The following is a 1122990-nucleotide window of genomic DNA, read 5'->3' as shown; positions in this document are numbered from 1 at the left end:
TAAACATATATATAGAAATACCTGTCAAAACTATAAAAACATAAAAATTGAATTCTGCCAAGCCTACTTATCTCATAGAAACCATAGCGACTTTTTATAGAAGCAGAATTACTCAAATATATTACATTTGTTAGGATTAACAACCCTGTCCTTACAAGCAACTTGTCACAGAATCTTTATTGACCAGGAGTGGTCAGCACCTTGGTTTTCTTTGTTCTGAATAAGTCACTATTTCTAATATTTTGAGTGGTAATTGTGCATGTGGTCATCATTTTAGGGGTTCATTGTCAAGTCTTCATGCACCTAGGTTTTCAATCATGAGAATAATTGACTGAATTGTCATATGTAATCTAGGCGATATTTCATTTTAAAAACAAATATCTGGAAAGATGTACAAAAAAGTCAAATTAAATATAAAACATAAGCCTTATGCTGTCTTGAGCTCAGGTATGATGAGACAAAGCTGTGACTATTATAGTGGTGGTATTATTCTAAATACAATTGGTAATGAATGATAAGGAATTTTGAAAGGAGATTTCACACTGCACAACATGAATCACTATCTAGCATCTTCATACATTGCTGTTTACTTCCATTCAGTACTGAATGGGAAGTTATACTGTTAAGTAGTATAACAGGGGCCGGCAACCTTTCAGAAGTGGTATGCCGAGTCTTCATTTATTCACTCTAAATTAAGGTTTCACATGCCGGTAATACATTTTAATGTTTTTAGAAGGTCTCTCTCTATAACTTTATAATATATAACTAAACTATTGTTGTCTGTAAAGTAAATACGTTTTTTTAAATGTTTAAGAAGCTTCACTTAAAATTGAATTAAAATGCAGAGCCCCCCAGATTGGCGGCCAGGACCCAGGCAGTGTGAGTACCACTGAAAATCAGCTTTGTGTGCTGCCTTTGGCACACGTGCCATAGGTTGCCTACCCCTGTAGTATACCTATTGAAAAATAGTTTGAACTGGTTTGTTATAACTCTCAGCTATTCAGCCTTAGAAATATTTGAGATTAGGAGGATGATAGACAAAACTGAGTAAAAAGCAGAAATTAGTGCTATGTTTAATAAAGGCATGTAGCAAGGTAGTGGGATATCCCACAGCCCTGCTGCGGGATGAACCTTTCCCAACTCCGCTGTGGGCGGGGCCACCGGGGCCTGTGCCCTCCCCTCAGAGGTCACGGTGCAGACCCGGAAGTATAAATGCTCGCCGGTGGAGCTCAGTGCGGCCCCAGCCACCAGAGAGACCAGACGTCTGTGCCCGAGCTCCCGCTGGGGAGACTGTAGAAGGTCGCGGCTGGCCTGACGTCACACCAGGTCGGCCAAGCCTACCCCTCGCTCACCACCCCAGGAAGGCCTGGCCAAGCCTACCCGTAGCTCGTTACCCCGAGGAGGACTGGTCAAGCTTACCCCGCTCCCGCTACCCCGAGGAGGAGCCGAGCCTGCCACTTGCCCGCTACCCCAAGGACCCGCTGAGCCCACCAGTGAACACTTACCTCGAGGAGCCGATGGTGGTTGATCTCTCTGCTGACACCATGATGACTCAAGTACTCAATGAGGGGGAGAGTGGAAGAGGCCTGGGGGTAGCCGACCCCAGTCTGGCTGCAACACTGCCAGAACCAATGTCAGTGTGTTGCGGCTTGGATCCCCACTGACAGCAGTGACTCCTCGCCGCTGCTAAGGCCCTGGGCTGGGATGCAGTGGAGTGGGAGGGCCTGCATCCCCCTGGGGTGGCAGTCTCCCCCTTTCCCTGGCCTGAGGCCGAAACCTAGAACTGTTACTGCTCAGCCCTGCCTAAGGGCCTGAGCCTATTGACTTACTGTGTTTGCTGCCCTGCCCTGACCTAAGGGCCGTGCCTAGAACTGTTACTGCTCAGCCCTGCCTAAGGACCTGAGCCTATTGATTTACTGTGCTTGCTGCCCCGCCCTGACCTAAGGGCCCGGGCGTAGTGACTCGCGTTAGTTGTTGCCCCGCCTCAACCAGGGCCTAGGCTTAAGGCTACTAACAGCGATGCAGTGGGATATCTCACAGCTCTGCTGCGGGACAAACCGCGGCCGCGCTGCATCACAGATGGTACCAGAAGTGGGGAGCTTCTGCCCAGAATGTGGGCACGAGCCCTCAACCCCTGTGAGAAAGGGGCTGAGGGGGAGCGAACCACCCCCCCCGTGACATGGATCTGTCCCAGCTCTTTGCCTTCTTGACAGAGAGCCAGGAGCGACAGCAGGCGGCCCAGCTGCAGCAGCAGCAGGAGCAGCAGGCCGCCCAGCTCCAGCAACAACAACAGCTGGTCGAACAGCTAGGAGCCCAGCAGCAGCAGCTGGTTCATGATTTGACCACCCAGCACCAGGACTTCCAGCGACAATGCTTACAGCAGTTCGCGACGGTGCTGTCCCAACCTGTAGACCCCCAGCCAGGAGGCCCGGAGGGGACCCCTCGGCTAAACCCGCCTGTAAGGCTAACCAAGATGGGCCCACTAGACGACCCCAAGGCCTTCCTGGTGACGTTTGAAAGGGTGGCCCAGGTCACCGGGTGGGCCCCTGACCAGTGGGCCACTCTCCTGGCCCCTTACTTGACCGGAACGGCACAATCCACATATCGGGGTTTATCAACAGAGGAGGCCAGGGACTGTACCCAAGTGAAGGTGGCAATTTTGGACACTTTGGACGTCAGCCCCGAAACCCTTCGCCAGTGGTTCCGGAGTCTTGCCTACAACGCCGGCACCCGGCTCCGGCTGGTGTTGCAGCAGCTGAGAGACCTATGCAAGAGATGGCTACAGCCGGACCGGCGGAGTCCTGAAGAGCTCCTGGAACAGGTAATTTTGGAGCAGTTCCTCCACATCCTCCCGCTGCGAGGAAGGGCCTGGGTCCTCTGGCACCAGCCCCCGACGGTGGCCGCTGCTGTCGCCCTCATGGAAAACTTCCTTGCGGCAGAAAACCCACTCAGACCGGAGATGCGGGACTGTTCTCCAGGGCTCGAGTGCCCCAAGCCCAAGTGACGGGCGAACACCCGCGCCAACCCGCGGACACCCCCGTGAAGTCAGGAACCTCGGGCTCGGCGGCCCAAGGGGCCCCCTCGGCAAACTCCTACAGGCACGGGACCCGGGACTGGCCATGCCCCGTGGAGCCCTGCTGCGAGTCCGAAAGGTGGTGTGAACCGACCGGGACTACCCGAAATTGGGCCCTGCTTCTCCTGCGGGAAGCAGGGGCACGTTCAGCGGGACTGCCCGGAGATGGATTGCAACTTTGGGCACGTCTGCACTGGCGAGAACCGTGCCCGAGGGCCGCAGGCCCCTAAAATCACCGTGCCCATGACCGTCGGGGACTGCCAGACGCGCGCCCTGATTGATTTGGGCTGCGGACAGACACTTATCCGCCAAAACCTCGGCGTCCCCGAAGACCCCTGCCTGGGAACTATATGCTTGCAGTGTATTCATGGCGATGTCCGACCATACACGAGCACCCGAGTTCCCCTTACGGTGGAGGGGGTCACACAAACCCTCGTGATTGGTCTGGCCACACAGCTCGCTTACCCCGTAATCCTGGGGCAGGACTGGCCGGAATTTGTGGGCGTCCTGCGGGCCCACACCCAGGAAAACCCTGAGGTCATCCCCATCTTCGAAGGGGACCGCCCTGAGGACTCGGCCAAGGAAACTGAGGAAGCAGGGCCAAAAAGCCAGGATGTCTAGTCAGGGGACCCCCTTTCGATGCCCATTGATAACCCCGTGATCAACACAGATTTCTGCCAGGACCAGCGGGAGGACCCCACCCTGGGCCGGGCATATGAGCAGCTCGTGGCAGTCGACGGCACTCTGCTTAATCCCACCCGAGCCAAAAGCTGACCCCTCTTCGAACTGCAGCACGACTGTCTCTATCGGGTGGATCGGGACTCCCGCACTGGGGAACTACAGACTCAACTGTTGGTGCCTCGGTGCCACTGACAGGCGGTGATGAGGCTTGCCCATGACGTCCCAGCGGCCGGGCACTTAGGCCAGGAAAAGACCCTCGCCCGGATCCTGTCCTGGTTTTTCTGGCCCAGGGGTGTATCAGGAGGTGCAGAACTATTGCAACTCCTGTCCAGCGTGCCAGCTGACTGCCCCCTCACAGATGGCCCCATCCCCCCTCATACCCGTGCCCATCGTGGAGACGCCGTTTGAGCGGGTGGCGATGGACTTGGTGGGACCCCTTCCAAGAAGCCAGGCCGGGTTTCTCTACATCTTAGTCATCGTGGACTATGCCACCTGCTTCCCCGAGCTGTCCCGCTCCAGAGCATCACAGCGAGGACCATTGCCGATGAACTGGTCAAGGTCTTTGCCTGCGTAGGCCTGCCCCGGGAAATCCTTACCGACCAGGGTACCAACTTTACTTCCCGGCTGCTGCGGCAGGTCTGTGAACTACTCGGGATCAAGCAGCTACGCACCTCAGCGTACCACCTGCAAACCGACGGCCTGGTGGAGCGGTTCAACCGCACCCTGAAACACATGCTGCACAAGTTCTCGCCTGAGGACCTGCGACGGTGGGACCAGTTGATCCCACCATTGCTCCTGGCCGTCGGGGAGGTACCTCAAGCCTCCACCAAATTCTCCTCCTTCGAGTTGTTGTATGGTCGGCAACCGAGGGGGCTCCTGGACCTCATGAGGGAGACCTGGGAGCAGACCCCCTCACCCACACAAGGCCTTTTCCAATATGTCCTTAAGCTTCAGGGCCGCCTGACCCGAGCCGGGACCCTCGCCCAGGAAAACTTGAAGGTAGTGCAGGAGGCCCAGGCCCAGACCTATAACCGAAGGGCCCAGACTCGCGAGTTTCAACCAGGGGACCGGGTGCTGCTCCTCCTGCCCTCCAACGAGTCCAAGCTACTGGCCCGATGGCAGGGGCCCTACGAGGTAGTTCGGAGGGTCGGGCCAGTCACCTACGAGATTAACCAGCCCGACCGTCGGAGGAAGACCCAGAGGTATCATATTAACCTCTTGAAACCCTGGCGGGAGCGAGAAAGCCTCCTGAACAACCCCTGCCCACCAGAGCCAGAATTAGGACCCCGGGCTGCCCCGCCCGAGGACCCCACAATACCACAGCTCAGGGAGTCACTCACGGACGAGCAACGGAAACAGACTGGATGCCTCCTGCACACCTTCCATAAGACATTTACCGCCCAGCTGGGCTACACGATCCTGGAATATCATACCATCCAGACTGAACCAGGAGTCGTAATCCGAGAGGCGACTAGGCCCTTACCTTATTGGATGCTCCAGCTCATCGAGGAGGAAGTTCGGGCGATGCTAGAGCTGGGCGTTATTGAGCCATCACAGAGTGAGTGGCGCAGCCCCGTAGTCCTGGTTCCTAAACCAGACGGCACCCAGCACTTCTGCATTGACTTCCACCGTGTCAACTCTATCTCGAAGATCGACGCGTACCCGATGCCTCGCGTAGACGAGCTGCTGGATCGCTTAGGCAAGACCCGCTTCCTTACGACCCTCGACCTAAGCAAGGGATACTGGCAAATCCCCCTTGAGCCTGCGTCATGGGAGAAGACCGCCTTTGCCACAGCCTCAGGCCTCTATCAATTCACTTGGATGCCTTTCGGCCTCTCTGGGGCCCCTGCCACATTTCAGCGACTCATGGATCGCCTCCTTCACCCCCATCAGGAGTACGCAGCCGTGTACGTGGACGATGTTGTCATCTACAGCGACCGCTGGAAGAACCACCTGGAGCGAGTGGCAGCGATCCTGCAGTCCCTGCGAACCACGGGATTGACTGCCAACCCGAAGAAGTGCCATATCAGGCGGCAGGAGACGACCTACCTAGGGTATACTGTTGGGAACGGACAGGTGAGGCCGCTCGTGGGGAAGGTCCAAGCCTTAGCCACCTGTCCACCCCCCACTACAAAGCGTCAGCTACTACCGGAGGTTTATCCCCGCCTTTGCCTCTGTCACGGCCCTGTTAACAGGACTCCTGACTAAGGACAGCCTCCGATGGGTGGAGTGGACCTCGGAGTGCAACCGGGCCTTCCAGACCCTCAAGGACTGCCTTTGCCGCGAGCCCAGCCCAGACTTTTCCCAAGGGTTCGTCCTCCAAACGGATGCCTCAGACATGGGCCTGAGAGCAGTCCTGTCCCAGGAGGTGGACAGGGAGGAGCACCCTGTTATATACCTTAGCTGGAAATCGTTTCCATGAGAATGACACTACGCCGTGATCGAGAAGGAAGCCTTGGCGGTAAAGTGGGCCTGCGACGCCCTGCGTTAATACCTAATGGGGGCCCCCTTCGTACTTCTCATGGAGCACGCCGCGCTTCGATGGTTGGCTCAAATGAAAAACAATAATATGCGGCTCTCACAATGGTATCTGACCCTACAGCCGTATGTGTTTACGGTCCACCACAAGGCCGGAAAGGACCATGCTAACGCGGACTTCCTGTCTCACCTGGGGGACGTGGATGGGGCTGGCCCCGACGACCAGGAGCCAGTCTTGAGGGGGAGGGTGTGTAGCGAGGCGGTGGCATAAACCTTTCCCAACCCTGCTGTGGGCGGAGCCACTGGGGCCTGCGCCCGCCCCTCAGAGGTCATGGCGCAGACCCAGAAGTATAAAAGCTCACAGGCAGAGCTCAGTGCGGCCCCAGCCACCAGAGAGACCAGAGATCTGTGCCTGAGCTCCTGCTGGGGAGACCACAGTAAGGTCGCGGCTGGCCTGACGTCGCACCAGGCTGGCCAAGCCTACCCCTCGCTCACTACCCCGAGGAGGCCTGGCCAAGCCTACCCCTAGCTCGTTACCCCGAGGAGGACTGGTCAAGCTTACCCCGCTCCCGCTACCCTGAGGAGGAGCTAAGCCTGCCACTTGCCCGCTACCCCGAGGAGGAGCCGAGCCTGCCACTTGCCCGCTACCCCAAGGACCTGCTGAGCCCACCAGTGAACACTTACCCCGAGGAGCTGATGGTGGTTGACCCCTCTGCTGACACCACGATAACTCAGGTACTCAATGAGGGGGAGAGTGGAAGTGGCCTGGGGGTAGTCGACCCCAGTCTGGCTGCAACACTGCCAGAACCAATGTCAGTGCGTTGCGGCTTGGATCCCCACTGATAGCAGTGACTCCCCGCCGCTGCTAGGGCCCTGGGCTGGGACGCAGTGGAGTGGGAGGGCCTGCATCCCCCCTGCCACCCCTCCAGGGGTGGCAGACTCCCCCTTTCCCTGGCCTGAGGAGGCCAAAACCTAGAACTGTTACTGCTCAGCCCTGCCTAAGGGCCTGAGCCTATTAACTTACTGTGCTTGCTGCTCAGCCCTGCCTAAGGGCCCGGACGTAGTGACTCATGTTAGTTGTTGCCCCGTCCCGACCAGGGCCCAGGCTTAAGGCTACTAACAGTGAGGCGGTGAGATATCCCACAGCCCCGCTGTGGGACAAACCGCGGCCGCAGCGCGTCACAGGACACCAATGAAACCTTTCCTGTGGGACATTCTCCACCAATAAAAGTCTACATAGCAGTGCATTTTGTTCTAAGGAGAGCTGCCTTCTCTCCTTTAAGAGCAGGAGGCCTTGCTGTAATTGGTAATGGGACAGGGCAAGAAAGCATCAAATAAAAAAGGAAAAATTGACATAATTATGCTTGTGATATGTGGGTATGGGGTGTTTTGAGGGGTTTGGTTTTAAATCACAGCTTTCTTAATCCTATATTTAGTTGGTTTACAAAGTTAATTAGGGAATTTAGTGTACTAATAAGAAGTGTGTAATAAGTTCTTCAGATATGTGTCAATATGGATTCTACTGTAGGTGTTCATGCACCTCCTCATACACACAAGCTCAGAATGATTTGAATACTAGTGTCTGGCAGAGCTGTGCATAAAGGGTGGAGTGGTCTTGACCCTCCCCCAGTTTCTGCTTACCACCTGTGACAGGGAGATGGAATCTGGGCTGTGCCTGACCTGCTCCTGAATTTCAGATCTCTGTTTCGGTGAAGAAGCCATCTTTAATTCTTCACATTAAAACTTTGATTAGACTTTTGGGCATCCCTCAACAAAAAAAAAAAACAAGCAGGATGAGACTGTTTGGACCAACTGCTAACTATGGTGAACTTGAACCCCACTGGGTGTAAATCCTATCCTTCTTTTGATGCCTGAATGCCCTGAATAGATGGACACTGCAGATGCCTGGTCTGGATCAGGAAGGGTCACATCCCCAACTAGTGTTCCTTCTGCCACTCATTCTGTTCCTGCACCAAAAATCCCAAGATTTGAGGGTCAAGATGTACCTCTTGAAGCAATCCATGAAGGGAGCATCTGATCTAAGAGCAGAGACACTCTCCTGCCCAGAACCAAGAAAACTGTCTTCGGCAAGTGCCCCAACTACTAGGCACTGCACCTCAGGTTTGAGCAGGGAGAAGAAGCCAAAAAGGCACCTAGACTATTGGGACCAGAATCTATATCCCTGATGCTAATCATGCCAACCTCAGTACACAGAGAGAAGGGCACTCCCACACCGAGCACAAACACAGCATGGAGCAGTCAGTGCAACCATCCTACAGAGAGGACTCAAAGCTCAGAGAGAAGCCCCTGAAGTCCTCAGCATTGACAAGGAATAGCGCCAAGGCACCAGTAACAAAAAAGACCCAAGAGTTGGTTGCACCAGTATAGACACCAACAGCAAGATTTATGCCAGTATCAACCCTAGAACTGGAACACTTTCCAAATAGATGCCCACTTTCTAATGTGCCCAGTGGGCTCTCCCACTCAACTCTGCCCCAGACCCCACCCCCATTCCACCCCTTACCCCAAGACCCCACCCCCACTCTGCATCTTCCCACCCCGCCCCCATCCCACCATTTTCTGCCCCATCCCACCCCCTCCCAGGAGCATGCCCCACCCTTCTTCCTCCCCCTACTCCCCAGTGCCTCCTGCATGGGATGGAACAGCAGGCAGGAGGCACTGGAGGGGAAGAGAAGGTGCTGATGGGGGGGCTGCCAGTGGATACTAAGCACCCACCATTTTTTTACATGGGTGACCCAGCCCTGAAGCACCCATGGGAGTCAGCGCCTATGCTTCCCAGTACAGAGATATGTCTTCAGGGAGCCCCCCTTACCTCTTCTCTTGGCACTGTGATGCTCACAATGGTGGTGCTAGCTAGCACATAAGTACTAACCTCAGGGCAGACTATTAAAAAACCAGGGCACAAACCCCAAATTAGTTGTGAGTTCTTAGATTTCACTAACCAATTGCATCAAGTGAAAACTCCTCAGGTATATTAAAAGCCTTAAACAGAGTCACAGACAGTCTCCTTGGATATTCCAGTCTGTTTTGCCTCCCAGGTGAGTTCATCTCTATTATAGGTGGCCTTCACGACCAATAATCACAGCAATGTTCAGGTTACTCGTAGTCCTGAAGGATCAGTCAACAGCACCTTAGATCTCACACCAAGGGACATTGCTTGTTGCAAAATCCTTTAGTAAACTTTATGAAGATTTACTAAAAGGGAAAGGAAACTAGATAGTTATTTACAAGGTTAAAGCAAGCAAAAGATAGACACATGAATGAGTTACAATTTTAGGTTTTAATAGGTAATAGAAGAATCTATAATCAGCAAGCTCTATTTGTCCTTTAGGGTTAAACCAGACTAAGCAGCAGATGATCTCTTGCTTATAATACCTAGAAAGTCCTTGCCTCTCCAGAATCCCAGCAACACAGAGAGCCTTAGTTCCTTTTGTTTGCGGTTTCCATTCCCCTCCTGCTATGTGCTCTTAGCTGATGGGAGGAGTCCATTTGCATGACTCCTCTTTCCTGGGGAGTAGAACAGAACAGAGTTTTTAGTCATTTGTTGATGATTCCTCAATCCAGATATAGGGAGTTTTCAGCGGTAAGATCCAACCCTAGCTTGTCTGATATCGATGGGACTCCTTTTTCAGGCGCAGCATAACAATTTTTGTAGAAGAGCAGTTCTTCACACAAATTAATGTCCCTCTCCTGTATGGCAATTCAGACAGTCACAGAAGATAACACTACACCCACTCAAATACTACATTATAACTAATGTAAATACAGATGGAATACAAATATTACAAGAATGATTAATACCTGCAGCAACTCACAAGCACTCAAAGGACTCAAAACAAACATTTTCTTATAATTATAATAACTATCTTATTAATATTAATCCACAAGTGAGCCAGACAGATTTCAGCAATGAATCTGTCAATGTTCATTTGAGACATGGAGACCTTGGCATGAGCTGGCACCTGCTCTGCCAGCATCGCAAGCTCCACCAACATCAGCACCAGAACCACATCCATTACTACCACCTTTTCCAGACAGCTATTTGTTCTCCCCTGCCTTAAGCAGGGAACCATTGCCCGGGAGAAAAAAACAGTACCACAAGGATATTTCAGGGGCTTCTGGTCAAGCTCCACTGCAGGACTGGTAATGGATTAGCCTCCCATAGTCTGGCCACTACCAAAACAACCTGTTGCCATGGCTGTACTGGCCTTAAGGAGCTCACCTTCCCACAGATTCTGGGCCACTTCCCATGTCTTGGAAGAAAAGAGGAAATCTCTTTCACTGCCAACATCACTGGCTAGAGTGCCATCATCAGAACCAAAGGAACCAACTAGAGAGGTGGCAGAGGTAGCGACCAACTACCCTCCCTGCCTAAAAAATCCTCCTCCTCCCCAGATGAAGCAGTCATACTGGCCCTGACAATGGTTGTAGGTGACTTCCGAGCTTCCCAGGAGTTACTCTCAATGTAGCAGACAAACTGGACATCGAAACAATGCTGATACAAGAGGATGCCCATAAATTGTTCAACCTCCTTAGCTCCTCTCTGTGATGGGTTCGGTCACAGAGACCCTGTTGTGACTGTCACTGATGTGCTGGAATTACCTCTGAGCCCATTTTCCCTGCCACCTTGGGACTCCAGAACTCGGCTTTGTTAGCCTGCTGCAACACAGACCCAGGTCTGGTCCATGCTCCCAAAGCTGCAGACTTTAAACAAAACTGCTCAGCAGGTCACCTATCTCCAACACCCAGTTCCCAATGGGATCCAAACCCCAAATAAATCCATTTTAATCTGTATAAAGCTTATACAAGGTAAACTCATAAATTGTTCACCCTCTATATCATTGATAGCTGTGTTTGTTCCCCCAGGTATTAATCACTCACTTTGGGTTCAATAATAAACAAAAGAAATTTTATTAAGAATAAAGAGTAGGGTTTAAGTGGTTTCAAGTAATAACAGACAGAACAAAGTAAGTCACCAAGCAAAATAAAGCAGAAACACACAAGTCTAAGCCTAATACATTAAGAAACCGTTTACAGGTAAAATCTCACCCTCAGAGGTGTTCCAATAAGCTTCTTTCACAGACTAGACTCCTTCCTAGTCTGGGCCCAATCCTTTCCCCTGGTACAGTCCTTGGTAGTTCAAGCAGACATCATAAGTGGTAAGCTTTGCACCCACAATAATTCTCCTTTCAATCAATAATGGCATTCTTGACCCAGGGAAGGGTCTGTAGACTAAGCCCGCCTCACTCCCTACAATTTTGAAACTAGTAGAAAAGTACTATCAGGTCCCACCAAAGGGCATACCCAACTCTGCGGTCACTCATTTCTGCAGTCCAAAGAACATCAGATTCACTAAGGGGATTCTGAAAGATAAGGACTCCAAGAAGTTGAATACAATAGGCTTTTTTCCCCAAAGATAAACCATTAAGTCCTGTTAACAAAGTACAAATTCCTGATCTGGGTGCGGGTGACCCCCTTCCTCAGCTTCTGGTCTTTGCAGCAGCTCAGAACCTGTGCTCTAGCCTGAGTCTGAATGTCTGCACTGCAATTTTATAGCTCCACCGCTCAAAGCCAAGTCAGCTGGCATGGGGTAGCCACAGGCATTTTATTCCAATGTTGACATACCCTGTGTAGGATAAATATGAAATTTAGCAATTAGGGTTATCTTAAGTTTGGTTAAGGAAATATATGAGTTGTAAAGCAAAGTCCTGACCAGTAAGTAGAAGGAAGGCCAGAATGCATGAAGTAGGTAGATGTCTGGTTCAAAGAATAATTAATGAAATAAGAGGTTTCTAAAAAGAAGGCTTCTGACCGATATGAGTGACTGCAAATGGTTTTAAATAAGACAGAGGATCAGTGTTAAAATGAGCCAGTATGTCTCTTCCCACTACACATATCAGTGTTATCTCAAAATTAGGGCCTGTGTGAACCCAGATACAGAAGAAATAGTGTTGGTCAGCAAGAAGGACGGGAAGAGATAGTGAGGAAAGGGCCTTCGGAAGAAAGGAGGCTATAAGCACCCCTGGATTTAGTCCATTTGTAAGGACTTGATCAAATGCTTACAAATGTTTTGTTACTGTTTGGACATAGTAAATTGCTTATTTTGTAGACTTTTTAGGCATGTTTGGAGTAATTGTATAAAGACCTTCTGGCCTTTGAATTTAATAAAGAAATTTATAGTTAGTGTTGTGGTAATACACTGAATAAAATAATTCCAACTCCCTGACAAGCCTCAATTGTGCCCTCTCCCTGTTCGCCTGGCTGGGCCTCCTGGTGAAGTATGAAAAATCATCTCTCTCACCCCATTCCAGATGATAAGAGTTCATAAGGGCCAGGATAGATCCCACCACGGGAAAGGCTTGCTTACCTCAAGACAGATTCCTTACTCCCCAGTTATGACTGAATACAGTGATCCTATACCTGGGTATACTAGGATGGAATTGCCTTATGTTATTAGGCCATATGTCCATGTATATATGTGACCCTGCTTGCCAGACCTTGCCTGATGCTCCTACAACTCTGGCTCAGGTTGGTCTACTTTCCTGCAAAGCATCAGATAAGCAAGACAGTTTTAATTCCATTCCATGTACTTGAAACACTGACCTGGTGGCTGCATCACTACAGAAAGGGATACCTTTTGTGGCCTCTTCACCATCCAGAAGGAGGTGTCTGGAGGTGTCTGGGATGAGATAAGCAGCCCATCTGGATCATCTTCAAATATAAGGGACATGGTCTCTGGATGAAATGAAATGATACATAAAGCTCTTAGAGTTCAGAGCTATCAGAGTGGCGTACATAGGGTTCCTTCAGGTCCTACGACACTCTGTAGTACAGATACTGACAGGCAATATGTCTGCAATGCACTACATAAACAAGGGGGTGCCTGTTCTTTGCCCCACTCCCAACCTCTCTGGAAGGAAGCGATCATCCTATGGAACTTGTGTTCCCTGCAAGGCATAACCCTGTTACCCTTACACCTCCGGGAGCTAATAATGACTTGGCAGACAATCTGCCACAAACCAGGAGTGGTCTTTGCTGAAAGATATCACCAAGTTGTAGGCAGTATGGATCCCATGACCCACGTTTCATTCCCTGCTTTGAGAGTCCTCACTTACCATGGGCTTCAAACTGCAAGGGAGGATTGGGGCCACTCCACCCTTTATGACCTTGTACGGGAACACAAGGAGGCTCAGAGTGATGCATGGCCCGGACAGACATTGCTGATTCCACTTGAGGTGCATGCATACCTACAGTGGGATCCACACTGACTACAAAATCTTGGAAAAACAGTTACTGTAGAGTAAATAACCATTCTTTTCAAATCTATGCGGATTTTCATCTGTCTACTAACACTGAGGATAGAGACCTACAGCACTTTGCTTAAGATGCCTTTCATAACGTCTCATGCATTCTCCCTTGTGATTACAGGATAATCTTTATTATTCTATTTAATACATTTGGATTAAATAACCTGATGTTTAGCACCTAATTATTGACTGCAGTTACAGTAATCTGTTCTGTTTATAACTTGTTTTGCTGTATGGCCTGGGGAAAATTCAGGTAAGGTTTGCTATTGAATTTATGACAGTAGTCATGCACCATTTTTTTCTGTTTTTATTGGTCAATGTAACAGTGCCGGTAACAGTACTCACCACAGCAGCACCTGCTGCTGGTTGGTTAGGGAATAAGCTCTTTCAGCAGCACACTTTCGTTAGTGGTGTCTCATCCTCTTACTTTCTCGGTCTCCACCATCCTCACCGTCGGATCCCCATCACTCCCGGATTGCAATGTCCGCTTCTGGACGCTGCCCTCCAGCTGTGCCCACTCTGCTGGCTCTCCCCACCTTCCAGGGGACTGGCAGCTTCTGGTTCTATCACTTGTCTCAGGGTTCTCACTGCAGTCCTCAGTCTAGCTCCTTCCTCTAACACCAAATTTCAGTCTGGCTTAGCCACATTCATTACTGGCAAGTAGGGGGAACGGGGAGCCCAGGCCCACCTTCTACTCTGGGTCCCAACCCAGGGACCCTTTAGCGACAGCCACTTACTGCCCTCCTCCAACTCTCCTCTACTGCCTGCTTCCCTAGGCCACTTCCCCACAGCCCCAGTACCTTCTCTGTCCTTTTGTGTCAGGGCCCCAGTCTGGCAGTCATCAGTCTACAGCTCTCTCAGCCTCTGCTGACCATACCCCGCCCTGCTCTGCTCTGCTCTGCTCTGTCTTAGGTGCTTCTCTCAAAGAGCCAGTTCTTCTCCCTTTGCCCTCCAGAGAGAAATTCAGCTCTTCTGTGCCCTGCAGCCTTCTTATAGGGCCCAGCCTGGTCCTGATAGGCTGCTTTCAACCTCCACTTAATTGGCTCCTAATAAGCCCTTCCAGGATTGGCTGGGACTCTGCACAGCCTCTCTGGTTTGCTTAAACTCCTTCCATGCCAGAGTGGGGCAGCTGCCCCACTACAGTCAGGTTACATGGAATTGCACTTTGTTAGATTATAAGTCTAGTTATTAACTCCTGAAAACAGGGATTTAGACTGGAATTACTAACACATTCTGAATGCTTGTATAAATGGCACAACGAAAAAGTATATAATTGAATACATTGAGAAATGAAGTTGATTGTATCCTCTCAAAATAAGACATGATTACCTGGTGTGTTTGTTTTGGTGCTTCAAGGGAAATGCAATAAAACTCTTTTATTCTGGGAATCATTACACTGAGAACCATTTGGTGTCTGACTTGAGGTTATGTTACAAGTAAGAGCTGTAGTTGTGATTCAAGCCAAGTCAGAAAAAGAGCATTATTCTTCCTATATATACAGAATAGACATCCTGATCATGAAGCCTTTGCACACTTCAATACTCCATAGAAATTTCAGTGTGTTTTGGGTGTACGTTTTGGCACCTGAGGCGGGAAGCTCAAATGACGCCCCCATGCCCTCTCGCTTGGGCCAAAACTTTAAAACGTTTCAATTCTGCCTTCTTCCTGTTCTACTCCTCTCATGGTACTGCTCTGCTACCTACCCCAATAAAAGAGAACTAACAACTTAAAATGCCTTGTTCAAAAATTTTAAGTAACACTTAACTTTCAAACGCCTGAACAGCAAATGTAACTCTTCTTGTCTGCATAGTAAACACGGGCATTTTTATCAGCTTGAATAATCAAAGTGGTGCTTTCCATGCCTTCTTGGTTGCAAAGATATGAATTGCTTCCTGCTGAAGGTGCACAGTCTGGGCCAGTTCATGCTCTATTGAGATGGTTGCAAGGCCGACCAGCCTCTCCTGTGTCACTGTGGAGCATAGATGTGTTTTTATTAACTTCAGCTTGGAGAAGCTGAGTTCTCCACTGGCAACTGTTACCAGAAGTGTTAGAAGTATGCGCAGAGCAACAAAAGCATTTAGAAAGAGGGTGGTCATCTTATTTGTGCACATATATTCCAGAACAGCCTTTGGAGTTGATCCTGCTGAAATGTATCTTGAAAGGACTTTCAGTTCATCACCTAAATCACTTGTATCAACATCACGCATGTCATCATGTGTCAACACTGTCTCCAGTGCCCCACATTGCTGGTGTGGGTCTTCTTCAGGTATAGTGAGGAGTTTTGGAATATCATACAACCTCCCAAATATACTGCTGTGTTCTTTGAGCTGCATGAAATGTTCTTCAACTGACTATATTGCACAATCTAGCACCTGGTTAAAGAATTCAACTTTGAATTGTTGTTCGGGGTCTTTTATGGAATTATCCCATGCCTCATAATCAAAATGTCTTCTTTTTTGGTGACTCTTGTATTCTTGAATGGGTGGGAAAATAGCTTCAGTGTGATGTTCCTCTGCCAACTTCTGTGCACTCTTCAGAACGTTTTGAAATCCCACATCTGACCAGACTGTAGGTATGACTTTGCTTTGTCTAGTTGTTCCATTGCTCCAGATATATCAGGGTCAACACCTTGGAGTCTTTTGCTTACAATATTTATGTCAAACAGTATGTCATGCCACAACACTAAGCCACACAGAAATTTGAAGTTATATATGTTTCTGGTGATTCCATTTCCCTCGGCCACTGTTCTCCCACGAACAGTTCCTGTCATAGCATTATCCTTAATAATGGCAACTATGCCATCATCTATCTTCCCAATTTGGTGTTTGATAGGCTTTATCACCTCCACTCGACTTTCCCATCGTGTGGCACTCAGTGGTTTCAGTGTCAGAGAGGATATTCCCAGATGTTGCTTCAAAATCTGCCATTGATGAATTGATGCAGAGAAAAATACATAGATGCTTTGAATTACATAAAAAAATACAGCAGCCTTACTAGAAGCTGATGCTGCATCACTGACCACCAAGTCAGTGAATGAGAACTGCATGGGACAAAAAAAGCTTAAGGGTTTAACTCTTGGATCTGTGTCTGCACTTCTCTGTTCTTTCCTCTCATGTTGGCACCATTATCGTAGCCCTGACCTCTCATGTCAGCTATAGCAATTCCCATATCTTCCAGCTTTTTAAGAAGCACATTTGTCATACCAGCTCCTATAGTATCATCAATGTCAATAAATTCTAGAAAATTCTCTCTGACAGTGACCATTGGTAGGACATTTTCACTAGGTTCTGTTGTTGTTACAAATGGCACCATTAAAGTCATTTGTTCCATATAGCTGATGCTGGGTGTGCAGTCCGGAATAACAATAATATCTTGCTGACTTCAGATCAGCCCAATCTTCTGTTTGACTTTTGCTGCCAGTAACTGTATGATCTCATTTTGAATTGTATGGTCCTGTATGGGATCTAGTTATTTTGGAAAAATGCTTTTTTTTCCCAATGCCAAATCAAACTATATTTTCTATAGATTCATCATTCAGAGTTACTCTAGAATAATAACTGCTTAAACTCATCAATGAAGTAAAAAATACACAGTTTATGTTTCATAAAACTTTACCTGGATAAGAATTAGTGTGTGAACTAGGGAATATACTTGAATTTTATAATCCTTATTCAAGCATTTTGTGTTTATCTAGTTATTTCTTAATCACGTTTAATGTTTCAGTTGTATTATTGAATAAATATGGAGGCTCTCTAGTTGCTAGAATATTACTTCTAAATTCCCAAGGATATTGTTAATCAACAAATCGTAGGCAACACTGCTTCACATTGATTGGGTATGAAAGTTTTACATTAGTGTAAATCCAGTGACATCAGTGTAGTTCCTCCCAACTTGCGCCACTGTGAGATCAGAACTGGGCCCATGGAGTTTAAAGCCTCTTAGTTATATTTCTAAAAAATGTCTGGAAGCATTATCTTTTTTTTAAATCAATGCTCTTTTAAATTAAGTTATTTTGTTTAAAAAACTAGCATAAATGGACAGAATAAAACACTGCTAGAGTTAAATTGTCATCATTCCTTCCACTCCTCCAATGACTCTCCCTACACAATCTTATCTTTAAATAGTGAAGTTAACTACAGCTATGCTCTGACTCTGTAATAACATAGGTCTTTCCTGTGAAGATGAGAACAGATCAAGTTATAATGCAAAGGGACTTTGTGCCTTCCCTGACTTTTAACGCTTCCAGAGCGTAATTTGCTAACTTGGTAACACTCTTTGGCCCTATCCACCCAGGCAAGCCTAAACTGTGGAATAGCATAGTAGTTGTGATTACTATTCTACTCTGTGCTTATGAATCTGAAACCATGAACCTTAAGGATGTGGATCTCTGCTGCAACCATCTCTCTGCGGGGTGATAATGCCTTGGTTGTTAGTTAGTGGAGAAAAATATGTGGGATTGTGTTACTAAAGATCTAGGACAGAAGTTCTCAAACTGTGGTCCGTGGCTAGCTCCCTCTAAGGTGCACGCCTGGGGGGCCACACATGAGAGAATGAAGGGCCACCCACCTAATTAGTGGAGCCACTCAGGTGTGGCTCCACTAGTTAGGTGCCTGGACACTGCAGAAGGTGCACATGTAAGGTGAGATGGTGGCCTTGGGGGGACTAGGCAGTAGGTGGGAGGGGGCAGTGGGGTGAGAAGAGGGGGTGGGGGAATTTGGGACATGCAGGGCTGCAGTGGCCAGAGAAAGAGGCAACTTTCCCCAGCTCCAGGGCTGTGGCTGCTGGGGAGAGACGGCCTTCCTACCCAGCCTCAGCTCTATGGCTGCTGTGGAGAGGGAGAGATCCCACTCCTTCATAGCCCGAGCTCAGGGGCTGCTGCGGTGAGGGAAGAGAGGGAGAGACCCCCCTCCTTCCCAGCCTCAGCTTGGGGGATGCCGTGGTGCGAACAAGATGGCACATCCATCGCATTAGAAAGGTAAGACTACTGATATTAAAATATGAGTTGTGTGCTTTTATCTGTAGAACAAACGTGTTAATTATTATTAAGGTTTTTTTATATAGCGCTTTTATTCAAAGTGCTTTACAATAGTTAGCTAACAGTACAAACAACATTTGGAAAGATCATTAAGTGGTCCGCCAAGATCCTCAGCAATTCTCAAGTGGTCCGCGGAAAAAAAAAGTTTGAGAACCACTGATCTAGGATTTCCCAGGATAATAATGGACAAGACCTTCCATTGAAATTATTCTCATTCAGCTTTCAAGGTATTTATTCTTAAATATATTTCCTGAAAATATTGCAAGACAGTTCGAAGTGCTGCATTCCCAGTTGTGTATATCATTGCAGAAGCATGCTGACTTGTGCCCTTTTTTCTCATGCAGTAACTTTATGCTAGCAAATTCTATCTGTAACTGTGTGTACTGATTTATTGCCACAGGAACTTCCCTCTTTCCTCACAATCTCTGTATCTGTCAAAAATCTGATCATCTGGAGGTATTGACCCACAATAATTCTAGCTTGAACATACCACTTTCAGCCAACAAACATACAGTAAAAGGGAGAGAGACTGGCTACCTTAAATCAGATAATATATTAAATGTACCTATTTCATATAGTCTGTAAGGAACTTTAAACTATTTCCTGAAACAGAATATTTTCCTCAATTTATAGGTCTTGTAAAGCTTATTTACAGCCACATTCATAATTTTACTTTCTCTAAAAGCAAAATATCATTATTAATCACTTATGTTATGGTAGTACCTAAAGGGCCCCATTCTTGATAGAGGCCTAATTATGTTTGAAACTGCACAAACACAGGAGTCCACTCATCTTTTTGTGTACAGCTAAAAAAAAGAAAAGCTTAGCCTGTTTGATTTATGTTTACTAGCTCACTTATCAAGAATGGGCATCTCTGAGTGATGAGCTAACAACTATATTTATCACCATTCATCCTCCTTTCCACACCGCCTGGCCAAATGCTGTCATAGTGTGGATTACATCTATGATGACTAATGCATGCATACAACAAACAGTATTTTTACATGACACTGTAGCAGAATTGAAGCAGTAACTCATATGATAAAAAGTTCCCCTAAACATTATTCTGACATGCAACTTTTCTCTTAAACATTAACATTTTTCCTTACAGTAATAAATGTTTGTGTAAATATTATCTTCTGTGCAGACCTTTGTGCAATAGAAGCAGTAAGTGAATTGGAAAATCTTCTTTAGTTCACTAGGGCCACAACCAGGTTTGTTCTGTTATCACCAGCAGTGTACAACTTCATTCCACCCATTGCCTCAGTGTAGAATACTTAACATCATACTTATACCTCATTGACAACAATCTTTACAAATTTTGTGCTAGAGGCATATACTTCCTTACTCTTCTGACAGATGTGACATCGATAAAGCCAGAGAGAAGACTAACAGTGTTTTTTTTTAAAAAGGTTGGAAAATTGAAGGGTGGTGTTGCAGGTTCCTAGATTTATCCTTTTCCCACCTAGACGCAATCAGAAGAACACCATCATTTAGGAGGCGCTGGATATGTACTATGGGTTCATTAGCATTCTGGCAGCAACACTCTTATCCTGACTTTCTTATCCTGCCTTTTCAAAGACACCATAATAGAGGCCCAACTTAAACGTATACCCCAAATTAAAAAACACACTAAAAGAACTAAAAAAGAGCCACCATGGCTTAACAACCATGTAAAAGAAGCAGTAGGAGATAAAAAGGCATCTTTTAAAAAGTGGAAGTCAAATCCTAGTGAGGTAAATAGAAAGGAGCATAAACACTGCCAAATTAAGTGTAAAAATGTAATAAGAAAAGCCAAAAGGGGTTTGAAGAACAGCTAGCCAAAAACTCAAAAGGTAATAACAAGAAGTTTTTTAAGTACATCCTAAGCAGGAAGCCTGCTAAATAACCAGTGGGGCCCCTGGACGATCGAGATACAAAAGGAGCACTTAAAGAGGATAAAGTAATTGCGGAGAAAATAAATGAATTATTGGCTTCAGGATGTTAGGGAGGATGTTAGGGAGATTCGCAAACCTGAGCCAGCTTTTGTAGGTGACAAATCTGAGAAATTGTCACAGATTGAGGTGTCACTAGAAAAGGTTTTGAGATTAATTGATAAACTTAACAGTAATAAGTCACCAGGACCAGCTGGCATTCACCTAAGAGCTCTGAAAGAACTCAAATGTGAAATTGCAGAACTACTAACTATGGTTTGTAACCTGTCTTTTAAATCGGCTTCTGCACCCAGTGACTGGAAGATAGCTAATGTAACACCAATATTTAAAAAGGGCTCTAGAGGTGATCCTGGCAATTACAGACAATAAGTCTAACGTTGGTACCGGGCAAATTAGTTGAAACAATAGTAAAGAATAAAATTGTCAGACACATAGAAGAACATAAATTGTTGGGCAAAAGTCAATATGGTGTCTGTGAAGGGAAATCATGTCTTACTAATCTATTAGAGTTCTTTGAAGGGGTCAACAAACATGTGGACAAGGGGGATCCAGTGGACACAGTGTACTTAGATTTCCAGAAAGCCTTTGACGAGGTCCTTCACCAAAAGTGCTTACGTAAATTAAGTTGTCATGGGATAAAAAGGTAGATACTTTCATGGACTGAGAACTGGTTAAAAGACAGGGAACAAAGGGTAGGAATAATTGGTACATTTTCAGAATGGAGAGGGGTAACTAGTGGTGTTCCCCAAGGATTAGTTCTAGGACCAATCCTATTCAACTTATTCATAAATGATCTGGAGAAAGGGGTAAAAAGTGAGGTGGCAAAGTTTGCAGATGATACTAAATGACTCAGGATAGTTAAGACCAAAGCAGACTGTGATGAACTTCAAAAAGATCTCACAAAACTAAGTGATTGGGCAACAAAATGGCAAATGGAATTTAATGTGGATAAATGTAAAGTAATGCACATTGGGAAAAACAACCCCAGCTATACACACAATATGATGGGGGCTAATTTAGCTACAACTAATTAGGAAAAAGTAATGGTGTATAGTTCTCTGAAGACATCCACGAAGTGTGCAGCGGCGGTCAAAAAAGCAAACAGGATGTTAGGAATCATTAAAAAGGGGATAGAGAATAAGACGGAGAATATCTTATTGCCCTTATATAAATCCATGGTATGCCCACATCTTGAATACTGCATACAGATGTGGTCTCCTCATCTCAAAAAAGATATACTGGCATTAAAAAGGTTCAGAGAAGGGCAACTAAAATGATTAGGGTTTTGGAATGGGTCCCACATGAGGAGAGATTAAAGAGGCTACAACTTTTCAGTTTGGAAAAGAAGAAACCATGGAAGTGGAAAAAGGGATAAAGGGAATTTGGATGCAGACATCTTAGTTTTCAACAGAACAGAGCAAGAGTCAAGCTAACTCTAACACTAATAATGTGAGACTCTAGGGCAGGGCCTGGGTGAATGGGAAGTGAGTGGAAAAACTGTAAGAGATGTTTTTTGACCTTGTGTTAGATAAGAATAGAACGCAGTCTGTAGCAGGAACTATTGAGAAAAGTAAGATATCAGGAAGGAATATGTATAAACGAGATGTGGCTGTTGATCATTATTGTAAGCAACAAAAGGTAAAAATGCTTGCCTTAATTGTTTATGTGGCGGAGATTTGCCTAGGAAGGGGGAATCCCTGCCTGTGTGCACTCTCCTCCTTGCAATTGCTTGAGAATAAACTGTCTCTGACATGTTGCAAACAACCTAAGAGTGAAGACTGCATTTTCTTCCACAAGACTAAGGGTGGATATGATAGAGGTATACAAAATCATTAGTGATGTGGAGAAAGTGAATAAGGAAAAGTTATTTACTTGTTCCCATAATATAAGAACTAGGGGCCACCAAATGAAATTAATGGGCATGAGGTTTAAAACAAATAAAAGGAAGTTCTTCACACAGCACACAGTCAACTTTTGGAACTCCTTGCCTGAGGAGGTTGTGAAGGCTAGGACTATAACAGGGTTTAAAAGAGAACTGGATAAATTCATGAAGGTTAAGTCCATTAATGGCTATTAGCCTGGATGGGTAAGCAATGGTGTCCTTAGTCTCTGTTTGTCAGAGGGTGGGGATGAACGGCAGGAGAGAGATCACTTGATCATTACCTGTTAGGTTCACTCCCTCTGGGGCACCTGGCATTGGCCACTGTTGGTAGACAGGATATTGGGCTGGATGGACCTTTGGTCTGACCCAGTATGGCCATTCTTATGTTCTTATGATTTAGAGTGTTGACTTTTTTTCCTTTTAACTGTACAGTATAAATATGAAGGATACTGTTGAGCAAGAAATACATTGATTAGAAAATTATTTGATAGGAGATGTTGTCATAGGATAAACATTAAGCTAAATTGTGTGACTGAAGTATAATGTTGAACAAAGATCCAAGAGAACATATATCATTGCATGCACAGAAACACAGAAGCTTGGTCTTCCAGACAGAATCTCCACCTGGACTGCTCATTCAGAACTTTCGGTGTTTGAATGTGACAGCTGGCTCCTGGGGAGGAGGGGGGGAGAAAATTGCTGGTGGGCTCCTGAAAAGAATTGTTGGCTGGCTCCTGGGAGGAGAAAGAGCAGGATCACAGAAGGAGCTGGAGAGCTAGACTGTGGTCATGAAGACCCCTCCTGGGTCCTTATAAGATTAGGCTTTCCCTGTAGGAGTAAGAAGTAGGAAGGTTATTGAATGTTATTATTTTGTTTGTTATGTTTACTTGGGTTAAAAAGTTTTTTAGTGGCTTGTTAAACCCAGAAGTTGGAGATGTAGTCAATCAGTGGGTTTTGCAGATACCTGCAGCTGCAGGGCCCACAAAACAATTAGGAAAAGCAGCCAGGATCATCTACTATTTACAGGCAAAGAATCCTGATAAGAAGATTAGAAGGGTAAAAAGGCTGAGCCAATGATGCAGTGACACCGGTGTTCAAGGTGTGTGCCCAGAAAGGGGAAGAACATGACAAAAATTTCTGATGGAATCTGTCTTATGCCCCTTTAAATTGTATTCAGAAAAGGTTCCATTGAAGCAAATTTCAATCCATATGGCACCCAGTTCTCATTGCATACGTCCAGTTTTTGTACTGTGCAAGCAGACTCTTTGAGGCTTCTGTGGCTAATTACAATACCAAAACTGTTGCTGAATCCTTACTCACACTGAAATGAGGAAAGGGAGTGAAGAAGAGATGCCAACAGAAACAGCTGAATTTCCTGGATGTTTTGAACCCCAAATATGGCAAGTACAATATGGAGGATTTAGAAGTCCTCCCCACAAAGTCTTTAAAATAGATAAAACCTAGAAGTATTTTAATGACTCCCCCCCTTTTTCTCCAATTTTCAATTATTTTCCAGTTTTCCTACTTGCCAAGTCACATGATAATCTCTTTAGGCAGAAACTTCTGTCAGAGTCACAGCAGAAGCTGTGTCCACATAGTACTACTATCAATACTCTCTTTTTGCTCTCCCTATTCTTTTCTCTCTCTTTTTCTCCTACCTTTCCCTTTACATTTGTTTCTTCCCCAGCTCCACAGATGTATTCTTCCCCACAGTGGAATCACTATAGTGGTCCTAGTCAATTTAACTCTGTTCCTGCTATTACCATTATGAGCAGGTAAAATTTTTCCACAGATATGGAAAAAATGGGATTACCAAGTCCTTATGTCCAATTTAAACCTCTGCTGGACCCTACAAGAAATTGCTACGTGGTAAATGGAAATTTGCAGGAATCTATAATGTGCCACATCTCTTAGCTTCAAGCATATTTACCACTCTGAAGCAGTTAGCCCCTTACCCAGTGACTGCTGCAGTTTTCACAGTCCTACCTTATATTAACTAGGTATTTTTTCCCCATCTGCCTTCTTCTACATATCCCAAACTACCCATAAAGAGTGCCACTTATAAAAATGTAAGGAGGAAAAGACACCACTGTTATGACATGAATCTTTTTTCCCACTCTGATATTGCTACTTCCTGTTGCCAGATGCCTACCAGTGTGGTGCTCTACTCTGTTCAATGTTGATATCACTCAGCTGCATGCGTGTGTTCCCTCTGTGCGCTGTCCCAGCTCTTCAAAGATAGCTGACCACAGACTCTAGTAAGGTATGAAGGCACATTGGCCAGGTTTATTGCCGTATTGGACACAATGATAGTTCCCCCTAGATTGTTACTCTACAGGGAATACTACTAATATGTGCCCCCGGTCAATGGACTCGGCTCAGTCAGTGGCAGGACTTTCCACTGCCCCCTCGGCCGGACAAAGACACTGCCCCAGGGATGCATTCTTATACACAGGTACAAACAAGTTACGCATCACTCCTGACATATCGAGGTGCAACCCCTCTACGTAGCAAGGTGCAACCCCTCTACGCAGTAAGGTGACCTCTCACCTTGTACATGTTGTTGGAACAAAACAACTCTATCCATATTACCCTTTTGGCCCTGTCATTGGGATGGGTCAGCCTGTTCCTTGTTATCCGTGTGGAATGTGCAAGTATGTGAATGTTCTGATATCGAGTGTTCAGTACCTTTTAGGTACATATCTTCTTGCAGCATCAGCCCTTTCCTTGCCAGCTTCTGTGAGCAGGGCCTGCCTCTGGCTCACAGCTTAACTTTGCTTTATGTTAGCAAAGTCTTGACCATTACTTTAGTTCAGGCCTCAGGCCTCATACCGGGCCTCTGATACCAAGGTTTATATCTTAGGGCCTCTACTTACTACACTTCCCTCCTTTCTTTCCCTTATTGCCACAAAAAAAGCAAGAGGCAAATATATTGTGTCCTCATTGTTAAGAACCTTGACAACTTAGCTACTACCACCAGTTTTCTACACTTGTATGTTAGCACACTCTCTCAGTTCCATCAACATATTTTCATACTCTGCTCCACATTATTCCTTATCTGTGAAGTGACTATCCCAAGCTTTTTTGTGAAGCCAATATCTTCTCCTCCTACAAGTCCCTCTTGACCCACTGTGATGCTGCCGCGAATGGCTCATGACTGTGAGTGCCATCTTTAGGGCAGACAGCCAAAAACCTGGCCAGATTGGTTGTATGTTCTATAATTATATTTTACCAACCCAGAAACAAGTGTGAACTCCTAAAGCACTATAACAGTCTTACCATAGAGTCACAGACTGTCCTCTTCGGCATTCCAGTCTATCTTGCCACCCAGGCAAGCTGGTCTCTGTGATGATGATCAGTTTATACCAAAATCACAGCAATATTCAGGTTACTCCCAGTCCCAAAGGACCAGTCACTTATCCCAGATCAATTGTACTCAGATCTCAAACCAAAAATAATGCCTGTAGCCAATCCTGTAATCAACTAACTAAAGATTTATTAACTAAGTAAAAAAATAAGAGTGATTTACAAGGTTAAAACAGGAAACATACACACATGAGTTACAGTCTTAGATTTAAAAAGATAACATAAGCTTCTATAATAAGCAGCTCTATATATTGTTTAGGGCTGACTGATGTCAAGCAGCATGGGGATTCCTTGCTTATGTTTTAGGAATCTTTGCCCCTCAGAGTCCAGACAGCACAAAGATCCTACTTTCTCCTTGTCAGGGATATTTATCCCTTTCACCCCAGAATCCAAGCTGATGGGATGAGTTATGCACAGGCCTCCAGTTGCTGGCAGAAGAAAGGAATGCAATCAACAAGGCCTCTGTCCTTTGATGCTACACAATGCTCATTTGCTTTCAATGGTCATCTTGCGTGCAGAATAAGCACTTTATCTTAATTAAAGGAAATTCTTTCCTGTTTGGAGAATAAGCACTTTATCTTAATTAAAGGAAATTCTTTCCTGTTTGGAGAATTACACAGTTACAGACGTTTACAGTGCAAACACTCAATCCTATAAGTACACCATGGAAGACAGCTGTTATAAGTAGGATTATATATGCAGCATCCTATAGGCATTACATAAAATCTAAACACATTCTGAGAACACTAATATCTATTTAATCTATACTAACCCACAGGGTGAGCCAGACTGGTTTCCAGCTATGCACTTGTCAGTGTTCAGTGAGGCCCTGGGCCTTTGGCATGAGTTGTCACGTAGTTTGCCAGCATCACAAGCACGTGATGCATGCCTACAATAAATTGCCAGCTGATAATGGCTAACCATGTGGCCCGCTGGGATAACTGATATCATTATCTTATTTATTGATATCTTAAAAATACTCCACAAATTATGTCCATAGTTAACCTATGCAATCATGTGTTCCTAATGCTGTTACTTGTGTTCTCCATTCCCTTCATATGTTTCTTCTATCCTCTTGTTATGGTTTGTCTTAATCTAAACTGTAAACTCTTTGAGGCAGGACCTGTTTCTTACTGTGTATCTGTACAGTGCTTGGAACCACAGGGCCTTGATCTCATTTGGACCTTGGGATGCAGATATAATACAAATAATAAATGGAAAAAATTGATATCAAACCCATTGTTTTGGTTTTTGTAGACACCATACTTTCCTAAATGTTCTTAAACTTCACAAACAACTCAGCAAAATGTCTTAGCAGTGGTAAATATAAAGCACACAACTGTCAGAAAAACATTGGCAGATATAACCAGTTAGATTGTTAAGAATTAAACACTGCCAAGCAGCAGTGTGTATTTCTTCTCTATAGGAAGGTCTTGGATTTCTTTATTTACTCTTCTATGGAATTTTAACTTGTGGTCCTAGGTATGCTGGTTTAACATATTAAGCAGTAGTAAATTAAATACTGTGTTTCACAACTGTTGGTATTATCCAGCTAAATCTAAATAGCCCTTGGTCTTTCAAATATTTCAGGCATAAATAGCCTTTATTTTAAGGTAAATAGATGAACTACAAGTTGTGGCAATACTTGTTCAGATGATCATTTAACATATTATCTAAGCTCTTTCCCCTCCTTCCTTTCCTCACTTGTCAGTGTTCCAATTGGAATATTTCATGTGCTGTTTATGTGTCAGTCATATATCCAGAACTTGTTAAAGTTAAAAGTGGCTCATACTCCAGCATCCAGTTTAGCATCAGTGAATGCCAGTTGTTCCACAATTGTTTGTATGACTCTGGTTAGGCTTTTTTACGATCTGAAAACTTCCTGGAATGTGCAGGTAATCACTAATAACAATTATGGCAGTGGAAACTTTATCTGTGGGAGATGTTTTCTTTTTATTACTACTAACATATCTTTAAGGTATGTTCTACAATAACAAATGGCCATGTGCTACTGTCATAAACAGATAGCTAAGGGTTAATGTCTCTTACACCTGGAAAGAAGAAACCTGAAACACCTGACCAGAGGACCAATCAGGAAACAAGACTTTTTCAAATCTGGGTGGAGGGAGTTTTGTGTCTGAGTTCTTTGTCTTGTATCTGTCCCTCTCGGCTATGGGGAGGATTTCTGTTTCCTGCTTTCTAATCTTCTGTTTCCAAGTTGTGAGTACAGAGATCATAAAAAAATAAGGGTTATTGTTTTTTTTCTTTTGTATTTACATGGTGTAGTTGCTGAAGTGTTTTGAATTGTATTCTTTTTAAATAAGGCTGTTTATTCATATTCCTTTTAAGCAATTGACCCTGTATTTGTCACCTTAATACAGAGAGACCATTTTTATGTATTTTTCTTTCTTTTTATATAAAGCTTTCTTTTTAAGACCTGTTGGAGTTTTTCTTTAGTGGGGAACTCCAGGGAATCGAGTCTGTGCTCACCAGGGAATTGGTGGGAGGAAGAAGTCAGGGGGAAATCTGTGTGTGTTAGATTTACTAGCCTGACTTTGCATTCCCTCTGGGTGAGGAGGGAAGAGAGATTAGCTCTCGGTACTTCTGTTTTCCAAGGCTGGAAACGGGGAGGGTGAAATCCCTCTGTTTAGATTCACGGAGCTTGTTTCTGTGCATCTCTCCAGGAACACCTGGAGGGGGGAAGGGAAAAGGTTTATTTCCCTTTGTTGTGAGACTCAAGGGATTTGGGTCTTGGGGTCCCCAGGGAAGGTTTGGGGGGACCAGAGTGCCCCAAAACACTCTAATTTTTGGGTGGTGGCAGCTTTACCAGGTCCAAGCTGGTAACTAAGCTTGGAGGTTTTCATGCTAACCCCCATATTTTGGACGCTAAGGTCCAAATCTGGAACTAGGTTATGATAGCTACACTGTGGTGAATGGTGCAGAGGAGAGTGCACTCATGTAAAATCCATGGAAAAAGGGTGAAGAGAGTTGCTAGGAAGGGAAAAATAGCTGGTTTAACAGTATATCCTCCTCACTCTGTACAACTCTCTAGCCCTTCTATGGCCACAACATGCAAGGTGAGCTCTGCATGAATGGGAGATGAGAGAGAGTGCATGGAAAGCCTGATATAGGAAGATTCAGGGAACAGTCAATCCACATGTCATGATCTCTCCAGAGGCAATAAGTTACACTGAAAAATAAAACATAGCCTACTTTGTTCCAGGAATCAATAATTCCTCCCCCAACAGCTTGTAAACACCATAGAGAATGCATGTCTGCTGTTAGCACAGGGACCCAGTCAAAGGCATAATTATTTGGCCATTGGTTTGTCGGTGGTATGAATGGGGGGAACACGCTCTTCTAAAGAATATCTGTTTTTCTCAAGAATTGGCACTCACACCACCTGGCAATCCCACTCTACCATTAGCTCTTCCTTTAGCAGGGGAAGATATAGTAAAACACAGACTTAGGCCAACATTTTCAAACTTGAGTGCCAAAAGATAGGCACCTAAATAAGTGGTCTGATTTTTCAAAGGTGCTGAGTTCCCATAACTCCAATTGTAGGTGCTGAAAACCAAGGGTAGAAGCCAAGATTTCACCCCAGGTCACTTATTGTGGGTGACTAACTTTAGGCACCCATGTTTGGAAAATGTTGACGTTACTAAATTGTCAGCATTTAAATAATAATAACAAAGGTGACATCTTTCAAGGTAAAACCACTCGTTCCATTTATTTTATGTAGGAAGAAGAAAATATTGGTACAATATACTAATGCAAAGAGATTGGTAAAAATTATTTCGTCAGATCATAGTTGCATAGGAAATAGATCTAATGTATATTGTGTGTTCTAATTTTGTTAGTGTGTTTACTATGCATATTTTAAAAATAAAAACTACTGTACTGGTAAATTTATAGCATGTTATAGAGTTCTTAGATGAGAAAAAAGCAAGGGAAGAGTAATTTTGCTAACATTACCAACAATTGTTTTAATATTTGTCAAGTACACCTCTATCCCACTATAACGCGACCCAATATAACACGAATATATAACATGATAAAGTAGTGCTCTGGGGGCGAGGCTGCGCACTCTGGCGTATCTGCAACATGTAAGGTTCTAGTAGTGTTTTAATGGGGGAGGACCAACAAAACACAATAAAATAGGATTTAAAGCCAAATGGCTGTGTTTATTTAGCGGGGATAGTTACACTTTGGGCTAGGGAAAATAACTTATTAGTAATAGCTCTTATTTACTTAAATTATACACTTTTTTATACAAAAAGGGAAAGCAAAACAAAAGAGCAGGCTATAAGAGCAAAGCTAACCATCTCCCTTATACACAGAATGAAACAGCAGGCAGAAAGCAGGAGAAGGGAGATAAGGACGAGGCAATAAAACAAGTTATAAAAAACTTGACCATAATAAAGCAGCAGGCAAGACACAAAGAAGGGGGGTAGAGGTGGGGGTGGGTTAGCAAACGCAGGCTGCTTGCAGGAGTTACAGAATACCTACCACACTACAGATGTAACAGACCAGCAGCACAGACACCAAGTACATGACGAATTGGGGGACATGGTTTTGTTTATACGACACGATACGACACGAGCCGGCAAAAACGGTGGAGCTCCCTGGCTAAGAGGGTGATCAAGCCTCTCGGCTGACATGCGGGGACTCCTACTGATTCTGTGCAGGCTACAGTTTTGTTTGGGGGCTTTTACTCATGTCGATTTCGGATTGGTTTTGCATTACATATGTCAGCACTGGACTGGTCCCTAGCTCCATTGCCTTCCAGGTTCCAGGTTGGAGCCCCCTACGTCAGCAGAGGCTGCACACGGCACGCTACTTCTTTGTCCGAGACAGGCTTGCATGTCTATATATGGCTTACAGGGGCAGCACCCGGAATGCTTTTCCTTTGTTCATAATACACTTGCATACAGCTCTGGCTTATCTGGGCACGGCTTTGCTCTGACCGACAATTGGCCAGGCTGACGACTCGAGCAAAGGTTTAGGGTTGCGACATGGCAGATCAAAGCAAGTTCAATACAACGTGGTTTCACCTATAACGCGGTAAGATTTTTTGGCTCCCTAGGACAGTGTTATATCAGGGTAGAGGTGTATATTAAAATACTCCCTGGCATTTTTATGTTTTGATGATGAATGACATCTTTTTTCTAGAATGTGGTGTTGTCTTATTTATTTAGATATAATACTTAATACATAATACTAAAATTCACAACACTCTATACATACATAACACAAATCTGCCCCTTCACCTCAAAAGGCATACCCCAAAACTTACACCTCATATAGTAACAATCATAAATAAATAAGTCTACCATATGTCAGCATACCACCTTTCCAAACAATTGGTTGGTTGGGGGACAGAATGGTCTGCTGGACCCTCTGCCAGCAGGCTGGAAGTTCTCTACAAACTCACGCCATCATTCCTGACTGGTCATTACAATACAACAAATAGATTAACTGTGTCTTTGTTCTATCCTCAGGACTGAGCTGCCTTTCTCTGTCTAACTCAACCAAACATTTTTTCTCCAGCTGTTCATACTTCATTTTCTCCTATCTCTGTCTTCATGATTCCTTTTCCCAAAAAGAGTATTGAGACTTTTTTTCTCTGTCCTTTTCTTTCTACAGTACTTGCTTTTACTACTTTTGGCACTTATGCAATCCGCACTGTTACAGATCACATATATGCTACCATCATATATATCACAGCTCAGGGCACCTGCATGTGTGTAACTGCACCTGACCTCAGTGGTTCAACAAGGGCACCCTTTGTCAGCTTCCAGGTCCCCAACTGTTGCCTTTCTGGGTTGTGATCCATGTCTCCCTCCCTTTTGACCAGGGTATTTCCAGACTGTCCAGTTTCCTGCCTTGACTGTGTCATTCCCTCCATAGATTGTTGCCCAAGGATGCCCGCTTGCTTTCTCTTCAGAGATGGCTAACAGGTGTAATTGCTATAGTTATGTCAGGGATCTCTCTTATCCCAGACGGCTCAGGTTTCGTTGTCTGACCGCAAAGAGACAGGCAACGACCAGCAAGAATCCCACTATCAAGTTCTTTATTATAGCATGCCATACAACAGAGAATTGCCCATCTCACTCCATACAGAACTAGCCCCCCTTCACAAATTCAAATGCTTTTTATTAGCTATTTCGTCACGTCATCACTTATGTCACATCATCACTGTACCTTCCCAGCATTTGTTCCCAGCATACAAAACAAAGAACAACTGTTACTTCTTGGTAACTTCATGTTTAGTACAAAAAAGAATACATGTTACTTTAAAAAGTGTCTGTAAGCATTTTTCTTTCCCAGCCTCTACAAGCATTCTCTTATCTAGCAAGGTCACACAGATGTCTGTGCTGGCCTGTCTACCCCAGCCAGTAAATTAACCAGTAGGCCTTGCTGTGTTATTGCTAAACTGAACTGGGGTGCTAAGCAGAAGTAGGCCAGAACCACACTCATCAATTCCCCTCTTTGTTCCTAGAAGACCCACTAAGGGGACTCGAGAAGCACAACTAAGATTACATAATAAGGTTGCCTGACCTTAGGGGCTGTTCTACATAGTCGAGCAGTTACACAGCATCCACATTTTATAATTACATAAAGCAGTAGTAACCCACACATAAAAATAACAGTGCTTTTAAGCAAGTTATGCAGCCACCCACCTACATCAGGCAACCAGGTAAATAAATCACTCCACCAGGAGTTTCCGCTTGGTCACTTTCCTCCATGATCCCTTGCAATTTTTTCAAGATGTTTTGCCCTCTCCCATATGGAGTTATAAACATCAGGAATATACACGCAACATTCTTATCTTATTAAGGCACATGTCCCTTCTTGTGAGGCTAACAGAATGTCCAGGGCCATTCTATTTGAAGAACCATTTGCCTAAGCTGTTTTTGCTCGGTAGCCAGATCAATGATATTAGCCATTATTTCTAACACTCCTTGTAATCTCATTATACCTTGCCCTATATGGTAAGTGGCACCTCCATGTGCAAAGAAAAAGGCTGCACAGGTTCCTGTCCAATCATTAAGTGCTTTCCAGGTAAGGGGTTGAGACCAATCAACATCCTCTTTGGCACCTCGCACATTTCTTAAATGTCCAGAAGGAAGGTGATCTCGATATAGAACGGGATTCTAGCCAGGCCAAATAGCATGACCCCTTCCAGGAGTCAGGCAAGCTTAAATAAGCCTTTTCTCCACACACTCAATAGACTCCAAACAAGGGATTAGATATACAGATGCAGTATATTGGGGTTTGTAATACCATCCAATTCAGGCAGAGAGACCACGAAAACTATTAGTAGCATTATCAGTACACTGACACACAGAGTACTCAGTACCTGAATCATTAAAAGAATGCTTTTTTATGCAGCCTATGTAAATGATCTTTGAATACTCCAGCATTGCGGTGCAATTAGTGTGTGATAGATCTAGTGCTATAATGCAACGTATTTTGGTAAACACATGAGGTTTATCCAATACCAACCAATTAAACAAGCTACAAAAGTTAGCAGGGAAAACATACCAGAACTTTCCAGGTCAGGGTAAACCTTGTACAAGAGTACAATCAGATCCCAGTCTTTCACCAAAATGGGTTCCATTAAAATAGGCTTTACAATTGCTAACTCCTACAGGCACATTTCCTGAACCCAGGAAACACCATTCACCAGGCTGCTTCCACACCATAAGGTATCTATTAATCTGGATTCCTGAATCTGCCCAGGTTAGGTTTTGCAAGCCCGAGGAGTCCTTCCATGAAGGAGTCCATGTCATATTCATAGGGCTAAGAGGTATGGGGGATCATGGGAAGACCTCGGTGACTATCTACTGGCATTAAGGAGCATACCCAACACAAAATGTTATTCAGTGCTGGCATATGGGCTTTCATTTCATGAGCAAAGCGAGTAAAGACATTATGTTCATATCCCCTAGTTAATTCAACCACCACAAAAGAAAAACAACAAACAATACACAAATGAGTCCACCATCTCCCCAGGCAACTATTCATTGCCATTCCTTGGAGAATGGGCACCAGTATACTTCTTCTTGAATTTTAGCCTCAGGTCGCCCAAAGGGATAGCAGTCCATTTGTCCTCAGCAGGGAGGTCATCTGCTTCTGGCTCACCCGGTTCATGGTGGGGTGAACATGCATGCCTCCCTCGAAGTCCAATGCCGTCTGCTTCTGGGGAACCCTTTACCAGGTCTGGCTCCCTAGCGAAGCTCCGTTTGACTCTGGTATGATAAATCCAAGTGGGAAGTTCCTTGACCCGATCAGCAGTAGGGCTCACCAGGATTGTCTCGAACGGTCCTAGCCACTGGGGTTGAAGTGGAGTCTTTTGATAAGTTTTGATCCACACTGGGTCACCTGGCGAAATAGAATGAACAGCTTCCCACAATGGTAAAGATTGAGACTGTGCTGAGTACTGTTGTAATGTTGTTAAATGCTGCTGCAAAGCTTTTACATAAGCTTCTGTTTCACAAGTCAGATCAGTGTTACTAGGCACTGAAACCAAAGAAGTAAAGGAAGGTGGTACATGTCCAAAAAGTATCTCGAAGGGTGCTAGCTTAGTCCTAGAATTTGGGGTAGTCCGGACAACATACAAAGCCAAAGGAAGAACTTTAGTCCATTTCATCTTAAGTTCCTTACACAGCTTAGTTAGGGTGGTCTTTAGAGTTCCATTCATACGCTCCACCTGGCCTGAACTCTGAGGATGCCGGGGGCATGAAAAACCCATTTTGTCTCAACTGCTTCAGTGAGTTCCTTGCAAATTATTGCTGTAAAATGCGTTCCCTGGTCAGAATCAATCTTTTCAGGAGGGCCAGATCTTGGCATGATCTCATTAAGAAGCACCTTTCAAACTACTTTGGCTGTGGCTTGGGCAGTGGGAAAGGCCTCTATCCATCCTGAAAGATGATCCACGATCACTAACAGATGTTTCTTTCCTTCTGAAGAAGGTAAATCAGTAAAATCAATTTGAATGTGCTGCATGGGCCTATGAGCCCATCTGCACCCACCAGATGGCACTTATTGGTGTGTTCCTTTAGGATTACATTGCTGACAAAGAATACAATTTTCCACTACTCTTCTAGCCATTTAATTTAATCCAGGGGATACAAACTGCCTAAGAACGATTTGAACCATTTTATTTGCTCCTAGATGGGTGTTACTGTGAACCTTTTGTAGTACCTCACGCCGACAGCTTCTAGGTAGGATAGGACAATCATCACATTCCCAGATTCCCACTGAATTAAGTTTTGCACCCCACTTTTCCCATGTTGCCTTTTCAGTATCTGAAGCTTGTAATTGCCATTGAACTAAGGGAGAGATCAGGTCCAACTGGGCCCCTTGGAAGGCTGCTGCCTTGGCCGCCCTGTCAGCCAAGCGATTTCCCATTGCGACTGGATCAGTCTGCCTGGTATGAGCTTTGCAGTGTATCGCCGCAATCTCCCTAGGAGCCTGAATGGCTTGAAGCGGTTCAGCAATTTCCTTTCCATGGGCAATCCGAGCTCCAGACGAGGTAATGAAACCCCGTTCCTTCCAAATTGCACCTGAGGCGTGGCACACCCCAAAAGCATATTTTGAATCCGTATAAATATTGACTCTTTTCCCTTTAGCACAGAGGCAGGCTGCAGTCAGGGCTTTCAACTCTGCTGCTTGGGCACCCACCCCGGGTGAAAGAGCTTTCCCTATTAATACAGTCTTGGTATCAGTAACTGCATATCCAGAATATCTAATTCCCTCATGGACAAAGGCAGATCCATCCACAAACAACTCCATTTCAGGGTCTTGGAGGGGAACATCAGTAAGGTCAGGGCGAGGGGTGGAAATTAAGTCCAAAACCTGCAAACAATCATGCACATATCCACTACTTCCCTCCTGGGGCAACAAAGAAGCTGGGTTTAACGTGGCACATCGTTTGAGGGTTACCCCATGAGTCATTAGGAGAGCAATTTCATATTATGACAATCGTTGGTTAGTCCGATGCTTATGCTGTTGTGAATTTAACAGGCTGGCCACAGCATGAGGCATATGCACTGTAAGGCTGTGTCCTAGTACTATTTCTTGAGCTTTTTCCACAATGAGAGCAGCTGCTGCAACATTTCTTAGACAGCCTGGATGGCCTTGACCTTGAGCTAATTGTCCTGACAAATAAGCAATAGGTAGAGGAGAGCCTCCAAATAATTGTGTTAACACTCCAGATGCCACTCCTTTAGATTCATGTACATACAAGTTGAAGGGTTTGTTATAATTAGGGAGCCCTAGTGCAGGGGCCTGAACAAGGGACTCCTTGAGTGCTCTAAAGGCTTTTAACTGCTCAGCACTTGGATGTAAAGGTTCCTCTGCCCCTTCTTTAGTTAACTCGTAACGGCTTTAATAATTCACCTGCAGCCACTATCCATGAATGACAATCCAATCATTCCAATAAAGCCTCTCATTCCTCGTTTTGTTGTGGGAAAAGGAATATCTAAAATTGCTTTTACCCTCTGGGGGTCTATGCAATGAATTCCAGGCCCTAAAGTACAACCCAAATATTTCACCTCTTGTTTTGTCCATTGCAGTTTTGTGGGGCTGACTTTGTGTCCCTTCATTGCCAACTGATTAAGTAGATAGAGGGAATCAATTTCATTATCTTTCTGTGTTTTTGATGCCACTTGTCTGTTACAGCTATCCCCTATTCCATATTGTTTCTTACAGCTGTCCCCAGACTCCATTTTGTTTTCTGTTCTCCTGTGGCCGCCCTTCCCTGGCTGTTAAGTTGTTTACCAGGGCCACTGCCCTTATCAAAGGGAGGGCCCCTTAAGTTGTTTAACAAGAGCCATTGCCCTTCTCAAAGGGATGGCCACTTGTGCTGCGTGCTAAGTGGGACCACTGCCCTGTTCAAAGGGTTAGTCCTGTTATCACCTTGTTGAGCCTGGGCTTAGTGTAGGGTAGGCAATGTCCAGAGCTGCAAGACCTAATGTGTTTTTAAGATCCTGGGCATGAGTCACAGGCCTCATGTGCTCTTGAGTCACCTATTGCACAGGACTATGTCCAGGCATGTCTCTGGGCTTACCTTCAGTTTTTTCCCTGTGCCCCATCTCCTGTGACAGAGGGAGCCTATCAGGATTACTGGCGGGAAACTGCCCAAGTTTGCCTTTAAAACCAGACATTTTTGAAACACACCTCAGAAAGGTTCCTGCATTGCTGCCTGGTCTGATCAGCCAGGGGTTCTGGGGGGTCCTTTCTCCGCTCTCATTTTGTTTTTGAGCATACCCCCGTTTTTTGAACGCCCCCCCCCACGAAGAACGAATTGCTACCTGAGAGATCTCATAGACTCATAGACTCATAGATTCTAGGATCAGAAGGGACCAATGTGATCGTCTAGTCCGACCCCCTGCACAAAGCAGGCCACAGAACCCTACCCATCCACTTCTATAACAAACCCCTAACCTATGTCCGAGTTATTGAAGTCTTCAAATTGTGGTTTGAAGACCTCAAGCTGCAGAGAATCCACCAGCAAGTGACCCGTGCCCCACGCTGCAGAGGAAGGCGAAAAACCTCCAGGGCCTCTGCCAATCAGTCCCGGAGGAAAATTCCTTCCTAACCCCAAGACTGTACCGAGCCCTCCTTGCCTCTTCTGATGTTGCTGCTGCTTCTGCCTTTGCTGCTGCCTTGGGGACTGGTAAGAATCCCTCTGTAAAACTTTCTATACTTTTATTTTATTATTTTAGCTGCTGGCTCTGTTTTCCCAGCACACAGACTCAAGCTAAACCTTGGTCTGTGTCTTAAAACCTCTCTTAAACTCCAGGGCTCTTTGCCGCTAAAAATAAGTTTGTGCTGCTGCTAAGCTCTGCTCCTGTGGGCTTTGCCTTGGGGCTCTCTGCGTTCAGCTGTATCCACCGCTGTAGCCACCATCCCTTGGCTTCCTTGGGAGCTGGGTCCTGGACACATACCACTCTGCCCTCTGTAATCTCCCCATAGCATAAGGTGCACCATAGGTCTTTTTTTTTTTAGTTTAATAAGTTATAGTTTGTTAAGGTTGTAGAGCTTGTAAGTTTCAACTGCCTTGTTATAGTTTACTGTTTTGTTGCTCCGTATAGTTGCTTGTTATAGCTTTGCTTAGAATTGTGATATTTGTTGTTTTGCCTAGTCGTTGGTTAAGATAGATAAGGATTTTTGCTGCTTAAATTCGCCTTCCTGCTGTCCCGATCTCTCCCTGAACTTTCCTGTGTCTGTTTTTCCCCCGCTCCAATCTCCCCCTCTGTGTGCTTCTCCGTGTCCCCGTTATAACCCTTTGCTGCTTTTCCCCCCGCATCTGCACTCCCTCCGAACTTCCCGACTCCTTGCTGCCCCTCCCCGCGTCTGCATCACCCTCCGAAGTCCCCAAACCCCTTGCTGCTTCTCCTCCTGTGAAACTTCCCAAACCCTTTGCTGTTTTTTTTTACCTTTGTTTTTGGTGTCCGCTTGTTGCTTAAACCTCTCTCTAGCCCTTCTTTACACTTCTCCGCTGCCCCTCCCCTACCGAAGATCACCATCACACTGCTCCGTTGTCCTTACCCTGCAGGGCTTCAGAGTCTCTCGCTGCTTCCAGCCGCTCGTCTGCATACCACTAATCACTCACTCCCCCCCCTCCTGTTTCTTGACCCAGCCTTTATATTGATATTGTATTGTTGTACTGTAACTCACATTTTACTTGTAATTATAACACCCCATTGGTTGCCTCCACTTTTCTGATATACTTAGTATTTACGTTGATGCCACTGTGTTACATTGTGTATCTAGCTATTAACTCACATAGAAGCTACCATTTTATCTTGCATTTCTTTTGGGTACGCTTTGCATTTCCACACTGTATCTAGAGTTGCTTATTGACTGTACTGTATCCCATTGTGCTGAATGAACCCCACTTGCTGTAGCCCACTATTAGAACTCCCTACACTGTTCAATAAGAAGAACCCCCCCCATCGTTGTCTATTGTAAACACCCTATACATCCCATCCCATCGTATTTCATTATTAAATTCCCACCACTTCCTTTTTTTCCTTTAATAAAGAAATTAATTGGAACCCCAGCTGTGTGGTAATTGCTCCCCAAGATCCCATATACCTGCAGGCAGGGACACCACTAAGATATCATCAACATAAGTTACCAAAGTAGAGCCATGGGGTAACTGGATATCTTTTAAATCTTCTGCTAAAATTCTAGCAAACACTCCTGGTGCCTCCACATACCCTTGGGGCATTCTAGTCCACATGAGTTGCCCTGGGGGTGGAATTTCCTGTTTTCCCCCCTTTTGCCCAGCTACATCTGGTATTCCCCAGGTGAATGCAAAAAGGTATTGTTTATCTGGGACAACTGGTACAGAGAAAAAAGCATTTGCCAGATCCAGACAAGTAAACAATTTTGCGTCTGGTGACACCATTGCCAGTATGGTGCTAGGGTTTGGCACTACAGGGTGTTCTGGAATCACATACTGATTAATCAGTATTAAGTCCTGAACCATTTGATACTCTGGTTTTCCATCTGTCCCAGACTGAGGCTTCTTAATAGCCAGAATAGGGGTATTGCAAGGAGAGACGCATGGCACCAGAATTCCCTTCTCCTTTAAATCCTGTATGAGAGACTCTAGTCCCTGAACAGCTTCAGGTTTCAAAGGGTATTGTCTCTGGGCAGGAGGAGGCTTGTCACTTTTCACTGTTGGATTTAAAAAGGGAGCTGACTTTACTAGTTCCACTGCATGTTTTCCTCCCCACACTATAGGGTTAACTTCATTTTGCACTCGCACAGGGAGGCTTTTACCAGATCCTTGAACTTCCAGCCCTGCTAACACATATGCCTTTTCCAATGGGAACCTTAGAATGATGCCATCCGGATTACAAAAAATGTGAGCATGCAATTTACACAGCACATCTCGCCCAAGCAAGTTTACTGGTCCATTCATAAGCAAAAAGGAATGCTGAATATTTAAAGAGCCTAAAGTGGCCATGCATTCGCTGATCATAAAACATCATTCTGTCTCTCCAGTAACTCCTATCACACATTTTTCAATGTTTCCTTTTGGGGCCGCTCCCTCGGGAATACCTGAATGAGTAGCACCGGTATCCACTAACAGTTCAAAAGTCTCGTTCCCTATTTTAAGAGGAATCACAAGGAACCAGGCATCACATTTAAATTGCACAAGTCCAGCCTCATAAATCTCAGGACTCCAGGGAAGCGGCGCCTCCCTTCATTCGCTGTTCTCTGCAAACTGCCCTGCTGCCTCTGGCTTATACTCCTTCTTAGGGCGCACTGGGCACTCTCTCTTCCAATGTCCTTCTGCACCACAATAATGACAACCACTTCTTCTAACTCCTTCTCCACATGCCTCTCACTGCTCCTCTTCTTCCCCTTCCATTCCATCCACCTCTGTTCCATCCATGACCTCTTCCCCTTCCCCCGGTCATTGCTACTGCCAGCAGTGACACTTGCTCCTTTATATCCTTCTGCTTTTCCTTCCTTTTCTCTTTTTCTTTCTTCTCCTCTCCTCTCTCCCATTAAACACTCTAGTAGCAATGCTAACTACCTCGGGCAAACTTTTCCCTTGCATACCATCTGGGTGCTCTCTAAATCTCTTAGCAATATCATCTGCACATTGTGACATGAAAACCAGTTTAAGTATATCCTTTCCATGATCAGTTTCAGGATCCAAATTCCCATGCTTTCTAACTTCACAAATCAGTTGAGCACAAAAGTCAGAGGGATGCTCGTCTGGACGCTGAACACAAGCAGTCACCTTACTCCAATTTGGAGTAGCTTCCCCTGCTTCTCTAATGCCTTTCAAAACAGCTTTCAAAAAATTATCCAAATTTGTCTTGTGAGCTGAATTGTTGGGATCCCACTTAGGGTCATCAATTGGCCAAGGTGCATTCAAATGGGTTGCAGATTTTTCTTTTACTTTTTGTCTTTCATCCTCTGTTAGGAGAGTGTCTAATAATTGATTTACATCTGCCCAAGTGGGCACATGAGTGGAAAAGATAGTGTGGAACATTCTTTCCACTGCCTCAGGATTGTCTCGTAAGCGAGGCATAGTGCGCTGCCAATTAAGCAAATCTGAAGTTGCAAATGGGGTACGGGTAAAAACCATCTCATGTCCCCCAGCAACCAGTGGAATCGCATAAGTTCTCAACGGGGCTTGTAATATCCAGGGTGTCTCAGAAACATCCTCCCTCACGGAGTTAAGTGACCTGGAGGGGGTCCACAAGGGCGAGGATAAGGGCTGCTGTAATATTGGGAGTGTTTGAGAAGTAGCCCCTGGCCAAGTTTGCAAAAGGCTGGCTGAAGGCTGCACAGAGGGGATGAGGCTGCCTGAGAACGAGGCAACATCACCCTGAGCCCTCCCTTTATTCTTCTCTGTCCCTGAACTGTCCCTAGCCTGCTGTTCTTGAATCCTTGCACTCCACTGGACAGGGGGACGAACAGGAACAAAGTCATTCTTCTCCCAGTGTGACTCTGAGGCATATGGTGGGGGATTTTTACAAGAGCTCTCCATACAAACAACTTCAAAAGCTACCCGTCCCTCCGTGGGTTTATAATTATACCACACAAACAAATAATCCATTTGTCCCGGCCTAAAATCAACCAAAATATCCCTTAAGGAGTTCATCCTATCTGTGAAAAAGGTTCCACACTCCGGCCAGTCTCTAGTTGTAGACAAATGAAAGGTAAATGACGGCCACTGGATCCGACACAAATTTCTCATCTTAGCCTTGGACAATCCGGCCGTCCCGGATATATCCTTCCAATCTCTCAGAATGAGAGATAACGGGGCGTCCTCCGGACATTTAGCGCCACCTTGTCCCATTTCCTGTACCGAGCGCTCACTTACCTAGTTCCCGGGACTCCTGCTCAAAGGGCAGGTGGATGTTGCCGGATTTAAATGGGCTCAGGCTGGTTCATGAGACAAAGCCTTATCGCCAGCATGAGATCCGACTCCTAGGCAATCGAAGGATGCGCGCTGCGTTGCATTTGGAAACGGACTCCCTCGCCGGAGAGTCGGATGAGTCCCACACGGAGTCGCCAAATTTGTCGGGGATCTCTATTATCCCAGACGGCTCAGGTTTCGTTGTCCGACTGCAAAGAGACAGGCAATGACCAGCAAGAATCCCACTATCAAGTTCTTTATTGTAGCATGCCATACAACAGAGAACTGCCCATCTCACTCCATACAGAACCAGCCCCCTTCACAAATTCAAACTGCTTTTTATTAGCTATTCCGTCACATCATCACTTATGTCGCGACATCACTGTACCTTCCCAGCATTTGTTCCCAGCATACAAAACAAAGAACTACTGTTACTTCTTGATAACTTCATGCTTAGTACAAAAAAAGAATACATGTTACTTTAAAAAGTGTCTGTAAGCATTTTTCTTTCCCAGCCTCTACAAGCATTCTCTTATCTAGCAAGGTCACACAGATGTCTGTGCTGGCCTGTCTACCCCAGCCAGTAAATTAACCAGTAGGCCTTGCTGTGTTATTGCTAAACTGAACTGGGGTGCTAAGCAGAACTAGGCCAGAACTACACTCATCAGTTATAAGGTACCATATGACACTTACTGTGCAAGTCTACTTTATTCTTAAGATTAAAAGCATTACAGAGAAATATATTAAAAACAATAACAGAATCTACACACGTGCTAATAAGCTTACCAGAGTTCACCCTAACATGGATTCTGGCAGGAGAAGTCCTTCAACTCCCCATCCAAGACGATTCTTATGGTTACAAGTTCATCAGAGTTTGAGCTCAAAACAAGCACTCAGCCTTATGAGGCCTCAGTAGGCCCAGTCATTCCAACTCTATCCTAAGGTCTGGGGTCCACTGTGGATCATGGGTTCTGTACATTTGCTGCATCAGGAAGAAGGCCATGAGCCAGTTTAAAATTAGGCTATTTATACAAAAGCCCTTTGTCCATTGGTCTGTGGATAATTCAGTTTGAGCTAGTATATGCACACTTTTCCAAAGAGGTGGCTTCTCTGGAGATGTTACAGTCTGAGTGAAATTGCCTAATCATCCCCTGCTGTTCTCCCATTTTACCTTTCCCATGGATCTATATACAATCAGAGGCGGATTAAGATTTTTTGAGGCCCTGGGCACAAAGAATATTTAGGCTCCCACACCTCCCTGCCACGGGGCCCCACCCCTGCTCCTCTCCTTCCACGCAAGGCCCTGCTTCTTGGCCTGGCTGGAAGCTGGTAAAAGTTACCCAAGGAGCCCGGGTCACCGTGGGGAGCCCTGGACCCTCTGCCTTCTCAGGGCAGTGTGCCCCGGGGGGGCAGGGACACAGGCCGGGGCCTGCTTTTGTGCACCCCAACCCCCTGCCCAGAGTAGGTGGAGGATCTGGGGTTCCACGCAGCTGCCTGGGCTCCCTGAGGAGCTCTTACTACAGCCTAGGGAAAGCATACGTCCCATTTTAGCCAGGACAGTCCCTTTTTTAAGCCCTAATCCAGACATCCTGACTATTTCGGCAAAAATGACCATTTGTCCTATTTGCTACAGCCCAGTTTTGCCAAAAAGGAGCTGGGGGGGGGGGGAGGGATGAGTGGAAGGGCAAGCAAGGGGGCCAGAGGGGCTCTGACCAGTTCTGTGCAGGAGGTGGGGGAGAGGCTTGGGCAAGCTCTGTGCAGGGGGAGGGAGGCAGAGGGGCTCAGGCCAGCTCAGTGTGGGGCAAAAGGGAGGCCAGAGGGGTTTAGACCAGATCTGTGTGGAAAGATGTGGGGGGGTTCAAAGGGCCATGGGCCAGTTCTGTGCAGGGGGAGTGAGGAAACGGGTAAGAAGTGATGAAGAAACTCTGAGATGCTTAATAAATTTATTGCCCTCTGACTGGGAAAATTCTTAATGTGTAATCATTGATTTGTCCAGGTCTGAAGAGTCTTAGCTGCTGGTCTCACTAACTATATTTGAAGGGAAGTTCAGAACATTCCGAAATACAAAAGTCATTCTCTAACTTTCAGAGAAGCTGTAATACTCTATGTCCTTGAAGTACATTGCCTGCAATGCCCCTGGCTTACTGTGACATCACTATTCATTCTAAAAGTATCAACTTTCCAGACATGCCAGGTCAATCAAATAATTTCGACATGAACTAGTGCCTAGTATTCCTTTCGTATTTCAACTTCTGATGTGGTAACTGTGGGAACATATTGGCCTTGTAACTCTTCACAGTAAAAGGTCCCCAGTACTACAGTAAACTTCCCAAATGTGTAGACACGTTAATGTTCTCCAAAATTAAAGATTCTATTATAGATGGGAAAACTGTCTCTCTTAAATACCTAATATTTTTAAAGTATCACAACTTTTAACAATTTTCTTCCGCCTCTCCTTTTATCTTTGTATAAAGCCAACTAGGAAATGCTGAGTCAAGTGTCAAAGTTTATCCTTTATAGAAATACCTAATGAAATGCTATGTTGTACTATTCCAGTAGCTATGACCTCAGCTGCAGAGTATGGAAATAAAGGAAATGGTTCACTGAAACTAAGGCAATTGATAACTAAAGAACAAGGTTGCTATTTTTGATAAAGTAGTGATAAATTAACTCCTCTTAATTTTTAAATAGAGTATAATAAAGCTAAAACAGGAAAGAGGAAAAAGAGATCACTAGTACAATTTAAATCTTACTGTATTAAAGTTTTTTGGGGTCTGCCCCAATCAGATTATTGAAACTCTTCAGGAGGCATTGGATTTGTGTGATGAATTCTGGAGAAAATTTTAGAATGTAAAAACAAGGTTATGAAGTATCTGTCCAAGGTAAGTGGTGAATACCAGTCAGGGCCAGCTCTAGGCACCAGCATTCCAAGCATGTACTTGGGGCAGCACTTCTCCAGGGATGGCATTCCCGTCCTTTGGGGGCAGCTCTTTTCAAGGGGTGGCACCTTGCTGTTTTTTGTTTTGTTTTTTTTTGCTTCAGCGGCAGCACTCCGTTTTTTGTCTGTTTGTTTGGTTTTGGTTTTTTTTGCTTGGAGCGGCAAAAAACCTGGAGCCGGCCCTGATACCAGTTCCCAATTTTTATTCAGCAACTGATAAGACTAAATGTTGGTGTAAAAATTTGATCTTAGAGTAAGTGAGTGATACTTAGTCAATGTGTCTGTCAGACCACAATCAGTGGAGTGTACCTACACTGTGTCACTCTCTGTGATGAAGAGGTAGATATGTGACTGATAATAATTAGGGTGAGGTAAATTGGGGCAATTTGATGCCAAGACATTACAGGCATAGATAAACCAACCACGAATCATTCTGGGGACCTAAGTTTTCAAATTACATTGTTTCCACACTTCTATTAGTTGATGACTTCTAGTTTCTTCTTGTAAGGGTCCCCATTGGAGACAAAGCAGTATATGTATGGGGATACAGATAGATCTAATAGTTGGATTTATAACAGCATATACAATTTCATGCGCGTATTTTCTACTTAGATTTACAAGAGGGAACTAAAAATGGGTTATACACAGAAGTCTGTGGAAGTTGATGTGTTTGAACTACAGGACTGGGCCTATGGAGGGGTAAAGAGGGAGAAAAAAAGGAGGCCAGAAAAAGAGAAAACAGAAAATTGTATTTAAAATAAAGGAATAATTAAAACAGTTTTTAAAATGGTAATAACATGTTGATCAAAGATGGAGTTTGGAATCTGAGAAATAGAGCAGTACATAGTGAAGATGTTTTTTACATACAGAAGTTATGCAGGTACAGGTAAATCAATACGATTATTGAGTATGTTCACGCTGTTGTGCTTGCACTCCTGCAACCTTGGGCAGTGAAGTGCAGAAAGCTTACTAGACAGGTCAATCAGGGCCGGCGCTTCCATTCAGGCGGCCTAGGCAATAGCCTAGGGCGCCAGGATAATGGGGGGGCAGCATTTTGCCAGATGGGACGGAAGGGGCTCTGGTGGAGCTGCCACAGTCATGCCTGTGGAGGGTCTGCTGGTCCGCAGCTCCAGTGGAGCTGCCGCAGTCATGCCTGCGGACGGTCGGCTGCTCCTGCGGCTCCGGTGGACCTCCCGCAGGCACCACTGCAGCAGCTCCACCGGAGCCGCAGACCAGCGGACCCTCCGCAGGCATGACTGCGGCAGCTCCATTGGAGCAGCGGGACCAGGGCATGGGGCGGCAAAATTGCCGTGCACCTAGGGCGCTAAAACCCCTAGCGCCAGTTCTGAGGTCAATTCATGGTGCAATGTGGGATACCCGCAGAAAACTACTTGCATTGTCACAGAGCTGCCCTATTTATTTATTTCATTTTAAAGCATAGCAAATATATTGATTTAACTATGGAAATCTATTGATGGGAGACAGATATGTATGTGGATGCATGCCTGCTCCCACTGAAATAAGCAGCTATATCACAGTATAATTTTTGTGTGTAGATCAGGTCTAGGTAGAGGCACTGACTAAGGCAATGAATGGAGGAATTGAGCTAGAGCCTGAGGTAACTAGGAAGTTATAGAAAGGACACAAAAGTCAGAGGAATCATGGAACTTGAAATCACCCATGGCAACATTAAGGGAATGGAATAAATGGAAGAGTGAGAGCCAGGCAACTTCCAGGAGGCGCCAAAAGCGCAAGAGATGACAGCCACACACTGGGAACAGGAAGAGAAGAGAGAGATTAAAGCCTTATCTAAACAAATTTGTTAAACCAGGACCAACAGCTGTGTGGGCTAAGGTTACCACCTATCTGGGTTTTACTTGGACAGTCCTTTTTTTGGCTTCTGTGTCTGGGTGCCATGTGCTTGGTTTTTGACCAGAAAGTCCAGTTGAAAAGGGGACCTGGCAACCTTAAACAATGGCCAGAATAGGGCCAGGTCAATAAGCTGCACCAGCCCCTGCTCAGCTGGGACTACCTCCTACCTGCAGGCAGACTCCTTGAGAAGATCCAGCAAGCAACAGAAGTAGTGAGGGAAAGGAGTGGGCAGACAGGCATGGGGCCCTGGGGGAAGGAGGATGAGGGTGGGGCCTTAGGGGCCTAAAAGGGTAGCAGTCTTAGTGTGGGCACTCTTATTTCAGGTGAAGAGTGTGGCTTATTTTGGTTTAGCTTAAATAAATCCTTAACATATTTAAAATAAATTGAAATATGCCTGGTTTAAACTGAAATTGTCCACACAGTCTCTTGCACCAGTTTAACTGTATGAGTTTAAAATAACAGTGGGGAGGGGCTAGAAAGAGGAGACAGGTGCACAAAGAAGAAAGCAGAAACAGAAAGTCTTAAGGGGTAGAGACAGGTTTTTCTGAAAACGGAGAGGTAAAGGGATAACATGATAAAGGTTTTGGATCAAGGTAAGCGTCTAAGATCTGAAACAGGAGCTGCAGAAGAGATGGGAGAACAGAAAATGGGAAAAGAGGTGCCTATTTTGGCCACACCCACTTTCCACCTCCATCTTCCCTTTTTCAAATGTCACTTTGCTTACCTTTCTCACCTGATAGTTTTAACAAACCTGAGCTCCACTTATATTTGTGTTGGGTCTTAACCACCCAACAAGGACCAAATTATATGATGGGATTTGAAGAGCCCAGCAGCACATGCACTCAACCCAAGGCATAGGTGAAAACTTAGGAAAAAATATTCCTTGTCTTTCCCCTTTCTCCTTGTGACAATGTGGTTCTGGCGGGACCCAACTGAGAGTGTCAATTCAGGACCAATTGCTCAAACAGGGCAGTCACAGCCTAAGGCGGGGGTCTTTCCACCTCTAAGGCAAACCAAACCAGCCAGACAAAAATGACTTCGGTTTCACCCCACTGGCCAATGACAAGTCACACAAGCAATTTCCTTAGACACTCCAGTCTCCCAGTATCACCACCAGTCCCACTCGTCCTGAGGAAGAATGGTTATGAAAACCAACACCCCAATAAAAGAAAATGGTTCTCTCGATCCCAAAGAATCAAGCCCCAGACCCAGTCAATATACACATCAGATCTTACCCACGAATCACGCTGTTGCCAATCCTTTAGCATCTAAAATCTAAAGGCTTATTCGTAAAGGGAAAAAGGTAGAGATGAGAGCTAGAATTGGTTAAATGGAATCAATTTCATACAGTAATGGCAAAGTTCTTAGTTCAGGCTTGCAACAGTGATGGAGTAAACTGCAGGTTTAAATCAAGTCTCTGGAGTACATCCCCAGCTGGGATGGGTCATCAGTCCCTTGTGTAGAGCTTCAGCTTGTAGCAAAGTCCCTCCAGAGGTAAGAAGCAGGACTGAAGACAAGATGGAGATGAGGCATCAGCGGTATATAGGCTCTTCCAGGTGTAAGAACATTTCTTTGTTCTTACTGTGGAAAATTACAGCAAAATGGAGAGTCTACAGTCACATGGGCAAGTTCTTGCACACCCTGCTGAGTTACAAGCTGTATCTGCTGCCTCTCAATGGGTCAATTATGTAGCTGATGGTCTTTAATGGGCCATCAAGCAGGCTAGGCAGAGCTAAGACCAACTCATCTGGGATTTTTCCCAGAACTACAGCACAAATTTGAAATACGGACAGCGTACAGACAATACTCATAACTTCAACTACAAAATAATACAAACATACAGACAGCATAATCATAACCAGAAACCCATAACCTGGTCTTAGACACCTTATATGACCCCCTTTACATGAGATGTGGTGCCACTACAGGACCTTGGTTCTATATGCAAACCGTGTTCTATATGGTCCCAGTTTATATCAATAACATCACACACCTTGTTCTGTATGTTTCAATGGAGCTAGAGAGACACTGTCACCTCCAATGTCATTTTCCAGGATCAGGGGCCTGTTTTACCATTAACGGGGGAGAAGGGGAATGACCAGGACATGTGACTGTAGCAGTAACTGCTAGCAAGGCCGGTGGGCAGGGGCCGGGCCTGGGAGTGCTGTGGTAACACTGACACACACACACATCTCTGCCTCGCAGACCTGCATGGCCTCACGGCCAATACACTGCACAGCCCTAGAACTGCTGCCGGGCTCTGGGGGGACGGGGTAGCCTCCCTTTCCGCGGCGGCGCTCGGTGACGTCACAGAGGGGACGCCACCAGGCCCCGCCCTCCGCATTCCAACGTGCCCAGTGAGGTAAACAAGGCCCAGCAGCCCCGCCCGCTGCGGCCCAGCAGCTTCCAGAAGGGCCGCGCGCGGGCTAGCGAGCGGGTTCCGCCCACAGTTGTGGCGCAGCAGGAATTGCCGCCCTGCCGCCGCACCGCGGGCGGGGTGATGCCCCTGTTTATTTTTACCCGGGCGGCTCATCCTCTCCGGCTGCCCGAGCGCGGGCGCTCCCCGCCCTGGCCCCGCCTATAAAAGGCCGCCCGCGGGGGGCTGAGGATGCAGCTTTACAGCTCTGTGATCACCCACTACCCGGCATCGGGGGCGGCGGCGGCGGCAGCAGCAGCAGGCGGGGCGGGCGTGTTCAAGGTCTCCCTGCCGGCGGTGCCCCCCGCTCCGGACGCAGCGAGCGCCGCGGGTCAGAGCCCGGCCGCCGAGAGCCCCGCTAAGGAGAGCCTGGTGCCCGGAGGCAGCGGTGCCGCCATGACTGCCTTCTCCTCCTGCCTGGAGCTGATGCCGGGCGGGCCGGCGGCGGCCCCGCAGTACAGCTCCAGCGCGCAGATCACCGTGAGCCGCAGGAGGCCGCTGGAGAGGATCGTGCCCATCCGCATCGTGCAGCGCCCCGAGCCCTCCGTGGAGCTGGCCCCGGCCTCTCCGCAGAGCCGAGCCTGGCTCGAGGGCATCCTGGAGAGCATGAGACAAGCCGGCGGGGACGCCGAGGCCGCCGCAGCCCCGCACCGCCCGGAGGAGCCCAGCAACCACAGCCTCCGCCTCAGCGAGCACTGCCAGGCTCTGCAGGCGGCGGCCAGCGCCCAGCCCGGCCCGGCCGCCACCTGCGGCGGCGGCGAGCAGAGCAGCGGCCAGGCCCTGCCCTGCTCCCCGCTAGCGGAGGAGGAGGGCCCCGGGCCGAGGAGGGGGCCGGAGCGGAGTGAGAAGCTGGCTCTCTACCTGGCCGAGGTGGAGAAGCAGGACAAATACCTGCGGCACAAGGGCCGGTTCCGCTTCCACATCATCCCTGATGGAAACTGCCTGTACCGCGCCATCTGCAAGGCCGTGTACGGGGACCAGCGGCTGCACAGCGAGCTCCGCGAGCAGACTGTGCACTACATCGCCGACCACCTGCACCATTTCAGCCCCATCATCGAGGGCGATGTGGGCGAGTTTCTCATCGGCGCCGCCCAGGACGGCGCTTGGGCTGGCTACCCTGAGCTCCTGGCCATGGGGCAGATGCTGAACGTAAACATTCACCTCACCACGGGCGGCAGGCCAGAGAGCCCCACCGTCTCCACCATGGCCCACTACCTGGGCCCTGAGGACCCGGGCCGGCCCAGCATCTGGCTGAGCTGGCTCAGCAATGGGCACTACGACGCTGTGCTGGACTGTGCGTGTCCCAACCCGGAGTACGAGGCCTGGTGCAGACAGACTCAGGTGCAGCGGAGGCGGGACGAGGAGCTTGCCAAATCCATGGCCATGTCACTGTCTAAGATGTACATCGAGCAGAACACTTGCTCCTGAGACTGCCTAGTCTAGAGGCTCAAAGCCCTACTCCAGGTCAAGAGAGAGAGTTTGCACCGGTCATGGTGGTGATGCCTTAATCCTTCATAAGCAACGGTGCCCTAGACTGAGGAGCATCCCTACAATATTAAACTGGGGGGGGTGACAAATCCAAACTTGTATTTGTAATATTCTCTTGTATAAAGTTAGCCCTGGATTATTTGGAAGCGGATTCTCCATGTATGTGGTTTTCCCCCAGTTCTCTATTTTCTAGAAGAATGTATTTTTTGCACATTATTTTTTTTAAACTGTTACCTCCATCTCCTACATCTCATGTTGGCCTCTGGCTTTCAGCTGTGCAGCCAGAAAAGTTTGTAAGAGGTTTATTTTGTAAATAAGGTTTATGATATAACAATTGTTTTTCTGTGATTTGACCCATACAACTTAAACTACCAAATGAAATTGATGTCAGCCAGTTTGAATGCTAGCTGGACCAGCTTCCCCTGATTGATGGAAAGTTAATAAACTTTAGCTAAACAATGGTTTGCATAAAAGTGCAGAAAACTTTTAAATAGCTACTTCAAAAAGTTTTTTGATTGCTTCAAGCACAGAACAAGTCTTATAAGCCCGTTGGAATGTAGCTATTCATGAATGGTACAGGGAGCAATTGTGACTCTTCTGTGTTTAATTACTGTTTAGAGTAAATTGGGCTCGGTTGCCTGGGTGACTCACCCATTGTTCCATTTATATTTTATTCGACTGTAATAATAGAAATTTAATGTAGAATGTTGTGATAAGATAATAGTTTGTAGTTTTGGCAAGAATTGGCTGTACCTCAGTATTTGGGTTTCTGAGTTGTTTTTTTTTTAATGCCTTTTCTGTGCCCCATGGCACTTGCATTGCATCAGCAGGCTGTTATCACAACATTTTACTCCTTTTGATGATGATGTTTTCTAATCAAGAATATAATGCACTGTCCTATATTATGTAAAAAGTATTTAAACCGAGACTTGTATGGTTTGCTGGGTCAAACATTAAATGTTTTCAACCTGAGAGCTATCTTCTTTAATCTCCTGTTAACTTTAATTTGTTAGACATATTTATTAAGTAATGCAGTTTGTACTTTTTTATTTTGTAATATTTTGTGATTTTTTTGAATTACTACTGTACTTGTATAATAGGAATATTAGCTAAAATGGAATGAATAAAGTGTATAATTTTATTTGGTTTTTCTTTTAAATTCTTAAGAGTTGCACAGTGCTCTTTGTTTGTTTGTCTGTAGAGGATTGATTTGTCTCCCACAGTCACATGGCAGGAAGGGAGACAAAATGACTACAAAGATTCTGGTCTTTGGAGGGGTATGCAAAAATACTGGATCTGCAGGTTAATAAAACTTTTTGTATAAATAGCTTAAGCTTTTCAAACTCCAGTAATTATGATGTATGCTACAAATCTTATTAGCCAATTTTTTTTGTATGCTGTTGCTGATAGCTTAGTGTATATAGCCAATAATACTAGAAGTCAATTCTTAGTAACTGTAGCACATCAAATAAGTGTCTGAATAAGACTAGAATTGAGATATGAAATGGTTCAAGTCGGAAAAACTGCGGCAGGATCAGTAGCAAGTAACATTGGGTATGTCTACACTGCAATAAAACACCACCTGCAGTTGGTCTGAGTCAGCTGACTTGGGCTCATGGGGCTGTAAAATTGCAGTGTAGATCTTTGGGCTCTGAGACTCTCCTCTTAACAGCAACTCAGAAGCTGGGCTCTGGCCCAAGCCTGAACAGCTACACTACAATTTTATAGCCTGAGCCCTGTGGAGCCCGAGTCAGCTGAGCCAGGCTAGCCACAGGTGTCTTATTGCAGTATAGACATACCCAGTGGGTACTATTCTATACTCTGCAATTCTGTGGCTTTTGTGCTTTTTACAACTGTGACACTGTAATGTAGACTGACTAACTTCTGTGAGTTGATGAACAAGATTGGAATTCTACCAGTAGATGCCAGTCCACTTGTGTTAATCATAGACTTTATTTGAATCTCCTGTAAGGAGATAGAATTCTGAGATAAGTAAGCTTAAGGCAAAAATATACACACACATTTAAAAGAAACAAAACATTAAGATGTAAGAATGATTGCCATCTTATCTACTTTTCCCTAGTAAACTTTAAGGACCCAAATATTGAGTAGTTCATTACCAGGTATCTAAATGATTTTCTAAATTATGGTAAACAGCTGCTAATGCTCACACAGAGAATGATCAACTATTGGGGTGTTTGGGTTGTTTTGGTTTTGTCTCTGCTGCTGCTTGATTGGTTACTTCTGATTTCACTTGCTGTCTGGTTGATCGGTCAGCCCATAACTCGAGTTCATATCTTTGAGGTACTGCTGTATAGCTATATCTACACTAGGGGCTTTTACCGCCACGTTATGTCAGTCAGGGATCACACCTCTTCACACCCCTAATAGACACAAGTTTGTACTGTTAAAGCTGAGTCCTGAGTCAACTGACTGTTGTTCTCATTTCGCACTCACATCTTTATGTAACATCACCAATAATTTAGGGAGGGCAAATGCCTATTGGGTGCAACCCAGCTAATATGCAGTTAATCCATGCAGCAATCTGCATCTCCTGGCTGGGAGCACACAAGCTGCTTGCACCCACAAGCGTGACCAGGGAGAGCTGCTGGTGAGCCTGGTGCCTGTCCCAGTGGACAGGGCTGGGTGTGTACAGCCATGTTGAAGAAGTTGCCCAGACTGGGTGCTGGCTCATGTGACCAGTGGTCCAACATACTGCTGCTGTTCCTGGTAGAGCCCTGTAGCTCCACATAATCCGCTTTAATTCCCTTGATATCCGCATCCATGGATATGAACTTTGTATCCATGATGGGCTCTAGTAGTCTTTGTTTGTACTTTTCTGTGCCCTAATTACAAGGGTTTGTGATTAGTTTGTCGGTAATGAGGGCACAAAAGAAGGCATTGGATCAACTTTGGCATTGGGGGATCACCCCAGGGACTTTGTGAGTGGCATTTTTAATAGCTACCAAAGTGATTAGCAGCAAAATATGTGTTAGTATATTTAAAAGGACCACACTTGTCAGATGTAATATAGTCAGAATATTGTAACTCCAAAATATCTTTGAGGTGGGACTTAAATTGTGAACAGTTAAAAGAAGAGAAACTTCTCAGTTCAGACTCTTTAATAATACTTAATTTTTCATAAAATGTGTATTATATGTAGTAATGAATGAAAAAACAAAAGTGGCTTTTCTGTTTCAGGACCTGGTTCACTTCTAATTTGTAGTCTGTTTTTAAACTGAGTATAGCATATCTACTGAAAGAAGACCATACTCACATCACATAATATACACTGGAAATTCTGTAATTCATAGGGACAGTCCCAATATTTGGGGCTTTTTCTTTTCTTATATAGGTGCCAATTATGTGCCCCCCCTGATTTTTCACACTTGCTATCTGGTCGCCCTAATGATTCACTACTCCACCTGGGGATATTTTGTGCTACTGCAATACAGCAGAAAAATGACCCCACAGCTTTTCTTTGCTGCCTTGCAGACAATGGTTTCTCAGGGGAAGCAAAGAGAAGCTGCACCAGTACTCAGTCATCCCTCCCTGGCAGCTCAGATCCATCTGTTTAGGCGGGAGGGAAGAGGAAGAGGAAGAGGTAAATAACTTGCGGATGCCCTAGCCACTCAGGCACCTGAGTCCCAGCTGGGGTGGGATGAGCATGGAGATGGAGTTCCCCTCCCCCTTCCCGGTACGGAACTGCTGGAGTTGGGTCAGATCAAGCCCCAGAAACTTCCCCTGGCTGCAGGAAGCTGTGTATTGCTCTTGGGGGTGAGGGTCAGTGGGGGTTGGGCAGACAGGGGGAGCTGCTTTCTGTACAGTGATCCCTTCCCCCACCCATGCACCCAGAATCCCCTCTACCAAGCCTCCTCTGCATCAGGAGTCTCCTGCACCCAGACCCCCCCTCACCAAGCTCCCCAAACCCTCAATCCCTGCATCAGGATCCCCCTTACCTGGAGCCCCACCCTACCCCAGTGAGCCCCAACCAGCTGCATCTTGACCCCCCCAAGCTCCTCTCACCGAGCTCTCACCACCTAAACCTGGACTCCCTTGGAGAGTCCCATTCCCCCTGAACCCAAACTCCACATTGAGACCTGTGCATCCAGATTCCCTACTGCACCCAGAACCTCCTAGGAGTTGCCCGCACCCAGATTGTGTCACACAGAACCCTGGTACTCTTGAGGGAATTCTGCACCAAAAAATTTAACATTCTGCAAAGTTCTGCATATTTTAATTGTCAAAATAACACAGAAACACTAACAATATAATCACACCATTTTCAATTATTTTGCTAATTTATTTCAAAGTACTTGTACAGCTATGCCAGCTCCCTTATCTTGCAACATCAGTAAGGCTTTTGGCCTAAACCTTCAGTATTGCTGTACAGCAGAGGTTTTCAAACTGGGGGTTGAGACCCCTCAGGGGGTCACAAGGTTATTACCTGGAGGGTCACGAGCTGTCAGGCTTCACCCCAAGCCCTGCTTGGCGTCCAGCATTTATAATGATGTTTAATATATTATGTTAAATATATTACGTGTTTTTAATTTATAATTTATAAGGGGATTGCACTCAGAGGTTTGCTATGTGAAAGGGGTCACCAGTACCAAAGTTTGAGAACCACTGCCATACAGCATGAGCTACATTAGTTGGGAACAAGAGAAAGTGTTGTTATGCCAGAGTTGGAGATGGACAACAGGGGCTATATGCTGGATCTGGGGGGTGGAAAGTGTTATGCTATACAAAGCACACCGGATCTTTTCAAGAGGAGAAAGGCAAATATGCCGCATTTATTGAAAATACAACAGTTAGCATATGCTTTTTACACACACTCTCTCTCTCTCTCTCTCTCCTGCCAGTTGATGTTTATAGTCTGTTGCAGCTCAAGTCAATCTAATGGCCAGTTAGTTTGAGCACAAGTAAGGAGCTGGGTTCTGTTGGTTGCGATCCGATGCTGCAAGACTTTCCAGGACTGAACCCACAGTTCCATGGCAAAACACCCCAGCTTTATAGTTGTAAATTCCCATTTGAGTCCATGCATTTTGCAATGTCATTCTGTAATCATTAGTCCTTAAGTGGTGTTAATCTTGGGGTTTTCTGCTGTTATCATTTGACGGTTATTGTTGGGCTTCCATCCTTATCTCCTATCTGTTGTCTCGCCTTCGGGGATGCCTGACTCACCTCTGAGGTCGTCAATGCTGCTAACATGTTTCCCGGATACAATGGATGTTTTCTAATTGTCTCATGGTCTTTCCAAGTCTCTCACTTTTTCTTAACTAAATGGACATTTGTGATGGCTTTCACACCTTCTTTTCCTGATGCATGGCATGCATTTCTCATTCACACAAACAATCTCTTTAACCTTCAAAAGTATACAGACAGCAGTATTTTATATTCAGCAGGATATAAATCAAGCCTGTAAATCAAGCCTTTCTAAATCTTATAACTAAAACAATTCACATTGGAGCTTCAGGCCCGCAACATTCCTCTAATCTCCTTAACATAGACACAATACAAGATCCTGTCTCTTTCTTTCTAAACCTTTTTCCAAAGAAATGTATATTTAACTAGAGTGTCTAATTTGTAATACATATAGGAACTCATAGTAGACATAACTTATCCTAAAACAAAAGGGTGACCATAATCAGTCATAAGGATTATTCTGGTCTGCAATTCCTTTTTGCTATTCAAAAAGGGTGGCTGGCAGGATTAACTCAAATCATACATTAATTCTCATAGTACAATTATGAAATCTTGCTCCTACAGAGGCACAGCTCTTTCTCTCCCCCTCCCACTCCTGGAAGTGCGGGCATTTCTGCCCTGTGTGATGATCAGGACAGCACGTGCTGCTGCTGCAGGCTGCTTTAGTGTGGTGTAGGCCCAGCTCATTACTGTTTGTGTTCAGTTGTTATTTTGGCATGCTGTCAACTTTCCTGATTAAATCATTTGATAGAAGGGAAATGGGTGCTTCACTTAAATCAGTTTTGGCTTCTTTGTTTTTCGCTTAATTTTTTTTTTCTGTTGCACGAATAAGCCAACAATCCATTGTAATAAGAGCAAAAGCAAAACTGCAATTGTGGTGCATGCTTACAATTAAAGTGCACAGTGCATTGCAGCAAACAGATTAATGTACAGATGTCAATGACTTTTTATAATGCTGTGCAATCTTCGAAATCTGTCATAATGCACAGTGCCATCGGAGGACCTGATATGTCTGGAGGAATCCGCTTTACTAGTTATTCATTGCTGTGTGTAAAATGTATACAGTAAGTTTTTTTTCCTCTCAAGCTTCTCACACCCCCCACCCTGAAAACATTCTGTTCCTCCCAGTTTGAGAACCTCTGCTCTAGACCATGGAGCCCATCCTACTGACTATCAAAGTCCTCTTGCAAGGACTGATAGTGTGAGAGCTTCTTGAAAAAAGTGTTAGGTAACCTAGATATAGGGTTGCTATAAGCAACTTGTGTAACTTTGAAAAGGTAATTAATTATGAGTATTTGTGCTATGTTGCTAAAGAAACACTCAGGCAGAGGCGACTTGCTTTAGGAACTAAAGCTAATGCAAGTCCAGTGCCCCATAGTGTGCAAGCTTACTCAGAACCGGCGCCAGTGTTTTTGGCGCCCTAGGCGCACGGCCATTTCTCTGCCCCGCGTGCTGCTCCCGCGGCTCCCGTGGACCTGCCGTAGGCATTCCTGCGGAGGGTCCGCTGGTCCTGCAGCTCTGGTGGAGCTGCCACAGGCGTGCCTGCAGAAGGTCCACTGGAGCCGCAGGATCAGCGGACCGTCCGCAAGAACACCTGCGGCAGGTCCACCAGAGCCGTGGGACCAGCGGACCCTCCGCAGGCACGCCTGCGGCAGGTCAACCGGAGCCGCCTGCCGCCCCCCCGGGAAAATGCCGCCCCCAATAATCCTGGCGCCCTAGGTGATTGCCTAAGGTCACCTAAATGGAAGTGCCCGGCCCTGAGCTTACTCTCTGTGGAAAATATTTTGATACCTTTACACCCTCTTATTTTTCTTGTACCTTGAATTTAACACTTCCGACCCATAATTGCAGAATAGCCTCTCTTTCATGACTTACAATAGAGGCAGAGTGTATATGATATCTTGTGGGGGGAGGAGTGTGTGCATATATGCATGTTTTCCTGAAGATGGATGTTTGTACAAAATGTCCTGTATTTTATTATTGGCTAGAAATAATTTAGGGTGGGATTTTCAAAACTCTATGACTTAGAAGCATAAGTCCCATTGAAAATCCCCTCCCCTAGAGCATAGCTTACTCTACAGATTGTGACAACACAGGGCACAGTAAAGACAAATGTTGAAACAGTTAATTTTTTCCACTTTACTTTTAGGAGTAGGAGAAATGTTGTTTACGTCAAATTATGTGATGTGCCTGCTTCACTCAATAAAAATAATGTACATGGATTAGATTAAAAAAAATACTGTTGTAATTTACGGATGCTCCAATAAATTAGGAGATATTAAATGTTTTTAACTTTTGTTCTTTTAATGTTTTTAATTTAGGACTACCAGCCAACTTCATCCAAATACATCATTATCTGGATCATCTTCTTTCTACATACACAAAGGATCAGATACCATTCTTGGGCATGTTTGTGTTTTTGCTGCATGTAGTTCTCTTCATTTTTCACCTTTACACTTAACCAGTAATGTAGGACAGCCAAATGTCTGGGTCCAGATGCCTGCTCTGGGTGGGGTTTAGAATTTACTATGGTTTGCCTACTTAATATGTCCAAGAGTAGCCCTTACTTTTCCTGTGACTGATAACATTCACTCTTTTACATAGGAACTTTTGGAACTAATACACAATTATCTCTGGAATGACAATAGATATTCCTTTGTATATAAATGTATAAAAAAGGATCAAAACTTATTTTTATAAAGGTTGTCTTTATATAATGATTAAAAGATAACCAACTCATGTGTTTACATGAATTGTTCACCTTTCCTTTAAATTTCTACTGCACTGAATTAGTGTACATCCAGGAGGAACTGCCTGTTCTTACATTTTACACCTCAAGCTAGGATTGAAAGAAAAATTCTGTCAAACTGGTCATCCTACCAAATTCCATATAGGACTCTTAGTCATTTAAATGTTTGCTAAGTTAAATTCACCATCTCATATAATTTAGAAGTTGACAGAGCTGTTGTGCTGCTTACCATGGGGAGGCGGGGTAGAGGCGGTGCCCAAAATAGGGCAATTGCGAAAGTTGTTTTGTTTTGGAAGAGAGTTACATCAGTAAATGTAATACAGAGCCTGCCAATCTGAAGGAATTAGCAAAGTTCTCGGTTTATTGTTAAAATTTAAGTGATTCTTGTACACTGAATTATGAGCCATATTGCTACTTGTAGAGATTGGGTCAGGGTCAAGAGGACTAAGCCTGATAATTTGATAGAGAATGAAGAAGTCTGCTGTTGTCAGCCAGGGCTGAGTTGATTGTCATCTCACTTCTTTCTCCACCCTGGCTAAAGATCACTTAGAGCAAAAATCACTTGCAGAAATGTTAATAGCTTTGTACTGGTGTAATGGAAAGTAGAGTTTGACTCAATTCCTGTTGAGTAAGACTCTTTTTTTTTAAACTGTAGTTTCATAACCAACAAAGCACTACAACTGCATCCTTTCAGAAAGGATGAGAAACTCCTAGGAGCAAAGGATTCTTTATGCATGGCATCTAGCACAACTGAACATCAACCCTGATCGGGGTTTCAACACACAACAGTAATACAAATAAGATTAATAAAATATACTTAATTGGTTTGAGACTTCCAGATATCTCTAGCTTATCATTTCTCAGCATATTAGATGAAAAGCAAAAATTTATTCAAACTGTTTCTTTCTGATAGTGATTCTTATAAAGAGTGATTTCTTTGGTACAAACTCGTCCCAAGAGTAATCATAATTCCTAATAGTCTTCTGTGACTGCACAATCCCAATTGGCAGAAGAAGTTGTGGCAAGTGTAGTACCTGAAAATACTTCCAATGTATTTTTTTGAAGTTGACTAAACTTAAAGTTAGCTTTGTAACTTAAGCTAACCCCTTTCAGTTGAATCCTATGAGAGCTTCAGAGTGACTACACTAAAGTATGATTAATTACCACAAATATCGTAACTCTTTCTGTTATGCCATTCTTTCTCAGCAGATTGTACCTAGTACTAAAAGATGTAGTTGACTGTGTGGGGTCTTTACTATTTACAAAAAAATTGAATTAATAATGAAGAATAGGGACGGTACAGTAAAATAAAGGGTATTAAAAGTTAGGTAACATGAAGATTATAGGAACGTTTATAGCTCATGTGTAGTGTTTTAGCTGACAAATTTCCCTTTGTCTCTTGTATTTCTCTTATCATATTTTGTAATTTGCCTGAAAACAGGATATTTGAGTTTATCTGTTCTGTTAATTGTACCTCAGCTAAAGCCATTTTATTTAAACTTTTTAAGTTCCTAGATTAATGATTGGGATATATACAAAAAAGGAAAATGACAAACAACAATCTCTTTGAACACATCCCTATGACTAAAAGAACAGGAGTATTTGTGGCACCTTAGAGACTAACAAATTTATCTGAGCATAAACTTTTGTGTGCTACATCCCACTTCATCGGACCACATAGAATGGAACTATAATGAGGAGATATATATACATACAGAACATGAAAAGGTGAGAGTTGCCCAATTTCTCTGGCAGAGCAGAGCAGGTAGAAATCTGGGATGTGGGAGACCTGAGCTCTATTCCAGGCTCTGCTGGATGACCTTGGGCAGGATATTTCACCTCTTTATGCCTTTGTTGAGCCATAGCAGGCAGTCCACTTAGGACAGCGGTGGGCAAACTACGGCCTGTGGGCCAGATCTGGCCCACGAGCCGTTTTAAGCTGGCCTGTGAGGCACACCACACAGCTTGGCCCTGCTCCAGCCAGGGCACTGGGTCAAGGGCCATACCACATGGATCGGCCCTGCTCTGGCCGGGGTGCTGGGTCTGGGCCCGCACCACGCGACTCCCGGAAGCCACAGCATGGCCCCACTCTGGCTCCTATGTGCTCCAATGGCCCCCTCCAGTGCTCCAATAGGAGCTGAAGGGGCGGAGCCTGTGGATGGAGCAGCGTGCAGAGCCACTTGGCCGCACCTCCGCCTCCGTGTAGGAGCCAGAGAAGGGACATGTCACTGCTTCCGGGAACCACTAGAGGTAAGTGCCGCTCAAAGCCTGCACCCCTGAGCCTCTCCCCATGCTCCAGTCCCCTGCCCCAGCCCTGATCCCCTTCCTGCTCTCCAAACCCCTCAATCCCAGCCTGGTGCACCCTCCTGCACCCCAAACCTTTCATCCCTAGCCCCACCTCAGAGCCTGCACCCCCAGCCATAACCTTCACTCCTTTCCACACCTCTGCCCCAACCCTGATCCCCACCCGCCCTCTGAACCCCTTGGTCCCAGCCCATAGCACCCTCCTGCACCCCAAACTCCTCATTCCCAGACCCAACCCAGAGCCCAGATTCCTCCCCCACCCTCAACTCCAATTTTGTGAGCATTCATGGCCTGCCATACAATTTCTTTTGCCCGAGGTGGCCCTCGGGCCAAAAAGTTTGCCCACCCCAACCTAGGAGAAGAAAAACTCTAATTTCAAACCAGAAGCATCAGATCTGGCCAGCTGGTTTGTAAAAGTAGTGCCAATCGCACATCCTCTGTGAGTCTACACTGCTAACCCTGGCTAACAGGGCAAGGCAAAAGAAGGACTATTTCCAGTGCTCTTTCATCACAACTTCACTTTTCAAAAAGAGGTGTTTTGAAGGGAGATTGATTGGGTCAAGAACTGCACTTTTCTTTTAGCAGAGGTCTAATATGTTTTTCATTAAAATAAGGTGAACTCTGTGCTCCAAAAGGAGGAACCACCACAACTGGTCCTATCTCCAACCTCCATACTCCTAGCTTCTGCTGATGATCCATTCCCCTTAACAACCCCAAGGTGTTCATTAAAGGGAAGTAGCTGCTGCAGCTACCAGAGTGGTGACTTCGAGAATGGCTGCAAAGGTGACTTAATAATATACTCATTCTTCAATTAGAACTGTGCAACCCCATCTTCAGAAATATAATATATATTAGGTGTCATTGTTTCCAGACCAATCAAGAGAGGATATAGGAGAGGAAATGGCCAGGTGAGGCATAAATAGCAAGAACAGATCAACTTGTACAAAAAGATCCATTTTCCATGCAAACATCCTTAGTGATAGCAGAGGACAGAGAAATGGAAAAACATATGATATATTATTTTCTTGTGTTAATACAATAGTTAAGCTTGAGAAAGCATTTGCATCCAAAATCCCATTCCACTACCACCAACTGTAATCTTTTCAGGCTGAATTTTTCCACACTTGGTCTTAGTTCTGTTAAGTTTGGTGAAAACATAGGTGTATATGTAACATTTTCTAAACATTATGTCAACATTTTGTAACCAAATAATGAAAACAGTGCATACATGCAAAATGTGAAAGTGTAGTTGCTGAAGGAACCTTAACTTTGAAGTCCCTGCGTTTAGTGGGTTTGACATTGCAATCATAACTGTATTTTCATTTTCTTTGTATTAAGTAACTTTAGTCACAGTTCTCCTTAAGGCATCAACCACTTTTTTCACAAGTAAGAATGTTACTGGCCATCTTAGTTTGAGTCAGTCCCATAACAAGTTTTAGAAACTTTACCTATGTGAAAAGTTAAATTTCTGAGTTTTTAATGCATGTGCTTATTATTTTCAACTATACAGAAATGATGCAAATCAAGCACCCTGTCATAATTCTAGTCCTAGATTTGGACCTTAGCGTCCAAAATATGGGGGTTAGCATGAAAACCTCCAAGCTTAGCTACCAGCTTGGACCTGGTACTTGCTGCCACCACCCAAAAAATTAGAGTGTTTTGGGGCACTCTGGTCCCCCGGAAAAACCTTCCCTGGGGACCCCAAGACCCAAATCCCTTGAGTCTCACAACAAAGGGAAATAATCCTTTTTTTCCCTTCCCCCCTCCAGGTGCTCCTGGAGAGATACACAGACACAAGCTCTGTGAATCCAAACAGAGTGATTCCCCCTCTCCGTTTCCAGTCCTGGAAACAAAAGCACTTTCCTCTTCACCCAGAGGGAATGCAAAATCAGGCAGGCAATTCCAACACACACAGATCTCCCCTGATTTCTTCCTCCCACCAATTCCCTGGTGAGTACAGACTCAATTTCCCTGAAATTTCCCAGTAAAGAAAAACTCCAACAGGTCTTAAAAGAAAGCTTTATATAAAAAGAAAGAAAAATACATACAAATGGTCTCTCTGTATTAAGGTGACAAAATACAGGGTCAATTGCTTAAAAGAATATTGAATAAACAGCCTTATTCAAAAAGAATACAAATCAAAGCACTCCAGCACTTATATTCATGCAAATACCAAAGAAAAGAAACCATATAACTTACTATCTGATCTCTTTGTCCTTACACTTAGAAACAGAAGATTAGAAAGCAGAAACTACTTCTCCAAAGCTCAGAGAAAGCAGGCAGGCAGACAAAGACTCAGACACAAACTTCCCTCCACCCAGAGTTGAAAAAATCCGGTTTCCTGATTGGTCCTCTGGTCAGGTGCTTCAGGTGAAAGAGACATTAACCCTTAGCTATCTGTTTATGACATACCCAAATCAGACAATTCAAAGGTTAGTTTCTAATGAAGCATTAATTTAGCCTCTGTATATTTTCTGGTAAACATTAACAGCAGTATTAGGATTTATATTTAGCAAAGCAATCCTGAATGGAAAGTACTATGTGAGTACCTTGTAGCCAAACCCCTTTAACTTTTAAAAATGTCTTCATTCTTGCATACCTGATTTCATGTTTCCACAATTAATTAAAATATGAAAGAAAAAAAAATGTGTGTTGGACCTCTGAAAGCAAGGATTCACAGACAAAGTTTGCAGATCCTGTGGCTTCTGCACAAGAAGCCAGTTTCTTTCAAGGATGCTGAGTGAGCTCTCCCATCAGAGTTATTCTCTTGTTGACCTTCCTGGCTGCATCTGTACGGAACAGACTCTCACCCTAAGAGGTGCAGATGCAGAGCTGAAGTCAATGCATTGATTTCTACACCTATTTTTCAATGGTAAATCCACGAGATCTTGGAAGGGAGCATATTGCAGATAGCAAATCAAATATTCCAAATCTTGTGAAGCCCTGACCACATGGAAAAGTGTCTACTTCTGCAGTATTTGGGGCTTTATGCCCACCTTTTCCCCCTTCAACCCTACACACGAAAAGGGAGCATCTGGGCCTTGCAATGAGGTAGGGAAATGACTCCATTTTTTCTGGGTTGTTGTTTTTCTGGACTGTTGCTGTTTTGTGATGGTGAAATATAAATATTTTTAAATACTTTTTTTTTAGTTTGAGTTGTTTCTTTGTCTAAATCTTTAGCATAATCTGCAGTTGCAGAAGTGCAAAATACTAGCGCTATGAGCATGAATACTGCTGAACCAGCTATTCCTTTAAAAAAACAAACAAAACTTGTCTGCCAAGTCAACTATCCTCTATTGTTGAGTGCTCTGTTCTTTGTAAGGAGCTTACAAATTCACTACTAGGCTCTTCCTACACTTCTTTAGCTATGCTGCATCAGTAAGAAAGAGGAATAAGGCCATGTCTACACTTACAGTTTTGCAGCGCTGGTAGTTACAGCTGTGTTCATACAGCTGTGTAGGGCCAGCGCTGCAGTGTGGCCACACTGACAGCTACCAGCGCTGCAGTGTGGCCACATTTGCAGCACTTGCAGCGCTGTTGGGAGTGGTGCATTGTGGGCAGCTATCCCAGCATTCAAGTGGCTGCAACGTGCTTTTCAAAAGAGGGGGGTGGGGTGGAATGTGACAGGGAACGTGGAGGAGACACAGAGACTGGATTTTTGGAGTTGACACTGTTCTCAGCTCCCTGCCTTGCAAGTTCTAAGGACTGGAAGACACACAGTGCCTACCTTCAATCATTTTAAAAGTTCTAACTCCCTTCCCCCACTGCTCTCTCATTCACTAAATGCAAATTATGTACTTTTAAATACCCGTCAGACCAGATAAGCAACTGCTCAAGACGGACTTCGCCCTCCCCCTCTGCTGTGTGAGAGTGCTGTTTCTCTCTTCAAGCAAACAGCTGTGAACATTCCAAAGTAATTCCCCTGCCTGCCTCCACTCGCTCAGCAAACAGGAGCTGTGTTTATTTTTTAAATAAGCAGTTTGGCTGAACTCCGAGCTCTCCCTTTCTTCCGGTTTGTTGTGGACAGGAATTCTGGGATACTTCCTTATACCCCGGAGGTCAATAAAAGCGCTGGTGGGAATCCACACTTGCTAACCAGCGCTGGATCACCAGCGCTGGAATCCCTACACCCGAGGCTTGACCAGGTGTACAGCCAGCGCTGCAACCAGGGAGTTGCAGCGCTGGCCGTGCTTTGCAAGTGTGGCCACATCCTAAGTTGCAGCACTGTAATCCCCTCACCAGCGCTGCAACTCTCTAGTGTAGCCATGGCCTAAGACTCTCTGTGGAAAGAAACAACTAAGATCCCTAGCTGCAGTCTTCTCAGTGCAGGGTAGCACTGGTCTGCACACACGGTCTCACTATTTTGGGCTCTGTATGGACACAGGAATCATCTGCACAGAGCAACTTGCCAGATAGGAGCCTAACACATACTAAGGAACCAGCATTGCCCAGTCCTTGCGTCGTGGGCATGTAGCCTAAAATCTAAGAATACTGAATGTGTATTTTATTAAACAATGTGTGACTTGGTCCGTGAGGTGAAGTTATTGTATGTGTATATGTATATTTCCTGTATGATTGTATAGTTCTAGCTTCATGGGGTCTGTGGGAACAGTAAGCAGGAAGACAAACACAATAGGTATTAGATAAGCAACCTTCAGCAAACCATTGGGACAATTAGGCAATGGCATATTTCCAGTGCCCCAGGCTGAAGTCACACAGCTGTTCTGCCAGTGCTGGGAATTAACAGATCAAAGCACTGTAAACAGTTAAAAAGCCCTTCTCAGGAGAGAAGGGGGAGTTCAATGGCCAGGAGCTGTCCAGGGAGAGAGCGTATATACTATCTTTGTACCTCCTACAGTATGCTGATGATCTGGCCCTTTTGGCCGACATCAAAGAGGAATTGATAAATATGTGTATCCGAGTGTTTGAAGGTAAACACAAAGAAAACTGAAGTTATGCAAGTAGAGACGGTGGAAAAACTGTTTGAAAGTTCAGGAGAGAGCAAATTCAGAACAAATCTGGTATTTGGTAATACACTTAATGCTTCCGGGAGAGAGATCTGGAGAACTGAAAAGAAGAGCCCAGTGTGCATGGATGGCAATGAACAAGATGAGCAGGCAATGCTGTGGGACTGGCATTTAAGAAACAAACAGAAAGGAAGGTGTAGGCTGTGGCGAAGTCAGTCCTGACAGATATCAGAGCGTGGTGGAGGGCAATAATATCAGCCCTAGAACGGTGAAGGCCCTGTTCCCTATGAGCTGAAAAAAGGTTACTACTTCAGATTAACTGGAGACATCTGAGGCCAGGTAAGGGCTGCCAGTGACCTTTAAAAACCCTTCTTCTGTTGAGAGAGAGGAAGAAGGGGAGAAAGGCTGCAGTAGGGGTAGTGATAGCAGGCAGGAAAGGCTGCCATTGGGTGGAAGGCTCTCCCTTCTCTAAAGGGAAAACAAACTAAGTTCTGCTTGGGGAAGGACTGGCAACTATGAGGTAGTGTAGTAAGGTAATGCCTTGGAGAGGGGGCAGGAAAAAGTGTTTCTGTTGTGAGTTTGGGTTTTTGTTTTGTTTTGCTTAAGGGAATTTCTTGGGCCTACCCTGAGGCCCACCATGTAAATAGGAAAAAAATAAACCAGAATGAAGAGAAAAATCCTCTGGAGTCATTCTGATTTACTCCAGACCCTCTTCACCGTAGGGAGAAACACTGAGACTGATGAGGCGAAGGAGGTACCCTTCCACAATGCTGAGCATGTTTGTCCCTGCTTGCTCTATGTCTTAGAAATGGTGGGTCTTACAGAGATGGAAGAAAACAAGATGCAGAAAGTAGAAAATAATATGGTGAGCAGAATGGCTGGCAAGTAGTGGGTAGACAGCGTGTACATGGAAGAAATTAGAGGGAAGATAAACTTGGTAGTCTCGGTGATGGGCTGGAGAGCACATGTTTGAAGTGGGTTGGACATGTGATAAGAATGGGAGAAGAACAACCAGCAAAGAAAGCATGGCAGGAAGAGGACAGCAAAAAAGAATGTGGAAGATAGAGGACATTATGGACTGACTCTGTCTTTTTGTAGAGAAAGGACCTGCAACTCCAAGATCTATGAAGCCATGCCATGGACTAGAAGGAGTGGTACAGGAATTGTAGGCACCTTCAACCCCGGTAAATGGGAAAAAGAGTTGAATGTGAAGTGAAGTGATCTTTGTCTTCCTAAGCAATGTGTAAATGAATGACCGTTAACAAAATGTCTTTGGAACGGAGAGGGGAAAGTGAATTACACTGAAGTGCCACCTGAGTTTCAGTTCTATCACGCAAATACATACTTATGTATCTGTACTGAAATACCTCAGGCTGTATTGTTCTATTGATTTTTAATTGGAACTCTCCACTAGGGACGGTCCCCAATTAATAGATGGCACAAGATATTAATAATTAATATATAATGAATAAATATATTGTAACTTTCTTGACTATTATCCAATTATTCAGCCTCTTGATTCTCTTACAGTATTCAGTCTTAAATAAATGTGTTAGAAATATGCATAAATTGATTGAGACTTGTTACGTTTATTGTGTTTTGTAAATGTCTTTGATGTTTTCATTACTCTTCTTGCCCTGCAGACTTATGTCAGGCAGAAGTATAGCTTAATTTTCAAAGCGCGTGTGTGCAGAATGTACAACTGGTATGTACCATATTGCTCTTTCCTTTTCATAACTGTCTTTTGGTTAGGGTGGTTGAGCAGCTCATCAGTTTTAAGAAGGAATCATTTCTGAAGTTAGTATCAATGCCACTGCTAACAGATTCTTATGATGAAAGAATTCAGTAGCTTCTTAAGGAAATTAATAGTACTGTCTGCATATTTCATGTAAAGGGTTAGAAACCTCTTTTAACCACTCAGTTCCCTAAGACATATTTGTGTGTGTGCTAACCTGTGTAAAAGATATCTTTTATCAGAGGGGTAGCCGTGTTAGTCTGGATCTGTGAAAGCAGCAAAGAATCCTGTGGCATCTTATAGACTAACAGATGTTTTGGAGCATGAGCTTTCATGGGTGAATACCCACTTTGTCGGATGCATGTAGTGGAAATTTCCAGGGGCAGTTTTTTTTTGCTGCAGGATGGCCACCTTAAGGTCTGCTATAGTGTGGCCAGGGAGGTTGAAGTGTTCTCCTACAGGTTTTTGTATTTTGCCATTCCTAATATCTGATTTGTGTCCATTTATCCTTTTCCGTAGAGACTGTCCAGTCTGGCCGATGTACATAGCAGAGGGGAATTACTGGCATATGATGGCGTATATTACATTGGTGGATGTGCAGATGAATGAACCGGTGATGGTGTGGCTGATCTGGTTAGGTCCTGTGATGGTGTCGCTGGTGTAGATATGTGGGCAGAGTTGGCATCAAGGTTTGTTGCATGGATTGGTTCCTGAGCTAGAGTTACTGTGGTGCGGTGTGCAGTTACTGGTGAGAAATAGTTTCAGGTTGGCAGGCTGTCTGTGGCGAGGACTGGCCTGCCACCCAAGGCCTGTGAAAGTGTAGGATCATTGTCCAGGATGGGTTGTAGATCCTGATGATGCGTTGGAGGGGTTAGCTGTGGACTGTATGTGATGGCCAGTGGAGTCCTGTTGGTTTCTTTTCTTGGGTTTGTCTTGCAGTAGGAGGCTTCTGGGTACATGTCTGGCTCTGTGATCTGTTCCTTATTTCCTCATGCGGGTATTGTAGTTTTGAGAAGCTTGGTGGAGATTTGTAGGTGTTGGTCTCTGTCTGAGGGTTTAGAGCAAATGCGGTTGTACCTCAGTGCTTGGCTATAGACAATGGATCGTGTGATGTGCCCAGGATGGAAGCTGGAGGTATGAAGGTAGGCATAGCGGTCGGTAGGTTTTCGGTATATGGTGGTGTTAATGTGACCATCACTTATTTGCACCATGGTGTCTAGGAAGTGGACCTCCTGTGTAGATTGGTCCAGGCTGAGGTTGATGATAGGGTAGAAGCTGTTGAAATCATGGTGGAATTTTTCCAGAGTCTCCTTTCCATGGGTCCAGATGATGAAGATGTCATCAATGTAGCGTAGGTAGAGAAGGGGCATGAGTGGATGAGAGCTGAGGAAGTGTTCCAGGTCGGCCATAAAAATATTGGCATATTATGGGGCCATGCGGGCGCCCATAGCAGTGCCACTGATCTGGAGATATATATTGTCATCAAATTTGAAATAGTTGTGTGTGAGGATAAAGGCACAGAGCTCAGCAACCAGTTGTGCTGTGGCATCATCAGGGATACTGTTCCTGACAGCTTGTATTCCATCTGTGTGTGGGATGTTTGAGTAAAGAACCTCTACATCCATGGTGGCTAGGATGGCGTTTTCTGGAAGGTCACCAATGCATTGTAGTTTCCTCAGGAAATCAGTGGTGTCACGGAGATAGCTGGGAGTGCTGGTGGCATAGGGTCTGAGTAGAGAGTCCACATATCCAGACAGTCCTTCAGTGAGAGTGCCAATATCCGACATGATGGGGCATCCACGATTTCCGGGTTTGTGGATCTTGGGTAGTAGATAGAATAACCCTGGTCAGGGCTCTAAGGGTAGGTTGATTTGTTCCGGTGTTAGTGTGGGGAGTATCCTGAGTAGATGGTGCAGTTTCTTAGTGTATTCCTCAGTGGGAACTGAGGGAAGTGGCCTGTAGAATTTGGTATTGGAGAGTTGTCTGGCGGCCTTCTTTTGGTAGTCAGACCTGTTCATGATGACAACAGCACCTCCTTTATCAGCGTCTTTGATGATAATGTCAGGGTGGTTTCTGAGGCTGTGAATGGCATTGCGTTCTGCACGACTTAGGTTATGAGGCAAGCAATGTTGTTTTTCCACAATTTCTGCCTGTGCACGTCGGCGGAAGCATTCAATGTATAGGTCCAGACTGTCATTTCGACCCTCAGGAAGAGTCCATGTGGCGTTCTTCTTCTTGTGCTGTTGGTGGGAGGGTATCAGGGCTGTCCTTAGGATTTATGGTGCCCTAGGCAGGATTATTAACTGGTGCCTCCTGTGCCTGTCTTTGCTCTTAGCAACACAAACATAAGCTTACAGTATTGGAAACTTGCCACAGCATGTTACTAAAACCAGTTTAACTTAATTAAGCACACTGTAATACTGATGAACTAACACTAAAAAGTCGCACTATAGAAAAAATTCTGATTGACAGAATGATGCAATAATATATTTTTAAATTTGTCAACCTTTTATTGAAATTTATATGAAGAGGTATTGAAACATGGATTAGTTTTTAATTAAAAAGCAGTCTTTCTGGCTTTTTTGGCTGCAAAATCAGTAATAATGTCATCGTATGACAAAGACAAAGTGATGTCTTGTTCGATTGTAAGAATAGCAAGACCAGTCAAGGTTCCTGACTCATAGTAGAGTGCAGATAGTTTTTAATGAGCTTTAGTTTTGAGAAACTCTATTCTCCTGATGCTACTGTTACAGGAATTGTCAGTAGAATATGAGTGGCAAGTTTGCTGGTATAAATAAACTGTACAATGTCCATCACTGATTTTGCATGTGGCAACAACTCAGTTCTTCGTACAGTTCAAGTCCATTTAAATCAAAATGATCACCATGCTTCAGGAGGCTCTCTAGGTCAGGGATCCACAATGTGGTGCCCGCGGGTGCCATGGCGCCCACAGGGGCTTCTCAGTGCACCCACATACTGGCCAGAGGACGAGCATCTGCAGAAATGTTGCCGAAATTCGGTGGCATTTTGGCATGGATGACACTGCTTGCCGTTGAATTTAGGCAGCATTTCGGCGGATGCTCGTCCACCACCATGGTCATTCGTCTGGCAAAACGTTGGTGACCACTGTTCTAGGTTCTTGCACTTTGTCATTAGTTGCTCTTGTTTTCCTATTTCGTTGAATTTAGTCCCACTCAGCCCGTTGCCAGCTGAGTGAATTTAACCCCAGGCCGACAGTGGGTTGAGTGGCTCAGCTGGGGTCTCAGCCGCCGGCCTGCTCAGCCTGCTGCCAGCCTGAGGTTCCTTGGGGGTCTCCAGGCCAGCAGCAGGTGCTGAGTGGGGCTGGCAGCTGGGACCCTGAGTGGCAATGGGGCAGCAGTCGGAATCCCAGAGCAGCGGTATGCTGAGCCATTCAGCCCACCACTGCGTGTCATCAAAAATCAGCTCACATGCCACCTTTGGCACATGTGCCGTAGGTTGCTGACCCCTGCTCTATACACTAGTAAGGAGATGAGCATATTACAGTTGTTGGAGGACTCTATTTAGCAGTAACAGGGCTATAGAAAAGTCAGTCAACATTTTTTGTTTCTCTGATGAAAACTGGCCCACTCTCTTCCCCATTCCAAAATTGTCACAAATAATTGTCAATAACTTAATTTTCTGTTTTTGGCTAAGATATTGATTTTTTAAAAATATATATATATATTGATATTGAATTCAGGATTCTTAGCAAGCATGTTTAGCAAACAAATTTGCTCAATGACAATCAAAATGGCAACACAGTACTGCTTTCATGCTTGGCTCACCCCCCCAGCCTGCTGGTTCAACAGCTGCAGTAGAAGAGGAGAGGTGGAAAACTGCAGGACCCCAAAATCCACGTCCTGGGGTGCAGAGCAGCAACAGCAGCAGCAAATCCTCAGGTCTGATCACACACCAATGGGCAACACTGCCAGCTCAACGGACCATGGTGAAGTTAGCACAGCATCTGATCTCAGGGACGGGGCACCCATGGAGCCACAGCAGCTCATCCTGCCCTGTGCAGCTCCCCCCGGATGAGATGGATCACTGCCAGTCCGGGGGAGAGATGCACTCCCCAGCTAGGGTGATCAGATCCAGATGTCCTGATTTTATAGGCCAGTCTCGATATTTGGGGCTTTGTCTTATATAGGCACCAATTACCCCCACCTAGGGTGACCAGACCACAAGTATGAAAAAATCAGGATGGGAGGTGGGGTACAATAGGAGCCTATATAAGAAAAAGACCCAACATATGGGACTGTTTCTATAAAAGTGGGACATCTGCTCACCCTGCCGCAACCCCCTGTCCTGATTTTTCGCACATGCTATCTGGCTAGCCCCAGCCCAGCCGTGTGTGACCATTCCAATCCTGGCTGCCTGCGAGGAAGTGAGTTACTTTCACTGTCATTCCTCAGCAGGTAGGCAGCCAGCCTCACCTCCCCCCTGGACCTCACCCAACACAGCCCTGACAGCCCTCACGCCAGGGGAAAGAGTCACACTCACAGGTGAGCATAGGCAGCAAGTTTGTATAATTTTTGGTGGTGCCCAAAATGGTGGTGCCCGCCCCTCCTCCCCCCTGCTGTCACCCTGTAAGCCGGTATAAAATGAAGCTACAATGCGTTGGCACCACAAGATTACAAGGGTCAATTAAAAGTGTAAACTCAGAAGCAGCACTTGCCTGCTTCAATATACAGTATTATATTTTGTTGCACTTGTGAAAAAGTGGGAATGTTCTAAATGTTTTCTCTGAATACTGTGTGGGTGCCTCAGTTTCCCCTGCAAGGTGCCAATTGAAGGTGCTGGGGACAAAGAGATCAGAAGAGATCCAGAAGAGACACAAAGGCTAGAGGAGGGAGTGTCAGTTTTGAGCTGGCTGGGGAAATGGGGAGAGGCCCAGAACTTGGGTCTAGGCTCCCCACCCTCCAAGATGGACCTGACTGAGGGGTCCTGTTTTCTGTACCTACAAGCTTTGTTTTAGACTGTGATCCTGTCATCTAATAAACCTTCTGTTTCTGTCACGTCTGACTGCAGAGTTGGGATGCAGGGACCTCTGGTTGCCCCAGGACCTGCCTGGACAGACTTGCTGCAGAAAGCGCACAGTGTGGAAGGGCATGCTGAATGCTCTGAGGTCAGACCCAGGAAGGTGTAAGCATCTTGCTCTGGAGACAGTATGCTCAGAGAGAGGCGGCTCCCCCAGAGTCCTGACTGGCTTTGTATGGAGTAGTTCCAAAGCATCCCAGCATCCTCTTCCACACCATGCACTTCCCGGAAGTCCAAACAGGCACTGACACTCTCTCCTCTGGCCTTTGTCTCTTTTCCAGGCATTAGGAGGCCACCTGATCTCTTTGTTCTCCAACACCTTCAGTTGGCACATTGCAGGAGAGCGACCAAGGCCATCAGTTGCCCAGAGACAGGGTTTCAGCCACTCTCTGTGCAAAAGGCATCACGCTGGCACTCTAGGGCTCTACAACAATCACACATCCTTATCCCACCATCTAGATCCTTGAGAAATGCATAGGGGAAACTGAGGCACCCACATGGTATTCAGAGAAAACATTGAGAACATTCCCACTTTGTAACACCTGTATACTTTAAAGGGTGTAAAATAATCAAGTATTGTGCTAAACACAATGATACTCCAAACTGACCACCAAATTAAGTTGCATGTTTTTCCCCTCAAGTGAGGGCTCTGGGATGGGGCTAGGGATGAGGGGTTCACACTGCAGCAGAGTGCTCAGGGTTGGGCTGCTGGGAGCGCAGGCTCTGGGGTGGGGCAGGGCTCGAGATAAGGAAATTGGGATGCAGACAGGCTGCCCAGCGCTGGGGCCAGAGAGGACTCTCCCCCCTCCTTACTGGCAGAAGCAAGCTCCAGGGAAGTGACCCCTCCTCTCTCTCCTGCCCCCCACCCACAGCACACTCACTCTGCACCACAGTCACTGCACATGCTCCTAGTGACTCTCTCAGGTCCAGAGAGCCCACTCGCCTCCCCTATGATGGGTACCAGGGCGGGGGGGTAGCCATCATGTGTGGCCTCCCCATCCCTGCTGCTGCCACTGAGTGCCGGGGGGGCCGGGGGAGAGAGCTCCCAAGCATGTGTGAGCCTCCTTCCCCCTCCTCTCTTCCTCTTCCCCTCCCTCAGTGCTCCAAGAGGCTGCCTCCCAATGATCTCTATAGCCTTAGGCAAAAGCAGCCCAAACAAAGGAGAGAGGCACTGGCTGTTTTCTTTCAGCCAGGGAAGTTCCGAGGTGGGGGCAGAGGAGAAACCCAGTTCCAAATATTGGTGGAGCACAGCCCTCAGCCTTGAATATTCCTGGTGCTTGAGCACCTTGAGCCCGTATAAGCTGCCACCCCTTCATGTGAGTTCCTTCCCCTACCCCTTCCCAGTGACTTCCCAGCAGCCAATCTCCTCCCTCAGACTGTGCTGCATTCGGCTCTCTCTAGGACCCAGCAGGCCTGCTCTTACATTCTCCACTGCTTCCCCTCTGTCTGGGCTCCCTGCAGAGAGGTGCTCCCAGACCTTTTGGTGCCCTAGGCGGCTGCCTATTCTGCCTATGGCTAAGGACGGCCCTGGAAGGTACCTGTGTATCAGTGCGCTGTTCAGTGTTGTCCTGAAAGCAGGGCCGGCTCTAGCCATTTCGCTGCCCTAAGCACGGCGGCATGCCGCAGGGGGGCGCTCTGCCGCTCGCCAGTCCCGCGGCTCCGGTGGACCTCCCGCAGGCTTGCCTGCAGAAACTCCATAGGAGCCGCGGGACCAGTGGACCCTCTGCAGGCACGCCTGTGGGAGGTCCACCGGAGATGCCTGCCGCCCTCCCGGCAACCGGCAGAGCTCCCCCTGTGGGATGCCGCCCCAAGCATGCGCTTGGCGTGCTGGGGCCTGGAGCCGGCCCTGCCTGAAAGCATCGTTTGAGTCGGAGACGGCGAAAGTAGGCTTCCAGATCGCCGCAGAACTGTATCATGTTGGTAGGGGTGGCAGGGCAGAAAGAGAGTCCCCGAGATAGGACAGACTTTTCTTCTGGGCTGAGTTTGTAGTTGGATAGATTGATGATATTGCTGGGTGGGTTGGGGTACCACAGTTGTGGCCCCATGTGGCAGGTAGGAGTTTAGACAGCTTACAGTCCTTTTTCCTTTGTAGAAAGGTGAAGTGAGTAATGTAGATCTCCTGTCTTATTTTAGTGAAATCCGTTTGTATGGAAGTTTGGTTATTAATGAGAGTCTCCAGGTTGGAGAGCTCTTTTTTGATGTTTTCCTGTTTGCTGTATAGGATGTGGATCAGGTGATTCCTCAGTTTCTTTGATAGAGTATGGCATAATCTCTCACTGTGGTCTGTGTAGTATGTAGATAGCAGTGGATTTTTTACCTTTAGTCCATTTGGATATCTTTTGTCACTCAGGAAGGCATGTTTGAAGTCAGAACTCTTCAACACATACCACACATGCTAATGATAGTGTGTGTGTGTGTTTGTTTTTAAGGTTAGCCCCAGAGCATATGAGCATATGAGCAAATGATGCTATCATGGAGCTATTTTGAATGTACAATGTTTATTCTAACAAAAGTTAAACTCTAAATGGGTTGCAGCAATACATATCTAAAAGCAATAAGCTCTATTACATATTTTTTTAATTATGGGATATAATAGTGTTTTAGTTAACACAGATGTTCCTAATGCCATCATACGTCTGTCATATTTTTTGTAATAGTCACATAACTGTTTAAGACCATATAATTAAAGGGATTATCTGTTAGTAAAATGGAGGGTTTTAATCTTGTCATGTATATAACTAGGGCTGTACAGATCAGGATCATCCCCAGAGTCAATGCACAAACACACATGAGTAATGTTGACTTCAGTGAGACAACACACAGACAAGTAAATACATGCATTTGCAGGATTCCCCTCAAAGTAATTATTGTGTTTTATATGTTTCCATTTTAATTTGTATTTAGAGTCAGTAACAAAGATTTAAATGACATTAACGATTCACAGCGAAGTGTAGCGGAAGTCAGAGGCTACAAGAATAAGATAATTGGGTAAGTAGGCCAGTCAGTAATTATGCTAAGAAGGTTAGGATAATTGATAGCTGCAATAAATGACTGCAATAACTTTTTATTTCTTTTTTCTCCATTTTTGTTGTTGTTTTAGTGGATTTTTTTTTTTTTACATCTAGAATTAGTTATTGGGGGAAACAAGAAAATATTTGTTAATGCTGTTACACTGCTGACAATTAGTGTTAAAGGACAATGAGAGAAAAGAGAACTATATTTTGTTGTTCACTGGTTAAAGAGGAGGAGGATTATATTACAAGTTTTAGGACAGTGGAAGATTTTAAGTTAGGATACCTATTAAATGGACCCCATTAAGTAGTTCAGGCTCAACTTAGGTTTATATAATTGGCTAAACAATGCAGAAGCAGCGATACATGAAAAATAAAAATGAAACTTGACTCAAATGGATTTCTGGCAAGTGAAGCTACATTTTATTCTTCTTTAGAGCTGCGTGGTTGTTAGTAGCTATCTAAATGATAGTAACGAAATGCATGTTGTTGCCTGATCTATCCCTTATGTATTCATTCCCAGTTAGCTTTCTGTAGTTTGGCAGGTTTCTGCCTTGTAACCAGATCCAGAAATATTAATGTTATTATGAAGACCTCAGTATGCGCAAAGGAGGCAATTACATCTAGGAAAGGCATTCTGCCCTTGTAATATTTTTATTAGCATAGTTAGCAAAATCACAGACATTCCAACCCAGCAAAGTAGACATATAATTTATAATGGTCAAAACATCCCATGTCTGAGCATCCATATACTCTCACCCTCCTTTGCAGAATAACTCAAAGTATTAGTCATCATCCTCACCATCATCATCACCACCAGTGGTCGACATCCTGGCATCTCCCAAAGCACACAGGCAGGGATACATTTATAATATGTTATGCTGATTCACTATGCTTGATGCATATTCAGGAGGGGTTTCAGCCCCTTTTCCTTATCTGAATTTCCTCACCCTAATAAGGTTGGGATGCCCTTCTCCCATAGGTTTCTAGGCCTTTTACCTCAAGTTCATTAGCACATACATCAATTAGTTACCATGGTATGCTTGTGATTGGACGTCTGCTGAAGTTCCTAACTTAACATATCTAAAGCTGATATCATTTGGCATCTTGTGGTTCACATGTCACCATTTTAGTCATACTTATTTATTACAGCATTCTGTTTTATATCTTTTTATATCTAGAGTTACTTCTGGTTAGCTGCCTATGCTAAGGCTTTTGGGGCCTTAGGCATTGATTAGTTTTGCTAAGCTATTGTCTTAAAGGCCTTGAGGCTTGTAGGGTCATTGTGTTACTGACTTAACTTATACTCCATATACCTTTACCTAGCAAATATCTATACCTGTAGGCTACAGTGGGATTATTTGTACAGTTAATACTGTAACACAGTGAGCTCAGCACAGCCGACACAGAAGAAGGCATAGTCTGCCTATGAAGGCTATTACAACATAAATCAGAAAAATAAAAAATATTTAGTGAAAAACTCGAACTTATTTTCACATCTGTCCCCTCTTACCATCTGCCCCTTTAATCTTTACCTATTTATAAAATCTCAGTCAACTCTTGGGATATATTCTGCTCCATGCTCTGCTTTCCTATTGTTGTTTTTGTTTTCTATAGCATCAACAGAGTGCTAGACACTTCAGACATAAATTAGGACTGCTCCAAGATCTTACAGTTTAAATAATCAGTGTCATAGTCTGATGAAAGTTTGTCAGTCTTTGCTTTCAGTTGTTCCAATAAAAGGTGTCACTCATGCATTTCTGCTGTGTTTTCTTAAAAGATAAGGAATGCACTGTTCAATACCTATCCTCATTTTGTAACTATTTCCATGTTGCATTTCTAAGTAGCTCATTGTTGCTTATGTCCTAAAATTACCTCTGAATCACACCATGTGTGTACGTTATTTCTAAAATATGACCTAAAATGAAGTGTTGTGCAAGAGATCTCTTAAAATTGCTGAAGTGCACAACAATTTCCCTTTCTAAACAATTGTCAGTGTCAACTTTAGAGACATAGAAGCCAAAATGAGGCTCTGCAGCAGTAAGCCCGGAAAGAGCTATTAAAACATCTAGTGACTATTTTACAGTTTATAGGGGGAAGTAAAAAAACTGAGAAATTCTGTGACTATGGAGCCCGTCAGTGCCTACTGGCAAAGGGTTCAATGTAATGCAACAGCACTTCCTATCAAGCCTGACAAATTCACTGTACCTAATGCTTTGGTATCATGATACCTATCTATAAAGAATGTCCCATAAGATATCAGATGAAAGCAGGTGACACACTGCTCATTAATGTCACTGTGAAATGTATATATTAATACTATGTAAGGAATTACGGATACTTTATACTTTAATGTCTGTAATCAAACAAAGGGGGAAACCAGTTTTCTTCCAGGCAAGAGGGAGGATAGTTATCTCCCTGTCTCTAATGTAAATTGAGCATGGTGATGCCAGAGAAAATGGACAGTTCATTTGCATAGGAGGTAAACACGAGGACCAAATGAACATGAGGCTGTGAATCAGCATGGGAAGACACCAGGGGCTGGACTTCAAGGGTTCATACTGATATTGGTGTCAAAAACAATAAACTTTTGAGAATATAAGGAGAAGCAAAAAGACATTTTGGTTATCCGTCACTGAGGGAACAAAGAATGCTCTTTGCATTCCATGAACCACGAATCCCTAACAGTGTGGAATGGGTGACGCTGAAAGGTTGCTTTAGGTAAGAAACTTATTTTAGTCAAGGTTTGTGGCCTGAGTTAAGGTTTAGTCACTAGGAAGCATGATTATACTTTTCTTTTATTTGTAACCATTTTTTTGTTTCCATTATCTCTGCTTAGTATCACTTAAATCTCTGTTCTTTTTTAATACGTTTATTCTTGTTTCATTATAAATTAATCTCAGTGCTGTTATATTAAAGTAAAGTGTGCATCCCCAACTGAGCCACCAGGCTGGGGTGTTTAAAGATAGTGTTTCTTCAGAGACAGTGGGCTTGGTAATTTCTGTGAGTGTCCAGTGACTGACTGGATGCCATGATACCTGCAGGGAGATGCTTCTGGAGAGTTAGGGAACTGAAGTACGCCAAGGGTTAACCTGCAAGGCAAAATTAGGACTGGTGGAATCTGAAAGAGTTTGTTTGGCTGGCTGACAGACTGGGGAGGCAGGGAGTTGTCACATAGTTTAGCACCAACAAATCCCTCTTTTGCTAAGGCTGAGGGGTAACAGGGTGACTTACAGTTCTGGATGCCCCAAGCCAGTATTGCATAGGTGGAGGTAAAAAAAAAATGTTGAGAAATTCCCCAAGCTAAAGAGGAATGTGACCGTTTCACTGAGGAGATGTGAAATGGTCACACATAGCCTCAACCCACCTCAGACTCACCCCTGGGTTTGAGGATCCTTCACTCATGAATCTCAGCCAAGGCTTGAAGAAGTTCATCCTCTTCTTAGCTTCATTGTCTTCAGGGAAGCCTAGACACTTTCCCACCTCCTGCTCTTTACTGTGTGGGGATAGGTGGTACCTTATTCACCTCTTGGGTGTTTGAGGAGGCATTAACTCACATCACAGAGGCTGTGAGCGTGGGAAGGCACCATGTATCTGGTCCACTGTTCCTCCCCCGCCCCCCAGTTCTTAATGGATCTTCTGGGGGAGGGGAAAAATGCACTGTCTCCCAGTAATGCAGGGGGAATGCTACCAGCTGGTTCAGCTAACCTGAGGCTGAGGGAAACCCCCATAATCCTAGTGCAAGGGCTAGGTAATTACCTTGCAACTCCATGCTAGAGATTGAGGGATTTTGCCTAGTGTGACCTTTGTAAGCTACTTCTAATATTTCCCTAGCTACTGCACTAAGGCTAATGGTGCCATCTCTAAGTGATAGTAAGAAGAACCAGCAGTGGGAGCAGGAGCATGTTCCTGCACTCCGGCTGTGTTACTTTGTTTGAGGGGGAACATCTTTCTTTCCCCTCTCCTTTGATTGAGGAATGTAGCAACCCCTTATCAGACAATCCTTTGAAATCAGTGCTGGGAAGAGCAGTCCATGGGAGCATCCAGAAGGAAGGAACAAGAAAGACAGGCTCCTAGCTTCCTTTTCCCTGTAAGACAACTAAAGTAAGAAGGGGATCCCAGAGCTTGCTGGGAGTTGGATGGGGTTGGCCGTGAGTGATTTCCCTTGAGAGACAGAGGTTGTTGAACTTGAACCTCAAAGATAAACCTGGATGTGTTGATTTGCTTCCATCCCAAGAACCCTCCAAAAACCAGCCTCTATAACTTTCACACAAGTTCTCAAAGGAATAACATTTCCAATTGTATAATTTTAACCATTACGTTTAGCTGAAAACCTTTTCATCTACAACTGAACCTTGTTCTCTCTGGGGGAACAAATGCAATATTAGGTCTACGACATCTACTAGAGGAGATTGATCCCCAACAGTGTCTAAGACCACACACTTCCACACTTCTGACTTAGCTACACAATCCCCCCCAATGTACACCTTGAAATTGATTCTGCATATACACAACTTCAGATTACAGATCCACATTCATGTTTCTACACGTCTATGCTATTTACTAATTATTCTGGCTGTCAAGTGATTAAAAAATAATTGCATAATTATTCACACTGTTAAACAATAGAATACCATTTATTTAAATATTTGTGGATGTTTTCTACATTTTCAAATATATTGATTTCAATTACAACACAGAATACAAAGTGTACAGTACTCACTTTATATTTATTTTTAATTACAGGTATTTGTACTGTAAATAAGCAAAAGATATATAATTTTTCAACTCATCTAATGCAAGTACGGTAGTGTAATCTCTTTATAATGAAAGTTGAACTTACAAATGTAGTTTTATGTACAAAAAAAACTGCATTAAAAAATAAAACAATGTAAAATTTTAGAGCCTGCAAGTTCGCTCAGTCCTACTTCTGAGTCAGCCAGTTGCTCAGACAAACAAGTTTGTTTACATTTGCAGGAGATAATGCTGCTGGCTTCTTGTTTACAATGTCACCTGAAAGTGAGAATAGACATTCACCTGGCAGTGTTGTAGCCAGCATCACAAGATATTTACGTGCCAGGTGAGCTAAAGATTCATAACCACCATTCCAGAGGTCATGCATCCATGCTGATGATAGGTTCTGCTCAATAACAATCCAAAGCAGTGCAGACCGACACATGTTCATTTTCATTATCTGAGTCAGAGGCCACCAGCAGAAGGCTGATTTTCCTTTTTGGTGGTTCGTGTTCTGTAGTTTCTGCATCGGAGTGTTGCTTTTTTAAGACTTCTGAAAGCATGCTCCACACCTCATCTCTCTCAGATTTTGAAAGGCACTTCAGATTCTTAAACTTTGGATCTAGTGCTGTAGCTATCTTTAGAAATCTCACATTGGTACTTTCTTCGCATTTTGTCAAATCTACAGTGAAAGTGTTCTTAAAATGAACGACATGTGCTGGGTCATCATCCGAGACTGCTATAATATGAACTATATGGCAGAATGTGGGTAAAACAGAGCAGGGGACATACAATTCTCCACCAAGGAGTTCAGTCACATATTTAATTAATGCATTATTTTTTAAGGGGCATCCTCAGCATGGAAGCATGTCCTCTGGAATGGTGGCCGAAGCATGAAGGGGCATATGAAAGTTTAGCATATCTGGCACATAAATACTTTGCAACGCTGGCTACAAAAGTGTCATGCAAATGCCTGTTCTCACTTTCTGGTGACACTGTAAACAAGGAGAGGGCAGCATTATCTCCTGCTTGTTTGGCATAGCGATTGGCTGAACAAGAATTAGGACTGAGTGGACTTTGTTTTGTTTTTGAGTGCAGTTATGTAACAAAAATAATTTTCTTTTGTAAGTTGCACTTTTTACAACAAAGAGATTGCACTACATTACTTATATGAGGTGATTTGAAAAATATTTTCATTTGTTTATAAATATTTGCACTGTAAAAATGATCAAAAATATACACTTTGATTTAAATTACAACACAGAATACAATATACATGAAAATGTAGAAAACCATCCAAAATATTTAACAAATTTGAATTTGTATTCTATTTAACAGTGCAATTAAAACCGTGATTAATCACAATTTGTTTTTTAATCACATTTAATTTTTTGAGTTAATCACATGAGTTAACTGCGATTAATCGACAGCCCTTCTAATTATATGATGGTAGTGCTGTGATGCTGGCAGGCCAGGTGCCAGCTTGTATCAGAGCCCCAGGCCAGTTCACATGTGTATTAGTATAGATCAAGTGATTTTTAAACATATAACAGTGTATTTGGTGTTTTAACTTCATGAAAACTAGTGGAATGTTACTTGCATTGTTTTCACTTATCTGTATACCATTATAATGTAGTAAGAAACAATTACATTGTGTATACTCCTGTAACTAAATAACCCATCAAATGAGAGAGAAGCCCTGTGGTATGCAAATGAAGAACTTTCACTGAAAAGTGCTAATTTCAAAGCAAGTGGTCATTGTGTGTGATGATCGGAGGTCAAAGACTCAGAGTGCATTCCTCACTCTCTGGCATCAAAGGAAAAGCCCACATGGGTAGTGACACTGTCAGCTTGTTTTCTATGAGAAGAAGCTATAAGTATGTATTCAAGGAAAGATCCTGCATCTCTAGACTGTCTGGGCTCTTACAGGGAAATGTACCAGATTCAAAAAGGAGATCCCCAGAGACAATCTGGGTACCCTGAAATAACTTTTGGGAAACTGGTAGTTTATTACATCAGTGGCTCTCAACCTTTCCAGACTACTGTACCCTTTTTAGGAGTCTGCTTAGTCTTGCGCTCTCTCAAGTTTCACCTCACTTAAAAACTACTTGCTTACAAAATCAGACATAAAAATACAGAAGTGTCACAGCACACTATTACTGAAATTATTTACTTTCTCATTTTTACCATATAATTATAAAATAATCAATTGGAATATAAATATTCTACTTACATTTCAGTGTGTAGTATATAGAGCAGTATAAACAAGTCATTGTATGAAATTTTAGTGTGTACTGACTTTGCTAGTAGATTTCATGTAGCCTGTTGTAAAATTATATGAATATCTAGATTAATTGATGTACCCCCGGAAGACCTCTGCATACCCCCAGGGGTACACATACTCCTGGTTGAGAACCACATCACTGCTACCATTTGGAATTACAAACTGTGACTCACCATGCATATATTTTACCTGTTTATCTGGGTGGCAAGATTGACAGGAGAGTCTAAGGGGACTGTCTGTGGCAAGACCTGGTATAGTGATCCAGGAGTTCACCTTTTTTTACTGACTTGGTAAAATCTAATTATAGAAGATACCACCAGCATGGGGTGTCTGCCCTGTTTCTGACAGTCTGCCCGGAGGTAGGCACCCGCAGTTGTGAGCCACTCCAGGTAGTGTGCGAAGTGCCTAAGAGCCCCAGTCAATGATTGTGCTAGGCACTGTACAGACAAGTAACAACAAAGTTAGTACTGTCTCAGAGGTTACATAGATGCCAGGTAAGTTGTAACAGGGGAACAAAACAGACAAATGGTATTTGGGTAGATTTAGAGGATGTTCTAACAATAAAATTAATAGAAATCTCAGTTTGTGCTGGAGTATGTTGGGCACACACTTAAACATCCCCTTTCAAAATTGGATTCTTTATAGACATCAGATCATCTGGGACCAACATCTCACCATAGCTCAATATACCTTTGAGATGATTACATGTTCCAAAATCAAAATTCAGTGATTTTTATCTTAATAGATCCACAAACATCCTGAAATAAAGGCTTCAGATGAGCTCCCCTCTGACCCAGGTTGGACAGTCTACTATTAGAAATCCGTCAGTGCCTGCTGCCTTCTACATCCCACACAATTACTAAATAATGATCTTCCTCACCTCCCCACTAGGAAGACAAACAATTGAGTAGTAAAGCATATTTGTATTCAGTTTATTACTTTTGGAAGCGCTCACCTAGAGACTGATGGCAGCGTACAAGCATACTTTTTAATAAGGATTACAAACTGGTCACCCTCACTGCAGTTGGGGCAGCCCACAAAGGTTCTTGTGGTATCAGCCTCCAGTGCCCTAGTCAAAATTGGATCCTTGCTACCTCTGCATTGGGCCCCTGTGTGGTGCTTTCCTTTTGAACTGTGGCACAGACAAATAACCTTTTTACAAGAAAAAGTTAGGGAATTATCTGTTGAGAATAGAATATTGCCAGTCATCTGTGTTGAAAAGACAAAATTAAACGTTGCTTCTTTGACTGCAATACTAAACAGCCTAGAAGGAGAATCCCAAATGGCATGAGAACGCTGACACTTACTGTCATACCAGGTTGTTTAAAAGGCATTTTTAAAGCTTCAGTGAAGATAGAGAAACATAACTTAAGATCTCATAATATCCTGAACTATGGCAAAAACTGACAGGATTTTGATTATAAGAGTACTGTAGAGGAAAACTGAGTTTGATAGTTTGAGTTTTAAAATCTTTGTAAAGGGGATTTTTAGTGCAAATAAAAACAGAAAAAAGAATCAGAGAAACATGATAACTAAAGGTTAGATGACAAAACTATAAATTACAACCCATACTGCTTGCTATGCAATCTCATGTTGACATGGGACAGCCAAATGGCACCAAAAGGCACCCAAACAACCATACCTCTGCTCTGATTCAAGCCTCCCTTGCCACCTTCTTTTCTTACCTTAGGTTCAATCCTGAAAACTCTTACTCATTTTGTTAAGGCTTTAAGAAGTTCAAACAGTGCCTGTGTATGTTTTAAGTAGATCCTACTTGAATCTTCCCACACATGTAGATGAGGTGGTCTGTGTTTAGCTCTGAAGAAGTGAAAACAAAAGTTATTTAAGGGTTAGTTGAGTAGATAGAGGGGTGCTGGAACAATTTGTATACTGGGGATGCTGAGAGCCATTGAACCAGACTGTAAATCGCGTATATGATGGAAACCACTTCAAGCCAGGGGTGTGGCAGCATCCCCAGCACTCTTAGTTCCCAGAACTTATAAGTAAATGTTAGAAAATAAGGCAGCAGAAAGCAAGTGCTAATTAAAAGATGCAAGAGGGGAGACTGTTGTTGGAGAATGTGTCATATGCCACTGAAAGGAATCAAGACCAAGGGATAGACGGGTTAAATGGTGATGGGGAGAATGATGTATGTGTTGTGGGGTGGTGGTGTCAGTGACTACAGGAAAAAGAACTGAAACCAACAGCATATTGCTAGTAGAGTGTATGCGAGACCTTACTGAATGGAAAAGAAATTGGCAGAAAGGAAATGCAGGAATCCAAGTGGATAATAAGTTTAGTTTCACGTATTTTTCTTTTTGCTTTGCATTTTGGAAATCCTACTTCAGGACCCAGACCATGGAAATCCATGCTCATTGGAAGTGAAATTGGGCACTGTTTATACTGCAAATTTTAGTCAAGTCCGTAAGCAGTTAGTGACATGGTTTGCTTTAAAAATGTGTCTACACCCAATATGGTGCTCCTCAATAACAGTGGTAGCCCATGTGTATTGCCCTGGGCACCAGCCTTAGCTGACATATTATTGTCTTCTGATAACCTGTTCACAGTACTGCTTTTTGTTTGTTTGTTTGTTTGTGCTTTGCAGACAGAACCCCCCTACTGTACCAAATGCAATCAGTTTGACTGGTCTGCCTTCCTCACTCTGTGCATGTCCTCCTTGCCCTCTATATCCCTTGAGAAATCTGTCCAGAATGCACCAATACAAACAATTATCCAGTGTGCTAGATATGGTTCCACAAATGTAACTGACATATGGTTGTATTTTTAAAAAGCTGCTACAGGGGCACAGCTCAAACACAATTGTTGTAACTGGGTCAGATAAGTGACACAGACTGGTTACACAAACATGGCTGCATGTGTAGTGTGGGTGAACCTTGTTGTCCTATGAAGGTCTCCACTTGTTTTCTGAAGAAGTTGGCCAGTTGCCTCCCCATCACACTTAGGGTATGGCTACACTTGAAAGCACTGCCGCGGCAGCGCTTTGAAGTGCGAGTGTAGTCGGAGCGCCAGTGCTGGGAGAGAGCTCTCCCAGCGCTGCACGTACTCCACATCCTCTACGGGTGTAACTTGCAGCGCTGGGAGCCGCGCTCCCAGCACTGCAGCACTGTTTACAATGAGGCTTTACAACGCTGTATCTTGCAGCGCTCAGGGGTGTGTTTTTTTCACACCCCTGAGCACGAAAGTTGCAGCGCTGTAAAGCACCAGTGTAGCCATGGCCTTAAATAAATGGCTGGGTATTGCCAGTATTGACTACGACAATGGTTCCCAACCAGAGGGATGAGACTTGAGTCTTTGTGGAGAGCAGGCTGGGCATGTTTCCCATTTTGTATTACTTTGAGCTGCATGAAAAGATAATAATGGACAAAATCGTCAGAGTGAGGGAGATGTCATATGGGAGTCTGCAGAGGAGAGCAAAAAGTCATGGAAAACAAAATACACTCCTACAGAGAGACCAGTACTGCCATGGTTAAAGTAGATTGAAACAGGAGAGGGAGCTCTTGCTTCACCAGCCAAAAGCCTAAGAGGAGGAAGAGCTGTGGGCCTGAGCTACACAGAGGCAGGGAAACAGCAATCCCTCTGCCCTCATCTTATTTAGCCCCCTGAGCACAACTTAATTCAAATGTTTTTGTAAGTGGTGCTTGTTTTCTTTCAAAGTTGGTTCTCCTCCTCTTACTTTTTTGTTGCCTTTCTTTTTGTACACACATTTGTTTCCCTCTCCCTCCACTCATCCATCACTATGTAAACTCTCCCTGCTTTTCCCTGTTGTCCAGAGTACACATACCTGAATAGGGAAACTCCATGTCCAGGGGGTGCTTTTCAAGTTCCACTGGCTTGAAAGATTCTATTGATTATGATGGAATACCCCTTTGTGATCATATTCCCTATCAGACTAAGTGGACCTTTAAGTGTATGTATGCACTGTAATACAGGCAAGCAAAGGAGGAACAGAGAAGAAAGAAAGGAAAGTAAGATGTACAAATGAAAGACCTAGCGACCTAGTCCAGAGAAAACATCCTGCTTAAAATTGTATTACTTCTCTTTCTCCTCTGTGCCCCTCTTTCTCCATGATTCAAGTGGGCACTGAGGAACCAGTTACAAAGTGTATGATTCAGTAAATAAATGAAGCCTGGCATCAATATTGAAAAGATCAATAGATTCCAAAAGTAGTGCATGTGGGGTAAAGGTATAATAATGTAGATGTATTTGTAAATGAATTTTGCTTTTCTTACCAGTCTTGGGAAAGGCTTATCACAGCAGACCAAAGGATTAGGATTTCTTTCACTATCACATAGAATTAGTTTACAGTCCAAGCAGAATAATTGCCATTTTTTTATTTTCTTACTCTGAGTGATGAAGGGGAGACTGACTCTGAGGGAATAAATAAGTTCTCAGAATGTCCATTTAATTTAGAGGATAATACGCTAATGTCAAGAACACAAAACCTGAACATATTTAACTTCTGCAGGTTGAGAATGTATCTGCTCAAAAGGTTATTTAACTCATTATCATCACCATATTTTGAGTAATAACAGTACATTTGTCTTGCATGTATAACATGCTGCAGTTTTTATGTGGTTACATGTTCATATAAACAAAAATGTAGAACCATAAATGCCAGTATTAACCTTTGACTTGAAGGCCTCTAGTGGCCCAGAGGGAATGCCAGATAACACAGAAGTAGAACTGAAGCAGAATGGCAATTCTTCATAAAATGGCTTTTATGTTTGATTGATATAAAAGTCCTATAGTTTAAGTCCATACGAGCATGCTATGGCTAAATCCATATTATCATTAAGGTCTTCCTAATTGTATTTGAACAAAAGGCCACATGTAGACAAAGTGTTGCATAATGAATTAGCATTAGACAATCATTGTCTGTCTTGAGGAGTCCATTAATTGCTATCCCTTTAAAACAAAAACGTTCAACAACAGAAATAAATCGGAAAATCAGGGCTCAAATTTAGGAGGATAGGGGAGGAAACACAACTGCTCTTGTTAAAATAAGCAGTTCAGTATAGCAGAGGATAATAGAGAAGAAAAGTTATTGTATTTGTGTTCGTTTTGTAAGCACTTAAATGATGTGTAGGCTTTAGTCTTACAAATTTTCACTGTGGTACATCCTTAGTTGCTTAACGTAAAAATTCATAGAATCACAACACTGTTATTTGACCACATTCCTTTAATGGAAATCAGATGGCCTACTAAAGTTATAGCCTCTTAAGGCAACCCAGGGTGAACAGATGTTCTGATTTTATAGGGACAATCCCGATTTTGGGGTCTTTTTCTTATATAAGCTCCTATTACCACCCCCCCACCTCCTGTCCTGATTTTTCACACTTGCTGTCTGGTCACCCTAAGGCAACCTGAAGTTTTCTTTAACAGGCTATCACACTGTGTGACTGTATATTGTGGCTAATAAATTTATTTTTTAAGGGGTTTGGATAGTGTAATTGGAAACTTGTTTTGTTAATGGGGAGGGAGTAGAAAATGTCAGTCATAGTAAGTAATACTTTCAGTTTTCATATGTCACTTTACAAAATCACTTATAGGGATATGCTGGCCACTAACTAATATTTTAATTGGAACTGACAGAAAAAGCCATGGCATCATCAAACATTCTGACCATTTAGATTGAGAGAATGGCATTTGTCTTGAGTTTTCACAAACATGCATAACAGGAGAGCATTAGAACAATATTTGTTCATAAAGCCATTTTAAAGTTAACATTCTTGATGGTTGCAGTTGGCTAGGAGTTGACGTGCATTAAACCCATGTATGTGTTTCATGCCTGCTTGTAACAAACAAATTACATTCAAATTTCAAAAATTCTGGAATCCTTATTAAACTGTAGAAGTTGCCCTTTTTGGAGAATAAAAAAAATCCTTATTTTTCCTTCAGCTTTAAATTGTTCAGATTAGCAGAACTGAGACTGAAATGCAGAAATATAGATGATCACCTATTACCCTCACTTCTCATGGGCTGCGCCTACACTAGCAAATGTAATATTTGTAGTTCATCATTGGTGGGAGAAATAGTGGCAGCAATAGCGTAGACATGGCTCAGATGTTTAAGCTTTTAGGGCACCTAGGCCTTGATCCTGCACATACTCACATGTGAAGTTACTCATGTGCATAAATATTAGCAGGATTGAGGCCATGCTGGTAAAATGCCTGAGCACTATCCACACTACAGCTTCTACTGTTGCTACCACCAGTTTTCTTGCACTGATGGTGAATTACAGCTATAGGGATGGCTAGTGTAGAAAACAATTATATATTCTGTGGGAAAAAAGATGAAAGAGTAAAGCGCTTCTTGGTTTACTTGTTTAAACTAAGATAAGTGAGCAAGAAGTAAAGTAGCTTATTTTTCTAGACTTATTAGGAGAAGAAGTAGTGATTACTAGGGTCTGTCCATGTGGATCCCACTCTTGGTGAGCATGCATGAGATCAGAATCTTAACCAGGAGTGTTTGTTAGGGTTATTGAATGCCCTTGTGTTTCCCCTTCCTTGCCTCCCCACAGAGGGCATAATGGTTAGAGTGACCCCAACCAACACTCATTTCTTTCTTACAGCCTGTAGCAGTGGGAAGGAGCAACCTCAGTATCCATCAACATTCCCCGTAGCAGATTGTTGCATAGTTGATAGTGTAATTAGTTGTAGTTGGTTGTTACCTTATTTATTTTATAGCCCATTGACAAAGAAAGAAAGGAAACAAATAATAGTTTTAGTCAGTGCTTTGCTACTGAGGCACCAGCCTGCTGGCTGACTCAAAGTCCCCAGGATTTAAGCCTGACCTCTCCTAAGAGGCCACTATGCCCCTATATGATGGGCTTGTTGAATGTCTTTTTTTGCTTAGGGAAGGACCATTTCCCTGAGAAGTGTAGCATAAATCCTCTTCCAAATGCACTAAAAAGCCTGAGCAGCAAATCGTTCATTTTTGATAACTCAATGAATGAGGTGTCTGGTTCAGATATTCTTCCAAGGAAGGACTCTGCTATTCCCTTCTCAAAACTGCAGTCATCTAGAGTTCCAACCATTGGAAAGGTAGGCATTTGGGGGACAAAGAGACCATGTACCAAGAACAGGGCCTATAAAAGGGGTGCAGCTCTCCTGGGATCAGTCAGCTGCCCCTGCTGTCCATTCAAGAAGAGAGCACTGTTCAAAGTCTGAAATTTGACACTGGTCTCCCTTTTCACTACCCTCAAAGAAGCTTACATGCCATCATTTTCCAGACTCTGATAAAACTTCAGCTGCTAAGTTGGCACCACATACTGCCTCATCTGTACCGGCTCAGCACTAGTCAAAACTGGTCACCAGGTTTCAGCCTTTGGTTCCATCAACTTCAGTACCATCAGGGCCGTCCCTAGCTATTCTGGGGCCCTATGCAGCCCCCACATGGGGTGGGGGCCCAGGCCTCTGTGGTAGGGTGTGGGGGAGGGCCCTAGCATTCACCAGTGGCACAGCTGGGGCCGGGTCACTGCACTTCCCACCACTGGTGAGTGCATACCCAGCCCTGCCTGCACACCTCAGGGAAGTGGGGGTGGGGGTGGGGCAGAAAGGAGGGGGGCACGGGTGGGAAGAGGCAGGGCTGAGGCAGAGCAGGGGCAGGGGCAATGGGAATGAGCCGGAGCAGGGGTGGAGCAGCATGCAGCTGCGCAGGGCACCAGGAAATATGGTGCCCCACATTTCGTGGTGCCCTGTGCAGCTGCATACTTTGCGTATGGGTAAGGATGGCCCTGAGTACCATTTACAGCTAGCTCACTAATGACTAAAGATGAGAAATTCTTTGACACTGGCTTAGACATGAGTACTCATTGATTCAGTATTATTTCCTTCTATATTTTTTTCCTCAGTGAAGACACCCTCTGTTCCAGTCTTGTTTACAACACATGCAGATTGGACAATCACTTGCAAACTGAATCTCTTCTGCTGGATGTACATCATCTTTGTCTGCGAGCCTGATATAATACTGGAGCCCAGGGTACTAGTGATGAAGATCTCATTGCATCCCACTTTGTCAGCACAGAGCTCTTCTTATCATTTGATATCACGGCTTTCAACTTCCTACTACTCCACAAGGAACAACAACACTTTTGAGGGGTATTATTCTTCTGCTTCCTTATTATCTGCATTTAGTAGAAGTCCTTCTCCCCAGATTTGCTTCTTTTTCCCCTGGACCTTTCCAGGGAGAGGATTTAGACAAGAGAATGGCATCTCATTCCTAATCTCATCATAGGAGGCATGCTTCAGACAGATCACAAACACCATGGATGCCTCCTCTTTGGCATCATATGCCCTATCCTTATGGGATGCAATCATGTCCATACTGACCATCATGGACTCCTCGTTCTCAGGAGTCTGCCTCATATGATGTCTGTCACCCCACATCTAGGGGTAAATCTCTTCCACTAGTGGAACTTCAAAGAGTGGTTTAGTTACCTGAGGATAATCTTTTTGCAGAGGACCAAGGAATACAAAGCGAGGGGGATGATAATTTTAACCAGCAAGGAGATCCTTCAGCTCTTATGGCATTTTTTTCATCTTCATTGGATGAAGCTATTATTCCATCTACAATGGAGGACTACAAAGGTTTTGAGGATCCCCTTAAGAGAATGGCAAACATCTTGGAAATACCTTTAGAAGTGGTCCAAGAAAAAAAAAGGAGGATTTTAGAATTTTTATGCTTGCCCTGTTTCAGGACTATTTGTAGAGGCAGCTGCAAATAAAAATCAAGGCAACTTAATCCATCCCAAAAGCTAATGAACAGAAAAGTTTAGATATTTTTGGAAGGAAGATATACACCCTAGGTAGTTTACAAGTTAGAACTGCTAACTATCAGGATTTAATAACTAAGTATGATTACCCCCAAGGAGATAGTTTCCCAGTTTTTGGATAAAGTTCCTGTGGAGTCTAAAGAGAAGCTTAAGTTACTGTTTGCTGAATAACAGTTAATCATCAAGGCAAGTCTACAGGCTGCACTTGATGCTGCCGATAAAGCCTCAAGATCAGTGTTACTGGTGTTATGATGTAACACTGATGTTATGATGGCCTCTTGATTGCATCTCCTATCCCAAAAGAAGTCCAGATGACAATAGAGAGTTTAATTTGTGAAGGACATGATTTATTAGCTCAAAGACTGATGAGGTGCTACACTCAGTGAAAGATCTGAGAGGAATTCTTCTATCTTTGTCTCTGTGTCCTGGTACACAGAAGGAAGCAATTTCAAACTTCAAGTGACTTCAAGACAAAGGCCATCCTTTTCTTATTTCTACCATCAGAAACCTCTCAAACCTTTTAAGAAGAGATCACATTATAAAAAAGAAAGGTTCTGCTTCTTCAACTGTAACATCCCATGCTGGACCTAGCCAAAGGCAGTAACTTTGACACGGTGATTGACAGTTCTGGATTAATGTACAAGGATTTTTATTAGGGCTGTTGATTAAACGCAGTTAACTCATGTGATTAACTAAAAAAATTAATTGTGATTAATTGCAGTTTTAATTGCACTGTTAAACAATAGAAGACCAATTGAAATTTATTAAATATTTTTGGATGTTTTTCTACATTTTCAAATTTATTGATTTCAATCACAACACAGTGTACAAAGTAGATCATGCTCACTTTATATTATCTTTTTATTACAAATATTTGCACTGTAAAAATGACAAACAAAAGAAATAGTATTTTTCAATTTACTTCATACAAGTGTAATACCGACAGAACCCCCAGTCATTGGTGGGCAGGATTGAACCTGGGGCCTCTGGTGCTTAGTGCATGAGCCTCTGCTGCTTGAACTAAAAGCTATATGGCTCTTAGCTAAAGCTGTAAAACAGACTCATTAGTCTCATTCTCCAACGAGTGGTCTTGGTGCCACTAGGTGGGACAGAGCACCACACCCAGGAGGTGAATGGGTTACACAAGTACTGCAGTGCAATCTTTTATGTTGAAAGTGCAACATACAAATGTAGAGTTTTTTTGGTTAAAATAATTCACTCAAAAACAAAGCAATGTAAACTTTAGAGCTTACAAGTCCACTCAGTCCTGCTTCTTGCTCAGCTAATCACTAAGACAAACAAGTTTGTTTACATTTATGGGAGATAATGCTACCCAGTTTTTATTTACAATGTGACCTCAAAATGAGAGCAGGCATTCACGTGCCACTTTTGTAGCCAGCATTGCAAGGTATTTACATGCCAGATATGCTAAACATTAATATGCCCCTTCATGCTTCGGCCACCATTCCAGAGGACATGCTTCCATGCTAATGATGCTCATTAAAAAAAATGCATTAATTATATTTATGGCTGAACTCCTTGCGGGAGAATTGCATGTCTCCTGTTCTGTTTTACCTGCATTTTGCCATATAGTTCATGTTATAGCAGTCTCAGATGATGACCATGCCATGCCAACATATGTTCTCACTTTCAGGTGATATTGTAAACAAGAAGCAGGCAGCATTATGTCCTGCAAATGTAAACAAACTTGTTTTTCTTAGCGATTGGCTGAACAAGAAGTAGGACTGAGTGGACTTGTAGGTGCTAAAGTTTTACATTGTCTTATTTTTGAATGAAGTTATTTTTTGTACATAATTCTACATTTGTAAGTGCAATTTTCATGACAAAGAGATTGCACTACAGTACTTGTATTAAGTACATTGAAAAATAATATTTCTTTTGTTTTTTACAATGCAAATATTTGTAATAAAAATAAATATAAAGTGAGCACTGTACTCTTTGTATTCTGTGTTGTAATTGAAATCAGTATATTTGAAAATGTAGAAAATATCCAAAACTAATTAAATAAATGGTATTCTATTATTGTTTAACAGTACAATTAATCGTGTGATTGTGATTACATTTTAATCACTTGACAGACCTAATTTTTGTCCTGTTATCCAGTTTCAGTTTCTGCCTCCGTACCACTCTTCATGGTACTGTCACAATTCTACATCTAAATTTCTAAAAGGATTATGTGATGGGGTATATAGACCGCACACTAAACAAGAGCAAGGCACAGAGCAGTACTGGGCCAGGGAAGCCCCACCCCTCAACAGCTGTAGGACATGCTCCAGATGGAGGGATTTTAAAGGGCACTGGTAGCCCAGTAACATGAGGAAGGAGTTACAAGCTGCACCAGGAATTGAGGTTACTGCCTGGACCAGTGGAGGGAGTGATTGCAACCTGGGTAAGGGCCACTCTAGGAGCAATAATCCATACTTCTTTTCTCCTTCCCCCCTGAGAACCATGAGAAGGTCTGAAGAGTGGGATGTTGTCCCCATGGTGGATTAAGCTGATATTTCTAAGACTGTGACCATGCCCCAAATGGTCAGGGTGACCATATGTCCCATTTTGGACGGGACAGTCCCTTTTTAAAGCCCTATCATGACCATCCTGATTTTTTTGGCAAAAGTGGACATTTGTCTTATTTGCTCTTGCCAACTTGATCAGTTTTCAAAAAAGTAGGGTGTGGGGGGGGAGGAGCGGTTATGCCAGCCCTGTTGGCAGAGGGCAGGCAGGCTCTGAGAGAGCAGTTATGCCATCCCCAGCCTTGTGCAGGGGACAGGCACGGCTTGGGTGAGCAGTGATGCCAGCCCCACCCTGGGAATGTGGAGCATGGATTGGGCTAGTTCCATATAGTGTCCTGTGGGAAATATGGTCTCCCTACAGATGGAGGAGCCAAGCCTGGTAGATATCAACGCTGGAGAAGTATAACTTGAGGTGGACCAATGAGTGATCTGGACACTGCAACACCTATTTAGAGCCCTGGGTCAAGACCTGGTGGTATGGGAAGCCTGTGTTCCGCTCCCTGGCCATTGTGACAGAATCCTAAAAGGTAGAAGGGGAGCACACAGGAGAGACTGAAGTCCACCACCTGGCAGGGCCAACTCTAGAACATGCAGACTGAAAAGAGCTGTGTAGCCATTGCTTGACCACTAGGCCAGCTGGCTATTAGACTGACCTGCCACAGGTTAATATTATATGGGGTTCCTCCAATTATTTCCCTCTTCATAGGATTTAAATATGGTTCTTATCTTTCTGATGGAACCTCCCTTCAAACCATTGCCATGCTCTTTGTACTACCTGTCAACTAAGACTGCTTTCTTAAGGTATGTCTACATTGCCAAAAAAAAAGTGTTCTTAACAATGGTTTGCTAACTTGGGCTAAAATAGCTAAGAAGACACAGCAGTTCTACTTTCAACTCAGATTAGCAGCTTGTGTTCAGGGGCGGCTCTAGGCCTTTGCTGCCCCAAGCACGGTAGGCAGGCTGCCTTCGGCGGCTGGCCTGCAGAGGGTCCGCTGGTCCCGTGGCTTTGGAGGACCGCTTGCAGGCATCCCAGATTGGGCAGACAGACCTGTGCTAGCAGGGCTTGAGCTAGTGCACTAAAAATAGCAGTGAGGATGTTGCAGTTCCGTCAGATACTTGGGCTAGACACCTGAGCTCAGACCAGGGCTTTGGGTGGGCTTGAGAGCCCAAGATGCTGCCTGAGCCGCAATGTCCACACTAAAAAACAGGAGTACTTGTGGCACCTTAGAGACTAGCAAATTTATTTGAGCATAAACTTTTGTGGGCTGTAGCCACAGAATTTGTTAGTGTCTAAAGTGCCACAAGTACTCCTGTTCTTTTTGCGGATACAGACTAACACGGCTGCTACTCTGAAACAAGTACTCCTGTTCTTTTTGTGGATACAGACTAACACGGCTGTTACTCTGAAAAATGTCCACTCTGCTATTTTTAGAAAGCTACTGTGAGTCTGTCTATTCAGTCTGGGAGGCATGCTCCCAGCTTTGGTTCAGACATACTATAGATTTTAACCCATACTGCTAACATGAGTTAAAAGCAGAGCTCCCATGTCTGAACTGCTATTCTAACCCAAGTTAGCTCACCTGGATTAGCTCACCTGAGTTAAGAACACACCTGTTTTTTGCAGTATAGACATACCTTTAGTGGCAATTACTTTAGCATGGAGTGTGAGCAAGATTCAGGGTTTAATGGCTGGCCCTCTATATACTAAATAATTTATACCAAAAGTAATTTCAGACTTTCACCTGAATCCATATATACATTTACCAGTGTTTTGTTGCTTTCTTTTTTTTTTCCCCAAGCCTCATTCATTTCCTATGGAAGCTAGTGAGCCTGGAGCTTATCTTCTTGCCTTTGTAGAATGAAACCATTTCATAAATCACTCAAGCTACTTGTAGTTTTTGGAGATAAGTCTAGAGAGCTTTCAAAATGGATCTCTGATTGTATTAGAGTCTTATGAATTAAATGAAGTGGCTCCCCTTTCTCTGATTAAATCTCATTCTAGTAGAGCTCAAGCAAGTTCCAGAGCATCCATCAATAGGGTTCCTATACATGAAATTCGTAGGACAGTTATTTGGAGCTCCGTTCATACTTGTACTAATCAGTAGTCTCTAGTGTCAGCCTCTACATCTGATGCCATTTTGACTGAACTGTCCTATACTTATTTTGGTTAGATTCCTAGCTCCCAACTTCTTTAGGAGGTTAACTTCTAGCCAATCACCAAGAATGGGATCCACATGGACAGACACCCAAAGAAAGAATAGTTACAGTAATTAGTTCTTTTGAACTATTCTGTCCACATGAATCCCATGTCCTGCCCTCCGTCCCTGCTGCTACAGCAGGGGTCGGCAATCTATGGCACACATGCCAAACACGGCACGCGTGCTGATTTTGGGTGGCACACTGCCGCGGTCCCAGCCCCCAGCCGCTCTCAACCCCCCCCACCCACCGCTCTCCCCTGCGCGGGCAGGAGGTAGAAGCTTGGTCCTGTGGCAGCCAAGCTTCCCCCGTCCCCAACTTCTTCCCCCAGCATGGTGCTTTCCTGCCCCTCCCCCTCTCCTCCCCTGCGCCAATCAGCTGATTGCCCTTGTGAAGGGAGGGGGAAGAGCGGCAGCATGCTCGCTGTTCTGTAAAGGAGGCAGAGAGAGGTAGGGACGGGGCCTTGAGGAAGGGGGTGGAACAGGGTATGTCCCTTCCAGCTCCCTGCCATGAGCCGCTCAGGGCAGGGGGCTGGGAGCACTCCTACGAGCCGAGCACCCCAGCCCTCTGCCCTGAACCCCCCCCCACTCAGACTTCTGCCCTGCACCCCCCAGACACTCCCAGCCCTCTGCCCTGACCTCCAGTGTATTTTGGGTATATTTTAAAACACAATGTGGCTCAATTTCTAAACAATGGGGTAAGTTTGTTTTTTCATTTTAAATTATTACTTATAATATGTGTATGAATTTTGAGAACTGAGGAATTTTTTTCTTTGAAACTTGGAATTCTGTAAATTGCCTAATACTAAGAGTTGATGCTTACAGATCCATGAACCTATTGGCTGTAGCACAATTTATTCAGTCTTTGAAATAGGGGGACTGACACAGGCAGTGTGGTATTTTATCAGCCAAAGATCTGAAGTTTGGAAACACCTTAATCTTGAGGCCACCTGTCAGTTTGACTCAGCATGACATTGGCAATTGACTTGAGAGTTAAAATGTGGTGTTTGGAGAGCTCTGACTGAGCCTGTGCCAGAAGAAGGAAGACATCTTGGTGGAGAAAGCTGAGTGTACCCAGGTACTCAGAACACTTTTGTGGTTAGCGTGTAAAAAGATCATACGGACATGAGTCCAAATAGCATTTCTGTCTGTGCTCCTTTACTGCTACCTGGCCTTATGTCTGATGCAGTATTGAACAATTAGCTTTCGGGGGGGGGGGTATTTTATTTTTAAAACCTCCCAAATATATCTCCTTAGCTGCACATTAGAAGAGTTTATGCCTCTGCACCAAATTTGGTGTGGTACTTTTTTTCTCCCTATTATCCGTTCTCAAAAAAAAAAACAAAAAAACTTTTTAGTACCACTCCAGGGACTGCATAGTTAAGGCTAAGATAGAGTTTTATGACAGAACTGCTATTTTCCCAAGTATTTACAACTTCTGAACAAAACTCCCACCACTTTGAGTATGAAATTACTTATGCTTATCAGCTCAGAGATGATTTTTTTAAATTAGAGAATTCTACTTGCGAAAGGCCCAAGTGTGGAGCAGGAAGTTGGGAGGGCTATTTTTTAAATTTAAATAAGACCCTTTTCCAATGTTGCCTTTGTACTTGGATAACTGAAATGGCTTCTTTTTAAAACTTCTGGCTTAGTTATGGACTTAGTGCTCACTGCTTGTTTGGAGGAAGTTTGCTTTAAAATAGTGATAGGCCCAAGCTTATGGGGGGAGGTGGAGTCTGAGGGCACCTGCACATAATATGAAAAAGTGGTGTAGGGCTTTCAACATATGTCTGATCACATGGAAGTTTTCAACATAGGTCTGATCACATGGAAATCATTGGCACTCCAGGATTGGGACCCCAATTCCAAATTGTTGCTATTCAGCCACATTGGCAGGGGTGGCTCTAGGCATTTTGCCACCCCAAACACGGGCAAGCCGCGGGGGGCGCTCTGCCAGTCGCCACGAGGGCGGCGGGCAGGTTGCCTTCGGCTGCTTGCCTGCGGGAGGTCCCCGGTCCCGTGGATTCGGCAGCAGCCTGCGGGAGGTCCGCTGAAGCCATGGGACCAGTGGACCCTCCACAGGCATGCCACCGAAGGCAACCTGCCTGCTGCCCTCATGGCAACCAGCAGAGTGCCCCCCGTGGCTTGCTGCCCAAAGCACGTGCTTGGCGTGCTGGTGCCTGGAGCCGCCCCTGTACATGGATCATGTAGAGGTAATGAATGTTTGATTTAATCCTTAAAATCCTTTTTGTGATAGAGCTTTCTGATACAATCTTATACTTCTTTTGATTGTGGATGGTAGGGTGTGGGGGGATAGGGAGGACAAAACCAACCTTCTATGGTATACTTTTCTCTTCCATTGTCAGTGTTGAAATTCTGTGCTATTTGACCTCTGTCAACGGGTGAGCTGGGCAACTCGATCATAGTCAGCAGTAACATGAAGTGCATCCAAGCTTCTTTTCTCTGATGTTCTGCAGCAAATTTCCTTGTTCATTTTATCCTATTACTGCTGTTTACACTTCAGACCATTTTCAATGTTATGTATATAATCTTTGTTGTTCAGTGAGCATTCTCTGATTAATATCACATAGAATACAGACTATTTATCTTAAGTATTGATGTTATTTTAATCTATGATGTATGATTGTAGCGGGGCAGTTGCCCCACACCAGGAAGAGGAAGGGTTAAAGCAGGCCAGAGGGGGCCTGTGCAGAACTCTCCAATTAGAGGAGGGCTTACTAAGCTAGCCAATTGTGAGGGGCGTGTGTTGCAGCAGCCAATCAGGACCAGCAGGGGCCATGTATAAAGAGCTGCTCAACAGAGCAGAGGGCACTCCCTCCCTGGCCTGCTAGGGAGAAGGATTGGCTGCCTAGGAACACCATGGCTAGAGCAGTGCTGTGCAGGGTAGCAAAGCAGAAGGAGTTTCTGGCTGACCGCTGCCAGACTGAGGCCCTGATGGAGGGACAGATAAGATGCTAGAGCTGACCCCACTTGCACTGAAGAAAGTGGCCAACACAGGCTGCAGTTTGCCCCTAGAGCAAAGGACTAGACTGTAGCAAGGTGACTGTAGCAGGACATTTAGGCAGGTGGCTGGACTATAGACTGCCAGTCCTCTGGCTGTGCCCAGAAGAGGACACCGCAGCCCGGGGAGCAACATGGTTCACAGAGTGGTGGAGACAGCAAAGCGGGAGTAGCAGTGAAGGAGGCACCACCAGAGGAGGGTGCCCTGCAGAAGGATATGAGCTAATTCCAGAATGGCTAGCAGGAGGTGCCACGGTTGTGAGTTTCACACCGCTACAATGCTCCATATGATTCCAGTGATTTTTTTTTGCCTCTGGTAAAGGGTGGAATAGTTGTATTTCATTTTTGTATTTATGCCAGCTGATATCTTGTTGCAAATGATGACATATAGTCAAGCACGAGGCTTCTAATAAGTCAACTCTATTATTTAAGGTGGATGTGTATATAAACACAAAATAAGTCAGACCACTGTGGTAATTTAGACTATGCAGCTTTACTGTTACTGGTCTATACTCTGATCCTCTAACTTTATATAAAAATATTATGCTTATTTAAGTTCCATTGTATATGGCAAGGCATTAAAAATTAAACATAAATAATGCTGTAAATAGAGATGCATCCTGGATTTTGTATCTTGTATGAATTCCACATTCATTATTTATATTAAAATTGAAATAGTCACTTTTATAAGTTAGTTTGCCCTTGTCCAGCACTGAAGAATGCTGTTCATATTATATTGCAGTGGTTCAGATTTTGCAAAACAATGACTTTTGCCAAGTTCTTAAACTTTTAGATGTGTCCTTGAGCTGAAGTTATGTTTGATCTCAGTAGATGCCAAGTATCAGTTACTTTTTTGTAAGATCAAGGAGAGTCTGTGATGTCTTTTACCAGTATTGAACACCAAGCTCTCAGTGTGACACTGTGGCCAAAAGGGCGTAAGAGTTCTTTGGATGCATAAATGTGGGAATTTTGAGTAGTAGAGAAGTTATTTCACCTCTGTATTTGGCACTGGTGTGACTGCTGCTGGAATCTGTGTCCAGTTCTGGTGTCCACAGTTCAAGAAGGAAGTTGATAAATTGGAAAAGGTTCAGAGAAGAGCCACGAGAATGATAAAAGGGTTAGAAAACATGCTTTATAATGATAGCCTGAAGGAGTTCAATCTATTTAGCTTGACAAAGAGAAGCTGGTGACTTGACTAAAGTCTAAAAGTACTTACATGGGAAACATATGTAATAATGGGCTCTTCAGTCTAGCAGAGAATGGTATAGCACAATCCAGTGGCTGGATATTGAAGCTAGACAAATTCAAACTGGAAATAAGATGTGTACTTTTTTACAGTGAGTAATTAACCATTGGAACAATTTATCAAAGATTGTGATGGATTCCCCATCACTCAACTTTTTAAATTAAGATGATGGGGAATCTCTGACAGTGTTACCGACTAGGTGTCACAGTGATCCTTTCTGCCCTTGCAATGAGTATGAATCTGTGAACAATGGTGCTAGCACAGGAACTGGCTGCATTTCATTATGGCTGTATTTATAAAGCCCTGAAAGCTGCAATCTACTCTTGCACATAGTCCCCCTGAAATTAGTGAAATTGCCCATGTGTGTGATGGTTGGAGGATCAGGCCCATAGTCATGTCACATAATGCCCTTCTGGAAGAGGCTCAGATACTATACTGGTTTATATAAGAACCTGGCTAGAAGGACTACCACATGAATTAATATACATGTACAGATAAGTCATGTGCAAGAATGTATTTCTCTTCCATAATAATTCCAGTAAATACCACTCACCATGACACTTAAATGCCAGAGAGAATCTTGAATTCCACGACAAAGCTTAATATTCTGAGGTAGTATACATTCTATAGGTTATTTTAATTTGACATGTACAATTATATATTGTATGGAAGCACTCTTATCAAAAACCTGTCACTTGCTTTGAAGACCATTTTACCATTCTGAATGCAAGGAATGTCAATGAGAGGCAGAGACATGTTTAGGGCCTCTTTTATTATTATTAACAAAAGTTTACTTAGATAGGAAAGCTTAATATCTTTGTAACACTAAAAGTGTTGGAGGTATCTGCTTGTTCTAGCCTTTTGCCTTAAAGCTTTGGCATTTATACCTTATTTACAGATCTCAACAGGTTTTGTCTTGCCAAATATTTTAAAATCTCTAACTAGCTGAGCAGTATCTCTTACATAATCACTGGTTCTCATTGTCTACTATGATGCATTGCTGTTTTGTGCTTTAGTGTGTGTAATATGCTCACCTCACTCATTTTTCACCGAGGATCTAGCAAAATAAAATTATTTAAATTGGTCTTTGATCTTGTTTGAAAACTGCCAACAAGGGTTCTGTCTGTGATAGTGGATTTTGTGATGGAGACAAGTGTCCTTTAGAAACTGAACTGTGACCAACTCATTTCACATAAATCACCAAGCAGTCATTAGCTGGTGATAACTTTTTAGATTGTAAGGCCAGAAGGGACCATTATGATCATTTTGTCTGACCTCCTGCAAAACCCAGACCATAGATTTCTCTCCCTCACCCTGCCCCCGTAATAACTGCAACAAGCCCATAACATCTTGTTGAGCTAGAGCATACAGTTTTAGAAAGACTTCCAATCTTGATGTAATGACTTGGAGTGATGGAGAATTCACCACTTGATCACTGGTGAACTAGCCTACATTCAAACTGCAAGTGAAGTAATCTGGTCCTTATTTGAAAATAAATGTATTGATAGTAAATATGTGCAAAACACTTCATCAAATGACAAATCTACTCATGGGAGGGAGGCTGTATATGTCATAACTGAAACACAAACCCCATTTAAAAAAAAAAAGAAACCTCACACTTAATTGTTTGCTCCAAAATAGCCCTTTCACCCCTGGGTAATGAACCAAGTTCTGACCAAAATGGACCTATTCCAAGTAAACTGGTTTTTGAAGCTAGCTTTTGAAATTATACCTCTTTTGGAGGTGTGTGTTGTGGAAATAGTAATTATGCTGAATTTAATAGAGAAGTGAAACCTGATGAGCTTAAAATTGTTTGCAAACAGTAGGAAAATTTGCATGTATTTTTTTTCCAAAGTATTTTAACCATAGTCTCAACTATAGTTATTAGTTATTATTGTGGTTGCTCTGCTAAAAGGTATTGGAAAATGCCTAGTTCACGCATCTGGGCAGAGTTTCTCTGGGCGGCGTCCACTGCCTCCCTTGATGCCTTCGAGGAGCAGTGGGCACTGTCCGGGGTTCTCTGCTCGGTGTCCCATCAGGCTCCCTTCTTATGACCCTCTGACCGCACACCTGTCCCTTTTATTTTATTAGTTGTCCCCAAAATTCAGTTGGGTTCTGAGGTCCTGTAGATTCTCCCCTTAGGATGGGGGGCGGAATCTGTTAGCAGTGGGTAGGCTTCTGCCCGCCCAGTTCCCAGAAACCCAATAGGTACAGGTGTTCATGGGTCTTTGAAATGTCATTAAGGGACTGAATCACAGTTCCAGCAGCCAAGTCAGATGAGTTTAAGGTGGGTTAATGTTCTGAATGACTCTTCCATTGATACAGCAATTTTATTAAATGGCATATCCAAGCCATTGCTATTTATGGACAGGCTTTCCAGTCCAACTTTGATGGGTTCCTCCCAGGCATCTGATGATGTGCTTCAGTTGGTTCATTGGTAGTTGGTCAGAAAACCAGCTGGGAGGAAAAGATTGTGAAACCTAGATACTGTGTTGATTATGATGTGTTTTTGTACTGGATAGTTAAGAAATCCCCATGTAGAGTGACACTCAAAGAATTCTATTAAGAAGAAAATGCTAAAATTGCCACTACAGACACTTCAACACTTGCTGTAAATATCTATTTATTTTTTACATTGGAAATTGCTAATTGTAACAGCATTGGCACCTGCCTCTTGTGAGTTCTCCCTTTCTGGTTGGGTGTGAGCTTGCTTTTCTTTCAGTTCTTACAATGGGGTGGCACTCATCTCTCACAAGCACCTCCCCCACAGTCCAATGGTTGTTCAGCAGGTCTTCAGTGACCCAGCCTTCTGGCACAGTCTCTCACATGGTCCCCGCTTCCAGGGTAAACAGTCTCTAGTTCTTTCTCATGGCCCTTGTAGGAGGCCATACCACCAAGGCTTCCTTCCTGGAGGCATGACCTTCTTTAACAGCTCAATAGGGGCCCTTCTCGGTACCCTCAGTTGGCATGGCCTTTTTGGCAGCCCACCCTAGGCTCAGTCTTCAACCAGACCAGTAGCTTCACAGTACCCTTGCCCAGTCTGGCTAGGTTCTGGGCTCAGCCCCTTGGGCTCAGCCTGCCTGCAGTGAGCTGCCTGCTGTCCTGCTGTTCTTCCAGCCAGCCAGGAACCCAGTGCTCCCTATTCAAGCTCCAGGCAGCAACCTGGCTGCTCTGCCTCTGTTGCTTCCTTTTATATTGCCCTTCGGGCCCCTGATCAGTTGCTGCAATAGCCCCTCTGATTGGTTGCTTCTCTGTAACCATCCTAGGCCTCCTAGAAAACTTTTCTGCTCTTTCCTGGGGCGGAGTGAACCTGAGCATCCAAACCTAATCCACCCTATCACACCAATGAATCAAAGTTTTATCTTCATCTTCTTGATGATTAACTGTAAAATAAACCTTAGGTTTCATTTCAAACACATGCAGATTTTTTAATGTAAGTTAAACAAACAAACAAAAAATCCATTCTACCTTTTGCCATGGAGAGCCTGATGAAGAGAGCTGTTACTTCCATTCAAGTTAAAGAGAGTTATGCACATGGAACATAGTTTAGAAGCCAGGCCCTAAATGTAGAACAAATAGTGTAGTAACAGTGGCAACCATTACAGTAAATACAGTCTATCTATTTTCATGCTGCTATTGGCGAAGAGTTTTGTATATATTGGCATGTGCCTCAAAAAAAAAAATCTGACTGTGATCAGCAATGGAATCTCTGAAGTCACTTTCTTCCAGCTCAGTTGGATAAAACTTTGCAGACAGGAAACTGTAGTAGGGATTTTCAATCCTGGGATTAGGGAATTCTGCAAACACTTACTATTAGATATAGTACTTATTGCTGTGAGTAGTACCCCTGAGTTCCTGGGATTATTCCTGATAATCAGTGAATGTGGTATTGCTCTTTTGTAGGATTAATCCCTAAAAATGTTCTGAAGTTAAAATAGTTCCCTTTAGTTCCCATGAACAACCATTAAGTTTAGATACAGTTTATTATATTATAATTCCTTCCTGCCTGAATCTCCACCAATATACATCTTGTTTAGCCACTTATGCCTGTGTAAGGTGCATGTAAGATGCTAGCAATGAAAATAGTGTTTTACACTCACTTGCAGATGTAAATTTCTACACTAACTGCAAGGCAGCAGAGAATCAGATCTTTAGTGCTTAGTACTTGGATTTATTTTTTTTTTAAACTCTGTGGGTAAAATTATGGCCCCATTGAAGACAGTTGCGAAAACTCCCATTGACCACAGTGGGAGCAGGATTTAACCCAGTGATTTACCAGCAAACTATTTTTGCTATATGGCTTGTAAAGGCCTGATCCAGCTCTCAGTGACATTATTCCTATTGACTTCAGTCATGTAGGAATAAAACCATATGAGAACAATGTATTTATTTAGAGAATGTAAACAAGTCCAAGGTAGTTAATATCCTTTTATTAAAATTCTGTCTTCTGAAAAGTAACTGCCAGTGTTCCTGGCTGCATGCAGTGTTGGGGGAGAGAGAAGAAAAGTAGTGTTGCTTGCTCAGACATTTAACATTTCCAGGATGTGTTTAATATGTAAAGTGGAACTTTGTTTGGCTTAGGAAATATCAGTTGAATTGTAAATAGTCTCATGAAAAAGAGTCCCTTTAAAGAAATGGATTAGAATGGAGAAATATATTTCAGACTCTTTTTGTAGATAACTTGCCGCAACTTGTAACCTATCAAAACAACTAGTATTATTGTACTCAAACTGCTCATAGAACTTACTGGTACAGAGCATAAATACATTAAATGAACCATCTTGTTACATGTATTGTTCTTTATACTAGTTCATTACAATTATAACAATATAATTACATGTTTCAGTTACAATTGTTTAACATCGATTTCTTTAACACAGGCTACATTGTTTGTTTCTCTAAAGGTATCTTTATTGTCTAATTCTTTTGACATAAGGACCTCTTCAGTAATGACTGCATACGTTGGCATCTGGGTGTATTTCAATATCCTTTCAAATCCATGGCTGCCTCTCAGTATGTTGGCTGCCTTGAAGCACAGTTCCTGAGATTTCTCCTGGGGTTTTTTTTTGGGGGGAAGTGCTTCTTCCTTGCAGAAATGTACCATTTCAAATCCCCTACTCAAGCTTTCAAAACAAACAATAACATCCAAAAAACTACTTCTTGTGAGTCAGGGATGTGATGATTGACATAGCAACATATGTAGCATTTACAAGACTTAAAAATAAATACACACTTCAGAGCTGAAGAGCTTAAAGTCATAAATAAAGAGAAATTTAGCAAACAAACATATAGCTTTTGTTTGGTCACTTACTGGCAAAGACCATGTCAGCCTTTCTGAAAATAAAAACAAATGAGGAGGAAATAGGACAGTAGGCAAGAACTGAAGGTAGCACTAGCTGCTACTATGGGGATGAGTATCAGAGCACCTCCCCTAAGTAAGAACTACAACAAAAATCTTCCTCCCTCTCCCCTCCTAGACAGCAAGCTATACAATTTCTTATAACTAAATACAGGAGTGTGAATGTTCATGTGAATGGGGTACTAATGCAGGAAGTTGGGGTGAAAAGGTGGATTTTGCGTTTGGTTCTGAATGCAGAGTGGTTTGTGGACATTCTTATTTCCTCTGGCAGCTAGTTTCCATAGTTTTGGTCTGGCTCCTGTGACAGTTCTGTCTCCTGTGGTCACAAGCCTTCCACTATTGATCAATAGTTTAATTTTTCCAGTGTAATGTTGCAATCTTGGGAAGCCAGTCTCAGAGGGAGTTTGTCATGTAGACAGGATCATACTTCTGGTTTTGAATATAGGAAGAAAGACTTTAAACCAGACTCTCTTCAGTGGGGAGCTAGTGAAGAGGGCAGGGTGATCCTGGTGACCTGTCTTGTGGGCAGGTGGATTTTGTGCTAGGTGGAGCGTTTCAGAGCCTGAAACTTCATTCCTAGATCTAGAGAACTGCATTACTGCTGGAAATGAATTTTGTGTCACCATGGCTATTTGGGTGTCTGTAGCAAACAGGCGTGGCCACCCTCAGAGATTGACCTGAGGGATGGCCAGATGCTCCCTAGTGGTCAGAACCAGGAAGGCCATGCTCACCACACTGGAAGCAGAGGGGCAGGACAGGAACAGGAAGTATAAAAAGTGTGCCCTGTAGCTCAATTGGGCAGGAGCTGCCAAAGGGGATGGACTTGTTCTCCCCACTGTTGATGCAGGAGCCTGCAGAAGACTTCAGTTACCCTGAGGACTTGCCCAAGCTAGTCCAGAGCTGCTAGACCTAACCAACGCTGAGGAGCTGCTGGGGTTGCCACTGACAATGTACCCTGAGGACACACCAGACACTCACTGCACCGAGGTACCAAACCTGGGGAGAGTAGGAAGTAGCCCAGGGAAACTAAACTACCATCTGGTAGAGTGCTAGTCTGATACAAGGTCATTGTGCTGTGGGCTGATCCCTGCTGACCCAGTGGCAGACCACTCCACCATTGTTAGGGCCCTGAGTTGGGATATGGTGGAGTTGGGGGGCTGGTGTCCCCCTACCCTCTGCCACCCCACCCCTGAAGTGGCAGCCTTGCCACCATAGGCCACAGCCCCAGACTGAGTTTGGTGCTCACCCTTGCCTGAGTCCTAGACTCTTACCTGCTCTACCCTACTTGAGGGCTGGAGCTCTAGACTGCTTGGTGCCCTGCCTTGCCTAAGGGCCTGGGTCCCTGAACTGCTCGCTGCTCTACCCTGCTTACAGGTTTGAGCCCTAGAGACAGCTAATTTCCCCTTTGTACAGACTGCTGTTTCAGTTGTGTGACAGCAAAGAGGTGTGGCTGCCCTCAGAGATTGACAGTGAGGGATGGCCATGCATGCCTACAGTGTCCAACAGCAGTGCAGAATGTAGGAGGCTTTCAAGACGATGGACTGATGATGGATGGGACTCTTATGGAGGAAGAGAGTTCTTTAAAGGGATTTCTTCTGCTTGCCTGCATCACTTCTGCAGTTCTTTTAGCATGGGAAGGGAAGGCAGGGGTCTTCCTGCCTCCGTACACAAGAAACATGAGATTTGTCCTCCTATAGCTACCGATCTTCTGAGATCATATAGTTCTGAGGGGCTCCTTCTGGAAATCAAAACATCCATATGGAGGCCCTGGAGCCTTCTTAGTCCCCTCACATCTCCTTAACAGCATGGCTCCCCACTCCTGAAAGTGGCTGCAGAATGTGAAGGGGACTACAGATTAGTAATGCAACCTCACACTGCATTTAAGCCAGTGGTTCTCAAACTTTTTTTTTGTACTAGTGACCCCTTTCACATAGCACACCTATGAGTGCAATCTCCCCATATATATTAAGAACACTTTTAAAATATATTTAACACCATTACAAATGCTGGTGGCAAAGCAGGGCTTGGGGTGGAGGCTGACAGCTTGCAACCCCCCCCCTTGTAATAACCTCATGATCCCCTGAGGGGTCCCGACCCCCAGTTTGAGAACCCCTGATTTAAGCTTTCTGTGGATCCTCTGTGGGGCTGGCAGAGAGAATGTGCATACATGTACACATGACCTCCCCACACATATCCCCACCTCTGACATGTGCCTATGTGGTACAGAGACAGCACTGAGGGGAATACACTGAAGGTGGCAGATATCCCCTTCTTGTGGAAATGGGGAGAACTGCACAGAGGGCATGATTAGTGCAAAATATAGATCCTTTCCTGACTTCTTTCGCTTCTTGCCTCCTACCACCCAAATCCCATTGACTTCACTAGGAATTCCACACGGATCAATGGTAGGATGTAGCTTGACTAAGTCAGCAAATAACAAACCCACCTTTTCTTAAAGTTCTAAAAGAAAATGTCCCTTCTATTTATTTTATTTGATCTGGAAAGAGCAAAGCCATCTAGTTTGACTGATTGCAGACCCAGGCTAGCCTCTGGGGACAGAGGTATCTATAAGGCACTTCAAGCAAAGATGGTTTTGATTTGCAAGATCTGTCCCCCATCTAAAGCAGTGTGTAATGGAAAGTTAGTAGCTTATGGCTTGAAATCTAAGTCATAAATAAGTGCAACTACTGGGAAATAAAATAGGTTAGCTGTATAAATGATTTGCTAAAGTAAACTAAAATATAATTCAGTACTGAGACAGCTATTTGGGTGCAACAAAACATCCTGTGTGTTAGGTAGTGACTTCACATGGATAGCAATTGATTTTGTATGACATTCATTTATGTCTAACCAAGGGTGGCTCTAGCTTTTTTGCCACTCCAAGCACGGCAAGCAGGCTGCCTTCCACAGCTTGCCTGCGGGAGGTCCCCGGTCCTGCGGATTTGGTGGCTTGCCTGTGTCATGGTATAAATCCCCACTCTGAACCTTAGCATCCAAAAGATGGGGTACCAGCTTGAATCCCCCTAAGCTTAATTACCAGCTTAGATCTTGTAGTGCTGCCACCAGCCAGGACTTGCAGTGCCTGGTACACTCTGGTCCCCCCAAAACCTTCTCAGAGGACTCCAAGACCCAGACCCCCTGGATCTTACACAAGGAAAGTAAACCCTTTCCCCCACCGTTGCCTCTCCCAAGCTTTATCTCTCTGGGTTACCCTGGAAGATCACTGTGATTCAAACTCCTTGAATCTAAAAACAGAGAGGAGTACACCTTGCCCCCTCCTCTTTCCCCCTCCCCAAGAGGTAATACAGATTCAAGCTCCGTGAATCTAAAACTGAGGGATTCTACCTTCCCCCCTCCCTTCTCTCTCCGTCTCCCACCAATTCCCTGGTGAGTACTGTGAAAGTAGAATGAATTATATAGTAAGAATAGAAAGGATTAAAGAAATGCTGTCTGTACCTTTAAGTAAAACTGTTGGAATGCTGCAATCCAGGTGTCAGGAATACAGACATTAACATAGAACAATTGCACCGTTTGAGGGCAATTGGTGAAGTATTAGCCTTAAATCGATAACAGTTAGTAAGGAAATAGGGTATGCATGCTGTGCCCCAGGTGAATTTTCCTGTTTTGCTTTCTTTGTCCCTTTGTCTAATTCCCGCTCTTTTATCTGTATAAATAAGACTGTTTGGGCCTTGCATGGCCACTCACATATTCTGAATGTTATTGGCGGAGCGCTGCGCTAATAAACAGAGTGGTCTGACAAATTGTGAGTCCTGATTCTAACTTTGACAGTACAGACTCAGTTCCCTTAAGCCTCAACAAGGGGAAAAAATCAATTAGGTCTTGAAAAGAAAATCTTTTAATAAAAGAAAGAAAAAAAGTAAAAGTTGTCTCTGTAATTTAGATGGTAAATGTTACAGGGTCTTTTAGCTTATAGACACTAGAGAGGAGCCTTCCCCCCAGCACAAATACACATTAAAATCATTCCAGCAAAATACACATTTGCAAATAAAGAAAACAATCAAAAAGACTAAACTGCCTTTGTACTTGTATTCACTATTTGAACAGAAAATTAGAGAGCCTGTAGGTATGTCTGGTTACTCTCAGAACCCAGAGAGAATAACAGACAAACAAACAACACAAAACAAAGACTTCCCTCCACCGAGATTTGAAAGTATCTTGTCTTCTGATTGGTCCTCTGGTCAGGTGGTCCAGGTTCACTGCTTGTAACCTTTTACAGGTAAAAGAGACATTAACCCTTAACTATCTGTTTATGACATCTAACCAGGGGCGGCTCTAGCTTTTTTGCCACCCCAAGCACAGCAGGCAGGCTGCCTTCCACAGCTTGCCTGCGGGAGGTCCCCGGTCCTGCGGATTTGGTGGCTTCCCTGCGGGAGGTCTGCCAGTCCTGCGGCTTTGGCGTACCCGCCGTCAAATTGCCACCGAATCCGCGGGACCAGCAGACCTCCCACAGGCAAGCAGCCGAAGGGAGCCTGCCTGCGGCTCTCACAGGGACCGGAAGGGCACCCTCCGCGGCTTGCCACCCCAGGCACGCGCGTGGTGCACTGGTGCCTAGAGCCACCGCTGTGTCTAACTGTCTGCCCCATACACTTCTTTGAGATAGACTGTGCTTGTGTAAGATTGTTTGACATTTCTGCCCTCTCACAAGAGATTATAGTTGTTAATAGTAAATACAAAGATATAGAAAAAATATAAATATGAGCAGTAGTATCAATCTTTAAACTGTTTAGTTTGATCAGATACTGAGAAATGTATTTCAGCTATTTGATTTTGAGCCACCTAGTGGTAATATATATGAAATATTATTCCTTAAACTCAGGAGTAGTTGAACATTTCTCAACAACTATGTACAGTTAAATGGGACTAAGCTCACTAAAATGAATCAAAATTGGTGTATGCTACAAGGTTCCCATTCTAATATTGAACTCTTTGTTGTGGGAACTGGGGTATTATACATAGAACTATATATTTCAACCCTTCATTTTTTCCCCTCAAAGACAGCTTTGTCAGAAACATAGTAAAGTTTTCATGCTACTTAACAACCAGGCAGAATGGTTCCCTCAGATCAGTTCATGTTAAGGATCCTCCAGGACTGAGCTCCCTGGCCTGCATGAAAGGTATTAGCCATCTCTGTGGTACTCTCTTCCCTACTTGTGAACCTTGTGGAGGGAGGGAGGGGGATGCAGAGAGGGATGCAAATAAATTCATTTCTGTATCCAGCCCTAAAAAGAAAACCCTGCAGTGAATACAGGCAAAGTAATATAGTCCCATGCTTTATACCGTTTGTGTGGCGCTCCCTCCTTAAAGGGTAGGGGTCTCAGAAGTAGCTACTCATGAGATTCCTTTGCTGCTCCCTACACTAGAGCTCTGCTGCCTGGAGCTGGAATGGGCTGAAGGCCCTGACATTGATGTGGTGGCACAGGGCTTTGTCACATGACACCAGAGCTCAGTGGTGTGTTTTCTCCCCCAAAAGCATTGTGATACACTGTAAATGTGGATCAGCTTCTAACACAAGTATCTTTAAAAAAGAGTATTTTGCAAAGTGTGACTATGACGAGCTAGAAATAGCAGCAAGTATTACATATCCACGACAGCGCTGCATTTTTCCAATCCTGTTGTCTAGATGATAATCAATCACATGTCCTTGTGCACTCAAAACAGCAAAGTTAATTACAGACCTGCTCAGTGGTGTATGAGATACATTCAGTACCAAAAATATACTGTAGCTAATTTTAGATTTCTTTAAATGGGAACCATAGATCAAAGTATCCTCCATTGTGTCCATGTTACCAGATAATATTCTCAAGAGCAGCCAGATCACTAAATTCTTGTTGCTAATCTTGCACATTAGAAGCCACAGTCACCTTCATACTCTGTGCTGACTTCTTACACTCTCTCTTTTTGGTCATTAGCCATTCTCCAGCTGCCAATTTACATGAATTTCCTTCTTGTTACAGATCCCACTTAGCTCCCTGAACAAGCACGTTCAAGTATTAGTCCTACTTAGCTTTCTTTTTTCAAGAATATGAAATGTTTACTCAGTTCTCTGTTTTGTCAAAAACACACACCAAAAAGACAACTTGCAGAAGAATCTTAAATTCTCATATTGATTTTGCATCCCAAGTGCTTACTGTTTTTATGGAAGAACACAAAATGAAAGTCCTCTGCTCCCAGTTCATTGTGTGTAGGGGGGTGTATATTGTTCATTAATTCAAGAGGTTGTCTTTACAACCAAAAAGCAGTTTTAATTTGGAATGTCATTTCTTCTCTAGTGACTACTAAAGGTTAAGATAGGTCAAAATAGCACCGGAGGAGTTAGCAAAGAAACTCTTCTGTTTTAATTAAAGATTTCCTCTACTTCCTTAGCCATTTTAGTTGTTACATGATTTCTCAAACTTCTGACACGGCCAACTTCTGTTTCAATTTTTTCCCCCTTAAGAATACAATACTGTCTACATAGTATTAAATAGAAAGGTAACTTCTGCCAAGTCATAATGGCAGGTGCATCAAGTTCATTACAACCAAGCTAACAGAGATGCGCATATTCTGCTCAGAGTAGGTAGAAGCACCATCTGCTTATGCATAGTCTTAGCAGTTGGAAAGTCGGTGTAGAAGCTGCAGGCCTAGGTATGCCAACACAAGCCAGCATTCTGGTAGAGGCACTGCAGTAAATAGAGGTCTACCTGAGGCTAAGCCACCAGAGAGAGCATCATGATTAGAGTTCCAACCTAGAGCTGAGGGACAGTCAGTGGAACAGAAAAGGAACCATCAGAGTAAAATGAAGGGAACTGGAAACTGCAAACAAGGAACTAAAAAGTACAAATACATTCAAGCAGACTCTACAGGGCAGCTACCAGGCCTTCTGACTCGTTCACCATAAAATGAAAAGAAGCACATAGAAAAATTCTGTCCCTTTGTGGAAATGCTAGAAAGGGTGATAGCATCTGGCCTAGTGAACTTGGAGTGCAGGAGTTTAAAAATTTAATGCAGGAGAGCGTAGTCAGAACTGAGCTATTTCAGGCAGCAGAACCCACTCAGATCACCTGTGTTCAGGATGATTCCTGGACAGATACCTCTTCTGTAATTCCCTAGAAGTAAGGGATCAGATATGCTGACACCAGATGAGAGCGTGACCACTCATAACCCAGGCAGGTCAATCAGGGAAGAGACTTTCATGCTCTCTCAGCTTCAAAGTATTGAGGGGGTCATGAAATGTCCTTCTTATCATAGAAGAGGAAACGTATCTGAGGAAAGAAGAACCAGTGGGAACAGGAAACTTTTGAAATTGAGTGTAAAAAGGGTTGAGCCGAGGAGGACAAAAAAGGAGTCAGGGCACGTCCAGGGCATTGTTATAGGGGAAGATGTAGGTAACAGAGAAGACTCTGTAAAGGAAAGCAAAATTCTTCTGAAATAATCATGACAGAAGGTTCTTGAACCTTTTAGTAAGATGCAGGATAACTGCTGAATCGTGGTAACAAGGCAATATCTGTTAACTCCAAAAGAGGCCATAGTATCTCTCTCAAAGCATGTCTGGAGTCAGAAAAGAGACTGTATCATTCCATAAACAGAATAAACATCACCTCTTGACTTCTGTTCAATAACCCCAGTTTGTCTATCCAAGGATCATGGTAACTCTTTATACTACTACATCTCACAGGGAGGTCAGCTGATTATCAATGTCCCCTATGTCCTTTTCAGTCATTGCTTTCCAGGATGCCAGATGGCAGACTGCAAGTATAGCTTATCTTTTTTTGTTCCTAGATGTATGACCTTGCATTTGGCTGTATTAAAGAGCATATTTGATTGTACCTACCTTACCAAGTGACCCACATCGCTCTGTATTAGTGGCTTGTCCTCACTTACCACTCCATCAGTCTTTGTCCTTTGCAAATGTTATCAGCACTGATTTTATATTTTTTTCCAGATCATTGATCAAAAAGGAGTCCAGCAGCCTTCTTGACCAGAGGAAACTTGTAATGATGGAGAGCTTACTTAGGGATAAGATAAGATAAGGAATTATACAAAGATAAAATAGGCTATTATAAAATGTCAAGTGAGCAGGGAAGATTTGGATTCTCCATTCTTGAACTATTTCATTCAGAATTTAATGGCCAATACAGTTTCCATTATCGGCAAGGAACCTATCGGACCACTCTAAACTGTGGGCCACTGGCAGCCCATTGGAGTACAGCTCTTTAACCAAACTCATGCTGCGTTGCATTCTCAATAATTGTTTAATAACACTGCTCACTTATTTCTTTCCTTTTCACTTAAGTTATTTTTTCATAGGTATGTTTCAGCTCAGCTTTTGTTCAGGGAAAGGTGAGTGAGTTGTGTTATCCAGCGGAGTCCTGCAGGCTAGAATTATTTGAAATACAGTTGCTACTGGAAGAAATATTGGTTTGGTAAAAGGAGCCAATGGCTTTCCAAGCTGCATCTTGAAAACACTGAGTAAATCAAATCAAGGATTTCAGCTGTAATTCTTGTACAGGGCAGCACAAAGTTTGAATGGAACAAGCCATTGTTTCATAAGTTATTCTGTTCTCTTACAAGTTAAAAGGCTGCTGAGAATGGAGTGCACAGCACTACAGTGAAATACTGGCTTGAACAGCGTCTATATGTAGGTGACTCCTCTTGAGTCAGATCCCTCTACCTCGTCTTTCTCCACCAGTCTTGATGCTGTCAGCTCCCTGCCTACACCAGAGCTTCCTGCTACTGAAAGTGATAGACAAATTCCTTTTTGTTTCCTAAGTCCACTCATTTTTCTTAAACTAGATTTTTACGTTCACTTTAGTCCCAAGGCAGAAATGTTGGAGTCCACTTTGTGGTCCTCCCTCCCCCGACCTGTCTGAAATTCTGCTAGTCATGTTTAGAACTTCGCCAGTCTTCATTCCTGCTTTGATTCTACCTAGGCTGACATCTTTAATCGTGTCTTAATCACTTCATCTTGACTATTGCAGCTCTCTTTTATTGTTCTCCTAAATCCTTACTGTCTACAGTTTGCATAATGTAGCATCCAAGCTACTTTTGAAATAGGTCACGTAATCTCCAGCATTGTCAATGACTTCTGACGTATTTCTGAATCTGATTATAAAAGTTCTCCCTCCTGGTTTTCAGACCTTCCCCTTCCTCCACACCCCCAGTGCTCCCCTTCCTACAACTTTCCTTAGCTGGGAAATTGCTCTTACATGTGCTGCCCCAGTGACATGTTCAACTCTCTTCCTCTTGTGAGCTACTAGTAACTTAGTCTCTCCTTAAATCTCCCCTCACAAGGTCTCTTTCTTCTCCTTGACTGTAAACTAACTGTTGGTGGTCCTCTATATGTGAGAGACTGTATTCTTTTAGATGTTTTATACACTTCATACTTTCAGTAAGGGAATGGATCTTTCTCCTGTACTGTGTATATTTTCTAAAAATAACAGACCACATTATTATTACTCGATAACCCCAGTTTGTCCATCCAAGGATCATGGTAACTCTTTATACTACTGCATCTCACAGGGAGGTCAGCTGATTATTTGACTGTCTATAGCTTAGAGATTGAGTGGGTTCTCTATTTTAGGAATTTTACATGCTACATAAGAAAACATGCTACATAGTTAAATAGCAAAGAGAGGCAGAATTGGAGAGACATAGACAAGGAAGTAGTTATAGAGATAGAGATAGAGATAGAGATATACATATTTAAAAGAAATGGCAACATTGGTGCTAAAACCTCCTCCACTGCAGCTCTTGCATGTGGAGCAGTCCATAGCTGAAGCTAGGAGAGACTGGAGAAATAAGAAAAGCCCAGTATCAGATGAGTGAGGAGAAGAGGGGAGTTAGAAGCAAGGTCCAAGTAGTGGTATTCTGTATGCAGAATGACATGCCATTTTCTTTTTGTAAATATCTAATGAAGTAGGGAAATTATATGCAGCAAACTGAAGTTTGCACATGGAATGTAGGAATGGGCCCTCTGAGGGTTTATGAATAAGAACAAAAAGTTTGGTGTTTAGCATGTGTAAGCAGAGTCAGGATAAGCTCTACCCTGACATCTGGTGGAAAGAATGTCAGAGAGTGTATTTGCATAGGCACGCCCACCCTATCCCAGACTCCCAAGCTGTGGGATTGCTTGGTGACAAATTGCTCACCCTCAGTTGGGTGGTACTGGCTAGACATGGGACATGGGTTCCAAAACCCAGAGAATTGAGAGAGGCTGGGGACAGGTATTTGTGCCTGGTGGTGCAGGTGCCTTGTGGAGCTAGAAGCACCAGTTGCACCCCCTTCTCTCTCCACTGTGGAATGTCAGAGTTGATTTTTTTATTTCCTTAAGAATCCAGATACAGGTTACTGAGCTGAAATCACTTTGGGCTAATGGTGCACTAGCACTGGGGCTCCCCTACTATGAGCTGGAATCGCTAAGAGTTGAAATCACAAAAAAAGCTGAAATGACTGAGCTGAGAGCACTGAGCATTGTGCTAACTAGTGGGGGAGCCTGAAGATATGCTGTGGAACAGAGCAGCTGGTGGAGCGGAGCAGTTGCAGGGACGGCTGGAGCGGATCATGGGACAGCTGGTGGCAGCAGAGCGGAGTAGCTGTGGGACGGGTGGAGCGGCCCACAGAGTGAGCAGAGCCGAGCAGTTTTGCAGAGCAGCTCATGGAGCAGAGCAGCTGGTGGAGCGGAGCAGTTCCTGAGGATGGCTGGAGGAGCAGAGTGGAGCAGCTGGTAAAGCGGAGCAGTTCGTGGAGAAGGCGGAAGCAGAACCCACGGAGAGGCAGGGCAGTTGGCCCCGGACCACGTAAGGTGCCCCTTTCTACCCAGGCTGGGGGGGGGGACCTCTACAGATAGACTCTTGAACTCTGGGGTGGCATTAACCAGAGACTTTTGGGTTGTTGGACTTTGGGGTGATTGGACTTAAAACCCTAAGCGGAAAAAGGACAGTGGCAAACGTACTTGGAGGTGGGTTTTTGTTTATGGTTTGTGTTATAACCCTGTTTGTGGTGTTTCTCCAATGGGATGCCGCATTGATTCCTTCCTTTATTAAAAAAGATTTTGCTACACTCAGACTCCGTGCTTGCGAGAGGGCAAGTATTGCCTCCTAGAGGCGCCCAGGGGGGTGTGGTATGTGAGTGTCCCAGGTCACTGGGTGGGGGCTCGAGCCGGTTATGCATTGTGTTACTGAAACGGAACCCCTGGATACTGAACCCAGCCCTTGTTGCTGCCAACTAGAGGGGCAGAAGGGTTACATTTTTGGGGGCTCGTCCGGGATCCCTGGGTCAGTACCCCTCGCAAGCACTTGTTGAGTGTTCCACTGTATTGGGAAATAATTATGTTTATATTTTGAGGAAACTACTGTTTGTATAATGGCTAATATGTCGGGTTTGTTGGGCCCCAGTCCTGCAGCCTCTAGCTCAGGGGCGGCAGACTCAGCCTATGATTGGGCAAAAGCACTGGGGCATATATTGGAAAAGATTGTGTTGGCCTATGCTACGTCAAACTCTTGTCGTAAGTTAAGGTTATTTGATGGGGAAGAGGAGTTTGAACTCTGGTCGGAGCATACTACTGAAATGCTGCGGGAGTGGGCCGTACCCGATGTAGAAAAGCGACGATGTCTAATAGAGAGCCTTAGTGGCCCAGCATTAGATGTAATTCGCACCCTGAAGCTCACTGACCCTGAGGTCAGTGTGAAGGACTGCATAGAGGCCCTTGATAATACCTTTGGGAGCGTAGAGGGCCCTGAGGACAGTTACTGTAAATTCATTAATTCCCGACAGCAAAGGGGTGAGAAAATTTCAGCCTATATACAGAGGCTGGAGAGACTACTTCAGAGAGCTGTTATGAGGGGAGCAGTGACTGCTGAGCAGATGGATTAGACCAGACTGGCTCAAGTTGTAAGAGGGACTCAGTATCAGAACCCGATCCTACTTCATCTCCGACTAAGAGAACGGCAGGAACATCCCCCAAGTTACTCCCAGCTGATAAAGGAGGTCAGGGAAGAAGAAGAAAGGCAGGCAGCCAGCGAGTGTTGGGAAGCCCAAACATTGGAACAAGCCAGTACGACGCCACCGCCAATGGCCAGTGTACTGATGGTGAGCACCACAGAGGAACTTGCCCAACAAATGCAGGTCCTGACAGAACGGATAGCTGAGCTGCAAAGCATCATTGACCAAGCTAAGACTTCCAGGAATAAGGAGCCTCAGACTGTGATGATAGAGAAGTCAGTATCTAGAGTCACCGTCCCACCTCGCCGAATGGAGAAAGGACACTTCTTTTGCTACCGGTGTGGTCAGGATGGGCACAGTGCTGCTAACTGCCATAAGGAAGAGAACCCCTCCTTAGTGTATGAAAAGCTGAGGATCAGTTGGGAGAGATCCAGTAGCTGCCAGAAGGTTCGGGGACGGAGACCACTTAGGCCTAGAGGATTTGAAGATTCCCCCAGAAGAGACCAACCAGCTGGGATCCCTGCAGGACTGATAGGGCCTCGAGCAGAGGTCATGGTGAGGATTGAAGGGGCGGAGTGTAAAGCCGTGCTTGACACTGGATCTCAAGTGACTATTATATTTCAGTCATTCTACCAACAGATGCTTAGGCACCTGCCCATACAGCCACTGACTGGCATTGGTCTGTGTGGCCTCAGCATGGATGAATACCCTTATCAGGGCTATGTCATAGTACACCTGGAATTCCCAGAAGAGATTGCTGGGGTAAGACAGGAGGTGGACACTGCAGCTTTAATATGCCCTGACCCCAAAGGAGCCTCTGATGTGTCTGTGCTAATAGGGACCAACTCCAGCCTCTTTAGGATACTGGCCGATTACTGCAGACAGCGAGCAGGAGACCAATATCTGAATACCTTGGTGATACACACACACTGTGCCGAGGCTTACAGAAAAATTGAGGACACGAGAAAAGTGATGCCTGATTTGCCAGTCGGAGCACTGAGGTATGCGGGCCCGGTCCCTTTAGTGGTGCCTGCCATGTCAGAAAAGGAGGTGATTGTCAGGAGTACCTGCCTAAAAGGCAGTAAGGGAACATTAGCTGTGGTAGAGCAGCCAACCAAGGGAGGGCTCCCAGAAGGAGTGCTGGTTCTCAGCGGAGTCATAACCCTACCTGCTGAAGCCCAGGAGGAGGTGACGATACTGGTTGCTAATGAAACACGCCGTGATGTGTTTGTAAAACCAGGGCAGAAGATTGCAGACATTTTTGAGCCTGAAAGCGTTGTGAGACCCCCGTGTGAAGCTGAAGTTCCAATGATAGATCCTGCGAAGTTTGACTTCGGGGACTCACCGCTGTCTGAGGAGTGGAAGGATCGCCTGAGGAAGAAGCTTTGCGAGAGATCCAAAGTGTTCTCACTACATGAGTGGGACGTGGGATGTGCAAAGGGAGTGGAACACCATATCAGGCTACAAGATCCCCGACCCTTCAGGGAGAGGTCTAGAAGGATTGCCCTCTCTGAGATGGAAGATGTGCGCCATCATCTTCAAGAGCTGATCGCGAATGGTATCATCACAGAGTCACGAAGCCCCTATGCCTCACCCATTGTGGTCGTTCGTAAGAAGAGTGGAAAAATCCGGATGTGTATTGACTACCGCACCCTAAACAGGCGCACTACAGTTGATCAGTACACCATGCCTCGAGTACAAGATGCCTTGGACTGTTTGCTGGGTAGTCAGTGGTTCTCTGTGTTGGATCTTCGGAGTGGATACTACCAGATCCCTCTAGGTGAAGAAGATAAGGAGAAGACAGCCTTCATCTGCCCATTAGGGTTTTATCAGTTCGAACGCATGCCCCAAGGGATTTCAGGAGCACCTGCCACATTTCAACGTCTTATGGAAAAAGTCGTGGGAGACATGAATTTACTGCAGGTTTTAGTTTACTTGGATGACCTGATTGTGTTTGGAAGAACCCTGGAGGAACATGAAGAAAGACTTCTTAAAGTGCTTGACAGGTTGGAGGCATACGGTTTGAAGCTTTCAATTGATAAATGCCAGTTCTGCCAAACCTCAGTGAAGTATGTAGGTCACATCGTGTCCCAAGAGGGTGTGAGTACTGACCCCGATAAAATAGAAGCACTCACTACCTGGCCACGTCCCATTAACTACAGAGAACTCAAGACGTTTCTTGGATTTAGTGGTTACTACCGCAGATTTGTGAAGAACTATGCTACGATTGTAAAACCTCTGAATGATCTTACCAGGGGATACCAGTCCAACAAGAACAAATCTAAGACCCAGAATAAGCGGAGGCCTCCAAAGCCGCCTTTGCAGAGACACTATGGCCCCTTCGAACCATTTGGGCCGCGGTGGGATGAAAGATGTGAGAGAGCTTTTCGGGAAATCATTACTCGCTTAACTCATGCTCCCGTCCTAGTCTTTGCTGACCCAAGCAAACCGTTCATCCTGCATACTGATGCCAGTTTGGAGGGTCTGGGAGCAGTACTGTATCAGGAAGTGGAAGGCAAACGCAAACCGGTAGCCTTTGCCAGCCGAGGACTGTCTGACAGTGAAACTCGCTACCCCATCCACAAGCTGGAGTTCTTGGCCTTGAAATGGGCCATCACTGAGAAATTCCGAGACTACTTGTACGGTGCTCAGTTCCAGGTGTGGACAGACAACAACCCACTGACCTATGTGTTAACAAGTGCTAAATTGGATGCTACAGGCCAGAGATGGGTGGCCGCCTTGGCTAGCTATGAGTTCAGCATTCAATACCGATCAGGGAGGAGCAATGTAGATGCAGATGCCTTGTCCAGACGTCCGCAGGCACCTGATGTCGCTGTGATACCCACGGATGGCGTGAGAGCTATTTGCAGTGTGAGTCGCCGAGAGCCGAAGTCCCCTGAGAGCCTTCATGGATGTGTTGCTGAAGCTTTGGGCCTACCCCCTGAAGGCGTGCCTTCTGCTTCAGTGAACTATATTGCTTTGGACCAATCTCCTTTGCCCATGCTCAATACGGCTGACTGGCAAGAGGCCCAACTACAAGATGCTGACATTCGTGATACACTACTTGCCAAAAGAGAGGGGCGAGGCCCAGCTGAGGTTGTCCCACCTACCCCAGAGGGCAAACTACTATTGAGAGAATGGACCAAACTAAAACTGATTCAGGGAGTGCTACACCGCACGACCACAGACCCTCTACAAAAGCGACGGAATCAACTAGTGCTGCCAAAAGATTACAGAGCCCTGGCCATGAGGGCCCTGCATGATAACTTTGGACATTTAGGGATGGAGAGGACCCTGGAACTTATCCGCAGTAGATTCTATTGGCCACGGATGGCTGAAGATGTTCGCCGGAAATGTGAGACCTGCGCGCGATGTGTGCAAAGGAAAACTCTGCCCACGAGGGCTGCATATCTGAAGAACATCACCAGCAACAAACCTCTGGAGCTGGTTTGCATTGATTTCTTGTCTTTAGAAGTGGACAAGAGGAATATTGGGAACATCCTAGTAGTGACCGACCATTACACGCGATATGCGCAGGCATATCCCACACGTGATCAGAAGGCCACTACCGTCGCTCGAGTACTATGGGAAAAATATTTCTCAGTTTATGGATTCCCAGCCCGGATACACTCGGATCAGGGACGAGACTTTGAGAGTCACCTTCTGAAGGAGGTGCTGAGGATAGCAGGAATTAAAAAGTCAAGGACAACGCCTTATCACCCACAGGGTGACCCTCAGCCAGAGAGGTTCAACCGAACCCTTTTAGATATGTTAGGGACTTTGCAGCCAGAGCAGAAGGCAACCTGGAGCCAACATGTCGCATTTCTAGTGCACGCCTACAACGCCACAAAGAACGACGCTACGGGAGTCACCCCATATCTCTTAATGTTTGGGCGAGAACCAAGATTACCCATAGACCTGTGCTTTGGTGTATCCGAGGATGGAGATAGCTATGAAACTCACCAGCAATATCTATCCCGTCTACGAGAAAAGCTGCGGGATGCTTATCACTTAGCTACATCTGCAGCTCAGAAGAATGCAGGCCGCAACAAACATCGATATGATGCTTGGGTACGTCTGCAAGAGCTCCAGCCAGGGGACAGAGTCCTGCTGCGAAATTTGGGTATTGCTGGCAAACACAAGATAGCTGACAGATGGAAGGCAATACCTTACTTAGTGATGGAAAAGCTAGGAGACCTGCCGGTCTACAAGATAAAACCTGAAGAGGGTCCAGGGCAGACCAAAACCGTGCATAGAAACCTTTTGCTCCCTGTGGGAGAATTGGTAGGCAGCCCTTATGAGATGGGCCACAACAGGGCAACTGGGCAGAACGAAGGTGCTGTACCAAAGCCGCCTTCCAATGTGGACAGCCGGCCTCCTGCAGCTAACCTACCCCTACTCGGCACATCTGACAGTGAGTCTGAGGAGGAAGACACAACCATGGTGTATCCTGGGATGAAGACAAGTTTTCAGTCTCGATCCGCTAAATCAGAAGAGAGCACATCCTCTTCCACCCTAAACCCTATGGCAGAAGTATTTAGGCCCATTCCTGACACCCCTGAGCCACTGGTGGGACCCCCGTGTAATGACTTACACAGGCTATTGGACAGTGGTGACATACAGATGGAGGATGTCCAGAGCACCTGCGACCCTCCACTGTTAGAACTACAAATGCAGGAACCTATGCCAGTATCTGAGGGGAACTCACAGGAAACCTTCCCATCTGGCACTCAAGAGGATGTCCCCTCTACCATAGCAACAGAGATTCTCAATAGGCGAGACAGAGTAATAAGACCAGTGAAATGGTTAACTTACGATGCACCTGGGGTGATTAGTGAGGAGCCTATACATTTAGCACACAGGTTTGTGAAAGCTAAAGTGGGCTGTCTAATACCTTTTGGAGGGGACCAATAAGTTGGTACAGTAGGGAATGTGATTTGTCGGGACGACAAATTCTTGGCTGGGGGGAGGATGTAAGCAGAGTCAGGATAAGCTCTACCCTGACATCTGGTGGAAAGAATGTCAGAGAGTGTATTTGCATAGGCACGCCCACCCTATCCCAGACTCCCAAGCTGTGGGATTGCTTGGTGACAAATTGCTCACCCTCAGTTGGGTGGTACTGGCTAGATATGGGACATGGGTTCCAAAACCCAGAGAATTGAGAGAGGCTGGGGACAGGTATTTGTGCCTGGTGGTGCAGGTGCCTTGTGGAGCTAGAAGCACCAGTTGCACCCCCTCCTCTCTCCACTGTGGAATGTCAGAGTTGATTTTTTTATTTCCTTAAGAATCCAGATACAGGTTACTGAGCTGAAATCACTTTGGGCTAATGGTGCACTAGCACTGGGGCTCCCCTACTATGAGCTGGAATCGCTAAGAGTTGAAATCACAAAAAAGCTGAAATGACTGAGCTGAGAGCACTGAGCATTGTGCTAACTAGTGGGGGAGCCTGAAGATATGCTGTGGAACAGAGCAGCTGGTGGAGCGGAGCAGTTGCAGGGACGGCTGGAGCGGATCATGGGACAGCTGGTGGCAGCAGAGCGGAGTAGCTGTGGGACGGGTGGAGCGGCCCACAGAGTGAGCAGAGCCGAGCAGTTTTGCAGAGCAGCTCATGGAGCAGAGCAGCTGGTGGAGCGGAGCAGTTCCTGAGGATGGCTGGAGGAGCAGAGTGGAGCAGCTGGTAAAGCGGAGCAGTTCGTGGAGAAGGCGGAAGCAGAACCCACGGAGAGGCAGGGCAGTTGGCCCCGGACCACGTAAGGTGCCCCTTTCTACCCAGGCTGGGGGGGGGGACCTCTACAGATAGACTCTTGAACTCTGGGGTGGCATTAACCAGAGACTTTTGGGTTGTTGGACTTTGGGGTGATTGGACTTAAAACCCTAAGCGGAAAAAGGACAGTGGCAAACGTACTTGGAGGTGGGTTTTTGTTTATGGTTTGTGTTATAACCCTGTTTGTGGTGTTTCTCCAATGGGATGCCGCATTGATTCCTTCCTTTATTAAAAAAGATTTTGCTACACTCAGACTCCGTGCTTGCGAGAGGGCAAGTATTGCCTCCTAGAGGCGCCCAGGGGGGTGTGGTATGTGAGTGTCCCAGGTCACTGGGTGGGGGCTCGAGCCGGTTATGCATTGTGTTACTGAAACGGAACCCCTGGATACTGAACCCGGCCCTTGTTGCTGCCAACTAGAGGGGCAGAAGGGTTACACATGAAACTCACTTTTAATCTCAAACTAATTTTTTTAGCATATGGAGTTCATTAAAAGAGTATAAAACTTTTGTCAGTGGAGGCTTACTGCTCTTTATTTTTAAAAAATAAAAAAGCAATTGGATTGCTGTAATAGCATCTGCAGCTGACTTTCACCTCTAAACAACAAACGTAAATCTAGTTTAGTGCTTCATTTAATAAACCCTCAGCTGCTAGCATTTCAGAGTCTGCACAAACACTATATGGCAGAATCGGTCTTCTAAAGTTAATGTATTATCATTGTTTTGTGCTAGAAAATGTGAAGGTCAGTAGAAGTTATCTTATTTATATATTTAACTAAATGGACCATTACTGGATATCTAAATCTGCATAATGTGGGATACTTTTTAAATCACTAGTAGCAGCATAGCACAGTTCTAATAACCTATGGGGCCATCATCCTTCAGATAGAATCACCCCACTTCCCTTGAAGTAAATGGGAATTGTGTGCTGAAAGTGGTCACCCTTAATCTTTGCAATTGCTATAGAGTACTTCAAACACTAAGAATTTTAGTTTGCCTAGATATGCCTTAGGCTATGGGGAATACAGCAAACATGGTAGCATTTGTCTAGCTGTCCTAGGCAATTACTGGAAGGTTTAAGTGTGATGATAGTATCTGTGGGCTAGGGTGACCAGACAGCAAGTATGAAAAATCGAGACAGGGCATGGGGTATAATAGGAGCCTATATAAGAAAAATACCCCAAAATCGGGACTGTCTCTATAAAATCGGGACATCTGGTCACCCTACTGTGGGCCGAATTTGGTGCTATGAATTTAATTATATATAAGCAGAGTCAGGATAAGCTCTACCCTGACATCTGGTGGAAAGAATTTCAGAGAGTGTATTTGCATAGGCATGCCTACCCTATCCCAGACTGCCGAGCTGTGGGACTGCTTGGTGACAAATGACTCACTCTCAGTTGGGTGGTACTAGCTAGACAAGGGACATGGGTTCCAAAACCCAGTGAATTGAGAGAGGCTGGGGACAGGTATCTGTGTCTGGTGGTGCAGTCTCCTTGTGGAGCCAGAAGCACCAGTTCCACCCCCTCCTCTCTCCACTGTGGAATGTCAGAGTTGATTTTTTTATTCCCTCAAGAATCTTAATACAGGTTACTGAGCTGAACTCACTTTGGGCTAATGGTGCACTAGCACTGGGGCTTCCCCACTAAGAGCTGAGATCCTTAAGAGTTGAAATCACTAAAGAGCTGAAATTACTGAGCTGAGAGCACTGAGTACTGTGCTAACTAGTGGAGGAGCCTGAAGCTATACTGTGGAACAGAGCAGCTGGCGGAGTGGAGCAGTTGTGGGGACGGCTGGAGCGGATCACGGGACAGCTGGTGGCAGCGGAGCGGCTGGCAGAGCGGAGTTGCTGTGGGACGGGTGGAGCAGCCCACAGAGCGAGCGGAGCCGAGCAGTTTGCAGAGAGAACTGGAGCAGCTCATGGAGCAGAGCAGCTAGTGGAGCGGAGCAGTTTCTGAGGACGGCTGGAGGAGCAGCGTGGAGCGGCTGGTAAAGCGGAGCAGTTCGTGGAGAAGGCGGAAGCAGAACCCACGGAGAGGGAGGGCAGTTGGCCCCGAACCACGTAAGGTGCCCCTTTCTATCCAGGCTTGGGGGAGGGACCTCTACAGATAAACTCTCGAACTCTGGGGTGGCATTGACCAGAGACTTTTGGGTTGTTGGACTTTGGGGTGATTGGACTTAAAACCCTAAGGGGAAAAAGGACAGGGCCAAACGTACTTGGAGGTGGGTTTTTGTTTATGGTTTGTGTTACAACCCTGTTTGTGGTGTTTCTCCAATGGGATGCCGCATTGATTCCTTCCTTTACGTGCTTGCGTGAGGGGAAGTATTGCCTCCTAGAGGCGCCCAGGGGGGTGTGGTATGTGAGTGTCTCAGGTCACTGGGTGGGGGCTCGAGCCGGTTATGCATTGTGTTACTGAAACGGAAGCCCTGGATACTGAACCCAGCCCTTGTTGCTGCCAACTCAGAGGGGCAGAAGGGTTACATATATATCAGCTGAGGCTATGTCTACATTTAAAACACCACTAGAGGACTTTAGTGTAGACTCTTACTACAGTGACAGGAGGGTTCTACCATCGTTGTGTGGCATCCATCTTCCCTGAGAGGCAGTAGCTAGGGTGACAAAAGAATTCTTCCATTGACCTAGCACTGTCTACGTTGGGGTTAGGTCAGCTGACCTATGTCTCAGGGGTGTGGATTTTTCACTCCCTTCAGAGACATAGCTATGCTGATGAACTTTTCAGTGTAGATCAGCCCTGAAGCCTGGTCTCCACTACGTGTTTAAATCAATTTTAGCAGCGTTAAACCGATTTAACGCTGCACCCGTCCACACAACGAGGCTCTTTATATCAATATAAAGGGCTCTTTAAACCGGTTTCTGTACTCCTCCTCGACGAGAGGAGTAGCGCTGAAATCGGTATTACCATATCAGATTAGGGTTAGTGTGGCTGCAAATCGACAATATTGGCCTCCGGGCGGTATCCCACAGTGCACCATTGTGACCACTCTGGACAGCAATCTGAACTCGGATGCAGTGGCCAAGTAGACAGGAAAAGCCCTGCGAACTTTTGAATTTCATCTCCTGTTTGCCCAGCTTGGAGCTCTGATCAGCACGGGTGGTGATGCAGTCCCAAATCCAAAAACAGCTCCAGCATGGACCAGGCGGGAGATACTGGATCTGACCGCTGTATGGGGAGACAAATCTGTTCTATCAGAGCTCTGTTACAGAAGATGAGATGCCAAAGCATTTTAAAAAAATCTCCAGGCTATGATACAGAGTCCACAGCACAGTGCTGCATGACAAGCGTAACGGAAAGCCAAAGAATCAAATGGATGCTCATGGAGGGAGGGAGGGGGTACTGAGGACTCCAGCTATCCCACAGTCTCCAGCAGTCTCCGAAAAGTATTTGCATTCTTGGCTGAGCTCCCAATGCCTGTAGGGTCAAACACATTGTCCGGGGTACTTCAGGGTATAGCTTGTTAATTTACCGCCCCCCTCCCCCCGAAGGAAAAGGGAAAAAAAAAGTCTCTTGACTTTTTTCAATGTCAGCGTATGTTTACTGCATGCTGCTGGTAGACACAGTGCAGTGACAGTGAACAGCAGCATCCTCTCCCTTCCCTTCCCCAGTGGCAGACAGTACCATACAAAAGGACTGATAGCGTCCTTGTCATCATCCCGTGAGTGCTCCTGGCTGGCCTCAGGTGAGGTCGGCCGGCGGCGCCTGGGTAAAAATAGGAATGACTCCCGGTCATTCCCAGTAGATGGTACAGAATGGCTGGTAACCGTCTTCATCACAGCAACTGGGGGCTGAGCTCCATCATCCCCCTCCCTTTCAGGTGTAAAGAAAAGATTCTGGACTGCCTGGACTATCATAGCAGCGGGATGCTAGGCTCCTCTCCCCCGCACCGTTTAATGTCCTGCCTAGACTATCATAGCAGCTGGAGGCTTCCTCCCCCTCATTTTATCTCACTAAAAAGTCAGTGTTACTTATTCCTGCATTCTTTATTACTTCATCATACAAATGGGGGGACATTGCAACGGTAACCCAGGAGGGTTGGGGGAGCAGGGAAGCAATGGGTGGGGTTGTTGCAGGGGCACCCCCTAGAATGGCATGTAGCTCATCATTTCTGCGAGATCTGACACGGAGCGGCTGTGCTCTCTGGTACACTGGTTCTGTAGTACACTTGCCCCATATTCTAGGTAGGACTGACTCTATTTTTAGATACCATAAAGGAGGGATTGACTTGGGGGAGTCATTCACATTTTTGTCTTTGCGCCCCCGGCCGACCTCAGGCAGGGGCACCCATGACAGCAGCAGACGGTACAGAATGACTGATAACCGTCATCTCATTGCCAATTTACAATGGCATGGTAGACGGTACAGAACAACTGATAACCGTCTCTGCTGTCTTGCAAAAGCAAATGAATGCTGCTGTGTAATACTGCAGTACCGCGTCTGTTAGCAACATCCAGTAGACATACGGTGACAGTTTAAAAAAAAAAAGCTGAATGGGCTCCATGGTTGCCATGCTATGGCATCTCCCAGGGCAATCCAGGGAAAAAGGGCGTGAAATGATTGTCTGCCTTTGCTTTCATGGAGGAAGGAATGAGTGACGACATTTACCCAGAATCACCTGCGACACTGTTTTTGCACAATCATGCATTGGAGTCTCAACCCAGAATTCCAATGGGTGGGGGAGACTGCGGGAACTATGGGATAGCTATGGGATAGCTACCCACAGTGCAATGCTCCAGAAATCAATGCTAGCCTCGGACCATGGATGCACACTACCGAATTAATGTGCTTAGTGTGGCCGCGTGCACTCGACTTTATACAATCTGTTTTACAAAACCGGTTTATGTAAAATCGGAAAAATCCCATAGTGTAGACATATCCTGAGACTAGGAAGAGTAGGAGACCAGAATAGAGGCCTACATAGACAGTGTTGTTGTCCTTGGGTAATGACTAAGCATATCTGACTTATCCTTCTAAGCTTTGTGCCGTTCCCCTGCCAATTGAGGAAGCACAGTGTATCCTGATTCTTATTCTGTTTAGCAAAAACTGCACATGCTTAGCTTATGACTTCTGCTATAAATAGACATGAAATCAGGAACAATATGAGAGATTCCTTTAAATTAATACACATAAAATATTACTAAGTGGAAAATATTTTAACAGTAACAAGCTGTATAGGCAATCTCCCCTTTTAATCCCCTTTTAATCCAGCAACAAGATGAACAGAATAAAATCATAGAACAATGAGGTAAAATAAAGAAATTGTGATGGTGGGGAAAAATGCCTCTAATATGCAGAATGGTCTTAGAGTTCCATATCGGGAGTGTTGAGGAAACTCTGATGTTAAATGAATAATAACTTTAGAATATAAAAATGCATCCTTTTCTGGCTTTCCTGAATTTGGATTATAGAGCAGATGTACATTCCGGTGAAACAAAGTCTCCTTCATTTCTGGGGTAAGAATGGTTGGTTGCATGCAGGGCAGGTGCAAGGATATTTTGTGCCCTAGGCGAAACTTCCATCTTGCGCCCCCCACCCCCAAAAATCACATACATTATACACAATACACGGTCACAGAGTAACATGTTATAATTTAGAATTTATGTTTCCGCGCTTTAAGTTTAGCAAATTTAGAAACAAGTTCCTCCAAGTCAATGCTGTGACCAATGTCATGTTCTATTGACAAGGTAGATAGCCCAACAAGTCTTTGTTGCAACATTGATGTTCGCATATATGTTTTTATCAACTTGAGCTTCGAGAAGCTTCGCTCACCACTGGCCACAGAAACTGGGAGAGTCAAGAGGATGCAAAGAGCAATAACTGTGTTAGGGACACTATCTGTCAGCTTATTTTCCCATATGAAGTTCAATACATCTTGCGGTGATGAACTCCTTTGGACTTGTCTTGCAATAGCTTGCAATTCACTGCACAAGTCAAAGGCATCAATATCTTTGGATTCACCATGTTGCAAAGCTTTCTCCAGATTCAAGCAATGTTCCATAATTTGCTTTGGTGTTTTATTTTGCAAACTGTAAACATCATATATGAAGCCAAATACTAAACTAATTTGCTGCATCAATGTTAATCTTTCTTCAACCGAATGTATTGCTGTGTCAATGACTGCAAAGTAAAAGTTCACTTGGAATTTTTGTTTTGGACCATAAATAGGTTCGTCATCTGCTTCATAAGTGAACTGCTTCCTCTTCTTTCTAATACGGATTGGATCTGGTTCAAAAAGTGCCAGTACATCCAATTCCTCCGCAAGTTCACCTGTATCTACCAATGTTTTCTCAAAGGCTGCGTCACTTCTGTGGCCCACAAGAAACTTCTTGGTTTCTCCAAGTTGATTAATGGCATCACATATATCAAATTCTTTTGCCTGAAATTGTTTGCTAGTTATGTTGATCTCAAACAATATGTCATACCACAAAACAAGAGAAACAAGAAACTTGAAACTAGAAATGGCTTTTGTAAGAGCCTTTGCATCAACTCGTGATGTATTGCCAGATGATCCTGTCAGAGTATTGTCTTCATAGATGTCTACCAGAGCATCACAGATGTCACCAATGAAAGCAGGATGGAAAAGCTCCCCCCCAAGAAGACCTAAGACATGATGGCTGGATACATAAACAGACACCTGTCCCTCACAGGCATTACCTCATAACATGCCAATTTTGCTCAGGACAGTACATCATAGAGGAATACTATGCATTCAGTGGTCTCTACACTGGCCAAGCAACAGCATGACAACTAACCTGACCAGTCCATCCAACTTTTTTGACTGCTTCTTGGGCACTGGTGAGGGGTAGCGGTGCCAGACTGAGCCCGGTGATGGGTGCACTACAAATCTACAAACTGAGGCAAGATGCTGGGCCTAGAGTCCTGCTGAGACTGCTGTCCTGCACCAAGTGGAGCACAGCCTCCATGAGGAGAGAACTCAAACAAATATCACGCTCCTTCTGCATGGTTCCCCCAAGCACTTCTTCAGGCAGCTGCTATGGGGATCACTCACAGGCTGAGGCCTGCCTGTTGCAGGCAAAACACAGCAGCAGGGCTTAAAACTCAGACAGGGCTGCCCAGAGGACTCAGGGGGCCTTGGGCAAAGCAAAATCGGGGGCCCCTTCCATAAAACATTTGCAATACTATAGTAACATGTATTAGGAAATGTAAAAAATAACTAATGAAATACATTCAAAAATTAATTTGTAATAATTTGAAAATAAACTAAATACATTATTTAAAAACATTAAAAGCTGTAATGGTATGTATACATTTGCAATTACATAATGAGCAGTTGCTGGGTGATTGTGATAGTTGGTACCAATGGGCTGTCGTTCCTGGGGGTGGTGCTGTTGTTGCCCACGGCTGGGTGGGGAGCTGGGCTCTGGGTTCAGGGGTGCCCAGCTCACAGGGGCTGGGCTCAGGGATGTGGGGAGATAGGGTCAGGGGGCTGTCCAGCTCAGAGGGGCTGGGCTCAGAGCTGGGGGTCAGGGCTGTTGGGGGGATGGAGTCAGGGGGTTTCCAGCTCAGAGGGACTTGGCTTGGAGCTGGGGGTTAGGGCTGTGGGGGGGATGGGGTCGAGGGGGTTTCCAGCTCAGAGGGACTGGGCTCGGAGCTGGGGATAAGGGCTGTGGGGGGATGAGGTCGAGGGGGTTTCCAGCTCAGAAGGACTAGGCTCGGAGCTGGGGGTCAGGGCTGTGGGGGGGATGGGGTCAGGGGGGTGCCTGGGGGCATTGGGGCAGCTCAGCTCTGCAGGCTGCTGTTCTCTCCAGCCACAAGGGGAGCAGGAGCAGGAGCAGGGACCAGCCAAGGACCAAGGGGGCAGGAGCACAGGCACCTGAGGCCGACCTGTGGGGAGACACTTGACTACCTTGCCCAATGCATGAGCATTGGGGTCCTCTTTCTTCCTCTGCTCCACCAGACCACTGCTGAAGCTCTTTTCTTCTCCGTGCCCCTCGCTGGGGCTGACGTGGAGGCTGAGCCAGGGGGCAGCCGCCGCTTTCCTCCAGAAGCGAAGCCCTGGTGTTGCACCGCTATCACAGGGCCCCTGCCACGTGCCCTAAGCAGAGCTGCGCAGCTCTGCCCGGCCACCAGCGCCCCCGCCGGCAACGAGAAAAATGGCAGAGGCTGGAGCCCCTGCTCTGGGAGGGAGAGGGATTCTGAGCTTCTGCCTGCAGCTCAGGGATTCCCCTGGGTCAGCGCAGCCGCCGTTAGCCCGAACCTCTGGGCTGCTGCAGTGGCACCCTGACCCTGGGGGTGCCCTGGGCTGCTGACTGCCATGGCGGCGCCCTGACCCCGGGGGCGCCCCGGGCTGCCAGGCTGCCGCGGCAGCGCCCTGACCCCGGGGGCGCCCCGGGCTGCCGGGCTGCCGCGGTGGCTCCCTGACCCCGGGGGCGCCCGGGCTGCCAGGCTGCCGCGGCAGCTCCCTGAGCCCGGGGGCACCCTGGGCTGCCGGGCTGCCATGGCGGTGCGCTGACCCCGGGGGCTGCCGGGCTGCCGCGGCGGCGCGCTGACCCCAGGGGCGCCCTGGGCTGCCGGCGGCAGGTAGCTGCTGCCGTGGGCAGCTCAGACTACCTCTCCAGCAGCAGCGGCTGCAACTATTTAAAAAAAATTGGGGGGGGCGCCGCTTTTTGGCACCCTCAAATCTTGGTGCCCTAGGCAACTGCCTAGTTCGCCTAAATGGTTGCACCGGCCCTGGTTGCATGTTAGCAAAATATGCTAAAGTGACTCCGTAACTCACCAGAAAAGGCAGAGGAATACCATGGGAGGGGGCACTGAAGGGGGAAGAGGAAGCAATGATAGTTTTCAAGAATGGAGGGAAGACACTCCTTTAACTCTGAATAGATTGGATTTTTCTAGATGGGAGAGACAATCCATACTTCAGAGATAAAGGTGAACATAACTATTATCACAGCTATCACTAATAACAAAAGGTTTAAGGGTAGACCTCCATTTGCTACTATGGGCGTCACTATCCATATTCTGTAACATAATGCCAGTATAAGATGGCTATGATAATGAATGTATTAAGTCTCTAAAAATGCTAAGTTTGAAGTAGATGTTTCTAGTAGCCTCAGAAGTTTAAATTTAGCTGAGTGTTTTTGTACTTAGTAAATGTAGTGCATTCTGTCCTACATACTTACTAACTAAGCATTAAAAATGCAGCCACTAAGCGAAAAGAATGGGCAACAAGAAGCCAATTGCATTAGTGCACAGACTGTTTTAAAACAATGGTTGGAAAAAGAGAGCCTGACTTTAAAACAAACGTTTTTATTTTAGAGAAAACAAATGCAATAGTTTCTAGCATCTATCTAAACAGAGAGGGCCAAATCCCAGAATCACTTCTTTTGACCACATTTACTAAGGACATAGGCCTAGATCCACAAAGCTATTTAGGCTCCTAACTTCCACTGACTTCCTAAATAGCTTTGTGGATCTGCGCCATAGTACTCCCAATTCTTACTCGTGGGAATGGGCCTTACCCTCAAGCTTAGTCCCATTGTTTTAAGTAGGAATATTGCTATGAGTGTTTGCAGGTATAGTAGATATTATAATTCCTTAAAGTACACTTTATTCAATTCTACTGTTCCGGTACCGCTGAACCTATCCTTTTAAGTGCTAACAATATGGTTGACTCCATAATTTTTATTTTATTTCACTTGTGGGCAGCCTGGAGAAAGTGAGTCTTAAGGAGGAACTGGAAGGTGAAGATTGCTGTCTTGGTGACCTGGAATAAGAAGGAAATTCTAAATATGCATTGAATTTAAGTTACTCAGAGCAACTAGTACTAATATTTCCTTTTAATCTCACAATATAAATTCTTTTTCTTAAGAAGAATTAGATTCCAGATGCCTTCTCTACTGGTTGGATATGCTCACTTAGAGAACGTAAGTAAACTGTGAAAAGAGGTGAGTGCCCCCAGAAACTAGATGTGATACAGCAGTCCTTTTCTCAACCCTGGTGCCCACTGCAGGCTACCTTGGTGGGTCTTCAGTGGCTAGGCCCTCTGACCAAGTCACAAAGTCTGAGTGAACCCCTTCCAGGATATTAGTCTCTACTAAGAATTTGCAAACTGTCAGAATTTGTAAACTGTCATGGAATAAGAGGGAAGGTCCTCTCATGGATTGGTAACTGGTTAAAAGACAGGAAGCAAGAGGTAGAATAAATGGTCAGTTTTCAGAATGGAGAGAACTAACTAGTGGTATCCCCCAGGGATCTGTACTGGGACCAATACTGTTAAAAATATCCATAAATGAATCAGGAAAATGGGGTAAACAGTGAGGTGGAAAAATTTGCAGATGATACAAAACTACTCAGATAGTTAAGTCCAGTGCAGACTGTGAAAGGCTACAAAGGTATCTCACAAAACTGGATGACTGGGCAACAAAATGGCAGATGAAATTCAATGTTGCTAAATGCAAAGTAATGCACATTGGAAAACATAATCCCAACTATACATATAGAATGATGGGGTCTAAATTAGCTGTTACCACTCAAGAAAGAGATCTTGGAGTATTTGTGGATAGTTCTCTAGAAACATCCATTCGAGGTGCAGCTGCAGCCAAAAAAGCGAACAATATTGGGAATCATTAAAAAGGGCTAGATATAGGATAGAAAATATCATATTGCCTCTATATAAATCCATGGTACACCCACATCTTGAATATTGCATGCAGATGTGGTCTCCAAATCTCAAAAAAATATATATTGGAATTGGAAAAGATTCAGAAAAGGGGCAACAAAAATTATTAGGGGTATGGAACAGCTTCTGAATGAGAAGATTCGTACTTTTCAGCTTGGAAAAGAGATGACTAAGGAGGAATATGATAGAGGTCTATAAAATCATGACTGGTGTGGAGAAAGTAAATAAGGAAGTGTTATTTACTCCTTCACATAATACAAGAACTAGGTGTCACCAAATGAAATTAATAGGCAGCAGGTTTAAAACAAACAAAAGGAAGTACTTCTTCATAGAAAACACAGTCAACCTGTGGAACTCTTTGCCAGAGAATGTTATCATAGAATATTTGGGTTGGAAGGGACCTCAGGAGGTCATCTAGTCCAACCCACTGCTTGAAGCAGGACCAATCCTCAGATTTTTACCCCAGTTCTCTAAATGGCCCCCTCAAGGATTGAATTGTCAACCCTGGGTTTAGCAGGCCAATGCTCTAAACACTGAACTATCCCTAGACCAAGACTATAGCAGGGTTAAAAAAAGAACTATATAAATTTAATGGAGGACCGTTCCATCAATGCCTATTAGCCAGGATGGGCAGGGACGGTGTTGGGAGCTTCTGTTTACCAGAAGCTGGGAATGGGTGACAGGGATGGATCACTTGATGATTACCTGTTCTGTTCATTCCCTCTGGGGCACCTGGCACTGGCCACTATGGGAAGACTGGATACTAGGGTAGGTGGACCTTTGGTAGAACGGCCATACTGGGTCTGAAGGTAAACTGATTTTTCCAAGGTTTATAAATTGGTCAAATTTGGGATTTTCATGGGGACAAAAAAAAGACATGATATTTCTGCCAAATGTTGAGTCCCAGCTCGCAAGTATGGTGTCCGTAGGCCTTTTAAAAGAAAAGGTTGCTGGAATTTTTTAATATGGGCAAAACAATTTATTTTTCCCTAGCCACATTCTTTTCTGCTAATGGCTACACAATTTTGGCTGATATTTTCAAAAAAAAAAAAATTAAGCTTGAGGCAGACATCTAGCATGGAAAATTTCAGCCCAAAAGGCTAGTGTTTGGCAAAATTATAAGCAACTGAAAACAGAGTCTTATAATGGGAAGTGTCAGACTACCAGACCCATCTATAATATAGAGGTCTCATAATATAGATAATATTGGCTAGCATAGTCACTCCAATTTTAAACTGAGTATTCTACACTATGTCAATACTGCATGTGAAATTATAGTACTGGCTGTGGACTCCCATGTCATCCTGTACTTGGTTAGTTGCAATTAATTTCACTATCTCCATTAGGCGTTATGGCAGCCCAGTGCAATTTAAATGATTAATTAGCATATTTTGACAATCATTTTGATTCGGTCCATTTGTTTCACCTATAATTATTTGCTAATATCTCTGCAGCAATAAAAGTTATGGCACATTACTGAAATGATTTTTTTTCAAAATAAAGATTGTTAGTAAAATTTGGATATATTCTGTAATTGTCAACCAACAATTTCCACAAGACACGAGCTACAGTATAGGTACTTCTAAATCATATATAACTCTAGATAATTGATTGCAATAAAACAGGTGGATTTTCTTTAAAACTACATATTCAAAATCCAGAAGACATGAGATTTATGATCTATTTATTTAAGGTAAATAGATCATAATTGTTGGTCAGGTTGGGATGGGTGCAGTGGAAGTTTTGGACTGGCTCACAGTTCCCTACTCCTATCCAAAATGAACCGCTAAGGTCACTGAGAAACAAATAATGTGAACCTACATACCCTACTGACACCAGTGTACTGCAACTAATAATTTGACTTGTGGCCTACTGGTAAGTTTAGCTCTTCAGTCACTTGCTAAGTTTTGGTATTGCATATTTTGGTCAGCAGCACTGCTTAATGAATCTCTGTTTTGGTGAGTTAATGATGATCACATTCTGCTTTTAAAATTATTTGAAAGAGTTTAAATGTGATTTCACACACACACACACACACACACACACACACACACACACACACACACACACACACACACACACACACACACACACACCAGCCTGATGGAGAAAGGATATCCTTTTGGCAGGATCAGCTATTAGCTATGCACAATAACTTTAAAATGTTTGCAGTGTAAAATGGTTAATTAAATGTTGAGGGTCTTATTTAGGATAGCAGAAACTGCTAATTCTATACCTCCTAAATATGGTCCACATACATAGCACTGAAAAGGCTTTTTATATTTTTTATTTTATTTATTTATTTTAGTTCTAGTTTTAGATTACATGAAGTGCAAGGTTGTCTCACACTTCAATTGATTAAGTGAAGTTCACCTCTGCTGCTAGATTTGATTATACAGCAAGTATGAGCTTGGGAGAGTAATTAAGAGTTTAATTCTCATTCTGCATCTCCAGTTCCATATTTAAATTATTAGCAGAACCTGTCAGGGTTTTTTATTTATTTTTTACAAAGTGTCACAGGTTCACATTTGTTTGGCAGCAGACACAGAAGAATATGCATCTATAAAACATTTTGAGCCCTTAATAATTAAGAGACTTCTCAGGATCAGTGACCTCCATGTTTTTTTAGTTTACCTGTAGATACAGGCAGTAGTAGTTTTGGGAAAAGTGAATCAAAGACAGTTAAGCTGTTTAGACAGCAGCATTAATGCTGACTTTGATTATTTCTTAAATGTGTTCATAGTCTGCCATTCAAAACAGGCAGATGGACAATAAAGCATTCAGTAAAGTTTATATCTATCCATCCATTATTTACATGCAGAATGCACAGTTTTTGTCTTGGACTATTATACATCTGGCTCACATGAATATATGAGATACCAAGTTCTACATTGTACACTATCATCATGCTAATCAGACTAATTAAGAGAGTGATACTCTTTTTGTGATCTGAATAATGCAGTTCATTAATATAGACCTTTGCTCTATAAAGACCAGTTCACTAATTAGCATCTAGTTATCCACTATAGATATGTGATTTAAGAGAATATTTGTTCCTGCTAATATATCTGTTGATCAAACTTCAATCTCTGTCACTTGTTTAAATGCAAATTATTAGTTTTATCAAGTACAGAGCTGAACTATCCTACTGGACTTTTCATTTTCCTCACTGCCACACTCTGAAATCAAGTCTGAGCCTGACACAAAGATTAAGTAACTTTTCTCCTCTTTTTCTTTTGCAAGTAATACCATTCATCATCTTCTAACTGAACCAGCGCAAAATAGCAGCAGCCAGGCAAACTGTTTATATTGCTTAGTGCTGAACAAATTTCAAACTTTAGTTGAATTGATATCTGAATCTCAGTGGAATTTATGCAAATATCTCTGCTCTAAATGTCAGCTTGAGACACCAGCTTTCTTTCTAGAATTCTGCTGTTCAGTTCAGGCAGGATCAGAAATAACAAATAGCTTTTCTCGAGGTGTTTTGGTACTTCTCCTTCCAGCTGAAATGGAAGTGCAAAAGGCACTTAAAATATAAATCTCTTCGAATTTTTTTAAACCCTGAACAATTTGGTTTAAGCTTGGAGTAAAGATTCTGGCAGTTCTTGCTTCATTTCAACCTGTTCACCCATCCCTAAGAATGGATTTCATCCCTATTCCTTGCCCATCCCGGGTCAGAAGTGTGTTTTAGTTTACTGCTTGTTTGTATTCTGGCAATATTGAGGTTGCCTTAATGCATGCTTGTACATAGTATGTTGATCTGTAATGTAATTTCAGTTTATTCTCTTTGAGTTCCATACCAAGTCAAGAATCTTATAAATAAGGGATTATTTTAGCTTGGTAACGTGATACATGAGAAGCAAAAAATTGGTGTGTGTAAAACACACCATATTCCTGTAGGCTGTGAATCCAAAATTCAAGCCATAAGTAGTTTTGGTTTTGACACTTGAAAGGGAAAACACGATGGCCTGATTCTCACCTGCTTTTCATCTTGCATAGTAATTGGCACCTGTGCCAGTAAAGCGAGTGTCAAGCACCACTGTTTTGATTTAGTAACATTTTTCACTCTGCACAATGTAAATGATTATACACAGGCCCACCAATGGAAGGCGGCAAAGGGAGCAATCGCCGGGGCGGGCCACAGGGCTCCTAGGCACACACGGGGTGGTACCAGCCATGGCGAAGGCAGCCGGGTGGGCATGTGCAAGCCCAAGCTGTGCCCGAAGAGCATGCTCAGAAGCACAGCTGGCAGCAGCTCGCTGGGGCACCAGCCAGCGCAGGTGCAGCACTGCGCATGCGTGCACACACAATTCAATGAATGCCATTGTCACTTCACATATTTGTATCTTAAAAAATATCTAGCAATATTCAGGAAGGAATCTTTAGAAATGAGGTTTTCAGGCAGTTCAGTGTATCACTATCAGTAAGATTGGTCTCTGTCCAGAGATACAAAGCCCCACATTCAACACATGCAAACAAATAACTTTTCCTCTAAAGATCAGATAAAGTCCAATATTTTTCCTAGCAATGAAAATTTGTGTTGTATGTTTTTATCTCAACTTCCTCTGCCATAGCATATTACTGTATGTGATCGTTCATATCCTATAAAGAATTAATTTCATACCAGGTAGTTGAAGGCTGCTATCAAATCCTGTCTCCGCTCCTTACCCCCATTCTTCCCTTCTGCAGACTAAGTCAATGGTTTTCAAACTCTTTTTCTGGTTACCCAGCTGAAGAAAATTGTTGATTCCCACAACCCAACGGAGCTGGGAATGAGAGGTTTGGGGTGTGGGAGGGGCTCAGGGCAGGGGCAGAGGGTTGAGGTGAGGACTGCAGGGTGAGGTCAGGAATGTGGGGTTCAGTGTGTGGGAGGGGGATCTGGGCTGGGGCAGGGGGTTGGGGTGCAGGAGGCGGGTCAGGGTTCTGGGCTGGGGGTGCTGGCATTGGGGTGGGGCTGAGGAGGAGGGGTTTGGGTGCAGGAAGGGGCTCTGGGTTTTGGGGGGGCTCAGGGCTAGGGCAAGGGGCTGGGGTGCAGGAGGGGCTGGGCTGGGGTGCTGGCTCTGGGGTGGGGCTGAGGAGGAGTAGTTTGGGGTGAGACTCAGGGCTGGGGCAGGGGATTGGGGCACGGGTTGGGGTGTGGGCTTACCTCGGGTGGCTCCTGGTCAGTGGCAGTGCTAAGGCAGGTGTCCTGGCACCGCGAATTGCGCTGTGCTCTATAAGCAGCCAGCAGCAGGTCCTACTCCTAGGTGGAAGTGCACAAGCAGCTCCACATGGCTCCTGCCCACAGGCACTGCCCCCACAGCTCCCATTGGCCAGGAACCAGTCAATAAGAGTGAAGACCCAGTGGTTGGAGGGGTTAGCAGGTGGAGCCCTGTGGCCTCTCCTCCTAGGAGACAGAGCTGCTGCTGGCAGATTCTGGGGCACAGCGTGGTGTCAGAACAGGTAGGGACTAGCCTGTCTTAGCTGGGCAGCACTACCAACAGGACTTTTAATGGCCCAGTCAGCGGTGCCGCAACCCAGTACCTTATATTCAGTACTGGGTCAAAACCCACAGTTTGAAAACTACTGGACTAAATAAGCCCAGTTCCCTCAGCCTCTCCTCATAAGTCATGTATCAGAGCCCCCTATCACTTTTGTTGCCCTCCATTGGACTCTCTCCAGTTTCATTCCATAATGTATTCATTTAATTTAAATATATAATTTAAAATAACTATTTCTACTTCTTATATTTAGGCTCACAATTGTTTAATGCTAGTGCTTTAACTGGAGAAAAAAGTTAACTACACCAAGCAACGCCACAACTTATGCATAGTGGGTTCTAATGTGTAATCAATAAGATAAACAGTAGTGTCGTAAACCTCAGCCATCCCTTTCTAGGGGGCCCATTGACTATTCTGCCCTGGGGCCCGGAATTGCTGCCAGCAGACCTGATTATACAAAGTACAAGATGGGAGAATCAGGCTGAGTGATTCTGGTTTTGCCCAATACAAAATTGTTTAACTGATAATGATGTACTATTGCACTGAAAGAGCCCTCATGTGTTGTGCATCAGTTTATCATGTGTTCTATTCCATAAAGAAAAGATTGTGTTTTCACTCAGTTCTTATACTACGCTGCTGCATGAATGAGTAACCCACACATTTTTGTCTTCCAAATCCAGTGTAGGCAGCACAACCTTAATTCTCATAAAATATGCTATCATCAAACAAAATTTGAATGTGTGCATACCTGCTGTGACCCTTACCCTGCCCTTCTTTCCTCTTTCTGGCTCTGAACAACTGAAACAATAATTGTAATTTTTAACAATACGGTTCTTTATGTTTGCTTATTTTGAATGGAAGGATAAGAGGGGAGATCAGCTGTCTGCTTAACTTTTTGTCAGTGCAATACAAATGTCAGACATAAAAATGTCTAAGCAAAAGCAAATGTTCATTAGCATTCTGAGTGCTCACTTTAATTACAGAAAACTCCTATTTTGTATGCCTCAGTGGAGGAATGCAAACTAAAATCAGAATATAAATGAGGCTATATTTCATAATAACTTAATATGACAATCTTTTTCTACTAGCAAATGACCCAGTAAGGGTCACAGTTTAACATTGGGTTAGCAAAGTAACGTGCAGGGTCGCAAAATGCATCATAACTGAAAACAATTTGCAGACTATGTGGCAGAGGTGTGTGGTCTGGGTTTTTTGGTTGTTTGTTGTTTTTTTAAGAACTGACAGATACAGATTTTTATATATACGAACAGCTCTGCATACTGGTATTTCTGAACTACTGGCTTAATTGCCAAAATTCGTAAATCCTTCTTGAGAGGTTCACAATGACCATAACAAGAAGCTCTAATACAGTATATAAATGAATACTGTATTCTTAATTGGGCTGATGATTGGGTACTATAGGGTGCTCAAGATATTTCTAAGTATTATCAATATATTCTATAAATAGGCACCTATTTAATTCTGATCTGGATGATCTGATTTTATTTAATTAGTACTGACAACATGTTCCATGTTGTCCAGTAAACGTACAGACTTGTCATGCACTGAAGAGTCTACCATTTAAGGAATAGATTGTGGCTTTAGCTAATGGCTTTGCAAGGGGTAGCATGTAGTTACACTGGCGAAGGAACAGAGATCCAGAATGAGGAACAGTCTGGTTCCTGGTTCTCTCTTTGCCCTGGGTGGGGAGTGAGGGGTAAATACCGATTATTCATTTTTAGATTTTTATGTTAGAAAATGGTGAATGATGCATTTCTTATTTACTAGATGATTTTTTTCTCATGAAGTGCATCAAACTGAATTTGGATGGAAATTGGAATTAAATTAAAATGCTATTCTGGGGCATTTTAATTCTTTATTAAATGAAACTGCTTTAAATGTGCTGGATACTTAAACATTTTTCTTATCACAACGTGTTTTGCATATAGAACTGACAGATTTATTAAACAAAGGAAGTATTAATGGTAGTTAGAAAATTAATAGATTCCTTCTGGTCATCATGGGCTGGGTTTTTTAAGGTATTTAGGTGTCTAAAGTTGCAGATAGGTGGCCAGTGAGATTTTCAAAAATACCCGAAGTTAGGTGCCTAACTCCCATTGACTTCAATGGAGGTTAGGCATGTAGCCTGCTTAGGTGCTTTTGAAAATCCTACTAAGCACTTAAGCAGGTTAGATGCCTAACCCCCACTGAAGTCAATGGGAGTTAGGCACCTAACTTCAGGTATTTTTGAAAATCTCACTGGGCACCTTTCTTTAGGTGCCTAAATAGCTTTGAAAATATAGCCCACATCATTTAAGATTTTAGGGCTAGTAGATCTCATCCTCTCCCACCTGATCTTTATTCATTGATTGAGAATGGAAAAACAAGCTTTCCTGCTTTTTAAATTCCCAGTTGATTTCTCAGCTTTGAATAAACTTGTCCCAATGAAGAAAATATTCTCTTTGCAACTGCTAGCTAAACTGAAACCCAAAGTAATTAAGATAAAACTTTTATGCACAACAGAAACTGAAAGTACTTTATATTTTTCAAAATGCAATACAGGAAAAGCCTTTTTATCCGGCATGTTGGTGGAATGGGGAATGCCAGTTAATCAAAAATTCTTAGAGTTATACTTACTGAGGGAGGAAGTTTGGGTGCGGGAGGGGGTTCAGGATGGGGGCAGGGGCACAGGAATGGGTGTGGGGTGCAGGCTCTGGGAGGGAGTTTGGATGTGGGAGGGAGCTCAGGGCAGGAGGTTGGGGCACTGGAGGGGTTTCATGGTGCCGGATCCAGGCGGCACTCACCTCGGGCGGCTCCCAACAAGTGGCAACGTGTCCCTGCTGCTCCTAGGAAGAGGTGTGGCCAAGCCGCTCTGTGCACTGTCTCCGCCCACAGGCACTGCCCCTGCAGCTTCCATTGGCCACAGTTCCTGGCCAATGAGCACTGCAGAGCCAGTGCTCGGAGCAGGGCAGGGGCAGCACACAGAGCCCCTGTGGCTGTCCCTCCTTCTAGGAGCAGCAAGGACATGTCGTCGCTTCCGGGGAGCCATGCAGAGCGAGGTAGGGAGCCTGCCGACCCCATACCAACCAGACTTTTAATGGAGATATCAGAAATGCTGGTTTCTAGAGCTTTATGGTTGGTAAAGTGCTGGATAACAGCTTTTACTGTGCCAGCATTCACTCCACTGAAAATAATATATACTTAATGTAGTATGTGACATTGACATATTTATAAAGCTTGAGCTGACCTCAAAAATTAAAGATGGTTTTCCCCCTGATTCTGTAGTTAATAAAAATGCAGCACCCTTTCCTTAAAATGTGTCGAGGGTTCATTGATGCAGCATATTTTTTTAAATTATTTATTTTTATTTACATGATTTTAATAGACTCTAGTAAGGTTAGGCCTTAACATAGGTTGTCAGTTTCAAACAGGTTTATTCTGAAAAGAAATATTTAAATTAAAAATGTGATTCAAATAAAATCCAGGTTTTTAAATCAATGTTTATCCACCCTACTGTAAATTAAATCTGCGATTTGGGTGCCAGGCTGGGATCTTTCTTCCTTGTTCATAATCACTAGCAATAAAAGCTCTGTTAGAGTCCAAGCTTTCTGTTGGACTCCAGTGCTCTCAGTGAGCTAAGCTCCACTTTAGAAGTAAATTTGGGAAAATTGCTCTAGGATTTTATTTTAATCATATTTTTTAGAATTGATTTCTAGACAACTAAGCCCCACAAAGGCATTATATATGTCACCTTTGCTCCCCTCCACCACCCCTCCTCTCCTCAACTATTCCAAGCAGAGCTCAGAAGCAGCCTAGTATCTAGCCCCATGTCTATTCAGAAGCAATGGAGTTGATCTTGGCAAAAAGAGGAATATGATTCAATATTCTCTCACCATAGTTGCAAAGTGTGACGTATACTTGCTCTGTGGGTAATAAGGGAGTGTTCTTTTTCCAATCCTGCTTACATGGAAAACAATCCTGCAATGACTGAGGGCCAATAGAATGAACTCTCTTTAATATTTATTCATCAAGAGTTGACCCTAAAGAAGAACAATTTGATAGAAAGTGCAGATGGCACATTTGCAAGGCAACTGGAATCTCAGAGATGATTACTTGTCTGAAGCATCAGATATAGTGAAGGTCTCTGCCAGGGCCGTCCTTAGGATTTATGGGGCCCTACGCAGTATTATTAAACTGGTGCCTCTATGCCGGATGGCAGCCCAAGCTCATAGCCTGGTGGGGGAGTGGGAGGAGGGACTTGACAGCAAAGGATAATGAGATGCCCAGCCTGCCTCATGGTGGTGGAGAGTCACAGTTCCCTGCAGAGACTTCCATGCACTCTCCCTCATGCAGAATGGACATGAAGAAAGTACCTAATTAAAAGCACTAAAATTTGGGAATAAAAAATGTCAGTCACAGGTTTTTTGATATGCCCTGAAGTTTGTCAGAGATTTATTTGCAAAAACTTCATAGTAAGGGTGAGTCAGCTTTCCTGCTGAATACAACATTACATATAATGGAATACATGATGCAGCTCTTCTCTGTTTTACATTTTCTTCATCAGTATTTCTAAGTTGAATTTATATTTTAAATGTACTCAAATCTTAAGCCAGCATTCCAGGTTACTACATATTTAACTCACTGAAACAAAGACATTCTTTAAAATTAATCAGAGAGATTTAGTGTGTTCATAATAATGTTCATTGCTTTTAGAAAAAGGGAACAGTAATTTACTTTGTGTGATCTCCATAACAAGAGACATGGTTATGAAATTTCCCCAACTTTAAAAAAATATGTTTCCAAAGATTTTAGGTATAACAAGGATTTTGTCTTACTAAGGTACCAATTTTGTTGGAGGGTTCTTTTAAAACTAGTTTGTCGGATAGTCAGAAGTAAAGAGAGGGAACTCTTTGTCCAGCTATCTGGAAGGGAAGGACTGTTGTCCCTTTAAGGGCTCCCTTCAGTGGGGAGTGGGGGGAGAGGTGGTGAAGGGATGGACAGAAAGGACAGGAAGACTTGGAAGCACTTTTTTTTTTAACTATAGTAATTAAAATGTGTATTTTAGTAAGGGAGGTCTTTTGAAGGATTTATTAAAAAGCTGTGTGTGAAGACCCACACATTTAAGGCTAAAGATGATTGTGCATCTAAAACTCTATGCAAGCATTTTTTAGAGATGTGATTTTATAATCTTCACCAGCTCACTAATGAAATATTTTTAAAGCAAATTTTAAACTAAGGTCCTGTAGACTGACATGTTCTGTGTAAATATTAAATTAATGCACAACTGTTTTTGTCAGTAAAATCAGAAACTGACAGTATAAAAATTTATTTGGGCATAAGCTTTCATGGACAACTGATGAAATGGGTTCTAGTCCACAAAAGCTTATGCCCAAATAATTTGTTAGTCTTTGAGGTGACACAAGGACTCGTCCTTGTTTTTGCTGATACAGACTAACAGGACTACCACTCTGAAACCTGTCAGTATATACCTTGGGGTGGGCAAATGCCTGTTAAATGGCTTTATTACCCCTTGAATGTCTCTTTAACAGTTTCAAAGTTGTGCTAATAGGTCTGGCAGGCTGGAGGTTTTTTCACTTTTAACTACTAGATTCCCTTCCAAGGAAGACTCACCAGGCTAGAGCAGCCATCTGTGGGAGCCTGCAGGAAGGGTCAGAACAGGGATAGGAAAACAAGAGGGTGGACACTAAGACCCAGTGGTGCCCCAAATTTTCAGGTGCCCTACGCAGCTGCCTATGTTGCCTATGCCTAAGGATGGCCCTGGTCTCTGCTGTTCACAAAGATGCAGTTTGGTAGCATGCTGATTTGTATGTGTAAGCAGAGTCTGAATGAACTCTTCTCTGACCTCTAGTGGTGAGCTGTGGAAAGACTTCAGGATCTTATCTCGTTTGTTTGGACACACTCACCCTGCCTAGGTGCTCAACATGATGGGATTGCTTGCCCAAATGATCGCTTGTGGCTGGTGTTGGATCCCCCGTCTCCTTGTTATTGGGGCAGGAGTAATAAAGGGTTGTTGTCCTTGTGTGAACCGAAGGAAGCAGAACTGTATCTGGCATACCCAGATGGAGGGACTCACCCTCAACTGAATAACACTCGCTAGGCAGGGGACATATGTTCCAAAGCCCAATGAGTTAAGAAAGGGTGGGGACAGGTACTTTTGCCCTAATTAAGGGTCCTAGACACCACTTGACAATTCTTCTCTCCATAGTGTAATAAAATAGCTAATTTAGACTCAATGGAGAGCAGAGCAGAAATTACTGATAGTGTTAGAAACAAAGTATTACACCTACTTTGGGACACTGTGTCTACTGCAAGAGACTCCCCTGTGAGCACCAGCAGTGAGGCTCCCCCACTAAACGCTGAAATCACTGAGAACTGTGCTAAGTGGGGGGCCCTGAAAACATCTTGGTGAGTGGCCAGCAGGGCGGCTGTTGAAGAGGTGCAGTGAGTGAGTGCCCAAGCAGTGGAGCATGTAAGGTTGCTCCTTTCCCCCCGCCCTTCCACACAGATGGGAGGTGACCTCTGCAGATGAACCTCTGAACTCTGGGGCTGCACTGGCCAAGGACAGCAACTGTGAGTGGGGTGCAGAGAAGGGATGGGCACATTAAAGGGACTTTTGGGTTGCTGGACTTAAGAACCTGAGGGAAAACAACACTGCCCAACTTACTTTGGAGTGCGTCTTTTGCTCATGGTTTGTGTTTGTGAACCCTAGTTGTGGTGTTTTCCCAAATTAATGCTGAGTTAATTCCCTCCTTTTTATTCAAAGTTTTTGCTGCACTCAGGCTCTGTGCTTGCGAGAGGGGAGGCATTGCCTCTTAGAGGCACCTAGGGGGTGGGGTGTAATTGTCCCAGGTCACTGTGTGGAAGCTTGAGCTAGTTTTGTGTTGTATTGTTGAAAAGGAACCTCTAGATACTGAACCCGGCCCTTGTTGCTGCTGGCTCCACTTGGCAGCAGGGTTACATATGTTAACCCCAGTCCTCCTCCTTTCCACCTCAGAATCCTAGGTCTGTTACCACTGCCTTGATTGCTGCCCTGTCAAAGTGCCTGAAGAGGCCTCCTTCCTCAAAGATTCTACTTGCCTGTAATATTCTCTCTGACAGCAGAAAGCTGGTTGTGGCTCTTTCCAGACCTGTCCATGCTGTTCTACACATCTACCAGAGAGAATCACATACAGTAATTTTCAAATGATTAATGGAATGTAATTCCTATAGCAATTATTCCTGCATTACACATGCAACTTGCTTTCCAGTAGTGCTTAGAGGCTCCAGGCAGGATCAGAGTCCCATGAAACAGACTGTGGTACAAACATATAAGAGAGTCACTACCTAAAGAGCTTACAGCCTACCCCATGAATGCCTTAAGACACAATAAACATCAGTTTACAGAATATATGTCAACAGATTTTAATTCAGTGAAATAGCTGCAAAATCATGGCCCCACTGAAGCCAATTGCAAAACTCCCATCAACTTCAGTAGGACCAAGATTTCACCCAAAGTCTTTTATATATATGCACATGTATTCTATACATATCAGTCTATTTCAAGTTGAAATTCCCTTCATCATTTCACACTAGTGCCTTGGGTTTGGCTAGATTCTCAATATGTTTCACCAGTGCAAGCTGACAAGGGCATAACATCATTAGCCAAGTTTCAGCCCTACTGACCTTATCACCATGGCTTAATCTGCTGGATCTGTCATCCCTAACAGTGTTGTTGAGAATTCCTTTATCAAATTTGTTGTTGGCCCACCAACTATGTGGTGGTGATGTGAGAAATGAGTTTGTGGAACCAAGTTAATGAAAAATATGCACTCAGGAGTTACTGTATGTCTGTAAACTTCTAAAGCCAAATGCAATAAGAAGAGTTTTTTGGTAATTGGTATTAGAAGTGTAACTTTAACTCTGCATTTCCTTAGTTGCTAATATTTATGGTGTTTTTTTTAATTCTGACATTCTTGAAAAGTGTTAGGTACTCAAACCCCTGGGATATTGTGACAACCTTAAGTTTATTATGGGAATCTGACATTTTGATTCAGAAGCTAATAATAATAATTTGCGTATCCATGCCTTTAATCCAAAGATTTCACACCATTTTACAAACATGACCACTTTGATTTAATACAAAGATGCATAAGGATCACTTCAGCTTCCTTTAGAAATGAAGCTACTTCTGGAATGGAATGCAGCAACATTACACATAGGTTTAGAAGGCAACAATAAGGATCCCCTAGCTAACAGGGGCAATTAAATAGACAGAACCTCCAGAGCTGGAATATAGGAATTGCCATATGAAATTCAGTGCTCTGGACCTTGGTTTTATATTTTATCTCAAAGATGGCACCTCTAGCAGCACAATGCCCTAGCACCCGCCTGGTGAGTTTAGTGCTGCTGAAATATATCCAGCCACCTACACTGGAAACTCTAGTGCTGAATTGGAGGGAAAAGCACAAACTGGTAGATCACCAGTATTTTACACATGTTCCATACATACAATTCCCTTGGCCATCAGGGGGAGTCCTACATGTTGAACCACCACAGGCTATGCCAATTAACTTGTACCTTTCCTCAAACACCAATATTGGCCAACTTTGGAAAGATAGAACCATATTCTAGTCAACTTACACATGAAGGTAACCCCAAAATGAGCAGAATTTGGCCTATACAGTGTATTGTAAATGACTATTTTTGTTGCATTGATTTCTGTCTACTGTATGATAATGTAATGTGTCTAGCACTGTAGTATCAAAGCATCAGTTAAAAATACCCCAGACCTAAATTAAGCACCTCATTTTGATTGATCTTTATACATGTTTTAATTTTCAAGCTTTGCAACATGTTAAATGCCTAATCCATAAGGTCTATGGTTCGCATAATTATTCTTACAATGTACAACACCATATTTATTTATGTGGACATGAAAACAGTGAGAGACAGACACAATGGTGTGATGCTCTCTGCATTTAACAAGTTTATTTAAAACTATTAACTAACTGGAGTAACCAGTCCAACTACCCAGCAGTGCAGCTCCAACTGGCATCAATGGCATCTCGTGTACAATAAGTCTATATGAGGCCATGCACCCTCTACACCCTTAGGCCTTCTTAGAGAGCTTAACTGAAAGCCATAGTCCTGACCTGTTCACTTCTTCCTAGCCAGACAGAGAAGAGCTAAGATGATGGCAGCTACAAGCTAAGCAAGACGTAGAAGCCATCTCTCTCACCATGCTAGGCTGTGGCCAGGACCAATACCCAAGAACAATATCAGGCAGTCCATTGGACCCTGTCAAAGTTGTGACAGTTGTAATTTAATCCCCTAATGCCTTATGGGCGGAAGGTGAAATAGCCCACACAGCAGTTTGCCAGTTTTGTCATATGAGAGAAATCCTTTCAGATCCCCAAAGTGGAGATCAGATAAGCCCCTGGCATTATCAGAGATCCAATACCAGAATTATGGTGGGAAGGGTAGGGCTGAAACAAGTCCACAATGGTCATCCTAACTAGGCAGGGAACTGTAACAATCTCCCTCACACTACACTCCCACAAATGGGAGTCAATCACTCTACCACACAATGGTGGCAGAAGTGGGTGGGATGGGCCCAAAGCCTGGGACCAAATGCAGCATGTGACACCCTCCCCTTCCTCCACCATCTTGCAGGATGAAGCAGTGGGAAAAGGGGGGAAAACAGTCTCCACAAACTGAAGGGGTTGTGGGGAGAGGGAGAATGCAGAACACTGTCTCAGCTGCTCTCAGTTGAGATCTCTTCCCATGCTGGCCCAGAAGATGTCTCCTCTGCTTCCTGCCCTCTCTAAGGCTATGTCTTCACTATTCGCCGTATTGGCGGGTAGCAATCGATTTCTCGAGGATCGATATATCGCATCTGATCTAGACGCGATATATCGATCCCCAAACGAGCTCCTGTCATCTCCGGAACTCCACCAACGCAAACGGCGGTAGCTGAGTCGACAGGGGGAGCCATGGACATCGATCCCGCGCCATGAGGACGGTAGGTAACTCGATCTAAGATACTTCGACTTCAGCTACGTTATTCACGTAGCTGAAGTTGCGCATCTTAGATCAATTTCCTTCCCCCAATGTAGAGCAGCCCTAAGCTAGCAGCATGAGCATTTCTGCTATATAAAAGGTATGTTTTTTATATGCTTTAAAGCTGTTTTATACTATGCTGCACTATACAGAGCTTAAGCATCTAATAACTAGGCCTGTTTTCCTCTTAAAGTGCTTATTTTGAATGTTCATACAATTATTTCATTGCAATTGGACTTCCAATGCCATAAAATATTAAGTCAAAATACTGTCAATAAACTGGAGATGAAGGTGTCAGAGTTTTGCTTGTACAATCTTCAGAGGATATCTTTTGGCCTTATTACTTTTTGAGTGAAGATGATGAGGTACTGTTGTTTATGCAACATTTCAAATTTATTTCACAAAATAAATCACATAAAGGACTGTCGTAATGGTCCCAATAGCATGACAGGAAAAAGGAATTGTTACAGCCACACTTCAGTGACCAGTGAAATAGCTAACAATTTGTTAAATAACCCATGAGTGGATTAAACAGGCATATGATCAGTTATGTGACTGCCAAACTACAGCAGAAACCAATTAGAATCCACCAAAAAGAATTCCAATGAAAACAGATGCATCTATCAAAACCTAATTAGATTTATATAAAGAAGCAAACATCCACTGAGACATTATATAACCAGTGAGTTTCTTTGTAAACATTCTGTAGTATAAGGGATGGTTGGTAAATATACAGCTGTATTATTTTGTCATGTTTGCAGAGTGTTGAATGTTTTTTAGAATTTTAATATTCCTCCTGTAATAGTTTCAGGTCAATTACTTCAGAGGAATTGAATTAGTCAGTTTTAGATTAAATGACATGGATTTATCCAGAAAACCGTAACTATTAATTTTTTTCATGGGCAGTCTTGCAAAAAAACCCAACACATTCTTAAGTACTTCATGCATTTAAACCCAACAGAGAGATGCTATAGATAGAAAAACTTTTTAAGGTCTGATTTTTACAATGAGCTAAAAATGTAGAATAATGATGGGTTTTGGTTTGTTCCGTGCTGTCAAGAGAAGTTACTGTTACACAATTCTGATGCATAATATGTTTTGTTTTGTTTTTTTCAGTAATGTTTGAGATGCTGGGGAAGAAAAGACGCAAATAGTGATAAATGCCTCTAGCCGAACACAAGCACCAATCTGAAATACTATTGGCTTACTCAAGAACAAAACCCACAAGGCAAAATAAGCAAGATCTAAGTCAGATTCTTCAGCGACATTAAATAGACTTTCCCCCTTTAGAGCACAGAGCATAGTTCCTACAGTTATTCTTACTGAGCTAGACCAAGGAATTTGCCTCAAACATTTTTGTTTATAGTCCTACTGTAGCAATGTCAGGATACATTTTTTAAAACATACCCCTTATGCTTCAGTTGTTTTTCACTTTCCTGGGTAGTTCACTCACCCATGAAACTGTTGTGTACCATGAACTATAACCTGACTTTTTTTCAGCTATAGTTCACAATCTTTCAAAGTGTACAGTGCTTTCATACAGTATGTGTGGTGTCTGACTGATCACTATACCAAAGGTACATCTGTATGCTACTTTGACTTTCCCCCCTAAACAAAGAAATGAATAGCAGAGGTAAAAGGTTAAACATTCTTGCCCTCTTTGCCTGTGCCTCTCTTGGTGCTAGGCCAATTTTGGACCCAGTATTTTCTCGCTATCAAACCAGCAACTGAACAATTAGTTCCCTTGTCCCCTATTTCCTTCTTCCAAAATTGAAGACAAGTAGAAAATGAACCCTTCAAAAATACTAACCATATTTTCTCCAGACAGAAGAATCTGATTAATTTCAGACTGGATAGTAGAAAAGATGTTTATTTTAAGGTACAGAAGGGTGAGGGGAAATGAATAAAAAAAAGTGTTTTAAACACAGTTCCTAATTGTCGGACAAAGTTTAATATTAGCTGAACTCTTCAATTGCATTAATGACTTCTAAACTGCCAAGGCGGAGTATAAAAGATTACCATGTTCCACTCTGTTTGGCTCATGTTAGTGTATCTCATTTCAGAGATGCGCAGTGGAAGGACACACTCACTTAGCCCACGTCCAGACTACCCCACCGTATCGGCGGGTTAAAATCGATTGCTCGGGGATCAATATATTGCGTCTAGTCTAGACGCGATATATCGATCCCCGAGCGCGCTTACATCGATTCTGGAACTCCATCAACCTGAACGGAGTTCCGGAATCGACACGGAGAGCCGCGGACATCGATCCCGCGCCATCTGGATGGGTGAGTAATTCGATCTTAGATATTCGACTCCAGCTACGTTATTCACGTAGCTGAAGTTGCGTATCTAAGATCGATTTTCCTCCCCTAGTCTGGACAAGGCCTTACTTGTAGAAAATGGAATATTCATGAGAGTAAGAAAAAGGAGGAAAAAACTCCAGGGGGCAGCACTGGAGCTCCAGGGAGAGAGAGAGGCAGCCGGCAGGCCCTGGAAAAGTGAAGCAGGGAGAACCTGCCTGAGGAGGACAGGCCCGATCAGGGACAGCCCAGGACAGGAGCCCAGAGCAGCAGACTCCATCTTGGCATTGAGAATACACAAAGAGCAATGTCTCAGTTCCTGATGGAATATTCTACTGTCCTTTTAAAATGTTTCTTCCTATTTCAAAACTCCCATTAAGTTTTTTCTTCCAGTCTCAAACTGTATCCTCCTAACATGTGTATCACATGGATTTTTATAATGTCTTATCTCTGCTTATAAGGTCCACAAAGCAGTTATCAGAGACTTCATGTAAAATAATCCCCCAGTAGATACAACAGCAAAGTGGACTGATCTGGACAATATCGAACTATGCTGGTCTGGGTTTCTTGAGAAATGTTCCTTTAATTAATGATTATGTATAATTCCTCCGGTCCCTAGCAATAGTCACTGCTAAACTAACATCCAGATAGGCCATTTAGACCAGAGGTTCTCAAAGTGTGGTCCGTGAGCTCCATTCAGGTGGTCCTTGGATAGTTCCCTCTAAGATGCGCGCCTGGGCGGCCACACATGAGAATGAAGGGCCACCCCCCTAATTAGTGGAGCTGCTTAGGCGTGGTTCCACTAATTAGGTACCTGGACACTGCAGAAGATGCACATGAAAGGTGAGGTGGTAGCCTTAGGGAGAATAGGGGGTAAGTGGGAGGGGGCAGTAGGTGAGAAGAGGGAGTGCGGGGAATTTGGGACATGCAGGGCTGCAGTGGCCAGAGAAAGAGGCAACTTTCCCCAGCTCGAGGGCTGTGGCTGTTGGGGAGAGATGGCCCTCTTTCCCAGCCTCAGCTCTGTGGTTGCTGTGGAGGGGGCGAAACACTCCTTCACAGCCCCAGCTCAGGGGCTGCTGCGGTGAGGGAAGAAAGGGAGAGACCCCCGTCCTTCCCAGCCCCAGTTCAGGGGCTGCTGTGGTGGGGGAGAGATCCATCACATTAGAAAGGTAAGACTACTGATATTAAAATATGAGTTGTTTGCTTTTATTTGTAGAACAAAAAACATTTATAAGTTTTTTTTTGTTTTTTGGTTTATATGTATAGTGCTTTTATCCAAAGTTAACTAACATAGTTAACTAACGGTACAAACAACATTTGGAAAGGTCATTAAGTGATCTACCGAGACCCTCAGCAATTTTCAAGGAGTCTGTGGAAAAAAAAAGTTTGAGAACCACTGATTTAGACTCCCTGCATTATATACGCTAACTTTGTGATATAGGGCTGGGTGAATGCACAACTTCAGCAGTAAAAATATGAAATGAAAATGTCAACAGATGAATTAGGAAGGCTTTACCACATCACAGAAGACATTGGTTTTTATATAGTTATTGGCCCATGTTGACTTTAGTTTGATTTGTTTGTTTTTAGTTAGACACTTTTGGACATTTTTTTTTGTCTTAAAAGAAAACAAACAAAAAATAGTGCCCCAGACTGTTGCTGTAAGCAACTGTTTATGATAGGTGTGTGCAGAAGGCTTGCTTGCTAGCGGCAGCTGTCACAGGCAAACAAACAATTTATATATTCATACACACACACACACACTGCAGGAGGTTCTGATGTGTTTCCTGTACATGAAATATTACTGGTTTTTAATCTATGCTACATGTCTAGCGCAGAAATCTGAATTAAGAGCTACATCATCAAGTGATTCCTCTTTTCAGAATGGGTGCAAGATGAGCTTACAAAATTAAATGATCTAATTAAAATAAATTAATGTTAGCCTGAAATCACACTGTGTTTCTGAACAATCACACCACCTATTCCAGAGGCATTATTGTTGTCCCTAATAGCCTCAACTTAACAACTCCACGGGTGAGCAAGTTAAAGAGTATCTATAATTCAAAGCAAAGTGGCAGTTCTAAGGCTTTCCATGGTTAGAGTGCTCAGTTAGATGCTCTCTCTGGTATTTACATCACACCAGTTACCATAGTATCTGAGCCCCTCACACTCTTCAATGTATTTATCTTCACAACATCCTGTGAAGTAGGGAAGTGCTATTATCCCCATCTTTGCAGAGGAGAAATGGAAGCACAGCCTGATTAAGTGACTTGCCCAGAGTTACACAGGAAGGCTGTGGCAGAGCAAGGGAGCTCCTCGTCCTAAGGTAGCACCCATCCTTCCCCTCTCTATCAAATGCCCAGTTCCCCTGTCATTAACTATTGGAGAAGCTTAAAAAACTTGTTCCACTTCTACTAGCTGTCTTTTAAAATTATGATTTCAATAGCTACCTGCAGTGTTAAAGATATATAAATGCCTATGTAGCTGTTTTGCTTCTTACTACATATAATGTTAGCATCCATGCAGGCAGCTATTGCAACACCCAAACTGAAATACATAGCCAGAACAGAAGATACAAAATGTGAATCTTTCATTCTACACATGATGACATGCTGTAACTTTAAAGACCAATATATAAAGTGTATTTACACCAGTTTATGTTTAATACTTGTATCATTTTTAAGACTTCACATTCAAAACCATTCACTAATGAATTACCACTTTTGACTTATCTCCAGTTAAGTTTTGCTTGTTAAAGTTCTGTAGATATGTTGCTTTGTATAATAAAGATCCTTTCAGTATTAATGTTGTTTGATTAATTGTTAGTATATGTGGCCTTAATGACATTGTAGTGGAGAATCTGGCTTTGGCAGGATTAGTAAGTCATTGAGCATCTTTTCTTTTCCAGTCCCTGTCTTCTGCTTTGACTCTTTACTTTTGCTGTCTTTTCATTTGTATTTTGAACAAGTTTCAGTTGCTTGCATATTCTGTTTGGAATATGCGATCTCTTTCTGAGATCTCAACTGGATTTAATGTGTGGTTCCACCCTGTCTCATCTTCATTCACTCATTCCTGTTCTTTACTGATGTTGTCTTCAGTTATTCTTTTCCTGCCAATGCATAGCATGTTGATTTATTTTGTAAATATTGCTGAGCCTCTCCAAGTTAAGCACAACCATTATTTCCTTCAGGAGAAGATACATTTTTGCTCCTAACTGTGAATTGGCATTTTTATTTCCACCCACAAAAGAAAATCAGCATTGATTTCTTATGAAGAACATTATTTTATGTAATTGACTCTGAACTGCAAATGTTAGAAACTCAGGAAATGTAGAGTTAAGGTTGCCTTTTGCAGACAAAGAACCCAAACTTAAACTCTGCCTCCACAGATATGCTAGCCTACCATTTTAATTTGTTTGCAAGCTGAGTATTGAAAATGTCTATCACAGAACATAGATTTTATATTTTTGTTTTATATGCTAGTCTGATATTAAATGTGGTGATTTTTCATCTAATTAACATTTAAATCTGTGATCTTGGCATATGAAGTGTATATGTGGAGACATGCTACCTCTTTGGATAATTGGCTATCACATGGAATCAAAGGGACTGATTCTGTGAGGTGCTGTAAACCTCTGATGAGGTGCTGATGGCCAGATTTGTAAAGGTATTTAGGTGCCTAAATCTGAAATCAACGGAAGTTAGTGCCTAAAATACTTTTAGAAATCTGTCCCTGAGTGCCTTTGGCGCCTTGCAGGATCCGGATCTTAATGAAGAGAGTGTGTACGTGTGAACGATTTCCTTTAGTCTGTTGTTTTTCTCATCAGGAATCTCAAATTCTTGTATGCATACTGTATACGACTCTAAAGCAGCCCATCCACTCTGTGGTTATGAATGAGACATTCTAGTTTTTGTGATAAAATTAAACTATTATTATGGATGTGCAAAGTGTTACTTTATGATGTTGTTAGTGCAGTACTAGGGGAGCAGAATGAAGGTCTATAGAGTGCCTTTTTGAAATGCAGCCTTGACTCTCACTTTACTGGGGTTCTAAGATTTACTTTTTTTGGCTCGAATGTTCTTGAAGAAAATATGCTCTCAAGCCAAGGATATTCCTTCACAACTTTCAACTTCCCTTTGAAGTGTTTTATGTGGAAATTTCCTTTGCTTTACAAAATTGTCATAATATGGTACTGAGGAGTGAAGCTGGCTCGGGTGGTGGGCAAGGTGCTTCCCACACCCCAACTTTTTGACTTCCTTAGGTCTGGAAGAAGGGAGTTCATTTCCTTAAGACTTAAGCAGATGAAAAAGAGTAGAGCTGTATCTGGGTAAGTGCATCAACCCCATGAGAAGTCTTATGAAGGATGTCAGAGGTAGCACAATTCCCGACAAACTGTAGTGACTTGTCATCCTCTGTAGGCCTTATGCGGATAGGGCACTCTGAGCAATATCACTTCTCCATCCAGTTTATCAGAGAGAAGTCCCACTGGTACAAGCCACAGAAGACCTCAAGAGGTCCACAAGCAGGATGACTTGGTTAAAACTGGGATGGGGGCATGGAGCCCTCCCCACCTTCCTCTAGATTGTATGAAATCTGCAAGAGATGCAAACGCCCATCAAGCCTTGAAGGGCTTGTTGACTCATCATACAAGCCATAAGACATTTGTTAAGTCCACCCACCAACCTTCATGAATCTTAGGAGCCTTGGTACCTCCTCCAAAGGGCCTTTTAAAGGAAAAATAATCTCTTCCATTAACTAATCCTCTCAAATGATTGGCCTATACTAAGATCACTCGCTCTCTCTGCAAGAAGAGGAGCTAGAGACTCTCTCTTTTGGAATAAAAATATAGCTATGCAGCAGACATTTTGATATCTTATGCTAAGCTCACCAGAGCAGAGGCTCCCTGGTGTCAAGCCACCAGGTCAAAGGCAGTCATGCCTAGTGGTTGGAGTCCAAATGCTAAGAATGCAAGTTCAAAGTGGAATCAGAGCCAGGGGTCAGAGCCAGAGGTCAGGGTCTGAATGCCAGAGCCAAGGGTCAGAGTCAGAACCTATAAATAGTTAATAAATATCAGCAAAATCTCAGACCCTCAAGTTATGATAGACTGAAAAATGTGAAACAACTTTTACACAAGAACTTAGAACTGTTTATTTAAGACTTCTTTCTTTTCTTTATTCTCCTGCATCCTCAGGTGCATAAGGCATCCACCAGTTTCTGCCATTTATTTTAGTCTTGTGTTGGTCTCTTCAGGCTTCCAAGTGTCATGTTGATGGATTTGGCTTCTTTCTGTATTGTTCTTGTTGATGTTTCTCTAGGTTGCTTTCTTTTTCTCTCTCTGGGTGGTGTCCATATTATCACTTGATGTAGAAATCATGTTGGCAGTATGTTAAAAGCATGTATAAATATGTCCATTGTTGTTGTCTTACAAGCTACATCTAATCTGACTGCCCTACCTTTCAGAGGCAGATCTTGCTACCATAATCCATGCCTTCAAGACTTTACTATTGTAATATACTCTGCATGGGGCTACAGTTTAAATTTATTTTAAACAAATATGTTATTTTAGGTCATTTCATGTATGTCTTTAAAGATTGTTATAATATTCTTTGCAAAGTTTAAATGAATGATTTTATGTAGGATTCTAGAAGTTATGTCAAATGACAATTGTCAAAGTCTTATTATACAGGAGTAAATTTATGGTCTACTATTCTATTTTGGTACTGATATGAAACTATTGGTGCTTAATACAGGTCTTGATTAATTTGCCAGTCAAGCTATATAGCCATCTAAAAGGTTATGGGACTGTCAATGATAGTTAAACCAAAAGTAATTCTAAAGTTAGAAATGTAGACATTTAAACAGTAACTTAATTAAATCTTGAAATATCAGTTGAATTAAAAATTTCCTTCTGAGACAATGATAATTCATAGCCAACTCTTTTTCTGAAGTATGTCCTTAATGAGTCATTGTTACTTTAATCAAATGTTAAAGCAATGTAAACTCATGAATTAATGAGCTGAGTTAATTAATACTCCTGCCTCTTGTCTGAGATGCTGTCAGCTTTGTATGACATCACAAATCTTATTTCTATGCTGGAAGGTGTTAATAGTTGCCATCAGTCACAGACCTGATTAAAGTTGATAGGTATACTAACCACCCTTCACTCAGTCAGGCTAAATAGAAGGGGCATTTAATTGTCCTTTATGTAGTGATAGCTGAAACAGAAGCCACTGTTCAAGTCAGTGGGCCTCAGAGATTCTAAGGCCAGAAGAGACCTTTGTAATCATCTAGTCTGCCCCCCTGTATAGCACAGGCCATAGAACTTCCCCTTAATAATTCCTGGAGAAGATCTTTTAGAAGAACATCCAATCTCGACTTCAAAATTGTCATGGAATACTCGTCCCAACCCTTGGTAAATTGATCCAATGGTTAACTGCTCTCACCATAGAAAAAATTATGCCTTATTTCCAGTTTAAAAGGGTAAGGTCTGAGCAAGAACTAATCTAGGGAGAATAAGAGGGCTTCCCTATGATGAATTGCAAAATGCAGTGTTTAGGGGATTGATTGATTGTAGTTGTGTGAGGCAGAAAGCAAGAGAAGCAGTGATATGTAGCCCTGGGAGAAAGCTGAGAGAAAGCATCTTTTGGGGACATTACTCTCTGGAAAGGCAGACTTGGGTGTTGGTTTGTTTTCTTTTATGTTCAGGGAAGCAGGGCTTTGTGCACAGGCTTTGTAAAGGAACAAGGTTGCACCAAAGAAATACCTGACTCCTATAATCAATTTATCTTCCTACACAAAACAACCTGGCAAATATTGGCTGATTGCTTGGGCCAAAGGGACAATGATGTTAGCTGAAAGTTCTCTAGTTGCTCCATGAATTCTTTCTTTTGTGCTGCATCTAAACAGTTTCCTATTAAAGTAGTGCTATGATGAACTAGCATAATGAATTTTCCCCTCTCAGAATGTAACCACTAACTGACTCAATTATTTCTAGACAGTGGAGGTGAAACTTACTAATGAAACAAGCACACATCAAGCATATATATATATATATATATATCAATGACATCCAGCCTGTGGCCCAGGGCCCATTTGTGACTCTCAACAGGGACTATGTTAAGAAGAAAATTTCTATTTGATTACAAATTGAAAAGAAGTTTTCTGAGCCATACCCTGCAATTTGTAAATGGAATGTTTGAACAAGCCCAATCATTATGGCCATGTCTACACTACAAACTTTGGCTGACACAAAATATGTCACATAAATATGCAGCAGTTAGTATATCGCTCATGTGCATGCATACTTGGCTCCTTGCGTTGGCACTGCACATGCTCACCAGGAGCGCTTGTGTCGCTGAACAATGCAGTGCATCATGGATTGCTATCACAGTGTGGAATTCACCACCATCCAGTGAACTGTCTTTTGAGAAATATTGGTAGTACATGGTGGGGCATAAATGAGTCACTCAGGGCTGGGAGCAAGTGATCAACTTCATGCAACTTTCTTCATCCTATAATGTCATCCATATCCTATAATTTTTGTGCTCATTTTAAAAATCCCATGTACCAGCTCGGCCCTCCTCTCTGTCTGCCATCTCTCACCAAAGCATGGAACCTGCACAGCTCTGCACTATTGTCATCAGCATTCCAAGCATAGGCTGCACGATCCTCCAGTACTGGCAGAATAGCAAGAAGAACTGCATTAGTGGGGAAAATGACGATTTTGTGGAGTAGAGATTTCTATGACATAGTGAAAACCGATTCAAGATCATCGGTGGTATTCACGAAGCAACTGCAGGTGGTGGAGCACCACTTCTGGGCCTTGGAAACAAGCACTGCCTGCTTGGATCGCATTGTAATGCAGGCTTGGTATGATGAGCGGTCGCTGCAGAACTTTCAGATGTGAAAGGCCATGTTCCTGGATCTGCATGCTGAGCTCGCACCAGCCCTCCAGTGCAGGGATATACCAGAATGAGAGCTGCACTGACAGTGGAGAAGTGAGTGGTGATCGCATTTAAACGTGCAACACTGGATTGCTACTGGTCAGTGGGCAATCATCTTGGAGTTGGAAAATCCACTGTGAGGGCCATTGTCATGCAAGTATGCAGGGCCAGTAATTGTCTTCTGCTACACAGGATTGTGACTTGTGGCAATGTGCAGGACATAGTGGATGGATTTGCAGTAATGGGGTTCCCAAACTGCCATGGAGCAATAGATGGCATGTACATCCCTATTGAATTCAATTTAAACTAAATGGCAGGATAAACCAAAAGATGTCTGCAAGTAGGATCCTTTACTTCAAAAGTGCAAACTTTAAAAAAATTAAGGAAATTAGTCAGAGAAGAGGATTGGACTGAAGAACTCAAGGATTTAAATCTGGAGGAGGCTTGGAATTGCCTCAGTTTTTAATAAAGGTAATGAGGAGTTGGGGGAAGTGGCAGGATGGCTAATGGGAACAAGAATACAGAAGCTGAAATTACCACATCCAAGCTGGAAGCCGAACTCAGACAGCTTAATGTGACCCAATCAAGGGGCCTGGATAATCTCCCATCCAATACCATTAAAGGAACTGACACATGAAATTGTAAGCCCAATAGCAAGGTGTAACCAGGGTCCCAGGGGGGTCCAGCTGAGGTCACTCAATTAGGGTGAACCGCAAAGAATGGGGCAGATAATCCCCAAAGCTGGTAGATATTTTCAACATTTAGATTTACCAAGCCAGCATAAAACAGCTTCTTTATTACCTCACTGGTTGCCCAGAAGCCAACAACAAAGTTATCTTGAAGTAACCCAGCCTAAGGCTTCCATCCAGGTACCCCAGTCAAATATGATGATTTCTGAAAATCTTATTTCATCATATAAAATAAAAGGTTCTACCAATCCCAAAGGATCGGGCACATTACCTCCCAGGTTGATGAATAGTCCAGATCTTACCCAAATACACGCTACAGCCAATTCTTATTAACTAAACTAAAATTTATTAAAAAAGAAAAGAGAGTATGGTTAAAAGATCAATATGCTTACAGACATGAATTCAATTCTTAAGGTTCAGATACATAGCAGAGATGGTGAGCTTTGTAGTTGCAAAGAGTTCTTTCAGAAATAGTCCATAGGTTATAGTCCAATGTTTATATTTCAAGGTGGTCCAGTCAGAACTGGGGATCTCAGTCCTTGTGGCTTAGGCTTCCCTTGCATGAAACCTTAAGCAGATCTGAGATAAAAAGGATCAGATAAAAATCTTTTATACAATTTCACAAAAAGAACAGGAGTACTTGTGGCACTTAGAGACTAACAAATTTAGTTGAGCATAAGCTTTCATGGGCTACAGGCCACTTCATTGGATGCAACAATTTCAGGTCTTCTTTGAAAAGTTGGAGTCCTTCAGGGACCAATCATTGTTAATTATTCACACAGATTAACATAAGGAAGTCTATCACCGGTATTTAGCTATATGAATTATTATAGACAATTGCCTTTTCCTCCACCATTCACCGATGATTTGCTGTAAATTTCAAAGGGAGATGAATACAGTGATTTCCCACGTTTACAATTCATTTAAATGCTAAGATGTTCTTTTGATCTCTGAATTACCAGAATACAGACAGGGACAGTTGATTACATTGTTGACCACCACAACAATGTGTAAATACACAAAAACACAAACATTATCTCCCCATATGTCTTTAAGGGTTGAATTTGAGTCAGTTATTTTGCAGGATGTTTAATCCTCTCTGGCTATGCATCACACAAGGATTTTTAATGAATCTATGAACTTGGCAGGTCATGCCCTATGACCAGATAACTGAAAATATAGTAGTAGTTATATTTAAGAAAGGCGGTGGAGAGGGGAATTATCCAGGAAACTACAGGCCTGTTGGTTTGACCTCCATTCTATGCAAGGTCTTAGAACGAATTTTAAAAGAGAAAGTGGTTAAGGACGTAGAGATTAAATGGTAATTGGGATAAAACACAACATGATTTTACAAAAGATAGATCATGCCAGACTAACCTGATCTTTTTCTTTGAGAAGATAACTGATTTTCTAGATGAAGGAAATGCAGTACATGTAATCTACCTGGATTTCAGTAAAGCATTTGATACAGTTCTATGTGGGAAATTATTAGTTAAATTGGAGAAGTTGGGGATTAATACAAGAATCAAAAGATGAGTAAGAAACTGGTTAAAGGGGCAGCTATAGCAGGTCATACTGTAAGGTGATCTATCAGGGTGGAGGGAGGTAGGGTTGCCAACTGTCTAACCACACAAACCCAAACACCTTTGCCCTGCCCTCTTCCCCGCTTCTTCCCTGAGGCTCCACTCCTGCCCTACCCCTTCTCCAAGGCCCCACCATGCTCACTCCATCCCCTTGAATTACATAGAGTGCAATCCTTCGTTCTGGATTTGTCATTCCACAACTTGAACTGCTCCTTACTACTGTCCAGGCTTCATGAGCCATGGGAGCAAGAGGCAGGCTGAGATAGGTGCGACCAGGTGGTAATGCCGGTTGGGAGAGCAGCCTGAGGCATAAGCCTCCAGCTCGCATGATATTCCAGGCAGGACTGAATCTCCATGAGACAAAACTGAAAGAAGAGAATGACCTGGAGTCACTCACATTCGGTGCTTTAAGAGGAGGATAGTCATGCCTGTCCTGGCACTCCTGATTGACTTCATCAAGGTCTGCCAGCTGAGCGGGGCTGAGCGGGACCCCGGCTGGCAGGAGCCGGCGGACGGAGCCCCAGACCGGCAGCAGGCTGAGCCGCTCACCCCACTGCCGGTCTGGGGCTCCATCCGCTGACCCGCTCAGCCCACTGCCTGCCTGGGGTTCCGATCATCCAGGCAGGCAGCAGGCTGAGCTGGTCCAGTGGACAGGACCCCAGAAAAAAGGTGCAAAAGGATTGTCTGCTGTTGCTTTCACGGAGGGGGTGTGGGCTGACGACATGTACCCAGAACCACCTGCAACAAAGTTTTTGCCCCATCAGGCATTGGGAGCTCAACCCAGAATTCCAGTGGGCAGTGGAGACTGCAGGAACTGTGGGATAGCTACCCACAGTGCAACACTCTGAAAGTTGATGCTAGCCTCAGTACTGTGGATGCACTCCACTGAGTTAATGGTCTTAATGGTCTTAAGTGGGGACATACACAATCCACTGTATAAAATAGATTTCTAAAATATCAACTTCTATAAATGTGACCTAATTTCATAGTGTAGACATACCACCAATCTGACCTCTTGTTCATCAAAGACCATTAAATTTCACCCAGTTACCCCCGTGCTAAGCCCAGTAACCTGGATTAGACTAAAGCATTTCAGTCCTCAGGAGACTAAACTGTGTTGTGCCACAGGTAGAGAGCAGGTAAGACTGAGGTGTCACCAAGGACCCTGCAATGGCAGATAGTTGATTAGATGAGACATTCTGAGATAATCCTAGAAGATGATCCATGCTCCATGCTGCAGAGGGAGGCAGAAAATCCCCAAGGATGCTGTAGGCTCTGGCAGCTCCCGTGGGAGGTAGACTTTCTGCTACACAGGAATGCATCTTCTGGTTGAAGCTAGACCATTATTAATAAACTGTGGCATATTCTCAGTAGTGATATGCATCTTAGCAACATTTTCATTTATTCATTTTTACTTGTCACATAATATGTCCCCAGCACCTTCATCTCTTGATTCATTTGCATCCTGGATTGGAGACTTAAAATCACATTTTTGTTTCAAGCCAAAATCCAAAAACTTCCTGTGTGGAAATTGCCTACATTTTGATAATATAATTATAAAGGGGACTGGATGGCTAAAGGAATTGGTAATAACGTACAGTGCCTGTCACCTCTAGGGCACTGGCTCAAATTCAGTCCAAGTTTGTTGGGTCAAAAAGTTTTTACCTCCTGACAGCTGTCTGGTAATCCACATGAAATAAATTGCTACTCTCAATCAAGTTAAGGAACACTGTCCACTTCACAAAAAACACTGTCACATTTACTGTTAATTGGTACCGAAAGGGAAATTTGCAAGGATTTATGGTGAAGAAATTTGACCAATAAGTGAAGTTTCAGATATGTAGCCTCAGAAGTAGTACTGAATTGGAACACTTCCTTTCAGCTATAGACTGGCTTCGCTTCTATAACCATGCAACAGACACAGACAGCTATTCCAAACAAAAATAGTCAGCTGTGCTTTTTTTATTTTGTATTGAAGGTAAAACTATTTGCTAGTGAATAACTTTCTTTACATTAGCTTGTAAACTGTAGATTAAAATAGCTATTCCTGATTTTTAATTTCAAAGATGCAGGCTTCACTTTTGACCAAACGTTCCCACTGACTGCTGCATACTTTGCTCTGATCATGAGGAGTCAATAAATTTGTAGGAAAGCTTGGGGAGGGTAAGTGTTGTAGTTTAAAATTATGCATGATTGTGTCTAGTGTAATAAAATGGAGATGTCAAATGGAGTCTGAGTAAGGGAAGCTGAAGCTCTATTAAGAATGATGTGAAGTTTAGAAGAAAATGTATTCTGTTTCCTTATTATCCTGCTCTGAAGGATGGATTTATTTATTTGTCATCAAGGAATATCAATCAGGCTTATATTTAGAAAAATTAAATAGACAAGTTCATAAGAAAGGACAGAAGATAAGTAAACTGAAAGGAACGAATTGTAATAAAAAATTAAGTATCAGAGAAAAATAGCGAAGAAGTTAGAAATGACAAAAATAGAAAATTCTGGCAAAATCTGAAATGTAGGGAGGTTGTATTATAGTTAAGGCTATGGCAAAATTTCCAGTCTAACCACTTGTTGATTGTACACATAACTCCTTAAAATATTCTCCTCTGGGGCTGAGACTTTTCAAGGTTGGCCTTAGCCCAAAGGTAACTTAAGAAAACCTTTAGTGTTCAGGGTTTATTGAGAGTAGGGGAGGAGAGGGAGTGTGTGCGTGTTGGGGACATTCTCTCTTACTTTCAGGATTTTGTAAGAGCCTTGCTCAGTATCCTAAATACAGATGAAACAAAATCTTCCTAATATTGCATATAAATAGTTCTTATTGGGGCCCAGACCCTTTTCTGGACTGGAGCTGGACCTGCTGTTTGGGAAGCAGGGCCACTGGGGTGATTCTGGCAATAACCAACTCTCAAGCCTTACTTCAGAACCAGGTAAACTGGCCGAAACAAAAACTTAAAAATACTTAGATGAACATGATATGAAAGGGATAACTGAGCACTGCTTCTGTAAAGGAAAACCGTGCCTGTCTAGCTTACTAGAATTCTTTGAGCATGTCATCAAAATAGTGGGCAAAGCGGAACTGGTTGGCATCATTTACTTGCATTTTCAAAAACCCTTTCATAAAACCCCTCACAAGGAAGCTCATAAGGAAACTAAGTGGTCATGAGGCATGAGGTAAACTGCTGTGACAAATTAGACACTAAGAGTATGTCTACAGCATCTGTGCTTCTGTAATGCTATAGTATAGACACTTAGGACAGCGACAGAAGAGGTTTTTCTGTTGCTTTAGTAAATTCAGCCTCTCAAGAGGCAATAGCTAGGTCGACAGAAGAATTCTTCTCCTCTAGTGGTGTCTACATTGGGGGTTAGGTTGACCTAAATATGGTGCTCAGGGTGTGAATTTTTTCATAGCCCTGAGCAGTGTAAGTAGGTTGACCTAAATTTTAGATGTAGACCTCAACTAAGGGCAAGTCATTACTACAAAATTAGGTTGACCTATGTTATGTCAATGTATAGCCACCACAGTAATTAAATTGCATTCTCATGTCCACTCTACACTCCTTGTGTCAGCAGTGCGCATCCTCACTAGGAGTGCTTGTACTGAGTTAACTGCCAGTCTGGGGCATTGTGGAACAGTTTCTGAAAGGCAGCAACAGTCAATGTAAGCAACGCGGTGTCTACACTGACACTGCATCGACCTAACTACATTGACCCAAGCACTATGCCTCTTATGGAAGTGGAGTTAAGTGGATGTAGTGGGCGAGTTACATCAGTGGGAATTACATTTCAGTGTAGATGCTTACAGAGTTAAGTAGACGTAAGCTGCCTTATGTCAACCTAACTCTACAGTGTAGACTAGGCCTAAGAGACTAAATGAATAGTAGGAATAAATTATCAATTTTTAACAGGCAAAGTTTAATAAGATCCATACTAAGACTAGTGCTGTTCAATATATTTATTAGTGATCTAGGGGTGAACAGTGAGGTGGCAAAGTGGAATTTTGGTTTCTGCCAAATACTGCAATGTTGGTAAAGGAAGGTTAAGAGCAGCCTATCTCTCCATTGATATTAATGCCTTGATGGCAAGACTTTCACACAGCACTGGTCCAGTTTGTTGCTGGGATGATTATTCTAATTTTAATCAAAGTTTCAGCCAATCTTCAACCAGGGTGGATAAAAATCAAAGATTTAAAAAAAAATCTGATTTTTTAATTTAAATTGGCTGCCCGTGGGTGCACAGCACCAGCAAATTTTTTCCTGTGGGTGCTGCCGCCCCACAGCACCCATGGAGTTGGCGCCTATGAGGATACATCAGAAAATGCACACACAGTAGAATACTTACAAGAAGTAGCAGTAAAAGCTATAACAAACTGAAAAAAAAATTCAAATGTCTAGTACGCAGCTTGGTCACAGGCAATGCTGCAAATGTATCCAAGATGAGAAGAAATTATTTAGAAGAGAGTGAAGAGAGTCCCAAGCTAATAACATACAGTTGCAATGCTCATCTGATGCACCTCCTAGCCAAAGATGTCAGTGTTCCAGAAATAAAGGCTACTGTTGAAATTGCAAAGTCCTTCTGTAACAACCACTTTGCAGCAGCTGCTCTGAAAAAAATGGGAGGAACCAAGCTAACTCTCCCACAAGACGTGTGATGGAACTCAGTAGTAGATTGTTTTGAGCACTCTCTCAAGAACTGGCCTAATCTGATGACAGTTTGTGAATAAAATCATGAAAAAATAGATGGCACTGTCACAGCCAAAGTTCTCAACATTGGGCTTAAGAGAAATGTTGAACACATCATGAGTACCCTGAAGCCTATTTCTGTAGCCCTGAACAAAATGCAGGGAAATAGCTGTTTTATTGCTGACGCTGTTGAAATTTGGAAGGAACTGAGTGAGATCTTAAAAAAAGAAATATGCAATGACAGAGTTAAATTACAAGTATTAAAAAAATGAATGGGACAAGCACTATTTGCAGCTCATTTTCTTGCAAACATTCTCAATGCTCGATACCAGGGTCAAACCTTAACTGTTGATGAAGAGGAGTTGGCTATGACATGGACATCCAGCAATCATCCCTCCATAATGACACCTATAATAAACTTCAGAGTTAAGTGTGAACTATTCAAGAAATATATGTTTGCTGATAGGCACACCAGTGAACTAGTGGAAGTCACTTAAGCACTTAGATTCAGAAACTGTTGAAGTGATAATCTCACTTTTAACAGCAGTAGCTTCTTCTGACGGTGTAGCAAGAATATTTTCTTCCTTTGGACTAATTCATTCCAAATTGAGAAATCATTCAGGACCCGAAAAAGCAAGAAATCTTGTTTTTCTTTTCCAGATTATGAACAATCAGGAAAATGAAGCTAAAGATTACTGAGTTAGCTGCAGAAGGCAATATTTTAAGTTTCTCATGTTGACCTGGCTGACATAGTCAATTTAATTTTTTTTAAATATTTCACTTAACTGTTTAAGTTAAAAACAATTTTAAGAAAAACAAACTTGTTTTTAAAAAACTTAAATGTTGAACTAAATTCAAAAATTCATATTCTTGTTTTGTTAAAATATCATGTGTTTGCTGTTGAAGAAGAACATCCAGAATACATAATGTTGTTGTTTTAGTTAAAACAATTTAAATGTCTGTCTGGTGATGTTCTTTTCCTCATACGGCATGGCAAGTATAATCCTCCAAATATTAAAGATTAACCTATTGAATTGGAAGTAGTTCACCTCCAATGACTTCATAAATATCTGCTTCATTTACCTTCAGTAAATGAAATAACTAAACAATCATTCATAAAGTTTTCAGAATAAATCACTTAAAAATGTATAGTGTGTGCCTTCTAAAAATGAAACCTACATCTATATCTGAGTTGTAAAGAATGTGTGTTAAGGTTATAACAACCAACAAGAATGCACTTTTATTAGAAATCCATGGTTAAATCGAGTCTTCCTGACTAGTGATTTAATCACGATTTAAATAAATTTGATTGAAATCAAATCCACCCTGTCTTCAACTACACTGTGTCCACATCTGAAGTATTATCTGATACAATGCCCCAAGAAAAGTGCATGTTTAGTTATGCTATGATTAGTGGCTCTACACCCAGGACTGGAAGGACTCTGCATTTTGAACTCCTGTTGACTTCAGTGAGAGCTCTACACACAAAATACGCATAGGACGAGACAAGAGCGTGTGAACAGCTTGGTTTATTTTTTTAAGAAACTCATTTCATGCAGTATTATGTTGGTTGATTTTTTCCCCCCAGTTCTAGGATGGATAATGCTGAGAAATCACCACTATGGTGGATTTTGGACATTTAATAGATTGCAGAATTTTAAAGGAATGGGGAGTTTAAAAGATGTTCAGTATTCCCTTAAGGATATCTGGCTATATCACTGCAATCTGTGGTGTGCTAATGAGATTTGAGAATGTCCAGAGAAAATCTTAAAAGCACCCTACTTTGGATAATGGAGAGGTGAGTTTGTAATCTATTCAACTTGCAAAGCTTTAGTAACATGAACTCTATTCTTAGTTTTCAAAAAGTAATAAACCAACAAAACAGAAGTAAGCAGACAGAAATAGCTGTTTTCTTTTTCCCTCTTTTCCTCTGTATTAAAGATATGTAGTAACTCAAGGAATCCCCTGTAGCAAATCATGATTGATGTATGCAAACAATGAATTTCTATCCAGTGCACAAGAGAACACAGACAATGTTATGTACCTGCCGCTATATTCTGTTCTGTATTGTGCTCTTTACTTTGTTCTTTGCAGGTCCTTGGGTACAACCAAAATATTTTATCCTGACTATAAACTTCAAGCAAAACAGACAATTTTAATATTTTTCCATTTTTTTTCTTTTTTTCCTCCTCAAGCTCAGTTTTTTCTCTGTAGGCAGCCAGACAGCTGGAATCCTTTGGGGGGTACACTACAGACATAACCAGTTCATAGAACCTAAAACCAATGTATAATGGAGAATATTTCACACTCTGACTCAAATGTATATTATAGTGAAAAATGTGTTTTTTTTTAAATAATTCTTTCCTCTGCCCATAATGAAATACTCTTAGCATATTTTCTAATAGTTATTCTTATTCCCATGTATGCAATGTCCTTTCATAGAGTTCTGGCATATTCCAGTAATTGTACAGACTTAGAAGATAAAAGTGTTTTTTTAAAACCTTTATGCTAACAAGATACAGGAATGACAATGCTATTGTCTTAAAACCAAGATATAATATTTACCTAGTTATCAAAATAATATTTACTTTTTCAGATGCTTTAATTTTCCTGTCTAGATTTTCCAGCTCAACTTGCTCCTCTGAAAAAGAATGACCTGACTATTAGTGCAGACCCAGCCTTTGCAATCTTTCCTTGGGAAGTCTACTACCATTTCACTAGCACTGGCGCAGCTGCATTGATTGTAGCAACAGTTGGAGAGTTAGAGCTCTCAGGGTACCAGTGTTTTTACCACATTGTCTAGGTGGCAGGTTTATGTAACAGTGGTTAAAAACATCAGTGCTGTGTCTACATTAGTGCTACTGCCATTGGTACCATCGGGGAGGTGAAGTAATGGGAGGTTTTCTAAAAGTGGCTAGACTAAACAAGGCCAGAATTTGCTTCTGCTTGATCATCTACCGAATCTCTTGATGTTCATATGAATCCTTAGAATGGAAATGGTAGTGGTTCACGTATATAATCTAAAACTTGCCTCTGAAGGTTCTGAAATGGACCTGGGGATTGGTAATGAATATGGATTATTATATACCTAGGTCACCATTGTTATTATTGACCTAGAGTAGATTCACAAAGACATTACTCTCTGATGGTCATTCAGTAGCCTTTATGATATGAATTGATCTCAGTTACGTTCTGCTCTAGCGCTCTAGCTCAATCAGAAGTTATGGGCTTTATGCAGGAATTATTGGGTGAGGTGCTCTAGGTTATGCAGGAGATCAGAGCAGGTGATCATTAATGATACCTTTTAGCCTTAAAATCTCTGGAAAGTTGTCGCCGCTACAAAAAAAAAATCACTATTTTTACAGGAACTAACTGGTGTACTTGGCACTATTAGAAGACAGATAAAGCATTCAGTAGTCATGGTAACTGGACTATTTTATCAATCGTAAATGTAATCTCTCCAGGTCAGGGTTGAGGCACTCAGTGGGCCATATTTGGGAAGCCCTTATTGCTCCAAATGTGCAGTATCTATTCTGTGGATGGAAAGTTTCACTGTCTGGAGCTGTCAATCTGGCACCTTTCACAGGTACTAATTTATATAAAATTAAACTTTCCTCCAGATAAATTCTTAGCTGCTTCAGCTGTTTGGGGTGATATTTTATCATGCCCATGTCATGATACCACATAAGAAACCTTTTCTATAAAGGGAAAGCAGGCAGTCATCTATGGCAACAAAATATTAGGGGCAGCAAAATATTTAGGAACTACTTATATTGACAGTGGAATAGTTTAATTCTGGGGCAGCTCCATTAAATTATGAAGGAGCTATTCTAGATTAAAAATAAAAAATTATCTGGGGAGAATATCCAGTTCCACAAGCCATAGTTTGCTTAACTCAGAGGCTACAAGGAACAGACATCTTCCAATTTGCTAGGGTAGCAAAATATGTAGAACTCACTAGTTTCAAAATAGGACACTGGTTTGTGAGCAATGAGTGATTTGAAGATAGAGGGACTAGTAGTTGAACACTTTAATCCGGCCTTAAGGTTCAGATTTAGATTTTAGTAAAGTCATAGTTTAACATATTTAGTTTGAGTTGACTTTCATAACCACTGTTTGGGGTGGGGAGGAGGGGAGGGAATGGAGAAGAAGGAAGGCCTTTGTGTTTCAGTCCAGGAAAATAAAACAAAAATATAGACTAATCTCTGTTCACCTAAAGGCAACTATTGGACTGAATTGTTTGTGGCCTTTTTGGAGAGATTCTCCCTTGTAGTTTAATTTTGGATTACAGGAAATTAGTGCTTGGCACTAAGGGCAAATTCATTCTGTGGGTGAGGCAGACAGCTTACCTGAGGTAAAAGGAAGATGTACATTGCATTTTATTTCTCACTGTAGGGATGGGACAATAAGATTTTAATCTATTATTTTAATCGTAAACTTTGACTGAGACTTGGGATCTGAAATACTAAGTCAGAGGTTCACAAACAGGTCCACAGCACACAGAAGGGCTCTTGAACACTTTGAGAGGTCCCAGCAAAGCTTAGCTTATCCTTGTATAGCTTGTCCATTCGCATTAATGGATTTGAATGAATGGAGCAGGCATGTAACATATTTTCAAGACTTATAAAATGGGCCCTTGGTTTCACAATATTAACTCTGAACTACAATTTTAAAAACTGGATTGCTGAAGTTAAATACCTAAATCCATATTTAGGCACCTAAAATAAACTTGTGGTCTGACTTAAAAAAAAAAAATTCCAGAGCACCTGCAGCTCTCATTGCCTGACGAGTGTGCAGCTGTGCGCCACACCTCTGAAAATCAGGTCTGTTTAAAAACAGGCACTTAAATGTGGATTTAGGTTCCTAGCTGGCACCATCCAAGCTTGGCCATTTTTCCGTCAAGAAATCAGGTAGCATGATGACTGAGATAGATTACTGAGCAGTATTTGTGTGTGGTTAGTGGGAAGATGCTCTGTCTATTTTGCATTATTCTCCCTGAGCCTTTCTTACATGGCTGTTCAGCCATTCTACTTTCTTGGCAAGTTATATTATAAAACAAACACTTTTCTCTTTTTCTGTCACCTTGTCCACATTACAGAATAGTATTTGGCCTACAGCTGCTGTTAAATGATGTTCAGCATTGGCTCACTTATGCACATTGACATCTATTGGTATTTTTAGTAGTGTAGACAAGGATATGGCATCAAGTTGCCCCTAAAGAGTCGGTGATAACTGTAATCTTTAAATGGCTTGCTAAATAAATCTATTGACTAAACAAGTCCTTTTGCTAAAATAAATCTATTGACTAAACAAGTCCTTTTGCTACTCTTCCCATTTCAGTTATACATTATGGATTTAATTCCACTTTTATTGTAGATAATGGTAGTCTTGTTCAAACTGAGCTTGGAACAGAATTTTAGGATATTGGGTTAGTGATTCCATTTCAGAGTTAACTGGCAAGCTAAATCATTTCCATTTTCCACCCTAAAGAGTAACAAAAAACTTTAGCTTTCTATGCTTTCAGCAATAATTAAATGGACATTGTGAAGTATATTTGCAGTGTTGTAGCTGTGTTGATGCCAGCACATTAGAGAGACAAGGTGGGCAAAAGGCAATGTCTTTTTCACTAACAGAAGTTGATACAATGAGAGACAAACTTTAGAGCTACATTGACCTGAAGAAGAGCTCTGTGTAGCCCCAAAGCTGGTCTCATTCACCCATAGAAGTTGGCCCAATAAAAGATATTACCCCTCATCCATCTTGTCTCTTATTGTGAAGTATGGTAGTTCAGACCAAAAATATTAGTCTTGTGTAAAAAAAATTATAATTCTTAATAATTTTCATAATTCAAACCCAAAACATTTTTAAAGTGTCAAAGCTATCTTGCAGACGTGAAAAAAACAGCCACTCCAACAGTGAGTTGACAGTGTGTGCGAACCAGAAAGTCAAACTGTGAATAAGGTGAAATGACCTTGGAAGCAAAGGTAAGCTCTTTGGGGAAGGGATTGGCTTTTCATATATGTAGTAATTGGCAGAATTAACATTACTGTAATGCAATAACAATCTGCTTGGGGTTTTTATATTAGAAATTCAGGACTCATTAATCCAGTTGCATTACAGGTATACAGGTATAAATGAATTACATTACAGGTATAAAGTGAAATTGGTTTTGCCAAACAGTTAGAAAAAGTATTTTTGTTCCCATCTTATCAATTGGAGCAAGGAGAGTTCCCAATCCACGTCTCTGCATCCTTCAAGGAGACCTCCATAAAGCCAGGAAAGAAAAGAGACAACATTCGTGGTATTCCTAAAGTTTATAAAAGGCAGAAAAATCTCCCAAGTGTTCTTTAAATCCTAATGAAGCAAAACAGAAATCTATTATTGTTCCCTTTATAAGTCACCATTAACAGATCACTAATTTCCTTGTCTAACCACGGTAAAACAGAAAAAGATAAATACCATAAACACTGAAGTTAGATTTTTTTAAATTATTTCAGTTTTAATATGCATAGTGTTATACACGTAAATAAATGTGTTATTCTTAATTTGTGATAGTTTTCCTTTACATTTATTATAAAGAGAGAATTTTCCATTCTGATGGCATTATTTCCATCAGAGATTAGATATTGTGATGATGGATGATATTATAAACCCCTTAGATAAATATTTATATATATATGCCCTTCTTAATTACAGTATTTTCTGCTGATAGTAGTTTTAGTGAAGGGTTGTGTTCTGAAAGGACAGAGACTGTTGCTAGGATGAACTGTAGTTTGTTGCAGTACTCCTTTCTTCCTCCTCCATTAGAGACGTTAATTGGGAAATTTCTGAAGGACAGTTTTTCTGCAATTTTTTTTCACTGTGAGATCTAAAGTTAAGTCTAACAAAATACAAAAGGATATATCTATGGGAGAATTTCAAAGGAAGAAACAAACATCCCTCTTCCCACTTCCCAAGATGTCTATGACCAGAGAAAACTTTGAGCGCTAAACTAATTTTTCCATTGACTGCAAAACTAGGATGACTTACACTCAGGGATAAATTTGGCTCAGAGTCTGAATTCCAAGGTCCCTGACCTCCACAGGGTTTTTGTTCTGTTGCAGTGGCTCTGCATTGCTGTAAATGGTGCTTTCTGGGAACAGTGCCTTTGCTAAATAATTCTACAGCAGTGCAATACTATACTTAATCAATTCAGGTGACTTACAAATTCTTCATTGCACAGAATGATCAGTACTGCACAATTGCAGAAACAGCAAATGTGTGTTCTGGTCCTTATAGAAAAAATAAAGTGTTACTGTAAGAGCAAATCCTTTGAGACAGCAGGAGGAAAGTGAGCTTTTCGCCAGAAGCTGAGAATGGGTGACAGAGGATGGATCACTTGATGATTACCTGCTCTGTTCATTCCCTCTGGGGCACCTGGCATTGGCCACTGTCGGAAGACAGGATACTGGGCTAGATGGACCATTGGTCTTACCCAGTATGTCCGTTCTTATGTGAGGGAAGTCTTCCATCACATTATTTCTGACTGTTCTAAAATGGTCAAAGTGTGTAAAGTACCAGAGGGGTAGCCGTGTTAGTCTGGATCTGTAAAAGCAGCAAAGAGTCCTGTGGCACCTTATAGACTAACAGACATTTTGGAGCATGAGCTTTCATGAAAGCTTTCATGAAAGCTCAGGCTCCAAAACGTCTGTTAGTCTATAAGGTGCCACAGGACTCTTTGCTACTTTTACAAAGTGTGTAAAGTTTATCTTTTGGTAGTACTCATCTACCCTCCCCATCACTTCCTCTTCTTCCACGGTGCAAAAGGGTTCCTTTGGGCATGTTTTCCAAATGCTGAATGATTTAAGTTGCTTCCAACACAGTACAAACTTAATTAAAGCAAAAGCAGAGCAATTAAACCAGCAGTCCATATACAGAAGTTTTATGGACAGTGCATCTAAACAGTTTCCTCCATTTCTACATTTGATAATTGAGAATCATAAATGGAAAATGTTACTGTAGCACAAGCATCCTCAAAAAGTAGGGGCGTATCACATCTCAAAAAACATTTTTAGAAACATTGATCTTTAACTGAGTACCAGTTTCCAATCCTCTTAATTTATTGCTTACCGTGGTTTCCTGAGAATAGCTCTATATCAATATAGAATCTTGCTGTCCATAACAGACATACACGTTTATATAGAGCTTCTTTCTCTATCATAGGATGTATCGAATACAGATATGCTTTTCAAGAAGATTCCTTTTGAAGAATTCCATTTCAACAGAGCAAAAGTATTGCTTAACTCCATTGTAAGGACCCCAATCCTGCTTTCAGTAAATTCACTGGAAGTTTTGACATTTACTTCAATAGGTGGAGGAGCAGGTCCCAATTTAGGGCTTGTCTACACATAGAATTGCACCATTTTAACTTAAGGAGTTATTTTAACCAGATTTAATTAAGGTAAAAGGCTGGGTGGACACTTACTTCAATTCAGTTTAAAATGATTAGGAACAGATTTAAGCTAAACTGAAATGAGTGCCTGCACATGACTTTGGAGTGGTTTAACTAAGATGGTGGAAGTACGTGTGTTTACAAGGCCCCAGTCCTGCATGCTGATTCACACAGGCAGAGTGCTTCCTGTAAGGTGCTAGGAGACTTTGGCTACGTCTTCACTACCGGCCGTATCGGTGGGTAGCAATCCATTTCTCGGGGATCGATATATCGCGTCTCATCTAGACACGATATATCGATCCCCGAATGAGCTCCTGTCGACTCCGGAACTCCACCAACGCAAACAGCGGTAGTGGAGTCGACAGGGGGAGCCGCAGACGTCGATCTCGCACCGTGAGGATGGTAGGTAACTCGATCTAAGATACTTCGACTTCAGCTACGCTATTCACATAGCTGAAGTTGCATATCTTAGATCGATTTCCCCCCCTAGTGTAGACCAGCCTCAAACTCTGAAATCAATGGGAGTAGAAGTCACTTAGCAGCTGAGGAAGTAGCTACAGAAGAAGTTCTTCACTAGAGTATCAAGTCCTTATGGTAGCTAACGCTGTATTTAGAGCTGAGAAGATATTTCCATTATAGTGGCTTGGTTTCACTTACTCAGTTATAACTTATTTCCCTTCTAGGAAGAATCTTCCAGGCTTGGTCTCAGCCCCACTGTGTATCTTTTTAAAAAAAAAGATTGATCCAATTCTCATCAGTTGTTTCCACATGTAAAGTTTTGATATATACATAACTCCCTGTATCTTATTAAATATGAAGACAGAAGACATTTTTTTCTGATTATTTTAATTTACTGTTTATATTTCATGCTTTCATTCATTGTAAAAGTACCTCACAGGGATACATCTGTTCAGATTTACCTCAATATTGATATTCGGATAAAACTACTCTGCACTGTGGGCCAATTTCATCAGTGTAATGATTGCTCATGACGCATCTGCTCATGGAGCTATGTCCCTGGAAGCATTAAAAACTTAACAAAAACAACACTCTTGAGAATTATATTTAAAGTGAATTCAAAGTTGGAAAAATGTAATTAAAAACTATATCACAAATTAAACATTTATGATTAGTGCAGCTGTTGTCATTTCCAGAGTATAATTATATATATATATATATATATATATATATATATATATATATATATATATATATATATATATATATATATATATATATATATATAATATAAAGATTTTTATTTTAAATTAACTGGTCTGTCTGGTTGCAGGTTATCCAAATATTATTCCTCTTATAAGTATCTACAGTAGAATTTTACTAACTTGTATCAATGTCTGGGACACCCATTGTAAATTAATGAATTTTGCAAGTTAGCAACTATGGGACAAATCTAAGTACCACACAAGTCAATTGCAAAACTCCATTGGGATCAGAATTTGGCCTAAGGGCTCCATCATGTAAGATGCCAAACACCTGCAAATTCCATTAACATCAGCGGGAGTTCATCACAAATTTAGGCACTAAGAAAATGAAATATGGTATCATAAACTGTACTTTGTACATGTGATTTTCGCAATTGTGATTTAGTTTGTTGGTTTGTGTTTAGAGACATTGCAGACTATTGAATAAGGTTCTACACTGGGAGTTGGGATGGGTTCTGCCACTGACCCGTGTGATCTTGGACAAGCTACTTCACTCTCTATGCTTCTGTTTCCCCTCTAACTCTTTGTCTGTCTAGCTCTTCAGGGAAGGAATTCTTTTTACTGTGTGTATGTACAGTGCCAGGACAATGGAGTCTCAACCTTAGTTTCAGTCTCTAGGCATTACTATAACAGAAATAATATAATATTGGCATAGTACTAAATGCAGCGTATCATACTTTGCAAAAATGAACTGCTGGGGATTGGTCCTTGAAATATCTGATGTTATATCTAAGTGGAGGGCAAACACCACATTTTTTTGGATTATTAAATGTGCAGTTTAGCAAAATATAAATTAACAATGTTTTAGTGTAGTTCTAAATTCATGTTTAAATATCATTATTCAATTTCATAGATTTTACTTTAGCATAGTCATAAACTATATGAACAAATTAGCTGCATATTATAAAAGACTAGAGTGTCCAGTTTGTTGAGAGATATTTGTTGATATGGGGCAGAGGGTGCCAATTAGGAAGGAAGGCAGAGTTTCTAGTTGTCCTTATTTTAGAACATGAGCTTTGTCTGTACATTTTTTAAAAGAACCTGTCACTCTAATATTAGGGATTTAAAATATTTCCTATCTTTCCTCTACCCACCAATGCCCCTTTATCCCTCAAAGCTCAGTTAGTACTTACAACATTTTTAGCTCCTGCAGGAGATATTGCTGGTTTTGAAAAAATCTATCTTCAGTATGGTACTATGTGGGCCATGGGCAATGTCAAGGGGCTTTTAAAAAAACAAAAGGGGAAAAAGTAATGGGGAGAATTTACTTTACCCCTTAACATTCAGTTTTTCCAGGTAAGGGTAAATATTGATTTAAAAAAAAAACAGAGTAAACAAACTTGTGTTTGCAGTATTTTCTATGGGTTAATGCAGGTAAAATTAATCCAGGATCCTATACTATTCCAGCACTCTTTGTTTAGTGTGATTCCTGCTTAAGGTGCTTTTCAGAACTTTGATTTACTCATAGAGGTTCTTATCCTGCAAACATTTATGTATATGCTTCATTTTACTTCTGTGAGTAGGTCTCTTGAAGAAGATGGCCATGTCTACACGGGAAAAATACAGCAGGTTAGAAACTATATTAACTAACTGGTTCAAATTAACTTAATACTATTCTGCCCTTACTGTAGACAAGGAGAGTAATATTTTAAAATGTTATCAAAAGTGCAGTCAGGGACAGACTTACTTAAATATGTTAGCTTGTCATGGTGATCATGAATTTGGCTATCAGCAGAAGGTGATACATTATTTAATATTAGGCTGATAAAAATGAGTTCTAACATGATATATTTACCAGCGCAGATGCTGCCAATGGAATTAAGATCAAACATGTGCATAACTGCTTGAGGGATCCAGGCCATAGAACTGACATGGTTGAAGTACTCAGTGTAGCTTTATTTAGTTCACATGATATTTTAGAGATTATTTTTTTAATATTTTAAAGATTAGTTGAGTGACTTACAAACCAGTGAGGGTAATCGAAGTATTGGTAGGCAGCAGCAGCATACAATGAAACCAGCATGAATATTTTACAGGAAAATTCAAGGGGGCTTCTAGGTGACTGCAGAGCTTGTAATTGAGGAAAGAAATTGACAGGCTGCTTCTGCTCTGATACTGCAGATTTTTAGGACTCAAATGATGCCTCCTTTACCTTTCTATCATTAACTTGCCTACAGAATAACGCATGTTCCCAGGCTATAAGGAAGGGCAAGGTTCAGCAACTACTGAAAGATGAGAGGCACAGAAGACAAGAATGTTAGGAAAATGGGAACTACGATATTACCTGATCCTGCATTCCCTACTTAGCCAGATCGCCCTTTGCAGCCAGGGGGACGTAGCTTCCGAGGATTCTGCATGTAGCATCACAAGACTGTTCCGAAACAACAAGGGGAAAAAAAGGGGAGTGGCAAGTGCCAACTTTAATGACTCAAGTGCCTTCAGCATCATCACAGTCCGGCCTTTCGAATACTGTCCAGTGGGGGCATCCCGAAGGGCTTGGTTTTGTTTCGGAAGGAGTCTCCGTGAGGCACTCTTAGCTGTGTAAACGCACATGCACTAAACCCCCCAAACGAACCCAGTGTACTGGGTCGCACGAAGAGAATGGAAAATGCAAACAGTGGTCACTCGGCGAGGAGGCAGGAAAGGTCTCTCCCCCTCTTCCCCCCAAAACAGACAAACCTCAGGCCAAACAGCAGCCCCCGCCCCGGTATCTGTTCACAACGGGAAGCGAAGGGCGAGTCTCTTTACGGCCCTTTAAACCTCTACCCCTGAAAGTACGTATCTGCTCAGAAACTGTCTTTTCAGGGTGAAAACTGGTACTGTCAGAGGCTCCACCTCTGTGTGATTTTCCATATGAGCTGGTCAGCCCCGGCGGGGGCCCCGAACCTGCGAGGGCTGAGAGCGCGGCGGGCAGGGCCCCTGGTGACTTGCAGCGGCTGCGAACGATCTCGCACCTGAATTCGGGGGCAGCCGCTGATACAGAGGCAGCCCGTTGTGCGCCGGCGGAGCGACCCAAGACGCACCTTGAGGGAATGAGCCCCAGCGCCCCACCCGCCCGCGAAGCTGGTCCTGCACAAGGCGTCAGCTCCCCTGACGGGGGCTCGGAATCCCCACACCCAGGCCAGTGCCCGGCCCCCCGAGCCAGCACCCTGGCTCCTGCAGCGGCAGCTCCCCCCGCGGTGAGGGTGGGGATGGCGGTGACGCAATGACTGCAGTCCCGGGGAGAGCTGCGGAGCGGCCCGGGCGAGCGGAGTGCGCGCCCCGGCGAACGGGAGAGGGAGGGGCGGCCGGGGCTTCCTCCAGCCGGGGCGCTCGCCACTCGGCCCCTCCCGCCGCGCCGCCTGCTGGGAGGGATCCGCGCCGCTCCCGCCTGCAGGTGAATTGAAAATCGTCGGTGGCTGGGAGAGAAGGACCCGGGCTGCCAGGCTTGCTGCAGATCTGGCACCGGCTGGGGCAGGCGGAGCGCACAGCCCGCTCCCAGCAGGGCGCTCCCCCTCTCCAGTCCGCGCAGCGCTGGTGCCGCCGCCCCCTACAGTGGCGCACCCTGAGCCCGAGCCGCTCCGCTGCCCGGGGCATGTCTGCAGCGCAGGGAGTCCCGCTAGCCAGAGTGCAGCCGCCGCCCGCCCAGAGGCTCCCCAGCGCGGCAGGGGGAGGCAGCTGCCAGCCGCCAAGTAAGTAGCCCCGAAAGTTTGTGCTTGGTCCCCCTCCCCGTTCCTCACATCTCCGGGGCTGGCGGGTCGGCAGAAGGGGCGCAGCGGGCGGGAGAAGAGCATCCCCGCCCCGGCAGAGCGCGGTGTGAGGGGCTAGCGAGGAGAGTGCCCCCTGCCTCGGCAGAGCGCGGTGTGAGGGGAGTGTCCCCCCCCGGACCCAGCAGTGGGGGGAGTCCCTGGGGCAGGTGACCTTGGGGTGGTCCAAGTCTGGGGCCAGGCGAGCCCCGCAGCCAGGAGCGTCTCTCTGCCGAGCTCGCTGGGTTGGCGCGGCGCCTGGGCGGGAGTCCGCTCAGTGTGGGGCAGCTGTCTTGGCCAAGCCCTTCAGCAGGGCTCCAGCCCCGGAAAGTCCCCGCTGGGCGGCTCTGTGGCCCGGGCGCCGGGATTTGAGCCTCTGCCTGCGGCTTAGCGGTGCTGTTAAACTGACCAAACTTCGGAGGGGAAAAACTTCAAAGCTGCTACTTGCCCCACGGCTAAGTGCTGAGATCCGCAGGGGATCCCGCTGCAGCCGCAGGGGGCTAGGGCAGTCTGCTTTCCCCAACTTTGCTCCCTGACTGAGGAAGGAGACGAGTGAGTGGTAGGAAATGTAGCGTGTAGTTATAACCAGGCTTTTTGAGAAAGAGTTAATTAGTTACCCATGAGAATGGAAAACGATTTAGTCATTGTGGTCAGGCTTAGATCAGGCTGTTCCTGAGAACTGAAGAGTCAGGCTACTTTTTATATGCACGCAAGCTTAAATAGCTTTCCTCCTTTGTAAAAGTAGATTGACTGCGGTTACATCTTAAATGTTGCAAAAAATGACAATTTTCCAACTACATGTAAAGGAGAAGGTTGTATTGCATGCATTGACCATCGTTGGAAGGCTTTGTAATCATAACTTCTGCGTTTTGTAAAATATTTTTTCATATATACGTAAGGAACAAACTTCATTTTGAAATTCAAAGGAGCTCTCAGAATAGTGAGCAAGGCTTTTTTTCAATAACCCCAGGATTTGGTGGCTTCAAGCCTTGACTAGATGGTTGTTTGGTATTTAGTTTCTCTGAGGGAGGAAAAGTCTTTTTAGGGTAGTGTGCAGATTTGAGTGGCTGTCTCACTGTATAAGCAGAAGTAGGTTCTTCTACTACTGACTGCTAACATTTAACTGAATCTTCAGCTGCTCCTATTGAAGTTAATGAGAGTTTTGCCATTAACCTGAATGGAAGCAGAACTGGACCCTTCTTTGTGTGGTACAGGTTATCTGTGATTCATAGTCATGGATATGGGTGATGTTACATAATTTTAAAATGTACTTTCCATAGTTAAATTTCATGTTCTCAACTTTGCCTTTGTATGGGTGGGTGTGTGGATATTTAAAGAATCAACTCTTGTTTTCTTGCACTTTTTCCTTCATAGTTAAACATATATGCTCAAAAAATAATACTAGTTTAGAATGCTGTACAGAAGCACTACAGATTAATTACTGGATGATTACTCTCATATCTGAGGACATTCAAGAGGTTCACTGTTTCCTCGCTCCAGGTACACTTACTTAGTATTCATATTTGCATTAGCAAAAGTGTAATGAGAATAGTAGTCAAAATAAAAACATTGAACAATATGAGACATCTGGGGACAAGAATTAAAACCACATTATTTGTCATTCTTCTGACCTCATGAACCCATGTAAAATAAAATACAGTGACTGTTAGTCTACCACACAGAATTGGGTATTATCTTTGTTCTCTGATCAAACCATGTCTTTAAGAGCCATATTTTTATATCCAGTGACCAAGCCAGGGAACATTGGCTAAATACTGTAACTTTTTGTACTCTGAGTTTATCAAGAAAGTAGAACTTAATAAAAAATAATTACAGATTTAGTTTACCTTCATTTTCTGGTCACTGAGTAAGTATGGTCCTCAAGAGGAGTTCTAATATAGGCCCTGATCCTGCAAAGATTTATGTACCTGCACAACTGTACTCCTGAAACTAGTCTCATTGTACATGTGCTTACATGTTAAGGTTAAGCACCTGTATAAGTCTCTTCAGGATTGCGACATGTTGGTTCTGATCTTGGGTTCTCTGCATAACAGAACTCTTCAAATGAATGGGCCCAAAGTTTGTATACTTTGTTAGATCCCTATTGAAGCTCCTGGTTTTCCACCAAGCTTTACCAGCAGATCATTACCACTGAGTATTTTTAATGTCACTATGCCTGAAAATATGTCCTGACTTTGCATTGCTGATGAATTATTTAAAAACTGTTTTGCTAATTTGTTGTACATTAAACTGGCTACATGTTCTAGATGATTTCAAATTACAATCCAGACAGCCTTCAAGCAAAAGTAGTAGATGTTAGAATTTCTTCAGTTTTCCAGCACATCAGTGGATCTTTGCCATTATATGTATTACGTATTTCTCTTAATCCTTTTTCTCTTTGTAAAATAGGTCTTTTTCTGAAAAGCAAGCTTGCTTTTACTGTGTCCCTCACCTGAAATCATAACATTCTGTTTATTACTTTACAGTAAATTGCTGTGTTATGTCACAAACATAACTAATTATGTCTTGAGGATTAAGCAGTCAGAACAGATGACTTCCGGAAAAATAAATCTATTTTAATGCATATATTCCTGAGCAATGAAAGAAAACTTCATATGACATAAATAGAATTATTTCTATATAGAACAACTTAATTTATTTCAGTGTGAATTTAGTGCTCCTGGCGGGTGGGAGGCATAGCTCAGTGATTTGAACACTGGCCTGCTAAATGCAGGATTGTGAGTTCAATCCTTGAGGGGGCCAAAATCTGTCAGGGATGGTACTTGGTCCTGCTAGTGAAGGCAGGGGGCTGGAACTGATGAACTTTTAAGGTCCCTTCCAGTTCTATAAGATAGATATATCTCTATATGTTTTATATATGGCCAGCCCTGGAGACTGCAGTCTTCTGTCCACATAACGGGCATAGCATAGACAATGGCATTGCTAGGGGGGAGATACAGGTTGCTGTTGATGGTGCTTGGGCCGTTGCAAACATATTCTGCTGGAAGCTAGCTCTTTCCTCTGCTGAGCACCTAGTGAGGCTTCTGGTTGAAGAAAATGGGACAGTTCTCTGTTGTGAAGAAGCAGTGTGGTTCAGTGGATTAACCATAAAATTGAGAGCAAGAGGCTCTACCTGCTCTACTTCTAGTTCTGACCCTGAATCTGGTTGTTCTTGGTTAAGTGACCACCTTTTCTCTTCTTTAGTTCTGTGTTCTTGGTGGACAGGATTTCAGCTTGGGAAGGAAAATTGTATTACAGGCCCATCTCAAATTTCTAACTCCAGCTCTGGTGAAAAGAGAGTTCCTTCTCTGCTAAGACTATTCAAAAGAGTGATAGCCATACCTGTTTCCTGGAAACTGAACTGAAATCATCCAAATCATTTCACCCAGGCTTTCAGACAGCCATGCGACAGTAACTGTTTTCACTTATTAACAGCCTGGGATGAATTTGAATCCCTAACTAGAGATGAAAGCCTTTTTAACCCACTACATTCCTTTGAGCCATCCACTCTCCTTAAACTGAACATTTTCAGTTTTCCAAGAGGCATCAGGGTTTCTTTAAGAACTGGTAATTTATTTTCTGCATAATTAAGTGTGTTTTACTTTGATAACAGGAAATGGTGCTCTGATGATTTCAGCCACTATGAACATCCTTCTAACTAAACAAAAGTTAAGTTAATATTCTAGGCCTTGATCCTATATAGACTTACAAACATGCTTAAGTTTGAGCATATGTGTAAGTCTTTGCAGGATCTGGGTCTTAGGGCTCTGCAGGTGTCTAGTGAAAACCTGTAATGTTTTCTATTCAGCATGGGGTGAATTGAGCAGCTAGGATTTGTTTGAATTATTTTGTGTAGGTCACAGAATGCAGAAGTTAACTGTTAAAAATCTATGTATTTAAAAAAATATGAAATATTAGCTTAAGTGTTAAAGCTTTTTCATATAATGTGACCTGTGTATTCATCACCTGCCATATGAAAAGCTCTTATTTGGATCTCTCTCTAATGAAGCTTTTTTATGTTTTTCTAAAATCATATTCTCTGTTGTGTTTATTTACCTAGAGCCAGAAACTACTGTCAGTCTAGTGCTGGAACTCCCACTGATGTAAATACAAGTGGTACAGCATACAAATACAGGGCAACATGTAGTTCTTAGGTTTCAGAGTAGCAACCGTGTTAGTCTGTATCTGCAAAAAGAACAGGAGTACTTGTGGCACCTTAGAGACTAACACATTTATTTCAGCATGAGCTGTCGTGAGCTACAGCTCACTTCTTCGGATTCATAGAATGCAACGTGTGTTCCATTCTATGCATCCGAAGAAGTGAGCTGTAGCTCACAAAAGCTCATGCTGAAATAAATGTGTTAGTCTCTAAGGTGCCACAAGTACTCCTGTTCTTTTTATGTAGTTCTTACTGATTTTAGGGCCAGCTGTTACTTTTCCCAGGCTCCTACTCTGAGATCCATATGTCAGTCTTCCCTTTTTGCACACAAGGGGTGAAATCCTGGCCCAGTGAAGTCAATGAGTGTGTTGCCATTGACTTCAAGGGGGAGAGGCATAATTTCACCCAAGGAGTAGCTGCCTCCATGGCACTGTCCCCTATCTCCTTGGACCCTGTGGGGGTCATGTGAGGGTTGGGGATCTGTGTGTGGGACAGGCCTGGAGGGGGCAACCTGGCACATGTATTATCTCCCTACTAACCTTGTGGAGAATATGCTTAAAATTTAATGCAGCTTGAATTGTGTGTGTATCAATTTTGAGCAAAACCCACTCACTCTAGGGGAGAATTATGGGTTACAAGAATGTCAGCACCGCTCCACGGGAACCTTGTCACAGCATGCAGACAGGAGCCATTGGGAACACACAGGGCCACCCCATAGATGGCGAGCATGAGAAGGATGAGCACTTTTATATATTTTCGCAAAGTGACATATGGAAGGTAAGGATGTGTGTTGCAGTGTGATCTTTTTTTTTTAATATGAGTATTGGGGGGGATAGTACTGTTGAATTAAGTGAACATGGTAAAGAAAGTATCATGATGGCAGTGGGATAAGGCATGGAGTTTGGTATTGTGTTGCATGAATGTTGCTTAAATTTGTGCTATTTTTGTTTTTTAGCGCATGTGAGAGTGGTGGGGGAGAGAAAAATATGAAATACATTTTAGCAATTTTAACACTAAGCTAACAAAGGTTTGTGGGTTTTATAATGTTGGAGTTCATGCAAATTTTATCAATAGGGACCTGTGTATAATCAGGTGATGCAATGCCATAAATGGCCACATAATTTACATTTTGCTAAGATGCCATATAAATCTGTGCTGCATAAATTTACAGAAATTGACATTTTCCTGCCACTTTTCCTCTGCTCACCTTGTCTGCCCACTACTTTGCCTTTTGCATTTCTGGTTTTTCTGTGTTTCCCCACATAGGGAAGCTCAGTAAGTTTCCTGTGTCTATTTTGATGCTACTGCCCTTTAAAGGACAGTACAAGAGGACTGCCAGAGGGAGGTTCTTTCTGACACAGGGAAGCAAAGATGAACTCAACTGGCCCAATGGCTCTTTTCTCATTGGAAGGCAGGCACAAAGAAGTGAAGCACTCTTGTGGGGCTTCACTGTTCCTCACTGTGTACCTGACAAGGAGTAAAGCCCTGTTCTTATTGTATATAGCTTTGGATAGTGCAGCATAGGAGCCCCTCGCTCTGCAAAAATCATGCTCTGATCTTATGTAGCTCAGGAGCTCTGGACAGTAGTGCCTCTTTCAAGCCTTCCTTTCCAGACACAGTATTGCAGCCCTTCTGACCCTCATGCTGATGCGTGCCCCACCTTCCTGTTCCCATGGCTGAACATGCAATTCAGATGGGCTCCTCTCCTATGGAACTCCTGATCCAGGGAGCAGAGGTATTCCTCTGCTATAATGCAAATAAATAACATGCATTAATTTATTTTTCAATTTATGATGCATTTTTAGAATTTCAGTAACATTGAAGGTTATTTAATAAGTTAATGCTTGATTAACATGGCCTCATAATTCCCTATTTGCCCTAGAATTCATTGGAGTTGTACTGCATAAATCAAGAGCCTTGTTGCATAATTAAGGTCTAATGTGGAGAATAGTACAGCACTTATTAATTGCTCTAGAAACTAATGAATTGTGCACAGCATCTGGGTCGAACAGTGCTCTTAATAGTGAAATGCAGTAGAGCAGGTTTTTATCATTGATACAGTAATTACCTGATTTTAAAAGCTTTTGCCTACATGTTACACAAAATAGCAAAAGTTTGTTGAAGTTTGGCATTATGCTGGCATTGGGTACTTTTGTGTGGGGGGAAAAAATCTAAATTTCTACATGGTTTCCTTGAGACCACATACAGTGCAAAACATACAGGCTGTCAAGCTAAGATTAAATGTAAATTACTTCAGTAAGTGATGCACCTTCTTTTGGAAGGCCTGTGTTCTGTCTGGCAAGAGGATGGACTCTGATTTAATAGGTCTTTTCGGTCTCTAACTAGTATAAACGCTGTCTGGATATTACTTTGTAACTTACAATATGTTATGAAAGGTCATGCAGAATTAGCTGTCACATTATATCAGAATCAGCAGAGATGGATTATATATATACTTTAGTTAGTCCAGTGGTATATAATTACTATTTTGGTTGTATCTATTTATTGTAGCTATAGTTGGGGAAAAATTTGGTTTGTTTAGAAAAACTACAGCTTTTTTGTTTTTAAATATGTAATGGTTATATTGATTACAATTATAATATATTTTAATCCATAGAAATGTGGGGTTGGAAGAGACTTGGATAAGTCATCAAGACCAAATCCCTGCACTGGACAGGATCAAATAAATCCATCCTAGACCATCCCTGAGAGGTGTTTGTCCAACCTGTTCATAAAACCTCCAGTGCTGTGGATTCCCATTCCAGAGTGTAACTACCCTTGTAGTTAGAAAGTTCTTCCTAGTATCTAACCGAAATCTCCCATGCTGCAGATTAAGCCCATTGCTGCTTGTCCTACATTCAGTGGACATTGAGAACAATTGATAGACTATATTAAACATACAGTATCTTGTTACTTTGAAAGAGTTCACTTTTTTTAGGATAATTATAATATGTTATTACAATATCACTATATCAAAAGTTGGAGAACGCCCCCCTAGAATCATGAATTATTTGCATTAATTTTAGTGAAAGCTCTGTTCATGCTGAAGTCATCAGGAACAACTGTATCTTGAAGATTCTTATATGGGGGCAAGGTTAACAAGGAGACATAATTGGTTAAGAGCTATGTTTTCTTTCCAGTCTGCACTTGCCAGTAGGGCAAGGTCCTGGCCACATCTTTCAAGCGAATACAAAAATCAGCAGGGGCCAAGAACAGCAGATATAAATAGCTGATATGGAACTAAAGTTCAGTTGTTATGTAGTAGATAGTTAGGTAAAGGCAACTTTGTTTCCATACTTCTGAGACTTGCAAAGAGTCAGAATCTTTTCATTTTGCAAAATTAAGGTTTATCACAAAACAACAAAATTGAGCCTACGGTTTTATGGTTTTGCACAGAGCTGTAATTTTGAAAACACATATGCTTGTTATGTCCATTAAACATTTTTGTGGCCTGTGATCTGGTGGCTGTCCAGGAGAATTTGCTCAGTATTTTGTTTGGGGTTAGGCAAAAGTTTAGTGATGACAAAGATATGTTACAGTGTGCCAGATTAGTTTCCAAGCTTTACTATCCTCCCCCTTCAGTTTTTGTTTCATAGAAAGCAGTAGGGTGTTAACAGAATATAGCTACATGCCCATATGATATTCACTTTTAAAGTTATATAGGTTACCCCCACCTCCAACAACGATATACATTATGGTCCAACTTGAAACGTTAATTTTTTTCCTTTAAAATTTCCGTAAGTGTTCATGGAGTCAACCTTTATTATTATTTAAGTATAACCTAGTAGCTCCCATATGCCTTAATTAAGCTCAGGACCTGATTGCTCTTGGTGCTATACAAATTGGAGATGTAATTTCTGGCTCTTAGGCTGTGTCTTAGGGTTGTCAGGAGTCCGGTTTTCAACTGGAATGCCTGGTTGAAAAGGAACCCTGGTGGCTCTGGTCAGCACAACTCATTGGACCATTAAAAGTCCGTCTGGCAATGCAGCAGAGCTAAGGCAGGCTCCCTGCCAGCTGTGGCTCCACAAGCAATGGCATGTCCCACCTCCAACTAAGTGTTGAGGCAGCCAGGGGGCTCTGTGCATGGCCCCCACCCTAAGTGCTGGCTCCACAGCTCCTATTGGCTGGGAACTGCTGCCAATGGGAGCTGATGGGGTGGCACCTGCAGATGGGGCAGCATGCAGAACTGCCTGGCCACACCTCCACCTAGGAGCCCGAGGGGGAAACATCCTGCTGCTTCCGGTAGCTGCCTGAGGTAAATGCTGCCCAGAGTCCTCACCCCCTCCTCTACCCCTACCCCAGCCTGGAGCACTCTCCTGCACCCTAAACCCCTCATTCTTGTTCCTACATGATAGCCCACACCTTCAGCTGGAACCTTCACCCACCCCTGCCCCAGTCCAGAGCCCCCTTCCACACTCCAAACCCCTTGGCCCGAGCCTGGAGCCCCTTCCTGCACCCCAAAGCCCTCATTCCTGGCTCCATACCAGAGTCCACACTGCCAGCCAGAGCCCTCACCCTCCATGCCCCAACCCCCTGCCCCACCCCATAGCCCCCTCCTGCACCTCAAACCCCTCATCCCTGGCATCATTCCAGAGCCTGCACCCCCAGCTGGAGCCCTCATCCCAACCCCCTACTCCAGCCCAGTGAAAATGAGTGAGTGAGCAGTGGTGGTGGAGAGCGAGTGACTGGGTGTGGGGGTTGAAGTGAGCAGGGATGGGGCCTCAGAGAAGGGATGGGGCTAGAGTGTTCAGTTTTCTGTAGTCAGAAAGTTGGCAACCCTACTGTGTCTGCATTAGAATTTCTCTGAATTTCCCGCTTTTGCCAGCACTGGTGAAGCTTCACTACTAGTAGTAACAGCGTGAACAGTAGTATACCTGCACAAAGCAGGTAGATGACATGGCTTTTAAAATGCCCGTGATCACCAGCTGTCTTTCTATGCTAGCGCTCCAGCTATTGCTACTATTGGTGGAATAGAGGCAATGGTGGGAGATTTTAAGACTAAGTCTAATGGAAACAAAGTCTGAGAGAGTCTCTTTGTACGTGTTTTACTCCTGGGGAACACTGCACTAAAAAATTAAAAATTCTATGAACAATATTTTAAAATTCTGCATATTTTATTTATTAAAATAACACAATATAATCACGCTGGTTTCAATTATTTTAGTAATTTATTTAAACTGTAATACAATGGATGAAGAATGGGAGTGGGGAGCATTGGAGGAGATCCCCAACTTTTCCTCTAATAGTAATGTAGCTAGTATTGACCCTTTACTTGTAGTTATTAGTCAGCAAATATGTGCAGCCATATGCTCAGTGTTGCATCATAGGCAACTGAAGAGCAAGCAAGGGCTGGGGACTCAAACTCACAATTTATATTGGTTGCTGACCATCCCCAGAAAGGTCATTAGCAAACAGCTCGTGGAGCACATTTTGATAGGAATTTTTTTCAGTCCAAAAATTTAGACCAGTTCTAATCACAAAACCACTATAAGCATTTATAAGGCCACACTGTCCTTTACAATAAGGCTCCTTTACACCAATCTGGCAATGTAAAGGAGCCTTAAAATTTTTACACCTGTTCTATACTTCTGGGGGAATTCACTAAGAACAGTGGGAACAATTCACTAAGGCAGGCTGCTACATTCTGCTCTGTCTGAGGGGACAGAGCCTGCCCCACACCTGCCTCCCCAGAAACACCCTAAAGCGTTGCCGCTCCATGCCAAGTGTGCCACAATAGCAAGGGAGAGGGACAGTGTGTGTCTCTCGCTCACACACACACTCGCTCACGCACGACTGCCCAGCCATTCAATCTCAGTGATGATTTATGTCTCTAGCAGCTACTCTGGTTTCCCAAACTGACCTGTCTGCACTGCCTGGGAGGGGTGTGTGGCCACTCTTGCAGCTTCCCTTTGCTTCCCCATCAGAAGTCATTTTTCTGCAGGAAAGCCAAGAAATCTGTGGGGGCCATGAATTCTGCTCACATGCAGTGATGCAGGATTCCCCCAGCATCTACCAATGGAGTCTTGGTCTGAACTGGACCCTCTGGATGCTGCTGTAATATTATTATTTTTATAATGTAAATTATACTCTGTGGAATAATATACTATGTTTATAAGTATATTGTCTGAAACATATTTAGTTAAGATGTTTCATATGATACAATGAATGTGTCAAGCGCAAATTCTCTTCTGTTTTTTTTATATGTATGATGACAGAATGTAATTTAAAATGGCAATGCAGACTTGTTTCTTTTTGGTTTGCTTTGGTCCGAGGTTATTGCACTTTTCTTGTGTTTACTGGTAGTTTCATTTCTCCTGTTTTCAAGATTCCTAGCCATTGTGCCTCAAGGTACTGGTTAGTATATACCAAATATTATGGTAATTTTTTACCACGTGTAGAATATCTTAAGGCTTCCACTCATATTTTCCCATCAATGTTCTGGGACTTACTAACCTATGATTTCATGAATGCCTGGTTAGGTGGTTGCAATTGATTGTAACTGATTGTTTTATAGGGTGTCCCACTAATTCTCCTGATGATATTTACTTAGCATAAAACTAGGCCTTGACTGCTCAGCGGAGATGAGCTCTGAAGACTACATATTCTTAATAGTGCAGGCCATTCACTGGCTTCTAGTGAGGCAGTGGATTGATTCAAATTCTTTTGCTCATGCATGGGGCAAATCCTGATCCCATCCATCATCTGTGTGGATAGAAGGCCAGATAGAGAGTGGAACTAGCATGTTTTGGAGGAGGAGGCAAGTTGCAGGAGCCTGTGGATGAGATCCACAGCCACTTTCCAAAGATGAGTTGTGCTCCCTTAGTGTACAGGTGTGTTGAATGCAGAGGCGATGGAGGGGGGAATTCATGACGTAGTTCCATTGGCCTGACATCTTCTCCAACCCTCTGAAGGGGCACAACAAAGTCAGAGGCTACTGCAACCCTGAGGCTTCAGCAGTGGGAGCAGAATGAGTACTTAACCTTAGTAGCATAGGGTAAGCATTCCACCCCATCCTATTTATGAAACTGTTTCCTCAGTGATCTGAGATCAACACTGTTTTCTGCAGTCAAGGGAATTTTAAAGGTTACTTGGAGCAGGATCACTATGTTCAGGGCAAGAACAGCAGTCTCTTTCTTGCACTGCCTGACAGCATGTATTAGGACTGAATAGTTGCTAGCAGCTTTTAATGAATGACAGTCCAATTTTTCAAGTTTTACTGTTACATGCATTTTTACGGCTCTCATTTTAAAATTTCTGAACAAGCATTGAATGAGTTTAAGATGGTTTAGAATCAGATATGTAAATGTGATTATGTAAATATTAAGACAGTAATACCATTTATCCTTTATTTCTCCTCCATTGGTTGTTATATTTTCCATGTTAGCAGGAGATAATCCTGAAGGATGACATTATATTGTATTTTTGATGAATTTTTCTTTTGAATGGAAAAACTAGATTGCCCAGTTTTTTACCTTTCTATATGATTCCATATAAAAGATAAAAGTAGTTAATTCATGAACAATTTGAAGAAAGTCTATTATAGATAATAAAGTACTTCAGTAAAAATTCCAAGTTAATGTTTTTATATGTTTATATAAAAGAAGGGATGGTTACGGTATTGTCAAATGGTATTTTACCGTTGAAAGTAATTCTTCTTCACATGATCAAAATAGATTATCTCCTAATCTGTGTGCACAATCAATATACAGATGGAGTTGCTCACAATAAGTGATATAACACACACACACACATACACACACACACTTCTACTTGAAATATAAGTGGGAAGAATGATGCATAAACAGTGCTTTCATTTTTGGGTATGGGGGGAAGGGAACTACTCCCTCCTCTGCTCTTTCATTTTCAGGAATTGAACATTTTAAGAGGCAAGTATTATTTCTGAGATACTTTTGACTACCAATCTTGTTATCACTATTAATGAGGTTACTTGAAAGAATCTCAGATACAATTTCCACTCTAAAATCAAGCAATTGACTTCTGTGATTTCATTTCTCTCCATCTTTTTCCTCACCCCACATCTGGTATTTTTGTATATCAACTTCTCCCTGTTCCTGCTTTCCCTCCCCATATTCTAAGAACAAGCCTTTAGAATTGAACTGACACCTCATTATATTCATGCCTTTTTTTTTTTTAGTAGTTGTGCATAGTGTGTACTGCTGACACAGAGCACTTCCTCATGGCCCAGCAGGAGGAGTGCAGAAAAGCATAACTATACTTAATATGGTTCTGTATGTAGCATAGACAGGCCTTTTTCTCTACTGGGTCAGAGGGAAATGTCTCATGTTAGCTATACACACTCAATCAACAGCTTCCTCTTCTGACTAATGTTGGTAACTTTCACTCTTGTGGTGTGTCCCTTGCTGCTCCTGCATACAGCATGCAGCAACATCTGTGCATTGCCCCATACATGCAGGAAGAGACAAGATGCAAGGAATGTGGTTTAATTAGGCCACAACTTTATTGATTTAACTCATCTGGGAACTATCCAGCAATAACATACAAGGCAGATCATCATTTCTTCCCAATCATTTCCACCTGTTTGAATGCTGCCATCAACCCCTTCCCCTGCCCCTTTGCTCTTGGTCCCAAGCCTGTTGCTGGGATCCCACCGTCCTCCCATTGTATGAGGGTTAAAGGTCTGGGGAAAATGGGTTATCTCCTCATTGTACCAGACATTAGAAACCCCAACACCTTTCCCCAGCTTCTTGAAGGGATGCCTTCACTTGAGTACACTTCCAATTCTAGTTTATCAGGGAATCAGACCCTCTGGGGGACACTTGACTCCTAAATTTCAACAGTTTGAACTGTACCTACTGACCTACCCCATCAGATCCCTGAGCTGCTGTGGGGGAAACCCGTTCCACCATGGCAAATTTGGTAGTGGGGAGAAAAATTCCTTCACAGACCCCAGAAAAGTGACTAATGCAATGCCCACAGTGGACCAAACAACCTGGTTCCATTCTAATCCCAGGGTTGGGAGCTATACATTCACATGAGGGGTGGCCAGAGGGACAGAGCTTATATACCCTCCCCTAGCTGTTGTGCGGCCAGTAGCTTACCCATGCCCCACCAGCCAGACCACAATATCCGGTGATGGGTCCTCCTCCCACCATAGCCACCTGGGGTTGCGGGGGGAGACTCTTAAACTACACCATTCTCACTCTGGTCCAGACAAGACAAAGACCTCATACCTTTGAGGTTGGCAATGGTGGTTCAATCTTCCTCTTTAGGAGCCTTGCTGATAATTTTTTAAATGTGTGTGCACTTGATGGCATATGAGAAGGGAAACGTGCTGTATTGTCCAACACTATAAACATACAGGGAAATTCACAGCACTTAAGAAGCTGGCGTTCTGAGGTGCAAAAGGAAGCTTAAAAATTTAGAACTGAATTTCATTTGATAATCCCTCTCATTTCTTTATTAAAGGACTTTAATTTCTGACTTGGGCTTTCCACCTCATTTTTTGTTTCACATAAAGCGTACACTGGGGAAGGTTCCTTTACGAGGATGAACACATGCTAAAAATTCTTGATAGTCACAAAGGGAGGTGCTCCTAGAGAAGAAGTCCTGCCTTTCTGAGAGACAAAGAATTTGATTACAAGATAAGCTTTTAAAACATTATCATGAGCCTTAATGATTTTAAGATGGTTATATTTTTGTTTTCCTTATACAAACAGACCATAAAAGGGAAACTGGAACACTCTTTGGCCATCATCCTCTTATTGTGTTTAAAATTAACTGCACCTGCATCATACACATGTATAACTAATTTCAGTCAATTATATGAGGTAGATATCTACATAGTTACTAGGACCTCTGTTACATGGCAAAATGCTGATATGGGATTTAGTTAAGGAAAAAACAGGACTAATCTGTTGATTGGCATTTGAGAAGGAAAAGGATAAGTAACTATTGAATAACTTGGAAGTTGAATACATTAGAGAGGAGTCAGATGTAAAATAATGGAAAATTTACAGTATAAAGTGAGGGAGGCTTAGGTTGGGCAATTTCTTTTAGACGTCACTATCTGCAAGTAGAACTAAATCTAGGGAGAGGGCAATAGATGGTAGTTTGTTTTTGTAGTAGCATAATTGATTTAAAGTCTAAAGATTACAATCTAGAGATCTGATGAAGTGGGTATTTACCCACAAAAGCTCATGCTCCTATATGTCTGTTAGTCTATAAGGTGCCACAGGACTCTTTGCTGCTTTTAATCTAGAGACCCAGATTTATATTGTGATAGCTTAGTATTGTCATCTCTCATGGTTTTATCAAGTCTCATATAATATATTGGGTTGTAACTAAAGCACCTGGTGTCAGGTGATTACATGAGAATCTCAACTTTCATTTTTTAAGTTAAGTTTTTTAGACCTCATGGTAACAAAGGAAAGCTTGAAAATAGGATTTGAGTGTATACCCTAAGGGCTCAGAGATCAGGAGGCAAGTTAAAAAATCAAAACAGATTTTAAAAAGTCACTTTCTTTTTTAAACCAAGCTCATGATTTTGAATGCATGGGATTGGTGATACTGAATGCTGCTCCCATAAAAATGTGAAAGAGCAATTAGTAGCAGCAGAAAACAGTGAAGTTCTGTGAATGTCACAGTTTTACCTTAAACATTATTAGGGTTGTCAGCTTCCTGGTTTGGTATTATATTTAATTTATGAACTAATTTGAAAAAAAAAACAGAAAAAATACAGGAGAAAAATAGGGTCTGGAATTGGGATATGTCAAGTGATTAAAAAATATTGGGAAATCAGCCAGACTGCGTCAGTAAGTGCCCTTGGAGAATCTTGACATAAAAGTTATTGGGGTTATATGTGAAGTGTATTTCTGCATAAAGTGTTTTTGTATGAGCAGCTCACCTGAAGGGCAGTTTTCAAAACAGCTCAGAATTTCTCTGCTAATCATATTTTTTTTTTTTATCCAAGATTCTTATTCATAATGAGACTCTGTAGGAAAGTCTTCAAATCAGGTCATCCTTAATGCCTGAGGTTTAACTCATAAGCACTGGTGGTTATATTTGTGTGTGTTTTTCAAACCTTTAGAAACTTTATCTGACTATCACAGACTCTATTCACTATACAGTTTATGAACAGAGAAACAGACAAGGCATTTTTTTTTTTTTTTACAAAACCTAAATTGGAATTTCTGTTATAAATTGCACTTTATCTCCAGATCCTTCTTTGTGATTAAAAGCTTGCTTGATATTTTAACTAGCCCTGTGAGGTATGTATGCATGAAAATGTTTACTTTTTTTTTTTAAAAAGAATCAAGTGATTATAAAATATTCCTAAGGCATTTAAACTCTTTAGAAACTAGATTCTTTTGTTTCTGACAACATGCTTTGACTTCAAGTTTTCTTCTCAGCTTTATTATTACTACTTATATTTCACTGGTGCCTAGAGGCCCTGGTAAAGAGATTAAGGCCCCATTGTGCTAAGCCAGAGGTGGGCAAACTATAGTCCACAGGCCACATTTGGCCCACGGGACCCTCCTGCCTGGCCCCTGAGCTCCTGGCCCTGGAGGCTACCCCCTGGCCCCTCCCTGGCTGTTCCCTCTCCTTCTCCTCAGTAGCCTCAGCTTGCTCCGCCGCCAGCGCAATGCTCTGGGCGGCAGGGCTGTGAGCTCCTGGGGCAGCGCAGCTGCAGAGCCCGGCCTGAGCCAGTGCTCTGTGCTGCATAGTGGTGTGGTTGGCTCCAGCCGGGTGGTGTGGCTGCCTGTCCTGGTGCTCTGGATGGCGTGAGTGTAGCGCCGCCAGCCACTGGTCCTCCAGACAGTGCGGTAAGGGGGCAGGGAGCAGGGGGGATTGGATAAAGGGCAGAGGAGTTTGGGGTGGTGGTCGGGGGTGTGTGTGGACAGGGGTCAGGGCAGTGAGAGGGCAGTTGAATAGGGGCAGAGGTCCCAGGGGGGGCAGTCAGGAAGGAGAGGGGGGGTTGGATGGGAGTGACAGGGGGCAGTTAGAGGCAGGGGTTCTGAGGGTAGTCAGGGAGAAGGAGTGCTTGGATGGGGCAGAGGTTACAGGGGGGCAGCCAGGAATGAGAGGAGGGGTTGGATGGGGTGGTGGGGGGCAGTCAGTGGCAGTGGAGTCCAGGGGCTGTCAGGGGACAGGGGGGGTTGGATGGGGCAGGAGTCCCGGGAAGGGGCTGTCGGGGTGAGAAGCAGGAGGGGTTAGATAGGGGGCTGGCCGGGCCATGCCTGGCTGTTTGGGGAGGCACGGTCTCTGCTAACTGGCCCTCCGTACAATTTTGGAAACCCGATGCGGCCCTCGGGCCAAAAAGTTCACTCGCCCCTATGCTTGGCACTGTTACGCACACTCTGATATATACTGAGTCATACACATAGCTACATTTATATAATTATTGATACTTTTACATTGAATTATATATTTAAGAGTTTCAGTAATTATGTAAGACAAGTATATTATGGACAGATTGGCCCAAGTTCTGTATTCACGTATATTTTATACCCTATTCAATCCCATGGATTTCACTGAGGTTGTAGAGGGTTTAAAACAGTACAATATTGGTCTAAACTACATTAACTTTTCATACAGCTTCCCCTGGGCTCCTTCATTCTGAAACACCTTTCTGTTCCAGACCTGGCCTTTTCTTTACTTTGAAAAGTAGTGTATTTTTGTGAGGTTAGTTAGAGAGTAAATGGAGACTAGTAAACTCGCTCTGCCATTGCTTGTATATTTGACCTCCTGTCTTTTGAGATTAAAGGCTACCGCATAAACCCCACTGCACCAAAGCAAAAGATTGATTTACTTCATTAACCACATAACATTTCTACTTTAAAGTTCAAACTAAGTTCATGGTTGTGGTGTCCTCTTGCAATCGTGTCATTTCTAAAACGAGAAATAATTAGCTTAGTAGTACACCAAATAAGTGCATAATTTTTTTCAGAGAAGTTAAAAAAAATTAGAATAATCAGTGGCAGTAATAGTAAGCCAGTTGCTTTGGTTATATATTTTAAAAAAAGTTTTTAATGTACAGTTTGTTTATTCACTAAACTTTTGTCGTACTAGAACTACTAGCATTTTACTGTGAACACTTGGTTACATCTGGTATTTATTGAAACCTGTTGCTTTTTCAGGACCAGCATGCAGACACAAAATCAAAATCATAAGCAGCTGTTTGTTACTATGACATGACCATAGATAACCTTATACCTCTGTGCTTAAATTTACATAAATAACCATCTGTAAAAAATTCAAGTTAATAGGGAACAAAGATAATCTTGGTTAGTGTTAATGTGCTAACATTACTGGAACTCATACTGCTTATATTGCACTTGTTACTTAAAAATAAAGTACGTCCTTTTGTGTAAAAATCATACCAATTGCCTTTATTTAAAAAAAAAACCTCCCTCCCTTTCCATGACATGTTTCTATAGTTAATTCAATTTTCAGGTTCCCCTGATAGGTCACTTTCAAAGTTTAATAGGTATCCTTATGAGTTCTCAACAAGAAGAGTAAGTTTTGTGTGTATACATGTAATATATTATGCAGGTGGTAGTCACTGCTCCATAGTTAAATCTAAATTCCAGTTTGCACTGCAAGGGGGATTCATCTTCTTTGTTTTGTATGAAAAAATATAGCATGTCTCCCTCAAATGTACAGCATTCTTTGAGTACAGAATGATCTTTTTTGGAGAATTTACCGGAACAGTAGATTCTGCTTATTAGTAACCCCTCAGTTGCCAGCAAAAAGTTGCTGTTATCCAGCTCTTGCTAATAAGCGGAAGGCAGGTTTATGAGGCAGCAGCCAGGGAAGAAAACACTGGGATGTTTCTTCCCTGGCTGCAGCCCTACAAATCTGCCTACAAGGAGAGGGAACTGCAGCCCAGGAGCCTGAGCTTTCTATGCAGAGCAGAAGCTGGGGCCTCTGCACCGTACGCTCTCACTGTGCTCATTGAGTGTCCTGGCTCAGCTCGCCTCAATACTTTCTTCCCTACGTGCAGCTCCTCTGGCAGAAGTGTAGCCCAGGGAGCACTACTGTGTACTGTGCAGCTCTGGCTTCTGGGCTGCAGCCCCAGTTCCCACTACTACCCTGGCCACAGCATCCCCTTCTCTCCCCTCCCAGCCCGCAGGTCCGATCTCGTGTGCGGTCCTTGTACATAGTGACAGGTAGATTTCTGGGACTTCAGGCAGGGAAGGCACATCCCAGCACTTCTTTCCCTGGCTGCAGCCTTGCAAACCTGCCTGCAGGTGGGCGTCTCTGTCTCTCTCTCTCTTTCAAAAAAAAAAAACCAAAAAAAAAAAAAACAACCAAAAAGTAAGTGAATAAGTGGCATGCCCTTGCCAATATCTTAAATCTTATTAACATGAAAGACAATGGGAAGAGATTGGTTTCTGGCAAAATGTTGCTATTAAATAGAATCTTCTGTAGCTGCATTAATTAATTTCAGTTAGAGAATTTTAGAATGGACTATTTAGAAATTTAGCCTTTGTGTCACTTTTCTGACTCAGATGATCTTAACAGTGGAGTATCTCAGACACATCGAACTTTCTAGATTAAAATTAATTGAAATACTGTGTATAGGCTATACCTGAAGAAATTGTACTGTAATATAATTATTTATAAATTAGTTTAATCTGATATTTATGATTATATAGGCTACAGTCAGTCTCAGGTGAACAGTTTAGGTAACACTTAAGGGGAGCAATTATGACCTCAGAAATTACTCCGCCAATTGCTACTTCCTCTACAGCTAATTTATATGCAAAAATTGTATTGATTTGTAATGACTCAGTAGTATGGACATGCATCAGTGATTCTAGCTGGTAGATTACTTGGCTCAGTTGTCACTGCTCTCTGAAGATTCCGTGGCTGGATCAGTGCTTTTGAAAGGCTCTCCATGGCACTGCTGCCGTGGCTTCACTGTTCACTGAGGCAGTACTGGTGGGGAATTGAGGCAGAGAATGCCATTAAAGCACAGAGAGATTGGGACTCAAGCCCAGATTTTTAAAGCTATTTAGGCATTGCTGTGCTTAGCTTCCCAACACTTACCAGTTTTAGGAGCCTAAATCTTATTTTCAAAAGGAAAATCTCACTCTTAAATGCCTAAATCCCTTAGGCTTTGTGACACTGAGGCTATGTCTACACTACAGCTGGGATCTGAGATCGATCCACTGGTGGTCAATTTAGCAGGTCTGGTGAAGACCCACCAAATCGACGACAGATTGCTCTCCAGTCGACCCCTGTACTTTACCACCAATGATAAGAGCAAGGCAAGTTGGCGGGAGAGTTTCTCCCGGAGACCTTGTGGTAACTTGATCTAAGGTACGTCCATAGGCGGCAGGTTATATATGTTTGTGGTGCTCGAGCACCAGGAATATTCTGGGCTGGGGGCCCTGCTCCAGCAATATTTGGAGCTGGGTCTCTCCCTTGGCCCTGCCTGGATCGGGCCCTGGCCCCCGCAGGTCTCCCCCCTCCTGCCCCGCCGCGTCCCTGCCTGGAGCAGGTCCCAGCCCCCGCTTGCCACCCCTCCCCCTGTGTGTCCCCCCCCCGCCACGTCCCTGCCTGACAGAAAGCAGCGCAGTGCCTCTCCCCTGCCTGCTTGCGCTGCTGGGGTAGAACAGCTCCTGCAAGAACTGCAGTCTGCTGCCCCAGGGTCCTAGCGCCCGCCATCACTAATGGCAAGGCAGGCTGCCCTTACCCTGCCCTTCAGCCCTAGCTCTGAACCTCTCCAACACCCCAAACCCTCAGCCCCAGCCAGAGCTCTCACCCCCCCCGCACCCTAATCCTCTGCCCCAGCCCTGGCTCCCCCCTGCAGCATGAACCCCTCACCCTCAGCCCCAGCCCTCATCCCTCCACACCCTAATCCTCTGCCCCAGCCCTGAGCCCTCTCCGCAGCATGAAGTACTCATCCTCAGCCCCAGCCAGAGCCCTCATCCTCCCATATCCTAATCCTCTGCCCCAGCCCTGAGCCCCCTCCTGCATCAGAACCCCTGAGCACCAGCCCCAACCCTCATCCCCTCGCAACCTGATCCTCTACCCCAGCCCTGAGCTCCCCCTGCATCATGAACTCCTCATCCCCAGCCAGAGCCCTCATCTCCCCGCACTCTAATCCTCTGCTCCAGCCCTGAGCTCCACTGCAGCATGAACCCCTCATCCTCAGCCCCAACCCTCATCCCCCCGCACCCTGATCCTCTGCCCCAGCTCTGAGCCCCCTCCTGCATCATGAACCCCTCATCCTCAGCCCCAGCCAGAGCCCTCATCCTCCCACACCCTAATCCTCTGCCCGAGCCCTGAGCCCCCCCGCATCATGAACCCCTCAGCACCAGCCCCAACCCTCATCCCCCCGCACCCTAATCCTCTGCTCCAGCCCTGAGCCCCCCTGCAGCATGAACCCTTCATCCTCAGCCCCAACCCTCATCCCCCTGCACCCTGATCCTCTACTCCAGCTCTGAGCCCCCTCCTGCATCATGAACCCCTCATCCTCAGACCCACAGCCCTCACCCCACACCTCAACCCTCTGCCCTAGCCCAGAGTCCCATCCTGCATCAGGAATCCCTCATCCTCAGCCCCACAGCCCTCACCCCTGCACTCCCTCCTATCCCCAAACCCCCTCCCAGAGCATGCACCCCCTCCCAGAGCATGCACCCTCTCCTTTCCTACACACCCCTTCCCACCCCCAAACTCCCCCCCAGAGCCTGCACCCCTCATCCCCTCCTGCACACCTACCCCCTGCCCCAGCCTGGAGTTTGCACCCAATACCCAAACTCCATCCCAAAGCCTGCACCCTGCAACTCTCCTGCACCCTAATCCCCAGCCCAGGACCTGCACCCCAGACCTCCCCCCCAACCCCTTCTAGAGCCTTGGCAGGTGGGGGTGGAGTTGGGGGAGCGGGTTCTGGTCTCCACCAAAATTTCTACAAACTTGCCATCCATGGGTCTGGAGTTGTGTAGCGTAGATCGACTTAGCCTGAGTGTCGCGGTGGCCAAATAGCTTTCAAAATCTGGGCTTCAGGCACTGGGATCTTCCTGTCTCCTCCTCTCCCCAGCCACATAGTGGCAATCTCACTAACTGCTCTCTAAACCAATCAGTCAATTGTAAATTAAAGGTCAGATTCACCACTGCGCTTCAGCTTCTTTCCGCTGCTCTAACAGTTCAAAGCAGCTGTAAACCCAGATTAACTGGTACACTCTGGCTACTTTTCATTGATTTTTGATGTGCTGATGAATCTGCTCTTAAATCACTTTTTGTTAAATTTCAACTTTTAAGGTTGATACTGCATATTTTGCAAATTTCAGATATCACACAGTAGCATTCTTGGGTTTCTTGTTTAGTGTTCATGAATTAAATTAATAATAACTTTTAAAAAAGGATGAAAATTGGTGAATTCTCTGTAGCTTGAAGTCTTTAAACCAAGTTTTAAGGACTTCAGTAACTCAGCCAGAGGTTAGGGGTCTATTACAAGAGTGGGTGGTGAGGTTCTGTGGCCTGCAATGTGCAGGAGGTCAGACTAGATGATCACCATGGTCCCTTCTGACCTTACAGTCTGAGTCTAAATTCCCTGACAAAAATCTGTACAATTGGAGCTAAGGTTGGAAGCACATACCAGCAATTTAGAGGTGAAAAATATAGGGATGTTGAAATTATCCCAGAACCAAGCATTGCAAATGCTGGAAATTCAGTTAAAATTAGAGGCGTTGATTAATCACAGTTAATGCACACGATTAACTCAAAAATTAATCATGATTAAAAAAAGTTAATCACGATTAATCATAGTTTTAATTGCACTGTTAAATAATGGAATACCAATTGAAATTTATTAAATATTTTGGATGTTTTTCTACAGTTTTCAAATATATTGCTTTCAATTACAACACAGAATCCAAAGTGTACAGTGCTCACTTTATATTATTTTTAATTGCAAGTATTTGCACTGTAAAAATGATAAACAAAAGAAATAGTATTTTTCAATTCACCTCATACAAGTACTATAGTGCAATCTCTTTATCATGGAAGTGCAACTTACAAATGTAGATTGTTTTATTTTTGAGTGCAGTTATTTTAACAAAAAAAAATGTAAATCTTTAGTGCCTACAAATCCATGCAGTCCTACTTCATGTTTAGCCAATTCCTAAAACAAGCAGGTTTGTTTACATTTACGGGAGATAATGCTGCCTGCTTCTTCTTCTAACTTTCAGATGACATTGTAAACAGGCATTCACATGACACTTTTATAGCTGGCATTGCAAGGTATTTAAATGCCAAATATGCTAAACATTTGTATTCCCCTTCTTGCTTTGGCCTCCATTTTAGAGGACATGCTTCCATGTTGATTATGCTCTTTAAAAAATAATGTGTTAATGAAATTTGAGACTGAACTCCTTGGGGGAGAATTGTATGCCATGTATTTCATGTTATAGTAGTCTCAGATGATGACCCAGCATATGTTGTTCATTTTAAGAAGGTACCAATGTGTGATTTCTAAAGATAACTACAGCACTTGACCCAAAGTTTAAGAATCTGAAGTACATTTCAAAATCTGAGAGGGGTGAGGTGTGGCGCATGCTTTCAGAAGTGTTAAAAGAGCAACACTCGGATGCGGAAACTATAGAACCTGAATTACCAAAAAAAGAAAATCAACCTTCTAGTGGCTTCTGACTCATGATGATGAAAATGAACATGCATCGGTTTTGCACTGCTTTTGATCGTTATGGAACAGAACCTGTCATCAGCATGGACTCATGTCCTCTGGAATGGTGGCTGAAGCATGAAGGTGAGACAGATTTTTGTTACCAATCTGTGTCAGGTGATCAGGCAGAGGCCACAGGATCATTAGGGGAGGAGATGAAGGAGCACACCAAGTGACTAAATTTTAAAGCTTTAGTAATAAAATAATAGCGGTAAGTGCGGGGGCTCCCCACGTAACTCAAAGAAAGGAAGGAAGTGTTAGTACCCTTACCCTAACCCACTTTCATACTCACATGCACAACCCAAGGCTGGCCAAGCCTGGGTGTAATGTGAGAAGAAGAGGGGGAAGGACGGACAAGAGTTCTGTCCTGTGCACAGGCCATCCAGGATCTGCTGTTGATCTTCAATTTGTTTCAACTCTCAGGGGTTTTTAAGTCCTGGGTTCTTTTGGGGGTGTTTAATTCAGGGACCTCTGTCCCCCATGCTCTTTGTCCACATCCAAACCGGCTTTCTGCAGCTTCCTCAGCTTTCCCAAAACACACTGGCTTCAGGGATGCGAGACTGTTTTCTCCCTCTCTGCCCTTCGCCGTCTCACTCATTTTTGCAGACCCTACCGTTCTGTTCAGCTGAATCCTCCTTTCTCACGGCTGGTCAGGGTTGGAATCCAGGCCCCTGTCTTTCTTGGCAGGCAGCCAGGAGTCGGTTGTGTGCCATGGCCCTTGGCTGGAGTCAGCATCTTATCTTTGGACCTAGCTGGAGTATCAAGTTAACCCACTCTCTTCTTTCTTCCTCCCATTTTGGCCTCTCGCAACCTGCAAAGAAGTCTTTTACTCCATACTCACACCTTCAATCCTTCCCGAAATTCTTTCCAGTGCATCTCAAACCATTAGCAATATACAGTTCTGGTGCTTACTCAGCGGACTCCATGGCTGGGAGAGTGTGCAATTTTATCGTGACAGTCTCCTCCTTCACCTTGAATCAACGTTTTGGCTTTTACCCTTTTTTTGATACGGTGGCTAGGGTCACTGTTGGCCTCCTACACAAACAGCATGACAGCACAAACCGAACTGTTCAGGTGGCAATAATTGCATACACTAGCCAGTAGTGGCATTTGGCTTTATTAGTAACATAGCATAGCACAATCCCTTGCTGGCATAGATGTCCCCTCCCGAGGGCCGTGGCAAAGGCAGCTTTTCCCAGATTAAACGTGTGCTGCAGCACTAAAGGAGGAGGCATCTGGTCTGGAACACGGTCAGTTGTTTCCAGGTGTGCGTCAATGGAAGAAAAACATTGGGTGTAACGCATGAAAAATTAAACACAACATAATTAGAAATATTAACACTGCTTTGAATAACCGCGGGCCAATGCACTGAAAAATTTTGTATTCAAGATTGCAATTGCAGATTGAGGGACACCCTCGGGTAGGTGGCTCTATAAACACACATAGAGGTATTGGTGAACAGATGTGCCTGAGTGTGGGCATAATCCGATGCCTCCCCCTCCCAGCAGATGTGTTGACCCACCTCACAGAAGCAGCCCGGCGTTACTTGTTCTTTTACGCATTATTTGAGAGAGCTTTGTAGGCCATAGTTGCCAGGTGTTGTCCTTTGCAATTCATATATGCTGATAATTAGGGGCTGCAGTCAGCACATACCGCTTAGCCGTGTCAGTGGGGGAGCCACCATTTACATATTGCGATGGACCACCCAGTTTTAAAGGCAGCCTTTCCAAAGGCCTGGTCGGATTTTTATAGCAGGGGTCCATACTATTTTTTGTGGGACCAAAGACCATGGAGGAGCAGGCTATGCCTGTGCACGTCCAGTTAGTGAGCCTCCAGAAATAGCGAAAAGGCTATTGCTCTCGGGGAATCCCTGAGTGGGAATGGATTTTCCCGGGCCAGGCTCCATGGAGCACATCCTCTTGAATGCTATGAATTTACTGGGTTAAATATTGTTGGATTTGGGAGCACACAGATTCCCAAACTAGTTGGTTTTTGTCCTTAATTAGGGTTTTAATTAATTTTTGCAAGGTGTTCCGCATGTGGAGGGCCAATTCGGCAGTATGTTTGAGGGCGAAGGTGGCCACTGTACAGTGGGTGAGATTTGCACTTGTGGCCAGTTTTATGACATTTTAAAATTGTTTTAATTGTTTTTTTGTTTTTTTTATGGCTCCGTGCTGAATATTCCAAATATTGACTGCCAAATTAGCCCCATCCCCCAAGGAGCTCACTAGGGTCTGCCTTTTTGCGGGGGGGCAGACAACATTTGGATAAGGAGGGCAAGTTGGAGGGTGGCCCCCATGGTACAGTTGGGAAGGAAGGCTGGGACTTGGAAGTGTTCCAGAGGCAAATAAATGTCTGAAGCCCCTAAAGTTGTATTAAGGCAGAACCAGCGTTGAGTGGCAGCCTCCCATTTGGTGCCTGGTAAAATTTGTCACCACCGCTGGTGGGGGGGTGGAGATGTGGAGGTGCTTTCCTAGGACCATTCTCTGAAGACTGGGGGCTAAACGGAGGAGGATTGTATTGCAATGAAGGATTTTGCAGGCCTGAAGCAACAAGAGCGGGCCCACCACTCCTGTTCGGAGTGTCTTTGGGCTTTTGCTGTTATTGCCTGTCCTGTTAACAAAGGCAAAAGGAAAGAAAAAGAACAACATAAATGCACCTACTGGGGAAACTGAGGCACATAAAACAACTTTTTAAGTTTTTATTTGTTTTTTTACAGCCCATTTTGGCTTTTGTTATGGACGCTTTTTGCGTGGTTTAGGAGGTTACAACAGTGATATTGCATTCAGGGATTAATAATTGCTATTGCTCGCCAAAGGGCCTCCCATTCTGCTCCACTGATTTGAAAAGGAAAACATAATTTATTGTGGCTCCTTTTGGAGCCCTTATAGGATTTTAATTAAGTAGAATAGTATGTTTGCATTTTTTTATTTTTTTTATAATATACAGTAACTCCTTGCTTAACGTTGTAGTTCTGTTCCTGAAGAATGTGACTTTAAGCGAAATGATGTTAAGCGAATCCAGTTTCCCCATAACAATTAATGTAAATGGGGGAGGGGTTACGTTCCAGGGAAATTTTTTTCACCAGACAAAAAATTATATATTATATAGATATACACACAGTATATGTTTTAAACAAACAATTTACTACTGTTCACAGCTATGATGATTGTAAAGCTTGGTTGAAACGGTGAAGTTAGAGGGTGGAAGAGGGAGGGATATTTCCCAGGGAATGCCTTGCTGGTAAATGATGAACTAGCACTCAGCTGAGCCCTCAAGGGTTAACACGTTGTTAATGTAGCCTCTCACACAAGGCAGCACGAACACAAGGAAGGGGAGACAGCATAGCAGACAGAGACAGACACATACCTTGTGTGTTGGGGAGAGAGAGAGAGATGCACACTGCCCCTTTAAGTAAGCTGACCCACTCTTAAGTGCATTGTCTTTTTAAGTGGATCAGGAAGTTGAGACAGCAGCTGCTGCCCCAAGCTCTCTGTCTTTCTCCCTGGGTGTCCCCCCACCCAGCTCTATATAGAGAAGGGGTAAGCGGGGTGCAGGAGCAGAGGGAGAGGGACACCCTGACATTAGCTCCCCTCTGGCCCTACTGCACAGCAAGCAGGAGTCTCTGGGTGCAGCTACAAGGCAGAGGGCTGGAGCAGCACATGGCAGTGAGGGGAGGGACAGCTGAACTGCTGACAATTGATAGCCTGCTGGGTGGCTGCAGCACAGGGAATGTAGGGGAGCGGGAAGCTGATGGGGGAGCTGCTGGTCCCTGGTTACAAGCCCCCACCAGCTAGTTGCAACAGGCTGCTCTTCCTGCAAGCAGTGGAGAAAGCAGGCAGCTGCCAAACGACTTTAGAAGGGAGCATTGCACAACTTTAAACAAGCATGTTGCTTAATTGATCAGCAACGTAACAATGAAACAACTTTAACAGGAGCGACTTTAAGTGAGGAGTTACTGTATATTGCACATGTTTTGGGGAAAATGCATATTTTTTTACACTGCTTTGTTTTTATATAGCTGTATATAGATTACATATTTTAAATATATTTTGGGGCAGTTAAGTTTTAATAGAACCCCCTTATGTTTTTTTTAGCATATTTGACTACTGAATTGTTTATAGTTAGGTTTTTTTGCCTGGATTATTTACAGACTTTTTTTGGAAAAAGGCCCTTTTTTGTTTGTTTGTTTGTTTTTTTAAGAATGGCTGCAAAGAAATGAAGAATTTTTAAACAATTAAACTTTGTACAAATATAAAAAATATTTAGTTTTTTTTGAGCCTTTGCAGAGTTAACTTTTTTAATTATTTGCTTATTTTTTAAAATAGCACTTTAATTTAGATTTTACCATTTGAAATACTGGTTCAGGGATTTAAATTCCCCATGTTTGCACTTTTTTTTTTTTTTTTAAGTTTTGCTATTAAGTCCTTAAGGCTTTTAACCTGTTTTTTAATGTTTTTTTATTTGCTGCCTGCCTGCCTGCTTGTTTGGGCCCAATCCTGGTTTTTGCATTGAACCGTCCCTTTCCATGGCCACAGGCTTTGTTCCACTCTCAGTTTACCAAGGAGGGTGGGCTCCTTAACTAGCCCCCACCCCTCCTGGTCCCTTTTCTTTCTGTAATCACGCCACGGGGTGCTCTCTTCATAATTGGGGGTGCCGTACATATGACCTTCTTCCACTTCACCCGCTGTAATGTCTGCCACCTGGACAGAATGCACGGCCAATTAGCATTTCAACTGTTTGATTTCCTTTTTATGGTGAGCACACTGCTGCTGCGATGTATGCTGGACACGAATGGTCAAATCTTTGAGTCCCTGAAGGACCAGTACTTGCTTAGCCAGTGCTTCCTGGTGGATGCATTCTGATTTTTTTTGCCTAGAAGTTCTGTCTCAGGGTCAGGAACTTGTCCTGGGCATAGGCTTGGGTTGCTGCCTGGTTTGCAATTTGCACTTTCAGTTGCTTAATTTCCGCTAGCTGTAGGGTACACACCTCTTCCCTTCTCCCCAACTCCTCTTTCTGTCCTGACAACATTTGATACACATGGCCGCCGCAGTCCATATCAATCCCACAGCTGTCTCTAGATTTTTACTCTTCTGCTTTTTATACTCAGCATATAGGTCTAACAAATCCTGCCAAGAATGCACCCTTTTCTGAATCTCAGCGATGGAACCCAGGATTGTATCCTACCTTGGTGAGAGCCCTCTCCAGTCGTGAGAGGTTCTCACCACCCTGTGAAAGAGGCAACAGGGTTTTTGTTGACCCTTCTGTAGCTCGGGCCTCAGGGCCATTCGCCTCTCGTGACACCAACAGGCCGAGCAGCTGGACTCCCATGTCCGTGCTTCCTAATGCTCGTGTATCCGGCCTTGACCCCATTGTTGATGTCATCGCCTGTGACTGCAGGGCTCCCGAGTCCACAGTTGTACCCTTCTGTTTCCTGAACATGTTGTCACAATCCGTTAGTACCACGCTTAAAGACTTTTTAATTACTTGAGATTTTATGTTGCCCACGCCGGCACCTGGACTTACAATGTTAACCCCCCTGGGCTGGAGGGAGAGATGCTAAGCCTCCCTCCATATTACTCAGTCCTCTACCACCGAGGGTCCATACACCAAATCCAAAATTCATTCTCGGGCAGAGCGAGAAACCCTAAATTCTCCTCTTATGCTCAGTCATGCTATGACAGAGAATGTATGCACCGAGGATTATTCCTTTCGCTTGGAGCAAGGGTCTTTAAGCCCTCTTCCTACTGCCGAGCACTTCTATGGCTAGGGGTAGACCCACCTGCACTGTTCCTCCCACCGACTGGGGTGGAGAAAGAAATGCTAAACCTCCCTCCATTTCTCAGTCATACTACAACTGAGGGTGGTGTGCACCTTTAATCATAAAATCCTCAACATGAAATACCAACTGTGCCGGGCAGAGCAAACATGAAATACCAAGGGCAGACCAGTTGGTGTGCTCCGCAGCCCTCCCACCCCGCATATGAATCTTCAGCGCATCTGGCACGTAAATATCTTGCGACGCCAGCTACAACAGTGCCATGTGAACACCTGTTGTCACTTTCAAGTGACACTGTAAACAAGAAGTGGGCAGCATTATCGCCTACAAATGTAAATAAACTGGTTTGTCTGAGCGGTCAGCTCATTGTTTTATTTTTGAATGCAGTGATTTTTTGTACATAATTCTACATTTGTAAGTTTAACTTTCGTGGTAGAGATTGCACTACAGTACCTGTATGAGGTGAATTAAAAATACTATTTCTTCTGGGTTTTTTTCAGTGCAAATATTTGTAATAAAAATATAGTGAGCAAAGTATGCTTTGTATTCTGTTGTAATTGAAATCAATATATTTAAAAATGTAGAAAACATCCAAAATATTTACATAAATGGTATTCTTTGTTTAACATGTCGATTAATTGCAATTCATTTTTAAATTGTGAGATTAATCACAATTTTTTAAAATCATTTGACAGCCCTGCTTAAAATTACTCTTAAAGAAATCTAAACATGTTAAGGTGCCTAAACAGCCTTAATTCTTCCCTATAGTGAAACAATGAAGAGAAAAAAAATCTGTCTTCTATTAGTTTAATGTAAATACTAAACAAATACCTAAGTGCCTTAATCATAATGCATAGTTATTTCAGGGCATTACTAATGGGTTTATAATGTTTGGTTTGGGGAATATTGCAACATTCCAGTAATGTTTTTCACCCTTAAATTGCTAACATGTACTTCCAGTCTTAACATAGATTTTTTTTGTTGGACAGAAATATATATGAAATCGATAATGGAACTTGATTATCGTTAAAATATGATGTTTTAATACTATAGTGATAAAACTGTGTTTTAAGCTCTGAATACCATTCTGAACTGTGACTCTAAACTCAGGTTTCCCTGTTGTAGCTCTCATGAAGTCACACATAGCCAGCAACCAGTCTGTTCTGATACCAAAGCATGCCCCATGTTGTGATGTCAGAACTATCAGGCAATCCTACTGGAGGATGGAATTCTCCTATAGGGAATTGGGTAAGTATAAAACCTTGCCATAAATGTGAAAAACACAACTTATCTAACCATTCGGTAGGCTAGTTTTATCTGTCTGGTAGCTGAGGCAAAAGAGCATGCATGGTACATGTTGGGTTGTCACAGAGAGCAGGAGCCAGCTGGAACTTCAGAGAACCTGCAGTTGGGGGTTGAAAGGTAAATTTACAATACTTTGGGCTTTGTTTTTCTCTTCCTTTTGCTGTTTGGGTATTCAGCACATAATTTAGATGATTGGATTACAAATTATTATCATTTATCAAATTTATGTGGTCTGAGGGCTTTTTCATTACTTCCAGAAATTTTCAAATATATTGTTTTTCCTATGATAGCAGAGAGTGCAAATACACCTGTTTGCTTACATTGGAGCACTCATTAGGTCTAGTGCCTTTGGTTTTGTTTTTAAAATTTTGGGCTACTCTGAAGATTAGGTTAAAAAAAACTTCAGTGCAGGAATTTTGAAGCAGGAAAATACAGGAAAATCACCAAAGCCGGTCCAGGTGTAATCATGTTCCTTTAATGTTGTCCTTTCATAGCATTTTTATTTTGAGTGTGATTACATTTTCAGCTCCTTTTGAAATACAATCATATCCTGTGTTCACTGGATCCAGTTTGACTTCAGTAGAAGTTTCTTACATAGTGCTCTCTTTTGTCCTCTTTTTTTTTTTTTTTAATGTTACCATTCTATTCTTGAAGATCTCTAGAGAGCATTTAGACCAGGCCTGCATCTCCAAAGTACAAAAGAACAATTGGATATGAATGCCCAACAACCATATTTGTTGTGATAGGAAATACTCTGCTTTGGAAAAATGCTCATGCAGTTTAAAAGACTTCAGTAGTGTGCAAACTGAAGTACTTTTGAAAATCAGATGATATAGTTTTCCTAACAAGTCAGACTTGGTTATTTGGGACTGCATCTGGCTTGAATATAATTTTTAGCCTAGGGAAAAATGACAGACAGCTAAGGCATTTTTCACTGTGTACATTGTAAAATGAATGATAGATCACAGAATTGTAAATAGATGGTTAACTAAAAAGAAAATGAGAGTGAGAGCAGGAAGTTTAGTCGTGGACATGGACTGGACTAAAAAGATTGAATTAAAAACATCTGCATCAATTATTCTGAGAAAACAAGAAGCAAAGAGCATTTTGTACAGCAAAACTGAAGAATCTTTCTCTGTCCCTCCCTTTTCCTTTCCTTGAGACAGTCACTTCATTGAAAATAAAACTGGAGCCTACAAAGAGTTCATAGTAAATGACGAATAAAGGTCAGTGATTAAATGCTCCATATTTAGATTCCAAATGTAGCTGATGTAGCGTATACATTTTTGTAGTATTTGTCTCTTGCTTTTTGGAATCCTTATCTCTGGGAGCGTTTGACATATTTTCACTGACATATAGCACGTGTGTAGTATTTCAGGCACAATAACATGTTGGTGAAACTAATGTTAGTGGATATGTATGCAACATTTATTTACTGTTAAGAATTTAATGGAACTGTTACATTAGTGACTGACTATGAAATATATTCTCTTATACATAGTGAATCTGCAAGAGAGAACTTGGAGGCTGGTGCTGTGCTAATTGGAGGGCTGTTTGGGAGGGCTCCTTTTTACTCTGAAAATGTCTCCTATTACTGTTAGGAGTGAAAGTCCTTAAAATAACATTCCTAATATTTTTTGCGATTTTTGTTTGCTACTACAAATCTGCCACTTCAAAAAGGGTATTAAAAATAAAGTATATGGACATAGGCATTGCCACGCTGAATTATACTAATGGTTAATTTCTCCTGAAATCTTATGTCTACAAGTCTCTGACAAATGTTGGGTAAAAAACTCAGGCTTACACAGATGCAGTATTGCCAACCTGATGTATTAAAAACTCATGAATCAGGCCCCTCAGAGTCATGAGGCTTAAAAATCATGAGATATTTTTAAAATGCTGAGTTCTCTTTATTTCTGTCTTTTGAGTCTTTGAGGTTCCAAAAGCTTGGCTTGTTTAACCTAGCGAAAAAGACAGCTGGGAGGGGTTATAATTGCTCTCTGTAAATACATTGCGGAGGTTAACATCATGGAAGGAGAAGAGTGACTTAAGCTGAAGGACATGTTAGCACAAGAACAAATGGGTATGAACTGGCCATGAATAAATGTAGCCTGGAAATTAGAAGAAGATTTTCAACCATCAGAGGTTTTGGAACTGCCCCATAATGCCTTTGGAATGCTAACAATTAATTTTAAGATAGCACTTGATACATTTATGATGGGGTTACCTATAGTGATAGAGGGCTGGGCTTGGCTCAGGAGGGTCATTCTGGTCTTCTGTTCCTAAATGTCATGCTTCAGGGCATAAGTCAGTTGTCTGCAGGGGGTCAGGAAGGAAATTCCCATACACCCTCCTTCCCCCAAAATATATCCTGGATTTTTTCTCCTCCTGTCTCCGAAGTATCAGGGACTGGTCACAGCTGGAGATGGGACACTAGACAGAGTAGACCACTGTTTGGAGGTGGTACAGAGAATTCACTCTCAGATTCTTAGCTGGTGGATCTTGTCCATGTTCTCAAGGTCAAACTGATTACCATTTGGACAGTTGGGGAAGAATTTCCCCCTCCGCCTCCCTGGTCAGATTGGAAAAGTCCTTAGGGATTTTTAACCTCTTCTATAGCATGGTGTGTAGATTGCTTGTTAGGATCATCTAAGTGTATCTTTCCTAGCCAAGTCCTTGCCATTGCAGGAGTCTTAGACATTAGTACACTCCCTCCTATTCTCTGCCTGTGGCACATAATAGTTTAGACTAAAGTATTACAGCCCTCAGGAGACTAATCTGTCCAGGTTATTGTGCTTCAGTATAGGTGAACTGGGTAGGGTTTAGTGGCCTGTGTTGTACAGATCAGATTAGATGATTTTGTGGTTCCTTCTGTCCTTAAACTCTATGACTATGATGTTCTGAAGCTTTTCTTTGTACCCATGTGGGGTAGAAATTTATTTATTTTTAAATGAAATCATAGGTTCTCATGTACCCACCTGATTCCAGGAGCCCGGGTCTCTCAGGAGAACACAAAATATTGTGACACTTGCAGTAAAATCTGATAGTTGTCAACACTGAAGGTACTCTGGGCTGCTCCGGGATCTGGGTTTTGAATGTATGGATAAGGACCTCGGTTGTAAAGCCTGTGTTGGGAAATTTGTCTAGTTACATTTCTGATATTGTTTGTTGTTTATATGTATTGGGAAAACTCATACCCATGTCTGAGCGCCTCTTTCAGTAATTAAAACAACACAATAATTAACAACATGGAACCACTAAAATCCACTGCTGACCACAATAATTTGTACCAATCCCATAACTAGATTGCTGCCAAATAATTAAACACTCTTCCCACCCTCATCCCATTTCCTCCTGAAGGATGTGTGCAAAAAAGGGTGAGTCTTGGAACATGTTTGGCAGCTTAACAAATTCAGGCACTGGCAGACTAAGGGGGAAATGCATTCCAAGACTAACAGCCCTCATAGAAAACTTCCTATTGGCAGCTCCCTGTATTGTTGATGGTGCTCCAGCCCAAATTCTGCTGTTGATAGCAATTATGACAGACTTGAATGTGGAGTGAAGAAGTCCCTTGGGAAACCCAGACCCAAACATTTAGAGTTTTAAGGGTCAAAAATCAACAACTTGAATTCCATCTGGAGGCCCATAGACAGCTATTGCAGTTCTCAGAGAAACCATGTTAATATGCTCCCAATGAAAGTGCACTTACCAGATGGGTAGCCACTCAGTTTTATTATCAGTTTATGAATGGTCCCAAAGTGTGGCTCTATGTAGAGCATAGCTGGTAAATCTTCAGGTGACAAATCATGGATAAGCATAGCAAGGACCACATTCAAAACAAAAGGTCACACTTGGTGCCCCAATGTACAAGTTTAAAAATGCACTCCTCACAACATCCAACAGCAGCCCAGGTCTAGAAAGACATCTCAGTTACAAACCTGATTAATAAATAATGGGAGCTCACAATCAGTTAATGATGCTGGTATAATTCTGGCCAAATCTTCTCGCTGCTTCTCCCTACTTATTAATATTATCTCTGTGTTAGATTGAGCGGGTTGGGCTTCATTCAAATCTCAATCTCTGTAGCAGACCACAAGCCATTCATCCCATTGCATCAGATGGATTGGCCGTAATGAAAACTTAGTGTTGTCTGCTTACTACAGACAGGATAATCACATCTCCTTATTAAACTTTCTATAGGCTAAAAGTACACGTTAAGTGTGAGCAGGAGTAAAGTAGAATGCTGCAGCACTCCACAAAAGTGTTTTAGAGGTGCACAGATGTTCACTCAAAATCACCCTCTGCATCCTCCCATATGTAGAGGAGCAAAGTCACTTCAAAGCAGTTCCATCCTCTTTATCTAAATCCTACAGCCATTTCAACAGCATCACATGGTCAACTCTGTTAGATCTGCCAGCTGCCTCTAATAATCAGAATAGACACATCCTCATCATTAGCCAGGAGATCATCAGCTAACACCTCTAGTCTAGTTTCTTCCCATAACTGGGTTTAAAGCCAGATCGACTAGGAAATCTGAAGACTGCAAATATTGCAAGCTATAGCTGCTTGGCCACTACCTTCCTGATAATCTTTCCCAAAAGTGGGGCAGTCAGTAATAGTATATAACCAGCAAGGTCATTTAACTTCAGAGGACGATGCTTGAGTAGGGGCTTTCCTAGTTCGTTCTTTCAATATTCATAAGCATCACTGGCTGAAATTCAGAGAAAACAGTGCATTTGTCACCTAGAGACACTGCATTGCAGCTCAGGATGCAGGAAGCAATATTCAAACATGAACAATTTTATCCCCAAGATAAACAAATTAATTCCTCTCAGTACAGATGCAAGCAGCTTGGATTAACCAAACTATTCTCTACCTGGGACAGTGTGCTGTTTGTGATTTTGCAAACTCTGTGGTAAAGGCAACAAAACCTTTATCTCCTGCACAAACACAACATAAGCTTTTAAAGAATTCTTGGTATCTCAATTAACTGTTATTGTGCCATTGATTATATAAAGCTGTCCCTGAGAAAAGGGATGTGACTGACTGAGCCTGTAATTATCACTTGTCCTGAGTTGCTTCACTAATTTACAGACCTATAATAAATATTTCAGAGGATGGCACAAAATCTGCTGCATGATTCTGTGTCTATAGGAAAGTTTCTTCCTGACTCAAGCAATCAATCGTGTTATGACCCAAAGCATGAGTGTGGGGTATTCCTTGCAGTTTGTATCCTAGCTACATAATAATTGCAGATACTGTGATGTCTAAGTCTTCTGTGGGCCCTTCTAAAATATGTTCTTGAGTATAGGTGGTAAATTCCACAGCATAATACACTGTGCATTTAAAAAAAAATTTGTCTTTAATTTTGTAATGTGCATTGCTGTAAATTGGGAGTGCCTAATGGTCCTTCACTATACAATGTGTGTTTTATATGCTGCTTTTGTATCTTCACTTTACTCTTCTCTTCTGTGAACTGAATACTCCTAGTAATTTTTTTCTCTTTGTGTGGAAACCCTTCCAGAGCTGTCACAATTCCTCTATTTTTTTTGTTGTCCTTCTCTGGACCAGTTTTTTTCCCCCTGTTAAAATAGAAATTACTTCAAAATATTAATTGTGAATTTCTTAATTACTCAGGTTAAATTGGTCACTTTATACTTTGAAAGTGGTGAAGTGAGCTCTGAGCAGGAGTGGTCTTGGAACAACATGGGGTCATATGTGTTGCAACAGTTAGGCACAATAGTGTGAGTTCGTTTCAGAATGGCAACCTTAATGCTGATTTTGCTTTTATTGGGCTTCTATCCCAGTAGTTCTCACAAGGACTGAACGCTAAAGAGGAGACACAAACTAGTTGCCTTTATGAGAGTCTGTACTTGGTGACACTCTGAGACATGCTCTTTGTAGAAGACAAGCAGAAATGTGTCTAAATCTTAACATTTCAATAAATTTAAAGTTGCCTTTCTCACTTAGAGCCCTACTTTATCATTTCAACATTATATTTTTATTTAAATATTTAGTGTTGACTAAGATAGACCTTGAGCATCTTTGTGTCTCTTACATATTCCGAGCTGACCTAGCCATCTCTTTCTCATGGGAGTTCTTTAATCATTTATGAGGGGCACAATAGTTCATTCTGTGCAGATTAGTGATTATTGCTACTGTGATGCCTAACTTCCTATTGATAAGGTGGTGATTTTTTTGGGAGGGAAGAGACGATAACATTAGTGTTGGTCTGGTTGCTCACAAGAACAGCTTCCTGTCAGGCACTGCCTCCGATAATCAGGCCTGGTGGTTAGAGCATGGGTCACAGCTAGGCGTAGGATTGGGCCTGAGCCAAGGTTGGTCCTGGAATCGAGATCTGGGGACAGGTCAGGGTCAACACTAAGATCCATGTCCGTAGTCAAACCAAGATCAAAACCACAGCCAGAGTCCAGGTGCAGGCCAGAGGTCAAAGCCAGGTGGTCAGAGTCCAAAGACAAGCCAAATCGGGACTGAAGCCAGGGTCCAGATATCCGCCAAGGGTAGAAAACTGGATAGTCAATCTGAGGGTTTAGGGGGCATCAAGAGACGAGGCTGGAGCAGGTCAGTTACAAGGCTGGAGTGAGGCTAGTGCAGGGCAAGGACAGGGCTCGGGCAAGGAGCAGGCTGAGAGTCACTAGAGTTTGGTGCACTGAGGGGCAACAGCAAGGAGTCTTGGCTGTGTAGCGCTGTTGCACATATTGATCTGCAGCTCTGTTGGGGTTGTGGAAATACCTGAGTCTGAGGTGATCTGATCCAGGCTCTGTTCAGTGATAGGCTGCTGCTGCATGCCTAAGGGCTGACTCTCTGCAGCCTCTGCTGAGTGCTAACTCACCGCAGCAGCTGAGTGAGAAGCCCTGGTTTTGCTGTGAGTTTGCCTCACAGTTCCAGCCTCCCCAGTGGAGACTTTGTCTTCACAGGTGAAAAAATGTTAGCTATCCTTCTGTAAAATCCTGATGGAGACAAGATACTGTAGTAAAACTAAGGGCAAGTCTACACTACAAAATTAAGTTGACCTAAGTTACATTGATGTGTACAGCCACCATGGTAATTGAATTGGTTTTACATGTCCACGCTACACTCCTTGTGTCAGCAGAGCACATCCTCACCAGTAGTGCTTGCACCGATTTAACTGCCAGTGTGGGGCATTGTGGGGCAGTTTCTGAAAGGCAGCAACAGTCAATATACGCAATGCAGTGTCTGCCTAACTACATCGACTTAAGCATTACACCTTTCATTGGGGTGGAGTTAACTCAGTATAGTGGACGAGTTACATTGGTGGAAGCTACATTTTAGTGTAGATGCTTACAGTCAGGTCGACATAAGCTAACTCTGTAGTGTAGACCAGGCCTAAGTAAGGTCAACCACTGGTGAGAATATAGTGTTGAACTGACCTATCTACTTCGTGGTAGAATGTCACATCTCTGGGGCAAGTGTGGGGTAGATTTCCAATGTGGTGCATGGACAGTACATATGCTAAAAATAGCTGTTTAGTTTTGAGTGTGTATGCTATATTTGAGAAGTTATTTCCAGGTTTTTATTAGCTCAGTGTGTAAGTCAAAAAGTTCCTTTAGGAGGTTGGATTTCCTATGTTATCTCTGTTACTAAGCTAGTTTTTAGAACATATTTTCCTTATAAAGAAAAAGAGTATGCTATGAGTGTCAAAAATAATTTATTAAGGGCTTGCGGTTTCAAGAAACTAAATGATTTTTTTATTTGTGTGTGTCTAGTAGAGTATTCATGTTGAGACTAATTTATCAAAAAGTTTTAACCGGGCTCCCTTTATATATCGTTTAGACGTCTCTAGAGTGTTTCTGCCAGAGATCCATGCTGTATTGTCTTTAAAATATTAATGAAAAATCTGGGCTCCTGTAGAAACGGAAACTGAGGTTTATGATCTTGGGACAGAAGGAGTGGAGGAGGCAATAATGAGGAGAAACTTGCAGGCAGCTTTCATAAATGTAATTGTTATAACAAATCGCTGTACATTTCTTGAAAGAATTGGTTGCATGCAAAATGAATACTGAGCAAGAGTCTGTAAGTTTGATTTTGGGGAGATGGACATGCTTTTGGAAAGGTGCTGTTAAAGTAGAGGTACTTCCGGGGTCTGGCTCTATAGAGCATCATATTGCTTGTTTAATATAATAAACATTTTGAGAGATGGAATTAGTAAACTCTTTTTTTGTGTCAGTGGTCTTTGGCATAGTCCAGAGTAAATGGAACCGTAATTTAAAAAAAAAAAATCAAGGTTTTAAAAAATAGGTGACTGAAGTTCCCCTGTCTGTAAAATGTTTGCTACATGAATATTTTGACTACCTTAGAAGATTCTTTGAAGGTTGTTAGGAACCTGCTTCTTTAACGTTTGCCCATTTTGAGTAATCTTTTATTGTTCATTGCAAGTAAGGGTTGCAGAGTCAAGCCTTAGATTTGAAATGCTGCAGGCTAGATTGCAACTAGTCCTTATGCAGCCACATAGCAGGCAATGGAAGGAAAGGGAAGAAGCAGCTATCCCCCCCTGCCCCCCCCACAAACTCTTGAGAAGCCGGCATAAAGGCTGCTTCTGAGCTGCTCCTCCATTGGGAACAATTTAGTGAAAAGGTAATGGAGAGTGGCGTGATCAGTGATCACTAGTGCTTGAGGTGCTTGTGTCACCAACCTCCTGAAAGGTCAAGATTTTACTAACCGCATGGGGGAAAAAAAATGCTTCAAAAAACCTGAATTTTTGCCGTTTCAAAAGAAGTCACTGAAGTTGGCAATGCTGTGCTGCAGCTAGTCGCTCACTTGTGGGCTGCTTCTCAGCTTATACTCTGCCACTCCACGGGCTGCCTCTCTGCCAGATTGGATGCATCCCATGATCAACAGGAAGCCCCACTATGCTTCAGCCAATGGGGCTTTCCTTCCAACAGCACATGTGCCATGTAGCAATTTTGGTTGGACATATTCCTGGAGATTTCATCCCATGACATAATCTTTAATTAAAGATTTAAATTTTAATTCCTGGAGAGTCCAGGTCAATCCTGGAGGGTTGGCAACCCTGCACCAGGGTAGGTGGTTGTGGTCCTGTTGCTCATGTGCATTGGTGGCTGCTCATTTGAAAGGCCACCTTAGGGTGAACAGGTGTCCTTTTTTTGACTGGAACACCTGTTTGAAAAGGGATCCTGGTGGCTCTGGTCAGCACCGCAGACCAGGTTGTTGACTGTCCAGTTGGCGGTGCTGCGCAATGGGGCTGGCAGGCTCCCTGCTAGCCTCTGCACTGTGCGGCTTCTGGGAAGCAGCTGGCCTGTTCCCCCTCTGGCTCCTACACATAGGGGCAGCTGGGGACTCCACATGCTGCCCATACCCTAAGCGCCACCCCTGCAGCTCCCATTGGCTGGGAACTGTGGCCAATGGGAGCTGCAGGGGCAGTGCCTGTGGGTGGGGCAATCTGGAGAGCCACCTGGCTGTGCCTCAACATAGGAGCCGGAGGGGGACATGGCGCTGCTTCTGGGAGCTGCTTGAGGTAAGTGCTGTCCGGAGCCCGCACCCCTGCCTCAGCCCTGATCCCCCTCCTGCCCCTCAAACCCCTCCTCTCCAGCCCCAGCCCTGAATCTGCACCCTCAGCCACAGCCCTCACACCCCGCAGCATCCCTGCCTCAGCCTAGAGCCCCCTCTCGCACTCCAGACTCCTCAGCCCCAGCCTGGAGCCCCCTCCCACATCCTGAGCCCCTTATTTCTGACCCCACCGTGGAGACCACGCCTCCAGCCCTGAGCTCATGCCTCCTCCCACACCCCAACCCTCTGTCTCAGCCCAGAGCCCCCTCCAATATTCCAAACCCCTCAGCTCCACTCTCCAGTATGGAGCCCCCTCCCAGACTCTGAATTCCTTATTTCTGGTGCCACCCTGGAGCCTGCACCCCCGCCCCGTGACCCAGCCTGGTGAAAATAAGTGAGTGAGGGTAGAGAGAGTGAGCGACAGAGGGAGGGGGGATGGAATGAGTGGGGGTGGGGCTTTGGAGAAGGGGTGGGGCATGAATGGGGCATCATAGGAGGGGTGGGGCAAGGGTTTTCAGTTTTGTGAGAGTAGAAAGTTGGCAACCCTAGGCCACCTGCTGGCAGCAAATAAACAGGTTCTGGGAAGCAGTGGGGTTCCAAGAAAAATCACCCCAGTTTTGCCACAGGAAAGTAATTTGTAGCCCCCAAAGTTACCTGTTGCTGGTTAAAGATTTTTGTTGTTGTTGCCATCAAGGCCTTTCAAAAGTAACCAAAATCACCAAAGTTGGTAACAGCTCTGGTGTGTGCTGTATAGTCCCAACTGTCTGTCTGGGAATCTCAGCTCCTAATGGCACAGAGGCTAATCCCACAGAGAGTAGGTAGAGCTGCAGCTTTCCCTCCCCTGTATGCTATCCAAACTCCTGTACCTTCTGACACCATAGACAATTACTCCTTCCTCCCTCCCCAACACAGTTGGGGAACTCCAAGGGGTGTTATGAGGCCAAATGCCATCCCAAACTCCCCTGGTAGTGCACCTCATGGCTGTGCTGAATGGGTTCTGCCCAGCGTATTAGATGCCACAGTTCGGTATGGCGGGGAGTGACAGGAATGTAAGCCATGCCCACTCAGTGTAGCATTCTGTCTCCCTCTAGTGGTGGTGAGGCCAACTAGAGATTGATGAGCCTGCTACAGCCCAGACTAAAGGTATGTCTAAGCTGCACACTCCTCATGGCTGCATGTAGAGTACATATGTTGCACTCCCCTTCCCCCCAGCATGAGTATAATTAGTAGCATAAATGGTGAGGCACTGATTAGGCAAGAAAAGACACTGCTGAACCTTTCCCTACATGGCTTTCCACATGCCCAAGCAGTCTCTCCCCCATCTACACAGCTGTTTTTAGTAGCGTGGTGTCCCACTGCCAGAGCCTTTTCCCCACTGCAGGGAGAAGCTCTGGTAGTGGGAACAGGTTCTGGCATGGGGGAGATAGCAGGGAAAGGCTCTGACCGTGGGGAGCTGCTGGAATCTTTCTCTGCTGCCTCTCCCTGCCAGAGCCTTTCACTGCTGTGTATAGCTGTATGTCATCGCAGCTTGGACGCAGCCTGCTTTTCACTGTGACATGTAGCTACACTACACATACCTTACCTGCCACTGCAAGTATAGACAAGGCCTCAGAAACATGGGCCTTCAAGCTTATGTAGAGGCTTATGTATTAAGAGATTCCAGGTTCAGTCCCTGCTGCTGACAGTGCACCCAGGCATGTTGGTGTTACAGAAGTAACTTTTAAAGAAAAAACCAAAAAAACTAAAGGCTATCTATTTAGCCTACTTAATGCTGACTATCTTTTTTGCCCTGAGAAATAGTTTACTGTAGTCTCTGTAACTCAAGTCAGCAAAAGAAATTATTTTTTAGCTTCACAAGTATTTATAAATTGCTTTGAATTTTATACTATATTTTCACTAACTATTATATGAAAACTGCAAAAGAGGTTCTGAATTAGAAATCTCAGATCAAAGTATTGATAAAGCTGAAATGTTTTAATAACAACGTAGTACAGCATTTAATTTCTTTGACAGATTCTGTAAAGTCAGAGGCATCCTTTACCTAGAAAGGAGCCCCCCACAAAACCCTCACAATTGGTTCTCTCACATGTCTCCTCAAGGGTTGCTCAGACACATCTGTGGGTCTGCTGAAAAGCCATTCTGCTGGGACTCCCTCTCAGATGTGCAGACTGATATTCAGGGAGCAATTTTTACCACCTCTGCCCATCTAATAACTGTTTTGTTTGCATGTTGGAGAGGTTCAAACCCACAGAAGTATGAATGTGGAATAATAAGGTATGTGTACAGAATGAGAGTATGTGTGGAGGGATTTGAAGTCTTCCTGTTAAACCAAAAGGCTGGAGAAGAGGTGAGTACCCTAGCTAGGGCTGCAATGACAGGCAGATAGACAGATCCTGGTTTCCCAAAGGCTCAAGTTATCCCCATGGAGCTCAGTATGCATGAATCAGCTCATGGGCCACACCAGTCATACCACAGCATGACCAGAAAATATCATACTTGCCGTTTGTCACTGGTCGTGGTAGGGCCTTGATCAATTACAAGTTTGACAGCACTTTATCCTCATCCTACGGTGGAAAAGGATCCTTACCTCAAGCATTATTGTGGCACTTGCCAGGAAGCACAGAGACAAAAGAACTGAATTTGGGACAATTATATATGAACTAGCCTGCCCTTTCCCACCCTATTCTGTTTGCTGCCTTCATTGCGGATGCATGTGTTGCATGCCCATTTCTTAGCATCTTATAATTTTCTTGATTAAATTAACTTTTCCTTTTACCTTCTTCTAGCTGTACCCAGAAGAAGAAAGGAAGAAGATAGCAGGGAATAACAAGAGTTGTAGACACAACCATGAGGGCCAGAAAACTACTTTTTTAAAAAAAAAAATATATATATATATATATATATATATATATATATATATATATATATATATATATGAATGTAAACTACTCCACTCACTGCTAGGCACCCCCTCCTGGCTAGGTATGGTATTGCAGAACTAGCGCCCCCTAGTGATGACCACTCTGGTGCAGTGGGATACTGCCAGTATCTCATCCAGTGTCCCAGGCAGTGACTCAGCCCTCCAGCTAGTCACAGTTTTAGACCACCCCTTTTGGGATCACAACTGTCCAAATGAGAAGTCGCCAAAGTGTCTTATTGCAAAACAGATCTTTGTGCTCTCTCAGGGGCTGTTCCTCAGCCTGTCGTCTAAGTTCAGCCTACAGCTCCCTTTACTGGCTCTGGTAGAGAAACCTAATCCCACCCTGAATTCTGGGTTCCAGCCCAGAGTCCTTTACTGAAACAGCTAGGACTTTATCCATCCTCTTTACCTGTGTTGCAGTTTATTCTGAGACCTTCCTATCTCAGTGCTTCTTGAATCCCTTCTGGATCTCCCAGTCTCTTCCCTGTTTAGTCAGGGTCCCTCCCAGGTATCCCTGTCTGGACAGCTTTCCTCCCTACTGTGAGCTTATTTTTCTGCTTTGACAACTCCTCACTCAGGAGCCTTCTTGCTCCCTCCAGCTCAGCCCCGTTAACATAGAATCCTGGCTCCTTTTGTACAGGAATCACTTGATTACCGCAGGAACTCCGACTGTGAGTATTCAGGATTGGTGTAGCCCCAGGTTGTCCAGCCCAAGGGCAAGCCACCCTGACCTTACAGTGAAGCTTTATGTAATTCTCTCATATTCACAGTGCTCCAGAAGTTTGGGGCTTTAAGAAACACACCACATATCCCAAGGCTCATGATAAAATTGCAAGAATTGCCATCACTGAGTGAATGAAAGGGAGGAGAGACAGAGAGGAGAGAGGGAAAGAGTGAGGATAATTGGATTGGATTTAAAGTGAAAGAGTGAACAAGCAAAGTGAATAAAAACAATATGTGAATGGGGAAGGGAGATGAAGGAACAGTGTTTATAAGTATTAGACTTTTGCGAAGCCTGACTGTCAATCTACAAAAAGGGGGGTGGAGAAATTGAAGGATCGTTGCTGTATATCTCCCCCCTCAGCCCCAAACACTCAATGGCCTAAGATGTGAGGTAAATAAGATATTTAGGAACTGATTGTTTTCTTGTTTTTAATCTTTCACACTAATAGTTGCAACATCCTATATTGCTCACAAATATTTTCCAAAAACAAAATTTGTCATCTGTGATACTGTGATGAGTTCATTGCTAAGTGAAAGACTAGTCTAAAGAAAAGAGGATGTATGTATGAGTTTTTTATCAGGAAGCCTGCCGTTTTGACTCCCTGAAGCAGAGCAACATGCGTTGTTTATAAAATAAAAAAGTGTATTAAATGTCAAGAAACTAATTATTTTGTAATCCCTGAAGAAATATGCACTTTAGTTTAGAAGTTTTTGATTTTTTGAGATTGCATTTATTTTAAAATATAAGGAATCCTTTGAACAAAAGGCTAGCAGGCTTCTTTTGTGCTCTTTGATTTTCATGAGTGTCCCTGATATGATTTTTTTTTTAAATCAGGTTCTTTCTTTGTTGTGTTTCATTAAGGGTTAATATTAAAAATACCCCCAACCCCCCAAAAAGAGAGACACATTTAAAATTTATTTTAAACATTATTAAAGAGTTTGTTTATTTAAAACTAATCTATGGCCTTACCTAGCAAACACTACTAAGTGTAGTTGTGTTAAATTCAATAGAACTAAGGATACATCTGCACTGCAGCCGGAGTGTGATTGCAGCTTGCGTAGACTTATTTGTGCTAGCTTTACTCTAGCTAGCTTGCTAAAAAGAGCAGTGAAGACATAGTGGTGCTTGTTTCAGCACAGGCTGCACAAGCCCGCCTGCCCCCACCAGGTACATAGTCACTTGTGTGGCCTGTACCACAGCCTGTGCAGTTGTGTTCTCCTTGCTATTTTTAGCAGTCTAGCTAGAGTACAGCTAACATGGATACCTTAACACAAGCTGCAAATCACGCCGTTGGTTGCAGTGTAGATGTAGCCAAAGTGTACAAAAAAACTGTTTCCAGTAGTGTTTGTGATATTGGGGCCAATATCGTGAACAGTTGTGCAATAATCTTGACTTTAAGGAGAACATATTTTTTATTTAAGGTCACAATTACATTTAAAAATACTTTTAATTACCATCTCACTACTATGCCATACACTGTCAAGCTGCTCAATAATTTACATTTCTTACTTAAGGTTTGCAGACTCTTATAAATGAAATGGCATGGAAAATGTGACTTTAAAAGTAAGTTATTAGATTATAGTCTTTTTCAGTAGCAATTGATGTAATCAGTCAACTGCTTTGCATGAGGCGTGAATTTGAGGAGAGTCTTAAAACCTTCTACCTTAGCAGGATGTTGGACACTTCATAGGAGAGTTTTCCAGGCTAGTGTCCATCTCCCCATCCCCCCAAAAAAGAAAAAGGAATTATTTACTGGTTGCACAAATCATTAGGGGTCCCATGTGGTAGCCAAAGACTGTTGAAATAGCTGGCATAAAATAGCTTTTGTCCATTTCTGGCTGCTAAAAAAATTCTAAAAGATATTCCTAAATAAAATCTGTAGGAAGAAAAGGTTTTGAAATTCACATGATAATTTTTAAGATTATATTGTTGAAATATACTACATTTCATTTTTGACTACATTACACATTGTTCTTTTACAGCTTTGATATAAACATATTTTAAAAGAATTTATAGGACTAAACAGTTTTGTACTTCAATAAAATGGCTAACAGTAATTTCCATTATTTTACTGTAAAATTAGAAAATGAAAGAAGCAGTATATTTTGTGTATTTTAAATTTCACACTAGCTGGTACTCAGAATATTACCTGTAACTTTTTAAATTTTACTTAAAGTGCATTACTAGGCAGTACGTCACATTCCAAAGCTTCTCCAAGAGCAATATGCATGTAGGGAAATGCATTTCTAGGCAAATTATTCAGGTATTACCTTAGTGCTGGCCAGCATGTGCGTGAGGAAGCAACATATTGTACCCTCCTGGAAGGTAAGTATATTGGTTTTTCAAATACACAAAACATAGCAATATTTTTTCAGATTTTGATGTGTGAGAGTGTGGCATTACTTGTCAGAGTAAGACTTTGAAGAAACAGGGCTTTGGCAATGAATCTGAGGTTCTAGATTGACTATGCCAAATACTGAAACTTCATTGTGTGTGTGTGTTTTTATAACAGGGTTCCTTCCTGTGATAAAAGCTGCATTTATGCATTTTAAAAATGTAAAATTGATGTATTGGATATTAGCCCTCTTTCATTTTCAGTGAATTAAGACACTTATTTTCATGACAAAACTGTGAATGGGAATTAATTGTCTCTTTTTGAAGTGCTTTTTTTCTCCCTGTTCGTAGCAGTAAGCATGCTGGCAGAATCTGTTAAAAAGCATTTTCAGATGTACACAAAAACATCCAGTGCTATTTATTTTAGATTTACAACTCCGATTACATCTGTACTCCTGGGGGAATTCTGTGCCAAAATTTTTTTTTTAAATTCTGTACACAGTATTTTAAAATTCTGCATATTTTATTTGTCAAAATAACACTGTATAATCATGCCTGTTTCAATTATTTTGGTAATTTATTTCAAAATACCTGTCAGCAACTATGTCTGTAACAATACATACAACAAAAAAGATTTCCCCAGGAGTAGAGACTTAAACCCCTATGAAAACCCAGTTCTTGTTTGTCTGCCTCCTCTCCCTCAGAGGCCAGGGAGGCGGGGGTCAGATACCTACACCTCTCATCCCAGAACCTAGCTGCAGAGCACTTCCCCAGCCTAGACATTCACAATTCCTTCCCCCAGAATCCAGATATGGGACTGCCCCCAGCCTAGACACTTAACCTTTCCCCCTCAGAGCCCAGCCACAGCCCCCCTCCTCCCCAGCCCAGACACCCACGCTCTTTAGCCCCTAGAACCCAGAGTTCCAGAGGGAGAAACAGCCTGATGCTGGGTCCTGGGCTTGTATGAAGTTTCCTGCTTCCTTCAGGGCATGCTGGGTCTGCATCTGCCTGGAACCCTCCAGCTCCGTACCCCTCCCCCAGCAGTGCCTTCTATTTGAGAGATGGAGAGCTGGGCTCTGCTGGGTCCAGCGGCCCCGAGTGACAACCAACAGCTTTACAGCGCATTTCTGCAAGAGAAAAAGGAAATTCTGCATAGAACGTTAATTCTGTGCAAATTCTGCACTGTGCCGTGGCATAGAATTACCCCAGGAGTAACATATAGTAAGGATCTCAGATACTGAGATGATATTCCTTATATGGGAATCTGATTAGGATAGGATGTTCATCTGCTGTAATTTATTGTAAAGCATTATGAAAAATCTTCCTTTATATGCACTATGTCAGTTTTGTAATCCTGCTTTCTGAAAAATATCAAATGTATTACCTAACTCTGAATTCTGGTCACATACTAAACTAACTGTTTTCTCATATTGTTCTGATGTTTGTTTTCAATTTAAAATTTTAATCATATATGTTCTAATATTTGTGGCATGGCCAAAAGTTTATTCCAGTAAGGTTAGTGTACAAGGCACTTTTCAGTTCATGCTGAAGAAAAGCCTGCTGATCTGGGGTTTGAGGTGGATGAGAAATGAAAACAAAACTGCTTTTACTGGAAGTTGTTTTGGGAAATTACCATAAGTGAAGCACAAGGAAAATATTGTGCAACTCTGGGAACATTGGGTGATCCTGATTAACTCATGTAAAGGTTTATTTTCCTCCTAGAGAAAATATCTGTTATAGCAGAGTTGTTTTCTCCTTTAAAAAAATTAGGCTGCATGGTAGTTGTGCCTGCTTGATTGAAGTTTAAAGGTGGTCCATTTGGGGAGCTGTGTGCTGAGCCTAGCGGACTGCTAGGCAAGGCTGAGAGCTTCCTAATGAAGCTCAAGGATGCCATCCTTTGATCCCTAATCCCTTTAGGTTCCCTTGATAAGGGGTGGGGCTAACTCAGGATGAACAGAGGTTTAAAAAGCCAGCTCATGAGCAACCAGAGGAGCTGGTGAACAGGAGCAACAAAGAGGGGAGTTTTGCAAGGCAGTTCTCCAAGTGAAGGAGGGGTGTGGATGTGGTAAAGGTGTTCGTTAAAGGGATTTAGGTTTATTAGGAGTGAACCTTTGGGAAAGCAGGAGCATATACAGGAAGAGTGGTCGAGTGGTCTTCACCTAAGCCAAAACAGAACCAGATTGGCATGTAAAATTAGAAAGGTTGTAGAAGAGTTTTTAAACTAAGTGCTGGGGAGTAGGGAGCCAACAGGTGTGGAGGAGTGCACAGTTCACACAGACACATCTCTTAGGAGAGGATTCATTAAGGGGATACTCTCTATTTTAGTAAAGAGGAGAGGATAGAAGTAGATAAAGTACAGGTAGGAACTGGAGAGAAACAGTCAAACAAAAAAAAAGTTCCATTCAATTACATCACATGAAGGCAGACAACTAGATACTGACAAATTTTAAAAGTGCTTGTATACAGATGCTAGAAGTTTTAAATACTAAGATGGGTGAACTTGAATGCCTGGATTAAATGAGAATATTGATATACTAGATATCTCAGAAACTTGGTGGAATGATGATAATCGGTGGAATACAGTAATACCAGGCTACAAAATTACATAGAATGATAGTGGGTTGTGCTGGTAGGGGAGTGGCACTATATGTGAAAGAAAGCATAGAGTCAAATACAGTAAAAATGTTAAATGAATCAAACAGTACCATTGAGATTCTATGGATAGAAATCCCAGGTTTGAATAATAAGAATATAGCAGTAGGACTATACTACCAACCACCTGACCAGGATGCTGACAGTGATTGTGAAATGTTCAGGATGATTAGAGGGGCTACAAAAACAGAAAAACAAATAATGATGGGGGATATCAATGATCCCCCATATTGACTGAGTTTTTGTCCCCTCAGGACGGGATGCAGGCATAAAATTCTAGGCACGATTAATTTCTGCTTCTTGGAATAGCTAGTCTTGGAACCCATAAGGGGGGAGGCAATTCTTGATTTAGTCCTAATTGGAGCACAGGATCTAGTCCAAGAGGTGAATATAGCTGAATTGCTTGGTAATAGTGATTAACGTAATTAAATTTAACATCCTTGCAGTAGGCAAAATTGCAAAGAAACCCACTACAGTAGCATTTGACTTGAAAAGGGGGAACTACACAAAAATGAGGAGGCTAGTTAAATGGAAATTAAAAGGAACAGTAAAAAGAATGAAGTGCCTGCGCTCACGGAAACTTTTTAAAATCACCATAATAGAGGCTCAAATTAAAAGTATACCCAAAATGAAATAAGAAAAAACAGTAAGAGGAGCAAAAAACCACCACCATGGTTAAACAGAGTAAGAGGCCATTAAAGGCAAAAAGACTTCAAATTTTTAAGGGGCATCTAATCCTACTGAGGAATATAGAAAGGAGCATAAACTCTAGGAAGTCAAGTGTAAAGGTATAATTAGATCAAAAAAGAATTTGAAGAGCAACTAGAAAAAGACAAAAACTAACATCAAACATTTTTTTTAAGTTTGTTTGGCAGGCTTCTTGCTCTCGATAATCAGTGGGGGCCTCTGAACAATTGAGGTGCTAAAGAAGATATGGCCATTGTGAAGTAGCTACATGAATTCTTTGCGTTGGTCTACACTGCAGAGGTTGGGAAGGAGATTCCCACATTTAACCCATTCTTTCTAGCTGAAAAATCTGAGGAACTATGCAGATTGATATGTCAATAAAGGAAGTTTTGGAACAGTAATAAGTAAGGCTAAGAGATTTTGTCATGCATATTTTTAGTTAAAGTCACAGACAGGTCACTGGCAGTAAAGAAAAATTAACGGAAGCCTGTGACCTATCTGACTTTTACTAAAAATATGCATTACAAACTGGGGAGCTGTGGGGTCCCCACACTGCCCAAAAGTGGCCCTGACTTGGAGCTGTGGGACACCCATCCTTGTCCGAGGTGGCTGGGAGCTGTGGGGCACGTCCCACCCTGTGGCCAGGAGTTGCAGGGTGCACCCCACCCTGCCAGGTGTGTGGGTACCTTGCAGTTCCCAGCCATCATGAGTGAGGGATCCCTGAAGCTCACAGGTGTGGTGGGCTGAACTCTGAGGTCTTTGGAAGGTTCTGTGACTTGCATGACCTCTGTGACAAAATCGTAGCCTTAGGGACCAGATGGTGTTCACACAAGAGTTCTTGGAAATTCTAGAACTACTAACTCTGGTATGAAACCTATTGCTTAAATCAGCCTCTGTACCAGATAACTGGAGGATAGCTAATGTGGTGCTGATTTTTAAAAAAGGCTCCAGAGGCAATCCTTGCAATTACAGGCTGGTAGGCCTAACTTCAGTACCAGGCAAATTGGTTGAAACTATAGTAAAGAACAGATTTATCAGACACCTAGATGAACACAGTTTGTTGGGGAAGAGTCATCATGGCTTTTTGTAAAAAGAAATCAAGCCTCACCAATATATTTGATTTTTTGAGGGGATCAAGAAACATATGTGCAAGGGTGATCCAGTGGTTGTAGTGTACGTGGAATTTTAGAAAACTTTGACAAAGTCCCTCACCAAAGGCTCTTAGGCAAAATAAGGAGTCATGTGATAAGAGGGATGTTCCTCGCATGAATCAGTAACTGGTTAAAAGATAGGAAATAAAGGATAATTATAAACAGTCAGCTTTCACAATGGAGAGAGGTAAATAGTAGGGTTCCCCAAGGATCTGTACTGGGAAGTGTTTTGTTCAACATATTCATAAATGATTTGGAGGAAGGGGTAAACAGTGAGGTAGTAAGGTTTGCAAACATTACAAAATCACTCAAGGCAGGTCCAAAGCTGACAGCAGAGTTAAAAAGGGATCTCACAAAACTGGGGGACTGGGCAACAAATTGGGAGATGAAATTCAATGTTGATAAATGCAAAGTAATGCACATTGGAAAACATACTCCCATCTATATATACAAAATGATGGAGTCTAAATTAGGTATTACCACTCAAGAAAGAGATCTTGGGGTCATTATGAACAATTATCTGAAAACATCTGTCCAGTGAGCAGTGACAGTCAAAAACATTAACAGACTCTTATGAACCATTAGGAAAGGGATAGATAATAAAACAGAAAATATCATGATGCCACTATATAAATCCATGGTACACTCATACCTTGAATACTGCATGCAGTTCTGATCACGCTGTCTCAGAAGGTACATTATTGTTGAAAAGGGTGCAGAGATGGGCAACAAAAATGAATAGGGGTATGGAATAACTTCTGTATAAGGAGAGATTAAAAAGACTGGGACTGTTCTTTTTTGAAAAGAGATGACGAGGGGATGATATGATAGACCTATCTATAAAATTGAGTGAAATGGAGAAAGTGAATAAAAAGTATTATTTACTGCGTCACATAACACACAAAGCAGGGGTCACCCAATGAAGTTAAAAGATAATAGGTTTAAAACAAAGATAAGGACGTAATTCTTCACACAACACATTGTCAACCTGTGGAACTTATTGCCAAGGGATGTTGTGAAGGCCAAAAATATAACTGGGTTCCTAATATAGTTAGCTAAGTTCATTGAAGATGGCATGAGGCATTAGCCACGATGGTCATGCATGCAACCCAGGCTCTGGGTGTCTAAAACTCTGATTGCTAGAAATTGGGACTGGATGACAGGATGGATCACTAGATAAATTATTCTGTTCTGTTCACTTGCTCTGAAGCATCTGGCAGTGGACAGATTGGAAGACAGGCTACTGGGATAGAGGGACCACTGGTCTGACCCAATATGGCTATTCTTATGTTCTTACTGCGTTTTCTAAGCAGCATTATCAATTTAATTAATTCTTACAGACAGGGGTAGCTCTGAGATTCCTCTGGTTTCCAGCACATATACCAAAAACACAGCTACACTTTCTTCTCTCACACATTCTAGTCATGTGGTGAAACACATTGTAAGAGACTCTCTCTGATGGCATGTTTATATGTACGTATAAAATGTTCGCATATTCTTCAGTATTTTCCCTTCTTTTCTCTTGCAATCAGTTGGTGGATGATCTAAGGAATGTTCTGTTTTCTTAGATCAGTGATTTTAGCAACCTATTAAGTACACACTGCTCTTTGTGGGCCACATTCAGCTGTGATATTGATGAACATGTTTTCAGTAAAGCCAGTTGTGCCCTCTTCAATCAGGGCTCAGTTCAGCACAGTGTCCCACTAAATCACCAAAACATATAATATGGATAACCAAACTCTAAAGTTTTTGTGCAGTCACAAACAAAAATTCAGCTGTGCAATCCATTTCAATAGAATCCAGGTCTTTTATTCCAGAGTTTACCATCTGGCTGATGAAAGTGAGTATCTAGGGATGCTGTTAAAATGAATCTGTATAACAAGAAGTTGTCTATTGGCATGAAGAAACACTACACTTTCTTCCCTGGATGTACACTTACTAATACATTAATTTGTTATAAGATTAATAATTATATCTGACAGGTTATTTCTTTGATTTATAGAATGGAATTCTTTTACTTCATTGGTTTTAGAGAGGTATATTATGTGCTCTCTACTTTATCCTTAAAATACTTTTGCATTCTCGTGATGCTAACTTCTATAACCATAAAACATAATTATCCCTAAGACACATCTGATAACATTGAGAGGTAATTGTGAAGCAAAATGACTTTTATATACCTGAATGACAAAGTCAAATGGTTTCTCCTAAAATTAAAGGGCAGGTCATGTTCAAAAAAGAATTAAATATTAAATGGAGCAATTACTCTGGAACTGTGCCCAGATTCTAAAAGTAAATTGTTGAAAATTATAACCTGGCTTCCTCTGTGAGTATTTAGCCTAAATCATATATAGCAGATATGGCAGTAATAGTAGTTAAGATGAGGATCAAGAGTCTAATTTCCTTAGCATCTTTCCTAAGAAATACAAGACCTAGTGTTGTTAGCAGCAGACTAAGGTGTAGAAATATTTATACTTTAAAATATGCAGTGCTCTGGGGAGAGTTAGATGACTTGATGAGATTGATAGTGAGGAAATGATATTTTCTTTTAGGGCACTAGTTCAAATTCACTCCATGACTGTGGTGACTGAAGACCATTATCAGAAAAAACTAGTTAAAGGTCTGAAAAATGAACTATTGGTCTCAGTCCAGGTTCTAGTGCACATGTCCACATTATAAAAAAAATCCCATATTTGTCATCCCTGCTGGAATTCTCAGTAGACAGCACAGATTTAAATGAGCATGGAGATTGCACTGCCATTTCAGCCCTAATGTGGTGGTCTAGGTTAGAGTTGGGGCACATTTATCTTACTATGGCTTATGTTGTTTGTTTGTTGCTAAATAGAGGACTCCAGTGTTATCAGTCCATTCTCTTTTACCATAATGCATTAAGAACTTCCAGTTTCTAAGCTCTGGAAGGACCAGTCTTACATGGGTAGCTTTGTAATGCATTTTCTTGTCTTTTAGTATGCTAGTACTAATGAGCCCACTCACAAACACCTTTTCTCACATTGTCTAGCATCTCATTGGTTAAGCTTAAGGCCTACAAAGTTGTGAGACTACTTTATATTAATACCAGCTTGATGAGATGGGGCTCCAGGCTGGCACGGAGGGATTCGGAGGGCAGGAGGGGGTTACAGGGGAGGGGTGTGAGGGCTCTGACTGGGGGTGTGGGCTCTGGGGTGGAGCTGAGGATGAAGGGTACAACTTAGAGGGGGCTCTGGGCTGGGATTGAGGGGTTCGGCGGGTGGGAGGGGGATTAGGGCTGTTGCAGGGGATGTGGGAGGGCTCGGAGCGGGGGACTCAGGGGTGCAGGCTCCAGGCAGCGCTTACCACAAGCAGCTCTCGGAAGCATGTTCTCCCTCTGGCTCTGAGGCATGGCCAGGTGGCTCTGCACGCTGCCTCGTCCACAGGTGCCACCCCTGCAACTCCCATTGTCCAGGAACCGTTGCCAATGTGAGCCTCGGGGGTGGCACCTGTGGAGAGGGTGGTGCAGAGAGCTGCCTGTCCATGCCTCAGTGTACTACGTAGGAGCCGGATGGGGGTTGAGCTGTATGGGGGGTCATGCTGGCTGCTTCCTGGGACTCACGCAGAGCGGGGCAAGCCCCCGACCCCACTCTCTAACAGGAGCTGAGGCCCATATTAAATGGTCTGATGGGCTGGATGTGGCCCGTGGACTGTAGTTTGCTTGCCCCTGAGTTAGGGCATCAACCTCTCAAAAATTTGAATAGTAGTCTACTGTAATAAAGTACTGCTTTTCATGAAAGGAATAAGTGTGCTCCCACCTTTCCCCATGGATGGATGGGCAGCTCATGTGGTAAAAGAGTCTCTTTCTGCTGGCAGTTACCACATGACCTCCCCCCCCCCATGCCTTCTGCACCTTCTATCAAGCAGTGGAGTTGTGTTTATTCCTGGACAGTAAACACAACGTGAGTGCATCTAAGACAGTTGTCAGTGCCCAGGTGTGAAGCATGTATTTTTTACATGAGATCCCTATGTAACAAGGTGGGGACAGCAGGTCTCTGTCTTTGAAATATGATTCCATCCTGCACATTCAGCTCATCTTTAAGTTGAAAATATGGTTCTATTCCTACTGGTATGTAGCATTGTCTTCTGGGCGCTCTCCAGTATTGCTTTCTTGACTGCCTGTAGTTGGATGTCCTCTTCTCTAGCCTCTTTGGTTTCCATTGGCTTTGCTGTTGAAACTGAGAGGTTGACTCCATTAACATGCTGTCAGTGTCCTGCTCCCCTTCCCTGAAGTCACTGATGCTGCATATGCCCTGCTCAGTGTGTCAGCTAACATTAGTAATCAGCTGGACAATATCTGATTTCTACCTGGTCGTGCAAAATCAAAACAGAAGCACTCCCACACATGTGCAGCTATTAGGCAGCAAAAAGATACTTAAAATCAAAATCTCTCTACCCTCCCATTTCCCAATGCTGGCCACCTGAGCCCTCCCCGGATGCCTGCTGAAAAAGCTGAATTTTGCAGTGTGCCCTGAAGACAAACAGATTTGGGCTCTTTTGGACCACTGGTGCATGAATTTCAAAGTCAAAGGGCCTATGGAAAATGCCTTGTCAACGGTCGCCTCCTTCTCTCTCCTGTACATAGGGAGCTCCAGCTTGCATGTCTCCAGAGCTTTTTCCAATGGACAGATTCTGCTACCCTTTCATTGAATAATACCTTATTTTACAAAACTGAAATCAAAGGGACTGTTTGCACAGGTAAGGTAATACTCATCATGAGTAACGGTGTCCGAATCTGGCCTTTAAGTTATGAACTTAACAGATGGGCAAGGCTCGACTGTACCACATGATGGGGGCTGGGGAAGAAGGACATAGGCTACACAAATAAAATTGTATTGTTTCTCAGTTTATGAAGGCATATGCCGTGGAGGTTCAAATGCTGCTGCTCTTGAATTAAAGTGTGAATATTTATTTTTAATATGTAATTCTATTGTGAGCTTTTTTAGGAGTGATTGTAATAAAATGTAACGGGAGGATTGGTTAATAGATTTTTGGAAGGGCATTCCAAGCATAAGAGGCACCATGGATATGTTTGAAGGGAAGGAGAGGAAAGAGATAACAAGGCTGGCGTCATTGCCAGCATAGGGAGGATGAGGGTACATGAAAGACGACCTTGTCAGAACAGTAAGTGGGAGCTGCTTGATGTAAAGTCTTTAAAGCAAGGACAAGTTTGAACTTGATACTTGGCACAGCGGGCAGCTGGTGAGTAGGGTCACATGGTCAGAGGGACAAGAGAGATGATTTTGTTTGGCGTTTTCAGTGGCCTGTAGTGGAGCCAGGTGAATATAAAACTATTTTAACACTAGTCGGGTGTTACTACATAAATGTCTTAACTTTCACCCTCTGAAAGATATTTATTGCAAATAAGCCTATCAAGCCACCAAAGTTCAGTCACCTTCAGGGTAGAATATGGATGGCATTTTGCATCTGTACAAAGCACAACAGCCGCAATTTATAGCGACTGGACTTAGTTTAGGATTATTTTTTCTTTCACAGGAAGTGAGACTGGTGCTACCCAAACTCTCTTCATATAGGGTCCCTTTCAGAGTCGTATTGCAGAGGGGAAAGGTGAGTAACTCACTAAACTGCCAACACTTAATGCAGTTAATTCATTAAAAAATGAAATTTAAATACTTGATCTCTAGATAACACATAAAATGGCTTCTGGAAAAGTAATTATGTTGAAGAGACTGTCAAATACTTTGGTTCCATTCTGTATGTTATCCGTCTTTAAAACTGATTATTTTTAATAAAGCAAATGACCTTTTAGTTCAATACTACAACAGACCTCTTTGACTGTGAGCAATACAGTAATAATAAAACACCCTCCGATGTGTCTCCCAGAGTAATTCTAAAACACAAACAAAGTAGTTATCAACTCTGCTCCAGTGGAGTTGGTAGTCAGCTTTGTTTCTGTGCAGCCTCAACTATGAGAGAATTTTTATTAATTTACTGGAGTAATATTTACTAAATGATGATGCAAATGTGAAGTGATGTGCTATGTGGGGTTAAAAGTACAAGACTACGTGGTATTTTGTTGTGTTTTTTTAAATCCTAGGAAAAGGTCAAATATTAAGTAAGTTATCTTTACGTAATACTGTACATGTTTTTTCAAGTTAAGAAGTAGTCCTAATGTAAATGATTAATGAAAGCTGTAATTAAATGTTAGGAAAATGCTATGTCAAATTATATGGGAGTGCCATAGAATCTCATTGAGCTTTGATTCAAATTCTCAGAATCTTTTTCTGTTTGTATCAGAATATGAATCTGTGATGTCCTTTTTCATTTACTTATATCTCATTTTTAATTACAAAAGCTCCATCTACTTGAGTTTTGCCTTTCTGTGTCTGAGCCTTTTCTCTATGCTATTCTACATCTTTGTGGTTCATGGTGTGGGGAAAACAATACCTACCATTTGCATTTGTTTGGACTAACATTTAGTATACAGCATCTTGTTCTGTCATCAATGTTATACTAGTGGCTCAGGTTTATACACTTGAGTCTATGTAAGCTTTGATATACTCCTTCCTTACTCATATTTAGCCATTGCTATTTAGAATGACTATTTTATCTTAATTTGAGCAGTAGCTTCTATCCAGGATTGGGGAGGGATGGTAAAATGCTACTTGTGTTAACACTCACAACATCCCGTCTCCTGCTGATGCTTCCACTTCCTTCCTGACTTGTTGGCTGCTGTCCGTCCTTTTTCCCTTTCTCTTCTCCCTGGATAGCTCCCTTCAGTTCTACTTTCCTCTTTGCTGGTGACTGCTAGCTCTGTCTCTTATGCTTCCTTGCCCTAGGTTTTGCCTCTGCTCTTTTCCCTGCTTTGGTGGCAGCTTTTCCCTTCCCCCCCCCCTTCCCTGTTTGATCTCTGCATTACAATGAAGAGTAAATTAAATGAAAGAAAATAAAATGTATGTTGGGAATGGGTGGGATTGAGGAAGAACTCTTAAATGGTGAGATGTCTGCTAGGTTGTGGAATTGTCTCATAAGGCATGTAGAAGCCTAGTTGCTTGGGACATTATACTACATTGGCCAAAACACTGAGACCTGGTCTACAGGAAAAAGTGAAGTTGACCCAGCTACATCGCTCAGGGAAGTGAAAATCCCATACTCCGTGAGTGACACGGTTAATCCAATCTAACCTCCGGTGTAAAAAGAGTTAGGTTGACAGAAGTGGTTCTTCCATTGGCATCGGTAGTGTTTTACACTGAAGCTCTACAGCTGTGCAGCTACAGCAGTGAATCAAGTATGGACAAGCCCTGAGAGTAGAAGTCAATCCTTCAGTTATTCCAAGAGTTGTAGAGATGTCTCCATGGCAGGGCAGCCTATTTGGCTGAAAGGTTAGACTTCCATGAATGATGTCTCCTCCTGCTGGTACCCTTCAGAAATAACCACTCTCAAATAATTGCTCACAGTTGCAGAGCTAGCTGAAAGATGGGAAGTTAATTTAAAGAAGATTCTCTCCTGCACCTTCTGCTAAGGCTGTTATAACTTTCTCTGCATAGTTGTGGGGGACTTTAAGATTGTTGTTAAGAAGAAAATGCATTTTCTGAATGTGTATGGGACTTCTGTTCCTGCGCCTCACTGTTAAACTGTTGCAGAGGTTGTTTCCACCTGGTTGCATAAGTAATATTTCACCTTGATATTTTGTGTGTATGTGTGACAGACAGACAGACACATTACGAAACAATAGCTTGAGATTCATTGAGGACATTTCTCCCTTCACCATCCTTTTCCTCCTGAAAACAGATTTTGTTTTATTGTTCAGATGTAAGCTTTAGGACCCTTGCACTTTTTCTGTACCCCTTATTCTTTTAGAACAGAATAGTCATCAAAGGATAGTTTGATAACTGTGTATCACTTTGAACATAATTTACTATGGAATAATTTTGATTACCCCCCCCCCCCGTGCTTTGGGATGTTGAGTGACTTGCTTCAAATGCTGTCTAAATATATATCCTTAAAGTGCTTTCTGCTCTGAAAATTGATTAAAAAAATTACATTGTAGCGTTTCATGCTTACTGTGTCTGAATGCTTTCCATTTGAAATTTTGCTCAGGTTACAAATAAAAATGTGAGTTCATGACTTCCAGCCCTGCAAACTCAGTCTATGATCTGAGAGTCAAGCTTGGTTTTTGCTTTGTCACTTATAATAATTTCACCTGCAGAATCTTTATTACTGATTATGTTCCCATTGACATCTATGTAATAATCCCAGTCACTTAATATTATGCCCTTTGCAGTACCTGTGCAAACCAACTGAAGCAAGTGGAGTTACATAATAATAAGTGATCAGAACTTGATCGGCTCTGATGAAGAGGCGCAAGAAAGTATTAAATACAGCTCTTGCTCTCATGGCTGTTAGCAGTGCAGTGTTAATAGTTGTGAGAATCAGTAAAAATTTATTTTGTCACTGAAGTTTACTGATATAACTGGTTGCATAAGAATAAGAAGATACTGTGTTTTCATAGTCACTGTTTCAAAGGAGAATACGCTTCAAATACAAAGTAATACTGAATGGATCAATTCCCAGTCTCTGTTTTATTGGACTATCTAGTTTTGTATTCTGAAAAATGCCTTGCTATGTTATCATATTTCCTGGTGGTCATTTCTTTTCATCTTTTGAAAAATCAAAATGTATATGCTCAGTCCTTTAATGCATGGAATAATCATTCCTACATTTGAACTCTAGGAGGAGCTGTTTGTACACTTATTCAGGTTTAGATTAACATTTCTTAAGTTGTAGAGACATAACTTTCTTTTAAGCTAACTATATATTTTGGGTTTTGCAACCCAAATTCTGGTGAGGTAAGTTAAACAGTCTGAGGGCTTGTCTACATCAGAAAGTTGCAGCGCTGGTGAGGGAGTTACAGTGCTGCAACTTAGGAGGTGTACACATCTGCAGGGCACCACCAGCGCTGCAACTCCCTGTTTGCAGCGCTGGCCGTACTCCCGTTTTGTCTCGGGTGTAGAGGATCCAGCGCTGGTGATCCAGCGCTGGTAATCAAGTATAGACACTTACCAGCGCTTTTCTTGACCTCCGTGGAATAAGCAGGTATCCCAGCATACCTGAGGAAGCCTCTGGTAATCAAGCTGGTCTCCTTCCCCGGCTTGCTCTCGCGTTCCCCAAACCCCGAGCAAGCAGGTCTCCTTCCCTGAGGTTTGCTGGGTGGTTCCGGGAATGCGAGAGCAAACCGCGGCGAAGCTGGTCTCCTTCCCTGGTTTGCTCTCGCGTTCCCCGAACAAGCAGGTCTCCTTCCCTGCGGTTTGCAGAGTGGTTCGGGGAACGCGAGAGCAAACCGCGGTGAAGCTGGTCTCCTTTCCCGGTTTGCTCTCTCGTTCCCCGAACCCTCATTGAAGCCGCCCAACAGCGCTGCAGTGTGTGCTGTAAGTGTGGCCACTCTGCAGTGCTGGCCCTATACAGCTGTACTAATACAGCTGTAACAACCAGCGCTGCAAAATTTTAGATGTAGACATGGCCTGAGATAATAGTTTAGTGAAGATACAAAATAACATAGCCTGTTGTACTATATTGACATCTAGTGGAGATTTGTTGTATTAGCAATTTAAGGTCAAGAAATTGAATGAGTCCAAGAAAAATATCTTTAGCATTCGTTGAGGTGAGGTGTTGAATCTGCCTTAATCTGTAATGTTTGTTGTATTATACCTTAATAAAGGCAGTGTAGAGACTTCAGGTTAAATGATACCTTAAGAACACAACAGTCTGTGTGTATAATGTCAATAGGAGGTTCATAATTTTAAAGGTAGGGTGAGTCCATCAGTGAACTTCTACAGTTATATTAATTCCAAGTAGCCAAATGCAAACAAAAACTACAAAAACTGGGAAGAAAAAAATGACCACTCCATGCTAAAATAAATACTCTAGTCATTTGTTTCAGTAATAATAATCAATGCTATGGAATCCTCTGTAGATAGATAGTATTTAAATTCCATATGTTACAGATATATATTTCCTATAAATCATGTAGCCATTATTTTATAACACACAGGGATGAATTTTCAAGAGGAGTTTTGATATTTGTGTGTTCCATTGTGCAAATTAGGGGCTTGTTTGGGGCAACTTTGGAATTTAAGCCTAGTACATTTAAGTGTTGTAACTTTTTTAAAACTGGTAGTTGCCAACAAGCTACATTACATTTCCTCACAGAAATGTTTTAGCAAGTTATTTCTGATCAGCAACTGTAAAACTGATAGGACAAATTACATATTTAGATGACTATCTCATTTCCATAAACTAATCTTTGGATTTTTGGAATTCTGCTTGAAGAAAAAGTTAAGTATCTTAAACCATACAGATAGTGTATGTTCTTCTTAATTAAATGTGGCTGCTACTTTAGCAGTCGTTGTAATTTATACAATTTAATTCTGAGGGAGTTCTGCACCAAAAAGTTAAGTTCTGTGCACAGTATTTTAAAATTCTGCAAATTTTATTTGTCAAATAAATGTGGAGGCTCCAGCATGGCACTGGGGAGCACAGGCCACTGGCTGCACAGAGGTAAGAGATCAATGTGCAGCTCCCCTCTGGGGCACACTCAGCGGTGAGGCTACACCCAGCCCTGACACAGCACAAGGACGCGCCTGCCCCAGAAACACCTCAGGGCCCTGCCCCTCCATGCCAGGTACACCAGGTGTGGGCAGGCAGGCTCATCAAGGCAGAATCCAAGTGTGGAGGGGCTTAGTGCGGGGAGATCCAGGTGTGGGATGAGAGGGCTCAAGGGGGGATCCAGGTGCGGGAGGGATCTGGATGCACAGAGGCTTGTTGGCGGGTTCTGGGTGCAACAGTAATGGAACTGTGCAGAGGGGGTCCCGGGGAAGGTGGCTGGGACTCCGTGGGGAGGTGGCTAGTAGCGGGGTCCAGATGCTGGAGGAGTGGAGCTCAGAGGGGTGGGATCCAGGTGCATGTGGTTGGGGCTCGGTAAGATGGGGATCCGGGTGCAGGTGGCTCATTGGGATGGTCCAGGTGCAGGGGGAGTGGAGTTGAGGCTTGATGGGAGGATCTGGGTACAAGGGGGTCTGGATGCATAGGCGTTGGATGGATGGGGGATCAGCTCCGTGTACAGTGATCCTGCACCAATCACTCCTCAGCTGCAGGGGGAAGGAAGTGTTGGGAGGGGAGTTTACAGAGCTTCCTAGCACAAGGGCAGAAATCTGAGGGTGGGTCTGACATGGCCCCAGATGCTGTGCAGGGGAAGAGGAAGCCCTGTCCTCTGCAGCCCAGCTGAGACTGGCAGCCAAGCCTGGCACAGGGTAGAAGCCACCACCCAGGTCTTCCCCGGTCTTGCTGCTTGCTGCAGAATGACTTACCTCTCTGCTTGTTGCCCTGGGCACCTAAAACACATTGCTGGGGAGGGACACATGACTGTTCTTGTGGCTTCCCTTTGCTTCCCCATCAAAAAGTCATTTTTCTACAGAGAAGCAAAGAAATCTGTGGGGGACATAAATTCTGGGGAATTTCATGCCCAGTGGCACAGAATTCCCCCAGGAATAACAGTTGACATTTGAGATAGCTGAAGTATGCTGAAGGTTGCTTCATTATGCCACATTAGGTAGAGTGCCTTGGGATGATGATTTTTATTTAGAAGGAGTGAATATTTTCTTATAGAATAATTAATTCACTTGAACTTTAGACCACTCCCTTTCTGTGAGTTGAAAAAATTAAAAACATTGAATGAGTGCTAGGACACACTTTTATGATGCATAACTAAGACTGGGGGAAAAAAATATACCATTTTCCCACTATCTTCTTTGCTGTTCTGTCTTAGGTGATTTAAAAGCCCAGTTGTCAAAGTGAAGTCATGTTAATTCAAAACCTTCTGAAATTTCTAGTAGAAGGGAATCATTTGTTTACTTAATGTTTTTCAAGAATTCTATTTTTATGTGCAAGCAGTGTACGCTGACAAATCCATAACCGCACACCAACCTACCCTGTTGACAAAGAATTCAGGGAATTGAGAAGAGCTGGTCAGCTTCAATTTTTTTCAGCAGATTATACATGGTATATGCACAGGCACTTTCCAAATCAGTTTGGTGCCTTGATGGATACAGATGCTCATGCAGTATTGACTTTCTTCACACTACCTCCAAACACCTCCTTTTACTTTTTTTAATTTTCTCCCCCAAAGCTAATATAGGGGCCACCCGCACATCTACAGAGTCAGTGGTCTGAAAATTCGTTCACATATCAACATTCCACTTTTTTCTTGTGCCGCATCTGAAGGTTAACAAAGACAATAGATGAGTGCCAGCAAGTTTGTTAGCTTAGTGTTTATGCAAGAATGCAAGAGCACTCTGGGTGGATATGAATGAATTTAGGCCAGACAGGCGGGATGCAGATCAGTAGCATTGTTCCCTTGCAAATGCCACAAGCACAAAAAGAGTTGGCAGAGTTCAAATGAGAGAGTGTTCCTGTGTGAGCCCACAGTACAACTGTGCAGCAGTTAGTTCTTTGGCTTTTTCTCCAGGCAGGATCCCACTCTTAATGTAATGACTGAATCTGGCCTGTTAATTGTACCCAGTCAAAGGGTGGAGTAAGAGCATATATCCCTTCCCAGGCAGCTACTGACTGTTGTCATGGCATCGGTAATGAAGATGGCCAGACCTGAGAAAGCTAGCAGGGACCTTTAGTTCTGACTCCAGCTTCATGTATATAATGGTGCCCTGTTATTAGGGCCAGCTCCAGGCACCAGGCCAGCAAGCAGGTGCTTGGGGTGGCCAAGGGGAAGGGGCGGCACGTCGGGATCTTCAGTGGCAATTCGGCGGCGGGTCCCTTGGACCCACTTCGAGGGAAGGACCTGCAGCTGAATTGCTACCAAAGAAGAAAGTGGCGCAGTGGAGCTGCCGCCAATTACGATCATGGCTTTTCTCTTTTTCCCGCCACTTGGGGCTGCAAAAACTCTGGAGCAGGCCCTGCCTGTTATAGATTGGCAGACTCAAAAACCCTATACATGGATGCAAAGGTTCTCTGTTGAGTCATCAAGCTAACAGGTTTTTGAACCCAGCCAGTCTGATGCAGTGTAATTAATTCTGGCTCACGCTACAGTGGGTTCCAGTTAGCTAAAGGTGCAGAGGAAAAAAGTGTGTGTCACAGAGAGATCATGCAGGAAAACACTTAGGAACAGACAAGCTTGGTGAGAAAGTTTAGAGTGAAATTTATGTTATGGGCTGATTAAGTTACCAATAAAACTAAACCGTAGGAAAAGGATAAGTTTGAACTTTGTACAGTCTGTGTACAGGGCCGGTGCTACCATTAAGATGAACTAGGCGGTTGCCTAGGGCACCAAGATTTGGGGGTGCCAAAAAGTGGTGCCTCCAATTATTTTTTTTACAGCGGGTTCTCCCCAAGTGCGCAGTCACTGCTACAGTTCTCCCGCCTCCCAGGCTTGCAGCGCCAATCAGCTGTTTGGTGCCACAAGCCTGGGAGGAGAATTAGAGTGTGGGTGGCGTGCTTGGGGAGGATGTGGAGCAGAGGTGAGTTGGGGTGGGGAGGTGCTGCACGGCTCCCTGGGGGGGAGGAAACTGCCGTGGGGGGGTGCCTCGGGGGAGAGGGGGAACTGCGGGGGGGACACCTCAGGGTGGAGGGGGGGCAGGAAGCTGCTGCAGGGCTGGGGGGGGCGCAAGGTGGAAGTTTCGCTTAGGTCGCAAAACTTCCTTGCGCGGCCCTGTCTGCATACAATGTTCTAAGCAGGGTTGAAATTCTACCTGCTTATGGGCCTGTCCTGAAGAAATGCCTTTTTATTTTGAGACTGGGGTAGGGCCAAGTCCTGTGGGAAACACAGAGAAGGATACCATTAGTTAGCAATAAAACATACTTGTACCACTCTCCCCAAAAATAAAATATATAATTATTGTAAAAAAGAGTGAGTTCCTGACCAGTTGAGATACAGACATCCAAGGGTGGCAGAACTCCCTGGTAATGAATTCTGCCCAGAAACCTGTTTAATAGCAGCCTGGGGGAAATTTGTGACCACCTATCATAGTGACTGCAGGCATTTATGCGAAGGCTTAGCCCACGCTTTTCAGGAAGTGTGCACAGATATGAGAGCAGAACAAAGCCATTGGAAACAACCATTGGAACAAACCATTGACAAAATGAAACCTAACAATGTTATCAGGTTGCAAATAGGTGGTATTTTATCTATGTATCCACTTGGGCAGGCACATATCCCATAACTGCAAACAGCAACAGTTGTGGGGAGCATGGTGTGTGTATGTAACCCACAGACCTTCTGGGTGTGGGGTTCTGTCCCATCTAGTGGCACCGAGACCACTCCAGTCTTGGCTAATAGGCAGTTGGCTTTTAGCTCATGCGGTAGCAGCTCATGCACTGAGGTCCCAGGTTCGATTTTGCCTGCCAACAGCAATGGTCTGGTGTTACATGTACACATCACACAAACCAGGCCGTTGAACACACTGAAACACACATAGCTTGAAATGGTTCGGTTTCAAGTATAGCTGAAACTTTGGACACTGGTCATATCAAAGAGTGGATATCAATGCTGTGAGATGGCAAAAAACAAAGACATCTATTCAAAATAAAGCTGATTGTTCTTAGTGGAGTGGCAGAGTGGGAACAGTTATTGCAGAAGCAACTGCCTCTTCTCCATTAACAGCAGCAGAAGGGCTCATAGAAAATAACTGGAGCTCTAAATCAGAAAGGAGGCTGTAAAGTATATAAAACAACTTGAAACAAAATTATACCTAAGAACTTCAGAATTTTAGTGGAAAAAATCTTGTATAAGTGGTGGATAATGTAGAAAACTCCTCCTCTGGACCTGGATAGCAAGGTTGATCCTGTGTCAAAATGTTTTGTTTCAGAAGGTAGAAAAAACCCTAAGGGTGTATGTGTATCTGTTGCAGTTTTAATGTCATGGTCACTCTTTTGATTCCAGAGACAGGGAAATAATTTTAGTGTTGTATCCTGTTTTTATTTTTCTAAATGAAATAATTTACAGCATGCCATTAATTTTTCCTTATTTGAGTACTGAAACTAAAGCAGGAAAATATTTTAATACATTTTTTAAGCATCTATGAAAAACATTTCTCTTTCTTCCAGCCAATGTGAGGGAAATGTACAACAAGATTTTTCTATTTTGATGTGTGTTCTCTGCACAGGAACTTTAGAAGAAAATTAATGTTGGAAAAATGGGTGCTAAGCACAGATTCTGAAATGGAGCATCTGGTGAAGATGAAACTGACTCCCTTTATCTCTGTCTGCACTGTCTTGGAACTGGCATAGTTATAAGCTTTTTGTTTTTCCTTCCTCTGTTTATAATTGCAACTTGTTTCCCTTGACTTCTTCACCTATTTCCTCACAAAGAATGGACAGAGATTTATCACCCTTTGAATTTCGTAGGTGTTGCTTTTCTTAGTGCTGTCTGTGGATACTTTTATTTTATTTACTTTCTTCTGTGATGTAGAGAATAGAACAGAGAGTTTTTCCCAAATACGACTAACTTGTGTTTTGATACATAATGGTTTGCTTTTTTTTTTTTTTTTTTTTTTTTTGAGGAAGTGGAAGGTGCAGCTGTTTTTACGTGGCGTATTTTGACTCTGATCATAATCTTACCAGACTCTTTCTTCACAGAGCATCATTCTGCACCTTTCTAGTTCCTTCAAACTTATTTAAAACTTTACATTTTGGGCTGCTTTAAATAGTTATGCTTGATTTGTATATATTGTAACACTCAAACTTATAGCTGTATTTTCAGCATCACACAACCACATGCTACTCCATATTTGGGGCTAGATTGTAATCTCTGGTATGTGGTATATACCGAGATGTGTCAAAAAGTCCAATAGTACATTTACACATATGCATGCCATAACAGACTTGTCATGATACAGAGCAATTTAGGCTCAGTGAGCTTATACATTTCAAAATTTAATACATTCAGGTATTGCAAGGTAATTTCTTCCTCAGGGATGGTGGTGGTTGTTCATTTTACAGGCTGACAGAGAACTATATTTTTTAACCTCTATATTTTAAAAGTTGCACTTACCTTGTAAGGCTCGATTCATCAGTTTCATTTGAGCATTTATTAATGAGCTAAAGTTCTCTCACTAGTATTTTCCAAGTTGCCTATCTGAGGTATTCATATGGATTTATGGGGTATTTTATTGTGAATTTCAAACAGTTGTTTCTGAAATTGATTTTTGGGGTTTTACTAATACAGTGACTCCATTCTGTCATGCTGTTTTCTAGTAGAAGCATACTCCTGTCACACACACCACTCATGACAACACTGTTTGTTTGTACCTATAACCTTTTTTTTTTTTTAAATAGGAGATATACCAGTCTCCTAGAACTAGAAGGGACCTTGAAAGCTCATCGAGTCCAGCCCCCTGCCTTCACCAGCAGGACCAAGTACTGATTTTTGCCCCAGATCCCTAAGTGGCCCCCTCAAAGATTGAACTCAGAACCCTGTACATTCTGGGATGTCAAAGTAGCTGTCTCATAGTGCCTCCTTAGCTAGTGCTTAACCAATGGATTTTAGAAAATGTCAGTATGGCTGCCTCCACATTGGTAGAGGATTCTGGGAAGTGTGTTAAATGCTAGGAGAGTGTGATGAGTAGGAATTCAGGGACCACTAAACCACCAATGTATTACCTCCATGGCAAGACTGTTTCACTAACTAGCTTTTTTTGTCCACATTGAAGTGATGAGGTAAAGTGTCTGGCTCTTTGTAAATGGAGAGAGGAGAGACGGAGATTTATGAGAGGATTCTAAAATATGTAATCCCTCTGAACTGAAATAGCCAAATGGCTATATTAATGGTTAGTGCTGGTGACAAGTTTTGATGATTGAAAATATGATGTGTGCATGCCTAGAAATATATAGCATTTCCTTCACACGTTTTTGGGGTTGCACAAGCTGTGAATGCCTAAATATAAAGTAAAAACTAATGCTGAAGATTTTATATATTTCTGGTACCTCTAATTTTCAACCACTTAAAAAAACACAAACTGTCATCTTGTTCCCTGTGTTTCCATTCCTTTGTGAAGCAGAAAGTGCTTCATACTTTTTATTAAACAAAAATGTTATACTAAAATGCTTAACATATTCTATCATTGTACTGTAAACTTACCTACTACGTGTTTCAAGGATGATTAGTTACAAAGCTGTCAGCATCAGTCAGTGGTTCTGTGATACACAGAGGTAGTTGACCCCAGCGATGGGTAAGATTCCAGTGCTTCATCATTATCTCAACTGCCTTTGTTTCTTTTATTATGTCTTATACTTGTTCTGAAGCCATTCAGTCTGGGCAGAAACACAAAGTAAGGTTGAAGATTAGATTGCTTTACCAGATAGGCCTATTTATAGAAACAGGTACTGCTGTTCTTAGGCTTGTTCAGAATAGATTATTTGCTGGATAACCCTGACTTGGCAAAACAAATTTGTGGAAGGTCATGATGAATGTGAGTGATTCTCTGTAAATAGAGAATGAAGGTGATTTATGTTGTCCAATTCTTTTGGGTTTTTTTGTGTATATGTAACAGCTTTGTTCATACCTAGTGATTTGATTGCCTACAATAGCTGGGGGCTGTCCATGTGTTCAGTACAATAACGGTTCTGTGCGTTCTATTTGCAGGTATATTCTCTAAAGGAGAAAGAGGCACAGGGACTTCTAAATAGGATTGTGTAGGTAGTTGAAATGAAGTTCATTGTTTAAAGCATGATTCTTCTGTACATTTGACACCAATGCCTGGTTTAGGACTGAGCAGAGATTGATTTCACTTGTATTGCTAACTTATTGCATTCATATTTATGGTTTTCATGTGACATGTTTCCCCTCAGAATTTCTCTTTATTAGTAGTAAATATTTATATTATGGTATCATGCAGAGCCCTAGTAAGGAGGACACATGGTTCTTGGCTCTTGACATGAAAGATGCATATTTTTCATATAGACATCCTCTCAGTCCACAGGAGGTTCCTCTTCAATAAAGAGCATTGCCAATTCAGAGTCTTTCCTTTCAGTCTGGCTACAGCACCTAGGGACTTTACAAAAGTTTTTCAGTAGTGGCAGCTGGGATGAAAAGTAAGGGAAGACTATAAATTCCTCTCCTTGATGATTGGTTTGGGATGGGCAGTTGCTATAAGGAAGTCCAGTAGGCAATCAGTGTTCTGCTCAGGCTTCTGCCTTCCCTCAGCGTGTCTGTTAATCACAAAAAAATCCATGTTGAACCCCATGAGATTCATAAATTTGATAAGGGTAATGTTGGACGTGACTACAGCAAGAGTTTGTCTACCTCTTGAGAGTTTCGGGCAATGTGCGCTGTCATACATCAGGTCACTATCAGACCTAGGACATCAGTTAGGACTTGTCTTCCCCTCTGTGACCACATGGCCTCATACACATGTGGTGCCATTCACCTTTGCTGCCTACCAGCCTGACTTCTCTCAGTGTACTTGCCAGAAAAGAACAACGTTAACGGCAGGGTGACAGTTTTGCTCAAAGATTTAGACTCTCTCAGCTGGTGGACATAACTGGAGGAGGTTCGGGTGAGGACCCTTCTCCTCACACCAACTCCCAAAGCAGCCGTCATTACTGACACCTCCCTCTTGGGGTGCTCACGTGAACAATCATATGGCACAAGGCGTCTGGACCCTATGGGAGTCCAGAATGCATATCAATTTACTAGAACTCCAGGCAGTCCGTTGAACCTGCTACAGCTTCCTCTCACTCATCTCGTCCAGACATAGCCAAACAGAGTCAGACAACATAATAATATTTTATATAAACAAGCAAGAGGGAGAGAAATCTCTCCCTCTGTGCATAGAGGCAGTCACTCACAGGACTTGGTGCATCAGTGAGCACATAACCCCATCTGCAGCCTATTTCACCTCAGGGGAGAACAGGAAACTTCCGTTGTAGTGCTCCAGAGTAGATGGGAGATGCCCTACTGGTGTCATGAAGGGGTTGCCCGGGGTATGTCTTCCCTCTTATCCCATTAATACCACAAGTTCTACGGAAAAATCTGCAAAGACAGAGCTTGAGTCACCCTGATTGTGCCCAGCTGGCTGAAACAGGTCTGATTAATGGATCTGCTGGAGCTCTCTGTTCACCCACCCATGAACATCCCCACATTGGCACACTTTCTAATGCAGCACCGGGCAGGTTCAAACACCCCAATCTAGGACCACTGCAATTTAGGGCCTGGCATTTGGCTGAGATGTACCCCTCTTAGAGCTATATAGGGCAGTGACTTGCATATCTTCATGGGACGTTATGCTTTGGTCTGTTGTCAACTGTGGGGACAGCAGTACTACAGTCATCTATCACTTCTGTGTCCTTGCGCCCACCCCCGTCTGACTTCTGCTTGTTAATCTATCACGTGTGTAATATACATAGGGACCATCACACAAAAAAAAAGTGGAGGTTACTTAATGTGTAACTGGAAGTTCTTTTGTGGTCCCTATCTGTATTCCACTATCTTCCCTTCATCCCCTTGGAACTGTGCTAAGAATGAGAAACTGGAGAGGCATTGGCCCACACCACCTTTTATGCTCCTGGTTCAGAACTCAAGGAGAGCTACAGCACATGTATGGGCCAATGGACACTGTTTGTAAAAAATTCCAGACTCAGACACATAGTGCACATGCTTATCCCATGTTGGAGTATATATAGGAACCACAAGAACCTCCAGTTACAGGTAAGTAACCTCCATATATTCATAGTGAAAATATGAATATTTATTCTCCATTGCTGAGGGGAAAATAAATTAATTGTTATATTACTGGTTCTCTATTCCATAATAATGCTTTGTGTAACTATTACTGCAAATTTATCCTCCTTATTCTAAAACATGTAGTAAAATTATTAAATGAAAAATTTTGCTGATTAGGGCTGAATCCATATTTAATTTTCCGGACTGGTCCCTAAAGTCTAAAAATACGTAAAAGTGATATAATGAAGTTTCATGTTAATTGTCTGCCAATAACTTTCAGATCAAATTTGGCCAGTTTACAAGTTAAAACAGTGTCTCCACCCCTTAAATGCCAGCCCTGCCAGTTCAGTCCTAAGATTTCACAGTCAAGCTTTGCTAGATTAATTTCTTCAAGAGCAATATCAGCAAGAGCAGCAATAACTTTTATCAACATTAAACATTTCTTTGGACAAATTTTTCTCTGTTATACCTGTGGAAACTCACTATTTTTAGTCTGTAACTCAGGACAGGATTTGGCCCAGTACTGAGCCAAATTCCACTCTGGGACATCAGTTTAAATGTGTAATAATGTATCAAATTCACTGAGTTAATTCCAAAGTTACAGTGATGCTCTTGAAACCAAAATTGTGACCTTGCTTCAATTTGTGATGTAGGAGCTAGATTAGCTCACTCTCTTTTTGTTGTGTTGGTTATGCAGTGCTGACAGGATTACAAAGCAATAAAAACATTTTGTCACATAGGAAGCAGACAGGTTGAATGAGAAGATTCCATAGAACCAGAGTTGCTGGAAATGGTAAGTCATTTTGAGTAACATTCATATTAGGGCCAGTTTAAACCCCATGGTGTGAGTGTACTGGGAGAATCATGGAAAGTAGTAGTCTTGCAGCAGGGACTTCAACAGCCCCTGCATGCTACAGGGTGTGCTAAATAGACCAGGATGGAGGTTAGTGCTGAGCAAGGTTTGGGTCGCAAGATTCACAGTGCTGACTCAATAATTCTGACAGCCTAAACGAGTGGTACCGAGAAACTATGTCAGCTTTTCTAATACATAGGCTGGGGCAGCTGTTGTTCGGGGCAGGTGGATTTCTCTCCAGAATGACCATGCACTTTGTCTTTGTAGCCTCATTACACAACCATGATGTGGGTGTGGAGAATTAACTCTTTATGATCTTGTGGTCCTACTAAAATAAAAAGTGAAGAAATGATTTTAAAATGATTATTTACATAAATGAATAGACTGGAAGGAACACTTATAACTCAGTGTCCTCCAGAACAGTTTGTCTATTAATTAGAGCCAGAGTTTGAGCCGGAAACTATAGTTTGACTGACTGAAAATCCTAGAAATTGACACATTATGGATGTTGTTTCATGTATCAAGTAGTTCTGAAAATAGATCTTTACCACTTAAACTAAGTTCTTGCTCACAGGATGAATTCCACGTTGTTGTTTTGAAATAAATACACAAATTAAGGCAAATAAAAGATAGTCCTTTTAAAAAGTAATAATTTTATGCTGTACATATTTGGAAGAATAATCAACATTTTGATCAGCCTGCAAAAAAGATTTGTCCTTCAGGATTTTAACTTACTTAGTAACTTTTAATACTGCATATAGGCGCCAGTTCTCTTTTTTTAACACCAAGGAGCTCAGAACAATTCTGCATTTCATATTTGAAGGGAAGAAAAGCAGTATTGCTGTTCTAAGTTGTGTACTGTTAGCAAGATAGTGGTGTATATATAGTGCTTGTCATTTTTTAATATGTTAGTGCTGTATAGAGGAAAATACAAACAAAACAAACAAAAAACCCACACAAACAAACAAACTGGAGCCCTCTCTTGTAACCCTTTTGATAGACTATTCTATAATCAATTGACAAAATGTCATGTTTTTGGTTTCTCAACTGTTGTGGGAGTTAGTTGCTTTTCTTTACCAACATATTTTGAAGCTAAGTTCAAGTAAAAAGATGAAGAGAAAATAATTATGTAAGGCAGGAACCGAAACTCATAATAGCAGTGTTTAAGAAATGCATCATCACATGTTTGGGAAAAATATTTATCATCTTAAGATGAATAGTGGATGATTTGAATGTAACAAAAGATATTAGACTTTATTTTATTTTAAAATTAAAGGGACGGAGGTTTGAGGAGGTACATCACAAATGAGATTAATTGGAAAAGATAAAAATATAAAAGTGACAATCACTTCTCTCACCTTCCCAAATTAATACTAAAGAACCCAAATGTACAACCTAAATCCAGGAATGTTAAAGGGAGTGCCTTGGCTACCATTTTTTAAATGCTTACTTAGCTTCAGGGAGATCTCTGAAGACTTGTAAAGAGTCAATAGAATACCAGTATTTAAGAAACAGCCTCAGGACACATCAGGAAATTACAGAAATTTGATTGTATGGAAAGTATTAAAAACTATTTTAATATATCACATGGGAGAACACTTAGGAAATCACAGCTTCATTAAGAGTGGTCAACATAGTTTTAGGAAAAGTAGTATTGATTTAGGTTGGGATTGAAGAGGAAGAATTAAAAGGGTGGGAGTTGAATTTCAGAAGTATTTTTGTAGCAGATACGCACTGCGTCTTTAGAAATGTTCTGTGACTGTGGTACATAGTCTCATGATTCCTTTTTAACACACTGCAATGGTCCTGTCATTATCTTAGTAAATTATACATTTGGAAATTGTCAGACAGCTGCACTGTAGGGTATGGTGTGCACTTATTTGGGCATAGGATAACCATTCACATTTATCTTCCTCAAGCAGATGTCCTGGCTATATAAGACAAGTCCAGTTTTATTGACTTGTTAAACTTTTGAGGCTGTTATTCCTTGGGAAGCTGGAATGCTGTGTCTGCTTCATATACTGTGAATATTTTATAAATGCCCACATAAGAGGTTAATAATATTTATTGTAGGGATGTTTGCCAAAATGAGCATGTGTCTAAACTAGAACTCTGTGATGATGGTGTTGGATGTTTGTGTGGATTCACAGTTCAGGAAGAATTGTTTAGAGAAGAAGGTGACAGTACCTGGAATTGCTCTTGGGGAATGGTGGATAATATTTAAAGGGATACAATGAACTGCAAATGTAACTATTCTCAAAAAATGAGTTTAAAAGTACTTTTTGGGTCCCAAATCTGCCTCTGAGACTTATTTTTGTTGGTTTACAATAATTTTTCCTGTTTTTTAAAATGTTTTTCTCATCCTGTTGCTGTGTAGAAGAACGATGCCAACAATAGGGGGAAATTGACTTATTGAGGAGTGTGAACCGTGAAACTGACTATATACAAATGCCAAGTCAAATGCACTGAGTACACAAACAGGAAAAAAGGTTTAAAATCTATTCAGTAAACCCTAACAGCCAAAATTTGATTTTAAAAGATGATTTCATATTGTGGAGAGACTGTCAGCTCTTCGCAATTATAGTTGCCCATGCAATTGTGGATGCAAATGTAGAATCCGTTATCAGCCCAACTTTTTTATCTTCTGATTTTAAAAGCGACAAGACACATTTGACTGAAAATTTGTAATTAATTAGAGAGTGGACTATATTTTTTCTATTAATTTTTTTAGATTATAACTTGTTACATATTACCCTCTTTGCACACTAGAAGTAAACATGGTTTTGAATCACTGTGACTTCAAAATGTGCATAGAAGTAGCCACAGTGAAACACTCAGAAAATATTAATTTTTCATTGTTATGGAAGTCTCTGTCATAGTCAACAGTCTTGTGCACTTAAAGCTTTTTCATTGGCAGTATGTCTTTTTTTGTGAGAAAAGTTCCAATACTGTAGACTGGACGGGTACAAAATATCTTTCGGTTCGCTGATTTCAGTTTTTATTTTATTAGACCCCCCCCACACCTCCACCCCAATTTCCAACAGATGAAACATACAGATACACTCTTTTTCATTTGTTTGTTTGTTTTTGTTCGTTTATTTTTGTTTGGATACACTGGAACCTGAAGATAGAGCACTCAGCCTGGAAGAGAATTCTAATGATATCACTGTACTGAGGTAGTTTGTACTTTTGATATCCTTGTGATCCTCTTAAGACAGCTCTTGTGTAAAATGAGGAAAAGAGATGCTTGGAAAGCATGTTAAAAAATAATACATGTGCAATCTGGTTTGCTCTAACAGTTCATTATTTCATTGTTTCTATATCAATTACATACCAAAAAATAAACAAAATTGTTTAGGTTGTAGAAGTTAGGGAATGCCATATTTATAGTTGTCCATGGCCCTTTATTACTACTTCTTTGTCTGTACATCATGAGCACTGAGTGAGGCAGTTGTCTTGTGGAGAAAATGTCATCAAGTAATTAGATTATATTGTAAAGCATATGCAGAAGAGGACAGAATTAAGGTTGCACAGGCAACCATAAATATGACATTTCTTAACTTTCAAGTGCTTGACTTTGCAACTTAACTTTTTTGTTTTAACATATTTTTGGTTAAGGTTGTTCGTAAAGAAAATTAAAAAAAACCCAACACATTCCCCTATAGCAATTGTAATCAACTCCTTTTCTTCATGCATCAGTCATTTAGCTTTGAACCTTCAGCATTGCAGCACGGAATACTGCAACCTCAGCTATTGGACTAGCTGCATTTGCTAATAGCAGGAGAAGGCAGTTATCCTGGGTGGGGTGGAGAGAATGGCCTGCTGGGTCTAGGGGGATGATTGGAGTGGGATTGGATCTGACTCTGGCCATCTGTTTCTTTACTCCTCTGAGGAGATGGGTGATTATCTTGCCCTCAGTTGCGAATGAGCTGCTGGGGTCATGTGCTTTGTCTAGCGGGTTTATGAGAGAAGCCTAGCACATCTCTCTGTTTTCTCCTGCCTCAGAATGTATAGGCAGGAGCTCCCACATGTAGTGCCTCTGGGGGGTGGGATGGGCCTCTGGGTCTATATGATGGTTCAGGGCATGATGCTAGTCAAGGAAGGGATTTATGATCAATTAAAATTTTGACACGCTGCCAACATTTTTCATAGCAGAACCAAAATGCTCATCTGTAGCCTTGAGGTTTTGTCCCTGTTGAATTTTCAGGGCTGCTGAAAACAGTGGAGGTGTGGAAGCTTATTAAAAATAGGTTGCAAGTACTTTCATGAATCCTTTCCAAGCAGTAAATCCATTCAGATAATTTTTGGAGGGAGAGGATGTTTAAAACTGTGTAAACCTTAACTGTCATGAAATATATTAACTATACAACATTGGTGGAAGACAGAGACAAGCCAACAATTATATTTTATTCTTCCTTTTCCACTGTTAGATGGTTGAAATAAACCATAGTCTCTTGTGGCCTGTTATTTACTCAATATAAGAATGGTTAGCTCTTGGGAATTCTGTTGCACAGATATAAAATGTATACGGTTTTCCTAATGTACCCAAGCGCTGCTTTTTTTTTTTTTTTTAAAGGGGCAAACAAAACTTTTTAAGTCTCATGTTACAGACACCGTTTGAAAGTGTAGCATGTGAGGCCAAAATAAGTCAGAGTTTAGGGGTATGAACTATAAAGACAAGATTACTGGTCTTGGCCTTTACAAGTTAGAAAGAGACTCAGTTGTATGGATTTTTGGGAGGGGAAATCTTCTGAAGGAACACATTGTCGTAAGTAGAATGTTTGAGGGAACTATTTGGAAAAGCAGAAGTTGTGGACCAGTGCTGAGGAAGGGAGCTAGTGTACAAGCAATTCAGGCAAAATTATTTTACATGGTGGTTAATATATGGAATAAGCTACCAGTACTAGCTGTAGAAGGAGAAACTTTTTAAAGGAGAAACTATAAGATTACAGACTCCTTGGGATTTAAGATAATTGTTGCCTACAAATTGATTTGTGTTTCCTGAATTTAAAGAAAAAGGAGGGTTGGTCTTGTGATTATGGCAATGGATTAAGACTGACTCTATTGGACTCAGATGGGGCACAAGAATACTGTTTATAATCAGTCTTTATATCAAATACTGTCCTTTGAAGTCTTCTGCAAACCTTTGTGACTGTTTAGAATTTATTAAGCTTTTACTTAAAACAAATTAATTACACAAAGTCAATGAATGAAACTCCGTCTCATCAAACAGTATTTAATTAAAACGAACAGCTCATTGGTACTTCATGGTTTTATAAAACAGGCTTATCCAACTGCATATATAAGAAGTTCTGTGGGTTACATTTCCAGTGTGTTACACAGGATTTTCACCACTAATCATCCTTATTGCTAATAGAAGTTGTGTGGTAAAATCTTCCATAGCTGCATGGAAAATATAACCCTTAATGCATTTTGATTTTGTAGTTAATTCTGAAACACCTGTGATCCATCAATGTGTAAACAGATAATTCCTTTAAATAATCAAAGAGTCAGCAGAATTTTTAGTAATTTAAAGTTTTACAGTTACAACACAGACCTCTGAAAACCAAGGCTGTAATTTAAATGAAACAGCAAATAGTTATTGCCATGGTCTAAACTCCTTATATCCTTTCTTGGGAGGATGTGATCATTCTTCTAGAACTCTCTCACAGGTCTCTCTGCATAGAAAGTAGGGGAAGGGTTTGACTGTCTCGCAGACCTGTGTATGGGGAGGAAAGCTGGGATCAGGAACAGTAAGATACATAATAGATCCCTCCCAAGTCCCATGGAAACTGCACCAAAGGTAATCCAGCACCATACTTTATTTTGTGCCGAGTCCCCTGTGCGCTGGGATACCACCTTAAAAGGAGCCCAGGGCTGCTCCCCATTTACAGTTCCCAGGCTGCTGCCAGGAGCTGTAGGGGGCCCTGGAGTTTGTATGGAGGGATGAGGGTGACCAGACAAGAAGTGTGAAAAATCGGGAGATGGGGTGGGAGGTAATAGGAGCCTATATAAGGAAAAGACCCAAAAATCGGGACTGTCCCTATAAAATAGGGACATCTGGTCACCCTAGGAGGGACAGATGGCTCTGTCCTCAGTAGATCCTCCTGCCTTTTTGCCTGGTCCTCATTGTTCTGTGCTGCACTTCTAAGAGGTGCAGCACAGAACTCTCAGCCCTGGGAGAAGGGGAAGTTGAGTTAGCTTTTAGCCAGCTTGGTGCCTGCCTAATTCTGGGCTGCTCCACAGCCCTGGTTATAACTTAGACATGTTACCAGTGCGGCCTAAATTACAACAGCCTCTCAGGATTGCCCTGTGGGCTGCAGCACTTCTGAGAATCTCTGCAGTGCTGTGTGCTGGCTGACAAACCCTTCCCACCTCTATCACTGCCTCTAAGCCAGTGGTTGTGAGGGGATCCTTGGAAAGCAGCATTATGGGCATCTCTGCAGAGCCTGCACCAGGGGAATTCTCTCCTGGGAGGATATAGAGGCTTTAGACTCCCTTGATGCAACTGCAGCCATTTTACCTGGCGTAAAGGAGCCAGAAGCAGGGGTAAGATCTCACTCCAGGTGTCCACAGGGCTTGGAGATCAAGGATGAAATCCTGACCTTACTGAAGTCAGTGGGAGTTTTTTCCATTGACTTCAGTAGAGCCAACATTTCATCCCAGATCTGTTGCTTTTTTTTACTCACCTATACAAGCTGAAGGAAGAATTGGGAAAAATCTCAGGGGCGGGGGAGAATTCTTGCGAAATGTTCTTTCCTTCTAATTGTTTCCATAACTAAGTGATTGGTTCCAAATGGATTGTAGCTCTAAGAAACAAACATTTAAATTGAGTCAAAAACAGAGACACAGATTTGTCCCAGTAAATGAAACAATATATTGTCTTTTTGGTCACCCTCATCCAGAGCTGTAACTAGCTATTTTTGCACCTGAGGCAAGAATATAAAATTGTGCCCCCCCAGCACCATCCAGGCCCCCCGAAACACACACACACTCCCCAGCGCCGCCTGGCCCCACGGATGCAATCCCCCCCAACCCCAGCACTGCCTGCCTTGTGGAAACAAACCCTCCTTCCCCAGTGCCACTCCCCCCAAAACAGCTGTGACCCGAAAAGGAAGGGGAGGAGAAGAAACGGCATTCATAGGGTGACCAGATCACAGCAGTAAAATAGGACCCGCCCCCTTTCCGCTCGGTCCCACCATCACACCCCTCTTCACCCCCTATTCTCACGCTGACTTGCTGTGTCCCTCCTAGTCAGTCCACCACTCGCCTCCTTTCACCTTCTTCCTCCGCTGCCAGAAACCCCCATGCCAGCCCCACACCCCCTGCCTCCAGCCAGCCCCTGCTGCACCCCCGTGCCCTGCCTCCAGCCAAGCCCACACCCCCTGTCTCCAGCCAGCCCCTGCTGCACTCCCCTGCCCGAAGCCAGCCAGCCCCGCACTCCCTTGTTTCCAGCCAGCCCCTGCTCCGGGGGGAGGGGTGGGATTGGGAGTGGGAAGCACAAGGTGGAAGTTTCGCCTAGGGTGCAATATCCTTGCACTGACCCTGCGGGCCAAGGTGGGGTGCAGGATGGGTGGAGGGATGCAGGCTCTGGGAGGGAGTGCAGAGGGCTGGGTGCATGCTCTGGGACAGAGTTTGGGGGCCTGGGAGGGGTGCTGGGGGGGAGGGGACTGCCATCACATGTGGCTTTCTTCCTCCCCTGCTGCCCCTTGCCATAGCCTCACTGGGGGTAGGGGATGGGGCTGTGCCTTGCCCAGTTTGCAGGAGTGGTGGCTGGGGGAGGGGGTGGATCACAGGGTCAAACAGTCACCAGAAGCCCCGGCAGCTGCTCAGGTGAGTGAGGCACACTGCCAATGATCCTGTCTGTCTCCCACCGGAAGCCCCCACAGCATCTCCAGGTGGGTGCCGGGGGAGGGGGGGGCTGCGAAGCACATGTGTGCCTCCCTTCTCCCCCTCTCCCTCCTGATGTGCTGCAGCTGGCTGCTCACCCTCAGCCCTCTGCCAGCCAGTGTCTCTTGTTGCCATAGAGGCTGCAGCAGCTGGGAGAGCCACAGCTTTCCTTCTGACAGGGAAGACTTTTTCTGTGCCCCTCAGCTTTCCACGCCTGAGGCAAGTGCCTCACTTGCCTTGCCCTCCTTACGGCACTGCCCTCACCCCTAGTTTGTTCATTATGGCTCTTCTTTTGCCTTCCTTCCTTCTTTTCCAAAGCAGTTTTTATTGTCTTACTGGCTAGGCCACAAAGAGGCTGAAGTTTTTTCCTTGCCGCTGTTCACCCTGAGCATATCTCTACCTTTGCCGTGTGCAATGCCTTACTTGTTGCTCAAAAGGTGAGCAAGTGGCTCCTTTATTTAACTCTTGCTACAAATTTGTTGCACAAATCACATTATAAGGGAATGATGTGGAGATCCATATGATAGCGCTTCAGTGCGCAGATACTTCCAGGCCTGAGAAACTTGTCTCCCAATTTCTTGCTAAAATGTTTAGTTTATATATAGTTGCTAATAAAGTTAATCACTTTTACCATATGTTCAAACAAATATTGCAAGTACTTGTATAAAGAGCAGAAGGAGTTTCTTTTAATGGGGATACTGCATTCCCTTTAAAAATAAACCATTCAAATGTCAATTTTCTGCCTGAATAAAAATGAACATAGATAAGCATTACTATAGGCAATATTGTCATTAGAACTGAAGATTTTTCTGTTGTAATGATTCTCTAAAACCATGCTATATTTATTTAAAAGTAAACTGTCATAACTTTTAACTAATCTAAAACATATTTATGATTTAATATACTATCAAAATGAATGTATTCTGCATCTGAAATAATATCATACAGAAATTTTTTTGATAACTGAATGACGACCTAATTAAGAGTAGGAAACTTGTTAGTAGATTCCTTAAGACAAGGGTTTGAGTTGTGTAGCATGTGTTTTTATTTATGTCCATTTAATAAAAAGCATGTCAAACACCTGCTTTCAGTTTGGGTGTAATACTTAAACTGTAGTATGGTGCTGCTCTTTGGTGGCATATTGCAACCAAAACACATGTATATGACATACTTCACACTTTATGGCATACTAATCAAGGCTTGTACCAGTTTAGTGGTCCAAGTCAAAGGTGGTTGTGGCACAGCACATCTCAGCTGGCATGCCTTGAATGTAAGTATGCAACATTCCTTTTTGTTTCATTACAGATACAGCACATGCAATCTGCTGCACAGTGCAGGAATTTGCTGATACAGTAATATGAATATATGTTTTATTGTGTATTTCTGCTCCTTGTAGTAATCTAAATTGTGAAAACTGTACCCGTGCTGTTCATCCCAGAAATATGACATTTCAAAAGTTATGCTAAGTACAGTACATTTAAGTAAACTTGAGTATATTCATGCTGAGTTGGTTTTTTTCCTCTTGAAATGTCAGAATGCTATGCCGAAGAAATTAAGTCCTGTTCATTTTTAAATATCTTGAAAAATGTTGGGAGTTTGTTTATTTACTGCATGTCCTAAAAAGCTATAACTTGTTAAACAAAAATAGAGGTCTCTGATTGCACTAACTCCATATAGTGCTTCTGAGCAATAGTAATATGTGGAGTAGAAGATTTATGTTACAGAGAGCCGTGCCTCTACATACCTACCATGAATTGAAATCTGTAAAACAGAACACACCACCTACCCTCATCGAAATACATGGGAGTAAGAGTTTTATGGAGGGATAGTAAATGAAAAATAGGAATTGTCCCTCCTAAATATTGACAGTTGACATGTATGCAGTAGCACATGTATCTGGATATATTGGTTTAATGTGAAGAAGCATCCACAGAACCCATAATTATTACTTCCATGGTAACAAAATTTTTGAAGCCTTAGGATGGTAAAGATCTACATTTTTGTTTGATGGATACAATGTGTTGAATTAAATAAATTGTGGTTACCGTTGAGTCTGTCGCATAAATTTTGGATGACATTACCCTCCACACATCCCCAAACTTGTGTAGGCTGTTCATAGAGCATATGGTGTTCATTCTAGAGGCTGTAAATTTGAGGGTGGTGTTTTTGGCAGTTCATTTGGAAGTAGTGGTTCATCCTTTTCGCTTGTGTTCTAGAGAAACATTTCAAAAACTTCAACAGAGGAAAAAAACATGGATCATGCTCTATTTTGAAGGGGTTGGGAAGATTTGCAAGACTTCCCTCTGCAAGGGGTGATCATAATGATCCCAGATGGCTTAGGCAGTTTAGCCCAAATCAAATGCAGGAGGTTTATGAATGAACTAAGAGAGAATTAGGAAATATACTGTTGTGCTTATGTTTTACCTGGTGTATTGAAGTAGAAAATACAGTGCTAAAAGAGGCTACACAATAAACAGTATGCAACCTCTTTATTCCTAGAAATTGCCATGGATATGGCTTTGGAGAGCATGATCATAACTCAGCCAGAGGTTAAGGGTCTATTACAGGAGTGGGTGGGTGAGGTTCTGTGGCCTGCAATGTACAGGTCAGACTAGATGATCATGATGATCCCTTCTGGCCTAAAACTCTATGAATTTGTGATTGTCCAGAAACTTTTCACCCTGGCTAGTGGGCTGAGTCTTCATGCTGATAGGTAGCGGACAGAGCTGGTCAAAAGTGTTCTGATGGAACATTGTTCCAAAATTTTTCAGTGATTTTGTTAAAACCAAAACCTTTCTGTAAGAACAGGTTGATTTTTGGCAACATTCCATTTTAGAGGGCAGGAAATTTAAAGCATTTTGATAAGGTCAGAATGATCCATTTCAACTTTTAAAGATGGAATATTTAATTTTTTTGTATCAAAATTACTGTTTCAAAAGTTTTTATATTGTATAAAAAAAGTACATTTACAAATATCAAAATTGAAATGAAATGTTTTTATTGAGCTGAAATGAATTTTTTTTTCAAAATGGGTGTGTGGGAAATTTCTAAGTTATTTGTTTTTGTTCTGCTGAGCAACAAAAATTTAAAAACTGCAGAATTTCCCATGAATGGAAATTTTGGTTCCTGGTCTAGTGTTGAGTACATTTTTCAATCTTGATCTACATAAGTGATCTGTTGTCATAGGTACTTGTATTTCTTGATTTTCCAGGTTTCTGGAAGCAAGGTACCAAAATATAAAATATCATACTACAACACTACATTCCAAAAAAACCACACATTTGAATCCATGTGATGGAGTGCAGTTTTTCCATGGTGTGATGTTCTGATGCACTGTGGGGATGTCAAAATATTCTGTATAGTAATTGCATGAAGCCATAGTGTTCCTGAGTTTATTTCATTAGACACACTATCACAAGTGACAATCCTAAGTGAACATGAGCAGAACTCATTGTTAGACTGAATGCACAACCATTAGTGAGTATTTTATAGTTCATATAATGCTGTATAAAATGGCTGGATATTACTAGGATTAGCAATATTGTTAGTCCTGTCCTATAAACACTATCTAAGTCTTCAAAGTTTAGCTAGTGAATCCTTCTATATATCCTTCCAGATTCACAGACTCTGAAGCAGGGAGGTGCACAATGTCTCCCTTTGTGTCAACAAGCCTCAATGATGCTGATTGAGGAGAATGTAAATCTCTGCTTGGACTTCCATTGAAGCTGGCCAAAGGAAAATGCAGCAAGTGATGTGCTGAATCAGCACATTCCTTGACTGCTCTATGCATGCCAGTTTCCTGGTCAGTGCTACCCTATTCTGTGTCTCTGGTCTTCTGTGGATCCCCTGGCACTCAAGAATGAGTGTCTGAAGCTTCTAATCCCTCCCCTTCCCCCATGCAAACTTTTTATCTTGTGGGTTTTCTGCTGCGGTCTGTGTTGGCTTCTGCCTGTATAGACCCTGGAGTGAACTGGGGGTGGAGAGCATGGTGTGTAACTAAAACTTTCAGTTTAGGTATAAGTAGACAGATATTGATAGAAGCTTACTGAGTCTTGAGTTGAGAAAAACAGGTCTTAATCATTGCACCCTTGGCCATCAATTTCATGGTGCTTTTTGGCAGTTTTATGCTCAAGAGCAGCATGATGCTGATGGCCAACGACGAGTTCTGCTCATGCTCACAGATCAGCACACAATGCAGTGCTGGAAAAATCTCTGAAGACTTTAAGGATCAGCTTTTGTAAATAAGAGGCCAACAATAGTCTCAGATTTTTCTGGCAAGGGAGTTCTGACAACTGGAAACCTGTCTTGCAGTTTACTTGTCACTGAATTTTGAAAATTAAGCAATACGTTGTCATGTTTAAGAACATGTTTTCAGATGGACCAGTGGATTGGTCATGAATTATGAGTTTTAGTAAATTTTAGAGAACAATAAAAAGGGCCCAAGCCTGTAAGGCGCTCAGCACCCATGACAAGCACTGCAGAATATCAGTAGAAGATGAGAGCACTCGGTCTTGCACAATCAGGCCCCAAATTTGGGCCCCAAAACACTTCAAATGTTTGCATAGTTCCTGTGGCTCTTGACATAGTTTATTTTCAAAGTGAATACTTTCAGTGCTCTTAAAACATTATTCCTACCAGTAGCTCAGTATCGTGAGCAAAACCACTGTGCTTTCAAACCCGTGTGCAAGCACAAATGGAGGAATAAGAAACTCTTGTTAAACAGATTTAGGGCTAAAGCCTGTAAAACTTTGCTCATGTAAGAAATCCCATGTAAATCAGTCGGGTTAATCACATGAGCAAGAACTATTCATACACATAGCTGTCTAGATGAGAAGAGTATTGCAGGATCAATTTTCTAAATAAACTGGAGATCTGAAAGCTGGCAGGGGTTATGTTCAATTCTGAGTGGATTTTATGTAGAGAAAAAATTAAAATTTCTTCATATCCGTGGCTGATTTTCAAATCAATACTTGAGAAGTGTTGGTCCTCTCTATCCCCATGGTTTCTACCTTTTGCCTCCTGTACCTATGACTTCCCATGAACCCTGAGATTTCCCCTGACTCTGTCCCATTCTAGTGTTTTGGCTACTTCCCCCTTTCTGCTTCCTTCTATTAACCCTGTCCTTTGTGGCTGCTTTTCTCTCCCTCATGTGTTTTGGCTGTCTTTCCTGCTCTTCCTTCCCTCCCTACTACCTGTCTTCACATGACACACTTAACCATCCAAAGGCTGATCTTTGTATCCCATGCACACTCCTCTGCCAGAAGTAGTTCAGTGGTCTCCTTCCCATCTCCCAGCTAGCTGTCTTTCTCCTTCTATCCCCTAGGAGAAACTTAGAACAACTTCAGGACTGCTTTAACATGCATTGGCTGATACGGCCCGCAAAGGGCCACTTCAGTGTTTGGAGATCACTGAAGCACAGTAGTGCTCCAGCTATCCCACTGAAACGTCTCCTACACCGTGGCCAGGAAGGTGATGGCACAGAGTTAACTATAGCCGTACACTACCTACAGATTCTCCTATGCAGGGAGAATCCCCAGTCAGTTGGTTATGTTGGCTTTCCACCAGGATTTAGCCTTAATTTCGTGCTCTTGTATTGCCATTCTAATTATCTTATGTTCATTTATGTGATAGAGAGTTAGTGTTCTAACAAATTTATCCTTCACTGCAGCCTTTGTGTACATTTATCAGTTTGGTTATTCACAAATACCTAGAAAATTTGAGGTCTGAGGACACTGACTGGATGAACTAATGACCGTTCATGACACTAGCATTCTTGGCCCTCACTTGGATGCCAATATGTCCGCTCTTCAACACATTGCCTTAGATTTCTTCACATAATCTGATGTATTTTTGTCCCTATTAGCCTCCTGAGATTCCACTGATTCCAGTGCTTAAACCGTTTGGTTAAATCCTCCAAGGTGTGAATTTTCTGACTACTACACTTTGACATTAACAGGAGAACAAAATGATGTTTGACTGACACAGCCAGAATGTTGTTGATTAGGAAGAGAAAAAATTGGCCCTGTCACTCTGTCTTGCTTTTGTGAATCTTGCAGTGATAACTCATGTAGCAAGTTAAGCTGTACTTCAGATAAGCCTTTGTCTTTATACACTTTTTTTAATGATTTGCCTTTTTATGATCAGCCATTTGCTGTTTACTTATTTTTTGTTTGTGTTACTTGTTTGAAAATGCCAAATCACTGGATTTTTTTTTAAAAAGGGCAAATATCTAAACAAGAAAAATAATGAGGGAGCTGTTCCTGAGGAGGCTTGGGTCTATTCCCACTTCTGATATTTTAGTTAGTTAAAAATCATTATTATGTTCCAAATGAGCTGCTACTTAGTATTTGGAGTTATCATCTTCATTACATAGTTAATAAATGCAATGTATGGAGATGAACCTGTGTCTGGAGGATTTGGGATGAAACAGGGATTCTGATGAGCCTATGCAAAAACACATCTATGAGCCAGATGGGGAGTTATACTGGCATTAGTTGTTGTTTACCATCTGTTTAATCCTGAGAAAGATACAGGGAAAGAGTAAGAGTGGGGCAGAGGATGAGAAAACAGTGATAATATAGTAACCTTCACAGGATGCCTTGGATGTTTATTTCCCCCCTGTAGTTAGTGTAAAACGTCTTTTGCTGTCTCTGACTGTTGATACCAAAATATTCAAAGCTTCTATAGTTATTCCTGAAAATGTTCTGTCTGTTCCCCTAGCATGTTGTTGTGAGGAAGGAGGACGAGTAGTCCCTTGTGATGGGAAATATTCTTTTGATGTGTGCATTTAGTGTGGTATATAGCAGGTTATATTTAAAAACAAACAAAAACCATCACTTCAAACCAAATAAAACAATCCAAAAATCCCCTCCCCACACCACATACCTTAGAGATGAGTAGCCCTGGAAAAAAATGATGTAAATTAGTCCATCTCTTCAGTAGGGGCAGGATTGTTTCAGTGTGTTTTGTAATGCATTTTCCAGTTTTCCATTCTAAATGTTCCAGGTTATGGAAAGGTAAATTCAGAAACAGCAATTGCAAAAAATAGTGCTGACACATTTTTTCATGTTTTATTGTGAAGTTGAGGATTTAAAAAAAAAATAGACAAGAGACTGAAAATGTAAAACCTGAAATTAAAAAGACCCAATATATGGACATTTTGAACTTTATATTTAATTTTCAACTTGCTCACTAGAGAGCAGCAGCAGAGAGATAAAGCTAGCATACCTTGCTTCCAGTGGTATGACTAATTTCACTAGCTAACTAAATATAAATAAACCGGATGTCCTTTAAGCAACTTGTTAGAACTTGGCGACAGAGCAATAAGCTCACATTCAGAGGTATACCCACACCATAAAACTCAAGGACATTCTTAACATGCTGCATTGGTATAAATTAAATCATTGTAGTGTTTTAGTATTTTGTTTAAAAATACTATGTGTTTGTGTATGCACACACACAGTTGATAAATGAATGGTGGTGTAAAGTTCTGATCCGCAGGAGTTTAGAATGGTTGTATTATGCATAGGTGGCAGTCTTAATGTTTATGTATTCATATAATCCCATAAGAGTGCCATGATTCTGGAAAGATATTGCTATTCAGGACAGCAGTTAAGTACAAAAAACACCACAAACAACACAAGCAAAACAAAATGCTACATTGCATACGCATTTCTTCCCCTGTGGAGAAGATGAGAGAGCACAAACCACACACGACATATTGCTTAATGCGCTGTTGGAAGGCCATTGTATACTATTGTGATGAAGGCAGTAGAAGAACCTATATAGGATTGCTCCTGAGAGAATTCTGTGCAAAAAAAATAAAAATTCTGTGCACAATATTTTAAAAATCTGCTAATTTTATTTGTCAGTCAATAAATGTGGATGCTCTGGCATGGCAGTGGGGAGAACAGGTCACTGGCTGCACAGAGTTGGGAGATCACCCTGTAGCTCTTAACCCTTCCAGGACTGAGACTCGGTGGTGAGGCTGCACCCAACCTAGTGCAAGGGCCAGGTCTGCCCCAGAAACACCTGGGGCCCTGCCCCTCTGTGCTAGGTGCACCAGATGTGGGTGGGCAGGCTCAGCCCAGCAGGGTCCAAGTGTGGAGGGGCTTAGTGCAGGGGGATCCAGATGTGGGGTGAGAGGGTTTTCTGTGGGGCAGTCTGGGTGTGGGCAGCTCAGTGGGGGATCTGGATGCACAGGGGCTCATTTGGGGTTTCCAGGTGCAGTGGAAATGGGACTCTGCAGAGCGTTCCAGGTGAAGATGGTAAGGGGTCAAGGTAGTGGGGGTGGGGATCCAGGTGCAGCTGGTTGAGGATCAGGGGGTGGGGGTTTGGTGCAGGGGGTGGGGCTCGTTTTGATGGGGGTTTGATGGACCTGCTTAACGGGAGCCCCAGCTGCTGCTGAAGGGATGCTGCATGCTAGACTCCCACTTCCCCTCCTATTCCCCGTCTCCTTCTCTTTTCCTTCCCCATGGCCTCTTTCCAATGGCCCCTTCCTTCCCCACTGCCTTTTTCCCCTCAACCCTAACCCTTTCCCCATTTCCTCTGCCCCACCACAGGCCTTCACCATTGTATAGAAAACAGGGTGCCCAGCGCACACAGATGGGGAAGAGGAGTGGCGCTAGGACCCAGGAGGCCACATCCATCTGCAGAGTCAGTGAGCCAGGGCTGGCAGGTAGCTCTGTGCTTGCAGAAATTGGGAGGGCAGTGGCATGTGTCCCCACATGCCCCTCTGTGCCTCACCTCTATTGGGGGAGGGGGGCAATGCTCGCTCCAGCTATGCCCATAGGCATCCCCAGTCCCTGTTGTGTCCCCCGCTCCCCCGTGTGATTTACCTCTCCGCTGGCTGCTCCAGGCACCGGAAATGAGGCACTCACACTGCCAGAGAGGGGTGTCGGACCACTCTTATGACTTCCCCATCATTTTCTGTGGGGAAGCAAAGAAATATGCGGAGGGACTTGAATTCTTTGTATATGCAGTGGCACAGAATTCCCCCAGGAATAAGAGGATAGACTATTTAGTTAAGCATATACTAAAGCGCTTACCTGAACTGGGATAGAATTATCAAGGTGTATAAGTTGAATAGAGGCTGTCATGGGGGATGTGGGGTACTCACCGCAAGGTTTGCCACCTCTTGCCACTCTAGGGATTAACTCCTTTCAGAATTGATGCCTCTCCTGGTGATCTCTTCCTCCTGTTGTTTCTCTCTGTGCGGCCTCTCTCTCGCTGCAGGCGCTGCAGCCTCATTTTGGCTGGGCCTTCTGGCCAGGTCACTATACACATTTTCCTCTTCCAGGGTTAGGGTGACCAGATGTCCTGATTTTATAAGGGCAGTCCCGATTTTTTGGGTCTTTTTCTTATATAGGCTCCTGTTACCCTTCACCCCCTGTCCCGATTTCACATTTGCTGTCTGGTCACCCTATCTGGGGTGTCAAAGTCTTTCCTTGCCAGCAGTCCCAAGCAGTCTTCCAGTTCATTGCCCCATGGTGACACTATCCTCAGTGGCTGGCAGGGGAACCCAGGCTGACTCTTTATTCTGGGTTCCAGCTCAGGAACCCTCTAGTCAGCAGCCAAGGTCTGTTCTTTCCTGGACCTTATTGCCTTTCCCTGAGCCCTTTCCTTACTTTCTGGCTCTCCCCCCCCGCCTCTGGGTTTGTCAGCCTCTCAACTCCCTCATCCTAGGGTGTAACTTGCCTCAGTAGCCCCAAACACACCTCCCTCATCCTGGGAAGTGACTGTAGCTTATTTCCTTGCAGCCCCATTGCTGCCAATTTCTTGTCTTCATAAACCCAGTCCAGCTGGATTCCTCCTCAACTGGGCTCCCTCATTGAGTCACTGGATTGCTCAGCTGCCTGATTCCTCTCAGCTGTGGCCTGGCAGGTTAATTGTCCCCCTCTTTGGCCTACATTAACCCTTTGAGGGCAAGTGTGAGGTGAACACCCCATTACATGGTCCTATACCACAGTATACCAGCTGGTGGTATTTGTAAATAACATTTTACAGGAAAAACTATTTCTGAAATGTTTTAGGATTTTTAAATCTTTTATTGAGATTTGTTTTGTGTCCTTCTGCCTGCAAGGAAACTCTGTAACTTCCACTCATAAAATATCAGGAGGTCATCTAGCCCAACCCCCTGCTCAAAGCAGAACCAATCCCCAACTAAATCATCCCAGCCAGGGCTTTGTCAAGCTTGACCTTAAAAACCTCTAAGGAAGATTCCACCACATCCCTAGGTAACCCATTCCAGTGCTTCACCACACTCGTAGTGAAAAAGTTTTTCCTAATATCAACCTAATCCTCCCCCACTGCAACTTGAGACCATTACTCCTTGTTCTGTCATCTGCTACCACTGAGAACAGTCTAGATCAGGGATCTGCAACCTTTGGCACATGGCCTGCCAGGGTAAGGACCCTGGAGGGCTGGGCCGGTTTGTTTACCTGCCGCATCCACAAGTTCGGCCAATTGCGGCTGCCACTGGCCACGGTCCCCCATTCCAGGCCAATGGGGGTGGTGGGAAGCAATGCGGGGTTAAGGGATATGCTGGCTGCTGCCCCTGTTGGCCTGGAGCAGTGAACCAGGGCCATTGGGAGCCATGATCAGCCGAACCTGTGGATGCGGCAGGTAAACAAACCGGCCTGGCCCAGCAGAGTGCTTATCTTGACAGGCTGCTTGCCAAAGGTGCCGATCCCTGGTCTAGATCCATCCTCTTTGGAATCCCCTTTCAGGTAGTTGAAAGCAGCTATCAAATCCCCCTTCATTCTTCTCTTCTGCAGATTAAATAATTAATCCTAGTTCCCTGAGCCTCTTCTCATAAGTCATGTGCTCCAGCCCCCTAATCATTTTTGTTGCTGTCCGCTGGACTCTTTTTCCAATTTTCCACATCCTTTTTGTAGTGTGGGGCCCAAAACTGGACACAGCACTCCAGATAAGATCTCACCAATGCCGAATAGAGGGAATGATCATGTCCCTTGATCTGCTGGCAGTGCTCCTACTTATACAGTCCCAAATGCCATTAGCCTTCTTGGCAACAAGGGCACACTGTTGACTCATATCCAGCTTCTCATCCACTGTAACCCCTAGGTCCTTTACTGCAGAACTGCTGCCTAGCAACTCGGTCCATGGTCTGTAGCAGTGTATGGGATTCTTAAGTGCAGGACTCATTTGTGCATACTCCTGAATTAGTGAGCCCCTTCTGCTACTGATGTCCATTTAAAAATGACAACAGAAACATAAGCCATAAAATTCATATGTAGATACTGGTTGACTCTGGAATCAAAGACAAAAATGTCATGACCACACAGGTGATTTTATCTTTGTATTTAATGGCAGATGGCATGTTCTCATGAGAAGTGGAGAGTGTGTTTTTGAGTTATACGAGCAATATGTAACCGATTGAAAACTTCATCATGTAATAACTTTTTTCAAAATATTAATCCCCATTTTTCTGCTTTTTCCTGTACTTTATCTCTCTCAATCTTTTGCTCTTTCTATTTCCCTTTCTCCCATCGTTTTTCTCTTACTCCCTGTATCTGTTTATCTTCTGTCTTTTCTTGTTAATTGTTCAGTAGTGAGAGGTTTTTGTAAGAGCATATATTATGTCTGATCTTTACTCATGGTTTTTAAAAAAACCATCAATAATAGTCAGCTACTCATATCCTTTTGGGTGTATACATCTCCAGAGAAATATCATGAGCAGTATCTCAGAAAGTTGCGCTGAAGTATATAATATCTCTTCTAATGGTAGTAATCACCATGCAAAAAAGTCATCCTAAGACAAAAAATGTTTTTCATTGCAACATACAGTCCCCATCTTCTTGGCGAGAAGATTTTAAATGGATAGTCTGCAAATAAATATATTTTTATGTTTAAAAGAAGAGAAACTTTAATATTAGCTGGATAAGAATGACATTGTTATTTAGTGCTTTAGTGCACATTCTTTATTAAAAATAATTCTCCTTGTGGTTTGATGTGAAAACTTCAGTATAGAGTGGTTCTTTGTTTTTATGTGACTTTATATTAGCTTGGATAATGAAACGCTTGTTTGAGATTCTTTCCCCGAACATTGGTTATCTGTAATGTCTCTTACTTCTCACACAGTGGAAAAAAATGATAATTTCAATAAGCAGTAGGGCGTATTGTTGAGTTTTAAAGTACATCTTGAAAAATCTAAGTGAATCATCTTTTGTTATATGATTTTTCTGCTTGCCTGGGGAGCAAGAGTCCAGTTTGCAAATGAGTGTTTGGCCCCCTTCTAACACCTGTGCATTAGAACAGCCTTTAAATTAAAAATTCATAAACATGTGCATCACTTGTCTGCCTGCATTCTCCTGGGAAACAATAATACTCACATTGACAAAGCATAATGGGATAAATGGACTGTATAGTGACAAAAATACTGAAAATAATTAAAAAAATTTAAATAATAAGACTTCTCAGCTAAAATTGATAGTTCCTCAAGGACTTTGTGATTAAAAGAGAGGATCAATGAATACTTTGCCAATTTAATATAACTAAGAATGTGCAATGCAAAAGAAAAAGTAACTTTGTTTACTGTAGTGGATTTTCTGGTGAGACCATAACCAGAAAGGCTGCTGTTACCCTTTCAAGGATTTCACTATGCAAGGGTGTTCTCAGGAATTCCCCAAGGACATGGCACCTCCATCAAATAAGTGGTTGAGACAAACAGTTCAAACACAAATATCCTATGCCATAATTAGAAGCACACTGAATTACAATTACATACAATCAGAGGTGATGCTGAATGGGCAGCATCCCACTAGCAATGGCTAGATGTCCACAGGTTGTCTGGGGGGGGGAATGATTTGTAACAGCAGCTCTTCTTAGCAGTTCTTAACTAGCATCTTCTCTCTCTCTCTCTCCCTCTGTCCATCTCTCTCCATTGTTTCCTTGCTCTTGTTTATCTTTATAGTTAAGACTTTGGGCATGCACCAATATTGTGGTTAAGCATTTGCTGCTGCATCTAATGTCCTACTCTGTCTGTCATTTTTTTTTTTTTGGCAGAAATTGTTGTTTTTCTGCCCCCAACTTGATATCTATGTTATCTGCCCACTTTCAGTTAATGGTGGTACAGGTTTCATTACTGAGTAACTCTTGTTTTCTGCTGTCACTGGGGTGTGTGCATGTTAGTGTTCATGTGCATGTGTGCACATGCATGTTTTTAAAGGCTTCAAACATCCTAGCTATAGTTGGACTCACTTGTGTTTTTCACCATAACTATTCATCACTCAGAATAAACAGAAAATGCCCTGAAACCATGCTACTTCAGTATTTTAGATAGTGATTTTATTTCATTTAACGTTTGAAAACTTAATTTAAACAGAAATTCACTTTGCCGACTGCATACATGATTAAATATGTGTTTTTCCATCAAACTGTATTGACACTTTCAATCTTCATGTTGTCTGGAGGCTTCCATAGCTGCTTTTTGCAGTACAGCAGACAGATGTCCTGCTGATGGCTGCTCCTGTGTTATTTCACTTTTGTGATGGATCATGTTTGCCTTATTTTTTTATCTTGGTTTTAACATACATTTTGGACATTAATTCATAATGGAGAGTGTAAGTAATGTAAAAGGAACCTTTTTCTGACTTGCTCCAGTGAAATGGTGCCATCGGTGGTCTTGGGAGACAAATGGATAAAGTCTAGATGGATATCTTTTACTCTTAAGTTTTAGAATGGAAAAAGCTGCAAGCCCAGCTAAATTTTCATTTTTCAGAAAGTCTGTCATTTTGTTTTATTAAAGAATCCTTGCAAAGATGCAAAACAGCTTTATTTTTAAAAGCTGAGTTCTTACAAAATTGTAGTTTTCAATAATCCAGATAGTTGTTGTCCTTGCTGTCCATCAAACAAAAACCATGAATAGGATTTCAGGGAATTTCATTCCACTCTATCACTAATGATGGATCATGAAAGCTTTAGAAAATTCTGCTGTGATGTCAGTGATATTCAGACATGCATAAATTGATTTATTTTCTACCATTAATTAGTTCATTTTCCATCAGCTACTTACTGCTCTGTTTTGACTCTATTATGAGAGGTTCACATCAGCTTTTTCCTGTGTAATTCTAAACACCAGGAGGATTATTCCTCATTTTCCTGTACATAAATGGAAATGTATTGAAGAATGTTCGTGTATCTGGCTCCAGATTGGCTTCACAAGGAAAGCACCAGAGGGTCTCGGCTTTCTCTTTATGTGTAGAGAATGTTCATGCAAACAGTTATGTTACTTTCAAGAAAGCACGTTCCCCAGCCTTTCTGACATAGTAAGTAACCTGTTGGAGATTCCTCATGTTGAAAGAGATGCAGCAGAGGTATAAATCTTTGATTCACCATTGGCTGGGGAAGTGGTGCTGATCTCTAAGTAGGCACATACAGTATGAAATTAGAATAAATATTTTACCGTTGGCATTTGTCCACCCTCTTTTGTATTGGACCAATGCAGTCTCTCCTTGAAATCCACTTCTGCCTTGATGCCTACAAGAAATTAGCCAGCTAATACTCACTAGATAGAAAAGCAGTTTGATAGTTTATGCATATAAAAATCAACCCCCCAGCCGCCCGCAAACACCAAAACACTGGAAATAATAATGTGTGTCAGGTATCACTCTGATCGCTCTGCTTCTGTGGTATATCCTTGTCCTGCCCGCCCCCCCAGTCACCATCCACTTCTTTATTGCTGAAAATGTTTTTAATTGGGTATTGTCTCCTTCTTATATATTTAGAGAGTGCCTACCACAATGTGGGTGATAGCAAAATATAAATAATAGTAATATTATAATAAATGAATTGAGCATATGAACTGTGATGGGTTCCCTCTGGGGTGCTGCTGGAACGGCAGTATCACTGAGCCCCCTGACCCACCAGCCTGGGTTCCCTCTCACACTGTACTACTGTGAAAAGCTGCAAAACCCTCCAGCCTGCACTTTCACCAGCATACATACAGGTAGGGATACACCCAGCTGAAGTTAGATGCAGGTTCTCTGACCAGCCCCTGCATAGGAAGGCTACAGCTAAGGCAACTCCCAGCTCCTCAGGCACGTACCCCCTATGGAATATAAACCCAACATTATGCCATCTTGCACTGCACAGGGAATTGCACAGCATAAGCTCATAAAATTTGCCCCCTCACTCAATGTGAGGAGGAATATGCAACAGCCCTCTGCCCCTCAGCTAAGATTCCCATACACTTCTTTCCAACTCATTGTTTTAGATAAAGCAAAAACAAGTTTATTAACTACAAAAGAGATTTTAAGTGATTATAAGTGGTAGCAAACAGATCAAAGCAGATTGCTTAGCAAATAAACAAAAAAACGCAAGCTAAGCTTAATATACTAAATAGGGTGAGAATCCGCTAATTCATATCCAAAGAGATGATACAAGCAGGCTTCAGATTCTTAAGGGGCAAACTGCACTTGTTTTACAGCTTGGAATACCCAGGTGTTCCATTCACAGACTAGAAATCCTTTTAGCCTGGGTCCAGCACTTTCCCCAGTTCAGTCTTTGTTCCTTAGGTATTTTCAGGAGTCCTCTTGGGTGAGGAATGAAGAACAGCAGGTGATGTCACTCCTTGCCTTATCTAGCTTTTGCACTTTGGTAAGGCACTTTCCCAAAGCTTGGTTCCCGGACCAGTCAGTGGAAAAATACTGACACTCCAAGATGGAGTCTAGAGACACATCCTTGTAGAGTCATAGTAGCCATTACTTGGAAGCTGTCTGTAGTGATCTCTGGAAGGCTCCCCAGGTGGGAGATAAGTTTCTCCTAAGGCCTATTGTTTTTTCCTAAGGGTCCATTGCCCTGAATAGGCCCTTCCCTACCCATTATCTAGACTGAAAGCATCTTGTCTAGTGGATACTAACCAGATGTAACTACATTTGTCAATATTTATAACTATACATATTCAATATTAATTAAAAACAAAAACAAACCACCACCAACAAAAAAAACCCCAAACCTCCTATTTCTAGCTTACAGAACTTTTTCCATAAATGCAGATTTACATAAATCAGGTTTGCATAACCCAGTGTGTGTCTATATAATCAGGTTATTAACTAAGGGAAACTATTTAATCATTTCCTCACTCTTTTCTTTTTATAAATCTTTTTCGTTTTAATGGGAAAGTCTCTCCCCACCCCGCTTTCCTGTAGGTTTCTTAAAGCAATTAGGGGCTTGTTTTGTTTCTCTTGCTCTGAGCTTCTCACTAGAGAACTATTATAGTTTCAATCTCTTAACATATTGGTTGGTACACCTCTTTTTGAAGTGAATTTCTCTGCTAGAGCCCAACTTTTATAAAGTTAGCAGCAGGCCAGGGAACAATGAGGACTGGAAATAGGAATAAACTTTGCAAGGCAGACTGCATTAAAATGCACTGTTTTGATGCATGCTTTGGATGTTCCTGCACTTCTGATTGCTAGAAGCTGGGACTGGATGTCAAGGGTGGATCACTTGATAAATTGCCCTGGCCTGGTCTCTCCCTCTGAAGCAGCCCACAATTGCTTAATACAGGTACTACTTACGAGTAGGTAGTCACAGAAGAGGCTAGGAAAAGTTCCTGTCCATGGAAGATGTGAAGCAAGAAGGAAATAGGTCCCTCCTCAAAGATAAGAAAGACAACTGGCAGAGATAAGCAGATTCAAGCCAGCCCTGAGCCCTCCTGCTCCCACCTGCTTGAGCTGGATGCACTGAGCCTGCTCTTCTGGTGTTTTCCCTTTAATCTGCCAGAAGAGTGAGAGTGTGTGTGTACGTACAAGAGAGGAAGAGACCTCACCTCCCAAACCCTGCCTCACATTATGTAGGCTTCATCTCTCCTCAAGCCTCCAGGATACATAAAATAGGATACATTCCATCCAGTTATTACTGTAGTCAGTACTACATACCATTAATAGATGTTAGACAATCTTATGCAGTGTGGGAGCCGTATTGTTACCAGGATTTTAGAGACAATGTGGGTGAGGTAATATCTCTTATTGGACCAACTGTTCCTCAGGTCTGAGAAAGATACCTAGTGTCACAGCTAAATACAAGGTCAAACAGATAGTTTAACATAAGTAATTAGCACGTGCAAGGGACCATTGAAAATGAAGTGGCCCATTAAGTCATAGGAGAAAAAATTAGGTTAGTGGGTTACAGACTGTTGTAATAAGCCATAATCTCAGTGTCTTTATTAGACCATGATTGTTAGTGTCTAGCAAAGTTATTAATTTAAGCTCCCAGGCTTGTCTTCTGAAAGTATTGGGTGAATTTCCTTTGAGAATGAAGACTGATAGGTCAGATATAGAGTGATTGCTTTGTGAAAAGTGTTCATCCTCAGGTGATATGGTGTTTTTCTTTTATTATTTTCCCATGTGAATTCATTCAAGATCACTGTGACTGTCTGGTTATTAGGGCATTTAGTGCATTGGCTAAGGGACACCACATGTTTTAATAGGCATGTGTAGGACCCATGGATCTTGAAAGGTTATTGTGGGAGTTATTGATTATTGTAGCAGTGGAGATATATCGGCAGGCTTTGCATCTATTGTTCTGGCAGCGTCTGATGCTCCTTTGAGTAGGTGTGTCCTGGTCTGTGTAGACCTTGCTTCTGATGATGAGGTTGGGGGATTGTTTGAAGGCAAGAAGAGAAGGTTCAAGAAAGTTTTATTCTTCGAGGAGTGTCCCTGTGGGTGCTCCACTTTAGGTGAATCTACTTTCGTGCACCTGCAATCGGAGAATTTCGGTAGTAGTGCCTGGTTGGGTCAAACATGCACTGTCACCATGTCATGCTGCCTCTGGCAGTTACGTAGTGCTGTGCGACAACCTCCCCACCCCCTGGTTGCATCTCTATGTCAAGGTATTTGGCGTGAACTCCAAAGTAGAGGAGCATCACAGGAACAACCATCTCAAAGAACCTCAATTACTGCACAGGGTGAGTAACCTTCTTTTCTTCTTCAAGGAGTGTCCCCTGTGGGCGCTTCATTTTAGGTGACTTGTAGAGGAGTGCCCCTCAGTGGAGGGAAGGGGCTTTAGAGTTGCAGTTGTGGCGGATGATAAAATTGTAAGTCGAAGTAGAGCATCTGATGATGAGTATTGCTCTGTGCTGCAATGCTCTGTGAATATGTGGGCTGACACACAGGTTGATGCTTTCCAGATGTCCATAATGGGCACACTGTTGAGGAAGGCTATTGACGTAGAGAGTGCTCGGGTGGAGTGTGTGCAGGTTCCCGGTGACGGTTGTAGTTGGTGATGGCACCCATAGGAATAACCATCTAAAAGAACTTCAGTTACTGCACAGAGTGAGTAATTTTCTCTTTCAGGATGGGTCCCCATCAAGTATGGGTAGTAATTGTTTGATTTGCCATATGGATTCCAGCATGGGGTGGTAGGTAACAACAAGGGGTGTTTTATTTCTGTATTGAAGCAGGTTCTCTCAGGGTATTTGGGTGGCCTGTACCATGAGGAGATCTACTTCTCTGTTTGGTGAAGGTGGTTTTGAATGTGTTTAGGTGTGTACTGCAGATTTTCTCCTGAAAGCATATCTGTGGTATCTGAGTGCCTGACTGTAAAAAAACAGATTTCTTGATGTGTTTGAAGTGGTTACTGAATCTATGAAGGTAAGTGTGGTGATCTGTGGTTTCTTATATGTAGCTGTCTGTAGGATATCATTGTTGAAGCTGATAATGATGTCCAGGAAGTTGATGCTAGTGTGGGAGAATTCCTGAGAGAGTTTAATGGATAGATGACGGTTATTGAAGTTGTGCCTATCACATGTGAAGTACCTCATCCAGTATGCTAAATATGAGTGAAACCAGACAATCACTACACTTTCGAATGAATTTATAACTTTGTTAGACACTAAATCTCATGATCTTAATAAAGGCACTCAATTTATGACTTATTTCAACAATCTGTAACCTACTAACCCCACTTTTTGCACTATGACTACAGGATTGTTAACTGGCTTCTCCTTGAATGGTCCCTTAGAATATGTGCTAACTACTTAAGTTAAATTATCTGTTGGACTTTGTATTTAGCTGTGACATATTGAGTGCCTTTGCCAGACCTGAGGATGAGTTCTGTGTAGCTCAAAAGCTTGTCTGTTTCACCAACAGAAGTTGGTCCACTGATAGATATTGCGTTGCCCACCTTGTTTCTCCACTTAGACTATCCTATTCAGTTTAGTGAAATAGATTCTGTTTCATTATTTTGGAGATAGGTCTGTCCAGTTTTCAGGCTTCCTGTGTGGATCTTCATCTTTTTTATTTATTTCCATGGAAATCCTTATGTTTAAACTTGTAAGCATTTAATACCATCATTGAGCATAGGTTGACTTTGACTCTCAATTTATTTTTTCTTTCCCAGATGAAGGATACAAAACTTTGCACATAAATGTATCAATACAGTATAAGATTTTTACTGTCTTCTAAAATTACTAGGGCTGTTGATTAATCACAGTTAACTCACGCGGTTAACTCAAAAAAATTAATTGCGGTTACAAAAATTAATTGCAATTAATCGCAGTGTTAAACAATAGAATACTAATCAAAATTTATTAAATATTTTTGGACGTTTTTCTACATTTTTTCAAATACATTGATTTATATTACAAAACAGAATACAAAGTAGACAATGATCACTTTATATTATTTTTTATTATAAATATTTGCACTATAAAATGATTAATAAAAGAAATAGTATTTTTCAATTCACCTTATACAAGTACTGTAGAGCAATCTATTGTAAAAGTGTAACTTACAAATGTAGATTATTTTTGTCCAATAACTGCACTCAAAAACAAAACAATGTAAAACTTTAGAGCCTACAAGTCCACTCAGTCCTACTTCTTGTTCAGCCAATTGCTAAGACAAAGAAGTTTGTTTACATTTACGGGAGATACTGCTGACTGTTTCTTATTTATAATGTCACCTGAAAGTGAGTACAGGCGTTTGTATGGCACTTTTGTAGCTGGCTTGGCAAAGTATTTACATGCCAGGTATGCTAAATGTTCATATGCCCCTTCATGCTTTGTTCACCATTCCAGAGGACATGCTTCCATGCAGATGCTGCTCCTTAAAAAATGTGTTAATTAAATTTGTGACTGAACATCTTGGGGGAGAATTCTCCTGTTCTGTTTTACCTGCATTCTGCCATATATTTCATGTTATAACAGTCTCAGATGATGACTCAGCATGTTTGTTTTAAGAACACATTCACAGCAGATTTGACAAAACACAAAGAAGGTACCAATGTGAGATTTATAAGGATGGATACAGCACTTGACCCAAGGTTTAAGAATCTGAAGTGCCTTCCAAAATCTGAGAGGGATGAGGTGTGGAGAATGCTTTCAGAAGTCTTAAAAGAGCAACACTCTGATGCAGAAACTACAGAACCCAAATCACCAAAAAAGAAAATCAACCTTCTGCTGGTGGCATCTGACTCAGATGATGAAAATGAACATGCGTTGGTCTGCTCTGCTTTAGATCATTATCGAGCAGAACCCGTCATCTGCATGGATGCATGTCTTCTGGAATGGTGGTTGAAGCATGAAGGGACATATGAATCATTAGTGCATCTCGCACGTAAATACCTTGTGATGCTGGCTGCAACAGTGCCATGAGAATGCCTGTTCTCACTTTCAAGTGACACTGTAAGCAAGACGTGGGCAGCATTATCTCCTGCAAATGGTAACCAAACTTGTTTGTCTGAGTGATTGGCTGAAGTAGGACTGAGTAGATTTGTAGGTTTTAAAGTTTTACATTTTATTTTTGAATGTGGTTATTTTTTGTACATAATTCTACATTTGTAAGTTCAACTTTCACTGTAAAGAGATTGCACTACAGTACTTGTATTAGGTGAATTGAAATGTATTATTTCTTTTGTTTTTTACAGTGCGAATATTTGTAATAAAAATAAATATAAAATGAGCGCTGTACACTTTGTATTCTGTGTTGTAATTGAAATCAATATATTTAAAAATGTAGAAAACATTGAAAAATATTTAAATAAATGCAGCAAAGACTCCTGTGGCACCTTATAGACTAACAGACGTTTTGGAGCATGAGCTTTCATGGGTGAAGACATGCATCTGAGGAAGTGGGTATTCACCCACGAAAGCTCATGCTCCAAAACGTCTGTTAGTCTATAAGGTGCCACAGGATTCTTTGCTGCTTTTACAGATCCAGACTAACACGGCTACCCCTCTGATATTTAAATAAATGATATTCTATTATTGTTTAACAGTGCAATTATTCACGATAAATTTTTTTAATTGCTTCAGAGCCCTAAAAATTACATCAGTATTTTCTGTACTTTGGATTAGGCTGGTGCAAAACAAATACTGCGTCTGTAGCTATTGAAAGCAATTCAAAACTGATGGGATTCTGGCTGACATCAGTTGTTTTACATTTTGAGCAGAAAAAAGCTCTGATGGTCAGTACTTCAGATAAGCTTTCTAATAAGCTTTTACAATGCAAAGTGAGAACCAAGCTACTTAGCACAATTTTGAAAGCATTTGATCAGATACTTTGATTACCTTTTCATGTACAAACTGGCTTATAGGTTTTGGCTGCTTAAAAATAATAAGTACTGAATTAATACAAGCAATATTGCTATGACACCAGAGTCTAGTGAACATTCTCAGTATTCTTGTTAAAACTGATATGCTGAGTCATATTCATAGAGAGTTGTAAGTTGCCTTTTTTATTGCCTGTTCATGAAGTGCTCTTTGATTTTTTTTATCAAAGAACACTTCATGAATGGGTTCATGTTGTTATTAATGAGCTAATTTCAATACAGCTACCGGCTATTCATATTTACTTATTACACGCTTGATGTTGCACAAAAATAATGCAGGAAATAGTCATTTTGTAAAGAGAAAAATAAAGCTCCTTATGTGCTTCAATACCGTACATACGTATGTAAGATGATGGCAACAATCCAGTCCAGACAGTATGCAAGCTGTCATTCTCATCTCCATGGTAGTGAAAAATATCCTGTGATATTAGGTGAAAAAGATGGACAATGAGGCTTCATGAATCCCAATGTCATGCAAAGAGTATAATTAAAGAACCAGAAAAATGTCACAGCATTTTCAAATGGATTTCAGTTACCCAGTTTTTAACACAGTAAAGAACAGGAGAAAATGAAACTAAAAAAATGCTTAGGACAAATTCTGCTCCTCTCGAAGTCAATGGGAGTTTTGCTATTGATTTTAATGTGACCAATTTTTGGCATTTATACCTTGATTCAAGAAGTAATTAAGTACATGCATAATGTAAGCATGTGAAGAGCTGAAGTGAAGTCAGTGGGACTACCCACACTTAAAGTTAGGCATATGCTTAGATACCTTGCTGAGTCAGGGTCTTTGGCACTTTCATTAAGTTGACAGAGCTTAGAATTTCCTTTCTGCTTCTTATTTACAAAGTTTTGTGATATGTATCTGTGTGTATCATACAGAGTATAAAGTGATTAACTCTCTATTAGATAGCACAGTGAAGAATGCATTAGAAATGCATGTAAATAGGTATTGAAATAAACTCCAGATAAATAAAAATCTTCCTCAACATGGATTGATATGCTAACATTGGATAAACACATCCAGTGCATATTGATTAATCCTATAAGGTGCACATAATTATCTGGTCCTGATCCAGCAAAATTCTTCCAAGTATGTGAGTAGTCCCATTGAAGTCAATGCTGCTTGATACAAGACTAAGTTACTAAGAGCACTCACATACTTAAAGCATGCTTAAGTGTTTTGCTGGATCGGGAACAGATTGCTCAGGACCTTGCAGGATTGAGCCCTTATGCCTAATCCTGTACCACTGAAGTTGATGGAAGTTTTGCTGTTGATTCCAAAATCGCACAGGGCATGATGGACAGAGGCTACAGCAGGGACACATAGCAATGCCACATGAAAGTCAAGGAGCTCAGGCAAGCCTACCAAAAGACACAGGAGGCAAACAGTTGCTCTGGATCAGAGCCCCTACGTGCTGCTTCTGTGAACAGCTGTATGGCATTCTAGGGGGGACCCTATCACTATCCCATCACTGTCTGTGGACACCTGCAAGGGGGGGAGTCTCACACTACACGGGGGAGGATTTTGTGGATGAGGAAGAGGAGGAGAATGCGCAGCAGGCAAGCAGTGAATCCATTTTCCCTGGCAGCCAAGGACCTTTTCATTACCCTGGAGCCAATACCCTCCCAAGACGGGATCCCCGACCCTGAAGGCAAAGAAGGCACCTCTGGTGAGTGCACATTTGTAACTACAGTACAGGGTTTAAAAGCAATTGTGTTTAATGTTTGATTTACCCTGAAGACTTGGGATGCATTCGCAGCCAGTACAGCCACTGGAAAAGTCTGTTAACGTGTCTGGGGATGGAACGGGAATCCTCCAGGGACATTTCCATGAAGCTCTCCTGGAGGTACTCCGAAAGCCTTTGCAGAAGGTTTCTGGGGAGGACTGCCTTATTTCGTCCTCCACGGTAGGACACTTTACCATGCTAAGCCAGTAGCAAGTAGTCTGGAATCATTGCAGCACAAAGCATGACAGTGAATGGTCCTGGGTTCTGGTCGCATTCAAGCAACATTTGGTTTATATCTTTCTGTGTTAGCCTCAGGAGAGTGATATGATTCATGGTCCATCTGGTTGAAATAGGGGAATTTTTGTAAGAGAACAGTAAAAGGACCCTGTTCATGCTGATCTGTTTGCACTAGGCTAAAAGAGATCATCTCTGAGAATAGCCACGCAGTGGGGGGAGGGGTGAAGGGATTATCCCAGATAGCCACATGGAGGGGTGGGGGGAGGTGTGTGCTGCACATTCACCCGAAAACCGCAGTCCCTCCTTTTAAATGGCAAATCCAACTGGCATTGCTTGCTATGGGAAAGGAGGGTGCTGCAATTTGAAAATGTTGCCACATGTTATGAAGACGTTAGAAGCCAAACCCGCGTACCCTTTGGCTTACCATGGCTGCCTGGAAACTGAATTCTGTTGCCCAGACGCGTATGATGTCACCATACCAGCAGGCGCTCAATATAAAAGGCAAAATGCGACCTTGTACCTAAAGCACGTGTGCTGTCTGCTGTGAATTGCTTGATTCACTATGAAAAAGTCTCCCTTTTGTTCTCAGAAATGTATCATCTTAAATTTTACTCTCCCTTTTTATCTCACTTCAGGTGCAAATGTTTCTATGCTCCCCCTATCATCTCCATCCCTGAGGTTATTGCAGATTAGAAGGCAAAAAAACTGCACTCGCGATGACATGTTTTCCGAGCTCATGCAGTCCTCCCACACTGATAGGGCACAGCTGAATGCATGGAGACATTCAGTGGCAGAGTCCAGGAAAGCATGAAGTGAGCACGATGAGAGAGGCAGGATGCAATGCTGAGGCTAATGGGAGCAAACAGACATGCTCAGGTGTCTGGTGGAGCTGCAGGAAAGCCAACAAGAGCACTGACCGCCACTGCATCTACTGTACAACTGCCTGCCCTCCTCCCCAAGTTCCATATCCTCCTCACCCAGATGCCCAAGAACATGGGGGACGTGAGGCTCCGGGCACCCAGCCACTCCACTCCAGAGGATGGCCCAAGCAACAGAAGGCTGTCATTCAAACAGTTTTGATTTGTAGTGTGGCTACAATAAGCAATGTGGCCTTGTCCTCCCCTCCTCCCCCACACCGCCCTACCCCACCTGGACTACCTTATCAGTTATCTCCCTTTTTTTAATTAATAAAGAAAGAATGCATGGTTTCAAAACAATAGTCACTTTATTTCCTTAGCCAGCTGTGGTCGAAGTGGGGAGGGTGGCTGACTTACAGGGAATTAAAATCAACAAAGGGGGCGGGTTTCCATCAAGGAGAAATACACACAACTGTCACACCGTAGCCTGACCAGTCATGAAACTGGTTTTCAAAGCCTCTCTGATGTGCAGCGCATCTACTTGTGCTCTTCTAATCGAACTGGTGTCTGGCTGTTCAAAACTGGCAGCCAGGCGATTTGCTTCAACCTCCCACCCCACCATAAACGTTTCCCCCTTACTCTCACAGATATTATGGAGCACACAGCAAGCGGTAATAACAATGGGAATATTGGTTGCGCTGAAGTCTAACCTAGTCAGCAAACAGTGCCAGCGAGCTTTTAAACATCCAAAGGTGCATTCTACCCCCATTCTGCACTTGCTCAGCCTATAGTTGAACCGCTCCTTACTACTGTCCAGGCTGCCTGTGTATGACTTCATGAGCCATGGGAAAGGCTAGGTCTCCAAGGATAACTATTAGCATTTCAACATCTCCAACAGTAGTCTGGGAAGTAAGTCCCTTCTTGCAGCTGGTCAAACAGCCCGGAGTTCCTAAAGATGCGAGTATCATGCACCTTTCTCAGCCACCCCACGTTGATGTTAGTGAAACATTCCTTGTGATCCATCAGTGGAGATATACCTATCCCAGAGAACTGGAAGGGACCCTGAAAGGTCATCAAGTCCAACCCCCTGCCTTCACTAGCAGGACCAAGTATTGATTTTGCTGCAGATCCCTAAGTGGTCCTCTCAAGGATTGAACTCACAACCCTAGGTTTAGCAGACCAGGGCTCAAACCACTGAGCTATCCCTCCCCCTTGCAGCACTATTGAGAAGTACCCCTTGAGGTTTATGTACTGGTTGGCAAAGTGGTCCGGTGCCACGATAGGGATATGCGTTCCATCTATTGCCCCATCACAGTTAGGGAAACCCATTGCAGCAAAGCCGTCCACTATGACCTGCACATTTCCCAGAGTCACTACCCGTGATAGCAGAACGTCAGTGATTGCATTGGCTACTTGAATCACAGCAGTCCCCACAGTAGATTTGCCCACTCCAAATTGATTCCCAATTGACTGGTAGCAGTCAGGCATTGCAAGCTTCCACAGGGCTATTGCTACTTGCTTCTCCACTGTCAGGGTAACTGTCATCTTTGTATTTCTGTGCTTGAGGGTGGGGGAAAGCAACTCAGAGTTCCAGGAAAGTGGCCTTACACATGCGAAAGTTTTGCCAGCCACTGGGAATCAACCCATACTGGCAACACTGTGCGGTCCCACCAGTCTGTGCTTGTTTGCTGGGCCCAGAATCAGTGTTCCACTGTATCAACCAGCCCCACTGCCACTATGATGGCGCAATTGCCACATCCTGTGCTTTCAGTAATGTCCTCCTCACAATCGTCCTCATGCTGCCGTCTCTTAGCCAGGTTCTGCACATACTGCAGTATAATGCGCAAGGTATTTACAATGCTTGCAACAGCAGCGATGAGCTTAGTGGGCTCCATACTTGCTGTGCTACGGCATCTGCATAGGTAATCCAGGAAAAAAGGTGTGAAATGATTGTCTGCAGTTGCTTTCACAGAGGGAGGGAGGGAGGGGAGACTGACAACATGTACACAAAAGTACCCGTGACAATGTTTTTGCCTATCAGGCATTGGGAGCTTAACCCAGAATTCCGATGGGTAGCGGAGACTGCAGGAACTGTGGGATAGTGCACCGCTTCGTGAGTCGATACTAGCCATGGTAGTGAGGATGCACTCCGCTGACTTAATGTGCTTAGTGGGAACACACACAATTGACTGTATAAAACGGATTTCTAAAAATCGACTTCTATAAAATCGACCTAATTTTGTAGTGTAGCCATACCCTTAAAGTGACCAGATGTCCCAATTTTATAGGGACAGTCCCAATATTTGGGGCTTTTTCTTATATAGGCTCCTATTACCCCCTACTCTGATTTTTCACACTTGCTGTCTGGTCACCCTACTATGTCTCTATTTGCTGTATACCATACCAAATAGGATGTGGCACTTGGTAAACAAGGGAGACAAAGCTAGAATTCAAGATGACAGTTTGTGAAAGGCTAGGTGTGTCAGCAGTTGTAGCAGCTTTGTTTAATAAACACCTCGTTTTTAAGAAGGTCTGTGACCTTATTTATCAAGACAGACCAGGAACCTTTCTTCTGAAAAGCTTGGATTTCCATAGGGCAGGCACCATGTTCTGCAAGTCCCTCCTGCTCCTCTTCTTGCATGATCTTTTGGGAAATAGCTGATGACAGAGTTTTGACTTTAAAAATTTTAAGCATAGCATTTCATGTTATAATTCTGTTTTCCCTTTTGCATCTTATAATTTTCTGAGGGAACCTCTGGTGAACAGAGACTTCATTTACTTTCCTTATCCATAAACTCAATAGGATTATTCATGCATATGTTTGTAGGTTGGGGGTCTAATTTTGTTTTATATCACGGGATAAATAGAATTTGAATGATGAATAATCTCTAATAACTTTTGTTTTAAAACTCTTTAAAAATAAGAGTACTCTTTGAATGAAACTTTAAAAAATATCTACATATATCAAGGCCTAAAAAAGGGCATTTGTAAACAGATCTGGAAAGATGTGACTTCAGTTCCAAATTTTCATAAAGGAGTGTTTTTCAACTCCTTCAAATTACTCAGTGTGTTTCCTTTAACCTTCCAGCAATTTTAGAGCAAAATCATGACAATGCTAATGCGAGCACTCTGGAGTGCATAAGTGAGAAAGCTGCTTGCCTATAGGTGTGCATGCATGTGTGCCGTCTGTCTTGAAGCAATCATGCAGAGGACTCTCAATTTATAGTATGGATAGTGTTCAATCAGTGTAGTGTACAGGGTGTCTGTAACATGAGGGTTTTTAAGATTGTTTTCTTTAAAAAATGTAAACCCATTTACCTTAATCACTTTTTTTTCTAGTTGATCACTTCGCAAGATGCTTTGAGATTTCAGACTTTAATGTGGGTTGCTTATTTTAAAAGACTCAATTGTTCAGGGATTGAGTCATATATGATAAACTGTGGTTGGCTGACATGCAAAAAGATTCATAATTATCTAATTTATACTGGGTGGAGAAATTGACTTGTTGGGGGGGAGGAAACTAGTTCAGGCTGTGTTTGAAGCAACATTGCTTACAATAGATGACCCATGTCATTGAGCAGGGAGAATATGGAGAACTTTGGAGGTTGTTTTTTTTCATCTTTTCCCAACAAAGTGACATAAAATCTCATTCGACCTGAATATTTAAATTCAAGAGTGGAAAAGAACTGTTATTTTAAGTGATTTCAATTTTTCTATTTCTTCAACTCTCATATAGCTGATTTCCATAAGTAAAAGGTAGTGGCTTTTCTTTCTTTCTTTAAGAATGAAAAGTTGGAAGAAGAAAATTTGATTTTTCTTCTGATCACAGCAGAGTGTAGTAAAAGGTGGTACTTTTTAACAACAGTCTAGGAACTCTAGGTTCAAAGTACTAGAATACTAAAATAACTAAGCATACTTTTAAAATAATACATTGGAAAAGCACACATTTTAAAATCTGTAATGAAAATTTACTCTGTGGGATTCAAAATTAATATGTTCAATGACCTACAAAAGAATTGAAGTAATAACTTATTTTTACGTCAGTATGTCTCTTTTGTGGCTACTGTAGTTCAGAGACTTGCACTTTTGCACTACATTTTATAATAAAAAGTTAAATGGATATTCTTTGATTTCCCCACAGGACTGTTATGATATAGCATGCATTTAATTTATGCGTGAGCAGGGATAAATAAGAATAACATCTGTTCCAAAGTTTAAAATATCATGGCATAATTGTAGTGACTAAGGTCTCATGCAGATGCACAGTAAGAAACTGGATATTATGATTCCAATCACATTGAGGTTGCTTTGCCCTTCTAAAACTTCACAGTTCCCAGTGGAACCTTTTGTGAGCAGACATGTCACTCCCTTTCCTCACTCACGAGCAGTAATCTGGTAAATCATTCACCCCATCTTTTCTTGCCTCCAGCAAGACTGATGATGACCTCAGACAGCAACTTGTTTTAAAATACATTAACTGTAGCAATTACTGATGGTTTTCTTAAATAACATAGGAGTCTTCCCTTCTGAGTTGACCTCCATGTTCTGTGCCAGGAAGGATCAAACCATCCTGAAGGCCTTTCTGAAGCCGAAGATGTCCTTGGACATATTGATGACACCTTCAGGGGAATGGATCCTCTTTTGTTCTCTTCCAGGTATCAAGAAAAGGTCTCAGTGTAGCCACATACATCATGCCAAAAGGGGTCAGATCTGTTATCCCAGAGGCTTACAGTGCTGCAGAAGTTCCCAGTCCAATAAGACTTATCGTCTGTTCCACTCGACCTACAGCCACCTCTTGAGTCAGAGAGGGAAGTGTCAGCGGACAGGACTTGCAAAACTGTTGTTTGGTATTCCCTACGTCAGGCACTATTGGCAGATACCTGAGTGTGCAGATACCTGAGGATACAGCCCTTAATTGCAAGGTAGTTAAAAATGGGCTTCTGTGAGAAGCTCTCCCTTCAGAGAAGTGGGTGAAGGGACCAAAGGTTCCAATTTGCCTCCTTTCCCTTCACTTGCTCTCAGGCTCCAGTCACTTGTTCTCCTGCCTGTGGTGGGAGGGCACCGTTATGCATAGTCCAGTGTCTGCTCTGCTTCAGGCCGAGTCACAGCCAAATTTTATTCCTCACTCATTAGAGAAAAGGTGGATGAAGGTAATCTCTTTTATTGGACCAACTTTTGAAGAAGAGCTCCGTGTAAGCACAAAAGCTTGACTCTTTCACCGACAGAAGCTGGTCCAATAGAATATTACCTCATCCACCCTGTCTCTCTGATACCCTGGGACCAGCACAAACACTGCAAACAACTTTCCTCATTTATTGACTAATTTGCTGTCTGTGGTGAGTACAGACTCTTACCCTAGCGGGCTTTCCAAGCACAGGTTATGAAATAACTCTTTTCTCCTTAGTTAGAGAAGTAGAGGAGGCTGACAGAGTTCTTTCAGATTGCAAGGAGTCAAACCAGAGGCAGGAGCCCTAGATAGAGGGAATTACTGGGAAGTGGTCGAATATTACCTGCGCTGTGCTGACTGAGCAAATATTGCTGGTTAGTGAGAATATAATTTTACTTTCTGTGAGAGAGGAGGTAAGAAAAAAAATATAGCCTTCCAGCAGAAAAGGGGGCTCATGAAGAATTCTCATAGATTGATGCCTGCAGACATCAAAACAAACATCAAAGAGAAAAATTAATACAATGTATCTGCCTTTCTGTTTGTTCAAGGGTCAATGCTAAATTTAGTATAAGTATTTCAAACTATTTACTTTCTGGTTCACTGAAACAAAAAAAAGTAGCTTGTTTGTTGTGGGTAACATCACTTGTTATGAAATAACCATTTCTTTAGTTTAGCATAAGTGACTATAAAGCACTGAATATAAATAATAGAGAAAGAAATCCTGACTGCCAGATTTTCAGATGGTGTCTAGAGCATGTACAGAATTCTGCTTGCCTTTATTGATAACTTCTCCAATTGTCACACTGAATGCTAAGTAGATCACTCTGGCACTGTGTATTTCTGTACTAGTATCTGCTAACAATGTTCTGAATTGGTGCATTTGCTGCAATGGGAACAGTAAACTACATCATTACCCCAATATAGAAATTGCTTTCACTCATAGGATTATCCTAGCAAGTTGCATGCTTTTCTTGTGTGAGGCCTGTAAATAAAGACTTTGTCCTTTAAATACGTGAGTCCCTTCATTTAAGTATATTTTATTAGGAGACTTATAGTCTCTAAGCCAAGCTAGGCTCTCACTTACCAAAAACTTTTCAGTCAGGGCCCATACTCTTGGCCAAGGATACTCTGGTAAGCCACTGCTCTCACCAGACATGTCACAGAATCACTAATTTTCATGGAGAGAAAATGGAACTTTGGAACTAAGACCTGGTCTGAAGGATCATTAGGCAGTTCAAACAATCATGTTGTACAGTAGATTAGGATCCAATCTTGTCCACTTTTGTTTGTTTGGTTTGCCTTCCTTTTTAGTGGGTTGTCATTAAAATGTTTCAGTGAGTTTTAAGGAGAAGTGTGAATTAAGAAGAGGTAGTAGATTGGCCAAAAAGGAATGAGAGGGAGTTCCCAGGGAGTGGCATGGATATACAAGGGAGGCCCGGGAAGGACTTATTTAGGTGGAGGCATGACACATATCAAATGTTTGGGGGAGTGAAAATGGGTGGAGAGAGAGAGCATGGTAGCCACCAGTTGTCTATTCTAGGTTTAAAACCTTGCATAAAGAGAAAAAATGTATATAACTACCCGGTAGACTAAATGACCCTTTCCTGGTATTTAAAAAACTAACTGAAAAATATCTGCAGTAACTTAAAAATGCCAAATATTTGCACTCAGGAACTATATAAGGCCCACAAGAAGGATTAATGGAGTTGTGCTTATGAAGGGTGTATGAGATCTACTTTTATCATAAAGTCCTACAAGAAGTGTATGTAGGATTGTCTGTTTGATGTAGTGATAACCCACATGTGCTATACTGAACCCCTTCATAGAGGTGTGATTGTGTGGAGTAGTGAAGACCTACCTTGTGCCATAAAAAGCCTCCAAGCATGATGCATGTAGGACTGATTGCTGGTAAAACAAACACAAATTACAGTATCCAATTCAGTGCAGCTAGTCATTCAGGCTGGTATTTCAATATATTATACCAAATATACTAAAGCAAAACAAAAACAGCAACAAATGTTCAGTAAAGGGTAAGCACTATTACATTAATATTCTAAAATTTTAGCTGAAGACTTTCAACAACAGCATGCTAGGAGTCACTTTTTTGGACAAACTCCTTTGATATTTAAAAATTGTCATTAATCTCCAGGTTCTCCTTTATATACATTACAAACAGCCGGATGATTCAGGCATTCTTTCCACAAGAGAGATGTTTGTGACTTGCGCAGACAGATGACCCTAGCCTCTGTTTGCCAGAAGCAGGGAATGGGCCATGGGATGGATTACTTGATGATCACCTGTTCTGTTCATTCCCTCTGAAGCATCTGGTACTAGTAGCTGTTGGAGACCAGAATACTGGGCTAGATGGATCATTGGTCCTCTGACCCAGTATGGCTGTTCTTATGTTCTTAAATAGATAAATTTTTGACCAATCTCAAAATGCATCCTAATCCTTATCCATTCTATTAGTATTGCAGATTGTATCTGAAGCTTCCATTACCTCCGTTATCACCCAGTACACGTGCTGCATTATATAGTGCACAGATAATATAAGGTGCTGCTTCCTGGTGCTTTTAGGTTGTGCACTACTGTCCACCTAGCATGTTGCTGGTTCTGTAGTGGATTTTTCTTCTAAGATTTTCTTATGAAAAAGCAGATCCCACACTATATCTGCTACTGCTTGTTCTGTAATACTGCCAGATTATTAAAACTAAAATGTTAAGATCCTTCAAAAGCCAATGCTGCTATTTGCCACAGAATGAACAAAACAAACAAATATGAAATATAAGAAAATCACAGAAAAAAATAAACATAAGTAGCAGAAAGCAGAATCATTTAAAGTTTTTTTTTTTCTCCCCCAAGCACAGCCCTCTTCAAAGCTTTTATTTCTCTGCAAGCACAGGCTACTTTTGAAGCAAAAGAAACTTAATTCATTACAATGAAGGGTAGCCAGGACAGAATCCTTTATGCCATGCAGGCCAGGATTTAGCAGTTTATGTGAGCAATGGACCTTCTCAAAAGCAGGTAGTGGGACAAGAAACCTTGTCTAAAATGTTGGCAAGGCAGGTGGGGGAAATGACCTGTTCACCTCCCTCTATAGGTGTGCCTGTTGTTGGAAGAGGAAGTAGGGGAAATGAGAGTAGGCAGATGGAATTGTGCAGGGCCTTGAAGGTAAAAGGGAAGAAGCACAAAGTTAATATAGAAGATGAGAGATGTCAGTGGTGGTATTTAAAGAGAGGCACAGCATGATCATACTGATGTGATAGGAAGATTATAACAGCAACTAAGTTTTGTGTAGATTGGAGGTGTGTGTGTGTTGAAATGAAAGGTGTAATTTATGGTAATTTGAGGCTGAGAATGAATGAGGTGCAGAAAAGAGTTTTTAGCTGTCATTTTGGAGAAGAATTGTAGAGCAAGAAGTGGAAGGATTTGTCTGGACCCTACAGTGCTAAGTTGATTTTGTTTTTAAATGTATACTTTGCTTTTAAAAAAAAAATTCAACCTCATAACCTTATTTCGTGTAAAAGTTCCTCTCTTTCCCTTGACTGATGTTCTCTTTCTGCAACTTGTTACTGCTAGTTAGATGGAATGTTTTTTGCAGCATGGACAGTCTCTCTCTCTCTCTCTCTCTCTCTCTCTGAAAAGTGTAATTCACACCCAATAATCAGAGAGATTATTTGTTCCTTGTAGGAATATTTTCCTCTTATTCAGCCAGTGTATGTGACTGTGTTTCAATCCAGCTATATGTGCATTTATCTGATAGTCAATAAACTGTTACAGTTGTGTATAGTATATTATTTAAAATGCATCTTCTAAACTTTATATCTGGATTAATTGTATAACTGTAAAGTGTGTACCTCAGTTTGAGGTCAACCCTAGAGTAACATCTGGGCTGAGCCTCAGTAGACAAGGACTACTGTTAATATAATGTATAGCATATGCTTTATGTTTTACATGACAGGAAAAATTATGCAGGAGGGACTTGAGGTATTCCTCCAGGAGAGCTGGTGGTTTGCTTTGTTAGGCAGGAATAGTTTTCTGTGAAATGATGGATGAGGATATTGAAGAGAAAATTGGCCTGTCATGAAACTGCAAGAGGTTAAAGCTGCATAGTTTCATATGCAGTTCCTGACTTGGCCTGGTGAGCTTTGTGTATCAACCCTGAAGGCAGTTGTGTGGGATTGGGGAGACGATGAGAAGATCTTTATGCAAAATTTTTCCACTTCTAGGTATGTCATGGATGGGTAATTTCTTACTATTCCATTCTTTTTTCTCAGCTATTTATATGCTATAAAGGGTTATCTGATGAAAAGGGGTATCTAATGAAATGATCAAAAACATCTGATGTGTACAAAAGACTGCCAGGGCTTGATTCTGCACCACTGAAGTCAATGCAAGCATTGACATTCACTTCAATGGGCAGGATCAGACCCTAATAGTGAGGGTATCTTTTGTGGAAAGCCTAACATGCAAGTTTCCAAAAGGCCAGCAAATGAAATGGCCAAATGAAGGGAAAACAAACAACCATAAAACAAATTTACTCTTCCTTTAGGCTTTAAATAAATAAAACAAAACAAAAGCTACCACAGGTTTTTTGATCCAGGAGGAAGAGACTTGTTCATAAAGGCACCATTGTGGTAATTACAAAGAATTTTAAAGTATCAAGGGGCAGCCATGTTAGTCTGTATCCACAAAGACAGCAAGGAGTCCAGTGGCACCTTAAAGACTAACAGATTTATTTGGGCATAAGCTTTCGTGGGTAAAAAACCTTGAAGTTTTTATGAAGTGTGTAATCTTTTAAATATAAGAATTAACTTATGTGCACTTATTGGATGTGCTGCTGTAGTATTTATAGATCAGCTAGGGAGCATGAGATCCAGTGGGAAGGAGGAGCCAGGGATTAATTTTGGGAGCCTGTCTTAAACCAGGTTGAAGAGGGCTCGAGATGTGTGGGAGCTTACAGCTCAGCCGGAGTCCCTATGAACCTACTGTCTTTCAAATCTCCTAAGCTCCTGTAGTCTCGGTGCATTCTGGGGTGCAAAGTGCCAGAGCCTAGGAAATTTGAGATATGGGGACACCAGATTAATGCTACATTAGCCAGGTTTTGGATTGAGCCAGTCTTGAATGGCCTTTATTAACAGTCAGAAGGAACTGGTCACAAGTACATCCTATAACTCTGCTTATGTATATAGAAACATCATTAGGGTGAGGTCTATCAATTCCAATATAGTAAAAATTTAACTCAATTTCGGTTTCTTCAGTCTTTCCCATGTTTATATTGTTTAATCCCCATACAATTTTGTTTGATGAGAGTCTTTTGTAAAGGAATTAGTAAAATTCATGACCTACAAGGTAATAGAAGCAAGTTAACACTCTTAATTGTGAGTGTACTCATGTGACTTTCTTTTCCAGTTTTGTGAAGGAAACAGAGAAAATGGAGAACAGATTCTCATGAATGTCTCACAATTTAAAATGGTTCTTCCACTATTTGCACATCCACTTCTGTGCACTCTCACTTTGTGCATGCCAATTTACTTCCACCTGTACGTTCAAATTCCTCCTTAAAACTTGGTTCTTTCATCATATGTTTCTATGATATTGAAAGCACTTCATCATTTGGAGGTTGATATTCCAGCCTGCTAACAGACTTCTGAAGGACTGTATTTGCTATCTCATATTTTGATGGATGGAACAGAAAGTCTCCATGAAGGCTAAAATACATGCCTTCAGTACAGGACCAAGCCAGGAGGTACACAAGATAAGTATCAATGATAGTCTTCCCCTTTCACTCAAATTTTTAGAAGGCCAAGTGCATTTGTCTTGCAGTATGTTTAATCTTCATTGACCCTGGAAATTCCCCAGTGCGGTGCAGACAGAGGAGCATTTTTTAAACCTAAATGCTCTTTGAACTGTATAAAAAAATGGTTCCTATTCTTGGAGAAAGTTTAGATAGGATCTTATATTTAGGCAAAGTAACCTTATTTTGGTTTTGCCGAGGTTTATCAGAAACTTGCATCCGAAGAAGTGAGCTGTAGCTCACAAAAGCTCATGCTGAAATAAATTTGTTAGTTTCTAAGGTGCCACAAGTACTCCTGGTTCTTTTTGCAGATACAGACTAACATGGCCGCTCCCCTGAAAACTTTCCAAAGATGGTGGTTCTTTGTTTTAAGTCTAATGAAAAATAAAATTGTTGTGTGCTATATGGAGGTGATTGTTTTGCAGGGGGAGGTGGATTCATTTTAATGGAATTGAAAACAAGAAACATAGGGATTATGTAGCAGGAAGCCTTATAGTAAGGGAGCTCTGTAGTAGGTGAGGATAGCAATTACCTGCTGTGTTTATCTTTGGTAAACAAACAATTACACTCTTCAGTTCTTCTTCGAGTGATTGCTCACATCCATTCCAGTTAGGTGTGCGCGCCGTGCGTGCACGTTCGTCGGAAACTTTTTACCCTAGCAACTCCAGTGGGCCGGCAGGTCGCCCCCTGGAGTGGCGCCGCCATGGCGCCCAATATATATCCCTGCCGGCCCGCCCGCTCCTCAGTTCCTTCTTACCGCCGTGTCGGTCGTTGGAACTGTGGAGCGCGGCATAGCTGTCCTCCACGTCCCTAGCTCTCCTAGTTTCTATCGCTTGTTTATCGCTTATCTCTAGTTCTATAGATAGTTGTTAATTAGTATTGTTAAGTAGATAGTTTAGTAAATAGCTGTTAAGTAGTTCCTGGCCGGGGGGCTTAGCCCTTCCCGGCACCGGGCGCCAGGCTCATGCCTGTTTCGCCAGGCTTCAAGCAGTGTGCGGCCTGCAAGAAGCCCATGCCTACCAGCGATCCCCACGAAGCGTGCCTGAAGTGCCTCGGGGAATCGCACAGATCTGACAAGTGCCGCATCTGTAAGGCTTTTAAGCCGAGGACAAAAAAGGAGAGGGATCAGAGGCTCCGAACTCTCCTAATGGAGGCGGCACTTGACCCGTCGACTTCGCAGACCGTGGTTTCGGCACCGGCACCGGATCGCTCCGGCACCGAGAAGACTCCTCGGCACCGACCTTCTCCGGCACCGGAATCAGTGCCTAGGCCGTCGAAGTCTAATACTCCGGCCAGGCAGACCCGGCTTGAACGCCCGGCCTCGACATCGGCCGCGGCGCCGCCGGCACCGTCAGCACCGTTGACTCCGGGCCCGGCGGGTCTGTTGAGTCCGGTGCCGCCGAGCTCCCCCATGAGATCTGGGGTTGAGATAATGGTCCCATCCACACCGGAGACCTTCGCCTCGGCTCGGGACCTTATTGCCCTGACGGAGCCTACTCGGCTGCCACCCCCGGTTCCTCCGGTGCGGGTCACGTCCAGAGGCAAGCCCATGATGTCGGCACCGCCCTCGGACAGTCGTTCGCCATCCAGGCCCCGACGTCTTGGGTGCTCCAGATCCCGACGCCGCTCGCAGTCCCGGCACCGCTCCCCTCAGCGGTACCGGTCGCACTCGCGGCACCGGTCGCACTCGCGGCACCGGTCGGCATCGAGACGGTCGCGGTCAGGCTCCAGTCGACACCGGCACCGCGACTCCAGGAGCAGGTCCCGACGCTACTCGCCGCACCGGTCGACCTCCCGGCACCGAGCTGGTGGCAGGTCCCGGTCCCGATCTCGCTCGACCTCCCGGCACCGAGCTGGTGGCAGGTCCCGGTCCCGGTCGATCTCCCGGCACCGAGCTGGTAGTAGGTCCCGGCACCGAAGCGGCGCCCGGCACCGTGACAGATCCCGGTCCCGAAGCAGCGCCCGGCACCGTGACAGATCCCGGTCCCGAAGCAGCGCCCGGCACCGTGACAGATCCCGGTCCCGAAGCAGCGCCCGGCACCGTGACAGGTCCCGGTCCCGGCACCGTTATGACTCCCGGCACCGGTCCCCGGCACCGAGACGATCCTCCGTGCCGGCCCGCGCAGACCCGTACCATCCAGGGTCGGCCCCGCCGTGGCCCTCCAGGCAGCCGTCCGTGTCCTCCCAGACGGACAGCGGCTATGCGCTGGGCACCGACCGGCAGGCGGCGCTGTTTGCTGATCCGCCGCTGCAGGACCAAGGCCCCCCACAGTGGGGATTCTGGACACCCTGGGCGTACCATCAGGCCCAGGGCCCCCAGCAGCTCCCTGCTAGGCCGGCGACTGCGGAGCGTAGGGCCCCTGAAGCCTCTTTGTCTCGCCCCCCTCCCTCCCCGGAAGGGGACGAAGGGTCCAAACAGCAGGACTCCGCTGCGGCTCCGGAGACAGAGGCGAGGGCTGAGGAAGACCCTCAGTTGGACACTATTGTGCCTGGGGTCTCATCATCCTCCTCCCCGGATGAGGCGGTGGCGGGTACCTCCTCCAACAGTCCCCCCCCGCTGGATCTCAGGGCGCACCAGGACCTCCTCAGGCGATTGGCTCAAAACCTGAGTCTGCAGGCAGAGGAGGTCTCGGAGATAGAGGACCCAATTGTTACCATCCTCTCTTCCGATGCTCCCACCAGGGTCGCCCTGCCGTTTATACGGACCATTCAGGCCAATGCCAATACTATCTGGCAGTCCCCGGCCTCCATCCCTCCGACAGCGAAAGGAGTCGAGAGGAAGTACATGGCCCCTTCTAAGGGGTACGAATATTTACATGTTCACCCGACTCCCGGTTCACTGGTAGTGCAATCGGTGAACGATAGGGAGCGTCACGGCCAGGAGGCTCCGGCCCCCAAATCCAGAGAAGCCAGGCGGATGGACCTCCTTGGCCGTAAGGTGTATTCGGCTGGGGCGCTGCAGCTCAGGGTCTCTAACCAACAGGCCCTGCTGAGCAGATACGCCTTTAACTCCTGGGTGGCAGTGGACAAATTTAAGGAGCTGCTGCCACAGGATGCTCGCCAAGAGTTCACGGCCATCTTGGACGAAGGCAAGAAGGTCGCGCGCGCACGGCCTTGCAAGCCTCCTTGGACGCTGCGGACTCGGCTGCCCGTACCCTCGCGTCAGGAGTTACGATGCGTCGCATCTCCTGGCTGCAGGTTTCCGGCCTTCCGCCAGAGCTCCAGCACACGATACAGGACCTTCCTTTCGAAGGCCAGGGCCTGTTTTCCGATAAGACGGACCCCAGACTTAAGAGTTTAAAGGACAACCGGGTCATTGCGCGGTCCCTCGGGATGCACACCCCCGTGACACAGCGTAGACCCTTTAGGCCGCAGCAACAGCAGCACCGTCGGCCGTTTTCCCAGTTCCGCCAGCGGCAGGACCCTTACAGGCGCCGCGGCAGGAACGGGAGGCGCAGGCAGTCGGGGAACCAAGGGGGGCAGAACCAAGGCTCCTCAAAACCCCCGCCTGGTCCTAAGCCTTCATTTTGAAGGTGCGCTCGAGGGCGCAGTAACAGTTTCCCCTACGGATCCTTCCCCTCCGTTTTCCAACCGCCTTTCGTTTTTCCTCCCGGCGTGGTCCCAAATAACATCGGACCGCTGGGTCTTGAGCGTGGTGCAGACGGGGTACCGCCTGCAGTTTGTTTCGTTCCCTCCTTCCCGCCCTCCTTCCTCGTCCCTCTTCAGGGACCCCTCTCACGAGCAATTCCTTCGGCAGGAGGTGCGGACGCTCCTCAGCAAAGGAGCTATAGAGGCGGTTCCCGAAAACGAGAAAGGCAAGGGGTTTTATTCCCGCTATTTTCTGATCCCCAAGGCCAAGGGGGGCCTCAGGCCTATCCTCGACCTGCGAGAACTCAACAAATACCTCGTGAAGTTGAAGTTCCGCATGGTATCCCTGGGGACCATCATTCCATCCCTGGATCCGGGAGACTGGTACGCCGCCCTCGACATGCAGGACGCGTATTTCCACGTTGCCATTTGGCCACGCCACAGACGCTTCCTCCGCTTCGTTGTGGGGGCTCGTCATTATCAATTTGCGGTCCTCCCGTTTGGCCTGTCCACGGCCCCGAGGGTGTTTACAAAATGCATGGCAGTTGTCGTGGCGCATCTTCGGCGCAACCGTGTCCACGTGTTCCCTTATCTGGACGATTGGTTGATTCGGGGCACGTCGGAACAGCAGGTGTACAGCCATGTCCGCGTGATCACCGGCATGTTTGCGAGTCTGGGCCTCTTGATAAACACAGACAAGTCCACCCTGAGGCCCACTCAGAAGGTGGAATTTATCGGGGCCGTCCTGGACGCCACTGTGGGCAGGGCCTCGCTGCCTCGGCAGCGGTTCCAGACCATGGCGGCGATCGTTCAACGCTTGCGGTCAGCCCCGTTGACGTCAGTGAGGACATGTCTAACCCTGTTAGGCCACATGGCGGCGTGCACTTTTGTGACCGACTACGCTCGGCTCCGCATGAGGCCTCTCCAGCTGTGGCTTATCAGTCATTACAGACCAAGGCAACCGCTAGACATGTTAATCACAGTCCCCCAGAAGGTCTTAGATTCCCTCGGCTGGTGGGTGGACCAGTCCGTATTGTGTGCGGGTCTTCCCTTTCACCCGTCTCAGCCCTCGGTATCCCTGACAACGGATGCCTCAGATCTAGGCTGGGGGACCCATCTAGGGACCCTGCGGACGCAGGGCCTATGGTCCCAGGAGGAGGTGGGGCTACATATCAACATGAGGGAGTTGAGAGCGGTCCGCCTTGCTTGCCAAACGTTTTGTCATCAGCTTCAGGGTCGTTGTGTAGTTGTGTTCACGGACAACACGACGACCATGTATTATATCAACAAGCAGGGCGGCACCAGGTCCTCCTCCCTGTGCCTCGAGGCGATACGACTCTGGGACTTTTGCGTAGCCCACTCCATTCACCTCAGGGCTTCCTTCCTTCCCGGAGTACGGAACACGCTGGCGGATCGATTGAGCAGATCCTTCCTGTCACACGAGTGGTCCCTTCGACCGGACGTCGCTCTCTCCATTTTCCGGAGGTGGGGTTATCCCCGGGTGGACCTCTTTGCGTCCAAGGGGAACAGGAAGTGCCAAGCGTTCTGCTCCTTTCAGGGCAGGGAGCCGGGGTCGATAGCGGATGCCTTCCTCATCCAGTGGTCGACCCACCTGTACTATGCGTTTCCTCCGTTCCCTCTGGTTCACAAGGTCCTCCTGAAGGTGCGCAGAGACAGGGCTCGTGTGATCATGGTGGCCCCGGCATGGCCCAGACAGCACTGGTACACCATGCTGCTAGACTTGGCCGTAGCCGACCCAGTTCCCCTGCCCCTTCATCCGGACCTGATTACCCAGGACCACGGGTCCCTCTGTCACCCAGACCTGCAGTCGCTGCACCTAGCGGCGTGGCTCCTGCGTGGCTAACTGGTTCCGAGCTGCGCTGCTCCACGCCTGTGAGAGAGGTGCTCTTGAGCAGCAGGAAACCATCCACAAGAGCCACATATTCGGCAAAATGGAAACGCTTCTCCTGTTGGTGCGTAGAGAGAAATCTCCGCCCTATGGAAGTTTCGGTATCCGAAATCTTAGATTATGTTTGGTCCCTCAAAGAACATGGTCTGGCCTTATCGTCGTTGCGAGTCCATCTGGCAGCTATCTCCACCTTTCACCCGGGTGCGGACGGTCGCTCCGTTTTTTCTCACCCGACGGTGTCGAGATTCCTTAAGGGGCTGGAACGGTTATTCCCTAACGTCCGTCCCCCTGCTCCAACCTGGGATCTTAACCTGGTGTTGTCCCGGCTCATGGGGCCCCCCTTTGAGCCGTTAGCTACTTGCTCCCTGCTTTACCTCTCTTGGAAGGCTGCCTTTCTAGTAGCTATCACCTCAGCTAGACGGGTGTCGGAACTCCGAGCCCTTGTGGTGGACCCCCCATACACGGTCTTCCACAAAGACAAGGTGCAGCTTAGACCACACCCTGCCTTTCTACCCAAGGTGGTCTCAGCCTTCCACGTCAACCAAGAGATTTTCCTCCCGGTTTTTTTCCCAAAACCTCACTCCTCAGGCAGGGAGCAGCAGCTCCACTCGCTGGATGTCCGTAGAGCTCTCGCGTTCTACATAGAGAGGACCAAACCCTTCCGCAAATCCCCCCAGCTTTTCGTGGCGGTAGCGGACCGTATGAAAGGGCTTCCTATCTCCTCCCAGAGGTTATCCTCGTGGGTTACGTCCTGTATCAGGACCTGTTATGACTTGGCCCATGTCCCTACGGGCCGTGTGACTGCGCATTCTACCAGGGCGCAGGCGTCGTCGCTGGCTTTCCTGGCCCGTGTGCCCATCCAGGAAATCTGTCGGGCAGCGACCTGGTCATCGGTCCACACCTTTGCTTCCCACTACGCCCTGGTCCAGCAGTCGAGAGAGGATGCGGCCTTCGGAACTGCAGTGCTCCATGCCGCGACTTCTCACTCCGACCCCACCGCCTAGGTATGGCTTGGGAGTCACCTAACTGGAATGGATGTGAGCAATCACTCGAAGAAGAAAAGACGGTTACTCACCTTTGTAACTGTTGTTCTTCGAGATGTGTTGCTCACATCCATTCCACACCCGCCCTCCTTCCCCACTGTCGGAGTCGCCGGCAAGAAGGAACTGAGGAGCGGGCGGGCCGGCAGGGATATATATTGGGCGCCATGGCGGCGCCACTCCAGGGGGCGACCTGCCGGCCCACTGGAGTTGCTAGGGTAAAAAGTTTCCGACGAACGTGCACGCGCGGCGCGCACACCTAACTGGAATGGATGTGAGCAACACATCTCGAAGAACAACAGTTACAAAGGTGAGTAACCGTCTTTTTTTATTCACTAGTCTGTTAATTAACTGATGGCTCAAGCTGTGTGTTACCTATTGGAAATATTTACGCATTTAATGTATGCAAAGACTTAGGGACTTTGACACATACTTGTTGTGGATTTATTTCTCTGACAGTGATTATTTTACTTGTACAGTGCAAAATTGCAGATGCACATTCACTATCAAGGTAAAATTGTAGCTATAAATTGGAGAACTAAGCCGAAACAATTTTTGGTTCTCTGGAGACTTCATTTTTATAAAATTGAATAAAAGATTACTTAGTGAAAAACAACCTGAAATTCATTTATTTTTTGATAATGCAAATAGGCTTTTAAAATGTTGACATGGCTTAAAATATTATATTTCAACTCTAGCATCACAGAAGAATGGTTGCTTGAATTATAACTTAAATTTTGATTGAAACCTTAAACTCTTAATTTTCAAGATGTCATCACTTAGTGTTCAGGGAATACAATGAAAACGCACACAGAGAGAGAGAAAGAGAGAGACTGCTTATCATCACCTCATTGGTTGAGAAATTAGTCTAGAAATCTTGAGATAAAGTTCTTGATTTCAGAATTCAGATTGAAATCACATTTTCTTTGTGTGTCTTTTTGGACAGAGACAATAGGCTATGGGTAGCCATATTGCATTCAGTATATTTGCATGGTTGTGGACCTCCACGTGTGTGTGTTTTTAGTTCAGATTTTTATAGATTATTTTGGGGATGAATCATTTGTCCTCCATACTTCATCATCAACATTTTTAAACTTAATTTAAATTACTTGTGTCAGTTATAGCCTCTTAACTTTGATTTCCCCCATTCCCCACCTCCACAGCCAAGTTCTTCACACTGAGCTTTGCTTTATGTCTTTTTTTTTCCCTTCTCCTGGCCATCCCATTGTGAATCTGGGCTCTGCTGATCATCACGTGTTTAACAGTGAGTCTGATCAAATGTATTAAAAGCAGCAGTTGGAATTTACCAGTTGACTCTCAGCTCCTTTTCCTCTGGGATGACACACAAATTTTGTTTTCACTCAGCAAAATGCATTAGCTGCAAATATAATATGCCCCAGATGGTAAGAGGTTGCTAGTGGCATATTGTTCATTTTAGGAATTTCTATTGAGAAAATTTTTCTTTAGAGCTGTGTGAACCATGCAGTGTTACATTTGCAGAGGTGTTTGCAAGCTAAAACCTGTAGTTTTGGTTCATGAGGGTGTGGCAGCAGCCCAGACCCTACATGTTTGCTTGGAGGTTTGAGGTCAAAGACATCCAGGAGATTATCCTGCCCACTCTTTCCTCTTCTTTATCATCCATGTGAAGCCACAAGGTCTATCTACTTACTATTTCTGTCTTTGGGAGTGGGTGGGATGGGCTTGCAGACAGCTGGACATGTTTGCTCTCAGGGGGCTAATAAACAACATTAGACATAATAACAGGAGAGGGAAACCCTCCCTCTTTTGCTGCATCTGACTGCATGAAGTCACAAGGCAAGCTATCATACCACAAGGCCTAGTACAGTAGCTCGAGACCTTTCAAGCTTTTCCTAGCAATCATACGCTAGTAATTAAGGAGCTTCGTGTCTTAATGCATGGTGGCTCTGTAGCCCTGAAGGATATCCTATGCTTAGCACTAGGGCTTGTAGGTTGCTGCCTGCCCCTACAGGTTAGTGAGGAGCCAATGAAGTGGGACAGGAAGGGTTTCCAAAGTCATATGGTTGGGGAGAAGGGGCTAGGCTTCCTGCCCTCCCATCTTATTTTTGGAATTGACATAAAATGAGAGACCAGTGTTCTGATACCTTCTATCCACCATGCTCCCAAAAGACTCATTGGCTGAGCCACCAAGCCCAGGAGACAAAATGGCAAATACGAGTTGTGGTGTTTGGGAAGAGGGAGACATGGAGCTTCTGACAATGGGGGGGGGGGCCAATTTGGGTGATGGGGTGGAGGGAAGTGAGGAGGAAGACTAGCTTGCTGGCTGGGGGTCGGATATTCTAGTGGGGTTCATAAATTTTCCAGTTATGTGAACTCTTAAGGTTTGAAAACTTGGAACCCAGACAACCCACATTGTAATAGTTTTTCAATTAGAATAGAAGCTTTAATTTGTTATTTGTCAATCCAGACATTAATGCCATGCACATCATTGCTGCATTTGAGTCCCTGACAAAATGAGTATTTCATGATGTTCTGCTTTAGATTTTTTTCTCTTTTAGTTGAGGAAGCTTGAAGCAGACATGAAAACAACATTTCTGTTAAGGGTCCAGTTCTGCAACCCCTATTAACATTGAATAGTCTTTTGAGCTAGTGTAAACTCATCAGGAATACTTGCCTAAATAAGTACTATTTAATCTGAGTAAAGGTTCCCAAATCTCTGCCCAAGGGAAAGATCCAGTCCATTCAGCTACAAGAAACAGTGTGTTCTGAGGAACAGTACAGACAAATTTGTAAGATTGTAGCTGTTTTATGTGCCTAGGTTAACAGATGGCAGATGTAGTGCAATACAAATTAATGTAGAATAAATAATGAATCTTAAAGAAAATAATAAAAGAGGAAACATCTGCTAAATTGAAATGTGATGTATCATATTGACCAGGGGTGAGATGGATAAGTTGTTGTGGAAAAAATTATCAAAACCTTCAGGCAAACATGGAGATGCAAAGAAGACAAATGCCATGCTGAGTTCTTTTTGTTAGAAGAATGCTCTGCATGTGTGTGTGAATACCCACATTATCTATCTCAAGAGAGGTATCTTTGCTACATTAGAACTAATATTTTACTTTACTATTTCAAAAAGTTTCCACCACTCTTCTGACATGGAATTGAAAAGCAGGGTTATTATTCCTTTTTTATTCATTTGTATTGCATTATCACCTGGATCCCAGCCAGGGACTGGGGCCCCACTTTCCTGGTCAATGTTCATGTGCAGAATAAAAAGATGGTGCCAGCCCCAAAGGCTAACTATTCTTTCCTTTCCTTTCCTCACTTTACTGCTGAATCCTACCTGATATATGTAATGCTTTTCATTTGCATAGCTTTTCACCTGAGGATGTCAGTGATTTATAAATCCCTCTATCCCAGGTATTGAAACATCAGTGGCTTAGTTGTGTAAGATAGGTAATTATCATTACTATTAAGATTTCACTGCTTGGGAGGCTGAGTCAGGGAGCAGTTAAGTGACTTGTCCAAGGACACAGAATGAGCCCACAGCAGAATCAGGGACGGAATCCCATCTCCTGACGGGCTGCTCCTTGCTCCAACTACTAGACAGGCTGCATCCCATTTAAACTCTGACTATAAAAACTGTTCTTAGCCCATTCTTTTCAGTTTCATAATTCCATCCAGCATTCTTACGTTCTTAGCACAGTGATTATGATTTCTGTAATGCTTCCTTTCCCCTTCCAGGTAATTGGACTAGATTGGTTAAGCTGGAAAGATACAAAGCTGAATATTCACTAATCTGTTACTACTCCTGATCTGTGTACTATCCCACCACGTCTGTATATGGTGTTTCCCTCAAGTGTATACTATTTATGCAGTTATGTGGGACTCCAAACCTCTGGGAGACTTGTAACTGCGTAACTGACCAGGAGGTGACTGAGTGTCATAGCCCTATATAAGTGAGGACATGGTCAGCCTTAAAATTCTTGAGAGGGATGGATGTGATTCTTTGAGTATGGTGACCAGACAGCAAGTGTGAAAAATCAGAACATGGGGGTGTGGGGGGTAATATGAGCCTATATAAGAAAAAGGCCCAAATATCAGGATTGTCCCTATAAAATCAGGACATCTGGTCACCCTATCTTTGAGGTCCCTAATTAAACTGCAACTTAGCTATTTTAAATAAAAAAAGTGGGATCTGTGCATAATTGCAGTTTTTAAAAATTTTTTTCCAGTGAGCCCTCCCCAGTTAAGCTGTGGATATAAGGTCCATCAGGCGTCTATGTGCTACAGGGTTTTGGGCAGTATTATGCTAACTTAATAATGGAGTCCCACAAAAGTGTTCCCCTTTACCCTCTGCTAAATTCTATGTCGCAGCGGTACGTGTCCCACAGGAAGATGATGTGCGGGGAAGGGGACACTTTGTCTTCCCATTCAAACAAAAATACTTCCTAATAACAATAACCAAGGCAAGATGCAATTCCAATTGACAAAACATACTTATATTAAGTGCAGTTGCTGGAAAAGTTTATACTTAGTTCCTGAATAGTGCACTGAGCATGTTGTTAGCAGGCATAATACTGAATTTGAAGAAGGTTGTTGTGGAGGGTTAAGGCCCAGTGGGCAAGTCAAGGGAAAACTTTTTTTTTTGAAAATATTTGCTACCTGACTCAGTCTAATATATTCCAAAGGCAAGAAATTTGCTCTAGTGAAGTATTTTTTATAAGCCCTAGGGTTAAGTCATTTCTGTCAAGGATGACCGCAATAACCAGAGAGGGGTTGATTCCATCTGAGGCAAGGAAGTCACTCCAACTTTTAATTTGGTGGCAGATTTCTCAACAAAGAACTCTGCCAAACCTCTGCAAGCTCCCTCCATCAAATCATTGGTTTTGTACGTATTCTGGTGTATCTTTCTGCTTTTCCCCTCCAATTTTAAACTATAGAATGCAGAGCAGCCACAATATTAATTAACACAAGTGCTATTCTATCCCTTCCTCCTTGTTTTGACCTCTATTCTTATTTTCATCCTTATTATTTCTTTAAGTACCAGCACTGCGTTTGGCTCTATATCAGATTTAAAAGAAGACTCGGTTCCTGCCCCAAGGTACTACAACCTCATAATCAAGATACCTGGTAGAATTCACAGGTTAGACTAAAATCTGTTTCTTTTGTTTTAACTAAGTAACGTTGGAGAAATATTCAAGTTTTAATACAATTCCTTGTAGTCAACCCCTGTAGGATACAACTGAATTTGTAAATGGCTTTACAGAACGTATACAACATCAGTGGTGAAATTAATATGTAATGAGTTTTTATAGGTTTCAGAAATATTTTGTATCTCCTGTTTAATATTTATCTGACAAAACAGACATAATTTATTTCTGTACCTACAATCAATATTTACATGATAAATTACCCCAAAATCAGTGAGAGACAGTGGTATTGCATATATTTTCTAACACTACACTAAATGGGGATTTCCGGGCTGCATGACTGAATCACCTAGTTCACAGCATAACCCATAATTCTCCTTTAATATTAACATACACTAACTACTGAGTCTTCACCATGTTGGGTGTACGTGGAGTATAATTTTCTGATTAAGGATTCGTGGATATTTGATCATATAATCCATTAAGAATTATATGGTATGCAGAACAAAACAATATTTAAGTTGCCTAGGGTACTACAAGGAAAATATAATGAGAGAGGTATGAATGAAATAAATGCCAAAATTCCTTCAGCACAGGAAGTTGCAGCTGTCCTCCACAGCACTGAAAAATTGTTTTTAATTTTTTTATTTCTTACCCCGTGGGATATAAAACAGTCAGACTCTTAAAATGGACACCACTATCTCCAAAAACACAGTATTGGAAAACCAGGATTTACTCTCATTGTTTATCATCCGCTGTCCTTCTCACATAATTTTAGCTCATAGAACAAGGCAAACAGGTGAGACACATTAATCTGTATTGCACTGCATCCGTTTATATACCAGTTTACATACTGTTATATAAATCACAGCAGTGGCGTCTTTAGGCTTACATAGATGTATAGTTGGTTCACTCTTCGTGGTGTCCTGTCTATGCTGGCACACACTGTGAATGCTGCAAAACTGATCTGTTCTTCTCCCCATTTGGTAAATCTATCTACATCTCTACCGTCTGCCTTCCCAGCATATGTCAGGGTATTACAAAAAAGCCACTGAGTAGCCAGGTCTACATTAAAAATTTAGGTTGACCCAGCTACATCGCTGAAGGGTGTGAATAATCCACACCCCTGAGTGATGTAGTTAAGACAACTTAACCCCCCACCCCCCAGTGTAGACAGTGCTAGATTGATGGAAGAATTCTTCTGAAGACCTAGCTACCACCTCTTGGGGAGCTGGGTGAACTTCAGGAATGGGAGCATCCTTCTTGTTGCTACCGGGAGCATCTGCACTGAAATGCTAAGTGGCACAGCTGCAGCACTGTAGCTGTGCCTGGTAGAAGCGGTTTAAGTGTAGACATAGCCTTTGTCTCTAGGTTTTAATAAAGTCACCCAGCACTGTAGTATCCAAGTGCCGTCTATGAAAAGTAAACGCACTCCAAAAAAACAGAACAAAATAAAAATCTCTTACAAACTTACAGCTGCTTGTTCCTTCTATGGTGGTGACATCAGTAACAGATAACTGAGAAATGGGTGCTGGGTCTAAAAACGGCAAATATAATATAAAAATAGGTAGTGAAGGTAACTTTCAAACAACTCCTTAGTTGATGTGTCTTATTTATTATTCATCTATAAAATATTCTTCTAAAAACTAAGCCTGGAATGCTGTACATAGTGAATGCAAATTAAATCAAACCTGATTTAATGTCCAGTCACTTCACAACATTGGGTACAAAGAGAAAAAAGTAAAACTGGTGAAAAAGGGTTATCACAGTAATTCAGACTTTGCTTGGTGAAAGCACCTAGGACTAACAGGTATAAAATAGAGTATTATAAGTTTATTTTTGTAGAACTGGAATGGACTCTGACAGGTAGAGTCCAGCCTCCTGCCTTCACTAGCAAGACCAAGTACTGATTTTGCCCCAGATCCCTAAGTGGCCCCTCAAGGATTGAACTCACAACCCTGGGTTTAGCAAGCCAATGCTCAAAACCACTGAGCTATCCCAAGTGCATTATGAACTCTACCACACTGAAATTATACTCTGACAAGTACTAGAATACAGAAGATTTTTATGGATACTCTTGAGAATTGTGGCATTTTCATTGGAAATCATCTGAAATTCCTTAGAATATATTAAAAATAGGAATTTTCATGCGTCACTACAGACTTCAGCAGAACCCTATAAATACAAATTTCATAAAATTCCATGTTCTATTTTAGACTATTTATCTGTGTGTGTTGGCAGCTATAACATAACAATTATGCCACCTTTAGTTTATATTACCTTTTAATAGTTCTCACCAGATGTAAATCTTAATATTCGTTATACCTCATGTGGTCTTTCTCACTGCTTTTTTTTTTCAGCCCAGTTAACAAGAAAAATATTTAAATTGGCATTAAGAAATAGTGCCATAAAGCATTAAAACAATTGCAGAGAGGAGTATGTACTGAAGGGCCGACCAAGAAAGAGAAGTTAGAGAAACTCTAAACGTGAATGTCATGCAGCTCAAAATAAGATTTTTAATTTTTAAAACATAATAGTAGGTAACTAGTAATTCTGGTGATCACATGGATATAACCATGCATATTTTGTTAAAATCTGACCTGCTTTTGAAGTGCATGCACATATGATAACATGCAGAACATGAGCTGTATATTTATCCTGCAGCTTTGGCAACCTCACTTGCACTCTGTGTACTATTCCATCTCACTTGCACTCTGTGTACTATTCCATCTACATTCCAGACCTCTGAGCAGCTTAAATCACCATTTTTTCACTAAAAAAAAAACAAACAAAAAACTCACTGGAACAAGTCTACCCCTTCCCCCCCACCAATATAGAACTTTTTTATCAGTGTATCAGTCCTTAGTTGAAATGAAATACAGAAAGGCCCCAAAAGTATTTTTAAGTGTTTCTTTACATTCTGGCCTTATTTTCTCTGGGATAATGCAGCATTTTGGGGGGAATCAAAATGACACACTCAAGGTGTTCCACAAACAAGACTCACAATGCCCCAGTGAAGTGGATAAGTATCATCTCCATTTGCCAAATGGGAAAACGGAGGCGCCATGAAACAGAGGCATGTGTGAGGGGAGCATGCAGGGTCACATGCTCCTCCAGATTTCTGACAGGGTTTATATTTATATATATTTTTGTGGAGAGTAGGTTCAAAATATGTGCCCCCCCACTACCAAATGTTACGCTGATGTTCAGACACTTGCCCAAGAACATACACTGAATCACTAGTAGATATAGAAATAAAATCCAGGAGTCCTGATTCTCAGTCTTGTGCTCTAAGCACTAAATAGTTTGGCCTAAATACAGTAAAAAAGTCCACAGAGTTCTGAGTTAACATTTTTCTCTTTCATTCTCTTTCAATGCTCTTTGTGAAAATGGAAAAGAGTTAATTGTATCTGGTTAAGGAGCTGGGGAGTTGTTAGCAAATGAAATAGCTGAAGCGTGAGTATGATGTCTTTCAAGCCGCTGTTTTATTGCTGTTCTGCTGAAATACAGCCAGTTAGGGTGCACTTAAATTTGAAAAATCCTAAGCATGTGACTAGCATTTGTACAAGTGAAAAGGGTTTTTGTTTTTTGTTTGTTTTTTGTTTTCCCCTATTGCGTGCATTTCTCTAGTCACCTATGACTCTGGCTGTAGTTCCTCTTCATATTTTACACTGTCAGTGGCTCCTCAGTACCTCACAAGATCACACCTTTGGAAGATAAATTTACACTTATCTTCCTGTTGGACATTCAAGGAAAAAATGTACATGACATTTCTACAATGGTACAAGACAGAGAAGAATACGTTTAGAAAGGATCAAAAGTACTACATATAAATATAGTTTACTAATGTTATGCCTACTGTGACTTTCATCCACATAGTGATAAACCAGTGAGAGGCGTATGTTAAACTGAGGCAGTTTTGGAAGTGTATGTATATATGTATAAATAACATGTTCCATATATTTATAGAGCCAAAGTGATCTAGTGGACATGGCCCCTAAACTGGGACTCAAGATACTTGGTTTCAAGTATCAGAGGGGTAGCCGTGTTAGTCTGGATCTGTAAAAGCAGCAAAGAATCCTGTGGCACCTTATAGACTAACAGACGTTTTGGAGCATGAGCTTTCGTGGTTTCATCTGACGAAGTGGGTATTCACCCATGAAAGCTCATGCTCCAAAACGTCTGTTAGTCTATAAGGTGCCACAGGATTCTTTGCTGCTTTTTTGGGTTCAGTTGTTGGCTTTGGCACTGACCTGCTGTGGGACTGTCAAACCTCTCTGTGTTTTTTCCCTTCTCACACATCATCTGTTCTGTCTTTTTAGATTGTAAATTTTTCATGGCAAGGATTCTTTCTTATCATGTGTTTGTACAGCACCTCAGACAATCTGGTTCCAATCTTGGCTGAGGCCTCTGTGCAATACCTCTCCGGCTTCCTCTCAGGAAGGCTCTCCTGTCACAGAACTCGGGGACCCTGATCCATCCCAATGCCTCCACCTTGAACATGAGCGCATGGTTCTGAGATGGTTTTCAAGTATGGAGCTAATTTGGGATGCAGCCCATTCTGTCTGAGGTCAATCCACATCTATAGCTCTAGTGAAGGACACTCCCATAACAGAAATGTATAGGTCTGCAATTGGTCTTCCATTCATACCTTTGTCAAGAATTATGCTATCTTGCTTGCTTCCAGGGATGATACTGCTTTGGTGATGCAGTCCTCTGAACAGTCTTGGACTTATCTCCTTAGCGCCACCTTCTCATTGAGTTACTGCTTAGGAGTCTCCTACAGCAGAGCACTCATAGGGACTTACATTTCAGAGAGGGGAGAGATTACTTACCTTACAGTAAGGCCATGGCTACACTTACAGCTGTACAGCGCTGGGAGTTACAGCTGTGTTCATACAGCTGTGTAGGGCCAGCGCTGCAGTGTGGTCACACTGACAGCTACCAGCACTGCAGTGTGGCCACATTTGCAGCATTTGCAGCACTGTTGGGAGTGGTGCATTATGGGCAGCTATCCCAGTGTTCAAGTGGCTGCAACGTGCTTTTCAAAAGAGGGGGGTGGGGTGGAATGTGACAGGGAGTGTGGGGGAGACAGAGAGAGTGGATTTTTGGAGGTGACGCTGTGTCAGCTCCCTGCCTTGCGAGTTCTAAGGACTGGAAGATACACAGCACCAACCTTCAATCATTTTAAAAGTTTCGATCCCTTCCCCCACCCCTCTTATCAACTAAATGCAAATAGCCTTCAGACTAGATAAGCAGCTGCTCCAAAATAGACTCCCCTCTCCCCCGCCGCCATGTTGCTTCTCTCCTCAAGCAAACACTATCAAGCTGTGAACATTCCAAAGAAATTCCCCTGCCTGCCTCTGCTCGAGCAAACGAGCTGTGTTTGTTTTTTAGATAAGCAGCTCCAGGAGCCCGGAGTTCACAACAAAACAGCACAGTGGCTGAACAGGCATTCTGGGATACCTCTGAATTCCTCGGAGGTCAACTACAGCGCTTTTGGTGGCCACACTTGCGGAGCAATGCTGCATCACCAGCGCTGCAATCGTTATACCCGAGGCAGAGCAGGATTACAGCCAGCGCTGCAGCCAGGGAGATGCAGCGCTGTATGTGCCTTGCAAGTGTGGACGGTGAGTAAGTTGCAACGCTGTAAACCCACCACCAGCACTGCAACTCTCCAGTGTAGCCAAGGCCTAACTTGAGTTCTTGAAGATGTTTTTTCCCTATGGGCTCTCCACCTCCTGCCAACCTTCCCCTGAGCTGTGGAGGCTCTATTTTGCAGCCTAGAAGGAACTGAGTGGCGGTGGGTCCACCCCTTCTCAGATGCCCTTGTTTGAAGGGGGGAGGCATTGCTCTGCCCAGGTATGGGCCTACAAACATTGCATTGCATTTTCTGGTTAAGGATGCATGGGTGTGTGCACATGCTATGGTGGAGCACCCACAGACACAAGATATCTCTAAGAACTCAAGTTAATGTAAGGTAGCTACCTTCTCCTTTTATCAGAGTTGCAGCTCTTGGGTTTAAGAAGTTGATCAAGTTTTTGGAATAAAGAAGCCATTTAAAAATATTTAGATTAGATTCAATTTTGAGCTCAAGTCAGCCTTAATAGTGTCCTATTCAGACAGTGTGTACAGGAAAGCAGTGCCTCAGAAGTTGTCACTGTACTAAACAGAGAGAGAAGAGCTGGTTTTACTACAGAACTGCTTGACTTCAAGCATTGTTTAAAGTTCATTGTGCACATCCCAAGTCAAGCATATTTTAAAAAATTCACAACATACCATTGCTGTTGCTGTATGTGTCTTAAAGGCCAATGGTAAAGATTGCCAAATATTGTATTACAGGAGGATACATTTTTTTTTAAATTAATCCATATGACACAATTCATTTTCTTGTAACTTGATATTCCTTTGTAGCCCATTAAATAGTTAGGGTAGAAGAGTCTGCAAATTATTTTTTGTAAGTTAAAAAAAAAAAAGATAAGTTCACATATATTTGGGTTTTTTGACACACCTCCCAAGTTTTAATATTCTACATTTTTTCTCTTAGAGTTATACAAGTATGTTTAAATTTGTTCCATTGGGGTGGGTGTGTGTGTGTGTGTGGTGTGTGTGTGTGAAATTTCTCTGCAGCATGCTATTTGGAAACAAATATGGTGATTCAGCTCTGTTAACTCAGCTACATTGTGGGAATGAGATCATATCTTTCCCTTACTGTGTCTCACATGTAAATCTTTATACTGCCTGTGTGTGTCTGTGTGTGTGTGTGCGGCAGGGGGAGGGAAGAGGGAGAGATCTAGGGTATGGACCCTCCGTTAGACAGACTCGAGAGTAGCAAGCCTACTCATAGAGAGGGTTGTTCACTTTCCAAACCTAGAGAGAAAAGAAAACAAGACACGCTAACACCAGTAGCAAGAATGTGTATGTGCAGGAGAAATCTTGTCTTGTGCCTCCCACAGTAGGCTGCAGTAACTACTGAGTGATTATCTCTTTGTAGCACTGCCAGCCCCTGATGTAACAAATGAGAAACTTGTTTGGAGCTGCAAAGTGCGAGACAGCCTTAAGAGAAGAGGGAGTGTACACAGGGATAGGCTCCTCCTCCCCCGACTCCGCTGCCCCTTGATGAACCAGAGAAATGTGAGCTGATTTATTTATTCCCACAATAATTTATTTAAATATTGCCTGGGGCTTTTCAGGCCTCTTGCCCATTTTTAGCTGAACCTGCCCTCCCTGCCTATAATTATATAGTATAGGAATTGTGTGTTTTGTTTGCTGTGTGTCTGGCTGGTCATGGTTTAAGAAGCTAGGAAGGAATTTTTCCCACTAATACCAAATTGGCAATGGGCTTGTGGGTTTTTTGCCTTCCTGGAAGCATCATGGAGACACATTTAGGCTAAATAGGTATAGGATTTAGGAATTTTATGTTAGGAATTGAATGAAAGTTAGTTTTCTGCAACTTGTAGTTGGTGTCCAGTGCAGATAAAAGGCCAAAAGACCAGAGACCAGAGAATCAAATGGGATTTCTCTGGTGGACCTCAGATCTGTGGGAAAAGGGGAGACCTGAAGTACTTGCAGACAGGAGTTGCTCTTTGGTACATTTTGTCCCCTTTGCAAGGGGAAAAGTGAGAGGATTCAGCAGAGCACTCTAAATCTTAGGGGTAGGCAGTGGAGTGTCTGCCCTGAGTAATGAGCTTTGTGATAGATCTCTATAAATCTCACACTGGTTCCATCTAAATGCCTTGTATGGGGAGATGGGAATATAGTGCCCTTCTCTGCAGTTAAATTTTAATAAAGTTGTGGCCTGCCTGCCACTTAAAATCCATATTGATGTTTGTTCTCATTCACTTGTGTGTCTTTAGAGTGATGCTGCTGTGTGACTGGGAGTTGGCAGATAGTAAAGCATGGTTCATGCAAGTCATTTCCTATAGTGAAGCACTTTAGTTGCTGCCGGTGGACAGGAAGAACTGGGTTTGCTGAAGGAAGTGAGAATAAGCAGAAGGGAGAACAGAGAGAAAAGAAATACAGAGTTAAGAAAGAGGTTAGGAGAGTGCAGAAAACATGAGAGATCTGTAGAAGGAAAAAGACTAATTCTCCTCCCTCTTCTTCTCTACACACTCTTCATGCTTCCCCATTGATACAAAGATAGATTTGGGGTGATGGGCAAAGGAGGAAAGAGAGGCTCAGTCCACTCTGGAGTGGATGGAAGTTTCATGTGAGGGTTAAGTACATGGCCTGTGGATCCTTCACAATGCAGACCAATTGGTCAAGCCTCTCTGCATATGGCAGCATATAGCTAGGATTTCTGCCCTTTCAGCTTTGCAGAATTTTACTATATAGAGCCTATTTATCTGTGCTGTTTGTAGGGAGCAAAATGGAAACACAGGTCCTAATTCTGCAAACGGATCCCCAAGCATGGATTCTTACTTCTGCCCAGAGTCCTGTTAGTGTGAGCGGGGCTGTTTTTAAGATAAGGGTCTAAGTTTGCAGTTCCCTTTGCAGAACTGATGCCTTGAAATCTAAATGAGAGAAAAATAAATGTGTATCAGTATGAGTAACACATACTTCCTGCTAATATTTATACAGATGTTAGGATTTGCTCTGCTGAAAATTTTCAGTAATCCTAATCTGCATAGATCTTCAACAGATTAGAGAAAAATATCCTAAAGGTGTAGTGATTTTTACACCCAAAACTATATAGCAGGGGTAGTATTTTTGAAATATCTGAGCTTCAACTCCTTATCATATTTCTTATATCTTATTTCCATTTTTTGCAATAGTTCATTTTTCTATTGCTGCTTGGAATTTTAGCTTGTACATAATATATTAAGCAACTAAATAGCATTCATCTGGTCACTGAAAAATAGAGGTATGTCAGTGCTGCAGGTGTTAGCAACGTTTGTGACTATAAATGTCCAGTGATCAAGGTCAGATAGTGAATGTTTGTCATCTGCCATAGATATGTACTTTTCACTTAAGACTAATCAAATAGAAGTATTAAAATAAGTCTTAGAAACATACTAGAAGAGAACTAGTTGTTTTCAGGTGTCACTTCATTTTGTGGGCATTGAAGTAGACTCATTTGTGTAGGAGTTCAATCTTGGGAAAAGGGACAGTGTGTGGTCAGCATAGACTAATGTGTTTTTACGAGGGAAGGTTTTTATTCCATTAGTACAATAGGTTGCTTGATGTAATAAAATATGTTCTCTTCACCTCTTATTTTCATTTCCTGATGTATTATAGTTTGAACTGCTGTTGAGTAAAAATATTCAGTGAATGTTCTTCATTGTGCTCATTTGGCATAGTTCACACTCCATTAACATTCTGATAGAGAGAAGGACATTACTCAATAACTTATTTTCCTGTTCCTCTGGGATGATTCTGGTACATTATACTGTGACAATAGATGTATGCAGAATATAGCACGGGTTTTAGATGAGGTCTGTTGCTGGGACATATTCTGCTCTGCTACACACGTTACTTCATTAAACTTGATCATGTTATAAAGTCCAGTAGGGTTTTATATGTGACAGTAGAATTTGTCCTGCTGTGTTTATGCTTTTCCTCAGAATTTATGCTGTGTATGTGATTGACGTATTGGTAGTTATTTGGAATTACGCTTATCCATTTGTCCCTTATTTCAGACTAAGTATTTTGCAGAATAGGAACACCTCCTGCCTCATAATGCTAAAATATAAATATATTTTCTGTTTAAATAGTGATTCTTCTTCCTATTTCAGGTTATTTTTTTGTTGTGAATGTGCCATTTCTGTTGATTATTCATATGAAGAACTCATTATCTCATGCAGCAATCTTTGTAATCATTTCTTCGGTAGCAGATTATTTAAGGGTCAGTGTTTATGGTGGAGGAGTTGTAAACATTAGATAGTCAACAAGATAAAAATAGACTTACTAAAATCACAGCATAAACAAAGAAATAGTTATTACCCGAAAAAGTACGAGTACAAAAAATGACTGAAGGGTCTGAAAACAAGGGATTGAGTGTGTGAGTAAAGAAGTAAAGGGACTGGACACAAGATAGTTTTAATAAACCAAAATTTTCAAACTTTGTTGCGTAAATTTTAGCATCTAAATCCATATATAGGTCCTGCACCAGGAAGTGCTGAGCACTCTTAATGGAGATAAAAGCTTTTCCTGAACCTTTCAGGACTGGATACTGAAGTACTTCTAAATATGTGACCTGACTGGCTGATGTGTTAAGAATGTGCAGTTTCCATTGAATAGGAGTTTTGATGGCTCAGCATCTTTGAAAATCTTATTTAAGTGCCTGTGATAGGGTGATAAATATCACTCCTAATGAAGTAAGGAATGAGTTAATTAACCCTGTTCTCTACGACCCACAGCTGCCTACACTTATTGCAGGGGAGTAAGATGAGTAAGGGAGTAAGATGAGGTCAGTCTTGGTGCATCCATGAGTATTTCCGGTCACTGTCAAAGTGGAACAGAGAGATAGGGAGGATGCTTCTCAACTAGAACAATTCCTAGTGGTATCAGGCAGGTTAAGATAAACCTAGCTCATTTTTTCCCCTACATGTGTGGAAGACTTGGAAGGGGCAGGACACTATTTTTGGGGGGAAGGGTCTTGGTACCAATTGTAACCAAGGCCTGAAGTATGGTTTTAGCCTTCTACCTTTTTCTCCTCAGGTATATGAGTCACCTAGAAGGGCACTTGTGCCTCCATCTAAGGAAATCTCTTAGCTATCACAATTCCCAGATTATAAAACAGTAATGGGGCTTTTTTTAGGTATAGGGGACAATGGAAAAAAGGAATCAGGATAATAAAACACAAGACGACAATACATAAACTTTGTCCCTCCCAACATTAACAGCCAGTACAAACCATCATGTGCTCTCTACCTGTATCTTTTAAGGCAAATATTGAGTTTAGGTTCAGGCTTTGATGGGTGGTGCAGCGCTGCAATCAGTAACTGGTTTAAAACACAATATCAAAATAAACAAACAGGGATGTTCTTACAAGGTATTCATACCATGAATGGTAAGATTGTCCTTGTGGCTCTCCACATCTTAACTTTCTCCTCAGCCTCCTGGGTTTCTGGTTTCTATGGGGATGACACTGTTCGATGTTTCAGAAATCCCAAAGGGCTTAGAGTCTTCCCTGGGGCAGGAATGTGAAGGATAGAAAGGTCCTCCTTGGCTATGATGCTTCTCTCTCTGCTACACATCAAACACAGCCAAAATGGAAAGTAAAACCAAACCCTTTGTCTCTGAGTTCTAGCCGATGAATGGTTTTGATAGTGTTGGTTGCCAGTGCTCTCTCTGTGTTGGACCCTGGGTAATCTAGGAAATGGACTCTTGAACTTCTGTAGCCATTGCTACTGTAGTCGAGGGGTGAGTCCCCTAGAGCCTCAATGTGATATTTCAGGAGCACCCGATCAAAAGGGGTTACACCAGGGGTAGGAAATCTATGGCACACGAGCTGATTTTCAGTGGCACTCTCACTGCCCAGGTCCTGGCCACCGGTCCAGGGGGCTCTGCATTTTAATTTAATTTTAAATGAAGCTTCTTAAACATTTAAAAAATCTTATTTACTTTACATACAGCGATAGTTTAGTTATATATTATAGACTTATAGAAAGAGACCTTCTAAAAACATTAAAATGTATTACTGGCACGCAAAACCTTAAATTAGAGTGAATAAATGAAGACTCGGCACATAACTTCTGAAAGGTTGTGACCCCTGGATTACACAGTAAAAAATAAATTTCACTATACAGCACTGACACCAGGCTCTATTTGGTCCCTTTCACTCAGATTCTCTATTACTTTGCACATTGTGTAATCATTTACACCTATGCAAGGTGTGTGTAAAACACTTCCATTCTGATTTGGTAGCATTTTGTACCTAGTTTGCAGTTATTGTGCATAAGTGTAAATTATCGCACAAGATGCCAAGGCAATGGAGGACCAGGGCTCCTGTATCTATTTTTCCAACTGCAAAATAGAGATAGTAAGACTTATTGACATAATGTCATCTAAAGATCCTTTAGCCCGATTAGACCATACCAATTTCCTCAAAAGTGGTCTCATGTATCTGGATTATTTTGGTAGTCACAGACATCAGTGTGTGATATGCATAACCCCAAATATTTTTACATTGCTAATTTAAATGGGACTTTTCCAAGTTGATGCTTGTTAAGAATGACCTAATTCAGAGCTCATTGGATCAAGATGCATGACACTAAGATAAAGTTCACATTTGATTTGTCTGAAGACTTGGGAGGGAAGTGCTATAAGGCTAAAGTATTTAAGTTCACAGACTGTAAGAATCAAAAAGCCTTCCCTTTCAGGTTAACAAGCCAACAGAGGGAAGGCCAAATTTTCAGACTCTCCAAGACAGATCTCTTGAGTAGTACCCAATGGTTCTGTGTGGGAATTGAATGCTGGGACTCCTTCCAATGGTTCTGATGAGCTGCATGCAGGATTCCCCAAACGCTAGACCTTCAGATCATCTGGCCCCACCAGTTTCTTCTTCAGTGCCTCCTCAAATATCAGGGAGGACCAAAGCATTTACTTTGCTGGAGGATATCGTCAGTCTGCCCTTCCCACAATCTCCCCTTTTATTGAGCTCAGCTCTTCTTAGAGACATCTCATGGCCTGAGGAAACCACCTTGAGAGGAAGAGTATCCTCCCCTACTGCATCTACAACCTGGAACATCCTACTGATGGCACTACTGGTAGAACAGGAACCTGTCATTTCATCATGCAGCTCTGAGGCTCTCCACCCCCGCAAGGGAAGCAGACCTGATTGGAGACCATGGAAGATATTGGAACCATCCTTCTCCTTCCAATACAGATATTCAGGGGATCACTGGGACCTGATGCCTGGGGTCCTCCACCACCGCTAGTCAATCCTTATTGGGACCTGATGGATCCATACAGCAGATGACCTGGATCTGTGTGGGAATCAAACTGGCCCTCCTCTCCCAGCTGATACCAACAGGTTAACCTCAGACCCAGGGGCTCCAGTCAGGACCTGTCTTTTGCTCCTAGGCCACATAGCCTCATGCACTCATGTAATACCATTTACCAAGTGTCGCCTCTGATGCCTACAAACCTACTCATGATAAAAAAAAAAATCCGTTCCAAAGTAATGCTTCCGACCAAAGTTTAGGCCCCTCTCGTCTGGTGGACAGAGCCAGAGAAAGTCTGGGTGAGACTACACCTGAGGTTGCTATAACAACAGATGCCTTCTTTTTAGGTTGGAGACCTCATATGGATAATCACACTGCAGAAGGCATCTGGATCCCTTAGGAGACCAGGATGCATATCAACTTACTGGAATAAAGTGTGGTCCATTGGGCTTGCAACACATTCCTCCCACTCAACCTGGATATGCCTGAATCGGAGATGTCAGACAATTTCTACATAAACCAATGGAGGTACAAGATACCTCCCGCTTTGTGTAGACACAGTCAACCTCTGGAACTGGTGTATCAGAAATCACATAAATCACAGAAAACAGTGTCTACAGACCACAAATGTGTGATTCACGATTCTGTTCTCAATGAGAACTTTAATTAGAAGGGAATAGCGTCCTGGGATCTCTTGTAAGAACCTGTCGGACTAGAACCTGGGAGGTGCAGGCCACCAACACTTCCATATTGCCACTGGAAGATCAGACCAGATTTTCACTGGAGGAGCCTGTGAAGCTAGACACTGCAGGAAGTACTTCCCAGAGTCTACTGATTGGCTCATGCTGGTATATAAACTGGGAAGTTATCCCAGGGAGCTCTCTGAGCAACGACGCACACTGTATGCTTGCTTCCATTCCAGACCTTGCCTTGTTATGACTCCAGACTCTGGCTCCTCACCCAACTCAACCCTGACTCTGTGACTTGCCTCCTGTGTACGAGTCAGCACCTGACCTTGACCTCCTGGCATCTTGACCCAGCTCATCTCTGATGCTGCTCCTTCTCTTTTGAACGCAACTTGGTAACTGACCCGTATGTGCAGAATGACCATGGACCGGCACTGATATCTCTTTGCCTTTCTAGAGAACAAAAAATCCCCCTTTGCTGCTCCAGAGTGGATCTGGGCCAAGGCACAAAAGGCAACACCCTTATGTTAGGGGTCATAGTGGACCACAAGCTTAATATGAGTGAACAGTGTGATACTGTTGCAAAAAAAGCAAACATGATTCTGGGATGCATTAACAGGTGTGTTGTAAACAAGACACGAGAAGTCATTCTTCCGGTTTACTCTGCGCTGGTTAGGCCTCAACTGGAGTATTGTGTCCAGTTCTGGGCACCGCATTTCAAGAAAGATGTGGAGAAATTGGAGAGGGTCCAGAGAAGAGCAACAAGAATGATTAAAGGTCTTGAGAACATGACCTATGAAGGAAGGCTGAAGGAATTGGGTTTGTTTAGTTTGGAAAAGAGAAGACTGAGAGGGGACATGATAGCAGTTTTCAGGTATCTAAAAGGGTGTCATCAGGAGGAGGGAGAAAACTTGTTCACCTTGGCCTCCAATGGTAGAACAAGAAGCAATGGGCTTAAACTGCAGCAAGGGAGATTTAGGTTGGACATTAGGAAAAAGTTCCTAACTGTCAGGGTAGTTAAACACTGGAATAGATTGCCTAGGGAAGTTGTGGAATCTCCATCTCTGGAGATATTTAAGAGTAGGTTAGATAAATGTCTATCAGGGATGGTCTAGACAGTATTTGGTCCTGCCATGAGGGCAGGGGACTGGACTCGATGACCTCTCGAGGTCCCTTCCAGTCCTAGAGTCTATGAGTCTATGAGTTACCCTGGATAGACCACCTCAAGTATGCCTTCCCTGCCATCCCACTGACACCACAAATCCTGAGAAAGATCCATCATGACAGGGCTCAGATCATCCTCATTGTGCCTAATTGGCCCAGACATTTGTCTCTTGGACTTTCTGAGGAGGAAGTCTGCCAGTTGACATCCAGCCATTTCTGGATCTGTGATACAATGGCATGATCAGACATTCCAACCCAGGGCTGCTACAGCTCAAGCCCTGGCATTTGGATGGGCATAAAATGTAGAGCGCTCAGCTTGAATCGCTATTGACCATATCTTCAGCCAGAGCAGAAAGGATTCCATCAAGAGATGCCATTCAGCCAAATGGAAGCAACAAAGCCAGTTATCTCCAGAGTCCACTGGGATCTCAGCTTCTTGGATTATCTACTTACCCTTAATGCATCAGGTCACTCTATCGGTTCCCTATGGGTCCATTTAGCAGCAATCAGTGCTTTTCATCCTTCTGTTGAGGACCATGCTATCTTCATTCACCCAATAATGAGTATATTTCTGAAAAAAACATAATTAGACCTTTTCCACCAGAGGTGACACCAGCACCTCAATGGGACCTCAACCTCATTCTTTTGGCTCTCACCAAACCTCCTTTTGAACTATTAGCCACCAGCTCTATATCCCATGTCTCAATGAAAGTTATCTTCCTAGTTGCTATCACATCTTCCACGAGGGTGAGTGAGCTAGGAGTGCTCATGGAAGATTTGCCATATATCACCTTTCATAAAGAGAAGGTCTCTCTTCGCCCCCACCCAAAATTCATCTCTAAAGTAATTTCAAAGTTTAAAATGAGTCAAACTATCCACTTACATTTTTTGCAAAATTGTATGTGTTTGATGAGGAGAGAAGGCTTTACTCCCTAGACATCTGATGGGCACAGGCCGTTTATCTACAAAGAGCACCTAGAAAAACACAGACTTTTTATTGTCATAGCAGAGAGATTGCTAGGTCAAATGCTGTCTGCCCAGAGATTCTTTAAATGGATCTCAGGGTGCATCATCCTTTGCTACCATCTAATTCATATTCTCCTCCCCTCCCTCCCCCACCTGGAGGGCTGACAACCCATTCCACTAGAGCACAAGCAACTTCTGCAGCATCTTTGTGAGATGTACCTTTACTAGAAGTGTGTAGGGCAGCTACTTGTAGTTTCTTACACGCCTTCACAAGATGTTATGCTTTGGTCCAATCTTATGCTATAGACGCAACTGTGGGGACATCAGTATTCAAATGGCCATAACATCTGCATCCTTGCACCCACCTCCTGACTACTGCTTATTAATCTCCCACGTGTGGAATACACATAGGGACCATCACTCAAAGAAGAAATGGAGGTTGCTTACCTGTAATTGTTGTTTGAGATGTGTGGTCCCTATCTGTATTCTGCTACCTGCTTTCCATCCCCTCTGCTATGGATCATAGCCAGATTTCCAGTAAGAAAAGGAATCGGAGAGAGATCTGTCTGCACTGTCCTTTATATTCTTGTTTTGGAGCACAAGGAGAAAAACTGAACACGTGTGGACCAATGGACACAGTTTACTAAAAATTTCTGGACTCAGGTACATGGTAAGGATGCATAACCACATGTAGAATAGAGTAGCAGACGCATATCCTGAAGAACCTCCAGTGACAGTTAATACCTCCATGTTAAATATAACTTAATATTATTAATGACAGGGAGCACTGATTTACATCAAAGCAATTTTAAAATAATTGATTTTAATCATGTTATGGACTTGTACTTTGTAGTTATTTTCCTAATGAAAAGTTGATTCTTATAGGTTGCTAACCATTAAAACATATTGATTTGCAACTAAATACAGCTTCTGTAGTAAATATGGTACTTCATTTTGCTAATCAGAAGGTTATGCTATATCTGTACACATTTATTTAAGGGGTCATATAACTTAATTTATACTCATTCAGATTCTTGATTATGTTTTTATTATGCTAGAAAATGGCGAAAGCTGCATTTCTTATTTACTAGATAATTAATTTTTTACTTGTCATTTGTGTCAAACTCTTTGGTTGGCAATTCAAATAAATGAATAATGCACAAAAACAGCATTTTAATTTTTTAGATAAAACTGTCTTAAAAGTGCCAGATACAGAAGAAAAAGTTTATCAAAACATGTTTTGCATTTAAAACTGATTTATTAAGTGAAGTATTATCTGTAGGGCTCTATCAAATTCACAATCCATTTTGGTAAATTTCACTGTCATAGGATTTAAAAAATCTTAAATGTCACAGTTTCAGATATTTAAATATGAAATTTTATGGTATTGCAATGGTGGGGGTACCAACCCAAAAAAGAGTTTGGGGTGGTGGTGGCAGTATTGCCATCCTTACTTCTGTGCTGCTACCAGGAGGTGGGTCTGACCCAGCTTCAGGACCAGCCTGTGCAAAGGAAGAAGTCTTGTCCCTCTGCAGCCTGGATGGGGCTAGCAGCTGGAGCCTGGCACAAAAGAAGGAGCCTTTGGCCAGGATGCCCCCAGCCCTGCTCTTCCCCAGAGCTTGGGAGTTAAAGGGGTCTCAGGCTGGCTGGCTGCGTGTGTGTGTGTGTGTGTGTGTATGTGGGGGGTGAACATAGTAACCCCCTGACCAAGTTGCCCTGGGTGGTTGCCCACATCACCCACCTGTAAGGCCAGTCCTGGCCCCCCCCCCCAATTTTTTCATGACCCCCCATACCATGCTACCTGTACTTCTGCGCTGCTGCTGGTGGCAGTGCTGCCTTCAGAGCTGGATGCCTGGCCAGCAGCCACTGCTCTGAGGCCACCCACCTCTGAAGGTAGCACAGAAGTAAGGGTAGCAATGCCATGGCCCCCTTACAATAGCCAGATTTCATGGGGAGACCGGATTTCACTGTTCATTATGCATTTTTCACAGTCATGAATTTGGTAGGGTCCTAATTATCTGTAACTAATTAATTGAGCTGATTGATTGTTTCTGGTCACCATCCCTTTCAAGATTTTAGAACTGTATATCTCCTCCTCTTGCAATTAGTTTTTATTCATAAATTGGAAGAGGAAAACAAACTTTCCTGCTTTTTAAACTCCCAGTTGGTTTCTTAATTTTGAATGAACTTTTCATTGAACTATACTAGTTGAATAAATTGAAATGAAGACAGTATTCTCTCTCTCCCTGCAGAGGAACCTACTTCAGTCAAAAACAAGTTTAGCATTTCAACAAATTCTGTTTCCAGGTACTCAGCCAATGACTTCCACCAGTTCAGTGGTTCCACTTTCTTAAAAACTTGCTAGCAAATGTTCTGTTTAGTATAATTTTTTTTGTATTTAATTTAAATGATTTTAGTAGATAAGTTTAAACCTTAACAAAGGCTATAAATTTCAAATGTAACCTTAAATGTATATTATTTTAAAATAAGTCTATTTTTAATTTAAATAAAAAATTGTTTTGTTTTTATCTTCTTTTTAACTTTGATTAATACTAGCTTACTTTCCGTGATATGTTTCCTTGATTTTATTTTTAAGTGTTTTAATAAAATGTATAAAAATATGCTAAGTCATGCTTCTTTTCATAGGAAACATAGGTCCAGAACCTTTGAGGTTAGCAACTGGTCAAACTAAAAGCCTGACTAATACCCTCTAATTATCCTTTGGTTGTCACACTATTGATAGGCTTGAAAGGATTAGATTTTTATTGGTAAATGTTGGTAAATATCAATTTCACTATGCACACAATCTGACAAAATACTTCTATCGATAATCGAAAGTTATGAATAGGCAAAGTAAGAAAAATGCTGCTTGAGAATTCATTAAAATTTGATTTAAGGATATTAACTTTGTATATTTTGACATGTGATGCTGACAATTTGTGTTTTACCAGTTATAAAGCTTTAACTTTTTGAATCTCAGCATCTTCTGTTATTGATAAAAATCTTAAAAAGCTTAAAAATAAACACTATCTGTCAAAATTTTAAAACAAATAGAAATCAAATTCTGCCAAGCCTAAACAAGTGATCAATAGATAAAGCTTTGTAGATTCCTCTTTCAGTGGCATAAATGTTATAAGTGAATGGAAAATATGCAACACAGCAAATCATCCTAAGCAGAATAGCACCTTGTACCAAGTGTGATGACAAACTTTAGTAATGAATATAGTGTCTATGAAACCTTCCCAAGAAGACAACATACCACACTGATGTAAACTCTTTCACTGCTTAGTACTTTGTATCACTTGATGGCTCTTAAACAGCGTGTCATCCCAAGTTACAGTAGTAGATGAGGAATAGCAAGCATTATTCAGGGATTTTGGTTTCTTCGTGTTCAGAAAAGGTTTTGAGCCCTAAAGGTATAGGCTACCACCAGTTTGAGCAAATAAGATAAAATATAAAGTGATTGTTCATGTTCCAGATAGTTTGCATAATGATGCATCCACTTACCTCTGTATCAGGAAATCAGTTTTGTTTTTTTTGTTGTTTTTTTTAAATAGTGTTGGAAAGTAAATGATAAGTTTATCCTTTCCAGACCTCATTCTGTGGTAGCACCTGCATGCAGTTTATGGGGCTTTTTAGTTTCAGATGATTTTGCACATTTTGTTCTCTTTCTCTCTCTCTCCATTGATGGTTATCAATATGTTGCCCTTCCTCTGACTAAAGTTATTCCATCTTTATCTGGTTCTGTGTTTTCCCAGAACTTTGAGTTAAGCAAGCCATATGCGTATTGAGTTACATACCATACCTTATGCTTTGAGCACTAGACTGGGACTGAGGGTACTTGGGTTCTGTCAATTTGGCCACTGATCTGCTGGGTGACCTTAGAGCAGTCACTTCACCTCTCCATGCTTTGGTGTCCCCATCTGTAAAATGGGGATAATGATACCGACCTCCGTTGTAAAACACTTTGAGATCTACTGTACATAACTGCTATATAATAAAGTATTATTAATAATAATAATAAACATTACTGCTCCAGATCCCTAGTCATAGGTGGTTGCCAGAGACAAGCATATTGAAAAGCTGATGAAAGCGCTGTCTTCTCACGTTACAGTTTCCTAGAGCAAATTCCTCCTCTGGGGCCCAATCCTGTATGGTGGCAGTCACCTTCAATTCCTGTTCTCTGGTGACAGAAACTGCTCAGGATAGTGAGAATATATGGTTTAAAGTTTTTTTTATATATAGAAATCATTTAATAAATTTTGTTTAACAGTCATATCAATTTCCTTTTTTCTGTTTGTAAAATATGTTTTAAATTTTATTGTGACTCGATCAGAATTTCTGAAATATACAAAGCATCTGGTATGGTCCAGATGTGACCAGCAGCAGGCAAGCAGCCATGCCACTTACACTCATCTGTTGAGGCTTTCAAATTATGGGCCTGATCCTGTGAGGTGCTGCTTGTCTCATGGAAGGAGCTTATCCCCTGCAGCTTCAGGCTCTGTGGTCTTCCCTTTCACAATCCCCAAAATGATTTAGCTCACTTTTTCCTTTCAATATAGATAAACTTCTCCAAAAGGCATTTACTTGATTGAAAGCTACCACCTATAATGGAGATCAGCAGTCTATTACCTGGACTCTAGCCACAAGTCTTTTTCATTCTAGAGTTTGTTATGATTCATACATTAAAAACAGTACCAAAGAAACATAGCCCAACCTCATACAAGCCACTTCAGTCAACACAGAATATATTAAAATGGCACAGTTTCCTTTGTACCATTCAAGTTTGAACACACTGAGTAGAGTTAGTGTTTATTAGTTTTGACCAAACTGTACATCACTTGTCTGTCCAAACTTCCCATATGATATCAATTGTGTAACAGGGCCCAACTGACCACCTGAGATGATGTTGAGCAGCTACATGGAGTGTGCATGAGTCTAGGAGAATGACTATCTTTCATGAGATTAATAATGCTGAAAAAGAAAGTGCAGCCTGTGAGATTGAAGACAGATGTTTAGCAGGGAAACATAATCTGTATGGCAGTCTTCAGCCATCCGATCTTGCTCTGATTTGATACTATAGGTCATTATGGCACTGAGGCTGCATTCTTATCTATAGTCTTTTTACTTAGTTTACAGTCATCTGTTTTTTTTTAGTAGCAACATTAATCCTAGTAGTGTGGATAAAAGTGTTAGAATATAAGTGAAGTAACAAGAGATGATTGTACAGTACGCCATTATAATTACAGCATTGTAAAGTCCTTAAACGTTACGGGACATATTGTGCAGATCTCTGCCTCTGGTCATGGAAAGGAGAATCAGGCTCTATGGCAGCATCTTTGGCCTGTCCCCCACCCCGCTCCAAGATTCTGTGGAAGGCTCTCAAAGGTTTTGGACTCATGACGGGGAAGGGTTGGGGAATGGGTAGGGTGGGGCATGGGAGGAAATGTAAATATTTCTCCCTCAAATCCTGTGAAGAATCCTCAGTAAACTGAATTAATCTGCAGTCTGTACTGTATTTCTTCGGTCTCCGTCTCCCTCTCCCAAGCGAGGAGTCCATCTGTGAGGGAAGTCTCTGCCACTGTAGCTCCAGTGAAGCTGTGTTGTCAGAGAGCAAGGTCAGAGCTGCTGAAAAGGCCCAGGGATTCTCTGTTCAAAGCCCTTGGAGATCTTTAAAGATCTCAGAGTAGCAAAAAAGTTTGTGGATCAGACCCTTGTTTTTTCTTTTTGGGGGGGACAAATACCTCCCCCTTTCTCAGTCAGCGGAAGAATGCTGAGGAAGTCCCACGAGGGGATCCAAGCAAGTATTGCTATGGTAGGGTGTAGTCTGGACCAATGTATTTTTAATATTATTTTATAAGACTGCCCTACTTCATCTAACTAAAGTTATGTGGCCAGCATTTGAATTTTACTGTAGTCTGATCAATGGAGTTAGACAATAGCTGCCACTTGTATATATGTGATGGAAAGCTGACTAAAGTAAATACTAATTCACAGCTAATTAGTACTTATTTGAGACTAGGTCAGTGAAGGCTCCTCAGGGTGGATAGGGTGGGCTTTCTCTAGCCCGTTTTGAGATACAAACTGTGATTTTTACCAACAGCAGTAAATTGGATCAGAGCCTGGCATCTCTGCATGGTGGTATTGCCTACACACTTTCAGTTGTTACTAGTTTCCATTTTAGTGGAGTTTGCTGATGCAGAGTTAGTTTTGTTTTGCCTTTGTTGAAAATGTGAATGTACTATGGCTCTATGCTGAGGGTAAACGCAACAGTTTTGATTTGCTGACTTTATCACCAGAGTATGTGGAGTTAGATGATGGGCAAGAGTTTAAAAAAAAAAAGAGGAGGGTTGGAGGGGGAGAAAACTGCAGGTTCCTGTACTAAATCAATGGATTCCTACTTTGTGGTTCTCGAGTCACTTTGTTTTCTGTTCGCAGCCCTGTGTAATATTTTTCTTTCCATATCAGTGTACATTCTGTGTTTCTCTTGGGTAATTTTAATTTGTTAAATATTAATCACGTTTTAAACTTTTCAATATTGCATTACCGTTGTAAGGGAAATCTTGTAAAACCTCTAAATTTTCTTCAGCGGTAACCCAGTCATTAATTGATCACCCTGGGTCCATTATTATCAATAGTGTGAGTTATGCTCATATACTGGGAGGAAAACATAATCCTCTATTGCTGTATCTTAGGATCTTGATCCTAATATTAGATTTACCAGCAAGTACCACTGGGTATTTTGTGAAGCTGGCTAATCCACGTGCAACATGGGCAAACCCAGTGGGACACTGGTATTTGTAATATACAGGATGATACTAGATTTAAAAAAAAAAGTCTTGAGCCAAAGATCAAATACTAGAATCCAAATTCTGCAGGCACATTTGTCTCATGCAAGACCAATGTCCTCAGCAGCAACTTGGACCCAAATTCTGTGGCACTCCATTTAAGTTAAAACATGGACATTTTAATAGAACCATGTATGAAAATGAGTAAGTACAGTAGCCCTAATGTTTATTTTGATATTAAATTAATTTTGTTTTATGCAGTCCTCAAATAGTTGGTCACTTCAATTTGCTGCAGATTAAAATTGTTAGGAGGCAAAGGTCTTCTCACCTGTATAGTATGAACTAATGTGATTTCAGTACCTGGGAAGGCAGTTTAAGATTGATATAAAATTAGCATCAATTAAATAATTATAAGGATATAATTTGTCAACATTTTTATCTATCATTAGATTTCAGAATGAACAACCTACTAAGATGAATCTGAGCTTCTCCGAGCTATTGTTTCATGTTGTCTATAGACTCAGGAAGGCAACATTGGATTGGCTTACATACTAGTTCACATTTTTAGATATCTTTACAACCAGGGAGACTAGAAACATTATTTTTTAAGTGCAGAAAAATTCTGGAGCACAATTTTACAACAAGAGATGGATCCTGCAGCAAATTCCATGGCAGTAGAATTACAAAATATATGTGATGTTCACAGTGGGTTTTAATATACGAAACAGATTCTCAGTTTTGATTGATTTTTGTCAAAGACAGAAGATAATCAATTTTGACCATATTTTTAATATTGCCTCTCACATACACATTATGAAAACTTCCATTTGTTAGTTCAACAAAATATTTAGTGTGCAGAATTCAATCACTGAATACAACAGGTTACAAAGATTTTTCCCTTTGTTTAATTTACCTTCTATGCTGCAAGCAAAAACTATGACTTCTGTTTCAGTATTTTAATGAAAATAAATCTATTACAATATATTATTTTACACAGTTGAATCTCTTTATGTGGATTTAATTTAAACTAGTATTCCTTATAGGACAAAACCTACACAGTCTCCTCAGTTTTGAGTTCAGTTTGTCAGCGTATGCACGTGTGTGTGCAGGTATGTTTAAGAACAGTCCACAAATTTCATGAAGATGTCTCACTGAGACAAATTCCCAAACCAATAAATATTTCTCAGACTTGAAGCACTAGAACTTGAAGGACTAGTAACTAGGAGCTCAGAGCAGCCCAGACATATCAACACTCTAAAAATGCGACACATCCAGGGATAGCTTCAAAGCCACAAGCACAGATTCAAAATGCATGAAGAAATTATCTTCTGTTGTTTGATATCTGATCCTGTTCCAGGAGAAGGGGTGTAATAGATAGATTCTCAACTAAAGAAAAGCATTATTTTTTAAACCTATTTGAAGATGTTTTTCTGGAAAATGTATGTAAACAGGCTCGCAACTACAACTGAAGAAGAATAAAAATACTGTTTAAAAGAAAAGGATAAGGAGGTTTAAAACTATTATAAAATGTAGGGGTTTGTTTTATTCCAGACATAAAACACTGTGTTTTAAAACGGGAACCTTAATAGACTTTTTGTAGTTAAGTGAGAATCATGTAACTGCAGTGTTGTAGCCACGTCATTCCCAGGGTATTAGAGAGACAAGGTGAGTGAGGTGATATATTTTATTGGACCAACTTTTTTGGTGAGAGAGACAGGCTTTCAAGCTTACGCAGCACTCTTCAGGCTTGTCTACACTATCTGCCAGATCGGTGGGCAGCAATCGATCCAGCAAGGGTCGATTTATTGCATCTAGTATAGATCTGATAAATCAACCACGAATGCTCTCCCGTCAACTCTGGTACTCCACCAGAATGAGAAGCGCAAGTGGAGTCGATGGGTGAGTGCCAGCAGTCAACTCACCACAGTGAAGACACCGCAATAAGTAAATCTGAGTGTGTTGACTTCAGCTACGCTATTCACATAGCGTATCTTAGATTAACCCCGCATGGTTGGGTAGACAAGCCCTCCTTCTTCAGGTCTGACAAACTTACTCAGTGTCAAGCTGTTTCCCAGCCCTGAAGAAGAGCGCTGTGTAAGCTCAAAAGCTTGTCTCTTTCACCAACAGAAGTTGGTCCAATAAAAGATATTACCTCACCCACCTTGGCACTCTAATATCCTGGGACCGACACAGCTACAACAACAATACATACAACCATGCAATTAACTATCACTGTATTTACAATACACATGCACTTAAAAGCAAGGAAATAGCTAGTACAAAGGTGGACAAACTATGGCCCAGGGGCTGGATCCGGCCCACCAGCCATTTTAATCCAGCCGTCAAGCTCCCACTGGGGAGCAGGGTCTGGGGCTTGCTGTGATCCAGTGCTCCAGCCGGGGAGTAGGATCGGGGGCACTCCATGCAGCTCCTGGAAGCAGCAGCATGGCCCTGCTCCAGCTCCTAGACGTAGGGGCAGCCAGGAGGCTGCACTCTGCACACTGCCTTCTCTCCAAGTGCCGCCCCTGCAGCTCCCATTGGCCAGAAACTGCAGCCAGTGGGAGCTGCAGGGGCAGTGCTTGGGGAGGGGACAGCATGCAGAGCAGAGCTCTCTGGCTGCCCCTATGCATAGGAGCTGGAGCGGGGCCATGCCGCTGCTTTTGGGAACCACTTGAGGTGAGCACTGCCTGGACCCTGTACCCCTGAGCCTCTCCCCGTGCCCCAGCCCTGATCCCCTTCCTGCCCTCCAAACCCCTTGATCCCTGCCCGGCGCACCCTCCTGCACCCCAAACTCCCCAGCCCCACTTCAGAGCCTGCACCCCCAGCTGGAGCCCTAACCACTCCCCCACTCCAGACCGGAGGGGCCCCCCCACCCCAACCCCAATTTTGTGAGCATTCATGGCCTGCCATTCAATTTCTATTCCCAGATTTGGCCTTCGGCCAAAAAGTTTGTCCACCCCTGAGTTAATAAGAGGAATCATAAATCTTACACTGCGACCATAAGAAACAAACATGTTGTTATCGAGTATAATGAAATACAGATTTCAACAATGTTACTGAGTCTCTCTGCCCATTACATAAAATCACAGTGTGTAGTGTTCTCTGAGATATTGGACACCAGCCACCACCAGTAACTCCTTCACCTCACCTGCAGTCAAAGAAGAGCTACCTTCAATAGCTGAAGAAACTCAGTTTTGTGTAAAACCCTAGGATTGTAGGGGGGTTGATGCTACAAGATGCTGAGCACCCTGGAGGACTGATTCTCCCATCCTTCTGTCTGTTGGAATTACATTTTCTGACAGCCAAGGGCTTTGAGATGGCCAGAGCTGGATAATCCCTTCTTTGCCCCTGCCAAGACTGAGGGCTTGTCTTCACTACAAGGAGATTGATGCTGCTGCAATCGATGCAGCGGGTGTTGATTTAGCGGGTCTAGTGAAGACCCTAAGTTGATGGCAGAGCACTTTCCGGTCGACCCCAATACTCCACGTCTCTGAGATAAGTAAAGTAAGTTGGCCAGAGAACATCTCCTTTCGATGCAGCTCAGTGAAGACACCGGGTAAGTCAACCTAAGCTAGGTCAACTCCAGCTACTTGAATAACGTAGTTTAGTAGCATAACTCAGGTCGACTTACCCCAGTAATGAAGACAAGCCCTAAAAAAGCATCTGTACATAAATGCAAAAATCCTATCAATGGCTGAAGTCTCTTTATCACAGATAATTAAGGCTAAAGTCACTCCTTCACTAGGAGGGCGGAGAAGCACTGGAATGGGTTATCTGGGCAGGTGATGGAATCTCCATCCTTAGCAGTTTTTAAGACCCGGATTGGCAAAGCCCTGGCTGGGATGATTTAGTTGGGGTTGGTCCTGTTTGAACAGGGGGTTGGTCTAGATGATCTCCAGAGGTCTCTTCCAGCCCTAGTCTTTGATTCATCCCCACTTCTGCCCATCTCATAAAGTGTCTGTAAATATCATGGGTCTTCAAATTAACCAGTTCAGAGAGTTTTGCCTTTTACTACACTAGACTTCTCTAACACTAACACAAACCTTAAGGGAGCAGAATCAGTGTTAAGAGGCTTTTTATTGATTGTAATTCTCTGTCAAAAGTGGGCTTTGTATAGTTTGCTTTGAGGATATAAGAATTTATGCCTAATTTTTCTAACGCATATACTACAGTTCAAAAGATGCAAAGGCAGGATAGATTACTTTTACTGCAAGGCCTGGAACTGCTTCTGAAAATCACGACACACAACATAGAATAAAGAGTTGGTCCTGATCAATAGCTTTTCTCTTTTCTTTGATAAATATATGTTGTTTGTTTCTTATCTTTGTACATATTTCTAAACAGTGAGTGCATATTTTTCATACTTCATTGCTCTTTTTTTTTAAGAGTCTGGTGTGTACTGTGAGGTAGCTTGAGAGCTGCTACAAGGTTTTAAAAACTGTAGTTTATATAGATTCAATTCAAAATTAAACAGATTATTTTCCACCTTTTATTTGCTTGATCTTTGGTCTGTGTGTTGCTATGATGTAGGAATGATATATAAAGATGGATGTCTTTAATGAAACAAAGAATGTACTTAGCTTCTGTCACTGTTGGCTGTCAACAATAGTGTCACCAAAGATTCACCACTGTTTATTACTAAACTTGAAGTTGATTAAAAGTAAGCCGATAGTAATTAAGGAAAGAAAAAACTGAATACTCTTTATCCAAGTTCCTGAATTCCACTTGGTGAATAACAGCAGTCAATAAATATAAACCTATTGACCTGTCCTTTACCCTAATTGCTATATTGTGCATATAATGGGAATTGGATTCCCCCCCTCCAATTAATAACACATTGTTGTTTAGGATCTAATCAACAGTTCTTTGAATTCTACATCCATCTACAATAAAGTTCTCACATAATACATTAACTTTTTAAATTCCTGGTATGCAGCCTAAACTATGCAGGCATACGTTTAACTAACTGACAGTCTACTATTAACTAGCAGAAGAAAAGTAAATCTGCTGAGAAAAGTATGTTGCACCTATTGATGTTGAACAAAAAGAAAAGGCCATAACATACAGTCACTGCAGGATGCACTTTTACTCGTGCTTATCAGGAATATTACTAGGAATGTTTTTCTCCTCAACACTGAGCATTAATTAGACTTCACATCACAGTGTACTTTGATATATATTCATCATAATAACCTAGTCATGGGTACAAATATCTGTCAGTCATACTCAGTTTCATTAATGAATAGTATTAATTAACTACAAAGAAATGTGCCTTTTAAAATTGGTTTCAAAATGTATAAAATATTGCAAGGCCAAATTTGTCTGGTGTGTGCAGACTGGGCATACATACACTTGTAATATGAGGTCTCAACTCGGTTATTTCATAATAACCAAAATAAAAGCTCACTCAGTTGGCAATGTTCTAAGACCAACGACCTGATTCTTGGCTGCAGCCAACGAGTCTTCACTGCGGGGAGGGGTGGAGAGAAAGAGAGTGTGTGTGTGTGTGTGTGCATGTACATGTGTAAAGGTACTTTTACACCACTACTGTGCTCCCTTGATTCTGGCCTGTCCTCAGGAATTAGAGCTTCTTGGGGGCTACTCTAAATCATACATGCTGTCAAATCCATTGGTGCAGCCAAGGATCACAGAGGTAGAGGGAAGCCTGGGTTGCACCCTTTTGTCCTTCATCTTGATGCTAGGCATGTGGAGGGGGAAAAAGTGTAGGAGCTGCTAAACCAGCACAACATTCCTGGAGAAATCCTCTACCCTGCAGCAAGTCTCCTGTGTTTGACCACCTTGGCTTTCGGGGATATGTTGTGATGGTGATGAGATACACAACTGCTTGGATGCAGCCGAGAATTGGAGCCAAAACCAAGCTAAATAAAAATCCCTCAAATATCCACAAAATACATTTCTATAATAATTTCTGGAGCTCCCAGACTGAATAATGCAGAGCCTCCTACCTAACCCCCCCCGCAACTGGTTATTTTATATAAAGTGTGTGTGTGTTAAATCTTGCCCCACATCCTTTTATCTTCATCCCTAACCTCTTCTGTTTTCTGGCTTTCTTCTTTTTCTTCTTTCCTTCCTAAACCGTTCCTGTCCCCATTACAGCATCTGTTGAAGTGCTACCCCAGGGAACCTCTCTGAAGTCAGCAATCCTGTCTGAAGTGTTACTGTTGGGTGATGTCATCAATGAACTACAAGATTTTCTTTTCACATGGGTTTGCAGTGTATTTAACACAGTACAATTAGATGCATCATAAAATAGATGAGGAGGAACAAATGAAAGAATGTCCCTAACTGTAGAGAGTCCAGTGACTCAGATAGAGAAGGGACCAAGATTAGAGAAGCATAATGAGCAGACAACTGGGAGATTAAGCATACAGCAGCATTTCTTGCAAGGGTAGAGTTGTTAAGTCTTGACTCCCGTCTACACTGATTTGCATAATTAAAATCTGACCACCCAAAATTGCATGTGTAATTTCATTTGGAATAAGGTATTGTGAATGAGTGAATTTATCAGTAGAGTGGAGGTTCATAGTTTCCTAAGGATGAGTGATCATGATCTGATAACATTCAGTATAAACAGAGGACAGTCCCAACCAAGTATATATACTTGCTGCTTCAAAAGGGCAGATTTCCCAAAGGTAAGGGAAATTATGAGCAAAATTGAGTAGGAGGAAAAATTTAGACAGAAAAATCTGAATGAAAATTGAGAGTTCTTTAAGAACAGTTAATTAGATGACACCCCACCCACCCCCATGATTTCCAATCTTTTTTGTTTAAGCCTCCCTTATAATTGATTTGTGGTCAGGTGTCCACTACCCGCATGCTATGGTTTGGCATGGTTATTGACCTCATTCCCATTTTCTGCCTTCTCCCCAATCCTTTTCTGTTCTCTTTTGTTCTTCTAGCCATGCATACTTTTCTGATTTACTTTGTATAGCAATCATACAAAGCTTTATAGCCTATTTTACTTGTATTTCCCAATTTTGTTTTAATCATATACTGAAAGGTCAAATAACTGGGGTTGTCTAGGAAATTAAATAGTGCAGATTTTGATCTCTCTGGATATCTTCATTAGCAGTTTGAGCTACTGTATGCCCAAATACTACAGGCATATAGCCTCTCCTTTCTTCTAGTGTCATTCCCAGTTTTATACTCTTCTCACGAATGGGTGTTTAATTCCCTTTTTAAAGACATTTAGTGTGTATATCAGGGGTCAGCAACCTTTCAGAAGTGCTATGCCGAGTCTTCATTTATTCACTCTGATTTAAGGTTTTGCGTGCCAATAATACATATTAATGTTTTTAGAAGGTCTTTCTATAAGTCTATAATATATAACTAAACTATAGTTATATGTAAAGTAAATAAGATTTTTAAAATGTTTAAGAAGCTTCATTTAAAATTAATTTAAAATGCAGAGCCCCCCGGACTGGTGGCCAGGACCCGGGAAGTGTGAGTGCCACTGAAAATCAGCTCGTGTGCCGCCTTCGGCACACATGCCATAGGTTGCCTACCCCTGGTGTATATATTTCAGTCAGTATGGTGACCAATTAGGTTTTCCTTGCAAAAAATAGTTATCAATACACTATTTTATATATCCTTGTATTTTAGTATTAGCTGCTATCAGTTGTTTTATGTAATTTTAGCTATTATGAATATCTTGCTTTCTTTGCTGCATTGCTAGTTAGTTTGTGTTCCCTCCCCATCAAGGACTAGATGTAACCAGTGGCAAAGTCTCTAGGAGCCACCAAAGTTATCTAAATGCCAACCCAAGTTGATACCATAGCCAGCCCAGAAGGTTAGCAATTCCTGTATTATTCTATGCCGCAGTCTTATCAGGCTTAAACTCTAGTAATCAGAACGTTTGCTGTCATTTTATGTAAATAAAAGTGTATTAATCAATTATGCAAATTATGACATTAAGTAATCTGCATAGTATCTATAGGTTTCTGAACCTTCAGTCTTTACAAGTATGAGTAGTATGAAAATAAGAAATATGTTTCCAGATGGCTGACACTCGTGAGGACTTAGACTGATTGGTCTTCAAAAATTTGTGCTAATCTTAACAGGACTGTCATGAAATTTTTTTTGTTTCTTTCTGATTAATAATCTTTATTGCAGTTTGCACTAAGAAGCTCAGACAGCAAGGGCTCAAACAGCCAACTATTTATAGATGCTTAATTCATTACAAATCAACCACACTCAGTAATATAGGACACTAAGATGCTAATAGTATCCTACCCAAGAGAGGGTATCTAATCTAGCATCAACTAGAGAGTCTGGAGCAACCAAGAGAGTCTGGAGCATAATATGTCTTGCATTAATTAAGCAACACAGGGTGAAGAATATCAATTTCTAAAATGACTACACACATTTTAAATAGGAATATGTGAAAGAAAACATAAGTTCTATTGCTCTGAAAGATGAAAGTCCGAAGAAACCAAAACATAAAACTTGGACAAACATATCACACTGTTTTACCAAGATATTGGTACTTTTAAATTTCAGTCACATTCAAACTTTTTGTGGGTGGGTAGCTAAGCCTTAGCTGTGGAATTTAAGCTGTATTTCTTTGTTTTGTTTCCCTTGCGGCTGCAAAGAAAACCACCTGAATGTGAATTAATGAGATGCTCTCTTCCTGAATCTGCTGGCAGTTTAAGTACCTCTGCTGCTGTTAATCACTTTTTTTGAAAGAGCAGAATGAAATAGACAAGACTCTGGCCTGGATTTTTGCCCCAACACCTGTCTGTGATGAGTCCTGCGTGTGGGGTGTGGGTGTGTTTATGCGTGTGTGCATGCTGTGTGTGAAGTGTTTACCTAAAGCCAAAGACTGTGCACAGAAGAGGTGGACACTGGGATGAGCTGGAGGATGAGCTGGGAGTAGGGGTCAGGAAGTCTTTATTCTTCCTCAGGGAGAATCCCGAAAGGAGATGGTACATCCTCAGGCTGTGATATCTTTTCTGTGTAGCTTGTCCCCTACACTTCTCTTGATGGCAACTACTGCTGAGGATGTCCTTTTTAGTGCATCTCCACTGGAATTACACTATCGTAGACCTGGTGTTGGGGAAACCTGGCATCTTTCACTTATCCTCTCGGATCTGCATGGAGTTTGCATTCCTTGGTATCTGCCAGATATGGAGCCACACCCTAGAGCCATATCTGTGGAAAGGAAAAACTACATTTTCCCCACCACCAAGATGGTGAATCTTCATTGCTATTTTCTTTCACCACAGAAGTGAAATATTTGTCCCAATCTGAGGCATCATTACACAGAGCTGACATGAATGTGAACGGGCACAAAATGAGATCAAACTAGCTAGGGACATAAAGGGTAACAAGAAAACATTCTATAAATGCATTAGAAGCAAGAGGAAAACCAAGGACAGAGTAGACCCATATATGGAGATATACCTCTCTCATAGAGCTGGAGGGAACCTTGAAAGGTCATGAAGTCCAGCCTCCTGCTAATGCTCAAACCACTGAGCTATCCCTACCTGTTACTCAATGAGGGAGGGAAAGAGACTAACAGAAATTGTGGAAATGACAGAGATGCTTAATGACTTCTTTGTTTTGATTTTCACCAAGAAGATTGATGGTGATTAAACATCTAACATAGTGAATGCCCAGTGAAAATGCGGTAGCATCGGAGTCTAAAATAGGGAAAGAACAAGTAAAAAATTACTTACACAAGTTAGATGTCTTCAAATCACCAGAGCCTGATGAAATGCATCCTAGAATATTCAAGGAGCTGACGGAGGAGATATCTGAGCCATTAGCTATTATCTTTGAAATGTCATGGAAGATAGGAGACACTCCAGAAGACTAGAAAAGGGCAAATGTAGTGTCCATCTATAAAAAGTGAAATAATGACAACTCGAGGAATTACAGACCAGTCAGCTTAACTTCTGAACCCGGAAAGATAATGGAGCAAGTAATTAATAAATCAATTTGCAAACACCTGGAAGATAATGAGATGATAAATAACAGTCAGCATGGATTTGTCAAGAACAAATCATGTCAAACCAACCTGATAGCTTTCTTTGACAGGGTAACAAGTCTTGTGGATGGGGGGAAGTGGTAGATGTGATATATCTTGACTTTAGTAAGGCTTTTGATACTGTCTCATGTGACCTTCTCATAAATAAACTAGGGAAATACAACCTAGATGGAGCTACTATAAGATGGGTGCATAACTGGTTGGAAAATCATTCCTAGAAAGTAGTCATCAGTGGTTCACAGTCATGCTGGAAGGACATAACAAGTGGGGTCCCGCAGGGGTTAGTTCTGGGTCTGGTTCTGTTCAATATCTTCATCAATGATTTAGATTATAAGTGTACTCTCCATGCTATTAAGTTTGTGGACATTACCAAGCTGGGAGGGGTTGCAAGTGCTTTGGAGGATAGGATTAAAATTCAAAATTATCTGGACAAACTGGAGAAATGGTCTGAAGTAAATGGGATGAAATTCAATAAGGACAAATGCAAAGTACTCCACTTAGAAAGGAACAACAAGTTGCACATGTACAAAATGGGAAATGACTGCCTAGGAAGGAGCACTATGGAAAGGGATCTGGGGGTCATAGTGGATCAGAAGCTAAATATGAGTCAACAGTGTAGCATTGTTGCAAAAAAAGCAAACATTATTTTGGGATGTATTAGGAGGAATATTGTAAGCAAGACAGGAGGAGTAATTCTGCTCTACTCCGAGCTGATTAGGCCTCAACTGGAGTATTGTGTCCAGTTCTGGATGCCACATTTCAAGAAAGATGTGGACAAATTAGAGACAGTCCAAAGAAGAGCAACAAAAATGATTAAAGGTCTAAAAAACATGACCTGTGAGGGAAGATTGAAAAAATTGGGTTTGTTTAGTCTGGAGAAGAGAAGACTTAGAGGGGACATAACAGTTTTCAAGTGCATAAAAGGTTGTTACAAGGAGGAGAGAGAGAATTTGTTCTTAACCTCTGAGGATAGGACAAGAAGCAAGGGCGGTTTAGGTTGGACATTAGGAAAAACTTCCTAACTGTCAGAGTGGTTAAGCACTGGAATAAATTGCCTACGGAGGTGGTGGAATCTCCATAATTGGGGATTTTTAAGAGCAGGTTGGACAAACACCTGTCAGGTATGGTCTACATCAGGGGTTCCCAAACTTGGTTCGCGGCTTGTTCAGGGTAAGCCCCTGGCGGGCCGCGAGACACTTTGTTTATCTGAACGTCTACATGTGCAGCTGCTCACAGGTCACAGTGGCCATGGTTTGCCAGTCCTGGCTGATGGGAGCTACGGGAAGAGATGGCCTCCACGCAGCTTGACAATGTTTCTTACAGCTTATTTTTCACTTCAGTCTCTCCTGAGGTGATGTAGATGAGAGATGTGTGTCATGCTGAGGGCTAGCCTACACTGGCAACCCTAAAGCAGTTGAACGTGGTTTGTGTGGTCATGGCAGAGCACTGGGAGCGAACTCTCCCAGCACTCTAAAAAAAAAACAAAAAAAAAAAACAAAAAACCCACCTTCACAAGGGGCATAGCTCCCAGCGCTGGTGCGCTGTCTACACTGGTGTTTTACAGCGCTGAAACTTGCTGTGCTCAGGGGGGTGTTTTTTCACAAGTTGCAGTGCTGTAAATTGCCAGAGTAGGTTTGCTGATCTTGGTACATTGTAACTCATAATCCCATTAGATGAAATAATCTGAGCTGTGTTGTGCTTCAGGCTGATGGGCTAGCAAGAACACTGGGCCTAATGTAAGTCATGAGGCAAGGAGCAGCTTGCTGTAAGTGACACTATTTCATGGGAGCCATCAGAAGCATATCTGTGGCTGGTCCTGTATTTCACTTACTCCCCTAACTTGGCTCTTCTTCACATATGGGTGAAGCAGAGCACCAGGGTAAAACAGGAGCATAGTGAAGCAGTGATGAAAATGGCCTCTGAGTGTATTATTTGCATGGACAGAATTGCACTTGAGCCACTTTAATAGCCATGTTTTGTCTCTCTTTCTTGGCAAACCCAGTCCTTCCCCTTGCACTCTCCCAACAGTCTTTCCAGTGCAGGTATAGAGATTTCTTTGTGTTGCTGAGTACTGCAAATGTTTCTCCAAGGGATGTTTATTTTCCATTAAGTTGTCCAGTCTTTCACACTGTAGCAGTGGTATGTTAGAAATCTTTCCAGGGTTGGGTTTTATTTTTTTATTAAAGAGTGACTGTTTAAAAATTACGTGGGTGAAGAACTATGGGAAGCCACAGCCACACCAAAATACTGACTTTTGAAAGCAATGTTTTTCTTTGCTAACATCTGTGCAGCTTTTCTTCTGGTTCCTCTCCCTCCCTCTTTCAAGTTCCTAATGGCATTAAGGACTAATAACCCATGAAATAGCACTGAAAAAGTTTAGACATATTCTATTTTATATAATTTCAGAAAAATATATGAAACTATCAGTTTTTTTTTATAAAAAATAAATTCAATTTTTATTTTTCAAATTCCTTGGGTAAAGCGCACTATAGGCATAGAAAGTAATGTTTATGCTATTTACTATCATTTAATCACTAGTGACTTAGTGACTAATAGTTATCACTAGTTACTTTTAATACCCTTATAGGGATATGTGATAAAACAAACATTCTTAATTTAATTTGTTCAAAACCTCAATTAACAAATAATTTATACTAAAATTTTTGCAATTTCAACACTTACACTCATTTCAGTGCCATGTAACTGGCTAACACAGTAAAAAGTGCAAATATTCTAATGAGCACAATTTTTAAGAGCTTGGTAAATAAAATTGAGAAACTGGTGAATTTCACAATGTGATTGTGGGCAGTTTACAAAGAGAGCAAAGTCAGAGTGCTCATCTGTTGTAGTGGCTTTTACCATTTGATGGCCCTGGTGAATTTATTTAGTGATTTCAGTCTAGTTATCTTTAAATGGGTTGTACCATCACAAAAACTCCTATCTCAGTTGGCATTAACTGAAAATCTTACTAGCAATCTTGCCAAAGAGGTCACACATAGTAGATTTTGTGCATAAAAGCTGTACTGCCTTAACTATGCTGGTATGGTTAAAGTGGTACAGTCCCTCTAATGTGTACTCAGTTATACTGGTATAAATGTGCTTATAATGGTATAGCTGTGGGAAGGGGAATAAGCTATACCAATATAAATGTATGGGGGTGGGGGCAGAATCGCAATCCTAAAGGAAATAGCTATACTGGTACAAAAACTGTAGACCAGGCCAAAGAGGCTGAGTATTGAGACAAATGTACAGCGTTACTGTGACAGTTTAGATCACAGAAACCCCCTGGGAGCTGCCATCTGATGTGCCATGACTACTACTGCCTCTGCTTTCCCTGCCAGCTCGGGACCCCAGCACTCTGTCTTGCTGAGCCAGACACTCCCATCTGCTCCAACAAAGACCCAGGGTCTGAATTACTTGCCCCAAAGCTGCAGGTTTACCTGAAAGCAGCTAACAGAAGTGTTTCTGTCTTTAACACTCTGATGGCCAACTCCCAATGCGGTCTAAACCCAAATAAATCCATTTTACCCTGTATAAAGCTTATGCAGGGTAAACTCATAAATTGTTCACCTTCTATAACACTAAGAGAGAGATGCACAGTTGTTTGCTCTCCCAGGTATTAATACACACTCTGAGTTAATTAATAGATACAAAAAAGTGATTTTATTAAATACAGAAAGTAGGATTTAAGTGGTTCCAAGTAGTAAAGACAGAACAAAGTAAGTCACCAAGCAAAATAAAATAAAATGCACAAATCTATGTCAAACTGAATACTGATAATCTCACCCTTAGAGATGCTTCAGTAAGTTTTTTCTTCAGACTGGACACCTTCCAGGCCTGGGCACAATTCTTTCCCCTGGTACAGTGCTTGTTCCAGCTCAGGTGGTAGCTAGGGAATTCTTCATGATGGTTTCTCTCCTCCCTTTATTCTGTTCCACCCCTTTATATATCTTTTGCATAAGGCAGGAATCCTGTGTCCCTCTCTGGGTTTTCACCCCCTCCTTCTCAATGGAAGGACGCCAGGTTAAAGATGGATACCAGTACAGGTGACATGATCACATCTCACTGCAAGACTTCATTGCCCACTTGCCAGCACACAGGCATACAGGAAGACTTACAGGTAAAACACACCCATCTGTAGATAATTGTCCTGGTTAATGGGAGTCATCAAGATTCCAAACCACCCTTAATGGCCCACACTTTGCATAATTACAATAGGCCCTCAGAGTTATATTTCATATTTCTAGTTTCAGATACAAGAGTGGTACATTTATACAAATAGAATGATCAGACTAGTAGATAATAAACTTTGTAATGATACCTTACAAGAGACCTTTTGCATGAAGCATATTCCAGTTACATTATGTTCATTCATTATCAATTTTTTATAAAATCAGATAGACTTCAATGTCACAGTTACCTTCTAGATATGATATTTCAGATCAAAGTTAAGACTGAAAGTTGTTGTTGGGTTAATAAAGAGAAATTGGTACTGCCAATTCCATTACTGTACCTATTTTTGCACAGAATTCAGGGTTATAAGTTTTGTACTTATGGCAAGCATTAAGTTACCTTTAATTTATTTTTGAATGTTCAGAAAATTATGTAAAAGTTTTTTTTTTCTTAATTTGATTTTTTTTAGTCTTGAAGCTGAAATTGAATTTTTAGAGCTAAGTAATAAATCTCTGAAAATAGAGTTTTCTGATAGAAATGGCAACTGAGATTTAATTATTATTTCCTCTTCAAGGCAGATAGTATATTACAGCAGAACCCCAAACACAGTTTTGATAGACAAAATGAAAGAGAACTTGTCTGACCTTATTAGGGCTTTTGTTTTGTTGTGGAGTGGGGTGGAGGAGTTGTGATGTTACAGAATGACTGGTTTTTTTGTGGGTTATTTTCCCCAGAAAAACATCTGAATTTGTGTGTGAAATGTTTTAAAATGAGCCATAATATATGGAACATTATAGACCTTATATATTATGTATAATATACCACCATTTCTGTAATCATATAGGGAAAAATAAAGCACTTCCATATAATTTTAAGAGAGCTTCAACATCTGCAAAAGTAGCTTGTCACTAATTTTACATTCCTTTAGTTACCAGAAAATGTACCTTTTTGAAATACTAAAGCTTTTTGTTACATTACAAGCATATTTGTGATTTGCATCTGAAATTGTTTTCATCGTAGATCTTGTTCTTTTGGAACATATACATTGAATTCTCATTTCTGATTGAAAATGCTGTACCATCTGGTTGGTTACTTAATTCTGTGTGGAAAAGACTTCATTTACATAGGGCTTATTCTTTTGAGCACCTGCAATATTTAGTTCAATAGCAATTGCTGGCTGTCCCTGCTTCCTAGGATCAGGTCATTAAAAAAAAAAAATATTTAGAGACAGTAATGGTGTATGTATTCTTATGTCACTTCTTTAGATAGATGCATCTCAAAGCATTGGATGGGGTTCAATGAGAGAGGAGAAGGAGGGTCATTTTTGCATAGTCTATATCCTGGAGAACCAGAAAATGCCAGATAACAGACTATGCAGCTGGGTTCAGCTACATTTTTCTGATTCAAACTGAACTGTTCCCCTTACGCACACCCCTTATGTTCTAATATAAATTGAATCTTTGAGTATCCAAAAAAGGAAACCTTGAGCTTTGCAAATTCTTTGTTTTGATTAATAGCATCTGCAGTAGTGTTTCTTCTAAGCCAGGGGGCACAATTGTGTACTTAAATTATTAGGGCTATAATAATCTATTTAATATGCTAATGTAAAAATGCCTTCTGTTATCTAACTTGTAGCAAATTCTTGTTGTCATATTTCAGAAGTAATTTATTTTCTAGGCAGGAAAGAAGAGTTGCATTTTGAAACTAATAGAACATTGTTTTAAGCAGTATGTGGAAAGTACATTGTATTCTAAAAATAGTACTGTACTTGTTTACATGCATTTGGTTATTGGAAGGAAAAGGCTGCATTGTTGACCTTCTGTCATTAGTTCTGCTGTGTATGTAAAGCAATGGCAGAGCTTATTCACTGACCTAAAGCAATAGAAAACTTCCCACGATACTTCATGTAAACCTGACAAATTGGACTACTTTGTTGCTTAATGGCATGTTACATCAATATGACGTATAGCTCATAAATAGCTTGTGTTAGAAGTCTAAGGTCTAAGGGAAATGTTTTGGGGGGCTGGGGTTGTTTTTAGTAGTTCACGAAAAAAACTGTGGTCTTTAAAAAAAGTCAGGAGAGCTGATAAAAGATGATTAAGGCCTGGGGAGATCCATTAGACCCTGTAATGAGAAAGAGAGGGGTCTGAGAAAAGGTGAGTTTGACAGGGCTGGAAAAGAACACTCACCTCCTTAGGGAAATTGGTCATCGAATGAAAGAAATGGGGAGAAGGAAATGACTTTGGGCCACACACTCTCAAATGCTTTCTTGGCCCATTAATGAGATGATAAAGCTTTATTTAAGGTTTTCATCTTGTCCAACATATAAAAATGTCAGTTGAGCAGCCTACATTTTTTTTTTAAAGACTGAAATGAGAAAGACATTAATAGGTAGCTGGAACCACCAGCTACCTATTTGAGAAAAATGAGGGTCGGAGTTAATGTAAGTGACATATCTTGATCTCAGAAAAAATAACATTAGATCTTTTACAGAATGTTGTCCCACTCCCCTCCCGGAGGGGAGAGAAGAAAAGGGTTATCCATTGTGGAGGATGAACGGAAATCTCCCCAGCTCCTTCCCAGTCATGGGCTAGCTGGAATAAGGAACAGAAGTGAAGCCACTCCCAGCATAGGTAGAAAGCTAGCATGGGCTAATAAAGTGCTGGAGACCAAGGCAGGAGGATGGGGAATCTCTGTATCAGACTGTCTGGGCCAGATTTTTTATTCCCAGTGGGCGTTAGATACCTAGGCATGTTAGAAAATCCCCAAAGCCTCCTATCTGCACCTTTAAGTGCCTACATAGCGTAAAAGATCTGTCCCTCAGTGACTGAAATATTCAGCATATCCTAAAGTGCCCTGCATAGTATGAACATACAGACACTTGGTGCAGTGGCCATAAGCAAATTATGTGTCCAGTTTGTACTTGGCAATACTGCTTGCTCAGCTTTGGATAAAAGAACCTGTTTTATTTTGAGATGGCATGTTGGTCAGGACATTGTGCTATCTTACTTTTTGAAAAATGCCATATCCTCTTTGAGATCTCCATGGACAGCAACTACAGATCTCACTTTTAATATCCTGAGCTCACCCCCAACTCTCATCATTACAGTACTGCTGTATCCGCACTGGGTATAAGCCCAGCTCCTGGTGGAAGATTAGAATACAGGACTTTCTCACTTTGTTTTGAAATTACCTGTTACCTAAAAAGAATTTAATGTGACAGGCTGCTTAGATCTAAGCTTTGTAAATGTGTGTTGCTGAACCACTGTATTTTTGTGGAAAACATGTCTATATAATCTAATGAATCTTAAGTGTGTGCAGTAGCCAATATTAATCTAAATAGATGTTCACATTTTCAGCATTAATTATTTCAAAAATAAAAGCACCATCATTCATGTTGTCAGTCAGAACTGAATTTCAGACTGCATGTGCCCTATGGTTGGGAAAATAAACATAGCATAGTCTACAGAAGACAGGAATATTTAACTTCCATTCTAAAACATTGAATATTTGATTTTTGTAAAGCTTGTTGAAAGCTTTAGTGGAAGACTTTTCAAGGAATTGCACTTGCAGAACAGGCTAGAATATTGAGTGATCGTGAAAAAGTAATATTTAGTCATAGTCCTTATGAGTCTTCCACAGAAAACAAACAGACATAAGATTGTGTTTGGTGTTTAATGCTAACCAACTCTAATCAGGTATAAATAAAATTGGGCATTTAATCTTTTATATGCAGAGATCCATCCATTGTTAAAACAAAACCATGTACGCTGCTAAAGAGTCATTAAAAGCATTTTCCAAGCCCTGTACAATTTAGCTCCCATGCATCTCTCAGTTCTTTGCTTTTTGCTAGCGGTCATCCTCTTCACTTACTCTAATCATGTGACTGACTGACCCCTTCATTCTCTGGCTTTATTTCTGTGGGTTTTTGTTTTTTTGGTTCTTACATACGAACCCCCATGCATGGAAGCCCGACTCTGATCCAACCGCCATACTTCATCCCTCTTTTCCTTCAAATCCATGCTTGGAAATGCCATCTTTCACCAGGTCTTTACATCTTAGTCTTCCCACTCCCTTATTGTTCCACCTGTGTTAACAAAAGTGCATGTGTATTTATATACATAAGTATGTATTTATATATATAAATACATATTGTATGGCAAAGTACCTGCTTCTCCTCTGCTGGCTCAGTCCCTTATTGCCATGGAGCCACAGGCTTGGGCAAAGCAAAAGTCCTTCCCGGTCACGCAGGGTGTGGCTGATCCTTTCTCAGTCAGTCCCTTGCTCTGTTTTTCTCTCCTTCTGGGGAGAGTGCAATCTTCCTTGCAAGAAGAGTTTCAGAGTCCTGCTGCACCTCCTCGCTGGCAGCTACTCAACTTTTCTCACTCCTCTCCCTGCTTCCCTGCCAGGGAGGGTTTAAAAAGGTCCCCAGTAATTGGGGCCAGCTGAAGCTAATTAGTTCCTTGGTAACTCCTGCTCCAGCTGAACCTTATGTCTCCATGGCTATCTTAATGGATAGGGAGAGGCCTTTTAACCCCCCTGGGACTCATTACTACCCCTCTCCTGGTAGCTAATTGTCCTGAGTTTGCCACAATACATACATGTGTAAACCAACAAATTACCAAATCCCTACAACTATCAATATGTGTGCTACACATTGTAACTTAATCAGTCACTCTTGATGTGGCCCAGCTATCTTCGCACATCTATGCATTGCCTGGATAGGTTGTGAGCTCTTCAGGGCTGGAGGACCTTCCTTGCCTGCGTGTATATATATAGTGCTTCATACAAGTTTGGTCAAGCCTGTGGACAGCAATTCCAGGCCACAGGGCACAACAGTCATAGAATAGAATATCAGGACTGGAAGGAACCTTAGGAGGTCATCTAGTCTCTAACCCCCTGCTCAAAGCAGGACCAATCCCCAACTAAATTCCCAAATCGCCCCCTCAAGGATTGAACTCACAACTCTAGGTTTAGCAGGCCAATGCTAGAAAGGGATGGCTGAGGTTTAGGACACTACTTTTTATCCTATTGATAACACATTGGAACCCACTGTGTGTAAGTCATGGCATTGCTTCATTTAGTTAACTTTTTTTCTCATTTACAGAACCAGTATTAAATAAATTGTGAGCCTAAATATATGTGTTATAAATATATAAGATGTAGAAATTATTTTAAATTATATATTTAAATTAAATACATTATGGAAGAAATTATTTAATATATAAAAGTATATATATAGTATATATAAAATATATATACTTGTGTATATATATAGCATATATAAAGTATCAAGTAGGCTAATTAAACACCTAATCATGAATCATGTGTGTTCTAAAGACAAGTTAAAAACTGATATATAAGATGTAACTGAATATGACCAGCAAAGTTAAAATTGACAATACAATGCTGGTGCTGTGGGACATCAACACCCAGAGCTCTGAGGAGACAGCAGGCCTGGTGCGCCACATCTATCGGAAGATCTCAGAAGAGGTGGCCAGGGGCGAAGGCAGAGGGAAAACCCGCGCCTCATTCCCTGTCTAAGCAGTGGAGGTGTCCCGTCATCCTGCGCTCCTGATAGCGGCTCGTCAGCCAGTGCTCGCAGCAGCGAAGGGGGTGGAGGCTAGACCCAGCTGCCTCTTGGCAAACTTAGAGAGGCTCAATTGGGTGGGTGAAATTGCTGGCTTGTGTTTGGCGAGGGGCTGCAGCTCCGAGGGAGGAAATCTTGGTAGTGCAGAGGGAGCTTGTTCCTCTTTCAAGTCTCCCTGTCCTCAGCACCATAGCCAGAGAGCCAGCCTGGCAGGCACAGCCGCTCTGGAGCAGCCAGAGGAGGCAGTAAGCTCTGTGGTTCCCAGGCTGCTGTTGCTGAGGCTCTGCCAGACCAGCAGGGTGTAGCAGCGCTCTGGCAAACTGTTACTGTCACAGTGAGGGACGGCGCTCTGTACAGAGCAGCAGAAAACCAGATTTCTTTCTTTTTTAAAATCTTAATTTTTATTAATAAAAATGTATCTATCCCATCCCTTTTAAATCACCGGTCCCCTGGGCAATTGACCCTTTTGCCCCTCCCATCAGCGGGCCTGAGTTTGGTGCTGAGAAATAATAATGTTTCATTGAGGAGGCATACATGCCCCTTTACTGTGGGAATTGACACTTTTCTTTCCTTTTTAAAAAGTAATTCGGGAAAATTCAGTGCAAAAAAAATTACCACCACATTAAAGCTGCACTGCTAAATTACCAGAAAGTCAAAATATACTGAAGTTAAGTTTCCTCCAGCAACAATAATTTAGTCATATTTCATACCCATACTTGTTAAATGTTTACCCTACACTACTACTTATGCAGTACAGCACAAGGGGAGATAATGTTGGTATTTGTTGTGTAATAATATGATCCACAGTTCTCTTGTTCCTTATGGGATAGAATATTATTGGCTTTCTTTGTGGCACTGAAGAAAAGGTTTTCAGATGTAGCTTGTAGATTTTATTGTAGCTCTAGTAATACAGCTGTGGTGACCTCTCTGGTTTATACGGTTTTACAGTTATTGAAGAGTGTTGGGAAAATTACATTATGCTTACGTTTTGAGTGCAATTTTCTGCTCATCTGACCAAACGCATTCTGAGCCTTGCCACCAATCACGTATATAGAATGTGCTGAGGACATTCATATAGATTTTCCCTAGGCAGCCTCAGAGGGGAACATCCAGCAGTTGAGGTTTGAAATAACTTAGCCTGAGGTCATAAATGATTTCTGTGGGGAGGAAAGGAGGAAAATGGTTATCCTGAGTGTTGAAGAGGTCACATTTTGGAGGGGGTGTGTGGGGGGGGTATGCGTGTATATATATTAAATCAATGAAAGAAACTGTAATGAATGGAATTCTGTGTGATGGTATTGACATTACTGTATCAAATAATCACTGTGAACCTTAGTTTATTAATAAGATGGGACCCGAGGCATGCTTAAATGTTAGATGATATTCAGTATCAGTTCCTCTTTTACTTTGTTGAATTAGTAGATATGATGGTAGGAAGATATACATCTTTTAATCCAGTGTAAGCTTCTATAGTGCTTAAACAGTCTGCTATTGATATATGATGGAGAAGTGTGCTAAACCCAGGAAGTATTTGTTTGAAGTTGACATCTGGAAATGGAATGCAGTAACACACTTCATTCAAATATACACCACACATCTGGATTATTTTCTATTCTTTTACCTGGGTAGTTGGGGCATTCTTGTTCCACTTTAGTGCTGCTCAGTGTCTAGTCTGTACATGCCAGGAGCTTTTTACAATCCATGACAGAGCATCTATTCTTCACTAGTGCTTTGAGAATTCACCACTGGAGAACAGTCATCAGTTCTATCCTAACACGCATTTACCATTCCACAGGTTTGGTAAATTGTCTGTGTGACCACACAAATGCCTTTTGTTTAAAACTGGTCAAACTGGCAGCACATCACTTTAAAGCCGGGAGCACTCCAGAGTCTGCCTGCTGAAAAGTAAAGCTGAAAAGGATTTTTAGAATTTGCTCTTGGAGCAGGTAGTATTTCTGCATATTCAAAATGTCCAAACCCTCTCGCACAGCTAGACCTTTGTCAGTTAATACAGCATCTAAATTGCTTTCATCTAGAAAAGAAGACTTTAACACTAGATTGAGAAAAATTAGTTTAGGTGAAAAGATTTTGAGGGCCAGCAGTGAAGGAAACGTGGTTAAACAGCAACAGCAGGTGCAAACCACAGAAGTGCTTGTTCATCGGATGTCTTCTATTCTGAAAGGTAATAATTTATTCCTTCTTCTAAATAAGTGACCCTGCAGTTACAGGCATTAAAAAACATCCAAATACTAGTTATTTCACAAAACCACTGTACGTGTGCATGTGCAAAATAATATCATTCTGAATTACAGATTCTTCAGTCATATTTAACAGTTCATGAACTAAAAAAAATTCACAGCAAGTTTCTTTTTTATTCATCTGTAACTGTTACTAAATGCAGTCTAAAAATAAATAACAAACATATTCTTAAACCCTTCTCAAAGGCCAGTAAATCATTGAATGTTTTCTACAGCCTAGATGTACTTTTAAATTTTTGTGACTCTTTGATCTGAAGCTTAATCTTGAAGTGATAAATTAATGATGTCAACAAGGACCAGAATTATAAAATAATACAGGAAAATTTGAAGGAATGCCTCATTTGACATAGTAGGTTACACTCCAGTTTATAGGTCCCAGCAAATCAGTTTAAGATGGCTTCTTGTGAAACACCACAGAAGGATTCATTTTCAAAAATGATTGCTTTCAGAGATAAAGAAATAATAATTCAGAGGACAATAGCAATATTACTGATAAGGTTATGATATTTCTCATTGGCCTATTAAGCAATATGCTTAAGAAACATTACTATGATGTCTTTATAACTAAGCTTTTACTACATTTAATCTTTATAACTGTGTTGAAAAGGAGACATTTAATCTTTAATATGATAACCAGTGATGAATTTATAAATATACTAGGAAGTAAACACATTATCATAATTTAATGTGTGTAGACTATAGAATCCCCTTCATTTCATAATCAGAATTGCCGCTCTTTCCATTATAAAACCTGTAGAAAGAAAGTAAATCACAGACTACTGTAACTTGAAACTGTAGAGTTTCACTTCACATGGCATCAAATGTTACAACTGTTGTTCTTTCCTGAGTAAGGTTTAAAAGATTTTTTTCTGCAGCATGACTTTTATTATCACTAGGGCTGTCAAGTGATTGATTAATCACACAATTAATTGCACTGTTAAACAATAATAAAATACAATGTGTTTAAATATTTTGGATGTTTTCTATATTTTCAAATATATTGATTTCAATTACAACACAGAATACAAAGTGTACAGTGTTTGCTTTATATTTATTTATTTATTACAAAAATTTGCACTGTAAAAAACAAAATAAATTGTATGTTTCAATTCACCTAATACAAGTACTGTAGTACAATCTCTTTATAATGAAAGTTGAACTTACAGATGTAGAATTATGTACAAAAAATAACTGCATTTAAACATAAAACAATGTAAAACTTCAGAACCTACAAGTCCACTCAGTCCTACTTCAGCCAATGGCTCAGACAGACAAATTTGGTTACAATTTGCAGGAGATAATGCTGCCCACGTCTTGTTTACATTGTCACCTGAAAGTGAGAACTGGCATTCTCATGGCACTGTTGAAGCCTGCATTGCAATATATTTATGTGCCAGATGTGGTAAAGATTCATATGTCCCTTCATGCCTTGAACACCATTCCAGAAGACATGCGTTCATGCTGATGGCGGGTTCTGCTCAATAACAATCCAAAGCAGTGAGGACCAATGCATGTTCATTTTTATCATCTGAGTCAGATGCCACCACAGAAGGCTGATTTTCTTTTTTGGTGGTTTGGGTTCTGTAGTTTCCGCATCAGAGTGTTGCTCTTTTAAGGCATCTGAAAGCATTCTCCACATCTCAACCCTCTCAGATTTTGGAAGGCATTTCAGATTCTTAAACCTTGGGTCGAGTGCTGTATCTATCCTTAGAAATCTCACATTGGTACCTTCTTTGCATTTTGTCAAATCTGCAGTGAAAGTGTTCTTAAAATGAACATTTGCTGGGTCATCATTCAAGACTGCTATAACATGAAATATATGGCAGAATGCAGGTAAAACCGAACTGGAGACATATAGTTCTTCCCCAAGGAGTTCAGTCACAAATTTAATTAACACACAATTTTTTTAAGGAACATCATCAGCATGGAAGCATGTCCTCTGGAATGGTGACCGAAGCATGAAGGGGCATATGAATGTTTAGCATATCTGGCACGTATACTTTGCCAAGCTGGCTACAAAAGTGCCATGCAAATGCCTGTTCTCACTTTCAAGTGACATTGTAAATAAGAAAAAGTCAGCAGTATCTACCATAAATGTAAACAAACTTGTTTGTCTTACCAATTGGCTGAACAAGAGGTAGGACTGAGTGGACTTGTAGACTCTAAAGCAGGGGTGGGCAAACTTTTTGACCCGAGGGCCACATCTGAGTATGGAAATTGTATGAATGAATGCTTATGAAATTGGGGGTTGGGTGTGGGAGGGGGTAAGGGCTCTGGTTGGGGGCGTGGGCTCTGGAGTGGGACCAGAAATGAGGAATTCAGGGTTTGTGAGGGGGCTCCAGGCTGGGGCAGGGGGTAGGCATGTGTGTAGCGGGGAGGGCTCTGGCTAGGGCTGTGGGCTCTGAGGTGGATAGAAATGAGGGGTTCGGGGTGCCGGAGGGTGCTCTGGGCTGGGACTGAGAGGTTTGGAGGGCAGGAGGGGGATCAGGGCTGGGGCAGAGGGTTGGGGTGCAAGGCATCAGGGATGCAGCCTCTGGGTGGCGCTTACCTCAAGCAGCTCCCAGAAGCAGCAACGTGTCCCCACTCCGGCTCCTCTGTGCGCTGCCCTGTCCACAGGTGCCACCCCTGCAGCTCCCATTGGCTGCGGTTCCTGATCAGCGGGTGCTGCGGGAGTATTGCTTGGGGTGGGGGCAGTATGCAGAGCCCCCTGGCTGCCCCTATGCGTAGGAGCCAGAGGGGGGACATGCCACTGCTTCTGGGAGCTGCACGGAGTGGGGCAAGTCCCCTACCCTGCTCCCCAGCTGGAGCACCAGAGCGAGGCATGCCCCAGACCCCGCTCCCCGGCCGGAGCAGAAGGACCAGATTAAAACGTTGAGAGGGCCAGATGCAGCCCCCAGGCCATAGTTTGCCCACCGTGCTCTAAAGTTTTATGTTGTTTTGTTTTTGTGTGCAGTTATGTAACAAAAAAAAATCTACATTAGTAAGTTACACTTTCACATAAAGAGATTGCACTACAGTGTTTGTATGACGTGAATTGAAAAATACTATTTTTGTTTATCATTTTTACAGTGCAAATATTTGTAATAAAAATAATATAAAGTAAGCACAGTATACTTTGTATTCTGTGTTGTAATAGGAATCAATATATTTGAAAATGTAGAAAAACACCCAAAATATTTAATAAATTTGAATAGTTGTTCTATTGTTTAACAGTGCGATTAATCACGATTAATTTTTTTCATTGCAGTTAATTTTTTTGACTTAATCGCATGAGTTAACTGTGATTAATTGACATCCCTAATTATTACACAATTAAAAGGGAGGTGAGGACACCTAATCTTACCAGTGAGATGGGCAATATGTTGGTCTGTACAAAGGACATTGGGTTTGAAGCACTTGATAAAAGACAGAAATAGCAAGTGTAACAGCTGTGTCTGGGGGTGCTTAAACTCCTGGTTTCACTTGTAGACCATCTTGTGTATTTGGCTGCATAATGTGGAAACTCTTCTCTGATCTTCTGATGTAAGGCGCTAAAACTTTTATTTAAGGAGGGGGCAATATTTTCTGCTTAAACTGGCTGTACATTGGCTCTACAGTAGACAATACAATATGTTCCCTGTATTTCCCAACAAAGTTTTATAAAGTTTAAAAACTCCACCAGATGCCCTATGTGACTGTGAGGTTACAGTTTTTGCCTGTTTTTAAAATCAGCTATGCAAACAGAAACACAATTAAGTTTTTTTTAAACAGTAGTCTATCCCCTTTTGTTCCTCATTTATTTGGTGCCTTGAGAAAGGAAGTTATACAGACTTAACAGCATATTAACTAGATCCTTTTAAGGGTTGTGACTTTTATGAAGCTCTTGGTGCATGTTTTTACCTTTTTATTGAAATGTTTGTGCTGCTACATAATGCTCTGCAATAATATTGCCTGCACACACTGGTTGGTTTTTTAGATGTGACTTCTATAAAAGACAAACCTACTAGAAATCTTGTATGTGCTCTCAGTATTTATAGCACTCTGCTTGCCGTTTTCTGGAGCATGAATTAATCCCCGTTAAGTAATGGATTTATGAATTTTGATTATGTGGTTAAATTAAGCCAAATGTTTCTGTGAACTGTTTTTTATAAAATATGTTGAATAACAATGCCTTTTACTAATATTTATGAAAGAGTCCGGTGTTTGGTACATGGAAGTGTGTGGTGTGCCCCTTTTCTCTGACTATATGGTTGGTGGTGTTCAAGGCTGTATTAGCCAATATGCTATGGAATTTGGATCACGATGATTTGGAAGATGATGTTCTTCTCCAAGTATTCTATGTGGGGTTGTGCGGTCCGCACACCAGAGCCAGAAAACTTTGCATAGCACTACCCATAGGGGTGGCACTTCTGCCCTGCAGCCATAACCCATCCCCATGCCATATAAATGCAGCACCTCCCTGACCACCTCAGTTCCTTCTCACCGTCCATGGCCTAGAGTCAGAGTTCTGTGTTGTGTCTTCACCTCGCACATTTTTCTCGATTTCTGAGAACTCCTTTTTGTATATAGTGGTAATAGAACCTTGGGTCAAGTAAAGTGTTAGGTTAGTGTTAGCTAGAGTAGTTGGCTGCCCTGTGTGATGGTCTTATGAGGGTTCAAGCATTCTGTCATGTAGAGAGCCTTCCCCAACAGCTATCCTCACATGAGATGCTTGTTATGTCTCAGCAAGGGACACATTAAAGACAGGTGCTCCATCTGAAAGTTGTTCACAAGGAGGACCCTGTTGGTGAGAAACTTATAGTTTAAGCTGCATCTTCCAGAGCAGGCCATGAAGCCCACTTTGGCAATGCCAATGCCATCGTCTGATCCATGATCACCTTGAGACCCAACAAATGAGGCTGCTCATGTTTGGGCTCTGGTACGGTGAGGAAAAGGTCTCATAAAATGAACCAGGATCATTCCAGGGCTTGGGAGACTCCTCCGCCTCTTCTAAGAGGAGTGTTGACTGGCACCATACTTCTTCTGGCACATGGTATGCAGCACATCCATCCACATCGCTTCCAGGGTTGCAAAGTCAAACATTCAAACTGCTGTCATGCAGAATTAAGGTTGCCTATGCAACCTTAATGTGCCCCCCGTTGTGTGTATACATTTTGATACTGTCTTTAGTTACATGATCACATACTGCTTTTTCCACAGCCCCCTAGCCCCCTTCAGTGTATGGGATGAGCCTGCTCTGGGGATTAATCTGGTTTGTATAGTGAAGTAGACTGTTGTCTGTAGGACTCTTGCCTCATTTGTTGCAGAATCTGAAAGGTGTGTAGTGAATTAGGCAGGGGACTGCAGAAAGAGAAAAGTCTCATTGTTAATTCACTTGAATTCTGTTCTCGAGAACTGTGTTCTATCCCTGCCTTTCCCATTGAATTCCTATGTGATGCTGGACAAGACACTTAAACCAAACTTTTCTCACCTAGTCATTATTGTGTGTGCCTCATTTGTGGCTGCCCAACTTGAGACCTGGGGCCTGATTTGCAGAAGTGCTGAGCACTCACAGCTGCAGCTGAAGTCAAAAGAAGCTGTGCTTTGAACATATGAACTGCCGTGTGATGCCAAGTACTTGAAAAATCAGGTCCTAGTCATCTAAATTGTTCAGTCAAAATTAGGGTACACTTTTGACCTAAATTTCTCCATGCCTTAGTTTGCCATCTGTAAAATGAGGATAATACTGTCCCCGCACTTCACAGGTGTGTTGAGAAGATAATTTAAATTTCTCTCCCTCTGAGTCTTGTACAGTTGGAATCCTAAGGACCATAGCTTTGCTGATGGAGAGATGCAACAAAATATTCCCAATAAGTGTACATTCTCAAAATAGTTTGACTCTGACAGATGGCATCTTACACAGACAAGAACTGTGCTGAAAGAATATTAAAGATGTAAAGACAAGCACTCAAAATTCACCTTAATTCTTGCACTTCCAGATTTTTCAGTGTTTGATTCAGAGGGAGGGAAATTTAAATTAGTAAATATAAAACCTCTCCAAAAATGATCTGAAATAATTATTTGATACATGAAGATTATATGCCCATAAGATCCAATATCTCTAGCTCTTCAAGACAAGGAGTGATTTTTGGATGCCACTGGAGAGCTGGGAATCTCTCCTTCCCAGTGGTAGAAAACTGCCATTTCGAACTCTGGAACGTCCCACAATATCAGACTTTGGGTACAAAACCATTCCTGGCTCATGGCTGAATCTTACCCATCCTGGGCCTTAAGGAAGATGGAGTAGAATTGTCCTCCCAAAACATATGGGTAAAGGAGGAAATATGGCATGGGTAGGGAGTCAAGTGAGTCTCAGGGACGTGGGTTACTATGAAGAGGGCAGGTGATACAGTCCAACATAAGTTATAATTTTGTGAGACAAGATGGATGAGGCAATACCTTTTATTGGACAAACTTATGTTGATGAGAGACACAGCTTTTGAGCTTATACAGAACTCTTTTTCAGGTCTGAGAAATGTACTTAGTGTGTCATAGCTGAATACAAAGTGGAACAGATTATTTAGTATAAGTAGTTAACACACATTTCAAGGGACCATTCCAGTTGAAATGACCAGTTAACCTCTCTCCAGTCATAAGGGGGAAAGGAGGGGCTGCCCCTCCCCCCAAAAAATTGGTCTGTGTGGTTTCTAGCATGTTGTAATAAGCCATAAATCCAATTTCTTTATTCAGTTTATGATATTTAGTGTCTAGTAAAGTTTTATACATTTAAGCTCCAAGGCTTGTCTTTTGAAGGTGTTGTGAAGTTTTCCTTTTAGGATGAGAACTAATAGGTCAGATACAAAATCATAGAATTATAGGACTGGAAGGGACCTCGAGACGTCTTCTAGTTCAGTCCCCTGCACTCAAGGCTGGACTATTATCTAGACCACCCCTAACAGGTGTTTGGAGATTTTTAAGAGCATTTTAGACAATAAGAGATTCCACAACCTCTCTAGACAATTTATTCTAGTGCTCAACTACACTGATAGGAAGTTTTCCTTAATGTCCGAGCTAAACAGCCCTTGCTGCAATTTAAGGCCATTGCTTCTTGTCCTGTCCCTCAGAGGTTAAAAAGAACAATTTTTCTCCCTCTTCCATGTAGGGTGACTAGATGAGAGACATGAAATATTGGGACAAGGAGGGGGGGGAAGGAGGATTGCTGGCAGAGCAACAACAACAACAACAACAAAAAAAGCCAGCGGTGGAGGAAAAACAATAGCCAAAAAAAAAACAACAACAAAAAACAAGAGCCACCGGAGCATAGGAAAAATTGGTAGGGGCTGAGCACTCATCGGCAGCTCCATGCCCCACCCACCTGCACCAGCTCACCTCCACTCTGCCTCCACCTCCTCTTAGCTGGCTGCCGTATCCTGCTTCTCTCCTCTCCCTCCAGCGCTTGCACCACCATACAGCTGATTAGTGCAAGCCTGGGTGGGAGGGGTGAGGAGGAGGAATGAGGCATGCTTGGGGAAGAGTCGGGGACAGGGTGGGGATTTGGGGAGGGATCCAATAGGGCAGTGAGGGGGCAGGGCTGAGGGCAAGGCCAGGTGGGGATTTGGGGAGGTATCCAATAGGGCAGTGAGGGGGTGGGGCTGGGGGCAGGGCCAGGCAGAGATTTGCGGAGGGATCCAATGGAGGAGGGAGGGGTGGAGTCAAGGTGGGACCAGGGTGGAGTTGGAGCAGGGGGGCATGAGTCCCCTCCACTTGTGCGCCGGAGGGCAAAATATCGGGACAATTCATGTCCTGACCGATGTTCGGTAAGGATACAGGACAAACAAGTAAATATCGGGACAGTCCTGATAAAATCAGGATGTCTGGTCACCCTACTTCCGTGTAATAACCTTTTGAGCAATTGCTTTGTGAAAGGTTCACCTTATCATTTTTCTGTGTGAGTTCATTCAAGAGTGTTGTGATTGTCTCGTTTCACCCACAGAGTTATTACTGGGACATTTAGTGCACTGGATTAGGTATACCACATGTTGTGATAGGCATGTGTAGGACCCATGGATCTTGAAGTTGTATTGTGTATGTGTGGGGTGGTTGATCATTGTACCTGTGGGGATATGTCTGCAGGTTTTGCACCTGTTGTTCTGGCAGGGTCTGCTACTTTGAATTGGTGTATCCTGGTCTGTGGGGAGTTTGCTTCTGATAATGAGTTTGGAGAGGGGAGTGTTTGAAGACCAGAAGAGTGTGTTCAGGAAAGATTTCTTTCAAGATGTGGTCCCCATCAAGTATGGGTTGAAATTGTTTAATTATATCCTGTATGGTTCCATTGTAGGGTGTGCAGTCGGAGGGTTTTTCTTTCCATATGAAATCAGGTTCTCTCATGGTATTTGGATGCAGGGCCGGCTCCAGGCACCAGCATTCCAAGCTGGTGCTTGGGGTGGCAATCTGTAAGGGGTGGCAGTCCCTGTTGTTTTGCCCCCAAGCAGCGTGCTGAATTGCCGCCACGGGTGGTGGGGGGGCAGTCCATGTGCCCTTAGGGTGGCAGGTGCATTTCCGCGGTGGTGGCAATTCGGCGGCAGCTTTTACGTTTAGCTGTCCGCAGCTTCAGCTAAACATAGAAGCTGCTGCCTAATTTCCACTGCTGCGGAAACGCAACTGCCGCCCTAAGGGAATACAGACTGCCCCCCCCTCCTGCCCATGGCAGCAATTCGGTGCACTGCTTGGGGCGGTGAAAACTGTAGAGCCGGCCCTGTTTGGGTGGTCTGTTCCATAATGCAATCTACTTCTCTGAGGGAGTGTCATTATTTGGTGAAGGCAGTTTTGAGTAAGTTAAGGTACGTATACTGGATTTTGTACTCAGAGCGTATTCTGTGATATCTGAGCACCTGGCTGTAGAGAACAGATTTCTTGACATGTCTGGGATGGGTACTAGATCTGTGAATGTAGGTGTGGTGGTTGATGGGTTTCTTGTATATAGTTGAATGTAGGGTTCCATTGCTGAAGCTGATCATGGTGTCCAATGCGGGACTATCTAGAGAGTTTTAATGTACAGGTGGTGGTTATTTTAAGTTGTGGTGGAAATCTGTGAGGGTGTTTAGGTCATCTGTCCAGAGGATGAAAATATCATCAGTGTATCTCAGGTTTATCCTTGGTTTCATGGTCGATTTGTCCAGAAATTCTTCCTCAAGCTGGCCCATGAAGATTTTGGCATAGTGGGAGCCATCCTAGTACTCATGGCTGTTCCCATGGTTTGGACAAAATGTTTGTTGTGTTTAGCTGTGACACTCTGAGTACAGTTCCCAGACCTGAAGAAGAGCTCTGTGTAAGCTCAAAAGCTTGTCTGTCTCACCAACAGAGAAAAAAGAGTGAGTATTTGTGGCACCTTAGAGACTAACAACTGTATTTGTTAGTCTCTGAGGTGCCACAAGTACTCCTCGTTCTTTTTGCTGATACAGACTAACACAGCTACCACTCTGAAACCTGTCGCCAACAGAGGTTGGTCTGATAAAAGATATTATCTCACCCATGTCATCTCTCTCTAATATCATGGGACCAACTCAGCTACAACAACACTGCATACAACAGTTACAATTTTGTGACATTCCTGTACAGTTTGTCACCTGCTTCTCCAATGTGAGTGATAGAGAGAGAGAAACAACAAATATTAAATATTGCATTAAAACCAAATAACATCTAGCTTATGTTCTGGACCTTCCATCTAGTCATGATTAGTAGCATTAAGGGGTTGTGTTGAAAAAAAAAATAGGTTTTGCAGAATTGTTGTGGCTTGTGGTGTGTAACTTTAATGTCAGTGAAGTGAAAGGCATGCCACAGCTGAAAAGGCACTTAAACTACATCTTATGTTTTATATTCCCAAGGTCAGTTCACATAAAACACTAGAAAACATTTTTTTTCTCTTACTGTTTTCACTAAAAGTCTTACTGGGGAAAAAAGTAATCCTATTTGGATATCCAGTTACTCTTTTTTCCACAGTCTCTATATTTGTTTTTCTATTTGCTCTCTGCTCCATTTTTTACCCTAGGTTTTTTATCATATTTTCATTTTCTTCTCTGCATCTTGTTTTGTAATCGATGCTAACTGGAATGCAAATCCAGTAACATCAGAGTAAAACTCCTGGATTCACATGTTCAAATGGGTCCACATTTACACAAAACCAGTTTGCCCATCTCTGATTCTTAGGTGTCTAAACCAAAGAAGCCTAGGGAGCGTCACATTGTTGGTACAAAACTATCATTTACATCCTCTGCAAGAAATTGAACAAGTTACTAACTTTACACTTTTTTTCTTCTCTGTTACATTTTTATAGGATGCAAAATAAGAATGTCCATTAGTACATGTTGTGACAAAGTTCCTTCTCTACCTTAGTGGGTCCTGCGCTTATTGGTGGATTTGCTCACCTCAGTGATCTTCCCCTCTGGTGGAACCCACAATCTGGGTCAACTCCTCCTGTGTCTCATCAGGAGTTGGGAGGTTTGGGGGGAACCTGGGCCCACCCTCTACTCCAGGTTCCAGCCCAGGACCCTGTGGATTGCAGCTGTCTATAGTGCCTCCTGTAACAGCTGCATGACAGCTACAACTCCCTGGGCTACTTCCCCAGGACCTCCTCCAAACACCTTCTTTATCCTCACCACAGGACCTTCCTCCTGGTGTCTGATAATGCTTGTACTCCTCAATCCTCCAGCAGCACACACCCTCACTCTCAGTTCCTTGCACCTCTTGCTGCTCACAGCCCAAACTCATTGACTAACTGGGAGGTTTTTTACTAGTTCCAGCCAGCCCTTGATTTGCTTCAGGTGGCCCAATCAATGTAGCTATCTCCACTGCCTTCTAGAAAGATCTTAATTGGCCCCAGGTGTCTTGATTAACCTGGAGCAACGGCCATTTGGTTACCATGTTTAGCCTGGGGCTAACATACCTGTTCCTTACTACTTTACTGTAGCCATCTGACCTTGCCCCATCACAATATGCATTAGCAATTAACCATCCTCTTTCTACCATTTTTATAAAGAAACATTAAATCCTGGCCTAGATTAGAAAATTATCTTTCTGATGTACAAGTAACATCTGTGGATATTTTTAAGGCCAAGTTCTACATCTGTCAAGAATTTCTATTTCATGACAGAGATATACCTACAAATACAGAACACATGTAGGGTTATAGGATAGCCTTCAGAGGAAGTTCATTACAAAAGGAATAAGGGAGCAACAATTTTTATGTTTAGCCTAAAGTATTTTTGTTTCTCTGACACTGTTTAATACAGTCAAATCTCGCAATAATGTGCCCCGCCATAATGCAAAATCGCATATAACTCAATCATAAGTTGGCTCCCCTTTAAGGCCTAATACCAGTGGTCTCCAACACCATGGTGCCCACCGGGACATTGATGTTCCCCCACCTAGTGCCCAGCAGGGGAGAGAAGCTGCAGCCCCGTGCCTGCTGGGGACAGAGAACTCTGAGGCTGTGGGTGCCAGTGCTCTCTGTTCCTGGCAGGTGTGGGGCCACAGCGTCTCTCTGGCTTCTCCGGGGCTGCGGGCACTGGTGCTCACTGTCCCCGGCAGGTGCGGGGCCACGGCTTCTCTCCGGCTTTAAGAGGAGCCACAGCCCCACGCCTGCCAGGGACAGAGAGCACCAGCACCCATGGCCTTGGAGTTCTCTGTCCCCGGTGGGCGGGGGGCCATGGCTCCTCTCCCCTGCTGGGCACTAGGCGGCGCACATCAATGCACCCCCTTGGGGACTACTGACTTAAACTGTCCGGCTTGAAACCCTACTATACCGCTACCCCGCATTTATCGCGATGGAATATTTTGGACCCCAAACATCGCGTTATAGTGGGGTTTTGCTGTATTAATCAAGCTCCTGTATGCAGATAATCCTCTAATAAGCATTTGTCTACACACACATTCAGGAGTTCCCAAACTTAATGTTAGCTTTCCTCTCATTTTATTGCCATTATGTATTATTTTATTTGTAAACTTCTATCCTGAGAAGTTTGTACAGAGATCTTTAAAAAGTCAGCTATTATGAGACATTATGATATAGGATGTGGTAGTATTTTAAGAACCAATGAGGAGACTAGGAGTTGTACCCTATAAACAAACAGGATTATTATTTATATTATTGTAGCACCTGCCAGCCTCAGGCTTGGACCAGGACCCCATTGTGCTAGGTGCAGCATAAACACAGAACACAATGACTGTTGCAGTTTAAGTGTTCAAGGTTTCTTGCTCAAGACATATTTGCATATTTTGCACACCCACACCAGTAATTTTATTTGAGAAGGATTAAAATTGGAAGAGGATCAAATGGTCTATATGATATTTGATTATCTAAATATAAAGACCATTAGATAAAAGTGTTTCTGACTGTTGAACTGGAGAAGAGTCTTATTAAAATTACTTAGGAAACTTACAATCGCATAGTTGAGACATTTATTGTTAAGCAGCTGTTGAAGCAGAATGCTTTCTTTTATCTACAGTATAAATTTATTTGTATATCTATTGATGCATGAGTTTAAATGTGGAGTAAGCGGAGCAGTAGGGAAAGGAGAGTATATTTCTCCTCATTTGAGATTATACATACATTTCTTAAATTGGAACTCAGCACTTCTGAGAAGAAATTAGGTTACAGGTTTAGGTGCCTAACTTTAGGCACTGAAGTTAAAAATTGTCCTTAGTTGTTGTCCTTACCAGAGGTCCGGCTGTGTAGGACTCAGGGGGGAGACAAAAGCATCCACTCTTACTTTAACCATAAAAATATATCCACTTCATAATCTTTTCTCTTGGGATCTCCTAGAACTACAAGGAGAGTGCCATGCAAACCACTGAGAAACTAGCAGTCTCCCTTCCTAATGATATAAAGCACTCATTTCTGGTTCTATAAGGTCCCATGGGGCTGGATTTACAAGCCATAATCCTTTTAAATATAGAAAAGCAGTTGCTACCTCAGGACTTGATCAGGCTGGGGTAATTTTGGAGGGGTACAATGTGGAAATGCCACATTTGAAGGGAGAAGAAAGTAACATTCTTCTGGTAGGTTGGTTATTTTCAAAATGTGGCTGTTTGAAACTGGTCCTAGGTTTGAAATGTTAGAATAATTATGGGCAGATGGATAGGTGGGCAGAATGCAGGTGAGGTATTAAATGGTGCATGATAAATTTACCACATGGTCCTGCAGTTTAGCATAAGAATATCACTTCCACACATGCAACGTGTGTATAATTTCTGTATAGAGTTTTCAATGTTTTTATGTATAATTTTATAGTAATTTTGTATATTTTGTAGGTGCATCCCCTTTAGCCAGGGCTGAATTCAGTCCACTGTATTTTAGTATTAGGGTATGTAGTAAAAATCAGTCAAATACCACCTTAATGCGGATTAATTTTAAAATAAAGTTTGGGTTTGAGACACTGAATCTGAGTTCAAACTGGCAGAAATCTCATCAGCTCGGATTTTTTTTTGTGAGAGTTCAGCCTCCTCCAGACTTGAACCTGAATCTAAGCCCTTCCTAATTTTGGTTCTATCCTGGTACAAAAACCAGTTTGGATCTGGAGGTTTGAATCCTCTCCCTCCCCTATACTAGTTTCAGGTTTGCTCAATGTTAAGTGCTCTGTAAAATTTAACTGGATGTTGAAGTGGACCCTGCTTTGGGAATGGATTTTTAAGTATCACTTGTTAAATTCATTTTGGATAACTTTACTTGTGTAGTGTTGAAAAGCTGTGAACCTCTCAAACAAGCTGTGGACAGGTTTTCTTTAACCCCCCACTACTTAGGCAACCTTGCCTGTTCATTAGGAAATATGCTCCTTATTTGATGAAGAAAGAAAGGACAGCATGCCAGTATAATAAAAACAAACAAATAAACAAATGACAACTCACAACACCTTTTCCACTTTTATTTAACATGTTTCTTTGTATGTTCACTTATCTGGTAGAATTGCTAATGGCCCCTTTCTATATATAAAAGTCTGCTCTTTTGGGATTTTTTTCATTCTCTCTCTTTATAATTCTTTGATTCTAATCCCGTCAATTAATTTTTTAAATCCTAATTCTCAAGAGCATTTGCAGCACTACTGCATGGACTTGAAAATATAAATCTCAAATCATCATACAAAAGGAAGCCTTTTCTCAAACTACTGTGTGTGGAAAGAACTGAATATCTGAGCAGTGTGGTGCATCTAAATCTGTGCTATTATGGTAAATATTAACAGTGCATATAACAGTAACAAACGTGAGTAGACATTGTTGCCTGTTATTCTAAGGCTTCTTGATAGCAAATGATACTAATAAGTGGGATTGGATGGGGAGGGAAAAGAGATGGTAAGAAACCAGGCCAGCTAAGGAGGAATTTGGGAAATAGAAAAAATTAGTAATAATCACTTTTTGGGGGAGGGGGGGAAGGAGGGTGAGCATCTCCAGGTCCAGCAGGTTTTTTTGTGGATTGTGGTGCTCTTTTCCAATAGGGGAGCAATTGCACCAGCTGATGTTTTCATGGGAAGGGTAAAGGAGAAGCAAACTGGCCTCTGAGATCAGCTACTTTTAAGAGACAGGAAGGGGACGTGACACAGTTGCCACTTGTCCAGGGTTTCCCAGGATAATCCACCTTTTGAGGTAGCTGTTCTGGGAAATCTTTACAAGTGCTCAGCCTACACTGCTAGCTGTCCAGTTTTGTGTGTTCAGGATTCCAGATGTCCCAGGTTTTTGTACCTTAGACGCAGGAACCTTAGAAATAAGGAGAAGCAGAGATGCAGGGAGAAATATTAAGTGGGTATTGAACATGGCTGTCCTTTAACAGTGCATAGCAATACAACACAACTGTTTAGGAAATGAAGAAAAAATCCCTTTCCAGGTGAAATTGTAGGGAGTACTGTACCTGGAATTTAGTTACTGAAATTAAAATTTGTCCAGATCTCCATGGCTAGCACCATATTCTTCTAAATAGCATGGTGGGCATATTTTAAGGAGCCCAGTTTTGCACTGCATCTGAAAGATGTACCCCCATCAGCACAGTGATCCTCTCTCACATACACACACACAACCCACAAACTTAATACCATGCTGGAGCATTGATTCAGTCCTGACTTACAAGAAAGAGTGCCAGCTGGGATTTTTTTTCTTGGTAGTTTCACAGCTAAGTACTGACCATACTTGTTAAATCTCACAAGCTGGGTCAGCACAGCAGCTGCTGTGGTATAGCTGTAGGCAAAGTTTGCCATAGGAGTTTCTGAAGTATTGCTAACCTCAAGTATTCAAAAATATGTGTATCAGCACCCCAAAAAATCATGAGATTGACTTAAAAATCATGAGATTTGAAAAATAAAATATTTTATGTTCTTAATATTTGCCTTCTGTTTTTTTTAATCTTTGGGATACACTTGGGTCTTTTTTTTCAAGTGTTTCTCCATAGCCATGTAGGTTAGAAATTTTTTTAAATGGAAGTGGAGATTCTTGTGTGTTCACATGACTCCTGGAGCTGGAGCTTTATGAGAACCACCAAATATCATGAGACTTGTGATAAAATCACAAGAGTTGGTAGCACTTCTGCTGCCACCACTCATATCATGTGTTGCTAGGTCTTTACTTTTTATTACTTACACAACAACTCCCTTTTGATCTTTTATAACCTCGGTCACTGGGATAAATGACATCCGGTTGTTTGTTGTTAGCACTCAGTTTACAGCTAGTTATCTGTGCTGTTAAATTGTTGTTTCGATAGACAGTAACTCAGTAACACTGAGCTGAAAGGTAGCAGTAGCAGCAGTGGAGGTAGTGGAGTCTGCAACAATTTAACCTAAATTACAGAACATATACTAAATGTAGTCACATGCAGCCTGCAGTAAGCAGATGCAACTCCCCTGGAAGTCTCTGGGATAAATTCAGCAATGATGTAAACTGTGGTGTAAGTTTCCTGTTGGTGTAAGTAAGTCAGGAGAAGGATGTAAGTAGAAAAATAGTACAATTACTGATTTTTACCATTAAGTGAGCGTGGAAAATGAGCATAATTTACAAGCAAAGTGGGTTTAGAAGGCCCAACCACTAACAGAAGTGTGTATGATAAAGCAAGCCCTCTGCTTTAGCTTAAATTACTCTATTTCCAGCACTCTTAGGCCAAATCCAGCCCCATTGCCTGTATTTAGAGATGCACCTGCTTCACCAGGGCTGAATTTAGGCTTTTCCTCTGGAAAACTATAAAGGTGTAAATTTAACCTGGTTTTGCACAACCACTGAATGCAAAATTACTTTAAGTACCTTAGTCTCTTACACTCATTCTGACCAATATACCCCAGTTTTAAGTCCCTACTCTGACTGACTCTGGGAATGTGAAAACCAGAGGACTAAGAAGTCTGTGATCAGACTTTCCATTAACTTTCTGTGTATTGATTTCTTTCTCTCTTTCAAGAATATGTCTGAAATTTGTTTCATGCTAATTCCCTATGGCAATGAAATGAAGAAGTCAGCCATAGGACGCTAGTAAGGGCTGTTCTAAAACTAAGCTGCTTGATATTAAAGCTCTGTCATTACATATTATATTTTTTATAATTAATCTCAAATTTGCTGACTGAAAGAGAAATCCAGAAAGCTTAATATTTCCTCCTTGGATGCTTGTCAAATTGTTAAGAAAAAAATCACGAGTAGATGTTCACCAGGCATAGTTCAGACTTAGGTTAAAAAGCACCTTGTTTTTTATACTGCTTGAACAGAAATTTTTTTCTAATGAATTTTTTCCTTATCTTCTGTTTTTTAAAAACAAATCCACTATTTGACACATTCCATTGCATGTGAAGTCAGTGCAACTGCAAACAATACTCTAAAGGCAGACTGACATAGGCCATGTCTACACTAGCACTTACGTTGGCAAAACATTTGTCGCTAAGGGATGTGAAAAAAACATGCCCCATAGCGAAATAAATTTTGCTAGCATAAGCACTCGTGTGCACAGCACTATGTCAGCAGGAGATGCTTTCTCTACCTAACGCTGCTCATTGAGCAGGTTTTTTATTATGTTGATGAGAGAGCTCTGTCCCATTGGCATAAGGTGGCTACACCAGCGCTCTTACAGCTGCACAGCTGTAAGCTTGTAAGTGTAGACATGTACTAAATCTGTATTTTGAGAATGAGGGGGAGGGATAGCTCAGTGATTTGAGCATTGGCCTGCTAAACTCAGGGTTGTGAGCTCCATCCTTGAGGGGGAAAATTAGGGATCTGGGGCAAAAATCTGTCTGGGAATTGGTCCTGCTTTGAGCAGGGGATTGGACTAGATGCCCTCCTGAGGTCCCTTCTAGCCCTGATATTCTATGATTATCAAAAATTATGGCATTTCCAAATGCACTTTTATGAGTGCAACATTGTCTCAATACAGTCATGTTGTTATGATACCTGATCTGAAGTGATTAGAAGCAGTCAACTCAGACAGAAGAGTTTAACTAAATATACCACTGCTTTTCCACAGAAACCACACTCTGTTATGTCTTGTGTTCACTAGAAAATTTGGTGGTTCTTCGAGTGATGGTCTCTATATTGATTCCAAACATGAGTGTGCTTGCACATCGTGTGCCAGAGCTGAAGGTTTCATAGCTGTGTCTGTTGACCTGCATGCATTGTGTGTCACCTCATGCTCCTGTCTGAGGTTATAATAGGCCATGCAGGTCAATGCCTCTTCAGTTTCCTCTTAAAGCTACATGGCCAGAGTCGGAACTCCCTGTTCCTTCTCACTCTTAGCCTGGCTTTGTCCATTCTTCCGTGTATACAGCTGAAGTTAGTTGGTTTTTGTTTTCTGATTGGTTGTGTTAGTAGTTTCTTCGGTTAGCTTGGTTACTGGCGTTCTTCCCCCCGTTTGGGGAGGTTTCCTCCACCTGGGGATTGCGCACCAGCAAGCCAGTTTTAAGAACTGTGCCTCATGCCCGCACTCCTTCTCTGTGAGTGATGAGCACCAATGTTGCTTGGACTGCCTTGGTGAGGCCCACATTGTTGTCCACTGTACTACCTGCTGATCACTCCTGCCTCAAATGCATAAAGCTAGAGAGCTTCACTTCTGGAAGTTCTTAATGGAGCAAGTCATGCGCATGCACGCAGTCAGATCCACGACTGGCAGAATGGCATTGCAGCGTCTGGCACCACGAATGTAGCGGCCATCACTGGCAGTGAGTGCCCTTGTCCACTTCCTGGATGCCAGATCTAACGGTACCAAAGAAGTTGGACAACCTCGCCATGAGACTAAGAAGCATGGCTGGGGCATAACCGCAGCTCCCCATCCAGGACTGCCTATAAATACAGCATTGCCTTCCCAAGCTGTGCCAGATTGGGGAAGAAATCATACATAGACCTGGCTGCCTCAGCTCCCAAGCTTCTGTGGATTGAGCTTAAGGAGAAGCACAGATGGGACCTGCCAGGGCAATTGCCTGCACCGGTGCACCTGCCACCTGCATTGCTGGTACCGTCTGCACTGCCTGGACCTTGAGATTGTCCTGCGAGGTCCCTCACACTGACGGCTGCATAGACCCGCTGTTGTCCAGGAGTTACTTCTCCCTAACCTGGTCTCCCCCTGCTTTTGGGACCATCAGCCACCTCTGTCTTCTCTTCTCCAGTGGATGAACCCTTAGTGCTTCTACTGGAGCCCCTGATGGTACCGATGGCTTCCTCATTCCCATTCCGAGTCTGAGCATTTCTTGAAATCGGAGCCCTTTTTCTTCCCAGCCCCCCACCACAGTCAGGACTCATGACACTGACCTCCTCCCCACCGGTTTATGACCCTGACATGGCCCTTTGGGGCTGGCAACCCTTACCATTGGCCACCTTAGGACCCCTACTGGACCTGCCCCACTCAATCCGTGCTTTTCTATCACCTGTCCCCCGTGTGCTCTCCAGTGCCATCAATGTATGAGGAGGAGGAAGGAGAAGTGGAACCAGAACCACTAGTACTGCTGGTTCCCATGGCGGCCTCTTCCTCCCCAGATGAAGCGATAATCCCAACTTTCCTCTCCCTGTCTGATGATCACCGCGAGTACCAAGAGCTTCTACAGCGCATGATGATGGACCTTGCACTCCTGTTGGAGGAAGTCCAGGACTCCCAACACCAATTGCTGGACATCTTCCAGTGCCATGGACCCTCAAGAACTACTCTTTCCATCAAGTATCAGAGGGGTAGCCGTGTTAGTCTGGATCTGTAAAAGCAGCAAAGAATCTTGTGGCACCTTGGAGACTAACGAACGTTTTGGAGCATGAGCTTTCATGGGTGAATACCCACTTCATCAGATGCATCTCCATTGACAAGACTATCTTGCAGCTGGCTCAGATGGTATGGCACACCTCAGCCTCCCATGTCCCCACTCCTAAACAGGCTGAGAGACAATACTTTTCCCCTGCCAAGGATGCAGAATTTCTCTTTAGCCTCCCTCCCCCAAACTCCCTCGTGATCCATGCCGCAGCAAGCCTGACGACACCCTCAAAAATCCACTCATGTGGATGAAATAGCTAAAAAGATGGACCTGCGTGGCCACAAGACCTGCTCCTCTGTAGGCCTCCAGTTCAGGATAGCCAATTAGCAGACTCTCCTGGCAAAATATTATTTCAAGAATTATACTAAACTTATGGAGTTTAAAGATTTCTTCCCACCAGACTGACAGTAGCAGTTCCAGGGACTGCACAATGAGGGCCACCAAGGTGGGACTTCAGGCTGCTGTGGACACAGCTGATGTGGTCTCCTGCTTACTTGCTGCTGGAGTGGAGTTGCAGAGAGACTCTTAACTTTAATCCTGTGCACTCCCAAAAGAGGTCCAGACTAGCATAAAGGACCTGCCCTTTGATGCCCAAAAGCTGTTCAGTTCACAGACTGAGGAGTCCTTGCATTCTCTTAAGCACTCTCGCACCAAGTTCTGGTCTTTGGGCATCTGTACTGCAGCTCCAAGATGCAGACAGCAACAGCAGCTGTACCATCCTTGCATGCAGGCCCTCTATCCGCTATATTATCAGTCAGCTGGAGGCACCATCTTGCTAGCAATCCCAGAGACCACACTACCCAGCCTCTGCTATGACCATCTCTTCCCTGCCCCCCACCTCCCCGAAGCTGGCCAAGCACCAGTTTTGATGATCATGTCAAGAACCATCGCACCTCAGGTCATCTTTGGGGACCGCCTTCCCCTATTCACCCGCAACTGGGGCAAGATGACCACAGATGGTTGGGAATTGGAGGTCATTGGCCATGGTTACTCCATAGAATTCCTGCCATTTCCACACCACCAGCCCCCACCCCACATGTTGCCCGGAGGCCCCTCCCATTGGAGCATCCTCCGAAAGGAAGTCAATTTTCTCCTCCTCCAGGGTGCCATACAACCAGTCCCACCTCCCTACAGGCAATGAGGGTTCTACTTCCCCTACTCCCTCATCCTGAAGAAGGGCAGAGGGCACCATCCCATTCTGGACCTCAGAGTGCTCAACATCTTTATTTGGAAGTCCAAATTCCATATGGTGATGCTCTCATCGATTATCCCATCCCTTCCCTGCACAGCCTGGTTCGCAGCTCTCAACATGAAAGGTGCCTATTTCCACATAGATATTCACCTGAACCACTGAAAGTTTCTCCAGTTCTGAGTTGGAACCAGCCTCTACCAGTTCAGGGTCCTGCCTTTTGGCATAGCAATGGCTCCATGAGTCTTTACCAAAGTCTTTGTCATTGTTGCCAAACACATGCGCCATCTTGGCTACACTGTCTTCCCTTATCGTGAGGTCTGGCTCCTTGTTGCATGTTCCCGTCAAAATTGCCTCACCACCAACCTCATGCTCCGCCCTCTCCTCACCTCTCTTGGCATTTGTATCAACAAGGAGAAATTGGTCCTTGTACCTACCCAGACCATTCCCTTCATTTGGGGCATGGCTGGATTCTGTTGCTGCATGAGCCTTCCTTCCAACAGACTGCTTTGCCACGCTCACGACCCTAATCGTGGACCTGCATCGCAAACCCTGAACCACTGTCTGCCACTGTCTCTCCCTTGTTAGCAACATGGTTATGTGTACCTCAGTGACACCACACATTTGCCTCTACACACATTACCTGTAACTTTGGCTCCTCTCCTTCTACTGATCAAACACAGACCAGCCAGACAACAAAGTCCCGATCCACAGCAGGTGTTGAAATTCTTTATCTGGTGGACTGATCCTTTAAAGGTCACGATCAGTGTCCTCTTCCCTTCTCCCACACCAGGAAACACAATGACAACAGAGGCGTTCCTCGTAGGTTGGGGAGCTCACCTGGATTGTCACACTGCAGATGGTGTATGGATGCCTCGATTGCCCAGGTTGTGCATATACGTCCTGGAGGTGAGGGCGATCTGTCTTGCCTGCCAGGCACTCCTCTCCCTCATCCGAGTCAAGCACATCCAATTACTCTTCGACAACATTGCAGCAGTGGTTTATATCAACAAAAAGGGAGATGCCAGGTCTCCCTCCCTTTATTCAGAGTGCATCCACACATGGAACTGGTGCATCAAACACTAGGTCATGCTGCAAGCCACATACCTCCTGGGCACCCAAAGCTCCCTTGCAGATACACTCAGCAGGATGCTTTATATGAACCACAAATGGGAATTGCAAGACACCATACTCCAGTGCCTCTTCCATGAGTGGGACACCCCATATTGGGACCTTGTTGCCGCCTGTGAGAATCACAAACTTTATTGCTCCAGAGAGGCAGTGGGATAAGACCCCCAGCATGACACCCTTCTCATCCCCTGGATGGACTCCCTCCACCATGCTTTTCCCATTTCCCCTTCTCTCGCAAGTCCTCCACAAGATTCATCAAGATCAAGTGAGGGTGGTGCTCATAGCCCCATTATGGCCACATTCATGGACTTCCTGAACCAGTACTCCCGCATACCTCTCTATCTCCACACACAGTCAGATCTCCTCATACAAGACCGGGGCTATCTCTGGCATCTCAATCCTGTCTCTATTCACCTCATAGCTTGGTTTTTGGATGGAGCTTAAGCATAGACAGGACCTGCTCCACTCCAGTGCAACACATCCTTACCCAAAGCAGAAGGTCATGCACCATAGCCTGCTACCAAGCAACATGAAAGTGCTTTATTTCCTGGGCTGTCCACCACCAATACCCACTCATGACAATATCCATACCTATCGTCCTGGACTACCTTGTTGAACTCAAGACTTCGGGCCTGGACTTCAGCTCCATACAGGTCCACCTGGCAGCACTCAGTGCCTTCCTCCTCCTCTCCCCCTGACAATGGATGGCACTTCCATGTTCACGCATCCTACCAGAGTATCTAGTAAAGGCCTGCTCCACATCTTCCTGCCAGTCCAAAAATCTCATGAGACCTTAATTTCGTTCTCACCGCTCTATTGAAACCACCCTTTGAACCCATGGTGATGTCCTCTCTTTCACATCTCTCCACGTAGGTAATCTTCTTGGTGGCCATTACCTCAGCTAGACGGGTCAGTGAACTGGTAGCTATGATGACTGAGCCCCCGTATACCATATTTCACAAAGAGAAAAATCCTTGCATCTACACCCTAAATGTCTTCCTGAGGTGGTGTCCAAGTTCCACCTTCCAGTTTTCTGCCCCAAACTCCACATCTCCACTGCAAACAGACTCCTTGACTCCCCAGATTTCTGACTTGTGCTGGCATTCTGTCTGCAACAAATCCGCAACTTCCACACCTCAACCTGACTCTTCCTAGTGATTGCTGAACGATGCAAGGACTATGCCCTCTCCTCGCATTTCATTTCTAAATGGTCTTTGGGTGCATCCAAGAATGCGTCACACTCAGCAGCGTGAAGCCACCTGATGTCATCATGCAGCACTCTATCCAGGCTCAAGCAGTTATGTCAGTCTGCCTCACTGATGTCCACTGGCAGGACATCTGTCGTATTTCACTGTGGCGTTCCATACACACCCTCACCTCCCATTACACCATCACCTATGTAATGGCAGTGGACACAACAGTAGGTTGAGCTGTACTGCAAACAGCACCTTTAACCATATCCTCGCACCCACATCCATGTCTATCACTGCTCACTACTCACCCACATTTGGAATTCGTATGGAGACCATCACTAGAAGAAGAAGAAGAGGTTACTTACCTTTAACTGGAGGTTCTTTGATGTATGTGGTCCCTATTTGGATTCCAATACCCACCCTCCATCCCCTCTGCTCTAGACTGGACTATTCACTTTTATTTTAAATGCATTGATGTAGATTTAGGAGCCTAACTTTAGGCACCAAGGTTTGAAATTGTTGTTCATTAGTCGTCTTCTTAGTTTAATAGTTCCTGTTCAGTATTCATAACTACTGTAAGTTTTACATAATTTAATACAGATTATATTTTTCAGTCAAATAACCTCTGAAAAAACAGTAGTCATCTTTCACCCCTAGAGAAAGAAAGAAAAGTTGTCTCCAGCTCATAGCTGAAGACTTTAAGAAGAAAAGTGTGGGAAATTTCACACCACTTCTCTAGCATGTGTTATGAATCATTATTCCATCAGAGCTAACTAACAAAGATTCACAGAGGTGAGCTAGTTTAATAGTTGGTTAAAGATTTTTGCATTTGCGTCTTCACAGAGGTGAGCTAGTTTAATAGTTGGTTAAAGATTTTTGCATTTGCATCTTCAAACAAGCAGTAGATATTTAAAGAGAGCTGGAGGAAAGGTACATCACTCAAATATCAGATAATGAATTCTAACTGAAAGCATGAGTGGAAATTTATACATGTGAGAGTCTTTATTCTTTCCCCCTCTGTCTGTAAGTACAGATATCCCAGATGCAGTACACAGGTTTGACCTCATACTAACATTTTTGGGAGAACATTTTTGTAGGAGTCCTTTATTAAAATATTGGCAGCCTGTGATGCCGGCAACCTTAACTTTGGCACTGATTATTGAGTGCTTAACCATGCAATCTTAATGTTACTTAACTTAATTATTTTTGTATAGAAAATCACTTTAACCTGCAGAGGTTTAGGGTGTTGGAGTTTTAGAAGTTATATAGCTCTAATCTAATCTAGCTCTAATGTGGCCCCCAGTCTTGTCAATAGTTGTTTAGTTGCTGTAAAGTATAATTATATGTCATGCCTCTGACAAACTGAGTTGTTCTGCGCTGCTCCAGAGAGTATTAATTAACTCTGATACAGTGATGTAAAACTTATTAAACTTATTAAACTCAAGCCTGCATATGGAAAGTCAATAGTGAAAAGCTACAATCATTTTAAATCAGCACAGAAAGTCTGTGCACCCCACTGTTCAATAACTTCTCTGGTGTTGGTCTAGCGTGATACCAGAGAAAGTTTGCCAGGCTACCTTGTCTTTTGCCAGGAGGTGTATTATGTCTAACTACAATAAGGGAACAGTACAATCTGAAAGTGCACAAATGGAATTAGATGCACTTGCACCTTGAAGAAGCTGATTTATGGGGTGAAAGGTCCCTTAGGTCAGGACAGAGATTTCTTACTGTGGTCTGTGAGGTGCAGAGAGCTGGTGCTTGCTCTCCTTATTTCTGACAGCTAAATTACATTAAAAGTAGCTAGATTCATTTTAAGGTTTTTTTTTTGTTAATTTCATATAAACAACTGCTGTAGTTGCTACTGAGATGTTATGTGATTGTGAATGGGAGGGGAGTTTATCCACAAGATAATCTCTTGGGTACAGCCTAGACAGAGAGAGGAGTTCCTTAGGAAAACGCAGGGTTCTTGAATCATCTTTGAGGGATGATATGTGTGGAAAGGAAAAGGGACTAGGCATTAGGAGACCTGTTTTGATGCCTGACTCATTGATTTGTGTGAGTTGAGGCAAGTTGCTTATCTTCTGTGCCTGAGTTTTCCCCAACACTGGAATGAGGACAATGATCTTTAACACACACACACCCATGTAAAGTGCTTTGGGATCCTGGTATGAAAGGTGATATATGTGGAAAATATTACTATTTTTTAATGGAGGAAATATAAACAGATAGGTTTGATAATGCTAGGATGGAAGTATCCCAAATGTGCAAAGAAAGTTGATTGTGTAAGAAGTGTTGAAAATACTGTAATCTCTCTCTTAATGGATATTGCAACATTATTCATGCAAAAGATCAATACAAATATATTTTTAAAATATCAATAGTGACTTTTGAATCTTTTTGATGATGGGTTGAGTATTAATATGAATGGGATTATTATCTTGCCAAATTATAGATGCATTCTGATGCTCATAGGGAACAACAGCCAAAAATGGTCCTATATGCAATAATCTGCTTTTGTGCAGGACTATTTCATTTTTATTATTAATTAAACTGGGTACAATATATTGGGGAAAAATGTACTGCCTGAGTCGTTTGCTAGTGAATCAGGGTAATTGGGGAATAAAATACTTTAGCGGTGAGTCAATGCAATGTTGCTGCACCCAGCAAATCATGCATGAAATATGTGTTAGAACATTAACATTTAGGGCTGGATCAGTAGTATTGTGCAATTAGGGTACCCAGCACCCAAAGCGCACACAGAATCTGTCTAGAATAATTTTCAAATGTCTGATTTGATTCCACCCCCACCCCTCCCATAAAAGGTGTTTGTTTTCATGTGTGTGCTGTGTATTTGAAGCCAAACTCATTCCATAATAGATCCATAGTATGTTTCTAAACATGTTAGCTTTGTTGTTCTAAATAATGAGAAAAGACAAATGTTTATTTTCTACCAAGATTGCAAGAAATATGTGTAAACCCTGGGCTTTCCTCTTTCACAGACTTCTCAATTCATTGGGTCCAGTGTTTTTTAAATAGACAAAAAACTCAATCCCCCCTCACAACCACCTTCTACAGAACAAAACCATTTTTTATTATGTGGTCTCGAGTTAGGAATCTAGAGAACATGGTGATGGGGAATGTGTTTGAAAGATGACGGATGTTGTTAAGAATGGGATACTGTTAAGTTGTTACACCCATTCCTAGTCTTTAAAAAACTAATCTTACTTGTCAGATACACTGATATCCACTTTAAGGGCTTATTTCCTTTTGGTGCTAAAGCTTAATCCCTCACAGGAAGTTGTTTATTATGGATGATGATTATTGATTTTACAGCACCCAAAAGTGTGCCAGGCACTTTATAGTACAATTAAATAGTAACAGCCCCTACTCTAAAGCTCTCAAAATTTTATTTTTGGTGTGATGGAGAGTTGGGACAGGAAACTGAAAGATAGGGAAGAATATTTTACACTGGTGTGGTCCCATGTTACTCAGATGAGGTTTAGTCAAACACAAGTTATTGGACTCAATATAGAGGTAAGTGGGTGAAATTCGGCCTGTGATATACAGAAGGCCTGACTATATCAATCTACCTAATTGTCCCTTCTGGCTGTAAATCTATGAGGTATGTGCACTTCTTAGTGGTTCAATTAAAATTTAAAAAATAATAATTGCTAAAATGCTTCTCTCAATATACATAACTTTCCAAACATCCTCCCTTTACATTTCTCCCTTTCCCCTCAACCTCATCTGCCTCATGGAGCCCGGGAACCTCTTTATTTGTCTTTACTAGGAAGCCTGAGTGCCTGATTGTCTTGTGTAATTAATACTATCATAATGCTGCTGTTAGGTTAGCAGTCAGGGAGTGCTTCTGGATGAAGCAGCTAACTCCTGAGGACTGCACACATCAATTCCTCTGGCTGAGGAGTGAAAGAATGAAAGGCTTGTCTTAGATAGCATCCCTCAGGCAGTGATGAATTATGTTTGCATCCTCAACCCTGCCTGCGGGAACCCAAGCAACTGATGAGCTGTAAGGGGACCTATGGTGAGAACACTAACACTTAAGTGGATGTGTCTGTCTAGGAGATATCTACTTAATGATAGTAAATAACATTGACCATCAAAGAATCAACATGCTCAAGGTGTCAAAATTATTTAACACTCTCTGGTTTAAGGTATATTTACTGTCTCTAACATTAGTTTAAAAACTTGAGGCTTGGTGAATCTAACCATGGAACTGTATATTATGTAAGATTCCCTTTTAATAAGGTATTGTGAATATTACCTTTAAAAGGCTATGTGTTATTTCTCTCCTTTTTTTCCCAGTGCAGTAGGCTCCAAGGAAAATCTTTTGAACTCTTCCTGTGTTACATTATTTTAAAGGAACACTGCCAATCTATTTTAGCCAGATGTGCCATTTCTTAAAGGAAGGCAATTCCAATGGAGTATCCCTGGAGAAATAATCTCTGTTTTTTAAACACAGTTCTAGTGAAATAACAATACCGTTTTTCTGCAACCTAAACAGTGTTAAAAGAATGTGATTACACTGGTGTTAAAATAACCATGCACTTCATGGGAACGTGTTCTTGTCTGGTTATATGCCTGAGCATTAATGCAGAAGTACATAGTGCTGGGACCACTGGTCCATGCTGCATGAGAAAGAGAGAGAGAGACCAAATTAATCTTTTGTGAACCACTCTGTAGTACAAGCCCTGAACACTGCCATTCCCCTAGAAATCTCTCCAGATAGGAGAGTTGTGCCAGCTCTCCTAGTCTCCAGACAGCTTTCTCCCTGTAAATCGCTCCTGCTTGGGAAAGTGCTGTGGGTTCCCCAAGTCTGCTCCTAGGTCTGGGGTGCATTAACTCATTCAGTGGAGAGGGTCAAATTCCATTTTTAGTTATGGTCTGTGGGCATAAATGTAGGACTCTGTGCCCTGCTTCACCCCAGCAGAGTTTCCATTGATGATAAGAGGTTTGCACAAAGATCAAGGGTACAGTCTGGCTCTAATATAGTGACTGTTTAGTTAGTATTCATTATTAAGAACTTTATTGTCACATTCAGAATCATTCAATGGAAAAATATGCTCCACCCTCACTCCCACATAGGGCCACCACTATTCTTGTACTTCATTTCTCTTTCTTCCCTGCACTCTTTTATACATTTCTCTCCATCTTTCTTGTGTACCTCTGGGTGTCCATCCATCTGTCCATCCCCTCTGTTCTTCCATTTCCTTCCCTGCACCAGTTCTTCCTGTACCACCCTCCTGGACATCTCTCCCATTTTTCATTCCATCCGCTAAAATCATCATCAGTGCAATAGTTAATGTTGACATTAATTTGTCATCAATGAGATTAACTGAAGATGAAGGAGTTCATGCCTCTCTGAGCTACTTCAGGCTGCCTTCAGACTCAAGAATGCAGACAGAATCTTTGGAGGATTTGGCTGCCAAATTCTAACATCTCAAGTAAGCCTGTGCCAACCGCCATTTTCAGAGGTTCATAACATGGCCAGATTTTGGTGGATTTTCATAGGAACAGCGAAACACACGCATCCCTGACACAGGGCAACGTCTCTACAAAATTTTAAATCCTATCTCTAAAGCAAGGAGGCATGAGAGCTTCTCAAACAAAAGTTAAAGATAAAATAGCATATTTTTCCACAGCTTTGTTCTGAGAAACACCTGAAGTACTTTTTCTAGGGGAGGAAAAAAAAACCCAACATGTAAAAAAACCCCAAAACCAAAAAAACACAGCCTTAGGCAGATACCCACTTCAGAAAATTTCAGCCTAAGTTGTTAGTGTGACAACATTATAAGCAACCTGAAAGCAGAATCTTATACTGGTAAGACTCAGGAAACCTTAACTATATGCATCACTACCCACACCACCTATAATGAAAGCTGATTATCTGCACCACAGGAATGTTATGTGGGCCACAAAAAATATATCAGGAAGGCCGAGTCCAGCCTGTGGGCTGTATATTTGTCACCACTGTCCTGGGATAAAAGAGTGGGATCCAGCACTTCTTCTGAATAGTATTCCTGGGATGTAGTGAAGAGGAAACAAACTTCCTTGCAGCATTGCTTTTTGGGTAGGAGAAGGGCATCAGATCAATTCACTTGCCTCTCTGAGACAACTTCTGCTGTGGTGGATTGACTTGTGTTGGGATGGGAGGAGAGCAGTGGCCACATCCCTTATGAAAGATGCTAATGTGGAATTAATGGAGTATAGGGCTGATTGGGACTTGCTCTAAGGTATTTTGTAGCCACTGGGGAGCTGAGCAGTGTGGGGAAAGAACCAGGACCTACCGGGTGGCTGGGAGATGAGATGATGTATCCAGAAGTGGTGCTGACTCGCCATGTCACTTCTGCGTTATCTTTAGTTTGGAACCTCACACGTCTCTCTCTGTGTCTGCCTGCCAGCACTCACAGCATGACATGGTAGGAGCAGTGTTGGGATCCCATCTTCAAAGAAAGCAGAGGACAAAGGGAATGGCTTTTGGAAGGAAGATGGACTAAGTGAGACTTCTCTGCAATGTGAAAGAAGGGTATATGACCCTCATCCTAAGCCCCTGAACATTGCAATGCCCGAGATGCATTGAGAGGACAGCACAAGCAGATAAAGATATGACTTGGGCTCAGAGGCCCCAGTTCAGGGAAGGATGGAAAAAATAGGCCGACAGGGTGGAGAGAAATAAGCAGCAGCAGAAAACAAAATTAAGAAACAAAGAAGCAAAACTCCTCTTGACTTCACTGGGGCCAGGATTGCACCCAACGAATTTGTAAAGGAACAGAAGCTATTTTCAAAGGGCAATGGAATTAATGGTTCCCATAATCCACCCCCAAAATATATCACTTTACTGATAATCTCTTCTCCATTTTGGGCATACTGATTTATGAGCAGTTCTGTATTGCATCAGGGCTTGTTAATAAGAACTATTCATGCCAATTTAATTTTCTCACCTGTACCATGGGGGCTGAGAGAGATGACAGTCTCATGATGTCAGACTAAAATTCAAACCAGAAGGATGATTATGAAACAATGAAGAAACTGTGTGACACACACGTTCCATGGGAAAATTTAGCAGCACCAAATGAATACCAAGAAGTATTGCCAGTGAAGAGCACTCCAAAATCATCAGTCAGACCCCATAAAATTATGAAATGATCTTAAAAATCAAGAGATTTCAAAATTAATATGTGTTTGTTTCTTTTCATTTGCCTTCTGGTTTTGGGTTAATATTTTCAAGTTTTTCAATGTAGCCATGGGATAAAGAAACTTACTCAAAGAAAGATGAGATTTTGCAATTCATGGCTGCAGGAGCTAAGGCTTTAAGAAAGCACTAGATACCATGAGACTCATGATAAAATCTTGAGAGCTGGCAGCACTGCACCAAGGGGGCAAGTGAGGAGGGAAATTTTAATGCAGTGAGTTTCAACAAAAAGCCTCCAAGAAATACAATATTGAAAACCTGAGCAACTCCAGTTGGCCACAGGAAGCAAAGAATGGAACATGCATGGCCATTTGGTTACATTCTTTTTGTTTTCATCTCTAGATTTACATTTATTAGGGGAAAAAAAATCTGCCCTTGTAATCTTCACACCTCCATGACTCTGATATGTTCAGGTCACTGCAGTTTTCTTCTGTCTTCCTGTATTTATTCCCTGTCTATTGTGGGTTTCAGCCTCAAGATTTATGATAGTTGAATTTACACCAAAGAAACCTCTGTTAAAGCGTAGCAACTATGTTGGATGCAGAAGGCAGTTGGATTTTGTTTAGTTGATAAACACAAACCACCACCACCTTAGAAATGCTAAAAGAGTCTCGCTTTGGGCTAAAAAAAGCAGGAAGCATCACTGCTTCAAGACTGACAGATTCTTCATTATTGTGACAGAAGCAACTCCACAGACTGCCTATAATTGCTCCACAGGCCATAGTTTGAGAACCACTGGTTTGGACATTGAGCCAGGGACAGTGCTTTCTGTCAAGGCCCGTGGTGGGTGCAGCATGGGTTGAGTAATGGCAGGCGCTGATTGTTGGCAGAATTGTGCAGATTCAGTTGCAGGATTCAGCAACGGAAGGCGAGAGGGACGGTCTGCGGCTGTTCAAGGGGAATAGTTGTAGGAAACAGGCAAGGAGATGCTAATGCCTTTAGGGAGGGAGATATTGGAGAGAGCATTGGGAACATACAGCTACTATCTGTGGTGTAATCCAGAGAGTGTCTGAAGATAGGCTTGAGCCCTGAATGGGTTTTATTAGATGGCAAAAATCAGCCTGAAGTCATGGTGATTATAAAAGAGGAGCAGAGGGAAGACCAAAGTTATTGGCTGGGTCTATGTGTTATTTTTTTAAAAGATGAAAATAATTTGTAAACACTAATGTAATGTTGAAAAAGAAATGCTTGTGTCATATTCCCATCTCTGGATATCAACAATTTAGGTGCATCAAATATTGTTTTAGGGAATAAAAGGCCATGCACAGGCTTCCAGATCAGTGCATGTGTGTGATGCAGATGTCATCTTGCTGGTGCATGCAAACAGATTCCAGGAGCTATGTATTAAATATTTTAATTTTCAGAAAATTTAGTACAAAAGAAAATGCCTTAAAATTAGAGGACAATTTTAATTTGAAAAATGTTAAAGTTAAGTTACTGTTGTGTAATTAGCTATAAATCAAGTAAGAAAATAGGAAACAAAATTGCCTCAAATAATATTTATATAACTAGAATCACAGTATCCATTTAAATTGAGAAATGAATGTGTTCAGAGAGAGGAGGAAGGGGAGGAGCAAAAAGGACGGGGAGATAAATGCTGTGTATGTTTCTCACCCCTCAAAGAAAAATAAATATAAATAATTGCATTTTGAGTACTGCTCTGTATTTTAGTTGGAAAGTCTCCTCACAATGTGAAGTATGTTAATATGCAGATATTTTTTGCTGAACCAAAATTAAAATCTTTAAAAATTTGTGAACAGTTTCTGCTGCATATGGCTTCATTCATCACATGGCTATTATTCGTCACAAGTGATTTTGACAGTATATATCTGGAAAAAAAACCCCACATTTCAGCTGGTATTATGCTAAATTTTTCATATAAAATCTTGATGTGTGCCAAATGTGACCATATCTTGCAATATGTTTGTAACAGCAATTACTTTTGATGTTGGGTATCTGAAGCAAAATACATTTTCTTCTACATTACGGGGAGCATAAACTTTACTGCTTTATTATTAGCATAAAGGGAAAAAACAGAGAAAAGGAATATCATCTTTTATTAATCTTTCTGTGAACGATATGAGGAGCTGAGTTGATTATACTATGATTTAAAAAAAATAAGGGAATAAATGGGTTTAGTGCAGTGCTATATAATGTAATCCCTTTCATGGCAACAATGTATGGAGCAAATGAGGATGAAGGGACTCTGTTGGAAATGACTTTTGGTCTAGCTCAGTAATACAGTCTTTTCTTCAATGCCCATACAAAATATCTGCAACCCCAGGCTATATTTTGTAATGTCATTTTTGCTATGCAGTTCTTTGGATTTTCTTTTTCAGCTTTAAGGAGTTAAGTCCCATTGATCTGGAGAAGACCAATATCTAAAATAGCTCAAATTATTTTTTGATTTGTGAAATGTAGAAGTCAGAACTGTGGGTGAAAGAACAGCTTTAACTTTGATGGCATTGTGGTGTGCTTTTCCTCTTAGAATGCTGTCCTTTGCTGCTGATAGGGTAGAAAGCCTCTGTGGCAGAAGATAAAGACATACTTTTTTCCCCAGGAGTACAACGTTATTTGGTTAAAAAAAAATTAATCCAGTTCATTTTAGGTAAATGATGGCAATTTACACAGCCTTGAGTGATTTCAGTGAATAAATGTGTTACAAGGAAACCTTAGAGTGTCACTGTTATGCATAGTTTTGTTTTAGGGCTAGGGCATTTTAGCAAAGCTATTTTAATCTTTTTTCACTGCAGAATGATTGCCACTAGAGTATAATATTTATGACTGATTGCATGGGTTATCAGCCAACTGTGCACCTCCTCTTCTTGGATTATTCTGTTTTTATGCTAATAGAGTTTTTTTGCAAGTGAATTGTCCTGTTCTACATACGTAGGCATCTCTCTGAACTTGGTTACATCAGTGCAACTGTGGTTCAGAGAAGTTATTCCAGGCTTACAGCAGTGTAACTGAGATCAGAATCTGGTCTATAATATGCTACTGGAAGTCCTGGGAAGGAGTGTACAGAACTCCTATGGACAGAAATCCACAGCAAATTGCCTTGGTCACTAACTCTGGTCAGATTAGCATTAACACACTGCAGAAGGGGTAGCAATAGCCAATGTCAGAAAATGGCCATGCCAGAAGTATGTATGTATATAGGTTTGAGATTGTTTCATTTGTCTTTAGATGGGTCAGAAACTGTGGAGGGATTCAAAGGTTCAAATTTTGTAAAATAGTCTCCTTATTATCTTTTCCTTTTGTTTTTCTTACATTTGCCTTTACTTCTGCTATGTTCATTCTTTTCTGTGCCTAACTCTTCTTTCCCTCTTTACTCTTTTCCATTCAGCTTTCTGCATTTTTTTTTGTTTCTTTGCCATTTTATCCTTTTTCCTCATTTTCCCAGATTGTATCTGATTCTCCTTCTCTCTTCCTTTTTCACACATTTTCTATCCTGTATGTTTTCTGTAGGCCACCCTCCTTTAGTTGTATGTATTAGCAAGGAATATATGGTTGGTGGGGTGCATAACAGTTCTTGAACAGCTAATTCAGCAACTATAAGTAAGGCTGCGAGTTTGTCACAGAGATCACGGAAGTCACAGATTCCATGACTTCTGTGACTTTTTCAGCGGCCGGTACACCTGGCTCAGGGGTGGCTCGGGCAGCTACAGGGACATGCGTCTCAGAGCTGGGAAGGAAGCCTGCCAACTCCACTAACCCTTCCCCCCCTTCCAGCACCAGCGGGGGTCCCAGGCCACCCCCCCCACCAACCTGCCCCCTCCCGAGCACCTCCGGTCCCCCAGTCCATGTTTTAGTTAGGGGTGTATAGCAGAAGTCATAGGTCATGGGTCATGAATTTTTGTTTATCACCCGTGACCTGTCTGAGTTTTACTAAAAATACCCGTGAATAAAACATAGCCTTACTGATAGTCAGCTGAACATGAGTTCCAAGTGCACTGCTGTATCCAAAAGGGCTAATGTGATCCTTGGGGTGCATAAACAGGGGAATCTCAAGTAGGAATAGAGAAGTTATAGTACTTCTGTATTTGGCACTGGTGTAACCACTGCTGGAATCTTGTGTCCAGTTCTGGTGTCCACAGTTCATAAAGAATATTGATAAAGGGGGGAGGATTCAGAGAAGAGCCATGAGAATGATTAAAGGATTAGAAAACAGAGACTCAAAGAGCTCAATCTGTTTAGCTTAACAAAGAGAAGGATATGGGTGACTTGATTAGAATTTAAACATATCTACATGGGGAACAAATATTTGATAATGGGCTCTTCACTCTAGCAGAGAAAGCCAGAACCTGATCCAGTGGCTATAAGTTGAAACTAGACAATTTCAGACTGGAAATAAGACATAAATTTTTAACAGTGAGGGTAATTGACCATTGGAACAATTTACTGAGGTTCATGGTAGATTCTCCATCACTGACAATTTTTTAAATCAAGATTGGATGTTTTTCTAAAAAAAATCTGCTCTAGGAATTATTTTAGGGAAATTGTATGGCCTGTGCTACACAGGCTGATTAGATGATAGCAATGAAACCTAGGAATCTACAAGAGAGACAAAATAGCCCCTTTTGGAATTGGAGTGCTGAGCCCTCTGTGGAAGTTAGTTCCATTTTCCCACATCATGAACTTATGAGATGCACCAGGTTTGAGTTTAACATAGTTTAAGACCTCATGTAAATATAAGGTTTTTTTCTTCCTGACTCATAGTAATATTTGATTTCCATATGATTTTTTTTTGGTGGTGGTTGGTTTTTGGAGATGGGACAGGGCAGAGGGAAAAAACCAAACACTTCTAGTCTCTGATATGTTGAGCAGGCCTATATTTCAGCTCTATTCAAAACACAAAAGGACAACAATGTTTACCATTTGAAAATGAGACAAGGAAAGTGGTAGGGATTTTTTTTTCAAATGCCTAACTAGTATTACAAAGAATAGATAGTGAAAGAACCCAGTTTAAAAATCACTAATAATGTGACAGTACTTTTTAGAAGCTTATTTTATTTGAAGAATTGTTTTATTTACTTTTCTGCATGTTTATATATATCAATGAGCTAGACCATACTACCGTTACTTTGGCAGATAAAGTATCCCTGGAGTATGATTGTGTAGCTTTTGTTTTGTATGGAAGTTAGGTGCTCCTCTGTGCCAAAGTGGCCAGTCGCTTTGGTTCATAAATTGAAATGTAGTCTCTGGAAGCAAAAAGTATTTGTGAAGGAGAAAAAAGACATTAATCCTTTCACGATTTAATTTTCCAGGCCATGCTTTTACAAGGTACTTTGTGTGTAACCTGAGGCTGCTTATCTTAGATAAGGAGGCAGAGGCAGGGAGGTAGGGGGAACCTTAGGGAGGTCTCGGGAGAGGAAGAAAGAAACACATGGCTGTGCTCAGCATCTGCATGCAACACATATATACATTTCTTTTGCTCTTATGAGTTTAAATGGGATCTTAAAAAATAAAAAATCCACTTGCCTTTAGAGACATTAGAAGACAGAGGAAGCTATTCTCTATTTCTCCCCAGTTATCCATATTTGTTAAGAGCATTTTTTAGGGATGGGGGTGGTATTAAGTTATCTGAAGAGCAATAGTAATTAACTCATCCATTCATTGCTAGACACGGTACTGTGGATACAAGCAGACAGAGCCTTAACAAATGAATTCCACACCCCCTTGAATTTGTGCCTCAGGGGGGTTTCCACAGCAGGAAATCCTCCACATGTTTTTCTTTAACACACACAACTTCAGAGGCCTGTTTCATTTTGCTCCAAATGTCCACACGGTGCCGTAACATAACACGAGTTGGGTGACAATAAATGTCACCAGGAATACAAGGTACCCGTTCAAAAGGGCACTGTGATTCTGCTGGATTAAATATTCATCCTTACGATAAATTTGTTTTAAAAAAAATCCAATGTTAGTGATAAAACTGTTTCATGGTGAGAAACATAATGTGAAGAAGTCCGAAAAGATTCCACACACCCGAAGAGCAAAACACAAAAATTCTCAAACTCTTTACATTTATTTACTAACTGGAAATTCTGGATTATTTTAACAACAAAATTGCAAGTAAGTAGATTTTCTTTAAGTTTTCATTACTATAAATGCAATGGGGAATTAATCTTAGAGTGCAGCAAAAGTCTGTTTTGTAAATTAGTGAGTTTCAATGTAGTTTGTATGTTGTGAATCTAAATCGAGTTTATAATTCACCATCACAACCTATTTATAAATACATATACATACAAGTATTTTTTATTAAAAAACGTGTTTGGGTAAGTGCTGATTTTCAGTATGTAATTAGTATGAATCAACTTTTTAGCCTGCCTTTTTTTAAACTAGTATTTATTACACTTTTTAAATGTCTGGTTTTGCCCTATCTTTTAAAAATATAGGTAGATGCCTTCTGTTTCACTAGGAAACAAAATAATGAAAAAACTAAGTTCCACCAAAAATGAAAAAATTGTTAATGTGTTATTTAGTGAAAACTCAGTCCCCTCAAGATTCTGCATCAAATTCTGCTTTCAGTTCCTTGTGTGCAACCCAAATTGTCCTTAGTGTTCTTAAAGTTTTGATGCATTTACTTTTCAGTATCTGTTTGTGGCTTGCTCTGCTGATTACTGACCAGCAACTGGCTTACTGGAACCTCTTAAAAACCAGTTAAGATGCTGCTAGCTGCCATCAGGCTGGCCCAAAAACTGTTTTTGGTCTATCTTGGTGATTGGAAAGTAAACTAAAATACTAATCAAGGTGTTATGGCTTTTACAGTCAATCAAAGAAAATTCACATTTTTATTGCTTTCTCTTTCACAAACATCAGTATAAACAGAACCTTCTGCTACTGAGTCCCTTGTGATTTTTAGCACGAGTCTTGCAAAATGTGTTGGTTTTCTTAAAGCCCCCATTCCTAGAGTCATGTGAATACATGAGAATCACAGCTTTCATTTAAAAATAAAAGTAAGTTGCTGGCCTCTCATGGTTGCACAGAAGAGCTTGAAAATGTGACCTGACCGTACCCTGGTTCAGAAACCAAAAAGCAAATACAATTTTTAATTTTTATTCTCATATTTTGGGGGGCCCTGACTTGTAATTTATGAGCACTTGCATTAGCCACTACTGTAGCACTTTGCAGTAAATTCCAGTTTCACACCAGGACATAGTTTTATAGTTAGAGAGCTGCAAAACTGACAACAAACAAACCCCAAACCCCAGAAAACCCAGATCCTGTTGGGGAGGGAAGGAGTCTCCCTAGACCCACCCCCCAGGTCCTACTGTTCATCATTTATGCTCTCTTCTAACCATGTGGTAACACTTGCGGAGCTCTCTGAGGCAACTGCACCCAGGCAGAGGGCTGATTCTTCTTTCTCCTTTCTCCTTGCAAGAGATGTGGCTCTAGCTAGAACAAGGACCAGTCTCTCAGACAGTCCTGTTTATTTGGCTTTACAGGCTTAGGGCTTTATAGGCTTACTCTACAAAATTAAGTGGAGTTAAGTTAGGTCGACCTACAGCCATCACAATAATTAAATTGGCTCTTCGTGTCCACACTACACTCCTTCTGTCGGTGGTGTGTGTCCTCACCAGGAGCGCTTGCACTAACTTAAGCAGCGTATTGTGGGGCACTGTTAGTCCAAGTCCTGCGCCCCGGGACTGACAGCCCAAGCAACATTGACCAGCTCTGGAACTTGGGTTGTCAAAGGAAGCAACAGGCAATATAAGCCATGCAGTACCTACATGGGCACTATAATTAACCAAGTGCTACACCTTTCATGGAGGTGAAGTTATTAGATCAGTGTAGTGGACGACTTACATCGGCAGGAGCAACATTATAGTATAGACACTTACCAAGATAGGTTGACCTATGGCAGCTAATTCTGTAGTGTAGACCAGGCCTTAGTCTCTCAAAGTTTATTCCCTTTGTGGGCTTTACCTCCTACTCCTCTTCCCAGGGCCACCCAGAGGATTCCGGGGGCCTGGGGCCATCGGCGGCAGGCAGCTCCGGTGGACCTCCCGCAGGCGTGCCTGTGGAGGGTCCGCTGGTCCCGCGGCTCTGGTGGAGCATCCGCAGGCATGCCTGCGAGAGGTCCACCGGAGCCGCGGGACCAGTGGACCCTCTGCAGCCATGCCTGCGGGAGGTCCACTGGACCCGTGGGACCGGCAAGCGGCAGGGGGCCCCCCACGCGGCGAAATGTCTAGAGCCGGCCCTGTTCAGTGGTGGGGGGCCCTTGCGTTCTGGGACCCGCCGCCGAAGTGCCCCGAAGACCCGCGGCGGGGCCCCCCCGCTGGCGAATTACCGCTGAAGTGGGACCCGCCGCTGAAGTGCAGCCCGCTCTTCGGCGGTAATTCGGTGGCGGAGAGCACCCGCCGCGGGTCTTCGGGGCACTTCGGCAGCGGGTCCCTGAACGAAAGGGCCCCCCGCCACCGAATTACCGCCGAAGACCGGGTTGCGCTTCGGCGGCAGGTCCTGCTTCGGCGGTAATGCGATGGCGGGGGGTCCTTCTGCTCCAGAGCAGAAGGACTCCCCCGCCAGTGAAGACCGGGAGCGGAAGAAGCCCTGGGGCCTGGCCCCGCAAGAGTTTTCTGGGGCCCCCGAGCGACTGAAGGACCCCGCTCCAGGGGCCCCAAAAAACTCTCGTGGGGACCCCTGCGGAACCCGGGGCCTGGGGCAAATTGCCCCTCTTGCCCCCCCCCCCCCCGGGCGGCCCTGCCTCTTCCTGGGGCATATTGTTTTGCTGTCAGCCAGGATGGCTCCAGCAGTGGTGTATATCACAGCTGTCTCCTTCTGGCAGAACTGCCTTTATTACCCTCAGTCTCTGGGTGGAGCAGCCTTCTCCTTCACCATCCTTTCTTGTGGTAAGTTTCCCTTTTTAAGCTCCTCCTACTCCAGGCTGAACAGGCCTTGCAGATGCATCTCATTAAGGTAGCGCAGGTCCAGAAGAGCTTGTTAGCCTCCTCCTGATCAGTGTGATGGTGTGCCCCTTCACACTGTTCTTTGGATTCACAGAAAGTGAAAAATGAGGTATTTTGTCGTCATTTTTTTGGCTCTTGCAAAGGCAGTTTTGTTCTTTTACTGTCACAAAACCAGACCTCTCCTGGCATAAAGTCTTCATTAGGTCTGGGTCTGAAGAAAATATGAGAAAACAAGACTTTTTTTAGAGGTTGGGGGTGGTATTGGTAGCAGGGGTTAAGTTTACCCTTTCAGCCACTCACTTTGCCTGTTTAGCAGCTTGCCTTTGTATTTTCATTTGTTTAGTGGTGGGCCTTGCATAGTTCTTCTGAAACTTGGGGATTGAAGTAGTGGAGTGTCAAATTCAAAATTGTCATTAAATCCCTGTTCTTGTCCAAGCAGTGTTTTGCAAAGCAACATCATTGTGATACTGTGGTGATGTGTGGTATTATGTAGGCTCCAGAGTAAAGACTGAACTGAGTAATTTAAATACCTCCTTAGATATTGGCGTTGCACATTGAAGGGTGTGGTGTGGTGTGGAAGACACTGCCCTTCACATTAAATTGTGATAACTTTTTGCCTACTTTCAGGGGAACATTTCAGGCCCAATATTTTAAACAGGACCTCTCTGCTTCACACCTATCAATGATTATTGTATGCACCACAAATTGTATAGTCCAAGGACCCTCATTTACAGCCACAGTTATTAGAGGGTACACACAAAAAAAATGCTAAGTTAAGGTACATTTATAAACGAGGCTTTTAAGAAAAGAGTTAGGCATATCCTCCGACTCAATCAAACTAACAGCCAAGGCTCTTTGTGGCCTGCTGTTGAAAACACAATGGTTATTACCTGAACCTACAGAGTCCCTGTTCTGATTGAATTTGCTGCTAGTTTAAGCTTTGATCATTGGTTAAATGGTTAACCATTGGTTAAATGGTTGCACCAGCTCTGCACTCCAGAGCTTGTGTGTGGAAGTTTTGTGGCTCCAGAAGCCCTGCCCCAGCTAGCCCTCACATCCTCCTTAGACATTAGCCAGCTCTAAGAGTCCCCTGCACAGCCTTTGTGCCTGCACCCTCTCCAGAGGTTCAAAGGCCCTCTCATGCTACAAAATCAGCTTCTATTCTGTGCATATTTTTGTGATGCATCTCTCAAGATGCAATAACATAATTTGTGGTGATATCTGTCACACATGGAATATTTTGCAAAATATTCTGTCTGTAGTATAAAAATATGCAAAACAGCACCATTATCCTGCCTCTGAATTGTAGAAATGAAAATATAAGTTGAAAGTTGGAGTTTGTTGCCTCTACTAAGGTTTAAAGCACACTGCCAATATGAGATGTTAACCCTGAGACCTCTCTGGAAGCAACAGATTTGCTATAGGGAAATGCTGAAATAAAATCCAGGGGTTCATAAAAATGTAATGTACATTTTTTGGCAGATGTTGCCAATGGTTATTTTTAAAGTCTTACATTAAATATTTTAGTTTAGATCTCAAACACAAATCATTACAAAAATAAATCTGCCTGTGTGTTGTATTCCATTCTGTTTTGATTGAAGCAGAGTCCGTTGTTAGCTGCATGATCTGAGCACAGACGCTTAGTTCCGTTATTTTCTTAATTAAGAATTGCTGTTACAAACACTTGACAGTGGTTTATAATGGCAATAATCCCTTTGAAAATAGTTGTTGTTCTAATTCATACGTAGTTTGCCAGGGCATTAACCCCAACTTCACCTCTGATGGCTAAGAAAAGAAACTGGTCATAGCCAGAGGTCATATTTAATATCTTTTTTTAAGATTATCACGAGTGACAATGTGCCTAAGAATGCATTTTAAAATAATGTTTTCTTTAACATTGCTTTGTCGAGAAGGAAGATGTTGGCTGTGGAAAATATTTGAATTCTTATCAGTCAGAATTAAAAACAGTTGCTTACTAAGAGTGCTGACTTAAAAATTCTTGTGCTTCTTTTGTTGATCTTGCATGCTGATGCACACGACCTACTAATGTGATGCTTGGCATTCCATACAAAGCCATTCATCCATGTTATATGTGAAAGAAGCTTCCTGGTCTGTACATGTGCTATGTCACATTGCTCTGGTTTTCTAACAAAGCTTTTAATTGGTATGCTGTGACTAATGAGCATGAAGTCCCAGAGGAAATGGAGCAGAATTTTCTATTATCCACTAGGATGAGCTTCAAGCACATTAATTATCAGGGCTTGAACTCCAGGATGAGCCAGGGTCACAGGCTCCAACTAGGGCCGCCTAATAGAATTTTTTGCTTCCATATATTGGACTGGTAATTTTTAGCTAAACTCTGTTGTACATTCAGTAGTATTGCTTTAAATACAGTTGCCTTTTGGGTCAGACCTAAAGCAGAGTCCCTCACCACTCCTCATTAAAGTTCCCATGGTACTTTAATGCTCCAGTCTTGGTAATTACATGGTTGCATATGTTTTGGGTGTGTGTGTCTGTGTGTATGAGAGAGAATAAATCCCCTTGTGGTTTCACATGGCTTCTCTGCCACTGGTCTGCTGGGTGACCTTTGGCAAGTCACTTGACTTCTCTTTGCCTCTGTAACATGGGGATAATGATACTGACCTGCTTTGTAAAGTGCATTGAGCTCTACTAATGAAAAGTGCTAGATGACAACTTGTGTTGTTATTATTAATTTCCCTTCCTAAAAACCTATGTACAGTGAATCTAGCACAGAATAGCGGCCACATTGCAACCCAGAGGTCACTTCACTTCTGTAGGGGGTGAGTGATCATCAATAATAATAATAATAATAAAAAAAAGCATAGGATATTATACATGTTTTTGATTGCTTCTAGTTGAAAAAGATATACAAATGTAGTGTTCTGTACTCATCATTATTATTACAATGTATGACAATTTCTAGTTTTAAGTCTTCTGTGGGTTGCTAGTGCTAGTGCTAATGCTAGTGAATAGTAAACATTTAGTTTGAACTGAGATGAAACTTTTTCTGTATTCTGTATTTACAGTTAAAAAGTAATGGGAAACAATAGGAAGACATTATCACTGACATATACAGTAAGCCTGAGCTCACTGTCTAGGATTTTCTCTTGGACCAGTTTGTTAGAAAAGTGTGGCCATAAAAGGTGACTTCATGTTGATATATTTCATACTGATGTATTTTGGCATGTGAACAGAGCTTTTCAAACACATCTCTTCCAAGGACCAGGGGTGGACCAAGTATGATGGCAGTGTACTGGACAGGATGGGGGTGATATGGGCAATGTGAATTCGGATTGGATGATTTCTAACATTAATGAAAAAGAGTCCACCTAGCCCTTCAATACTGACTGCCAATTTGGGAGGGTTGTGCTCCTGCTTTTGGGCCTGAATACCACTAAATCAACACAGACAGGAGACAAGATGGGACAGATTAAATGTAAACAGTAAAAAATGCACTGTCTGCAGTCCTGAGTCAAGACTGTTGTGTCAGATCCTTTGCATTTTATTTATTAATAAAACATCTAGTAAAGAACTAAGCCATTTCAGAATATAAACTGACAGTAAAATATAAAATCCATATAATGACATGAGCTGAGTAATAATAAATAAAAATGTGTTGGAAATTGTTAATATAGATGTCCTAATCATCAGTCTCTGTCTTACCATCCTCCCTGTTCAACAGACCAAACTCACTGAGAAATAAATACAGATAGGTTTACTTTACGTTCACATTTTCAAATTCATTCCTGACATAAGCCAGGGAGAACTGTACATACTGGCCAAGAGTCCCAGCCCTCCAGCTCTACCTAAAGGAAAGCAGAGGTAAATCCATAGTTGTATAGGGTTTTTGCTGCCTGCCATCACTGCTGCACACTTCATTATTGCAGAAGATTTTGCAGAAAAGCTCAAACATTAACTCTAGAGCTTTTTGTAGCGTCTTCTCCGGGGGCAACATCAAAAAACACTTAAATTGAACTGCTCTAACTCAAAACAGATTAATATTGCCACAAACCCAGAAGAGCAGAAAAATGATTGCTTAATTTTCGGATACAATATATAGAAATATATTTTCTCATATTTGTCATTTCAGAGTTCTCCAATGCAATTTGTGGTTAAACCTTTCTCTCCCTCCCTCCCACTAGAACATCAAGCTAAGCTACAGAATCCTTGCAGGATTATGGTCCAGAAGTTGACAATTTTCAGTGAAGGAAGCCTCACGCTTGGGGGGAAAGTAGTTAAGTACTTAAAAAAAAACCCAACCACAGCATTTTACAACCCATACCCCAAGAAAGGAGAAAGAATTGCTAGCCATCTCTCCATACACAAAAATATATTGTGATATAGCAAGGTGGTAGCCTCCTCATCACGTTTGAGGTTGCAACTATTTTCAAATGTAATTCCCTATGATTTTAACTTGGGAAAATCCTTTGGGCTGAAAAATACTGTATGCACTCTGCAGGCAAAGGAGAGGATATTTCTGTAAATCTTTTGAAGAAAATTCTTACAAACATTTTTGAGGTACAATTCATTAAAAAAAATTACCCTGAGTACTGGATCAGGTGTAGGTCTGGTTGGGCCACTAACTTCCTGTCCTGCTAGTCAGCAGTTCTGGCTACTGCTGCTGCAGATTTTGGTTTCCTGGGGCCCTGCTGCTTACAGAAGTTTGTTGTGTCAGATTTCTCGTGGCTGATATGTGAGGTTGCCTTGCGTCCCATTGTAGGTATTCTCCTCTCCCATCCTTCTCGTGTTCAGGTCTTGGGAAACGGTGGTAGAAATAGATCCCAGCTGGTGCAGTGGTTCCACTTAGTTGTGTAGTGAATGCGTTCATCTTGTAAGGGAGAACTGAATGAGGCACAATTCAAAAGGAACCCTGGTCTCATTCATGTACATTTCAGAAGATATTATAAGAGTGCATGATGTTCTAGTGGTGGTGGAATTGGAATTGTATGGAACTGTTTCCTTTTCCAATATTTTTTTAAATTAGGAAATTCCATATTAAGAACTATGTTAAGAGAATGTTAATGTAGCATGATGAGATTCAAGAGTCAGGGAATGCAAATTGAAAAAGTTGTGATATGTTTTGTTCATATGCATTCATGATACATTGCTTTATTATGTGAAGATGGCTTTACGCTGCCTCTGTGACTGAAGGGAGCAGCGTTTTGTGAAACTGAGATCCAGAGCCTAGATATCTGTGGACCGTTATTAACACCACAAGCTATATTTGGCAACACTAAATGCTCTACAGAGGCATAATAGCTTCTATGTATGTAACACCTTTCAACTTATAGGAACACAGAATACCTCAGTGCTCAGCTGCAGCCAAGCACTGTTCAGTGCTGCTGACATGGGATGAATGCCCACTGGAATGCCAGCTGCTATAGCCCTCAGAGCAACTTAGAGCAGCCTTGGAATTGCTTTAAGTTTTGCCTGGTTGTTTTGATCCTTAAGTGGCCATTCCACCATCAGGAATTACGTTCTGGTCATGCTGCCCTTTGCTTGGCCTAAACCTCAACATACCCCTTATGCCCAGGGTCTGCAAGAAGGATTACCTACCCTGCGCAAACTGAGGAGTCTTCTACACTAAAGAAATCCTTAGGAAAGGTGGGAGAGTCTATGGCCAGACTGCTTCCCCACCAGTCAGTCTACAGAGGAGCCTGCTGACTTCTTCCTGCTCCTTTAACTCCACCCCTTCCTGCCTGTGGAATGTGGGAGGGACAGACATGAGGCCTGAAGCAGTAGGTCTGTTTCTTGAACGTCTTCCCATTGAAAATTATGACAAAACTCTAATTTCATTGGGAGCAGTTTCATGTCAAAGTGCTCTGCATTGTTGCCAGACAGATAGTGGGCTCTCTATCAGCTAAGGCAGGAGGGAACATGGAGCTGGATTTTTCTATTTATTATTTATCTTCCTCCTTGAAATGTACTCTGACTACATCCCAGCATGATCGTCTGAAAATACAGATGTTCCCACTGGGGCTCTCAAGCGATTACAAAAATTAATTGTGATTAATCTCATGAATAAAAAAATTTACCATGATTAATTGCACTGTTAAAGAATAATAGAACACCATTTATTTAAATATTTTGGATGAAAAGAAGTATTTTTCAGTTCACCTAATACAAATAATGTAGTGCAATCTCTTTATCAAGAAAGTTGAACTTACAAATGTAGAATTATGTACAAAAAAAAACTGCATTCAAAAATAAAACAATGTAAAACTGTAGAGCCTACAAGTCTGCTCAGTCTTATTTATTGTTCAGCCAATCGCTCAAACAAACAAGTTTGTTTACATTTCCAGGAGAAAGTGCCGTCCACTTCTTGTTTACAATGTCACCTAGAAGTGATCACAGGTGTTTGCATGGCACTGTTGTAGCTGGCATCATAGAATCATAGAATATCAGGGTTGGAAGGGACTTCAAGAGGTCATCTTGTCCAACCCCTGCTCAAAGCAGGACCAATCCCCAACTAAATCATCCCAGCCAGGGCTTTGTCAAGCCTGACCCTAAAATCCTCTAAGGAAGGAGATTCCACCACCTCCCTAGGTAACCCATTCCAGAGCTTCACCACCCTCCTGGTGAAAAAGTTTTTTTCCTAATATCCAACCTAAACCTCCCCCACTGCAACTTGAGACCATTACTCTTTGTTCTGTCATCTGCTACCACTGAGAACAGTCTAGATCCATCCTCTTTGGAACCCCCTTTCAGATAGTTGAAAGCAGCTATCAAATCCACCCCCATTCTTCTCTTCTGCAGACTAAATAATCCCAGTTCCTTCAGCCTCTCCTCATAAATCATGTGCTCCAGCCCCCTAATCCTTTTTATTGCCCTCTGCTGGACTCTTTCCAATTTTTCCACATCCTTTTTGTAGTGTGGGGCCCAAAACTGGACACAATACTGCAGATGAGGGCTCACCAATGCTGAATAGAGGGGAATGATCACATCCCTCGATCTGCTGGCAATGCCCCTACTTATATGGCCCAAAATACCGTTAGCCTTCTTGGAAACAAGGGCACACTGTTGACTCATCTCCAGCTTCTCGTCCACTGTAACCCCTAGGTTCTTTTCTGCAGAACTGCTGCCTAGCCACTCGGTCCCTAGTTGCAAGATATTTATGTGCCAGATGCGTTAAAGATTCCTATGTCCCTTCATGCTTCAACCATCCTTCCAGGGAATATTCATCCGTGCCAATGATGGATTCTGCTCGATAACTATCCAAAGCTGTGCGGACTGATGCGTGTTCACTTTCATCATCTGAGTCAGATGCCGCCATCTGGTTGTTTTTCTTTTTTGGTGGCTCGGGTTCTGTAGTTTCCACAGCAGTGTGTTACTCTTTTAAGACTTCTGAAAACATGCTTCACACCTCCTCTCTCTCAGATTTTGGAAGGCACTTCAGTTTCTTATACCTTGGGTCGAGTGCTGTAGCTATCTTTAGAAATCTCACATTGGTATCTTCTTTGCGTTTTGTCAAATCTGCAGTGAAAGTGTTCTTAAAATGAACAACGTGTGCTGGGTCATCATCTGAGATTGCTGTAACATGAAATCTATGACAGAATGCAGGTAAAACAGAGCAGGAGACAGAATTCTCCCCCAAGGAGTTTAGTCACAAATGTAATTAACTTTTTTTTTTAACGAGCATGATCAGTATGGCTACATGTCCTCTGGAATTGTGGCCAAAGCATGAAGGGGCATACAAATGTTTAGCATATCTTGCACGTTAATACCTTGTAATGCTGGCTACAAAAGTGTCATGCAAATGCCTGTTCTCAGTTTCATGTGACATTGTAAATAAGAAGAGGGCAGCATTATTTCCCATAAACATAAACAAACTTGTTTGCCTGAGCAATTGCCTGAACAAGTAGTAGGACTGAGTGGACTGGTAGACTGTGAAGTTTTACGTTTTTGTTTTTTGAGTGCAGTTAGGTAACAAAAAAAAATCTACATTTCACAACAAAGAGATTGCACTACAGTACTAGTATGAGGGGAATTGAAAAATACTATTTATTTATCATTTTGCAGTGCAAATATTTGTAATAAAAATAATACAAATTGAGCACTGTACACATTGTATTCTGTAATTGAAATCAATATATTTGAAAATGTAGAAAAAAATCCAAAAAAATTTGATAAATTTCAATTGGTATTCTATTTTTTAACAGTGCAGTTAAAAGTGTGATTAATCATGATTAATTTTTTTGAGATTGCGATTAATCTACAGCCCAAGTTTCCACAATTGGTTAAAAACATTTTAGAAAAAGCAAGGTTTCAGGTTGTGTCCAACACACACACACACACACACACACACACACACACACACACACACACACACACAAAATGAATGTGAAGTGTATGAGTTGTGATGGACAATGAAAAGTAATAAGGATATTCCGTGCGGATCATCTGTACGTCTCAAAATGGAGTGTAAGGATCATTACCTCCTTTTTACAAACAGGGAAACTGAGAGACAGTGAGTTGATGAGGGTCATGTAACTAGGAATAAAACCTAGGTCTATTGACTCTCCGGTCCAGTGCTCTATCCACTTGACCACACTGCCTGCACTGGGAGTTTGCAGAGTTGCCTGGTTCCCATTTATTTCCAGCTGGTGAGTCATGTGAACCCACAAATGACCTAGCCCCAACATCCCCATGAACTCTAACTACTACTTAATAGAAAATTGCAGAAAAGTTGGTAAAGAGCCCACCAAGCAGTGCCAGGGATCTCACAAACTCCACTGCAGCAGAGATCCTGCAGTATTTAGTTGTTGGCACTTTTATCTCTCATAAAATATAAAAAAAAATTATACATTTTTGCTGGTTTAACTTGGCAGCAGTTTATAAATGGCTTCTTTCCAGTTGGTAACTTAGGTGCTCATAAATGAGTGTGTTTGGAACAACATTGGTTCTAGGAGGAAAATAAATGCTAATAGAAGTTAAATTCTTAATGCTTTCAAATTTATATTGTTTTCAGTCTTTCCATTTAAAAGCCCTATACTTTTTTCAAAAAACAAATTTAAAATTACATTTTGAAGGAAATGTAGCACTGTATCACTAAGATCCCTGTCTAAATAAACTGTTCTTTATATTGTTTAACAAGTTATGAGATCAAGACAGGTTAAATATTTATAATAGGATCTCACCTCCATTCATCTCATGTGGGTGTAAAGAAAGAAAAGGTGTAGAGATGTGAAGAACTGCAGCTTAACTAAATTAATGTAAAAGTCAAGCTCTTTAAAGAGAGGCAAATATTTGTTTCTAACGTGTGTTTGTAACTGGTTGTCTGATGCTACATTTTAATGCTTTCGTGGTTTGTTGAAAAGACCAAAAGTGCAACTGTTACTGCGTTTTATAACAGTTAGTGTCAATTTGCAAAGAGAAGAGCAATTTAACATGTAACCGACCTTTTACAGTGTGAAATGGAAAAAATGTACTGTTAGGGTTACCAGAGTGTGGCAGGATGTTTAATCAGCTTCTTTGGTTTAAGGAACAGTAGGAAGGAGATGATGTATTAAAGATGATGACTTCTTCTAGACTTTAACTTGTAATGCCAGGATCTGAATACAATAGCAGATCAAATCTCTCTACAGGAACTTCCTACTGGACCCTCTATTTTTAGATTTTTGTGGTTCCTTTTTCCTTATCTCCTTACTACTTGTCTTTTGCTCCTCGGTCTCTGAAGTTGTTTCTTCCCTTTCAGTTATTCTTCTAAAACCCTGATGATAAATTATTGCCCAGTTTGGAAGTACATTGTCAATATTGTAGCGCACACAAAAAAGGGGAAAAGACCACTTGATCAAACCCATATGTTTTCAGAGTTAATGTTAGTGGTCCCACAAGGTATTAGATTAATAGTACAGGAGATTAACTATCACAGAGCCATTATCACACTGGCAGCAACAGTGCAAACTTTCCACACTTTTGTGCCGCTGTGCTTCACAAGGGGATTACTTTTCCAGCAGAGTAGATAAGATAGTTTAGGCGTGTTGCCCATTCAGTCTGTAGACCTTCAGCTGAAACTGCAAACAAGAGTGCCTGGCACTGCAGAGTATGAAGGCATGGGGGTTTAGAGGGAATTCTACTATAGGTAAGTAAATTCTGATCTCCAACATGCCTAGTATATCTGAGAATATAACATGGTATTTTAATTACTTCTAGACTCTCATCCTTCTCTTTCTTTAGAACATAAGAATGGCCATTCTGGGTCAGACCAATGGTCCATCTAGCACAGTATCCTCTCTTCCAGCAGTGGCCAATGCCAGATGCTTGAGCATGGATGATCAGGGCAACTTATCAAGTGATCCATCCCCCGTCATCCAGTCCCAGCTTCTAGCAGTCAAAGGTTTAGGGACACCCAAAGCATACGTTTGCATCCATGACCATCTTGGCCAATAGCCATCGACGGACCTATCCTCCATTAGAATTATCTAATTCTTCTTTGAACCCAGTTATATTTTTGGCTACCACAGTGGCCCCTGGCAATGAGTTCAACATGTTGACTGTGTTTTGTGTGAAGAAGTACTTCCTTATGTTTGTTTTAAACCTACTGTCTATTAATTTAATTGGCTGACCCCCTAGTTCTTGTGTTATGTGAAGTGGTAAATAACGCTTCCTTATTTACTTTCTCCACACCATTCAAGATTTTGTAGACCTCTATCATATCCACCTTCAATCATCTCTTTTTCCAAGCTAAACAATCTGTCTTTTTAATCTCTCCTTGTATGGAAGCTATTCCATATCCTTAATCATTTTTGTTGCCCTTCTCTGTTACCTTTTTCAATTCTGATGTATCTTTTTTGAGATGCGGTGACAAGAACGACACACAGTATTCAAGGTATGGGTGTACCATAAATTTATATAGTGGTGGTATGATATGTTCTGTCTTATCAATCCCTTTCCTAATGGTTCCTGGGATTGTGCAGTTCTGGACTTAAACTCATTGCCTCCTGCTGCTCCAGACACAGCTTCTGCTCCCTCAGGGGCGGTTCCTGCTCCTTTTCCACTTTGCTAGTGTGCCTCAGGAATCCAGGGTCCCCTCTTTTTTTCATCCTATCCCTGTGTGACTTATCAGTATATCTACTCTTAAAGTGTCAGTAATAATTTCTACTCCTACAACTCACAGGTGATCAGCCTTTTACCCCTAACTCCCACTCTGATTCCTGCCTGTCTTTGCTCCTTTCAAACCTTTAATATAATATATATTATGTTAAAAATACTCATATTATTTAAAATATCCTCCCAACAATTTGTGTACATCACAAAGGCATACTTCTTTGTTACACTTTCACTATAACTCTCTTCTACTGTGACTTCTTTCCTTTTTCCATCCTCTTCCTGCTCCCTCACCTCTCTCCCCCACACACATTTTTTTTGCCCATCCTCAGTATCCTTAGTTTAAATTAGTCCTTGATCTTGCTCTTTTTGAAGTCAATGGAAAAACTTCCATTTACTGCAATAGGAGAAGGCCCTAATATTGATTGTAAGCTTCTCTAAGCTGGGGCCTGTCATTTTACTTTGTCCATGAAACGCTACGCAGATCTGCTGTGCTATAGAATAAATAGTAGCACTAGCACTGGGATGAGGAAGTGAGGTTCAGATTCATGATAGGTTAAGGATAGGTTTTGGGTCTAAGCCCAAATCAGGTTGTACAGCTCTTGTGAAATTTTGGCACTAAATAATGGGAACCTTGGGAGATTTTGCCTATCTTCTATGCCACTCTCATCACATAGAACATCCTTGTGAACATCTGTATTGAACTGCTTTTCTCCTGCATTCAAGTCCTGCCTGAAGACCCACTTCTACTGTGACTCCTACAGGTAGCTAACTGGTTGATTTTAGTGAGGTTGTTGGATACTTGGGGATATCTTTCTATTAAAATATACATTTTTTATTATTAGAACATGGCCAGTCCCTAACTGACCATGTTACTTTTATGTTGGTCTCATTTCTCTATCGTTTGTTCTGTTTTGACTTTTTGGACTGTCAGCTTTTCAGCGCAGCAATTGTACCTCCTTCTGTGTTTGTAAGATTCTAGAGCATTGTGGGCACTGCTAGAAACAAATGGCAGTTATTATATGAAGCATTATCAAAAATGAAATCTCTCAGATTTTGAATCCCGCATAAAACGCAAACAGTATGGTCAGGGTCAGATTAGGGAATTCATGAAGCTTCCCCCAGAATTCCAGGAAGTCTGGATTGGAGACTCCATTTGTGGTGCAATTCTAATAGTGACCTAAGCTTTATGTTTATCTTCAGGACATCTTCCTTGCCCATCAATTAGATCATGTCACTGCCCGCCCAGAATCCCTCCATGGACTCCTCCATCCACTGTTCTCCACGTTTTTTGTTACAACCTTCAAAGCTCTATACGTCTCAGCTCTTTTCTCTTTAACCTCCCTTGTCAAGCTTTGCATCATTCTCCCCTTCACTGGTCTGCCCATGTTCTCAGGCTTGTCCTCCCCATTGTCAGCTTCGCCCATGCACTCTCTTGTGCAAGGTAGCGCCTTGAACTCATCTGCCTGCAAGGGCTGTATTTTGTCTACATTTAAACAGTTCCTTTTAAAGACCCGCTGCTGCCATACAATGTGTAATGAATTGCATTGATGTGTATAAAACTTTCCTGTTTTTTCCTTCCACCTACCTCTGTCTGGTCTGAGACTTGAGCTCTTTGGAGCAGACACCATCTCTTTTTGAATGTATAGAAAGCATGAAGCACATCGTGAGTGTTACCATAAACAAATAATAATAATAATGAGTGTGTATACTTAGGCAGGATAATGACCCTTGCGATTGTAGAAAACTGAATCCTTATCTGTGTACTCAGTATGTATGTCCTCTGGTTCACAGTCAAAATCTAAGTACTGCTTGTGTTATACTATAAAATATATAAGCACACGTTGTCTAAGATATAGATTTTGGTGCTGTATAAATATACTGCTGTGCATGTTGTAAGGAGGATGGAAACCAGAAGTGTAAAAAATTAACTGATATTATAAGATTAACGTTTAGGTAAGAAAAGAATTAATTGAAATATACTGAAATAGATGTAGGTCTTTACAATGATACTTAACACCTTTCCTGTGCAGTACATTAATCTGCACAGGGTACTTGTGAGTATTTGAGATTCCTTGTAGACTGCAGAATTACTTCTTCAAAAAATAATTCCATATCAGGGTATAGTAACTCCTGCTCTTTCCCGCCCCCCTCTCCTTCTGCTTCCTAGCTAAACAATTGGTAAACTTTCTGACAGAGAAAGTAGCAGTCTGTCTTCCATTAGGTAAGAATTCTATTCTGTTTGCCTCACTGGCTAAATGCATTGTAAATACTATAAAATAAGCTATTTATGGGCTTTGGACCTTAATCTGTTTTTCTATTTTTCTTGTTCTTTATTTAAGTATGTCTTTAATACTATGAGACTGCAGTGAATATTTCTTATTGACAGCAGAAAACCTCATATTATACTAAATGAGTCTGTTTAAGTTTTCTGGTAACTTGCTAAGAACACATCTCCTTTATTTATTTATGGCTTTTATTAATAAATAATTACATAAATCCTTTGATGTACCTTAATGGCACAGTTTACAAGATGGGTAGAGCCAGGATCTAGTAAAGGAAATAACTGAAATATATTTTCACTGCTTTATGTTACAGTTTTTATATAGCATTTTAGGTTCAGCCTATATCTTAGATTTAGATGTTTTGGCATTTAGCACAATATTTAGAAAATCCTGGATTTTAGTATGGAAATCAAATTAGCCTGAGGTGTTACCTCCTTGTCTCAGATAAAATAACAATCATAATCTGAATTGATGTGTACCATGTTTTATTGAGATTACAAGAGATACAAGTGTTGCCAATGTTAAATAAAGTACAACCAAGTATCAGCCCAGGGTAAGGCTTCAGCGAATCAGTGAATGTTTGTACTTTGAGTCCATTTGGTAGTAGCATTCATGCAAAACAGATAGCTGGTAGGCACACATTGTCAAGTCATTTCTGCTGTCTTTTTGACTTGTCCTAGAAGTATGCTCAATTTTATTTCTTTGCTCTTTAGTGGAAGATTTCTTACTTTGCCAGATAATTTGAGGAAGTATCTTTCCTGTATGTATTCATACTTTCTACACTACTGGGGAAAATATCTTTCAATTGCAACTCTCCCCCCTTCGTCCCATTGATAATAGTGCGGTTCTTTCTGGGTTGCCTGTATATTTTGTGTCACTGCATTAATGTTTCTAGTTTATCACTGCCTCTGTGCTTGGTGAGCACCTGCCTATACTCTGCATTTTTCCATTTTAAAAAGTAATTGTTAGAATGAAGCTCTGATTCAGGGATCAACTTCAGTTTAGCTTGTTCTTAAAGTATCTTAGATTTCAGTTGGTCAGATTGTCATAGATCTATATATGGAGGGTTGTCGCCATAGGTGGTGCCCGCCTCCTCCCCATGGATTCGTTACCTCTGTGGCACTTCATCCCCTTAGTGCCCCTCTGTGTTTCTCAGGTCTATGCTCATAATAAAGAGATGAAAAGAATAGAGGTAGCAGGGGCAGTGCTCAGGCCAGAGGGAGATAAACACTGCAGAAAATCCCTGGAAAAAAGGTACGTATTGTTCCATATAGTCTCCCCAGGCTGGCCCTGATTCCCTCATAGCATAGCTCTAGTGGAGCTGGAAAAAGTGAATACCAGGGCAGAGATTCAGAGCTGCTCCACAAATGACTGTGGCCTCCCACATCTCCTGGGTTACACCAGATTTGCAAATGTGCCATGTGGCTCTCTGTGCTAGGGAACAAGAGAAGTTACCATATAATGTGGTGGCATCTCCATTAGAAGATCCTCATGGACATTTGTTCTTGCAGAGGCCCCTTCTTCATCTTTTAACACAGGAGAGGATTTAGAAGAATGGGAGAGAGAGAATAAAATGCTGATCATTATGTGCATTGCTTGTAGGGGGACACCCCTATTTTTGAGTTACTAGGCACAACGAATTGCCAGTTGATGTGAAATGTTACATTTTCCTGTAGAACTGGACAGTTGTGTACGCTCAGACATAAAGATGAAAACTGCCCACAGTAAAGAGTCCAGTAGATATTTCAGGGGTTGACTGGGTTTCCACAGCACTGCATTCTTAAAATAAAGGCTACTCTGGACTGTGTAGTTCAGATTTTAAAGCCAGCTGTTGAAAATATGTTCCACAACCCTTTTTTGCTTTGCCCTGCAGTGAGACCTTCTTTGAGCAGGGTTAGTACACAGTGGTAAAAACACTGGAGTCCTTTGTTTACTAACCACTGTTGCTCATGCAATAGTGGGAGGCTTTAGTTGACCATGTCGATGCAGCTGTTTTGGCTTAATTTAATGTTTGTTTAACATTCTGGAGATGAGGCAATCTCTCCCTTATTACCCTTCATAGACTGTTGCTGTTTATCAGGACTGCTTCTATAAGAGTGCAGTTGTATGCATCCACAGGTCAGGGAAGACTGACTTCCTTATTAAAACTGATCTCAGCAAAGACTTTTTCTGGACCTGAGAGGAAAGAAGAGTAAGCACTGTGCCGTAACTTCATGCTTCTGCAGTTGTGAAGTGTTTGGGAAACTGTTCAAAGCTCAGAGATCTTCTTTCTTAAGTTCTGTTGCTATGCTGACTTGTAGAGAAGCTGCAGCCAAAAACGTGTGTGTGTGTGTGTGTTGTTCCTGCCTGTGGATGAGTGTAGGGTTGAAATTAGCTTCCTGTTGCTGTTGAAGGCTAACTTGAAAAGGAAGACTTATTGAAGTCCGTGTCAAGAATAGTCTAAAAAAGAGGAAATTCACTTTTTCTTGCTGATAGCTGGGGCAGAAGGCTTTGTTGGAGAGGGATGATAGTTAAGTAAGTTAAAAGCTCAGTATATAGCTTTTGATTCAGTGCAGCTTGATTTTATCTGCAAATTAAGCTTCCTGAGCTGTAAATCTAAAACGATTTACCTGCTTTCTTGGGGGAAAGGGACGTGGCAAATACTATGTATAATTACAGTGAACTCAGTAGAAAAACAGTCTGGGGATCTGGGAATGATGTAACATTTTATGAAAAACATACACCTATTGCACATGAACTGCATTTTTTAATGTAAAACATCAAGACAGGCTGCCTAGGTGCTTGGCTGACACATTTGGAATACACTTCAGTATCCAGGAGCCAGGATGAAAGGAGACCAGTTCTATCAGTATTCTACACCTATAACATCCACATTCTTCTTAGATTGTTCAGATTCTTTTTGGGTGCCTTGGTGAGTCAGATGGTTCTGTTCAAATATCTATTAGAGAGCCCGTGCAATATACCCATCCCTCTAAGCAAGCCCATGATAACTGATTGGATGTGACCTTATTAAAGTTAGTGTTCACATCGCTATACTTTTCTCTTAGCTTAACTGAAAACTAGCAAGATGGTACATGAATAAATATTTGTTGACCTTATTCAGAAACATCTCTCCTAATGGCATAAGCATTTTCTACTGTTTTCAGTGTGAGCAGGTAAACAGCTTTGGTAAAAATCAGAACAGGTCCAAAATCCCATGCAGTCAGCTCTGCCTCCCAGTATGACATTTGCTTTCATCCCTGTGACTTTATCATTAATTGTTCTCTGTGTCTGTCTCACTCACTCTCTCTCTTTCTCACCCACCCACCCACCCACACAATGAAGTCCGCCCCACAGAGTTTAAACTCTGGGAAGTAAAAGTTTGCTACACCTTTGAAGGTCCCAGGGTGTTTCGAGTGTGCGGATCTTTTTGTCTTTTCTGGTTGCAGCAGAATAAATAAATAAAACAAGTAAGAAAAAGTGAGATTGAAAAAACAAACTAGGCCAGGTAATTTATCAAAACATCCTCTGACATTGTCTTCAAGCTGCCAGTGTTTATTTTACACATTAAAGCTGCTCTTATGCGCCAGTGTGCCGCCCTCTAACATTTATCACCGTTCGAATGTGTTAGCCAGCAAAATGAGTTGTTTCTTCTCCGCTCCCCCCCTCCCCAATAAACTAAAACCAAACATGGCTGACAAGAATTTTTTTTTAATTTTGCACATCAAACTGCTGCTTTGAAAGGCTGCTGTAGCATGTGTGTCAATGTCAGACTATTTGTGCTATATTTACTACACAGATACAGGTTCATTCATATGGACATTGAACAAGATTTATGACTGAATTTCTTTTGATGGAAACTAAACATTTTACTAAGAAGGAATTATTATACTTCATTGCTATATCAATGTTTCTCAGATGGTGCCACCAGGGGCTTTTCTTGCGGCCACAGCCTCCTGGGCTGTGATTGGGGAAGGGGGTAAAGTAGCAGTCCCTCCCCTCCCTGTCGCTCCTGGATGCACCACCTTGGTGTTAGTTGCTGGGGCCACCAGCAGGGGTTGGGCCCCACCCACCTCTGGAGTCACCTGGGGCACAACACTGGAGGAGCAGGCAGCCAATGATTTCCCCATCTTCCCAGTGGCAGTGGGGTTCAGGCTTTGGGGTGCAGCCTTGGAGTGGCGGGGTGGCAGGCTCTGGCCATGGGGCTTCAGGCTCCATCCTCAGGCTCCAGCTGTGTGATAGTAGGTTCCAGGCTCCAGCCACATGGCTTCGGGCTCCATTCCCAGCCCCCGTCCGCTGGCCATGGGGCTTCAGGCTCTGGCTATGGGGCTTCAGGCTGCAGCCCTCTGATGCTTCCCTGGGTCCTCACCCACCCACCCTCGTCCATGGCCCCTCTTGCCTCCCCCAACCCCCCATCCAGAGCTTAATTTGTCCCTAGGTTTGCTAGGGCTGAGTAAATCTCTTGTGAAAAATGATACTTGTAAGTTTGTTAATATCATTTTTCACAATGGACTTACTAGCTAGCAATAAATAAATTACAATGATCTGGACACGTGTATGTGCATATTTATTTGTTTTTTTCTAAAGCTAATTAAATGTTTTAGGAAAAAGTGTGAGAGCGGCCACCAGCAAGAATTGGTGGCCGCACACTGATGCCACCAAAAGATTTGTCCTGAGAACCCCTGCATAGATTCACAGATTCCAAGGCCAGAAAGATCCATTCTGATCATCTAGTCTGACCTCCTGTATAACAAAAGCTAGAGAACTTCCCCAAAATAATTCCTAGAGCATGTCTTTTAGAAAAAACATCCAAACTTGATTTGAAATTTGCCAGTGATGGAGAATCCACCAGGACTCTTGGTTCCAATGGTTACTTACTCTCACTGTTAAAAATTTACACCTTATTTCCAGTCTGAATTTGTCTAGCTTCAACTTCCAGTCATAAGCTCTTCTTATACTTTTGTCTGCTAGACAAGAGCCCATTACCAAATATTTGTTCCCCATGTAGGTACTTAGAGACTGATCAGGTCACCCCTTAACCTTCTCTTTGTTAAGCTAAATAGATTGAGCTTCTTGAGTTTATCACTGTAAGGCAGGTTTCTAATCCTTTAATCATTCTTGTGGCTGTTTTATGTGCATTCATGGATAGCATCCAGAAGCCCCTGTCAGGATATAGGACCTCATCATGCTAGGTGCTGTACAAATGCAAAGGCGCTCCAAGTCCCTGCTTGAAGGCGTTTGTAATCTCTCTGCAGATAAGCAACATACAGAGTTGTATGGTGTAATTTTATATAACTTAAAATAGATTTGATCAATGTTTAATAATGAATAAACAACTTAGACTAGACCAGACTATTTTCCAACTATATGAGTTTAGAAAACTTTTCAAGTGTCTAGTAAAGCAGATGTTGCAATTTTTAGTTTGAAGATTATTTACTTTGCCCTACTTTTCAGTTCGCTGATTTTTCTTTATTTTGAAATACTAAAAGGATAAAATCCAAAACAGTCTTGCAAGCCAAAATCCCAGATTTCAACTCTTGAATCAAGTAAGAGCCAAATTCCATACTTTCAGAGAGCAGCAGTGCTCTCTTAATCCTTGGAGTCATCAAAGAAAATTGGCGATGATCAATTCTTATTAATTTAATGGGATCATAAAGCCTTTAAAAATATTTTAGACATTGCCAAATATAAAAGCAATTAACTTGTTTTTATAGAAATGGTATGGTTACCATGCTGCCTATGTCAGAAACAGATAGCTAAGAGTTAATGTCTCTTTCACCTGTAAAGGGTTAACAAACAGTGACCTGCAACACCTGACCAGAGGACCAATCAGGAGACAAGATACTTTCAAATCTCAGTGGAGGGAAGCCTTTGTGTGTGTTTTTGGGTTTTGCTTTGTTCTCTCTGGACTCTGAGAGTGACCACACATACTTACAGGCTATCTAATCTTCTATTCCCATTTTGTGAGTAAAAAGGTAGAAAGGCGGTATAGTCTTTTTATTTCTTTTCCTTTATTTGCAATTGTGTAGTTTGCTGGAAGTATTTTAAGTTGTATTTGCTGGGGGGAGGCTTCTTTATAGTTTCTGTAAGCTGACAGACCCTGTAACTTTTTACCATCTAAATTGCAGAGATAGACCTTTTACTTTTTTTTTTTTTTTTTTTAAAAGCAAAACTTTAGCACAGCATGGTCGGTTTATAGCTGGAACCGTCGTCCCCAAACGCTTTTCCAGGGCGTATACAATGGCGTAGCATTCCTTTTCACTGACTGACCAGTGACTTTCCCTCTCAGACAGGAGACATGACAGGATGGAAGTTGTGATCCGATCCTTCCTGCATGAGAACTGCTCCTATACCACGCTCAGATGCATCTGTGGTTACTAGGAATGGTTTGTCAAAGTCTGGGGCCCTTAGCACAGAGTCCGACATGAGCGTCGCCTTAAGCTGGGTAAAGGCCTTCTGACACTCATTAGTCCACTTGACTGCATGTGGCTGGGTCTTTTTGGTCAGGTCGGTCAGTGGGGCAGCAATTTGGCTGTAGTGTGGTACAAATCGCCTGTAATACCCGGCCAAGCCTAAGAAGGATTGGACCTGTTTCTTGGACTTTGGGACAGGCCACTTTTGGATAGCATCCACCTTGGCCTGTAGGGGGTTTATGGTTCCTCGACCCACCTGGTGTCCAAGGTAAGTCACTCTGTTTTGGCCTATTTGACACTTTTTGGCCTTAACAGTTAGTCCTGCCTGCCTGATGCGTTCAAAGAGTTTTTCCAGGTGTTCTAGGTGTTCGGGCCATGAATCTGAAAAAATGGCCACATCATCGAGGTAGGCAACTGCATATTCTCCCAATCCTGCTAGTAGACCGTCTACCAGCCTCTGGAAGGTTGCGGGTGCATTTCGCAGCCCGAGAGGAAGTACATTAAATTCATACCCCCCCACATGGGTGATGAATGCTGACCTTTCCTTGGCAGGTTCATCTAGCGGTACTTGGCAGTACCCCTTGGTTAAGTCTATTGTAGATATGAATTGGCACATCCCAACTTTTCCAATAGCTCATCGGTGCATGGCATTGGATAGTTGTCTGGACGAGTTACCACATTTAGCTTACGGTAATTCACGCAAACGCGTATTTCCCCATCTGGTTTGGGTACCAGAACCACTGGAGATGCCCATGCACTGGTAGATGAGCAGATTATACCCATCTGTAGCATGTTCTGGATCTCCCGTTCTATAGCAGCTTGGGCATGAGGAGACACTCGGTAGGGTGGGGTTCTAATTGGGTGAGCATTACCTGTGTCAATGGAGTGGTATGCCCGTTCAGTCCGTCCTGGGGTGACTGAGAACAATGGGGCAAAGCTAGTGCACAGCTCCTTGATTTGTTGCCGCTGCAGATGTTCCAGGGTTGTGGAGAGGTTCACCTCTTCCACGCCACCGTCAGATTTTCCTTCGTAGTAGACACCTTCAGGCCATTCAGTGTCATCTCCTCCCTGGACTATAAACTGGCAAACCTGTAAGTCTCTGGAATAAAAGGGCTTGAGAGAATTAACATGGTAAACTTTGGGCTTTAGGGAGGAATTGGGAAATGCTATGAGGTAGTTAACAGCTCCCAGGCGCTCTTGGACCGTGAATGACCCTTCCCATGTTGCTTCCATCTTATGGGCATGTTGCGCCTTCAGGACCATAACCTGGTCTTCTACCTTGAAGGAACGCTCTCTGGTATGTCTGTCATACCAGGCCTTTTGCTCTTCCTGAGCATCCTTTAGGTTTTCTTTAGCAAGGGCTAAAGAGTGTCAGAGGGTGCTTTGTAGGTTGCTTACAAAGTCCAGAATATTAGTCCCTGGAGGAGGCGTAAACCCCTCCCATTGCTGCTTCACCAACTGTAATGGCCCCTTAATCTCGTGGCCATACACAAGTTCAAACGGTGAAAACCCTAAACTGGGATGTGGTACAGCCTTGTAGGCAAAAAGTAACTGCTGCAACACTAGTCCCAGTCATTGGAGTGTTCATTGACGAATTTACCTATCATGGCCCCCAAAGTTCCATTAAACCTTTCCATCAGGCCATTGGTTTGATGGTGGTATGGGGTGGCAACCAAGTGGTTCATCCCATGAGTTTCCCACAGTTCTTTCATGGTCCCTGCCAGGAAATTAGATCCTGAATCTGTAAGGATGTCGGAGGGCCAACCTACCCTGGCAAAAATGTCTGTTAGGGCCAGGCACACAGCTTTAGCCCCGGTGTTGCCTAGAGCTACTGCTTCCGGCCATTGGGTAGCAAAGTCCATGAAAGTCAGTACGTACTGCTTTCCTCTGGGTGTCTTTTTTGGGAAAGGACCCAGAATATCCACAGCTACTCGCTGAAATGGGACCTCAATTATGGGGAGTGGCTGGAGAGGGGCCTTGACCTGGTCTTGGGGTTTTCCCATTCTTTGGCATACCTCACAAGACCGGACATACTTGACAACCTCCTTGCCCATCCCCTCCCAGTGGAAGGACTTCCCCAACCGGTCTTTGGTTCTGTTCACCCCAGCATGGCCACTGGGATGATCATGGGCTAAGCTTAAGAGCTTCCCCTGGTACTTAGTTGGAACCACTAACTGTTTTTGCGGGTGCCAGTTTTCCTGGTATCCACCAGAAAGAGTCTCCTTGTATAAAAGTCCTTGTTCTACAACAAACCGGGATCGATTAGAAGAGCTGAGAGGCGGTGGGGTGCTCCGTGCCGCCACCCAAGCTTTCTGAAAGCTGTCATCTGCTTCATGCTCAGTCTGGAACTGTTCCCTTGAAACTGGAGACAGCAGTTCTTTCTTAGACTGTGGACTTGGGCTTGGTCCCTCTGAAAGCGATGTAGGCGATGGGGTCGTTTCCATTGCTGGTGAGCCGCTCTCTGCTGGTGCACCAGGGAGTATTTCAGGCTCTGGCTGAGCCTCTTGGGTGTGGTTGTTTGCTGCTTCTGCCAGTTCAGGTTCGCTGGCACCCTCTGGCATTGGGGTTAAAGATGGATTTGCAAGCGCTGGCATCAGTGCTGGCAACGGTTCTGGTGCTGGCTGCTTTTCCAGTTCCTGGTCTGTGACTGGAGGCACTGTGGCTGTTTCTGTTGTTGGCATGGGATCCGTGTCCACTACCTCTGGGTCTCTTGTAACACAGATGGGGCTCCTGTGGACGGCTCAGGAACAGGAATGGGTCTGGAAGCTTGCCTGGTTTGGCTGCATGTAACCATTCCCACTCTCTTGGCCCGCTTCACCTGGTTGGCCAAGTCTTCTCCCAGTAGCATGGGGATGGAATAATTGTCATAGACTGCAAAAGTCCACATTCCTGACCAGCCTTTGTACTGGACAGGCAGTTCAGCTGTAGGCAAGTCTACAGCTTGTGACATGAAGGGGTAAATTGTCACTTGGGCTTTTGGGTTGATGAATTTGGGGTCCACCAAGGATTGGTGGATAGCTGACACTTGTGCCCCTGTGTCTCTCCACGCAGTAATCTTTTTTTCCGCCCACTCTCAAAGTTTCTCTTCGCTCCAAGGGTATTTGAGAGGCATCTGGGCCTGGGGATCTTTGGTGTGATGGTGGTGTAATGAACTGCACTCGGTTGGGGTTCTTTGGGCAGTTGGCCTTTATATGTCCCAGTTCATTACACTTAAAGCATCTTCCAGCTGACTGGTCACTGGGTTGAGGTGGGTTACTAGAGACTGGTGAGGTGGAAGAATAGGCAGTCTGTGGCTTTCCTTGGGTTGTCGGTGGGGTCTTCTGCTGCCCTCGGTTATAGGGTTTATTGTCGGTGTGCCCCCTGGGGTATTCGCTCCCCTTGACAGTAGGTTTTTTCTTTTCTGTCACTTCCATCCATTTGGCTCCAATCTCCCCTGCCTCGGTTATCATTTTGGGTTTCCCGTCTTGGATGTACCTCTCTATTTCCTCAGGAACACCATCTAAGAACTGCTCCATTTGTATCAGGAGGTGCAGCTTGTCCATATTGTTAACCTTTGTTCCTGATATCCAGGCCTCATAATTCTTTGCAATGTGGTAGGCGTGTCGGGGGAATGACACATCTGGGTTCCATTTTAGGGTTCTGAACCGCCTACGGGCATGTTCAAGTGTTATCCCCATTCTGTATCTGGCCTTGGTTTGAAAAAGTTTATAATCGTTCATGTTCTCCTTAGGCATTTCAGCTGCCACCTCTGCTAAAGGTCCACTGAGCAGTGGCCTCAGCTCTATCATGTACTGGTTTTCAGAGATGCTGTATCCATGGCAGGTTCTTTCAAAATTTTCTAAGAAGGCTTCAGTGTCATCACCTGCCTTGTAGGTGAGAAATTTTTTGGGATGTGGAACAACAACTGGTGAAGTGTTGTTAGGATTGGCTATGTTCTGTTATTTAGCCTGTTCTAATGCCAGGGTCTGCTGGTGGGCTTCTCTCTGGAGTTCCATCTGTCTTCGGTGGTCTGCCTCTTTTGCTTCTTGTTCTCTTTTGTGGACCGCCTCTTCCTTGGCTATTTCTGCATTAAATAGTTTTATCCGTCTCCTATGTTCGTTTTCTTTTTCTATGGCTTGTAGCCTTGCCGGTTCCTGTTTCAGAGTGTCCTTGGTACTCATGGTTTCTGATGTCTTGTGTTGGGGTGCCCTCTAGTGTTTTACTGCCTGAACTGCTGCTTCTTTGTTGCCTAGCAACAGCGCCTTTCACGTAAACTAAAAAGAAATAAAAGACCCTTTCATTTGCTGGAGTTTGTTGCTGGCCACTTAAGCCTGCTTTGTTTAACAAAAGACCCTTGTTAAACCTTAATCTCTCTGCCTTTAGTGTACTCAGAAGGAAGAGAGAAAGAAAAAAACAACTGCAAACTTGCTTTTAAAAACTCCTTTTTCTCCGCTTATAAGCAGCTAGCAGAGAAAAAAGAAAAATAATAATCTTAGTGGCTTTTGGATTCTTATCTTTATCCCGCCACTGCCTACCATGTCATAGTATAATTCCCAAATCTGAACCTTAGCGTCCAAAATATGGGTACTAGCATGAATTCTCCTAAGCTTAATTACCAGCTTAGATCCTGTAGTGCTGCCATCAATCAGGACTTGGAGTAGAGCGCCTGATAGACTCTGGTCTCCCCCAAAACCTTCCCTGGGAACCGCAAGACCCAAATTCCTTGAGTCTCACAACAAAGGGGAATAAACCATTTCTCTTCCCCCTCCTTTCTTCCTCCCAGCTCTTTCCCGCCCTGGGTGCACTAGGAGATCACCGTGATTCAACTCCTTGAATCACCACACAGAGAGGAATGATACCTTCCCCCAGAGGCAATCCAGATTCAAGTGCCGTGAATCTAAAACAAAGGGTTTCCCCCTTCTCCCCTCCCTCCCTGTTAAGTACAGACTCAATTCCCTTGAGCCTCAACAAGGAGAAAAAATCAGACAGGTCTTAAAAGCAAAACTTTTAATAAAAAGAAAGAAAAAGTAAAAGGTCTATCTCTGCAATTTAGAGGTAAAAAGTTACAGGGTCTGTCAGCTTATAGAAACTAAAAAGAAGCCCCCCCCCCAGCAAATACAATATAAAATACTTCCAGCAAACTCACAATTGCAAATAAAGGAAAAGAAATAAAAAGACTATACCGCCTTTCTACCTTTTTACTCACAAAATGGGAATAGAAGATTAGAGAGCCTGTAGGTATGTGTGATCACTCTCAGAGTCCAGAGAGAACAAAGCAAAACCCAAAAACACACACACAGGCTTCCCTCCACCGATATTTGAAAGTATCTTGTCTCCTGATTGGTCCTCTGGTCAGGTGTTGCAGGTCACTGTTTATTAACCCTTTACAGGTGAAAGAGACATTAACCCTTAGCTATCTGTTTATGACAGCCTATGAAGCAATAAAATTGTGAGGCAGTCTTTGTGCTGGTAAACAACTTTCATAGATGGTTTATTTAAGGAGTTATTTTTTATCATGCCATAACTGTGCATTCTGATAAAAACATAAAAAGTTCCTATCCCTCTCCAAACAGGATATATATCTTGTATACACAATCCAAATTTATCTCCTTTGTTTTTATTTTTGATTTAAGAAAACAACCACAAAACAGAAATGTCAACCTAAGCTTTCTCCCCAAGATTGGCTGTTCATAGGCTTTCCCTGCCAAACCTCTTGTTCTTGACTGTAATTTCCACTGCCCCAAAGAGACACTCCCTCCCTTTTATTCTCCAAGATTGGTGCTGTTTGGACCCTCACACCTGATCTAACACCGGAGTTTGTCTGCAAAATACTTCAACCTCTCTATAGAGGGTTGCAAGTGTAACACTGACAGACCCTGGCTGTCGGCAGGGGGGATCTAACCTGGGACCTCTGGAGCCTAGTGCGTGAGCCTCTACCATGTGAGCTAAAAGCCAACTGCCCCTTAACTAAGGCTATAGAGAAGACTCATTTAACTCTCTAAGTGGTCTCAGTACCACTAGATGGGACAGAACACCACACCCAGAATGTGTGTGGGTTACATGCTTCCCTTAGCTGAGGAAGTGCGTCCCAAGCTTCAGACGTTCCCACTTGAAATCCTGGATGAGCCCCCACTTGTAACACTGACGACCCCGGTCGTCGGGTGGGGTCAAACCGGGGACCTCTGGAGTTTAGTGCATGAACCTCTATTGCATGAGCTAAAAGTCAACTGTCTATTAGCTAAGGCTGTAGAGCAGACTCATTTAAATCTCTCTAAGCACATCCTTGGTGCCACTAGATGGGACAGAACACCACACCCACAAGGTGTGTGGGTTACACAAGCACCTAGCGTCAGGATGACTGAAGTGTACTTTCCAAAACCTGCCATCCTATTATAAGCTGGTGTAAAACAAGGTTACTGCACCCACAGTCTAACAATCTAAAGTAAGTTTGCTGTGATTTTAAAAATACTTAGTAATGTTTTAATTTAATTTGTACTGCTGTTTCAAAACTGGATTCTTTAGAGCAGAAGCTTGCAAACTGAAGTCTGTGGAGCATTTGCTGGATGTCCATGGAGAACAGGCTGGTCACATGTGCTGGCTCATTCCCTTTTTTTCCAACTGAGTGCACCAGAAAAGATGGGAAAATGGAGATGAAACAAATACTTACTGAATTAAAGAGCACTAAAAATATATCCAGTATTTTCCTAATGTTACTTTTCCATATAAGTAACTGCTGTAGTTGCTACACGGGTGTTATCAGATTGCAAATAGGTAGCCATACATACCCTTTCTTACTCTATTAAAATAATGTTGTTTATGTTATGGAAGGTTTGAGAACTTCTACACTAGAGCTCTTGTTTAGATTTCATAATCTTGCAGAAAATGTTTATTATAACAACATTAAGGAGACACAATCCAACAGTGATGCTGTGATTATAGTTATTAGCCAGCTTTTTTATTTTGACCTTCTAAACTGAAAGAACATCTTTTCTTTTGGGTAGGCTAAAAAAAAAAAACAATTAAAAATTTGAGTTAAATTGGACATGCTATTTCTCAGTTATGAGACTTTGAAAAGTTGGTGTTTTTCACCTACTGAAAATTGTTCTAACATTAAGTTTTCCAATTATAACTCAAAAATGGCTTTTATCTAAAAGTTTCAAATCTGTTCTGTATTTTAATCCTCAATGAGAACTAACACATAGGATTGATTCTACCATGGCAAAAGGTTTCCAATAATTTCCAGCATTAGAGGTGTCGATGTGGACAGTGGCAAATGAGAACAAACACAGAGATGGATTTTAAGGGGCAGGCCACAAATTTATTAAACTTAACACAAGGGAGGACTCTCCCCATCACCCAGACTCTGAAGTACCGGGCCTTTTAAATGGTTCCAGTGAATAGGTTACAGGGCTCCTACCATAAACATAACTGGAGGTTGACTCTATTTAACTTACCCGTAGGACTCGGCTCATTCTTCTGAGTCCTACCACTCACAAATCCCACACGGGTGACAGAGGGTACTAAAGTGAGGGACCTCAACCTGTAAAGGCCACAAGGTCTTCTATCCTGTGAGCACAAGGCCCATCATTAAAATCTCAAGTCTTTTACTTTTGGAGCCATTGCTTTTAACTGCACTGGAAACCAGCTGCAAGTTGTGACAAACTAACATCCTTATCAAGTACTATCTCAAATTATGAAATGCTGTGAGGATGGCAAAAACCCGTGCAGATCTCTGCCAATTTGGCCCTAATGGGAAGCAAAAATTCCTTCCTGACCCCAAAATAGGCGACCGGTCAGGCAACATGCAGCATCTCCAGAACACTGTCCGAGGCTATTCATACAGGGTGGAGTTGCTGGAATGGAGCAAAAAGAGACTCCACACGGCCTGGGCTAGGGCTTAAATTAATGAAAGAAGGGGGCTTCCTTCCTCCCCAAGCCAGCCAATGAGTTGCTAGAACCTGAGCCTGTCCCAGATGCTGCTGGGCCCAACCAGTTTCCCACCCATTGAGGCAGGTGAATGGCGATTTCTACGTGTGAGCTCACTTCAGTGAAAGGTCTGGTGAATCTCTCTGCTTTTACACCATCTAACCTAAGATTTCATAAAAATATGAAAGACTCTGGCTCTTACAGTTTAAAAAAATAGCTTAAAACCCCCCTGCTTGCCAGGCTTGGGTGTCCATCGTGGTGATTTTCTCCACCCCTAAAATTATTCATAGTGATTTTTAAATGAAAAAATCTCAGCATTTTCCCTCCTACTTTATTAGTCATGGGCAGAACAAACAATATAAATGTAGCTGAAAGAGCTACCTTAGACCCTAGAGAGAGATTATGCCATCTACTAAGTGCGGGGTATATGGACACAACAAAATGGATGTGGAACAGAGCTATACTGAAGTCGGACAACAATATCAGAAGCCATTAAGGTCCAACAGATGGATGGTAAGTAAATTATACAGATAGAGGATTGATGGAAGCAAGACCAGCATGAGCAATGCTATTTTAGCATTTAAATACATTTCTAGGATTAATTTAAAAATATATATATTTTCTTCACTAAGTGAATGTTACAAGAATCATACTGCAGATGAATTATAATGGCTTCTCAGGAGACAGTATGGTCTACCATATGGCTAATAGGTGATTCAGTGGTTCAAAATTCACATTTATAAAAAATTATTTGAAATAACAAGCTATATATTTTACATTATCTTAGAGTACAAGCCAAAAAATTCATAGTTTAGTATCTGGCCTCTATTGTGTATTCGAAGATGGGGCACCAGCTAATGACGCTACTCAGCTACATAAAATTTTCCTTGATTGTGAAGATTTGACCTGAACTATTAATTTATCTGGTTACAAACTCTTAGCAACATTTTAATGTTGTAGTTTTGAAGTGAATTCTAATGTACTTTCAGCAACTTTTGAGTGGTGAAAAAAATCACCTAATTCCTATAAAAATATATTTAATTAAATTCACGCATTGTAGGAAGCCCTATGAAAATGTGGTTTTGATAAGTGTCTAAATGTGTGACAGACTTTTCAACCTTTTGAAAAATGAAAATGACTTTTCTAGTCACTTCTTCATTTCCTAATAAATTTTAAAATGTGGAGATGAAAAATGACTATCACACGATTCCACATCAATGGCTGGATTTTAACAATAGTTCCTTAGGAAAAAACCACGTAAATAGCAAATCACACCAGTATGACTTTGCAAATTAGTACCATATGTTGGTTGATTAACAAGTTGTTGGGATATTAGAAGCTCTTGACTGCTAGGAAGAAGGAGCATCTGTTTTCTAAGTCCTTTATCTAGTGTGTATGAAGACTTTGCCAGGTTTAAGCTTTTTCTGCATATCAGACATAAATTCCTTGAGTATTTTTCCTTCCGTAGGCAACTCTACTGTGCTCTTGGGATTTAAACTTATCCACATCTCTTAAAAGCAAATGAAGTAAGGTTAAAACATGATATGAAATATATAAGGAATAACTCGTACAATTCAAAACTGTTTTTTGCATTATGTTGTATCTGCCATTATATCTGATGCTTGATTAAAAACTTTTACCCTCAACCAGTGAGAAATGACTATATCCAAAGAAAGCAATAAAAATAGCCGAATATCTCTTCAATGGTTAGATTTTCATGGTTCATACTGAGGGCATTATGGGTGGTTTGAAAATGAAATATGCATCAAGAACTACTCCTGGGGAAATTCTGCACCAAAAAATTAAAAATTCTGCACACAGTATTTTAAAATTCTGCAGATTTTATTTGTCATATTAACACTATATAATTATGCCAGTCTCAATTATTTCAAAATACTCATCAGCAAGTATGGCTGTAACAATACAAACACACACAAAAAGTCCCTCAAGTGTAGAGCGTTAATGAAATCCCTATGACAATCCAGTTCCTGCTTCTCTGCCCCCTCCCCTCCGGAAACCAGCTGGAGGGCCAGGCACTCACACCCCCTACTCTCAAGAGACCAGCTGTGCCCCTCCGTGGCCCAGACACTTAGAGACCCTATTGTCCTAGAGCCCAGGGGTTCAGAGGGAGGGTCCTGGGCTTGCATGGAGTTTCCTGCTCACTGCTGCCTCCTTCCTTCAGGGCATGCTGGGAACTACAGCTTATGGAAACCTTCCAGTTCCCTCCACCTCCCCCTCTCCCTGGCCTTGTCGTCTATTTGTGAGCTGGGCTCTGCTGGGTCCAGCAGCCCCTAGTGGTGACCAACATCTCTGCAGCCGATTTCTGGGGTGCGGGGGAAGGAAATTCTGCGTGCCCAACATTAATTTCTGCAAAAGTATGCATTGTTCAATGGTGCAGAATTCCCCCAGGAGTAAAGAAGAAATTATATGAGGAAGTGTCTGCTATAATAGAGTGAAATTAACCCCTGTAGAGAAACCAGACACTAGGCCTTAATCACATAACTAAGTAACCAAGATCACTGGACATAAGTGGTTTATAGGTCTTGTGCTGGCCTTCTGCACAGGGGTGAATTCTACCCTTAGCACCTAGCCATGGTTGGAAGTTGGATGAGGGTGAGCTAGCTGAGGCTGAAACCTGAGAAGATACAGAGGATGCTAGGGAACAGGGGAGGGGAGGTATTCTAAAGTTGTGTCATGCCCCCCCTTATAGAGAAGTTTTGACCTTCCTTTGCTCAAGAAGATGACAATTTGAGGGTAAGCTATTGGATTCCACATCAATATCAGTTATCCCAGAGTGACTGTGCCTAGGAGTCATCCAGGTCTGATAAAGAGTTTGAGAACTTTTTATTTTTTTCTATTCAGGATCTTGCCTTACCATTCAGTCCCTCTGTGACTTCAAGACTAGATCATTGCAATGAATTTTATTTGGGGCTGTCTCCGAAGGCTATTGGGAAGCTAGGGCTTGAACAGAATTTGGTTGGCTGTTGGATGGTGTGGGAAACAAGGAATATATCACAGTAGCTATCTAGGAATTGCACTAACTCCCTGTTTGCTAAATCAAAATGTTGACTTTAATCTATAAAGCACCATATATGGTTGGCTACCTGAGTGACTGCTTCTGTCCCCATGCACCACAGTAGCAGCTGAGGGTGTAGAGTTAACACTTCCTAGGTTTAAACATCAGGAAACTGGCGTTCTCTGGAATTCATCTCCCCTACGGGTTGACAGAAATTGAGCTTGTTGGCCTTTAGACTGAATGAAATGCAAGGCTCTCCCCTCCTCTCCCCCCCCCATACAGCATATAAACTGAAAAACAGAAAAGTTTTCTGAGCATGTGTTAGAGTGGGAGGGTCAGGTTTGTGGAGATGGTTTATTTTGGGTGAATATTTTTCTTGTTTGTTCCTGATGTAATTTTTTTTTATTGGATTGTGGATGTTCTCAGACACATGTTAGAAAAGCTCAGTTTATAAATACAGGCAGTGAAACAGCTCTAGGACACCGGCTGTCCACGCTCTACATGTCTCTCTCTCTTGGAACCAATTCTTTTTCTGTCTGCTTTGATGTATCTTGAGACACCCCTTGCCTTGTGTAACTCTGCAATAATGTCATCTGTGATCATCATTTCAGGAGATCTGTTTTTATTGCTTAGTAACTCAGAGAAACTATTGACTTGTCATTCAGTCTAGGCAATCTAAGCTCTTTGAAGTGAGGACTCCATCTTCACTTGATTTTGTAAAATGCCATGAACCTCTATGACACTATCTCAGTAATAAATAATAACCTTTCTGCAAAGCCCATTTATGTGGAGGGGGGCAGATGTTTCCAGCCCCACCAGGAAACTGCTGAACATTAATATGAAGCTGAGATGTATTCCATCCAGTAGAGGGCAATATTATACAAGTTGACAAGCCATGGTGCCGAGTTTCTAGAAGGTATTCAGCGATATAGTTCACAGCACATCTTTCTGCATAGTTAATAGCCAGAGGGGAAAGTGGTAGAATATACTTTAGTTTTATGTAAGCTTTCTTTTGTGTTTTTGGAGATGGGGAGAAATATTCATCAAAAAGATTCTTGGTCTTGAAACAACTCTGGGGTTTTGGAGTATTATTATTATGGCTGAAATCTGACATCTTTGTTCAGCTGATTTCCCCTATTTCCATTAGAGTGCTGTAAATTGAAGCTGCAAAGGAAGCTTTAAAGCAGACAATGGATGGAGGCCAGCATATTATCTCTGAATGCGTTAGGACTTTCCAGGATAGGAGATTTTTGTTTGTTTTTTGTAAAAGAAGTAGATTTTATGGGCAGGAACTAAAAAGTGATACCATCAGGATTAGTACACAACAACAGAGAGGGGATCAACATTAAACCAAATAAAATGTGAATTAATTCCCTTAGCTCCTTGTGTGACACTTGCACCATTTTCTGCTTAAACTGCTGTGATTGGTGGTGGGTTTTGTTATGTGTCACGGAAAGTCATTTTGACAGTCTGCTGCTTTCATGTTTTTCAGTATTTTATATTTTCAAGATCCAAGGTAGAGACTAGATATATCCTTTTGTCCTCAAAGCAGGAAAGAACTGTGTCGATCTGGTGTCAGCCTTGGGGAAATGGCATGGAGTTAGTGTGAAAGTAGACATAGTTGTGAAAAAAACGACAGGGAAAAATGGTGAAATGGCTAGCTTGAAGGCTTGGCAGGAGCATGCGGACAGCAGATGTGGATCCCGAGGTATGTCTTCACTGCAAAGAGTGGAGGGTTTTTATTAAATCAGCTTAGCTAAACTAAATTAGCTAACGTTGGTTAAAATAGCCGTGGAAGACATGACAATTCAGCTTTTAACTTGGGTGAACAGCTTGCGTTAAAGCCTATGGGGCTGTCTTCAGTTAATTTCAAGCTGCTAACCGGAGTTAAGAGCTGAGTTGCTGTGTCTTTTATGGCTATTTTAACCAGTGTTAGCTAATTCAGTTGAGCTAAGCTGAGTTAAAACACAAAACAAAACAAAACATCTTTTTTGCAGAGAGAAACTGGCATTCCCAAATTTATGACCTAACTGGCTTGTCTTCACAGCAACATTTAGTTTGAGTGACTACACTTGAACTAGCCTACTTGGAGTAATTGGATTAGCAGCTGAAGAGTTGTACTAACTCAAGTCTGCAGCCTGCAGCTGCGTTCCCTGTGCACTATTAGCTCCAGTCAGCAGCACTGGAGCTTCAAATCCACATCCCCTGACAGGCCAGCTAGCTCATGTTTAAAGCACCAGTGTTTAATTCAAGCTAGAGATTTTTGTGTGTGGAGGGAGTCAGTTTGGGGCAGCACTTGAGTTATACCTTGAACTGATCCTGCAGTGAAGACAAACCCAAGGCCCAACCCAATTTCCACCCCACCTGTGACCACCTCCTCCTCTTCATTTATCTGCAGATGCCCATGAAACCCCTGGCCACTTCTTATCTTTCATCACCTCTTCAGCTGTGTGTGAAGCACTGTATTTTCTGGCGACCCACTTTCACACAGGAGCTGGAAGGTATCTCAGGAAGAAGGCAGTGTCAGCAGCAAAATACATTTTAGAAAATGACCTGAGGGATGAGAAGAGAAGCAGATAAGAAAACAAACTCATAAAATGGCGGGAGGAGGTGGGGGTCGGGTGTGGTTATCTGGATGAGCAATGCTCTTTCTGATTCCATATGCTGTATAGGCCAAAGGGCTCTGCTGTGCTCAGTGGGAGAAAGTACAGGGATCTGCCTGAATGAAGGAGCTTGTGGAATTTGGGCCTAAGGGCATATCTACAATGCCCTGTAGTTTGGACTAAGTCGGTATGAATAGCAGTGTGCACTTGGGACCTCTAAATGCATGCCTGAAACGTCCACATGGAGAGTTGCTGAACTACGGGGCAGTGTAGACATGCCTTTAGTGTGGAAGGGAGTACTGTCTGCACCTCCTTTAGCACAGCCCTGACAGTGAGTTTCTGGAGTGCTACAAACAGAAGTCTGAATGGGTTTCATGCTCCATTTTTTAAAGTCATGAAAGTAAATCTTGAAATGCTTCAGCTCCATCTGCTATTGGATTGGAAACAGAAATCCATTCTAATGAGGTGAAGGTCTTACAGTCCTTGTAAATTCTCTGCTTTATGGTGATGATGGCATGCCTGGCATATGCTCTGGGTTGGATAGCTACGCAAAGGATGGCTGGGAGCACCTCCTCCTAGAAAGAAACATATTTAAAAAAAAGAATTTTTTAAAACTTTTTAAAAAAACAAATTTGTTCGTTGCAAAGTAAATTGGTATTAAAACAGTGAAATGCAATGGAAGTTGCAAAGCATTATATAGTAAATAGTGTGACCCTAAAAATGAAGGTCTTTTCAGGATCAAATGTATACATGATTCTTTAGCAAAATGATCTATGCTGCAGTCAGCAGAAGTATCATATTGCAGTCTAAAAATACAGGGAAATGTTTCTGGTGTGTGGTGGAGGGCAAAATAACATTTTAAATATTTGTTTTAATATACTACCCTAAAACATGAAGAAGGCTTTACACCGCCCAGAGACTCTCCACCTCTGCATCCTCGTGCAAAGGTTTGAGGTGGACAAGGGGCAGTATATTGCCCAATTGAGTCAGTGATCTGATCTACCTTATTGCTCCTTCAGAATTAAATAGTGCCTCAACTCTTAGAGGCAAGAGGGAAAGACATTTCTGAGCATAAGTTTCTCCAGCCAGCCCTTATGGGGATGTAAGCTCTCTAATTTTCCTCATATCTGCACTGTCAGTACTGCAGGCAGTGGCTATACTGCTTTAGCAGGACTTCCTCTTTTTCCTGCAACCACATCCCCTGGTTCAGATCTGTGTTCAGGTGTAGTGATCTCCAGCAGACTGCAGGTTTGGCTGCTCTGAACACACAGCAGCATGCAGTCAATGCCGTTGGAAGAAATTACATGGTTTGTAGATTGTACCCGTTTGGGGATTTTAGGTAATATCTGCAAACAATCCCACAAACACTTCTTCAGTTTCAGGTAGTAAAGAAATGGTGCTGTTGGGATTCTTGATCACATAAAATGATGTGATACGCACCACATTTTGGAAAGCAATCTTTAGTCACACTGATAAATGCACCGCAAATGTTCTTATCCCAGTAAATCCCATATTGCCCTGGCTTGAAGAAACCATTATTATTAAGATAAAGATGTCTATGGTGACAATAGGTCCCCACACACAATGTTCCATATTGGTCTGATTGCCTTCCCTATTAAGGTGGAAGTATATTACATAATCTCAGATATTAAACTCCCATCAGCTTGCTGCATGTCTGATAATTCAGTGTAAAGGGTTTTCTAAAAACTTGAAATTCTGATGCTGATATTCTGGATAGGCCTCTTTCAAGTCAGTCAGTCATAATGTTGTTAGTAAAAGTTTCTTACTGTGCATAGTTGATAAATAAAAGATTATTATTCTTTGCCCTTCCACAACCTCCAGACTAACAAAAACTTTCTTGGAAAGGGAATGGGGGAGTAAGTTAAAACCTGTGATAATGTAGTCTAGTTAATAAATGGATGTATTGATTAATGATTAATCTCTTAGACTGCAATGGTTAATAAAAGTTCAGTCTCCTGAGGGCTACAGCACCAGGAATATTATTATTGCCCTCATAGACTCAGAAGGGACCTCAGGAGATCATCTAGTCCAACCCCCTGCTCAAAGCAAGACTAATTCCCAGACAGATTTTTACCCCAGTTCCCTAAATGTCCCTTTCAAGGATTGAACTCATAACCCTGGGTTTAACAGGCCAATGTTCAAACCACTGAGCTATTGCTCCCCACGCCCATCACAGTGAGAGGCCCTGGATGCACCCAAGAAACAACTGCAATTGATCACAAACCCACTAAGCAGATAGACAATCCCATAAACACTGAAATACAATAACATACAGAGAGCTAGTGAAAAGTATTTAGCCCTATGACTGTCATCACTCATATCTCCTACTGGGGAACCCCAGAGCACCAGTCATTATCTTCCTCTTCATTTTCATCGTCGTTGTCATCACCCGGGGTTGTCATTCTGATGTCTCTCTGTGCATAGCCCCCCAGCACACAGCCTAGGCAACACCTTTTATCCAAAGTTATGCTTACCTCCACTGAGACTCAGACTCATGTGTAAGAGCTCCAGTCCCTTTTTCCTTATCCGTACTTTCACAGCCCGCTAATTTTGGGGTGCCCTGTTTTTCCTAGGCTACCTAATTAGTTATGTTTTTACTAACTGACATGTATATCAAATAGTTACCATAACACATTATCAAGTTAAAATTCCCCATATGTTACTACTAGTCATCTTGCGATATTAACTGAGACACTGCAACATATAGGCCAAAACTTCAGCAGTTAACACACCTTTTACTAGAATTTTGCAATTTTTGGATACAGGGTTATTGCTCAGTGAAGTACACACATCAGCCTTTTTCAGACCTAAGGCCTTATGTGGCTAAACTGAATATTTTATAAGCCTGAGGCCTGTAGGCCCTGTGTTACAACTTTAATTAATGCTTATATTTCACCTCTATATCCTAAATATGTTTGATATCTTTTATCCTTGGCTACAATAAGCTGAGGAACTAGGAAGCAAATTAATTTGAGGGAGAATTTTAGGGACAAAACGTATGGTGTTTCAAGATTAAGAGCATGCATCTTAGGTGTGTGTTCACAGTGGAACAAGAAATAAGGAGAGGATGGTAGAACAGAGCTTTCAACAAGCATGTGTGTGCACACTGTACTCCTGATTATCTGAATAGCATGAGGGACGTGGATTTTATTCAGGTAAGGGAGTTCAGATAATCGAGAGGGCAGGAGCTATTCAGCAGCGGGTTGGCCTCCCCTATGACTTGGGGTTTATTTTGTCTTCTCTCAGTCCTGGCCGGCTCTCTGCTCTGTCTGGGTCATTCACTCCTGTGACCGCAGGACTGCAGAATGCTCCCTGCACTGCCTCGGGGCCTGTGATACCCAGCTGTGCAAGGGCAAGGTGCAAGGCAGAGAACAGATCCCTGGTCAGGACTTGGCTCTGCCCCGCCAGGACCGCAGACTTCCCCCCATCTTTTGCCTACAGGGATCAGAAGTCCTCTGCAGCAGAGGCCTCCCTTTGCTGCCAGGAGCCTTTCAGCAGCTGGGTGGCCTCCTCCATGGCTGGGGGCTACTCATTCTCCTCATAGTCCTGGCCTGGGGTCTCTGCTGTATTATCTGAACTGCACATTATCCAAATCCCTTTCTTATCCCCCAGCATGAGATACATGGGAGACAAGGAAGGTATTCAGCTAATGCAGAGGTTTGGATAATAGCATTTTGGATAAACAAGAGTAGTGTGTGTGTGTGTGTGTGTGTGTGTTTACTATATCTCTGCTAAATAGTACCTATGGGAAACTGCTTTAGATTTGCAGTGTTTGCTTGAAGTGCTTTTTAAGCTACTTGGGTTTGCTTATCACCTTAACTTACAAACAAAGTATGTCACATGCAAGTGAATGGTTAGGAGTGTGCTGTCACACACATGCTAGTGTTTACAGGTACAATCTTGTTTGCAGTGGCAGCATTTCCACAAAGCCATTTGAGTTTGTATTTCTGCAGGAGACTGAGAACATGTTTGTTTAAAAGAGCTGCCATTTTATTTTTAAAGTTGGGATTTTTTTTTATCAATTTAATTTCCCTTCTGCCTGACTTGCTTTGGCAAGGTTGGTGGGAAAGCAGAAATGCAGATTAGGTAACCTTTAAAGGAGATTATCTAAACTGCCAACTTTTTGGAACATGGAGTATTGCTATGCGATTAAAGGGTTATGAATGTACTACCACAACCACTACTTACCACACTGAAGTCTTTTAATGATTTTATGATTTGAATGACTCTGAAATGAAAGACCTGGAAGCCCTGTTGCCAATCAATCCCCTGAATAGTCCAATCTCTGTGATTAAAAGTTTGAGTTGGGGAGGAGAAGTTACTTTTAGACACCTTTTCTGAGTGAATGAGATTTCTCAAATAAGAGTTGATGATTTGAATCATCAGTGGGTGAACAAGTTACCTTCCCAAGAGCATTCCTCAAGACTGGGTTCTATTCTATTCTGTATAGATTCTTATATTGACCACCATCCGTGCAGTATCTTTCAGTAGTTCATTAAGTGACATGGCTAACATCTGTCATGTTTGGTTCATTCTCTCTCTCATATCCTCTCCCCCGGGGAGATTTGTGTGTAATGGTAGTGTTTTGTTTTGGTAGAGTTTGGGTTTTGAGTTGTTGGGTTTTTTTCAAATGTACATACTACTGTGTGCTGATATTAGAAAATGCAGGGCCAAAGAACAGTGAGCTTTTTAGAGCTTCTGCTCTGTCCCATATGGAATAAGAAATGGGGGAGTCTGCACTTTAAATTCTCCAGCTATTTGATGACTCCATGGAATTGCATGTTCCAGGTACTCCCAAGGCAGCACTGCATTAAAGTTTTGTCACTTTTTATCTGACACAACCTGCTAGGTAGAAATAACACAAATAGGATTCATTGTATTTATTATCTTACACTGACCTCTTCCACTTGTATCAGGCTTCACTTGCCCATCTGCAATGTGCTCATGGGCCCTTTGTGGATTATCACATACTGCTTTCTAGAGTCAGGAAGAAGTGTTTACAGTTCCTATTTTAGCTCCTTCAAGAAAAAACATGAATTGTAAGTGGTGGCGCCTGTGTGGGTAAATTTGTGGTTTATTGAAAGCTGGTCTGAGCCCACATGATTAGAAAAGAAGATAATGGCTGATTTTAAAAAATCAGCTGTTAGCTGCAGCTGCAGCTTTCAAAAGCTTTCCACCCCGTGTTGCTGCCTCACTTCTTTTTATATATAACTTTCTTTTATTAAAAAAGAAGCTGAATTTCAAGAACATTGAACATCCCATGATTTAGCTTTTTTAATACATGAGCAGTTTAAACTTTAAAATGACATGGCTATGAGCACAGGCTTTAACAAAGATACATTATCGCAGGAGGAGGAAGCAGGACGGGATAAAAAATAAATGAAAATATAAAAATACACTCTAAGTTTAAATGCATATCCATATATTACACACTTTAAAAATAGATGGTGAATGGAAGGCTCTTAAATTGTCTGTAAGTAGATGAACTTTATGTTTATGGTTTATTGAGATGTCAGCTCCTCAATGAATTAATAGCCTTAAAATTCAGAGTTACTCATATTGGGCTTGACAGGATTAGATTATCAGTAAAAGACAGTTAAATGTTGATTTGACCATACTCTCACCAATCAATGAAAAAATATTTGTCAATAATAATTAAAATTTACAGATAGGCAAAGTAAGAAAAATTCTATTTTAAGGCTTAGTTTGATTAAAGGATATTTACTTGGTATATTTTGGCATGATGTTGAAATTTGTGAAGGTATTCACCATGTACCTATTCTGTCACCCACTGCTGTCCCACCTCCTGGAAGATCCTCTGTGCAGGGCCGGCTCTAGGTTTTTTGCCGCCCTACGCAAAAAAAAATTTGGCTGCCCCCCACCCCAGCCCTGGGCTATCACCCTCCCACACCAGTGCCCTCCCCCACCTGCACCCCCTGTTGTCCCAGCCCTGGGCTCTCTCTTATCTGCCCCCACACCCTCTGCAGCCCCAGCACTGGGCTCCCCCTCCCATACCCCACTCCACCTGCACCCCCTGCTGCCCTAGCGCTGGGATCCCCCCCACCCCACCTCACCTGCACCCCCTACTACCCCAGCCCTTGGCTCCCCCCCACCAGTGCTGACTCTGCCCGCTCCCCCCTCGCCTCCAGCTGGTCTGGCGCTGGCGGGGTCGGGGTAAGCAGCAGGGCTCCTGGGCTGTGCCTCAGCTCAGGGTCCCTCCAGCCAGGGCTCCTGCCTCCAGGACCGGCTGGGACCTGGGAGGGCAGAGCCAGGGGACCGCCTGGCAGGGGGCTGAGGAACCAGGGCAGGGTAGCCCCAGAGGGAGCAGAACCCCGGAGAGCAGGACGCGGGCCCCACATGGCAGCACCCCACCCTTTATGGCCCTGCTGCTGCTGCTTTTGGCGGCCCTGCCGCAGCACCTGGGCAGCTCAGGCCGCTTTGCCCAGCCCCGGCTGCGGCGCTGGGGGGGCAGCCGCCCTGCGGTGCCCCACGGGGCGGCCCCCAGCCCGAATGTCCCCCACTCGGAGCCTGCCTGGCCCAGCCACAATGTGCAGGCGCTGCTCCCCCACGGCACGAACAGCAGCGGCCCCAGGGCACCCCCCGTGCATGACGCACTGCTGCTGCCAGGGCCAGCTCTAGGCTTTTGCCGTCTGAAGCAAAAAAAAAAAAAAAGTAAGATGGCCGGAATGCCTCCCCAAGCACATGCTTGGTTTGCTGGTGCCTAGAGCCAGTCCTGCCTCTGTGCTCCTTGTGGAGCTCTGTGGATCATTGTAAATTTCCCCCTCTTCCCCTTTTATCCCCCTTCCACAAAAGCCCTACACGATAGGGAACCTTCCTTCCAATGGAGGAAAACTGGAAAGTGGCACTTTCTAAGTCCCGTCAATGCAGCTTAGTGCCTGAGGGAAGGGCCCATGACCACCTGGTATGAAGTATGCTTCCCGTTCCCCAGGGGGCCCAGGGTGCTTCCTCCACAGTACTTCCCATCCCAGCTGGTGAGGGAGTAGGATTCTGAGCTTGAGACCTGATTTTATTTTCCCCTCATAGCAGTATATTGCACTCTTGGAAGACCACTCAGCTAGCCCTGCTGTATGCCCATGTTTTCAGAGGTAATTCCTGGTAATTTATTCATTCATGTTGATATATTGAATCTGAAAGTAAGGATTGTGACAATTCTAAACACTGAACTGTTTTGGTATGTCTAGGCTGACTAGTTAAAATAGGTGGGTATCCCTAAAGATGACAGATAGTAGCATTTAAACAGAATATGAGTACCTCTATTGTCAGCTGTGATTGCTTTTCCCCTAATCAGCTAGTTTAATGATGGCATCAGTATACAGTGGGAAGGTTCAAAGGGCAATTTTTTTCTTTTGGAAGTTTACCAAAGGTGCAGAATGTGGGAGAAGCCATCAATATGTGTTTTTACAAGTAGGAAGAAGGTGCAGTAGCTTTCTGTCCTTAGATGGAGTTCATGCACTCTAAGGAATACAAAGGGAACTTTTATAAATGAAAGCTGTTGGGGCTGTATCTGTTTATATAAGGCCAGAATCTGCCCATGACATTCCAGACTGGGTTAGAATCGGATCCTTATGGAATCAGACCTGTAAGGATGTCTTCTCCTAGTTTTTAATCTCCTTTCAAAAGTTTTATCTTCTTTTTCTGTCATTTGCAATGTATCATGCCGAGTAGGATTGAGACAGAAATTGCAATAAAGACCAATTAAAATAATGTCTAACTTACTGACATTAAATCTAGCACAGTGTTGCTGAGTCTCATGATATTATCATGAGTCTCGCAATATTTAATATTTTTACTTAAAGTCCCAGCTCTTGGAGTCAAATGATTGCATAGACTCATGGACTCATAGACTCTAGGACTGGAAGGGACTTTGAGAGGTCATCAAGTCCAGTCCCCTGCTCTCTTGGCAGGACCAAATACTGTCTAGACCATCCCTAATAGACTTTTAGACTGAGATGCATGGGGATCTCAGCTTTCATTTAAAAACAAAGTACATTTCTAGCCCTCCTGGTTGTGGTGAAAAGCTTGAAGATGTGGACCGAGTGCTCAGAAAGCAGATAAAACATGGACGCATATTAGCACAGTAGTGAGAACACAACTGATCTGTTTTTTTTGTTTTTTTAAAGACCCAAGGGCCATCAAAGTATACTTTGTTTTATTAATTCAAGAGAGATTCTTCAGGCTGAGCCTGAAGAAAAATGCAATCTTCTGACAATCTCATAACCTCCATGTGGTGTTCCCAAAAGCTGCATTAAACAGTCTGTCATGATTTTTTACAAATGTAATTGTAATTTATAGAGATGAACTCACTACCTTTGATCACCAGAGCATGTCTGCAAGTACTTTTGTAAACAGATCTTGCTGACATCAGTAAAGCCAGCATTAGCCTGTGTTTCAGAAATTGCCTGTTGTTCTATTATAATCCAAAAGCTGGACCTTTAGAGTTCACCACAGCCTTGCAGTTCTTCCAAAAGGGAATGTTTCAAAACCAAAATGCTTTACTTTGGGGAAAAATAGAATTTGAAGATGCAGCAGATGGATTTTAAAGTGACCTTCCCCTCCCTTGCCTTAAATGTGTGAGCTGAAAAATACATCAAACAGTTTGCAAATGTTAGAGGTTACTTTTCCTGCTTCCCCTAAGAACAACCTCATGCTGTGTTCCCTCCCACTCAGAGACAGCTTTTTATTTGATTAAACTGTACTTATTGCAACTGCCAGGAACAAAAGGTCATTTTATTTCTACAGCCATTTGTTTGGTGTCTACAAAAGCAGAAGTTAACACTTCTGAATTGTGTACAGTAGAACCTCAGGGTTACAAACACCAGAGTTACAAACTGACCAGTCAACCACACACCTCAGTTGGAACCAGAAGTACACAATCAGGCAGTAGTACAGACGGGAGGCGGGGAAAGCAAATACAGTACAGTACTGTGTTAAACATAAACTACTAAAAAAGAAAAGGAAAGCATTTTTCTTCTGCATAGTAAAGTTTCAAAGCTGTATTAAATCAATGTTCAGTTGTAAACTTTTGAAAGAACAACCAAAATGTTTTGTTCAGAGTTGCGAACATTTCAGAGTTATGAACAACCTCCATTCCCGAAGTGTTTTTACCTCTGAGGTTCTACTGTATTTCTAAAGTGAACTAGAGAAAACTCAGTTAAACTGATGGGTGGAGAGATTGCAGCTGTCTCGCATTTTGAGTACAGTGTTGTCCTACTGGTGGCAGCAATGTAGCAATATAATCCTAGTTCAGTCATAAAAATACATGAAGACAAGACCGAATTAAGGGTAGCCTTATGCTACAAAGATATTCATGTAATTAAATTATCTTAATTTAGCTTTGTTCCATTTTACCATAAAAACAAAACCCTTATTACAGTACTTCAAAGTTTAGCTTTGTTGATGTTGTGCAGGCTTATTGAGGGAGATAAGGCTAAGTAGGAAATAGAACATTTGTTATACTATGAGTTGTGTTAACTTTTGTTCAAGTCAAGTAGTAATGCTGATTCCTGATGACTGAAACCTTTTCTGTGACTAAACAAAGAGCATGCACAAGTGTTTACAGTTTTTAAGGCTGCATCATTTGTTTCAAACACATGAGGGTTGAAGAGTGGGTTGAAAAACATGTGTCTCACGGTCTCATACAAAAGTATTTGGTGGTCTCAATTTACTTCCTAGCAGTTTCAGGTATCCATCCATAAAAACCCCTCACACAATTTAGCACACATCCTGAAATTCAGACAAGAAAAAATGTAGGCTGAATATCAAGAAAATCTTCCTCATTGTGAGAAGTATCAACTTGTGCAGTAGTCTTCCAAGGGAGTTGAAGGAAGTCCCATTGGCAAGGAACTGAAGGGAGCTCCAGGTTTGCCTGGGGAGGGCACTATGACTTGAAGTCCTGTTTTGGCAGGGAGATGGATTAGAACCATTCAATTCTTGGTATTGGAGGAAGACCACCAAATTATTCCACTTTGGCCACCAAACAGCCATCACATGGTTGTAAATACAGATAACTACCCACATAGGCTTTACTTGAACAGACAATATAAAATCAAATCTTGAACCACCTAGACATCCTTTTTAATAGTAGCTGTAATACTGGACACTGGTTATGTCTATTTTGGGCTTAATCCTAAACAGAGCAAATGTAGTATTGTACATAAAAGCAACAGGTGTACATCAGTGAGTGGGACAGAATGCACAGGGGAACCTAATCCTGCATTAATGAGTGCATAGGATGCAGATTTTCTTCTGCCACGTACCTTGATTGTGACCTAAGGGGAAGCACATATCTATGTGCCTCATTAGGTTGATACGGGTCATTCTTAAACCTCTGTCTCCTTAGAAATGCCTGTTCTTCACCCATGTCTAGTTTCTTCTTTACTGTGTGCCAGGGGCAGCAGAAGCTTCCTAACAGAGGGGGGCCACGGGTGCCTGAACCATGCCCCCCCAGCACTGTCCCTTCATGCCTCCCCTTCCCCCAAGGTACCACTCCCATGCTGGCCCTTCCCCTGAAGCCCAGTCCCACACCACCTCTTCCCCCAAGACACTCTCCCCCCTGCCGCTTGCCAGTGTGCAAGGGGATTGAGTCTTCTGTTCAGTGAAGTGGATTTCACCTAGAGCTTAACCATATTTATACCCACATATAGCCTCTCCATGAACTTGTACTGACATAACAATCTTGTGAACCTGCTGAGCTCCACAAAATGATTTGTAGGCTCAAGGCTTTAGTGTATTAACTGTGGTTGCCTATAGATCCAGTGTCACACATGATCATGGGAAAAAACTTGATTGATTTTCCTTTCATTTTCTCCTGCCTTCGCAGGAGGATAAGTTGAATGATCTCATTGCCAATAACAGTGCATGTTACAATTGTGTAAAAATTGAGAATGTTCTATTCAGAAATGTTGCAGTGCAGTATCTCTTTATGCACTCTGTTTATGGATTAGAGCCTGAATTAACAGGGAGTTGGATTCAGTGCTCCGGTATATCTTTCTATAACTAACTTCTGTTATTTTAAGAACTATTTTATAATTTGGCACAATTGGCAGCCTCTTATCTGCTCTAAAGAAACTAAATTCTGGAAGTGTAGTGGGTCATGATTTAGATCCATTGCAGAACTGTGCAGAGAAGCTCATACCGAATGCTTATTTTTTATTTTTTTTTTATTTTAGGTTTCAGCTACAATATTATCACCAGTCCCTCAATAAATACTAATATTTCTCAAAAAAATGTTGGTTCTTCATATGGTTCCATAGATATGGTACACAAATGTATTCAGATAGCCCCATGACAGTGGCAAAAATGGAGGAAGGTTGGGGACTATCGAATATTGGGCTTCAGAAGTATTATTGAACTGTTACACGATCTTTGTGTTAAACTGAACTCTCAGAGTAGGGTTATCATGTTATAATTTGAAATACATCCAAGGGTCTGCCTGTCCCCAAACCACTGATCAAGATTTAGTAATGGTTTATCACAGTAGTGGTATAATTTACTTGGCAGGTGAGAGCTGGGGTGTGTTGCACTGTGATAAAATGTTAGATAAAATAATACATCTGGTTGTCAAAAATAACATAACAGAGATTTTATTTAAACTGGAACAAATGAAACTGGATTCCACCTACCTATGATAACATTCAATGTACAAAGAATATATATATTCAAGTATTTTAAATTATACTTGAATATATATAATTTAAAAAAAAGATTCGAATGCACACACATCACACACATTCTAAAACTACATATAATCCTCTAAAAAAATCCTATTTATCTCTTTATGTACAGGCAATTATCTTAGAGATTATTATTATTAGTTCAAGGTTCTCCTTTCCCCAAACATCACACTGCGTTCTGTCTGATGCCCAACTCAGTCTTTGAGCATCAAGCTCTAGTCATGACTTCCTGAAGAGGTGGCCTCGACTCTGGTGATACCTGCTTGTGTGGGTACACATTAAACCAGACCCACTGGATCTGAAGACCTTTGGTTCTCCTGTTCCGGATTTCCGGGACTACATGGATCAATGACAGGAGATGTCTGGAACCAATGGTCAGGAACAAACAGGAATAGATGCTCAGGAACATGTCATGAAACACAGACTGACCTGACCGTTGAGCTTTAAACTAAAAGTACTCTCTTGTGATCGTTTGTCCTGCTCAGTTTCAGTCTCTCCACTTAACTTTCAGTTTCTCTCAGTCCCGGTTTCCCTCCAGCTGTCCTGTCACATGCTCCTTCTTTTTCACCATTTACTCACAGACTCTGGTACTCTATGTGTGTCTCTCTCTCAGGCTCCCCACTGCCTGCCTCTGTCCCTCAACTATTCTCCTCTACTCCAATTGTCATTTCCCCTCCCTCTGAGGAGAAGGGTCACCTCCTCCCACTTTCTCAGAGGGAAGGGTGACTTCCTCTCCATAGAACAATGACAGTACATTCATCCTGAACACACCCTAAATTATATATCCCCATACAGGGTCAGATTCCTTTACCATATTTACATTAGAGCACTCAGCACTGTATGTAATTTAGAGAAACAGAGTCTTTGACCTCAGGAAGGGATGCTGAGATAAAGTTTCTTGACACCTTAAACGACTGCTTCTTGGGGCAGCTAGTCCTGGAACCCACAAGAGGAGAGGCAATTCTTGATTTAGTCCTAAGTGGAGCACAGGATCAGGTCCAAGAGGTGAATATAGCTGGACCGCTTGGTAATAGTGACCATAATATAATTAAATTTAACATCCCTGTGGCGGGGAAAACTCCACAGCGGCCCAACACTGTAGCATTTAATTTCAGAAAGGGGAACTACACAAAAATGAGGAGGTTAGTAGAATAGAAATTAAAAGGTACAGTGCCAAAAGTGAAATCCCTGCAAGCTGTGTGGAAACTTTTTAAAGACACCATAATAAAGGCTCAACTTAAATGTATACTCCAATTTAAAAAACAGAGAGAACCAAAAAAGAGCCACCATGGTTAAACAACAAAGTAAAAGAAGCAGTGAGAGGCAAAAAGGCATCCTTTGAAAAGTGGAAGAAAATAGAAAAGAGCATAAACTCTGGCAAATGAAGTGTAAAAATATAATTAGAAAGACTAAAAAATGAATTTGAAGAACAGCTAGCCAAAGACTCCAAAAGTAATAGCAATTTTTTTTAAATACATCAGAAGCAGAAAGTCTGCTAAACAATCAGTGGGGCTACTGGACAATCAAGATGTTAAAGGAGCACTCAAAGATGATAAGGCCATTGTCGAGAAACTAAATGAATTCTTTGTATGGTCTTCACTGTTGAGGATGTGAGGGAGATTCCCAAACCTGAGCCATTCTTTCTGGGTGACAGATCTTAGGAACTGCCCCAAACTGAGCTGTCATTAGAGGAGGTTTTGGAACAAATTGATAAATTAACCGTAATAAGTCTCCAGGACCTGGTGGTATTCACCCAAGAGTTCTGAAGGAACTCAAATGTGAAATTGCAGGACTACTATCATCTGTAACCTATCATTTAAATCAGCTTCTGTACCAAATGACTGGAGGATAGTTAATGTGACGCCAATTTTTAAAAAGGGTTCCAGAGGTGACCCAGGCAACTACAGGCCAGTAAGCCTCACTTCAGTACCAGGCAAATTGGTTGAAACTATCATAAAGAACAAAATTGTCAGACACATAGATGAACATAATTTGTTGGGAAATAGTCAGCATGGCTTTTGTAAAGGGAAATCATGCCTCACCAATCTATTAGAATTCTTTGAGGGAGTCAACAAGCATGCGGACAAGGGAAATCCAGTGGATATAGTGTATTTAGATTTTCAGAAAACCTTTCACAAGGTCCTTCACCAAAGGCTCTTAAACAAAATAAGCAGTCATGGTATAAGAGAGAAGGCTCTCTCATGGATTGGTAACTGGTTAAAAGATAGGAAACGAAGAGTAGGAATAAATGGTTGGTTTTCAGAATGGAGAGACATAAATACTGGTGTCCCCCAGGGATCTGTACTGGGCCCAGTCCTATTTAACATATTCATAAATGATCTGGAAAAAGGGGTAAAGGGTGAGGTGGCAAAATTTGCAGATGATACAAAACTACTCAAGATAGTTAAGTCCCAGTCAGACTGCGAAGAGCTACAAAAGGATCTCACAAAACTGAGTGACTGGGCAAAAAAATGGCAGATGAAATGTAATATTGATAAATGCGAGAGATCTTTGAGTCATTGTGGATAGTTCTCTGAAATCATCCACACAGCAGCAGTCAAAAAAGCAAACAGAATGTTGGGAATTGTCAAGAAAGGGATAGATAGTAAGACAGAAAATATCATATTGCCTCTATATAAATCCATGGTACGCCCACATCTTGAATAGTGCATGCAGATGTGGTCACCCAATCTCAAAAAAGACACATTGGAATTGTACAAGGTTCAGAAAAGGGCAACAAAAATTATTAGGGGTGTAGAACGGCTTCCGCATGAGGAGAGATTAATAAGACTGGGACTTTTCAGCTTGGAAAAGAGGCAACTAAGGTCTATAAAATCATGAGTGGTATAGAGAAATTAAATAAGTGTTATTTACTCCTTCTCATAATACAAGAACAAGGGGCCACCAAATGAAATTAGTAAGTAGCAGGTTTAAAACGAACACAAGAAAATATTTTTTCACGCAACGCACTGTCAACCTCTGGAACTCCTTGACAGAGGGTATTGTGGAGACCAATACTATGACAGGGTTCAAAAAGGAGCTAGATAGATTCATGGAAGGTAGGTCCATCAATGGCTATTAGCCAGGATGGGCAGACATGATGTTCCTAGCCTCTGTTTGCCAGAAGCTGGGGTTGGGTGTCAGGGCATGGATCACTTGATGATAACCTGTCTGTTCATTCCCTTTGGGGCACCTGCCATTGGCCACTGTCAGAGGACAGAATACTGGGCTTGATGGACCTTTGGTCTGAATCTGGGATTTTAGATTCAACATTAAATAGGCATTATCGATAGAAACACATAACCAATCTGGCCACAACCAGCTACAAATCATCTGGGCTTAAAGGGGAAGTGAAAGCAGCAATAAAATATAAAACAGTATATAATGTGGAAAAAAATGGTCAAAAGGAAAAATTGATTATGATGAATACAAATTAGCCAAAACCTGTAGAAAATTGATAAAGGATACAAGGAGAAATTTATGGCCGGCTGAGCTAAGTACATTAAGGAGTATATTAGGAGCAAAAGGAACCCTAATAATGGGATTGCATTACTAGATCAATATTCTAGAATAGTCAATAATATAATGCAGAAAAGACAAGTGTTTAATATTTCTGTTTTGTATCTGGGAAAAAGCGAGGTGATCTATTCATATGGTGATTGATGATGATGAAATACTCTCTATTCCAGAATTAAATCAGGAAGATGTTAAAAATCTACTACTAAAGTCTGATGTTCTAAAATCTGTGGGTCTGGATGACTTGCATCCAAGAGTTTTTAAACAGCAGTGCAAGGACCTCTCTGGACTTTTAATGTTGATTTTTAAAAAAAATAAATCTTTGGATGCTGGTGAAGTCCTAGAGGACTGAAAACACTAATGCTGTGCTATTTTAAAAGAGTAAATGGGATGGCACAAGTAATTATAAATCTATCAGTTTGACTTCAGTCCCAGACAAAATAATGAAACGCCTGATACAGTGCTTGATTAGAAAGAATTATAAAATGGAAATGTAATTAATGTTAATCAACATGGGTTTATGGAAAATAGATCTTGTCAAACTAATTTTTTATGATGTTAAAGTTTGGTTGATAAAGGTAATACTGTTGATGTAATAAACTTATGTAAGGCATTTGAGTTGGCACTACATGACATTTTGATTAAGAAACTAGCATGATAAAAAAATTAACATGGCACATATTATGGATTAAAAGCTGGCTCAAAACGTAATTGTAAATAAGAAATAATCATTGACTGGGTGTGTTTCTAGTCGGGTCCTGGAGGCATCGGTTCTTGTCCCTACTATAGTTAATATATTCAGGGGCAGTTCTAGACATTTCGCTGCCCCAAGCATGGTGGCATGCCACAGGGGGCGCTCTGCTAGTCACCAGTCCTGCGGCTCCGGTGGACCTCCTGCAGGCATGCCTGCGGAGGGTCCACTAGTCCTACGGTCCGCTGGTCCCGTAGCTTCGGTGGACCTCCCGCAGGCGTGCCTGTGGGGGGTCCACTAGTCCCGTGGTCCATTGGTCCCGCGGCTTCAGTGGACCTCCAGCAGGCATGCCTGCGGAGGGTCCACTGGTCCCACAGCTCCACCAAAGCCATAGGACCAGTGGACCCTCCGCAGGCATGCCTGTGGGAGGTTCACCAGAGCTGCCTGCCACCCTCCCGATGACCAGCAGAGTGCCCCCCGCAGCATGCCGCCCCAAGCACGCACTTAAAATGCTGGGGGCTGGCGCCGCCCCTGAATATATTTATGAATGCCGTGGAAGAAAACATTGTCATTACTGATTAAATTAGCAGATTACACAAAGATTAGGGGATTGATAAATAATTAAGAGGACAGGTCACTGATACAGATCTGGATTGCTTGGTAAATTGGTTGCAAGCAAACAATACAAGTTTCGATATGGCCAGAAATAAAGTCTAACATCTAGGAACAAAGAATGTAGGCCACACACAGAGAATGGAGAACTCTGTGACTCTGAAAAAGAGGGTCATAGTGGATAATCAACTGAAAATGAGTTTCCAGTGTAACACTGTTGCCAAAAAGAGCTAGTGTGGTCCTTGGATGTTGTAATGGTGAATATCCAAGGGGAGTTTTATTATCTCAGTATCTGGCACTGGAATACTGTTGTCCAGTTCTGCTGTCCATGCATCAAGAAGGCTGTTGAAAAATTGGAGAGGGTCCAGAAAAGAGCCACAAGAATGATTAAAAGATTGGAAAACTTGCCTTCTAGTAAAATATTCAAGGAGCTCAGTCTATTTAGTTTATCAAAGACAAGGTTAGGGTGTGATTTCATCACAGTCTGTAAGTACCCACTTTGGGAACAAAATTTGATAACAGAGGACTCTTCAATCTAGCAGACAAAAGTATAACATGATTCAATAGCTGGAAGTTGAACCTAGATAAATTCAGACTAGAAATAATGTGTAGATTTTTAACAGACATGGCAATTAACTATTGGAACAACATACCAAGAGTTGTGGTGAATTCTCCATCACTGTGAATTTTAAAATCAAGATTGGATGTTTTTCTAAAATATATGCACTAGCTCAAGCATATCTACTGGAATTAGAAGCAGGAATTAATTCACGAAAGTCTTATGGCCAGTTTTATGCAGGAAGTCAGACTAAATGATCACAATGGTCCCTTCTGGCCTTAAAATCTGTTAATCTGTAATATACCTCATAACCAGAAATGGTTTAATCTAAAGCAGTAGCAAAAAGCGATTCTCCCTTGCAATACGGTTAGTGAACTAACATCAATAGACTTTACTGATTTTGTTTTTGCTTTGTTTTACTTCTATGATCTAATTTCCATAACTTTAACATTGGACACTACTTGAACACAGTCATTTTCTTTTAGGAATGAATTTAGGTCCAGACAGTGTTGGCCACTGAAGTTCATCCCTGAGCCATAGAATATGTATCACAGCATATAAACATCCCCATGTTGCTTGTCAATGTGCTTCAGCACTGAGCAGGCAAGATGACCTCTAGGAATATGAGAGCACTTTAGTCTCCAAACCCATTCAGCCCCAGGCACCTCTGCAGAGATTATTAATGAAGGTAGAAATTAGTGCTAATGTGTGCATTGTTTTTGCAAAGTGATTCTATAATTAGTCCAGTTTATTATAGTTACTGAAAGTTGTTTTCTCTTATATTTAATCTAATCTACCAAATCTGTCTGGTAAGAATGACTTTTGTTTACTACCAAGAATGATCAGATTTCTATCAGTCCCCTAGAGTTGAAGGATTCAGTAGCCAATTGTATCTCTCTTCAGCTATTCAGATCCTTAAGGTTATGTGGGAACAATTGCTGACTGTTTAATGGCCTAGACAAACACTGCAGCAAGGGCCTGATCCTGCAAAGTGACTGGCCTCATCTCCCATAGGCTTCTCACAGATTCAGGCCATACTAGTATTTAATTTGTGTCTTTGAAACAAATAACACGTGAAAGCCACTTTTCAAACCCAAATACTGTGTATGTTTTAGTTTGCCTGAATGTTAAGTTTAAATGTATGTTACTTGTATGTTGTAGAAAAGGGATAAAAGAACAGGATTTCTCAGATTCAGTGGTAAATAACCCAGGAAGGTAGACTGTTGATGGGGTTTCTCTAGTGCAGATTATGCTATGTTGTGCTAGTTAATTTTGAGTAATTATACGATAGATTTGTCAAGAGTTACATAATTTCACGCAATTTGAGATGTCTGTGTGATGTCAACATATCTTGCGATATAGCTGTTGGTAGTTAACTCTCCAGTTTTTTCAGATGTGAGTAACCGCTTCAACCAGTGTTGCATAATATGCATTTTACTAATTGAGCTCATCAGCATTTGTTGTTGTTACTTTTATGTTCATACTAAAATAGACGTTTTTTACGTAAAGAAGTTCTGGACTGCTAAATTTAAATATAATTAAAGATGAATATTCTGTTCTCCTAATTAGGCCCAAGCTTTATTTTTTTATATTGATAGCTCCAGATCAGAATACAGTAATTTAAAATAATTGCTTTTTAGTGTAGGTCAGAGGTTCTCAAACAGGAGGTCAGGACCCCTCAGGAGGTCACAAGGTTATTACATGGGGGGTTGTGAGTTGTAAGCCTCCACCCCAAACCCTGCTTTGCATGCAGCATTTATAATGATGTTAAATATATTTTTAAAAGTGTTTTTAATTTATAAGGGAGGGTCGCACTCAGAGGTTTGCTATGTGAAAGGGGTCACCAGTACAAAAGTTTGAGAACTACAGTTGTAGGTCCTATAGATAAACAAAATTTGTTTGCATGATGTGAACTGGTGAATCAGGATTATTTTGTCTATGATTAGTGGTCATCCTAGTGGGGAGTTTATTTGAGTTACACTATCAAAAATAGTAATTGGATATGTCAAAAATAGTTTAAACATGACCACAAAATCATCATCTGCCATTATGGTTTTATCTCATAGCTCTCTTTACTGATAGATGACACGTGCTTTGTGCTTAACAGTTTGAAGGGTACATTTTCAGCATGGTATTGTATTTGGAGACTTAACAATAATAGCAAATACATGTTTAACAGGAATGGTGTATTTAATGCCACACATGCTATCCTGAATGTTTACCACACCTGCTAAGCTGAAAATTTATCATTGCATATCCAGATTTTATGTGTTATCCACATTTTATTCTTTGAAATCTAGGAAAAAGCAAATGTATCCTTTTCTTTGATTTTTGGCAAAATTGGGTGGAATTTTAAGCATAACTAAGGCCCTATCTATATGGATAGTGCTGCAGTGGTTGCTGCAATGTTCCACTGCAATGCGTCTGGTAAAGAAACTCTATGCCAATGGGAGAGAGCTCTCCCGTCAGCATTAAAAAAAATACCTCTGCGAGCAACAGAAGCTATGTCACTCGAAGAAGTTCTCCCACTGACATAGCGCTGTGCACACAAGTGCTTATGTTGGTGTAACTTATGTCACTCTGGGGGTGAAATAGTCACACCCCTGAGGAACATAAGCTTTGCTGACATAGGCTGGGTTCTGAGGAGGAAGACTTTGTGGGGATGCATTCAAAAATTGTGGAGTTGAACTTTATGGTATTGATTACAATGGATATATTTGTTTAAAAGAAAATTAGAATAAGACTACCTGCATCCCCAAAGCTGAAGGGAAGTCTGTTGTTTGTACGTAGAACATGGCAGAATTGTTTAAAAACAAAACAGAACAGCTCATCGTTATAAGGAGATTGCCAGGTAATGCTGCTGCAGAGTCAGTGACACCTTGGCTTATTTGCTGTGTAGGTCCAACTCTGCATATTAATGTTGTCAAGGAACCAATTTAACTTGCTGGAAGATTCATCTTCCTAACTTGAAGTTTAGTAGAACAATACTCTTAAAGTTTTCCATTCTCTGTGTGTGGAACTTGCCTGCTTTGATTAATTCTTCCCTCTTGTTCATGTTATCTGCCCCTTTTGGACTTCTGTTATCTCTCCTTATGTACAGGAGGTGTGTCCTCAAGATGTAATTTAAAAACACAGTCAATTTGAGTTACTTGGGACAGCCATAACTTTTGGGCTTAATTATGCAAAAATCAGAGTAGGCAGAGTATAACTTGGAGTCAATAAAAATACTACAGTAGATATACTATACATCCCACTAAATGTTTTCTTTAAATTGCTGGGATGCTATAGAATAATTTTATTCAGAGCAATTAGTATGCTATGTTGGAAATCTTAAATAGCAGCACTAATATTTAAATTGCTTTCCCCATCTTTTCTGCATGGGCATTTTGTGTGCTACTTTGAGTTTCTGGGAACTTTGCCAGTTTCCATGACTGAGTAAAAGTTATTGGTAAGGAACAAAATAAATATTTGTAGGTAGTTTTAATAAGAGAATATGTGTGTCTGATCTAATCCACAGTATATAAAGAAAAGTGGTTTTGATTATTTTTCGATTGTTAATAGTAATGAACTCAAAGAATTTGGAGTTTCTCTTAGTATGATTGGGACCATTGGATACAGGGAGTGGAGAAGTTGTGTTCTTTTAATTTCTGTATTGAATTTTCAAAAAATTGCAAATTTTCAATGTACAAAAGTCCAAACTGACAGCTCAACCATTTCACCCAGATACATACAGAAGAGAACTTCCAGAAGCAAATCTCTTCTGGTTTGAGGGGTGTAGAGATGTCAGTTTCCTTCACATCACCTTCCTCAGACTTTGCAGAAGGTTCTCTAGTTGGATCTATGTGTCCCCCCTGGGAAATCTACACACAATGAGGAATCACCTTTAAGACGGCATTCCAGGGGAAGCGGTGTCCTGTGAGAGAGACTTTAAAAATTCATCTCCCAGGGGATGATAAGAGGGGATGCAGAGGGGCACAGGGCCAGTGTAGGGGCACAGGGCCATCCTGTACAGGGGCACAGGGCCATCCTGTAATTTGGCCAGGTGCTCTAGGTCTGTTCGGTTTGGGAACAGTATTCTTGGTTTTTCAGTAGGAATGGGGCAATTTGTTTTCCATACATGACTGACATTTACACTATTCACTCAGTAGAAACATAAACATTTTTAATCTGAATCAGAGCAGTGATCCATCTATTCTACTGTTCTGTCTTCTCTGACAGGGACTAGTAGTAGCTGCCTAGCGGAAGGTGCAACAGATCCTGAAGTGGTCAATTAAGGAAGAACTTACCCATCCATGTAACTGTGGATTGGTTTTCTAGTTATCCATATCTAGGGTGACTATATTTCCCTATGCTGAATATGGGGCACCTGGTAAAATTACTCATATTCAAGTGAGTTCAATAGCAATCAATCAGAACTTTGCAGTACAAACATTCAAATTAACGTCAAGTTGACTGAGCCCCTGTTAAAAAGAAATACTGCATAGCTGGATTCTTTTTATTTACCTTCTTATCTTTAAGACTTTAGGGTTCACACAGGGAGAAGTGACACACTCACGTACACCTTTCTCACACGGGGGGTGACCAACCAACCCAACCCTCCCTGCCTGCTGCCCTCCACCCTCTATGCCTGGCTGGGCCCCTGGGATGGGCCCGCTTCTCCTGGTACCTGGCACCGTGTCTTCCCAAGGCAATACTTGGCGGGGGAGGGCATGCAGGGTCACATGCTCTCCTCCCCCCCAGATTTATGCCACCATTTACACCAGAATGTGGCCAACAGCGGCCTTTCAGCACTGTGCAGGAGGGAAGGGCCGAGAGCTGCTTCCTGCCGTAGGGAAAGAGGAGGGAGAGAAGGGATGACATGGCCCATGTCTTTGCAGAACTCATCTCTTCCCTCCACAACTGCAGTGTGGCTGGGAAGCAGCTTGTCCCTGCCCACACAGTGTTGAAAGACAGCTAACACCTCCAGGCTGCTGCTGGCCACCGACACAACCAGCCACCTCTTGCTACAATGGAGGCAGGAAGGGGTTAAGCCCTAAGGGATGCATTGTGCATCAGGGCCCAGGGGGCCTGAATGCAGGGGCTTCAGCAAAACCAGCCAGAGAGGTGGTTCAGCAGGGGAGGGTGCCTGGGGGACAGAGCAGCTCTGTGCTCCTTGGGGGCAGGACCCGTGGGGTGGGGCGATGCAGAGGGTTGCTATGCCTCTGCCCTGGGGGCTGCTGTGGAGCCTGCAGCTTTGGGGTGTGAACAGGCTGGAAATCTCTTCCTCCATCCCAATCCAGAGCTTAGTTGAGGAGCGGAGAAGCTTCCCTGTGCCAGTGCTGTGCAGGGCTCTGGCACATGTAGTGCTTGGCTTCTCCTGGCCAGCACCATAGGTCAGAGGGTATTGGGCTTTCCTGGGGTGTTGGCTCAGCCAGAGGCAGTGCGAGAAGGAAGTGCTCTGCTACCCAGGCTATTGGTGAGCTGAGTGCTCTGACCAGGGGCTGGTTCTCTGCGCAGCGCTGGGAGTGAGACGCGTCCCACCAGGGGAGTTATGGAGGAGCAGTGGGGCACTGGGGGCTGGAGGGGCAAAGTAGGGAGAGGACAGTGAGAGGGGGAGCATGTAAAGGGCTGATTGGTGGGCAGCAGAGGCAACACATAACCGACCGCCGCCTGGTGCCTGCCCACACTCACCAGCCACTGCAGCTCACAGCGCGCAGTCAGTGCCAGCCGGAAATGGGACGGGGGGGCGGAGCCCTGCTGGCTGAGAGCTGGCATGCAGTGGGGCTGTGCTGACAGATCACCGGGGGGAGTAGCTAGCCCCGCGTGCTGCATCGTCACCCCGCCACCAGATTTGCACATCTACCCCCATCATCAGCCACTGGACCTCTCCACTCACCACTAGTGGGCATGTGACTGGCAAGCAGGAATCCAGCCAGCAGCAGGACCCGCCAGTACTGATGGTGGGGGAGACGGGAAACACGGGACAATTTGCCCATTTTTAAGAAAAAGTCAGGACACTTGCAGGAGGGCTTAAATACGGGACTGTCCTTTTAAAAACGGGACATCTGGTCACCCTATCCATATCTGTGTTCAATCCTTTTCTGAATCCTGCAAAACTCTTGGTTTCAGTGATGTATTGTGGCAATGCATTCCCCAGGGTTTTTATTTATTTTATATATATATATATTTAAGCATTCCTTTTTTTTTTTAGTATTAATTTTTTTGTCTTTCAGTTTCATTGACTTAAAGCCCTTTGAAGTCAATGGGAGTTTTTCCATTTATTTTATGGGCTTTGCCTTTATACCTCCTCAAGAGATAGTAGACTGGATCACCTGATTTACCTTCTGTGTTTTATTAATTCTTTTGCATATCTTTATCCCATCCTTTTATTTGTTTCCTCTCTAAACTGAATAGGCCCAGTCTTTTCAATCTATTTTCAGAGAAGTTTTTCCATATCTCTAATAATTTTCATCACTCATCTCGGAAGCCCCTCAATTTCTTCTGTATCCTTTCTGAGACAGGGTGTCTAGAAATCAGTACTAGATACCTACAACATTGACTTGCCTCTGGTGTTCCAGGACAGTGTCTGAGTCTATTGAGAGATTGCATGATTTCATTAGCACCTCAGCTGACCCCATTCATTCTTAAATTCCTTTAGAACTCTTGGACAGATTTCCCATCTGATCCTGTTGGCTGCTTGTTCCTTAATTTATCAGTTTGTTCCAGCACCTTGTTTTTTCACATCTCAATCTCTGACAACACTACCATTTTATTACCTTAAAAGTGTAGGTTCAGGTTTGGTATGCTCCCAAAAATTAACTGTGGTGGAGACTGATGCAACATCTTTATTTTCCTCAATAACTTCCTTTACGGCCTCATGATCCGGTGGATCAACTGTATCTCATGTAGGCTTCTAATTTCTGAACTAAACAAAAATAATCTCTTGATATTTATTTGTATATCTTTAACTTTCCTCATCAAATTCCATCTAAGTCAAATTTCCATCTTATATATTGCTCACTGTGGTTTGCACTTAGTTCTATTGGTTTATATATCTTCATTATATTCTGCTTGGTTTCTGAGCAGCTTGAAAGTATTCAACAGAAAAAAATCCCTCAGTTTTTACATAATGAATTACTTTTAAACTGCACATTAAAAAAAGACACAGGAGCATTTATCAGGATATTTGTGGGCTCAGTGGTTATGTGTTTAAAAAATATTCCGTGGAATGGCTTTGTCCCATGACAGAGATTTAGAAAGCTAAGGATTCAGATTCCAGCTGAGATGCAGGCCTATAATCTTGTTTGAAATGTTCCCTTTCATAATGCTACTTGGCTGCAGTATATCTGTAGTTGGGAGCAGTGGAAAAGAAGCCGGCTAGAGTCTTTCCCGCAGAAAAGACCATCACCTGTTGGGGCCCTCACTGAGAAGTGCTCAGGGACTATTCCAGCAGCAAAAGCAGCAGCCTCTGAAAGTACTGCCCACCATTCCATAACGGATACTTGTACTTTTGGAATGCACTGCATTTTTGAAAGGAACTTTGTACTGTAGAGAAGGCTAGTTTTCTTTCTTTTCTCCTGGAGGCTGCTTCTGGTAGTTTTTAAACCTGCAGTTTAAAAGTTTTCAAGGAAAGCTTGTGAAGTAGGCAGGGACAATGGAGGAAAATGAAAGCCAGAAATCTGAGCTGTGCCTGGCTTGTTCAACAGACAGCAAACAGATGAAGGGTAAGTAACAGAATCAGTCGAAGATGGAGTTACATTTAAACATGTCCCTCATTGCTGCTTTTTATAACTAGAGGTAGAGAGAATAAAAAGTCTGCTTCTTGTGCATGTGACTTTTGAAGGCTTGCCTGATACTTTGGGGATTTTTATGTTTAACTTTCTCTTTAGAAAGATTTTTATTTAATAGCTAAAGCAGAGTGTACATTGATGTCACATCTTGTGACACATTAAGCAGTGTGATATGCTACTTCCTTAGGGAAGGATAAATACTATCGGCTGCCTTTTAAATTCTCTATACTCCAACAGCAGAAGCAGAAACACTTCATTTTATAGAAGTAGTATTGAGATTTGTTTTTTTTCAATTCCTATTTTAGAACACACAGATCTACAGTAGATTGTCATGAGATTAATTTACTTTGTGTGAAATGAGTTTGGTTGATTTTGGAATGAAGCCAAGAAATTATGAGCATGTTTTTCATGTAAGGTCAGCTGTGGTGCATTTGTACAATTACCATTGCACTGTTATTTTGTCTGAAACCTAATGCAAACAGTTTCCTGATGAATTTTTATGTAGGGTATTCCACTCCCTACAAACATTCAGGTTGCATAACAGATACCTAATCTAAATTTATCTCTTATAAGTATTTATAGAACACCAATGATGATAGCTTTTGTGAACACTTCCAGTACATATGCATGTATTGTATTTCTCATGCAGATTTCAGTGAAACATATATGCTCCTATGTTTGTATAAAATAAACATAATATGTTTGGGTATAAATGGTAATTGAAAATATATTTTGGTATTTCACAGTATTAAAAGTCAGTAATATCTGTGACTATCACATAACTGGCATATTTAGAAAAAGTATATAATAAACAAAACTCCAATGTGGTCGTTAGTACTGCTTGACATTCTGCCAGATCATAGTAAATATGTGAGCAATGGGTAACTCATAGTCCGTCCATATCATTTGGCTGTGTGTATGCATGCACCTTTGTGTGTACAGAGAACAAAATATTCACTAAAATGTGTTCCTGAATTGCAAAAAGAAATAACATGCTATTACCATACTACTCACGCAAAATATACTGAAATTCATGTAATGGTAGAAAGCAGAGGTCAGTCTGGACCAGCTCCTGAAACTGGAAGATCCAGGTCAGAATAATTAATCCAAAAGATTCTCATGATGGATTATCATGGACATACCACTTGTAGGCCAAAAATTAAGTTAATTTTTACTGTCAGTTTTCTCCATTAAATTATATTTCTTATAGTGATGGATGAATCTAAAAAAAAAAAAGTTGAATTTGGGTTTAATTCAGATAAGCACCCAGTTCAGATTTTCAAGCCTTTTGAGCACTATCCCAGTCCCCACAAGCCTTTATCTAGTCATACAACACACCCCATTTGCCTACCCTCCACCCACCATGATAGCAGACCTCCTTAGAGGAAGGTCCAGCAACCCACCTGTGTCTCAGGTAAAAGGTCTCCTCTTCAAGAGCATGACAGGCTTATCATATGCCGATCTCTCACATCCTCAACACATTCTCTCTCACTTACCCCTTTTTAAGGGGTGATACATATATCCTCTGCCTGCCTACAACTCATGCAGTCTTCTAGGGACAATTAGGTGATCCTTTATCTATTACAAAGTTTTTTGGGGGGGCTGGTTGTTAGGCTGACTCTTTCCTCAATGCCCTCTCATCCCATGTGTATTTTCTAAGGTATGGAAAGCCTGCCCATTCTGCTGTTCAGTAGTAGCAGGCTCCAGAAACTTGCTGTTGGATTACGCTGCTTCTGACCCTTTGATCTTCACATGCACCCGGAGCTAAAATGCCCCAGCGTGCATTGTAGTATTTCACAATCACTGCTCTTGCCTTCCCCCAAAGTGACCTGCCACCAGGTAAGAAGTGCAAGGGGAGTACATTTAGAGGGGGATTTGGTAAGGGGTTCTCTAATGCAGACATTCCAGAGCTTCAGAAAGGGTTAGAGTTCAGTGTGTTTCAAATTTCAGGTGAGGGGAGGGAGTTATTTTATTAAAATTAGTTTGCCGGATTCCTAATCAACATAAGTTGTGCATCAAAAGAAAGCAATAGGGACTGCAGTGTTTTATAGTATGTTACATGTCTGTCAATGCCATGAAAAGAATGTGTCACGTAACGTATGTATTAATAACCTAGCCTACACATGGCAAAGGTAACAATTAGTTTGCATTTGTTTCCTTTCAGTAATGTGTGGGGAAAAACTGTTACATTTTGGATAATTTTAGGAATAGAGTGTTTTTCTCTCACATGTAGTGCTAGAAAAGGCTAACATAGCACCATGCATTTTGATTCCTTCTTGAAGTCTCCATATATAACAAATAATGGTAAAACACTTTGGTGTTTCTGAGTCTCATCATACTGACAGATGAATCTTTAGATATCTCTAAGAACTCAAGTGAAGAGCATGGATAGGTTTTGCATGAGATGTAGAAGTAGGATTACAAATTTAATGAACTTTCTGTTGTGTTTTGTGTTATACAGGTTAAGGTATATCTACACTTATGGCAGTTGTGTAGAGTACAGACACTGCACACCCAGGTAGCATGGGTATAAATAACAGCGTAGACAGTGAGGTACAGCTTAGGTGAGTAGAATGCCCTACATGCCCTAACCCTAGGGTGAGCCCCATACACAGCTCTCAACATGCCCAAGCAGTGCCTCCCATGCCTGTACTTCTGTTTAGTCTCTCACTGTCTCCCTGCAGCCAGAGCCTTTCCTCACTGCAACAAAAGGCTCTGTAAGCAAGGAAAGGCTCTGGCATGAGAGAGACAACAGGTAAAGGCTCCAGCAGCTCCCCACTACTGAAGCCTTTTCGTGCTGCCAGAGCTTTCATAGAATCATAGAATATCAGGGTTGGAAGGGACCTCAGGAGGTCATCTAGTCCAGCGCCCTGCTCAAAGCAGGACCAATCCTCAACTAAATCATCCCAGCCAGGGCTTCATCAAGCCTGACTGTAAAAAGCTCTAAGGAAGGAGATTCCACCACCTCCCTAGGTAATCCATTCCAGTGCTTCACCACCCTCCTAGTGAAAAAGCTTTTTCCTAATATCAACCTGTCATAAACAGATAGTTAAGGGTTAATGTCTCTTCTACCTGTAAAGGGTTAACAAACAGTGAACCTGGAACACCTGACAAGAGAACCAATCAGGAGACAAGATACTTTCAAATCTCGGTGGAGGGAAGCCTTTGTTTTGGGCTGTTTCGCAGGGGTTTTTGTTCTCTCTTGGGATTAAGAGAAGCCAGACGTGTAACCAATTCCTCCCATCTTCTGAAACAGCCCATTCTGTTCAATTTAGTAAGTACCAGTTAGAAAGGCGGTTTAGTCTTTTGGATTGTTTTCTTTATTTGCAAATGTGTATTTTGCTGGAAGGATTTTAACTCTGTTTCTTGTATTTATTATATACTTAGGCTGGGAGGGAAGATCCCTCTGGTCTAAGTGAAGCTAACAGACCCTGTAACATGTTCCATCTTGATTTTACAGAGATAGTTTTTACTTTTTTCTTTCTTTAACTAAAAGCCTTTTCTTTTAAGAACCTGATTGATTTTTTGGTTATCTTGTGTAAGACCCAAGGGGAAGGGGCCTGTACTCACCAGGGAATTGGTGGGAGAAAGGAGAGGAAGAGGGGGGAAAGGTGAATTTCCTCTTTGTTTTAGATTCACAGAGCTTGAATCTGTATTGCCTCTGGGTGAGGGGAAAAGAGGAGGGGGGAAGGTGAAATTCCTCTCTGTTTTAGATTCAAGGAGTTGAATCACAACGATCTCCCAATGTAACCCAGGGAGGGGAGTATCTGGGAGGAAGAAAGGAGGGGGGGAATGGTTTATTTCCCTTTGTTGTGAGACCCAAGGGGTTTTGGGTCTTGGAGTCCCCAGGATAGGACAGACTTTTCTTCTGGGCTGAGTGTGTAGTTGGATAGATTGACGATATTGCTACCCTCTGATACTTGACACCATGCAAGGCACTGCATTTAGCCGTATGGAATGGAAATCCATCAACCTCATGAAGAAACTTGCACAAATACAGACAGATATCATCTTCCTTTCCAAATGCAAACGGATGGACATCATACCAAATGGACTAAAGGTAAAAAATCCACTGCTATCTACATACTACACAGACCACAGTGAGAGATTATGTCATACTCTATCAAAAAAACTGAGGAACCACCTGATCAGCATCCTATACAGCAAACAGGAAAACATCAAAAAAGAGCTCTCCAACCTGGAGACTCTCATTAATAACCAAACTTCTATACAAACGGACTTCACTAGAATAAGACAGGAGATCTACATTACTCACTTCACCTCTCTTCAAAGGAAAAAGGACTGTAAGCTGTCTAAACTCCTACCTGCCACATGGGGCCCACAACAGTGGTACCCCTAACCCACCCAGCAATATCGTCAATCTATCCAACTACACACTCAGCCCAGAAGAAAAGTCTGTCCTATCTCGGGGACTCTCTTTCTGCCCTGCCACCCCCACCAACATGATACAGTTCTGTGGCGATCTGGAAGCCTACTTTCACCGTCTCCGACTCAAAGAATACTTCCAGGACAACACTGAACAGTGCACTGATACATGGGTGCCCTCCCACCAACAGCACAAGAAAAAGAACTTCACATGGACTCCTCCTGAGGGTCGAAATGACAGCCTGGACCTATACATTGAATGCTTCCGCCGGCGTGCACAGGCAGAAATCGTGGAACAACAACATCCCTTGCCTCACAACCTAAGTCGTGCAGAACGCAATGCCATCCACAGCCTCAGAAACCACCCTGACATTATCATCAAAGAGGCTGATAAAGGAGGTGCCGTTGTCATCATGAACAGGTCTGACTATCAAAAGGAGGCAGCCAGACAACTCTCCAATACCCAATTCTACAGGCCACTTCCCTCAGATCCCACTGAGGAATACACTAAGAAACTACAGCATCTACTCAGGACACTCCCTACACTAACACCAGAAGAAATCAACATACCCCTAGAGCCCCGACCAGGGTTATTCTATCTATTACCCAAGATCCACAAACCCGGAAATCCTGGACGCCCCATCATCTCGGGCATTGGCACTCTCACTGAAGGACTGTCTGGATATATGGACTCTCTACTCAGACCCTATGCCACCAGCACTCCCAGCTATCTCCGCGACACCACTGATTTCCTGAGGAAACTACAATGCATTGGTGACCTCCCAGAAAACACCATCCTAGCCACCATGGATGTAGAGGCTCTCTACACAAACATCCCACACACAGATGGAATACAAGCTGTCAGGAACACTATCCCTGATGATGCCACAGCACAACTGGCTGCTGAGCTCTGTGCCTTTATACTTACACACCACTATTTCAAATTTGATGACAATATATATCTCCAGATCAGTGGCACTGCTATGGGCACCCGCATGGCCCCACAATATGCCAATATCTTCATGGCCGACCTGGAACAACGCTTCCTCAGCTCTCGTCCACTCACACCCCTTCTCTATCTACGCTACATTGATGACATCTTCATAATCTGGACCCATGGGAAGGAGACTCTGGAAAAATTCCACCATGATTTCAACAGCTTCCACCCCACCATCAACCTCAGCCTGGACCAATCTACACGGGAGGTCCACTTTCTTGACACCACGGTGCAAATAAGTGATGGTCACATTAACACCACCCTATATCGAAAACCCACCGACCGCTATGCCTACCTTCATGCCTCCAGCTTCCATCCCGGGCACATCACACGATCCATTGTCTACAGCCAAGCACTGAGGTACAACCCTCAGACAGAGACCAACACCTACAAAATCTCCACCAAGCATTCTCAAAACTACAATACCCGCATGAGGAAATAAGGAAACAGATCAACAGAGCCAGACGTGTACCCAGAAGCCTCCTACTGCAAGACAAACCCAAGAGAGAAACCAACAGGACTCCACTGGCCATCACATACAGCCCCCAGCTAAAACCCCTCCAACGCATCATCAAGGATCTACAACCCATCCTGGACAATGATCCCACACTTTCACAGGCCTTGGGTGGCAGGCCAATCCTTGCCCACAGACAACCTGCCAACCTGAAACATATTCTCACCAGTAACTGCACACCACACCATAATAACTCTAGCTCAGGAACCAATCCATGCAACAAACCTCGATGCCAACTCTGCCCACATATCTACACCAGCGACACCATCACAGGACCTAACCAGATCAGCCACACCATCACTGGTTCATTCACCTGCACATCCACCAATGTAATATACGCCATCATATGCCAGCAATGCCCCTCTGCTATGTACATCGGCCAAACTGGACAGTCTCTACGGAAAAGGATAAATGGACACAAATCAGACATTAGGAATGGCAATATACAAAAACCTGTAGGAGAGCACTTCAACCTCCCTGGCCACACTATAGCAGACCTTAAGGTGGCCATCCTGCAGCAAAAAAACTTCAGGACCAGACTTCAAAGAGAAACTGCTGAGCTTCAGTTCATCTGCAAATTTGACACCATCAGCTCAGGATTGAACAAAGACTGTGAATGGCTTGCCAATTACAGAACCAGTTTCTCCTCTCTTGGTTTTCACACCTCAACTGCTAGAACAGGGCCTCATCCTCCCTGATTGAACTGACCTCGTTATCTCTAGCTTGCTTGCTAGCACACATATATATACCTGCCCCTGGATATTTCCATTACATGCATCTGAGGAAGTGGGTATTCACCCACAAAAGCTCATGCTCCAAAACGTCTGTTAGTCTATAAGGTGCCACAGGATTCTTTGCTGCTTTTAGAGATCCAGACTAACACGGCTACCCTCTGATACTTTACATTAGGGGGTTTGTGTGTGAGGGGTATATATATACGTAGCCGTGCTTATGCTTAATACTCAGACATCTGAGATGACCCCTGTTCAACTAGAAATACGGAACGTCTTTTTGCCTGGCACTTCCATTTCAACAAGTTCAGAAATATGATATCTATATTTGGTGTGTGATGGATTAAAAATGCCAGATTATCCCTCTTACTGGAGATTCATTGATGTGGGTGCACAGCCTACAGAAACCTTTTGAACATTGATGCATTTGGAAGAGCCACATTTCTTTATTGCAAACAAAATACTCATTTTTACCACTTCTTTCAAACAAATCTCAGTGTATCTGGTGGTAGGATTTCTCCCTGAGTTTTGAGAAAGCATCATCACAAAGTTGTTGAGGTTGGGAGTTTTTGTAATTAAGTTACACATGGAAAATTTGCGTTGTCCAATAGACCTCAACATGTGTGGCTGCAGCTCTGATGTTCTGATGTTGGAGACACTTTTAGGAATGCTGACTTGCTCAAAGTCAGCTAAAGATTTAAAAATTGCATTGATTGTGGGTTTTTTGGGGGTTTTGCATATTTAAAGGAACATGTTAAGGAGGCAAATTTAGTATGAAAGTCTAGCTTTGAACTCTAGAGCCTCCTATGTGAGAAGTGAATTGCCAGTCACCAAGAGGTATGCAAGATAGGTAAAAAAAAAAAGTATCACTATGAAGGAGTATGATGTTCTGAGTCTGCAGCAAGTCATCCTTCTGTAACTTTTATGTAGTGTTTCTCTTTACTAGAAAGTTTGAATTTGGATGTAGATCTAAACTTCTCCAGGGTTAGGAATATAAGAACACAAGAACAGCTGTGCTGGTTCATTCCAGTGGTCATTTTAGCCCAGTATCCTGTCATCTGACAGTGGCTAATTTCAAATGTGTCAGAGGGAATGAATGGAACAGGCTATCATCGTGATCCATCTCCTGTCATTTACTCCTAGCTTCTGGCAAACAGAAGCTAGGGACACTCAAGAGTATGGGGATGGATGTGAAGCTGTTTGGGTTCAAGATTTAGGTTCAGTGTGTCAAAGAGATAGCAGCCAAATTCACACTTCTCAAAGTTTGGTGACATTTGGATTTGGGCTTTTATTTCAGGCCTATCTCTACTATAATAAGGACTCTTCTAGGTGCAATCACTGCTACTGCTCGGGGCAGTAGAGGAGGTCCCTCTCGAGTTCAGGGGCAGCGGGTTCTGTTCCAAGTATTTCCTTATTCTGAAGGCCAAAGGTGGGCTCAGATCTATTTTAGTCCTGCGAAAACTCAACAGATTCATGAAGAAGATAAGGTTCAGCATGGTCTGCCTGGCTTCCATTGTCCCCTTCCTGGATCCGGGGGACTGGTACGACACCATCGACTTGAAGGGCACGTAATTTCACATGTGCATAGTCCCGTCCCACAGCTGGTTCCTCCTCTTTGTGGTCAGCACTCACAATCAGTTTACAGTTCTCCCCTTCAGCCTCCCAGCATCCCCTCTGGTGTTCAGCAAGTTCATGTCAGTCATGGCATCCTTGCTGTGGAAATGGTGGATGCAAGTATTAATGTACCTCGACGACTGGCTAATCAATGGCCACTCCAGGGCCCAAGTGGAGGCCCGTGTGAGTCTAGTTCAGACAACATTCCACAGGCTCAGCCTGATATTGAATGGTCAACCCTAACCTCCTACTCAGAGGATAGAGTTCAGCGGAGCTCTCCTATACTCTGGTCAAGCCCAGGGCATTCGTTCCGGAAACTCGCTTTCTCTCCTTGGGCACCATCATAGAGGAACTCAGGCGATACCCCACCACAACAGTGCAAAATTGCCTGAAGTTGCTCGGCCATATGGCCACCTTTACATATGTAGTACAGCACACCAGGCTGTGGTTCCGTCCCCTTCAGGCTTGGTTAGCCTTGGTGTACAAGCCAAACTGACACTACCTAGACAAGTTGGTCCCACTCATTCCTCCAGTTATCGAGTCCCTCAGGTGATGACTAGACCTGCAAGCAGTATGTGCAGGAGTGCCCTGTCTCTAGTAACAGACACATCGGCAATGGGTTGGGGGTGCACTTGGGAAGAATCAGGACTCAAGGTCTGTGGTCCCAGGCAGAACTATCACTGCACATCAACGTCAGGGAGCTATGTGCGGTTCGCTTTGCTTGCCAGACATTTCAAACCCATCTGCAGGGCATATGTGTATCAGTATTGACAGATAATACAAAAGCGATGTTCTATATAAACAGACAGGGAGGTGCTCGCTCCTCTCCTCTGTGCCAGGAAGCCCTCAAGCTGTGGGACTTCTGCATTGTCCACTCCATACATCTGCAGGCACTGGCACCTTCCAGGCTCTCCGAATGAACTGGCCAGTCATCTCAGCAGGTCCTTTCACAATGATGAGTGGTCCCTCTGCCTAGATGTCGTAATGAGCATCTTCCAGGGGTGGGGATTTCCCCAGATAGACTTGTTTGCAACAGGAAGTGTCAGCAGTTCTGTTCTTCGTGAATCACAGCCTGGGCTTACTTGCAGACGCCTTTCTTCTCCTTTGGAAGGGGCAGCTGCTGTATCCATTCTCACCCTTCTTGCTTGTACACAATGATCTGCTGAAGGTCTGAAGAGAGGGAGCATCAATGGTCTTGGTAGCGCCAGCATGGCCATGTTAACACTAGTTCACCATGCGTCTAGACCTGTTGGTGGAACACCTATAACACTGCCCTTGGTCCTGGACTTGATCATGCAGACTAACGGCTGCCTCCAGCATCCCAATCTAGAGACTTTGCACCTCACAGCATGGAAACTACGTGGCAAATCCCTTTGGAACTTGCATGTTCAGACTCTGTTAGGGAGGTTCTCCTTGGCAGCAGGAAATCGTCTACTTGAGCTGCTTATCTGGCTAAGTGGAAGAGATTCTCAATCTGGTCTCTGCAAAGAGACACTCTGCCATTACAGTCATTGATTCCTTTCATTCTGGACTATTACTGCACCTGAAACAGCAAGGCCTGGCATTGTCGTCAATAAAGTTGCACCTGGCCACCATCTTGGCTTTTCATCCCAGTCCTGCTGGCTGGTCAGTATTCGCTAATCCCATGATTGGCTGCTTCCTCAAAGGACTAGATTAGGGGTTCTCAAACTTCATTGCATTGCAACCTCCTTCTGACAACAGAAATTACTACCAAAGCTGAACCCCAAGGGCTTCAGCCCCAGACAGGGGAACTGTAACCTGAGCCCATCTGCCCAGGGCTGAAGATGAAGCCTGACCCCGCTGCCCAGGCATGCAGCCCTTGGGCTTTAGCCCCAGGCGGTGGAACTTGTGCTTTGCCCGGGCCCCAGCAAGTCTAACGCCTGCACTGGTGACCTCATTAAAACAGATTAATGACCCACTTTGGGGTCCCGACATACAGTTTGAGAACCACTGGACTAGATAGCCTGTACCCTCTGATAAAACAGCCAGTCACCCCATGGGATCTCAACCCGGTGCTCTCAAGGCAGATGGGACCCTCCTTTTGAGCCCCTACCAACATACTTGCTTCTCTCTCTTTCCTGGAAAGTGGCATTCCTAGTGGCCATAACTTCTACCAGGAGGATGTCTGAGCTCAAGGCCTTGACGTCCAAGCCCCCGTGTACTGCTTTTTATAAGGACAAGGTACAGTTGCTGCCGCATCTGGCCTTCCTCCCAAAGGTAGTTTCGCAATTCCACATGAATCAGAACATTTTCTTCCAGTGATCTTCCCTAAGGCCACATGCTAGTTAAACCAGGAACAGCTGCTCCGCTCCCTGGATGTCAGATGAATGTTAGCTTTTTACAGTGAAAGGATGAAGCCATTTTGAAAGTCAACACAGCTCTTCATTGCAATTGCTAAGCGGATGAGGGGGCTCCTAGTGTCCTCCCAAAGGATCATGGAACACGGCATGTATCAGGGCATGCTTCAACCTAGCAAAGATACCTGCCCAGCCTTGACAGCGCACTCCACAAGGATGCAGGCATCCTCAGTGGCATTCCTGGCACAGCTCCCCATTCAGGACATCTGCAGGGCAGCAACATGATCATCAATCCACACCTTTACGTCAACTACGCCATTACTCAGCAGGCTAGAGACAATGCAGCATTTGGCGGTGCTGCAGTCTGCGAGTGGGTGAACTCTGACCCCTCCTCCTGGGAATTGCTTGGTAGTCACCGATTTGGAATCGCTATGAGCAAGGACTTGAAGGAAAAACGGTTACCTGCCTTTCATAACTGTTGTTCTTCGAGGATGTGTTGCTCATGTCCATTCCAAGACCCACCCACCTCCTCTCTGTCAGAGTATTCTGGCAAGAAGGAACTGAGGAGGCAGCGGGTCAGCAGCGACCTATATACATTGCCATGAAAGCGGGACTCCAGGGGGTTCCACAGCTGACCCGACGGGTACTGCTAGGGGAAAAACCTACCAACACGTGCACGCAGTGCACACACACCTACTTGGAATAGACCTGGGGTAGGGGAAGGATAGCTCAGTGGTTTGAGCATTGGCTTGCTAAACCCAGGGCTGTGAGCTCAATCCCTGAAGGGGCCATTTAGGGATTTGGGGCAAAAATCTGCCTGGGGATTGTCCTGCTTTGAGCAGAGGGTTGGACTAGATGAGGTCCCTTCCAACCCTGATATTCTATGAGCAACACCTTTTGTAACTGTTGTTCTTTGAGATGAGTAACCATTTTTCTCAACTTTTCCAGAATACTGTACCCCTTTCAGGAGACTGATTTTTCTTGCATACCCCCAAGTTTCACCTCACTTAACTACTTGCTTACAAAATCAGACATAAAAATACAAGTGTCACAGCCACACTATTACAGAAAAATTGCTTACTTTCTCATTTTGCCTGTATGAAGTTTTAGCTTGTACTGACTTTGTTAGTTCTTTTTATGTAGCATGTTGTAAAATTAGGCAAATATCTAGTTGAGTGAACTGATGTACCCCTGGAAGACCTCTGAGTACCCCCAGGAGTACACATGCCCCTGGTTGAGAACCACTGTGCTAGATAGCTCACAGAAAAGTCCTTTCCTCTGAAGAACATGCAATCTAAGGTGAAATCAATGGGGGTCCACCAATGTGTATCTTACTGCCTAGTGAGGACCTAAATGGTGGACTTGACAGACAAGTGGGAATGGTATCAGGAGCAACTGAGTCACCTGTGTACAGGAGGTCATAAAACATAAGGTCCAATTAGTTGATCTAATAGTTGCTTCTGTCCTTAATATTGATGAATCTATGAAAGTTGGGAGAACGTATCGATTCCCAAAATATAGTAACATGCAAAGGGATGTGTTTCAAGATTAAAAAAAACCCAATAATAATTGGAGATATACCAATCTCCTAGAACGGGAAGGAACCTTGAAAGGTCATCAAGTCCAGCTCCCTGCCTTCACTAGCAGGACCAAGTACTGATTTTTGCCCCAGATCCCTAAGTGGCCCTCTCAAGGATTAAACTCACAACCCTAGGTTTAGCAGGCTAATGCTCAAACCACTAGCCATCCCTCCCCCCAAAGAGAGCTACTGGGGGTGCTATGAGGATAAAGAACTTTTAGTGAAATAGCAGTAAATGAAGCAAGAAATTTAAAGGGATGAACATTTAAAGTCTATAAAGAGTTAATGTTAATAAGGACATTCTACGGTGCATAACAAGGGTGAGTAAGGCTACAAAATGGACTTAGGAGGCCTTTTCAATGCTGCTGTTTGTTGTTCCCCTTTGCTGACAAAAGAGAGGGGGATTTTTCATAGGTATTAGATAACAAACCTCCAACCTACACTTCTTCAGGCACCAGAGGGTTCATGTTACACAGTTACCTTCAGATAAGCTAGCACTAACATACCCTCTATGTCTAGCTATCTTTTTACAAAAGTATCCATGGCCATTGGTCTTAAAGAAGACTTTAAAGTTGTAAAGTTTATCTGACTTTTTTCCTCTTTTCTGTCACATAAAACTTGCTTTTATTTTATTTCTCGAGGAGTGGTTTATTGAAAAAGTGATGCTGTATTTTCCAATCTGCTGTCTCAGAGAGGTATAAAATCCAAGTGAGATCCATGAAATTTAAAACCTGGCTACAGTCAGAAAACAGAAACAAAACCCAAGTGCTTCTCTTACTATTTTATAGGCATTTCAGAGCATGTGGAAAACATACTTTGAAAAGATTAAGGATTTGAAATCTGCTTTGTCAAAGGAATTTTATCAGTAGCTATCCCTAAGGAGGCTAGTTACAGGCTCATTAAATGTACTGGAACATGTTGCAGAAAACTGTTTCTGCTTGTGGAAAGCATCCTATAGATTTTAAAAGTTAGGGAGTAAAGGCTTTGCCGTATCTTCTTTTTACTTAAGATAATAGTGAAGATGGTATGAAGGGACATCTTTCTTAAATGACGTTCAGTTCTCTGTGAGGCATTAAGTACTGTATAATACAGCTGGTATAAACAACTCTGTCTGGGTATTTTATTAAAGCTTAATAACACGTCATTCCCCGGTCAGTGGTGTAGAACAGGATATTGTATACTACTATATTTTTTTAATTGACCTCGCTATATTTATTCCTTATAAATGTGACTGTTGCGGTTATGTTCTTATAATACTCTTTTTTTTTCCAGACCAGGGGAAAAAAAAATTGCATGTGACATCATTAGACGATGCAGAATGTCTTCGATCTAAAGAACTCCTTGCAACTGGAAACAGTAATACTTCCAATCCAAAGCCTACCCGCAACATCCCTCGCAGACATACTGTAGGTGGACCTCGCAGTTCCAAAGAAATACTGGGAATGCAGACATCAGAAATGGACAGAAAGAGAGAGGCTTTTCTGGAGCATCTGAAACAGAAATATCCCCATCATGCTACAGCAATAATGGGACACCAAGAAAGGCTGAGAGATCAGGTATGAAAACAAAGTAATTTATTGTTTTTTGTTTAAAAAAAAGTATATCTAACTTTCATAAAATTCAATGTTAAATGGTTAGAAAAAATGGGAATGTAGCAAACCTTAAACAAATGTAATTGGATGGGCTTTGTTTTGTTTTTAGATTTTTTTTAAATGGGAAGAGTATGACTGTTTGATGCCATTTTTGTGCCATTCAGTGAACCGTATGTACTCCGCCATAAGCCGGTTCATTTATAAGCCGACTCCCCCAAGATGGATAGTAAAAATGGAAAAATGTTATGACCTGTTCATAAGCCAACCCTATAATTCAGTGGTCAGCAAACTTTGGCTACCGGGCCATGAGAATAAGCTGCTGGTGGGCCAAGATGATTTGTTTACCTTGAGCATCCACAGGCACGGAGGTAAAGCTAAGTAAACAAAGTGTCCCAGCGTGCCACCTGCCTACCCTGACAGGCCGGGACAGCAACTGGTGGGGAAATTTTTGGCGGGGGGGGGGAGAAGAAGCTGGAGGTCAGGGGAGTAACCCCTGTGACCACCCTCCACATGACCCCACCCCTAGCCCAGGACCCCCACACTCTCCCCATCCCTTCCCACCTCATTTGGGGAGGGCCAGGGGAGGATGTCTCTGGCCTGGCTGGAGCTGCTCCGGCAGGCTAGGCAGCGCAGCTGCAACCTGCTCCGATGGGCCAGACTGGGCAGCGTGGCAGCAGCATGTTCCAGCAGGATGGGCCAGGCAGCACAGCCGCAGCGTGCTCCGGTGGGCCAGGTGGCACGGCCACAGCCTGCTCTTGGGGGCAGGGCCGAGCAGCATGGCTGCAGCTGCTTTGGAGGCTGAGGAGAGAACAGTGTGGCCGGAAGTGGAGAGACTCTGGCCGCGCCTCTTCCCTTCTGGCTCTGCTGGCAGTGCTACCTCTCCTTGCTCCGTCTGTTGTGGGGAGGGGTTTTGTCCCATCTCTCCCTCTCTATAACCGTTCATAAGCTGACCTCCTTCTCTGGTGCTTCCCTTTTTTACTAAAAAAATTCAGCTAATGAATGAGTATATATGGTAAAAGTTTTCTGAAGAGTTTATATATTAGAGTCTGGTAGGACAAAAATGAAACCAGAATAGTCTCACCGCTTCAGGTGGCAGCTAACCGTCTTACCTAAAAATATGGGACCAGCTGTTAGCTTTAGCTACATTTTCAGCCTGGGAAGCCAAGCTTAGCAGAAAAGAAAACATTTGTACACAGTGTAGGTTTACCTCAGTTGGAGCTGTTACCATGGGTGCTGGAACAATTTTTATAGTGGGGTGTTGAGAGCCTTTGAACCAAACTGTAAACCCTGTAAATGATGGAAAACACTTTAAGCGAGGGGGTGTGGCAGCACCCCTGTTCCAGCACCTATGGCTGTTACCCATTTATTTGCTGTCCTTTCTCCTTTTGAATCCACTAACACAAATGGAGTGGACTCGTCCTTTAAGTATCTGCATTCTCCAAACTATCTTGATGGCAGGTACTCATCTCTAAGAAATGTGCCTCATGCTGCTTTGTTTCTTGGCTGCGTGCAGTGGCTTTTCATCAGAGAGAAGCAGATTTTGGGCCCACAGAAGATGTGATGTCTTGATGTATTATGAAAATATTGCCATGCTGACATTTGAACACAGAGAATGTAGTTAATGAAAGTGTTCAGGACATAGCTAAGGGTTAATGTCTCTTTCACCTGAAAAAAAAAAGTAACCTGAAGCACCTGACCAGAGGACCAATCAGGAAACCGAATTTTTTCAACTCTGGGTGGAGGAAGGTTTGTGTCTGAGGTCTTTGTCGGTCTGCCTGCCTCTCTCTCAGCTTTGAGAAGTGATTTCTGTTTCCTGCTTTCTAATCTTCTGTTTCCAAGTTGTGAGTACAGAGATCATAAAAACAATAAGGGTTATTGTTTTTCTTTTGTATTTACATGTCTATGGTTGCTGAAGTGCTTTAATTTGTATTCTTTTTAAATAAGGCTGTTTATTCATATTTCTTTTAAGCAATTGACCCTGTATTTGTCACCTTAATACAGAGAAACCATTTGTATGTATTTTTCTTTCTTTTTATTTTCTTTTTGTTGTTTTTCCATGTCTCGGCGGTGGGCCACCTCTTCTTCTTCTAGTTTTCTGTGGTGGGCTGCATTTTTGGCTTCTTGTTCTCTTTTATGGGCTGCCTGTTTGATCTGTTCTTCTCTTTCTTTCATCTCCATCTCTTTTTGTTTTATTTCTAGTTCCTGTTTGTTTTTTTCCATCTCTCGCCTGTGCTCGGCGTCTTTGATTTGTTCTTCGGCCTCAATTTTTGCCTTAGAAATCATGGTTCCTGTTTTCTTGTGTTGGGGTGCCCTCCGGTGTTTATCTTCTGAACTGCAGGCTCTGTTGCCTCCTTGGGTCTGCCTAGCAACAGTGCCTTTTTCCCTTTCTTTGTCTAGCTAATTTTTTTCAAGGTAGAGTAAACCAGAAAAACCACTTTATTTGCATGAGTATAGTGCTGGTAATGACTCTCAATGGGAGTGCTATTGTCACAAAAGACCTGTTTGTCACAGCTTAATGGTTCCTTGCTTAATATGCAAGCCAAAAACTGCCAGAGAGAGCAGAAAAAAAAATTCTCTCTGGTTCCTTTGAAAACCAAACCCTCTCTGCTAAAAAGCCCCTAGCAGAGAAAAGAAAAATATAATATTCCTACTGGCTTCTGGATTCTATCTATCCCACCCCTGCCACCATGTCATATAACCTAGTCCCAGATTTGGACCTTAGCGTCCAAAATATGGGGGTTAGCATGAAAACCTCCAAGCTTAGTTACCAGCTTGGACCTGGTACTGCTGCCACCACCCAAAAAATTAGAGTGTTTTGGGGCACTCTGGTCCCCCCAAAAAACCTTCCCTGGGGACCCCAAGACCCAAATCCCTTGAGTCTCACAACAAAGGGAAATAATCCTTTTTCCCTTCCCCCCTCCAGATGTTCCTGGAGAGATACACAGAAGCAAACTCCGTGAGTCTAAACAGAGGGACTCCACCCTCCCCGTTCCCAGTCCTGGAAAACAGATTTACTTCCCTCTTCACCCCGAGGGTATGCAAAGTCAGGCTAGTACATCTAACACACACAGATCTCCCTCTGACTTCTTCCTCCCACCAATTCCCTGGTGAGCTGCAGACCCAATTCCCTGGAATCCCCCACTAAAGAAAAACTCCAACAGGTCTTAAAAGAAAGCTTTATATAAAAAAAATGAAAGAAAAATACATACAAATGGTCTCTCTGTATTAAGGTGACAAATACAGGGTCAATTGCTTAAAAGAAATATGAATAAACAGCCTTATTCAAAAAGAATACAAATTAAAGCACTCCAGCAACTATAGACATGTAAATACAAAAGAAAAACAATAACCCTTATTGTTTTTATGATCTCTGTACTCACAACTTGGAAACAGAAGATTAGAAAGCAGGAAACAGAAATCACTTCTCAAAGCTGAGAGAGAGGCAGGCAGACAGACAAAGACCTCAGACAGAAACTTTCCTCCACCCAGAGTTGAAAAAATTCGGTTTCCTGATTGGTCCTCTGGTCAGGTGCTTCAGGTTACTTTTTTTTTTTCAGGTGAAAGAGACATTAACCCTTAGCTATCTGTTTATGACAGCTCTGTTGCCAAGTACAGTATTCAACTTCATTTTTCTATCAGATTTATTTACAAACATTTTGTTCTATAAGTAATTTTTCACCACCTGGATTTAAAAAAAACAAACAACAACTCTGTTTTATGCACAAGTTGTTAAATGCCAAGTAAGCTGAAAAATTCAGAGGCTAGCAAACCCGGAGAAAAGATACTACTGTTCAAAAAAACCATTTTGTCCAATGTGCTTAGTCTAACAAATGATGGGAGGCCACCTTTTTTTAAAGGTTTTTTTCTTAGGGCTTGTAGGTTTTCCAGCACTAACTACCAGCAAGTTGAGAGTAAAAATCGAAGTAATTTAGCAACATATTTGTAGTCCTTGTGATTGGACTTTCGATGGATTCATATGTTTGTCCATGTTTTATATAGAGACATTTCTTATTTCACACTTGTGAATACTTCTTCCTCAAAGGGTCCCTCATGTTGTGTGCCTGTGATGACGAAGGTACTTATTGTATGAGCCACCTCTTCTTTATTAGCTTAGGATGTTAATGTTTCTGAGATTCTTGCTCAGCATTTTTGAAGTCCTACCATTTTGGAGGCCTTCCCTTAGGTCAGAACATTGTGTTGAAAATCTCTCTCTCTCTCTTTCCCCCTCCCCCATCTATTCCAAGGAGCCTAGGATCATAGACTTCCAGTGCTTCAAAATAAAATTGTTGGTAAAAGAAAAGAAATTGAGCTCAGATTGCTCTATGTCCTGAGCACTAACTGGTATGATTTATATCCTATTTTTATACAGGCCTCTTCCTTCCTTTGAAAGTCTTGGATTTTTGTCAGTGATTATACTTTTTATCTCTTTCATGAACTTTCATGGTTGTGTGGAATGTGCTGGGTGGTAGATAAAGATAGTGTACAAATTAAATAGAGGGGGAGGGGGGACCTACGATAAGATCTTTTTGAGTCATGTAAATATTTAGTTCCAGTGGTGCAGACACTGCAAACCTAGGTTTGAACAGCCTACACAGCCTGACATCCTACACAATTTGTAACTTGATCTCTCTCTGAAGCCAATAAATTACAGAAGGAATGCAGTAACCATTCTCGCTGTTTGTTTAAAATGTGTCGTACTTGATAATTTATTGGGGATGAAATCAATGTGAATATAGTCTGTTTCTATTTTTTTGATGATTAGACATATGTACTCTCTGTAATGAGTGTAAACTTTAAAACAAAATTATCTTGAAATTACTATCAAAGGATCAGGCCATGTTTCTTTAGGGCTTTCAGGAATGGAGATCTCATCCATTCATCATTTGTTTTTTTAAACATCCATAAACCAAACAAAGAACCATATTAAAACATGCAAAAATAAGTATCTATTTGGTAGTAAGGGACTTTTTAATATAAATATGTCAGAATAGTCTGTTATAATCTCAGACACACAATCCAGAGATAATTGTTATGCCTTACCATTTGGGTGTGTGCACACGTGCATGTAATGGAAATACGTTAGCAGCTCAATAGTTAAGCTTGTAATGCAATTTTGCCTTTATGTATGTGTGTATATATTATAATTATAAAATATGTGTGTGTACTGTGTGTGTATACAAGGTACATACACAGTACACACACATATTTTATAATTATAATATATAGCACACACATGCTATATAAGAGCTAAGTACTATATACACACATATAGATTATATATACAAAATATCATAATGGGTTATTACACCTATGAAGACTTTGAATGTTTACATGATCCCACTTCACTCCTGTTGCACTCCAATGTGTGTGGGAGTCCCTTGCAGTCTTAGCCAGATACTATACCACCACATCCCTGGCAATCCCAATGTCAAAGTGGCATGGTTAGGCTATATTACACCCCAGATGTTCTCAGTCGGTAGATGGTCTGTTGGGGACCATTATCAGATGGCAGAATTTGGAGCAGCTCCTGGTTTGGTCTAATTTCTACCAGGGCCATGACCAACATGAAACTGGCCAGATAATCAAGAGGCTTTAATTGGCTCTCTTCTGGGCCTTCTCTCTCACTCTTTGCTGCAGCCAGCAGATGTGTACAATAGAGAATTTGGCCTCTAGTTTATGGTGAAACTATGGAGGTGAAAATGAGTTTTGATTATCATGTCATGTTGTTCCCTCAACTATGTGAATGGTACCAGCCTTGGCTGACCATCTACCTTTTCCACAGTGTCTTAATGCTTTCCTCCATGCTGGCTTTATGCATAGAAAGCCCTCTCTGAAGCAGTTGTTAAAGCCACTGCCCTGCTTTTGTAAATTGCTCCTCAATTCTTCCATAATGTCTACAGGAAAATACCACCTGAAAATCGCTAAGTAAAAAGCTAGAGGAGTTGCTGATATATTGTTCATTTGTATCTTATAATTTTTAATTACTTAAAACTCCCAGCTGTGCACATAGTTAGTTTTTGTAGCTGTGTATTCCTTTCTCTCTTGTTGTCCCATTTCCAGTCCCATTTGTTGTGACGTGTCTTGAAACAGAAAGCTCACCAAGACGGGTTGCCTGTCTTTGTTCATACAGTGCCTAGCACAAGGGCCGCTGGGCTGTGCTGTAATCGAAATAACAAATAACGGTGAGTGGTCTCATTCTAATTGGTTGCATGGTTAGCCATGTAAGAGCTATATACTACTTTTGTTAAGAATAGTACAATAGCCAGAGTTTGTTGCAGCTCAGGATTTATGTATACTAACAGAGCAGACAGGTATAGTGGAAACTCTGTAATAGCTGCATGTATCATGCCTTTGTCAGGACCATATTCCATGCTCATGAGAGTGAGAGACTAAAAAGGTCCACAACAAGATTAAAAAGGAAAGGAAAGGAAAGAAAGTATCTTCTCTAGCTCTGGAGTTACATGCTGCCTGCTTTGGGGGGAGTGACTGTGGTTAATAGGGGCCAGGAAAAAGTATATAAACAAGGACAATGGCTCTGAGACTCAAAAAGTATTTGCAGTTAAAAGGTTAAAAATGCTAAACTTCTCTCAAAGGAGAGGAGGGGAAAAAATCCCTGAGGTGAACCTGTTTTACAAGTTATATCAGTAAAGAGTTTTTTTTAAAGAGAGAGAGAGAAAATGAACCTGTAGAAGCCATATCAACCGAATCTTTTCAAAAGCTGAGTTTCTCGTGTAACTTTAGAGTACAATCTGAGACACATGTGGCACTGTAGGATTTTTCTTTAATCACGTACATTGTTAGACAGGGAGGGGCAGATAGCAATGCCTAGCATTTCAGATAGTGTTTTCTGAAGAACAATTTAATCCATTTGCAAATGAAGTTAGATTTCTATTAATCTAAAAAAAACCCCTATTGGTGTGAAATCCAGAATAACTACAGAATGGGGTTGCTTCTTTTAAAAAAAAAAATGTACAGTTGAAGCAAAGTGGTAGGTTTCAACCTGACAGGTAACTTTTGCATGCAGGCAGGTGGGGTTAAGGTAACTATGGAGATTTATGATGTCATGCTTGCAAGAGCATGTCAGGACAGCTAATTTAACATGTGGTTGTTCAAAAACTCTTATAGGCTAGAAGTAGGTTTTATGCAAATGACAGAGTTTTGCTGCAAAAGGGCAAAAGAAAACACGGCAGAGACATGGAGGGCATTTTACCTGACAATCGTAAAGGATTACAACAGAATTCATTCTAAACTAAAACTTTTGGGACTAAAGGATTCCATAATTTTTCTCCTGCCTCACCTGTGGAATTCTAGGTTTAGGTAAATATAACTCTTTTTGCCCTTTGCACTTTTTGTAAAAACATTTTTGAAATGCCGAAGTCTGCTTTACTGCATTGTTCCTCTTGGCAGCAGATCTGAATCAATAAACTGAGCTTTCTGGCATGGCATATTTTCTTTTCTTTTCTTTTCTTTTCTTTTCTTTTCTTTTCTTTTCTTTTCTTTTCTTTTCTTTTCTTAAAACAAGCTCTTTTTTGAATGAACTGAGAATTCTGAATAATTTGAAAGGCAATGTAATGCATTATGCTGATTATATGAATAATGCTGCAAAAATGTTGTAGGTAGTGTTTTGGAGGAGAAACCAAGAACTGAGACACTGTAGTTGTTTGTAGATTATTGCCAGATGTGTCTCCTTTAACTGCTAAAACAAAATATTTAAAATTATAACTACATTTATTCCAGCATTTCAGATCTGCAAAATGCATAAGCATTTATTTTAGTAGATTATAGAATCAGTCAGTGAAGTACTTTTTATAAACGTATGCACTGATATTGCAACATAATTTATGAGAGTGATTTAAAAAAAAGGCTTGTCTTGGATAAATGCAGATCTGGTAGGAAGTCGACAACAGTGTTTGAGGGGGAAATCCAACAGCACAAGTAAATTCTACTTTATCTCTATGGTTTTGAGGATAAAACCAGTGTTGGATTTTCTACATTTAAGAGAATAAAATCTCTTTGTGCTTAGCCTTAACCCCTTTTGTGTTTACATCAATCAACAAGTTACACCAAGTAAACAGTTATAATCAGGGGACGGTTCCCTCATTAACGCTGCTGTGATAAAATTACTTGAAGCAGCCTTACATCTACAAGGTTAGCTTAAAGATAGGGAAGGGTGGGGTTTGGGTAATTAGTGTCCAAGCATAAATATTTGAAACCAGAAAGATCATAGGTTCAGTCTAAAAACACCTGTGAAATGTAAACTCAGGATAGAAACTTGATCAGTTCAATGTAAACCCTCAGTAGGATTTAGCAAATGAGCAGGCTGCACAATGTTTTAAACACTTTATCTAATTCCAGTTGAAAAACCAATGTGTAAGAACGGTTGACATTCTGCATTACTTGATCACGCAAGTTAAAATAAACTTGCTGTTAACAAGTACCGATTACCAAAGTAAGTAGGAATGAGTCTGAGAGGAGTAAAAAGTGAAGAAATATCTTGAACTGCATTTATATTTATATGCATTAGTTCATTACACGGCTGTTTTGTTTTCATTCAGTAAAATCTTTAGAAATAGTTATTAATGGGAAATTATTGAATTAATTTGCAGCCTACACATTTTTTAACGTCTGGTGTTAGGTTTTTAATATTAAAATATGTACTCTTGAACAATGTGTCAAATGAACTAGCATATTTCCATTAATTACACTGATGCTGGTTAATGATGTGGAAGGGGTATGGAAAAAAATTATTCAGTGCTGCTCATGCTATGTAAATAGATTTTTGGTCTGAACCGATAAGTAGAAAAGCAGCATTTGATTATAACGTAAATATTGTGGGCATGGAGAATAAACGTTTTTAATTGGGATGTATATAACTGCTGCATTTTCTAGCCAGCCCCCCATCCTTTTGTCTTATCTATGACTGATTTTGGTTTAGCTGATTATTATTTTTTGTTTAACCAAAAAAAGCCTACTAATTTATATCTTAGTTATAGTTGCACACTTTTGGTCTTTTCAGGCTTGCCCAGCATGGAGTACATACTGTAGTAAGGAAGTCTGAGAGTCTGATCTCTTTTAGGGTATGTCTACACTGCACACTAAGCCTGGGTTCTGTATCAGATTTGAGCCTAAGTCCCCCTTCTGTCCACACAGACATCAGTCTGAGTTGGGTCAGCAAGCACTCAGGACTGGAGTCCTAGAACTGTGCAAGGCCAGGGGAGAGGGGAGGATGGGCTAGAGCCTGAGTCCCGCTGTGACTTGAGACCAATGACTGTCATTTTGCAGTGTGGATGCAGCTCAGGTTACAGACTCAAGTCAGAAGGTCTGTGTAGTGCAGTAGGGATGTGTTAGCACATCTGTGAGATCTGAGTCCAACAATTGTAAGCTCAGGTTTATAGTGTGATGTGGATGCTGAAGTGCAGGTTAGTAAGTACCAAGTCCATAAGCCTGGGTTCCACAGACCTGGGTCTATAATGCAGTGTAGACATTGGAGGCTTGGCTGTCATGAGATCTCCACCAATGCCTGCCTCCTTACACCAGCTTGAGATGTGGAGCACTTTCCAAGGTGTGGAGCACTTTTCAAAGCATCAAGGTTGTTTCCACTTACATATTTCTGACAGGAGCAGCATTATGTTAAATAGTACATTTCCACACACTAAAAGGGATAATACAGAGATCAGTCAGTCCTACCCCTTCTGGCCTCTGCATGACCCTATGAACTCGCAGAGCCACAAACTTATGGAAGGAGCTTCCACTCATTTCAGGAGAAAAGAGGGAATCCATGCTGCTTCTGCACATCTCCCTTTGTCCCATGTGTACAAATCATTAATATGAACAAAGCATTATTTCATTTGTGTCGTGAAGTGGATTCGATGGGTTAAAATGTTGAGTATGATGCAGAAGTGGAAAGTGTTTTAATTTCACTCATACTGGAAAAATAAGAGACTAAGGTAGTGAGCAAATGTACACTGCTCTATAACATGTTAAACTATTAGCAATAAAAGCATGAGTGGTATATGTTGAGTTTAACTGATGTAGAAATAGCTTCTGCCATATAACATTTACACCATGTGGTTTCTGCATTTGTATTTATCAGTTGAAAGTGCTAAAGTAACTGTTCTTTTTTTAAAGCAGCAAAAAGTATTAATAAAGCTATTTCCCATCAAAGTAAATCATGCTGAAAAACAGTTTAATTTCTCTTTAGGTTTGTATCGCAAACAAGAAGTAGCCCTGAAAAGAATAAAAACAGCTATAACAGGAAGGACTTTTATGCTAGAAGCATTCAACTTCACTAGGAGCTACCTGTTCAACAAGCAGTCTCAACTATTTAAAAGGAAGTTGTTTGATGTTTTGCTTTTGCAATGAACCTTTTAAAAAAAACTCTTGTTCTTTACCTGGAAAAGAGAGAGAGAGAGAGATTTAATTTCATTGCCTGAATTGGCCCTGGAATGCGTGTTAGATTACTTAGAAGCAGGCAGTCACCTTGGGCTCAGTAAAACTGATTGAGGACATATCTAACTTTGGAGGAATTCCCCTGTTGGCAGAAAATGCCATAGTTGTTCATTATGGGCTTCTTTGTACCTTCCTGTGAGACAGGATACTGGAGTAGGTGGGCCATTGGTCTTTTCCAATATAACAATTCCTTGGGGTCCTTGTGTAAACTAGGGCACTGTAAGTTTGGGGGCATGATGAGGAAGAGCTCCATCTCTAAATGCTCCATTTGGATAAATTCAGTTGCCACTTGGTTTTTTTAGATGTTTTCTTGTTCATACCACTACTTAAAACAGAATTCTCTGAGCAAGTGTAACGCTGACAGACCCAGGTCACCGGGATCAAACCGGGGACCTGTGGAGCGTAAAGCATGAACTTCTACCACATGAGCTAAAAGCCAACTGGCTGGTGGATAAGGCTGTAGAGCAAACTCATTAATCTCAACCTCTCTCAAAGTGGTCTCAGTGCCACTATATGGGACAGAACACCACGTCCAGGAGGTATGTGGGTTCCGCAAGGCCAGCAAAACATACTCAGGAACAAACTAATTTGGAAGAGTGGGGAAGACTGAGCATAGGTGGGCTGTCTAGAATAGCAGTTCTCAACCTGTGGTCTGTGGACCCCCGGGAGTCTGTGGATTATGTCTAAGGCGTCTGAGAAACTCTTAGACTGAAAACTATCTGAAGAGAATTCAACTGTATATTCAGACAAGCGATTTTTAGGGGTCTGCAAATGAAAAAGGTTGAGAACCACTGATCTAGAACATGGCAGCCAACACTGGACAGCTTTTAATATGGGGAAAAGTAGAGAACCCCTTTAAATTGAATTGAAACGCATGAGATACAAAACCTTTTTGAGCTAGTAGGTGGAAAGTTGACTCTATAGGAAAATGTAATGTCTTTACTGATTAGGACCAGTGACTGTATCTTTGATTCTGATCCTGCAAACACTTATGCATGTGCTTAACTTGAACATGAGTAGTCCCATTAGCCTTACACTGGGGACTTCTTTTTAATGCTCTTCTCATATGATCACATGGGAGTGGGACATGTATTCGTGTCAGTCATTAGCAAAGTAAACATACCTCACACATCTTCTGACCATTATTGTATAACAACATTTTTCATTTGTTTTTCTAAACAAAGGCAGGTTGAGTTGGACTCACCAGAGCAGCTAGCTCAATTTTACCCTAATCCCTGTGATGTAGAGCTGTGTTTAGGACCGCGAAAGTAAACAACTCAAGCAAATCTCTTATGAAAGAGCATTTTCAGTTTCCTTTCTCTTCTCATGAATACGCTAGTTGAAACAACACTATTGTTAAACATTGCATTCATCACCCACTGGGGCAATCCTAGCCTCTCCAGTACTGTGTGTTCTAGCATTTGCTCTCTCAGATTTAAGAGCACGGCTTGATTGATTGCACCAATACAATTGGAAATGAAGCGAGTTTTTGCATCTTAGCACACCAAACAAACAAGGGCATTGTGCTTTGATGTGGGTGCTCTTTGAGGGGAGGTAGTGATACCGTTTGTTTGCACCGTTGGGCAAGTACCTTCCATACCTCTGCATTTTGTGTGGTCTCCCTCATGAAAGATCTCAGGGACCCCATTCAGTCACCAACAACCTATTCTCCTAGTAATCACTGAGCAAACACACATTAGTTAACTGTAGTTTTGAAAGGTTTTCACTGGCTGGCTAATATACTGCTACTGAGTCTTCAAGGTTTGGGGGTTTCTTTTAAACAACTTTTTAAAGAATTTTTGAACACGAGAATTGCCATATTGGATCTAATCCAAGATCCATTTAGCCCAGAGTTCTGTTTGTGACAGTGGCTAGTACCTGGTGCTTCAGAGGAAGCCATGAGAACACCAGAGTAGGCAGATAGAATAATCTCCCCCACATTAGTTCTTCTTATCTCTCATAGTTAGAAACTGGCTTAAACCCGGAAGCCATAAAATTTAATATCTCTTCCAAAAATGTATCATTATTCATTGACAACTCTGGATTTTCTTGGTTCATATATAAATGTCCAGTTCCTTTTTTTAATCTTGTTCAGTTCTTGACTCCAACAACTTCCAATGGCAGCAAGTTCTGTAGTATTATTACATGTTGAGTATAACAGTATTCCCTTTAATAGTTTTGTATTTCTCACATTTTAATTTGAGTGTCCCCTTGGTCTTGTGCTATGAGACAGAGAGAACAGAAGTTCTTGATCTACCTTCTCTATGTCACTCATTATTTTATATACTTCTATTTTGTCCCTTCTTATGCATCTCCTTTCTAAAGTAAACTATCCCAATCATCTCTCTTCATAGGAGCATTTTTCCCACTGTTGATCATTCTTCTTGCTCTTCTCAGAAACCCCTCTAGCTCTGCAATATCCTTTTAGAGATTGGGTGACCAGTACTGCACACAGTGTTCCTGATGAGGCCGCACCACTAATTTATATAAGGACATAATAATAGTTTTTGTAGTATTCTCTGTCCTGTCTTTCATGCATCCTAACATCTTGTTAGTCTTTAGGACTGCAACTGTACATTGAGCAGAAGTCTGTTGAGCTGTTTACAGTAAGCCCAGGTTCCTTTCTTGACTTGAAACAGTTAATTTAGAACCCTGCAAGGTGTATAAGTAATTTAAATATTTCCATCAAATGTTCATAACTTTGCATTTATCTATGCTGAATTTCTTTTGCAATTTTGTTGCCCATTCACTTAGGTTGTTTAGGTGTCTCTGAAGTTCCTCAGAGTCCTCTCTGATCATAACTAACCACATTAACTTTGTCACCTACAAATTTTGCTTTCCTATTCACCCTGTTTCCAGATAATTAATACAGATATTAAACCACATGGGACCTAGTACAGAACCTTGAAGCACCCCACTGTGAACCTTTTGTCTCTTTGCTTTCCGTCTCCTAGCTAGTTTCTTATCCTTGAACATTCAGGATTCCTTCTATTATGTTAGATATAATTTGTATGTGTTTATCAGTACCATGAGACCTGATTCTTTAAAATTTGAAATTACTAGCCTATTCTCCCCTCTCTCTGTCATTCTTTGTGTTCATATTTCGATTAAATAATCAAAACCTCTAGGGTATGGCACTTGTGCTGCAAGTGGTATGTAGTGATTTAATAAAAGGGAAAATATTTCCTCTATTCACCCCAACTTCTTACTTAAACCATTACTTCATTCCACTTGGTAGCATTTAAACATGGGGCTTGTCCACATGAACACTTACTGCACAGCCAGCTAGGTTGTGAATATACAGCACACTACCCTGCTGCTGTTTGCAACAGCAATAGGTCAAAGTGCACTACAGAATTTCTAGTGGATAGTAGCATCCTTCTCATGGTAACTTAGTGCACATCTGGCTAGAGTGTTGTAACCTTACACCCCAGTTTACCTCACACTAACTGACCATGTAGACAAGCCCATGGAGTGAGCCACAAAAGAGAGTGTGAAAGGAAAGTAACTGAGAGTAGCACAGGACGGTTGAGGGAAAACAAGTCAGAAGAGGCAAGTCTGGAAGCACGTGTTGGGGTGCTGGCTCGTGGGTGATGGGCATATAGAGCTTTTAATCTCTTCACTGCTAGCTCAAATACAGCCTAAGTTGGTAATGATGAAAGTTATTGCTGTGCATCTGATGGCTGTTTGGTTGTCTATTATATGGGAAATGAGTAGAGCAGGTCAAATATGGCAGTTAATTCCTGCGAAAAATTTAAAAGGAAATGGACATTTTTGTTTCCTTTCAAATTTTTCACAGTATTTTTGTAAAAAAAGTGATTTTTTTCATTTTAATTCAGTTCAGAATATAATTTCTCATTCTGATTCTCTTTAATTCTGATCAAAATGAAAATATTTCACTTTTGGAAGTCCCCTCCTTCCCTCTCATTTCGTGACTAGGAAAAAGGAAAATAAGAGAAGTCTAGAGGGACAACAAAATAATACAGTTATCAATTTGAATAGCAACAAATGTTTTATTTTGGTAAAATTTTGAATAATAAAAAAAAACTTACAAAAAGTTCCACATACTTGAAAAGCCGTTTGATGCCCAAAATAAAAATACACTTCCTGAGAAATATTTTGATCAGCTCTAGAAATGAGTCGGGTAGTGAGCTGTCCACATTGCGCAAAGGCAATGGCCATAAGCAATGGGGCAAGGAAAAGCCCTGCTGAAGCTCCCTGCCCACATTACAGGCCAAGCCTAGTAAGGATGCACCCTCCTGCAAACGGTCTTCTTCCAGGGCACCAGGCCTTCTTTCCAGCCCAAGCAGAGAAGCTCCTGGCATTGGAGCCATCCTCTAGGAATAGCAGAGACTTTCTTGAGGAGCATCTGAAAGCAACAACACTAGTGGCTCAGCTGGGGTTTCTTGCTCCGTTTTCCTGATCTTCATGATCCCTGGACACCTAAGATGTCAGCAGACAAATATAAACAATTTATGTGAACAGGGGTGTGTGTGTGTGGGGTGGGGGGGTTCTCTGTAACATTTCCTGGGGAGGCTATACTCACTAGTGTGAAGGCTGTTTCCACAGTCTAGTCTATTGAATCTAGTACTTATTCTCCTGGAGAGACATCATGAGGTTCCAGTAGACTCTTGTCTACCACTTAAAGCCTGAGAACTGCTACTCAGAAGACTGTACCCCTGCTTAGATTTAAGTGCGTGAAGAAGGTATCTGTCTATTTATCTATCTATCATACTTGTAACATGTCAGTCACCATAGTATCTAGGTGCTGATAATAAAATGGTTGAAGCTCAGTATTTGAAAGAAATGAGGACTTGACTGAAATTCTGTGGCTTGCTTCGTGTACTTCCTGCCGACGAATAACCAGAATGTCCTTCCAGCTCACAGCTATTTTGTGGACATGCTGGTGCTGGTGTGTAAAGTCTAACAATATACCATGAGGCTCGGGCATGTGTGCACGTGCCCTGAGTTGTTTTTTTTCTCGGTCCTTGCAAGCATTATTTTTCATCTCCATTTATTCTTGCTGAACCCTGTTTTTTTGTTCTACATAATGATATACATCAGTCTGTTGTAATTAGTAATAAATTACTTGCAGAAGGAACAAATATTTGACTTTGATTAGAAGAAGTAAAAATAAGTGCCACTTATGTTTCATGGACTGAATAAATACATAATTGGATGACATAAGATGTTTGATTTAAATAATACTCAGTTTGTATCGTTCAATTCCTTAGCTGGAACATGCAGAAATGACATGTTTAAAAATATATAATTTAAACACCCTCATTAAGGAGTGTGTAACTATAGCTCAAAGACAGGTAACATTTACTGTAGATCTTGAAAATGTATTTTCTTAAGAAAAAAATGTAAAATCCCCATTTCAGCAAATCTTTGCAGTACATATTGTGAGGTACGTTGTGCCCCTTAAAGAATCATCTTAAAGACATGCAGAGATGATTTATTAATTTTCATGCTTTCATTGTGCAGTCTTTTATGAAAAAGACCCATTTCACATTAATTGTGCATAAGAGCTTTCCCAGTACAATAATCATTTTACAGTGATTGCCATTAGAAAGCCAACATTATTTCAACAGTTACTCTCCAGTGATATGAGAGAGTGACATTGTTCCCCCACAATTAGAATAGGGAATTATTGTAGTATCTCTGATATCATGATGTGGAAGTAACTGTTGGAAAATTACTTTTAATGGAGTACATCCTTGTTTTCTCAGCTTTTCAGCAGTGCACAGAAATTGCCATCTTTTTACCCACCACAAAACCCAACAGCCTGGAGTATAGGCTGGAGGGATCCCTTCGCCAGTCTGATTGCCCTTGTGTCAGAGAGCAAGAATAAAAAGGATGCATAATCTATCTGTCTTGTCTGTTTTACAATAAGTCTTTATATTGTGCCTATCACCATAGTATCTAGGTGCAAATGGTTAGTGACATCCCTTCCCAGTTTTGTAATATCAGTAGATCACTATCAAATGGTTAGTGCACTTTTAAATAAAAGTTGTGGTCGTATTATTGGATTTTTCTAAAACAAAGAGCAGCAAAAGGGCTTTTCAAAGTCAGTATAGTGCTTGGGTCTTTGGGAATGTTAGAAGCTGAAAATTAGGAGAGGCAGGTCAAGTAGCAAGGTCCTTTTAGTCCTAATCATGCTCCCACTGAAGTCAATAGCAATATTCTCATTGACTTCAGTAAGGCAGGATCAGGCCCCTGATAGATTGGCTGACGGGCTCCCTTCCTTTGATGTCAGACGTAGCATTTAAAACCTGGCTCATGTGTACTTTTCTTTTCTTTTATTTTTATCCTGTAAATCCTATACAGACCGGATGTTGTGACCCACACTTTCTCTTCATTTCCTTCACACACCTGCTGCTGCTGTCAGTCACTAAGGAGCCTTACTCCTCTCCAATCCTTTCTTCAGCTGCTAGATGCTGCTGAGGAGGAGGATTTTGCAGGGATACTTTTCTAATCCAGTAATTGGACAACTGGGTTAATCTCATCCAGAGGCTGGGATTTTAGTGTAGTATAGGGTAGGCTTTCTTGATACCAGTGTGTAACTTCCATTAATGTTAATGTAGTTATGTGCAAGAGAATTCAGAAGATAATGTATGACGCTTGGTTGTAACTGAGGAAACATAAGCGTAATTACATTGCATTTGTAATCGCAGTATTAACTGAGTTATTCTGATCTCACTTTTTTCATAGCCCTTTAACTGTTCATATTTGAAAGCTTCTGTTCGTTGCTGAATGGTGCTCTACTTTTATATATGTCAGAAATGAATTCTGGCACAAAGGACAAGTTCCCCTGTGCTTGTACCTAATGTGTGAATTAGTATTCATTTAAACCCTACCCACATGTAAGTATGCACCCATGAAAAACCGGTCCTTTGTAATTTATGAATCACACCCTGATCTGCAAGACTTTTACATATAGATCTACGCCAGCATCCCTGTATTTACTGTATAGACATGTAGCTGGAAAATCTTCACAGGGGTAAAACAGTGACTCAGTTGCACTAGTAGGTTTGAGAAAATTTTAATAGCAAGGGTACAGATTTTGATATGGAGCTGCCCATTAATTCTCCACTAGCAGAAACAAGAAGAGAAAGGAGCTTCTCATCTCTTTGTTGTTCCTGGGATGCACCTCAGATAAACCAGGTACATATATGATAGAAAGCAAGAGTCTATTTTCCCTTCAATTATGTAGCTGGAACTAATGGATTTCCAAGACAGTGTATCCAAAAATGTTTTTCCCACAAAAGGTGAATGTTTGAAATAAAAAACAAAAGCATTTAATGTTTCTAGACTTTTTTAAAATATGAGATGAACATTTGGTTGTTACATTATTTAACATACACTCTTGATCAAGAGAGAGAGGTTGGTAGTCTGGAATGGAAAGCTGCTCTTGAACATATTATATTATGATTTCAGTTTCATCCCATGGTTCTGAGAATCTGTCATTTTTTGATTTAACCCCCTCCTCTTCCCCCCCCAAACCCAAAGGCACATTGTTTTTTTCATTATAGAGAACATTCCTGTGAAAGGTGTATACCATTTATTGGAAATCTTCCATGATTGAAATAATTGGTAGTTTGCAGGCTTCTTCTGAATTGAAGATATCATTAACAAGAGTTAGAAAGTTGTAGTCTTCTACTCTTAAATCACTTAGACAATGAAGTTTGATTTGTTTTATATAACTTTCTTTTTTGCTGTTGCTACTGCTATAATATTTTGACTTGGAGGATTTTTCCTCCTTCTGCCATACCAGCAGATATCACTTTATATTAAAAGGAACTGTGAACTGACATGTTGAATCTCGTTTCTGCATTAATTTAAGCCTGCCACACAGGAGATGTTAGTTTGCCAAGAATTACAGTGCATCCAGTATATCTGGAAGCTGTGTTTTTGTGACTATAATAGATTGGCAAACCTAGATTGAAATTCAGGCAACTCCTTTGTAGTCTATAGAGGAAGAAAAAGGGGATTATGACAAAAAGTTTACAAATACTCAAAAAAACAATTGAGACACATTTGTTTTGTTAAATATTTTTTAGTAGATTTTCCTGCCTTAACTCCAATTGACATTGATGAGTTATACTTGTTGAAGGAGAATTAGGCCCTTTATGTGATTTATTACAGTGACACAGGTTTCAATTGTACAAAGTGAAAAAATAATTCAGTCCTTTTAAATTAAACAACTACAAATGTAGTTTGAAAGAAAGAGAGTTACCATTTTAATCTGTGCGGTTGTCATTGTGAAGATTATTTTTCCAAGGCATACACAGCCTTTTGGTTTAGGTGGTGGTGGTGTGCTGAATTTTCAGTCTATCAAACGAAAGCTACTGCAGGTTGTAGCTGATGAGAAATGATCACCTGCAGGTTTACTGGCAATTGCCACCTGGCAGTCTGAGTTCGGTTTAGACAATTATTCAATAACTTGTGTAGTAGCACAATAAACATTATCTTTCTCTTTCAGCACAGAGCTTCTAGCTCTGCCTCTGCAATGAAGGAATTAAATGTATTCTGGTTTTGTTCGGTGCTTTCAGCTACCACCTGTCCAGTTTTCATATGAACAATCAAGTGTTTTTTAGAAGTTGTATTTGGTGTCAAGAGCAAGACAACATTTGTCTGGAGTGTTTCTTGTTTAGCAGTTTAGAAGAATTATCAAGCTTTTAAAGAGCTACGTATCTAGCCACTTTTGCTTTGCTTTGGCTTATCTTTTCTAGGGCTTTAAAGGCATCTTGAATATCTAGGTTTTGTGGGTTTCAAAGAGTTCTTTTAAAAAACCCATTAATCATTCTCCTCTTCAAAATAATAATAACTGAGGCAATACAAGTACAGGGTGATACTCTATTATTATTTTACAATTTATTTTAATATATGCCCAAAACTTAGGCTCATGTACATATTTAAATGTGCAATAAAATAAAAATTAAAACAGCCAGCCCAAACCACATTGATTTCTCCCCCCCAAACCACTTAACAAACCAGTCGGTCAAAAATGAAAATGCCCTTCCTTCTCCAAAGGCCTCAGTCATCCCTTGCCCCTCTCCCCTCCCCCTAAACCCTGGAAAATAGATGAGTCTTGTAAAGTGCTCTTAAAATTCATCTATTCCATGCCAAATGTGGGGAGTGAATCCTTAAGTCAAGGACTAGACATAGAAAATACCTTGTCCTTTAAATTGGCATCTGATAGCTTGAGAGAGTCTTCTGCTTGCAGCTATGACAGTGTCACGTAGGCATAGAGGCAGGCTCTGAAATAGTCAAGTGCCAGACCATTTTAGAGCTTAATAATCAAAACCAGCATTGAAAACTAACAGATCATCAGTTCAGGTTACAGAGCCGTGGTGTAATGTGCTGTTAGTGCAATATGCCTGTCAACAAGTGGGCTTCTATATTGCACACCAACTTACTTGTCCAAATTGTCTTAAAGGGCAGCCCCATATGTAGCACCATGCAGTCGCCCAATTTCAAGGTGATAAATGCTCCTTAGTTTGCAAAATAAAGGAAAATCACTTGCCTAAAAACTGATGGTAATAAGCAATCTTCCCACAACTGCCATCTGATCACCTTGTAGAAGCTGAGGATACAAGAGGATACATATAACAAACATGCTCTCAGTCAGTCCGATAAGTTGAGGTAATGTCTGCCATATCTTCTGATTAGCTCACTCAAGCTACCAATATCACTTTGGTCTTGTCTGGATGAGCCTCAGCCAGCTTGTTCCCATCCAGGCTTCAGTCTCAACCCTCCACTAGGTAAGGTGCTCAACTGCCCCAAGATGGAAACAGAGCTGAATGTCAACAACGTAATGAAGTCACCATAATCCCATGTTTCCTCACTAATTTTCCTAAGAGCCCCATATAAACATTGAACAAGGGGGTGGCAGATGCTGGGCTTGAAAAAAGAGAGCTCTTTAGGCATAAGATTACCCACCTAACACTATTTAGGGGGGGAGGGGGGGCTCAAAAAGAAGGGAACATATGAACACAACATTGACCTCCTCCATTCCTGCTAGGGTTCACTAGTGAGTTAACAACATCCCATGATAAATAGTATCAAATGCTATAACTATCAGTATGGATGGTGATCTTCATCCATTGCCAGGAAGAAAACATTGCCTATTGTTACACGTGTGGTTTGCTTACCATACCCAGGCCTGAATCCAGAACAACTAGAGCTAAGGCAATGCTGAGGCATCTAGATATTGTGAGAAGTTGTGTTGCCATGTTCTTTGCAATCTTACCCAAAAAGAGAAGATTGAAACAAGTTAATAATTGTCCATGTTGCAAAGATCAAGATAGGGTTTCTTGAGCAAAGGATGTGCTGGTACCAACCTTTCCTGAAGGACAGCAGCCACCATGTTTTCTTTGAAGGAGGGATAGATAGTCTCCATCACCAGCAAAGGTAGTACTGCACTGCCAGGTTGCACCAGGCAGGAAGGATGTGGAACAGTTTTCCTCTCAGCAACCTGAAAATCAAGGAAAGAGAACTTCACATTTGTGCCTTTGACATAGTGCTACGCTACTTCAGGTACAGACAGTTCCGTCCTACTCCAAGCAGCTTGGATTAATCAGACTTTCCTTTGTCATTTGCACAGCCACAGAATAGGAGTTTAAAAAAAAATCTTATGACACAATTGGTTGGCTTCATCATGGGATTTCTGCCAACGTGTGATAGTTGTCTTCCCTCTTGTATTAATCTACCACTGGCCACCTGAAAACCATGACAACCTGTGAAGACAAACTGGTGGAAGCAGCTGCCTTGAGACCACTGTATTGATAGCTGAAAAGAAAAGATCATAACATTCTAGTAAATTATCAGAGAAGCAATCTGTCAGAGGGATAAAATTCCTTCCCCAAAGCCCTCTAGAAGGGCTTGGGATAAATTAACCTTCAAGGGTGGACCATCTAAACAGGTCCAATGCCCCATGTACACAAAATGGTAATCACTGGTCCATGATGTGAATGTAATTTCCATTTCCCCATCCTCCAATTCCACCCTGAATGGTGGACCAAGAGTGAGGGAGAACATAGGCACCAAAGAGAGACTTTCAAATGTGTGTCTCTTTCAGGAGCTGTGATGTCAAGGGGTGGATGGGGAATGATCAGGAAGCCTAACAGAGGGTCTGACACCTTCTGGGATCAAAGCTTAGTTTCTCAGTGGAATCTGATGTTGTATGGAGTTTGGAGAGTGCAGAAGTCCCTCCATAAGGTGACACTCAAGAGTTCCCATGAGATTTTCCCCTAATGTTGAAGGGAAAGTCCCATATTATTTAATTGAGGGGAAAGGGGGAAATGACTTACCTGGACAATGACCCCAACTGGAAGGGCTTAGTTTCTGGAATCCAGTGATGAATTTATTTTCACTAAAGAGCTAGGGTCCATCTGCTAATATAACCAAAAAGATGATGTGTGACTGTCTGTCAGCCTAACAATTAAACAAACTAGTGCATGCAGGCAGTGATGGGAGATAGCATATATGCCCTGGTTTGTTCATTTTTAGGCTGGCAGATCATTGCAGGTTTTGATCCCTGTTTTTTTGTTGGTTTCGTTTGGGTTTTGGTAGGTTGGAGAATAGATTGATTTGGTGGAAAATAAATACATCCAGAAGTTATAAGATTCAATATCCTATTACCAATTCCATGTTTTAAAATGTGTTTAATATTTTTTAAAGGAACTGCAACCACACAAATAAATACATTTTAAGTTAAATGGTCCAACAACCCACAAAAACTTGAGAGTTCAAAGGACTAGAAATCTGGAAGAACACCCTGTTCTTGAACCACTCCACTGAGCTAAGGAATTGTAGCAATTTCAGTATGTAGACTATATTGGTACTGTAACACATTTCAGGCATTCAGAGAACTTTTACAGCTTTGAGTTCACTTTCTCCTCACAGCTTCATTCACCTGCCCTTCTTACCACCTTCTCTTCTGCCCTGGTCCCCTCCCCACTTCCCTTCCCTTTTCTTTCCATTGAGCTGATCCCATCCTAACTACTCCTTCCTCCAAATTATGGAATTAATATGATGTTTGCTGCTATCATATTGTTCACTCTGCTTGTGTGCTGTACGTATTCCCCCACACTGTCTTGTGTGTTTAGACGTAAGCTCTTCAGGGCAGGGAACATCTGCTACTCTGCATTTCTACAGTGCCTAGTACAATGGAGCACTGTTCTTCACTGGCCCATAGGCACAGGCTAGGAATCTTGCCTTGTTAAGAATATCACAATAATTACTTTAATACTTATCCTAAAATAGGCTGAAACTACAGTTCTATGTGTGGCTGCAGTTTGCAATTGTTAATATGAAACCATAGCTCTAGCTGCTTAATTACTTTTTTATTAATATAAAGTAACAAAACCAGTTAATAGCCAGCAACATGCTGTACTTGCCCTTTGATAAGCATTTAATACAACAAAATACAGACCAAAATTTTCCAGTATTAGGTGCCTATATGGAAACAACTATATTCATATTTAAGCCCTTAAATAAAAGAGGCAATTTTCAGGGTTTTTTTAAAAGTGTGTGTATTAAGATTTAAGCTTAGTATATACAGAGACATGAAGAGAATGAGCTACCTGAGAAAGAATTGCCTTTACTCTTTGAAACAGAGATTAATTTTAAATTTGGGATAGGATAAAGAGTGACTGGTGAACTGCCAAAATTAGAACTAATTTGTATCATTATTATTTATTGTTGTTTTGTTTTATGATTTGTATTGTAGCAGTGCCTCCAGGTCTCAATCAGGAGTTGGGGCCCATTGTGCTAGGCATTATAAACACATAAAGAATATCTAAATAATCTCCACCTCAAGTAATTTTCAGTCTGAGTACACTCTTAGTACAGTGGAACGTCTTTCTTGATCCAGATCCTTAAATCTCTACTCAATCCGTTCTTGGGCAAAATCCCCATTGACTTCAATGAGAGCTTTGCTAAACTAAGAATTTTAGGATTTGCCCCATTTTGGAATTCTGTTTATGTAAGGTAGCATTAAAGTTCCTTGTTGTTTCAGTGCAAAGTAGTGTGCAAAATACAAACATGATTATACAAAACGTCTCTTTATGTGACCAAATCCTGATTCCTTTGAGGTCACTAGAAAACTGCCATGATTTCAGAGATCAGGATTTAACCCACAGTGAAATTATTCTGGGGAAAAATGTCACTAAAAGAAGGTTCCGATGTGTATCAGTGAGGTCCTGAAGATGGAATATGTAGTAAATTGATAGTGATCTACTGATATTACAAAACTGGGAAGGGATGTCAGGATGAAAAGGAGGGTAATAGAATTCAGAACGACTCAGGCAGAGAAAGAGCTAGGAAAGATAAGTGGCTTATGCAGTTCAGTGATGAGGAATATTGGTTACAGAGAGGGCTAGAAACAAGAAAAGGGAAATACTGCACTTACCGCGGAGAGACTACAAGCCCTGGACAGAAGATAATTCTAGTTTTAGAAAAGTATGTAAAATAGTAATGAAAACAAGTTGACGGAACAGCATAGGGTAACCGCAATGATCTGTACTTAATCTCACCATATTCTTTTACTAGAAGAAGAGGGGATCTCACAGAGGTATGTGTAGTTTTGAAAGGGAATAAAGAGAAGTATTTCTCAAAATTGCCCTACTGAATATAAGAATAAGGGGGATACTAGGCTTGCACTGGGGAAAGGTCAAGTTGTTATGTGGGAGACTATATGGCATCTAGTGTGAAACCCAACCAATAGTGTAGATACAACAGAGAGTCTCCAGTTCTGAGGAAACTGCTGCACAGGATGGTTGGCCATGGAACTGGGTTCAGAGTGTTCCACATCTCTTGTATGTGGTGAAATTGGGCTCTGTACAGCTGTGCTGGAAGATGTTGGGGTTAGGGGTGGAGTGACTTTCTCCCTTACTGTGTAGAGGAAATATTTTTTGATGATTATTGCAGAGTGAATCAAACAAGTTTGTTTACAAAATGCATTTAACCCTAACTAAATGTGTGCTGATGTTTTTATCATAAATCATGCTTTACTGAAACCATCCACCATACGTAAAATTTTTATGAACTGTGCATTCAGATTATGTGAAGGAAGAGTTTGGTTTAGTCCGTTCTAAATTTACTGGATAATTACACCGCCTTCTTCCAGGGTTTCTCTTTTCTTCTCCATTCTCTTTTTCTCAGTCTGTCTTGGCATTCATTTAAAATTAACCCCAGATAGGTAATGACCAGATTTTGGTAGCACATGAAGGCTTCTTGTTGGCCTATGTAAAATGAATTTAGTGGACTCAGTCTAGGTCTCACTGGATAGATGTCCATATCACAACCAGAGTTATTGTACTAACTATTAGTCTTAACAGAGGGGACATGTATGAATGGCCTCTCACCTGGGGTTTGGTCTTTCCATGACCCGGCTGGGTACCTTAGAGAAGCTTACGCTCCTGTGGCCAGTACTGTATTCACTCTGTGAATGAGCAGAGAGGGGGTTTGGTCTCCAGGTTTCTCAGTTCAGGACCTTTCACAGAGGTGTGTGTGTCGAGGGAAATATTAATTTAAAAATCTGGAATATCACTCTTAGGAATTTAGAAAAATGTTTCCTCTCCAATTTCAGTTATGGCTGAGTGAACCAGTTCAATTGAAATAAGAGCCAATCCAAAGTTTGCCCCAAACTCAGACTGGGCTGTTTTAATGTTCAAAGAATGTGATTAACTTCTGTTTGTTTTTGTTAATTTTTACTTTCATTTGCTTCCTGGTCTGGGAAGTAGAAGTTCTGAAATGCTGTGAGATAATATATTCTGTTATATATCAGAGGGGTAGCCGTGTTAGTCTGTATCCACAAAAACAACGAGGAGTCCAGTGGCACCTTGAAGACTAACAGATTTATTTTGGCATAAGCTTTTGTGGGTAAAAAACCCCACTTCTTCAGATGCATTCTGTTATAGTATTTTCATCCTAGCCCAAGGCAGGAACACCCGAATTCTTGCAAATAAGTCTGGTCTTGAAAAATATCCAATTTAATTTCTAGACTGGAAAGACAAAGATAAGCTTTAGGTGAAAAAAATCCACATTTTTTCCTTCTGAATCCTGAACTAAACCTGGGAACCTGTTCAGGCTGAGCCACTGAAACTGTTGTTCCTCAGTAGGCCTGGCAGGAGAACTGGGTCTTTCCATTTTCTATTATCTGTTGACATTTCATTTGCTGCTGATCTAGCATTCAATAAAATGTTTGCAAACTTGAAGTCCTAAAGAGAAGATACTTTGAATCACAATTATCTGAGGTTGCAGGGACATATACATATTATGTACAAAAAGAAGACACTTTAAATCACTTTTATCTGGAAAAGAAGAGGAATATACCTTCTTTTTGTACATAATATGTATATGCCCCTGCAACTTCCTTTTCAATCAGCCATTCTATCATACTTACAAAGAATTAAGGAAACTGATTTTCACCAAATTTGCAAGAACTGTGCAAGTGTCAGTTCACTTTAAAAGTAATATAGCTTCCCATCTGTTGTGAAATATATAATTACAAGAAAAACAGTGTGTCTTGGGAAGAGGCTAATTAGTAAGCTGTATGCTTCATGTATACTATACTCTCTGCTGGGGTTGAATGCTTTTCTGCATAGACTTTTTTAGCTGCACTAACAGCAATTACAGAGCAGTCAGATAAAAATAAATCTACATGAAATGGATGATGGAATCAACTACTAAATTATTTAAGAAATAAATCAGAATGACATCATGCCATCAGTCAGGGGGTTCTGTATTCCTCTCCCTACACTCGTATTTTATGCATTTCTAATGCATTTATAGCACTATAGAAATATTAATCATAATATGCTGATAGAAGACCTTTAAAAAATTACATTGTTCACTGCAGTCTCTTGAATAACTAGTCTGCCATAGAATTTGGGGGGGGGTAACAAAGCCCCCAGCAAAACTGCCTTTTAGTCAGGGCCGGCTCTAGGTTTTTTGCCGCCCCAAGCCAAAAAAAAATTTGGCTGCCCCCCCTCCCAGCCTTGGGATCCTCCCTGCACCCCCCTGCTGTCCCAGCCCTGGGCTCTTCCACACCCCCCACACCCCCTGCCGCCCCAGCACTGGGCTTCCCCCTTTCCCCTCCACCAGTGCCTTCCCCCTACCCCTCTGCTGCCACAGCTCTGGGCTTCCCTCTTCCCCCCCACCAGTGCCCCCCCCCCCCAACTCCTGCTGCCTCAGCCCTGGGCTCTCCCCCTACACACACCTGCACCCTCCTTCCGCCGCAGCCCTGGGTCACTGGTAACTCATTTCCAGGGCAGGTCATTCAGCAGGAATTTTGGATGTGCACAGAACACAGACAGGATTGGGTCCCATATTGTTACAGAGCTGCAGTAAAGTGGAACAATTTTCAGCTTGTGTGATTGGAGGATATCTGGATGCATATTATAAGACTGTCCTACATAAATGAGGAAAAGTTGAGGTGCCTTTATTATTCTTTTGTTCCACTCTTTCTTTCTATGGGGAATTTGCCAATGCAGTATCACTGTCTTCCTTTTAAACAAACAAACAAACAAGGCAATGACTGTTGAAAATAGCAATTCCAGTCCTAATAACCACTGGGAAGCATTTCTTGCTCAATTTTATCCTACTTTTTCTACAGCAAGTTACAGTGGATCAGTATATTCGATTTGGGAGAAATGAAGTAACAGCTGCCCAAATTGAGCTTGAGCACTCCTGAATTTTGAGGTGTTCAAATCTGGAAAGCAGGTGCTGGGTGTGGGGGAGGAAGCTGTGGGCTCCGCGGGGGAGCATGGCAGCATGTATACAGCAGCATGTCTGGCGCTGCATGGAGCTAGACACGCTGGTCTGAGTGGCACGGTAAGGGGGCTGGGGGGTTGGAGAAGGGGTAGGAGGTTCTGGGGGGCAGTCATGGGACAGGGAGCAGGTGGGGTTGGATGGGGCGGAGGTTCAGGGGACAGGCAGCGGTTGGATAGGCATGGGAGTCCCAGTGTTTTGTCGGGGACAGGTAGGGGGTGGGGTCCTAGGGTGGAAGTTGGGGGGGACTCAGGAGGGGGCAGTTGGGGACAAGGAGAAGGGAGGCTTAGATAGGGGCAGGGGTCCCAGGAGGGGGCAATCAGGGGACAGGGAGCGGGGGTGGGGGGTTGGATAGGTTGGGGTTTCTGTGGGGGGCATTCGGAGGGAGTGGATGGTGGCAGGCTGGGGCTTGCCTCCCCGTGGAGTGTCCTGTTTTTTGAATGTTAAAATATGGATCCCTACCATTTACAGCACGCTGCTGCATGAGGTCCCCTTCCTTCCTTTCCAGTTGGTAGTGGCTAAGGGAATGCTGGGAAATGTAGTTCTTTCCCTGCTCCAGGGCTGGCTCTGTAGGCAGGGAGCTAACCAAGGATCTACAGCTCCCAGAGCCCCCTGTTGGTTCCCAGCTTCCCTGCCGCCCCTGCGAATGGGCTGCCGCAAGCAGGTGTTTGCTTTGCTGGTGGCTGGAGCTGCCCCTGCTTTTAGTCAGGTAGGAGATGGAAAGGGAATGGAGAAGGAAAAGGAAATGACCACATGAAACTCCTTGGAAAAAGCATGTTGAGGACACACTAGAATGAGAAGCTAACATTTTCTCCCTGCGCTTGAAGTTCTTACCTTTGCAGAACCTTCACAGTCTCTCCTGTTACCTCTCACTATTCTCAAAGCACCACACTGCAGTCAGCATCCCCCTAACTGGAAACTGAACAGGACTATCTATCTCTGGCGTCTGTTCACACAACTTCTTAGCTGTGATTCCTTCATCCCACTAAGTGATGTAAGGCTTGCCTTCCCTCGCAGGAGCTCTGTGTGTTTCTGTGCTTGCAGTGCTCCATGCCCCTGGCAGAGCAAGAGACTAAGGCTGACATTTATTTAATATATGTCGCTTAACTTATCAATGAAATGCAAGTATCTCTATGCAAAAACAAGCTTCTTTTCTAAGCTCCTTTAAAAATACTGATGGGGAATTGCTGCCTCTCAAATCCCACCGTGTAGAAGCCCCTGAACTCAGTGGAACCAGCATGTCTGTGCTGAGCAGTGAGTCCACTCTCATGGGTCTGAAATCCCTGAATAAAATGGAGCTGTGTTGTGTGGGAGCTCTCTGTGGGCGGAAATTGGCTGGAGGAAGGAAGGGGTGCAAATCACAGGGTCGCTGCTGCTGCCTGTGGCAGGATCTCTTCCACTGAATCCTTGTGGAATTCTATGTTAGAGATGTGCACGGGGGCAGAATTTTGACCTGTCTGTTTTAGTCACATAGCACACAAATGAAGAAGCTGCCAGAGTTCACAAACCATTTTGCTATTTGGGTAATAAAGGCATATATTAAAAGGTTAAAGAATGCTGAGATTATAAATGTTTAGGATCTGTATAACATTATTAAAAACTTCACTAATTATCTGAAAGAATGTCTGTCTGCTCTGGTGTTGCAATAACTAAATAACACATTTTATTTGCGAACTCAGAAATATTTTCATCTTTCTAATAAGACTGAAATAAAGCAGGAAAGTAGCAGGCAAAATGAACTATTTATGAATTTTACCATATTAGGCTAACTTCACAGGCCATTATTATACCTGGAGTGAGTGGCCTTTATTGTACTAAAAACATAAAGACAGGAAATCATACTTATTGTACGAAACAAACTTTAGAAAGTGTTTACTCTTTATTGTTTACTTCATTGCAAGCTAGGGAAACACAGCAGCATAACCCTGAATTAAACCAAACTACATGAAAATCTGTATGTGTGTGACAGATATATACGCACGTCTCCAGCACAGAAGTTGAGCTGTCTATCTTGTGAGCATCAGTGTAACAAATGTTTTTTCTTTATATTTACAGCTTCCATTGTTCTTGAAGCTAATTGGATTTTAATCCATACACTTTCCTTAATGAGCCAGATTTTGCTCTAATTTACAATCTATGCAAATCCAAAACAAGGAGGTATTTATATGGGGTATAAATCACAGGGAATTTGACAGGGAATCATTTGAGGATTTTAATAGCTTTTGTGTGTCACTTAAAAGTGGTAACTAACTTTACACAATCTTCTAGTGTTCAGTATGGAGGAAGAGCCACATATATTGCATCTATTAATGTAAGTTTTGTTGGTGGCGAGGTCAGTGGAATTAGTATTAATGTTCTTTCAGGTGATAAATCTCAGTACGATGTCCCTCTCTGAAATAACTGCACAAACAGAACAGATTCTTAGCATATCTGCCTGCTTTTATCTACAAAACCAACATTAGTAAAGCGAAAGGATGATATGCCTCCTGAGAGTTACGGAATTCTGCATGGGTGGGAAAAAGGCTTCCATATGCAGCCAAATGTAACTGCAGGGTTTCTTCAGATAGGAGATAGTTTTGTCTCAGCTTTTCACCTGGGATCAGTAGGAAACCTGTAAAGTGTGTGCAGCACTGTTGAGATGCAATTTCAGAGCTCTGTACAAACAGTCCTGTGTGTGATAAGCATTGGGGGCCTGATACTGGCCCACTGCTGTAGCAATGACAATAAGGTATAAAGCTGCTTTGATGAGGCAGTAGGAATTCCCCTCATGAGGCAGAATTTCCATGTGATATAGAGCAGTGTAGCCAACTCTACACCATTTCTTCCTGGCTCTCCCACCAGCATAGGGAGTGTATTGGAATATGTGCCCAGCGAGGGAGGGATTCTGGCTGGAGTGCTACTGTGCTCCAGCAATCCCTGGACTGTCCCTTATAAGTTACAGCAACCCCCAGGCTGATCTGACTTGTGCCAGAGGCTAGACTGGTCCCTAGCAGAAGAGTGCATTGGGGAGCAAAGAGGTGCTCCTTCTCCAATCAGGTCTTGTGCTGAATGCAGTTTGGCCAGACCTGAGGATTGTGTCCTGTAAGTGTTGTCATTCCCATTTTACATACTGGAAAGCTGAGGCACAGAGGTTAAACTTTTAAGCCATGATGGTGACAATGACTATATTAAAATCTTGGAACAGTAGCTCTGAAAATACCTTGCAAGGGTTTCAACAAGTAACAGGCAAAACCAGGGGCTGTTTTACTTTTTAAAAACAAAAGTGGAATGACTGAGATCTGGGTTGCTCTTATCTGACGCATCAGAGGCTTTTTAGTTTGTTTTTCATTTGGGGGTGGAGGTGGAATTAGATTCATGACCTCTGCTTTGGCCTCCAGTTCCTATACACACTTCTTATTTGAAATGATTGTTCCTTCCTTTCTTCATTTGTGGAGATGTTGCCACAGGTGCATGACATACTCCTGGCACATGATATTGGGAAATAGTTTTCTTGATTTGAACAGTGTTTTTTGAGTTCACTGAACTGTCTTGTGTTTTATTGACCTTAGGTAGTTGTGCTTGCTGATGTAGTTAGTTAAGTGTGAATATTTGCTGCAGTGTGGGATCTCTCACATCTGAGATAGCTTAAGAAGATGGAACTCAGTACTTTAGGACAACTGTTTTTTTGTGTTTTTTCTTTTGGTGGGAGGAGGGAAAAATCACAGAATGAAGCATGAAACTGATTTTATGTCATGCTTAGTAGCACAGGGTAAAGAATGGTGTGGGAGAAGCATAAAATAAAGCTTGTAATTGTTTTCAAGCATCTCTCTTCAGAATTCACAGCACTTTGATTATCCCGCTGTAGTGAGATGACAGAGTCATTTTAGACAATTGAAGCTTTGGCTAAACAGAGGGAATTTTCAGTGTAATTTAATCAGTGTTTATTAGCATGTTTTTCTTTTATGAAGAGAGTTGTGTTGAACTGTTAATAATCTTCCTGTTGCCCTGTCTTTGTCTTTCTTTACTGATGGGGCGTAGCACTAGAAAAATTTCCCTGCATTGCTTCCCTCTCCCCCCCAGTCAGATTTGTTGTTCTTATTTAGTCTGTTCTACTGTGTGCTTTTATACTTTGCAATATGTATGTCTGCCTGCTTCTCTCACAGACACAATTTTACTTTCTTGTACACAACCTTTTAGGAACGGTACTCCCTGCTTGGATTAATTTTTGGGTACTGTCACGCTGTCTAAAGCGGCCCAGGAGTGCCAAACTCGGAACACCAACTGTCAAAGAGCAGGACAGAAACCCCAAACTGATTGTATGGTCTGTAATTAGATTTCACCAACCCAGTAACATGTAAAGCACTATAACAGTCTTACCATGGATCACACACACTCTCCACAGGCATTCCAGTCTATCTTGCTACCCAAGCAAGCTGGACTATGTGATACCTGGTCACTTTATACCAAAAATCACAACAATATTCATCCAACGAAGTGGGTATTCACCCACAAAAGCTCATGCTCCAATACGTTCGTTAGTCTATAAGGTGCCACAGAACTCTTTGCCGCTTTAACAATATTCAGCTTACTCCAATTTCCAAAGGACCAGTCACTTACCCCGGATCTCAAACCAATGACGCCTGTAGTTAGTTTATTACAGGACTGACTTAAGATTAATTAACTTAGAAAAGAAATAAGAAACTTATGTACAAGGTTAAAACAGAAAACATACACACACAAATAAGTTACCTTTTAAAATTTGAGACTGTAACACAAACTTCTGTAATAAGCCGCTCTGTATGTCCTTTAGAGCTGGCCTGTGCCAGCAGCACGGAGATTTCTTGCTTATGTTTAGGAATCTTTGCCCCTCAGAGTCCAGCACAAAGAGACCAAATTTCTCCTTGTCATGTATTTTTATCCCCCCTTACCCCAGAATCCAAGCTGACGGGATGAGTTCATGCACAAGCCTCCTCTTCCTGGAGAGGATGAGGAATGCAATCACCGAGCTCTCTGTGCTTTGATGCTAAACAATGCCTCGGTTGCCTTCAATGGGCCATCTTGAGTGCAGGACAGAGGCTTTACCTTAGTTAATGTTTCTTTTCCTGTTTGGAGAATTACACGATTACAGAGGTTTATGATGCAAACACTCAATATGACTTTATACCATGGGATACAAATATTGTAAGTAGGATTAAATATATGCAGCATTTACAAGCATTCCCAAAAGTCTAAACACTAATAGCTGTTTTAACTATACTGACCCCCACGTAAGGTCAACAGATTTCCAGCTATGCACTTGGCAGTATTCAGTGATGCCCTGGGCCTTGGTGTGAGCTGGCACCGGGTCTACCAGTATCACACGTGTGTCTATACTGTAGCCTATACTGTAATTTTCAGCTCAGGTAAACTTATCCACTTTACCTTTGATCAAGCTAGCATGCTAAAAAATAGCATGACAGCATCACAGGCTAGCTGCCTGACCCTGTAGGTATGTATTTGCGTGCCTAGCCCGTACTGCCACCTGCACAGCTGTAACCATGCTACTATCTTTAGCATGCTAGCTTGATCAAAGTTTGTGGGTGTGTCTACTCAAGATGGAAATTGCACCCCGGGCTGCAGTGTCCACTCTGCAATCCCTCCTCAAGATCTTCTTCAGCCATTGGGCCCTTATGAACTAATAGTGGCCAGTTGGCGATAGTTGCCATCTATTTGGTTAAACAAACAAACAAAAAACCAGAAACCTTTGGTTGTATGATTTATCTCTCTTCTTCATCTTTCATTAGTTGCTTTTCTTCAACAGTGAGCTATTTGGGGCAGGTACTGTCTTACTATTTGTTTGGCCAGCATGTAACAAATTGTGGAATGTAGCTGTAATATAAATTAATTACAGTTATAATAATTTCTCATATGGGTTGAGCTCCACCCCCCTCCTCACAAGCTACATGTACTCCAGGGTTACATTAGGTCTACAAAAACTGAGCTAAGAATGCCAAATTCTTACTAGTTCCAATGACCCACATTGTATTTCTGTCCTGTGTAATAGACAAAATACTGAAGCACCAGCCAGTCTCTTTAGATAAATTATAGATTTAGAAAAAGCAGCCCTCAGTCAGACTATTAATAGAAGGTGTAAACCACTCTGGTATGACATGTTTCTTTTATATAGTAACAGCATTGCGACAGTAGCTCAGAAACAAGTAGGACAAGGGAACAAAATATGGCTTGGTTAGTTCAAATAGGAGGATATGTAAAACTTCACACAGGACGTAGAATTAAGTGGTAGCTGGGAAGTCTGCCAAGAAGATCTAAGGTTTCGGTTCCACGGTGCCTTTAGTTACATGCTACTTTTCTTCAGAGAGAAAATACCATTTCTCTCCTACAGCATTTCCTTCAAGGACTTCTCCTGTGGCTGTTTATTAATAACCAACTGTTTGCAATTAAAGGCAATCTCTTTATAGTAATCATGGCTTCCAGTAGATGTGTTTGGTGTTTACTGAGAACTATTTACATCTATATTTGTTTTAATAGGATCTAGATAAGGATATATACATATGTGAAACTACAGCTATGAATTATACCATTCAAAAGGTGGCATATTAGTGAATGGACATACATTTTTCATAGGTGGTTTAGGTCAAGACAAACTTACAAACTCAGTTACATATTGAATATTGTATATTTAGAAATTCTTATAGTAAAATACCCCCTTTAAGAGTCTTGAATGCATGTAATAGTGTAAAAGTTTTAATATATAATCAACCTTTATAATAAACTCATTTATTAAGACCTTATTATGTAACAGACATATGAGGTTGTCATTAAATGTAATAAACTTATTACAGTGATATTTAACTACAACAATAAGTATCATTATTAAATTCGTCTTGTTAAACACATTTCCTGGAGATTAATTCTATTACAGAATCTTACCTCTTACAAAAGTGAAAGAGCATTGCAGGGTGAGGGAGGGTGTTAGAGGACATGAATGGAAATTTCTCTATACGCTCAGTGATTGCTGACTACCAGAATGACCCCTAGGGCCATAGGCAGATAGGTATAAAGTAGAGCAATTCTGAGGCTACTTTGCTTTACCCTAGGGACTAGCCCACCATGAAAGACGATCCCAGGGTTGGGGGAGAGGCTACAGAAAGGACATAAGGAAGCCTTTAACTTTGCCACCCCAATCTTGCACCATCCACAACTCAGGAAGGTCACAAAATCTGGCACTCTCTGTCCAAAACCTCAGCCATACTGTGTTTCTTTTCTCCTCACAAACACTGTTCTAACTAGCTGTTCTCTACAGAAAAAATGCAATCCCATGCCATCCCTTTCCCATCATATAAGATGCCTTTTGTATTAGGTATGAGTGTCCTTTGGTCACCTGGTTCTGTGAATTGGGCAAGTGGGTTTTTTATAATAGCTGATTTGCAATATAAAGGACCTGCTTGAATTCAACAGTCTTCTCTCCTAAACATGAGACTCCGGGGTGTAAGTGAATAGAAGAGAGTATTTAAACAGCGTAATTTAAATTTACTTCCAGTGCCCTCACTGAGTATGTTAAGTCACACTAACTTAGACTCTAACACACTTACTTACATACCACCTCTAAAGTTGGCCTACTGAGGAGACTAAGTTGCTGTAACTTAAATGTCAAGGGCTGGAAGAGAGGAGCCTAGTAGGAGGGGGTATGTTAAAGTTGGTCATCCTGTAATACATTTTTTATCACATAGTTGCTGCTGCACTTTAAGGGACACTGTTAACTAAGAAATTATACTTCTTTCTGAAAGGGTAAGCCTAGTGTTACAACTACATGTGAGATTATCAAACTAAAAGAGATTAGAGAAAAATATTTTTCTACTTTTCCATTTAGTTACTTTCTGCATTTGATATCTTCACTGTTTCCCTTGTACAGTTAGTCAATTCCTCTTTTATTTGTGTGGGTCTTTCATGCAGCAGTAAGGATAGACAATTCTTTTTCTTTACATAGGAACTATGATCATAAAACCAAAGAAATTGGCAGGACAATCCAGGGGTAGGTGTTATACTTAAAACTACTTTTCTCATATTTTACTGAAATCTCTATTTGACTTAGATTAAGAGTGCCTGTATAGAGATAATTGATAAATAGGTCAATTTATAATAATTCATCTATGTAGTTTTTAATGCTAAAGAGACTATATGAGTTGACAGTTATTTCTTAACTGATTTTAGAATGGAAATGTATGCCAGTAGGATTTATCTTTTAAACTATCTCTGTCTTCTCACACTACTGCCAATTTATATTAAAGCCTGTTTCGTGAGGTGGTGTGCGCCTGTAATCCCAGCTATTTTTGAAAGGCTGAGGCTGGCAGATTGCTGGGGGGTTCTGGGCTGCGGTGCACTATGCCAATCGGGTGCCACTGACAGCCTGGCCAAGAGGTAAGCAGAAGGACTGGCTAGAACAACATGAATGATGTATTGTGATTGGTGCTCTCTCTCTGAGGGCTGATGGATTGATTGATCAAGGTGATATCAAAGCCTAAGAAATGTAAATGAAATCCACCTTTAAAAAAGATTTTGGTGTGCAGAATATACCCAGTTGCTTTTATAGTGTGTCAGAGAAATTTGTGTCGCCAGATAGGTGGATTTTCAGCACTTACTTTTTCCCTGCAAGTTTCTTTTAAAATAGAGCCATTATTTTGGTCACAGAGGGTCAAGCATCTCAGGAAACAAAATAATGGGCAGAAGACTGAACTACCTAGATGAGACGCGATATATCGATCTCCAAGAAATCGATTGCTACCTGCCAATACGGCGGGTAGTGAAGATGTAGCCTTAGCCAAAGAACATGAACAGTGAGTGTGTGTGTTGTGGCTTGCTTTTTTGTGAGTGACTTTGTCTGAGATTCTGCTGATTTGCAGATCCAAAGATCAAGAAATGAGTGTGTTTGAATTGCAGCTGCACTTCTGTGAGCAAGTTCCGCACTGGTTTATATTACTGCCAAAGGGGTTGCTCAGAGGTCAGTGGGGAGTCAGCATAGGATTTGGCTCTTGAAGACTAAAAACATTGTGTCAAACCTTAAGTAAGATAAAATGTTCAACTGACAGTAGGCTGATATTTGGTTCAACTTTAGTTGAAACATATCTTCTATGCTTTTAGCAGCGTGTAATCATATACAGAAGTTGACTGGTGGGATTCAGCTATGTCTGCACAATAAAAGTAGCAAGCTATGGACAGGAATGTTGGTATTCAAGGGTGTATAAAGAGCTGCACATGGTTTCCTTGAGGTCCAAGTTGAAAACAGATTAGGTAGCTTGGTGTCCTTATTATGCTTTTTTGTCTTCCCTTTTTGATTATCTTGAACTGATGCCCTCTCACATAAGAACGGTCATTCTGGGTCAGACCAATTGTCCCTCTAGCCCAGTATCTTCTCTTCTGACAGTGGCTGGTGTCAGATGCTTCAGAGGGAATGAACAGAACAGGACAATTTATCAGTCTCAGCTTCAGAGGATTAAGGACACTCAGAACATGGGGTTTCATCCCTGGCCATCTTTGCTAATAGCCAGTGATGGACCTATCCTCTATGAATTTATCTAAATCTCTTTTGAACCCAGTTGTACTTTTCAGATAGTTATTCTGCAGAGCAACTCACCTTTGCTAGGTCTGTTTTATGAGACTCTTTGATAAGGTTTCACTAAGGTTCACAGAAGAGGTCCAAAAGAACAATGTGAATGAAAAAGAACTTGTGTAATTTTGTAAAATGAAGAGAATTAACTTCCCATATCAGGTCTTGGAAAATCACAGCAGCTTTGTAGATTAGCTCTTGCATCGCTGTAAATGTAACTTTTTAATAGTGCATTTAATGCAGTAACCACCCATTTACATAGCATCTCATTTCCAGGACTTTATCACTGGGGACAGTATAGCTTGGACAGCATCGCTGGAAGAAACAGCAGAAAATCCTTATGGCCATTGTGTCAGATTAAAAAAAGGAGGGGGGGAATAACTGCATTTCATACCTACCCCCCCATTAACATCATGGACAGAGGAATTTTGCTTTCTAAAAATACCCTCTTCTCCCGACCCCATTCTTGTCCTTCCCTCGAATTGCGAAACCTTTTGAAGCTTTGGGAAACTGCTGCTTCCCTTCCTAGCCTGGTTGGAACTTTTAGCAGCACTCCTGTAGGTAACAGGGCTTCATTTAAATTAAAATACCCCTTGCACTATATAAACAATAACACTTACAGAGCTGATTTAAGTTCAGCTAATTCAGTTGCTTGAAGTGAGAACTATTTTAGATGGAAAGGGAGGAAGGGGGCTGCTGGAGAAGAAAAAATGTCTCATTTAAAGCTGCTTCCTTCACTTATTCCAGGAACCAGACTTCTGTCAGTCACAGTTTGTGGACCAAAGAAAGGAGAGAGGAGAGTGTCTCCCAAAAAGAGAGATTTAAATAATTAATCTATCAATAAACATATTCAAAATAGTAGTGAGAAGTGTTTATAAATGTTTCCCCATTGTTTCCTCTTGTCTGCTCACTAGCAAATACTTTCCTTAATAGAAGAATGCAGTGGGTGAATTTAAAACAACATTTTACTGCACCATGGTCTTCCCTGCCCAATGGGAAATATCACAAACACAGAACTGACAAGTGTAACCACCATCAATGGTAAAGGTACAGCAAGTACCATTTAAAATGGAAATTTGTACCCTCAGATAAAATTAGTGATAGAAAGTGCTTTTAACAATATATAGAGAGATAGCTCCTATTATAGTAGTAATAAGCCCACAGTAGAATCTGCATTATATAGATCATTGGTGCACTCCTCAAGCAGCTGATGGCCTTGTTGTCTTTGGCTCATGCCTCACAATGCACCAAAGCCGTTTCCTTCAAATGCACACCTTGCTTAGTGCTGTTTGTAAACATGTACTCCCAGGAATTTGTGGCTGCTTATCCCATTTCTGAGCCAGTGCCCTGCATGTTGTAAGGCTTAAGTATGGAGGCTGAAGGTCTGTGTCTCTTTCAAAGACTTGGAACTATGTACATTTGCTGCCCTGCCCCAGTGGTGACATCAGTAAGCCTGGCTACTGACGTTCAAAGACAGTAACTTCAAGATAGGACCCAGAAGGCCACTCAGAAGCTGTGTTACACATCCACTCCTTCCTGCTGGCTGCTTCTGTTACAATCCTAATAGGCAGGTTATTAAACTGTACCCTGCACTTACAGTCTTCACTTCTGATCTGTAAAAGTGCTTGGCTGTATTGCAGGCCTCTGCCCCCACGTCCCAGGCACACACACTCCTGTTGTTCCTTCTTTGAAGTTCTTGCCAGAACAGTTGTGAGCCATCCTGGAATGTGCCTTCATCAGGAAGGCCTCAGACACCAAAGCGAAGATTACATACTGCAGAAGCACACATGAAGATTATCTGATGCAGCTGGGTAGGTGGGAAGGTGTTGGGTTGGAACAGAGATCTGGACGGGCTCAGTCTCATGATAGGGAACTTAGCCATCCCCTGCTCTTCAAGAAGCTTATCTACTGTATTGCAGAAAGCTCTGATACAGGACCATGAATGCTGCATTTGTCTGTCTGATCTATCTAAGCACCTACCCTGGGTTTATGGCTGATATGTGATGGCTTGTGGTATGATGAAGCACAAGAGTTGAAAGTGTTATGGCAGCCTTAATCATACACCCTTTGGACTTTGTTGCTTTCTGACCCAGCCATACATTTTGGGGTTTCATATAAAATCTGTATTGCTTTCTACAGCATTAATGTTCTCATGCTACAGACCTTGGCCCAGTCCCCTTTTGCCTGACTTAAAGCTGCCCCAAAGGGGCTGATGAGGATCCCCCTAGCATAGGAGAGTCCACAGGAGAAGGGAAGCCTATGTAACACCTATGCCTAACACCTATGTATCAGGCATCTGTGAGTTAGAGGCTGAAACTAAGGAAGTGTCCAAGAAAATCCAGCATTATCCTTCTTCCCAGCAGCTTGGTGGGTGAAGTAGACTTCCAATCAGGGCACTGACCCAGACCTCACTGGTGGGGAGAAGAATGCCCTCTCACCTCCTCTCTTCTATCTACCTCTGGCCAATGGATTTCGTCTCTTTGCTAGGTGATGTCTGGTAGCATTTTCTAACTCTGGTTTATGTCCCATTTGAAGAGAGCACCTCAGGGAGAATAAGGCATCCAAATGTCAGGGGCATTTGTTTCATACTTCTGAGAAGAAGGGTTCCACCTAGTGCGATAGCCAGTACCACTTCCCAAAGAAACTCAAGAGTTGTTAACGTCTGCTAAATTGTAACCGGGTGCAATCTTGCTTAGTTTGTAAAATCTAACTGGATCACTGGAGGTGTGGCTGCAGGCCATTAAAATTATCATCGTTTTATTTAGGCTTCCTTCTGCGTCCTTTGGTTGTCCAAAACCACATCTGCAAATGAGATTAAAATTTGCATTACTGTGCTGTAGGAGCCTACAATGAGAAAACCAAGGTATCTGGCTTCTCTGTGACTGCAGACACATATATACTTGACACAAGTGCGAGTCACACTGTTGCTCTGCAGCAGTTCTCCAACAGTAGAATTTCCATGTTTCAGTCCTCTGCCTCTGAATGCCTCATAAGAACAGATCAGAATGTGTGGTATGAAGAGCACAGATGTTTCCAGACCTCCATGAACATGCCATTGATAAGTCTCATTCTGAAATTATAGACCCCTTTAAAAATGTCAGAAATTTCTACAAATGTATTGGCAAACCAGATCTGGTGTCAAGTGGGCCCAGTCGTATTTTACATATGCAAAGTATTTTCAGGAGCACTTATTTGCCTGAGGAAATATTTTGTGCTATAAATTTGTGTACATAAAAACAAACAAGAAGGGTCATTAACAAAATATTTTTTAGGCATTTGCACCGAGTCCTCCGACTTTAGATGAACAAATTTTATTCTTGTGTTTGGACATTTGGTATTTTTACTTTAAGCAATATGAAATAGTTTTATATATATGCAGAAATAAAAACCCTACAACACAGAGCTCAACCCTGTTACATCAAGGATCAAATGGATGCAGTTATTCTGCTTTTCAGAATAAACAAACTGTTCCAAATCCATTCTCCATTTCAGCTCTGTTTCTCTGTGTTCACACAGACAAATGCATGCTCTGAGAAAGTTAAAAAAAATTAATACAATCCTGTGTGCAAAAATCCCTCCCACCCCAGGAGGAAAATGTTAGGGCCAGGAAGAAAACCATACCCTCAAAATTCTGAATGTAGAATTGCTTGAGCCATCTGTACAATTAGCTTCTGCCATAACGCTGAGATATTTGATTCCCCTTATCTTATTGTTAACATTGGTCACCATTAAAAACTTGTAGGCAAGTAACTTATTTCAGTTTTTCCAATACTAACTTTACTACTTATAAGGAATACCCTAATGGCATTATTATCCAATTAAGAAAGTAAAAATTGGAAAGCTTTCAAGGCTAACCATTGTATAAATATGGTTGCTAAGGGAGGAAGGCTGGCACAAGATTGGCAGTCATGAAATCTGGGTTCTGTTTCCAGCTCTAACTTATACTTCCTCTGTGATGATGGGCAAGTCACTTAATCACTCTGGCCAAGATCCATTGGTTTATACCAGCTTAGAATCTAGCCCTTTGTGCCTTAGTTTCTCCATCTATCTTGGGAGACAAAATATATGAATATTTATAACACACTTTGAAATCCCTGGTTTGAAGGTGCAAAGCATCTTTGTTCAGATATAAAATCCAACCATTCAATTCCATCCTCAGATAAACTTAAGTAGTTCTCATTGAAGTAAATGGGAACTGTGCATCCATAACTGAAGGCAGAGGCCAGTATACAGTAGTGCTGTTCCACATCTGCATTACATTGTTAGCTGCAATTCATGGGAGCTTAATGCTAGTCCTCAGGCATTTTGATACATTTGACTCAGACTTTAAAAATTAAACATGACGCAACAAGTCCAGTGACATGCTGTGTACCAAGCTATAGTCATTACAAATCCCACACTGAGATCTCAGGAGAGACATTACAAAATATGGTTTAAACATTTAGAGTGTAATCCTAGCTCCATTAAGGGTGATGGCAAAACTCCCACTAACTTCAATAGGGATGCGCTTTCTCCTTTAATGTAATTAGTACCATTTACAGTACTTACCTGTCAAGTAATGAGTACAGGATTCCATGTTTGGAACTTGTCATGGGGCTGATACACCCCATCACCTCGTAGGGGCGGGGGAGAGGTGCGGCACAGCCCCATGGCCGAGTTGGAAGAGCTGCCCTGCATCTCAGGGCAGTGTGACCTAGTGACCAGAGTCCACAATACTGGTGAGTGGGGCCACCACTCGGGGTGGGTGGTGGTCAGGATAGGTGGACCCAGGCCCACCCTCTCCACTAGGTCCCAGCCCAAGGCCCTATCGGTAGCGGGATTGCCCCTCACCAGGGCTCCAACCAAAACATGCCAAGCCTTGGTCCGGTTCTGTAACTGTTTCCTCACAAAACTTCCCTGGTTTATTTCCTACTCGAGTCTCTGGGGTTCTCCATCTCTGGGATTCTCTGCTCTCTCCCCTCTTGGCAACATCCTGTGCCGGTATGTCAGAGTCTGTCTCCAACTGGCTGTCCTCCACATCTTGGAATGCAGGTCAGGTAGTCCTCCCTCAACACACCTAGCAATACGCCTCCTTCCCTGCCAGCAGTCAGTCCAAACTGAGCTGCTCTGCTGGCTTTTATATCCTGCTTCCAGCTGGAGCATACGCAGCAGAACCAGGGGGTGTGGCATCCTCGGCTAAGAGAGAAGGGTTAACCCCTGCTGTACCAGTGTGGGGCTGATACAGCCCATCACAGAACTGTTGGTGTTGTGGCAAACTCCTGAAATAATGCAGGTCGTATCCAATCTGATGTCACTTTAGATGTGACTGTTCTCCTTTTGCTCCCCTTCCCCTGATACTCCTTCTGCTATGTTTGGAATGTGCCACCAGTGTCTCTTCATGTCTCTTTCTGTGTTCTGGTTTATATGGTTTTTTTTTAATTCAGTATTCTTTCATGTGATTTCATTTCCTTCACTTGTACAAGAGGAACACTGACAAATGTCATAAAAGTAATTGCTTCCGTTAATAATCATTCATTTTAGAGGTCTATATTGTTTGTGGATCCAAAAGAATGGGAATAATTGATTTGCTATGTTTAATGTACATTAAGGGACATACTGTTTTCAATGCTGACGTGAATTTCATTAATGCTAGCTAACTGGAGTTGTATATACTAGTTAAAGGAAAATAGACACATTAATGTTCATAAGCTAAAGAATAATTATTTATTATTACTGTATAGAGATTTAATTTAGCAGATATATTCCTTTCAAAATGCATTTCTATTCCATTTTTATGTATTGCAAATGGGACTTCATTTAGTGTCCTTTGGGACATAAAATAATATGAAAACCTGTATAAAACTGCAATATAGTTTTAAAAAGAAAAGAAAAGGGCAGACTTTGCCTCAAGTGTCATTTGAGAGTAGAATATTCTGTTCTACACAACACTCCATTACAGTGCATCTTCTCCCTTACTCCCCATTTTGTCTTAGTCCTATCTAAGGCTCTGATCCTGCAGGCACTTGTACATGTACTTACCTTTAAGCATGAGTAGTACTATTGGCCTCAGTGGGACTACTACTTAAAAGTTAAGTACCTGTGTAAGTGTCAACAGGAGCAAGCCTAAATGGATTAACCAAGAGCTTGTCTTCACTACTGTGCTACATCAGTGCAACATAATTGACATAATCCCATCAATTTAATTACTCCACCTTAATGAGAGGCGGAAGCTACATCAGCAGGAGAGCATCTCCCATTGACATAGCATGGTGCAGACATCTCTTTCAGCTGATGTAGCTTATGGAACTCAGGAGTGTGGTTTTTTCACACTCGTGAATGATGATAGTTTTGTCAACTTTAGTGTCAGTGTAGACAAGTCCCAAGTGTGTGAAAGGGGGAGCAATATTCATTATTAGACACTTGGATGCAATGGCTGTAGTATAGTTATGCTAGATAGCTATATGACCAAAAGTTGAAGAGGTGAGGAGAGTTGATAATTGGCGTTGGTTATCTTCATAAGCGATGTTCTTGTTTTTTAAATGCACTTAAACTTAAGGTAAAAGAACAGAGGTTTTTGTTGGTTTTCAGACTCTGAATTAAATAAAGTGGACAATCAGAAGAGTCGTGGTTATACAGTTATACATTGATAAAAAGAAAATTAAGGCAAGCTGCAGTTCAAGGGGAGTCATTAGGTAGTTATGTGATGCCTTCTCTAAACGTGAAAATTCTGTCCCTGAGGTGCTCTTTCCTGCTCAGTGTTTCAATATCCATTGTATTTCAGACACAGAAAGCATAGACAGTGCATCCTGTGCTCCACATCAATTGCTTCTGCCTGGAAGGTATTACGGGAATAGTTTCCGTGCTCCAGGAAGTGTAGCCCTAGCCCTGTTAGCCAACTACTGTATTGGTGTTCTGCCTCCTGGGTATTCTAACAAACAGTGGTAAATGTTAGTTGCTGCTGGCCAAGACGGACTGAGCTGTTTCAGAGCTACAGTATGTATTTCTTGTTAGAATAAAAGAAAATGGAGAAGTCTTGAAATAACAACACACTTGGTAATAATGAGGTGAGTCACCACCACATGATTAGTAACATAAGATTCTCTTTTATAATTATATTGGCATCTCTATGTTAAAGAGAAGAGTTGGCTAATTTTTTTTCTCTTTGAAGGAAAGACTTTCAAGTTTACTCTTATCAGATTTCTGGGAAAGCTGAAACACTAATTGTAGACAAAAGGAGACCATATAACCAAACTTTGGTCCATCCAGTTTTCAGTCTGGCATTCATACCCTGTAAACATTACTGTCTCTAAATGCTTGTCTAATTCTCTCTTGAATATCTTCACAGATTCACCTTCTGCTGCTGCTCATAATAGCCCCTTCCACATCAATGATACCTGCATAGAGATATCTTACTTGTATTCCCTTAATACCAGCCCCTTTCTTTACTTCAGTTCATATTCTCTTAATTTTGACTCTTTATCAGTTTTGTAACTTCCATTCCATTCTCTTATCACTCATCATATATACACCTTCATCGTGTTCCTTCTTAATCTCCTCTTTTCTAATTCAAAATGGGCCCAGCCCTTGAAATTCAAATACAGAACTTAAACCAGTTTGGCAGTTGCTGAGACCTATTAAAGCAATAAGGCCCAGCAGTAAATTCAAATCTAGATATTAAGGCATTAAGTAATTCTCAGACCATGACACCATTTCTTCTATTTCCCTGTGTATTCAGTCTCTTCTTAGATAATGTCCAACCGTTCCAGTTTTCTCATCAGCATAGTAGACTGTACCTTTGTTTCTAAAATATATACAATTGTGGTTGATATTAATATAACAAGGAGATTTTAAAATTATTGAATCTTCTCTACCCTTCATCTACAAGGATCCAATTAGCTCTACGAAGCACTTTGGAGCAGAAATCATCTTTTACTCTGTGTTTACTCAGTGCCTATCACAGTCTCTGTATCTTGGGTACTTATATGGCTCCAGTTACTGTAGTACCTGAGCATCTCTCAATCTTTAATGTATTTATCCTCACAACAGCCCTCTGAAGTGGAAGTTATCCCTATTTTACAGAAGGAACTTGGGCACTGAGTCTAAGGGTCAGATTTTTAAAGGTATTTAGGCACCTTACCTCCACTGACGCAATACACATATCCAGTTCCAAACACCCAACAACTGTATATAAAGCTGCCAAGTTTTGCACAACTCCATGTTCTGTTTAGGGTAGGTATATTGACCGTAAGCTAAAGTTATGCTTACAGGCTAAATCATTGCAAATAACCATATATATTTTACATGTGTATGTATATTTTATCTCTCTGAAACTGCGGAGAGAATTGTAAGTAGAAGAGATTGCAGCAAGTCTTCACTGAAGGTGTTTTCTTCATTTTTACTCCATTTTCATATAAACTTTGACTACAGAAGCTTGTCCTCAGGCTTTTGTGCTTTGGCCAGTACGTTTTCACTGAAAGCAGCTAGATATGTTGTAAGGGCCCTTGCAGTAGTATTGTGTTCACACGAGCATAGCCACAAAGCCAGCTATTTGAAGGCTGTTTTTTTTGTTTTTTTGGCAGTATTTCAAGCTTGGCAATACTTTCCTGGGATTGCATACTTAGCCTTTGTTGATGAAAAATCCGTTTGACTTATATTGGCTCATCATTTAGGTGGATGTTATCTGTTCAGTGGTTCATTATCGCTTGTTCAGCTCCAAGAGTTCCTAATTCAGTCCCATTACAGTAGTGAACCAATACATTTAGTGTAGCACTTGGCAGTTGATGACAGTTTTGAAACGAATGTTTAAATGGAGTCATTGAACATGTCAAACTGTCCCATAAAACAAAAATAAAGTGTTTGAGCAACGAGTCCTACATTTCATAAACATGGCTTCAATAAATGATTCTTCATGGATTATTGGAACACCATTGAACAGCTGCTCATATACACAATCTTCCTTCCTTCCTGGCCTGAAAGGGGACCTTTTTAAAGTGTGTGTGACAGGATGTCAAGTTACAGATCCCTGCATGGAGATACTGCTGTTCTGCTGACTTATCCAGCATGCAGAATGGGTGGGTTTCATTAGCTCCCAGCTCAGGAGGATAAAAGATGAGGTATCTCTAAAATGAGAAGAGAGAGTAAGGGGTGAGACAGGAGATTTTGCAGAGGGCACACTTTAGAAAGAGTCTTGCTGGGAGAAAGCTGAGGTTAAGGTTAATTTCTTGTTAATAAAAGAAAGGAAATTGCTAGGCAGAGGGGTGAGTTTTGAAAATTGTAGACATGCATGCATCCTCAGTGCATCAGAGTATCGAGCACTGCAGTAGTAATGCTTTCCTCTTACCATCTAATGCACCCAGCCCCACAAACTCATTAATTAGAGTCTATACAACAAAATCACTAAAAATCACCCTTTAAGAAAAAACTAATATCTGCATAAGGGTCTATTCACATGCCTTAACTCCCAGTCATCCTCCTGCGCAAACAGACTCAGACTGCTCAGGTCCCTAGCAAAAACTCCCTTTGAATTCCAAAATCTAACCATTCATAATGCACACATCCAGGTCCTCACGATTGCACTCAGATGCACAGCCTGAATTCGACCTCATAACTTTTTGGGTGGAACTCATGTCTAGTTTATTAACACTTTTAAAAAATGTTAACGAATTAGTATGGGAGAAAAGGTGAAGCCTTGCTTTAAGAATCAGAGCTCACTGGAAAGACTCCCATTGATTTCAGTTGGATTTGAATCAGTTCCTTTGCACACAGCAGCACAACCTTCACTCTGGAGCCACTTAAGGATTCTATAATTACCTTCTCAAGTAACATTTAGTAGTGTTCAGTCCACTGTACAACAAAATCACATACACTGACATTGCTCTGGTATGTCTTATATTCCTCCATATTATGTTTGATTTGACAGGGTGGCTATAACAAATGCTGAATGGCACCCTCAAACACCTTTCAACTTCGTCCCACTTTTATCAGAAGCTCCTCATAAAAATCTGCAAAGACACTACATTATCCTCTTTCTAAACCTTGCTTAAAACTCACATCTGTCACGATGCCTACGTGCATTCAGCAATGGCTGTGCAGCTGGTTCACAGTGACTTCTGCTTGTTAAACTACTCATAATTGTCTTGCTAATCACTTGTGCTCCCCACATCTGTCTCTTGTATCCACCTGTTTTCGTTTGTCATTTACTTTGACTGCAGGCTCTTTGGAGCAGAGACTCGGTGGACACTGTTTAGCACAAAGGGACCCTGATCCCTGACTGGAGCCTGTTAGTACTTATTCAGTACAAATAAATGATTTAATGCATTCATTTTTCTCTAGTCCCCATTCAGAAAGGTTTCTTGGTTGCTAGAATTCCTGTTTGACTTACTGTGTTTTATCATGATTTTTTTGAGGTTTACCAAAGCAATTCCTGTTGGGGAAACACAAGTGAAAGGTTTATAAAAAAGTAGGCAACAAAACCTATACATATATGAATGGATTGGGGGTTGAATTCTGGACCATCTCTATATGAAATACATGCACATTATAAAGGTAAGCATTAACTCATAAAGACCATAGTTATAGTGGATAGGCATGCATCTTAGTTTCATTGTGAAACATGAAATAAAGGCCTATGTTCCCTTTTTGTTGCTGCTAAAGTTGCAAATGTGTAACATGACTTGTGTGTTCCTTCATTCTTCACTTCAGCAGAAAAGGAACTGTTCTGTTTATTTGGTATTATGTTTTGCAGTGAAAGATAAATGAGGCATCACTGAAGATTCATTGGTTACTTGAGGTCTCTGGAATATATTACCTTACTTGTTTACATCAAGTCCAGCCTCTGTGCTGAAGCAGGACCAAATAAACCTATACAAATATGTAAGGCAATAGGTTTTGAGCTAATTTGTCCCCTTTTGTTTGCTGTTCTCCTCATGCTAAATTAATGTATCTTTTAAACGAATATGTAGAGTTTGGAATCTTTAATTTAGGATTTGTAGCTCTTAAGATGTGATCCACAGGCCACTGAAATCAATGAAAAGACTCCCAGTGACTTCAGTGATTTTTTGAGTAGGCTCAGGAGTTCTGCTGGTCCTCGGCTCCTGGATACTCCAGGGGAAAAAAAAAAGGATTCAAAGATTGCACCAGCTCTGTGAAGCTGTCTGATGGTTGTGTTGCCACCGTCCGCTGGGTGGACCGAGGATGGGGGAAGATAAGTGCTGCTCACTGGTGCTAGTACTTTTGCTGATGCAGTTCCTGAAAACTATTCATTTGCTTCTTGCTAAGTTTCCTGGATCTGAGATCTTTGGTTTTAGCCCTACGTTGGATATTTTCTTTCATAAATCCCTAAGCTCTTGCCTCCACAAAGCAAAGTCATATTTTTAATATGTATGATATAGTAGGCAAGAGTAAAAAAATGGTTTTAGGGGAAAAATTGTAGGTAGTCATATAGCATTAAAAGCTTCTGTGAAATAATTAATTCCAGTCTAGACTGACAATACTTTTAAAAGCAGGATGGGGACTCTCACTCCCTGCTTCTCTATGCACCTTCTGAAACCATATCTCCCCTATACTGAGAGACTCCCTGACCTGCATCTGCATAGAATAAACGCTGGGTAAGACTGGCAGATTGAATATTGTCTCTGTTTTAAAGTGCTTTAAAATCATATAGTCTATTGTTTCTCAGTAGTGCTTATTAGATTAAACTGCTATGTTTAAACAGGAAAGAAACGAATCTTTGACTGTCCATAGGCCCAAACTGTCAATCTTACTTTGGTCCTTTTAAGGCCTAAACTTTTCTTTACATAAGAGCATAACAATAAATGATATGCACAAATCTTCAGTACTATTTGAGTGGGCAGGAAGAACATTATTTCAGAATGCTACACTAACAGCCACAAAACTCTTATTTACTCTGATGCCACATTGTAGGAGCAACAGTCTTGGATTTTTTGAAGTTCATTTTTCACTGAGATAATACAGTGAGGTGTTTTGCAGACTGAGTAGTTTGGGAAATGTTTAGCTTCTGTCTTTTTGAAATAACTCCCTTTGATCACATATTGTTATTTTGCCATTTCTAAGTTGGACGTCGAACAAAGGCCCTGTCAGAAAAAAATATTATTATTTGGTCTGTCGTTGGTAATGTGTGTGATGCAGTTTGGATATCTGGGGGAAATCAAGGTTGATTCTGGGTTCTACTTCCTTCTGGTTAAACTCTACAGTAGTTCTTTCCCACTATACTGAGCAGCATTCCTAGTGATGGCAGTCAGGGACCAGTTTGGTCCAAGTTGAAAGTTAGAGCAGCCTCAGGGAGCACTCTAACTTGTGCTGGCTGGAACGGTCTGCTAAAGACTGCTCTGCCAGCTTAGGTGGGCAACAGCACACTTGAGTCTCCAGCTGTCCTCAGAATGCCTCTACACTGTGTGGACCAGAAGCAAATAACACCAAGAGAGTCTGATGTGTCAGCTTTATGCATGGGAATCCCAGCTAGCTCTTTAAACCATCTTAACATCCCCTTTGGGCTAGAGCAGCCAGTGAGGATGGAGCGGGAGCTGGGGTTTGGCCCCACAATAAAAGTTGCAATAGAATAGTGATATGGCTTTCTAAAGTGGATATTATCAGTGAAATGACTGGGAATCTCACATGGATGCTTTTGTGGTCATGGGCCAGTGCTGTCCTTAGCCTCTTTGGCCTGGACAGAGTTTCAAACATGAAGCAGAGTCTGGGATTCATGAATACTGGGTAAGGCATTTCATAGGGTTGGTGTTTTTTTTATCCACTCTAGCCTCTTCTCAGCAGGCAGGCTGTTGCATTATATTTTGGAGATTTCAATATTTGGTTCATAGAGCAGATGAGTCAACTCCAGGCTTTGTGGTTTTGGCTGTCTTTTATGTAGAATCCTGGGCTGCTAGGGAAGACAAAAATCAGTATTTTTTATTTTATTGATGGATTGGTTGTAGACATAGATATTTCTGGCTTAAAATAGTTCTGTCGTTGGCAGGATTATAAGGGTCGGGTTGCTTAAAGAGTAAATGCTCTGTTACAGCAGTTGCAGTGCAATACTGTGGGAGAGAACTCACTAAACTGACAACAAGGTACATCCACAGACCATTAAAACAGAATATGCATCGCAGACACAAATGTTTGTGTGCTTTACTGTTCAAACTCTGAGTTTACCAGCCTATTTTGGCCTTTTGCTGTGAACTCGATGTGAAGTCTCTCTCACACCTTTTATGCAGGATAACCTGCTGCAGAAATAAGATTAGTAGGAGACCATTATATCACTCCTTTTGCACATCACCTGCGGAAATGATTTCATATTGTCTCTCTATGTCAAATCCTGCCCTCAGCTGCGCCTGTTCAGTCCCACTAAAGTCAACAGGGTGACAGGTGGAAATGAGAGCCAATTTCTGCCCTATATGTCTATTGCTTTTGTAAGCCAAGTGATGTTGGAATATTAGAAGCTGGTTCTCTTAACAAATGCCTTTTCCCTCCTTACAGTTTTATCATTATAAATGTGCTTTGGTTAACGATTCTTGTGCTTTATTGACTGGTATTTACTTTAGTTACCCATTCATAGATTTCACAGTCCTTTTTTGTTGTTGCTGGGTTTTGTGTGTGTGTGTGTTTTTTGTTTTGTTTTTGTTGTTTGGTTGTTTTTGGTTGGAGGGAGAGCTAGAGTTCTTTCTATAGGTAACTAAGCCACACAAACAACAAAAAGATAACTTCATTCCTCTGCAGAAAGCTGTTAAAACACAGATAACTTCAAATCTCTGTTTTCAAAACAAATTCTTGCTGACCTGTTAGCTCCTGACCATTTCCTAATAAAGCCAAGCTGTAGACTGCCTTCAGCCCTGTTTACATAGAGGCCCATTTTCATGGTGCAAATGAAAAGAAAAACAGAATGAGACGGGTACAAAGAAAAATAGTTGTTTAGCTCCACTTTGGCACTTCCAGCTCAGATTAAGCCTTGAAGTGATCTTGCTTCACAAAACTTGATGCAAACCAAGAGAACATGGGGTAGCAGGAGCCTTCCATCTGCTGTAGAAACCCACAATAAATCCAGCTGGGTGCAGAATAACATAATTTAATTGCCAGGAATCTGAAGATTTGAACAGATAAAAGTTTAGAGCCCATGTTGAGTTCTTCCTTTCTCCACAAACAGTCTTGTTGGCGTCTCTTGGACAATTTCCCTTGTAAGGTAGAGTACATTGTGAAGGGGGGAGTGTGGAATCTGGCCCTAAATCAGTAGCTTTTTGTCACAAACATCATGGTCATGACAAAAACTAGTTTAATACAAAGTTCTGGTCTTTGTCACTGTCTCCTCTATGAAAATATACAAAAATGTCTGATGTGTCCAGTGGAGTATTGAGCTTTTAAATAACTATAAAATAATTCATCATTTTAAGAGGCATTAAACAATTTTATTGTAAAATTAAATAATTTTTATTTGATTTTTCTCCATTTCCAATGACAAACATAAATATTTTATTCTGTGATTTCCTTTTTAAAGATATATATTTTTTGTCTTCTTGCCATGACAATCAGACTTAAAAATGATCAATAAATAATTGCCTGATCAGTCCTTAAATCTCTATCTGACCAAGATGGGTGAGAGAGAATTGCTATCCCCTTGTGGCCTGGTTTTGCTGCACTGAATTCCTGAATCTTTACTGGGTGATCACTTCAGTCTCTTATTTCCATAAGTAGAAATCTCACCTACAGAATATAAATTCATAGATTATGACACTCAGATAGACCATTATAACTAGTCTGACCTCCTCAGAAATCTCATCCAGCAATATCTGCATCAGTTCCATAATTTCTGGTTGAGTCTGAGCATACCTTTTAGAAACACATTTGGTCTTCATTTAAAGACTTCAAGTGATGGACAATCCATCACAGACATCGATAAGCTGTCCCAATGATTAATTACACCATTTTTTTTAAATTACACTTTATTGCTAGTTTGAATTTGTCTAGTTTCAACTTTCAACATTGGTTCTCATTATACCTTTTTTGATAGATTAAAGAGCCATCTATTATCAGGAATCTCTTCCCCATGTAGGTGCTTGTAGATGTGATCAAGTCCCTTCTTATTCTTCTCTTGGATAAACTATATAAATTGAGCTTCTTAAGTCTCTCACTATAAGACAGGTTTTCCAGATCTCAAATAATTCTTGTAGCTCTTTTCTGAACCCTTTCAATTTTTCAACCTCCTTTTTGCTGCTGTGTGCACCAGAACTGGTCACAGTATTTCAGTAATGGTCTCACTAATCCCATGTACAGAGCCAATGAAACTTTCTCCTCCTATCTTATATTTCCCTTCACTTTTGTGGGAATTCTGTAACATTGCACATGTGCAGAATTCATGTCCCCCTCAGATATTTCCCACCTGCAGAAAATACATTTTTTCCTCTGCCTTTCCCCAGGAAGGGAATTTTGCCCAATCCCATGCATCTAGTATATTTGGAAGGCCATTTTAATGGAGGTTTCCCAAACTTCAAATTGCTGTAATCATGTTTTGCTTCTTTAGAAAATATGTGACCTAAATATCTGTCTTTATTCTCCAAAAGTCTAAGAAATGTGCCCAATTCAACAGCATGTCTCCATCCTTCAAAAATTCTAGTAATCAGTCATACAGTTGGGGCTAAATTCTGGGTTGTCCTGCACATGTGTTCTTCAACCTCCCTTAACCAGTGCGTTCATGCAAAACATGGGCACTAGTGCTTCCCTTCACCAGTGCGCTCATGCAACGCATAAGCACCAGTGCTCCCTAAGCACTGTTCACTTATTGAAGCTTCATGCTGCAATTAATGTGTGGTTAGATGGGTTAGAGACATGGACAGGGTCCAGTCCCTTCTGCATACTTGCTGGGATAAAGAGACATTGCAAAAAACATATATGCACTCAGGTGCTCAGTGGGTTTCAAACAAGGAGTCTTCTGCAGTATGGTTCCATAAGTTTCCCAGTGGAGTTCTGCCTTAGTGCAACTCCATTACAATTTACCCCACCTGGTTAACTTTGCTCTTTTCTCTTGCGGTCCTGGACTTTAATGTATTATTTGTATTCCAGTAGGGCTCAAGTGCCCTGTTGTGATGGGAACTGTGCAAAAACAGCGAGAAACATCATTGCTGCCCCACAGAGTTTACAATTTAATTTAAGACAAGAATCAGCAATGGATATAAGGGATCAAAGTGGATTAGGGGGAGGATGAGGCTAACAATGATAAGAACATGTTTAGATTAGCTGGGTGGACAACTAATTAGTAGGTTTTTAAAAAAATTCATAAATACATAAACAAGAAATATCAATGTCCCTTATTCTTAAAGCCACCAGACTAGTCATTATCAACTGGTAGTTCTCATAGTAGAAGTCTGTCTTGAGGGTCTTGAAAGCGGATGTGAGGTGTGGCCTTATGGACAAATTTGGTAAGGGTGTAACCCACACGTCTCCTGGGTGTGGTGCTCTGTCCCATCTAGTGGCACTGAGACAACCTAGAGAGAGAGAGAGAAAATGAGTGTGCTGTACAGCCTTAGCAAACAGTCAGTTGGCTTTTAGCTCGTGTGGTTGAGGCTCATGCACCAGAGGCCCCAGATTAGATCCGGCCTGCCGATGAGTCTGTCAGCATTACAAGGGCATTCCATGTGGTAAGGGGAAGCAGAGAAGAAGGTTTGGAGTGGCTTGTAGAAGCAGTGGACAAACAGTATCAGCAGAACAGAGGTTTCTGGGAGAAAGGGAAAGGATAACATGATAAAATCTAATAGCAAGTAGGCAGCAAGAAGCTAAGTCATGAAGGCCTTTAATGCTAATTTTACTAACAGTATGTTTTGGTCAAGTTCAGATTCCTGACAAAAGGAAGAAAGGAGACTAGCAGAATACGGACCCCAGACTTCAGAAAAGCAGACTTTAACTCCCTCAGGGAACTGATGGTCAGGATCCCCTCAGAGGCTAATTTGAGGGGGAAAGGAGTCCAGGAGAGCTGGCTATATTTTCAAGAAGCTTTATTGAGGGCACAGGAACAAACCATCCCGATGTACAGAAAGAATAGCAAATATGGCAAGCAACCAGGCTTGGCTTAACAGTGAAATCCTTGCTGATATTAAACACAAAAAAGAAGCTAACAAGAAGTGGAAACTTGGACAGATGAATAGAGAGGAGTATAAGAATATTGCTCGAGTATGCCGGGGTGTAATCAGGAACGTCAAAGCACAATTCGAGTTGCAGCTAGCAAAGGATGTGAAGGGTAACAAGAAGGGTTTCTACAGATATATTAGCAACAAGAAGGTGGTCAGGGAAAATGTGGGACCCTTACTGAATGGGGAAGGCAACCTAATGACAGATGACGTGGAAAAAGCTGAAGTACTCAATGCTTTTTTTGTCTCAGTCTTCACAGACAAGGTCAGCTCAAGGTCAGTTGCATGTGGCAGCACAGTATGGGGAGGAGGTGAGCAGCGCTCAGTGGTGAAAGAACACGTTAAGGACTATTATAAAAGCTGGACATGCACAAGTCCATGGGGCCTGATTTAATGAATCCAAGGGTGCCGAGGGAGTTGGCTGATGTGATTTTAGAGCCACTGGCTATTATCTTTGAAAACTCATGGTGATTGGGGGAGGTGCCAGATGATTGGAAAAAGGCAAAAATAGGGCCCATCTTTAAAAAAGGGAAGAAGGAGAATCCGGGGAACTGCAGTCTGGTCAGCCTCACCTCAGTCCCTGGAAAAATCATGGAGCAGGTCCTCAAGTTATCCATTTTGAAGCACTTGGAGGAGAAGAAGTTGGTCAGGAACAGTCAACATGGATTCATCAAGGGCAAGTCATGCCTGAACAACCTGGTTTCCTTCTATGATGAGATAACTGGCTCTGTGGATATGAGGAAAGCGGTCGATGTGATATACCTTGACTTTAGCAGAGTTTTTGATACGATGTCCCACAGTATTCTTGCCAGCAAGTTAAAAAAAAATATGGATTAGATGAATGGACTATAAGGTGGATAGAAAGCTGACTAGATCATCAGGCTCAATGGGTAGTGATCAATGGCTCGATGTCTAAGTTGGCAGCTGGTCAAACGGAGTGCCCCAGAGATCTGTCCCGGGGCTGGTTTTGTTCAATATCTTCATTAATGATCTGGATGATGGGATGGATTGCACCCTCAGCAAGTTCTCAGATGACACTAAGTTGAGGGGAGAGGTAGATACACTGGAGAGTAAGGATAGGGTCCAGAGTGGCTTAGACAAATTGGAGGATTGGGCCAAAAGATTCCACAAGGACAAGTGCAGAGTCCTGCACTTAGGACAGAAGAATCCCATGCATGGCAACAGGCTGGGGACCAATTGGCTAAGTGGCAGTTGTGCAGAAAAGGACCTGGGGATTACAGTGAATGAAAAGTTCGATATGAGTCAACAGTGTGCCCTTGTTGCCAAGAAGGCTACCAGCATACTGGGCTGCATTAGTAGGAGCACGGCCAGCAGATCGAAGGAAGTGATTATTCCCCTCTATTTGGCACTGGTGAGGCCACATCTGAAGTACTGTGTCCAGTTTTGGGCCCCCACTACAAAAAGAATGTGGACAAATTGGAGAGAGTCCAATGGAGGGCAATGAAAATGATTAGGCAGTGGGGCACATGACTTATGAGGAGAGGCTGAGGGTTTATTTAGTCTGCAGTAAAGAAGAGTGAGGTGGGATTTGATAGCAGCCTTCAACTACGTGAAGTGGGATTCCATAGAGGCTGGAGCTCGGCTGTTCTCTCGTGGCAGATGACAGAACAAGGAGTAATGCTCTCAAGTTGCAGTGGGGGAGATCTAGTTTGGATATTAGGAAAAACTATTTCACTAGGAGGATGGTGAAGCACTGGAATGGGTTACCTAGGGAGGTGGTAGAATCTCCTTCCTTAGAGGTTTTTAAAGCCTGGCTTGACAAAGCCCTGCTGGGATGATTTAGTTGGGGTTGGTCCTGCTTTGAGCAGGGGGTTGGACTAGATGACCTCCTGAGGTCTCTTCCACCCTGATCATCTATTGAAGGGCACAGCTACTAAGTTCTCTTTATTTAAAACACAAACAGTGAAGCTCTCCCTCCCGCCCCAGGAGTTACTTTTTCTGAAAAACCCAGATTGTACCCAGAGGTCTGGTGCCAAAGTCCAAACAAACTGATAGTCTTGTAATAAAGTTCAAAGCAACCATTTTCCAGGGCATCTTTTTTCCAGGCATCACTGCTGGGCTTCCAAAATCCTCTTGGAAATCTGGCAGTTACAGATGAACATAAGCAGGGAGAGTTCTCCCAGTGACTGGGAGACATTGCTAGCACCTCCAGCTCCCTCCATGCTAAGCCTTGGACCTTCGGTGTTGCTCCATCTGTGACATTCTATGCAAATTATTTAATGGTTCATTTACATATTGAGTCATTTACATATAGCCATAATCATAAGGTTATGATCAAAATACCCTACCCCCTGCAGTGGGGAATCTATAGGACATGGAGCTACACAAAACTTGGCAGCTCTGGCTGGGTCAGATGTGCATGGGGAGGTGACTCTCAGTGGGAAATTGGGAGTAGCACTGGCATGGTCAGTATTTCTGGAGGATAAAGAACTCCTTGAGGGAGTAGGTGGGTCCTGGGGGAGGTCAGGGACTGTTTGGGCTCCTGGAGTGCAGAGAATGCTTGGTGGGGAAGTAAATGGGTGCTGGAGTGCATGGATTCCTGGAGTGCAGGGGGCTGTTCAGATAGCTGAGGCTGGGTATTTATTGGACCCCTTACCTTGTGCTGCAGCCTCAGCACTGCCACGGCCTTCCAGCACCTGGGAGCTTTGATCCGATCCAGCAGGGGAAACAGAGGGGTTGTCTTACTGCCTGTCTCTCTGGAGCATAAGCAGCCTTTAGTGAGCACAAAAGAGAACAGCTGTCTTCCTGTGATCAGTTAGGTGTATGAGAATCTAGCTGAGATTTGGCAACGCGTGACTCTCATAAGAAATGGTGGACACTTGGCAGTCCTGTACACAGTCCCCTCCGTCATGGCGGCTTCTATTATCAGCATGCCCTACTGGGAAGATCTGCAAATCCAGAGCAGCCCCTAGGACTACATTTTGCAGGATCCCTTCTGGTTCAGAGAGAAGGAGCCTTGTTCTGTCCTTTCTCCAAGACTCTGGTGCAAACCTCTAGACATCATTAGAAGCCTGGGTTCTTTATCAAACCACAAATTGCCATCCTGGGATCACTTCCTCTCTCATTGATCATTTCCTTTGCCCTACAGGTCTGGCTTTAAGATATACCTCTGAAACAGGATAGTGTGGCCCCAAAGTCTTCCTTCCCAAGTCTCAAGAATCCTCATTGCAAGGGATTATTAAAGAAAACTGTGGTGTAAATTTTGACTAGGAAGAGCAAATTTCTTTTTCCCACCTCTTCACATCCATGATCCATTAGTCTCATATTCTTTCTGCTTTTAAGCGAGTTGTTTTAAGACATCTTCAATTAAAGTATTGTCTGAGCGGTTAAGGTGTTGTGGAGGAGGTGCTACTCACTGTGTGGCCCTTTTTTATTTTTAGTAACTGCCATGCTAAGATATCATTGTGCTGTGTTTGTTTTAAATGTCTGAAGTCCAGAGTTTGGCTAATATGTTAAGCTACAAGCATTGTGTAGTCTAGAAAATGTTAGAACTATAAATTATTATAAACAAAGTACTTTTGGAGGAGTTTATATACCATAGTTATTTAAGTAGTCTTACAGATTTCTATCTTAGTTCAGTGCTCAGAAATGTATACATGGTCAGAGAAATATCCCACAGGTTCCCTGAAGAGCAGAAGATATATTTAACTGCTTTTCTACTGAATGTATGTTTTTAATTAGAACTTTAACTTACCAAAATAATTTCAACTCTCTTCATCTGCTTTCCATATGTAGCCATTTAAGCTAAAACACATCAATAAAGTTTAGCCGAATCAGTGTCCTAGAATAAATACATAATAAGTGTGTATGTATATTTCTTATTCTAATGGCTTCCAAAAATATCTTAGTGACCAGTAGAATAATTTAATGAGAGAAATAATTTAAAAGGCATTTTGAGACATAAGTTCTTCCACATAAAATGTAACATCTTGGCATTAGTTTTCTTTGGTATTTTGTGGTTACTGGTCAATATTATTCTGTATATACAGAGCCATTTTTTAAGGCTGACCCATGTGTGCCAACTGGGCCTCAAATATGTAGTTTATTATTCAGTCATGGAGGAGTACCTCGCATGAAGCATATGATATTCTCAATGTATCTTTAAAATGTTTAGAGCTTTAGACTGAGAGCTTCACAATGCTGCACTTCCTTGGCATCTTTAGCCCTCATTGAATATTTTGCCAGAACAGATACAGTTCATGCCAAGTAAACTGCAGTAGTTTCCAACCACAGTCATGAGGAAAAAAATAAAGTAAGGCTTGTGTCTAAACTTTCTAGACAGCAGCAATAAAGTTTCTCTTTGTTGAGGTTTTAAGTGCTGCTTTGTTCATGTACATCCTGGTGAAAAAATGTCTCATTTAAAAACAAATTTTATAGACATTTAATCTTAGTTGTGTCTGGTGCTTTCCAATGTTTTTAAAAGAAATGCCAAATAGATGAGTTATATATGTGTTTAACTTATTTTCCATCATGTCTTTTAATAGAGTCCACATCTCACCCATATTGTAGTGGCTTCCGTGTTACTAACTGACACAATTTACTGTGTTAAATATCCACTTTTTCTCTCTCTCTGATATGCACTTGTTAGACCCCTGCTTTGCACTGTTCATGTACTCGTAGTTTTAAGTCCATACCATTGTCTTTCACATGTACATCAAAGATGTACTAAACATCTAAGACCCAGTGTACTTCAGCACATCTGGAAACATTGCAACATGTGTTCAAGCTGATGTGTTTGGAAGCAAGTTGGAAGATATTCTAATTAAAAGATCTCAAATGGAGGAACATTCTCAGAGTTAGGCTTGAATTCGTTCTTAGCTCTCTCCCATCAGCCAACACTTTGCAGCACATGTAGAACATATCTTAATTCATTCATCTGAGACTTGCAATATAGGAGTGGAGCACAATGAGGTGATGTGGAAAAGGAGTGACAGACTAAACTCTGAATTTTTCCTGTTTTTGTTACTTTAAATCTAAACCTTCATTGTTGTTAGATTTGGTTGGGATTCCAAATATATCAGGTAGGGGAAGAACACAATATCGGGGCCAATAACTGGTTTTAAGCTTTAAAATGTTTTGAATTGTCACCACATATCCCTGATTTTCACATTCTGAAAGAGTAAAAGCTTCAGCAATTGAAACATATCATTCTTAACTCAAAATTCTTCTATAGAAAGTGTGAAGGAATCTGTAATTAAACATCTTTGCCTAGATAATAGTATTGGAAGAATAAATTTGGTGCCCATATCTCCAGAAATGGTCAAAAACCATAACTCAGCTGTCTATGATTATCCATTCCATATGACAAATTGTAGCTGCAACTGCTGATTACTTTCTCCTCAACCATTCATGTACAATTAAGAATTCAGATCTAACAGCTGGGAATGATTTTGAAATGATGATTTGAAGCAGAAAGTTCCGTTCAGAAACTCTTAGCAGTTCCTTTAACTTCCCAGCTAATTGTTCTGTCTGGAGTAGGTTAAAAAATAATGTTTGACCTGCTATGCAATAAGACATAAAGAAAAGGAGTCATTACGAGGTCATATATGGATTTATAATTGATCACCCATCTTCATGTCTGGCAGATCTTTTGATAACATCAACTTCTGCGGGGAGGGGTAGAGAGAGGAGAGCTGGCTGAACTTGCTTTGGTCAAATGAACTTTTCCTTTCAACATTTTGTGATTCTTAACTCATCTGGTAGACATTTTTCAAGGGTTTGTTGTTGATAGTCAGGGCAAAGAGACTAAGGTGTGAAATATGATCAAAATATCTGTCAAATTAAATTTATAGGTAATACACCAGTGAAAAACTACGACTTTGAGGGGGCTGATATTAATATCTTGACACTCGTCCAAAAATATAGATTGAATTCCCAGAAGAAGGCCTCTCAGTTCTGCAATCAGATCAGCTAGTGCAGACCCCTGGACTCGTGGATTTGGAATAGGGCCATTGGGGGCAGGAGTCAAAATTAGCATTTGCAACTGTAGGATCAGGACCTTAAATTTATATTCCCTGTGAGTGAAATTAATCCATCTGCAAAGGGATAGCAAAAGGCTTTCAGCATCTTGTAAGCCCTGCATTAATGGCTTAAATGGGACTTCAGTGACATAGCGGAGCTCAAGTAGAACCCTAGAATTGGGATTAATTGCAGCTGGTCTTTGATTCTGAAACACAACACTTATTCTTAATGAATAGTTGAGGGAGCTTGGAACATTTTACTTTCAAAACTTGCAGCAGGGAATTGGTGATGGTTGTACACTCAGAAATGCTTAATTTTAGGTGGCTCATTTTTAATTGAGGTAAAATCTTTGTACTGTTGAGGTGTTGATTGCAGTCTGCATGTTGGCAAGTTTATAGTCCTTAACTAAAATGGACCATAAATTTATAGCAAAAAATTGCTGGATTTAGGACCAAGAGCAATCACTGGCCTGTCCAAAAGTCCATTGGCCTGCAGAAATGTGCCAGCTTCCCTAAATAATCCTTGATACCCATCTGATCTGGATGGACTGTGGGTGTGACATGTAATGGACGCTTTCATACCACTGATGTATCTTGTGTTCCAGAAAGTCTTAAAATTATACTAAACTAATATATATGCATACATGCATTCCTTATAGCAATGAGATTCATGGGATCATTCCTTCATTAGTCTTTATCCCTGTTGGTCTGATAAAGAATTGCTGTAGAGAGCCGTGTAAATTAATTAGTGTTTCATATGGAAATAGAAAATTGAAGGGAGTTTATGTATTGCTGCAGTACAGTTGTAAGGAGGGGAGCAGAGACCACTGTTAATGCACTCACATTTTAAGTCTATGCCAAAGACCTTCACATATACCTCAAAGATGTGCTAATCAGGCATCAAAACTAACTGTTTTCTTTCCTCCATATACAGTATTTTCTTTACACTTCTTCATTGTTTTAATCTTGGAACCTGATTTTTGTTGTTGAGTTGAACCAACAGAAAACATTTTTTTAAAGTGCATGTTTTAGTACAGTAACTCTTCACTTAATGTTGCATTTATGTTCCTGAGAAATACAACTTTAAGAGACACGATGTTAAAGAAATCCAATTTTCCCATAAGATTTAATGTAAATGTGGGAGGTTAGGTTCCAAGTAAATTTTTTGGGGGCAGACAAAAGGTGTTATATACTGTACATTACTGTACTGTACTGTGGTTTGAAAGTGCCCCAGGGTTACCCCACATAGCCCATTACAGGCAAGGACACTAGGAAGCACCTTCGCAGCGGCAGCTTCCCCAGAGAAGAACAGGCACCGACTTTGTCAGGAGATGCTCTAGGCCCGCCTCTTCCTGCCACCCACTCCAGCTCCTCTCTGGTTTGATGGCACTTAGGACTTTCGGGGACGGCGGGGAGGACCGGAGACGCAGCACTTCCCTGCTGTTTGGCGGTGGGGGAAGCGCTGGGAGGGCAGGGAGGAGGTGGAGAAGAGGAACTTGAACAATGCTCCCTTGTAAAGTCACTGCTCTTCCACAGAATCTTACAAGCAGTGGACAGGGCAGGCAGTCAAACAATGTTATAAGGGAGCATTGCAAAACTTTAAATGAGCATGTTCCCTAATTGAGCAGTGATGTAATTTTGAAACAACGTTAAGCAGGAGGACGTTAAGTGAGGAGTTACAGTACTTTACTTCTAATTTGAGGCTAGAAGTGGGGTCCTTGCTGGTGCCAGATGATTTGATCCTTATCGTTTCTGCCTATTTTGAGACCTGGACTTCAAAAAAATTTTTTAGTGTGTTTCACATTTTTGATTGACATGCCACTGCATCAGCCAATCAAATATTTCTAAAAGCAAAATTAAGCATATCTTTCATTTTTTGATTATTATCATCATCCTCCTTGCTCCTCTTCTTCTTCATTGTTATTATATAAGCAACAACAGAGTACTCAGGCATCTACAAAACACAGATAAAGCTATTTTGTTTTATTCAGGTTCTTATATCATATCCATCACCAGGATAAGTTTATTTATTTATTTATTTATTTTATGGTAGGATGGTGACAATGCTTTTTTATATAACTTTGATATGCGTCATGGAAGAAGCCCAAAGTTGAGAGCCAAAGGAGTGGACATTGTGCTTAGGATTAATACAGTGTTTCAGAGAATTTGTCTGACCAGTATGTATATAAAGTTCCAATGAGCCCAACTCCATATAGCTCTCTGGACTATTAATATTGATTTTTAAGAGGTCTTGGAACATTGGGGAAGTTCCTGAAGACTTGAAGAAAGCTAGTGTTGTGCCAATATTCAAAAAAAGAGTAAACGGGACGACTGGGGTAATTATAGGCCTGTCAGCCTGATTCTGATCCTGGGCACAAAAAACAGATTGGCTGATATGAGACTCAATTGATCAAGAATTAAAGGAGGGTAATATAATTACTTCCCATCAATGTGGTTTATGGAAAATAGATTTTGTCAAACTAACTGGATATCTTTTTAAATTAGATTTTGTGTTTGATAAAGGTAATAGTGTTGATGTAGTATACTTAAACTTCTATAAGACATTTGACTTGGTACCATACAACATTTTGATTAAGAAACTAGGATGATACAAAATCACCATGGCACGTATTACATGGATTAAAAACTGGCTAACTGGTAGGTTTCACAACATAATTGTAAATGGGGACTCATAATTGAGCATGTGTATTTCTAGTGGGGTTTTGCAGGGATTTGTTCTTAGTCCTATGCAAGTTAACATTTTTATCAGTCCTCTGGAATAAAAAATCATTACTGAAAAAATTTGCAGATGACCCAAAGAATAGAGAATGAGCAAATAATGAAGAGGACAGCTTAGTAATGCAGAGTGATCTGGATCACTTGGTAAACTGGGCGCAGTCAAACTGTATTTTAATATGGCCAAATGTAACATCGGGCATCTAGGAAAAAAGAATGTAGTTCATACTGACAGGATGGGGGGCTTTTTCCTGGGTAGTAGTGACTGAAAAAAACAGGAGGGTTGTGGTGAATATCAATCAGTTGAATGTGACACAGCGGCCAAAAGGGCAGTGGTTCTCAAACTTTTGTATTGGTGACCTCGTTCACACACAAGCCTCTGAGTGTGACCCCCCCAAAATTAAAAAAAACACATTTTTTATATTTAGCACTATTATAAATGTTGGAGACAAAGCAGGGGTTGGGGTGGAGGCTGACAGCTTGTGACTCCCCAAGTAACAATCTTGCCAACCCCTGAGGGGTCATGACCCCCAATTTGAGAACCCCTGGTACACGATCATTGGATATATCTCTGTATCCAGTTCTGTTGTCTGCACTTCAAGAAGGATGTTGAGAAATTGTAGAGGGTTTGGAGAAAGCTACAATGATTAAAGGATTGGAAGACATGCCCTACAGCAGGGGTGGCCAACCTGAGCCTGAGAAGGAGCCAGAATTTACCAATGAACATTGCCAAAGAGCCACAGTAATATGTCAGCAGCCCCCCATCCGCTACCCCCCATCCAGCCTCTAGCATCTCCTGCCCACCGGCAGCCCTGACAATCAGCACCTCCTCCTCCCTCCCCACGCCTCCCGCCCACCGCAATCAGCTGTTTTGCAGTGATCAGGAGGCTCTAGTGGGGAGGGGGGAGGAGCGAGGGCATGGCATGCTCAGAGGAAAAGGCAGGGGCCTTTGGGGAAGGGGTGGAGTGGTGGCAGGACCTGGGGGAGAGCAGGGGTTTGAGCAGTGAGCACCCCACAGCACATTGGAAAGTTAGCATCTGTATTTCCAGCCTCAGAGGCAGTGCCTATGCAAGGAGCCGCAAATTAACCTCTGAAGAGCCACATATGGCTTTGGAGCTACAGATTGGTCACCCCTGCCCTACAGTGAAAGGCACAAGGAACTCAGTCTATTTATCTTATCAAAGAGAAAGTCCACAGGGTAATGTGATCACGGGGTATAAGTACCTACATAGGGAACAGAAATAATAAAAGGCTCTTCAGTCTAGAAGACATTGGTATAACAAGGTGTAATGTTTGGAAGTTGATGCTAGAGAAATTCTGACTCTAAAAAAGGCTCACATTTTTAGCAGTGAGGGTAAATAATCATTGGTACAGTTTACCAAATGTTGAGGGAGATTTTTCATCACTGGAAATCTTTAAAACAAGATGGGATGTTTTTCTAAAAGATACGTTTTACTTCAAACAAAAATTGATCTAGGAAGGTCCTGTGGCCTGCATTATGCTAGAGGTCAGAAAAGATCACAACCTTATAATCTATGCAATTTTTATTTACATCTCTTGAAACTGATAGAAGTTATTGTAATACATTGCAGTCTGTCAGTGGTACTGGACCTCCTGCTTTTATGACTGACAATTAAAGGTGAAAACCCTTCTGTGATTTATAGATCAAAACAAGGTGGTAATAATGTACTAGGCTGATGATTTAGTCTCACTTGCAAGAAGCTAGCAAAGTTCAATGTCCATATTTTGAAAAGAAAAGTGGAATTACCTCACATCTTAACAATGAATATAAAGAGCTATTTGCATTTTATTTACAGCCCCAGGTTTATAAAAGTAATTAGCAAAGGCAATCTTCAAACCTTACCACAGACTGCGTGCAGCTGCTGTGGGTCAGGTCTATATAGGAGATAGCCCCACAACAGCACTAGTGGTATTGAAATAATATATTTTATATTGTGAGAGGAAAGTGACTACTGAAAGGTTAGCACAGATTTTATTCATAAGTTTCCTGAGCTTTTAAACAAATCACTTCACAAATCTTCATAGCCTCATCATTTCTTATGACACAGAAGGTGTCCAGATCTTCAACCGTGCAATAAATCAAATATACCTCCAAAAATAATCACCTTGTTTGGACTTGCAATTCAAAATGATCATATTATGACAACTGACTGCCTGAGTGGAGTTTTCTTTTGAGCTGTGAATAGTTATTCACATAGTTCTGTTATAGCTGGAAGCTCTGGGAGAACCTTAACCCTCTCCTTTTTTGACTGCATCATTCCAGTTGCAAAACCAAATGCAGTTAAGCTTATCCTGATTAGATATTAGTGTCTGCAGTGACATCTACTCTCTGTTGTGCTTACACTCTCACTTTGATTCCAAAGGAATAATTGTTTGGTATTTGACTTTGCTTTGAAATTTAGAACTGTCTTGGCCAAAGCAATATCTAGCTTTGACTAAATATACTGGGGTATATCTGTGGTAGAGAACAGGATAATCCAGCCGTGCTAAAAGTCTGAAGTATTTCATTGGTATTTTTAATATAGTTTTCCATTTCTGCTTTTTTTCTCTCTCAAATTACAGTTTCTCTTCAAATATACATGAAATAATCTGTCAGACAAGGACCAGCTAGGTTATTTCCCTTCTTATGAACTAATACAATAATGTTCCATAAAGCCATCCCTCCTCTTACTCTAGATCAGTGGTTCTCAGCCCCGGGCCGCTTGCAGCCTAGTCATCACAGAGCTGTGGCCCATGTGACTTCCTCAGGGCCATACAAGTAATGTATGTACTGTGTGGATGCGGCCCACATAACACAGAGAGCTGCATATGCAGCCCACAATGGTAAATATGTGGAGAACCACTGCTCGGGATGCTGCAAAATTAAGCTAAAATATTCTGGAGTGTATAAAATTGGAATGCTTCATCCAGCAGTTAGTGTGAATCCTGAAATAAAATGGTAGCTCTTGTTTGTTGGAACTGAGGCTCACTTTGCTATTGGTGACCGTTTGCTGGTTCCTATGGCTAGAATCTCACTCTCAGTGCCACTGCAGGGGCCCTCAAAACAATCCTGATTAGTTGTGAGTAGCAACAGCCACTTACGAAGCTGTGGAAAGCTTTTATTATTTGTGTTTTGGTAGCTATGTTGGGAACAGGCCCCGTCTTATCATTTAAGAACTTGTCATTTAAGAAGACAAAATATGAGGGAGAATAAAATAAGAGGTAAGTCTATATTTGAAGTCAAAATATACCATTAAAAATAAACAAACATCCACCCCTCTCAACTGCCCTTCTAACCTGGTCATAACTAGTTGGTTAATTTTTTATAAGCATCATAAAAGCCACCCTAATTTCATGGACGAGTTGCATACCTCCTGTAGCAACACTAGAACAGTATTCCAGCTAGTCTGCACAGTGCTGCGTTTATTGATTTCAATTATTTTACAATGAGTTTTTCTTTACAATAGCAGTATTCTCTCTCTCCCCCCCCTGCCCCCGAGAGATGGTTTGCAATCAGAGTGATGGCTTTTAGTTGCCAGTATTCCATCTGTTTTATAATTTCACTGTGATAAAGTACTGATTAAAGAATTTTGTATGGGAAAATTTTTGCAGCTTTCTGTCTGATATAAGCTATGACTTCTACAGGGAACCTGAGCTTCAGGATTATATTTATACCAGGGCCTGGAAGCAGCTGAAGCTTCATGGGGAAAGGAGGTGAGGAGCAAGGGATTGGTATAAAGTAGCTTTATAATGGAAGGAGAGAAGGGGACTTCAAAAAACTGGTTTCCACTCTTATCAAAGGTATTCTCACAGGTTGGTCCTCGAAAGCTACACAAGACTGGCATTTCATGAAAGTAAGCAATGGAATAAACTTTGACTCTTGTCGTACCACCGCTTGCATGTGCCAAAAGCTCTGCTGACCAAGTTATTCGGTCTTTCCACAGATGCAGCTTCCATTGACTGTAACGAGTCCTCAGATGTATGTGAGGACTGTGGAATCAGGCCTTATAGGTTGAGGTAATATAGCTATCTAGTGTGTGCACAGGGGGGCCAAGCAGGGGCATGGGCCTTCCCAGTAATCAAAAGGGGCACTGAACTCCTCCAGTCCCGGGGCCACAGCATGGAGAGTGAGTTCCTGTGGCCCCCAGGGCCGCAGTGGGGAGAGCGATCGCCTTCAGGCCCAGGGGTGTGGCTGAGACACAGAATATGCCTCTCCAAAAGCCATCAAATTTTTATTCCTGTGCACACCCCTAATAGCTATTGTTATTTTCTGTATGTTATTACAGTAGGGGTGTTTGTTTCTTCAGTGAAGGGATTTCAGCAAGTTTTTGACTTGTTTGCATACATTAACTCCAGGAGAAACTTGTGCCCTGCTGTATGTGTAAAACTGCATGGATATATTCTGTCTGCATAATCATAATAATTGCCCAATTTTTAGCCCCAGTCCTGCAGTGGGATCCGCCACATGGCTTACCCATGGAGAATCCTGTCCAATACAATGGGATTCTGCGAGCATAAAGGCAGGGCCGGCTCCAGCGTTTTTGCCGCTCCAGGTGGCAAAAAAAAAAAAAAGAAGAAGCCACGATCGGCAGCACTTCAGCGGCAGCTCTATCGCTGCCACTTCATTCTTTGGCGGCAGTTCGGTGACAGGTCCTTCCCTCTGAGAGGGACCGAGGGACCCGCTGCCAAGCTGCCACTGAAGAGCTGGACGTGCCTCCTCTTTCTGTTGCCTGCCCCAAGCACCTGCTTGCTGCGCTGGTGCCTGGAGCCGGCCCTGCGTAAAGGAATGATGCATCTTTATTTCTTCTCAGGATCTTCCTGTGTTGGTGTAGTTTTGAAGATTTGGGCCCTGACCTTTCATGTTACTCCTTAGGGCCTGTAAAAGGTGTGTGACCGGGGCTTGACCCTCTCTGAGGGGCGGAGGGGAGCCACACCGGCTCCCTACACGCTGTTGGTCCTGGAGCGGTAAACACAAAGACACAAGGCTCCGGCCCCGGGTCCGGGGCAGAGCAACACTGCAGAGTCAAAGGGGGCTCAGGCCTTCTGTTTCACAGTTGAGCAACAATCCAGTTTAAAGGGGCTCAGGCCCTCTGTTTCAGGGCTGAGCAACAATCCCGTTTAAAGGGGCTCAGGCCACTGTTTCAGGGCTGAGCAACAACAAGAGAGTCAAAAGGGGGCTCAGGCCCTCTGGTTCAGGGCTGAGCAGCAGTACAGTTTAAAGGGGCCCAGCCCTAAGTTTGGGTGGGGCACCAAATGCAGAGGCAAAGCTCAGGCCTTTCTGGCTCAGGGCTGAGCAAAGCACAGGGTTAGGAGGCTCAAGCCCTTTGGTTCAGGGCTGAGCAGCAGTACAGTTTAAAGGAGCCCAACCCTAAGTTCGGGTGGGGCACCAAATGCAGAGTCACAAAGCTCAGGCCCTTTTGACTCAGGGCTGAGCAACAATGCAGGGTTTAAGGAGCTCAAGCCCTCTGGTTCAGGGCTGAGCAAAGCACTCAGTCTATAAGTCCAGGCCTGTAGGCCTGAGCACCGGGGAGAGGGGGAGACTGCCACCCATAAGTGGGATGGCAGGGGGGACGCAGGCCCACCCACTCCACTGCATCCCAGCCCGGAGCCCTAACAGCGGCAGACGGTCTGCTGCTGCGTCAGTGGGGATCCTGTCCGCAACACACTGACATAGGCTCCGACATGTCTGCAGCCGGACTGGAGTCGGCTGCCCCCGGGCTACTTCCGACCTTCCCCTCAGGGCCTACCTGGTCCGTGGCGTCAGCTCCCGGGGAGTCCAACAGCATGGGCTCCTCGCGACCACGGCTGGGTCGCAGGTCTGGCAGCTCCTCCGGGAAGTCCGGCCAGGCTTGCTCCGGCTGTTCCTCCGGGTAACAGCAGGGACGGGGAGGCTCCAGCGGCTCCTCTGGGTAGTATGACTGGGGAAGCTCCAGCAGCTCCTCCAAGTAGCGGGCGCGGGGAAGCTCTGGCCAGTTAGGGCAGCTGCCCTGAGTCCTAGGGGGGTCCCAGTCTTGAGCTCCCTGCGGCAGGTCTGCTCCCTGTGGCGGCTGGGGCTTGACTGAGCTCTGATGGCCGGCTTTTGTACTTCCAGGTCGCTGCCTGACCCTCTGAGGGGCGGGCTCACTGCTCCTCAGCCCTGCCCACTCAGGCCTCTGGCTGGGCGCTCCCTCCCCTTGGCTGGAGGGGGGCCACACCGACTCACTACAGGGCCCCTTTTTAGGGAGGTGTGTCTGAAAAATATCTTAAAATGCAAACAATAAAATGTGAAAAAAAAATTCATATTATGGACTAATTACCATTAGGTCAAATGTTTATTAAAAATGTATTTAAATGTGAATGTATACATGTGTATATCATACTGGATCCAAAGGAGCCATCCTGGTAGACAGGATACACCTCTACCTCGATATAATGCGACCCGATCTAACATGAAATCGGCTATAACATGGTAAAGCAGTGCTCCGGGGGGCAGGGCTGAGCTCTCTGGCAGATCAAAGCAAGTTCAATATAACGTGGTTTCACCTATAAAGCAGTAAGATATTTTTGGCTCCTGAGGACAGCGTTATGTCAGGGTAGAGATGTATATACTATTTGAGGCTATATTCTGCCACCCTTATTCATGTTGAGTAGTACCACTGAAATCAGTGAGACTACTGAAGGAGTTAAGTGCTACTCATCATGAGTAGGGGGTGGCAGGATCTGCCTTTGCAAATACTTTAGACCTAAAAATATATATTTATTCTAAAGACCATAAACAATATTATCAGAATCTGGCCCCCAGGCTAGTAAATAATACACAAGTTACTTTTTAAATTCTTTGTATGTATTGACAGTTTAGGGAAGCATATGGATCGCAGACGAGAGAGTTGGTCACTGATCCCTGCATTAAGATCCATTCACTGACCTTATAAAGGAAATAAAAGGAAATTAATACAAACAACTCTGTTTGAAAAAGCCCAGTCATTGAATAAAATGACTAGTGTGCAGAAAAACCAAGTTACTGCTGACAGAGTTTTGGGTATGCATTGTTTTGCTCTCAGTGGTGCAGGAGAAAGAATGAATAATCAGAGTAAACTTGGACGTTTCTGGGTTTTGTTGGTTTCAGGACCCAGACCCTTAAAGCTACATTATTTTAATGCATCCTTGTATTTGTTTAAAGTTTATACAAGTATAACATTAGTGCTTTAAGTTTTACATCAACTCTCTGTCATTACATTCAACTATATGCATCTTCCTTCCAGCAAAATGTCTACTTTACAGAATGCATTTGTGTGTGTTTTTCTGGACCCCTTCAGTTAATATATGAAAAGAAAAAAAAAAAGAAAGAAGTACGCCCTGACACTATATTGGTAAATGTTGCATACTTTATTTTTGAAAAAAAAACATGTATTTTGCCAGTAGGTTTACCAGAATCCAAGTCTTCCAAATTACATTGCCTTTATATGTTACTAAAGCTATGGTACATGTTATAGATATTTTCATTAACCAGCAAATAACATTTTAAAATGAAGTAAAGCATGTTCTGTTGCATTAGATGTTGTTCCTTCAGTTTGCTAATTTTGAACCACAGAGAAGTCTAAAAGGATTTTATCCTATCTCTTGCCTCTAGCCTTCCCAATAATACCCCAAAAAATGTTTATTGTGAGGCTTCTATTTTTCCAGTAGAGAATGAAAAACTCAATTGCCTGATTAATTTCACCTGGCCCTGAAAGCCTGCACATAAGAAAGAGAGACAATTTGAAAGTGTGTTTTTGTCGTTAACATGGAACCAACCAGTGTAGTTTGAATTGGCACTAAGTTTTCAGCAGACTGATACATTATGATTTTAATATATTGAGGTTGCAGAGGGTGACTTCATCTACAGCAATTTGCATAGTATTTTTCTGGAACGCCTCATCATTTTCCTTTTATCATTGCTCTTTCATTTTGGCAGTTTTAGTAATCAAAGGAAAGACCCCTTTTTCTGGCAAAGAAAAGAGCTGCTTTTATTATGCAGTCCCAAGGAATGGGGAGAGAGACCCATGCACACGCACACATGCATGCGTACACTGAGTATTCTACATGAGCAATAACTATGAACTAATATGATGTGTAAAATAACTACTGAAGTGACAAAGATTCCAAAGGCACCAGAGCCTCAGTTTATAAATAACTCCCCTTGACTTCAAAAGTGTTACTTATATACAGGGGTCTACATAAATCATGGAGAAATCACACTTTTTTGGGGCGTTGATCACAGCAAATTTAGTAGCTGTGTAGCACATCTGCGAAATCTATTATTTATGCTGTGACCAACCTGCGAAAAATGTACGATTTCTCTGCAGAGTTTCTCAAACTGGGGGTCTTGACCCGAAAGTGGGTCACACGCCTATTGTAGGGGGGATCTCGGTATGGCCACCCTTAATCTGCACTGCTGCTGGTGGCAGTGTTGACTTTAGATTGGGTGCGGGAGCAGCAGCTGCTGTTCTCCGGTCTGCCTTCAGACCTGAGTGGCCAGAGAGCTGTGGCTGCTAGCCAGGTGCCCAGCTCTGAAGGCCGCTCCACTGCGAATAACGATGCAGAAGTAAGAGTGACAGTCCAGAAGCAGTGCAGATGTAAGAGTGGCATGGCATAGTATTGCCATCCTTACTTCTGCGCTGCTGCTGGTGGCAGCGCTGCTTTCAGAACTAGGTGTCCGGCCAGCAGATGTCACTCTTTGCTCTGGCTTGAGAGCTGGCGTCCGGAGACCAGATTTCACAGTCAATTACATGATTTTCATGGCTATGAATTTGGAAGACCCACTACTTACATTTTATGTGAGGAGAACAGGGCCCCAGGAATATTGCTCCTGTGCCATAATACTTTGTGATTACACTTTTAAACTACTGCTTCATTATTCCTTGTAGCAAGAAAGACAAATAGTCAAAACTCTAGAGAAATATCACGTAATTTATTAAGTTCAGGTGAAGAATATGCATATGTTCTTTAACTATAGAGCACTTGGTGGTAATCTGGAGCGTCCTGACTCTTCATATTTCCAGGTGCTAAATTTCATTAAAAGAAGCTAAAAATCATCACTGTCCTTTTAGTACTTTTCCATTCAGGCAATTATTCAGGTTGCTATAAGGATTTTGTGTGATTGCAAATGGGAGAGGAAATGGGCAAAATTATTGTGAAGGGGAAGTCAGGTGGTTCACAGTGCACAGGTCTAGATCATGTCTCCCCAACTAGTTTGCCCACCTCTGGCTGTGGCACAAAGCAGCCAGAAAGCTAGCAGGAGTGGCCACCTGAGGATTTCCCTATTGTAAAGGGAATACCTGGTAGACTACCGCCAGTGTAATAACTCTACACAATCCATCCTCATCTCACAGCCCCTTGTGTAGAAGGTGTGTGTGGTCTCTGGTTGGACAGGGGTTGTGGCTGTGGTGCTGCTGCACTCTGGTGATTTCTGGAAATGCTTCTTGAGCGCTGTTGCCGCCAGGTGCAACTTGGGGCAGCTCAGAGCCTTCTCTAAATTGTTGGGGCACAAACTGGCCCCTGACCAGCCTCTGGACAAGGGGTCTGGGGACATGTAAAATTGACATACAGCCACCTTTATTCCATTTCCCCTTCTGGAGGCTGAGAATCCTGGCCCATTCCCTCTAGTAAGATATGGTCCAAACTTTTACAAAGTTTGAGAACCTCTGTTCTAAACTGCAGTTGGTAAACCTTGGAGTTCAACATTTTGGTGACCCTCTTAGTATCTTTTATTAGGTTTGAGGAAGTAGTTGAAGTTTGCCAACAATTTTTCCTGTTATTTAAACCCATGTTCTCTTCTTACACACCTCCCTCCACCCGTATGTAAACCCTCTAATTATTGTTACAGCAGTTCACAGCCTAATATTCTCTGCTCCCCCTCCACCTAGGGCGTGAATATAATTCAGGTAAAAGCTTTCGGAGGCTCAGTACCACCTTTTAGTGTCTAGGTTTTAGATAGGCATGATCCATTTTAAGCCATACTTCATTATTCAGCAGGTATTTTAAAAGGTTTAAAGAGAGAGAGATGCCACTCTCAGGTTTGTTTTTGTTCCAAGTTTCCATTAAATGTCTTATGTAAACAAAACACAAAGGTTTATTAGTAGATTGAAAGGCTTTGTAATATGAGACAGCAACCTTCCAAATTAGTATTATGTATTTAAGTGACCTATGGCTGTTGTACATTTATGCTACAGAAACTTCTTTTCATTTCTGTTAGCTTGTAGCTGAAAAGCATATTGGTTCTGATTAATCTAGAGCAATAATTCTCTGAATATTCTTCAGTTATTGAAAGGAATAAAATCAGGTTTGGATTTGTCAGCTTTTAGTTTAAATTTCATCTGCTTCATCATATATATGATGATGTCATCTCCTAGAATAAACTGCCATTGTAATCAATGTTGGGACCAATAAAAACAATGTTTCCAATTCTTATTATTTTGTTAAGTAACATTAGAGTCCTCTGCATTGCAAAATAACCTAAATGTGCTCACTCACATTTTTCTCCACAGTTATTCAACTCTTTGCCTTCTTCTCACTCATGTTGCTGTAAGCTTTTTGATTTCCCTCATTAATACACATAATTTACTTTCTGTGGATCTTTATGGTCCTACTCACTGCTGCTTCAGAGATACCTTTGAGTTTCCTAATCTGATTTTTTTGTACAGCACAACATATATTCTGGACTGGGAGAACTAAGTTTATCATTCAAACATTATTTTAAATGTTTCATTTGTGGGTCATGGAGTTTTACTGCTGGATCAGCCTGACATTTTCTTGATCCAGTACAATGCAGACAATTGTCTCATTTGGCTTGGACATAAAAATGTGACACCTCATAATTCTCTCTTGAAAAAAGGATTCTGTGCTGAATTATGTATTGAAATGACTCAATAACATTTTCAGAAATGACCCAATTTCAGTCAAGAGCAAATACTTGCTGTTCAAGGTTAAATTAACTAGTAGTTGGGAAAACTGAGACTAGTTAGTTGTCAGGTGCTGATCTGAAAGTTGTGGTGGCTTAGAAGGTTCTACAAAAAAGGCCATCTCCGTGCAAGAAGTATTATCTTCAGCTTCCTATTGAGAGACAATGGAAGTCCATATCTTTATGCAGATACCAGAAAAGATTAATGGCAATACAGTGTATGAACATGATCTTATGTTTATAATATAGTGCCTGTTATCCAGAAGAATCCCAAAGCACTTTACAAAATGTATACAGTACAGGAATAATTTTAACCATCAGTGAGGTATGAACACTCCTGGGATTTGAACAGTTTACACAACGAATAGTTTCTATGGCCAAGTAATAGAATCTGCGATAACATATTATAAACAGTAACTTCTCGAGATAAGAGGTAGCAAACCTCATCTTTCTATGATCTGCAAGAGTCCCTGGGGTGCATTCCAGACAGCAGACACTCCATTTCTGAACTTCAGCAGGTGTTGTCTTAATGCCGAGGAATATTATTTATCGTCCAAAACTACTGTGGAAGAATTTCCCTAGAGGCTAAAGCTTTTACATTCTCCTCAAAATCTCTCTTCTCCAAAACTCCCAGTTCTAAGTAAAATATTTTGAGACACTTGGAAGAAAACTGCTCTCTCTCTCTTTATAAACAAATAAATAATCTCTCTATTTGCATCCCAAGCTGTACCATGATTATAACAGAAAGAAAAAATTTCCTCCACTACATCAGTTGACTCTGAGGTGGCATTTCAGTACTTGCTGCTACCAAAATGTTAGTCGTGCCCTTCTATTTTCATGACTATTTTCACTAGATCTTTCTGATGCAAAACAACCAAATACCATGAGATTATTAATACTGTAGGAAAATATCAAGCAAAAGTAGTTCTTTTCAGAATTTTGCATTCATGCAAAATATTGCACAAATTAGGACTAGCCAGACATAATTTTGTTCTATTCAATAGCAATTTAGAACTGGTCTGAGACACTATTCCCTTTTCAGATATTTTCAAAAAAACTAACCATTTATTGAATTCCAGATTTAAGTGGAAACTCAAAGCTCAATCAATGGATAGCAGATCTAGTAGGGTAGTCTATTAGTTTTTTTCAGTTTGGCTTTCTTACACTAGCTAACTTGCAGTGAACTCTTTTTAGTTTCTGCCTTTACAGAACTCTTCTTAACAACTTCACTTCGGTTAAGTGTACGTGGATGGGCTACTCAAAGAGAACATAACTCTTGTGCTACAGGATGCTAAGTCAGTGGCAGTGTCCTGAAAATATGAGCTTTCCATAGGAGATTTTCCATGGAGCTGCAGTACCTATGAGGGCATGTTTGCACAGCAGCCATGAGCATGTCTCCCAGTCTGGGTAGTCTAGCTCCAAGCTACTGTGAAGACACCACCTGAGAGATCTGCACTATTTCTCCCTCCCTCCCCCCGGCCTATAAAAAGTTCCTTTGGGGCAATTACACTGTTATGTGACCTACCCATTCCACCAGGTATATCCTGGTGCTCTTCTGAGATGAATGAGGCAACAAAGCTTTTGACATGTAAGGTTAGCATCTCTCTACAAACATATACATTAATGTATTTACTGAAAATGAAAAACCATGCAGATATGTACATCTTTACTACTACTACTACTACTAGATTCTTTGCACTTCTATAGCTTCATCCATCCAAGGATCTCAAAGTGCTTTGCAAACAGTAATGAGTTAGGCCTCACAACAACCCTGTAGTGTATTTTTTTCTCTATTTTACGGATATGTAAAGTGAAGCACAGAAAGGTTAAGAGACTTGTCAAGCATCACATAGTGAGTAAGTGGTGCAGCTGGGAGCAGAAGTTAGCTTTCTTCATTTCAGTACCCTGGTCAAGCTCACCAATTTTTGGATTCAAGCATTACCTCTTGGTTAACAGCAATTCATGACCCTCCTTCTTCAGCAAGTTACTACTTTTACAGTGGAAGAAATTAAAATGCTGGTGGGAATTTCTGTAATCGGTGAATGACTGACTATAATCAAGGAACATATTCAGTGGGGGGTCGAGGGAAGACCTCTATGAGCCATTAAAAGTGTGAAATATTTTCTTGTCTTCATAAAGAGCTACACAGCTCCTCTTATATATCTCAGTTTCAGTTCCTCAGTATTAGAATATTCTTGTTTTCAAACCTTGATGGTCAGAGAGAGAGAACCTCAAGATCTCTGCAGAAGACTCCATTATCCAGCTATTTCTCTCTCCCTCTTTTGTGGTGGTATCTAGATTGAAATCTTCATTAAGATGGTAACTCTTGGGAATCTCTCCTTGCATGAATGACAGTGATCTCCATATCCTGAAGATAGTCAATCTAGAGAACATTCTTGAGTCGAAATATAGCTGTCCCAAGTTGTTTCATCAATCTTTGCAGTGAACAAAATACCTAACACCATAGCACTTGGAAGATAGCCTAGGGAGCTCATCTGTCTTGATCGGAACTGACAATTTGGTTGCTTCGTATTACTTAAGGATGTAAGAAGACATGCATTCCAGGACACTGAAGAAAACAAAGCAATATACTGACGGAATGAATGGTTAGGTACTGTAAATTTCAAGTACAGAATTCTCATTGCTCACAATTAGAGCAGAGGGGTGGAGATCTGTCTGTTTGGGAAATGGGGGAGGTACATTTTGCTGTAACTCCCTGCATTCTAGCCCATAAAATTAAGTGGATTAATTTTGAAAAATCGGGGCAAAAGTAATTGGTGTAATTTCCGCCCCAGTGCCAGAAGATGAGAAGTAGTCTTTCCTTCCAGTTTCCAAGACGTCTTTCTTACCTAATTTAGTAAAAACTCCTGGAAAAATATCACTATTATATTTGCAAGGGCTGTGGCCTTTTCGTAAAAGTTAGACACCGCAGTTTATATTTAGGCACCTAAATAGGTGGCCAATAGAACTATTAGTGTGTTCTCTCTTAAAAGTGATTAGGTATTACAACTAATTTCAATAGAAAAACAGCTATTGGGAAATAAATTACTGTGAGGAACTTCCCTGTGGGAAACAATATGTCAGAATACAATTTTTTCACTCAGCTTTTCAAATTCCCACTTTAAGGAATATCAATAATGGAAAATCAGACTGTGTGGATGAAATCCTGGCACCATTGAAGGGAAAGGCAAAACTCTCATTGACGTCAGTGGACCAGGATTTCTTCCTGTCATGCACAGAAAGGCTAATGTGTGTTCATCTGATGGTGTGTATAAAATATTCATGTCACTGTAGGGATTTTTTTTATCCTTTATGTTTGTATATTTTCAGTATTTCTAAGGCCACCTATGGTTAATATGCTAAAACAGCAGTACATCAGCTGAGAGAGAATGAAAGGGATATTGAGGCATATGTAATTTTTTTTACTGCATTTTCCTTTATTCTATCATCAGAAAACCACATACCAGTCTACTTCACACTGACTGACACTGCTGAAAGCTGGTTTGTTTGGTAGACTACTAGTTAATGTAAACTTTGTTAGCTATGAAGTGGTGCCATCACTGAAAGTGTGGAAGGATGAGACTTGTTATAATCAAAGTTGTTAAAAAACAGATGGTCTCCATGCAAGAAACATCTTCAATTCTGAAGGGAAAAAATAGAAGCAGGAGCAGAAACGAAATATTTTTTTAAAAGACATATCTCATAGTTACACTTACATTCCTTTGTACCTAAAATGTGCATAGGGGAACTGTATAGCAAGTTATTATCCATTGGTGAAGGTGCTGGAAGCCTTATAAGTTGAAAACTGCTTATATGCTGCAGATTCTTTTTGGTTTTATAGTCCTGACTTGGCTGCTGAACAATTATGACATCAGCTCCTGAATTTCAAGTCTAGCTCTGTATCCCTGCTTTACATGTCTTATGAAGCCAATAGCATCCTTGTGGTGTTTCTGGTTGGAGTACATTTGAACTGACATTTCTATTGAAGTAGCTAGAATGTGATTTTATTACTATTATTTGTTTTGCTTATTTATTTATTAGCTAATCGTATTCCAAAAAATGTTTTTTTGTTATGTATCTTGATAGTGCATAGTATGTGATGCACCATTTTGCAATACTCATATATGCTGATATATAACATTTGAAACAACAATACATTTTGAAATGACATTGAAATTAATAATAATTAATAATTCACTGTAGCAATTGGAATGGCAGAGGCAACAGAACTGCTTCTTGAAAAGAAAACATAAGGAAGAATGGTCCTTACCAGTAAATATCTGATTGTTTTAAAAGGAGCTATTTTGTAAGTGTGCTTTGTTTTCCTTGGTGATATAGTCTAAATTAAAATGTATAGATTATAAAGTCAGAAGGGACCATTGTGATCATCTGGTATGACCTCCTGCCTAACACAAGCCATAGGACATCCTTGAATTAATTCCTGTTTTAACTAAAATATATCTTTTACAAAATCATCCATCTTTGATTTTAAGATTTCCAGTGATGAAGAATTTAACTGAACCCTCTAAGTTTTTCCAATGGTTTATTACTCTCACTGTTAACTATTTAGGCCTTATTGAGTCTGAATTTGTCTATCTTCAACTTCAAGCCATTGGCTCTCGTTACACTTTTGTCTGCTAAATTGAAGAGCTCTTGATCAAATTTATCAAATTTTTGTTCCCTGTGTAGGTTCTTATAGACTTAATCTTCTCTTGGTATACTGAGCTCCTTGAGTCTCTCACTGTAAAGCATGTTTTCCAGTCCTTTGATCATTCTTGTGGATCTTCTCTGAACCTCTCCAAATTTTCAGTATCCTTCTTCAATTGTGGATACCAGAACTAGACACAATATTCCAGTAGCAGTTGCTCCAAATACAGATAGTATAATCTCCCTACTCCTACTCAATATTCCCCTGTTTATACAGCCAAAGATCACCTTAACCTTTTTGGTCACGTTGTTGCACTTGGACCTCATGTTCACCTGATAATTCACCGGGAACCCCAAGTCTTTTTCAGAGTCAGTGCCTCCCAAGATAGGGTCCCCCATTCTGTGAGAATGCCATACAATCTTTTTTCTAAAACATTGCATTTGGCCATATTGAAACTCGTATTGTTTTCTTGTTCCCAATTTACTGAGTGATTCAGATTGCTCTGTATCAGTGACCTGTTCTCTTCATTATTTACCACTCCACTAATCTTCGTGCCATCTGTAAAATTTATCGGTAATGAATTATGTGTTATCTTTCAGGTTATTGATAAAAATGTTAGTCAGCATAGGGCCAAGAACTGATCCCTGCAGGACCCCATTAGAAACACAGATGCTCAATGTTGATTCCTGGATTGCAGTTACATTTTGAGACCTATCTGTTAGCCAGTTTTTAATCCAGTTAGTGTATGTCAAGTTGGTTTTGTATTGTCCCAGTTTCTTAATCAAAATGTTGTATGGTGCCAATTCAGATTCTTTATCCGGGTCTAAGTATGTTACATCAGCGCTATTACCTTTAATTACCAAAATTATAATCATATAAAAAATTATGTCAACTGAATTTAACATGGTCTGTTTTTCATAATTCCATGTTGTTTGGCATTAATTAGCTCTGGTGTTGTCTTTAACAGGAGTTGAAGGCCCTCAAGGTATGTCTACACTGCAGCTGGTAGTGAGCATCTCAGCCTGTGTAGACAGACTTGCTATGATGGGGCTCCAGTTAGCACGCTAAATGTAGACGTGGCTTTGGTTGCAATTTGGGCTCTCAAACCAATGGGGTTGGGTGGGCTATTTATTTCCATCACTTTGAATAGCTTTTATCAGATTTATCTGAATGAGCTGATCCCAGAAAATAAAATAATGGCCATTTAATTAATAGTGCAGGTAAAAAGAAGTGGAAGGAGAAAGAACTCATGGAAAATCAATCACAATTAGATATAACCAATGGAAAATGACAAGGCATGTGTTCAATGTTTCAGAAGCTGGTGTTCACATTAGGCCATAAACTGTCAGTGTGTACTCTGTAATGTGCCATATACCACTGATTGTCATGTGAATAATCAGGTCAGCCAATTGTCTATGTAATGTTGAGAGGGAAACACAAGAGGAAAATGAAAGGGATGAACTGTATATTGAAAGCGTGTGTGCGCGCAGGGGCGGGGTGTGGATGGAGAGAGAGAGAAAGATGATTTGTTTTATTCCTCTTCCCTATATTTTTATACTACTGGGGACATTTTCAGTCATGATCTTTGTTTCTTTACAGCTTATCTCTGCATGCTTCTTTCTTCCCATAAATCATAATCTTCTTATGGGGAATGGCAATGGTTTTCTCAGCAATAAATTGTGATGTTAGATAGGATAATAACTTCAGGTAGGGAATCAACAACAGGAACAGATGGACTCTTAAAAACAAAGAACCTATGTTTGTGCAAGTGTCCCAGCTACTGAAACAGAAGTGGAAGAGAAATACAGGAAATCAGGACAGAACCTTATCCAAAGAGAATTGCTAACATTTTCAAATTTGCTAATGTTAGGGGCATAAATCCACGTTTAGCTGAACATTTTATATAAGTCAATTTATAAATAAAAGAACCTGATTTTTCAGTTGCCATGTATCCAACAACTCTTATTAAAATGAATGAGAGCAATGGTTTTTGGTCCCTCTTAAAATCAGGCTGTTTAATTAGGTGACTAAATGTGGATTTACATGACTCACTTTATGCATCCATGTTTGACATTTTTAGCCAGTGTTTTTTCAAAAATTTCCATGCCATATTATATGTCTATGATTTGCAACCTTTCTTGTGTGCAGAATTTTCCTGCACAAAAGAGCTCCTTGAACTGGATTTAGATTAGTCTTGAGGACCTATACTCAATTACACTTCTCGCTTCTTTGAACTTCTCAGTCATCTTTTATGGTTATAAAAAGGTGGGCAGGGAAGGGGCTGGGCTAGGACTCAATAGAGCAGGGATATAGGGCTAAGTTCTATAAGGTGCTGAGTGTTCTGGCCTCGCTGCAGCCAAGTAATTAAGCATGTGCCTAACTTCAAGTATGTTAGTAGTCCCAGTGATTTCTTAAAGATATACATGTACTTAAGTACTTGGCAGGATCAGGCCAGAGCACTCAACACTTTGAAGGATCAAAAAGAGAAGGCTGGGGAGCATACCTAAGGGAACAGGAAACTCTCTTCCCTCACCCTAGATATGTAATCACTAGTATATATCCATTAGCTTATTTCTATTGCAGACAAAACAAGTAGATGTAGTGACAGTGAAAGATGAAGGAATATGTGGTCCTGGGGAACATGCTGGATCCTTTCACTTTTCATTTCCAGACTGTTTAACATGGAGGTCCCCAAAAGTGTTGGCACGCCCTCCTAGTGGGGCATAGAGGAATGTTGTAGGGGGCATGGCTGGGGCCCAGGCCAGGCGGGGAAGGAGTGCCACCTAGCTCTGCTCCTGGCCCTGACTGCTGGCCCCAACTGCCTTCCCCGCGCCTGTGGCCCTGGCTGCTGGCTCCACCCCCAGGGGTCTGTGTTTGGTGTGCTGGCTGCCTGCCTCGGCCCCTGGCCAAGGCTCCAGCCCCATCCTCGGCCATCTTACTCCTGTCTGTGGGGCCCCCACCCCACCCTGCAGCTATGGCTCCACTCCCGGCCCCAACTGGGGGGGGGGGCATGGAGGTAAGAGGGGGCACAAGGTAAAAAGTTTGAGGACTGCTGGTTTAACATTTCTTTTAAAATCTAATTTTTAAATAAATTACACATGCGCGTGCATGCGCGCGCACACACACACACAGAGCTAATGGCCCCTAATACCACCTATATATGTATAATATTAGGGGGCATTCACTGAATTCCATTGAAAGACACTTTAAGATTTAGCTTTTTCTAGTTACTTTCTTTATAATAAAGAATTATTGACAATAGAATTTATGTTTACATATATTGAGAGAGCAGAGGACAATTTAACTCTTTCATGTTGGTTTTTTGTTTGATAATTAGGTAAAAGTTGTTTCTGCTAAGGTAGCATATATATAGTTCTCATCTATAATTTTTTAATAAGCCAACAGCCAAAGAACATATGCATTTTGTATGATGCTGTAAAGGTAGAATATGCTGGTTAGAGCCTGGAATGTCAAATTGTGAATCTGAATGTTTAATGTAGTATTCTTGTTTTGTTCTCTTCCCTCTGTCTACATTCTTGATCTACATTTGGCTGACTTTATTGTCTCTGTGTGGTAGCCATGTTAGTTTGTATCAGTACCCACAGGGCCTCAGAGTATACCTTCTGGCTCTGTCAATCTGTTTCTACACTTCAGCAGGTGGGTATTGTAGTTGTAAGAATGCTTGATAGAGATCTTGTGGGTGTTTGTCTCTGTCTGAGGGGTTGGAACAAATGCAGTTGTATCTTAGAGCTTGGCTGTAGACAATGGATTGTGTGATGTGGTCTGGATGAAAGCTGGAGGCATGTTAGGTAAGTACAATGGTCAGTAGGTTTCCAATATAGAATGATGTTTATGTGACCATTGCTTATTAGCACTGTAGTGTCCAGGAAGTGGATCTCTTGTGTGGACTGGTGCAGGCTGAGATTGGTGGTGGGACAGAACCCGCATGGCCCCACAGTATACCAACAGTTTTATGGCTGACTTAGAGCAACACTTCCTCAGCTCTCATCCCCTAATGCCCCTACTCTACTTGTGCTATGTTGATAACATATTCATCATCTGTACCCGTGGATGTCATAAACAGATAGCTAAGGGTTAATGTTCTTTTACCTGGAAAGGAGTAACCTGAAACACCTGACCAGAGGACCAATCAGGAAACAAAACTTTTTCAAATCTGGGTGGAGGGAAGTTTGTGTCTGAGTTCTTTGTTTTTGTCTTCTGCCTGTATCTCTCTCTCTCGGCTATGAGAGGATTTCTGTCTCCTGTTTTCTAATCTTCTGTTTCCAAGTTGTAAGTACAAAGATAGGTTTGTTTTTTGTATTTACATGTGTGTAGTTGCTGGAATGTGTTAAATTGTATTCTTTGTGGATAAGGCTGTTTATTCATATTTCTCTTAAGCAATTGACCCTGTATTTGTCACCTTAATACAGAGAGACCATTTTTATGTATTTTTCTTTCTTTTTACATAAAGCTTTCTTTTTAAGACCTGTTGGAGTTTTTCTTTGGTGGGGAACTCCAGGGAATTGAGTCTGTGCTCACCAGGGAATTGGTGGGAGAAAGAAGTCAGGGGGAAATCTGTGTGTGTTAGATTTACTAGCCTGACTTTGCATTCCCTCTGGGTGAAGAGGGAAGTACTTGTGTTTCCAGGACTGGAAACAGGGAGGGTGGCATCCCTCTGTTTAGATTCACGGAGCTTGCTTCTGTGTGTCTCTCCAGGAACCCAGGGAGGGAACACCTGGAAGGGAGAAGGGAAGGGAAATGGTTTATTCCCCTTTGTTGTGAGACTCAAGGAATTTGGGTCTTGGGGGGACCAGAGTGCCCCAAAACACTCTAATTTTTTGGTGGTGGCAGCTTTACCAGGTCCAAGCTGGTAACTAGGCTTGGAGGTTTTCATGCTAACCCCCATATTTTGGACGCTAAGGTCCAAATCTGGGAATAGGTTATGACAGTGGAAAAGAAGCCCTCGAGGAATTCCATCATGATTTCAACAATTTCCATCCCACCATCAACCTCAGCCTGGACAAGTCCACACAAGAGATCCACTTCCTGGACACTACAGTGCTAATAAGCAATGGTCACATAAACACCACCCTATACCCGAAACCTATTGACCATTATACTTACCTACATGCCTCCAGCTTTCATCCAGACCACATCACACAATCCATTGTCTACAACCAAGCTCTAAGATACAACCACATTTGCTCCAACCCCTCAGACAGAGACAAACACCTACAAGATCTCTCTCAAACATTCTTACAACTACAATACCCACCTGCTGAAATGAAGAAACAGATTGACAGAGCCAGAAGAGTACCCAGAAGTCACCTACTACAGGACAGGCCCAACAAAGAAAGTAACAGTACGCTACTAGCAGTCACCTTCAGCCTCCAAATAAAACCCCTCTAGTCCATCATCAAGGATCTACAACCTATCCTGAAGGACGATCCCCCACTTTAACAAATCTTGGAAGACAGGCCAGTCCTCGCTTACAGACAGCCCCCCAACCTGAAGCAAATACTCAGCAGCAACCACACAACAAAACACTAACCCAGGAACCTATCCTTGCAACAAAGCCCATTCCCAACTCTGTCCACATATCTATTCATGGAACACCATCATAGGATATAATCACATTAGCCAAACTATCAGAGTTCATTCACCTGCACATCAACCAATGTGATATATGCCATCATGTGCCAGCAGTGCCCCTCTGCCATGTACATTGGCCAAACTGGACAGTCTCTATGCAAAAGAATAAATGGACACAAATCAGACATCAACAATTATAACATTCAAAAACCAGTTGGAGAAAACTTCAACCTCCCTGGTTACTCAATTACAGACCTCAAAGTCACAATACTCCAACAAAAAAACCTTCAAAAACAGACTCCAACGAGAAACTGCAGAATTGGAATTAATTTGCAAACTGGACACCATTAAATTAGGCTTGAATAAAGACTGGGAGTGGATGGTTCATTACACAAAGTAAAACCTATTTCCCCATGCTAATTTCCCCCCCTACCATTACTCACACCTTCTTGTCAGCTGTTGGAAATGGGCCATCCCTGATTATCACTACAAAAGGTTTTTTTCTCCTGCTGCTAATAGCCCACCTTCATTGATTACTCTCATAGTTAGTATGGCAACACCCATTTTTTCATGTCCTGTGTGTATATATATATCTTGCTACTGTATTTTCCACTGCACGCATCCGATGAAGTGGGTTTTAGCCCACAAAAGCTTATGCTCAAATAAATTTGTTAGTCTTTAAGGTGTCACAAGTACTCCTCATTCTTTTTATTGTCTCTGTGATTACTTTCAAACCATTTGTCATTGCCCATCCCTGTTTCCACGTACGTTGCCCAAATGGCTATCTTGCATACCGCTTGCAATTCATCTGAGCTCACCTTTTCCACCCTGATATGTGTGTCAAGTATCTTGCTTTCCTTGTCTGACAAATTTCTGCTATTTTAAAATTACTACTAGAACAGCTTCTCTGGCTCAAACCCAGCTATACTGCCATCCTTACTTTTTCCCATCCTGGCTTGTTCACATACTCCCAACAAAATCCTTGTTTTCAGGAAATAGATATTTGATCTCTATTTCCTTCCTTCAGTTCTAAGCTCTTAAAGAGGACATATGAGTCAGTGACCCTCCCAGTAATATATCATCATCTACATAGTCATATCCAGCCCTTTGCTTTCCCATTACAGTTTCCCTCCAGTATTGACTTTGACATGATTCTGTATGATCATGAAAAGGATAGTTGGTAAGAGGTTGTAAGCACATTCAGTTTCCATTATTGCTTTATAGCACCCCAGCCTTCTTGCTAACATGTCTTTGTTTAATACATAGTAGTATATTCTAGACCTGGCTTTAGAAATCTCTTGTAAAACATCTGAGCAGCCTTGTAATTTTCCTAGGTGACCTGTATAAATTCAATTTGTTCTCTTTGTAAGGACTTGGTTCCTTTCTGAAATTTACCAAAACCATAAAACAAGGACCTAAATTTGAGGTGGATTGAAAATGCAGGAAACCCTAACATTCTGTGTGATTTCTCAGTTATCCTGTGATCTGGGGAACTGAGGTTAACACCCACTCTCCAGTGAAAAGCTCCACCCAGATTTTAATGACCACGCCAATAAGAAAAGCAGTGTAACTTTTCCTCCAAAAACCCTCTAACTGTACAATTCATTCCTAACACCATTCTGCTACATTGCTTCAGGCTAACCCAGGGGGAAGGATGCCTGCTACTGAATCACCAATAGCAGCATTCGAAGCACTTGGATTTTTCTTTGGAGGTCTAGAATCTTAGTGCTCAAAAGGCCTGATCCTGCTTAGTTTAGTGAATACTCTCTTGGTCTACTAAGCAAGCTGATCCTGCAAGCTCGTCATACAGTTCATTCAGTCTCTTTTCTCAGGCATTGGGATAATTACTAATACATTCAGCACTAAGTTATTTAACTTTTTTCTCCCTAAGTTACTGCATGCTGATCATTTGGATACTACTTTGCCAATTGCATGCATTAGATGTTTTTTGAGACTCCAGTTAATGAGAGTCAGCACATTCCTGGCATCTTTGCTTTTCTCCTTTGGGTCTCAGCTTTCTACACCTTTTCCAAGGCCACTGCTGTCTCCATTTCTGTTTACAGTTCAAAAACAGCATGTTTTACAGCTGCTTCCTCTGTTCCTATTACCTTTCTCATCATAGTAAAGACTGGCTCCTGAAGTCAGTTTTTCTCCATATAATAGTAAATCCTTCTCATACTTGCCTGTTAGTGTGTTTCGATATGTCTACAACCATGGTTTTTCCAAACTTGATTCTACAGACTATATTCAGTATCTCTCACTGCTCCTTTCTCTGTTCCTTCCCTTACATATTCCCATCAGAAACTGATTTCCTTCTGCAGCTTTTTCTACTCCCTCTTTATAGCCAGGGCCAGTGCAAGGATATTTTGCGCCCTAGGCAAAACTTCCACCTTGCGCCCTCCCCTACCCCAAAATAAATCACATACATTAAACATGAATACATTTAAATCAACCCAGGGCTCCCAGCTGCAGAGGTAGCTGAGAGTCCCTGGGGCTCACGGGCAAATTAAAGGGCACGGGGCAGCGGCCACTGCGGAGCTCCGGGCCCTTTAAATCCCCACCGCAGTTCCAGCTGGGATTTAAAGGGCTCGGGGGCTGGAGCTGGGATTTAAAGGGCTCGGAGATCCCCACTGCTGCAGGGAGCCCAGAGCCCTTTTAATCCCGGCCGCGGAAGCCGGTGCAGTCCAGCACGGTGTACTGGCTCTTGCCGGTACACTGTACCGGACCTTACCGCCTTACTTTCACCTCTGGTGGAGGCTGAGCCGAAACCCTGCTGTTGCGCCCATCGCCGGGCTTGTGCCACGTAAGTGCTAAGTGGAGCTCTGCCCAGCTGCCAGCTCCCCCGCCGGCAATGACAATAATTGCATGGAGCGGCCGCTGTGCTGGGAGAGGGAGTCTGAGCCGCCCATGTCAGTGTGCCGCTGGCAGCTCAGCCCAGGAACGCTGTAAAAAAAATTGGGAGTATTGCTTTTTGGCGCCCCCAAATCTTGGCGCCTTAGGCAACCTCCTAGTTTGCCTTAATGGTAGCACCGGCCCTGCTTATAGCATGTGTTCAGCTGTCCCTTTCTTTGCTAATCCAACATTGGCAGGACTAAGCACTTTATATGATATATTTGTGGGTTATTTACTTTCTCAGCTCCTAGAAATATAATACTTTTCGACAGAAGCTTCTCTCCTTTGAGAATCTAGGGCGATAGAGTGTGTGTTATTCCTTGTAGTCAGATATAAATTCTTTGAACTCATTGGGCCAGAGTCTCACTTACTTATAGATCAGTGTATTCCCATTGAATTCAATTGGACCAGGCTGATGTACATCAACTGAGGATCTAGCCCATTATATATAGGAATGAAGCTGCAGGCTCTGAAAAAGGACCCGTCTGGTAGCAATTACAGCAGCTCATCTGCTTGCCAACAGGTTGCTGTGAGCACATCATCCCAGTGCTTTATTCGCTGTACTGGCTCTACATTAAATAGAGAGTCCGGCTCAAGATCTCTCTTCTGATAGTGTAAATTGTTCATGGGATTGTCTCTAACAACCTGAAAGGCTGCTTCTCTCTCCATGACCATAACATCCCATGACAGCTACATTCCAGTGTGGGTCAATGAAATGGTCAACCAGTGGAGGAGGTGTGAGAAAGAGAGAACTTTCACAGATGCTGACCCTACATTATTAAACTCCTTCCTGTAGCAGAAAAGAAGGATTACAGTCCTCATTGCATTGAGAACTAAAATGTGAAGCTCATCTCTTCAATTTAGGTTTCCCTCTGTATGGTCTGTGTATATTCACACACATACCTACACATGAAAAATAAAATAAACATCAAGCTGTTTCTCCTACAGGAAGGGAGGGAGGAAACAGATTGGTATTGTTTTATATTTTTTGAAATATTTCTGAGGTACTTGGGATACTATGGTGATGAGTTAGGAAGTGGAAGGCATGTAAACAACAAAGAAATATTTAGGTTAATATTAGAGATGGGTCCAAGCCTCAAAGTTTGGATTCAGACCTGAATTTCTTCAAAATACATTCTAGGCTTATCTCTAGTGAGGCCTTGTTTCAAATCACAGCATTTAAAAGTAGTTTTAGTAATGTTCTTTTCATATTACCATGTCCAAGTATTCTCCTGATACTGAAGTCTGATCTGATCTGAAGTCTTCTCTGCAACAGACTGTGGAGTTTTCACTTGCCTTCATAGCACTAACTTGTCTATTGGGACTGTCATGGTATAATTCCCCACTCTGAACCTTAGCGTCCAAAAGATGGGGTACCAGCATGAATTCCTCTAAGCTCAATTACCAGCTTAGTACTTGTAGTGCTGCCACCAATCAGGAATTCCAGTGCCTGGTACACTCTAGTCCCCCCAAAACCTTGCCCGGGGACCCCCAAGACCCAGACCCTCTGGATCTTAACATAAGGAAAGTAAACCCTTTCCCTCACCGCTGCCTCTCCCAGACTTCCCCTCCCTGGGTTACCCTGGAAGATTACTGTGATTCAAACTCCTTGAATCTCAAAACGAAAAGGAAAATTCACCTTCCCTTTTCCTTATCTCTCCCCCTCCCAGACTCACTCTGAGAGAGAAAGTAATCCTAACACAGAGAGAAAATTAACCGTTCTCTCCCCCTTCCCTCCTTTCTCCCCACCAATTCCCTGGCGGATACAGACCCAGTCCCCAGGGGTCTCGCCAGAATAAAAAAAATTAGGTTCTTAAACAAGAAAAGCTTTTAATTAAAGAAAGAAAAAAACAGTAAAAATTATCTTTGTAAATTTAAGATGGAATATTTTACAGGGTCTTTCAGCTATAGACACTGGGAATACCCTCCCAGCCTAAGTATACAAGTACAAATTAAAATCCTTTCAGCAAAATACAAATTTGAACTCCTTCCAGCCAAATACACATTTGCAAATAAAGAAAACAAACATAAGCCTAACTCGCTTTATCTACCTAGTACTTACTATTCTGGACATATAAAAGACTGTATCAGAGAGATTGGAGAGAAACCTGGTTGCACGTCTGGTCACTCTCAGAACCCAGAGAGAACAACAACCAAAAACTAACAGCACGCACAAAAACTTCCCTCCCTCAAGATTTGAAAGTATCCTGTCCCCTGTTTGGTCCTCTAGTCAGGTGACAGCCAGGCTCACTGAACTTGTTAACCCTTTACAGGCAAAAGAGACATGAAGTACTTCTGTTCTATTAACGCTTGACTATCTGTTTATGACAGGGAGACTTCTGTATTATATGACTGTCCATTTTGTGATTTTGTATGGGGGTTTTTCCCTGTAGATTGTTTACTTAAAGACTTCTAGCTCCAATCCTTGGTGCGCATGCTACAACATGTGATATTGATGGACAGAGAATATGTCATCATACTAAGAAGAGAGGGTTTTTTAGATGTCTGTGAAATTGATTGATCACTTTTAACTGTGTATTCTGACCTGCCTGCCTGCAATAGAATTTCCATAACAATTTAATTATTTTTAAAAGGCTAATTTAATAACAGAGAAATTTCCCCCCTAAAAAGATACGCTATTCAAGTGGCTTCCTAACTTTAATAATGAGACACACTTGAGAGTTAAATCTGGCCCCTTCCTTTGTGATGTGGAAGGCTCCAGAGGCAGTGGCACCAGTTTGGTTTCACTCTGTGGGGTGACAGGATTTAAGGAAACCATTGGGCATGGAGCTCAACTCCACCCTGTTCAGTGGAGCTTGGGTAAGAGCTGGAGGTCAAAGTGTGAGCAGAGCTGGTGAATCTGCCGGTATGTGGATCATTGCACTCTACACAATTAGGGTCTTGTGCATGATGAGGGCTACAGAAACTGCAAGGAAGCTCTGCAGTGGGGGAGAGATTCCGTCCCATGGAAAGCCCTGCACACAATCCAGCGACTTGGCCTTGTGGGATTTAGCACTTGATGTAAAAAAAGTGAAGTAATGCGATAGATTTTTCTATCTGAATGATTTTTCAATTAAAAATAAAGCAAAACCTTTTGGAGTGTGTGTGTTTGGGAGGGTGACTTCAGAAAGAAATGCAAAAACTGACATGAATTCAATAGTGCAGAGACCATGACAACTGACTGTGTTGTCTGTGCCTTTGTGCTGGGATCAGGATTGGAATTTATCCAGCTGGTGCTTCAAGGTTGCATTTAGTATGTTCTTGTGTTTGTACAATCTTGTGTTTGTAAAAATCTTTTTTTACTTGAACAAATCTAAATGGTATATTTGTCATCGGGAAGAAGTGTTCTATTGTTTTCTTTTAAAAAGAGGTACAACCTTCCTCCCAGCCCCCCCCCCAAAAGAACCCCAAAACCCCTTATCTAGTTGACTAAATCTTGAAGAAATATAGAATACTTGTATACTAATAGGCTTACCCCTGGAATCAAATATCATACAATCATGTCTGTCATGGGTTTTGTGTACAAGAATTGAAAGATTCTTTGGATTACTGTTTTAATTATAGAGTTGGCACTATATGACGTGCTCACCTGCTCTGTAAGATATTTGTAGTAGAAAATAGTTATCCATTTAGCTTAGTTTCTCACTTTGGCGCATACTAATAGCAGAAAGTATAGAATAGGCAATAGCAGAGTCCTTATAGTTGTGGTGCTTAATTTGTAATGAAAGAAGTGCTGGGGCTCAAACATTTTTTTACATTCATAACTTATGTGGCAAGCCCAGGGGTGCCAGGGCTATGTACTGTCAAGCCTGGAGGTGCCGTGGCAAGTCCTGGCACAAATTAAGCACTGTAACAATTGTAATAGGAGTTTGACACAGGCTGAAAGGGGAGAAGATTTAGAAATACAGTAAAATGTTTTTCATTTCATAGAAACAAAGGATTAAATTACATTTAAATTACATGTAGCGTTACATGTACAACTCCAAGTGTTCAAAAATAATGTTAGGCCCCCTAAAATCATGAGATGTTAACAATACTACATTTGGGATTTTTTTAATTTGTATTGTGGGTCTTAAGCCTCATATTTTCAAGATTTTCTTCATAACTATGAAGACTAGAAACTGGTTTTTAAATGAAAGTCATAATCCTATGGACTCTGGGAGCTGGAGCTTTATGCAAAACTCCAACTATTGTGAAACTCGCAGTAAATTCATGAGATCAGGCAATGCTCTTCATAGTGTGATCAGGAAGGACTGTGCCATCATGTTAGCCTGTCACTCCCCTGACGCTGGATGCTATGGAGAGCGACAGGCTAACAAGATGGCATCGTCTTCATGTAAACTTGGGTTATAGTAAGATCACTGTCAACATTCACAACTCACCAGTTCCTAGTGCACCTTCTGAGTTCAATGCTGTAGAACTTCTTCTTGGAATACTGAAGTGAAACTGTGTTACCGAGTGATAAGACTATATTGCTTACTGTGTACTTGCTGCCTTTTGTTCTATGTATTTTTCCAGTATATATCTCATCTTTCCTTTCCTTTGCTGGTAGGCTGCAGTACAGTTTCATTATGAACAGGCCATTCTTTTTTTGTTCTGTTTTGATTTATTTTTGCTTTTAACAATTTTATCTTTTTTTTTCCTTTTTTTTTCCCCCTTCTCTCTGTCTCTTTCTTTGATCCACAGGCTTTGCAGTGTATGTTGGTCTCCCTTCATTCAGAACTTGACATTCAAAGGTACTTGATGAAAATTGAATCATCTCAGAGAGTTAGTACTGTACTTTCTTTTTATGCACTCTGCCTTGGATTGAGCCTGTTACCTTTTAACTTTGTGTGGTTTGCCTCACCACTAGTGTTAGTGTCCTTGAGTAAATCTGGACATGCATGCTTTTCCCTTTGTATTCCTCCAGGGTGAAGTATGGTTCATATCAAGTAAAATGAGTACAGCAATCTGATGCATGTGGATCCTTTGACATTGTTTTTATTTTTGAGTTTGCCTCTAATGGCGTGGTAGGCATAAATGTCCACACTCTTGTCTTTGTTAGATGCACCCCACTCCTTCAACTCAGTGGGAATTGAGTGCATGTTGTTGAGGGAAGAATGTGATCCCAGTGCTTTAATAACCACCTTAAAATGTGCTGATTTCTATATATATTGCATTATATATTTAAACTTTTTTTTTGTTTTTGAATTAATCGAGAGATCAAACAGCTGCAGAAGAGTTGGCCTGTGGAAGTGAGGACGCTTATTTACCTATGTATGTTTTCATACTTGCTGCAAAAGGATCATGTAGTTTGCTCTTTCTTGTGGTTTTTAAAGTTATAAGAATGTCCCTTAATAGGACATTAGATTTTTGTTTCCCTTGGAGGGACACCCTTATGGGGCATACCAATGGGGTGGCATATGGAGCGGGATACAGGGAATGCGAACATTTACTTACTATCTTTTCCAATGGCTCCCAGACCAATTTCCGTACTGGATTTTGATGTTCATCTGTTTTATTCATGCCTCCTCACACTTGTGCCACTTCATAGTCCCTTGTTACATCATAGAGCCATAGAAATCTAGGCTTGAAGGGACCTTGAAAAGTCCTCAAATCCTGCCCTGTTCACAAGCAAACCTGCACTATCCCTGACAGGTGTTTGTCCAACTTCTTCTTAAAAACCTTCAATGATGGGGATTCCACAACCTCCCTTGGAAGCCTCCAGAGTTTAACTACCCTCATAGTTAGAAAGTTTTTCCTAATATCTAGCCTAAATTTCTCTCACTGCAGATTAAGCCCTTTACGTCTTGTCCAGTGGACATGGAGAACAGTCCTCTTTGTAATAGCTCTTCACATATTTTGAAGACTGTTATCGGGTCCCCCCTCAGTCTTTTTTTCTCAAGACTAAACATGTCTAGTTTTTTTAACTTTTCCTAATAGGTCAGTATCTAAACCTTTTATCATTTTTATTGCTTTTCTCTGGGGACTCATAGACTTTAAGGTCAGAAGGGACCATTATGATCTTCTAGTCTGACCTCCTGCACAATGTAGGCCACAGAATCTCATCCACCCACTTCTGTAACAAATCCTTTCCAATTTGTCCACATCTTTCTTAAAGTGGGCCACACAGAACTCCAGCTGAGGTCACCAGTGCCAAGTAGAGTGGGACAATTACCTCCCGTGTCTCATATACAATACTTCTGTTCATACACCCGAGAATGATATTAGCTTTTTCCACAATTACATCACATTGTTGACTCTCATTCAATTTTTGATCCACTGTAATCGCTAATCTGTTTCAGCAGTTTTACCACCTGGCCAGTTATTCCCCATTTTGTAGTTGTGCATATGATTTATCCTTCCCAAGTGAAGTGCTTTGCACTTGTCTTTATTGAACTTCATTTTGCTGCTTTCAGACCTGTTCTCTAATTTGTCAAGGTTGGTTTGAATTATAATCCTGTCCTCCAAAGTGCTTTGCAAACCCTACCCCTGCCCCAGTTAAGTGTTATCTGCAATTTTATAAGTATAATCTCCACTACATTATCCAAATCATTAATGAAAATATTCAATAGTACAAGACCCAGCACTGACCTCTGTGGGACCCCACTAGATATGCCCTCCCAGTTTGACAGCAAACTATTGATAATAACTGTTTGAGTACGGTCTTTCCACCAATTGTGAACCCACCTAATAGTAATTTCATCCAGACCACATATCTCTAGTTTGTTTATGAGAATGTCATATGAGACTGTGTCAAAACCCTTACTAAAATCAAGATATATCTCATCTATTGCTCACCCACATTCACTAGGCCAGTAACCCTGTTAAAGAAGGAAATTAGGTTGGTTTGGCATGATTTGTTGTTGACAAATCTATGCTTCCTATTCCTTATAACGCTGTTATTCTCTAGGTGCTTTCAAATTGATTGTTTAATAATTTGTTCCGGGATCTTTCCAGGAACCGAAGTTAGGCTCTCTGGTCTATAATTCCCTGAATCTTCTTTGTTCTGCTTTTTAAAGATAGATACTATGTTTGCCCTTCTGTAGTCCTCAGGGGCTTCACTCATCTTCCATGATTTTTCAAAGATAATTGCTAATATTTCCAAAGTTGCTTCAATTCGTTCCTTAAGTGCTCTAGGATGAATTTCATCAGGCCCTGGTGACTTGAATACATCTATCTTATCTAATTATTTTTTAATCTGTTCTTTCCATATTTTGGCTTATGTCCCTTCCTCTTTGTTACTGTTAACCATGTTAAGTATCTGGTCACCATTCAGATGTCCAGTGAAGACTGAAGCAAAATAGGCTTTAAACACTTCAGTTTTCTTGGTGTCATCTATTATTAGCTCTCTTTCACTGCTAAGTAGAGAACCTACACTTTTCTTCATCTTTCTCTTGCTCCTGATGTGTTAAAAGAGCCACCTCTTATCGCCTTTATGTTCCTTGCTAGATGTAACTTATTCTGTGCTTTAGCCTTTTTGATTTTGTCCCTACTTGCTAGTGCTTACTCTTTTGTACTCCTCAGCAATTTTTCCATGTTTTCACTATTTGTAGGACTCCTTTTTGATTTTTCAGGTCATTAAGAGCTCCTAATGGAACTATGTTGGTCTCGTAGTATTCTTCCTATATTTCCTTCACATTGAGATGGTTTTCAGTTGTGTCTTTAATATTGTCTCCTTAAGAAACAACTAGCTTTCCTGAGCTCATTTCCCTCCTAGATTTTCTTCCCATGGGGCCTTATCTACTATTTTCCTGAGTTTGGTTTTTGAAGTCCATTGTTGTTGTACTCTCACCCCTTCCTTTCCTTAGAATCATGAAATCTATCTTTTCATGATCACTTCCATCAACATTTTAATCTTTTAGATCCTGTGGATTTAGAAACATGTATGTTTATGTATCCCTGAAAGTGCTAGTGAAAAATATAAGATAGTCACAAGAGTACCCTGAGATGACTAAACCATGGCCTTCACAATCACACACACAAATGTGATTCACACTTAGAAAGTTAACCCTACATTTTTTCTGTCCTCCATTGAGCTCCTCCTCTACTTTGTACATGGCATATATAATTATGTGTCTCAACTACATCTTTATAGTTTATTTTGCCAGTATATTTTGTGTGGTTTATATATGAATGCAGATTTAAAGCATGTCCCAGAATGCTTTATATTGCAGTCAAATGCATAATCCCTCAATCCCATAAATATCACTTTATCCTGTTGGTAAGAAACAGGATGTTTTGAGAGTGATCACACTCTGTGTTCTTTTTTTTACAGGGAAAAGAACAGGGATATTAGGCATATTTTTTTTCTGTGTATACAGTGCATGATAGCCTTGTTTGTCTATTTGTCCCTGATATTATGCTATTTGCTGGCTCATTTTATATCCACCAATAGGACTTAAATATGCAAATAAATCAAGCAAGCAGACAGAAAGGAAAAGGAAGAGAAGCAGAAGGGCAGAGGATGATAAAGAGAGGGGCAGCCTACTCCTCATTCAACAATGAGATGCCCATAGGGCAGCAGCAGAGAGAAAGGGGAGGGGGAGGAAAAGTGACGAATCTCAAGAGAGGAGAAAGGGAACTGTTATACAGGATGAACAGATAGCAAGTATGAGAAATTGAGACAGGGAGGTGTGGGGCAATAGATGCCTATATAAGACAAAGCCCTGAATATTGGAACTGTCCCTATAAAATTGGGACATCTGGTCACCCTACTGTAATATCAAAATTTCACCAGCCCAGTAATTTTTCATAGGTGCTCTGATAAATATTTCAGATGTAACATTTCAGAGGCCCTTAACTATGCACATCTATTTCCATGGGATGGGAGGTGTCTCAAGTAAGGAGACAAATGTAAATACAGTGCTGCCTAAGGCCCTACGCAATGCTCTTTGTTATACTTGTTTTCCCCATCTATTGATTTATTCCTCGTAGCGCCCACCAGATGCTAGGTTCTTTCCAAACACAGAAGGCCATGGCTCATGCCCTGTCCTGAAGAGTTCACCAACTTACAAGGCAACTTAGTGTTGGTGATTGCTGATTTTATCCTTTGTTTTTGGCAACTATTTAACACATGGAAAAATTCTTTCCAGCCTTTTAGAACCCACTGAAATAGGTCTGACAAGGGCAGCTTTGGAGTCTCCATAGACTCATAGACTTTAAGGTCAGAAGGGACCATTATGATCATCTAGTCTGACCTCCTGCACAATGCAGGCCGCAGAATCTCACCCATCCACTTCTATAACAACCCCCTAACCTATGTCTGAGTTATTGAAGTCCTCAAATTGTAGTTTGAAGACCTCAAGCTGCAGAGAATCCTCCAGCAAGTGACCCATGCCCCACGCTGCAGAGGAAGGCGAAAAACCTTCAGGGCCTCTGCGAATCTGCCCTGGAGGGAAATTCCTTCCCGACCCCAAATATGGTGATCATTTAAACCCCGAGCATGTGGGCAAGACTCACCAGCCAGCACCCAGGAAAGAATTCTCTGTAGTAACTCAGATCCCAACCCATCTAACATCCCATCACAGACCACTGGGCATACTTACCTGCTGATAATCAAAGATCAATTGCTAAATTAATTTCCAAAATTAGGCTATCCCATCATACCATCCCCTCCATAAACTTATCAAGCTTAGTCTTAAAGCCAGATATGTCTTTTGCCCACACTGCTCTCCACTACTCCATAGCTTGTTCATTTGTTCTGGTGGGAAAACACCAAAGGTGTGGAAACTCCTTTTATTTTCCTTGGGTATGTGCATGGGGGAGAGGGGTGAGACTGTAATCTGTCCCTTGGATCAGAACGCATTAGCCCCAAGGTGCACTTAGGCATCTGTTTATATATTTAAGTATTTCTTTTTGTTGTGGTTTATGGTTACTTGAGTGGATGAGGATCTTTTCCTTTTAATAAGTGTAATGTCAGCTTTTATTTAAATTATCCCTTTCATCCTTAGAGTTCTCACAGCACTTCCCAGATTGTGTAGGTGGGAATTGCAGCCACCTCTGGGATGGAGCATGGGTCATTCTTCACCATGAATACTCCTCAGCGTGGTTTTTTTGAGGGAAATAAAAAGTTCCAACTGAAACTACGGTGAGAATTTAGATAAGCCCACTGTAAATATCCAAGTTGGAAATTTTGGACACCTTTAATAAATAGCAGAATAGTAACCCTGAGTCCACATGGGATGAGATGACAGAGACTGTAAAACTTATCTGCCATGAGCAAATGTGGCAGGATCTTAGAATTCTTCACTGGGTAGAATAGTAAGGTGGACCATTGCTCTGTATTTTTATAGCCACTACATATAAAATATTACCTATAGAATTTGTTCTAGTTTTGTGTATTACCTACCTCTCCAGATTCCAGACTGTCCTTTGTGACAATAGAAAACCTTGGGTTACACATACATCGGTTAAGAGCTATTATTAAAGTTTAATAAGTATATGTTTGAGATCTCTCTTTTAACCTCTCCATCCTATTGTTCTCAACAGGAATTTCTTTGGAGGGGGGTATTGGAGGGAGGGAGTGTGTGCCATTTCAGTTAAACTAAGGCACCGTCCACCCACCATACACTTTTTGGAGGAAGCTTAAAATTGAGGGTTCCTTGGTTACTTATAAATATTGAAACAGATCCTCAAGCATGTTGCATATTTCAGCCCTGACCTCTCTGTAGTGATGAAAACTGCTGGCAGGCCTGTGGCCAAGTTCCTTAGGACAACATTTTTAAACTTCAGTAACGCCAATTAGACCTAGATAAGAGCATGGTGGTAATAAGTGCTGAGCATCCACAGCTCCCATCAACTTCAATAAATGTGTTAATTCCAGGCACGCAATGGCCTTGGAAATCTGGCTTCAGTGCCTAACTTTAGGCACTCAAGTTGAACTGACTAGAAAGATTTATATAGGAGCATCAAAAGAAGTTTATATTGTGACTTTGAAGATCACCCCGATAAGTCTGTGGTGATGAGAAGGGAGAATAGGAATAACTGACCTGCATATTTCAAGCTCATTTCTTCACAGCAGTCGAATTACAAGATATATTTTTGGCTGGTTACAACAGCAGGAAGCATGCAGCTAGTCATGAGCTGGAGCTCTGAAGGCTGGTGGAAAATTCTGCAGCTTTTTAGGATGATTTGAATATAATTCCACCCTAAAAATATAAATGATAAATTATGGGATCTGAGTAAACATATTGTCTAGGCCAGATGAAAAAAGTTGGGGTAAATATGCAATAGGAAATATGCAGTTAGTGTTAATAGACCTTCAACAAGCAGAGAATAGATTCATCCTCAGATATATTTGCAGAGATGCATATAATAATCACTCAGTGCAGCATCCTGACATTTCCTTCATGACAATCCATTAGTAATGGGTTATCTAGTGACATGCCGTTGTGACTGAACATTATCAAGTTTTAATGCAACATCATCCTGTGACAATTTGACATCATCGCATAAGTTCGTCTTCCCCTCCTGGTTACTAAATGGGAAGAGCGTCACCCTTCTTACCTCGGTGGGAAATTCCTGTGGCTTAGTTTTCTCTTTTCCTTGGAGCTTGAAAAGATCTGCATGGCTTCTGTGTTGCAGGTCCATTTACACTGCATTCTACGCTTTATTTAATTACTCGTGTCTCAGGTAACATTGGGATGTTGGTGTGATTTCCATTCCTCATATTTTGCTCAAGACTCAGGAAGCACTGACTGAGCACCAGTCAGACAGGACAATCCAACCAAAGTAATGTTTAGGGCCACAGAACCAGCATGTGTCTCACAAGCTATTAGCTGATTGTCACTGATGTAAATTCATATCAGCGGGGCACCAACAATGCACCAGAATGACCCAGGTTGACTAGTAACCTCCTGGTTGCAGCTCACTTGTCAAGTATTTTTGCAGTAGAGAAGATTAATTCAGGCTTTGTTCTGAGTGTATGTGTTGTTGGGAGGCAGGTAACATTTGCCACTGATGTAGGATGTGAATGAAGCTGTGAAGGAACAGATGCGGGAAAACCAGGGAGTGTGTCCAGACAGGTGAGGTAAGGGTGCTTGCTTTAACACTAGAGACACTGAGAGCCCATGAGTGCAACAGCAAATATTTCTTCTAATGAGAACCTGCTAATCGGGGAAGACAAGCCTCTACAAATCACAGCAAATTAACGTGGCTGTCCAATCCAAAAGAAAATGAATGAGGAACTAGCTTTTGGGCTTTGTAACTTGTTGCAGTTGTTTTAACAGAAAAAAATGAAACATTCATACCTAAAGTAAATAAGTAGGAGCCACAATCGTTTACTAATATATGAGCAACCATGAGGGAATAATATAAATAACTTACTGTTTTTTTAGCCCTTAGTAACGCAGTTGCCTGTATGAGGCTGCTTCTGGAATGATATGGTTTTCTGTAAATTATGATCAGTGAATGCCACATCACAGCTTTTTCATCTAAAGATAATGAAATAATGCACAAAGAAGAAAAAATTGCAATAAAAGATAGTTATATTTAATTAATCTTTTCCCCAAAACAAATATATTTGTTTTTACAGGTTAAAATCCTTGAGAGTCGTGTGTATGTGCACTTGCTGCTTTGGGACAAAGATGTGTATGGGGTTTAGTTACTCTATTTGTTGAAATAAGTGCTAGAGGAAAAAGTCATTTTAAGAATTTATGTTGTGTGTGTGTGTGTAGATAGATATACACATACACACACACATACACATTTTCTATTTTAAAAAATTGGGAACGTTTAGTTTTGAGAAAAGACGACTGAGGGGAACTTGATAAACGGTTTTCAAATATGCTAAGAGCTTTATGAAGAGGATGGTGGTCAATTGTTCTCCGTGTGCACTGAAGGTAGAGTAAGAAGTATGTGGCTTAATCTGAAGAAAGGAAGATTTAGGTTAGATGTTAGGAAAAACTTGCTAACTAACAGGATAGTTAAATAAATGAACAGGTTACCAAGGGAGGTCATGTAATCTCCTGTCAGTGGAGGTTCTTAAGAACAGGTTAGACAAACTCCTGTCAGGATGGTCTAGGTATACATTCCCCTCTGCCATGTACATTGGCCAAACCAGACAGTCTCTACGCAAAAGAATTAATGGACACAGTCTGACATCAGGAATCATAACACTCAAAAACCAGTAGGAGAACACTTTAACCTGTCTGGTCATTCAATGACAGACCTGTGGGTGGCAATTTTGCAACAGAAAAGCTTCAAAAACAGACTCCAACAAGAAACTGCTGAGCTGGAATTGATATGCAAACTAGATACAATCAACTTAAGTATGAATAGGGACTGGGAATGGCTGAGCCATTATAAATATTGAATCTGCCTTGTAAGTATGCTCACACTTCTTATCAAACTGCCTGTACTGGGCTATCTTGATTATCATTTCAAAAGTTTTTTTTTCTTACCAACTCTGAGAGGGCAATTAAGTAAGACAACTCCCATCTTTTCATACTCTCTGTATGTGTGTATATATCTCCTCAATGTATGTTCCATTCTATGCATCCAAAGTAGGCTGTAGCCCATGAAAGCTTATGCTCAAATAAATGTGTTAGTCTATAAGGTGCCACAAGTATTCCTGTTCTTTTTGCAGATACAGACTAACACGGCTGCTACTCTGAAACCTAGATATACTTAGACACGCCTCAGCATAAGGGGACGAACGAGGTGACCTTTCAAGGTCCAAACCCACATTTCTATGATTCTATAAATATATACAGTGTGTATATGTCTGTGGATAGTATATATCAGCTGTGGCCAAAGTTAATGTCCCTCCGAGCTGCATATGACAATCTTTAGACGTTCAAGATCTGGAGTGCACCTACTGGGAGCTGGGGCTTGGGGTTTCAGCCCCACTCCTCCTGGAGCCCTGGCAGGTGCACTCCCCAGGGCTGAAGCTCCAAGACCCTCCTCCCCACTGGACAGAAGCTCCTACCCCACCACCCAATATATGTGCAAGGCAGGTGTCCCGAGCTCCCACCCAGTCTGGTAGGTGGAGAATAGAAGGACGGTGGAAGCTTGCGAACCACACTTTAATGGCAAAAGAGCCACATGTTGCTCGCGAACCACAATTTGGCCACCCCTGGTATATATAGATTCTCTTTTCCCAACAGCGTGACCCTAACAGCATCCCTAAATAAAAGAATATTGTTGTGATAATATAGTACCCCAAAGAGTGCTAGACTCTCAGACAGGGTCCCTTCCCCAACCAGCATGTAGAGCAATTTAGATACAACATAAGTGAGAGATACAAACAATCAGGGTGGGGTGAGGATGAGGAGGAGCAAGGGTTATGGTAATGAGAGCTCACGGTCAGTTATAGTATTTGCAGTTTACTGAGCTCATTGTACATGTGTTATGTGTACATCTAAAGTCCGTTTCACATCCAGGTAGTTATTTTTTCGCAACACCCACAGGAGAAATAGAGTATTGACAAGGGTCAAAAAAATAGGTGTTTTTTTTTCCTCCCACTCTTTTCTCCCATTCTTGAAGCCTCAAAAGGAAGCTAGAGAAAGTGTTTTTGACTGTGCTTAGGGTGTTCCTTAGAGCATATAACTGGGTAAAATTACGTCACACCGTGTCTACTATCTCTTTATTATATGTTGATACCTTTATTTACTATTTGTATAGCATTAACTGTGGGCCAGACACGGTACAGAAACGTATAAGAGCACAGTCTAAATAGACACTAAGCAAAGGTTGTGAGGAGGGGAGCAATAAAGGACAGAGTGGTCAGGGAATAAAGTTAAGCATTTCTTGTGTGTGTTTTCGGCAGGGGGGCTCTTTAGCTCTTTTTTTCAGCTGGATAAGGGTAATGGGGGAAGTGTGCAGGGTTTGTGGATCTCCTTCAAGGCATGTTTTCAGGAAGGATGTGAAAGAGGAAACGAAGGAAGAGGTTTTCAGGTGTATGGAGTAGCATGGAAAATAACTGCAAATGAGAGTGGAAAGAAGTTGCAAGAGAGAGTTATGTATCTTGGATGGTGAAATGAGATGAGAAGATTAGTGGAGAAAAATGAGAGCAGTTAGGTGAGGCAGCATGTGTAAAGCCTTGAAAGCGAGGAGAGTCATTTGTATTCAGTAGGTTACTAAATATGTCTCTCTACTTGGCATCCCCTACAGCAATTCACCTTCCTTCGTTCCTATTAAACCCATATGGGTCCTCTACTCTTTCATAACCTTCTTCCTTGAAATGAAGGGATGAACATGACTGTTTTAAGGTTATTTCCTTTAGTAAGACATTTGCTTACAGAACACAAATCAGGAGATCTTTAACCACAATTTTATCCTTTTGCATGAATCCCAAGACCAGTCAGAAGAGAAGCATCTTAGATGGGATCATTTTCAATTCCTGAACACATTCTCCATAGTCACTAAGAAAATTTAAACAAAGTAGTATTTTCAAAGTATTACTGAGAAGTAGGAGAGGAATCCTTCATCCTTTATACTGACTTTCCTTTTCTGCATCTATATATTACAGCTGAACCCATTTAAGCAGCACTAATGCTGGGAGACCTGTTATGGAGAACAATTTGGAGAATGTGCCAAAAAATCCCAACTGATTGAAAAATCAAGCATACTGCAGCAAACAAATGTAAAATGGAACCTCATTAATTTGCATTTATGGGAGAGAAAAGCCCAATGTGGATTGAGGATATTTGCTCTCTAGCAAGTCCTGGGTTTGAGGAAGAATACTAACCCTATTGGCCAGTTATAGGTGTCCTTTCTCTGTGTCATAGCATTACTGAGTCCTAAGGGTATGGCTTGATAATAGTGGTGTTTCCTTGTTTTTGTGTGCACATGTCCAAAAGCAGTTCATGAGTTACTAGGCAGTTCCTGTGTGTGTGTGTGTGTGTGTGTATGTGTGAGATATACACACACACACACACACACGAGTTCCTCCTAGGCTCTAGGACTACTTTGTGAAGCAAGTCTAACCTTTTCTCCTACGTTAAATGTTATGCCTTTTGCTCTTTTACACAAAAAATATAACGTAGGAACCACATGGACACAGCTCCAAATATAAGCATTTTTACTGAATATATGTAATATGCAAGGCTTAGCTATATAGGCACACTGTTCTGGTTGGGTGCTGGAAACTTCTAAACCTAGAACACAATGATCTCCACTGGAAGGCTCACAAGCTATTTAAAGGACTACTCTCCATTCTTATATACTGCCTTAAGTATTTAGGTAACTTTTAAATACATTAATGACTTGCAATGGGGAGTTGCAATCAGAAACCTATGTAGTGTCATTTCTATACATATTTCTCTGTCATCTCAGTTACTATCTGCTTACCTTTCTTCAGCATGGATTGTCAAGAACAAATTGTGTCGAACCAACCTGATAGCTTTCTTTGACAGGGTAACAAGCCTTGTGATGGGGGGAAGCAGTAGATGTGATATATCTTGACTTTAGTAAGGCTTTTGATACTGTCTTGTGTGACCTTCTCAGAAACAAACTAGGAAAGTACAACCTAGATGGAGCTACTGTAAGGTGGGCGCATAACTGGTTGGAAAATTGTTCCCAGAGAGTAATCATCAGTGGTTCACAGTCATGCTGGAAGGGTATAATGAGTGGGGTCCCACAGGGATTGGTTCTGGGTCCCGTTCTGTTCAATATCTTCATCAATGATTTAGATAATGGTATAGAAAGTACACTTGTAAAGATTGCGGATGATACCAGACTGGGAGGGGTTGCAAGTGCTTTGGAGGATAGGATTAAAATTCAAAATGGTCTGGACAAACTGGAGAAATGGTTTGAAGTAAATAGGATGAAATTCAATAAGGACAAATGCAAAGTATTCCACTTAGGACGGAACAATCAGTCACACACACACAAAATGGGAAATGACTGACTAGGAAGGAGTACTGCGGAAAGGGATTTGGGGTTCATAGTGGATCACAAGCTAAATATAAGTCAACAGTGTAGCACTGTTGCAAAAAAAGCAAACATCATTCTGGGATGTATTAACAGGAGTATTGTAAGCAAAACATGAGAAGTAATTCTTCCGCTCTACTCCACGCTGATTAGGCCTCAACTGCAGTATTGTATCCAGTTCTGGGTGCCACATTTTAGGAAAAATGTGGACAAAATGTGGAGAAAATCCAGAGAAAAGCAACAAAAATGATTACAAGTCTAGAAAATATGACCTATGAGGGAAGATTGAAAAAACCCCCTGCGTTTGTTTAGTCTGGAGAAGAGAAGACTGACAGGGGACATAACAGTTTTCAAGTACATAAAAGGTTGTTACAAGGAAGAGGGAGAAAAAAATGTTGTTCTTAATCTCTGAGGATAGGACATGAAGCAATAGACTTAAATTGCAGCAAGGGCAATTTAGGCTGGACATTAGGAAAAACTTCCAAACTGTCAGAGTGGTTAAGCACTGGAATAAATTGTCTAGAGAGGTTGTCCAATCTGCTCTTAAAAATCCCCAGTGATGGAGATCCCACAAACACCTATCAGGTGTTTCTAGACCAGTGGTTCTCAAAGCCGGTCCGCCACTTGTTCAGGGAAAGCCCCTGGTGGGCCGAGCTGGTTTGTTTACCTGCCGCGTCCACAGGTTCGGCCAATAGCAGCTCCCACTGGCTGGTTCGCTGCTCCAGGCCACTGGGAGCTTCTGGAAGCGGCAGCCGGTATGTCGCTCAGCCTGCGCTGCTTCCAGCAGCTCCCATTGGCCTGAAGCAGCGAACCGCGGCCACTGGGAGACACGATCGGCCAAACCTGTGGATGCGGCAGGTAAATAAACTGGCCCGGCCCACCAGGGGCTTTCCCTGAACAAGTGGCAGACTGGCTTTGAGAACCACTGGTCTAGATAATACTTAGTCCTGCCTTGAGTGCCAGGGGCTGGATTAGATGACCTCTCGAGGTACCTTCCAGTTCTGTGATTCTATGAACATGCCTAGTGATGACGCCTGCACTGAAATACTACTGCCAGTTTCCCCACTGCCTTCCCCAACTATCTTCACAATGGTTCTAGTAGTTTATAGTTCCATAGACATGGATTGTGGCTTTTTTTCCCCTTTATTTCTTGGGGGAGGGGGGGCGGGGCCAATTTTTCTTGGAAGCAATTCAGATACCTGATATGTCCAGAAACTTGCTCTGACTGTCACTGTAACATCCAACCTGGTGCTCGCCATTGGCAAAAAGAAAACTGAACCCCAGTCATTATATGCATTGATATCTCAGAACTATTTGGATGGCCACCATTCCTCGTTGATAGTTCTTTTTATCGGTTTAAAGTTAAAAATATTACATTAGTCGAGCACCACAGATGGCTCGAGGCTTTCTACGGGGGATATAGCTGTACATTATGGGCCTGATTCACTTCTCACTGCCATGGTTTTACATTTGTGTAACTCCATCTACCTCCGTGTAGTCCCTCCAGATTTGCTTTAGTGCATGTAAAAGGAGAATCGGGCTTCTTGTTTTTACAGAATCTACTGTATGAGTCACCCTTGCTTAATTAGCCTTTGGTAAGCCTCTTAGCATTGCAGTGATTTGATTAAGCAATGCTAGCCACTGTATGTGAGTCACACTGCGTGTGAAGTTGGAATTAATCCTGAGGGGGATCTGAGTCGTTTTATATTAAATGCTAAAGAATTGCTTAAAACAGGAATGTAACTTAACAGATATTGGTAACTGCACAGATATAACTTCGTCATCCTGCTTGTCTTAAGAGCAATGCAACCAAATTTAGCAGGAGGAAACATGAAGCAAAATTAGTTTATCAAAATCATTTTTTCAAAAAGCAAACTTAAACCATGAAGTGTTTCTATCAGATTGTCTTGATTCATTTATATTGCACCTTGCTTTATATTTTCCTCATGTCTTTTCTATGAACAGAACTGGAAACTGAGCTTCATAAAGTGCTTTAGTTCCCTTTATTGTTCAGTGAGTTAAGTTAGTGACTTTAATTGGTAACAGCGTCTAACAAGCATACCTATGTAACTAAAATGTTTTAGCAATGATGGTTGCCAAGCCACATTTCAGATAACTGAAAGGAAGACGTACTGACTTCTTGAAATCCTTCATGTTTGCAGGTCACTGGTCACTTCTGTAAACTCTCAGGCAGTATTTTACATGCACCAGTCTCTGTGTTTACAACCTTGTAGACTAGAGCTGATCATGTCAGAGTTACTTCAAAGCACGTCTTGGTTTGCTAAGGGTAAATGTTGTTAGCTTTAATTCCTGGAAAAATTCAATGCTTCAAAATCATTTCACTGCAGGACATTGGATAATAGCTAACATTTCGTAAGTGCAAAGCTCCAGAGAGTTTAGCTTTCTCATTACATATTTCTAACTTATTACAGTATGTGAGCAGCTGGACAAGCTGGCAGCAGAGAAGGCTGGGGATGTAGAGAAGTCTATTGAAAACCTCATAAAAGTTAAGAGTTGTTGCTTATATTCAAGGTCACATGGGCAGTATTACATGATCTATGACATTGCTGCAACAAGCTCTCTCCATCTCACATGAGAAACTGCTGAAAAAGCCACATATCAGCAAAATGTGTTGTCTTGGCCTTTTCTTTTCTTTGAACTTGTCTTTAATTTGACTGATTTTTCAAACCCAGTATGGGAGTTAGTTTTAGCCTAACTACAGGGTATTTTTAATATAACTATCTGACCTTTAAATGAGAGAGGAAATAAAGAGGGATATAATATATGACATTTTATGCCTGGGAATATAAACTGACATTTAAAAAAAGTTTATATTCCACTGTAGTTCTGGCGGGGTGGGGAGCCTTTCTTGTTTTGCATTGCTGTACTTAGGGTAGGTATATTATTGATTTTGAATGTAGCATTTGCTTGAGAAATGATGGAAAATTACTACCCTACTAAGTTCAGTCTGACTTATAGTGGCATAAGTTTGTTGTTCTCTGCAAAAAAGAAAACAGAACCCTTGTACATTTATCAGTGCAACTTCCTTATGAATTGTAAAATGTATTAATATTTTTGAAGTCAACAATGAAAATGTTCAGGACATTGCCATTTATGCTAATACAAATGAAAGCAGAGTTTAGCTCATAATTTTTTAGCATGTTTTGGATAAAAATTTTAGACTGCTATTGTGGCCTTGCTAACCCTTACTCTTCACAGCATATGTAGTAGCAATTCTGATACTGAGATCTGACAGCTTTACTGCTAAATTTATTTTCAGCACATTTTTGTCAACAGACTCCTCAAGATAAGTGCAACGTTTTAGAGATTTTAATTATTAATAATAGCATTTCAGTTGTCAAAAATGTAAATACTTCTACTCAGCTGCCAGTTTCCTCTTTATAGAACTCACTCACTGGTCTTGAGAGCAGATCTAAGAAAACCTATTGGATGAATTTTTAATCCTACAGGTTGAGGGTGTGTATGTGTGTGTGTTGTGTGTGTGGCACACGTTTGTTGTCATAACCAATGTTAACAGTTGTCTGAGCAGCAGGGAATGGAATTGCCATATATCCATGCTATAATATGTCAGCCTCAGGTCATTGTTAGAAATGAAATTTGTACAGTAGATATACAGCAGTAAAAATCTTAATGGACTATCTAGGGACAGTATATTTTTAAATAACTTACATAGAAGTCACTTTGAGCACACAAGGCCTTGTAGAATGCTGCATTTAGAGGCTGAATGAACTATTTTTCATTGGTTTTTTTCTCCAGACAGTTGGATCTTGATGTTCCTAGTGACATTTGCAATATAATAAATGATATATTTATTTTATTTTTACAGACAAGGAGCCCAAAGCTGTCTCAGAGCCCACAGTCCAATTTGGGAGACCAGGCAGAACATCTGTCCGAAGCATCTGCCGATTCTTTAGAAGCCATGTCTGAGGGAGATTCTCCAACTCCTTTTTCCAGAGGCAGCCGTACACGAGCAAGCCTTCCAGTGGTGAGATCAGCGAACCAAACAAAGGAGAGATCACTAGGTAAAATATCTTCCAGGATCCTTCATTGCTCTGCTTTTGGCCTGTAACTTTGGCAGCATGTTCTCTGCACATAAAAATTTGTCTTTAGAGTGTTTTAGGGTTAACAAAATATGGACATTTGCAGCACGTTATTGTTACTGCCTGTCACAAGAAGACCAGATCCTTTAAGGGGAGATGGGGGCCAGCCGCATCTGTGCCATAATTTATTAGCTGCTTCCCAGTCTGAGAGGCTAGGATGAAGGAGGGTCACTTGGTAGTTAATCAACACCTGGGCCTTATAAGAGGACTGATAAAGCTCAGTTTGGAAAGTGGTGCCACCGAGAGTGGAAGGCTCTCATCCAGGGTCTGCAGGAGGCGGAGTACTCCAGGGGAACCAGCCCGGAGCCCCAGTGCTCTATACCGGAGCAGGGAAGGACATAAGGAACATATCCCAGAAGGGGTTGAGAACTATATTCCAGGGATACCACCTTGGGGGCTGAATGCTCTATCCCAGAGCTAGAAATACTCTTAAAGGTAGCCTAGAAATCAGAGTGAAGGAAAGCCCCCAAAGGGCAAAACAACCCCTCTGTTTGTTGAGACTTTTTAGTTTGGACTTTTGCTACTCTGCATTAGGTTTGTATGTGACTTGGCCAGAGGGCTAAGCCACCTCTCCAGCAGAGACTGTTGTGTGGAGAGCCAAGGAGACATCTGCCTTGGGGAAGAATGGAGACAAGGAGCACTAGCAGCACCACACTCAGCCAGCAGGGCGTGCTACAGGACAGGCACTCCTCTGCGACACTGCCAGTTTATTCTTTTCAGATTAGTTCAGTGTGGAGACTGGACGGCACAGGGAATTGGTAGTGAGAGTATTATTGCAGCCTCCAAAAGCATGCTAGACACTTTACAGACAGACAGATGTGGACCCTACCCTGAAGAGTCTATTAACAATCTCAGCCCAATACCGCAAATATATATTACCAATTATTATTCTTACTATGTGGTAGTAAACACTGCACTAAGTCTTGAGTGTTTACAAGATGGGACCTTAATTCTAGACATAAGATACAGAGGAAGGTCTCTGTATCTTACATGTTCAAATTCTGCCCAATTTGTAATAACCAGAAATGATTAATGTCTGATGGCTGATTGGTGGTGGCCCAATTCCTAGTGAAAAAGGATGGTATTCACATTACCCCTAGAATCTTTTATGGCAGTCTTTGTAAAGAGAATAGGGATTTGAATGGACATGGTGATTGAACTACCCTACTTTTTCCAGGAAGGTGCCTTCAGATTTGAGTTGAGGCACAACCAACAGCAATTCGATCCTTCACACCCAAGGGGCTCTTCTCAGGGGAAGCTGCTCCTCCTGTTAACAGCACTTTGAATTCCTCCACACCTGAAGGTTGAATTTAGCTCAATTTTTTCACAAAATTAATTTTAAACTAGAATTGGTTTTGCAATAGATTTTACTTTTCTTGGAGAGATTCTCTTCCCAACAGATAGATGGCAGAGGTAGAAACTAGTTTTTTGAAGAATAATGCCATAGGTCAGGTAGACTGATGTTGGAAGACAGCATAACTTGCATGCAGATTGCTGAGGAAGGCATGTAATAAACTGAAATGTTGCTTATTTTCTGTAAGATCTCATTTCCGTACATGCAGAATAACATAAACCAAAGGCTGCACCGTCCGTCACAGAGAGAGCTCATAAACTGATCACAAGGGTTTATTTATTCCTCAGTGATCCAAGGCAATTTCTGTCTAGAGTGTTTTGATATCTGACAAACAGAACAGATTAAAAAGAAAAATAGAAAACAGAACTAAAAAGGGTTCTCCAAGCCGGCAGGCACTAGCAATGCTAAAAAGAGGAGCACACAAATTTGGGGATGGGAGAGAGAGTGTCTCACATCACTCCTCAGTGGCCCACTTTGGCCAAAGCCAGGAGACGGATTCCAGAGAGAACTTCATCCACCTCAGCTGGAAGGGACAAGTTGGTCTGATGCAGGACACTTTGAAGGGAGAGCCTGAAAGTTCCACCCAACCCAATGAGATCTTGTTTAAAACCTGTTTTTAAGCACATACTCATTTGCTTATATGTTTTTACTATACATATGGAGAATCCGGTTCTGCCCATGTGTCAGTGCTGTCCAGTGAGTCCTCAAACCATCAGCTTGGCTCAGATTTATTGGAAAATGTAATTTACTATATGTATGTAGAGTACATTAGAACTTTGTAGGGATATAATACTGTGGGAACCCTGTATGTCTTATTACTGATTTATAGGGCATTTATCATTCACTGTGGGTGTTTAGCAATAAACTGATTTTGGCCATTCAGGCATCCGTATTAAAATACACACATGCACACAGGTCAGTCATTTCAAGATATATCAGAAATCATTCATTCCACTAATGAACTGGGACCTCTAAGCTAGATAAAAAGCAATTAAAACCTTTTTCTCAACATGGGCTGTTCTCCACTGCACACAGACATTCTGTTCAGTGCTTTCTTCTTCATAGGCCAAACTAGAAAATATCATCCTCGTTGGCTGGCAATAGATAAATCTGCCTCAGCCATTATTTAAAGAGCGGCTCTGCCCTATGGTCACAAGTTTTGTGGTAGAGAGAATCTTCTTATGAAAATTTAACGATGCATAATTTAACACTTAGACCATCTGTGATGTGCAGTCCACCAGGTTCAGGCAGTGGGATTTCAAAAGCCATCATAAATTCCATCAGAAAATGTTATTTCATTTCTCATTTCACATGTGTTATAGCAGACCATCCCCTTAAACCCATGCTAAAGCAGAGAGAGCTGCATTGCATTTATCCTGACAATATCAACTTGTCTTTCATACATCACAGGTGTCTAGCTAGGCAAAAAACAGGCAAAAGATGGGAGTGAAGTGACATGATATGAAATAATTTAGAGTATTTAGATTGGAGACTGAAGCACCTTTAAGGTATTGTAGTTTAAGATGTGAAATAAGGCCTTTTCTCATCCTGCAAGTGGAGTAAAAGTGTTTACAACTACATATGTGACTCAAATTTGCCACAACACTTGGGATCAATCTGCTAAAAAAATAGATGGAAATACTTTGTTATCCCCTGAGTCTGTCACTTCAGATTTCTTATTTTAGGAAATATTAATTGCATATATTTTATTTAAGGGTACACTAAAAATTAGTCCTAAAATTGCCCAGGTGTAAATTAATACTTCTTGTACAACTTATTGTTATGGTAATATAGTACTCTATTGTTATCAATCCCTCCAATGTTTTTCGTTAAGACCAGTTTCACTAATGCTCAGGAACAAAAAAACAAAAACAAACAAAAAATACCCCTAAAACTAAACTAAAAACAATAAACATTGAACTTGGGGTGCATGCTAATATACTTCATGCAAGTCGCAGAGTAAAAAATACCTGGTCAGTTTTTTTTTTCCCATTCATAGGCTGCAATCCTGCAAAGGGATCTACATGGATTTAAAAGAATGCTCTAGTGCATCCGGACTGCAGTCCATTTTACATCCTGTTTCCTGTACAGCAGCATGATGCTGTTGGTTTTATTTGTATTTCTAGCACTGCAAGAGAATAGTTACATTTTTTAAAAAAGCTTTTTTTCATTTAAATTTTAAAAGTACATGAAAATATTTCTATTAATATGTTTTGTAACTACGTATCCTTGCCCCTTTACTTACTTAGATGTTTTTAAACAAAACCCAAATTTTAATCCTAAACTACTGAACCCTGTTCTTTTAAGACAGAGGAAAAATGATTGATTTTTAGGGTTTAAGCCTAATAAACTTTACAGTGTTGTTATAAACATCGTATTCTCATAGACATTCATATTTTTTCCAAGTCAAGTTGAATCAGGTTGTTTTTTAAATTACAGACTGAATAAATGTCTATTAGGAGGTGGAATGAGTGAGAATAGTGGAAATGCACTTTGGCTACCCAGGCATCATGTTTTTGTCAGTCAGTACTAATGATTAAGGCTGGGTGTCAGTAATGGAGGTCATGGAAGACACAGACATGGAAGACTTCTGCAGTGGCCGGTCCTGGCTCAGGAGCTGCCTAAGCTGAGCAGCTCCTGGGCCAGCAGCAGCAGTTTAGGTGTGTGGGAGAGGGCTAGGGACACTGGGTTGGAGTTTGGGGCGGCACTTACCTTGAGGTGAGGAGCTCCCTGGCTCCCACTGGCATGTCCTTGCAGCTCCTAGGTGGAGGAGCCAGGGAGCTCCGCGCACTGCCTGCGCCCATGGGCCCTGCCCCCACAGCTTCCATTGGCTGTGGTTCCCGGCCAATGGGAGCTGCGAATCTGGCGCTTGTGGTGCTTGTGACACGCAGAGCTGGGTAGGGAGCCTGCTGACACCACCCCAGCACCCCCGGGGGTCCCAGGCTGCGTGCTGCTCCCCTCTTCCTCAGCACCAGCGGGAGTCCCAGGCCACACACACCTCAGAACTTGCAGGCCGCACACACCTCAGCACTCGCAGCGCCCCTAGACTGCCCATGAATTTTTGTTTACTGCCCATGACCTGTCCATAACTTTTGCCAAAAATAACCGTGACTAAAACGTAGCCTTACTAATGATGACTGTGGGTCATTATGACATGCTAGGCTCCAATTCATGCCATGTTGAGCCAGCCCATGAGACATTCCAGCCCTGTATCCATTTTAAACTTTAGCCATGGTTCTTGAAATTAAGGTCTTTCTTGACAAAAGGGTCTATCAGAATCAGCACATTTCTCATCAGTCTGCCATCTGAGTACAAAATGTAGCATTAAAATGAATTAATCCTCCATGAGGGACAAAATAAAATATATTTTAAAATATTTATTTGAAAGCTGGGATTTCTTCCAACTTGATAACTGGTTGGGGGCGGGGATTCTAGCAAAACTGTCAGAACAAGAATAATCTCAAACCCGGACAGGCTCAAAAGCTCTCAACAAACTTCACTTGCAATTTGCCTAAAGGAAATAAAAATGGACAAGTACACAATTATATTATGCAACCTGTCAAAAACAGCAGTATGTGCATGTATGTGCTGGATTGCACTGATGTCATTATTTTAATGCCTCTCTAAAGAAATGCAGACTGACAAATGTTTGTGGGTTGCAAACAGTGAGACATGTGATTCTGTCAGGTGCCAAGTACTTTCAATCCTCTTTGACTTCTAGAGCAGTGGAGGGTGCTAGGCACTTCACAGAATCAGGCTGTAAAGGCCCGTTTCTGAGAGGTGCTGTGCATTTGCCACCTTTTACTAAAGACAATGGGAGTTGCAGGTGCCCATTGTTTCTCAGGATTGGGCACTATAAACAGGGTTGGATTAAGGCAGAATCCATGTCTCTGGATACCAGACTGGAAGGGGGTGCATGGACACACAAAGGTTTGCATCCAAGGAGCCATTGGAGGAGAGCACTGACAAAGAGTGATGGGGATCTGCCATGGGGACTTGGGAACAGGAGAGAGTAGTAATAGGAGAAGGGTTCAAGAACACCATTGTGTAATGGGCTCCTGGCCTTACTTCCACCTGACAGTATCTCCACTGAGTGCTGGCTGCAGTCTATAGGCACTCAAAAGAGAGAGCAACTTCACTCACCCCATCTCCCTCTCTGCCCAGCCCATAGGACTTTCCCACTCACTTCTGTTGGGCAGCCATGCTACAACAGATAGACCCAGCATGGGGTCTGCTTGATTCTTCCCTTTCCCTTTGGGATAAGGTCATGTTGGGATCTGAGGGAAGAGGGACAACCAGCAGCCAGCCTGCCTGCCTAGAAAGCTGGTGTTCAATAGCTGGTGATATTTGTGGCCCCCTGCTTTGGGAGCAGGAGCCAGAGCAGCTGAAGTGGACCATTCAGAGAAGTTTCTTCCCTGAAATGTCCTTTAAAAGCCACTGGTCCTTATATTTGGGCCCTTCTTCTGCAAACACGTAAGCACATTGCATAACTTTATTTAAATAAGGTAAAGGGGCTTGACCCTGTGTGAGGATATATGATTTGGGGGAAGTGGATGTTCAGAGTGAATGCATATTTTTATGGACAGGGGATAGCCCGTCCCTCTGAGAAACTTATAGGAGTTGGCCCTAACCCTCAGTGGGAGGGAAAGTGACAGCTGGAGGGGAAGAGGGAGAAGGTTCAGGGACAGAGGCAGGCGGGGGAGCCAGTGAGAGAGAGATGGAGAGAAACAGAGTCTGTAAGTAAACTGAGAGAAACAGGCAGAGGATGAGAGGGCGGACAGAGGGAAATCAGGACTGAGAGAAACCAAAAGTAAGTGGAGAGACTGAGGCTGAGCAGAACAAACAGATGTGCAGAAGAGGGTCCCTTTAGTTTAAAGCTGGTTGGTTAAGTCAGTCCATGTTTAGAATATCAGGGTTGGAAGGGACCTCAGGAGGTCATCTAATCCAGCCCCCTGCTCAAAGCAGGACCAATTCCCAAATGGCCCCCTCAAGGATTGAACTCACAACCCTGGGTTTAGCAGGCCCATGGTCAAACTACTGAGCGGTTTTTTCCTGACCATTGATTCTGGTTGTCTCCTATCATTGATACATGTGGTTCCTGAGATCCAGAACAGGAGACCCAAAGGCTTTGAGATCCAGTGGGTCTGATTTGATTTGCAGTGCTGCAAGCATCGTTGGAGTTAAGACTATCTCTTCAGGAAGTCACAAGATGCATGTGAGGTTCAAAGACTGATGGAGGTGTCAGCACCCAGTGAGGTAGCTGAGGAAAGGGGAACCTTGAACTAGAAAAAAAAAAAAACCTATAAGGTACTAGCCTGTGCATATGGAGATATAGATATATTTCTGTATTTAGAGGTTATATTTAGCTAAGTACACTCAGTAGCAAGTTAGTGTGTGTGTGTATGTGTGTTTTATGTATAAAAATATACCCAAACCATTATACATTTTTATGGTATACATTCTTAATCTATTTAATGTTATTGTAGGTAGGCAGAATCCAGTTCCTTTGCTCTTGTTTAAAAAAAATCCCCGTTATGTTATTTTTTGAGAATTAGTTGTATTATCTAGGCTACCATTAAATAACCTTTTATTATGGTGTAACATCCCGCCAGCTCTCACCTGCTGAGTAGATTATACCACCACTGTAACGGACCGTTACTAAATCTTGATAGGTGGTTTTGGAATGTGGTGACCTTCAGATGTATTTCAAATGTAACACTATAATCCTACACTGAAAGGTTTGTTTACACCTGTTTGGCATTACAAACAGGATCAAGTCAGTTTAACTGTAGGGAACTGGAGTTGAGTATTGGGGTAACTTTATCTCTGGACTGGTGAAGGGTATCTCTGAATCAACAGGATGTATCATGGAGGGGCTACAGGCACAGTTTAAAGCACTGTAGACCTTGCTGACTGAGCAAGAGCCCAGAATTACAGGGCAAGTGTCCACTGCACAAGGCAAGACAAGAGCGGAGGAAGGCATTGTTTCTGGCTAAGGTGATGATCAACTGTTTAGTAGAAGTACCCAAGTTATATACTTCGTATATGCCCAGGGATAAAAAAACTCTAGATTTCTGTGGTTAAACCAGGGGACCTGGTTGTTGAGGAATGGGTAAGACAGACTAAAGCAGCTCAAAGGACCCTAAGGGAAGCTCCAGTTGAGGTTGTTAAGGACCACCTGAAAGGACAAGCCGGAGACACTGTAAAGTACCTTATTCCTTCTGGAGAAGAGAGCACAGAGAACATTTTCAAGTTGCTGATTCATTTGTATGGGAACAAGGCCCCTGTTGGAAATCGCTCACAAAAATTTAATGAGAGAAATCAGGAAGAGGATGAAACAGGATTTTGCCTACAATCTACAGGAGAGACTCTCCAAAGTGCAGAATTGAGATAAGAGCCACGTGACAGACCCAGATGCCATCCAGAAGGATCAGCTAGTGATAGGACTGAGGGATGATGAGTTAAGACGTCTTAGGAGCTGTATTGAGCCAGGCAGAGGAGGGAATGGAATGAGTGATAGCATACACCAGTAGAGGGCTCTGGAAGTCTGAAAGAAATTATCAGAATTATAGCGCATTCAAGTTGGAATTGCTGGATTTAAATTGGGCTGCTATGGAGAAATCCATGGAGTATCTGATCTATAAAAAGTTTACTGTGAAGACAGATCACAATCCCCTCAAGTATTTAAACAGATTTGCATGCAGTGGAAAACTGATGGTTGGCAAAACATGCTGAATTAGATTTTAAAATCTGTTACAAACCAAGAAAAGTGAATGGAAATGGAAGTGTGCTGTCCAGATTGCCTACATGGAATGAACCCAAAGGAGAAGATCAACAGAATGATTTTATCTTCATTAAACCAGAAGTAGCAGGCTAACTTTTGGATGGAAGGGTGAAGGGAGCACTCAGAGACAAGGATTGTGGGACTATATTGTCTGGTGAGAAGTATCTTATTACAGGACATTAGTTATTCCCCTGAGGCATTGAGAAAAACACAGATGGAGCATCTGGACATCTGTCCTGTTGCCGTTGCTCTTATTGAGGGCAAAGAGAAAGACTGAAATAGATGTGAGGGTGAAACAGATTTGTTTTACATCAAGGACTGCTATATTACCACTTGACACACCCTCAGGATGGCGAGAGTTTGCTACAGTTGATAGTGTTCAGATGGCTCTGAAGGGAGATGCCTGAAGCCAAGCACAATCAGAGAGATCATTTGGTACTTCAGAGTTCTTCTTCGAGTGATGTCCCTGTGGGTGCTCCACTTTAGGTGTTTGTGTGCCCCTGTGCTCATAATCGGAGATTTATGGTAGCAGTGCCCAGCTGGGTCACACATGCATGGTCTCCATCTCACGCCGCTTCAGGCGGTTAACTTGGGTGCTGTGCGATCAACCCTCCTCCCCCCTCCCAGTTCCTACTCTATCACCTTTGGCTTCAGTTGGAGCAACTGGCAGCACCTCACAGCTTTCTAAGCAGAATAGTTTCCCTTAGCTTCTAGTTTCCAGTTAGAATAGTTAGCTTTAGTACTTTCGTTTCTTGAAAAAAAAATTCATTTTAATTTCTCCTCATAGGGCTGTAGGTTTCCGTTTTCACTGCCGCAGCAAAGTATTCGTATCCCCCTTATGAGGAGAGTACATTCCCTGAGGGACATGCCTGGTTCCCTAGGGTTCATGTGCAGACTTTCTTTACCTCTCTCAGGTGAACACTCTGTGTGTCACTGTCTCAGCAAGACACACATAACACAGAAGTGCTCGCACTGTCACAATCTAAAAGCCTGCACCAGGAAGGCTAGAGATTTTCAACTTAAACTCCTGCTCATGGAGAAGTCTCTCCATCTGGCGTCTGAGCCTGAGGTACTCACCCCACATGGCCACTCCCAATCAGCCCACCAAGAAGGCGGCAAAAAAACCAGGGTACCACATCCCCTACTTTGGAGTTGGTCAAGATACTGACCACACTAGCCATGACAGTGGCCAAAACAGTGGGACCTTCTGGCACCGATGGTACCAAGAAAACAAAAGCAGCCAAACAGCCGAGCTTGGACACAGGAACCAAGGTGAAAATGAAACCCCATACTGTGGTACCACTAGACATGACTAAACACTCGGTGCCAAGCACCTCAGCACCCCCACTGATGCTGATGCTACCTAGTGCAGACATTGTGCACTCCAGTCACACATCAGTAGGGATGGGTAGATTTCAGCAATACTGATTCCTACCACACCAATGGTACCAATGCCATCCACTTCACAGCAATTCCTGTGCCAAAAAGACCTCACCGTCTCTTCTATGCTGGAATCTCCCATCCTCGGCCTGACGGTACCTCAGTCCTCGCGGTACTTGCTCAACCCAGCCCTCCACATCTTTTTGCTCCACAATTCTTGAGTGAAGATGGAGACAAGGATGCCGGGCACTCTCCACAACATTCCTCCCCTGTGGCTGCTCCCGTCATGCATGCATTTCTGTGCAAGGGCTACCCAGCAAATCCTCCAAACCAACCCTGGTACTGGCACCCCTGGATTCCCACTATGCCCTTCCTGCCACAATAGCCATTTTGGAGCCTGTGGACAGGATATCCACAACAACAACAACAACAACAACGTATATGTGCCAGTCTTTCCAGAGCTGGTACACATCAATCACCTTTATTAGCACCACTGGGACCGCATGACACCTCAGAACAGGGGGCTGAAGAGGAGGAAGAATTCTCTGACCAGGACAATCCACCTGAAGTCCACTTCTCTTCATCCTCATCTGATGACACTATTATGACCCCACCTCCCAACACAGGTGATGACTTCAAACAATTCCAAGACTCTATAAGAGAGTTGCTACCTCACTGGACATCATCTAAAATTGCCCTTCCAATGAATTATGTGATTATGGAACCTGTAAGGTTGCTCTTGCATACCCCTGCTATGATTCCACCTACCTGTAAGAGGTCTGATAAGTACTATGTGCCTGTAAAGGACACTGAATTTCTCTTTTCACATCCAATGCCAAATTCATTGGTGATTGATGCAGTCAACAGACATGGTAGACAGCAATGCCCAGAAACACCCCTTTTTACAAAGACTGGAAATGGCTTGACCTTTTCGGGCACAAAGCATACTCTGCTGCAACCTTCCAATTAAGAATAGCCAAATGTGAAGCCTTACTGGCAAAGTGAGACCACAATAACTACGCAAATCTTTCTGAATTTACTGCGTTTATTCCAGACAACAAAAAAGAACAGCATAAATCTCTCTTCACAGAAGGTCAACTCATAACCAGAACAGCATCACAGGCTGCTCTTGACTCAGCAGATTCAGTAGCGAGATCATAGTGACTGTGGTGGTTATGAGGGGGGCATCCTGGCTCTGTCTGTTGGGATTCCCAAAACCAGTGCAGTTGAGTGTAGAAGACTTACCATTCAAGGGATCCAAACTCTTTGCAGAGAAAACAGACGAGTTGTTACACACTCTAAAGGATTTGAGAGTCTGGGCAATCCCTTGGCACTTACACACCTAAGCTCAAAAGAAGGGAAATTATCAAGCCCCTCAAAGATCCCAACCCCCTCCGTATGCACTATGCCACAGATATTATGACCTCAGGGGCGGAAAGAGAAAACCTCGAAAAGACAACAATCTTCTCCTGCAAATACTGCATCTCAGTCATCGACTTCCAGATGACAAATTTGGTTGAGGGCCTGAGAACCCCATCTCTTTCAATGCTAGAGCCATCTACCACTTGCAAGATCTTTGGAGATCGCCTGATTCCATTTTACCTGATCTGGCAGAGTATTACAACAGACAGATGACTATTAGAAATGATCAAAACCGGTTACTCCATCTCCTTTACGTCCAAACCTCTTACCCACCCACCCCTGCCCCGTCCCTCTTCAGGGACCTTTCTCATGAGCATCTATTGCAAGAAAAGGTAACCCACCTCATATTTCTAGGAGCAGTAGAACCCGTACCATCTGAGTACAAAGGGAAGGGGTTCTATTCCCATTATGTTTTCACACAGAAAAAAAACGGAGGTTTGAGACCTCTCCTCAATCTGTGGCGACTCAACAAATTTTTGAAAATACAGTGATTCAAAATGATCACACTAAGCACCACAATCCCAGTGTTAAAAAGGAGAGACTCGTTCTCAGCTCTCAACCTCCAGGACACATATTTTCATATATCCATCCATCCTTCACATCGAAAGTTTCTACAATTTGCAATAGGACAAAATCGTTTCCAATACAAAGTTCTACCCTTCGGCCTTTCCACTGTGCCTCAGGTATTCTCACAGGTACTAGCCATAGTAGCTGCCTACCTACACAGGGAGGGAGTCATGATATTTCCCTACTTGGATGATTGTCTGCTGAAAACACCGACACTGTAGGGAGCACTAAAGTCCACCGAACACACAATAACTCTATTTACAAGGTTAGGCCCTCATATAAACATACAAAAATCTACTCTGACACCAGTTCAACACCTGGAATTTTTTGGGGCAGACCTCAACTGCCTCCCTACCATTACAATGATTTCTGACTTTAACCAACTTGATCTCCGTGGCACAAAACAGCCCGCAAGTGTCTGCCAGAACTTGCCTACAAATTCTAGGATATATGGCAGTCGTGACCGTTGTCATCGGACACGCAAGACTACATATGTGGTGTCTACAAGCCTGGCTCCGTATAAAAAAGCGCCTCACCATGCCGGACACAATGAAAGACTCCTTTTTGTGGTGGACCAATCCAAACAACATCTGCAGGAGGGTGCCCTACCTGCAGAATCCACCGTTGCTCACCCCCACCATGAATGCATCCTTTTTAGGTTGGAGGGCACACCTGAAACCACATTCTATACAGGGCCAATGGTCCAGGACGGAGTCCCATCTTCATATAAACCTGTTAGAACTGCGACCGGTCCGGAATGCTTGCTCCCACTTCTTACCAATAATCAAAGACAAGATGGTGCAGATCCTCATGGACAATGTCACTTGTATGTTTTACATAAACAGACATGGGGGAGTATGGTCACACTCCCTCTGGGTGGAAGCCATGTGACTCTGGCAATGGTGCATCAAGCACAATGTCCAGATTACAGCATCAAATCTACCTGGTTGTCAGGAAACCATAGCAGATACCCTGAGCAGGAACTTCTATCAGGACTATGAGTGGGAGTTGAACACATGTGTACTCCTAACCATTTTATGAACTTGGGGGTTTCCAACAATATAACTTTTTGCAACTGCGCAAAATATCAAATGTCCACAGTTTTGCTCAAGGGAAGGACTCGGTACACACTCTCTAGGCAACACCTTCCTCATAAAATGGAGTGCTCCCCTCCTATACGTCTTCCCTGTCACCCCCTTCGTGGCCTGCATATTTCACATGATCAGACAAGACAGATCTAGAATGATCCTAATAGCCCCCACTTGGTCACGACAAACATGGTATCCTTACCTGCTCCAAATGGCAGTCTGTCCACCACGTACACTCCTGCTTCTACTTTTCCTGCTATTGCAGAACATGTCATCTCTCCAGAGCCTCAAAGACTCCATCTCAAAGCGTGGTTCTGCATGGCTCTCGGGATTTGAAATTACATGTTCCACAGACATACATTTTGTTAAACAGCCACAGGATAACTACCTGACTCTGATACATACATAAATGGAGGCAATTCAACTCATGGTGCCAACGCAAACAGGCCTCTCCTAGCTCAGCCCCCTTACCTCTCATTCTAGTCTTACTTGCTAGAACTAAAACATATGGGTCTTTCCATGTGTTCGATGCGAGTACATCTATCTGCCATCATGGCATTCCATCACAAAGCAGATGGATTCTGTACTTTTACACACCCTCTTACTAAACGCTTTCTCAAGGGCCTTTCCAATTCCTACCCAGAAGTTCGAAATCTTGACCCACCATGGGATCTCCACTCAGTCTTCCATGCCTTCACTGGCCTTCCATTTGAACCTATGGTGACATGGTCCCTGCTACATATTTCCATGAAGGTTGCATTTCTAATGGCCATTACATCCACCAGGAGAGTGGGAGAACTGGGAGTGCTCATGGCTGACACCCCCCCTTACCCAATCTTCTTCAAAGATAAAGTATCCACTATCCTCCCTCCTCCCCTCTACTTCAGAGTTTATTATTAGGCTCTGCAATAGAGAAGGAATAGAGAGGGTTTGGTCAGACAGCACTAGTTTACAGCCTGAAGTGCCAGGGGACGGCGACCATGCATGTGTGACCGAACTGGGCACTGCTGCCATAAATCTCTGATTACAAGTGCAGGAGCACACGAACACCTAAAGTGGAGCACCCAAAGAGGGACACATCTCAAAGAACCTCCATTACTGCACATTCAAGATGCATAGATCTCAATATGACAGTGCAAGAGGTGTGCACTCACTAGGGATGTGTTTCCTCGTGAGAAGGCGGTCTTGTATGAATGTATTGGCATCTTTAGAAGTGCTAGCAAAGAACTACACACTGTTGGAACCCTCTATGGACAAATATGAAAATATGCTGGTCCTAACTGATATGTTCACCAGGTAGATGGTGGAAATACCAGTAATCAGTCTGCCCACACAACTGATAAAGCAATCATGAAAAATTGGTGTGAGCATTTTGGGTGTCCCACCAGGCTGCACTCAGATCAGGGGAGGAAATTTGATGCTGGAGTCATCCAGGGATTATGCCAGGTATATGGTATCTCTCTCAGTGTCATCCACAATGAAATGGACAATGTGAACCATGTAACCAAACTGTGGATGAAATGTTAAGGGCACTTTGGCCAGAGAAGAATAGAAATTGGAATACATATCTGCTAGAGTTGGTAATGGCCTACAATGGGCATATACACAGTGTCATGGTACAATTCCCCACTCTGAACCTTAGCGTCCAAAAGATGGGGTACCAGCATGAATTCCTCTAAGCTCAATTACCAGTTTAGAACCTATAGCGCTGCCACCAACCAGGAATTCCAGTGCCTGGTACACTCTGGTTCCCACAAAACCTTGCCCGGGGACCCACAAGACCCAGACCCTCTGGATCTTAACACAAGGAAAGTAAACCCTTTCCCTCACCGTTGCCTCTCCCAGGCTTCCCCTCCCTGGGTTACCCTGGAAGATCACTGTGTGATTCAAACTCCTTGAATCACAAAACAGAGAGGAAAATGCACCTTCCCCCCTCCTTCTCTCTTCCCCTCCCAGATTCTCCCTGAGAGAGACAGTAATCCTAACACAGAGAGAATTTAGCCTCTCTCTCCCCCTTCCCTCCTTTCTCCCCACCAATTCCCTGGTGAATCCAGACCCAGTCCCCTGGGGTCTCACCAGAATAAAAAAACAATCAGGTTCTTAAACAAGAAACTTTTAATTAAAGAGAGAAAAACAGTAAAAATGATCTTGTAAGTTTAAGATGGAATATGTTACAGGGTTTTTCAGCTATAGACACTGGGAACACCCTCCCAGCCTAAGTATACGAGTACAAATTAAAATCTTTTCAGCCAAATACACATTTAAAACTCCTTCCAGCCAAATACACATTTAAAACTCCTTCCAGCCAAATGCACATTTGCAAATAAAGAAAACAAACATAAGCCTAACTCGCTTTATCTATCTAGTACTCACTATTTGGAATCTATAAGAACCTGTATCAAGGAGATTGGAGAGAAACCTGGTTGCACATCTGGTCCCTCTGAGCCCCCAGAGTGAACAACAACCAAAACTAACAGCACAGCACAAAAACTTCCCTCCCTCAAGATTTGAAAGTATCCTGTCCTCTGATTGGTCCTCTAGTCAGGTGACAGCCAGGCTTACTGAACTTGTTAACCCTTTACAGTCAAAGAGATATAAAGTACTTCTGTGCTATTAACTTTTCTTATCTGTTCATGACACACAGTTTCACAGTGTATTCACCGTTTTATTTAATGTTTGGCCAAGACCCTGTTTTGTCTTTGGATCCTCAGGTGAAGAACACAGAGCTAAGTGAAGCGAGAAACCCGTATGAGAGTGTCTGTGAGCATCAGGAAATTTTGATAGGTGTTTGTGTGGTAGTGTTAAAAGTGTCAGAGAAATCCAAGCAGGCATTGTTATGGCTGTAAAAGCAGCAAAGAATCGTGTGGCACCTTATAGACTAACAGACGTTTTGGAGCATGAGCTTTCGTGGGTAAATATCCACTTCGTCAGATGCATGACATTGTTATGACTGAAAGCTCAAGGTGCCCTGATCAAGCCTGGGTATAGATTTCTTCTGAGAAACCATCATCCCAGAAGCCAGTACAAAACTCAACACAGGAACAGCATATTTAAAAAGGAAGGAGTATAAATATGGTAAAGAGACTGGATCCCGTATGGGAATATATGATTTAGGGTGTGTTCAGGGTGAATGTATTGTAAATTTTTTCATGGAGGAGAGGTAGCTACTCCTGAGAAACTGAGATGAGATGGTCACTCCCCTCAGCAGGAGGGGAATAGGGAGATGGTGCAGGCAAGGGAGACAGAGTTGGGGTGAAACAGAGTCTGTGAATAAACTGAGAACCAGGAAGAGGGTAAGAGGGCAGCTGGAGGGATTTTGTTACAGGTAGCTAGTATCCAGTTCTGTTTGTTCCAATTTAAATAACATCCCTGTTCTGTTTTTGTATAACCAGTTGTATTATCTTGGCTACCATTAAATAAACTTTTATCACAATGCGACACACCCCTTCACCCCACCACACCCAGCTCTCACTTTGTGGGTAAATTAAGTTATACCGTTGCGGTGACAAACCATTACTAAATCTTGGTTGGTGGTTTTGGGACAGAGTGACCCTTAAGTGTATTTTTGACTTATAACACAATAAACCCTACTGTGAGAGGTCTGTTTATGCCTGCTCACCTAAGTAGTCCATTGACTTTATCAGCACTGTATTTAAGCAGAAACTGCCTGATCCTGCCAATACTTAAGCTTCAGTGGGACTTCTTGCAAGAGTAGCATTACACGCATGCTTAAGTATTGGCACAGCGGGGTCTGGACTTTTAAAATCTTCCCTGATGATTTATCTCATGACTCTACTTCACTATCGACAGACAGATTTCAATGGTTTGAGTAAAGATTGCACTGCTACATAATTCAGATATAATAATAATTAATATGTAGCTCTATAATAACTAATTGAATAATACCTAGCCTACCCACCAAGATTGCATTTCAACAATAGATGTCAAAGCTTTTTACAAAGCAGGTCAGTATCATTATCCTCATTTTACAGACAGGGAAACTGGAGGAAAGAGTGGGAAGTAACTTGATTGAAGTCTCCCAGAAGGCCAGTGGTGTAACTGGGAATAGACCCCAGGTCTCCTGATTCTGTTTAGTGCTCTACCCTATGTGATTAACTGGGATTATGTACTTTTTGTTTGGGATTAGCTCTATGTGTGTGTGCATGTGTGCACGCACAATGTATGTTGTCAGGTTTCTATAAAATTTTAAAATAAAAAATGATAATGGCTGTTAATAAATTGTTACTTAGCATTCACTAGTCATTCTGGGGAGGAGGCCCTTGATTTGCTTTTAGAGGTTTTTCTGCTAAAATTGGATCCAGCTCCATTTAGGACCTGATTCAAATCCCAATGATCTACTGGGTTTTGGATTTGGCCTCTAGGTTTAATCCACCACTGCCTTTAGGCCATATATCATATAGCTGGTAAACCATAGGGAGGAACTCCCCTGGAAGACATTGGAAATTGCATCTCAAATTAAGGACTGTGTATGGCTTTAATGTAGTTAATCCTCTCAAATCATTTCCCCCTGTCCTGTCTATTGACTCTGTAATGCATGACAAGCACATCAACATGCAAAAATGAACATGTACTTATTTGCTGTCCTAGTCAGAAAAATTAGAATTGGCAGGCAGTTCCGCAGGAAAAACAGCCTGAAACAACCAGTTTCAATTATGGGGTTGAAACAGGAATCCTAGGAAATGAAAATATCCTAAGGTAACTCTAGTTTTTCTGGTCAGTTCTTTCTAGACTTCATCTCCTTCCTTAGTTTAAAATCATGACTGAAGTTTATTGGGCTTCAAAAGAAATACTTTATCTTACTTGAAACATTTTGCAGCAGAGAAAACAAAACGAGGTAAACAAGCCATACCGGTATATGCTAGTCCATAAAAGCTTTCATGCTTCATTTACTGTACTTACATATTTTCTTGGACTATACCCAGGGGAAGTGTGAAATGTACACCTTCCCAGGAGAAGCTGGGTAATCACATGTATTGTTTACTTAATCCATTCTTCCTTTACGTGTGAGCGGATATCTCTTGTGTGCACCTGAGGAATAAAAAATTTGTTCCAAGGAGCCAGCATCCTTTCTAGCATTACAGCCTCAGCACATACACATTGTGCTGAAAACTGTTATATGCATACTGTGGGTCAAATGATAGGGAGTCTGAATCTCCTCTTCGGTACAACAGTTTGTGTCAGTATAAGTCTGAAATGGCTTCAGTGCAGTTGCACTGGTGTAAAACAGCTGAAATGGAGGGGAGCATCAGGCCCCTGAGCCAGAGCATGCCTTCAGAGACAGGCTTAGCTTGAAATGTAGCTACATAGGCACATTTCTGGGACTGTTTATTTTCCCTGCTGTTTTTCTTGAGCAAGAATTTTTCATTATTGTTATTTATTTGTATTACAGAAGTACCAAGGGATCCTTACCAAAGTCGGGCTCCATTATGCTAGGTAATATATGAACATATAGTGAGAGAGAATTGCTGCTCTGAAGAGCTTGTGATCTTAACGAACAAGACCAAAATGCATGGTGAGGGGAGGGTGGGTGGAGAAACAAGCTCAGAGACAATGGAGTGACTGGTATAAGGTTGAACTGCTGGTCAGTAGCAGACTCTGAATTAGAACCCAAGTCTTCTGACTTCCAGTCCAGTGCTCTGTCCACATCTGTACAGTATAACTGGCAAATTATTTATAGATAACCACTGAAAAACAATAAAAATAGGCCAAATCCTGCCTTCTACCATATATGTAAATCCCTCTTCCATGTTTAATATCAAGTGGCAAGTCTAGCACAGTGGTCCAAAGGTGTTAATGTGGAAAAGTTGGAGTTTACCATGACTGAGAGAGCCCCTTGGTTATTGAACTCCCTACTGCTCCTTATCCCCAAACAATACCTGTTGCAAGCCCCTAAGAATTTTGGTCTGAGGGACCGTCACTTTTAATGTCCCTGCTCATAGCCACTTCTGCAGTAAAATGCAGAGTGAAGGATGCTCTCTCACTGGTAGTCAGACCAGGAACTAGAGTATCAAGTGTTTTAAAAATTAGTTAATAAGTCCTTGAATCATATCTGGCATCAAGGACCCACTGTAATATGCTTAGCCTGTAAGTAACATGCTCTTGTTAATCTATCACACTCAGAAGGTGGGCTGCTGAATGCTGAACTGGTTGAAACCTACATGTGGCTTTCCCAGTCAGTCCCAGCTAAACTGCATTGCAGTTGTGCGGCCCAGTCCCATGGCACGTCTTGTGGGTCAGCAGGACTGTATCACTAATGATGCTAAAGGCTGCCACAAGATCTCAAAGTATTAACGTGGATATTTGTCCTTTATATTGATAAGCAGAACCCTCTGTATTCCTTGATACTGTAGAATTTGTTGAGTAAACAGAAGCAGCGTTGCCCAAAATCTGACAGCCTGAAATAATAGTTTTGAGAAGCATGAACTGCCCCATTCATCTAACTGAATTGTGAACTTTCACATATAAAAAGATGACGGTCTAAGCCTCATAAGTTTTAGTTGTGACCACTTGGATTGTCATCAGTTCTTCTCTAAGCAAAACAACTAGTATTTTATTTTAATTTATTTTCTATGATCCAGGCTAAACTCATCCATTTGCAGTAGGCACTCGTAAAACTCTACAATCTTTCCTATTTGAGTGGTGCATGGAATACGCATCCCAACTTCATGAGATACACTGGTAGAAATAATATATAACCCTAGCATTTCCTATGTGTTCTTTTCATGATGAAACTGACCTATTACAGCTAGTCACAGTAAATAACAGGTTTGGACAGATTAGCAGTATATAGATTTAAGGAACTAAACACAACACTTTTTTTACATTTACTGAAAAACACTACCAAACAGCTGGAGAAGCTTGAACAAAACTATTCATGCTATTCTGGTAGAAAGAAAATTAAATGAAACATATACTTTTAGTTTTATTTCATGCCACAGATTGTGCCCGTTGATTCTGTGAAGATAGCTATGAATATTAAGAGACCCCTTTTTAAATTTAGAGAACAGATATTATCAACAGAGAGTAGCTAAAGGAAATAGTCTAGGGCTTCAGGCTAGAAATACCACAAGGATGATGGCAATGACCTCAGACTAGTTCTGAAAGAATGTGCTGTATAGCTGGAAAGACTAGTGTTGAGTGTGGGGATAGTAACAACTGTATACTAAGGAATTTCTTCTCCATTACAAGAAGTGTTGCTATAGCAAAGTTGTGTGTGTGTCTGCAGAATTCACTGATAAGGACACCAATGTGTGTTATCTCTATTTGTCTGATACATGTCTAAGAAGAACAATGTGGGTTCTGACCTCTGTTACACCCTTAAATACTGTACTATATTTGTCTCAGATAACATTCATGGCAAAATCTGATCTGTTTGTTGGGGGGCATTAGTATCAATATTCCAGTATTCACTTCGGGCCAGATTCTGACCCCTTATTGATATTAAATAGTTGTTACATTGATGTCAATGAGACCACTTGTGGAGTAAGCTGCTGCTATAGACATGCTTAGAATTAGCAGCAGTAGCATTGTTTGACTCGAGTTACTGCTTTCAGATGCGCTATATACTATAGCCTTCATTATTCTGTTACCTGTCCTCCTGAAGTTAAGCCTATTAGTGCTGCGTTATTGTTTGTTTTGTGTTCATAAAAACTCAGCACAATCTTAATCTTTCTAGCGAATCTGTTGTGACAGAAGAGTAAGTGCAGGAGGAGTATTAGGATGCATGAAAACATTAGCATTTGTTTCCTTTGGCTTCCTTTCCATCAGCTTTGCTGCCAGATCTGCTGTTGTCCTAATGAGAGCTACACCAGGGTTAGACACTATTTCCTCTTGCTGTAGTTTTAATGCGAGTAATTTATTAGTTGACAATAAGAAATTACTCCAGCGGTGTAGCTGCGTCCTTCAAGCTGGGCATTAGGGTGTTGCCAGTTATCCCAGTTTCAGCCTGATGAGATATGTGTGTGGAACAAGGTGGATGATTTAAAATAATGGATCTGAAAGTCCCTTTTTCTTCTATCATGCTGAAACAGGATTTTTTTGGAATGAACAGCTAGTTTTCTCAAATAGGAAATACCCTAAAGTACTGCTATATTATGACATGGATCAGGCAACTCAATGGAAAAGGCAGGGGCTTTTAAAAAGTATGTAATATAAGGGAGAATAGGAGAAAGAGAATTTACCATAATGCCTTTGAAAATGTTCTTTCCCATGCTAATAAGTTTTATGGACCAAAGGTCTCTGTGATTTGTACATAAAACCTCTATATTGTTAAGGCACAATCATTCCAGATTAGATATAAGTTTATTTGGAAAATCTCCCTTAAAACAACTGTAAGTGAGTTTCTGATGTATAGGTTGAGGGTATGTGAGGAAGGGCAGAGTTAAGGCTGTTTGGGAATGTTCCAAACCCTTTAACCTCTAAAGGGTTTTTCTTGTTTTGTTTTAAACTGACATTTCTTGATATTCATACATAGTAGCAAATGTAGTTTAAAGTTAACAAAAAAAATTTGTTTGGTTACTGAGTTTTAAAAAAAAATGGCATCGATATATCACTTTTAAAGTGTCATGTTAAGCATCTTTTATCAACTGAAAAACATTTTGAATGCCACCTTCAAAGAAAAATTCTTGTATACGCTTGAAGTAAACACGTGCAAAACTTTTTGTTTGCTTAAGAACAGTGAATACTGGTATTAGATATAATAATTAAAATGTTGATTAATTATAGCTTATTTTCTTCAAATATATCTACTACATGAGTTCTCAAGGATGTTTAACAAAAAAAATCATAATTTCAATTCAGAGTAAAGAAAATTCACTTAACAGTTTTTGAGGTATAGGCCATTTTAAAAAAAAATAAACTTTCAGAAAAATTCTCCTAAATCTTTGGAGTAAATCTGGCAACTTAGGGGTCAGTCCACTTTTGCCTGCCAAAGGAAAAGGTTAAAAATAGAGTTTGTAATGGAATCTGAGTGCAACCTTAATGATACAGGATGATATAGTTACCCCTTTTTGATCCGAGCAACTAGTCAATTTCAGGATCCTGGGAAAGTTTCAGCTGGAAGTAGAAACTGATGATGGAGTCTGGTATTTTCTTGGATGCAATCTTATTCATTTACAAAGAATGTACAATGTCCTGCTTCTCCAAACACAGGAGGAACCAGAAACAAAAGGAATCGTTTCTTAGTTTACAGGCCCAATCTTCCTTTAGCCAGCAACCCTGATCCAGAACCTTTTTCTAGGCTTTTTTCAGGGTTATGCTGTGATTACAGGCTACTGCTTGGCTTTTTTGTTGCTTTTGAGTTTCTCTGTTTCTTGTCTATCCCTTCCAGCTAGACTTTTTCCCCACAATGCCAGTGGTGTTGTAACAATTTGTATACTGGCGATGCTGAGAGCCATTGAATCAAACTCTAAACCTTGTATATGATGGAAACCACTTCAAGCCAGGGAATGCTGCAGCACCTTCTTCCACCCCACACCACCCCTGCTCCCCTAGTTCCAGCACCTATGCCACAAGCACATCTGATCAGAACAATGCCCAATGGAACCGTCCACCCATGTGTTGCTAGTTACTGGGCAGACTAAATTATGTCAATGTTTTAGGTATGACCCCTTAATTTATCTTAATTGAAGGGCGTGTTCACACCTCATTTTCAATGAGGCTTTAATTCAACCCATAACAAGGTTTAACCCAGCTCATAACAATATCATCCATTCACAATACTATAGAAAAGGTACTGACAGTGTCATTTTAAAAGCAGCCTAATATTAAATAATGGTTAGCTGGTGTTGAGGAGTCTGATTAGTGTGCATAAAAATTAACATGTTCTGCCTTCTCTCGCTCTTGGTACAATTATCTGCTCACTGTTTGTGGGAACACCTGCCAAAATGTGCATTCATTCATTTACAGCAATTACGGGCAACACAGTGAGAAAAATACTAAGAGCTGAGGATGAAGAAACCTCATCTTAGATTAATATGTCTTCTATATTTTTCAGTAAATGGCTTCATGTCCCAGGACTTGAGCACAAACTTTTAGTCACTGGTGGTAGCTCATGAATATACAAAATAAAACCCTTCCACCACCCCATCATTGGTGGATAACCAATTTTTGACTTTAAACCAAGATATCACTATCTAAATAGATTTTGTAATTTGGGCTGTAGCACCATAGACCGCATGATCATCAATAAGGGTAATATTTAGGCATTTCTGTTCCCTTAACAAAAAAACAGCTGACTTGAAGAAGAAAATGCGTTGTTGGTATTGTGGCTTATATCCTCTGAGGACTAACCAAGGAAGAGCAACATAGTCACACTTGAGCAGATCTGTCACTCTCTTCTCTTCAAGTACCTTTGTGCCCTCCTGATTCCAGGCTTCTCCAGGAGCTGGAGAGGCCACTGGTGTAACACAGGTAGCCCCTCAGGGCTCTATAACATCATGTCAGCCTGTCCTCAGATGCCTATAGGCAGGCTGTGGCACCACCCCCAACATGTCCTTCCTACCCAGGGCACGGCTCAGATGCGAGGTCTTGCAGGATAGTCTGTGGCTGTCTTCCTCAGTTCCTACACTGGGGGCATTCTCCCCTGGCCAGATTCGAGGCTTTTTATGCCCTTTTATGTCACTCTGTCAGAAAGGGGAGGGTGTTGGAGTGAGAATCTCACCCTTAGTGAGCAAGGTCCAGTGGGAGAAAATACGAGAATCCACAAGGGGAAGACGGCCTCTGTGTTTCCATTTGCCCATCTGTAAAATGAATATAATACAATACTTGTCTATCTCAGGGGAATATTGTTGGACATACCAGTAATTAATTAAAGTCTGTTTGTTTTGAGATCCTTTGATGAAAGGCACTGCAGTATATAAGTGCAAAATATTAACAATTACTTTTGACTAGAAGAAAAATAGAAACCATGCCTGGTACTGAGAGACTTAAGAAGCTCAATCTATTTAGTTTGTCCGGGATAAGTTTAAGAGGGGACTTGATCATGGTCCCAAAGTATGTACATAAGGAAAGAGATTTCTGATAATAGATGGCTCATTAATCTAGTAGAAAAAGACACAACAAAATCCACTAGTTGGAAGCTGAAGCTAGACAAACTGAGACTAGAAATAAAGTGCAAAATGTTAACTGTTGGAACAATTTACCTCATATGATGGTTCTCCATCACTTTAAGTGTTTCAATCAAGACTAGATGCCTTTATAAAAGATGTACTGAAGCTCAACCAAAAGTTATAGGCTTAATGCAGAAATTGCAGGGGGAGGTTTGTTGGTCTGTGTTGTGCAGAAAGCGAAACTATATTATTGGAATGATCCTTTTTGGCTTTAAAATCTATACATCTATCTATATATGACTCAGATTCTTTCTTTCCGCCCCCCTCTACTATACTATACTGTGATGTGTTAGAGATTCTAATTAAGGTTGCAAACCATTTCACACAGAAACACTCAAAATTAAAATGTCTGATAGTCAAGCTAGATCTGCTTCTTAGTGACTTCAGCTTTGTTCCTATTATGAATTTCACCTACAATTTTATAAATAAATAAATTGCTGATAAATCAATTGTGGGCACAAAATTCTGCCTGCAAAAATGGGGAGCTGGTTTGAAAATCAACCCTCTGTTGAGTAAGTGTGACGTTAAAGCAAAGAGTTTATGCTTAAAAGAACCTAAGTGATACACGGATTAATTTTTCCCTTGGCTGACGGAAAATTTCCCATGATTTACCTGCACCTTCCTTGTAGTATGGGTTCATTTTAGTATTATTTTAAAATTAGCTCTTTTAATGTAAACTTTTGATCTAACTAAAGAACAATAAAAATTGATCCTCTGCAATAACATGTTGCTATGGGAATACTCTGTGGTATAGAAACAAATAATCAATATCCACGAGACATTCTTCATTCCAGTATTGTAGTGAAAAGATATGGTGTGTGTGAGAGAGACACATCTAGCTTTGCTTATTCTAGTATAGAATTAAATATATGATGTTTGTTCTATGTGGACTTTGGAGTCTAGGTTTCTTCCATGCATTTAAAAAAAATAATCTTCAATTGTATTTTGCTTTTAGGAGTTTTATATCTTCAGTATGGAGATGAAACAAAACAGTTAAGGATGCCGAATGAAATTACAAGCACAGACACGATTCGTGCCCTCTTCGTAAGTGCCTTCCCCCAGCAGCTGACAATGAAAATGCTGGAGTCTCCCAGTGTTGCCATTTACATCAAGGACGAGAGCAGAAACATATACTATGAACTAAATGATGTAAGGTAGGTAAACACGGAACTATAGTTGGGTTTTTTTCTGCAGTGCATCAATAGCGTGAAAAAGAGTTAAGCTGATAAATATCTAACAAATATCAGGTCTGACACATTGAGGCAAGTTCAGTGGTGTCTGAGTAATTTGGCGTTTTCACAGTTTGATACATGCCTTAAGCGATATGTACCACATCTGTTCCACAAGCCGTATATGTATGATATACTTTATTTAAATATTCATGCAATACAGATAAGTTTGGTTAGCTTTTACAATTAATATTTTATTGTGTTTTTACCAAAACATGTATATTTGACATATTAAACATTAAATAATTCACAAAGTGGCCTTAAAACAGATCCCTGTCTCTACTGACAGAAAGTAATATAATAATTGGAGATATACCTATCTCCTAGAACTGGAAGGGATGTTGAAAGGTCATTGAGTCAAGCCCCCTGCCTTCACTAACAGGACCAAGTACTGATTTTTGCCCCAGATCCTTAAGTGGCCCCCTCAAGGACTGAACTCACAACCTTGGGTTTAGCAGGGCAATGCTCAAACCACTGAGCTATCCCTCTCCCCTGATGTAAAGGGGGTTGGAAAAAGTGTCATGGGTGTTTTGGGGCACAGTGTGGGCTGGAGGGAGTGTCATGGAGCAGAGGTCTGCTATTTATCATCTACTACCAGCATAAAATCCGTTACACCAGTGGCAGAGGCTGGAATGTACCCACTGCTGCTCTAGCTTCCATCAGGACTGGGCAACTGGATACCTGCCACTGGTGCTAGGTGCTACATTAATACAAATAATTAATACTAATAATTAAAAATACTTCTGATCTCAGCCAATACTGCATACTAGAATGTTGTAAAGACCTGGTTTGTGTGTGTGTATGTGCATGTCCTCTGCTGGATGGAATCAGAGCTGCTCAACCATGTTTCTTAAGCTCTGAACTTCTGACACCAATTGGTATTTGTACTTTTGGAGCAGAAGGATTGGAATGTTAACCCATAACCACCAAGAAGTTCCCAATGGCCTATGTGCACAGCAGTTACAACCATGTGGCTAGCCACAAATTTGTTATGGTGTGAAAAGTAGTTCAAGGATATGTGGCATATATTTACGCCGGACTGTTCGTAAGGTAGTATATGATAAATATCAGAACAGACACAAAATCACAAGAGTGAAGCAGAAGAGAAAGATGGACAGAAGGAAAAGTGTTCAGTTCTAACACTGTCGAATAGTGAATGTAAAACAGATGTGCAAATAAAAAAATATGCGAATGTATATCTGTTATCAGAAAAGTTTCAGGTGGAGTGGAATGGAGATATGGTGCGAAATACAATTCACTTCAGAGATCAAATGCACTATATTTTATTACGTTGCCTTAAAGCACTACTTTACTTCAAGCTGTCATATTTCTACAAGATAGCCATGGAGATTATTTTTAAACTGAACTTGACATTAATTGAGTAAACTCTCTCAACCATCATTTTAGAGAGAGAAAAGAGTAGATTAAGTTTGGTCTAATTAAAGATATTACCTCACCCACCTTGCCTCTGTTTATGGCATCATCATTTGTGAGCTAAGAGTGAACTGAAAAAAATGAGAGAACTTTCCTTTCATTGAGAAATATATTAACAAAGAATTATTCTATGTCCATATGGAGAGCAGAATTCTGTAGTTTAGATTCTTCATGCAGATAGATCTCTGGGCAGAATTTTGTCCTTACCACATTGTTCACAAATTATTCACTAACTAAACGTAGACCCGTCACCTTTTTTCCATATTTGTAAGACAGAAAAGAGTTTATGCTGCCATAAATAAACAAAGAACCTAAAATTGCTACAGGAGAGGTATTTTCTTGTGCATTCTACATGTAGTTAACTCTCATCAACCCTAAACTTCTCATTAACCATATATTTCTTAAACAGATGGGACTGATCTGTCTGTTAAGCTATGTGGTTTTTTAATAGACTACTTGAAGTCTACAGCAGCAATGCAAGTTCTAACTAGTTACAGATTCAAAGCAATCAGACTGTAATATGACTTTAAAAGAAAGAAATTAGACCAGCCCAAGAATGTTTCACTTCATTTTTTAAAAATGATAATCATAATGAGTAAGATCAGTCCACTAAACTTGTTGCTATACCTGGAGGAAAGAAATTCAGTCTTGTGTGCAAATTCTCTTGAAATCAATACTGTGAAATGAAAGGAATCAACAGTTTTGAAAGGACTTTAGTGTGTTTAGATTGTTGCCGTTAATTAGATTGTTGCTGATTCGTACTGAACAAGAAATCAGCAGGACTCAGTGCAGATTTCTAATCTATGAAATTATTGTAAGGTAGGTTTTGAGACTAATGTAAAACATCTGTCCTCTGATTGTTGTCTAAATGAGTCAGTTTATAAAAAGACTCATGAATGACAAGGCTCTTTGTGCTAGTCTTAAAAATCTGTTGGTGTTTTCTTCTAACAATTTGCATCAAAATTCTGTAGTTGCTTTTATTAAAGCTGTGCTTTTTGATTTTAAAAAAAGCTTTATGAAAGATTGGAGGCTTGAAAGTTTGTTTTTACATTTGCTGATGAGTTCTTAATTGCTATGGAATATTTTCAGTTTTGTGAACAAACTACCGTAAGTTACTTTTGCCTCAAGAATAATTTCAAAAGAGTATTTTTCTTTTGCTTTATGCTCATTAGAATATCAGAAATTCATGTGTTTGTGTAGAGAACACAATAAAGCACTTAAATATTAACTTAAACCCTTTCGGGTGCATTGTAAATATTGGAGCTTTATTGTCTTACAAAGTGTTTTCACTCTGTGCCGGGGATCTTGAAACAAAATCAGTACCACCTGATTTTTATGGGTGTGGAGCTGTACTGAAAGAATGATACTTCCCAGGGGAAAGAGAACTAAAGTAGGTTTTGCTATTTGTTTGTCTATTTTATAGCAATAGAGTTTTTTATTGGTCAATTGCAGCAATATCGTGATGGTGTTTGTCTGTTGCCTGAATCCTTAGGGCAAGCAAAGGAAATGTCTAAAATAAAACTTCTTTCATCTACTGTCGTTGTTGATGTGTTTGATTCCAGGAACATTCAGGACAGATCTTTCCTTAAAGTTTACAACAAAGATCCTGCTCATGCATTTAATCATACATCCAGAACTGTAAATGGAGATATAAGGGTAAGTGCCAGAGTTGATTTATATTCATTTTTATTTTATCTCCTGTTTTCTATGTGAAATGTTTACATTAACATATATAGCGTGAATACATACATGCTGCAAGGGGACGACACTGATCCATCCTGCTAACTCATTTATTGATCTATCACTTCATTCCTTGTCACTATTTACTCTAACAGCTCTCTGATCCCTCATTCATTCACAGTAAAGAACTGAAATCACAGCACAGTGTTTTAGTAATTTGTTTCAGAATGCAAATTGAAGTCTCATTCATTAGTGGGCACCAAACTCTTTCTTCTTTTCAACAGAGCAGAGCATGGTTTAACTTTATTAGTAGTGCAACTCGCAACACCATTTTCAAAAGCTTTCCAGTTAAGCTCCCTGTCTCCTGATGTGCTTCATAAATGGCCATCTCAGACTCAACATACTAATAAATGCTTTGCAGTTTTGAAAAGAGCATCAATTTTTGTGTGTCTGTCAAAAATACCATAAATGTAGTAACCTTTGTTAAGGTGAAATCTTTGCCTTTAAGTTTGCCAAGAAAGCTTCTGAAATGTATTCCCTTTGTTTTCTTTTTTGTTTAAATATAATATATATAGGAAATAATAAAATCATATTAAGCCTTCAAGAAGGATACAGTTATTAGCACGTGTGATGTTTAGTTTTTAGTAATTTATACATGGTCCAAAGTGGATGTCAAATGTTCTGAGGAACTCCTGTAAAAATATTAGTTTATAATTGTGCATCTGGTTCTTGATTTCACAATTACTTTTTCATCTGCCACAGATCTTTGCTTTTTTGGTTTGATTATATTTAAGCACTTTTGTAGTTGTAATGGTGTAGGGCATTGTTGTTTCAGTACAATTGTGGCAGTCATTCAGTTTCCTGTGCTATTTTCAACCACCTCTCCTATAATTATTTTATTTAAATATTTGAATTTTAAAACATCATAAAACAATCTCTCTGATGCATCAGAAAATCCAATTATCTGATTATTCATCTCACTGCATGCTAAAAATCCGTATCTAGAGTGCTAGCAGCTCTTTTAGGGACAGATCTGATGAATTGCTGTGTGTCTTCTGCAAGGTGCTGAAAATCCTGAAATACTATTGACTTCTGTGGAACAGTAAGCGGATCTATCTGAAATATATCATCAATATCCTAGGGCAGGGCACATTTTCGGCGCCTATAGTAATGTTAACCTTTGTAATAATAATGCATTGACATTACATCTTTAGGCCTAAATTCTTATTGTCCGACTTGAAAGGGGGGCTAAATGTAACTTTTGTGTGTGTTGTGGGATGGACTGATATTCAGGCATGTTTTGCTAATGTGTACATAAAATCAAAATATCAGCAATCTGGATTACTTCTTTGGCCCTGTGTCAGATATTTACTATCTAATAGAGTTGTTTCAAATACAAATGTCGGCTCTCTGTAAAAACAGTGGTTAAAACGTGTATTGTTCACATTAAAATATAGAATTGTGCAACTGAGATTATGCCCACTGACATACATTGAGTATGGTTAAACTCTTTCCCTCTGGCCAAAGTGGGATAATTCAAAAATAAAGGTGGCTCCCTCTATGCCAATGCAGGAGGCTGGATTAGAGGACATCTTAAGGTCTCTTTCAGCCTGTAGAGGTGCGGACTCACCCTTGTGGCGCCTCCTGCTGGTGACTTCTGGGAATTAGCTCGATTCATCTCTGGAGCACCCTCTGCAGGCTGGTGATCTGCCTATCCTCTGGCCCCCATGTCCCTCCCTGGACCCAGTGCCCTTTTACCTGGGGTGCTGCCCCCTGGCAGTACCCCCTCATTCTTAGGGTCTCCTCTCCCTGGGGAGCCCCACCCACCGTTCCCACCTTGCCTCAATTAAAACTACTGCCAGTCATCATCTAGCCCCATGCCCTGGGGCAGACTGCAGTATCAGCCTACTCGTCACTGGCAAGGAGGGTTTGGACCTGCTGCCATGGCCTACCCCTGGTCTTTCCAGGTTGGAGCTCCCCAGCTCCTCTGCCCTTTCCCCAGCCCTGCTCCACTCAGGTACTCTATGTCTAGCTCCCTGCAGCCAGGCCCATCTCCCTCTACAGGCAGAGGGAGTCTCCTGAGCTCCTGGCTCCCAGCCTCTTTATACAGGCCAGCTGTGGCCTGAGTGGGGCCCACGGCCATTGTGGCGGCCTCCAAGAAGTATGGCAAGGTGGTCTTCTTCCTTGCTCTGCTACCGGGAGCGCTCTGTCTGCTTGGGCTGCCCTGCTGGCTGGAGCATTCCCCCTTCTCTGACTGCCCTGCTGGCTGGAGCTCCTTCTCCCTTCCTGGGCTGCTGTTGCTGCTGCTAACTGGAGTGCTCCCCTCCCGGACTGCTGCTGCTGCTGCTGAGCGAGGGGTGAGGGGGCTTTGTTGGCCAGCCCCCACTCCTCCACCTCCGGAGCGAGCAGCCAGGACCCCACCACCACCACCGTTGCTACCACCTGTGAGGGGTCCTTCCTGCCTGGCTACCAGGGTTGCTGGAGAAGGAGCTGCTGCTGCTGCTGGAGCTGTGTTTGCCTGGGGAGCTGCTGGAGCCTGGAGGAAGGTGAGGACTGAGAAGACCACTGGTTGCTGGGGGAGCACACAGGAAGACTCTGGAGACCATTGTGGAGGGGGCCCTCAGAAACTGAGTAACTCTCTGACTGTGCTCTAGTGGTGGGGGTGTAGACTGTGTTTGTGGGGGCACAGTGGGTGTGGCATGGAGCCTGCCCCCTGGTCCATCTGTGTCCCCCCCAACCCCCACCACCACCACTGCCCCCTCCACCACGCCCACAGACTGCTTACCATCTGCCTCGGTCCCCACCTCTGGGACTCAGCTGCTTGCCTGGCTTGCCACGCCCTATTGCCACCGTTTGGGCCTCCAGCAGCAGCCAGCCACCCATATTGACTTTGCACAAGTGCTCATGGGTGCATGCACCCCCCCCCTGGACTGACTCCTTCCCCTCTCAACAGCTCTCCTAGCTTTGCCCCTTGTTGCCTGCCCATTGCCCCCAGCTTCAGTTTGTTTGCCTGCCCCGCCCGTCTCCCTTTGCAGCTTTGTTTGTCCTGCCCCAGCCCTGCAGCTAGCCCCTTGGTCCCTCTGCCCCACTCCCAGCCTGGTTGCTCCCCTTCCCTACAGCCCCTTCGTCCTGATCGGCCCCTCCCTCGTGCGCCCATGCCCCTTGAGTGCGCTTGTGCTCCCCCCCATTTGAGTTTGCCCCTCTTGCACTGCACCCCCCAATTGCTGTTGTATCTCTCTCCTCCCCTAGTTCAGCTAAGAGGAGCCAGATTTCGATCTTGTATTGGTGCCTAACCCCCCCCCCACTAGTCCTTAATAGTCCCCTTCTCTGCCCCCTCCCCCATTTTGGCACCCTCCTCCCCTGCCTACAGCCTAGCAGGGAGGAGTGGTTGACTTGCTTTCCCTCACCTCCCCTTTTCAGGTATTTCCCCTCCCTCCCTACTCACCATGGCGGGAGACGCAGTGGGTGGGACTCCTGGGACAACCGCTGTCCCTCCTCCCCCGCCCGCTCTCGGCCTCAACCGCTCAAAACCCCCCAGTCTCGGCCTCAACTGCCGCTGCCGGACCGCTTGCCACCGCTCCCACTAAAGCGCTGACAGCGCCAGGTGCCGGGGTGACCTCCGCTGCTGCCACGTCCCTCACCCCCTCCGATTCTGGGGGATCCCTCCCAGCCGGCAGAAAGGGCCAGGGCAAGAAGAAAGGGAAGGGCCCTGCTCGGAAGACTAAGTCCTCCATGGCAGTGGCTGCCACCGCTGTCGCGGCTCGGCCATCGGCCGTGGCGCCCCTCCCCGCTGTTCCCTCCACCAGCTCTGTGGGTGCCCCTCCCCTGGCCCCCAGGGCATACACCCAAGTGGCGGCGGCCCCCCCCGCCTGCCGCTACGTCATCTCCCCTGACCGCTGCCTCCGCTACTACCTATGGCGGCCGGGGCCCCTTCCCCAGCTTGACCAGGAAACACGGCGTCTGTTGCCTCCTAGTGCCTGCCTCACCCCACGTGGAGACCTACGTGCGGGCATTGGCAAGGGTGGTGGGGCCCACGGCCATTGTGGCGGCCTCCAAGATGTATGGCAAGGTGGTCTTCTTCCTTGCCTTGGAGGCCGCTGCCCAGGAGGCGGTGGAGAAGGGCCTGGCGGTGGGGGGCATGTTCGTCCCCCTGGAGCCGCTGGAGGACCTGGGTTTCCGTGTTATTCTGACATCCGTCCCTCCCTTCCTTCCCAGTGCCGCCCTGCTACCCGCCCTCTCGACTCTGGGGAAGCCCATCTCTATAGTGAGCCCTCTCCCCTTGGGCTGCAAGGACCCCACCCTCCGTCACATCCTCTCATTCTGCTGGCAGGTGCAGCTTCAACTGCTGCCGGCGGCGCGTGGCGAAGAGGCGCTCGAGGGGTCCTTCCTGGTCCCCTGTCAGGGGGCCCATTACCGAGTGCACTATTCTACGGGGGAGGCCCGGTGTTACCTCTGCCGGGCGACGGGGCACATCCGGAGGGACTGCCCCTTGGCCCAGCTCGGAGGAGCACCTGGGACCCCCGGCAGGGTGCCGGCCCCATCATCGTTGGCGCGCCTGGCCGCCCAGTGCCCAGGGCCACCCCTCCTCCTCCTCAATCCATCACTGCTTCCGCTCGGGCTGCAGGGGTACATCCCTTGGCATGCCCAGACGAGCGGGAGAGCCCCACCACCGCTGCCTGCGCTCTGGCGGGGCCTGTGGAGGAGGGTGCGACAGGGATACCACTGGGCGTGGGAGAGAGCCCTCCCCAGGGGGTATCTTCCCTTCCTCCGGTTGTCCCATCAGTGCCCCTCCAAGTCCACGAACCAACATCCCTGCCCTCCGACCCAACCCCTGTCAATCAGCCCGCAGGTGATGTCATGGAGGGCTGGACCCTAGTACAGGGTAGGCGGGGCAAGCGGAAGGCTCGGGCTCCGCTCGCGCCATCTGATGCAGAAGCCCCCCGTAAGACCAGGAAGGGGGCCTCAGACACCAAGTCTTCCGCCATGCCCACGGGATCGGACCATATGCCAGTCCCAGCTGGGGAAGACGTGGCAGCACTGGAGAGTACCACCATCCCTCCTCCGCAGTCCCTCCCAGCGGAGGACCCGGATGAGACCCCTCCTTTCCCCGTGCCACCTGTGCCCCCTGCAACACCCGCGGTGAGCGTCACCTCGGGTGCGAGTGGGGACGACCCCGGGGTGGTGGGCAGTGAGCTCCCCTCAATCTTGGAGGAGATCGAGGCCCTGGGTCTGACCCCAGTTATCCTGGGGGAGAACGACCCTCTGTCAGCGGGCCTCGACCTAGCCAACCTCACCCTGGATTCCCCCTCCCTGTGTCCCATCGCCCCGACTGCTGCGTCCACTCCCGCCTCCGGGGGCCCCCTGGACTCTTCCACCTTCCCGGCTGTGGATGGCACCCCTCTGACGGCCGTTGAGCCTGTCGAGGCGACGGCCAGTGCCTCGCGGCCGGGAGGCGAGCCACCAGGGGTATCCCTCGGTGGCGCGGGGCAACCGGTTTCCTTCCCGGGCGGGGGTCCCACTGAGGGTTCTGTGTCCCTCACCGCTGAGGCCGCTCTATCTGCGATTGAGCCTGAGCCCGGTGTCACCGGGGCCCCCCTCCCTACCCCTCAAACCCCTGCGCCTGGCCGCGAGGAGCCGCCTCCTGATGTTTCAGCTCCTGCGGCCCAGAGTCCCATTCTTGTCCCTCCTCCCAACCCTGTTCCTGACCCCAGCCCTGCCCTTACTCCTGACCCCATCCCTGTCCCCTCCACCTCCCACACTGTTATTGCCGCCCCTGGGGCTGTCTCCTTCCCTTTCCCAGAGAGTGACCCCCAGGGAGCAGCCTTTACGTTTCACAGTCCCGACCCCCTCGGGGCTGCACTCTTCCCTCCACCGCCCCCCATCGAGCTGGGGTCTGAGGCAGAGCACGTGGCGCCGGCCCATCGGGCGCCGTGTTGCGGGTCCGCCCCTTGCCTGCCCGTCTCAGTAGGCCACAGGGCTGTCCCGGAAGCCCCACCGGTGGATCGCCGGAGGTCAGCGACCCCACCCCCCCATACGCTGCGAGAGGAGCTGCGGGAGTTCCTGGAAGACATCAGGGGATCCCACAACAAGGTAGCGCTTGCTCTCCAGCGCTGGGGAGATTTCCACCAGATCCTCCGGGCCACGAGGGCCCTCATGGGGGTGGGCAAGAGGACCGGGAAGCAGGGTGCCGCGACTTACCGCTGGGTCCGCAGCTTCCGTGACTCCTTGCTCACCTTCAGGGTGGGTCACGGTTTGCTGTGCAGCCCAACGGGGGCCGTGAGTGCCCCTGCTGGCGAGGATCCCCCCCAGCCCTCCTCATGGCACTCGTCACCTTTTTCTCATTAAACACCTGGAGCTGTAGGGTGGGTTTCCGCAGGAGCCAGGTGCTCTCCTTCCTTCGGGTGGGGGGGTACTCTGTAGTTTTCCTGCAGGAGACCCACACGGATCCAGCCGCCGAAGCCAGCTGGCGGCTGGAGTGGGGGGACGGGGTCTACTTCAGCCATCTCACAACCTGTCGGGCTGGAGTAGCTACCCTGTTCTCCCCCGACCTATGGCCCGAGGTGCTGGGGGTCGCCGAGGCTGTGCCAGGCCGCCTGCTGCACCTCCGGGTCCGCATGGAGGGGCTCGTGGTGAACCTCATGAACTTCTATGCCCCGACATCGGCCCCGGAGCGGCTGCCATTCTATCAGCAGGCGTCCGCCTTCCTCGGCTCCTTGGATCCTCGTGAGTGCCTGTTCCTGGGCGGGGACTTCAATTCGTCCTAGAGGAGCGGGACCGCTTGGGGACCTAGCAGAGCCCGGCCGCCGCGGATGTCCTCTGGGAGATCGTCAACCATCGCTCCCTGGTGGATGTCTGGCGCGACCACCACCCGGACGATGTCTCCACGTTCACCTATGTCCGGGTGGGGGTCCACCGGTCGTGCCACTCCCGGTTGGACCGCATCTACATGTCACGCTTCCACCTTTCACAGGCCCAGTCCTCCCGCGTCCGGCCGGCCCCTTTTTCCGATCACCACCTCGTCACCGTGACGGCCTCTCTCAGTGCGGAGAGGCCGGGGCTGGCCTATTGGCACTTCAACAACAGCTTGCTGGAGGATGCGGGCTTCGTGGTGTCCTTCCGGGAGTTCTGGCTGGCCTGGCGAGGGCAGCGACGTGCCTTTCCCTCGGCGCGGCGGTGGTGGGATATGGGGAAGGTGCGCGCCCGGCTTTTCTGCCATGACTACACCCGGGGCGTCAGCCGACGGGGGGATGCGGCGATAGGGCAGTTGGAACGGGAGGTCTTAGAGCTGGAGAGGCGTCTGGCCACCAGCCCCGAGGATCCATCCCTTTGCGGAGCGTGCCGGGAGAGGCAGGAGGGGTCCTTGAGGACCATCGGGCTCGGGGCGCCTTTGTTCGCTCCCGCATCTGCTTCCTTCGGGAGATGGATCGTGGCTCCCACTTCTTCTATTCCCTGGAGAAACGGAGGGGGGCCAAGAAGCACATCACCTACCTTCTGGCGGAGGACGGCACCCCCCTCACAGATCCGGCAGAGATGTGCGAGAGGGCCCGGACCTTCTATGCGCACCTTTTCTCCCCAGATCCGACCGATCCTGCCACTCGCAGAGTGCTCTGGGACGGGCTCCCGATGCTCAGTGCAGGCGACCGGGACTGGCTAGAGCTGCCTCTCTCTCTGGCCGAGTTCTTGGAAGCCCTCGGTCGCATGCCCACCAACAAGTCTCCGGGCATGGACGGGCTGGCCGTGGAGTTCTACTGCGTGTTCTGGGATGTCCTCGGCCCGGACCTGGCCGGCTTCTGGGCCGAGTCCTTGCAAAGCGGGGTCCTCCCTCTCTCATGCAGGCGAGCTGTGCTCGCCTTATTGCCGAAGAAGAGGGACCTCCGCGATTTACGGAATTGGTGTCCCGTCTCGCTCCTCAGCACGGACTACAAAATCATTGCCAAGGCCGTCTCGCTGCGGCTGGGGGCCATGCTGGAGGACGTGATCCACCCAGATCAGACCTACACCGTCCCGGGCCGTAGCATCTTTGATATCCTCTATCTGGTCCGGGATCTCCTGGAGCTTGGGTGCAGGGATGGTCTGTCGTTTGCCCTCCTGTCCCTGGATCAGGAGAAGGCATTCTACAGGGTGGACCACAGGTATCTCCTGGGCACTCTGTGAGCGTTCGGGTTCAGGTCCCAGTTTGTGGGTTTTCTCCAGGTGCTGTACGCTTCCGCGGAGTGTCTGGTTAGGCTCAACTGGACCCTGACAGAGCCGGTCAGCTTTGGGCGGGGAGTGCGGCAGGGGTGCCTCCTCTTGGGCCAGCTGTATGCGCTGGCAATCGAGCCCTTCCTCTGTCTCCTCCGCCGGAGGTTGACGGGGTTGGTGCTCCGGGAGCCAGAGCTGTGGCTGGTCATGTCGGCGTACGCCAACGATGTGCTCCCTGTGGTCCAGGACCCGGGCGACCTGGCGCGGGTGGAGGCTTGCCAGGCGGTGTACTCGGCGGCCTTCTCCGCCCGGGTCAACTGGGTCAAGAACTCTGGCCTGGTGGTCGAGAACGGGTGGCAGGCAGGCTCCCTCCCACCCGCGCTTCAGGCCATCCAGTGGAGCGTGGGTCCGCTGCTCTATCTCAGCGTTTACCTTTCCGCCATGAATCCATCTCCGCCGGAGAACTGGCAAGGTTTGCAGGGGAAGGTGGCGGAGCAGCTCCGGAAGTGGATAGGACTCCTCTGGTGCCTTTCTCTTCGAGGGAAGGCACTGGTGCTCAACCAACTAGTCCTGTCCATGCTCTGGTACCGGCTCAACACACTGGTCCCGGCCCTGGGCTTCCTGGCCGACCTCCGGAGGTGGTGCTGGAGTTCTTTTGGCCAGGACTGCACTGGGTCCCTGCAGGGGTACTCCACTTGCCCCTGGAGGAGGGAGGGCAGGGCCTGAAGTGCCTGCGCACTCAGGTTCACGTCTTCCGCCTCCAGGCACTGCAGAGGCTTCTTTATGGTGCAAGTAGTCCAGCTTGGAGAGCACTGGCGCACGCCTTCCTGCGCTGCTTCTGAGGGCTCTGATACGACCGGCAGCTCCTTTATCTCGATCCGAGGGGTCTTCTGCGAGACCTCTCTGGGCTGCTGGTCTTCTACCAGGACCTCCTCCGGACCTGGAAGCTGTTCTCCGCCACCAGGTCCATGGCGGCCACCGAGGGGGCAGATCTCCTCGCGGAGCCCCTGCTACACAATCCCCAGCTTCGTGTGCAGGTGGCGGAGTACCCTGCGGTGCGCCAGAGGTTGGTCCTGGCAGAAGCTACCAGGGTCGGAGACCTCCTGGACTATGACCGGGGAGACTGGCTGAATCCCCTGACGCTCGCTCAACGCATGGGGCTCTCCAGACCTTGTACTCCCCAGCGCGTACTCCAGGAGGTGGAGGCCGCTTTGCCGCCCGCTGCTCGGGCCTACCTCGACCGGGTCCTGCGGGAGGGCACGCCCCGCCCACCCCCACCCCAAGCCCTCCGGACCTTTTCATCGGGCCCCTGCCCCGTAGACCTGACCGGCCCCCCCGCCCCTTCTCCACAAGCCGGCTGTACGATCTGCAGCCGGTCCGTTTTCAAACTGCGCCAAGGAAACAACTCTACACACTCGTGCTCCACACCCTTCACTTCCTCACTCTCGTGTCCCGCCCCGATACAAAGTGGCGGGACCTCCTGCCACCTCTGGAGGGTGAGGAGCCCCAGTGGACCAGCCTATACTCTACCCTGGTCTCGAGGCCAGCCGGGGATATCAGTTGGCGGCTCCTTCATGAGGCCGTGAGCATGGGCATATGCTTGGCGTGGTTTACCCCTGTCCCAGACACCTGCCCTTTCTGCGGCATGAGGGAGACCCTGGCGCACGTTTACTTAGAGTGCGCCAGGCTGCAGCCCCTACACCAGCTCCTCATTAACATCCTATTACGTTTCTGGCTTCACTTTTCCCCTCACCTCCTTCTCTATGCACTCCCTATCCGTGGCCCCATGAAGTCCCGGGACCTCCTGGTCAACCTCCTCCTCGCCCTGGCTAAAAAGGCCATCTACACGACCAGGGAGAGGAGGTTGGCCGATGGAGACTCCGGTGACTGTGGGGCTTGTTTCCACTCCATGGTCTGTTCACGAATCTGGGGGGAGTTCCTTTGGGCGGCATCCACTGGCTCCCTTGACGCCTTCGAGGAGCAGTGGGCGCTGTCCAGGGTTCTCTGCTCGGTGTCCCCATCAGGTTCCCTTCTTATGACCCTTTGACCGCACTCCTGTCCCTGTTCTTTTATTAGTTGTTCCCCGTAATCAGTGGGTTCTGTGGTCCTGTGGGTCCTCCCCTTAGGCTGGGGGAGGATCCTTTAGCAGTGAGCGGGCTTTGCCCGCCCACTTCCCAGAAACCCAATAAATACACAGCCTTATGTTTCTACAATTCTGTGATTATTTTACCATGTTCCACTCTACTCTCTGAGGTGGTTCTGTGGTGTGTGTCTTACCAGAGGTGGGATTTCAAAATCTTCACATCTCCCAAGAATTGTTATTGCCTAGTCTATAGCCAGCTCACCTGGGGATGTGCTTTCGTTAGATCTCACAAGCTCAGCAGAGTTGGGTTTGGTCAGCTCTTGGATGCCCTTTTCAATTTGAGAGGTAGTCCCTTCAAGTCAGAGTTCAAGACATCGGTGAGGCAGCATTGAGAAGTCTGAAAATAAGCACCTGATTTTATGTTTTGTTGCTTATATATGTGATCACCTTTTTGTATATGGTGGAGTGGGTGAACCCAAGAGTAAGAATGCATTCGTTCTGCAGCTGCATTTAGGCAGACAGATGTAGGATATGGAAGAAGTTTGGTGGTGGGAAAGATATCACTCCAGTCTTCCTACCTTCACCATGGTGCTTAGATAAATTGAAACTAACTATACTAAAATGAGAGGGGAAGAAGGAGTAATTACTGTAAATAAAGTGCTTAGCATTAGCATCTGTTTCAGTAAATCTAGGGATGAAGCGATTATTGCCTGTCCCGTTTTAAGGAAATTACTTTTGAAATGTGAATCAACACCTTACGAAGTCAGATCTTGTCACACATCTTTTGTATTATACTTAGGATTGGCAGAATTAGATGTTTATTTTTTATAATGTTGATAGATAATACTGATATTTATTTTAAAACTTTTTTCCTATTTTTTTATTTAAATTTTCGCAGTTATGGGAAATTATGGAGGAGATCAGACAATAATTATTTAACGACAGTCAACAGCTTTATAGCCATTAAAACTCAAATTGCCAACATCACATATCCAAATATACAAAATTAGTATCCTTAAATCGAAATATAATAGGTTCTCAAGCTACGTTTTTCTTACTTTGCCTATCAGTAGATTTAAATATTCTCCATGCAGTTTGCAGGCATTTCACCCTTGTGACTGTTCCTTTTAATATTTGTTTAACTAGCTTCCTCATTTTTGTGCAGCTCTCCTTTTTAAGTTAAATGCTACTGTGGTGGGCTTCTTTGGCATTTGTCCCCATACAGGGGTGTTAAATTTAATTATATGATGGTTGCTGTTACCAAGGGGTTCAGCTATATTGATATCCTGGACCAAATCCTGTGCTCCACTTAGGACTGACTCAAGAATTGTCTTTCCTCTTGTGGGTTCCAGGACAAGCTGCTCCAAGAAGCAGTCATTTATGGTGTCAAGAAATTTTATCTCTTCATCCTGTCCTGAGGTGACATGTACCCAGTCAACATGGGGATAGTTGATATCCCCATTATTATTGCATTTTCTCTCTTTGAAGCCTCTCTAATCTCCCTGAGTATTTCACAGTCACTGTCACCATCTTGGTAGGTGGTCCTTAGTATCTTCCTACTGCTGTAGTGTTATTGTTCAAGCATGGAATTTCTATCCACAGAGATTCTATGGCACAGTTTGATTTGAGATTTTTATTTCATTTGACTCTATGCTTTCTTTGACATATAGTGGCACTCCCCCATCAGTGCAACCTATATATATAGATATATGTATTTTACCCTGGTATTACCCATCCCATTGGTTATCCTCATTCCCCCAAGTTTCTGTGATGTCTGTTATATCAAAATCCTCATTTAATGACAGGCACTGTAGTACATCCATTAGTATTTAGACTTGTACATTTTGTCAATGTTCAGTTGCTTTCCTTCATGTAAAAGTATCTCATTTAAATATGACTGTCCATTTCTAGCTCCTAGCTCTACTTTACCAACTTCTTTCCTATCCTCTCTGTGAGAATACAGAGTTCCCCCTTTAATAAATTAATCGCTAAGAGATGTATCTGCCTGCACTGTGTGCTCATCTGCACCTGTCACGTTTCCCTTAGTCCTTAGTTTAAAAAATATCTCTACAACCTTTTAAAGAAAGACATAGAGATAATAAATGCATGATCATGCTTTTAAGTTCTTCAGATACTTTAAACAAAGGCATCCAGATTATGGGAGATTGGATTGTGTTCAAGTTAAAAATCTTCATATCATTAAATGCAAAAAGTAAAAATAAAAGTGTTGCCAAAATTATTGACCACTTGCTGATTTTTTGTAACAGTCTTAGGATATGTCTATACTGCAATCACAAGCTGTATAGACATACTGAGCTATCTTAGGTACCAGAATGATTGCACCGAACCATTGGGGTGGGAAGGAAAATTTTCATGGCTGGCCGAATGAAGGAACAGTGCTTTATGGCTGGGAGGAGCTGAAGAGAAGAGGTCAAACTACTGCAAAAGGGGAGAAGGGGACAGCATGATGACACTGACGCATGCCCTGAGAACCGAACGGGCGGGAGGGTTTAAAAGGGGCAGCTCTATGCATGAAACCCCCTTCTACTCAGAGCAGGCTGAGGCAGCTCAGGTACCAGAACAGTGAAGCTATGGCAGCTTGGGCACCAGTGTGCACTTGACTTGCGAGTGATTCCTGGAATGGCTTGTACAGCCACACTGAAGTGCACATCGCTGCAGCTTCCATGCTCCAGGACTTGAGCTAGCTAAATGAAAGCGAGCCTGGGTATGTTTATTTGAACTGTAATCACACTCTGTGACTGCAGTATAGCCATCTGCTTAGATTATAACTCCTAAAACTGAGAACAAATATTTCAACACGTAGTTGTTTGAATGCATGATAATGCTAGGAATACCCATAGTATGTTTATAAGTTGCCATACACTGCATTACTGATCCCTCTACCATAAAACATTTTCTTTAGGAAAAAGCCAAGATATGTATATCTGATACAGAACTTCTAAACGATACAAATATCCTCTTTCCTGCTGTTTTGCTGCCTGCTTTTTCTAGTGCTGTTATTGTCATTGAGAGGTTATGACAACATGAGACATATTGTATTTATAAACATCATGTGTTTCCTTGATATGACTTGCAGTGTCTGCCAAACAGAACACATGAAAGAAACATTTCTCATTAGCTCAGCATTAGTTTTGGTTATACTGATTTCCGGGACAGGAAAAATGCCTTTCTTGCTCAGACTTAACTTTCGGACAGCGGAAGCAAAGCCTGTGAATAGCCATGAAATCTCTTGAACAGGGAGGCTGCTGCTGTTTTAGCCCACATGTTTTATCTAAGAGCTTCTTCTAGCAAAATAAGTTTAGTTTTAAGATAATGTAAAGACAAGCTTAGCTGAAAGTACTTTTGTGTTCTAATACCTGCCAGATTCTTCTAGAAAAGGAGTTCACCAAAAGATGTACGGTAAGATGCTTATTTGTAGTGAATAGGGAATTCCTTTTTCTTTTTGGCTAAAGGATATATTTAGATTAACTGAGGATTTAAACCAGAGATCAAAACTAGGTTTTTTTTAAATCTTCCAGAAAAAGAAATGTTTTATTCAAAACTAGTCCTTATGTCTAGTTTAATATCTGTGTATTGAAAGTAATAATTTGTTTATTTTCTAACTTGTCATTTGAAATCTGGTTGAGAGTTCAATATAATATATAAATATAGTATCTGATGCTCTGGAATTGTTTCTGTGACATGAGTTTTACTATTTTTAATGAATGACCTATTACTGAGTTGCCAATTATTTATACTGCTGTAGGGAAGAAGACATTGAGAGGTAGCTATATCTAATCAAACTGTTATGAAATATAATAAATGTACCCGTGCTCTTTCATTCATATGTCTTACATATACTATAAAAATTACCCCATAAGTGATCTAGATTATTGAGAAGGTGGCTAGAAGATTAAGAATTAGTTCATTTTTGTTTTTAGCTAAGAAAAAACAAAATATAAATCTCAAGTATCGCACATAAAATGATCTGTTTAAATCTACAGATCCTGAGCTATGTTTGGATGGAGATCTCATTGTGGAGCTTTAAATAATTAAGTGGTAATGTGCTATTGTTAAATTATATTTATTTTGAAAAAATGTCATTCATGTTTTGTATAATTATATAGATTCTGTAATATACCAACAATCTAAAAGTAGCATTTTTAAAAGTTGCCAAAGAATAAAATGGGTCTGTTAAAACGAAGTTCTGCTTGCTTATTTTCAAGTTAAATGATATCAAACTTGATCTGAATAAAAGCATTTTAGCCAACACCAACTAATCTAGGAATATGAGTATCCCTCACCCACTCTGCAAATACCAGGAATCTACCAGTTATATATTGCTCTCTTTTTAGATTAAGATATCACAAGCCTGTCATCTGGAATCCCCAATAACTTTTTCTGTGAAGAAATAGATCCAGGCTCCCACCATGATACGCTCACTTTAATAGTGATTTTATTTCCTTTTAACAGCCTCTCTCTCTGTTTGAGGGTTGCAAGCAGCTTGCTCTGGAGCATGTCAGTACACCTCTTGCATCATCGAGATAGAATTAAGAGCAACTCAAATTTTCTGTTGGCCTGTGACTGAGTCTGGAGGCCAAGTGTCTAACACAAAGCTCAATTGTGAGATTGGTCTTCTTGGGCAAAAGTCCCATTGGCTTCAATGGGAGTTTTCCCTGAATAAGGACATCAGAATTGGGTTTGGGTCCATTTTTATTGTTTATTATTGCTTTTATTCTTAATCCACATACTTTTACAGAAGGTTTCCTGGTTCCTATTCCTTGGATGTTTTACTCTTTCACAGCCCTTGCTTTTGGCAAATCTAGTTGCAGTAGTGTGGCTATTTACCTCCATTTCCTAAGTATTTGACAGAGTCAAACATTGCTAGAACTCGCTAATGCAATGACATACTATAAGAATACTCACGGCTGTGTCCGCCATTGTCAGAAACCAGTCCTCCCTTATAAATAAGGAAGCTTATGAGAATTCAGAAGACCCCGTAAGCTCTGGGATAGCAAATCCAAAGATGGCTCTCAGTCTTCCATACAGGTTTGCACATCTGCTCTTACTTCAATAGAGATTAAAAATCACCTTGCTGAGGTTAATTTAGTCTATTGTACCCTCTGTGACACCAGCCTGGTTGGAAGGAACAGTTCTTCTTTCTTTAAGCCTGACATTGCTTTATTTAATCAGGACTTTACTTTAGCCTTCCCTAATATTCTTCCGTATTACATTATCTGGAAGTACAACTCTTTGTACAGGATCGGAGTTCCTTGCTCACAGCTGAGTCTTCACTTCTTTGTACAACCAGCTGCTTTCCTCTAGGCAAATATAGCAGCCAAAGGGCCAGATTCCATAAGGGAGATAAAGCCTACTTTGTCTTCATCCTCTTTTTTCTATAGAAGCAGAAAAGAGATCTTGATCTTTTTGGAGAATCCACCCACACAGCTGTGGTCTTTGATTACATGGTGTCAGTTCTAATCTGGAGTCAAAAAAACTGATCGGACTCCTGAAAATATGAGCAGTACGAACATCCCTTCTTGGATACACATAAAATCTGGGGTATGATAATCTGAGTTGGCATAAACAAGACCGGTGCAAAAATCAGTAGGCAAAAGGGCACTGTGAGAAGTATATAGTATTGGAATCATATCTCGTTCTTTAATGTACAGAAACCTATCTTTAGGCTTTAGGGCAAGTTGAACATGCAAATTAAGTGGCTGAATAGGCCAAAAGGTTTGTTGGATAAAGCCCTAAGACCCCCCACATTTCATTATATTACTTGTCTGTCCTGGTTCGCTGATTGCTAGATTGCCTTTGCATTTGTCAAATGTTGAACAGAAGGAAGTAAAGTTGAAAGAAAATAAATGTTCACATAACAGAACAATTACTCTTGAGACCATGCTAGCAATTATGTTAATATGGTAAAAGAGGTGTTAATGCAAATACTCGCTGGCCTCCTCTATAGCAGTGGAAGATTCAGCCCACAAGAAAGCAAACCAGTTCTGCAGCAGGTTCACAGTGGCATGTGCCACAAAGCCCAGCTGCATGGGAGCTCCCTATGCACTGTTGTGTGGGATGAGGAAAGGGGCTAGTGGATCCATTGTTATACTCATCCACTGACCTTTCCTTCCTACAGATGAGGACTGAAGATAGTGCTGGGTGCAGAACTTGTGACATAATGTTTTCCTTCTTATCTGATGTGTTCTTATTTAGTGGTAACAGTGGGTTACAGGTGTAAATATGCGTAGGATTTAAGCGACAAACTATATTGTATCCTATATGTATTGTAACCTAACCTATTCCGTATTCCTGTAATAGAAAACATGTTTTAACTCAGTCATTTGATAATTCCAGATGAGACTAAAGGTTATGTTTTTCTTTATTATTGTTTAATCATAAGAAGTTGTTCCATTCTATTTGGCTTTGGCACAGTAGGAAAAGCTACAAATATGGAACAAAAATAAAAGCTGAATAGTAGATCAGATAGTCAAGAAGCCATGCGTTGATTTTGATTTATGAGATCACTTACTCACTGGACTTCTTTTTTTAAAGAGTAGAAATTTGATATACAGCATATTTAAACCAAATAAAAATGCTGATCTGTACCAGAGCTATATATGCTTGAAACTATTCCTTTTTTGGAAAAAAAAATGGATGAATCCATCAGTTCAGCAGTGCCCCAAGGAAGTGCTGGAATCGAGACTGATTTTAAGGATTTGGTTTCAAGGCTGATGGTGACTGCATGCGTTATCTTGACAATGCATTTGATCTCTTAAGGGGAAAGGGAAGGAAATGCTTGTTACATCTGCACAAAGCAGGCAACTTTTGTTTATGTACTTAAAATCCTATCTAAAAGCAGCAGTACAAAAGTAAACCAACCAACCAACCAAAGCTGAGTGTAACACTAATTCCCAGCCATTTCAAGGGCTCTTACCTTAATTCTTCAAAAATCAGTATACCTTTCACATATTCATTCGAAAGAGCAGAATAGCTTTTGGTTAGGGTGGGTCATAGCATGCTGCTGAGTTAAATGTGGATATTGGCAAACCAATGATATCATTATGTAAAACCAGCCTTTTTAGAACAGAAATGTGTTGTTTCAATGTGTTTGTATTTTTTTCATTCACAATGACACTCTGACATATCTTGGCTGAAATGCACTCGCTATCATCCAAACTATTTTGTCTGGAAAGTGCACTAAGGAAGAAAATGAGAGCTTTGTTAACTGCCTTCTGTTAAATTTGGTAGTTTAAAATAGGGTGACCAGATAGCATGTGTGAAAAATCGGGATGGCATGGGCGGGGGGGTGTAATTGGCCCCTATATAAGAAAAGGCCCCAAATATTGAGACTATCTCTATAAAATCGGGATGTCTGGTCACCCTAGTTTAAAATGAGTTTTTTTTTCCTTTTTACTTTCGCATTCTGTTTATTTGTGAAAAAGGAAAAGAGCTCCATGAAACATGCTCATAAATACTCAGAAATGAACTGGCTCATCCTGATGTTTGCTTGTGTGATCGGGGTAGAATTATGCAGTCTGGTCCCAGGGAGATTGCTTGTGCGGCAGAATTAAGGTTGGTGGTGAAAGAGAAAACCCCCACACAGGCAGGCTTTGATTTCTGGCGTGCTTGTATGTGGTTATGTTGATGCAGAACGTTCTGGATCTCACACATGCATCAGTGCCTTTGGAACATGGTGTTCCATCTGTCTTAAGCATGGCTGGGCCTAAAGCTCCTACTGGAGTGTCTTAGATGCATGCTAAAAGTGACAGAAGAATTCATCCTAATTCTTCTCTCCTACTTTAAATAGTACTCCACAAGCATACCAAGGAAGCTATTTCATTGAAAACTAATCTACATTAACTGACAGTTAAGGATGTGCAAATGGGTTCAGGGAAAGTATGAACAGCCTAGTGCAAATTTAGAGCCCTCATTTCTACCTGAATCTGGACCAATATATCTTCCAAGCTGAACTCAATTTAGGTAAGAAATTTAATGTATTAGCATCATTATTATTGTTATGCATTGCTTTAAATGCTCCTTCAACCCAGCTGCATTTCCCTCATCAGTAGATTGGATTCCTGTTTTACCCTGAGGAAACAATTGTATTCCCAGGAGTCCGGTCTACAGGAGTGGGAGAGACAATTGGGTGGGACGATGGACAAGGACAAGCTGCCACAAGTGCCCTTGGGACAGTGATAATATGTATGTGTGGTCTTGAATTGGATTGTATTTTGAGAGTGTCATGGGACACAACCATTTGTGCAAAAGATGAGGATTTGCCACTCCTCACACACACAAAGGACTTGTTAGAGCTTATCCGGCCATCGTATAACCTTGGAACCTTTTGAAGTTCTCCATGAATAATCAGAGTTGGATTAACAGTTGCATATTCACATAACCACAAGCGCTTGTAAACATGTTGGAACATCTGTTTCAGCATTTCCAGTTGGGAACCATTCCCACTGCACCCAGATGTAAAGTAATGTAAAGTCTCTGGGCTACTGCACTGAAATGCAACTTGTAGAACATCACTGTTCTCTGTCGTTTTGCGAGAGAAGCATGTCACTTTCCCCCTTAAGCTTCCTGACTAATAGAACTGGACAAGCTCGTTATGCCTAGTATGGAGGCCATTTGTAGCTTTGAAAGTGCAACTCCAACACTGTTGTTCTGATTTACAGAAGTATGAAGGGACAGAGGAGGGCTAGAGCATTGTTCAAGCTGCAGCAGGGAGTGTTTGTGTGTCCCTGCTCCCCACACCCTCACTCTCTCAGGCCAGGAAGAGCCTGAGGCATTTGCCCATCTGCGCCACTCCCAGCTGTAACTGGCCTAAAATGCATTTCTCTTCCCCCCAGTGGGTTAAACACACTGACTTAAATTGGACACACTTTCTCTCCTCCTCTCCTTCCACCTTCCCATTATTTTCTGCTGGATAGGTACAATATAATTCATTGTGATTGCAGTCAATAAACCAAAATTTCCTAGCTCTCAGGAACATTTCTGTGCATTCTTGCTTCTCCCCTTCTTCAGTTTCTCCATTCTAGCATTCCATTTTGTCATTGCAACCTTCTGACTTTGTTCCCTCCCCCCTCTCTCTCATACTTTGTTCTCTTCTCTTCCTCTGACTCTTACCCTTTCTCTCTCCAAGGCCTAATCTTATTTTTGTACCTCTGTCCTCACAATCTGTTAACCCTTTCCTGATTCATCCGTTAGACTCTCTTTACCCCCAGATTCTCTCTCTTTCTCTTTCTGTCTCTCACCTCCAGTCTCTCACACAGACTACCTACAATGTTTCTTTCTCTTTTCCTTCCATAGTCTCCCAGCCTCACTTCCCTACTTCCCACCCCCACACTGGCTTTCCTTTCACTCTTCCTTCCCCGCTATCATGGTTTATAGATTATTTAAATGTTACTTTGCACCCCATGGCTGCTGCTTTAGCTTTCCAATAACCATACGTGACATTTCCCTCCTGCTTTAATTACTAACCCTGCAGTAAAAATTGCATTTACTGAAACAGTTGTTTCTCCTAAAAGATGGAAATGATACTGATATTGTAACAATCAGAACTTTCTCAGTTTATTTACAGTGTTGGGAGTTTTGGCAAGTCCAACACAAGCAGACATGGGTAAAAGATCAAAGGGGTAGCTGTGTTAGTCTAGATCTGTAAAAAGCAACAAAGAGTCCTGTGGCACCTTAAAGACTAACAGCTGTATTGGAGCATAAGCTTTCAAGGGGGAATACCCACTTCGTCAGGAGATGCATCAGCTTATGCTCCAATACATGTGTTAGTCTTTAAGGTGCCACAAGACTCTTTGCTTTTCATGGGTAAAAGAGAAGACAGGAGAAGGGAAACAGGAAAATAGGTGTTTCTTTTCTGGTTTGCTGGTGTCAGGGTGATGATGGTTGTCAGCTACAGAAGAGAGATATAGTTCTTTACTTGGCCAAGCAGAGACCTTAGGCCAGGTTGAAAGTCCAGCTAGTGGACATTAATTCCCTCTCTCGGGTTGCGTCTACACTTAACAGTGGTATGTACAGTACATGCACTGCATGAGTATAAATAGCATTGTAAATGGTGAGGCACTGTTGTGGGGAGTAAAGACACACCAGAACCTTAGGAAATGTACTTTTCATAGCTCTCTACATGCCAAAGCAATACCTCCTCCATCTGCACTGCTGTTTTTATCAGCATAATGTTCTGCTGCCTCTCTGCTGCCAGAGCCTTTCACCACTGCCGTGTGAAGCGCTGGCAGCAGAGAAGGGCTTTGGTGAGGGGAGGCAGCAGAGAAAGGCTGCCCCCCACCCGAGATTTTTGCTGCCATTTGTAGCTACATAGCACAGTCTGGGTACAGCCTGCTTTTCACTGTGGCGTGTGGCTACATGTTCCCTACATGCTGCTGCCAGAGTAGACAAGGCTTCTGTGTCTGGAACCAGTGGGCTGGCATCAAATGAGAAGGTAGCGATCAAATCCAGGACTGGCTGTGGTATGCTGAGAAAATCCCAAAAGCACCATGGGCTGAGGTGTAGTTGGCGTGATACCAGTTTACTCCCATGACTCGGAAGAATAAGGAAACACATGAAAAGGACAGACGCAGAGCAAACAGACAAAAAGCAAAGCAGACCCAGGCTCTAGGTTTTACACTTCTCAGTCCATGGAAAACTACCAGGCTCTTCACAACTGGCCTTCCAGAGCTTTCCAGTAGCTCCTGTAACCCAAACAAACTTAACTTGAAAACAAGAAAATATTGAGCAATTTCAAAACATGCCAGTTTTAGCAGTCCTAGCTCACATCAACAAAAGTTCAACTCTCCAAGAGGATTCTCCAAGGATCCAGCAGGCATTGGGTGCTTTTTACTGCAAAGGTAAATGGATTAAAACATTTCCCTATAGTTCTAAGGTAAGGGTTCATAGGCCTTAAACTTGTTGGTCTCTCTCTTATAGGTAGGTTAGGTCATTTAGTCCCATTGTCACCTCTTTAAGTATTATGTTCTCCTTCCTCTTCCCCCTCTCCTGCAACCTCTGAGCTCCAGGATATGCCAGCCAGAGGAGCCCCTCCCTGCCCCCGGCATGTTGCTGCTGACCTTCCTCTTCCCTTATTGCCTTGCTGTGTCTCCCAGGGCTGGCTAGAATATGATGGGGTCAAGGCCTTGTCTAGGAAAGAGGGAGGAAGCATGGGATTCCAAAAATGAGGTGGGATAGCTAATAAGGAACCAGAAAAGCTGCAAGTATCCCATTATGGTTATATCATCTCGGTTCGAGTCTTGGGGCAGAGGGAAAAGACAATGGAAAACAAGGTGAAAATGGAGCAGAGAGTAGATTGAGTGAGAACCCTATATACAGAGATGTAACAGGTAGGGAAGAGAAAAATGCCAATGAAATCATAGACTCATAGACTCATAGACTCTAGGACTGGAAGGGACCTCGAGAGGTCATCGAGTCCAGTCCCCTGCCCTCATGGCAGGACCAAATACTGTCTAAACCATCCCTAATAGACATTTATCTAACCTACTCTTAAATATCTCCAGCGATGGAGATTCTACAACTTCCCTAGGCAATCTATTCCAGTGTTTAACTACCCTGACAGTTAGGAACTTTTTCCTAATGTCCAACCTAAATCTCCCTTGCTGCAGTTTAAGCCCATTGCTTCTTGTTCTATCATTGGAGGCTAAGGTGAACAAGTTTTCTCCCTCCTCCTGATGACACCCTTTTAGATACCTGAAAACTGATATCAGGTCCCCTCTCAGTCTTCTCTTTTCCAAACTAAATAAACCCAATTCCTTCAGCCTTCCTTCATAGGTCATGTTCTCAAGACCTTTAATCATTCTTGTTGCTCTTCTCTGGACCCTCTCCAATTTCTCCACATCTTTCTTGAAATGCGGTGCCCAGAACTGGACACAATACTCCAGTTGAGGCCTAACCAGCGCAGAGTAAAGCGGAAGAATGACTTCTCGTGTCTTGTTTACAACACACCTGTTAATGCATCCCAGAATCATGTTTGCTTTTTTTGCAACAGTATCACACTGTTCACTCATATTAAGCTTGTGGTCCACTATGACCCCTAGATCTCTTTCTGCCATACTCCTTCCTAGACAGTCTCTTCCCATTCTGTATGTGTGAAACTGATTGTTCCTTCCTAAGTGGAGCACTTTGCATTTATCTTTATTGAACTTCATCCTGTTTACCTCAGACCATTTCTCCAATTTGTCCAGATCATTTTGAATTTTGACCCTGTCCTCCAGAGCAGTTGCAATCCCTCCCAGTTTGGTATCGTCCGCAAACTTAATAAGCGTACTTTCTATGCCAACATCTAAATCGTTGATGAAGATATTGAACAGAACCGGTCCCAAAACAGACCCCTGCGGAACCCCACTTGTTATACCTTTCCAGCAGGATTGGGAGCCATTAACAACTACTCTCTGAGTACGGTTATCCAGCCAGTTATGCACCCACCTTATAGTAGCCCCATCTAAATTGTACTTTCCTAGCTTATCTATAAGAATATCATGCGAAACTGTATCAAATGCCTTACTAAAGTCTAGGTATATCACATCCACCGCTTCTCCCTTATCCACAAGGCTCGTTATCCTATCAAAGAACGCTATCAGATTAGTTTGACACGATTTGTTCTTTACAAATCCATGCTGGCTATTCCCTATCACCTTACCACCTTCCAAGTGTTTGCAGATGATTTCTTTGATTACCTGCTCCATTATCTTCCCTGGCACAGAAGTTAAACTAACTGGTCTGTAGTTTCCTGGGTTGTTTTTATTTCCCTTTTTATAGATGGGCACTATATTTGCCCCCTTCCAGTCTTCTGGAATCTCCCCCGTCTCCCATGATTTCCCAAAGATAATAGCTAGAGGCTCAGATACCTCCTCTATTAACTCCTTGAGTATTCTAGGATGCATTTCATCAGGCCCTGGTGACTTGCAGGCATCTAACTTTTCTAAGTGCTTTTTTACTTGCTCTTTCCTTATTTTCTCTTCTAAACCTACCCTCTTCCCGTAAGCATTCACTATACTAGACATTCCTTCAGACTTCTCAGTGAAGACCGAAACAAAGAAGTCATTAAGCATCTCTGCCATTTCCGAGTCTCCCGTTACTGTTACCCCCTCCTCATTGAGCAGTGGGCCTACCCTGTCCTTAGTCTTCCTCTTGCTTCTAATGTATTGATAAAAAGTCTTCTTGTTTCCCTTTATTCCCATAGCTAGTTTGAGTTCATTTTGTGCCTTTGCTTTTCTAATCTTGCCTCTGCATTCCTGTGTTATTTGCCTATATTCATCCTTCGTGATCTGACCTAGTTTCCATTTTTTATATGCCGCCTTTTTATTTTGTAGGTCACGCAAGATCTCAAGGGTAAGCCAAGGTGGTCTTTTGCCACATTTTCTATCTTTCCTAACCATCGGAATAACTTGCTTCTGGGCCCTTAATAGCGTCCCTTTGAAAAACTGCCAACTTTCCTCAGTTGTTTTTCCCCTCAGTTTTAATTCCCATGGGACCTTGCCTATCAGCTCTCTGAGCTTACCAAAATCCGCCTTCCTGAAATCCATTGTCTCTATTCTGCTGTACTCCTTTCTACCCTTCCTTAGAATTGCAAATTCTATGATTTCATGATCACTTTCACCCAAGCTTCCTTCTACTTTTAAATTCTCAACAAGTTCCTCCCTGTTGGTTAAAATCAAGTCTAGAACAGCTTCCCCCCTAGTAGCTTTATCAATTTTCTGAAATAAAAAGTTGTCTGCAATGCAGTCCAGGAACTTATTGGATAGTCTGTGCCCCGCGGTGTTATTTTCCCAACATATATCTGGATAGTTGAAGTCCCCCATCACCACCAAATCTTGGGCTTTGGATGATTTTGTTAGTTGTTTGAAAAAAGCCTCATCCACCTCTTCCGCCTGATTAGGTGGCCTGTAGTAGACTCCCAGCACGACATCACCTGTGTTTTTTACCCCTTTTAGCCTAACCCAGAGACTCTCCACACTTCCGTCTCCTATGTCCATCTCCACCTCAGTCCAAGTGTGTACATTTTTAATATATAAGGCAACACCTCCTCCCTTTTTCCCCTGTCTATCCTTCCTGAGCAAACTATACCCATCCACACCAACATTCCAGTCGTGTGTATTATCCCACCAAGTTTCAGTAATGCCAATAATGTCATAGTTGTATTTATTTATTAGCACTTCCAGTTCTTCCTGCTTATTACCCATACTTCTTGCATTTGTATAAAGGCATCTAAGATACTGGTTTGATCTTGCCTCCCAGCTTCGCCCTGACCCTCCTTCCTCTCTGCCATTATTGCCCGTGCTCCCTCCTGTTTCCAACCCATCTCCCAGGTCTTGTTCCCCACTTACCTGTGGGCTTTGCTCACCTGTCCCCGTCGAACCTAGTTTAAAGCCCTCCTTACTAGGTTAGCCAGTCTGTGCGCAAATAAGGCCTTTCCCCGCTTCGAAAGGTGAACGCCATCTGTTCCTAGCAGTCCTTCCTCAAATAGCATCCCGTGGTTGAGGAAGCCAAAGCCCTCCTGGCGACACCATCTTCGCAGCCAGGCATTCACCTCCACGATGCATCTGTTTCTGCCCGGACCCCTACCTTCAACAGGAAGAATGGAAGAGAATACCACCTGCGCTCCGAACTCCTTAACCCGTACTCCCAGAGCCCTGTAGTCACTCTTGATCTGCTCAGCGTCACACCTCGCAGTATCATTTGTGCCCACATGGATGAGTAGCATGGGATAGTAGTCAGAAGGCCGGATAATCCTCGACAAAGCCTCTGTAACATCTCGGATACGGGCCCCTGGCAGGCAGCATACCTCCCGGGATGAACGGTCAGGGCGACAGATGGGTGTCTCCGTCCCCCTCAGCAGAGAGTCTCCAACCACCACTACCCTACGTTTCTTATCAGTGGTGGTAGCAGACCTCCCAGCCTTAGGGGTACGAGGCTTCACCCCCTTCACTGTTGGGGGTGATTTCTTCTCTCCTGTATCAAGAAGAGCATAACAGTTATCTTTTACCACAACAAGAGGGTTCGCAGCAGCGGTGGAGCACTGCCTGCTGCTAGAAGTAACCAGCTGGCTGTGTCCACCCTGAGCCTCCTCCTCCACTGGTGTGTCAGATACACCCTGAGGCATCTCCTCCTCCACTGGTGTGTCGGTAGTCCTGTCAACTGGGACAGCACCATCAGCTGTCTCCACATGAATACTGTCCAGGAATTGCTCATGGACATAGATGTTCCTCAGCCTGGCCACCTCCTCCTGTAGCTCTCCCACCTGCTGCCTGAGAGATTCCACCAGCAGGCACCTTTCACATTGGATGCCACCCCCAGCCTGGATATCAGTAAGTGGAAATTGCAAATTACAGTCTTTGCAAGCCCACACCAGAATCTGGGTAAAAGCATCCATGCTTTGGTGCTCTGTCTGGCTACAGGCGCAGGTGGAGGAGACAGAAGCAGTGCTGGCACAGGTGTTGCGGGTCCTCCTCACCATTGTAAGCTTCCCTCTGTCAAACTCTCGCAAATTCCCGTCTACAGTTCCCTGTCCGCTCCTCTCTGCTGTAAACAGAAAGATTTTTGATGTGGCTCAGGTTATGGGTTCAGGGGACCAATGGGTCACAGATGAGACCGACAAGGGACCCCCCCTTCCTACTCCCCTTCCAAACTCCCTTGCAAAACTCCCTGTTAGCAGCTCCTGTTCGCTCAAATCAGCACAATTGTAGATGTGTATAGTTTAGCACAGCCACCGATGCCAGATTAGCTTTTTTTGGCAGGGTGGGGGTAGCTTTATATATATATGTGTGTGTGAGTGTGTGTACCAATGACTTCCTTATAGCTAGAAAAACATGTTTATTTGTATTGAATCACCTCTGGGAGAAAACATGAGGTTTAAATTGCAGGGGAGTGGGAGGATTGCAGCTTGAAATAATAGCCAATCCCATAGTCTCTGGCTCATGCAGCTTGTTATATTAACCCTAATTTTGTGACCCCAGAAATAATTGGAGAGGCTTGCAGAATCTTCATCCCCCACAAGATTCACCCACCCCGACTTGCCTGTAGTTAATTTCTGATAAATGTTTAATCATGTGAAATTCTTGATTCTGCTGAAATGTTACCACCACCAAATGGCTGACCACGCATTTAATCTACAATATTAAAACATTTTAAAAATATATTCTGCAAAAAAATGATGCTGGCTTGGTGTTCAGGTGCCTGGGTTCAGTGCAGGGAACTGCCTGAAGCCCCGCCCCCCCGAGCACCACACTGCCGAAGCACCCCCCCGCGAGCACTGATCGCGTCACCCAAGCCCCCGCCTACCCGAGCGCCCTGCCGCCCAAGTCCCCGCCCCTCCCAAGCGCTGCACTGCCGAACCTCCCCGCCCCCTCGAGCACCACCTGGCAGAAACAAAAACAAACAAACAAAACCCTCCAGCACTGCCCCGTTGAACCAAAAAAAAAAAAAAATGAGCGCCACCCCGCCCCAAGATGCCACCCCAAGCATGTGCTTGGTTGACTGATGCCTGGAGCCAGCCCTGGTTCAGTGGGTTCAGACACAGCTTGCCTAACGTTGTCAGAGCCATCTCTTCTACAAGAAGTCCTTCTATGCCAGTGCTGAAGCACAAGTACTATAGAGCTCTTTATGGTGGTTCACACTAGTTGATAGTTAAGTGATTTTTGAAAAGAAATGGGACATTTGGAATGAATATTAGGTGATGGAAGTTTACAGCACCTGTGTTTACCACAGGACATACTCTGCTTTAGCAAGTGCCTTAGGAATCTGTGAAGACCTTGTTAAGAGGTAATATAAATCAGAAAGTATGCTAAGAGCGCAGACACTAAATCATCTGTGAATGTCACAACTCTAAGCCTCCTTATGCTGCTAGAACTATTCTCTTACCTCCCCATCCATCTGGACCTGCCATCAGAACTCAAATAAGAATTCTGATGGTTCCATTTTTCGATCTTTTTGGAGATGCCACAGAAATCTAAGTGGCTATAAATATAGATGTTTAGCTGGAGGGCTGCTTTAGAAAATGTGAGACTATTTTTAAAGTTTATTCCAAATTACCTTAGTTTTTGGGTTTTGTGGGACTGTATTAGTTAGTCATGTTCAAGCAAAACTCCCATTGACTCCATACTCTGGCAAAGTTTGTCCTGGAGTGCAGGTTCAGGCCCTAAATTAGTAATAAACAGTCTAGTGCACGTCAGCTTGTCTGCGTTTTTTCAAGGAGACAGTTATTTATAGAAAAGACAGTTATTTATAAGAGACTAGCTACTTAACTATTTCCAGCTATAAAAATATTAAAAAAAAGAAAAGGAATAATTGTCAGAATGAACAGATGATAAAGTGGAAACATCCTTGTGTCACACATATGCATTGAAATAAATTTAAAAAAAAAAATCTTGTCCAACCTTTATAAATGGTATTTTTCCCCTTGGGTCTGTAACATTTTTCAACTAATAAAAATAAAGAGAAATTAATGGGAAGGGAAAATATTTGCAAAACTCCATGAGACTAATCAAGTTATTAGTGTTTTAGAGGAAATTAGGGAGAATGGTGTAGTTAAGTGCCCAGTGGTGACTTCAGCCTTTCACTAACATGGATTTTAGAGCAATAAATAGCCCAGAATTTTGTGCCTGATCCTGACGAAGCCTGATGCTTGGTACCTCTCAGGATCATGCCCTTTTTTGTACTGTGTGTCAAGCTGAAAAAGAAACCTCATACGGAATATTATAAACAAGTAAATAGCTTCCAAGTAAAAGCAGAATAAGGCAAGGCAAGACAGACAAGCCTTGAGGGGCTCAGATAAAGTAATTAAAATGGAGAGTGATGCTTGAGTGGTTTGTATGTATTCTAAGAACTCAGAGATTGAATTGCAGTCTTGATAATGACATGTCCATGCATTATTTATAAATTTGGGCTATGACATATTTTCAAATTAAAAGAGGCTTCGTTCCTTAAGTAATAAAAGCCTTCCTGTGCATCAGACATACTTGAAGCTTATTGTTTATTGTGTCTGATGCGCAGGAACCCAGTCAGAGTATAGCTGGTGTTCTGGGGTATACTATTATGCTAGAGTCCAGTTATGGAAAATGAAGCTGGGAGTGGACAACAGGGAATGGATCACTCAATGATTGCCCCTTCTGTTTATTCCTTCTGAAGCACGTGGCATTAGTGCCTGTCGGAAGACAAGATACTGGGCTAGGTGGACCGTTGGTGTGACCCAATATGGCTGTTCTTATGTGCATCCTATCAGTTTGTAAGTCATTGCAGATCAACTACAGTAAGAGATAGTGACCCCCCCATATACTCCATATTATAACAATATTAATGGGATTTCTCACAGCAGGGTTGTTAAACTTTTTTTAAAAGGGCTATTGGTAGAACATACACTACACTTGTTAGGAAGCACCTGTGTTATCAGTATGTTTAAACAATTTGTCTGGTTTCCACTTTTGGTGTTTCTGGGGTCAAGTTGGTCAGCAGTTCTGACTTTAGTTATAACTAAATCAAGCATCCAAATCACTGTTTAAGAAAAGTGAGTGCTTGATGGGCTAGCTAAAGCTGCCAAATGTAAACCAGATGCCTCAATGGTAGAGAATGTTTTGCTTCCTATAGACATAAGAAACAACAAACCCAGACTGATTAAATTCAAAATACAAATAAATTGATTTAATGGTCTTTTTATGCCATGACGTTCCATTAATATATTTCTAGTCCAAATATTTAATCAAGCTATTGTTTTTAAAAAATGTGAATATATTGTGTGAAAATACTGTGAAATTCTAGTGAAGACCAGTGGTGATGTTTTATACATTTAAAAAAAGAAAATGCTTGTGTCACAACATGCCAAAGCTGTCTGTAATGTGAAAGAGTTCTTCCATCTGCTTATTGAAACAGAAATGATATCTATTGATTAGTGCATGAGACTGAGAGTCCAAAATCCTGGACTCTGTTCCTAGATTTACCACTGACCTTAGTCAAGTCACTTGACCACCTTGTGCCTCAGTTTGCCCATTTGTGAAACAATTGTAATAATGCCTTTCTCATTGAAGTGTTGTGAAGCTAAATTAATTTTTGCAAAGTGCTTTGGGGAAAATGGAATAGAAAAGTATTATTCCAATCACATCCCATCACGGAAGACACCACACACACACACACACACACACACACACACACACACACACACACACACACACACACACACACACACACACACACACACACACACACACACAGAGTCATAAGAACAGTCATTCTGAGTCAGACCAAAGGTCCATGTAGTTCAGTATCATGTTTTCTGACAGTGGCCAATGCCATCTGCTTCAGAGAGAATGAACAGAACAGGCAATCTTCGAGTGATCCATCTCATCATCCACTCCCATTTTCTTGCAGACTTTGGCTAGGGACATACAGAGCATGGTGCTGTATCCCTGTCCATCCTGGCTAATAGCCGTTGGTGGACCTATCCTCCATGAACTTATCTAAATCTTTTTAAAACTATATTATAGTTTTGACCTTCACAACATCCCCTGGCAACTAGATCCACAGGGATGTGGAAGAAATACTTGTGTTGTGTGAAGAAATACTTCCTTTTGTTTGCTTTAAGCCTCTGCCTGTTAATTTCATTGTGTGACCCCCTTGTGTTATGTGAAAGAGTAAATAACACTGGTCTACAATTTTTGAGAAGTCGTCTGCTTCAGAGATAAAATGTGATATTTATTATGTATTTTGATGTGCTGAATTCAAATATGACAATTAAAACAACTGATTGGCTACTGTTTCTAAGATATTTAAGTTTTTACATTTTATGTCTATGTATATTGTGTAGATAGTAGAGTTTTAATCATAAATTGTAAACCTAAGTCTTTTCATGTGTTTATGGTTGCTTTACATGATAATATTTCACCTGTCCTGTTTATGTAACACTTTAAAAATCAGCAAAAGGGTTATATAAATAAAATGTATTATGAAACAAAAGGCAAAAAACTATTATTTCCATAGTTTAGTCCTATTCAGTGTCTACTCGGCGCTTCTTGGCTTGTCTCTTGTATTCATTAAATGGAGCATCTCTTGTCACTGTCCAGCAATAGTCTGCAAGCATTGCTGGGCTCCATTTGCCCTGATAGCCTGCCAGGAGATTCCACTGCTGTAGTCTGGAGCCCAACAGCTCTGCCTTACTCTTGGGTAGTTCCAAATCCCTGACAAGGTCATTCAGTTATGAAGTATGGTTCAGAGGAGGAGGATGGGAGAAAATGTGGGTCCTGTGACATTGATGGTTCAGGACCAGACATTTCATCCTCTTCCTCTTCCTCGTCTGACTCAAGTGAGAATGATTCTGGTGCATCAGGAACCGGCAGTCCTTCTCCATGGGGTACTGGGCGTATAGCTGATGGAATGTTTGGATAATGCACAGTCCACTTTTTCTTCTTTGACACACCTTTCCTAACTGGAGGCACCATGTAGAAGTAACAATGGCTGGTATGATCTGTTGGCTCGTTCCAAATCATTGGCATTGCAAAAGGCATAGATTTCCTTTTCCTGTTCAACCACTGGCGAAGATTTGTTGCACAAGTGTTGCAGCATATGTCCTGATCTCCAATTTTGCAGCCAAAAGAAAGGTGATAGGCTTTCTTAACCATAGTGGTTCTACTGCGCTTTTGTGATGCAAAAGTCACTTCACCACAAACATAGCAGAAGTTATCTGCACTGTTCACACAAGTACGAGGCATCTCTGCTCACTTTGACTAAACAGAAATGTGTCCCTTTGCAAAATCAAACACTGACAAATAAGAGAGCACGACACTGTATGATTTCTAGAGCTGATATAGGGCAATTTGTTCAGCAGAGTGATGTAAGCTTCATTATGATTGCATCATCCATGACTTCTAGGAATAACATGATGCAATTCATATCATGTATGATGCAATACCAGCTTCAGATTGCATCATTCATTGTTTTGCCTCAAAAGCAAGTACTGTCCAAACCCAGTCATAGATTTATTCATAGATCCAGTCAAAGATGTATTTTAGTCATTTCTGGTTTAAATTGAGATCCCTTCCCTTTATAACTCACTTCTCCTCCGGCATTCCCAAGTCAAGGGTCGTATATACTGACCCAATAGCATATCTTGAAAACTAGAGCCAATCAACAATTTTAAGCATCATTTTCGTTCTCAGTGACCCAGAATTAGTAAAGTTGGACTACATTTATTTCAGAAGCATTTTGGCTGTAGAGCAGCGTAACACTTCCTTATTCACTTTCTCCACACCAGTCAAGATTTTATAGACTTCTATCATACCCCTCTTAGTCGTTGCTTTTCCAAGCTGATAAGTCCCAGTCTTTTTAATCTTTCATCTTACAGAAGTTTTTCTGTACCTCTAATAATTTTTGTTGCCCTTCTCTATACCTTTCCCAATTCTAATATATCTGTTTTGAGATGGGGCACCAGAACTGCATGTTGTATTCAAGATGCCTGCGTTCAATGGATTATTATAAAGGCATTATGATATTTTCTATCTTATTATCTATCCCTTTCCTAATGGTTCCTAACATTCTTTTTTGATTGCCGCTGCACATTGAGCAGATGTCAGTCATATAATCCCATACATGTACAACTCAAATTATATGAGTTTGGTTCTCTTGAAGGAAGGAGGTTAGAGATTAACCCAGCAAATTTCCCAAGGCTAGTACATCTCTCACTTTTTCCCCTTTCTCATCAGTAACGCTTTATGCCTTTCCTCCAGCTGAAATAAACTGTGGGGCTAGGACCATAGAAAAGGGGATTTGTAATCAGTGTTGCAAGGCCTAATGTTTGGGGCTGTCTGTATATTAAGTAACATATTAAGGGGGTGCATGAGTGTGTCCTTAATTTTGTGTTTGTTTCACTGTTAACAAGTGTTTCAAGCGGTGCGTGGGTCTTGAAAATCACCAAAAACTGTGTGAGGTCATTTATGGACAGCTCTTTTAGGAAACGTGCCACCTAATGTAATCCATAGCCCTGAGTTGGGTGCCCAGGCTCCTATGCAAGGTATTGGGAGAGATAGGCACCTAACAATGAGATCCACAAAAGCCAGCATGCTGAGTGGGGAAAGATCTAAGCCATCTAATAAGATATGCCAATGAGAGGGAGTTCAGGTGCCTAGGTCTGGGCTGGAGGGAGGTGTCTCCTGCTCAGACATCACAGCTGTGAACCCTCTCTAAATTCTCCTTCTGCCTACTGTGAACCCAGCTCTCTCATCTCTCAGGTAAGTGCCCTAACTACTGGGCTTAAAGGGTGTTCTGTGGCACGGCCCTTTCACTTTGCTGCTGAAGCTGTTCCCCTTCGTGTAGAATACTTAACAGCCACTGGGCCAGAGCAAGTGTGAGAGACACTCTATAGCCATGTGGTCAGGGCACCGAGCTGGCATGTGGGAGAGACAGGCTCTAGTCCTTGTTCCAATGACCAAAGTGGAACAGCTTCAGCAGGAAGATTGAGAGGTTCCTCATATCCCAGTGATTAGGGGCACTCTTTGAAGAGGAGACCTAGATTCAAATCCCTGCTCCACTTTAGGCACAGGAGTGATTTGAGCCTGGGTCATCCTGCATAGGTGTTGTAGTTATAAAGGGGGCAGCACCACCACTATCTTCTCGTCCTCTTCCAGCTTTTTTTTGTCCAAGACCCAGTGTACTACCAGATTGGGATCTGCAGGCAAGATAGACAGGGGGACACCTAGTCTGTGAATTCCATTGAGTCTTAGGGCCTTGGCATCAGGGCTTAGGCAGCTGTGCACATTCCCAATGGCAGAAATTCAGGCAGCTAGGGGATTTCACCACTGGAAACTTAGGCACCTACAGGGTTAGGTGGCAGTTGAGCAGGGATTTGAGATTTTGGCTTTGGGCACGGAAAGTGGCAGCTAAACATCTAAATCTCTTTGTGGCTCTAGCCCACAAATGCCCTCTATAATGACACAGGCAGCATTTTTTTAAAATAAACACCCAGCAGATAACTGCAATGCTGTAAAGTGCTTGTGTTGTGTTTTCCCTGTGTCATTTCAGTTCCATTTCTCCAACCTGAGTGAGTATTGTATTTTTAAAAATGTATTTACAACGTTATTGAATATTTCAGAGGGAAGGTCATTTTCCTGTAATCATCGTAAATAAATAATCAACAGTTGCTTTTTTTTAATTCTCTTTTTTCAAAAGTGATCTTAATTGCTTGTGCAATGTTCTGATGAGATAGCAATGAAATTGATTTACGATGGTCTCAAAGTTCAGCTTAGTAAAGCTGCTAAGGTGACTGGTTAATTAGTAGACAGCCTCTTGTTTTGCTCAGGTGCTATATCTTAGGGAGAGTTTCACATTTCACTCCACTAAATTTCTCTGCCAATCTGAATACTTTAAAAGTTGCTCAAATCAATGTGTTCTGCGTTTTTCCTACGTTTTCTGCAATGCGGAGTTTACTAAGTTCTTACATAATAATTAACGTGTATTTCATATTGTTTTCTTTTAGAATAAGCCTTTTCCCCTTAATAAAGGTTACCTGCTGTTTTATTTATGGTTCACTCCTTTGCACGACTCTGTATTGCTTCATTCTTTAATGTTAGTCTCTTCTTTATATTTTATACACCCACGTTAAAGAAATTGTTCAGTGATTGAATTACATAGTGGTAGGATGCACAGTTTGTGGCTGGGTGACATGCCAGAAAGGTTATTTAGTGACTAATTTCTAAGGGGAGGAGAAATTGCTGACTTCTCCTGTGGAAAAGTACTTTAGTCTCTTAAAGCGGCACTATTTGGATGATCCAGTAAAACAAGGTGGCCCATACTTGTTGCAAGCAGAGGAAATGAGGAGCCTTTTTAAGGTTTAAAATCTTTTTCCAAGAAGGCTGGATGCCTAAAATGACATATTCTAGACCAAGGATTCAGATTCAAGGCTGTAAACAAAAGAACTGTATTTTATGAAGTGGAACCAAATGTTGTTGTTCTTGCTGTATCCATGCAGGTGATTGCCCTAAGTAAAAGTAAGTGGCTTTTAATTATTTCAGAGTAAAAACCTTTAGCAAGGATCATTTTATTTGTCTTTGAGTTGCAGTGTTGTCTAGTTAAAAAAATAGTATTGTTTTTAATAGTAGTCTCAGAACAGTAGGCACAAATACATGGATTAGAGGTAAAGTACTTACAAATATTTTTTAAATTTGTGCCTGAAACAACAGACAGTCTCAGATCTTTTCCTGAAAATCTTTTCCACATGTATATAGAAGCCATGGTTAATGTACACATTGACTATAGATGAGTTTAAGCAGTCAGCCATTATTTTTGCTCTTAAGTTTGTTTTGTGGCTAGCTTGCAGTTTTACAGATTTGCTTTATATTCAATACAAAGTTAAATGAGTATTCTTTGCTTCCCCATAAGACTTTTAGGATACTGTGTGAATTAAACTTGTGTGAGCAGGTATACATAAGGGCAACATCTGAGCCAAACATGTAAAATACCATGAGATAAACATTTGCATAACTGTAGAGGCTAGGCTTATGTGCAGGTGTACATGAAAGAACTGGGTATAATCAAGAAAAATGTGAAGTATGTGCTTGATCCTGTGCCATATGGAAGGAGAGATGGTGTACCAGCTAAGCTGCACACACCACCTGAGCCAGCATGCAGGCAGCAACCATACAGTACATTGAAAAAGTGCACTGTGCTTCTCATGGCTAGACAGTACATGTGCCCATACCCCTTTTCATATGGATGCATAGCACCGAAGGTCTGTGTTGGGCCATGGGGACTGAATGTTGCCTATAGCAGTGGTACATCACAGTATGAAGGTGAGGTGATCAGCAGCCACTTTCCAAGAAAACAAGTTCTCCTGCTAGTAGGAGGATTATAGCTTATGCACCATAACACCTCCCTCAACATTTCCAGAGTAGCTGAGCAGCTCCCATTGGTTCCTATAACGCAACCACTTCACCCTCATTTAGAAGTGAGCTGTCACCCTATATAGGGTTTATGAGCACAGAGAGCAGGGGAGTTGGAAGGAGTATCCAAAGTCCTGATTAACATTGGCAGACTGCAAGGTTGGTGATTAAAGAAGAATGGAAACATGGAATGGTAGCATGGGCAGAGGAGGAAAAACCACTACTTTGCAATCTACAACGTCCAGTCGATTAGGTACTCTAATGTGGGGTTGTCACTGGAGCCAGTAAATTAATACTTTTTATAGGCATTAGTGACATGTTCAGTTGTGGTTAGAGGCCACTGGTGTTTTTCAAACCGTTTTCCAGGTCTAATTTTCAGAGGTATTGTTTCTTATTTCAAATTAAATTATTTCAGCCAGTGCAGAACTAAACTGACATTTATTTGCAAAATTTAGTAAAGTTGACTTATTCTTCCAGCAGTGCAAAGCTAGAATGGAAGGTCAGTAACTCAGCTATAGAAACTGTATTATAATGCAACTACTAAAACTAAGATTTCAGGTTAATTAGGACAGTTGGTTTTAATTTTATTCTGATGAAGGAATAAATTAATTCATTTGTCTTTTTTAAATTAAATCTTTCACTTGATTAACAAAGCAGTAGATTTTTTCTAGTGGAGTGATTACAGAACCTATTCATTAAACAATTATTTACATATAAATATATTAATTTTTTGTAATAATACTTAGCATTTTCCATAGCATCTTCATTCAAAAATCTCAAAGCCCTTGAAAAATATTAATTATTAAATCCAGTTTACAGTTGAGTAAACCAAGTCACAGAGAGGTGATGTGATTTGCCTAAGGACACAGTGAGTTGGTAGTAGAACAAGGAACAGAGTTCAGAGTATCAGACCTTTGTTTTAACATTTTCTTCTTATTTGTATGCAAGGGAAAAATACAAAAGATGTGGTCTAGATAGTACCATTTAGGTACAGCTTAGCGTAAGGGGCAGCATGGCAGAGCAGCCTCAACAGGAGCACTGGAAGGCAAAATGCATCATGAAACATGCCACACCTACTACTGCATCTTTTACTCAATTGCATGCTTGTCCTCTGCTGCCCACAAGGCCTCCATCCTCTCCTCTGGGGTGCCATGCGGTTCAGGGACTTAGGGATGGGCCAGGCCCTGCACTCCATAGAGTACAGAGACTGCAATTCTACACAGCCCATACACGCCTTGTGCAGGAGGTTCTTTTATGGCTTCCATTCCATAACTTGGAACTGTGTGTGAGCCAGGCAGACTGTGGAGCTGCATGAGTCAGATTTGCTACCATTCTGTATGTAACTGAGTTCAAAATTCAGTATTCAGTAAAAGATTGAAAAACAAATTTCAAAACGAGGCGCACAGCCATATATATGAGCTTTACTGTGCAGTGTGCGTCTGATTTCTTTGCTCCTGAGGTAAAATATTCACTGATCATGGCATTCCTGCTAAGCCTTTGTGTATTTTACAGATTTTACTGCTGTTTAACACAGCTGCTGAGGAGCTCTTGTTATTTAAAATGGGGAGATCTTTTTTACTAGAGAAACTGAAAGTTAATGCTTTTTTCCCCCTGGCATTTGAGTACAGAAGAAGTGATGGTACTTGCTTTATGCTGCATTTTCCAGACTAAGGGCTGGCTGAGTTTTCTGCTCCAGGACAAAGAGCAGCGGAGGAGAGAGGAGCACCAGGGACAGGGAAAACTGCATCATAAGGAAAACCACACCCCATGGCATATGTGATAGTGTGGCTTAGGGTGACCAGATGTTCTGATTTTATAGAAAAAGTCCTGATATTTGGGGCTTTTTCTTATATAGGCAGTTGTGAAGCATGGGACATCATGACTACATTAGGAACATTCCTACTCTCACCCTTACTGCAGACTGGCTGTGACAGGAGATCACTTATATTGGCTCGGGCCAGCTCAGTGGCCTCTTTACTTTGTTCCTGAGACATTTGCCTTTCACGCCAGAACATAAGGCCCAGTGTATACTAGCAGTGTATGGGGGGAGGGGAATAGAGGGAGGATGGATAAAGAAGAAAGAGCAAAATAGAATTAAAAAGAGAGAGAGAAGAAACTCACAAAAGTTAGAACAGAGATAAGAAGGAAAAAAGAGACCGTTGTATGCAGTTCTAAAGTGCTCATGGGCAAAAAATCTGGGTACTTGGAACAGAGGCAACAAGAGAAAAAGAAACTGGACAGGTGAAAGCAGAAGTTAAGATCCAAACACACACAAATTGTATGGCTCCAATTCATCAAGCTGTGGTGTCCCATCTACATAACCCTGTGTTCCTGTCATTGTTATCCATGCCCTCCCTCCTCCTCTTTCCACCCCTGCCATTCTCTTCTTCTGATTGTTGCACCCACTTTTTGAGTCATGTCTTCAATTACATTATACTCTTTTCAAGATGGAGACAGTGTCTTTCTATATGTTTGTGCCATGCCCAAAACAATGGGGCCTCAGTCTGGCGGGTCCCAGTCTTGACGGAGAATTCTGTGTGCTACTGTAGTACAAATAGGGAATAAATAATAATAAATGTGCCAGTACTTGGCACAAATGGATACGGGATAAGGACTGCAAATGCCAGTACTGACCAGTCCTATTTTGAACAATATTCCCGGTCCTGTGTGAATTCTTCATTTATGTCTTAACGCACCTAAACAAAACAGGAATTTTGTGCTGAATGGTCCTCTGCTTCAGGAGAAATGAGTGTCCATTCACCATGAGTGTTGGATTGACTAGGGGATATTAGACCTGTCACTGTTAATTCTGGGCTTCTCAAGTTTCCTGTGGACACTTTTCTCCTTTCCGCCTCATATTATCAAATTTCTCGTGTGTCTGCCTGCCTGGGAATCCCAGCATCTATGTTTCTGCACCTTGGAAGACTGTTATTGTGCACAATGATTATAGACTTTGGTCTCAATACTATTCTCACAGTCACAAGCACCCATTGCCACATGTCAGATTTACACTTAGAGGGCCTGATCCAAAGCCCACTGTAGTTAGCAGGAGTCTTTCCATTGACTTCAATGAGCTTTGGATCAGGCCTGTGCATAGCATCTGGCTTCAGAAGACACACAGCACAGTGTCTGACTGTCTCCCAACAGGGTCGGCCTTAGGGATAATGACGCCATGGGCAAATTTGTATTTTGGCACCCTTTCTTTGAGGTTAAGTACAGATACACAGTACGGTCACACACCATGAGTTTACTGGAGAAACTTTTAAGTTATGGTGTGGACTGTGTGCACCTCCAGCAGAGACAACTGCAAACAGCATGGGCAGCCAGGACACTCAGCGCTGGCTCGCTGTAGCACCCAAGCCTCTGGCACCCAGAGCGAGAACACCGGGCTGGCAAGCGGGCAAAGCGCTGGAGGTATGGGAGTGCAGTAAGGCACAAATGGAAGCCCAGCACAGCTTGCGCCCAGCACAGGGTCTGTTTCCCCGAGCTACTGGGAACCTGCCCAGGGAGCTCCACCACCACCTCCACTCCTCAGCACCGCTCAACTGTGGACACCATTGTGCGACCACAAGAGAGTTGCCACCAGCCCAGGCACGCCCATTCCACCCTGCTCCACAGGCATTTGGGGGCAAGTGAGCAGCTACCCTGGTGGATGGGCTACACCAGGCAGCCTGGGGTGAGAGAAGGAGACAGTTGGCAGAAGCAGCTCACCCCACAGCCCAGAACAGACTGGCACATGGTATAGCCTGGGTATAGCACATGGTATAGCCCTGGCCCCTGCACACCCCCGCAGGGCACTTCTCCAGGCCCAGTGGCACTCCTGCAGCTCACCCGTGGGGCAGACCCTCCCAAGCCACCAGTAGAAACAACACCTCCCACAACTTTCACCCCTCCCCCAGCTGGGAGCCAGCCCAACCTGCCTGCCCTTCTGCTAAACCGGAACACCACGCCAGCAATGAAGCCACCCACAAGTGGAGAGTGGAGCCCAGGTCATTGGCGCTCACCTCTTACCTTGCAGCATCTGCTTGACCACAGCATCCCTATGACCACGGTGCCCACCTGTAAGACCAGCCCTGTCTCTCAAAACAGGGCAGACAGCTGTGTATGTAAAATATCAGTCATCTCATTTTATCTTTTATTCAGTTGGGGTTGTGCATGTTAAATTTATTGTACAGTTTTTATTTAAAATCCCAAATTATACTAATTCACTGAACAAATGATAAATGTCCATGTCTCTCCTTGTGGCTGAAACAGTCTGGCTTGGAGTTTGTTATTGTTTCCACAGCCCAGCCTTATGCTCTTCTTTGTTCTGTTTTATTTATATCTGTATTTTTGCTGCTGCTGCCAGTTATCTCCTCTCCTTGCTTCTTGTTGATGCCTGGTATTGCAAATCCCTGAACTCCAGTCCTAGAGAGAGTCATTTGTAATTTCAAAGCTGTGAGAGGAACAGTTGTATTGTATATACAGGAATGACAATTTCCTTAACAATGGAAAAACTTGTGGGTGGGATAGGGAGAGAATGTAACTCCTTGCTTCACTAGCTGGCATGCATTGTGATTGCTGCAAATCCAGCCACATTATCGTAATATGATGGAGTAAAAATTGACAAGGATTTCAAACAGACGATGCATAACAAGGCACATAGGGCGAATGTTTCTACAGAAATTAAGGTAGCGATCATTCTGGTTTGGTGATGAATTTGGTTTTTTGCTGGAATCCCATGTAAATGATGGAGTGTGATGTCAACAGGTCTATACAGCATCTTGGAGCTAGCCTCCCAGCCTGGTTCCTCAGACTTGTGGTAGCGAGGCTCATGCTAGTGCACTCAAAACGGCTGTGTAGTTGCTGCTATGATACTGCGGCTCAGGCTCTCAAGCTTCCCCTCCTCTCCAACCCCACCCCTCTTCTACCCTGGGCTTCAGAGCCCAAAGTCCAGCCCAAGCCACAATGTCTACACAGCTATTTTTAGAGCACTAGCACAAGTCTGTGGACCTGGGCTGGGAGGCTGACCCCCACACACAGTGTAGTGTAGACATACCATATTGAGTGAACAACACATTCTAAAGCAAAGTGAAGATTTTTTCCTTTGGAAATGAGGTCCCCTACATCTTTGACGGAACTCAGTTGATCCTCATCCTCCCCTACTTATCATTCAAGACTCGTCATCAGAGGCATTAATTAAGCTTGCAGCAATGAGATCGGCTTCTGTGCCTGTCAGTGGTAATGCTCAGTCGTCTGGAGAGGTCACTGCTGAGCAGAGTGAGATGCTCTGTTCCCTGCAGCAAATGAGTATACCATTGTCTCCAAAGTTTTCAGTCTTTCGCTAGCTGGCTAGGGGCATAGTTAACGCATCCTTCAAAAGATGTGTTCCCCTTCTTTTTCCTGTTTGTTCCCACCTTCCTGTCGGCAATTACTGCAGCTCTTTTTATGTCAGTTTTAGCTGGAAGTGGTTGTAAGTGGCTTTTATTTTTAAACAAAGTCTATGAATAGTCACTCTAGTATCTTTGGCCATGTGATACAGAAAGTCTGTGATACATGGTTTATATCAGAAGACTGTTCTGTGCACATTCATTTTCACTTATATCAACAAAACTCTAGCAGAAATTACCTACACTCAACAACAATGCTACATACACTCAATGTATAATTTTCAGATTTCTGCACAAAATTAATGATCTTAGCAAGATATTATCAGAAGGCCAAATCCTGCAGTGAAGCAAATGTCCCATTGGTTACTAGAGTTTATTTTGCCTTGAGTAAGGGCTGCAGGCATTGCTCTGCATACCTCTTCAGACTTTATTTGTGATACATAAGTAAAAGCACCAGCAAAATGTTGATGTCCACTGACAAAATTTAGAATCAATCATTCATAACTGTATTTTTAGTTCAGGCAGATATATAAGCTCTTCAAGGCAGGGACTGTTGTCACTATGTGCATGTCCAGCAGCTAGCAAAATGAGGCTCAGATCTCGGTTCAGGCATCTCCATGCTACTGTAGTGCAAATAATCAGTGAGAATACTCATAATATATTTCTTGTATTAGTAAATGAATTTAGAAAATTGTCCAATATTCTATTAACATGGGCCAATTTTCCTGCCTTCTGCAGATCCTCTTTTCATTAGGAGCTGCAGTCTCAAAAGAGTTTATTTTATTTAAATAGATAATACAGAAATTTAAGTTAAATTCTTTTCACTGTAGCTGATGTCTAAGCAACAGCTAATGAGATGTGTAAACTAATGAGTAAAGATGTGTCTCATATGGTTTTCCTTTATTTCAGATGCAGAGAGAAATTGCTTACATAGCCCGAGATGGCCCAAATACTCCCCGGCCAGGATCTGCTACGCATCCTTCTCATGCGATTCCAAGCTCCTCACCCATAACAGCTGTGCCCCACTCTATGCCCCCGTCTCCATCCAGAATTCCTTATGGTGGGGCCAGGCCCATGGGCGTGCCAGGAAATGCAACAATTCCCAGAGACAGGCTCTCAAGTGTGCCAGCATCAAGATCCATATCACCAAGCCCGAGTGCCATTTTGGAAAGAAGGGACGTGAAACCAGATGAGGACCTGAGCAACAAAAACCTTGCACTGTTTCGAAATGAAGGCCTGTATGCTGACCCCTACCTGTATCATGAGGGGAGGATGAGTGTTGCTGCTCCCCATACTGGACACCCTCTTGATGTTCCTGATCACATTGTAGCTTATCATCGCAGTACAATGAGGTCCTCAAACACTTACTGTAGCCCCTCTCTGCAACCTGAAATGATGGAGCAATCATTGTACAGACAAAAACCTAGAAAATACCCTGACAGCCATTTGCCAACCCTTGGTTCTAAAACTCCTCCTGCCTCTCCTCACAGAGTCACTGACATGAAACTGATGGATATTCATACTCAGCATAATATTCATGCGCCCCCTCATGTCGTCCAGCCGGACAGGTCTTCTCCTAGTCGCCAGTCCTTTAAAAAAGAACCAGGAGCATCTATGTTTGTGGAAGCAAAAGCACGGAATGCTATGGGTTCACATGGCATGGTCGAGGTAGTTCAGTCTGTGGCTGACAAACAGGTGTTTGGCTATGGATCAGCTGCAGTGCCCAAAGACAAAGAGACAAGGTAAGACAGAGCAAGAATGTAAGGTATGTAAATGAGAGAGAGAGCCCTGATCTGTGTGCATAACCTCATTTAACATACTGGAGCCCAGTATACTAGGGTGTGGTCCTTACAGAACTATTAGAGCAGTAAGTAATTTAAAGGAGCCTATGCACCAAAAGAACGAATTTACTTCCAAAAAAGTGTTGCCTCCTAATGGTGATCCAGGATCATATTAATTAGCGTACATTTCAATCATTGTAAAGAATAAAATGATTAACTGGGATTTTTTTCAGACAAATATGTCATGTTAAAAGAACAAATGTTATGCCGCTAGTGTTAATAAGGGAATCTATTTCACACCTGTTCAGAATGGCACTCTGATATTACAATTTCTATTCTGTATGGAGTGGGGGTTTTCTCATCCAGTGTGAGGAAATAGAAGAATTTATCACTGGCTGTCGGATCTGTTGTAAAACATGAATTTGCATAAAAATAGAATAGTTTGTTTTTAATATACTCTTTGGGGAGCATTGCTGAGATCAGCAAGTCCATCCTATTGAAGTAACTGAAACAAGAATGTTCTTTCTGCTGATTTTTTTCCAGCATCACAAATGGTTAATTGATGACCTACCTGTTAGTTATCACCTGATGGTGATCTCTCCTGTCTTCTTAAGGGTCAGATTTGTACAAAGATCTGTGCCAGCACAGATGACTTCTTCTGCTGGCATACACCCTACCCTAGGGCAGAAAGATGATTGTATTGGCAATTGGCTAAGATATACCAGTATAGTTGTACTAATGAATAAACTATTGTCTGTGCTGCTAACTTTTATAGAACTCTTTAGGGAATTGAAGGAGGCTAGCTGGACAATGGTAGGCTCTCAAAGGCTAAAGGCTGTGAAAGGTAACTAATGACTCCGCCTTGGGGAGAAGGAGTGCCTCACATCTCTCTTAAGTGCCCCCACTATATAGAGTTTTGCAGCCCAATGGGAACCCAACGGAACCCAACTCAAGAGTCAAGTTTGAGTCTGGTCTGACAGCTACCCGACCTGCTCAGGTTGTCTTCGATCACTTCCTCCTGTCTGTGGGGTTGGTGCAGTGGCGGCTACGTGCCCCAACTGCTGCTGGCCACTGCCACCTTATTGCGCTGTATATGCTACAGAGTGAGTGTACTGACAAGTCACAGAGCACACGTCTATGGGGTGTGAGGAGTGGGAAATCCTCACCAGGCTGAGCAGCAAGGATGAGCCCCAAGGCAGCAGCGTGCTGACACAAGCTCAGGGGGAAATACCGGCTTTGGGTCAGGTCTGAAAATGACTCAACACACTCCAGTCTGGTTTGGGTCCAGTTTGGGCTTTAAAATGAGGCCTGAGCAGACTTGTACCACACATCTGATTGACAGGCTTAGAATGAGTCTCCTCAAACTGTAATTAACTAGAGAGAGGATCAGTTCAGCATAAGACTTAAGGATACTCCCAAGTGTAATCACATGCATGAACACACATGCATGTGTGCACACGCACACACATATACACTAGTAAATTTGCAAATAATTTTGCACTAGCAATGATTATTGTCCCTAAAGTGCACTTAAAATTATGAATACAATATTTGCATAATAGCTCTTCTAAATATATACATGTATTTAAAATTCAGCCCACTATTTATTAACAAAATTACACTGGAAAGCACTCATGTTTTATTTTGTTTCTTTAAACCTTGAGTGTCTGGGCTATTTTAAAAAATCATTCTAAATACCAAAAGCAATCTATGCAAATTAGTCTATTGTCTGACCTCTGAAATGTTACTTTAGGATATGTTTTGAGTTATACAACTATAAAGTGCCTGAAGAGTTATTAAAATAATCATTCCATAATTTCATAAACAGTAAAACCAATTTTTATTGCAATTGTATTAAATGAAATAAATAATACAAAGTGCCTCCTGGCTGAGGATGCTTAAGCTGAATATTTACAGCTCAGTTATAAATAGCTGACAGGCAAGAATTATAATGGAGGCGATGAAGCATCTTTATATCTGGCAATGGGAGGTGGCACAGCTATAGTCTAATCAGAAGGTAGGTAAACCCCACATGTTTTATCAGCAGCACAGTCACGATCAAATGAGAAATAACAGGCCTGATACTTCAGCCCTTAGGGCATGTCTACGCCGGAGCGATCGATCCAGCGGAGGCCGATTTGTCACATCTAGTGAAGATGTGATAAATTGACCGCCGAGCACTCTCCCGTCGACTCCAGTACTCCACTGGAGCGAGAGGCTCAGGTGAGTCAACAGGAGCGTAAGCAGTCGACCTACCACAGTGAAGACACTACAGTAAGGAGCGCTAAGTACGTGGACTTCAGCTACGCTATTTTGTAGCTGAAGTTGCGTAACTTAGTCCAACTTAGCTCCCCTCCCTCAGTGTAGACCAGGCTTGAGTCACGTGTGGCAAAATTCACAGGCTTACACAGCGCTTAAGTCCTACATAAATCCTTTGGTGAGGGTTTATGTGGGACTTAAGTGATACACAGGTCTCATGCCAGCCCTCTGCATGGGACTGACTTTCACCCATATACGCAAGAACAATTGAAGTCAGCTGGACTTCAGGTTGCCAGGTGTCCAGTTTTGACCAGAACACCTAGTCAAAAAGGGACCGTGGTGGCTCTGGTTAACACAGCTAACTGGGCCACTAAAAGCTCCCGGAAGCAGCTGGCATGTCCCTCTGGCTCCTAAGCACCGGAATGGACGGGGGGCTTCCATGCATGGCTCCATGCATCACAGGCACCGCCATGAGCGCCAGCTCCGCAGCTCCCATTGACTGAGAATCGCAGCCAATGGGAGCTGCAGAGGCACTGCCTGCAGGCAGGGCCAGTGCATGGAGACCCCTGGCTGCCCCTGCACCTAGGAGCCAGAGGGACATGTCTCCACTTCCGGGAGCTGCCTGAGGTAAGTGCCAGCCAGAACCCACACTATGAACCCGCTCCCCTGCCCCAGCCCTGAGCCCCCTCCCACACCAAAACTCCCTCCCTGAGGCCGCACTCCAACCTCCTGTCCCCCTCTCGCACTCCTGCACCCCAAACCCCCCTCAACCCGAGCCCCACCCCAGAGCCCACATGCCCAGCCAGAGCCCTCACCCCACACCCTAACCCCCTACCCCAATCTGGAGCCCCCTCCCACACCCTGAACCCCTGATTTCTGGCCTCACCCTGGAGCCCATGCCCCCAGCCCAGAGTCCATATCCCCCCACATGCCAACCCCCCGCCACAGCCTAGCACCCCCTCCCACACTCCAAACCCCTCAGCCCCAGCCTGTAGTCTCCTCCTGCACCCCAAACCCCTCATTCTCAGCCCCACCCCAGAGCCCACACCCCCAACCAGAACCCTTCCCCCCTCACACCCTCTGCCCCAGCACAGTGACAATGAGCGAGTCAGCGACGGCGGGGGTGGGGAGATGGAGCAAGTGGGGGCCGGGGCAGGGGTGTTCAGTGTTGTTCAGTCCAGAAAGTTAGCAACCCTAATGTCAGTGGTTGGGGCCCTGAGGACAGAATCCATCTGGAGGATCAGATTCTGCACTGCCATGTACCTTGTGTGCTCATTGACACCTGTGCAAGCCACACCACATCAGAATGGTAGCGTTTTACATTCACTTTGCACATATATAAACAGTTCCTAAGGGGTCGGACAGCGGAGGTCTCAGTGGTCTCATCATCTTTTATGTAGATATTTTGTAGTTAACAGACCCCTTTAAAATGACTAAAAGTGGTTTGAGGCCTCTGCAAACCTCAAACCAGCCATCTAAGAGCTGCTGTTAATACTGTCACAATCTAATTTGTGTTCAAAAGAAAAAAATGTGATTTGCACTGCCTATTCTTAGAACTTACCTTGAAGTAGTAGTATCCTAAGCTCTTTGGCCAGATAAAATGTATTGATTAAGCATAAATGCAGAGAAAAAATTTAAGTGGACAGAATTTTGACTAAATCTCTCTTCCCCCTGCAAGTCTCCTTGAATTATTCTGTTTCCTGGGATGAAATGAGCAGGTAGAAAGAAACTGGTGCTACACCAGCATGTTTGGATGCTGTATGTGTTTGACCTCTAATAACCACATCCTGCTTTTGCTGAAGACAATGGGGCGTTTGCTTTTGGGACTTTGATGTCAGCAGGGATGGAATTGGGGCCAAGGAAAGGTATTCAAAAATATTTCCCATCTCCCCCTTTGGATTTTCCCATGTTGATTATATGCTGTGGAAATCAATCTCCTAACTAACAAGTTTGTCAAGGTTAATGTTGGGGGTTTAATGTTTGGCTTGCTGTAGATAATTGTCTTTCTTCTATTTATTTTATCTCCGCTATTTCCAAGGCATCTCCTTCCAAGGTACCTGAGCACCTAATTAATTCTTGGACTAATTCATTTGTCAAAACAATCGTGTGACAAACTTTGCTTTACAATGATGCAAAAAAAGTTCAAGTGTCACCTGGAAGTTAAAAAAAAAATTAAAATGTTTGAACTTTCTTATGCAAAAGAGATATTAAAAGTCTCCTACCATGTTGATTGTAATGCAAACAGTGTAACAGATTGAACTGTTTTATCTTTAAGGAATCATGAGCCCTTAAATCTGAGGCTCAGAAGAAGAATAATTTACTTTGTTAGTGAGCGGCTATGTGCAATTTTAAAGATGATTTGTTTCATATTTTTTGGATGGCCTATTTGGTTCATGGTGGCTAACTCTGGAGGTGACTGTAGGCAGTGCAGATGTATGAATCCTGGGAAATTGGAAGTGATCTTGATTTTTTCAACAGTTAATCCGAATTAACTTGATTAAATGGCATTATTATTTATTTACATTGCTTATAAAACAACACTTAAGTGTTGTAAAATTCCAGAATATTTAGTATTACTATATAAATAATCAGTGCTGTTACTCAACTATCATCAGATACTGAAATGCCAATTTAATTGTGCAACACATTTTCTCTGCAATAAAAATACCATTTTCTGAGGTTTATTAAACTTTTTCTGAACTCATATTTTTGCCTTTGCCTTTTTATGCCACCTAAGAATCCTGATGGATGTTAAGGTCAAGTGGGAAAAAAAAGAAAGCAGTAGCTAGTGGTTCTCTTAGTTAATGCAGTCACATTTCACATCTTGAAGCTTATGTTTAGATACCAAGCTAAATATGATGGCCTTATCCAAGACCATATTGCATGTCATTCCCATCATAAAACCACTGTTGGATGACACAGCTGAGTATAGGCAGACCCAGCAGTTGAACCAGAAAAGCTGTTTATCTAATTTATCCTCAGCACAGTTGTGAACAGTGGGAGCCCCATCACTAATGCAATAAGGAATGCATGTAGGAGGAAGTGTTACAGTGATGGGGCTGTCATGGTATAAATCCCCACTCTGAACCTTAGAGTCCAAAAGATGGGGTACCAGCATGAATTCCTCTGAGCTTAATTACCAGCTTAGATCCTGTAGTGCTGCCACCAACCAGGACTTGGAGTGCCTGGTACACTCTGATCCCCCCAGAACCTTCCCTGGGGACCCTAAGACCCAGACCCTCTGGATCTTAACACAAAGAAAGTAAACCCTTTCCCCCACCATAGCCTCTCCCAGGCTTTCCCTCCCTGGGTTACCCTGGAAGATCACTATGATTCAAACTCCTTGAATCTTAAAACAAAGGGAAATGCACCTTCCCCCGTCCTCTTTCTCTCCCTGTCTCCCACCAATTTCCTGGTGAGTACAGACTCAATGCCCTTGAGCCTCAACAAGGAAAAAAAAATCAATCAAGTCTTAAAAAGAAAAGTTTTTAATAAAAGAAAGGAAAAAGTAAAAGTTGTCTCTGTAATTAAGATGGTAAGGGTTACAGGGTCTTTCAGCTTATAGACACTAGAGAGAAGCCTTCCCCCCAGCACAAATACAAATTAAAATCCTTCCAGCAAAATACACATTTGCAAATAAAGAAAACAATCAAAAAGACTAAACCGCCCTTCTACTTGTATTTACTACGTGAACAGAAAATTAGAGAGCCTGTAGGTATGTCTGGTCACTCTCAGAACCCAGAGAGAACAACAGAAAAACAAACAACACAAAACAAAGACTTCCCTCCACCGAGATTTGAAAGTATCTTGTTTTCTGATTGGTCCTCTGGTCAGGTGGTCCAGGTTCACTGCTTGTAACCCTTTACAGGTAAAAGAGACATTAACCCTTAACTATCTGTTTATGACAGGGGCCTAAAGATCTTGCAAACTCATCCCATCCCCCAACCCTTTAGCCAGATGACTCTCTAGCTACAGGATAACTTTGGACAAAATCAACCTGAGATAACTGACCGATCCAATTTACATCCTGCCGGTCTTTCCTTGTCTTACACTTTGCAATCAAATGTAGTAGAGTAGCTAATTTTAAGCAAGTTTTTTCTGGTGGTAGGAGTATGTTCTGATTAGGCTTTCACTTTTGGCTCCCACACACAAAAAGCTAAGGTACATTGTGGCTGGCTCAGACCAGGTGTGTTAGGAAAATCTCTGAGAAGTTTTCTCACTACCATAGGCTCCTGCACAGGGACTGCAGGGTGGGGAGCAGAGCTGCTACTCCATGCTGTCACCACTTGTTAGCACTAGCCTCTCCAGAAAGAGTGAGGTGTTGTAGTGGCCACAGCTCTGTCCTCATACCTGCCAGTAGAGTCGGCTAACTACAGAAGGCAGTGCTCCCTTTAAAAGGCATGTGCTAATTTGTATCTCCAGAAAGAATGCTAGCAGTGATATCTCTCTGTGGATGGGCAGAATCACATATAGATTCTCTGCATGCAGTTCATCCAATGAGCCAAGCTAAGTGGCTGAACCCATATGATTTGTATAGGGGAATGGCACCTGCACTTTGGCATCCTGCTATTTGAGGAATGTGACCAAGATAAGACATTCCACTTCCTATAGCTGATGTGGGATAATTGCTCATGTATAAGAATTGGCAAAGATTATTGCACTCAGTAGTGTTTAAAAGCATTCCTTTTAATTTACCGTGTAGGTGAGAGAGGTTGATTCTGGTTTTATTATAAGATGATTGAGATGCATGATAATCTACGCAGGAAATCAAACATCTCTTTAATTGTGTGCAGCAAGCTGAGTATTCCCATTACACTTTGCTTTACACCCTCCCTGGAGTTCCTGCACCCCAGCCACCTTGCCTGCTGAAGAGAGTTCAGGTGAGGTCTGTCAATACCACTCTTAATTGGGAATTGAGAAATGCAAAGCTCTCCCTCTGCCTAGAAGCAGTTCATACACAAATTACTAGCCTATTTTTATGATGATAAAAGTTTTAACGTATGCTCTTCTCCCATGGTTAAATAGAAATATGTCTTTTCCTGTATCTGACTTTGTCCCTGGTGAATTGTATAGAATCTGTACCTTGGTTTAAACATAAAATGTCATCACATTGAAAAAGCCTGCTCTCGGATAACATGCTAAGTATCTCCTGGGGTAATATCTGAAGAGCCATTTAAATATGAGTATTCAAGGTAGTTTGCACACATAGCCTAGGGTAGACAATGAACATAAATGAACGATTGCATGATTGAATTTCTAGTTTGTGCTTGTGCCAGGCAGGAGGCAGCTCCTCTACAGTATGAACATAAAAGATGCCCCCAGGAAAGGGAAGGAACTTACAAGTAATGCTTGGATATTTCCCAGTGGGAAAAGGATATCAGTGTAGCAGAGTGTAATGCCCAGTGCAGAATCACCCCCAACCAATTACAATACAGGTGATGACTTGTTCCACACAAAGATCAATTGAATCGCAAGAAATAAACCGAATGATAGAATCTAAAGCCTCAGAACTGTCAGTAATTGGGCTGCAGAAGGACAAGGTTTTGTATTTGTTGTGCTTCTCTGAGAGAGTGAGATTGGTGAGGCTGTGACAGTCTTGTTTTCTGAACAACTGGCTGGGAAGAGAATTATAAACTGCATGCCTGAAGAATAATACTGAGGAGTTTCTCCAGCAGTACTTTGCTTTGCTGAGGCATCATGCTGCTTGTGCAGGAGGTGCCGAGAATGATTGAGAAAGCTGTTGGAACTGGGTGTATGTTCAGTCTTTGCCCTGCCCTTCTCCTCTCAACAACTGCCTCTCCCAGTGTTCCTGTGAAAATCATACCAAACAATGCAAGCAAGTTCCTTTTTATTCTTGTACAGTCAAAATGTGCAGTTGCTTTAGTAACAGTGGAAAACAAGCAACCCTCCCCTTCCCCCTTGCTGTGGGGGATACGGAGGCTAATCATGGGACATGGGGTGATGAGGGCACATTCTTCCTTCGCACTAAGATGGTTGGAGGGGTCCTCAGGAAAGCTGCGGCAGCACATTCATCTCTTTCCTGCTCCCATGCAATGCATTCTTCTTTCCTCCTCTCCTGGGTTTTTTTTTTTTGCATCCCAACCTGCCACTGGGGTCTCAATAACACATTATTTCTAACCCCCCTCTGACTCAGGGAGGAAAGCTTGCCAGCACATTCCCTCCGTAGGAGACAGGAGGGGGACAGGATACCAAAGCATATTTTTCTTCTCCAGACCGTAGCTGGAATTACAGAGTCACAGGCATCACTGGCTATAGATCATCTGCCTGTTTAGACCCAGCTGTCATAATGTTTATGTACAATCCTGTGACAGGGTCTGATGGCAATCTTTTATTCAGAGAATTTAATGATTAAAAGAAAAATAATCAAACTCAGGCACTTCATATTCAGCACCATAATAGAAGTAGTCTGATCTCCAAAGGTCCTGTAGCTTTCATTGACTTCAGTGGGAGCTGTGAGTTCTCTGAAAATCAGGCTAATTTTACTGTGTTGACTAAATATCAGTTTAGATGTTTAATTTTCGGCACCCACTTAAGACATTTTTGGCTTAGATGATCATAATAAATACATGGACATAAGAATGGAACCACTTTAAAAAATCCTGCTTGGTCTTTTACAAAATAAAGAATTCTGGACTGTATGTAGCATTCTTTAGCATCCTTAATGTTCTTACCATGTGACAGTAAGATGGGCTATTGATTGCACGAGTTGATTCCTCATCGTCTTCTACTTCCCAGCCTGCCCCCTCTCTCATAAAAATGTATTTTTCTTACCTTTCATTATTAGTTTTGCATTGCCATAATTTAATTTGAACAATAAAATTGTTTCCAGATTGTCAAATGTGAGATGGAAAGACAGTGTTATTTATATGTTAGTAAAGCAGATAGTCTTCTTCCAGTTCAGTTTGGATCCAGAAAGGCTTTTGTGGTATTACCTGAAAAACTGCTTTCATTATTAAGTGACAGGAACACTGCATTAAAGTTTGTTAGAATAATTTTACCTCAGACGTGTAGTGCTTGCTCTTTGTTCCACTAGATGGTTTCAAAGATTACTGTAGTTGGAAGCACTTTTCTTAGCTCTGAAATCAATAATGGTGGAAACAGAAATGACGCAACATATTTCTTAATTTAAAATAAATTAGGTCAGATTCATTAACATTTTAGGGCGTGGCCTTAAAATAGCCTTTCTGCATGAAAGGTGAGAGGGAGGGATTTAAAGCAATGACCGGACACACCAGAGTTTATCCCTTGATGCCAGCTGACTGATCCCTCTCCTTCTTTGTGTCTGCTCAGCCTTCAGTAAGGATCTTGTCTGTCACAGATGTTTCTGATGTCCTGTTTCCTTGACATCGTCTTATGGAGGCTTCAGAGATGCAGAATCTCTCACAGCTCCACGCAGCTCATTGCTTCCCAGCAAAGTGGAATTTCATGTCCAGAGTAGGTGTGAGGCGATCTCTGGTGACTAGTGGCAGGGGTGGTGGCATCCTTTCAATCACTTCGTTTAGCTTCAGCCATTTATTGAAACTCATGCTTGACTTTCCCATACCAACTAGTATTCTTTATGGAACCAACCTGAAGCTGGAACTGAAACCTGATACTGAGAGCAGGCACTGCTATGTGCCTAGCTCCCATGTTAGATGGCATGTGGATGTGGTAAGGTAGTAAAAACCTAACTCTAAATGTGTCCCCCCCAACCATTTAGTTTACAGTGGCCCAGAATATGAATGTCCCAATTTCTCTTGTGAAAATCTTCTGCAAAGCAGTATGATTGCCACTGCTATATCAGGCCACTCATCTTTTGAGAGGGGTTGTTACTGATCATCTTGTTTTTCGGATGATTCTTAGCATGTTCTGGAATGGCATTAATCTGATGTCCCACTGATTTCTCTAGGGAAGTAAAGATAAAAATATAGTGTCATGCCACATTTTATACATGTGTAAAACATTAAATGTATTAAATATTTACGGCCAAATTTTCAGAAAGGCAGACTTGAGGCCATACGCTATTATGTGTCTACAGGCAGGCAGTTACCATGATGACATGTGAAAATCAAGGGATTGTGTGTGCAAATTGCTATTTTGGAACCTGTTGAGCTGGTTGCATGGGCATATACCTGATTTGTATGTACACTCATGTTTACTACAAGTGCAAATATAGGTACACAATTGTGCATGGACATCCAGCTTCCCTATCCAAAAATGTGATCCTTGTTGTTTAATACAGACCAGCACTTCAAGGAAAATATTGACAATAGCCCTTATGTACCATATTTCTTTGTACCATATTATGTTCCAATAGCCCTTATGTACCATGTATCTCTATTTCTTTTCACCTGCTTTTTTAAATTACTTAGGATATTTGCATGACAATGGGATCTCTTCATTTTAGAGTTAATGTCTTCTTGCTTTACCTGAAGTCCTATGCCTGTGATTGTGACATTGCAATCATTTCCACAGCAGACAGCTGTGATGTCAAATACAAAGGATTCTGAATTTGGGTAGGAAGCACACACCTGGAGCAGATAAAATGCTTCTGAAGCAAAGATTCTGATTTTGCACATAGTTAAAATGCCAGCAACAAGGAGGTTGAAGTCCTTAATCCTGTAGTCCTTATACTCAGGTAAAACTCTAGTCCCAATGGAGATTTAAAAAACCATAGGAAAATATATGTATAGCTGCAGAATTGTTTCTGAGGAGGATGATTTGCAATAATTTCCAGGAGGTATTAGCTGACGAGCTAAGTGCCTTTTTCATGAGATCACTGTATTAAATCTATACTTTTTATCATCTGTTTTTTATCCCATGCAGATGTCTTTGTATTGTCTGTTTGTTATCGTACGACACTTTGTCTAAAACCAGGATGTAGCCACCTTTTTAACAAGGTGTATGCAAATTGATACCCATGAGCCTTTGCACAAACATCTTTCCAATCCTGTGATAATCATTTATCTAGAAAAATGAGTCTGAAAGCAAATATATCCGGCTTTAACAAACGATTCTCTTGTCTTACAGAGAGAGGATGCAAGCCATGGAGAAACAGATTGCCAGTTTAACTGGTCTTGTTCAGTCTGCGCTTTTTAAAGGGCCAAATACAAGTAATAGCAAAGATGCTTCTAGGTAAAAAAAAGAATTCATTAAATCTGTTTCTCTGTAATTATTGTTAATGATCAATTAGCAAAATTAAACTTTTAATGTAATAACAGAAGACCGAACGCTCAACATTTAAAAACTTTTTTTATCACTTTTGATAAGAGCTGGATTGTTAGGCAGAGTGGGAAAAGTATTCCAGCCAATGAATGGAGATTGAACTGCATTGTTCTTGTTGATGTTAATAGGAATAATATGGTTAAATCTCTGTGCTTAGTGCTGGAAATGTACCCCTTTGCTTAACCTGTATTTAAAAGCTTATTTTGAAAAAATGAAAACAAGTCCACAATCCACCCACAATTTAAATAAAAAAACAAACAAAAAAACCAAAAAAACCACCCGACAACAACAAAAACCCAGTTTGTATGGTCAGCAGAGTAATTTTTATTTAGTTGTGATAAACCTCACTGCAAATCTACAGTAAAGCTAGTCCTTTAAAGTTGGTTAAATAGATACTTGCAAGAAAAATTCCATTTTGGAAATCTTAAAGCTGACTTTCCTTTTCTTTCTTTCTTTAGTGAGAAGATGGTGAAAACCATGTCCAGTAAAAGCAATACTGACAGCGCAGGTAAGACCATTCTTTTTTAATTGTACAGAATACACCAATCTACACCGTAACTCAGAGTCCTGTAGATATTAACATCTTATGGGAATTCACTGTAACTATAGTGTCAGAAGCAAGGCTATAGGCAAGTGGTTCTTAACCTTTACTGCAGCCTGCACTCCTTTGGTTCTCAAACTAAGTTCTCGCACCCGTTATACCTAGATATACTTTTGTTTATACATTTTTAATGATTTCTGTAATATACAATGTTAATAAATACATAGGTTCGATGAAACAAACTAGTTGTACTTACATTCTCGTGCTTAATTTGTGTTTTTGATGACTTACCTTCTAAAAAAAATCTGGCATGTCTCACACCCACAGAAAGGGAATCGCGCACCCCCAGGGGGTGTGTGCACTCCAGGTTAAGAACCCCTGCTATAAGCAAAGGATATGAGAACCAATCAGTTCCTTGTTACCAGTGGTTACTCTAAAGGGGCAGGATTTATTCTTCTTTCAGAGTGAAATTCACACCTATGCAGGGAGCCAGCACAAGGTTTAGGTAAGGCATAGCCCTTGTGCTGGTTTTCTGAAAAGGGGTGAATTTCACTGCATATGCATGTCTCCTATAATATATATCCCCAATCTGGACTTGCCAGGGGAAAAAAAAATACTGGTATCCTCACAAACTCCACCCAAGACAAGCTCTTCCTATGTGAGGAGTCAAAATCCCATAGCGCGCACAGCAGACTGTGCAGATATTAAGAGTATGATCGCATGTGCTCTGCTGGGCCCTCCCTCTGCAGAGTTTAGATACAGCCATAGACAAGGCAGGATTAAGACATAGGAACTTGCCTGTGACTATAGCTCTGAATCGTATGAGGGTATTAGCATCTTGCTTACATTGTATTTAAAAATTGCTTCTGTCCCTTATGGTTGGAAAGGAAACTTGAAAATGTCACCCAAATGTAGCCAATGCAGTGATGTGGGCTTGAGTATGCAGACCGGCTCCTGCAAAGAGAGGAGCAGCAGCCAGTAGAGTCAGTGAGGAGACTTTATGATCCCACATTCAGCTCCGGAGCAGACCAGGCTCTCATTGCTTGCATTGTTACTAAAACCTTGTTTATGCATATTGAGATGTTTTAAAATACTATTGAATACCTTTTTAACCTATCCAAATTGTCAACTAGTAAAAGGAAAAAAAGATTTTTATCTGTTGTGGAAATGTCCTATATAATTTAATAGAGAATTACAACCTTTCTGTAGGATGTTTAAGCATTCCTATAAAATTAAATAGATAATTCTAGCGCTGATGTAGAATTTTATTGGTTGGTATTTAAAGCAAACCAACCAGCTCTATGACAAGGTATAATTCTAAATTAAATTCTATAGATTTTTAGTCACTCGCTACAGATCCGTGTTACATTTCTAAAGAACCTTATAGATTTCATCGCTATTAACTTCCATGGAATTTTTCTGTAAGGGTAGTTTGGCAGTAAGATACTTTAGATATAATGATGCTAAGAAACATAGCAATCAGCAAGATAAGCCACATTGATCTGTTACTAACTATTGGTATCCTCCTAAAATGTGTTGGGTAGTCATCAGTCCCTAAATCAGGATTAGGTCATATTTAGAGTCACCATTCTGGGCAATTTTGAGGGATGGGTTAAGGATATTACAAAAGAACATGCCAGCTAACATAAGCACCCGTGCAACTACAGTTCTTTAAATTATTTGCAGAAGTGTCAGTTGCTATAGCAGTCTTCAGCAGCGTTCATTAATTAGTCTCTTTCTGGGCCTGTGTGTGTGTCTGTTACAGTGGATTGAATGCAAGCAGAAGCAGTTTCATAATCGCTAGCAACCCTGTCCCACCTAAGAGGACTCTGCTCTGGCATGAAATACAGGTTGCCAACCTTACAGTTTATTAGCAAATCTATTAAACCACTCACCAGCCATTCCAGTGGTGATGTTAATTCAACTCCAAGAATTCCATTTCCCTAGAATTGCAGTATACCTCAGATTGAACATAGCCAATAGAAAAACAGACCAGAACTAGAAAATATTGAACATATGCAGCAGAGAACAACTTAAGAGCCTGATGCTAGAACTGCATCTCTCCAGTTTAACCCTTGAGCCTACATGGAACCCCGCTCAAGTCAGGATTTCACCCTAAATAGGTTGGACAATATTCTTTGGTATAAAAACAGTATAGTTTGTAAAGAAAAAAGTGGCTGTTCAGTACTTTCAGGCAACTTAGAGAAAATCTGTCTTTCTAGGAAGCTGCAATAGGATCATATTCAATAACATTCCTATCCTCTTCCCCAGTTCATTGTCATTATATGATAAAAACAGAAAATATTTTGCAGTCACATAGATCCTGTCAAATACAAAGCACGGTAACAACAATCACTAATTAACCTTCACAGAGCCTGTACTAGGTAGCCATGGCAAGTATTATTTATTCTCCTTTTCCTGGTGGTGAAACTGATGTAGGGAGGTGTTCCCAAGACCACATAAACCAGTCTTATGACCGAATCTCTCCTGGCAGCCAATGCTGTGCCCATTCCTACTAGACTGATGTGTCATATATTTTGAACAATTTGAAAGGTTTCTTTTTCTGGTATTATAGCACATACATATTAACAAACCATTTATAATAACTGGAAACTTGAAATCTACCCATCTTTGTATTGCATTGCTGTAATGGCAGTTGTGTACCTTTTAGGTCGTCTGGCTGTCTCTGTGCCTTTACTAACTCACACAAACCTTTTTCACAGCACTGTTCAGGGATGGAGATCATGACCCCGCCATGCCTGAGACCTTGTATTCATGCAGCTACCTACTGTCACTAAGTTCCCCCTAGGTCAGAGCTCAGATTTATGAGGGTCGCCAACTAAGCCCAGTTCCAATTCCTCTGATCTTAAATAAAATCAGATCTTACTGGCATAGGATAGTAATAAAGAGGGGGGCACCCCTTAAATAAAAGGGTGTGCAAAATACACTCTACAGAAAAAACTCTGTTTAGTTACTGAGTTATAAGTTATGGTTATATATGAAAACTTTACACAGTACAATAATCTTTGGTCTGACCAAGCAAGGACTGCCTCTGTTCAAGGCGTTACATGTTCCAAGGTATGTGGATAATTAGAGCTCCTATTTCCTTTATAGCTCAGCTCAGGTTGTCAACTTATGCTAAATAATGCCTTTATTTTCCTCTGCACATTTGAATTTTAACATACCTTCACCCTCCAAAACCAGTTTTGCTGACTCTCGTTTGGTTTTGACCGATCCCTGACATGGATTAGGTATGGCCATTAGGCAATAGCCTCTTAAAATATACACTTCCACTTAACTACAGCAAACATAGCCATCATCTTTAGTAATTTCAAATACCACTTTAAGACAGAGCTATAAAAAAACACTGATTGAGCAATCCCTTCTAGAGCACTAGTAAGCAGAAATGTGAATTGCTTCCCATCCTTAACAAAAAAAACAGCTGTGGAAGATAAAAAGTGACTCAGAAATATAGTTCAACATTATATTGTACATCAAATATCCTGATGACAGGAGACTTTGATCAGACAGAAATAATATGGGAAACGCTGATTGGAAACAAACTCAAACCAAATTGTACATACAGATACCTCTCTCTGCTTTAATATTGTTATTTTGAATATGGTATTTCATGAAAACCAAAAAGTGGTATGCAGTATCCTTTTAGTTTGCCAACATTTTGGATCTTTTAGCTTGAAATATTAAATAAATAAAATGAGACTATTACAGTCATAAAGTCTGTTTATCATGGTTTTTTCCTTTAGTCTCTATTCTGTTTTTTCGCAGAACTCTGTTACACACATCACAGAAATGATAATAAACTGCACAAAAGAATTAAAAAAAAACAGTGATCTTCCACAAGTTTAGTTGTGCAACTCCCACTGACGTGAATGGGAATCCCGTAACTATGTCCCTATAAAACACTTCAGCCCCTCAAAACCAAGAAAAATTAGAATATTAGAAATAGAAAGCATATTAGAAATATTCTGTCTATTGATTTCTATCTCTCCCAGACATACGCATACCAACAAACACCCACCCACCCTCATTCTTTCCCTTCTATTTTTCTTTTCAAGTGGGGGGGATAGAGAAGGCACAGATTACTGAAGAACTACAGGCCCAATCCCACTTGCCTATTTCCCTGGAAGGGTGGGAGGAAGGGGCCATGAGAATTTCCTAAAAAGAGGTGGAATATGTTTCTTTCTGTACTTCAAGAAATTGTTATTTATTGGGGAGGACAGACCATAATGCATACAATGTTTTTGTTTGAACTTGTCTTAATCCATCACTGTTGGTGGGTTGTACATTGCAGTGGAGATCCTGCCCTTTGTGATTTTTTTATATAATGAGCTATGTCTTCAAAATGTTCTCTCATGGATACAGCTGTTGAAAGTGGACCATGCCAGGCTTCAAGCTCTATTGACTCTTGCAAATGAAACGTGATCCTTTATGCACCCTGGCTGACTTGGGCAAAGTCACATGTATATATGTAAAATGATTTGCTCTTTAGGGAACTCTTCAAAATCTGGGAGCCACAGCTTGTTAGTGATGAAGTTGCAGCTTTAACTTTGAATGTTTTTATTTTGTTTGGTGGACTCTATTCTAGTATTTGTGAGATTCAAATGATCATGACACTGTATTCCCTAGTGATATTTGAATACACGAGGACTATTTTTAACGAGTGGATGGGCAACCCAGTTCAAAAAATCTTTGTATTTGGCCTTATCTTTCTCTTCAGTCTAGTCTGCATCAAACCCCAACCTCCTTTAATGGCTTGGATATAAATAAATGTGTTCTGAAGAATAGTAAAATGGAAGGAGAATGATGGTCTTGTGACTCTAGCAAAGGACTATGAGTCAGAAAGTCTGGGTCCTATTCCGTGCTCAGCCACAGACTACCTTTCTGGTCCTGAGCATGTTACAGATACTTCACCTCTCTGTGCCTCGGTTTTAAAAAGGGGCTGCTGTTCAGCTTTGTTCACTAACTTTTGTAAAATACTTGGAGGTTTTCAATACAAAACACTGTAGAAGTGCAAAGTATATTTTGTATTAAATGGCTTTTCCCCCTTGTCTAACTGGCCTTCTAATTACCAGCCTATAGCCTAGCCCTGCTTCCAAGAGAGAGAACTACACGCCCCATACCAACTATCTTCTCACTCAGATGCCTTTTTATTCCTTTTTGATGAAATACCAGTCTGTGGAAACCAACTACTGATCACCAGAGCGCTCCCACGCTTGATGAGAGCCTGCCCTATACTAGTATTTCATATTCCAAGTGCTTCCCTGTAATGCTTGAGAAAGCAATGGGTAGCATGGCTAACAAGCGGCTAGTGCAGGCTCATGTCAGTGGTTGGAGTGGCACACCAGAAAACAAGACTTACCTGTTAGAGGGAATGGCAGCCAGGTGGCAGGAAGGAAGAGAGATTAGATTGGTCAACGAGTGAGCACTTGTCTTTCAGGGAAACGGATCACAATCCAGCTCTAGTTACAAGGAGGACAGGCAAGTGTGGGAGGTATATGTACCGGTTAGGGGCCGGATTTTCAGGAGTACTTATGGTATACACCTGCCTGTCTGATCACTGGTTTGGCAATTGAACTGTGGGAGCTATTGCCTGGGGCAGGGATTAAAGGGGTAGGCTTTTTTAAAAAAAATAAAAAGCTCAGCATTGTGGCTAAGAATCTGAACTGTTAGAGAACAGCTTTCAGAACCTTTTGGGGATCCTGTCTGTATTGTCTGTGAATTTAATATTCTTCTTAAAAAGATGCAAAAAAAATGGTGCATATGGGATGGAGAAAGTGAGATGTCCCTACAAAGAAAGCTGCATCATACATATTGGCAGATACAAAGTATTAATGTATATTCAACTGTAGTGTGAAATGTGCACAGGATAGCAATAAATACAAAAGCTGCTTAGTTCTCAAGCACTGCATTTTGTAAAGGAGCTCTTTAGAAGGGAAGAGAGTATTGAATGATGCTAAAGTGTAGCAAAAATGTGTGGCATCTAACTGGAGGATGTTGAAGTAAGGTATAGCATTACAGCCTCAAGCCGGGGGTTAGATCATATATAAGGAAGTCGATGTTATGGTACAGCAGTGTACTGCCTGGGTGCAGTCCATAATGCATATGCTTTTATGGACAGGACTTGCTTCTTTGTTTCCTGATTTTACATATTTAAATAAACTCTTAAACATGCTTTTTACAATCCCCCCCTTTCCTCCTTTTAAATGAAAACAAAGAGACACCTCAGAAAATGGACAGTTCACCTTTTTTTCAAACATCTTCCATGTGGGAAGGATTTGAGGAAATAATATGATAAGGCACATACACACCTGTTGCCAAAGGAACAACGTGTTTGCAGCAGGCTGTGCTGTATCTGTATGCTTTGCTAGTTGGCTAGACCAATTAATGATTAGTGGACTGGGTGTAAATGTAAGTCCACAGGGTTCATTTTCATGCAGTGGGTGTGGTGTGCAGAGTGTCCCTCTCTGCACTCAGGATTTACCCTTAACAAGCAAAGAAAAGCTTGCAGTTCTAGCTTTAGTTTGGTTTCATTACACTTATCATAGAGCGGGGCATGGGTGAAGTAAATAGTAACCTAAGCTACCATGCACAGGAAGGATTCCTACCGTCATTGACAAATTGCTTTCAGTTTATGCAGGCTGTAGGTTTTTCCTGAGAGTGGAGGAGGGGGTTGGAATGAGGAGGAATGGGAATGTCAGATGTATAATAGACAGGAAACCTGCAGAGGTACTGTCCTCTTACTCTGTGCACAAGGGACTGACTGACTTGCCATTGTGACCAGCAGGGTGTGCAAGGCAACATAATACTGTGAAGTTATTCAAAAAATGACAGTCTCTCATTCTGTCTGTTTCAGGGGAAAAAACACTAAGACGACAATTAAAAGTGAGAAATGTCAAAATGCAGATGTAATGTGAATACTGGCTGCTGATTTCAGATTTGATTGTATTACATAAAGAAAACTACTATGCATGTAAAAAGAACTGGCCTAACTTTGATGCTTGATCAAGGAATAATGTTTTGTTAAGAACATAGTTTCACAGCTTTCTATGATTGTTTTAAAAATCATGTGTAGGGTCCTGCACGACCAGTGCTGGTTTTAAATGCAATTCTGTGGCAATCGAAGATGAGGGGATGGGCAGATTAGTAGGGGCAGCATACATTTGGATAGTGTCTGTTGTGCCACCATTTTATTCTGGTTTGAGAGTATGGTGCTTACTCTTTTTATATCAGAGGGGTAGCATGTTAGTCTGGATCTGTAAAAGCAGCAAAGAGTCCTGTGGCATCTTTGCTGCTTTTACTCTTTTTATACTTTTTAAGAATAGGGTAACCAGAGAGCAGATGTTAAAAATCAGGACAAGGGGTGGAGGCATAATAGGTGTCTGTATAAGACAAAGCTCCAAATATCGGGACTGTCCCTATAAAATCGGGACATCTGATCACCCTATTTAAGAATAAGCCTGTGGAGTTGGTGACTGGGAACATGTAACTAGTCACTGAGTAGCCGACCAGGATGTTTTCCTGTGCTCATTTTCCACATACCTGTGTGCTTGGTTAAATGTCTTTCCCATGCTAATCAGTCAGCAAATAGGTAGAGCAGGATCATTGTGTGTACTGATCAAGTCAGTCTCAGATGGCCCCTACATAGGGTGGGCATTGCCACAACCCCGGAATGCTGGATACTCTGATACTTCCAGGAATTGCATCAGTCCCCCACCCCCATCAGCATGAAGGATGCCATTGCTGCCTCATCCCTGGCAGCATGACTGCATGTGGTCATGCTGGAGGGCAGAGCAGCGAATTCTTCAAAATGGCATTGTCCATTCATGATCCAACACAAAACCGTGTCCAGTTTTATTTCTGTACCAGACAGAGGACAAAATTATATTTTTTAAAAAGGACTATCTGGCTTAAAACTGGATGGATGGCCTGCCTAACCCTACACTACAATTTTAGCCGTGTTGGGAGAGCCCAGTTAGAACACAGCTATCTCCAAACCTGGATCCAGCACAGTTCTGTTTGGTATGGAATGGTCCAGTGGGTGGTCAGCATGACTTGCAGTTACAGTTACTCTCCCATCTGTACTAGAAAATGGAACCATGTAGTAACCAGTTTGGGGTAACGAGATCATCCGACATGGCTGAAGTTGCAACACAGTTAGGCCCTCAGATATCTCACTTCAAAGTTGCATATTGATTGCAGAAATCGCAGCCACTTGATAGATAATGAGCACCTGGGCCGGCTCTACAGGTTTCACTGCCCCAAGCAACACGCAGAATTGCCACCGCTGGCGGGCGGGGCAGTCCCTGTGCCCTTAGGGCGGCCGGTGTGTTTCCGCGGCGAAGGCAATTCGGCGGCAGCATCTATGTTTAGCTGAAGCCGCCACGGACAGCTAAACATAGAAGCTGCCACCAAATTGCCCTCCCCGCGTAAACGCGCCTGCCGCTCTAAGGGCACAGGGACTGCCCCCCCCCCGACCACCCTCTGCGGCGGCAATTCGGCGCGCTGCTTGGAGGCAAAACACCAGTGACTGCCGCCCCTTGCAGAATGCCGCCTCAAGCACCAGCTTGGAATGCTGGTGCCTGGAGCCGCCCCGATGAGCACTGAAGTCTGAAATTAGCTATCTTCATCCATTTAAGATACAAGCTGAATCTGCGATGCTCGCAGTGGGGAGGAAAATGCATCTGGACCTTCACTTTTCGTAAACTAAAAAGTTTTGCTGGCATTACTTGCAGGAGCTGCTCACATGTCTGGTGGAAAGAATTCATTAGCAACTACTGACTCAACTACCATCATCAATCACCCTGCACCCGTTGGCTCCCCAGCAATGCAAGTCAGCCTACATGATATGAGATGCAATGTGTCAGACCTTCGGCTGCAGCTGCGTCAGATGAAGCAGCTACAGGTATGGTCACATCCCTTCATTTGCATGAGTACGTCCCAGTTTTGAAAGCCTTTTCCTGTGGATTAGAGTGTAAGACATTGTGCCTTTCAATGCCTTTTCTGTCTTCTGCTGCTTGGGTAAGTGTTGTTTTAAGTACTACCACGATAGAGAAAAAGGAAAAGCAAAAGGCACAAAGAGACAGGTACAAACTGTTATAACATATGCACCTTTCACAAGAAAAGTATCTCCCTTTATAGTATTGGTTAGAGCCAGAAAAATAACTTCTTGCCTATTATTATTAGTTATTAATTCAATATTTATAATACAGTAGTATCAAAAGTCTCCAGGTAGATCAGGTCCCCATTGTGCCATACATAAACATGTATGAAGACACAGTCTCTACCCTACTAAAGATCTTATCACCTAGTAGTTTTCACCCTCCTGAATGAACACTTCAGCTATGAGGAAGCCAAATAATAATTTTGGGTCTGTGAATGAGCTGTACAATTTTTAGGGCCTTTGATTTTCAGAAACCAAAAGTAGGTGGCAACCTCCTCTAGCACAAAAAGAGAAAGAATCATGTAGTAGGAGCTAAGAAGACTGTTTCTGTTATAGTATGTCTGTATTTGACCAATGCTTTCATGACCTACACAGTGTCAACACTTCAGAGACAATGAGAAACAATTTGAGAGAGGTTCTCAAATGTTACTGATGACTGCAGATTTCAGTTCAGAAGTCCTAGCAGGCTATATGACACACACACTCATTTTACAATATATGAATACATACTGCTCACCCCAAATGCTGTGGAAATATTTGTACAATTCTTTAGTCCTTTGCCTAACTGGAAGTTGAAGGACAGATGCGGCGTATATATTAGATAAATACTTCATCACAGGAAATGTAAAATTTATTCATGTAAATCCATCTGGATAGAGGAACAGCCAGCTAACATTCTGCCATTCAGGACACCCCGCCTTGAAAGTGACCTCAAATCTTTTGCAATTCTAGTTTATTATTATGGAACACAGTGATATTAGCAGAGATTAGAATACACAGTATGCTCTGCCTTTTGCACTCTTACCTAGACAGGAAGTGTAATATTGGTGACTACTAGCTGAGGAGGGGACAGGAGGGTCAGATTAATAATAGTAAAGCGAGTGCGCCTGTGAATGAAGAGGTGGTCCTATATCTTTTGCTTAGCTTGCTGGAGAGGAGGAGATGGGATCAGGCAGGTGATTTTGTGTATGCTGCTATATCCATGTGCTTACTTTTTCATTTAGGCTTGAATAAATCCCTGGAACACAAATGCATTTTAATATATTTCTTAATAGTGTTGCCCATGTATATGCAGATATCAACATATCTTGTATACCCAGCTGGATGTTGTGTTACACGTCACAGTCTCTCTCCCAGGAAGTAATTTTGCATTATTCTATCATATATGTACCTTCCAGGGCAGCCTCTGAGAAAGGTTTCTAGGACTATGCAGCCATTTATGACAAATTAGCCCCTCCATTTATTTCAGTGCAGTTCTCTTAGTGATCAGTCCGGTAGTGACTGAGCATATTAACAATCCTGGGAGGTCCTGTGTTTGAGATGTCCTATATGTTACTCACATAGACTATTTTAAAATTACTATAATGGGAGATTCTCTGTCATAAGTTAACGGAATGCAGCAGTTTTTTCCCTCATGTTCTTTAAATGGGGCTAACAGTTTTTCAGACAGATACTAGTTTAACCCAAAAAGGCACCCTCTATTTACAAATCACACTTCTTCCTGAAAAGACATCAAAGGAAAAAAGCATTTTTCTCTTTTTCTCCTGTTTGTTTAGTTCATATATTTGACTGCACTTTGTGTTTTGTCAGTTTCGCTATTTCTGCTGTACAGCCAGTCAGTTTCTTCTGTTGTTTGTGAGTCTTTCACATATCAACAGAAAAAGAAATAATTCTGAAGGATTAGAAAAAATAATATTTATTTGTATGTAACCCTTCTGCCCCTCTGAGTTGGCAGCAACAAGGGCCGGGTTCAGTATCCAGGGGTTCCGTTTCAGTAACACAATGCATAACCGGCTCGAGCCCCCACCCAGTGACCTGGGACACTCACATACCACACCTCCCTGGGCGCCTCTAGGAGGCAATACTTCCCCTCTCGCAAGCACGGAGTCTGAGTGTAGCAAAATCTTTTTAATAAAGGAAGGAATTAATGCGGCATCCCATTGGAGAAACACCACAAACAGGGTTATAACACAAACCATAAACAAAAACCACCTCCAAGTATGTTTGGCACTGTCCTTTTTCCCCTTAGGGTTTTAAGTCCAATCACCCCAAAGTCCAACAACCCAAAAGTCTCTGGTCAATGCCACCCCAGAGTTCGAGAGTTTATCTGTAGAGGTCCTTCCCCCCAGCCTGGGTAGAAAGGGGCACCTTACGTGGTCCGGGGCCAACTGCCCTGCCTATCCGTGGGTTCTGCTTCTGCCTTCTCCACGAACTGCTCCGCTTTACCAGCCGCTCCACGCTGCTCCTCCAGTCATCCTCAGAAACTGCTCCGCTCCACCAGCTGTTCTGCTCCATGAGCTGCTCCAGTTCTCTCTGCAAACTGCTCGGCTCCGCTCGCTCTGTGGGCCGCTCCACCCGTCCCGCAGCTACTCCGCTCTGCCAGCCGCTCTGCTGCCACCAGCTGTCCCGTGATCCGCTCCAGCTGTCCCCACAACTGCTCCACTCCGCCAGCCGCTCTGTTCCACAGTATATCTTCAGGCTCCCCCACTAGTTAGCACAGTACTCAGTGCTCTCAGCTCAGTTATTTCAGCTCTTTAGTGATTTCAACTCTTAGTGATCTCAGCTCTTAGTGGGGGAGCCCCAGTGCTAGTGCACCATTAGCCCAAAGTGAGTTGAGTTCAGCTCAGTAATCTGTATTTAGATTCTTGAGGGAATAAAAAAAATCAACTCTGACATTCCACAGTGGAGAGAGGAGGGGGTGGAACTGGTGCTTCTGGCTCCACAAGGAGACTGCACCACCAGGCACAGATACCTGTCCCCAGCCTTTCTCAATTCACTGGGTTTTGGAACCCATGTCCCTTGTCTAGCAAGTACCACCCAACTGAGGGTGAGTCATTTGTCACCAAGCAGTCCCACAGCTCGGCAGTCTGGGATAGGGTAGGCGTACCTATGCAAATACACTCTCTGACATTCTTTCCACCAGATGTCAGGGTAGAGCTTATCCTGACTGCTTACATATATTACCAGAGCACCTAGGAGCCCCAGTCATGACCAGGATCCCATGGTGCAAGGCACTGTACAAACACAGAACAAAAAGACAGTCCCTGCTCCCAAGAGCTTACCATCTGACAAGCACAAAAATTGGCACGTTGACTCAGGGACAGATGCAGTACTTGTAACAATTTAAAAAAAAAATTGGCACACCACCAACTCATAATCTAGTCTTCAAAGTACCATTAATTAACATAATGGAATCCTAAAGATCGGAGATGAAAAAGACCCATTAGTTCACACAAGCCCTGTGCAATGGGATCTACAAACCCCATGCTGAACATAGGCAGGGTGGTAGTGACGAGAGTCTGTCCTATTTACAAGCAAAGAGCTTGATCACAACCCCATGCAGCTGCCAGAGCTGCCAATCATGGAGGCAGCCCCCGCACGCCCCCCAGCTGTGACAAAAACAGCCAGGAGACTGCAAGTCCAAAAAGTGAAGGCCAAACAGATTTAATTGAAGGTGAGGGTCCAGGTACTGTCCTGAGAGAGCAGACTTAATCTTAAGCGAATCCACATGTTCCATAGAATCGCTATGGATAGAAATTTCATGCTCTAATAAAAATATAATATTAGGGATCTATTATCAACCACCTGACCAGGACAGTAATAGTGATGATGAAATGCTGAGGAAAATTAGAGAGGCTATCAAAATTAAGAACCCAGTAATAGTGGGGGATTTCAATTATCCCCATATTGACTGAGAACATTTCACTTTAGGATGAAATGCAGAGATAAAATTTCTCGATACTTTAAATGACTGCTTCATGGAGCAGCCGCTACGGGAACCCACAAGGGGAGAGGCAACTCTAGATTTAATCCTGAGTGGAGCGCAGGAGCTGGTCCAAGAGGTAACTGTAGCAGGACTGCTTGGAGATAGTGACTGTAATACAATAGCATTCAACATCCCTGTGGGGGGAAGAACACCTCAACAGCCCAACACTGTGGCATTTAATTTAAAAAGAGGGAACTATACAAAAATGAGGGGGTTAGTTAAACAAAAGTTAAAAGGTACAGTGACTAAAGTGAAATCCGTGCAAGTTGCATGGGCCATTTTTAAAGACACCATAATAGAGGCCCAACTTCAATGTATGCCCCAAATTAAGAAACACAGTAAAAGAACTAAAAAAGAGCCACCGTGGCTTAACAACCATGTAAAAGAAGCAGTGAGAGATAAAAAGACTTCCTTTAAAAAGTGGAAGTCAAATCCTAGTGAGGCAAATAGAAAGGAGCACAAACACTGCCAAATTAAGTGCAAGAGTGTAATAAGAAAAGCCAAAGAGGAGTTTGAAGAACAGCTAGCCAAAAACTCCAAAGATAATAACAAAATGTTTTTTAAGTACATCAGAAGCAGGAAGCCTGCTAAACAACCGGTGGGGCCCCTTGACGATCGAAATACAAAAGGAGCGCTTAAAGACGATAAAGTCATTGCGGAGAAACTAAATGGATTCTTTGCTTCAGTCTTCACGGCTGAGGATGAAATGCTGAGGGGTTCCCAAACCTGAGCCGGCTTTTGTAGGTGACAAATCTGAGGAACTGTCACAGATTGAAGTGTCACTAGAGGAGGTTTTGGAATTAATTGATAAACTCAACATTAACAAGTCTCCGGCACCAGATGGCATTCACCCAAGAGTTCTGAAAGAACTCAAATGTGAAGTTGCAGAACTATTAACTAAGGTTTGTAACCTGTCCTTTAAATTGGCTTCGGTACCCAATGACTGGAATTTAGCTAATGTAACGCCAATATTTAAAAAGGGCTCTAGAGGTGATCCCGGCAATTACAGACCGGTAAGTCTAACGTCAGTACCGGGCAAATTAGTCGAAACAATAGTTAAGAATAAAATGTCAGACACAAAGAAAAACATAAACTATTGAGCAATAGTCAACATGGTTTCTGTAAAGGGAAATCGTGTCTTACTAATCTATTAGAGTTCTTTGAAGAGGTCAACAAGCATGTGGACAAGGGGGATCCAGTGGACATAGTGTACTTAGATTTCCAGAAGGCCTTTGACAAGGTCCCTCATCAAAGGCTCTTACGTAAATTAAGCTGTCATGGGATAAAAGGGAAGATCCTTTCATGGAATGAGAACTGGTTAAAAGACAGGGAACAAAGGGTAGGAATTAATGGTAAATTCTCAGAATGGAGAGGGGTAACTAGTGGTGTTCCCCAAGGGTCAGTCCTAGGACCAATCCTATTCAATTTATTCATAAATGATCTGGAGAAAGGGGTAAACAGTGAGGTGGCAAAGTTTGCAGATGGTACTGAACTACTCAAGATAGTTAAGACCAAAGCAGATTGTGAAGAACTTCAAAAAGATCTCACAAAACTAAGTGATTGGGCAACAAAATGGCAAATAAAATTTAATGTGGATAAATGTAAAGTGATGCACATTGGAAAAAATAACCCCAACTATACATACAATATGATGGGAGCTAATTTAGCTACAACGAGTCAGGAAAAAGATCTTGGAGTCATCGTGGATAGTTCTCTGAAGATGTCCACGCAGTGCGCAGAGGCGGTCAAAAAAGCAAACAAGATGTTAGGAATCATTAAAAAAGGGATAGAAAATAAGACTGAGAATATATTATTGGCCTTATATAAATCCATGGTATGCCAACATCACGAATACTGTGTACAGATGTGGTCTCCTCACCTCGAAAAAGATATTCTAGCACTAGAGAAGGTTCAGAAAAGGGCAACTAAAATGATTAGGGGTTTGGAGAGGGTCCCATATGAGGAAAGATTAAAGAGGCTAGGCCTCTTCAGCTTGGAAAAGAGGAGACTAAGGGGGGATGTGATAGAGGTATATAAAATCATGAGTGATGTGGAGAAAGTGGATAAGGAAAAGTTATTTACTTATTCCCATAATACAAGAACTAGGGGTCACCAAATGAAATTAATAGGTAGCAGGTTTAAAACAAATAAAAGGAAGTTCTTCACACAGCGCACAGTCAACTTGTGGAACTCCTTACCTGAGGAGGTTGTGAAGGCTGGGACTATAACAATGTTTAAAAGGGAACTGGATAAATTCATGGTGGCTAAGTCCATAAATGGCTATTAGTCAGGAAGGGTAAAGAATGGTGTCCCTAGCCTCTGTTCATCTGAGGGTGGAGATGGATGGCAGGAGAGAGATCACTTGATCATTGCCTGTTAGCTTCACTCTCTCTGGGGCACCTGGCATTGGCCACTGTCGGTAGACAGATACTGGGCTAGATGGACCTTTGGTCTGACCCGGTACTGCCATTTTTGTGTTCTTATGTTCTTAGACTAAGGAGGGTGAGTCAGGAGAAGCTGAGCTCACCCAAGAGATGGTGACACTTTGCCTATGCTGGCAGAACTATCCAATGCTAACAGTTACTGCTAGCAGCAAGTATAACCACAGGCAAACTGAGGTCAGGGCTGTGCCAGCCTACTGATTAGGGATTAACTATCATTAATATATGTTGATTTTTGTATCAAAGGTTGACTAAAGTCAGATATTTTTCCTACTACTGCAGTATGTTCTTCCACTAAGGGACTGATTTTTCAGAATTGCTCAGCAACTTCAGTTCCAATAGATGTCCAAGAGTCTGCAGCTGCTCAGTGCCCCTGAAAACTGTACACCTGTGACTTGTCCTATGCCCTTCTTTTATTTTTATTTTTATTTTATTTTATTTTTTGCTAACTGGTGGTTTGTTCTAACCCCCATTTTCTATTGCAGACCTTCTGCCACCAGACCTGTTCGCTTCACTCTCCGTGCTCCTCTCCATCCTTCCCTCCCGCTTCCCCTTCTCCTCAGGGTCTGTTGTCCTCTTCCTGCTCTCCTGATCCTTTGAGTCTAACTCATCCCCTCCAGCCATTCCCCTCATCCCACCACTGTGCGATATAATCCAAAGAGCTATATTAAAAGAACATGAAATTTGTGAGATCAAGAATTAGGAAGTGCCAGAATTCAGGTCCCCATGCAACCTTAATGTTCTTTTAACATAGTTTTTTTTTTAATGTAATTTCCAAAGTTTTTTTTTAAAAAGCAAATCTGAAATTCTTTCATGTGGCCCCATATTGACCCCCAGCTTGGGGCATCAGGAGGATTCAGAACCACAGCATAGACCTCTACCGCTTGAGCTAATGGAGTACCTGTTAGAGCCAGCCACTGGAGCGGGATGAGACATATACTTAGGGTATGTCTACACTACGGGATTATTCCGATTTTACAAAAAACGTTTTTTAAAACAGATTGTATAAAGTCGAGTGCACGTGGACACACTAAGCACATTAATTCTGCGGTGTGCGTCCACGTACCGAGGCTAGCGTCGATTTCCAGAGCATTGCATTGTGGGTAGCTATCCCATCGTTCCCGCAGTCTTCTCCCCCCCCCCCACTGGAATTCTGGGTTGAGATCACAATGCATGATGGAGCAAAAACAGTGTCGTGAGTGATTGTGGGTAAATGTCATCACTCAATCCTTTCTCCGTGAAAGCAACGGCAGACAATCATTTCGCGCCCTTTTTCTCTGGATTGCCCTGGCAGACACCATAGCATTGTAACTATGGAGCCCGTTTAGCCCTTTTTCACTGTCACTGTATGTGTACTGGATGCTGCTGACAGATGCGGTACTGCAGTGCTACACAGCAGCATTCATTTGCCTTTGCAAGGTAGCAGAGACGTTACCAGCCCTATTGCACCGTCTGCTGCTTTGGAAATTGGCGATGATGGTTACCAGTCATATTGTACCGTCTGCTGCTGTCATGGGTGCTCCTGGATGGCCTCGCTGAGGTCGGCCGGAGGCGCATGGACAAAAATGGGAATGACTTCCCAGGTCGTTCCCTTCTTTATGTTTTGTCTAAAAATAGAGTCAGACCTATCTAGAATATGGGGCAAGTCTACTATAGAACCAGAGAGCACAGCCGCTCCAGGTCAGAGCCCCAGATATCCCGCAGAAATGATGAGCTGCATGCCATTCTAGGGGGTGCTCTTGCAACAACCCCACCCGTTGCTTCCCTCCTCCCACAGCCCTCCTGGGCTACCGTGGCAGTTATCCCCCCATTTGTGTGATGAAGTAATAAAGAATGCAGGAATAACAAACACTGACTTTTTAGTGAGATAAAATGAGGGGGAGGCAGCCTCCAGCTGCTATGATAGTCCAGGCAGGACATCTCCATTACTCATTAAAGGGTGAGGGGGGAGAGGAGCACAGCATCCCGCTGCTATGATATTCCAGATATTAGACATGAAAGGGGGGGAGGAGGAGAAGGGCTCAGCCTCCAGCTGCTATGATGAGGACAGTTACCAGCCCTGTTGCACCATCTGCCAGGACTGAATCTCCAGGACACAAAGCTTAAAGAAGGGAATGACCAGGAGTCATTCCCATTTTTGCCCAGGCGCCCCCGACCGATCTCACTGAGGCCAACCAGGAGCACTAACAGAATGATGACGAGGACAGCTATCAGTCATTTTGTACTGTACCATCTGCCACCGGGGAGGGGAGGGGAGGGGAGGGGAGGGGAGAGGATGCTGCTGTTTAGCGCTGAAGCACCCCGTCTACCAGCAGCATCCAGTAGCCATACGGTGACATTGAAAAGAGGCGAGAAACGATTTTTTTCCCTTTTCTTTTGGGGGGTGGTGGTAAATTGATGACATATTCCCTGAACCACTGGTGACAATGTTTTTGACCCTTTAGGCATTGGGAGCTCAGCCAAGAATGCAAATGCTTTTCGGAGACTGCAGGAACTGTGGGATAGCTCGAGTCCTCAGACCCCCTTCCTCCCTCCGTGAGCGTCCATTTGATTCTTTGGCTTTCTGTTACGGTTGTCACACAGCACTGTGTTGAGTCCCTGCTGCGGCCTCTGTCTATCGTAGCCTGGAGATTTTTTCAAATGCTTTCTCATTTCGTCTTCTGTAACAGAGCTCTGATAGAACAGATTTGTCTCCCCATGCAGCGATCAGATCCAGTATCTCTCGTACGGTCCATGCTGGAGCTCTTTTTGGATTTGGGACTGCATGGCCACCTGTGCTGATCGGCGCTCCACGCTGGGCAAGCAGGAAATGAAATTCAAAAGTTTGCAGGGCTTTTCCTGTCTATCCGGCCAGTGCATCCGAGTTCAGATTGCTTTCCAGAGTGGCCACAATGGTGCACTGTGGGATACCGGCCGGAGGCCAATACCGTCGAATTGCAGCCACACTAACTCTAATCCGACATGGCAATACCGATTTCAGCGTTACTCCCCTCGTCGGGGAGGAGTACAGCAATTGGTTTTAAGAGCCCTTTATATCGATATAAAGGGCTTCGTTGTGTGGACGGGTGCAGGGTTAAATTGATTTAACGCTGCTAAATTTGGTATACACGCGTAGTGTAGACTAGGCCTTAGCCAGTGGGTTTCAAAGGTGTTTGCTGACAGCAGAGGAATGTAGAGACTTGGGACTCACGTGTTCAGTTCCACGTTTTGGAGGGGAGTGTACTGTAGTGGTTATAAACCAGGGGTCAGCAAACTTTCAGAAGTGGTGTGCCGAGTCTCCATTTATTCACTCTAATTTAAGGTTTCGCGTGCCAGTAATACATTTGAACGTTTTTAGAAGGTCTCTTTCTATAAGTCTATAATATATAACTAAACTATTGTTGTATGTAAAGTAAATAAGGTTTTTAAAATGTTTAAGAACTTCATTTAAAATTAAATTAAAATGCATAGCCCTTCTCCCCGCCCTTCCCCCCCAGACCAGTGCCAGGACCCTGGCAGTGTGAGTGCCACTGAAAATCAGCTCGCGTGCCACCTTCGGCACACGTCCATAGGTTGCCTATCCCGGTTATAAACTATTCTGCCCCTGTGCCCATAGCCTGTCTCTGTCTCACTCTGCTCCTATCCACAGAGCCCTGCGCAGATACAAAATTTATGTCTGTGCATATAAATCTTGTATCCACGCAGGGCTCTGCATATCAACCCCCCATTCCTTGGCTCATGTCCTTTTCTTCTTTGCACCTATCTAACTCCTTCCCCTTCTGTAGCTCCAGTCCCATTCCCTTTCTGCATGTATGTATTCACTCCATCTCCTAGTTCCTGCCTGCCCACCCCCATGCCTATCCATCCCCCTACACTCCAGCTTCTGCTCCTCATTCCTTCTGCTCTTATTGACTCTGTCACACTCAGTTCCTTCCTTTGCTCCAACACCCTGTCCTCTGGCTCCTGCCACCCCCACCCACACCCCATTTACTCCTTTCTTACTCCTCTGTATTCAGGTCACATGTTTCTTCCTTCTCCTTTTCGCTGTCTGGGCATCAGCCATGGGAACATTGAGAGCATAGAGGAGAGGCTCTCGGTTTCTGTGTGCAGTGCCACTGCTGTCCCTAGCAGTCAGGATGAGCAATTGCAGAGAAAGTCTTGGGGCAAGTCTACTTTACAAAATTAATTTGACCTAAGGTACATCGACGTACAGCCACTGCAGTAATTGAATAGGTTTTATAGGTCCACACTACACTCTTTGTGTCAGTGGTGCACATCCTCATTAGAAGCACTTGCACTGATTTAACTGGGAGTGTGGTGCATCGTGAGACAGTTTCTGAAAGGCAGCCGCAGTCAATGGAAGAAATGCAGTGTCTACAATGACACTGCATCAACCTAACTACATCGACTTAAGCACTATGCTTCTTGTGGTGGTGGTGGTGGTAAGTCAGAGTAGTGGGCGAGTTACATCCATCCGTAGGAGTTACATTTCAGTGTAGATGCTTACAGAGTTAAGTCAATATAAGCTACCTTACGTCGACCTAACTGTGTAATGTAGACCGTGCTTTGATCAGCCCCTGCAGCTCTGGGAAGGAGCATGCTAGAGCAGACTCTAACAAGTTTCTACTGTGTGTGACCTGAGGTTTTTCAGTGGTTAATTTCTTGGTCAAATTTTAGATAGTAAAGACTCATCAGTGGCACCATCGTGACCCGTCCAGCCAAATTTAAAGACCCTGGCGTGAAGCATAAAGGTGCTAGAGCTTCTCAACAAAACAGCTGCAAGAATTTTTGTTTAAGAAGGCCAAAATAATTTATTTTCTCTAATCTTATTCTCAAAAATGGCTGCACTATTTTAGCTGGAACTTTTCATTAAATAAATAAATATTAATAGATTCAGCCTGAGGCAGACATCCGGCATGAGAAACTGCAGCCGCAGTGGTAAAAGACTCTCAAAGTTATAAGCAATTGAAAACAGGATCTCGTAATGGGAAGTGTTGGGCAGGTGACCTGTGTCACCTGTAATAATAATAAAAAATATGAAACGTAACATGACATGTGCCTTCCATTGCCCTCATCATTTTGCTTTTATCTTGAGGCAATGTGATCTAGTGCACTTTGACTCCAGAGATGTGGATTCTGCTCCTGACTTTGCCACTGGCCTGCTGGGTGACCTTGGGCATGTCAGGTCACCTCTGTGCCTCAGTTTCCCTACGTGTAAGATGATGGTTATCTCTTTTGTTACGTTCTTTGAGACCTGTGGTAAAAAGTGCTATATAAGAGGTCTTCTATATAGGCTATATATAGTTATTTATTTATGTTACCCTTCCTCGACCTCTGCTCCGACCTCAGGGTTCAAATATGTATGTATATGAGCTATGAATAAAGAGACAAGTTCCCAAGTCTAGATGCCTTGCACCACAGCATATTTGTGTGTCTCAAACTACCATGCTGGCCTACACCAATGTAAATCAAAACACTGATCCCACACTGAGCGATAACATATGCAAAATGCCTTTTAAATGATTTAGTATGGAATTTAGCAGCTGCAAACTTTTAGAATTCCATACAATTTAAAAAAAAAGGAAACATTTCCCAACTTTTCTGACTAATCTTCACAGCCTAAACACACTGGACACCCAGAGCCTTATCACTGAAGAGCTAACATTCCTCTCAGTGTGCATCCCACTGATGTTAATGGGGAGGTAGGAGTGCATAGCAGAGGACAGATTGGATAATACAAATTTGGAAAGCCAGAAGCAATGTATTGACTTGTCTTATTTAGTTCTTTCACTGACTGGAAAGATGAACAGTGATGTAACAGGCCTTTTCAATTTCTGATTTCTGTTTTCCTTCCTAAGTCAGCTTCTGAGGTGGTTTTGTTGTCTTGAACATCTTTGCAAGACTGGGTGACTATTCCCAGGCTTTTTAGGCAGCAGCATTTCTTTTCAAGTTATACTGTTAATGCTCTTATGAAAACTGTTGTGTTTTTGTTCAGTATGGTGGAAATCCAGATGGGGTTTGGAAATAAAATCTTGAAGTTAGTGGGAAGTGCTTAAGTCACTAGACTCCTAAGACTCTTAGGCACTTTTGAAAATTTTACCCTGTATCTAGAACATTGCTAGGATCACAGAATCATTCTCATGCCTACACAGATCCTAAATGTGCTAACTTATGACTCACTTACGACTTTTCATGTTGTGACCTCAATAAAACTGAAAGTAGGAGACCCTAGCCATGGAAAGTCGGTAATATCGGGCCTTCCTGGGGGCTGTTACACTTGGAATTCTATTTGTAATAGTGTTGAGAAATGTTTACTGCTGAGACAGAAGATCATGCCCCAGAGTTGAACCTAAAAATAGATACAGTAACTCTTCACTTAACGTTGTAGTTATGTTCCTGAAAAATGTGACTTTAAGCGAAACTATGTTAAGCGAATCCAATTTCCCCCTCAGAATTAATGTAAATGCGGGGGGTTAGGTTCCAAGGAGATTTTGGGGAGGCAGACAAAAGACATTATATACTGTACTGTACTGTGGTGGGGAGGTGCCCCGGCTCATCCCTGGGGCTCAGGGCTGAGGGTACAGGGTCTGGGAGGGAGTAGGGTGCAGGAGGGCTCTCAGGGTGGAGATGCGGGAGGAGGCTCAAGGCTGTGGAAGGCAGAAGGTGCAGAACACTTACGTGAGGCAGCTCCCGTTTGGTGCAGGGAGTGTGCAGGTGGCTCTGCGCAGTGCGGCACTGCCCCCATGGCCACGATTCTGGGAGCCGCGATTCTGGGAACTGCCCCCCATCCCCTCGGCAGGCAAGGCCACTCAGAACGCAGGGCTTTAGGGGCTGCAGGGTTCTGGGCTAAGGGGGCCCTGGGGCCCTGCCTGCAGCTTTAAAGCCCCTTTCAGAATGCGGCCCTGCAAGCACGGGCAAGAGGACTCAGGAGGAGCAGGGGCAGCCGTATAGCCAGCGTCTGGAGAGAAGCAGAAAGAGCTGCGCCTGGGGCTCATGGAGGGGCTCCTGGAGCAGCCTGTGAGCGGGGCGAGGAGGTCTGGCCACTCACATCCCCCAGCGCCAGCTGCAGCTACCCCTGGGCTGGGGCTGGGACTGCGTGGGGGAGAGGGGGCGCCTCGGGGTGCCAATGCACAGCTGGCTGGAGAGGGGCTGCGGATCACCTCGGGGTCCGGCTGGACACTGCCTTCCACGTGGTGTCAGATCACAGGGACAGGGGCAGGGGCAGGTCCCGGTGCACTGGGGAGCCCGACAGGCTGAGGGCGGTGGCGGAATGGAGGGGCTGACATGTGTGAAGAGGTTAGGACGTCTGCGGCTTTGCCGAGTGACCAAGACATGGCTCCAAAACTTCCATTGGCCTTTGGGCCACCTGTATCCAGATTAATTCAGTTATAAATGCTTTGGGGCAGAGGAGAGAGCCAGGGTCTGCTCACCAAATAACCCAGCAACAGCCCCATTGCTGCAGTGGAGAGACCAAGGGAAAAGTAGCAGATCACCTCCCTCTTCCCAACACTGTACCCATGAGGGAAGCAGGCAGAAGGATTCAGTGGAAAGGGTACAGACCTGGGAATGAGCAGAACCTGGGTTTTGTGCCCAGGTCTGCCACTGACTTACTGTGTCATCTTGGGCAAGTCAGGGTGGCTCTCTCTCTTGGTTTCCCCATCTGTAACATGAGTATAATGAAACTTTCCTCCATTTGTAAAGCATTTGAGAGCAATGGATATAGCCTGCTATATACATGCTCCGGGAGGGGGGCGCAAAGTGGAAGTTTCGCCTAGGGTGCAAAATATACTTGCACTTGCCCTAGGGACACCCTGACATTAGCCTTCCCCTTCCCCCCTGCCCCCAGCAAGCAGGAGTCTCTGGGAGCAGCTCCAAGGCAGAGGGCAGGAGCAGCACATGGCAGTTCGGGAAGGGACAGCTGAACTGCCTTCCATTGATAGCCTGCAATTGATAGCCTGCTGGGCAGCTGCAGCACAGGGAACTTAAGGGAGCAGGGAGCTGATAGGGGGGCTTCCAGTCCACCCTGGTTACAAGCCCCCACCAGCTAGCTGCAACGGGCTGCTCTTCCTGCAACCAGTGAACAAAGCAGGCAGCTGCCAAATGACATTAAAAGGGACCATTGCACAACTTTAAACGAGCATGTTCCCTAATTGATTAGCAACCTAACAGTGAAACAACATTAACCAGGACGACTTTAAGTGAGGAGTTACTGTACTTCATCTCCTCTCCCCAGCACTCCATGCCCAATGAAGAGCGGTTGGAATTTCTTAAACATACTTGTGAAAGAGTGTATAAGAAGTGCTCACTAGACATATAAGCGGAACTTGCTCAGTGCCTATATACGAGTCACCCAGGGCCTCTGTAATTTGCAACATCTTCTATTAGAAGATTTTTACTTGTAGTGTGAAAAATTACATCTTAAAGAGCAGTTCTTCTCTAAAAGACATTGCTGCTTTAAAGGAAAATGTGATAGGTTTGCAAGTAAAAAGATGATTTTTTTTTAACTGTCTGCCCAGCGAGCTCATCCTGGGCAGCATAGCCAAGGTGGCGTCTTTCCTTTTCCACTAATGAAGATTCTCCAGGCCAAAGTAGGTATTTAGTGATATCTGTGCACTCTAATTATCTTCCAATTATGATCTCAGTGACACCTGTGGATTCCCAGTGCCTTCAAACCATTTTGTACAAGTGTAACTGATTGACCCTGTAGGTAAAATTCAGTGCGCAATTAATGCACAAGTAGAAGTATGATCCAATTCACGCTCTCCTAACTGTTTCGGCTCTGCAAGGTTAACAGGAATAAAAGGTATTACAATTTACATTGCCCACTAAAGTGAGAAGATCTGTGGCAGATCTCTGGAGAAAGCAGGTCTCCTTTCTAAATAGTCACTTTTTAGAGAAAACCCACATTTTAAAAGTCTCTTTGTTGTTGATGTATATTGCAAATTAGTTGTACGTCTTTCATTCCGTCACACTGAGTAGTGTATCCACTGCTTACAACACTGAGAAGGGCCCCTCAAAGAATGGCATTCAGCTTTCACACTACCGTTCATGATATTTTCAAATGATGGTCCAGCAAGTTTAGTGAAGGACTAGTAAGAGGCACATACAGAAGGGAATCATGCCCTTTAGTGTGACAGCTCTCAGAGAAGCGGCTGCACTCTTATTACACGGCACAAGGCAGGAAGCTCATCACTGATATTTTATAAAACACCTTCTAATGGCACGTTGAATGGTGTATAAAAGTTTCAGTTCCTACAGAAGTATGTGGTGAAATTGGTGCGAGACATAGTACATCATAATGAAGTCTACACATTCTGTTTGTCAGCTTGCTACTGTAAGTCAGACACACGCTTTAGAAGTTAATGGAATTTGTGCTCTTTCCCCCCTTCTCCTTGACGTAACATTTATGGATAAAGTTAAGGGGGGAGGGAGTATGTTCATTCAGCTGTAGGGCTGTTTATCCAAACCTATTTCTGAGAGCTGCAATGTGTTCAGTTGCCAGGGATGTTAGTCAGGCAGGAAAATTGAAGTTGATTTCTTTTGTGCAACAGCTGCAGAACCAGGAGATGCTGAGGGCAATGATGAAGAAGGCTGAGCTGGAAATCAATAGCAAAGTGATTGAAACAGCGAAGAGGCTGGAGGATCCTGTGCAGCGACAGCGCATCCTGGTGGAGCAAGAAAGGCAGAAATACCTCCATGAAGAGGAAAAGATTGTGAAGAAGTTATGGTGGGTGGGGAAACCTCTCCTAGTGTTTTGAGCTTGTTTGTTGTTCATGCTTGGCTTTTTCCTTTATAGAATATGCTTTCACTGGGGGACTGCTCATGTAGGTAAGTGCTACTTAGCACGCACACCTTTCTCCTCTTTACATAATTCCATGCACTGTCATAGGCTGAGAGAGAGCAGGGAGAGTCTGATTACGGTTGTAGAATTATATCTAAGTACAGCTGGGAAAAGAACAGATTTTTTGGTTTGCTGGCGCTGCTGAAAAAGCGGGGGGCGGGTGGAGGATTCATTTTGGGACAAACCAAAACCCAATTTTTTTGAAAATTTTAAATAATCAAGTCAGAAAAAATTGTTTTAGGTTGAATGAAATATTTCATTTAGATTGCAACCATTTTAAAACATTTGGTTGGTTTTTAAGTAAAGTTTCAAGGAAATTTTCAAACAATAATTCATTTTGAACCAAAAATCAGAATATTTCCTTTTTAAAATGTCAGAGCAAACCATTTCAATTTTTTTAGCCTTTTTTAAACTGAAACAATTTGACAAAATCAACACAAATTCACAAAAAAAAATTGATGTCACCAAATCTGCATTTTCCACCAAAAAAAATTCAACCAGCTCTATTCTAAGTGACCAAATATTGTGCAAATCAGTGGCCTCTAACTGGGTGAGGGTTCTTAGCTAAGTGATGATGGTTAGGTTCTGTCTTCAGAACTCCCCATCCATATGCCCACAACAAACATGACCCCTCAATTTCAGACACTGTCTGTGGCATCCATGTACCCAGATATTAAATAAGGTGTAATTGTAAAAGGAAAGAATAGGAGGGACTAAATTTTCTTCAAGAGAGAAAGAGGTGCAGTGGGAGATAATATTCTTAGAGTTAAATACTGTATAGAGACAGTGTTCTATAGTGCATGCTAGGATATCTCATGGAATGGGCACTGATAATATGGGATGTGGGGGACTTGAAAAGGAAAAATAAATGTTAATTAAAATAAATTATGTCAGTTATGTTAGTTCAGGGAAATGCTATGACCTGTGTTATATAGGAGGTCAGACTAGATGATCTTAATGACCCCTTCTGGCCTTGGAATCTATGAGTGTTCCTCTTACCATTGTCTGCTGGGATCGTCCATGCACACCCCTACATTTAGAAGAGTATTTGCAGGATGCCATAATTTAAGATTATGTAGAAGAGGCTTAGTTTCTCAATTTTTTGGCTTACTGAGATTGACAATGGCCAGTGATTTAGTGCAGCTCTGATTTTGAAAATGTGATGCAATTGGGATCTAGCTCAAAAAAAAAATCAGTAAATAGTCTAAATAATTCTAACACTGAGATTTTGTAAGATACTATTTAATTAATTAGTTTTTATTGCTGATCCAAATGTATATCTGGCCACACCTGAAATATTGCTCCTTTATGTATAGAGAAACTTTATAATCAGCTTCTCACTGCAAACATTAATCATGGTACTCTACCATACCAGCAGTTCTGATATTTATAAACAAAGAGGGAAAGCAATCTTCTGTGTTAATATATGTGTTGTCAAATGACTCAGATTTACTACAAAAGTATCGCACCTGTGATTATAAAGGATAATATTAATCTAGGAATTTGTGTTTTTTCTGCAAGATTGTGAATTTATAGTATTATATACTGTGGATATTGCTATAAACTAGCTCACAATCCTAACTGAGCTACAGACAGTGCTGTCCCCCACCACTGTCCTGTTCATCGGTTTATTCACACACTGTGTATTAGCTAAGACTGTGTACACTCTGGGGCTGGAGTTCTCTTATGTCTACACTGCAATTAGACACCCATGGCTGGCCCAGGCCAACTTACTCAGGCTCCCCGGGGCTCAGACTAAGAGGCTGTTTAATTGCAGTGTAGACATTCAGGCTGAGGACCCTCCCACCTCACAGGGTCCAAGAGCCTGGGCTCCAGACTGAGCCTGAATATCTACACTGCAGCTAAGTAGCCCGTTAGACCAAGCCTTGTGAGCCCAAGTCAGCTGGCACAGGCTGGCCACAGTTTTTAAATTGCAATGTAGAGGTACCCTTTGTGTTCCTTGTTCATAATAGTGCCTAGATGAACTTAGTGGTGCTATCAGGACATACACCATAAAATTACACTTTAAATGTCAGTTGGTAACATCAGAGAGAGGTTAACATTCTATATAGAAGTTTTCCATCTGACACCACTTCAGACCTATAAAGTAAATGCACAGTAACAGGACACGAAAATTATCATTTCTCAGACTTTTAATCATTGTCCTATTGACCTCTTCCAAATCATAGTCCTACAGACCTTTCTCATCAGAATCAAGGAGTTTCAGGGATTCAGCTACATTTGTAAAGATGTGTTAATTGCCCTGGAATATGAACTTTAGTATTGCCTGAAGGAACAGAGAGAAAAACTCTTCCAGCTTTTCTGATTCTTGGTTTAACTCTCCTCTCTGCTACTTTGAGGAATATTTCCAATTGCAAAAACAAAAATCATGGCAATTTCATATTACAAATGAAGGAGATTTCTACAAACCAATTTAAATCAAATTCACTACTAGTTTGTTTCCGTTGGAATCTGTAGACCTGTGCCAATTTATGTCAGAAGAAGATTGGGACTTCAAAAGCAGCAAAGAATCCTGTGGCACCTTATAGACTAACACACGTCTATAAGGTGCCACAGGATTCTTTGCTGCTTTTACAGATCCAGACTAACACGGCTACCCCTCTGATATTGGGACTTCAATTTCATCTCAGAAAATAGAGATATCCAATGAAGTCCAGGGAGATCTCTTAGACAGTCTGCCTTGAAGGCATGTAGAAAGTGCACTCCATGTAAACCAGATCATTTTGCATGCCTGATGATTGTACTTTCAGGCAGACATTTTTAGTAAATTAAATTGGATCTAATCCAAAGATACAATACCTTTTTTGGATGTCAGTTACCAAATACCAGCCTCAAAGCTTGCTAGATACCAAAGGCAAATTGGGATAATATATGTCAGTCACAATTTAAGTGAAGGATACATTTATAAATAGGTTATGAAAAAGCTAATATATGATTAATAGAGGTGATAAGCATATTACAGACATGAATTGTATGTTTTATAGATGGTTAGAAGCACATGAATAGAAGGTGTTGTAGTTGGTTATAAACCATAGTTATAAGCAGCATATTTATAAACTATTGTGATAGTCAGAAAACACAGATGTATCCAGTAAAAATGCATTACTTACCAATGCGTTATGTGGTAAAACTACAATGCATGGTATGCTGTACATATTGTACAAAGTTCTCTCTCAGAGCTAGAACATAAACTATAGGTGAAAGCTGACAGCACTTCTAATAACAGTAAAATTAGAATAATTGTGCCCCTTCTGACAAATTTCAAACAGACATAAAAATAAAGTACTCAGATTATTTTTAAGTAAGATTTCAGAATCAGAATTTAATACTAGTATTTATGATTTTACAATAATTTTGAAGAACACTAGCAATTCGGCATTGTCTAGGAGCATCCTGCATCTGTAATTGGAATAGGTGTCATCAGCATTGCTGAATAGTCTCTTGGAATCTCTGCCTTCAGTAGGCAGGTTTTCTAGGAAAATCATATTTTCATAATCAGGATATCTGGTTTCCATCAGCCTGCAAGGTGACATCCTTAGCATTGTGAGTGCTGACAAAATGTCCTCTCCTCTGCATTCTCATTAACTGTAGACTGAGAATCAGTATTTTCTCCACACACTTGTCAAATTTGGTCATAAGTGCTGGAACTAGGGGTGCTGCTACATCCTCCTGGCTTGAAGTGGTTTCCATCATACACAGGGTTTGTATGGCTTGTTTGGTTCAATGGACCTCAGCACCCCCACTATAAAAATTGTTCCAGCACCCTGAATTTGGTATGAATATATTATTTCAAACCAGATATAACAATATATTTAAAATATATTCTAAATTTCTCTGTTATGTTCAAATGCTTATTATCATGTGTAATTGCAGTTAGAAAAAACTGTTATATGTTACTATCTGGTGTAACCCACATTTTCGTACCAAAGTCTGGAAAGAACTCTCTCTATGTGAACAAAAGTGAGACAGACACCATCCCCTGCTATTTAGATGTCTCCCTTACCCCTGTCTGTGTGACAGTGGCCCTTACATGCCAAAAGATGATTGTCCTGCTCCATGCCTCCTACTGTCTCCCCATTCAAGCCAGGAGCCAATTCAAAGTTCTGGTCCTAATTTTGAGGTCTCCAGTAGCATAGGACTCAGATTTCAGAGAAGCTTCTTTTCTATTCCTGACTCTGAGGCAGCTGGTTGTATCAGGGCCATTGAAGCCATTGTTCAACCAGATGAAGTTCACAGGTACGCGTGACAGAGCTATCAATGGTCCTTGATTGTGCAACAACCTCCTACCAGAGGGTTTGAGCTCACAGCAACATTTTCTGGGCTTGATGATGGAAAGCTGAGGTTTTTATGCAAAATCCTTCCTGTGTTGGCTCTGTTCTTGAGGTGATATCCTGCTGTTTGTGTCTTCTTTATTGTGAACGCAAATGTAGGAGAAGTAGATATGTGTTGTAGTGTTTTAAATTCGACTACCTCGTTCCCTGTAAAAGCAGAAGAATATCATTCAGTTGGTGCCACCTACTGGCCTCTTTTGAGATTCATCATCCCTGTGTTAATAAGCGAGATGTTTTCTCTCATCTGCATTTGTATTGGGAGACCTTCCAGGCTGGTGTTCCTAAAGTGAGATCTCTCAGCTTAGGTGTGTCTTATTCACATCTGCTCCATTCTGGCGCGCAGCCAGATTGAAATAACACAAATCCTTCTCTCCAGATCTTTGTAAACAGGGTTTTTGTACATTTCAGACCCTGCCTGCTCACAAGGAGCAAGTAAACTCTTCTTAGGGATAACGAGTTCTAGTCAGCTCTCAGCATCTCAAATGTGACTAGAGCACAGCACTGTCCCTAATGTAGAATCCAAAGAGTGTGCAACTGGTGGGAGAGACAAGGGGGGGATGAGGTAATATCTTGTATTGGCTGACTGCTGATGGTGAAAGAGACAAGCTTTTGAGCTACAGAGAGCTCTTTTCTTCAGGTCGCTACAACAGCACTGCAAACAATTGGTGGGAGGCATTCATCGGTGTCAGCTATATAACAAAGGTTGAGTGCTGACTAGATGGAAGTTAAGAGGAGCACTGTGAAATTCACATGCTGTATTCGCTCGCCATATCCTGCCCCAAGGATTAGTCCTTAGGGTAGAGATATTGTGGAGCAAAGGCATGCATTTATAAGGGCAGAGTGCAGGACACAGGTGCTGGAGTCCCAAAAAGCTGCTATTTGTTCCTTGGCTTTCCATAATTAATTAGTTGGGCTGCTTATGCCTTTTTCAATCTTTTGTCTATTTCCTCACTCTTTTCTTGACAGCTGAACAGTGTAATACGGCTCTCTCATATCTGTCTAGGTGTTTGTATCATGCCCGTCACTGCAATACCTGAGTGCCTGGCTGTCTCATACAGTCACTGATTGTTGTTGTTATTACCTAGCTCTTAAATAGCACTTGTCATCCATAGAACTCAAAGTGGTTTACAAAAGAGGTAAATATAATTAGCCCCATTTTACAAATGGAGAAACTGAGGCATGGATAGATGAATGCTGAATTCAACACATCTGTGTCCACTCCTGTTTTTGAATTGTCCAAGAGCAGCTTATGATTTTCTCAGATATAATTTGGTATTTGCTCTTATCTGACAAATAGTTTGTACAAATAACCTCGGTCTGTGGATTGTTAATGAGGTGTTTGTGACATGTATTTGATAGTCAAGCTCTGGTGTCAATTTTAATTGGACATGTAAGTCACATGCTTGTCACTGAATGGATGCATGTAACTCTTAGACTCAGGATTCAGAGGTGATTACTTACATGTATCAGTTCAATGTATTCAGGATATTCTCTAGTATTAACATAACATTTGCTGTTTCTGAGAATATTGCTGCTAGTAAACTCAGCTAAAATATGCAGTGAAAGTGGTCACAAAATGAGTGTGAATGGAGGCAGGTTTTTATCAGAACAAATATTCATGACTTGGGGGACAGGGGTTGTGCGTTTGTTCTGAGGTAGTCACACAGTGCTACAGTTTGTTTGTCATTTGTGCCCCTTGGTGTCAGGGCAGCGTATTCACATGGTGGCCTGTTCCTTGCAAAACCTCTCATAACATGTACTGCCTCTGGGTATTTTATTATCCTCAGCATATTCCAAAACCCCAGTGTGTTGAGAGGAAGTTGCCCTGCTGGGAATCTGGAGTTCTAGCTCTCTCACACACCCTCCTTTTAGGCACTCATTGTTATTTTCAGAATCAAGCTAGTAAGGGGTCAGTAGCAGTTTTAAGGTGCTGTGATATTTCTGATCCAGATTTGTCCATTCAATTCTAACTATTTTCACAAAACAAAACAAAACTCAGTTCAGGTTCTATTTCTGCTTGTTTTTTTAAACAGTGAGCTAGAAGCTTTTGTTGAAGAGCTGAAGAAGGACTCTACTGCCACCAACAAGATAGTGACGTTGAAAGATGTTGAAGATGGGGCTTTTCTTCTGCGGCAAGTAGGAGAAGCTGTCGCCACCCTCAAAGGTGTAGTTTCCCTTTTATGTTTGGTTTGATTGTTCTAACACTTGGGAGTGATGTAGGTTTGTGTCTTGATCTGAAAATTGGTCTTTGCCTTCTTCAAAAAATCAATTAAAGGTCTTGGGGTCTGAGTGTGTGATCTCTGTGTGCAGGCAGATACGTAACTGTTGAATACACTTACATGTATCCAACTCTTAAAAAAAAAAAAAAAGCATTTGTCACTTTCTCTTGAACTTGGTGGTTCTTGTTTTCGTAGGTGAGTTTCCGACATTGCAGAATAAAATGCGGGCGATTCTCCGCATTGAAGTGGAAGCCGTGAGGTTTCTGAAGGAGGAGCCCCATAAACTAGACAGCTTGCTGAAACGAGTCCGCAGCATGACAGATATCCTTACCACGCTGAGGAGGTGAGTTGTTTTTCAGAACTCTGAACAGTTCCAGCAAGGAGCACTGCAAAGCCTTTTCCATTCAGAGTCAAAAGGTTTTCAGAGCCACGACTTGTTTATAGGGTTGTATGTGTAGCCCCTCCTCTGAGGCATAGCTTTTCTCTCTCTAGTGCTTGCTATCACCAATACCTGGAGCAACTTTTCCCCACTCTTTGCATGGGTTGGGTCCTGGGTTTTTTTTTTGACCCCTGGTGACTCCTCACTGTGGCAATACACAGGGTGCTGTCTCTTGAGAAGGAAGAGCAAGCAGTGTAAAAGCCCTGTACATAGGGGATAATAAGATACATGAAAACAAACCCCAGCAAAGAAATAGCAGACCAAAAATAATAGTATAATAAAGGGGGGGCCTTACTGGGAACAGGAAAATAGGGGAAGGAAAGGGTTATGGTTAACTAATCCATTTATGAAAAAGCCAGTTCTCCATTTCCTAACACTCACCAGCCTCTGGCACTCTCTGAGGCACCTCCTTGAGGCAGATGGTAGGCTGATGTTGAATGTCCTGAGATGGAGTGTTGCTGTGCTGTAGCATTTGTCAGCTTAGAATGAAGTCCCCTGGGTTGGCAGGGTCCTCTCCCTGCTGGACTTGCTGTACCCTGGTCTGGAATTCTCCTGGGGTCTTGGCTGGCTCTTGGTAACTAGTGCCAGGTTGTCTCTCTCTCACTCTACTGGATGCTGGTCACTTCAGTGTTGGAACTGCCTGATCCATGCAGTTGAAGTCTTATAGAAGTCCAAAATCTCCCTTAGCGAGGAGTGAGAGTTTAGCAGAAACTTCCCTGAGCTGTGCTGTCTCTCTCAGCTTCCAAACTAAAACTGAGACTAAACTCGGTTCATTGGTAGTAGAGTCAGGCTACTCCCTCACTGGGGCTGTATAACTCTGGCTTGTTGTTGATCCAGTGACCTTCTTGTCCAAACCACACCAGCAAGGCTTTCTAATTCCTTCTATCCCCACCCCTGACTCCAAGCACGCTGGGAAATGAGGTCAGAGGATCTTGCTAGCCATTATTGTTGTAGTCCTTCTGTAAGGGCCCCTAGAGGTTCAGTCTGGAGTGCCAAGAGCTGGGGGTTAAATATGGGTTCCTCTTAGAACTTCCTAACCACATACTGAAAATTGTGACTTCAGTTGTTCCATGTAAAGTCTCTGTCTAAAGCAGCTACAATAGTCTAGTAGACCCTAACTAGGGATAGGTTGAATCCAAACCCCTGACCAAGACATCCTTGACTGTTGGGGACATTTAACTCAGGAGCCATACAATGTGTGTTTGTGCCCATCTCTAACCCAATCGGTTGTAGACATTTTACAACAATTGGTGTTAGATCAGGCATACTTTGAGTGCACAGCATGAATCTCCCAAAATATAACACTAAGAAATAGCTAACACAAAGCATCGCTAACATGATGTTAGCATTTGTCACAGAGTCCCCGGACGATGCTCTGGACCTGCTCCCACAAAGCCAGTCAGGACTTTGGGGAGCCTCCTCTCCCTTGGAGTAGACTGTCTTCAGGGCAAGAAGCTCACACGGCTTCACCTCGTGGGTCTGTCCTTGGAGCATTCAGCATATTCCCCGCCGTGCACTTCCCACAGCGAGTCTGCCCAGGCAGGGTCCTGGGAAAGTCACAGGGTCCTGCATGCACCCCTACTTCGCAGTCAGATGTGACTGAGGCAGCCAGTAAAACAGAGGTTTATTAGATGACAGGAACACGGTCTAAAACAGAGCTTGTAGGTACAAACAACAAGACTCCTCCACCAGGTCTATTCTGGGGCCCAGCAAGGCAGACCCCCACGTCTGCGCTTCACTCCTCATCCCCAGCCAGCTCCAAACTGAAACCCCCTCCAGCCCCTCCTTTCTGGCCTTTGTCTCTTTCCCGGGCCAGGAGGTCACTTGATCTCTTTGTTTCCACCACCTTCAGTTGGCACCTTTGCAGGGGAGGGGCCCAGGCCATCAGTTGCTAGGAGACAGTGTGTCGGGCATTTATGTACACTGGCCCTCTGCTCTGCAGCAACCATACACCCTTATCCCACCACCTAGATACTTAAGAACTGCATAGGGGAAACTGAGGCACCCACACAGCATTCAGAGAAAACATTAAGAACATTCCCAGTTCGTCACAGCATCACTAACAAGTTTTGTTTTTTACTAAAGAATGGGAAACAAATAGCATATATTTTGGGGTTTGCTCGTGGTTTCATGGAATTCTTTATTCTGGGCTTTGGAAATGAGAGATGTGACAGAAACATATTAGCCATACTTGAGATTTTTCAACCACTAAGTACAATTATTATCCATGTTTGTCAGAAAATATGAGCAGCAAACAAATGCTAATTTTGTGAGGTAATGAAAATTGAATTTTCTTGCCAGTGGCAACCCTGAAATAGTCAGCACCAAGGGATCAAAGTATATTATTTTAGTAACTTTCAGCTAAACACCTACGCTATAGCAAAATCTATGTTGTGTGTGTGTGAAAGAGAGAAACAAAGCAAGATGAGTTTAAGGCTTAAGATTGGCATCTTTATTCTAGAAAATATCTTAGAAGAGATATTCCTGTATTGGCAGAGGGATGGACTAGCTCATCTAAACTGTCTTTTCTATTCTAATTTCTCTGACTCTATTAATTATTAATTTATTCTGCCATGCTTTTATCAGAAAATACTGATTGTGATGGATTCAGTCACAGAGACCCCCTTGGGACTGTCACCTGATGTGCTGAAACTACCTCTAAGCCCGTTTTCTTTGTCAGCTTGGGACTCCAGAACCCTGCCTTGTTTAGCTAGACATGCTAGTCTGCTGCAACACAAACCCAGGGGCTAGTCCATGCCCACAAAGCTGCAGACTTTAACCAATAACTGCTCAGCAAGTCACCCATCTCCAGCACCAGACACTCAGTTCCCAATGGGATCCATACCGCAAATAAATCCATTTTACATCGTATAAAGCTTATACAGGGTAAACTCATAAATTGGCTGCCCTCTGCAACACTGATAGAGGGATATGCACAGCTGTTTGCTCCTGCAGGTATTAATCACTTACTCAGGGTTAATTAATAAACAAAAGTGATTTTATTAAGTATAAAAAGTAGGATTTAAGTGGTTTCAAGTAATAATAGACAGAACAAAGTAAGTTACCAAGCAAAATAAAACAAAACACGCAAGTCTAAGCCTAATACATTTAAGAAACTGAATACAGGTAAATCTCACCCTCAGAGATGTTCCAATAAGCTTCTTTCACAGACTAGACTCCTTCTTAGGCTGGGTCCAATCCTTTCCCCTGGTACAGTTCTTGTTATTTCCAGCTCCTTTTATAGCCTTGGCACAAGGAGGGAATCTTTTGTCTTTCTGGGTCCCTACCCCCTCCTTCTAAATGGAAAAGCCCCAGGTTCAAGATACAAAGAGTTCTGTGGCATTTTATCGATTAACAAACGTATTGGAGCATGTCACAGAACTCTTTGCCGCTTTTACAGATCCAGACTAACATGGCTACACCTCTGAGGTTTAAGATGAATTCCAGTACCAGGTGACATGGTCACATGTCCTGTGAGATCCCAAGCCTCCATTCTTCCCAGCCTGACTTACATGAACACAGGAAGGCTTACACGTAAACAGAGCCATTTACAACCAATTGTCCTGGTTAATGGGAGCCATTAAGATTCCAAGCCATTATTAATGGCCCAAACTTTGCATAGTTACAATAGGACTTTAGAGTAATACTTCATATTTCTAGCTTTAGATACAAGAATGATACATACAAATATGATGAAAACACTCAGTAGATTATAAGCTTTGTAATGATACCTTACAAGAGACCTTTTGCATGAAGCATATTCCAGTTACATTATATTCACACTCATTAGTATATTTCCATAACATATATGCAGTGCAATGTCACACCTATAACCTTTTAATTTCTAGTTTCCTCACACTTGAAAATTACCAAATTGATTTCTGTTTCCAATTGGGTGGGAGAAAAGAGAGTTTTTGCCAAAAATATATTTTGTATGCAGATTACAGCCAATAAAGTTAATATATAGCAAATGACTGGACTAATTATATGCAAATTTAATAAATAATGAATGCTGATGTGTGTGATTTGTTTTGATAGACATGTTACAGAAGGTCTGCTGAAGGGCGTGGATCCTTCTCAAGTCACGCAATACAGTGCCATGGAAAAGGCAACAGCTACCGAAGTTCTGAAAAATCAAGAAGAGCTAATACGTGTCCCTGGATACCCACAGCAAACCATAGCTGGAGTTACAGCAGAGCTGCAAGGGTCTTCAGTCAAGTCAGAAGTTCTACCCTTAATGACAGTTCATCATGTACAGAGCTCTCCCGTAGTCATACATCAGTATCAGCACTCTTCAGCACTGGTCAACCATACCCAGAATTCACCTTCGGTCACCAGCCATTCTGTAGCTTTGTCAGCAACAAGCCATCACACCCCCACCATGCCAGTCACTGTACTGGAGTCCACAGCAGCAACCCAGCAATCACAGACATCTCAGTCACCGCAGGTCAATGGTTCCGTAATGCAAAGCCTTTTTATTGAAGAAATTCACAGTGCAAGTACCAGGAACCGAGCTGTATCAATTGAGGTACAGTGTATTCTCTTTAACCAGTGATATTCTCTTTGGGCCCAGGCTTGGCTTTACTGGGTGCTGCCAGCATGCATTTGGAACCTTAGGTAGGATTTTCAAAATATCAGTGGACCTAGGTGTCCAATATCCAAAGGAAAGTCCATGGGAGTTGGGCCCATAACTTCCATAAGCACTTCTGAAAATCTTACCCCTTATTTTGAACCAAGACAAAATGTAGTGTCATTAAAAAAAGACAAAAGCCTGAGGTGCCGTTTCTGAGTGCTCTATTGACACTGAAGAAATGATTACTAAAGTCAGATGATTATTTTCTTTTAAATCCCAAACTAAAAATCATGTTAACCAGGAGTGAAACCTATAAATCCCCTTCTGTTACTATTGGGCAGGGGTTAAGTGATTAAAGTAGGATTTTTTCAGGAGTGGGCTAAGTGGAGGATTTAACATCAGCCTGGAAATGCCTAGGTAAGATTTTATATATATATTAAAAAGTATGGAAATGCTCAGTAAGGTCACCCACACAACTGGAATTTTGTGAAGTTGGGGAGCTGTGTAGTACACAGCTCTGGCCCTTCACATTTTTGTGATACACAAGTATGATTTCCCCCATCATCCCATGCTCCAGGTGTGTAATCTACCTAATTTGAATCCAGTCCTTACCATGTTAAAAGTATTTGTCTGTTAAGTGTCATGGTAACATGGCAGGCAGTGCATTGTAGCCACACTTCTAAATTTGAAATCCTATATACTTTTGGGATTGGGGGATGTTTTGACCAATCTTCCAGAATGTGGTCTTTTGATTAAGATATTTAAAGGCCTCCCTTTTTCCTTTCACTGCATTTGGTCTTAAAGATGGCTGGAGTATTTTGCTGTAGCTCTATAACACTTTCCATTAAAGGTGTGCCTGATCAGGCCATCTACTCGAGTAAGGAATCCCAGTTAGGTCACCTCTCAATTTTGAGTCACTGATGGGAAGATGACACACAGCGTGTCTAGGACTTCCTTATGGCGGCTTGGTGTTGGGAAGACACAGGAGCAGAATTAAAGATGTTTGGGTGACCTTAGCACTGTGTATTTCCATATTTTCTAATGCTTGATTATTTTTCTATGTCACTTTAACATGGAATTTCCAGTTGGGGCTGTTGAGGGAAAAACAACATGCTGTTAAGGGCTTTCTCCTTAAGCAGTGGCTAAATATTCTGGACCCTATCTGCAGGTCAGCATCTGCTGTGTGTTGCTATAAGAAGTCACAAGAAATACTTACATAAGCTACAGTGCAGGTAGATAACTTTTTGATGCAATGAGTAAAGTATGTGTAGCCTCCATCACAAAACAAAAATAAACAGCGAACTAAGTAAATTAATCTGGAGCCAGAGCATTTTTCATCAGTTTTTTAAAAAAGAAACAATTATTGCTCCCGTATGGAGCTTTGTCAACGCTTTTTGTTTGTAGTTGTTCCTAGCAACATGTTACCCCAAATGCTTACACCAGGGTGAGCACAATGTTAACTATGATGTGTGTTTTTAAAACAATATGTAGCAGGCATTGTCTGTTTTTAAACATTAAACACTATTTTGCATGGCTATAGCATTTTTTGTCTGTGTATCTCAAAGTGCATTACAAATACCCTTGTGAAGTGATGGGTATTATTATCCCCATTTTACAGATAAGGAAACTGAGGCACAGAGACTTGCCAACAAATAAATAATAGCTTTCCTTCAATTTTTGAGTAAATGTTTTGTGCCTGCAGTAGTTCAGAAAGAAACCCATGGGAGGTAATGCAGTCTGTAAGTTTTCTCAGGCTGATTTGACTTGCAAGGAGTGCTCTATAGGAAACGATGGTGCTAGCTGAATTCTGGAGGCAAGAGCAGTAGACGCTTACAGTATGTTAAAGTGTGCTGAACAGTAGGCAGTCAATTTTTTATGTGAAATGTTGCTCACTAAAAACCAAACTGAAATCAGAAACTTCTGTTACCTCACTACAGACCAATGCTGAAGAAATCTAACCAGTTTTGATTCATAATGTTTATATTTGGAGGTGTAGAAATAACAGAGTAGAGACTGATGAAATCAGAACACTAACCGAATGCTATACTTCTTTTTAGAAAGCAGAAAAGAAATGGGAAGAGAAAAGACAGAACCTTGATCACTATAATGGAAAGGAGTTTGAAAAACTTTTAGAAGAGGCACAGGCCAATATCATGAAGTCAATCCCTAACTTAGAGATGCCTCCGCGGTCCATGGCCTTGCCAAAATTGGAGGCAGTGGATAAATTAGAGGTTTCAGGTAAGGTTTGCAGTTGTGAACTGAGGGTTTGCATCTTTGAGAAAATTAAATGACAAAAGTTTTTTTATTAAAATGGTAATTTAAGTGTATATATTTACTTAGCACCTTTATCAATATCTTAGCCTTCCCTGTGAGACAGAATGGGGGATATGTCCTGGGAAGCAGGGACTCTGTAGAGGATGCAGCGGTCATGCTGGTTCACCAGCTAAACCTGAGCTCCTGGGGTGATGCTGTAGCTAAGAGGGCGAATGCGAGCAATGTTCCCTTTAAACTGCCCAGTGGTGCAGCAGTCTTGTGTATATGGCGCAGGTCCGAATCCCTGCTGCTCACATCTCCTCAGTGTGGCCCTAGAAGGGATATGGCATGACCCTTTAAGAACCTGTTCTGCTTGGTCCCGCTACCCTGTGACATGGCATGTGTGCCCCCCATCACCTCCTCACTCTAGGGGAGTTGGGAGTGTTTCGGGATGGGGACACACGCAGCTGGGAAGGGGTGGTAGCTCCGGAATGGACCTTGTGCAAGAGCTCAGGTGAGGGGCCTGGACGGGCTGTGCCTTGTCAGCCCAGCCCAGGGCAGTGCAGGCTGCAGAGCTGTAACCCAATCAGGCCAACGTACTGATGCCCCAGCCCACCCACATGCCTGGCAGTTGGTTTCCAGGGACACAGTGGGAGTGGGAGCAGAGGGAGCTGCAGCCAGGGCCCCTTCCTGGGTGCACCTGGGGTGGTGGTGGGTGGTCTGAAACCCCCAGCCGCAGGGAAGTGCAGTCTGACACCACCCCCACCCTCCAGATACAGACCCCTGGCTAGGCTCCTCAGGCAGCTGCTGCAGAGCGAATCATCTTCCTTTGGGACCCTGCCACTGGTGCGGACAGGGAGTAGTGTGTGATGCATACACATGTGCACCCCACCCACCCATACACAATTCCCCTGAATGTTTCTCAGCCTTCCCATAGACACCCCTTCAGACTCCTCACCCCAAATCCATACCCTGCCCCTCCCCCCAACCCTCACCACGTACACGCACCACATCTCACCACGCACACTTACATACACTCCAATACCCCCCCAGACCCCTCACCACACCCCCACATGGACTTGCACACACACACAACCCCCCACCCTGTGCGCAGTCTTCAACACACACGCATATAACCCCCCCATGTGTGCATGCACACACACAGTCCTCCCTGCACACCTCTCACAACATTCATAACCCCCCTCATCCCCCGACACAAACACACGCAATCCTATACAAAAATGTAGTGCTCAGTGGAGTTTGTATCTGGCTCAATACAAAATATACAGTTTTGGGGGAACACTGAATGTACCACTTGAATGTATAAACAGGGTAAGATCAAGTACAAGTAGACAGGTTATATTACCTTTGTATATGGCATACTGTGTCCAGTTCTGGTGTCCACACTTCAAGAAAGATGTTTAAAATTGCAAAGGGTTTGGAAAAGAGCTGCAAGAATGATTTCAAGTCTGGAAAACATGCCTTTACAGTGAGAGACTTCAAATCTCAGTCTTTATAGTTTATGAAGGAGAAGAGTAAGAGGTGACTAATGTTTCTTCAATCTAGCAGACAGACTTAACAAGATCCAGTGGTTGGAAGATGAAGCTAAAACATTCAGATTAAAATTAGGCACAACATTTTAACAGTGATGGGAATTAATAATTGGGACCATTTATTTAGGAATTTGTTGGATTCACTCTCACCTGAAGTCTTTACATCAAGACGGGATGGCTTTCTAAAAGACATGTGCAGCCAGTAATTATGGGCTTGATGCATGAATTACTAGGAGAAATCCTGTGTAAATTTAGTCAGACTTCCTGTGTTATGCAAGAAGACAGACTAAATGTTCATAATGATAAAAAAATCATAAAAAACGTAGGGCTGGAAGGGACTTTGATAAGTCATCAAGTCCACCCCCGTGCACTCTGACAGGACCAAGCAAACCTAGATTATCCCTAACAGGTGTTTGTCCCACTTGTTTTTTAAAATGTCCAATGATGGGGATTATACAACCTCCTTTGGAAGCCTATTCCAGAGCTTAACTATCCTTATAGTAAGAAAGATTTTCCTAATATCTCATATAAATCTCTCTTGCTGGAGTTATAAGCCCATAACTTCTTGTCCTACTTCCAGTGGAAATGGAGAACAATTGATCACCATCCTCTTTATAACAACCCTTAACATATTTTGAAGACTGTTATCAGGTTTCCCCTCATTTGTCCTTTCTCAAGACTAAACAGGCCCAGGCTTTTTTAACCTTTCTTCATAGCTCAGATTTTCTAAACTTTTTATCATTTTTCTTGCTCTCCTCTGGACTCTCTCCAGTTTGTTCACACCTTTGCTAAAGTGTGGTGCTCAGAAGTGGACACTACTCCAGCTGAGGCCACACCAGTGCTGAGTAGAGTAGGACAATTACATCTGATATCATATATACAATACCCCTGTTAATACACCCCAGAATGATAGTAGCCTTTTTCACCTCCGCATCACACCACTCACTTATATTCCATGTATGATCTACTATAACCCCCAGATCATCTAGCCATTTATTATTCTTCGAGTGATTGCTCACATCCATTCCAGTTAGGTGTGCGCGCCGCGCGTGCACGTTCGTCGGAAACTTTTTACCCTAGCAACTCCAGTGGGCCGGCAGGTCGCCCCCTGGAGTGGCGCCGCCATGGCGCCCAATATATATCCCTGCCGGCCCGCCCGCTCCTCAGTTCCTTCTTACCGCCGTGTCGGTCGTTGGAACTGTGGAGCGCGGCATAGCTGTCCTCCACGTCCCTAGCTCTCCTAGTTATCTATCGTTATCTATTGTTATTCTCTAGTTCTATTACAGTTGTTAAATAGTCTGTTAAGTTGATAGTTAAGTTAATTAGTTGTAAAGTACTTCTTCGCCGGGGGCTTAGCCCTTCCCGGCACCCGGCACCGGGCTCATGCCTGGTTCGCCGGGCTTCAAGCAGTGTGCGGCCTGCAAGAAGCCCATGCCTACCAGCGATCCCCACGAAGCGTGCCTGAAGTGCCTCGGGGAATCGCACAGATCTGACAAGTGCCGCATCTGTAAGGCCTTTAAGCCGAGGACAAAGAAGGAGAGGGATCAAAGGCTCCGAACTCTCCTGATGGAGGCGGCACTTGACCCGACGGCTTCGCAGGCCGTGGTATCGGCACCGGCACCGGATCGCTCCGGCACCGAGAAGACTCCTCGGCACCGACCCTCTCCGGCACTGGAGCCAGAGCCAAGGCCGTCGAAGTCTAATACTCCGGCCAGGCAGACCCGGCTAGAGCGCCCGGCCTCGACATCGGCCGCGGCGCCGCCGGCACCGTTAGCACCGTTGACTCCGGGCCCGGCGGGTCCGTTGAGTCCGGTGCCGCCGAGCTCCCCCATGAGATCTGGGGTTGAGATAGTGGTCCCATCCACACCGGAGACCTTCGCCTCGGCTCGGGACCTTATTGCCCTGACGGAGCCTACTCGGCTGCCACCCCCGGTACCTCCGGTGCGGGTCGCGTCCAGAGGCAAGCCCATGATGTCGGCACCGCCCACAGACAGTCGTTCCCGATCCAGGTCCCGACGTCTTGGGCGCTCCAGATCCCGACGCCGCTCGCAGTCCCGGCACCGCTCCCCTCAGCGGTACCGGTCGCACTCGCGGCACCGGTCGGCATCGAGACGGTCGCGGTCAGGCTCCAGCCGACACCGGCACCGCGACTCCAGGAGCAGGTCCCGACGCTACTCGCCGCACCGGTCGACCTCCCGGCACCGAGCTGGTGGCAGATCCCGGTCGACCTCCCGGCACCGAGCTGGTGGCAGGTCCCGGTCCCGGTCGATCTCCCGGCACCGAGCTGGTAGTAGTCCCGGCACCGAAGCGGTGCCCGGCACCGAAGCGGCGCCCGGCACCGTGACAGATCCCGGTCCCGGTCCCGCTCCCGGCACCGATATGACTCCCGGCACCGGTCCCCGGCACCGAGACGATCCTCTGTGCCGGCCCGCGCAGACCCGTACTATCCAGGGTCGGCCCCACCGTGGCCCTCGAGGCAGCCGTCCGTATCCTCCCAGGCGGACAGCGGCTATGCGCTGGGCACCGACCGGCAGGTGGCGCTGTTTGCTGATCCGCCGCTGCAGGACCAAGGCCCTCAACAGTGGGGATTCTGGACACCCTGGGCGTACCATCAGGCCCAGGGCCCCCAGCAGCTCCCTGCTAGGCCGGCGACTGCGGAGCGTAGGGCCCCTGAAGCCTCCTTGTCTCGCCCCCCTCCCTCCCCGGAAGGGGACGAAGGGTCCAAACAGCAGGACTCCGCTGTGGCTCCGGAGACAGAGGCGAGGGCTGAGGAAGACCCTCAGTTGGACACTATTGTGCCTGGGGTCTCATCATCCTCCTCCGCGGATGAGGCGGTGGCGGGTACCTCCTCCAACAGTCCCCCCCTGCTGGATCTTAGGGCGCACCAGGACCTCCTCAGGCGATTGGCTCAAAACCTGAATCTGCAGGCAGAGGAGGTCTCGGAGATAGAGGACCCAATTGTTACCATCCTCTCTTCTGATGCTCCCACCAGGGTCGCCCTGCCCTTTATACGGACCATCCAGGCCAATGCCAATACTATCTGGCAGTCCCCGGCCTCCATCCCTCCGACAGCGAAAGGAGTCGAGAGAAAGTACATGGCCCCTTCTAGGGGCTATGAATATCTACATGTTCACCCCACTCCCGGTTCACTGGTAGTGCAATCGGTGAACGATAGGGAGCGTCACGGCCAGGAGGCTCCGGCCCCCAAGTCCAGAGAGGCCAGGCGGATGGACCTCCTTGGCCGTAAGGTGTATTCGGCTGGGGCGCTGCAGCTCAGGGTCTCCAACCAGCAGGCCCTGCTGAGCAGATATGCCTTTGATTCCTGGGTGGCAGTGGACAAATTTAAGGAGCTGCTGCCACAGGATGCTCGCCAAGAGTTCACGGCCATCTTGGACGAGGGCAAGAAGGTCGCACGCACGGCCTTGCAAGCCTCCTTGGACGCTGCGGACTCGGCTGCCCGTACCCTTGCGTCAGGAGTTACGATGCGTCGCATCTCCTGGCTGCAGGTTTCCGGCCTTCCGCCGGAACTCCAGCATACTATACAAGACCTTCCTTTCGAAGGCCAGGGCCTATTTTCTGACAAAACAGACCCCAGACTCAAGAGTCTGAAAGACAACCGAGTCGTTATGCGGTCCCTCGGGATGCACACTCCCGTGACGCAGCGTAGATCCTTCCGGCCGCAACAACAACAACAACAACAACGCAGGCCGTTTTCCCAGTTCCGCCAGCGGCAGGACCTTTACAGGCGCCGCGGCAGAAACGGGAGGCGCAGGCAGTCGGGGAACCAAGGGGGGCAGAACCAAGGCTCCTCAAAACCCCCGCCTGGTCCTAAGCCTTCATTTTGAAGGTGCGCTCGAGGGCGCAGTAACAGTTTCCCCTATGGATCCTTCCCCCCCGTTTTCCAACCGCCTTTCGTTTTTCCTCCCGGCGTGGTCCCAAATAACATCGGACCGCTGGGTCTTAAGCGTGGTGCAGACGGGGTACCGCCTGCAGTTTGTTTCGTTTCCTCCTTCCCGCCCTCCTTCCTCGTCCCTCTTCAGGGACCCCTCTCACGAGCAATTCCTTCGGCAGGAGGTGCAGACGCTCCTCAGCAAAGGAGCTATAGAGGCGGTTCCCGAAAACGAGAAAGGCAAGGGGTTTTATTCCCGCTATTTTCTGATCCCCAAGGCCAAGGGGGGCCTCAGGCCTATCCTCGACCTGCGAGAGCTCAACAAATACCTCGTGAAGTTGAAGTTCCGCATGGTATCCCTGGGGACCATTATTCCATCCCTGGATCCGGGAGACTGGTACGCCGCCCTCGACATGCAGGACGCGTATTTCCACGTTGCCATTTGGCCACGCCACAGACGCTTCCTCCGCTTCGTTGTGGGGGCTCGTCATTATCAATTTGCGGTCCTCCCGTTTGGCCTGTCCACGGCCCCGAGGGTGTTTACAAAATGCATGGCAGTTGTCGTGGCGCATATTCGGCGCAACCGTGTCCACGTGTTCCCTTATCTGGACGATTGGTTGATTCGGGGCACGTCGGAACAGCAGGTGAACAGCCATGTCCGCGTGATCACCGGCATGTTTGCGAGTCTGGGCCTCTTGATAAACACAGACAAGTCCACCCTGAGGCCCACTCAGAAGGTGGAATTTATCGGGGCCGTCCTGGACGCCACTGTGGGCAGGGCCTCGCTGCCTCGGCAGCGGTTCCAGACCATGGCGGCGATCGTTCAACGCTTGCGGTCAGCCCCGTTGACGTCAGTGAGGACATGTCTAACCCTGTTAGGCCACATGGCGGCGTGCACTTTTGTGACCGACTACGCTCGGCTCCGCATGAGGCCTCTCCAGCTGTGGCTTATCAGTCATTACAGGCCAAGGCAACCGTTAGACATGTTAATCACAATCCCCCAGAAGGTCTTAGATTCCCTCGGCTGGTGGTTGGACCAGTCCGTATTGTGTGCGGGTCTTCCCTTTCACCCGTCTCAGCCCTCGGTATCCCTGACAACGGATGCCTCAGATCTAGGCTGGGGGGCCCACCTAGGGACCCTGCGGACGCAGGGCCTATGGTCCCAGGAGGAGGTGGGGCTACACATCAACATGAGGGAGTTGAGAGCGGTCCGCCTTGCTTGCCAAACGTTTTGTCATCAGCTTCAGGGTCGTTGTGTAGCCGTGTTCACGGACAACACGACGACCATGTATTATATCAACAAGCAGGGCGGCACCAGGTCCTCCTCCCTGTGCCTCGAGGCGATACGACTCTGGGACTTTTGCGTAGCCCACTCCATTCACCTCAGGGCTTCCTTCCTTCCCGGAGTACGGAACACGCTGGCGGATCGATTGAGCAGATCCTTCCTGTCACACGAGTGGTCCCTTCGCCCGGACGTCGCTCTCCTCCATTTTCCGGAGGTGGGGTTATCCCCGGGTGGACCTCTTCGCGTCCAAGGGGAACAGGAAGTGCCAAGCGTTCTGCTCCTTTCAGGGCAGGGAGCCGGGGTCGATAGCGGATGCCTTCCTCATCCAGTGGTCGACCCACCTGTACTATGCATTTCCCCCGTTCCCTCTGGTCCACAAGGTCCTCCTGAAGGTGCGCAGGGACAGGGCTCTCGTGATCATGGTGGCCCCGGCGTGGCCCAGGCAGCACTGGTACACCATGCTGCTGGACTTGGCCATAGCCGACCCAGTTCCCCTGCCCCTTCATCCGGACCTGATTACCCAGGACCACGGGACCCTCTGTCACCCAGACCTGCAGTCGCTGCACCTAGCGGCGTGGCTCCTGCGTGGCTGACTGGTTCCGAGCTGCGCTGCTCTACGCCTGTGAGAGAGGTGCTCTTGAGCAGTAGGAAACCGTCCACAAGAGCCACATATTCTGCGAAATGGAAGCGCTTCTCCTGTTGGTGCGTAGAGAGAAATCTCCGCCCTATGGAAGTTTCGGTATCCGAAATCTTAGACTACGTTTTGTCCCTCAAAGGGCAAGGTCTGGCCTTATCGTCGTTGCGAGTCCACCTAGCAGCTATCTCCACCTTTCACCCGGGTGCGGACGGTCGCTCCGTTTTTTCTCACCCGACGGTGTCGAGATTCCTTAAAGGGCTGGAACGTTTATTCCCTAACGTCCGTCCCCCTGCTCCAACCTGGGATCTTAACCTGGTGTTGTCCCGGCTCATGGGGCCCCCCTTTGAGCCGTTAGCTACTTGCTCCCTGCTCTACCTCTCTTGGAAAACTGCCTTTCTAGTGGCTATCACCTCAGCTAGACGGGTGTCGGAGCTCCGAGCTCTGGTGGTAGACCCCCCATATACGGTCTTCCACAAGGATAAGGTGCAGCTGAGGCCACACCCTGCTTTTCTGCCCAAGGTGGTCTCAGCCTTTCATATCAACCAAGAGATTTTCCTTCCGGTTTTTTTCCCAAAACCTCACTCCTCAGGCAGGGAGCAGCAGCTCCACTCGCTGGATGTCCGTAGGGCTCTCGCGTTCTACATAGAGAGGACTAAGCCCTTCCGAAAATCCCCCCAACTTTTCGTGGCGGTAACAGATCGTATGAAAGGTCTTCCTATCTCCTCCCAGAGGATATCCTCTTGGGTTACGTCCTGTATCAGGACTTGTTATGACTTGGCCCATGTCCCTACGGGCCGTGTGACTGCGCATTCTACCAGGGCGCAGGCGTCGTCGCTGGCTTTCCTAGCCCGTGTGCCCATCCAGGAGATCTGTCGGGCAGCGACCTGGTCATCGGTCCACACCTTTGCTTCCCACTACGCCCTGGTCCAGCAGTCGAGGGAGGATGCGGCCTTCGGAACTGCAGTGCTCCGGGCCGCGACTTCTCACTCCGACCCCACCGCCTAGGTATGGCTTGGGAGTCACCTAACTGGAATGGATGTGAGCAATCACTCGAAGAAGAAAAGACGGTTACTCACCTTTGTAACTGTTGTTCTTCGAGATGTGTTGCTCACATCCATTCCACACCCGCCCTCCTTCCCCACTGTCGGAGTAGCCGGCAAGAAGGAACTGAGGAGCGGGCGGGCCGGCAGGGATATATATTGGGCGCCATGGCGGCGCCACTCCAGGGGGCGACCTGCCGGCCCACTGGAGTTGCTAGGGTAAAAAGTTTCCGACGAACGTGCACGCGCGGCGCGCACACCTAACTGGAATGGATGTGAGCAACACATCTCGAAGAACAACAGTTACAAAGGTGAGTAACCGTCTTTTCCCCATTTTGTAGTTGTACATTTGATTTTTTCCTTCCTAAGTGAAGTGCTTTTCAGTTTTCTTTATTGAATTACATCTTGTTTAATTCAGACCAGTTCTCCAATTTGTCAAGGTTGTTTTGAATTCTAATCAAAACCTTCAAAGTGCTCACAGCCCCAACCAGCTTGGTGTCATCAGCAAATTTCTACTCCCATTATGCAAGTCATCAATGAAAATACTGAATAGTACTGGACCCAGTCATTAAAGAGCTCCTGCTGGAGCTATACTGGCTTCGTACTGTTCTTCCTAGCTTTCCTTCGCGTTAGGATAGTTTTGCAATTGTGACTTCTAATCTCTTTGAGAAATGGCCTGCTCTCATGAACTCCTTATCCTCTTAGATTTTCTTCCCATGGAATCTTACCTAACAGTTCTTTGCATTTGTTAGTCTGCTTTTTTCTTTTCTTTTTTTTTTGAAGTCCATTGTCCTTATTTTGCTACTGTCACTGCTTCCTTTATTTAGAATCATGAACTCTATTATTTCATAATCACTTTCACCCTCATTACTTTTCACCATCAGATTTGCCACCAATTCTCCCTGTTGGTCAGAATCAAATCTAAAATGGCTGTCCCTCTGGTTACTTGCTTCACTTTCTGAAACAAAAGGTTGTCCTAGATTTTGTGTTTTACATTTCCAACAGATGTCTAGGTGCTTAAAGTTCACCCCCCTTACTACCAGGTCTTGTGTGCAGTTCAGTGAGATGACTGGCTTCTAACAGCATTTGCTTGTGTGGCGAATGGCACAGCACAGAAAAAATCAGAGAAAATAAATATTATATGGGTGCACTGAGCTGTAACAATGTCTGAGAAAGTGCAAAAGATGATAACAAAGAGGAGCTTTTGTTACTCACATATTTAGCGAATCCATTTCTAGAATAAGCATTTGCATGGTGTCCAGCTAGCAGATTTATGGAGAAATTTGATGAAATGATGGGACATCTGCCTTCTGTTTTGCATAATGAATCCTATAATAGTCACATAACTTAAAGGAATAACAAAGCTTTGTCTTACTTAATTCCATGATTAAACATTTCACATACCACCCAAATCTTCTACAGTTCAGAAAGAAAGTTTCAACATGCTACTGCCTACTCTAGGCTAGAAAAATGAGTGACATATGGGAAGACAGACCACCTACTTTACTAATACAGTGCACAGAGTATGTTAGCAACCAATTAACAGAGTGCTTTGTATGCTCTTACACAGAGCACGGATGGATCATGTTGCTAGAAAACATGTTCTCAATTGCTCTCCATCCAGAACAGATTAAGAAATTGAAATATTTATCATGGAAAATTAAGTCTAACATTTAAAAAAATGAGTGCTTGAAGTCAGGCTCTTACATTCATTGGTGGCCTGATTTTCAAAAGTGCTGAGCAAACATGGGTGTCTAAATTTGGACACGGGCCTGATTTTAGGCATCTGTTTTTGAAATCTTGGCTCTGTGTATTTTTGAGATGCTTATTCAGTGTTTCTTTGAAACCATTGTCTCTAATTTTTCCAGTTAGGGTGACCAGATGTCCTGACTTTATAGGGACAGTTCTGATTTTTGGGTCTTTTTCTTATATAGGCTCCTATTACCCCCCATCCTCCCACCCCAGCCCCTGTCCCGATTTTTCACACTTGCTGTCTGGTCACCCTATTTCCAGTGGAGATATAAAGCTAAATCATCAGTCAGTTCCAATATTTCATCTGTTACTTTACCTGATGGGAAAGAATTGACACAAAAGGTGCCAAGATTATTAAAATGACTCATAGTTTTGGGTACCCAACATGGGATGCCCTCGAGGTGCCTGATTTTTCACAAACTGCTGAGCCTCTGCCTTTTGAAAATCATGAACTGTTAAAGTGTCTCAAATTAAGCACACAAAATCACTCTTAATAACCTTAGCCAAACTGAATTATATCTTTACCCTTATCCTCCTCTGCACTCTAGCAGCATGACTCTGCAGGGGGGGAAATGCTTGCTGTTTCCTCAAAGGTTTATAACATAAAAATAAAAAACTTTAACAGAGACAACAGAACATCACCCAACATTGGGTTCTACCTAGTCTTATGCTGTATTACAGCCTCTCCCACGCAAAGAGAGGTGTGGAAGCTGATCTGACATTAACTCCTTGTTCACCAGAGGCCAGGTATTGCACCTGCACCTGTCACACTGACTTACCATCTCAATTTTTCCTCCTCCTGGTTCCCTGTCTCTTTCGTTTTTATTTTCCAGTTTTAAAGATAGGGAAGGCACTAGTGTGGGTTACACAATAGAAATTAATCTGCCGCCGTTCCGTCAATGCCTCCTATTCTTTCATCATTCTTATTTTCAAGTAACTGCAGGGAAAACTGTGGATGCTCTAGCACTTAGGATTGCTGCATTTGTAAGGCTGGCAGATTGGGCAAGCCTGTGAAGGAGCTGTGACTTCCACAAGACCTACCACCCATTAGTTGTAAGCATCTATGAAGCCAAATTGCTCTGTGTCATGTGTAAGGGATAAGAGAATAACTCTAATTCCTTTAGCCTGGAATTCAAGAAAATCTCTCAGTTGTCCTGGAAGAAGTATACATGGAATTCATTACAAGCTTCTTAATGGTATGTGGTGATAAGAGAAAAGCTCTAATGTAAAACATATCTGGAGGTTTACTTTTGTTGTAACCCTGTGAGTCAGAGCCAGATAACTAGGGAGGGACAGAGTGACTTATATAATACAACAGAACATTTCTTTACGTTCAACGTTTTCTGAAGAACATTTGAGCTAACAAGAGAACAAAGACAAGGCTGTTCACATTAGAAAAATAGGAACTGCCATTGTGGATTAGACTAACCTCTGTCTAGTCCTGTATCCTGTCTCTGATAGTGGTCAGTATCAGATCCCTCAGCGGGAGGTATTGAATCTCCATAATTGACAGTTATGCAATATCCTATCCATGGGGAAAGTTGCTTCTTGACCCCAAGCAGCTAGTAGTCCTGAACACAGGTTTTAACTCCCTTGTACATGTCTATCCGATCTATTTATGTAACAGACATCTATTTTTTTTTAAATGAAGCTTGTAAATAATAAGAAGAAAAACCCTGAATGCATGTTTCTTGCTGCAGTGTGTCCTGCTTGGGTTGCGTGCAAACATACACCTTCAAATAGGAATGAATTATGGGGTAGCAGTTTGTAAGGGGTGGTGGTGGCTGGTTGAGGAAACTGCTGTCCTCTTCAGAACAGTCAGGAGCCCCTGTCAAAATGCAGGGGTTGCATATCTGAGCTATTGGATTATGCTTTAATCTGCCATAAATTGGAAACTCTTGGTGGCATAGCATTCACATTAGAGTCAGTACGTTGTAATTTTGGGGCAAATCTGTGTGCTACTGAAACTTGTAATTAAAATAAAAAATGAAAGCTTGCATTGCTGGGGAGAGGGTATAATTGGTGACCTGGACTTCCTCGGCCCTCCCCGTGCTACTAGGGCTCAGTGCACTAAGTGAATTGGAGAGGTGGTGCCTACTTGCTCCTGGAGCAGAGTACTCTTTTTATTTTCCTGGGTGCCTTTGCTGTCCAAGCATAACCCAGTGTTTCCTGAGTTGTAACAGTGGCATTTAAATCCCTTTCTAGCACAGTGCAGAAAGCACCCCTCTGATAGAACAGGATTATGTGCTGATTTTTAACTGGCCATGTACTGGAAGAATAGAAGGAGGCTCACTGGTTTTCAGAGGCTGGCACAAGAGAGGGCAGGGTAATGACAAAAATACCCCCGTAACACACTGCTTGTGCTTGTGAAAGCAGACATGCACTTACAAAATGTACCAGCTAGAAGTGCGCCTAGGTATGTCGGGCAGCCTAAACTGCACACCTCCAGTGAAATCCTGGCCTTGTTGACTTTAATGGAAGCAGGGCATCACTGCAAGTTTCCATGTGGAGTGAACTGATTTCTCTATGTAAATGCAGGTGTTTTCAGAGTTGTGGAGGAGCACCTTTTAAAGCTAGAATCCTGAATGTGCTAATGGTCACAGAGTTCTTAGCAGCTGGACTTTTTCTCTAATGTAGAGTAGAGGGCACAAAAAACAGAGCCATTCCCCGTTAGCAATGATCATTCTGTGATGCCATGTTACTTTGCAGAAGATGCTCCCGGTGCAGAACAGGAAGCTGACAAGCTGGTGAAGTCACCACCTCCTCCACCTCCACGTCGCAGCTACCTACCGGGATCTGGCCTCACCACAACGAGATCAGGAGACGTCATCTATGCAGTCAAAAAAGAGACCACCATTGTCAAGGTTTGATGATTCAGGCAATAGCTAATTGACTTAGTGACTAATGACTGGCACATGAAACATTCCAAGACTTCAGCTGTTTGTCTAAACCATAGAAAAAGTTGAGACAGGGCCATGGCTCAGAGAGGTGACTAATAGGTCACCAGGAAATTCTACTGATCAGAAAAAGCAGCCAATAGGATTTGTCCAGTCCTGTTCTCATAATTCTTATCCTTCCACTTATCTCTGCAACAATGTAAAATGCAAATCACAAGCAGCTTTCATCCAGTGTGTCATAAGAAGATTAAAAATAAAAAGCCCATCTTATGCAGATGGGGAAGATCAGCTCAGAGAGTCAAGAGTTTCCACAGAAACATTTTAAGAGTTTCTTGTTGCTTATTTTACCCACCTGTTACATTTGAAGTGAAATAAAAGAGGAGGGAGGCAGTATGGGGATGCCTCTCCATCTCATACACATTATATCAACAGCATCAGGATTATATTGATCTAGCACCATATTTTTTTATTTTAAATTGATAAAAAGTGAGCTCCTAAGACATGACATTAAACAAGCAAACAAACAACTCAGCCCCTCCTGAAATCCTGCAATAAGGGGAATTGCATTATTATTGACTTTACTGTGTTTGCTTTGCACTAGCATGGTTTATATATATTGGCTCTCTGTGGTTCTTCACCCTTTCAGGAAGGCAGCGAAGATGCTTGCCAAACAGCACAGTCCAAAGTACCTAAAGAAGATCCAGTCTCATCCCGGGCACCACTGCCTGTCACAGCATCTGCCACAAAGGACGAGGAGGAAGAGGAAGGAGACAGGATAATGGCAGAATTGCAGGTATGCACATTGAGTTGCACATGGATATACTTATACAGTCTCACTCTCTTCTACAGACCTTGGTTCTGTTCTTAGCTAGGATCACAAAGAGAAAATGAGTGTGGTGGCTCACCCAAATACTCTTTGTGAATAAATATCTACATAACACAATCACCACACTGTTCTGGCCTGGAAAAGCAGGGTTTCTGTGGCTCACTATTCAGAGGTATTGGCACTGCAGTTGGACAAATCCTCCATGACACATACACAAATAGGTTTACTGTGCTGTACATATTCAATGTGTTCAGCATTGACCTGAGTTTGTCACGCAGGACCCAGGCCTGCATGGTGCCTGGTGCCCTCCGCTCTTGTGGAAGTTGATGGGAGCATCGGATACTAGGCTTACAGGGTTGATTAGGCTCATCACATTAAACCTTGGTCCCCTTTCCATGTATGTGTGTCTAAGTTCTTGATACATCACAGAATTTAGCTTTCCATAATGGGATGCATCATTCTGGCAGCAGCTTCTGAGAAGAGACACTCACTCCGTGGTCTTTCGTTTTGCAACAGGTGGAACTGTTTTAGGTCACTGATAATGACACTGTAGTAAAAAAACAAACATTAAAACTGCAGTCAGTGAGTTTCTAGTGTTTCCTAGCTGCATACTCTATATCAGTGGTTACTAACCTGTCGATGGCAATCAACTGGTCGATCCTGAAGCCTTAGCCAATCAATTGCAATCTCCGGGCTGCTAAAAGTCTGGCGGGGCTCAGAGGTTACATGCCTGCCATGGCCCTATGCCACTCCCGGAAGCGGCTGGCTGCTGGCACATCTTGGCGGCCCCTGGGGGAAAGGGGAGGGTGAGCGGCTCCAAATGATGCCTCCGCCCCCAGCACTGTCCCAGTAGCTCCCATTGGCTGGGAACCAGCCAATGGGAACTGCAGGGGTGGTGCTTGCAGGCGTGGGCAGCACATGGAGCTGCCTTACACCCCCTTTTCACTCAGGAGCCATGCACAGAGATGTCCCAACAGCCAGCCACTTCTGAGAGCCATCTGTGGTAAGCACCTCCCAGACAGAGTCTGCACCTCGCACCCCCTCCTGCACTCCAGCCCATAGCTCCCTCCCAGACCCCCAACCCTGTCCCACACACCAATCCCCTGCACCAAACTCCCTCCCAGAGCCTGCACCTCTCACCTTCTCCTGCACCCCAACACTCTGGACCAGCCTGGAGCCCCCTCCTGCACCCAAACTCCCTCCCAGAGCTTGCACCCCTCACTCCTGCACCGTGACCCCCTGTCCCAGGCTCAACCAGTGCACACCCGACAGTTGAGAATTACACTGATTTTTTGTCAATCCCTGAAGGATTTTGGATCTATAAACCACAAAGGACACTAATAAAAAATAAAACTCATGAAATGTCCAGTGGATTCTATGAGATTATGTGCAGTGTGACCATATGATGCATGTACCCAAATTCCCTCCCAGAGCTTGCAACCCTCATTCCTGCACCCCAACCATCTGCCCTGGCTCAGCCCGGAGCACCCTCCTACACCCCAACCCTCTGCCCCAGTCTGGTGAGAGCGAGTGACGAGGAATGGAGAGGGCGGGGCGTGGCTTCGGGGAAGTGGCAAGGGAGATCCTGGATTGATCTTAAGTTCAAAAAGTGATCTTGTGCATAAAAAGGCTGGAGACCACTACTCTATATGGTACTGTCTCCATTCTATGGTAGGAGAAACAGGTTGAGCAAATGGGGGTTTGGACTAGGGTTAGGACAGATTGGGGTTGTGTAACAATACATAGGCTCTATGGAGCACTTCAGGCATTCAAAAGCACTATACAGAATTATCTAATCAATTCACTCAGCTGTGGGTATAGTATGTCTTTAAAATGCTTCTAATACACGAGACAGGCCTGCAAATTGATAGGCATCTTGGGTGACCCTCACACATCCTGCCTCTCCACACCTCTCAGGCATCAGCCACTGCCATCTTAGATAACTACGCAGCCGGCAGAGAGCAGTTTTTCCCCTGCAGTGTGTCCTTCTGGCTGCCAGGCGCTGGGTCTACAGGCAGTTAGGTTGCCTCTCCTTCTCTTCCTGTCTCTCTTTAGGCAGCCCAGCTGCGCAATTGCTCTTCCTCTGCAAGGCAGTGAATGGGAGGGTTAATAGGGACAAGGCTAATATGGGGTTTGGAAGGAGGGTGTGAAGGAAAGTCAGAGTCAGGGTACTGAAGAGGAGGATACCAGACAATATCTGCTAGGGGTAAACATTTTTAAATCAGATCCAGAATACTTGCACCCAAGAGTCCTGAGAGTTGGCTGAGGTGATCTCTAGCCCACTGACATTAATTTGTAATAAATCTTGGGGTCCCGGGGAAATTCCAGACGCCTGGAAAAATACTAATGTTGCGCCAGTGCTCAGAAAGGGCAAATGGGATGACCCAGTCAGTTAGCATGACTCTAATCCTGGGAAAAATAAAGGAAAAGCTCATATGGGATTCAATTAAAAGAATTAAAAGATAGATAGGAATACAATTAATGACAATCAATGTGTTTTTATGGACAATAGTCAATCTAGTCAAAAGAATGATTTCATTCTTTGAAGAGATTACATGTTAGATTGCTAAAACTGTATACAGTTAGACTTTTTAAAGGCATTTGGTTTATTACTGTACAACATTCGGATTTAAGAAACTGGCACTATGCAGTATCAAGAGAGCACACGTTAAATGGATTAATAAATACAAAATGAAAACTCGAAAGTTGCTGTGAAACAGAATTGTTTTCTTCCACACTGCTCTCTAGCTGACAGATCTCAAAAAATAGTTGTCGATGGGGTATCATCATCAAGTTGGGGGTGTTTTTACTTGGGTTCTTTAGGGATTTGTACATTTTCATTAATGATCTGGAAGTAAATATAAAATCAGGCTGATAAAATTTGTGGATGACATAAATGTTGAGTGGCAAATAATGATGAGGCCAAGGCAATCATGTAGTGTGATCTGGATCACTTGATAAAGTGTGTCTGTTCAAACAAAATGTGTTTTAATAGAGATAAAGGCAATGTTTTACATCTAGGAACAAGGCATGAAGGCCATATCTACAGAATGGGCAACTGTATCTTGGATAGCAGTGATTCTAAAAAGGATTGGGGGGGTCCAAGTGAATAAGCAAATGGAACATGAGCTCCCAGTGCAACATTCTGGCAAAAAGGGCTAATGCAGGCCTTGATTATATAAAGAGAGGAGTGCTGAATAGGGTAGAGAAGTGGTTCTACCTCTGTAAAAGGCATTGTGAGGCTAGTACTGGAATAATGCAGTCAGTTTTGGTGTTCATATTTATAAAAGAATGTTGAAAAATTGGAGAGAGAGTGCAGAAAAGAGCCAAAAAAAGTATTGGATGGCTGGAGTAAATGCCTTAGTGAGAAACTTAAAAGAGCTCAGTCTGTTTAGTTTATCAGAGAGATGACTGAGAGGTGATACGATTACAGTGTAGAAGTACCTGCATAGGGAGAAAATACTGAGTCCTAAAGATCCAGGCCTCTGAAGAAGTGGGTTTTTTATCCACGAAAGCTGATGTCCAAATGAATCTGTTAGTCTTTAAGGTGCCACTGGACTCCTCGTTGTTTTTGAGTCTTAAAGAGCTCTTTAATCTAGCAGAGAAAAGCATAACTGGAAGCTGAAGCCAGACCAAAGCAAATTAGGTACAAATTTTGGCAGTGAGGGTGATTAACCATTGGAACAAATTCACAAGGGAAGTAGTGGATTCTTCCTCTATTGATGTCTTTCTGGAAGATATGCTTTAGCAAAACATGTTATTGGGCTGCATGGAGGGGTAATTGGATGACATTGAATGGCCTGTGATATACAGGTCAGAACAGATCATCTAATGGTCCCTTGTGGCCTTAAACTCTATGAATGTAAATAAAAAGAGGGATCTATAAAGAGAACTTTGTTTAAAAAAGAATACTAGGAGAGTCTGCTACAGTTCTCCACTATGAGTGTCCTGTGTTTAAAGGGAGTAACAAGAGAGAGGCTGAGAGGGGAAGGATGTTATATTGGAGGAAGTGCCTGACTGTATCAAGTAATTTAGTACTATAAATTGCATGATAGTGAGATAAATTAATTATATAGTTACCACAATACTTGCCACACCAATATCACTTCCTTACCTGCAATAGTGTAATTAATTCTCATTGCCACTCCCTCCCTGGCATGCACCTTTCCTCCACAGCACTGCTGATTTACCTTACTGATAACGCAACGTGCAAGTGCATGTCAGCAGCACTCCCAGTGTGCTACACCAGGACTTGCTGTTGGCGTTCTGCACCTGTACATCGTACAGCTACCAGCAATAATGGCCTTTAGCCCCTTCTCTTGAACTAGGAGCTAGTGGGAGAGCTGGCCTGGACCCTGCAAGGAATTAGAGAGAAGCCAGCTCTGCTCAGTAAGGTCTTGAGAGCCCACACTCTGTGGTGCAGTAGGAGGAAGACTTAGTAGCAGACCCATTCTCCTAGGACTTGACTTATATCAGAGCATTGCTGCAGGAAGATATAGGGTCCATAGGCCCTGAAGAACCTGAACTCCTTAGACCTCACCACCTTGGAGCATGGTTGCTATAGTGCGGCTGATACCAGCCTGAAGAACCCACAGCCTAGGGTAGGCCAGGACCTGGAGTGCTTGAGGGGAGCTGGAGGCAGGGAAGGAGACAGACACATTTTGGGGCACTGAGGACAGTGACAGGATCCAGAAAGTGCAAGCACGTGATTGGTGGGGACCACAGCAGACTAGAAAGGTGATGGTAGTTCAGGAGGCAAAGAAACCAGGAATCCGAGGTAACTGAGAGAGAGAATAGCAACAAGAAGTTTAAGCCAAGACCTGCATGAGGGCAATATCACTGTCATGTGTACATACTGTGACAAAGTTCCTCCTCTACCTTGGTAGGTCCTGCGCTTATTGGCAGATTTGCTGACCTCAGTGATTGTCCCCTCTGGTGGAACCCACAGTCTGGGACAACTCCTCTTCTATCTGATCAGGAGTTAGGAGGTTTGGGGGGGAACCCGGGCCAGCCCTCTACTCTGGGTTCCAGCCCAGGGCCCTGTGGACTGCAGCTGTCTATAGTGCCTCTTGTAACAGCTGCATGACAGCTACAACTCCCTGGGCTACTTCCCCATGGCCTCCTCCAAACGCCTTCTTTATCCTCACCACAGGACCTTCCTCGTGGTGTCTGATAACACTTCCACTCCTTAGTCCTCCAGCAGCACACCCTCTCACTCTCAGCTCCTTGTGTCTCTTGCTTCCAGCTCCTCACACATCCCCCACAAACTGAAGTGAGCTCCTTTTAAAACCCAGGTGCCTTGATTAGCCTGCCTTGATTGGCTGCAGGTGTTCTGATCAGCCTGTCTGCCTTAATTGGTTCTAGCAGGTTCCTGATTACTCTAGGGCAGCCCCTGCTCTGGTCACTCAGGGAACAGAAAACTACTCATCCAGTGACCAGTATATTTGCCCTCTACCAGACTCCTGTACCCCACTGGCCTGGGTCTCTCACATATCCCTCCCCCTCTGCTCAACACCAAGGGGTTGGGCAGCTTGGGATGCCTGACAGTGCACACGTGACAAGCCATCGGCATTATCGTGACGGCTCCCTGCTCTGTGTTGCACAAGGAACTGGAAAGGTTGGAGGGATAAGAACCACCTGGTCACCTTTGTGTTCTTCTCCTTGTTCCGCTGCATCCATTGAAGAGGGGCATGGTCGGTCACGAGGACAAATCTGCGCCCAAGCAAGTAATAGCACAATGCTTCCATGGCCCATTTTATAGCGAGACACTCTCTCTCCACCACTGCCTATTTTTGTTCCCTCGGAAGGAGTTTCCTACTGAGGAAGAGAATTGGGTGTTCCTCCTCCCCGACCATCTGTGATAGAACGTGTGATAGAACGGCACCCAACCCTACTTCCGATGCATCTGTCTGCAGGATAAATTCCTTGGTGAAATCAGGGGCTATCAGTATGGGATTACTGCAGAAGGCAGTAGGTCTGTGAATGCTTCCTCTGCTGCATTAGACCATCTCACCAGATCAGGTGCACGGGCTTTCACTAGATCTGTCAGGGGGCTAGCCCTTGTGGCAAAGTGGGGGATAAATCGTCAGTAATACCCCACTACTCCTAGGAATGCCCGGACTTGTTTCTTGCGACATGGTCGGGGCCAGTTTTGAATGGCCTCCAGCTTGTTCACTTGGGATTTTACCAGACCTTTTTCCACAATGTAGCCAAGATATTTGGCCTCCGTAAACCCTACAGTGCACTTGGCAGGGTTTGCTGTAAGGCCAGCTCACCTGAAAGTATCAAGGACTGCCTCCACCTTCTTTAGGTGGGTTTCCCAGTCTGGGGTATGAAAGATCACATCATCCAAGTAGGCAGCAGCATAACTGTTATGCGGGTGTAATAGCTTGTCCATGAGGTGCTGGAAAGTAGCTGGGGCCCCATGTAGTCCAAAAGGGAGGACAGTATATTGAAAAAAAAGACCCGCTGGAGTAGAGAACGCAGTCTTTTCTTTTGCGTCTTCCGCAAGGGGACTCTGCCAGTACCCCTTTGTCAAGTCTAGGGTAGTCAAGTACCGGGCATTACCCAGACGGTCTACTAGCTCATCTATGCGATGTATGGGGTATGCGTCGAACTGGGATACTTCGTTTAGTCGCCGGAAATCATTGCAAAATCTTGTGGTGCCATCAGGTTTGGGTACCAGCACGATTGGGCTGGACCACTGACTGTGGGATTCTTCGATGATCCCCAACTCCAGCATTTTTTTTACTTCTGCTTTTATTTCCTCCCTTTTGGCTGCTGGCACCCGATAGGGCCTCATTGTTGTTCTGGCCCCAGGATTCGTGACGATGTGGTGTTTGGAAGGCTTGTTTGCCTGGGTTAGATCTTTTTGGACAGTTATGTACACCTCTTGTGCGTGTCAGGGTCTCAGAAGGTTGATGTGATAAATCTGTTCTTGTTTTCAGCATCCTGGCTGCTGCACTTTGTAGGTTACTTCCCCCACGGGTTCAATCACCTCATAGGGCCCCTGCAATTGGGCCAGAAGCTTGCTTTCTGCCGTGGGTACCAATGCCATCACCCGATCCCCTGGTTGGAACTGTCAGACTTTTGCCTGACGATTGTAATGGGTTCTCTGGGCCTCCTGTGCCTTTTCCAAATGTTCCCATATAATCGGGGTGACACGGGTTATCCAGTCTTGCATCTGTATTACATGTTCTATTATTTTTCTCCCCTCATTGGGTTCCTCTTCCCAAATTTCTTTGGCGATATCTAGTATGCCACGGGGTGATGCCGGTATAATAACTCGAAGGGGGAAAACCCAGTTGAGGCCTGAGGTACCTCCCTGATTGCGAACATAAGGTAAAATAGTAGGGTATACCAATCCTTCCCATCTCAACTTACCACCTTCCTTATCATAGCCTTGAGAGTTCGATTAAACCTTTCTACCAACCCATCAGTCTGCGGATGGTAGACTGAAGTTCTCAGGTTATGTATATGGAGCAGCATACAGAGGTCCTTCATTAGTTTTGACATAAAGGGGGGTCCTTGGTCTGTTAATATCTCCTTTGGTAGCCCCACTCGGGCAAAGATCCCCACCAGCTCTTTAGCTATCATTTTAGAGGCTGTGTTCCGCAGGGCGACGGCTTCTGGGTAGCGAGTAGCATAGTCCAAAACAACAAGTATATATTGGTGGCCCCGAGCCATCTTCTCCAGGGGTCCCACTAGGTCCATGGCTATTCGCTCAAAGGGGACCTTTATAATGGGAAGGGGTACTAAAGGTGCCCTCAGGTGGGGACGGGGACTATGCAGCTGACACTCTGGGCAGGACGCACAGTACCTCTGCACTTCTTCATGTACTCCGGGCCAGAAGAGCCGTCGTAGGACTCGTGCCAGGGTCTTTTCTACCCCCAAATGCCCCCCAAAAAGATGACTATAAGCAAGACTTAATACAGCGGTCTGGTGCTCTTGAGGTACTAGGATCTGTTGTACCTTCTGCCCCTGTACTGGTGCAACCCAGTATAAAAGATTCTTCTTCCTTATGAAGTAGGGTCCTGGTCCCTGGGTTTTCCCTTCCACGGGGACCCCCATCTATTTCAGTCACCTCCTTTCTAATGTTGTCGTACCTTGGGTCTTCAGTCTGGTTCCGTCCAAAATTTCCTCTCCCGGGGCTAATCTGCCCAAGATCTAGGGGCCCAGTCTCTGTTGCCTCTACTGGTTCAGAAACGTTAAGGTGGGGGTCAGACTCGTGTCCTTCTCTCTCCTGGGTGGCCTCCTTTTCAGCTGCTCGGGCCCGCATACCTACAAGAGCGACCCTCTGGCTTTGAGTCAGTATTCAGGTTCCCAAGGCTTTAGCTGCCCTCCTTTCCCTTTTTGACTTCCTACCCTATCTGGGAATGGAAAATAAATCTGGGGATATTTCAGAGAAGACTGGGGGTTGACAGTCTACTGTGGATGCTTCACTAACTTCAGGGTTTCCCTCTTTCTCCAATCCTCCTACTGGGAGTAAGTCTCCAAACCCTGGGAAGTCCCTCCCTGTGAGCACCGGGTATGGGAGTTTAGGGACTACACCTGCTGCTACCTCAGTAGTGTTCCCCAGAATCTCGATTTTTACTGGGATGGTGGGGTAATAACCAACTGTCCCATGGACGAATGTTATCCCTGTACGCTTAGCCCGCAGCAGCTGACTACTCTTCATGAGCTTCCCCAAGACAAGTGTGATCGCACTCCCCAAATCAACCAGTGCTGTGGTCTCTACCCCATTTAGCTTTACTGGTCTGTTGTACATATGTGGGGTTAGTGAGACCCCCACAAGGGTGGATTAGGGAGCATGGGTTTCCCCAGTTCCCCAGGTTACACTGCATCGGCTCCTCAGCATTGGGACACTGTGCAGCTATATGTCCCCACTCCCCGCAGGCATAACATCTGTATGGGGCCTTAGGCATTCTCCAGTCTCTTGGTTTGGGCAGTCTAACATCATGATGTTCTTCTCCCTCAGTGCTTCGACTCTTTGTGGCTTCTGGTGGGCCTTCAGCCCCTCTCTTTTTCCACCTGTGATCTCCTGGTTGCCCAGTCACCCGAGCTCTAGGGCTTGGTGCTTCTAGTTTAACCCAGAGTGTCTCTTCCTTAACTGGTCGGGTCAGCTCCCTCGCTGTCCTTCGCCTCTCTACCAGTGCAACAACCTCATCATAGGTGGAGCGTCCGTTCTGGCTTACCCAAGCACGAAGGTCTGGCGGTAGCCCCCTCACGTATCGGTCGATGACCAGAACCTCTAGTATGTCTTCCGGACTCCAGCATTCCGTTCACAACCACTTTCGTGTGAGATGGATGAGGTCATACAATTGGGACCATGGGGTTTTATTTTCCTGGTACTTCCACTCGTGATACCACGGGGCCCGCACTGCAGCTGTTACTCGAGATCTGGCCAGGATCTCTGCTTTCAGCTGGGGGTAGTCAGCTGCAGCCTCTTCAGGCAGATCATAGTAAGCCTTCTGCGCCTCCCCACACAGGAATGGGGCAAGGATGCCAGACCACTGATCTCGAGGCCAGGCCTCTTGTAGAGCTGTCCTCTCAAAGGCCAGATGGTATGCCTCTACATCATCCTCCCACATCACTTTCTGCAGCCAATGGTTGGCCTGTACGATCTGCATCCCATCATGGCCGCGGTTCAGCTCTGTAAGGGTCTTTACCTGGTTTACCAGTTCCCGCAACATAGCCCGGTCTTGAGAAACCTGGTCCATCAGCAGGCGATTAGTCTCTTGCTGCAGCTGCACTGCCTCCTGTTGGGCAGCTGCCTGGACACGGGTAACCTCCTGCTGGGCCGCCGTAGCTTGTATCAGTGCCTGCAGTAAGTCATCCATTGTGGTGGGGAAAAAAAACCCCTCTCTCTTTTTTTTTTTTTTAATCACCCTCCTTCTTCTGCCGTGCTGTGCACACCAAATCCCACACCTGACACCAGTTGTGACAAAGTTCCTCCTCTGCCTTGGTAGGTCCTGCGCTTATTGGCAGATTTGCACACCTTTGTGATCTTCCCCTCTGGTGGAACCCACAGTCTCCTCTTGTATCTGATCAGGAGTTGGGAGGTTTAGGGGGAACCCGGGCCCGCCCTCTACTCCGGGTTCCAGCCCAGGTCCCTGTGGATTGCAGCTGTCTATAGTGCCTCTTGTAACAGCTGCATGACAGCGACAACTACCTGGGCTACTTCCCCATGGCCTCCTCCAAACCCTTCTTTATCCTCACCACAGGACCTTCCTCCTGGTGTCTGATAACACTTCTACTCCTTAGTACTCCAGCAGCAAACCCTCTCACTCTCAGCTCCTTGCTCCCAGCTCCTCACACCCCCCCCACAAACTGACGTGAGCTCCTTTTTAAACCCAAGTGCCCTGATTAGCTTGTCTTGATTGGCTGCAGGTGTTCTAATCAGCCTGTCTGTCTTAATTGGTTCTAGCAGGTTCCTGATTACTCTAGGGCAGCTCCTGCTCTGGTCACTCAGGGAACAGAAAACTACTTATCCAGTGACCAGTATATTTGCCCTCTACCAGACTCCTGTACCCCACTGGCCTGGGTCTGTCACAATACCAAACATGTACGCCAGAGATGCTGTCCCGTGTTACCATGTGCAATGCAGCCCTGCGTGGTATTTCCACGCCACTCCTCCAACTTGAACTTGTGTTCAGTTACACTTCACTGTATTTACTATTCATTAGCATAGGCTTTTCTGTGCCTCAGCTCACACAGTGGGGTCACGTGGCTGTGTGACTTCATCAGGCTTCTTGTTGCCTATCTTAAAATCACCTGCAGGTTCCCATAGGTTCCATGTTTGCAGATAGAACACACATGGGGCCAGGTTTAAGAGTTTTGTGGCAGTGGAAATGCCGTTCGTTAGGCCTGGTATTGGGGCCTGACAGAATGAGTGGAAAATGAGAACTCGGGGGTGTGTTTGTGGAATTTTATTTTTCCTTTCTAATTCTCTGAATGCCCAAACCCTACCCACATGCCACCATTTCCTTACACATGTTACAACTGAGCCTGTCAGCAGCTTAGCTGATAAAATGCATTTCTGAGGGTAGAATTTGGGGGCTAGCCAGGGGCTGACAAAACAGCATTCCTCACCTCCTGGAAATAGAGCTCATTACCCATACATGAAAAGCGTTTCAGGCAGTAAGGGGGAGTCAGACATTTAGGGTGTCTCTATAGTGCTTATTATGCTAGGAGGGCTTGCCCTAGTGCTAGAAAAATAGCTGTATAGACAGCATGGCTCAGGCTGGAACTTGGGCTCTCAAGGTCACTCCCCTTTCCCTCCCCTCCAGGTTTCAGCACCCAAGCCACAAGATCAACAGAGCTAGCATGAGCCCTGAGAGCATGGGTCTGTGGACCCAGGATGGAAGGCCTGTTCCCTGATGCAGTGCAGCCATGTCCTTAACGATCTCTCTCTCTTGCATTGGGCCTCTTTAGCTGAAAGCTTAGTTTAATGTCAGATGCTGCAGGTTTAGGCATACAAGTTAAAGGCAGGGATGCTGAGAAATGAAGTCATTTCATTAAGGGGAGTCTTGTGGTTATGACATGGGTGTGGGAGCTTGGTTTTTTGTCCCCAGATCTACCAGGATCTTCCCATTTAACCTTGGCCAACTCCTTTCACCGCTGTGTGCCACAGAGTCCCCATCTGTAAAGTGGGACTCAGCAGACTGTCTAACAAATTCATTATTTGTAATGCAGTTAGTTTGAGCTTGCCAGCCTTAGATGCTACCTGATCTGAAAATAGCATTTCACTCAGACATTCAGGGCAGTAGCGGGCATAAATTAAACCTTGTTTTTTGTTTTGCTGATAATCTAAATCTCATGCTTTACAAAATTAGTGACAGTAGGTACCAGTTTTCCATGTTCAAACAAATACCCTCTTTGAAGCAGAACTCCTTTGCGGGTGTCTGTCAAAACCAACTGGGTGTCCTGCTAACTTGCAGTATTTTAATTCCTTAGGCTTTTCAGAAGTGCTCTTTTATGGATGTAAATTCAAACAGTCATGCTGAACAGTCCAGAAATGACACACATGTTAAAGACACAAGGCCTGGCGCTCTAATACACCACAAGGACAAGAAGGTAACAAGTGGCGCTTACAAACATGCCATCCCCTCTTCGCATAACCTTCTTTCCTTGCTTCAAGACTAATTTTGTGTCGTGTGTGTCCTTTCCTCGTTAACCCCGTCCCAGAGGCTTATTTGCTTTTACCCCCGAGGCTGGCAGACAGGAGTTATATTTGTGCATTTGCCCAAGTTGGGGAAGAGGGTGTCAGCTCATCGTTAATATTTACATAAGATTTCTGGGTGAGGCGAGCTTGACAGACTCATTTTATAATACACCACCACTGCTCAGTGGAGTGGCGAGGCCTAAGGATTAAAACCCACATCTCATGTAGCAGCTTAGAGCATTTTCACTAAGTCAGTGTGCCAGTCCTAGGAACCAGTCAGCTGCTTTTCAAAGGTGCTGAGTACCTGTAAGTGTCATTTAAATATCAGTGGAAGCTCAAGGTGAACACCTCTGAAAACCAGGCTATGAAGGCCTAGTTTTGCCTTCAGCACTGTTTCTCTCTTTGGCCCCAACTCATAAACCTGCAGCAGCATCAGATAGTGTAGTACAAATTTTACATCACATGACAAGTGAAGTGAGATTTGTAATATCTTGAAACAACACTGAAGCTCAAGGGGAGCCTTTCAACCTGGTCTTTGGCTTTCTCCATTGCATGGATAAAGCCTGAGGTTGAGCATGACAGAGGACTTGGGCAGGGGGGGAGGGGAGGGGTTATAGCTAAATATTCTTTGGGAGAAATGTCAGCTTTCTTTGACAGTGCAACTTCAGTGTTGAAAAGGCCAGATGATTGTACTGTCACCCAGCAGCCTGAGTCAGCACTCAGCTATTGCACGTTTTCTAAAGTATAGTGCAAACATTTTTTTCCGAAGAACTGACTCAAAAATACTGTTCAGTGTCGTAATAATGGTTGTGACAACCACAAACTCCCAGCAATTAAAGTTAATTGAGCTTATATTTTGCATGACATTCATGGGCACCTTTCAGTCCAATGGAGCCTAACAAACTTAACCAACTGGTATAAAGAAAGACTATACAAGTATCACTTCATTTCCCCCATGAGTGCAGCCATGTCTGGGGTGAAGTGCATGGCTGTTTGGTATAGTGTCTCTAGGCATTGTTAAAGTTTGGGACAGGCAGTGTAAAATAGAAAAACTGAAAATCCAGGGGAATGGGGGATAGGTAGAATGTAATCACTTGCTATGAAATGCAGCCAGAGCCCCAGCTGTAACCTCCCCACTCTTACAAAAATGCCATTAAATATATTGAGCCCTTTATTGTAATGGGAGCTGAAGGCCCTCAGCAACTTGCAGGTCTGGGCCTTTAAGAAACAAGTAAGAGCTGACATGTTATTTCTGACACACAAACCATTATGTGAAGTGTGGCTGGAGTGTCACACTGAACTTTAATTCCTCTCTGGCTTTAATTGTTTTGCATGATAATTCCTCCCTGTTCAAACCATTCAGTTGTTTGTGTCCTCCATGCATAATCTCTGTTAGTGCTAACGAACTGTGAGCATGTTGAGTACAGATTTTAAACTATGAACCTAGCCCACTGCTAGCTGACTTTCCTCTTTCTGAGCTTTATATATAATACTGAGAAGCATGCATTAAGAGACAGTGTGCACTTGAAGTCCATTAAATGACTTCACTTAAGTTACTGTACCTTTATTTTAATGCATCCTCTGTGTTGGAGATTCAATTTCATGACTGATAGTTTGCAGCTTGGATCAAGCAGTTGTTGCTGGTATATTGTTCTTTTGATGTAATTGAACCATTTTTTTCATTCAGACTTTTGTTCTGTCAATACTTTTACTAGAAATCTGATTGTAAAATGATTATTTTACATCAGTTATAAGCATGGTGCCTCTTCACCCCCAATACCCACAGCAAAAACCATAAGTAACAACAAAGCAATAATGAAGGGCAAGCCTTCTCACAGGGATTTGTCACTCGGCTGCAACAGAATATATCTGCTCTTTAAAACAAACAAAAAAAAGCTTCGTTGCCCTGCTCCTTACTGCTCTGAAGTATTGTCTGCAAGGTTCCTCATTTCAGAGCCTCCCTGGGAGTGTGTCTATGTAAACTGGATGAAGTCATCATGTGCCTATAGGACTTGTTTCTTTAAAGAAATAGGTTTAATTTTATTTTCTGTGTTTTTCAGGGTGTTAAATATGTCACTTATTTAGTGCTTCACTTAAACACCATTTTTATCTGCAGTGGTCACTTGTAGAATGACTTTGGTATGGTTAGACAGCAATTACATTGACACAGAACATCACCTCTTAAGAGGAATATTAGAGGCAGTTAGAAAACAGCTGTTTACATTTCAAAGCTTACTTTCACGGTGAGCTAGACTGTACCATGGTGACATTGAGAAGGGAGCAGCAACATATCCATGGTAATTTTTCACTAAGTACGGTAAATTTTTCAAGTGTCCATCATGCAACAAGGTGGTGCCGACCCCTGGAAGGGAGGTGTAACAGAGACAGTCCCAGAGACCCTTCAGGCTGCACGGACTGTCAATATTCACAGTTACAAATCAGTCCCTTTGGTGTGGCAGTCAACCTCCCTTACTTATGGTTTGATTTGTTCCCGACAGAGCTTATTCAGTCTTGCAAACTAAGGAATTTTTGAAAGCTGGTGTCTAAACAGATCAAGGTAAAACAATGTTAGAGATAAGATAACTTAGGCTTTTGCACAACACATTCTGGAGCCCTTATAAAAAGGACAGTCTTTGGTTAGAGTACATGTTGGGCACATGCATAGTTTTGTGCAGTGTTATGTTATACACTGTCCTACCAGAATTTGGAATTTTCCCATGAAGAGGTACAGAAAATCAGAAGACTATTATAGACATGGCTGTGTAGCAATGGACAGAGCAGTGAGTTCACAAGGTCTTCACTTCCTCTGAGGATATGGTGATTAATTGGAGAAAAAAAATCTTTGCAAGTAACAACTCTGATTAACTAAGTCATCCAACTTTCCCCCTTAGGTATATGGGGATACAACAGGATCTCCAAAAGATAGTGACCACCCTAAAGAGAAGAGGGAAGGGAAAACTGAAGACGAGAGGAGTTCTGATGCTTCCAGTATATCTGAAAATAAAACTGGCTTTTCAATTAATGAGAATTCTGTATTCAGTAAAGATTTGTTTGTAGGGAATAAAGACTATTCCAGCAAGAACCCCCATAATATCAGCATAAACTTCTCTAGTGTAAGCTTGCCAGAAAGTGACAGAAGAAAAGGGAGTCAAGATGTCTTAGGAATGCATTATCCAGCTATTGAAACTGGAAAACAAAAGCTGAACTATGGAATGTTGAGACACACTGATCATGACATGCCTCAGAACAAACCACTAGAGTGTGCAGGCAAATGTGTCCCAATCAGCAACGTTTCACCTCTTGTCAGGCAAACAGAGTTGCAAACTCAGGAGGCTTCCAGATCACCACAGGAGCAAGAAATGCCCGTAATTGACTACAGTCAGGTTGTGCTAAGGCCTAAAGTATCTAAAAATACCAATGTAAACTATATTGAGGAGAGAGAGTCTCCAGCTAGCTCTCCAGTTGAAGAAAACCCACCAACAGACAACATTGCTTTTATGATTACCAAGACAACTGTCCAGGTTCTGTCGACTGGAGAAGTTCATGATATAGTAAGCAGGAAGGGAGGAGATGTACAAACAGTTAATATAGATGCCAAAAAGGACAAGACATCCCAACAAGGTGTACTACAGAGTACAGAGAATGAAGAACCAGTAGTTTGCCTGGACAAAAAACCAGTCATCATCATCTTTGAAGAACCAATGGATATTAGATCGGCTTATAAAAGACTTTCAACCATATTTGAAGAATGTGATGAGGAGTTAGAGAAAATGATGACAGAGGAGAAGATAGAGGAAGAGGAGGAGGATGAAGAAAATGAAATATCTGAAACCCCTGTGATAGAGAATGAAGCACTGCAGACAATTAATAATGGAAGGGCTGCTACAGATTATTTAGCAAATCATGGGCTTGAGCAATCATATGAATTTAAACTTCAGTCTAATTCTGACTCTACAGAAACAAAAACTCCTGAGGAACAAGAAATAGCAAAGACCGGTTTTAACAAATTTAGTCAAATTTATGGTCTAAATTCAGAAGTGGACTCTCCTGATCAGTTTGGAAGCAGGCAGGATGCTAAGAAAAAATTTAAATTTAAGTTCCCTAAAAAGCAGCTGGCTGCTCTGACTCAAGCAATACGTACAGGGACCAAAACTGGGAAGAAGACCTTACAGGTGGTGGTTTATGAAGAGGAGGAGGAAGAAGATGGGACTCTAAAGCAACACAAGGAGGCCAAAAGATTTGAAATCACAGGGTCTCAGCCTGAGGATGTTACCAAAGAGAGTTCTGGGAAGGAAGATCCCATTCCTGAGACTTCAGCACAGAGCTCTAGGACTGATGAAATTCGAAAGAATACGTACAGGACTCTGGACAGTCTTGAGCAGACCATTAAACAGCTAGAGAATACCATCAGTGAGATGAGTCCAAGATCTGTCCCTGAACCTGCATGTGGCTCTGTAAGAAGCAGAGCCCCCTATTCTTCCCATATAACACAAGAGGCTGCACCCAGAGAACTTGTTGTATTGGACGAGAGCCATGCTGGTGCAGAATCCCCTTCGTCAATCCTATCAGCTTCACGTAAGGTACCTTAGGAGAAATCAAACTCCAGCTGCTTTCTAAAATCTGCAATAATCACCATTAAGCAAGAGGTGTCTCATGATTTGTTTGCTTCTTTTCAGGTGGCTTGTTTGGTCTTCCCACTAGGTGTCTAACAGCTAATAGATTGTTTTACCTCTGCGGCTGTTTGGTGACGGGCAATGCAGGGAAGCTGGGTCAATAATCTGCTGTGTGAAATGAGAAATGACACTGACATTAAATCCAGTTTGATCAGTAGTTGAGCAGATTCCTCCATTTGATTCTTGGAATTAACAAGAGTGGTGTGGCTCATGACGTGAATCTCTGATGTTTCCCCTGCATGTAGTACTTTGGCTTCTCACACAAAGCTTCTTTTGGCATGGTGTGTGATTCCCCTTTTTAAATGCACTCATATTTACCACGATTTCCTTGTCTTTCCTGTGTCTCTACAATACTTTCAACAGGGCTCAAGCACCACTTCACAGACCAGCAGGATGCCAATACCCATGGCTACAAAAAGTAGACAAGGAAGCCTGGATAAAGCAGGCAGACAGCACAAGCTACAGGATCCACGCCAATACAGACAGGTAGTTTTACCCTAAACCAAATCTTTGGATGGACATTTAAAGCTGTTTTAAAAAAATGTAAGTCAAGTCACTGACGTAGATTCTACCAAATAATGGATTTCTTCTTTCAAATGAGATCTAACTAGACATCCTGGATCTTGGGGGCATGAAAATCTCTTTATGATCCTTATTACACTTTCACCATACTTTGCATGCCTGCAATAAAACATCTGCTTTTTACTTCAGTGTTCAGCTTAGGATGCCAGACCTGTTTACTTCCCTTTGGTAAATGTGATCTATCAGGACAGCTAGGAAATCCTCTGTTCAAAGCGTTTTAAAGGAAGCGCGGATACTAACCTGTGTGTTTAATGCAGCGGTTCTGTAACTTCATTGTGCCGCGACCCCCTTCTGACAACAAAAATTACTGCACGACCCCATGAGTGGGGACTGAAATCTGAGCTTGTCGCCCCGGATTGGAGGGGCCCCAAACCCCACGTGGGGGTGAGGGATAGGAGGGAGAAGGGGCAAAGCCTAAGGGCTTCAGCCCCAGGTAGGGGGCATGTAACCCGAGCCCTGCTGCCCAGAGCTGAAGCCCTTGGGCAGTGGGGCTCAGGCTTCAGCTTTGGCCCTGGGCCCCAGCAAGTCTAACACTAGCCCTGGTGAGCCCATAAAACAGGGCTGTGACCCACTGTGCGGTCCCAATCCAGTTTGAGAACCTCTGGTTTAATGGACTGCATTAGATGCACATTAATGCTGCATCCAAATGTTTCCATTCTCACATTAACAATCCTGAAGCATGACCAGTGTTGTAAATAGTCTGTAGATTGATGTGACTTCTCACACAAGCTTTGTTCTCTCTCTTCGCACTCTATGCATTCTTTGTTCTGCACTTTGGGGATTCTACCAGGTTCAGTCCACAGCTGCAAGACTTAGCTCAGGCCTTGAACTGTTAATTCTTATTTTCTGTAGGGCTGTTTTCCCAGGCCCTGTTTACTTATGTTACTAGCTTTCTGACAAACTGTCTCCTGCCATCTTTATTTACAGGCTAATGGAAGTGCTAAGAAAGCTGGTGGGGACTATAAGGCTACTTCCCCTACCCTACCTGCTTCTAAGATCCCTTCTTTTTCTCCCACCTGTGGGAAAAGCAGCTCTGTGCCTGCTTCTAGTGGTGACAGCTCTAACCCTCTCAATCCACCTACTAAAACGTCCATTCCTTCCTTTAGCCTTCTGAGTCCTCAAACAGGTCGCACTGCTCACTCTACCTCCCTAATTCCTTCGGTCTCTAACGGCTCCTTAAAGTTTCAGAACCCCACTTACACAGGTAAAGGTCACCATCTTTCATTCTCACTACAGACTCAAAATGGCCGGCCATCCCCCCCTTCCTCCTCCTCTTCCCCCCCTTTGTCTACCTCTCCCACTTCACTGACCCAAGGCCTGAAGAGCATCAGGACAATCCATACACCTAGCTTCACCAGCTACAAGTCACAGAATGGAAACGCCAGCAAACTCACCTCCTCAGCCAAGGAGACTGCTTAAAGTCTAAACGCTAGTGCGCGCAACTTCACCACAGCTTCTGTTTATTATCAATGAATCCGCAACTAATATTTTAGCAAGAGAATGTATCATTTTGTTTTATTGTTTGAGACTTAATATTAAACATGTGCTAAGTACTGGATTAATACCATAGACTAGAGTGAAGGTGTTCTGTAAAACTTTGTTGCTGTTAATGATAATAGAGCATTTTCTTTCTATATCTAGCACCTATTACAAAAAGTGCAGAAGGTGTATGAGAGTGAACCCGTGTGTGTGTGCACAGAAATGTATAGAGCATGGAAAAAACAATGTATGGTTCCAGAAATTTTAGTAAGTTGTTTTGTATAAAGCTATTTTCATTATGGGGACTACAAGTGAACAGAGATATACTAAAGTGTGATTATACACAAATGTAAAACTGAAACGAAATGTTTTTCTTTTCTTTTAGTGTTATTTAGCTTTGTTACAGATCTCTATTTTTGTCAACAAAACATCATGGTTCCTTTCAATATCTTTTTGCCAGAACATTTTGATACTATTATAATGTACATTTGAAAGTGTTATGCTGAACAGTAAACCTCTACACCAGAAACAGAGTAAGACTGGTATTAGTGTGTATGAGGTAACTTAACATATTGCACTGCCATTCAAATTATATTTAATAATTTGCCTATCCAAAAAAAAATAAATTGTTTTTACATAAGTATTTGCTCATTACTTTTATTCTTAGCTAAATCCACCATTATTCTTTTGTTTTATTGAGACCTGGTAACATGTATTGCAGTGTGGATTTTAAGATGTACACTTCTGTACTGTTATGTATACTGGCAACCTTTTGTACATATCTATAAATATATATATATAAATAAATACTGTATGTGGCTGGGCACAGAGTAGTTTTACTACACCAAAATTAATTTTTATGCATGCTTTGAAGAGAGAGATATATATATGGGGAGAGGTGAATATTGAGCAAATGGAAAGGAGCAAAAAGTTTGCATAGCTCGCATTTTTGTAAGTAAATTTGTTTAACACAATGTAATATACAGAACTGTGCTAAGCAAAGAACTTTACAAAAATAAAGGGCTGCATGCTCTGTTTTTGTATTTTGTCACTAATAACTTTACAATGGTTCCAACTCAAATGGTTGTTTAAAAACTTTACTTTTAATGTTAACAAACAGTCTGACATAATGAGTAAAATTGTAATCCTTTGAGTGCTGGACTCGTACCTTCTAATGCCAACGAAGAGTTACCCGGCCAAACAGCGAAAGAGGAAACCCCCCTTCTCTAATCAAAAAGGACTGCCTCCTTCTCTTTCCTATGTCTATTATTCTTTAACAGAAAAAACCCCCAGCAAGTTGCTATTACTCGAGGCCCTGATCCCTTACACACAGATAGGTTCATGGAGTCCCTGGCAGCAGTAATATTGTCAGTGGAAGCCTTCGACTTCAGTAATCACACCAGTATCTATGCAACTACAGTAGCAAATACCTGAACCAACTCTGGGTCAAGTAGAGCTGCTCTGGATTAGAACTGAGACAGCAGCAAGGCTTGTCAGCATGATGGTTAGTAAGCGCTGCCTTTGCAGAAACACCCACTGCCTTGTGTAAGATTACTTTGCAGGCAAGGACATAAGCAGCTTCCATCCTCTCCCCTTGATTTGTTGCTAATCTGTCTCCTTTGCCCTCTGTGTTTAAGACAATAGGGTTAATCAATTGATGCTTCCCTCCCAACAGACCTGTGTTTCTCCATGCACTTGAGAAACTAACATGAAGTGGATTTATTCTTTGTATGCAGCCTTAGAAACTTCTTCTGCGTACTGAAAGGGTGGCTAGCAACTTTAGGGTAAGACTGCTGCTAGAAGATTTTACTCTGTTGCTTGCAAACAACAGTGCTCTTGATATCAAAGCATTTCCACTGAACTTCCCATTCCCCAAAATTTTCTGGTCTTAATATAAACTAATTTACTGAATGTCAGTCACAGCAGGAAGAGATCAGCTCTGGGTGGGAGTTAGGTCAATGACTCTGCTCTAGTTTAAACATCTGCACGTATGAACAAGTTACATGATCTTTGTTAATGTACTGGTCAGGCTTTTGGTAAAGACACTTAGATGACAGTGAAAATAATATCAAACACCAATCATAGAATATCAAGGTTGGAAGGGACCTCAGGAGCTCATCAAGTCCAACCCCCTGCTTGAAGCAAGACCAATCCCCAAACAGATTTTTTTTGCCCCAGATTCCTAAGTGGCCCCTTCAAGGATTGAACTCACAACCATGGGTTTAACAGGCCAATGCTCAAACCTCTGAGCTATCCCTCCATGTTCCTAGCAGTGACACTCCATTTGCTTAGTAAGAGCCCATGACAGATTCCCACATGTAGTCAGAGGCTTGACAATTTGTTGCTAGCGTTGAGTTTATCCAAACAGAGCTTGGTTACCTTTTACAAAACATGTCTATTACCAAATATGGGGGGGAGGGGGAATGATTGATTGTGCAAACTAAGAAAGGAGCTAGTTAAGTGGGTTTTAGACATGGCTATTTTCCCTCAAGTGTCAGACTATATCAGTGGGCCCCAACCTTTTTGTCTGGCGGGTGCCAGATGACGGACCATGGCAGCGGTCAAGCATCCGCTGAATTTCGGCAGCAAGTAGCATCATCCAGAGGCGTCGCCGCCAAATTTCGGCGGATGCTCAACCGCTGGCCAGGATGCAGGGGCATTTAGATGCCCCCGCTGGCACTGCATTGGGGACCCGTGGACTATACAGTCATGTATAAAATACTAAATCTAAAATTGAGGCCATCCTAATCTTGCCTCGACTAACACCTATGGCTGCGCACTCCTTAATGCACTGACAAATGTACTTTTATGCAGGACTACCCTGTGTCACATTCCTCCATTTTTGCAGTACTGTCATCCATTGCCACTGGTGCCTCATCTTTCCTCCTGGGCTGTGAGGTGCCACTGCAGCTAAGCGCCATGCTTTGTGTGTCCCTGCCTTACCCCAGCCCCCACAGCCCTCTTTGCTAAATTTGAGCCAGAAGCAGCAGGCATAGGGGATGGCTACAATACTAGCACCCACTTGTGTATCCTTGGCCCAGTGCCCAGCACTGCTCATACCACTCTGTGGTGCAGGGGAAAAAAATGAGTTATGTTGTGAAAGGCTACTTAGTCACCTCTCCATTGGGTGACCAGATAGCCTATTTTTAAAGGGACATACCTCCTTTTGGGGATTTTGTTCTTATATAGGCACCTATTATTCCCCCCCCCCCCCAAATGTTTTTCACAGTTGCTATCTGGTCACCCTGCCTTTCCACTCAGTTGTCCATAGGGTTATGCTAGTGTAAGGCATAGGAGCCTCTCAGCTATGTCATTATAGCTGCTCTGCACATGCTGAGCATTGAAAATAAAGGCTGTATATACAAACTTATAAGTGAAATTTATCATTCACAGATGTATACAAAATGGACACAGCAGCCCATAGGGAACAGCTAACAGAATGAAAGGTTTTCAACCACAAAACTTGCACATACCAAAAAAAAAAAAAAAAAAAGCACACACTATTATGCATGTTTCTCTGCACTAGGGAACTGGAGAGCAGTGGCTATACCTCATAAATGGGGCCTTTTTCTATTCAGCAACAGCCCACCCTTTCTGTGACTCATGTCCTGGCACAAGGAATTCCTGACCAAACTGCATCTCAACTGCTGCAGGATGGGTGGCAGCGCTGCAGCAGAGAAGGCTCAGCAGGTGGCTCTGTACAGGGAACAGGTATCCTACCTGCCCTGCCAACTTTGGGCACATTTCTACTAGCAGCAAGTAGTAATCAATCAAGGATTGATTTATCACATCTCATTTAGACGTGACAAATCGATCCACAAATCAACGCCCGTACTCCATGTCAGCAGGAGGAATAAGCAGCATCAACAGGGGAGCTGTGGCAGATGACTCGCTGCCCTGAGGACAGCCACGTAAGTCAAACTAAGATGCTACATGAAGTCGAAGTATCTTAGATCAACCCCCATCCCCCAGTGTAGACTAGGTCTGGAGGATCTCTCTCATAAGGTGGGTGTTTTGGGGTAAACTTACTCTGCTGGCATGACATGAATTTATTTTAATTTGCCACCATGCCCCCATCAAAACCCAGGTGTCCCCCTCCTTTCCCCCATTTCCCTTATAGCTGGGCAGAAGTCCTTTGCCCTGGAATGTTCACCCACTCCCAACTTTTGGAGCAGGGCCCCTCCCATCATCCCTGCCAATCACCATCTCCGCAGGAGCAGAGGGCTGTTACTAATCCCAGTCCCTCACTGAGAGGGGCTGTGGTGCACAGAGAAGCAAATAAAGGGAGGATGGAAAACTAGGTTAGGGTGAGCTAGCTTTTCTTATTGCAGGGCCATCAGCTTCCTGAAGTCTGGGAACCAGTAGGCTCCAGCCTTCCCCTGGAGCAGTGAGGCAGACCTTCCAACCGTCATCAACACCACCTTGTTTTTGGGGGACTGAAGCCAGGATTGCCCTCTAAGACTGGCAGGCGGTGGTTGAGGAATAGGAGGTGAAACCCAGTAAGGCTGTAGAGAGCAAGAGATTGAGTGAGAGGTTATTGTACAAAAGGGAAGAATTGCTGGGGGCAGCAACATTGAAGGAATAACATGAACATGAGACTGAGGGGAGTAGGAAAGAGGGCTACCATCTCACTTTCAGGGAAATGGGTGGGGCTGGGGTAGGATGTGACAAAGCAATCTGGGAAGGTGGCATGTAGGAGAATATGGACAACAGAGGAAGGGTACTAAGACAAAGGAAAACATGGAAAGAGAATATAAAAGCATGGGGGAAGAAAGACTGTAGGAGAGCATGGATAGAAATTCTGAATGAGGGAGGAGACAGCACCAACCCCAAGACAGACAGAACAGAGAGAATTCCCCCCACCCACACACCTCCACCGGCATTTTTGCATGGTGGATTTTGAACCTGAAATGCACCCTCACTTTGGCCTTGGGCAGCTTCCCCCAGAGGATAAAAAAATCACAGCAAGGTTAAGTGTGGGGGTAGGAATCCCAAGAGATTTTTTTTTTTTTTAATATAGTTCCCCGATGCTTGAACATTACTGTATATAGGACAAAGGAAGCAGAGAGGCTGTCACTATGCTGCAGCTGTAGCCTCCATCTCCAGGGGGACCTGGAGGGTGCACATCTCATTCTACCTTCCAAATGACCAAGACACTGAAGAATCATCTTCTCAATTTAATAAGGGCAACTGCAGTTCCACGGGAGGGTCAGCAACAAGGGAGCCTGGTGGTGGCCCTCCCCTTCTTCTGTGACACACCGTGAGAGAGAAAAGCAGGAAGGTGGTTGAAGATTGGCCCCTTAGATTTCTTAGTGCTTACTGTAAATGTCACAGAAGGTTTGCTCGAAATCAACACTCATGAGTAGTTTAATTTGGAAGGTTGGAAGGAAAGGTGTGTGGTTGCTCTCAAACGAAACAGTCTCCCCCACTACCCCATTTAAAGGGGAACATGGCTTTGGAGATGTCAAAAATTACAGTCCCCAAAAATGCATTATTCATTTTTATAACTATCCCAGGAATGCCCATTTTTTATTTCCCATCAAGCGAGCCATCCTCTTTCCATTTGATCACTGCTGAATCAATTCAAGTATCTATTTAGGAAGTATGAATTGTGGAGGGTCTCTCATGGTCCACAGGTATTAGCACACACTTCGCTAATTAACAGAGAAGCTGCTTCAACCGTAAACAGATGTCTAAAGGCCACTTGCAGTCAATAAAAGTACATGAAAATATGTATGATGTGGATATCAGAGCAACATAGTATCCATGGTGTTGAAGTCCCTTGCAGAAAATGCACTTTAAAAGGAGAATTTAGTCCTGACTGTAGTGAAATTAAACTGCCAACTACTGACTTTGAGAAGCTAGCGAAGATTGATTTTTCCTTATATTTCAAATGGAGATGCTACTTATGCACCAGCATCACTATGCATCTGGGAAAGGTGCTAGTTAAAAGTTGTTAGAGGGACAGTAGGAACAGAAATCATTTTTATTTCACTTGCTACTGGGCACAGACATTCACAAAACTTCAGTAAATAGAATTTTCATGGAACATTATCAAACAAGATACTTTTTGCAGTGGTAATAAATGTTTATAGTTGTGTCTTCACAAGGACCGGTAAGGTAGATACAGATTAAAGTACCGAACTATTACAGCCATTTTGAACATAATGAAAAAGACTCTATATGGAACCAAGCCTGCCTACGCATCGCGCTTTGTTAGTACTGAACACATGCATGCAAACAGAATTTTGTTGCATAGAGTCTATGCGATCCTGCTGCTCATTCCCCATTTATGATCAACACTGGATTATTGTTACCCTCTTTAGAGCAATTAACTTTCCTGTCACCAACAGAGGATTGTGATTTAGAGGGCAAATACCCAGCAGTGGACAAAGTAAGGAACAAATATGCTAGGCAATAAATAGGAGAAACCAAGTATAACATGTAGGAAGAACTGTTTGTAAATAGAACGTTTTCTGAGTTTTCACAATCCATCAGCTGGTCTTTACAATGAATTATGAAAGACAGCACTGATTTGGCTGGTGGTATGGAAAACACCAGAGATCTAAGGGTTAAGATATTCAGCATTCTGTGATTCTGAAGGATTATTGATATTTTCATGTTTTCCTCAGTACCACAGACACTGCACATTGAAGGAAGATCACCTAACCAAATACATTTCAGTTGGTATATGAGATAGGGCCAGATTGTAAACTGAGTTTAAAAATCAAAATAAAGAAATTTCAGCATCTGAACGTTCTGTCATGCTATACTTGTGATACTGTCCCATGGACATGAAAGGTTTGAACAACACAGAGTCCTTTACCTCTGAATAACTCCCACATTTGTAATAGTTGTTTCTTTACACTCTGCAACCCAAAACCTTTGAATTGCCTCTTTCCATACACAGACTGTCATTCACTCCAGACAATAATTGCAGGTTTTCTGATATTAGGTGCAGTTGCGGATTGCAACTTATAAGCAATCATTTAAAACTATTCACTAGAATGAAATTCAGGCCATTCAAGGAGTCACAAAAACAGTTTTATTTCCAGTGTTTAAGTAGATGCACACAGGCATGATACAAGTTTGGATTCGTTAAGTCTTCATGCAGAATTATATTCTTCTCAATAAAAGAAACCAGTTCCATCCAGGATCCACTATCTACACGCCTATGTTACAACATTTATATCAAATCTGGTATCTGAAGAAAAGATACACATGTAATATGTACATTTAAGTTACTTATTTTACAGAAAGATTAAAAATTCAAGTCACATAAAACTCAAAAACTGTATTAAAATTGGAATATAAAACTCAGAGATCCAACTGGAATGCCTAAGGAATGGAAGCTCTGTACCCACCTGTGTTAAAATCTGTAAAATGTAATGAAATTTGTTACCAATAAAATGTGTGTGTGTTTGTGGTATGTTTCTCTAATTTAACAATTAACAATATGGCACCCTAACAAACCAAATGAATTTATGATGAGGCACTTGTTAGTGACTAACCCAAAAGAACAATTTTTTCTGCATACTAATGCAAGGCCAACTTTCAGTCATAAAACCATCTACACACTACATAGCATGTTGCATCAGATGCTTTGTTCAACATTTGTATGCAGCCATCAAATATACTTTTTCTTAAAATAGATATAGACTAACTTTTTAAAAAATGTTCTTCTGGCTGTAGTAATGCACTGTGAAGACTTTCCACAGTGCAGATGGATGAATCCAGCCCAAATGAAGGCTGCATAAAAACAACAGTACAGGAAAATATATACAGGGCTATTGGGAAGTGTAACAGTAAGCTACTGAATTGCTGTAGTAGACCTTTCCCCATTTCAAAGATACTGGTAAAATCGAGATCTAACCACCTGCGTCCCAGAGAGTTTATGAGGATGGGCATCGACTGCTGCACTGAAGTTGCTTTTGTTCATGCTCTGGTAACTTTCACCATTTATCTGGTCAGGGAGCTGGAGTGGTCCTGACAGAGGTGGTGTTCTATTGATCAAAGTCAAGCTACTAGAAGAACTGCCTTCATCTGCCTGCATCTCTGCAGATAAAGGCAGATCTGCCTTTGATACATCTGTTAAGCTAGTGTTCTCAAGTTTGGGCTCTCCAGTTTCACCCGTATTAAGGTCAGTTGTGCTAGTGCGTAAACGTTCCCGTGCAAGCCACTCTGAAATTGAGAGGTCCTGGGCTGGACATTTTGGCTTCAACCGATTCACAGCTGAAAGTTCAGATTCTCTTTCTCTACTTTGACCCTGCTCTTGAGCTTTCCATGCATTCAAAACACTTATTTCTGCAAAATCCCTCTGCCCTCCGAGCGTATGCCTTCGCCTGATATTTTTTTTCTTTGAGGTCTCTGCAGAGCTAGATTTTTGATTTCCTATACCAAACATATCATCTGCAGATGCTTTGAGACGCAGTTTTAATCTGTCAGTTATTTTAAGTCTCCACGTAGGTTCTTGTTTTTCAGTTTCACTTCTAGTTGATGTAGTTAAACTGCTTGTTGATCTTCCTTTTTTCATTATATCAAACATTTTGGTCATTGCAGGCGATTCCTTCTCACTCTTGGCATCCCCTGATCCTTCACTATCTGTTTTGTGCCGGGCAGATTTTCTTCTAGATAGCGTATCACATTCAATAAGTTTGTGAGAGCTAAACAGTCTGCGGCTGTCTAACTTGGGTGTTGAACTTCCCTCAGTACAACTTACTTCGCTTTCTTCGGAGTTCCTCCGATTTGTTTTTGGCACGTCTTGCATTTTCCCCCTGAATATCCTCTCAGCAGCAGAACTTGTAGCAAAGACAGGGAAATCACTTTCACTGTCAGTTTCCATGGGACGACCTTCACTGATCAATTCACTTCTTTCATCATCAGCCTCATCCCCCTTGCTTTCTGTCACCGATTGCACTTCAGGGGTCAGCATAGAATCAAAACCAGTTACGTATGTAGTAGATGAAGTGGTTGAGTAATCTGAGGTGATAGAACTGACATCAGCAGCTAAAAATTCACTGCATTTAATTTCAGGGTTGGTTAATTTTTTGCCTGGAAATCTGTGCAAGGAAGCCTGGGAAGAAGTGCTTAGCATAGTGCCAGAGTCAGACACCGTCTCTTCAACCTGGGGTGAGGCTTGTGAAATAGGCATTTTATGACTATTGTTCAGTATTGTTAGCCGATGGCCAAGATTGGGTGATTTTGTATATTTTTGTTGGTAAGGTAGTGAAGGCTCCTCTAAGGGGCTGCTCTCTTTCCTGAATGATTTCTTTTCATCCTTTGCAACATTCATGTCTTTTTTAATGCTGTTCTCTTTTTCTTTTGGAACAAACATCCTTTGTTTTCTTCCTACCATCTCTCTCTCACATTCCTCTTTAGCTGTGTCCTCTTTTGTTACATCACCATGAGATTGTTCAGCAAGCTCCTTCTTAAAAAACACATTATCCAGCTCATCTTCTGAGCTGCTTGGTTGTGGTTTTTCTTTTGGTTTTTTTCGCTTGCGACTGGCTGCTGCAAAGATGGAGGACACAAGCAGTTCCCTGCTATACTGATCTTTTCCAGATCCCCAAGAACCCTGTTTTAAACAAAAATCAAGGAACAAGGTTAGCAGTTAAAACATGTACATGTGTGCCATTGTTTGAGATTTTATATGGGTATTCTAGTCTCCAAAGCCACAGTGCTCATTCCTGTTTCTTCAGGGAACATTGCTCTGCTGTGTGTGTGGGGCCTGCACTGCCACACTGGGCACCCTGCATCCTCCCTTCTCCACTTTGCAGCAGAGTCCCTCTGACTTGCCACAGTCCAACTGCAATTATTAACTGGGTGCTTGATTAAGTAGTTAAGGAGACTCCAGGAAGCCTAAAAAGACCCTCTCCAACATCAGCATCCAGTGTGATCTGTTTGACAGAGAACATTCTGCAAGGCTCTAACTTCAGTCCTTCCCTCTTCTCACTTTATACCCTTTGAGTGATGTCATTCAGCTTCAGCTACCATCTCCATGCTGACGACTTAGGGTATGGCTACATTTGGAATTTCAAAATGCTGCCCCGGCAGCGCTGCGGGAGCGCTGCCGCGGCACCGCTTTGAAGTGTGAGTGTAGTCAGAGCGGCAGCGCTGGGAGAGAGCTCTCCCAGCGCTGCATGTAAACCACATCCCTTACGGGTGTAGCGTGCAGCACTGGGAGCCACGCTCCCAGCGCTGCTGCCCTGATTACACTGATGCTTTACAGCGCTGTATCTTGCAGCGCTCGGTGGTGTTTTTTCACACCCCAGTTGCAGCGCTGTAAAGTGTGAGTGTAGCCAAGGCCTTACATACATCTTTCCATTCCTGACTTGTTTCCGTCCATTCAATCCCAGATCTAGGCCCATCTTTCTGACAGTGCCTCCTGAACGTATCATCAGCAATTTAAGCTTAACACAGGGAAGATCAGTTTTGGCTATGAAGCATTCTCTGCTCCCCAGATTCTCTGTCACTAATCTCATCACCAATCTCACCATTATTCACCTGGAGGAGGGTAATATCTGACTCTTCCTTTTCCCTTGCTCCGTATTACCTAAGTCTGCTCAAATTCCGCTGCTGCTTCCAAGGCACTCAGGAGATGCAGCTTTTCTTTCCTTCTCTCTAGCTAAAGCTCCTGCTTATGTCCTCATCTCCTGTTTAGATTCGTGTGACCTCTTCTCAGGCCTCCCTGACTAGTTACTCCCCTCCACACCATGCAATACACGGGTTAAGATAAAATTTCCTTGCCTGTTCACCTGTCCATGGTACCCTTCTAGGAATCCTTTCACTGGTTCCTCCTCCTTTGCATCAAATTCAAGCTTGCTTAAAAGGTCCTGTATAGCTCTGTCGCTATTTCTTTGTGTGTCCCCCTTCTACCTGACTCCAATCCCACTGACCTCAGCCCTCCATCTGTCTGCTTCTGCCACAAGAATCCCTAGGCTTTCTCCAAGGCCACTCCCTATGCATGGAACTCCCTGAACTCATCCTCAAGGCCACTACCCTCTCCACGTTCAAGTCCATTCCGAGGGCCCACTTCCACCATGACTTCTACAAAAAATTAATGGGATGCTTATGGCAAGGCGGGTGGTGAGGTACTTAGGGACAATCCTTTTTGTTTGGTTTTAATTATCACTACAATTAAAGATGCACTCCAGAAGATTTTCCTTAAAATTTTGTACACCCTTTTTGGTTTCGTTTCTTAGTTAAAGGCAGTCTGAAAGTTTTAGGTGTAACATGTTTGATTTTTTTAAAGTGATTTTTCTGCTTAATTATCTTAAGCCTTGTCCACACTAGACAGTTGGACCGCTTTAATAATACTGGTATTGTTAAAGCGGTACAACCTCCTAATTTGGATGCAGTTTTATCAGTATAACAGTGCTTTATACAGTAATAGCAATTTCTGTACATGAAGGGAAATAACTATACCAATATAAGTCACTTTTATTCCAATCGCATTGGTATAAACTGGTATCCATGCTATGGTGTTTACTGGTATAACTATTTTGACTTAAAAAGAAAATCACACCCCTAACCCAAAGTTATACCAATAAAACTTTCAAAATGTAGACCAGGTCTTAGGGTAAAAACAATGCCGAATTTGGTGGTCTTTGGTTTTGCCAAAGGGCCACTGGTGGAGGGTTGTGAGAATTTTTGCTGTTAATAAATCAACTGAAGGGCTGATGTTTCTGATTATTTAACAAAGTCTTCCTTTGTTCCAAATGTTAATTGGTCAATGTAGACAACCAGTGACTCATGATTCCTCTCCCTCTGAACTACCCAGCTCACTCTCTCTTAGAAACTCTGGTTGTGTCTAGACTGGAAGACTCATGAGTGGAGACACAGTAGAGTGCTAACATCATAAAAAACGTAAAAAACAGGCACAAATTTAAGTCTGCCTTTGTACATCACAAAGCGGGGCGGGGGGGGAAGGAGAGGGGAGGCCAGCGAGGAGAGACGTTCTTTATTTTTCCTCCCATTTTAGGACACCTTAAGAATAAGAAAATATTCTTTGGGGCAAGGACCAAGCCCCCTCCTATGTGTCATCATTGCCTAGCACCCTGTAAGCAATAGTAGGAAAAAAACAACAACGACATAAATAAGGTCAGTCAGGGAAGCTTTCATCAGTCTGGGAAGCTTTAAAATAGCAAAAAGCGATGCAGTCCTGTGGCACCTTATAGACTAACAGACGTATTGGAGCATGAGCTTTCATGACGAAGTGGGTATTCACCCACAAAAGCTCATGCTCCAATACATCTATTAGTCTATAAGGCCACAGGACTCCGTAGCTTTTTATGGATCCAGACTAACACAGCTACCCCTCTGATATGTAAAATAGCAAGACTCTGAAGTTTGTAGGTTGGCATTTCCAGGGCTGAGCACTCTGCTCTTAACCAGACCTCTTGTAGGTGCCATTTATTTGCATCTAAGTATCCATCCATATTTCTAGTCTCTCTCTCCCTGGCTGACCTCAGGAATGGAAAGTTCAGTCTACCAGAGAAGAGCAGTAGAGGGAACAATCCTCCAGAATCTTGAAAATCCTGAGCAGTAATTAGCATGCAGGTCCCAAAGGAGGAGCATGCTGCTGACCACAAGGCATTAAAGTTTTGGGGTTCCCCCATCAATAATAGATTTTGTTTAAAACAGAAGTGGCAGCTGCTGAGCCAATCCACTCACTTGCAGCTGTGCTGAGTTACAACCTAGCAATTACAAATGCTGATGGAGTAAAATAAGCCTTAAGGGAAGTGGAAATCTCACCTGCTATATAAGCTACAGATATGTACCCCACAATGGCAATGGCTGCAAGTGCCTCACAATCGCTAGAAGATTTTATTTTCAATCCACCACTGTTAGGTAGGGAAGTAGTATTCCTGTTTTACAGAGATGGGGAATCGAAGTACATGCTAGACTAAAAGACTGACCTACAGTCATATAGGACAGGGGTTCTCAACCTTTTTCTTTCTGAGCCCCCCCAACACGCTATAAAAACTCCATGGCCCAGCTGTGCCACAACAACTGTTTTTCTGCATATAAAAGCCAGGGCGGGCACTAAGGAGTAGCAAGCAGGGCAACAGTCCAGAGTCCCGTCCCATAGGGGGCACCGGGAAGCTAAGTTTCTCAGGCTTCGGCTTCAGCCCCAAGTGATGGGGCTTGGGGCTCCGGGCTGCAGTCCTGCACTGTAGGGCTTTGGCTTTCTGCACTGGGCCTTAGCAAGCCCAATGCCAGTCATCCTTAGAGGATCCCCTGAAACCTGCCCACGGCCCCCCAGGGGACCCCTGGTTAAGAACCACTGATATAGGGTATGTCTACACTGCAATTAGACACCTGTGGCTGGTCCCTGCCAGCTGACTCGGGCTCACAGAGCTCAGGCTAAGGGGCTGTTTAATGGCAGGGTAGATGTTTGGAACCTTCCCATCTCACAGGGTCCTAATGCCTGGGCTCCAGCCTGAACCCAGATGTCTACGCTGCTATTAAACAGTCCCACAGCCTGGGCTGGCTGCAGGTTTTTAACTTCAACGTAGACATACCTATACAAAGTTTACGGCTGAACCTGCAATTGGATCTAAGCTCCTGAGTCCCAGTCCTGTATCATACCCACAAGACCATCCTCACTATCTCAAAAGTGCTTTCTAATGGATTTTAGCAGAGAAATCTTTGGCTATACCAGTTGGCTTCTTATGGAGCTAGGATCCATGACCTTCAGCAGAAGCTGCCCTTGTATTCTACACATACTTTACAGACTGAACTAGAGACAGACATGCAAAAGTTGTTACTCTAGTCTGAGTGTCAACAGCAGGCAAGCAATACTATATAGCCTAAACAAGATGTATAAACAAACAGTAGTTTATAGCATATAGACCCCAATTGTAACAAACATTGCTTCAGAGTCTGCAGCTTCCCTTCATCATGAGAGTCAATCTTTACAAATGAGTGACTTTTTCCACTTTAATGCTCCAAAACTGAAGAAGGAATATTGAATATAGCACCACGTTTACAATAAAATCTTAATGCCATATATGTCAATGTATAAACAACCGATGCAACAAAATGCAAAGATCTGAAGTAGATTAGAAGTTTGTTCTGTATAAATTTCACAAAAGATTTACCTTAGATTTTGCTGAGTCACTAGTAGCGGAGTCTGTGGAAAAAAAATCAGATATAATATGGTCAGTTCTGTGCAAAATTTGTTTTTGCTACAGACAATGCTGGACTTATGGGAGGGAGGGGAAAACAAACAAAAAAAACAAGCACAGACCAAAATGTGAGAGCAAATAAAACCAGAACAGAGTGGATAATCAGAGCTCACAAAGATGCAAGCTGCACCACAGAAAGCCACCGCCATGAAAGGATGCTGTGAATTGTAGGCAGAACCAGCTCAATGACAGGAATGGCAAAGGAGCCCTGTTCTTCTAAACAAAACACAAAGATACTAATGTTTATTCCATGTTTAAGTGTACAGCCCTGCAAAACTGCAGCTGAGAGACCTTTTCAGGATTGTCCTGAGTACTCTCCTATGACTGATGCGATACACAATGCAAAACTGAACATCTTAATATTGCTGGCTGCCCTAGCTGCAAATTGAGGTTCTCAGGGTTGCATTCATTTTGTCAAACTATTTAAAAGTTATTTGACATAAGGAGTAGCATTTTAACATTGTGCTTTGTTTTAAACCCCAATTTTACATCTGTATTCTCCTCTAAGTAACATATTGGTGAAATGTTACTTTTACCTAGCTAGAGTATAGCAGCTACCAGTTTTGTATTTCTCTATAACAAGCGTTATTATGAAATGAAAAATGAACACCATAATTTTATTGTCGAGCAAAAATTGAGGTTATACAGTTATAAAGGAGGTAGGAAAGGGCTAGCACAATGACTAGAACATGTTTTCTTTGACATTTTCCAACTTTTGGGGGACTTTTCCCCCAGAATTAAAGAGCTGAGCCCCATGCCACACCCCTTTTTGACACATGGCTAATGCTTTATGACTAGAAAAACTGGTGGACCATACCATGCTATTCCTCCTCAGGGTCTGCTTCAAAAATAACAAGAAACAGCAGAAAGACTTAAAAAGTAGCATTGATCTGTTTAAAATACTCTTAAAAGAAAATTTACAGCACAGATCAATTGGGGGGGTGGGGGGGCATTTACAGGAAACGGGGGTTTCTGCAGACAAGGCAGCTACAATGTGGGCAACAGTCCTCCTTCTTCCTACAGTTCCAGCTGTCCATCAGTGACATCACAGAATCCACTAGTGACATCACCGTGTGATAGACTCCTCCCATTTCACCTGTTTCAACATCAGTATAGAGTGACTGTTTCAGTAAGTGCTGAACAACCCTTGAAAAACTAAAACAAAAGCTAGAGAAAAAGGGATACCTTTTGTGGGAAACAACATGCTGGGTTAGTGCAACAGTACAGTGAGAGTAAAAGAGTTACCAAGAACACGCCTGCAATGCTAGTACTTAGCCAAACCGACAGGACGGCAATTGATAAACAGAAGGAAATCAGCTTTAATATAAAAATATTGCAGTATACTTATGAAAATATCTGTTGACAAGCAAAGTAACAAGTTTTAACTGAATTCCAATCTATTTAGAACAGTATAGAAGGTAAAACTTTCTGCCATCACAGCAACCACTTACACAGCAGCATATATCTATTTGACCCTGTGATGATTATTACATGGAAAATTGTGAATAAATAAAAAACACAGTGTACGTATGCTTGTTGGCCCTCAGTCTTTCAACAATTACACTTCTATTGGTCAGCAAAACTTTCCAGTCTATATCATACAACTCTGTGTAAGCTCAAAAGCTTGACTCTCTCACCAACAGAGGTTGATCCAATAAAAGATATTGCCTCACCCACCTTGCCCTTGTAATATCCTGGAACCAACACGCCGAAAACCTCACTGCATACAAGCACCACTACAGACACTTAAAAATACTCATGATTGTTTAGAAGAAAAAACTCAACTTATTAGTAAAAGAAAATAGAAAATTGCAGTGAATTAATAGAGTAGGTTATTCTAGCCTACGGACTAACACTGTCCAGGCAAGTTACCTGATACGTCTCCAGGAGATACTCCCGTCCTTCCAATGTTGGTGAGTAAATGATCTATATTTGGCACTGGCTGAGATTCTACAGTGTTTTCCTCCTGAACTGTTGTCTACAGTTAATAAACAAAGATCTCTTCATCATCGTTTCACAATTAGTTCATTGAGATTCAACAACATTTAGAAAACAGCATTATTTCACCTGAGGACACAGTTTCCCCATGAGCTCTAGTTTTTCCACATTGCTGCTTTATTGCTTTTAACAAAAACCCATGGAACTTATTAGTTCTTTCATTACTGCAGAGTCTGGAGAGCTAGAAAGGTGTTTCTGAACAGCAAAGCATACAGTGGTGCAGCAAAAAATATTATGCATTCTAAGGATATCTGGACTGTGTTCTAAACTAAAATGAATTAGAACACAAATATTTAAGGAACAATACTTACAAGAGGCTCCTCGGCACCATCTTCTGTGAAAAACCAGTCATGCTACAATTTAAAATAAAAAAAGTGAAAACCCCACAGGAAGTGAAACAATCAAATGTGGACATCACTAAAAAAAAAAAAGACAATTTTGAGAAAACTTCAGGGACAAAACTCAGAGCCAAACTTGTGTAATATGTGAAAGCAGGTCTGTCTGTGTAAATTTTTTTTAAATAATGAAATGAATTCACTTACTTTTTGGATAAGTGTTTCTACAATTTTGTACTGGTCTGGCATATGAGTAACCATGTGTGTCATATTGTCTTCAGATGTCCTCACAAGGGTTGGACCAAACACTATAGCCAGGTTTCTTGGTTCCATCTATCAAGCAATGGAAGTAGATCTGCATTACACATTTATAATAGGGATATACAATAAATACCCATTACAATAAAATACATTAAGTGCCACTGAAGTCTGTCTAACTTAGGATTTATTTGTGCAATGCATAACAACCAGTTTATAGCTATTACTGCTGCTGTTTTTGAAGCCAGTTAAACTAATGACATTCAAAAGATTCAGTAGTGCTCATATTACCATCTCAAGAAGTCTGATACATAAAACTTTTTTACATTAAACCTTTTATAAAATGTACATTTCAGATAAAAAGGCAAAGATGCCGCTATACAAAACCTGGTCCACTTCTGTACAGTGGAACATATATACTCCTTTATTGGAGTTCAGAACCCAAACTGTTGCTTACAACCAGGGAAAAGCTAAATTAAAAAGGACTCTCTCATATATTCCACCTGCATTATTGATTTTACATTAAAACTAGATTATGTAAAAATAGTAACACTGTAAAAAACAGTGCCTTCTAATTAAGGTATTCAAGCATCTTCTAGACACCTTAAGCACTGGGAAACTTCCAAACTGTATTTTATCTCAAAGTGCTTTTATTCAACCAGGGAAGAATTTCAATTATTAATCAAACACTGCTCTCAAAAGGTATGGAAATCTCCACTGTCCGTGCACACACTAGCCTGTGATGCACAGAACCCATTCCACTCCCATTCACCTCTGGAGACGGCAACCAGCATTTTGGACCTTATGTGAGTCTATCATACTTAAATACCCAAATGTGTCCAATCTCCTCAGCACACAAATCACTCATTCTGTATATCTGCTTTTTAAACTACACCTTACGACAAAAGCCATAAGCAAGTATGCAGGTCACTGCAGACTACATGGCTCTGGGAAGAAGGATAAAAGGATTCTGAGGCACAAGTTGTGTTCTTGTCCATCCTCCCTGTTGAAGGAAAAGGCCAAGGTAGGAACCATCAAATTGTGGAGGTAAATGCGTGGTTATGCAGGTGGTGTCAGAGAGAGGGCTTTGGATTCTTCGACCATGGGATATTGTTGGATTGCTAGGAAGAGATGGGATCCACATAACGAAGAGATGGGAGAGCATCTTTACAGGTAGGCTTGCTAACCTAGTGAGGAGGGCTTTAAAACTAGGTTCGACAGGATGGTGACCTAAGCCTGGAGGTAAATGGGGAAATGGGATACTCGGAGGAAACACGAGGAGAGTGCAACAAGGGAGACTCCTGATTCATACTGAGAAAGTAGGGCAATCGTCTAGTTATCTTAGGTGCCTGCACACGAACGCAAGAAGCCTGAGAAACAAACAGAAAGAATTGGAAGTCTTGGCACAGTCAATTAACTATGCTGCGACTGGAACAACAGAGACTTGGTGGGTAACTCACATGACTGGAGCACTGTCATGGATGGGTATAACTGTTCAGGAAGGACAGGCAGGGGAGAAAAGGTGAAGGACTTGCACTGTATGTAAGAGAGCAGTATGATTTCTCAGAGCTCCAGTTTGAAACTGGAAAAAAGCCTATTGAGAGTCTTTGGGTTAAGTTTAGAGGTGACAGCAACAAGGGTGATGTTGTGGTGGGCGTCTGCTGTAGCTCACCAGACCAGGAGGATGAGATAGACGAGGCTCTCTTCGGACAACTAACAGAAGTTTTCAGATCACAGATCCTGGTTCTCATGGGAACTTCAATCACCCTAACATCTGCTGGGAGAGCAACATAGCAGCGCACAGACAATCCAGGAAGTTTTGGGAGTGTGTTGGTGACAACTTCCTGGTGCAAGTGCTGGAGGAACCAACTAATGGCTGTGCTTCTCTTGACCTGCTGCTCACAAACAGGGAAGAATTGGTAGGGGAAGTAAAAGTGGGTGGCAACCTGGGCAGCAGTGACCATGAGATGGTTGAGCTCAGGATTCTGACAAAAAGAAGACAGGAGAGCAGCAGAATATGGACCCTGGACTTCAGAAAAGCAGACTGACTCCATCAGGGAACTGATGGGCAGGATCCCCTGGTTGGCTAATATGAGGGGAAAAGGAGTCCAAGAGAACTGACTGTATTTTAAAGAAGTCTTATTGAAGGCACAGGAACAAAACCATCCCAAAGTGCAGAAAGAATAGCAAATATAGTAGGTGACCAGCTTGGCTTAACAGAGAAATCGTCGGTGATCTTAAACACAAAAAGGAAGCTTACAAGAAGTGGAAATCTGGACAGATGACAAGGGAGGAGTATAAAAATATTGCTCGAGCATAGAGGGGTGTAATCAGGAAGGCCAAAGCACAATTAGAGTTGCAGCTAGCAAGGGATGTAAAGGATAACAAGAAGGGTTTCTACAGGTATGTTAGCAACAAGGTGGTCAGGGAAAGTGTGGGACCCTTACTGAATGGGGGAGGCAGCCTAGTGACAGACGTGGAAAAAGCTGAAGTACTCAGTGCAGTTTGGGAAGGAGGTGAGCAGCCCTCAATGTGAAAGAAGTTAAAGATTATTTAGAAAAGCTGGACATGCACAGGTCCATGGTGCCAGATATAATGCATCAGAGAGTGCTGAAGAAGTTGGCTGATGTGATTGCAGAGCCATTGGCCATTATCTTTGAAAATTTGTGGCAATCAGGGGAGGTCCTGGAGGATTGGAAAAAGGCAAATATAGTGCCCATCTTTAAAAAAGGGAAGGAGAATCTGGGGAACTACAGACTTGTCAGCCTCACCACAGTCCTTGGAAAAATCACGGAGCAGGTCCTCAAGGAATCCATTTTGAAGTACTTGGAAGGGAGGAAGGTGATGAGAACAGAAAACATGGATTCACCAAGGGCAAGTCATGCCTGACCAACCTGATTGCCTTCTATGATGAGATAACTGACACTGTGGATATGGGGAAAGCGGTGGACATGATATACCTTGACTTTAGCAAAGCTTCTGGTATGATCTCCCACAGTATTTTGCCAGCAAGTTAAAAAGTATGGATTGGATAAATGGACTATAAGGTGGCTGAGGGAACTGGGCTTATTTAGTCTGAGGCTATGTCTTCACTACCTGCCATATCGGCGGGTAGCAATTGATTTCTCGGGGATCGATATATCACATCTCATCTAGACACGATATATCGATCCCCAAACAAGCTCCTATTGATCCTGGAATTCCACCAACCCAAATGGCGGTAGCAAAGTCGACATGGGGAGCCGCGGACATTGATCCCACGCCGTGAGGACGGTAGGTAATTCGATCTAAGATACTTACGCAACTTCTGCTATGTTATTCACGTAGCTGAAGTTGCGTATCTTAGATCGATTTCCCCCCGTAGTGTAGACCAGCCCTGAGGAAAAGAAGGGGTGAGGGGGAGATTTGATAGCAGCCTTCAACTACTTGAAGGGGGGTTCCAAAGAGGATGGAACTAGACTGTTCTTAGTGGGTGGCAGATGACAGAACGAGGAGCAATGGTCTCAGGTTGCAGTTGGATATTAGGAAGAACTATTTCACTAGGAGAGTGGTGAAGCGCTGGAATGGGTTACCTAGGGAGGTGGCGGAATCTCCATCCTTAAAGAGTTTTAAGGCCCTGGCTGGGATGATTTAGTTGGTGTTGGTCCTGCTTTGAGCAGGTGGTTGAACTAGATGACCTCCTGAGGTCTCTTCCTACCCTAATCTTCTATGATTCTAAGAATAAGCACAGCACTTCTACTATGCATTATTATATATTGTGGCTTACAGTTTATCTTCTCATGCTCATGACATGGAATAAGCTCCTCATAAATGGAGGGTCCCATGATCCACAAGAATGAGAACAAGACTGCAAGTCTGGATGTTCTGAGTCTGAATCCTAGCTTTGACTCAGTGCATTGCCTTGGTCAAGTCAGATCACTGCTCTGTAAAATGCTAGTTCTTTATGCTATGAGGATTCATTAGCTGAAATTTTTACAAACACTTCTGATATATAAAATGCTATTATAAGGTCTAATTACTATCAGACAGCACCCTGAACAGTGCTTTAAGCATTGCACAAAAATGTATATTAAGAAATGATGATAGCACATACCATTTATACAGGTTTGCTTTTATTCACCCACAAAATCTGATTAATATTTGTAACAAAATCTTACTTACTTAGATGGAGGGTAAAATTTTCAAAATCATTTCAGTGATTTAGGAGATGAAGTCCAATTTTCAAAAGTGACATAGGTGCTTGGGAGCTTAAGTCTCACTGAAAATTAACTAGACTTAGGCGGTTTTTATGTTTTACCCAGAGCATTTTATTCTGAAGGATCCTAACACCCTACACAAAGCATGGGCCCAATCTTGAGAACTGTAGAACACTGAAATGAAGTACAGCATAACATACTACACAAACAGTGGGAAAATGAGACATTTTTTAAACGAAATAATGGCAGACCCCTATTTTCATGGAGATCTTTAACATTAATTATCAGACAGTAAACAGACTGAGCAGACTTCTCAGGTCTGCACACAAAACGTGCACCATTTTAACTGAAATTGGTTTTGAACTGTTCAGTTCAACTAGCTGAAACCTTGCATGGGCGCACGGATGGTCACAATTAAGTTGGTTTACGACTGGCTTTATATACATATTGTTTAATTCTGTAACTTCAACATAAGCCAGTCGTAAACCAACTTAATTGTGACCACACAGGTGATTCGTACCCAGTTTCAAGTAAATAAAAAGGAATTTTAGTTACACCAGTGCACACTTTGTATACAGACGCATCTAATCCAAAAGCTCCTCAACAGAGCGAAGAGCCTTATGTTGACTTTACCGACCTTAACCAATAAAACCTTGGGTTGACACAGATGGGTTTATCACCTGAAATAATCCCACTCAATTAAATTTGTTCAAATAAGTAAAACGGAACAAAACGTCTTGTATATTTGGTTTGATACCTTGTTCTTTTCTGAATTCTCTGCTACGGTCTTCAGATGTGCAGAAAGAAACTTAAGTGTTTCATAATGATGTTCAGGTAAATCGTGAATCTGAAATAAAAAAAATTTAGTATGGAGTTTAAAATATTTTAGTGCTAAATTGTACTGCATTTAAAATGTATTCAAAGTCAGCATACCAGCCTCTTAAGTGTTTTCAGCCGCTCAATAGGATCTTCTTTTCTATTGGCATCTATGAAATCGGCATATTTGTCTGACAAAAGAAAACAAACAAACAATCTGTTTTACTGCATGAGAGAGACAGAAATTTCGTAGAAAACAGAAATTAACCAGTTTCAACTTTTACATAATATATCTAGCAGCTGTAATGGAAAAATAGCTCAAAGAATTTATGTCAAATTAAATTGATAAATTCTAATAATTTGATTGGGAATATCACTGGATTGTGATTATAAAAGTTAACCTACTACTAATTTAAAACACAATTCTTTAAAACCCCCACTATTTCTATTAAACCTATAAATAAATGCAGATGGAGCATACGCTGTTCCAAGTCAACAAATTCCATTCCCACAGCTGTTCTACCAAAGTTGAAGAGTGGTTACACACACATCCAGACACACACGGTTACACTATTTCAAACTACTTCAGAAGCATGAGGAGATCAGTGAGGGGAGGAGGAAGGAAAAATGTGTTAGCTCAGTTTGGCAGAGGGCTAAAATTAATAGGATACTAACCGTGTACTAACCTACTACATACAATGCAATGTAGACATGAACAAAGCATGTTCCTGTTTTGGAACCATTTACAGTGATTCCTGGGCAGTTAAGAGAAAAAATTACTGTCAGCTGACATGTGTAAGCCATTTTAATCACAATCATCAGCCTTTTTAATACAGAAATGTGGAAGTTTATTACTTCATTGGGTTATTTTCACTTGATTTTTTCTCTCAATCATTTGAAGGCCCTAATGAGGATTAATATTTGATGAAAAAATTCCTAAAACAAGCCCAAAAGGGAAGACAACTCACCATTAGTAAAAAGTGGTTCTGGGAGCTTTCTGAAGAAGGATTTCAGTAAACTGCTTATCACATTCAAGTCTCGCCATTTCTATGTATTTAAAAGAGAGAGAGACAGACAGACACACACACAGACTTTGTATTGCTATATTCATAATAAACCTCCTAGAAGAGATTATTTTACATGGAAATATAGCGAACACCGACTTACATCATCATGAACATCGATGTCAGTCATTCCTTTATTGAGTTCCTCTTGCATACTTGAGATAGCAGCATTGTTTCCAGGGACTCTGTATATACCTGTGTATTCAAGGCCTCGTTCTTCAACCAGTTTGCAGCATATGTCGACTATCAGTGGAATATACTGGGGGGAGCGGGAGGCAGAGAAGGGAGAAGATTGTTGCTTTTGTTTAAAAAATGTCTCTCACAAGTAAGAACATACAAGTATTTTCAAACTAGTGAAAAGAAAAACTACTTTCATACTTTATTGGTGAGAGCTGGGGGACAGTCATCCAGCCTAACGCCAAAGGTTCCTAAAGCAGATGGCTTCTTCTCAAATGTCTTCCTCATGATGTTTGGAATGCCTTTTCGCCATGTTCCCTTGTCTTTTGGTGGACTTGTCTCATCTTTTTGTTAATATAAAGCAAATGGGGAGAAAATGGAAATGTTCAAGTCATACAATCAAAACCAATTCTGATCAAACCAAAACGGCCAACCACTTAGTTTTTTATGATTTGCTGTATTTTCATCAGTTTCATGGTCCAAACTCCCTGCAGACACTCAGTAAATATGCAGAGTTTCTCAGACAAGACCAGGCATCTGGCTTCCATTGAAAAGGTCTGACTGGATTTTGCCAGCCTCCCTTAGTCTATCTAAAAACACATACTACTGCCTCTTCACATGACTTGGAAAAAACCAGTTATCTACCTTTTTGTAACTGTTGTTCTTCGAGTTGTGTTGCTCATGTCCATTCCATTCTAGGTGTGCGCAAGCCCACATGCATGGTCAGAGATTTTTGCTTTAGCAGTGTCCGTAGGGTCAGCTATGGTGCCCCCATGAGTGCTGCACTCATGCATTGGTATATCCGGTGCCACCAGCCCTACACCCTCGCAGTTCCTTCTGGCCCGCAACTCCGAAAGAGGGGCAGAGAGTTGGGTGATGGAATGACATGAGCAACACATCTTAAAGAACAATAGTTACAAAAAGGAAGGTAACCATTTTCTTCAAGTGCTTGCTCATGTTAATTCCATTCTAGGTGACTCACAAGCAATGTCCATGGAGGTGGGCTCAGCGTTCACAGTCATGCAGTTTGCAGCACTGCTCTGACAAAGCCAGCATTGTCTCGAGCTTGCTGGTAAGTTCCTAATGAGACGCGAATGTGTGGACAGATGACCAGGTAGTGGCCCCACAGATCTCTTGAATTGGAACCTGTGCCAGGAAGGCCACTGACTATGCCTGTGCCCTAGTCGAGTGTGCTGTCACAGCTGCCAGCGGAGGCATGTTTGCCAGCTCACTGCAGTAGCAGATGCAAGCAGTGATACAGAACAAATCTTCTGAGCAGACACACAGGGCAACCCTTCATTCTACCTGCCACATCAATGAACAACTGCACTGATTTATGGAACAGCTTTGTCCTATCTATGTAGAAGGCCAGCGCCCTCCTGACGTCCAGGGCATGCAGACTGCACTCCTCCTGTGACGCATGGGGCTTTGGACAGGAAATAGGTAGATGTGCTGGCCAGTATGAAACTGGGAAACTACCTTAGGCAGAAGTGCCAGGTGCGGTCGCAGCTGGACCTTATCTTTCTGGAATAAACACCCTGATCTCGGACACACTGCAGGCCAACGTTATCACAACTAAGAATGAAACCTTCCAGGGAAGAGCAGGAAGCCAGAGGGTCAAAGAGCCTTGACAACACAAGGTTCAGGTCCCAGGGAGGGAGCGGGATCCCGGATGTGTGAGTAGAGATGCTCCAGATCTTTCAAAAACCAGGCCATCATGTCATAAGCAATGACTAATCTGCCTTGGAACGAAGGGTGGAAAGCTGAAATAGCGGCCAGGTGGACCCTGATTGATAACAAGGACAAACCTTGGAGTCTGAGGTGCAGAAGATAATCCAGGATCTCCTGCAGTGAGGCTAGCTTGGCCCAGATACGCTGTTCCAAGGTCCAGCTCGTGAATCTTTTCCACTTGGCCAGGTAAGTCACTCTGGTGGAAGGTTTCCTACTACCCCACAAGACCTGCTGAACCTGGGCTGAGCATTATCGTTAATCTGTATTTAGCTATGCAGCAGCCATGCTGTGAAGCGTACCGCCAGCATGTTTGGGTGCAGAAGGCTGCTATGGTTCTGGGACAGCAGACACAGCCAAAGGGGCTGCAGCAGGGCGGCTATCGAAAGGTCCAGCAGCGTACTGAACCAGTGCTGGTGAGGCAACGCAGAAGCTATTAGGATAACCTTCACCCTGTCCTTTTTGATCTTCAGGAGGACTCTGTAAATCAATGGCACTAGCAGGAAGGCGTGCATCAGCGCTCCCAACCATGAGATGAGAAACTCGTCTGACAGGGAGCTCCTGTCCATCCCCCGGATCAAACAGAACAAATGGCACTTCTGTTCTGCCTGGGCACGAACAGGTCCACCTGAGGAGTCTCCCACCTCTGGAAGATTGTACTGACCGCCTCTGGATGGAGCAACCACTCGCAGTGAGACGAGAAGGTCCCTGCTGAGGTGATCTGCTAACATGTTCCTGGTCCCAGGTAGATGTGCGGCTACCAGATGGATGGCATGCCTTACACAAGTCCCAAAGGCAGAGAGCTTCTTGGCAAAAGGCCAACGACCTGGCTCCTCCCTGCCTGTTATTATCTGTAAGGTCCTGCACCACCTTGCCCTTCAGGTGGGGCCTGGGAGGCCAAGCAAACCGCTCTGAGTTCCCTGATGTTGATGTGGAGGGCAAGATTGTCCCACAACCAGCAGCCCTGCATGCTGAGCTCGCCCAGATAGGCTTCCCAGCCCAGGTCCAACGCATCGGAGACCAGGATCAGCAACAGGCTCGGGCCCATGAAGGGAACTCCCTCCAACACTGACCTGGGGTCCAACCACCAATCCAGCAATGAGAAGATGCGATCCAGCACCCCAACTACTTGGTTTAGATCGTGTCTGTTGGGAATGTAGACCGACACCAGCCACGCTTACAGAGGCCAAAGATAGAGCCTGGCATGACTGATCACATATTACATGCGGCCCAACAACCGCGGGCAGGTGCGAGCCATGGTGAGCAGGTGGTTTTTCAAATGGGAGCTCAGGTCTGACAGTCTGAAAACGCACCTCTGGAAGGAAAGTTCCGGCCTGCGTGGAGTTGAGAATTGTTCCCATGAACTCTGCTGCACAGGCCTTAAGGTAGATTTTTTGTCGTTTATCAACAGGCTCAGGTTGCGGCATGTGAGCGCACCAGATTAAGACTCCTCTGCATGTGTTCTGGAGATCTGCTCTTGATGAGCCGATCAGCGAGATACAGGAAGATCTGGACCCCTCAACGTCATAAGCAAGCAGCCACTGGCACCATACATTTTGTTAACACCCTCTGTGCAGATGAGAGGCCAAAGGGCAGCACTGTAAACTGGAAACGGCATCCACCCACCATGAAAAAGAGAAAGCATCTGTGACCGTGAAATATGGAAATAAGCATCCTTCAAGCCGAGGGTGGCGTACCAGTCTCCCAGATCCAGGGAGGGGAGGATGGAGGCCGGAGAGACCATGAGAAAAAGACAGTTATCTTTTCCGTAACTGGTGTTCAACATGTGTTGCTCATGTCCATTCCATATTAGGTGTGTGTGCGCATCACATGTGCCAGAAGTTCTTCCTCAGTAGTATCTGTAGGGGACTGGCTCTGACACCCCCTGGAGTGGCGTTCGCATGACGCGGTATAAGGGACACTGCCTGCTCCACACACCCTCAGTTCCTTCTTGCTGAAAATTCTGACAGTGAGGAAGGAGGGCAGGTCATGGAATGAACATGAGCAACACATTTCAAAAAACACCGGTTATGGAAAAAGTAACTGTCTTTTCTTCTTCAAGTGCTTGTTCATGTCCATTCCATATCAGGTGACTCCCAAGCAGTACCCCTGGAGGTGGGTAGAAGTTCACGGTCATGTAGATAGCAACACAGCTTTGCTGAACCCAGTGTCATCCCTGGCCTGTTGAGTGATGGCATAATGAGCAGTAAAAGTGTGGACAAAGGACCACATTGTGGCTCTACTGATGTCCTGGATAGGAATGTGCGCCAGGAAGGCTGCTGAAGATGCCTGAGCATCGGATGACCCTTCATCCTATCCACTGTAGTGATGAAGAGTTGAGTCAATTTACAGAAAGGCTTGTAGTATGCTCTAAGTAAAAAGCCAAGGCCCTCCGGACATCCAGGGCATAAAGACGCCTCTCTTCACTGGTGTTGTGTGCTTTGGGACAGAACACTGGGAAGATAATGTTCTGGTTCATATGGAAGGTGGAGACCGCCTTTGGCAGGAAGGCCAGGTGGGGCCGCAACTGAACCTTATCTTTGTAGAAGACAGTGTGTGGCAGTTCTGAGGCCAAGGCTTTAATTTCTGAGACCCGTCTCGCCCACATCACCAACACCAGGAACACAACCTTCCATGACAGATGGGAAAGGGAGCAGGAACACAGCCATTCAAAGGGCAGGCCGGTGAGCCTAGAGAGAACCAAGTTAAGATCCCACTGCAGGACGGGAGCCTGCACCTGTGGGAAGAGTCTCTCCAATCCTCTCAAGAATCTGACCGTCATGTCATGGGATTGGCGGGTGAAACGTGGAGATGGCCGCAAGATGCACTCTAATGGAAGTGTGCGCCAGGCCCTGGTTCCTCAAATGGAGCAGGTAGTCCAGAACCGCCTGTATGGAGGAACGTGAAGAAGAGATGCCCCGTTCAGACGCCCAGAGGGAAAACTTCATCCACATGGCCACGTAAGTCAGTCTAGTAGAGAGCTTTCTACTTTCCAGGAGGACTTGTTGGACTCCTTCTGCACAGGTCCACTCCTCTAGGTTTAGCCACACAGTATCCACACCAAGAGATGGAGGAACCCATGGTTGGGGTGTAAGAGCCGACCGCTGAGCCTGCCTCTCCAGTCCTGAGGCGTGACTGCTCTGGGCGGGCAAATGCTGGCAGGACATCCCTCTCAATGCGGATTGGTAGCGCTGAGACTGGGACACATGCATAGGGTTTTCCCTGAGACCGAGGAACCACGGGAGCCGGTGTGGGCGGCACAGAGAGTATAAGGCTCTCTTGAGCCACTCAAAGAGCTTTGGGTGTCGACAGCATCTGAAGCTGGCTAGGGCCTGCACCATTATGTGGGGTTGAAGGCCCTTTGAAGAGATCATCTTGCTGCCGTGGTACCCTCCTCCACTAGAGTGCCAAATTCTGGGGCCTAATTTGGGGGAAGGGACTCTGAATTTTCAGAGGGAGTCCCATAAGCTAAAATTATACCTGCCCAAGAGAGCCTTGTGGTTCGCCACCTGGAATTGCAGGCTAGCTGTCGAATAAATTTCCCTCCCCAAAAGGTCCAGTCTTTTGACCTCTATTTTTGGGGTTGAACTGGTGTGCCCCTGCTTGTCCTTTCCTTGTCCACAGAAACGACCAATGAGCCTGGAGGTGGATGGGTACAAAGGTCCTCAAATCCTTTGTCCAGGACAAAGCACTTTTTTTCAGCTCTTTTGGAGGTGGGAGGAATGAATGATGGGGTTTGCCAGAGGGGCTTGGCAATTTTGAGGACCTGTCATGCACTGGTAGTGTGACATGGACAGAGGTAGAGGCTGAGGACGTTGAACAAGGTGTCCACATGCTCAACCATCTCCTCCACCTCTAGACCGAAGTTCTTGGCCACGCGTTGATGCAGGGCCTAGAGGTGCAGGTATTCTTTAAAATCATCTGGCATGCTGGCCCTTGAGGATCCCGCCACCACCTTGTCTGGGGGATGGACATGCCTCCCTAGCACCAGTCTCCAGCGACAACCGTCAGCTGACAAATGCAGGCATCAGCAACTCCACCGTGGTCTCTGGAAAGGGATTCCTCCAGCATGGAAGGGCAGATTAGCTCCTCACAAGGCAACACAGGCGTGATTGGGCATTGGAGGCTGCATCCACTTCTACACCACCACCTTGGCAGCACGGTTAGTGGACAGCACACTGACCCTATTGGAGTGCATGGGGCATGCCCATGATGCCTATGCCCCCTTCACACCACCACTTGTTGGTGACCACCTTGGAGCAATGTTGATGGCACCAGGCTTGGTGCAGGAAACATGCTCGGAAGTTGGGGTAGAGTAGCCAGTGCCCACTCCAAAATCCACTTTCCTCACAGGGGATGAACAGCCGGGGCATCCCGTTCAACTGCCTTTGGGGGGTCTTGGAAGCTGGCTTGCCCTTGGAGGGAGCCTTTGCTGCTTCCTGTGGCACACATGGTGCCTGCAGCGCTGGTAAAGGCCTCTGCTCTCTAGGTGCCAGGAGAGCCTGGGAAAACACTGATCCCGCCACAAGACTGGGTTCCCTACTGCTTCCAGGATTCAGCAGTGGATACTTTTGGGGGCTAAGGGCCCCGACTAGGGAGGCATGTCCATGTGGCTCCGGTGTGGGTGGGCAGCCAGAACTGGGTCCTTTACCCGATACCCCGTGGCCTTTCTTGCCCAGTGTCAGGGAGCCATGTTTCTTGGTCTTCTTTCTGGGCACTGGTGCCGGGGGTGTGCTTGCTCTGAGGCCAAGGTCCTAGGAGTAGAGTCCAGCTGGGACGGCTCAGAAGCCAGGCAAAGAGCAGACTCCACGAGGAGGACCCTCAAACAGATGTTGCTCTCTTTCTGGGTCGTGGGTCAAAAGTTTTTACAGTTGTGACACTTGTCTTTCACATGCAATTCCTCCAAGCCGTTGAGGCAACTGCTGTGGGGGGTCACTAACAGGGACAGGCCTGTTGCAGTCCAAGCAGGGCTTAAACACTGGAGACCGGGGGATTCTCTGCCTGGAGAGAAGTCCTCATTGGGACGCTAACTTCTAACTACACTTAACAAGCGCTTAACACTAACTACTATAAACCAACTATTTACGAGGCCCTAAGGCTCAAAGTCAGAAGAGATGAAACCGCTAGCCCTTGCTATGTAAGGAAAGGCGCTCCGACTCACCAACACATGCAGTAAGAAGGAACTGAGAGGGCACAGGGCCGGCAGCGCCTGATATATCGACGCATGAGTGTGGAACTCAAGGGGGCATCCCAGCCGACCCTACGGATACCACTAAGGCAAAAATCTCCAATGACCGCACACGTGGGCATATGCACAACTAGAATGGAATCCTCATGAGCAAGCTCTCAAAGAAACACCACCGATTTTGGATACACCCAATCCCAAGACTTGGGTATGTCTTCACTACTGGCTAGATCAGTGGGCAGCGATCGATCCCTGAGTGCTCTCCTGTACTCCAGCTCTGTGAGAGGTACAGGCAGAGTCGGTGGGGGAGCGGCAGCAGTCGACTCACCACCATGAAGACACCGCAGTGAGTAGATCTAAGTACGTCAACTTCAGCTACGTTATTCACGTAACTGAAGTTGCATAACTTAGATCGATTTCCCTCAGTGTAGACTACGCCTTAGGGCTAGAAACAGCTGAAAAAACTTGGCTTGCACTGTGTGACTTAATTATGCTAACAGTAAAGTTTTCAAAAAAGTGTCCAAGTCTCATTTTCAGAAATTACTTAGGAGCCCAAGTCTCACTGAAAAATCAATGGAACGCAGGCTTCTAATTGCCTAAGTCACTTTCGAAAGTGGGACTTGGATGCTTTTGAAAATTTTACCCTTAGACTGATGCAGTCTCAATTGCTAAAACTGAGTCATATGCACGTTTGGTTCCCCTCAATGACACAGGTAAGTGAGGCTGCACTAGGACCATAATTCTCCTAATGTGATCCTGTCCTCTTATTCAGAGGTTTCTGGAGAAATAATGCTGTTTAAGATCCTGAAGGTTACTCACCACTACCTCTCCAGCAAACTGCTATTGCAGTTTTAGTATATAATACGGTATGATAAGGATAGTCAGTATAAAGGAAAACTTGTTTGGGGCACAAAACGGAATTTATTCTCCGAGTTCAGGTGCACATGTTCAAAGCTGAGTACTCAGTCACTTAAATCAGTGGCCTGATTTTCAGCAGTGCTGTGCACCAACAACTACCTTTAGAAATTTTGGTCTGAGACTTTACCAGTTGGAGATCAATTATTGACTTACGTTTAGAGTTGCAGCTCACTCATCTGTGCAATTTAATATGTGGCACATTAGAAAGAGCTCAGCAGAGCTTAATTTCTTGCTCTGGGGAAAGTAATAACTTTTCTCACCCTAAATAGTATGTTCTCCTTTGTGTACTTTAAATTCATGGGGCAAGAAAATCCTCTACCGTTATAAAAGGTTTTGGAGAAAAATTGTTTTCTTAACAATAATTTAAAAATGGTTCTACCTAGTCATTTGCAGGTCAACCAGGGGAGGGAAAGACTAGAGCTAGATAAGATTAGTCTTCTCTGAAGCAAGGGACAAGCTTGGTAGAGCTTGGCTGTGAGAAGCACAACGCAGGTGTATTCTATGGCTGCTGTCACTACAGACAGTTGCAGAAAAAAGAGCCAAGACTTCTCTCAGAAGAGACTGCAATACAGAACTTCAAGGGCCTGAAAAAACCACCTCCAAGTGACAAGTTACATCGACTTAGACACCGCACTATGTTGGCAGGAGATGCTCTTCTATCAACATAATGTGTCTTGACCAGATGTGCTACATTGGCAGAGCTGTTCTGATGTAGCATGGTAGTGAAGACAGCCCACAGACTGTCATTGATTATAAATACAGCTCAAAAAACTAGTTAATGCTTGTTTCCATATGTATATTCACTTATCTGAAGAACTGGGTTAAAGCAACTCTTATGTCCTGAATATTTGACCTTATACAACGTTAATTTTTTATAGGTTTAACAAACAATAACGTATGCAGAATACATACCTTTAGTGAGCAGCTTCCTTTCCGACTCCTCCTTGGGAGAGTGAGGACTTTGGGTCCTTTGTTCTGCTTTAGTGCCAAGGAATGTTTGCCTGATACTGAGACTCTGGCGAGGTGTTTTGGGGGATGGCTCTGTTTTGCTGCTGGAAGAACTGAAAGAAGACATTACTTGGTATGGAGAAGCTAGGCACCAGGCAAATAAAACTGCCAGCTACATATATACTGCTTACCTCATCATTGTGCTATATTCTTTAATCCTCCGGCTAATTAGGTCCCTACTAGTGACACCAGTATCCTGTAAAAAAATCCATCAAGATCTACTTCATAATCCTCGTTTTGACAATACCATTGCAAAAGCTTATCTAACCACCTTTATGGGAATAGTTGTGTGTATTCTAATCAGATAACATACACTGGGTAGTTGTAGAGTTCAATTCCAGTACACTAATATGTAATGGGTATTCTCAGGAATAGAGAATACACCGCTACTTTGATATAACGCCACCCGATATAACACGAATTTGGATATAACGCAGTAAAGCAGTGCTCTGGGGGAACAAAAATGTAAACCTATCAAAAATACATACAAAAAATGTTTTACAAATGCAATATGTATAGAGACAGATATCAACATTTATATATAATATGCATGTGTGCATATGCATACAACATGCTCTATCCTCTAATATGTTTATTAGAATTTATGGAAATGAGTATGAAAATTACAAAACAGGTTTTTTGAAATACCTGTCAATATTTCACTATGTAAACTATTAATGGTGCAAAGTTTCTAAGTGAAAACTGCTCCTATACTGCTACTTCCCAACGGGAGTCTGCTGGGACAAAACAGGCCAGAAATTACTGTTCCCATCTGATTACATTGTAAAATAGGGATTTTAACAGGTATTGTACAGCGTAATTTCAAATGTTTGTAGTTAAATTAAAAATGATTTTTAAACAACTTTTTAATGGGCAAAACTAAAGGTAAGTACAGATTAACTAAACATCAGATTATTAAATTGCCATCTTTTTATCACTCAGTTATTCTTTGGGATATTTAAACTTCACAAGACAGATTAAGAATTTCTTCTTCTATGCAAATAGATGTAGTTATATGGGTATCTAATTTCACTGCAGTTTTTCTTTTACTCCCTAATCCGTATTTCAATTTAATGGCAACCAAAACCAGAAAAATATATTTGTCCTATTATAAATAAAAAAGTATAATGATTAAAAGAAAATACAATAGAATAAGACAACATATACGGTTATACAACAGATATTATATGGCTACCTGATCATTGAGGTTGCTATTGTCTTGTATAGCCTTAATCCATGCTAACATGTCATCTCGGTCTTCAGCCTGAAATAGATACTCGCAGTCTGATGTGGTGAGCCGAAATACATTTTTCCTCTTGGTTTCACTGTATGAGATATCTATCAAACATGCATTGATACTAATAGGTTGTTCTTCTTCAGATGGAGTTGTCTGCTCTTTTTTATCCTTGTATAAATAAAGTGAATGACCTCGAAGAACAACATATATTTGTTTCCATGGCCGAATGCTGCCACCAACTCGCTGGAAAATATGAACCAGTTTGTTTGTGTGCGTCACACATGTTATTGTTACCTAGTTATAAGCCACATACAAAACTTTTAGAACACAGGATGGCACAGAACACTCAGCTTTTGTATAATAAAAGTACTAGTCACTGACCACTTTGCACCAAGAGAAAAGGGAAATCTCAACTGTCCCTCCTACCTTAGCATATAATATTGTATGTGTGGAAATGTGACAGTAGCAAAAGGATCTGAAATTTTAAGAAGGGATAGTTACAGAACTAGCAGGCATTATAACCAAGATTTTCAAAAGTGACTGGGTGCTCCACTTATGTCATCTTCAAAAGGCTTGATTGTAAGAAGCCCCGAGCTACCTCCCTTCCCCTCTGAAAATCAGGCTCCTTCATCTTTGAAAATCTTGGCCTATGAATTTCCAGTGAGTCTATGAGGTCTGTTCGACTTCAAAAATGATGTAAATACACAAATCTGTCCCACTGTTAACATAAGAAACAGCCACACTCCCATCATTCTAGAAGTTGATTTGCACTAAATAACTAGATCTGAGATATGAAATTCTCACTATTGCTCTTAATTTAAACCAACAGAAATGAAGGCAGCTATGAAGATAATCTATGAAAGAAGATGTAGAAGTTGCCCGATTAAAGCTAAATGCTTAACGTCATTTTGTTAGTGCCCCTTACATAATCTCTTACTGCATACAAGAAAGCTTTACAAGGAATGGCTCTTGCCTATAGCTTGACTTTTCTTACCCTCAATTTTGGCAGTCGTATTTTTTATATTATCCTTTATGTAAGTTAGAAAGCACAATACCTTTCCCTTGTCTGAGATAAGCTGTCGAAAATAGAGCCATCCTTCCTTGGAGGCATCGCCAAAGACCTCTGAAGAGGAATCTTGTCTGGATCCAGAGTCTTCTGAAGATTTTTGGCTGTCTGGGACCTAAAGAAAAATAGGAGTCAGAATATCAAGAGGTCCTCTAAATAGATTTCTCAGTAGAGGTCTATATTTAGGTAATTCTCCCGCTTCTTCCCCCAACATCTCTATGTGAATGTCTCCTCCGTGTATGGTGCAAGGAAATAATTATCAGGGTATGAATATTTCTACTATTCCATTAGTACAAAATGATTAACTGTGAAGTCACGCACTATTCAAGCCTATGTAATTCTTGAGACATTCCACCTTTATTTATTTTGATATTTTTGTCTTTGAGTGCATCATATACTATAGCTCAGATGTGAGATGCTGCAGAAAATGACCACCAAAGCCTTTAGTTCAGCTATAAAACAAGTGTAATGGCATTTTAAAGTACCTTTAAAAATAGTAGAGAAATTGGAGAAGAGCAGTTCACATTTACTAACTTGTCACAGTATGGTGCCTTTCAGGAAAAAATATCTGGCATGAAAAGGTCATTTTAGAATGATTAAATAGGTTACAAACAAATTGCCATGATTTCACATATGTGATCCAGCACAATATTTAAAATTCATATAACTCATTAGCAAACACTAATATCCACAACTCTGATAATATTGTTAAATATACTACTAACCTTGATCCCCTTTAAACTAGATACATGTTTAATAGACCTGTTGGGAGAAAAAAGTAGGTATTATAATGAACTTTTGTATACTTTTTAATAAAAAAGTGCATGCGCCTGTTCGCGCGCACACAGATTTATTCAGGACTTACAATTTTCCTTCTTCTTTATAGTCATCCAATCCTTCATCATAAGACTTGGATCTCTCAGTTTTTGCAGGAGACTGACCATCCAATATACTAGGCCTGATAGATTCTGCAAGTCAATCAAAATTATCAAATACTAATCAGCTGCAATCAGATTTTATGTTTTGACTGTTTGAAGCAATAAAACATCATAAGCTGCCATATACTCCCTGCAAAGAAAAGCAATTTTAAAAGAAAAAAAGTTTTGTTTAAAAGTTTAAAAAAACTTACCATGGTCATGGGATAGCTGACGTCGAATTAAAGGAACTGAAGATGTGGGACTGGGAGGAACTGTTGTTACAGTGGGAGCTTGAGCAGCAGATGCAGAAATAACAGCAGAAGCGGGAATGTGTGCAATATCATGGTCAATACTAGGGCTACTCGGATCATCTACAAGGCAATATGCAATATATTAGCATGTTAAATGCTTTAGTAAAAAGTTCAGACTAAATAGCAGGCTGAACTTGCCTCTTCATCAGAAACGAATATCTTAAACATTGGAGGACGAGGGACAGTTCAGTGGTTTGAGCATTGGTCTGCTAAATTCAGGGTTGTGAGTTCAATCCTTGAGGGGGGCCATTTAGGGAACTGGGGCAAAAATCTGCCTGGGGATTGGTCCTGCTTGAGCAGGGGTTTGGACTAGATGACTTCCTGAGGTCCCTTCCAACCCTGATATTCTGTGAACATCCAGCCTTTCAAACATTAAGGATCCAGTTAATTCACATTATTAAAAAACACATTTTTATTAAGTTGGTCCCATATCCTAACAGTTACATATTTGGGATAACTGTCACAATAGAATTTCTGTGTTTAAATGGTATGCTGTTTAAACAGCATGATGTTGGTCAGAAAACTATACTTCTAAATTCAGTTGCTGATGCATAAGGCTAAATGCAAGAGAAATGGAATACAAGTAAAATTCAATGCGTTACAATTTATGCATAAAACCTCAAATAGTTATTAATCTTCAATCAAAAATTACAAAAAAAGCTCAAAACAGCAATGTTTGAAATGGCAACATACTTAAAAGGTAGCCAAACCTCTATTTAAAAAGACTACTACCTACCAATTATATCTTCCACTAATTGCTCATATAAACGATTGCAATCTGTACATGTGTCATAACCAGATAGCTAAGGGTTAATGTCTCTTTCACCTGAAAAAAAAGTAACCTGAAGCACCTGACCAGAGGACCAATTAGGAAACAGGATTTTTTCAACTCTGGGTGGAGGGGAGTTTTGTGTCTGAGTTCTTGGTCTTCTGCCTGTATGCTCTCTCAGATGAGGTGGTTTTCTATTTCCTGCTTTCTAATCTTCTATTTCCCACTTGTGAGTACCAAAGATCAAATAAGGATTTATATGTTTTTGTATTTACATGTCTATAATTGCTGAAGTGCTTTGAATTGTATTCTGTTTGAATAAGGCTGTTTATTCAATATTCTTTTAAGCAATTGACCCTGTATTTGTCACCTTAACACAGAGAGACCATTTTTATGTATTTTTCTTTCTTTTTATATAAAGCTTTCTTTTAAAACCTGTTAAAGTTTTTCTTTAGTAAGGAACTCCAGGAAATTGGGTCTGCAGCTCACCAGGAAATTGGTGGGAGGAAAAAGTCAGGGGGGAACCTGGGTGTGTTAGATGTACTAGCCTGACTTTGCATTCCCTCTGGGTGAGGGGGGGAGAGAGATTGACTCTCGGTAATTCTGTTCTCCAGGCTGGGAAGGGGGAGGGTGGAATCCCTCTGTTTAGATTCACGGAGTTTGCTTCTGTGTATCTCTCCAGGAACACCTGGGGGGGGGGGGGAAGGTTTATTTCCCTTTGTTGTGAAACTCAAGGGATTTGGGTCTTGGGGTCCCCAGGGACGGTTTTTGGGGGGACCAGAGTGCCCCAAAACACTCTAATTTTTTGGGTGGTGGCAGCAGTACCAGGTCCAAGCTGGTAACTAAGCTTGGAGGTTTTCATGCTAACCCCCATATTTTGGACGCTAAGGTCCAAATCTGGGACTAAGTTATGACAACATGTCCAACACCTCTCAGTCTCAAAAGCAATGAGGGTCATTGAGCAGTAATCCAAAAAAGCTTAAGCATTTCCATGCTTTTTATATACTTCTTACAAGATGAAACATGTTGAAAAAACAAGTTTTTCAAAGCGACAGCATATAAACATCTCCTAAAATACACTAGGAATATTAGGAAAATACTTATTCCAGTACAGAGTTACAGGAGAAAGATGGAGAGAACCAGATCATGAGCATGTTGCTGAACTGTACTGCTATAATTAATATGTATGTATTTTAAGTGCCGTGAATTTTAATTATCAGAGGGTAGCCGTGTTAGTCTGGATCTGTAAAAGCAGCAAAGAATCCTGTGGCACCTTATAGACTAACAGACGTTTTGGAGCATGAGCTTTCGTGGGTGAATACCCACTTCCTCAGATGCATGTCATGGGAAGTGGGTATTCACCCACGAAAGCTCATGCTCCAAAACGTCTGTTAGTCTATAAGGTGCCACAGGATTCTTTGTGAATTTTAATATGCAGCGCTTCTGAAAAGCCTATTGAAATCAGTGAACATTCACAAACAGAGGTTTATTCTTTGCTTTATGTGAACACAACTGCATGCACGGTATTGTGCTTTTCAAATAGTCACTAACAGTTCTGTTCAAAACTGTCAGCTTGTACCATCACATTTTGGTTTCAAGTATCAGAGGGGTAGCCATGTTAGTCTGGATCTGTAAAAGCAGCAAAGAATCCTGTGGGACCTTATAGACTAACGGACGTTTTGGAGCATGAGCTGTCGTGGGTGAAATGCTCCAAAACATCTGTTACGTCTATAAGGCACCACAGGATTCTTTGCTGCTTTCACATTTTGGTTGCACACTTACATTTTTAAAATGGTAGAAAAGTCTGTTACAAGTTTAGTAATTTTATACAGCCCTCTGCTCTATGTCACCAATGGTATGTTAGATGAAAATTTAAGCAATGTCTTGAACTAAAAGACTAATGTCCATTATAAAAAGCTGTTCTATGTTATACTAATGTAAAAGTCAGCAGCAGAACTTGCCAATGCAATCTAAAATTCTGTAATTACAACACATTTCAAAGTAAAAGATATTTTCCTTAAAAGCAGAGTGGATAAAAATCAATGATTTTAAAAAAAATCAGATTTTATTTAAAATCAGATTTTTTTGATAAAATGATTTTGAGGAAGAAACCTATCTAAAAGATAGTTTTAATTAAGATACATTATAGCTCAAAGATATCTCATCATGGGATAGGGATTATAAATTCAAATTCTATAGGAGGAGACAATATATTCATGTAATGTTTAAGAAAAGTTTTGTAAATGAGTTTCAATAGTTCGTGGATTAGAGACTCAATTTTATGGGGTTTCAGGGGCTTCTATATAGATTATTTAGGTTAATCTTTCTACCTACCCAATGAGACTCAGTGCTCAGTCTAGAAGATATCAGAGATGCTTAGTTTTGCAGTTCTCAAACTGTGGATTTGTTTCTTCAGACGACAATGCTCGTTAACAGCAAAAATGTTTTTAAATAAACATCATATAGAGGTGAGAAATAAGAGACCTCAACTCTATTGTTCATCTGCAAATTTCTGCACACAGAGTCAATCCTTTTACCTCTCTCTAAAAGTGCAAAGTGTCAAAGTTCAATGAATAGAAGATTGTGGGGGGCGGAATAGATCTGGACAAGGAGAATTCTGGAGATAAATGTGAGAAATGAGGGACATATGCTTGTTTTGTTAAAATATTATGTTTGCTGCTGAAGAAAAAAACCAGAATACTTAACGTTGTTGTTTTAGTTAAATAAAGCAATTTGTGTGTCTGTCTGGTGATATTCTCATCCTAAAACAGCATGGCAAGAAAATCCTCCAAATATTAATTATTAACCTGTTCAACTGGAGATAGTTCACCTCCCAATGACTTCATAAATATCTGCTTCAATTACCTTTCATAAATGAAATAACCAATCATTTACAGCTATATCAGAAAATGAAACTAATCTGAAAAGTTTCCAGAATAAATCAGTGTTTAAAAATGTATAGTTGAGTACCTCCTAAAAATGAAACATACATCTATCGCTGAGTTGTGAAGAATATGTATTAAGGTTAACAACCAACAAGAATGCACTTTTATTGAGAAAACTATGAATAAATTGAGTCTTCCTGACTAGTGATTTAAATCAGGATTTAAATCAAATTCACCCTGCTTAAAAGTAATATTTATTTAACTAATTTCAAAGTTTTAGCTATTTTCACAGCAGTAATTAGAGACATTAATAAATCACTTCTCTATTATAGTTTGGGGGTGGGAGAAACACTGTAACCCAGCTGAGGCCTAACCAGCACCAAGTACAGTGGTACTATCACTGTGACTTGTGTGCTATATGCCTCTGTTAATGCAACCTAAAAACTGATTTGCCCTTTAAAAACAAAAAACACAACAGCATTGCATTGACTACTCATGCAGAGGTTGTGATCCACCAGTTATCCCCCATTCTGTATTTGTGCATTTGGCTTTTCTTCCAAGTGTAGTACCTTACATTTGTCTTTGCTCAATTTCATTGTGTTGCCTATAGCCCAGTTCTCCAATTTTAGCTCTAACGTCCAAAGTGTTTGCAATATCCCCTAGCTTTGTGTCATCTGCAAATTTGATCAATATGCTCGGTATTCCTACATTCAGTGCATTAGTTACAATGTTGACTACCACCCAGCCAGAACAGAGCTCTGTGAAACCACTCTTGAGACCTCCCTCCAATCTGACATCATTCCATCAAACTCTTTGTTTGTGGTTGTTTAAGGAGATCTGAAGAAACTCAAACCGCAAGTGTTTGGCAACAATTGTTTTACTGTGTTTGGAAGAGGTTGCTAGAGTCTCGTGCAGTGGTTCTCAAACTTTCCCAACTACTGAACCCCTTTCAGGTTCTGAAGCCCAAGCCCCACTACCTGAGGCTGAAGCATTTAACTTAGCTTTGTGGGGCCCACCCTAGGCAATTGCCTTACTTACCATCTGGTGCACTGCAGCAAGGGAGTAGAGGGGTGTAATGCATCCCTTTAATTCCTGGCACCAGTGTGCCATACCACTGCTTCTTGTAGGGGGACAGGAAGCAGGCTCCACAGAGCCGTTAAGTCTCCACCTTGTGCAGGCAGAGCAGGCCCAGGAGAAGGGAAAGCACTACTTCTGTCCCAACAACGTGTCTGGGGCCATAATTACACCAGTATGGTTACGCTAGTACATCAGGTCTGTCTCAGTTTACTCCCTCCCAGGAGAAACAAGGAGGCCAGAAGGGAGAGTTTCCCACTCTTTGGGGTGGAGATTGTGTTGTTCGGTATGTGACCAGTGCCTCGCATAACAGGCCATGATTTAGACTTCTAGATGTTACCATAATATAAAAACAAATCCCTAACATGGTGGGGGAGGGACATTTTATAATTAGCCTTTTTTTTCTTGGTGGTTTAACTCTTTCCCCATTGGGTCTTACAAGTGGAGACAACTTGTGAAGAAGGAAAATAGTATAGTAGTACAGCTAGAAGTGAACATAAGAATGGCCATACAGGGTCACCCCAATGGTCCATCTAGCTCAGTATCCAGTCTTCTGAAAGCGGCCAATACCAGGGTACTTCATAGGGAATGAACAGAACAGGCAATCGTCAAGTAATCCATGTACTGTCTGCTCCCAGCTTCTGGCAAACAGAGCATGGTGTTGCATCCCTGCCCATCCTGGCTAATAGCCATTGATGGCCCTATCCTCCATGAATTCATGTAAATCTTTTTACAGTTTTGACCTTCACAACATCCCTTGCAACGAGTTCCAGAGGTTGACTGTGCGTTGAGAGAGGAAGTACTTTATTCTGTTTGTTTTAAACCTGCTGCCTATTCATTTCATTCAGTGACCCCTACTACTTGTGTTATGTGAAGGAGTAAATAACATTTCCTTATTCACTTTCTCCACACCAGTCAAGGTTTTATAGACCTCTGTCATATTCCCACCAAGCCATCGCTTTTCCAAGCTGAGAAGTTCCAGTCTTTCTAATCTCTCCTCATATGGAAGCTGTTCTACACCCTTAAATGATTTTTTTTGCTCTTCTTTCTACCTTTTCCAATTCTAACATTTTTTCGAAATGGGGTGACCAGATCTCCACTCAGTATTTGAAGTATTTGGGCATACCATGGATTTATATATATTTTCTGTCTTCTTATCTATCCCTTTCCTAATGGTTCCTAACATTGTTAGCTTTTTTTTTTTTTTTTTTTTTTTTTACTGCCACTGCACACTGAACGGATGTTTTCAAAGAACTACCCATGACTCCAAGATCTCTTTCCTGAGTAGTAACAGCTAATTTAGACCCCACCATTTGGTATGTAGTATAGTTGGAATTATGCTTTCCCAAAGTGCATTACTCTGCATTTATCAACACTGAATTTCATCTTCCATTTTGTTGCCCAGTCATCCAGTTTTGTGAGATCCCTTGTAACTTTGTAGTCTGCTTTGGACTTAATTCTTGAGTAGTTTTGTATCATCTGCAAATTTTGCCACTTCACTGTTCAACATATTTATAAATGATCTGGAAAAAAGGGTTAAACAGTACTGGTCCCAGTACAGATCCCTGGGGGACACCACTATTTACCTCCCTCCATTCTGAAAACAATTCATTTATTCCTACCCTTTGTTTGCTATCCTTCAACCTATTACTGATCCATGAGAGAACCTTCCGTCTTATCCCGATTGCTTACTTTGTTTAAGAACCTTCAGTGAGGGACCTTGTCAAAAGCTTTCTGAAAGTTTAAGTAGATTACATTCACTGGATGCCCCTTGTTCACAAATTTGTTGACCCCTCCCCCCCCGAGAATTCTAATAGATTGATAAGGTATGATTTCCCTTTACAAAAGCCATGTTGACTCTTTCCTACAAAATGATCTCTGTAACATGATGTACTACCATATCCTGCAAAAAACGTAAAAAAAGGAAGAGTAACGAAATAATTCAGAAAAACAAAGATTTGATAATGATCCCGGTCTCTGTCATGACATTTGGGGGTGAAGTACACAGCTACCATACTGTCAGCTTGGATACCTGAATAAAAATGGTCTGAATTCTTCTCCACAAGAGTGGCATTCCCATTCTTGAATGAGGGGAAAGGAAAGCAAACTATACTTTTCTGGTTAAACAAAAACTTATTACTAGATCAGGGCATGAAAAGAAAGCCAGCTTTATTGAAAGGAGTAAAATATTTATTCCATTATTTCAGCAATTATCTGGCACCACTCAACTGAAACGGGGAAGGGTAACTAGGATAAATATTTATATTTAAAAAGCAATGTTTTTGTTTAAAAAACAACTTCATAAAAAAGTTTCTAGGAAACAGGAAAATCTGTAATACACAAACTATTGTCTCTCTAAAAATAATGGTGCAAGCATTACTCATTTATTCCAACACCTAATCAAAATTTTCCTCCTTACCTCCTGAGCAAAGCTAAAAATGGCATAACTTACTTAAATAAGCTGTGTATTGTCCATTCATCTTGTTTTCTAAGACAGACAAAATTAAACTATTTTTAGACATTTACAGTACGTAAGTAATCTCATGTGTAGTAAACTGTGTATAGCCCTAATTACTTTATCATATTTTAAAGTTTATCCCCAAGACAAACAGACTTTTAAATCAGCTTATATCAAAATCTTCCCATTGTTATGAAGTTGTCAGGTAACCACTCTCTCTTTTTTTTTTAAGCCACAGTAAAGTGACAGTCTAGCTTAATACCTTAATACACATTTTATTTAAACCCCTCAAAGGGCTTAAGTAAAAAGAATGTAGACTAGGAAAAAATTTCAAACAAGCTGATACTGACAATCTTGTTAACATTAATGATTTTAAAGTCTTCCTGTTCTTTCCCCTACCCCCAGCTCCTCTTTTGATAAAGGATAAGAAAGCTGAAGAAGAATAGGAACAAAATGTTTTCCCTAATTTAACAAAGTGCTTTTCTGCTCCTTGTTATCTTGTTCTGTATTTCTCAGACCTGAAATCACCACCACCACCATCACACACACCTACTTTTCTCTCTGAGCACAGAACTGACCATTCAGTTTCAGCTTTACTGCAGCTGTTAATTGTAAGCAGCTCCTTGCAGAGCCTATGGAAGGCCGTGCATCAGCAACGTACCCATGAAAATGCCAGCACACAAAGAGCTGTCAAATGCACACAGCAAACTGGTGAGTAATTAAAGAAAAAAATATTTTCTTTCCTTTACAGTCATGTCAGTGGTTACTTGTAACAGTAAATAAAAATGAGACTTCCAGTTGACAATATCCTTTTAAGCACTTACAGATAACTGGTCAAACCTACCTGATTAAACATTAAAATCAGTCTCTATTTAAAAACAAAATATGACTCAAGCCTATTTTACATCACTGTCTGTCCAGTGACACAAGAGACAGGCAGAATGAATCAGCAAGAAACTAGACTACACTGATGTGACAAGCTGTATGTTGAAACAGCAGCTATTCTTGTTTAACATGTTTCAACAAGAAACATGACAAGCATGTTTGATTTTAAAATAAGATTGCACTGTCTTACATTACAAAAAAAATGTGTACAAAGGAAAGGTGTAAGTGTTGTGTCCATACACACATCTGCAATACAATTTAAACCAGAGATTCATAACCTGCAAAAGGTGTCTCACTGGGTACCCAGTGTTATTTAACAAATTATTATTTGTATTACAATAGCACCTGGAAACTCAACTGAGATCAGGGATGACCTGTTGTGCGAGGCAATGGACATACAAAAAGTAAATGACAGTACCTGCCAGAGTTGACAGCCTCAAGGACTGACCCTGTAAAGATTTACAAAGGAGTTTAACTTTATACACAGATGAGACAAAGGGCGGTAGAAACGGAGTATAATTATCCCCATGTTACAGATGGGGAACTGATGCACAGACATTAACTGATTCGCTCAAGATTATACAGGAAGTGTTTGGCAGAGCCGAACTAAACTCAGATTATCTAAAAACTGACTGAAGTTAGCAAAAGTTCTAGTCCTAGGGTATGTCTACTCCACAGTTAAAAACCCGTGGCTGGCCTGTGCCAGACAACTCGGGCTAAGGGGCTGTTTAATTGACGTGAAGACTTCAGGCTCAGGCTGCAGCCCGACTTGTGGGACCCTCCTACCTCACAGGATTCTAGAGCCTGGGCTCCAGCCTGAGCACAAACGTCTAGATGGCAGTTAGACAGCCAGCACAGGCCATCAATGCAGTGTAGACATACCCATAAAGGGCTATGTCCGTGACCATCCCTGCATAAGTAAACATGGTGGAGATAAGGAGTGTTAGGGAGCAAGGCTAACTGGCTTTCCCCAGGAGAGAAATCGGGAAGGCTACCATCACACACCTGCACATGATGTTAGGAGGACTGGGCCACTGTGAGGCAGCAGCAAGAAGCCATTTACCCTATGAAAGAGTAAATTAAGGTCAACTCCGGCTTGCGCTACCCTGCTGCATCTAGAGAGAGAATGCCTGAGTTAGGCACACTTTCAAGAAACTCCTGCTGGGAAAATACAGCTCTATCATATTCCCCCCACCCCCACAACAATCAATCAGCAAAGCTAACTCTTGCAATTTTATCATGATTCCTGGAAAATTCGGAGTTAATATTGAACGCCCCAGCTGTCCAGAGTTCATTTTACAGTGTGAGAATCTCAGCCTCTATTAAAAGAGAATAGCGGCAGTGTAGACATAGCCTATGTCGGAGTAACTTTTGTCACTCAGGAGTGTGAATAAATCACTCTTCTGAGCGATACAAGTTACACCGATGTAAGCGTCAGCTGGGACACCGCTATGTTGGTGGGAGAGCTGCTTCTGCCACTCACAGGGGATTGACTACTTAAGCCAATGGGAGAGCTGTCTCCCATCAGCTCAGTGCAGCTACATTAGAGAGCTTACAGTAGGACAGCTGCATCAGTGCAGCTTCACCGCTCTAAACTCTCTAGTGTAGCTGTGCCCCAAGTCTCTAGCCCTCATGGTTGCAAAGAAAAGCTTGAAAGCATGAACCCTAATACCAGACAGCAAAGTAAAATAACCCCACGTTTATTATTTTTAACAATTTCATAGTTTTAAGCCAATCATTTTTGCGGCTTGGTTTATGATTTGAGCACTTGGAGTTGGCAATATTGCTATCGTATCTCAATACTACAAAATTCATCCACAAATATTATTAAATACTGCAGCTCCATCTCATAATGTATTATAAAATGTATTTTATAAAAATAACATTTATTAGGGATAATTTAATATATGTCATGAATCATATTCTAACAAGTATATACATTTAAACAAGGCCTATTGTAGGAATCAGTAACCTTTGGCACGCGCCTCGCCAAGGTAAACTCCCTGGCAGGCCAGAATGGTTTGTTTAACTGCCGCGTCCACAGGTTCGGCCGATCGCGGCTCCCACTGGCCATGGTTTGCCGCTTCAGGCCAATGGGGGCTGCAGGAAGCAGCAGCCAGCACATCTCTTGGCCCGCGCTGCTTCCCACAGCCCCCATTGGCCTGGAATGGTGAGTGGGAGCGATTGGCCGAACCTGCGTACACGGCAGGTAAACAAATCGTCCCGGCCCGCCAGGGTGTTTACCCTGGCGAGCCACGTGCCAAAGATTGCCAATCCCTGGCCTATTGCATGATTTAAAGCTTAAAAATATGCCATATTTTCTTTAATGATGTACTTGTGTATAGATGGACCTTTAAAAGTGTTTTTAAATTTGGCTTATAAGCATAGGACTAAATGAGGCATAGATAGCACACAAAAATTTATACTCATGTTCAAATCCACAGAATTACAACAAATTGGAGGTGGGAAAATTCTACTTCTTTAACTTTTCAGGGTTTATGAAATCCACACCTGATATTATATATGTATTTGTTTTGTTTTATTTTAAGATGTCCCCATAGTAATTTATGTATAAATCCGCACTGTAATTCTGGTTACTCATCAGTCTTGCAGATTTACAACACTGAATGACTTTGTAAAGGGAGTGGTGGCAATCTCTGGAAAGCTGCGAGAAAGTGAGCAATACGAAATTATGCTGACAAAGTATAAGGAGCTCAAACAATTGACAACAAAAATAGATCATTTTCATTGGTGGGATAGTAATACAGCCACAGAAGTTTTCCTGACAGTGCAACAGCATAATACTTGTATAATTCAGTCAATCACTGAAAATCGGCAGAAGATCAGTTTAATCTACTGCAAATGAAACATTTAAAATTAAAATTGTTTCTCATTGTTTCCTCATAATTCAGTTCATAAACAATTCCCACAAAAGGAATAATTATCTTACTTTTTAGGTGTAATTTAACTATTAAACTCCTAATGGAGTTTAGTTTATTCTTTATAAAAATGCAGCCACAAAACTATTAACAGTTCATGAAAGATTAGAGTTAGTTTAACCCCACTGCATTATGCTAAGGCAAACGCACATTGAATATCAACTTCAATTTTTGCTCAGCACCTGATCTTGACCACAGAACTATAATGTACATGCTGCTAAAAAAAGTTTAATTTAATTGTTTCATAGGTTCCAAGGCTAGAAAAGACCGCTGTGATCATCCAGTCTGACCTCTTCCTGTATAACACAGGCCACAGAATGTCCCAAAATTAATTCCTCAAGTGTATCTTCTGCAAAAACATCCAATCTTGATTTTAAAATTCCCAGTGATAGAAAATCCACTACAACCCACCGTAAGATTTTCAAATGGCTAACTACTCTCACTGAGCCCATCATCAAATATTTGTCCCTCATTTAGGTACTTATAGACTTTAATCAAGTCACACCTTAAATTTCTTGTTGAACTAACTGGATTGAGCTCCTTGCATCTATCGCTATAAGGCACGTTTTCTAATTCTTTAATTCTTCTTGTGGCTCTTCTCTGAACCCGGTCCAATTTATCAACATCCTTCTTCAATTATGGACACAAGAACTGGACACTGTACTCCAGCAGCAATTGCACCAATGCCAAATACAGAGGAAAAATAACCTCTCTACTCTGACTTGATATTCCCCTATTTATGCATTCCAGGATCACAGTAGCCCCTTTTTCCCATAGCCTCACACGGGAAGTTAATGTTTCAGCTGATTACCCACCATGACCCACAAATCTTTTTCAGAGTCACTACTTTGTAGGATAGAGTTCCCCATCCTGCAAGTTTGGCCTACATTCTTCATTCCAAGATATATACATTGCATTTTAGCTGTACTAAAATGCATATTGTTTGCTGGTGTCCAGTTTACTAAGTGATCCAGATCTCTCTGAATCAGTGACTGTCCTCTTCATTATTACCACTCCCCCAATTTTTATGCAATCTTCAAACTTATCAGAGATGATTTTGTTTTCTTCATGGTTATTAATAAAATGTTAATTAGCATAGGACCAAGGACTGATCCTGACAGGACAAGGACCCCAATTATATTTGAGACTTACCAGTTAGCCACCTTTTAATCCATTTAATGCGTGCCACACATTAATTTTATATCATTTTTTAATCAAAATGTGCAGTACCAAGTCCAATGCCATACCGAAGTCTATTACATGAATACTATTACCTTTATCAAACTTGCAATCTCACTTAAAAAAATCAAGTTATTTTGACATGATCTATTTTCTATAAACCCCAAGTTGATTTCCATTAATTATATTACCCTCCTTTCATTCTTAATCAATCAAGCCCGGTATCAGATGCTCCAGTATCTTGCCCAGGATCCCCCTACATCCATTTTACAAAAACTTAATGCAGCTGGACAATTAGCAGTACGACTTACTGTCATGGTATAATTCCCCATTCTGAACCTTAGCGTCCAAAAGATGGGGTACCAGCATGAATTCCTCTAAGCTCAATTACCAGCGTAGTACTTGTAGCGCTGCCACCAACCAGGAATTCCAGTGCCTTGTACACTCTGGTCCCCCCAAAACCTTGCCCGGGGACCCCCCAAAACCCAGTCCCTCTGGATCTTAACACAAGGAAAATAAACCCTTTCCCTCACCGTTGCCTCTCCCAGGCTTCCCCTCCCTGGGTTACCCTGGAAGATTACTGTGATTCAAACTTCTTGAATCTTAAACAGAGAGGAAAATTCACCTTCCCCCCTCCTCTCTCCCCTTCCCAGACTCTCCCTGAGAGAGAAAATAATCCTAACACAGAGAGAAATTAACCTCTCTCTCCCCCTTCCCTCCTTTCTCCCCACCAATTCCCTGGTGGATCCAGACCCAGTCCCCTGGGGTCTCACCAGAATTAAAAAAACAATCAGGTTCTTAAACAAGAAAAGCTTTTAATGAAAGAAAGAAAAACCAGTTAAAATTATCTTTGTAAATTTAAAATGAAATAGGTACAGGGTCTTTCAGCTACAGACACTGGGAATACCCTCCCAGCCTAAGTATACAAGTACAAATTAAAATCCTTTCAGCAAAATACAAATTTGAACTCCTCCCAGCCAAATACACATTTGCAAATAAAGAAAACAAACATAAGCCTAACTCGCTTTATCTACCTAGTACTTACTATTCTGGACATATAAAAGACTGTATCAGAGAGATTGGAGAGAAACCTGGTTGCACGTCTGGTCACTCTCAGAACCCAGAGAGAACCACCACCAAAAACTAACAGCACGCACAAAAACTTCCCTCCCTCAAGATTTGAAAGTATCCTGTCCCCTGATTGGTCCTCTGGTCAAGTGACAGCCAGGCTCACTGAACTTGTTAACCCTTTACAGGCAAAAGAGACATGAAGTACTCCTGTTCTATTAACCCTTAACTATCTGTTTATGACACTTACTAATTACATTGAGCACTGACATATTCATGCTATCATCTAACACATACACTTGTTTTGTTAGTCTAACAGTAAATAGCATGTGCATTTATATCTAGCAAGCTACCTATATATGCATCTACATATCTCAGTATCCAAGCACAGTAAGATTTCCAAATTACCAGGTTTACAAAATAACATGGGGTTCTGTCTAAATATAATACCTTCTACTCGTGGGGGCATTCTATGCCAAAATATTAAAAATTCTGCAGATTTTATTTGTCAAAATAACACTACATAATGCCAGTTTCAATTTTGGTAATTTATTTCAAAATACCTGAAAGCAAGTATGTCTGTAACAATACAGACATACAGAAATTCCTCAGGGGCAGAGAGTTGAAGAAACCCCTATGACAACCCAGTTCCTGTCTCTCTGCCCCCTTCCCCTGTCCCAAGCCCAGCCGGGGTGGGGTGGGAACCCCTCTCCCCCAGAGCCTAGCCACCAGGCTCCTCCTAGCCAATACACCTTCCCCACTCGAGCCCAGCCATGGCCCCCCCCTTGCCCAGATACCTGCACCCCTTCCCCATCAAGAGCCCAGCCAGAGGGCCTCCCCTTGCCTAGATACCCACAGCCCCTCTCCTGACCCCCAGCAGCGTCTTCTATGTGCGCTGGGCTCTGCCAGGGCCAGTGGTCCCTAGTGGCAGCCAGAGGCACTGCAGCCCATTTCTGTGAGGGAATGGAAATTCTCCGCACATATTAATTTCTGCAAAATTCTGCATTGCTCAGTGGTGCAGAATTCCCCCAGGAGCAACCCTCAACATGGGATATCTTTCAAGGTTAACAACATATTTGGCCTAAGACATTTGCTAGTGTCCCTTTATCACCTGAGGCTTTTTGTTTATTTGTTTTAATTTAAATGACATGTTAAGAACGTTGTGCACATTTGTACAATATAGCCACTTATTAAAAACAGGTATTGGATTTTTTTAAGTACATTTTCTTCTCTAGATGTTATTGACTATTCACTTGGAAGTCGAAGTTTTAATTTTAAATGCATTTTAAGTTACAGAAACACAAACTAATGTTTGAAAACACTAACTTGTAGTTTGTTTTCATGCTCCTGTGCTTTAAAATACCAAAATTATTTAAAAAATTTGTTCCTACACCATTCAACATTGAAAGATTGAGCCTGGAGCTATAGGAATTTTGCAAGCCAAGTTTTAAATCCCTGACAAAAATAGGGGATGAAGACTTATAACAGAAATACTGATATGTTAAAACCTGTGCCAGTTCTATTGCTAAAATAATGGAAAAAACAAGTGTCCTCCAAAAGGAACAGGTGTCAGTCCTAATTTTTATTGCAGTTATACACACATTTATGCTGCTTGCAGATGCTAGCCCATAACTAATAGAATGATCAGGAATATCACAACACGTTTGAAGGTGTCTCCATTCAGCTTGACTGTTGAAGTCTTTTCTAAATTTGAAAAGCTCCTTGACACTTGTCCTAACAAATATCTATGATCAGACACCACTTGTCTTTATGAGATCCGCACACGTTAGGTTGACAGGCAATGGTGTCCCTGCTATAGATGTCCCTAGTGTATTGAACTTCTTTGTACGTGATACCCACTCTTGCCTCACTTTTAAAAATAAAACAAAAACAATAACGAACTTTTGAACAGACTTCTGTGAGGGGGAAATGTTCATTAGCATGACCAGTATTGAACCAATATTTATTACCATTTCTTCATTCCCACTACCCCCATCTTTTCTGTATTGCATTTCTTAAATATGCTTTAGTTACTTTTCAGTTTTAAAAGAATAGTGTCTATAGGTGTTTTCAGTGTATTTGAAACCACGCTATTCTATACAGGGGCCCAAACACCTTGGGAAGCGAGGCTGGGGAGAGTGGTGTTAAAACTATTATTTTTGTTCAGAGGGTAAATGGGGAAGACTTTTTTTTGTTTGGTTAATAAAGTTGAAAGTACCTGGTCATGAGAAACTGTCAACTATGTCAGATCATACATGCAGACCAGCATTTAGAACAGCAGTTGGGATTGTTGGGCTCTGTTGCTGACTCCTCCACTGCAGTAGAATGTACCACCACACAAGCACAATACAAATGGGTTTTGAGAGGTGAAATTTGATTGTTGAAAAGCATTTTGAGATCCCCAGACGAAAGGTATTTTAAAAATTCAGCAAAGGCGTATTAACTGCAATTAATTTACTTCAAAAAAAAATCGGGATGAGAAACTAGGAAAGGAATCAAAACGGGTATGAGGGGGAAAGTGAGCCAGAATTAATTAGCCACCACAACAAAAACAAGTCAACCACAGCTGTGATGTAACAAAACATTAAAAATATTTTCGTTTAACATCATAAAGTAAAAAGAGTATAGACAAACAGGTCAAAAAGGAATAATGCAAAACTCTTAAAGATAAATATTGGATAAAACGCTCCTAAAATAAGGTAAACTGACTTACAATCTTGCTTTGGAACTTGTGTAAGAGGCTGGCACCAATGAACAGCAGAATACATTCAAAAGGAAAGAATAATGTGTAATAGCTAGATAGAATAAATACTGAAAAAATACAAATAAAATAAGGATAATTCTGATGCCAAAACTTGAAATCCTACTCAAGCATGTTTTATTAACCATTTACGTAAACACTTAACAACCTTCTGGTTTGGAGTCACTTGGGCAGACGTGCATTTAATTACCATTTGCTATGGCCAAACTAATTTTTAGTGAAAAAAAATTAAGCTGAACAGACAGAAGAGACCTGAACCAGAGACCAAAAACACTGAACATATTTTGACTCCTATTAACCTTCTGGACTAGCAATGTTCTATATCTGTAAACACAGAAAATAAAGGAAGCTATTGCACATTTGGCCAAGTTTCTCTAAATTATACACAACTACAATACCATATATATTGGTGATGGACTTAAATAATGCCCCTTCCTATGAGACTGACACATTATCAGTCTTAATATATTAAAAATACTGGCCATGACACTGATAATAAAATTTCAGTCTTTCTAAGTAATTTGCTGCTTATTGTATACACGAAAGAAATGCACTCAAGAGCAGGGCAGATAAAAATTGATATTATAAGAACTGGGTTTTATTTACACCTGATTTTTAAATTAAATACCTTTTTCTTTTTTAAAAATCTAATTAAAATTAAATTTGAAGTTATGACAACCTATATTAAGGCCTAACTGTACTATCATCTACTCAAATCATTTACATTAAATACAAATAATATTCATGTAGTACAGGTTTGCTCCTGACGTTTTAAAGGAAGTCACACCACTACACTGGGGGAAATTATTTCCCATCTAAGCACCTGACACCAGAATTTGATGATATGCTCATCAAGCTTTTGACCGCAGTAGCCTCTTCTGCAGGTGCTGAGAATATTTTCTTAATTTCAGTTTATTTAACTAGTTCAGTTCCAAATTCATTCAAAGTTTGAGAAACCATTTGGGATTGCAAAAAGCAGGAAATGCTCGAGATAAAGCTTGAGAAACTGATTAGGATTAAAAATGAGGTGGGAGGATGAGATCTACTAGTTTTAAAATCTTGAAGGACATGGTGACCAGGAACAACTAACTATCGATAGCACTTTGTTCAATAAATCAGTTTTAAATGCAGATCATGTTTTGATTAGGATACATAAGAAAAAAAAAGTAAGCTTAACATTTAAGGTAGCTTTAACTAATAAAAATGGAAAAGTCTGTTTCTGTGCATTTTTAATTAAATTCCAATTTCCATCCAAATGCAGCTGGATACAAATCACAAGTAAAAAAAAATCAATTCTCTAATATATAAAAAACATCAGTCACCATTTTTAATACAATCAACACTATACAAATTAAGAATCTGAATAAAATTATGTTAAGCTATACAATTGTTTAAATAAACATTATACCAACCAATAAGAATCGACTTTTCTTTAGGAAAATTACTAAAGAGGACAAATGGAAAGCAAGATTAAAATAGGTTATTTAAAGCAAGGTATCCTTCTTACTGATTCAAATCAATTATTAAACCACCTTCCTCAAGAGGCCAATTTTATGAAAGGAATACATTTAAGAGGGATGCTATAGCTGAGCATCCCTAGGTGTAGCAAGAAACTGTAAGGCATTAGTTTGATGGAAAGTTTGGCTGGATTTCTGTGAAGGATGCAAAACAGTAAGATGTGATCCTAGAGAGTACCCTGAAAAACAACCCATTCTCTCTGCCTCCTGGCTAATTTTCCCCACCCTTTAGTACTCTGCTCCTCGCCAAATCCTCCTCCATCTTCACCAAAATCTAAACAAATCATCTAGAACAACTGGTCATGTTTATTTTGTTTTAGGAACAGAAAAGTAACAATATAACAATAATAAATGGAACAAAATCTGCCTATTTAAAACGTCAACTCTACATAAAATCAGCAAGTTTTTATTCCCTAGGCATTTAAGTCTGGATAATATACCTAGTACAATGGAACTGGGTTCCAGACTACCTAACAAGATCAGAATTTTATACCGAGTGGATACCAGTGTACATACTTGTGCAGAAAAAGCCCTGAGGAAGCAGTCTGCCAATACCAGGATAAAATTTTACAGAAAATCAATATTCTTCTCTCTTCCACTGTATAGTAAATAAAAATCCCTTAGATTTTCAAAGTTTTACTTAAAAGATTAAACATGCTTAACCAATTATATTCAAATTAGAGAACTCTTCATCCATTGGAATATAGTCATCACTGAGGCCAAATGCAGCACCACTACACAATGGTTTAATAACCGAAGTGAAGAATACTGTACCCACCTGCAACTTCAAGTGTTGGCAGAATGTTCATTATTCAAGTCACATTATTAGTAACTAATACCTCTCTACTCTTTTGAAAAGTGCCATTTGATCTTTAATGAACACAAGTAGCTGGGGCCTCACTACAAATTAGTCTCCAAAACACTGCATTTAAAGCAACATATGGATTCCTAGTATCATGCTTAATAATTAAGTGACTCAAGGGTGTGCCCCCTACTGAATCAACAGCATCACTTCCTCATGTTCTTTGGAGGTCTCACATCCAAGACACAGCTACATAGCTTATGAAAACCTCACAGGATCACAGTACATGGTGTTATGAGACAGCAGACAAAAAAAATTATCTTTCTTCTAACTTGCAGGGCCATTGCCAAAATGAAATAGACATACTATACAGTATACAACTAATGAAATATTTCTCCCTCCTCTGAAAAATACTCTAGTGTTTACCATCCTAATGTCTATTTGGGTAAGTGGTGTTGGAAAAGATCCACACAGAGGGAAGGTTTAAGTGAATTCTAGTTAGTCACCTGAATGCTGTTCTCTTGATTTAAACTCTATAAATTAGACACAAAGTAGTAAAACAATATACTTTATATATATCACACTGATACAATTAATCTGTACAGCTCACCTATAAATGGAATGGATGCCAAGGAATCACCAGGTGGGCTGGAACTTGATGCTTTCCTTTCTTCAATTCTTTTTATATGTACTTCTCTACGTGCATCATTAGGTAACCAACAGGTAGTGTCTGAGACAGCCTCCTGGTCATTTACCGCTAGGATGTAGGACTGGTGTCTCAAAGGCTGTGGAGTCTGGTGACCAGAAGGAGATTTTTCCCGCAAGACAACTGTGTCTGTGTCATTTTCCAGAACATCTGGTTGCTGAATTTCAGGCTCTTGTGCATTTTCCCTTTCAAAATCTTGAATCTTTTGTCTAATGGAAACATCTAAGTTATCAGAGGTAGCTGAGCTCTCGCTCATCTGTTGGATAAGTTTGGCAGAAGCTGCAGTCGAAGTGGGGGGTTGGATGCTCCTGCCAATTTCTGTTTTGTGGTCTGGGGCATTTTCTCCTCGGTTTCTTGATTGATGATTTAACAGACTACTTGGATGCAAGTGATTTACTGCTTTTTGGTCTTTGGCCACAATATCCAGGCTCTGGTTAACGGGAAGCGCAGATTTTTCTGCATAGGGAACAGAGGTCTTCAAAGAGTTACTTTTAGAATTTCTGTCTGTCACAAGAGACGCTCTCTCTTGTGAGGTGGTTGTAGCCTTTGAAATTCCACCAGCTATTTGAAAATCCCTAATAGGCCGCAGTGTTTTTACATCTGATGGAACTTTCTGGAGCTGAGAAGCAGACACAGAGGCTCTATTGCTTTTTCGCCTGTCTGAATTATAAGCACCTGGAGCCACTGAAAAATGTGGACCTCGAAGGGACATGTGAAATGCATGCTGTCGGGATCTTTCATAAATACCTCGCCGATCATCTTGCTCAGTAAATCCAGTCCACTTGTAAGTCTTTTTTCTGTCTCCGTTTGAATCTACAACAAGATTCTCAGCACAAACATTTTCTGTTTCGCCCTGTTTGCCAAGGTAATCCCAAGACTGAGTTCTGTGGTTCCTGGAAGTAATAGATGGCAAAGTTAATGCATCCTGTGAAGCACTTCTTGGCCACTCTTTCATCAGCACTGGATCTTCAAGTCTTTCCTGGGACACACTCCGTTGTCGGATCTGAACAGACTGTGGAACCCTATCATGAGAGGTGCTTCTGCGTCGTACCTGTGAAATAGTGCGATTTGGAACCACATAATCAGTTGCATTCTGAGAGGCCGCTCTCAAACTATCCAATCTTTCCTGTATTGTTCGGCAGCCATACATGTGCAAACGTCTGTTATCAATGTACTCTTTGTAGGTTTTGTAGTTTTTCCAGTCTATGTGCTGGTGGGAGTTTGGAGAAGTATAGTGATTAGTAGAGGTTGGGGGAGAACCTGCAGGAGGTCTAATGCTCGAGATCCCTTCTGGATGTCCTCCATAATTTCCAGATTTACTTGTCATTCCAGGGGGATCTACTGGCCTTGTAACTGGAGTCTGAGGAAGTACAACAGCAGTGGACACCGAAGATGGTGGTGATGTGGTCCATGCTTTTGTTTTTAAAGTGGTTTGATCCCTCAAGCCATACCTCACTTCCTCCGTCCTGTGTGATGGACCAGCATGATTGGTTCTACAGGATGGCAAATCTACAGCCTTCTCAGAAGGCACAACAACAGTCCTTATGGTTTCATTGCAAACACACACAGCTGTATTTGATTTTGCAATATCTGTTGGCGATGGAGGCACTTGTATTTCCATTCTATAGGCCCTGTCTGGCTGCATCAAAGTCCGTACTGGTCTACTGGCTTGCTGCTTGCCCAATGAAGAGTCAGAAGGCGGTATGTCTACAGACTGTGCCATGACAGAAGCTGTGGATGTTAATCGAGGATAACATATTGGTGGTGGTTCAGGAATGTTGTGAGCATTGCCACTATAGGCTTCATTGCCTTTCAGGTAGGCATCTTGGGAATATGCCTGTGGATGGACGATTAAAAAAAAGTGTTAATTCACAGAAAACAGAGAGATGGAAAGATCACCACACTGAGTCCATTCTCCTGCAACTGCAGGATAAAGTCCCTAGAAAGAAGGCAGCTTGGATATTAAATTCATACTACATTTGATCTTAAATAGGACACTTTAAAAATGTATAAAAATAGTACATTTCTTCCCTTAATGCTCTCTTGCTGTTTGGAAATTTAACATGTGAAGTCACTACAGAAAAGAAAAAAGCTAAAAAAACCCACACACTCTAGAAACCAAATGAATTACAAATTTCTTGATATTAATGCAGGTAGATGAGACACATTTCTCAAGATTTGTGAGCACAAACTAAAGGATTATTTCCCGCCCCCCAATTTCCTCCAACTATACTACTTCAAATATTCCCTTTAAGCCCCTGATGCTGGGAGCTAAGATTTCACAGCAATCGACAGGTTAAATGGCTGCATAAGAAATTTAACCAGCACTAGAATATTCTCTGTTGTCTTGCCCTATAAAAGATTAGATAGCATTTGTATACACTTCTCCCTGAAATATAGATTCTCATATGTAAAAAGGCACTGTTGCTAAATGTAAAATGAATAAATTAGAATGACTGATAACATCTTTGTTGCCAGCCAACACCCAGCACCCTTTAAATAATCTTACATGTTATAGAAGACATTAAACAAACACTATTATAAAATTAGTTGCTTAAACTGACAGATATAAATATGAAAAAAATACATGCATATCTACCCTATACACCATTACCGTAAAATGCAAAATTAAAATTTCAAATTTGCTCTCTCTGTTTAGTAATTCACATCTTACCTTGTGTTTAAGAGCCTGACTCCTAAGAAAAATGGTTAGATTACATTTTGCACGTTTCATCAATCTCTTTTTTGCATCAAGAGACATTTCTGTAATCATTGCAAAACCAACAGCATACATAGAAAATCGAAGTCAAGCATAATTTAAACACCACTACGTTATTTTAAAACTTTAGCATTACTTGATTTAGTTAAAATGTGATGAAATAGAGAGCTGACAATTCCAATCTTGCCAATGCAGTAAATGACTAAAATGATTTCCCAGATCTTTTATACAGTTTAGGTGTGGTATCATATTACAGCATTTCCTGCTCAAATCATAACATGCTCAATTCAGACAATCAACGTGCCTTGTCTTAGCATTAGACAGGTTGTAAAAGCCCAAGTGCAGCCATAAACATAAGACTGAGAGCAAAGTACTGAGGGGGAGGGCGAGGCACTTAAAACACTGCTGCAAAAAAACATTATGTTGAGCATTAGTTAAATGCAGAATATTAAAGCAAACTGAAAAGAAATCAAAGTAACACAGGCATACTCTACAAATTAAGAGGGTTATACGCTATGAGAGGAATTTAGCTGATCAGCATATGGAGCTCAATTCCAGCATCTTGCAGGTTTTAATATTCTGGCTGCTTATAAATCTTAAGAAAAACATGCCTTACAAAGATCTGACAAATGGCTACTGTGTACATTTCTTACCAGTGCTGTGACATCCTTTGTAAACTTCAGCTGGCAGAAAATAGGAAAACATAGTAAAAGCTGCTTACAGATGTAAAGACAGAATTATGTTGTCATACTGATTCTGGATACAGCAAGCTAAAAATACATCTAATACCAATTTCTCTGGAAGGTACCAACAGAGGTTAAGGGCAGTGAAGTATAAAAAAAAATAAACTTCAGGTTCTTTGCGGACATGTCTATCTGCTTCTACCTGATTCTTGCATTTACTCTCTACCTGTTCCGGAAAGCAAAATATATTTGTGCCATTTTGCCTTGGTGCATCTTTACTGCTGCATGCAGAGTGCTCTGGTTATGTGTAACAAGGCTTCCCTTCCACTAGAGCAACATTACTGTCTCATCTCCCCTGAGCTGCTACCATCCCTGCTTCCAGATGAGGTCTTCATTATGCATCTGAAACAGTGCACCCCTTCCCCACATATATCTGAACATAACCACAAGCTGTCAGCTGACTGCAGCTGCTTTCACACTATATACCTGAAATTACAGGGATGATTCCGCAGAAACATCCTCCCCATGCGATTGGTTTCATTTTTTCCCACCCCTCATAAAACAGAAGCAAGCTGTGTTTCCATTACATGTTGCACCCTAATAGTTTTCCCCCCCCATAGCAGAATATAAAAACTGCATTTCTACACTTTTATAGAAAAGTGGCTATTTATGATTTTGACAGGCTCACAATAAAATTTAAAAAGAAACGGGGAGGAAGAGGGACACTCAGAAACATGCAAATGAAATAAGACTATTATCATGCAAAATAATAAAGACCAGGGAGAATTTTGTTAGTTTGTAAGGTAAAAAACCAAAACAGTTCTCCTTCCTGGACTAAGCTAATGTTAACGTTTTCCATAAGACCTAAGTTATAAACTGTGTTGGAGTTAGCATCTTTGTAAAATATGTCCACCACCGACAATGCTTCATTAACTTTGGAAAAAAAAACCAAAATGCTAAGATCTGGAGATGCCTCAAATTACAAAATGACTGGAAATGTAATAATTATGTACTGACAAACCTGGATGTTGAACTATTAACAATATACTTCAAAAGATAACTAATTGTCTAATGATGCTCAAAATAGGACTGAAACTTGTTTTTTTAAATATATTATATATACAAAGGTATGTATTTATGATCACAACTGCTTAATATCTGTGCAGAGCAGGCTCGCTATTGTGAGGAAAGAAGAGTTGGTTAAAAAGGGCTCTGAGGGATAGGCAGAATTCCCTAATGAGCTAATTCAGTCCAAGCTTCATTTTCAGTGGGAAAAAAAAACAACAGAGTGAGGAGTTTCCACATTTGTATTAATTAAATCCTTCCTTTTATAATCCCAGTTACGGCGCCTGCACAGAAATATTGTAACATTTAAGGAAGTGAAAGCACTGTGTTTTATTACTGTCCCGATAATACTATAAGCTGAGGAAATGAATGAGGAGATACTGGTAATATTATTATTTAGTTTGAAAAATTTTAACTGCTTTAATTAGCCAGTCAATGACCAATTTTAAAAATAGGTTCACAAATTAAATCAGACTCTTACATGCATCAAAATACATTTTTCTGGCACTCATATACCTATTTGCATACAGTTAAAACTATACTGGGAAAAATGTGCATATTCTTTTCAGTCTTTTAATTCCTCTTAGTGGTTTAATACGTGAAAGACTAATATACAGCCTCAAATCTGTTACACTAAAAGATATGTTTACAAAAAATGAGCCACTGTGGTTTGGCTTAAATTAGGGTAGTGAACTTCTCTGACTTTTTAAAAGCGCTACCCCATTGAAGTCCCTAATGACAAGAACTGCCAAACACCTAGGAATGCATTGAGTGTTTAAAAAGCTCAGCACCCACAAAAGTTTATCTTTTTAATTATCCAAAAGCACTGCATTGCAACCTTGTATACATTCCTACTTCCCATAAAAATCAGATGAAGTTCTATGAAAGCATGCTATAGAACTACAATTATACTTATCCTGTAAATCTGTTGCTCTACTTCAGTGGTTCTCAAACTGTGGGTCGGGACTCCAAAGTGGGTCACGACCTCATTTTAATGGGGTCGCCAGGGCCGACTTAGACTTGCTGGGGCCCAGGGTCGAAGTCTGAGCCCAACCATGCAGGGCGGGGCTGCAGGGCTCAGGTTACAGGCCCCCCTGCCTGGGGCTGAAGCCCTTGGGCTTTGTTCTCCCCCACCCCAAACACACACACAAGGTGATGGGGAACGGGCAGTCTCAGGCTTCGGTACCCCCTCCTGGGGTCAAGAAGTAATTTTTTTTTTGGCCCAAAGGGTCGCGGTGCCATGAACTTTGAAAACCTGTGCTCTACTTATAAGATAATGGGAAATGCAGCCATTATTTAGAAGAAAAACACTGTTTTTAATCAAGTTGAGTAAGAATAATCTATATCATAAAACACTGTATAATTCTATCCCTCTCCCATATCCTCTGTCTGTTTTTGTTTGTACTTGTAAAGCACCTAGCACAATGGATCTCTAACAACAACAATTATTTCATCCTATTTTAAGTCAATAAGAAATATTTTATCAGCTCATATTACACTAAATAATTAATCTAAGATGTTCATTTTTTTTTTAAATTTTCACTACATTTTTATGCCATTTAACATTAGAACAACTAAAATACAAACCCAGTTTTTCTTTTTCTTTCCAGGGTTATTACCTGCAGCCACCACATGTGGTCAAATTTTAATTAAAACACACAGTTCCATTTCAGAAACAACTAAAACAATATACTGGGATAAGTGATTTAAAAGATTATCATAGTAAACTTTGTATCCTGAGAACTTGTGCCCACTGGCCCCAACCCACACACACATTTGAGCACATATTTAACTTAAAGCACGTGCAAAGTCTGAATTATTTCAATGGGACCACCTGCACACTAAGTTAAGCACATGTTTAAGTGCTTTGCTTGATCAGGTACCCACATGATCAGCATCTTGGAGAGCTGAGCCATTGAGAGGGCTTCTTCCCTCCCCAGCCAGTTGCATTTTCTTAATATTTCATTTCTTTACTAATCCATTTAATTGTGCTCTTGCCTATTCCTGCCCTTCACCATTCTGCATTCACAGGGGAGCACTATATCAGACACAGTTCTCTTTAAATAGGGATGCATCATCACCCATCCTGCAGCATCTTTGTTTAGTTTATTTGTGCCAAGAATACAGTTCAAGAGGTTCATTTAAATGAAAAAACCCCAACATATTACTGGCGTACAATATTCTATGAAAACAACACACTGACCTACCCTCTCTCCTTCCAATGGTGAATGCTGGGAAAATTCTTGTTTAAATATTTAAAATCTTAAACCCAAGACATTTAATTTAACTCATCATCAGTATAAGGAATTTTTTTTACTGCAAATAAATGTCACTTTAAATTGGTCATTTATCGGACAAATTATATTTGCTAAACATCATTCCTCAATGCCATAAAACAGGGTTTACTGAGCAAGTTAATCCTATATATTTCTATCCTCTTCATCTCCTCCTTCCTTGAGCATAATACCTGCAACATCTCCCATCCCCAAGTGTTTACTAGTAAAGCTTTACATTAACTTCTGTGGGCAATAAATATTTGCTTTAATTCAAAAGCTGAAAGCTGCAGTTAACCAAATACCCCAAGAATACTGTCAAAATACAACTCTTACTTAAACATACTTGATTACAAAACATTTCATAGTTTGAAAGGATGATAAAACAGCACTGAAGATCAACATGGACCCATTAGTTTGAGGGAAACTACATGATTCAGGTAACTAGTAAAGGGGGACAGACTTTCAGCAGCAGGTGGGTAGTGACTGAAGACAAGTTATGATCCAATAATAGATGTCTATGTGAAATAAACGGACAGATTAGGTTCACTTCCTCATGGGCATGTCTGCATCACAAAAAACATCGCAGTTTGAAATGACTGACCTCTTTATTGGCCCTCTATCAGCGACATTGATGGCCTCCAAGATCATCTGATACCCTAGTGCTCCTCTTCCACAACCCCAAAAATGTCCTTGGATTTGACCCTCTTAATGTAGCTACAGCCTTAGTAAAAGCACGTTGGAGAAGTGGAAATCTCTTTTCTCTGTTTCACATAACCAATGTATTCTTGGGTTGCTGTTTAAGTCTCCTTCTTCTGAAGCATCAGAGGTGGAAACAGCTGGTAATGGAACACTGGACAGTGCATTCTAAAGCCCTGAGGTGGCACCAAGCATTCTCACTCAGGTGCTTAGCTGACTGGTTCTTGCTCCCATGTCCAGCCTTTAAATCACCATATGTGGTATTGTGAAGGAATTTTCCCCAGGTCAGATTGGGAGAGAAACTTTGGGATTTTTCTTCACCTTCCTCTGCATCACATCATGCAGGTGACTTGCTGGTATTATCTGGGTCTCTCTCATTTAATGCCTTGGCATTGATGCATCTTGATCCCGCCTATTCTCTGCCCATGGCACACAACAGTTTAACTTCCCGTGGGCTGTAATATTTTGGTGTAATTTTGGTTGTTGAGTTTAGTGTGTGGGTGTTGGGTGGCATTGCTGGTCAGACAAGATTACCTCCCTTCTAGCCTTAAACTCTACAACTATGAGTGTAACAGCTGTGAGTCTGAACATCACCAGCAGAAGAGAAAGCAGCAGCAGAATTGTTATTTTGGGGAGTCCTTATTGCCACTCCTTGTTCTCAATCAGGGAGTGAGTGCCAGTTCATTAAAAGAGAAATTTGATCTCAAAACAAGTGAGGATTTAAAAAAAAAAAACAAAACATGTTCAAGGGTCTTTGAATTTTGAAAGCTGTTTTGGGGCTGAGAACAATAATTTATTGCTTCTTGATATAATTAAATTTTTAAAGCTAGATGTATATTTTTAAGATCTGGATATATTCAGCTGGTAATTACTTGGTTTTCTCCTTCGCACCGTGCATACAGGACCATTTCGGACAATAGTTAACTTGACAAAAGAAGCATCTCTGCTCACCATGACCCAGGTCCGAAATACGGTACCAAAATTCAAATTAAAAATTCCACAATTTTCAGTTTCAGAAAGGATTAAATTACACATCATCAGAACGTAAGAACGGCCATACCGTGTCAGAACAATGGTCCAGCTAGCCCAGTATCCGGTCTCTGGACAGTGGCCAATGCTAGGTGATTCAGAAGGAATGAACAGAACAGACAGTCATTGAGTGATCCATCAGCTGTTGTCCACTCCCAGCTTTTGGCAGTCATAGATTATGGATGCCCAGAGCTTGGGGTTGCATCCCCAAGTATTGACGGACCTGACATCCATAAACTTACCTATTTCTTTTTTGAACCCCGTTGTACTTTTGGCCTTCACAACATCCGCTGGCAATGAGTTCCAAAGGTTGATTGTGTGTTGTGTGAAGTAGTACTGCCTTATGTTTGTTTTAAACCTGCTGCCTATTAATTTCATTAGGTGTGAAATTATGTGAACGAATTCATATTCATAATTTGATAGACCTCTCATGTCCTCCATCATGGTATGGGCGTGGCATGATGAGATTTTCTGGCTTATCTGTCCCTTTCCTAGTGGTTCCCAGCATTGTTAGCTTTTTGACTGCTGCTGCATATTGAGCAGATTTTTTCAGAGAACTATTCACAACAACTCCACAATCTTTTTCTTGAGTGGAAACAGCTAATTTAGATCCATCATTTTGTATGTATAGTTGGGACTGTTTTCTCCAATGTGCAGTACTCTGCATTTATCAACACTGAATTTCATCACCCAGTTTTGACAGATCCCTTTGTAACTCTTTGTAGTCTGCTTTGGACTTAACTCTCTTGAAAAATTTTGTATAGTCTGTAAATTTTGCCATCTCACAGTTTACCCGTTTTCCAGATCATTTATAAATATGCTAAACAGCACTGGTCCCAGTACAAATACCTGGGGGACACCACTAGTTATCATTCTAGAAACTGACCTTTTATTCCTATCCTTTGTTTCCTATCTTTTAAACCAGTTACAGATCCATGAGAGAACCTTCCCTCTTCCCCCATCACAGCTTACTTTGCTCTCTTTGGTGAGAGACTTTGTCAAATGCTTTCTGAAAGTCCAAGAAGAAAGCAAGATTAAACCAGATTACAAAATAAATAAATTGCTCTTCTCTCTCAAAAAAATACAATGCAGTCAGTTTTTTGAGGAACAGCAAATTGTAATATGCTGGCATTTATTTCAAATGTTGAGATAATACATTGTCATTAATGGGACATCAAATGAAAAATAGTTTAATGATCTTTTCCTGAATCCAACTTCAGTGGTTTTATTTAAACATAAGCTAGAATACCCTTCTGACAAAGTTACAGTCCGTAGCCCTTGGATCCTTCAAAGATGACATCTACAAGTTGCCAAAGTAATCCACAAGGATGCAATCATGTTCCCTTTTGGGCTAGATCCCAAGAGGAGATTGCAGTTTTGAATCTTTCGAAGTAAGGTAGTTGGAGGTGTGCTGTAACCAGAATAGATGACCTTTTGAGTTCTGCAGCTGATGATAGAATCTCCAGAGAATGAAAAATGGAGGGTCTCTACACTCTGTAAAGCCCTAGTAAGGAGTGAAACTTTCACTTTGAAGAAAATCTGAGAATCTGGGTAATAGAAGGGCTGGATTATGAGAGACATCTACGTGTAAGCGTGAAGTGCTTGTCTTCTGCTATTAATGCATTTAGAGTAGATTTAGGGTAATATTTGTAGTTTTGTTTGTGCTATTATGTTTAATCAATTTATTGCTGCTGTGCTCTTTATATAATAGTGTTCCAGCACAGAAGGGGAAAATTAATGGAACTAAAGCACCATGAGAGTGGTGAAACAATTTATAAACTGTATACATCTCATCAAAAGGAGGGTTAAAGGTGTTAGAGGAGTAACCAGCATGAGAACAACACACACAAAACTTAACTGCCACTAACTTTCCTGAAGGTATCCTCATAAAAACAGAATGATTAGCTCCTTTAAGAAAAAGCCATAGCCATTAAGTATCACTGGATTTAAAAGTTAACATATTAGCTCAGTCTTACTGGTTCCCTGGAAGATATTTAGATTACATCCAAACAAGTTTTTTTTTTACACTCCTATTATTTAAAAAAAATTAAAAGCTGAATGAGTCATTCAGGAAACTGAGGTTTTATTTTATGTTTTAAAGAAAAGGGTGGAGGTCCTTGCATCTTTGCATCAGAAATGCTGGGAATGCTAAAGCCGTAACACCCAAAATACATGAAGAATGCCTCATGACAGAAAATAACTACCCAGGGCTGAGAAATGATAAACAAAGACAGGAAGATGGCTGCTACCATAAGGTTTTAAAGGCTGGAGAGAATATAATATGAAGATCCTTAGGGCTCCAAGATGGATACAAGCCTGCTCCACCTTCCCTCCTACAGAAAAAAATAAAACATGGTCTTTGGGGAAAAGTGCCAATTCGGCAGTTATACAATACCATACAAAACTGGCCAATTCTGGGAAAAAGTCCAGATCTAGGGGAAGAGAGTACTTCTGTGTCTTTTGGCAATACGTGCAGATTTCATAGTCAACTTCAGGGAGCAGCAGCTCTTGAAAAATGCAGCAGCTACAGCCATGTATGGAGCTTTCCTTTTAAAAAGGAATTTCACAGTAGGTAGATTAAAAGTATTAATACCTAGACCCTCCCATACCCACTCTTTTCCAGCAAGCTAAGTGCAAAAGGTTGTATATTTTTTTCAACAGTCTACTTTCTGCTCCTGCTAGAAGATTATCTCCAGTATTACACACAATAGCTTCCAACTGTAGCTGTTTGAGGGATACATTAAATGAGCTTAAATATTTCATTTTGTAGCAAGGCAGAATGATGAGTTACATAAGAAAACTCACTGGGCCATCTAAACACTGACTCCACTGACATCCCTTTGAATGTCTGGTGTTAAATCATACACATTTTATAAATATAGCTTTGTTTCACAAGTACACTTCATTGATTATTGTTACATCAGCTGAAAGTTAGATTATTCTAAAAAGCTTCTTTTAGTAAAGAAAATACAACACAAAATTGTGCTTCTGTCCTTTAAACTTTTAGGGTAAAGAAAAATAGATTTCTGATTGCATAGTATAGCTAAACTCTGATATTTCATGCCAGATGCTCAATCGCTGAGTAGCTTTTCTCTTCTAGCCTCAGTTCAGCATCTGTCTTGCCTATAATCTGCTCTAAAATTCAGTGCAACTGTACAAGATACCTGTTTCTAGATATTTTAACACTATCCCCATTTTCAGAAGATTTAATTCCTTCCAATTAATAAAATTATTGCTAAGTGTGCCAGTTGCTGAAACTGAATATCATGGTTAGGTCCACTGCTACGGGACAAAAGTGAGATGCAGAGCTGGCAATTTTTATGGGCAAAGGGCTGAAGGGCCCAGATCTGGCACCGCCTCCCTCAGAGGCTTTGTTTTGATCCCACTTCCTCTAGATCAGGGGTGGCCGACCTGAGCCTGTGAAGGAGCCAGAATTTACCAATGTACATTGCCAAAGAGCCACAGTAATATGTCAGCAGCTCCCCTGCCCACCCCCCCAGGCCTCCCGCCCACTGGCAGCTCTGCGATCAGCATCTCCCCCTCCCTCCCCACACCTCCCAATCAGCTGCTTTGTGGCATGCAGGAGACTGGGGGCGGGTGAAGCAAGGCCATGGCAGGCTCAGGGGAGGGGGCAGGAACGGGTGGAGGGGGGGTAGGGCCTGTGGCAGAGCCAGGGGTTGAGCAGTGAGCACCCCCTGGCACATTGGAAAGTTGGCACCTGTAGTAGCTCCAGCCCTGGAGTTGGTGCCTATACACGGAGCTGCATGTAGCTCCGGAGCCACGGTGGCCACCCCTGCCCTAGATGCTGCTGAGTTGTTACACAGAAGCCACCAACCAGAACTACATCTGGCTTCATTGCTGCTTTCAGGGAAGGGGATTTCTCCCCATACAGTTACATAGCCTCTTCTGGTCTTTGCTAGGCCCTCCTCTCCCCTACAATGCCCACAGAAGCACCTAAATTTGGGCCTCTCGTTCTCCTCTTCATCTACCCAACAGAACAGCTCCTTTTTAGACACATGTAACAGGCTGCAATATTTTTGTCATCTTTTTATAATGACAGGTTTTTCACTGTTGTGACAGTCCAGTATAGACTTGTCCACTTAAATAAAATTCAGTCAGACTTGTGCTCCTAATTCCTTTAGGTGCCCCTGCAAATCCCATATATGGGCTATTTTTAAAAATGTATTAAATTGTATTTAAGGAATGCATTGTTATAGTTTATTCCATGGACTTTTACTATATATTTTCTTTTCAACACTTTGCACAGCCTTCCTCTGGAGGCAATTAACTGTTAAATTAACTTAGCTCCACAATTAAGTAGCCTGTATGGGAGAGCAACTTTAGACTGCTACTCTCTGTTACAGTATATTGTGTAAGAATGATTTACTGTGCTGCATGTGAACAGGTACCTGAAGCCTATTGCAAGGAGGCAGAGCTGAGGTTGCAAATGAAACCTCAACACTGTCACTCCCTGACGGTTTAGTGCTGAACCTTGCAGCCTTAATGTTCTCTATATGTACTTTAAAAAAAAAAAAAAAAGAATTTCTTAGGATACTTAAGAAAACCCAAATACAGGAAAACTTTTCATAAATAAAATAATAAATATTCAATCTAAAATTAAATCATCATATTTAATTAAAGAAGAGGCAACAGTATAATGAAGCTGTGGAACTATTTAGACAAAAAACAGCAGAAACCATAGGCAATGCACACTGAAGTCCACAAGAGGGATCGCTTCGCTTGTATCCTACAGGAAGTTCATGAGAGAACCCCTCTTCCACAAGCTTTATGAGAAGTGCATCTTATACTTTAAAAAAGTTCTACCACCTATTCACATCTAAAGCCTTAACTCATTCACTACACATTTACTACATATTTTACACTACACAGATAATTTTTGTTCATGCTTAAGTTAAATTTTTTCCCTTTGCCTCGCGTTTTTAAATCTGAAAAAATATAGACCAATAATACTAAGTGTACAGAATGATTTTTCAAAGGCTCATAGCTAAATCAAATAAAAAATAAAGTTCTCTAGAACACTCAAAAGTTCTTTCCAATAAGGGCTATTTCTATGCTACGTTTTAGCTTTCTCCCCATGCAATTTTGATACTAGAGAGTTTTTTTTAGTTACAAAAAATAATTATTCCCAAATAACGGAGGAAGTCTTTTTTACTAAAAAAGCAGATCAACCAGTTTTGCTCAAACATGCCAAAATAAATAGATTAGATCATCATGGGACCAATCTAGAGAATTACAGTCTGGAAGAGTTAATAAATTTTAAGTGACTAAAAACAAGGATTAGAATGTGTTATACGCTCTCAGTTTTCTATTTAATAAACTGTACAGAACATAATTTACTAGGTTTCTCTTGCTTTAGCTATATCTTCTTTCCCATATCTAACCAAGGTTAATATTTTCCTGCTTTGTTTTCTGTATCTTTCTTCTTTCCCTCTACCCTATAAAGTAGATGCCCTTTTCTATGTCTACATTACACGTTTTACCTCCTCCTCTGTTTTCAGTCTCTCTCAGTTCTTCCCCCAAAACAAAATACTCATACCTCTCCCTCACTTCTCTTTTCTAACAAATTCTGCCTCTCACCACTCTGCCACATACATTTTCATACCCAAAATCTTACCCCTACCCATCTTACTTCCTTCATTCATAAGCCAGAAAGGTCTTCTAGAGCCGGAGGGATTCTACCAGAAGACTAAAGATAGGCACTCCCCCTCAATCTTTCCTTCCGTTTTTAATTTTGATGCTGCCTGACAAGAGCTACCAGCAACAGGCAAGGCTTTGGAAGCTGTTTGCAGACTAAGGCAAACAAATTTCAGCAATTTTCATTCAGTTCACATTATAACCAGAGAGACTAGAAGTCTTGTCCCTATTGAAATCAATGAGCTGCAGCAATAATTTAACAAAAAAAATTTTTTTTAATGCTAATTTGTCAAAACCAAATGTGTTCTCGTGAAAGGGCTGTTTTTTGACAATCTTCATTTCAAAGACTTTAGGGAAAAAAAGTTTTGAAATTGTGGAAAAGTCCCATCTCACTGTTTTATTTTGTTTTTTAAATCAGCTTTTCGGTTCAAAAACAAATTGTTTTTACATTTAAGCTTGTAAAAAAAGTCAAAATCAACGACAAATGTTTAAAAATTATCAAAGCACTTTGACTGACAGACAAATTGTTTTGGGATTGTCCGTTTGTGTAAGTTTGAGATTTTGAATTGTGTCTCGAATGGAAACAGTTTTAAATCTTGAAAATGTGTGCAGGTTTCTGTGATGAGGTTCACCCCATGCTTGCCCTGAAGGGGTTAATGTAGATTGAGAAGAGTGCTAATTAATCCAGCAGGCCACAGCTGAGCGAAATCAGGTGGCTAAGCAATCCCAACTCAGTGAGGGAATCAAGTTAAGGAGGAACAAGCTGGGTCAGATTTATGAAGCTAGGAAATTGGCAGCATAGGAGTCTGCTGGGAAACAGGCTACAGTCATTCCCTATGAGAAGGGAGGAGTGTTTGGAGGCTGCACAGGCAGGTAGCCTACAGTTACTCCCTAAGAGGAGTGAGTTGGAAAAGCTGGCAAACCCAGAGAGGGGGAGTGCCAGATGTTAAGGAAAGGGCTCAGGGAAAGGCACCAAGGTCTAGAAGGGAATGGACCTTGGCTGCTCACTAGATGGTCCCTGAGCCGGAACCCAGAGTTGAGGGCAGTCCTGGTCTCCCCTACTACTTGCTGAGGGAGTAGCACCATGTGACAGTGAAAGGAAAAAGTACCTAAGACTGCTGAGCAAAAACTTTGAAAGATTATCCCAGAAGGGGAAAATTCAGAGTGACCTGGCCAGAGGGGCAAGTCACAAAGAGGCTGCAGATCGTGGAGTGAGAGAGGGGCTGCAGAGCGGAAGAGAGATGGAGAGGTGGTTTGCAACCACAGAAAGGGGTGTCAGCTTCACAAGCTATTCCTCAGAGAGTGACCAGGAGGAGGTGCCATCCTAGCGGTGAGTTGAGCACCCCGTCACAGATGGGAAAAACCTGGTTCCTGCTCACCCCACGTCAATGAAAGTTTTGTCATGGACTACACCAAGGCCAGGCTTTCACCCTTAATTCCCTTTTTAAATAAGGAAAGCAAAATATTCCACAGAAACTAACACTTGCTTTGAAAAACTTCCTAATTGCTACAGGTGAATGGATTATTCAAAGTCCTGTTTTCAGGAAATAAATTTAATGACAAAAAAAATCTACATTCACACACTACCATGGACATGTTTATAAAATATTCAAAGAACAGAAAAACAGTGACACATTATTCAAATACTTACCGCAGTAATCAGTCATCAGCACACTGATGAGACTGCCAAGCAGCCTAATGTTTACCATAACCAACATTATTTTCAGAAAATAATTAATCCATTCTCTCTTTTTACAGCTAGGCAATGAACCTTTTATCAACTTACCACCACTGTTAACCATTAACTCTGAAGCTTCCTACAATATATACCGTGTTTAATTACAGAAGTTTACAAGAGCTTCTGATGCAAGAAAACACTGCCACCTGAAGATCTGCATCATGGAATTTGTTGATTAACTGCCACAGAGCAAAAAGTCAGCTCAAGCCCTTTGTGCGCAGTAAGGAAATTTTTTGAGAATCTGTATTCAGACTCTGAGGTTGAACTTTACTTTTTATTTTAACTATAAAGGCTGATTTGCCACAACTTAAAAAAAATAGGTTACTTAACATCAAATACAATTCTTAGACGTGAGAAAGGCAATGTAGATTCTCAACTCTAAAAATCATTCAGAGACTGTCTCCCCATAGACAAAAGAAAGGAAGTTCCATTTTGTTTTGTTATTCTGAAGACTATGCTCTAATCCCCAGAGTGCATTGCTCTGGGAAGAGGGGAGGAAGGTCCTTCGCTGAACCTGGGCAAAAGAACATCTCTACAAGAAACACAAAAGAAATCTCTAAATCGCTGATATTTAGGAACCTAATTCAAAGAAGGATGAAGTTACATGAACGAAACATCCTGAAATTAATAACTAATCATTTTATTACTAAACTTCATTCAAGAGATTGTTTCTCCGCCTCCCCCTCCCCCCGAGGACATTTATATTAAAGTGAAAAAAAAGGTAAAAAAAGACTAACCCATTTCTGGCATAGCACAATCAGTTTTTAGTATCTGCACCCTTTCAGAAACTGTCAACAAAGCTATAACATTATGTCCCACTGAAGTTTTCATTCAGATAAATGAAGGTCATAGTGGAAATATTTACAATGATCTGATGTTTCTGATTGGTTAGCAAACTGCTCCTACTAGCAGTCTTTTTCAGCGGGCTAGCCTGGTGCTCAGTGGTAGCACAACATGCTCAGCCTTGGAGTACTTGCAGCAACAGAAAAGGAAGCTTCTCTAATAAGACCTCTGGTAAACGATGTGCAGTACTGATAGTCCTGGAGACACAAGCCCTCTTTTATCCACCAAACAGATGTAACATGGTCAATCGAAGGATAGAACAATCAGACCATAAGCATGCTTCAACCCTGACGTAGAAGGAACTGACTTTAGGGGCAAGAGGATATTTTAGACTCCATAGCCTAAGCTATTCTTGGCATCTCTGCTGAAGCTGCCAACATCCAGTGATATAGGTTCAAACTATAACTCTCATGACAACAGCCTGGGAGATCTACAAAGGCAATGCAGCATACCTTGAGTAGCAAGGTTAGGGGTACAAGAAAGAGACAAGCAGGGACCTAACATTTGATCTGTGTTGATGGATTTGAAAATAGCCTCACTCTGCTCTCCTACCCTGGCAGGACAGCTGGCCCAAGAGGTTTGGGAGATCACTGTAAAGACATGGGGAATAACAGGGATTCTTAGATAGTCACACTGTGTTTCCAGAGAAACAAACTAAACAAAATTTCACAAGATTTTTTTCAAACTCAGAACACTAAATGGGGATGGGTTTTTGTGTCACACAAAGAAATCTGTCCAAGAATCAAGGTAACTTCCTACATTATAATAATCTATATCACACTTGTTGCCAGTCGTGACCCTAGGCATCCTGTAATCGCATTCCACACACTACTGCAATAATATCTGTACAAAATATGGTATATGAAAGCTAACATGCTGGTTATTAATATTGTAAAGTGCATGTGTTAATGTTATATGAGAAATTACAAATTATCTCTGTATGATGTTGTTCTAACATGTTTAAAACAAGACAGCCAAAGGAAAGTGGGTTTACCTCTATTTCCATATTAACAGTAAACCAAGCTTCAAGCTAAACCAGTGGGGATTATCCTGCTCCTGAACTTGAGAGACAGAGAATTAAGGAAGCTCCTGCACCCCAGAGACACACAGGAGACTGAATCCCCAGGAGACCTTCCTGATTTGTAAGACAAAAGCAATCTCTTTGGGAAAAGAACAAACAGAGACAGACTTCATTTTTATCCTTCACTTTAAGGAAATCAAATCGGTTGGTTGCTTTATCTCCTTGATGGGTCCCGGCCACCAAAAAACTTGAAAGAAAGTTGTGGGTTAAAAGAAATCATCTTGAACAAAGACTGTCTTGCTAGGTTAAGTCTTATACTTTCAGGTGCATTTTTTCACTTTTATTTGCTTATAACCATCCTCTCTTTTTTACCTGGTACCACTACTTAGTCCATGCTCTTTTGTTAATAAACTAGTTTTATTCCTACATAAACCAATTCAGCTCTGTGTTTGAAGAGAAGGTCATATTTACCCCAGTTAAATTAATAAGTCAAGATGTACCAACTCATTAACAGAGCAGCAAACTTAATATCTTCTGTGAATATACAGTGGTAGAGGCCGTGCATTGCAGAGGAATGTCTGAGGAGCTCAGGGGCTGGAGTTCTCCGATTGTTACCTGCTAGGCAAGATTTGCGCTGGGAAAGCATTAAGAAGTATGTTGGTGAGGAAGACAAACTGGTGTGGCCAGGAGCTGATGCACAATCTAATCACCAGCAACTCCCACGCTTACTGAGGCAGAGAGGTAACAGTAGCTCACAGCTATGGGTATCCCCAGCAGCATGTTACACAAGTCTTTATTAATCACAGATATTTTTGATAACTGTATAAAACAAAGTTAACTGATAAATTGTTACAGAATACAGTAATCAGGGACATAGTTACTTGAGGCTTAATTTCTAACCAAGAAAAATGGACATCTTCTATATATTAGCAGAACACTTAAAGCTAGAAATTAAACAGCTATTTTTTTTAATTTAAAAAAAAGATTACTCTCCAATAGCAACAATGAAGTCAAATTTCATTACAGTAGCACAGTGTATGTTACACTAGTAAAAGATCTGTTATTTCAATTTTAAAACCCTTTGTTGTAAGATTTATATTATGCTATGAAGTGTCCTCTGGTTTGAAACTTAGCATTCAACATTTCAGTTTAGTGAAATCTTAATGTAACTTTATATTTGACAAATTTTGGAAAAAATTCATTTGTCCATTCTTGCACTAGCAAATGTAAAATAAAATTAAATGAACAACATGAGTTATGGGCAGTATTTAAGTGACCTAAAAAAAAGTATGTTTTTTTTTTTTTTAAAGGAAGTTGAATTCTGTAGGATGCATCTGTGGTGTGAACCATCCATTCTTGTTATTTTGAGTGTCTCAGCCGGGTATCTACTCACAGATGTCCAGTTTTTGCCTTATGTTGAATTTAAGTTAAAAGCTAAACTCTTCACTGCACCTCTGCCCCATTTCCAACCTCTCTCTATCATTATGGACACCGCCACCATTCTCGCAGTCATTCAGGACATAACCTGGGCATCCTATGCTCATTTGGGCCATTTTTAAATCTTGCCACTATTCCCACACAATATAATCCCAAAAATCCATTTTTTTCTCTCAATCCACAAACCCAAAATTCCCATCCATATCCATCATCGAATGTCTTCACTACTGAAGCTTCCTCTTTCCTGGCCTTGACTACTGTAGCCTTACTTCCCCCTCAAGTCTATTCAAAACACTGCTACTAAAATGATCTTCTTGACTTGTTGCTCTAACCACATGAAGCACCCTTCAAATTTAGATTCACTTATGTGATGCCTACAAAACCCCTGCTGCTGTCAATAGCTAACCAAGTCTTTTCAGACCTTTTGGCCTTTTCCTACTCCCTAGCTATAGCCCCAATTAACACGAACACCAATACAGGTAATTTACAAGGCTGTGCTAATTCTTCACCAGGCTCATTTGCATGTTTTATACCCTCAGCTCTTGGGTGTTCAGACTATAAGCCCTCTGGGACAGGGATCATCACTCCTCTTTAACAGTCACCAGCACAGTGGGACCTCAATCTCGGTTTTGAGCCATCATAAAAATATTTACAACAGTTTGAGTAAAAAGGTTTTGGAAAACTATTTGATGTAGAAAATAAGTTACTGTACATACTGTATTGTTTGGGGAAACTTTACAAGTTTGAGGAAAGATGTGCAATACTGTACATACAGTAACATTTTCCAAAATATAGTTCTCCTTGTTCAAATTATATGCAACTGCTACATTTTGTTATAGAAATTGTCACTGTTTTGTTTCAGGTGACACTGCATCTTTTACACAGTGCAACATTATACTTCTCTTCAAATTTGGAAGTACTTCTTACTTGGAATTGAATTCTGTGTAGAGTGCAAGTAAGTTCTTTCTGTGCAAAAAAAATTTCACAAAAAAATCTAGCAATTTTCTTAAAATAGCCCCTTCTCAAGTTCTAATATTAAGAAACCTACATTAAATCAAGTCAGACAACCATAAGCGTCAGAGTTGTGCTTTCTAAAATACCTCTTTAGCATAGCTTCAGTATTTTATGAATATAGTGGAAAATGCTATGAACAGAGGTATTTTTCTTGGGTCCTAAAAACTACTACTGGTGCTTTCACATTCTGAGATTTCAAAGATAATAAGCAAGTAGAGTAGGAGTTAAGGAGTAACAAAAATAAATGTTGTGATTCCAACTACTTCCTAACAGCAAATGTTCAAAGATTTAAAGTATTCAGAAAGCAGCATACATTGTTCAAAAAAAATTTCAGCAAATCAATGAGTTTTTTCAATAGTATATCTTATTTTCATTTTCTGAAACACAACATACCAGTTGAAGGATGTCTTCATCTTTAGGCATAACACTAAGTTCCAGTATGCAGTCACTGAAACACAACAGAACATATTACTCACAATTTTGAAAAAGTGGATTTTATGTTCAGTTAATACAAGGAGAATGACACTGGTTAAAATATGGTCTGCTTGCTTCCCCCATGTCAGAACTTGTCAAGCACTCACCCTTTAAAAGTTAAAAAATGCTTAGCCTTTCAAATGAGTCTATTCCAAAGGTAGGCAACCTATGGCACGTGTGCCGAAGGTGGCACGCGAGCTGATTTTCAGTGGCACTCACACTGCCCAGGTCCTGGCCACCAGTTCAGGGTGCTCTGCATTTTCATTTAATTTTAAATTAAGCTTCTTAAACATTTTAAAAACCATATATACTTTACATACAACAATAGTTTAGTTATATATTATAGACTTATAGAAAGACCTTCTAAAAACATTAAAATGTATTACTGGCAAGCAAAACCTTAAATTAGAGTAAATAAATGAAGACTCAGCACACCACTTCTGAAAGGTTGCCGACCTCTGGTCTATTCACTAGAGATGAAATCATAATGGCAATCACAGCATGGGCAATACATTCATTCTTTTTTTCCCTTTACATACTGAATTTTACTTACCAAGCTTTGTTTGTATATGCAATATGTTAAAAATAAAATGTTATACCATGCAGATTCAAGAGAATTAAATATTTCTCCTTCAATACTACACTACACAATGCAATCTCTTTAATAAAATAAACTTGGAGCAAGGATGGTGGATCACCCACAATATTATCACACCACTGAAGTTTTTCTTTTGTATTCCAATGTAAACTTTTATAAACAACCATATTTAGCTTGTAAACTGAACAATCTGGCTATCTTCTGGATGGAAATGCAGAATATCTGCCACCATAGCTTACTTGGCTAGCAGGTAAGAGTGGTTATATGCACAGCAACTTGCCAATTATGACTGTTTCTAAGGTACAGTAACTCCTCACTTAAAGTCATCCCAGTTAACGTTGTTTAGTTAGGGAACACACTCATTGAAAGTTGCACAATGCTCCCTTATAACATCGTCTGGCAGCTGCCTTCTTTGTCCACTGCTTGCAGAAAGAGCAGTTGGAGCTAGCTGGTGGGGGCCTGGAACCAAAGTGGACTGGCAGCCCCTTCAATCAGCTCCCCTAAGTTCCCTGTGCGGCAGCCACCCAGCAGGCTAGCAATTGCCCGCAGTTCAGCTGTCCCTCCCCCAACTGCCATGTGCTGCTCCCGCCCTCTGCCTTGGAGCTGCTCCCAGGAGCCTCCTGCTTGTTGTGCGGGGGAAGGGAGGCTAATGTCAGGATGTCCCTCTCCTCCCCGCTTACCCCATCTCCATAGAGCAGTGGAGGGAGGGGGAGAGAGACAGGGCTCAGGACAGAGGGAGCTTGCTGACAGGAGCTGCTGTCTCAACTTGCTGATCTACTTAAAAAGGCAATGTACTTAGAGTGCGGTCGCGTACTTAAAGGGGCAATGTGCATCTCTCGCGCTCGCCGCTCTCTCTCTCTCTCTCTCTCTCTCTCTCTCTCTCTCTCACACACACACACTGTGTCTGTCTGCCATGCTGTCTCCCCTCCCTCTATTTGTGCTGCCTTGTAGATTGAGGGGCTACATTAACAATGTGTTAACCCTTCAGGGCTCAGTCAAGTGCTAGTTCATCATTTAGCAATAAGGCATTCCCTGGGAAATATCCCACCCTCTGGGAAGCTTGGTTGAGATGGTGAAGTCAATGATCATTGCTGTATACAGTATTAAATTGTTTGTTTAAAACTTACACTCTGTGTATGTGGATAGACAGACTTTTGTCTGGTGAAAAAAAATTCCCTGGAACCTATCCCCCTCCATTTACATTAATTCTTATGCGGAAATTAGATTTGCTTAACATCATTTCTCTTACAATCATAGTTATGTTCCTGAAAAATGCAACATTAAGTGAGGAGTTACTGTATCTATATTATCTTTTTTAAAAAAAAGTTCTGCTTTTGGGGAGAATACCCACAAACTATGGTACCTGCCTACGGTATCTTGGACAAAAATTGAAGTTGCAAATATGTGAATACAAGTAAAACTATCCATTCTCCACTGTATTAAGTTAATTTAAGGGTCTTGAAAACTGGCAGAGAAGACAGTGCAGGCAGTAGCAAGCAAGCATACCTATCCAATCCCATGATTGTGCTTCAACCTCATCCTGGAGGAATCAGCTAAATCATATGACAATAGGCGTACTGCCAGCTATTTATTGGCATCTTATGTCAAGCTTTGGTCTTTATATCTGGATTACTAAACCCACAGGAAGAATAAGATAAAAAAAAAGTCACAAGTAACAGACCACTGGTTTCAGAAGGCATAGGTACATATGAGTCTGGAATGCCACACTGAACATGGATTAAAGATGGATCAGACAGAGACAGAAATTATAAAAATGTAATCCATGCAGCTAGTCCAAAACTAACGTTCAGAAGTTACCCAGAGAGAAACAGTAATCTCATATTCCTCAAACAAAGGCAAATCCTATGAACGTGTTATTCTGGAAACAATGTCAGTGAGCGCTATCAAAAACCAAGGCAACTCAAGAACCATGAATATATCTGCACCGCAAAAAGAGATCCACAGCAACAAGTCTCAGAACCCGGGGCTACTGACTAGGGCTTGCACTGCAGGGCAAAAAAAGCCATGTGGACATTCAGGCTCAGGGTGGAGCCCGGGTTCTGAGAGCCTACCCCCAGCATATTTTAGAGACTGGGCTCCATCCCAAGTTAGAGTGTCTACATTGCTATTTTAGCACAAGCCCAGATCAGTGGACCTGAGCTCAGAATCACTGCTGTGGTGTTTTGTTTTATTTTGCTGAGTAGAGATACTCTAAGAGTCTCCATTGCATTTCCTGGTGTGCACAGATCTTGATACAAATCCTTATCTTCCCATCAGAGAAGACGCTCTACACTAAAACAGGCTGAATTGATTCCAAGTCATTTTTGCAGTGTGTCTTGACTGTCTTATGCAAGGACATTAGAGCTGAGCTTATGTGACTTAACTATAGCTGATGAACATTTACTGGAAAAAACTGCTGCTGACTGCATTGAAATAGAATGTCAACAAAAATTAAAAGTGACAAGGCAACTTTAAAGGCATTAGAAATAAATGCCATGTCCCTTCTTTTGGAAAATGGAGAACCCCCAGATTTCACCATTTTCAAAAGAAAAAACTAAATGTCCTTGCAGAGAGTAAGAATGACTCTCTCTGAGACTTTCAGATCCAGAGCACAGAAGATCCAGTTTGTTCAAGTTTCAATAAAAGGTCAGAACTCAGTTTAATAAAAAAAAAAAAAAATTATTTTCCCGCAAAAGCAAAGCCTCATTCTTGAAGGCATACCATATGCTTAGTTATTCTTTACATATGAAAGATGCTTCTGTTCTGTAGTTCATTTATCCACTTGCTACTTACTACAGACAAAAAGGTAGGATTTCAAAATAGGATAATGTGGAAAATTAGATTTCAAAAACCTTTTTTCCTATAATATTTATCTGAAAATGAATAGTACACTAAGCCAAATGGTACAGTTTCTTTAACTTTTAAAACCAATTTTATCATTACAGAAGCAGATTGATATAAACTGAAAGAAACAGTGTGTAATCTACCATAAAAACAAGCCTTCAAAAATAAGTTTCAAAGACTTTTTAGAACACAAGTTTAATTGGTACATGACTATTGACACATTAAAATAAAAATTTACAACAACATTTCCCATTTTATCTGTTAATATAAGCAGTGAAGTTATAAGCTAATCTTTAAAAACAGTGTTAACAATACTCTGTTGTATTGTTTGAAGATGACTCCCCCCAACTCTGAAGTAACAGTTGGAAAAGGAGGAAGGGAGAGAGGTACTGTAGTTTTACATTATTGCTCCTGAAAAATATAGGCTTCAGTATTGGAACTGACCTTAGGACTCATGAAGAGCCCAATGAGGCAAATTATGCAAGGGTTCACACCTATGCAAGGGTCATCTATGCAGATCCAACTTCAACATCAGGACCTTAGACTATATCAGAAAGCCACATAGCTGATAATGCAAAGTTCCCATTCATGTAGTTCCTATAGAGGATAAGGGGGCTCTTATATATAGCAGAATATCAATCACTCTCCTACTCTTGCCAACCAATATTTCATGCTTGTTTAGCTGAACTGTGTAAAGGGATTTTTCTTCTATTCAAATAAAATGTAAAAAAGACTAGACTAATTTCCAATGAGTCACCAAAAGAAATCTTACATTTGTAAACTAAAATGTCACTGAAGAGGCTTCAACTATTTTGAGTGATCGAAATGGGATTGTTAATTTATAGGAACCTTGTGGCAGAGGGATTTGAGACCTCCCAGTGTTCGTAATTTGTAAAATATACCTGTAAATCTCAAAATCTTCATGCCAGCTGTCAAGATATTAAGGAAATCTTAAACTGTTTTCTTCATTTCCTTAACATTCATGAAAAGGTATGCAAGATTATCACTTATATAATGCTGATTGGAATCACACCAAAGGAAGTGACAGTTTGAATATTAGGTAAAGCATTATTAATTCTTAGAAATGTCTATGGAAAGCACTGATCAGGCAAACATGACATAAAAATGAGGTTATTTGCTGTTCTTAGTCAAACTCAGCATCAGAAGAGGCATCAAAATGAAAGCACTAAGACACACAATCTAGACCAGTGTGAAGACCCACATTTTATGGGCTCGTTTTTGTGGCTAATGTTAATCTTGTGTATAGTTCTGAAGGTTTCAGCAATACATTTGTGTTATGAAAAATTAAGAAGGAAACAGAATGCAAGGATGGGTGGTAAAAATCCATATTCAATGTTCAAGTATCAGAGGGGTAGCCGTGTTACCACAAGTATCGACAAACAACGAGGAGTCCAGTGGCACCTTAAAGACTAATAGATTTATTTGGGCATAAGCTTTCGTGAGTGAAAAACACACTTCTTCAGATGCATGGAGTGAAAATTACAGATATAGGACTAAATATATATCAGCACATGGAGAAGGGAGTTACCTTACAAGTGAAGAACCAATGTTGTGGCTCTTCCAACTCCCAAATGACTGTCTAAAAAATCGTTACTGTGAATCAGTATACTGATCTCATTTCTTGGTTTATTTTCAACAATAACTAGTAAAATAATGTGAGTCTCTTACAGGTTTTTACATTAGTGCCCATCATGTCTCTAAGTTGTTATATGCAAGTGAATAAAGATAAAATTTTGGTGAGCCAATCTAATAGGTTGGCAAATACTGGTAAATGGTGCAAGACCTAAATTCAAGAGCAATCTCAGGACTTGGGTCATTTGGAGCAATTCACTCTGGGAATTCTGCAGAGCTATTCTCTCATCCCCCAGAAAGTATATATAGTATAAATCAAACTTTACCATCTCTTATCAGAAGCTGAGAGAGAAAGCTGCATGCCCTCAAAACCATTAGATGAATGCAGTTGACTTCTCCAAGTCAAAAAGGCATGTGGATTAAACCAATTGAAGTCAATGGGGAATCTTTCCACTGACATTAACAAGCATTAGTTTGGGCCCTATATCAAGGAAAAGCCACACTGCTGAAGTCCATAGCATTCAGTAATGAGGACAGGCATCTACATTGTAAAACTCAGTATATATCTTTTCTGGAAATAACAATGAGGTATGATTGAGGTGCCACAAGAAGGGGTGCTGGAAAAATTTGATAATTTAAAAAGCAACATGCCACCAGACCTAGATTGTATACATCCAAGACAAGGAGTTTAAATATGAAGTGGCTGAGCTGGTACCAAAATATGCTGTCTCATTAAAAACAGCTGATATACCATACAATAGCATATTTATATTTAAAACTATTTCTAAGGGTGATTGAGGGAATTACAGACCAGTAAGCCTTTCATTTATATCTGCTAAATTGGGCTGAAATTATAATTAAAATCAGGGCATTGACATATCTGGGAAATCGGGCTATGCTAGGGTATAATCAGTTTTTGAAAAGAAAAATCATCTCTCGCTATCTAGAAGAATTTTTTTCCCCCAACATCAGTAAAGTAGTAGATGAAGGAGAACTGGAGGAAGTAATTTAATTTTCAAAAGGTCTATGACCAAGTCCCTCACAAGAAGGTACTAAAGAAACTAAGCAGTCATTGTTGTGAGGCAAAGTTCTGTCTTGTATCACAAAACTAGCTAAGAGACAGGAAACAAAATAGAAATAAATGGTTGGTTTTCATCATGGCAAAAAGGTAACAACGTGTTGTTTTAAGTTGATTTAATAATAATCTAGAAAGCAGAGTGAGCAGCAAGGTTGCAAAATTTAAAGATGACAGTTATTTAGGTTAGCCTAGTGCAGAGAAGACTGAATAACTTTAGAGGGACCTAACCAAACGACATGAATCGACAATACAATAGAAAACTAAGTTCAATGTTGATAAATGCCAAGTAAAGCACACAGGAGGAGGGAAAAAAAATCTCAATTATATATCTCATATGGCTCTAAATTAACTATCAACTCAAGAAAGGTACAGCATATCTGGAATCTGTTTGCACAATACTGGTCATTCCATCTAAAGAAGATATTGCAAAATTAGAAGGGAAGAGTGACTAGAATGAATAAAGGCATGGGAAAAACTCTCAAAGAGTCTGAAAACACTGGGACTCTTTACTTTACAGGGGAAACAAATAAGAGGAGACATGGAAAAGTATATAAAATAATGAATGGAATAGAATAGGTAAATTAGGAGCTTCCTTTCTCTTGGTCTGATAACACAAGAACAAGAGGACATTCAATTAAAATAAAAGGTGGCACTTTCAATACTGATAAATGAAATCCTTTTTCCAAAACCACTAGACTGTGGAACTCATTGCCACAGAATGTAATTGAGGCCAAGAATTTAATAAAATTCAGAAAACGATTAGAGACACAAGGTGGGTGAGGTAGTATCTTTTATTTGACTGGCTTCTATTGGCGAGATATAAGCTTTTGAATTTACACAGAGCTATTTTTCAGACTGAATACACTACCTCACCCACCATGTGTTTCTAGTATCCTGGGACCAACATAGCTACAACAGCACTGTATACAATTATATCCAGAGTTATAACAGTTAATCCTAACAAAAATTTTGAAGGGCTATAAAACCTCATGCTTCATTTTTTAAATCAATCTGCAAGTATTAGGTATTAGAATGAGACCTTCATGGAGGGGAAGATTATTACACTATTATTCCTTTATTATACTTCTGAAGCATCTGGTGTAGGCCACTGGTAAAAACAAATACTAGCTTAGCTGGACCATGCTCTCATCCAGTACAGCAATTCCTATGAGTACAATACTGTTTGTGGAGGTAGGGAGGGGAGGGATTTGCTTTTTTTTTTAAATATATACATACACACAAACTTGCACGCGCACATAGTGGTAGTCACACTTTTGAAGAATTATGCAATAGTCATCCCTCACTAGAACCAATGTATTAATTTGGCACTCAAAATTGACTAATTTACAAATATCTTACCTGTTCTGAATTAAAGCAATTACTTGGGAATATGTCTTCCCAATAACACTCTCTCCATTAACTTTTACAATTCTGTCACCTATGGGGAAAAATAAATAAAAAGGTTAAACACACAGCATATTTGTTTCTATTCCAGTTCTCTGGATTCTTCTCTATTCATTTTAAAAGGATGTTTCAGTACTTCACAATCAGGATCACTAATGTAACGAATTTAAGTTTAGCTTGCTTTAAAAAACAAACTTGAAGCATATTATTTGCGGCTTAAAAAGATTTTTCTTTATGTGTAGACAGTGTATATAAAAAATAAAAATTAAAATTTTCCTGCCAAATATTCAGATGTGGTACTTAATTCTATGTGCCCAAATTACACCCCTTAAATAACTCATTTGCTCAAACAAATGCTCTTTTGAACACACAAGCAGACACAAACAATATAAGAGGCTAGTTTAAAAATCTGGCCTCCAAAACAACTTTTGAGGGATACTTCTCTATATTGAAATGTTAAAAAAATTATTTACAAGTAAGCTTTTGTTTTGAAACTTTAAAAAAAAAATAGGTAATTTTGGATTCAGAATCCTTCCAGCAGTAGCACCTGTCCTTTCAACAGGCACTGCAATTTTCTTTTGTTCTAGAATATAGCAGTGACAGCAATAAGGAGAGAATGTTTCTAAAACTGCTCCAATTCCTTCTTTTCCTTAAAATGCTAGTGTCACTTACATGATACTTTCAGCTTTTCAATGTCCAAACTATCTATCCACATGGTGCAGTGATCTAATTCTGTGCCACCTAGACCAAATTTAGAATTGAACTGCAGTTTCTCTGAGCTTTTCCAGGTAGTTTTGTTGGGTCCTACGGATTATAAACTTGTCTCACTCTTCAACCACAAATAGATGGCAACTTCACATTAAGGAAACCTGAGAGATCTGTGTACTGTGGGCTCCTTTTCAGTTTTGAAACAAACTAACCTCTTCACTATCACAACAGAACTAAAAGAGGCTGTCCTCCTTATACAATATAGGAATTATAAAGTAATCATGTGCATATCCTGGTCTTCTCTCTCAAAAAAAAAAAATAGAGAATGTTTAAGGAAGGACAACTTAAGAGTCTTTGAAACAGGAGCAAAGGCGGCTTGAACTCTTCTAATAACGTAGAGAGGAAGAATTCTTATTTTTCTTAGATACAATCTTCCCTATATGAATAGAAGAGGTTAACCAATTACAGATATATACTGGAGACTCTTTGGAATGCATGACTTCTGAAGACTCTTGAGTGATCACCTCTCCTACTTGCTGGCATCTTGCTGAGGACAAAGTTCCACATGAAGATCTAACCTGGCTGAATGGACCTAATGGTTCCTAATGGTTCCTTTTTTACTGGTTTAGACTGTACACATGATTTTCAACACATGATTAACAGAGGATCACATATTGGAGGTTTACAAATGTAAACTCTGTGAACAGTGCATCTGGGTCCTTGTTTCAGCTGACTGTTTTGCTGAACTGGTATTGCTGGCTAAAGTAGTTTCCCAAAGGTGAGCAAGAATAAGAAGCAACACTACCTAAGATAATTTGATGCCAAACATCCTCTCTGTTGGTAATCCACATGACTGATGAGCTATCTTGGCTAGTGGAAGGCCAAACTCCAGATAAGTAGGTAGATCATTGTGAATTCCCTACCTAATTCCACTGAAGTGTTGGATTTTTCTGAAGCCACAGTTTAGGCTGGAATGCTTGAATCATTCTCAAGCTACAAAAAAAAATTTACAGATAAAAACTGTCATTATTCAGGCCAAGAGCTACATACTTAGGGGTTTTTAATCCTGTTCTAAGAAGTTCAGCCACATTGCAGGTCTTCTTCCAAATACCATCAGATCCTTCCCTTTGGCACTGAAAATAAGAACTGTTTTTTTAAATCATAGCTTCAAATCTTGCCCACTTATTTAGTACTACTAGTTTTCACGTAGGAATATTGAATAATGATGAACATTCTTAGATTGCCTCATATCACCTGTTTTCCCGTGGAGTTTTTAACCTCCAGCCTGCTCTCCCCGTGATTTTCACATCAGCTCTCAGGCTGGGAACCAGCAGAAGTGATTTGGGTCAGCTTGGAGCAAGTGCCCAATGACTCAAAAAAGGAATTGCCTGGAAGCTTAAGTGGCTCTCAGGACAGAGTCAGCCTCAGGAATAGAGGGATTGAAGGAGGATTATAAAGGCGGAAGCGGCTTTGCTCTGTCGTAAGTGGGAAGAAGCAGGTAAAAGTTGTTGTTACAGTTATCCAATGATTAAATCTACCTCTATACTTTTTGGCAACATTGTGAATCAATCTGAACACACTGGTACCAATTCTCTCCTGCCTTGTATGTTGTGTAGTCATTACATTCGTGCTGAGTGACTGCAAAACGTTCTGATAGCATTTTGTATCCACTTTGCATAGGTGTACATAAAGGGCAAAGCAGAGGAGAATCAGGCCCATTACAGTTACAGATATTGTAATTGCTTTCTACTATGTTTGGGATTCTCAGATGTGATCTTGGAGGTAAAAAGCTTGGAGAGTCAAAAATGGGAACTATGGACCTGCTCAGCAACAACCCAATTAGACTTATGAATACAAAAACTACATCAAACTATGAAAAATGTTTAAACTAAACCATTCCGCAGTTAGGCTATCCTTTCAATTTTCAGATTCTTTCCTTTCAAGATTATCACAAATCTCTATATTACAGCAAGCCACATTTAGTTTTCCAGGCACTGATCCCTGACAAACTGGGTGTTTCTGTCCTATCAAACGGTGAATCAGACATTCAATAACACAAAATAAGGCCTTGCAGCAATGAAATACAAACTGACAAAAAATAATGAAACGGAACAACTTTAGTTCATATTAGATTTCAAAATGTTTAAAACCTCTTTAGCTTAACCATAAAATGAAATAAAACCATATGTTGCAATGGAACAACTCAAGAAAACTTGGTTCCACAAAATGAGATCTCACTATATACAAAGTGATTGTGTCAGAAGCTGAGCAATCTAACTGGCTGACCATTCTCTGAGTGCTTTATAATGGATTTACAAGATACAGACACAATAGTACATTCAATCTAAAGGTTTTAAACAGAAAAAGCAACGTGACCTAATTAGATATTATGACTATCAGCAGTCTCCTTAAAAGGACACAGGTAATTTTTTTAAAAAATTACAATTTATTCTCTCCCTGTCTGTGTTTCCTTTTTTTTTTTTTTTTTTAAAACAAGTCTGAAAATAAAATATTCTCCTGTACTGATTTTATCTTTTCAGTATGGCAAATGCTGAATTTCATGTTCAGTCAGAAAAGTAACATGCTCTCTTTGTACAACTTCAATATAAGTTGCAATTTATCAAGCCAAAACATCTCTCTCTATACACCAGCATCAAATGATGCCATTGTTGCTCAGAAAATGCTTGCTATTGTAAAATTATACCAGAGTAAGGAGAAAAAATAGGATGTACTGCAGAGCCTGGAAAGTTAGCGCTTTGATTTTTTAAATTTCTAAATGCCCTAGAGTTTTCATATTTCTTTTGAAAAAACACTTACAAAATTACCCTATTCCAGACAATTAACACATGTACACTATTATTAAAAAAATCTCAACAGCCAGGTCAGAGGTGTTCTCTGACACACATGTATTGCTTTTGTGTAATATAGTGTTTGCCATGCTTTTAAGGCTAGAAATTCACATTTACAATGGTATCCGGCTACATGATCTGTAGTTGTATCACTTGTATTATTGTTCTTGCTAAACATTTTCTTTTCTGAGAAATTTAAATAAAGAACCACAAATTATTACAAAACTTAGGCTAAAGCTACACCAGGCTTGTGCCAGCATAGCCATGTTGGTCACAGGTGGGAAGAGGTGAGAGCCTGATCAATTTAGGCATGCAGGCAGAATTATGAAGCGCAGAGTTATATCCTGGTATAGACTGTTTTGCCTGTGGGGACTGGGGAGGGTGTTTACTATATCGGTATAAAGCGCAACTTTGGCTGATCCAGATGAGGAGTGTTTTGCCAGCATCAGATGCATTCTCTGCTTCAAAGAATGTATGGACTCAAATCCAGACAAAGCAAGCAAAATAATGATTAGGGAGAAGGCCAAATGGGGATTGCTCATATTTATTTGCTTTAAAATAGGTGGGAATTGGGAAGGCGGAGGGTTAAATGACTTGGAACCTATCAAGTTATGCACATAACCTATGTAAGCATATTAAAGTCCTGTTAGCCTTGGTCTTCCCTCAACACTTCTCTCTTGTTTGTCACATTCACTTGTCCCTTGTCTTATACTAATTATAACCTCTTCACATCTTCCTTTATGTTTGTATAGCACCTATCAAAATAGGACTCCAGTCTTGATTGCAGGTTTAGGGCATTAAAACAAATAAGTAACACAAAAACATACATGAAAAATACAGGACAACTACTCAGGAAAAGGAGGGTGAGGGTATTACAGGAGAGCTGAAGAAGAGCAGAAGGATTGCTTGAAGAGTTGGGTTTGATGTAGAGGTCTGACAAAAGAAAGAGGGCACTCAGAGGACAAATCTGGCGACAATGCTCAAACTATGGCTAGGTGGAGTGGTAACATGACTGACACTATAAAAGAAAAGATTGTAAAAAAGTAAAGCAGCAGCAGAGGATTGAAGAGCAGACAGTGGGAGAGGAAGCAATACAAAATGGGAGCCAAGATTAAGATGGGGGCAAGATTATGCAACACTTTATAGGCAAGGAAAAGGAGCATGAATTTTGGTAGGGAAACAGGAAGCCATTGAAAAATAATCAAAGGGGTGAATTGCATGTGGTAGGACTGAAAGAAGACTATAGTAGCAATGTTTTGGGCAGTCCACAGAGGGAGAGGTGAGAGTAAGCGAGTCCAGAAAGTACAATAATCAAGATGAAAGACAAGACTGCAGAAAAATTATAGCTTTGTTTCTATTATATTAGCACTATAAAAGAACAGCACCTGTGCATAATCCAGCTTCGAAAGCAGGTCCACCTTCTTTAACCTGCTTAACAAATATGGTATCCATTGGTTCCAGTCTGTTTCTTTGCTTCCCTAAAGAAAAGCACATGTTTTGAAAGATATTTTATTAAGCTGTATTATGATGCTGAATTGTAAAAACCATTCTGAAAAAACTTAATCATGCCATATTCATCGTCATATTAAGTATTAGGATCCAAATTATTTCTTAATTAATTTGCCAAATAGAGTATTAACATCTGTTCTATTCGAAACCATTTGCTTTCTTTTGGCTAGATTGAAGATCTTTGAACTGTCTGTTAAACTGTAGTTGCAAAATTGTAGCACATGAATATATCAGAAGACTGACACTTTTCAGCTTTATATTTTCATCTCATCAGTATTCCATCCTCAGATTGGTGACTGTGGCGTTCAATAAGGGACATACCTTGTTTCCCAGATTCCCATCTGGCAGGTTTATGAAATTGTACTAACTGAAATCACAATCAGAATTACAGAGCTATAACAAGAACGAACCAAAGAAAGGGTATTTCTCCAAAAGAGGGACTAGACTTTGTAGTATCCTGAGAGCACCGTAAAAAAAACCCCCAACTCTAACAGCTCCTTGAGACAGACAAGAGCTGACCAAAGGTCTTTGAAAATTTGTTTTTGATGGAAGTTCAAAAAGCAAGGTGCACACCAAGGTTAATCATAGTGATTGGGCGTCTAAATTGTACATATATTACATGTTCATAGACTGAGTGAGACATTCACAGGTTTGTTTCAGGGAGTCTAAACTGGTGAAATTTATAACCTCCTTGCCTCCTCACTGTGCACACTCACAAGCAACATGAATACCCCACCTCTTTCCCCTCTTACACATCACTTTTGCATTTGGTCCAGTAGGGTGCAGCAGGAAACTGACTAGCATTTATAAATTAAAATAAGGAGATGGAGCGTACTACAAGTTACATCTATAAGATGGAAGTCAGAGTCCATCTATGTTTTAACTGTAACGTTTCAAGAGAGCTGGAGTGAAATACAGTAAATTACATCTTAGACTTGCCTCTGAATTTGGCCCACAGTGTACAAACAAACAAGTCCTAATGGTCCAATTTTGCCAACTGCTGAGCACCCTGAACTCCTAATGAAAGCAATTACAACTGTAAGTGATAGCAGAACCACAAATAAAATCTTAACTTGCCATAGGACAATCAAGAAAGTTGGCTCTATGAAAGGAGATCACTTTATATATAAGGTGAATACATCAGAAGTCGAGCAGTCCAACTGGCTGATCATTCCTCGAGTGCTTTATAATGTGATTTGCAAGATACAGGTATAATACATTTTATTCTACAGTTTTGACAAGAAAGATTTTCATGGAGAAATACCTATTATGTCTGGCATTCTCCACTTGCTCAAAATATAGACATTAAAACATTGCTAAACCTTTTATGGCCATTCAGAGGCGCTAATACTTCAAGTTTGGACAAGCTCAAAATGCAAGTAAAAGACTGACTTGCTCAAGTTAAGGACATGAACAAGTTGTTCCAGCTGCTTATAGGGGTCAGCACCTATAAATGGGTGATCTCTTGTAGGGTCAGATCCCATGAGCACCAATATTGCCATTTTCCTCCCTTACACCAATCACAGAATTGAGAAGAAAAAAGAAAAAATGTTGAAAACATCAACAGAAAATGATAGAAAGATACTTGCTACCAATACCGTATATTCAGTTTATAACCACCCCTTCAGTTAAGTACAACACCAACACCGTCAATAGCTCATACCTGAAATGCATATTATGTGATGAAAGATCAGTAGTCAACAGATCTGATATCCACATCCTTTTATAGGCTCCCAAGGCTCCCATCTTGTATTTTTTTTTTAAATTCCTGGTTAGTTGGCAGCAGAGACCCAATGCTGGCTCACTCCATCACCCCAAGTTACTCTATACATTGTCTCTATCTGAATACACAAAACTAGGGGCCAAGCAGCCATGTCACTCCCATTCAACATCAAATGCAGACAAGGATCCCTTGGAAAAACAGAATCCTTTGAATGCATCCACTATATCTGTAAATCAGTGGAGATAACTACATACTAATCTACAGAGCACAGAGACTGAAGGCTTCCCTGGAGAGCTTGAGTTTGACTGACAATAGTGGAGTCCCCAAAGTTCATCATGACAGGGGACTAACATCTACACTGACAGTATCTCAGATGGTGGCCAAAAACCGCCTCTTCAACACACAAACACTCCACTTCACAGGTATTCTTAGGCCCAATTCACAGAGTTGGTCTCACACTAGACTAATTCTTTGGCTTAGAAAAGGAAATAGGAAATATTAGAAACTCACCCCTTTTGCTCCTTCAAACCAAGATCAAATCTGCAGGCACACAAGGCTGGAAGAAGGGACTATCACCACAGTCTGCCCCTGTAAATTTATGATCCCAGATAAATTCCAGAGCATCTTCAATAAAATCTATATACAACTGAAGAGCCAAAGAGTGGAAGACCCAGAAAGATGCTACAGGTCTGATCCTTATTTGCACTAAAGCTACTTTAAACTGCTAGAGCAATGTAAAATGGATTTCATGTAAATAAGACTAGGGGCTTGACTACACTGGAGAGTTGCAGCACTGTAAACCCACCACCAGCGCTGCAACTTACTCACCGTCCACACTTGCAGGGCACATACAGCACTGCATCTCCCTGGCTGCAGCGCTGGTTGTACTCCTGCTCTGCCTCGGGTATAAGGATTGCAGCGCTGGTGATGCAGCACTGCTCCGCAAGTGTGGCCACCAAAAGCGCTGTAATTGGCCTCCAGGGTATTAGGAGGTATCCCAGAATGCCTGTTCACAACAAACCGGAAGACTGGCTGAACTCTGGGCTCTCCGGAGCTGCTTATCTAAAAACCAAACATCTCCTGTTTGCTCTAGAAGAGCCAGGCAGGGGAATTGCTTTGGAATGTTCACAGCTGTTTGCTTGAGTAGAGAAGCCACACGGCGGAGGGGGAGGGGAGAGTCCGTGTTGGAGCAGCTGCTTATGTGGTCTGAAGGCTATTTAGGAGTGCATAATTTGCATTTAGTGAATAAGAGGGGTGGGGGAAGGGTCGAAACTTTAAAATGATTGAAGTTGGTGCTGTGTATCTTCCAGTCCTCAGAACCTTCCAAGGCAGGGAGCTGACACAGTGTCAGCTCCAAAAATCCACTCTCTGTCTCCCCCACACTCCCTGTCAGACTCCACCCCACCGCCCTCTTTTGAAAAGCACATTGCAGCCACCTGAACGCTGGGATAGCTGCCCACAATGCACCACTCCCAACAGCCCTGCAAATGCTGCAAATGTGGCCACACTGCAGCGCTGGTAGCTGTCAGTGTGGCCACACTGCAGCGTTTTCCCTACACAGCTGTACGAAGACAGTTGTAACTCCCAGCACTGCACACCTCCAAGTGTAGCCAAGGCCTAAGTCACTTAGATCACTCATGAGCCACTGCCAGACAGACTGGCACCATCAGACCCTTAGATCTCTTTAGTTCTCAGATACGGATGTCAGATGACGCAGAAAGGAAGGAATCAAGTGGCAATACTTGAAAACCTGATCAGAAGCTGGTAACTCCAAAATAAGGTTTTCTAAAATCCTAGGTTATGGCTGTAGCTGAGACTAAAATCTCTTTTCTCTTTGGCCACTGCAGCAGGTAAATCCTGTACCACAGAACTTTAAAATGGCTTGTGAATGACTGTCTCAGTTCAGATTGCATCCACACAAACTCAGAAGCCAGCTCCACTCCATGTGAATAACTATCAACAAGCTTCTCAGAGAAGATCAAATAAGTCCCAAATGCCCTCTCTCCAGACAGCAGTAGTCACATGATAAGACAGCCAACCCTCATCCCCCACCCCACCCCACTCTTTACAGAATTCAGTATTTTCCCTGAGCAAGATATTAGAGTGCTGGAAGGAATCTGCATCACTATCTGTGATCCTCAATATAACTGGGTGGCCCCTACCTCTTGCAAGTGCCCCCTGGCAGAATGTGTGCACCTACACTCAGTCTCTATAATTGTGCTGTCTTCTGTAACTCAGCCCTCCAGCCAAGTCACACACAGTCTATATATGAAACAGAAACAAAACAAACCCCTTCCGGGATAAAAAGTCCAACAGAGGACCTATCTTGGTATTCCTCAGGTGGTACGGCTTCCTTTAGCCCTCCCTGGGCTCAGTCTTTAAACAGTCCTGACACTGGTATGGGTCCGTGCAGGGCTGTCCCTAGCTATTTTGGTACTCCATGGAGGCCTGAGGCCAACCCCCCCGCGCCCCAGGCCTCTGTACGGCGGAGGGGCACGGGAGGGGTTGGCCTCAGGCCTCCATGGAGGACAGGTGCTGGCCACTTCCTGCAGGAAGTGGAGTGACCTGGCCCAAACCTGCTCTGCTCCCCTGGCTCTCAAGCTTGGGGGGAAGAAGGGGGAAATCGCCCCCCAGTGCTCGCCAGCAGTGCAACTGGGAGCCAGGGGAGTGCAGCAGAGCAGGCTGGGGCCAGGTCGCCCTACTTACCAGTGAGCGCAGGCCCCACCGCTTCTGGCATCCTCAGGGGAGTGGGGACAGGGCTGGGGTGGGAAAAGGTGGGGCAGGGAGAGGCTGGAGCCCTGGGGAAGAGCCGGGGCTGGAGCAGCATGCAGCTGCACAGGGCACCAGGAAATCTGGTGCCCCAAATCTCCTGGTGCCCTACGCAGTTGTGTACTTTGCATATGGGTAAGGATGGCCCTGGGTCCATGCCCCCAAGTCTCCCTCCCTGGAGACATCTTCACCCTCTCTGGGCCCTTCTCTGATCCCAGTTCTCCAGCTGAGTCGCTAAATAGTTCAAGTCCCTTATGGGGGTGTACCAAAGTCTGCTAAAGCTCAATATCACTGACCCTCTTCAAGGTCTTCTCTGGGATCAGTTCAACTCCCTCCTCAAGAATTTAGCCCCTCCACTTGTGGCTGGTGGGGTCCTGGGCCTGCCCACTACTCCTGGGTCCCAGATGAGGGACCCTACAAATAGCAGCCACCCACTGCATCCCTTTGACTACTCACGATACTGCTACAATTTCCTGAGCCATTTCCCCAGCACCCCTTCACCCTCACTTAGGGCTTCAGCTGTCAAGTTCCAGCAACCAGCCAGGAGCTCCTCCTTGATACCCTGGTCACTGACAGCAACCAGCCAATCTGTTTTGAGGTTCTGCAGTCCTTTTCAGCCAGCCAGGAACACCATCCTTGCTCCTATGGCTCCAAGCAGAAACTGCCTCCTGTTCTGTACCACAGCTCCTTTTGTCTGGGCCTGGAATGGCTGCTCCCCGCAGCCTCCCTCTGATTGGCTGCTTCCCATGCAGCCTCTCTAGGCCACTTGGAGGACAGTTCCACTACTCCTTTTGGGTGACATGGTATGGTAGGACCCTGAGGCTTGCAGCAGGGGACCTCTGAGCCTGGTACACCCCATCACACAGAACCAGATCACTGCCGCTATGGAAAGATGCATCTGGGAGCATCTGGCATCTTTATTGGTAAAAATCATCAAATGCCACCTTTGATGAGGGCATCTTTGATTAGAACATGTCTTAATGCCACATATTTTTAAACCTTCTCTTGACTCAGGCCTTGACAATTACCACCCCAGCAAACTGTCATTCTTGATCAAGATAATTGAGAAAATAGCTGAGTAGTAATCTCACTCTGTACCTACATTAATCAAGTAGTAACGATGAAAGTGGTCATCCTTAAGAATGAAGGATGTAAGAAGAGAGGACAGGGCTCCTAGCAAGAAGGCAAAAGCTTTGAAGCTTACTAGCTAATGGTTAGAGAAATCAGAAACCTGATGGCTTTCAGAAAAGTGTAAAACTCTTCATCTTAGCTTTTCCATATTCCCAACAGCAAAGAAGAGAGGAATTAGAACTAAAAAAAAAAAAGAAAAGAAAAAAGAGAGAGGATAAGGAGTAGAGGGAGAGCAGAGAAAAGATAAGATAAAGCAATAAAAATTAGGGCCATGGAGCATTTGCGTGTTCGGTTTTAACTCTTTGGGAAGTTGTTGAAAACTACAGTGATGCGTGCCGTGAGAAAACCTGGATAAATAGCAAGGGTAGATGACAATTCTCAAATAATAAAACAAACTCATTGTCTGCCCCTAGAGGACATTTAGAAACTAAAAGGAAAAAAAATTAGTCAACTACTTCCTCCAACTGAGATCATGGGAGGGTTTGTATGCTTCCACAATGCATGAAAGCAACTTTTTCCTTGGAAAGAGGCATTAGCCAGCTTTTTCCCCACGATGCCACAGAATTCAGCACTTCTGCCCACAGAATCCACTATTTTTCAGCAGCCATGTGCCTAACATTTTGGTTTCTAGCTCCCTGCTGTGCTAGGACCTGCCTGCAGCTGATGTTTGCTCTGCAGGTTTCCTTAGGGCGAGGGTGGGGAATGTATCGGGCTACTGTACATTCTATATGCATTATTCCATGGAGCTAGATAGCAGGTCACTGGAGAGTGGGAACTGAAGTTCAGCTTGTATCTTCTACTTCTAATTAGAAGTATATGCTGGCCACCTCAGCCACTTGGAGAAGACGATAGCAGTCAAGACCTGCATATAGAAGGTGCTGAAGCCAGCTAGAAGCTCCACCCTTCCCTGGAATACATGAGGAAGAGGTGATTCTGAGCTGGACAGCCTCAGGAGTGGAATGGGTGCTGCCTGAAGACCATAACAAAAAAATGTATCCTTTCGAACAGTCATGGTGAAAACACTGATCATGACATTTTATGTCAAAATAATTTAGCTACATATTTTTGTAGACATGAAAATGAGGGATATTTTGCTGCAAAAGACTAAGTTAATATTGCCATTGAGAAAACTGGTCCTACTATGCCATGGAGCAGTCGGGGCTCTGGCTATGAAATGAGAATCTAATGACACTATTAAAACTAGGCTAAAATATAACAAGCAGATCAAATGTTGAAGACATTAGTGGCAGAAAGTTATAAAAAGAGCCGTAAAAAATATATTCCAAAAACTCAACACTTGTAGGAGAACTGCATTAATAAATTGCATTCATTGAAATTGTAAGGCAAGCATAGATCAGGTTGTGTAAGCATAACTTGACACCAAAAGTACACTGGCCTCCCAGTTTTCAAAAGCTACCACCAAATCTGCACCAAGACAGAGTCAGGATAAGGGTACTCTAGAAATGAGCTCAAATGCAACCAAGTTACCTGGAACCTGTAAAATGTGCCCATATACTAAGTAGGAGAGTCTCAATAGGTTATGCTGCAAAGACTAAAACTGTCCTAAACTATCCACAATATGAAAACTTTTCCATAAAAAACACAAAATAGTAGAGATTGTGATACTAAATCCAACGGCACAAGTAACTATTTCACAATTCACGCAGCTCTAACACAACAAGATTCAGTAAAAGACTACCAAATCACAAGACAAATAGGTTCTTTCAGACATTGAAATTAAAGTAATAACTGACCTGTGTTTGGGGAGGTGTGAGGGTACATGAACATGGGAAATATCAGTGGTTTTTTGTGTTTGAGGAAAAATATTTTAAATAGAGCCAATTACAAGGCACCACCAGAAAGTTCCCTTGAAGAGAAGGCACACTGAACAATGCATAACAAACAGGACAGAGGAGCACAGAACCTTAGAATCCAAACAAAACCAGAAGATCACACACAAAAAGTGTACATTCCACAAGAAACCTGACGTTACTCTGTATTCTGCTTTAAGTAAGAATTTACCAAGAGTAAGTATCAGGATACCACAGATGAACAAGCTATTTACAGCATTCTACACGGCATGGAAGGGGAAAAAAAGAGCCAATTGGCTAGGTACATAGCTCCTCTAAACAGCGGTTCTCACAACCTCAGAGTGCAGCCACCAACTCTTACTGGTGGCTGCTCTGACAGTTTTTCCTAAAATGTTTAATTTACTTTACGGGAAAAAAATAAAATATGCACATATACATGTCCAAATCATTGCAATTTATTTATGTAGGGTTCCGCCTCCCCCCCCCCCACCCCCCCCCCCCCCCCCCCCCCCCGACTCAACAAAAATAAATGTACACTTCTCCCTATTCTTTACTGGACCTAAACAGAGTAGAAACACAAATAAGATGCTTTGCGCATTCTTGTCTTTTGTTCTAGTTGTTTTCTTTTGCTTTTCGGGTTGCTTTTTTATTTCATTTTTTCAAGCTTCCTGGCTAGTAAGTCTGTTGCTGTGAAAAAGTGATGCTTGTATGTTAATATCACTTTTCACAGCCTCCCAGCTAGCTATTAAGTCTGCTGTGAAAGTGTTATAAACACAGAAACATCACTTTTCACAGCAGACTTGGGGTACAAATTGAACCCTGATGGGGAGGTGGATAGGGAGGCAGAGGGGCCAAGGATAACAGAGGGAATGGATGTGAGGCTAGGAAAGGGCAACAGGGCCCATGGGGGTTGGGGGAGGAGGTGAACCCAGGACTGGAGCCCACTGCCACGCAGTCCCAGGGGCTAGAGCCTGCTGCTAGATGGCTAAGCGACAGAGCCCAAAGCCCTGTGCCCAGGGGACATGGTCCAGGGATGGAGCCTGAAGCCCCAAGCTGAAGCCTGCCACTCACCACCTCCGTGGCCTGAAACCCAAGCCCACCACCCCTGGGAAGGTGGGGGTTCACTGGCTGCCTGCCTCCCTCTAGCATTTGTCTATCCAGGCAGGAGCAAGGCCCAAAACCCTTGCTGGCGGCCATGGGGGAAGGGATACTGGTTCCCGCTTCCCCCATTCACCACCCAGAAAGCTGTGCCTCAAGAAAAGCTGCTGGTGGCCTCCTGCAGCCATGGTGGCCACACCTGAGAAACACTGAAGAGTACGGTTTCCCAACCCTCCTGGATTGGCCTGGAGTATCCAGGAATTAAAGATTATGTCATGTGATGAAATCTCCAGGAATACATCCAACCAAATTTGGCAACCCTACTGAAAGTTGATCATCAATTTTGTAAAACATATTGCTATGTTAATATACAACAATAGCTTCATACACCGGGCACTTAGCAGGAATACAGAGTTTTATTTATTAGAGATAGAAGAATGTTGTACATTTTCCAGGCTTACACTGAGAAATGAATACTTTTCAGTTTTCTTTAATCTGCTATACTAAAACTGTTTGGACACAAACAAAACTGGTCCCCATTAGTAACAAGCATGAGCTTGCAGGAAGTGTATGCCCCAAAATACTACATGTTTGCATTTAAATTATAATCTTAATAGAGCTAGAAATACAGAATTTCTTTTTAAGAAATAGCTGGAAAAGCAATCCTAACTCACCATATCAATGAAAGGGGATAAATGTTAAGTGTCTTTTTAAAGCTATAAAAATGTGAAGCACTTAGTGTTATAAACCAAACTACAGGTTTGTGTTTACACTGTCCATTTAGGCTGAACTAGGCAAGTAACTTCTTGCTAAGTAATTCAACTACAGGTCTTGTGTTAAGTACTACTGACACCTTCCAAGTGAACATTTTTAAAAGCACAAAAAAGAAAACCCTGAATTTCACAATTGACCCACTGCCTTGAAAGGTTTGCAAATATAATTCACACCATGTAATGCAGCACACAGAACTTCTCAGTATATTAGATGCAAGGATTTTCTAGCATGGCCTCCATCTGCCCTCCCTAGCCAACAAATTAAGAACAATCTGTCCTGTAGCAAAGACAAACGCAAACACTCATAATTTTCGAACTGACACTAGGTATATTGACTATTGTCACATGAAATAAACTACATACCCGTTACTGGAGCTGTCGGAGTGCACTGCCTCTCACATTGACGCTTGCACAACATCCCTCCCAATTTTGCCAAGACCTCACATAAATAGTAAAAGGAACCGAGGGCAGCTGGAGCCATCGTCTCCACAAAGAACACTCAAACCTGCAGGAGAGTGAGAGGACTTGTGGGTCACTGTTTCTAGATGGTTCCAAACCCTCAGCATGAACCATATTTTTAATCATGTGGGTCATTTGAAAATTTAATTTGATATATTGAGACTGAACAATTTATCATGGGTTATGAAAATACAGAAGTAAAAACGAACTGAGCTTGGTTGGACAAATATGTACATTTTTCTTTTGAATATGACAACGATTTTTCCCTTACCATGTTTACCTTTGCGTTTCTTTAATATATAAAAATCCTCTAAGCAATTATATTTACTGTCCCGATGTTGAGTTTAGCCACATATCATCACAAAAGCAGAGCAAGAAAACATATTTGATATAACAATACACTAGAAGGCTCCTGGCTCCTTCATGATTTGGGAAGGTCATTAAACCACACGGAAACTGGCTTTTAAAGTTAGCCTTATTTAAATAGCTTGAATAAAATTGCTTGCAAGAAGTGAGTCAGCTGAGTGGAAAGCATTTTTCTGAACTTTTATAGAGCAGTAATTAAATCAGAAGATGAAAGCCTTGCACAGTGAAGACTGACAAACAATAGCTTCAATTTAAGATAACCTTAAAAGGCAATGTACAAACATACATCAAGAGACCTTCATGGAAAGTACTGGTTACTAAATCAAAATTATTATTATTTTTTTTTTTTTTACTGTTTGTCAAGGTTAATTTAGGCATCAGATATTTAAATTCCAGTTCCTTCATGTGCTGCCCTTCCTCATTTTTCATTAAAAAAAGTGACATGCCTCACATAGGTAAATTGATACTGTTTCTCTTTTGACCATACAATTATGCTATGTCATCTAAAACAGACTTCCTATATCACAGACCAAAGTTCTTTGCTCTTTTTGTTTTGAGTTAAAACTCTCAGTTACCCATAAACAAGATAATCAAAGTTTCAATACATCTTACATGTATGGCAATTGTTCTCCTTTATTTTTACTCTGAGAATAGGAGTTAAAAAAATTACATATTTTTCAAAGTGTCACATCCACAGTTTGGGACTCTACATTTCACAGTGAAACTATAGTGCGCATGAAAAGCTGGTAGTTTATAAAGAACATGCAGTCAAATAAAAAACAGTTTCTTTACCGAAATAATTATTTCTCATAATGCATTAACTTAAAGAGGACACTCACTGGTCTCCACCTTACTTACTCATCGTTAGATCTACTCTTGCACCAACATCACCAAGGAGTTATCTTATACAACCCCTCATCTTCCCTGAGTTCAGACACTGTCTGCTGGAGTGTGGCAGCAGTGACACTCCAGGTTAAGCTGGCTCCCTCCGAATGCGCAACTTTTAGCTCTCTGCTCTCCATGACAGAGCCTTGAAGTTAGCTCGTCTTACAAACTACTCACAACTTAAAATGAACTGGATTTTCAGTCAGCATAATTGGATGGCCTCTCTTTTAGGGCGGTCTAAGGATCCTGTGTACTGAACTTGCATTCCTTCTGGCTCAGTCAGGGCTCGCCTACATGACAGCATTAGCCCATGGATTAATTTGAGCATTTACCCAACAAAACTCTGGCCACACAAAAATCTCCAGCTCAAGGTAAATGGTGCGTTAAACTGGACCCAACTGGCCCATTGGATAGTGTAGGTTGTTGAAGCCTGAATGCTGCTGACATTGGAGCTAATACAGCAGCGAGAACTCATGTGGCTTATGCCGCTAATACAAAACACTCTGCACTGCTCAGGTTTTGTTTTGCATTGGGACAACTCCTCTGGAGTTTAGTGAGGATAAACTGAGTGTAGATCAGTTGACAGTGCATGAAGAGGAGCCATTATAGAGGGAAAAAAAAATCACTCACTGATGCTCTCTCATTCTAATGACAGGGTTAAATGCCACCAGGAATAAAATCCAAGAAAATGGAGTAACAGGTATTCAACAAGGATTCTTTTGCTTAGTAAGTAGAGTATTGATTCCCATAACATCAGGTGAGTTACTTTAATAAGACGCATTAAAAATGACCAGAGCTGGAAAAGAAACTCAAGGCAAACATAAGGAATAAAGTCTGTAACCAAGAATGGGGACAGATATGAGAGAAAAACAGCTTATGTTGACAAGCTAGAGGATCCACTTAGTCCCTTTCCAGGACAAGCTGTGAAGTTCTCTCTTGTAATTTTACACAAGTATTATAACAGACTAACTGGGAATCTTCAATCTCGTTAAGATTTGCTAGTGCTTTCCTTAATCACAGTGAGGCCACGGTTAAAGGAATAACCATAAGACTCTTGTATCTCCTGAATTAATCAATCAGTCACCTTGGTTTGGATGAGGGCCAACTAAGATTAGGTTGGAAGTTTCTTCTGAACAATACTTCCTGTAACCCTACCTGGTCTAAGCACTTCATAGGATTATCTATGAGCTGATCAGATGAGACTAGTAGCAATCACTTCCTTCACCACCAGAGAATTTCTCACATTGCTCAGTCACAACCATAATAACAAAGATAATCTTTCTTGGTACACTGTTTGGGACAGGGTCATCTGGAAGGCAGTATGATCCATACATTGTGAATTGGGTGATCGCAGAGTAGCACAAAGTTGCCTTTTAATTAGTCTCTAATAAGTTTATTTCTGGCCAAAGAAAAAGTATCAGAGGTAAAAACTTCCTGCAAGAGAACAGAGTAGTTTAAAGGTTTAAAAGCAACATCTGGGATGACCTTCAATTGGGACCAAATACATAGCACCTATGCAAGTCCCATAGCTAAATTAGACTTCCTGGGCTTTTACACACAAAATCTTTTGACTCGGGGGAGGGGAGGAGGGACGGGACAGACTATGCAAATGAACCCTCCAGTTTTACTTCCTCCCAGGCATGCTGCCAAGCAGAACTGGGCTCTATAAAAATCTGTGCCACTTGTTGCACCCCATACAATCTGGCATTGCAGAGAGCACTGGTTCCTGAGAAGCCTTTATCTAATGAGTGGAGGGCTAGAGTCCTCCAGTGATGCATGTTTTGCAGTTATCAATCTCTTGATGTTTGCAATCTCATACAAAATTGCTTACTGGCAAATGAAGCATAATCGGAACTGTTTCAGTAAATGGTAAACCATGGTTCCTATACTGCAGTCTGAGGACCAGAAGTGTCTATGGAAGCACTTACTGGTGGTCTGCAGAGGGATATCAAGTGGGTATTCCTTATTTTTCTAGAACTAGATTACATTTTAAAAGCTAAAAATAGAAAAGTAATATTACAGAAGTCTTCAGTCTATCTAAGCAATTTCTGCAGTTGCCATAGGAATGTTATTTCATCACCAGTTGAAAAAAGACGACTCTTTATTTGCTCATGTATACATCAGTGATGTACTGGCACGCATGCCTATCACCACATCAAAGGACATTCATTTTAGTGCCTCATACCCAGCAATGTACACTTTTGATAAGAGCCTATTCCTCTTTTCAGTACGACAATCCAGATAGATCAAAATGCTTGGATTGCAACCTGTGCGCACATTCTAATCCAGGCCACCGGAGGCTGGAAAAATGGGGTGAGCCCTGCACAGATACAAAAATTTGGATCCGACCTGCCATCAGCACTCTACTATCTACCTACCTACCTACCCCCCGCACCCTCTAGAGCAGCAGTTCTCGACCAGGCAGCTGCAAGCCGATTTCAGGAGCATTGCAGGGCAGAAGCCCATAGCCCCAAGCCCTGGTGCTACCTCTAAGGGATAGATCCCTAAAATAGGAAGAAAGGAGAAGACTTCACAACTAAAAAAATATAATTTAAATGATTCTAAAGCAAAATGTTATGCCAATTCTGTGACATACATTAAAGTGAATATATTCTAATACAAGTCAAGCCAGATTTGGAGTTTTGAATATTTTCTTTATGAAGTTTAAAAAATTAAGAACTTGATTTTGTTATGTCTTCCCTCTGCTTCTGCTACTATTCTGCTAGATAGCAGATCAAACAGACTCCCTCCCCCACCACACACACACACACACACACACACACACACACACACACTCCCTTCGAAAATCTTTTTCCCCATTAAAGTGGCAACTGTATGGCATTGGTCTCGATTTTTCCACAAGAACTGCCTGTGTTCCACACTTTGAGCTCTTAAATACAGATATTCTCACTAAACTGTAAATGTATTTTCCCTTGTTGGATAAAGTGTAAAGGTTACAATTATGACAGAGGGTTTATCTACATAAACATTCAGTTTGTTGCAAGCATGGCGGAGTGGGAATCTACCCCACACTAGCCGTTATTGAGCATCAGCAGGGTCTACATGGAGTTAGTGTACAGCAGACCAGTGCGGGACAGATTTATACCCCAGTTTACCACAAAAATGTTCATATCTTGGTACTTGAAGCCCAAAGCCATCTCCTCTCACAGTTTTAAATATAAACCCAATACTGAACATTCCAGAACGTGCAGTTCAGTTTGGAGCAAGAATAAAACTTTTCTTTTTCTTCTATTCAACAGAGCAGTTCTACAAAGGATGAGCATAGGACCTAAAACCATTGTGGAGAAATAAATCATAAGGCTTTTAAACAAGACCTTTAATAAAAGCCAGATAACACAAAACTATGAATGACCACTGGTTACTGTTCCATAGCCCCTCACTTGACAAGCAGTGGCCACAGGATACAGAAGGCCCATCTCTGCTAAAACAATGACAATGTTTTCTAAATGAATATAATTTAAAAAAAAAAACAAACACACCCCAGAAGTATTAAGCACTGGAACCAGTGGAAGATGGCTTTGGCAATGCTGACTGAACACACACACACAGGTAACCCTCTTCCAGAATTGCCAAGCTAAAATGTTCAATAATCACTAGTTAGATTAAAAAGCCAATCTCATGCTGTGTGGTCTTTTCAGATTGAAAATTAAATCTTAAATGCACACAAAAAATTCACTCAAAAATGCAGGCAACACATCTGGCTAATACCGTCTCAACTCCTGGAATAAGGTACTGATCATGCTCTCTCTCCTCCCTTCTCCTTTTCCTAGACTTCAAGTTCCTTTCCATCCAGAAGGGGCACTCTCCCATTTACTAACTCCCCCATAACGCATTCTTCCTCAGTGTTCCATTCCCTACATTCACCACCATTGCCTTTTGTTCATGCACTGCATACAGTGGGTTAACTTCTGAAAGTATTGTATCAATGCAAAACCACAAAGTTTGTGAGTGGAATTAAGTTCATTCAGAACAAGAGCTGTCACTGAAGTCAACTTTCTATATCTGCAGAAGAAAAACACAAGAAACGATATAGAAGACTAATATTCTCAATACGAAAGAACATTTGACTTTCTCTATCATACCAGAACCTACCCAAAGCCAAAACACAGGCTTAAAATATCAGGTCAGAATTTTTATAACTTAAATACTTTAAATGTAAACACCTAAATCAATAATTAGGTTCCTAAGTAAGCAGCTTGATTGTTAGGGTACTAAGCACCCACAGATCCCAAGGAAATCAAAGACATGAAGTCTTGTAGTAGCTCATCCTTTGTGTTCCCTTACAAGAGAGGAAACTGAGCAGTTCACATATTACAGGTAGCATTCACTGTTCGGGAAAGATGAGAAATTGAAATGATGGTAGTTGCTATGGATACTGCTACACAAAAATAGGAGAGAAAATGGAATGAGCTAGAATATAATGAACTATAATACCAAAATATCTTGTAGGAATTAGATTTCCAAGCTCAATTTTTTTCCTGCCATAATATAACACAGTACACTGAAATAAATTTCTTCAGTTTTCAGGCTAAAAGAGGAATTCAGTAGAAAGACCAATCACTATTTACTTATAATTTATGAACCAATCATCTCAAAACAGTTTCAAAATAATATTTTAGATCAAAGAAAACCAAATACTGAATAGCTTTAGTGGAATACATCAAATGAAATATCCTAAGGATCCATGCATTAACATTTCACACTGTTCACTAGTCAACAGCTTATTAGTATTAGCCCGAAACAACACATCTGACCTTTTTTCCAAAATTAAAGTGAGAAAATCAAGATGCTCATTCTGTCCTCTTGATAGAGATATCAGAACATGACCTGTTTTTTCCCCAAACTTTATACATCCAGCAACTGCAACATAATAGGTATAGCTGACATGCATTTTGTGTGTGTGCGTGTGTGTAAGTAATATATAAAAAATATATATATAAAATAATTATATGTATAAAATAATTCAAAAAAGTGTTACAATCTTGTTTTAGAAACATTTGTGGATTAATGCAAGCCAGAGAGAGCAATTTTTCAGTGCAATCAGACAATGAGTATGCTGTAAACTGTCCAAGGAATTCTTGTGTGAATTAAATGTGAAATTTGTGCTCAAACACTTCTATTGCAAATGAACAAGGATAATATAAACATTTGCTAGTCATTCCTGTACATACTGCACTAAATTATTTCGGTCTCAGTATGAACTCAGGATAGAATCATTTTCATCATTTTCTAATGAACAGCATATGATAAAAGGTAATAAGAAACACTGAACATATGACTCCCAGACACTAGCAGAGCTGCCACTAAGAACATTAAATTGTATTTCTACTTCATACATACACACCCACACACCCCTACCATCACAAAGTTGTGACTATTTGTAGACAGAAAATTAAATATCAAAACAAGTTTCTGAAAAATACCCGCCCCACAGTGTAGACATACCCCAGCACTCCAGGGATATCAACAGACAACGTTCCACTTGCTAAACTCGTTTTACTGATTTTAACTAAATCCATGGTAAACACATAATTAAATTACTTAAGAGTGGATGGAACCATGGCTAATCAACATGGGATGGTAAACGCCAAATAATCAGCAACTCTCTCTTAAAGATATAAAAATATGACAATGCTTATGAGGTTCTTATATTATGGATTAGCATTGTGAATACCAAACTTTGGAAAGGTGACTCCGTCCCACACTATTCAGGAAAATGAAAATTAATGCCTATTACCATCCAATCCCATGGCATGTTGTTAAAGTCTTACACTGTGAATCAAGATGTGTATCTTTCACTTTTTTCCTGCCCCATGCAACAGCGAGCTCTTTTAGAGGGGTGCAGTCTACAATGTGATACTAACCGGACAGATGACAGAACATGGCAGAGTTTCAGGACAATTCACTTGTATGTGAATATCAAAAAAAATGTTAGTATACATTCAAACTAATTCACTCATATGCAGATAAAGATCAAAGAAGATGCTGATTGCATTGTTTTCATCTGTAGTTCGCTATTACAATACTTCTACATTATGTGTACTCTGTAATTAAATAATCCTAGATCAAAAGTGTGTGTTAGTACTAAAATGAGAATGTACTTGATGTGTAAACTTCATGAAGACTAATGAAGGATTGTTGTGTGCAATTACATTAAAATTTGTATTGTGTATATCTCTGTAATAACATTTACCCATCAAATGTGATTGGAGCCTTGGAAATCATAGAAACATAAAATATGGGTGGTGGATAACCTCAAAGCAAGGTTCAGCAGTATGGAAATGCAGACTGAGTCTGATTTCTGTTTATGAAAACCCATGTGGGAGAAGACACTACTCAGATTATTTTCTGGAGAAGCACAAAATGGATTTCAAGGAATGATCCTGTACCTATGAACTATTTGGACACACAGACAGATCCACAAAGTTACTTTGCTTAATCCTGAGAGATTTACGGTGTATATTACTACATCTCTGCTATCATTTTGGACTTACACACTGAGATTCACCTATTAATGTATTTTACATGCTTTAACCTCTTAATAACTCTCCCTTATTCTTAGCCAATAGATCTTTAGTTAGTTTACTAGAGAAATTGGCTGCCAGCACTGTCTTTAAATTATAAAATATTAGGGTTAGAAGGGACCTCAGGAAGTCATCTAGTCCAGTGGTCCCCAATGTGGTGCCCGTGGGTGCCATGGCGCCCGCCAGGGCATTTATGTGCACCCACCTAGTGCCCAGCAGGGGAGAGAAGCCGCGGCCCCGCGCCTGCAGGGGACAGAGAACTCCAGAGCTGCAGGCTTTGGGTGCCGGTGTTCTCGGTCCCTGGCAGGTGCGGGGCCACGGCTTAAGCCGGAGAGAAGCCACGGCCCCATGCCTGCCCGCAACAGAGAACTCCGGGGCTGCAGGCTGCGGGCGCCAGCGTTCTCTGTTCTTGCGGCTTCTCTCTGGCTTCATATATTGTGTTATATTAAATATGATGGTTTTTGTATTATTTAATGTACAAATACAAAATAAGCCTTGAAAAATTATTGGCGCCTGCCACATTCTTCTGAAAACATGAAAGGCTGGGGACCACTGATCTAGTCCAACCCCCTGCTCAAAGCAGGACCAATCCCCAGACAGATTTTTGCCCCAGATCCCTAAATGGCTCCCTCAAGAACTGAACTCAACCCTGGGTTCAGCAGCCCAATGCTCAAACCACTGAGCTATCCCTTCTTCCCCCTCCCCCTCTTTTTTTTTTTTTTTTAAATTTAAACCAACCCACCTTGGGCAGGGCCCCCCCATCATCTCATTTGATAAATAATATATGGAGATATACTGATCTCATAAAACTGGAAGGGACCCTGAAAGGTCATTGAGTCCCCTGCCTTCACTAGCAGGACCAAGTACTGATTTTGCCCCCGATCCTTAAGTGGCTCCCTCAAGGACTGAACTCACAACCCTGAGTTTGGCAGGCCAATGCTCAAACCATTGAGCTATCCCTCCCCCTCCCTTTGGTGTGTGATTGAGGGCATCCGCTGACCTGGGGTAAGTGACTGACCCTTTGGGGTTAGGAGGAACCCAAGGGCTCTCAAAACTTCATTGCATCGTGACCCTGACAACAAAAATTACTACATGACCCCAGCAGAATTTTCCTAGAATAATTCCTAGAGCATATCCTTTATACAAACATCCAATCTTCATTTAAAATGTGTCAGTGATGGAGCATCCACCTAATCCCTGACAAGTTATTACAACAGTTAATTACTCTCACTGTTAAAAACATACACCTTATTTCCACTCTGAATTTCCCAGCCATTTGGTTGTGTTATACCTTCCTCTGCTATCAGAGTCCACTATCAAATATTTGTTCCCCATATAGGTGCTTACAGATTGGTGCTTAAGTCACCCCTTTAACCTTCTCTTTATTTATTAAACAGATTGAGCTCCCTGAGACTGTCACTATAAGGCATGTTTTCGAATCCTTTATTTATGTCCATTACTCTTCTCTGAACCCTCTCCAGTTTATCAACATCCTTCTTGAACTATAGACACCAGAACTGGACACAATTTTCCAGCAGCAGTCACCCTGGTGCCAAATATAAGAGGTAAAATAATCTTTAAGCCTACTTGAGGTTCCCCTGTTTATGCATTCAAGGATTGCACTAGCCCTTCTAACCACAGCATCACACTGGGAGCTCATGTTTAACTGATTATCCACCACGACCCCCAGATCTTTTTCAGCCACTACTTCCCAAGATAGATTCCTGTGACCTTCTCGTGCCAAATGGCAGAGGGCACAGGGTGATTATTGAGTTTTACAAGAAACCTCTGGGTCAGACATATGCATAATAGCTCACCAAAGGGTGGCATGTGAGGTCTCTCCAAGAGTCAGTAGTCAACTGGTTGTCAGAAATCACTGAAATATGTATGGCTAATATTTATGGAATTATATATCTATACTAAAAGTTATCTTCTTAACCAAGAACATTTCTGGAGCAAGGCTGGTCACCAGATGGTGACATACTCCCTCTCTGAAAGGAACATTTCCGAGGTGAGACACACCAATGTCCCCGTCTGGCCGTTTATTTATTGTATGCTTCATAATGTAGGCCTGTTTGCACATGGAGCCACAGACAAAAGAAGAGTGTGCAAAATTTACAAGAGTGGCGAAACACAGCAGGGGCTGTTCTGTTTGTGACCAAAGAAAGGATTGTTAGGCTATATCTGAAGGATACAAGGAAACAAAAGGATCCTTCACCTAGGAGGCAAGTGGACAGCATACTTATCTCATGAAAAAAAAGGACACCACAGCCAAACCTGAGTGAAAACCGCTGCAAGCTTGCAGAGGAGCTTGTTGGACCATTAATGTTGATTTTCAAAAAGTCTTGGAATACTGAGGAAGAAAAGCGAATGTTGTGCCAGAATTTTAAAAGGTCAAATCAGGTGACCCACATAATTGTAGGCCTGTTAGTCTGACATTGATCCTGGGTAAGAAAATGGACGTCTAATAAGGGACTTGAATCAGATGTCAACCGCTACATTTCGTTTAAAAAAATAAAACCCAAAGCGCGCACACATTGTATCTGCCCCAAATTTTCAGCACGATCTCTGAGCAAAGCTTGAATTTTCTGAGGATTTTCAAGGAAATCAGTTATTTCTGTTCTGTATTTGGAAAGAAGCAGGATGATGTATATAAGGAGGATGATGAACCACTGTGCACTCCATTACTGACTAAAACTACATTAATTATGGATAAGAATTTTTATGTCAGCAGCCCTGTATAGCCTGCACTCAAGACTCCTTAGAGTTGGCTCAGGAGATCTCTGATCCAGTGATAACTTTTTTTTAAAAAAAGTTGGAATACCAGAATATTGGAAAAGTATTAAAGTTGGGCCAATATTCAAAGAGAAAGAGAGATGACCTAAGTAATTATAAACTCATTAGCCTGACATCAATATGGTTTTATTGAAAGTCAGCCTTGTCCAAACACATTTTATTTCACTTTTTAATGTGATTACAGGTTTGGTTGATTAAAGGAACTACATAAATGTAATATACTTAATTTTGTAAGGCGCTATAGAATATCATAGAAAACACATTAAATGGATTAAGAATGAATGTGGAATGAATAATTTTAAAAGAATAAAAGCTACCGCAAAACAAATCTGTTGTCCTTCAGACAGCTCTACTCTACTAAAATTCAAGAAATAGATACTCAATAGATGTGAGAAAACAGTTGTCAATGGGGAATCATCGTAGAACGAGGCTTTTCTAGTGTGGTTCCACAGGGATCAGTGTTAGCCTCAGCATTATTCAATGTTTTCATCAATGATCAAGAAGTAAATATAAAATCACTGCTGACAAAATTTGCAGATGACACCCAATGAAGGGGACAGGTCACTGATAGAGCAATCTGGATCATTTGGTAAGCGGGGCCCAGTCAAACAAAATGAATTTTAATACACCCAAATGCAAAGTTATAAATCTAGAAACAAAGTCACAAAGTATGCAGGCCATACCTAGAGAATATGGGGGGAGGGAGGGAGGATGGATCCTGGAAAGCAGTGATCCTGAAAAGCATTAAGAGGTATACTGGACAAGCAAATAAGCATGATGTCCCAGTGCAAAACTGTGGCAAAAATGGCTAATGCAATCCTTGGATATATAAACAAAAAAAAGAGTAGAGAGGGCTGTAAACAAATGCCTTGCACTCAGATTTAAAGAGCTCCATCCGTTTAATTTATCAACAAGAAGACTGAGAAGTGGATTTTATTACACTGTATAAATACCTTTACAGGAAGAAATACCAGGTACTTAAAGGCTCTACTCTAATTGAGAAAGGTGGAACAACTTTGATGCCATGGCTGGAAATTGAAGTCCGACAAATTCATATTAGAAATAAGGCATGTATTTTTAGTAGTGAAGGTGATTAATGATTGGAACAAACTGTGAAAGAAAATGACAGTTTCCATCTCTTGATATCTTCAAATCAAGACTAGTTGCCTTTCTAGAAAACATGCTTTAGCCAAACATAACTTACTGGGCACTTTGGAGGGGGGATATTGTATGTCCTGTGTTATACAGGTTCATTAGATAATCTAATAGCCCTTTCTGTTTTTAAACATTCTTATGCACAATCATTAGCCAACAGACAGTATGGTTTATGTCAACTACTTCTGTTCTCTAGTGTGGTACACAGAAGGCTTTTTGAGAGGAATACATCCACAGTAATGTTCCCTCCATTTGAAATAGAGGACTAACATAGGGAATGGATTTGGCATTTCAGGGACATTTGTGTTGTAATGGGTAACATCTTTAAAACCGGAATGGTAATTTTGTGAAAGACCAAAGTTATCCAGAACCAAACAAAGAATTTCTTGAAGACCAGGGCCTGATCTCTGACACAGTACCTGCCACTCTCTCATATCCTATCTCTATCCTCAACAAAACATTTTGCTAACTAAACAATGGTAATCACCAGATATGTATTAGATCCTTAACCAAATTCTTTGACAGAAAGCAGAAGATGTGATGTGCCTTGATTTTAGTAAGGCTTTTGAGACAGTCCCACATGACCTTCTCACAAGAAAATTAGGGAAATGTGGTCTAGTCTAGTTTAACTTATTGAAATGTGGGTGCACAACTGATTGAAGGATGGTACTCAAAGTCAAACTGAGAGGGCATATCTAGTGGGGTTTCCTGGGTCTGGTACAATTCAGTATTTTCATAAATTATTTTGATTTTGGAGAGAATATGCTTATAATCTGCAGATAACACTAAAATGGGAGGGACCGCTAGCACATTAGAGGACAGGATTAGAACTCAAAATTACCCTGACAAATTGGAGAATTGGTCTGAAATCAAGATGAAATTCAATAAAAAATAAGCACAAAATACCCCCAAATCCTTTTCAGTGAAGTAACAGTGGATCACAAATTGAATATGAGTAAACAATGTAAGTGTTTTTTGCAATTGCCTAATATTCTTGTGTGTATTAATAGAAGTGTTGTATGCAAGACATGGGAAATAATTGTCCTGATCTATTAAGCACCGGTGAGGCCTCAGCTCTAGTATTATGTTCAATTCTGAGTGCCACACTTTAGGAAAGATGTGAACAAACTGGAGAATGTCCAAAGGAGAGCAACAAAAATGACAAACGTCTTAGAAAACCTGACCTATGAGGAAAGATTAAAAAAATTGGACACATTTTGCGTTGAGAAAAGATGACAGGGAGGGCGCATAGTAAGTCTTCAAATATGTTAAGGGGTGTTATAAAGAGGGCAGTTGTCCACTCAAGATAGGACTAGAAGAAATGAGTTTAATCTGCAGCCAGGGAGATTAGGCATGTATTAGGAAAAGCTATAGCAGTAGTTAAGCACAGCAAGAGGCTTCCAAGGGAGGTTGTGGAAGCCCCATCATTGGAGTTTTTAAGAATAAGTTGGACGAACACCTCTCAGGGAAGGTCAAGGTCTACTTGGTCCTGCCACAAAGCAGGGGGCTGGAGTTGACTTCCCAAAGTCCCTTCCAGCCCTACATTTCTATTATTCTGAAGTTCCCAATACTTCATCTATGTCAGGAAGGTGCTGTACACCTGCAACTCCTAGTAAAGTCAGTGGGAATTGAGGGTATTCACCTCCTCACTGAAGGTAGTCAGCAACTCCTAGTCTTGCATGATTAAATCCTTAAGTGCAAAACACCACCAAGACAAAATCTGAAGTTATTTTATTTACTTATAAAAAAAGGTGATGGGACCTGACAATGGAGGAAAACTGAGTAACTGGAGCACCTCCATTCAAAAAAATATTCCAACAATCAATGTGGTAGTCTTTCACAGGCACCCATCCACTTCACATAAGTGAAACAAAAGCTACTACAAGGGGTCCCTAGTATACATCTCCCCCTTATCCATCGTTTTGCATATCCATTTTTTATCAATAGAGGAACGTGTTCTGATTTATGTCGCTCCTGATTCGCATATCCATCACCTCACCTTTTGCCTGACTTTTCTGTGGATGCTTAGCATCCACCAGCAGCCAGCACCTCTTCTCCCCACCATAGAGCCTGTAGGCCCCAATCAACTCCTCCCACTCCCCTCACAGCATTTCCTGAACACCGGGGAACAGCTGTCTCACGACATGCAGGAGACGCTGGGAGGGAGGGAGAGGAGTTGATCGGTGGTCCACAGGGTCATCGGCAGACAGGAGGTGCTAGGGGTGTGCCGGCTGCCAGTGGGTGGTAAGCATCCACAGAAAAGCCATGCAAAGGGTGAAGCCATGGATATGTGGATCGGGACCAATGTAACTCGGAACGCGTTCCTCTATTGATGAGTGATGGATAGGCAAAACGACGGATAAGGGGGAGATGTTTATCAGGGACCCTGTGTATCCATTGCCCTTTTCAAGAATACAACCCCAACATATACTGGGGACCCCAATACAGGATTAGGTGAATCTTTGATCAAGTTAAGCTTCAAGTGAAAATGCTACCTGAATGCTTCAAAAAAGTTCATGTTTATAATTAACCCTTTAAATTAAGAAAACTAAGACTAAGTCAAATCTTCATGCAGAACATTTAACTCTAATCAATTTCATTTTAAAAAAAATCTCTTCAAATCAGTGCCAGAGTACAGTATTAACATAACCTCTGCTCTAAGTTTTTGTACTAACTTTTCCTATTCTCACCCCTCCCCCACACACCCAAAAAAGCGTTCATTATGCTGCTCCCCTAATCTCTTTCAAGTCTTTGACAATATTCATGAAACCTAAAAACATCAATTCTGGAAAAAATATTTCATTTTATAAATTACTCTGCTAACTTATCTTGCCAAGCAATATAAACGCGCTAAAGGAAAAATAAGCAAGCATGTTACTGCAGTCTCATAAGTGATCCTCTCTACAAAAATCTTCAGTAAAAGGCAAAAGATTTATAAGAACTGAAGAGAAAACTACCTTAATACATAAACAAAAAACCTTCCTTAAGCTTAAACCTATTTAATGAAGTTGCCACTAGATGGCTCCTTTGGATTACGTATGTCCCAATAACTCTGTTCCATAAAATAACAACAAATTTGAGAGATCCCCAGATGAGATACCCTACCACCACTCAAACATACATCAATTTGCATGTACAAAAGCAACTTCTGGTAACTTTTCATGCTCAATTACCTGCTCTCTTAGGTAGTCCATTTATTAACTATTCCTTGTAAAGGACTATGTAAGCACACCTTAATTTTGGCACACCGTAATTTTACTAAACTAACTGATTTCTACTTTAAGACATTACATGAAACTAATTCATTTGTTCAATTACAAACAGCATATGGGTATAGACTTCCCGATTTGATCCCCTGCATGCTAGCTATTCTCCTATTTTGGGAACAGGTAATGTAAAATTGAAACAGCTTCAGCACCACTGCAGAAGCCTTTTTCACTCTGGCAACTGCACCCACCAGCTTGTCTACACCCAGACTACCTTGAGCTTTCCTGCAGCAAGACTTCAGAGCACCCTGGATGAAAGCAAGACTTCAGAGCAGTGGGTGAAAGCAGGTCCAACATCTTAACCTCCTAGGACTATCCCATCCAAAAAAACAAACACAATCAAGGATGATCTCTACAATGTGCTGTGCCTTTTGCTTTCCTTGAAGTCTAATATCATACACATATCAGTGTAGAACATGCTGAAATAGTAATAACCCTTCTGCTGTTTGGACCAAGTGTCCTGCCTTATACTGTTTAGGGTACTACAGGATGTTCTAGCAACACTGTATGAACAAGAACACCTGATCACATATTAAGATAAAAACAAGCAAGCCTGGCTATTCACCTTACCTATCTTCAGCTAATACTGCCCCTCCTCTAATCTTTTCACATCTGCATTCTCTCCCCCTGACCACTACTTATATTCAGGGATATGATTTCGTCATGGATTCCATCTTTAATGTACCTCTAACTTCCTTGCCTTGAGCTGTCAGACCGCCCTGCAGTGGTGGGGATCCAGGTTGTCAGCGTCCCTCCACCCTCACCTCACACAGCAAAGCTCTGCGCTATCAGCACATACACACACATCCCTACAAGCAATGGGACTCAGGCTTTAGCCTCCCACCCGGCCGTCTGTCCCACCACAGACAGGTCGTGGGCCTCCATGAATTTTTGTTTATTGCCTACAATCTGACTTTTGCCAAAAAATAACCGTGACCTCAAACAATCATATTTAATGCCACCCACTCTGCCCCTACTGCTTCTGTGATCATCAAATCACCATTCGTGACCTGCTATTATCACTTCCCTTCCTCACTTCTACTAACTAGTCAAATCCCTCCCCTTCAGTTTTGATTCCTTTGCCGCTGTCTCCCAAATGCCATGCCAACATCTTAAACCTTTGTTTTGGTGCACCCTGAGTATTTGATTCCTCCTTTTCTGCACTGTTGAATGCTTCCTGAGAAAAATCCGTGAGTAAACAGTTTTCTTCCACTACACATCTTCTCAATGCAAATAATTTATGGATCTTCATCAACTCCTCCCCTTTGCCCCATACACCCAGACAGCCTAAATCTGGTCATTGCTTCCTCCACTAATTCTTTATACCAACCTTTTCTTTCAGTTCAAACAAACCTCTTGTCCATGCTTTCATTGTTCTTCATTACTGTACCCACCCACTCTGATTCCCACATCACTACCCTATAATCCATGCAAAGTGGATAACTAAGAACATACATTTTTGCCAATTGATCTGATCATGTGAATAATGCCCCATAATCCTTTGAATCTTGTCTTTCTTATTTCACTATTCTGCCCCCAGCTACAATTCCAGCTCCGATATCCAATTCGTGCAGTTGCCACACAAAACCGTTTCCCTATTTTCTTCCACATTGTCCCTGGCTACATAGAATCTTGCTGAGCGTGTCTATAATGCCACTCCCTCTATCCTGATTCAAGTCCCTTCTTAGGGGCCCATTTCATTCATGAAGTTGACAAGAAATTAGCCAGAGACTTGTAGGTGTTTTTATTCCTCACACACACACACCCACACACACCCCTTCACTATGCAGGACACTGGTTCTTGTGAGCAGCCAGGTTATGTTACTGATGCTACCCCTTTTCTTCTCTATCTACTCCATCTTACTACGCCCTTCATTATACTATCTTCCCAGGGCAGGGTTCATGTCTGAGGTGTATTGCAAGGCACCCAGTACATTTTAAGTTGCTGTAATAAATAATCTTGTGACTTTAGTGTAAACTGTTAACTAATTTATTATTTCAGAAAAGGAAACTTGTCCCCACCTTCTACTCAGCCCATCATACAATGTGGTACATTTTGGGACTGTGCTTTCCCTCTGAACCATTAGGTATGGGCCATTGAGAAATACAGCTCAGGGAGGCTATTCAAATGAACAAAATTTGAAGTAAATAAATATTGATCTATGCCTCTCGCTGATCAGGTTATCTCTATGACCAAATGGGGGAGTGCTGCAACACCTTGTCAATAACAAATGCATTTAGTTTCAGGGTGGTGGTTCATTAGTTACTGTATGTTCTGTACTTGTTCCATGCACAAGACTGACTCCTTTCAGCACCCAGGCAAGGATGTTCCTGCTTTGTGTGCCTGTGCAAGGGAGTAATGGGGTAGTACTCTCCTCTGAAGGCTGCATGTCCAGTGTATCCTAGCACAGATGAGAACACAGTCTCCATATGGCTATTGCTTCCTTTCTGGCACTGATTGGCAGGAAATAGGTGGTCAGAGACTGAGCACAGGCATGGCTCCACCCTAGAACATGCTAGCCAATGCAGCTGAGCTGGGAGTGGGGGGGGGGGGAGGATGTTGAAGGATGAAGGAATTATCTGCTCCACCAGTAGAGGAAAAGGAGAGCCAAGGAGATTCACAGTTCCTTCCCCAGTCTGCTCCTGAGGCACCACAGCCACACACCAAAACATACAAATACCAATTGAGATAGTATCCTTTTAACTTTCTTTAAACAAAGCGTACTGCTCTCCAGAGAGATCTGTATTGGAATGTGCCAGTCTTCAGAGAGCTGCACTTGTACATTAAACTCAATGCTGATCCAAATACTTGATGTTTGGTTCAGTCACGTGCTTTGGGCCCAATCAAATCTTTTGCATTCCCAGAAATCCCTCTGTAATCAATGGGAGTTACAGGTGAGCAAGGAAAGCCTTAATTTGCAAGCCGAATTCTTCTCACAGACCAAAACCACTTATTGTAAAGGAAGGAAGGAAAGAAAATATGAGAAAGAAGGGAGCAGGGAAGAGACAACAGTAAGTGCCAAAGGAAAAATTAAATTAAGCAGGAATGAGATGTTGCTCTGGTTTCTAAAATGTTAATATTTGCAATTAAATAAAGGGGGAGCAAAAAAAATTGCACACAGAAGGCTGGAAAAAATGGAAACCGGCAGAAAAAAATAAAACAGGAAAAAGGTTTCTTCCTCTAACTTAACTGCAGTGTAAAATCTTTTATATACACATTCATTTTCTTGAATCTCTCTAAACTATGTTCAACAGGTCTTATTTCAGAGGGAATGAAAAATGAGAATGGCAGAATACTGGAGCTGATGAGAAGACAAATTAATGCTGTTAAAATTCTGAAGGGCATGTAGTTAAATTCATAGACAGTTATTTTTCTAAAAGTTACATGCCACATTTGTGGGTAAGTTTTTGCTTTTTTCAATCCCAGCCAATGTTATGCACTAGATTTATATCTTGACCTCTCCAAGTGCTGGCTTGCTTTCACCAGAACAAAACTGATCAAAAGCCATAAAGTTATTATTACTTGCACACAATATATAGAGAAAATGGTTTGTATACAGAATCAGGCTCCAGCCCTGCATTGTGATTTGTGCAGGTAGACCACTGTACCTCTGTGGAGTGCTACTGAAGTCAACAGGACTGCACTTGTGTGGATCATAATGAAGGATCATGGCCCTAGCATTAAAAACACTAAGCCAGTTGGTTTCTCACAAAGTACTCATATGAGAGCTAGAGTATTACAATTATTCCATGAAGTTTACATAGTGGCTGTGCTATGAAGTGTACTATTACTTACATCAGGGGTTCTCAAACTGAGGGTCGTAAGGTTATTACGTGAGAGGGTCATGAGGTCAGCCTCCATCCACAAACCCCACTTTTCCTCCAAAATTTATAATAGAGTTAAATATAAAAATGTGTTTTTAATGTATAAGGATGATCACACAGAGGCTTGCTGTATGAAAGGGGTCACCAATGCAAAAGTTTGAGAACCACTGACCGGGGTGAAAGTAACTGACATGACTTACCAGTACTGCCAGAGTCCTGAGGGGGCATGGCCTCATCTGGAAGAGGCGGGGCCTCTCAAGATTTAAAGGCCCTGGGGCACCGGCTGTGGCTGGGAGCCCCAGGCCCTTTAAATCAACCCGGGGCTCCCAGCTGCAGGTGTCTGGGAGCCCCCGGGGCAAATTAAAGGCCCTGGGGCTTCGGCCACCGCAGAGTTCCGTGTCCTTTAAATCCCAGCCCTAGCCTGGCTGCCGGAGCTGCGGGGGGGATTGAAAGGGCTCAGAGCTCCCCGCCGCTGCAGGAGCTCTGAGCCCTTTAAATTTCAGCTGCCGAGCTGTGGGCGGGATTGTAAGGACTCTGGGCTCCCCCCAGCAGCAGGGAGCTCTGAGCCCTTTAAATCCCAGCCCCAGCCCAGGCACCGGAGCTGCGGGAAGGATTTAAAGGGCTTGGAGCTTGCAGTGGGGAGCCCAAAGCCCTTTAAATCCCTGCCACAGAAGCCGGTGCAGTCCGGCACGGCGTACTGGCTCTTGCCGGTATGCCATTCCGGACCGTACCAGCTTACTTTCACCTCTGCCACTGACTTACATAATACACTGCTTTTCAAGTTAAAAAAAGTTAGGGGTGATAGAATACATCGCCTCTTGTGCTTAATGGACTTCTGCTCCAATGCCATGTGAAGACCAAAAAAACCACTCGCACTGTCACACAATTAATTTTTAACTCAGATCTAAAATAGCCAGTACAGTGCATACCCATTACTTTATTGATGAATGATAAATAAGGAATACTACAAAAGACAAACAAAAAAAACACACCGTACCTCCTCTATTTCCATTTTCTTCATCCTGTCAAACAAAAACAACACACAATTAAAATGTAAAATTTACCAAATGGAAGAAAACACATACCGACAGGGTTTTCAAAAATGGGTGCCTCGTTAGGCTTGTAAACCCATACTTAGGCACCTAGATAAGCGGTCTGATGTTCATGGGAGAGACTGGATGTTTAGTAATTTTTAAAATTAGGCATTAATTACTGAAAATCTTGGCAAGGTGTATACACCTCTACCCTGATATAACGCTGTCCTCGGGAGCCAAAAAATCTTACCGCATTATAGGTGAAACCGTGTTATATCGAACTTGCTTTGATCCACTGGAGTGTACAGCCCGTCCCTCAGAGCGCTGTTTTACCACGTTATATCCGAATTTGTGTTATATCGAGGTAAAAGTGTATTTAAACAAACAAATCTCATCTTACTTTCTTGATATGTCACACTGCAGAAGTCACATGGCATTATTTGAGTCAAGAAAATATAAACTGCAAAGCTGTACAGCGTATGTGCAATTAATCTAAAATTGAAGGGAGAGGTTCCACATTTTTTGTCTAATGACTCATAAAATTGGTTCACTTTATAAGTCTGAAGTATTTTCTAACTGCAAATCCTGCAAACTCCTCCTGAAATCTAAACATCAAGCTTTGTCTGTCTGTAATATAAGTTTCTACACTTAGAATAGCTTAGGTGACAAATCTGTTGACGATGATGCTCCTTCTCTGATAGTTGCACTGACTTTTCAATATTAACAACTAAAAACTGAGTTGTGTCAGTGCAGTATGCAGCTATAACTTGAAAATACTCAGGAAGGAGAAGCTGAATAAGCAGTTGCCTTTTTTACATAGCCAATTTTCTGTCCAGAACTCGTTATAACGTCAATATGGAGATTCAGTAGGAACTCCAGAGTTAAGGTCAATCTCCTATTCCATATTAAGGCTGATTTTATCTGCTCCCTGACTTCAAAATTCTACCAACTTGGAAACTGACATAGCCTTACAAAGTAGAACCCTTTCTGGAAAATTTAAGACAAAAAGACATTAAGAAATATATGGGGTCTCTTCCCAGCCACCCAAAAATAAAAAACAATAAAAATAAAAAAAAAATCCAACCCCTTCAATTTTATTTTATTTTTTTTAAAGAAAGCAGCTTGGTCTAGGAATTTACTTGGCTTGGCTGACATGGCCTCATTCAGAATGAGGTGAACTAGTGAAGGCAAAGCTAAGGCAAAGCTAGAAGTTATTTAGTAATCTTACCTGTGTTATCTGTTTAAGTGAAGCCCTAGTTCCAAATTTCCAGGCTGTTTCCATTGAAACCACAAAAAATCTACATCTTTCTCCTATTAATTTTGGTTTTCCTGTAATGACAGCTTTTCATCCCAGCCTTTATTCCAGGTTAATGATTTTTTTTTTTTTGCCTAAAAGTTTATAATATGTGGTACAATATAGACCCGGAAAAGGTCCCTCTAGCTATAACACGTTTCATTGTGATACAGCAATTCAGTATAATCTGCATCACAATACATTGTCATTACAGCACAGAAGTTACCAATGAGTTTGCTGAAGCTTTAAAAACCTCAACACAAAAAATTAACTTTAAAAAGGATTGAGCTAGTAAGGATCACATGTCTCTCTATAAAAAGCAGATATACTGTACTATAACAATTGTATCAATCAGGTTAATTTTGAGAATAGCCAGTTGTATACCATTGCATTTTTGTACAATACTGACTGTTGAGTACTTCAGTAAACACACTGTCCCAGAGAACAACTAGTGTTAAGAGTCATTATTACCGCACTTGCTTCCTGTAACAGTTCAACATGTTTTGAACAATGATCACCCAACAAGATTGCAGCATACAATTACATAAATGGCAAACATCTGTATTTATCTAGTTTCTACCCAATTCATTGAAGAACAATAACAAAATGTTTTAGACTTTAAATATTTGGATTCTCATTTTCCAAGGATATAAAAAGATATAAAACTATAAAATCATGAGAGGGACCAGTTTAATATATGATATAGTAAACAATACTGGTAGATTTCCAGTTCTTCACAAATTGATACCAATTTTACTATTGGTAATCTGTCATCTGGCATGCACAGCTCAGTCATAAAACAGATACAAAAGAGTAATATTAAATGGATTTTGTATGATATCAAGGCAAAGATCTCAATCCTTAAAAAAATGTTTTTACATGGAGCGCTTGATAATGCAAATGCTTCTGAATTTTAAAAGCATTTTTACATTCACCTCACATACATGCTGCAAAATTTTAGCATGTACTGTTTCAGTTGTATTACATCACTCATAATACAAACATGCAGAAAGTACACCACTTGTAAAAGATGGTTACTCACCTTTGTAACTGTTGTTCTTCGAGATGTGTTGCTCATATCCATTCCAGTTAGGTGTGCGCGCGCGCCGCGTGCACGTTCGTCGGAAGTTTTTACCCTAGCAACACTCGGTGGGTCGGCTGGGTGCCCCCTGGAGTGGCACTGCTATGGCGCCGGATATATACCCCAGCCGACCTAACTGCCCCTCAGTTCCTTCTTGCCAGTTAATTTGACAGTGGAAAAGGAAGGTGGGTTTGGAATGGATATGAGCAACACATCTCGAAGAACAACAGTTACAAAGGTAAGTAACCATCTTTTCTTCTTCGAGTGCTTGCTCATATCCATTCCAGTTAGGTGATTATGTAGGCGGTGGGGTCGGAGTGAGATGTGGCAGAATGCAAAACTGCTGAGCCAAAGGCTGCATCATCTCTTGACTGTTGAACCAGAGCATAACGCGAAGGAAAGGTGTGGACCGAGGACCAGGTAGCTGCGCGACATCTCCTGGATAGGTACACGAGCCAGGAAGGCAGCAGATGAAGCCCAAGCCCTGGTAGAACGCACGGTGATGTGGCTTGGGGAAATATGGGTCAAATAACAACAAGTGTGGATGCACGCCGTCACCCAAGATGAGATCCCCTGAGAGGAAAGAGATAGGCCTCTCATTTGGTCTGTTACTGCGACAAAGGTTTGGGGCGTTTACAAAATGGTTTTGTCCGCTCAATACAAAATGCAAGCACTCTACGGATGTCAAGGGAGTGCAACTGTTGCTCCCGTGGCGTTGAATGTGGCTTCAGGAAGATGACCGGGGGAAAGATGTCCTGGCCAAGATGAAAGGCTGAAATCACCCTATGGAGGAAAGCCAGGTGTGGTTGCAACCGCACCCCATCCCCGTGGAACATAGCGTACGGCGGATCCACCGTAAGAGCCCTAAGCTCGGAGACTCGTCAGGCCGATGTAATAGCTACGAGGAAAGCTGTCTCCCAAGACAGGTATAGCAGTGAGCCGGCTGCTAATGGCTCGAATGGGGGAGACCGAAGTCTGGTTAAAACCAGATTGAGGTCCGAGGTCAGGGCTGGGCGGCGTACTTGAGGGTATAAGGGCTCCAAGCCCTTGAGGAACCTCGAAACCATAGGGTGTGAGAACACAGAATGACCACCTTCGCCTGGGTGGAAGGTAGAGATGGCTGCCAAGTGTACCCTCAGTGATGATACTGCAAGGCCCTGCTGTTTGAGAGACCAGAGGTAGTCCAAAATAGAGGGGATCGAGACCTCAGTGGGAGAAGATTAAGCGTTTCGCACCAGCAGGAGAAACGTTTCCACTCGGCCAGGTACGTTGACCGGGTGGCAGGCCTCCTGCTACCCAGGGGAACCTGTTGTATTGATTCAGAGCAACGTAACTCTGACTGGATTAGCCACGCAGCAGCCACGCCGTGAGGTGAAGAGCCTGCAGGGCCGGGTGAAGCCTGCTATGGTCCTGAGTTATGAGGACTGGGTGGAGTGGCAGGGCAATTGGGTTGGCTATCGACAGGTCGAGCAACATGGTGTACCAGTGCTGCCTGGCCATGCTGGAGCGATCATAATGATATGCACTCTGCCCCTGCAGAGTTTCAGCAGGAGCTTGTGAACCAGCAGGAACGGTGGGAAGGCATAGAGGAGCTGGCTCTTCCACGGCATCAGGAGAGTGTCCGAGATCGATCCCGGGGGTGGAGACCTTGGAAGGAGCAGAACATCTAGCATTTCCTGTTCTCACAAGAAGCGAACAGGTCTATGGGGGGAAATTTCCACTTCTGGAAAACAGAATGCATAACATCGGGGTGGATTGACCACTCGTGAAACAGGAAAGATCTGCTAAATCGATCCGCCAAGGTGTTCCGAACGCCTGGGAGAATGGACGCTACCAGATCTATCGAGGGGGCTATGCAAAGTCCCAGAGTTGGACAGCCTCCTGACAAAGGGGGGAGGACCGTGTCCCTCTCTGTTAGCCGAGGTGAGCACCCTAGCCAAGAGATGATGTGTCCGTCATCAGGGACATTGAGGGCTGGGGCGGATGGAACGGCATCCCTGCACACACCAGGGAGGGAGTGAGCCACCATTCTAGGGAGCCTAGGGTGCTCGAGGGAATGGTGACTATCGTGTCCATCAGGTCCCTGCCCAGGCGGTATACCGAGTTGAGCCAAACTTGGAGAGGATGGAGACAGAGCCTGGCGTGTTTGGTTACAAACGTGCAGGCAGCCATGTGACCCAGGAGACCGACAAGTGCGAGCCAAGGTCATTGGGAAATTTAGTAGACCTTGGATGATTGTTGCCATTGCCTGAAACCGCCGCTCTCGGAGGCCCCTCAGATGAGCAAATTGTCCAGATATGGAAAAACGTGTATCCGACGTCGGCAGAGGTAGGCAGCGACTATGGTCATACACTTTGTCAATATTCTTGGGACTGTAGAAAGGCCAAACGCAGGACCGTAAACTGGAAGTACTGATGGTTGGCTACCAAGCGTAGGTATCGCCTGTGCGGAGGAAATATGGAGATGTGAAAGAACGCGTCCTTCATATCAAGGACGGCATACCCGTCTCCGGGATCCAAGGACGGGATAATGGTCCCCAGGGATAGCATGCGGAACTTCAACTTTATCATAAACTGGTTGAGCCTTCGCAGGTCTAGGATAGGGCTGAGGCCACCCTTCGACTTGGGGATTAGGAAATAACGGGAGTAAAACCCCTTGCCCCTTTCGTCCATCGGTACCTCCTCTATAGCGAGGAGCGTCTGCACCTCTTGTAAGAGGAATTGCTCGTGAGCGGAGTCCTTGAAGAGGGACAAGTTTGGCCCTCGGGCGCACCTTCAAACGTTTGTCTTTAGTCCCGGTGATGGTTTCGAGGGACCGTGATTTTGGCCCCCTTGGGGTCCTGATGGTCGTCTGCGACCACCTCGTCCGCGCCGCCTGCCAAAGTCCTGTCTTTGTCTAGGCACAGACTATGGGCGGTGAGGCTGGGGACGGAAAGGCCTGCGTTGGGTTACCGGCATATGCATGCCGAGAGAGCGCATTATGAGCCTGTTGTACTTCAGGCTTTGCAGCCTGAGGTCAGCCTTTTCTGCAAAGAGGCCTTTACCATCAAATGGTAAGTCCTGAATGGTATACTGCACCTCCGGTGGGAGGCTTGAAACCTGAAGCCATGAGATGCGCCTCATGGCAACACTCGAGGCCAGAGTCCTGGCTGCTGAGTCTGCTGCATCCAACGCGGCCTGGAGGGAAGTTCTGACCACCTTTTTCCCTTCCTCCAAGAGGGCAGCGAACTCTTGGTGGGAGTCTTGAGGGAGAAGCTTTGTAAACTTATAACACCTGGACGGAAGTGGCTAAGCAGGGCTTGTTGATTTGCCACCCGGAGCTGTAAGGCCCCTGCCGAGTACACCTTGTGGAAGAGTAGGTCCATTCGCCTAGCTTCCTTAGAGTTTGGGGCTGGCGCCTGCTGGCCATGGCGTTCCCTCTCATTAATGGACTGGACGACTAATGAGCAAGGAGGAGGATGGACATACAAGTACTTGTACCCTTTAGAGGGCACCATATATTTATGCTCGACTCCCCTGGCTGCAGGAGGGATAGAGGCTGGGGGCTGCCATATAGTACCGGCATTCGCCTGGATGGTTCGAATAAACGGTAGGGCCGCTCTAGTAGGAGCATCCGCCGATAGAACGTCCACTACCAGGTCCTCTACCTCCAGGACCTCCTCCACCTGGAGGTTCACCTTGAGTGCTACCCTCCTTAGGAGGTCCTGATGGGCTCTCAGGTCGATTGGAGGAGGGCCCGAGGAGGATGTTCGTGCCACCATCTCATCTGGAGAGGCTGGTGGGTGAACTGGGGATTCATCCGTATCAGTCTGAGGGGGTTGGCTAACCGTCGTCTCCGGCACTCGGTGATCTGATGAGACAGAGCGGGATGGAACTACTGGTATGCTTGGGCCTGGTGGTACGCCCAGGGTGTCCACAAAGACCACTGATAGGGTCCGTGGTCCTGGACCTGGGTCTCTAGGAAGACTCTGGTTGACACATCAGAATCGTGGTCCTGAGCCTAAGAGCGGTCCGTGTGGGACGACACTGATGCGTGTCTGGATAGCCATGGGAGGTGCTGAAAAGCCCTGGGAAGAGTCTCTGTCTCCATCGGGCCTTGCCCTACTAGGCACCGGGGACCTGTACCAGGAGGCATACCGGTACCGGGAACAAGGTCAGGACCTGCGACCGGAGCGTGTGCCAGAGGTTGACCGAGATCTCGAGGCTTGACGTCGGGAGTGGCTACAGGAGTCACTGTTCCTGGAGCGGTGTCAGGAGCTGGAGCGGTGCCGAGAGTAGTGTGCTGGAAAACGGGATACTGATCGGTGCCGCGAGTGCAACCGCTACCGAGGAGCAGAACGGTACCAGGACTGCGAGCGGCATCGGGAGCAGGAGCACCGACGGGACCTGGAGTGTCTGCAGGACCATGATTGTGAACGGTGCCGCTCTGCTGTGCTGACAGAGGATAGTCTTATCAAGGAAGGCTTGCCAATAGACTGTATTGCCCGCACCGGCGGTGCCAGGGGTTGAGGCAGCGTCAACTCTGTCATGGCAATCAGATCCCTCGCCGTTGAAAATGTCTCCAGGGTGGAGGGAACAGTAAGCTCAACCACGGCGCGTGCCGAGGAGCTGTCAGGCACCGGACTCGACGGCCCTCGTGGGACCCGAATCGACGGTGCCGACGTCATCGGTGTCTCAGCAGATGTCTGTGCCGGGCGATCCAACTTAGACGAGCTCTCTGGCTGCGGGGCAGGTGGCACGGAAGCAGCATGAGTCAGTAAGCTCAACCATGGCGCATGCCGGGGAGCTGTCAGGCACCGGACTCGACGGTGCCGACGTTGTCGGTGCCTCGGCAGGTATCTGTGCCAGGCGATCCGTCTTAGACGAGCTCTCTGGCTGCGGGTCAGCTGGCATGGAAGCAGCAGGAGTCTTAGGCTCTCTCGTCCTCGGGGACAGGGAGTGGTGCCGAATCGATTTCGGTGTCGGCCGGTGCCGAGAGGCCTTTGCAGTACCGGCACGGTCCGGTACCGAGGAGGCGCTTCTTCCCGCCGACTGACCAGTGCTCAGAGCCGAAGGCGGAGGGGTAAGAGCCACCTCCATGAGGAGCTGCTTAACCTTTTTCAATCTCGGCTTAAAAGCCTTGCAAATGTGACACTTATCTGTCCGGTGAGATTCCCCAAGGCACTTAAGGCAGGAGTCGTGTGGATCTCCCATCAGCATCGGCTTATGATAGGCCGAGCACGGTTTGAAACCCGGTGAACTGGGCATGGGCCCCAGCACCGGATGCAGGGAAGAGGCTTGAACAATAAAGATTAACTATAACTTTGAACTAAAGACACAATCAAATAACTAGAGAACTTTGAGTAGCTAGGGAGGTGGAGGTCAGTGAAACCGCACTGCACTGTTCCAACACGGGTGGTAAGAAGGAACTGAGGGGCGGTTGGGTCGGCTGGTGTATATATCCGGCGCCATGACGGCGCCACTCCAGGGGGCGCCCAGCCGACCCAAGTGTTGCTAGGGTAAAAATCTTCCAACGAACATGCACGCAGCGCGCGCGCACCTAACTGCAATGGATATGAGCAAGCACTTGAAGAAAATTAAGCTTCTGTTGCTACTTGGCACTAGTAACAATGACACAGATAATGTTCATTATACCCTCCTCTGCTTCATCACACTGCCCTTTACAATGATGCCAGCCTTGCCTGCCCATTTGTCAGCTTCTTACATCTTCTCACACTGCCCCTTAGCACATAGAAAGCCCTTGATGAACTGATCCATAAGGCTATCACACACTTCAACATCCTTCCTCAAGACCAGCCATTGTCACGATGCAAATAAGAAATCAGCCAATAAATAAAGGCTAGTTGGACAGTTGATGCCCAATCTCTCCAACAATATATTATGGAAAGAGAAGTAAATAAAATCATGTGGGGGATTGATCCCTCTCCCACTTGTTTTACAGGTCACCTGCCTTCTCAGATAAAAAGCTCTTTTGGGAAAGGACGATGACTTTACGTGTATTTGTACAGCATTAATAAAATAGGACCCTGATGCTGACTGGGGCCTCTAGTATAAAATGACAATACTACTTTATAAATACTACTGATCCATTACTGTTCACATTCAAATATTGCAACATTACATTTCAATAAAATGAAATGAAAATAGAGACAGTGTAGTGAATTGTAGTTAATAAATGTGGCTGTTTATGACTGTCCTGGTAACAACAGTAGCCAAGATTGCTTCACCACCACCACCACCACCACCACCACATTTTCAGCTGATTAGAAAGCTGTAACAGATCTTTGTGGGTGCAGACCTTTGCCAAAGTGACCCATGCATTCATCACTTTTTCACTAAATTATCACACGGTCTTCTTGGAGATACACTTCTCATTTATTGAAACCCAAACTAATTTAGTTGCCAGCTTATTTCATGTGTTCCACAGTCTGCAAGGGTTCACATTTGGTTTGCATATTTTTCGCCATTTATTGGCTATATGTTAGGAAAAAGAGACTTTGTCACAGTTATTACTAAGCAGTGCTGGTTTTTTATACTGTAACTAAGAGACACTCTACTTGGTTGGCATTGACTATCAGCTTAATGCAGTGTTTCCCAACCTTGGACCCATGATGCCCAGGAGGTGCCTCCGTCAGCTTATGCTCCTACCTTTTCAAGCCTTGGGGGAGGAGTCACGATTTTTTCTTCTTAAATCCAGAGTTTGAGACTCAAAAAGTTTTAGAAACACTGCCTTAATCTAACCATAGCCCTCTGTGTTCTCTGGCAAGCCCAACCCATATCCTCTGCCTAGTTTCCCCAATTCTGTTAAGACTTCACTTCAGTTTCTTCAGCGGTCAGATGTTTGAATTTGGTGCCCTGCAACTGCTGGATCGCAGCAGAGTGGGTCTAAACAAAATGAGTTTATCTGACTTGATGATAAACACGCAGCACACATTAGTAGCTGCACTACTTAGGAAGTGCCTAACTCCCCAGATCTATTACCAATAGAAAATGTCACAATGTCACCCTGCCTTTCAGTTCTCCTTAATGCACAACTTAGTTTTCCTCAACAGTTTATGTAAGCAGCTACTACAGAGTTGGCCAATTGTATCAGGACCTGCTGACTTGTTGAAAGGTTCGGAGATATCAGGACATGTCTAACTGCTTTGAGTTCTAGCAAGTCAATGTGAAACCCCTCCTCTCCCAGGAAACAGCAACTCCTAGAAGGGAAGTGGGTGCTCACCAGTTCAGGCTGCCACTGGTAATAATGGAAAGTTTGAGGAGCACCTACAGAAGGGAATAATTTAGGGAACTGGATCAGTGTAGGTACCAGGTCAGTGAAGTCTTTATTGCCAAGGGAACCCTAGTTTGCTTTCAGCACTCCTCCAAGGGTCTGAAGAAGGAATAAGGAACTGACAGGATTTAACAGAAACACAGCAGGGAAACAGATTGTGACAAGACATGCAGCCCCTAGTACCTCTCTATTTGCAGGTCAGGTGGGATCAAAAATTTCCACTTCCAGCTTTTCAGTCTTTTCTGTGGATATTCATGTTTCTGCCTCCTTCCTGTCTATGACTTCACTTAAAAGGATCAGCCTCTGGGACTGGGATTGTGAGCTCCTATGCAGGCTTAACACAAGTCCCAGGGTTTTGAACATGACCTGAGGTGATCTGGATACTGCTTGTTACTCCTATTTATATTACAATGGCATCTAAGAGCTGCACTCATGGACCAGAACCCCATTGTGACAGACACAGTACAAACAGAACAAAGAAATGGGGCCTGAATGGTCTTTTGGAGGGACTGGGCTTGAATGATGCAGTTACCTAGGTATGGGATCATAAAGAAGCCTGCCAGCGGGGGGTGCAGCTCAAATTACTACCTTGATCTCAGTGAAGATTTAGGCAGGGGATGTTGATAAGCTGGACTGCCAGAGAGATATTTTGGAAGTGAAAGTGACCCTTAAGAACCTTATAACTCTCTAGTGGGGTAGGGAGACACAGATGTCTATGAGAAGTTTTGGGTCTCCAGAAAAGACAAGATGTATGTGATTTTAAAGACTTATTCCTCTTCCTTCTGCCATTTCAACAAAACCAGAATAGAAGAGGAAACCATGATATTGGCTCCTACTCTGAGTCCTGAGTCATGTCATTTAGGCTGTTGACTGCCACAAGTCAGCACGAGAGATTTTTTCCAAGACCAATTTGTGGAGTTTGTCTGACTGAACTTCAGTCAACAACTGAATGGCCACCATGAATGAAGAGGATGAGCAGGCAGCCATAAGTATGTAAGTACCCCCTAATCCCATAATTTCCTATTTAAAGCAAGAGTCATAATGGAATGGAGAAACCATTTCCATCATTTCAGAGACAGAAAGGGATTAAGGAAGATGAGCGCCCAACAGCCCCTTTGCAGAAACATAGGGATCCTAGCATCTCAACTCAGGCCTCAAACTCCACTGAAATAATATTTATAGTCTGAGATGTGAGGTGCCAGAATGGCTATTCCACTGGGAACACTCTCCTTTGACTCTCCGAAAAGTTGTCAGAAGTGAAGGCAGAAAATGAAAACATACAACTAGAGTGGGACAGATCTACTTTTACCCACTTCCCCTTCCTCTGGATGTCCCTGGAAGCATATGTTTAAGAACCCACAGAGAACCCAAAGAGCCTCTGGAGAAGACTTAGGGGGTGGGGGAGCTGGATAAGGAGAGAGAAGTGACTGACTGAGGTTTCTTGTTGAAGCCTACAAGAAATGGTCTCTGTCAGGAGGAAGCAACAAGGCTGCATAAACGTTGTTCAGCACAGCCAAAACTTCCTCACTCGCTTCTACCTCTGCTTCAAACTGGAATCCATCCAGAGAAATCTCTTGGCTGACCCCCTGCTGATCATTCTGAGCTGCAGAACAGGGAAACATGTTAATCACCTGATTCCTGCTAGCTAGCAATTTCTGCTGCTGGCTGGCTTCAACAAGTCTGTCAGTGGAAGGGCTCAGGCACACAACACAGACTGCTAAAGTGAGTTGGAGCCAGAGTGGCAAAGCTCTCCTGCCTAGTTTCTTCTACTCTATAAGGAGTCTAGTAGCCACCCAAAGGTATGTCTACACTACGGGATTATTCTGATTTTACATAAACAGGTTTTATAAAACAGATTGTATAAAGTCGAGTGCACATGGCCACACTAAGCACATTAATTCGGCAGTGTCCATCCATGGTCTGAGGCTAGCGTCGATTTCTGGAGCGTTGCACTGTGGGTTGCTATTCCATAGCTATCCCATAGTTCCCACAGTCTCCCCCGCCCGTTGGAATTCTGGGTTGAGATCCCAGTGCCTGATGGGGCAAAAATCATTGTCGCGGGTGGCTCTGGGTAAATGTCGTCACTCATTCCTTCCTCCGGAAAAGCAACAGCAGACAATCATTTCGCGTCCTTTTTCCCTGGATTGCCCTGGCAGACGCCATAGCACGGCAACCATGGAGACCATTCAGCAATTTTTTTTTTTTTTTTTTTTTTTTTTTTAACTGTTACCATATGCGTACTGGATGCCGCTAACAGAGGCGATACTGCAGTGCTACACAGAAGCATTCATTTGCCTTTGCATGACAACAGAGACGGTTATCAGTCGTTCTGTACCGTCTGCTGCGCCATTTGAGATGACAGTTATCTGTCGTTTTGTACCATCTGCTGCTGTCATGGGTGCCCCTGGCTGAGGTTGGCCAGGGGCGCAAAGACAAAAATGAGAATGACTCCCCGAGTCAATCCCTCTTTTATGGTATCTAAAAATAGAGTCAGTCCTGCCTAGAATATGGGGCAAGTGTACTAGAGAACCAGTGTATCAGAGAACCAGAGAGCACAGCTGTTCTGGGTCAGATCCCGCAGAAATGATGAGCTGCATGCCATTCATGGGAGGAGCCCCTGCAACAACCCCACCCGTTGCTTCCCTCCTCCCTCAACCTTCCTGGGCTACCGTGGCAGTGTCCCCCCATTTGTGTGATGAAGTAATAAAGAATGCAGGAATAAGAAACACTGACTTGTTAGTGAGATAAAATGAGGGGGAGGCAGCCTCCAACTGCTATTAGTCCAGGCAGGACATTAAGCCATGTGGGGAGAGGAGCCCAGCATCCCGCTGCTATGATAGTCCAGGCAGTACAGAATCTTTTCTTTACACATGAAAGGGAGGGGGCTGATGGAGCTCAGCCCCCAGTTGCTACGATGAGGACGGTTACCAGCCGTTCTGTACCATCTACTGGGAATGACCAGGAGTCATTCCTATTTTTACCCAGGCGCCCCCGGCCGGCCTCACCTGAGGTCAGCCAGGAACACTCAGCAGACAGCAAGCATATTGTACCGTCTGCCACTGGGGAGGGAAGAGGAGCAGATACTGTCTTTACTGTCACAGCATCGCGTCTACCAGCAGCATTCAGTAGACATAGGGTGACATTGAAAAGAGGAGAGAAATGATTTTTTTCCCTTTTCTTTCACGGGGGGGGGAGGGGGTAAATTGACAAGCTATACCCTGAACCACCCCGGACAATGTGTTTGACCCTACAGGCATTGGGAGCTCAGCCAAGAATGCAAATACTTTTCGGAGACTGCGGGGACTGTGGGATAGCTGGAGTCCTCAGTTCCCCCTCCCTCCCTTCATGAGCGTCCATTTGATTCTTTGGCTTTCCATTACGCTTGTCACGCAGCACTGTGCTGAGTCCCTGCTGTGGCCTCTGTCTATCATAGCCTGGAGATTTTTTCAAATGCTTTGTCATTTCGTCTTCTGTAACAGAGCTCTGATAGAACAGATTTTTCTCCCCATATAGCGATCAGATCCAGTATCTCCCATACGGTCCATGCTGGAGCTCTTTTTGGATTTGGGACTGCATCGCCACCCGTGCTGATCAGAGCTCTACGTTGGGCAAACAGAAAATGAAATTCAAAAGTTCGCGGGGCTTTTCCTGTCTACCTGGCCAGTGTATCCGAGTTCAGATTGCTGTCCAGAGCGGTTACAGTGGTGCACTGCGGGATACCGCCCGGAGGCCAATACCATCGATTTGCGGCCACAATAACCCTAATCCGATATGGTAATACCGATTTTAGCGCTACTCCTCTCGTTGGGGAGGAGTACAGAAACCAATTTAAAGAACCTTTTATATCAATATAAAGGGCCTCATTGTGTGGCTGGGTACAGCGTTAAATCGGTTTAAACGCGTAGTGTAGACCAGGGGCACGCTGATACAAAAGAAAGCTTCAGCTACCTTTGTGAAGGGAGGCAGGAAACAACTGGAGAATAGAGCCAAACAGAGAACTGGGAGCCAAAACTTTTTTGTTCTTGACTGGCTACTTGTCTGAAGACAGAACCAGAAGGAACATCCAAAGGTTGCATGCACTATGTGAAACCATATCCTTGGAATATTATTCATAAAATAATATTTTGGTAAAGTAATACTAACTAGATCACCAAAACTGTCTCACTGTTTCCTATCAACATAAACCACGCTCTTTTTTACCCATTGAATACAAATGAACACTTAGAATATAGACAGTAATTCAGACTCAGACTTCAAGGTCAGAAGGGACAATTATGATCATCTAGTCTGACCTCCTGCACAACGCAGACCACAGAGTCTCACCCACCCACTGCTGTATCAAACCCCTAACCTATGTCTGAGTTACTTAAGTCCTCAAATCATGGTTTGAAGACATCAAGGTGCAGAGAATCCTCCAGCAAGTGAACCGTGCCCCATGCTACAGAGGAAGGTGAAAAACCTCCAGGGCCTCCTTCCAATCTTCCCTGGAGGAAAATGCCTTCCCGACCCCAAATATGGGGATCAGTTAAACCCTGAGCATGTGGACAAAAATCACCAGCCAGCATCCAGGAAAGAGTTCTCTGTAGTAACTCAGATCCCACCCCATCTAACATCCCATCACAGACCATTGGGGCATATTTACCCGTTCATAATCAAAGATCAATTAATTGCCAAAATTAAGCTATCCCATTATACTATCCCCTCCATAAACTTATCAAGCTTAGTCTTGAAGCCAGATATGTCTTTTGCCCCCACTACTTCCCTTGGAAGGCTGTTCCAGAACTTCACTCCTCTGATGGTTAGAAACCTTCGTCTAATTTCAAGTCTAAACTTCCTAATAGACAGTTTATATCCATTTGTTCTTGTGTCAACACTGGTACTAAGCTTAAATAATCTCTCCCTCCCTGATATTTATCCTTCTGATAGCTTTATAAAGAGCAATTATATCTCCCTTCAGCCTTCTTTTGGTTAGGCTAAACAAGCCAAGCGCTTTCAAACTCCTTTCGTAAGACAGGTTTTCCATTCCTCAGATCATCCTAGTAGCCCTTCTCTGTATCTGTTCCAGTTTGAATTCATCCTTCTTAAACATGGGAGACCAGAACTGCACACAGTATTCCAGATGGGGTCTCACCAGTGCCTTGTATAATGGTACTAACACCTCCTTATCTTTACTGGAAGTACCTCGCCTGATGCATCCGAAGACCGCATTCGCTTTTTTAATGGCCATATCACATTGGCGGCTCAGTCATCCTGTGATCAACCAATACTCCAAGGTCCCTCTCCTCCTCTGTTACTTTCAACTGATGTGTTCTCAATTTATAACCAAAATTCTTATTAATCCCTAAATGCATGACCTTGCACTTTTCACTATTAAATTTCATCCTATTACTATTACTCCAGTTTACAAGGTCATTTGAGAGAGACCAACCTACTATGTAGAGATTTTCTTACTTCATAGTTGTTTTAAAGAAAGGAGGAAACTTATGAGCTTTGGTTTCTGTATACTGTAAAATTGACAGACTTCTTCCAGAATATGCAAATACATATCTTTTCTCTCTCCTGGCTAATTGGAAACTGAAAGCTCTAGCCCTTTTCAGTAGATAACAAATACAAGAATCATGAAAACTGTCTTTGCAGCACACATTAACTTCATATGTAAACAATGAAAGGTGGAGCAGATTTCCTATCTTGTATTGTTTTCTTCTTTTTCCAGGTTGTTCTCTAAATGTGACACTGTGATACAGACACTTGAGTAAAACTTTTTTTTAAATCTGGACAGATGTGTCAATAGTTTTAGGTCAAAAATTTGCCAAGCTTACCAGCAATACATTCAAGTTCTACAGTAACAAACTATTACTGCACTTATTCCTAGTTACCAAATAAAATGTTATTAAATCAGAAGCTTTTTAAAATAAAAGTTATCCTTTTCATATAATTATTTTCAGTTTCTTTCAAGTCAATTCAAAAATAAAGTCTCAGGCCCACACTGATGGGCTGTAGTATTTTGCAGGGGAAAGAATTAAAAACAGGAGGAAGACTGGTCTGTGATCTAAGCGAGAAGAGTAGTTCAACAATTTATCTAAGAAGTATACACTGAGAATAAAGCAGATCAAGAAGTTTGTACTCAAGACAGCAAATAAGCCTGACATTTATTATTATGCATGAAGGTATTTCACCTCAGTATAAGATTTACACTCATGGAAACAGGAAAGATTTCATTATCTTAAAAAGAGATGATTATTTTGATATGGATCATTTTTTCTAATTACTACACACTCCTAAGGAGTAAAAAAATCCATAAAGCATGATAATGCTGTTTCCGAAACATGGAGGTGTTTTGAAAAATATCCCTCATCATTAATTTCACTTACTTTAAAAGAAAAGTGAACAGCAGACTCGGGAGGGTAAACAATGAAGTGTCTTAAGGTAAAACCAAAGCCCTGAGACGTCCTCCTTAACACAACTGTTTTTGGACCAGGCCAAGAGAATGTTTCCTCTTCCTCCGATGGCGATACAACTTCACTCTGCTCATTTCCATCTTTATGTTTTGACACCTAAAATAAGATTAGAAAAAAGTACTATATTAAAAAATATAGAATTTGCAATTTTGTTTTTTCTCTTAAGAGAATCCTTCATCTTCAAGAAATAAAATGTACAAGACAAAATACACACACAGGATCATTATATCAAGCTGTAAGTTTGCCTAATATAGTAAGACTTGCTCCACCAAAGATTAAATCTCAGGTTATATTCTGAATATAGTTATTTTTAAATTGTAAGTGAAGCTGTATGTATCTCAGAAAGTCAACGTACAAAACAAAAACAAAAAATATACCAAGCACTAGAGTTTAATACTGTGTACTGCACTAATCCAGTGAGATCCACACAGATTGCAAATCTTGTCTGACTCAGTTTACTCATGTACAAACACTAAGCTTCTTCCTGGGTGTCTGCTAGGATTCCATTTCAGATATTTACACAGCACAAACACATACATACTGTACATAGACTATGCTGTCCTGGCCTGTAATTACATAAGAATGGCCTAACTGGGTCAGCCCAATGGTATCCTATCATCTGAGAGTGGCCAGTGCTAGATGCTACAGAGGCAATGAACTGAATAGGGCAATTTATTGAGTGATCCATCCCATTATCCAGTCCCAGCTTCTAGCAATCATAGGCTTAGGGAAACCCAAAGTATGCAGCTGTCCCCCTGACCATCTTGGCTAATAGTCACTGAGGGACCTAACCTCCATGAACTTATCTAATTCTTTTTTTTAAAACAACCTATATTTGCGACCTTCACAATGTCCCATGGCAATGAGTTCCACGGGTTGGCTGTGCATTGTGTGAAGTATTTCTTTTTATTTGTTTTAAAACTACTGCCTATTAATTTCATTGGGTGACCACTGGTTATTTGGTTATGTAAAGGAGTAAATAATACTTCCCTATTCACTCACTCCACATCATTTGTGATTTTATAGATCCCTAATACCTAAGTTGACTAGTCCAAGTCTTTTTAAATCTCTCATTGTATGTAAGTTGTTCCATACCCCAAATCATTTTTGATGCCCTTCTCTGTACATTTCCCAATTCTAATATATCTTTTTTGAGATGGAGTGACTAGAACTGCATGCCGTATTCAAGGTGTGATGTACCAAGGATTTATATAGCAGCAGCATATTTTTGGTCTTATTAACTATCCCCTTCCTAATAATTCCTAACACTGTTAGCTTTGTGCACTTCCACTATACATTGGGCATGTTTTCTGAGAACCATCTGCAATGACTCCAAGATCTCTTCCTTGAGTGGTAACAGCTAATTTAGACCCCACTATTCAGGGCTGGCGCCTCCATTTAGGCGACCGCCGGCACTAAGATTTAGGGGGGGTGGCATTTTGCCGCCCGCGGCAGCAATTCGGCAGTGGGGGGTCCTTCTGCGCTCTGGGTAGTCATCGGCAATTCTGTGGCGCATCCTTCACTCACTCCGGGACCCACCACTGAAGTGCCCCGAAGACCGGGAGCGCGGAAGGACCCCCCCACCCCTGCCGCAGAATTGCCGCCAATGACCGGGATCGCGGAAGGACCCCTGCCTAGGGCGCCAAAAACCCTGGCGCCGCTCCTGCCACTATTTTGTGTGTGTTTTTGGGATTCCAACATGCATTACTGTGCATTTATCAATAATGAATTTCAACTGCCATTTTGTTCCTCAGTCACCCAATTTTGTGAGATCTGTGTCACTTTTCACAGTCAGCTTTGGGCTTAACTATGTAATTGTATATTGTCTGCCAACTTTGCCACCTCACTGATGCCTTTTTTCCAGATAATTTATGAATATGTTGAACAGCAGTGGCTCCAGTACAGATCCTTGGGGAACCCCGCTATTAACCCCTGTGAAAGCTAGCCATTTATTTCTACCTTTTCTCTCCCATCTTTTAATCAGTTACTGATTCATGAGAGGACCTACCCTCTTATCCCATGACTACTTGCTTTGCTTAAAAACCTTTGATGAGGGACCGTGTCAAAGGCTTTCTGAAAGTCCAAGTGCAATACATCCACTGGATCACCCTTTGCCCATATGCTTGTTGATCCCCTCAAAGATTGAGGCGCCATTATTTCCATTTACAAAAGCCATGTTAACTCTTCCCCAACATATTGTGTGCATCTTTCTGTCTGATAATTCTGTTCTTTACTATACAGTGTGCTCAGAACTGGTATTCTGAGAGCAGCAGCTGCTGAACCAGATCGATTTTTATTTTTTAACCTCTTTACTTCCCTCCAACAATCACCTTCCATCTAACAAAACTGACAAATGTAGTAAAGGCCCATCCATAACTGGTTCACGAGTTAAGTGTTCTGTCCTTGAAAAGGAACTATACAAGGTTAGACAAAAAACAAATCCAACTTCTACTTTACACAACATTTAGAGCAATGTGACAATGGAAATGAGAAAGGCATTTCATTTGTTAGACTTCTTGACATAGAGGTTTAATCCTTTGCTATTCGAGAAAATACTGACTCAACTTTTGTTTTCGAGTTCATTCCTAGAGTGACTCACCCCCCAGATGTTTCAGTATGCCAATGTCACCCAAAATTATACAAGTAGCAAAGTCAAATTCCATCTTGTTACACTCTATTCCTTCAAGCATAAACAAAAGCATGTATTTAAAAATAACCCAAGTATTTATGTAGACTTCATAAAACTAGCACAAATTATAAAAAGTTTAAATAAATCATCTCTTATCCTTTCATCCAGCTGCATATTCAGGCACTGTGATTTTCCAAGCCAATGCCACTTAATGCTTATTTGCCTCAAAGCTAAAGTCAAAATAGGTTTAAAAAAAAAAAAAAAAAAAAAAAAAGGGTGTGTGAGAGAAAACCTATGAGGCCCTCCAAATCGGATCCAGTGTTCTGTATCTGCTTTGGGTATAAGTAAGAAAGAAAAGAAGGAAGAAGGAAAGAAAGTTACCTACCTTTTGTAAGTATTGTTCTTCAAGATCTGTTGCCCATGTCCATTCCATTCTAGGTGTCCGCATGCGCACATGTGCAGTAGGAGATTTTTGCCTTAGGGGTATCCGTAGAATTAGCAGTGGTGCCCCCTTGAGTGCCACACTCATGCGCCGGTATATCAGGCACTGCCGACCCTACGCCCTCTCAGTTCTTTCTTGCCTGCAACACTGACAGAGGGGCAGGAGGGCGAGTAATGGAATGGACATGAGCATCACATCTCAAAGAACAAGTTACGAAAGGTGGGTAACTTTTTTCTTCAAGTGCTTGCTCATGTCAATTCCATTCTAGGTGACTCACAAGCAGTTTTCATGGAGGTGGGCTCGGAGTTCACGGTCATGCAGCTTGTAATACTGCTCTACCAAAGCCAGCATTGTCTCGGGCCTGCTGGGTAAGTGCGTAATTTAATAAAATTTAATAATAATAATGCAATGTAAATGTGTGAACAGAATCTGGTGGCTGCTCTATGGATCTCTTGGATGGGCATTCGAGCCAAGAAGGTTGGTGATGATCCTTGCACTCTAGTCAAGTGCACTTTGACTATCACCAGTGAAGTCACACCCACCTGCTCATAACAGTATTGGATGCAGGCTGAGAGCCAAGATGAGATCCTCTGAGCAGACACTGGGCTACCTTGCATCCTGTCAGCCTCCGCAACAAGCAGTTGCGCTGCCTTACAGAAAGGCCGTGTCCTGTCAATACAGAAGGCCAGCGCCCTCTGGACATCCAGGGCACGCAATCTGCGTGCCTCTTCAGAATCATGAGGCTTTGGAAAGAAGACCGGTAAGAAAATATCTTGGCCAGTACGAAACTGAGATATGACCTTGGCCAGGGACACTGGGTGCGGCCACAACCAGACCTTGTCCTTGTAGAACATCATATAGGGTGATTCTAACGTAAGTGCCCTGATCTCAGACATACTGTGAGTGGATGTAAATCGCCACCAGGAAAATAACCTTCCAGGAGAGAAGGAGCCTCGATAGCACAAGATTTAAATCCCAAGGAGAGGCAGGATCCCAGACATGGGGGTAAAGATGATCCAGACCTTTCAAGAACTAGGCCACCATGTTGTGATTGAAAACTGACCTGCCATACAACAGAAGGTGGAAAGCCGAAATAGCAACCAGGTGGACCCTGACTGATGACAGGGACAAGGCCTGAAGGTTGAGGTGCAGAAGATAGTCCAGGATCACTTGCAATGAGGCCTGCTCAGCCCTGACACACCAATCCAAGGCCCAGCACATGAATCTTTCCCACTTTGGCTGGTAGGTCACTCTGGTGGAGGGGTTTCTGCTACCCAGCAAGACCTGTTTCTTCTGCATTTAGCCACACAGCAGCCACGCTGTCAAATTCAATGCTTCCAGGCTCGGGTATAGGAGACTGACTTGGTTATGGGCCAACAGACCCTGCCAGAGAGGGAGTCGCAGTAGCAGAACTACCAAATGGTCCAGCAGCATGCCAATCCACTGCAGGCGAGGCCACTCAGGGGCTATCAGGATAACCCTCGCCCTGTCCTGTTTGATCTTCTCAAGGATTCTGTGGATCAATGGCACGGGCAGAAAGGCGTACATCAGGGCTCCTGACCACGGAAGCAGGAAAGCATCCGACAGGGAAACTCCTGTCCATTCACCGGAGCAAACAGAACATGTGGCATTCCTGTTCTGGCAGGGCATGAACAAGTCCACCTGGGGAGTTCCCCACTTTCAGAAGATCATACTGGCCCCCTCCGGATGGCTCGACCACTTGTGGCGAGACGATTGCTGAGGCAATCTGCTAACACATTCTTGGTCCCAGGTAGGCGCGCAGCTATCACATGAATGGCACACCACACACAGAAGTCCCAAAGGCGGAGAGCTTCTTGGCAAAGGGCTGACAACCTGGCTCCGCCATTTCTGTTAATATAATACATCACTGTGTTATTGTCCATGAGGTCCTGCACCACCTTACCCCTCAGGTGGGGCAAGAAAGCCTGGCCTGCCAGATGAACCACTCTGAGCTCCCTGACGATGTGGAGAGCCAGATCGTCCCGCAACTATCAACCCCAGGTGCTTACATCGCCCAGGTCCAGTGCTTCTTCCACCGCTTCCCAGCCCAGGCCCGAAGTGTCGTAGACCAGTGTCACCGACAGGGACGGGATCACAAAGGGGACTCCCACCAACACCGACCCGGTGTCCGACCACCAATCCAGGGATGACAAGATGTTATCTGGCACCCTGATCACTCATTCTAGATCGTGTTTGTTGAGGGTGTAAACCAATGCCAGTCATGCTTGCAGAGGCCAGAAGTGGAGCCTGATATGTCTGACCACGTATGGCCCAGCAACTGCAGGCAGGTTAAAGTCATAGCTAGCAAGTGGTTCTTTACAAGGGAGATCAGGTTTGATATAGCCTGAAAAAAAAAAAAACACACACCTCTGGGAGGAAGGTTCTGGCTAGCATGGAGTCGAGAACCGCCCCTATGAACTCTATGCATTCAACTGGCCTTATGATGGATTTTTCTCTCGTTTAGCAACAGACGTAGGTGATGGCAAGTGGAACGTAACAGATTGAGGCTCCTCCTCACTTGGTCCCAAGACCTGTCCTTGATGAGCCAGTTGTCGAGATGTGGGAAGACCTGGACCCCTTGATGTCAGAGGTAAGTGACCACTGGTGCCATACATTTTGTAAAAACCCTTGGAGCCAATGAGTGGCCAAAGGGGTGTGCCATAAATTGGAAATGGCATTCACCCGCTATAAAACGGAGGAAATGTCTCTGATGTTGAAATATGGAGACACGGAAATAGGCATCCTTCAAGTTGAGGGTGGCGTATCAGTCTCCCAGACCCAGGGAGACCATGCAAAACTTCAACTTTTTGAGAGACTTGTTGAGACATCACCCAGCAAGACCTGTTTCTTCTGGTACAGGATGGGTCTGAGGCCTCCTTTTGCTTTTGGGATTAGGAAGTAGTGGGAATAGAACCCCTTTCCCTTCATGTACCGAGGGACCTCCTCCACTGTTCCCAGGCGCAGGAGGTTCTCAACCTCTTGAAAAAGAAATTGTTCATGAGAAGGAGCTGGTCATGAGAGGGACAGGAAGGAGGAGTGGGAGGGGCGGCCGAAAACTGCATGGTGTAACTTTGAGATACTATGTCCGGCACCCAACAGTCTGAGGTGACTTGGGACCAGGTCCAATGGAAAGGATGAAGACAGGTGAGGAAAGACCAGGGTGGATCTGGGGAGGTGACTGGGAAAGTGTCGCTCTCGGCCACACCCTCAAAAAGAGCGCTTCTGGCCCCCAGGATGTTTTGCCAGGGTGGACTGCGGGGCTAAGGGGGAGGAGGAAAAAGGGCAACGCCAGCTGAAACTAGCGTCTGTTCCTCCTCCTTGCAGATCCCGGACAAGACTGCCAAGGCCTAGCCAGCAGGGGTGGCTGGAACTGCTCTCTCATAGGCTGTATGCAGGCCCAGCAAATGAAGGGTGACCTTGGTGTCCTTTAAGCCCATGCACCCTCGCATCCATCTGGTCAGAAAAGCGACCGCTCCCATTGAATGGGAGGTTCTGGATCGAGGTCTGCATTTCTTGGGAGAGATCTGTGGTCTGGAGCCAGGAACTGCACCTCATTACCACTGCTAACGCAACCACCCTGGCTGCCAAGTCTGCCGCATTCCATGTCATCTGGAGGGATCACCTGGCAGCTGCAGAGCCCTCCAGCAGGGTGCCAAATTCCTGGGCTAAACTCTGAACTTATGGAGGAAGTCCCGTCAGTTGTGGTTTGCCACATGGAACAGCAAACTGGATGACGAACAAATTTTTCTTCCAAACAGATCCAATCGTTTGGCCTCTATTTGGGGGATTTGAGCTGGTATGCCACTGTTTGTCTCTTTCATTAGTCACAAAGACCACTAGCGAGCCCAGGGGAGGGTGGGTGTAGAGGTATTCAAATCCCTTGGCTAGGACAAAGTATTTGTATCCCTTGGCCTTTTTTGAGGAGGGAGGAATGGAGGAAGGAGTTTGCCAGAGACCCTTGGTAATCTTAAGGACACTGTCATGCATTGGTAGTGCAATACAGTTTAGGGTAGAAGCCAACAAGACATCAAACAAGGTGTCTGCTTGCTCAGCCATTTCCTCCACCTCCAGGCCTAAGTTCTCAACCACCCGATGCAGCAGGGCCTGGTGTTTTTTGAAATGGTCCGGCAGGCTGACACTCGAGGGTCCCACAACCGCCTCGTCTGGGGATGAAGATGATCGCACAGCTTGGGGAGGCTCCGGGGCATCTTTCCCCCACAGGGGAGGGAGGCTCAAGGGTGGACGAAATTCCCTCTGACTCTACCATTGAGTGTGCCTCATGTACTGAGCCCGGTTCCATCGATGCCGCCAGCTGTCACTACGAGGCGGCAGTCAATGAGCAATGTGAAGGGGGCATTGCCATAACCAATGTTTCCTATATGTGCCAATGAGAACACTGTGCTGGCCACTAGCCGTGCTACCAAGTCAGTGCCAAAGATGTTGCCATGGCCTCGGGTGTCCATTCACACCAGTACAGTCTTGGTGAAGGACTGAACTGGGCTTCCATGCTGGAGGAATCCCCTTCTGGTGGCCACAGTGGGACTGTGAACGGCTGGGTTTGTTTGCTGACCATCACGGTTGAAGATCGGTGCCCAGAGCCTGATCGATGCTGGGCGGGAGGGGGACCAGAGACACGACAGGGAGCACTTCCACAAGGCAGGCGAATGGGACCTGCTCTGAGATGACAACCAGCCAGAAGGTGAGCAGTGTTGGTAATGCGGAGACCAGCATCTTGCTCTGAGCGATCCGCAGCAGAGATAGAGTGCTTCTTCATCTCAGGGGATCGGCAGTGCTCCACTGCCCACAAGGGGTTTTAGGCACTGGCTTCCCCTCATGGGGAGCCTTTGCTGGTTCCTGAGGCACATGCTGGATTGGTGGTGAGGATAGAGGCCTGTGCTCTCTTGGCATAGGAAGCCTGTGAAGGCGTCAGTGTCATCAGGCTTTTTGGTCCCATGCCACTCCCAGGAGTTAGTGGTGGACCTTTCACAGGGTTAAAGATCCAACTGGGAGGTATGAGCGCACAGCTATGGAGTGGCTGGGCGGCCCAAAGGGGGGTCCCTTGCCAATGACCCATGGCCTGTTTTGCCCAGTGCCGGAGATCCATGCTTTTGGGTCTTCTTTTTGGGCACTGGCGGCGGGAAATGGTGCTAGGTGGAGCCCAAGGCCAGGGGCACACTGCGGCCAAGATACTTGGTGAATCCTAGAGGGCTGCACATAGGGTGGATGCAGGGCGGATTCCATGAGGAAAACCCATAGTCAAATATCCCGTTTCTTTTATGTGCAGGGCTGGAAGTTTTTACAAATTCAGCACTTGTCCCTAATGTGCAACTCCCCTAAGCACTTGAGGCAGCTTCTATAGGGGTCACGTATAGGCATAGGCCTATTGCAGTACGCGCAGAACTTAAAACACAGGAGACCAGGGCATGCCCCGCCAGAGACGAAGTCCCCGCTGGAAGCCTAGCTGGAAGCCTAGCCGCTAACTACTAACTACATTTAACACTAAATACAGTAACTCCTCACTTGAAGTCATCCTGGTTAACGTTGTTTCATTGCTGATCAATTCGAGAACATGCTCGTTTAAAGTTGTGCAATGCTCCCTTATAACTGTTTGGCACCCACCTGCTTTGCCCATTGCTTGTAGGAAGAGCAGCTCATTGGAGCGAGCTGGTGGGGGCTTGGAACCAGGATGGACCAAACCCCCTCTCCTCACAATCAGCTCCCCTAAGTTCCCTGTGTGGCAGCCACACAGCAGACTATCAATTGCCAGCAGTTCAGCTGTCCCTCCCCTCACTGCCATGTGCCGCTCCTGCCCTCTGTCTTGGCGCTGCTCCCAGGAGCCTCCTGCTTGTTGTGGGGGGGAGGGGGACACTAATGTCAGGGTGTCCCCCTCTCTCCTGCTCCCCGCTTACCCCATCTCCATGGGAGCTGGGGGAGAGAGAATGACAGGGCTCAGGATAGAGGGAGCATGCTGGCAGCAGCTGCTGCCTCAACTTGCTGATCTACTTAAAAAGGCAATTACTTGAGAGGGATCAGCATACTTAAAGGGGCAATGTGCATCTCACACACACGGTGAGTGTCTGTCTGCCGTGCTGCCTCCATTGGTGCTGCCTTGTAGAGTGTGAGGCTACATTAACATTCCTGGGAAATATCCCACCCTCTTACTTCACCACCTCAACCAAGCTTCACAATCATCATTGCTGTGTACAGTATTAAATTGTTTGTTTAAAAGTGAGAGAGAGAGAGAGAGAGAGAGAGAGAGAGAGAGAGTGTGTGAGTGTGTGTGTAAATAAAAAAATAGATAAAATAAGTCTTGTCCGGTGAAGAAGTTTCCCTGGAACCGACCCCCCCCACACACACACACACTTACATTAATTCTTATGGGGAAATTGGATTCATTTAACATCATTTCGCTTAAATTCGCATTTTTCAGGAACATAACTACAATGTTAAGCGAGAAGTTACTGTACTATACACAAACTACTTACAAGGCTCTAAGTCAGTAGACAAAAAAACACTAGCCCTTGCAATGCAAGGAAAGGTGCTCTGACTAACCACTATGGTTGATAAGAAGTAACTGAGAAGTTGTAGGGTCGGTGGTGCTGATATATCGGCGCATGAGCACGGCACTTGAGGGGGTGCCACTGCCAACCCTACAAATACCCTTAAGGCAAAATCTCCGACGACTGCACATGTGGGCGTGCACACAGCTGGAATGGAATCTACATGAGCAAGCACTCGAAGAAAAATAGTAAAGCTTTACCTTTTAGATTAAAAGTGGGCTAGGTCTCCAATATAATACTTTTCTCTACAATTTTTTTAAATCTATAAAGGATTAGAGAGATTAGAATTAAATTTGAATCAGAGAAGAAAGGCAACTATCCAGGGAAAGAAGGTTTCTGCATGGGCTACTTCCCCAAGAGTCATGAATGATAGCAGTACTTGCATCACTCTTCATCTGTGGCTAAAACGATTGTGGGGAATGAAACAGAAAATCTTGCATAATGTGGGTGTAATCCAATGCCCACAGAAGTCAGGTGGAATTGGATTGATGCCAAGCACATGTTGAAGTTATTTGTATATTATTTCTACAGTATTTATTATTCTGACAGTAGCAGCACCTACAGGCATCACAGAAAACATAGGTTTTAAGGAGAATTTAAGAGAGACTCAGGTGGTCATTTATGAATTTTAGTGAGATGCTGTCTTCCCAAGCACAAAGGGAGTCATGGCAGAATGTGAAAGATGCTTGTTGGAAAAAAGTGAACAAGTGGTTGATGAAGGTCAATGCCACCAGCAGAGTGAAAGAGAGTGGTAAATGTCATGATAAGAAGTTATCCTGGCAACTTGAAGCCTAAATGATGGAGGACACTGAAAGTGAGGATAGGAAACCTGTGCTTGGTGTGGTGGAAATGGACAATCCAGGAGAGGGAGATTATGTGATCAGACAGGCCAAGAAACGTATATACTTAGGTTTAGTTAAGTTATTCAACCTTTTAACATAGCTATCAAGTTAGCTATTTAAGCACTTCACATCACTACCTTACTATATAGTTTCTGTATAAGTGTGATTTTTTTCCCTCTCAGTTCAATAAATTGGATCTTATAAATAATGTTGATAGATGCTTTAAATTGTAACCCTCAGACTGCCTTGTAAGTAAGAGTGTATCCTCTCAAAAAGTCTCTTACATGCTCATGAGAAAACAGAGAACCAATCCATGAAGGACAGAGCTGAGCTGATCCCATTAACTGGGCAAACAGGACAGTACTTGAACCACTGGCCTCAGACCATAGAAAAAAAACAACTCTTCATTACTAAATTTTTCAAGCTGAAGTGCAGGGATTCAGTTATTTAATTCCCATATAGTAGTGTAGAGATGACAGTCAACTTTGTACAGAATAGGTGGTACATTTGAAAAGTTTTGGGCAAGACAAGTGATAGAAATATGATAAAAAATCACATTAGATGTGAATGTTACACATTTAAGTGTAAGATAAATATTCAGATGTGTCATGTATATGCCAATGTTTTTTAAAAGTTTAAAGTAATACCGTTTATTACAAGTGTTACACACCCTTAATTTAAGTAGATAGAAATGGCCTAGTTAATCAAATAGAAATTTCAGAATGAATTACTCGTGATCATTGAAGTTAAATTCTCCTGAAACTGAAACCTGATCGATAAAAAACCTACAAGACCTGAAGTAGCATTGTAACATAGCAATTTGACTGACCTGCATTAGAATGTCCCTGGAGTTAAGAGACAAGGTGGGTGAAGTAGTATCTTTAATTGGCTCAATTTCTGTTGGTGATAGAGACAAGTTTTGATCATCACTGAGTTAAAAGTTTAAACTAAGGGAATTAACTTAAATTTATGTCAAAATTTAGCACTGATGAGATTGCCTATAATGGCATGTGGCCCATCGGCAACTGCCAGTAACAAAAATCCCCAACTGCTGAAGACAAGACATTAAATGGGGAGGACTCTCAGTTACTACAGAGATTCTCTCCCAGGTATCTGCCTGGTAGGTCTTGCTCACATGCTCAGGGTCTGATTGCCATATTTGGGGTCAGGAAGGAATTTTCCCCCAGGTCAGACTGGCAAAGATCCTGGGGGGTTTTCACCTTCCTCCGCAGCATGTGGCATGGATCACTTGCAGGTTTAAACTAGTGCAAATGGTGAATTCTGTGTAACTTAAGAAGTCTTTAAACCATGATCTGAGGACTTCAGCAACTCAGCCAGAGTTTAGGGGTCCATTTCAGGAGTGGGTGAGGTACTATGGCCTGCAATGTGCAGGAGGTCGGACTAGATGATCATGGTGGTCCCTTCTGACTTTAAAGTCTATGAAAGATGTTAGACTGACATTTATTCACAGAGCATGTACAAAGTTAATTCTCCATCTTCAATCTTTAGCTCTTTGAGACTGCCAACAATGGGTCTGAAAGTATTAATTACAATGACTCATGTCACACATTTCTTATACATATATAAAATAATCACTCATATCACAACACAATTTGTTTCATGTCACCCCATGAATAGCCATCAGATGGCAGCAATTTTCAGCCACTGCTGTGACCAGAGAAGAATCAATTAGTTACAAGTTAAAAACACCCAGGAACCATCCAGACAAACACCCTTGGTGTTCCCCAAAATTACATCCTATCCACCAAAACCTCCCTCTTTAGGAAAAGCTTTTGGGAAGGAAAAGAAGCAGCTTTCCAATATAAAATGAAGCTGTATGATGTACAAGAAAAAAAAATATGCACAGGAAAGATGTTGACTTCTATAGACAAGAATGACTTACTGAGGGCAGAGCTCCTACACACTTTTACTTGTGAACTGAATAGGACAGTCAAGTAGAAGAATACACATCATTTCCTAAAGGTGACTTCTCTCTAAAGAAGCTTTATTTGCATTTCATCAGCATGAAAAATGTAGTTACATAATGAATAATTTAAATTCACTAAACCTAAGTTCTGACAAACTAGACTATTTTGTAACATACATCTTAGTAAAAGCTGTGTGTGTCTCAGTTTCATTTTAAACAAAAGATAAATCCTTGAATCTCTATGGATTATCAGATCACAGTCAGAAACTGAACCATTAAAATTAGACAGGAGCTGAACAACCCAAGTTTAAATACCCTTTCCCTAAAAAGAGTTCAAGAGACATTTCTAGAAGTCCTGAGGGAAAGGAGGTTTTTTCCAAATCTGAAAACACCATTTCTTGTTCTCTGTAGTTACCATAATACACACGAGATGCTGAAGTTTACAGCAAATGCTTTGCCTTGAATATTGAATTTAATAATAAACAGTTTTCTGACAGGTGAAGATATCCACAGACTGCAGGATAGACCCTTGAACTTAACAGTATGTTAGCATCCTGAAAGCCTTCCAACAAGCTGCCCAGCTAAACTAAATAAGATTAGCAGCCATTCTTGATGTTTTTAAATAAAATATTTCACATAAGACAAAATATACAACTTTTCAGACCATCTTCATACAACAAAGTGGACCAAATAAAGTGTACAAAAGCAAGTCAATATTTTACAAATCATTAGCAGGTTATCTTTAAGCTTCTGTGTGCTTCATACAGGTAGCCCTATGCAACAAAAAATAGTCCAGCCTGGAGGTGACAAAGGCACAGATAACTGCAAACAAAAAATCCTAAATCCAGAGAAATCTTCTAGTTGGCTTCCTTCCCATACTCACAATACACACACACACCCCCTCTCTCTTTATATAGAACACTAACACCGTCTGGCCAGCTGACCACCACTAAACAGATATATCCACAGTTGCCTTAAAAATATCCAACATACTTTACATTCAAGGATGAACATTAAACAACGAATCCTCAGAACAACCCAGCAAGTCAAGTATACAGCTGCTGGTATGAAAATTTAAATACCATGGATACATCTTCAGTTATTTGTGGTAAATTTTGTGACTCCCACTGAGGTTTGAGGGAGTCACTTGGGTTGTGGGTCTACCGAGTCAAGTCAACAAATTGTAACATAATGTGTGACGGGCAGGTCACAACCCTGACTGCATTTTGGTTTATGTAATAAACAGTAAAATGTTACAGGGGACTACCCTACTTACACTGTAAGTTAATTCTCTGAATGAAGGTACATGCAAATACCAGAAAATCTAAAGTTACATTCTCTATTCTTTATGTGCATGTCTGGTCTATTACATACATACAACGGAAGATTTAAAAAAAAAGACACAAACAGGAGTTAGGTGCCCAACTTCCATTTACTTTCTATGGGAGTTCAGCTCCAAGTGCCGTTTGTGCCTTTCAAAATCTCCCCCAAAAGTAAATTGAAACTTTTTTTTTTTTTTAAATAATGGAGATATAGAACTGGAAGGGACCTTGAAAAGTCATCAAGTCCAGCCTCCTGCCTTCACTAGCAGAACCAAGTACTGATTTTGCCCCAGATGGCCCCCTCAAGGATTGAACTCACAACCCTGGGTTTAGCTGGCCAATGTTCAAAACACTGAGCCATCCCTCCCCCCATTTAATAGAGTTTATTACCGACAGCAATAGCCTTAATTATGTCTTTAATGCAGTCCATCTGGGTTAGCTTAGCTTGGGTGGAAGAAGTAGAGCTATTCTTGAGTTACTGTCTCCTCACTGGTGCTTCACTCACTACAGGACAGGTCCAACAAAGAAACTAACAGAACGCCACTGGCCATCACCTACAGCCCCCACATAAAGCCTCTCCAGCACATCAAGGATCTACAACCTATCTTGGAAGATGATCCCTTGGTCTCACAAACCTTGGGAGGCAGATCAGTTCTCGCTAACAGACAGCCCCCCAACCTGAGGCAAATACTCACCAGCAACCACACACTACACAACAGAAACACCAACCCAGGAACCATCCCTTGCAACAAACCCTGTTGCCAACTCTGTCCACATATCTACTGAGTGACACTATCACAGGACCCACCACACCATAAGGGGCTCATTCACTTGCACATCCACTAATGTGATATATACCATCATTTGCCAACAACGCAACCTCTGCCATGTCTGGTTTGGCCAATGTATAGTCTCTACGCAAAAGAATAAATTGACACAAAGCAGACTTCAAGAATTATAACATTAAAAAACCAGTGGGAGAGCACTTTAACCTCCCCGGACACTCAATTTCAGACTTAAAAGTGACCATTCTTCAACAAAAAACTTCAAGAACAGACTTCAAGGAGAAACAGCAGAGCTGAAATTAATTTGCCAACTTGACACCATCAAATTAGGCCTGAATAAAGACTGGGAATGGCTGAGACACTACAAGAAGTAATTTCCCATCAACTGTTAACTATAGGCCATCCACCCTGATGGAATTTGCCTCATTAGCACTACAAAAATAATTTTTTTACTCTGACATTCACACCTTCTGGTTAACTGTTGGAAATGGGATGCATCCCCCTGATTGAATCATTGACCTCCTACTTGGTAAGGCAACTCTCATCTTTTCTTGTGCTGTATATTTATGCCTGCCTACTGTAATTTTCACTCCATACATGAAGAAGTGTGTCATAGCCCACGAAAGTTTATGCTCTAAAATTTGTTAGCCTTTAAGGTGCCACAAGACTCCTTATTGGTTTTCACCCAAGAGTGTTGCTAGGATTTCTAAAGGCACGTCACATGGTTCTTTGCCCTGCAGAAAGTTGAGCCACTCTGATTCTTTCCCAGTAAATTGTGGGAGAACGTGTCTCTCCTTCTGGGCACACATGGGAAAAGAGTGGGCAAGCACTGAAAGACTAAATATTTAAATTGTTTTGCTTATGCCCCCACTGCAAAGTGGGTAGGTTACCAGCACAAGTCAAAGCAGCACTTCGGCTTTAGCTAATCCCCAAACAGCTAGCTAGATTGGGTTGAAATCACCACCAAAACTCAAATGAGATGTTTTGGGTGTGGACATAAGCCTAATTAGGGGCAACATCCAAATAATAATCTTGGTTAACTCTGCAATACAGACATCCTTGACACAGTAGTTTACTGAGGGTATGGCTACATTTGGAATTTCAAAGCGCTGCCGCGGCAGCGCTTTGAAGTGTGAGTGTAGTCAGAGCGGCAGCGCTGGGAGAGAGCTCTCCCAGCGCTGCATGTAAACCACATCCCTTACGGGTGTAGCGTGCAGCGCTGGGAGCCGCGCTCCCAGCGCTGCTGCCCTGATTACACTGACGCTTTACAGCGCTGTATCTTGCAGCGCTCAGGGTTTTTTTTTTTTCACACCCCAGCTGCAGCGCTGTAAAGTGTGAGTGTAGCCAAACCCTGAGAGCATTTTCCTAAATGTCTCCCCTCTAAGCACTGTGTTACTGGTCATTTGTATTAAGGTAAAGATTATAAACAGGCTTGGAAAGATTAGCTTTTTAATCAGCAAAATGTCAAGTTCACTACACTCGTGAAACCAGTGAAAAAAATAATATTTCCATTGATAATAATCAAAATATATAGATGGCAAAGAAAAACAATGCTTGAGAACTTAGTTTGATTTAAGGATATTTACGCTGTATATTTTAATATGTGATGTTGACAATTTAACTGTTATAAAGCTTAACTTTTTGAATCTCATCATCATTAGTTACTGTCTCACCCCTGTTGTCTGATCTTTTCATAAATTCCCACAACTGAAAATTTTAAAAAAAAAGATTGTAAGCTTTTTTAGAATTCTAACAAACATGAATATCTATCAAAATTATAAAAAAAAATCAAATTCTGCTGAGCCTAATTATAAATGTTTAAAGAGCACTCTGGAGTCGGGTGCGTTTACAGAGAAGGCAGTATTTTTATCAGCTGTAGGAGCATGCTCCCTAGTCTGTCTCCATTCAGGCTTCTGGAAACATCTAGCTCACACTGAGCATGCTCAAAAGCATAAAACCTGCAGACTAACATCACCTTATTTACATTGATGTTCCTTCATAGGCAGCTCAATCTCTAACTTCATTAGCAGGATATTTTAAATGACAGAAGAATTGGAAAGACTTGCCCTCTTCCTTGTTCTGGACCCAAAATCAGACATGTAACTAAGATCAGAGGTAGCAACTAGCTACTTCTACCTGGGCTATACTGCTCGGCTCTAATATATCCAGAGCATAGAAACTCATTCCCTGTTGCACTGTAACAAGCAGCCACCCAGAAATATTGATGTTGGAAAAGCAAAATGAGTCAAAGACAGCCTCCCACTATTACAAAGGTTTGGTCATTAACTTGGCAACTCATTAACTGCAGTGTACAAAAAAATTAACAAGTCACGAAAAGGAACAATGTAATAAGATCCAAACCATGAACACTCCCTCTGTTTCCAGTTTCTTCCATGAAATTTTGAGAAGGAGAACATTACAGTAGTGCTTAGGTAAAAAAGGCACTTGCATGTTAGTAAGTTTTCCACTGTGAATGGGGATGATTTATTATTCCTGCCTTCACCATCTTCTATGAGATACCCAGAGCATGGAGTTGCACCTCTGACCACTCTTGGCAATTGCCATTGATGGACCTATCCTCCACAACAAAATATCTTTTGCAGTTCTGTTTATGCCTTGCGATTAATGTGTCCCTTTACAGAACAATGCCAGACCACAGTACTAAAAATATTAAAATTCCATCTAATTCTGGTCAGAAAAAATTCAAAACAAAAAGAAATTAAGGGCTTCCGTGTTTTATTATAGCTTAATTAACAGAGGCCTCCATTCTGTAACAGCTACATCCTCTTCAAATTGGAAAGAAAGGAAACATCTGCAGGACTGGTGGCATATCAACAGCAACATTTGTCAGATGTGAGCTTAAGCTGGTTACATTCCTTCTGCAGTAATAAAGGCTGTGCTTGTTACCAACAGGTAACATCACTGCATGACGGGGATTCTCAGTGACAAAAGAGAGGTTTCCAGCAACAAGGCTTGGAAGGGGAGAAGGAAAAGGGATCAAACCCTCAGAGGAAGAGTTAAAAAAGCTTTCCCAGTGGCTCAACAGAAATAAGAAAGAATGATTTGCCTAGAGGGGCTGCCAGTCACTGCCTTGCCAGCTCTCTTCCAGTGCCAGAGGGACAGCTAGAGGATCCAGACTCTCCCACACAGCTCTTCCATGCCCCACTCCACCTATAAGTGCTGAAAAAGACTTATTAATGCTCCTAGGTGAAATGGCTGCCAAGAAGGTATGAAGGAGATAGACAGGCTCTCTGCTTCCCTACTTGAAATGACCAGGTCTTTGAGAGATAGGGCCACGCTATCCATTACGTTCCGTCTCGCACTATACTCTAATCAGAGCCCATTACAGTACACACTTTGTTACACACCTGAGACAAGTTTGCACAAGCACAAATCAGAAGTATTGTACAGCATAAAACCTGGCCTTCACAGAGTAAATCCACTTCATTAACCACAGGCAAAACCACCCTCAGACTAAATAGCAAGTGATGCCAGCAGTACAAGCACCATTTCTGTGCCTGCCAATCTCATCGTAGTTTGAGGCTATGCCTTGCCACAATGATTTACACTGAACCAGCCGTAAAGCCCAGATGTCTCCCAACTGGCTGCACTGCCAGAAGTAGACCATACCTCACTGTAACTCCTTACCCAAAAGAGGAAAACAAGGCAGCATCTTTGACCTAGTAATAATAGGAAATTGACACACCACACAGACATTAAAGGTTTGTATACACAAATAAATAGTACTTGTAAAATTAAACATGCAAAGCTGCAACAATTTAGTTAAACCAGCATATAGACCAGGTCTTAGTGACTTGTATGAGGTCACAAAGTCTGTGATGGAGCAGGGAACAGAACCCGTGTCTCAAGTCCAAGCTAACACCCTAACTATGAGGCCATCTTTGATTGCTATTCTTTGAGCCATTATTTCAGCTTTTTAAGATTCCACCTTCAAAAGATTTGCCTGGCTCCTTAAGAGACAGCTTTCAGAACAACAAACTACATAACAGATTTTATAGAAAAATTTTTCATTTCAAACCTAAACATTCCACAAAAAGCCAAATGTTGAAAACAGTCTTTTTCCCTTAGCTTTCTTGTTGTCTCAGACATCATCAAACTAACACCTAGACCCACCACTACCCCTACACAAATCCAGCCTGTTAAAGCTTGTTTTATCTATGCTGTAAACCTTATTACTTTAAATCAAGACTAAGTGTTTTCCTAAAAGACATGCTCTAGGAATTATTGTGGGTCCTAGATTAACACAACAGTCCCTTCTGGCCTTGGAATCTATGAATTGTGCTGTACTCAAAACACTGAGGTATAAAACTGTAGGCATAAAATATAGCTGTTAAAAACACTAAGAGAGACAGGGTTACACTTGTAAGAATTTTTCTACCATCAATGTACAATGCATTAGGAAAGTTTCCAGATTACACATTAAGAGAATTTAAAGAACTCCATACATACAAAAAGACCAAATTATGGTGCATCCCACATTTTGTGCTCCCTATGTTGGCTCTCCGTTACAAGCTAACGTGGTACACAAAGATTAAATTAAAACCACACATTATGCTACAACAAAGCCATCCTAACTCTCTACATAGAGGATGGAGAAAGAGAAGCTTCTGTCAGTTTTTGTCCTTACAGAACATTGCAAACAAAAACAAAGGCCACAAAAACATAAAAGTCTATTACCTAAGGCATCCTTATTAAAATGTGTTTGTCCCAACATGTTGTAAACCCAAATTCTGAATCCACCTGGAAATTCCAACTCTTTGTGCCAACAGAGGTGAGACATGTCATGTAAGTAAATAGCCAGATAAAAAGAGAGACAAAAAGGAGAAAGGAAGTTGTCCGCACCAGTCTGTGGCAGGCTGTAAAACCGGAAGCTTTTTCAATGACCTGTGATGAGGTCAAAAGTAAGTTCTATGCTTCCAAATAGTTTGTGCTGAAGGTGCTTCTCTAATAGCAGCCAATGCAGAGATGGATAAACGTACACTTAGGACGCCGGCCAGGACAGACTGTCTATTTTAAACAGGAAACTGTATTAATAAAATATATTTAACATATATAAATTAAGTCTACTTGTATTTGCAGGCTATCGCTGTTTTTTGAACTGCTTACTGCTGCCAAGTTATTTTCCAGTATTTACAAACATCAAAATAATACTTTTGTAACAGGTACATCCATTGACAGGGAATTCAACCATCAGCTGTATCCTTTAATGAATAATTTTATACCTTTTTTAAAAAATTCTAACACAAATACAATACAAAAAAAATCACTGCACAAATAATGAAAGATTAAAATGCATTATGCATAGATTTCCTGGGCAAGAGAAGGGAGGTAGAATGCAAACATATGAATACTGTATGAAAATATCCAATGCAAAATATAAAAATTGCCAAATAGCCATCAACCTGCAGTCACTCCCAAAAGGAATTTAGCCACCCTTGTTATTTTGTTATCCTTTAGATTAAGTGGGAAATGATTAATTTGAGGAAACTTTTTTAATGTTAACAGACTCTCCTAAAGAAGAGTATCCCTGCAGTGCAGCAATCTCTGCAGCATTTCTACATTCTGAAGCTTGTATGCAATGTGATAGTTCGGCTGTTGCACTGTTTTCATTCTCTTTCCCCAAAATTATTTTACAATATTTGGAAGCACAGGGAATTGCAGTACTTTTCATATAAAGAAAACCTAAGACAATGAACAGAACTATTATACTGTCAATCTGTTTTACACTAAAAAGCAACACCACTCTATGCATTAGTCCAACCTATAATATAAGCATAACAAGCCTCTATATACCTACTTCTGCATATACAGTACTAGAAAGACCTCTAACTCCACCCATTCAAATAGTCAGGCCTATTCTTTACAATGAAACCATATGATCAGCTACAGTGAAAAATTCCATTCTTGATGGAAACATTCAGAAGCTCTGCTCGTCAATAAATTAATAAAAGCTGTTATATCAGGAGACTCATGGCCTAGCGGGGGCTGTCTTCTTCACTGCTATGGGATTCAATTCATGGTCTCTTGAATGTTTGTAAAGGGAACGAGGAAAATGAGATCCTTACTTTATTCAAAAACAACCCCCGTGATCAATTATAGAAAAGGTATTGATCAACTCACAAATACTTACTCTGTGCAGTTTCTTTGCCAGAAAGTGGATAGAATCACCTTCAAGAAGGTACGTATGCATCTTAAAAGGCTGAGGAAATTATGTATCCACAAAGCTCCATTAAAACAAACAATAAAAACCACAGAGGAACAATTCCTCTGCCTCCATGTTAAAGAAAGGACTAAGTTGCTTGCTGAGTAAAGGTACAGTTTGTGTTGTTATTTTCCACACATTTGCCAAAAGAGAAAGAAAGCTTTTTTAGGTTACACTTCACTTTACTGAAGTTTGTTTCTGATACTTCAAGTCTATGTACACCAATTCCTTGTAACATTCACAGTTCATTGTGAATTTTAAAAAACAGATTGGGAATTATTAGTCCTGTCAGAAAGACTGGAATCTGTTAACATTGGGATTAATAATCTATTATACTGATGGAACAATTTGGAGATGTATACAAACACAGACAGGCTTGCATGTAAATCTGTTTCTACAAGACAAATCTCCCACATGATATAAGCTTCCCATCTGCTACCCCCCCCCTTAACTAATCCTTAAATTTTGCAATCATGTGGAAGTTTTAAGCAGTCTGTGCATCTCCCACTGTTGAAACTACCCATCTCCCTGGAGATGGATGTAGTCAGACATGATGCAAGAAAGGAGCAGCAGGAGATCTCAGCACACATTGAGAAATGAGGTGATTTTAAGAAAGGGTGGGGGAGAAGCCAAAATGTGGCCCAATAAAGAAGAAAAAAAGTGAAAGAAAAAAATGCTTAATTTGTTTTGGCATAATCTTATGTTAAATTAAAAATGAGATGTGACAGCTTTCAAGTGAAGATATAGGTGGCACCCTGTGAAACACACTGTCGTCATCACCCCACAGGGCTTGCAGTGAAAATCCTAACCCACTGAAGTCAGAGGAACAACATGGATTTATATCAGCAAAGGATTTGTCCCTATAGGTTTACATCTTAGTGTCAAACATTACATAATTTAAAATAACTTTTTAATACACACACACAGTATGTAGTCAGAATACACAACCTAACAAAAGTAAGAACAATTACAGCTCCATATAAGACCTAGTAGTTCCCACTTACACTTTCATTTTTGATAAAACTATAATGCTTGTTATTAAAATCTTAAAACACTCAGTACAGAGCAGAAAATATCTTTTGCCTGTCTCATATTAGTGTATTTTCCTGCCTTGAAATAAAACCCTCCAGGTGTTGTAATAGAAAAAGGGGCCTTCAGGGGTCAGATGTCTTTTCCATTACATTAATAAGTAATTGCATATACTTACTACTAACCTAACAAGCTTCTTTTTCTCTTGAAAATATATTGACTATTCAGAACAAAAATATTTTTCCCCAGAGGGTGCAAACCTACAGCCCACACAGCTCATGTAATTAGGAACTGCTCTGGAGTTCAAGGGCAATGGAATCACACTAAACTGCAGAACTGTTCATGGAGGCTACAGTAGCTCAAACTAGTGTTGTGCTCCCCATTGACAGGGTGTGGGAGGAATGGCTGGTAGATACATGCAGCCACAGCTCCAGCAGACTAACCCTGCCCCCATCTATCTCCTTTCCCACCTGCACCTTCCTTAAACACTATAAAGTAGGGAGCTTGAGCAGAGGTTGGTTCTACAATGTACAGGGGGCGTAGGTCCCTGTCTAGTGGTGGGTGGTCCCAAGTATCCGCCATACATACTGTATAGTGTTCGCTGTAGTTGGGACCGTCCAAATCCATAGGAAAAGACTATTTACCCATAAACAAACATGAAGGCCGAGAGAAAATATATTAAACAAGTGCACCACCGACAACGGGATTTTAATTTTACTTATGGGAAAAGCTATGCAGCATTCCTCCATATTTTTTTTTAAATAAAGTTAGCAAGACAAGCCATTTCAGCAGTATTTCTCAACTAAAATTAATATATTAGTGTCATAAACAGATAGCTACGGGTTAACGTCTCTTTCACCTGGAAAGAAGTAATCTGAAACACCTGACCAGAGGACCAATCAGGAAGCAAGACTTTTTCAAATCTGAGTGGAGGGAAGTTTGTGTGTGAGTCCTTTGTTCTTTGTCTTGTGCCTATCTCCCTCTCGGCTATGGGAAGGATTTCTCTATTTCCTGCTTTCTAATCTTCTGTTTTCCAGCTGTAAGTACAAAAAGATAGGTTTGTTTTTTTGTAGTTACATGTGTATAGTTGCTGGAGTGTTTTGAATTGTATTCTTTTTGAATAAGGCTGTTTATTCATATTCCTTTTAAGCAATTGACCCTGTATTTGTCACCTTAATACAGAAAGACCATTTTTATGTATTTTTCTTTCTTTTTACATAAAGCTTTCTTTTTAAGACCTGTTGGAGTTTTTCTTTAGTGGGGAACTCCAGGGAATTGAGTCTGTGCTCACCAGGGAATTGGTGGGAGGAAGAAGTCAGGGGGAAATCTGTGTGTGTTAGATTTACTAGCCTGACTTTGCATTCCCTCTGGGTGAGGGGGGAAGAGAGATTAGCTCTCGGTACTTCTGTTTTCCAAGGCTGGAAACGGGGAGGGTGGAATCCCTCTGTTTAGATTCACGGAGTTTGCTTCTGTTTATCTCTCCAGGAATCCAGGGAGGGAATACCTGGAAGGGAGAAGGGAAGGGAAATGGTTTATTCCCCTTTGTTGTGAGACTCAAGGAATTTGGGTCTTGGGGTCCCCAGGGAAGGTTTTTGGGGGGACCAGAGTGCCCCAAAACACTAATTTTTTGGGTGGTGGCAGCTTTACCAGGTCCAAGCTGGTAACTAAGCTTGGAGGTTTTCATGCTAACCCCCATATTTTGGACACTAAGGTCCAAATCTGGGACTAGGTTATGATAATTAGTTATGCTTAATTACTAGAAGCATCTTACTTCAAATTTCAAGAGAGGCCTAATTTGCTTTAGAAAAATATTGTAAAATAGGGCAATAAATTAATCAATCAATCAGATTCTAGCTTTTTGTCAGTTATGTGAATCCCTGCTTGCTTTATTCTGTTTACTTTTCCTCTATTGACAGTCATAAAAACATCCCCACACAGTCTGTACATGTTAATATCAACCTATGATTTAGTCAGAATGTTTAAATAAACCATGGGGGACAATCCCATCCCTTTTCTTTAGTCTTCTTGATTTCTGGAATACAGGTAGCAGTTGTCAGCTTTGATTTGTGTTTCATACTGAACTCTAATCAAGTAATTTCTTGCCACCTCTGAGCAAACTAGATTAGAAATCAAAACAGATTCAGAAATGTAATGAGACACTGTAGGGAATATAATGAGAACCAAAGAGAAAAGAGGCCCGTTTATGTGTATATTTTACCTTAATAGAAACATTTGTCATTTCTTGTTACTTCGAGCACCTAGAGTCCATTACTCCATAATATAAACATTAGTTTTTTGCTCAAGTCTCTTTGAAACCATAAGGCTTGAAGTTTTCCCTTCCCTGAAATTCCCCACAATATGAAGGACAATCTCCTGAGAAAACTCCGTGTCCTGGCAAAAAGCCCAGCTATGATGCAGCTTCTTAAATAAATAAATAAAACTAGTAAAAAAGGTAGTATTGGAGAGGTAGAAGAGCAAGCAACAAAGTTACATTTTCAACTGCAACTAATCAAGCTAATTGCAAATATTAAAAGTTTTTAATAGATCTGACTTGAAAAATACATTAGCACAGAAACAGAGATGTTGACAGCTATTGCCCAAATCTGTATCAGTTAAAAAAAGTGATTTAATTAACATGCAACAATATATTTGCTTAGTTAAAAAGTATCAGTATAAATAAGGTGTTCAAGACTGTTTATAGTTTAAAAAAAGGAGTTGAAAGGGGCTAGTGAAGCCTGGGAGTTATTTTTGAACCAGCAAGGTATCTAGAAAGTTAAGTTATAGGTTTATACAAACAAATAGCAATTTTCCCTACATTATATAGGAATGATCGTGAAATATGTGCATTACCTAGAGTCCTATTTTCAGTGGCTTGCATAAAGTTTGTTAGGCATAATCAAAGTAAAATATAGACTGCTCTGAAAATATGACAACAGCTGGATAGCAGTATTTTAAATAATGAAAAAATGCACTCTTTATAAACAAACCTATCTTCTAAAACTCAATCTATGGCTTCTCTTCAGTTCTGCCACAAAGAACACTGTTAGGCTCCATGCTGTCCCTATTAAAAACTAGACAGTCTCCTGGGGGAGTTCATTTATTTTAGCTTATGTGCTCTTCAAGCATCGTTCTGTGTATCTGAACTTCATCTGTAATGACAAGCACTTCTATCACAAAAACAGAAGAGAGCAACGCTTCCCTTTATCAAAATAGTCAAGGAAGTTTAGAATCATATTAGAATAGTAAATTAAAGAAAGATTGATTTTAACAAAAAATTTTTTGATGGGGAGTGGGTTTGTTTCGTATTTCCCCTCTTTCTTGAGCTAGCCATTACATGCTGCATTCTTTCCTGCAATTTACAAAGTTAAACCTTCAAAACTGAAGCCTCTGCAGGGACAGTTTACAGTCAGTACTTGAAGAATTAAAAAAAATTATATATCAAGCAGTTATAGTGAAAGCATATGCAATACACAACAATTTACAATTTACAAAGGATTACTCAATAGTTAAAAGGTAACCCTTGCTTTATAGATGTTTCTAACAGGATTCTTGGGGAATGGGGAGGGGAAGGTTGTTTGGAGCTTTTTCTTTTTGACAAAATAATTATAAAATCCTCTCTTCATGAACAGTTAAATATAGTGAATAGACAAACCTGACCGCTCCAAGCACAATACAGGTTACATATCAAACTCCAGTTGTGGTTGATCATGCAGTCTAAAATCCTGAACTGGGCCATGCCTGCCTATAGCGCAGATTGCTTCTCTGCTCTGACTCAGCTTTTGTCCGTATGGTACTCAACAGTGTCAGAGCTATGCAGTGATGAGATTCAGGAACAAGGACTTTCCCCTTCCTCCCCCATCTGTCAAGTCAGCAAGATAGCAAATTGGCAGAACTATTAAGTATACTTAAAAAATATACTGGTACATCTAAATTATGCATTCTTAGGAAAAAAAAGGCATGGGGGAGGCAAAAACAAGATAATTTTGAGAAATCTCACTAGAATAAATCCTGAGAGGATCTCTCATTTGTTCTTTTTGTCTATTAAAGAAAATAATCTGAATGTATCAGCCTTCTGGATATGTCAAATCATAACATGTATGTATCTGAACATTTTTTTAAATTCAAACAATGGTAAGGCTTTTTTGAGCTCAGGGAACCTTAAATTCCAATACTGTTTTAAACATAGCAGAACAGTCACCAACCTTAAAGACTCAAAATATACTCAGTTTTAATAAAATCTTTTTATTTATCCCAAATTTCTCCTTCATACTGTTGAATAGCAGCCTCCCTAGTCAATCATCAAGTGGTACTAACTGGCTCCAAAGGGTGTCCAGTTCTCCACAGCCAGAAGGATTGTGGCTGCCATGTTGCCCGAGAATGAGAAAAATCTCAGGGTTTTGATAAATTGAAAAATATGGAAAAAAGGAAATTATTAAATGCAGCTGTAGCAGCCAAGCAGACTGATAACACCCACAATTGTTCAGCAACTACCACAGGCAGCCATGCATCTTACTTTTCTCTTTTATGCTTTTAAAGAAAGTCTACCTTGCATCTACCCTCTTCCCTTCAGGTTTGAAAATGGAAAAAAAAGAGAACACAGCTAATTTGTTCTCTACAGAAACTTTAGCTTTTGAAAGATCATCTGAACAGGTTGAAACAGTTTTGAAACAAAAAATACATTTTCTCAGATTTAAACAGCACCAGTAAAGACCAATAGGTTTTAAGTAAAGAACTAGGAGGAAATGAAAAGACAGATTATTAAAAACTCAATCAACAGTGGCTCATGAAACCTTAAAACCAAAAGCTATATCTGCTGAATGTGCATTCCCAACATGCCTACAAAGAGGGCTTCTAAGAAACCTATTTGAAGCTTTTAAGAAAACATGAACAGTCAGTCTTGTAGAAATGGCATCCTCTGTTCAGGCCACATTTAGCTGTCTCCAAGCCCAGTTCCTCCCTCATTAGGAAAGGATATGGAAGAAATTGGGGTCAATTTCTCTTTTATCTCCCTTGCATTGCCTTAGGGAAGAATCCCTGTGCCTGGCTGAGGACTGCTTTATCTAAATATTAAACATGAAAAGCTGCAGGGACAGATTCACCCTGTGGTTTAGCAGAAGCCATAGCTACGAGAAAGAGAACCAATGGGATCAAAGCAGGGACCATGAAAATGTATGTCAAGAAGAGATTTATGATTCAGAGCAAGGAAAAAAACCTTAGCTGAATGGTGGCTGTAGCTCTGTACACAAGATTATAGATGTGGCCCTACTTACTACACTAAAATACGCCATTCTGATTTCTAAACTTGAGAGCATTGGTAGTCAACATTCATCACTTTTTCAGAAGCACCAAGATTATCTTGGCTGAGGTCTTTCTAACAGAAGCCTGTCCAGATATATGGCAGGAAGCATACATGTCTCAGATTCTACAGCACCCTGAAAAATTCTGGGTACAAAATGTTTTTAGTACTAACAAACCCAACCATGTATACTAGACTCAAGGATAGCATGTCACTGCAAGAATTATAGCCTCTTACTGCTATCTTTTTGGGTTTTGGTGCATGCATGTGTTTTTTGTCAAAGCCGTCACAAGTGCTTCTGGGAAAAGTTTAGAGGAGGAGGAAAAAGCTAAAGGTTTGGGTGCATAAATTCTTTGGAAACCTTCTGTATCTATTTAACAGCCTATGCAAACAGGAGGCTAGAAACCATGTCTCACTTAGCAACTATTGCTAGGTGGTACAAGTTTACAATTCCAGATCACAGACATCATAGCTAGTCCAAGTTCTGAGAAAACCTGGAGGAAGATTTTGGAAGTCTTTCTAGAAGTGAAGTTACTGCAAAAAGACACCAAGAGTGGAGGAGGCAGGAGAGTTAGGTAATAAATGCTGCAGTGAGAAAGTATTAGCGTTTTTCCTACATGTTCATCATATGCAATAAGCCATATTTCAGCAAAGATTTTTAGCAGCTGCTGTAAGTCTCCCCCCTGCTAGCATCCCTCTTTGCCAGTATTTTAAAATTCTACGAGCTTAGATTTTCTGGGGGTCTGGGGGACTTGATGTTTTCTTTTTTCCTCCCCCCAGATTACTTTTATTTATTTTGCTGTTGTCAGTATCATTACTGCTTTATGCTTTCCTCTTTTACATTGCGCCTTTTATTTTAAATTTCATAAGCTACTTATCAGCTAGGCCCTTTGATTTTCCTCCCCACTTTCTCCTTGTATGGATCAGTCCTCCTACTTTCATATCAACTGAAAAAATGCAGATCTTGAATACTCAAGTCTTCTAGCGCACTGTATAACATGAAAAACTTTCGTTCAAAGTTTAGACTTGTCCCGACTGCATTGGTGAACTCCCAAAACTAGATGAGAAAGGGTACGTCCAGACTACCTGCCGGATAGCGATCGATCTATCAGGGATTGATATATCACGTCTCATCTAGACGCGATATATTAATCCCCAAACGCACTCCCGTCGACTCCAGAACTCCATCAGGGTGAGCGGCGGAAGCGGAGTCGACAGGGGAGCGGCAGCTGTCGATCTCGCGCCGTGAGGACAGGAGGTAAGTCGAAATAAGATACGTCGACTTCAGCTACGCTATTCCCGTAGCTGAAGTTGCACATCTTCCCCTCAAGTGTAGACCAGGCCTTACTTTCCTTAACTTATCGCTCTTTGGCCTCTGTTTTGAAATCTGTTTTCAAAACCAACTGAAAATTGAACTATCAGATTCCTATGCAGCATTGATACCTAAACACTTCCACTGTATTTAAGCACCTCTTGGACAAACAACTGATTTAACTCAATGTCAATATACAGCTGCAGGATGAAACTTTCAAAAAGTACTCAGAATTGACTATTTAAACTCCCATTGAAGTCAATGCTAAAACTCTGATTTACCCCAACAGGAGATGAGTTAGGACAACACAGAGCTTTTGCGAGTCCCATCCATAATGTGCTGAAGTCCAGGTGGGAGCTCAGAATCTACAGTGATAGACATATCTAAACAAACACTAAGTTATATTAACTGCTTCAAACTAAACACTTTCCCACTGACATGTCCTCAAGAAAAAAAAAAAAGTCAAGTTTGTGAAGGATGGCCTGCCTTGCTGGCCATCTTTAACTAGCCTATACTTGTTTTCTTTTTGTCTCCAACAGATTGAGAATCATTCACAATATAGAGGTGAACTGAAATTAACCAGTCTGTAGTTCCCCGATTCTTATCTAGGTCTCTTTTCAAATATCCATGTCATGTCTCACCAACTCTTGTACCTCTAAAAAGATTTTTTAATTTGTTCTATCTATAGTTCCTATTGGCATGGCAACTACTCACACAGAATAAATTTACAAAGACAACCTTAAATGATTGACTCTCCAGTATGAGAGCTCTCTCTCACTTTAACAGATCAAGTGTTAATCCTGCCCTGAAAAAGTTAAATACACAAAAAAAAAAAAATCAAACCTGAGCGATCTGCATTGTGAAGTAATGTTAATTTTAAAAATGTACAGAATTTTTGATTGGGTGGATATAAAAACATGCTGCCATGTGGAGAGTTAATTTTAGGTATAAAATCCTAGGTCAACATGATTTCAGAAGAATTCACATGGCTATAGATTGACCCATTCAGATGACACAAGGGTCAACATTGTTAGGCCCCAGAGGGCAGAATACTTAACACTCCCTGCCCAAAGGGAGGGAAGATGACATTCAAGGGCCCAGGCCTCCAGCAGGAGCTTTAAAGATGGCTTCTCTGCTAAGTAGAAGGGTGTGAACTTAAAAAGTTGGCTCATAGTAGGTCGCTTATGACACAAAGGAGAAACCGTTGTTTGATTATGTTCTTAGGCTCCAATCCTGCAATTTACAAAAAGCATAGGTAAATACTTGCACAGGCGCAGAGCCCCACTGACTTCTAGGCGCTCTCCATGCAGATTCAGAGATCTGTCCATGTGTTATAAATTGCAGGCTTGAGGCCTAATTGTTTTGAGGTGAGTAAATGTGAATACAGAAAATAAACTCGATCTAGGTAAATTCTGTTTCCTGAAACTTAGGACTTCAGCAATGTTGGTCTATTCCAGATAAAAAGAACACAAGCTATCAATAATATCTATAAAATGACAAATAAAAGGATGGTATTAGTGTTATATGTCCAGACTCCAGGAGGTTAAAAAGGACAGCAAAGATTAGGCAGGATTTTCCTAAGAGAACCTTCCACAATATGCTTATTGCTTATCTAACCTTTCACCTGAATGCCTAGAAATGGTAATACTAGTCTTATACTTACAGAAAGAGGGTCTTGTGACACTTCTTGGGGCTGAAAACTGAAAGTTACTTTGTTACCATCTGCCTCCCCATGAGAGAGTCTTGCCTGTGCTAGCTGGATGTTAGCTCCCCACCACCACAAGCTTGCTACCCACTCGAGCTCTTTTGGTTTACACGAGTCCTGTCTTTGGCCTGGTCTACATTGCTGTAGTTTACATCAACCTAACATGGTGTCTACACCGTTCTATACTGGCTGGAGAAGGAGGTGGAGTACTGAAGTCGACAGGAGAGTGCTCACCCATCGATTCACTGCGTCTTCACCAGACCTGCTAAATTGAAATGGCTGCATTCATCGCAGCAGCGCCAACTTAGTGTGTAGTATAGACAAGCCTTTTGTCTCACAGGTCGACAACAGATGCACTCCGACCCCAAGTCCCTTTAAAAAGGGTCCCCCTGTGGTATCCAGCTCCTCATACTGACTGCCCACAGAAATCCCAGATCCTTTGTTCCCAAAGGAACAGAATACAAAACACTTTACCAAATTTTATCTTAGGCCACCACTCCTGTATTACACACTGCACCCAAGTTCAACAATAAAACAAAATAAAATTTAAGAAAACATTCAAACAAAAACCAGTGGGAGATGGGAACAAATGGTTACGTATGAAACAAAAATAAAAATACGCTTTCTTGAGAATAAACTTAACTACAGTAGAAACTAAGGCCATGTCTACATCTAAAATTTTGCAGCGCTGGTTGTTACAGCTGTATTAGTACAGCTGTATAGGGCCAGCGCTGCAGAGTGGCCACACTTACAGCAACCAGCGCTGCAAGTGGTGTTAGATGTGGCCACACTGCAGCGCTGTTGGGCGGCTTCAAGGGGGGTTCCGGGAACGAGAGAGCAAACCGGGGAAGGAGACCAGCTTCGCCGCGGTTTGCTCTCGCGTTCCCAGAGCCACCCAGCAAACCGCAGGGAAGGAGACCTGCTTGCTCGGGGTTCCGGGACCGAGAGAGCAAACCGGGAAAGGAGACCAGCTTCGCCGTGGTTTGCTCTCGCGTTCCCGGAGCCACCCTGCAAACCGCAGGGAAGGAGACCTGCTTGCTTGGGGTTCCGGGACCGAGAGAGCAAACCGGGGAAGGAGACCAGCTTCGCCGCGGTTTGCTCTCGCGTTCCCGGAGCCACCCTGCAAACCGCAGGGAAGGAGACCTGCTTGCTCGGGGTTCCGGGAACGAGAGAGCAAACCGGAGAAGGAGACCAGCTTCGCCGCGGTTTGCTCTCGTGTTCCCGGAGCCACCCAGCAAACCGCAGGGAAGGAGACCTGCTTGCTCGGGGTTCCGGGAACGAGAGAGCAAACCGGGGAAGGAGACCAGCTTCGCCGCGGTTTGCTCTCGCGTTCCCGGAGCCACCCAGCAAACCGCAGGGAAGGAGACCTGCTTGCTCGGGGTTCCGGGAACGAGAGAGCAAACCGGGGAAGGAGACCAGCTTCGCCGCGGTTTGCTCTCGCGTTCCCGGAGCCACCCAGCAAACCGCAGGGAAGGAGACCTGCTTGCTCGGGGTTCCGGGAACGAGAGAGCAAACCGGGAAAGGAGATCAGCTTGATTACCAGAGGCTTCCTCCTTCCACGGAGGTCAAGAAAAACACTGGTAAGTGTTTACATTGGATTACCAGCGCTGGATCACCAGCGCTGGATCCTCTACACCCGAGACAAAACGGGAGTACGGCCAGCGCTGCAAACAGGGAGTTGCAGCGCTGGTGATGCCCTGCAGATGTGTACACCTTCAAAGTTGCAGCGCTGTAACTCCCTCACCAGCGCTGCAACTTTCTGATGTAGACAAGCCCAATAAGATACAAACACCACAGTTACAGACTTACCCATCAGCCATGTGGAACTGGAAGTAATTAATCAGGCAGCAGCGGAGTAAAAAAAAAATAAAAAACCACTACACACACTCCCCTCCCCCCCGCCCCCGCAAGGACTGTACTGCCTCAGGGCTTCAGTCACAGGGAGATTGGAGCTGCAGCTGTGGGGGAGGTCAGGGTTCCAGGCTGGAGTGGGGGGGTTCTACGGGGCTTCTCACTCTCAGGAGCACCAGGACTCAGGGTTTTACACGCAGGGGGAGTGCTGCAGCTCAGGGCTTCAGCCCTGTGATTCTCTTGGGGTGCTGGGGCTCGTGGCTTTAGCTTCAAGGCGACTGGTGGTTTCAACCCAAGCACTCCCTCTGTAGCTAAAGCCCCGGTGACCCCTCCCCCCACAGAAACCGGGAGCAGAGTCATGGGGAGCCCTGAGCCCCCCACAGGGTAGAAACCAGGAACAGAGCTGCAGGGCTGAAGCCCCAGCACTCCCCCCAGACGTAACGCCCTGGTGCTCCTGTGGGGCAGAAGCTCTGAGGCCCCCCCCACAGCCCTGGTGCCCCGAGAATCAGAACCTGCACACACCCATGGCTGAATTCTAACGTCTTGTTCAGAATTACAGAACATTTCAGAGTTACTAACAACCTCCATTCCTGAGTGTCCATAACTCAGAAGTTCTGTTGTAACAAGTTATATCCTTCTTTAGCAGCGCTGGCCTTACCATGAGTCCACCGCCTCAGGTGCCAGGCTGGAGAGGGGGGCAGCACTACGACCCAGAGTGTAGAAAATTATGTCTGCTGCTGGTGTATACGTATTCTCTCTGCTCTCCATGCACAGAGATGGTGGAGTGCTGTGCTGAAGGAAGGAGGGCAAAAGAGACATAACAGGCAGGTGGGAGAAAAAGGTGAGAGGGAACAACAGAAAGCAGCGGGAGCTGCAGGGAGAGAGAGAGGAGGAGGAACAGCCTCTTATGTACCTCTCTAGCACCCCCAGGAGCCTGGACTGATTAACACCAGCTTCTCAGGTAGCTTCCTGTTTCCTGCCGCTTCCCTGAACCCACTTGAGAACCGGCAGTCAACTGAAGTAGTAGGAGCCAGTTAGGCCCTTAAGACACTGACATCTTCCCTCATTCAGGCCCTGCTACCAGCCTGCTTATTTGTCCCCTTCAAATGAGCGTTGAGAGCCACTATAGCTGGCACAGGACAGCAGTCATGAGTGAAAGAAGAAAATGCCCTTCTGGAGCAGCATTCAGAAAAGAGAAAGCAAGCAAAGGAAGCTTTTCTATCTAAGCAGGAAGGAGCTCTCCTGAGATACACAGACACAAATGTTCACGGTGAGTCTCCCGGCCCCAGTGAGGATGTGAGTGGTGAGGAGATGCCTGATCTTCCAGTTAGTCAAAGTGCAGGTGAGCTGGCAGTACTGCTGCAACCATATCTGCATCTCAAATGGATGTAACCACGCACATTCCTTAAGAAAAGTGTAGATCAGAGAAGAGTGTGGTGGAGGCACAAGAAACAGCTGCTGCTGAGTTTAGTCCCTTAAGTCTAGATGATCCAGGACTGTGTACTCACTTGAGCAGTAGCCTGGGGGACTTCTTTGTACTGCATGGGCCACAGCAAGTAAAAAACTTCATGTTCCCTAAAGACAATGAAAACAGAAGTTTCCATCCAACACATTACTAGCGTGAAACCCCCAATGGTGACAAAAGTGGAGAGGCCATGACTTATGTACTCAAAAACCCAGAATGCTGCATGCTGTTTTTGTTGCAAATTCTTCCAGTCTAATGTTCCAGCCACATTGTGTTCTACAGGAACAAAGGACTGGAAAAATCTGGCTAGAAATCTGGCATGTCATGAGAAGGCAGCAAATCACCAGAGAGCATTCCATAGGTGGAAAGAGCTTGAGATGAGACTAAGGTTAATGGCCACCACAAATAATTAGCATCAAGAGAAGATTGCATCAGAGTCTCTTTACTGGCAAAACGTTCTGAGAAGGCTCATTGCCATTTTGAGAATGCTTGCTACCCAAAACCTAGCACTGTGTGGCACTTCAAATCAGCTGTATGTGCCAAACAGTGGAATCTTCCTTAAAATTGTGGAGCTGATTGCAGAGTTTGATGCTGTACTCCAGGAGCATCTAAGAAGAGTCACCACCCAAGAAATGTACACACACCACTACCTTGGAAAAACCATTCAAAATGAGATCATACAGTTACTGGCAACAAAAAAGTCAAACAGAAGATTGTGGCACATCTGAAGTCAGCAAGATATTACTCTTTTTCTGGATTGCACACCTGACATCAGGCATGCGGAACAAATTGCTTTAATGATGTGTTTTGTAACAACAACAGAACCTAGTGAAAATGTCCTGGCAATGGTGACTGTCAGAGAGCATTCTCTAGAATTTATTGACATTGATGATACTACAGGAGCTGGTATGACAAATGTGCTTCTTAAAAAGCTGGAAGATTCAGGAATTGCGATACCTGACATGAGAGGTCAGGGCTATGATAATGGTGCCAACATGAGAGGAAAGAATAGAGGAGTGCAGACACAGATCAGAGTTAAATCCTTGAGCTTTTTTTGTCCCATTCAGTTCTCATTCATTGAACTTGGTGGTCAGTGACGCAGCATCAGCTTCTAGTGAGGCTGCTGTATTTTTTTTATGTAATTCAAAGCATCTATGTATTTTTCTCTGCATCAACTTATTGATGGCAAATTTTGAAGCAACATCTGGGAACATCCTCTCTGACACTGAAACCACTAAGTGCCACACAATGGGAAAGTCAAGTGGAGGCGATAAAGCCTATCAACCACCAAACTGGGAAGACAGAGGATGCCACAGTTGTCATTATGGAGGAGAATGCTATGACAGGAACTGTTCATGGGAGAACAGTGGCAGAAGGAAATGGACTCACCAGAAACATACATCCCTTCAAATTTCTGTGTGGCTTAGTGTTGTGGCATGACATAGTGTTTGACAGAAATGTTGTAAGCAAGAGACTCCAAGGTGTTGACCTGGATATATCTGGAGCAATGGAACAACTGAACAAAGCAAGTCATACCTACAGTCTTACCGGTCAGATGCGGGATTTCAAAACCTTATGAAGAGTGCACAGAAGTTGGCAGAGGAACTTCACACTGAAGCTATTTTCCCAACCATTCAAGAATACAAGAGTCACCGAAGAAGACGACATTTTGATTATGAGGCATGAGATAATCCCATATGACACCTCAAACAACAATTCAAAGTTGAATTCTTTAACCAGGTGCTAGATTGTGCAATACAGTCAGTTGAAGAACATTTCATGCAGCTCAAGAAGCAAAAGCAGTATATTTGAGATGTTGTATAATGAGGAGTTCTGGAATATCATACCTGAAGAAGACCTACACCAGCAATGCGGGGCACTAGAGACAGCATTGACACATGATTACATGCATGATATTGATGCGAGTGATTAAGGTGATGAACCGAAAGCCCTTTCAAGATACATTTCAGCAGGATCAACTCCAAAGGCTGTTCTGGAATATATATGCACAAAAAAGATGAACATCCTCTTTCCAAATGCTTTTGTTGCTCTGCACATACTTCCTGTAACAGCTGCCAGTGGAGAATGCAGCTTCTCCAAGCTGAAGTTAATAAAAACACATCTACACTCCACAATGACACAGGAAAGGCTGGTCGGCCTTGCAACCATCTCAACAGAGCATGAGTTAGCCCAGACTGTGAACCTTCAGCAGGAAGCAGTTCAAATCTTTGCAACCAAAGCAGCATGGAGAGCCACACTTTGATTATTCAAACAGATAAAAATGCCAGTGTTTACTATGCAGACAAAAAAGTTTGCTGTTCAGGCATTTGAAAGTTAAGAGTTACTTAAAAATTTTCAACAAGGCATTTTAAGGTGTTAATTCCTTTATTGGGGTAGGTAGCAGAGCAGTACCATGAGAGGAGAAGAACAGGAAGAAGGCAGAATTGAGACCTTTCAAAGTTTTGGCCAAGTGAGGGGGTATGGGGGCATCATTTGAGCTGCCTGCCTCAGGTGCCAAAATGTTGTGGGCCAGCCCTGTTCTTTAGATAGGAGGATCTCTCACTCAAAAGTTCTTCTCTGCATTTTCAACCAAGTCTGGCTGAGATCCTTTTTCATGTCACAAACCCACTAGACAAAGGTTATAGTTATACTCCCTAAAGTTCATCATCTTTACTTGTAAGCAAGGCTCTCACCTACTGGTTAACTTCTTCCTGTAAATTTCCTCTGAAGATTTCACAATCCTTCATTAGCTCAGACTGTAAAGGGATGCCCATTATGAACTATACATCACTTAGCTGACATGTAAATAAAGACATTTCTTGCCTGAAGAAAACCAGCTTTTTACCTTTCTAGTGACCAGTTCCAATCACAGACCTTAAGAACGCAGGTTTCCAGTAAATTATATATAATTTTATACACACAGACAGACAGATAGATAATACACACACACACTCCTGACACAACGTCTATACCTGGCTTGCAATGTTCTGATGACCCGTGTGAGAGAGGCTTTCATTAGAGACCTTATACAATATCCTTTGGGTGAACCCAGTAGACCCCCATAACCCCATCTGCCCCTGTGCCCTCTGCCAGTTGGCATCCTGAGGTCTGTGTGTCACAGATGGTCATCCTAAAGGATTCAAAAACAGATATACAAATTATACACAGGGAACAATTCAGCCAGCCACATGGAGTGAAATGTAGCAATTGTGGAGTGACTAATACAGTTTCCAAATGGAAACGGCTGGGGAAGGCTAGGTAGGAAAAATGTAATTCAAGCTGGAACTCTCCATAACATCAGTGTTAACCATCCCTACTTCTACAAAACATGTCACTGGATCACTAATGGATCAAATTGCCAGGACCAGCAGTAACTCAGAGACAAGTACCACCTGTTAAATAATATAGAGCCTTCATATAAAAAAAAAAAATACTTCCACTCCGAGACCTCTGCTACAACTAAACCTGGCTGCACATACCTATCGTCTTAGATGTATCTTACTTCTGTAGTGATTGGTTAACTAGCAACAAGTGAATGGTCAGACCTGGGCAACCAGTCATCTCCTCTACCTCTTTTAGCTCATCCATGGGAGGGCTTGAGAAATATTCAACTAATACTGCTGATTTAAACCAGAATCTGTACTACTGTCCTGCTGAATTTATTTGGAGATGCACTCTTGTTCTGGTTTGAAGACCTCCTAGTCAAAGTTGCAGTGTATATGCAATTTTGAAGTGAGGCTGAATGAGCCACTCTGGTAGCACGCTGGGGAAAGAGAAGGCCTGGTTGTCACTTTTCATGGTAAAGCATGCCAGGGAAGGGGAGAAATAGGAGCCCTTTATAATACAGGCTCCTCTTTCTCAGGCAATTGTAGGGAAGACAGCACCAAGTGAGGAAGTGGTGTCTGCTTGCGAGTATGTGCCCTAAAAGGCAAAACTCCTAGACAGGCTCATCTATTTTTACAGCTTTGGGACTCTGACTTTACTTCTATATTGGGAATGTTGTTGGGATATCACTTTGAGGAACTGGTCTCTATGTTAGTCATGGTTGCATCTTATGGTGTAATCAACATTGATTTTAAGAAAAACATGTGCATGATTCTGTGGTTGGCAGGGGCATCATAAAACTCAGCTGTCACTCAATAAAACTGTTGCCATTGAAGTGGAATTGCAGAATACCGAGGAGTCTGATCCTGTAAGTGGGTTTTCTATGCCATCATCTTAATACACAGTAAATAACAAAAAGTAGCCACAATAATACTTTAGTCCCTATTCTAGACCTTCAACATTAGCTTTAAATCAGGAGAAGTCTGTTAAACCCACACTTAACTATGGGAGGGTGCAAGAGGGGGGAAAAAATCTGATTATACCATAAAACAGCTGAAAGGAAACAATTTGAAAAGAAAGTTGAAACCATCGTCTACATTAAATTTTATGATAAATTAAAACTTAATTTTAAGAAATAACTTAAGCACTTCCCCCAGAAGTACTCCCCCAGCAAGATTTAAACTTATAGGTCTACTACTGTATACCACATGTGAAAAAATGAGTCAGAACTAAAGAAAAAGCAAAAAAAATTAAACACTGTCACCAACATTAATGAAAGACGATTGGTCAAACAAGAGAAACAACCGATAATGGCTACAAGTACCCATTCTGGGAAAAGCGCATTTATACTTTAATATTACTGATTCCATGCCTAAAAAGAAAGCTTAAGAATACTGTGTCAGTTTCCCTTATCATTTGCTCATACAATGAAAAAAGAATTAAAAGAATGGTCCCTTCCCAAGATGCACTCATTATAATATTCTGATTTATTAAGTGTTCAGGACACTCAACTTTAGTTCTCTCTCAATAACTTTTAAAACCATCATAAAGCACATTGTGGACATTCAGAAAAATTTCTGCAGTAACCATCAGCCTCATGGTTGCCTGGCTGAAAGAGGACTGGTGCCTGAGCTTCCCCAATGACACTCAGTGAAACTCTCAGGCGCATTCTCCAATTGCATTTAACTACAATTAGTATATTGAAATGTGAACTGAGCACAAGGACAACTAATTTAAAAACAAAAATCTCACAATCAAGGATTTTAGAGGAATTAAACCTACAAAAGCAAATGAAGATTTTGGGGGAGGTACTTGACAAGACAGTCTGATAATGCTACTATCATGGTTTCAGTGGAAATCTGTCTTGTTTTAATTAAAGAGAAAGCTAGACTCACAGAAGAACAAAACAGAAAAATGATCCAAAGAAACTACGAAACTCAATCCCCCCCCAAAAAGTTCATATAAGTTGAATCTAGTACAGGAAGACAAGGCTGAAATATGGCTGATGGAATGTAATTCTGACTTTCTTCCCTCTAGGATAGAAATTTTGATTTACAAGCTTCAACCACAAATCAATGTGTGTGAAGATTATGTGACAGTTTGTTATATAAAATTGTGGGAAACTGGAGTCAAGTCACAGCTGGCAGGCAAGTTAAATTTACAATTTTTTTTTTTTTTTAAAAGATAAAAACCACACACTCTGCATTCTTGACCATCCAGCTCAGCAACATTTGAGCCCGTTTGTAGCTTGATCCAAACTTTGTAATTGGCTGAGTACTGAAAAACACAAACAAGGTAATAAAGATCTCAGTTTCTAACATCTGATGGAAGAGTGGTACTGCTCACTAGTTAGAATGGGGTCTCCATTCTTGTGTTTTGCAGTTCTGTAAGTAAGGTTTTCATTTTACACACTGTGTGCACCTTTTTATGTCTGAGGAATAAATATGCTTATGCAATGAATCTCTTAGTATGCATTTTGTGTTTAACTTCATAAAAGCTTTCACTTTTTTTTTTAAAAAACCACAATTTCTGCATTATCCTATAAACAGAGCTATAATCAATAGTTACTTGAAAGGTAAAATTTGTGCAAAATGAGGCTACCCATCTACTTGTCACCGTTAGCCCTCAGCAATCACGTTACACCCATTCTCAGACTAATTCAATAGCACAGTATTTGCTTCCAGGAAGAATTCAGGGTATTGAAATTGATCTGTAAAAACTTATGGTTTGGACCCTGGCTAAGGGAATACCTCTCCCAATGTACTGTCAAAACATGAGGTCAGTTGAAGTATTGCTAACCATCTCTAGATTTTATCCTCCGAGGGCTGGTTGGCTGCAGTCTGTTCACAGTGAAAGATTCCTGAATTCCCTTCTCCATTAGTCAGACATTTCTGAGTCTACTGACTTCAGGTATTATGTAGGACACTCCTTTTTTCTCAGGCTGTTATGTGAAGTATGGCTGGGTAATGGGTTCATTTAGTTTATTTCATGGAACAAAGGGACAGGCAAAGAGAAGAGTCAGCTTTTTGCTGACTATCATGGAAAAGCATGATATGGATGCAGGTTTTCGTTAACAGTGACAGAAACACAGTAGCTTTTACACCACAGCTACCAACACAGAAAACAAGTATGAGGTTTTCTAGTTTAGATATACCCAAACAAAAATCTTACTGGCACCTTTTTCCAGTAGCACACAGTGTGTTAACATCGGTGTCTACTGGAGCAGTGTAATAACATTGAATTCAGTGCTGAAACTCAAAAGCCTGCCCATATACATTAAAGTCTCAGAGGTCTGTTTGAACACATATGGAGGTCCAAGGTTGGCTTTCAGCCTACATTTTGGCTGCAGTAGCTCTATTATACAAAAAAGAGGTACCTTTCTCAACTATCTGAGTTCTGAATTACTTCCTTTCTGTTTACTTGTTTCCTTTTCTTTCCTCTTGAATAAAATCAGGGCTCCACTAACTGAGGCTGAAAAATACTTTTGTAGCCCTTACAGTTGCAGAAAACCTTGAAAATGTACAGAGTGTAAATCAATGCTGTTGTATTCCCAAGTCCAGCTGCCAGCCTGAAACATTTCAGATGTGAGCAGTCATAGCGTGGCAAGTCTGAAACCTAAATAATAATAATTTCAGATGTCAAAAATCATCATCTCACTGCTGATAGTGTTAGATGAAACATCTAACTAGTGTACTTATACCATAATTCCAAACTACTTCTGACATCTCTGTAGCCTATAAAATAGTTTAGGATAAAAAAGAAGTAAAAGTTAAGTTTTAGACCTAAGTGAGGCTAAATGTAGAAAAGTAAAATAACTGATGTTACAAGTGTCAAAAAAGGTTAAAATAAGTTAAAAACAAAGTGTTATAAAAAAGTAAGAGCTGGCAAAGACATAACCCAGGATTATATAAACTAGTTTGAGTAAAGTGTTTTAAAAATTGTAAATATTTTATTAAAATATTTATATTAATAGTATGGGAAACTATTAGTGCAGATGATCATTTAAATAATGTGAAATTAAAAGAGCCATTAAGGAAGTAGCAAAAGACCTACTTTTTACAATAATTCTAATTATTATAATAAAGTATAAAAGGTAGTCTTGCTAAATTGCGAGGAAGCTCCAATTAATATGAAAAGGGTACTGTTACGTTCCAGAATGAGGCTCTACTTCACTCTGGCAGTAAACTAATCACCCATTAATATGCTATTTCATCTTTAAATGCAAGTACAATTATAGCAATAATTTAGGCCTGTTTGCTTAACTAATCCATTTTTCTTTTGAATAAAATGTAGTTGCATCATTCAGAGTGTCATCTAGTAGTCTTACAGAACATCTATTTCCTAGATGTACCTACCTAAAGGCTCAAATCTAAAACCAAGCTGTTGAACATAAGAGTGCAGTAAAACTCAATACTAAATTAGGAACATTTCAACATAAAGGTTACACTTCCCAAATGACCAAAATCCCCAACTACCCCTTGCTAAACTGCTAAAACCACCAGTTTCAACCTTGACAAATTCTACAATACAGTTTCACACAGTCAACACAAAACTCTTTTGTATATTAAAAAAATGAAAATAAGCAATGATAAAATAAATTGAAGTTAAGATTACTGTAAGAAGAACTTTTATATTGAATTCATTTTTCAATATAAATTAAGTTGCCGCAGAATTTCCCATCTGTTGCACCAAAAATGACTCACAAATTAGGAATCTTGCTGCAGAATTTAGTTTCCCACGGTCAAAATGAAAATTTTCATTTTGATTTAAGGTGTGTAATAAACAGCAGAACCCGATCTTCCTTTCTTGAAAGCATCTGTTTAAAAAAAAAAAAAAAAAGAAAGAAACAAACAAACTAGAGAACTATGACACTATAGGCAGAGTAGTTCTTAAAAAGAGAATGGTATTACGAAGTTTTCCATGAAGCATCAGCAGCTCTTTAAATGCACACCATGTCACATGCAAGGATTCAATCTGTCATATACAAGAGAATTCAGATCGGAACAGGCGAGTAACAATCAACTCTTAATTTATCTAAATACAGAGACTAGGATGTATATACATATGATTTGCATCACTGGAGTGAGAACTAGGTTATTCACCAAATAAAGGCACTGGAATTCTATGTCTGGAGGGTCAATCTGACATCTAAAGCTAAGCCAGTTAATAATCGACCTCCTTTCATTTGGCACAACTAGTACTCTGTTTTGGAGATATTCTCCATGGTAGCTATGTACAGGGTAAATTACCACTCACTCTTGAGACTGTCGTCTCTCAGGAACAAAGTCAAACAGCAGCAGGGTAACTAGCACAGTATCATCTTCAAAAGAAAAATATTTCACATAGCTGCTAATCAATTCATAAACATACACTAGATGTGAAATCTTCCACCACATTTCAACAGCAATACCATTTTATATTAAGAAAATATTGTATTGCAAACCTAGATAGCTGAGATTTTTAAAATACCCAAATAAAATTTCAGTGTTATGGTTCCTACAGCCACCCTATTTCAAACAATCCACATGTGTGATAAGATGTATTACTATACAGGATGGAATTTTAATGCCTGTGTGAAATAGTATTATGTTTGCTATGAAAACCCCACCTAAATTTCCTAACCAAGTTGTGCTTAAATACATTAAAATATCAAAATTATTGCATTTTCCCTCAATTTCCTTGCTTTTTAAAGCAAAACAATAGGAATAAGCAAAACTCAAAATTATTGCCAGCATACATAGGTCTAACAGTACTACAGTATTTCAATTTAAAATAAATTATATTAAAACTAGTAAGTGGGTTACCCTGTGTGTTTATTAGATCTCACACTCAGAAGATTTCATACACTCTAGGGGGTTTTGTGACCTGCCATACTACAACACTGAAAATTTTGAATTGGGACCCCCTTTGAAAATCAGCTAAACCTATTAGGCCTCTCCTGATGTCAGCTGGAGGGAAGAAAAGGTGAGTTTTAAAAAACAAATGAAGAGCACAAAAGTAAGTCAGGTTTTTTAAATGAGAGAAAAGTGCCCTTAACTTTCTCCCCATCCCACAAATGTTGGGCAGCCTACTAAGTAGCAGGAAGATGGTACAATGAATGAAGAGCACACTGTCAAGCCTTACAAGTACAAGTACAAGTACACCTCTACCCCGCTATAACACAAACTCAATATAACACGAGTTTGGCTAGAATACGGTAAAGCAGCGCTCTGGGGGGGGGGGCTGCTCACTCCAGCGGAACAAAGCAAGTTCAATATAATGTGGTTTCATCTATAACACAGTAAGATTTTTTTGGCTCCCGAGGACAGTGTTATATCGGGGTAGAGGTGTAAACTGAAAAAAACAGGTGGTAGTCTAGTCTTAAACTGAAAAAACATTTCTCTCTTTTTTACTTGCATGCCTGGCAAGACCTTATTTGCCCCTCCCCCCCATCATAATTTGCTTCCTCGCTAACATCTACTAAAGTATTTTGAGTACAACTCCCTACGCTACTTTAGGCATTAACAATAACACGAGAAAAGCAAAGACCTGAACTTGGGTCCTGGCCGTTTTAAAAAAGCTATTCAGTCAACTTTTTAATCTTACAATTTCAGAAAAGCAGGGTTTTTTTACAATGTGGGGGGGGTTGTTTTTAAAGAAAAAACATGGATTATTATAAAAACACATGTTAAAATGAAACTGACCATCTGGAGGGTAAATTCATGTCTGTAATTTTATGAAATCTAAAATAGTGCCATCTGCACTGTCATTTTAATATATATTTTAACTACATGTTTCAAAATGTGTTAATGTCAAAGACATCAGTCATAAATTCAGAGCACAATTATATAAGAATATGAGATGCTTTAAGAAATGTACATGTACCAAACAGCATAACCTAGACCAGATTTGGAAGAGATGTGACTATTACTCATTCAATATGCTGAAAAAAAAACAGAATACACTGCAAGGCCAGTTAATTCTCGTCTCTCTTGCTCACTTAGGCCTGGTCTTCACTGAGCGGGGGGGAGGAAATCGATCTAAAATACGCAACTTCAGTTACGAGAATAGCGTAGCTGAAGTCAACGTATCTTAGATCAACTTAGATTGACTTATTTTATAGCCTCCTGGTGCGGGATCGACGGCTGCCACCGCTCCTCCGTTGACTCTGCTTCCGCCTCTCGCCCTGGAGGAGTTCCAGAGTCGACAGGGAGTGCGCTCGGGGATCGATCTATCGCTTTTAGACGAGATGCGATACATCAATCCCCGACAGATTGATCATTACCCGCCAATCTGGTGAGTAGTGTAGACATACCATCAGCTTCGGTTACAGCTTTCTGTCTGTGCCAAAAATCTGCCCTGCAGCATGTATACTTATGTACCGGAACTGAACCATGTTCTAAACTGCAGTCACTTTCATCTATAAGTAATTAAAAAAAAATTGTAATTTTATTTCCTTTTAAAATAGCATTTTAAATATAATTAAGAAAACCAGAATAAAAAAAAACTGTTTAATTTGAAAAATGCAAATCAGCTATTGCTCATCAGTAAAAGGGCTACAACGAGGTTATTTTCCAATTTGAACAGAACTGAAGAAGATAATGTCTAGAAGTAAGGCAATCTGGATATCAGGCTTTTATAAATGATTTTTTACTTTTCGGCTCATAAACCAAATGACAATAGCGCTATTTTCCTTTGATGCCGGTGCTATAAGTGACCCCCACAAAATATTACTTTAACACAGAGCTCTCATTTAGACTCCTGCAGCTCCTCCAACAACTAGCAGCAAGAAAGAATTAAAGAAAGAGGCTGAACGACTGCATTCCACTGCTGCAATCCTGACTCCAATTTTCATTTCAAGGAAAACAAAAAATGTATTCATAATTTTCCTCACTATGTCCATTCCTATACTGATGTGCACATGCACACCCACCCACCCACCCTAGAGTCAGGAAGAAAAATAAGTACAGAAAATACTTAATACACTACATTATAGCTCTTCAGAATTTTTCTAATAAGATTGAAGAATCAAAGTGTGAATTTCCTTTAAGTTTACTTTTTGAAATGTAAAACACCCCAAAGTCATCAGGTGTATATCAAAAGTTCTTGCATAAAGAAATTAAATGGTACATTAAATAGTGCCCATAAGCATACTACCTAAATCATGCACACCACTGTAAGCTTCTTTTTTAGCAATAGTTATGAGCTAACTGTGTTTTTGAATGCAGTCACATGCCATCATGAGACTCCCAGGAATGCTGAACATTCTCTTTGAACCATTTGACCAATGCTGCAAGAGATCTCAAAGCACTGCTTCATTTAGGTCTTTAGAACTGCGTTCTACATTCCCTACGTGTAATCTCATAAATTAAGGCGTGAACAGGACTTCAGCATTTTTTGTGTTACTTAACTCCTGCAGAGAGCATTAACAGCATTGCATTTACTCACTGCAGTTTGAACACTTCAGTTAAAAAATAATTTGCATCAATGTTCATGTTTCAAGCAATATAAAATAGTTCTAAAAGTTACATTTGGAAATCACTATGAACAAATCAAAAAAGGTCATTGTTCAAGAACCTTGTGCATTTTTAAAGTTACCCAAGTAGGGAACCCAAATGGCAGAGCATCATTTTTCTCACGCATTTTTTGTTCTGTATAGATTTTCTTGTTCACAAGCAACACACAAAACCAGACCTTAAACTCTCCTTAACAATGAAATCTTGTGATATAGTTCACTTCCACATTGTAATTTCTACCAGGGGAGGAGGGGGGAGAAAGAGGGGAAGGGAGCAGTTGAAAACACTGTAGCTTCCATATCCCTATCCCCAAAGTTAGAATGGGTTACAGCTCCACAAATTTATCAAACATCTAACTAGCCAGAGACCAGACACAACACAGTGCCACCAAAGAGGACTCGGCTAAGCCACAGCACCCAGCAGAAGCATCATCCTGCCCAAGCGACATGCAGGCTGGGTTTCGCAACAGGGTCAGAAGAGGTTAAGTAAAACACAAGAACACAGTCCAGTAATTTTTCCATTGCTATGTACTGGTCCTTTCTGACAAAGTTTACCAACTCATTTGTTTTCTTGACAACTAGCCTAGTGGAGTTTTGACCAAACCAATCAAAATGTACTAACCCCCTGCTTAAAAAATAAATAAATAAATAATACTTTGCCTTCTTCACAAATACAGATTTAGAATAGAAAACTGTATCTTTAATCTACACTGGTAGAAGAGAAATTGAGGATTACATTCTACCATCTTCTCCCTTCTCTTCTGGGATCAGCTGATCCCCTTTCTATCTGGATGTAGTCAGCTGATTAAGCAGTGGAAAGATTCCACAATTTCGCTCAATCACTTTTTCTATTTTTGTCTTGTGATTTCAGTTCTCTGTTCTAAATTAGCTCAAGCCAGACTTCCAATTAGATTGCACAGTAGTGTCAGCCTGAAGTCCTTTTCCTCCATAACCTCCCTCATTCAGTTCTTACTGTAAATGTAGTACTGCTCTGTTGCACAAAGCATGCGCTGTTTTAGTCAAAGCCCTTTTCCTCTGAGCAAGTTTCTGCTCTTCCACTAAATATTCATTCAGTGGCACAGCAAACAAAAAAATAAAAAAAACCCACATACCAAAGAAAGCAAGCAGTTTTCTGCACTTTTGAGAGAAGGATGAATCCTTGTTGTAAGGTAAATTCATAGACGTTTGATAATCACTAAATATTAATTGCCTGTTTATCAGCAACTTTATATTTACTCCAGTTAGCACAAGACTGCCTAATACATTCAATACTGTGAAGGTATAAGGCAAGCTAGCCAACATTATATAGAACCACATAAGATGTGGTTCCCACCTTGCAGAAACCACTGGATTCCAACAACCCAAGCCCTCCTCCTTGATGTTCACACCAACTCCCCTTTCTTCAATACTCAGTAACGGTTATTCCAGCTAGACACACTCTTCTTTCCAAGCATTAACTCCACCAACTCCCCTTCCTCTCTTGGCTTCTACACAATTCTGTAGCTATTGTTTCCAGATATATGTCAAGGTTCCTCCCCCACTCTGAACTTTAGGGTACAGATGTGGGGACCTGCATGGACACTTCTAAGCTTAATTACTAGCTTAGATCTGGTAACACTGCCACCATCCAGAAATTTCAGTGTCTGGAACACTTCCTGTCTCCCTAAAACCTTCCCCTCCCTAGGCAGCCTTGAGAGGTTCTCTCACCAAGTTCCTGGTGAACACCGATCCAACCCCTTGGATCTTAACACAAGGAGAATTTAACCATTTCCCCCCTCCTTTCCTCCACCAATTCCTGGTAAATCCAGATCCAATCCCCTTGGATCTCAAAACAAGGAAAAATCAATCAGGTTCTTAAAAAGAAAGCTTTTAATTGAAGAAAGGTAAAAAATCATCTCTGTAAAATCAGGATGGAAAATACTTCACAGGGTAATCAGATTCATACAACCCAGAGGAACCCCCTCTAGCCTTAGGTTCAAAGTTACAGCAAACAGAGGTAAAATCCTCTCAGCAAAAAGGAACATTTACAAGTTGAGAAAACAAAAATAAGACTAACCCGCCTTGCCTGGCTGTTACTTACAAATTTGAAACATGAGAGATTGATTCAGAAAGATTTGGAGAGCCTGGATTGATGTCTGGTCCCTCTTAGTCCCAAGAACGAACAACCCCCAAAACAAAGAGCACAAACAAAAGACTTCCCCCCACCAAGATCTGAAAGTATCTTGTCCTCTTATTGGTCCTCTGGTCAGGTGTCAGCCAGGTTTACTGAGCTTCTTAACCCTTTACAGGTAAAAGAGGCATTAACTGTTTACAGGTAAAAGAGGCATTAACCCTTAACTATGTTTATGACATATACACAAGAACTTTGAGGCTTTCCTTTAACTTTTCAAAATGGTTTAAAGTGAAATTAGAGCCTGGTGTTTCTAGTAGTAATAAAAACAAACAATCTTTTGAGCATGATATGGTCATGTAAATCTGTCAGTGACACAGAGTTTGAAGCAGAGGGAGAGAGAATTCCCATGGCAATTTCGGAAAAAGGAGAGACTAAGACCCTAATCTTGAAAATAAAATTATTGGGGAAGGTGTCTGTCCATTCTATTTGAAGAACTCCAGGTTTTCTGATGAACGCTTTCACACCACAGTAAATTCTAATATCTAAGTTGTTGCTGCTTACTCTATGGTCTGCAGAGAGGAGATTTTCTAAATCACAAGCAGCAGTTAGGTGCTTAACTTTCAATGGGAGCTGAGCATAAAACTGCTATTTGGGCCTTTGAAAGTGCACCCCAGGGCCATTGCATTGCTACCAGTATTTCAATCATTAATTTAATTCATTACAGAGCATTTTGACAAAGAGTATGAAAAACAAAATTCTACTCTAATCTGGCTCTGAATGATCAAAAACCTAGAAACTGCTATACATATCGTTCCAGGTGGCTAAATTTATCATTATATAATAGGCAATTATCTGAAGCATGAAAGAGACTCCACATGATACTGAATGCTTGTATTGTACCAGAATTTTAAAAAGTCTCTTGTATTTTCTCACCATGGGATGACAGATAAGCATTTTGTGAAAGCAAAAAAAAAAACAACAAACAACTATGCATGATACAAACAAAGCTATGGGTAAACTAAAGACAAGCCTTTTCATCTGCTAGAAGCACTGCCACATTACAGTTCCAGGCTTCATCATCTGGCTTAAGAAAAAAATGTATCTTCCTCAAGACTTATATTACACTCTGAAGCCAAGATAATGTTCAGTAGTTTGTGCTAAGAAATATCATCTTGGGTCCAATTGCAAAAAGCCCACAGAAGTCAACAGACTCAGTATCTCATGGGGCAGTGTGTAAATAGTTCTAAATAATTTTTTATGAAGCTCAGAATTATATTTTGTAATTCTCAAGTTAACTGTTAACGTAATATTAAATAGCATCTGTTTAACACTACTGGATTTAAACAAAAAGATCAGCAACTCTTCTGAAGTAATCAAAATAGAATCAGGTCTACATTTCATACTCAATATAAGGCTCCATTTTGAGACACTATAAAAGGGATTCTACTACTAAGAAGATACTTACAAACAGTCTGTTTTACATGCACTTTAAAAAAAATAAAAAGACGCCTAAATAACTCATAATTGACATAAAACAATCTAAAAGAACAGACTTTTCCTTTTTAATCACATGACTACCTAAGTCTACAATAAAAACCCAAACTGAAGGGGCATATTATATAAGTGACTCTCAACCTTTCCAGACTACTGTAACCCCTTTTCAGGAGTCTGATTTGTGTTGTATACCCCAAGTTTCACCTCACTTACAAATTACTTGCTTACAAAATCAGACAAAAATACAAAAAAAAGTGTCGCACTATTATTCAATTGCTTATTTTATAATTATATGGTAAAAATGAGAAAGTAAATCAACTGGAATATAAATACTGTACTTATATTAAATGTAGAGTACATAGAGCAGTATAAACAAGTCAATTGTTCGTATTAAATTTTAGTTAGCACTGACTTTGCTAATGCTTTTTATATAGTCTGTTGTAAAACTAGGTAAATATCTAGATGAGTTGATGTGCCCCCAGAAGTCTTTTGCATACCTCCAGGGGTACATGTACCCCTGCTGAAAACCAGTGTCTTACATCACAGACAGAACTCATTTATAAATCTTAGGAGTACTCTCACTGCACCACCATACATAAGAGTGCTATTTAAGGCCTTGATCTTGCAAACACTTATGCAGGTGTGTAACTTTACTACCCCAAATAGTGCCACTGATTTCAACCGAACTACCCAGGCTCCAGCCCCACAAACACTTCTGCACATGCTTAACTTTACCACCCTAAGTCAGAAAGTCAGATACCACAGCAGACAGATCTTTTCATAATTAAAAAGATGAATCTGAGAACACAGTCTATATTTTCATCTTACCTTCCCTCTCTCCATATTTTCTGTACTCTTAAGAGAAGCAAAAGAACGACGATTGGCCTCCAGGTTTATGTACAATAAAATGTAGGATTGTGGTATTGACTATCTGGAGCCTCCGAAAAGCCGATCTGAAGTACAGCTCCCACAAACTCCCAACACTAATGGAGAAGCCAAGTCAAGAGAACATGTTATACTTTTGTTTTTTTAAATCTACAACCGTACCTGATTAGACTTTCTATAGCTAGCATTGCTCCATTTAGACAAAAATGATGGAGAAACTCAACAACAAAGCTTCAGAACAATTTTCTACCAATGTAACTCACCATACTTCAGTGGTAGTCCTTTAAAGCTAAGGGGGGGGGGGGAGAACAGGGGAGAGAAGAGAACAACATGACAGAATCTTTTCCCAGAATACCCAAACTAAAACTGCGGCTGGACCAGGACCATCACCAGGAAAATGTACCTCCCTTTCCCTGAAACCCTTGCACTTGACTAAGATATTAAAATGGGGGGACACAGTACCCATCCCACACAGGAACTATAACTTAAATATACTTTATCCTTGAAGGGCCCTCAGCCTTTATCAGGCTTTTCCCACACTAGTCCAAAATAGACCAAGGCTATCAACCTTCAGAGCATGCTGCACAACTTCTATTTACATAGGCCGCTGTGGAGATGGCCCTTTGAGAAAAATCAAATGTGTGAGGGAGAGGACAATCTGGTGTTCTGCAGATCTAATTTTGGTTTTCATAATTTATGGAAATAGCTCCCAGAGCTTGCGTAAGTGCCCTTTTTGGTATAAACCTAAATGAAATAAATACATACTTCTTGGTGTAATACGTACACCAATAAAATGAAAAACTATAACTTAAAAGAAAAGATTAAGGAGAGAAAAAAAAGAGTAACAGCACAGATAATCGTAGTCAACTGCTGCATCTTGCATAATTAGCTACACATAATACTACAGCAAAACAACCCTGATATGGCAAGGGAGAGGAATGCTTAAAGTGGCACTATGAACAAGGAATCTAGTCAACAACAAAAGAGAATACACCTACCCCTGAAAACCCAGCCAACTGTTGTAGTTTTACAATCATATGTTCCTATGTTTAGGAATGTTACTCTCCCTTGTTGACAGTGAAAGACCCACACAGTGCATCTGACTGACTTGCTTACTACATTATATGGGGTAACAAGGAAAATGATGAAAGTATTGTTGTGTACTGGACATGTAAAAATATTTTTTCTGTAACATTTTGTTCCAATACAATGATGACAGGTTTACTTGTAACTGTAGGAATTCAGAAGAATTCAGAAAGCAGCAATATTTTTAGAGGTGTCCTTTTAAAAATGAAGGTTTCCTATATAGGTTTAGGACTCAGACACAATGGCCCTTGATTTACCCAAAGTAGTGTGCACTCTGCCTCAAAGTCCTTTTAAATTAAGACAAATAAAACCATCATAGACTTCTAATCCAATCATCAATTTTTGATGAATGACTATGGGTTTGGTTTTTGATTGGTTTATTTGGGGGGGGGGGGGGAGGAAGAGGAGGGGAAGGAAAGCAAATACTTGGGAAGGAGGAGTTATGAGGAGGCAACAAAACAGAAAAGCAGCTAAATACAGACACACACTGACCCACCAACCACAGCTAAGGCATCTGTTAGGGTGAAACAATGGATAGCAAATTTAAAGAAAGTGCACAACAGACATAGGTTATATGATCTTCTTGCAAACCTCCCATTTTAGCCACGTTAGTTGCATTGTTTGTCACAATTAGTTGCTTACAAATCAAAAGATTTGGGATAGAATGAATTTTTTTTTAAAAACACACACACACACACACACACACACACACACACACACACACACACACACACACTAATTTTCAGTCAAATATTTAAATGAACGTGGACATACAAAAGGCATCATGCTTGTCACACAAAAGTCAACAGGCTCCACCCTGCAGAACATATAATAGGTTTGTTGTGAACATTATGCCACCCTTCTATACTTGCACACAAGACAGTTTCTAAAAGAACATTTAGTCTTTTTTAATCTGTCAAGAAAGCTGAAATTCTTTGACTTGCGAACGTTCAATGTATCAGAAGGCAGAGTCATAAATACAGCCTAAACTACTTACTTAGGAGCTTTGTGTTTCTGACTTTGCTGTTCTCACAACAGGACACTGAAGTTCCTGGGACTTGTCTTTTTTTATGTCAAACATTATGTGTAGAACTTCGCAGAAAAAAAATATATATATAAAAACTGAAGTTCTTCTAACAAGTAGAAAACTAAATTATAAAACATCCTTGTTAGCAACATAATTAAAGGCTACAAAATGAGAAGCATGTAAACTAGCAACTAAAACAAAACTTTTTTTTTTTTTTTTTTAAATCACAATTTTATCCACCCTAGTTACGAAGACCCAGCACGCCATGCTGCGGCAAGCATGCAACTACTTCGTACTAACAATGAGAGAGCTGAATGAGCCACCAGAACCAGCTACAAGCAAACCATGCTTTGCAGGTTCATCTGTCTATTATGCAAAAGGTACTATCTTTTAAATTCACCCCATAACAACAAACTTGCTCTGTAGAGCAAGTAGACTTGAATCACCAGATGGCCAAACAAAGAGCAAAGACAGGACTTCATATTTGTGAATTGCAGATGGAAATTCAGTGCATTGTTGTGCAGATCATTTGTCACTGATGCCAGCACTGACTTCAATGAAGTTTGGGATGAGCGCAACCAAAAAGAATGCCAAGAATTAAGATCTAGGACATGGATAAACTGAATGAGCCAGACACTAGGAAATACAAAAGTTGGGAACAGGAGGGAAAAATCATGTCTCTGGTGAAAGATGCAACACTGAAGAGACATGGAACAGTGTGAAAAAAGTGATATTATGAGAGAGTGGCTGAACAAGCATTGGGCTACAAGGCCAAGAAGAAGAAACCCAACTGGCTAACAGATGAAGTCCTGCAGGTGAGTGACAGAGGAAACTTAAGGAAAATAAAATGGAAAAAGCAAGTCTAAGAGTAGAGTATAACAGGTTAACCAGAGAGAACACAGAAAGCGAATAGGGACAAACTACATAAGCGAATAATGTAAAGAAACAGAAAAAATACCCACAGAGAAAGGTGATAGGGGCTGTACTGCAAAATAAGAGAAAGGAGTGGAACACGTGAGTTGATATCAGTGGTAATACAAGCAAGGGCAAATAATTAAGGGCATACAAGTAAAGAGTAAGTAATGGAAAAAATATTTTGAAGAAAACATAACCGATTAAATGATTCTAAAGAAATTCCCCTGTACATAAAAAAAAAAGCAGATACCAGAATTCTTAGAAAACTAGTAAAGATCTTGATAGAAAGTTTGGGAGACAAACACAGTGGTCAATTACAACATACCCACTGAGATCCTACAAACAAGTGAGGAACACAAAGTAAAGGGAATGCACAAGCTATCTGACAAGATTTAACAACAAGAGCAAGCACCAAGTAAACAGAAAAAAAATCAGCTTTGTGAGTGTGCCAGGAAGAATATTCACCAAGACATTGCAGAGGATAATTAAGAGGTAGGCAGAAGCTGTGCTTGCAAAGAAACAAGGTTTACACCCAGACAAAATTACAACAGATCAGCTATTTGTAGTAAGAGATATCAGAGTAGTACATAAAAACACAAAAACCCATTACAACAGATTTATAGACTTTCAAACACACATTTGATAGCAGTTGGCAGAAAGGGTTATGGCAAGTCTTGAGAATCTATGACATCCAAAAAATTGATCAAACTGATAGAAAACATCTACAGCAAGTCAATGAACATTGTGAGAGTACACAAGAAGCCAACAGAATGGTTTAGAACAACCGTAGGAGTGAGACAAGTATATATATTATTGCCAGATTTGTTCCACCTGTTACTGGAAGCAGTAATGGCTGTAACAGAGATTAAATGAGAGGAGACATGTTATGTGAGAAGACAGACAATATTGACCCAGGAGGACTTGGAGAATAACTGACAAGGTATATACCCAGAAAGCAGGAAATTCGAACGGAAAAATCAGCATAGAAAAGACAAAAATTACGGCAACTGGAAGACAAATGGAATAGATAAAGAATAACTTCAGAGACAAAGTACTAGAAGAAGTGGAAGAAGAAGAAAAAAAAAGTGTATCTTGGAGGCCTGCTGAAGAACTTGAATTGTGAAGAGGACAAGAAGAATCAGACTAGCAGCTACTACAGTTTTCTGAATGCAAGATCTGGAAGGCTAAAGACATTGATAAAAATGAAAATCAGCATATATGAAAACTTATGACAATAAATGCTGTACCAGTTGGAATCTTGAAGTATGAGGAAAGCTGATAAATGAAAGATATTTATTGCAGAAATGAACGGAGGGGAATACTACCATTTCAAAAACTACAGAAAATAAAAAATGAAGTAACAAGAACACACTGGTTAAAGAAGATCCAAGAAAGGCGACTGCATTAGTTTGGACATGTGCCAAGAATGGACCAGGAAAGGATATCACACCTAGCAATACATACCAGACTGCAAAAAACTAGAAATAGAGGAAGACTGAGGATGTGTGGGACAGACAAGTAAAGAGTGACATAGAATAAAAAGGTTTAAAAGATGAACAAAGTCATGAACCTCCAACAAAGCGTTGGAAAGAATTCATTGGACTTTATTGTTACAGCTGAGCTGACAGATGGGAATCAAAGTCAACAATGATGATTAGACAGAGAGCCATCAACAAGAAAACAATGCCTAGATACTACCATGATTGACATGCTATAAATATGAGTCAAAGCAGAACCCAAGGTGCATGAGCACCACACACACACACACTTCTGTTGTAGGAGCAGCAGTGATCTGTATGCTTTGTGTAACTGCTATGTAAAACCTGTATACTCAAAAGATCTGTTATACTCCCCCCCCTTTTGTCTCTTCTCCTTCTCTGAATACCTGTGAAGTGGCTTTCCCCATCCCCATCCCTTCTGGAATGCTTGTGGGATGAATGGGCTGGTTGGACACCTAAAAGATCAGAAGAGAACTTCCAGGTAGACAAGGTGTCTGGGACTAATTAGGCAGCACTCACACACCCAATGCATGGACACTGCCCAAGGTGGAGTGTGACCAACCACAGTCGCAGGCCACGAGGAGTAGGTCCTTAAAAAGGGAAGGGGCTATGTGCTCAGCAGTGCACTCACAAGCTTGTAACTCCTGTGAAGGCCCTTCGCCCAGACCACCTGGCCAGTGGTTCGCCGCATTGCATTGCATCGTGCCTTGGAAAGACTTGCCTTCATACACTTACCTTGAAGAATCCTGACATCTCCAGTGTTGTGCCTATCCTAGGAGCATGAGTGTGACCCCTACTCCCTCTTCTTTTGAGCATAGCTATCAATATAATAAACGTGCTGCTTTCTGCCAAACTCTGGTGGGGCATTAATCCTCCCTAAGATCACTAGCTGGCCCAATTTTGGGTAACATGTTCCAGATAACATTTTGTTTGGAGGAGGAAAAATATGCCCCACACCCCAGCTGATTTCCTGAATTTGTAAGTAGGCCCAATAAGAGCAAACCATATCAAACCATACAAATAACTATTCCAAAAAAACTATTTCAAATAGAGTCTATATGCCTGAAGATTCAAATAAATCTCAAAACTTCACAGACGCATTAATCATTCTAACATCTCGGTTTTAAACCAGCAAGTTCAAAAGCAAACATGTCAAATTCATGACATAAGCTGTGGGTTCAGTCAGCACGTAAGGATGACAGAGAAGGAATCTTTGCTGACCTGTTTTAACCAGATTTTAAATTGTGTAAATATTGTGTTTAGATAAAATATATGATGCAAAGTAAACCAGCAACGTTCTTATTAAAAATGGACTTTGCAGAGTCTCAATCGTTTTCCAAAGCTTCTCTCTAATATTCTGAGAAATGTTATTTTATGGATTCATTTTTAAATGAAGCTGGACAGCCTATTGGGGATTACATTTCCTGCTGAGAATTCCATTTCTTTATTAAACTATGTTTTTTCCATATTTCTTCAATTTTCCCATACTCTCAGGTGCCTAGGGCATCTACCAGTTCCTGACATTTATTTCGGTCTTGTGCTGATCTGTACGGGCTTCTGAGAGTCATGTTCATTGAGTGGCTACTTTTTCCTCCTGTTCTGCATAATGTTCTCTAAGTCACCCCTTCTCTTCCAAAGTGGGGCCCATGTTCTCACTGGACATGGAGATCATGTTGGTGGGATTCTTGAAGCATGTCCTAAATATTTTCTTCATCAGCATCCTCTTACCATATTTGATATGAAATTGGTTTGCTCTCCTCAGAATCTCACATATTGCAAGGAACTCTTTCCAATGAACTCTGAAGATTTTTCACACAGGGATTTACTTTGGAACAAGTTGACCATTTGACCACTTTCTCTTGTAGATTTCTAGGACTCTGCTCCATAGAGGTGATCAGACATGACACCAGTATTAAAAAAATCATATATGAATGAGTGCCAAACATGTTACTTCCCCAAATCTTTTCAAGTTTATGAACTTTTGCTGCTTTTGATATTCATTGCCTGATATTTAGCATGGTATCTCCATTTTCCCCTCTTATTACATAGGATAGCTAACCTCCCCTTATAATCAAACTCCTCTCTGAAGTTCAGTTATTTACTCTGTCTCAAATCACTTATTCAATAGGAGGAATAGCCATAGCAGACTAGACATCTTAGTCTGGTATGAGGTCTCTGAAAGCAGACCAGATGGTTCAGAGAAAAAGTACAAGAATTGACACAACAGACGATTATGGAACAAAACTATGGTAGACATTTCTTTCTAATCCTAGTCCATTTCTATAATAGGAACATTTTCTCAGCTCTACTGCAGCTACAGCAATGTCACCAATAGTATAAACCCTCGATAGGCCAGGTCCAAACATTTTTAACCACTGTATTATAACCCTCCTTAAGATCCTGACTTGAGCGATCAGATGTCTTATCTGATTTGGTGGTTCTCATGTTCCTATTGGATAAATTATTTAAGGAATGGGAGATAAATGTTTTTCAGACAAGAGAGCACTTTGGATTTATAATGGCATGACAACCAAGTCTCACGGGATTCATGACCTACAATACCAGGGCCCATACCCTACCACCCCCATCTAATTCAACTGCAAAATGTTTTTCATATAAGCATTGCACCCTTTTCTGAAGCTTCTGACTAAAATAGCCACCCATTGGACCCACTGAGAAGGCATAACTTGTGTAAATGATATCTTATAAGCAGTTTTACAATTGTTGCCTTTAATTGGGTGTTCTCACCACACCCAGCAAGTGTTTTGTGTAATTAACATGTTACTTGCTGCCATCATATTGTTCACTCTGCTTGTATTATATCCCTACTCACCTTTCACCACCCAGTATCTGTCTTGTCTATTTAATTGTAAGCTCTCTGGGACAGGGACTGTTTGTTACCATGCATTTGCACATTATAGCACAGTAAGAGCCCATTCTTTGTTGGCCCCAACACCTTATTCAAACCCCATTTTAATGAAGTGTTTTGATGTCCCCAAAATGTCTGGGCTAAATAGATCTGCACTATAAACAATCAGAAGGAGCACTGTCTCTGAAGTCAAGGCTGAAGTGGTTCACAACCATCTAAATAGCACATCCTAGAAAGCAAGCATTCCAGAGTTAGCTATAAGAAACTGCTCACTGCTGGTAGATAAACTCTACAATTTCCTACTTGCCATTGATGAGACAGCTTGGGGAATGGGGCTCTAAATCAGTTTCTGCATAAATTAAAGCTTTCCTTTTAACCGTTGTAACTTTTACAGTGAAGAAAACTTTCAACATCTAATCCTAACATAATGCTGTACCTCCCAAGTCTGTAAGACACACAGTGCTGTAACGCCTACAAATTTCCATGTTTTGCTGAGGATCTTTTTATGAATAGCCCCCACTACCTGCTCTCTGATAATGTCCACAGCTTTGTCAAAAAGCATCACTGCTATTCCTGGCCTGCAGATGTGAACCTGACAAAAATCATGTCCATTTCAGACAGCAGCTACTTCAGAAAAGGAGAAGACAGCAAAGGAAGTTACTAGGGTTATTCAGCAAGAAGGCTCCCCACACATATACAGATGGAAGCTAGGGGAAGAGTAGTGTAACAGACCACCTTCCCCTCAATGGCTGGGGGAAATTAATCCCCCTCCCATCCAAAAGGTAATGGAGTAGGTAAAGAAGGAACATCTGCCTTACAGCAACTAAAAGCACTAAAGTGGGAGCCCTAAGTTTATCAGCCCAAAGCCAATATGAAAATGGAGTTCTTTCAGTAGACACACAAGATCCTCGGAGGAATACTTGTACTCTCACACTTCCCAGCAACAGGGAGGGGTAGGCTAGGTTTCTCAACAAATCATTAGCTTTATCTTACTACCTTCCCACTCCTCACCATGTTTTCCATTGGCCTCGGCTAATACATTTAGCATTCTGCCTAGCAGGTACCAAGTAAATTTCCCAAGTCCTTCATACACTACAGTACATCTACAAATACATGAGACAATGGTGCAGCTGTGCCGCTGCTGCAGCTATGACACTGTAGCAGAGACATTTGCTACAGCAACAGAAAGGGCTTTTCCTGTCACAATAGTAAATCCAACCCCTGAGCAAATAATAGTTCTCCTGTCAAACTAGCACTGTCTATACTAGGGCTTAGGTTGGCTTAGCTGCATCTCCCAAAAGTATGAATTTTTCATACTCCTAAGCAACACAGCTAGGTCAATCTATGTTTTAAGGTAACCCAGGTCATAGTTTCTAACTTGCTTTTCAGAAAATTCCAGAAATGCAAGTCTGTCAAAATAGCTCTTCAAAATGTTACTGTTAAACTTCAACTATTTTAAAAAAAAATCAAGACACTAGATTAATATTGGCGGACTTCCATTTATCCGTCACTCTCAGATACTCAAGGCTTTATTTAATATCCTTAACATACAAGAATTACAGTTGCCGGTTAAGTAAGTGACTGTACATTGGAAACCATGCTGTTAGGTAAGATGTGTGCATATTTCCAAAGCATCAAGCAAATCAAGAACTGCCTGCTACTCTTTCGCACAGAGCTTCCACCTTTGATTTTGTAAAGGAAGTGATGTTCTAGAGAGGATCAGATATTCAGTGAATGGGGGAGTGGAAAAAAGAAAAAAGAGATGACGCTTTCTGGAAAAAAATGCTTCAGACATAGATAGCTCAAGAAGATTAGTGTTTAAGTTTTACCATTTTACAATGCTTTGCCTTTTTTTTTTTAAACAATGCCTCAATAACACATTAGTTATAAAGAAACCTTTTAGGTACTACACATGGCATAATTAATTAGAGAGATAGGTATGTACATTGATTATTAATATGCAAAAGAACATTTTACAAGAAAAAGGCTGGAAATAGAGAAGAGATGTTTTACCAAGTGGCTACATTTCGGAGAGGTTTTTGGAACAAACTGACAAAAAAAACAAACAAAAAAAAAAAACACCACAGTTATAAGTCACCAGGACCAAATAGTGTTCACCCAAGAGCTCAGAAGGAACTACTACCTGCAGTATGTAACCTATCACTTAAATCAGCTTCTGTACCATATGACTGACTGCAGGATAGCTAATGTGATGCTAATTTTTTTTAAAAAAAAAAGCTCAAGAGGTGATCCTGTCCATTACAGGATGACAAGCCTAAAACTTCAGTAGCAGGCCAGTGGGTTGAAACTATAGTAAAGAACAGAATTATCAGACAGATGAAAATGATTTGTTGGCAAAAGAGTTAATATGGCTTTTGTTAAGGGAAATCATACCTTACCAACCTGTAAGAATTCTTTGAGTGGGTGTCAAACAAAACATGTGGACAAGGGTGATCCAGTTAATATAGTGTACATGGACTTTCCAAAAGCCTTTGACAAGGTCCTACTCCAAAGGCTCTTAGGCAAACTAAGCAGTCATGTGATAAAAGGAAAGGTCCTCTCATGGATCAGTAACTGGTTAAAAAATAGGAAACAAAGGGTTATTTTTCAGAATGGATAAAGGTAAAATAGTGGTGTCCCCCAAGGGTTTGTATTGGGACCAGTACCGTTCAACAGTCAAATGATCTGGAAAACAGGATAAACAGAGAGGTGGCAAAGTTGGCAGATAATACAAAATTACTCAAAATAGTTAAATCCAAAGCAGACTGAGAAGAGTTACAAAGGGATCTCTCAAAACTGGGTGACTGAGCAACAAAATTGAATGTTGATAAATGCAGAGTAATGCACACTGGAAAACAATCCCAACTACACATACAAAAAGGATTTAAAATTAGCTTAACTCAAGAAAGATCTTGGAGTCATCATGGACAGTTCTCTGAAAACATCAACTCAGTGTGCAGTGGCAGTCAAGAGGAAACTGAATGTTAGGAACCATTGGGGAAGGGATAGATTGTAAGACAGTAAATATCCTAATGCCACTATATAAATCCATGGGATTTCCACACCTTGAATACTACCTGCAGACCTGGTCCCTCAATCTCAAAAAAAAAAAGTATTAGAATTGGAAAAGGTACAGAGAATGACAAAAAATGATGAAGGGTATGGAACAGCTTCCATATGAGGAAAGATTAAAAAGACTAGAACTATTCATCTTGGAAAAGAGATGACTAAGAACGGGATATGACAGATCTGTAAAATCATGACTGCTGCACAGAAAGTGAGTAAGGAAGTGTTATTTACCCCTTAACACAACACAAGAACCAGGGGTCACCTGATGAAGTTAATAGGCAGAGGATTAAATAAAAAAAAAAAAAAAATGGTGGTCTTCAGTCTACACCGTCAACCTGTGGAACTCATTGCCAGCAGATGCTGCGGAGGCCAAAAGTATAACTAGATTCAAAAAAATTAGATAAGTTGATGGAGGACAAATCCATCAATGGCTATTAGCCAAGATGGTCAGGGATGCAACCCCATGCTTTGGGTGTTGTAAGCCTCTGACTGGCCAGATGCTTAAACATAGGATATTGGGATAGATGGCAAATTGGTCTGACCAAGCATGACCATTCTTATGCACTCTGGGCACAAAGTTGGCTTTATTTTCAACAAAAACAGAACCTGTGTAAGGTCATTATTGTGAGTTCCATACGTTTTATTCTAGTAGCTAATGTAATGCTGACAAGCTGTCTTAGGGGCAATTGGTTCCCCTAAGGAATAAAGACCAGATCCAAAAGCTCATTTAAGACAACAGAAAACCTGTTGAAGTCAATGGGAGCCTTTGAGTTAAGGGCCTTAGTTTAGTTATATTAATTTAAAAAAAAAAAAAAGCCTAGATTTTAATACATTTTTTAAAAGGACTTTAGAAAGCAATACAAAATTTTCATCCAATACTGTGATTCACAATGTTAAAAACGGTCCCTCCCTGGTCGCAATTGAAAGATACACTCTTATTCACATAGGCCATCATGGAATAGAATATTTCTATATATTTATATTCTCAGCAATGTCTGAAAGCTTCCATACTAAAGTCATTCCACTCCAACAGGAGCCAAGAATTTTGAGCATCACAGACTGCAGCTGTTTTAATACATAAAGAGATTTAATGTAGCTGAATGCCAAAGAACAAATACTGCAACAATACAATACAGTCCCTCCACACAGATAGTGGTATGGAAAAAAAAACACTAACTAAAAATCAAGGCTAACAAAGAGAAACAAGTGCAATCTAGATTTTAAAAGAATACTAATTCCAGTTAAGATCTTTTAAAAGAATAGTGTAGTATACAATAATTCTAAAACGGAAAGAATTCTTTGTTTAAGCAGCACATTTGTGCTATAAAATGTAAGAGGGCAGGGCCTATGCTGCTGCTCAGTGACACTGCATTCTTCTCAAATAGAGATCTGTGATAGCAGGGGGAAAAGAAAGAAGGTATAAATACAGCACTTATTCAAGCATGGCAACACCATTGATAGTGCGTGGCAGAAATTTACACCGCCATATCACACAAGAAAATCCAAGCTCTCAGGTGTCCTGCGTTTCTCAGTACATTCCGCACTGCAGTGGATTTAGGTTCCGATGTTCCACTACTCCACCAACTAAAGTGGTGTTCTGCAGAAAAGGAGCAGCTACCTGGCAACAGTGAAAGAAAGGATAGACTGTCCTCCAGCAGGTCTAGAGAGCCTCTGCTCCTCTCTACCCTTCAATCTGAGGGAAGGAGGAGGAAAGAGTAGGCCCGGAGATGCTGTGTTCTAACACAGGTTGTAGGGTATTCTCACCCATCCTATCCTCTCCCTCCCTCCCTCCCTCCCTCCCTCCCTACACCTACACACACACACACACACACACACACACACACACACCACCACCACGAAGTGGAGAAGGGCAGTAGAAGGCCTGCTCCTAAGAAGCAGAAACTGAAGGACTTCTGGACCCAAGTGGATAAAACGGGTAGAGGGCAGCAGCAGTAAAGGCACACAGATAAAGTAGGCACAAGCTAACTTAGTCAATGAGGGAGCAGGCAGCAGTGTTAACGAAAAGGAGGTCAACTTTGGGATGGGATAGACCTCACTCCTCCCAAGGCCGCATTCTTAGTCCCCACACAAGATACTCAGGCTTACCCCCACTCTCAAGCAATCTGATCTCTCCCTCTGTCTGTAACAGACTGCAAAAATGGTTGTGGGACACACAGACCCAATTGTTTTTAAATTAAAAAACTATTATAATCCATCAATTATTGTACCACACACAAAAAGAACACAAATGTTCCACACTGATTTTTACACTGTTATGGCTTGTACCACCCAGTGGCAGCTTTTAAACCTGACAGATATGGACAGCGTTCAGATTCCAACATTCAGGTTCCAAGTTGAGAGGTGCGAAGAAGGCTGTGGATACAACACTGTCCACCAAGGGAACATCTTAATATTGATCAAGGAGCCCTCGGACAGACAATCCAACCGGTATTTGACAGCTCCCAAAAGAGAGCTATGGTCACACTCAGGGCCAGTGCTACCATTAAGGCAACTAGACGGTTGCCTAGGGCGCCAAGATTTGGGGGCGCCAAAAAGCAGTGCCCCCAATTTCTGCTTTTTAAAAAACAGCGGTTCCTCCCTGAGCACGGTCGCTACTCCACTTCTCCAGCCTCCCAGGCTTGCAGCGCCAATCAGCTGTTTGGTGCCGCAAGCCTGGGAGGCGGGAGAATTAGAGTGGGGACAGTGTGCTCAGGGAGGATGCGGGGCAGAGGTGAGCTGGGGTGGGGAGGTGCCACATGGCTCAAGGGTTGGGGTGCCTCAGGGCAGAGGGCGTGGAACTTCCTTGCACCGGCCCTGGTCACATTCTCCTGATCCAGGAGATGGAGGAAGAGGTTGATATGCCTAGAGGGGTCCTAGAGGACAAGTATTAAAAAAAAAAAACACCCCACCCCCTCACCCTCCACACACACACCAATAAACCCACATTAGATAACACAGGGTCTCAGAATATTGGCAGCTAGATCATGAGAGGCTTTAAAATATCAAACATTAATGAGCCTGTCATAACTGTCCTACTGAGATCTGAACCTTAAGAGTTCAGAACATGAGAAGCTAGCTTGAAACCTCCAAAGCTTAATTACCAGCTTAGATCTGATAGCGCTGCCACCAATCAGGAATTTTAGGGCCTGATACCCTCTGGTCCCCCCAAACCTTCCCAGGGGACCCCAAGACCCAGATTCCTTGAGTCTCACAACAAAGGGGAATAAACCATTTCCCTTCCCCCTCTTTACCTCCTCCCAGATTTCCCCGCCCTGCGGACCCTAGGATACTCCCTGCTTCAAGTCCTTGAAACACAAGTACCGAGAGATCTAATCTCTCTCCCCCCTTACCCAGAGGGTATGCAAAGTCTGGCTCAGTAAATCTAACACAGAGATTTTCCCCCTCCCTTCGTTTCTTAGCCTTAACCAGTGAAAAACACTTGAACAGGTCTTAAAAAGAAAGCTTTATATAAAAAGAAAGAAAAAGGACATAAAATGGTCTCTGTATCAAGGTGACAATATACAGGGTCAATTGCTTAAAGGAAAAAATGAACAAACAGCCTTATCCAAAAAGAATACAATTTAACACATTCCAGAAACTACACACATGTAAATACAAAAAAATATATAAACTTATTGTCTTATTATCCTTGTACTTACAACTTGGAAACAGAAGATTAGAAAGCCTGGAGATAGGAAGATCACTCTCAGAGCCGAGAGGGTCACCGAACCAAGAAAAAGAACAAAGAACTCACACCCAAAACTTCCTTCCACCCAGATTTGAAAAAGTCTTGTTTCCTGATTGGTCCTCTGGTCAGGTGTTTGGTTCCCTTTGTTAACCCTTTACAGGTAAAAGAACATTAACCCTTAGCTATCTGTTTATTACAGAGCCCACAATAATTTATCAGGAGTCACCTTAAAATTTGTAATAGGGGAAATGAACAAATGTACTACTCTATCAGTACCAGAAGAATGAGATATGTACTCTAAGCAATACATGTGCCCAGTGGGAATTATTTGTTTCTACTGTACACACCTTGTGTGATCTTACTCTGCCTTGCCTTCCTTGCTCTACAAAACTTAGTATTATTGTCCCCATCAAGTCATGTGTCATTCAGAGCAGTGACTGTGTCTTCATGTTCCTGTGTGACACCTAATATTTTTGGATACTAGTTTTTCAAAAATGGCTAAAGAGTAGTGTAAAGTATCAGTTCTTAACTTTTTTGAATCCACCACCTGCATAAGACAGCAAAAAATCATTTTGCAACCCCTACAGTTATTTGAGTAATGGGATTATTTACAGGCATTTTGTGAGTTGCAGACCCAAGTAGTAACAGGGGCACATTGCCCTCCCTCCTGTTTTGGGGTCCCAGACTCAGACTCCAGCCCAAGCCCAAATGTCTGAGACAGCTGACACAGGCCAGTCAGTGTTTAACTGCAGTATACATAAATCTTTAAAGTGCTGCTTCCCTTTGTGATGAATGAGGGGTTCTGTCTGTACCACTTCTGAACTTTACATGATTTGATGAAATTTCATCATGAAATTACTGTACCACAGAAAGCCTGTGTGTACATCAGGAGTCAGCAACCTTTCAGAAGTGGTGTGCCAAGTCGTCATTTATTCACCTGATTTAAGGTTTTGCATGCCAGTAATACATTTTAATGTTTTTAGAAGGTCTCTTTCTATAAGTCTGTAATATATAACTAAATTATTGTATGTAAAGTAAACAAGGGTTTTAAAATGTTTAAGCAGCCTTATTTAAAATTAAATTAAAATGCAGAGGCCCCCGGACCAGTGGCCAGGACCCGGGCAGTGTGAGTGCCACTGAAAAATCAGCTCGCGTGCTGCCTTTGGCACACGTGCCATAAGTTGCTTACCCCTGGTGTACATGGATGGCCATGAGGAAGAAAGGTGGTATCTTGTGTCTGCCAGGCCAGAGACAATGGTGAATGATCAGCACTCAAAGATAGTCTGTTCAAAATAAAATACTTTTGGACAATTGGTTCGCTCTACCCGGAGAAGACACTTATTCTGGTCTGAAGAGAGGTAGGCTTGGGAGTAATGAGAGATTACCAAAAGGCAGAACAAAAGAAGCAGGTGGCCCAGGCAGGAGTCTATAAAGGGATTTGGGGGGGGGGTCACTGAGGGAACTGTGGAAGAGAGACATTTTTAACCAGATTAAGATGGGGGATGGCTGCTGCAAGGACAGGGTAGGCAAGGGGGCAGAGGACCATGCCTGCCTGACAGAAGAGACACCTCCCCCACCCCCAAGACCTCCCAAGGGAGAGTGAGTAGTGATGGACATTGTGTTTAGGATGTTTTATTGTTTTTGCAGGATCTATACTTTACCTGTTAAGTAAAGAGCATAACATTAGATTGAACAAGGTGTGTGGAGATGCTGACTGCTTCACAACTGCTGTGTGGCTCTGAGGGAGTTAAGCTACATCCAGAAGTTTCACACTTTTTAGGGTGGCTCTCTGAGAAAGGGGTGTGTTTAAAAGTACAGGGGAGTTTGAAGGGTCAGCCTAGCGCCCAGAGGGGTGAGGTGGCTGAACAGTGAGTTCTAACACTTCGAAGGGGGGGTGCGGGAGAGAAGGTCTGTGCCATGAGTGTGCCTAGGGACAATGGCAGAACTCCAGTCAGGCTCCAAAACCTTAACACACCAGAAGATCCAGAGCAAAGAGGCTTGGATTCCTCTCACAAATGGGTGGCCAAGACAGGGCCCTCATTAGGATCTATGATGCTGTTCCCCTGCAGTTCAGTCCTCTGGTAGGGTGGGGTGGGTTGGAATAGAGATAGTAGAATAGAAGCTGAGGAGCTGTTCTAGAGTGACTATGAGAAGGAATCAGAAGCAGCATCCACAGCAGCAGAAGGATGAGCTGCTCTCACTAGGTCTTGATGTCTAGTGATTGTGTTGCTCTTATCAAGTGTGTGCTACCCAACAGCTGCAACCTTTGTAAAACTTGAAAATGAGGATAAGAACTTTATGCAGTAGAGGGATATATGGGTTCAACAGGCATATAAAAGCAGAAGATAATTACAACAAAACAGCTACGCCAACATTTCCAATATAGCATATGCTACTGTTCTGTCTTCTGCAAATGGGGGAACAAAGTCTATTTAATCAGTGACAGGACAAAATTAACCAAAAATCACAGAAGAGCATTATTAGCACTATGGCATCAAAGCAATTTATTTATTTTCAAAAAGCAAAATTTAGTACTGAAGACACTATACAAACATAATAAGTGTGAATCTTGGTGGCATGAACTTATGAAATGCTAGACAAGCTTTTTTCCTAAACTGACAACAAGTGTTTACTACTACTGCTTGTAAGCATCACTCGCTGCATGCTAGTGTGCTCATTACAGGATCTCTATTTGACAAGTCTGAAATCGTCTGGAATTCTGAATGGCTACCTCCATTGACAGTAAAGAGGTCAATGCCCTAGTACCCATGGCTCAGTGAGGTATAAAAAGATTTCAACTAAAATGGAGGCGGGGGTAAATGGGGAATAACAAAGTTTTTGATAAATATTGATCTCCCCAGAGGGGCAAGGAAATTTAACATTAGAATTCCCATAGTGTAACGACATCATAACTCAGCTGCAGAAAAAATACATTACCAGTATTCTATCAGTGATTATACATATTTAACTCACATTTATAAGGCTCTCACCACAACAGTATCAGTGCATACTTTACACGACTTAAGTTGGGTCATTAATATTTCCAAATAAAAGGGGAAGAACACTGTGGCTTACAACTTTAACCTAATCCTTTAGCTGATTAAGACAGAAGAAGCATCCAGGATTCTGTAACCCACAGTCAATCTGGGCGAAAATGCTCAGATAACTCTAAATCAGGAACTTAGTCACATGTTAACATCATTCCAGAAGAATGCTTTGCCTACAGCTCCTGCAAACTTCACCTTTAGAGAGGGTCAAATGCGATAGAACAAATTGTCGATGACTTGGCACCAACGCTTTTTGGCCATTGAAGAAACTGAACAGCACCATTGTTTTCATCCAAAAGATTATGAGCAACCAGTGCAGAGATAACAAAACAGATATGACATGCTCTTGACAGCACCCATTTCACCCTGAAGGAGAGTGTATGTGGAGCTTTTGAAGGGATTTCATAGAGTTTCCCCTAGATCAGTTGTTCTCAATCTATTTACTATTGTGGGCCGCATATGCAGCTCTCTCTGTGTTAACATGGGCTGTATCCACACTATATATACACACATACACACTACCTGTATGGCCCCAAGGATGTCACATGGGCTGCAGCTGTGTACTGATAGGGCCGCAAGTGGCCCATGAGTTGAGAATCGCTCCCATAGGAAAAGCTTACAATAGTCAAACACTGATGGCCTAGAGGAGGTCTCCACTTGAAAACAATAGGTGACTGCACATTGAAGAAAATGCACTACACATGTAATGATTAATAAATGCCAATGTATTTCTTGCACCATACTGAGATTTAGATATACAAGCTATGTAACTACTGAATTAAAGACTTAAAAGCCACCTTTGTGGTCAGAGTGATAATTCAAAAGCAGTCAAGCAGACTTTCAGAATCTGGGAAATGTATTTTGGATGAGAATAAACTCAAGATGCAGCCAAAAGGGTTATTTTTCTAGAGAAATCACAAGTGCCAGAAAAGAGAATCTGAGAATTAGAATTCCTCTCCACAACTAAACATGAACATTGCTATGGGGATAGTATCATACTTAGCAATTCAGTAGCATATACAGGGTAGATAAAAATCAATGAAATTTAAAAAAAAAAAAGGGGGGGGGTTGATAAAATGCTTTGAGAAAAAAGCCGATTTAAAGATAAAGCTCAAAGATATCTCATCATGGAATAGGGATTAGAAATTCTAATTCTATAGTACGAGACAATATATTCACGTAATGTTTAAGAAAAAAACTATTGTAAATGAGTTCCAATAGTTCATTAATTAGGAATCCAATTTTATGGGTTTCCAGGGGCTTCTGTATAGATTTAGGTTAATCTTTCTAACCAATGGGACTCAGTGTAGAAGATATCATCAGAGATGCTTAGTGTTGCAGTTCTCAAACTGTGGATTTGTGTCTCCAGAGATAACATGCTTGTTAACAGCAAATATGTTTTTAACTAAATCAATTATATAGAAGTGAGAAAGAGACCTCAACCATATTGTCCCTCTGCAAATTTGTGTACACACAGTCAATCCCTTACCTCTCTCTAAAAGTGCAAAGTTTCAAAAAGTTCAGTGAATAGAAGATTGCTGGGGGTGGAATAGATCTGGACAAGGAGAAGAAGTCTGGAAATAAGTGTGAGAAGGGAGGGACAGGCAGTAGAAACAAAAGTGAAACTGTTTGAGCAGCATATTCCAGAAGTCTTGAGGTCTTTCTGAGTGTAGCCTTCATTGATTTGAGATCTACCATACCATTCTCTCATTAGAAGGGAAAACCTATAATGGCAGCAGGCCGTAAGAGAGACCCAGTGTGGGAATATTTTAATTAAGTTCCTCTACCTGTGGGTAAGCAGGCATGCGTGCAAAATGCAAACAGTGCAGCAAAGAAATGCAAGGCCTGGTTGCCCGAATAAAACAACATCATGAAGTGTTCCTTCTTCGGAGGAAGCTGCATTGAGGATGATGAAAGGAACATGTCCGAACATGCAGGATCTTCAGGCTGGTACTTTATTTCATACTTCTTTCTTAAAGACTTCCTGTCCTCCTTCTGGAATATTCTTGAATTTTCACGTTTGAGTAAAAAATATAGTTGTTACTCTATGGTACTGTCATTTTAGATACAGTTATGATAAATAAATAGCTGAAATAGGCAGATCTTCCTTTTACAATTTCACCTTTACAGTAGTACAGAGTGTCAGTGAATGCAGTGAGTAATACTAAATGAGCAGTATGGTAATAATTACATAACCGCATTGGATTTATTTTGTTTAGGAGAATCCATCTTCAACATACAGGATTCTGAAGACTATCCACCTTCAAAATCACCATCATTTTCTATAGTTTCAGAGTTATCTGCTAAATGATAGTGTTTCAGTCACATCATGTATGTCACACAGCCACAGTATATCATCTGTAGCAAAAAAATCTCCATCATCCAGAAACAATAAATTTGTGATAAGAACCAGCAGATTACAAAAAGAGGTAATTGACCAAAAAACTACCTACTTTGTTAATGCAACAAACTCTCCTTTCCGTATGATTGAAAACCCACACTTCATTAACATGGTTCAGTCATTAAGACCAGGATACAGTCCACTCAACAGAGCAGATGTAGCAGGCAAATTGGTGGATAAAGTGTATGAAAGAGAAATTAAGCAGTGTGCAAAAGGTCTAGAGGGTGAAAAACTGTTCAACTGAGTCTTGATGAGTGGAGCAATGTCCACAATGATCCTGTTGTATGTGCCTGTGTGACAACAGAAAAAGGGAATGTCTTCCTTACAAAAACAACTGACACATCAGGAAACGCACACCAGCAGAACACTTACAAGCAGCAGCAGTAAAAGCTATAACAAACGGGGGGGTGGGGACACAACCCTCAAATGTCTAGTATGCAGCTTGGTCATGGATACGTTTGCCACATTATCTAAGATAAGAAATTTAGGAAAAAAAAGAGTACCAAGCTAACATACAGTTGCAGCGCTCATTTGATGAGCCTCCTAGCCAAAGACTTCAGTGTTCCAGAAATAAAGGCTAACATTGTTGAAACTGCAAAATACTTCCGTAACCACCACTCTGCTGCAACTGCTCTGAAAAAAGCAGGAGGAACGAAGCTAACTCTACCACAAGACATGTGATAGAACTCAGCAGTAGACTGTTTTGAGCATTATGTCAAGAACTGACCTAACTGGATGACAGCTTGTGAACAAAATAGTGAAAAAACAGATGGCATTGTCACAGCCAGAGTTCTCAACATTGGGCTTAAGAGAAATGTTGAACATATGCCGAGTACCCTGAAGCCTATTTCTGTAGTCTTGAACAAAATGCAGGGAAATAGCTGCTTTATTGCTGATGCTGTTAAAATTTGGAAGGAATGAGTGAGATCTTAAAAAGAGAAATATGCACTGACAGAGTTAAATTACAAGCATTAAAAAAAACAAATAGGACAAGCACGATCTCCTGCTCATTTTCTTGTAAATAGTCTCAATACTCGGTACCAGAGTCAAACCATAACTGTTGAAGAGGAGTTGGCTATGACATGGACATCCAGCAATCATCCCTCCATAATGCCAGCTATAATAAACTTCAGAGCTAAGAGTGAACCATTCAAGAAATATATGTTTGCTGATGATGTTTTAAAAGAAAGATACACCAGTGAACTGGTGGGAGCCACTTAAGCACTTGGATTCAGAGACTGCTGAAGTGATAATCTCACTTTTAACAGCAGTAGCTTCTTCTCCTGGCGTAGAAAGAATATTTTCTTCCTTTAGACTAATTCATTCCAAACTGAGAAATCGTTCGGGACCTGAAAAAGCAGGAAAGCTTGTTTTTCTTTTCCAGATTATGAACAAACAGGAAAACGAAGGAGAAGACGACTGAGTTAGCTGCAGAAGTCAGTAGTTTTAGTTTCTCATGTTGACCTGGCTGACATAGTTGAGTTAAATGAAATTTCAAAACAAAAACACTATTTCAGTTAAAACAATTTTAACAAAAAACTAACCTGATTTTAAAAAACTTGAATGTTTAACTAAATTCAAAGAGTTGTATGGTTGTTTTGTTAAATTATGTTTGCTGTTGAAAAAATAATTCTAAATACATTAATGTTGTATTATTTAAATAAAACAATTTAAATGGTCTGTCTGGTGATGTTCTCCTCCTAATACAGGATGACAAAAAAATCCTCCAAATATTGATTAACCTGTTGAATTGGATATATTTATGAAGTCTTTGGGAGGTGAACTATCTGCTTCATTTACCTTTGGTAAATGAAACAAACAAACAATCATTCATTTTCTGATATAGCTGTAAAACTAATCTGAAAAGTTTTCAAAATATATCTGTTTAAAAATGTATAATGTGTACTTTCTAAAAATGAAACCTAGATCTTAGTTGTGAAGAATATGTATTAAGGTTATAACCACCAAGAATGCATTTTTATGTAGAAATCCATGATTAAATCAAGTCTTCCTGACTAGTGATTTAAATCGTGATTTAAATCAAATCCACCCTGAGCATCTCTCTCACCTTCAATTAAAAACATTGCCGTTGAAGGTTTAACAGGCCTCCACTTTAATAAAATAAATTACATCAATTTGCTAGGAGAAAGAAGTGTTTACAATTACGGTAGATTTGTCCTGGAATTAAACCAGCTATATTCAATGACAACATCTATGCATTTTCTTATCAGCATTTGTTCTGCCCGTAGTTTGCTCTGCATACTGTTCAGTAAATATTTTGAACAAAGATCTTTTAAGTAGTTCCTTGCTTCAGAGAACAAGGAGAATATAGTTCTCAATCCTAAAAACTAAGTATAGCAGAGTTTAAGCACACTACAAACCCTAATTAAAATAAAATGTTGTAGTAAAGGCAGGAGTTTAACTAAAGGAATTATTGAAACACTAACAAAAAAAAGTCTTCACTCACCAAGTGTATTCTGAGGCCTGGGCTACATTAGCGCTGGGGGGGCGGGATGTTTCGAACTAAGACACGCAAGTTCAGCTATGCAAATATCTTAGTTCGACTTACCTGGCCGTCCTCACCACGGCAAGTCGACTGCCGCAGCTCCCCTGTTGACTCCGCTTACTCCTCCTGCCGAGGTGGATACGGGCATTGATTAGCAGATCAATTTATTGTGTCTACACAAGACACGATAAATCGATCCCCAATACATCGAACACTACCCACCGATCTGGCAGGTAGCACAGACGTACCCTAACATTCAGCCACATTAAAGATGCTGGCCTCAGCTGCTAATGTTTCTTACATACTGAATAGTTAAATCAATGAAAGTATACATTACTCTGGGAAAGTTTAAAAGTCAAGAAGAGTTAGAGAAAAAAAAAGTACAAAATTCCAGGAATATCAGACCTTCTGGAATCCAGATTACTATTTCTACTCCTGTAACAGTGAGTACATAATGCTTGTCCTGACACCATACTGGAAAAAGGACAGTGATAGACAATGGTAACATATGTTACTCTGCCCAGACTAAATCATAGTAGATTACAAACAAAATCTCATGGTAACGTTTTGTGCAGAAAATCTTAATGGCCACTATCAACAAGTCCTTATCTGCGCTTCCAAACAAACAGAGGGTTCTTTTCCATTTGACTATCCATTAATCCAATATCCATCATTCAACTGAAATTGAAGTGAATTCACATAATTTTTTCAAAAAGGCAAATGACTACATATCATGAATCATTACAACTGTAGAAAATGGAGTTACTTGTTGACTAAGGCCATGTCAACACTACAAAGGTAGTCAACTTAGTTACATTGACAATCATCCTCCACTGTAATTAAACCTCTTTTGCCCATCCACACAAGACTCCTTGTGATGGCAGAGTACATCCACAGTTGGTGATTGAGATACAGTTGGGACTCACCACCACAGCGCCTCCCACTGGTCGCTCCAGGAATTAGCTCAGTCCATGGGGCATGCCCTCTGCTGGTGGTGTCCCATCCATTGTCTGTTCCTTGCTGGTGTCTGGACCCACGTTGCTCCCACTTGATGGCATCCTTCTTCAGGCCAGTGCCCTCTGGTCCATCCTCTCCTCCTTTGAGGGGAGGGGGTTAACAGCAGTCTCTCTGCACCCCAGCCAGTGATCAACCACACCCCAAAGTCTAACCCATTGTGTCAGGGTTCCGGTGCAGTCCACTACTGCCACATTCAATGGCTAGGTGTCTGTGCAATGGGGGCCTGCCCTCTACACTGGGTCCTGACCCAGAGACTCTTTGGCAGCAGCTTTCCCGCCCTTCTTCTCTCCCCTTGTGTGTCTCTCCCCTGGGCCGCTTCCCCTTCAGCCTCTTTGCACTGGCCAGACCCTTCCCTCAGGGCCTGCAGCCTGGCAGGTAGTGGGCTGGAGCTCCCTTCGGCTCCCCCGAGCCACCCCAGGATGGCACTGTCCCAGGTGCTAGTCTCCTTGTGCATGAGACAGAACTTCAAAGGGTGAAGGCGTGGGAGAGACTACTTGCTCCTCTCCTAGGCAGCCTTTATATAGGGCCAAGCCTACCCCTGACTGGCTGGCTCTAATCTCAGCCTTGATTGGCTGCCAGCCTGTGCAGGCCACTCTGGCCTACTCTAGCCCCCTCTCACATGGGGGTGGGACAGTCGCCCCACCACAGCGATCTTGCATTGACAAAATTGTCATTGGTGGTGAACCCTTGGAAAAGGATGAGTATTTCCCACCTCTCCCAGAAATCCAATCTTGATGTGAAGACTAAACATAGGACCAATTGTGCCAGCGTATCCTTTGGAAAGTTGCTCCATCAGGTCTTTATCACAGTTCTGCAAATGGAAATTAAGAACCTGGTCTACAATGCAGTAGTTACTCCCACTTTTCTTTATGGTGGGGGGACATGGATGACATACTAAAGCCATCTTACGCATCTGGACTGGTACCACCAGTGCTGCCTTAGGAAGATTCTCCGTATCAGCTAGGAAGACCATCGCGCCAATACCAGTGTTCTCTCTACAGCTATCACCACCAGCCTTGAGGCAAAGATTACAAAACATCAACTTTGCTGAGCAGTCATTGTACACACATGGCTGATATTCGCTTCTGAAGCAAGTCCTCTTTTCTCAACTTAGTCATGGTAAAAGAACCCACAGGGGACAGAGGAAACACTACAAGGACATCCTGAAAGTACATCTTAAGAAGGAAGACATTGACCCCATGAATTGGAAGAGTTGACTGGTAATAGCCTGCAATGGTATCACATCATACATCAAGCCTCACCCTGTTTTGAAGAGAATCACCTTGTTCAAGAGGCTGAGAAGTGGCAGAGGACAGAAGAAAAGGGTACAGCATCCTGCTCTTTCCAAGCAAGCACCTGTCACATGTGGAAAAACCTGTAGACCACAAACTGATGATACTTAAGATGGCTGAGGAGTCTAGTGACTTCCTCCAGCAGACAGCCTCACATCAATGGATAGTCAATGATGGCATCGGCCAAGAAAGCAGTGCACCATGGGTACCTATCCCACTGTGTAACTCACCACCATCTGCCACTGGGTGTTCTGGAAAGGGTTTGCAGTTTCTCACAGGGACAGGCTAACCACCCATAACGCAGTTCTCTATCCCAGCATACCATGGGCTTCTAATTACATTTCATGCTACTTTTCAACAGCCCCTGTAAACTGCACACCTACCATCTCTATCTCAGAGCATGGATCCTGCAGTGCTGTCTAGTTTTGTGATGAGCATTATGAATACAACATGGCTGATCCTGTAGCATTCCATGAGCTACAAACTGAATGACACTGGTGTGTCTGCCCTGCTGTGTGCCATGGAAAGAAACAATTCAAGATTGTTTTTGGCATTCACGGAGCAGCTGCTTTGTTGGCTCTGGACGCAAGAAACAAGCACTGAGTGGTGAGATTGCATTGTTATGTGGGTACGGGAAGACAAGGAGTGACTGTAGAACCTTTGGATGTGTAAAGCCACTTTCTTAGAACGGTGTGTGGAGCTTGCCCCGGTACTGTGGCACAAAGACACCAGCTTCTGTGGAAGCTGTCAACTTCAGACTGTTATCATTCAGTGGCAAATCAGTTTGGAGTCAGAAAGTACTGTGCGGGTTGTAGTGATGTAAGTGTGCAGGGCCATTACTCACCTCCTGCTATGAAGGACTGACACTCTGGAGAGCATGAGAGAAATAGTAGATGGCTTTGCAACAATGAGATTCCCAAACTGCAGCAGATCAACAGACGGCACACACATCCCCATTTTGGCCCCAGAGTACCTTGCAGCGGAGTACATCAACAGAAAGGACTACTTGTCTATGGTACTGCAAGCTCTGGTGGATCACTGGGGTCATTTCACTGATATCAACATGCAGTGGTCACGGAAGGTGCATGACACGTGCATCTTCAAGAACATGGACCTGGAAACCTGCAAGCAGGGACTCTTTCCAGACAAAAGATTCCAGTCAGAGCTGTGGAGATGCCAATAGTGATCCTTGGAGACCCAGTTTACCCTTTGCCCCTGTGGCTGATGAAGCCTTACACCAGAACCCCTTGACAGCAGCATGTAGTGCTGCATCTGCTGAGCCTGTTATTGAAGAATGACTGGCTGATTAAAGGGTCATTGATGCTGCCTTTTTGGTAGGTTAGACCTCAATGAGAAAGATAGCCCCATGGTCACAGAAGACTGCTGTGCTCTGCATAACATTTGTGAAGTTAAGAGAGAGAAGTTTTTGCAGGGGTGGATCAGCTGGATGCTGATTTTGAGCAGACAGATACAGGGCTGGTATAAGGCTCAACATGCAGCTATTTAATCAGTGAGGCTTTGAAAGAGCATTTTGAAAGAGCCCCAGTAACGTGTCAATCTGTAATGCATTTACCTAGGCATTGTAGTATGAACCTTGTAATGAGTGAGTGAGTGTGCGTTTTACAATGAAAATGCTCTGATCCATATATGAATTTCAGCAGCAATCACCATTTGTTGAAGATCCATAAAGATTCCTTAGCTTTCTAGAAATATATTTTTATTCAACACAGTGATACAATTACTTTCTAAAAGGGACATAAAAATGAAGAGCACATTTCCACGTGAGGCTTTCACAGCTGGGTATATGTCTCTCAGAGTGAAATGCATGGATTACCGAGATGGCCCAGGAACATGTGAGGAATGTGGGGTGGGCATGGAAGGTAGTTCTGTACGAGCTGCAGCGGGAGGCAAGAAAAGATGTGTTCCATCTGCAGTTCAATCAGGAACCTCAATGTCTGTCTGGTCCTGACGCAGTTGTATCCTGCCCAGTTCCTCTCCTGGCTATCCATATGCAGTTTCTTCTTGATAGCCTCTCTCCATGCTCTCTGCTCACCCACTTAGAAGACTGCAGCACCTCCTGGAACACGTCTTCCTTAATCCTCCTGTTTCTTCTCCTTATCTGACAGAGACACTCAGTCTGTGTGCAGGAGACGACCATCAAGGGCACGTCTGCAGAAGCTAAAGAAACTATTGAGATGCACTCACAGACTTGATTCAAACAAGTTAGAGAAACACCACTTTCTCACTTCCCCTTGGCAGGCACAAAGCATGGTTCAAGCCCCAGACACGGTGAGCTCAGCCTAGGGAGAGAGGGGGAAGGGGCAAGATAAAAAACTAAGGGTGGAAGGGTTTCAGAGGGGTATTACTACAAGTGCCTAGGGCCACTATTCTGAATACTGGCACTGTTTTCCCCAGGTGATGGTGTTAGCAGCGGATATCTTGCTCCTGTGGGTAACCAACGGTGCAGTTCCTGCTTGTGCATGGCTGCAGACCGGGTCCATATGCTGCTCACTGTGTGCTGCTTTGTTACTAGCAGAAATAACTGCCAACTGGTACAGCAAAGTTTCCAACAGAGGGGGAAGAAACAAGGCTGCTCTCCCAAGAAACCAGTGCAGAGGATTGGAGAGTAGCTCCAGGAAAGTTTCCTAGAGATTTCTATGGAGAACTCCCAGGGCATCCTAACATGCATCAGACTTTTCCATAGGGCCTCCTCTACCCAACTGCTTAGGGGAATGAGAAGAAGATACAAACAGTGCCTGTGTTGGTTATTTCAATCCCTCTTCTATCCATAGATCTAGCTCATGTCTCCCTGCAGAATCAAAACTCAATGAGTACTTACCAGAGCTCCCCTCTTCTGCATCAGGTGTGCCACAGCACAACTGGCTAGATCCTTCAGGACTTAAGTAGAGCTCCTGGTTTGCCACGCCGCCACACATCCCTGTCGCCTGTCCCCCATCCTTCAACTCCCCTTCCTCGTCCACCACGGTGTCCTCGGAATTCACTCCACCTGCCACTATCTCCAGCCCTACTGAGGTATCCATGGGCTCTTGGCAGTGGACAGGGGATCACCACCGAGGATGGCATGCAGCTCCTTGTAGGAGCAGCATATTTTTGGCAACACACCAGACTGACGATTGGCCTCCTTTGCCTTCTGGTACACCTGCCTCAGTTCCTTTATCTTGGCATGGCACTGCCCTTTTGCCCCACGTCACAAGCAATCAGTTCTTGCAGATGAAGCAGAGTTGTGCCTGCACAGCCTCCTCCCCGCACAGACCCAGCAGATCCAACAACTGCGGTGTATTCCAGGCAAGAGTGCATTTGCTGTGGGGAGCCAGCATAATTAGCTAGACAGATGCAATATAAGCTCTCCACAATGAGCAAACTGGAAGAGGAATTTCAAAAATTCCCAGGGCTTTAAAGGCGGAGGGGCACATGCCTGTGTATCTGGCTGTAGGGCAATGGAGCTCAAACTGGTGACCAGAGCAGTCACAATAGTCATTGTGGACACCTCCTGGAGGCCACTTAGGGAGACATAAGAAACGCAGTGTCAATGCCAACACTATGTCGCTCTAACTACATTGCCATAAACACTACGCCTCTTGGAGGTGTTTTACTATGTCAGAGTAGCAGGTGAGTTAAAATTGGTGGGAGAGGCACTGCAGTGTGTATACCTCCACAGTTAAGTCAACATAAGGCAGTTTGTGTCAGCCTAATGTATAGTGCAGACAAGGCCTAATTCACTTAATTATGCTATATAGCGGGATACACTTTCATATTCTGTATAAAATGTACTTTGAGCTTTTAATTACAATATAATTGACAAAAATTGAGTGCAGTTGATATTAATTAAAAAAGCCACACACATGAAAACTACCTATAAGTCAGTTGCTATAGCCCACTACTTCACTAGTTGACCTGTATTATACATCTTCTCCCTTCAGCAGCCTCTGAAAGACCACATGAACAAGTGAAAATACACAGTAAATGCCCAGACCCTATTCAATGATCAGTAAGGGAAAGTCTTGAATATGTGGAACAGAGTGAAAGGCTAATAAATTTGCCATAAAAATTGACCAACGCAGGCACAAAGTTTACTTATCTGCCCTCTACCATGATGTGATGATGAAACAAACAAAAATAAATGGATGCAAGAGTGAGCAAACAGAATTTTGCAAGACTGGGTTGAAGGATGAAAAGCCTGTGTGGCCGCACAATGGAAGTACTTGTCACTGGAATCATAATAGGTCCCTATTTACCAGGAAAGGGATTAAAGGGAGACAGAATGAACAGTAGCCACTGGGAAAGAGAAAGGAAGTAATGTGACAAGACTGCTTTTCACCAGAAGATCCCTATCAAAAGGTGAATTCCTCCAAATGAGCCTTAATCAGTGCCAAAAAGATGAGGGTAAAAGCAAGTGAATATCTGCAAATCTGATTGTCCCTTCCTCACCCCAAATTCAGAAAAGATTTTACAACTTTTTCTGTGCAAAGGAGAAGTCCCTGGTGGCCACAGTGTTGCACCCCCTTTAGGCATACAATGAACTCTAGCCCTTTGAATCACAGAAAGATTAAGACACACCCAGGTTCCAAACAGGTCAATCTACATTGGACAGAATGTTTAAACACATTTCCTTAATTCAACTTGGTTTCAGACAAAACTTATCTAAGGTCCTAATTAAGTTACCAACCAACCAGTCATGTCTTGAGTCCCAAGACAAAAGTTAAAACACAGTGCCTTCAGGCACATGGTTATAGCATAGCTTGGACCCACCTACTATGCAAGAGAACCACATTTCAACAAGTTGGAGGTTTCCATGTACTAATAAAAATGAATGATTATTGTAGATGGAATTTAACAGTTTGGCAAACAGCATGGGTATGTACAGAGCTCATTAGAAATAGTTTCAAAATATTTAGCCTAAGCCTTTATCTAGGCTACCACACGGTTTAAAAACAATGTTCTAAGAAGGTTTGAACCAATCCATGCTGATCAGCCAGACCAGATCAGAAACCAGTTTAGCTGCAAGAATGTTTACTCTGAATTTAAACATTCAAGTCAGTTCCCAGATCTGCATAGGTGGCACCAAAGAGGCCTGCTCCAATATAAAGAGAGATTCTGCCATGTTGCCAAATGTTGGTTCTCAAAATAGGAAATAAATTCACTACATGTATTTGACTATGTTCCTTTAAACAGAGAAAATTTCAAAGCTATATTATATATATACATACACACACACACACACACCACTTTACTCTTTCTTCAGTAAAGCTCATGGACCATTTAAGCTATTTGAATATACACAGCTTCTATGCCCCAACTATTCCGAAGCAGCCCTTCCAAGGTGGTGACCTAACAAAAAAAATCCACTCCCATTCTCACATCCTTTCCTGATTCTTAATATAAAAAAGCAGAACCCACTTTTATTTCATCTGAATAAGGTTTCACAGAAATTACAGATTTAAATACAACCAGTAGTCAAGAAACAGAAAAGTGTGAATCCCTCAAAAAAATCCAAGATTTTGATTTGATTGATTTGAGAAACCCAGCAACCAGAGAACAAGTAACATGACAAACACATGACATTCCTATAGATGGAAATACTTGAAGAAAAATAGGTTTCTCTTTTATTCACCATGTGCATTTATTATATAATAAACTAACCCAGATCCTCTGCTGTGGCCAAGAAGCAATCTGCATAACATTGGGTGTGTTAAGAGACCACAAGGTGGCTTAAATTACTTTTGCACTCCCCCAATCACAGAGTTGTGCTCAGGGACCTTGGACTAGCCCCCAGGGTAAAAGTTAGTAATTATTGGCTCTCATTTACACTGGCGGCCAATGGCTCTTCTGAAAAGCAGGGATCACGGAACCCCAGATAGACACTCACACTTATCCCTACGACCCGACTAAACCAATATCTCCTCCACCCAAGGAAATCCTTACACTTGTGTGGTGCTTTTTTGGGTAGCTTGTACCACTTCTCCATTATCTTTAGAGGATCTGGCTAGATAAAAAAAAAAAAAAAAAAAGACAATTGTTAAAAAATATTGAAGTTTAGTCCATTAAAGTGTGAATGAATATATGCAAGTTTTTCCTTCCAGTAATCACTGGTTTATATTACCATTTCATTCAATGAATACAAGTGAGGAAAGGACAAATGTAAGACTAATTTACAAGCATGGTCAAGGCTCTCCTTTCATTTCATTTGGGCAGATTGTTTCTGTTAAACAGTTGCGATGAAGAGTGTCCCTCTGATAGGATTTAATGAGTTCTATTTGGTTTTTAAGAGCAAGATCTCACAGATACAAAAACAAATGAGAAAGATGAGACCATATATAGTCCACCCCCAGGTGCTAGTACAGGATTATTCCCTGCAGTACATTTTCTAGCGCTTTGTGCAAACCATACAGTATCCCCCAACACATTATGCAAATGACATACATAAAAGCAAACAGACTATCCATAATTAGTTCTGGCCTCAGAGGAGACACCTCATTCACCCTCACTGAAGCAGTAGCAGCTGGCAAAAGGGAATAAAGAAATTGGAAACAAAAATAAGTCCACTACCTATCCTCCCAAGGGTGTAAACTCATGACTGCAAGCAACATTCAAAACCTAAACAGCTGTTCGCATTTTTCAGAATTAAAGAAGGGTGTTGACATTGAACCATGTCTAGCACAAAGTATTTACTAACAGCGTGATCCATACCAGGCTCCCCAAACTACAATGCCCATTCAGTCTAGTGACAGCCCACAATGCTTTGGGTAATGTAGTTTGTATAAGAGAGCTCACAGTACACAAGCTGTTATAACTGAAGCCAGACAATATAAGGCAAAAACAGTTTGCTTTCAGCTGAAAGCAATTCATTTATATCCCACTGACTAACCCAGAAAGAAGCAGTGGCACTATTTGTACAGTTCCTCTACCAAAAACTAAGGAACTGAAGGACCGGGGAGGGGGAGGGGACGGGGAACACAGATCTAAAAAGGAATGCTTAACATATATGCAGCACTGCTACTAAGAAAATATAAGAGTAACTTTCTAAACATCTTACTTTAGGAGAGAGCATTAATGTTGCATCTTACAATGCAAAAATAAAACTAAATAACTTTCTGATCTTAAGAAGATGAAGTCACAATGCAAAGCATATATCATTGACATAATGGCTAGAATCCTCAAAGCTAATGTAACCAAACAGCACCTTGTCTCTGACAAAACGGATGCATTTTGATGAGGTTTTACGGGTTTTGTATATATTCATTAAATATTTATATCAGCATGGAACTGGGAGTGAAAAAAGGATTTTCTGTTTAGACATATTCATGTACATATGATACACTGGCTATATTCACATTAAAAGCCAAGTCTTGTTTAATGCTTACTTCGCAGTAAAACCCACTGGCCCCAACCAGGATCACAGCCAATTGTACTGGGTGCTGAACAAACTCACACAAACATATACATTTTAAGAAGTGACCTGTGAAAAGAGCATGGAGGAGGGAAGTATGTAAATATATATTTGTTTTTATAAACAACCCGATTAAGACAATTATCCCAATGTACCATTCAATCTAGCACAGCAATTCTCAAACTGGGGGTCTGAACCCCTCAGGGGGTCATGAAGTTATTACATAGGGGGGTCGCAAGCTTTCAGCCTCCACCCCAAACCCCGCTCTGCTTCCAGCATTTATAATAGTGTTAAATATACAAACAAAAAAAGTGTTTTAATTGCAGGGGGAGGGGGGATCCACACTCAGGCTTGCTATGTCAAAGGGGTCACCAATACAAAAGTTTGAGAAATCTAGCCAAATAAATGAGGGCCACTACCTGTACAAGGTAATTAGCACACTGCCACCAAAGCAAGAACCAAGCTCAAAATATGGACTTAAAACCCCTTCGTGGAAGTATACTGCATAGCTAGTAGCTCACATTAATAAGTCTTGCTATTACTCTGTTCAGAACAATGACACCTTAAATCCATTTTTATTCAACAGTTCCCTAAAAAATGAATTCTATTTCTATCCTATATAAAATAGATATAACTGTAGGGAAAAAAAAAGTCACTGAACAATATCTATTAAACAGGCTTATCTTTTCTGCCCCCTTCCAGCTCTTATCATTGGGAAAAAGAAAACCAGCAGTGGAGAACCAGGTTGTATTGTCCAAATGGTTAGTCAGAGAGCTGAACTACAGACATAAAAGGAAAAAAAAAAAAAAAGTGATTAAAACCTTTTGCCTGAAGAGTCTACACGTTACATGCATTTCTATTGAATGGCACCAGCATCACAGCACTATTGCTTGTGATCATTTGACAGTTCCTTGAAAAAGTAAAAGCTGTCCCACATTTTCTAAGCCATTTCTGTTACCACTAAATTAAAGTGTCCAACCACTGAGGATGTTTTACATATTTTAAAGAGTATGCCACATTCAAAAAAGCATAATCCTGAAATATATAAACCATGTCAGCAGAACAAGTTTTCCCCATAACCACCTCAATCATCTTTCAGAAAGACAAAAAAAAATGTTATGGGGGCAGCAATGGAAGTGAAATGTCATTTTAACATTAATTGGTACATTTTAGACTAAATAATAGATTTACAAAAGTGAACACAAACCCTGTCCAGACTGGGCCTCGAACTTTGTTTGCACCAAACCAGTTTATAAAAATAAAAAAAACAGTAACTATTTAGACAGTTCCTGCTACAGTGTGTACAGGTGTATTATCTGTGCTCAGCATACATTAGAAAAAGCACACAAGTTATTTTGTATTCAGAGATGTTAGGATCCACTCTGCAAGGTCACTAAGTGCCTCCTACAAAAGTGCTAAGTACTTTGCAGGACTCGGTCCCTTGCATGGCATAGCGTTCAAAATCCTTAAGGACAGACATCAACTAGTAGGCTTGGTGAAGGTGGGGATTGCCTAACCCGTTATCCATAGCTGCATTAGAAGGCTCTGCCTATACCTCATCTATATTACCCCAACATAGTGCCAAAATAGAAATTGTTTAGATTTCCAAACAGGTAATGTTTTCTCCCAAAGAGTTCTAACTTCTGCTCTATTTTCCCCCAGTGTAGGTCAAAAATAACTCCCGTGAAATCCACATCATTCTAGCATGACAGAGCAAAACTTGACCCAGCCATTTTGAAAGCTGGCCACCACCCTTTCTGGTAATCTTGGAATTTATATTATACATACTTATTCTCTGATTGAAACATGTGCATAACTCCATATCACCACAAATTACACATGCTTACTGAAAGGAGTACTAATCCTAAAAGAAAGTTCTGTCCATGCATTCATAAACTTGTTATGAATCTATTTTTTTTTAAATATACACATGCACTACACAATAGCTAAGCTTTACAGTCCCAGATTCACTGATGTCCTGAAAAAGTGGTGGCTTTCAAACGTCCATAAAGTTTTAAATATGATGCAAATACACAGTCCTTAGCTTACTAAACCTATACAAGTATCAGAGGGGTAGCCGTGTTCGCTGCTTTTACAGATCCACACTAAGAGTCCTGTGACACCGTATAGACTAACAGACATATTGGAGCATGAGCTTTCATAGTATTCACCCACGAAAGCTCATGCTGCAATAAGGTGCCACAGGACTCTTTGCTGCTTAAACCTATATAGTATTTTGTGACTTGACACTTAGATTAGCTGTTAATTTACCACTGTACTTCAGACTTCACAGACAGAAACCCTCTAGATACCTAGCCCTATTCGAGCATTTATTCCCCATTTAGAAAACTTTCAAAGTTTTCTAAGATAGCTGTTCCTAATAATTTAACCGGTAGTTAAACTGAACAGAAACTTATCTTTTTGAGACTTCTTATCTTTAGAAATAATGTTTGCACTAAAATCCAAGTAACATAACTAAGTAATACATTACTTCTCTATATCTCCAGCATATCAAATCTTTAGCTGTCATAAGGGGAAAGGTAGTGGATTTAAAAAAAAAAAAAAAAAAAAAAAAAGAGGTAGGCCTGTGATAATATCCCTTGGAGTTCAGAGCTGTGCTTAATAGCTTTTACTTAAGCAATGAAGCTAATGGAGTACAAGTTTGTTCTCCAAAACTGAGTTTGAGGTGCAAATAGCATCTTTGCCTTTTACTTCTATATAGTAAAATTATTACAGCACACACCTGTAGTACATTTGATATATAAGCAGTAATGTTATTTAAAATAAAAGCGAAGCTTTTAAAGCTATGCAAGTGGTGGTCTGGATGCTTTCTTCTCATAGGAAATCCAAGATGGTAACTCCAGTGTGGATTATTGGTCAACTGTTCAGAAAGCTGGACATTTTATAATACAGTAGAACCTCAGTGTTACTAACATACTAGTGAAAAACACACCTCATTTGGAACCAGAAGTACACAATGAGGCAGTAGAGACCAAAAAAAAGCAAATACTGTATACTGTGTTAAACGCTAAAAATAAATAGAGGGAAAGTTTAAAAAAGATTTGACAAGATAAGGAAATTGTTTCTGTGCATGTTTCATTTAAATTAAAATAGTTAAAAGCAGCATTTTTCCTCCGCATAGTAAAGTTTCAAAGCTGTATTAAGTCAATGTTCAATTGTAAACTTTTGGAAGAACATAACATTTTGTACAGACTTACAAACATTTCAGAGATATGAACAACCTCCATTCCCAAGGTGTTCATAACACTGAGGTTCTAGTGTACCATACCAGTTCCATTTTTAACATGCTGGGTTCCCCTACATGGGGCTGCAGTGGGGTGGAGAGGCCCTTAAAATAAGGATCAGTGGTGATAGAGAAAACTCAGTGACAACTGCCCCAGTTTGCAATTCTGTTTCTACAATTTCGAGAAGAGTGGCAGGCTGCCCTTTCACTGAAAGCTGCTTCCCTTCTCTGCCAGCTTCCAGTAGGTGCAGCTCCCTTGAATGTAGGCAGAAGTCTAAACCCAACTCCATAGGCGCAGCTCCCTTGGATTCAGACAGAAGTCTAAACCCAAGTTTCCGATCTCTGCTCTCACAACAGTCATTTCAGCAAGGGGGGAAGCAAGAGCAAACAGGAAAATGCCAACACACAGCTAGAAACCAAGACAAGAAGAAAAACAGTTAAAGAACAGGAGAAAAATATGAATTAAAAATTAATAGGAATTGTGGCAGAACAAGTGGCACACCCCACTACCAACAAAGCAGGAGACTACTGATACAGTATGTACCTGCTGAAACAGCCAAGATGCGTGTCCTCATTCTCCCACTTCTGTGTGCATGGACACAGACACAGGGCATACCCTCTCTCATCAGATATTTCTTCTCTTGCCATAACAATCAAGTCTTATTACCCTGCTTACAGAGGGTGAGGCCAAAGACTTGAAAGCAAGACTTGATGGTCAAAGAGGGTTTGGAACTGTATTAACAGCTAGCTAGGAATTACATCCTTGTAATATTTATTGCAACTCAAGCTCAACTCCTCTCCCTACAGTAAGTACAGGTCAATATGTGAAGTCCTCAAGCATAGTATCATCATCTGCATGTAAATCAATTTGCAGCCAACTATTAAATGTACGTGTGTAATACTGAGAGGTGAAGAGAAATTGCACAGTATTTGTCACCATCTAGTCCATGTGACTGTCATGTCTTGTGTCAAGATGACCACACTGTGAGTAAGAACTACTATTAGCTGCAATCTATATTTCTGCAAACCTAAAATACATCTTAATGTCTGTAATAAAAGGTTTCATTAAATTGTTTCCTTAATATCCCAATGCAAATTATCAGCCTGGCAAATCAAATGGTAATTCACACTTTAAAGAGCTAAAGCCCATTTATACTTAATAAATGCTGTACACATAACCCTAATTCAACCAATCATATAAGGGAGGAAGTCCCAAACTAGAACCACTAATCACTTTTGTGGCAACCTTTAGGTCAAAGTTATATTTTGTAAAGTTACAGCCTAGCAAAAAAACTCCTACTTCTAGAATATCTAGCAGCATGTAAATGGGATTAACTGAAAACTTGAAAAGTCTTGATGGATCTGTTCAGCCATCACATATGCTATCCATGGTCATACTACTGCTGTATCAACTGCTGTAGCTGAGAATCTCCACTACAAATGCTTATTTTCAACAGATAATTTGCCTGTAAAAGGTGGCTATTATGACTATCATGCCTATAATCAGAGGATTAACTAGCTTCACATATAATTTAATTCAAAACCATAACAATTAGTTCATTTGGTAACAGTTTACATATTAAACAGTCACCAAGAGTCCTTAACATGGACTAAACTCCAAAGGACTCATTATGGTTTTTCATGCTAATGATAGGTGGATTATATGTAAACCTTAGTGCCAAAGATCCAATAGATTCAGTATGAGCTGAATTACTAAGCAGTTTCATTTGTGCATTAAAAAGTGCAGTTTCTTCTCTTCCCATAATGTTCCAGCAAAGTTAAGTTATGTGATGCATTTTCCAAGAATTCTCAAGCTTTCAGTCATGCAGATAACTTTAAAAAAAAAAAAAGTAAGTGACATTAACACTGTCACTCCCAGCACAATAGTCACAGTTTTTCCACTAAGGTTTTAAACTAACAAAACAAAAGCAAACATATACTGCATTAAAACTAACACTGCCTCCACCTCAACCTGTTGTACTAAAATATTACCGGGGTCTCAACACTGGGATGATCTTACAATACCATGTGTGCTGCTGTTACATCAAGGCACTAGAATGAGTCAAGGCCAGTGGCAGACTAGAAACAGTTGTAAAGTTTGGTTGTTGTTTTTTTAAATAAAAACACTTAAGGTGAACTCAATGAAACAAAGCATTCTTCTTATTGATGACGTTCAAAAAGTATGGGTGGTTCCTCCTTAATATCAAAGACAGCCAGGGGAAAGAGAATAGAATTTGTGCAGGCTGCAGACTTGGTATAATAGATAGTGACAGTATGTTGATTTTCTTATTGAACTTTTGAATTAAGAGTTCAGCTGAAGCCATATACAAGATCTGAATAAAGTCATTCTTGATGTCCAGCACTGATTAATTATGAAGCACTGGGGGCAGTGAATGCTATAATACAGAGTGTAGAATGAAGGGTTTGAGGTGGGGGCCCTTCAAGCCAGGACTACCACTCTGAACAGGCAGTGCTACCACAAGGCATTTAATACACACAGGAACGCTCCACCACCAACACAGGACATATAAATACTCCCACACAGATATTTAAACCAGAGCCTGGGGCAGCAGGTTCGCGGGGCTTCAGGGACCCGGCTACCAGCATATCGTGGAGTTAAAGGCTGTGCCCACAGACATGTCTCACTGCAAGGTGCTGGAGTTCGCCTGCATAAGGAGAGGGGGATCCATTCACCAGTGGCACTCGAAAGAGGCTGGCAGGCCAGGCTGCCCCAGCCACTGACATCCTGGGGGAGGGCGGGAGTAATGGGGGTCAGGCAGGCCAGGCTGCCCCTCACACCGACAACACCCGAAAGCTGGGGGAGAGGCCCGCTGCCCCCACCACACGAGTGCGTGTTTGGGGGGGAAGGAGCCGCTTTAACTTGGCGACGATCCCCCTAGAGGAGCAGCGGCGCCTCCCGACAGATCCCGGCTCCCAGCGTCCCACTCTGAGGCGGGCGGGCGGACAGGAAGGAGGGAGGGGGCGGCCATTAAACCAGCTCCAGCTAAGCCATTCCCGGTGCTCGGCGCCAGCCGGCCTAGCGCGGCGTACCCAGCCCCAGTCCACACACACCCACCCACCCCGCTTTTCCTACCTGGCTGCTGCTGCCTGCGGGCGGCTCGGTGCCTCCATCTGCCCCGGGCGGCCCCGCTGCCCATCGGGTCGCCATTATTTCATTCCCGGTTACAAAGGAGGAGCAAATCCTCTGGAGCCCTCATTGGAAAACACACGCTTGCCCGCCCAACGCCCAGCAGCAACCCGAGCCGGCCCCGTGCCGGGGCTGGGGGCAGGCTTCACGGAGCTGCCATGGGGCAGGGCAGGACGATCCCCCTGGACTTCAGCTGAACTCCCCGGCTTCCACCTTCATGGCTGGCGAGGGAGAGAGGGGAGATGTGTCAGTGCGGGGGTAAAGCCGCCGCTGCCGCCACCCGTCCCTTGTTAGGCTAATTGCACTGGCTCGTCATCTTCCTCTTCCTCCTCCGCCTCCTCTCCGGAGCCCCAGACACGGGGGGAGCGGGAAGCGCCCACCGCCTCCACTACACACAATCGGCCGTGCCCCTGCAGGGGGTGGGTACGTGACCCAGGGTGTGGAAAGAAATCCCGCTGGCCACCAACCTCTCCTCCCAGGCACGGCGGGGGCAGGAGTCCGCCCGGCGCAGCGCTTTGGGTGACTTTGCTACCTCGGCTCGGCCAACTTTGAGCAACTTCGGCGAGAAGGAAAAAACGTCTTGGCAAAGGCAACTGCAGGGAGCTTCCCGTTCCTGCACCCAGGGTGGAGACGGGGGCCGCCAGGCCAGCTGCAGGTTGTCTGCAGAATTACAGGGTCCCAGACAACCCCTCTGCTGCCCCAAGGCGGGGGGTGGGGGGGACCCCGCGTATTACAGCGGGAGAAGCTGGCAAAGTCTAGGTTGTGATGTAGTGGGAGTTTGCATCAAACGCCCCCACGATTCTCTGCATTAGCTGCAGCTATTCCTGATCAAAGCCACAGACACCTCCGTTCCTCCAACCCGACAGCTCCTGCCCCGAGCTTCCCGCGCACGCAGTGAAATTTAACGCACAGTCCCTAGCAGGAGCTGGAGACGGGTCTGTGCCTTCTGGCAAATGAAAGCCAAGTTCGCACTCAATCCCCCACTGCGGTGCCGGGGGCAATCGAGCCCGTGGTGCCAGCTGCACCCAGATCGGCGCCAGCTGGGCGCTGCGTTCCCGGGCTGCCGGGGGGGGGGGAGGCATTTTCCAACTCTTGTGTATATTTTTACTACAGTTGCTTCTTGAAATTCACAAGCGCCGCCTCGGGGCCAGGGGGCTCCCCTGCGGCCACCGACACACCCCACAGACTCCCCCTCTAGAGCGGCAAGGTGTGACCCCACCCCCCATACACCCGCGCTTGCCCGGCGCGGATAACAAGTCACAGGACACGTTGTGACCCCCACAACTCCAGCTCCTCATTGGCTAACGGGAGAGCGGGACCTGCCCCCAAAAGCCGACACCCGCTGCTCGCAGCAGAGTTCTCGCACCCGGGCTGAAGCAGAAGGGGCCAGTCTCCTACTCCCGCGCAAAATCGCTACAGTCCGGTCCCCGGCTCCGACGGGTGCGGAGCTCCACGTTCAGCCCGGAGGAACAACACACGGGGCCCTGATAGTGTCAGAAAATGCCACCCTGACCCGCTCCACCCTCCCCTCCATGCCTGGCTTGGGCGAGCCAACAGAGGGCGCCGTGGAAAACTGTTCACGCTCAGGGTTGGTAGCAGAAACCAGCGTAGCCGCGTACTCCTGTCCCCTTCCTGCCGCGGAAAACTGTTCACGCTCAGGGTTGGTAGCAGAAACCAGCGTAGCCGCGTACTCCTGTCCCCTTCCTGCCGCACCAACTTGCTGTTATCCGCTTGGGCTGGCGCCCTTCTCCCCCGAATTTCCAGGCGCCTTCTCCGAGATCTGCCTGCTCTGGGCTAACATTAAAAACGCAGTAACTGACCAACTCCAAGTGCCCCTCCGATCCCGAGCCATTGGCCACCTATCCTGGATTCATAACCCAGGGAACCAGCTCCCCGAAAACGCACAAGTTCCCTTTAAAGCCGCTATCTGCGTACTGAGCAGACGCAGTAGTAGGGCCAGGGCCCTTTTAAATCCTCCTTCACCCCTTGCTACTTACAAATTCCTACCATAATAACAATTAACCTAACACTCTCTTCCCCATCCCAAGTCTGGAGCGATTCCAAAACCTCCTGTCCAGCATTCAAGAGCAAGTGATTTAATCCGGAAACAGTAACTACCCCAACTCCCTTTCCCTACCAATTACTCATGGCTCCTGGAAACAAACCTCCTGCCCCCCAGCTGCACTATATTTGTGTAATAATCTCTGGCAGGGAGATGTTACTCAGGTCCCATTTTGTGGGGTTCTTTGTGATAGTGGGTCAATAGGGCTCATAATTCTAATGAAAGTCTTGAGGCCTTTGGTTTTACTTTTGTTTAAAGGGGAGAACACAAACTCTCTCCACTTCCAAAATCATTCAGCATTGATGTGTTCTCTTGATCCATCTTTTCCCCACCTTCCTAAGCAAACAAGGGTCTCCTTAATTGCGTGTTTTTGCCCTACATAACCTTCTTTCTGCTCTGATCTAGGGGGTCCCACAGAAGAGATAATTGTACCTCCCAACCACACAATATCTGCTCCTCCTGATAATATATCTAGAATGCCAAGAAAGGTGTTTATATTATTCAGTCTAAACCCAGAGGGAAAGATTTCTAACTATCCAAATACTAACAGGAGTACTTGTTGCACCTTAGAGACTAACAAATTTATTTCAGCATGAGCTTTCGTGAGCTACAGCTCACTTCTTCGGATGCATAGAATGGAACACACAGACTACAAAGAACATGAAAAGGTGGAAGTATGCATACCAACAGGAAGAGTCTAATCAATTGAGATGAGCTATCAGCAGCAGCAGAAAAAAAACTTATGAAGTGATAATTACAATGACCCATAGAAGATGTGAGGAGAACTTAACGTAGGGAAATAGATTCAATTAGTGTATGACCCAACCATTCCCAGTCTCTGTTTAAGCCTGAGTTAATTGTGTCTAATTTGTGTATTCATTCAAGTTCAGCAGTCTCTCTTTGGACTCCGTTTTGGAAGTTTTTTTGTTGCAATATTGCCACCTTCAAGTCTGTCACTGAGTGGTTAGAGAGGTTGAAGTTTTCTCCCACTGGTTTTTGAATGTTATGATTCCTGATGTCAGATTTGTGTCCATTTATTCTTTTGTGTAGAGACTGTCTAGTTTGGCCAATGTACATGGCAGAGGGGCATTGCTGGCACATGATGGCATATATCACGCTGGTAGATGTGCAGGTGAACGAGCCCCTGATGGTATGGCTGATGTGATTAGGTCCTATGATGGTGTCAAAATGCAGGGGATGGAGGGAGGGCTCTCCCCTTTTTTTGATTGTTGAAATATGGTAACCCTAGGCAAGGGGGAGCGGGGGGCGCATGGGGGCTGGCACCCGCATACATCCACTCCAGCCTGTAGGAGCTCCCGGGGGGTGCCAGGCCGCAGCCTGGACAGGAGGGGTGGGGGGGCACAGCTGCTCCCTGCTAGTGGCACCATGGCCTTTGCAGGGCTGCTGCCCCCCTGCACCGCACCAGCTCCTCCATGGATGGGGCTTGCTGCTGCCGCAAGCAGGATGCTCTGGCTCTCTGGTGCCTCCCGAAGGTGGCTCCTCCCTGCTAAGCTGCTGCAGCGGCTCAAGCCTGGCAAAGCCAGTAAGTGGACTCGGGGCGGGGGCCACCTGGGTGGGGTGGGGAAGGGAGGGATCGTGGAGGGGCTGTGCACCCTCCAGAGAAGTTCAGGGAGTGGGAGGGGGGAACCTGGTCTGGGGAGCAGCCCCTGGGCACGGCTGGCCCCTGGGGTCTATAAAGGCTCGTTGGGATTTGCCCCTCAATGAACCGGTGTGCAGGTGGGGAGGGTAAAGAGGAAGTTTCACCTAGGGCACAAAATATCCTTGCACTGGCCCTGCCCCAGGGGGTGCGTGCACCTGGTTAAGATCTGCATTTTAATATAATTTTAAATGAAGCTTCTTAAACATTTAAAAAAACTTGTTTACTTTACATAGAACAATAGTTTATAGAATTATAGAGAGAGACCTTCTAAAAACGTTAAAATGTATTATCGGCATGTGAAACCTTAAATTAGAGTTAATAAATGAAGACTCGGCACACCACTTCTGAAAGGCTGCCGACCCCTGCACTATAGTAACTACTACAGCAGCTACAATACTAACTGCAAATCTACATCATAGTATCTACATAGAAAGTTTTTAAACTATTTTAATAGGCAGATTTTAACACAAATGAACTCCAGGCCTGATTTCTAGTGCCTTGAAAATCTCTTTTACATCAGTGAGCAACATCCACCAGTGGAGCAATATCAGTGTAGCTACACGGGTGCAGAAAAACACAGCATAGAAAAGACCTCAGTTTTTATTTTCTTTGTATAGGAAAGTGTGATTGTAAAGGCATGCACTCCAGCCTTAAGTTCTTTGTTCACAGAACATGTGTGGAATGAGCAATGGTATTGCAAGTTTCCCCACACTACCCCTGGCCCAAATTCTGTAGGAATCACTTCTAGAAGTGTGAGGACAGTTCATTCTCCACAACATCTCTATTTTTGTCAATTTACCAAAACTGCCAACTATGGTGCTGACTACAGACCTGACTCTGCCACCATTATTCACAGGGAGAACTACTCAATTCTACTGAAGTTCTTATACCACACCCATCTCCATGGTATCTGAATAATCTCTTACTCACACAAGTAGTCCTATGAATTACTCATGAGTGACAATGATTTTTGTGTGCTGTATTGATTTTGAATTGGACTCAGACAACCAACTTATTTAACTTAAGCCACTGGGGTGGATGCAGACGGGTAGCTTCGAGCCAAAAGGCTCTGTGTCTCTTTACCAGTTCCCTGAACAATCCATCTAGTCCCCACCAGCTTAAAATATAACAATGTGTGTGTGTGAATGTCATAAACAGATAGCTAAGAGTTAATGTTATTTTACCTGTAAAGGATTAACACAGGGAGCCAAACACCTGACCAGAGGACCAATCAGGAAACAAGACTTTTTCAAATCTGGGTGGAGGGAAGTTTTGGGTGTGAGTTCTTTGTCTTGGGTCTGACCCTCTCGGCTCTGAGAGTGATTTTTCTATCTTCTGTTTCCAAGTTGTAAGTACAAGGATAGTAAGACAATAGGTTTATATTAGTTTTTTTTGTATTTACATGGGTGTAGTTGCTGAAATGTGTTAAATTGTATTCTTTTGGAATAAGGCTGTTTATTCATTTTTCTTTTAAGCAATTGACCCTGTATATTGTCACCTTGATACAGAGATCCTTTTATGTCCTTTTTTCATTCTTTTTATATAAAGCTTTCTTTTTAAGACCTGTTGGAGTTTTTCTTTAGTGGGGACTCCAGGGACTTGAGTCTGCAGCTCACCAGGGAATTGGTGGGAGGAAGAAGTCAGGGGGAAAATCTCTTTGTGTTAGATTTACTAAGCCTGACTTTGCATACCCTCTGGGTGAGGGGGAAGAGAGATTACATCTCTCGGTACTTGTGTTTCCAGGACTGGAAGCAGGGAATCTCCTAGGGTCGTCCAGGGAGGGGAGCCTGGGAGGAAATAACAAGGAAACAAGGGGAGGGGGTTATTTCCCTTTGTTGTAAGACTCAAGGCATCTGAGTCTGGGGGTCCCCCAGGGAAGGTTTTGGGGAGACCACAGTGAGCTAGGCACTGTATAATTCCTAGCTGGTGGCAGCAATACCAGGTCCAAGCTGGTAACTTGGAGGGAATGTAAAATCAGGCTAGCAAATCCAACACACACAGATCTTCCCCTGATTTCTTCCTCCCACCAATTCCCTGGTGAGTGCAGACTCAATTTCCCTGAAGTAAAGAAAAACTCCACCAGGTCTTAAAAGAAAGCTTTATATAAAGAAGAAAGAAAAATACATACAAATGGTCTCTCTGTATTAAGGTGACAAAATACAGGGTTAATTGCTTAAAAGAAATATGAATAAACAGCCTTATTCAAAAAGAATACAAATCAAAGCACTTCAGCACTTATATTTATGCAAATACCAAAGAAAAGAAACCATATAACTTACTATCTGATCTCTTTGTCCTTACACTTAGAAACAGAAGATTAGAAAGCAGAAACTACTTCTCCAAAGCTCAGAGAAAGCAGGCAGACAGAAAAAAAAGACCTCAGACACAAAATTCCCTCCACCCAAAGTTGAAAAAATCCGGTTTCCTGATTGGTCCTCTGGTCAGGTGCTTCAGGTGAAAGAGACATTAACCCTTAGCTATCTGTTTATGACAGGAGCACCCACAGAGACAGCACTCAAAGAAGAAGTAACTGTTCTACACATAAAGTTATACTGCTGCCCCGTACTTCAGGGCTTTTTGCTATTTTATTATCTAACCCGAAATGATGTCCTTTTGAAAGAGACAGACACCTTTCTCTCAGATGAGTGAAAAGCATTCTGGTGCCTCCAATGGCAGTTTGAGAGGGATCCTCAGGGCCCAATTTGCCACCGTCACTAACATTGAGTGGTACCTTCTTCTTCACATAATCCCTCTGAAATCCACCCCAGAAGTGTCCGTGTGAGACTACCCATCTGAGTAAAACTACATTAATACACACCTTTTACAAGAATGTGTAGAACTGATAAATGAAATTTTTTAATTGTTCACTTTATTAATGTAACTTCTGTTCACCATTCACTACACTTGCCTACACTGTAACTTCTGTTCCATATTGTAATTCAAACCCCATTTTAAAACACTCACTCCATTTTGTAAAAGCTTCCTCCAACCTTCATTTTTGCAAACCCTGCTGTAATCTTATTAGTTTAGTTTAGATGTGTGAAGGAGGTATGTATGAATGACGGAATCAACCTCCAGCCCCAGCCTGTCCTGATGAGATAAAGTTCAAATACCAACGGCTGAAGACCTAGACAACAGCCCTAAACAAAGTAAGAAGCATCCACCCTAAAAAGAAAAGGACAACAGATCAACAGAAGGAAGATCAAAGCCAAGTTCAAGGCTGAAAGTCACGCCTGCAATTGATGGGTGATCAATCTAAACCCAGAGGCAGCGTGACACAGCAAGACCTTTAGACTTTGAATCCAAACTAAAAGCCTATAAAAAAGAAGGGTGAGATGAGAGACTCTGGGTAACATTCTGCTGCCAACATGGAAGGACATCAGTGCCTGCCCAACAGAGATCCAGCTTGTCCTTGTGCCCGGCTTTCCTGGCCAGTTAGCCGCCACAAGCTGCGAACCCAAGCTACAAAATCAAGCCATGAACTTAAGATATCTTCAGGACTGGTAACTATGCAGCAGTTGCAGAAGACCTGATGAATGTGGGTGTGTGTGTGAATGTGTGTGTACAGGTATTAGGTATAATGTGAATGTGTGTGTGTGTGTGTGTGTGTGTGTGTGTGTGTGTGTATAAGAATTAAGATATTAGTTATTAGTCATAAATCAAATTGTTATCATAATAAACGTGGCATCTTTGTCTTGTCCCCTTTAATAAGATCCTGCTGGTTTTTACTGGTCTAATATAATTGGTATAACAAATGAGCCCCTACTGTTCATCCTAACTAAGACCATCCCTTCCATTCATGGTCTGGGCCTTTGTACAGAAGAGACTGCTGGTTGTGCGAGCTCACATGGGTTTTATGATATTAGTATTTGAGCCGAAACAGCAAGCTTGGTGCTCTACAAACAAATATGGCATGATCCATATCCAAAGGAGTTCACCATATAGACCAGCCACAGACAAAGACACATATTACATGATGTGCTGGGATGTTGGTTGCAGTATAACGTTCTAGCTAGCAATAGTATGCACAAACTGGGACTAGAGAGTGCCAATCAGATCTCATTTTAATTGACTTGCATTTCTAGAGAGGAAAAGGAAAAATGTATTGCACCACTCTGTCCCCGTAAACAAAACTCTTACTCTTCATATTTTGTTGAAAGAAAACACAGTGTTAAAATAACTTCAATTGCTAAAACTGAAAAAACTTAGCAAGCAAAATTCAATTTCTCTATTTTTTTGAGTCTGTTTACTCTGTGCTTTTGACACAATTTTATAGAGAAACAATGAAATTAAGTGTATACAAAGACATCCATCAAGGAAGAAACTGATAAAAGGCTCAAATCATACATGTTGAAGCATGTCGGCAGATCTCCACGTTTGCACACCACCCCATTCAATCAGTGAGGCTCCTTATGCATGCACAGGTCTATCCATGCTTTGTGACTTGGAGGCCTGGGGACCCACAGGACGATCTTTAAAACAGGGGAACAAAAATACTAAGAGTGCTGTTTAAGGATTAAAAAAAATTTTTTTCAGAATATTCTATTTAAAGAATACTGATTAAAAAAAACTAGGTTGACAGTGTACTTTTAAGTCTAAATGATAAAACATTTTTCCATGGACCTAGATGTTTGTACAAACTTGGGAATGCACATTATTTGATTTTTATAGCCTTCATACCATCTTTTTGTAGTAAGTATATTTCACTGTAATTCTCCTGGCTTCTAGTGCATTCATGTAACAGTAAGGAGCCCTCCACTGGTCAGTATAATAATATCTGTAAATTCCCTCCATTGTTTAATTAAAGAGGCTGTAGCCTAACAAATAAGTGAACAGCTTCAATCCTGCTGAGGGTCTATTAACTTTGTTCAGTTAAATGATATGATATTCAGTTAAATGCTGATGAATTTACTTTAGAAAACAAGTGAGAATTATCTGATGTAAAGCATTTTACATTTATTTACTTTTCAGAACTGTTTTTTAAAATCTCTTTAAAATCAGTCATGTTAGAAAAGGTTTAGGTGCTCAGATAGTGAAACAGGACAAACTGGGTTACCTTACATCTCCCTCCTGAAGTAACAGCTCCCATGTGTGGATCTGTGACCTCTAGTTGGAATTAGCCTTGATGGTAAATTGTTTAATTTGATTATTTAAGCAGCTAGCCCATTACTAGCATAACTTATCAAGGTCCTATCTACATAAATGACTGCACTCTTCTTTTTCTATTTCAGATTTATTTTACATGCTTAAGTATCTATGGCCCTGACCCTACAATCAGATCCCTGAGAGAACATGCATGTGACCAAATGCAGACCTATTTACTTCTGTAGGGTTTTGGATGGGCACATGGCGTAACCCTTTTGAATCAGTCTGTAGAATCAGGAGTTTACGTTTTATAATGTACTCATCACCATAGCATAAGTAGTGTTTCTACCTAACTCACTACAGCCTCAGCCAGAATTTCCAGGACAAGTAGAAGTAGGGGACCCCAGACGTGGCAAGCCCATATAAGCTCTGTTCCTCCAAGTCCCTGCCTCAAAATCTTGTTTACCTCCAGTCCCCTCCTTGTTTCACTCATCTAGAAATTTTAATTTCTTTTTTGTTCTCTCCATACCTATTTTTCTTTCATCCAGATATAAAATGGTAGGCAGAGCAGAATCAGGACCATTATTTTTAGTGATGCTGTTTGAGATAATCCCCTTTTTTCTAATACATTTGAAGACTAATTTTGGGAAGCTCATATAATGAATAACCTACCAGGAATAGAATGTCTGGCCTTAGGGATTGACAGAGCCAACAGCAGGAATTAGGAGTACCAATATTTGGCAAGTTCTAAGTGGCTCATCTGCCTGTAAGAAAAAAGCGTGTGTGGAAATCCAGCTGTGCAGATCAGTGCATTTAATGAACAGAAATGTGGTTTTATTTTCATCTCTGAAAACTAGCTATGCTGATTGCCAATGCAGATTGCAAAATATAAAGATGAATGTGCTTTTGAACTGACAGAGATTAAAGCATTGGGCATAATGTGCTTATAATGTGACTAAATTAATTATTACCACTCTGCACCAGTTTATGTCAATATGCTATAGACTTTGAAATGCATCCTGATTAAAAAAAAACAACAACCCAGAAGTATGATCAGCAATCACATAACACTGACTGAGAAGAGGAAATGAAGATAGCGAACTGAGAAACAAAGCCACATTAACAAAACGTTTTCAGCAGTCTTCTGCTAAATGAGACAACTTTGGGTGTTCTTTTCAACACTGCTTGTTCTCTGAAGAAAGCAGCAGCCAAAATGTTTTAACTCATTAAATAAATTGAATTATTTTTAGTACAATATCATAACATCTCAACTCCTAACTTAGATCTGTTTGGAGGAGTAGCACCTATGTCAGTGCAGGAATCTGTCCACCCCAAAAGTTTATTGCAGGATCAAAGTGTCAAGGTTTTTTCCCCACTTTGAACTTTAGTGTCCAAAAAGTGGGGATCTGCATGATCACTTTTAAGCTTAATTACTAGCCTAACTCTGGTACGCTGCCACCAGCCAGAAGTCCGTGTCTGGCACACTTCTGTTCCACCAAAACCTTCCCTGGGGAACCCAAGACCCAAACACCTTGGGTCTTAAAACAAGGAGAAATTAACCATCCCCCCACTTTTTCCCCCCAGACTCTCCCCTCCCTGGGTTGTCTTGAGAGGCTTACACAGTTACAAACTCCTTGGATCTTAAAACAAAGAAGAATTAACCATCCCCCCTCCTTTCCCCCCACCAATCCCTGGTGAGTTTAGACTCAATCCCTTGGATTCTAAAACAAGGAAAAATCAATCAGGTTCTTAAAAAGAAAGCTTTTAATTAAAGAAAGAAAAGGTAAACATTATCTCTGTAAAATCAGGATGGAAAATGCTTTACAGGGTACTCAGATTCATATAGACTAGAGGGACTCCCCCCTTCCATACCCTGAGATTCAAAATTACAGCAAACAGAGGTAAAAATCCTTCCAACAAAAAGACACATTTACAAGTTAAGAAAACAAACATAAGACTAATCCGCCTTGCCTGGCTATTACTTACTATTTTGAAACATGAGAGACTGATTCAGAAAGATTTGGAGAACCTGGAATGATGTCCCATTCCTCTCAGTCCCAAGAGCGAACAACGAACCATACAAAAAGCACAAACAAAGACTTCTCTCCACCAGATTTGAAAGTATCTTGTCCCCTTATTGGTCCTCTGGTCAGGTGTCAGCCAGGTTCACTGAGCTTCTTAACCCTTTACAGGTAAAAGAGACATTAACCCTTAACCATCTGTTTATGACACAAGGCCTTACAGTCAGCAGACCAAAGTATTAAAAGGGAGGCTGGATAAACAGCTGAAGGTAACTTATCACTCAAGACAGCCACTGATGACCAGCCTAAAAACTGTACAAAACTCTAAACATGGTTGGGCCCAAAGTATTTTTCTTCATAAATCAAAAATAAGAATAAAATGTCAGTTTTCTTGATATAGAAAGTGTGGTCTTTGCTTTTAATGAAGTGTAGATGGACTGTTAGACTCCAGGAGGAAGAAGCTGTCGGGATGGAGGCCAGAAATACGGTACACATTGTATAAAATTAAATTAATCCACATAATTAATATAAAACAGAAATCTGGAGGGAGTACCATACTGCTCACTGCATTCTCATCTGTATTCCTGTTCTGCTTGTTAAGACGTCAACCTCCTCGTATTGCTCTCTGCCATCTGCAGGAGTTTATTCCCCTTCCCAAACCCACAGAGTTCTCTAAAGTCAAGGCTCCTCTTTTGCAGAAGATCATTAACTTTTAGAAATATCTTGATAAAAGCCAGAGAACATGTGACACAAGATTTGTGTTAATCATCATTTGTCAACTTTTTTTGTTCACTCAGACTGTTTTATTGTGTTGACAGTCTCTACGTTTATTTAATCTTCTTTCTTTTATTTATTGCCTTTATTTTAAGAGGAAGCAGTGGCTAAAACGTTGCCAACACTACAATAAGAAACAGTTAATATTTAGTGATGTTGCCTTTTGAACTGTCACATGCCTCAGGAAAGCAAAAAGAATGAAAGAAAAGAAACACAGATTACAGCAATATCTTCACAGTCTAAATACAGTTGAAAACAGAGGCAAAAACAGATGTCTGAGATTCTAGTGTTTTCAGCTCTTTTAGTGCCGGTGGACCATTTCAGTTGCTAGCTTTTGGGGGCAGGGGGAACGGACCTGTATTGAACTGAGTGAAGCTCCACAGCATACAACTATTCACTAGAAGGTCCAATGCTGGAAGATGCTCTGTGCCTTTAGCTCCAAGCAACTTACAGGATCATGCCCTTCTTGTCCGTGGTGATTGTCCTTTTTCACTAGGAGGGTGGTGAAGCACTGGAATGGGATACCTAGAGAGGTGGTGGAATCTCCTTCCTTAGAGGTTTTTAAAGCCCGGCTTGACAAAGCCCTGCTGGGATGATTTAGTTGGGGTTGGTCGTGCTTTGAGCAGGGGGTTGGACTAGATTACCTCCTCAGGTCCCTTCCAACCCTGATATTCTATGATGCTACTTCACACGATAGACAGAATATGTCAAATAATTAATCCATTTGAGAAGTTTACAAAACAAAAAAGAAACAAACACACACCTTTTATAGAAAACCAGTGCCCAAAAACCAGTGACAAAACTAGACCATAAAGGACCAGGTTCTCCAGACTCTTTGTGTTGCTCTGGTGGCAAAACAAGCTACGAAGACAGCTTACCCAGCCTCCTAAGGATTCTCCCAGTATAAGGGAATCTCCCTGGGGCAATAGTGCTGGTTATGCTGGCTCTCTGGTTAGCCTACCCACCCCTTGCAGTACCTGGCATAGGAGGTATGTAGGGTGCATAGCCAGGCAAACAGGGCATGGCTGGAACACCCCTCTTGCAGCTATAGGATGCTGGGCGCAATTTAGAGCATCGCTAAAATTGCTCTAAACTGTGTCAGGCCCTTACCAGCCCACGGACTGGGGTAAAGCATAGATGGGGTTTCCACTCCACACACTCCCATTAAGTTGGCCAGACCCTGCTTTCTCATCTTTCTGCAGTTCATGTGTAAAAAGTGTCTTATGCACATTTTTTTGTTACTTAGGATTAGCTACTGCAGCATTGTATGCACAACTGTACATGAATATGTCGGAAAAGATGCTTACACTATTGTTCTGTATAAACAATCACAGTGATCTGTGGACAAGTGAATCTAAAAGAAATCCAGCAGTGGCTTTGCTGGGGGTCTGTATTGTCTAGCAGTCAGAGCACAACACAGAGTCAGGATTTGGAGGTTTTACTCTTGCCTCTGACATCAACTCCTCTGTGGCCTCAAGCAGGGCACTTAGGCCCAAGTTTTCAAAAATGGCCTCTCCTTTTTTGCATCTCAATTTTGAATTCAGAATTAAGGAAATCAATAGTAGAAGCCACTTTTGAAAATTTGAGACTCAGTTTTCCCTTTTGTAAAATGTAGGCCAGGATAGCTATTCACCACCCAGGAGCAAAATGAGGCTAAATTCATTAACATCTATTAAGTGTTTTGAGATCTTCGGTTAAAAGGTGCCATCTATTAGAAGCATTGTCCCTGTCCTGGCACAGTCAAGAAACTAAAACTTGGAGGCGGGGCAAGGCCAGCACACATGGAGCCCTCTGCCCCCACCCCCCCAGGGGCCGCAGTGCTTCCTGAGTGGGGACAGTGACAGGGCAGGCATGCAGGGAGCCAGCCTGGAGCACGAAGCCCTTCTGCAACCTGCCACCCAACTCCCTGCCCTAAGCCCCCTGCCTGCACCCGGCACCCCTCCTGCACCCCAACTCCCTGCCCTGAGCCCCCTCATACACTCCATACCCCTCCTGCACCCAACCCCCTGCTCTGAGCCCCCGTGTACACCCCCGACCCCTCCTGCATCCTAACTCCCTGCGCTGAGCCCCCTCATACACCCCGCACCTCTCCTGCACCCTAACCCCCACCCTGAGCTCCCTGCATCCCAACCCTGTGCCTCAGGGCCGGCCTTAGGATTTATGGTGCCCTAGGCAAGATTATTAAACTGGTGCCTCTGTGCCTGATCTGCTCTTAGCAACACAAACATAAGGAGTATTGGAAAACTTGCCACATTCACGTTATTAAAACCAGTTTAACTTAATTAAGCACACTGTAATGCTGATGGACTAGCATTAAAGAAGCAGCACTATAGAAAAAATTCTGATATGACAGAATGATGCAAATAATATATATTTTTTAATTTATCAAAATTTTATTGGAAATTTATATGAAGAGGTATTGAAACAAAGATTTGTTTTTAATTAAAAACAATCTTTCTGGCTTTTTTGGCTGCAAAATCAGTAATAATGTCATCGTATGACAAAGACTAAGTCGTGTCTTGTTCGATTGCAAGAATAGCAAGACCAGTTAAGCGTTCCTGACTCATTATAGAGCGGAGATAGTTTTTAATAAGCTTTAGTTTTGAGAAATTCCGTTCTCCTGATGCTACTTTTACAGGAATTGTCAGTAGAATACGAGTGACAATGTACACATTAGGATATATGTCAACACATTTGCAGGTGTGAATAAACTGTGCAATGTCCATCACCGATTTTGCATGTGGCAACATTGATGACAGTGTACTCAATTCTTCATACAGTTCAAGTCCATTTAAATCAAAACTATCACCGTGCTTCAGGAGGCTTTCTAGGTTCTTGCACTTTGTCATTAGTTGCTCTTGTTTTCCAATTTCGTTGAATTTAGTTATGTCATACAAAAATCCAAACTGTTCATGGTGTACTTGCAAGGTATTAAACCTTTCATCAACAGCAGATACTGCTTTATCCATCACAACATTAAAAAATTCAACCTCAAATTTCTTTTCTGGATCGTCTATGGGCATGATCTGCTGTATAGATTCTTCACAATGAAGTGTCCCTGGCCTTTTTAACTCATATTAACTATGTATTTACTTTATGAAAGTTGGAGAAAACATTGTGAAAATGTAAAACATTGGCTGCCCAACTTCTGGGCTGGCAAAAGTTATACTGACTCACAGGGAAAAAAAAAACACAGGAGAATCTTAGTACAACATATGGTCACTCTATACCACGGGTCGGCAACCTTTCAGAAGTGGTGTGCCAAGTTCACTGTAATTTAAGGTTTCTCATGCCAGTAATACATTTTAATGTTTGTAGAAGGTTTCTCTCTATGTCTATATTATATAAATAAACTATTGTTATTATCTGAGGTCTTGGCCACCGGTCCTGCTCAGGCCACTGCCAGCTGAGTAAATGAAACCCCAAACCGGCAGCGGGCTGGTGGCTGGAACCCTAGACAAGGATCCCAGGCCCTGATCAGCCCGCTGCTGGTCTGGGGTTCTGATCATCAACTCCTGCCAGCCAGGATCCTGGCCGCCACCCCCCCTCAGCCCCCTACCAGCCTGGGATTCTGCTCACCCAGGCTGGCAGGAGGCAGAGTGGGGCTGGCGGCTGAGCTCCTGACTGGCAACGGGCCGGCAGCCAGAACCCCGGAGTAGCAGTAGGCTGAGTGCTGCTGGCACCCCAGACTGACAGCAGACTGAGCCACTCAACCCCCCACCGGCCCTGCTCAGCCCACCACCAGCCCACTCAGCCCGCTGCCGGCTGAGTGAATGGAACCCCAGGCTGACAGCAGGTTGAGTGGTTCAGCTGGCCTGCTCAGCCCACTGCCAGCCTGGGGTTCCTTGGGGGTCCCCAGGCCAGCAGCAGGTGCTGAGTGGGGCCGATGGCTGGTATCCCAACTGGCAATAGGGCAGCAGCCGGAACCCCAGAGCAGTGATGGGCTGAGCCGCTCAGCCTACTGCTGCATACCATCAAAAATCAGCTCACCTGCCACCTTTGACACGTGTGCTGTAGGTTGCCAGCCCCTGCTTTATACACTAGTAAGGAGATGAGCATATTACAGTTGTTGGAGGGCTCTTATCAGGAGTAACAGGCTATAGGAAAGTCAGTCAACATTTTTTGTTTCTCTGATGAAAACTGGCCCACTCCCTGCCTCAAACCAAACCTGTCACTAATAATTGTCAACACCTATTTTCTGTTTTTGGCTAAGATATGATTTAAAAAAATATTGAATTGGATTCAGGATTGTTAGCAAGAATTTTTGGCAAACAAAGTTATTAAATGACAATCTAAATGGCAACACAGTACTGCTTTCATGCTTGGCTCACCCCCCAGCCTCTGGTCCAACAGCTGCAGTAGAGGAGGAGATAGGTGGAAAACTGCAGGACCCCAAAATCCACCTCTTGGGGTGCAGAGTGGCAACAGCAGCCGCAAACCCTCAGGTCCAATCACACGCCAATGGGCACCACCACCAGCTTTACGGACCATGGTGAAGTTAGCACAGCATCTGATCTCAGGGATGGGGCACCCATGGAGCCACAACAGCTCATCCTGCCCTGTGCAGCTCCCCCCGGATGAGATGGATCGCTGGCAGCTGCCAGCCCGGAGGCGAGGCGCTCCCCAGCTAGGGTGGCCAGATCCAGATGTCCTGATTTTATAGGGCCAGTCCCGATATTTGGGGCTTTGACTTATATAGGCACCAATTACCCCCACCTAGAGTGACCAGACAGAAAGTGTGAAAAATCAGGACAGGGATGGGGGTGGGTAAAAAGAGCCTATATAAGAAAAAGACCCCAAAATTGGGAATGCCTCTATAAAATAGGGATATCTGATCACTGTACCCCAATCCCCTATCCTGATTTTTCACACATCTGGCTAACCCCAGCCAAGCCCTGTGCAACATTCCAATCCTGGCTGCCTGCCGAGGAAGTGAGTTACTTTCACTTTCATTCCTCAGCAGGCAGCTAGCCAGCCCTCCCCCCACCTATCCCCCAGCACCTCACCCAACCCAGCCCTGACGGAGGGGAGGGAGGAGAGAGAGAGGGGTGCTCCTGGGGAGGAGGAAGAAAGGAGGGGGTGCTCCGTGGGGGAGAAGAATGAATGTTATGGGGGACAACAAAGGATACTGGTTCCAGAGCCACAGAGCCTGCCTCACCTCACCTCAGCCAGGGGGAAAGAGTCACACTCACAGGTGAGCTCCTTCCCCAACCCCTACCCTCTCCTCTTCCCAGAGACCCCAGCAGACAATCCCATTCCTCAGACTGTGCTGCATTCGGCTCTCTCTAGGACCCAGCAGCCCTGCTTCTACACTGCCTGGGCTGCCTGCAGAGTGGTGCTGTCACAACATTTCTTCCCAGATCTGGACCTTAGCGTCCAAAATATGGGAGTTAGCATGAAAACCTCCAAGCTTAATTACCAGCTTAGATCTGATATCGCTACCACCAGCCAGGAATTATACAGTGTCTAGCTCACTGTGGTCTCCTCACCCAACCTTCCCTGGGGGACCCCCAGACTCAGATGCCTTGAGTCTTACAACAAAGGGAATAACCCCCTCCCCTTGTTTCCCTTGTTACTTCCTCCCAGGCTCCCCTCCCTGGACGACCCTTGGAGATTCCTGCTTCCAGTCCTGGAAACACAAGTACCGAGAGATGTAACTCTCTCTTCCCCCTCACCCAGAGGGTATGCAAAGTCAGGCTTAGTAAATCTAACACAAAGAGATTTTCCCCCTGACTTCTTCCTCCCATCAATTCCCTGGTGAGCGGCAGACTCAAGTCCCTGGAGTCCCCACTAATGAAAACTCCAACAGGTCTTAAAAAGAAAGCTTTATATAAAAGAAAGAAAAAGACATTAAAAGGTCTTGTATTAGGTGACAATATACAGGGTCAATTGCTTAAAGGAAAAAAATGAATAACAGGCCTTATCCAAAAAGAATAGAATTCAAACCACTCGCAGCAACTACACACATGTAAATACAAAAAAAAAAACCAATATAAACCTATTGTCTTACTATCCTTGTACTTTACAACTTGGAAATAGAGATAGAAAGCCTGAGATTCCTGTGGTCACTCTCAGAGCCGAGAAAAGAACAGATCAGAACAAAGGACTCACACCCCAACTTCGCCTCCACCCAGATTTGAAAAAGTCTTGTTTCCTCATTGGTCCTCTGGTCAGGTGTTTCAGGTTCCCTGTGTTAACCCTTTACAGGTAAAAGAACATTAACCCTTAGCTATCTGTTTACAACAGGTGCCCCCAGGCAGAGTGAGGCCCTACGCGGCCTATTCTGCCTATGCCTAAGGACGGCCCTGCAGATACGGGGAGAAAAGAGTTGCGTAGAAGGCCCTGGCTCTCTCGCACATCCCGCCAAATCCATGAGGGGGGTGCCATCCTCCGCCAGGAGGCAGGTGACGTGCTTCTTGGCCCCCCTCCTTTTCTCCAGGGCATAGAAGAAGCGGGAGCCGTGATCCATCTCCCGAAAGAGGTGGAATGCGGGATCGAACAAAAGCACCCCGGGCCCGATGGTCTTCAAGGGCCCGCAGCTCCTCCCGCTTCTCCCGGCACACTCCGCAGAGGGATGGATCCTCGGGGCTGGCGGCCAGATGCCTCTCCAGCTCCAAGACCTCTCGCTCCAACTGCCCTATCGCTACATCCCTCCGTCGGCTGGCGCCCCAGGTGTAGTCACAGCAGAAGAGCCGGGTGCGCACTTTCCCCAAATCCTACCACTGCCGCGCCGAGGAAAAGGCGTGCCTCTGCCCTTCCCAGGCCAGCCAGAATTCCCGGAAGGATGCCACGTAGCCCGCATCCTCCAGCAAACTATTATTAAAGTGCCAATAGGCCAGCCCTGGTCTCTCCATGCAGAGAGAGGCTGTCACGGTGGCAAGGTGGTGATCCGAAAAGGGGGCCAGCCAACACTGGAGTGGGCCCGTGAAAGGTGGAAACGTGACAGGTAAATACGGTCGCAGCCGGGAGTGGGCCTCCACCCGGATGAAGGTGAACGTCGAGACGTCGTTCCGGGGTGTTGGTCGCGCCAGACGTCCACCAGGGAGTGGCGTTCGAGCGATCTCCCAGAGGATGTCCCGGCGGCTGGGCACTGCCTCGGTCCGCCGAGCGGTCCCGTTCCTCGAGGGTGGTGTTAATGTCCCCTCCCAGGGCACCAGGCACTCACGAGGATCCAGGGGAGCCGAGGAAGGCGGACGCCTGCTGATAAAAAAAGCAACCTCTCCGGGCCCGATGTCCCAGGGCGTAAACGTTGACGAGATTAACCACAAGCCCCTCCATGAGGACCTGGAGGTTGCAGCAGGCGGCCCCGGCACAGCCTTGGCGACCCCCAGCACCTTGGGCCCGTAGGTCGGGGGAGAACAGGGTCGCCACTCCAGCCGCACAAACCAAGAAGTGGCTAAAGTAGGCCCCGTCCCCCCACTCCAGCCGCCAGATAGCTTCAGCGGCCGGATCCGTATGGGTCTCCTGCAGGAAAACCACAGAGTACCCTCCCTCCCAGAGGAAGGAGAGCACCTGGCTCCTGCGGAGACCCATCCTACAGCCCCGGGTGTTTAAAGTGGCAAACATGATTGGTGCCATGAGGAGGGCTGGGGGGGGATCCTCGCCGGCAGACATGCCCACGGCCTCTGGCAGGCCGCGCAGCAATCCGTGACCTACCCCGTAGGTGAGTAAAGAGTCACGGAAGAGGCAGACCCGCCGGTAGGCCACGGCGGCCTGCTTCCCGGTCCTCTTACCCTCCCCCATGAGGGCCCTCGCGGCCCAGAGAATATGATGGAACCCCCCCCCCCACCGGAGCGCAAGCTGGACTTTGTTACGGGAGCCACGGATGTCCTCAAGGAACTCCCACAGCTCCTCCCTCAGCACATGGGGGGGCGGGGTCACCGATCGATGACTGTCCCCCAATGGGGCCCCCGTCACAGCCCCATGGCCCACCGAGGCGGGCAGGCAGGGGGCAGACCCCCGACATGGCGTCCGATGGGCCGATGCCCCGAGACCCGCTCCGCTCCCCGGTTCAACAAGGGGCGGCGGAAGGAGAACAGCAGCCCCTGGTAGGTTGGGACAAAGAAAAACCACTGAAGCCACTTCCTGGAGGACATTCCCAGGGGTGGCACTGGCATCACAGGAGGCGGGGGTGACAAGGACAGGGCTAACAGGAGTAGGGCGGGTACCAGGGAGAGAATTGGGGAAGGGGGCAGAGGCAGGATCCTGAGCCTGTATAGTTGAGCTGCTGGACGGTGGCTCCTCCTGGCCAGGCTCAGGGATCTGGGAAGTGGGAAGGGGACCCCTAATGATGCCGGGCTCAGCCACTGTAGTGCAAGCGGCAGCCCTGGCATCCAGAGATAGATGTTCATCAACGGGGCCCCTGCCTAGGAAGGAGGGCGGGCTCTCCACACCCAAGAGGGACACCCCCGGGAAACCGGGTCTCGGCAGCGGGGCACTGGCTGTCGCCCCAAGGGGCTCAGCGGCCGTCAACAGGGTGCCACTCGCAGCCGGGTTGATGGAAGATTCCAGGGGACCCTCAGAGGCGGGAGCAGAAGCAGCGGTTAGGGGAAGGGAACTCAGGGACAGGGGGACCAGGGTGAGGTCGCCCAAATCGAGGCCCGCTATCAGAGGGTCATCCTCCACCTGCGTGACTGGGGTCAGACCCAGGGCCTCGATCTCCTCATGGATGGAAGGGAGATCATCATCCACCACCCCAGAGCCCTCTCTGCCAGCACCCGAGGCGATACCCAGCGCGGCACTTGCAGAGGCGTCGAGTGGGAAGGGGGCGAGAGAGGCTCACTCGGGGGCTTCCACGGGAAGGGACCCCGGAGGAGGGGCGGCCTTACCTTCCGGTGCTGCCACGATGTTCCCAGCTGGCACCACAGAACGGGAGTCATCGGGGGCAAGGCAGAAGGCTCGTCATCGGTGCCCCCCTTCCTGCTCTTCCGGGGGGCCTCCGAATTTGAAGGATGTAACGAGGCTCGAGCGTTCCGCTTGCCCCGCTTCTCCTGAACTAAAGACCAGCCCTCCATGGCAGCATCCGGGGACTGGCTAACAGGGGTCGGGTCGGGGGGCAAGGGCAATGGCTCAGGGACTCGGGGAGGCCCTCGAGCGCCTCTCCGTCACGCGCCGCCGTTGGCAGTTGAAGCTGCACTTGCCGGCGGAACGAGAGAACATGATGCAGGGCGGGGTCCTTGCAGCCCAAAGGGAGAGGGCTGATGACGGAGATGAGGCGCCCCAGGGCAGAAAGGGCGGGCAGCAGAGCGGCATTGGGCAGGAAGGGAGGGACGGAGGTCAGGATTAAGCGGACCCCCAGATCTTCCAACGGCTCCAGGGGGACGAACACGCCCCCAACCGCCAGGCCCATCTCTACCGCCTCCTGGGTGGCGGCCTCCGATGCCAGGAAGAAGACCACCTTCCCGTACATTTGGAGGGCCGCCACGATGGCCTTGGGGCCCCACCGCCCTCAGCACAACGCCCACACATAGGTCTCCAGCGTGGGCGAGTCGGGCACCAGGAGGCAACAGATGCCGTGCTTCCTGGTCAAGGTGGGAAAGGGGCCCCAGCCGCTGTAGAAGGTAGCAGAAGTGGTGTTCGGAGGAGCAGCGGCGGGGGGGGGCCACCGCCACCTGGGCGTACGCCATGGGGGCCGGGGGAGGGACACCCAAAGAGCTGGTGGGGGGAATAGCGGGGAGGGATGCCGCAGCCGGTAGTGGGGTCGTGGCAGCGGGGGCAGTCTCCGCCATGGCGGGCCTGGCCTTTCTAGCGGGGCCCTTACCCTTCTTCCCATCCCAACCCTTCCCACCGGCTGGGGGGGGCTCCCCCCAAATCGGAAGGGGTGAGAGATGTGGCAGCAGTGGAGGTCTCCCCAGTACTCGCCGCCACCGGTGCCCCAGCAGGGGCGGTGGTAGGTGGATCGGCAGTGGCGGCCGAGGTAGGGGGTTGGGCAGTGGACACAGGGGCAGGTGGAGGAAGGGCAGTGGGAGCATCACGAGGGGTCTCCCCCATCATGTCCCCCGCCATAACGAGAGCGGAGAGGGGGACAAACAGCGAGGGGAGGGAAAGGAAAGGAGGCAACCACCCCTCCCCGCTAGGCTGCAGGCAGGGGAGGAGGGCGCCAGAAAGGGAAGGCTAAAGTGGGGTGGGGAGCAACCAAGGACCTAGGGGTGGGAGGGTTTCAGGGCACCGACGCAGAGGGGAGTTCTGGCTCCTCTAGTTGCACTAGTGGATTAGGGGGGACAATGGCAGAGGGGGGGTGCGGTGAACAAGGAGAAACCAAATGGGGAAGGGCACAAGCGCATGGGAGGGGGCGTGGGCGCACGAGGGGAGGGACCAATCAAGGCTGGGGGAGCACAGGGTGGGGGGGGGAGGGCGAGCTGGGAATGGGGTAGAGGGACCACGGGGACAGCTGCAGGGCTGGGGCAGGACTATCAGGGCCGCAGAGGGAAATGGGTGGGGCAGACAAATGTGGCAAAGGGGAGGGGACAGCCCAGAGGCACCAGGGACCAAGAGCTGCTGGAGGACTAAGGAGTACAAGCATTATCAGACACCGGGAGGAAGGTCCTGTGGTGAGGATAAAGAAGGTGTTTGGAGGAGGCCATGGGGAAGTAGCTCAGGGAGTTGTAACTGTCATGCAGCTGTTACAGGAGGCACTATAGACAGCTGCAATCCACAGGGACCTGGGCTGGAACCTGGAGTAGAGGGTGGGCCTGGGTTCCCCCCAAACCTCCCAACTCCTGATCAGACACAGGAAAATCACTGAGGTGAGCAAATCTGCCAATAAGCGCAGGACTCACCAAGGTAGAGGAGGAACTTTGTCACAACGTATATATATGTGCACTGATATAAAAGGTGTTTTATGACAGTGTAGCTATTTTTGTACAGGGAGGGCAATAAGCTATACTAGTATAAGGCACCTTTATACCAGTATAACTGCATCCGGACTAGGAATCCAAACTGTTCCTATCAGTTTTATTTCTGTCTCTGTAGAAAATCCACACAATGGGAAGTAGGAGCGGAGTTATTCCTGTTCCACTTGTTCTGATCATGTACATAACCCTTAAAATTACATCATTTGGTTTTAGTGACCATTCTTTCCAATTATATGGATCCAAATTTACTTTACACACCTTGTAAGGAGAAGTGAGCTTATGCCTCAGATATTTCAAACTAAAGACATAGTTGTTTAGCACTGAACCAGAAGAATATATTTTCCTGATATCTCCAAAGTAGTTAAATTACAAAGATCTATTCCTAAAACTAGCTCATAGATATCACTTAGAGACTGTTTGTAATGGGAAACATATGCCTTCTAGTTAGATTAATAAATTTAAATAGATCAGTGATGAGATGCAGCTGTAGGGTGGAAATTTTTTAAATGCTGCCCTTCTCATTGCCAAATATAATGATATAAGGATGATTTTCAGCTCACTTATTGATGATCTTTATGTGAGGGAAATTTTGCAAAGTGAATATTTCATACTCAAACTGTACTGTGGAAAATCAAGAGGAATACAGAAGTTATGAAAACAAGATATGAGATAACAGATGACAAAGTGATGAAGTGAAATGCAATTAACAAAATATAAATATAAATTGAAGAAAAATTAAAGACCACCTGTGGAAATTAGAAAACTAAGGCAAATGTTAAAACTATTAAAAGGAATAGAAGAGAGAAAATGGAAGTAACAGGTAAAACAAGTGATGCTAGAAGTTAATGTGGCCATTCTTTGTTGGGTTAAAAAAAATAAATGGGGCTCTTGATATAACAGAATTAATTTTTCAACAAATAAACTGTGTAAAATTATACAGGTCAGAGGAAAGAAAGTTCATGGGACAGTTTTCTACCTGAAATGGAGACCAGTAGGTAACATGGGTAAACATGGGACTTTCTGGCCACTCTCTACAGCTGCTGTGTTTTGGGTAGTAACACTCCCTCATCTACACTTACATCCACAGGTGTGTAAGAGGAGCAGGCTCTCTGAATCACTCAAAGCAATTCTATTGCTTCTGGAACCATTTGCTTTCCTCCTTTACAACAACCACAGCAGCTTATTTATTATGCCTCTGGCTGCAAGACTGACAACATTCAGTTCATGTGTCTGGCCAGTAAAATAATACCTCGTGAAAACTGCATGGTGTCAGTGCTGATTGTCACCACACAAAAGTTACTGTTCCTTTTTCTTCTTCTACAAACTGTGAAAGACCAATAACAAAGGTCAATAACTTGTAGCAGTCACTAGGGTTGCAGGAATTTACCTGTATAATTCCAGAGAAAACAGATCCACAAGATGTGCCGCTAAGATTAGTATTCTATTTAATTTTCTGGCACTGCCCAAATTTCCTCAGGACCTACAGCCTGGAAGAATGAATGTATTACTGTTAATTTCAGTTAATAGGGAATATGTCTGTGCACAGGAAATAAAACTCTATGGACCAAACATTCCTAATAAGAAGAGTATGAGTTTTCATATAGCAAGAGCCTCAGGAAGTACAAACAAGCAAGAAAATCACATGGAATTGTTCACAGATTTCTAAACATTTGTCTCTATGTGCTCTAGTTGTTGCCGTTATTGCCCTTTCATTTTGTGTATTTGCACATACCAAATACAGAGCTGAAAAAATCCCATGCATAGTTGAACCATGGTGATTGCTAGAGAATGATACTGCAGGCAGGCATGCCCTGCTTCCTCAGCAGGCCCGCACTGACAGCTTTCAACTTCAATCAGAGTCATTTTTGTGAAACAACAAACCTGTGGGTCCCAATCCTGGCTGCATTGACTGCACTGAGAGTATGATTAATCCCCAAATGACTAAAAGACAGGTGCTGTTTGGAGTAAATCATCACAGTCAAGGCTGGTTCCAGCAAATACAGGGCCTTCAGAGAAACCATTCAGCTGCCCACCCAAGTCCCTACCACACTGTAAGGTCCAAGACTCAGTGCATCTCACACCTTCCCCAAATTTCTCAACTATGCCACATGTAGGGTTCTGGTCAACGGGGTCCAGTGGAGTGGGGAAAAACAATAGGGAATGTATCTGGAATTGGTGAGCTTGTTCGTGAAAGGAAGGAAGGAACGAACAGAACATGTGCTCCATCCCAACCAAGGTTGCAATAAAGGGGGAGCTTTCCCAATTCCCTAACAGGCTCAAGTTACCACCACAGGGGCTCTAACATCAGCATGAAACAGTACTCATACTCCTACTACACAGCCTGAGAACAATCAGTGAACATTATATTAGCATTTCAACCTGTCCCTAAGTGGGAGAATCCTCTGCAGCTGCCAATTTGCCAGTTCTTTTCTGAACTGGCCCTGAATAAGCATAATATTGATTGTGGAATAAAATAAATTGAGACTGAAAAATTCTTTAAACCATCTAGTTATCCCACTCCAACTGCAGCAAGGCTGTTCCCTACACAATATTCTTCAGTGCTTTGTCTTGTCAAGCTTTAAATGACTCAAGAGCTAGAGCTTCCACCACTTCCTCGGGAAATTAGTCCACAGTCTAATAAACTTCACTGTCAGGATATATTCCTGATATTCTGCCTCCTGTAGTTTCCTTTGTTCTGTTCCATCTCATTATTCCCCGTTATTCCTGTTGGACATCTAAGTAATCTCCATCTCTTCTCTGTGTTTACACCTTCACAGACAAAACTGTCTTTAATAAAGCTGATAGATTTTGGCTATATATTTTTCACCTTTTACATGCAACAGTGAAATTAGAATGTGAATGTGATTTTGCCTTACAACAGGAATTTCCTAGTGTAATTCCCGGATGCTCTTCTCCCCTAGTACTCTTGGGATCCAATCAATAGTGACTCCATACAAACCACTATCTGTCCCCTACCTAGGGTCAGCTAGAACAGTACGTAGGGGGCAGCAAGGAAGGGGAACAGCAGAGCTCCACAATGGGACAATACAGAAGCTGGGGAGCTGCAAATGGATGTGGTTGCAGGAACTAGCATTAAAGCCAGTGACAACTGCCACAAGGGAGCATCAAGACAAGGAGAAGCTGTAAAGCATGCAGCTATAGAACCTAGTGGGTTCCTATTAAGGATTCACCCTCAAGTCTAATATATCTCTTTACTAGTGATTGCACAAAGGAAATACCATATATCCACGATGTTGGTTGCAATAAAATATCTAAATAAATTCACAGGGTGGCAAGCGAACAAGTAGGTATACGAGCAATCTTAAGCCCTATGGTTTCCTAGGCCTAGCCCGGATTGCCCTTTGAAAGCCATTCCTCTCTGGGAGGGCAATAGAGCTTTTAAGTTAGATTTTACAGGCTAGGATCTGATAGTGTTCTGCTGGCCCTCATTAGCAGTGTTCCACAGCAATTAGCATTATTGGTTATCCCATGTCATCTTCTTGCTGGTTTCCTACCAGTCTGTGACAGTTAGAAAAGTTTCCGCTCCCCAGTTTACCCACTCAGGACATATCACGCCAAAGTGCTGCATCAAACTTGCATGACAGCTCCTAGGATGATTGATCCTTCACAGCAATCAAATCCACTAGTTGGCTACTTGTATTTAACATCCATCTGTGCTGGAGGCTCTTCAGAGATGACCTGGGCCTAAATCAAAGGCCTGAGCTCTAGATAATTTAAAGTTCCTACACAGCTTGCCTCACTAGTGCACTTCTAAGCATCTGGAAGGGTTGCAAATCAGAACACCCACGTGATTTCCATTGCTGGCGCTATTCTCCCCACTTCAAGTATTTTCTGAAATACTTAAATTAACTTTCATATCCACATAAGATGTGAAACTTGCTAATATTACTTGTAGAGTAAAAGCCTAGTTTGTTTCTTATTTTTCAATTAGTCAATACCTAGAGATTTCATTTTCCATTTCCCAGATCCTACCTCCTCCTGTAGAGACAGGAGCAGTGGCTGAATCATACTTCCTTATTTTTTCCTGTTTTCTCATGCATACATACCACTGAAGAAGAGCTGGTAAGGGCAGCTTGCTGCTGTTGTCAAAGCCAAGGACAAGAGACAGGGTGAGGAGCTGGCTCAGGGATCAGTCTCTCTCCTTGGTGCACCACATCAGACTCTCACTGGCAGCCAGTAGCCTAACCTGTACTGTACATCCATCCATCTGCTCACGGCTGCTATTCTGTATGCCTCCAAACTACACCCTTCTCCTCCAACCTTCCCTCATAGCCTTTACACTCAGCCAAGAGATTTTGGATTCTCCATTGCCCCACATCAGTACCTGGGGTTTTGCTGCTTTGTCTCACACAGCTGAATCCACTGATGAGGCAAAAAGGGAACATTGCTTTTATCTGGGAGATGGCCCTATTGTGCTGGGTGGTGGTGATGGTGTGTGATATACAGGAAATCAGACTAGATGATGTGATGGTCCCATCTAGCATTAAATTCTATGACTCATGTCATCAGAGACAGGCCTCAGCCCAGGCCAGATTGCCTGTGGTTCTTGCACCTACCAATATATTTTGAGCACACTCCAAAATCTTAAAAGAACTTTCAGGTAATGATCAGGAGATAAAGCACGAGTAGAAATGTCTAAGTGTATCTGCCCCAGGGAAACTATTGAAATTTGGGTCATCTGATGCAATTAAAGACAAAAAAGAACACTTTTGAGGCAGGGAAATCTTCTCTCACCTTCCTTAATTTTGAATACTGCAAAGTACTGGAGTTGGCTCAAGCCTCAGATGTTCAGATCCAGATGTACATTTTAAAATTCAAGGGTGTTCAGTTATGGGGTTTTAGTTTAAGTCCCTCTCTACTAATATTAGAGAGGCATTGAGCCAAGAGTCTAGCATCGTCAGGAAAAAGTTTTGCTTTTGAAAAGATGGAAAGACAGAAAAACATTCTAAAAAAATTGGTGAAGAACGCTAAAAAAAACTTTGTTTCTTCTAGATCCTGGGCCCAAGAGAACAGAGTCCTGATCCTCAGTTACAATGATCCTGTGCTTAGGACAGTAGGATGCAAGTGAAGTTGACATTATGCCACCTTTGTCCCTGAAGTTGTGCAGGGCCCTGGCCGGCCCCTACTCTGAGAGCAGTCTCTGGGCTTCTCTAACTGATGCTTCGCTTTCCCTGGCACACTGAGAAACAAAGAATAGCTTTGGTTTAGTGCACTTTGGAGCTGCCACCAAATCCACAGGGGCTGGGACTAGAACCAATGTAGATCTTATACTAGCTCTACCCTAGTTGGGGATACTTGCCATGCAAGGTGTATGACCCCAGTTCTACCACTTTAAGGCTATTTTATGCTGCTAGAGTAGCATGAAGGGGCTTCAATGTAACTGAGAATCAGTCTTGGATGCTTGGTCATAACTGGATCAGAAATATTATAACTCAGTATCTGAAATATTTACTAAAGGTACATTATTTTCTGCATACAGAAATAAAGGAACATTAACCTTGTGGGGTGATACAGGAGCTGATGAAAAAGGGAAAAATGTATATGAAAAAAAGAAACTAACTTTAAGATGGACAAGCCTGTTAACCAGGACCTTCCAGTAGGCCTTAATTTAATATAAACAACCTAGTAGCAAGGAACAAAACTCAGTCTCATGATGTAAAAACAAACTGCAAAACTCATATCTATGGAAATCTACCCAAGTCAAGAAGAGAAGAGAAGGAAAATGTGTGAAATACATATGACCACAAACCCAGGAGGGGCTGAGTGCAGAATTCAGGGATTTGGTAACCCAGGCCTGTTTAAAACCTTTTGCGGGGGGGGCAGGAGGGGGGATGACAAGGAGAATTAAAGGATTTTAATTCATCAGCATTAATAAACCACACCCCTGAACACATTCTTATGGAAATATGGGCAAAAATACAGTTTATTTTGAGATGTCATACATGTATATTTGTGTTGATAATTATCAATTAATCTTACAGCAAAGAAGTAATAAAGGGCATCATGAGAAAAGACATAGACAGTATGATCCAGCAAGAGGTAGAGAAGGATTAAAAAGACTGATTACAAATACAGTAACTCCTTACTTAAAGTCATCCCAGTTAACGTTTCATTGTTACGTTGCTGGTTAATTAGGGAACATGCTCATTTAAAGTTATGCAGTGCTCCCTTCTAATATCGTTTGGCAGCCACCTGCTTTGTCCACGGCTTGCAGGAAGAGCAGCCCGTTGCAGCTAGCTGGTGGGGGCTTTTAACCAGGGTGGACTGGCAGCCCCCTTATCAGCTCCCTCCTCCCCTAAGTTCCCTGTGCTGCAGCTGCCCAGCAGACTAGTAATCAGCAATTCAGCCGCCCCTCCCCCCACTGCCATGTGCTGCTCCTGCCCTCTGCCTTGGAGCTGCTCCCAGAGATTCCTGCTTGCTGGAGGAGATGGGGGAGGAGAGGAGGGCTAACATCAGGGTGTCCTCCTCCTCCCTGCTCCTGCCCTGCTTATCTCTTCTCCATATAGAGCAGGGAGGGGACATGGACAGAGAGAGACAGAGAGAGCTTGGGGCAGCAGCTGCTGTCTCAACTTCCTGATCCACTTAAAAATACAATGCACTTAAGAGTGGGTCAGCTTACTTAAAGGGGCAGTGTGCATCTCTCTCTCTCTCCCACACACAAGGTGTGTGTCTGTCTCTGTCTGTTATGCTGTCTCCCCTCCCTTGTGTTCGTGCTGCCTTGTGTGAGAGGCTACATTAACGTGTTAACCCTTGAGGGCTCAGCCGAGTGCTAGTTCATCATTTAGTAGCAAGGCACTCCCTGGGAAATATCCCTCCCTCTAACTTCACCTCAATCAAGCTTCACAATCATCATAGCTGTGAACAGTATTGTTTGTTTAAAACGTATACTGTGTGTATATCTATCTAATATAGTTTTTTGTCTGGTGAAAAAAATTTCCCTGGAACCTAACCCCCCTATTTACATTAATTCTTATGGGGAAATTGGATTAGCTTAACATCGTTTCGCTTAAAGTTGCATTTTTCAGAAATGTAACTACAACGTTAAGCAAGGAGTTACTGTAAGGGTAGAAAAGATGTATCGGTAACTCTTGATGACTACCTGCAGTGGAATGCACTGGGCAGCAAGGCAGCAATGTTAAAAGAAGTTAACTAGAATTATTGATTATGGTGATTTTTTTTTATTTGTAATCAGTTTTCAGTTAAAAGTTCCACCCTACATCCATACAGTTTTAAGCTGGAGCTCATCAGCTCCAAAGTTGGGCCTGGACAATACTTAGAAGAGAGAACCCAGGAAACTGCAGGAAGTGACATTGGTGTCCTAGTGGATGGCAATCTTCTCTCTGAGCTAAGGAACTGGTTTCTAAGTGCTAAATGAGTGAGCATTGTGCTGCTGGGTGGACTCTGCTTTAGTTGATAGGTAAAACTGAGACAATGTCACTCCCTCCGCCCCCAAAAAACCACAGGGTGATAGTGCAGTGTCCTGATCCCATTTTTAATTGGATTATATTATTCCTGTATGCTTGTATAGTACCTAGCACATTTTAGACACTTTCACAATGTATAATTTATACTAATAAATGACAACTTAACTTTCTTTAGTATTTCAGCTGAAAAAGTTATTCCCTTCTTCTAGTAGGCTACTGTGGCTGGTCCAAAATGGCTGCCATGTTCTGCCATAGAAGTGGCTGCTTTTAGTGATTGGTGAAATCCTAGGCCCACCGAAGTTTGCCACTGCTTTCAGCAAGATCATGATTTGGTACCCAGTCGGTGAAGCTCTGTGGAACCTTGTGAATGAAAGGTGCTGTATTAATTATGGGTGAACTAAAAAAGTATTATGTCCTCTACTGTTCTTTTATGCTTTATAATGATGGTTTATTATATAAATTCTGCTAGTTTTTAAAATTAGCAATAAGTTGATTTTCAAAAGGAGGATGGACAGCCATCTGTCTTGGATGGTTTAGACACAACAAATCCTGCATCTTGGCAGGGGGTTAGACAAGATGACCCTTGCGGTCCCTCCTAACCCTGTGATTCTAAGTTCTGACTTCCTTTTTTCGTTAGCAGATTCTGGAAAGCCTGGAATAATTGTACTGTGCCTGGATCAAGTCCTAGGCTACCACAAACGTTGTGGCATGGTCATATGTACTATAGAAACAGAGTCTTAGCAATTCAGTAAATGCCATACAAAGATTTAAGGTCTCAGGCTTAACATAAAACAGTACAGTATAAGCTTTTTCTTTGTTTGTGGGGATGCTGTAGTATCAAGAGGCTAAAAGATTGTTTGGTACCACAATAGCCACATTGAACAGTACAAATATTGCTATATTACCTTAGTTACTAATAACTATGACCTGAATCCTGCAAAGACTTAAGCATGTGCTTAACTTTAAACATATAAATCATTCCATTGACAAATAGTATGTGCTTTTTTGAAGGATCAGCACTGATGTTGCTATGATGTTATTTCCATGTTCACACAGAGAATGCACATTCCTTATTTTCCTTTGTTTTTACATTTTCAGATATTTTTAATGTTCAAAATATTATTGTCTTCATGCCTGCATACTTTTAATAACAAAAGAGGTCATCATGTTCCCCTAAATGGTGCCAAAACCTAAATATTATAAACACAGTGTGATGTATAACAACATCAGTTACTGTCCTCTATGCCTGTCTGAATACAGTCAGTAAAAATAATCCTGAGATCCTGAAGCATTACCATGACGTACCTAGACTTCCTTCTTCCTTTCTGTTCAGGAAACATATTCTTGTGTTAGACTTCTTTTCCATAAATAAATGTAACACAGTCAGGAAAATACTTACCAGTTTTTAACTTTGGTTTGTGACCTTCGGGAGAAAATACCAAAATATTTGATACATATTTTGGCTAGACTGCAGCATGTTGATGACTCCTAATGGAATGCCAGGCATCTCTAGTTTCATACCTGACCTGCATAAACTCTACTCCATTCTAAAAGCCACTTGTCAGAATAGTGGAGTGAGGAATGTTGCAGCAAGGAGGGATGTTTGGTGTGCTCACTTGTGTGTCAATAACCAGAATGCTTTTCCAGCTCACAGCTATTTCATAGCAGGGCTGTTGTCTCTGCTGTGGGAACAAACCAAGATGTTTGGGCATGTTAGTGGGTACACAGAGTTCCTTTCTGTATGCCTTGCAAGCCAGTTAGCCTCTCTGCGATATTTTTGGAAACAAACCAGAGGGTTTTTCAAATTAAGTTTTCACTTGCTATTTTTAAAATCAGCTAGCAACAACTATTCTAGGGCTGCCAACTAACCCACAAAATCGTAAAAACAGAATCACAGAAATGTAAGGCAGGAAGGGACTTCACGAGGTCATATAGTCCAGCATTCTGCACTCAAGGAGGGCCAAATATATCTCCTAGACTATCTCTGACATGTGTTTGTCTAACTTATTCTTAAAAGCCTCCAATGACAGGGATACTGCAACTTCCCCTGGAAGCCTATTCTAGTATTTAACTATCCTTTTAGTTAGAAATCTTTTCCTAATATCAAACCTAAATCTCCCTTGTTGCAGATTAAGCCAAATACTTCTTGCCCTACCTTTGGTGGATACGGAGAACAATCTGTCACCATCCTCTTAGATATAGCTGTTAACAGTCTTCAAATATATTATCAGGTCCCCCCCGCAGTCTTTTTTTCAAGACTAAAACATGCCCAGTTTTTCAACCTTTCCCCATGGATCTGTTTTGCTAAACCTTTTATAATTTTTGTTGCTCTCTTGTGGACTCTCTCGAATTTGTCTACATCTTTCTGGACAAATCTTTCCTGGGTCCGGACTGATTAGCTCCACTCAGGCCTGATGCCCCCTTCCTCACACTATGGCCCTTCTCTCTCCAGGGTGCTCCTTCTTTAGGACTCAGACCTCTTGCCAGGTCACTATAGTCCTCCCCTTCTGGGGTCACAAAGTGTCTTTGGACCATTTTGTGTTTTGTCGTATTTTTCCATTAAACCCCACATTACTACTAGGTCTTATGTTTTGGATATTTCTGGTATTTGTTCTGGAAATGTCTCATCTACTGCTTTATTCTGATTTGGTGGTTTTGAGGAGACAGCCACCGTGATATCACCCCTGTTTGTTTCCTTCTTTTACCTTCACCTAGAGACTTTCAACTGGTCTGCCTCTCACCTCTTTCTGGACCTCAGAACAAAATGTATATATTCTTCATGTATAATGCAACACCTGTTTCCTTTCATCCGTCCTTGTCCTTCCTGAATGAACTATACCTCTCTATACCAATATTCCAGTCATGGGACTTATCCTACCAAGTCTCTGTAATGCCAATTAAGCGATAATTTAGCTTATGTACTAATACTTCCAAGGCTTTCTGTTTATTCCCCATACTCCCTGCACCAAATTCCGTCCCCACAATGCACTTAGCATCTGCATTTATAGAGTGACTAGCACCCCTGATCCAACCTCCATCCAAAGCAGACCACGAGAGAGTGGGGAGAAATGGAAGTAAAAGAGGATCTAAGGAACAAGGTGAAAAATCAAGGGGGAGGGAGCAAAAAGTACAGAAAAGAAGAGGGAGAGTGGATCATTTCCTTTCTGCTAGCAGCATCTCCTACAATTCTTTTACATCGGGGCCATTCCCCTCCACTCTGCAGTTTCCAGAGGCAGTTGAAGGTGCGGCACTGTGTATGCTGGCCATGCTGCTTCTCCTGCTTATGGCCAAAAGGAGTCATTCCAAAGCTGTGTAAAACTTGTAGAAAAATATTATTAACAAATAACTCATTAACTATGTACAGCAGGCAACTGTCAGCATAGTAATTGTCCAGATAAAAAGCTGACCCCTTGGCTAATGAGTCATCCAGGGTGAGGAGAATTGTGGGACATGCCGCTAGCAGACTGGAAATTATTAGGTAAGAAATTTTCCATTCTGTAGCCCAGTTCTCCCATAATTCTGTTACATCTGGGAAGTAGCGAACAGTGAAACAGTAGTAGAGAGGAATACAGAGAAAACCAAATGAGATAGAAAAGGAATCCTTCACCAATGAAGCTTGCTCAAAAGGCAATACTATTACTGGACCACCACCTGCAGTTCCTTCCTGCCGAAGGAGGCCTCTGAGGAAGACATAAAGTTCACTTTATAGTGTCTGATAAAGGTGTTAGCTGATGCCCATGTAATCACACTGCATATCTTGGCAGTGGAAGCACTTGCTTGTTTGGCCCATAAGGTTTCTATAAATCTTGTGTAGTGTGCCGTGATTCATTCTGGAATAGGGATGCCTGATACCTTGTAGGTCTCCACAATGGACATCTTGTAAGCTGTGGGTCCTTCAGTGCACCTGACCTTCTAGTGGAGTCTGTATGCTTAGAATAAATCTTTAGTGCTCCTCTGAAGTCTAAGGTTGTTAGGGAGATTCCTTTGTAGGTGACAAATCTGAGGAATTGAAGTTCACTAGAGTAAGTTTTGGAATTAATTGATAGACTTAACAGTAACAAGTCACTGGGACAAGATGGCATTCACCCAAGAGTTCTGAAAGAACTCAAATATGAAATTGCGGAACTATTAACTATGGTTTGTAACCTGTCCTTTAAATTGGCTTCTGTACTGAATGACTGGAAGATAGCTAATATAACGCCAATATTTAAAAAGGGCTCTAGAGGTGATCCCAGCAATAGTCAAAGTTATTCTCAAAATAAAAAAAGAAAAAGCCAGAGTCATTCTAATAGTTCCAACCTGGTCCAGGCAAATGTGGTTTCCTTATTTGATATAGCTGACTGTTTGCTCATCAATCATTTTCCACACTGCTCCTCATCTCCTCTCCCAGGAAGATCCTTCACTCCAATCTCACAGTGCTTTGTCTCAGATCATGGTTGGTTGATGGTTCACGGGATTAGAGACTCAGAGGAAGTAAAGAGAGTATTATTACGCAGCAGGAAACAGTTTACTCGTTACACATACTCTCAGAAATGGATGAGATCTGTCTGTTGATATGACCTCAGGTATATTCCACCAATGACCTAATCGCTGCCAGCAAATATACTGGACTGCATCATAACTCTAAAAAGTTCAGGACTATCTATGAGCTCCATAAGAATCCATCTGGCAGCCATCATGGCTTTCTATGCCCCAAAAGAGGATTATTCCATTTTCGCCCACCCAACGACAGCGAGATTCCTCAGGGGACTTGGAAACCTCTATCTGCCAGGCCACCCTCCTGCTTGGGACCTCAATCTGATCTTTAAATGCCTCGCAAGACCATTTGAGCTGATGGCCACCTGATCACTTCTCCATTCATCAATGAAAACAGCATTTCTGATAGCCACCACATTGGTCCTGAGTTAGGGAAATATGGGCCCTGTTCTCATGCCCCCTTTGTTGCAGTATTTTAAAAGAACTGAAACCCACCCCAAATTTTACCTAAAGTTTCTTCTGAGTTTTATATTAGCCAACCCATTCACCTGCCAGTCTCATGCCCCCTTTGTTGCAGTATTTTAAAAGAACTGAAACCCACCCCAAATTTTACCTAAAGTTTCTTCTGAGTTTTATATTAACCAACCCATTCACCTGCCAGTCTTCAAACCCAAACCACATCTAGATCTCCAGAAAGTACTGGTCCTCACCCTTGATGTCAGGAGAGGCCTGACCTTCTATCTGGATAGGACGAAACCCTTCACAAGGACACATAAATTGTTTGTCTTGCTAGCAGATAGGTCAAAATGGTATGTGGTCTCTAATAAAATGCTTTCTAAGTGGCTATGCAGCTGCATTAATTCTTGCTACTAATCTTGCAGTATTCAAACACCTTTGAATATAAGTACTCATTCTACAAGGTCCATTTACACCTCTACGGTATTCCTCAAGAGCGTGCCCATTATTGAAATATGTAAGGCTGTTACTTGGGCATCTATACATACTTTCGTCAAACACTATGCTATAATTCACGATTCTGCTGCTGATACTGTGTTTGGCTCGGCTGTACTTTCTTCAGTACTGGACTCGACTCCCAAGGCCTGCCCTTCCATGCCTACGAGGGAACAGCTCGGTAGTCACCTAGAGTGGAGCACCCTTAGGAATAAACAGTTTTGAGCTGCCCATGAAGGCAGCACATTCAGAGTCTTACTGTTCTATAATGAGGGTGTCGGCTGCCATGTGCTCCAGCAACTGAAGATAGTTCTTGACCAGAGTTTGGGGGCTGAGCTGACTTGTGTTGGCTGTGCTGGAAAGAGCCACAAACCCGTGCAGAGGTAGGTAGTCTCTTGTTGTTACCGAATTGAGATGTCCCTCTGTAAACTCTAAGTTTTGCACAGGGTCAAAGTGGACTTTTGAATGCTCAATTGCAGGCCCAATACAAGGAAGAGCTCTATGGCCTAAGAAGTTACTCAAGATGTCAGTTCCAGTCAGCAGCATTTCAGCAGCCAATCATCCGGGTAAAGGAATACCAAAGCACCTTACCTGTGGAGCTGTGCTGCTACTACTTACATGACTTACATAAAGACTGTCGGGGCAGATGATAGACCAAAGGGGAACACTCAGTGTTGAAAGTGGTCCTGGCCAAAAGTGAAACCTAGGAATCGTTGTGGGATTGATGGATCACAATATGGAAATATGTGTCTTGAAGGCTGAGGGCTGAGAACCAATCTCTTTGCTCTAGTGACAGAATTATCGCTGCAAGTGTCACCATTTTGAATTTCTGTGCCTTCACACAGGTGTTGAGTAGTCTCAAATCTATGATGGGTCTCCAACCTCCACTCTTTTTTGGTACCAGAAAATACCCTGAATAAAACCCCTTCCCACTGTGCTGCATGGGACTGGTTCTACAGCTCCCAAGCATAAGAGAGAGTCTATTACTTGACAAAGCAAGCTCTCGTGAGAGGGGTCCCTGAAGAGGGACAGAGAAAGAGGGTTTGTTGGTGGAAGTGTAGTTAAGTGGATGATGTATCCTACAGAGATGATCTCCAAAACCCACTTGTCTGTAGCGACCGACTCCCAAGCTTGTCTGAAGTGCTAAAGGCAGTTGCTGAAGGGAGGAAGGCAGGTGACTCAGACCAGCAGATGAGGATGAGGTGGTAATTCATGCTCTTGACACATCAAAATTGCTGCTTGGAGGTGGAAGGTTGCGAGATGGGAGGCTGACAAGCGGACTGTTTCTTTCTTGGGAATGTCTATCTCTTTTGATGGGGCTCATATGGCATCTGAGACGTAAGGAAATTGAGCAGAATGGGATCTCTGAACTGGCTGGGACTTGCTGAGCTTTCTCTTGTAGGCGGGTGTATAAATAACAAGAGAACATAAGGCAGTGCTGGAGTCCTTTAATGTTCACAGAGATTCTTCCATGCTGTCCTCAAACAATTCACACCCATCAAAAGGAACATTCTCCACCATATTCTGAACCTCTTTTGGAAATCTGGAGAGTTGAAGCCAGGAAGCCCTTCTCATAACTCCTGATGTAGCAACTGAATGGGCAGCACTATGAGTGGCACTGGGAGAGTCTTGGTGAGATGTTCTGCTGCTTTCCACATTCACTAACTACCAAGGAGTTAGGTGGGGAATGAGAAAATAAAAATTCAGAGTCCTTTGCTGGGATGTAATATTTCTTATCTGCTCTCTTGCACATAGGTGGAATAGTAACCGGACTGTGCCAGACGATCTTCACTGGGTCCAGGGCCAGCTCCAGGCACCAGTTAAGGAAGCAGGTGCATGGGGTAGGCAATACAAAGGAACGGCACTCTGTTCGCTATTGAGACAGCATGTCCGAGTCTTTGGTGGTGGGTCCCTCAATCCCTCTCTTCCTCTTTGAGCTGCCGCCAAAGTGCCGCCTAAGAGGAAGAGAGGGAGTGAAGTGCCGCCAAAGAAGTGCCACCAAAGAATGGAGTGGCGCAACTGAGCTGCCACCGAAGTGCCGCCGATTGGCTTTTTTTTTTCACCACTTGGGGTGGCAGAAAACCTGGAGCAGGTCCTGCTGGGTCCAGAAGGGCTTAAACTAGGCGGGCAGAGGAGGGTGAATGCAGGATAACAAGCAGCTTATGATGAGGTTCTTTATCATCCTTGAGAGGGATCTGCAAGGAGTCAGCAATTCTCTTGACCAGATCCTGGAGCTGCTTAAAATGATCTACCAAGGATGGAGGAGGAGGCATGACAACTTAATTTGGAAATGAAGAAGAGATGTTGACCATAGAAGAGACCTTTTCTTCAGCTCAAGCTTCCTGCTCCTTGAAGAATTCCTCGAGGGACAGATCTCCTGGAGGGAGCAGGTGATGCAGGTTGCCTCTTTCTGCAACAAGAGGTGCTTGACTCCATGGAGAACTGTTGATGATAAGCTGCCCAATGGTCTCAATATGGCCAAGGAGAGGGTGCAAAAGGCATAGGAGGAGGCACCTATGGGTGCTCATATCATCAAGATGTTGGTTGCAATCCTGTGCCACCAGTAGTTATAGTCTCAAAGATTTTGGAAAGGGGCCACTATATGAGTGAGGGGGAGAACCCTGAATTGATATTTGAAACACTGATGGTATGTCTATACTACCTGACGGATTGGCAGGCAGCGGTCGATCCAGCGAGCGTCGATTTATCGCACCTAGTCTAGACCCCGAAATGCTCTCCCGTCGACTCCAGTACTCCACCGGCACAAGAGGCGCAGGTGGAGTCAACAGGGTAGCGTCAGCTGTCGACTCACCATGGTGAGTAGATCTAAGTACATCGACTTCAGCTACGTGAATAACGTAGCTGAAGTTGTGTAACTTAGATCGATCCCCTCTCCCCTAGAGTAGACCAGGCCTGAGGCAAGGTCTTCAACAGAATCCTCTTCCTCAATCTCGCTCTGGAACGGTGGAGCACTTGGAGAGATTTGAAGTGAAACTGTCAGTACTGTCAGCTTGTTGGAGCCAAGCAGCAGAGAATCAGGTGTTTCAGATACAGCCAGGTCCCAGGAAAAACAAAAATCCTGCAGTACCGGGAGTATTATCAGTACTGAGTCCATGGTCTGCACCGAGGTGATGGTACCATGGGTCTCGGGTACTCCGAGGCAAGTGTGTTCAGAGCCCAAGCAGGCTTCTTTTGGAACTGAGAAGGAGAGGAAGAGTTCTTCTTGCCGCTTCGGTCTGCTAACAGTATTGATGATCTCTCTGGGACCGAGTCTTCATCATCTTTTGGTCTAGCGGTGGCCTGGGTACCTGAGGAATCAGTAGCCTCTTGGGTACCTAGCTGAAGAGCAGATGGTGCTGGAATAGCTGAAGACATGGATGACCTCAGCTTATAGACTCATAGACTTTAGACTTTAGGGTTAGAAGGGACCAATATGATAATCTAGTCTGACCTCCTGCACAACCAGGCCACAGAATCCTATCCATCCACTTCTATAACAAACCCCTAACCTATGTCTGAGTTATTGAAGTCTTCAAATTGTGGTCTGAAGACCTGAAGCTGCAGAGAATCCACCAGCAAGTGACCCATGCCCCACGCTGCATAGGAAGGCGAAAAACCTCTAGGGCCTCTGCCAATCTGCCCTGGAGGAAAATTCCTTCCTGACCCCAAATATGGTGATCAGCTAAACCCTGAGCACGTAGGCAAGAAATAATTCTCTGCAGTAACTCAGATCCCATCCCATCTAACATCCCATCACAGACCACTGGGCATACTTACCTGCTGATAATCAAAGATCAATTGCCAAAATTAAGCTATCCCATCATACCATCCCTTCCATAAACTTATCAAGCTTAGTCTTAAAGCCAGATATGTCTTTTGCCCCCACTTCTCCCCTTGGAAGGCTGTTCCAGAACTTCACTCCTCTAATGGTTAGAAACCTTCATCTAATTTCAAGTCTAAACTTCCTAGTGTCCAGTTTATACCCATTTGTTCTTGTGTCTACATTGGTACTTGTCCCTGCCTGCAGGTATATGGGATCTTGGGGAGCAATTACCACACAGATGGGGTGCCAATTAATTTCTTTATTAAAGGAAAAAGGAAGTGGTGGGAATTTAACAATGAAATACGATGGGATGGGATGTATAGGGTGTTTACAATAGACAATGATGGGGGAGTTTCTTCTTATTGAAAAGTGTAGGGAGTTCTAACAGTGGGGTACAGTAAGTGGGGTTCAGCACTATGGGATACAGTACAGTCAATAAGCGTATCAAAAAGAAATGCAAAATAAAATGGTAGCTTTTATATAAAATGGTCAACAATCTTAGATAGAATGTATTAAGTGGTTAATGGCCTTATACACAATGTAACACAATGGTATCAATGCAAATACAAAATATATCAGAAAAGTGGAAGCAACCAATGGGGTGTTATAATTACAAGTAAAATGTGAATATAAGTGAACTTATGCAATGTAACGGTATAAAAGAAAAGTAATGACTTAATTTGTGAGGCTGGGATAGCAGATAATCTGTCACGGAACAGGAGGGGGGAGGGGAGTGAATGATTAGTGGCAGCTGATGAGAGGAGAGTGCGGCTGGAGGCAGCGAGAGACTCTGAAGCCCTGCAGGGTAAGGACAACGGAGCAGTGTGATGGTGATCTTCGGTGGGGGAGGGGCAGCGGAGAAGTGTAAAGAAGGGCTAGAGAGAGGTTTAAGCAACAAGCGGACACCAAAAACAAAGGAAAAACAGCGGCAAAGGGTTTGGGAAGTTTCACAGGGGGAGAAGCAGCAACGGGTTTGGGGAGTTCGGAGGGTGATGCAGACGCGGGGGGGGAAGCAGCAAGGAGTTGGGAGGTTCAGAGAGAGTGCAGATGCGGGGGGAAAAGCAGCAAAGGGTTTGGGAAGTTATACAGGGGGAGAAGCAGCAAGGGGTTTGGGAGGTTCGGAGGGTGATGCAGACGTGGGGGAAAAGCAGCAAAGGGTTATAACAGGGAGACACGGAGAAGCACACAGAGGGGGAGATTGGAGCGGGGGAAAAACAGACACGGGAAAGTTCAGGGAGAGATCGGGACCGCGGGGAGACGAATTTAAGCAGCAAAAACCTTATCTATCTTAACCAACGACTAGGCAAAACAACAAATATCACAATTCTAAGCAAAACTATAACAAGCAACTATACGGAGCAACAAAACAGTAAACTATAACAAGGCAGGTGAACTTACAAGCTCTACAATCTTAACAAACTATGACTTATTAAACTAAAAAATACCAAAACCTATGGTGCACCTTATGCTATGGGGAAGTCACAGAGAGCAGAGTGGTATGTCCCCAGGATACAGCTCCCAAGGAAGCCAAGGGATGGTGGCTGAAGCCAAGGGATACAGCTGAAAGCTGGGAGCCCCGAGGCAAAGCCCACAGGAGCAGCGGCACAAACTTATTTTTAGCAGCAAAGCGCCGCGGAGTTTAAGAGAGGTTTTAAGACACAGACCAAGGTTTAGCTTGAGTCTGTGTGCTGGGGAAACAGAGCCAGCAGCTAAAATAATAAAATAAAAGTATAGAAAGTTTCACAGAGGGATTCTTACCAGTCTCCAAGACAGCAGCAAAGATAGAAGCTGCAGCAACATCAGAAGAAGCAAGGAGGGCTCGGTACAGTCTCAATAATCAGGAGATCTCTCAGGTAGCAATTCGTTCTTCGTAGGGGGATGTTCAAAAAACGGGGGTACGCTCAAAAATAAAACGAGAGCGGAGAAACGACCCCCAGAACCCTTGGCTGATCAGACCAGGCAGCAATGCAGGAACCTTTCTGATGTTTGTTTCAAAAATGTCTGTTTTTAAAGGCAAACTCAGGCAGTTTCCCACCAGTAATCCTGATAGGCTCCCTCTGTCACAGGGGAGGAGGCACAGGGAAAAGACTGCAGGTGAGCACAGAAACATGTCTGGGCAGAGTCCTGTGCAATAGGTGACTCAAAAGCACATGATGCCTATGACTCATGCCCAGGATCTTAAAAATACAATAGGTCTTGCAGCTCTGGACATTGCCTACCCTACACCGAGCCCAGGTTCAACGAGGTGATAACAGGACTAACCCTTTGAACAGGGCAGTGGTCCCACTTAGCACGCAGCACAAGTGGCCATCCCTTTGAGAAGGGCAATGGCTCTTGTTAAACAACTCAAGGGGCCCTCCCTTTGAGAAGGGCAGTGGCCCTGGTAAACGACTTAACAGCCAGGGAAGGGCGGCCACAGGAGGAGAACAAAAACAAAATGGAGTATGGGGGCAGCTGTAAGAAACAAAATGGAATGGGGGATAGCTGTAACAGACAGTACTAAGCTTAAATAATTCCTCTCCCTCCCTAATATGAATCCCTCTAATATATTTATAAAGAGCAAGCATATCCCCCCTCAATCTTCTTTTGGTTAGGCTAAACAAGCCAAGCTCTTTGAGTCTCCTTTCATAAGACAGGTTTTCCATTCCTTGGATCATCCTAGTAGCCCGTCTCTGAACCTGTTCCAGTTTGAATTCATCCTTCTTAAACATGGGAGACCAGAACTGCACACAGTATTCCAGATGAGGTCTCACCAGTGCCTTATATAACGGTACTAACACCTCCTTATCTTTGCTGGAAATACCTCGCCTGATGCATCCTAAAACTGCATTAGCTTTTTTAACGGCCATATCACATTGGCGGCTCATAGTCATCCTGTGATCAACCAATACTCCAAGGTCCTTCTCCTCCTCTGTTGCTTCCAACTGATGTGTCTCCAATTTATAACTAAAATTCTTATTATTACTCCCTAAATGCATGACCTTGCACTTTTCACTATTAAATTTCATCCTATTACTATTACTCCAGTTTACAAGGTCATCCAGATCCTCCTGTATGATATCCCGGTCCTTCTCTGTGTTAGCAATACCTCCCAGCTTTGTGTCATCCGCAAACTTTATTAGCACATTCCCGCTTTTTGTGCCAAGGTCAGTAATAAAAAGGTTAAATAAGGTTGGTCCCAAAACTGATCCTTGAGGAACTCCACTAGTAACCTCCTTCCAGCCTGACAGTTCACCCTTCAGTACGACCCGTTGGAGTCTCCGCTTTAACCAGTTCCTTATCCACCTTTCAATTTTCATATTGATCCCCATCTTTTCCAATTTAACTAATAATTCCCCATGTAGAACCGTGTCAAATGCCTTACTGAAATTGAGGTAAATTAGATCTACTGCATTTCCTTTGTCTAAATAATCTGTCACCTTCTCAAAGAAGGAGATCAGGTTGGTTTGGCACGATCTACCTTTTGTAAAACCATGTTGTAATTTGTCCCAATTACCATTGACCTCAATGTCCTTAACTACTTTCTCCTTCAAAATTTTTTCCAAGACCTTACAATACTACAGATGTCAAACTAACAGGCCTATAGTTACTCAAATCACTTTTTTCCCTTTCTTAAAGATAGGAACTATGTTAACAATTCTCCAGTCGTACGGTACAACCCCTGAGTTTACTGATTCATTAAAAATTCTTGCTAATGGGCTTGCAATTTCATGTGCCAGTTCCTTTAATATTCTTAGAGAAGATTATCTGGGCCCTCCGATTTTGTCCCATTAAGCTGTTTAAGTTTGGCTTCTAACTCAGATGTGGTAATATCTACCTCCATATCCTCATTCCCATTTGTCATCCTTCCATTATCCCTAAGCTCCTCATTAGCCTTACTAAAGACTGAGGCAAAGTATTTATTGAGATATTGGGCCATGCCTAGGTTATCCTTAACCTCCATTCCATCCTCAGTGTTTAGCGGTCCCACTTCTTTGTTTTCTTCTTATTTATATGGCTATAAAACCTTTTACTATTGGCTTCTTAGAGGTTGATTCCCTACCTGGTGAGCCAGGGACATGGTCCTTTGAGGACGTATGAGAGTAGATTTGTGTTTCTTAGATGCCTTGGAGGGATGGGGCTCAAATAGCATGGAGGCAGCAGATTTGCTTGGAGACCACCATACAAGGGGTGTCCCTTAGCCTGGGTCAGAAGCCGGGCATAGAGAGATCTCCATTATGTGGAGATGAAAATTTATCTGTCTGTTTTTTCTGGCTCTTAATTTCAGTGACAGATAGAAGTTACACTTCTGGGCAACATGTGATTCTTTGAGGGAATTGATGTAGCAGAAGTGCCCATTGCTTAACGTGATTGCCTCCCGGCACAAGAGACAACATTTGAAGCCTGGAGAACTGGGCATAACCTCCTAGTGAACAAGACCTACTAAGTAGTATCTATCTAAATATTATATGAGAGATTTTTTTTTAAACTTTTAAAACTAGAAAGCTAAAACTACTTACTAATTAGACAAATGCTAGGAGCTACTAAAAGTAACTACCAGAATAAGAAAAGAGGACAAAGTTGAGGAAATCTTAATGGGGACAACTGCCAGAGCCCTGTTGCAGGCCAAGGGGGAACTGAGGACTGTTCGCCCGTGCAGAGCTATAAAACAACAACAGCATGGTCCACAAGACTGACAAGCACACATGCGCAAGTCAAACAGACACTATTATGGGAAATCTCCAATCAAATGTGCAAAGGGCACTAGCACAAATAGAGTGAAGTACCTGTAGGGGACACTACTCGGAGAAGGAGCTTTATTCTCACATGTTCAGGCCCGTTAATCAAGAACCAATGGCATATACTTCAGTCTTAGGCCTGAGAGGGATCAGTGACCACAGCCTCACTCATTCACTGACTGAAGTACCATCTGTCTGAGTAGGAGACATTGTATACATAAAATTATCTAATCCCACCAATAAGGAAAAGAGAGTAGGAGATGCCTTTCCTAGCATGCTTTGATGCAGCTAGTCCCAGACCTTGCACTCATCTGAAGTTTTGTATATAAAGAACTGGAAAGTTCCATTCCTTGGGGAATCTTTTTCTATTTATTAATGGAAAGAATAGAAAAAAGTCTCCCACTATTTCAAAATACTTGGATTTCTAGACCTTAGAAAATGGAAAGGGTACTCTCCCCTTTTACCACTGGAACCTAGACCTTTCAGGCTTAGGTCTTTTTCTGGACTGAGGAAAGAAAAGTTCTTAAGAACTTTATGGGGTGCCATCTAATCTTTCTTCTTATGCCAAGATTAAGAGGTTGGATAATTTTGCTTCTGTAGACAACTCTTGAAAAGCATATTCTCAAAGTAGGGATTTCTTCATAGCTTCATTTTTCATGGATGTGGAATAGCTAGTATAGTAATCTCTTCTATTCTGAATTGTTACAGCTTGTTTCTCTATTTTAGCACCACAAAAATCAGGACATCATGCACCAAAGCTTTTCAAAATTATGTTTCATTTAGACTAGCTCTTGTTAGCACAATTCTAATATTAGTTTGACTTTGCTAAACATCATTGCACATCCACACAAACACTTGAAATCCTTGCTCAATCCACACTTTTAAAGTCAGTTGCTTGCAAGTACTCCAAGGCATACCAAAGCTATGTCATTCTCAAAAAGGCTGTATGTGGATTTTCTGATGTTATTATTTTACTGCAGTCTGACACTGAATTGTCCAAATCTAGTCAAAAGCATTAGTCCTCCAAGTACAAGTGAATAAAATAAATTTGTAGTTTTTAGGCCGAACCACTTTTGAAACGACAAGCACCTTTCCCCTTAAAAAAAATGTTAAGAAACTGTCTAAACCACGGGTTCTCAAAATGGGGGTTGGGACCCCTCAGGGGTCTTGAGGTTATTACATTGGGTCGCGAGCTGTCAGCCTCCACCCTAAACCCTGATTTGCCTCCAGCATTTATAATAAGGTTAAATATATAAAAAAGTGTTTTTAATTTATAAGGGGGGTTGCGCTCAGAGGCTTGCTATATGAAAGGGGTCACCAGTACAAAAGTTTGAGAACCGCTGTTCTAAATGCAAATTGCACCTCATTTTTTAAATTCTCATGTATCCCATACAACTTGTCTGTATTATTTCAAACTTTCTAGAAAAAAATATTACCTATAATATAGAAACTAGCATCTCTCCTGAGTCTATAGAAAGACCATAAACTATGTATTTTCTGTGCTGGTGTATTTTTATGTTCTTACCAAGAGCATTGCAGGACCCCTTCTACTCTTGCTTCATCAAAAAGATTTCCATTTCTGTGCTGTACTACACTACTGCCCAGCTCTCTTTCTGTTCTTACAGAAGGCTGAAAATCACTTAACTTCCCAGTCCCTAAAGCTTTCTTTATAGGCACTCCCAAGACAAGGATTTCAGATGCTTTCACTCTGCTGCAAACACGAACAGACCAGAATGCAGTAATTGAGGAGTTACTTGGATTTCTTACCTGTTTCATGTCCTTCATTGACACCCATCTTTCTTTCAGAAAACTTTCATGGGCCCTCAACACTGCAGTACTCGCCTCCGCCTTTCTCAATTACCTGTCTCTGCACTACAATCACCTTTCCCCTGACACAATGGCTTTGGGCATGCAAGAGTTGGGTCACTGCCCATTAACGTAGAATTTTCTTGTGACCCATTTCAAAAGGTACTTTTATTTTCTTTATACACTCGTGGCCCCAGTTGGCAAGTTTCATCTGGAACTCTCAGGAACCAGTCAGGTTTTCACATCATTTAGCCAAATCAACTGCAGGTTTTCCGACTTTCCCCATTTGAAAACTTTTCCCTTATATAACCATAAACACCGTTCAAATCAAATGCTGCAAAGAGAATAGGACAGTTCCACTGAAAAAGCTACCAAAAGTTCCCAAAAGTTGCTTGCCAATTTCAATATCATGTTACATTATTCAACTGTTAAAAAAAAGGTTCTTGATCCAATAAGCCTCACATTTCTATACAGTATTTGCAAAACTTATGAACAGAACTGCCAGTAGGATTTTTAAATTTTGTTTTAAAACAGTAATAATTACAAAGTTGCTTCAGGTTTAAGAATTTGTATGCCAACACCTAGTTCAGACTAAATTATTAGCACCAAGTAACAAACCACTGATAACAAAGGTTGATAACAGAAGCACTGGCAGAATCTTAAACAAAGTGACTAAGAGGGTGGCACTACAACAATAAAAAAAAAACCTAATTAGCTAACTACTTTGTCATAAAAAATGACAAAATAAAGTCTGCTGGACAACAGCCTTTCTATATCTCATTAAACTACTATAGTTTTGATTTCAGTATTTTCTCCTTATTTTTAATAAAACTGAATTAAGTCCTCTCGGTATCTGGAGTCAATTACAGTCTTCGTGCCTGCCAAATTTGATTACAATACAGTTTTTCACTCCCATAGTATCTTATCTGGAAAAAATGAAAATGCAAACAGATGTAGAGTAAGTGACTTGGCTTCACTTTATCCTTCTTACTCAAAAGAAATGATAGTAAAAATTACAAGTGCAGTATCTTGAGTTCAATTAATGTTATTCCAGTTGCAGAACGATGGCCAGTATCATGAATAAATCCCCAGTTAAGCCTTACATTGTGCATAAACAACACAAACTTGGCTCTGAAAGAGATCAGAAACTACCTGGCAAATGTTTGAATTTTCAAATTACTTTAGAAATTTAATTTTAAAATTCTCCTTGAATGGAAATACAAAAATAGGTTCAATAATCTTGATAAAGCCACTAGCAAGCAGTGGAAAAAAATAGACATTTTATACTCACTTTGCACAATTGTGAATCAGAAAGGAATGCACCAGTAAATTGTGTAGAAACAAGAATTACTCTAGATACAGACACATTTTGCATTATTTTCCCCATTATCCTCCCTTAAGTAGAAATTGCTAAATATTTGGAATATTTTTGCATTTTACACTGTGAAATCACAAATTAAAAATATAGTTCTAAAGCTTGTCACAGGATGTGGGTTTTTCCTGCTGTTGCTTTATTATCAGAAAATTACTTTCAGATTTTCTGGGACTGGACCAACTCTTGAGCATGAATGAACTGAATGAAGTCTAAAAACTGACCATTGATAACATTTATGTAACTTAAAACTTAATACCTGCATATGATAATTTTTAGGGGAGCAGCAGGGGAAAGGGTGCCAACGTTGGTGTGTACAAGAAGAAAAATTCAGAGAAAAATGGATGTCTGCCAAATACTGAAACACATTGTCCAGAAAAATAACTGATTGTAAAGAACATCCTCTCTTCTTATATAACCTACCAGATGTTGTTGAATTGATTTAAAAACAAAACAAAAACAAGCTTTTGAGTCATGGGGTGCAACCACAGTTGAAAAAATGTTTATTAGCTCTTTAATTAAAGCACATTGTGAGACATGGAATAAACATTATTATTAAACTAAGAGATATGTATAGAAATATAAGAATGATTTTTTAAAAGTTTGTGCACATTTAACGCAATTCTTCTGTGCAGAAACTGAAATCAGCATTCATCAAAGAATTATACTTTACTGAACAGTTCAGTCAGTGGTGTATGTCCACTGGCAGTATTGTGGAATCAGATTATTAAAGAAAGTAATTGGAAATGAATTCTTCATATGAAATTGTTTTATGCAGACAGAAAGAACAATGCATTGGTTAGGTGTGAAGTGGCAAGTGAGATGTCTGGACATGTTCATTGGAATAAACTTAAAGTATGAAATTAGGAGGGACAATATCTTTTAGCCCACAGTGATTATATGTTCTATTGAAATTTACCTAGTGATTTATAACCCTTTTAAATGTAGCAATTGTGCAGGATTTCCAAAATGGGAAGATATAAAATATAGTTAATATAAACACAAACTGACCAGCAAGTACATGCTGTGATTTTCCTAGCTCTGAAAAACAATGCTTAGACAGAATACAGTCTTGTTAAGGTAAAAAGCACACTTCTTTTCTGTTAACTTTGTTTGCATTCTTTTCAAATTCATTGTTAGAACAATAACTGAGCAAGAAATAAGAGCAAAAAAAGTGAACTGCACTTGCTCGTTACATACTCCGCAAGTTTTCCAGAATATATTCTCCACAAAACCAAAGTACATCTCTCTAATTCTAGTGAATCAATCTCTTCTGTTACAGTGACAATTCCTACATGTTACTAATTTTGATCTTGCAATCAATGACTTTTTATACAAAAACAATTCCCAACAATCTGGATTACTTCCATCTTAAATACTTGCCTTTAGTATTTATCAAATAATGTTTAAATGTGTTTTTAATTAAGATAACACATTTTACATAATATAGTAACTCTAGAACTGAGCCTAACCATGCTTAGCTATCAAATATCCCAATACTAGTAAATGTATAGAATAAAATAAGATGCAACTCCCTTTACCACTTTCCCCCTTGGAATAGCGGGGTATAGTTTCTTTTCTTTTGCAAACTGAACAAGGATATTAAATGCAGGAAAACCTTTTTCAACAAGAATCCATATGAACATAAACAAATTGTTGAGGCACGGAGGGGGAAGTGCTAAAGCATTTTCTTTCCACCCCCCAGTAATTCCTATGATTACACTATTTCATATCATTAACATACTGGATTTTATCCAGATAACCCGTGGCATAAACTTTTCTTGTGTACATAGGGTATGTTTAGATTACAATCCAAACACAAATTTTTAAAGGGCGGTTAACGGGTGAGCAAAAATACTGAAGCAAGAAAAAATCATGAACAACTGTGTAATGTAATAAGTGTTCTCACTGTTTCTTTATTAGTTTAAAGAAAACCAGAGCCTAATAACAATATACCTCATACAGTTCAGAACAAAGCTGTTGTTGTTATAGTTATTTACTTGGCATTTGCTTCCCTCAGGAAGTTATTGAGAACAGTTGTATGCAGCACATAATTACATTTTTCAAAGTAATACAACAGGTAAATGAACAAACATTTCAAAAATGCTGTTTAAGGAAAACAAAGTCTCTAGAGTCTTCAATATTTATGATGCTGACTTGTTTTTTATGATATAGAGTTTTTGTTATGAATGTTTACTGTTTTTATAGTAGGACTCTTCAAAACAGTCATTTCTGCATTCCTGTATAGGACAATTCACTACAGAAATGTCTTAACTTTGTTAAAAATGTTATGAAAATCAAAGTTATACTGGAATACTGCCATGCAAACATTAAACTTTTGTACTTTATTATTTTTAATTATGGAAATATGCCCTTGAAAACATTTTGTTCATTCCGTGACTTATGTCCCATACAAATAAATGGACGCAGTTTAGAAACTGAAGCCTCACCACCATTGTTTTTTCCAATTAAAATTCAATATATTAAACACATCCATACATATATGACTCACCATTATCATCTCATCTTGAAAGTTCAAATCAAGAGTGTCCTGTAAAGGTTTATTTCAGAACATCATTAAGATTCATTGTATACTGTAGTTCAGAATATTCTAATGGAGCAGATAATAGTGGTCAGAAGTACACAAACACACACATTCATTTGAAACCTAACAGTGTGTGAATTAACACTGAACATTAGTGCTGGATTTGATTAGAACTAAAGTGATGCTGAATTTACTGGTTAATATATGTTTGCAGTATTAAATTTGATTTTGTAAAACACAATGTAAAGTTATGGCTGAGCACTGTATATGACATTCCAAGGTATACAAACTGTAAAAATAATAAGTGATTTAGAGTGTCTGACTAAATGTAGAAAAGATGTATTCACAAGTCTGTAGGTAGATAAGTTATTAGTCACAAGACACAGTATGTTGTAATTTTAGTATTTAAAACCTGCAATACTTCAAAAGCCCAATGCTTCATATTTAGAGAGGAGCACTCACTTTTGAATACCAAAGTCAATATCCTTAGAGGAAACCACTTTTTATACTGAGATGAAAGAAACATAAGTCTACTAAATTAGTTTTCAGGGAGATGTTTCAAGGATTGCAGTCAAATTTCCAGTTCACTGAATGTATAGATCTTCAGGCTTGGACCCTACTACTTCAGACTTTGTATTTGCCTTTGCCGTTGTCATTGATAACACATATGTGCTGAAACAACATGACACAGATTGCAACAGTATAATTAATTACATTATTGAATTGTCTTTAATCAAAAATATATTTGATTTTTGACCAGCTAAATGGTCTAGTGATTAGTACTCTGCACTTTAGAGACCTAGATTTGAGTCATGATCCCAATCTCTCAGGCTGTATTTACACTAAGAATTTTTTGGACTGTAATTCCCAACTGGTGAACCTCCATCACTGGTAGTACAAGTAGAAGTGCTAGACAAGTCTCAGGCCTCTTTTATCTCTGATTCACTGAGAACAGGGATAGAAGACACAGTAGTAAAACACCTAAGCTATCTGAGCCGTATCTATATTACAGCTTCCACTGGTTGAGCTGCATTTATCGGGAATTACAGACCTCAAAAATCCTAGTATAGACAAGACCTCACTCTTCAGACTCATAGAAGATGGTAGTGTGGCAGAAATGACTCATTCAGCTCTTGGGAGGTGGGAGAAAGAGATTTCAAGAGAAGAGGTAGGAAGGAATTGCTCACAATGCTTAACAACAATTCCTCTAGGAATGGTGTCTGAGGTTCTGAAGGGAGTTCTATTCGGCCCTCTTCTGCTGGAAGGACCATGGCCAGGACATAAAGCCTCAAGGGAGAGGAAAACGACAGGCTCTTCAAGGCTCCAACAAACTGAAAAAAAATCTTGTTTATAGCTGAAAACACTTACATTTAGATCTCTGAAGTGCTCGTTGTACTCTAAGGCATAACCTACCACAAACACATTTGGAATTTCAAATCCATAATCTGTATGGGGAAAAATAAATAGTATCAATGTAAAAATAAGTAAGTATTCATTAAACAAACAATAAAGCTATTTAATGTGCTAGTTCTCTGAACAAGAAAATATATACATACAGAGCCAAATTCTGGCTGTGTTATCTTTTGGCCCTCAGACAGGTACAAATCATTATCACTAATGTGAGATTTAATTCTGGTCAGTTGTGGCCCCATGCCACAGATTATTTGGGTTCTGGAGCATGAATGATCTGTGCCGACAGGCGGGAGGAGGTGATACACAGGGGCAGTTGTCAAATCAGTGGCATAATACACTGCAATTTCATACCCCTAGTATCCTGTCCTAAGTCAGATATCCCTCTGTGGTTCCAGTTGTGGAAGGAGCCAGAATCAAGGCAGAAAAGTTCAGCCCAGGTTGGGATGCAGCTTCTTAAGCATGCATGTATATGTAAAGCCAATCTATACTTCATTACATAGGAAACAAAGAAAGATTATTTTAGTGACTAATCCATAGGTAATAATTTATAGCCCTATATATGAGTCTATGCATTCTCTTATGGGTACAGCAAATATTGTATTGCAATAGCACCAAAAATGTGCCAGGTGCTGTACAAACTAAGACCCCAGTCCTGCAACGAGTAAAGCGCATGCCTACATTTAAGTATGTGAACAGACACATTAAGTGAACGAGACTATTCACATGCTCAAAGCTAAGTGTAAATGTAATTCTTTGTAAGTGTGGAATTTAGTACAGGATCAGCGCCACATAGGAAGATATAGGCCCTTCTCCAAATTGCTCACAATCTAAAAAATAAATCCAGAATCTTCAAGACACACAAATAGGCAGGCATACAAATGTTACATATACAGAAACTAAAGGGTTTGCACCTATTAATGTCTATGGATAAACTACCTCTAGAAGAGCAAAGATAGCTAACTGGAAGAGCGGATACAAGCACTAGGGATGATTTAAGGAGACAGTGACCTCAAATGTTTTGTACTCCTGGGGTTTGTACTAATCATATCTGCTTCTTGTTACTTTTTACTTGAAATTTGTCATATGTACATACCTTTTAAAACAATATGTTAAAATACGTGTTTAAGTTTTTCTTAGGGAAATGTCTTATTCAAGATTATATTTTACTTATATATTTAACCATAGTGAGTCCCATGAAATATATACTTAATATCATGGCCCAACTTCCATACATCAAAAGAGTCAAGAAACCGAAATCATGTATAAAAAGTGCCTCAGGGTGGAATGACTTGGTCACAGGCCAGGATAATATACTAGAAACACAAGTCACAGCAGACATGCATTCTCCCTAGTGGAGAGTCCATGCCAGACCTCCAAGCACCTTTCACCCCACAATAACCTCCCTCTCTCCCAAATTTCAAACAAATACCCTCCCCTGGACAACGTCACCATCCCTCAAGACACTCACCTACCCTCTTTCCAAGATCTCCTCATTTCACCATCTACTCAGTGCAGGCAGATGCCCTTTCTTCTCCTCGTCCTGAATAAACAGACACCACTCCCCTCCTCAGTAACAAGTGCAAGTGGGTCTTCTCCATGCAGATCCAACTCTCTCAAATTTTAGCTCACATGCCTATCATTGTGTCATTTACTCTAACGAGCCTTTCATGGTGGTAGCTTGGTTCCTCCCCTATCATCTTTCTCCTGATTGACCTTATTATTCATAATGTGATATAAGCATTTCAAAGAAGTGCATGCTGACTGACAGCAGAGCAACAAAGGGCGGACAAATTATAAGAAAAAGAAGCCCAATCTATCCTGTGCTTTTTTGGTAGGTTACTTATAATTATCATGGTCTATCAAATAAACAAACTAACCTTTAAATAAGGATACTTGTTTTAACAAAACAAAATTGTTTTGTTATTGTCATCAAACTCAATAGCTTGCAAATAACAATGGTACAAAGACATAACTTTCAACTTAGAAGGAAACTGGTGGCTCTTTTAAGGGCAGAATGAGGGGTGGGAAGAAAAGGACTTGCTAACCCACAATGTTACCAAAGATAGAAGGGAAAGCACTTGCTTGTCATAGGTAAATTAATGATTTTCTTATAAAGTTTTCAGCAGGCAACATCAGATTGAAAAAAACTGTTTAGGGTGTTAGTAGCCAGGGTATACTAATGAGGTCAGACCTTCCAAACTGCAGCACTCTGTATCATGACTATACAGTCCCTAGTCTCACTGGCCATGAGATTACTTACTGCAGAAGCTGAAACTCTGCACAGCGGTGGTATAATAGTATCCAATTCTACTGTTAGAATTACGTTAGCTTATTGGATCATGATGTAAAGAAAATTCTCACAAGCACTTACAGTCAGGTCTGTACCCATCAGGTTGGGATGTTCTTTTCACCAACAAACTATCATAAAAAAAAGATTTTTTAATATAAAAAGTTGGATTTGTCTGGAGAACTTATATTTAAAAAAAATTCATTTTCTCCCAAATCTCAGAACTGTAAGGATTCCCACTCCATTTCTGCCTCACCTCTCTAGAATATCAATGTCCTCCTAGCAGAGAAGAGATGAGAATGCTTCCCTACAAAGTCCATCTGTGCTACTCTTGAAATGGCTAATGGGGTCACTGCAGAACAATATAAAAGCATTTCTTCTCCTCTTCTCCACCCACATCTTAGTGACTCAGACAGCTGTCTCTGTAATGCTCCCACAAAGATAGCGTAGTGCAACGAGAATAAATCAGACTTGATCTTCCACAGGAAATCATGTTGTGCCACCATTAGAGTAACCATTTATTTTCTTTTAATAGTTAAACATGACTTGTGAATATTTTACTCACCTTGCTACCTTAATCATCTTTGGCTTATATTTTTCTATGTTATTAAGCAGAGCCTTCATAGTCCTTCCAGTTCCAATAATATCCTTTGCAAAACATGAAAAATAAAATAAGGAAAAAATCATGGAACAGGAAACTTGAGTAAAATTAGAACTGTTTTATATTTTTATTTCTGGGGAAATGATGGTTTTGTTTTCTTCCCCTAATGTACCGAGAGTAATATCCGGAAAAGGTTGGGAAAGCGGTTCAGTTCTTTGAACCAGGCACTTTCCCCACAGGGACACAATTTAAGAGAAATACAAACAGATTGGAGGATTGCCTGCTTTCTACTGTAAAGGTCCAAATTCTGCCCTTGGATGCACTAGTGGGAATTCTGCTGACTTCAGTGGGCACTGCATATATATAACCATCAGATTTCTTATATCAAGCCCATGATCATAATATCTCAGCACTTGTGCATCCAAGGACAGAATTTAGCCCTAAGAAGCATTTTGTCATGTAATCATAGAAATGTAGGACTGGAAGGGACCTCAAGAGGTCATCCAGTCCAGCTCCTTGCTCTAAGGCAGGACAAAAAATACCTAGACCTTCTCTGAAGGTATCGGTATAATCTGTTCTTAAAAACTTCCAGTGATGGAGATTCCACAACCTCCCTTGGAAGCCTATTCCAGAGTTTAACTACCTTTATAGTTAGAAAGTTTTTCCTAATATCTAACCTAAAACTCCCTTGCTAGAGATGAAGCCCTTTACGTCTTGTCCTACCTTCAGGGATATGGATAACAATGAATCACCATCCTCTTTATAACAACCCTTAATATATTTGAAGACTATTATCAGGTTCCCTGTTAGTCTTTTTTTGTAAGACTAAACATGCCTATTTTTTTTTACCCTTCCTCATAGCTCAGCTTTTCTAAACCTGTTATCATTTTTTTTTTTGCTCTCCTCTGGATTCTCTCCAGTTTGTTCACATCTTTTTTAAACTGTAGTGCCCAGAACTGAACATAGTACTCCAGCTGAGGCATCACCAAGTTCAGTGGGACAGTTACCCCCTCTGTTTTACATATGATACTCCTGATAAGACATCCTAGAATAAGAACCTTTTTTCACAACTGCATCACATTGTTGATTCATAGGCAATTTGTGATCAACTATAACACCCAGTTCCTTTTCTGCAGTGCTACCACATAGCCAGTTATTCCCCATTTCATATCTATTTATTTTACTTATCATTCCTAAATTAAATACTTTGTACTTTATTGAATTTCATCATGTTGATTTCAGATCAATTCTCCAATTTGTCAAAGTTGTTTTGAATTCTAATCCCATCCCCCAAAGTGCTTGCAACTCCTCCCAGCTTGGTGTCATACACAAATTTTATATGCATACTCTCCACTCCATTATCCAAGTCATTAACGTTAATATTCAATACTACCAGACCAAGGGCAGACTCCTGTCAGATCCCACTTAATATGTCCTCCCAGTTTGACAGCGAATCAATGATAACTGCTCTCTGAGTATGGTTTTTCAACCAGTTATCTACTCTCCTTATAGTAAATTCATCTAGACCATATTTCCCTATTTCATATTGCTTATGAGACTGTCATGTGGGACTGAGTCGAAAGCCATTCCAAAATCATAATATATCATATCTACAGCTTCCCCCCAACCAGAATGCCCGTAAACCAGTCATGACATACAGTGCAATGCATTTGAATATTCATGGCAGTGTGTTCTGCCATCTAAATGCACACATATATTATTGTATCAGAGTTTCCCTAATTCATGAGTATATGGCTATGTAACTGAATATTGCTTGACGAGCAGATGGTGATACTAAAACTCTGTGGGTGCACAATTTCAATTGGCAAAATCTTATCACTACTCCTCAGCTACCACATTTTAATATAATTTGCTGCAGATTTTTTTTATCCTTTATGAGAGCGTGGGGCTAAACCAACCTGATTACAGAATGGGGCTCACCTGAGAGGAATCAGGTAATTTCTGTGTAAAAAGGAGCCGTAGTTAAGTAGTGATAAAGCACAGATGGGGACAGAGCTGGAGGGAGGTTCCTATAAAGGCAGGAAGTGGCAGTAAAAAGAGGAAGCTCAGGAAACTGCCACTATAACTGTAGAGATAGCAGGGAACAAGAAGGGTCCTGCAGGGTCCTGAGTCAGCAGGCAGGAAGGCCTGGGAGAGACCCTGACAAAACAGGGAAGAGAATTAGGAATAGTTAAGCATTTCTGGACTTTTAGTTTTGGACAACTGAGACCCTGGATGAGGAGGACCAAAGACTGTGACCTGGCTGAAGGGCTGACTGGATGAGTTACTAAGAGAGAAACCACTACAGCACTGGAGTGACTGTTGGCAGGGGTTGTTAGCACAGTGAGATAGCCGCAATGCCATGCCTGGCCATGTGTGGTTCCCTAGTGTTGGGTGGACTGTTAAATCACTGTTGAAGAAACAAATGCTACACAATACCAAGGGTCCTGCTTTATTCCTCAAACAACCAATAGATCTCTTTTTGATTTTTCCTTCCACACTGACAAACTCAAAATCCTGCCCACTATTAACATCCCCCATGTCACGTTTCACACTGCTTTCCCTCACAACTCTTCCCCTCATGGGAAGATTTAGCTGGTAGGCCAATCACACACTGATGTGTTCACAGATATGGCTGATGTGGCTTTTCTCCCTTTAAGGCGTATGTTACATTTAAAGATAACTACAGATACAGAGACAGCTTTTGCAGTTCCTTCCAGTGAGATCTACTTTCCACCACCTCTCCCTCTCAGTAGCATTGCTTCAGGCTAGCCACTTTCCTTTGAAGTGCTGGCATGATGGAACACTCCAGAATGCACAGTGCTGATAATCAGTCATGGGCACTTCAAAGAAAGACAGTCTGAACCAGTCTGTGAATAAGACATGCACAGCACTGAAGCTGTGAGGGAAATCTAGGACCATACCATTTTACCAGTTCCATCTCAAAGCCATGCAATCAGGAAGCTTAGGATAGCCTCTGCTGTCCCCCAAACTACTGAACAACTAGCAGAAGAAAGCAGCAATTTGTGACACCATCACTAAAAAAAATCAGGTTCCTGGGCACTAACCAATGAGAGCAGCACAAATATGGTGTCATTGGTAAGCTTATCAGAGGTGGTGGAGGGGTCAGCACCCAAATAAAATGCTTCCTTTCTTTATTGCCCTCTCACCTCATGAAGGGGGAACACTATCACTGACAGTATTTTAGAAGTTGACCACAGAATTATGACTTTATTATCTATGTATAATATTGTATGACTAGCCACCTTACCTCCACAATTAACACACTCTGAAACAAAACAAAAGAAACACAGTTATACTGGATTGTATACAGGAAGTAATGCAAACAGCATCATAATACATGCTAACTAAAATAAACAAGCATTTTTAAAAAAATAAACGTTAAAGCTAAATTAGGACCCTTATGCAGCTGTGCAACAGGTGGGGCACAAACAGCCTCCCTATTATTTTGTGGCCTGAATAAGAGACAGTCCCAATTGCAGGCACAGCATTCACAGGCCATTGCCCTCCCCAACTGTGTGACAGGCAGCAGCACTTGTCATCTGTGTATGAAGGGGTATAGCAGCACGTAGTGCAATCAGATGGGAGAGATTCAACTGGGAGTATATTGCTTAAAAGCTGTAGTAGGCTGTTCACAATATATCCAAAGATAAATATTCTGAACCCTATGTACTAGTGAGAAATTGGTCTTTGAAAGCTTCCAGTCTTCTAAACATAACAAAAATTTGCTTTAATCTTCTTTTTTTTTAAAAGAGGCACATAATGTTTGTCCTCAGAAATGTCAAGCTTTGTATAATCATGTCACCTGAGGTCATTCAAGTTTATAAGTGTCTTTGTAACTGAGATAACAGAAGTATGGATTACGAAGGGTTGCTCTAAGAAATATCAAAGATGCTATATTTTTATATCTAAATTGATACATCATATATAGATAATTGTAAGGAGGCGCCTTGGCTCCCCGCTGCGCCTGAGAGGGACGAGCCAGAGCAGGTGCCTCAGGGGCGGAGTCACCGCCGCCTGTCACCACCCCCCAGAAGTCAAGGGGCGGGACAGGAAGTATAAAAGCCCGGCCCCAGCGCTCAGTTGGAAGCAGGCTACCGAAGAGGACAGACGCTGGCGCCCAAGCTCCCGCCGGGCCCAGCCTGTCTTGTGCTCACTACCCAGAGGAGCGCTGGCCTGACCTGCCTTGGGCCCGGTATCTGGAGGAGCACTGGCCTGACCTGCCCCGCACTCACTACCCGGAGGAACGCTGGCTGGACTTGCCTCGTGCCCGGTACCCAGAGGAACGTCGGCCTGACCTGCCTTGTGTCCGGTACCCCGAGGAGCAGCCTAAGCTTACAAACCGGTATCCCGAGGAGTGGCCTGAGCTTCCCTACGCCCGGTACCCGGAGGAGCCCATGGTCTGGGACCCCCCAGATGACATAGGCGAGAGACAGGTACCCGGAGAGGGGGAGTTCGGAAGTGGCCCGAGGGTAGCCGACCCTGGTTTGGCTCCTGAAGAGCCTGAACCCATGTCAGTGTGTTGCGGCCAGGATCCCCACTGACAGCAGCGAGTCTTGGCTGCTGCTAGGGCGCCGGGCTGGAACGCAGTGGAGTGGGAGGGTCTGCGTTCCCGCTCTCCCTGGCCTGAGGAGGCCTTCTGTGTGGACGTATGATATACTTTGTTTCCTCAGCCTGCTGGAGGCCTGAGCTTGAACTGCTACTGCCCCGCCCTGTCCAAGGGCCTGGGCTGATACTGTGTTTGCTCAGCCCCTGCTGAAGGCCTGAGCCTGAACTGCGACTGCCCCGCCCTGCCCAAGGGCCTGGGCTGATATACAGTGTTTGCTCAGCCTGCTGAAGGCCTGAGCCTGAACTGCGACTGCCCTGCCCTGCCCAAGGGCCTTGGCTGATATATTGTGTTTACTCAGCCCCTGCCTGAGAGTCTGAGCTTCAACTGCTTACTGCCCGGCCTTCCCCCGGGCTTGGGCTTATGTACTTTATGCTTACCCGACCCCGGCTGGAGGGCCAGGACTCTACCTTGTTTGCAGACCCTTTATTCCCTCAACGCCTCCTGAGGGGCTAGGCCTACCCGGACTGCTGTGTGTAAGGAGGTGCCCTGGCTCCCCGCCGCACCTGAGAGGGACGAGCCCCGACACCACCGGCTTACAATAATACACAAAAATACTATGTTAAAAGAACACTGTTAAGGTTGAAAAGTCAAGCACCCAAGCGTCAGGAAATGCACAGCCAACCTTAATGCTAGCAACTTTAATACTGTCCCCCTTCACATATACACCTCTACGCCGATATAACGCGACCTAATATAACACGAATTCGGATATAACGCGGTAAAGCAGAGCTCCGGCGGGGGGTGGGGGAGGCGGGGCTGCACACTCCGGCGGATCAGAGCATGTTCGATATAACGCAGTTTCACCTATAATGCGGTAAGATTTTTTGGCTCCCGAGGACAGTGTTATATTGGGGTAGAGGTGTACATTATTGTTATACTGGGGGTTGGCCAGAGGCTGTTGGGCATGAAGGTCATCTTGCACTTATGCTAAATGAAGGAAAAATTAAATGCCCATTTCTTTAGTGATAGCCGAAACAATGGAAAACCATTGCCTACGGACTAAATTGCATGCAAGCTAGGGTGGCTGGACCATGAATGCTAGGGGGTTTCCTGAGAATCTGATAATGTGTATGGGAGGGGGATTGGTTTGATTGTATCAGTGTGTCTGCTAGCAGAAGCTGACAGAGAAGGCAGCAGAAGAGTTAAAGAAGCAAGAAAAGTACTTGATAATATTGCCCTGAGAGTGTGAAGAGGGAATTTTGTTTTTTGTCAGAGTGCTGGCTAGAAAGAGGCTTCTAACTGTAAGCAGAGAAATTAACTCCTATTGTTAGATTTCTTACTGCTTTCAGGGAAACAGGACTTAGTGTATATTCTCTGTAAATAAACAATAGTGTATCAAAAAATACATAATTTTATTATCAATTTCTACTCCTAATGGAAACAATCTGCAAGACCCTGAGTATTAGCTCAGTGGTGTGAGCATTGGCTTGCTAAACCCAGGGTTGTGAGTTCAATCCCTGAGGGGGCCATTTGGGGATTAGCCCTGCTTTGAGCAGGGGGTTGGACTAGATAATCTCCTGAGGTCCCTTCCAACACTGATAATCTATGATACTCTATTGGCTAAGCCAGTGGTTTTCACACTGTGGGTCGCGACCCACTGCTGGGTCACAGAATGTAAGGCATTGTGTCACAGCAGCTCTGGTCAGCACCACTGAGTGGGCCATTAAAAGAGCCATCCACAGTGCTGCCCAGCTAAGGCAGGCTAGTCCCTACCTGCTCCGACACCATGCTGCGGGCAGGAAGCGGCCTGCAGCAGGTCCAGATCCTAGGTGGGGGGGTCATGGGGCTCCGCATGCTGCCCCGAGCACCGGTTCTGCACTCCCATTGGCCGGGAACCAACAGGGGGTGGGGGGACAGCTCTGGAAGGGGGAGTGTGTTCTAGTAGACACAGATTCTTCTGCCTCATCCTTGTCCTAGTCTTGTCTCTTCTCCATTCCTGGCTCCTTGTCCTAGTCCCATTCTCATTGCCTACCCAGTCCCAGTCTCCACTCCTCAGGCTTCTCATCCTGATTCCAATCACCAGGCACAGTCAATCATTTTCTCCCACTTCGGGCTCACTGAGTTTTAATTTCACCTCTACACTCCACAAGTTTCTCTCAGCATGAACAATTTCAGACTGAATGGTTAAAATTTGTACAAACTTATAAGTAATTGAAAATAGGGTCTTAAAATGGGACTGGTCAGGCAACCTACCAGCCTCACCTATAATGGGGCAGGGGAGAGACACACAGACACACACACAAAATCATCACTCAGAAAAACTGCATCTCTAATGCTGGATTAACTAGAAAGTGCTAAAAGAAATCATGTTTGGCAAGAACATGACTAATACTTAGGGCTTGATTTGGAGAACAATTCCCACTCAGTTGGAATTGTGAGTGCAAACTGAGGACATATCTGCTATTAAAATTTCTTAGAATATAGTACTTTGTCAATCAAGTTCTAGTTGCACCAAAATCTGCTTAGTATTAATGTATTATTTTAATTGTGTTGTCTACTCTCTTTTCTCAATATGACATAGTACAACAAAATAAATGATCGGATTAATGCCACATTTTAATCTGTTTTACAAAGGAAAGTGATGTTATGCAATGCCAATTCATACAAGAATAACTGCCTTTTTAGTATAAATAACAAAATGGGTATTACATTGCGATAATTCACAGTGAAGCTTACTTTTCTGCCTATTTTCCACATAGACCATCTGCGTAGTGAAATCATTCTTCCTTCCTCTTTAAGTACTGCTTTGTATAACTATGCCTGGATCAAAACAGTCTTTTCAATGAATAAAATCTCTATTTCTCTTTCATCATCAGTATGTTCAGCCATAGTGGAAAAGGAAACTCAGTCATACAGAATGCTCTTCAGATTGCCAAATACTGGAAATAAAATATCCTATCTGATTCAGTTAAGCAACTTACAAGTCCCACAATTAATTTTTTTACAATTCAACAAAATATTAGAATCTTCAAATACTCAGAAATATGGGCTAAATTCTGCCCCCGTTATACCCCTGCAATCCCATTACAAGTAACGGAGTTACAGAGATATAACAGGACAGAACTTCGTTCCTTGTTTACAAAAAGAAATAAAACAAAACCACTTTCATTTAAATGAATTGATTAAATTATAAAAGTGTTACATTTCCAACTGTACAGCTATTACAGATTGTCTTCTTCCATATAGAATCAGACCCCTTTATCCAACAGCTTCTTAGTTGATGTATTACTTAATTTTCTATTTAAAATTAACAAACCTTTCCGGTCAGTTTTGAAAGATCTTCTCCTCCTATTATCTGCATATCTTGTGTAGACTGATCATTCTGAAAGAAGATAATACCTTTAAATTGTATTTAATTACGTAAGTGTTAGAACAGAAAAAAATAAATAGTTTTGGATTCTTTGGCTCCTCTAATTCCAATTACCAATATTTTTATGTCAAGTCTTAGCACTAGTATATGGCAGAATCATTCTATAAGCTTCTCTCTTTTGGCCTGACAATCTTCTCCTTAATAGAAGATTCTTTTCTCAACTTATCTCTATCTGCATGTGACATTATTTATATTTCTGCTCTCACCAATATATACCTACACTAAGGGTATTTTTTTTTTCCAGAAAAGTGAAGTTCCTCTGTTCATTCTTTCTTATTCTGACATGTGTGGAACAGTATCTTTGCCCATAATGTGCCATACACACCTTACAATAAGAAAGGAAAAAACACAAGAGAACATCATCACTTGATAAACACCTGTAGTGCATTTTCTTATTAGCAGAATCACTATGGTTATAGATAGAACACACCTACAGGTATTACTTATGATGAGTGGTAGGCTATTTCAGAACCAATACACTTAATTTGTTTTGAAAAATAAAAGGATGCATTGATTTCACAGTCATCCCTGCCTACATGTGTTTTAATCTCTATACATATAGGGAAATGCAATTTAATCTTTTTTAATGGATTCAAATGAAATGCGTCAGGTCAATTCAATAAAATGAATATTCTGATGTGGGTCAAACTGACCTGAAACAAAACATTTCATTTTGATTATCCTACGGTAAATTTTGATTTTTGCAGAAACTGCATTTTTAATCAGAAAATCATTCAAATAGAAATTTTTCTAGCAGCTCTCTAATCAAAATCCACTAATATCAGTAGAAAAAGGACTGGACCACATGATCAGAACAGATAGAAAATTAATTTTTGATGGAAGTCCACAGATGTCTTAAAGGAGTAACACAGATTGAAGTAAAAAAAAAAACCCACACAAAAAAACCACCAAAACAAAAAATAGGCCTGCAGAGGAAGTACACTCTTCCCAATTAAAGAAAGATAATTGGTAAGAAATAAAAATAATTGATAGTTTTTGCCAAGTCAGTACAGACACTAAGCTAATACTGCATAATTTTAGGGAGTGTTACTCTAAATTTAAGAAACAGCTGCAGAACCAGTATTTTCTTAATGTGACACTAGTTTATCAGTAACATCAGAAAACTGTACAGCTATGAAAATATTACAAAATGTGCAATTTTTGAACATTTTTCTTATATTTTATCAACTTTTAAAACAAAGAAATTTTTTGAAAGGAAATAAAAGTTTTCACAATTGTTAAAATCAAATGACCATGATTTATTTTAAAAATCAGTGCCTCCAGTTCGGGTTCTAAGTCCACAATTAAACACCTGTATTGATGTACTGTTTTTCAAACAGTACATCCTCAGCTGGAGTTTACGAGAGAGACTTTATGTTATAAATTAGTGGAACACATCCCTTATCTGCATTTCTTCAACATCAACAATATGGATATATTTCACTTGACCTTATATCCATTATATGCCTTGTGTGAGATTCTGTGGTGCACCTCAAAGAGAGGTATTTCTTGCAGTGCAGGTGGAGAGGAGCTATGTAAGCTTCAACTCACTTTTGCACCCTCCTGATCTAAGGCCTGGTCTACACTACGCGTTTATACCGAATTTAGCAGCGTTAAACCAATTTAACCCTGCACTCATCCACACAACGAGGCCCTTTATATCGATATAAAGGGCTCTTTAAACCGGTTTCTGTACTCCTTCCCGACGAGAGGAGTAGCACTGAAATCGGTATTGCCATGTCAGATTAGGGTTAGTGTGGCCGCAAATTGATGGTATTGGCCTCCGGGCGGTATCCCACAGTGCATCATTGTGACCGCTCTGGAAAGCAATCTGAACTTGGATGCACTGGCCAGGTAGACAGGAAAAGCCCCGCGAACTTTTGAATTTCATTTCCTGTTTTCCCAGCGTGGAGCTTTGATCAGCATGGGTGGCCATGCAGTCCCAAATCCAAAAAGAGCTCCAGCATGGACCGTATGGGAGATACTGGATCTGATCGCTGTATGGGGAGAGAAATCTGTTCTATCAGAGCTCCGTTACAGAAGACAAAATGAGAAAGCACTTGAAAAAATCTCCAGGCTATGATAGACAGAGGCCACAGCAGGGACTCAGCACAGTGCTGCGTGACAAGCATAATGGAAAGCCAAAGAATCAAATGGAGGCTCATGGAGGGAGGGAGGGGGGACTGAGGACTCCAGCTATCCCACAGTCCCCGCAGTCTCCGAAAAGCATTTGCATTCTTGGCTGAGCTCCCAATGCCGGTAGGGTCAAAAACATTGCCCCGGGTGATTCAGGGTATATCTCGTCAATTTACACCCCCCCCCAGTGAAAGAAAAGGGAAAAATCATTTCTTGCCATTTTAAAATGTTACCGTATGTCTACTGCATGCTGCTGGTAGACGCGGTGCTGCGGTGCTGAACAGCAGCATCCCCTCCCCTTCCTTTCCTGATGGCAGACGGTACAAAATGGTGGAAAACCATCACCATCCCATGAGTGCTCCTGGCTGGCCTCGGAGAGGTCAGCCGGGGGCGCCTGGGTAAAAATGGGAATGACTCTCTGTTATTCCTGGCAGACTGTGCAAAATGCTGGATAACCGTCCTCATCATAGCAGTTGGAGCCTGAGCTCCATCAGCCCCCCTGCCCCTTTCGTGTCTAAAGAAAAGATTCTGTACTCCCTGGACTATCATAGCAGCTGGAGGCTGCCTCTCCCTCATTTTATCTCGCTAAAAAGCAGAGTTTCTTATTCCTGCATTCTTTATTACTTCATCACACAAATGGAGGGACACTGCCACGGTAGCCCAGGAGGGGTGTGGGAGGAGGGAAGAAATGGGTGGGGTTGTTGCAGGGGCACCCCCTAGAATGGCAGGCAGCTCATCATTTCTGCGGGATCTCTGGGGCTCTGACCCGGAGCGGCTGTGCTCTCTGGCTCTCTAGTAGACTTGCTCCATATTCTAGGCAGGACTAACTCTATTTTTAGACAAAACATAAAGAAGGGAATGACCTGGGAAGTCATTCCCATTTTTGTCCATGCACCCCTGGCCAACCTCAGCGAGGCCAGCCAGGAGCACCCATGACAGCAGCAGACGGTACAAAATGATTGATAACCGTCATCTCATCGCCAATTTACAATGGCAGACGGTGTAATAGAGATGGTAACTGTCTCTGCTACCTTGTAAAGGCAAATGAATGCTGCTGTGTAGCACTGCAGTACCGCGTCTGTCAGCAGCATCCAGTACACATATGGTAACAGTGACAAAAGGCAAAACAGGCTCCATGGTTGCCATGCTATGGCATCCGCCAGGGCAATCCAGGGAAAAAGGGCGTGAAATGACTGCCTGCTGTTGCTTTCATGGAGGAAGGATTGAGTGACGACATTTACCCAGAATCACCCGCAACACTGTTTTTGCACCATCATGCATTGGGATCTCAACCCAGAATTCCAATGGGCAGGGCAGACTGCGGGAACTATATGATAGCTAAGGGATAGCTACCCACAGTGCAACGCTCCAGAAATCGACACTAGCCTCGGGACATGGACGCACACCACCGAATTAATATGCTTAGTGTGGCCGCGTGCACTCGACTTAATACAATCTGTTTTACAAAACCGGTTTATGTAAAATCGGAATAATCCCGTAGTGTAGACATACCCTTAGGCTGGCATAATTCAAACTGTCTAGGTGCCTATCTAAATTACAGCAGCCTTCCTGGACTACCCTATGGGTCACAATGTTTTCTGAACACTCCACAGTAATACATGCTGCAGTCTCACCCACAACACAGCCTTCTCACCCCCAGCCTCACCCCTACCTCAGGACATGCAAAAGGGGCTCTCAGAGAACATTCTTATAGCTGTCTTTACAGTTCCTTAGCTGGGAAAATTCTCCCCAGCTGGATTGGGGGCTTTTAGATCCTCTTTATACTGCTCCAGCCCTTTTACCCAGAGAAACAGGGACACAATGGGGAGAGGATTGCACCCCTTATATTTTTAAATATAAAAGTTAGTGCTTTTTTATTAAAGAACAATGTAAAAGTAAAAAAAAAAAAAAGCTTCCTAAGGAATTTTTTTAATACTAAACACAAAATGGAAAAGATATAGAATGTATTTTTCTATAAATGCTTTATATGAAAAAAAATCAAAAACATATAATAAACTACTTGGCCTAGAGCAAAATACATTAGCCCTTAAAAATCTAGTGAACAGGTTGAAACAGCTATATAAGGCAAAGACACTGAAAATATCTGAAGTGAACTAGAATTGTAAGTGAAAATTTAATCACTCTTCTGGTTGAAAAGGCTGAGAAAGCCTTGAAATACATTATACAAGTTATCTTGGAAAATGTAATAACAAACAAAGTGCTCATCAGAAAATTAAAGGAAAACAATGAAGCTATTTTGGAGACCTATCTGCACACTACTAAGGATCTGATTACTGAAAAAAGACGGTTACCTTTTGTAACTGTTGTTCTTTGAGATGTGTGGCTCATGTCCATTCCATTGTAGGTGCATGCGCTTGCCACTTGCACCAGTGCTGGAAGTTTTTCCCTCAGTGGTATCTGTAGGGGACCGGCTCTGAGGCTCTCTGGACTGGTGCGCATATGCACCAGTATAAGGCATGCCGCCGGCTCCCCCCTCCCTCAGTTCCTTCTTGCCGGTACTCTGACAGAGGGGAAGGAGGGCGGGTCATAGAATGGACATGAGCAACACATCTTGAAGAACAACAGTTACAAAAGGTAACCCCCTTTTCTTCTTTGAATGCTTGCTCATGTCCATTCCATTGTAGATGACTCCCAAGCAGTACCACCAGAAGCGGGTAAGAGTTCACAGACATGTTAATTTCAACACAGCTCTGCAGAAGCCAGCATCATCTCTGGCCTACTGAGTGATGGTGTAATGCATCGTGAATGTGTGTACTGAAGACCACATCATGGCCTGCAGATGTCCTGGATAGGGACATGTGCCAGGAAGGCAGCCAAAGATGCCTGCACCCTAGTCAAGTGAACCTTCACTATCGGTGGAGGCACAGCCTGTGCCAACTCATAACAAGTACGGATGCAGGTGGTGATCCAATTTGAGATCCTCTGAGAGGACACCGGATGGCCCTTTGTTCTGTCATCTACTGCGATAAAGAGCTGGGTCAATCTGCGGAAGAGCTTGGTGCGCTCCAAGCAGAAAGCCAGGGTGTGCCTGACATATAGAGCGTGCAGCCACCTCTCCTCATTGGTGGTGTGTGGCTTTGGACAGAACACTGGGAGGAAGACATCCTGGTTGACATGGAAGTGCAACACCATCTTTGGCAGGAAGGCTGGAGCAGAGTTCAATATTGTCAGCTCCGCGGCCGGTGCGAGGGTCAACTCAACAAGGAGCCCTCAAGAGTCAAATGCCCCGCTCCTGCTTGGTCCTTGGCCTGAAGCTTTTGCAAATGTGACACTTGTTGCTCACATGGGTTTTCCCCTAAACACTTCACTGGGGATCACTGATTGGCATACATTTTTTGCAACAATCACAACGTTTGAAGCCTGGGGACTGGGGAATGCTCCGTCCCGAGGCTACATCCCGTATGAGACTAACTATTTCTAACTTAACACTTAAGGAACTACTAGCTAACTATATACAACAAATTCACTGCTAGGCACAATAGAGATAGGAAAGCTTGCGAAGGCAAGGAAATGTTCCAGCACCATCACTGGCAGTAAGAAGGAACTGAAGGCGAGGAGAGCTGGCGGCACCCCTTATATGAGTGCAAGCACCAGAGCTGGTGCCCTATGGATACCACCAAAGGAAGAACCTTCTAGCACCAGTGCATGTGGCGAGCACACACATGTACAATGGAATGGACATGAGCAAGCACTCAAAGAAGAACAAAGGCTATCTATGAAATTTTTGCAGGTTTTAATTTCACACCACAATCAATCTATATGAAGAGAAAGCAGCAATCTGGATTAAATCTTTCAATACCCCTTTTATGATCCTTCCGGTATGGCATGCAATCCCAAACAACCTCTTCAATGCGACATAACATAAAAAATTATTTCAAATAGCTTCCTGGGAAATTTTGAACCCTTGGAGATGGATGGAATATAAAACAAGCAATCTGGATAAGAAAGACAAATTGCTATGATTTGAAGCAGCAAAATGCTGCTTTCTGTTTCAGTACTTACAGGTCAGGTGTTCTGGCACCAAGTGCAAGAGAAGCACCTTTTGGAAAAACCTACATTACTGGAGGTCAAGTCAAGTATGGCAACCTAAGTAGTAAGAGAACCACTTCTAGCACATATTAGGCCTATCTCACCAGAATAACTATAGCATATGTTTACATTGTGTTTCCAAACTAGAGAGGGTGAGATTCTTCCAAATAAAGCACAAATATACAACAGCTATTATGGGGAACAGAGCCTTTCTGGCTTCAGGGTTAAAGAAAAGGAGAAAAAAAAAAACCCAGGAGGAGGGAGACTAATGGAAGACTGGACTATTAAACTTAAAAAAAAATCCCTTTCAGCAATTTCACAGCACTATTTCCTTTGCATATTGGTATTTCTGGCTTCAGCCGAAAGGAAGAAGCTAGAGCAGCATATTCGTTGCCGGCAAGCAGTTCGGTAAGTCTGAACACAAGAGCCTTTCAGAGCACAGGGATTACAGTAGCCAATCAGAAAGAGAACTGCATCTTCAAAGACTAGCTATTGTGACACAACTGTACACAGTTACGTAAATCTGTGTTCTGATTAGCTGATAATTGATGTCAGAATACAAGAGTAAGTACACCTCTACCCCAATATAACAGCACCTAACATAACACGAATTCAGATATAACGTGGTAAAGCAGTGCTCGGGGAGGGAGGGGGCGAGCTGCACGCTCCAGCGGATCAAAGCAAGTTCAATATAAGGCGGTTTCACCTATAACATGGTAAGATTTTTTGGCTCCCAAGGACAGTGTTATATCGAGGTAGAGGTGTATTCAGTATGGCTATTGGGAACTACTATGCAGTAAGTAGGCAATTGAGGCATCCAGAATCAATCTGGGTGCATGGAATTGCATAACCATGAAAAAAACAACAGTCATGCATCGGTATCTATATATCATCCATTGGTTAGGAAAATTCCATTTCAATACAAAAATCTGATAATTTATTATACAAACCTTGAAGATAAAGATATTTCTCATACACGGCTAACTCATACTTTAATACAAATAATTGACAAACAGTGACATTGCACATCATAATATAAACTTGTAATAATAATAATAATGCAAACAGAAAGGCATGGAGTTATTGTTACCATAGGAATTTCACTTCTGAATTTTCTGACTTCTCTGGATTTAGAATCTCAAATTAACATTGCACGAAGTCTTAAGCATCAAAAATTCAGAGAATCACAGATGTCAGAGATGAAAAAAACAATTAGATCATTCAACTGAAATTCAGTGCACAGGCTATATTTAGTTGCAAATCAGCATGTTTGAATGGTTACCAACCAATGAGTCAAATTTTCTTTAGGAAAATAACTAAAAAGCATAAACGCAAAACAGAGTTAAAATTAATTATTTAAATCCTGGTTGCCTGTTTGTTGATTTAAATCACGATTAAAATTGGTGATTCAAATAGTTTTGATTTAAAGAAATCCACTCTGCTCTCAAGCCCACACATATCTGGTCTTCTTTGAACTTCTTCCAGTCTATTAAACTTTTTCTGGCAAAGTAGCGCTTAAATCTGAATGCAGTATGCCAGGTTGAGTCAGATTAAAGCCACAAAGAATCTCTGCTATATGACATGATGCCTTTTGTCTATATCATCAAAACTGCATTGATCTTTCTCTGCAGACCTATCACATTGCAAAGTTGTGTCTAATTTGTGTCCACTCTTTCACTTAGGCCTCTTTCAGCATACTGCATCCCAGATTGCTTTGCTTCATCCCATTGTTTCAGATTTAATACATTTGGAGTAAAATACTTATTTTTTTCCAAGTGGAGTCTCATTTTGTTATTTCCAGCCCATGTTTCTAATCTCACTAGCTACCTTCTGATTAATTTCTATGTTCTAATTGAGGTTTACAACTTCTCCTCAAAATAGGACCATCTGAGAAAGTCATGCACATGCTTTTTACTGTCTTGTCTAGAGCACTAATAAGAGGTTAAATAAGACATTTCCTATCCCTATGGTACTTCAGAGTACCTCCTCTAAACACAAAAACACTGCTATTTCTCATTACCCATTGTTTATTGTCTTCTGGCCATCTTTCAAGCCATGCACACACACAAAAGTTCCTATCCAAATTTCATCACACCAAATAGCCTGTCACTTACAAAATACAAAAACTAAAATGAGAAAAATCTTAACTCTATTCTGGAAATTTCAGAGAAAAGAGGACTTCTCACTTTGCTGTTTATAGGGGCTAATCCTTCAGGGCCTGTGTTTGGGTGCGAAGGGATTGAAGGAGAAAGGGTGCAAGAACCCTCTTCATTTTTCTGAACCCCACAAATGGACCTGAAGAGCAGCCTGAAGGGAAGGGTATGGAATGAGGTGAGGCCATGGTCCTGTACCATTTCCACACTGTTTCTCAGAGCTGGATGGGTTTGTCAGGGCAGAGCTTGAATCAATTTTTCCATCCTATGAATAGCTGAGTTTGAAAATTTTCCCCATCTCAAATCAGGATGAAAAGTTGAAAATATCCGCAAACAGAAAAAAAAGTTTTCCCCATTTTGAGTTGATCAAAATGTTTCATATCAATAATTTTGAAACACTTTGTTTCTATTTTGACCTTTTTTCATTTTTTAACTTTTTCAGTCTAATTAGCTTAATTTTCTAAATGAAAAGTTGTCTCAAATAGAAATTTTCATTTAATGTTGACAATTTAAAAACTCCTTTTTACACATTTTTTCAAATGGCAAAATTCATTGATCATGATCCTGCCTCATGCAGTTTCAGTTTTGACAAATTAGCATTTTTCAACAAAAGAAATGATTTGTCTAAAAATCCCCAACCAGCTTTAATGATGGGAACAGCACTGTCATCTAGTTGCAAATATCTTCAGAGTGGTATAGCTCCTCACTGCACCCAACATGAGCTAGTTCCTTAATACTGTAGCTGATCCTCTGTTTTTACTCAAGCAAAATTTTAACTGGCTTTAATGAAGAGCAAATTTGTTATAGCACTAATGTGATTGTAGGCCAAAGTAAAACAAAAATAAAACAAAGACTGAAATAGTGATTCAGTGTTATTTACTAAGCAAGTAAATCAATACGAGTGAAATTTTATGAGGTAGAAAAAAGGCTACACATGACAAAAGAGAGGAATATCAGCAGTAGAACATGGTTATACTCTAAAATCAATGTTGAATAGATTGAAAAAATTTATCATTTTTATTTTACACTAAACCCTTCAGTATGTGTCCTGAGATGCTGAGGGGACTCTGGGAAAGAAACCAAAATATATTTATTGCCACCTTCACTTTTCAGAGTTTGCAAGTTAACAGTTTGTTTGACTTCAGTGCTGAAGCAGTACAGCCTTTAAAATTTCTTCTGTATTAAATCATGTCTTTTGAACTGGGTGAAGCAGTGAATTATTACATTTCTTTTATTTCTCTAGAGACAAGTGCTTGGATCTAGTGCAGGCTACAAGTGAAATGAGTTGGGTGGTCTCAGGAAAATGTCTTGTAAACAGCATTGCTCACCAGAAAGTTGCACAAAGCAGTGCACATCTTTGGTCTGTATTAAATGAATGGAACCTGGATTACATTAATACTGTACTTGCAGAATGAAATATACTTTAATCAGGACAAAAAGGCAGCTCTAGCAAATCAGTTCAAGTGAAAATTTGCATTATAAAACAGAGACATTATAACTTTATTGCATCCCATTTTACTGTAACCTGGACAGTTCATATTTTCTGTTCAACCGTCAATTAATTTGTGCTCATAAAAAAGCACAAATTCACTGCCTTGAAGATTGAAGGGCCAATCTTCACCTCTATCTGCTTGCCTTTGTGATCTCCAGCACTGCAAAGCAACTGCAAATCTGCCACCCTGAGGATTCCCCCATGAGGTTTCTGCCTTTTTGCTCCCCGTCTCCTGGCATAGGGGCTGTTTGCGGAGAAAAGCAGGGGGTCAATGAAACACTGATCTGTTGCTCACCTCTTGGGATCTTAGACAGCTGGATGTAATTTAGAACACCTGCAAGGCTGCCCAAATTATGCTAGGTTAAGGATGGCTCCATGGTGGCCCCAGGATCAGGGAAGCGAAAAGTAACAAAGTCACTTATTTTGGTCACAGCAGGGTACCTAGCCCTGAGGTCTTTCATTTATCCCCATAATAGGTACAGCACAACCAGCATACCACCAATAAGCCTTAATTCTGGCCTAATGAGTCCTCCCTTAGGGGAGAGAGGAGAGTTCAGTCTCCATGCTCGCTCAGTCCTCACCCTGTCCCTTTTCCATCAATATTCACAGCAATTGTCTGTGTCAATGCTATTGCTATTGTAATGGGGTGTTCTATAAACCTAACATTTGTTCAGTAAGAACTGGACTGAGACCACCAATATATTTCACAAAGACCACTGATCTCCCTCTGATATAAATGACTCTGTTACTCTTGAATATGGGCCAAATGAGAAAACAGAGATGAATGACTCTTCATTACAAACTCCTAAGCGATCCAGTCTCCCCTACCTGGGCACTGATTTGAAGAAACCTTCCCATCACTTCCCTTCCACCACAAGATATTTCGCTTGCATGTTTACCACAAGATTTCTATTCCTCTAGGTGAATTGCATCTGGAGGAGTCTTATGATTCTATGATTGTTCCAATTAGAGGTAACACTCATCAACAATCAATTAAACGTCAATTAATTAACCAAGGTTAAAAACTCTAGTGTACAATTCCCTCCATGTGCCTTCCAGTCTGCTCCAAGGCAGTGCAAAACCACATGCTGCACCCTTGCTCAGGGGTTATAGCAAAACCACAATTCCACTCTAAGTTTGCAAATCAATTAAATTTAGACTTAAATGTTGATTTTTTTAAAATGTATTTAAATTTAGTATTTTAAAAAGAAGAGGTACAATATCTGTTCTCTGCAGTTCAGGACGATATTTTGTGGAAATGCAGTTTATTTAGTCATCATATTTAAAACAGGAAATATTTTTTCTTGCGACGGCTTCTACAAAAGATAGCATTGTAATGGTTAACATGTTGTCATTAAAAAAATGCACCCCTTTACTTTGAAAATTTTGTTTGAAGATTGAACATTGGGCTAAATTATGCTCTCATTTATACCAATGTAAGTCTAAAGTAATTCCATTAGCTTCAATAGAGTTACTTCAGATTTATGGCAGTGTAAATGAGATCAGATTATCGTTGAGTTACTTCAAGGGCAGGTTTGCCTGCATAAAGACTATAGGATTGGCCAATGTATGCTGTTATGTCATTAGAAATACTTCTTATTTTAATGTGTCTACAGAAAATATAATATACAAAAGCAATGCAAGTGTACAGCTTTTGTGTTGGGAGTTATAAGTCTGAAGTCTGATTTATAGCACTATAAACTGGTCTAATCGTATGAGATCCTGAAATGTTGTTGGTCTCCTCACTTCACAGATATTTCAACAAATCACAGCATTAAGCTGTAGGGTGCATTTTGATCTCAGTTATACATTTGTATTTTATGACAGGCCAAGACACAAACGGTCTACAGCTAAATGGCTTATACAGATTATTTTGTTTCTGATTAGTGGATGACGTGGCCCAGGAACAAGTCAGAAAGATTAGGACCTTAGGGACCAATTTTCAGAAGTGTTCAGCATACACAGTTCACGTTGAAATCAACAGGAACAGCAAGTACAGCACTTCTGAAAATCAAGTCACTGTCTCCATAGAAAAATACTGAAATGATATTTCTTTCTTTGCTGATTGTAAACAACTAAACAACACGAGCGTAATATCTCTGAATGACTGTAAGAGCAAGGAGGAAGCACCTTGTAATAAAAATGGAACATATTTAAAAAATGGAAAAATATGTTCAACAAATGTTACTAAGGCTTACAGCATTTCACATATTTCCTGTTCTAACAAATACATTACCACCAAGTAGTATAATTCAGGAATTGCTTTGTTTACTGGCACTATATTATTTTAGCTATTTATCTTCTTCACTGGTGCCTTGTGTAAGCTCTTCTCTCTTGTTTTGGTTATGCTAATCCTCTGCATTGCACACATATGCACAGCAACAGGGTGAACAAAATGTTTATGTGGATCCTCTGGCCTGGTCTACACTTAAAAGTTAGGTTGAACTGGCTACATTGCTCAGGGCTGTGAAAAATTTCACGCTCTGTGCAACATAGGTTGGCCTAACCCCTATTGCAGACACAGCTAGCTCAGTGGAAGAATTCTTCTGTCAACTGAGCTACCACCTCTTGAGCAGGTAATTTACTGAGAAACCCCTTTCATTGCTGTAGCAAGTATCTACACTAGAGCCATACCGCTTGTTTTGTAGACACATCCTTTGTCAGTACATTCCCAACACTACTGGAGTTTAAGTGATGCAGAGTCTTGCACTGGACCTCTGCACCATGGGTAAATTTCACCCCCAAATGTGTTTGTGATCACTATTTCAATTGTTATTTTACTGCATTTAGTATATTTCATTATAATTACATTCTCTTACTACAAAGGTTCTAAAAATTAACTTTTAAGTGGGTTTTTTGTTGAAATTGCTCTTGGCCAGGAAATAGGGTCAACAGCTCTACAAATCTGTTTTCTCACATCTTGTACAGACATCTATATTTTGTTGTGACCTTAAACACAGTTTCTATTCTGCCATTTAACTGTTTTAAGTAATTTTATTGAAAAGTTCTACAGAGTATCACTAATACTGGCCTTTAGAGGAAAATTTAACACTTGATGGAATGCTAAAATCTTAGAAAGGAAAAAAAAGAGTCTACCTAACAGTATATTCTACTTATAATAGGAAGCAATCTGACCTTTCAGAGATATGGTGATGATCTAATACATTTTTTCAACCACTATCTCCTCTGCAGAGAAACTATGAAGTTATTCCTAGGTTTTGTTCTAGGTAACTACAGTTTAATCTTACTCACAGAGAGCTTGCATGCTAAAGAACTCATCTTTCGAAAACATCACACTTTGTTGTAATTGTACTGACCAGTATTCTTATTGAAACCATGCTATATTGTGTTTCTCCACTCCACTGTAGATTAACCTTCCACCCCTCACATCACTGTATGAACAGTTTCATCTTTCGTGGAAGAGAGAAGACAGAGCATTCTGAATGCACTTCAACCATTAGTAGCAAAGATTTAACCTCCACATTTCATTACATGAATGAAGAGGCGGAGAATCAGGATTATCTGTCAGCTAGGACAGCAATGTAACACTGTGCTGTGAACCATATGATCTGGTAAATTTGAACTCTGTGCTGAGAAGTGGAGTGATCTGGAATCTCTACCACTAAGAAACATCTGTTTAAGGCAAATAATAAAACCTATGTAATCTAAAGCCTTTACATATTATTTATTTTATTGGATACATTTTTACAGTACTTTTGTACATTATTTTTTCTGTAGACATTAAAATCAGAAAAGCATTTTTAATGATATGACAGCATACGTCGACCAATCCTAAAGCCTTTATACAGGTAAAACTCACCTGTGAAATAACTGAACCATATAATCTGATCTCACTGGCACAAATCTGAAGTATTCCACTAAAGCTAATGGAGTAACTTCAGATTTACACTAGTGTCAATGAGAGCAGGATTTAGCCCAGCTGAGTTTTGGCTATTATGGATTCTAGACCATATAGGATAAATGATTTCCAGGACTACTTGTTATATATTTATTTTGTATTAGTCAGTGGGGGTATTTTATACATTATTTAAAACTGAAGTAATTAGACTGACTCCTCTCCGACACACCCTTAATGAAAGAAGGAGGTAAGCAATCATTTAAAACAAGGATAAATAATATAACTCCATGGAGAGGGTCTAGTGACATCATAAACCATAACAGCAAAGTTCAGGTTGGTTGTCACAAGAACTCTGGTGTGAGATTTTCTTGTATTATATGGTGTTTTATTTATTATTCTGTAAAATAACATTATGCTGTTTTAATTTAAAATGTTTCTATATTCCAGGATCCAAAAAGGGCTGTTCATGTATTCCCACAGAAATCTTATTTCTGTATTGTATGTACATTGTGATCTTCATTTTTCCCTCTTGTTTTTTGCCTCGGTGGGTTGAAATAATGCAAGGCCGAGTTTCGTGCTGCATTTTCTACCATGCAGGAGTGGAAACCCTGAAAAAGACCGGGTCTTGTCTTATTTTAGCCCCACAAAAACTCCCCAATACTAGCTAGTTGAAAACCAGAAGAAAAAAAAAAGCACAATACATTTTGTTGCACACATCTCACTAACAGTCATATCACTTTAGGCCTGACCTTACATTCAATACACAGGCGAAACTCCTAGGTTGAAATCCTGGCTCTGCTGAAGTCAATGGCAAAAATCTCAGGATTTAACTTATATTGACTTTATGACATTTGTACCATGTGTAGGACATTATAGCAAGAGTAATATTACTCATTTGGAACTTGAAATGTAAACTAACATTTTAGAAAGAAACAGTAATTTTACATTTTAATAAATATATAGGTCAATGTGAAACAAGAAAACTGTATCTTAGGCTTATTACAAGACAGCTGCTTCTTTCCTATAATGAAATGTGTGTATGTTTAGTGCTCTCTAATAATAATTTTAAATAATTTAAGCACTCCACTGAACTATTAATGTGATATGTAAGAGAAGGACTTACACAAGGGATCAGCAACCTTTGGCACGTGGCTGTCAGGGAAATCTGCTGGCGGGCCGGGATGGTTTGAATACTCCAGCGTCTGCAGGTTCGCCGATCGCAGCTCCCACTGGCCGGGGTTCGCCGTTCCAGGCCAATGAGGGCTGCAGGAAGTGGCGTAGGCCGAGGGATGTGTTGACCGCTGCTTCCCGCAGCCCCCATTGGCCTGGAATGGCAAACCATGGCCAGTGAGGGCTGCGATCGGCCAAACCTGCGGATGCTGCAGGTAAACAAACCGTCCCAACCTGCCAATGGATTTCCTGACAGGCCATGTGCCAAAGGTTGCCAATACCTGGCTTATACTTTGAAGAGTGATTACTGATTTGCGGGGCGGAGTGCACATCTCTCAATTTCTGAGTGTCCAACATAAGGAGCTTTAAAGAGGCCTGTTTTCAGAAAGTGCTGAGCATCTGCTCTCTAAAAATTAGGCCCCTTTAAACAAGTCTCAAATTGGGCAACCAAAAACTCAGTTATCCAAAATCACTACTAATTTTTGAAAATTTAGGCCCAAGAGATAAACATAGGTCAGGGATCCATTTATCCATTACTACTTAAAAATCTTTAATAGCTTAACCACCAAAATCTATGCTGTCAGACAATCCTTAACAGTAGGAAGAGAATTCAAAAACAATTTTATTCTAAAAATAAATAGGGTATTTAGATTACAGGTCTGAAATCTATTCATTTATATAATTATTGATATTCTCCAATCTCTGAAGTCTGGATTATGTTGCACAGTTAAACTCTGATCCATTATTTTGCACATCACACAGATGATTCACGTACTTTTTATTTTATTCTATCTAAACAGAACACTGGAGCAAATATATAATTTCCAGTGTATTGTGAATTCTTGTATTAATTTTCTTTCAAATAGTCTTCTGATCATAGCTATATTTATCCTATATATAAATATGTATTTCTATGCACATCTTGACATATTACAATTATATTCTATTATACCAGTTTATGGTTAAAGTTCATTGTGATTACCATTATTTTCTCACTCTACAACCACAGTCAAACTCACATAATGTTATGTCCTTGATTCACACCAGTGCTGCTGTGGAGATCTTCTGGGAAACAGCTTGTTATTTAAATTTCATTTTAATTTTCTTACTCTGGAAAATTTAATTTGGGAACAGCATCTACTTTTCACCCATTTTTCCAGCTGGATTTCCAGACACATACAAAAGTTAACTGATCATCCTGAAGATCGTACAGTGAATTTGTGGCTCTGTCTGGATTGGTACTCAGGATCCTCCTGTCTCTCAGAGCTTCCTCTAGCCACTAGACAGCACAATCTGCTATATAGTAGGGGAAAGCTAGAATAGTAAGTGGGGAGGATCTGGGTTCTGGTGAAAAGAGAGACAAAAGTCTCATTTTCAAATGTATCAATCAAATGGCCAGAGGCTGATACAAAGGATAGATACTCCAAAACATGTTCCAGTGGGACCAGCCTGTAGAGGCACAGTAACCCTGCTCCTGTGAAAGAGTTAAAAGCCGGTCCTTGGAGAGATCTGGGGCTGAGAGCTGGGAAGAAAAGGCCGATTGGGGAAGTAGCCACAACTGAGGCCATGCCCTAATCAGGCCACAGCAGGCCCTATAAAAGAGCTGTGAGCCAGGAGCTTACACACAGAGTTTCTCTCTAGCTGTGGAGAGAGACAGGCCTGGTTACCTGAGAATGAGCAGGGTACCTAGAGTGGAGCAGGGCTGGGGGAAAGCCAGAGGAGCTGGGGAGCTCCAGCCTGGAAAACCCCCAGCCTGGAAAACCTGCAGGCCTTGCTAAAGACTGGGAAGGGTACTGGGGTTGCAGAAGCGCAGCCCAGAGGTTAGGCAAAGGCAGCAGGTCCAAACCCTCCTTGCCAATGATGAATGTCCGGTACACTGTAGTCTGCCCCAGTGAGCGGGGGCTCGATGGTGTCTGGCAGTAGCCATAGACTAAGGTGAAGTGGGGATAGAGGGTTGGGGGTTCGCCTGGGAGGGGAGACCCAGATCCGTGGAGGTACTGCCAGGGGGCAGCACTGCAAGATAAAGGGGCACCGGGGTCCGGGAGGGACATGGGGCCAGCAGCAGGCGAGACACCAGCTGCAGCGGGCACTCTGGAGCTGGAGAGCTAATTCCCTGGACGACCAGCAGGAGGTGCCGTGCTGGTGAGTCGCCGCTTTGCTACTCAGTCTTATAGAAATACCCTTGATGGTGTGGCTGATGTGCTTCAGCTTCCATCCAGGACACATCACACGATCCATTGTCTACAGCCAAGCTCTAAGATACAAATGAATTTGCTCCAATCCCTCACACAGAGACAAACACCTACAAGATCTTTATCAAGCAGTCTTAAAACTACAATATCCATCTGAGGAAGAGAAGAAACAGATTGACAGAGCGAGACGGGCACGCAGAAATCACCTACTACAGGACAGGCCCAACAAGGAAAATAACGGAACACCACTGGCGATCACGTACAGAGCCCAGCTAAAATCTCTCCAGCGCATTATCAACGATCTACAACCTATCCTGGAAAACAATCCCTCACTCTCACAGACCTTGGGAGGCAGGCCAGTCCTCGCTTACAGACACCCCCCAATCTGAAGCAAATACTCACCAGAAACTACACATCACACCACAGAAACACCAACACAGGATCTAATCCCTGTAGTAAACCTCGTTGCCTACTCTGTCCCCATATCTGCTCTAGTGACACCATCAGAGGACCTGACTACATCAGCCACACCATCAGGGGCTCATTCACCTGCACGTCTACTAATGTTATATATGCCATCATGTGCCAGCAATACCCCTCTACCATGTACATTGGCCAAACCGGACAGTCCCTATGTAAAAGAATAAATGGACACAAATCGGACATCAGGAATGATAACATACAAAAGCCAGTAGGTGAACACTTCAATCTCCCTTGACATTCTATAACAGATTTAAAAGTAACTATTCTTGAACCAAAAAACTTCACAAACGGACTTCAAAGAGAAACAGCAGAACTAAAATTCATTTGCAAATTTAACACCATTAATTTGGGCTTGAATAAGGACTGGGAGTGGCTGACTCATTACAGAAGCAGCTTTGCCTCTCCTGGAACTGACAGCTCCCCATCTATTATTGGGAGTGGACTACATCCACCCTGATCAAATTGGCCCTGTCAACACTGGTTCTCCACTTGTGAGGTACTGCCTTCTCTTCATGTGTCATTATTTAATGTCCGCATCTGTAACTTTCACTCCAAGCATTTGAAAAAGTGAGGCTTTTTACCCACAAAAGCTTATGCCCAAATAAATCTTTTAGTTTTTAAGGTGCCATCGGACTCCTTGTTGTTTTTATAGAAATACCAATATTCTACACCTCCCCAACAGCCGGGGAGGGCTGGGCTTTTCATGTCCTCTACAACTTTGTGGGGGGCACCAGTTCATATTTCATATCTGCCCCCTGTTAATAACATTCAATCCTCTGTCTAGTAGCCATCTGGTGTTTGTCAAGCTCTAACAGTGTATGTACTCTTAGTGAGCACTTATTCACAGAATTTACCATCAAGGTCCTTTGAAAATATTTCAGTAAAGCAAGACACTTACAAATATTTCTGGAAGAAATATATATATATATCCCATATAAATGTAAAAATAGTATGCTGTAGTAGTCTATGCTCACTAGGGAAATTCCTGATTTCCTCCTTTGTAGTTTAATGAGAATCCCAGCTGTGCTATGGTTTGTCTGCTCATATGAGAACCAGTGGGGATAAAAGTTGTATTTGTACTGCCATAAAGTATGCTAACTGCTATTTACTGGGTATAATGGTGTAATATTAAAGACATTCTGTGCTTGCAGTCACACAACTGGGAAGTGTCATGCGACAACAACAACACTTCTTGGCATCGCCACATTCTTAAGCAGCAAAGTATTCTGTTTTGTCTTATGCCTCCCAGCACTGCTAGGGTGTGGCACTGTCTGAGTATTACACATGCTATGATCTGTTTTAAGCAACAGGGATTAAGAAATGCCAACAGAGCACGTCATGGAATTCCTTGGGAAAATTAGAGCCCCTGGGCTTCTTTTGATTAACTATTCTCCTTTTCAAGTCTTAATTAAAAGAAATGCCCTTTAAATTCTGTTATTAGCATAAGAACAAGGAACCAGGTGATATTCTGTCAATGTATAAACATGTCATAGTGCTTTCAAACTTCCTCAAGTCTTAGTTAAACAACAGAATGGAGACCACTCATGTTCTGGCCATTGACTAGATAGGTTCTTAGTTCCACAGCATTGTAAAATTTGAGGAACAGATCTAAATTTACATACATAGAACTCAAAATATGAGTAAGAACAGAAGTCTCATCTGTATTGTGCTGAATATTTGCAGATGTTTTAATTTATCCATTTACAGTAGCTACATCACACTGTGTAGAATATGAAGTCAAATATTTTAATAAGATTTAATTTTAATATTTTAGATATTGTACGATAAATTGTTGTTCTGTTACAAAGTCTTGAGGTAACTGACCCTGTGGTCTGACTGTTGGTTGGTATTTTTGTTACGGTTTGCAAATATCTAAATAAATAATAAAATAAATGCTATAGAATTTCCTGTAAAAAATGAAACAAGAAAAATCTCATTGGAATTTGTAAATTTACTGATAGGGAATTTTTTGGCTGGATACTTCCTGAATGCTTCTTTCCCTAACCCTGAATCCTTGAACCTAGCTGTCCTTAAACTTGGTCCATCTATGCATGTACATAGTCCCAAATGCTGAGTTGTCTCAAAAGATTGCTTAAAAATTACAAGGAGTAAAAATTCTATAGCATGTACATAAAGCTTCCTACTGTAGAAATTTATAATTTAAAAATTACAAACAATTAATTTACTTCAAACTTGACTTCCTCTTTAGACCTCACTGAGAACTCACAATACAAGCCAAGTTTGACCTTTCTAGCTTCAGCTGGTTTTCAGTTATTTTTGTAGTTTTGATTTTAAAACTAATTTTTCACCTACACAAAATTCAAAATTGCTTAATTGAGTTTCCTCAGAATTCCAAGTAAAATGCCTCTTTGGGCTAAGATGGAGTATTTCAACCTTAAAGAAATGTGTTTGAGAAAATTATGAAAAATTGGCTTTAGAATAGAAGTTGGAATTTAATCTTACCTACAGTGAGCATACCTGCTATAGTACAGTTAATCAAGTTTTTTGAAAAACATTAGAATGTATAAAAATATTCTAAACCATGGAAGACAGAGTTCTGCATCAAGATTAGAGAGCCTATAATGGAGTTTGCATTATACCTCGTATTTGGAGGCATAAAATATCAACAAATATTACAAAGAAGATATTTAATAAAGGCTATGTTAGAGTCTGAAATCAAGAAAAATAAACAATTCAGAAAAAGAAACAACTCTGAAGCTGGAAAATATGCTCAATTATACAGGTAGGCAATGCACTAATAGAAAACAATACATAAAAATAAAGGTTTCTTAATCATGCCACTATTATTAATGGGACCAGCAGTAGCTCTAGGCAATACTTTGGTATTACTAGAGGGGTATTACATACTGATTTTTCCAATAATTTCAAATCTGTCATGCAGCCTTTCCTGCTGCCCCTCTATTCATTCTGCCCCCACAGTAATCAAAGCTGCTGTTTCCTATGCAGTTCTGCCTTGCCTTATCTCTGTTCAACTTCCCCAGAAATCTCACATATGAGTCACTGTAACACTGACTCATTTCTTCTGTGAAAAAAATATTCATAAAGAATTCAGCTGGGTTCCAAATATATATACTGTGTGGGGGTTCATTATTTGATCTATCTATAACATATGTATCTCCATATGTGAAGATAAAATCGCAGAGCCACTTGATTGTAAACTGCAGTTATTATACACTTGTGATCACCTTATCTGCACTATGCCTACTAATTCATCTCCACTTGGAGTATTTCTAGTATTCCAAACCTCTGAGCAGCTTCCAACAGTTGTCATTAAAATAACTTCTGCAGAACTACATCCTTCCTTCTTTACCCTCAACACTGAACTTAGTCTGAAGTGCAGCATGGGCAACATTCAGTCTTGGACCAGTGCTGAATTTAAGTTCCCATATCTCACAATTCTGGAAGGGCTATAAATAAGAGATTTGACCACTGAAAAGAAGAAATTCCAAGATTTTTAGTGGCACTTGTTTCTATTCTTGTTAAATCCCAAGACACTGAACCTTAAAATCACATTTTATTATGTAAAATAAAGCTATTTCAGGGGTTTTTAAAAGAAATTTCTCAAATATATTGTAATTTCTCTCCTCTTTTGAGACCTACACTGTTGGGCTCATGGTAACGAATATATTTTTATAGGCAGAGGGTATGAAAAATAGCATCAATATTATTTTTAAAAACATTTCTGAAATTGTTTTTCTATGTAATCTAATATGAAATTATTAAGAAATTACACAACTAATAAAAGCTATGAAGAGAATCAGCTGGGGATAGCTGATGTCCTTTTAAAATACTGTTTGTATATTTTTATCTTTCTCACCTACCCTTCATTTATTGCTTGTCTATTTAGGCAGTAAGTTCTTTGGGGAAGAAACCGTGTTTTACTATGTATTGGGGTCCTCTGTCACTTTCAGAGCACTATCATAATGTAAGTAAGCAATAATATACAATGGCCAAAAATTTTCAAATGAGGATGCCTAAAGTTAGCCCCCTAAATGTATATGTAGGTACCTAAATGTAGGTGGCCTGACTCTCAGCAATGCTGAGTACCCACAAATCCTACTGAAATCAATGAATGCTGCTAGTGGGGAGCACATTTTCAAAATTTGGCTGCTTGAACTTAGCTAATTTCAAGAACCTAGGTTTGAAAATTTTGGCTGTGTAGCCTATGCAGACTAGGATAGCACAGTGTGGTATAAAGCTTTTACTCTCAGTGGTTTGGGATGACCTACATAAATCACTTGAGGTTTTGCCACTTCTTTGTGATGTGGCCATCCCACACTCATTCTCATAAAATATTTATACTAAACCACCAGGCATGCATATCTGTAGTATTATAGATGTAGCTGGCATCCTATAGTTAAAGTTGCCCAACACTTTACATTATACCCTTCTTCTTCTGCCTTGTCCTGCCCCGCCCCGCATTATAACATTACCACACTTAAACAATTTGGGTTGAACTTTTCCATGCCTGGTTTTTGCCTTATGCTGATTTTTTCTTAAGTATTAGCAAAAACATTTGGCCACTTCTGAGAACAAGGTTAGAGAAAACAGGTAAAATTTCCACTTTTAAAAGACTTTCCAGTCATTTCTTTGAAGAGCCTGAGCACCTCTAAGCTTTGGAGAAGGAACTCGAATTTTTTCAGTCACCTAGTACTGAGGTCAGGGAGGTGTCTTTTGCTCTTCCTGTGAATATCTGCTCGGATTTGCCAAATTATAATCCTCTGGAAAATCACCATTTGTACATGTTCAGTAAAGCTTTTTAGAGACAGTTAAGATTTGAACTCAGCCCTGAGAATGTGTCCAGCTCCCTCATCTAGGCTGAGCATCCTCCAGGTACCAAACTGCTCCCACATGGCATGCAAACAACTAGAGCTTCAGATAAAACACCTGAACCACTCCTGTTCCTGCCTTTGGCCTAGGAGCCATAAGGAAACCTTCTGCTGAGTAATGTTAATAATTGTGGGCACTTCAGAACTCTGATTATTGAGCAAAGCCACACAACTCTACCTTTGGAGGCAGGCAAGTACCATTCCCTCCATTTTATAAATGAGGTACCTGAAAGGTTGCACAGTTCATTTTTGGTAGATCTGGTAATAGAACTCTCTCTCTAATATGGCAGACATGAGTCTCACCTATGTAGCCTTTCACGCTGAATGTGCAAAATCTATATGCTTACCTATGCTGGCTGTACCCCAAAGCCACATTTCTTTCCAGAACTATGATTTCAACCCCCGAATAATGATTCCCAACATTCTTTGCTGTCTGGCAAATGGGTGAATGAACAATTAGTTGGGGTGTGCGGCATCCCCCTCTAATGACTGAGCCACATAGAGCATAACAGATTACTACTATTACCAGTTACTCCTTTAGCTCAAAAGATATAGATCTTTGCTGGGGTACAAACCTGCAGATCACTATGGTTCCACATAACAGAATTTCTGATTTTTTCAGTTTGCTTTTTAAAAAGCAAAGAAAGTTATGTACAAAATACTTGGGTAAAAGAAAATGATGGCTGCAAAATCAAGCTCTCAGGAGTTAGGAAATGCCAGAAAGAAGGTTGCCCATACAACAGCTTGTTTGTACATGCAACATCATACAGACTTTACTTACATGATCCCATGCTTGTTCTACAAGGCCCTTCCTTCATTCAGTGCACAGGATGTACAGTGAATGCAGGAGAAAACTGCAAGAAGGAAAAGACATCCTCTTGTGTTTAAGAACTGGACTGGAGCCAAGGAGTTCTAATTTCTATTCCTGGTTCTACCACCACATTTCTATGGGATGTAAAACACGACTGCATTATAATGTATATGCACAAGTGGGCTATATTGCGGTTGCATAGGCAAGCTAAAATCTGGCATTTCTTAACCTTTGAGTGCTTGACTTTAAAATTGCAAAATTATTTTAATATAATCTTTTGTAAGTAAAATCAATATGTTCATATGAATATATACATATAGATATTAATATGTGGAGGTTTCATGCACTTTGATGGCTCACCTATTCTTTTCACTATTAATCCCATCTCCATTGCAATGTATTTTAACATATCAGAAACTTTAGCTGCTTCCCACAGCTGCCATTTAAAAAATATGCTACTGAAATGTTTTCTTCTTCCTACAAAATGGCACTGGACTGAGACACATTGATCAGTATTTCATCTTGGCTTTGTGACATGTTTAAAGTCCAGTATTCGCGACACAGTGGCTTCTGTGGACTAGTGCAATCACATAAAAGCATAAAAAAAGTGTTGTGCACTAACTTCTGAGAAAATGAGAAACTAAGAAAGCACATAACACTGAGTTGCAGGAGATGCTTATCACCTGACAGTATTGGGCCCAACCTGTGCACCTGAAAAGGATTTCTAAAACATTATTTATAAATCAAATTGGGGAAAATGCCCTTTGAAAGGTGTGAAATTTAGTAAAAATAAACCATACAACAGTGGCAGAACCAAAGTAAAAATTAAGAAGTTACATTCAATTTAGTTGGGCATTGAATGGCCTCTTCTACTTGCTATGTTTTTCTATCCAGCTAAAAACAACATATTTTGCTAAGAGCAAAAATATTTATTTGCAAATTACTTTTAAGGTGGAACTTGCTGTAGAGCTGATTTGGAACATGTACAGCCAAATTCTGCACTGACCTACGCCTTATGCAACCCTATGAAATTCATTTGAAATTAGTGTAAAATTTGGCCTCAGGGTTTACAGGAATTCATTCCACCAGACAGGCGCCAATCTGTAATTAATCCACAGTCACACACTGTGAACGAAGACAACACAGTCACAGCAACTAAACCACATATATAAGACATAGTGAACAGAACTCCTAACTTTCTGCTCCTGCTTAAAAAAAAACCACAACAACAACACAACTCTCTAATCACTTGAACTAATATAGATTCTCCTTTACCTCAAGAGGTATGTGTTCTTGAAGCAGAAGGTCATGAGTTCTATTTCCCATGTCACATGTGTGTGGATGCCCGACAACTATAGCTCTAGTGTACAGTCTGGATGCAGCCATGGATCATCAAACCTAAAAAGCGTTCTTTAGAGCTTCTTTAGTTAAATGAATGAAAGGACTGACAAATACAACCCATTTTTCTTAGATTCTCTAGATTTGACTAGATTGTTTTCATACATAAGTATTGTCTTGATTTTTTCCTTAAAGAAAGAGCTCCATTCCAATGATATATAGAATAGCAACAGTCTTTGCTTATTACACAATGCATGTATGTTTATTTTATATACATTTCTATTATGATTATACTTTGATAATTTAGGTTGTTGAGCTTTCTAAGGGCATGGCTACACTCGCAGATGTAGAGCATGGTGACTTAAACCCGCCTTTGTAGAGTGCAGTAGAGAAAGCGCTGCAGTCTGTCCACACTGACAGCTTCAAGTGCACTGGCATGGCCACATTTACGGCACTTGCAGCGGCATTGGGAGCAGTACATTATGGGCAGCTAGCCCAGCATGCAAGTGATTGCAACGTGCTTTTCAAATGGGGAGGGCAGGATTGTGTGGAGTGTGACAATGAGTGTGTTGTGTGTATGTGGGGGGAAAGAGAATGGATTTTTGGGGTGCTGAGAGTGTGTCAGCATGCTGTCTTGTAAGTTCAGACCCCCCCTCTCCCTCCCCACCTCTCTCTCACTCTCTCAAAGCAAACAATAAATATTTGCTTTTCTCAGAGCTGATAAGCAGCTGGCTTCTCTGAAACAGAGTTTTGAAAGGGCATTTCCGCATTCCTGCAGCCAATTTCACAACGACAAGAGTGGCTACTTGACTTAATGGGATTATGGGACATTTCCCGAGGCTGATCACAGCGCAGTAAAGCAACACCTCGTTCGCACTGGTGCTGCAGCGCTCCAGCAGGGGCACAGCAAACGTTATTCTGCTTGCTGAGGTGGAGTACCAGCAGTGCTGTAATTGCCGAGTCAGAGCACTCTACGTGTCTTGCCAGTGTGGACTGGGAGTGAGCTAGGGCACCTGAGGCTGCTTTATTGCGCTGTAACTCGCAAGTGTAGCCAAGGCCTTAGTTGTAAGGACTGAGTGATGATAAAAGATGTAAAATTACAGAGTAGAAAAATATAATTTTACTATTTGTATTAATTGGCATATAATTTAATCATTACTGTATTAAAAAATATATAAAATATCTGTGCTTCTATACTCTTACAGGAGATAGATTTACCAAAACCACTTACTGAAATGGCCTCATATAGACTACAACATTCAGATCTGTGTAAAGCACAATGCCTGTTTTGTTGTTTTCAGGGTTTTGTAGCACAAATGCTTCTGTTTATGTCAAAATTAATAATCAACAGTTGTAAATATATTTCAAAACAACTGGATACTGAAGATGATACAGATAATGTCAATGTATTTGCTGGTGTACACACATCAATGTGACTATTATGTCGGATTGCTATTCAGAGGTCACATTTTTTAAATAAGTTATGTTCTGGAAGCCATAAATACTTTTGATTAATTTCAAAGGCTTAAGTGAAGTGGCTCAATCCACATAATCCACCACAATTTCCTCCACATGATTTATACTTCAGCAAAACAACATCCTTTTGAAGTTTATTTATATTTTCGGAGACAATTTAAAAAGGTTACTTTCTTGCCACCAGCAATTGAAAAATACATTTTCAGAATCTGCAGTTCAGATATCAAATTGACAATACAAAGTTATTCCAGTAACCTGCATTTGAATATAAGTAGGTATCTACATGTATCAATATGTATTGAAAATTGCAATTCAGCTGCTGTCCAATCACACTAAACTACACAGTTTTTGAAACTATCAGAGAGTCACTTTCTTTCATTTTGATCTGAACAAGATTAAACTAAAATTATTAGAAAAGAATGTAGGGAAAGGAGAGCTTTCTCAGCCTCATTATTAGCCAGTGCTGTATATTTCTTCACTGCATAAAATCATGTCATTGTGATACTTATAAAAATCTCATCAACAAAATCTGAGATTTTTTTATACTTAGCAGTTTCCCTTGTATCATGTAATTACAGAGAAGACTGAACAGCTCCAGATATTGATAAAGAAATTCTGAATTATTCATCAGAAACAGAGTAACAGAGGATGCAAAAAAACAATAAAACCTGTTAATTCCATATTCTCCACTTTCAAACTCTACCCTCACCACCACTCCTGAATCTGTCAGTTCACCCTCCTATCACTCTGTCCATCCTACCAAACACCAAACCTGATACATCACTTTCCCTTCCAGTTCATGGATTGCTTAGCACCTTTGGAGAAAATCTCATACTTTCCTCTAAAACATTGTTTTCAACTCAACTTTCTTCCTTGCTAGATTGCTCTACTTGTCTTTCTGGACTGACTCTTGTGCCTTCAACCACTGGACGCTCTTGTATTTATTTAAGTCCACTCAAACCCTCTCCACTCAAGAAATTGCTGAATTATAAAGAAGGAATTTGAAACAATTTCATCCTCCTTTATCCCTACCTCATCATCATGACCCCTTCTTTCCCCCCATCCTTTACTCCTGACACCCAAATCTTACTCTTTGAGGTGGTCTCACACTACTGTCTTCTACTCAGTAATCTGTTCACTTTAGCCCATTCCTTTTTGACTCCTGTCTTCTCTCACTTCGAATTTCATTCCCTCTCTCTCCTTCACCCTCAATCACTCTCTTACTTAGCTCTTTGTTTTTTTAAGTCTTCAACATGTCCTGTGTAACCAGGTGCAACTCACCACTTTGGCACCTCCTGCTGGCCATCCTGGGAATTAGTTCTAGTTCACTATTACGCCTTCATCTAGTGGCTTCTCGCCACCACCACTTCTGTCCTCAGGACCCATGTCGCTCTCAGGAACATGACGTCCTCCTCTGGACACAGCTGTCCAGCTGTGCCCCACTTGGTTCTCTCCTGCTCCCTTCTGCAGTCCTTTATCCAGCCACTTGCCTCACTGGCAGGCTATAGTCCAGGGTCTAGCCACCTGCGTCAATGGCAACTGAGCCAAAGGAGGGGGGGAGGACAGCAGTCGACTGTTGCGTCATCTCCGTCGTCTGTTTCCCTGGGTCACTTCCCCGCTGCCCTAGTACCTTCTCCACCCTTGTATCAGTGCCTCAGTCTGGCAGCGGTCAGCCAGGAGCTCACTCCTGCTCCTCTGACCCTGACCAGCACTGCTCTGACCATGGTGTTGTCTCTTCTCCCTCCTTCAGGGCAGCCAGTCTCTCCTCAAAGTCCAGGGAGTGACACAAGCTGTTCTGTGCAGCAGCCCTTCTTATATTGCCCAGCCTGGCCCTGATTGGCTGTCTCTCTAACCCTTCTCCCAATTGGCTGTCTCTACAAGCCCTTTCCTAATTGGCTGCTGTCATAAACAGATAGCTGAGGGTTAATGTCTTTTTCAACTGTAAAGGGTTAACAAACAGTGACCTGCAACACCTGACCAGAGGACCAATCAGGAAACAAGATACTTTCAAATCTCGGTGGAGGGAAACCTTTGTGTATGTTTTTGGGTTTTGCTTTGTTCTCTCTAGGCTCTGAGAGTGACCACACATACCTACAGGCTTTTAGATTCTTATCCCACCGCTAACACCATGTCATAGTATAATTCCCAAATCTGAACCTTAGCATCCAAAATATGGGTACTACCATGAATTCCCCTAAGCTTAATTACCAGCTTAGATCTGATACGCTGCCACCAATCAGGACTTAGGTAGAGTCCCTGATAGACTCTGGTCTCCCCAAAAACCTTCCCTGGGGACCCCAAGACCCAGATTCCCTGAGTCTCACAACAAAGGGGAATAAACCATTTCCCTTCCCCCTCCTCTCTTCCTCCCAGCTCTTCCCACCCTGGGTACACTAGGAGAGGTAGATAGATTCAAGCTCCTTGAATCTAAACAAAGGGATTCCCCTTCCACCCTTCCTCCTTCCCCTCACCCAGGGGCAATACAGATTCAAGCTCTGTGAATCTAACACAAAGAGGAAATTTATCCTTCCCTTCTCCCCACCAATTCCCTGGTGAGTACAGATTCAATTCCCTTGAGCCTCAACTGGGGAAAAAATCAAACAGGTCTTAAAAAGCAAAACTTTTAATAAAAAGAAGGAAAAAAATACAAGTTATCTTTGTAATTTAGATGGTAAATATTACAGGGTCTTTCAGCTTATAGATAATAGAAAGAAAGCTTTCTCCGGCAGAAATACAATTTAAAATACTTTCACCCAAATACACATTAAAACTCTATCAGCCAGATACACAGTTGCAAATACAGAAAAACAATTAAAAAGACTAAACTGTCTTTCTACTTTTGTACTTACAAAATTGGAACAGAAGATTAGAGAGCCTGTAGGTATGTGTGGTCTCTCTCAGAGCCTAGAGAGAACAAAGCAAAACCCAAAAACACACACAAAGGCTTCCCTCCACCGAGATTTGAAAGTATCTTGTTTCCTAATTGGTCCTCTGGTCAGGTGTTGCAGGTCACTGTTTGTTGACCTTTACAGGTGAAAGAGACATTAACCCTTAGCTATCTGTTTATGACAGCTGCCTCCTGCGCAGCCTCCCGGGGGCTGCTTTAAGCCTGCTTCTGCCAGTGTAGGGCAGGCATCCCACCATACCCTGGTAACCACAGTCTTTAAAAACCCCTTCCTTTATCTAACCAAACTGTCCAATTATCATGCCAGTTCCCTCTTTCCTTTGTCTTCAAGATGATTGAGCACATACTGTATTTTTACTGCTTCAGCTTCCTCTTCTCTAGTTCCTTTTTGGATTTCTTTCAATTGTATTGTGGTCAGTGAAAATCCTTGTTGAGTGTACTGGATTCCTTTCCCCCTTATCTTAGCCTCCAGGGGATCCTGCCCATCAGTTCCCTGAGGGAGTCAAAGTCTGCTTTTCTGAAGTCTAAGGTCCGTATTCTGCTGCTCTCCTTTTGTCAGGATCCTGAACTCGACCATTTCATGTCTCTGCTGCCCAGGATGCCACCCACATTACTTCTCCTACCAATTCTTCCCTGTTTGTGAGCAGCAGGTCAAGAGGAGCACGGTCCCCTAGTGATTCCTCCAGCTCTTGCACCAGAAAGTTGTCTCCAATACTCTCCAAAACTTCCTGAATTGTCTGTGCACTGCTGTATTGCTCTCCCAGCAGATGTCAGGGTGCTTGAAGTCCCCCATGAGAACCAGGGTCTGTTAGCTGGAAACTTCTGTTAGTTGTCTGAAGAAAGCCTCGTCTACCTCATCCTTCTTGTCTGGTGGTCTATAGCAGATGCCAACCACGACATCACCCTTGTTGCTTTCACCTCTAACCTTAACCGAAATTGCAATGCAATTAAAAGTTACCCCTTTCTACCTATCATGTTGTCATGATATAATTCCCCAATTTGAACCTTAGAGTCCACAAGATGGGGTACCAGCATGAATTCCTCTAAGCTTAATTACCAGCTTAGATCTGATAGGCTGCCACCACCCAAAAATATAGTGTTTTGGGGCACTCTGGTCCCCCCAAAAACCTTCCCTGGGGATCCCAAGACCCAAATTCCTTGAGTCTCACAAGAAAGGGAAATGAACCATTTCCCCTCCCCCTCCTTTCTTCCTCCCAGATCTTTCCCGCCCTGGGTACACTAGGAGATCACCGTGATTCAAACTCCTTGAATCACAACACAGAGAAATCAGGTTTTTTCTCCCCCTTCTCTCCCCCTTCCAGGCTTTCCCTCCCTGGGCTATCCAGGAGAGATAGACAGATTCAAGCTCCGTGAATCTAAAACACAGAGGAAATTCACCTTTCCTCCCTCACTCCTCCTTCCCTTCTCCCACCAACTCCCTGGTGAGTACAGACTCAGTTCCTTTGAGCCTTAACAAGGGAAAAAAATTAAACAGGTCTTTTAAAAAGAAAAGCTTTTAATAAAAGAAAGAAAAAAAGTAAGAAAACTCTGTAAAATCAAGATGGAATATTACAGGGTCTTTCAGCTTATAAACTTTAGAAAGAAGTCTCCCCCCAGCACAAATACCAATTAAAATCCGTCCAGCAAAATACACATTTGCAAATACAGAAAACAATCAAAAGACTATAACCGCCTTTTCTACTTAATACTCACTATTCTGAATATATAAGAGACTGTAGCAGGGAGATTGGCAAGAAACCTGGTTGCACGTCTAGTCCCTTTCAGGACCCAGAGAGAACAAAGCAAAACCCAAAAACACAAACAAAGGCTTCCCTCCACCGAGATTTGAAAGTATCTTGTTTCCTGATTGGTCCTCTGGTCAGGTGTTTCAGGTTCACTGTTTGTTAACCCTTTACAGGTAAAAGAGACATTAACCCTTAATTATCTGTTTATGACACGTCTATAACTGACTAACCTTTTAGTACTGAATGCTGAAGTTGGAACAAGACAACTCATCAAAATGTGACCAGTTTTTATAGTTGAAAATGGCTCATGAATTTGGACAGTTGAACAGAGAGAAGGATACAGCTGACAAAAGTGTAGTGACAGCTGCAGTGTACCCTTGAGGAGAAGAGAAACAAGGAACAGTTAGTGAAGAAATGTTAAAAGGAAGCAGGGTTAATTATGTGAGAAGAACAATGTGTGGAAACTGAGTGCGTTAGAGAAAGTAGAACAACTAGAGAACAATAAAAATCCAACAGCAAATAAAATGGACAAAGTGAGTAAGGAAAAAGTGGCAGAGAAAAAAAATGCAGACTAAGAAACAATTGTTCAACAAAAAAACTTCAAAAACAGACTCCAGCGAGAAACTGCAGAACTGGGATTGTTTTGCAAACTGGACACCATCAAATTAGGCCTGAATAAAGACTGGGAGTGGATGGGTCACTACAAAAACTAATTTCCCCACCTTCTTGTCAACTGTTTAAAATGGGTCACCTTGTTTACATTGAACTCAGCAGTACAAAAGTGATTTTTCCTCCCTTCTTGTCAACTGTTGAGAATAGCCCACTCTGCCTTAATTGAATTGGCTCGTTAGTACTGACCCCCACTTGGTAAGGCAACTCCCAGCTTTTCTTATGCTGTGTATTATACCCTATTGTATTTTCCACTCCATGCATCTGATGAAGTGGGTTTAGCCCATGAAAGCTCATGCCCAAATAAATTTGTTAGTCTCTAATGTGCCACAAGGACTCCTTGTTGTTTTTGTCAGAAGACAGTATACTGGGCTAGATCAACCATTGGTCTACCCCAGTATGGCCATTCTTATGTTCTTATGATGAAGGATAGCCCAACAGAACAACTGCCACGTGCCCCTCTAAAGTAAAATCAATGTAAACAATCAGCCCTTCAATATTAATTTAGTATTTGTGTAAACTATGTATATAACCCTCTTGAAAATTCACTTAATTTCTATGTGCCCTCAAATAAGACAAAGTTTTTTTCCCCCACTGCTTTTAGCTAATTCTCAGACTTTACTTGCATACTGTTAAATAGTTAAAAAATGGTGACATCTTTTTACTATACATGTGCTTCATGTCTCAAATTGGTTTTCATTTGGAAAATTCCTTTTACAGTCCGAGGGCCAAATTTTCACCCCACTAGGACTGTGATCACCTAGTGGAATCAGTGTTGTTCTACTGCATCAAGTGTTCAGGATGGGGTTGGAAGGTCACAAGAGGGATGATGTCACTGGATCTGTGACTATGAGGATGCACAAACCATTCCCAATGGAATAGAGACCCGGGTATTTGACTAACCCTGGGGCTGCACAGAGGTCACAGAGGTTTTACTGCCACTCCTTAATGGAAGGGGAAAGTATTTCTTACTTCACCCTAACCCCCTGCTCAGATCTCTAGAGTGCAGCCCCTGCCACATGAGCTGTAAGCTATTTCTAGGATTTGGCTCATACTATAGATCAGCGGTTGTCAAACTGCGGGTTACGACCCAGTACTGGATCAAGGAATGTAAGGCACTGGGTCACGACGGCTCTGGTCAGCACCGCTGACTGGGCCGTTAAAAGTGCTGTTGGCAGTGCTGTCCAGCTACCTGTTCTGACACCGTCCTGTGCCCCGGAAGCGGCCAGCATCAGATCTGGCTCCTAGGTGGGGGGCCACGAGGCTCCGCACACTGCCCCCACCCCGAGCACTGGCTCTGCTGTGGGGGCGGTGCCTGCGGGTGAGAGATGTGTGGAGCCAATTGCATGCCTAAGGGATAGCTCAGTGGTATGAGCATTGGCCTGCTAAACCCAGGGTTGTGAGTTCAATCCTTGAGGTGGCCATTTAAGAATCTGGGGCAAAAATCTAGGGATTGGGCCTGTTTTGAGCAGGGGGTTGGACTAGATGATCTCCTGAGGTCCCTTCCAACCCTCATATTCTATGCCTCCACCTAGGAGCTGAATCTGCTGCTGGCTGTTTCTGGGGCACAGCGCAGTTGCAGTGCCAGGATAGGCAAGAAGCCTGCCTTAGCACCCCTGCTGTGCCACTGACTGGGAGCCACCTGAGGCAAACCCATGCCTGCAAACCTGGAACCCCTTCCTGCACCTCAAACCTCTCATCCCCAGCCCCACCTCAGAGCCCTGACTCCCTCTTGTACCCTAAACCCTTCCTCCCTGGCCCCACCTTTCAGTCCTCATCCCCACAGCTCCTTTGGGTCACGGGTATAAACAATTTTCTTCAGCTGGGTTGCCAGAAAAAAAGTTTGAAAACCACTGCTATAGATAATGAAATGCAAGATGGAATTCAAATTTGCAGCTTATGAAAATGGAAATCATAACATGCTTCCAAAAAACATGTAGCTCCAAATAGGCCATCTTATTAGTATTACCATACTAAAATCAGTGGATCACTATTACATAACTCCCTCACAAGTTAATGAGGGCTCTAGCCTCTGACATTAAGACTGGACTTGACCAAATGTCTTATTTAATTTTACAACAAGCACCACCATAATCTAGTGATACAGATTGCTATTGTATATACTTTCCATTTTTATGACACACAGTAAAATATTTCAATAATTTTTCTCTTCTTTAACTGCAAAAATTGAGGAAGATTTAGAATTACTGGAGGGGGTGGGAAATGAAAGAATATGAAATTGGCTTCATAGAAAATAAACACAGCTGACTGATAGATTATATGAGTCGATGCTTGAGTCAATTTCTGAATGCAGAAATGAAAACCACGCAAGTTAAAAATAATTATCTTTAAGATGTCTCATACATGACTCATATTTATCCATTAAGTTAGTAAAATCATATGTTTAATGCATTATAGGGAAAAAGGAAAAAAATTAAACAAAGGAATTTTTCAAACTGATCCTTTTTGCAAATGTATTATGTAATTTTTTTTTACATTCTTCATTTACAAACCTCTATTTTATTACTGGAATCAAATCACTAATTAATTTATAAATAATCTACATAATTGAGCTGTTGACTTACATGGTAACTTTTCAGTCTGACAAAGTCAACTTTCATGGAGATGGACCTTTCTGAATTTCTACTGAGAGTCTCAATGTACTCCACAAGGTCAGCACAGAACTTGTAGCCACCTTTAAGTACACAGAGAACCACAATGTTATTGTCTCCAATGTCTTGCATGATGTCTTTGGCCAAGCACTCTGTCCTGAAATAAAGGATAAATATAATGTAAGGTGCAGACCATAGGTTGTTCATGGAGTTATACAAAAATATCTAGAAATCATGCATGGCCTGATCTAAAGCCCATTCAACTCCCTCACTGACTTTAGTGGGCTTTTGATCAGCTGCACAACAGACAGATGCAAGAAGGAATCTGATCAATACAAGATTCAGACACAGGCTGGAATTTATCACTAGACACATTCCCCTGATTGCACAACTGGAATAATATATTGCAATAATTATTATTATAAAGGAGGCTTTTTGGGTGATTGAGCAAACTAGGCCATCAGCTTTACACTGCATCCCACATTCATGTAAAGTCTCTCTCTACGATCACACACTTTGTTATGCAAACTGCTAAGAATAACTGCTTAAAAGGTGCAAGATAAAGAAGAAAAATACCAGAAATTATATAAACTCATAGACTAAAGAAAAAGCTACACTTACATTTTAGTAAAATAAATAAATAAATAAATAAAAATACTTACAAGTGACACATATAATGTTATTCAGAGATCTCAACACACTTTACAATGGGTAAAATCATTATCCCCATTTTGCAGACAAGACAAACGTAGACGCAGAGAAGCTAAGTGACTTGCCCAAGGTCACATAGCTCGATAAGAAGAGTCAGAGTTATTTACTGATTACTTTGGGGATTTAAAGATATAATAATTTACTGATCTATATTCTTATTGATAGTGTGTCTCCTTTGTCAACAGGATGTGGCATACCAGAATGAGTAGGATCCCAGCTTTTATGTGGGATAAACTTCTTGGCTTAAATCTTCAAAACTAACTAGTGAGTTTGGGTGCCTCATATTTTGGTAAGCCCATATGAAAATATCTTAAACGGGTCCAATTTTCAGAGGGCACGTGATTCAGCATTTCTGAAATTTTCAGGCCTCTTTAGGGTGTCTCAAATGGTCAAACACTCAAAAATCATTTGTTATTTTTTAAAACTAGCCCTCCATGTCTAGCCTCTAGCAAAGATGCTTTGTGAAATAGCAGACCTGAAACCTGTACTGATCCAAGATTCAAGAGTGCCATCCTGTACCTCAGACCAGTGCAATTTTAAGGAAAAATGCTACACTTGGTCGAGAAGAAGAAAAACAATTTTTTCAGGTTGCTTATAAAAACAGTAGCTACTTGGAATTATAGTGTAGTCCCAATAAAGATGGACTAGTGGCCAGAGTGCAGATGAGGAAATCAGAGGTGTAGGCCAAATGCAATTTATTATGATTCTGTAATTTACCATATGGATTTCACTACCACATTTGTGCTATAAACTGCTCTTTGCTGATCCACAGTGACATAGGAGTCTGTTTTTCTCTACATATATACAAAAAAACATCATTGGAAATTACTGTATGTGCACAGCATGTGTAAGGGAAGAATATACTCCAGAGAGGACAATATTTCTTTTCATTTTTCTTATTTCTGTTGCCAACAATAAATTACCATAGCTACAATTTAAAAAGGTCAAAGTTTCTTTCAGTTTCATATCTATGCAATGCAAAGAATAAATTCTATATACCAAAAATAGATCAAGAGTGAATATTCATAGATTTTAAGGTATGAAGGGACTATTATATCATCTAGTCTGATCCTAAATACATCTAAGTTCCTCTTTTGTTTATGTAAAAATAGTGAGATAATTGCATTTTTCTCCGTCGTCTTCAGCATTATCTCCTCTAAAGAAAAGTCTGAAATAATGGGAAAGTCTTTCACAGAGAGAGTGAGGGAAGACACTTAGTGATCTGTGTCTACTCATATTTTTTTTCTAGCCCTCTGTTTATAAATTACACCCCCTCCTTTCCCATCTTTATTTTTTTTTTAACTTCTTAGAGGGTTTTTGTTGTTTTGTGTAATTGGGTGGACATAAAGCTACTTTTCACAACTTTTTAGGCTAGATACTCAAAACATTTTGATAATCTGGTAAAGAAATGGGTGGTTTTAGGCCATGTTTACATTTCAAGCATGTTGACAGAAACAGAAATAAAATCCTGAATAATCCTTTAAATATCTCGTTGTACCCCAGCTTTAGTGTTCCAAGCTTATATATTTTGCATTATGTATTATTTCAACTTGAAAAGACCCTGACATTTTGTCCCTGAGCCTTCTCCTACACTAGAATTCCAGCTATTTCAAGAAAAAATGCTTAACCTTCATTTTTACTGGCAGGGTGCTAACATAATTTAACTGATCAGAGTGGAAAGGAATGAATTATGTTAAAGTATTTCACAAATCATAACTATATAGATTACTTTACTAAAATATTTTGAAAGAGTTTAAACTCTAGTGGAGACAGGAACTTATTAAGCCTCAGCTTACATATAAAATATGGACAAAATTTAGTTGTATTCTCATTACAAGGATTTTCTGCAGTTTTGATCTCTCTCTACACAATGAGTTTCAGCCATATATTTGACAATGAAACTCAAAGTAAATTCACTCCTGTTCCTTGCTCTAGCCCAGATTTGTCTTGCTGGTGTGGAGAGAGACAAAAGAGTTCAACAATTTTAACCAAATTTACAGTTATATCCTAGTAAGAAGGAAGGTTGAGCATATGATGTTAGCTGACTGGTTTCAGAGTAGCAGCCATGTTAGTCTATATCCGCAAAAAGAACAGGAATTCTTGTGGCACCTTAGAGATTAACACATTTATTTGAGCATCAGCTTTCGTGGCTGTAGCCCACTTCATCAGATGCACAGAATGGAACATATATATACATACAGAGAACATGAAAAGGTGGAAGTTGCCATACCAACTCTACGAGACCACACACCACACAACAAAAACCCTAACCCAGGAACCTATCCTTGCAACAAAGCCCAATGTCAACTCTGTCCTCATATCTATTCAAGTGACACCATCATAGGACTTAATCACATCAGCCACACCAACAGGGTTGTTCACCTGCACATCTACCAATGTGATATATGCCATCATGTGCCAGCAATGCCCCTCTGCCATGTACATTGGCCAAATTGGACAGTCTCTATGCAAAAGAATAAATGGACACAAATCTGACATCAGGAATCATAACATTCAAAAACCAGTAGGAGAACACGTCAACCTCTCTGGTCACTCAGTAACTGACTTAAAGGTGGCAATTTTGCAAAAGAAAAGCTTCAAAAACAGACTCCAATGAGAAACTGCTGAACTGAATTAATATGCAAACTAGATACCATTAACTTGGGTTTGAATAGAGACTGGGAGTGGCTGGGTCATTACACAAATTGAATCTATTTCCCCATGTTAAATATCCTTATACCTTTTTGTCAACTGTCTGAAATGGGCCATCTTAATTACCACTACAAAGGTTTTTTTTCTCCTGCTGATAATAGCTCATCTAAATTAATTAGCCTCTTAGAGTTGGTATGGCAACTTCCATCTTTCCATGTTCTCTATATGTATATATATCTTCTTACTGTGTGTTCCATTCTACGCATCTGATGAAGTGGCCTGTAGCCCACAAAAGCTTATGCTCAGATAAATTTGTTAGTCTCTAAGGTGCCACAAGTACTCCTGTTCTAGTCAACTAACTGTAATCACAATAAAGGAACAACGGACTTCTACACTGACTGGAGGAACAGAGAATGAAGGAGAGCTATAATTGACACCTTTTTTCATAAACAGCTGACAACTCCAATGTAGATACAGCTTTGAGTAGTTGGATGTTCTTACGGGGGAGCTTGTAGCGGCCATTATATTTACGTTTCCTAACACTTTCCATTATGATAGATTCTTTCAACCTTCTTAGGGAGAGAGAGATAGCTCAGTGGTTTGAGCATTGGCCTGCTAAACCCAGGCTTATGAGCTCAATCCTTGAGAGGGCCATTTAGGGATCTGGGGCAAAAATCTGTCTGGGGATTAGTCCTGCTTTGAGCAGGGGGTTGGACTAGATGACCTCCTAAGGTCCCTTCCAACCCTGATATTCTATGATTCTTTTAAGAAGTTCCAACTCCTCCATTGTTTGCAGCAGGCCTTTCAAATGGGGTAGGGAGAAAGTTCTCAAGCAAAGAGGTGTCTTTTCTTTTTCCATGCAATTCCATTCAGGTTTATTGAGATATAAGTCAGCATTTCCCTTCTGTAAAGTAAGCACTGCAGAAAAATTTTGGCAGCATACCAAAATAATAACTGAACATGAACACTCTACAGAGCGGAGTTGCCACCAGTGCAAAAGCAAGAGCAGCAACAGTAGATACAGCACTGTGAACAGATAGGAGCTGCTGTAGTGGAGGGAAGAGAGTGAAGATAGACTTCCTCCAACAACCCTTCAGACCCAGCACTTGGCCCATCCCCACCCTGGGATAACAACCTTCTCTTGCTATGAGCTAACAGTCCTGTAGGTCATGTGACAGAAATCTGTGCTACAACAATGAAAGTTCAGGGTTCAACCCCTGTTGATGATGCATAATGGGGGCTGTTACACTTACATGTAATAGAAACTGGTTTTACCTTTTTCCTTTTAAAAAACCCTGGTAAATTAAATTTAAAAAACGTATTTAGATTGCAAATTAAGCACTAAAAGGTTAGGAAATGTCAGCTTTAATTCTGCCCTCTTGTGCATATGTATTATGACAGACTTTAATTACTTGATCAGATACAGTCTTCCCCACAAAACTCCTGCCTCATTCAGTAAGCAGGATGGACACATAAGGTGGCAGTATTAAGACTGGATGGGCTACTGTAAATCTGGCATTTCCCAAATTTCAAGTGCTTTCCTTTGAAATCTACATAATATTATTTGAGAGTAGTTCTTTTGTATGTAATTTTTATGTATAAATTGTTTGTGAGTCTCCAATTATGTCTATATAACAAGTATACAAAACACTGTTAAATACTTATATAGTACTATTCAAAGCACTCTTACCTGTCAACAATAACACCATGAGGTATGAGCACATATTCCAGATCTCCATAGTAGTGCTGTGGATATGTGAATAAATCCAAACTGTAGCCTGGCCAATCGTCTGAAATCTGCAAATTAGGTTAATATAATTAGAACATTTCATTGTATTTGGTATATAAAAAGTTGTTATCATATTCTCAGTGTTAGACTATGTCCTTTTACATTGGATTTGACAGTATTATTAGCTACTACTATTAGTTGTACTGGCCTTATGCACACACCCTTCCCATATATGGTGATATCCATGTGATTAACTCCGGGGTCATGTAATCAAAAATACATTATGATAATTTACCACTTCACCTGTGCCTATTAATCATGGGCACATTATGTCTACTTCTATCAGGCTAACTCTCTAAATACCCCTAAAAGTAACCATTCTTAAAAAAAAAAAAAAAAGAAAAAAAAAAAAAGCAAGCAACCTGTCACAAAAATGCTGTGGTCTTTCCCTAATTTTATTTGCATAAGTCTCAGAGGATTGCACTACGCATGACTGTGAACCCGTGAATGGTTAATGCAGGTCATCCAAAATGAGCGCCTAGAAAACATTCAAACTAACCATCAGGTATTCTGTATATGCCACATATTTACAGAAAAAAGATTAATGTTCAAAAGAATTTTTACAGTGTGTATTAGTACTGCTTTTCACATCCATCCGCCTGTAAAACCAGGAACTGGATTAATACTAGAATCTCAGAAATCAAAAAGTTTATAGATGTCGGGCAGAAATCAAGCAGAACAAATATCAGTTCAAAAGGTCATGTTTCAGAAAGCTCTAAAGATGTAAAAAGGAGGGATTGTAATGGAAACGGTTCTGCAAGCTTTACAACAGTCCCATAGTAAAGACAGCACCTCTAACTTCTTGCAACTATACTGGAGCTTTGTTTCAATATTGACTTTGAGGAAAGAGTGCCACCTCACGGGTTTCTTAACTGTCTGTGCAGTCATATGTACCCATAAATATCTTGTCTTTATTCCTTGTATTTACTCCTGAGAGCATTCTGCACCAAAAAATGTATATTCTACACCAAAATATTTAAAATTCTACACACAATATTTTAAAATTCTGAAAAATTCTGCAAATTTTATTGTTAAATAAATGTGGAGGCTCCAGCATGGCATTGGGGAGCACAGGCCACTGGGCTCCACAGAGGTGGGAGATCACTGTGCAGCTCTCTCCCCGGGACATGGACCCAGCAATGAGGCTGCACCCAATCTGACAAAGCGCAAGGATACAGCCTGGCCCACAAACACCCTTGGGCCCTGCCCCTCTGTGTGGGCAAGCAGGCTCAGCAAAGCAGGAGCCAAGTCTGGAGGGGCTTAATGTGGGGGGATCCAGGTGTGGGTTGAGAGGGTTCTGTGTGGGGAAATCTGAGTGCAGGTGGCTCAGTGGGGGATCCGGGTGCGGGGGGTATCTGGATGCACATGGGTCTGTTGGGGGGGTTACAGGTGCAAAGGTAATGGGAATCTGCAGCAGGGTCAAGGTGAAGGTGGTTGGGGCTCAACAAGGTAGGGGGATAGAGTTCAGCGGGGGGTTCTGGGTGTGGGGGGCTCAGTGGGGAGTTCAGATGCTGGGGGAGTGGGGCAGTGATCCAGGTGTAGCTGGTTGGGGCTTGGTGGGGTGGAATCCAGGTATGCATGGCTCATCAGGGTGGTCCAAATGCAGTGGGAGTGGGGCTCAACAGGGACGGGTCTGATTACAGTGAGGGTGATGCTCAGCAGGAGCATCTGGGTATGAGGGGCTCTAGATGCATGGAGGTTGGGCAGATGCGGGAGCAGCTCACTGAACAGGAATCCCTCCTCCTGCAGCTGAGGAGCAACGGGTGCAGAAAGTGTGTTATAGGGGGGCGGGAGTTTGCAGAGCTTCCTGCAGGTGAGAGAGAAATCTGGGGGTATATCAGACTCGGCCCCGGATGCTGTGCAGGGCAAGAGGAAGCCTCGTCCCCCCCAGTTCAGTCGAGACTAGCCGCTGAGCCCGGCACAGGACTGGAGCCACCAGCCAGGTCTTACCCAGTCCCGCCTTCTGCCCCACAGTGATTTCTTTCTCTGCTGGCTGCCCTGGGAACCTGAAACATCGTTCTTGTGGCTTCCCTTTACTCCCCCATCAGGAAGTCATTTTTCTGCAGGGAAGCAAAGAAATCTGCAGGGGAATATCAAGTCTGCACATGTGCAGAGGCGCAGAATTCCCAAGGGAGTTTTGTATTGTTCAAACCCATGAATACCAAAAAGAAGGTTGAACAAATGGTTAGAGAACTGCTTTTGTGGGATACAGTGTACATTTCTGCTATATAGAATCCTCAACTAAAGAGTAAAAACTAACTTCTGCAAGCAGATTCACCTACTACAATAAAGAATCATAAATCCTTCACAAATAATTTGCATATCAAAATGTGTTGATTGCTGACCTATTCTATTACATTAGCATCTTTATGAGGATTCTACTTTCATACATTGCTATATTTATCTCTGGCGCCAGTCTGGTGATGCTAAACTACACCTTGAAGAAATATTATTTGTCTAAGAATGGTTACTTTAAGTCTACTAAGGGTATGTCCAGACTACCCGCTGTATCGGCGGGTAGCGATCGATTTATTGGGGATCAATATATCGTGTCTCATCTAGACGCGATATATCGATTCCCAAACGCGCTCCACGTCGACTCTGGAACTCCACCGGAGCGAGTGGCGGTAGCGGAATCAGCAGGGGAGCCGCAGCTGTCAATCCCGCATGTTGAGGACGGGAGGCAAGTTGGAATAAGATACTTCGACTTCAGCTACGGTATTCCCGTAGCTGAAGTTGCGTATCTTACATCAACCCCCCCCCCCCACTCCCAAGTAGACCAGACCTTAGCTACAGCAAAAACATCAACTTCCTAGAGAACTGTGCCTGGCTCAAAATCATCATTTGCTTGCAATTAATATTTAAAAACTGAAAATACTTTAAATGACTGCTTCATGGAGCAACTGGTACGGGAACCCACAAGGGGAGAGGCAACTCTAGATTTAATCCTGAGTGGAGCGCAGGAACTGATCCAAGAGGTAACTACAGCAGGACCGCTTGGAAATAGTGACCGTAATACAATAGCATTCAACATCCCTGTGGGGGGAAGAATACCTCAACAGCCCAACACTGTGGCATTTAATTTAAAAAGAGGGAACTATACAAAAAGGAAGGGGTTAATTAAACAAAAATTAAAAGGTACAGTGACTAAAGTGAAATCCCTGCAAGTTGCATGGGCCCTTTTTAAAGACACCATAATAGAGGCCCAACTTCAATGTATACCCCAAATTAAGAAACACAGTAAAAGAACTAAAAAAGAGCCACTGTGGCTTAACAACCATGTAAAAAAAGCAGTGAGAGATAAAAAGACTTCCTTTAAAAAGTGGAAGTCAAATCCTAGTGAGGCAAATACAAAGGAGCACAAATACTGCCAAATTAAGTGCAAGAGTGTAATAAGAAAAGTCAAAGAGGAGTTTGAAGAACAGCTAGCCAAAAACTCCAAAGGTAATAACAAAATGTATTTTAAGCACATCAAAAGCAGGAAGCCTGCTAAACAACCAGTGGGGCCCCTTGATGATCGAGATACAAAAGGAGCACTTAAAGATTATAAAGTCATTGCGGAGAAACTAATGGATTCTTTGCTTCAGTCTTCGCGGCTGAGGATGTTAGGGAGATTCCCAAACCTGAGCCGGCTTTTATAGGTGACAAATCTGAGAAACTGTCACAGATTGAAGTGTCACTAGAGGAGGTTTTGGAATTAATTGATAAACTCAAAATTAACAAGTCACCGGGACCAGATGGCATTCACTCAAGAGTTCTGAAAGAACTCAGATGTGAAGTTGCGGAACTATTAACTAAGGTTTGTAACCTGTCCTTTAAATCGGCTTCGGTACCCAATGACTGGAAGTTAGCTAATGTAACACCAATATTTTAAAAAGGCTCTAGAGGTGATCCTGGCAATTACAGACCAGTAAGTCTAATGTCGGTACAGGGCAAATTAGTTGAAACAATAGTTAAGAATAAAATTGTCAGACACATAGAAAAACATAAACTGTTGAGCAATAGTCAACATGGTTTCTGTAAAGGGAAATCGTGCCTTACTAATCTATTAGAGTTCTTTGAAGGGGTCAACAAACATGTGGATAAGGGGGATCCAGTGGACATAGTGTACTTAGATTTCCAGAAAGCCTTTGACAAGGTCCCTCATCAGCTGTCATGGGATAAAAGGGAAGATCCTTTCATGGATTGAGAAACTGGTTAAAAGACAGGGAACAAAGGGTAGGAATTAATGGTAAATTCTCAGAATGGAGAGAGGTAACTAGTGGTGTTCCCCAAGGGTCAGTCCTAGGACCAATCCTATTCAATTTATTCATAAATGATCTGGAGAAAGGGGTAAACAGTGAGGTGGCAAAGTTTGCAGATGATACTGAACTACTCAAGATAGTTAAGACCAAAGCAGATTGTGAAGAACTTCAAAAAGATCTCACAAAACTAAGTGATTGGGCAACAAAATGGCAAATGAAATTTAATGTGGATAAATGTAAAGTAATGCACATTGGAAAAAATAACCCCAACTATACATACAATATGATGGGGGCTAATTTAGCTACAACGAGTCTGAAGATGTCCACGCAGTGCGCAGAGGCGGTCAAAAAAGCAAACAGGATGTTAGGAATCATTAAAAAGGGGATAGAGAATAAGACTGAGAATATATTATTGCCCTTATATAAATCCATGGTACGCCCACATCTTGAATACTGTGTACAGATGTGGTCTCACCTCAAAAAAGATATTCCAGCACTAGAGAAGGTTCAGAAAAGGGCAACTAAAATGATTAGGGGTTTGGAGAGGGTCCCATATGAGGAAAGATTAAAGAGGCTAGGCCTCTTCAGCTTGGAAAAGAGGAGACTAAGAGGGGATATGATAGAGGTATATAAAATCATGAGTGATGTGGAGAAAGTGGATAAGGAAAAGTTATTTACTTATTCCCATAATACAAGAACTAGGGATCACCAAATGAAATTAATAGGTAGCAGGTTTAAAACAAATAAAAGGAAGTTCTTCACATCGCGCACAGTCAACTTGTGGAACTCCTTACCTGAGGAGGTTGTGAAGGCTGGGACTATAACAATGTTTAAAAGGGAACTGGATAAATTCATGGTGGCTAAGTCCATAAATGTCTATTAGCCAGGAAGGGTAAAGAATGGTGTCCCTAGCCTCTGTTCATCTGAGGGTGGAGATGGATGGCAGGAGAGAGATCACTTGATCATTGCCTGTTAGCTTCACTCCCTCTGGGGCACCTGGCATTGGCCACTGTCGGTGGACAGATACTGAGCTAGATGGACCTTTGGTCTGACCTGGTACGGCTGTTCTTATGTTCTTATGTTCTTGTGACCCAAAGATCATTGGAGTCAACGAGAGTTTTTGCACTGACTGCAATGGGCTTGAATCTGGTCATTAAAAAAAATACTCAATATCATTACTTTATGTCTACTTAGCTGCAGCAAAAACATCAACTTCCTAGAGAACTGTGCCTGGCTCAAAATCATCATTTGCTTGCAATTAATATTTAAAAACTGAAAATAAAGGGCATGACCCAAAGACCACTGGAGTCAACAGGAGTTTTTGCACTGACTGCAATGGGCTTGGATCTGGTCATTAAAAAAAGTTACTCAATATCATTCCACATTTTCACAGGAAGAAGGGATTATATACATCCTCAAAACTTCAAGGTTTTTCATTAGGGGGCAAGTCCTGTTCACAATAACACAGTTGCAGAAGGTCTAACAACCCTATCAATGTGTTTAGAGAATTCATATTAGGAGCAAATGCTGTGCCAAATCTGAAAAAAATTGGTGGAGAAATAAATGATTGAAAATAGAAACATATACAGCAATATTTGAAAGCTATCAGTCAAAACAACCAGGGTGAAAATCGGGAAATACCTTATAATCCCCATCTACTGAAATACACTGGACTGAAAAAACTTTCACAAGGGAATGGAAAAATGGTAATTTTGTTTTAAAAAGTGGGGCTCTCTTTTAAATGTGGACTATATGAGAACATTGTTTATACACAGTAGGTAATTTTAATGTATGTATGTAATAAGGAACCAATTCTGTTTCCACGTAAATTCGTGTGATCGGGCAAGATGAATGTGAGAACCATAACATTTTCTATCTTTCATAAGTTTAAATTCACAATCATAATGTTGCATTACGATTCTTTTTTTGTTTTCATGTGTGTATGGAACAGAAGAAATGAAGTCATTACAAAGCCCATCTCCTTTGAAATGTCTCCACTTTGCTCCAGTGCTAACAAAGTCATCAGCTTTGTAATAGCATTTATTACAGAGATTACCATCTAAATGACCAACATAAGTTTAATTTAAGTACACCAAGGGCCTAGCTCTAAACTGTAAAAACACTTGTCGGGGACACACTTATAACACAGTAGCCCAACCACAGTTTTGTGGTGTACACAGGACTTGTCCAAAGTTTTAGTTAAATCATGGCTAATAGTCTCTAATCTTGTTCTGGCACTTGGTTAAAACATTGACTGGCCACAAGTACACTGTAAAATAAAAGTATTTCAGCGTCTTTTTTACAATGTGGATAGGCCCAAAGAAATACACATTTTTCACTTTTGGAAACTTATCTTATTCATTTACTATTATCATAACTTATAAAGCCCCATAGATATTCATGGTGCTTTCTAAAACATATAGTTTATGCAGTTCACTACCACCTTCTGTGCACAGAAGATGAAAAATAAGAACAACCCAACAGTGCATTTTTATCACTAGGTTGTTTCTACAGCAAATGCAATTTACAATTGAATCCACAAGCCAAGACAATTCCATGTTTCCATCTAAAAATCAGTAGTCCCGTAATGTTTGGCAATTTTGCTAGTCACTGCACAACTTGCTTCCAGCACACTAAGGGCACACATACATCATAACTGCTGCAGCCAGAGGGCACGGACACGAAATCAAACTTCCCCAGCTCCTGATGAGCTGCTAGGACTTCTCTGGAGCAGCCACCCACTCACAAATACTCCATGCAGGGAGGGGTGATAAGAGTGGAATATGGTGTGCAGCAAAGTAGGTTCAGAGATACAAAGAAAGAACACAGGACTGGGTCAATGGAGCAGGGGTGAGGGGGCAAGAGGAGATGGTGGAGGATGAATCACAGAACTGTTGGTGTAAGGCACAGCAGAGCAGACTGGAGTAAGTAGTACAAGTTGGGGGAGGCAGCCGGGAAGGAGACATCAGAGCAAAGTCGGAATATTGAGATGTAGAAGGGTTGAGGGAACAAAACTGGGACCAGAAACAGGACAGAAGGGAGGAGATGAGAGATCACGGTCAGTGGTTTCCCTAGGAGTTGAAATTAGGGGGGGGGTGTTTGAATTTACAGGGGGGGTGTCAGGACCAATGAGATATATAAAAGAGATATGAATAAAGTAAATGTTTTGTTAGGATGGTGCAAATTTAACATAAGAATAATGCAAGTTACACCAAAACACATAACAGGTCTAGATTTCTAAAAAAAAAATAAATTAAAAAAAAATTAATTTAAATTGACTTTTGAAAAGTAAGCCATCATGGGATAAGAGGGAAGTCTTCTCATGGATCAGTAACTGGTTAAAAGATCGGAAACAAAGGGTAGGAATAAATTATCAGTTTTCAGAATGGAGAGAGATAAATAGTGGTATCCTTGAGGGGTCAGTACTGGGACCAGTACTGTTCAACATATTCATCTGGAAAAATGGGTAAAAAGTGAGGTGGCAAAATTTGCAGATGATACAAAACTATTCAAGATAGTTAAGTCCCAGACAGACTGTGAAGAGTTACAAAGTGATCTCACAAAACTGGGTGACTGGGCAACAAAATGGCAAAAGAAATTCAACGTTGATAAATGCAAAGTAATGTACATTGGAAAACAATCTCAACTATACATACAAAATGATGGCATCTGAATTAGCTGTTACCACTCAAGAAAGAGATCTTGGAGTCATTGTGGATAGTTCTCTCAAAACCTCCACTCAATGTGCAGCGGCAGTCAAAAAAGCAAACAGAATGTTGGGAATCATTAAGAAAGGGATAGATAGTAAGACCAAAAATATCATATTGCCTCTATATAAATCCATGGTATGTGTACACCTTGAATAGTGTGTGCAGATCTGGTCACCCCATCCCAAAAGAGATATATTGGAATTGGAAAAGGTACAGAGACGGGAAACTAAAATGATCAGGAGTATGAAACAGGAGGAGAGATTAAAATGACTGGGAATTTTCAGCTTAGAAAAGAGATGACTAAGGGGGATATGATAGAGGTGTATAAAATCTTGACTGGTGTTAAGAAAGTGAATAAGGAAATGTTATTTAATCCTTCTTATAACACAAGAACTAGCAGTCACCCAATTAAATTAATAGGCAGCAGGTTTAAAAAAAACAAAAAGAAGTACTTCTTCACACAATATAAAGTCAATCCAGGGAACTCTTTGCCAGGGGATGGTGTGAAGACCAAAAGTATAACAGGATTAAAAAAAGAACTAGATAAATTCCTGGAGAATAGGTCCATCAGTGGCTATTAGCCAGGATGGGAGGGATGCAACACCATGCTCTGAGTGTCCCTAGCCTGTTTGCCAGAAGCTGGGAATGGGCAACAGGGGATGGTCACTTGATGATTACTTGTTCTATTCATTCCCTCTGAAGCACCTGGCCTTGACCACTGTCAGAAGACAGGATACTGGGCTATATGGGCCATTGGTCTGACCCAGTATGACCATTCTTATGTAAAAATTAATTATAATAATATAAATGTTTAGTATAGAAACTCCTCAACATAATGACCTTTCAAGATAGCAACAATGTGAGATAGCAACCCTGGCAAATAATGCATTTTAAAAATCTTGGCCTACTAGGAAACATATTTATATAAGTTTCCATTCCCAGTCAGTAATCTAGCATTCTGGAGCAAAGTGACTAAAATATAGTCCAACAAACAAATGTTTATTTAACGTGCCCCTCACTTTTCCCTCCACCTCATCCAGCTCACCAGTGTTGTCTTTGGTCAGTGGAGATTCAGAGTTCAGAGGTGCTTTCACGTGAGTTCATCTACCAGGTGGAGGACAAGAAGGCACCTTACTTGTTCCTCCAGCTGCTCACTGTTCGCTCTGGCCACGGCTGTTCGTTGTGCCACGGTTCACTCCACCCCTCTGTTGCCAATGGCCCTGCACAGTCACCTTCTGCTGCCACCCTGACCTCTGCAAATTGTTCTCTTGAGGTTCCACCAGCTCTCAGTGATTTCAGCTGAGCTCTCAGTGGGAGAACCTCACTGCTAGTGCAGTCTGGGCTGTCTCTTACACAAAAACATTGTACCCACAGGAACACTAGCCCCACAACAGGACTAAGCACTTAGACCTGATTGTCAGTGATTTCAGATGCAGTGGTCACTTAACAGAACAAAAGACTATCTATGGAGCCTAATCAGCTCTGTCTTTAAACAGTGGAGAGGGACAGGTCCCCACCCTCTCTCCTGATGCCTTCAAATCATCACAGACTAAGTACAGTTCTACTGCCCTTTACTCATACAATAAGAACATTTCATCGCCCATTTTCCCCACATTCAAGTGGTTTGTAACCCAATCCCAGCCAAAATCTATCACTTGGACAACACAGCTCTGTTTGCTGGATACCTAGGTAGATTAGGTGTGAATGTAAACATAATCTGGCCCTGAAGCCTCTCCCCGCAGCCCCAGCTCATCACTAGCTGTCAGGGAGAGCTCATTTAGACTTTGCTTACAAATCATCATTTGAAATTATTAGGTTGGCCAACATCACGGAAATGAATGCACTGACATCATAAAAAACAACAGCTGTATAAGGAAGCAAAGAAGCTAGTCTATGTTCATACTTTTCAAATCTATTATACTTTTTCAGATACACATACTTTATCATTCACTGTATGAGCTTTTAAAGTGTGCATTAATGTTTCAGTTTAAATTCAGATTTCCAGTCACTAAATTGGTATGTAACTAGCTCACAAAACTTGGAGGAGGGTGTTGGAGAAATTCAGGGGGGGTGAACACCCCCCCCCCCCGGGAATGTAGGGAAATCACTGATCAAGTGCAGGAAAGTAAGGCTGTTTAGAAAAGATGAGGGTAAGTGTAAAAGGACCAGGGAAGAGGAGGGGAATCAAGGCCCAGGACAGAACGAGATCAGGGTATAGGGCGGAAGGGCCAAAGCACAAGGGCCATGAGGAGAAGATGTCGCGGATGGAGCGAGGCCCGGGTGCAGCAGCAGACGGGCCCAGAGAGGAAGATGGTAGCGGAAGGTGGCGGAGGAATGAGGGGGCGCAATGGAGGTCAGGGCACAAAAGCTATGAAGAGGAGACGATGAGCACGAGGTGCGGGGCCTGGCCGGTAGCTGCGGAGGGGAGGGCACTGCGATCAAAGCACGGGGCAGGAGAACGGGGGGAGGGGATACCCAGGGCCATGAGAGGCGGGGCGGCGGAGGGAAGCGTGTCCAGAGGGCGAAGGGCGGGATGGGAGACATGACGGAGGCGCCAGGGGCGGGACCGGGGGTGCCCAGGCCTGGCGGCCGTTGGGGCGCGCGGTGGGAAGGGGAGCGGCGATGGCGAGGGTCCCCCCCCCGTCCCCCAGCGGTCTGGGGACTGCGGGCAGCTACCCTGGCGCCGCCCTGGGCTGGAGGGAGCTTTTCCTTTACCACAACCCCGCGGCCGCTGCCTCTCTGCGGCGCCGCGCTGCTGCCGCCCTGCCCGGCCATCTTCCCTCGCCAGCCCCAGGGGAGCGGCGCGGAACCGCTGGAGCCGCTGGGGCGAGGAGGGAGGAGGCGGCGCTGCTGCTCTCCGGGAGGGAGGCGTCGGCCTGCGGGGAGCGAAGGCCGCCGCATGCAGCATTGCGGGTCCCCTTGGGCGGAGGAGGGGTGTTACCCGCCGGCCTCTACCCCTCCCCTATCCCGGCCGCTACTGCCCTTCCTGTGGGGGTTGAGGACCCCTCCCGCGTCCTAGCTCCTCACTCAAGGGGCAGCGCCCCGCTGAGCATGCGGAGTTCAGCCTTTCCCCCAAACAGAGGGAAGATGGGGCATTGGTCCCACGGAGGACTCCCCCCCCCCCCAAACATATCGTGTACAGGCCCCTCAATAGGGTTGGGGGCATCATTGCCACCTTGCTGCGCATGTATAGCCTGTGGCCCCTGCTAGAGAGCACCCAACATAGTGGGGTCAACTCCACTAGCGCCTCAGCCTCCCAAGCTCCCTGGAATAGGCTCCCTGGAATAAAGTAGTGTGTTAACGCAACTCAGACCCATCCAGAGGGTTGTACCTACAACCCCTTCTCATGGCAGTGAATGAATTCAGGCTCAGAGGCTGTGGCAGTGAGCAGGCACTGTATGTGCCAAGACAGAAACAATTGACAGACCTTAGGTTTACATCTGGCCTCGGGATATGCACAGGCAATTATAAGAAAAGCCTCCAGCGAGCACAAATTGAGACTACCTTTGAATTCATTTCTGAGGTCTGGGGGTATTATATTATTTTCATTTGTGTTATTATAGTGCCTAGGGGCCCTACTCATGGACCAGGAGCCCACTGTGCTAGGCTGTACAAGCACCAGTCAGCAAGCTTTATTATTAAGATACAGTATATGCCACAAATGCACTTAAACTGTTCTATACTCTGATATTTCAGTTCCTTACAATAGGGCTTCAAATGAAAAATTAGACCCACGCTGCTATACCTTCTAAATAACATGTATATTTAATTTCCATTGGTACATTTTTATTGCCCACCCATAAATCAATTGTGCATCTCCAAATAAATTAATCATGCCTCAAATTAATGCTTCAAGTCCCCCAATCAAATTATTGTTACTAAATATAATTTCTTTCCACTAATGCTCATGGTACATCAAACACTTTTCAAACATAGAAGTTCTCTGCCCTGAAGAGCTTACTGCTTGAGAAACAAAAGATAAAATAGAGTCACAGAATATGGGAGATGGCGAATGTGACACATAGGCCCTGTTCTTTGCAAACAACTCTAGTCTCAGGCCTGTCAAACTCACTGCACCAGATATGTTGCTTACAGGGTATTTGTCCGTAAAGGATAACATGTAACGTCTCAGTTGAAAATTTGAAACTTAGCAGTACTCATAATCATTGTGAGATGTGTGTACAGGCAGTATTTAAGGAATAATATAACTATATTGAAAATTATGCCCACGGAGGAAAGAGTAGTCACCAGGGAATCATATGTCTTGGTGATGACCTATTCAAACGGGAAAGAATTGTGTCCAGTCTCCCTGGCTAGCCAATTATGTAATGTATGGTTCAATTGCCTACTCTTACCCTATCCTAGAACTGTCAATGAAAAACCATCTAGTGTGACCAGATAGCAAGTGTGAAAAACCAGGACAGGGAGTGGGAGGTAATAGGAGCCCATATTAAAAAAAGCCCCAAATATTGGGACTATCCCTGTAAAATTGGGACATCTGGTCACCCTAAAACCATCAAAGACAACTGCAAACAGTTAAAATCATGTGGAGGTAAAAAGGAACATTATAACAGACGGGATCACCCTGTCTATTCATAAAGACAGAAGACTGTTTCAGCATAACACAGATGTAGGAGATGCCCTCTGGAGCCATTCACTGAGGAGACATCTTGAGCAGGGGTGTTTTTCATGAAAGATTGGATCCTGGTTCCTGTGAAGCCAGACAGCTCTGCAACAGACTGAAATTTTGGGGGAAACCTACTTTATTACATATAAATGGTAGCTATTAATAAGGGTAGGCCCTAGTTCACATTTTACTATTTTTTTTTTCAATTGTAAAGCTTTTGTTTCCATCACTCTCTTGTTTCTAGTGGAATCTCTATTATTTTTTAAGTAAACCTTTTGTTTCACTAAAAGAGCAGTGTGCTAAACAGGAGCGGTGGTTTAAGGTAAAACTGCTAAACTAGGGTACACTTCTCCTTTGGGGCAGAGGATCTGAATTTCTGTGAGTAGCCAGTATCGAGGGCTGGATATCACAGGGGAATACTTCAAAGTGACTTGGGGACGGGGATGCACCTCTTGTTAACCTGCAAAGCACAGACAGGGCTGACAGAGCCCAAAAGAAAGAAAATGCTTGAGTGCAGTGGTGAAAGGAGGGCGGTACGGGCCGGTATGGCGTACCGGTAAGAAGTGGCTGCCAGTACTGGCCCATACACAGCTGACATTAAAGCGCTGCCCCTTTTGCTCCCCCCCTTCCATTGGCAGCCCTGCTGGTAGGAACTCTACCAACAAGGCCGCCGACGGGGTGTGGGGAGGTGGGTAAAAGGGGCAGCTGCCCCAGGGCCCAGCGATTTAAAAGGGGCCAGGGCTCCCAGCCGCTGCTACCACTACTGTGGCAGTGACCAGAGTCCTGGGCTCTTTTAAATCGCCACCGGAGCCCGGATTGGTGTAGGCCAGGCAGCGCAGATGGTCTGGCTGGGGAAGGCTGACCCACAGCCCCACGCCTTCCACTCAGGGACCCGCCGCTTCCAGGAGCCCAGAGCTGGCTCGAAGACTGGTGGTGCTAGAGAACTATCACCTAATTATCACAGGCAAGAGTCCCTCACACAGGAGTTAGAGGGTAACAAGGTGCCTCTCAGTCCCGAGTACTCTAAGAACCATCAAAGGGACACCAAACAGGTCAGGTGACAAGGTGGCGATTTGCTGTGTGCTGACGAGAGTTTGAATAACACAATCTTTTTATTTTAATATAGGGAATATAGACAATCCCAAATATTGTAACTCTTACAGTTATTTGTAGATGCCATGGTGGAAGTGGTCATTTCAAGAGACTTGAATAAGGAAAAGGTGGTGTCTGCTCCATGCATAGAGTATGATAGAAGAAGTGCAGATGGATTAATAAGAGAAGCAGGTAAATGAGGTGTCAAAGCTGGCATCATTGGCAGAGTGAACAGGATGGGGCAACATTAAAAGAGACAGATGAAGACAGAGTTGTGGAGAAAGCTTGGATTTGATGTAGTGGAGGAAGGGAAGTCATTGAATGAATGAAATGGAGTGACATAGTCAGAATGACAGATGAGCAGCATAATATTAGTAGTAGCTTTTTGTTTAAACACAGGGGCAACCTGTCATGGAGGCCAGATAGCAAGTGATTGCAGTCATTAATCAATTAATGATGCCTTCTACTTTTGAAGAGCTCCTCTGATGCTTCTGCCTCTACTCCATGCAGGTGCATTGAAAATGACATTGGCCTCCCAGCTCCTTCTCTCCACCTAGGGTCTTCCTTCCTCACTTTTTCTCTCCTCCTCTTAAAGGGGCAGCAGTTCAGGAGCCATTCTGTTCCCTGCCTTCCCTCTTCTGATCCTGTGAAAACTGTAACAGCTACAGCTGCTCTGCTTTCAGCCCTTCCCTTCTCCTGAAAAGGAGCATCCTCCTCTTGGGCTACTTTGATCACTGTCTACCTCTAATTTTCCTGTTAAAAGAGAATGAACTTTGAGCTGCTCTGCCCTTTTCCCACATTACCATCCAGAGGAAGGGTGTAGCCTCATTCAGCTGTCTTCTGGGTAAAATTTCTAATGGCCCAGAGCAATGTGTCAAGTGGGGTTTTTCAGGCTATGACTTGCTCTATTACTTATTTTATAAATGTGTGGCTGGTAGAATTTTACAAGTCCTAGTAAGTTAATTGAAAAAGAATTAGTATGTAAGGATGTGAGAACAGATTGGTCCATAGCAAGGTATGGGCCTGACAGCTGCTGCCCAATGGCAGACTAGAAAGGCATTTTTAATTTGGTTCACTACTTTTAAAAAGTAGCAAGTAATGAAAATAAACATAAGACATTCAACAGAAAACACTATCAAAACAAGAGGGAGTGGATGGCCTATAGGGCTGGTATCAATGAAAATTTTTCACTATGACAGTCGCTGCTTAAAATCTGGTCCAATTGTATAGTGACTAAAAGTTACCATTTGATAGTTTTTTGGTTTGTGTGAAATAAATTTGTAGTCTTCATCCATTTAATGGATAAATATCTGTATAAAAAAACATCACCAAGTGGCACTGTAGTGGGCTGAAAGAGCAGTGATGTCAACAGTTAAAAGAGCGTGGAAGCTGAACTGGAGTTTTTTCATTGTTGGATGTGGTCCCTCCAGTTTAGGGAAGTTTGCACTGCTACTGCGTATGCTGTGTTTGTTCTGGATTTACAAGGCTGGCTGTCAATTTACCACCTTTCACAAACATTAAAGTCACTTAAAAAACACAGACACACTATCATTATTGCTCATCTCTTAAACATATGGACTTTAATATATTTTTTATTAATTAGAGATGTATAAAACGCCATCAGATCTCTGGATTCTCATTTTCCTGTCAATGTCTCCTGCAAATAATCAGGGAGAAAGTTAATAAATCTTAATATAAGAAAAAATCTGTTTAATTTAAAATTTGTAATCAAATCACTGATCCAGATCCATAGGCACTTATAAGGTTTTCAGTTCTTATAGATCAGAAGCATGTGAGAAGTCAGTCTAGAGCCTCAGTAATTCTCCTTAAATCTAATATACTTGTGTTTAATTGTGTCCATGTCATGGCTTCCATGCTTTCTCTCTCACAGAACTGGGCTTTTCAAATTCAAAGCTAGTTGTATTACACCTGTGATTGCAATTAAATATTGTCATTGATATATATCTGCTGATCTCTGGAACCATATGAATCTCTTCTTCAGCCTGTTTGGACCATGTGGCAATTCAAAGGAATTTTTTTATCCTTTTAATCTAGTCCTTCCTGCTTTACTCTATCACTACAAGATACACTTCTGGCATAGAGCAGCACAAGAGATCATCCTTTCTCTAGCTACAGTAAATCAAAGATAGAAGGTTAATACAGCTGAAGGAGATTACTAGAGCCCTGTGTAGATACAAAATTTGTATCCACATCTGATCCGTGATCAGCAAAAAATGGTCTGCGGATATCCACATCCATGGATGCCGATATCTGCGGATTTGCAGGGCTCTAGAGATTACCATGAAAAAGAGAATAAAAAAATAAATGTCTAGAACCACTACGCAGAAAAACATAAGCAAGAAGTGTTTGTTCTTTCCTATAAGGTCTGGTAACTGGCAGTGTTCTGTCAGTCTTCCCCTCAGTGTTCTTTCCTAGGACAATTTACAAAGAGGGTTCATTTCAGAAATATATTGAATTGTGTCAAGTACTGCCAATGCCAGAAAATAAGAGTAATGGAAATAGAAAACTAGTGAGTCATGGCTAAGAATAATTGGAGTAGAGCTTAAAGAGTAGTGCTATCTCCAGGGATAACCAGTCTAGGCTATCACATTGTTTTCCGTTTCAGTTTATTTATTTCAATATATTTGCCTTCAGTTTTATATTATGTAATAAATACATTTTGTTTAGCCTGCGTGCAAACTCAATGGTACTAATTCACCCATGCGTGAGCCCACAGAAGCCAACAGAATAATAAGAGTAAATTTGGTCTTGTGTTTGATGTGCTTTTTCTGTAAGGAACTGAAAGTGCCAAAGATTTTCTATGTTATGGTTAGGCATATGTTGAAAGGAAAATTTATAATGGCCTTTAATTAATTTGTCAGCTAAAATACAATGATCTTATTGTAAGTCATCAATACCTTTTATAATAAAGGTCAAAGCATGATTGTTGATAGTTAGCTTTAACTCTGGAAAATCTTCAGGAGTTCCAGAGATGCTTTCCTGGTCTTCTTTCTCTGTTTACCTTCTCTTTGCAAGCTAGAAAGAAGAGGAAAAGAATAAACACTGCCATTAGATTCATAATCATGGGAAATGATCAAAGGGAACAAAGAATAAAAAAAAGAGAGTACAACAGTGAACTCATACAAAAAGTAGATCTCCATACATAGCCAAAACCACAAGAAGTAGTTGGAAAAAGATACAGACTAGGAAACAAAATACAAAGCAGAATCATGACCCAAGTGCACAGCTAGTATTGTAAGAGAGGCCCTTATGAAAAGAATTCTTTCATGGATCCTCACTGAACAAACTGTTTAATTTGAGTTAAATGTCATTTCCCCCTCCTGCCCTATTAATGAAGGTCATAAAGCAATGCATACAGCATCCATCTATTCATAGCCATAACTCAAGGCAAAAAAAAAAAAGACAGAGAGTTGAGGAGAAGTTTCAGTAATAAAAGTATGAGACAAAAATAATTATATAATATATTAACTTTCTGCATTTCCATTAAAAACTCTTATTTTAAACAGGTTGTAACCTTTGGATCTATGCATTAAAGACAATAATATGTATCAGAAACATTTAAAAATCCATTTCAATATGTAACACGAATAAAGGTTATGTTTTATCTTTGTGGATTTTAAATAAGTATTAAAAATAAAGAAAGCAGGAAAATCCACAGTATGTCAAGTGTGTGGCTTAAATTGGCAAAAGCCTTGAAATTCAGGGCTGAAGCTGAAACTCTGTTCTTTACTTACTGGGGGCATCAGAACAGAAAGTAATATTACTGTTTATAAAACATCATGAAGTTCCTAGCCATGGCAAAGCAAGTAAATCCCATTATTGTTACTGAACAAGACATTTAGCTTGGCAGTTTCATACAAAATAATCACTGAATACAATAAAAATAAGATGTAATTAATGTATAAAAATAAAATAAGATGTAAAATAATAAGTACTGTACTAGGTTCAGTATTTCAGGCTATACTAGAATAATCAACTCAGTAATTTTAGATGTGGTTTTAGATTTTCTAGCTGCCATATACCACAGAATTCTGAACTATTATAGGGATAATATTTTGTATTAATTATGGAGTAAATCCTGCACCCACAGAAGTGGTTGCTGAAGACCCTGAATGCATCAAAACTAATGTCACACTGTGGTAGAGGATTAGACACATGCTGCAGACCATTGAGCAGTGTTCCAACAAGTTTTACTGAGTCTAGCAGCACAGAGGGGTGTTGGGCAGAGCTGTCCAACTAGGCAGGTGAACTGGACAGCCTCTTACCATGTATAGAAGGGAGGATGTGGCAGTTAGTGTGGCCACTGCAGCATGTCAGCTAAAGAGTGGCTCTGCAGCCTAGGATGAGGACTCCTGACACCTTGTTCAACCCCAGACTTCAGGAAAACTACTACATCTGAAATCTACAAGTGAGACTTGTAACACTCAGCAGCTACGTATAATCTTTACTCTCATTGATGAGCACTAACTCCAATGAGCAATGCAACTGTAGTCAGTGGAGCTACTTGTGTGTGCATCAGTGCTCACTAACCTGGTTAAAGGCTGCACAGTCCAGTCCTATATCATAAGATGGCACAGCTACTGCAATAGAAGGTTGAAATCTGACATTCAATGTCAACAAATTTTTGTAAGGCTTTTAAATCTGAATATTATAGACTGCTTGGCAAAACTTTCATCTTGGACTTACTTGGTCCAAGATAAGCATCTTTAATACAAAGCTAGCTTATTTTTGTTATTAATTTCATTGTGCTAGGTTAGAATGACTGACAGCCTTACTTGGCAAGTCCCTGGCTCCTAAAGCTATTGCTTTGCTATCCCATGTTTGTATGTTATTAATATAATGTTCTTTTAGCTGAAATGCAAAGTTTGTCTTGTAATAAAAGAAGTACATTTTGTTTGCATTTATTTCGGATAATATTATGTGAATAATTTTTTTCTCAGCTTTTGAGAAAAATATTTAAATCTGAATGATGAAGCATTATTTCCATAAAAAGCTGTTCCTACCAAATCCCCTGACAAATTAATCACGTCAGAGTCAGGAAATTGTAAATAGGTTATGAGTCAGACATTATGTATTGAATGTAACTACTAGAGATTTTTTACAGATTATTTTATTAATTTGATTTTTCTTTTTGTTTTTTCTGTAACTGCAAAATCTCCAAACTATAAGAATTTGAAGCATTTAAAGAAACATGTAACTGGTGGCGTAAGGGTTCATTTTATGCCAGACTGTAGTTCAGCTCTCCACGCTACAGCCTTGTGTGCTTGCCTTTCCGCCCACTGAGGTTATACAAGTGTATTGGAAGGCAGAATCACTAGTGCCCAGTCTGTAACAGTTTAAAGGTGGTTGATCTTCAGCGGACAGGTGATCAGCACTTTCCAAAAATTTGATCCCTTTAATGCAGTGGTTCTCAAACTTTTGTACTGGTGTCCCCTTTCACGCAGCAAGCCTCTGTGTGTGATCCTCCCACTCCTAGTCTCTTTGCCCAGCCTTCCCTCTCATCTCCTGAATCCCAGTCCCCTCTTCTCCCCACAAGTCTCAATCACAGCTTCTCCCCATCCCCTTCAGACCCAGACTCATCACACTCCTTCTCCTAATCTCCTTTCCTTCCCTGTGTTCTGGATTTTGTCCCCTCTGCATTTGAATCAGCTGGCTTCCTCTTCCATGCTGCCTAGAGGCATCATTCAGAGCACAGGAGAAAGACTCTCATTAGTCTCCATACCCATGCCCAGCCCAGCCCAGAGCAACTGGGAACAGCAGTTATAAGGAAAATCCTTCTGATCCTTGGGCTGGAGCATGCACCATCTGGTCAGCACTAGGAGCTGCGAGAGGCTTGAGCATATTCAGAGAGGACAGAGTTTTCAGAGTTTTTAGCTGGTACATTCTAGTAAGTCTCTGAGTATGTGTGAACTGCAGTTTTTTCAAAGGTTTATAACTTAGTCATATTTGGACAGATTTTTCACAGAAACAGCAGAAGGCATATCATTGACACAAAGGCCACCTCCTTGCCAAACTTCATGTCCCTGCTCCAAAGCATGGGGATACTAAACCTGGTCAAAGAAAAGGTATCAAGAATTTTTTAATATGGGAAAACCAAAATATTTTTTCCTAGCCTCATTCGCAGAAATGGCTGAAACATTCTGTCTCAAATTTTCCAGAAGACTTCAGCATGCTATTGGAATCCTAGGGATTTGGGGTACAGAGTGACCTCAATAATTACCACAGATCTTGGGAACTTAAAACAAAAGTTAAACATTAAATTTTTACCTGATATGCTCAGATTATTACCGAGATAAATTGAAGCAACAAATTTAAGAGCTTTACATCACCTTCACTGCTAGTATGCCACACTGTAGCAACTGCCATGGTGTATTGTCTGGGTACTCTGAACTGTACTGGGATGGGGGTGTAGGTAATCCATAGGTTCCATAGTATGAATCCAAACTGTTCCAAGTGGGTTGTATGTAGTCTGTGGATGTGAGTGAAGGCTTAAATACGTCTCCAACCTAAAGCAGCATATTACTAATTTTCTCCACAGATTTTAACCCACTCCTGACTGGTTATGGAGTAGAAATTCCAGTCGGATGGTTAGATTTTGGGGCAGAGCATACTTATTAGGCATACCTCTGCAGTTCATGAGCTCCCTCTGTTCAAAGATGTGCTGGTCAGTCACCAAATGCCTAAAAAGTTCTTTAGCATAGATGGATGACCTCCACTGACCTCCACTGGCTTGGAAGAGAAGGTCATGTTGCCAGTCTGGAATCTCCGGGACTGTAATATTGTGGTTGCTCAGCCTAAAAGGATAGTAAAACCATACGTAGTAAAGAATAATGAGTGGAACCCACCCCAGACAACCCCAGGGGAAAATGGTGGGTATTTATAAATAATTTAACTTGAACTTGTAAAGTGCATCTTACCATGATGTCTGAAGTCTTGCAGCTGAGGAGGGCTCACAGAACTGGCTGAGGCAAAAAATTTTGTGTGTGAAAAAAACAAGACAAAGATAAAGAATAGCATCTTTTGACCTTAAAGCGGTGGCAGCCCCTGCCTGTGCAGTAGATGCAATGTAATTCTTGTCTCACGCTCAGACAACAATGTATTTTCATTTGCCTTGGCAGGCCCTCCCACCTCTGGAGGGCACAGATAGGCAACCAGTAGCCTTGGGTTGTTAACTGTGATGCAGCAGGCAAGGAGGAAGTGGGTCCATGACAAAGTAAGTGAGATCCTGCAGAATGCCAACCAGCAGCTGGAATACTAAAGAGAAAGATGCAAGACGAGAAGAAAGAGAGAGAGGCTGGATAGCATGAAGAGAGATTGACATAGGATGACCAGATGTCATGATTTTATAGGGACAGTCCCAATTTTTGGGTCTTTTTCTTATATAGGCTCCTATTAACCCCCACCCCCTTTTACTTCCCACCCCAATTTTTCACATTTGCTGTCTCGTCACACTAGTCTGACAGCACAGTTTTGGAGCAGGAACTCAGGTTGAGGGAGGAAGATAGTGCACAGCACAAAGAACTGTTTGAGAGGATGCTTGTGCTCATGACAAGAAGACTGCAGGATCCAGCTCCAACTGCTCCTCCTGTTCCAGCCCCCCACACTGAGTCCCCTCCACATTACCATGTCCTCCAGCCCATGCACTCTTTGGACAGTACTCAGGTGGTCTGTGTCAGAAGGAAGGAACAGTTGCTGGAAAGGCCAAACATTCCCCCTGCAGTCCTCCACTCCAGATCAGTGCAGCAGCAGCCCATGTGTGCAAAACGCACTAGAAGAGCCCAGGAGAACAGAGACAGTCAACACCCAGAAATAGTTATTGGGTGGCACTGCGCAGAGCTTGAGTGTTTTGCACTACTGTGCACTGCATTTCCTCGTATCCACTGTTCACTGGACTTTGTACTGTTTTTGTTTGTTGTATTGTAAGTTTTGCTGGCAGCAGGTCTGCCTATCAGATTTTTAACATGGTCAATTTCTATTACATGATGATATACAAATAAAGCATTCCATATGCACACAAGGTGGCATTATCATGATTTATTACATTTACTTCAGAGGAACTTGATCACAGTAATCCATAAACTGTGCTTGGAGTACATGACCAGTTTAAATAACACAGATAAAATCCCATTAGTTTCAAAACATCAATCACAATTAAGTTGTGTGTTTAAGTACATGGCCAGTTTTTATAAACCGCATAAAAGTTTTCATCCATGCCATCACAGTAAATCAAACTGCATGATGAGGTACATGAGCTAAGTATGCAAAATACATAATACAAATTCCTAAAGCCACCTTCTGGATCTAGCCTACACCCACATGATGACTGCAGCACAATTACAAATATATTTCATTCCCTATTCATTCATACTACTGTACACATACATTTCATTCGCCTTAACCCACTAGAACATGCACACCCATAATGTGGCTGCATGAAGCATTGTTGATTTCTGTTGTGCATGTGGATCCTGCCCCAGTAATGACAGGTGCACTTCTGGCGTTATGTACCAGTCTAGAGGTCAAGCAGCATCTTGAGTGCATTTCTGACGAAATGGCTCACCTTTGTCCTCATAGCCATATTGCCTACTGTGCTCTGCACAAATAATACAGATAGCACTGATCACACTGACATCCAAACATTCTGTAACCATCACCACTGGGGTTTCAATCTGCCAAGCTCACATTCCACCCCTCTCCTACAACTATGCAGTGTCACTGAACCTTCTTTTGCCAGGTCCCTTGAAATCAGGGTGTGGTTTCTTAAGCCATGATAAAAGGAGGTAAGCAGAGTCTCCTAGAATTATAGTGAGGATAATGACACTGTTCCCACGAAATGACATTGTTATAAATGATGTCCCAGCTTGTACATGAAGATAATTTTCTGATTTTAGAAAACCTGGCAACATACACTTGCTAGTACAGCCCATATTAGTGCCCACTAACTTGCTCTGTGGTCAACCAGGGCCTGCACAATGGAGGAGTAGTACCCTTTTCATTTTATGTACTCATGTGTTCCATGCAGTGGGCAAACTATGGTCACAGGAGTCCCCTCCATGGCCCTGATACAGTTTGAAAATCCCTTCCTCTCAAAACCAGCAATTACAGTATTTCAGGGGCATTGCTTATGCTCACCACCTTTGGGTATATCACAGTCCTGATCATCTCTCAAACCTCCACTACCACAATCCCAACAGTGGTCTTGCCAACATCAAACTGGTTAGCTACAGATCTGTAACAGTCTGAGGTAGTCAGCTTCCAGATGGTTATAGATAATTGCTTCTAGACTGGCATGTCTTCCCTCATGTGTGTGGCCTGATGCCAGAGAGTCATGGCAAGTTGCTCACAAAGCTCCAGGAATATCTGCTTCTTCATGCAAAAGTTCTGGAGCCACTGCTGCTCACCCCAGGTCTGCATGAAAATGTGATCCCACCAGTCTGTGCTCCAAAAGTGCTGGTCTACATATGGGGAATCTATGATTATGGCAACCGAATATAAATAGTTTCATTCTAGAAGGACAGCCACTTAGATATTTGTCATTGTTTCATGTTGTATTTAAAAACAGGCATACAGTTTTGCTATGCATAACTTTCAGGAGCAAATGATCTCAGTTTGTAGAAGCATCTTTCTTATTTATCAAAGAAACATTATAGATAAGTGCAGTGTGAATGTTTTCCTAGTTGTTTCATTTTAATATTGATAATCACTATCTGAGAAGTCCACATGACTTCAGTTTGAGAAAATTATACTTTCTGTATTTTGACCGTATTTTTAATTTTATCCAGGTTTCTGTTTTGTCAGTGGTTTATCAATATCTGAGCATGATGTAATGTTTTCTAAAAGGTAAATAAAATGTTTGAAAAGAATAATATTGTTCTCACTCTGTGGACAGAAATCCTATTGAACTTAATGATTTTGCAGGAAGACTGAAGATAGAATATGGTTCAAACTCTTTACTGTGGTACCATACCAGGCTATAGCAAGTTGTAAAGCTGACCAACAGATGCAGCACTTGTACAAATGAGCTCTGCTCCACCTGCAGCCTGTTAGTCACCCGATAGTATGCGAGGACCCAAGTAGTCAGATGCACACCTGTTATCTACCAGGTTGCAGGGGTGACCAAACGATAAAGGTTCGTTTTTGGATGTTTAGAGGGGGAACAGTTGTGGCACAGTGTGCAGGCACTGAGACGTATGGTTTTACCTTAATGGTTTATTAGTGATACAGAAACAATATTGACTAACAACTCTATTTATACAAGGAAACACACAATATACTCATACAAAGAAAGACACAATATACAGTTAACCCAAAAAAGAAAATCTTGTTAACTTCCAAAAACAATTAATTATAAAGCATACTTACTAATACAAACCAATGCAAAAACATTACGGCCGGCAGCCGCGTAAGCTCCACTGGAACACGAGAGCTGAGAGAGGCTTCGAAGTGATCAGGCTCGGTTATGGGTGCACTCAGGGTGCAAGTGACTCAGGTGCGTTCTCCTCTCTGCCTGCCAAACTGTGGGCAGGACAGATATACCCAAAGTGACGCCGCCCCCCCCCCCCCCCAAGATCTAGAGAAGAAATCACTGACAGCTATATGGGGCTTCTCGTCTACCAAATAAGGTAAAATAATCTATAGATAGGGTTTCGCCGAGTTTCCCCGAAGAGCGGGGGATATTCTGTAGCAAGCTGTTTGCAAAATATCTGTAAAGTATCTGTAAAGTTGCAACAGAGTGGTCAAACTTCAGCCTCAGCCTTACTGGAATGGTCAACCCTCAGCCTTTACTGGCAAAGACAATAACAGGAAACAGCTCGGTGTACGTGCTGGCTTTGCATCTAAGCATGGAGGCCAGGGCAAACATGCAGAAGCAGGCCTGGTGTTACAACACAGCCCACATTCAATTCCTGTGAAGTTTTAGCTCCACATTTAGAAGTGCATAATTAGTTTCTCAAGCCTGAATTTTATTCTAGCACAAGATTCAATTATCCTGTGCAATTGCATAAGTGGGGCACAGTTGGCAAAGCTAATCTGAAGAGCCAAATGTAGCATCAAACAAAAAATTACATCTTTTCCTTCTAACCAGAGTTGCTACCTGTAGGAAGTCTTCATGCTCTTAATGATCATTCTTGGGGTGTGTTTTTATTCACTGTCCTGTCAGTTGCTCTTTTAAGGCTTCATTCAAAGACTATTGAAGCCAATGGAAAGATTCCTGCTGACTTCAGTGGGTTTAGAATTTCACATTTAAAGCTTTTCCTTGGCTGAAAAACCTTATGTCATTTAGGAAAGCTCACCGCCAACACAGCATTCAGGATCTTCTTCACAACGCTCAGTGGACTTTATCTCTTAACATCTTTGACAATAGTCAGAATATCATACTGGTATCCGAGATGGGTCAGTTTGCAGGCTCCTGCTGAAGAATATTAATTTCTCTACAAATTAGAACCACAGGAGGTACTCTGATGTTGAAATGAGCTGTTATAAATGTTTGAAGTCCTACATTTTTATTACTACATTAGTATTTGTACATAGTTATTTATAAAAAAAATAAAGGAAAGAGCAAAATGCTGTTCATTGATCTTCACAATACCTCCCAATCTGGACTGTGTGCTCTCCAGGGAATGCCATACATGTCAAACAGATTATTGGAATCAAGATCTGCAATACAGATCGGAGAAGAGACTGACCTATAAAAACAACTCTGTCCTTTCTCTTATTGTTGTTATTCTGTTCTGTTCACTTATAAAAGAACAATTCTAATGAGACAACAATTGAAGTTTATTTGCCTTTGTAGCTTTACTTACACTGACAGTGCATATAAGGTGATTTGTGTGTACTGCAGCTTCAATCATTGGCACTTCCTGCACACATTGATACAGTGCTACATTCTTTGAATTCTCTAAGTGTATTTTGTCAAATTTCCTGGAGAGAGTTAAAGGATAAGAATGTTTTCCTTGTATCTGTACTTTAAACTGTTTTCATTGTAACATTTTATCTATACTCAGGAGTTCTCATAATACTCATAAAATATATATTTAAATGAATAGGAAGATTATATCCTCTCTGTATGGTTACAGAAGCTATGCACATTCCTCAAGAGAAGAATATTCCAAGTCTCAACAATCGTATGCAAAGCTGCTATTATGGATTATACAAATAAAATCAGTATGGCTTCCCAAACAGACTAGTGGCTGCCTAATGTACTGTGAAATGGGGGACCCATATCCAAATCCTTGGCCAAGCTCAGCCCAATGCTCCAGGCAGTTGGGATGGAATGCAGTTCCTCCACAGCCCTCCCTAGATTGGAAACTACTTTTGTTTCACTCAGGAAACTAGAAGCCTCCATAATAACCATAATGCTTGTGTTTTTTGAAAAAGGCCTGTGTACTTAATTCAGAAATAATGTGTCACTTCATTGAGTCACTGCCATAGCATATGCTCTTTGTTAAAATATACCGTATTAGTAATTATGTTAACAGTAGATGTAAATTACACATTGAACAGCTGCTGGCACCTTCCACAGTATATGATATCCTCCATTAATAAATATATTTGCTTGAAAACAAGGTCACTGGATCCAATCCTACATTCCTTGCACACCCAGAACTCCCATAGCAGACTTCAAGGGCAGTTTTGCGTGTCCAGTGAACACAGGAACAGAGTTTAAATGAGCAGAATTATAATTTTCATCCACATTAAGGCCCCTTTTCACTGCCAGGCTAGTGTAGTGACCTTAATGTAAAATGAGTATCAGGATCTAAAGAGTAGATTAGCTGCTTTCTACCTGTCTACGACTGGGGGCGAGTGGTCTGACCTAGTGGGCAGACAATGAGTTGTGAGTCAGGCAGGGTCAGATATCAGAAGAGTGTGAGAGCAGGTATTGCAGGGAAAGGAGTCCTACACAGGGAGAACCCAGTTGCATGGACAACTTTCTGTTCCTGTCCTTTGGTTAAATAGAGGCTGGGGACCAATCAGGACCTCCCAGTTCTCCACCAATCTGATCCCAGGACTGGAGTCCTCTGTCTGAGCTCAGCTGCTATTCTGGCACCTGTTAGCAAGTCACTGGGTGGTAGGTCAGGACTGCCTAGTCCCTAAGAGCCCTGTAGACCAGCATTCAAGACCCGCAGTCCCTGACATCATCCCCTCCCCAAGGGGCCCCTCAGGGTGTTGTAGGACTAGGCATTTTGTCCTGATTCCTATGGCATGCTTGCACAAGTGCAGGAACGTGTACATTTTCCGCAGGTGCCCACATGCACTCCTCAGGATCACACCCCTCTCAGTCAATAAGATACCAGAGCCTGCCACATTTATATTTAGAGTCCAGGATCTCATGAACCAAATAATCCTCAGGGCCTTGTACCAGTACCGCTGGAGGAGCTGGCTGCATCCTGTGAGGGAAAAGGGTTTTCTGTGTAGAGTTTCAAAAGCAATGCATGAAATACCAGGTGAATCCTCAGAGAGTAGGGTAGCTGAAGCTCAAATGTGACTGGATTAATTTATTGCAGGATCTTAAAAGGATCAAGGAATGAAAAGCCTAGCTTGCGAGCAGGTCTGTTGGTATGCAGGTGCTTTGTGGAGACCGATACCTTTTGTCCCATTGAGTAGGTGGGGCTTGCTATTGATGCTGGTCCACATACTGCCTGTGGTCTGCTCTGGCTTCTTCCAGGTCCTTCTTCACTTTTCCCTGGCCCAACAAATCTACTGCACTAGGTTTGAGGTGGCTGCGTTGGGGGAGGATGTGGGTGGAATCGGTGTGTTGGGAGGTAGACCTGTAGACCCATGGTCTGCATTGTTGTAAGCAAATTCCATGTAAGGGAGAAGTGAAAACCAATCATCTTGGTGATGATTGATGTAGAATTGCAGATACTGCTCACGAATTTGGTTGGCCCTTTCCATCTGGCTCTTGGACTGGGGATGATAAGTGGAGGAAAGACATATGTAGATCTCCAGCACATGCAGGGCTTTGCACCAGAATGGGCTGTGAACTGAGACCCTCGATTGGAGGTGACATGTTCTGGAAGGCCACGGAGGCAGACTACATAGCTCATCCATAGATGGGCTGTCTCTTCAGTGGAGGGGAGACCTAGGCACAGGATGAAGTGGGTCATTTTGGTAAAATGGTCCACTACTGTCAAAACTGTTGTAAAGTTGTTGGACTCTGGTAATTTTACAATAAGGACTATGGTGATGGCTGCCCAGGGTCCAGATGGGGTGTTGAAGGCTGGAGGAGACCATAGGACTTGTGGCTTGGTGTCTTGGCATGGGCATAGACATCGCAGGAGGCAAATAATGACTGTATCATTGGTTCCATCTGGGACTACCAACAGGAGCAGGATATTAGTCTTTGAGTCTTGAAGCAGTTGAAATGTCCTGTAAGGGGGAAATCATGGCATAGTTGCAGAACTGCAACTCTTGCAGGGCCAGGGGGAACATAGACGTGTTCCCTCACGTATGTGATCCTTCCTGGGAATCACGGATTGCTTGTGGATAATAGTTTGTTTATCAGGTGGAATTCCTGAGGCAGAGGCTCAGGGTATGTCTACACTATGGGATTATTCCGATTTTACAGAAATTGATTTTTGGAAACAGATTGTATAAAGTCAAGTGCACGCAGACATATTAAGCACATTAATTTGGCGATGTGCGTCCATGTACCGAGGCTACCGTCGACTTCCAGAGCGTTGCACTGTGGGTAGCTATCCCATAGCTATCCCCTAGTTCCTGCAGTCTCCCCTGACTATTGGAATTCTGGGTTGAGATCCCAATGCCTGATGGGGCCAAAAATTTGTCACGGGTAGTTATGGGTAAATGTCATCAGTCAATCCTCCCTCTGTGAAAGCAACAGCAGACAATCATTTCACACCCTTTTCCCTGGATTGTCTGGGCAGACGCCATAGCACGGCAACCATGGAGCCCATTCAGCCTTTTTTCACTGTCACTGTATATCTACTGGATGCTGCTGACAGACGTGGTACTGCAGTGCTACACAGCAGCATTCCCTTGCCTGTGCAAGTTAGCAAAGACAGTTACCAGCCCTACCGTACCGTCTGCAGCTTTGCAAGTTGACAAAGTTGGTTATCAGTCATACTGTACCGTCTGCTGCTGTCATGGGTTCTCCTGGCCGGCCTTGGTGAGGTCGGTTTGGGGCATCTGGACAAAAATGGGAATGACTCCCCAGGTCATTCTCTTCTTTAAGTTTGGTCTAATGGAGAGTCAGTCCTGCGTAGAATATCAGGCAAGCCTACTAAAGAACCAGAGAGGCAAACGGCCGCTCCAGGTCAGAGCCCCAGACATCCCACAGAAATGATGAGCTGCATGCCATTCTAGGAGGTGCCCCTGCAACAACCCCACTTCTTGCTTCCCTTATCCCCCACCCCTCCTGGGCTCCCCCCATTTGTGTGATGAAGTAATACAGAATGCATGAGTAAGAAACAACACTGATTTTATTGCCTCTGCAAGCAGAGATAAAAGGGGGGAAGGGAGGGCGGTTGGCTTACAGCGAAGTAGAGTGAACCACCATTCTGCGCTTGTTCAGCCTATAGCTGAAAATGGGAATCTGTGATAAGCACTAGGATAGAAGCACAGGCAGGACTGAATCTCCATTTGTGTGTGGGACTTTGGCTGACACTGGCAAAATACAAAATGTCCCAGGATATGTATGTTGGGGGACAGTTCTAAATGGCAGCTTAATTTTTTTATTTGCAGCAAAATGTAGAGGTCTAAGTATCTGATTGTGAGCCCTGGTAGCAAGGAGTAGGCCGGGGTAGACATGACGGTGCGGTGCTGCTGACTGTGAGAGCAGCCTGAGGCAGGAACCTCTAGCTGGCCTGATATTCCAGGCAGGACTGAATCTCCATTAGACAAAACTTAAAGAAGAGAATGACCTGGAGTCATTCCCATTTTTGCCCAGGTGCCCCCGGCCAACCTCACCAAGGCCAACCAGGAGCACCCACGGGACGATGATGACGGATCCCAGTCCTACTATACCGTCCGCCGTCCGCAAGGCAAGGCAAGGGGATGCTACTGTGTAGTGCTGCAGCACTGCATCTGCCAGCAGCATCCAGTAGACATATGGTGACACTGAAAAATGGCGAGAAATGATTTTTTTCCCTTTGCTTTCACGGGGGGCGGGGTGGGTGCTGACGCTGGCGCAGGACCCTGAACCACCTGCGACAATGTTTTTGACCCTTCAGGCTTTGGGAGCTCAGCCCAGAATTCAAATGGTTTTTGGAGAATGCGAGAACTGTGGGATAGCTACAGTCATCAGTTGTCCCTCCCTCCGTGAGCATCCGTTTAATTATTTGGCTTTCTGGTACGCTTGTCTCAGCTCCTTAAGTTTCATGCAGCACTGTGTTGAGTCCCTGTTGTGGCCTCTGTCCATCATGGCCTTGGAGATTTTTTCAAATGTTTTGGCATTTCCTCTTTTGGAACGGAGTTCTGATAGAACAGATTCATCTCCCCATACAGAGATCAGATTCAGTATCTCCTGTACGGTCCATTGTGGAGCTCTTTTTTGATTCTGGGACTGCATGCTCACCTGTGCTGATCAGCGCTCCATGCTGGGCAAACAGGAAATAAAATTCAAAAGTTTGTGGGGCTTTTCCTGTCTACCTGTCCAGTGCATCCGAATTCAGATTGTCACCGCTCTGGACAGCAATGGTGCACTGTGGGATAGCTCCCGGAGGCCAATACCGTCGAATTGCGGTCACACTAACCCTAATTCGAAATGGCAATGTCGATTTCAGTGCTACTCCCCTCGTCGGGGAGGAGTACATAAATCGATGTAAAGAGTCCTTTATATCAAAGTAAAGGGCTTTGTTGTGTGGACGGGTGCAGGGTTAATTTGATTTAATGCTGCTAAATTCGAGATAAACTCGTAGTGTAGATCAGGCCTTAGCATATCAGTCTATGTATATCCTCACAGCAAGCTGCACTGAGAAAGTTATAGGGTTTGAGAATGAGGGTGGTTCCTGGCTGGGACTTCATAAGCTGGTACCATACCTTTGGGACAGAACATCAACCTTGCCATTTTTGGATCCAGGGCGGTATGTGATAAAGAAATCGAATCATGAGAAACATAGGGCCTATCAAAGCTGCTGATGGATTAGGGCTTTCATCCTTTGTAGATATTCCAGATTTTTATGATTGGTGAGTATCTTGGGTGGGTGGCAAGCTCTTCAGGTAATGCCACCATTCTTCAAAGATGGTTTTTATTATCAGGAGTTCTTTATCAAGTATTTCAGAGTTTAGCTCTGTGGGAGTCAGCTTCCTTGAGTAGCAAGTGCACAAGTGTCACACTTGCTCAGGACCAAGCTGCTGGGAGATGACAGCCCCAATCACCATACTAGAGGGATCAGTTTATACAATGAAGGCTTATCTGACATCTGGATGTGCCAATATGGGTGTTGTAGTAGAGGTGAGTTTCAGTTGATTGAATGCATGCTGGGCCTCAGGAGACCAATGGAATTGGGTATTTTTCTGGAGGACAGCGGTGAGGGGCTCGATTTATTCTGAAAAATGCAGAATAAATCATCAATAAAAATTGACGAACCCCAAGAAGCACTGTATGTTGCATACTGGCCAATCTTGGACAGCTTTGGTCTTGCTTGAGTCCATTTGGAATCCTTCTGGGGATAAGATAAAGCACAAGAACTCCATGGATGCCTGATCAAAGGCATGCTTTTCGAGCTTGCTGTGAAGGCCACACTGCAATAACCATTTCAGGACTATTTGGACATGAGTGGTATGCTGTTTGGGGTAGCTGGAGAATGTTGCCTGTTTTTTAGGTTATGTATTAATTATATACATTACTTTAGAATCCCATTATCACTTTGAGGGTTGACAGGCTCTTGCCGCAAGATCAGGCCCAGTATTATTCAAATTATTATATACTTGGGAACCCTGATGTGCACAGTTGCAACACTCACATTATAGGAACTCTTTTATATTTACAAATGAAGTTTATTTAGCACAGTCACAAACACCCCAACTTTGTAAGACAAATAGAGATATGACAGAATGTATTTCTGCACATCCAGATACTCACACCATCTCCTGTACAACAACCTGAAATGTTAGCCATCATCTTTCTCATCACTTTCCTCATCATCACCAGTGGCCATCATTCTGGCACTTCCCAAGGACTATATCTCCTTCTCCTACTGCCCTTAGGCTGGGATGCCACTTTTATAATGTTACGCTGACACCCCTATGTTTGTTGCATATTCAGTAGAGGATTTTTCCCATTTTCCTTATTTCTATTTTCTCATCTTACTAATATTGGAGTGTCTTTTTCCTATAGGTTAGTATTATCAATTATCTCCAATTATCATATGCATCAATTTGTTACCATGGCCTCTTGTGATTAGGTATCACATTTGTCATTTCTGTCTTACCTGGTTATTTCAGTTCCTTCCAAGTTGTGGTGTACCTGTTAATTTTAAAAGAGTATGAACTTAGGAAACCCCCTATGCCAACTTGCTTTAACGCATCCTCTATGTTAAAGGTCACAGCCATACATGTACCTTATGTTTTAGCTCATCACCATCTATCTAGGTGAAAGGTCCCAAACATATGTATGCTAACTTTGCCTTAGCTCAACATACAGGATGTGGCCTGCAGGGCCCTTGTGTTACAGCCAAAATATACTGTAATATCAACCTATAAACCTATTATAATAAAACAAATAATCAAACCTATAAGAAAATAAGAAACTTACAAAAAAAGATATATAGGCAAGCAAGCAGGCTAGCCTTAGATGTACCTTATGTACCCGCTATGTACGTCAGTTCGTTGCCAGGACACTTCATTGGTTGAATTATGTACCTGTGATCAGAACTTCCCCTTAAACTGTATCTTCAGCTCCCCAAATACTTAGGGTTTTCCGTTGGGCCGTTTATCTGTTCAAAGTTCATAGGCCTCAAGCCTTATGCTAACTTGCTGAAGCTTATGTTTACGGGATATAGGCCTGTAGGTTTCTTGCATTACTGCTGAATATAATGCAAAGCAGAATATAATGCAAAGAAATAAATATATTAAAGGCAAGCCAGCCCACTGGGCTACAGTAGCAGTGAATATAACAAAGGCAAACTAGTCCACTGGGCTACAAGAAGATCAACATGTTGTCTAGGTAGACTACTACCTACTGGGCCAAGATGTCTCAGAACACATTATTTATAAAATGTTGGAAGGTGTCCGGGGAGCTGGTCAACCCGAAGGGTATTATGAGATATCTGTAGTTGCCATACCAGGTTCTGAAGGCAGTCTTCCACTCGTCCCTTTCTCTGATTTGCATAAGGTTTTTTGTTCCCTGGAAGTCCAATATTGTGAATACGGGCAACTTCCATGCAATCCAGCAACTCAGGAATTAGGAGTGGTAATGATTCCTGATAGTTATCTGATTCAATGCATGGTAATCAACAGAGTCAGAGACTGCCGTCATTCTTTTTGATAAAGAAGACTTGTGTGCCAGCCTCCAAGGTTGACTTGCGGATGAACCTCTGGGCCAGGTTCTTTTGGAGATATTCTCAGAGCATGGTCAGCTTCGTTTCTGACATGGGATACATTTGTCCAAATGGTATTTTTGCACAGGATGCAGCTCTATTATGCAGTGATAGTCCCAGCATGGAGACAGGGTTTCCACGTTCTTCTTTTCAAAAACATAGACATGGTATCTTGAGGGGAGTTCAGATGTGGCTTCAATGCAAGGTTCTGTCTGGATAGCTACTCCCACCTGGGTCGTGAGGTTTGGATGAACTACTGTTCCCCCACAGTGCTGCTGACAAAACTCTGATGGGAAACAAACTTCCTGTGCCTGACACCAAATGAGTGGGTTGTGGAGGGCCAGCCAGGAAATACTGAGGATCAGGGGAAAGTATAGAGAATAGATCATACCAAATTGTAACATTTCTCAGTGTCCCTGAACCACAAGCACCAAGGGAACTGTTTCCTCTATTACTGGGCCAGAAGACAAAGGGGAACTGTCAATAATCTCTATAAGGTCAGGAGTGGCCTTGAATTACAGGGGAATTTGCAGGATCTGGGCTGCTATTGCATCTATGAAGCAGTCAGCTGTACCTGAGTCAATGAGGACTGGTAGGATGGTATTTTGCAGGGACACCCCAGGTATGTACAAATGCACTGGCACCTGCACATGGGGAGCCATTGGGCAGGACACTGGATGTGCTCCAGTCAGACGGAAGTGTAGTGGAGCTTTTCCCCCTGATTCTTTGGAGTTCATATGGGGTAGCCAGAGATCGAGTGATCTGACTCACCATAGTAGAAGAGGAGGTGGTGCTGGTGTTGTCATTCCTTTTCTATGGGGGTGAGCTATCGACAGCCCACATCCACCTACACTGGCTTGGCAGGCAGCAGTGGTGAAAAGACCAGAACCTAGACTGGAGGGTTTCAAGACCCCTATTTTTTGCCTTCCTTTGTCCCTGTAACTAATTGTCTATATGGATATTGACAAGGGCATCCAGATTTGTGGGCATCTCTACCCAGGCTAATTCATCTTTAATTTCTTCTTGCAGCCCCAATCAGAACTGGTATGCCTGTGCCACCGCATTCCATATCGGCTGTATCGGCTGTGAACTGTTAAAACAGCATGGCCTAGGAGGCAATGGTTCCCTGCCCATCAGAGCTTCCTTAGGGCAGCCTCCACGATTTGCATTTGCTGTGGGCCACCAAATAACACTGACATGGCTTGGGGAAGACCTCCCAGTTCAACAGTACTGGGCTGTCATACTCCAAGAAAGGGGAGGCCGAGTCTGATGTTTCCACTGCCAGCAGGGTGATGACCAGGCTCACCTTTGCATGATGAGTATTATAGCACTGAGGATGCATCATGAACAGAAAGTGGCACTGGTTTATAAAACCTGGAATCGCTGGAGATTACCATCACACCATTCTGACCACTGAATCAGGGAACAGGGCTGCATGAGTGTCTGGAGTACAGCATTTTCTGCACACAACTGTGTGACTTACTCTGGCAAGAGAGCTCATTCACTGAGGTCAGCTGGACAACTTGGGCCTGCAGTACTTGGCAGTCCACCTGAATGCAGTAAGCCCTCTCAGACTCCCAAAGGTTTAGCCAGGTCCATTCTGTTGGCATCAGGTTAATGCCTGTGGCCTAAGTGGTCCTTGTAAACTGTTATTACCGGGGCTTGAGAAATCTGAGCTAGGGATTGGAGCAAGAGTCAGTCTGGGTCAGATACCAGGAGGTCAGAGTTCAAAGCAAGCCAGAGGGTAAAACCGAGACTCGTGTCAGGCAGGGTCATGTTATCAGGAGATCAGGAGCAGGTATTGCAGGGAAAGCAGCCATAGGCAGGGAGAACTCAGTTGCATGGACAACTTCCTGTGTTTGGTCTCTGTCTTATATTTTAACCCAATCAGGACCCCTAGTGTTCCACCAATCAGATTTCAGAACAGGAGTCCTCTGTCTGAGTTCAGCTGCTATTCTGGAAGTTGTTAGCAGGTCTCTGGATGGCAAGATAGGGCTGCCTAGTATTTCTACACAGCAAAGAAAAACCTCTGGCTGAAATGAATGAAACAGCCCCATAAGCCCAAGTTGGCTGGCACAGGTCAGTCACAGATTTTTCTTTGCTGTATAGACATATTCTAAAAGTCTGGAGGACCAGGGTTCAAGACCTCTGGTTCCTGATGCTACCTGAAGTCAGTTTTTACCTCTGACAGCATAATTGCTAGCTACTATGGAAATGACTGCGATGTCACAAACAAAGCATTATGTTTTAAAGTGGGAAACAAGCAGCAAGAAGGAGAAGCAAAGTCTTAGTTTTCATGCAAAATGCAATTATAGTTTATAATATGCCAACACTGCATTATGCCCAAGTCATGCCCATGTGTTGTAACATCACTTTCAATTTAACATTATATGTATAATGGAAGCAACCAAAAAGTACTCCTCCTGCTATATATTTATCACAGGATTATGAAATCATTCATTCTCCAACACTGTGTACTCTGCTGTCCATGGTAACACTACCGCTGGAAGGTTACACTTTTTAGAGGGCCCCACTGTAAATATACTGAAAATTGTTCTTAGTAATAAAAATGAAGATATAAAGCAAACGTATGATATAGTAACCAAATTGTTCATAAACAGAATGATCCAAAGCTTTAGCAGTTCCATTATTAGCAGTTCTTTAATAACTAGTATGCAAGTCATTGCCACACTCAGTGTGTTTACCAAGTTCACTTCTAAGATGAATTAGTTCAATTACTTAGTATTTCCATGCCAAAAAATAAGTGCTTTGAACATATCAAAACTGTCTTTTATCAATCTTTTATATAACATTCATAGGAAAACTAGACAAAGGAGATTAACTTTCATAATAAAACTTGTATTTCTTTATTGAAAATGAAAAGAATATAGACTTTTATTTTAAAAAATATGTGAATTATACAAATGAAAAATTCCTTAAATGTAACAACTTGCTAAAATTCTATTATATTTGTATAAATTAGCTATTTCTCTTTCTCTGAATAAGGTGGACTTGTTTCATTTCCTTCTGTTTCATTTTCTTCTCAGGGTAAAAAAAATTCTTTGCAAGGCACTTACTTATTTGCAATATAGATAATTTTGTGCTTTTCAATTATATTAATGTCATGCTCTAGTTGTTTCATCTGTGACTCCAGCCTTTCTTTATGGATCTTCTTTGGTAAGGTGTCTATTTCTACAGAAAGGCCCTGGAACTCGTGATGTACCTCTTCCCAATTCTTTTTCAGACCCTAAATCCATTATATGAAAAGAAAACTTATGAGAATAATTTATTTTTTTAAATGCCATATCTATACAAAGTATTTAGCAATATTAACAAACATTTTGCCCTGTGATATGTGCTCACCTCCCATTAACAATGAAGAAATGTTAAAATAATTGATTAACATCTGGGTAGCATTTAATGGGGCCAATAAGTGGGCACAATTCATTAATCTCTTAAAAGTCAATGTGGTAATAGCAAGGATGAATTTGGCCTGGTGTCCTAAAATAGGTAGGGTGATCTAAGCAATGCTTACATTTTAATGGAAAGTTAATATATTACAGATTTAAAATGGCATTCTGAAGTGACTACATTTGGCATTACAAGAATTGCTTTATCTGTGTACTTGTAGCACGTATCTGTGCATGGTTGTGTTTTATTTGTAATGGCTATTTTTGAAATCTTTAATGATAATCTGGTAATGTAATCTGTAAATTATTAAAAAAAAAAGACTATGGCAGCATGTGCATCTAAAGGCAGAATTTGGGCCTGTTTACTTGCTGGTTTGTAATGTTATTTTTCTTTACCAAAAAAGGCAGTAAAATATATGTATGAAGCTAACAGCAATTCAGCAGACATGAACCATTCTTTACTTTTTGTCATTTAGAGGTATCTTTTAATGTGTGCAATTCAGATCTGATCCTGCACCACTGAAGACAATGGGAGTTTTCACACAAACTCCAGTGTATAGACCTATTGGAGTTTACTTCTGTCATAAACAGATAGTTAAGGGTTAATGCCTCTTTTACCTATAAAGGGTTAAGAAGCTCAGTAAACCTGGCTGACACCTGACCAGAGGACCAATAAGGGGACAAGATACTTTCAAATCTTGGTGGGGGGAAGTCTTTTGTTTGTATTCTTTGTTTTGGGGGTTGTTCGCTCTTGGGACTAAGAGGGACCAGACGTCTACCCAGGCTCTCCAAATCTTTCTGAACCAGTCTCTCATGTTTCAAACTTGTAAGTAACAGCCAGGCAAGGCGTGTTAGTCTTATTTTTGTTTTCTCAACTTGTAAATGTTTCTTTTTGCTGAGAGGATTTTACCTCTGTTTGCTGTAACTTTGAACCTAAGGCTAGAGGAGGTTCCTCTGGGCTATATGAATTTGATTACTCTGTAAAGTATTTTCCATCCTGATTTTACAGAGATGATTTTTACCTTTCTTTTCTTTAATTAAAAGCTTTTTTTTCTTTTCCTCTGGGCTATATGAATTTGATTACTCTGTAAAATATTTTCCATCCTGATTTTACAGAGATGATTTTTACTTTTCTTTTCTTTAATTAAAAGCCTTTTTTTCTTAATACCTGATTGATTTTTCCTTGTTTTTAGATCCAAGGGGATTGGATCTGGACTCACCAGGGATTGGAGGGGGGAAAAAAAGGGGGATGGTTAATTTCTCCTTGTTTTAAGATCCAAAGGGTTTGGATCTGTGTTCACCAGGGAATTGGTGAAGTCCCTCAAGGCTACCCAGAGAGGGGAAAGTTTTAGGGGGACAGGGAGTGATCCAGACACTGAAAATTCTGGATAGTGGCAGTGATACCAGATCTAAGCTAGTAATTAAGCTTAGAAGTGTCCATGCAGGTCCCCACATCTGTACCCTAAAGTTCAGAGTAGGGAAGGAACCTTGACAACTTCCTCCCAGGACAAGTGGGGAGTCCAAAACATAAGAGTCAAAATCTCCCTCCAGGGCTCCTCCAGAGGCAGCATAACAATGTGCTGATCCTTCTTATAGGCTAGATTGTAAATTGACGATCTAGCCCTATATAAAAAAATTATGAATTCTGAATCCGTGAGAAATATATACTGAATCTATTCTCAAAGCTCTTTTTTTCTCATAAAAAGTATACCCAAAGAAAGTGAAATTGAGAAATATTTCAGGTTTTTGTCCCTAATTATTTCCATTTATTTGTTGTGACATCATAAAGAATTTAAAAGAAGATATTGAGTTATCCAAATAAAGTATCTGAAAATTTCTTAACTAGCAAATAGTACTTCTTTCATCACACTCTGATACCTGAAAAATGTCAGAACAGAATGTAAGCATAAGAAATTCCAGCCCAGATGGTAGGGTTCCCCCGCCCCACAGATGTTACAAAGGGCCAATAAATAGGCAGTTACAATGAACATGCTTCCTCTTTAACTACTATTATTGTGAGGGCATAAATAAAAGACTCACCACTTTCACAATCCATGGTGCAAACTGAGAAATAGTAGTGGCCTTCTCTCTTTTGCTTTACACAATTTTGCCATTATTGGTGCGATAGCCTTCTTGTTGACAGCTCCTGACATCTCTGACAGTCTTCCTGTCTCTCTCCACCTCATACCTTGTTTCAAGTCTCAGCTGAAAACGTCTCTTTTTCCCCTTGCCTATACCTCTTTATTTCTCTCTCCCTCTGATATTATTTGTTATCTAATCCTTTTCTAATGCTGGAAAACATTTTGGAATACATGTTGTATGAAATACACTATACAATAAACATGAGGTGTCATGAATTTGGAAAAAAAGAGGATGTTGTATTTATCTAAGACTCAAAAAGCCTTAATCCTGCAGCTGGATCTCTGGTGTTGAATCCCTGTAGCTGCCTGGAGCTTCACTGACTTCACTGAAGCCATGGGGGAAGGGATCCAGATGGGAGGTACCTGTAAAATTGAACTTTAGAGCATCCTAAACCTGTGAAATTAGAGTCAGATCAGATTGTTTGTCCAGCCCTACCTATAATTATTCTAGAGCTCCATCTAGTGAAAAGCTAGCCAACCTAAATGCATTGTTTCTTGTACACCATAGTACTTTGATACCTTGTATACTTTCCTGTTACTTATATGGAAATACAAATCTAATTTGTCTTTTGTACTTACCACTATGAAACCTAAATCAAAATGCATACCTGTAGGAGACTTTCCCTTTCTTCGTCAGACAGTCGTTTCATGGCTTTTTGCCTCAGAGTCTCCTTGACATAGGCATCATACTCTTCCTGGGCTCTCTTTACTTCCTCATTTCGCTTAATTACGTATTTGGGAGTAAGACCATAATCCTGAAAGTCAAGGAAAAGTTTCCTGTAGAAACTTATAAGAAAAAATCAATGAACCATATGATATAAATATTATCAGTAATGGTATTTTAAATTTACGAAGGTAACTTTGAATATTGTTTATTATTATTAAACAATAAAATTCATGTCATGGCCATCTTCTGAAAAGCATCAAGCCTGATTCTTCTGTAGTCCATCCAAAGTCCGTGAAAATGACTCATCAATTTCATGTATAAGGCCTCAGAACCAGATGGAAATAAAAACTGAAACCTCCATATCTAAGGATTGATAGAAGACTCACCTATTGAACAGTTTTAGACCAGTTAACCACAGTGCAACTAATTTTATATCAATACTTTCATTACATCAAATGCCTTACTTTGAAATGCACATTCCTTTGCTTTTCATGTGTACAGATTTTTGTTAAAACATTATATATCATACCAAAAAGTCAAAATGTTTACTATAATGTGTTGCAGAATGTCTCAGTTATGTCTGAAAGACATAGTTTTACATTAGGAGTGATATATATAGCAGTCTCTCTGGGCAGGATTGTGTTTTAAGGAGGTACACTTCCTTCTGAAGGTCCCAGATGTGCATGGGGAACACACCTACTACATCATCCTTTCTTTAGAGCTCTGAACTCTTCTCACTGCACCCAGTTAAATCTACTGGAGGAGGCAGTCAAGGTCTCACCTCCTCCCTACCATCTTTGGGGTGGCTTGTGACCCAATGGGTGCTGGGAGGGACTGTGACCATGCTTGGCCATTGCATACGTGGTGCAAGGGATGGGAACATTTTTTGCTCCTTCCTCTATATTTGCTCACTTGACCAGCTATTGGGCATGAGGTTCCTATGAATTCCATAGGTAATGTACAAAACAGACAAAAATCCCCTTGACTGGAATGTGGCTTTACATACTAAAATTTACTTCCTAATGGATCTGCCAAAGCTGCTATAAGTACTAGTGAAGTTTCAAATGTAAAATTCTGCATAAATTAGTGGGTAAGCAAACATAATGAACACAATTTCCTTTGTGATATTTTGCAAGGTTTTTCAAATCAATATCTTGTTCATAAAGATCCAATGATTTAGATGTGAGCTGACATTTATGGATACTAGGCAAATATACCGGGAGGAGACATATACCAGTACCATTCCGGAATGTAAATTGCAGTTTGTAGAGATTTTGCAATTAGTGAACCAATGACTATTTCAATTTTAGCTTTTTTTGTTACACTGGAGGCTCAGGGTCCTCTGAAGACTGAGAATCCCAGACATTTTTCTGCTTTATTTCCTCCTCGCCGCCTTTGGCCCAAAGCTGCATATCACAACCACGGAAACCATGGAAAGTTTGGGCTCTATTGGAAGCCTACTAACACCACTCCTGAAATGGCATAGGGTCAGCTGCAGAGCAACATGAAGCACTGTTTCCCCAGTGACTGAGCATACTGCCTTTGCAGTACTCCCTGGCTGGCCTAGGAGAGAAGAGAGAGTGAGTCAACTCTGAGGCTTGATCTATACCACAGAGTTAGGTCGATGTAAGGCAGCTTAAGTTGATCTAATCCAGTCAGTGAACACACTACAGCTTTGCTCCTGCTGATGTAATGGCCCTACTACACCATAACATAATAACTTCACCTCCATGAGAAGCGTAGGGCCTATGTCAGTGTAGTTAGGGGGCACAGTGTCTATGTTGACACCGTGTTACTTACATCGGCTGTTGGCTGTCATTCTTGTGAATTTCACAGCTCCATGCTGAAGCTGTAAAATTGCCTCCAATGACACCCTGACTTTCTTGTCAAGTGAGGGACTCTAGCTAGAGTCTGGCTTCCCCCAAGCTTCCTGCAGGGCTGTGCCCACCCAACTCCCTGCTGGTAACTGGACTGCTGCCCAGAGGCTCCCAGAACCCCACAGGGAGCCCTGGTGTTGCCTGGAGCCATTCGGCTTCTCTCCGCTGGGAGCTCAGCTGTCCCCTCAGGCTCTCAGCTCCCCACTGCAGCTGGGCTCCTGGAACGGAGCAGGGCTGCCCGGGGAGGGGGCAAGTGGGGCAATTTGCCCCAGGCTCCGGGCCCCACAGAGGCCCTCACGAAAGTTTTTCGGGGCCCCTGGAGCAGGATCCTTCACTCACTCCGGGGGCCCTGGAAAACTCTTGCGGGGCCCAGGCCCCCGGAGCTTCGGCCCCTGGAGCTTCTTCCACTCCGGGTCTTTGGTGGCAATTCGGCAGCGGGGGGTCCTTCTGCTCCGGGACCAGCCCCCATAGTGCCCCGAAGACCCGTGGCGGGGGGTCCTTCCGCTGAAGTGCCGGCTCTTTGGCGGCAATTTGCCGCCAAAGACCCCAGGCCTCCTGAATCCTCTGGGCAGCCCTGAAGGGAAGCTCTGGGCCTGGAGTCCAGGCAGCTCCTGTTGGGGGAGCTGGGAGCCTCAGTGCAGCCATCAGGCTCCCCATGGGGATCAGGAGTCTCAGGGCAGCTGCCACGTTCCCCACAGGGAGACTCTGGGCGGCAACTGGGCTCCCCATTAGTGCTGTGGTTGTAAGTTGACCTAACATAGGTCAACTTACCTTTTTAGTGTAGACATGCCCTGATACTCCACAGGATAGCATGTTGTGCAAATTTCAAGCTTGTTTTTGGTGAAAATGTAATGAAAATTAATTTGCATAGAAAACTGTAATTACAGAGCCAAACCCTGGGAAATGGAGCAAAGCTGAATAAAAGGTCTTTGCTACACCCTAAAATGTTACGCAGCTGAAAAACGGACTTGTAAGCATGTCCGAGTGGCTCAGACATGGATGTTACTACAGGATATAGGGAAGTAGCAGGCCACTCTTCTCCCTCCATGATTGGGGTTTGATGCAGTGATATACCACAAAGATCTCTATGACAGTGGTTCTCAACCGGGAGTACACGTACTCCCAGGGAGTACACAGAAGTCTTCCAGGGGGTACATCAACTCATCCATATATTTGCCTAGTTTTACAACAGGCTATATGAAAAGCACTAGCAAAATCAGTATATACTAAAATTTCATACAATGACTTGTTCATACTGCTCTATATGCTATACACTGAAATGTAAGTACAATATTTATATTCCAGTTGATTTATTTTATAATTAGATAGTAAAGGTGAGAAAGTAAGCAATTTTTCAGTAATAGGGTACTGACACTTGTATTTTTATGTCTGATTTTGTAAGCAAGTAGTTTTTAAGTGATATGAAACTTGGGATACGCAAGACAGATCAGACTCCTGAAAGGGGTACAGTAGTCTGGAAAGGTTGAGAGCCACTGCTCTATGACGTCCATAGTTGTGCAGAGTCCTTGTAAAACGTATCTCTTTGGGGAACCTCCCGAGCAAGGCTAGGGCCGCTCAGCATGTCCAATTACCAACACGGGATTGGCCCAGTACAGGCCACAGACTCTTAGTCCCTTGCAGCGGGCTGCACCCTTGTGGACTTGCTTTCTTTGTTTACAAGTGGGGGAAAAGCAAAAGTTCAGATTCAACACAAAACAAGGTCCTCCTGGCATCAATAAAAAGCAAAAATGTCTGTGGCACCACCTTACTTCAGGGGTGCCTGGGCAGCAGCTTTGTCGGAGTCTTTATGGCTGAGTAGCCAAGTCAGTTTCTCTCTATTGGACTTGTCCCTGGGGTTCACTGGGAGTGTTTCTGCCTGAGGGTTCCCCCTGCTATTTTAGGAACCACTCATCACTCCCTTCTCAGGGCTTCCCCCCCCTTGCATACTGCAACTTCCTCGTTTTACAGCCTTCCTCCCTAACATGCATGACTGGCAGGGCCAGAGGGGCAGGGCTATCTTAGCACTGTGGCAAACTGCTGGCACTACTATGATGGGTCTTGCACTTTCTCTTCTTGGGGGGAGAGGGGTTCAGGATGCCGTTTCTTGCCCCTGAACTGGGATATTAACTCCCCCACTAGTGTCCTAGAGGAGGAGAGTGGAGAGGGAGGGACCCAGGCCCACCCTCTACTCCGGGTCCCAGCCCAGGGGCCCTAGGGATAGCGGTAAACCACTTGAACTAGCGGTTCCTTCCCCAGGGCTACTTCCCTCTCCTGCCCTTCAGCTTGTGGGGGCTTCCTGCCTTCCCTCTGCACAAGCCAGGTGTCCCTTTACCTAGGGTCTTGGTCTTAGCCCACTGCAGCACTTCTCCAAACTTTCCTCTGCTTCTCTCCAAACTGCTCTCTGCTCCAACTCCAATCCACTCTGTTTCTACTCCTTCAAACTGTTCTCTGCTCCAACATTGTCTGATTGAAGTAGGGGGTTGATATAAGGTGACTGACTTCAGGTGCTCTAATTGGCTTCAGGTGCTCTAATTAACCTATAGCAAACTTTCTTCCCTCTACAGGGAATAGGGCTCCCTTCTAACCCTCTCCTGCTGCCCTGTGGCCATGCTGCATCACAGCACGCAGAGCAGCCCAGACCCCTTTCCTGTTAGTGTAGGGTTTATACATGCCTTCATATACCCTCCCACTCAAAAATGACACCAGGGATTCATGTTGTGCAGTGAATGTGCTGTCCTTGTCAGTTGTAATGTCTATGCCTTGAGAAAAGAAATTAGCGTTTCTATGAGCCTTGCCTGCTCTGTGGGACATCTGGAATCTGTACGGTTGTAGAACTTGGTACCAGTGCATGATCCTCATGTTTGTGTCTTTCCTTATGTGCAGCCATCAGAGGGTACATGGTCCATAATCAGTGAAAAGGAGGTCCCCAATAAGTAATAATGTGAAGTATCCATGGCCCACTTGATACCCAAGGTTTCCTTTTTGATTACTGAGACATAGAATTAATTTTTGACGCAGGTACAGTATGAGGTGTTCCTCTTTGTCGATGACCTGAGAGTACTTCCCCAAGCCCCACATTCGATGTGTCCAAGTCCTTCAAAAAGTCTGGGTTGAAGAGCATCTGTTTGCATCATAAGCTCTCTTGTAACGTTCTTAAGGCCTTACTGCAAGCATCGAACCACTGCATCTTCTGTGGTTTCCCATCCCTCATCAGGTCTGTGATGGGGGGCTGGATGGTTAGCAAGTATGGCATGAAGTGCCTGTAATATCCAGCCAAAACAGAAACTGTCTAACTTGCTTCTTTGTCATGGGCCTCAGATAGCTGGCTAAAGCCTGCACCTTGTTCACAAGTGAGTCCACCTCCACCATATTCCCAAATAGGGGGCATCAGAGTTCCCAATCTTGCACTTAGCCAGGTTGGCAGTTAGGCTGTTGCTGGCAATTGACTGCAATATTTCGGTAACATGGCCAAGATGGCTGTCCCAATCTTGGCTATATATAGTTATTTCATCGGAATAAGCCCACATAGGTGGAGGACCTGGCCCACTAGTCTTTGAAAGGTCACTGCAGCTCCATGTAGTCCACATGGCATTGTTCAAGAGTGGTACAACCTGAATGGTGGGCAAATGCAGTTTTCTCTCTGGACTCTCTTGTCCACAGAATCTATCCCATACCCTTTTGTAAGATTAAGTGTCGTGACAAAGTTCCTCCTCTATCGTGGTGGGTCCTGCACTTATTGGCAGATTTGTTCACCTCAGAGATTCACTATGTCGGTCAGGGAACAGCCCAGAGACCTTCCCCTCTGGTAGAACCCACAGTCCAGGTCAATTCCTCCTGTGTCTGATCAGGAGTTGGGATGTTTGGGGAGAACCTGGGCCTGCCCTCTACTCTGGGTTCCAGCCCAGGGCCCTGTGGACTGCAGCTGTCTAGAGTGCCTCCTGGAACTGCTGTGCGACAGCTACAACTCCCCAGGCTACTTCCCCATGGCCTCCTCTCAACACCTTCTTTAGCCTCACCACAGGACCTTTCTCCTGGTGTCTGATAATGCTTGTACTCTTCAATCCTCCAGCAATATGCCTTCCCACTCTCAGCTCCTAATGCTTCTTGCTCCCAGTTCCCTGCATGCATGCTGCAAACTGAAGTGAGGTCCTTTTTAAACCCAGGTGCCCTGATTAGCCAGCCTGTCCTAATTGAGTCTAGCAGTTTCTTCTTAAGTGGCTTCAGGTGTCCTAATTAGCCTGCCTGCCTTAATTGGTTCCAGCAAGTTCCTGCTTGTGCTGGAACTGCCACTGTTTCCTTACCGAGGAAAAAGGGATCTACTTAATCTGGGACTAATATATCTGCCTTCTAACACTCTCCTGTATTCATCTGGCCTGACCCTGTCACAGTGTATATATTTACTTTGTTTCCCCAAGAGGTTCCAGTAGCTTATCTATCCTAGGTATGGGACCATAGGTGCCAACTCCGTGGGTGCTCCAAAAAATAGCAGGTACTGAGCATCCACCAGCAGCCCTGCGGATCAACTCCTCCCTCTCCCCCCCAGCGCCTCCTGAGTGCCGCCATCAGCTGTCCAGTGGCATGCAAGAGACACTGGGAGGAGGGGAGGTGCAGGGGCAGGGCGTGCTCAGGGAAGAGGGTGGAACGGGGTTAGGAAGAGGTGGGGCAGGAGCTGGAAGAGGCGGGGTGGAGTGGGGGCTTGGGAGATGGGGCAAAGTGGGGTCAGGGCTGGAGTCTAGCACCCTCCGGCATAGCACAAAATTGGTGCCTCTGCATGGGGCATGCATCAAACTTGAAAACTGCACTGACTTTATGGAAATCAATTCAAAATCTCAACATACCTTTGGGTTTTGGGGTGAGAACTATGGGGTCTTGCTACTCACTGTGTGACTCCTCCACCATGCCCAAGTCCAACATAGTTTGGAGTTCAGTCTTGATGGTATCCCACATCCTCCTGGGTAAAGGTCAAACAGTCTCTCTTACTATCTATTCAGGTTCCATCTGAATGTGATGGTATGTCCTTGAAAGACTGAAAATGCCTGGGGGAATGCTTGTATCAGCAGGTCCAGATGAGTCTTTTGATATGCCCTGAGGGTTTCCCCCTCTCAACAGAACTGGTCCTTTCCATTGCTGGGATCTTGGCACCCAGCTCAGGGTCTGTGGTAAGGGGAGTGATTAAAAGGGCCTCCCTATCATGCCAGACCTTCAGTAAACTGACATGATAGACTCAGTTTCTATGCTTTCCCCGGGGTGCCATATCTCATAATCTAGGGGCCTACCTTATGCGGTACCTTGAAAGGCCCTTGCCACTGGGCTAATAACTTGGATTCAAACTTGACACCAGAAGCACTACTCAATAGCCTGGCTGGAACATGTGTAGCCCTGCTCCTTGGTTGCAGGTGGCCTCCTCACACTGCTGGGCCCTCTGTAGGTTTCGCAAGTGAAGGTCTCCAACCTTTTAAGCAGCTCATGCAGCTGGAGGACATATTGCACCAAGTTTTCTACCTGTAGTTCTTGGCTTTCCCATGACTCCTATAAGAAACTGAGGATGCTTCAGGACTGCTGTCCGTATAGGGTCTGTGGTTAGGGGAGTCTGGCCACACCCTGAATCTACTAGTCCTATTACTTTGTTTCCCTCTACCCACACTAGGACCACTCCTTCAGTGGGGCTTTTCTTGTGTGCCTTAGTGTCTGCAGTCCATAGTTGCCCATAATCACACTCCAAGTAGGAGTAGTCTTTGCAGAAATGACCCACCTGTCCACAGGAGAAACACTTCCCAACTGATGGTGTGGATACTGGAGGGCGGTACTGTGGGAGGCTCTCCTGTTGGTCTGACTTCTCTTGAGTCTTGACATGATCCTTACTGTGTAGCGATGATAGGGCTGATGAAGAGGTGTTCCCTCTCAGGCTGTTGCCCTTGCTTCTCATCTTCCCATGGAGTCCCAGCCTCCTTTCTGGAAACCAGGGGCCTTTTGGAGGTGAGTCGGGCCTTTTGCCGCTTGTCGCTGTCTCCCGTTGAGTACTTCTGTCTCCCAATGACCAGCCCTCATGCGTCTCAGTAGGATTATCAGCAGTTAGATTGTTCTCCATAAAGCCCACTGTCTCAAGATCTCACGCCTATGCCTGAACACCCAGGTCATTTTTCCTGGAGAGTACGCTCCAGCACCTGTTCCCCTGTCTGGGACTCTGGCCTCAGCCACCACCAGCAGTGGTCTTTTTAACTTCTGAACTATTACTCGAGGGCATGCATCCAGTAGGTACCTCTCTTTACCAGAAACACTGCCAGGTGGGTCTCCTCTGAAATATCTAAATGACCCTTGTATAGTCCAGGGCTGCTCCCAAATCAAGTTTGCAGCATGTGGCTTGAGCAGGTCCCCACAGCTGGGGCACCAATAGTATGACCCAGTACTCTGAGGGCCATCTCACAGCAGATGTCATACACTCAAAAGCAGCGATAAACACCTTGGGGTGATTGGCAGGGCCAATCTTAGCCAGCTTCACTGGGCATCTGTTGGGGGGACATTCGGTGGGGAGCCTTCGAAGCCTCAGTTGTTCCTTGGGACTAAAGTACTGACAGCATCTGTTGCACCAAATTCTGTTGTTCCTGTTGGCACATGGCTAATTCCCTTAGCATCTGTTGCTGCTGTTGCACAAGCTGGTGTTACTGCTGGGCTTCAAGATGCAGTGGCTGCTGCTGTAGGGTGGCCTGTTGCTGCTCAGTCTGTGACTCATTTTAATAGCCATTCCAGATACATTACGAGGTTGTATTGGCCAGGTACTTCTCAACCTTAAACACCGCCCCTGCCTTTATTTTTTTGGTCAGGCTGCCCACATTCTTCAACACTTGTAAAGAGTCTCTCTGGGGTGCCTCCCTAGCCAGGTTGGGGACCTCATCATACCTACTTACCACCATGGGGTTGGTTCAGTACGGGCCATAGCCTGTTGGGCATTGCAGTGGGCCATTGTGGGTCTCCTTACTTTGACAAAATAAGCCTCTACTGGGGTCAATAAAAGGCAAAAATGTCCATGGCAGTAGCCAAGTCAGTCTCTCCCTATCAGGCTTGCCCCTGGGGTTTGCAGCACACTTCACAGAGTCAGGAACCACCCCCTCAAAATAAGCAGAGCCCTGCAGATCTGTGGATATCCGCTTCATATCTGCATCCATAGATGCAAACCATTTTTGTGGATAGTGGATCAGATGCAGATACAACTGTGCAGGGCTCTACTCACCGGCAGTGCCTGGCCTGTGGCGTCTGGCTCAGGCAGGCTGGGGGATGCAGTGCACTCAAGGCCGGCAGCCACCGGGGTTTGGCGGCAGGCTGGAGTTGGGGCTCTCCAGCAGCCGCTCGCTGCACCATTTCCTGTCCAGTAGCTCAGACCCCTGGAGCAGCACCAACATCCCCACCTGAGGCATGGCCTAGCCTGCCTCAGCACTGGCCATGCTCCCAAGCTGCCAGCTCCTGGGCAGTGGGGCCTGCCTACAGCTGCAGGGATTGGAGCAGGTGGGGCTCTGGCGCCCCACCCCTCTGCCCTGCTGTGATGCAACATGCACTGCTGCTGCTGTGGTGTGTGCCATTACTCACAAGCCCCCAGGAGCAACATGCAGTGTGATGCCTCTTCCCCCCAACCCCTGCCCCCACATCACCCCTTGTCGTTGAGAACCCACCCTTGCGCTGCACCTTACCCCTAACTCCTGCCCGTGCGCCCCCTCTTTCCTGCAAGACCCCATACCCCGACTCACTCATCTATGCTCCCTTCCCCCACCCTGCTACCCTTGTGACAAGGCTTGCTGTTGCAGGTGCGAATACACATAAAAGACAGCTAGCAGACTGCGGGTTGATTCTGGCGGATGTGGCTCCATATTTTTGTATCCACGCAGGGCTCTAAGCATAAGGGCTCCTCTTCCTGTTTCAGGAGATATTCTACTTGTTCCCTTCTTGGGGCTTTTTCCCTTGCGGACTGCAGCTTCCTGCTTTTATAGCCCTTCTCCCTACCATTCATGATTGGCAGGACTGGAGGGTCAGAGCTACCTTAGTACACAGCCTCTTCCAGACCGCTTTCCTGTCAGTGAGGGGTTTATACACCCCATCACAGAGCCTCTGTGTAGTGTCTGATGCTTGTCTTTTCCTCCTGCACAGTCATCATGTAGGGCCTGATTTTTCACTGACTTGCACTTTGAGTAGCCAGCCATCTAATCTTCTGCAGTCTTGGCTTTCTGATTTGATAGCACTTTATATCCTCAGTACACAGTTTCAGTATGCACTGCAATACACTGAAAAAGTTTAGGATTTTCATTTCTCCTTCACTAGAAACGGAATTTTCATTGTATTATTTTTGAATTTGGCCCATATTGGAAGATATGTTGTCAGCTAGCTGTTAGATGATAGTCCTTGTAAAAATATTGCTCTTGGTAGTATGTACAGCAACGCCCATTTTACTTCAAATAATTTAAAATCTCAACCCTGTCATTAATAATATTATATACAACCCCCTCCAAAAGAAAACTATGTTAAAAGAGTGTTATACAGGTTTCAGGGTCATGCACTCAACAGTCAGAGAATGCCAGATTTGATGTATCACAGTTACAGAACTGACTGCAACTCTGTGCCCTCTTTTTGTCCTGGGGTGGAGCCCCACAATTCTCCCACTCTTAGACCAGGATCCTGGGGTTATAGCCCCTTGTGTATCTCTCACAATTACTCATCAGGCCCAACTGAGTTCTTTCCTTAGGGAGCTTGTGACTAGAATTTGTTGGAAATTTCCTAACAAAACGGTTTACTTGGAAAATGCCAATCTATGGATCCCAAAATGTTTAAAAAACCACATGGAAACCTGCCTGTTTTCCTGCCAGCTTGCCAAGCAGGTTCCTGGGGAGACTGAGCTTCAAGGTTTTGTAGCTCTGGGGCAGCACCACCATGAGGTCTGTCCCAGGGCTGGGGGAATCTCAGGGATTCCAGGTTTTCTGCAATTGAATGGAGAGATTAAGGATATGTCTACACAGCAATTAAACACCCACAGCTGGGCTGGGTCAGCTGACTTGGGCTGCAGGGCTGTAAAATTGCTGTGCAGACATTTGGGCTCAGGACAAGTCAGAAGCCCAAACATCTACGCAGCAATTTTTAGCTCTACTGCCCAAGCCTCATAAGCCCAAGTCAACGTCAAGTCTTTTATTCCAGTGGTGCCAAAAGTTTGTTGACAATACAAGAGAAGGGGAATGAGAATATTCAAGGCTTATATCTGATCCAAACCTGAACAAAATTTCATGGTGAAAAGAAAAGGCACTTCTCTGGTCCTAGGGCTTTCTCCCTGATGAATTTCAAATGTCCGCTGCAAACAGTGGAGTATTAGAAATTCTCAGAAAAAGTCAGATGCATCTTTTAAAATGAAAAGTGTTAGACAACCCAAATATAACTCCCCCTATAATTTAATAAAACATACCTTTTTATTAATGTATTTTGGGACAAGTCCTGAAGTTTCAAGGAGATATTTGTTTCCTTGTCTTGTGTCAACACAAATAGGTTGAGGCTTCTTAGCCACTCCCATGATAACATTTGCTGCATTTGTATTTATGAAATTCTTTTTACTTTGAATTCCCATAAGTGGGTGATCTTTCACATGTGGCACTGATGGTATTGTTAGTAACCTCTTTCTTCCTTCATCTCTTTTTCCTGTGGAATTAAGCATATGAGCATCCTTGTAGCTAGTATAAAGCACTAAGTCATTTTTCAATGTTAGCATTCTCAGGTATCTCAAGTGGGAGAAACAACTAAAACTGAAAGAAAAAATGTACAGAATTATTCTGAAATGAAAATCAACTAGGTTAACAACATAAGAATGGCTTGGGGAACTACTGTAATGAAAAACTGCTTAAAGTTAGTTGGACCAAAAACCTACAGAAAATCTACATGGCTTCTGATCAGGTTTTATCCTGTAAAATCCATTTAAAAGTACTATCGTGTAAGACTTGATCCATATTTTTTCTGCCAGCTGTCAGAGAATTTTACTACTTAACTTATGTTTTATCATCATCAAAGAAATATTTTTAAAATGTGTATAATATTTTATAAAATTAAACATGAGCATTACTTTACATGGAAGAGAAAAATTAAATGTTTATACTTAAGTATTTTAGCTCTCTTTAATACATTTTGTCTTTTTTAAAATAAATTACTCAAATGGTCTCATTTTGCTCTTCATTTCATCTACCTTCCTATCTGCTCTGTTCCTCTATCTGCTCTACAACCCATGCAAATGCTTGCCTGATCCTCCTCTCTCCCTACACATTCTGCTCATGCTTTTGGCTTCCTTCTCTCCTGAACATGCTGTCAAGTTGTCTCATTCCCTCTCTCATGGAGAGACGCTGGCAGTTCTAGTCCTACTGGAAGCTTCCATCACTGAAGGTAGCTTCTGTTTCCTCTCCTCCTCCTGTATGACAGCAGCCCACTAGTGAAAGCTGTAGTGATGGCTCATCCTCTTTGTTTTCAGCTGCTTTTACAACTGCAGAGGCAGCTGGAAGCAAGGAGAAGATGCAGTACCAAATAATCAACCAGCTCTCTGTGAGCCACCAGTAAGTGTTCAGTGGACCATTAGTGGGCTACAGACCAGAGTTTGAGAACTAATAAAAGTATGTTTCTGTACAATGGATTATATAGTAAAAGGCTAACACTGAAAGCAGCTTTTGTAAAACTGTTGGGAGATACAATCATTCAAGAGAGCAACTATTTTATTTGTAATACCTTCAATTCTTGACATATTACATTTAGGCACTACATCACATACGGTACATACTTTCTTTGTAATTCTGCTTCTTTGAATTGATCATTACACAGGATTCTCACTCTTGAGTCTCATACATTTAGATGGAGACTGACTGGGAACTCTCAAAACTACGGAGTTTTTGAGGGTTGCACCCTTATCACATCCATCCACCAATGCCATGAGGTGGAACACTTCTCCAGCAGCACAAGTGGTACAACACAGTGGAGCACTCAACTGTCATTCCTTTTTTGAGCAAAAAAATGAAACATTCAACTAAGTATAGAATCACAGAAGATTAGGGTTGGAAGGGACCTCAGAAGGTCATCTAGTCCAACCCCCTGCTCAAAGCAGGACCAATCCCCAGACAGATTTTTACCCCAGTACCCTAAATAGCCCCCTCAAGGATTGAACTCACAACCCTGGGTTTAGCAGGCTAATGCTCAAACCACTAAGCAATCCCTGCCCCCATGAAGTACATCCATACAGGTAAAAATCCTGGGAGATTATATCAGTAAAGAAGCAGAATTACAATGTAAGTGATTTCCCCTTCTTTAAAGATACCATCATCCAGGATTCTCACTTTCACAGTGTACATAGCTTGAGGGATGTCCTTTCCACTAAAAAATTCAGTAATACACACTGCATCCGACAGTGATGGAAATATCAATCCATATTAAATAAACAACTAGTAAGGTTTCTTTCCTTTCTTTCCTTTTTTTAAATAAAGGAAAGGAAAGATCAGGGACCTCCAAAGAACATCAGTGAAAAAACCCAAGATCTTCCAGACTGAATCCAATAAAAAGAAAATTTGCCAACCTAAACAAGGGGTAGCACAAAAGAAACAAAAATTCTAAACAGTGGGAGAGTTCACACCCCTTTACTTCAGAGGCATAGGCCTGGTAAGCCAATGAAGGATATGCTGGGAGCGGAAGGTTACAAGAAACATAAGCTACATAAACGCAAGACAGGAGGCTCATATAGCTACCTGCATTTGTCTATGTTTAAAACATCCCTGAGGTTCATAGCGAAAGCTGCTTGCTCTATTTCTGACAGTGTAAGAGAGGATGTGACCTTTTTAGTATCAGCTATCCAGATCATACTAATGAGAGATGGTAATAATTAGGGCCCTACCAAATTCATGGTCCATTTTGGTCAATTTTGCAGTCATAGGATTTTAAAAAATTATAAATTTCACGATTTCACATATTTAAATCTGAAATTTCATGGTGTTGTAACCATAGCAGTTTTGACTAAAAAGGATGTTGGGCAGGGGGTTGCAAGGTTCGGTCTTGGTATTGCCACCCTTACTCTTGCTCCGCTGCTGCTGGAGGCGCTGCCTTCAGAGCTGAGCAGCCAGAGAGCAGCAGCTGCTGGCAGGAGCTCAGCTCTGAACACCACTGCCAAGAGCAACGCAGAAGGAAGGATTGCATGGTATGGTATTGCAACGCTGACTTCTGTGCTGCTGCCTTCAGAGCTGAGCCCTCGGCCAGCAGCCGTCACTCCTCAGCTGTCCAGCTCTGGACGCACCAGCGCAGAAGTAAGGATGGCAAGGTCTGGTATTGCCACCCTTACTTCTGTGCTGTTGCTAGTGCGGTGCTGCCTTCAGAGGTGGATGTCTGGCCAGCCGCTGCCACTCTCCAGCCATCTAGCTCTGAAGGAACAACAGAAGTAAAGGTGGCAGTACCATGATCTCTCTACAATAACCGTGCAAACCCTCATAACTCTCTTTTGGATCAGGATGAATATAAGCTTTATACAGGGTAAAATGGATTTATTTGGGTTTAGACCCCATTGGGAGTTGGGCATCTGAGTGTTAAAGACAGATACACTTCTGTTACCTGCTTTCAGGTAAACCTTCACCTTTGGGGCAAGTAATTCAGACCCTGGGTCTTTGTTGGAGCAGACGGAAGTGTCTGGCTCAGCAAGACAGGGTGCTGAGGTCCCAAGCTCGCAGGGAAAGCAGGGGTAGAAGTAGTCTTGACACATTGGGCGGCAGCTTCCAAGAGGATTTCTGTGATCCAACCCATCACACTATGAATGAAGAATACCTGGTTTGTTTGAAGACCAGAATCAGACAAAAGAAGAAGATGATCAAGGGGGTTGTGTGGCACCACACCTTACTTATAAATGCTTATAGCAGACTCCTACCAATAAACCCTGCTGCTTGTGCTCCTGGAGCTTCACTGTATTTTTAGCACATTAGCTCAATGAAAGCTAGCACAAATATATCTTCTCAAGCTGGGAATCGTACCCTCAGCTTGTAGACACACTCTCAGGTATAAATGCACTGGTGCCTAACAAAGGTGCTGAAAAATTCTGAGGCCATAACATATCAATCCCAGGGAAGAGGGTGCCTGAGTTATACTGCAGCACTGAAATACTGTCATTCCCCAAGGGGTAGGCAATTTGACCTAGGGGTTGGAACAGGAGTCTGGTCTAGTGATTGGAGCAAAACCAGAGGGCAGGAGATGAGCCATTAGTCAAAGCCAAGAGTCAGGAGTTCTGAGGAAGGTAGGGACCAGGGCTGGACCAGGAGCAAGTGCTGGTGCAGGAAGTAGGTCTGGTGCAAATGCAGACATGAAACACTCTGAACAGCCTCAGCGCTGTTATTGCTACAAAGGCTTGAATGGTGAGCTGTTGACCCTTCTGTCCAATCAGGGAACACAATCACTTGGTGAGGGTTTATTGGACCCAGTCAAGCTCATTGGGTTGCTAGGCAACCACAGGCAGAGCCAGATGAATTCTTGACAAATACTGAGCCTCAGCAGGGGCTCTGTTGTGTTGTGGTTATTCAGAAGCACTGATACACTGACACCCCAAAGAGATACCAGAGCATTTGGACCCCTATGGAGCCCTGAAGCACCAAACTCAAATAGGGACATAGTGACTGTTCTGAGGTGCTGACTCAACATGGTTTCATCTGGCATCAAAGTGTCAAGTCTTAGTAAGATAGGTGCACTAAAGCTATTCTGAAGTGCTTAAACAATAAGAGATCACAGTCATACTGAAGTGCTAATCCTTAAAAAAGGCATCAGGGCCTGCTCTGAAGTACAGGTACACCTATACCTGCTCTAAGGCCTATCCTGAGGCATGATTGTGCCAAAATGCCAAGATTCTGAGCTCTGAGGCATTGAACTTGTCAGGTGCTGTTGCAATGAGCTCCAACATTCCAATGTACTGAACTCTGATGCGCCACGCTCTACTAAAGCTGTGCCAAGTTTTATTCTGAGGCTTCACAGTTGGTCGCAGCATTGAAGTCATTTCCAGATGCCTTGAGGTCACCAATGCCTACTCTGAGGGCCAAACTTCTGAGTCATCAAACTCCCAAGCTGCATTTGCAGCCCCACAACTATTTTCAGTGCCAAAGTTTCCCCTAGGCTTTGGGCAAGCCCAGATGCTGGGCTACTATGTTGGTTCCCAGACACAATTGTTTACTGTACACTGAACATTTTCACTTCTGAAGGCTTGACATCCAGAGACCTCACAATGCCACAGCAAATTCTGACAGTGACACACTTACAGCAGTCTGGTTGCATTGAGAATGACGTCTCTGCAGACTAACTGCCGTGGTACAACCGGTCAGGAAAGTGGAGACTAAAATTGCCAAGTCCCTCTAACAAGGATAGGGATGTGCGTACAAAGCCAGACTGCTGGCAAAAAAAACCCTCTCAAAGTTGAATACTTACTGATGGCTTAGTGGGATGCAACATTCCAAAATGTTTCTGCTTTGTGTATTCCAAGACAGTCTCACACTACAGGTTTGAGATTCAAGGGAAGTATCAAAGAGTGAAAATCCTGTGGTGATAATATCCTTAAGAAAATCAGAAATACTTTCCCCAGCTCTCTTCAAGTTTTAAAATCATTGGCTTGAGACAACTTCAATATGTAATTTCCTTGCTCTTGTGAATAACTGTTTTTAACTTTCTAATTTGTATTATTTGATTTAAAATATTAATATTAATGACCAATTTATAAAATGACTGATGTATAATCTAAATTAAATATTTACATAAAACACACCACCAACCTTAAAATCAGACTTGTTAGAATTTTTTTACCTACTATTGTTACAAATAATATCTCAGATTACTGTAACCAATAAATTAATTATTTTTCTCTGTTTTCAGTTTGCCTTGTGCATTTGATAGTGCTGTTTATATAATCAGTTGTACCGTTTTCCAGTCAGCTAGTTAGTCACTTTCCCTTCGTGTTTGTTAATGATTTTTACATAGCAAAAGAAGGGAGAAAAAACGTTTAAAAAAACAACAGAATAATGATTATTAAGCCACAAATACTGGCGAGAAGACAAGGGCAGTCATAGCATATAGAACTAGTTTAAATTTTAAAAATACGACTAGATTTCAGGTTAATGGGTTCATTTTCAATACCGATACAAATCCTAAAAATACAAGAAACATATGTTACTTTTCACATATCTATGCCAAAAACATACTGTCTGGTAGCTTTGGCTCCTTTGAATGTTTCAGAAGAAAGTTTTTTGGAGATGGTACTTCATTTTTTGCTGGTCCCATAGTTTTCCATGGAGCTCTATTTTCTTCTATTTCATGTTTCACAGATGGTCTAAATGTTGATATATATCTTTAATGTTGAAAAAATAACCAGAAAGTAGTTAAAAGTCAGAATTTATATATATATATATATACACACACACACACACACCCTCTGCCCCAATATAATGTGACCCGATATAAGACAAATTCGGATATAACACAGTAAAGCAGTGCTCCGGGGGGGGGGGGGGGGAATGTGCACTCCAGTGGATCAAAGCAAGTTCGATATAACACGGTTTCACCCATAATGCGGTAAGATTTTTTGGCTCCCGAGGACAGCGCTATATTGTGGTAGAGGTGTAGATACATATTGCAGTCTTTGTCTATAGTTAATATTCAAATAAATGTGGGTCCACAAAAATGCTTTGGGTACTGCATACAAAAAGTAAGACATTATAGCAACATTTTTATGAGATTAAAGCATAATTTTGCATTACACACATTGCTTGGTCTTCTTTTTAAATCATCTGCATCTTAAAATGACATTTTCTTGTGGGTCTTCAATCCAGCAGGATTAGCACATCAACTTCATTATACTTTGTTCAAAGATCATTCAAAATATGCATACAAGGTTTCTGAATGAAGACTTCAACTACATTCATGGGACTTTCCAGAGTTGAGCATATACAGTTTAGGAAGAGAGCAAACCACAATATACAATACATACTTTCCATAGCATTCCTCCAAAAGAGGCAGCTTCTGCCAATTGACAGAGTAAAGAACCACATTATTAATTGTTATTATTAATAATGATTATTATTGGTACTGCTGTAGCACCTAGGGGCCATAGTCATAGACCAGAACCCCACTGTACTAGGCACTGTACAAATGTTTTCAGATTATATTGCAATCACTTATATTGAGGCCAAAAACTTACTATTTTTCAAAAATGGATTATACATTTATATTGACTATGACAGCATCTATAGTTACATTAGATAAGATAAAATTATATTATAAAGGTATACACAGCCACATGCTTCAGAATATATGTTAGCCACTTACTGATGGGGATTATGTAAAAACTTCTCCTATGGGTGTGTTATTTTGTAATTGTCCACTGGCTGCAGGGTTTCTTTCACCTTCATCTGAAGCATCTGGTATTGGCTAATGTCAGAGTCTAGACTTAGGGTATGTCTACATTACTCACCAATGTAAATCAGGCCAAAAAGGAACATTGGTTGGAGCCAGTACAAGAAGTTCTATGTTCCAATATCATATACTTATATGGCATAGGGCTGATCCTGAATGACTGAAATCAATGGCAATTTTGTCACTGGCTTCAGTGAGTGCAGATTTAGGACTAAGAGCCCAGGCATGGAAGAATGTATACACTATATGTCCATAATTCTGGACATAATATCTGTAATGCAATAAGGTTGCTCTCCTTGAGAACGGCACCCTAACTTACTTTGTTCAAAGGGGTGCTTTCTTGTGTGACAAAAACCTGAAAGGAACAATAATAACAACAACAAAAGACACATGGATTTATGGGCACATCTATCTGTTGTCAAGATATGGATCCCTAGTGGTATTAAACTGTAGTACCCAAAAATGGTTTTTGTTAATAATAATACATAATAATAACATTGAGATTAAAACTGGAATGTATCAAAGTCATAGAACAAACTGTTCAGTCCTCCCAAATGGCTAAACCCTAAGCTGTTACCCAACAATATGTGATGCATTTTCAAGTATGGTAAAGGCAAAAAAAGACAATATATATAGTACAACCTAGTTAATTAAAAAAAGAACAGAAGGAATTACTTTGGTTAAACAGTTTCAGCTGAATGAGAGTCATGGTAGCAACATTAACGAAAACGTGCACAGAAGTAAAGGTGTTGCAAGTGCCAGACAGACCATTTCTTTTTATTACAATCTTTAGATGCCGGTGATCTAAAAGACAGGGAATCACCTTCAGGTTAACAGGGAGATTGGGATTCAAGAAATTTCACATAAATAGTGCTGTACTGTACTATTTTGTTTTGCCTGAAAAATACTTTGATTGTGTGACTTATTGTGGAATACTGTACAGCTGTCTTCTAGGTACAATCAGATCATGAATAAAAGTGAATGGACAGAACAGGTTGCAACTACCATGGCTCAAAGCTTGTAAAACCAGAGGGAGAGAGCGAGAGAGAAAGAATGCTATTAGAATTAAAGTGAATTTCAATTTCCTTCCCGTAGTGGTTCCTATGGTTCTGAGCACTTAAATAAGAAATGCCTAGCGTTTTTCATTTAAGAATCTGCTTTCCTTCTTCAATCATTCAAGCTAAGCTACTGAGGTCCAGAAATTGAGGTTATGGTTTCTGAGCTCTGCGTAGGAGATGCTTCCTTCTCATATGATTTAAAAATGGGAGAACAAAAAAAGAAATGTAGAGCTTCTGACATGTATGAGGAGTAAGGTCTTAGGATAGCTTCTCTCCTTGACTATTCTTATATCATATCATTGGATTTCCCCCTCTTCCTTCCCAAATGTGAATCAGACAAGTTTCTTTTAATGTGCTAAATGTTTTGTGTAACTTACAAGACAAAGTGAAGGAAATAATTTTTCAGTTATGGAGGATGCAGACAATGGGTTAATGAGGGTAGCAATGCAACAGAATTTAAATTAAGAGCTCCTTGGGACAGGAAACACCTTCCTCTCTATTTTGTATAATGTCAGAGCATCCATAGAATATTGGGGCTGGAAGGGACATCAGCTGATCATCTAGTCCAACCTACTGCTTGAGGCAGGACAAATCCCCAGACTGAACTCACAACTCTGGGTTTAGGAGGCCAATGCTCAAACCACTGAGTTATCCCTCCTCCTGAGCACTATATTGTTGGTGTACATTAAATAATAAATAATGAAAAGATGAACAGACCTACAACATGCTCCATTTTTTCATATATAAATGGTGCAGAACCCAGCAATGTGACAAATTAGCAATGTGGACCCCTTAGTTGGGTAAAGCCTGGACATCTTTGTCTTGTTAACTCATTAACACTTCCATTTATTTTATAAAAGGAGTGTGCAAAAGGTTGTATTAAATTTGGTTTGTTTTTATATAATAATATAATGGTTAGTAACAAGCCATAGCAAGTGTCTTGTCTGGGTATATATTTACAGCTTCCCCATATCTATTCCCCAGGTGAGCTAATAAAAACTGGAGTGTATTAGACAAAGTCACAGAACAAACTGATTCTTTCTTACTCACCTACCTTGGTAGTTTGATTGGCTTCTCCTCCACCCGCGGTAGGAGATTATATATGCTCTCTTGGGCACACAGCGCTGTCATCCTTGGCTTGATGGGGCCCTCAGGATAATACATTTACATTGTATACACTTTTGAGGAATCTTCCATGTTCGCTCCCTCTCTTTTTTCTCTGTCATTTTCTCAATCTCTCTTTATTTGTCTCCCTTTCTCCATCTCGTTTTTCCACCCCCCCCGATACTGCCCCCTTTTCTCTTCCACCCCTCTTTGGTTTCAGCCCTTCTCTTCCCCTGCCTCCTCCTTTCTCTCCTGCGACTCTCTCCCACACCACCCCCCTCTCTTCATTCCTCCTCCTCTCCAGCACACTATTCCCCCTCATTCGCCTCCTAGCCCCATCACTCCTCGCTTCCCCCCAACCCGTCCCCGTGGTTCCCTCCTTCCCTTACCCTGCTCCGCTTGGTCCCGGTTCAGAGAAGATGATGCTACTAGGGATTTGCCTACTGTTGTCTCTTCAGTTGCTATGGGAAACTATTGCTTAGTGACGCCTCTGTGGAGGGGAGGGGTTATTTGTGACCTCATTTCCTTCTCTCTGAGCCCGCTAGCAACTTAGGGGGCGGTACACAACACCAAGAATGGGAAGATGGATGCTGCGCAGGCGCACTATGCTAGCAGAGTAGGCGGGCCCTGGTGGCTGCGCAGGCGCACGAGTGCTGACGTAGGACGGGATGATGTGAGAAATGATTGCGCACGCGCTGTCGCTGCCTTGCGTTGGGAGCTTACGGGTGCGATTGCTGTGCATGCGCAGCCCGGAGGAGGCTGGAGCGGGGCAGAGGGGGAGCGAGTTCCAGCTTGGCACGGCAGGATAGGCTGTTGAATCTCACGTTGCCTTGCTGGCGGTGCGGTTAATCTCTGGGTTCTGAACCTCGCGCCCGGCACGGCCCCTCCCGGGTACGTTTGACCCTCAGTGACTCATTTTAGGGCTCACACCGAGTTACTGGGGCCTCTGCCCGTTCCCGAGGGGTGTTGCAGTGACAGGTAGCCCTGTCCCTCCGCTTCCTGGGGGGCCATATGCCGTGCGCGGTCAGCCGTATCCCTCCGCCCCCGAGGGGTCCCCTTTGTAGTGAGGGGGGCACCGTATCTCTCACTCCCTTGTGGGGGGGTCCCCACTGCAGTGAGGGGGCTGCCATCTCCCCACCATGCCCCTGAGGGTGAGGTCCCTATTGCAGCGAGGCAGCTGCCTTTTCTCCCCATCCCGTCTGAAATGAAGTGCTTGGTATCGCATTGTTTATTATAAATTCAATTTCATAGTAATAGTAGAAAAAATTGGGTAGGTCTGGTTAGGTCTATATACTGTAATTTTCCTCTGAAACATAGTTTGCTCCTTCATGTAGTATATTGAAAAACAAGAAAACCTCTAAGCGTAGCCTGGAATCTATGTTGTATCCATTTTCTGCCTTTTTCTCAGTGGAGGCGATAACACCGTTCTGAGTTACATTCCCGTTTTTTCTTTACAGCTCCCTTCCACATCTACTGACATTTTGTAACGAATCTTTAGAATATGAAAAGCTCAGCACGGGGACCTCATCCTTTTACGTGTCACTGTAAAACATCACATAAACCTGTAGTGATATATAATTACATGCAACAAAATTACAATAAGAGAAAATTAAGCTTGCAATGTCAAGTATTCAGAAGTTATCAAGTGCCAGAATTAAGATTGTTTGTGCATCCTTAATTCGGCCCTCTTGTGTGTATGAATTGTGATATCATCTTTAATTTCATGATCACTTATTATTTTTTCCACAGGATCTCAACCTCATTTAATGTACAGGATGAGTGGTGCTCATTGAATAGGTAGCTATTCAATATTTGGTTGTATTCTGATCATTCAGTGTATGACCCCATGGCTTTTATACTGCACAGCCTTCATAGCCTGCTCTAACATATTTATTAATTTCCTCATGGGCTTTGTTATGATGCTCTTCAGTTTAGTATCTGAAGTCCGGAACTGAGATATTTAGGTATCTAACTCTCATTGAAATCAGTGGGAGTTAGGCACTTAAATTTATCAATTTTGAGAAGGACTCAGGCCCAAATCCTTAAAGGTATTTATCTTCACAACTCCAGGTTAGTTAAGATGGTGATATTATGCCCATTTTCCAGATGAGGAACTGAAGCATACAGAGATTAAGGTCAGAAGTGTCTTGCAACTTTGAGTGCCCAATTTGAGACATTTAAGGCTTGATTTATTTTTTTTCAGAGACTTTAGTATTCTGTAGCATTTCGTTTGCTCAGAGCAGGATTCCCATTCAATTCAGTTGCAGTTTTGCATTCAGCACTTCTGCAAATCAGGTACCAAATATCTCAAGTTATGCACTAAAAAAATGAGGAAAAACAATCAATAGATTCATAGATTTCAAGGCCAGAAGGGACCATTATGATTATCTAGTCCAGGGATCAGCAACCTTTGGTTATGGTGGCCCACCCTGGTGGGTTGGGATGGTTTGTTTACCTGCCACGCCCACAGGTTTGGCCAATTGCAACTCCTATTGGCCATGGTTCGCTGCTCCAGGCCAATAGGGGCTGCAGGAAGCGGTGCGGGCTGAGGGACTTGCTGAGGGTAGCATAAAATCCCTCCTTTACCTGTAAAGGGTTAAGAAGCTCAAATAACTTGGTTGGTACCTGACCAAAAGGACCAATAAGAGGAGAAGATACTTTCAAACCTGTGTGGGAAGGTTTTTGTTTTCTCTCTCTGGGTCAGCAAGGAATCAGGGCAGGGAAAATACATCTCCCAAAGCTATACCTGAACTAAGCATCTAAGATTACAAATTGTAAGTAATAGAAAGGAAATGCATTAGATTATATTTTATTTTAGCATGTGAATTGTTCCTATGCTAAGAGGGAGGTTTATTCCTTTTTTTGTAACTTTAAAGTTTTGCCTAGAGGGGAATCCTCTGTGTTTTGAATCTTATTACTCTGTAAAATTACTTTCCATCCTGATTTTAGAGGGATGCTTCTTTTACTCTTTATAATAAAGAAAAATTCTTTTTTTTTTTTTTAAATAATCTGATTGGTTTTTAGTGTCCTAAAAACCCAAGGGGTGGTCTGTGCTCACCTTGTTAACCTGTTTTGTTGGTTCTCAAGCCTCCCCAGGAAGGGGAGTGAACGGGTTTGGGGGAATATTTTAGGGAAACAGGAACTCCAAGTGATCCTTTTCCTGAATCTTTGTCTAACTCACTTGGTGGTGGCAGCAGTACCCATCCAAGGACAAGGAAGGATTTGTGCCTTGGGGAAATTTTTAACCTAAGCTGCTAGAAATAAGCTTAGGGGATCTTTCATGCGGGTCCCCACATCTGTACCCCCAGAGTTCAGAGTTGGGAGGGAACCCTGATGCGCGTGCCAAGGGTTGCCGATCCCTGATCTAGTCTGACCTACTGTACAACACAGGCCATAGAATTTCCTCAAAATAATTCCTAGAATGTATCTTTTAGAAAAACATGTAATCTTGATTTAAAAATTTCCTGTGGAGAATCCACATGACCCTTGGTAAATTGTTCCACTAGCTAATTACCATCACTGTTAAAAAGTTACACCTTGTTTCCAGTCTGAATTTGTCTAGCTTCCACTTCTAGCCATTGGATGGTGTTATACCTTTCTAGATTGAGAAGACCATTCTCAAATATCTGTTCTCCATATACGTTCTTGTAGACTGTAATCAAGTCATCCCTTAACCTCTTTTTAACTAATTAACTTAAAATCAAACATCCAGAGTTGGTATTTAGGTAGTCTACATTGGGTTGCTCATTTGTTGTCGTTGAGGGCTAATGGCTTGTGTGTTTTTGAAAAATGTGGATGATTGAAATTTTGAGTGACACACTAAAGTTTATTTAACCCTCGAGGAGCCAGTTGAACTTTACTGTATACTTTCGGTGAGTATATAAAATCAGCTGACTCCTTCAGAGCCAGTTCCTCAGGGAGCCAGTTGAACTTTACTGTATACTTTCGGTGAGTATATAAAATCAGCTGACTCCTTCAGGGCCAGTGAATGCCACCCAGGATGTGAACTCATGGAGCTTATAAACTCTGCAAGATAGAGACAGTCACTAGGACAAAGAGCCTCTTTGATTTGATAGAGCTAATAAATTTTGCAGCCTCCTCATTCCTGTGGCTCTGTGTGTTATCTGTCTTCCATCTTCCATGCTCATTGTAACTGATACACATTTTTATATCTAATCCGCAACAATGAATCTCAAAACATTTACTATTGTTTACTGTTCACTGTATGCTACAAAGTCAAAGCAGCTGTCTGCAACATATTTAAAACGCTTCCATCTGCTCATCTCTATAAAGACTAGTGAATTTTAAAATAAATAAATAAACACACCCTCTATACTTACTTTTATTTCTCTGTGTAGGTCTGTAGTGTTGTCATCTGCCTACAACAGATACCTACTCAGACTTCATCCTTTTTACAAATACTAGGCATAGATCAGAGTATCTCATTCGGTAAAACAGGCAATGTATGCTAGGCAACTTTGTTGTCCTTCACACACAATGGGGAGTTGCTGTGTGCATGCAGTGTATTGCCTTTTAATTGTTAATTATTTTAAAATGTGAAAAGTAGTTTTAATATTTATTATAGCCACAAAGTGGCTGATTCACAGTTTATGATAGATTACAAGGCCAGAAATAAACTTGTTTTTTTGAATATCTAGAGTCTCAAATGTTAGGGTCTTTTAATTTTTTCAGGTACAACATTTTATTATGTTTACTTCCTGATTTTATAATTTGTTATTACAGTCTTAACTGCCTTCATGAAGTCTTTGTTATTACTACATCTATTTCCCCTTATTATTAGTTAGTAATAGTAAAGCATTGTTTTCATCTGAAATTTTCTGGCATTCTAGATTATGCAAAGGCACAAAAATGTGTAGTCTGAAAATTAATGAAGTGTTTAAATATAATGCTATTAAGCAAGTAGGCAGAATACTGGCACCCAGACTGAATCCTTAAAATCTAATTATTAGGAACAGCTGGATCCAATTTTGCTTTTGAGTCAAGAAATCTGTGCAAAAACCTTCCAAAAAACCACAGCTGAACCCACCTATCCTGTGCCAGCACCGTGGCTTTTTTTTTAGCAATTAAAAGTGAATATTTTAAATTGTTGCTATTTTTGTTTTATGTAGGTTTAAGGACATTTTGTTTTCATGGCTTGTACTGTAACTGTGTACAGGTTATGGATAATTTTTAAAAATGCTATCCTGAGTTAAGATAATTAAATTTTTGGCCTGGAAAATAAACACTGATCATTTTGTAGTTGTTTTTTAAAATGTTCTTGGTGGTTTTAATATTGCTATCCCAAACATAGTCAATGATATCATAGCAATTGTGAATAGTCTGTGTGGCCACTGTCTGGCATGGCAGGAATGACCTTAAAAAGTCATTTGTAACAAGCAGTATGTAAATGATTATTTTTTAGATTCATTATAGATTAATTTCCCAAAGAAACTTTGACAACCCTGTTTATTTTAAATAATATTTTTTTAGCTAAGAACCATTAGTAAATAACAGTAACAGAGCAGCTGATTTTTTTTTCAAGTATAAAATGGAAAGAAGCTCAAGAAGGCTTTTGTGCAGTTTTGTGCTGATCATTTCCTCTTGTGTGCAGATTTTGACTACCCCTAAACATCACACAGAATTTCTGCTCTGCAATTCGTGTTGACACTGGCACAGATTTCCCAAAACAAGCAAAATGGGACACTGCTATTGAGAACAGTTTGATTTATCAGGTTTTTGAGTGCCCTCTCGCACCAAGATTATTCTGAGAGTAAAGTCACTTCTGTGAGATCCACTTCATCTATTTTCTTTCTTTTAATTCTGTTCAATCTACATCAAATGTAAAAACAAATATGATTTCACCCTAGGAATACTTGAGATACTGTTTGTTTGGTATCATGTCTATCTAGAAGGAATTGGATAAGCTAGAGCCAGAATTGCTACAGTAGGTTAATGAGTTTCCTATGAGTTTAAGTGGGTTGTGTATCATTCCTACTTTGTTGTCTTAAAGAATAAAACCAAACCTTAAAACATCTACATGTAGGGAAGATATTTTATAACAAAAGTTTTTAGGTTGTGAAAAGATAAACATTTAGTCAGTCATTAAGGGGCTGTCTTTGTTTAAAAGTAAATCTGTGCTATTAAGGAAACAATCTATCATTGAATATTTATATACCAACAAGTAGAAAATAAACATGTTAGTATATATTTCAGTATTATAGTATTAGGTTTTGAGGGCTTCTTTAACAGCTAAGAATTCTTATTTATCCCGAGGATATTGGCCTCAACAATTAATATTGAGTGTCCATCCAACACCTACTGTTTTGCAGTTAATTGCGAATAGTTCAGCTTACATCCCTTAGCTGAGCCTACTGACAAAGTTAGGGCACACAGAAAGAGACTCATTCCTCTGGTTGTGTAATACAGATCCCCTTTGGGACTGCGCCATAAAGACATCAGATCTGAGAAATTGAGTTTTGGTGTTGTCTGGTAACATCTTTAGAAATCCTGCAACATTTCAACATTTTAAAAAAAAATTAAACTAAATTTTGTATGCAGATGTAGTATGGGGGAAGTTATTTACTAAAATCTTGCATTGCTGAAAGATTTGTCATTAAAAGTGAGATGGTACTCTGTAAAAGGTCAGGGTGTATTACTTCACTGATAAATATTTACCCCTGTGGCATTATGAGAGACACTGTCATAATTAGCTTTGTATTCTAAGGGTTGGGGTTTTTTTAATTTCACATCTACAAGTTTTTTTAGGTATGTTTCTATGAATTACTAATTATTTTTTTCCTCTTTATAGTATTTAAGTCAAGTTGGCTTGAAAAAGTAGTGGAAAGAAGATGTTTCATGTTGTTCGGTATCAGTGTCTAAAATTAACCCAGAACGTTGGTTCTAGTGTACATCGAAAGTTGATTTTTCCAAGAACTCTTGCATTTGCACAACTGTGGAAGTCATGGCTCTCAACTCTCTCTCTTGCTGGAGACCAGAATATTGTCCTGATGGGACCTCCTGGAGCTGGGAAAACAACAGTTGGAAGAATAGTAGGTCACAAACTTGGCTGTCATGTCATAGATGTGGATGATGATGTCCTTGAAACAACCTGGAATATGAGCGTGACAGAAAAATTGCAGGATGTTGGTAGTCGGCAATTTATAGAAGAGGAAGGAAAAGCCCTGTTAAAGTTTTCAGCATCTGGAAGTGTAATTTCCCTTTCTGGGTCCAATCCAATGCATGCTGCCAGCATGCAGCATGTGAAGAAAAATGGGATTGTTGTGTATCTGGATGTACCCACAAGAGACATAATAGATAGGCTGGAATTAATGAAAGTGGATCGTATTGTGGGGCAGGATTCTGGAATTTCTGTGAGAGACATACTTCAGTTTAGGAAGCAATTTTATAAAAAATGGTTTGATATCCGTGTTCGTTGTGAAGGTGGACTTACAGCAGAGGCTGTAGCAGATAAAGTTCTTGATGCAGTTAAGAGATACCAAGACTCAGAATCAGAAACTTTTATTTCAACTAGACATATAAGGTCTGAAATGTGTGAGCAAAAATATTTCACGGAAGCTGTTGTTGAGGGCCTAGCATCTGATGGTGGACTCTTTGTTCCTGAGAAGGGGCTCCCAACATTCTCTGCTGGAGAATGGCAGAGCTTAGTAGAAGCAACGTACATTGAAAGAGCTCAGATTATATTGGAAAGATTCATACATCCTGCTGATATACCTGCTTTCAAGCTGGGAGAAATTGTTGAGATTGCTTATGGAGAAAACTTTACTTGTTCTAAAATTGCCCCTCTTAGGTATCTGACAGGCAACCAGTTTCTCCTTGAGTTGTTTCATGGACCAACAGCCTCATTTAAGGATTTGGCATTACAGTTGATGCCTCATCTGTTTGCATACTGTATTCCCAAAAGATGCAATTATTTGGTCCTAGTAGCTACTTCTGGAGACACAGGGAGTGCTGTCCTAGATGGTTTTAGTCGTCTTAGTGATACTGACAAGCAAAGAATTGCTGTAGTCACTTTCTTTCCTGAGGATGGAGTAAGCCAGATTCAAAAATCACAAATGATTAGCTGCCAAAGAGAAAATGGGTGGTCAGTGGGTGTCAGATCTGATTTTGATTTTTGCCAGACAGCTATAAAAGAAATATTTACAAATTCTGATTATTCTGGCTTTCTTACTGTAGAATATGGAACAGCTTTAAGTGCAGCGAATTCTATAAACTGGGCTCGACTACTTCCCCAAGTTATTTATCATGCCTCTGCTTACCTTGACCTTGTTCATCAAGATATTATTACTTTTGGAAGCCCAATAGATGTGTGTATTCCTACAGGAAACTTTGGCAACATATTAGCTGCATTATATGCAAAAAGGATGGGAATCCCTATCAGAAAATGTATTTGTGCATCCAATGAAAATAATGTTTTGACCGATTTCATAAGAACGGGTCTTTATGATTTAAGGGGAAGAAGATTAATGCAGACTTTGTCACCAGCAATAGATATTTTGAAGTCTTCCAACCTTGAACGACATTTGCACCTGATTGCTAGTGGTGATGGACAGCTGGTGACACAATTATTTAGTGAGCTGGAAAAGCAATGTCACTTTCAGTTGCAGAAAGATCTGCTTGAGAAGCTTCAGCAAGACTTGGTGGCTGGGTGGTGCTCTGAGGAGGACTGCCTAGCTGCTATCCACTCTGTATACAGTACTACAGGGTATATTTTGGACACACACACGGCTGTTGCTAAAGTAGTTGCAGATCGATTACAGGATAGAACATGCCCAGTTATCATTTCATCTACAGCTCATTATTCCAAGTTTGCACCTGCTATCTTGCGGGCTTTGAGGATTTCAGAAATAAAACAGAATCCATTAAGTCAACTTCACTTACTGAGCTCTTACAGTCCTTTGCCTCCAGTCCATAGGGGCCTATTAGAAACACTGAAAGAGAATGAGAAGCAGAAACATCAGATCTGTGCTGCTGATGTGAATGTCATGATGGCACATATAGAAACTGTAATACAAAATCAGTTTATGAAAGTTTTCTAAGTAAACTCGGTGTTTATTATACCAATTTAAATGTTTTCTTCACTAAAAAGTCATGTTTTAATAAATGCATAGTACACAAGGTCTTTAAGTTTATATTCTGAGTATACTTTCTCATTTTCATGTTCAGTTAAAACATTTTAACATTGATTTAAAATTTTTTTGCATGCATGTGAGAATCTAATGCTGGTGAACGGTTCTTGCTTGAAAGCCCAAGAGACTGAGGGGCTATTTTACAGAAATAGTATAGTATGGACAGCAGTAGCGCACGCTTCCTCACATAACCCTGGCAGTGTGCCTCAGTCCTGACCTGGGAGCGAGCACTTCTAAGGTGAAAGGGTAATCGTATCTGAAACTGCTAACAAGTGCTAAAGTTGTGTTGTTGTATATGTGGTATGTGCTAAGAATACTCGCCCACTGCAAATTTAGCTAAACATTAAACTAATCTCACGCAGGGCATTGAAAAGCCGGTATAGTAAGAGCTTTCATCTTCTCTTCAGCTGGGATACATTTAAACTGGAATCCTTGAAATTAAATTACCTATATCATATCCATACAATCCTACATATTTTAATATGCTCTCTCTGTATATATTGTTTTTGTATTGACTATATAATCACGTATTCTTGTTCACCGTTAAATGTTTTTTTCTTGCCACAGGGGACAATCTTTTGCCTTATAAAATAAAAGCCTCCAGTCTGTATGTTTTATCACCTTTTAAAGTCTATTTCTTCCCTGAATGTGCTTGCAACTTCCATTAGCCTCTGCTGAGGCTTTTCTATTTGAGCTCACAAGTTTATTGCACCATCTTACCAAATAGTAGAAGATAGCAATATCAGAAGCCTTCTTGGATTAAAATGGAAATATTCAACTGTTGAATTCTCATCCTTTGTATCAAATTTTATGTTTGTGTTCGGGACCCCTGGGCTTCTGGGGATATTCAAAATTACTTTTATTTTCATGTCATTTTTTATTTTCTCCCCTTGATTTTTGAGTGATTTTTATGTAACTGAGAAGCCACAGAAAATGATTAGCCAAAGATTGAGGCAACCTTCCTTTTTTTTTAAGCTTCTAAAATCAGATTCTACTGAACCTTATCCCTCCTTGCTAAGTCAGATCTATTTTAGGTCACATGGTCAAGTTACCCTTTGTGTATCAGCTATTGACTAGTGGGTTAATAAGTTTTTTTGCATCAAAAATAATAGATCTGGATGTCAAAGTACAAAACTGTCTTGTATCAGATTACCTTATATCTACTAATTGTAGATTGTATTTGGCAATCAGAACTGTAAATTTAAGTACTGCTACATGGTATAATATGCTTGGTGATAGTATAAACCAGGGATTGGCAACCTTTGGCACGTGGCCCATAGGGTACGCACCCTGGTGGGCTGGGCCGCTTTATTTACCTGCCGCGTCTGCAGGTTTGGCCGATTGCAGCATCCTCTGGCTGCGGTTCGCCGTCCAGGCCAATGGGGGCTGTGTGAAGCAGCACATGCCAAGGGATGTGCTGGCCACTGCTTCCTGCAGCCCCCATTGGCCTGGGGCAGCAAACCGCAGCCAGTGGGAGCCGTGATCGGCCGAACCTGTGGACGCGGCAGGTAAACAAACTGGCCCGGCCCAGCCTGCTAGGGTGCTTATCTTGGCAGGCCATGTGCTAAAGGTTGCTGATTCCTGGTATAAGCTGATTGAAACAAGAATGGTTTGTATATGTTGCATGATAAATATTACAAATAATATATTTTCTGTGTATTAAAGGTGTATCCTACTACAGAGTTGTGTGCATGTGTAATATGTATTATTTTTCTTTTCCTTGCCTTTGCTTTTCTCTAATAGCTTTTCAGGACACCATTGGTTATTTTTTCTGCTGTTTTTAGCTCTATCACACATACATTTTTGCCACAGTAATGCTAGAATCACGTTTTATATTTTTAGGCCTCATTTCTAAAGATAAGAATAAATAATGAAATGCTAAATGCTGGAATTTAATGTAGTACATCATTGGGGCGTAGAAGAAGGTAGTACGAGTTTATTACTGAAACGGGTTCATAGTGCGTCATGTTTTGGAGCTCTAAGTTTAATTCTTCCTTTTGGTCCCAAGTAACAATAAATGTGATGGTCTTACCATATGTGCTCATTACAAAATCTGTACTGCAATAAGCTAATAAGGATGTTTCAAGATAGAGTGGGCTGGGTTGCAGCACTGAAACTCAGATCATTGCTATTTGCCATCTCTTTCATGAGTATTAAAACTCACCTTAAACTGTAATGTAACAGTGTGTATCCTAAGAAGATAAACTTGATTTAATGAACAATATAGAGCAAAGGAAAACAGAATCTAAACAAGATTAGGCTAAAAGTCAATGGCCTGTGTAGGAGTGGTGTATTTTATTTATAAGGGAATAAAACAACAGCTGAACTATACTCATAAGAGCAATATTTTATATACAAGGATTGAATGTGGTGTGGTTAGCACTAATATTTAAAAGCTCACTGAAGTACCTCAATTTTGGTTGATTGAGAAAAAAATTCAGTCGGGTTTCCAGGTGACAGTTCCTGTGATATGAAGGCAACCATAGTTGGCACTGTTATCTGGGACAGACTAAGAACTGAATGGATTTGGAAACTGAACATTTAATTCTCTCATGCTTAGGCTATGTCTACACTAAAAAGTTAGGCTGATCCAGCTATGTCACTCAGCGGTGCGAAGAATTCTGTTGACTAAGCTACTGCCCCTCAAGGAGGTGGATTAAGTACAGTGATGGGAGAACCCCTCCCATTGCGGGAGTGAGCGTCTACACTGAAGTGCTACTGCGGTGGAGCTGCAACATTTCTAGTGAATACATAGCCTCAGCCCTGGAATTCTAAGTTAGAGAGAGACACAAAAGGTAATGCCTGGGGAGCTTTCCACTGCTACTATCCGTGTTATACCTGTCCTGGCAATAGATAACTATTAGACTTTTGTCTACACTGGCACTTTGTTGGCAAAACTTTTGTTGTTCAGGGGTTTTTAAAAAAACACACACCCCACCCCAAACGAGAAGAGTTTTATCGATGAAAAGCACTGGTGTGAACACTGCTTTGTCGGTAGGAGTGCTTTCCTGCTGACAAAGCTGCTGCCACTTGGGGAGGGGGGAAGATTTTTGTTGGCAGGACAAAAAAGCAGTCGCCTGCCGACATAGAGCAGCTACACTACATGCCTTTTAGTGGCAAGGCTGTAGCGACACAGTCGTGTCACTAAAAGCATAGTGTTGCCATAGCCTTAAATAATTTAGTTTCTCAAGCTGTCCACTACCTTTCATGAGGACTAAATTCACTCAATTTTTTTTTAAAAAACAATGTTAACTTCCATTTCATGCAACGTATACCAAAACCTATTTAGTGTTACAAATACTGTGTTGCACTGTTAGTGCTATGCAATAATGTTTTTACTTTTACCAGGAAAATAATACATGTGTAGTATTTGCAGGAAAACATAACATCAGCATTGTGATGTATGGACAGTATCAATACTATTTGGGCCTGGGCTGCGCACAAGTTGCAGTGGTTTAAATAAAGGTGTGGTATTGGAAGTTAATTTGATGTAAGCCAGGGTTACACAGTGTAAGAGTGTCCCCATGTAAAGCTACACTAGTTTCCCTAAACTGACCCACTGCTATCTCATGGAGAACTTTAAAGGACAATTGTTGGAAGAGTTCTGCTTATATAATGTGCGTGTGTATATATATTAAACCTATGGATATTTGCATGCAAATATGATCTGTGCTGCTTAGGAACTGACCAGTTGCTCATAACTCACCTTAAGTCATAATTCTGTTTCTGTTACCAACACCTACCTGCGATACCAGACTTGACTAAAAGAATGAACAGCAGAAGCAAATTAATTTCTAAGGGGCAGTCCTGATTTCATTTGAATGTCCCTAGTAATAAAAATTCAGATGTTTTCATATATATATATATATTATACAACTTGTGATATTTCAGCATAATTGTCTCTAAATAGAACATTCATCAGTTTTCCAAAAAATATCAGCTCTGCATTATTTAGGGACATCAGCAACATAAGTAAGTGTTAGAATTATTCAACCACCCTATATTCTCTACTTTTCCTGTACAGTCTACATAGCTGTTCCTATTCACTATATATTGTCCCCAACAAATACTGGGAGATCAACTATTTTAAATTTTCCTGCCACATCTGTTTTTTTCTCACTGTCAAACATGCAGAATAGTTCAAACTGTACCTAAAGTTCAGCCTATGCTAGCATAATCATAAGCGGCAGTTTATAACTTAGTCCTAGCTATGTCTTACTTGTCAAGCCTTCATCAATATGCTCTAAAGCTAAATGAAATCTAAGTAAACTATGGTTTCAGAATAGTTCTCATAGTGATAAAAGGATTTGAAAGATATGGCCTGCATAAGCAGTCTATGCAGACTTATTGAATAGGGGGTATATACTGAATGATCTAGTAATGAATATCTATCTGTGTGAGTGAAGTAAAAGAAATCTCTTACCTTATTGTAGGAAGAACATAAAAAATCACTAGCAGTATGCAGAATGTATCTAAACAGTTATACTGCACAATAGGTTTATATGGTGCTGTATAGATATAACCGGTTTCTTTGAGGAGTTCACAATCTGTGAAAATAATAAGCAAATCCATGCCTACCTAACCTCCCCACCCATCTATTTACTACCTGTGGAGGGGAACTGGTTGCTCTTAAACAGTCCTATGGGAAATGAATGATGCAAGTGATATGGAATGTTTTGTTTTAAGGTCACTAATCTGAAACTGGCCCAGGTCAGTAGTGACCGAAAGTTATTGTATCTCACAGTTGTTGAATGGACCTTGTGAAATGAGTTGCCGGTCTCGGTATGGTTCCTGGTAGACAGATATATTCAGCACAAAAGCCACCAACTTTAGCACATGTGTTAGGCTCCTCAGCCAAGAGCAAAGGATTACATTTTACTATGTTTTTCCATATTGGTAAAAAGTGTGCAAGGCACTTCATAGAAATATGTTATTAGTATTTGTATTACAGTAGCATCTAGGGGCCCTGGTCAGGATTGGACTCCCAGCATGCTGGATGCTGTGCTCTGAAAATCTGAGTCTAAAAATATTGTACAGAGAAAGTAATAGAAATCGTACAACAGGTTTTTTCTAAACCCAATCATTTGTGTTTGTTTTATTAACTTGTATTACTTTAATGCTACCCTCTTAGCCCTTTCCATTTTACTTCCTTTGTGGCCACCAGATTCTGGGCCTGGCTTGGTCCCTTGCATCAATTTTAGCAGCACAAAAGCTGCTCTAATTTATGACCAGCTACCGATGGCCTTTAGGGTCCATTCTAGCTGCTGTGAATGGCTGGACCTTGGGGACATATGACCACACATTGTTTTCTCTCCTCCCCCTTGTGTCCTCCTATATTAGCAGCTGGGAGAAGTGTGATGTGGAGCCCAAACCTGACTCTTTGAGATTATTTCCCAGCTACTGGTGAAACCAACTTTCTGGCTGTTTTGCTTGGTCAGAGTGGCAGTTTGGGAACCAGAGTGGGGCTAAAATGTTTATTACAAGTATGAAACACATGAAACAAGGCTTAAATAAGAGTTTCATAGGAAAGTCATTAAACAAAGGATAATGAAAAAGATGAATTAGCTGTTTACATATCAGCATGTTTAATAAAATGAAACTAAATAGCAAAATAATGAACATTTCCCATGTTTTTCATGGGAATATATTTTTCTCATTGTAAGCAGGGCTGGCTCCAAGCACCAGCTCAGCAAGCAGGTGCTTGGGGCGGCCAAGGGGAAGGGGCGGCACGTCAGGCTCTTTGGAGGTAGGTCCCTTAGTCCCACTCGGAGGGAAGGACCTGCCGCCGAAGAAGAAAGCGGCGCAGTGGAGCTGCCGCCGATCATGATCCTGGCTTCTTTTTCCATCCCCTCCACACCCCCAAACCACTTGGGGCAGCAAAAACCCTGGAGCCAGCTCTGATTGTAAGAGTATCCTATACGTCACAAAATCAGTTACTTAACATGGAAAATAGTGGTTCCAGAGTTCTAATTACAAATTGTGCCACTTATATTTAGAATATCTTTAGATTTCTTCCACATAAAGTAAAGTATTGCTATGAAAACAAGCATAGTCCTATCCCCCAAATCAATACAAAATCAACATGGCATATATTAAGAGGATTAAAAACTGGCTAAATGACAATCTCAAAATGTAATTATAGGTTGGGACTCATCATTGAGTCCCAGTGTTACTGGTGGGTTCAGTGCTATTTAACATTTTTGTCAAGGACCTGGAAGAAAGCATAAAAACATGACTGATAAAGTTTGCAGCTGACACAAAGATTGGAGGAATGGTACATAATTAGGCTTGGAAGGATTAGATTTTTATTGGTACGCAATTTCACCACACACACAAACTGCTGAAAACATATTTGCATTAGTAATAATCAAAATTTACAGATAGGCAAAATAAGAAAATGCTGCTTGAGAGCTTATTAGTTTGTACATTATGACGTGATGATGACAATTTGTGCTTTAATGGTTATAAAGGTTTAACATCTACTGTCAATAAATAATTGTCTGTCCTCCCCACAATAATATCCTGCAACTGTGAAAAATGAAAGTGATAAAAAACTAAAAAAAAAAAAAGCTTAAAAACAAGCATCAGTACCATCCATCAAAGTGATTTTAAAAAATCAAATTATGAGAAGCCTAAAAATACTGTGGAGGCATGTCACGGATACAGAATGATCTGGATCCACTGGAAAGCTGGATACAAGCAAACTTTGCATTTCAGTATGGCAAAATAGAGTCTTACATCTAGAAACAAAGACTATGAACCATACTTACAGGATTCTATCCTGGGAAGGAGTGACTCTGGACTTGAGGATCATAGTGGATGATTAGCTGAACATGAACTCCCAGTGGAATGGGTGTGACTAAGGATATATCTACACTGCACTTAAAACCCTTTGGCTGGCCTATGCCAGCTGAGTTGGGTTTGCCAGGCTCAGGTTAAGGGACTGTTTAATTGTGGTGTAGAGTTTTGAGCTTGGACTGGAGCCCGGGCTTGAGTACTCTGCAAAGTGGGAGGGTCCCAGAGCTCAGGTTGCAGCCTGAGCCCACACGGCAATTAAACAGCCCCTTAGCTGGAGTCCAGTGAGCCCAAGTCACCTGGTGTGGGCAAATGCAATCCTTGGATGTCTAAACAGGGAATACTAAGTTGAAATAGGAAAGTTTTATTACCTCTGGACCACTGGAATACTGTGTCAAATTCTAGTGTCACAATTCAAGAAAGATATTGATAAGTTAGGGAGGGTTCAGATTCATGAGAATGATTAAAGGATTGGAAAACACCTTATAATTACCTTCATTGGGAACAGTAATTTGATAACTGAAGACTCTTAATTGGGCAGACAAAGATATAACAAAATCCAGTGGCAGATACTGAAATAATCACAGAATATCAGGGTTGGAAGGGAACTCAGGAGATCATCTAGTCCAACCCCCTGCTCAAAGCAGGACCAATCCCCAGACAAATTTTTGCCCCAAATCCCTAAGTGGCCCTCTCAAGGATTGAACTGGATTTAGCAGGCCAATGCTCACAAATTCAGACTCAAAGTGCACATGTTCAACAGTGAGGATAATTAACCACTGGATCAAGGATTGTGGTAGATTCTCCATCACTGGAAACTTTAAAATCAAGACTGGATCTTTTCTAGAAGACTTGCAGTTGTTCAAATATGATGAATTCATTCAGAGAAGTCCTATGGCCTATGTTGGATATAGGAGATCTGACTATATAATCACAACAAACCCTTCTAGCCTTCTAATCTGTGAATTCCATCCCAGTATGGAGCAAGTTGATGATTTATATATATACAAAATTTGTAATAATATCAGAAGGGGTGCTGACCATAAGAAACTGTAAACCCATTTCCATCTGTGCATACCTTCCTCCACATTGGGGGATGAAGTGGATTTTGTAATATACCTTTGGGTCTGCACTCCAAGGGAGGAGAACATCTGGGTGCTGGGGCAAGTCCCTTAAACTGAGTCTTCTCGGAGCTGAGCTGAGTGTTTTGTGTTTTTCTGCAATTGGGTGTGGCCCTGCCTGTGTGTGCTGGAGGAGGCTTAAGAGCCTGGCTCAGCAAGACAGGTAAAAAGGAGGCCAATGCTGGCAGAACAGTTGTGCTCAGTGGTATCTCAGCACTTCAGGTGGCATCTTAAAGGGGGCAACCCATCATTCTCCTGGCACTGAACTGAAATTCTGTACTAGGATAAACTATACATGGGACTCAAGTTTCCTTAAAATACCAATAAATGTCACCAAATCCCAGTAAAACACTGCTCTCCAAACACACTCATGCATCTTCCATCAGATGAATATGGAAACTATCAAAACATAAAAAATGCCAGATCAACACTGTAAAACCAATGCCCCCAAACCCTAAACTAAAATGAAAACTGTATATTCCCTTCCCCCTGCATAAGATCTCTGGGATCCTATTCCCCACCTCCCATTCGCAACCACATGCGACTATTCTGCCCTCAGTCTCTGTGGCTCCACCACCATCCTCATCCCAAAGAATCAAGTTTCCTAGTATCTAGCAACAGTGAAAATCAAACCATGGATTATGTGTTGTTTGTAAGGCTGTCAATTAATTGCAGTTAATTCATGTGATTAACTCAAAAAATTAATCACGATTAAAAAAATCATGATTAATCACAGTTTTAATCACACTTAAACAATAGAATACCATTTGAAATTTATTCATTTTTTGGATGTTTTTCTACATTTTCAAATATATTGATTTCACTTACAACATAGAATACATAGTGTACAGAGCTCACTTTATATTATTTTTTATTACAAATATTTACTGTAAAAATGATAAAAGAAATAGTATTTTTCAATTTAACTCATACAAGTACTATAGTGCAATCTCTTTATTGTGAAAGGGCAACATACAAATGTAGGGAGTTTTTTTGTTATGTAACTGCACTCAAAAACAAAACAATGTAAAACTTTAGAGCCTACAAGTCCACTCAGTCCTACTTCTTGTTCAGCTAACGCAAACAAGTTTGTTTACATTTACAGGAGATAATGCTGCCTGCTTCTTATTTACAATGTCACCTGAAAGTGAGAACAGGCATTCGCAGAGCAC

The 1122990-nt window shown here is 42.3% G+C and overlaps 6 protein-coding genes across 34 annotated transcripts; 3 read left to right on the top strand and 3 right to left on the bottom strand.

The window, feature by feature from the left end:
• The first annotated feature begins 48410 nt into the window (after positions 1-48410).
• OTUD1 (OTU deubiquitinase 1) lies at positions 48411-51536 on the top strand. The gene has a single exon (XM_030550371.1). It carries the CDS (start codon positions 49100-49102, stop codon positions 50333-50335), a length of 1236 nt encoding a protein of 411 aa, XP_030406231.1. The 5' UTR covers positions 48411-49099; the 3' UTR covers positions 50336-51536.
• A 395073-nt stretch (positions 51537-446609) lies between these two features.
• Positions 446610-723187, top strand: KIAA1217 (KIAA1217 ortholog). Of its 16 annotated transcripts, none has more exons than XR_003998770.1 (21): positions 446610-446888; positions 460366-460649; positions 552055-552135; positions 568070-568265; positions 593023-593221; positions 596293-596386; positions 637831-638663; positions 649992-650096; positions 650645-650694; positions 659481-659650; positions 675646-675821; positions 682321-682451; positions 682702-682849; positions 686984-687473; positions 689576-689756; positions 702637-702791; positions 703471-703617; positions 715606-715725; positions 718705-720388; positions 720850-720972; positions 722305-722383. XR_003998770.1 is itself a non-coding variant. In XM_030550358.1 (21 exons), exons 1-21 carry the CDS (start codon positions 446819-446821, stop codon positions 722485-722487), a joined length of 5625 nt encoding a protein of 1874 aa, XP_030406218.1. In that variant the 5' UTR covers positions 446611-446818; the 3' UTR covers positions 722488-723187. The 16 variants fall into 16 exon arrangements, 14 of the variants coding, with proteins under 14 accessions (XP_030406220.1, XP_030406218.1, XP_030406214.1 ...); XR_003998769.1 differs by lacking the exon at positions 722305-722383 and adding an exon at positions 721996-722080; XM_030550358.1 differs by having other exon boundaries at positions 446611-446888; positions 718705-720393; positions 722305-723187.
• Positions 723188-729578: 6391 nt separating this feature from the next.
• On the bottom strand, positions 729579-944782 carry ARHGAP21 (Rho GTPase activating protein 21). Of its 7 annotated transcripts, none has more exons than XM_030550347.1 (26): positions 944370-944782; positions 943849-944123; positions 855881-856063; positions 839826-839850; positions 810103-810195; positions 805116-805194; positions 797563-797617; positions 780366-780395; positions 776898-778830; positions 757852-758010; positions 757588-757690; positions 757448-757484; positions 756712-756837; positions 755615-755899; positions 754551-754615; positions 754324-754472; positions 745782-745924; positions 745507-745662; positions 745308-745386; positions 744457-744530; positions 744281-744370; positions 739277-739402; positions 739046-739087; positions 738609-738714; positions 736650-736681; positions 729579-732121 (listed from the first exon to the last, which is right to left on the bottom strand). In XM_030550347.1, the coding sequence occupies exons 2-26, from the start codon at positions 943921-943923 to the stop codon at positions 730391-730393; spliced, it is 5976 nt and encodes a 1991-aa protein (XP_030406207.1). In that variant the 5' UTR covers positions 943924-944123; positions 944370-944782; the 3' UTR covers positions 729579-730390. The 7 variants fall into 7 exon arrangements, with proteins under 7 accessions (XP_030406207.1, XP_030406209.1, XP_030406206.1 ...); XM_030550349.1 differs by having other exon boundaries at positions 944435-944782; XM_030550346.1 differs by having other exon boundaries at positions 943849-944782.
• Positions 944783-992894: 48112 nt separating this feature from the next.
• Positions 992895-1055639, bottom strand: PRTFDC1 (phosphoribosyl transferase domain containing 1). Of its 4 annotated transcripts, XM_030550345.1 has the most exons (9): positions 1055557-1055639; positions 1044789-1044895; positions 1039709-1039892; positions 1005681-1005746; positions 1001066-1001083; positions 997759-997841; positions 997278-997324; positions 994862-994938; positions 992895-994165 (listed from the first exon to the last, which is right to left on the bottom strand). In XM_030550345.1, exons 1-9 carry the CDS (start codon positions 1055614-1055616, stop codon positions 994118-994120), a joined length of 690 nt encoding a protein of 229 aa, XP_030406205.1. In that variant the 5' UTR covers positions 1055617-1055639; the 3' UTR covers positions 992895-994117. The 4 variants fall into 4 exon arrangements, with proteins under 4 accessions (XP_030406205.1, XP_030406202.1, XP_030406203.1 ...); XM_030550342.1 differs by lacking the exon at positions 992895-994165 and having other exon boundaries at positions 994178-994938; XM_030550343.1 differs by lacking the exons at positions 992895-994165; positions 1001066-1001083 and having other exon boundaries at positions 994178-994938.
• Positions 1055640-1080725: 25086 nt separating this feature from the next.
• Positions 1080726-1105258, bottom strand: ENKUR (enkurin, TRPC channel interacting protein). 3 transcript variants are annotated; one of them, XM_030550340.1, is made up of 6 exons: positions 1105146-1105258; positions 1104707-1104801; positions 1101385-1101530; positions 1095612-1095841; positions 1084240-1084386; positions 1080726-1081327 (listed from the first exon to the last, which is right to left on the bottom strand). In XM_030550340.1, the coding sequence occupies exons 2-6, from the start codon at positions 1104781-1104783 to the stop codon at positions 1081154-1081156; spliced, it is 774 nt and encodes a 257-aa protein (XP_030406200.1). In that variant the 5' UTR covers positions 1104784-1104801; positions 1105146-1105258; the 3' UTR covers positions 1080726-1081153. The 3 variants fall into 3 exon arrangements, with proteins under 3 accessions (XP_030406200.1, XP_030406199.1, XP_030406201.1); XM_030550339.1 differs by lacking the exon at positions 1105146-1105258 and having other exon boundaries at positions 1104707-1104822; XM_030550341.1 differs by lacking the exon at positions 1105146-1105258 and having other exon boundaries at positions 1104703-1104790.
• Positions 1105259-1105397: 139 nt separating this feature from the next.
• On the top strand, positions 1105398-1114519 carry THNSL1 (threonine synthase like 1). Of its 3 annotated transcripts, none has more exons than XM_030550338.1 (3): positions 1105398-1105429; positions 1106506-1106553; positions 1111565-1114519. In XM_030550338.1, the coding sequence occupies exon 3, from the start codon at positions 1111605-1111607 to the stop codon at positions 1113810-1113812; it is 2208 nt and encodes a 735-aa protein (XP_030406198.1). In that variant the 5' UTR covers positions 1105398-1105429; positions 1106506-1106553; positions 1111565-1111604; the 3' UTR covers positions 1113813-1114519. The 3 variants fall into 3 exon arrangements, with proteins under 3 accessions (XP_030406198.1, XP_030406197.1, XP_030406196.1); XM_030550337.1 differs by lacking the exon at positions 1105398-1105429 and adding an exon at positions 1105488-1105647; XM_030550336.1 differs by lacking the exons at positions 1105398-1105429; positions 1106506-1106553 and adding an exon at positions 1105488-1105647.
• Positions 1114520-1122990: the final 8471 nt, after the last annotated feature.

The sequence above is a fragment of the Gopherus evgoodei genome, chromosome 2, assembly GCF_007399415.2.
Source record: "Gopherus evgoodei ecotype Sinaloan lineage chromosome 2, rGopEvg1_v1.p, whole genome shotgun sequence".
Classification (NCBI taxonomy): Eukaryota; Metazoa; Chordata; order Testudines; family Testudinidae; genus Gopherus; species Gopherus evgoodei.
This window is presented reverse-complemented; position numbering and strand designations above follow the sequence as displayed.

Coding starts and splice junctions, on each gene's coding strand:
- OTUD1 (XM_030550371.1), top strand. CDS start 49,100: ATGCAGCTTTACAGCTCTGTGATCACCCACTACCCGGCATCGGGGGCG.
- KIAA1217 (XM_030550354.1), top strand. CDS start 446,819: ATGGAGGAAAATGAAAGCCAGAAATCTGAGCTGTGCCTGGCTTGTTCA. Junction 446,889..460,365: donor AGACAGCAAACAGATGAAGG/GTAAGTAACAGA, acceptor TTTTTTTTCCAG/ACCAGGGGAAAAAAAAATTG. Junction 720,394..720,849: donor TCCTATCAGCTTCACGTAAG/GTACCTTAGGAG, acceptor TACTTTCAACAG/GGCTCAAGCACCACTTCACA.
- ARHGAP21 (XM_030550346.1), bottom strand. CDS start 943,923: ATGGCGACCCGATGGGCAGCGGGGCCGCCCGGGGCAGATGGAGGCACC. Junction 805,195..810,102: donor CGAAGCTGGATTATGCACAG/GTGCTGTTCTTT, acceptor TTTTCCCCATAG/GTGACAGAATTGTAAAAGTT. Junction 758,011..776,897: donor GGCATCCATTCCATTTATAG/GTGAGCTGTACA, acceptor ATTGCCTTGTAG/ATGATCCGAGTAGCCCTAGT.
- PRTFDC1 (XM_030550342.1), bottom strand. CDS start 1,055,616: ATGGCCGGGCAGGGCGGCAGCAGCGCGGCGCCGCAGAGAGGCAGCGGC. Junction 1,044,896..1,055,556: donor GCAGCGGCCGCGGGGTTGTG/GTAAAGGAAAAG, acceptor CCTAATTTGCAG/ATTTCAGACGATTGGCCAGG. Junction 994,939..997,277: donor TGATGGGTACAGACCTGACT/GTAAGTGCTTGT, acceptor TTCCCCATACAG/ATTATGGATTTGAAATTCCA.
- ENKUR (XM_030550339.1), bottom strand. CDS start 1,104,816: ATGTATTATCCTGAGGGCCCCATCAAGCCAAGGATGACAGCGCTGTGT. Junction 1,084,387..1,095,611: donor CAAAATACATTAATAAAAAG/GTATGTTTTATT, acceptor CTTGACTTTCAG/GATTATGGTCTTACTCCCAA. Junction 1,081,328..1,084,239: donor AAAGGGAAAGTCTCCTACAG/GTATGCATTTTG, acceptor TAATGGATTTAG/GGTCTGAAAAAGAATTGGGA.
- THNSL1 (XM_030550338.1), top strand. CDS start 1,111,605: ATGTTTCATGTTGTTCGGTATCAGTGTCTAAAATTAACCCAGAACGTT.